The 1153433-nt window shown below is 39.9% G+C and overlaps 2 protein-coding genes, 2 long non-coding RNA genes, 2 other non-coding genes and 3 pseudogenes across 15 annotated transcripts; 3 read left to right on the top strand and 6 right to left on the bottom strand.

The window, feature by feature from the left end:
- Nucleotides 1–36902: 36902 nt before the first annotated feature.
- On the bottom strand, nucleotides 36903–38161 carry LOC123460921. The gene is made up of 3 exons (XR_006637286.1): nucleotides 38050–38161; nucleotides 37556–37693; nucleotides 36903–37043 (listed from the first exon to the last, which is right to left on the bottom strand). It is a non-coding gene; the product is annotated as an uncharacterized LOC123460921 (long non-coding RNA).
- A 28595-nt stretch (nucleotides 38162–66756) lies between these two features.
- On the top strand, nucleotides 66757–67611 carry LOC101616647 (annotated as a pseudogene).
- A 168634-nt stretch (nucleotides 67612–236245) lies between these two features.
- Nucleotides 236246–848555, bottom strand: Nfia (nuclear factor I A). 8 transcript variants are annotated; one of them, XM_045149015.1, is made up of 12 exons: nucleotides 848308–848555; nucleotides 625125–625656; nucleotides 424985–425050; nucleotides 374273–374347; nucleotides 357336–357453; nucleotides 351014–351141; nucleotides 322801–322929; nucleotides 299550–299713; nucleotides 296842–296980; nucleotides 289267–289293; nucleotides 270167–270258; nucleotides 236246–243489 (listed from the first exon to the last, which is right to left on the bottom strand). In XM_045149015.1, exons 1-12 carry the CDS (start codon nucleotides 848401–848403, stop codon nucleotides 243472–243474), a joined length of 1584 nt encoding a protein of 527 aa, XP_045004950.1. In that variant the 5' UTR covers nucleotides 848404–848555; the 3' UTR covers nucleotides 236246–243471. The 8 variants fall into 8 exon arrangements, with proteins under 8 accessions (XP_045004950.1, XP_045004949.1, XP_045004954.1 ...); XM_045149014.1 differs by having other exon boundaries at nucleotides 299535–299713; nucleotides 848308–848532; XM_045149019.1 differs by lacking the exon at nucleotides 848308–848555 and adding an exon at nucleotides 635778–636113 and having other exon boundaries at nucleotides 299535–299713.
- LOC101616950 lies at nucleotides 837380–837736 on the top strand (annotated as a pseudogene).
- Nucleotides 845838–1058965, top strand: LOC123460640. 3 transcript variants are annotated; one of them, XR_006637145.1, is made up of 4 exons: nucleotides 845838–845931; nucleotides 851207–851319; nucleotides 963445–963590; nucleotides 1058536–1058965. It is a non-coding gene; the product is annotated as an uncharacterized LOC123460640 (long non-coding RNA). The 3 variants fall into 3 exon arrangements; XR_006637147.1 differs by lacking the exons at nucleotides 963445–963590; nucleotides 1058536–1058965 and adding exons at nucleotides 852584–852723; nucleotides 861968–863216; XR_006637146.1 differs by lacking the exons at nucleotides 963445–963590; nucleotides 1058536–1058965 and adding exons at nucleotides 852584–852723; nucleotides 853944–858566.
- Nucleotides 902897–903003, bottom strand: LOC123461087. Its single transcript, XR_006637405.1, has one exon. It is a non-coding gene; the product is annotated as a U6 spliceosomal RNA (small nuclear RNA).
- On the bottom strand, nucleotides 965754–966152 carry LOC101617540 (annotated as a pseudogene).
- A 33270-nt stretch (nucleotides 1058966–1092235) lies between the features above and the next one.
- LOC101617828 (ubiquitin-40S ribosomal protein S27a-like) lies at nucleotides 1092236–1092792 on the bottom strand. Its single transcript, XM_045149728.1, has one exon. It carries the CDS (start codon nucleotides 1092750–1092752, stop codon nucleotides 1092282–1092284), a length of 471 nt encoding a protein of 156 aa, XP_045005663.1. The 5' UTR covers nucleotides 1092753–1092792; the 3' UTR covers nucleotides 1092236–1092281.
- Nucleotides 1092793–1129232: 36440 nt separating this feature from the next.
- On the bottom strand, nucleotides 1129233–1129339 carry LOC123461081. Its single transcript, XR_006637399.1, has one exon. It is a non-coding gene; the product is annotated as a U6 spliceosomal RNA (small nuclear RNA).
- Between the last annotated feature and the right edge of the window lie 24094 nt (nucleotides 1129340–1153433).

Raw genomic sequence — 1153433 nt, 5'->3', positions numbered from 1 at the left:
TCTGTGGACGTTCTCCCTGCTCTCTGTGGATTTCTCTGTGGACAGTCTCCCTGTTCTCTGGGATTCTGCTGGGAAATTCTCCCTGCACTCTGGGGATTCCTCTGTGGACGTTCTCCCTACTCTTTGGGGATTCCTCTGTGGTTGTTCTCCCTGCTCTCTGTGGATTCCTCTGTGTGCATTCTCCTTGCTCTCTGGGGAATGTGCTGTGGACGTTTTCCGTGTTCTATGTGGATTCTGTTGGGGATGTTCACCCTGCTCTCTGTGGATTGCTCTCTGGGGATTCTGCTGTTGACATTCTCTCTGCTGTCTGGGGATTCCTCTGTGGATGTTCTCCCTGCTCTCTGGTGATTCTGCTGGGGATGTCACCCTGCTCTCTGGGGACTCCTCTGGGGGCATTCTCCGTGTTCTCTGGGGATTTTGCTGGGGACGTTCTCCATGTTCTGTGTGGATTCCGATGGTACGTTCTCTGCATTCTCTGGGGATTCTGCTCGGGAGGTTGTCTTTGTTCTCTGGGGGTTCCTCTGTGGACGTTCTCCGTGCTCTCTGGTTATTCCGCTGGGGACGTTCTCCCTGCTCTCTAGGGATTCCTCTGTGGACGTTCCCTCTGCTCTCTGCATTTCCGCTTGGGGACATTCTCCCTGATCTCTGGGGATTCCTCTGTGGACGTCCTCCCTGCTCTCTGGGGATTCCTCTGTGGATGTTTTCTGTTCTTTCTGGGGATTCAGCTGGGCACATTTTCCGTGTTCTCTGGGGATTCTGCTCAGGACGTTCTCTGTGTTCTTGGGTCTTGCTCTGTGGATGTTTTACCTGGTCTCTGGGGAATCCACTGGGGACATTTTCCCTGCTCTCTAGGGATTCCTCTGTGGAAGTTTTCCCTGCTCTCTGGGGATTCCTCTGTGGATGTTCTCTGTTCTTTCTGGGGATTCCCTGGGGACATTTTCCGTGTTCTCTGGCGATTCTTCTGTGGACGTTCTCCCTGTTAGCTGGGGATTCCTCTGTGGACTTTCTCCCTGCTCACTGGGGATTCCTCTCTGGACTTTATTGCTGCTCTCTGGGGATTCCTCTGTGGACATTCTCCGTGTTCTCAGGGGATACCTCTGTGGACATTCTCCCTGCTCTCTGGCGATTCCTTTGTGGACGTTGTCTGTTCTTTCTGGGGATTCTGCTGGGGACGTTCTCCGTGTTCTCTGGGGATTCCTCTGTGGATGTTCAACTAGCTCTCTGGGGATTCCTCTGTGGACATTCTCCATGTTCTCTGGGGTTTCTTCTGTGAACGTTCTCCCTGCTCTCTGGAGATTCCTCTGTGGATGGTCTCCCTGCTCTCTGGGGATTCCTCTGTGGATGTTCTCTGTGCTCTCCAGGGGTTCTGCTGGTGATGTTCTCCCTCTTCTCTGGGGATTCTGCTGGTGACATTCTCCCTGCTCTCCGGGGATTCTGCTTTCCCTTGTTCTGTGCAGATTACAGTGTATATATTCTCCTTTTTCTCAGTAGTGGCACTGGGTTTACTTCCAGAATTGTAGTGACTCTAACTTAGCCTACTTACCTTCCTGATTTATTCTTTTTTTTGACTCTTTATTCACAACTTCTGTAACTATAGTCAACATATCATGATCATAATCTACTCTTCCCCTTTTCCTTTTCTTCTTTAGAGTTTTTCCCCTCCTGAATCCCATTTTATTTTTAAAAGTTAATTTATTATTATTATATTGTTATTTTGGTTTTTCAAGTTAGGGTTTCACTGTAGTCCATGCTGATCATGAATTCACCATGTAGTCTCAGGGCTACCTCAAGCTCACAGCAATCCTCCTACCTCTGCCTCCCAAGTGCTGGGATTAAAGGTATGTGCCACCACATCTGGCTAATTTATTTACTTTTATTGACAACTTCCATAATTGTAAACAATATTCCATGGTAATTCTCTCCCTCCCCCCACTTTTCCCATTGAAACTCCACTCTCCATCATATCCCCTCTCCCTGTGCTTCCATCTCTCTTTTATTTTGATGTCATCATCTTTTCCTCCTATTATGATGGTCTTGTGTAGGTAGTTTCAGGCACTGTGAGGTCATGGACATCCAGGCCATTTGGGTGTCTGGAGGAGCACATTGTAAGGAGTACTACCCTTCCTTTGGCTCTTAGATTCTTTTTGCCATCTCTTCCACAATGGACCCTGAGCCTTGGAAGGTGTGATAGAGATATTTTAGTGCTGAGCACGCCTCTGTCACTTTTTCTCAGAACCATGGTGCCTTCTGAGACATCCCAAGGTCACTGCCATCTGAAAAGAGAAACTTCTCTAACCAAAAGTGAGAGTAGCATTAATATATGGGCATGAACATTAAGAGAAGTGCTTACTGGACAGTTTGGTGAGCATAGTATATATATTTAGCCAGACAGCAGCAGACGTTACACCCCTAGGGCTCATGACTACCCCTGTTGTAGGTTTTCAGTATCAGCGATGTATTCCCTCCCATGGAATGGGCCTCCAGTCCAATTAGAGAACAGTTGGTTTGAATCCCATTTTCTTTTTCTAGTGTCTTTTTATTTCAATGTCATCATCCTATTTTGCAGGTTTTATACAAGTAGCATCAGCCATTATAAAGTCCTGGACATCATGAAAAACAAGGCCACCTTGGGTGTTGCTTTCTTCTAAAAAGTATGTTAGCATAGTCTGTAATTTTTAAGTAGGACTTTCAACAAGGACTTCTCCCTGTAAGCTATAACCTTCAAAAAATAGAATATAACTCTAGGCACCTTAGGCTAATTTTCCTTTTGTCAAATCTTTTTTTTTTTTTAATGAATCTTGTTTGAACAGTACCAGAACTACTGAAATAAATGCTATTATCTACATTCAGTAATTCAGGAAATGCTAACAGGGGCCAGACTTTGTTTGCCTGTAATAAAGTTAGGAGATAATTTATTTTAGGCATGTAAAGAAAAATCAAGGGGTTGGAGGGATTGCTCAGTGGCTTAGGTATTTGCCTACAAAGCCTAACAACCCAGGTTTGATTCCCCAGTACCCACACAATGAAAGATGCACAAAGTGGTACATGCATTGGGAGTTGGTTTGCAATGGTTAGAATCCCTGGCACAACCATTCTGGTTCTCTCTTTTGGCTTGCAAGTAAATAAATAAACATTTTTTTTCATTAAAAAAAGAAAACAAAAGAAAGTCTGTTACTAGAATGTAGGCACTCTGAATAGTAAAGAAGTAGGGTGATTCATTTTATAGATGTTAAATAACAATACTATAACAACTTTTCTTTCTTGGTTAATAAGAGCACTGTTTCAGGAAAAGTAACTTACTTTGTGTATTTAGGAAGAGTCAATCATTCTCTTATAAGCTTCAATTTATTATTATTTAAAATATGTTATTTATTTATTTGCAAGGAGAGAGAGAGAGAGAGAGAGAGAGAGAGAGAGAGAGAGAGAGAATGAACTGCAAATGAACTCCAGATATATATGCAACTTTGTGCATCTGCCTTCATGTGGGTATTAGTGAATTGAACCCAGGTCATTAGGTTTTACAGGCAAGTGCCTTAACTATTGAGCAATCTCTCCAGCCCCAATTTATTATTTTATTCATATTTTTGAAATGTTTCACTATGTAGTTCAGGCACTCCTTGAACCTGAGGCAGTCTTCTTGTTTTAGCCTCACTAGTGCTAGGATTATTGGTGTGTGTCATACCACCCAACTTCAATGTATTATTTTAAAATATTTTTATTATTTATTTATTTATTTTTTGGTTTTTTGAGGTAGGGTCTGACTCTAGACCAGGCTGATCTGGAATTCACTATGGAGTCTCAGGGTGGCCTCGAACTCATGGCAATCTTCCTACCTCCGCCTCCCCAGTGCTGGGATTAAAGGCGTGCACCACCACACCTGGCCTAAAATATTTTTATTTTTATTTATTTATTTATTTGGGGGCTTTGCAGTTAAGGCGAGTGTTTGATATGAGAACACTGTGTTTGATTCTCCAGGACCCACATAAGCACATGGTGGCACATGCATTTGGAGTTCATTTGCAGTGGCTGGAGGCCCTGACATGCCCATTCACTCTCTTGCTCAATGTATTATTTTAAAACTAGCTTCACTAAATGCAGGTCAAACCCTACTGTAGTAAATATCTTATAAATAGTCTTAATACATTTGTCTTAGTAATTATAATAAACCATTTACTGCAATAAAAATAGTACCATGCTTTGGGAAGCAGAGCTTTAGATTGGTACATTATATCATTCTGACTCCTTAATACATAATATGTTTTGGAAAGGGCCATATTACATAATTTTAATTTGATACTGACAGAAGGAAATTTTTCCTTATAGATTTCACATGCCAGAATGTGGTGTCTGGCCTTTTCTTCTGATGTTCCCTATCACTCTCTTTCTGACACTGTGCATTTCTATTGTATATATCATTTTGTCTCTGACATGGTAAAGGGAGACCTAACAGACAAATTTTGGAATAAACCATACCCTAAAGGAATGAGAAATACAGAAAATGTTTCTTTCATCTTTATAAGAAATTATTCTCTGTAAAGGAACACAGATTGTATTGACTATGTTCTTAAGCACTGTACTCTGTATATCAGAAGATCTGGTTCAGAGGGCAGCATAGTTTTTCTCTAAGGGACCAGATACTAAATCTTAGCATGCTGTGAAATCTCATTGATGACTCTTCTGTGATCTGCATTAGACAACATGCAATCTAATGAATGAGGTTGTTTCCAATATACTTTATTTATGGACCCTGAAATCTGAATTAGAAGCCATATCTGCATGAAGGAAACAAAAAGAACTTGAATATCATACCACTTGACCAGATGCTCCTCCTATGTCCATGATCCACTTGCTGTTGCAATGAACTGCATCCAAGAGTTGACCCATTACCAGTACTATGCACACAGCCACAGCCACAGCCACTACTGCTCAGACCAGCCCTAAAGGCTGCTTCAAGGGAATTTCCCACAAATCTGTCTTATTTGGAACCTTAAATTACACCTCTGAGGCCTTCCTAACTGTGAATTGGGGAGTCCACAAGCCCCTAATAGTGCTCTAGCCACAGTAAAGAAACAGTGCCTACCTAAATTACCACCACAACTGGCAGCTGGGTGGAGATTGTCTCAGCTAACCTCAGCTTCGAGAACAGAGTTAATTATCTTCATGAGTGACCATCGTTCAGATCAGATGTGGCTCTAGGGACCTTCAAGGGAAGAACCTGCCTAGTGAAAACACAGAGCATAGTCTGAAGCTGTACTTAGAGGGGAGAGGAATGAGAGAAAGAAACTCCCAGTGGGGAGTTGGGATCCAAACTGCTATGAAGCTGGAAATGAAAAGTTCAGCAAGTCAAATAAAACCTCAATGGAGTGCTGGGAAGATGGCTCAGCAGTTAAAGACATTTGTTTACAAAGCCTTCTAGCCTATGTTTAATTCCCCAGTGCCCACATAAAGCCAGATGCACAACATAGCACATGCATCTGGAATTCCTTCTCAGTGGCAATAGGCCCTCATGGGTTCATATTCCCTCTCTATCTCTTTCAAATAAATAAAGAAAAATATTTTGTTCAAAAGTTCAGTGGGAAATCTCACCAACAGAATGGATTGTGTGGAGGAAAGAATCTCAGGGTTTGACAACCTGTTAGAGGAACTGAATCATTTAGTCAAAGAAAATGAAAACATTTTTTTGTTGTTGTTGGTTGTTGTTCTTTCAAGGTAGGATTTCACTTTAGTGTGGAATTCACTCTGTATTCTCCAGGTGGCCTAAAGCTCATGGCGATCTTCCTACCTCTGCCTTCTGAGTGCTTGGATTAAAGGCGTGTGCCACCATGCCCTGCTGAAAATGACAACATTTTTAAAAGTGTGAATGACATATGAGAAGTCTTTGAGACAGCATGGAAAGAAAAAAGTCTTCAAATTATAGACAAAGGAAAAGAAGAACAATTTCATACCCAAAGCATATAAAATATTTTTAGTAAAATTATAGAAGAAAATTCCCCAAATCTAAGGAAAAACATGCCCTTCCAGGTAGAAGAGTCACGCAGAATACCAAATAGATAGGAATAGAAGATAATTTCCCCATGTTATATAAACACTAAATATACAGATCAAAGGATATGCGTTGAAAGTCTCAAAGAGAAGGAACAAGTCACACATAAGGGAAGACCCATTGAAATAACAGCTGATGTTCCAAGAAAATTTAAAAGCCATAAAGAGTGATTTGTTTCAAGTCATGAAAGACAGTAGCTGTCAACCTAGTTATTAATATCCAGTAAAACTATCTATCATGATTGAAGGAGAAAAAAAAAATCTTTCCAGGATAAAAGCAGGCTAAAGGAATTTTTGATCACCAAGTGATCTCTGTAGAGGATATTGGAATGATAGTTTGGATTGAAGGGAAGGATAATCCAAGAGGCTGTAGGGAAAAAATTAAATCATGTTAGGGTTAGGTGTCAAGTAAATGAAAACTAAGAAAACAACAAACACCATAAAACATTGAAATGACAGGAATTAATACACATCTTTCAATAATAACTGTGAATATCAATGGTCTGTCTTAATTCCTCAATCAAAAGACACAGACTAGCAGACTGGATTAAAAAAAATAGTATTTATTTGCTGTCTCCAAGACATACACCTTACCACCAAAGACAGACACTATTTTAGGTTGAAAGATGGAGGAAGACATTCCAAGCAAACTAGCAGGTTTTACTATGTTAATATCTGAAGAAAAAAGACTCTAGATCAAAACTAGTCAGAAGAGACAAAGAAGGTCACTTCATGCTGATTAAGGGAATAATCCCTCAAGAGGACATGACATCTAAACGTGTATGCACTGAATCCAGGAGCACTCAGTTTCATAAAACAGACACTATTAGCTATAAAGTCACAAAGCAATAGTGGGTAACTTTAATACCCCATTCTTACCATTAAACATCTAGAAAGAAATAACTAGAAAACATTGGATTTAAATGATGTCATTGGTTGAATGGAGCTAATAGTCATTTACAGAATATTCTACCTAAACACTACAGAACACAAATTCTTCTTAATAGCCCATGGAAGTTTCTCTAAAATAGATTACACATTATGACACAATGCAAATTTTAACAAAATAGGAAAACTGAAATATCTCCTTAAAGTCTACTCAGCCACAGTGGCATAAAGCTTAAAATCAATAGCAAGGGAAAGTACAGAATATACAAACTCACAGAGATTAAACAACACACTGCTGGGATGATGAAAGGGTTATTGAAAAAATCAAGAAGGAAATAAAAAATTCCTAGAATTGAATGAAAATCAAAATACAATCTACCAAAAGCTATGGGATACAATGAAAGCAATCCTTACAGGGATGTGTATAGCTCTATGCCTACATTAAAAATTCAGAACTTAAATAAATAACTAAATCATGTGCTTCAAGGTCTCAGAAAATCAAAACCAAACTAAACCTAAAAGCAGTAGGCAGGGTGAAATAATTAAGAATAGGGCAGAAATTAATGAACCAGAAATGGAAAAAATAAAGATTAAATATAATAAAACTGTACAGAAACCTACTACTTTGTGAGCTAATTAAAAATATAATTAAAAAAAAGGTACACACACATGAATGGATAAAACTGCTCCCAAGAAGCCACATGTTAATAATCAAAAATCCAAAAAGTACCAGTGCCATAAAAGTGCTATGTGAGCTGTGGGGATGATTACCACCAACAGTGTAAACAAGCAGGGATCCTGTAAGCTATGAAATCAACCAGCCAGACAAGATGTACACACTGTGCAATAGTGGCACACAGCCTATGTGAGTAATCAATGGCTGTTTGACTGGATAAGAGGCCTACTCAGTGAAAGAGAACACATGCCTAGTACTGAGAACTCCTCCTTAGGCAACCTGGTGGTCCCCACTCCTGGAAGGTCTCCATATTGATTCTGAATTTAGTGCAGACACTCAGTATGATGGGTATGATGGTTATAGTCTCCATAGAGAAGGTCCCAGTAGTCTTTGGCCAAGAGTGGCTACACCCATCAAAACGTCTTAATGGACTATGCGTATCCCCTTTCATCCATGCTGCTTTCACTCTTGATTGGAGAATTGTTTTTCTTTTCTTTCCTTTCCTTTTCTTTTCTTTTCTTTTCTTTTCTTTTCTTTTCTTTTCTTTTCTTTTCTTTTCTTTTCTTTTCTTTTTTTTTTAACAGATGACAGTGAAAACTGGGAAAATCAAGGTCCATAAATAGGACAAGAAAAGAGCCTAGTATGAAACGAACCACTTATCGCATATATGCCAGGGCCCAGGAGACATCACAGAGGAAACGGTGTTTAAACATGAAGGCAGCTCTCACTGCTGTCCGGAAAACCTGCTCTAGGGAGATGGCAACAGACACTGAAGACACTTAAAACTCAGAGGAGAAACCTGGAGGAGGCAGAGAGCTCAACACTAAAGTAGACTTGTAACACACCCACCAAGAACCAGAGAACATTGTGGAAGAGGGCTCAGAAAGATGATATGAGCCACAGGGTGGGAAAGAGTATCTTGAAGTATTGTTGCCATTCCTCCCCTGCCTCCACCAGAGACTGACTGATGCATTCATAGTCCCATGGTGAATACCAATAACCACTCTGAAGAGGGTCCTCAGTGGAATAGGGCTTGGGAAGAGGGAATACAAGGGGTATATAATAGGATAACATGAGGAGAATGGAACTGACATGTGATTTGTTTATACAGTAAACTAAATTAAAGAAATAAAAAGAATAAGACTTGAAGCTGGGTTTGGTAGTGCATACCTTTAATCCCAGTACTTGAGAGGCAGAGATAGGAAAGTTTGAGGCCACCCTGAGACTATGTAGTGAATTTTAGATCAGCCTGGGCTAGAGTGAGACTCTACCTTGACAATCCAAAAAAAATTAAATAAATAAATAAATAACAAAAAAAGGCTTGAATAATGGGAAAAAAAAATCCCAGTGCCAGATCATGGAGGCTACATAAACCCCTAAAAGAATATAGCCTAGTGGTTATATGTCTTAGTTACCCACCAAAATGAGGTAAGTTCCTATTGCTGAAGACACTATATACTTTGGTTGCAGACATATGGAAGCTTCCTTTCTGATGTTTAGCTTTTATAACACTGCTGGAAGGCTCTCGAAGAAAAAAGTCATCAATAGTCTTATCCAGATGTGAACCCTTTTGTATTTCACAACTAACCTGTCAAGTAACATGTGCCTACTGTTGCACTGGTGGTATGATTACTGATGTAACCAACCATTTTCTGATTGAATTTACAGCTCGCTCCACAAGAGGGAATTCATCCCTGGTACTATAAATCTGGTCAAAAGCCTGGCTAGGGTGATCATAGGCTGTAGAGGAGAATTTACTATTGTTGGGACAAGTTGCCAAGTTGCCTCCTAATATTTGTTTATAACAATACATAATGCTGCTCTCAGCCTCCCTGAGGGAAGCTTCTCTCTGTGTGTGTGTGTGTGTTGTGTGTGTGTTGGGGGCTGGTGGATAGCAATTAATGCAGAGATGCATATTTGGTCCAAGTGTTGAGAAGTGATTACTGTGTGCTCAACCCTAAATGATACAGCTGTATCACCCCCTTCAAGGGTCTGGGATCACCATGGAAGAGAGAACAGAATATAAGAGCCAGAAGATGATGAGGAATCCTGTGGAATGCTGTCTTCTGGCATAGCATAGCCATTATAGTCATGAACTTACAGTAGTTATGGATTTCTGCACAAGTTTGAGCTTGGCAACAATCTATCATGGACAGGGGAGGTGCCCAGGAAGCATCAGTCCTCCTAAAGGAGCGATTGGCAGTTAATGTCTGTTGGGGGAGGGGAGTCATGTTGTTCAATTCTTTAGCCAGAGGGAAGTTGCTAGGTTTCAGTGAGTAACCACCCCCCCCCCCACCACCTAGGCTCATGCAAACAACCCTAATTAAACTGAATGACTGTTGGGCTCTGAAAGGCCCAGGTGTGAGACCTACTGGAACTTCCTGAGCCTAGCTAAAGTTTGGCCACCTGTCTCTGGCCAGCTAGGACTCAGCAAGACGCCTAATGGCTTCTGGCCTGCCACCTCCGCGTGGCAATTGTAATTACCATTTCAATAGTTACAGTTTACTATTGGCCCTTACCTCTTCCCGCATCCTAAAATCTCTGCCTTCGTCCCCAACATGATATAGGCAACTGCTCAGAGTAATAAAGCGAGTTTTTTCTGCGAGTTCCTGCATCGAAGGCTCCCGACTCATTGTGGTTTTTCTCTGGTGGCCAGGAGAGGTTTCTGGGTCGTCTGATGCTAATCATACTTCTCAACCCCTAGGGAGGTACCAGCAGGCCTGGTCCTTCCCTCAGCACTACCTACCTGACCAAGAAGGAGCCCCGCAAATGACACACATACATGCACATGCACATATGAAAAATCCCAAACAAACAAAAAAAAAAACCAAAATCCATGAACCATGAAAAGTACATGGTGGACTAGTTGGGAAGAAGAGTGGCTTAGCAGGAGATAAGAAAGAGAAATGTGTGTGAGGGACAATTCAAAATACACTATATACATGTGTGAAATTGTAAAAATAAAATTAATAGGACTGGAGAGATGACTCAGCAGTTAAGGCACTCGCCTGCAATGCTTAACAACCTGAGTTTGGCTCCCCAGGGCCCACATAAAGCCAGATGCAAAGAGTAGTGCATGCATCTGGAGTTCCTTTGCAGTACTAGAGGCCCTGAAACACCCATATTCCCTCTCTCTCTCTCCTTGAAAAATAAATAAAATATTCTTTCTCTCTATCTACCTCTTTCTTGCTCTCACTCTCCAATAAGTAAAAAAACGAATCAAAAAGAAATCTATCTATATTAGTTTTTTCCCAACTCTCTAGAAAATGCGAAAAATACAAATCAGTGACAGGCTGTATTTGACCCACAGTCTATACCATTTGTTCATTCCTTACTTACATGATCATTCCTCTCCTTGTTTGCTCTCTTCCTGTCAGTGATCTTTCAATCTCTCTCTTCTTATCACTCCTGTGTCTTATTCTTTTTTTTTTTTTTAATTTGAAAACATTTATTTATTTATTTGAAAAGAGGGTGTAGGAGAGGAATGGGTGTGCCAGGGCCTCTAGCCACTGCAAACAAACTTACATGTGCCACTTTGTGCATCTGGCTCTACATGGGTACTGGGGAATTAAATCCAGGTCATTAGGCTTTGCAGGCAAATGCATTAACTGCTGAGCCATCTTTCCAGCCCTCTTATTTTTTTTAAAAAATATTTCATTTATTTATTTGCAAGGAGAGAGAGAGAGGAAATCATTCAGTAAGGATATTTCTCTAGGGACATATTCATGGTAAATGCAGGTGACTCCCTGTCTAGAACATATTTATATTACACTGAGGACAAATTGTTACCCCTTTTTACTATGGAAATGCTTCACTTAATATATCTTATTAGGGACTAAACTAGAGTCTGTGTTGTTGGAAGTGAGCTCTTAGCACTGGCAGCATCCAGATCCAATACAAATAGTGGGTAAATCTTTTGATGTTGTTGAATCCATGAATAACAACCACCCTTGCCACTATGGTTAACTTACTCCTGAACACAATGGATGAAGTTGGTATTTTTTCTTTTTCCTTTTTCCTTTTTTTTTTTTTGTTGTTTTTTCAAGGTAGGGTTTTCACTGTAGCTTAGGCTGATCTGGAATTCACTATGTATTCTCAGGGTGGCCTCAAACTCACAGCGATCCTCTTACTTCTGCTTCCCAAGTGCTGAGATTAAAGGCGTGTGCCACCATGTCCTGCTCTATTATTTTATTTTATTTTTTGTTAATTTGAAGCAGGGTCTGGTCTCACTGTATCCCAGGCTAACCTACAATTCACTCTGTAGCTCAGGCTGGCTTCAAACTCAAGGTGATCTTCTTACCTCAGCCTCCTAAGTGCCTCCACATGTGGCTCAAGATTGGTTCTTGGTAGGTAAGATATTGAATGACATCTCCTGTTAAGATTTTTCTGCAGTGGAAGATCTTTGTATCCATACAGGATACAAATATTCTCAAATTCTGGGCCATTATGGGAAATCTGTCCTTACCACATTCTCCCATTTACCCTTGCTACCAACCCTCCAAACTTGTTTCTTCCATGTTATTGACCACCTAGCTAAATTATTCAGTGCTACCCACAAATTGATGTAAATCTCTCTGCTGTTTACCTCCTGCATCAGGTTCTACCTATTGCAAAAATTACTATATCTTGTTCTTCAAGGCCACCTTTAGGGCATTGTACTGCTGTAGTTCTCTCTTTAGCTACAGGATATTCCTGCAGATTCATTTTGCTTCCTCAGGTCACTTTTTTGATCTGGGCCAGTTCACCCCTCCTAGGGCAACCTGATGGTCTCCTACTCCTGGGAAGTCACTATATTGATGCTGGACACTTGATTGGCATAATGCACTGCAGCCCAGAATTCCTGGAGTCCAGTGATCCTCCTGCCTCCGCCCCCAAAGCAGCTGAGACTACAGGCATGTTCTGGGCCTGACCTCAGGTGGCTTTTCATAAGTGATTCTCTACAATGCTATTAAAAGGAGTTGAAGAAGAAGTGGGGGCACTATCGTGAGACACCTGTCATTGACCTCACCATTGCCTTAGCACCTGCTCTGTGACTCAGCACTGTCTTGATTTTGAGAGGCTGCTGTGTATTCTTAGTTTTACAGATTATGCAGTGGACAGTAGTCATAGTGGGCAGCTCAGGTTACTTGTCCCTTGGTGTCCATGGCTAGGCTCTCAGCCTTCACCAGCCAGGACATGTTTCTCAGAAGAGAAACAGTATGTTTTTGTGGAAGGGTGGCTGATTTCTTACCCTGAATTAGCCAAAAGGCTGAGAAGTAACTGGCTGACTTCTTAATGTAATTGGTCATCCTTTTTTTTGAGAGGGAGGGAGAGAGAGAGAGAGAGAGAGAGAGAGAGAGAGAGAGAGAGAGAGAGAGAGAGAGAGGGAGAGACAAGTCCATTAGTTTAATTTCTGCTTTCTTTACCATCTCTAACATCTGCAGACAACATGTATATTTTGTTACTGTGGTATGTCTTCTCCACCCATTTGTCTCTATGGGTTTATGGGGATATATCACCACTTAGTCCTCTTATAAATAACGGTTGCATTTAATCTTATATCAATTTTGAGTCACAATTTATGGGAAGATTCTGCAAGATCCAGCCCATGCTCTTACTGTTATCACCATCTTCCCCTTCCAAGCCTTTGATTAAGGTTTTAGTGTGTATCCCTCAGGGATGTGAAACCACATTTTGTTCTTTTCCTCTATGATAAGGGAATCAAGGTGGAGATTTCACTATTAGCCACACTGCTATTCCAACTTTGTGTTCAGGAATGGGACAATAATCACAGATTGGGTTGGTGAACTTTCTTGGCCTATTGCAAGAAAGATAGATCTAGCCCAAACAGCATGTATTACTTGACCCTGCTAAGTCTTGCTCTTTCCAGCATATTGTGATTGAGTTGACTTCTGTGTCCTTAAAGGTGAATGCTAGCTGAAAACCACTGTCCAGTGATACCCACAAAGGCTGGATATTCCTCTTTTTTTTTTTTTTTTTTTTTTTTTGGCTTTTCAAGGTAGGGGTTCACTCTGATCTGGAATTCACTATGTAGTCTCAGGGTGGCCTCAAACTCATGGCGAGCTGATCCTCTTACCTCTGCCTCCCAAGTGCTGGGATTAAAGGCATGTGCCACAACACCTGGCTTAGGTATTCCTCTTATTCAATGCATTTTCACCCTGGCTGATGGCTTAGGTTTTTGTAAGACAAGGGAGTAGTTTATAACTCATCTTTGATGCATCATTATCCCTGAACTTAAAGGGTTTATTACAATAGAGTACCACCTACTTACGGTCATCATTTGAAGGGTACATGTGTTTGAAGCTCAGATGTTCTTCTCTATGTTATAATGAGGGAAGTATTCTTTGGATTCCTTTGGCAAGTATAGTTATAGACAGTTTAGAGGTAGAAGGGCCCCCAAAAGTAGAAGCAAGGAGTGCCCTTGAGCCTGGAAGGGGGAATCTGGTTCTTTTAACTATTTCTTCCCTAAAGGAGCCCGCACAGCCTCCGTCTTGCTCAAGGACAGGCACATAAAGGGGAGTCTGGTTTTTCCTGATCTCTTTTTTTTTTCTAGAAGAGAAAATTAAGGGATCAGATTAGTGGGCTGGGGAGATGGCTTAGAAGTTAAAGGAGCTTGCTTGCAAAGCCTGCCTTCCCTAGGTTTGATTTCCTAGTACACACATAAAGCCAGATCCACAAAGTGGCTCGTGTATCTGGAATTTGTCTGCAGTGGCAAGAGTCCCTGGCATGTCCATTCTCTTTCTTTCTCTCTTTTACAAAGAAAAATATATAAACAAATAGAAGAGGGCTGGGGAGACGGCTTTGTGGTTAACCTATGCTGATCTCATTCTCAGCTGGAGAATCTGTTTTTCTTTTTCAGAAGTCAGTAAGACCAAAGAGATAAACCACCCCTAGCACATCAGCTAGGGTCCAGGTGAAACCACAGAGGAATTAGTGAGATGAACAAGAGTGCTGCTTCCTTGGTGAGACTGGAAACCTGTGCCAGGGTGAAAGAGACACTGAGGATACTCAACACATACCAAAGCAGAAATCCAGAAACTGCTGAGAGCTTAACACTGAGGTAAACTTAAAACATAACCCACCTCAGCTCATGGAATTTTGCAGAAGAGGGGGCAGAAAGATTGTAAGAGCCACAGGGTGGGAGGGCATATCAGGAGGCATTGCTTCCACCACAATGACTGACTGATGTTCTCACATCTTATAACCACAGCCCCAGGGAGAATACCAGCAATCCCATTGGGGAGGGCCCTCAGCAGAATGAGGGCAGGGAGGAAAAATGATGGTATGTACCACATGATGTGTCCATATGAAATATATACTTAATAAAAATATAATAAAGGGTGGGTGGAACATGAGTTATGAGATAAGAACATTTGAGTAAATTCAGATGCTCATGAATCCTTAGAATCCACTGTGTCTCCAAGCCTCTCTCACCAATAAAAGGAATATTTCCTGTCCATCCAATAAAACTAGCTATAACTTGTGTGTGGACTCTGCCGTGACCAACCTTTCAGGAGACACCATGAAGGCTCACATTCTGTCTTAACAATTTTCATTATATCTTAACCCATGAATGAGTCATCCATCATGTCTGAAAGAGGGTGTGAGATGTTTCAGTGCTAGACACTCCTCCGTCCCTTCTTCTCAGCACTGTGTTGCCTTTTCGATCATCCCAGTGGTCACTGTCATCTGAAAAGAGAAGCTTCTCTAACCAGAAGTGAGAGTAGCATTGATATATGAGTGTGAACATTAAGTGTAGTGCTTTCAGGGAATTTGGTGAGAATAATATATGCAGTTATTCAGACAGGAGCAGGCTTTATACCCCCAAGGCTCATGATCTCCTGTGCCATAGGCTTTTGATTAGGTTTTCAGTATTCCCTCCCATAGCGTGGGCCTTCAGTCCAATGAGAGAGCAGTTGGTTTCCCCCAGAGCAGACATGCCACTACAGCACTGTTCAGTCACTTGGCCTATCTGGCCAAACTTGAGGCTGCCAGTGTCCACTGTTTTCATCGCTGATGACTGCTGTCGCCCATAAGGCTGCATACAGTGGACCTGTTCCCAGCTTTCAGTCAGCTGTGCTACGGGGAGAAGGTTTTCTGCTCAGCACCAGCTTGACTTCTCAGTGCCTCTGCTGCTCAGGCACTGAGGATAGCAAACCCTGCTTGTTTTCCAGGCCCATTTGCTTGAAAACCATTTTCCAACCTTTCACACTGAGATACTGTCCATTCTTTGTAGAAAGGTGGGTTTCTTGGAGGCAACAAATTGAAGGATCCTGCTATTTAACCCAGTCTGCAAACCTATGTCTTTTAGTTGGGGCATTGAGGCCATTGATATTAGAAGATATTATTGAGGGCTGGAGAGATGGCTTAGCGGTTAAGGCACTTGCCTGCAAAGCCTAAGGACCCAGGTTCAATCCTCTAGGTCTCACATTAGCCAGATACACAAGGTGACACATGCATCTGGAGTTTGTTTGCAGTGGCTGGAGGCCCCTGGCACACCTATTCTTACTCTCTCTATCTCTCTGTCTCAAATAAATTAAAAAAAAAAGAGATATTATTGAAAGGTGTGTATTTATTTTTGCCATTTTTTTGTAGTTCTTCCATTTTTACCTTTGCTCTCTTGTATTAAGTAGTATTTGAGTATGGTTTGTTTCTTCCAGGTTCCTTATAGGTATGTTTTTCTTTCTCTTCAGCATAGAGGATCCTTTCAAGTATTTTCTGTAGAGCTGCTTTTGTCTTCAAATATTCCTTTAGCCTGCTTTTGTTATGGAATGGCCTTATTTCTCCGTCTATTTGAATGGATACCTTTTCAGGATAAAGTAACGTTGGCTGACAGTTGTTATCTTTCAGAACTTGGAATACATCATTCCAGGCCCTTCTGGCTTTTAAAGATTGTGTTGAATAATCTGCTGTGATGCTGGTGGGCTTGCCTTTGTATGTAATTTGGTTTTTTTCTCTAATTGCTTTCAATATATTTTCTTTGGTTTGTATGTTTGGTAATTTAATTATAATATGGCAAGAAGAGTTTTTTTCCAGGTTTTGTCTGCTTGGTGTTCTAAAGGATGTCTGTGTCTGCATTGGTATCTCTTTCCTGATTTGGGGCAGTTTTCTATTATGATTTTGTTGAAAACACCTACTATGCCTTTGGAGTGAAATTCTTCTCCTTGTACAATCCCTGAATTCTTATGTTTGTTCTTTTCATAGTGTCCTGAATATCTTGAAATTACCATTCATACTTTCCTATTAGTTTGTCATTCTTTGTTGGACTGTATTAGATCTCTCATCTGGTCTTCTAGTTTAGATATTCTGTCCTCTCCTTCATCCATTATACTGGTGAGATTTTCTACAGTTTTTTATTTCTTTGACTGTGTTCTTCATTGCTAGTAATTCTGACTGTTTTTCTTTATTATTTCTATTTCCTTATTTATGTCTGTGTTGACCTCTTTATTTCATTAAATTAGTTTCCTGTGTCTTCTTTGATTCCTTTGATTTCCTCTTTCATACCTTTGATTTCCTCTTTGACTTCTTTGAGCATATTTTATAATCAGTCTTTTGAAATCTTTCTCTGGTGTTTCCTCTAACTCAGTATCACTGGAGGTCATTTCTGATGAATTAATACTTTTTGTTGGACTTATAGTGTCTTGATTTTTGGATTTTCTAGTTAGCTGCAGTATTATTAGATGTATCAATCAATCTGATGTTATGTATCTTCAGGTTAGGAGCTTAAGGTGCTAGGTATGGCTCTTAAGATTCTTAGAGTATCTACAAAAGTGACCCTTGATGTTGAGTTTACCTGCTATGAGAGTATTCAAGTAGGCTGAGTGGAACAAAATACAGGTAGATTCTAAAATTTAACTAAACAATGTACACATTCAATGAAAACCAGCACAGAGTATTTATGCAAGAGTAGGTATTATGACAGCCAGATCCTCTAACAATGTATCAATCCCTTAGGGTGTGTGCTGCCCCACACCCTTAGTCCTGTCAACTAGGAGGTTAAGATTTCTGGTCTGTTGAGGGTTCCATGTCAGCTTGTGACCAAGTGAGTCCTTTCCCTAATGAACAACAGAAGAGGAAACAATGCCACTATAAATCAGGAAGCAACAAATGAAAAGTGCAAAATATAGCGTATTTAAGAAAAGCAAATTTGGGCTGGAGAGATGGCTTAGAGGTTAAGTGCTTGCCTTTGAAGCCTAAGGACCCCGGTTCGAGGCTCAGTTCCCTAGGACCCACATTAGCCAGATGCACAGGGGGCACATGTGTCTGGAGTTCGTTTACAGAGGCTGGAAGCTCTGGCGTGCCCATTCTCTCTCTCTCTCTTTGCCTCCTTCCCTAATAATAAAATAAAAATAAATTAAAAAAAGAAAGTCAAATCTGACTACCAATCAGATTTAACATATAATTTATCCTGATATGGAAGGTGCAATTAGCACTTCTGACTCAAGCCTATAAACCATACTAATTTGGCCGGTACTGACTTGGTGTTAATCCCAGTTATCTTTGGGATGATTTTGGTCTCAGTTATGCTGCACTCCTGTTTGGGTTTCTCTTTGGTGCGTGTGGGTTCAAGTAGGCTGGCTGGGTTGCTGGATTGCTGCTCTGGTCACTGGTGCTGGGTGCTGTGAGCTCCCTTCCCTGGTCTCTGGTGCTTGCTGGTGCTTGCTTTGGTGGTGGGGGAGCGGAGGCTGTTGATGGTGCCTCTAGTTCTCCCACTGGTTCACATGGTCCTCTACGTCGTGATCTATTCCTCTGTTGGTTGCTATGGTCCTCCCTTTACATTTCTTGAGTTTGCAAGGAGCTCCAGTGTGAGTGGAAAATCCCCTCACCAGGCTTTTCCTGTGGCTCAAGCTGAGCCTTGCAGCCGTGGCCTCTGGACCTGTTGGAGCCACTTCTGCCTGCCTATATGGGTTCTAGAAGCTCTGAATCTCTCCTACTTCTCTGCTACAGTTGGTAATTTCTTATATATCTCACTTTTTAGTAAAAGAGTGTATTTTGGTGGTTTTTTTTTTTTTTTGGCCTTTTGTACCCTAGGCTGCTTTGGCGTGATTCCTATTCTGCCATCACTGGAAGTCCTCTGGTTCTGTTTTTATACCAGTACTTTGTTGTCTATGTTACTATGGTTTTGTGATATAACTTTAGATTGAATATGATGGTACTTCTAGAGATATTTCTTTTGATGAGGATATGTTCGGATATCTGAGGCCTGCTGCCATTTCAGATAAAATCTGAGATGTATTTTTTTCTATCTCTGTGAAGAATCATGCTGGAATTTTTATTGGTATTGCATTAAATCTGCATATTGCTTTTGGTAAATGTTTCAGTCAGGTTCACACTTCTGGTAGAAATCAGCCAAGAGCAGCTTGTGGGATATAAGAGGTTTATTTTGGCTTACAAGCTTGAGAGGGAAGCTCCATGATTTCAGGGAAAGTGATGGCATGAGCAGAGGGTGGACATCACCCTCTGGCCAACATAAGGTAGACAATAGCAACAGGAGAGTATGCCAAACCCTGGCATGGGGAAAGTGGCTATAATACCCATAAGCCTGCCCCCAACAATACACTGCCTCCAGGAGGCATTAATTCCCAAATCTCCATCAGATGGCATTCAGAACACCTAAGTTTATGGGGGACACCTGAATCAAACCACCACATTCTGCCCCTGGCCCCCATAAACTGATAACCATACATAATGCACAATGCAATGCATTCAGCCAACTTTAAAAGTCCCCAAAGGCTTTTTAAAAAAATCAATTCCAATGGTGTTCATACATCCCCATAGTCCAAGATCTTTTAACTAAGCCATAATACCAAATAATAACCTCAAAAAACCCATAATGAAGCTGGCTGTGGTGGCGCACACCTTTAATCCCAGCACTCGGGATGCAGAGGTAGGAGGATCACCATGACTTTGAAGTCACCGTGAGACCTCATAGTGAAATCCAGGTCAGCCTGGGCTAGAGTGAGAGCCTATTTCAAAAAACAAAAACAAAAACAAAAACAAAACAAAAAAAAAAGAACAACCATAATGGCACAGAATAAACCTTCACACTGCAAAAGATGGCATTGGGCATAGCAAAGAAATATTCAACCAATACAAGATTTAAAACAATCAGGGCAAACATCAAACTCTGTGGCTCTAAATCCAACAATTCTAGTCAGTGACAAATCTCCAAGTCTGATAATTCTAATCAGCAACAGGTCTCTGGAGTTCCAATTCTGCCCCTCCAGCTAGGCTACTCACACTCCTGGAAAACTTCATCTAGGCCTGGCAGCTCTCTTTGACAGCCATCTTATGGTCCCAACATCTTCATTGTGTCTCTACTGCAAACCATGGTTCATCCTCATGGCTCCGTGGGGTCTCCATGCAGACATCCAGCAAACCTGCTTCACACTGCCTATGGCCATTTCCAAAACACGAGACCATGTTGCATACTCAATGACCCTCTTTCCTGCATTTCTTATACTATATAATACCAGGTAAGGTGCCAATTTATTAATCCAGGGGGGAATAAAGCAGACTTTGAAGAATAGAACACTCCTTGAGCACTCAGGCCCCTTCCAAAGAGTCTACATTCTTTCTGTTGCCCAGTACAGGTCAGCTGGCCCAATCTCAATGGTTATAACCTCTCAAACAATTTGCAGGTGAACGGGCAGCAGTTTAGGCTCAAATATTTCATTTTTTTCTGTGCCATATCCCTCTGCTCACACCAATCCATTTCTATGCAGTGCAACCCTGCACAACTTCTTAGGACAGGGGCATAACAGCAAGCTTCACATACAAACTGCTATCCCAGTCCAAGGAAAGCTCTTTCTCACCCTCATAAGAAAACCCTGACAGTCCATAGTTCTTACTGCATTCAGATCTTTCAACTCTGACCAGAATAGTCCATCAAGCTGTAGTTACAGCACTGAAAGGCACCTCTTAGGCCAAGGTTTCAAATCCTTCCACATTCCTTTTGAAAATCAGCTCCAAAAGGCCAAAGCCACACAGTCAGGTGTCTAGCAGCAATCCTACTCCTCAGTACCACTTTACTGTTGCAGTCAGGTTTGCATTGCTGGTAGATATCACCCAACCAAGAGCAGCTTGTGGGGAAAAAGAGGTTTATTTTGGCTTACAGGCTGGAGGGGGAAGCTCCATGATGGCAGGGAAAACAAGGGCATGAGCAGAGGGTGGACATCAGCCCCTGGCCAATGTCAGATGGACAATAGCACAGTAGAATGTGCCAAAGGCTGGCATTAGGAAACAGGCTATAACACCCATAAGCCCACCCCCAACAATACACTGCCTCTGGAGGCGTTAATTCCCAAATTTTCACCAGCTGGGAACCTAGCATTCAGAACACCTAAGTTTATAGGGGACACCTGAATCAAACCGCCAGAGTAGAATTGCCATTTTTACAATATTAATTCTACCTATCCAGGAGCATGGGAGGTCTTTCCTTCTTCACAACTCTTCAATTTCTATATTGAGGGTTTTTTAAATGTTTTAATTACATAGGTCTTTTCCATCCTTGGTTATTATTATTCCAAGGTATTTAATTTTTTGTAGCTATTGAAAATGTGACAACCTCATTGATTTTTTTTTTCTGTATATATGTCCTTTGCATATAGAAAGGCTACTGCTTTTTGTGTGTTGATTTTGTATCCTGTCACTTTACTGAAGGAATTAATTACCTTTAGAAGTTTTGAGATTGGAGACTTTCAGGTTACTTATATATAGGATCATGACATCTGAAAATAGGGCTAACTTGACTTATTCCTTTATAATTTGTATCCCTTTTACTTTCTATTTTTTTGTCTTGTCTTATTGCTTGGGCTAACACTTCTCATACTATGTTGAAGAGCAGTGGTAGGAGTGAGCACCCCTGTCTTGTTCCCGATCTCAGTCTTTCCCCATTAAATACTATTTGGTGCCAGGGCCTCCAGCCACTGTAAATGAACTCCAGATGTGCCACCTTGTGCATCTGGCTTACATGTGTCCTGAGGAATCGCCCTTGGGTCCTTTGGCTTCATAGGCAAGTTCCTTAACTGCTAAGCCAGCTCTCCAGCCCCAATTTTTTACTTTTGTGTCTAGCTGCATACACTGATATTGCCTCTTTAGTTTCTTCTGCTGCATTATGTTTTTTTGGTTGTTGTTCATAAAATTACCCACTTCCTGTTTTTTCAAGATTGGGCAATGACATATATAAAGAATACCAGATTAATCTGTTCTGATTTTTTTCCTCAGCTGGGGATAAAAGAAAAGTCCTTTGAAGAGCCTTCAGATCAACAGTAATTTCAAAACATGAAGAGGCAGAGTGCAAAGTGAATTTGACACTTTGAAAAATGCTGTAAGCCTCCCAGTAGACAGATGAACATGCTTTTACTTCATGAAAGCTGGTTTCATAAGTATTCCATAAATATCGATGTCAGGGTTGTTAACTAATTAATATTAACCTATTGAGAAAGCATTTCTTTTCTAAGTGGTTGATTTTCAGTGGGGAGACTAGTTAAATATTAAAGACCATGTTAGATGTTTTCTATAATTACAGTTTTTAGCTGTATTTATAAATGATGTGCCTACATCCAGAGTGAAATAATAATAGGGTATCAATCCATTTTTATTACTAAACACAATGCACAGATTTTGTTTTTTTTCTATCTGGCTCTTTTCTTTCCAAGCTTGTCTGAAGTTACTTTATTACCCTTCACAATTACCCACTGCAAAAAGATACTTCTCTGACCAAAGTTGAGAGAAGCACTGATCTATGAGTATAAGTGTATTTAGAAGGCAGTTTGATGAGCATAACATATTTATTTAGTTAAATGGTAGCAATATCTTCCCTCTTAGGATCTATGATCCCCAAAGCTGTAGGCTTTTGACTAGGTATTCAGTACCAGGCATGAATTCTCTCCTTGGAACAGGCCCCAGGTCTAACCAGAGAGCAATTGGTTACCCTTCCCACCCCACCCCACAAGTAGTCATGCCTTTATTGTACCAGTGGGCACACTTGCCTAGCTGGTTGGTTGAATATCTTGCAGGATCCACTGCTGGGTAAGACTGTTGATGACATTTTCCATCCCCCAGTAGCCCGCATAGCACCTTCCAGCACTACTGCAGCTCCCCAGTGAGCTTCCAGCTCAATCCCAGCTTGATTTTTAGTGTCCTGAAACTGACACATATGGTATCTTCACACAGAAGCATGGTGTCCTCCACAATAGGGTCTTTTATCTAGTTCTAGTGGTACCAAGAGCAGTGCCAATAGCCTAGCAGGATTATTTTTAACTAAAAGAAACCTTTACTTGATTTAAAAATATTTATTTATTTGTGTGTGTGTGTGTGTGTGTGTGTGTGAGAGAGAGAGAGAGAGAGAGAGAGAGAGAGAGAGAGAGAGAGAGAGAGAGACACACACAGAGAGAGACAGAGAGCGAGAGAATAGACATGCCAGGGCCTCTTGCCACTGAAAATGGACTCCAAACACATGTACCACTTTAGGTGAGTACTAGAGGATTAAATCTGGGCCAGAATCTTTTGCAAGCAAGTGCCTTAACTGCTGAGCCATTTCCCCAGCCCCTAAATTATTTTAGAATATAAGATGCTATGGTTTTTCATGTGTATGTTGAAAGATGATTACATTTGTTTGATAAGGAAGAAACAAATTGTAATAGGACATTTGCCTCATATAAAGAAAAAATTGAAAGTCAAATGAAATTTGCTTGTTAAACATAACACAGCTTCCCCTCACCAAACGAATGAAGTAGATTAACCTATAATGGCTTAGAAGTTCTACCCTTTACATGTGAGACCGACTTCTTGGTATCTTGACATTTGAGGCCTTACACAACTGATCTCTGTAGGAAGGAAAATCACGTCTCATACTTTTGGCCCACCATCACGAGCTATAGCACATGTTAGTCAAAGTCCTTCTTCCACAGCCCCATATCAGATGAGCACTCTGGAGTATTTTCTTCACTGACTTTGAACAGACATGATGACTTTTCTGTTAAGGAATTTGCATGTTTTAAGTTCATTTATCACTGTATTTAATTTTTAAATGATTTTCTGAGGTTAGCATACAAAATAATGTGTTTAATTATGTTATTTTCATACATGTGTCATTATACTTTGTTCTCATTCATTCCCCTCCCCTATGACATTGCCCTTCTTATTTATCACTGTGCATAAAGAAAATAAGAATACAAAGTTAAGCCGGGCGTGGTGGCGCACGCCTTTAATCCCAGCACTTGGGAGGCAGAGGTAGGAGGATTGCCATGAGTTCAAGGCCACCCTGAGATGACAGAGTTAATTCCAGGTCAGCCTGGACCATAGTGAGACCCTACCTCAAAAAAAAAAAAAAAAAAAAAAAAAGAATACAAAGTTATATAGATATCAGAAATTTCAGGCTTTTCTAACTAGGCAAAGACTGTTTAATGAGAACCTATATGCAGAATCAAGTCATCTTTACATGATAATCCAAGGAGTAGGCACATTGTTGAAGAACACCTGAGACTGAGCAGTTTGGGTGAAAGAAATTCACATCACAAAGAGATAACTCCAAAAACCTTTTGTTATGTTATTCATTCATTCATTTAACATAGTTTTCCTTTTCTTAAAAAAAATTTCATCTATTTATTTGAGAGAGACAGACAGAGAGAGAAAGAGGGAGAGAGAGAGAGAGAGAGAGAGAGAGAGAGAGAGAGAGAGACACCTTAACCACTGAGCAATATCTCCAGCCCTGCAAATAGTTTTAAGTTCAGAAATTGGACAGGGAATTGAGTAGCAGTTACCTTGTCATTGCTGGGACAAAAGAGAGAGAGAGAGAGAGAGAGAGAATGGGCACACTAGGGCTTCCAGTCATTGCAAACGAACTCCAGAAGTGTGCGCCCCCTTGTGCATCTGGCTAATGTGTGTCCTGGGGAATCAAACCTTAAACCGGGGTCCTTAGGCTTCACAGGCAAGCACTTAACTGCTAAGCCATCTCTCCAGCCCATAGTTTTCCTTTTTAACATTTTATTCACTTATTTATTTGAGAAAGAGAGAGAGAACCATAGTTTTCCTTTTTAACATTTTATTCATTTATTTATGAGAGAGAGAGAGAGAGAGAGAGAAAGGATGGTAGTTGGAATAGATAGCCCCCAATATATTCAGTGTTTTATTAGTTTGTATGCAAAAGTGTAGTTTGAATATTTAAATATATACAAAGTGTGCCTACCTGGAGTTCCTGAAGTGTGCTGTGCTGTGTGGCTTTTGACCTTTGGCTTGTGCTTCTCTCTCTCTGCTTGGACCTGTGAAGGCAGGCCAGCTTCTTCTAACATTATGGAACTTCCCTGGATCTGTAAACTTCAATAAATCCCTTCCACCACAACTGTGCCTGGTCTGGAAGTTCATCTCAGCAAACCTGAATCTGTCTGCTACAGAGAAAGACAGAGAGAATGGGTGCACCAGGGCCTGTAGCCATGGCAAACAAATTCCAGACACATGCACCACCTTATGCATCTGGCTTACATGGGTACTGGGGAATCAAACCTGGGTACTTTGGCTTTGTATTGTAGTACCTTAACTGTTAAGCCATCTCTTCAGCCCTTGACATAATTTTCTAGAGATCTACTTCTACATGCTGGTCAGTGTGGTTCAGAAAGGATACAGATTTCTCAGGATTCTTGATTGCAAGATTGTAACTCAAATGTTTTAAGCACAGGAGAATTTCTTGGCTTAGATAACTTGGAAATGCAGACTGTTCTTGCCTGTTATGTATTAGATCCAGAGCTAAGTAATGTCATATAGGCTGGATTTTCATCTAACTATGCTTTATTTTCTGAGATTAGCTTAAATCCATGGACCTTTCCTTTCCACAACAGTAAATGTATCTGTGGGTGGCCCAAGCTTGTAGCATTATTAAGGTAGGTTCAAAAGAAAAGGGTAGTTCTTCCTTTTTTCCAAGAACCAAATCTTTTTTCTTTTATTAATTAGTTTTGTACTCAGTGAATACAGTCAAGTTGGCACCATTGTTATCCTCTTTCTTGTCCTCCCTCCTCCCCCCAGCCCTTCCTTGTTGAGGTATATGGGTGATGCATTGTAGAGTTAGCTCTCAGTTATGGGTAAGAGGAAATGTCTCTGTGTATCATGACCCAACGTGTGGCTCTGACATTCTTTCTGCCCCCTCTTCTGCAAATTTTCCTGAGCCATGTTGGGTTCATTATAAGTGATGAAGTCTTGGGAGCCTCTGTGTCTGTGGATATCTGATTTGGTAGGAGTTGATTGTTCTTTATGTCAATCTCCTTCATCCTTGTGCTGGTACCAGGTTCACCAAGAAAACAGCACCCTTGCTTGTTTTGCCAATTATTCTTAGTTTCAGCTGGGACCCTTTTGAGGTATGATGGGGTGGTTGTCTCCTTAGGATCTGCATGTACTGAAAAAGAGGAACAGATTCTCCAATGGAGAGTAAAGTTAGCACCAGATAAATGGGATAACCCTTACTTTTTAAAAAAATATTTTATTAGTTTGAGAGAGAGGAAGGAAGAGGCAGAGAGAAAGAGAGAATGGGTGTGCCAGGGCCTCCAGCCACTGCAAACAAACTCCAGGCACATGTGCTGTCTTGTACATCTGGCTTATGTGGGTCCTGGGGAATTGAACTGGGGTCCTTAGGCTTTGCAGGCAAATGCCTTAATCACTAAGCCATTTCCCCAGCCCCACCCTTATTTTAGAGAGATTTTTTTAAAATGAGATAATACGAGCCAAGGGTTTAATGACATGCCCAGTGGAAAACAGGTGCTCAGTCCACATGAGTTGACATCACTAGCTAGACATTCACGACAGTAAGCCTCAGATAGTCTGCACGCAGTCATGAGTCAATGTGGGAACTGCAGATATATGTACCCAGAATTGGTATGACTTATTTTCTTTCCTCCACCACAACCTAAGATGGATATCTGCTGGGCTCCGGCTGGCATCCCCAGCACTCCCACCATGGCCATGGTCCCAGCCCTCTGAATCCCTGGCTGATGTACTTATTCTTGCCTCAGATGAGCTGTGTATAGGAGGCCCAGAGCTTCCTCACCCAGGAGCAGAAGAAAGGTCAGGGCCTGGCTTCTGACTTGGACCCCTCCTGTCTTCTGTATCACCTCGAGCTGGAGCCTGAGCTGTGTGCTTGGGCTCAGGCATGGGCTGCTCCGGGGTGGCAGGCTCGCTGGCAGACTGCAGGGGCTTGGTCCTCTTTATAGGCAAGAGAGGGAATTTAATAGGTGTAGGCCCTTTTGTAGCCCACGACCGGTGAATAAGGACATTCAAATGACTGTGGTGGTTTGTTTCAGAAACTGGGGAAATCACCACTGGGTGGATTTATCTATTCAGTGAACATACTGTAAATTAGACTTAGGTTCAGGTTTTATGTAGTAGTAGCTCCTGCAGTCTTTCAAGGCTGAGATCTCTGAGTATTCATGTCCAGTGTTCTCTGAAGTCTGTGCCCTACTTGGGAATTTCCTTTTAGTCAGTGTGTAAGTGTCCAAGTGCATGACCACAAGTCCCTTTGAGGAAGGTTTGGGGAAAGGGTTACTCCTGGAGAACTGGCTTCGACTACATCATATGTCTGGAAATGTTTTTATTATCATTATTTATTTATGTGAGAGAGAAAGAGGAAGAGAGAGAGAGACACAAAATGGGCACAACATTGCAAATGAGCTCCAGAAACATATGCCACCTTGTGCATCTGGCTTTACTTGGGTACTGGGGAATTCAACCTGAGTCCTTTGCCTTTGTAGACAAGCACCTTAACCACTGAGCAATATCTCCAGCCCTGCAAATAGTTTTAAGTTCAGAAATTGGACAGGGAATTGAGTAGTAGTTACCTTGTCATTGCTGGGACAAAAGACCTGGCCAAGAGAAGCTTATGGGAGGAGAGCATTCATTTCAGGGTTCTGGTTTGGAAAGGAAGTTTCATCATGGCAGGGGAGGCAGGACAGTCCTGAGCAGGAAGCCTGGGTCATGTCTCCATGTTAACCAGAAGTAGTTTCAGTGAGCCAGCTCTGAACAAACAGTGATCTGGACTAATAAACCTCAAGGTGTACTCCCAGTGAAATGCCTCCTCCAGCAAGGTTCCACCTCCCAAAGGCTTCCCAACTCTACCAAATTGCCACCAGCTGGCACCACCAAGTATTTAAAACACATGGGCTCTGGGGACATTGCATTCAAACCACCACAGATTATGACATTAAAGGAAAAGCACATCTGCTCTAGTAAGCCTTCATTGATTTCTTTGGAGCAGAAGCTCATTCAGGTTCTTGTTGGTCTGATGGAGTGCTGGGCTCCAGTCGGTATCTCCTGAAATCTCCATTGGCCAGTCCTTCTTGGCAGCCAAGCATGCACGATTGTGGCAGTCATGTCTCCTTGCTTCTGGCAGTTAAATACAGCCACCTGACCTCTACTGTTTTGTTGGGAAGTGCTACCATACCCATTGCTTTGTCATATAACTGACATTATATCTTCTAAGATCCCTGCCTACTGAGCAGGGCTGTGGAATATTTTGTCAATGACATAGAAAGGGAGTCAGTAGTGGGTTTGTGAGTAGAGGGCTGTAATAAACTTGTGTTTCAGATAAGTCACTCTGGCAGCTTTCTGCTGCTCCTACCAGCACATTTCCTCTGGACCTGATGCTGTATCTTCCTCGCCTCCTCATGTAGCATATTCATCTGGTGAGTCTCTTGCTTTTACTTACCATGTCTGTCCACACCAGCAGGCTTTTCCCCCTTTTCCTTTCTTTTTTATTTTTCTTTCTTTCTTTTGTTCTTTCTTTCTTTCTTTTTTCTTTTCTTTTTTTTTTTTTTTTTGTCTTTTGAGGTAGGGTTTTGCTCTAGCCCAGGGTGACTGGGAATCCACTATGTAGTTTCAGGCTGGCCTCAAATTCACAGTGATCCTTCGACCTCAGCCTCCCAAGTGCTGGGATTAAAGGTGTGTGCCACCATGCTTTTTTGTCTGAACCTTTTAAGCACTTTCTTAGCCATCAGGTAAAGCAATAATGACTTTTTATTTCACTTAATGTGTTTTATCACTTTCTCCATGATTTTAGAATCTGTCCTAGAAGCAAATTTACATAACCTCATAGAGTTCTTGCCCAAGGTGACATTTTTTATCTTGTCAGAATGCACCCAGGTCAATAAACTCCCTCCACGCAGTCTTATATCCAGCCTCCTTGATCAAGGCCAGCAGGATCAAACCCTACACTGACTCCCCAGTCTCTGCCATGACATGTTGGTTATGTCTTGTGGCATCTTTGGGGAATATTCCCTTTCCTGTCTTACTTGCTGGATTGTGCCAGAGCCCAGTCTTAGTTATAGGCTTGCTGGTTAAGGAGAGTCAGTGGGCAAAGTACTGAGGGAGGTGTGTATTGTCTGGTGGGGTAGAATTCTGTTTTGTCTTCCAATAGGGAAGAATCTTCCCCTTCCTTCCTCCCTTCCTTCCTTCCCTTTCTCTTTTTGCATGTGTATATATGTGTGTGCATATCATATGTGTGGGTGCACCTGTGTTGTACAGGTTTGTATGCTGTTGTGAGCACATACAGGTGGAGGTCAGAGAACAGTCTTGGGTGTCATCCTCAGGAACATGTCTACCTCCTTTGAGACAGGACTTTCACTGGCCTGTAGCTCACCAATTAGGCTAAACTGACTGGCCAGTGAGTTCCAGTGATACTTCTGACTTTGTCTTCCCAACAGTGGGATTACAGATGCATGCCACAAGCTTGGCATTTACATGGATGCTGAGGATAAAACTCAGGTCCTCATGTTTTAAAGGTGTTGCAGTCAGGTTCACATTGCTGGCAGAGAACACTAGACCAAGAGCAGCTTGTGAGAAAAATGGTTTATTTTGGCTTACAGGCTTGAGGGAAAGCTCCATGATGGCAAGGGAAAATGATGGCATGAGCAGAGGGTGGACATCACCTCTTCACCAACATCAGGTAGACAATAGCAATGAGAGAGTGTGCCAAACCATGGCATGGGGCAGCTGGCTATAACATCCATGAGTCAGCCCTCAACAATACACTGCTTCCAGGAGTCTTTAATTCCCAAATTCCCATCAGCTGGGAACTTAGCATTCAGAATACCTAAGTTTATGGGGGACACTTGAATCAACCCACCACACAAGGCAAGCACTTTACTCACTTAGCTATCTCTTCAGGCTCTTCCAAGAGAGAAAAATGGCCATTCTGTAGGTTGAGTGAGCAGAGGCATCTAGAAGTTCAAAATTGGAAGGGCATCTGTCCACATAATCTCAATGGTCAGCTCCCCTTTTCCCAACTAGTCCCCAACTCTGCATAAGAGATTGACTTTTCCATTGTTTGGCTAGCTCTAATGAGCTCTTTTTATTATATTTTTCTAGGGTGTCAGTTACATGTGCCAATAGTGCCCAATTCCATTTCCATTTTAACTAACACTTTTCTTTTTTAAAGAACATATATTTAATTAATTAATTTATTTGACAGAGAGAGAGAGAGAGCGAGCAAGAGCACGAGAATGGGCACGCCAGGGCCTCCAGCCATTGCAAATGAACTCCAGATGCATGTGTCCTCTTGTGCATCTGGCTTACATGGGTCCTGGGGAATTGAACCAGGGTCCTTTGGCTTTGTAGGCAAATGCCTTAACCACTAAATCATCTCTCCATCCCCTAATTAACAATTTTCTATACTTCTGAAATGCCTGATACAATGAAAGTTGGGCATAGTGGTTTACTCCTATAATCCCATAATTTATAAGACTGAGGGAGCAGGTTTGCTAATAAGTTCAAGACCAGTCTGGACTAGAGAGTGAGTTCTAGATTAGCCTGGGTGAGAATGAGATGCTGCCTCAAAAACAAATTACACCAATGAGTAGAATCCATCCTCCAACACCCAAGAGAGTGGCCACAGTGGCCCACTACCAGGTCTATTACACATGCCCCCACCAGAGTTCTTTTAGCCAGACAGCTAATCACTGCAGCCTTCAAACCACAACCTAGAACTTGCTCTTTTGGGCCACTTCTGGTGGCAACTGTCACAGGGTGGATTCAGAATTAATATGTAGGATGATTATTAAGGAATACTCATGGAAGGCATGGGTCCAGTCAGGCTAGCCAAACTGAATGAGAGGCCTTGTCTCAAAATTATGGTTGGTGTTCCTAAGAAGGTTGTCTTCTGGCCTCCAAACATAGGCACACACATATCCATACATATGAACACTTACATGCAAAAATTTTCAAAACCTTTTAATCAAAAAAGACTCCTTTTGATGTACTCATTAAGTCCTGTGTATACTAGCTTTTTTAAAAAATATTTTAATTTATTTATTTGCAAGCAGAAAGAAAAAGAAGAGAGATAGACGAAAGTGTACCAGCTTTAAAATGTCTGCTTAATTCATTCACATCTTGACACTCAACTCTTTTTTTTTCCCCCCGACACTCCACTCTTTTTATACTGGTCCAAAGTATTATTGAACTTCATGGAGACCAGTTGTTTCTAACAGGTAGCCAGAGTAATAGAATGTAAGAACATGTTCCTGTAGAAAATTAAACACACCAACAACTGATGGTCTAGAGAAAGAATATTCTAGGACAGATGGAATGTCAAGCACGAAGGCTATAGGTTGGGAGCAAATCTGAAGCATCTGAATTTTATGGTGAACAAGGGGAATTGTGGTGGAATGGGTTCTGGGAGGAATTACACATCTCATTCTCTTGGCTTTCCCTGCCCATTCCACTCAGATTACTTTTCAGTTTATGACTTTCCATGTGGAGCAATGGAGGGGAGGAGAAATGAAGGGTAGAAAAATATTTATCTAAGGTATTTTTTATCACAGGCTAACTTTTTCTCTGGTGGACTGCATGCCAGGGCTTTTCTCGTAGTCTCCATTGGCAACTTCAGCACACTTTTTTCAGCTCTACTGTTCCCCATTCTGCAGGCCTTGCTTGTCTCAGTAGGAGCCACTCCCCATGGGCTCATACTGTTAAGGCCACTCAACTAGCAGGGTTAACTGAACAGAACTTGAGTTTGCAGCTCCACTGTCTCTTTAGCACTGTCCATGTCTGTTCATGGGAAACACCTATTTCTTTCTTTTTTTTTTTTCCCTAGGTAGGGTCTCATTCTAGCTCAGGCTAACCTGGGATTCACTATGTAGTCTCTGGTGGCCTTGAACTCATGGTGATCCTCCTACCTCTGCCTCCTGAGTGCTGGGATCAAAGGCATGCATGCACCACCACGTCCAGCTGGAAACACCTATTTCTTGTTGCCAAAGCCCATCTGGGCTGCTATAGCAAAATGTCATGGACTGAATAGCTTATAAAAAGTAGATTTATTTCTCACACTTCTGGTGGCTGGGATTGCAAGATTAGATTCATTGCTTGCTAAGGTCCCCTTTCTGGATCGCATATTCCCTACGTTTCATGACAGCCTCACATGGTTTAGAAAGCATAAGGGATATCTTTGGATCTCCATTTGAAGGACACTAATCTTATTCATGAGGGGGGGGGTCTACATTCCTGATTTAATCACCTAGATGCCCAAGCTCAATGTCATTATGTAAGAACTTAAGTTTTTCAACATATGAATTATAGGCTGGGGTCACAAACATCTAGTCTACTGCATTTGTGGTATCAAACTAAACCTGTATAGAGCATTCTTCATTCATAAGCCCCCTGTGACTCCACCATCCATCTGTCCCAGTATCCTACTGCTCAGCTTCCACATTTCCCAGGTTGGAGTTAGAATCTAGGTAACAGTGATCTTGGCCAACCTATTGATCTCTTCATGTAGTCCAATGGAAACTGCTTCACTTGGCTTGAATGGAGTTTTGTACATCCCTCCACCATCGACTGCCCATCTTTTGCTGACTCATAGGTACCTCTTTATAAGAAGATGTTGGAACTCAAAGCACCATTCAAATGAATTTCAGATCATAGATGACAGTTTGAAAAGCAGAAGGCTGTCAGTTTATAGTCGCTGGGTATCCTTTCTACTTAATTGTTTCAAGGGCAGCAAGAATCACTTATCCAATTAGTTGGGACATGCAACTGTGACAGCTCTTTCCTAAAATAGATGAAAAGAATGATGCTAGGGAAATAATTCTGACCCTAATTTAAGAGAGGTGCTATTAAAATAATGAGTCTGTATTTCAAAGGACACATCTGAGTTTGAAATGTTCTAGCCAGCCATGTAGCTTTTCTCCTGAATGAAATGTTTTTAACACAGACCACCAGGAAGAGCAAAATACAAGAATGAGAGGGATTTCTTTGTTGGAGAAGTACGAGGTAGAAAAATAATTGGAAGTGACTAGACAGTAATTTTGCCCTGTATTTAAACAGAACATTTATTTATACAACAAATATTTTTGAGCAGTTCCATGTGCTAGGAGGTAAGGGGAGAACAGAAAAAAAGATGCCAAACAGGAGTTTATACTCTAGAGAGAAGAGAATGTTGATTTTAATGTTATCTGCCTATTTGAATTATCCAGAGAAAATACTTAAAGAAGTCTTTAGCTTTGTGGTTTCCATTGGCAACTTGAGCACATATTTCTTTTTTTCAGCTCTACTGTTCTCCATCCTGTGAGCCTTGTCTAAGCAGCTCTTTCATCTCTAGCATATTTCAGAGAAATTGATCTTGAGTATGATTTTGTGTTTTATCTCTTTTTTTTTTCTATGAGTGTGGGTGCATGTGTGCCATACACACATGTGGAGGTCAGAGGAAACTTTCAGGTGTTGATTCATGCATTCTACTTTATCTGAGGCAGGGTCTTTCATTTTTCATCACTCCATTTACCAGGCTAGCCAGTTGGTGACCTTCCAGGAAATTCTGTCTCCACCTCCTGTTTTGCCCTCAGCATGGTGAATACAAAAGCACACCATAGATAGCTTCTGGCTTTATGTGGGGTCTGGGGATCCAAATTCATGTACTCATGCTTACACGGCAAGTGCTTCATCCACTGAACAATCTCCTCAGATGTGCTTTATCTCTTAGTATACAGGGCATCCGGCAGGAAAAAGGCAACAAAAATGAAAGAAGACATTGATAGGAATCATTTGCAAAATTATAGTTTATTAGTGTCTAATTATAATGGTTTTAATGATAATTTCTTCATCATAAGGGAAAAAGGATTTTGGCATACACTCAGTTTTGTGATTTGTCATGTGTATAAATGATAAGAACTGACTAGATTATTTTCTTCTAGAACATACTTATTCCCTTGATATTATCACCCTTGCCTGTTGTGTGTTGGAAAATCAGTGACATCCTGTTGTAAGCTTTCATCTACTTGCCATAAGTAAAACCATGTTGAAAGAAATAACACATTTGGAGCAGTGAGCTTCAGGGAAGTGTCTAGGCATCTGGGAACACCAAAGCCTTCAGGAAATATTCATAGTCTGGTGAAGATATCTGAGCCCAACATGCATTGCACCCTTGCCAAGGGAGTTTTCCTTTGCCTAGCAGAACCCTGGCCCTTGTCCAAGAACACTTCCTTGATTACAACTATCTTCCACTGAAACTTCCCCTTTCACAAGCAGAAAGAAGCCTGTGCTTCCAAGGTGGGGTGCCAGGTTCCCACTGTTCTTCTCTTACAGAGTTCCATTTCAGGGATATCTGCTAAGAAAGGGAGGACCATGTGCTGAGAGAAAAGGTCTCCCAAGTGGAGTTGACACCCCAGAAAGAACTGCATACAGCATTGGTCTTTTTTTTTTTTTTTTCAAGGTAGGGTCTCACTTTTAGCTCAGGCTAACCTGGGATTCACTATGTAGTCTCAGGGTGGCTTCGAACTCATGGCAATCCTCCTACCTCTGCCTCCCAAGTGCTGGGATTAAAGGCATGCACCACCATGACCAGCTATTAGCATTGGTCTTTATTACCATTTCCACGGGCTGAAGAACTTGTTTGTAAAACAAAAGCCATATACAATCTGGTATGGATATTTTTTGTATTTTGTTTTTACACAGTGGAAACTAGGGCTGATATGGTCATGGTAGAAACGGAGCCAATTCTGTTACTCTGAAGCACCTCTCCTAAGACACTGATATGAGTAAGCCATGTCTGGCCTTGCCAGGAACAACTGGCATCGTTTGCTGTTTGGAGAGACCAGAATACTCTGAACACCCACCGCAAGACTCCACGCCACATGATGACTTATGCATGGTGCACTGTGGCTCTGACTTCTTACAGGAGTGGAGGCAAACCTTCTAGTCCCTCCTCTCTTCTAACCCAGGGAGAGTTCGTTGTAGCCACTGCTTCCCAAACTATAACAGTGCACTCAGTTCTCACCTTTCTTCTCTACCACAAAGAACTCAGAAAAAATGGCAACATTTCTCTCTTACAGTTCTCTGGTTCTTTACCAGTGAAACATCCATATTTCCTTATCCGCATGCTTTTGGCCAGATCATGTGGAAGCTAAGGAAAAATCTGTGTTTGCTGGCTTGGAAAACACAATAGCCCCATGGGTACTTCTTCCTTTCTGGTGCTGGGGACTGAACCCAGGGCCTTGCATGTGCTAGGCAAGTGCTCTGCCACCTGGCTTCTACAACTGCCTTTTAATTAAGAATCACAGAAGGACCAGATCATCGTGAGAGAGCAAGCCATAGAGGAAAGTTATTCAGGTTTGGAGGCTGTATGAGACTCTATTGGCCATACTTTCATCTTTTATGTCCTAGAAAACTTAATTTTGCCTCTTCCTGTCATTCTGAAGTTAACCAGTAGTGCAATTAAGCAAAGGAGCATTCACTTATTTTGGAGGCTGCCATGCTTTGGAAACTAGTTGGATAGTTTTTGTATCTCTCTTTTCCCAGACAAATGAAAAGCAGATATCTATGCTGCTTGATTCATTCCATGACAGGGTGACTTGGGTCTGGTCAAGAATGGAAAAGTCTGCCACCTTCAGCAATTTGCATGCTATAAGTAGAGGGAGCTAGACAGTCAATTTGTAAACCTAAAAGTATATAATTTACTTTTCACTGATGATGATACCACTATGAGAAAACAGCATTACACTGAGATAGGAGATAGCGAATAAATAGGTAAGGTGGTTAGAAAAGGCCTCCGAAGAGAAGATGCTTGAGCAGAAAAACTGGGCATCAGTGAGCTGTGCATCATTTTGAAGAAAAGACCTCCCAAGGAAGGCTTGGTTAAGCTAGGTGTGGGAGAAGACTGCTGCTGGTTATGACTGGAATGGTGGGCAGAGCCTGAGGCATGTTGCCCATGAGAAGCTATTCAGGTCATATTCCAAGTGTCTTCATAAGTCTTGAGGGACTTGTTACTGTCACTATGTTCTCTGCCCACTTCCCAAACCAGGAAGAAAGAACTTCATTTATTCATTCGTTCAGCAGTTACTTACTCAGAGTTAACCATACATCAGCTGGTCCAATACCAAAAAATTGTGACCTCTGTTATCACATCATGGGATACGAAAGTAACATGAATAACCAGAATAAAGTCTAGAGAGGTGAGAGAGTGGAGATGCTACTAGTTCCAATCAGGTAGAGAGAATGTGAGCTGCAAACATGGGCAGAGCCTTGCGATGGCTGGAGCCATCCATGTGCAGGCTAACAATGACACTTGTTACTTTGTGAGACCAGCAAGTAGACTGCTGTTTGCAGAAAGTGAGCAAGGTGAGAAACTCCAGCATGCCATTATAAAGATAAACATGAAGTGCTTTATGAAATAATTTCAAAATACTGCAAGGAAACAGCCCAGTTTTTTTCCTTCCTAGAATAAGTGACAATCTGTAGTAATTATGTCTTACTTGCATGTCCTTCACTTTTTCTTATCTACCCTATTGCATTGTACTGGTCACACTTCCAAAAACCGGGTCTGACTTTTCATTGCATCCTCAGGGACCCACAGGGTGTTCAAAACACAGCAGTGGTCCAGTTAATATTTGTTGAATGAATGCATGAAACTTCATTTCATGTCTTTGCAGGGCCGGCCTTGATTGCCAAGTTCACTGCAGACGTGCAGCCTGCAGGGATGGTGGGGAGCATAATGAACATCCGAGATATTTTGCAATTCATGGCTGAACCATGCTGACCCTTTATTTAATTAAATCTTTCACTTGTGAATGAATCATTTCTTCCATTAATTAAGACAGGATACACATATGTCGCTGCAAAGTGTATGTCAAAAGAAAGCATTCCACCTAAAATATAGAGGAGGCACTGACCATGGCCACCAGCCATCCATCATAGTCAGTCTGTTGAAAAGATCAGCCCTGGAATTAGGACGTGCATAATCCTCTAATGCCTTCGAAAATATTCGTTGCACCTTCTCAACCTCTCTGTCAGCTCCTGTGTTAATCTAAGGATCAGAGCAGAGTGGGCAGCTGTGAGGGAACTGTTTATTTTCCAGGACAGAGTGTATGGCCCCAGTGATCTCTGGAGACTTGTGTCTGGAATTTTTGAGCTCGGAGGCAGGGGAATGGCCCGCTCTGCTCTGCCTCTAGAATCCATACCTGCTCCTTCAGTCCTGTGGAAGACAAAATGATAGCTGCAGACACCATGGTCTGCTGCCATGCACCCTACAGCGCCCCCTGGAGGAAGGGAAATGCACGATCTATTTGTAATGTTAAACTCCAGGAGACTGCATATCCAGTCACTGTTCCAAAGTTTAAAAAAATTTATATATATAGATCACAGATGAGCCTAAATAATGGTACCAAACTGCCTGTATTCACTGAAATGAAAATTAATAAATTAAATTTAAAAAAATTTATATATATATATATATATATATATATATATTTATTTAATGGAGAGAAAGAAAGAGAGAAAGAGAGAGAATGAGCGTGCTAGAGAGATGGCTTAGTGAGTAAAGGCACTTGCCCACAAGGCCTGGGTTTTATCCTCAGTACCTATGGTAAGCCAGATGCACAAAGTGGCATGTGTCTGGAGTTTCTTTGCAGTGGTAAGAGGCCCTGTATCTGTCTCTCTCTATCTCAAATAAATAAATAAAAACATTAAAAAAGAATTTTTTTTTACTTCAGTGTAAATTATGGATCATCCAAACTTCAAATTTCTTGGTCATTTGAAAATCTCCACTGGAGGTTCTGCAGGTGAGGTGAAGAAAGAGGAGAGTTGTGGCATTGTGCATCTCAGTGCCATAGGGCTGCAGGTCATCTGTAACATGTTTAAAACATATTGTAAGGTTTAAAATTCAACAACTTTTGGAAAATGAAAACATTATAAAGCAGGTTCTATATGGAGTGTCCAGCTCAGCAGGTTTGATAAATGTCCCCACCTCCTGAACATTCCAGGAGTTGTTTCGGGGGGCCAAGTCTCTGAACCATGTCAGCAAAGGTGTTTCATTACTCTACTTTTACGATGAGTACAGACTATTGTTTTATTTTTCCTTGGAAGGGATCCTGTGGGGCAGGCATCCGAATACTGATGGACTGATTAGAACCTTGAAGATAATCGGGGCTGTTTCTGCTGGTGGAACCCTTTCAGAGTCTTGAGAAGGGAAAGGAGCTTACCCCAGGCTCGATGGAAGTTCTCAGCATCGTCTTTGCCTCATGTTCCTGAGCTTTGCCCTTGGAAAGACAGGTGACATCTTTCTCCAGCACCAGGACTGATGAATGTGTTGATTTCAACTGAATAAGACATCAGAATTGATGAGTTGAGAAAATAGTCAACACCTTAATTTAGACTTCAAATCCAAGTCATTTGAATTATTTCAGAGAATTTGGGTTCATTCACTGTTATTTGAAAAATTCTTGGCCCTTCTCTTCTGATATTGTCAATTTTCTAATACCCATATCTATACTGGCTAATATCTATCTATGTGTCTATCCATACTGTGTCCTAAAGAATAACTAAGCTCATACACATAGACTCTTAGTTTTGTCTTGCTTTCTGACAGTCTTGTAACATATCCTAAGCTGGCCTCAAACTTATTATACTCCTGCCTCAGCTCTTGAGTGTGGAACTACAGCATATGTCACTGCCTGCCCGACCTTGGGTCAAGTTGTCAGGCATGATCATGTATGGTCTTTGACAGTTAGATGATACAGAGTCAATGATCTCTGGCTTTTACAGTCACGAGAACTCTATTTTCTCCTCTGTAAAATGGTAATAACAGCACTTACTATAGAGGACTGTCACAAAGATAAGCAAGAGCCTGAGGTTATTCTAGGAAGTTGCATTTCTCTGTGGAATTTAATCATCATATATATGTACACACACACACACACACACACACACACACACATACATATATGTATGTATATATATACACACACAGAGACACACACACACACAAGCCACAATATCAGCTCATGAACACTGAAAAATCAGAGTGAGGAGTCTGGTTTTAGCTGTTGAAATCCTAATTGGTCTTTTTGAAGGAAGATGCTTGTGCTCTGTGCTGTTGCTGGCTACTTCCCTTCGGCCTGCCCAGTGTGCCCAACTCAGCCCAAAGTCATTCCCTCCACTCTCCTTTCTCTTCCTCCCTCTCTCGCTCCCATCTAGTTCTGAGTAACATTTTCTTTTTTTGTTTTGGTTTTTTGAGGTAGGGTCTCACTTTATCTTAGGCTGACCTGGAATTCACTAGGTAGTCTCAGGGTGGCCTCGAACTCACTGCGATCCTCCTACCTCTACCTCCTGAGTGCTGGGATTAAAGGCGTGCACCACCACGCCCGTAAGTTCTGAGTAACATTGTAGAAGAACATGCTTGGGTATTTAGTCTCTTGCTAAAAAGACTTCCATGAGGCCTGTCTGTGGCTTTGTCAAGCAATATAACCGGGTCCTGACCCCAGTGGTAGACACCCTGTCCTTTACAAGCATCCCATGTTCTAACCAAACATGTGTGTCTTTGCCCCTAAATCTTCTTTTCCCACCTTACAACTTACTTGATTCAAGCTGCCCATCAAGGTCCAGCTATGGGCTCGTCTCTTCAGTTTCTGACAACAGAGCTCCTGGCACTGTGCTATGATGCTTTGTTTTCACAAAACGAGAACATGTCATCAGGAGTGTTTGCCACATTCTATCATTTCTTGTTGTACATGTGCCTGTCCCTAGCTAAACCTAGCTCAGCAAGCATTCAAAGCCATTTTTTCTTTCTATGCCTGTGACTCCTTGTAACTGTGGCTCAGGCAGCCCATCCAGGTGAGATGCAGAGTGTAGGTGTGCTGTGGGCATCAGAGTGCAGGAGTCATGTTGCACTTAGCTCTCCACCACAAGCACCCAATGCAAGACTTAGAATATTTAATAAGTATTTGCTAAGTACACAATGGCACTGTAAGGCACAAACCTTGGCTACTAGTATTTGGCTTGGTATTTGTATCCTATAGGGTCTTTGGGACAGAGAAAGATAAACATGGTGGTAAAGAAGCTCAGATTTTAGAAATTGTTGCAAAGTACTTGCTTCATCTGTCTGGGCTGCTAGAACAAAAATCCCACAAACTGGATTGCATTTACACTACAAACCTGGAGGCTGGGTGGTTCAAAGTCAAGGTTCCCGTAGATTTAGTGTCTGACCTAGCACTCTGTTTCCTGGTTCATGCTGTTGGCTGGTGGGAGGAATTACATCAGTCTCTTCTTATAAAGGCACCCATCTCACTCCTGAGTGTTCTACCTTCATGAGCTAACCATCTTGTAAAAACTTAGGCTGGAGAGATGGCTCAGAGGTTAAAGGCACTTCCTTAGAAAGCCTGACAGCCTGGGTTCAATTCCCCACTACCCATGTAAAGCCAGATGCACAAAGTGGCATGCATCTGGACTTTGTTTACAGGGGCAAGAGGCTCTGGGACATTCATACTCTCTCTCCAATAAATAAATAAATATATTGAAAACAAAACTTACCCTCCTCACATTATTACCTTGATTGTAATACTTTCAATGACTCTACTTCCTCACACTGTTACCTTGATGATGATATCTTCAAAGACTTTGTCTCCTCATAGAGACTATTATCTTGCTGGTAATACCTTCAGTGATTCCACCACCTCACACTACCACTTGCTGGTAATAGCTTCAATGATTGCCTCCTCACACTATTACCTTGGTGAAGAAGACATTGACATAGGAATTGGAAGGGATGAGCATTAAGACCATAGCAATGCTTAATGGTGTTTTACCCACACATTTATGTACATACACGTGCACACTCAGAGAATTGCTTGGTCGAAAACAAATCTCACATACACAAGAAAGTTGTTATATGGAATTGATGACATGTGGTAGGATATTTGCTTTCTTCACTGAACATTTCTAAGTAGAGCCTTTATATCCATGGACTCCTCCCTTTTATTTGAGATTCTGAGGAGATCAGCCCTCCTCTTCTATTTATTTATTTATTTATTTATTTGAGAGTGACAGAGAGAGAGAGAGAGAGAAAGAGGCAGATAGAGGGAGAGAGGGAGAATGGGTGTGCCAGGGCTTCCAGCCACTGCAACTGAACTCCAGAGGTGTGTGCCCCCTTGTGCATCTGGCTAACGTGTGTCCTGGGGAATAGAGCTTTGAACTGGGGTCCTTAGGCTTCACAGGCAAGTGCTTAACCACTAAGCTATCTCTCCATACCGCCTCTTCTATTTTTAGTTCTTACATATGCAAGGCAAGCACTCTAATGCTGAGCTACATCGCCAGCCCTTGGTATTTTGAGACAGGCTCTTCCTATGTAGCTCTGGCCAGCCTTGAACTCACTTTGCACTGTAGGTTGGCCTCGAACTTGTCACCCTCTTGCCTCCATTTCCAGATTACTGGTATTATAGGTATAAGTTACTACTTGGTGGCTCTCCACATTTTTTAAACATGATAAAATACAGTTAACATAGAATTTACTATCAAAACCAGTTTAAGGTGCATTCATGGCCAGTAGCATAAATACATTCAAAATGCTGTCCATCACCACCCTCCTTCCATATTTTTTTCATTTTCAAAACTGAAACTCTATATGTATTAAACAATAATTACCTACATCCCCCCTCAGCTCCTGGAAATCACTGTTCTACTTTTGTCTGTATTACTTCAAGTACCTGAGATATTTCATGTAACTAGAAGTATATAGTCTTTTCATGCCTGGTTTATTTCACTTTCATGAAGTCATAATATCTTACGTTGTGTTGCAGCATGTCAGAATTCCTTTTCTATTTAAGGCTGCATAATATTTAATTTCATGAGTAAATCACATCTGCTTAGTAGTCCATCATTGGACACTTAGATTGCTCCCAAAATCTTAGCTATTGTGACTAATGATAGTAAGAACATAGGTATCTCTTCCAAACTCTGCTTTGGGCTGGAGAGATTGCTCAGTGGTTAAGTCACTTGCCTGCAGAGCCTAATGACCTGAGTTCAGTTCCCTAGTACCCACATAAAACCAGAAGCACAAAGTGGTGCATATATGTAGAGTCCATTTGCAGTGACTAGAGGCCCTGGCACATCCATTCTTTCTGTCTGTCTCTCTTCTATCTCTCTCTGCTTTCAAATAAATAATATACTTTAAAAAAACTTCTGCTTTGACTTCCTTTGAGCATATGTTTAGAAGGAGAATTGTTGCATCATATGTTCGCTTAGTTTTTAACTTTTTATGGAACCTTACACTGTTTTCTATATGGTTGAACCACCTCACCCACTCATTCCTATCAACAGTGCCCAAGTGTTCTGATCATGTGCATCCTTGCCAATACTTATTACTTCCTAGTTTTTTTTTTTTTTTTTTTTTTTTTGAGATAGGGTCTTGCTGTGTAGTACAGGCAGGCCTAAACTCTCCAGCCTCTTGTCTTGATCTCCCAAGTGCTGGGACTATGTGCATGCACCACCATACCAGACTTCTTTCTTGATTTAAAACGAAGCAGTTGTTATAAGTTTCCCCTTAACTGTATTTTCACTGCATTCTACATGCTCTGACATGTTGTGTTTTCATTTGTTTAAAAATGCTTTCTCACTTCCATTATGGTTTCTTTTTCAGTTGTTTAAGAGTGTTGCTGTCAAGCTGGGTGTGGTGGTGCACACCTTTAACCCCAGCACTCGGGAGGCAGAGAGGTAGGAGGATCACTGTGAGTTCAAGGCCAGCCTGGGACTACAGAGTAAGTTCCAGGTTGGACTGGGCTAGAGTGAGATCTTATCTTGAAAAAAGAAAAAAAAAAAGAATAAAGAAAAGAAGAGAGAGAGAGAGAGAGAGAGAGAGAGAGAGAGAGAGAGAGAGAGAGAGAGTTGTGGAGTGTCCACACAGTTGTGAATTTCCCAGTTTGTTTTCTATTATTTGATTGAGAAGTAACTTTACCTTTTTGTAGCTGCAGAAGATACTTGTACAATACCTATCTTTTGGTTAAAGTACTGGGTATTAACCCTTTGCTTTGGACTTGATATTTGGCCTTTCAAACTTCTTCAGACTTTATCTGTGACTTAGCATGGGGTCTGTCTTGGAAGGCCTCCCATGTTCGTTTGAGGAGTTGTATGCTGCTGTGCTGCTTATGTTGTCTGTTCTTACTTCTCTTGGAAGGAGAGCTAGCCTCTCCATTAGTGAGAATTAATGCTGACATCTCCAGCTATCATTGTAGAAATTCTGTGGCTCCCCTCAATTCTGTCAAGTCTCTTCCATGTACTGTGATGGTGTGTTGTTAGGTCTGCCACACTTCATAATGGCCATGTCTTCTATGGTATTGGGCCTCATTAATAGACAATGCCCTTTGATTTTAAAATCTATTTTATCTGATATTACTACTGTTAAGCTTTTGACTAGGTTTTCATAGACTTTGACTAGGCCTCAGATTCAGTGAGAGACCAGTTGGGCACATCTTTCCTGACTGACCAGTTGTGTAGCTTTCAGCATCAACTACTGGTTAAGACTTTACAAATTTTCCCTCCTAGAAGGCTGCAAAGCACTTTCCAGCACTATGACAGCTAGTCAGCAGAGAGGAGGCTTCCAGTTCAGCTCCATCATAAAGTCTCAAAGTTCTGTAAGTGAAGCTTGTGTTGTCTTCAGCAATTGGGTCTACCATCTGGTTGGTAACCAGGAGTATTGTCTATAATGTTTTGGAGGAGTCTCCCTGACCAACAACTCACCCTTGGCACTAGAATTTTTTTTGTAATAACCTATGGCATTGGACTCAAATTCTCTTTTTAAAATTATGTATTTTGGGATTGAAGAGTCAGTTCAGCAGTTAAGGTACTTGCCTGCAAAGCCTAAGGGCCCAGGGTCAATTCCCCAGTACCCACATAAAGCCAGATGCACAAGGTGGCACATGCAGTTGGAGTTCGTTTGCAGTGGCTAAATGCTCTGGTGTGCCCATTCTATCTGCCTGTTTCTTTCCCTCTCTCAAATAAATAAATAAAATATTTAAATATTTTGTATTCATTTATTTATTTACAAGGGAGAGAGTGAGAGAGAGGGAGAGAGAGAGAGAGAGAGAGAGAGAGAGAGAGAGAGAGAGAGAGAGACAGGGAATGGGCACACATGCCAAGGCTTCTAGCTGCTGCAAATGAGCTTCAGATGCAGATGTATGCATCACTTTGTGCATCTGGCTTTACATGGGTACTGGGAAATCAAACCTGGATCACTAGGCTTTGCAGGCAGTGCCTTAACCCCTGACCCATCTCTCCAGCTCTGAGTTATTTATTTTTAATTAGCTAACAAAGAAGTAGGCTTCTATATTGCTTTTTTCTTTTTTTATAATGCCTTTAGTTTTGGTTAATCCTCCATCTACCCTTCCTTTCTTCCATCTTCTCCCCCTTTTTTGTGGTACTAAGGATTAAACCCAGGGCCTCACTGGGCAAGTGTTCTACCATTGAACATCATCCAAAATCCTTGCATGGATTTTTTTCCCCATCCTTATACATTCCATCTATTTATCTTTTGAATTTAATATGAAGCTCTAATGGACAAAATACAGATGGATCTCCATAGTGGCTATGCTAGCCCACATTCACACCAACAGTGTATGACGGTTACTCTTTCTTTACATCTTTGCCAACATTTGTTATTTGTTTTCTTGATGAAGTCATTCTGATTGGGCTGAGATGAAATTTCAATTTACTTTTAATTTGCGTTTCCTTATTGGATAAGGATGTTGAACATTTTTTCATATGTTTATTACCATTAGTAATTCTTATTTTGCAGAGAGAGAGAGAGAAAGAGAGAGAGAGAGAGAGAATTAACGAATGCCAGGGCTTCCAGCCACTGCAAACAAACTACAGATGTATGTACCACTTTGTGCATCTGTCCCAGGTCATTAGGGTTTGTAGGCAATTATCTTAACCACTGAGCAATCACTCCAGCTAGTATTTCTTCTTTTGAGAACTGTCTGATCAATTATTTTGCTTGCATAATTGTTTCTTTGTTTGGTGCTTAATTTTTTGGGTTTTATATAGATTCTATACAATAATTCATTGTCAGTTATATGATTACCAAAAATTTTCTCCCATTCTATAGGTTATCTTTTCCTGAATGTTTCTTTTGCTGTGCAGAAGCTTTCTAATTTTATGCAGTACCAATCGTCAATTCTTGCTATTATTTGAGCTACTGGAGTCCTTTGCCTATGACTGTATCTTGAAATGTTTTTCTCTAACAGCTTCAGCCTTTCATGTTTTACATTAGCATCTTTGATCCATTTTGAATTGATTTTTGGATAGGGTGAGAGATATGGCTCTAATTTTATTCTCTGCATGTAGATAATTGGCTTTCCCAGCACCATTTGTTGAAGAGGCTGTTTTATTTTTTCCTCCCCTAATATGTGTTTTCCAGACTTTTGTTGTAAACAGGATACCATAGCTGCAGTGGTTTATTTCTGAGTTCTGTTTTTTATTTCATTGGCCTTCATGTCTGTTTTTGTGTTAGTAATATGTTGTCTCCAGCATTGTTCTTTCTACTAAAGATTTCTTTGCTATTCAGGGTCTGTTATGCTTCCATATGATTTTTATCTATTAATGGCAAGAATGTCATCAGAATTTTGATAAGAGTTCCACTGAATCTATAGATTGCTTTTGATATATAACCATTTTCACAATATTAATTTTGCTAATCCATAATCATGAGAGGCCTATCTTTTCTCTAATGTCCTCCAATTTTTAGTCTTTCTTTTTGTAGTGTTTTTTGCCTTCAGTGTTTAAAGTTTTCATTGTAGAGGTCTTTCCTGTCCTCTGGTAGATTTATTTTTTTTAAAGCTTTATCAGTGGGATCTTGTGTGTGTATATGTGTGTGTGTGTGTGTGTGTGTGTGTGTGTGTGTGTGTGTGTGTGGTATATGCAGGGGTATTGCTGATATGCTCTCAGGCACACAAAGGCTAGAAGAGAATATTGTGTGTCCTTCCTTTATTGCTTATTTGAGTATTTCTTTGAGATGGAGTCTCTAAATGCAGAGCTGCAATTTTAGCAAGTCCTGCAATTTTCTGGTCTCTGCTCACCACAGGACTGAAGTTACAGATTTGTATGACTGTGCCTAGCTGTTTATATAGGTTCTAGGGAATTGATGTTAGGTGGTCTCAGGCCCTATCAGGACCCCATGCTTATGGCAAACACTTTTACCTGCTAAGACATTTCCTCAGGCCTATGTATGAGTGAAGTTTTTGATGACTTGTTTCTTGGCCAGTTTGTTATTGGCATATAGAAAGCTACTGACATTTAAAAATATTTTATTTTTCTTTATTAATTTGAGAGAGAGAGAGAAATAGGCAGGGAGAGAGAGAGAGAGAGAGAGAGAGAGAGAGAGAGAGAGAGAGAGAGAGAGAGAGAGAGGAGAGAGAGAGAGGAGAGAGAGAGAGGAGAGAGAGAGATTGGAGATAAAGAATGGGCACGCCAGGGCCTGAGCTACTGCAAATGAACTCGACATGCATGTGTCCCCTTGTGCATCTGGTTTACATGGGTCCTGGGGAATTGAACATGGGTCCTTTTGGCTTTGCAGGCAAGTGCCTTAACTGCTAAACTATCTCTCCAGCCCCTGGTGATTTTTAAAAAAATGTTTATTATTATTATTGTTGTTGTTGTTCTTCTTAACAAGATATTTTATATGGGTACATCATGTGCTGGTACCCTCTTTTCCCTCCTCCCTGTTTCCATTCTGTTGGGGATGCTCCTCAGTGGGGTTGCAGGTATTCCCCATGGAGTTGTGGTTTATGCATTGTGGGAGCAGTAGTCAGTTATTTTGGGGGGAAGAGAATGCCTTGGAGCATGATGTCTCAACCTGTGGCTTTTACAATCTTTCCACCTCCTTGCAAAATTCTCTTGACCATGGAGGTGCGTTTTAACTCTACTTCAGGGATAAGTTCTTAGGAGCCTCTGCTTTGGTTGGTGTTGAGTATCCTCAGGGTCTGTCTCCTACTCCTTGGCACCGATTATCAGCTTCAGCATGGAAATAGCACTCATTTTTGTCTCCTCGGTTCCCCTGTGGTTTCAAGTGTGGCTTGGCTGAAGCGCCAGGGGTAGTTTATCTTCTCTGGTCTCACTGCCTTCTGAAAAAAAAGGGAGATTCTCCAACAGAGAGTGAAGTCAGCAGAGTTTATCTGGGATAAGCATTATTTATTTAGGGAGAATTTGATGTATGTAACCCCTCTTTTAGCCAAAAACTAGTGAGAGCTTGACACTGGAGAACATAATCTTTGCCTCCATAGGATGCGGATCTGGTTCCCAATTCCAGATATGGGTTCCTTTAAACTGAGCAGATCTCTTAGCCAATGACAGGGCTATTGGTTACCCACCGAGGCTGTGTGTTACTATTGCACTGGTGTGTACATTATGTCAGTGTGTTTGCTTCTGAGTAGTTTAGACCTCTGGTTACTTGGGCTGTTGTTGGCCATTTTCCCCCCATAGCTCATGTAGCACTTTCCAGCAGTAGACAGGCTAACTGTCTGGGGACTGGATTTCTTCTGAATTCCAGTCAGGTCTCTCCATGCTCTGTGTCAGCAGCATATGGTGTCTTCAGCAATAGGGTCTTAACTTTTGCCTCAGGCAGGTAATCAAGTGATTGATGGAAAGCTATCTTGAGTTGGAGACCTTGTAGGTCTCTCTGATCAACAGCTCAATGTGGGTAGCAACCAATCTCTGGTACTGGGAATTACAGGTCAGAGACAGAACAAAAATTTTCTTTTTTGCTACACATAGTGACTCATGCCTTTAATCCCAGCACTCAGGAGGCAGAGGTAGGAGGATTGCTGTGAGTTCAAGGCTACCCTGAGACTAAATAGTGAATTCCAGGCCAGCCTGGGCTACAGTGAAACCCTACTTTGAAAAACAAACAAACAAAAAAAGCTTTTTCATTTTTTTTTCTCTCTCTTTTGTTTTTTGAGGTAGGGTCTCACTTTAGCCTAGGCTGACCTGGAATTCACTATGTAGTCTCAGGATGGCCTTGAACTCACATCGATCCTCCTACCTCTGCTTCCTGAGTGCTGGGATTAAAGGTGTGTGCCACCACGCCCGGCTTTTGGAGCATTTAGGATAGATGTCCAGTAAGAGAATGACTAGGTTTGTTGGTAGCTCTATGTTCATCCTTTTCAGGAATCTCTATATTTATTTGCATAGTGGTTGTACAAGTTTACACCCCCACCAACAGTGGACGAGAGTTCCTTTTACCCACATCCTTGCCAACATTTGTTGTCGTTAGATTTTTTAATGACTGCCACCCTTACTGGAGTAAGGTGGAATCTCATGTTTGTTTTAATTTGTACTACTGATTTTTGTATTTTGATTTTCATTGTGATATTTGATGAAAGTATTTATCAGATCTAAGAACCTTTTAGTGATGCCTTTAAGGTCTTTTAAGTATAGGAACATGTCACCTCCAAATAGGGCTAATTTGATTATTTTATTTCACAGTTTTGAATAAAGTGAAGAAAGTGAGCACCCTTGACTTATTTCTGATTTTACAGGCATACTTTCAGGTTTTCCTCTTTTGTGTAATGTTGGATATAGGTTTCTCACATGTAGCTTTTATTATGTTGAGGTATGTTTTTCCACTCCTCTGTTTCTCAGGGAATTGATAATGAAGGCATGTTGAACTTTGTTAAAGACATGTTAAGCATTTATTGAGATGATCATGTGATTTCTATCCCATTTATTTGATATATTACTTACATAGATATGCATATGTGGAACCATCCTTCTAACCCTGGCCACTAAATATGGTCTTAATGTGTACTTGAATTCACTTTGCAAGTGTTTTATTGAGAGTTTTTGTATTTATATTCATCAGGGAAATTAGTCCATAGTTTTCTTTTTTAAAAGATACTTTTAGTTTTGTATTTGAGAGAGAAAGAGAGAGAGAGAGAGAGAGAGAGAGAGCGAGCATATAGCTACATAGGGTCTATTGCTATTGCAGATGAACTCCAGATTGTGTTATACTTGGTGTAATGATTTTACATGGGTACAGGGGAATTGGGCAGGCTTTGAAAGCAAGCACCTTTAACTCCTGAGCCATCTTCCCATCGCTAGTTTTTTTTTTTTTTTAGTTCTGTCCTCATTTCATTTGTTATTGGGGTAAGAGTAGCTCTATAGAAAGAGTTTGGTATTGTTCCTTCCTGTTCTACTTTATGGCACAGTTTGGGGAACATTAATTCCAGCTCTTCTTTAAAGATCAGCAGGAAATGTGCTTGGTCCTGGGCCTTTTTGTTGATAGAATGTTTGTTACTGCTTTCATATTAGTATGTTTTTTAAAAATACTTTTTCTTAATATTTTATTTTTCTATTTATTTGAGAGGGGAGGGAGAGAATTGGTGCACCAGTGCCTCTAGCCACTGAAGCTGAACTCCAGATTTATGCACTACTTTGTACACTTGGCTTATGTGGGTCATGGGGAATCAAACCTGGGTCCTTTGGCTTTGCAGGCAAGCACCGTAATTGCTAAGTCATCTCTCCAATCCCAATATTATCACTTCTTATAAATATATTAAATTGTTTACATCTTCTTGATTTAATTTTGTTAGGTCATATGTGTCTAGCAATTTATTCATGTTTTATTCTTTATCTGGAATTTTATTAATTTGGGTTTTTACTCTCTTTTGGCTATTTTGTCTCAGGTTCCCCCCACCCGCCCCACAGTCTTGTTTATTTTTTCCAAAGAGTCAATTCTTTGTTTTGTTGATTCTATTTTTTTTTGTTGTTGTTGTTTTGCTTTTTTAGTCTCTGTTTCATTAATTTTTACTTTAATCTTGAATATTTCTTTCCATTTACTACTCTTGGGCTTGGCTTATTCTTCTGATCTTTTAAAGTAAGTAAGTTTGAACTTTTATCCTGGAACTGCCTTTCTTGTATCCCAAAGGTTCTGACAAGTTGTGTTTTCCTTTTCATTTGATGTTAGAAAGTTTAAACTTTTATCTATAATTTCTTCAATGATTCACACTGATCATTTAAGAGAACACTATTCAATATCAATGAGTGTGTATATTTTGTGGTTTCTTATGCTATTAGTTTTCTAATTTTATCCAGTTATGACCTGAAGAAATAAAACAACTTATTTTGTATTTGTTAAGACTATATTATCTTTTTGGAGAATATTTTATTGGCTGGTAAAATGTGTATTCCACAGTTACTTGATGGAATATTTAGAATATATCTATTAAATTCACTTATCTATGGTACAGTTTAATTATGAGATTTTTACTTTTAGTTTGGATGATCTATCAATTGATGAGAGTGGCATTTTGAAGTTACCCAGTATTATTGTATTATGATCTGTCTGTCATTTTACATTCATTTGCATTTCTTTTTTGAAATTTGTAGCCCCAATGTCCTGTGTATATATTTACAGCTCTTATATCTTCCTAATGAATTGTCCCCTTTATTAATATGTAGTAGTCCTCTTTATCACTTCTGACTAGTTTTGCTTTCAAACTTATTTTATCAGATGTTTGAATAGTTAAGCCAACTTATTTTTTGCTTCCATTTGCTTGGTAAGTTGGCTTGTATCTTTTCCAATGAGATGTGTTTTTTGGAGGCAACAGATGGTTGGATCTTGTTTGTTTATTTTTTAAACCAGTTAGTTATCTTTGTGTTTGAATTTGACAATTAAGACCATCCATGTTTGGAGTTATTACTAAGCGAGGTTTTCCTGGTTGGTTTTCTCACTGTTTCAATTTTTCATGATCTCTGTTGGGGTTTTCTGGTTACTCTGCTGGACATGATTGATCCATTCTTAGTTTTCACTTGTTCATCTAGTCCCCTCCAGAAATGTATTCTTTCTTGTGCTCTCTTAGTTAAAGCTGTCTTTTTTCCTCCACTGTTTTTAGGATTCCTTTAAGTATCTTCTACAGTACTGGTGTGGTGGCCATGAGTTATTCAGGTTTGTGCTTTTTTCCTGAACTGTCTCTGTATTTCCATCAGTGTTAAAATGGAACTGCTGGTACAACAGTTGTTTACTCTCAGGGCTTGAGGCGTTTTATTCCAAGCTTCCCTGGCTTTGAGGGATTCTGTGAAGAAACTTGATGTTATTCTCATTTGTTTGCCTTTGTAAGTGAATCAGTGTTTTTCTTGTAGCTTTCAATATTGTTTCTTTGTTTTATAATTTTGGTACCTTAACTATAATGTGTAATGGAGAGATTTTTCTCTGATGTCAGTTTTGGATTCTAAATGCCTTTTAAAAAAAGTTATTTATTTATTTGACAGAGAAAGAGGCGGGAGAGAGAGAGAAAGAAAGAGAGAGAGAGAGAAGGAGAGAGGGAGAGAATGGGCATGCCAGGGCCTCCAGCCACTGCAAACGAACTCCATATGCATGTGCCTGCTTGTGTATCTGGCTAATGTGGGTCCTGGGGGATAGAACCTGGGTCCTTTGGCCTTGCAGGCAAAGGACTTAACGGCTAAGCCATCCCTCCATCCTCTAAATGCCTTTTTTTTTGTGTGTGTGAAGGCCAGGGGAAGATACCAAGTATCCTCTTTTTTTTTTTTTTTTTTTTTTTTTTTTTTTTTTTTTTTTTTTTTTTTTTTGAGGAAGGGTCTCATTCTAGCCCAGGTTGACTTTTAATTCACTATGTAGTTTCAGGCTGGCTTTGAACTCATGGTGTTCCTCCTATCTCTGCCTCCATGGTGCTAGGATTGCAGGTGTGTACTACCACATGCTCACCTTATTTTTATTTTTATTTTTTTGAGGTAGGGTCTTATTCTAACCTAGGCTGATGTGGAATTTACTATGTAGTCTCAGGGTGGTCTCAAACTCATGGCAATCCTCCCACCTCTGCCTCCTGAGTGCTGAGATTATAGGTGTAACCACCACTCCTGGCAATGCAAAACTCAAGTATCCTCTTCTATTACTCTTCCACCTTATGTACCCGAGACAGTCTCTTACTGCACTTGGAGCTTGCCACTTTCCAGTTAGATTAGCTGACCAGCAAGCCCCAGCCACCCTTCTGTGGCCCCGTTGGTGCTGATGCTACAAGCTCACAAGTCATGCCCGGCTTTGTGTGCAGGTGCTGGCATCCAATTCAGGTCCTCATGTCTTGTGTAGCAAATACTCTTATCTGCTGAATCATCTCCCAGCCCCTGTGTTCCTGACTTTCTCGTGTTTGCTGTTAACTTTCCTGGATCATGGTTGATTTCTTGACGCTGTTCATCTGTTTGTTTGCATCCTGTTTGAAGTCACTGGCCATTGTTACAAGTAAGCTCTGTATTTCTTCATCTGGCATTTTATGTATTCATGTTGCCTTTTTTTCCATGTTCCTTGTGTTTCTGTGTGCATCTGTGCATCTGTTATTTTAAATCTCACTTCTAGTTTTATCTGGGGACCTTCTTAGTGGGCAGTCCATTCTTAAGGCCTGAATCTCTAGTATCACCCAGAAGGGAGAAAATAAACTTCCTTAATAGCAAAAATGCTAAACCAAACAAAATATACAAGTACACTTAAAAATCAATTAAATTCCACTAATATAAAAACCTGTTACCATAGAGTGAAAAAAGAATGTGTTTAGGTTATTTAGGATAAGTGTAAAAATAGTAAATGACTGAAATGAAGGAGGGAGCAGAGAAAAGGGATAAATAAAGGAGGAACAAGGTTCAATTCAAGAAAGGAGCTGGTTTACCTGGTGGTTCCATCAATGTATTTGGTAAGTACATTAATTTATGATGTTCTTTCATGCTCTGAGTGAAGTGCTGAGCTCATGCAACTGCTTCCATGCTGCAACCTATTGTTCAAGGCAATCTGAATCATTGTTCCTGGGCCATGCTAAATTATATTTGGCTCAGAATACACTATTTCTTATTTCCTTTCAAGTGAGGGCTATGTTTTCACCATCAGTTTATTGCCTCAATATGGGACCAGAGTGATGGTCCACTTGTACTGGATTAATCACCTGGATTGGACCCAGGTTCTAGCATAGGCTATTTTTATAAAAAAAATATTATTGAGAACTTTAATATATGAACATATTGAAAATTAGTCTCGTATGTCCCCACTCCCCCACCTACATTCCAGTGAAGGCCCTCCTCAGTGGGGTTATCAGTAATCACTGTGGGGTCATGAATGCAATAGTCAGTCTCTGGGGGGTAGTTAATGTCTCAGAGGATACTTCTGTATCCTGTGGCTCTTACATTCTTTGTTTTTTAAACTTTTTTTTTTTTTTTTTTTTATTTGAGAGAGAAAGAGGCAGAGAGAGAATGGGCACACCAGGGCATACAGCCACTGCAAACGAACTTCAGATGCATGCATCCCCTTGTGCATCTGTCTTACATGGGTCCCGGTGAGTTGAACCGGGATCCCTTGGCTTTGCAAATGCCTTCACCACTAAGCCAGCTCTCCAGCCTGGCTCTTCCATTCTTTCTGCTTCCTTTTCTGAGATCAGACGAGATTGGGTGCATTCACGGTGGTATGGCCATTCTGCTACCTTTCCTGCAATGTTCTTTGAGCCTTGGAGGGCATGTTATAATATTCCTTTAGTGCTGAGCTCTTGGCAACCTCTGATTTTCTTCTTTGATGAGTTTTGAGTCTCCTCAGTGTCTATCACCATCTCTTTAGGTTCTCAGGCTATCAACAAGAGCAGCACTCATATTCAATACACCACTTCTTCTGTGATGTTTCTTTAGCCCTAGCAGATGTGATAGAGATGACTTGTCTCATGCTAGACACTTGAGTTTCTTTTCTTTTCGTACTGATGGGTCATGTGTCTCCTGTATTCATTAGAATTTGTATAAAGCAGATTCCCTAACCAAGAGTGAAAGAACCATAGATCAAAGGGGATAAACATAGACATTTAAAAGACTTTTTGATGGGCATGACCTCTCCTTTTATCTAAAGAACAGTGGTAGGCTCCTCTAAGGTCTATGACCTTCTAAGCCATAGACTTCTGAATTGGTTTTCAGTGCCAAGTATGAACTCCCTCCCACTGAATAGCCTCTTGTCCAATTACAGAGCAGCTGATTACCCCATAGCTTGTATGCTACTTCTATTGCACTGGTATGTACATTTTTCCTGGCTGGTTGACTTGTAGCTTTCAGAATCCATTGCCTGTTCCCACTGTTGGTGACCTTTGTCTCCTAGCAGCTTGCTTAATGCTTTCTAGAACTATGACAGCTAGCCAGCAGGGAGTGGGCTTCCATCTCAGTTCCAGCATGATCTCTCAATGTCATCCAACCACAGCCTATGGCATCTTCAGCAATAGGGTCTTACTATTTAGTTCTGGTAGGTAACCAAGTGCTTTTGCAATGGCCTGCATTGTTTTGGGTGGCCTTATGGGTCTCCCTGACTAATAGCTTCATGTCGGAGTGTAGCAGGCAGCTTCAGGTTCACTGAGATGAGCTTCCAGACCAGGCACAGTTAGGGAAGGAGGGATATTTATTGAAGCTTACAGATCCAGAGGAAGTTCCATAACGGCAGAAGAAGCTGACCTGCTTTTACAGGACCAAACACAGAAAGAGAAGCACAAGCCTAAAAGCCAAAAGCCACAGAGCACAGCACACTTCAGGCACTCCAGCTAGGCACACTTTGCATATCTTTAGATTGAAATCTCAAACCCATCATCACACTTTAAGACTGCTTCCAGCCAGGTGGCTGCAGATCCAAACTACAAACTTATAAAAACACTGCACATATTGGGGGCCATCTATTTAAACTACCACAAGGAAGAGCTGGACGTGGTGGCATGCGTCTTTAATCCCAGCACTTGGGAGGCAGAGGAAGGAGGATCACAGTGAGTTCAAGGCCACCCTGAGACTACATAATGAATTCCAGGTCAGCCTGGGCTAGAGAGAGACCCTACCTCGAAAAACCAAATAACAAACAAACAAACAAACAAACAAACAAACAAACAAACTACCACAGGGAGGTAACCTAATTCTGACACTGGAATTTACCAGCAACAGTCTGTGCTTTTAGGGTAAAGCTTTCTCTATCCCTGCATGGTGCTTTTACTCAAGCTATGCTCTCTCTCTTTCTCATTGGAAGGTTTCTGTAGTACTGATTCATGTTATCGTTAACTTTGTGTATCTTCCCTCTCCCTTCACTTCCTCATCACTGTTCCCCCTCAGACCCTTCCACCTCTGATATTCTTCCCCTCCACTTGACTGTCTATTCTCACCTTCTCTGATTCCTTCTTGCTTCTCCTGTCCCCAAGCCACATTCTAGCTTCTTTACCAGTACTGTTGATAGCATAAGTGCATTATGTTTGACTGTCCATGTCTCTTCCTCAGGTAGATGTTTACTCTTTCTATAGTGAGCTCCTGAGAGATAAAGTAATAAGTAATGAAGCCGGGCGTGGTGGCGCACGCCTTTAATCACAGCACTCGGGAGGCAGAGGTAGGAGGATCGCCATGAGTTCGAGGCCACCCTGAGACTCCATAGTGAATTCCAGGTCAGCCTGGGCTAGAGTGAGACCCTACCTTGAAAAATCAAAAAAAAAAAAAAAAAGTAATAAGTAATGAGAAGTAAAAGCAGGTGATTTCATCAAATGTAAAGGATATTACATTAAACATTCCCTTCAGCCTGCGTAGAAAGTACCCTATCTTGAAACTCTATCTTTAACAACTCCTCATTATTCAGTGTAACGTGGATAAAAACAATTCTAATTTTTAGATTTATAGAGACTGATTTATTTATTTATCTAGAGTTTCTTTTTGTTTTTGGAGGCAAGGTCTCATTATAGCCCAGCCGAAACTCTCTCTACAGCCCTAGACTGGCCTTGAACTCTCAGAGATCCTCCTCCTACTTCAGCCTTCTGAGTGCTGGGGCTAAATGTGTATGCCACCATGCCCATCTGAGACCTATTTTAAATCTTCCAAAAGTAATTCCACTTTGGGAAACTCTGTTTTAGATAAAAACTCTTACAGTCATAAAAATAGAACTTCTTTTACTAAGAAAAAGGGAGGACAGTGAGCTTTTTGTCAGGGAGTCCTATGAGGGTCCCAAATAATAAAGGACATTGTCTTTGTTGTCTGCCAGAACTGTATGGTAAGATCCTATAGCTGAAGATACTTAAGCTTTGGTCACAAGACAATGAGAAATCATGCTGGAGCTAGAAATCTCCCTGTTGTCTGTCTGTCAAAATACTAAAAATATTATGAAGGCTGCTAGGGAAGAAAACTCTTCGATGATTTTAGCCAGCAAGTGGACTCTGTGAGCTGCACAACTGGCCAGCCAGGTAAGAGGCCTATTAAGAGGTAACTGATTGCAGATGAGGCCTGCTCTAGGAGATGGAATTCATGCCTGGTACTGAAACCTTGTCAGAAGCCAATGGCTTAGAAGGTGACAAGCCCTAGTAGGGAAGCTATAACTATTGTTTGGCTAATTGGATATATTGTATGCATCAAATTACCCTTTCAATTTTTTTGTTTATCCCATATTTTAGTGCTGCTTTTACTTTTGGTCAGAGAAACTTCTTTTTCAGATGACAGTGACTTCTGTGGAGACTCAAGTCAAGTCCTTAGGGTGCTGAGAAGGGACAGTGGAATGTTCTGTGCGGGATGAAGCATCTTCATCACACTCACCAGGGCTTAGGGAACATGGTAGAGGAGGCTGTGGGCAGAATATCAGGGTTGCCCTCCACATTTACCAGAAAAGCTGCTTTTTGGTGTTTTTTTTTTTTTTTTGAGGCAAGCCCAATGGACTTGCCTTTTTTTTTTTTAATGAGACAGAGAGTGTATGAGCAAGAGTCAGTGAGCGAGAGAGAAATGATGTGTTAGGGCCTCCAGCCACTGTAATGGAACTCCAGATGCACGTACCACCTTGTGTGCATGTTCAACCTTGCGTGCTTGAATCACTGTGTGTCTGGCCTATGTGGGATCTGGCTCGTCCCACATGGGTCCTTAGACTTCACAAGAAAGCACCTTAACCACTAAGCCATCTCTCCAGCCCCAAAGAAGCTTCTTTTTATTTATTTATTTATTTGACAGAGAAAGAGGAAGAGAGAAAGAGAGAGAGAGAGAGAGAGAGAGAGAGAGAGAGAGAGAGAGAGAGAGAGAGAAAGAGAGAGAGAATAGGTGTGCCAGGGCCTCCAACCACTGAAAACGAACTCCAGATGTGTGTGCCCCCTTGTATATCTGGCTAACGTGGGTCCTAGGGAATCAAACCTGGGTCCCTTGGCTTTGCAGGCAAATGCCTTAACCGATAAGCCAACCCTCCAGCCAGAGAAACTTCTTTTTGCTTTTGGCTAGGTAGACTCAAAATCCATTAGAATGCTGAGAGTACTCACTATTTAAAGTTCAGCACTAAATGAGATGTCTTTATGTTACCCTTCTAGTCTTAAGAAACATCATGGAAGAAGGGGCAGACAGAATGTAAGAGCCAGAGGGTGGTAAAGAAGACCTTGGAACACTATGCTTGGGACATGAAGTGAAAGGTATGTTCATGACATCATGGCAGTTGTCAGCTGTCATTACCTCCACAAGACTGAAAAATATTGACCCCAACATTTTTATATGGGTGATGGAGGAGGGAAAAAAAGAGTGTGACATCAAACAGAAGAAAGATTAGAAATAGAAGAGCAGGCAAGGGGGACAAAAGGAGATAATGAGATTATGACCAAATTATAGCAAGTTTAGAACAGGGGCTGGAGAGATGGCTCAGTGGTTAAAAGTACTTTTTTACAAAGCCTGATGGCTTGAGTTCTATTCCCCAATACCCACATAAAGCCAGATTTACAAACTGGTGCATGAATTTGAAGTTCATTTGCAGTGGCTGGAGGTCCATATGCCCATTCTCTCTTTTGCTTCCTTCTTCCTTCCTTCCCCCTCCTTACTTGCAAATAAATACATAATTTTTTTTAAAAGTTCAGAACAAAAAAAATAAAGATAAGGCAAAGCAAAAAACAAAATAAAACAAAAAACCCAGTGTGTGTTGTAAGGAGAATATTAAATGAGTCTAACGAATTGAATAACTATTGCTGCTGATATTGGAAGCGTTAAGATACAACAAATTTCTAGGTATAATGATCAATCTGATAGATCTCTACATTTCTGTCATAGCAGACATTATTCTGATGATCCTTTGGTTTGTAAATGTGGTTAGACACCCTTCAGTGTGGAACCTAACAATTTCTACCAGCTACACAAAGTCCAATGTATGAATGCGGTAGATTCACATTACAAGTGATGTACAGACAACTAGCGGGAGTGGAAGGTTATGTGAAGCCCTAGTGCATATTGCTACCTCTGTCTACTTCCCAGCAACCATGTGCATTGAGAACGGCTCTAAGCTCTTGGCCACGGAGGAAAGCGCTGGAGAACTCTACTGCCCAGGGCCTCTGGAAACACACATGTGAAGTTGAAAGGTCCCTAGGGCAGTGCAGGCAAGCACCAGAAGAGGGGCTTGGAAATGTGAAATTAATAATCGCTCATTGCCCACAACTCCCTCCCCCGAATCCTGCCACAATCCAGAGGAGAAAGGGACTGCTCCCAGACGCAGCAGGAAAGGCTCAAACGCACTCAAGCAAGGAATAACCAAGAAATTCCCCACACCAAGGGACTTGACTCCACAGAAAGGAAAGTCTGCACCTCTGTGTAGTGGCTTGACCTGAGGACTAAGACAATGAACGAACAGATATACCTGTAAGGAAGTCCAGACATCAGCCAAATATCAGGTCATTTTGTTTTCACATCCTGTATCTCCACACACCTCTCTCTTCCCAACCTATATTTACTGTTGTCTTTATCAGGCTTGTCCAGCTTGTCCTTCACACTACTCTTCCCTTAGGTAGGTAGGTAAGCATTAGGCTTGGAAGTCATTGAAGGGCAGATCCCTACCTCCTGTTTCTCTGGTAATGTTAGAAAGAGAACAGCCACTTGTCTTAGACTAGAGGAGCAAAGTGTTCTGGTCCTGGGAGGAACCTGAGAATCACTCATCTGGTCAAGAGTCTACCCCTCACCTATAGACATACTAGGAGATGGGAAGAATAGTTGTCACCAGAAAGGAATAATATATAAACCTCCAGGAAACCCCTCTGACTCTCACAGCAGAGCTTTTCTGAGGGCTAAGCAACAAAACAAAACAAACAAACAAAACAAACCCTGCAACTTACCTTTTCACTTTTTTATTTCTGGAAGCCAGCCAAAGAGAAAGGCTTGCCCTGGTACCTTGGGGCTTTTCTACCTTTATATTCCCAGCCTTTTTATATTCCCCTGTCCCACAACCCCTGTCTTTTTGTAGGGCGAGGACCCTCCCACATTTCTAGAGTCTTTTTCTATATTTTCTTTAATAAAATCTACATTTGCCCTCCTTATTTCCTTGTCTGCATTCCTTAATTCAGCTTTGCCCTATGCAACAGGAACTCAAGAGCCTTGGGCACTCCAGAGCATCAGGCTGAGAAAGGCCCATCACTCTTAAAAGTTGCAACATTATCACTCTGTTTGTGATTTCTGATGTTCTCGCATTCTTTCTCTTTTTATGTTATCTTTTTTAGCATATTGACTATATTGGCCTATAGCCTTCAGGCCTCCAAAGTTTCCAATTAAAAATATGCTAATAATCTCATTAAGGTCTCATGCTTATAAGCCACTTGTTTCTCACTGCTTTAAGGATTCTCTTTCTTTTTCATTTATTTTATCTATAATGTGTATCTGTGTAGACCTCTCTGAGGTCACTTCTTGGGTATTACTTTTTATGTCTTTAATCAAATTTGGTTTGTTTTCTACCATTATTTCTTCAATGTTCTGTTTGTCTCCCTCTTCTCTTCCTGGAACTCTCTCAATGCATATCTTCTCACTGTTCCCCAGGCTTCTTTTGTCCTGTAATAATGTCCATTTATTTATTTTTATTTATTTGTTTGACAGAGAAAGAGGGAGAGAGAAAGAGAATGGGCATGCCAGGGCTTCCAGCCACTGCAAATGAACTCCAGACTCATGCACCCCCTTGTGCATCTGGCTAACATGGGTCCTGGGGAATTGAACCTGGGTCCTTTGGCTTTGCAAGCAAATGCCTAACCGCTAAGCCATCCCTCCAGCCCATAATATCCAATTTTATATCATTGTGCTTGGCTATTCTTTTTTTCCTGCAATAATGTCCAATTATATCTTCAAGCTTCGTGATTCTTCTTCCTCCCCCGCAATAATGTCCAATTACATATTTTCATTGTTGGTGATTTTTTTCATTTGTTTGTTTCCTTCATGTCCAATTTCATACTTTCAAGTTTGGCAATTCTTCTGCTCAAATTTGCCTTTGATTCTGCTTAGTGATTTTTTTTTCATGCCAATTGTAGTTTTCAGCTCTAGAATTTTCTGTTGGTCACATTTTAAGTTTTCTACATCATCATTTACATTTCCACCTTGTTCACACCTTGCTTCTCTGACCTTCTTTACATCTTCCTTTATGTCTTTGAGTATTTCTAGAATGTTGCACTAAGGTTTCTACCTAGTAGATCTGCCAACAGATCATAGTTATCTTTTAGAAATAACTTCTATTCCATTCAATTCTATTCATTTACTTTCTTAGAATGGGCCACATTTTCTTGTTTCTTTGTATGCCTTGTAATTTTTTATTATTGCAATCTGGACATCTGAATCTAATAGAATAACTCAGACCATCATCCTTATTCGGCTTTTTTTTTTTTCTTCTTGTTTTAGGCTGTCTCTTTGCCAAGAGTACTCTGAGATATAAAGCAATCTGTTTTGGGCCTTCTCTAATCCAGTACCTTTCCTTGAGCAAGTGCAAACACATTCTCATTTTCCCCACATGTTCAGTCACTTTTGAATGTCTTAGTTTTTAGTGTTTGATTTTCAAAGGGGCAAAAGAAGAAAATGAAGTTGAGGGGGGACCTTTTACATGCCCTGGAAGTCACTTCAGTTGGAGGAAAAAGAGCTTTCAACAGAGATGCTTTTAGCCTCTTTGCAGTTCTGTGGTCAGTGATCAAAGCACAGGTCTTTGATACTGGGGGAGGATTATAAGCCACTGCACTGCATTCTGCGTTAGTCAGCTTTCCTCTACAGGATTACTGTGTGAACTACTTTAAGAATCAGTGGCTGCAAATAGCAGCATTAGCAGTATTTATTCTCATGGCCAAAGGCCTGCAGACCAACCATGATCTGGCTGAGTTTAGTTGAGCTCTGCTGTATTTATAACTATTTAAAAACAAACATGAGGGCCGGAGAGATGGTTTAGCAGTCAAGTGCTTGCCTGTGAAGCCCAAGGACCCTGGTTCGAGGCTCATTTCCCCAGGACCCATGTTAGCCAGATGCACAAGGGGGCGCATGTGTCTGGAGTTCGTTTGCAGTGGCTGGAGGCCCTGGCGCTTCCATTCTCTCTCTCTCTCTCTGCCTCTTTCTCTCTCTGTCTGTCACTTTCAAATAAAAAAAAATAAAATTAAAATTAAAAAAAAAACATGATATTCTATGTGTTCATTGTGGTTGTTGCTTTTTTGAGGCCAGGTTAAAGAGACAATAGCTACCCAGGTGATGTGGGCTTCAAGGTAGACCATTAGTGAGTAAGATTAAGGGTAAGCCAAATGAGCACATTTAGGAAAAATGTCATGTCCACAAACACTTTATTGATTAAAGCAAATTGTATGGCCAAACTCAACATAGAAAGGAGTCCAGAAGCCATGATGGGAGGAGGAGGCAGTAAAATTGACTGAGTCATAGTGCACAGTAGCATAGGGTTATTTATTTATCTTAAAGTGTAGTGATATTAATTATTTTTATCAGACAGGTATTATTTCATTTTTGCTTCTGGGCAAAACCCAAAATTTAATATCTGAGGGTTGGGGAGATAGCTCAGTGGTTGAAGGTGCTGGCTTGCAAAGCTTGCTAGCCTAGGTTCTATCCCCCAGTACCCACGTAAAGCAGAAATACAAGGTTGCATATGGAATTCATTTGCAGCAACAAGAGGCCCTGGCATGCACATAGTCTCTCTCTCTCAATTTATGCTTCTCTTTCTGTTCTTGCAAATAAAAATATTTAGAAATTCTGTATCTGCTACTGAAGATTTTAGTTCTTCTAGCCCTGATATAGTCCAGTGATAAGAGCTAAGATGCTGACTTCTGAACTCTAGAATTGTACCAATACTGGCAGATCTCAAATCCACAGTATTCCCTCACTTGCTTCCCTGCCAAATTCATAAAAGTACCTTTATATTTTTTTGAATGTCTGAATTAAACTTTGATTTCCTCAAGAGCAATATATTTTCAAAAAACCAGAAATTCTTGTGAACAACTCTTATATAGGTCATGGCATAAGATCAGAGTTTTAGAAGTGCCTTAAGAGGGAATTTAGTTTAACCTTCTCATTTTACAGACAAGAAAACAAATAGCTGGAGCTTGAGACTTTCAATTATATACAGTGGAACAAAGGATTCTTTTTATCTCATGTGTAAGAAATATTGAGAGAAAACCCAGGGGGTGTGATGTTTACGTTGTCTTCCTGAAGTCATAATTTGGTGACAGAGACCCCTGTTCAGTTTATTTTATGAAAATCCTCATGTGACTATAATAACTTTATTATTGCAACTTGTTTCTCTGATTGCTTGTGGGAAAGATTGTTTTCTTTCTCTTTATAAGCTTTAGGGATCTTCTGCTTTTAGAGTCACTCACATGAGCTGTCTGGTCATTGGCTTCAGTGTCCTGAGGACATCTAGGTTCATTTTCCCCAAGGGAGAAAGAGGCACCAAGCCCAGCTTTCTAGGAAGGGAATTTTGACCATCTTCTTAGGCCAAATATTCTCAATATTAGGCAAATGGTTTCTCTTATTAGGCCTGAGAAGAGCCAAGAGAAAGGGGGAAAAAACCCAACTAAGGCAAAAATAGAATTCCTTACACAATCATTTCGGGAGTCTGTGTGCCAGGTCTGGTACCAAGATGAGGGATGTGGATAATACAGAAAAAAGTTTCGGGCAGGGGAACTTGCTCAGTGGACACAGTGCTTTCTGTCTAAGTATAAGTACCTGAGTTTGGGTCCCCAGAACCCACGTAAAAAGACATATGCTGTACTGGCCATCTGTGCATACAATGAGATATGGGGTGAAGACAGGAGAATCTTCTAGAAGCTTATAGGTCAGCTAGCCTGGCAAGTATAGTGGTGAAAAATGAGAGACCCTGTTTTAACCAAGGTGGACGGCAAGGACTGACAACTGAGGTTATCCTCTGATCTCCACATTTATGCCATGGCACATGTGTGTGCTTTATGTTTATGAAAATTCAGGTCCAATAACTAAAATATAAAGGAAAAAGTACAAGTTATCAAGAGAATATGTAGTGCAGGACTTAACTTAGTATATATGGGAGGCTGAGGGCAGAGGACGTTCCAGACAGAACAGCACGCACAGAGGTTCAGTGAAAGTGACCAATGGCCAAGGATCCAAAGTTCAGCCAGGGAGGAGGAGGCTAATATGAAGCTGGACAGGCAGTGAGGACCCAGACTGTGAGGGACTTTATTTTAATATTGAAGGTTCTGAAGTAGGGGAAATAACTTATTATTATATTGGCTTTACATTCCATTTGTTTTTTGCATGTGTGTGGCATTCATGCTTGCATGCATGCTTACATGAGTGGATGCACATGTATGAGCAGGTGCATGGGCATGTGCCTGCATGTGTGTGAAAATGCTAGAGGTAGACACTGAGTTTCTTTCTTAGTTGCACTCCACTTTATTTATTGAGATGGAGTTTCTTGCTGAACCCAGAGCTCACGGATGTGGCTAGTGTAGCTACCCAGAAAGCCCCAGGGATTCATCTGTCTCCTGAACTGGGACTACAGATGTGTGTGGCCATGCCCAGCATTTATGTGGGTGCAGAGGATCCAAATTCAGGTGCTTAGGCTTATGTGGCAAGAGGACTATCAGCTGAGCCATCACTTTAGCCCTTGCCCTTATATATTTTTTAAATTTATTTATTTGAGATAGAGGAACAAAGAGAAAGAAAATGAGTACAGGCACACCAAGGCCTTCTGCCACTGTCAATGAATTCCAGATACCTGTGCTATCTTGTGTATCTGGCTTTACATGGAGAATAGAATCAGGCTCATCAGGCCTCAAAGCAAGTTTCTTTAACCTTTGAGCCATCTGTCCAGCCCTGGATTTGTATTTTAAAAGGAACACTTTGTCTCTGTTCTTACAAATAAATTGGGAAGACAAAAAAAAAAAAAAAAAAAGGCCAGGTGGGGAAGAAAACTGGAGAAATCCAAGAGAATTAGATGGAGAAAAATATAAGGTCCAGTGCCACAGCTGAAAAGCCTCCCAGTTGTTGGTCAGGGAGGCTACAGAGGCTCATAAAATATAGGTATTGCCATTGCTCTTGGTTGCCCACCAAAACTAGATGGAAACTTCCTGTTAATGAAGACACCATACATGTTGGTTGCAGAATCTCAAGACACTAAGCTGGTACTGAGCTGGAAGCTTCCTCCCAGCTGGCTAGCTTTCTTTCTTTTTTCTTTTTTGGTTTTTCGAGGTAGTGTCTCCTTCTGGTCCAGGCTGACCTGGAACTAACTGTAGTCTCAGGGTGGCCTCAAACTCACGGCAATACTCCTACCTCTGCCTCTTAGGGGGTGGGATTAAAGGCGTGTGCCACCATGCCTGGCTTGGCTAGCTTTCTTTACACCAAAAGGCACTGTGCAAGCTGACTGGGAAGAAAAGCCACCATGTATCCTGCCTGGTACTTTAATCCTGGCCAAAAGCCTATGACTAGGGAAATAGGACCCAGGTGGGAAAGTAGTACTGTGGTTTGCTAAACATACAGGTTATCAAATTGCCTTCTCAATATCTATATTTGTTCCCATAGATTCTTACTGCTTGAAGCCTCAATGACAGAAGTTTCTTACTACAATGGGCAGAGATGCATAGCTGGCAAAATTGCTGAGGATAAGTAACAACTTTCAACTTAGTCTCCAAAAACATCCAAGCCACCTTCTCCAAGGCTCAGGGAACCTGGCAGAAGAGGGAGTGGAAAGACTATAAGAGCAGAAGGATGGGAAAGAAGGTTGCAAAACACTGTCTTCTGGGTATAACATGGCCATTTCACTCATGAGTAAACAACATCTGTGGTTTCCTGCACAAGACTGAGCCTGTCACTACTTCATCATTGATTGGGGAAGAATATCTGGGACCTCAGACTTCCCAGTATACCTAATACCAGCTAATGGTTTCTGAGAGAGCGGGAGTCAGGTTCATCAGTGGTGTAGCCACTGATAAGTTGACTATTTCACAGTAAATAACCTTCCACCCATGATCATGCTAGCAACCCAATGAGTTTGAAAACGGCATGAAAATAATATGGGGATTAGTGGGGGAAAAGAGGGTTAGTGGGAAGGAAGAGTGATAAGAGAAAGTGATTGGGAAGAATAAGCTCAGAATGCATAATATCCATGTAGGGAAGCATCGAGAATGGAAAAACATTAAGAAATGTCAAGAATATGGCCGATGAATTCAGATACGCATGTCAGTGGATGGGAGATGGCTCAGCAGTTAAAGGCACTTGCTTGAAGATAAGCAGGTCAGGCTGTTCATAGATTATGCAGTGTGGACAGCTGGGGTGAGTGCACATTTATGTTTGAATGTGCATGTACAGATTATATTAATAGGCAATAAGGTGTATGGGCTGACTAAATGTGGGCAATCCAGTTTCATTCCCAGAGCACAGTAGCCAGGAATACAGGAGTCCCCCATTGTTCAGTGAGATATGTTCCAAGACACCTAGCACATGCTTGAAACCTTGGATAGTCCTACATTATTTTTCCATACCTATATAACTACAATAAATTTTAATTTATAATTAGGCATAATTCTAGATTAACCATAGTAGCTCATGATAAAATGGTTTCTAACACTGTATTGTCATACAGTTCACATGAATGTGCTCCTGTTGTCCATGAATCTATCTTGTACTTTCATGATCTCAGTAAAGGAACAGCTTCACTACTGGAGCACTTTGGGGCCACTGATAAATAAACAGAGGGTAACTTGGACACAAGCACTTTGATTCCATGACAGTTTGACAGCTGAGGCAGTTATCAAGTGGCCATAGGCTAGGCAAAGGCAGGATTCACACCCAGGGCAGGATGGAGAAGTGATGGCATGCTGTACAGGAGGAGAGCAGTCTAAAACAGGCATAGTTTATTTCTGGAATTTTTTATTCAATCTCTTCTGACTGCAATTGACTGTAGTTCACTGAAACTGGGGCAAATGAACCTGCCTGCAGGAAGGCCTGCTGTGTGCTCTTCATGTGTGGGGCTGAGTGGTCTCCTCTGGACACCTGACCCACCCAAAAGGAGCAGTCTGATATGAGGGTTCCCTAGGAGACAGGTGAGTCACATGCTCTCAGTGCCTAGTTGGAGCAGGTGTGTTTGGATGCATTGAGAGACCTACCCAATGGGGGAAGAATTTGAGCTTGATTACAAATAAGCACATTAAAAACCTAGCAAATAAAGATCAAGCCAATTATCGACTCCAAGTAGGAAAAAAAGTTATGCTGAATGTCTCAGTAGGATAGACACAGACCAAAGTGCTACAAGAGATGATGGGCAGGACTTCTAATGTCTTCTATGTTCTGGTAAGTCATGTGTCTTCTTGTTCAGGGAGGACATGGAGATCCAGAGTCTGAACTCAAGAATCAATGTACAATCTACAAGAGAAGCAAAACAGAAGAAATGGTTCTCCAGGCTTTCGAAACAAAGGCTGATTGGTCAGCATAGCCCTATGTGTCCTAACAGAGGACACCAATGCTGAGGGAGCCATAGTGCTCCTCCAAGGCCCATAGAGTCTCTTGGAGAGCCACTACTGACCTCCAAAAGTACATATTTAAGTAAACTTTGGCTACTTGCTTGGTCTTAAACACTCAGAGAGAAAAGTATAACAAAAACAAAGGGATGCCTCAAATGTTGTATGGATGGCCTATTGAGAATACCAGAAAGGGTTTTTCCATCTTACAAGATGGCGAGTGAAAAGGCGGAGAAAGCAGATGCCAAGAAGAAGAAACCTGCAGTCAAGAAGGCTGATGCTGCAGGCAAGGCTAAAAAGGTGACCCTAAGGTGACAGAGCCAAACAAGGGGAAGCCCCACTGCAGCCGACCCAGTCCTGGTGAGAGGAACTGGCAGGTACTCCAGATCAACAGTGTATTCCAGAAAGGCTCTGTAGAAGGAGGAAGTTCTCAACTGCCAAATCCAAGGTTGAAAGAGAAAAAGGAAAAGACTCTTGCTATGCTCACAAAACCAGTCAGTGGTGACAAGAATGGAGGTGCCCGGGTGGCTAAGCTTCACAAAATGCCTAGGTTTTATCCTACTGAAGATGTGCCATGGCAGCTGTTGAGCCGTGGCAAGAAGCCCTTCAGTCAGCACGTGAGAAAGCTGTGTGCCAGCCTCACTCTGGCGTAACTCTGGGAACCATCCTGATCATCCCCACAGGATGCCCCAGAGGCGAGAGAGTGGTTTTACTGAAGCAGCTGGAAAGTGGCTTACTACTTGTGATGGGACTTCTTCTCTCAATCTAGTTCTCTGCGTAGAGCACACCAAGTTTGTCATTGCCACCCCCACAAAAATGCTATCAGCAAAGTCAAAGTTCCTGAACACCTCACCGAAGAAGAAACTGCGGAAGCCCAGGCACCGGGAAGGCGAGGTCTTTGACACAGAGAAGGAGAAATAGGAGATCACAGAGCAGCACAAAGTGGGCCAGACAGCTGTGGACTCACAAATTTTGCCAATGATCAAAGCTGTTCCCCAGCTCCAGGGCTACCTGTGTTCAGTTTTTGCTCTAACAAATGGAATTTATCCTCACAAACTGGTGTTCTAAATTTCTTACTGAGAACCTAATTAAACAACTTGATACATTTGGAAAAAAATATACCAGAAATGAGCAGGAATACAAAAAGAGCTTTCCCAAAGGGGAAACTAACAAAATCCTAAGTTGTGTTGGCCCCATTTCTAGTAGTTCTTGCTCCAGGATAAGGGAGAACAATTTAGGATACATATATGTGGATGACAAACCAAAGGTCACTTAAAGCAAAAGGATCCCTTATGTTGGGAATAATGATGGATCCCTTGTAACTGATGCCAGAACCTCATTATCCTCCAGCCATCAGAATGGTTTGCTACTAAATGGGTCCTGAGGTCAAAAGTACATCAGGCAGCTCTAATGTCATCCAATGGTTTTATAGTACTAACTTTTGGCCCTGGCTGCCCGCACGATGGATTTAAAGTTTTAGTCTTAGATTCCCTTGGATACAGGGGTGACAAATAAAAAATGTAGCGCACCTAGCCAATTTGCCTGTATTAACACACGAATGGAATATTTTACACTGGTATGATCAGTTAATCTCTGTTTTTATTCCATCTATTGGCTTAGAAGAAGTCACCTGGCATGTAGAAACCCTCACTAAACATATCCAAAAGGCTTTAAGTGACATAGCTAAGGGAATCTCCCATCTTATTTCTGAGGCTCAAATGATGAGAAAGGCAATTATTCACATGACTTTGGACACCTCACAGGAGCCCAGAGCTGTGCATGTGCCATCATCAAGGTTGAATGTTGTGTATATATGCCTGATAACTCAGCTAATGTCTCATTTGCTTTACAAGATTAATAATAGATTCAGACCATGTCAGACACCACTGTGCCATTCAGTGAACAGTTCTGAGAGTGGATCTCAGATTTTTCATGGTGAAAAAAGATTATACCTATTATGATCTTCATAGTTATCCTGTTGATCTTCAGACCTTGTATACTCAACTGCTGTTTTAACTTTATCTCTGTTTGCTTACAGGTAGCTCATACTCAGATGATTATACAACAACCTAACTCCATCTACACAGGGGCTCCCCTTGACCACCCTCTGAGAGCTGTTCATTCACCACTTCTAACAAGGCTACCAACCATCCCTACCTGACCATGTTAAACTTCCTGGATCCCAAGATAGGCTCCAATCCTCTAATCCATGTTACTAATATCTGTAGTTCTATTTTATACTAGGTCCAGAAAACCCACATACAGGTTCCTCTCTTGCACTTTTAGATAGCCTTCCCCACTTCTGGGAGAGACTTTAACTGCTATACTCTAGGACTTCATTCAGCTGGAAGTATTAAAGACTGGTCATTGTTCCCTTTCCTCTAGCAGCATCTAGAGTTACTTTTCAAGAGGTGGGGATGAGAGGGAATTAGCCAGTTAGAAGAGAGGACCCAAAAAGGAGACACTGAGCTAGCCTGCTTCAGCAGGACCACAGTTCTTCATCTGATGCAGTCTATTCCATCAGCTTTCTTGCCCCCACTCCTGAGCCAGCCCCTGAGCCCAGACCAATCTGCTCTCTCTCAGGCTCACCAGAGTCTGAGGGTAAAGCCCACCACAATAAGTTGATAAATAGATACTTACCAGGAGGGCAAGTACTCTTGTTGGCTTTCACCTCTCCTGCTCTGCCCCTCTCATTTCAGTCCATCTGGGATGAGCTATGTGGGACCCCAATGCCATGTGGGCTCCCTACCCCTTCCTGACTTCCACATGGCAGGATCTTTCTGTATTTTCTTCTATTAATCTCATGAAGCCTCTCTAAGTCTTAAAAAAACAGCAGGAAATAAAATTTTTCTTGGTATCTCATATAATCTAGCCATCTACAGCTTTTTCCTAGTCATGGTAAGGAAATACTGGCTATTTCTCCCATTTTCAGGTTGGGAATTGTTATAGACAGCTTCATGCTACTGGGCTGAACATCCAAACCAGACAGTTTATAGGAAGAAGGGTTTATTTTATCTTATAGATCAAGGGGAAGCTCCATAATGATGGAAGAGGCTGGCCCCCTTTCACAGATCCAAACAGAGAGAACCACCACAGCCAGCACCACACACAAGCACAAAAGTGGCACTAAAAAGCAGCGGCTCAGGCAGAGCTCAGACTGTTCTGCATATCTTTAGGCTGGAAAGCAGATCCACCTCCAAATACAGCCTAGAGTTGGCCCCAGGATTCACCCACAGTGACACCTCTTCTAGTCAGGTTGCTGGAGACCCAAGTTACATACTTTAATGAAACACCTGAGTCTATTGGGGGACATACATTCAAACTACTGTTAGAAAGCTAACAGATTATGTGGCATGAAACTGATGTTTGGAACCTTAAGGTTAAATAGTCAGGATCAGAGGATTGGAAGATCCTGGCCTACAGGGTATACAGTAGGCCACTATTCAGCTGGTATTCATCTATTTTTCATAAGCCTTGTAAGATGACCTGACTGTCAAATACATGTGTAGGTAGAATGTTAATGAAACTAAACATTAAATTTTAAAAGAAAACCAGGTACTATCTTTTTTTTTTTTTTTTAAATAACATAAAACCAAAACCATTTGAGTACTACCATAGTATCAAGAAGATATAGCCATGGCTTTACCTGGTGTTAGGGGCCAAATTTTGTCTCTTCAAAAGAGATTTAAGCAACAATAGTACTTCAGAATGTGATGTGGTTCAGATATAAGGCCTTTACAGAGATAATTTAAAGTCAAGCCAATGAGGTATCAAATAAAAGTGATGTGCTTATAAGAAAGTAATATTTGGACCCAGTGAAAAGCACACAAGGTAAATGTCATATGAGCATGAAGGCAGAGGTTGGAGTTAGGCATGGACGTGTCAAGGAAAGCCAAAGAGTGCCAATGAACTATAGGCGGTAGGGAGAGGCATGAATCAGTTGTCCCTCTTAACTTCAGAAGGAATCAGTCCTGTTGGCGTCTTGATCTTGGATTCTAGTCTCTCGTTTCTATTGTCTAAGCCATCCAATCCGTGGCACTTTGCTCAGGTTGTCCAGGAACCTAGTGCCCATTGCATGAGGTGGCTGATTTTTGTGTACTCTGCAAAGGAGAGAAGACTGTTCCTTTGGAGGAAGGAGGACAGGAAAGTTAGGATAAGGAAGAAGAAACTCTAGCCCAATGTGTATAGTCCTACCTTGACCATAGCTGGAAAATCTGATTTTAAGCACAAGGGGTTATACTTCTGTATTTATAACTAAAAAGTTACTGAAAAATAAATACAAGCATATGTACATACCAGAGAAAATCCAAAAGAAAATTCTTCCTCCGTTTTCCTAAATCTCGACATTGGAAGGTAACTAGTCACACTGAGGTTTAATAAAAGAGACTAAAGTTGAGCCGTGCATGGTGGTGCATGCCTTTAATCCCAGGCAGAGGTAGGAGGACTGCCATGAGTTTAAGGACACTCTGAGATTTACATAGCAAATTCCAGGTCAGCCTAGACTAGAGTGAGACACTACCTCGAAAAACAAAACAACAACAACAACAAAAAGACTGAAGTCGACAAAGGACTTAAAAAGCTTACTTTTCCCTAACTGCGTAGATCACTGCTTAGCTTCTGCCGTACTCCGTCCTTGGAACTCACAGGACCTGCAAAACACAGTCCGGAGAAGTCGTTCCTGGATTTCCTTGGGACCAGAGTGGTCCTGGATGGAAGGAGGCAGTTGGTAATAGCTACTACTCCCACTGGGTTGTCCAGAGTCACATAGCCTGCAACCACACACGTTTTCACTGGGCTTCAGAGAGTTATGAGTTACTAAGTGAAATCGGTTGAAATAAAAGGAGTGACATGTGCCTCTGTACACAGCTCCAGATGCTCTGGCCCATACTGCATGAGTTCTCTGTCTGTCTCTCCTGGTTTCTCTCCGTGACCCTGGGGGAGAGCAAAGGCAGCTGCAGAAGCCAAAAACTTCCCCAGCCCTAATTAAACCCTCAAAGTTTCCAGGCAACACAGCCAAGGGCCGGGGAACACATTTCCAAGCTGACCCCCCCTCCCCCCAGGACCCGGTCCCAGCAAAGGAAACAGGTCGTTAGGTTTAATCAGCCCACGTGCACATTCTCTCTCCCCAGGTTGCTAAGACAGGCCTGTACCTAGCAGAGGCATTTGTGTAATCAAAGATTCGGGAACTTTCCCTGCCAAGGCTACCAATGTGAATAGGCTCCTGAGGTAAAAATGTTCCCCCGCTGGGGACGGCGCCCTTGAAGTCTACATCAAAATCAGGAGAGGGTCACAGCTGCTGTGGCACCCCACAGCGGAACACTTGCAAGAAATCCCAGCCTGGGTCGAGGCTTTGCCTCCGGTCTACAGGAAACAAGCTCCAGTTGCCTAAGGGAGGGAGGCGATGAAGGGAGGAGAGGGGGAGAGGGGATAGAGAGAGGGAGGGAAGAAGAGGGCGAGAAGTGGGAGAGGAGAAGAAAGAAGAAGAGAGGGAGAGGGAGAGAGACAGTCCGCGCAGGAAGGAGGGACAGAGACCGCACTTTACCTCCTCCAGACCCCTCCCCCATCACCCTAGCCTCGTGAGCTGGGAGTCCTGCAGATTGTCCGAAAGCCACTAGGTGGCAGCAGATTAACTCTTCAAATGCCAGAATGGGCTGAGTTGAATCTGAAAGTTTTGCATATGGTCACTTCACTCAAAGGAAAGGAAAAAGGATGACTATTTCTCTCCCTAAGATTCTTGTCTGATAGCGTAGACATCAGACCAAAACTTCTGAAAGAAAAGTTGTTTCCTGGTAACGCATTTACGTGGTGGCTCCAGTCAGGGGAGGTGCAGGTGTGTGTGCTCTAGCTCTCAGGACTTCAGACACACTTGGTTTATGGTTCCAGGTGATAAACGTTGCTTTAGGAAATTTATGCACGTATTTAAATTCACTTTAAAGAATACTAAGTACAAAAACACACGAATGCACTCCATTTCATAGGCCAAAGTGATGGCTATGGTCCTTGTCAGGTGGGACTTGGTGGTGATAGTGGGGAGCAGATTGCAAGCATTAAAAGTGAATTTCATTCTTGTAGCTGACAACCTTGGATCAGTACAGCTCCAGAGTTAAATTTGCTATGGATAGAATGGAGACAGAAAACAGGCTTGGGGAAGCTACTGTGCAGCTTTGGTGGTGTGGGTAGGGTTATGTTTAGGGTAAGCAGTGATCTAAATGACTGAGGCGCCAGAAAGAAACTTAGCCAGCAGGGGCTGAAGCTGTTTGCTGCTCACATGACAAAGAAAACAAATCTTTCTCCTGGGCATCCTAGCCTCCACAAAGCATGCCCCCTTCCCACCTATGAAACTTCTGCCACAAATATAAAAATACAGTAGTGGTGATTGGAATAAGGGGCCAGAAAGGTGAAACTGATTTACTTTTGGGCTACCAGCCACAGGAGGAATAAATCCAGGAAGAGGGGAAGGGCACTGGGGTGAAAGACAAGTGTTCCAGCAGTTATGCTTATGAAGGGTTTGGGGAGAAGACAGAACGAGGGAGGAAAGAAATCAGGAGGAAGGAGCCATAAATGTGTGATATATATGACTCGAGAGAGGTAGTGAAAGGCAATTTTAAGATGTTTTGCTGGGCATTTGGGATTCCCTTTGATATGTTTCAAGAGAGTTCAGCAAAGATTAAAATTGCCTTACAATGATTTTTATTTCTTGGCCTGGAAGTCTGCTTACAACACAAGCAAGTGTGGCTGGTGGAACCATTCCTCTTCCCATTCCTGTCTAGGTGGCAGGTAAACCCAGACCATAATTTCCTTTAGCATTAAAAAAAAAATCCTAGATCTCCAGTATGTTATATAAAACAGAATTATTTATTATACTAACCCTGACATGCAGTATCTCATTCTTGAATAGACAACTTCAAGGTTAATTGTTATCCCTCAAAAGGCAGAAAGACAACTCTCTGATGTCGTGTGATCTTTGAGGATGACATCAGATTGTTTTCTTGTGTCTTGCCCTCACTTAAGTAAGGTGTATTGGCAGGGCTAATAGGACAGGGATTCTGTCTTTGCAACCTAACATGAGTTAGTCCCTGAAGTCCTGACAAACCTGCTTGCCAGCTGGTTTATACTGTGTCATCCACTAGCTGCCTGAGGGGGGCTCTCACTCTGCTTTGATTGATATCAAGGGTAGACAAGGAGATGATCTTTAAGTGTGGGTCTTTAGCAGTTTTCCCTCTAGATTTGGCAGAAGTGGGCAGGTGAAAGCAGCTGCAAGTGGCTCCCTCTAGTCTGGTGCAGGTCTGGACTCTGAGGCCCTTGGCCCTGAAGACTGGATAGTCCTAGCACTCTGCAGTGACCATAGCCTGCATCAGTTCTCTGGCTCCTTTACACCTTTATCAACTCTGCTGTCTGGATGTTTCTCTGTGTTTTCCTTCTTCCTGTGCTGGCCACTCTGGAATTGTTTAGCTGCTTCTTGTGCTATCAGGAAGCTGGCTGTCTCACTTCTTTACAACTCAGGGGCTCTTGCTGGGAAATTTGGGATGCCTGTCTCTTCCAAGACTGTGTTCAGGAGCCAGGATGTTGCTCAGGAATAAGGATACTCATCAGGCTTCTTAAGAATTGAGTGCTGGGCATGGTTGTCCATGGCCCATGGAATCATTGGTGGGTGACAGGAACACCCAGCAGGTGAACAGTACATTGCCACATCTTCAGTGGTTACCAAAGGGCTGAGTTTAGAAACAGGGGCCAAGGGCTTAGGAATCAGCCTCTGGATGTGAGTTGGGCTGTTTGGGAGCCCAGTGCTTGCTATGAGAAGCTGGGCATGTATCTCTGGGACTGCCTCTAAGGTGCCACAGAGCCTTCAGGAGTCAAGCAGCCAAACTAAAGCTCCTGCTGTTGTTGACTTAGCCTTCATGCTACCAGCTCAGCCCTCACTACTGAAAGTAGGTAAGAAAAGACCTCTTTATTGGGACTTTGGCAACAATTGGGTGTGCATGTGGAGAGTACAGGAAAGTGTCTCGAGTGCAACAGTGGCACACAGCCATGGTGGGAAACCAACTGCTCATTGATCTGGCTAACTGATCCCCTCAGTGGAAAGGGATCCATAGCTGGAGCTGGGAAACAAGTCAGAACCATACCCAAACATGAGCCCACCCTCCATTATCAAGCTACCACCAATCATGGTCTACAAGAGGGCCTACACCTATTAAATTCTCTATAAAAAACAATAAGGATTATCCCATTTGTCTACTGCTAACTTTACTCTCTGTTGGAGATTCTGCTTCTCTTTTTCAGATAGATGCAGATCCTAAGGAGAGAACCATCCCATCATACCTCAAAAGGGCCCCAGCTGAAACTAAGAACAATGGGCAAAACAAGCAAGGGTGCTGTTCTCTTGGTGAAATGGGTACCAGCACAAGGGCGAAGGAGATCAACATAGAGAACAATCAACTCCTACCAAATCAGATATCCAGAGACACAGAGGCTCTCAACACCTCATCACTGAAGCAGACCAAAAATAAACCCAACATGTCTCAGGGAAATTTTGCATAAGAGGGGGTGGAAAGAATGTTAGAGCCACATGCTGGGTCATGATACGCAGAGACATTTATCCTACCCATAACTGTGGCCTAACTCCACAATGCATGACCCATATACCTCAACAAGGAGGGGCCATGGGGAGTGGGGAGTACATGGATGAGCCTAATAATGGTACCAACTTGACTGTATTCACTGAGTACAAAACTAATTAATAAAATAAATTAATTAATTAAAAAAATGAAAGTGTCTTCCAGTTCACTCATGGACTGAGCCTAAGCAGCCTTCCATAGCTGGAGAGAGAATGTTTGGACCAACTACAGCCATTTGTATGGATCAACCATAGCAACTTATTTGGGCTTTCACAGCCTGGCGGCTCAGCCCACACTGCTGTCATGTTTTGTCTCAGCACCAGGGATGGAAGTCTCTTACTGTGAAGTGCTCTTTCCACTTCTGGCCAAGGAGGAGATGGTTGTAGGGTCATAGAGCACTCCTGAGGGCTTGTGAGAACTACAAGCCTGGTGTGAACTGTTTTAAATGACCTTGGTTGTGCCTTCATGAGCTGGGACAATGGGCTCCACCTTGCATCCTTGCTTCAGGGCCTCTGGAGTATCTAGGACAGTTGATGTGGCCTAGGGAGGTCCTACTGCTTGTTAGAGGGACAGTCCCTTGTTTAGGGCAGCCAGAACAGCAAGGGAGAGCTCAGCAGCTGCCAATTAGGGAGTTTCATGGCCCCATCCCCAATATTGTTGTTTATTTACAGGAAAAATGAACATCAGGAGTGCTTACAATGTAAATTTAGAACTTAGCAGTCACACTAATAGCTATTTTAACAGATTCTGACAGTACTTGAACAATGCTCATTGACTGCCCATTGCCCAGGGAGAGGCGGTTTCCCATCATCTGTCTCACATTTATGCATATATTGCCCTCTTATTATACCAACCTCCTCACCACCAAAGAACTTTTTTTGCTTGTGTATATATGTGTATACTGTGGTGTGTTGTGTGTGTGTGTGTGTGTGCATGTGGTATAGTGGGCACGTAGTGTATACATGTGTATGTGCCCTTGGAGTGTCCCATGCATGTGCAAGGAGCACTCACCTGTGGTGGCTGGAGTGGTACGTGGTGTCCCATTACTCTTCCACTTACTTATGTGAGCAGGAGTCTCTTACTGATACCAGAGCTCACTGTTTTTTTTTTTTATCAAGCCCAAGTAATCACTGCTCCCCTTTTTGGGTCTGGGATTACAGATGTGTGTGGCCACACCCAGATATTTATGTGGGTTCTGGAGATTCAAATTTATGAGGTTTCAGGCCTCCTCAGGCCCTCATGCATGTGTAGGAAGTGCTGAGCCCTCTCTCCAGCCTCAAGACACTTCTTACGTGCTTAGCAAATGCCCACTCCGAAATTGAGACTGCTCATGTGTCCTTGCCTCTGTGGAAACTTCTCTGTACACAACTCACTTCCTGGTATGGCAATGTCATTCTGATATCTGCCTTCCTAACTACAGTGAAGACTAGAGGGATCTTTGAGTCTCCAGTGTCTAGCACAGTGCCTGGCACTTAGCTGATGCTCACTATGTTGACTGACAAAGAGCTGCCCCAGAGCTCATTATGCTGGGAACAAGGAGTAAGCCCCACTTTGGGAAGCTGTAATTTTCCAGCCACTTTCCCTAGGACTCAAATTGAAGGAGGACCCCAGAAGTTCAGCCAGTGATTCCTCTATTACAGGATGACTTTATCATTTCAGTTGGCCTCCTAAAAAAGAAAGCTCAATCCTTTCAGAGAATATAGGAACATCCCAGTGAGACTGATTTTCTGGTCATCAGGTCTCAAAAGTATGGTTCTCAAAGCCTTATAGTAGTAGAAGTTTCTCTGCCCATGCTTCTGTTTCTATCATGCATGAGTCTGGAGATTTTTAAAATATAAAAGTACTTCATGCTCATTAAGGGAAATTTGCAATGTAGAGAAAAGTGGAGGAGAATAAAGCAGTTTTCAATTAGTGTCTCACTGTGTGAATAGCAAGACTGTAACACTGTGGAATATGAGTTATTCTCTTCCTCATGGAATTTAATAAAAGCCAGATGACAGTATGTGATGTCTACTAAAATCAGAGCCAGATTTCATGGAAAACACATAGGTGGATGTCATAGTTTCTGCAAAACATATGCAGACAGCTCCTTTAGGCGCAGCCTGGGAAGCCACACTGGATCAGGGAGCTGAGTTTCTGGAATGGGGGAACTAGCACACTTGGGGCCTTTGTATGATACTTGGGGAGCTTTGAATGGTGCTAACCCTGACATTGGGACAAGCTTCAGGCCACGCTCCTTCGAGCTTCCATTCATGTAATTACTGGTCAGCTCTTCAGACTGTGTTGATGGACACACAGTCCTTCATAACACAATGAGGATCTCTAACGGTGGCATGAGCTTCAGAGCAGGCTTGAATTTACCTGGAGTTGCCTTAATGCTTAGACGCTGGTGCTGGTAAAGCACACCTCCCTGACCCCTTCATGGTAACCCTGAACTATCTTGTTAATGAATGGGTGCAAGGGAAACTTTGTTGAAGTAAGTGTAGTAAGTAGTCTGGCCTATCTACGGTTTCACTTTGGGCAGTTTTAACTTCCTGTGGTCAGCTGCATTGTCCTGTCTCTGATGTCCTGTCAGAAGGTCTGTGGTACCTAACACTGCATCACAATGTCTATGCCATTTACTTCACTTTCTTTTATCTTGTATGTATTGTGCTTGTATCATCATAGAACATGAAAGGGCTGGTGAGCACAATATAGTAGGAACAAGAGAATAAAAGGCCAACACCACATAACTTTGATTACAGTATATCTTTGTAATTATGTTCTTTTACTAGCAGCAATTATTGTCAGTTACTGTGTCTGATTTATAAAATTAAACTTTATCATAGGTTTGGATATACAAGGAGTAATACACACAGGGATGATTCATCTATGTATATATGGTTCAGTTACTATCTACAGTTTCAGTTATCCACTGGGAACTTGGAATTTTCCCCCTAAATAAAGGCGGCTTCTGTAAATGGACCATGGCAGGTTTTAAACTGAGGAGAGCAGAGCATTAGTATGCATTATCAGAGAGTTATACACCTCCATCACATGGATTGACCAGTCTTGAAAAAAGTATATCATGACTTTTTGACACTGTAATGGATTTACAGATGTGCATAGATATTTGTTTTTATTTATTATAAAAAGTGTATTTATGAACCCAGTGTAATAAATCAGTACTTGCAACTAAACTTGATTTATATCTGCTCTCTTTAGGGTACAGTGTTGGTTGCTGGGGACACAAAGATGAAGGAAAGCAGTCTAGTTAGGAGATATTGCTCCTATATGGAGGAAAGTAATATAGTGTCCACTGAATACTTACTCTGGGCCAGACATTGTGCTAGGGGTTATATAAAGCTGACATATTTAATCTTTTCAATAATATGAAATAGCCAGCATTTCTATTTTAAAAAAATAATACACACACACACACACACACACACACACACACAGCTTCCGTACTTACAGAAACAAACCATGGTATTTTCCTCCTCTCCCCCGCTTTCTGCTCTCCATCATATCCTCTTCCTCTCTCCATTAGTCTCTCTTTTAATTTGATGTCTTCATCTTTTTCTCCTATTGTGAGGGTCTTGTGTAGGTATTGCTAGGCACTGTGATGTCATGGATATCTAGGCCAATTTCTGTCTGGACAGTTGTACGTCAGAGTGGCACCCTTACTTTGGCGCTTTCTTTCTGCCACCTCTTCTGCAATGGACCCTCAGCCTTGGAGGGTATTACAGAAATGTTTCAGTGCTGGACACTCCTCCATCCTGTTTTCTCAGCACTGTTACCTTTTGGGTCATCCCAGTAGTCATTGCCATCTGAAAAGAGAGGCTTCTCTAACCAGAACTGAGATTAACATTAATATATGAATATGAACATTAAGTGTAGTGCTTTCAAGGGCAATTTGGTGAGAATAATATATGCATTTATCCAGACAAGAGCAGGCTTTCTATAGTATTTCCATATATCTTCCAAAAACAGGACACAAAGAAGCTGAGACTCTGACCTCTATGCCCATGTGAGGGCTTATATTGATTGTTAACTTGAATGTGTGGGGGTCCTAGCATCACCTTGAGGGATTATGTAGATTAGGTTAGCCCCTGTGCACATCTGTGAAGGATTATTGTAATGATCTTAATTAAGGTGGGGAGAGCCACCTTAACTGTGAGCAGCACCATTCTGTGGGCTGGGGTCCTCGGCTGTGTATAAGAAGCGAGGGCTGGCTGAGCCCCAGCATGCATCGCTCTACCTCCTCACCATGGACTGCATATGACCAACTGCCTCAAGCTCCTGCTACCATACTGGCCCTGTCACAGTTAACTGTAACCTGGAACTGTGAACTTAAACAAACCCTTCCTTCCTGACTCAAACTGGATTTTTGTAAGGTATTTTGTCTCAGCAATGAAAAGGCAACTGATTCAGCCTACGAGTTGTATAGCTGGGTCTTATTATAGCTCCATTCTTAGTTTTTGAGCATGCCCCATACTGATTAATGTAGTGGCTGCACAAGTTCACTCTCCCACCAACAGTGAATAAGTGTTCTTCTCTCCCTACAACCTCGCCAGCATTTGTTGTCCTTTGTTTTCTTGACAATAGCCATTCTAATGGGGTAAAAAATGTCATTTTAGTTTTCATTTTCCTGATGACTAAGGATGCTGAACACTTTAGAATAATTTAGTGGCCATTTGTGCTGCTCTATTCACAATAGTAGAGAATAGCACTCTATATGTCTATAAACTGATGAATGGATAATGAAAATGTGGCACATATACATAATGAAATTTTATTCAGCTATAAAGAAAATGTGAAATTATAAAATTTGAAGGAAAATGGGCGAATCTGGAAATTATTATAGCAAGTAAGCTAACCTAGACTCAGACAAATATGACATATTCTATCTCTTACAATGGATTTTATTTTTAATTTTTTTTCCAGGTAGGTCTTACTCTAGCCCAGGCTGACCTGGAATTCGCCATGTAATCTTAGGCTGGCCTCGAACTCACAATGATCCTCCTATCTCTGCCTCCTGAGTGCTGGGATTAAAGACATGTGCCACCATGTCTGGCTTTTAACTTTTTTTTTTTTTAATAGTTTCATTTGTGTAGCTAATGTATTTTGACCAAAATCTGCACTCATTATGTTCTTTGTCCCCCTGTCCCCATCTACCCCATTCTCCTTCCATTGAACCCTTTCTTTTTTCCAGTTAGTCTCTCTTCTACTTCGATGTCTTTGTTTTTTTTTTTCTTTTCTGTTTCTGCCCTTCGCCATCATCCATGATGATGTAATGATGAGTTCAAATATGCAGGTCTTGTGCAGGTGATGACAAGCGATGTGAAGTCATAAACATAACAGATACTTCTTGTCTAGAAAATAGCACTTCAAAATGTCTCTCAGGGGCTGGAGAGATGGCTTAATGGTTAAGGCATTTGCCTGTAAAGCCAAAGGATCCTGGTTCAGTTCTCCAGGACCCACGGAAGCCAGATACACAAGGGGGCGAATGCATCTGGAGTTCCCTGGCGTGCCCATCATTCTCTCTCTCTCTCCCTCCCCCTATTTCTATCTTTATCTCTATCAAATAAATAAATAAAATAAATTAAATCTGTAATTAAAAAAAAGATGTCTTTCTGCTGCCTCTTCTGTAATGTCCCTGACCCTTGAAGGGTATAATAGAGATGTTTCATTTAGTGCTGAGCACTTAACAGTTTATTTTCAACACTTTGATGAGTTTTGAGCCTCCGTAGTTGTCACCATCATCTGCAAAAAGATGAGAGCATCACTAATGTATGTGAATAAACATAAATGTTTAGAGGGCAACTTGATGGGCAGGCATAGTATGTAAGCCTTAGGCTTTTGACTAGGTTTTTAATATCAGACATAAATTCCCACTCATGGAATGGGCATCAGATCCAATGAAAGAGCAACTGGTTTTCCTCATATTAGTCATGACCCTATTGCACCAGTGGGCATATCTTTCCTGGCTGGCCAGTTGTGTAGCTCACTGGATCCACTGCTGGTAAGAGTGCTGACAGCTTTCCCTCATACCAGGACTTACATAGCACTTTCCAGGATGATGACAGCTAGTTGTAAGGAGGAGATTCAGTTCCGTTCCGGCTTGAATTCTCAAATGGAATTCTGCAATTGAAGCATGTAGTGTCTTCAGCAATAGAATCTCTCTATGTAGTTCTGGTGGGCATCCAAGAGTATTGGCAACAGCCTATATTGTTGTGGGGGCTCCAGAGGCCTCCCTGACCAACTCACTGCAAGGTTTCCCACCCCTGGCACTGGGATTTCCCTGTAATAATCTATGGCTTACTGAGGGCAATGTTACCCACCCCTGAAAGGTATTTCTGCTCAAATTGTTTTTTTTTTTTTAATTTTTTTTTGCCATTGACATAAGGGATAGAAATGCATTATCAAATTGTTTTTAAATTATGCTATATTATATTATTTATGTATGAGAGAAAGAGAGAGAGAGAGAGAGAGAGAGAGAGAATGGGCATGGCAGGGCCTCTAGCCACTGCAAACAAACTCCAAATGCATGCATATCTAGCTTTATGTGGGTACTGGGTATTCAAACCCAGGTCATCAGGCTTTGCAGGCAAGTGCCTTAACTGCTGAGCCATTTCTTCAGCTGTTAAGTTATATATATATGTATATATTATATATATTAAGTTATATATATATTGATTTTTCAAGGTAGGGTCTCACTCTAGCTCAGGCTGGCCTGGAAATCACTCTGTAGTCTAAGGGTGGCCTCAAACTTATGGTGATCCTCCTACCTCTGCCTCCCAAGTGCTGAGATTAAAGGCATGTGCCACCACACCCAGCTTAAGTTATGTTTTTAAATTAGCTAACAAGAATAATATTTCCATATGGCTTTTTCATAATGACTGGTTTTGGTTAACCTTTCCTCTATCCCCTTTTCTCCTCCACCCCTTGGAGGAGATTTAGAGAGTCTAAAGTTTAGAGAGGCTAAGTCTACCTCCAGTATTTAGCCCCTCTCTTTACATATCTACAACCCCTCCTCATGGCCTATTTCTAGTTTCTTGGTTACTACTGACTTTTACTTCAACTTGTACACATATCTAAAGTTTTTATCTAGGACCCACACATGAAAGAGAGCATGAGGTTTGTCTTTCTGCTCCTGGATTACCTCATTTAGATCTACCCATTTTCCTGCAATTGTATTGTTTTTTAAATAGCTGTATAAAACTCCATTGTGTATGTGTACCACATCTTCATTAACTATTCATCAGATAGGTGGGCAGTAGTCTGGTTCCATTTCCTAGCTCTTGTGAATAGAACAGCAATAAACTTGGACAGCAACTGAATAGTAAAGTGTAGAGTCCTTAAGGTATATACCTAGGAGTGGTATAGCTGGGTCATATGGTAAATCTGTTATTAGTTGTCTTGGGAACCTCCACACATTTCCATCATTGCTGTAGCAGTTTACTCTCCCACCAACAGTGGATAAAGTTCTTCTTTCCCTATGCCCTTGCCAGCATTGTTGTCATTTGATTTCTTCTTTTTTTTTAATGTTAGTAATATATTTTATTTAAGCCAATATAACCAAGATACTTCATTTGATATCCTGATGATAGCCTTTTGACTGAAATGAGATGGAATCTCAAAGTAGTTTTAATTTGTATCTTCCTGATGGTAAAAACATTGAGCACTTAAAAAAAATTGGCTATTTGAGTTTCTTCTTTTAAGAACTCTCTGTTCAGTTCAATAGCCAGTTTTATTTATTTATTTTGAGGTAGGGTCTTATTGTAGCCCGGGCTGATCTGGAATTTACTATGTAGTCTCAGGCTGGCCTTGAACTCACAGTGGTCCCAATATCTAGGCCTCCTGAGTACTGAGATTAAAAGTGTGCATCACCACACCCAGCCATAGGCCATTTTTTAACTAGGCTATTTGATTTCATATTTTTTTAAAGTCCTAAATATTAATCCTCTGTCTGATATATAGATATCAATGATTTTCTCACATTATATAGGCTGAATGTTCACTTGATGAATAGTTTCCATTACTGAAAAAAAAATTTTTTTCATTTCATGAGGTCCCATTTTATTTCCTGAGCAACTGGAATTCTATTGAAAAAGTTCTTACTAAAGCCTATGTCTTGACGTGTTTCCCCTACTTTTTCCTCTTGCAGTATCAGAGTTTCAGGTTGGACACTGGGAACTTTTATCCATTTGGAGTTGATCCTAGAGCATAATAAAATATAAGGATCTAGATTTGTTCTTCTACAAGTAGATATTATTTTCCCCAGAGCCATTTTTAAAGGGTTTGTCTTTATGAAAGTTGTAAATAAAAAGTTAAAAAAATTAAATTAAGTTAAATTTTAAAAAGAGGCTGTATTTTCTCCAGTTAGTACTTTTGGCATTTTTCTTAAAAATCACATGGCTATAGCTGAACAGGTTTACCTATGGGTCCTTTATTCTATTCCATTGGTGTTTGTTTTTGTGCCAGTAACATGTTTTTATTACAATGACTCTACTTTGAAATGGGATATGTCCAGCCATATTTTTGTTACTAAGTATTGCTTTGACTATCTGAGGGTTCTTGTGCTTCTAAATTAATTTTAGGATTTTTTTAATTGCAGTGATGAATGGTATTGGAATTTTGAGGGTATTACATTAAACTAATTGCCATTTTTGTAATACTAATTCTTCTAATCCATGAGCATGGGATGTCTTTATATTTCCTTGTGTCTTTTATTTCCCTTGTGTGTTTGAAAGTTTTGATTAAAGAGGGCTTTCAATTCTTTGGTTATTCCTAGATTTATTTCTAGGCATTTATTTTCTTTAAAAATTTTTTTTTTAAATTAGTGTTCTATTCAGCAAAGACAGGCAGTTTGGTACCATTATTAGGCTCATCCATGACCTACCCCCTCCCGAATAGCCCCTCCTTGTTGATGTATATGGGTTGTGCATTGTGGAGTTAGCCCACAGTTATTGGTACGATAAATGTCTCTGCATAACATGACCCAACATGTGGCTGGGTCCTTTGGCTTTGCAGACAAACACCTTGACTGCTAAGCCATCCCTCAGCCCAAGAGTAATATCTTTTAATTAGCTAAAAAGAGGAATGTTTCTATGGTTCTGATTCATGCTGTCATTAGTTAGGGCATTTCTTTCTTCCTTACCTCAGTTCCCCCTTCCCTGTCAAGGGACTCCTCTCACCTGTCCCTGCTTCCCCTCTCTCAAAACCTCATTCCAGCTTGATTGCCAATACTACTGATGCTTACTACAACTTATAAGCAAAGCAAAAATATTCCATGTTAGGAACCACACATGAGAAAGGCCATGTGGCACTTGTTTTTCTGAGCTAGTGTGACCTTGTTTAGTATGACTTTTTTTTAGCCCTAAAGAACAAAGTAATGTTTGGAATAAAATAAGTGCAACTGGAGATGATTATATTAAGCAAATTAGGTCACTCTCAGAAAGACAAATATTGCATGCTTACTCTCATTTATGAGTCCTGGATTTTATATAGGTACATAAAATCATATTTACATATGATTTCATATGAAATGAAAGTAGGCATGAAGTTATGTAGGGAAAAAAGAAGACTAGCAAGATGGAAGAATTTAAAAAGAGGAAAGTGGCAGGTTGCAAGGGGAATGCCCTCAAAGTCCATCATATATTTTTCTGAAAGTACTCTTCTATAACCCAGTACTGGAATGGAGAGAGGACTTAGCGGCTAAGGTGCTTACCTGAAAAGCCTAAGAACACATGTTCAAATCTCCAGGTACCACATAACCAGACACAGTGATGTAAACACATAGTGCCACGAGGGGCATACACATCTGGAGTTCGTTCAGTGGCTAAAAGGCCCAGCATGCCCATTCTCTCTCTACCTCTTTCTTTCTCTCTGTCTCTCACTCAAAAGTAAAATAAAATAAAATAGCCCAGAACCATATACAATGAATAGAAAATTAGAGCAGAAAAGTTGAAAAAAAATGGAAGTGGTGACTCACCTAGAACAGAAGCCATCTCATCCCACGCTTTATAAACATATCTTAACATATTTATTTATTTATTTGCAAGAAGAAAGAGAGGCAGAGAGAAACACACACACACACACACACACACAGAGAGAGAGAGAGAGAGAGAGAGAGATTGAGAGAGAGAGAGAGAGAGAGAGAGAGGAAGGATAGGCATGTCAGGGCTTCTAGCCACTGAAAGTGGACTCCAGATGCATGCATCACTTTGTGCATTGGGCTTTACATGGGTATTGGGAGACCAAGCCCAGGCAGATAGGCTTTGTAAGTAGATATCTTTAACCACTGAACTATCTCCCCAGGCCCCTGTCTTGTCTTTTCTTTTCTCTTCTCTTCTTCCTTTCTTTTGTTTGTTTTTTTGAGGTAGGATTTCACTCTAGCCCATGCTAACCTGGAATTTACTATCTAATCTCAGGGTGGCCTCCAACTCACATTGATCCTCCTACATCTGCTTCCTGAGTGCTGGAATTAAAGGCATGTAGCACCACATCTGGCTCCCTATCTTCTTTGCACTGCCTTATTTTTGCCATTCTGAGGATCCAGCCCAGTGCCTCTCACATGCACCAGTCCACCTACAACCCCTTTCACTGCTTCCTGAGCTCTGCTAGCACATACCTCCTCTACATAACTATATTCCACATCCCAAGATGCTCTGTTTTTCCTACATGTGCTCGTTCTTACACCCCTTCTACCCTACCATCACCTCTTGTTTCATTTCTTACCCTATTGGCCTTACATTTTTAAGGGAAAATACCATGTTACATATTAACACCTTTTAGAGTACGAGATTATTAGCAGAAGTACATTAACAAACAAAACATTTGAATGCTAGATTGATTTCATCTTACTGACACCATCTTCTGAGTGTTGAGTAGATATTAAGTGTGGTGTACTGGAGCTGGCTCAGACAAATGTGTGAGAGTTGTGTTTAATTCTCAAGAAGTTTGTTGGTTGGTTGTTAAACTGTGGTTAATTTAAGATTGGCCATTGTATGGCAGAAATGTACAAACACTACAGATCAGGAGTTTGCTTCCTCCTCTTCTCTCTTCCAAACACACTCAGAGCCAGTTGCAGGTGTCTTGATAGTCTAATTTCTGGTGCATCCTCATCCTCACCTTGATTAGCAAGCTCCCAGATGATAAGAACTTAATTCTATCAAAGTTGAAGTCTACAGGGTTTCTGTAGACTCCCAATGCTGATAGCTGGATTTCTAGCCTTGAAGTTGCAATTTAAAGATCGCAATTCAGTTATTCTCCTTTTCAAAGAAGTTTGTTCATTAATATCCTTAATGAACTCCCACTTGGCCTCTATGGGGCATGTTTAAGAATAGGAGGTACATTTGTTACCTTCCAAATCAGTCTTTCTTGTGGAGAGCCCATGATCATTCAATTTTTTTCCCCACATAATGTTCTGTTCTTATCTTTCTTGTAACTTTGCCACCTGTTTTTTTTTTTTTTTCCTGGCAAGGCAAGCATTTATATTCTATAGTATCCAAGCGAGAGAACTGAGAATAGATATTTTGTGCTCACAGAGCTCTTCTCTGTTAGGCTAGGTGGCCTTTGCCCTCCACTTGCAAGATCATCTTACTACTGAGGTTATCCAGGATTGGAACAGATTGTTCTAGATTTGGCTATTTCAGTCTGATGATAATAGATAAGAATACTATTTTCTTATGAACTAGCACACATTTAATTTGTATTATAGTTTAGAAAAAATTATTTTTTTGGACATTATTTCCACATTGAGACAACTTAGAGTTGAACCTGCACAGTTCCTTTTAGGAACTCAGCACTTTACATTTATGATGACTAAATGCATAGTATTGAGTTTGGTATCCATTACATTAATTGGATTAATTGCTCAGTTTTGTGACTTCTGTATGGGTCTTCCTAGAAACAGATCCTCAAGATTATGTATAATATTTTCAAGTGTTCAGTCACTTTCAGTTTTGCATACTTACTAACACAATATAAGTTTCTGACATTTGTGCATAAGGATGCCATTAGAAGATATGTTTGCTGAAATCAGACTTTTTTTGTGAAATTTCCTAGATTTGTTATTCTAGTCACTTAAAAATGGCAATGAATTTTGTGTGGTATGTTTGCTTTTATTTAACTGAGCTAATTCCTTGTAGTCTTCTGCTTGTTCCCTAGCTTGCTTTCCTTGTAGTATGTATTTGGCAATCAATTTAAAGATTTTTGTCTTGAAAGAAGCCTTATAAATCAATAATATCTGATAGCTGCCTGTTCCAGTTAGTTGAGATTCAGCTTCCTTCCTTCCTTCCTTCCTTCCTTCCTTCCTTCCTTCCTTCCTTCCTTCCTTCCTTCCTTCCTTCAGCTGACACCTTTCTTCCTTCCTCCCTCCATTTATTTTTGCAAATGTGTGTAGGGTGTGTGTGCTATGTGATGTGTGTGTGTGGTGTATGCATGTGTGTGCCCATGTGCATGCATTTGGGAGCCAGAGAAGAATGTGGAGAGGCCTTCACTATTACTTATGCACCAATGTTCTTGGAATGGAGTCTCCTTTAATACAGAGCCATTGTTTTTGGTTAGTGATTCTGGTCAGAACTTCTTCTATCTCTGGTCCTGCCAGCTTGAGGCTATAGGTGTGTATGGCTATGCCAAGCTTTTTACATGGGTGCTGGGGAATTAAACTCAGCCTGTCTCAAACCCTTTCAGGCCCTCATGCTAAAGTGGTAAGCATTCTTTACTGTTGAGTCATCTCATCAGCCCCATGACACTTTCTTTAATAACCTCATTGGATGTCTCTGCTGCCCAGTGAACAATGATACAAAAACCACCAGTGTGATTTGATGCTGGAACTTAAATGTCCCAATAGCCACATTAAGGAAGTAAAAGGAAATGAGTAAAGTTCACAGTATTTTTATTTAACCTAGTATCTCCAAATTATTATCATTTTACTATATAATCAATTCAAGTAATATTGAAATATTTAACATTTTTAATACTGTGTTCAAAATCTAGTGTATGCTTTAAAATTTAATCTTTCTGCTTGTTTTGAATTTGCTTGTTTTTGAGACGAGGTCCTCTTGCTACATAGCCCAGGCTGGCCTTGAGGCTGTAGCAATCTTCCTGTTTCTGTGTTGAGTGTTGGGATTACAGGTGTGAACCATCAAGCCTGCAGTGGTTTACACTTAGAAGCCACATTTTCAGAGCTTGAAGTCCATGGTTATAGCATGGCACAGCACAGGTATATACTTATGCTTATTTTACGTACCTGCTCTTACTGCTGGGTTGATGTCTTATTTTTTCTTGTACTTTCATCCCAATTTCATATGTGTTCTTTCCTTTTCAGCCCAAGAGTCTTGCTAATATTTAAGCCCTTGCAAAACAGAGGTGGGATGGCATTGCATTCCCTTTGTCTAGGAATATTAATGGGAGGACCTTTTACAGTTAAACACTATAAAGAAAGCTTGTTAAAGGCACCAACATCCCCTTGCACACAACTCTCCCTAGAACCACAAAATGGGTATGTTACAGAGCCCTGGAGCTAATTCTTTCCAGATGTTTGCAAAGCGAGCCATATTAAAAGGTGGAAACTGAAATTACTAAACACTTAATAAGGAGCTGATGGAACCAAGGCCCCAGGGTTGGCTCAGCAATGAGTGAAACACAGAGATCCCGTTTGTTCAGAGGAACTTCAAAGGCCCCTATAAACGCCCAGGAAAGGTGAGAGGTAAAAACACTGGAGATCCAACATTCCTGCAATGTCTGGCTGGGGACTGGCTGGAGATGCTTCCCTTGGTGCGGAGGAAGAAGACTTAGGGGCAGATCTGGTGAACAGATGTTTGAGTTTGTTTGGACCATCATTATGTACAGTGTATGCATGTCAGATAAAGGCATTTCTCAAGCTAGGCCAAAGGGGACAAACCAATTAAACACTCAATTCAGTTAAAAAAAAAAGCCCCTTTGGTACTAAATATCTCACTACCACCAAAACCATAAACCTGTTAATGAGACAGCAGAGCCAAATGAATAACATTGGCTATATTTGAATTTTCTTTCTTTATTCCCTTTAGTTTAGGGCAAACAAATAGAGTTTTGCCTAAGATTATCATTAAAGAGGAAGAAAGACCAACGAATTTATTAAAGAGGAGAAAAGTCCAATTAATCCTCTGTGGCATCAGTTGAAATTGTGATAGGTTATCTCTTCCATCACAGTTACCAGGAAAGAGTGTGGCTTCCAGGGTCTAAGCTTGTAGCTGTTTTGTCCTTTGCATTGGCAATCACTGTGACCTGCCAGACATATGTGGTTTGTCTTTTATATCTGTCTTTGTGGTGCAAAGAAACAGTAAAACACCAGCAGCCAAAAAAGAAGACAAGAAAGTAACCAAACGTGACTCATCATCTAAACAAATTAGCTGCTCTGGATGAGGGTCTTTAAATAATTACCAACTGAGAGAAAAACATGCACATGCACTGTATTTTAGAAACAGAGGCAAAAGCCTGTCTCTTTGGATCAGAGTTAGAGTGGATCTCCAGTTTAGTCATGACCAGATGTGTAACTTAGTAGATGGCTTAATGTAGTAGCTACTTTTCCCTTGCTGTGATAAAATCCTAGACAGAAGCAATTGGAGGGAGGAAAAGTTGATTTTGGCTCATATTTTCAGGTCCATCATGCATGAGGCATGGTGGGATTCATGAAGGCAGAAGTGTCTGGCAGAGCTCCTTATGTCTGGGTGGAGAGGACATGGAGACTCATGCCAAACTGGAAGTGGATATTACTTTCAAGGTCCACCCCAGTGCTCCATGTGTGTTACCTAGGCCATAGTCCCTAAGTCTTTGCAACCATTCAAAACACACTGGCTCTAGCTGGGCAGCCAAACATTCAAACACATGAGCCTGTGGAGGACTCTTCACATTCAAACCATAACAATTTCTCTTGGGTTTTAGTTTCCTTGTCTAAGGGGCATGAGAATTCACAGCCCCTTGTAAGACTATTGTGAGGATTAAATGACACAACATATGCAAAATGCAGACCTTGGTGCAAGGTAAGGGTAATTACACAAGCCCACTCCAAGAGCCTACTGCCTATGCACCACCCTAGGCTTGTTTATTCTCTTCCTGCAGAAAAATCCTCATTTGGTATGCTTAGCCTCCATCAGACTCCATGATTTGCAGACAGAACTGATCCCTTCTTAACCTCTCCAGGGTGTGCTCATTGGGGATGCTCCTTATGCTAATTCTTTATATGTAGGTATGGGACTGTCATAGTTAAGTTCTGTTGTCAATTTGATCAGGTTAGGAATCAAGCAAGTGATCTGCCTCTTGGGTTGGTTTGTGGGGAAGAACTAACTGAGGGAAAAAGACCTTTCCCCAGAGTGGGAGACCTTCCAAGAGAGTATAGGGCATTTTCCCTGACTACCCATGCTACTTACTGGTGAGTGTCACTAACCTGTGTTGCTGCAAACCTTGGGCATTGGAACCAGCTTCAGTGGCCTTCCAACATGGACTTAAGACCAATGGCTCTCCAGGAATCCTCCAGGCCTTCAGTGGCAGACTAGTACTGCTAAGGCATCCAGCCTCCCTGACTGACTAACTACCAGGTTCTTTGACTCTCCAGTCTGCAGCCAGCCGTTGTGTCCCAAAGCTAATCTAATAAATCCCATTTAGAATTAATATTTTTTCTATTGTTCCTGTCCCTCTAGAGAGCCCTGACTAATAAGCACTATAGTGCCAGGGATAGTTCTAGAGAAACAGAATTATAAGGATGAATTTCTCAGATGGGCTTGGTATTACCTGGAGATTGCTTTCCAACTCTAGCACTACTAAAGACTCCTGGTAGTAAAATTACTAATCATCTATGTATGAAGTAGTTGTTAATTTTTAAAGTTGAATTTTACTTTTGAATAACAAAGAACTAATTGAGGTAGATGTCGTTGACAATCCTGATTCACTTCTTGTGAGAAATGGGAAATTTAGTGACTCTGTACAAACAACTTATGAATATTTGTAGGAAAAGTAAAGAGATATAATGATGCTAGCTGGTTGTTTCTAGCACTTCTGGGCAAAGTAAAAAAAATGGAAAAGAATAAGTTCAGAGGTGAAAGTTCTCAGCTCAAAATGCACATAAATGATTTAAAGGCTCCTCAGAGTGTCCTGAAACAGGCTGTCTAGTAGCCATAGGATCAAGTTGCAGAAGACCAAATCCAAGTCTTTATTATATAATTGTCTGACTTAGAACATAAGTTCAAGTCCCAGCTTGAAGGGTGTTGGCAGTTAAAGTGAAGGCACTGATTGGAATTCTGTAGGTTTAAATGTAACATTAACCTGTAACTTTATATGGAGGTGTGTGTGGGAATTCTGATAATGTGGAGGATATTGAACACAAGATTAATGGGTTTATTTTGCTGAGGAAGCCTCCCTATCCCCACCTCTACCCTCTGCATTTTCTGTTCAATGCCATCCTGAAGGAGATGCCCAGCAATGAGTCTAATTTGATCCTGGAGTCACAAGGGCCAAGTGGCAGCACCGAGTCACCAAAAGCAAGGTGAGCGTGGTTACTGGAATGGACAGCAAAGACAGAGCTGTTCATAATCATCTGACCTGTGTAGAGCTCTGCTACTGGCTGATCAGTTATGCTGCTCTGAAGCCCACTTGCCCAATTGGGGCGCTACCCTGGAATCATAGAAACTGACTCATGGGTTTGTTTACCCAAGAGTGGGACAGCTGCTTTTTAGAGCAGAGCCTGAGAGAGGGAAAACTGGCCTCTGGAGTCATTTGTCCCAGAGTGGGCTTGCTGCTTCTCAGAGCCCACGCTAAACGGTGGGGTCGTGTAAACCCGGTGTTCCACTGCGCCTGTGTCCCTGCTGCTCTGGTGTTTCTGTGGCTTTGCCTTCTGCTGACAGGCACTCATTGGTGTTTTTATTGAGCAGCAAAAAAGCGAACAAGTTAAGCATTGCATGGGCAAAGGGCAAGGAAATTTTCACTGAATAATTCTTGTTAAAGGAAGGGATTTGGCCATATGACCTGTTGGACTGTGCTAATCCAGAACTCACACAGCCCATTCACAAATGCAGTCACACTAAGTCCTCCTATTGTCTTCAGCAGATCTATGGAAGGTTTGTGGGCAATCTGTTACTGTCCATGTTGCCTTCAACACTGTCCAGCACTTGTCACACATGCACACATTGTTCTGGGTTAGGAGTGCAGCCACATCACTGAGGAAGCAGGGCAAAGAGCACAGCTTAAGATCAGTCAACATGTCTAAACATTCCTTGTCAGTATTGGTCATCTGTGCTGTGCAGGCCAAAGGTCCACCGAGGCAGAGAAAACCTAGCCACATCGCTTTAAGTGGGATGACTACATGGTTGTAAGAGTAACATCAGTGAAAGTTACAAGGAAGGAACTTGGTTGAAAAAGCATCTCACACCAATATTCTCTGAAGAGTTATTTACAAGGTTTGTAAGAATGGTTCCCATGGTTCTTTGCCATAGTTTATTCTCATATTTCATTCTTATAGTTCATTCCCACACTGACTAGTTTGTAAAAGCAGAAAAGTTCCAAAGCAAATGAATGAAAGTCTACTTTGAATCATGGCAACAGAGAATCATGGCTCTTTAGCCAACTTCCAGACTTAAGTCAGTTTATAGACCCAGAACCCCTTAAAGGAAGGGGAGGTCAGGCTCCCTTGAAGAAAGACCCTGCTACAATTCCAAAAGGTTTTTAATATTAATCTATCTCCCATCATTCCCCAAGAGGACTTATGGCCTCTTTCTAGGGTAACTGTACATTGGAAAGAAGAAATAATCTAATCTTTTGGGGCCTAATAGACACAGGATTTGAACTGATTTTAAATCTTGGAGACTCCAAACAGATTTATGGCCCTCCAGTTAAAGTCAGGGATTGTGGGGAAGGTCAGGTGATCAATGGAATTTTAGTCAAATTCCAACTCACAGTGGGCCCAGTGGGTCCCTTAATTCATCTTGTGGTTATTCCCTACTCCCAAAATGCATAACTCAGATAGATATACTTGAAAGTTGGCAGAATCCCCACATCAGCTCCCTTACCTGTGGAATGAAGGCTATTGTGGTTGGAAGGGGAAAATGGATGCCATTAAAAGTGCCTTCACCAAGGAAAATATTGAACCAATACATATCCCAGGAAGGGATACAGAGATTAATGCCACCATAAAGGACTTGAAAGATGCAGGGTGGTAGTTCCTACCATGTCTCCCTTTAATTGTCCAATTTGGTCTGTTCAGAAGATAGATGGATCTTAGAGAAGGACAGTTCATTATTGAAAACTTAGCATGCAGTGGCTTCAATTGCAGCTGCTATACCAGATGTGGTTTCCTTTCTAGAGCAGATTAACACATCTCCTGGTACCTTGCATGCTGCTATTGACTTTGCAAATGCTTTTGTTCCACTAGAAGCAATTTTCTTTCAGATATCAAGCCAGCAGTTCATCTTTACTGTTTTATCTCAAGGTTATATCAATTATCCAGCCAGGTGTACACTTAGTTTATAAAAATCTTTATTACCTGTTTCTTCACAAAGTATCACACTGGCCCATTGTGCTGATGATATTGTGTATATTGGATCAAGTGAGCAGGAGGTAGGAACCACCCTGGACTTATTGATACAGCCTATGTTCATGAGGGGATGTGAGATAAATCCAACCAAAATTCAAGGACCTTCAATTTAGCCTCAGTAAAATTTCTGCTAGTTCAATGGTAGAGGCATGCAGAAATATTCCTCCTCAGGTGAAAGATAGATTGTTGCATATGGCACATGCTACCACTGAGAAAGAAGTACAATGCCTAGTGGGCCCATAAGGATTTAAGGCAGTACATTCCTCAGCTGGGTGTGTTATTATAGCCCATGTAGCAAGTGATGTGGAAAACTTCAGTTTTGAGGGGGGGCCAGAATAGGAGGAAGCCTTTCAACAAGGCCATACTGTGCAGGCCACACTGACACTTGGGCCATATGATTTGATAGACCCATGGTACTTGAGCTGTCAGTAGTTGATAAGGATTTTGTTTAGAGCCTTTGGCAGGCCCTCACATGTGACCACAGTGGAGGCCCTTGAATTTTGGAGCAAGGCCCTACTGTAATCTGCAGACAACTATTCTCACATTGAGAGACAGCTCTTGGCCTGCTATTGGACCTTAGTTGAAACCAAATACTTGATGATGAGCCACCAAGTTACCAAGTGACCTGAGCTGCCTCTCATGATTTGGGTGATATCTGACTCATCAAACCATAGCATTGCTCATGCAAAATCTATCAACAAATGGAGTGGTACATATGTGACCTGGATTGAGTAGGTCCTGAAGGCACACTACATGAAGAAGTTGCCCAGACGCTTATGATATCTACTCCTGTCACAGTGTCTTTTGTCCCCAAATATCCACCTATGGCATCATGGAGTGTGCCCTATGATTTAGTGGGAAGGAGAAGACTAGGACCTGGTGTACAGATGGTTCTGCATGTTGTACAGATGCCATCCAAAAGTTGACAGACATAGCATTGTAGTTCCTTATGAGACAACCATGAAGGACTGTGAAGGAAAATCTTCACAATGGGCAGAACTTTAGGCAGTGCACATGGCTAAGCATTTTGCTTGAAAAGATAAGAAAAGTGGCCAGATGTGTGGTTATAGACTGATTCATGGGCTGTAGTCAATGGTTTGAATGGGTGGTCTAGACTTGGAATGAGCATGATTGGAAAATTGATTAGCAAAGTCATTTTGGGAAAGAGTACATAGATCTAACTAAATGCACAAGAATGGAAAGATACTTCTGTTCCATTTAAATGCTCATTAAAAAGTGACCTCATCCGAGGATGACTTTATTTTATTTTATTTTAAATTATTTATTTATTTATTTGAGAGCGACAGACACAGAGAGAAAGATAGATAGAGGGAGAGAGAGAGAATGGGCGCACCAGGGCTTCTAGCCTCTGCAAACGAACTCCAGATGCGTGCGCCCCCTTGTGCATCTGGCTAACGTGGGACCTGGGGAACTGAGCCTCGAACCAGGGTCCTTAGGCTTCACAGGCAAGCACTTAGCCGCTAAGCCATCTCTCCAGCCCAGAGGATGACTTTAATAATCAAGTAGATAAGATAGTCCACAGGTCATCTACTTGATTATTATATCTTTTATGTCTACATTATTATATTATTATTCTCTGACCATTCCTGTCATCCCCAATGTGCTCATGAAGAAAGTGGCCATGGTAATAAGGGTGGAAGTTATTCATGGGCTCAACAATATGGGCATCCATTTACCAAAGATGACTTAGTTACAGCTACTGTTGAGTACCTAATTTGTCAGCAGTACAGAACACTGAGTTCCCAGTATGGTGCCCTTCTCCAGTGAATGGATGGCCACACTTCCACTGTAGAGAGGGCAGTATTTTGCCCTTACTTGAATACTTATTCTGGGTATGGATTTTCCCTTTGTCCATGTAGAGTTTCTGATAATCTATGGACTTACAAAATGGTTTATCCATCACCATGTTATTATTCACAGCATTTCTTATGAAAAAAAGAATACACTTCATGGCCAAAAACATGCAGAGTGGGCTCATATTCATGGAATTTACTGGTTTTACCACATTTCCCACCATCCTGAAGCAGATGATTAAGAAAACTTTAGAATGTCCTTTAAAAGAAACAGTTACAATACCAGTGAGGAGGCAATAGCCTGGAGGGCCAGGGCAGGGTTCTCCAGAAGCCTGCATATGCTTTCAGTCAGCATATAATATGGTATTCTCTCACCTATAGCTGGCACCCACACGTCCAGAAATGGGCATTGTACCACTTACCATAACCGGAAGTGACCTACTAGCCTAACTTTTGCTTCTCATAACCTTATACTATGCTGGCCTAGAGGTCTTGGTTCCAGAGCAGGAGGGCTTCTGCCAGGAGACACAGCACACACTCCATTGAATAGGCTTCCTGACTTTGGGCTCCTGAGGGCTAAGAAGTTACAGTGCAATCAGAGCTGATCAGTCCAGACTACCAAACTAGTCTGGACCAGTCCAGACTATCCTTGGACTGCTCCTCCACAATAGAGGTAAGGGATCGTATTTCTAAAGTTCAATATCTCTAGAATTCAGGAGATTCTTTAGGGTGCTTTTAATCTTACCATGTCCTGCGATTAAGGTCAATGGGAAACTACAATGACCTAGTAAAGACAATGTGATAAATGGCCCATCCCCTTCAGGAATGAAGGTGTGGGTCACCCCTTCAGGTAAAGAACCAAGACCTGCAGAGGCATTCCTGAGGGTGGAGGAAATACAGAATGGGTAGTAGAAGAAGGTAGTTACAAATACCAACTAAAGCCATGTGACCTGTTACAAAAACAAGGATTATCGTTGCCACAAGAATCTGTCCTATTTTGATGAGAGTGTTTGCGTTTATGTACATAATATGATACCTGTAGTAGTTACCTTTGCGTTGCATTGCTAGGACAAAACACCCAATCCAAAGCAGCTGATGGGAAGAAATGGTTAAGTTTGGCTAATATTCTTGAGAGAAAGCTTCATAAGGGCAGGGAAAATAATGGTAGAGCAGAGGCTGGACATTTGCCACAGCAGGTGGCAGGAAGCAGCAAGAGAGTGAACTGAGCTCTGTCATGGGAACTGTGATATAAGACTCCCAAAGCCTGCCCACAACAACGCATCTCCTCCAGCAGGGCTTTGCCTCCCAAACTGCCATCAGTTAGAGATCAAGTATTCAGCATATATGAGGCTACAGGAGGCTTTTCACACTCAAACCACCACAGTACCTGCGCTTTTGTTTCCTCTGTTTCTTTACGATGAAATTAATATGATTGAGATAAATACCAGTAGTTAGGTATTGTTAAGCCTATTATTAAATTATTAAATATTAGACACTAAACATTCCTCAATGGATTTTGCCATGCATTTTGTGGGAAAGAATAGTGGGTTTCCAGTTGTATACGGGATAGTTAGTTATATCATATTAGGTGGAATTATAGCCCTGTTAATGTCTTCATTTGGCAATTAGGCATGGCATAAGGAATTGTGGTTTGGTGTCAAACTGACCAGTAGTGGGCTTGTGATGGTTAAGTTCTGTTGTCAACTTGATCAGATTGAAAACAAAGTAAGAGATATGCCTCTTGGGTAGTTTCTTGGGTAAGTAAGTATATTTCCAAGAAGAATTAATTGAGAGGAATAGGTTTCCACAAGTGATAGTGGGTTGTATATGAAGAGGCTCTGGGGAAATGTAAGACAGTTTACCTGGTTACCTATGCTACACACTGGTTAGCATGTACCCTGTTGTGCTAACCTCAGATATTGAAACTCAGCTTCACTGGCTTTCCAGCATAGACTGAAGACCAGTGGCTTTCCAAGAATCCCCCAGGCCTTCAGTGCCAGCATGGGATTGCTGAGGAATCCGGCCTTGTGGGCTGAACAGCGACTGGGTTCTCTGGTGCTGCAGCCCACAGGCAGCTATTGTAGGATTGCCTAGCTCATATTGTGTAAGCTAATTTAATGAATCCCCTTTTTAATACATATTCATTCTATCTGTTTTGTTCCCCTACAGAACGCTGACCAATATAGGAACCATCCCATCAGAGAGATATACTTGATGAATTTCTTGTGTCTATCTGCTGGAAGTGTGGCTCTCAGCAGCATTTCTCTGAGATGGACTGTTTGCTAAGGAGCCAAGCATTACACATACCTCCCTCATTTCCCCTTTTAGCATTTTTGTGCAAATGATCAATGACCATAATGAAGGATTTTATAAAGTCACAATCTGACAAGAAAAAGATAAATGTAAACACTGCGCAGATAAACACTAGGAGGAGAAACATCTGGATGTCCAATGCTTACTTCCTGTCGAGACAGTTTGGGAACTTTAGGATTTTACCAGTTGGACAGGGCTATTTTTAGAAAGTATTTCACATTTGTACAAAAAAAGAAAAGTACACATTTACTACACTTCACTCATCATAAGAGAGAGGGATGGTAAGCCTCCCAGGCCTCTCTGAGAACAAAGAGAGACTGAATTAGCGGCAGGGCAGAAGGGACCTTCTATTCTCTCATGTTTAGGGGTCCCCTTGGTTTCCTTGATTTCTTCCTTTCCTTCTGATGTTCAGTATCTTTTATAATTCTAGAAATATAAACTTTAAATCTTGGCTTGGCCACTAAGAAAATTCCTTAAAATCTTAAAAAAAAAATATTTTCTTTATTTATTTGAGAGAGAGAAAGAGAGAGAGAGAGAGAGAGAGAGAGAGAGAGAGAGAGAGAATGGTCATGCCATGGCCTCTAGCTACTGTAAACAAACTCCACATGCATGGGCCCCCTTGTGTATCTGGTGTTAGGTGGGTACTGGGGAATCAAACATGGGTCCTTTGGCCTTTGGCTTTGCTGGCAAGCACCTTAACTGCTAAGCCATCTTTCCAACCCCTCCTTAAAATCCTTAAGCTTTGGGATAGAGAGATGGCTTAGCCATTAAGATGTTTGCTTGCAAAGCCAAAGGATCCTGCTTCGACTCTCCAGGACCCACGTAAGCCAGATGCACAAGGGGGCACATGCATCTGGAGCTTGTTTGCAGCGGCTGGAGGACCTGATTTGCCCACTCTCTCTCTCTCTCTGTCTCTCATGTGCTCTCTCAAAATGGATAAATAAAATAAAATAAAAACTTTAAGCCTCATTTTCTTTTTTGAAAACTAAATAATAATAATAATAATAAAAGTATGCATCCTCAGATTTCGTAGAAATTGTATAGACTTTGCCTCTGGTGCTGTACCCTTCTTTCCCTTGTTCCAAGAACATTTAATGTTCTTTCTTGCTTCTATTTCTTTTCTTGTTCTTACTGGAAAACTAGACTTACCTTGTTGACTTAGCTCCAGTATTACAGATGTGATTCTTTATTCCTCCGTTACTGCTATTAAAAGTAGCATTTCAAAGCTGGGCGTGGTGGCAAATGCCTTTAATTCCAGCACTCGGGAGGTAGGAGTATCTCTGTGAGTTCGAGGCCACCCTGAGACTACATAGTGATTTACAGGGCAAGAGTGAGACCCTACCTCAAAAAACCACACACACACAAAAAAAGTAGCATTTCAAAGTGCATTTAGTAGCGTGGGAATTTTACAACACATCTTGAACAATTTTTTTTTATTCACATGCGCACATGCGTGTGTGTGTGTGCGTGTGTGTGTGTGTGTGTGTGTGTGTGCTGGGATGAAAGGCATGTGCCACCACACCCAGCTCTGTTGGGCTTTTGCAAGCAAGTGTCTTAACTGCTGGGCAATCTCTCCATCCCTGAGATTAAAAAAACTATTTTTCTTCTTTTTTATGTTATTATTTTATTTTAGAGACAGTGAGAGAGGTGGGGTGGGGAGCAGAATTGGTACACCAGGGCCTAGCCACTGCAATATAACTCCAGACACTTGTGCCACCTAGTGGGCACGTGTGACCTTGCACTTACCTCACCTTTGTGCGTCTGGCTTACATGGGATCTGGAGAATTGAACATGGGTCTTTAGGTTTCACAGGCAAGTACCTTAACCACTAAGCCATCTCTCCAGACCTAAAAATATATATTTAAAATATTTAATTAATTAATTTGAAAGAGAGAGAGAGAGAGAGAGAGAGAGAGAGAGAGAGAGAGAGAGAGGCATGCTAGGACCTCCATCCACTGCAAACAAACTCCAGACGCATGTGCCACCTGTGCATCTGGCTTACATGGGTCTTGTGGGATCAAACATGGGTCCTTTGGCTTTGCAGTCAAGTGCTTTAAATGTCCAGACCCAGAAAAAATATTTTTATTTATGTGTGTGTGTCCACAGGTCCACCAAGTTCTCTTGCCACTCCATATGAACACCCAATGCTTGTGTTATTTTTTAAAATATTTTATTTATTTATTTATTTGAGAGAGACAGAGAATGAGGCAGAGGGAGAGAGAGAGGGGAGGAGAGAGAGGGGGAGAGAGAATGGGCAGACCAGGGCTCCAACCATTACAAACAAACTCCAGACACATGTGCCACCTTGTGCATCTGGCTTATGTGGGTACTAGGGAGTTGAACCTGAGTCCTTAAGCTTTGCAGGCAAGTGCTAAGTTATCTCTCCAGCCTTTTTTTCTTTTAATGCAAAGAAAGAGCTTATTTTGGCTTACACTTTCAAGGGGAAGCTTCATCATAGCAGGAAAAACATGGCAGAATGGGTCATCAGGTTATCACATCTTGTCACATCAGCAGTAAAGAAGCAGTCAGAGTGAGTAAGCTCTGAACACCCAATGAGCTGGACTAACAGATCTTGAGGTCTGCCCTCAGTGACACGCCTTCTCCAGGATGGCTCCACCTCTCAAAGGCACAATAACCTTCCAAAATTGCTATCAGCTGGGGACCAAGGAGTCAAGCACATAAGGCTATGAGAACATTCTACATCCAAGCCATGACAAGTGTGTGGTGTTGAGAGATGGTATAGAACCTTTAAGAGGTGGAATCTAAGGCAGGATGTGGTAGAACACACCTGGAATTCTAGCACTTAAGAGGTGCAGGCAGGAGGATCAAGAGTTCAGGGCCAATCTGGGCCACATGAGACCCTTTCCCAAGCACTTTCTCCACAAAGAGGGGAGACCTATTGGGAGGCACTTAGGTTACTTAGGATATTGTTGTTGGGGGCTATGAAGCACTTTTGTGAGATTAGTTAGTTCACTCAGTGTGGTTATAAGAGTGATTGGGGCTGGCAGGCTTTGCATGCAAGCACCTTTAACTACTAGTCCATCTCTCTAGCCTGAGTCCATCTGTCTAGGTCTGAGATTTGGGAGTCACCTCCTATTATAGTAATTGAAGATATCTTTGGGCTGAGAAGCAGTCAGGCCACTTGCTCCCCAGTCTCTATCTCAGCAAATCACCAAAGGTCCCTCCCTCATAGGGAAGTTTTCCTCCTTTATCCATAAAACCTTCTCTTTGGCCTTTTTTTCTCTCTTTGCATTTTCTCCTTCTTGATGCATGTACCCTCTCTCATTTTTTTCTTCTCATTCCCTCTCCTACCTTTTCTCTCACTCACCCTTTATAATAAAGTCTTAAACTCAGGAAACCATTTGTCTTGGTGCTTCTATCCCTACCCTAAAATCTAACAATAATCAGTCCATGTAAGAAAAAGACAAGAAATTTAAATTCAACCTGCTAAAGCAGAAACTTCATGCTGAGGAGCTATTGGCTAACTGGGGCTATCAGATTATTTCTCTTGCCTTCCCTGTTGGAGCCTCAGCTCTGAGGCCAAATGAGAGCAGCTCTTGAAAGAGCTATCTAAAGAATCTAGGGCTTTCAGCAAGACAGGGAGTTTGGCTCCTCACTCCTGGCTGAACCAACTGGCTGACATGGGTCATCGATACTTTTGGCTCTCTTCAGGTATTGGTTTTATAGCAGAGTAGAAGGAGAAAGTTCACAGAAGCTTGATATGTGCTTCCTTCCCTAAAAGTGGGGAGCCAGGTAAGGGCCTGAAACAGTGAGACCAAGGCAGGACTATAGCAAAGCACCTTGACTCTGCCATACAGCATGAAAGAGATACTGGGGCTTCCTATAGACCAAGGATGCAACGGGTGTAAACCTTCTGGTTTAAACGGGGCTATTGTATGTCTTGAATGTGAACTTGTCACAGGCTCATGTATTTAAATACTTGACCCCAGCTGGTGGGGTGGAGTGTTTTGGACATGGGGCCTTGATAGAAGATTTGGAGCTGTAGAAGAAGGACTAGAGGGTTGAGCTATCCTGGTTCTTGCCCCAGTACTCTGGATCCTGGTTCACAGAGATGTAAGCAAAGAGACTCATGTTCCTACTGCCACAGCTGCTGGGCCACCAGGAATTTTGCCAGGCCTTCCCCCACTACCAAACCATGAAATAAAACTTTCTACCACTTAAGATGCTTGTGTAGAGTATTCTGTTACAGTGATGAGAAAATGAATGGAGGTAGTTGTATTCCAGTGAAGCTATTTATCATCTCATAGGCTGTATGTGGTTGGCCAGTTCCTGGAATAAAATATAAGGATGCTTCAAGTTTACTGGCCAAGTGCAGAAGTGGCTGGTTTGTTAATAACACCCTAAACTTAAGTGGGGAATAATTTCTGTGGTTCCTGCATGGTCATGAGAGAAAACAAAACAAAGACACAAGAGTTTTCTTGTGGTTTTGTTTACAAAAAAAAAATACTGGATTTTTCCCCTGCTTATAGCAGCCAATTTATCTCTATTTGGATGGCTTGCTTTGTTTGGCTTCTGCTGATTTGCTATGTAAACTTCTGCTCAACATATATGCACATATATTTCTGTACATATACATATATGTAAGCTTATTAAATTACTTATCAAAGAAACACATCAATGAAAAAATCCTCTAAGAAGTCTCTTGAGGGGGAAAAGAGGGTTCTAAGTGTCTCATTTTTAGGCCACATTAACATTCATGACAGATCAGACTAAATCTATAAGCCCGGCAATGTGCATGAGTTACTTTCTTGTTGCTGGCACAAGATACCTGACCAGAAGCAGATCAAGGAAGGAAAGGGGTTTATTCCACCTTACAGTTCTGAGGGGAAGTTTCATCATGGCAGGAGCAAGAAACTCTTTGTATCATATGGTCTTATCAGCATGGAGGAAGAAGCAGGAGAACACCCAGAGGGACTGGACTATAAAACTTCAAGACCTGCTCCCATAATCCTTCAGCAAGGCTCCACTTCGTAAGCATCCATAACTTTCCCCAGTAGAACCTGAAACTGGTGATTAATTACCCAGACACTGAAACCATGGAGGACATTTTGCATTTAAACCACCAAACCATGGTTTGTTAAGTCTAGTCTCCTTGTCAGCTAAGGGTCTTCAGTTAAGTCCTGTAAGGATCTGTTTCATTAGGGTCCCTCACAGTTCAAGGTCCTTCATGAAATTCTGCTGCTCTGAACAGTTAAATGCAGCCCAACTGTTCTCTTCTGGGCAAGTTCTGATGCAAATGAAAATTCTACCTTTCATGGTTCCATAGTGATTTCTGGAACTCAATGCACTCCTTGCTCAGAGGAAGGGCGTCTAGTAAGAGAGACAGAGGCACTCTTCTGACAACACTCCTCATATGTGGGGGAATAGTCCTCAGAAGTCCCCTCTCTCAGCGGCAGTTTTATCTCAGTGTTTCACTGGTTCAAACAAAGCCACATGTTCACCTTTACACATATTACTAGCCACCCCCCAAAGTGCATTTACAGTTTTTCCCTGGACTGCCTGCTTAAACAAAACTGCAAGTCTATCGATGAGGAGGAAGACTGAGGTTCCTGGGAAGGCTGCCAATGGTGTCCTCCAACAGCCATTACCAGTTTACTCTTACTGTTTATAGAAAATGTAGAGACAAAGGGATGCAGGCTGTACTGAAAAAGTTGCTTTTAGCAATCTTGGCGAGAATGAGGTGGGTCTTTGGAGAGCAGTCACTGAAATCAGACTGGTGGACACAGTGTAGCTTCCACTGATGTTGGTGGGAGTAAACATATTCTACCTGTGTGGAGATTTGGACTTGGAGTTTGATTAGTCTACTGAAAGAAGAACGCTTTTCTGTGTTGCCTTTCTTTCCCAGAGCCACGTAGAGCCAATCTAACATAAAAGCTCAAGGACAGGAAGCTTTAGTTTATCTATAAGGCAAACATACTTATAGTTTAAATAATCAGCCATGGGTTATTGAATTTCTTCTATTTATACTCTACTTTTATGAGAAACTGCAAAGTGTATACAAATGTGCCAACATAAGAGATTTAGTAAGAAAAGCCATTTACAGGCGATGTTATAGTTAAAGTCACATTAGTTCACCCAGTGCTTCAGTACTTCCTCCTAAGTTTGCCTTGTGAGCTAATGATAATTATGACCCCAGGCATTGCAGGGCACAGAGAAAGAGGAAAGTCTTCTTTAAGTTGTTTTTTTGTTTTTGTTTTTTTTCCAAGGTAGGGACTCACTCTAGCTCAGGCTGACCTGGAATTCACTATGTAGTCTCAGTGTGGGCTTGAACTCATGGCAATCCTACCTCTGCCTCCTGAGTGCTGGGATTAAAGGTGTGTGCCACCATGCCCAGCTTCTTTAAGTTTTATGTGGATTGTATGTTACTGTTATTTAATTACTTGTCAGGGGTAGGAAATGAAGAATGTTGAGAAAAACATGGGTCTTTGCAGTTGGCAGACTTGGGATCAAATCTCAGATCTGCCTCTTCATAATTTACCTGATTCAATTTCTTCATAAGTGTAGGTGAGAGTTTTTATCCTCAATGACAATTTTAGTGCATAGAAGATTAACCAGAGACTTGGATTAAACATTAGTGTCCTTTAAGTGATAAGTTTAAAAGTTGAGTTCTTCTATAAGCTTTTTAGTTTAAAATGTTAATCCATTTATTTCTAGCAAAAGCAAATTATATAGGCCAGACTTCCCTTGAAGTCACTTGCATCTGAAGCTGGCCTTGAACTCTTGAACCTTCTGTCTCTACCTCCTGAGCACTGAAATTACAGTCCTGTTCCACCATAACCAGCTTATATCTAATAAATTTTGTCATTTTAAAGGGTTTTACTAGAGTTAGTCCCTGATAGCTCCTAACAAGTCAGGTTCAGCCTCCAATCCTCATAGGCCAAGCACGTGCAGAAACAAAGAAATAATGAGAGCAGAAAAAGGAGATTTATTCAATGCAGCCGCGTTGGGACAAACACAGAAGTCTCATGACACTGGTACACCAACAAGTCCATTTTTCCACTGGTGACATGAAGTTCTAGTTTAAATGCAGGACAAGAGGCATTCAAAACCAAGTAATCCTGGTCAAGGTTTGGTCAGTCCACCACTAACCATCTTTGTCTTGGTCCAGGATCTCCTGCAAGTCTAAGTTGTTTATATTCTCTTGATATAGCATTAATAATTCATATGTGTCCAGAAGTTTATCCATTTTTACATTTTCCAGCTTTTTGCAATATAGATTTTAATACACTCTCCAACTTCATATGATTTCATTAGTATCTGTTATAATTTTCTGAGTTCTTATCTTTACTTTTATTAATGTGGTTCTTCTCTCCTTTACCTTGGTAAGTTTGACTAAGGATGTATTGATCTTGCTTAATTTTTTAAAGAATCCACTATTTGTTTCATTGATTCATTGTATTATTATTATGGTCTCCATTTTATTAATTTTTTTGTGATATAAGGTCTCACTGTAAGCCAGGCTGACCTGGAACTCACTCTGTAGTCTCAGCTGGCCTTGAACTCATGGCAATGCTCCTATTTCTGCCTCCCAAGTGCTGGGATTAAAGGTGCACCCCCATGCTCAGCTTACTTTATTCATTTCTGCCCTTGACTGTATTACTCCCTACATTATATTTCTTTTGGGTATGACTTCTTGGTATTCAAAGACCTTTATGAACATCTGGCTATTTGCTTCCTGTCTGATTTTTTGTTTATTATTAATAAAGTGTTTTATATCATGTGTTGGTACCCTCTTTCCCCTTGTCCCTGTCCTCATTCCATTAGGGACGCTCCTCAGAGAGGTTGCAGGTATTCCCCATGGGGTTGTGGTTTATGCATTGTGGGAGTAACAGTCAGTTAGTTTTTGGGAGAGGGAGTGTCTTTGGGCATGATGTCTCAACCAATGGCTCTTACAATCTTTCCGCCCCATCTTCCACAAATTTTCCTGAGCCTTGGAGGGGTGGGAATGGGGTGAGTTTTAAGTCTGCTTCAGTGATGGGCTTTTAGGGGCTTCTGGATCTCTGCTTTGGAAGGTGTTGAATATCCTCAGGGTCTGTCTCCTTTATCCTGTCACTGATTATTAGGAACAGCATGGAAGCAGCACTTTTGCTCATCTTCCCATTCCTCTATGGATTCAGTTGTGGCTTGGCAGAAGTGTGAAGGGTAGTTTATCTCCTCCATTCTCATTTCTGAAAACAAACAAACAAACAAACAAACAAGCAAACAAACAAACAGATTATCCAGTGGAGAGTGAAGTCAGCATAGCTTAAATGGGATAAGCATTATTCATTTAGGGAGAATTTGATGAATGTAACCCTTCATTTAGCCCAAGACTAGTGAGAGCTTGACACTGGAGAACATAATCTTTGTCTCCATAGGATTCTGAATTGATTCCCAATTCCAGATATAGGTTCCTTTACATTGAGTGAATCTGTTGGCCAATCAGAAAGCTATTGGTTACCCACTGAGGCTGCGTGCTACTATTGCACTGGTGTTACATTGTGTACATTGCTTCTGAGTAGCTTAGACCTCTGGTTGCTCAGATCATTGTTGGCCATTTTCCCCCAATAGCTCATGTAACACTTTTCAGCACTAGACAGGGTAACTGTCTGCAGATTGCCTTTCTTCTGGATTCCAGCCAGGTCTCTCTGTGCTCTGTGTCAGCAGCATATGGGGTCTTCAGCAATAGGTTCTTAACTTTTGCCTCAGGCAGGTAATGAAGCATCATGGCTGGAATCTGGAAGAGAGTCAGTCCCCACACAGCGTGTCTAGTGCCAGAAGGTGCTACATGGGCAACTGGGGGAAAATGACCAATATCTGTCCAAGCAACTCATGGTCTAACCTACTTAGCAGCAAATAACCTGTTGTGATGCTCACACAGGTACAATAATGACGTACAGCCATGGTGGGAAAAGAACTGCTTTTGATTTGGCTAACTGATCCCCTCAGTGGTATGGGACCCATAACTAGAGCTGGGAATGTCATCTGCAAACAGGGATAATTTGACTTCTTCTTTTCCAATTTGTATCCCTTTTATTTCTTTCTCTTGTATTGTTGCTTGGGCTAGTACTTCTAGTACTATGTTGAAGAACAGTGGTGAGAGTGGGCACCCCTGTCTTGTTCTCTTTCTCAGTGGTAACTCCTTGAGTCTTTCCCCATTAAGTATTATTTTGGCTTTGGTTGTTTTTTTTTTTTTAATTTTATTTATTTATTTGAGAGCGACAGACACAGAGAGAAAGACAGATAGAGGGAGAGAGAATGGGCGCGCCAGGGCTTCCAGCCTCTGCAAACGAACTCCAGACGCGTGCGCCCCCTTGTGCATCTGGCTAACGTGGGACCTGGGGAACCGAGCCTTGAACCGGGGTCCTTAAGCTTCACAGGCAAGCACTTAACCGCTAAGCCATCTCTCCAGCCCGGCTTTGGTTGTTTTATATATAGCTTTTCTTGCATTGAGATATAAAACCTCCATGCCTATTCTTTCTGGTATTTTGGCAATGAAGTGGTGATATATTTTGTCAAAGCCCTTCTCTGCATCAGTTGAGATGATCATGTGGTTCTTATGGTTAAGTATATTTATTTATTATTATGTTGATTGATTTTCATATGTTGAACCAGCCCTACATCCCTGGGATGAAGCCTAGTGGATCTTTTGATGTGTTGTTGAATTCGGTTTGCAAAGATTTTGTTCAGGATCTTTGCATCTAAATTCATCATGGATCTAGGCCTGTAGTTTTCTTTTCTTGTTGCATATCTGTCTGGTTTTGTTATTAGGGTGATGCTAGCTGCATAAAAGGAGTTATGGAGGATTCCCTGGTCTCTTATTATGTGAAAAAGTTTGAGAAAAATAGGTTTCAGTTCTTCAATGAAGGTGTGATACAATTCAGCTGAGAAGCCATCCAGCCCTGGACTTTTCTTTTCTTTTTTTTTTAAGTTTTTATTAGCATTTTCCATGATTATTAAAAAAATCCCATGGTAATTCCCTCCCTCCCCACCCCCCACACTTTCCCCTTTGAAATTCCATTCTCCATCATATTACCTCCCCATCATAATCATTGTACTTACATATATATAATATCGACCTATTAAGTACCCTCCTCCTTTCCTTTCTCTTCCCTTTATGTCTCCTTTTTAACTTACTGGCCTCTGCTACTAAGTATTTTCATTCTCACGCAGAAGCCCTGGACTTTTCTTTTGGGTTAGGTTTTTGATTACCTTTTCAACCTCCATGGATGTGATAGGCTTGTTTAGGAGAATAATCTGCTCTGAGTTTAGTTTTGGTAGGTGGTATGTGTCTAGGAATTCATCCATTTCCTCAGGATTATCCAATTCTGTGGAGCAGAGGTTTTGGAAGTATGTCCTCATGATTCTTCCAATTTCATTGATTTCTGTTTTGACCTCTTATTTTGCATTTCTGATTTTGTTAATTTGAGACTTCTCTTTTTTTCCTTGATAAAATTGGCCAGGGGTTTATCAATCTTGTTTACTTTTTCAATGAACCAGCTCTTAGTTCCATCAATTAAAAAAAAAATTGTTTTCTTAGTTTCCAATTCATTAATTTCTGCTCTGATCTTGATCATTTCTTTCCATCTTGAGCTCTTAGGGTTGGATTTTTCTTGTTTTTTCAGTGCCTTTAGGTGGACAGTTAAGTTATTAATTTGGGATCTCTCTGTCTTTGTAATGAGGCATTTAATGCTATGTATTTTCCCCTTAGGCCTGCCTTCCTTGTGTTCCATAAGTTTTGTTAGGTTGTGTTTTCATTATAATTCAGTTCTAGGAATTTTACAATTTCTTCCACAACCCATTCATTGTTTTAAAGTATGTTGTTTAGTCCCCAGTAGCTGGTGGGGTTCTTAGATGTGTCTCTTGTTGCTAATTTCTAGCTTTAAAGCATTGTGATTTAATATGATGCAAGAAGTTACTTCAGTTTCTCTGAATTTATGGAGGCACACTTTATGGCCTAATATATGGTCTATTTTGGAGAAGGTTCCATGGGCTGCTGAGAAGAATGTGTATTGTGTGGAATTGGAGTGGAAAGTTTTATAGATGTCTGTTAGATCTAATTGATTATGGTGTTGTTGAGCTCTACTATTTCTCTGTTGATTTTATGCCTGGATGATCTATTGATGATAGTGGACTATTGAAGTCTCTGATTATGATGGTGTTGATGTTTATTTCTGTTATATTGTCAGTAGGTTTTGTCTTATAAACTGTGGTACATCTGTGTTTGGTGCATATAAATTTATAATGGTGATGTTCTCATGTTGGATCATTCTCTTGATGAATAAGATGTGGTATTCTTTGTCCTTTTGAAGTCTATTTTATCAGATATTAATATAGCAACACCTGCTTGTTTTTTATTTCCATTTACCTACAATATCATTTTCCATCCTTTCACCCTGAGGAGGTGTCCATCTTTAGTGGTCATGTGGATTTCTTGAAGACAGAAAATTGAAGGGTCCAGTTTTTTGATCCACCCTGATAACTTGTGTCTTTTGATGAGTGAATTAAGACTATTAATATTTAATGTGAGGTTTGAGTTAATCTCTAACCTGATGAGGTACTTTATGGGGGTGGGTGCTTACTTTTGTTATGTCCTGTTTTGAGCCTGGTCTATTTTGATTATTGTGATCTTCTTGTTGGTTCCTGAGATTGGTTGTTGGACTGGTATGTGTGGAGTATTCCCTCAAGTATTCTCTGTAGGTTTGGCTTTGTGTTCATATAATTATGGAGTTGAATTTTTTCATGGAAAGTTTTTCTTTCACCATCTATTATGAGGGATACTTTTTCTGTGTAGAGTAGCTTGTGTTGGAAGCCATAGTTTTTCAGACTTTGAAGTGTTCCATTCCAGGAACACTTCTGGCTTTCTTATGGCTTGCAGGGTTTCCATTGAGAAATCTGATGTAATTCTGATGGGATTGCCATTGCATATTGTGGATTGTTTCTCTCTTGTTGCTTTTAGCAATCTCTCTTTGTTTTCATTATTAGGAGTTTTAACTATGATGTGCCTTGGTGAGTTTCTTCTTTGGTCCTGCCCGTTTGGTGTCCTGTGGGTTTCTTGTATCTGGATAGGCCTCTCTTTTGAGAGATTGGGAATGTTTCTTCAATAATTTTGTTGAATATGTTCTCTATGCCTCTGGCCTGGATTTCTTTTCCTTCTGGCATGCCCATGATCTGGATGTTTTAGGGTATCCCATAGTCCTTTTATATTCTGTTTGCTTGATTTTTTGAACTTAGCAAAGTTTTTGGCCTTCTGATCAATTTCTTTTGATTTGTCTTCCAGGTCAGAGGTTCTGTCATGCACATGAGTAACCTGTTAATAAGGGGTTCTAGAGAGGTCTTTATAAGCTCTATTTGATTTTTGTTTTCTGTTGTTTTATTTTGCATTATGTCTGTCTCTTTTTTGAGGTATGATTTCAGTTTGAGTTATGATTTTCTTGATGCTTCCTGGAATTCATCCTTGCATTTGATCAAGTCTTCATTAAGCTTCATCAATTGGTTATTGCGATCTTCCATTTATTTATTTATTTATTTTTTATTTTAGTTTTTTTTTTTTTTTTTGGTTTTTCAAGGCAGGGTCTCACTCTGGCTCAGGCTGACCTGGAATTCACTATGTAGTCTCAGGGTGGCCTCGAACTCATGGCGATCCTCCTACCTCTGCCTCCCGAGTGCTGGGATTAAAGGCGTGCGCCACCACGCCTGGCTCAGCGATCTTCCATTTATTGACTCACCTTTAATTCATTCATATATCTTTTGAGGGTTCAAATGTTTTCTTCAATCAAGTTAACCCTACTGTCAAAAGCTGAATGCTCTAAGAGGCCATTCTGTTTTTGGTTTCATAATGGTTTGTTTCCAGTTCAGAAATTCTTTTGATCAGGGTCTTGTTGTTTATTGTGTTTTCTTTTTGGGATTTAATTTTTGTTGATACTGCTATGATTTCATTGGAGGCTTCCATTGTGGGACTAGACATCCTTTGTGGAGATCTCTCAGTTTTCTGACTTTTGTTGGCTTTTGTTGCATTGTGGTCTATGTCTACCCATCTTGGGGAGATGTTTTATTCTATTGAGGAGAAAGCAAGTTTTTGTCCTTGTAGGATCTTCAGAGGGTATTCTGTTTTAAATGTGAACCAGGTTGGTGTACAGGTGTCTGACGGGGTTATAACCACAGATGCGCAGATTGTGGAGATTGCAGACACATCAAAAGTACATAGGGAACTGTGAGCTCTGGCCTACCTACTCCCCTTGCACGTAATCTTCAGCACACTGGGATCATGGGCTCAGGAACCAGGAGCCAGGAGCTGGAGAGGCATGATGTCAGCTCCTACAGTGGCCCATGCACCTTCTGACTCAGGGGAATAGGGATGGATGTACCCAGGGGCCAGTCAGGATACCAGGACCAAAGGCCTGCTTCCACAGCCTCCACACAGGGACCAGCCCTCCCCAAACCAGGTACAAGGTGACCTACTTGGAGGGAACTGAGAGTAGCCAGGAAACAGGAACCTGGTGTACTTATTGTATGCCAGGGGCATTTCAATCAGGAAGGTAGAGCAAAGGGCCTGCTTCCACAGCAAGCTTGCAGGGTCCCCTGTTTGATTTATATTGCTTTTTTATTTTTAAGGTAGGGTATTAATGCAGCCCAGACTTACATGGAATTCACTTAGGCTGGCCTCAAATTCACAGCAATCCTCCTACCTCTGCCTCCCAAGTTCTGGGATTAAAGATGTGTGCCACCACTCCAGGCTCTATCTGATTTCTTAAAAATGTTTTTATTTATTTATTTGCAAGCACAGGGAGAGAGAGAAAGAGAGAGAGAGAGAGAGGGAAAGAGAGAGAGAGAGAAGAAGAAGAAGAAGAAGAAGGAGGAGGAGGAGGAAGAGGAGGAGGAGGAAGAAGAGGAGAAAAAGAGAAACAGAAAAAATTGGCATGCCAGGGTCTCCAGCCACTTCAAATGAACTCTAGACACAGACAACATTTTGTGCATCTGGCTTTAGGTAGGTACTGGGGAATTGAACCCAGGTGGTTAGGCTTTGCAGGTTAGTGCTTAAAGTGCTCAGCCATCTCTCTATCCCTCTGTATGATTTTTTTAAAAGGACTTTAGCTATAAACTTTCCTCTTAGAACTGCATCTGCCATATCCCAAACAATTGAATAAGTTGTGCTTTCATTTTCACTTGATTCTAGGAAATATTTAATTTCCTTTCTGATTTCTTCAATGGCTTAACTGTTTATTCAAAAGGATATTGTTCAATATTCACATTTTTGGAATAGTTTTTGGAGTCTATATTGCAATTTTTCCCCAGTTTTATCCCACTATGATGTGATAAAAATGCAGGAAGTTATTTTGATTTTTTTGTATTTATGAAGGACTTGCTTTATGGCCTGAAATGTTATTTGTTTTAGGAAAGTCCTATGAACTGTTAATTAGAATGTATATTCCACATATATTATGTGAAATGTCATGTGTGTGTGTGTGTGTGTGTGTGTGTGTGTGTGTGTGTGTGTTCATGCATCTATATATATGATCTTTGGTATAGTTTAATGTTCAACTTTTTAAAATTAATTTTTATTTTGGATAATCTCTCCAAACATGAGAATGGGGAACTGAAATCATCCATTATCATTGTGTAGCTGACATTTTATTTCCATTAGTTTCTGTTATAAAATTTGGAACCCCATCCTCTGATGCATATGCATTCATAGTTATTATATATTCTTTTTAAATATTTTATTTATTTATTAGAGAGAGAAAGAGAGAGCATGCATGGTAGGACATTCAGCCACTGCAAAGAAACTCCAGAAGCATGTTCTATCTTGTGCATATGGCTTGCATGGGTCCTGGGGAATCAAACCTGGGTCCTTTGGTTTTTCAGGCAAGCCTTAATCACTAAGCCATCTCTTCAGCCCTGTTATACATTCTTCATGCACTCTTTGATTTATCCCTCTGCTGAAGTTTTATCTCTTCTCACAAATTTTGGTTTATAATCTACTTTATCATATATATAGATAGATATGCCAATTTATTTTGCTTCCACTTGTTTGATAAATCACATCCATGCTTTGAATTTTAATCTGTGGATGTCTTTGCTACTGAGATATATATATATATTTTTTGATGATAACAGAAAGTTGGTGATTTTTAACTTTTCATTGACAACCTCCATAAATATAAACAATATTCCATGATCATCTCACCAACCTCCACTTCCCTCCTCTCCTATATCCCCTCAACTGAATACCTTCTTATTTCTAACTAGTCTTTTATTTTTATTTTTTTTCTTAAGAGATAGGGTCTTATTCTAACTCAGGCTGACCTGAAATTCACTATGAAGTCTCAGTCTGATTTTGAACTCACAACAATCCTCATACCTCTTCCTTCTAAGTGCTGGGATTAAAGGCATGTACCACCATGCCTGACTAATATCCCATTTTTATGTCACCATTTCCCCCTCCTATTATGCAGGTCTTGTGTAGGTGGTGTCACCCACTGTAGGGTCATGAGTACTGTGGCCACTTTGTGTCTGGAAGACAGTTGCAAAGCACTCCTCCCTTTCCTTTGGTTCTTACAATCTTTCTATCACTTCTTTGGCAATTGTTCCTGAGCCACGGTGGATGTGACAGAGATGTCTTACTTAGTGCTGAACACTCCACTGTTACTTCTCCTTAGCATTTTGATAAGTTTTGAGTCTCCCTAGTGATCACTGCCATCTGAAAACAGAAGCTTCTCTAACAAAAAGTGGGAGTAGCTTTAATGTATGGACATAAACATCAGTATTTATTTCGTTTTTTTCTTTACTTGTTTTTATTTTATTTTATTTTAAAGTTTTATTAACATTTTCCATGATTATAAAAAAAATCCCATGGTAATTCCCTCCCCCTCCCCACTTTCCCCTTTGAAATTCCATTCTCCATCATATTACCTCCCCAACTCAATCATTGTACTTACATATTTACAATATCAACCTATTCAGTCCCCTCCTCCCTTCCTTTCTCTTCCCTTTATGTCTCCTGTTTAACTTACTGGCCTCTGCTACTAAGTATTTTCATTCTCACGCAGAAGCCCAATCATCTGTAGCTAGGATCCACATATGAGAGAGAACATGTGGTGCGTGACTTTCTGGGCCTGGGTTACCTCACTTAGTATAATCCTTTCTTCAAGTATCTTTTAAGATTCCATAGCTTTTTGTATTTTATTTATTTATTTGCAAGAGAGAGAGATAGAGAGAAGTGAGACAGAAAGAGTAGTGTGCCAGAACTTCCAGCCACTGCAAACGAACTCCAGATACATCTCTGTGCATTTGACTTTATGTGGGCACTGGGGAACTCAACCCTGGTCTTTAGGCTTTGCAGGCAAGTACCTTAACTGCTGAGCAATCTCTCCAGCCCCCTAAAGCTTTTTTTTAAAATCATGAATCACTTTATCTTATTTATTTATTTTAATGAGAGAGAGAGAGAGAGAGAGAATTGGCATGCCAGGGTCTCCAGCCACTGAAATCGAACTCCAGACATGGGTACTACCTTGTGTGCATGTGCAATCTTGCATATTTGTGTCATCTTGTGTATCTGATTTATGTGTGACCTGGAAAGTTGAACACGGGTCCTTCGGCTTCACAGACAAGTACCTTAACTGCTAAGTAATTTTTCCAGTCCTAGTTTGTGTTTCTGTGGAATGTGTTTAAGTCTCTATCCATTTTAAAGAAACCGCTGAATACAGTACAATATAATAACATTGATATTTATTTTCAAGGCTTACAATATATCATCCCCTACGTTCTTGGCTTTTACACTGGTATTTACACTTGTAAACAAGCTGGTACTTTTCTCTTATAACTTTCATTGTTTCTTTGCTTGGCACTTGGGCATCTTGACTCTAATGTGTCATGGAGAGGCTCTTCTTTGGTGATGTCTATTTGGGGTTCTAAGTGCTTGTTATGTTTAGATTTCTCTGGATTTAGGTACATTTGCATATCTTTCAGGTGTTTCTCCAAATTTGTAAGTCATTCAGAGGCTAGCATTATATGATGAAACTTAAAAAGAAATTATATTTATATGATGGAGAAAGAAAGAGTGAGAGAAAGAGAGGGCGAAAGAAAGAAAGAGAGAGAATGGACATGCCAGGGCCTCTAGCCACTGCAAATGAACTCCAGATGCATATACCACCTTGTGCACCTGGCTTACGTGGGTACTTGGGAATTGAACCTGGGCCCTTAGGCTTCCCAGGCAAGTGCTTTAACTGCTAAACCATTTCCAGCTCCTCCTTTTTTTTTTTTTTTTTTTTTGAGGTTGGGTCTCACTCTAGCCCAGGCTGATCTGGAATTCACTATGTTTTCTCAGGCTGGCCTCAAACTCACAGTGATCCTCCTACCTCAGCATCACAAGTGCTGGGATTGAAGGTATGTACCAACATGGCTGGCTAATAAAACATTTCTACAAAAAAGGTAAACAGATTTTCTTAAGGTACACTGCTCAGCCATTCCAAGAAAATGCCATTTGATCTTGTGATTCAGCAGCTAATCAGGTACTAGAAAAAACAAATAAATAAACAAACACTTTAGTAGGACTCAACACAGCATGACAAGATCTTATCACTTGGTCAAAGAGCAATGTTGCAATAGCAGCATGCATAGAATATACTACCTTATTTAGCTCTCTGCATCCCACAATCATTCTCCATGACTTTCCCACTTCCTTATCCTGGAGTACTGATGTGGCCCTCCACATAGTTCCCCATTCCCAAGGAGCTCAATGGGCTGACCTGCAATGCTTTGTTTAGTCTTAGGCCAAAGGGGAGTGGTACCACAAACTCTCCTGCCATGCAGACTCTAGCTTTTGACAGGCTGTGGGTTAGCACCTCATTGCTGCCTTTCCATTAGTTATATCTGTCTTCTTAAAGGTCCCCTGGCTGGGTGAAAACTCTCTACCTCAGGGAGAAATGTGCACAGAGTATTTTCAAGGGATAATTGCCCACTCCTGGGCCAAGCATAATCTTTTTCACATTTATTGCTTTGTCTTTTACTCCTTATTTCACCCCTTAGATGAACTGTTGTTTGGGCTGTAAAGCCTACAGTCTCATAAGCACTTGATTTGGCTATCTGTTCATTTTTACCTTAGGGACTTTGGCTCCACACAAACATTGTTAAATTTGCTTTCAAGTGAGTGGACAGATTCCGTTGTCTGCATTTTCTTTTTTTCCATCACCTCTTGATGGCTTTAGCACTTTATAAACTCAATTACATGCTGGTCTAAATTATTCAGATCTGCTCAAGCCTCTCCCACCTCTTAAAGACCATAGGCCACTATGTGGCTCAATAAAGCCAGTAAGGCGCATAGCAGTCCTTCGTGCTGAATTACCAGTGCTGAATTAAGTTCTTTCTCAACTCTCCTGTGAACAAGTCCTATCAGCCTGCAGAGCTCGGTGTCTAATGCCACCTTTTGCAAGTCTAGTTTCCTCAACAGTTCCTGTCCTTCCCCTCTTGTCTTTCAAAGTCTGATATCCATGGGACCTCAGCCAGCAATAACCAAGTAAGTGTCCATAATAGCTCACATGAGCTAGTCATCCAGAATTGATTTTCCTCATATTGCCTGAGATTATGCAGTTTTTGTCTTAAGGAAGGATGGGTTGTTATATTACTTAGTCTCTCTGCTTCCATAGCACTCAGACTGATCCTACCCACACTCTGATTCCACAGCCTCACAAGCTATGTTATGGGCAGCTCTTTTGTTTTTTGTTTAAAAACCTTTGCTAGTTCAAGCTGTTCGGAGGCAAGTGTTCTCTGATTATCCATACGAGGCCTATAAGGAAGCCTCTGTTACATGCTGAGTCATGGGTTGGCTGTTCACTTGTATAAAAGCCAGACACGGGAGGTGTCTTCTGTCACTTCCACTGTGCTCTCTTCTGTCGGATTCTTCCCATGCATTCCAAGTGTTTGGATTCCAGGAGGGTTTTTTTTTTTTTTTTTTTCTCAGATCTACTTTGTATCTTTGCCCTTATACCTCCACAGCTATAAAAAAAACGGCAAACCAACACTCTATCTCATATTTTTTTCTTTCTACCTTTGCTTGCCAATTCAGAGGCTAGAGCAGAGGGCAGCATTGGCTTGTCATTTTCTCAGTGTGATTCCTTCCTTATGTAGGAGGTAAGTTCTTCCTGGAAGATATGTAAGCCTTAGTTTCTTGTATTATAACTCACATCATAAGCCACATGACTGTTGCCATAGCCTTTTTAAAGTCCATTCCATATCTCTACTTTCACGGACTGGGATATGTTGTCAGGTTTATCAGCCATTATGGGGGCATTCCTGTACTCATGTAGTAGAACATGCATCAAGGCACATGACATTGCATACCACATAGAGGAAGATAAACTAGAGGATTTCCTTCATAGACACTCCATCTCCAGAGCAGGCAACCATATCTAGATTGTGCCCCCACCTATGATGCTCTACTTTCAGATAGCTTAGTTTAGGATGCATGTCCTCATAGCAGGGATGATCCAACTGCCCCTCCCATATATAGATTTCATTCTGTTGTATCCCTGTTCAGACACCAAGTAAGTGTATGAATTTTCCTGAACAGGTGTGAACAAATGTCTATTCACCCCAGACAGGGCACCAATGAAAGACCAAAGGCATGATCCCATCACAGTCTAGCTTGGTGAATGACTTTAACTAGACCTATTTACAAGAGCATGGGTGAGGGGTTACCTATAGAAGCATGGACATTTTAGTGGGCAGCTATACCATTAAGGAAGTCTGTCCTCCAGCAACTGGTAACTATATCCTTGGGAGGGCCAGAACCTCTTGTTCCTCATGGTCCACTTCATGTGTGCCTCATACATGAGTAGTGAATTTCCCTGTGAGATGTCCCTTAGGCTGTTCCATGGAGGAATTGGGGAATAGTAAGGAAAGATTGAATGAAAGCAAGACCTAGATCCAATACCAGATCTTTCAGCCTTATTTCCAAGATCTGTGACTTCTGGTAAAATCCTCTGGCTCCAAAAGGCTTAGGTATTTCCACCCCTTCAGTGTTCGGCCCATCACCTCTTTCCTGGGCTGGATCCATCCTGAGCCCATAGCTTTCCTTGGTGGATGTCCCATGGCCCTGACATCTGTAACATGCTTGGGTTTCTCTTTTAACTTCGAGTTCATCTTCCCAGAGTCACAGACTAGCCTTATGAGTCCTCCTTGCATGATATCTAATCCTGCCTGATTACTCTCTGGAACTGTGGTAAAATATTCCATGAGCCTCTCCATTTTGTTTCTTTCATCTTTCCAAAACCAGTACTATGTGGGCAATGCTGCTAGGCTCTACTATCCTATTAGGATGAAGCCTAGTGTGGTGCCCATGGGCCATAGCTCCTACAGCCTCTGCATTCTGACCTTGGGGACTTTAGGCCTTTTCCTTTCAAAAGAATTTGAATTCCTACTAGCTGGAACCTTCAGTGGTTTGAATGTTGCCCTCAGGGCATCCTTCTTATTGTCGCAGTACAGAGAAGTTGGCTTATTTTTAATGTTGGAAATCTCCTTAACAATTATAGCCAAAGCAGTTATAGCTCTTTTATCTGGGATTTTCAATTTATTAACTTGTTTTCTGTGTCAAAATTTAAGTTAAATTTGTCAAATGTGAATGACAAATATCTTTAAGCTCTGTATTTATTTTGTTGTTTTCTTTTGCTATACATTTTTTTTTTTTTTTGAGGTACAGTCTCGCTCTAGCCCAGGCTGACCTGGAATTCACTATATAGTTTCAGGGTGGACTCAAACTCATGACATTCCTCCTACCTCTGTTGGGATTAAAGGTGTGCACCACCATGCCCAGCTCATTTTTTAAATATAATTCTGAATAAGAGCACCTAAGAGACTCAGCATCATAGACTCAATTTTTTTTTTTTGCCTTGAAATTTTCTTCTTAGAATTCAACTTCTTATATTTAAGTTCAGCTTTGTTCATGTTCTCAAGACCTAGGTAGAATGCTGCCAGTTTCTTTGCCAGACTATCACACAAATCGCCTTTCATTAAGTTCCTAGTAGACTTTTTTTTCCCCCTCTGAAAGTTCCATAGTCCACAGTTCTCTCAGTCTTCTAGTCTTCCAAACTTTCTCCAGAATCACTCACTAAACTTTGCTTATAGTCCAAAGTTCTTAGTCCTTCCATATTCCTCCCAGAAACCAGTTCTAAAAGACTAGGAATCATGGTCATGTTTATTACAGCAATAAGACCATTCCTGGCACTAGTTTTCTGTATTAGCTGCCTTCTCGTTGCTGGAACAAAATACTGCCCCCCACCCCCAACAAAAATCAGTTTAAGCCTGGTGTGGTGGTGCACACCTTTAATCCCAGCACTTGGGAGGAAGAGGAAGGAGGCTTGCTGTGAGTTTGAGGCTACCCTGAGACTACATAGTGAATTCCAGGTCAGTCTGGGTAAAAGTGAGACCCTCCCTCAAAAAAAAAAAAATTAGTTAAAGGGTGGAAGGACTTATTTCAGCTTACAGTTCTGAGTTACATGGCAGGAAGAGCATGGCAGCTGGAGCTTGAAGCAGAACTGATTATATTCAACCCACAGTGAGGCAGCACAGAGCCATGAGTGCTGTTGCTCAACCAACTCTCTCCTTTTTGTACTCTCTAGGACAGCAGCCCATGGGATGGTATTACCCACACTGAAGGTGGGTCTTCTCATCTGAATCAAGAGTCTACCCCACTGATGAGCACAGAGGCTGATGTCATGTATACAATCTCTCAGGTGATTCTAAGTCCTGTCAAGTTGACAGTCAGTATAAACCATCATAGGCTCTTGTGCAGAGAGTTACCACTGCTTTGCTTTCAAGGCAGCAATGGCTGTCTCATGCCTCAAGGACAGAGTTTCACAATATATGCCTTCAAGTTTGTATCTCACTCCTTTTTTAACCTCATGGAGTCCTAAGTTTGGTGTCTTGGTGATATCCCTGAGTTCTTAAAAGTTGTGGTCATACTTGTTTATTTAACATTTATTTATTTATATTGATATCTCTATGTAGTATTTCCTTATCTTTCATCTATGATATTATTTCTTCTTGATTTAATCTAATTTTGGTTGTGTTTTCCTCACTGTTTCTTATTTAAAAAATTGAGGGTTTTGTTTTTCATTTCCAATATTTCTAATTTTTCAAAATCTCTTTCTTTTTTGCTGACTTTCTCATCTATGCTGCCCACTCCCATCCATGTTGTTAACTTTCTCACCTCTGTTGCTGACTTTCTTCTCCAGGTACTTCACGGATTTCCTTATTCATTTGCTTACTTATATCATTTGAGGTCACTTATCTCTTTTACAGACAAACTTTCAAATTCTTCAACTGATATTTTACCAACTTTATTATATTTTGGTTCAGTAATTGAGGAGCTGTGATGTTTTTGAGGAGTCATGTTGCTTTGCCTTTCCTTGTTTCTGGGTTGTACACGGTAGAGAGTACACTGTTTGATTCACCAATGAGGGCTTTGCCACCAGCCCTTGAGCTCTTTACCAGTCACGTGAGTTTCTTAGTGTATCTATATCCAGAGTTCTCTGATCCATGACTACCTTGACTGCTTCATGCAGTCATCTTTGACCCAGCGGCTATGGTGAGCTGATTTGTGATTGATTATTCCTTGTTATCAGACCACTAGGGTATCTCATTCTTATGCAAGGAGGTATCCCAGCCTCATCCCTCCAGATATAGGGTGTGACAGATTTCCTCATCATGATTGACCCATCATTCTGAAAAAGTCACTGTGTCACCAAAAACCCCAACTGGAATTGAAGTTTACAAGAATTATGAATAGTACTTTTAATGTCTTTTCATCATGGCCTCCTGGCTTATGTTTTAGATGAAACTTCTGTTCCTTCCTCCACTAGGGAGACATGCATCTGCAAAGAAACTCTAGATACATATACCACATTGTATATCTGGCTTTATGTGTATAGCTGTGAAAGAAAACCTGGGCTTGCAGGCTTTGCAAGAAAGCCCCTATGCTCTTTATAAATTGCCTACTTTCAGAAATTTTGTTGTAGAGCAAAAATGGACTTAGATACAACCTTTATCCAGTATATCATCATATGCAGCTTTACATGAAAAATAGACGCAGAACTCCTTATAACCATGTCCTTGATCACCTAAACTGATCCACACAACTCTGCTCTCTCTCCCAGATTAATATCAAAGGCCTCTTCAATGTCTGTCTGCTCCTATCTCACTCCCCCACCCATTCCATATCTCAACTTTAGTGTTTTCAGGCATTGAGTCAAATGAAGGTACTCCTCCTTGAATGATTTCACATCCCACTTAAAAAAAAGTGAAAGTTCTTATAGCAGTACACAAAACTATACCTAATGTTCATATCCACCAGTTCTTGGCCTGTACCTTCCTTATATTATTTTCTTTATTCACTTGACTCTAAAGTAACATGCAGATACCAACTTTGAGACCTTTGAACTTATCATTACTTCACTGGGAATGCTTCACCTTTTGCCCATTTGCTTTTTAAAATACCTTTTATTTATCTAAGAGAGCTGATATAGAGAGAAAATGGAAGTTCCAGGGCCTCTAGCCACTGCAAATGATCTCCAGAGGCATGTTCCACCTTATATATCTGGCTTACATGGTGTTACAGTCAGGTTCACATTGCTGGCAGAAGTCACCTGACCAGTTTTTTGGGAATAAAGGGCTTATTTTGGCTTATAGATTCAAGGGGAAGCTCCACAATGATGGCATGAGTAGAGGGTGAACATCACCCCCTGGCCCACTTAAGGTGGACAGCAGGAGCAGTGCCAACCACTGGCAAGGGGACACTGGCTATAATACCCATAAGCCCACCTCCAATAATACACTGCCCCAGGAGGCTTTAATTCCCAAATCTCTATAAGCTGGGAACCTGGCATTCAGAACACCTAAGTTTATGTGGGACACCTGAATCAAACCACCACATTCCGCCCCTGGTCTCCATAAACTGATAACCATACATGTTGTAAAATGTAATGCATTCAGTACAACTTTAAGAATCCCCATAGTTTTTATCAATTCTAATGATGTTCATACATCCCCATAGTCCAAGATCTCTTAATTGAGCCATAATACCAAAAAATAACTTCAAAAACCCATAATGGCACAGAATAAACATTCACACTGCAAAAGATGGCACTGGGCATAGATAATACTCAGCCAATACAAGATTTAAAACAACCAGGGCAAACATCAAACTGTAACTCCAAGTCCAACAACTCTAGCTAGTGACAAATCTCCAAGTCCAATAATTTTAACCAGCAAAAATTCTCTGGAATTCCAATTCTGCCATTCCAGCTAAGCTACTTACAGTCCTAGAAAACTTCATTGGGGCTGGAAGCTTTTCTTAGCAGCCATCTTGTGGTCCCAGCATCTTCACTGGGTCTCCACTGCAATCCACAGCTCATCCTTATGGTCCCATGGGGTCTCCATGCAGCCAACCAGCAAACCTGCTTCACACTGCCCATGGTCATGTCCAAAACACAAGACTGCATTGCAAACTCAATGACCCTCTCTTTCCTGCATTTCTTATACTCCACAATACTAGGTCAGGTGCCAATTTGTTAATCTAGGGGGGAATAAAGCAGACTTTGAAGAATAGGACACCTCTTGAGCACTCAGGCCCCTTTAAAAGAGTCTACTTTCTAAGTGAGGCCTTTCTCAGTCATGCTGTCATAATTTCCCCAAGTTACTACTGTACTTATGTCTTTAGAATCTTTCACTAGTGGGCTGGAGAGATGCCTTCATGGTTAAGGCACTTGCCTGTGAAGCATAAGGACCCAGGTTCAATCCCCCAGCACCCACAAAAGCCAGATGCACAAGGATGGAGCATGCTTCTGGAGTTCATTTGCAGTGGCTGGAGGCCCTAATATGTCCATTCTCTCTCTCTCTCAAATAAATAAAATAAAATAAAAAATTTAAAAAGAATCTATTGCTATCTACATGTATTATATACATTACTTATTTATTTTATCAAATCCCATATTAGAACATAAAGCCACAGGAAACAAAATTTTGTAATTATTTGTTAGAATAGTGGTTGTTAAAGAGGAGCTCTTTATAAAAATTTGTTGCATCAAGAAATCAATGTCAAGAAAAATTCAATCGGTGATCCATGTACAATATCCAGTGGTTTTCAGTTTCTTGGGCTTAGGATTTTGCTGGGATCAGGGTTTGTATTATTCATTTGTGCAAACAAATTTGAGTGCATGTTTATCTTATATGAGGCTCTCTCTATACATCAAGGTGACATTCCTATCCTCGAACATGGGAACAGACACAGGGGGAAGTATTTACAGTACTTGTGGCTCCTTGACTGTCATGGAAACAAAATCACCATTTTATGTTTTGAGCAAAGATGTTATTGAAGTCAAGGTTTCTTGTTTAGAAAGAACATCTCGTATGTGACTAAATCATTTCCTAATTGCTCCTTTCTGATCCATTTACATTTCATCACATATGTCCTGTCCTCAGTGAACAAAATTTATATCAGTGATGAAGCTCTCAGTACCTTAATTTGAAAAGTTTTTATCAGATTGAGGTCACCCCCTTTGTGTCATGGGCTTCCTTAATGGATCAAATGATGCATTTCTCATTTGTAATTAAATAATATCTTAACTAGCTCTGTCTTTCTCAAAAGATTTATGTGGAGTTCACCTTCATACAGGAATGCTTATTCTCAGCACATTCTCAGACATTCTATGGTGAGGGCTATGGCTAGTCACCAGCTCTTTGAGGTGGATTATAAAGAAACTTAATCAGTAGAATGAAAATGAAATGTAAATATCTCATCCAAGGCTAGTTGGCTTTTCCACTTGAAGTTTTTACTGCTGAGTCAGTTATTTCTTTTGTATTTATTTATTTATTTTGGTTTTTCAAGGTAGGGTCTCACTCTAGCTCAGGCTGACCTGGAATTCACTATATACTTTCAGGGTGGCCTCAAACTCACGGTGATCCTTCTACCTCTGCCTGCTGAGTGCTGGGATTAAAGGCATGCACCACTATGACTGTCTAAGTCAATTTTTCTATCAAAACATTTTTTTTCTTTTTTTCAATGTAGGATCTCATTCTAGCCTAGTCTCACCTGGAACTCAATCTTTAGTCCCAGACTGGCCTCAAACTCATGGCAATCTTACCTCTGCCTCCCAAGTGCTGCTATTAAAGTCTGTGTCACCACGCCTGACTCTACCAAGACATTTGAAATCCCATATCACATATGGAAAATATTTAAGTGAGCAGTAAGTGCATTTGCATATTATGTGCACATAATTTGAGTATGATTATACCTCATTTTCAGGAAAATTCTAGGTCAAAATTAAGCTAGTGACATGTCTTATGTCTTAAATCTTTGTGATTTTTCTTCTTAGGTTTGCATCTCTGTTTTCTGCTGTCCACAGAAAAAACTGTGATTTATGCTCCCTGGTTCTTCACAGTCTGAGTCTCGTTCATATATCCTGCCATTCCACCTCTTCTCCTGTTTCCTACATCATCCTACACAGGACTACACTTACCCTACCAGTCATGTAAGATAATGAATATTGGTTCACTGCCCCACCTACCTTTTCGTTTTCCTCCTTGTTGAAAGAACAATGATTTTTCTTTTTATAGACACTTATGATGTTTCAGGGGTCTCTTTCAAACCCTGAATATAGGCTTTGATTAATCATGGTCAGCCTGGCAGATCCATCCCATTGCAAGTGAGTGGTTCCAGCATTGGCATGAGAAGAATTTATGAGAATTTTAAAAAGGGGGAGGGAGTCTCCTAAGGGATTTCTTGGAAAGTTTTCAGGGTTTTAAAAGGGGACATGCATAAAAGTAGAAAATTCATCTCTTTTTTAAAAAAATATTTTAAAATTTTATTTGAGAGAGACATAGAGGGAGAGAGAGAGGGGGGAGGAGAGAGAGAGAGAGGGAGAGAGATTGAGAATGGGTGTGCCAGGGCCATCAGCCAATGCAAACAGCCCACTTTGTTTTTTTCAAGGTAGGGTCTTGCTCTAGCCCAGCCTGACCTGGAATTCACCATGTGGCCTCAAACTCGGGTGATCCTCCTACCTCTGTCTCCCAAGTGCTGGGGTTAAAGGCGTGCACCACCACACCAATCTCTTCTGTTTTTGGAGAGAGCTGTAGAAGGAAAACGTACACAAAACAACTTTGGTAACTTGACATCCTGAGGAGGTCATCATAACCCTAGCTTAGGTAATCAGAATAATAATAAATCATGTGTAAACTTAAAAGTCAGACACTGTAAAAAAGCACTGTATTCATGTAAGCTCATTGAATCCATATAGCCATCTTCTGAGCTGGTTGTAATTCTCACTTTACAACTGTGAATACCTAATGACTGAGATCATTCTCCTTATCTACTTGTTTTCTCAGATTTTCTTATAGAAAATTTAAAGTATATGCTAAAGTAAAGAACAGTGTAATGAGTCCCCATGTACCCATCAATCACCCAGTTTAAACAATTAGCAATTCATGGCCAGTCTTGGTTCATTTACATCTCAGTCTACTTACTTTTACTCCACCTTATATTATTTTCGAGCAGATCCCAGACCTCATATCATTTCATTTTGGAAAACTTCATACATGACAGAAACTAAAAGCTACTTTTTGTTAAAACCAAAACTAGTCACTAAATATTAATAACCTTTTCCTCATAAAGTTTGAAAATGTAAAAGAGCTTGAGGCAAAATAGAAAAATCACCTATGATTTGATTTCCTAGAAATAACAAATTCCTAGATTTAATGTTTGTGTCCCCCTAAAATTACATGCAGAAACTTCATCTCTAGTGTGATGGGATTTGGAGGTGAAGCCATTAGAAAGTTTTTAGGTTATAGGTGCAAAGGCTTCATGAATTGGACCAGTGCCCTGATGAAAAGGGCCCTAGAGGACTTCCTTGGCACTTTTGCCATGTGAGGTCACAATGAGAAGACCGAGGCCTGTAAACCAGAAAGGGGTCCTTCACCAGATTCCAAGTCTGTTGGCACCTTGATCTTGGATTCCTCATTGCCAACTTCTTCATGAGGTTTCTTCTCATTCTTCCAGAAGAATAGTTTGCTTTCTATGCCTTCTTGATTCAGGGGTAGAAGAATTATGGCCAACTTTTCTTTCTGGATTTGTTTTAAAATGTCCAAAGCTGTTGAAGAGGTTGAAACAGAGAAATGGATAGCGAAAGGGGCTTCTGAGGCAAATATGGAAAGGAGAATTCTCCCAGATCCCCAAGAGACTCCCAGAATCTCTTTGGAGCTGTAGGTTTAAAGAACAAACAAGAAAGCAAAGTTCCAGCAAAGGGCAAGACTCAGATGAGAGGAGTGGCCAGCCCACGTGCTGGCTAAGGTCCTGAGCAAGCATGGCTTGTAAAGACAAGAGAGCCATGGAGATAGGAAGACTGGCTCTGAGGTGATGTCTTTGTTTCCAGGGCAGAATGAGCATTCTTGGGGCCCTCTGAGTGACCTGTGGGAGACCCTTGAGATTTTGTACTAATGTGAAGGTGGTAATGTCCAAAATGGCTAAGGCCAAAACTTCTAATAGGGGTAGGCTTTGATGAGAAATGATATCTGATTTATAGAAATACAGTATTTCTTACCTACTTAAATTTTCAGACTGGGGTTCGTATTCACTTCAGCACTTCTTGAATTGGTGAAAGTCACCTCAAATCCTTTTTGTAATAAAATGGTATTTAAGCAGAGGTAGAACTGTTATCAAGGAAAGAATGTGTGAGTCCTAAAGGCAAATATGCCATTATTTTACTTCAAACCCTAAATAATAATCTCTTAATGATATCTAATTGTTATTATTATTATCTTTCCTTGGATGTCTCCAGATGCTTCCCAACTGTTCTGGTAGCATCTGGTCTTGCCTATGTCAATGTTCTCTTCACCCAGGGGTCAGATCTTTATCATTTGTTTCTTGTCAATCTCCTAGCAAATCCCCCATTCCTACTAGAATATGATTCTTAAGAACTAGGAGGGATGGCTCAGTGGTTAAAGACACTTGCTTGCAAATCCTGCTGACCAGGGTTTGATTCCCTAGTACCCACATAAAGTGACACATGCGTCTGGAGTTTGTTTTAAAGAAATAACACTGTTACTCTTCTGTGAGTGTGAATATACCATTTTACTCTTTCTCTCTCGTTCATACTTGTGATGTTGCGATGCCACTTACAGGTCAGCTCCTCATCTTTTGGAACTCAGAGGTCACTGTCATAAGGGCAGTTCTTTCTGCCTGTGCCTCTCTAAGTGGCCTGTGTGTGATGTTGCTACTGTGCACCTGCCAGGCATTGTAGGGTTGCACATATGTCACATGTCACAGTAAACAAGAAGATGGAAACTTAAATACAATTTAATCTCCAATACCTACAGATATGTTTGACAGATGGCAGAATGGGAGCAAGAAATCATTTCAGAATGGATCACTGGGGGGTCTAGAGGAAAGGGAGAAATTCAGAAGGGCCTTAGGGCAAAGTTGTTTGGAATACAATGTAAGAATGCTCTCAGATATGCTTGACTGCCCCTTTACACAATCTTTTTGTTGCCCTTTTAGTAATGGAAAAATCTCTAGCATTTCAGCTAGTCACATGACCACCCTGGGAAACATATTTTGCTAGCTTTCTTTGTAGCTAGCTATGGTCACTTGTCTTTTTTCAGGCCAGTAAGCTGTGAGTGAAAGTAATGTATGCAGACTTTGAATCATCGTTTTAAATGTACAGCTGCTAACCTTGGCTTCGTCTTTCTACTTCCTATAGGCTCCAATGCAGACATAGCTGAGGCAACCTGGATTCTTGCATGATCCTATAGCAGAGCTGATCTACTATCCTAGCATTAGGTGAGAATGAAGTAAAGCACCTCTGTGTTTGGTTAAGGAGATTATTATTAAGGGTCAAATTATTTTACAGGTATTATACCCCAAAAGATGCTGTGGCATTTACCACTGGGAATCAGAAGTCAGTGTAGAGTGGGGAATTATGAGAAATCATGCCAGAGAACATCTCCCATAACAGGTACTATGCAAGGCAAGGTGTTTACAGAATCCCACAAACTTCAGTCCATGAGAAACTCAGTGTTCAGATGTCAGCATACAGGTCAATTGGCTGCAAAGGAAGGTAAGAAGGACCAAAAGATACTGCTTGAGTATAATTTTGCTTCGCCCTTCCTTACCTATCTTCAGCCCAGAAACAGAGAGGAAGAATGGGGGGAGGACCAGGAGAGAAGCAAGAAAAGGAAAGAGAAAAGCACACTCCCTTTCATAGTGGACAATATGTCTCCTGCTAGGAGTATAAGAATTAAATCAGATATAAATTTGAAGTTTTGTTCTAAGTAAATTGTAATATATAAGGTGTTTTATATTTGAAAACATCTACTAATTTTTACCTAAGATGTTATTTATGGAAAGAAAAGTAAAATTCACCAGAAGATTTTTAGAGGCAGTCACTCAATAGAAAATTTTAAATGTTTGAATTCATTAGCATTTATATCATTCAGTAAATTGGTTATAAGCCAAAAAACAAAAATGAACCTAAAATTTCACTACAAAAATGTACCTCCATTTCTCTCCTACCCTAATTTGAATGTCTGCCTTATGGAAATAGCAGTATATAAAACGGAGAGCAGCAGGGAATTTAACTGATCAGAAGGAGAGAGGGAGATGTCAGAGGTGTGACATGGAGACCCAGTGGAGCCAGAGGTGGACTCATATCACATCATCCCCACTAGGGCCCACTCAGCAAGATGCTACAGGGACTGGGAGGGAACACTTCTCTACCATGTTGGATGGACCCCATTCTGTGAGATGGGCTCAGCAAGGGTCACACACTTGACCTCTGCTTGCACTTCTACTCAGTTCTTCCCATGGCAGCTGGAAAAAGTTAACTGGTTGCTAAATCTGGACATGATAAATTGGACATTGCCAGTTCAATTCCTTGCCTATCCCTTTGGAGTGAGAGTAAGCTGTCCAGTGGCTGCACACTCTGTTCTAAGTCTCTATGCCACAAGTGGCAGAGGCCACTGACCCCACCTGGGGAACTTGCAGTGGTGGGTCAATGCTCCCTGGGACTAGGTGGCCAAGTCAGCCTGACTGGAACAGAAGGAGGTGTGCTAGCCTACAGATAAAGGCTACATCCTTCAACTTAGATATCTTCAGTAATAAAGATGATATTTTGGCTTTATTTCATCTTAGTCATTTTTACTCAATGGGAGCAGGTCTTGTGTAGTGGAAAGGATTAGCATTATTGAGCTCTCCTGATCCATATCACAATACATTGATATGCCTCTTCAGAACAAGAGCATTTCTATGTACCAGAAACAAGAGCCAGCAGATGAGAAAGGAGAGATGACTGGGAAATAGCTTAAATCATATTCCAATCCCACCTTGGAACTCCCAGAGAGGTGCAAAGAAGAAAGTCTGAACATTCCATATGGTAGGTAAAGAGTGGTAATAGAACAGATTGAAAGGATAAACTCTTAAAGTGACTTAGTTCCACTGCTCAGGAGAAATTCAGACTGCAATAAACAAAGGATACTTGAAGAGTTCTTGATAGGTAAATACCAGGAGTTTTATAGAACTTCTGGGAGTGGTAGTCTAACAGTCAATGCATTTATAATCTAATACAATTTAATGAAATGTCATCCTTTCTTCTTTTGTGGGAACCACATCTTCCTCAGAGGTTTCCACTGAGATTCTTTCAATTTTATGTTCCTTGCTTTATTGATTTTACAGCCTGGTGGAGAAGTTAAGAGACAGATTTGCTTAAAGGGACTAACCAATAAGCTCCACCTGACTCACTCAACCCTCACTGAAGGCTGACGTCTCTCAGGGGTGCCAGCCTTTAAAGATGCCCACCAACCAGCTTAAAAAGGTGAGGTGTGATGCCTCCTCAAGCCAAGTGGCTGTTGATCTAATTTGCAAGCTTTAATAAACTCCTGAATCTACTGGGAAACATCAACTCAAACTAATACACCCTCCAAGCTCTGGAATTAGTTAAAAAGGAGACTCAGACCCAAAAAATACAAGGCAGAAGAGTAATGGAATGATGGAACCTGCCTGTTCTACTGTAGCCACTGTAGGCTGGTGAGCTTATGGGTTGCTGCAAGAGTACATGGACGTGCATATGCCACACATACCATCTCTCTCTCTCTCTCTCTCATCATATTATAAGTAAATAAAGACCTAGTCTATGATATTCTGTTAGAGCAACATAAAATAGACCAAGACAGATCCTTAATTTTCTGATCTCATATCTCTCATTTGCAAAAGAAGAATACTTCAACCATGGGTTTATTGCTATCACATATGCAAAGACTACATGAGAGACCCTCCCTCCAAATGGCAGCAAGGTAGCTTTTATATCAGAGACAGTTGACAATCTGAGTGATTTTCTAAATGAAGGCAAGAGGAAACAACACATCAGAAAATGCAAGGTTAGTCAAGTAGGGAAATCAGGAAGGAATTAATGGAACAAAAACTTAAGCTATATACTCTACTTTGTGTTGAGTGCTGTGGGACGAAGCTCCATACTGATGGCTTCTTTAATGGAGCTACATCTGGTCCTGCTGGAGATACAAGTGCTATATGTACAAGATCCAGGAAGAATGTTAGCAATACAGATCAAAACAACAAAATCATTGCCTGTCATGAGTTGAAATTTCATAAATGTTTGACAAGTAAATGAATAAAGTCTAACTTAATCACATAATGCATTGTGTAGATTTGAGATTTTCCACTCAGTGAGTAGATGTGTATGAAATTAGGACTTTTTGCTAGAAAAACAATTTAGTTGGTGAATTTGAGCCTATCAGTATTCCATCATGGATGAGAGGAGCTCATGAAGCTTTACCTCTTCCTATAACTGGTGAGGGAAGGGGAGATAGTGGGATAAAGAAGGTATTTTCTTCAGTGATGTAGCCACTGGTAAGTTGGCCATGCTCTGGTAAGTGACCTTTTACTCATGCTTATTCAGGCAACTCTAATTCAACTTGGTTGATCACATGGACATCAAAAATGACATCAAGTAGAAATGAGATTAGTTGGGAAGAATTCAGCAAGGATTTAGCAAGATGGAGAAGGGGATAAGAGAAAGCAACAGAGGTGAACATGGTCAAAATATCTGTATATGTGCCTGAAAATTGTCAAAAAACAAAAATAAGACATAAAAAAGAAACTGGAAGTTTTTATACATTGCTGATGAGAATATAAAATGGTGCAACTACTTTGGAAAACATTTTTGTCAGTTCTTTGAATTGTTATCTGTAGAGTTACTATGTGGCCCAGCAATGCCACATGGGTATCCAAGATACATACCTCAAGGTGCATGAAAACACATGGTGTGGTAGTTTGAATAGATGGCCCCCAATATATTCAGTGTTTTATAAGTTTGTAGTTTGGATCTGCAGCCACCTGGCTGGAGGAGGTGTCACTGGGTGGATCTTCAGGTGTGGTGGTGGGTTTGAAATTCCAATCTAAAGATATGCAAAGTGCCTAGTTTCTGAAGTAATGCTGTGCTGCATGGCTTTTGGCTTGTGGCTTTTTCCTCTCTCTGCTTGGACCTGTGAAAGCAGGCCAGCTTCTTCTGCCATTATGGAACTTTCCCTGCATCTGTAGGCTTCAATAAATATCCCTTCCTCCATAACTGTGCCTGGTCTGGAAGTTCATCTCAGCGAACCTGAAGCTGTCCTAGTGGAATACGGTGCTAGTATAATTCAGTGACACACTGGTACATGCTACCAAGTGGCCTGAACACATCCAACTAAGTGAAGAAATTCAACCAGAAAAGGCCACATTTTTTATTATACATTTCTATGAAATGTCCCAAATAGGCAATCCATAAAGATAGAAGCTAGCCAATTATTCATTGCTTGGGGCTGAGGAATTGAAGGTAAATGAATAGAGAAGTTCTAACATGACGAAAAAATCTAAACTATTAAAACACTAATACTGTTTAAGATACTAAAGCCATGAAAACTTCTGAAGTTGATGGGGATAATGGTTACATAATCCTGTGAACACACTGAACAAGTTGTACATTTTATTATTTGTTTGTTGCCACATGGAGTGGAGATGATGATGTGTGCACACATACATGCCCTTGCAACATCCTGTGTGCTCACCTCTGCCAGCCAGAACACAACAGTGGGTGTCTTGCTCTACGGATCTTCTGACCATTCTTGCTTTAAGCCGGAGTCTCTTAATGATACTAGAATTTGTTACTTTTCACAAGCCTCAGTGATTCCCTCTCTGCTCATCTTTGAGGGGCTGGGGTTACAGGTGTGTGTGGCCACACCCAGCTATTTATGTGGGATCTTGAAATTTGAGCTCTTTCTTTGGGTTTCAGGCCTTTATGTTTGCACAGGAGGTGCACTGTAACCCCTGTGCTATCTCTCTAGCCTGCATTTTCCATCTTAAATGGGTGTGTTATATAATTTGTTAATTGTGTCCCATAAAGCTCTTGAGAGGAGGAATGGATTATGTGGTGTTCGTCCAAATTTCCTCATTGCTCAGGAAGGGAGAGAACAGAGGTCAAGCGTGGTGCAGAAAGTTGCAGGGAAGAAGTCAGATTGAATTAGGCCTTACAGAGATGTGTGTTTGTCTACATTGAGGACTGTGGCCAGATAAATGCGAACTGTCCTGTTGGGCACTGTTGCTTTCTAGAATAAAAAGGGATTTTTATCTGATAAACAATGGACAACTGTAGGCTATTTGTATAAAATTGTATAAAAGTGAGGACTAATAGTTAAGATGGTGGCATAGGAACCCACAACAAAGCAGCCTAGGGGAGAAAAAGGCAAAAAAAAACCAAAAAAACAAAAAAAAAAAAACCAGAAAAATACACTCTTTTAAAAAGGGAAGGTGTATAATAAATTATCAACCACAGCAGAGAAATAGGAGAGACCCAGAGCATCTAGAGACCACAGAAGCAGGCAAAAGTGGCTCCAGGGGCTGGAGAGATGGCTTAGCGGTTAAGCACTTGCCTGTGAAGCCTAAGGACACTGGTTCAAGGCTCGATTGCCCAGGTCCCACGTTAGCCAGATGCACAAGGGGGCGCACGCATCTGGAGTTCGTTTGCAGAGGCTGGAAGCCCTGGTGCACCCATTCTCTCTCTCTCCCTCTATCTGTGTTTCTCTCTGTGTCTGTCGCTCTCAAATAAATAAATAAATTTTTTTTTAAAAAGTGGCTTCAGCAGCGGCAGCAGCAGATCTGCATGGCCATAGCCACAAAGCTTGGCCTGACCCACAGGAAGATCCAGGTGAGGGTATTTTCCACTCACAATGGCCTCCTCACAAACTCAAGAAATGTGAAGAGAAGGTGGCAGGGAAGAAGAGAGGAACAGCTTGTGAGGAAGAGGACCAGCAGGAGAGTTTCAGTCACCATCTGCAGCCTCCCCTCCCCCACCAACATTGCAAACACCAGCAAGTACCAGAGACCTGGGGAAGGGAGCTCACCTACACAGCACCAGCATAGGTGATCAGAGCAGCCACCTAGTGACCCAGCCAGCCTACCAGAGTCCACAGCTCAGAAAGGGGGGACCAAGAGGGCATGCAGCATAGCTGACACTAAAGCCATCCCTAAAGGTAACTGAGATTATACCAGGTCAGTACCCACCAAATAAGCCTGGTACATAGGCTTGCTAATTGCACCTTCCTTGTCAGGATAAATTATATGTTAAATTGGATGATCAGATTTACAATTCTTAAATAAGCTATATTTAGGGCTTATCACTTTTTGCTTCCTGATTTATACTGCCTTTGTATCCTCTTCTGTCCTTCATTGGGGAAGGGTCTCACTCAGTCACAAGCTGACTTGGAACCATCTACAGACCAGAAATCTTAGCCTTCACATTGACAGCATTAAGGATGTGGGACAACACACATCCTTAGGGACTATGACTTTCTTAGGGGATCTGTTTGTCATAATACCTACTCTTGGCATAAATACTTTGTGCTGTTTTTCATTGAATGTGTACATTGCTTAGTTAAAATTTAGAATTTGCCTGTATTTTGTTCCACTCAGCCTTCTTGAATACTCTTGTAGCAGGCAAACCCAACACCTAGGGTCACTTTTATGGTTACTCTGAGAGTCTTAAAAGCCACATCTAGCACCTTAAGCTCTTACCCTGAAGATATATAACATCATATTGATTGATACATCTAATAATACTGCAGATAATTAGAAAAACCAAGCATTAAATTAATCCAAGATTTTAAAGTCTCTACATTATTATACAAGAAACACAAAAAATCAAGACAATATAAATCTATCACAAAGTATTAATGCACCTGAAATGACCTCCAATGAGATTGATTTAGAGGATATGGCTGAGAAAGATTTCAAAAAAATGATTATAAATATGCTCAAAGAAAACAAAGAAGAAATCAAAGGAATAAAAAAAGACACAGGAAACTAATTTAATGAAATAAGGAGGTCAATAAAAGATACAAATAAGGAAATAATAAAGAAAAAATAGAAATACTAGCAATAAAATACACAGTCAGTGAAATTAAAAAAAAAAAAAAAAAACTCTATAGAAAATCTCACCAGTAGAATGGATGAAGGAGAGAACAGAATATCTAAACTAGAAGACCAGCTGGCAGATCTAATATAGTCCAACAAAAAGAAAGAAACTAAATTAAAGTATGAATGGGAATTTCAAGATATTTGGGACACTATGAAAAGATTAACCTAAGTAGCAACAATTAACCGGATGTGATACCCATACAAGTGCAATAGTGGTACACAGCCATGGTGAGGAATCAATTGCTCTTGATTTGGCTAACTGATCCACTCAGTGGTACTAGACCCTTAGCTGGAGCTGGGAAACAAGTCAGAACCATACCCAAACACAAGCCCACTCTACAATATCAAGCTACCATCAATCACGGGGTATAAGAGGGCCTACACCTATCAAACTGTCTATCAAAAAAGTAAGTGTTATCTCAATTTTCTGGGTGCTAACTCACTCTCCGTTGGAGAATCTGCTTCTCTTTTCCAGATAGATGCAGATCCTAAGAAGAGAGCTGCCCCAACATACCTCAGAAGGGGCCCAACTGAAACTAAGGACAACTGGCGAAATAAGCAAGGGTGATGTTTTCCTGTGAACTGGATACCAGCACAAAGGGGAAGGAGATCAATGCAGAGAAAAATCAACTCCTACCAAATCAGAGAGCCAGAGCCTCAGAGGCCCCCAACACCTCAGCACTGAAGCAGACCAAAAATGAACCCAACATGGCTCAGGGAAATCTTGCGGAAGAGGGGGCGGAAAGAATGTCAGAGTTACATGTTGGGTCATGATTTTCAGAGACATTTATCATACTAATAACTGGGGGCTAACTCCACAATGCACGACCCATTTTCAATAATAAGGAGGGTCTAATGGGAGGGGGTAGATCACAGATGAGCCTAAACAATGGTACCAAACTGCCTGTATTTACTGAAAAGAAAACTAATAAATTAAATTAAAAAAAAAAAAAATAGAAAAAAAAAAAAAAAAAAGATCAAACAAGTATTTAGGGTATAGTAGAAGGAGAAGAATTTCATTCCAAAGGCATAGTAGGCGTCCTCAACAACATCATAGAAGAAAACTTCGCATAAATTGGGAAAGAGATACCAAGGCAGATACAGGAAGCCTTTAGAACACCAAAAAAACAAAACCTGGAAAGCACCTTTCCTTGCCATATTATAATTAAACAACTAAACATACAAATCAAAGAAAATAACTTGAAAGCAGAGAGAAAAATCAAGTTACATATAAAGGCAAGCCCACCAGGATCACAGCAGATTACTCAACACAAACTTTAAAAGCTAGAAGGGCTTGGAATGATGTATTCCAAGTTCTGAAAGATAACAACTGTCAACCAGGGTTACTTTATCCTGCAAAGCTATCCATTCAAATAGATGGATAAATAAGGACATTCCACAACAAAAGCAGGCTAAAGGAATATTTGAAGACAAAAACAGCTCTACAGAGCTGCTTGAAAGGAACCTCCATGCTGAAGAGAAAGAAAAGCACACATATAAGGAACATGGAAAAAAATATACTTAAATACTAGTTAATACAAGAGAGCAAAGCTAAAACTGAAAGAACTACAAAACAAGAAAAATGGCAAAAATAAACACACACCTTTCCATAATAACCCTTAATATCAATGCCCTCAATGCCCCAACAAAAAGACATAGGTTTACAGACTGGGTTAAAAGGCAGGATCCTTCAATTTGTTGCCTCTAAGAAACTCACCTTTCTACAAAGGATGGATACCATCTTAAGGTGAAAAGTTGGAAAACAGTGTTTCAAGCAAATGGGACTAGAAAACAAGCAGGGGTCACTATCCTAATACCTGACATGGTAGGCTTCAGACCATTATTAATTATGAAAGATAAGGAAGGTCACTTTATATTGATTAAAGGAACACTCCATCAGGAGGACATTGCAATCCTAAACATATATACACCTATTCCCAACTTCATCAAACAAACGCTATTAGAAGTGAGGTCACAGATAACACTAAACATAGTTGTAGTGGGTGACTTCAACACCTCACTCTCATCAATTGCCAGATTCTCCTGGGAAAAAATAAACTAAGATGCATCTAGATTAAATGAGATCATAGAACAAATTGACCTAACAAATATCTACAAGACATTTCATCCAAATGCTGCAGAATACACATTCTTTTCAGCAGCACATGGAACATTCTCTAAAATAGATCATATATTAGGACACAAAGCAAATCTTAACACATACAGGAAAATGGAAATAATTCCTTGCACTCCACCTGATCACAATGGGATCAAACTATAAATCAATAGCAAGAAAAGCTTGAGCATACACAGAATCACAGAAACTAAACAATACACTATGATGAATGATTCAATGAAGAAATCAAGAAATAAATTTTGAGTCAGGTTAGGTGGCACATGCCTTTAATCCCAGCACCTGGGAGGCAGAGGTAGGATTGCTGTGAGTTTGAGGCCACCCTGGGGTTCCATAGTGAATTGCAGGTCAGCCTGGGCTAGAGTGAGACCCTACCTCGAAAAACCAAAAAAAAAAAAAAAAAAAAAAAAAGAAATTTTGAAAATTAATTGAGTCAAATGATAATGAGAACACAACATACCACAACCTTTGGGACACAATGAAGGCAGTCCTAAAAGAGAAATTTATAGCTTTCAGTGCCTATATTAAAAAATTAGAAAGGTTGCTAACAAACAACAAGATTGATAAAAACCCTTAGCAAATCTGACCAAAAGAAAGAGAGAAGAGACATGATTAATAAAATTAGATATGAAAAAGACACCATCACAACAGACACCAGAAAAATTAAAAAAATCATATAGTATAAGAGCACCTACTCCACTAAGTTTGAAAATCTTAAAGAAATGGATGATTTCCTTGACTAATATGACCTACCTAAATTAAACCAAGATGAGATTAACCACTTAAATAGACCTATAACAGGTACAGAGATCCAAGCAGTTGTAAAAAATCTCCCAGCTAAAAAAAGTCCAGGCCCAGATGGAGTCATTGGTGAATTTTACCAGACCTTCATGGAAGAACTAACTCCAATGCTTCTTAAACTTTTCCATGAAATTGAAAAGGAAGGAATCCTACCAAACTCCTCCTACAAAGCCAACATAATCCTGGTACCAAAACCAGACAAAGGACAAAAAAAATAAAAAAAAAATAAATAAATTACAGACCAATCTCCCTCATGAACATAGATGCAAAAATTCTCAACAAAATATTGGCAACCAGAATACAAGAATATATCAGAAAAATCATTCACCCCAACCAAGTGGCTTTATCACAGAGATACAGGGATGGTTCAACATATGCTAATTAATAACTGTAATACATTATATAAATGGACTGAAAGGCAAAAATCACATGATTATCTCATTAGATGCAGAAAAAGCATTTTACAAAATCCAACATCCTTTCATGATAAAAGTCCTACAGAGACTGGGAATACAAGGAACATATGTCAACATAATATAGGCTATTTATGACAAACCTACACCCAACATAATACGAAAGGGAGAAAAATTTGAAGCTTTCTCAGTAAAATCAGGAACAAGACAAATGTGTACACTGTCCACACTTTTATTTAATATAGTATTGGAAGTATTAGCCATACAATAAGGTAAAAGACACATATAAAAGGGATACAAATTGGAAAGGAAGAGAACAAGCTGTCATTATTTGCAGATAACATTATTATATACATGAAGGAACCTAAAGACTCTGCCAGCAAACTGTTAGAGCTGATCAATACCTATAGCCATGGAGCAGGACACAAAATAAACACACAGAAATCAGTAGCCTTCCTATATGCTAACAACAAACACACAAGAGGATGAAATCAAAGAATCATACAATTGTGTAAACAAATTACCTTGAAATAAACCTAACCAAGGAAGTGAAGGATCTCTACAATGAAAACTTTCAATCACTCAAGTGAGAAATTGCAGAAGACAGTAGGAAATGGAAAGATATCCCTTGTTCTTTTATTGTAAGGATAAATATTGTGAAAATGCCAATCTTACCAAAAGCAATCTACACATTTAATTCAATCCCCCTTAAAATTACAATGGTATTCCTCCCAGAAATAGAAAAAACAATCTAGGAGGTTCCAGTTAAGATTGTGGCGTAGGTACCATGCCAAAGCAGCCTAGCAGGGGAAAAGCCAGAAAAAACCTCAGCAAAATACATACTTCTACTAAAAAGTGAGGTGTACAGGAAATTGAAATGGCAGCAGAGAAGTAGGAGAGATCCAGAGCATCCAGAGCCCGCACAGGCCGGCAGAAGCAGCTCTGGCATCTGTTGATCATGGCAGCGGTGGCAGCGCACCAGAAAGCTGCCAGGCTCAGCTTGAGCTGCAGGAAAAGCCAGGTGAGGGGAGCTTCCACTCACACTGGAGCTCTCCACACTCAAGAAACGTGAAGAGAGAATGGCAGTGAACAACGGAGGGGCAGATCACAAGGTAGAAGAACATGTGGAACAGCGAGAGAACTAGAGCAGCTGAAGCTCACTCCCCTCACCCACTGCCAATGCCCAGCTCCAGCAAACAGAGCAGCAGTCCAGGGACCTGGCCATGCCAACTTGAACCAACAATGGGACCCAAGCAGGAGCAGAGGTAACTAGGATTACACCAGGGAAGGGTCTCACCTGGTTACAAGCTGACTTGGAACCCTCAACAGATCAGAAATCTTAACCTCCTGGTTGTCAGGATTAAGGGTGTGGGTGGAGCACCACACACCCTAAGGGACATTTAGAGGATCTGGTTCTCATAATACCTACTTGTGGATAAATACTCTGAGAGTCTTGAGAGCCACACCTAATGCCTTAAGCTCCTACCCTGAAGTTATATAACATCAGATTGTCTGATACATCTAATAATACCCAGCTAACTAGAAAATCCAATCATTAAATAATCCAGGATGCAAAAATATATACATTATAACACAAGAAACACCCAAAATCAAGACAATATAAATCCGCCAAAAAGTAAGAATACATCAGAAATGACCTCCAGTGAGAATGAGTTAGAGGAAATGCCTGAGAAAGATTTCAAAAGAAAAAACAATCTACAGATTCATTTGGAATCCCTGAAATCGTCCAATATCTAAAACAATTTTCAGCAACAAAAATAAGTCTTGTAGTATCACCATACCTAATTTTAACCTATAATACAGAGCCATAATAACAAAATCAGCATGGTACTGACAGAAAACCAGACATGTAGATCAATGGAATAGAGGACCCAGATATAAGTCCAGGAAGCTATAGCCACATGATCATTGACAAAAGTGCCAAAAATACTCATTGGAGAAAAGACAGCCTCTTCAGCACATGGTGCTGGGAAACTTGGATATGTATCTGTAGAAGGATGAAAATAGATCATTATCTCTCACCATGCACAAGAATTAAGTCTAAATGGGTCAAAGGCCTTAATACCAGACCTGAAACTCTGAAACTGCTAGAGGAAAAAGTAGGGGAAAACCCTTCAACAAAGTGGTATTGGCAAAGACTTTCTGAATATAACCCCAATTGCTCAGAAAATAAAACTACAGATCAACCACAGGGACCCATGAAATTACAAAGTTTTTGTATGGCAAAGGACACTGTGACTAGAACAAAAAGCCAGTCTATAGAATGGGAGAAAATCGTTGCTAGCTATATCTCTGATAGAGGATTAACATCTAGGATATACAAAGAACTGAAAAATTAAATAATAAGAAATCAAACAACCCAATTAAAAAATGGGCTATGGAACTAAATAGAGAGTTCTCAAAGGAATAAATACAGATGGCCTCTAAAAAAAGTTCTACATCCCTAGTCATCAGGGAAATGCAGATTAAAACTACATTAGATTTCATCTCACTCCTGTCAGATTGGCTACCATCATGGAAACAAATGATCATAAATGCTGTTGGGGATGTGGAAAAAGAGGAACCCTTCTACACTGTTGGTTGGAATGCAATATGGTTCAGCCATTGTGGAAATCAGTGTGGAGGTTCCTGAGACAGCTAAAAATAGATCTACTATATGACCCAGCTATAGCACTCCTAGGCATATATCCTAAGGACTCATCTCATAGCCTTAAAGATACTTGCTCAACCATGTTTATTGGCACTCAATTCACAATAGCTGGGAAATGGAACCAGCCTAGTTGTCCCTCAACTGAGGAGTGGATAATGAAGATGTTGTACACTGACATACTGGAGTTTTACTCAGTGGTAAAGAAATATGAAATTTACAAGAAAATGGATGGATCTGGAATGTGTTAAGTAAGTTAATTATACTAAGGCCAGGCCCAGAAAGCCAAATGTCACATGTTTTTTCTCATATGTGGAGCCTAGCTACAAATGATTGGACTTCTATGTGAGTAGGAATAAAACTCAGTAGCAGAGGCCAGTAAGCTAGAAAGGAGATATCAAGGAAATAGAAAGGGCGGGAGGGAGGGACTTAGTAGGGTGGTATTTTATATATGTAAGTAGAAGAACAGATTAATGGGGGTGAAAAGGCCTAAGTGAGGTCAGGAGAAGGGATAAAGTAAAGGAAAGGTGGAAGGAGGGCTAATCAAAATCAAAGATGAAAGAAATGTCATATGGAAACCTACTTTTTTGGACAATGGAACACTCAGGAGCCATAGATTATTATTAGAAAATTTTCAGTGCCAGGGATGGGATACTTTCCAGTGGGTTGTTGGCCAAAGAGGTCCCTGATACCCCCAAAACATTACAGGCCATTACCGATGCCCTTGGTTTTCCACCAGGAATAGATGGTAAGACCCTATTGCTGAAGATTCCAGATACTAGGGCTGCAATGTCACTGAGAAATCCTGCTGGAGCTGAGCTGAAAACCTCCTCCATGTAGAGCAGTAGACAGAAAGATGGAAAAAGCTATACTTCATGTTGTTCAATGGGAGAGAGAGAAATCATCAGTGAAGATACCCAACAGTGGACACTGCAAGCCTTAAATTTGGCCAGTCAGGCCAAATGAGCCAACTGGTACAAAAGTGACATGTATGTTATGGGGGAAACCATCCACTTTCTAGTTGGATTGGAGGCCTGCTCCATGGGAGGGAAAACCCACAAAAGGGATAGTCATGAGCCCTATGTGTGTAATGTCTGCTGGTGTCTGGCTAAGTGTATATACTATGCTCACAAAACTGCCCTTAGTGTTCATACCCATATATTATTGATACTCTCACTTTTGGTTAGAGAATCTTCTCTTTTCAGATGGCAGTGACCTTGGGGTGACTCAGAAGGCACCATGGTGCTGAGAAGAAGTGACAGAGGATTGCTCAGCACTGAAATATCTCTATCACATCTTCCAAAGCTCAGGGTCCATTGCGGAAGAGATGGCAAAAGGAATCTAAGAGCCAAAGGAAGGGCAGGACTCCTACAATATGCTCCTCCAGACACCAAATGGCCTGGATATCCATGACCTCATAGTGCCTGACACTACGTTCATAAGACCATCATAATAGGAAGAAAAGCTCATGACATCAAAATAAAAGACAGACTGAGTGAGAGAGATAGGGGATATGATGGAGAGTGAAGTTTCAAAAGGGAAAGTGGGGGGAGGGAGGAAATTACCATGGGATATTGTTTACATTTATGGAAACTGTCAATAAAAAATAATGATAAAAATTATATCAAAGTGAGTTGGTTGGAACTGTTTTGAGGAATATATTCAAATAGGAAGAATTGGAGAGAGAAGATTGAAATCAGAGTTATAATTATAATGAAGATCTGGGCTAGTTGATGTTGGAATGGAGAGAAAAAAATGGGTAGGAAATAAGGTTCTGGGGCTTCATGTATTACAAAGTGACCATAGAAGGACATTTTGTTCATTAGTTTGGAAGTTTTTGGATGTAAAAATATGACCTTTGCCAGGCTATGTTTCTGGCCTTATGTCTTTTGGGAAAAAAATTGAAATAGGTCAGAGGAAGTGAGCTGCTATATGAAGCTCCAAGACACACAAGACACAGGGACAGGGATACTTTTTCCACCAGGATCCCAAGTGAGGCACATTGACCTGTCTGAATATCCTGGAGTGGCTAGTCAGCATCTTTGCAGAAAGCAGGGGGAGTTCTGGCCAGGCATAAATACCCCAGAACATGTTCACAGACCCACAGAGTACAAGGCAAAGGCTGACTTACTTCCAATATGAAAGGGATGAAAGCTGGAGTTGGATTTTCAAGAAAGAGAAGTGATGTGATAAGCTAGACCTTGATTCCTTAGTCTATATTTGAGGCAATGTAAAGAGTTTTCAAATCTGCTATTTAAACTTCAGAAAATTTCTTCTTTAGCACTTAGAATTTGAGCCAAATTTTATTTGACTCCAAAGCCTAAGGATATTTTGTAAAAATAGGACTAAAAGAAAGAAATGATTTAACAAGTTCTAGCTTATTTTATAGGTTTGACTTCATTGTATCCTCCCAATAGCCATAATAGTAGATAAGTGTTTCCCAGGGCATCTGTCTGGGCCACAGTCAAACCACCTGGGACTTGATGACCTTGTATGCCTTTTTCCATATCTGTAAATCTCTTTTCCCTTGCCTTTAAAGTCTCTTTCTTCCTCTTCAGGGATACTTGCTCTAACCTTGTCAGTAAGTTGATATCAAACAGCTCAGCCAGTGTAGTTCTCTGTTCTGAAAAATTATGGCATTGAATCTTGGTATTCTAATCAGTTTACACTACAAGAAATGCCTAATGTCAAAAAGAATAAATGCAATTTTGTTTTCTTCACTGCAGAACTTCAAATAGCCATAGAAACACAATCAGTACCTCAAGGAAGTATATTATCAGAAACACACTTCCTGCCTCTTAGTATAGGAAAATATAATTCTCATTAGAATTTTTCACTAACCAATATCCCATAATGGTATAAAGTGCTAAGATAGCACAATTTTATCATCCAGTGGCATTTACTACACGTAATAAAATATAGCCATACTAGCACAAAAACATAGCCCTCAGAAAGTAACAAACCTTCCCAGACCAGCTGCTAGGGTCATCACAGGGAGAGGTGCTGTTTGAGAGTGGAGGGATGCCTCTCTGTGTGTCTGAACAGGGTACTGGTTTGAAGGAACCTAAGGTCATATGTGGATCAAGTACATGTCAGGCCGAGAGATGAATCCAGTAAAGCTGAAAATAATTAAGGCAGATTCCCAGAGGACAATATGATACACTATTTGTGGAGAATGTTTAATGAAATGACTACATTCCTGTAGTGGTTTGATCCAGGTGTCCCCCATAAACTTAGGTGTTCTGAATGCTATGTCCCCAGCTGATGGAAGTTTGAGAATTAAAGCATCCTAGAGGCAGTGTATTGTTGAGGGTAGGCTTATGGGTATTATAGCCAACTTCCTCTTGCCAGTGTTTGACATACTCTCCTCTTGTTGTCCATTGGATAACAGGAGGTGTTGTCCACCCTCAGCTCGTGCCATCATTTCCCCTGCCATCATGGAGCTTCCCTCTGAGTCTATAATTCAAAATAAACCCTTTACTCCCACAAGCTGTTCTTGGTCAGGTGTTTTATGCCAGCAATGGAACCTGACTACAACAGGAAAGTTGGTACTGAGGAGTGGTGTCATTAATGCTTGAAACCTGTGGAAGAAGCTGCTGGCTCACTTTCATAGATCCAAGCAGAAAGACACCACTAAACAGCCAGAAAACACAAAACCAACAGATCTTCAAAGTGCTCACTATACACCTTAGAGCTGGGCTCCAAGATCTGCCCCAGTGACTTATCTTTTCCCTAGTAAGAGGTCCACTCATTGGAGACTCGGGATTAAGCTTGAATCTATGAGGCTTTACATTTAAATCACTACAAGTGAGTTCTGGGTTCAGTGAGAGACCTTGTCTTAAAATGAACAAACAAAAAAATCAGGTGGATCCAAGGCTCAGGACAGAAATGGGTCTTGATATCTATGACCTTCCAGTGCCTAGCAAATACCTTCATAAGACCCTCATAGTAGGAGAAGGAGATGATAACATCAAAAGAAAAGAGAGACTAATGGAAAGAGGGAGGTGATATGATGGAGAGTGGAGTTGTGAAGGGGAAATGGGGGAGGGGAAGGAAATATCATGGTTTATTGTCTATATAGAAGTTGTCAATAAAAAAGTTTAAAAAGACAAGTGGAAGAGACTAAAACAGAACAAAAAGAGAAAATTACAGACCAATCTTCCTCATGAACATAGATGCAAAAATCCTCAACAAAATATTGGCAAACAGAATAAAAGAATATATCAGGAAGATCATTCCCCTCAACCAAGTAGGCTTTAGCCCAGAGATGGAGGGATAGTTCAACATATACAAATCAATAAATGTAATACACCATATAAATTGAAGAACAAACATTACATGATAATTTCAATACATGCAGAAAAGGCATTTGACAAAATCCAATATCCTTTCATGATAAAAGTTCTAAAGAAATTGGGATGAGATGGAACATATCTCAATATAATAAAGGCTATTTATGACAAACCTACAGCCAACATAATACTAAATAGAGAAAATCTTGAAGCCTTTCCACTAAAATTAGGAACAAAATAATGGTGTCCACTGTCCCCAGTTTTATTTAATATAGTGCTAGCAGTCTTAGCTATAGTAATAAGGCAAGAGACAAACAGAAAAGGGGTACAAATTGGAAAGGAAGAGATCAAATTATCATCATTTGCAGATGATTATATACAAAAAGGACACTAAAGACTCTACCAGAAAATTGTTAGAGTAGTAAACTTTTAGCAACATAGCAGGATACAAAATAAACACAGAGAAATCTGTAGCCTTCCTATACACCAACAACAAACATGCTGAGAGTAAATCAGAGAATCACTCTCACTCACAATTGCCTCAAAATAAAGTACCTTGGAATAAACCTAACCAAGGAAGTGAAGGATCTCTACAATGAAAACTTTAAAATACTCAAGACAGAAATTATAGAATACACTAGGAAATGGAAAGACACCCCATGTTCTTGGATTAGAAGAACCAATACTATGAAAATGTCAATCTAACAAAAAGTAATCTACACATTTAATGCAATTCCTATCAAATTTCCAGTGTCATTATTCATGGAAATAGGAAAAACAATCCTAAAATTAGTTTGGAAGCACAAAAAACCTTGAATAGCCAAAACAATTTTGAGCAATAAAAACAAAGTGGTGGTGTCACCACACCTGATTTTAGTGTATATTATAGAGCCATAGTAACAAAAACAGCATGGTACTGGCACAAAGACAGACATGTAGATCGATGGAACAGAATAGAGGACCCAGATGTAAGTCAGGACAGCTACAGTCACCTGATCTTCGACAAAAATACTCATTGGAGAAAATACAGTTTCTTCAACAAATGGTGCTGGGAAAACACCTCCTCTTCCCTGTGCTTTTGTGGTGAGGCCATTTTCCATGTACAGGATTCCTTTAAGTATCTTTGGAAATGCTGGTGTGGTGGTCACAAATTGCTTTCATTTGTACTAGTTTTGAAATATCTTCATTTGCCATCAGCTTTAAAATATAATATTAATACATTATATATTAAATATATAAATTTATTATATAAATATGTAAACATACATATTAATATATAAAACATAATTTAGTCATTTTGGCTGCCCATTATTTATTTCCAGGGCTTGAAGTGTATTATTCAATGCTTTCTTGGCTTTTAGAGCTTCTGTTGAGAAGCCTCATGTCCTCCCCCATGTTTTCCTTTGAGAGTTAATGCTTCATACATAGATTTTCATGCTCTCTGTTTTGTACTTTTAGCATCTTGAATATAATATATCATGGAGATTTTCTTCTCTGGTCATATCTATTCAGGATTGCAAGTACCTTTTGAGCTTGGCTGCCCACTTCTTTCTTTGTATTTGGAAATTTTTCTGAGTCTTAGTGTTGATCTCAGCTCCTTTTTCTACCCCAGGGACTCATAGGGTTGGTCTCTTGATCAGGTCCCAGAATTGATGGTAAGACCCCATTGGTGAAGATTCCACATGCTTGGGCTGCAAGGAAACTGAGAAATCAAGCTATAGCTGAGTTAAAAACATCTTATAGACCAGTGCACAGAAAGCTAGAAAAAGCTATGCCACATTCAGCTCCATGGGAAAGAGAGAAGTCATCAGTGGAGATAAACAACAGTGGACACTACAACCCTTAAGTTCGGCCAGTCAGACCAAATGAGCCCATGAGTACAATAGTGGCTTGCCTGTTATGGGGGAAACCAGCTTCTCTCTAATTGTACTGGAGGCCCATTCCACAGGAGGGAATACATACCTGATACTGAAAACCTATGATGGAGGAAGTCATGAGCCCTAGGGATGTACTGGTCTGTGGCTAAATGCATATATTATGCTCACCAAACTGCCTGGTAAGCATTTTATTACCCATATATTCATGCTACTTTCACTTTTGGTTACGGAACCTTCTCTTTTCAGATGGCAGTGACCTCTGGGATGACTCAAAAGGCAGCATAGTGCTGAGAAGAAGTGACAGAGGAGTGTTCAGCACTGAAACATCTCTATTACATCTTCCAAGGCTAAGCGCCTATTGAAGAAGAGGTGGCAGAAAGAATGTAAGAGCCAAAGGAATGGTAGGACTCCTTACACTGTGATCCTCCAGACACAAAATGGCCTGGATATCCATGACCTCAGTGCCAGACACTACCTACACAAGACCATCATTATAGGAGGAAAAGATCATGGCATCAAAATAAAAGACTGATGAGAAAGGGAGGGGATATGATGGAGAGTGGAGTTGTGAAGGGGAAAGTAAGGGGGAGAGAATTATCATGGTTTATTGTCTATAATTATGAAAGTTGTCAATAATAAATTTTTTTTACAAATTACAGTATCTTTGGATTTGGTAATTAAGGAATTACAACCTCTTGGAATCATCATGTTGCTTTGTTCTTTGTGCTTCTGTGCTGAGTTGTGTACATCTGCTAGTTTGTATCTCTTGTGATTTTATTTGGGACTTTTGAGGGAGGAGACTCTTAATGAGGAGCCGCTTGAATGCTTAATTCCCATTACCATTCAAAGAGAAGAAAGCAAACTTCTAACAAAAATGACACCAAACCAAATGAAATACTAAAATATACTTAAATCCACTAAAGCTAATGAGTAAACTACCAACAATCATATAACTGAAAATACCAAAGACAATGGATAGTTTCTTATGATGTTAAAGTAAATAAAGAAAATGAATTAAATAAAGGATAGGAGCATGAAATTAAAAGAAGTAACAGCAAGTTTAAAATAAAAAAATACAAGAATGGAATATATTATAAAGTTGTAGCAGAAAGAGAAAGTAATTATAAAGACTGATTGCTCAATAGTGAAAAAATACATAATAATAGTAGATAAATGTAAGATGGATAAAAATAAAAACATAAACATAAGAGGTTTAAAAATTAAATTAAATCAAAGTCCTAATAAAAGTGTAGTTTAATTGCAGAAAAAAGGGCAGAAGGATTATAAGAGTCACAGAGTGGGTAAGAATACCATGAGGCATGGTCTCCCACTGCTACAACACAGGGACTGACTGAGGCCTTCATGACCCCACAGTGAATATCATAACCCTATTGAGGAGGACCCCCAGAATAATGGGAGCAGGAGTGAGGGGATGAAATAATGAACCTGTTACAACAGTCAGCGGGTCAAGTGCCAGAAGGTGCTACATGGGCGACTGGGGGAAATAACCAATATCTGTCCAAGCGACTCATGGTCTAACCTACTTAGCAGCAAATAACCTGCTGTGATGCCCACACAAGTGCAATAGTGGCACACAGCCATGGTGGGGAATCAACTGCTCTTGATTTGGCTAACTGATCCCCTTAGTGAGTGGTAGGAGTCCCATAGCTGGAGCTGGGAAACAAGTCAGAACCATATCCAAACATAAGCCCACTCTCCAATATCACGCTACCATCAATCATGGCCTACAAGAGGGCCTACACCTATTAAACTCTCTATAAAAAAAGTAAGGGTTATCTCATTTGTCCTGGTGCTAACTTACTCTCCGTTGAAGAATCTGCTTCTCTTTTTCAGATAGATGCAGATCCTAAGGAGAGAGCTAACCCATCATACCTCAAAAGGGCTGAAACTAAGGAAAAATGGCGAAACAAGCAAGGGTGCTGTTTTCCTGATGAACCGGATACCAGCACAAGGGGGAAGGAGTCCAACACAGAAAAAAATCAACTCCTACCAAATCAGAGAGCCAGAGCCTCAGAGGCCCCCAACACCTCATTACTTAAGTAGACCAAAAATGAAACCAACATGGCTCAAGGAAATTTTGCAGAAGAGGGGGCGGGAAGAATGTCAGAGCCACATGTTGGGTCATGATATGCAGAAACATTTATCTTACCAATAACTGTGGGCTAACTCCACAATGCATGACCCATATACCTCAACAAGGAGGGGCCAATGGGGAGGGGGTACGTCATGGATGAGCCTAATAATGGTACCAAACTGCCTGTATTTGCTGAATACAAAACTAATAAAAAAAAGAAAAAAAAAGAAATAATGAACCTGTTATAATATATAAAAAATAAATTAAAAAAATTTTTTTTGTTCATTTTTATTTTATTTATTTGAGAGTGACAGAGAGAGAGAGAGAGAGAGAGAGAGAGAGAGAGAGAGAGAGAGGAAGAGAATGGGTGCGCCAGGGCTTCCAGCCACTGCAAACGAACTCCAGATGCATGCACCCCCTTGTGCATCTTGCTAACGTGGGTCCTGGGGAATCAAGCATAGAACTGGGGTCCTTAGGCTTCACAGGCAAGCACTTAACCACTAAGCCATCTCTCTAGCCCGCATAATACCTTTTGATTATAATCCCTTCCCATTAATTTCTTTTGTCCCCTTTCCCCTTCCCCTGAACCCCTTCCTTTCAGCTACTCCCTCTTCTATTTTGATACCTTTTCCCCCTCCTCCATTATCCATAGTAAAATGTTGATGGGTCCAACAGTGTGTAGATCTCGTGAGAGTAATGACAGTCTGTGTGAGATCATAAACACAATGGCCACTTCTTATCCATGAAAACAGTCCATTCCTTCATCTGGCTTTTATGTTCTTTTCATCCTCTCCTCTGTTATGTTGTCTAAACATAGGAGGGCATGATAAAAGCGTCTTATTTAATACTGAGCACTCAATAGTCATTTATTTTTAGCACTTTGACAAGCTTTTCAAAGATTTTTTATTCTTATAGTAACTTTTTCTTCATAGTAAAATTTTATTGACAGTTTTTATAAATGCACATAGCGTATTTTAATTAATCCCATCCTACTATTGTCTTTCGTCTGCCCCCCATACCACTTCCACAAAACTTATTTTCCAACTAGTTTTTTCTTCTACTTTGATGACTTTTTTTGGAGGGGGTGTTCTCCATGCCACTATTGCATGGGTATGTACTATATTGAAAACAAAAAGAAAAAAAAAGTCTCATCCATGTAAATATGTGTAAGAATACCCCACCAAGAAAGGAACAGGGGATCAAAATAGACTTGGAAATGAATCAACCATGTTTAACATAGCTATCCAACCCATCTCTAAAACTAACCAGGGAAAAAGAAATAACAACAATTCAGCCAATCAGAATGTCATCCAACAAAATCAAAAGAAAAACTCCATAATATCATTAAATATAAATGTCCTCAACTCATCAATAAAAAGATGCAGACTAACTGACTGGATTAAAAACAGTTTTAATCTGTTGTTTTCAAGAACCACACATAGCTAGCAAAGTCATCCACAAACTGAGAGTCAAAAAATGAAAGCAACTTAGGAATCAAATAGAAACAGTAAACAAATCTGTGTGGCTATTCTTATATGTGATAAGGTAGCCTTCAAGCCAAAGCCCATCAAAACAGATAAAAAAGAGCTGGGCATGGTTGTGCACGACTTTACTCTCAGTACTTGAGAGGCTAAGGTAGGAGGATGGCCATGAGTTCAAGGCCACCCTGAGACTACCCAGTGAATTCTAGGTCAACCTATGCTAGAGTGAGACACTACCTTGAGAACCCAAAACCAAACCAAACAAAACAATACCACCAAAAAATAACCAGATAACAGGAACAATCTTCAAGAAGAAATAACAGTTGTAAACATTTATACACCAATTATTCAGGCTCTCAGTTTCATGAAACAAATGTTAACAGGCATAAAAGGTCACTTAGGTCCTGACACAATAAAAGTAGAAAACTACAATACTCCACTCACATCTCACATATTTAGACAGATTCTCAAAACTAAAAATCAAAGAAGCTACTTCAGAGCTAAAATATACCATAGGCCAACTGGGTTTAGCAAGTATCTACAGAACATTACACCAAAGAGGGAATATACTGGGTTTTTTTTGGCTATACCTGGAAGCTTCTCCAAAATTGACCACATTATAGGCCCCAAAATAAACCTTAAGAAATACAAATAAATTGAGATGATTCCTTATATTCTTTCAAACTACAGTGGAATGAAACTAGCACTCACTATCAAGAGTAGGTTCAGCAACTACACAAAAGCTTGGAGACTGAACAATACATGCTTGAATGAACAGTGGGTAACTGAAGAAATCTGGGAAGAAATTGAAAGTTTTTCAAAAAGTTAATGAAAATGATAATAAAACCAATCATATCCTCCAGGATGCAATCAAGGCAGTTCTTATAGGGATATTTATAGCCATAAGTGTGCATATTAAAATTTATGCAAAACAAGATGTCAATCCCCAAAACAGTAGCTAGTAAGACACAGTTTAGATTTTGGCAGAAATAAATGAAATAGAGACTAACAACAATAAACAAAATTAACCAATCAGAATTATTTCTTTGAATAAGTTAACATGCTGTATAAACCCTAAACACACTAACCAAAAGAGAGAAAATATCAAAATAAATCATGTATAAAAATAAAAAATTATTGAAAAAGGTCCTAATGAAATTCAGAAGGTCATTAGGGAATACTATGAAAATATTCCAAAAGGTTTGAAAACCTAGAGGAAATGAATAAATTTCTAAATGCAGAGGACCTACTGTAGCAGACAGCTTCAGGCCTCAGAGATGAACTTTCATACCAGGCACAGTTATGGAAGGAAGGGATTTATTGGAGCTTATAGATCTAGGTGAAATGCTATAATGGCAAAAGAAGCTGGCCCCACTTTTACAGGTCCAAGCAGAGAGAGAGAGGAGCTACAAGCCTAATTGCACAGCATACTTTAGGAACTCTAGGCACTTTGAATATCTTTAGATTGGAATTTCAAATCCACCACTGTGACTTAGGACTAGATTCTAAGATCCAGCCCAGTGACATCTCCTCCAGCCAGGTAGCTGTAGATCTAACTTGCAAACTGGAATAAAATACTGAGTATAATGGGGGCCTTCTATTAAAACTACCACACCTACCAAAATTAAAGCCAGAAGGTACAACTAACATAAACAGACCTGTGGTGAACAATGAAGTAGAAGCAGTAGTTAAGTCTCCCACAAAAAAAAATCCCAAGACCAGAGGGACACACTGCCAAATTGTATCAAACTTTCATGGAAGATCTAATACCAAATTTTCTCAAACATGTCCACAAAACAGAAAGGGAAGGAATAATACCAAACTCATTTATGAAGCCAGTGTTATCTTGATACCCAAACCAGATGAAGACACAACAAAGAAAGAAAGTTATAGACAAATTTCCCTGATGAACATAAATGCAAAAAATTCCTCACAAAATATTTGCAAACAGAATTCAAGAGCACAAAAGATTATACACCATAACTAAGTGGGCTTCATAACAGGGATTCAAGGTTGATTCAACATATACAAATCAATAAAAAATTCACCATATAAATAAAGTGAAGGCCAGAGATCATATGATCATTTCTATAGATGCAGAGAAGGCATTTGACAGAGTTCAGCATGTCTTCAAGATGACAGTTCTGGAAAAATTAGGAATAGACAGAACACATCTCAAAATAAACCTAAATATGACAAACCTATAGCCAACATAATTTTGAATTGGGAAAAACTGAAAACACTTTAATCTGGAACAAGGCAAGGGTAGCTACTGTCTCCACTCTGATTCAATATGGTTTTTGAAGTCTTAGCTAATGCAGTAAGACAGGAAAAGGATATAAAATGGATAAAAATAGGAAAGGAAGAAATTCAACTATCCATATTGTAGATGACATGATTATTTTTATAAAATATTATTTATTTATTTATTTGAGAGAGGGAGAAAGAATGAGGGAGAATGGGCGTGCCAGGGTTTCTAACCACTGCAAACAAATTCCAGATGCATGAACCACCTTGTGCATCTGGCTTATGTGGGTCCTGCAGAATCAAACCTGGATCCTTAGGCTTGTAGGCAAGCATCTTAATCACTATGCCATCTTTCCAGTCCTAGATGACATGATTCCATATTTAAAGTGACCCTACAGACTCCACCACAATAATCTTAAATATAATAAGCACTTTCAAAAATATTTTTGGTCTACAAAACCAGCACACAATAACCAATCATGTAATAAGTATGTTCTAACACTGGGCTTGCTGAGGGATAAATTAGCAAAAATATCCCATTCATAATAGCTTCCCCCAAATAAAGTACTTAGAAATAAGTCACATGAGGTATATGAAAGAACTCTACAAATAAAACTTCAAAGACACTGAGAAAAGGAAATAAAATAAGGTCCCAGTCAAGAGAGAGACCTTCCATACTCCTGAATTGTCAGAATGAATATTGTGAAAATTGCTATATTACCTAAAGGAATCTGCAGATTCAATCTATAGATTCAGTGCTATTTCTCTCAAAGTTCCAATGACATTCTTCTGAGACGATTTAAACAATTCATATGGAAACATAGAAGACCACATATACCAGAGTAAATAGGCAGAACACTGCTGGAAGTATCACAATTCCTGATCTAAAGTTAAACTCTATATGCCAGGGGTAGGATACCTTCCAGTGAGTTGTTGTCAAGCAGATCTCTGAGGCCCCCCAAACAATACAAGATATTGTCAATATTCTTGCTTGCCCAATAGAACGAGATGGTAAGACCCTATTGCAGAAGAAACCACATTCTTTGGTTGCAGGACAATGAGGAGTTAAGATGGAACCTTTCTCTTGCTACCTGTCATAGTGCTGGTAAGTGCTATGTAGGCTTCATGGGGAGAAGTCATCAGCAGTCTTAACCAGCAGTGGATCCTGCATGCTATACAACTGGCCAGTCCAGAAAGATGTGTCCCCTTTTGCAATAGTATCATTCTGTTACAGAGTAACCAACTACAGTCTGATTGGGTTTGACGAGGTCTGTGCCATGGGAAGGAATTTATGCTTGGTACTGAAAACTTAGTCAAAAGCTATCTCTGGCTAGTAATGGCTTCAAGAGGAAGATACCATTGTTATTTGGCTAAATGCATATGTTGTGTCCATCAAACTGCCCTCTAAATATTTATGTTTATGCCCACAGATAAGTATTGTTGTTGTCACTTTCAGTCAGAGAAGCTTCTTTTTGCAAATGGTGATGACTACTTTGGAGACTTAAAACTTGTCAAAGTGCTGAGAAGTGACAGTTGAATGCTTATCAGTCAGTAAGACATCTATGTCACACCCTCTAAAGGTGTGGGAACAATGTGGAAGAGATGGCAGAAAGAACATAACAGCCAAAGGAGAGTGAGAAGTGCTTTGGAATGCTGTCTTCTAGACACTATGTGGCCATTGCATTCATAGCCTCACAGTAGCTATCATTACCTGTATAAGATCTTCATAATACTGGGCCATCAACATTTTGTCATGGATGATGGAGGAGGGTAAAAAATTACATCAAAATGAAGAGGGACTAGTTAGAAAGAAGAGGTTCAAAGGAAAGTGTATATGAGTGTGGGGAGAGGGGTCACAAGAAGATCAAAATTATTTATGTGTATGAAAATTGTCAATAAAAAAGTTAAAAATAAAATTATAGGGCTGGAGAGATGGCTTGTCAGTTAAGGCATATGCCTGCAAAGCCAAAGGACCCAGGTTTGATTCCCCAGGACCCATGTTAGCCAGAAGCACAAGGTGGCACATGTGTCTGGAGCTTGTTTGAAGTGCCTGAAGGCCCTGGTGCATCCATTCTCTCTCTCTCTCTCTTCCTCTCCTTCTTTCTCTCTCTCCATCTTTCTCTCTGTCAAATAAATAAATAAAAATTAACTATAAAAAATGAAAATAAAATAAAATTATACTGTACAGCCACAGTGGCAAAAATAGCATAGTGTTGGCACAGGGAAGACATGGAGATAAATGGAATAGAGTAGAGGACGCAGAATTATGGACAACTAATTTTTGGCAAAGATATCAAAAATTTACATTGAATCAAAAACGCTCTAGAATATTCAACAAATGTCACTGACGAAACTGGATAACTACCTGCAGAAGAATGAAGTTATACTCACATCTCTCACCCTGCACAAAGAACAACTCAAAATGCATCAAAGACCTTTATGAAAAGTCAGAAATGCGAAAAGTACTGGAGAAAATCAGACGCAATACACTGGAAATTATAGGTATAGCTAAGAACTTTATGGATAGGACACTAGTAGCCCAGGAAATAGTTCCAACAATCAACAAGTAGAACTATATGAAATTAGAAAGTTTCTTCACAGTGAAGGAAACTACCAGGAGAGTTAACACAAACCCTGCAGAATGGGATATCTTTGCCAGCTATTTTTCTGCCATGGAGCTAAGATCTAGAATATACAAAACGCTATAGGAAAAAATTAAACACCAAAAAGCCTCAAACAAAACAAAATCACCAATCAATAAATGGGCTAATGAAATGAACAGTTAATTTTCAAAAGAGACACAAGTGGCCAACAGATATTTTTTTAAATGTTCAACATCCTTAGCCATCCAGGAAGTGCAAATCAAAACCACTTTGGGATTTCATGACACCTGAATCAGAATGACAATCATCAAGAAAAGTCATGACAGCAGGGCTGGAGAGATGGTTTAGTGGTTAAGCACTTGCCTGTGAAGCCTAAGGAACCTGGTTCGAGGTTCAATTACCCAGTACCCATGTAAGCCAGATGCACAAGGTGGTGCAATGCATCTGGAGTTCTTTTGCAGTGGCTGGAGGCCCTGGTGCACTCATTCTCTCTCTCTGTCTGTCGCTCTCAAATAAATAAATAAAAATAAACATATTTTTGAAAAGTAATAACAGAAAATGCTGGGGAGTATCTGGGAAAGTGAAACCCTTACTCACTATTGGTGGGAGTGTAAACTGGGCCAGCCACTATAAAAATGAGTGTAGGGCTAGAGAGATGGCTTAGCACTTAAGGAGCATACCTGTGAAGCCTAAGGACCCAGATTCGATTCTCCAGGTCCCATCTAAGGTGCAAATGGTGATACATGTGTCTGGAGTTTGTTTGTAGTAGGTAGAGGCCCTGGTGTGCCCATTGTCACTCTTTCTCTTCCTCACCCCTCTCTCTATATCTAATAAATAAAAATAAATGTTTAAAAAAATCAGTATAAAGCTGGGTGTGGTGGTGCATGCCTTTAATTCCAGCACTGGGAGGCAGAGGAAGGGGGATCACTGCAAATTTGAGGCCACCCTGAGACTCCATAGTGAATTCTAGGTCAGCCTGGGCTACAGTGAGACCCTACCTCAAAAAAACAAAAATAAATATGTGTGTAGAGGTTTCTCAAATCACTAAAAAATGAAGTACCATGTGACCCTACTATACTCCCAGGCATATCTCTAAAACCCTCTGGAGCAAAGATAGTCTCTTTAACAAATGGTGCTGAGAAACCTGGCTATCCACATGTAGAAGAATGACACTAGAGTCTTGTCTCTCTCCATGCACAAGAATAAACTCCTGGGCTGGAGAGATGGCTTAGCGGTTAAGCACTTGCCTGTGAAGCCTAAGGATCCCAGTTCAAGGCTCAACTCTCCAGGACCCATGTTAGCCAGATGCACAAAGGGGCGCATGCATCTGGAGTTCCCTTGCAGTGGCTGGAGGCCCTGGCGCGCCCATTCTCTCTCTCTCTGTCTGTCTGCCTCTTTCTCTCTGTCTGTTGCTCTCAAATAAATAAATAAACAACAACAAAAAAAAAATTAAAAAAAAAAAGAATCAACTCCAAATGGATCAGAGACCCAAACATCAGACTGAAATTCTGAATCTGCTAGAGCAAAAAATAACAGGAAACACTTCAAGTTACAGACTTAGGTAAGAATTTTCTGAAAAAGATTATAGTTGCTCAGGAAATAAAGTCAATAGTCAACAAATGGGTCCACGCACAAAATTGAAAAAAAAAATTGTACAGCCAAAGAAACTGTTAATTGAATAAAAAGGCAGTTTAAAAAAATGGGAGAAAAGTTTTGCCAGCTGTACATCTATATTAGATACCTTCTATTTTCTGGGAAAAACATCTGGACAGAAACAGCTTATGGGATAAAAGCTTACAAATTTGAGAGGAAGTTTAATTATGGTGGGGAAAAGCTGCAGGCTTGAGCAGGAAGTGGGGACTACACCTTCCTTTCAGCAGGGAGGAAGTGGTGTGAGTGAGCTAGTTAGCACTCATTACTTACCTCCCAGGGACACACCCTCTCTAGCAAGGCTCCACTCCTCAAAGGCCCCACAACTTTCCCATGTTGACACTGGCTGGGGACCAATTATTCAAAACAAATGAGGGTATGGAGGACATTTTGCATTCAAACCACCACAATTTCTAATAGAGGATTAATATATAAGACATACAAAGAACTTAAAAAAAAAAAAAGGAATCAAGCAGCCCCATTCAAAAAATGGGCTATGCAACTAAGTAGAGAGCTGTCAAAAGAAGAAATACAAATGGGCAATAGCAATAGACATTTAAAGGCATTCAAGCCAGTACAGAATTCAGACTGAAACTACTTTGAAAACTACTGCCTTTGACCACTGATCAATCCTCACAGTACACAAAACTACTTTGAGATTACATCTTATTCCAGTTATTAAGAAATCAAATGACAACTAATGTTGGCAAGGGTATTAGTAAAAGAGAAGCCTTATTCACCATTGGGAAGAGTATAAAATTGTTTAACTATGATGTAAATTTGTGTAAAAGTTTCTCCAAAACCTAAAAATAGAACTACTGTATGACCCAGAGGACTCAATATCTTACCACAGAGATACATTGCACATCCATGCTCATTGCTACTCTATTCACAATAGCTTGGAAATGGAATCAATCTACATGTCCATCAACTGATAAGTGGATAATGAAAATGTGATGTATAATAAATAAATATTATACAAATATAAAGAATTTTCTTCAGTTGTAAAGCAAAATAAAGTTATAAAATTTGTAGAAGGGGTGGAATTGGAAAAAAATATATACCAAGTGAGGTAACCCAAACCCAGAAAGACAAAAGTCTCATGGTCTCACTTATATATGGATTCCAGGTTTCATTGTTCCTGTGTATGAAAATACAGGGGTAGAAGACTGTGTTTGGGATGAGATTCGAGATAGCAGACCATGAGAGGGGAACAAGAGGTGTCTAGAAGGCAGGGAAGGACCAAAGATGTAGTATGAAAGCAGAAAGGAGACTATGTTGGGGAGGAAGGCTAAAGAAGGAGAGAAAGTGGGGGATAGAAAAGGGAAAGGAAACAAAAAAATTTGTTTGAGGGATAAGCAGATGGCTCAGAGGTTAAGGTGCTTATTGCAAAGCCTAAAGACCTGAGTTTGATTCCCCTGTACCCACATAACATAAAGCCAGATGCACAAAGCGGCGCATGCCTCTGGAGTCTGTTTGCAGCTGCTAGAGGCCCTGGAACACCCATTCTTTCTGTCCATCTCCCTTCTCTCTGCTTGCAAGTAAAAAAAAAAAAAATTATATATATACATACATATATATATATATATATCTAAGTTTCTTTAAAATATTGTTTGAAAACACCATACTGAGAGCTAATGCTTTGTACATAATAAGATAAAAAGAATGACAGGAGGCCGGTTGCACTGAGAGTTGTAGCGTGAGCACCATGAGAGTGAGCACTGCCACCTGCTCTCTGTGTGTAACACCATCGCTGACATCAGTGCTAGGGAACCATTTCCCAAGAGATGGATGATTGTAATCACCTATTACAATTGTGTGTGGAAACGCACGGATGCATGCTTGTACACTGGTGCATGTGTGCATGGGACAGTGCCTCTGATATGCTCGGCACTTAGCCCAGCTTACTCCAGGTACTGACTTTCACCTGCTTCTTACAATAGCATGTGAACCAACTCTACTCCAGCTTTACAGATTGGAGAGTTGAGGCAGGTAAATGGTAAATAACTTCATTGTGTTTCCAGAAACAGAAAGTGGCACAGATAGGATTTAAAACTAAGTACTCTGGCTTCGGGATTTGTTCTCTATATTTTTGCTATATTTTTTTAAAATATCTAAAATATTTATTTATTTGAGAAAGAGAGAGAACGAGAAAGAATATGTGCACCAAGTCCTGAAAACTATCTCCAGACACGTGTTCTATTTGTGCGTCTGGCTTTATGTGGGTACTAGGGAATTATCATGTCTATCTTCTCATTGTGGCTAGAACTTGGTTGTGAGATGTGTTAGCCACATATCATTCAGACAGTGCCCCACCCTGCAGCAATAGCAGAGGCTTGTGCCCCATCGCTTTTGTACTCCCTGGCTATCCAGTATTCTGTAGAGGGGATCTCCTTCACTGTGCTGTCAAAAGCACTCCATGTGTTTCTCTCCAGAGTTAGAGCACAGCATGAATGTGGGATCTGGTTTCCTCGATGGATGGCAAGACCAGAAATCCCCTGGGGATTCCTCTACTGTGCACTATTTCAGTTTTTGCTTTTTGATATAAAGGGATCTAGGCCTGCTCAGAACATCCCCTCAAGTCACTATTTTCTAAAGACCTATTTATACCAGCCCTTGCTATGTGTTTATTTAGGAACAGAATCAACATTTGGAATCATCATGCTCTATGGTTAGTGTTTGGTGGAAGGGGTGGGGCATCCGCCTCTCCATCATGTGGCAAAAGTACAGCAGCTGGAAGATCTCATTGCTGAGCTTCACTTTATTTAATAAAAATAGTATTAGTCTACTTAACTAAATTATCCTGTCCTCTCACCCTTTGAAAACAACGTGGTCTCTGTCTTTGGTGCCTTTTGCCTTAATAGCGTTAGATGGTTGGCCTGTGACATTAGTCAGCCACAGTCTGCTTTCAATTCAGTGGCTTTTCACTGTGAGCCATTAGTCACCCAATGTTGACAAGCATTTGTAAAGATGCCATCTCTCCCTTTGTTTATATGCAAGTGCAGCAACTAAAATGATTTATTTATGCTTTAATTAAAATTTGTGGATAGACTAGTGATTTTTAGCAATGACTTTTCTAATTTGTGGGCTCAAGAAAGAAAAAAAATCAATAACCTGATACCATTTATGTTTTTATAGTTAGCTGGGCATTTATAATGCAGACCTGCCACTCACCTGCAATCTCACTCTGTGGAGAATGATCCTCGCCACATCCATCTTCCCCAGAGGCCAGGAGGGTCCATATTTCAGAGTCACTTCCCCTCTGTGTCAGCTGTAAGTGAGATGTCACACGCCCTCCATTCTCATGCTTTTCACAAGGTAAAATTAATACTGAAAGTAAATTGATGAGCTGTAAGTTTTATCATACTTGACCCAATCTGTAGTGCCTGTTAAGAATTTTAATAACAAACACATTGATTTTAGTTCCTGCATATTGCACTCTCTACATTGAAAATGTACCCCACAGTGTTTTTGGAAAGAACATATCCAAAATGCCAGGCTTTTATGGGAACTTAATATATTCAACATTGCAGGTGCATAAATCTCCATGAAATTGCACTGAGTTAATGCATTTACTGGTGCACACAATTCAGTAACTACTTTGTAAAAGTCCAAATAAAGACAGATGAGACAGGTAGATCTGGAGAAATAATGAGTAAATGTCCCAATGTGTACTAACAAGATGAGGTTAGTGCCTTCATAAGGCTATCAGCCTAACTGGAGAAGAATTAATTAATTTCCCAGGCATTAGGGATGGTTTTAATTGCTGATTTTCAAAGTCTTGGGGAAAGGAACTATTTCTGCCCTGTCTACCAGACTCAAATTATCATCTTGGGTGTGTGTAGGTAGAGTGATGATATAGGGAATGGGAAGAGAAATGTTTTCATTTTGCTCACCATTTTGCTTCTGAGAGATAAAGGCACCAATGATAAGGAAGGTTTGTTTATTCTAGGTCCTCTTACAAAGGCTCTCATTCAAGTTCCAGCAGCATTCCTTCTCTTGGAAAGCACATTTAAGGTTCCCTGCAAATCCTCATGTTCTCTCTTGCTCTCTTCCCTCCTTCTTTCCCTTCAGCTTCTGAAGTTCAGCTCTGGGAATATTGTGGCAACCTTTTCAATGCAGTTTGTTGGAAATATCTGGCCACATTCTACCATGAGGACAGAGCTGTGTGCTCTCCTAGGAGCAGAGCCGAGTCTATGGTAATAGTGCATTTCTTAGGAACTATCTAACTATATAGATGTTAGCAGAGTGCTTTCTTCAGATGGTATCTTGTACAGCTGTCCATGTTACCAATCCAACAAATGCATAGGTGTTCTGTTTTAATAGACTATAAAGGAGAGGACCAGGTCCTGCCATAGTTCATGATACCTGTACAGAATTCCTGAGTTACTTGGAGCAGAGGTGGTAAAGTCACCAAACTAACAATGTTTTAGCATTGGTTACCATATCACTAATCAATATCTGCTAGTGTGAGGAAATGGGAAATGAAAATGAGCATCAAAGCCCATATGAATGTGGCCTCCTTTCCTCCATTGGCAAGGCTTAAGCCATTGGCTGTGTTCTTTGCTCAGCTTGAAATATGCGGTTTTATCTGCTTATGGATTGCCTTTGCTAACACTTTAGTGTAAAGTTTTCTATAAGAAGCCACCCCTGACTCTCAGATAGTTGGTTAAGTATCCCTAGAAAATGTTATTCTGTAATATCAAGACCTTCTACAAGCATTATCCCATGCAATTCTAAATTTTAAGCTATTTTTAAAAATATTATTTATTTATTTATTTGCAAGCACAGATAGAGAGGATAGAGGAGCGAGTGAGCGAGTGAGAGAGACAGAGAGAGAGTGAGTGTGTGTGAGAGAGAATGGGCACATCAGAGCCTCCAGCCACTAAAAACAAACTCCAGATGCATGTGCCACTGTGCATCTGGATTTACATGGGTACTGGGGAATCCAACCCAGATCATTGGGCTTTGCCTTAATAGTTGAGCCATCTCTCCAGCCCTAAATTTTAAGTCTTATCTAGCATCTCTTTCCTATAAATATAAATGTAAAATTCCCTTGTAAAATATAGCAATACCAAGTTGGGTTTATTTTAGTTAAAATATTGATATGCTCCTTTACAAACGTGTGATAGCAAACAAAAAAAGTAGCAAATTAGGAATAAGATCATGTCTAATGTCATGAAGGGCTTCTTAAAAATAAAACAAGACAAGTTAAAATATACATACTACTTACTAGTGAAATAGTAAAAGCTTCCTCTTGGGACTGAAGAGATGGGTTATCAGTTAAGGCATTTGCCTGAAATGCCCTAATTCTACTCTCCAGGACACACATAAGCCAGATGCACCAGGAGGAATATGCATCTGGAGTTTGTTTGCAGTGGCTGGAGGCCCTGGTGCAACTATTCCCTCTCTCTCTTTCTCTCTGATAAATAAATAAATAAACAAATAAAATATATTTAAAATTCAAAAAAGCTTCCTCCTGAAAATGGGAATAAATACTTGCTATAAAGAATTTTATCATTGTTAAGAAAAATAAAAGATGGTCTAAAGAAGTAGAAGGATATACCATGTTCCTGGGACAAAAGATTCAATACAATCTGTTGACATAAACAACAGTTAACAACATGATTCAAAGATTGGATATAAGCCCATTTAGAATCCCCATTAGTTTTATATTCTTTTAGAAATTGACAAAATAATTCTGATATTTACACAAAAATGTAAATAACCAAAATAAACTAAAACAATTTGTTTTTTTGAGATAAGGTCTCACTCTAGCTCAAGCTGACCTGAAATTCATTCTGTAGTCTCAGGTTGGCCTTGAAATCACAGTGATCCTCCTCCCTCAGCCTTTCAAGTGCTGGGATTAAACGCATGTGCCACCATGCCTGGCTTAGATAAATTTGAAGAACAAAGTTTGAGGACTTACACTATTGTATATCAACACAATATATATTCCAACTACATATGAGGGGACATATATATATATATATATATATATATATATATATATATATATATATATACACACATATCTTAACTGTTGATTGGAATGTTCCATTTATATTGTGGTGATTTGATCCAGATGTCCCCATAAACTTAGGTGTTCTGAATGCTAGGTTCTCAGCTGATGGAGATTTGGGAATTAATATCTCCTGGAGGAAGTGTATTGTTGGGGGTGGGCTTATGAGTTTTATAGCCAGCTTCCTTTTGCTAGTGTTTAGCTCATTCTCCTGTTCCTATTGTCCACCTTATGTGGGCCAAGGGGTGATGTCCACTCTCTGTTCATGCCATTGCTTTCCCTGCCATTGTGGAGCTTCCCCTTGAGGCTGTAAGCCAAAATAAACCTCTTTTTTTCCCATAGGCTTTTCTTGGTTGGGTGATTTCTACCAGCGATGCAAACCTGACTGCAACAGTAAAGTGGTGCCGAGGAGTAGGATTGCTGCTAGACAATTGACTGGGTGGCTTTGGCCTTTTAAAGCTGATTTTCAAGAGGAATGTGGGAGGATTTGAAACCTTGGCCTAAGAGACATCTTCCAGTAATATAAGTACAGCTTGATGGACTATTCTGGTCAGAGTTGAAAGATATGAATGTAGTAATAACTATGGACTGTGAGGTTTGGCTTATGAGGGTGAGAAAGAACATTGCTTGGACTGGGCTAGAGGCAGTTTGTGTGAGAAGCTTCCTATTATGCCTGTGTCCTGAGAAGTTGTACATTGTTGCTTTGTATAGAAATGAACTGGTGTGAGCAGAAGGATATGGCACAGGGAAAGAAAATCTTTGGGTGAATTGCTGCCCATTCAGCTGCAATTGAGAGATTACAACCTTTGAGATTGGGTTAGCTGACCTGCACTGGGGCAACAGGAAGAATATAGACTCTTTTGAGGGGACCTGAGTGCTCAAGGAGTGTCCCGTTCTTCAAAGTCTGCTTTATTCCCCCCTGGATTAACTAATTGGCACCCTACCTGGTATTGTGGAGAATTAGAAATGCAGGAAAGAAGGCCATTGAGTATGCAACACGGTCTTGTATTCTGGAAATGGTCATAGGCAGTGTGAAGCAGGTTTGCTGGATGTGTGCATGGAGACCCCATGGGGCCGTGAGCATGAACTGTGGATTGCAGTGGAGACCCAATAGAGATGCCAGGACCAAGAGATGGTTGCTAAAAAAAAACCCTGCCAGTCCCAGATGAAGTTTTCCAGGACTGTGAGTAGCCTAGCTAGAGGGGCAGAATTGGAATACCTGAGACTTGTTGCTGGTTAGAAGTATCAGACTTGGAGATTTGTCATTGACTATTGTTGTTGAGTTTGATGTTTGTTTAAATCTTGTATTGGTTGACTATTTCTCTGCTAGGCCCAGTGACATCTTTTGCAGTGTGAATGTTTTATTCTGTGCCATGGGTTTTTTTGAGGTTATTTTTGGTATTATGGCTCAGTTAAATGATCTTGGACTATGGGGATATTTGAACTTCATTGGGATTGATGAAAATTATGGGGACTTTTCAAGTTGGACTGAATGCATTGTACTTTACATCATGTATGGATATCAGTTTATGGGGGCCAGCGGTGGAATGTGGTGGTTTGATTTAGGTGTCCCCCATAAACTTAGGTGTCCTGAATGCTAGGTTCCCAGCTGATGGAGATTTGGGTATTAATGCCTCCTGGAGGTAGTGTATTATTTGGGGCAGGCTTGTGGGTGTTATAGCCAACTTCCCCTAGATAGTGTTTGGCACACTTTCCTGTTGCTATTGTCCTCCTTAGTGGGCCAGGGGGTGATGTCCACCCTCTGCTCATGCCATCATTTCCCCCTCTATTGTGGAGCTTCCTCTAGAGGCTATAAGCCAAAATAAACCTCTTTTTTTTTTCCCACAAGCTGCTCTTGGTTGGGTGATTTCTTTTTTTAATTTTTTAATTAATTAGTTTTATATTCAGCAAATATAGTCAGTTTGGTACCATTATTTGGCTCATCCATGACTTACCCCCTCCCCTTGGCCCCTCCTTGTGGAGGTATATGGGTCATGCATTGTGGAGTTGGCCCTTAGTTATGGGTAGGATAAATGTCTCTGCATATCATGACCCAACATGTGTCTCTGACATACTTTCCAACCCCTCTTCCACAAAATTTCCCTGAGCCATGTTGGGTTCCTTTTTGGTCTGCTTCACTGATGAGGTGTTGGGGGCCTCTGAGGCTCTGGCTCTCTGATTTGGTAGGAGTTGATTTTTTTTCTGTGTTGATCTCCTTCATCCTTGTGCTGGTATCTGGTTTACAAGGAAAACAGCACCCTTGCTTGTTTCGCCAATTTTTCTTAGTTTCAGCCAGGGCCCTTTTGAGGTATGATGGGGTGGCTCTCTCCTTAGGAATTACATCTATCTGAAAATAAGAAGCAGATTCTCCAACGGAGAGTAAGTTAGCACCAGGACAAATGAGATAACCCTTACTTTTTTTTATAGAGAATTTAATAGGTGTAGGGCCTCTTGTAGCCCACAATTGATGGTAGCTTGATAACGGAGAGTGAGCTTATGTTGGATATGGTTCTGACTTGTTTCCCAGCTCCAGCTATGGGTCTTGTACCACTGAGGGGATCAGTTAGCCGAATCAAGAGCAGTTGGTTCCCCACCATGGCTGTGTGCCACTATTGCACTTGTGTGGGCATCACAACAGGTTATTTGCTGCTAAGTAGGTTAGATGCCTGAACAGATATTGGTCATTTTCCCCCAGTTGCCCATGTAGCACCTTCTGGCACTAGACATGCTGACTGGGGACTGACTGTCTTCCAGCTTCCAGCCATTCCATTCCATTTTACATGTCGAACACATACAGTGTCTTCAGCAGTAGGGTCGTACCACTAATCTTTGGTGGGTCATCAAGTATTCAGACAGAAATATATCTTTCTTTTAGGAAACCTTATAGGTCTCTCTGATCAAAAGCTCATTGTGGATGATAGCCACATGCTGGTACCGGGAGTTACAGGTCAGTGCCCACTAAGAAAAGGAAGAAAAAGATAACTAATATACAAGAATAAGAGAGAAGAGAGAAAGAGAAAAAGAGGTGGGGGGAGGGAGAGAGGGAAACTGTAGAAGATTAAGGTTGGTCTTCATCATACCCTTTCCTGTCTCTTGTGGCTCAGGTGTTCCCTGTAAGGGCCTGGTGAAGGTTCAGCCATTTGGGCTGCCTTTTAGGGAGTAGAATTTTATTGTACCATTGTCATTTGGGTCTAGATTTGTGTTTCTCACCCCCTCCATTGCCCTCTCCTCCCTCCCCACCCATCTTATTGTCTGGTCCATGATATGCTTGCTGGGTATGTAAGGCATCTTGGGTAGATTCAGGTTAGGTGCTGTAGATGAGTGAGACTATGTGTTGATTTTTTTTTTTTTTTTCCTGTGATTGGGTAAGTTCACTGAGAATGATCTGTTCCAGGTTCAAACATTTTCCCTCAAATTTCATTGTGTCATTTTTTCTTACTGCTATATAGAATTCCATTGTGTAGATATACCACATCTTCGTTATCCATTCTTCTAATGATGGACATCTGGGTTGATTCCACCTCTTAGCTATTACGAATTGAGCCGCTACAAACATGGTTGAGCAAATCTCTTTGGCCTGTGGTTTGAAGGTTTTAGGGTAGATGCCCAGTAAGGGAATAACTGGGTCTGTTGGTATCTCTATAGTCAGCTTTTTCAGGAGTCTCCATATTGTTTTTCAAAATGGTTGTACCATCTTACATTCCCACCAACAGTGGATAAGTGTTCCTACTTCTTAACATTCTTGCTAGCATTTATTTTCATTTGATTTTTTGATGTTTGCTATTCTTATTGGGGTAAAGTGGAATCTCATAGTTGTTTTAATTTGCATTTCCCTGATGATTAGGGATGATGAACATTTTCTTAAGTGTGTGTTTGCCATTTGTATTTCTTCCTCTGTGAACTGCCTGTTCAGCTCTTTGCCCCATTTTGTGAGTGGGGTGTTTGACTTTTTATTGTTTAGGTTTTTGAGTTCTTTGTAGATTCTAGAGATTAGGCCTCTGTCAGTTGGATAACCCTCAAATATTTTCTCCCATTCTGTGGGTAATCTATTGGCTTTGCTTATTGTATGCTAGTCTGTAAAGAAACTCTTCAGCTTCAGGAGATCCCAGGTTGGGTGATTTCTATCATCAATGTGAACCTGACTGCAACATACATATTTATGGATTAAATTTTAAATGATTTAATTCATATCATTCATGTATTTTGTGATTTTATTTTTGTTCTGTCTATTCTATAAATTACTGAGAAGTGTGTTAAAATCTTCCACCATGGAATGAAGTTAACAAAAGAATTGCAAAACATGTATTTTGAAAATTATATAAAACAGGGCTGGAGAGATGGTTTGGTGGTTAAGGCCTTGCCTGCAAAGCCAAAAGACCCAGGTTTGATTCCTCAGGATCCACATAAAGCCAGATGCACAAGGTGGAGCATGTTTCTGAAGTTCATTTGCAGTGGCTAGAGGCCATGGTGTGCTTATTCTCTCTCTCTCTCTGTCTGCCTCTCTCTTTCTCAAATAAATAAATAATAATAATAAACTTAAAAAAGAAAATTATAAAACATAGAGAAAGAAATGAAACAAGACATAAATAAGCAGAAAGACATTCCATGTTGAGGAGTTAGAAAACTTGATGTTATTAAAAGAGCACTACTCTTCCACATATCTATACATCCAACACAATTCCTATCAAATATCAAGTGACACTTCTTCAGAAATTAGCACTTTGATAATAAAATTCACATGGAAATGCAAAGGCACCAACTAGACAAAATAATCTTGAGAAAGGAGTACACAGCTGGATATCTCACACTTCTTGACATGAAACCACTGTAATTAAGCCAGTATGGTATGAGCAAAAGGACAGGTATATATATCAGTTGGCCAGGATTAAAAGCCCAGAAATACTCCTCTACAATTATGGTCCATTGACTTTCATTAATTAGATCAAGACAATTCCATAGAGGAAAGATGATCTTTTTAGTATGTGGTACTTGGAGAACTAAAGAGCCACAGCAGCAGAAGAAGACTGGATGCCCCTGTCTCAAACTATACAAAAAATTTAACTCAAAATGGTTTATAGACCTAAGTGTAGGATTTGCCAAGGAAACACTGTTATAACCAAACAAAAATAATGTTTTATGACTTTAGGTAATACTTTCTTAGGTATATCAACAAAAATATAAGTGATAAGAGAAAAAAACCTAAACCAGAATTAAATAAAAATTTAAATTGATTAATAAAAATAACAAAATTTTCATGCTTCAAAGTATTTAACCACAAGAGTGAAATTGAAAATCATACATGTGATCAGGAATTTGTATCTAAGATATGTGAAAAACATACAAAGTTCAATAATAAAGGGGTAAATTCAACTTAAAAAAACAAGCCAAAAATTTTAATAACAAGTGATCCAAAGAAGATGTCGGAATGGCCAATGGCACATGAAAAGCTTCTTAACACCATGAATCCCTAGGGAAATATGTGCTAAAGTCCTAATAGGATACCATTCTGAATCTACTAGGGAAGACCAAATTTTGAAAAGTAAAAAAACAAACAAGTATTGTTAAGAATATGGAGAAAATGGGCTGGAGAGATGGCTTAGCGGTTAAGCGCTTGCCTGTGAAGCCTAAGGACCCCGATTCAAGGCTCGGTTCCCCAGGTCCCACGTTAGCCAGATGCACAAGGGGGCGCACGCATCTGGAGTTCGTTTGCAGAGGCTGGAAGCCCTGGCGTGCCCATTCTCTCTCTCTCCCTCTATCTGTCTTTCTCTCTGTGTCTGTCGCTCTCCAATAAATAAAATAAAAATTAAAAAAAAAAAGAATATGGAGAAAATTAAAATCTTCTTATTCATTGTTTGTGAGAAAGTAAAATAGTCTTGGTATAGAAAAGTCTAATGATTCCTCAGAAAGCTACATATAGAATTACCTAGCTGTGCCTGCTGGCACCGTGCTGAAATCCTAGCTATGTGAGAGGCTGAGGCAGAATATTGGCAAGTTGAAGGACTGCAGAACAAGTTCAAAGTCAGCCTAGGTAGCTTGGTGAGACCATGTCTCAAAATAAAGTAAAAGAGGGCTGGCAATATAACTCACTGGCACATTTATCTAGTATTCTGACACCCTAGGGTGAATCCTCAGGACCCCTGTTTGAATTCCACTTTTAGGGGTATAACCAAATGAATGAGGAGAAGGGCCTGAAGCAGATCCTTGCATGCCAATATTCATTGTAGCATTTTTTTCAAAATAGAGGTGGAAAGATTCCAAGTATCTATCAATAGAAGATTGAATAAACAAATATGGTATAGACATACAATAAAATATTCAGCCACTAAAGTAAATGCAATTCTAATTCATTCTACAACTTTGATAAAACTTATGGACAAGTGCTCATTGAAATATGCCAGACACAGAAGACCAAATATTCTATAATTCCACTTGTATGAAATTCATGGACACAGAAAATACACTAGAAATCACAGGGCCTGAGAGGAGTGGGGTAAGACTTATTACATAATGGATACAGAGCTTCTGTGTGGTTAATGAATGATATGGAAATAGTGGCAATGCTCACTATCACAATTAAAAAATAATCCAATACAGCAAACCCATAGAATTCTACACCTCATGAGTTAGTACATAAATTATACCTCAAATAACAAAAGATGTAAGCAGACATTTCTATAAAGAAGATATACAAATTGCCCAAAACACATGTAGATACTAAAAATTAGACATGAGGGAAATTCAAGTCAAAAGCCATAATAATATATCACTCTACATAGTCAGATAGCTATTATTACAAAACCCCAAGGGAAAAGCTAGACAAGGGGTAGAGAGTGGTTAAGGTATTTGTGTGAGAAGCCTAAGGGCTCAGGTTCAGTTCCCCAGGACCCACATAAGCCAAAAGCTCAAGTGGCACATGCTTCTGGAGTTCATTTGCAGTGGCTAGAGGCCCTCGTGCACCAATTCTCTTTATCTATCTGCTTCTTCCTCTCTCTCCCTCATTCCCTCTCTGTTTTTCCAATTGAGAGATCACAACCACTGAGATTGGGCCAGCTGACCTGCATTGGGGGAACAGGAAGAATGTAGACTCTTGAAGGGGTCTGAATGCTAAAGGAGTGGCCTGTTCTTCAAAGTCTGCTTTATTCCCCATTGGATTGATAAATTGGCACCCCACCTGGTATTATGGAGTATAGAAATGCAGGTAAGAGAGGGTCATTAAGTTTGCAACAGGGTCTTGTGTTTTGGAAATGGCCATGGGCAGTGTGAAGCAGGATTGTTGGATGCCTGCATGGAGACCCTATGGAGCTGTGAGGATGAACTGTGGGTTGCAGTGGAGAATCAATGGAGATGCCAGGACCATGAGATGGCTTCTAAGGAGAGCTGCCAGTCCTGGATGAAGTTTTCTAGGACTGTGAGTAGCCTAGCTGGAAGGGCAGAATTGAACTCCAGAGAACTGTTGCTGGTTAGAGTTATTGGTCTTGGAGATTTGTCACTGACTAGAGTTGTTGGACTTGGAACTGCAGAGTTTAATGTTTTCCCTGTTTAAATTTTATATTGGTTGAATATTTGTTATATCCAATGCCATTTTTTTGCAGTGTGAATGTATATTCTGTGCCATTATGGTTTTTTTGATTTATTTTTTGGTATTATGGCTCAGTTAAAAGACCTTGGATTATGGGGATGTTTGAACATTATTAGGATTGATAAAAACTATGGGGACTTTTAAAGATGGACTGAATGCATTACATTTTACATCATGGATGGATACCAGCTTATGGGGGTCAGGGCAGAATGTGGTGGTTGGATTCAGGTGTTCCCCCATAAGCTTAGGTGTCCTGAATGCTAGGTTCCCAGCTGATGGAGATTTGGGAATTAATGCCTCCTGGAGGCAGTGTGTTTTGGGGGGTGGGCCTATGGGTGTTATATTCAATTTGCCTTTGCCAGTGTTTGGCACAATCTACTGTCACTGTTGTCCACCTGATGTTGGCCAGAAGGTGATGTCCACCCTCTGCTCATGCCATCAGTTCCCCCTGCCACCATGGAGCTTCCCCTTGAGTCTTTAAGCCAAAATAAACCTTTGTTTTTTCCCCACAAGCTGCTCTTGGTCAGGTGGTTTCTGCCAGCACTGTGAACCTGACTGCAACAGACTCACAGGAGATTTTATAAGCCTGAGAAGACACTCTGCCCTTATACTTTCAATCAGTGTTGAGACTGTTAAGACTTCAGCATTTTATATTATGAGATGGCCACAAGTATGGGGACAAAGGATAGAAGGTTATGGTTATGGTTGACAAGGGATGGACTCTTGATAATTAATACTTATTGTTAACCTGATAGGATCTAGAATCACCTAGGAGACAAAACTCTGGGCATGTCTACTAGGAAGCTTCTAGAATGTGTTAATTGTCCTAATTGTGGACGCCATCGTTTCATGGGTTGAGTCAAATACAAAACAAATAAGAGAAATGTCCTGAACACCAGCATTCACCTCTCTCTGCTTTCTGGAGTTGGATGCAGTATGACCAGCCACATCCCACTCCTGTTGCCAAGCCCTCCCTGTCATGAACCCCTCAAACTGTGAGCCAAAACAAACCATTCTTTTCAAAAATATTTTATTTATGAGACAGAGAGAGAGAGAGAGAAGGAGAGAGGGGGAGAGAGAGAGAGAAAGAATGGGTATGCCAGGGCCTCCAGCCACTACGAATTCCAGACACATGCACCACTTTGTGCACCTGGCTTATGTGGGCACTGGAGAATTGAACCTGGGTCCTTAGGCTTCTCAGGCAAGCACCTTAACCACTAAGCAATCTCTCCAGCCCAGGCCCTTCATTTCTTTTTTTGTTTAAATTCTTTTTTGTTCATTTTTGTTTATTTATTTAAGAGTGACAGAGACAGAGAAAGAGGGAGAGAGAGAGAGAGAGAGAGAGAGAGAGAGAGAGAGAGAGAGAGAGAGGGAGGGAGGGAGAGAATGGGTGCGCAAGGGCCTACAACCACTGCAAATGAACTCCAGACACATGCACCCCCTTGTGCATCTGGCTAACATGGGTCCTGGGAGTCCAGCCTCGAACCAGGGTCCTTAGGCTTCACAGGCAAGCGCTTAACCACTAAGCCATCTCTCCAACCCCCCTTCATTTCTTAAGATGCTTTTGTCAGAGCATTTTATCACAGAAGTGAGAAAAGTAATTAACATCCTAGATCTGGAGGTGGTGGCTCTACAGCTGCAAACCACTATGGACTAAGAAAGTAAGTCAGGGGGAGATAAGCAGATAATATTAACTTAGGTGACTTTAAGACTATGAAAGAGCAAACATGATGTTTTCAGTTGAGGAAATTAAGAACAGAGTTCTTTATATTACCAATAGTTTCAGGAAGATAATATGATATCTTGGAATAAATCAAACCAAGGAAGTGAAACTTTATATAATAAAAAAATTTATGAACTGTAGAAAGAAATTGCTGAAGACACTAGAAGATGGGAAGACTCCCACACTCAGTGTTTTAGCAGAATCACTGTTGTGGAAGTGGCTACATCACCAACAGCAATCTGCAGATTTAGAGCAATCAAAATTATAATCACAGTTTTCACAGAATTATAAAAAAATGCCTATAGTGCATATGAAAGTAGAAATCCCTCCATTAGCCAAAGCAATCTTCAGCAAAAACAATAATGCCAGAAGTAGAACTTCAAGATATACTGCAGACCCATAGTAACAAGAACAGTATGGTAGTGGCTTAAAAACAGACATGGAGACCAATAGAATAGAAGTTCCAGAAATAAACCCACAGAGCTAGAACCACCTTATTTTTGACAAAGACCCCAAGACACATGTTGGGAAAAGAGACAACTTCTTAAAAAAATGTTTGGAAAATGGATAACCACATGTACAAAATGAAACAACCTGGACAAAAAATTCAGTGGATAATGGATGTTAATGTATAACATGAAGTTCTTAAAATGTTAAGGGGAAACACTTTAAGATATAGACATTGGCAAGGAAATTTTCCCTTACCATTTTTTTTTTACTTAGCATACAAAACAATAGGTTTCACAGTGTCATTTTTGTACACAATTTGATCTGTGTACTTTCCCATCTTCTCACCCCCTTATTCCCTTCTGCCAATCAGTCTTGCATTCTGCTTTCATGACACATGTGTTCTGTTGCCCTCCCTTCTTTCCTTGAAACCTCTTGTTCCCCTCTTGTGGTCCCTGTCCTAGCTACATGAGCTAGCACACAATCACACCCATGTATATGCACATACACAAAATTTAAAAACTAGTATCTGCATATGGGAGGAACATGTGGTGTTTTCTTTGTGAATCTGGGTTATCTCCCCTAATTTTTATGAATGTTTTATTATTTCATCTTTCTTTACTGCTTAATGAAATTACATTGGGTGTACGCACAACATTTTTGTTACCCACTCATCTGCTATTGTGAATAGAGCAACAATAAACATAGATGTGCAAGTATCACTTTAATATATTGACTTACAGTCATGTTCCAAGGGGTGGAATAACTAGGCCCTATTATTCCCCCGCTCCAAGTGTCAGAGTTGTTGCTGAAGTGGTGAGCATTGTATGTGTAGGACACCAAGCCGTAGTTGGCATTGATCATCTCTTAGGTGGTGCACGGCTCATACAGGTCGCTGTGGAATATACTCTCTCCCACCTTCCAGTGTGGAATGTCCTTCATAAAGAAGGCCTTCTCCTCCAGGCTTTCAGTATCTAAAGTCCTGAGTTCTTCTTGTCCAGGAACAGCAGCAAGCACATGATGGCAACCTCTATGTCTTTCTTCTGCACCCTCCTGTGCTCCCAATTTCACTTCATCATTTTCCAGTTTCCAAAGAGCAGGGCCTGATGCCTATGGAAAGCATCCTATAGCCTGACTGTCCCTGGTGCTTGTAGTCAGTAGGGCTGTAACTCTAATGGGGTCATGTCCTGGTTCCTCTCTTTTTATTTTCTTTTTTTTTTGAGAAACCTCCATACTGATATCTATAGTGAAGGTACCAGTATACATCCCCAGAAGCAGTGAGTACGGGTTCCCCTTTCTCCACATCCTCACCAGTACTTCTTGTCATTTGTTTTCTTGATGATAACAATTCTGACTGGGGTGAACTGAAATCTCAAAGTAGTCATAATTTTCACTCACTAGGTGGCTAAGGAAGTAGAGTAAAAATATTTATTGGCTGTTTTTTGTTTCTTTCTACTCTGGACCCAAACAGCAATGGTACCATAAAATTCTACTTCCTAAAAGGCAGACCAAATGGCTGAACCTTCACTAGACCCTTACAGGAAACACCTGAACCACAAGACACTGGAGAGGGTAGGATCAAGACTAACCTAAATCTTCTACATCTTCCCTCTCTCCCTCCCCCCTCCCCCCCTCTCTCCTCTCTAACTCTTGTATGTTATGTTTTTCCTCATTTTCTTAGTGGGCACTGACCTGTAAACCCCACTACCAGCATGGGGCTGTCATCCACAATGAGTTTTTTTATCAGAGAAACCTACAGGGTTTCCTAAAACAATGACAGACTTTTGTCAGAGTACTTGATGACCCACCAAAGGTCAGTGGTAAGACCCTATTGCTGAAGACTCCATAGCAGCTGTCATGTAAAATCGAACGGCATGGCTGGAAGCCAGGAGAGAGTCAATCCCCAGACAGTCAGCGTGTCTAGTGCCAGAAGGTGCTACATGGGCGACTGGGGGAAATGACCAATATCTGTCCAAGCAACTCATGGTCTAACCTAATTAGCAACAAATAACCTGGTGTAATGCCACACAAGTGCAATAGTGGCACACAGCCATGGTGGGGAAACAACTGCTCTTGATTTGGCTAACTGATTCCCTCAGTGGTACTAGACCCATAGCTGGAGCTGGGAAACAAGTCAGAGCCATATCCAAACATAAGCCCACTCTCCAATATCAAGCTACCATCAATCATGGGGTACAAGAGGGCCTACATCTATTAAAGTGTCTATCAAAAAAGTAAGTGTTATCTCAATTTTACGGGTGCTAACTTACTCTCCATTGGAGAATCTGCTTCTTTTTTAAAGATAGATGCAGATCCTTAAGGAGAGAGCTGCCCCAACATACCTCAAAAGGGGCCTGACTGAAACTAAAGAAAATTGGCAAAACAAGCAAGGGTGATGTTTTCCTGATGAGCCAGATAGCAGCACAAGGGGCAAGGAGACCAACACAGAGAAAAATCAACTCCTACCAAATCAGAGAGCCAGAGCCTCAGAGGCCCCCCACACCTCATCACTGAAGCAGACCAAAAATGAACCCAACATGGCTCAGGGAAATTTTGCGGAAGAGGGGGCGGAAAGAATGTCAGAGTCACATGTTGGGTCATGATATGCAGAGACATTTATCGTACCAATAACTATGGGCTAACTGCACAATGCACGACCCATTTACATCAACAAGGAGGATCCATTGGGAGGGGGTAGATCATGGATGAACCTAAACAATGGTACCAAACAGCCTGTATTTGCTGAAAAGAAAACTAATAAATTAAATTAAAATAAAATTAATTAATTAATTTAGTTTGAGAGAGAGAGTGAGGAAGAGACAGACAGAAAGAGAGAGAATGGGCATACCAGGGCCTTCAGCCACTGTGAACTCCAAATGTGTTGCACCCCCTTGGGCAGTTGTGTGACATTGTGTGCTTGTGTTACTGTGTGTCTGGCTTATGTGGGACCTGGAGATTCAAATGGTAGTTCTTAGGCTTTGCAGGCAAGCTCCTTAACTGCTAAGCCATCTCTCCAGCCCTTTTAAATTTTAATCTTATGTTTATTTTTATTTGAGAGAGACAGAAAGAGGCAGATAGAGAGAGAATAGGCATAAAGCCACTGCAAATAAACTCCAGATGCATGCACCACCTTGTGCATCTGGCTTATGTGGGTTCTGGGGAATCAAACCTGGGTCCTTTGGCTTTGCAGGTAAGTGCTTTAACCAGTAGGCAATCTCTCCAGCCTTGTTTCTTCTTTTGAGAACTATCTGTTCAGTTTATTAGCGATTGACTGGAGTTCAGTTTAATTTTGTGTGTGCATGTGTGTATGTTTATTTTTTTGCAGTTCTTTATATATTCTAGATATTGACATTTTTGGAGTATAGTGAGTAAACAGACTTTTCCCATTTGTAGGCTTTTTTGAGTAATCTTTTTGTATAAGTAGTTTCCTTTACTGTGCAGTAGCTTTTTAATGCCATGTAATCCCATTTTTCAATTCTTATGGCTATTTCTCATAGTACTGGAGTCCTATTCAGAAAGTTCTAGGATGTGCTTATATCTTGACATGTTTTCCTAGAGCAGTTTCTGCATTATAGGTTTTAAACTAAGGTCTTTGATACAGTTTAAATTGATTTTTTTTTTGTGCCAGGTGAGAGATATGGGTCTAATTTTATTCTTTTGTGGGTAGATATCCAGTTTTGTGGCATAGGCAAATACTTTTGAAAGGGACAGAAATAACTCAATAATGAAACCAAGGATTGACAAATGGTGTTGTGCTACATGAAATTAGAAAGCTTCTGTCCAGCAAAGGAAACAATAGCATGAAGAAAATGCCTCCAGAATGGAAGGGAAAAAATATAACTATACATCTGGCAGAGAATTAATGTCTAGAATATATAAAAACTCATCAGAGTGCAAAAATCCCAAATAGTCTTGTCAATAAGTTAATAAACTAGTTTTCAAAAGAAGAATTAAAAATGGCCAATAAGCAAATGAAAAAAAGGTTCAACTTCCTTAGCTATCAAGGACAAACAAATTAAAACATTAAGATTCCATTGCACCCCAGTCAAAATGGATCTCATTTAGAAAACAAATTATAATTGCTGAGGATGCAGGAAAAGTGACCCTTAAATGCTGCTGGTGGGATTATAAACTAGCCCAGCAACTATAAAAATCAGTAAAAAGGTTCTTTAAGAGAAATTAAAAAGAAATCAGTCAAGCTGAGCATGGTGGCACATGCCTTTAATCCCAGCACTTGAGAGGCAGAGGTAGGAGGATCATTGTGAGAATAGAGTGAATTCCAGGTCAGCCTGGGCTAGAGTGAGACCCTACCTCGAAAAACAACAACAACAAAAACCCAAACAAACAAACAAGGAAAGAAATCAACCATATCACCCAGCAATATCATTCTTAGGTATTTATACAAAGGACTGTAAGTCGACATACCACAGAGATACTTGCGCATTTATGTTTATTGCTGTCTTATTCACAATAGCCAAGTTATGGAATTGGCCTACATGCCAACAGATAAATGGGCAAAAAAAATGTGGTGTTAAACACAGGGAATTTTATTAAGACATATGGAGGAATGAAATTGTGTAATTTGTGAGAATGTGGATGCAACTGGAGATAATCATATTTAGGAAAATATGCATGAAAGAGAAATATTGCATGCATTCTGTCATTTGTGCATCCTAGGTTTTATATAGATCCATAAAATCATTTACATATGATCTGAAAGTGTAAATGAGATTGGGAGAAGGAAGGGGAATAGTGGAAATCGAGGGGAGAAACAAAAGAGGTGAATATGTCAATGTAATTGAAAATAACTAGGAAACCCATCACAATGAATGAAACCTGTGTACAATGAATAAACACCAATAAAATTATATTAAGATAAAACAAAATAAAAGCTATTTATTTATTTTTGTTTTTAATTATTTATTTATTTGGAAACAGGGAGAGAGACTGAGAGAACAAAGACAGAGAAAATGGGTGCATCATGGCCCCCAGTTGCTGCAAAGGAACTCCAGATGCATGTACCACTTTGTGCATCTGGCTTTATGTGGGTGCTGGGGAATCAGACCTTGGTCATTAGGCTTTGTAGGAAAATGTCTTAACCACTGAGCCATCTCTCCAGCCCCTATTTATTTATTCTAAAGGCAGAGTCTCACTCTAGCTCAAGCTGACCTGGAACTCACTCTGTAGCTCAGGCTGATCTTGACTTCATGGTGATCCTATTACTGCAGTCTTCTGAGTGCTGGGATTACAAGGTGTGAGTTACCACACCCAGACTGGCAGGGTTGTTTTTTTTTTTAAGTCTTTTTTTTAAAAATCACGGAAAGGGCTGGAGGGATGGCTTAATGGTTAAGGCACATGCCTGTGAAACCTAAGGAGTCAGGTTCGATTCTCCATGTCCCTCGTAAGCCAGATGCACAAGGTAGTGCATACGTCTGGAGTTCGTTTGCAATGGCTAGAGGCCCTGGCGTGCCCATTCTCACTCTCTCTCTCTGTGTGTCCTTCTCTCTGTCTCTAATAAATAAATAAAAAATAAATAAATAAAAATCAAGGAGAGCTGAGCACTGTGGCACACAACTGTATTCCTAGAACTTTGGTGACAGGCAGGGGGATCAGTTGAGTCCATTTGTTCATAAGTAGCCTGAGCCACATGGAGATACCTTATCTCAAAAATAAGTCAAGGAGGTTCTTTACATTGAGGTTCTGAAGAGCCACGAGAAGTTCCAAGGAGGAAGGCTGGAGCTGCACAAGACCTTATCTACCTCTTCTTCTATCAGAAACTAAAATACAGTTGCAACTGGCTTCAAAGTAAAAAGCAATTTTGAGTTGGGCGTGGTGGCCCATGCCTTTAATCTCAGTACTCAGGAGCCAGAGGCAGGAGGATCACCATGAGTGAGAGGCCACCATGAGACTAAATAGTGAGTTCCAGTTCAGCCTGGTCTAGAACGAGACCCTACCTTGAAAAACAAAAACAAACAGACAACAACAACAAAAAAAAAGCAAAAAAGCAATTTTGTTGGAAGGACTCATTGGCCTGTCACAGAATTCAAAGAAAAGTTGACAAGTAGGCGTCAGGCAGTGAAAGAACCATGGACTGCAGGAATGTGACAGCCATCTTGGAGGTCTTGTGGGCTGACACTATTCCAGTGACAGCTCTCAGCCCAATTTAGCTCTGACTTTTACGTAGGCTTTCTATGGATATGAACCTGCAGGCTTCACTTGGGTCAGTTATTGCTTCTGCCCTAATCAAAGATAGCGGTGGAGAGGCTATCACACAGAAATGTGCCCACATGCTTGTGATGGGAATAGAACAGATCCCAGAGAGAGGGTCCACTGCAACTCAGAAGTGCCTGGATCGAGCTCTCCCAGCTCTGTCTTGTATGCCAGTCTCATTCTTTTTTTTTTTTTTAAAAGTAAATATATAAGTAAATAAATAAATATACCATTGCACTTTTCTCATATTTACCTCTATTACCCTCCCTTTTCTCATTATATTGACCCCCTTCCTCTCTCTTAAATGGTTCTTCTGCTTATATGTCACATGTATTGCATATGAGATAAAACATACAATATTTATCTGCCTTCTCCCCATTATCCTTCACTGTTCTGTTTCCCCTCCTATTTACACCCTTACACCTCCCATATGTAACCCTTATACTTTCATGTCCTATTGTATATTTAATTAGATATTAATAATTACTTTAATAAACTATATATTTGTTTAAATTTAGATTTTGCATATTTGAGAATATGTAAAATTGACTTTATGAATTTGTTTGAACAGCCTCACTCCTTGGTAGGCACTGCTGCCAAGACAGGAAGATTCTCCTCCAGATTTACCATGGTCTTAGGCCTCATGGTCCAAAACCAGACTTTCAGTGCAGACAAAATACACTTTAGCACCTCAGGCAAGGCCACAGGGGTCAGGAAGAGCACAGCAAACCCGAGGAATAACAGCCTTGCTAACGTGCCTCTATTTAGAGGCCTTTAAGGAAAGCACACAGATCGTGTCATTGGAACCTTGCACTGCACCCAAAGGTAAGCAAGCTGTAGCTGTGCCTCCTGTCCAGCAGACGAAGAGCTGAGGCTCAGGAAGGCTTGCACTCATTGTACAGAACTCCTACTTTCTCCACTCTTACTCTCCTGGAACCTTTAAGGGATGCCTGCATTTGTTTGTTTTCATGAATGTCCCAAAAACCCTGTGAAGGAAGCACAATAGAGATTAATATCTCCCTTCTCATACTATGATGGCATTTTAGAGGAGAAAGAGACTAGGTGTTCCAACCCATTTATTTCACCAGTGAGAGAATCGGGGTTGTGAGAGGAAGGACTTCGCCAAAGTCACAGAGCTACACCTTCCCATTCTCCCATTCACTGAACACATGCTTTGCTTGCAGGTGATACCTGATACTGTGGTAAGTTGTAGTCAATTTACTTAGCAAACAGTTATTGACAGGCTAATAATATTCCAGGCTCTTTCTGTTGATCTTTGCTGCATCTCAAACTGCCCCAATCATGACACATTTGGGCCTTTGCTCAGGTTCTCTTTTCTGCTGTGAGGTTCTTCCCAGTGTGGTGGGCTCAGTCCCTCACCTCCTTGGACTGGTTTTCTTGATGAGACCCATCCTGACCACTATGTTTATCACTGCAACCTGGATCCCACCTTCCTAGTTCTCCAGAGCACCTCATGCTACACTGCCATCCAACGGGGTTCCTCTCAGCATATTTTCTGTGCTTTATTATACTCAAAGAGCCCTTTCTAAAATTTTTATTTGAATTACCAGTGAGTGTTCATCTTATATCCTAACTGAGATCTGAGCAGGAATAAAGAAAAAGTTGTTACTTAAAAGAAAAGCAGGGGACTTCCAGTTAAGATATCTGCGTAGGTACCATGCCAAAGCAGCGGGGGGAGTCCAAAAATCCCAGCAAAATACACACTTTTACAAAAAGTGAGGTGTATAGGAAATTGAAGCAGCAGCAGAGAAGTAGAACAGATCCAGAGAATCCAGAGCCCGCACAGGCTGGCAAGAGCTGCCCCGGCAGCTCCGCCAACCACAGCAGAGGGGGCACACCAGAAAGCCGCCAGCCTCGGCTCCAGCGGCAGGAAAAGCCAGGTGCAGGAGCTTCCACTCACACTGGTGCTCTGCGCAACTCAGGAAACATGAAGGGAGAGCAGCATTGAGCAATGGAGGAGCAGACCACGAGGTAGAAGAACATGTGGAGCAGTGAGAGAACCAGAGCAGCTGCGCTTCCTCCCCACCCCCACTGCCTGAGCTCAGCTCCAGTGAATAGAGCAGTGGTCTGGGACCGGCCACGCCAACTTGGACTGAGAGCGGAACCCAAGCAGGAGCAGAGTCCGGCAGCAACATCAGTGGCTCCGGCACTGGTAACAGAGGCCCCAACAGCAGCAGATCCAGTAGCGGCAGCAGTGGCAGACCCAGAAGCAGCAGCTTCAGAGGCAGCAGCAGTAGATCCAGCAGCAGCAGCTTAAGTGGCAGCAGCGGCAGTGAACCCAGCAGCAGCAGCTTCAGCAGCAGCAGTGGCTCCAGAAGTGGCAGCTACAGCAGCAGCAGCAGCAGAGGCAGCAGCAGCGGTGGGCCCAGCAGCAGCAGCTTCAGCTGAGGAGAGACCCAGCAGATGCAGCTTTAGTAGCAGCAGTTCCATCAGCAAGGGCACTGATCTGCAGGGCCACAGTTTCCAGGCTCGGTTTGCCCCACAGGAAAAGACAGTGCCCAGCTCCAGAAATCAGAACAGCAGCCCGATGACCAGGCAGCAACTTGACTGAGACCAAAATCATCCACAAAGGTAACTGAGATTGATTGCACCAGGGAAGGGTCTGACTTGGTCACAAGCTGACTTGGATCCCGAAACAGACCAGAAATCTTAACCTCTTTATTGCTAGAGGATCTGGTTGTTATGATAACTACTCTTGCATAAATATTCAGTGCTGTTTTTGATTGAATGTGGACAGTGTTTAGTTAAATTTCAGAATCGACCTGTATTTTATTCCACTCAGCCTACTTGAATATTCCCATAGCAGGGAAACTCAACCCCTAGGAACACCTTTGTAGATACTCTGAGAGTCTTAAGAGCCACACCTAACACCTTAAGCTCCTATCCTGAAAATATATAACATCAAATCAATTGATACAGCTAAGAATACCCAGCTAGCTAGAAAATCCAAGCATTAACTTAATCCAAGATGCAAAAATATATACATTATAACACAAGAAACACTAAAAAGCAAGATGATATAAATCCACCTAAAAGTATTAATGCATCAGAAATGACCTCCAGTGAGAACGAGTTAGAGGAAATCCCTGAGAAAGATTTCAAAAGAATGATTGTAAATATGTTCAAAGAAGTCAGAGAATGAATCAAAGGAGTCAAAGAGGAACTCAAAGAGGAAATCAAAGGAATCAAAGAAGATGCAAGACACCAATTTCATGAAATAAAGAAGGCAATACAAGACATAAATAAGGAAATAGAAATAATAAAGAAAAACCAGTCAGAATTACTAGCAATGAAGAACACAGTTAATGAAATAATAGAATGGATGAAGGAGAGGACAGAATATCTAATCTAGAAGACCAGGTGGCAGACCTAATACAGTCCAACAAAGAGAAAGACAAATTTATAGAAAAGAATGAGTGGGAATTTCAAGATATTCGGGACACTATGAAAAGATCAAATATAAGAATTCAGGGCGGGCTGGAGAGATGGCGTAGCGGTTAAGCGCTTGCCTGTGAAGCCTAAGGACCCCGGTTCGAGGCTCGGTTCCCCAGGTCCCACGTTAGCCAGATGCACAAGGGGGCGCACGCGTCTGGAGTTCGTTTGCAGAGGCTGGAAGCCCTGGCGCGCCCATTCTCTCTCTCCCTCTATCTGTCTTTCTCTCTGTGTGTGTCACTCTCAAATAAATAAATAAATAATTAAAAAAAAAAAAAAAAGAATTCAGGGCATAGTAGAAGGAGAAGAATTCCACTCCAAAGGCATAGTAGGCATGTTCAACAAACTCATAGAAGAAAATTTCCCCCAAATTGGGAGTGAGGTGCCAATGCAGTTACAGGAAGCCTTTAGAACCCCAGCCAGACAAAACCTGGAAAGAAACTCTCCTCGCCATATTACAATCAAACTTCCAGACACACACACCAAAGAAAAAATATTGAAAGCAGTTAGAGAGAAAAATCAAGTTACCTACAAAAGTAAGCCCATCAGGATTACAGCAGATGTTTCAACACAAACTTTTAAAGCCAGAAGGCCTTGAAGTGATATATTCCAAGCTCTGAAAGATAACAACTGTCAACCAAGGTTACTTTATCCTGCAAAGCTATCTATTCAAATAGATGGAGAAATAAGGACATTCCATGACAAAAGCAGGTTAAAGGAGTATTTGAAGACAAAACCAGCTCTACAGAAAATACTTGATAGGATCCTTCATGCTGAAGAAAAGAAAAAGCACACATATAAGGAACCTGGAAAAAACAAGCAATACTCAAATACTTGTTAACACAAGAGAGCGCAGGTAGAACCGGAACCACAAAAAAAAAAAAAAAAAAGGCAAACATAAATACACACCTTTCAATAATATCTCTTAATATCAACGGCCTTAATGCCCCAACGAAAAGACGTAGGTTTGCAGACTGGGTTAAAAAGCAGGATCCTACAGTTTGTTGTCTCCAAGAAACTCATCTTTGTACAAAGGATAGACATTATCTTAGGGTGAAAGGTTTGAAGATGGTGTTTCAAGCAAATGGGCCTAGAAAATAAGCAGGGGTTGCTATCCTCATATCTGACAAGGTAGACTTTAATCCAATGTTAGTCAAGATTGATTAAGGGCACACTCCAACAGGAGGACATTATAATCCTAAACATATATGCACCTAACATGGGGGCTCCCAAATTCATCAAACAAACACTATTAGAACTAAGGTCACAGATATCACCAAACACAGTGGTGGTAGGTGACTTTAACACCCCACTCTCATCAATTGACAGGCCATCCCGGGAAAAAATAAACAGAGAGGCATCTGGACTAAATGAGGTCATAGAAGGAATGGACCTAACAGATATATACAGGAAATTTCATCCAAAGGCTGCAGAATATACATTCTTTTCAGCAGCACCTGGAACATACTCTAAAATAGACCATATATTAGGACACAAAGCAAATCTTAACAAATTCAGGAAAATTGAAATAATTCTTTGCATTCTCTCTGACCACAATGGAATTAAACTACAAATCAATAGCAAGAAAGGCTATAGAGCATGCACAAAATCATGGAAACTAAGCAATACACTACTAAATGATGAATGGGTCAATGAAGAAATCAGGAAGGAAATCAAAAAATTTATAGAGTCAAACAATAATGAGAATGCAACATATAAAAATCTCTTGGACACAATGAAGGCAGTTCTAAGAGGTAAATTTATAGCCTTAAGTGCCTATATTAAGAAATTAGAAAGGTTGCAAGTAAACGACCTAATGCTTCACCCTAAAGCCTTAGAAAAGAAGAACAAGGCAAACCAAAAATCAGTAGGCGGGAAGAAATAATAAAGATTAGGGCAGAAATTAATGAAATAGAAACAAAAAAAAAAAAACAAACAAAAACAAAACAAACCAAAGAATTAATGAAACAAAGAGTTGGTTCTTTGAAAGGATAAACAAGATTGATAAACCCTTAGCAAATCTGACCAAAGGAAAGAGAGAAGAGGCACAAATTAATAAAATCAGAGATGAAAAAGGTAACATCACAACAGATCCCAGAGAAATTCAAAAAATCATAGGGACATACTATAAAAGCATATACTCCACAAAGTATGAAAATCTGAAAGAAATGGATGCTTTCCTTGATTTATATGACCTACCTAAATTAAATCAAAATGAGATTAATCACTTAAATAGACCTATAACAAACAAGGAGATCCAAACAGTTATCAATAATCTCCCAACTAAAAAAAGGCCAGGCCCAGATGGATTCACTGCTGAATTTTACCAGACCTTTAAGGAAGAGCTAACACCATTGCTTCTTAAGCTTTTCCAGGAAATAGAAAAAGAAGGAATTCTACCAAACTCCTTCTATGAGGCCAGCATCAATCTGATACTAAAACCAGGCAAAGATAGAACAAAAAAAAAGAAAATTACAGACCAATCTCCCTCATGAACATAGATGCAAAAATTCTCAACAAAATATTGGCAAACAGAATACAAGAGTATATTAAAAAGATCATTCACCCTGACCAAGTAGGCTTTATCCCAGAGATGCAGGGATGGTTCAATATATGCAAATATATAAATGTAATATATTATGTAAACGGGTTGAAGGACAAAAACCACATGATCATCTCATTGGACGCAGAGAAAGCATTTGACAAAATCCAACATCCCTTCATGATAAAAGTCCTACAGAGACTGGGAATAGAAGGAACATATCGCAATATAATAAAAGCTGTTTATGACAAGCCTACAGCCAACATATTACTAAATGGGGAAAAACTGGAAGCTTTTCCACTAAAATCAGGAACAAGACAAGGGTGTCCACTGTCCCCACTTTTATTTAATATAGTTTTGGAAGTCTTAGCCAAAACAATAAGGCAAGAGACACACATAAGAGGGATACAAATTGGAAAGGAAGAAATCAAGTTATCATTATTTGCAGATGACATGATTCTATACATAAAGGACCCTAAAAACTCTACTAGCAAACTGTTAGAGCTGACCAAAACCTACAGCCATGTAGCAGGATACAAAATAAATACACAGAAATCAGTAGCCTTCATATATACTAACAACAAACACACAGAAGATGAAATCAGAGAATCACTCCCATTTACAATTGCATCAAAAAAAAATAATAATAAAGTACCTTGGAATAAACCTAACCAAGGAAGTAAAGAATCTCTACAATGAGAACTTTAAAACACTCAAGCGAGAAATTGCAGAAGACACTAGAAAGTGGAGAAACGTCCCTGTTCCTGGATTGGAAGAGTCAATATTGTGAAAATGACAATCTTACCAAAAGCAATTTACACATTTAATGCAATCCCTATCAAAATTCCAAAAGCATTCTTCATGGAAATAGAAAAAACAATCCAAAAATTCATTTGGAATCACAAAAAACATCGAATATCTAAAATAATACTGAGCAACAAAGATGAGGCTGGTGGTATCACCATACCTGATTTTAACCTATACTACAGAGCCATAGTAACAAAAACAGCATGGTAGTGGCACAAAAACAGACATGTAGATCAGTGGAACAGAATAGAGGACCCAGATGTAAGCCCAAGTAGCTATAGCCACCTGATATTCAATAAAAATGCCAAAAATACTCATTGGAGAAAAGAAGGCCTCTTCAGCAAATGGTGTTTTGAAAACTGGATATATATCTGCAGAAGGATGAAAATAGATTCTTCTCTCTTGCCATGCACAACAATTAAGTCCAAATGGATTAAAGACCTTAACATCAGACCTGAAACTCTGAAACTGCTAGAGGAAAAAGTAGGGGAAACCCTCCAACATATTGGTCTTGGCAAAGACTTTCTGAATACAAGCCCAATTGCTCAGGCAATAAAACCACAGATTAATCACTGCGACCTCATGAAATTACAAAGATTTTGCACTGCAAAGGGCACAGTGAAAAAAGCAAAGAGGCAACCTACAGAATGGGCAAAAATCTTCGCCAGCTATATATCTGATAGAGGATTAATATCTAGGATATACAAAGAACTCAAAAAGTTAAATAATAAGGAATCAAACAAGCCAATCAAAAAATGGGCTATGGAGCTAAATAGAGCATTCTCAAAGGAAGAAATACGAATGGCATATAAGCATCTAAAAAAATGTTCTATGTCACTAGTCATCAATGCAGATTAAAACTACATTGAGGGGCTGGAGAGATGGCTTAGCAGTTAAGCGCTTGCCTGTGAAGCCTAAGGACCCCGGTTCGAGGCTCAGTTCCACAGGTCCCACGTTAGCCAGATGCACAAGGGGGCACACGCGTCTGGAGTTCGTTTACAGAGGCTGGAAGCCCTGGCACGCCCATTCTCTCTCTCTCCCTCTACCTGTCTTTCTCTCTGTGTCTGTCGCTCTCAAATAAATAAATAAATAAATAAAATTAAAAAAAAAAAACTACATTGAGATTCCATCTCACTCCTGTTGATTGGCCACCATCATGAAAACAAATGATCATAAATGTTGGTGGGATGTGGAAAAAGAGGAACCCTTCTACACTGCTGGTGGGAATGCAATCTGGTCCAGCCATTGTGGAAATCAGTGTGGAGGTCCTAAAACAGCTGAAGATTGATCAACCATATGACCCAGCTATAGGACTCCTAGGCATATATCCTAAGGACTCATCTCATTTCCTTAGAAGTACATACTCAACCATGTTTATTGCTGCTCAATTTATAATAGCTGGGAAATGGAACCAGCCTAGATGTCCCTCAACTGATGAGTGGATAATGAAGATGTGGCACATTTATACAATGGAGTTCTACTCAGCGGTAAAGAAAAATGAAGTTATGAAATTTGCAGAAAAATGGATGGATCTGGAAAGGATTATACTAAGTGTGGTAACCTAGGCCCAGAAAACCAAGCCCCACATGTTCTCTCTCATATGTGGATCCTAGCTACAGGTGATTGGGTTTCTGCGTGAGAAGGAAAATACTTAGTAGCAGAGGCCAGTAAGTTAAAAAGGAGACATAAAGGGAAGAGAAAGGAAGGGAGGAGGGTACTTAATAGGTTGATATTGTATATATGTAAGTACAATGATTGTGATGGGGAGGTAATGTGATGGAGAATGGAATTTCAAAGGAGAAAGTGGGGGGGGGGAGGGACGGAATTAACATGGGATTTTTTTTTTATAACCATGGAAAATGCTATTAAAAAAAAAAAGAAAATCAGGGATGGGAAAGAAAATTGCCCATGCTGGGGCTGGAGAGATGACTTGGCAGTTAAGGAGCTTGCCTGCAATGCCTAAGGACCCATGTTCCACTCTCCAGATCCTACGTAAACCAGACATCACAAGGTGATGCATGTGTAAGGTCACATGTGCAAAATGTGGCACATTCATGTGGAGTTTGATTACAGTAGCTCGAGGCCCTGGCATGTCCTTTATTTCTCTCTCTCTTACACACACACTTTCTTTCGCTCTCACTCTCTCTCTCTCTCATTTAAAAAAGTAAAAAAAAAAAATTGCCCATGCATTTTCTGCTACTTAAGGTGTAGGAAACTTGCCCCTTAGAAAATTTCCAGGTGGCAAGGCATACAAAAGGAAGGGATGAGCTTGGATAATGGAGATCGCCTTGGCCTTATGGTCACTAGAGAGAACTTGAACTCACTGTAAAACGGGTGTGTTACTGGAGGATGTTAGATGGAGTGGTGATTAGGTTTACTTTTTTTTTGTTTTGTTTTTTGAGGTAGGGTCTCACTCTGGCTCAGGCTGACCTGGAATTCATTAGTCTCAGTGTGGCCTTGAACTAATGGTGATCTGACTACCTCTGCCTCCGGAGTACTGGGATTAAAGGTGTACACCACCAAGCGCAGCACAGGTTTACATTTTATAAGCAAACACCTTTAACCACTGAGCCATCTCTTACATTCTAGGTTTACATTTTATTTATTAATAAGTAAAATAAATAGAAGAGAGAGAGAGAAAGTGGGAGAGGGAGAGAATGGGTATACCAGGGCCTGTAGCCACTAAAAATGAGTTTCAGACTCATGCGCCACATTGTGCATCTGGCTTTATGTGGGTATTGGGGAATTGAACGAGGGTTCTTTGGCTTTGCAGGCAAGTACCTTAACCACTAAGCTATCTCTCCAGCCCTATGTTTACAGTTTATAAAGATTTCATTTTAGCTGTGGCCTAGACAACGGGTAGTGGGAAATGTGGATTCAGGGAGGCCCATTAGGAAGCTGGGTACAATCAGAGAAATGAATAGATTAAAGAGCCACTGAAGGGGGAAATGGACAGGACGAGGAGCTGATTGGTGGTTGTGTACGAATGGAGGAGTATGCAGGACTCTCAAAGATCCATTTTAAGCAACTGGCAAATGGTGGTGACATTAACAGAGGCAGGTACCTTGTCACTTCTGGCTGATATCAAAAAAAATCAAGCTGGGCATAGTGGCACATGTCTTTAATCCCAGCATTCAGGAGGCAGAGGTAGGAGGATCACCATGGGTTTGAGGTCATGCTGAGATTACAGAGTGAATTCCAGGTCAGCTTGGGCTAGAATGACTCTCTACCTTGAAAAAACAAACAAACAAAAAATCAGAGGCTGGGTAGTTTAAGTTACAAACATTTATTTCTCAGTTCTGGAGGCTGGGAAGTTCAAGGTCAAGGTGCGTTCAGAGCTGGTCCTGTTGTGGGCCAGCTTCCTGACATAAGACTGCAGAGATCCAGAGCTACCGCTTGCCACATCACTTATTGCAGGTTCACCAGTCCTGCTCATGAAAACTTGACCCTCATGACCTAATAGTCTTCCAAATAGCCTCCCTTTCAGGTTTATATTTCACCATATTCTATTTCAGGGGAAACACGGAAGGATGAGCTGTGAGCCAGGAAAAGATCGTGAATTCAGTTTTTGGGTGCAGATGAGAAGGGCATTCATTTGGAAATGGCCAGGGGTAGCTGGATATCTGAGGTTTGATGTTCTAAGGGACTGGCTTCTCTCTATTTTGTCATGGGAAGGTGGGAGAGTCCAAGGAGTTATAGTGCATCTTGGCTGGGGAGATTTTGCTGTTCCTCACATCAGGGGATACTTGACAATATCTAGAATCATGTTAGTGTGTCATAGGGGGTAGAGGTGTTCTACTGGCTATAGCGAGGAGAGGCCAGGAATGCTGTCTAAATAATACCATGTTCAGGACAGTACCCTACGATAAAGTATTATCCAGTACAAAATGTCAGTTCTGAGGTTGGGAAACCTAGGGGCAGTTGTCACAGGAGCATGGAGAAGCAGCCTGGTTGGGTAATATGGTTTGTTGCAAAGAGTCAAGACTTGAATGCTTGTAGTGTTTCTTATGAGTCCCACAACCAGTAGAGTGCTGCTGAACTTCAGAAGCCCTAGCTTCTGCACTCAGGAAAAGGGTTTGGTGGTATGCTGTGTGAACAGTAAGATGCTCAGAACAATGTTTGCCTCTACCAGCCGTTTGGGCACAGGGCCAGAGTTCATGCATCCAGCAGAGAATTGTGGAGTGCTCACTGTGCACTCAACATTGTGCTGGAATCAGGGGACTCAATGGTGACTAAAATGTAGTCCTTGCCTTCGTGGCTTCCATGTCAAAAGCCTCCCTCCTTTGCCCCACGCTTTACATTCTAGCAATGGTTAGGAAAGACTATATACAGTCCCTCCTCAGAGCCTTCTCATGGATCCATTGGCAAACAGGGCTGTCCAAGCACAGCTCTCCATGCCTTCCTGGCAGCTGGGTGCTTCTTCAGAAAAGGAAGAGGTTGGCTCTGGAGGCTGAGGACCTTCCTTCCTGTGCATTTCAGTGTGCTGCCTCCTGGGCTCTATGTCTTTGTCCCATCTTCAGAGTGCCATGAGCTTATTAATTGGCATCTGTCTTCTCTCCTGCTGCCTCTACTGGTTTGGGAAAATGTGCTTCATTTTGAGTCCTAAAATAAAAGTCTTTTTCAGTGTTATGAATCAAACCCAGGACCTGATGATGCATTCTAAGCATGTGCTCTGCCACAGCAGTATATCACCAGCCCAGGTTTTAAGTCTTCAGGTGTGAAACTCAAAGAAGGAACATACCCCAGACTTCTTGTGGTGGGGATGGCCAGAGGCATTCTGGAGCCTAGCTTCCCTTTCTGCACTAGGCTGCATGCCATGAAACTCATAATGCTTAGAAGAGACAGTTTTTTACTGAGTTCTTCTGTGTGCCATGCACTAGTCTAAACAATAGGGTTAACAGTGAAGGAAGAGAGTGGCTAAGAGTGGTGGTACATGCCTGTAATCATTGTGCTTGGGAGAAAGAAGCAAGAGGAATTCAAGGTCATCCTTGGCTCCACAAGGAGATTGAGACCCAGTCTTAGACTAGAATCTCTTTCCTTGTGGAGTTAAACTTTTACTCTCTAAGCCAGTAGCTGTTCATTATTATTTGACAGGTATCCTAAACTTAATCTGTCTAGCTTTTCCCACATAAGTGCAGGTATGTGCATGTGTAGGTATATTCCTATTTATATCTTTAGTTACCACTACCCTTATCCCCCTTTTTTAGATAAAGAAGTTGATGTTCAAAGGGCAAAGGAACTAATTCCAGTTCATAGAATCAGAAATTAAGGAAGCTAGAATTAAAAGTCCAGATCAATCTGCTTCTGGATTTTACACTTTCAGTGGTGATCTGGTGAAACACAGTCAGATCCTCCCAGACTTCCAAAAGTGGCATCAATAATTTGTAAGTGGCATATCACTTTCCATTTTTATTTCAGGGATTCTTGCTGCTCAAACCCCCTTTCAAAGGAATAATAGATGCTGATTTTGAGTGCTTGCAACAGACACTATAGCACCTTCTGTGTGAGCTATAATTAATAGAGATGCCAATCGCCAACTAACCAGAAAACTCCAGCATCATAAATCTGTCCCAGAGCTTCTCACAAGAACTGATGGATGGGGAATTCAGCTTAAATATTTAACAATCTATAATTCAGATACCTATCCAACCATTTTCAGGCTGGTATGTTTATAAATATAAGGACTACACCTCTGTGTTTCACATGAAACTTACTTAGAGTAAAATGGCGGGGATGGCAATGCTGTGTCCATACAAGAAGCTGGGGGAGTAAATGGAAACACCTTTCCGGTGTTGGCTCGATGTGTGGCTACTAAGTCTCCAGCTAGCTTCCTTCCTGCGCCACTGCTTGTGGCCTCAAATTGCTGGTGAGCAAACCAATTAGAGATTAAGTGCTGGAAGGCTCAGTGGTTCAGCAAGCGTAAGATGCCAGAGCCAGGCCTCCTTCACACTGGCAGCTCTAGGGCTAGAACTGATGCACAGCCACAGGATGATGACTTACTCGTGCTGAGCTTCTCCATCTCCGTGTCACAGAGCAGATCCCCTACGCTGTCAGTCACCTGCTTTGCTTCCAAACAGGCAGGGAGGAGGTTCAGTTCTGAAGAGACATTCTGGTCTGGCAGTTTGGGGCCTGAGCTGTGTGTGTCCATGTTCAGGGTGGGAGGGTTGCTGTTTGATTTTGCCCATTTTGAATTAATCAGGTCTGCCGTAAACATTGACAGCAGTGATTAATCTGTATTTCACAATTATTGGATTTGGATGCTCTGTTCACTTGCTGATTTATTAAAGTGTTCTTTCTTCCAAGGGAGCATTAAAGCACCTCCTTTGGTCTAATGGATAGACACTTTGGAAGCATGTAGGAAAACCATTGTTGATAAGACTTACTACCTAAAAGAGAATGATGCCTTGTGGTGCCCTTGCACAGAAACACCTTCATTATTTATGTTTCCTTCACAGGCAATAGCTCACTCTTTCCAGAGAATGGAGTGGAGTGGGTATTGGCAAATGCTCGTAAGGATATAGGGCTTGATGTGTTGGGCCTGGGCAATGAGCTTCCTGCCACATCTGCCTCCCTCCACCCATATCTCCTGAGTGAGTTCATCCCAGCTGCATAGCCTGAGGGTCTCCAGGTTACAGGGAGAGCCACAGCTCTAGCCACTTGCTAGCTACACTCCCTGTTCAGTTTTACTTCCTCTTGGCTTCTCATTGAGACAAACTCACCCAGTACTTTGACCTTACCCTCTTTACAAAACTGTGATTCTGACATCCACCAGTGGGGATGGAGAAGAGGAAGGACCACACCAATGAAATGAATCCAGGCTCGATCCACCCCCATCACCCTCCAGCCTGCAGTGGAGCTGTGAGTTCTTTGTGCCAACTGTAATTGACAAATCCAAATGGTGCATGGTCTGTTAATGAAAAGAGTACCATGCAGCCTCAGATCTGGTATGCAATTGTGGATCCATTCTGGGAAAACAAAGGTGGCTGGTAGGAAAAGCAGGGCAGAGCTATCTATGAGAGCCAAGCCTTCTTTGCTTTCTCACCAGCTATCTCCTTCCTTGGTTTAGGCTGCAAGGGCTTCAGAGGAATGGATAAGTACAGGAGAGCTATATTTAAAAGAAGACAAAAGAAAAATAAAGGTGGTTTAGACTGATGAAAAAATGACTGTTATATGACATGCAGAATTTCTGGAAATTTGTAGGAAACGCATTAACAGTACCTGATGCACATAGTTAGTGATCATTTTAAAGCCCATCTATGATCATTTTTGTTGAGTGGGTGGCAGTGATAAGAAAGAGGGTATGGGGCGGGACTCTGTTACAGGAGGAGAGAAAACACAAATTCATTTATTTAAAAGAAACTGGACCCACTGGTAAGAGTGTGCCAAGAACATCTGAGTAGTGGGGACCAGTGAGTTCTCAGTGACAGGAAGAAGCAGTTAGAGATAGACATCTTCCAGCTGTGGGTACAAGTTGTCTGGAGTAAAGCAGTCTTGGGCAGAAACTCCCTATCACCAGGTACCTAAGCTTGGGTTGAACACAATGTTAATGGAAGCTTTATTCTTGCCTAGATACCTGATGTCTGTTAGAGCACAGTGATGGGGTGAAACAAGAGCTTAAAATTTCACTTCAAGCTCCTTATGACTCTAGGAAGTAGATGCCATCTTTAAAATTAGCCAGCAGAAGCACAGGGGCACAAAGTACCCTGTTTACACCCATATATGCCTGTGTGTCTTCTAGAGCTGAAGAGCAAGTCTGTTCATTTCAAGTCTTTCTTCCCAGAGCTTTTGTTTTGTTTTACAAAGCAGTGGATTGGAAACCCTGGGGAAGAGAAGGCCATGTAGCTGGAACCTGGGATTCTTGCTTTTAGTGACTAGAAAATTCTCATGTTTTTTATACATGATGGTTCCAAGTGCAATCTTAGAAAAAAGAGTTTCTGGTTCTGAAAGGACATGCAGAAATGACCACAGCAGACCAGGTAATTTTCCCTTCATAACAACTCATTTTGAAGATGAATGAAAATTATGAATGTAATTAAAAGACCTGGATTTTATATATCAAACTACTTTCCACTAACCAAATGCTAATAAAAGCTGAAAGTTAAGACTCAGAATTCTGACTTATGAAGATGGTAGGTCTACAGAAATATCACTTACATTACATAAGAAGTCTCAAATTCACTGGGAACTGAAATTCGGGGGTAAAGTCATACTAGCCCTCTTCAGTGTCTGGAAAGGCTAGACATACATTTGGAATTCAGTTTGAGGCCAGATCTAGATTATTCTGTCTTGAAGGACAAAAATCTTTCAAAGTCTTGGTAATTAGTATTGGAAAAAACACCTGGAGCGGAGGTAGTATTAAACATAATTGGGATTCTATTTTAAGGAGAAATCATAAACTGCCCATTTAATGCTAATGTTTGATCTACTGTGAAGCAGAGAAGTTATTACAAATTTGCTAATACCATCAAAACTTATAAGTGATAAAATGAGACCCCATGAAGAAAGGCATTCATCCTAAGCATTACCTATGGTAATAGCTGTGAATTTATACAAAGGAGGAGAATTATTCTGAGAATCAGTGAGATAGATCAGGCTGTTTTACCTGAACTCTGCACAATGACCCTTGGCTGATCCTCATTTTAAACTGGTCGGAATGAGCTCCAAAGCAGGGACACACATCCCACAGTTTCCCCTGCCCCACCCATTAAAGTGACTATCTTGTGTGATTTTTACAGCACCTATAATATTTCAGAAAAGTCAACAAATAGGATTTCACATATATAACAATCACTGGCAGCCAAACTCTCATAACTGAACTAAAAAATTTAAATCAGTTCAGTGAGCCTTAGGAGGAATTCTTTGCTACCCAAATTCTGACTACTTGCTGCAGAAAATTCAGGAACTTGATAGACTTGGCTAACCTGATTCTCCTTCCATGTGAACGTGCTATCCCAACTTAAGAGCTGGTGTGTGTAGGTAACCAAGGACAGGTTCAACTGTGGAAATGGTAGTTTCTTTTAAGAGATAAGAGGCATTGTTTTCAGAATTGAAAAGATCAGAGCTGACCATACAGATGGACCTGACTCTGAGTTGCAGGTAGAAGGGCCTACAAAGCCAATGGTCATATCTTACAACACGGCATGAAGTAATGATCTGTTGTGATCCTACAAAGAATGAAACTGTATCTTTCCAGGAGACCAGTCTGACCTTCATTTGTCAGAATGAAAATTCTTCAATCAAAATGTCCCTTGAAGGTCCCTTAGGAAAACAATAATTGGGAGGTTTTTTTTTTTTTTTCCATTCTGTTTGGGAAAACATCACTATTTCTCACACTCAATCTTACTTTACCAGTTTGTGTTTTTGAGACATGCTCTCACTGTGTTGTCCAGGCTGGCCTTAAACCCAAGATCCTTGTGCCTACGCCCACTGCGTAGCTGGAATTACAGGGGTGCCCAGCTAAATCACCATTTCTTAGCTGAACCTCAGTGAAGATACTTGGTTTCCCTTTACAGTCATATAGTACCAGAAATTTATGTTCTTAAAAATTGGAATAACTTAGTGTTACATGGGGGAAGAAGTATACATGCCATCTGAAGATAGAGATTGGGGGGGGGTCTAAGCATGTTCACAAGACCCCTAAGTGCAGGAATGAACTGGGGACAAGATGAGAAGAGGGGTGGTCATGAGCCAGGGGCTTCTACCTAATCTTATTCTTTTCTTTTTGTTCCAAGTCCTTCATACATTGGGGCATGCAAGCCATGATTGAACAAGAATCAGACCTAAAATCAGAACATGTGTCAGCATAGCTTGGCATTTTTCCAATATATAGTATATTGTGTCTCATGAATCCAAATATGGCAATGACTAATGTATTAAAATATATTAGGCTTTCTTTTATGTGTTGAACAAATGTTATGTAATTTATTTTTTTACAATAAGGTGATTACTGTTATCACCCCAACTTTCCTAATCAACACTGAAGTTTGGTAACATTAAGAAAATAGTTGTGTCAGGATTTGGTCACAAGACAATCTGACAAAATCCCACAGAGCTGTATTTATTACTCCCTTAGGAATGCCTGGCTCCTATAAGATTGTATTAGCAACCAGATTTTTAAAATATATTTTATTTATTTACTTGAGAGAGAGAAAGAGAGAGAGAGAGAGAGAGAGAGAGAGAGAGAGAGAGAGAGAGAATGGGCATGCCAGGGTATCCAGCCACTACAAACTCCGGACACATGCACCCCCTTGTCCATCTGGTTTATATGGGTCTGGAAGAATTGAACTGAGATCCTTAGGCTTTTTTGGGAAATGCCTTAACTGCTAAGCCATCTCTCCAGCCCAGCAATCAGATTTTTAAAAAAATCTTCTAACACTTCTAAGAGTGATAAATAATAAGAAAAAAGTATCCCTCCAACAGAAGAGTTGACTAAGTTCCTGTCATTTTAACAAGACCAGATAGCACAGAACATGCATAAGGACTATAATATGAATCACATTTGTAGAGGACATTTGTATTTTGTCTTCAGCCTGAGGCAGGAGCTTGCCAGTTATTCCTTCTAAGATTAATCTTTCTGCATCAGAGATATGGAGATTAAGAGCTCAGAGCATGATGACTTATGCACAGATGAATTTGATTTTCTCTATGTTATAAAAAAATCTGGTTAACAAAGCATTCTTCCCATTTGAAATCTCTGCACCATGGTTACTCAAAAGTTACTGGGGTGCCTAGTAATTGTTTTTCTTTTTTTGCCAGCTGAAACTAGCCTTACAGCACCTAACTCAATTCTAGCATGGATACAACAACAACAAAAATAATAAGTATATTAAACTTTTGGACAATTAATATGTTGCCACATTGTTATTATTTTGCTGTAACTCAATAATTAAATAATAATTTTAAGAGAAAATAAATAGACAATTGTGAGGATACCCCCTATTAGGTGACATCCTCAGTTTAGAGATATTCAGAGTTCTGTAAATTGTCCAAAGTGATATAGACAGAAATCAGACTGGTACCTAACACCATTTTACTCACCTGTGTCCTGCGATTTACAGGTACAGGTACTATCATGGGTATTATATTGGCCTAGAGAACTGTCTAGGAATAGAGGCTGTTTGGTACTTGCTTCCTCAGCTCCCAGGCTCCATCTCCTTCTCCCAGAAGTAGCCTCTGACCTTTGTGGAGGGGAGTTCCTCCTTAGGCTTAGTCTTCTCTCTAGAGGGGAGGTCCTTTCCCTTCTCTCCTTATGGACCCCAGTTGCTTTTCACTGATCAGCTTAACCATTCTGGGCCAAAATTATTTGTCTGGCTTGCCATGGGACCTAGTTTGGCTGGTGAGAAATGGAGAGAGCTGCTGATGCTTCGAGGAAAGGTGTTCCTCTTACGTCCATGGTAATCACTGAAAGAGATCAGTCTTTTTTTTTTTTTTGGTACACAGAGTGTAAGAGATGCTTGAAAATACTATAATGAATTTCCTGCCATGAGAGGAGGATCCCGGGAAGAAATGTGGGAGGATGGGAAGGATGGAATGAAGACAAGGGTGGAGAAATGGAGACAGAGCCTGGACACTGTGGCATCAGGAATAAATCACACCTGGACTTGTCCTTGTTGCTTTGTTGTGTTGATATGGTAGGGATCATTTATCTTTATTTTGTGGGTAAGAAACTAAAGCTCAGAGCTTGAGTAACTTCTCAAAGACACACATTAGAAAGAAGCACAGCTTTATTTCAAGTTCAGAGCTTCTTAGTGATTTAAAACAAACAAACAAACAAACAAACACAGATGCCCTTTTGCGTGGCTCTGCCGTTAGAGCCCAGGTCCTCACCCACGTTAGACAAGTGTTACTCCCTTGAGCTGTATACCCAGCCCCATTTCAGTGCTTTGATGCATTCTTCAAACATGAGTAAGTGCAATGATCTTCTTCTCTTCACTCAGGAAAAATAAACACCCACTTCATACAAGATATATGGGCAAAGGCCAGAAGAAATAGAAAAGAACAATAAAGCCATTCTAACAGAAAGAGTTGTACCAAAGCCAAGAAGAATCAGAATTGGAAGCAGCTACCTTGGACTCTCAGACCAAGTCCTATTAGAAATGCTGACTGACTTATTACAAACCAGGCAGGTCATTATAAAATTTTATAATTAGGGTGAACCTCAAAATATTGCTATTAAGATCTGTGGAACAAGTAAAAGTGTAAGAAACAATAAAGCATGAAATGTTAAGTTTAAACATTATTCCATTATACTTCTCAGCCATGGAGAAGTCTATTTTATTGTCCTTAGTAGATAGCTATATGTCTATGTTGGAACATCTTTGATGAAAATATCACTGCTTCATAAAGTGATGGTTGTTTTGTTTGCTTTATTGGGTGGTTTTGTTCTCTCAAGGCAAGATGTTACTATGTAGCCCCAGCTTTAGCTGATCTAAAACAAGCTGACCTTGAACCTGTTCTCCTCCTGCTTCAGCCTGCCATGTGTTGAGACTCCAGGTGTGCACCTCCATGTCTGTTGTAATTTTGTTTTTAAACTATAATGTAATCTGACGTAATCAACAAAAGGCCAAAATGCACAGAAGCGAAAAATAGCACAGTTGCTGCATAATGTTTTTACCTGAGCTGTTTTTCTGAGTATGCTATAATAAATCTTTAATTTGACAAATGGCTCATGTGTTCTACTTCCTGTCTGGCAAGAGGGATAGCCAAACAGAATGAAGAAAACAAAAGGCCATTCTTTTGGCTTCTGAGTTTCAAAAGCCTAATGTGAGGTATAAGCAGTAGATGTCGGGATACAGATGGAAAGCCAAGTATGCTGTGTTTAGAACAAAACGGAAAAACAAGGATTTCCTGGGCTCCTCAGGTACAAGTTAGTGGAAAAACAAGAGCTGAGACAGAGGTCTGCCTAAAATGTACTCTGAACTCACCACTTTAGGGATCTGGGTAAGAGAGATTAGAAATTCCAAGCTGGCCTGAGACCAGGGCCCTCTATCCTTACAGCAGTCACCTCCTGGTTGCTGGGATGACACCCAACCAGAAGCAGCTGCAGAAGAAAAGGGTTTATTGTGGCTTACAGTTTGGGGAGGAGGTGTCATCACAGGACAGGGTTAGGGGAAGCCAACAGCTAAGCAGGGATCACTTCTTTACAGCAACAGGAAGGAAGTAGTTTAAGTCCTGGGCTTGGAGCCCACCTCCAGAGACCACTTCCTCTAGCAAGGCTCCACCTCCCAAAGGCTCTGAAGTCTCTCAAACACCAGGCTTTTGGTGGTGTTTGCTACCACCTGCCATTTGCCATTGATGAGCTCTCTTTCTCTTCCTTGGGGGTGTTAGAGGGACAGAGCACAGTCTTTATGGCTTCCATTATGTAAGGTGTGTGTAGTAAAAGTTATGCATTTTATTTTAATTTTTATTTAAAGCATGTAAGCTCTGTTTGATAGTTTACTTTTAAATTTTAGTTAGAGAGTACTGGAAAGTCAATTTAAAAGTTTTTAGAATTTGTCATTTGATTAGAGATGGGGTCTATTGTGGTAGACATTTTTAAATCCTGTGTGTATCAAGTGACCTTTAGAGGTCCTTACAATGAGCTTGAATCAGGCTGTCATGAGATTCTGGCAGAAGTGTGATTACAGTGAGAATGCAGTTTGAGTGGGCTCCCTTTTTTGTATCTGTGTTTTGAAGCACACTTTCACTCTAGCTCAGGCTGACATGGAACTCACTGTTTAGCCAATTTGGCCATATTTTGTGATGCTTCTACTTCAGTCTCCCAAGTGCTGGGATTAAATGCATGTGCCACCATGCCTGGATGGTTTTCTGTTTTTAAGCTGTTTGGAAACAAGTGATTTAGGGTCTTTGAGAATTGATGTAGTTTAGGAGTGATGGATCTTAATCCTTTGGATTTACATTTTTCGTACTGGTGTTCATAGATGGTGAATCTTTAGGTTGGTGCTTAAGGAGGTACATGCATTTGAAGTCAGGTACTTAACCAAGTTAAAGTTTTGTCTATTAAGCTACAGTCCCAAAATTCAAATCATAATAAAATAAAACACAGGATATTTGTATTTCATTTTGGTGCAGCAGAGGGGATACTGAGACAGGAGGGGTGAGATTCTAGGTTAGTATGGGGCTAGGTTAAAAAAAAAAAAGCTGGAACATTTGATAGTCTGATAAAGGAGGAAAACGGCCAGAATAGAAATGGCCTAGAGTTTTACTCAGCAGTAAAGAAAAATGAAGTTATGAAATTTGCAGGAAAATGGATGGATCTGGAAAGGATTATACTAAGTGAGGTAACCCAGACCCAGAAAAGCAAATGTTGCATGTTCTCTCTCATACGTGGATCTTAGCTACAAAAGACTGGACTTCCGTGCGAGTAGGAAGAAATCTCGGTAGCATAGGCCAGTAAGCTAGAAAGGAGACATAAAGGGAATATAAAGGAAGGGAGGGGGACCTAATAGGATGGTATTGTATATATGTAAGTAGAAGAACAGATTAATGGGAAGAAAAGGCTTAAGTGAGGTCAGGGGAAGAGATTGAGTAAAGAAAGGTAGAGGGAGGGCTAATCAAAATCTAAGAGGATATAAATAAGTCATATGGAAACCTACCTTTTTGGACAATGGAACACACAGGAGCCATAGATTGTTACTAGAAAAGTTTCAGTGCCACGGATGGGATACCTTCCAGTGTGCTATTGGCCAGGGAGATCCCTGATGCCCCCAAAACATTACAAGCCATTACTGAGGTCCTTGGTTTCCCCCCAGGAATAGATGGTAAGACCATATTGCTGAAGACTCCACATACTTAGGCTGCAAGGCCACTGAGAAATCCTGCTGGAACTGAGCTGAAAACCTCCTCCAAGTAAACCAGCTGACAGAAAACTGGAAAAAGCTACACTGCATGAAGTTCAATGGGAGATAGAGAAACCACCAGTGAAGATATTCAACAAGCTTTATTTTTGGCCAGCCAGGCCAAATGAGCCAATGGGTGCAATGGTGACATGTCTGTTATAGGGGAAACCAACCACCCTCTAATTTGAATGGAGGCCTGCTCCATGGGAGGGACTGATATCGAAAACCTACAACAGGGGTAGTCATGAGCCTAGGAGTGTAACATCTGCTGCTGTCTGGCTAAAAGCGTTGGGAGCTGCAGCTACTCTTTGACCGTGGGAACTGCAGCTGGTCTTGGGTCTTCAGGCATAGAGGCCTTATCGTACAGCTTTGGTAAAGCAGACTTCAGACACAGAGGCATTAACGGCCTTGGTGAAGCAGACTTCAGACATGAAGGCATTGTTTGAGAAAGTTTTATTTTCTGTAATTTTCTTTTTTGTTCTATCTTTGCCTGGTTTTGGTATAACGGTGATGCTGGCCTCATAGAAGGAGTTTGGTAGAATTCCTTCTTTTTCTATTTCCTGGAAAAGCTTAAGAAGCAATGGTGTTAGCTCTTCCTTAAAGGTCTGGTAAAATTCAGCAGTGAATCCAACTGGGCCTGGCCTTTTTTTAGTTGGGAAATTATTGATAACTGTTCAGATCTCCATGTTTGCTATAGGTCTATTTAAGTGATTAATCTCATTTTGATTTAATTTAGGTAGGTCATATAAATCAAGGAAATCATTCATTTCATTCAGATTTTCATACTTTGTGGAGTATATGCTTTTATAGTATGTCTCTATGATTTTTCTGAATTTCTCTGGAATCTGTTGTGATGTTACCTTTTTCATCTCTGATTTTATTAATTTGTGTCTCTTCTCTCTTTCTTTTGGTCAGATTTGCTAAGGGTTTATCAATCTTGTTTATCCTTTCAAAGAACCAACTCTTTGTTTAATTAATTTTTTGGATTGTTTTTTTGTTTGTTTGTTTCTATTTCATTAATTTCTGCCCTAATCTTTGTTATTTCTTCCCGCCTACTGATTTTTGGTTTGCTTTGTTCTTTTTCCAAGGCTTTAGGGTGAAGCATTATGTCGTTTACTTGCGACCTTTCTAAGTTCTTAATATAGGCATTTAAGGCTATAAATTTACCTCTTAGAACTGCCTTCATTGTGTCCCAGAGATTTTGATATGTTGTGTTCTCATTATCGTTTGACTCTATAAATTTTTTGATTTCCTTCTTGATTTCTTCATTGACCCATTCATCATTTAGTAGTGTATTGTTTAGTTTCCATGATTTTGTGTATGCTCTTTAGCCTTTCTTGCTACTGATTTGTAGTTTAATTCCATTGTGGTCCGAGAGAATGCAAGGAATTATTTCAATTTTCCTGAATTTGTTAAGATTTGCTTTGTGTCCTAATATATGGTCTATTTTAGAGAATGTTCCAGGTGCTGCTGAAAAGAATGTATATTCTGCAGTATTTGGATGAAATGTCCTGTATATATCTGTTAGGTCCATTCCTTCTATGACCTCATTTAGTCCAGATGCCTCTCTGTTTAATTTTTTCCCAGGATGACCTGTCAATTGATGAGAGTGGGGTGTTAAAGTCACCTACCACCACTGTGTTTGGTGTTATCTGTTATCTTAGTTCTAATAGTGTTTGTTTGATGAATTTGGGAGCCCCCATGTTAGGTGCATATATGTTTAGGATTGTAATGTCCTCCTGTTGGACTGTGCCCTTAATCAATATAAAGTGACCTTCCTTATCTTTCTTGACCAATGTTTGACTGAAGTCTACCTTGTCAGATATTAGGATAGCAACCCCTGCTTGTTTTCTAGGCCCATTTGCTTGAAACACCGTCTTCCAACCTTTTACCCTAAGATAATGTCTATCCTTTGTAGAAAGGTGAGTTTCTTGGAGACAACAAATTGTACGATTCTGCTTTTTAACCCAGTCTGAAAACCTATGTCTTTTTGTTGGGGCATTGAGGCCGTTGATATTAAGAGATTTTATTGAAATATGTGTATTTATGTTTGCCTTTTTGTGTGTGTGTGTGTGTGTGTGTGTATGTGGTTCCAGTTCTGCCTTTGCTTTCTTGCGTTAACTAGTATTTGAGTATTGCTTGTATTTGCTAGGTTCCTTATATGTGTGCTTTTCCTTTTCTTCAGCATGGAGGATCCTATCAAGTATTTTCTGTAGAGCTGGTTTTGTCTTCAAATACTCCTTTAACTTGCTTTTGTCATGGAATGTCCTTATTCTCCATCTATTTGAATGGATAGCTTTGCAAGATAAAGTAACCTTGGTTGACAGTTATTATGTTTCAGAACTTGGAATACATCACTCCAAGCCCTTCTGGCTTTTAAAGTTTGTGTTGAATAATCTGCTGTAATCCTGATGGGCTTGCCTTTGTAGGTAACTTGATTTTTCTCTCTAACTGCTTTCAATATTTTTTCCTTGGTTTGTGTGTTTGGTAGTTTGACTATAATATGACGGGGAGAGTTTCTTTCCAGGTTTTGTCTGGCTGGGCTTCTAAAGGCTTCCTGAATCTGCATTGGCACCTCATTCCCAATTTGGGGGAAGTTTTCTTCTATGATTTTGTTGAAGGCTTCTACTATTCCTTTGGAGTGCAATTCTTCTCCTTCTACTATGCCCTGAATTCTTATATTTGTTCTTTTCATAGTGTCCCAAATATCTTGAAATTCCCACTCATACTTTTCTATAACTTTGTCTTTCTCTTTGTTGGACTGTATTAAATCTGCCACCTGGTCTTCTAGCTTAGATATTCTCTCCTCACCTTCGTTCATTCTACTGGTGAGATTTCTTACAGAGTTTTTTATTTCATTAACTGTGTTCTTCATTGCTAGTAATTCTGACTGTTTTTTTGTTAATTATTTCTATTTCCTTATTTATGTCTTGTATTGCCTTTTTTATTTCATGAAATTGGTGTCCTGCGTCTTCTTTGATTCCTTTGATTTCCTCTTTGAGTTCCTCTTTGACTCCTTTGATTTGTTCTCTGACTTCTTTGAACATATTTACAATCATTCTTTTGAAATCTTTCTTGGGCATTTCCTCTAACTTGTTCTCACTGGAGGTTGTTTCTGATGCATTAATACTGTTAGGCAGATTTATATTGTCTTGCTTTTTAGTGTTTCTTGTGTTATAATATATATATTTTTGCATCTTGGATTAAGTTAATGCTTGGATATTCTAGCTAGCTGGGTATTCTTAGCTGTATCAATTGATTTGATGTTATATATTTTCAGGATAGGAGCTTAAGGTGTTAGGTGTGGCTCTTACGACTCTCAGAGTATCTACAAATGTGTTCCTAGGGGTTGAGTTTCCCTGCTATGGGAGTATTCAAGTAGGCTGAGTGGAATAAAATACAGGTCGATTCTAAAATTTAACTAAACACTGTCCACATTTAATCAAAAACAGCACTGAATATTTATGCAAGAGTAGTTATTATAACAACCAGATCCTCTAGCAATAAAGAGGTTAAGATTTCTGGTCTGTTGAGGGATCCAAGTCAGCTTGTGACCAAGTGAGACCCTTCCCTGGTGCAATCAATCTCAGTTACCTTTTTGGATGGTTTTGGTATTAGTCAAGTTGCTGGCTGGGTAGTTGGGCTGCTGTTCTGATTTCTGGAGCTGGGCACTGGCTTTTCCTGCAGGGCAAACCGAGCCTGGCAACTGTGGCCCTGCAGATCGGCACCCCCGTTGCTGTAACTGCCACTGCTGCTAAAGCTGCTGCTGCTGGGTCTGTCACCTCAGCTGGGTCCACCCCTGCTGCCTCCACTGCTGCTGCTGCTTTAGCTGCCACTGCTGGATCCTCCGCTGCTGCTGGATCTGCAACTGCTGCCTCTGAAGCTGCTGCTGCTGGATCTGCTGCTGCTGCTGCTAGTGGATCTGCCACTGCATGGGCTGCTGCTGCTGGTGCCGGAGCCGCTGATGTTGCTGCGGGACTCTGCTCCTGCTTGGGTCCCACTGTTGGCTCAAGTTGGCATGGCCGGGTCCCAGGACCACTGCTCTGTTCGCTGGAGCTGGGCACAGGAGGTGGGGGAGGGGAGAGAGCCGCAGCTGCTCTGGTTCTTTCGCTGTTCCACGTGTTCTTCTACCTTGTGGTCTGCTCCTCCATTGTTCACTGCCACTCTCCCTTCATGTTTCCTGAGTTGCAGAGAGCGCTGGTGTGAGTGGAAGCTCCCGCACCTGGTTTTTCCTGTGACTGGAGGTGAGCCTGGTGGCTTTCTGGTGCGCTGCCACCACCACGGTCGGTGGACCTGCTGGGGCTGCTTTTGCCAACCTGTGTGGGCTCTGGATCTCTTCTACTTCTCCACTGCAGTTTTGGTTTCCTATACACCTCACTTTTTAGTAAAAGTGTGTATTTTGCTGAGTTTTTTCAGTCTTTTCCCTCCCTAGGCTGCTTTGGCATGGTACCTAAGCCGCCATCTTAATCGGAAGTTGACCATAGTTGTTTTCTTGAAGCCAGTTTTATTTTCTGTATATAAGCTTGTGTCTGCCTGAATAAACTTGAGCCTTGATCAGAACTTGTCTTGGCTCCATTCCTTGTGTTCTTGTCTCAGATTCATTGCCACTCCCTCCTTCGGGGTCTGTTTTGACTCTTGTGTAGCAGGCCAGCCCATAAAAGTATATACTATGCTCACCAAACTGCATAGTGAGCACTTGTCTTAATGTTCGTATCCATATATTAATGTTCCTCTCACGTTTGGTAGAGAACTTTCTCTTTTCAGATGACAATGACCTTGGGATGACTCAGGAAGCATCAGGTTACTGAGAAGAAGTGACAGAGGAGTGTTCAGCACTGAAATATCTCATTTACACCTTCCATGGCTCGGGGTACATTGCAGAAGAAGTGGAGGAAAGAATTTAAGAGCCAAAGGAAAGGTAAGACTCCTTACAACATGCTCCTCCAGACACAGAATGGCCTGGATATCCATGACCTCCCAGTGCCTGATACTACGTACACAAGACCATCATAATAAGAAGAAAAGATCATGACATCAAAATAAAAGAGAGACTGACTGAGAGGGGTAGGGGATATGATGGAGAATGGAGTTTCAAAGGGGAAAGTGGGGGAAGGGAGGGAATTATGATCGGACATTGTTTACAATTATGGAAGTTGTCAATAAAAAATGTATCAAAAATGTTTTGAACAATTTCCCACCAGAATGAATATTTTCCATCAGCACCACAAGAATGTTCTTGCCCATACCTTTGTATATTTTATTTCTTGAAGTTTAATAGGAGAAATAGGCAAACTTCATAAAATATAGGATGTCAGATTTAATTTGTATTTCAGAGATGTAACAACTTTTAGGATAAGTATGCTCCATGCAATATTTGAGATGTTTTTCTATGTAGGGTAAGTTCCATATGACATTTGTGACTTGTATTGAAAAATGTTCATGTTTATCTGTAATGACAATTTTACTTCAAATTCTGATGTAACTGAACATGCTGTGTTTATCTGGTAATGTTCAGAAGAAAAGAGTACTGCATTTAAATTTCAGCCCACCTTTTCATAATTAGTCATCGCAAAATAATTGATGAAGTAATAGCTAACTTCTGGACACTCTGACTGTTAAGAAAAACACAAAGCAAGGTGGCAAGAACAGGTCGAGACATGCATATGGTTTCAGTGGCAGGTATCTTGTGTCAGGCAAAGGAGGCAGAGAAGGATTCCTGAAAGACTCTTAAAGGGTGAATAGAATTTAGCTACATGAAGGGGTATCCAATTGTTTCTTGCCCATGAGAGTCCATGACCAAATAGTTACAGCCAGCATGGTAACATATGGGAGTTCATAGCCAAACACAGTGTAGTTACATAGGTGACCCATAAAGTTGCTGCTGCTGGAGCCCAGAGCATGGAGTAGAAGCTGGTCAGAAAGGAGGAGCTTGGTAGTCAAGGTAAGGGCTGGACCATGAGGATTTGTTTCATATTCAGAATTATTCAGCAAAACAAGATTTTAAGGGACACTGTGAAGATGTTTGCACTTTTGTCCTGATAAGCCACCTCCTGTCTTAGCTGTCTCAGTTGTGTTCACTGCTCCATACCCCTTTTCCATCTATCCTATTGATAGTGTAGATGCCTTTCATGAGATGAGCTCTGAGACCCTGAAGTTGCTTTGCCAAAACACTTATTGTATCTTTGTTTCAAAAAATGCCTGTTCACTGCCCTCCACACTAGCCTTCCTTCCATACTTCTGTGTCTCGTATTCCAATTCTATTTGCTTTCTGGGTGTTAGGTGGTTGCATCAATGGGTGATATGTCAGAGGTGCCCAAGCAGCTCATGTTATCTACTGCTAGGCCATGCTTTGTCCTCTCTGAGCCCTACATGGTCTCCAGGGGCCAGGCTCTGCTTTCAGTGGTTTCCCTGGTGCTCAGAACCCTCAGTAAACTCTGAGGCTGAGCAGTGAGCTTCCTCTCCTAGATACTTGCTGTTGTGTCCCACCAGTCTTCTGGCAGAAGCCGATTTCCTCTTTAGGTACTGTACAGTGAGAAAAACTGCTGGTGACTTCTCACAATAGAAACCCAGTGATAGACATGGTCCTCCTCACCCCAAGAAAACCCTATTTGGGATGTCCCGTGGCTACTGACTGTCACACTCAAGCTATGGAGTTTCTGTCATACATTAATTCATTAGACCTTTGGGCTTGCTTAAGGTTTAAGTTAGGAAAATCTTCCCTTATTCTCAATTTATTTTTAAAATTATTTATTTATTTATTATTTGAGAGAGACAGAAAATGAGGCAGATAGATAGAGACAAAGAATAAGTATACCAGGGTCTCTAGCCACTACACATGAAATCGAGACACATGTGCCATTTTGTGCATCTGGCTTACATGGGTACTAGGGAATTGAACCTGGGTCCCTAGGCTTTACATGCTAGCCCCTGAAACACTAAGCTATCACTCCAGCCCTCATTCTCAATTTCTCATTCTCACAGAACAGGTATATCATGGTCATATTCAGTTCGCTCTGGCTGCTAACCTTTCCTTACCATGGATAACTTGGCTTTCTTTGCTGTGTTATAAATCCATGACCTACACTGCACCCCAGGGGCTCTACTCTCAGCATTCTGCCAGAATATTCAGCTCTGGAATGGGCTTCCTGTCCTGGCCTATGTTTCTCCAGGGCTTTCTATGAATTAATTCTGAAAACTTTGAAGTTGAGTAAACCTGGTTTGGAATTGCAATTTAGTGGACTTTTATTTTGCTTTTAACCTATCCCACCCAGCTATCCTGTGACCACTGGATTAACACTGTCTATTGATGAATGAAAAATAAAGGTTAAATAATTACCTCAAAATTGCCCAGGTAATACGTGAGGGACCCCGGACTCACATTCTGGTTACTGTGCCCCTGGCTTCTTTGCAAGTACAGTCAGGACCAGGGCAAGTCACTTCAGGTTTATGAATTACCACATCCTCCTTCCTAAAATGGAGTTAACAATAGGTTAATAAGAGTGGCAATTAAACCCATTAGGCATTTAGTGCAGAACTTAACAGTAACTATATAAGAAATACTACTGCTCCTCCTGGAATTGCCCATTTGTTTAGTGAGTCCGTTCCTTTAGTCAGTAAGAGCTCCTCAGAAGACAGGTACAGTAGGGCTTTCTTCCACCCAGCCAAAATGGGCACCTTAGAAAGACCTTCCTCCAAGAATGACCTTAGCCAGCTTCTGGTGCTCAGGAGACCAGGTCTTCACCAGCCAGGGATCCTGGAAAGAGGTGACTTCTAATGAGTTTAGCAACATAACTATTTGTGAAAAAAGTTCTTTGAGGTAATGAATCTACTTTTTTGTATTCCTTATCTCTCACCCCATCTAGGTATGCTTACAGTCTGGCTCAGAATTATGAGGACATAAATCTCTAACAAATTTATTTCCATAGTTTATCAGCTCCTGTTGTTCAATAACCAAGTAGTTAATTTTAAAATGAAGTGGGGCTGTTTTCATTAATACCTTTGCATTAAGTACCTATCAAAACACCCAAAGACAATTAATACCATGTTGCCAAAGTACTGAACCAATAAATATCCCTAGTCTTGGCTTATCTCTGGCCAGTAAAAGATGCTAGACTCATCCCCTGCTTTAATAATATTTACCCATTTTCTACTTTGCCATGGCCTCTGGAAAACTAAGGACCAGATTAAATAGCTGGGCCAGCCTATCACATGAATTTGAAAGGCTGTTACATGGCATCTAAGCAATGCTTTTAGGATACTGTGGATTACTACATGCCTAAAATGTAGATGGGACATTTCTGGGATCATTGGTAACAAAAGCTTTTGGCTTTAAAGGTTTTGGGAAAAGCAAATTTTCTTCATCTGACAGTGTGACAGAGTCCAGAGTCCAGGTTGGTTGGTTGTCTGAACAATTGTAACATAGAGTCCACATTTCTAATGGGCTGTTTTGATAACTCTGGAGCCACAGTAGGGCTTCACATCATGTTCTATTGCTAGTCCCCTAAAGCATGACTGCACACTTCCTGCAGAACTGTTAGGAGAACCAGACTTCTCATTCTGCTCAGTAACCAACCCTGCCTGCCTACTTTATCTTATTCATTTCTTCCTCAGTCATTCATTGTGGGCCTACTAAGTGCTAAACACTGTTGTCCTATGCTGTGGGTATGGAACCTGCCTCCTCTGCTGCCTTCTCTCCATGTGCCAACATCGTTTATGCAAAAATCCTCAGGAGGTGATGAAAAATTGGCCTTTTAAAATAATTATTTTATTGATTTATTTGAAAGAGAGAGAGAGAGAGAGAGAGAGAGAGAGAGAATGGGTGCACCAGGGCCCTCAGCCACTGCCAACAAGCTCCAGACACATGCACCACCTTGTGCATCTGGTTTATGTGGGTCCTGGGAAATCGAACCTGGTCCTTTGGCTTTGCAGGCAAGTGCCTTAACCACTAAGCAATCTTTCCAGTCCTGACCTTTAAAAAAAAAAGAAAGGAAAATAGTACTGACAAGAAATTCAGATGGTGCATTAAAGTTTCTTTTTCATTACTTTCTTCCCTCTTCTTGCTTAAATAATATGTTCATTGTGGCAAAAATTAGAAACTGTAGGTAAGCAAAAAGAATAATTAGCTCCTTGACCTAACCACCCAGAGTCCACCCCATTAACCTTTGCCTCCCACACACGGGCTCACTTTTCTTTTTTACATCTGCTCACTGCCTTCTCTTAAAGCATAATTATCCTTTGTAAAATTGTTTGCCTTTCATTTACTCAGATTAAGCTCTACTGCCCCACAATTCAATCAATACACTTCCATAAATAATGGTTTCATACTGACTGTGCTCATAGCATTTTAAGGTCATACACCACTTGGGTAGATAAGGCCCCACATTTTTGAATATTGAGCTTATTATAAACAGCATAATATTTTTGTTTACCTATTGTCCTCATTACTATGTATACCCCTAATTATTTCCCAGGATAAATTCTGGTACACATCCTTACTTACTGATACACAGATTATAGTGCACACTCCAGGCTATTCTTTATCACTTGTCTTCTCTTTCTCTATGGGATTTTCCACATCAGCTATGGTTTGCCTATGGTTGTATCCCAAGAGTTTATATGTTGGGATCCTCAGTGTTGTGGACGTTTAAAAGGTGGAGACAGGGCTTAGCTGTAAAGGCACTTGCATGTGAAGCCTAAGGACCCATGTTCAACACTCCAGATCCCAAGTAAGTCAGATACACAAAGGTAGGCAAGCACAAGGTTGCACATACCCAGTAGGTGGCACACACATCTGAAGTTCCATTGCAGTAGCTGAGGCCCTGGCACGCCAGTTCTCTCTGTCTCTTTCTCTCACTCTCTCCAAAAAAAAAATGTTTACAAAAAGGTGGAGATGGCTGGAGGGATGGCTTGCCTGCAAAGCCTAAGGACCCAGGTTCGATGCCCCAGGACCCATGTAAGCAAGATGCACAAGGTGGCACATGTGTCTGAAGTTTGTTTGCAGCAGCTGGAGGCCCTGAAGGGCCCACTGTTCTCTCTCATTCTCCCTCTGTTTCCCAGATAAATAAATAATAATAATAAAATAAAATAAAATGAGAAACAAAATGTCATACTATATTTTTAAAACATGGGTTGAGAGATGTAGTGAATTCCAGGTCAGCCTGGACTACAGTGAGACCCTACCTTGAGGAAAAGAAAAAGGTAGAGAGGTAGCTCAGCAGTTAAAGGCATCGCTTGCAAACCCTGCTGGCTCAGGTCTGATTCTCCAGGCCAGTAGCTATATAAAGCCAGGTGCACAAAGTGATACATGTGTCCAGTGTTTGTTTGCAGTTGCAAGAGGCCCTGACCCACTCATACTTTCCTTTTCTCTACTCCTCTTCTCATAAACAAGCAAAATAATTTTTTAAAAATAAAAGGTGTTCTAGTAGGAAGTCCTTAAACTATTGGGGCACCTTAGAAAGTAGTAAGTTATGTTCTCATTAGAAAAGCCTGAACCTGGCTTTCTTCCTGGTAGTGTGTTCACTCCTGCTCTCCAGTCTCCAACCATGATGCACCATATGTTGTTAAGTCCTCACCGGATGCTAAACTGACAGGGCCACCTGATCTAGAACTTTCAGCTCCATCACTGTGAGCTCAACAACTCACCTTTTTGTAAATACTCAGCTTCTTACATTTTGATGCAATAACAAAAATTGGATCAATATAGCAACATTTAAGATGCATCTTTCTCTCTTTCTTTCTTTCTATCTTTTTTTTTTAGATGAAGTTTACTGTATAGCCCAGGATGGCCTCTAGCCTTCCATCCTTCTGCCTCTGCTTTCTAAGTCCTAGGGTTAGGTATGCCCCATGATGCTAGCTCTAAAAAGGATACTAATTTTTTCCTTGAGTTTTATTATGGACTGAATCCTGATCCCCTTTGTGTGTCTGGCTTACATGGGATCTGGAGAGTTGAATATTGGTCCTTAGGCTTCTCAAGCAAGCACCTTAACATCTAAGCCATCTCTCTAGCCCTGTTTTTCTTCTTTGAATGTAGCCCACGCTAGCCTTGAGTTTGAAATTCTCTTGTATCACACTCCCAAGTAGCTAAGATTATGACAGTAGTCTGTACTTTGCTTTTTTTTTTTTTCCTTGTGGTAGAACTGCAAACCCAGAAAATCAATACAACCTTTATTGTTCCTCCTATGGCAGTGTACAATATAACTCAATGAGCAAATTTGTTGTCACATAGTTCATTCTCTTGCCACATCTCACTGTATATCCCACCACAACCCAATGCTGTTATGGAAGACAGCTTCTATCAAGGTCACTAATAATCTCCATGACACCCACACATAGAGCACCATGTATAATGCATCAGACACATAAGTCAGCATTCCCTCTCTGTGACAAAATACCTGAGAAGGTCAACTTAACAGGAGATAACATATATCTTGATTCACAGTTTCTGGATCTGTGGTAGGGCAGAATATCATTGCACAGGGACATGTTGGATGAAGCCTATCACCTATCACAGCTATGGAGGGGAGCATGCACCAAGAATAAGATGTACCCTTGAAAGGTGTGTCCCAATGGCTCACCTCTTCCAATGAGGCCCTATCTCCTAAGGTTTCTACCACATCCCAGTAGTGACACTAGCTATGACCAAGCCTTCAAATTATGAGCTGAGAAACATTTCAGGTCTTAGTCACAACCTCATATAAAAGTAGGTGTTACTATTATAATTATTTGAGCAAGATTATTCTGTATATATCTTTCTTCCTTTTTAGGTAACCATTGCAACCATTCCTCCTTCAACTTTATGTTCAGGGTGTTTGAGACACCTGGGTAGTTCATTGGTCTTCCTGACCTTCCTTTCAGCTTCAAAAGACCTAGATGCAGAACCTGGTTTTGGATGGTGTGTTGATCTTATGTGTATCCCCTGGATGTGACCTTTGATTTTTGAATACTAAATTAACCTCATGTCACTGGAATTAAACCAACCTGCTTGTGCTGTGCATGCTTTTACTATAGAACTGGATTTGCTGATAATTCTTTGTTTAGGATTCTTGCATCTGTACTCAGGAATGAAATCAAACTGTGGTTTCTTCTTTTCTCCTATGTTCTTTGCAAATCCAGATAAACTGGCTAGAGAAGGATTTCTCTTTTCCTATCTTTAAAGGGTTATGAGCTGTTTGTACCATCTTTCTTTCTTAAGTGCCTGGTGGTGACAGAGACCACTGAAGCTAGTAAACCCTGAAGTTTACTTGGTAGAAAGGTTTTAAAATTTCTTTTGATGGGTGTAGTGGAACACACCTTTAATACCAGCACTCAGGAGGCAGAGGTAGGAGGTTATCATGAGTTCGAGGCTACCCTGAGACTACATAGTGAATTCCAGGTCAGTTTGGGCCAGAGTGAGATACTACCTTGAGAATCAACCAAAAACAAAATTTCTTTCATTGTGCTAGGACAGTTCAGATTTTCTATTTGGTCTGTCAAAGATTTCTTTCCCCATGTGCATGTGTTTGTGTGTGTAATGTGGTGTGTGTGGTGTATGCACACGTATGTGTTCTTGTAACACCCGTATGCTCATCTGTGGTGTGGTATGCTCACCTGCCATGGCCAGAGTGGGATATAAGGTGTCCCACTCCTTTACTTTTCTGCCTATTCTTATTTGAGCCAGAGACTATCTCACTGATTTTTAAGCTTGCTAGTTTCATCTTTATTTTAATTTTACTTTTTTTTTTCAGGAACTCTGATGGTTCCCAGGTGTCTGCCTCCTATGGGAAAAATGCATGTGGTCATGCCCAGTTGTTTATTTCATGTGGGTTCTGGGGATCAAACTCAAATAGTCTCTCAGGCCTCTTCAGGCCCCCATGCTTACATAGTAACCACTCTTAACTGCTGAGCCATCTCTCCAGCCCTCTGTCTGGATATTTAAGAAATTTGTCTATCTAACCAATATTTTCTAGCTTATTGGTATAGAGCTAGTTCATAAACTTCTAATTTTACTATCTTTAATGGGCATCACATCTGTAGTTATGTCTCCTTTTTCATTCCCGATGTTGCATTTGTGCATTTAATGATCATTTGCAGATCATTTTCCTTGGGGACTAGGAAACTGCAGTGTTTGTTTTAAGGCTCCAATTTGTAGCTTTGCTAACCCCTCTTGTGTGTGTGTTTTGTCTCTCATTATATTTTCTCTTTATCTTGTTTCTTTCTAACATTAGGTTTGTCAATCTAGCAGCATGGTGCATCTGTGCCTTTATCTAGGCTTTGTTTAATTTTTTTCATTAATGTTTTATAATTCCCATCACACATGTACTGAATATATCTTATTAGATTTTATATATTTGGGGTGCTAATGTAATTCATACTTTTTAATTTGGATTTCAGCTGTTCATTACTACTACATAGAAGTAGAATTGAGTTTTGTGTGCTGACAGTGTTTGCTATTGTGGAATGAGCATGTGTGGTCTCCCTTCCTCTGAGTTCATGTGGTGAAACTCTAATAGCCAGTGTGGTGATGTCTGGATACATGAACCTTGAGAAGTAGTTAGAATTAGACATGGAACCTCCATTATGGGATCAGTGCATCTATAAGAGGAGACAGCAGAGAGCTTTCTCACTCTTTCCATGGCACACACCAACTAAACATCATGGCAAGCACACAGTGAAGTGATGAAGCCTGTAAGTGGAGAGAACCCTCAATATGAAACCAACTTGCTGGTAAAGTGCCTAGATTTTGGGTGTCCAAACCTCCGTACCTGCGGGAAATAAATTTATACTGTTCAAGCCACCTGGCTACGGTATTTTGTCATGAAAATGGCAGGCTAATGAAACTTTATTCTTATTTATTACTTCTAGGATTCATCTCCCACCCTTTCCCCAGAACCTCTTCTTCTCAACTTGTCCCACTTCTACTTTGGTAATTTTTTTTTGGTGACCTACTGAGTCTAATTAGCGTTGAAAGCATGAACACAGGCTATTTACTGGAGCATGAGCTGCTTATCAGTAGCTACATCACTAACATTCAAGGGAATGTTTTCTGTGCGTCTTAGCAGAAGTTCTGTCTGTTCTGGAACAAAGATTTCTAAGCCAGCAGAGCACAATATTGCAGGGACAGGAAACAAAAATATGGCTTTTGGGTCACTTGGGTTGATGGTGAGTAGTTCTATTTCCATTTCTATCTCTTAATTCCTGGACTAGTGAATCCTGTATGTAGAGAAACAGTATCACATAGTGGATGCTGATTCAGAGAATATGTAGCCTTATGGAGAACCCTGCCCCAGCCCTTTGGGCTATTGTCACCTAGTTGGTGCTGTAACTGTGTCTTTACAAGGCCTTTCCACTATCTATGAAGCCAGCTGCTTCAGGTTAGTGGGAAACATGGTAAATCCAAAGAATTTCATGACCATGAGCCCATTGCCAACTTGTTTGGCTGTGAAGTGTGTTCCTTAGTCAGAAGCAATGCTGTGTGGAATACCATGATGGTGGATAAGGCATGACGGTGGTAAGTCCATGGATGGTAGTTTTGGCAGAAGCATTATGTACAGAAGAGGCAAATCTATACTCAGAATCAGTATCTATTCCAGGAAGAACAAAAATCTGCCCTTTCCATGATGGAAGTAGTCCAGTGTAATCACCCTGCCACCAAGTTGCAGTCTCTGCTGCTGACAGGGCTTTGGAACTTAGCAGTACCTGTAGCTAGGTCAGCCTTGCTGAGTGGAAACTCATACATAACCTCCATCTTTTCCACCATGGCCACTTTCTTCATGGAACTGCTGGTCAATGACAGGAGTGGCTGAGGAAAGAGGTTGACCATGACCCACAGAATAGGTCATCATATCTAACTTGGTTATTAAAGTTATTCTCTGCTGATGGTGTCACTTTTTGATGGGTATTTGCATGGGACACAAGTATCATCATATTCTTTGCCTATTTGGAAGGATCTGTCCATATACTTCTTCCATAAGTGCTTTTTCACAAAGTTTCCAAATGTGCTCCTTCTAAGTCTCTGATTATGCACTACACAAAGTTCTGCCCATTGTGAAGATTTCTCTTCACCACTGTCTTTCAGTGTTGTCCCAGAAAGTGGCAGTAATTCTTTATCTGCTCACTTCTGGCTGATGTCTGCATAGCATGCAGAATCATCTGAAACTATGTTCCAGTCTTCTTTCTCAGTCAATTGATTCCATGATGGCATAGATGCATGTTTGGTGACAGAAGGCTTTGTAATGGGGCCATAGGAATTTGGCCAACATAACAGTAACCTTCTATATGGCTGGGACAAAGCACCTGACCAAAAGCAGCTTATTGGAGGAAAGGATTTATGTCAGGCTTAGAGTTTTGAGAGGAAGTCTCATCATGGTGGAGAAAGCATGGCTGAACAGAAAGGTGGCTTATATCTTCTCATATATCTACATGGAAGTAGTCTAAGTGCTAGGTTTGGAGCTGTGCTATTAAACCTCAAGGCCTGTCCCATTGTCATATCTCCTCCAGCAAGTCTCCACATCCTCAATTGTCAGTAGCTGGGGATTGAGTATAAATCTTAATCTTAAACACATAATGCATTATTCATCCTAGAATCTCTGATGTATGAACACGATTCTATAAACTCAGCCTGATTTATGTTCCTTCCTTTATCATTCCACACACTTAAATTTCACTCCCACACATGTTCCCCAGACTTTTGCTTGAATGATTAGAAAGTGCATGAAGTTCCTTAGGGGTGTATCACATTTCCTTATACATCACACCTTCTATCCCACCTCTAAGGTCTGCTTAGCCTTGAGTCTGGTTATAGTTCTAGAGGATAAGATTGGGGGAGGGCACACTGAAGGACATCAACATTGTCTTGTACCATAGACAGCACAGGACTAATTCCATCAGATAAAAGTAGAAAGGGTAATACTGGGGGAGGGGCAGCATGAAAGTGGGGATACATCTGCTGCTAAGGGTGGAGAGGATATTTCTGAAGGCCAAATAAACCCATCAGAATCTAATAGTTCAGAGGTTGGAGAGATGGCTTAGAAGTTAAGTGCTTGCCTGTGAAGCCTAAGGACCCTGGTTCAAAGCTCGATTCCTCAGACCCATGTTAGCCAGATGCACAAGGGGGCACATGCATCTGGAATTTGTTTGCAGTGGCTGGAGTCCTTGGCATGCACATTCTCTCTCTCTCTTTCTCTGTCACTCTCAATTAAATTAAAGAAAAGCAAAAATAAAAATAATAAAGGAATCTGATGTTCAGTGACACAGCTTCATAGGGTCTTCCTACACATCTCTATTCCACTCTTTTCAGGGTCCTCTTTGCCAGTCATTTTCTGGGTCTCGCTCACTCTGCTCTCACTTTAATTGCTGATACCCTGGGCTTGGTCTTGATCTTGCACTGGAAATAAGTCCATCATATGATGAGGGCTTGGGTTTGGGTTATGCAACTTGAGCCCTATGGCTGCTGGACAGAAGGGTCTCTTCCAGGTCACACTTCAAAATCTTTAGACAGTTTATGAACTCTTGAACTGGAAAATTTCATCTCTGATCTTTTCTCTTGTTGCTTTATATAGAAAGGCTAGATATAACCAGCCAGCATCATTGCATTTCTTACTTTTCTACAAATATTCAAGTTTTACAAATAAGTCACTAAATTCCTTGTTCCTCAATAGGGGTGAATCAGGGCTTTAAATAGTTCATACCAGACATTATCAATGCTCTCCTTGTTACCAGGAAAGTTTTTAATAGAGCTAGAGTTGGAGAGCCAGCTTCAGATCACACCAAGTCCACTAGAGACATTCATCCTTTTAATTCTTTTTTTCTAGAGCTACTCCTGGCACTGCAATCTGTATTAGTTTAGGGTCCTGTAGAGAACCATAACCAATAGAATGGATATGTATTCTAGAGGGGATTTATTGGATTATCTTACAGGATAGCTAGGAAGTTCAACAGTAGCTGTCTTCAGGCTGGAGAGTTCGAGAACCCATTGGCGACTTAGTCTACAAGGCTGGATGCCTCAGCAGTACCAATCTGGCACTGAAGGCTAGAGAATTCCTGAAGAACTCCTGGAGTCCATGTTGGGAGGCTGATGAAGCTAAGTTTCAATATCCGCAAACGATAATAGTAACAAGGTAGATACAAACCAGCAAGTAACAGAGGCAGCCAGGCAAAAGGCGCTGTGCTCTTGGACCTTCTTTGTATGTTTCCCCACCAGAAAGGCTGTCCACTATGGGGGAATGTCCTCCTCCTTCTACTAATCTTTTGTGGAAATGTCCTCACAGACCCACCTAGTAGGTGTATCTCTTACTTGATTCTTTTTAAAACAAATATCTTTTATTTATTTACAAGGAGAGAGAGAGAGAAAGAATATGGGTGGGCTGGGGTCTCCTGCCGCTGCAACTCTGCATCTGGTTACACAGGTATTGAGGAAGTAAACCCAGGCCATCAGGCCTTATAAAGAAGTGCCCTTAACCACTGAGAAATCTCTCCAGCCCTCTTACTTGATTCCTAACTGATCAAGTTGACAATAGAATCTAACCATCACAGCGGCCTTTGCAAATCTTGTAACTTTCAGAAGCTTCCTGAGCCTTATATACTTCATTTACTTCCCGAGTCTTTTAGTCTTTGTGGTAGAGCACTGTCCTTTGAGTACAATGGTCATTGCCATCTCTATCAGAGGCAGCTGCAGTTACTCAAGCAGCTCAAAGACTGGGCCTGTTGATGTTCCCACAACAACAGGATATGAGCTAGGAAGTGGGGAGGGTTATCAGGCCTTCACCTGCAATTTCAGCCACTCCCTCCTGTGTCTCCCAGTCAGCTGAATGTAATTCTGTCTTTTTCATGTGATCTTATCATCTCTGAAATGCTAGAGTATTAGTGTGTGGAAGGCATGCTGAAGGGAAGCACTCCATGTATGCAGTTATGGGGAGGTCTTTTGCCAAGTTGAAATGAGTCTTTCCAGTGATGTGACTACTTTGGGGTCACTCTACTCCCACATAGAACCCCTTACCAATGCTCTGTGGATAAGGCTATTAGACTCTAGGTCCTTGGGCTGAACTTTGGCGGTGCTGTGTTTTGGTCTGTCACTGGTACCCTATTTGGAGGGAATGGATGCTTGCTTGTATCTCCCAAGGGGAAAGTTCACACCTCCCCCTCCCCCACCTCCCCTCTAAATGGGAGTGTTCCAATTCAAAGAAAGTGGCTATAAAACATGCCTTCCTTTCCTTTGGATTTTACATTCTTTCTGTCCCTTCCTCCACATTATTCCTTGAAGGGTGTGATTCCTTGAAAATGTGTAATTATTTTATACCATCTATGGCTGAATCTTGGGCCACTCTGTCACAGAGATTGTTATTTGTTCTCAGGGGCTTGACTGCTTATGGGTCTCTGCAGTATACCACCCACTACAAAAAGATGTTTCCCTCCATGACTAACCAAGGCTGAAAAGCAACCGTAATCTATGGGTGCACACACTAATGCTAAGTAGGCAACTTGACAGGCACAACACATCCATTCAACAAATGCAGTTATTTATCCATAGGAACAAATAGCTTTTGTCTCTCAGCATTAAATATGAGTTCTCTCCTGTGAAGCAGACCTTAAATCTAATTGGAAAGCAGTTGGTTGTACCTGTAACTCCCATACCACTATTGTATCAGTAGGCACATATTGCTTGGCTTATGAAAGATCCATAACCAAGTAGGACTGTTTGTGACAAGTCTCCTCCAGTGGTCTGCATAGTGCTTCTAGCACAATAAAAGCCAGTCATCATTCAAGAGTTTCTAGTTCAATTCCAGCCTGATTTCTTCATGTCCTGCACCCAAAACATGCATAGGGTCTTACCTTTGTATTGGTAGACAACCAATAGCAATGAAAATAGCCTGATTGAATGGATACCATCAAGAAAACAAATGACAATAAATGTTGGTGAGGATGCAGAAAAAGGGGAACCCTTCTACACTGTTGATGGGAATGTAATCTGGTACAGCCATTGTGGAATTCAGTGTGGAGGTTCTTAACAGCTAAAAGTAGATTTACCATATGATCCAGCTCTAGCACTCCTAAGCATATATCCTAATGGCTCTTCTCACTACTTTAAAGATACTTGCCCAACCATGTTTATTACTGCTATATTCACAATAGCTAGGAAATGGAACCAGCCTAGATGTCCCTCAACAGATGAATGGATAATAATTTACATGATGGAGTTCTATTCAGCAGTAAAGAAAAATGAAATCATGACATTTGCATAAAAATGGATGGGCCTGGAAAGGATTATACTAAGTGAGGTAATCCAGGCCCAGAAAGCCAAATGTTGCATGTTCTCTCTCATATGTGGATCCTAGCTACAAATGTATAGACTTGTGTATGAGCTGGAACCAAAAATCGGGAGGAGAGGCCAGTAAGCTAGAAAAAGGCTGTAAGGGAGGGAGGAGAGGGAAGGACTTAAGGGGATGGTATTGTATATGTGTAAGTAAAAGAACAGATTACAGGGAGGGGAAAGGCCTAAGTGAGGCCAGGGGAACAGATTGAATAAAAGAAGGGTGGGAGGTGGGTCAATCAAAATTCAAGGTATTCTGAATAAGACATATGAAAACCTACTTTTTTGAACAATGGCATGTCCAGAAGCCATAGATTGTTACTAGAAAGTTTTCAGTGCCAGGGATGGGATACCTTCTAGTGAGTTGTTGGCCAGGGAGGTCCTTGTTGCCTCCAGAACATTGCAGGCTGTTGCCAAGGCCCTTGGTTTCCTTTGAGAAACAGATGGGAAGACCTTATTGCTGAAGACTTCACATGCCTGAGCAGCAAAGTCACTGAGAAAACAAGCTGGTGCTGAGCAGAAAAACTTCTCCCTGTAGACCTGCCTACTGACAGCTGGAAAAAGCTGTATTACATGCAGCCCTATGGGAGACAGAAGTCATTAGTTGTGAAAACAGTGGACAGTGGAAGCCTCAGGTTTGGCCAGACAGGCCAAGTGACTGAACAAACACAGCAGTGGCATGTCTGCTCTGAGGGAAATCAAATGGACTGAAGGCCTGCTCTGTGAGGGCGGGGGGGGGGGGGAGGAGGGAGTGCAGGCCTGGTACTGAAAACCTAATCAAAAGCCTATGACAGGGGAGGTCATTAGCCTTAGAGGTATAAAGCCTGCACTTGTACACTTGTCTGCATAAATACATATATTATTCTCACCAAACTGCCATGAAAGCACTACACTTAATGCTCATATTCATATATTAATACTACTCTCACTTTTTGTTGGAGAAGCTTTTCTTTTCAGATGGCGATTACCACTGTGATGACCCAAAGGGCAATATAGTGCTGAGAAGAAGGGACAGAGGAGTGCCCAGCACTGAAACATCTCTGTCACACCCTCCAAGGCTCAGGGTCCATTGTGGAAGAGGTGGTAGAAAGAATGTAAGAGCCAAAGGAGAGGTCCAGACAGAAATTGGCCTCAATATCCATGACCTCACAAGACCCTCATAATAGGAGGAAAAGACAATGACATCAAAATAAAAGAGAGACTAATGGAGAGAGGGAGGGGATATGATGGAGAGCAGAATTGTGAAGGGGAAAGTGGAGTGGGGGAGGGAAATATCATGGTTTATTGTCTGTAAGTATTGAAGTTGTCAAAATATTTTAAAAAGAAAAGAAAAAGAAAATAGCCTGATAGGGTTTTATTTTGGGCTTCAGGAGCTTCCCTGATCAACAATTCACAGGAATGTAGCCCAATGTTGACACTAGTATATTATGGCTCCTAAAGTGTTTTGTCCCTCTTGTATAGGATACCTCTCTATAAACTCTTTAACTGCTATCTCGTTGTTCTTCAGATGCTTTTATCAATATATAAGACACCCAACATATAAAGAAACCCTTATACAGAGAGTGGACAGGATCTCTGAAGACCCACTACTATCTGTTCCAACCAACTGTCAATTGATCTGGGGTAGTTAAGGGGATAATTCAAAAGAAACATGAGCAAAGTCCAATACAGCATGAAAAAGATCTCATCACTTATATCAATTGTTTTAGAAAAACAGCAATGCCAGGTACAACTGCCTGGATAGGAGATGCTACTCCATTGAGCCTTTATAGGTCACAGTCATTTTCCAAGAACCATCTACCCCCTCATTCTGGGGTACCTCTGCTGCTTCAGGGATGCTAAACATCTATACATCCTGAGCATTTTTTCTGGATTGTGCTTGCATTGTGTTTGGCAGGGCTGAGACCCAAAGTAGAGCACAGCCACACCTGCTATTAAAAGCCAGCCCTCTGGTTCTGACAGGCTCTGAGCAAATGATATGGTTCTTCCTTGTCTATCACACATATGTGGCTGCTGCAAGGGCCCTATGCTGGGTAGACAATGTTCATTTCTGGCTTACTCTTTCTTCCAGAGTAGAAATGCATTAAATAATCTGGGGGCATAATTGTCCATACCTAGGTCAAGCTTAATGTTTTCCATGTGTACTGTTTTATCATTTATATCTCTGTGAACTGCTACTCAAGATTCAAAGCTGTTTAGGGCTGGAGAGATGGTGTAGTGGTTAAGGTGCTTGCCAGTGAAACCTAAGGACCTATGTTTTACTCTCCAGATTCCACGTAAGCCAGATGCACAAAGGTGAAGCAAGTGCAAGGCTACACATACCCACTAGGTGATGCAAGCATCTGGAGTTCTAGTTCAGTGGCTGAGGCCCTGGTGCACCAATTCTCTCCCCCCCCCCCCTAAAAATAAAAATAATTTTGAAAAAAGGATTTAAAGCCTTCTAGAAACTCAATAGCATAGCAGTTCACATTCAGCTTTTTTTTCCTCTAGGAACTCCATAATCCTATAGCCTATTTTGTCTTTCTGTCATTCCCTCTTGATGGTTTTAGCACTTTACAAAACCAATTTACATGCCACTCTAAATCATTCATGTCTCCCAGGAAGGAAATTCTTTTGAAAGAAATGGGCCTTAAAAAAGAAGGCTGAGTTTCCTGCTTTTCAAGGTTAGGCTTTATACCCCAGGGATTTACAAATTTGACAGCACTGCCCACCAATTACTGGTCTTGGAAATATGACAAACGCAGGAACTAGGGGTCACTGAGTGAAACCATGGTCCTGAGAGCTACTGAGGTGCTATAAAATCAGGGTTATAGTCCCTGCATGGAGACCCTATGAGATCATGCCATTGAGCTCTGGAAATGAACCATCTGTTACAGTGAAGACCCCAGGAATTTGGAGATGCCAGGACTATGGGATGGCCACCAAGGGAGCTGCTGGCTCTGGCTTGAGTAGATCTGCCCAGAAAGAAAGTAACACACTGGAGGGGCAGAGTTGCTAAAGCCTTTCAGAGCCCAGATGACTTCATCATGAGTCCTAGGCGCTGGGCACGGAGCTGCATGACTTGATGTCTTCCTGCTGACTGTCTTCCATTTCTTCCATTTTTCCTTTTTAGAATGGGAATTTTTACTCTGTGCCATTATTGTTAGGAAGTATATAACATGTGTTTTGATTTTTATAGGGCTCACAGTTAAGTGATTGTCTTAGGTCTCAGATGAAAGTTTAGAATTTTGAACAATGTTGCCACTGGTAAAGACTATGGAGACTTTTGAAGTTGAACTGATTGCATTTTGCATCATGAGTCTATGGGAACCAGGGGCAGAATGTAATGGTTTGGAAGTAACATATCCCCAATAGCCTCAAGTATTTGCAATTAAATGTCCTATTTAATTCACAGCTAGTGGAGTCTTTGGGAGGTAGAACCTTGCTGATGTGGTGTGTCAAAAAAAGCAGGCCTTGAGATTTTATAATTCAGCCCACTTGCCAGTACTGGCAAGATGTGATGCCTTGGCTGTCTGTTTTGCTAATGCTTTCCCTGCCATGATGAAACTCTCCCTTAAAAATGCAACCAAAACAAACAAATAAATATTGCATTCCATAAGCTGCTCTAGTTGGCACTTTTTGACCTAGCAATGAGAAAGTATGTGCTACACTCAGTAATGCAGACTTTGTGTAATGCCTTTCAGTCCCTGATGTCCATGAGGATTTCAGAAGTTGGAAAAACTAGTGTCCCTAAAGAGGCTTGTATGAGTCAATCTATCAGACACTGATATTCGTCATACTGCCTCAGGTCATGCAGCCTTTGCGTCAGGAGGTAAGAGAAGTGATATTATTCAGTTTCATCTCTACCATAGCAATCAGACTGACACTACCCTCATTTTGTACAGCCTCACATGTGAGGCAGTGGAAGGCTCTTTCATTGCTTCTTTAAAATCTTTTCCAATTAAAGCATTACAGAGGCATAGTATGTCCTGATTATTAGTGAAACCAGTTTCCATATTGGAAAGGGAAATAACCAGAACCAGAATATTTAGGTTTATCTCTAAATTGTAACATACAACACTAACTTCTTTCCTCTTAATGGTATCAGGAGCAGCCACCCCAACTTTCTTTCTTCTAATGGCACCAAGAGCAGCCACCTCCATTTCCTTGCTCCTAATGAGATCAGAAGCACACACCTCCACTTCCTTCCTCCTGATGGATCAGGAGCAGATACCTGCACTTCCTTCCTGTGATGAGCTCAGAAGCACACACCTGCACTTCCTTCCTCCTGATGGATCAGGAGCAGCCACCTCCACTTCCTTCCTCCTGATGGGATCAGGAGCAGACACCTGCACTTCCTTCCTGTGATGAGCTCAGAAGCACACACCTGCACTTTCTTCCTCCTGATGGGATCAGGAGCAGCCACCTCCACTTCCTTCCTCCGATGGGATCAGGAGCAGACATCTCCACTTCCTAACTCCTGATGGGATCAGGAACAGACACCTCCACTTCCTTCTTCCTGATGAGATCAGGAGCAGACACCTCCACTTCCTTCTTCCTGATGAGATCAGGAGCAGACACCTCTACTTCCTTCCTCCTGATGGGATCAGGAGCAGATACCTCCACTTCTTTCTGTGTGCTTCAGTTTCCCATAACGCTAGTGGCCTCATCTTTTGGTGTGGATTATGCTCCATGGTACCTTCAGCTCATGGGCAGTTGTGTCTGTGAGTGAGGAATAAGAGATAATACTTCCTGAATATATGGAGGAGACCAGGACTTCAGTTCAGCGGTGGCCCTTACCCAGCACTCAGTGCATGTGCAGATTAATTTGTTGATGTTTGTTCTTTTGTAGGGGAAGGGTAACAATCAGTAGAAGCTACAAGGGAACAGACTGGAGCATCTGTCAATGGCTCTGTACCATCTCTGGGGGAGGGGTGCACATATTATTACCTTGAATTCGAATGAGACAATAGTTACATGAGTAACCAGCATAGTGCCTGGTACTTGGCTTCATGAATGCATGCCAAGTTATAGTGGCAACAACTTAAAGTTGTTCTTACTATTATAATAAATCTGGAGGAAACACTTTTGGTTCTCTCATGCAAGGAGCTAGTAGAAGCTCCATGTCCAGAAATATCTTGCCTTGGGGAGTCATTAACATTTTTCTGTGTTTCAAGTCCAAGAAACAGTTTTTCTGATCCTAGGGAAAAAAAAACAAACAAAAAAAACCTTTCACCTAATTAACTTCTTATCACTCCAGCCACAGTAAGATGGATAAAGACAGAACTTTGAGGAGGTAGAAGACCTTTTGAGAGAACCAAGGAAGACAGAAGTCAAGGGTGTTGTGATTTATGTGGGCCTCTTGTAAAGAATATGAGCATGAGAAGATGCTGCCCACATTCAGAGACTCTGGCTTGGTGCATCCCAGCTGCTGAGCCTTGCTAGAAAGTTGGGGTCCAGTGTGGTCTTGGACTAGAGTTGCTTGCTCTCTAAAGGGACGAGTTGGGCCTGGCCAACTCCACAGTACCAAAGTCCATGGAATGTTCTTGTGTTTTCTGGGCTCAGCACACTGGTTTATTCTGCTGCAAGGATGCAAGGAGAAGGAGCTGGAATACTGATGTCTTTCCTCAGCTTAGATTCAAGTTCTCATTCATTCTCATTCTCCACCCCCGTCTCTCTGGTCACCTATAGTCTTGAGGCAGGCAAGTATAGGAAAGTAGCTTAGCAACTCAAAGCACTGCTTGTCTTGTATAGTAGGCACGCTCCTTCCTTTTCAATGCCTAGCCACCTGCTTGCACTCTGGGACCATCACTCACATTAAGTTGCAAATATACCTCTTTAAAACAATGGAAATAAATTACTCCCTTTGGAAACCCCTTCATATCAGGACATGGGTGTTGGGGAAAATTCAGTCTGTACTGGCTTGGGGTGCAGGCCCAGTAAGTCAGGCTGTCCTCTGAGTGAAGTTCTGGGGAGAATCCCCCTACTTACCATATTGTGCCCACACATAATTGAGCCTACAGACAATTGAAATTAGGTGCATATGGAAAAAGAACATGTTCAGTAGAAAAAAGGGTCAGTAGAAAAAAGCTTATAGAACTCAAGCCTGTCAATCAATGCTAGCTCAAGGTGTCCGCTGTTCTCAGTTTAGTGTATTTCTTCTACTGCTTTGTGCTTTTAATTTAGTCTAATCAAAATCCTTACTGATTTGTTATTTATGTGGACTTCCTCAATTCTTTGAACCTAGGAAACACCAAACAGAGACCAGTGGCCTTGAACTTTTGATTCTAGCTATGCAGCATTATATATATTACATGTAGTGCAGGATTATAGCTATACAGCACCATACCACAGAAACATGGCTTAAAACAATCAGCAATGCACACCTTACACACTGCTGGAGATCAAACTCAGGCCTTAATTCTACCATGTCACTAGCTTTTTCTCCATTTCTCCCACCTCTTGAATTCAATCATCAATATTTGCATAGCTTTCTTTGTTTACAGAGCATTTTTGTCACTGTGTGGCAAATGAAGAGTTCTGAGGTTCTGAGATTAAATAAAATCATTCTTGAAGAAGTCAAAGGAGAAACTGAACTTGGGCCTCAGAAGCCAGTCAGCATTGTAAGACTTTCATAGTAGCTCATTTTATTCATTTACTTGACTGGAGCACAAGATTCCCATACACCTGGCTGAACAGTATTTTGGAGTACATTTCCAGAAGAGATCAGCATTGAATTGCTAGTCTGAGTAAGACAGATGACCTCACCCAATGTAGGTGGACCTTCTCCCATCCATTAAAGGCCCAAACAGAACACAGAAATTCTCTATCTGCTTCATTGTTCAAGATGGAGCATGCATCTTTTTTTGGTCCATGGGACTTCTGATTTTCAGATCTGGAATCTACAACATTATCGGTCCAACTCACAGGCTCTAGATTATACTGCAGAGTGTCCTGAGTGCCCATTTATAGAGGAAAGACTGTGGAACTCCTCAGCTTCCCAGTGACATGTACCAGTATCTTATAATGACTATCCTTGGCTATAGATATATAGATAAAAACAGCTACGGGGTTGGATAGGTTGCTTAGTGGTTAAGGCACTTGCCTGTGAAGCCTAAGGACCTAGACCCACACAAGCCAGATGCACAAGGTGACCCATGCAAGGCCATGCATATATACACAGGGTTGCACACAGAGATGGTGTTTGATTACAGTGGCTGGAGGCCCTGGTGCTCCAATTCTATTTTTTTCTCTCTCTTAAAAAAATAAATAAATGTAAACAAAATTTAAAAATAACTATATGTACAGATATATAGGTATACGTAGCTATCTTACTGGTTCTGTTTCTTTCACTACTACAAACTCTCAGCTCCAGGATGGACTCTGATGATCCCATGCTAGTCCAAGAGCAACTGGCCCATGTTTCCTCTTGCTATGCAGTGTTCAAGTACTTAGTCCTCTGTGTGGTGACTATTTGTCCTGATTTAACAAGTGGGAAGTCCCTGGTCTGCTGTAGTGACCTTCACATTGCTGGAACAAAACACCTAATCAAAAGGAGCTAATGAGAAGAAAGAGTTTATTTTGGCTTATAATATTTTGACAGTAGGGGAAAGAAGAGAGGGCAGAGGCTGGACATCACTCTTCACCACAGTAGCTGGCAGAAAGCAGCAAGAGAGTGAGCTGAGCAAGGGGGAGCTGGGCCATAACACCCCTAAGCCTACCCTTCACAACACACCTCCTTCCAGCAAGGCACCGTGTTCTAAATTACCACCATATGGGGACCAAGCATTCAGAACACATGAGCTCATGAGAGACATCTCATTCAAACCGCCATGTGGAGAATGAGGTCTCTATACCTATTGTGTCATAGATACGGCTATGTGTCATAAGGAGTCCCACTCCCTTCCAAGCACACTCCATACCCCTCCCTATAATACTGCTACTATGTAGTTGGTGTCCCAGCTGATAACTCACGTGCTGGTTATTAACTCTCAAAAGGGCTTTCTTTAGCGTTTCCTTTTTAAAAAATTCTTTTGAGAGAGAGAGAGAAAGAAAGAGGCAGAGAGAGAGAAAGAGAGAGAGAATGGGCATGCCAGGGCTTTCGGCCACTATGAATGAACTCCAGATGTGTGCGCCCCCTTGTGTGCATGTGCAACATTGTGTGCTTGTGTCACTATGCATGGCTATGTAGGACCTGGAGATTCAAACATGAGCATTTGGGCTTCACAGGCAAGTGCCTTAATCGCTAAGCCATCTCTCCAGCCCCATAAAACAACTTTCTTGAACAGCTTGACACATGCAAGTGTGTTCAAAACTATTCAACACTTTTCTTGGTATTCTGAAAGCATTTTTGTGAGGTACCCTCATGTCCTGAGTTTTTTTTTAAAAGTTAAAACGTTTAATAGTGCTAGTAATATTTAGTATAAATACATTTCACTCAGCTTTTTGGGTTCAGAGGTGAGTCTTTGTGGCTTACACTGACAGGGTGGCTATAATCTCTGTGTTTTATAGTGTCTTCACTTATTGAATGGAATTAGTAGGATCTACCTTTTTGCATGACTGGGAGTATAAAAGAGTAAATGAGGAGACCAATGACATAATAAAAGCACTTATTGTACTAATGTTTGAATTTCAGCACTGATAATTTACAATAAGTGGGGCCCAATCTATTAGGCATTTGTACTTTTCTGAAAACCAGTAAAAATCTATGTGTGAGTGTGTTTACCAATCTAGGCATGAGAAAATCGTGTATGAAATTAGAAAATACTATTAAGACCTAGCTAAGTGGTTAAAAGATGTATAATTGGAATATTTGTATATTGATCAAGACTTAAGGGACAAAGTTTTGAATTACAGGACAATTAGTTAATTTATTTGACAGAGAAAGAGGGAGGGGGAGATAGAGAGAGAATGAGAGAATGGGCACACCATGGCCTCTGGCCACTGCAAACGAACTCCAGAGGCTTGCACCCCCTTGTGCATTTGGCTAACGTGGGTCCTGGGGGATCGAACCTGGGTCCTTTGGCTTTGCAGGCAAACACCTTAATCGCTAAGCCATTCCTCCAGCCCTACAATTTATTTTAAAGCAGTGGTCTGTGGTTCTGAGGTTTATTGGCTTCTAAGGATTACTGTTGTTCATGGTTCACAGCTCAAATCCATTGCAAGTCCAGTTGGGTGGAAGTCACTGGAAAAAAGAGGCAGAGTATAATGGACTGAATTCCCCTTTGTATGTTGAAACCCAAGTGCCCAGTATTGTGGAATGTATTTGGAGACAGGACCTTTAAAAAGGGATGATTAAAGTAAAAAAAGACTATAAGGGTGGGTTATTGTCCCATCTGCCTGGTGTCCATGAAGGAAGAGTACATCTGAACAAAGAAGACCAGGGACACAAGGACACATCAGGACAAGGCGAGAAGATGGCCATCTGTGAGCCACAGAGAGGGACCTCAGAAGATGCTAAACCTGTTGACCTGTCTTGAACTTTCAGATCCCTGAACTGTAATAAGATAAATAACTGTTGCAGTCACCAGCCCTTGGTACTCTGTCATGCCAGGCCTAGAAGCCTAATTCAGACAAGGCTGAGAGCAGAGCTGAGGTGAGCATGAAGCAGATTTCTGTTGGCAAAGCAGCAGCCTATTGACAGTAAACCAGCAGCAAACCAGGCTCTGGGTGGGTAACAGGCAGAGAATAAATGATCACAGTGAATTACAGAATTTCCCATCACTTCTCATGAGGACTCTGTACTCCATCTTCCCCACCCTGCTGTGACCAACTTTTCAGACTCATTCTTGTTTCAGTTACAGCACAGGATTGTCTTGGAGCGCCTGGGTTGATTACCTGTGACCAGCATGTACAGATTATCTGCTTTCATTGATCTGCGCTCAGAGCTGTAGAAAGGTAAGGATGATTTCATGCCTCTTTTCAAAGAAGGATCAGACAAAGGAATTGTGCCTCACCCAGAAGGGGTCTGTGTGGACAGCAGCCAGATTTATCAGGCAAGGATACTGACATCCTGGAGTTCTCCTTACCTGGAGACCTTCAAAGGAAGATATACTTCATGTGAATAAATCTGAGCCTCTGCTGGAATTTCAGGAGAAAGAAGATTCTAAAAGTCTGCTTTGGTCTGACCACTCTGTCAGGGTTTCAACAGGAAACAGATGGCACATGCAACTCAAAATGATTTGAGAAGGTTGTAATAAGTAGACTGTCTAGAAAGGTTTGGGCAAGATGATAAAAGATGGCACACCACTCTAAACTCTCAGCGCCCATGCTCAGAGGGAGAACACTTCTTCAGGTACAGAGAGCCATCTTGAGAGAACCTGGAACCTTCTGTTGAGGAATGCTGCCCCCCACAGAGGGCCCAGAGACCGAGTCTCGGAGTAAGTACCGGACATCCCTCTTCTCCTTCCACCAATGTACTTGAGGAAGACTTGTTGATCCCACCTGAAAGCCTGGTGTCAGGAAGCCAATTGATCTGGGCCAAATAGGCACAGGGCAGCTTAGGGAAGGTTGGAGAATAGATATGGAAAGGCAGATAGATTAAATCTCCCCTCCCAGCATAGGTTCTGTGTGCACTGGGAAGAGAGGCCAGTGAGCCAGTTTTCCATATATAATATAATTTACACATGTAGTCCATGTCTTGAGCCTCTGAGTATGTGCACTGAAGGGTCACACACATGCAAAGCATCCATGTAGGCACTAGGGGCTTTTCACTAGCAAGAGAGAGCCAAGCTAGCACTCTAGCTGTCTTTCTATATTATGCCCTCTGCCATATTATAATGGAGAAAGAAGTCCTTCCTCATATTCTCTTAGCGTTTCCAGTCTAAGAACCATGAAACAAAGACATTATTATCCTCTACTAGTTACCCTGTCTCAGGTGTTTGGGTGTAGCAACTGAAAGCAGAAGGCCACCACGTTGTGTTTCCCTCACCCTTGGGTACCAGTTGGTACCTGACACCTTCCTGGTTCTTATAAGGCCAAGGTGAAGTTCTGGTTTACATCCACCGATACTGTGCATACTAATGGGATGATCTTGGATTGATCTACCTTGTCAGCCCTAACTTTTGGCATGTAGGAGGTACTCAGTAAAGTTGGTTGACTTCATTTTGAGGGGACTTACATAAGTACCTGTTGTAGTGGTTCAGGCCGGAGTTCAGACCCCAAGACGGTAAAAGTTGATAGTATGTGAGCTAGATAATATGACGTTGGGATCCTCAAGAATCCAGTTGCAGTACTGACATTAGGGCTGACAAGAGAATTCCTTCCTTTCTGTCTAAGTGTTCAGCCAGAATTACTCATTTTGTTCTCCAAAAGAGTTTCTCTCTCTCTCTCTCTCTCTCTCTCTCTCTCTCTCTCTCTCTTATTTCTTTTTTTGTCAGCAGAGGAAAGTAAAGCAGGACAGGCTTATTGTCAATCATTTGGCTCTCTCTTAGCTTCTACTGTTTCAGAGAAACACTAGCTAGGAGTGTGGTTAGGGGAGAACAGTTCCTACAGCAACTGTTTTGGTGTGTGATTTTGCCCACGGTTTTGAGTCAGGGCACAAATGCAGGGAGAGTCTCTTTGTCTATACTATGAATAACTGAGAAAGTTGTGGGGTTATATACTATGGGCGGGGTCAACTTTCAAGATGAGGCATGTGTTTTTCTTTTGTTTTTATTTTCTGAGGTAGGGTCTCACTGTAGCCCAGACTGACCTGGAATTCACTATGTAGTCTCAGGCTGGCCTCGAACTCACAGCTATCATCCTACCTCTGCCTCCCAAGTGCTGGGATTAAAGGAGTGTGCCACCACGCCCAGTTGAGACATGTGTTCCTAATTGAATGATAGAACATACCAAACTGTGCCACCAGGATGAAATCCACAGAATTCTATGAAAGCCTCTTTGAAACAAGTGATCCATTTCTTTTGCCAATTACTGCCACAGAAATACAAGAGATATCTGGGGGTTGGATCCTATGGACTTAGGAAAGACTTAAAACACATTTAGCCACCTAGTTTATAGGTCTTACTTGGTTTCTTTTTTAGCCAAACCAATTAAATTCAAAGACAATAGGGAGTATTTGAACATACTTGTGTGTTGATGATATCAAAGAATTTTTACAAGCATTTTGAGGTACAAAAATGTCATTTTAAAAATGTTTCATAAAAGAACTCTTGTCTTTCAGAGATGTATTCACAAATATGAATGAAATTACATAATGGATGCCTGAGATTTGTTTCAAAATAATCTGAAAGTGGTCAAGAAGAAAATGGGACGTTGAGGGAGAAGAAGTTGATTGTAAGTGATGGATGGTAGGTAAATATGAGTCTATTTGTCAATTTTCTCTATTTTGTACATGTGGTATTTTTCCATCATTAAAATCTAATGTATGATTGCTACCATAGGCCTGTAACCCCAGCTACTTGGGAGGCTGATACAGGAGGATCACATGTTCAAGGTCTTTTTGGGTTACAGTGTTATTAGAGGGTGTTCAAGTCTAGCTTAGACAAACTAGTAGGACTCTCTCCAGTTGAAAAGTTAAAAAAACAAAACAAAACACAGTTGGGTAGATAGCTGAGAGGCCCTCCTTGTGTTCAATCTTAGGACAACCATCAAAACACAATTGAAATATCCCAATGTGGTAGTGGAAATGGATGTTTTCTTTTTCCCCTCAGCCCTCTGCCCAAACCCTGAACTTCACACCATCTGTCTTAGGTATGTCAATACAGTGGTGGTTTGAGTTGATCTTTATTCTAATTTCATACCCAAATAGTAATGACTGAAAGAAGGCAGGAACTGATTTGATCTAATTTACGCTTTCATGCATGTATGTGTAAAATTGCACTTGAGTCAGAAATATGTTCTGAGGACTAATGATACCTTTTTGAGAGCTTCAGTAATAAGAGAAGAATTATTAAATGTGAGGGGAGAAATCACCCATGGCACCTGGCATATGAGAGTTCAATGCATAGGAGCTATTAATATCCTTCTTAGCCTCTCTACTCTGTTTGTGTCTCTTCTATTCCACTCAGACCCTGCAGCCTGGCCTGTGTCGTATCTCCAATTACTCCAGCAGCTTCCTCAAGGCTCTGCTCCACTCAGCTCTCTCTCTACTATGCATACTTTCCTTCCTCACCTCAAACTAGTCTGTAATCATGTTCTCTAGCTGTCCCTGGAGGGCTGTTATCCTCCCCATCTTGGCATAGCCTTGTGACTTGCTGTGGCCAATGAAATGTAAGCAGAAGTGGTGGGGGTCAGTTCCCAAAGGGGTTGTTAAAAGCCATTATGTGCCTTGCCAACACATCCAGCAATGGTCCAAATGGTAGATGTTTTCTGCTCTGGGTCCTAGAATGAGAGGATCTTATCGAGAAGTCCCAGGCAGCCCACAACAGACATATGAAAAAGATTAAAATCTTCACTGTTGCAGCCACTGAGTTTGAAATTGTTTGTATGACAGTGCAGTCAAATCTGAGGAGTACCTATTTTATAAAACTCTCTGTAATGTTATAGGTATGATATACCCTTCCTGAACTTTTTTGAAGGCTTAGTCCCTAGCTGATGGTGCTATGGAGCCTTAAGGAGGAGGGGCTTGGCTGCGGAAGCAGATGTCTAGGCTGTTCTTGTGAAGGATATACTGCCCTGGTACTGGCCTGTGCTCCGTGTCTTGATCTGCTATGATATGCTGTCTCTGCCATGTGTTCCACCGCAGTGAGCTCCACTCTGCCCTTCTTGCCATGATGGATTGAAATCCCTCTGAAACTATGAGACAAAATAAATCTGTCCTCAAGTTTTTCTGTCAGGTATTTTTTTTTTTTCATGGTGACAAGAAAAGTACATAATACATACTGAGAGGAAGAAAAGACTATCACATCCTGCAAGGCTGTGCAATATCTTTATCTAAAGACAAGCTTCATCTTGTGTCATATTTCTCATTTCTCTTTTAATCCTTCATAAGTGCTGAACTCCCTCTGAGTACAGGCACATTTCATATGTTGTCTCCTCTTCCTGGAATGTTCTTACCTCCCATTTCTCCATGGTCATTTTCTTCCTGTACTGGCAACATAAGGCTTCTAAGGCAACATGTATCCTTCATGGGGAAGACTCCTCTTGACTTTGTGCTTCCCTCTGCTGCTGTGCTTGAGGGATGTTCATTTGTCTACTAGACCATCAACCTCACAAGAAGAGATCCCAAGCCTTTGCTTACTTATCACCCCTTGTTTTGCACAGTTTCTAGCATATAGTAGGCATCATTGCAATCAGTATTTGTTGAGTAAACAGTTCAGATTCCATATCTGGAAGTTGGAGGGAGCCAGACTTTTTGTATTTGAGTCCCATTCAGTGGATTATCCTTCATATGACCTTGTGTCATTCATCTCTCTGCCGTTTCCTACCTCAAGGGGTAGCCTTACAATTTAAATGGCCTAAGATTCATGTGCCCCTTACTTACTGTCTCAGTTAAGCTTACCCTTTGGTACTGTGCTTCCTGAGGCTAGGGCTAGGATTTTTTTTCAGGAATATTTCCATACTTCCTTGCTAGGTAGCTATCATTAACCATAGCCAACGAGAGGCAGGAGTTTAGGAGAAAGGAGAAGTCATGGCTGCTTTCCAGCTCTGAGTCCTGTCTCCAGTGTGGCAGCTTCTCCTCAGAAGCCTGGACTCCTTGTGTACTCTAGTACTGGCCACTCATGCTCTCTTAGAGGTCCAAGTACCAGCCATTGATACAGATTAGGAGCCAAACAGCCTTTTCTTCTTTTTCTTCTCTCTCTCTCTCTCTCTCTCTCTCTCTCTCAGAGAGACAGAGTTGGTGTGCCAGGGCCTCCAGCCTCTACAATTGAACTCCAGACATGTGTGCCACCTCGTGCACAAGTACAATCTTGCATATGTGTGACCTTGTGCATCTGTCTTACATGGAATCTGGGGAGTTGAACATGGGTCCTTATGCTTCACAGCCAAGCACCTTAACCACTAAGCCATCTCTCCAGCCCAGCTCTTTTTTTCTAGTGACTGACCCAGAGAAATATGGATGCCATTCTATCCTGATGGGACTTGAACCCCAGCCTGATTCAACCTTATCCAAGATGGTAGTTAGCAGCAATAGCAGCAGTAGCTTCCTGGTTCTTGACCTTTTCCCAAGATTAGCATCTGTGGCCTGGCCCTTCCCAAATCAGCATTCATCCTGGATTCAGTACCCAAACAAGGTCTTCATATAAATTTGAACTTGGCAATGAGGCTCATCCTAATTAGATGCCTAATCTATGAAAGAAGTTGATCCAACTCTGCATGGGAAGTTTTCCTGGGAAGGAGGAAATTCCTTTTGACTTGGAAGAGTTCATGCTTTTCCTTCTTTCCTGTTTTCACCCTACCCTTAATCAGTTATTCCATAACTTACTTTTCTCTAAGTCCAACACTTTCAATTCTTGGACAAGGACCCAATGTTTGGGATTTATAAGCTGGAGAATCTCCTGCATCATTACAGAGATCTAATCCCTCCCAGAGCTCCAATTACACAACACCATGTGATTTCCCCCTTCTTGATAGCATTTTTTCTCCCTGAAAAGACCCAACACCAGCTGTGTGTGACCCTCCTTAGCATCCAGGTTCTAGTAACCCAATATCTTCCTTCAGCTTCTCCAGACCCCAAGTTGGTGGCTGCACCCTACAGTTGCTAACATCCAGGCTGCTTTAGACAATCCCCTGTGGCAAGCCTATGAGATTCTAGTCCTGGGTCTGGATTAGGCCTCACTGATAGCAACAACAAAGCACTTAGAAGAAACACATGAGGCTCAGAGAACTCTAAGTGAGAGCTGTAGCAGCAGAGTAGGCCTGGAGAGAGGAGGGGTTGTATCAAGATTAACATACGGGTTGGAGAGATGGCTAAGCGCTGGCCTGTGAAGCCTAAGGACCCCAGTTCGAGGCTGGATTCCCTAGGACCCACGATAGCCAGATGCACAAGGGGCGCATGCGTCTGGAGTTTGTTTGCAGTGGCTGGAGGCCCTGGCATGCCCATCTCCTCTCTCTCTATCTGCCTCTTTCTCTCTCTCTCTCTGTCTGTCACTTTCAAAAAAATAAATAAAAAATAAAGAACAAAACAAAACAAAAAAGATTAACTTATGAGGGCTGGGGAGACTGCTCAGTGGCTTGCTGGCCCTGGGGCGCAATTTCCAGTACTCACAAAAAAGCCAGATGCATCATGTCTGGTGTTGGTTTGCAGCAGCAAGAGGTCCTGGTGCACCTGTCCTTTCTCTCTCTCCTCACAAATAAATAAATAAATTTTTTTTAAAGGTTAACATCTGAAAGGGGCCAATTGGAAGAGAAAGACTGGAAACCTTTCTTACCTGTGCTACTTGTAACAAACTGATGTATGTGAGAAAAGCCCATGATATACAAACACAGAAGGCAAGGTACTGTGTAAATGTCCTGTAAAGGGTCATGAGACTCGTGGCCCAATGGTTTTGAGTGTACACCTTTCTCCAATTTACAAGGCCATTTGTAGTCTCAGGAGTGTCTTCTCTTTGTTAATAAACAGTGTCTATTTATCTTACTTACCATGAGTCCCTGGTGAAAGTCTTTGTCCAGGGACACAAGAACCTGAAATCTCAGCAAGTGCCCCTCACTCAGATCCCTGCCTATATTTGCCCATGTAGGTGGACAACCCCACCTTATACCCTTTAAGGCTAACAAAAGCCTACAGTGCTAAAAGCCCATCTTTTGTGAGAATCAGCAGACCATACCATGACTCATCCCCCAGGCATTATGGACAGTGAAGGAGGACACAACTTCTATAGCATTAGCAATTTTTATTTTTCCTTTTTTTGTTGCATAGGAAATGCAGTACTTGCTTCCAGTAATTGTATTGTAATGTGAGAAGGTGGTAGCACTAACGGTTGAATACAAGAGTTAAACTAATCCACACCAGCTCAAAACCTGTGGAGATTTAGTTGTATAAGAATGGATGCCCACAGTGATTCTCAACCAATTACAAATCTTCACAGAACACAGTAACCTAAAGTAAACTATGAAAGTCAAAACAAGTATGCTAGAGGCACAGGGGGCCGGATCATCACACATATTTCAGACCATTATTAACACGGGTATTTAGTTTCACAATAGATATCTTTTGCCATCACTGGAGGCATTTGATCCCTTCCTCCACAATTTGAAATGAAAATCAGAGGTATTCTGGGAAATTTCCACGTGTAGTAGGAAAGGTCCCCACTGAACTCATTGGGAGATAGGACATGGTAATGGTGGAGAAGGGACCATGGACTTGGCTTGACAGTCTTTAAAAATCTTCCAGAACCTGATGGTGCTCCTAGTCTAGTCTAGTTGGCATCTCAGTGGTGAGGCTACCAAAAGCCTTCGCAGTGCAGAAACAATGGTCTGAGACTAATCAGTGAGAAAGAGTGGAGCTGGCAGCTCCCTCACACTTCCATCTAAAATCAGTCAGTGGCCTAAGACCTTTGGTTGAGATGTTAAAGGGAAAATAATAATAAAAGCAAATTTAAAGACCACTACTCCAAAAAGTAGTAAGAAATATGAGTGATACAAATAACAGTTGAATTTTAAAAAGCTAGGCATTTTGAGAAGTGAAGCATCAACAACAGGAGCAGCAGCCCGACCCTACTCATCACATACTCCTTGCCTTTTAAGCCACAGTAGAGACACGAGAATTCACATTTACAAATCTGGGCTGTTTTCTACCATGAATGTAGTCAGGTTAGATTAAAGGGAGCACTTCCACTGTACACTCTTAGGTTACAGGCACATTTTGGAAAGTTTGGCTTTTGAACCCAACAGCACAATGAGTCCATATGTGAAATTTGGGCTACCTGGAATGTAGGACACCCTGTGTGCTGTCTCCCTGTTCTGGGGGTTCTCTTTATCTTTTTGAGACCTGCTGGGATCTGCTCCCTGTATCCTATTCCTATAATCTGTTTAATGTAACCCTTTAGGGAATAAAAGGCAGAAGGGTTCTTGTTCAGGGAAAATCAGATGAAGTTTATTCAATTTGGGAAGTAATTTCAAATTTAGGTAAAAAGAAAGTACATTTTAAAATCCCGTGTTAATAGCAAACTTCTTTTTCTTATGAATCAGGCCCAAAGTTTGTACAGTTAGATTTTTGAAGAAAATATTGCATCTGTGCATGAAACTAAATAGCCATGTGATTTTGTAAAGTTTTTTTCTTTTTTCTTTTTAATCTCAAGAGGTCTGGTGTGAAGGCGGATGAAGTATGAGTACCTGGCGAACACTGTTAGGAAGGTGCTTCCATATCAGCCCAGCTTCCGCTGAGGCCAAGGAAATGTCTCTCACTTGGAAAAGCTCTCAAGGTTGGCTTTATGGCAGACTTCTTGAAGTTCAAATGATAGTTTTGAGACAACAATCTTGCCAGATACTGATTTTTGAAATCAAACACCCATGCTTGTCCCTTAGGAGAAAGAAAACAAAAACAAAAAACACAGTAATACTGAATTTAAGTAAATGTATACCTCCAAAATACTGAAAACAGCTGAAGTTAAGAAAAGACAGAATTTGCGTTCTCAGTGAAATACCTTTGAACCTAGCTGACAAGAACAGAGTCAGAAAGAAAGACTAACATAACGTTGAGTAATATTCATACAGTTCACTAAGCATTATGGAATAGCATGCATAATATTGTACGGTTATTTTACATCACCTATACCAGAGGTCCTGACTGACAGACAGCGAAGGCTACCGGTGTAGAAAATATCTTACTTTAGAAGAGCAATATAATACAGATTCACAGGCACTACATTTTAATATATCAGGTATTATGCTGGTTTTCTTATAATTCTTTCTGTCCTAAAGCTGGCATTATAACAATGACCAAAAAGGCAAGGATTGAAGTAAACGGAAAGTAGATACCAAAGTTGATATAGTTTTTTTCTTTTTCCTTCGGATAGATTAGTGCATAGTTCTCATGCAGATAAACACTGCTATGCGATTACACTGTTGGGAAGCAGAGTGAATCGAGCCCAAGTTGTCACATTTGTGTAAATCATTTTGTCAGCCTGTAATAGCACCATGTAATGGATTTGCATTAAACATTAAATTGATTTTAGAATTGGTGACACAGTATTCACTACAGTTAAGTGCTATGGAATAGCTTCAATATACCTGCTATATATCAAAGCAATTTTCATCCCACTGCTTCTTTATTGGAAAAAATAAAGGGGAAACATACATGAGACTAATTAGACAAATGCGCAGCCTTGGACGTGGAGAAGGCAGAGCAGGTTCACTGTCAGACAGTAGTAAGTACATGCATTGACTTCAAGACAAAAATGGCCTCGGAATAAAGCCATGCCCGAGGGGCAGAGCAGCTTCTGGGACTGTTTAGAATGGTCTGGCCGGTGGGCTGGGAAGAACTACCAAAGCTCTTCTTACATGACTATGTGTCTAGTGTTTCATACCTAGCCTATGGAGGCCTGCTATCAAAAACAAGAAAGAGAGGAAAAAGAAGTGAACAAAAGCCAGAGAGACAGAGACATCCAGAGATAGAAGGAGGGATGGAGGGAGAAAAAGAGATCTAGAAATGAGATGCAGAGTACTTTAAATGATATTTGCAGAAACTCCTCCCCCTAAAAATAAATCACAGGGGAAAAATGTTTTCCTTCATACAGGTTTTGTAAATACCTCGTAATATCATCACTACAGGGTTCCAAGCCTGTGAGGGCAAAGGTTTGAAAAAGTGAGACACTTTTAGAGATGGCTTTGCATATTTCTGAGGACTGAATGAATACTGCCACATGGTGACTGGAAAGTTTCTGCCCTTTACACTTGGCCTGACTGCAAAGGATGAGCACCGGCTTGGAGGAGTGCAGGCTGGTGGGCCTCCTGGGAGCCTGTCTGGATGGTGGCTCCAGGTGGGGAATGAGCAGATCAGAAATGTCATGCCAGGGGGTAGACATGAATGTTAGAGGGAGAGAAAGGCTGGAGGGTGGAGAGTGTCACAAGGGACTGGGCCTCTGCCCAGGAAGGATCAGAAAAGAAGCCTCATGGTTAAAGGAGATGGGCCTAGAAAAGAAATGTTTATTGGAAGATGCTAAGAATTAGTGTTTGTACCTCGAACTTCACTTCCCAAAGAAAAAACTCAGGGAGTCATTTGAGGAGCCACTTTTGCCAATTGTGTTAATGTCATTTGACAGGAGAGAACATGTCCAATCAATGTGTTTCAGAGTCAAGGCTGGGCCTTTAAGTACTGATAGCTCTTAGTCTGTCATACACGTCATAGCAAAATCTTTCTCAAACACCTTCGCTCAGCATTTAACCTAAATAGCAAAATACTCAGATGGGTGGTGTTTCTTTCTTCCTGCTTAAGACTGAACTACAGTTCCTGCTGCTTTTTGGATAATGAAACATGAATCAAACTTAGTGTATTTAATACTTAACTCCTGTGTGAGATCCCTAGACTGCTTCCTAATGTTTTAAAGCCTTTAAAACATTTTTTTCCTACAAATCTGTTCAGTTTCCTAATTTTAGCATCATCATACAATACAACAAAATACCCTCAAAAATGCAGCATACCTGGAACATCCATTTACAATGGTTTTTCAGTAGACCTATACTTCGGAAGCATAGGAATATGCTATACCATTGACAGAAAACAACAATTGTTTTTAAATACTTACAACATAAAAGGCAACAGGAGAGTTTTCAATTTAAATTCAGTTCCCAAAACAGGGTAGGAGGGGGTGTGTGTGGGAAGGGGGGAGCAATTCTATGAACTCTGCCTTTATATTGAACAATCAGAAATTTCACTAGGCTAATTTGACAGAAAATTTTCCTCATTTAAACAACATTACAAAAGTCCTGCATTATAAAATAGGGTAGAATAAATCAGTGTAATCAATAAAACTATACAACAATACAAATTACATGTCTTCTGAGTGGGCAGTTGATTCTCTCTCTTTGCAGTCATGACTACAACATGCTTACTAAAAACAACTAAAACTGCCCAAACTATTGCTTAGTTTGTTTTGTTTTTAAAAAAGGGTGCAATTTTATTGTATATACAACCAATTTACTGGTAATACCTTGGCTTATTGCAAGGTTCTGACAAAATGTTTGTCTAGGCTTTTTCCCTTCACTGTGAAGCACTGAATGCTGCGATTTTCTCTTTCTTTTTTTTTTTCCTTTTTTATTTTTATTTTAGTGCACATATGTCATAATAAAGTAATGCCCAGCTAAGTGCTATGGGGAAGGCAAAGTATGCTGGCTACAGGAAGTGACACCGCACACTGACCATCACACCGTACAACAGCGCCCACGACTACTCAACCACTTATCAGACACATATGAAAATCCAAAAGGTTTTATTTTATTTTTTTTCCTTAAATAGAGATAACCAGTAAACAATTTTCAGAACTTGGAAGTTTAAAAACGTGCATATAAAAATGGGCATTATATACTTTTTATTGAATGTGGATTGACTGCCGTCTGCTAAGAAAAATGGGGTGTGGGAGCTGAAGAAAAAGGAAGTTGTCTTTTTTTTAAGGCTTGCTTGTGAAAGGAACGGTTGTAAAAACAAAATTGCTTGAAGCAGGGTTAGCTTAGTGCTTCACAGTTTGACTGCTTCTCTATGAGGAGCCCTTCCTGCGTGCGCATCCAAACCACAGAAAGTACAAAGACAAACACCTCAAACACTGCGTCAAGTGCAGCACCGACTTTGGTCAAATAAAAAAAAAGTAAAGAAAAATTAATAATTGCTAAGCTTTTCTACATGATATAAGCAGGTATTGCATATTTTCATATATCTTGGGGAAAAAATAAAGGAAGACTCCAAATAAATTGTAAAATGCAGCAACATCCAAAATACTGATATTATAAGCATCTACAGATCTCAGAATAGCACTGCCCCTGACCACAGGACAATAGAGACTACTCCATCTGTGAACAACTATCTTTCTATTTAGTTCTAGATGTTGAAACTGACAAGGGCTGACGTAAAAGTCACATTTACAAAAAGTGTCTCCAAATGCTTGACTAGGGAAAACCCCTTCAACCGAGGAGCATGTGCAAGGAATCCACAAATAATCGCTATCCAGGGCAAGGCACATTGATATGCAATTTTTGTTTTCGTGCAAATTAAGGAAAAAAAACAAAAACAAAACATTGTTTTGGGGGGGAATGATGAGGAGCAAAGTGTCTTCCCTAGAATTTCAGTTACTTGATTGTAAAGGACAGTAGTAGAGCCCTTCTGAAGGGCTGAAAAACATAGTTTAAAGGCAAGTGCCTAGAAGGAGGGATTACAATATTGTGTCTTAATGCACTCTACTTTATCCTACATTAACTATATAAAAATTAGTTACTATCACTAGAACATGCAGAGACTTCTTCTGATCAGCAGGGCCTGCCAACCAGAATGTATATATATGTATAGTATAGGAAACCTTTTTGAACTTGCATGGGAAGCAAAGGGGTGCTTCGCTGTCTGGGAGAAAAAAAATCACTAGCATTTTTTTTTTGTTTTTGTTTCTGCTTTTTTTTTTTGTCTTTTTTTAAACATAAGATACAAGACATTTGGGGGTGCAAACTTTGTTTTTTTTGTTTGTTTGTTTTTCCTTAACGAGTACCCTTGATCTGAACGGGTGCTAGCATTTGTGTCAGTATTAGCTTTGTTATTATTTTCCCATAGCCCAGTTCAGGGTTGTAAAGGTCTTTAAAACTTCTGGACAATCTCTGGTACAATGAAGTGTCTGATAACTGATAAATCTGGTATTGTCAGATACACATAAAAAACTTTCAGAATTGGCATAGTTATCATAGTGACTTCTAGCTTATAAAATTAATAGATACCATGATTTCATTTTAGTTATGTGCTTTGATAACAGAAAATAATTAATTAGCATTTAATGTAGTTAACATATTATGGTAAAAGCACCATTAGATTTGGTTTTTTTGTTTTTTTTTTTTTGTTTTTTAAATTTCCTTCAGCTTAAAGGGATACAAGTTTAACAATAAAAAACATAAAAAGCAAAAATAGCTCCCCTTTTTCTTGCAAGGCTGTTTTTTTTACCCCAATAATTTAGAGTCCTGGGGTGTAAGGACTTGAAAAACAAAAATAGAATTTTCAACAATCTCTATCTTACAAAGATATTTAGCTATCCAATGAAATTGCACTTTACTCAATTCAAAATTCGATTGTTTTGATTGATTCCTGTCAGTTTCTGTCAAAACAGACCATCTTCCCCATTTCCACGTGAATTTTTGTGTCATTGTTGAAATTGTTGAACAAATGTTTTTTTTTTTTTAATGTAAGTGCAGCATTTCAAAACTTTTAAAAAACTGAATAGTAGTAGTCGTTTGCCATTTTCGGAATTGTTCTGCAACGTGAATGCACTCATTGTCCTTGCGGGCCATGTTACATACTTAATTGCTGACTGCTGAACCAAACCGAACCAAAATGTAAAAAAAAAAAAAAGAAAAAAGAAAAGAAAAGAAAGAAACCTAACTGCATTTTCTTTTTCCAATATGCTACAGAAAAAAACATTGCCCCTTGACTGTCCCGTAAGTTATAGATTGCAGATCTCAGCTACTACAAAAGATTTAGTCCTCTAAATGCCTCCCAAATGCTCAAGGAGGTGCACACCTGTGTGGGCAAATTCATGAAATACTGAGAAAAGGCCAGGCTCCGCAAGGGAAGTGTGTTGGAAGTCAGTGAGCAGGGGTAATCCTCTGCCAGCCAGCCACGTGACCTGGTGCTCACGCCACCGCGGGAACATTCCAACTGTTACACAGCCCAACCCTTTCCAGCACCATATGAGAAATTACAACAGTCCCTAAAATATATTTTTTTTTAAATCCCGAAAGGTTATGGCCTTTGCTGTTTGACCATAATGCTTGCTGTTTCCATGTCCAAGTTGATTTGCGTTGGTTTTTCTCCCCTTCCGCTGATAGTGAGGCTGTAACCACTCTGGGCTGAGGTTGCGTCCATGTTACAGAGTTGAGAAGGGGTCAGGTGGTCTGTCTGGTGGATGGTGGGTTGCTTTTATCCCAGGTACCAGGACTAGAAGACAAAATGAAAAGTGCAATTAGAATTGAAGCTTGTAGGGCTGGTGATGGAGCCTAGGGGTAGTGTGCATGCCTAGCTCAAGTAAGGCCTTGCATTCCATCCTCAGCACTGCAAACATAAGTAAGAAATTCCACTTGTAAAATCCAACCATGGAATCTGGGTTTGCTGTAGAGTCACAGGGAAAAAGGGATGGCAGGTGACAGACATTTTAGACACATGCTTACTTACTCCTCTGAAATTAAAATCCATTGTCTCTCTTGGGGTTTGACATGTTTTGAACAATGTTTTGAATGTATCCTACCAAATGAAGCATTTCTGGCCACCTAAAATTCAAAACCGGCTTCATAATCTGGTAGGGGTTATATAGGAAGACAAGGAACTCTGCTTTCTTTAAAATTTTTCTTTATCTATCTATCTATTTATTTAAGAGAGAGCAAGAATGGTTGTGCCCAAGGCCTCCAGACCCATGTGCCACCCTATGCATCTGGCTTAAATCTGTACTGGGAAATTGAACCTAGGCCCTTCGGCTTCACAGGCAAGTGCTTTTACCATTCAACCATCTCTCCATCCCAAACTTGGCCTTGTTATCATTCAGTTCTCAGTACCTTGTACAGGGCCCAAAATATAGGATGTTCTCAATACAGAAGTGTAGAATGAGTGAAGAGTAAGGTTTCCAACAGTAATGAATTGCTGACTTAATGATTTTCAGATTACCTACTTCTCAGCAAAGTGCAGGTACTGAAGATATGAGTGTGCCATTCTCAGTGGAAGTAAGATGGACACACACTGGACCCAGAGGCTTGGGTAGGTTGGAGAAGCCACATCTTATCTCTTATACATTTCTCCCTCATATGTGTGTGAGGTAGATCTCAGGGTGCACACTGATACTTGGCTCACTTTATGAAAACTATTATTTTATTTTTTAATTTATGAGACAGAGATACAGAAAGAGAGAGAGAAAGAATGGGCATGCCAGGGCCTGTAGCCACTGCAAATGAACTCCAGATGCATGTGCCACCTTGTGCATCTGGCTTATGTAGATTCTGGGGAATTGAACATGGGGTCCTTAGGCTTCACAGGCAAATACCTTAACCACTAAGCATCTCACAGTTTGAAAACTATTATTTTAAAATGATGCATCACAATCAAAAAGTACGGAGGCTGCATGAGGAGGTAAGCCCCATGAGGTTCACAAAGAAAGTGGTGCTCTTGCCAGGCCCTCATTTATGTTTGCTCATTCAGTGTGTATTTGGGGCTTTGAGCAAGCTTGGCGCTACATTTCCTTTTCCTTTCATAAATATGTAGGGGAGTCACGTGGAATAGCAGTAGGGTTGTATCATTTTATCTGCTGCATTCCTTTGTCACAAAGAAATTAACTAAGCAAAGTGACTATAAACCAATACCAAAGTCACTTTCTTCAATGATCAGTATGGCTTTTGCCTCCACTTTTCTCTATGGATACCTAGCAAATTCAATGTTTGTCATCAATCAGAGAAATCACCAACTTCTAGGCAAAACAAATGCCTGCAAGCTCTTCATTGGCAACACCAGGCAGGGTTGCTTCAGAGCTAAATCTGTCAGGTGAAGCCCTTCTCTTGTCCAAAAGATTCAATTAGGTAAAGTCAAGATTCATTGGGACTCAGGGGTAAATGGCTACATGATAGCTCCAGGGAGGTTGGTATAAGATTTCCTGGTCACACAAGCTACCTTTGATTTCCAGAAGAACTTAAAAAAAAAGGTAAGCTTAAACTGCAAAACTACTCATGCTGTATACTTTTAGATGTTTTTCGGTGACCACATGCTTTGGGGCACACAATAAAGTCTCTTATGTCTTGAAAGGAAATCATCCTGGCAGGGACTCACCTCTAAATTTAACTGGACAAAAGATGAAGGAAAAAAGCAGAAGCAGTCCCCAAAGTGTATTTGCATTCTTAGTGGGGCTTCTCCTAACAGCCAACACTAACTCATGGTGGAGAACGTTCTCTCTTTAACAGAACACTCTCCAACTCTGAACGCCATCAGTAATGCTCACGATTTTTGTTCGCACACTTTGTAAGGCAGTTGTGAAATTCCAGACTTCTTCAATGTGACAGTCAGTAGTTCTTGAAGAGGAGGCCTGAGACCTTGTGAGTCAGCAGGGGGAGCAGTTTTCCATCCCATTCTTTTTTCTGGATGAGACCTCAGGGCACTACAAAAATCTGCCTCTGCACTTCTCTTAAAAAGCAAAGCAAAAAAAAAAAAAAAAAAAAGTTTCTTCACACATCTTACTATTCAGTATGTGCCTTGCCGACAAGGTTACCCTGGAGCAGCTCTGTAATCCTTCACTGAAATAGGCTTTATTGATTGCTCTGGTCTATTGTTCTCTTTTCAAGTCCCCCAAGTTCAAGTTCATCCTGGTGTTACATCATGTCTGGTTGCTCTTAGCAACCAGACAGACCCAGACGTGACTATCATTAGCAAGAAACCCTCTGCTCTCCTCCCACCAACCTTCCAGTGGTTCTGACGTAGCAGGCCCACTGCAAACACACTGAAGTATTTATTCTGCCTAATTTATGGTCTATCCAGCAAGCAAGACCCCCACTCCAAAAACCAACACTGTTGTATATTTAATTAATCTGTCTTTCTTTGGCACTTGGGAAAGTTAGACAAAGGGCTAATTATTGTGTTTTCCTTTCCACACTTTTCCTTTAGGGGGTGGATATTTGCATGGGAAAGACAACTACAAGGCCCGCATCACCCCTCCCCTCTTTCTTCTTGCCCTATTGACATTTTGTGAAATACTTTAGCTGCTTAAGGGAGTTAGAAAAAAAAAGGCGATGTGAATGTTACTCCTTCTAAGTTGGTATTCAGTAACACAAATCAACTCATGACATGTTTAAATTTAAATGCTAACCACACACTCTCAGAGTTACTTTAAAGGTTAGTTTTTAATCAATAGAAGTTGCTGACTCTAAGTTTTTGAGCTGAGCACTGCACCTCTTGGGCTTTTGTCTAATGTTCAAGCTTGCGAACTTTCCTTTGAGATGATTTTTGCGATGGGTTGCAGACACAGAGGCCATTGTGCTCTGGCCAACGACATGTCAGGGGAGCCAAGCTGCCCTGTGGTGGGGTGTCAATGTGACTCCTAGGGCAGGGGTTGGGGGTCTTTAATAACCCATGAAAAAACCTTAATTAACCCTTTCAGGCCCAAACCAAAACCTATTCTTCCACCTTTTCACTCCTGTAATTTGACCATTAGTACTTATTTCAACATCACACTAATCTTCATGACAATGAACCCAGCTACTTGACCAAAGGTTTCCAGGATGGGAAGTCAGTTAGGGGAACCACACAGGGATTTTTTTTTTTTTTTTTGAATGAAGACTCTGAGTAAATCATTTGTAGAGATATAGAAGATAAACAGGGTTGCTGTAATAATAATAAATTCATTCATTTCACTAATTTTTTAACACCCAGTTTGTAGTTGAAGACCCTCTTTCTCTGTTGTGAGTTAACAGCCACATGTGCAAGTCCCTGCATTTCTATAAAATTTCAGGAAGTGCTAATCACATCAGATGGACAGGATAACATTTGGAAAAGTCCATTTTTTTCTCATGGGTTGTTTTCCGTTAATCTCTATACAAGCACAAGGTTCATTGATTACTGTCTTCCTTCTTGGGCCATATATACAAAAAAAAAAAAAAAATAGCAAAGAAATCTGAGAGTGTTAAATTCTCAGAGATGAATAGCAAATCAGTGGGAAAATGTGGGTACATTAAACAGAGCTCATTTGTGGAGAATCAAAAAATTGCCACCAGACCCTTACTGTCCTAAGCTTGGGTTTCTGCCTTCATACTTTATAGCCCCTTAATCTCCTCTACTGTATCCAGGCGACTACAAAGGAATCTCTGTCCCTTATCTGCCATGGTATTACAGTACAGTCCTGGAGGATGTTATCTTGATACATTTACATCGAGGACGTAAACACAGAGCTTTGATCTATTATTTCCTCAGGAACTTTCAGCGACAGTTGCTTTGGACACTCATAAATCCATACTTCCACAAAGACTCTGGTTGTGTACAGTTAGTCAGTACCTTCGCCATGTTCACAGTTTGGGATGTGTTAGGGGAGGGAGGGGGACCTGTCCTCCTTCAGTGTTCAAGGTGAAACATCAAAAGAAATCTGCAGTCCAAGACAAGAGCTCAGCTTTCCCCACAGCCAGTCAGATGAAGAAGTAATCGCATCAGGTTGGAAAGTGCTGACTAAGGATTGAATAAAGTGCCTGCAGATGTGGCGTCTCTAAGGTATTCAACTCATGTAATGCAAAACAGTGCCACGCTGAATGTGCTTATAAAATTTCATTTAACCGTTGCAGCATGACTTTTTTTTCCCTTCACAGTTTTGTGAGGAGTTTTATCACACTTCCCACCCCTTAATTTACAGCTCCATGAAAGTTCAAATCCCAGAATCCCATTCTACAGGATTCTGGACTACTCACCTTGGCAGTTTTTATGAACCATGAACATTCTGGATTTGACTGCATCGTCTGAGAGGGGAGCAGGTTCTCTGACAGTGTCAACCTGGTTCTTCCTTAGGGCATGTGGTGAGCAACTAGAAAACTGAGGCCATTTCCAAACTTTGGTGATGAGATCACTGAGGCTGAGGAAGCCTAGGGACTCAACTCCTAGGCTAACAACCAACATTCTAATGTGGACTTCTTAAATAGCCTTTTATAGTCTCTTTCCATCTAGAGGACAGAACATACATTTTAAAAACAAACAAAAATACCTCAGAAATAGTTTTATTTTACTTATGAGAAAAAAGGAGAGAGTGGATCAGATTGTGATAGGGCAGAATCTGTTTTTCAAATTAAAAAGTTAAACAAAAGACCTCAAGGGCAAAGTTTAATGCTGCACGGAAGGAGGTTGTTAATGTGGAATCCAGATCTGGGTGTGACACTTAGCTTTTCTGGCAAGGTGGGTTATTTAAGGACATTTACACACATAAAATGGAAAGACAAAAATATAAAGAGCCCCCTCCCCCCCCCCACACACACAGACTCTCACCAGGCTCAACTCACTACCTGACCCACAAGACGCTCATGAATGCAGCTACCATTTTGTCTCTCATGGACGGGTTCCCTCTTCCAGGCAGTCACTTTTGGCTTCCTGCTCTTGTTTGCATGAACTAAGCCCATTATTTTAGCACAGATGAGTTGACCTTGGGAAATCAGCCCAAAGCCCCTCCCGGCACCCCACTGCAATGGAAGTGGACAGGGCTCTGCAATGACTCCTGGCCTTTCCTGTTAGAATCACCTCTTTGGGAGTGGTTAGTCACTTGCTCAGCAAGTAGCGAGAGCCTGCTGTGTGTACGAGGCTCCGAAGATGTGATGACTAGCAGAAAGATGGGGCTAGGTTTCAGACTTCTGTGCCCTTCCTGGTTTCTAATAGGAGCTTTATAAATTTATGTCAACACATGAGGTTGTGTGTATGTGAAGTGTCTACAGGACCCACATTGAATGTCCTATGTGTCACTGATGAGCTGTGTGATTTCTAAAGACACCAGGTCCTTGCCTAGGGACCTCAGAGTACTGCAGTGAGAACCATTCTGCAACAGAAGGTAGTGAAAGGGAGGCAGTGATTTACCAGGTTTTCTTCTAAGCAGGGTGACATCCTGCTCACAGGTGTTAGTCACTGGCACTGCCAGCCTCAGGCTTTGATCTCCTCAGTCATTTTTTTCTTGTCTGATTTTATTTTGTTAATCAAAGAAAGTCTGTTTTCAATAACTCTAAACCAAGACTTGTTTATTGTACAGGAAACTATTAAAACATTAATGGGCCATGAGTGGCCCCGCTTACCTTAGTGGCCTTATCTTTTCACCACTTATACTCAACGCTTGTGCTGTGTTAAACTTCCAGAACCTCCAAAGCCAAATGCTTTCTCCTTGCTGGGCCCTGGCACAAGCTGCCTTTGCCTTGCTTTGCTAATACTTGTTTGTCTCTGGGGTCTACAGTTAGATGTCCCTTTTTTTTCTAAAAGCTCTTTCTCAGGGTCTTAACTCCCCAGCTCACTTGTCACACTGCTGGAGCTGTAATTTTTGTTCCCAAGAAAAATGATTATGTTCTCAGGTGTGGCATCCTGGTGTCTTGTCCAGTGCCTGGTGGAGGAGGCACTAAACAAATGCCATTGAGTGAGACAAGGAAGAGCAATGAGCATTTTAATTCCCAGAGCCTAATGTGAGTCACCCCTACCACAGAAGGCTCTAGATGGAGGTCTGTAGCACACTGGACCACATCTATGCGCATAGCACATGCTGAACCACCCAAATGACAGGCATTCTCCCTAGAGAGGTGAAAGTCTCCATGAGCCACCCCAGACAGTTCTGACAGCAGAGCTGCAGCCAGCTGTGGCCAACTGCGTCAGTAACATGTGCAATAGTTTTGTAACATGGCCTTCTGCCTGCTTGCTACACACAGAGCAGTTGTCCAAACCACTGCTCCCTGGAGAATGACTGTGCTGCTCCCAGCCAAGACCTCTGCTTTGGTTCAAACCTCAAGATAGGAAAACACTAATCTTTTTACCCAGTAAGTACCTACAAACCCTGAGCCTGCAAACGCCATCCAGTTCTACAGACTGCTCCAGAGTCGACATCTTTCCCTACACCCCAGCCCTGGAGTGTCTCTCTAACCACCAAATAAATTTTCCTTTGGTTTCCCTTTATATTTTCATCAATGACTCTTTTGGCTCAAAGACTTCTGGATTAAAAATTGCCCTCTGACACACAGGACTGGCTGGAGGGCTGTATTCAGGGCGCAAAGTTGGCCTCTGGTGTACAACTTCACAGGAACACGGGTCCCACCCCTCGTGTGAACTGGTCAGAGGGTCAATCAAGGTTTTTATCTTTGTACCTGAGTCTTGATCTTCAGCTTTATGAGATGGGAATAACAACTTTATTCATTGGGGGGGGGGGGATCAAATAAGTTCATACCTGGCTGGAGACAGATTCAGGAAACCAGAAAACTGGAGTGGATGGGTTTTCAAATTGTAACATGTGTCTGGAGTCTTAGGGTCAGTCCTAAAGACAGCCCATTTCCTATGAAAGTAATCATTCAACAAGGTACTTTCTCTTATTTAACAATACAATTTCTTAGTTAAAAGTAGCATGCTGTGCTAAGTCCCTCTCCCCAGTTGCAAGAAGTTGTTCTTGAAACAGCAAAAATCTATCTTTAATTGTGGTATTAAAATCAGAGCAGTGAGACCAACAGCACAAAAGAATTTGACTCACGTTTATGAAAGGCACTCATGCCCCTGCCTTGCAAGGCTAAACTGCACGCCTTGGAGTTTTGAGGTAAGAGGGTCAGGGAGGGAGGGACAGAGTAGTCAGGAAACCAAGAGGGACAGAAACAATCCTATTTTGGTTTTTGTTAGTCAATGGCATACTACATAGATCAGAGACTTCTTATAAAATACAAACCCCCAGTGTACACAAAGCACAGGAAAATGTGAGGAAAAAAGGGAAAAACTAAAAGCAGCTTAGGGTGTGTTAACGCTGCTATTCTGTCAGCTTAAAGAGTATTTTATGCTTGATCAACAGCTCTTTTTTTTTATTGTGCTTTTCTTTCATTCATTCAAGACATCAAAGCCGGCCCCACCAGCATACCTGCCCTTCTGGAGCCGCCTAGGAAGGGTTCTAATGAAGCTGGGCTCTGGGAGCCGGAGACCCCCGTGGACAAAGCAGTTCAAAGGGAATATTTCAACAATGATTACATTTTGTAAATCTTTTTATGAAAGAGACAGCTTATTTCCTGCTTTTTCCATGAAAAATAGATTCTGTCCATTAAAGTAAGCCCGCACCATGGAAGCTGCCAGAGATCTGAGGTGCAGCATGGAGTTTACTGCAAGGACCTGATGAAACTGTCCAGAGAGTCCAAGTCCTGGGCCTGGACAGCAGTGCCAGAGGTGTGGACATGCAAGGCTGGACTGCTCAGCCTTGAAAAGATGCAGTGTATAGGGTGGCAGTTATAATTTTAAAATGTGGACCTTATGTTTTAAGATTTGTTCGCTTTTAGTTTTTGATTCTACAAAGGTCAATAGATATCAGGAGCATCAAGGTCAATAGATATCAGGAGCATCAAGCAACTCCTATCACATAAGAGCAAGTTGAAAGATTTTAGTTACAGAATCATTAAATATTTTAATTCCTAGATACACCAGAAAAATTCTTTTCCTAGTGGGAAGTTAGCCATGAAAGCTGAGTCTGCTCTCAAGACACAATGCAGGCTTTATTAGTGGCTAATGTCTGGCCCAAAGGCAAGAATAAATAACTAAATAAAATAAAATAAAGGCAAGTCCTAGCCCTTTTTAAGTTTTGATTTTCACATTAAAATAATCTTTCCCCTAGCCTTTTCTTCTTTTTCTTGGCCAGGGAATTGTAGACAGCAGAGAAGGAATGGAATATGATTTCTTGGGGAATTATGAAATAAAAAGAAATCTATGCTTTCTACATATTGGACTCTGATTTTAATTAAATGTCTGTTGTTTCATAAGTACAGATAATCATATTTGTGGTGGACCCAATGGTGGCCCAGGGAAGTAAGCTTCTGTTTAAAGGGAGAGATGTGGAAGTGGAGGTTGGAGGTTCAGTAGAGTGAATCCCCATTCTAACCATTATAATAATCATTCTATTATGGCTTCCTTGATCTGTCCTTCCCAAACATGGCTTGGAGCAAACGCATCAGGGCATTGATTGATTTCAATGTGTAGGAGATAAAGTCTTGGAAGGAGAAAGTAATATCATTGTGAAAAGTCCAGCAATTTCAGAACTTTCCCAGAGACATTCTGCAGGAGAATGTCAAAAGATCTAGCCATTTTCAGGATTCCAATCCACTGCTTCCAGCTGAGGAGCCCTTCCATCTGTACCTGTAACCTTGGGACTTCTTGTTGCGGGGTTGTGTTTTTTCTTTTCTTTTCTTTTTCCTTCAGACAGTTCATGTAGCCCAGGCTTGAAGTCACTATGTAGCTTGGAATGACCCTGAACTTCTGGTTCTCCTGTGTCTATTTTCTAACTACTGAGGTCACAGGTGTCACATCATCACAGGTGTGCATCATCATGCTGGGACGCCTCAGGACTTTCTCACCCCAGTGAGCACCTCCCGCCTGGTCTGGGTACATATCTTTGCTTTTTAACCCTTTGCTCTGTTCCTCTTCCTTCCCTTCTACTCCATTTTCCTACTCCCTCTAACCTTAAGCTGGTTTCTCCCTCTCACCCTATCTGGGGTGAGCCCTTTACAGGAATTAGGGCAGACCCCATCTCTTAAGGCAGCTGGAACATAGGCTTCCAAAAGCCAAGTCAGTCTCCGACGCAGTGAGCACAGACAGGGGAGAAGCTGCAGTTCTGCAGTTTTGACAGCGGAGGCTGATGGTGGAGTGAGGGGCCGATATCGTGGACTGGGGCCCTGAATCAAGCTCCAGCCCACACTGACCGTGGGTTCTCTGCGACCACAATGCACACATTCCAGTCCTATACATTTCTTTTACCACAACACCCACTTTTAGATTCCACTAGTCCAAGGGTCTATGTCTAGTCTACAGTGTGGATTCAACTTTGGCATGGGCAAAAGTGTTTATGTGCTGCATTGAGGCTAGAGTAAGCTTGACCACAGACAGTGCGAGACCTAAACCTTGCTGTGCGGGCTGCCAGGAATCCAACTTAACTTTACTGCATACCACAGCATTTGAGCAGGGAAAAAAACCTGAAAACACAAAATGGCTTTGAAATATTTGCTGAAAGTGTTTGTAGCATCATTCAGGATGCCCTGAGACAGTCTGGATGGGACTGAAGAATCATAATTTCACCTAAGCCAACAACACTGGCTACAGGCAGAACAATTTCCCTCAGCACATACCCTAAATCCCAAACCAGGGGCCAGTGAACAATGAGAATGTGATAGGATTTGGGTTTTATGGCAACAAAACTTGCCTTCACTAAGACGTGATTTGAAAACAAACCCACACGGGGGAGTTTGCAGTTTCAAAGACAGTATTTTCTTTTCTTAATGCTGAAACAGCAAATGCTTTTTATGTTCAGATTTATATCCTTCTAAATGTGTAGATTAAATTTACCACTAAGCAGCATTCATTACTATGAACAACTAGATTTTTTTTTTTCTAAGTATGTCTAGGTAGGGGTGGGAAGGCTGCAACTGGTCTATAGTATTGGGGTACAAGGTAAAACCCTACAAGCGTGCCCTGAAAGTCCACCTTACCAGTGGTTTGGACATATACACAGCACATGAGATGGGCAGCATGATTTGGTTTGCTTCTTGGATAGACGCCCTATCATTTCAACCGAAATGTATTTTTAGCAATGACTTGGAAGATGGAGATCTCTCAAGCACAGATGTTAAAGCCAGATTAAAGAATGTACAGTATAGAATCAAGTACTCAATCTCTCACTCTTACTTTTTCTTTTATAAACTCTAGTTGGCAGTGCTATACCAGTAACCGAGATTTAGGAGCAATTCAGAAGTACATGTTTTGGAGTGCTGGTTTGGAATGATCACACACCTCTTTGATCACTTTGTTATTGTTACAGATTGTGTGACTATTGTTATGCTTAAAGATCCTTTCCCCTGCCAAGCTGCAGTATAGCTAAGAGATCTTCTTGTGTATTGTACAAGAATGGCAGCAGGTTCCAATCCTGTATTCATCCTTCCATTCTGATTTTGCAGTGACACACATCCTGCAGACATGACAACGAGGGCCAGTTTAGAAGATGGATCAATTAAAACACAATTAAAGATTTTTCTTTCTGTTAAAAGTGAACTGTCTGAGCAAAACTATGACTTCCTATTCTATCACATCAACCTTTCTGTATTGTTCTTCTGGAACACATTTACTCGTCCAAGTTCAGGTTGAAACTAAATAAAACACTCCTCCAGAGTTTATAATCCAGCCTCATTTACATGTGATCCTTCTGAACTCTGCTAGACAAGTATGCTGGTTTCTAAAGTTTGGTAAAGGAGTGTTTTACCATTGAAGTCTGGGCTGCTTTCTCAGGAGTGTAAGACCTAGTGGAGGCTAGTGGCAGCAGGGCACGTTCATGGGCATAAACTGTTCCTACAGACCTACTTCAGAAGCCAGAAGAGAGAAAGCGGGCAGCAAGGACCCACAGACTAAGTCTCCTTAATTTTCCCTATAAGGCATTGGAGTTGGTATCCCAACTAAAGGTGAATTATGGATCCTAGATATATATGCTAGAATTCTTTAGCCATGTCTTCAAGTTTCTCTGTGGTCATTTTCGGCCTTTCATGGGAATGACCAATACACATTTATTCTCTTCAAATATAAAAACATAGATATCATCACACCACTTTCTGCCTTGTATATGAAGCTGAAAAAGTGCTATGAAGAAAAGTGTTCCTAACCCAAATGGAATGTCATATTATGGTTACCAAAGTACATAAGAGGTTTTTGAGGTCAAAAAGATCTCAGGGATGGAACTGGGGTAGATAGTAAAGTACTTGCTTTATAAATACGAGAACCTGAGTTTGACCCCTAGAGCCCACGTAAAATGCTGGACATCATGGCACACATACCAGTAATCCCAGCACTGGGGAGCCAGAGATAGGTAGATCCCTGGAGCTTGTTGGCCAGCTAGCTTAGCTTAGTCAGTGAGCTCTAGGCCAGCGAGAGACCCTGTCTGAAAAGCAGATGAATGGTGTTCCTATGGGTGACACGTGAGGTTGTCCTCTGACCTCCACATAAACATATGTGCACATATGCATGCATGCACATGCTCATATACATGCACAGAAAAAGATCTCAAGGATTGCCAGCCAACCAACGTGTGTGGGAGAAAAGAAATGTCTGGTGTTATTTAGAACCAGGAAGAGCTGAAGTTGGGATTCTGAGGTGCTCCCAGGGAAGCAAGCAGACTGAGATTGACACTTGGCTTTGTGCTAAACAAGGGCTCATGAGCTCAGAGGATAGCTGTCATCTTCATGGATGGTAGTGGAAAGGCAGTGGGGAAATGAGGATGCAGCAGTCTGCTTGTCTTCTTTCTGAAGGGGAGTTTATCCAGAAAGATAGTGGCTCAGCAGTGACACCTAGCCAAACTGCAGGTTGCTGGTCCTTATGTTCAGCATCCATGTCTCCCCAGAAGTGATATGAGACACATTGGATGAATGGTTATGGAGTTCATGGGAGAGAGAGACTAAACAGCACATGTGGGTGGTGATGTGGTTATACCTCTGTTGAGGAGGGAGTGAGACCATTATCTATTGTGGTGGTTAAAGTGTCTCCTATCACTAGTCTAGGGGGCCATAGGAGAGGCTTCACTTTTAGAAGAAAAGGGGGAGGGTATTCCTTTCTGATTTGAGAAAAACAGAAACCCCACCTTCATATGTAAGCTCATGAACTTTTCCTGGATTAGAACAATAATAACAAAGTACCCTGGCTCTAGGCTGGATTAATCCCCCCACCCCCTGATTTAGCCTAATTCAATGCTAAAAAACAGCCAAGGTTTTTATAAAACCAAATTATATGCAGATATGTTTCTAATTTTAAACCTTTTTGCTATGAAATTTAGAAGTTTATTCTACATGATAAGGACACAAGTAAAGCGGAATCAACTTAGAAGATGTTTTGCAGAAATGCATGGTGAGGCTGTTTTCTTTGGGGCAGTAGTTTATCTATGGCTATTGGATAGCACCAGGGCACACAGCTCTGAATAGCTTCAGCCTCTAGCCAGAACCAGCAGACCAATCTATAAGATGATAATTTGCATATGAGATGTGTTCTCGCCTTTGTCTGTATTTCTCTTCTTTTTCATAACTATCAAAACAATTTTGGTACATTCTCCATTGCACTGTGGACCCCTGCCCCTGAGGGTTGCTATAGGAATCTTTCCTCTTTTTAAAAAGAACCCTTGCAATGGGTGGAGGGAATATGAAACTCAAGTGCTTTGCAGGTTTTCTTGAGGATTTAAGTCACTCATGAGGATCCTCATTATTTTGAAGATATAATATTTGGATAGTTGACAGTTCAAAATGTCATATACTTGCTAGTTAATATGTGTGTGGGTTAGACTCAGATCTAATATTACTTAGTTTATGTTGAGTCTTCTGGTAAAGAAATAGTCTTGTCCTTTTTCTTTAAGCAACACAGGGCACACATATGGAAATATGCTCTCTTGAAGATGCTGTATGGAAGGGAGGGGACGAAGTGAGCACGCTATTCCCTGGAGCAGGCAATTGGAGTAGAGTCCTTTTCTCTTACACACCCTTAAAGTTATTCATTCATAATTGCAATGTCTCATCTTACTAGTTCTGTGTCCATTCCTACCCCATGTAAGCAGCTGGAAAGGGGTGCAAGGGGACAGTATTGACCCCAGGGCCAAGAAGCAATAGTGAATTCCATCAGGACTTTCATCCACCAGCTCTTGGTTTGCAAAGGTCACTGTGATGCAAGGCCCAGGGGACAAGACAAGCAAAAGGCCTTCCTGGAAAATGCTGGCGGGGGGGGGGGGGGGGAGGGAGAAGGAAACCATGATATTATTAGAAGGGTGGTATAAAGCTGGGCGTGGTGGCACATGCCTTTAATACCAGCACTCAGGAGGCAGAGGTAGGAGGATTGTTGTGAGTTCTAGGCCACCCTGATACTCCATAGTGGATTCCAGGTCAGCCTGGGCAAGAGTGAGACCCTACCTTGAAAAAAAGAAAAAAAAAAATGAAGGGTGGTATAGATAGAACTTGGTCTATCTTTCCACTTTGACAGGAGAAAATATTTGGGAAGGAGCCATTGAGAGATATAGACTGGCCTTGACTGGATGATAATGAGGTAACAAACAGCAACACATTTAACACTATCCAGATATGGGTGAAAGCAACCGACAGATATCACAACCATTATACAATGTGAAATTGGACCTCTCACTGCTTCATTATCACTATATTTCATAATATTTGTCTAGAAAGATACACAAAGCCTATCAGGTTAAATTAATCCTAATGATCATTTTTCATTTTATTCTAATTAAACAATTTCAATTTAATTAATGCAAGCACAGAAATTAGTCACAATTCTAAATGTAAATGCTGAACTTTAAATCAAAGGTCCTTTCCACTTCGTGCTTCATGCGGAAGCACTTTCAAGTGCTTGCCTGTGAGGTGGATGGGAATGTTAACCTTTATCTTCACAGTGAAGGATGGAGGCTACAAAACTGCAACAAGAGCTAGCCAGGAGCATGGACAGAAGCACATGTTCTACACACGCACACGCACACACATGCACACACACACACACACATATATGTATGTGTGCATGTGTGGCAATCTATGAGAATATATTTGCAAGGTAAACATTAGACTTGGGTACATTTATTTGTCAGGATTTCAAAGTGCTTGGTCAATCTAATGACTCCTGGGCTTTTATGAAACACCTTTGTAAAATAGGAATCATGACTCAGCTCTTCAAGCCACATATGAAACCACCAATCTCTTCCTGCCCTGCCTCTCAGTTCCTTCCTGCCTCTGGTTAGGTAGATGACCTTGGGAGTTATTTCACCTCTAGGATTGTTGCCCCTTATTTGGAGGTGCTGTTTTATTCAAGTGATATGTACTTTATTTTGACATATACTTAAAGTATTATTGTAAAAATTAGTAAATGATTGTTTTAAGATTAACAACTTTGGTGTTATTTCTGTAACTTCAAAAATACTAGCATCTTAAAATGGATTTAAAAATTGTACAAGGTACACATGTCTGAGTCATTCTGTAAAGACATTTAAAAAGCTGTTCTCTCTCTTCATAAAAATCTGAAGTTGTTAGCATACAGAGTTCTGAAAATTTGAGGTCATAAAGATCCTGGCAAAATAAACTTTTTTTTTTTTTTTCCTAAAGAGAAATAAAGTAGGCCCAGGAGAAATACATACTTATCTTTTATTCACTAAAAACCTTGTGCTGGTGAACTATACTTCAAGACAGGTCTGTGGTATCCTAGGCCCTTGGTCTTAGAAGAGTGGCTCTGTGATCACTCTTATCCTTAAAATAGCCCATAGCCTCTTTCCCAAGAAAGCCTTCATCCACCACTACCACTCTCTACTTGCTCTTGGTTGCATATGAGAATTATTTGATACTAATCTACTCACTATTACTGTTTGGGGACATTATAGGAGAATAGCAGAGGAGTTTGATAATAGCTTATTAGTGAAGTAATTATCACTAGGTTTAGTAATGATGATGATGATCCCTACCCTGGTTAACAGTCATGGACAATTCATTCTTGACTGCCAGGGGTAGCACTGGGTTTTGAAATATGAACTTCTACCCCATGGGACTGACAATTAGCCCATCACGTTTAAGTTTTGACCTTCACTGGACAGCATGATCCTAATCCCTAGATTTCATAAGCTTAACTAGGAAACATTAAAATATGGATTGACTCCAGTTGGCAAGAATCTTTATGTTCTTTTCACTAAAAAAGCTATAAATTCAATGGTTGACCTTTTATTTCCAGGTCACAAGTGACACCAACTCAGCCTTGCCTATTCATATAGGATTTATGTTAGGGTCTGCAGGTAGAAGCCATGAAAGTTGAACTTTAATAAAATGTCTTTCAAAGATCTGCACTTAACCAAAAATTTCTCATAAGAAATTAGTGATGGCATTTTTCAGAGATTCTCTCCCTAGGCTCACTCCTGGATCTAACTACTCTATTGTTCACTTGTAGTAAATTTCTTCTAATATTATTTCTATGGAGGTACAAATTACGTTTTTTTGTTAGAGCTATACCTTAGCTCCAGATTTAGACTTCTAAGCTGAAAGGTCTTTGAAATGTTCTCTTTGCCATCACCTGTCTCTAGCTGAAAAACATTCCTTCTCCTTTGCTCCAATCGATTATATTGATGGGAGGCACTCTGTATTGTCAATCAGGGAAATGTGTTTTGATGGGACCCCCAAGGAGCTAGATAGGGAAAGGAGATCCAAACCTGCTCAGGTCCACACCATCTGAACGAGATCAGTGTTTCCCATGATCCTCCTGCTGGCGTGTGGCACCCTCCCTGTCACGATTAATAATGTAGAAGGAGCTGATTAGCTTAAGCAAGTGCTCTCTGCTGTGTAAACACATAAAGATCTATGGGGCAAAAGGGAGGATGCAGGAAAGAACAGAACATCATTTTTATTTTTCATGTGGACACGTTCTCACTTTCCATTCTTCTCTTGTAACAATTACTGTACCAGCCACTCTGACAGAGTCAATAAATTGATCTGGGTCTTGAAGAAGCAGCAAGGCGGACTTATCCAGGCCACCATTATCGGACATGGTGGGGGGAGGGAGCATGGTGGCAGAGGGCAAAGGGGAGGAAGTCAGGAAAGGTGAGCCAGCTTGCCTTAGGTAGGTAATTACTGCTCCACCTGGAGCTTTGGGGACAGCTGCATACATACATACATAGCAGGTGCGCTCTCTCTCTCTCTCTCTCTCTCTCTCTCTGTGTGTGTGTGTGTGTATGTGTGTGTGTGTGTGTGTGTGTGTGTAAAGGGCAGACAGAAAAGAAGCCTTCAGCTTGGCTCAAGGATGCAGCCTAAGTAATACCGTATGCACCACTTATCTGGGTCCCTGTGGAGTTTCCGTCACTCACAGGGATCTGCAATTCAATGAGGTTCACCACCCCATTAGGACTAATCATGTCAGCTGCACATCTGACAAAACAAACATCCACACACGTTCTCCCAGGTTCAGCCCTTGCTTTTAAGTAGGGAATTTTCTTCCTTCCTTCTTTCCTTACCTAGCATAAAGTTTAATTGTTTTTTAATGTGAAATTATGCATAGAGACTCCCCGTGTGTATGTCCCTTGGAGAAAATGCTACTGTTGGTTAAGACTGCACTTGCTCCTGGGGAGTATATTCAGTGTGTTCTTAATAAATAAGTATCATTCCACTGGATAATGACAGAATAATGGCACAGCTTATGGAAGATGGATGTGGGAGGTTGAAGCTAGAGGAGACTCACCTCAGTGGGGAAATGCTCAGGGTACCTCAAGAGTCCTCTCTATCCTAGCATTTTTCTATTTCTTATTCCCAATCTCAGGCAGGTGATTCCTGCCTGAGCCCAGTGTTGACAGAAGATAAACTTGTGCACAGACCATGCCATGCACCAGGACAGGTGCTGGGCCTTCACATTCTAACTACATTGAATCTTCATACAACTCCAATGGAGGCAGGATTTTATTTCTAACTATATAAGCATGACCTCTGGGGGTAAGAAAGCTAAAAGGTCACATACTGACATATATCAAATTCAGATCTGCCTGGCTCTAAAGCCTAATTTTCTCAATTGTATTCTCCTGCCCAGGGGGGAAGAGAGCACTCATGACCACATGTTCTTATGCTGCCACTGTCTGCAAACCCTGTACTTAATGAGTGTCAAACCCAGCCACAAGTTCTTCACAGAGATCTCACTGTGTCCTTCACCTGACCATATCTCCCACAGAGTCAAGTCCAAGTGCCCTTCCACTGGGTGAAGGTGCACACATCCATGAATATCCAGGTCTAATTCACCACTCTCACTCCTCAGCTTCCTCGCTGTTGACTATATATGACAGACATACCATAGGAGAAGTGTTTTCCAAATACACAGCACTGTTCCTTTACACACATTGTCCTCTGCCTTAAAAGGAATGTTTTCCCACCATGGATATCTCTCCATCAAAAGCAGTTCTGCACTTCACTGCTGACATATAGTCCACAAAGCCCAGGCTTTCCTCATCCTACAGATTACACATATCCTCCGATGTCACCTGTCACAACTTTTTACTGCAATTTTCTTACTTCCCCCTAGAAATCTGTGAGCTATATAAGGTGGGGATTAGAATATACATTTCTCTCTCTGTATATATATATATATATATAGTCTCCATATCCATATCTACCCTACTAGTTCAGCATGGTATAAAGGAATACCATGAACATCCCATAAACCCTCCCTTTTCTCCACTCCCTAAGAGCCATCACATAGCTGGCAGGTGGGAAAATGGGCAAAGATGCTGGACATTCTCATGCATCTTCATGAACAGATCCCACTGTGAGGTATCTCCACTGTAGAGAAACTAGTGATGACAATGTTATGTAAGGGCCCCAGAGGGTATGGGGAGGGTGAGAAGGTAGGAGGAGTTAGGAAATCAGCATCTCTTTGGTGAATTCCACTTCAGACCCATGGGCTCTGGCTTGGGACTGTGTATCCCTGGGACCTCCAGGGCCCTGAACTCATTAGGAGCCTGAGAAGGGCAGTGGCCAGCCAGCCAGAGATCTAGTGCTGAATCTGTCCTTCACCAGGACAGTCATCATGTAGAGCCCTGGGTGGAGCCAGCTTCTAACCCTGGGCTTTTCCTTACATTGACCGGTACCCTCCTGAGTCCATGTGGTGGTGGTAGTGGGGGGTGGGTGTGATTGACTCAGCTTCCTGTTCAAGTGCTGTTGGCTCAGCACAACAGCAACTTTTTTTTTCTAGAGAGGAAGTATCTGGCTTGGAGCCTGGAGAAGCCTGGGGTCTTGCTGGCAGCTGGGCAAGCGCCGGAATATGCCCAGGCATTGGGCACAGATGCCCTATGAGCACAGTTACATGCCCTCCATTACATTTTCCCAGATTTCACACTGACCAGTAAGAGGTAACTCCTCTGTGGGACTGACCTGACCACATGCTAGACCTCAAAGATCAAAAAAAGGCCAAAGACAGATGACATTGCACTCCACAGGTCCCCGAGGCATGGGGTCAGGTCGGCTGTACAGAACTGCAAGAAGTAGTAGGAAGTAAAAAGAGAGAAGTGCAATCAGGAAAGTTAAACCTGCACGATCCCTATCAGGGGATGTGAAACAGGAGCACGCAGACACTGGCAACAGCTGCCCATGATCTACCCTGCCTCTTCTTCAGTGGCATAATCTTGTTTAGAGAGGAAAGACATGGCCAGTATGAGGTAACAGGTCACGATTCAAGTCAAGAAAGTCAATCCTGTGATAGCTTTCCCAATACCTTTGCAGGCTTACATCCAACACTGGAGCTGAGACCTCAGAGAAATGTGTGTAAGCAGCACCCTCCAGGGAGGTACCTACTTTCTTCTAGACTCACTTCTGTCCAGACTCCACACTCTCAGTTGCCTCCTCTGGGAGTCCCTTCTTCCTTGGGGCCCATTTGGTAGAGGGGAGAAATGGTGCACTCAGGCTGCTGTCTTCACAGGGAAGATGGATGTGCCCAGCTCAACCATGTGTTTGGGGTACCATCACTGCATGTGGTCCTGGGCAAGCCTATCATGTTACATTCTTGGGGAGCTTTGTCCCACTTGCCACGGAGTTGAGCAATAGTTCTGTCTATGTGTGTACTAAAAGGCTCATGAGTTCTTTCCTGATAGTATACATGGGATTAGAAGTGAGTCTGTGTCATGGCTCTACTGACCTTGGCTATGTGGTTTGTGTAGGCCAGTTTTCTTTAACCTTTTTTTCTTTTGAAGTCTATAGAATAGGGATAATGATAACTCTTTTCAAGGGGCTACAATTAAGATCATACTAGCAAAGATGTAAACCCCAAAATAACTGTTCAACAGAAGAGATGAAATAATGGTACTATCATCTTCTGAGTATTTAGTGGCACTAGGCATTTACTTATTCCTATAATAAAAGAACTTAAGATTCACAACTGTGTGTGTATATAAACTTATTACTTCACAGTTAAAAAACCCAAGCTATAAAAAAATTTAACTTCTGAGGAAAGAAAGGAAGAAAGCAGCACCACCAACACCAAAATTATGCATCCTGTTTCCACCTGATCAAGCAAAACCCAAGCTCACGACTGCTCCGCGGGTTAGTCTCAGGGCAGAAACTGGCTGTTCACACAGATGCCAATGAGCTTCACAAGAGAAGATCGTTCTCCCAGGCAGGATGAGCAACGACTTCAGGCTTGAGTGTACAGACATATGGACTAAGGGGAGCCAGGGCTGGTCTTCAGAGAGACAATATTCAACATTATTCCACTGGACCAAGAAAGCAGTGACCTGATTTCTTGATGGAAGAGCACTAGTCACTCTCAGATCATCTTAAAAGAAAATGGTCAGTAAGCTCTCACTGTAAATCATTAGGCATGCAGCTGGTATGTGGGGAACAGAGACGTGAAGGGACTGGTTTAAGCCACGACTACCTCAGCTACCATGGGGCAAGCTCACTATTTTGAGGCTTCAGTTTCCTCATCTATCAAATGGTAACAGCACCAGCCTTAGTATTATAATGAACATAGGCATGACAAGAAGTAACTTCTCAAAGTCAGATACACATGAGATTTTATCTGACATTCCTGTCCAACTATGGGACTACAGTTGTCTCTATTCATGAATGAAGCATCCTGTGGTCTTTAAGACTCTCTGGCAGGCCATGGTACTGGTGTCTCATAGTGCATGTGGATTGTTTATTTGTGTATGTGTGTGGGGGCATGCTGCATGTGTGCACAGTGTGTGCATGAGTGCCTGTGGTATTCCTGAGACAAGGACCATGCATGTTCTCAGGCTGGTGAGGAACTCTCTGTAGACCAGGCTGGCTTGAAGCTTCCAAGCCTCCTGCCTCAGTCTCCTGAGTGTTGAGATTATAGGTGTCACCACACCGGGCCATACTGCCCCACTGATGTTGTCAGTACTATTATTTCTTTCTTTCTGTTTCCTCTACTAACCCTGCACCACTTGAGGAAACTGATATTCCTTGCATTTTGTAGGTGCCGAGATAGAGGAAACAATTAGAATAATGAGGTTTTCAGATTGGTTAAAATGTGATTTCTCAGGTAGGGCCTCAGGATGTGGTGCAAAGAATGCCAACAAACCTTCCCCATGTCTCTACTTCCCTACCCTCTTTATTCACCCCTCTGCATGCTGAGTAGGCGCCATGAGCAGTGGGGGAGGCAAAGTGGTGTCATGCCCATGATTTAGCTTAGGAGCCCTCCAAATGGGCTGGCTCCCAGCACAGCGAAGTATGCCGCTTCTGCACAGGCGTCACACTGCTAAACGAGTCAGGCAGCCACATGATTTATTAAGCCGAGGTCACAGCACCCGTGCCTCTTTGTCAACAAACCAGGCCCACACCATGCCCACTGGTTCTCCTCATAACTCAAATGGTAATTTGGTTTTAAAGAGCATTTCAAATACTACCATCCTGTTGATGCAGAACAGTGATAGGGCTGGGTAGTAGGGAGGAAACGGCTGTTTCTAATATTGTTTGCACTCATTTTTCATTTTAAAGAATTAGTACTCATCACAGTTCTGCAGCTTAAGCAGTTTTTTTTTACTTCAACATTCTGATTAAACTAGAACCCAAAGCAAAATGAGTTCTTTTCTCAGTTTTCCTGTGTGAGAACTGGTCTTTATTACCTGAGGATGAAATATGAACTTTTTTCTCTCTAATAAATGAAATAATAGCTGTTCATAAAATGGCTGTTTCAAGAGATCAGATAAAATCAGGGATACAACTCCATGACCAAAACTGTCTGCTATTTCTCTACTATGACACAGTGTCACTCAGCAGGTGGGCAGGGCACACCAATGTGCCTGAAGGGAAGTAGATACTCAGGGCCTCCCCACGTGTTGGTATCAATTTGTCATGGGAAGTCCTTGAAAAGGAAGAGCCTCAGGGTGGGGCAAGGGTTGGTTCCTTCATATAGGTGAGTGTCTCACAGGAGATAGGTAGGTGGCTACCTCTCCTGGTACTGAGGAGTTACAATGTGAAGATGGAGGAGAAAGATGAGAGGCAAGTGAGGGCAGCAGCCATGTCAGGAGGAAGAAGATAGATAGCTTGGCAGTTTGTGTTCAGCCACAGCCCGAAACAAGCTGGGACACACAAGGCACCTGGAAGGAGTGAGAAAGGGATGCAGACTCTGCAAAGCTGAGGAGGTGGTACTTCTCACCCTGCAAAGGGAGGAATCCTCTGCAGAAAAAAAAAAAAGTACTGCAAAGGACACAGGAGAAACAATGGCTGCCAACTCTCCACGTTGTCTTTCCTTACCAATCGTTATAAATGATGAATAGGTGTAATAAAAACCAATATTCAATTTTTTTCAAATTTACATGCTAAGGGGAAGAAACAGCAGGTTACCAAACAGTGTCTATAATATTATTTCATTTTTGCAATATATTTCTATGTGTAGAAATAGTCAAGATAGATTTATATAGGAAAGCTAATAGTAGGACTACAAGTGATTTTTATTTTTCTCATCTGTATTTTTCATAATCAACATGTCACATGACAGTAATAAAAAAACAGTCACTATTTTAAAGCCTTGTTGTGAATCACTTAGATTCAGTCATGTGTGTGGAGTTCCCATTGTGTGCCCAGCATAAGAACCAGTGCTTGTCTCAGTAGTTGGCACACAATCACTGTTCTTGGCTGTTTTCAGGAATTTTAGACTTAAGAGGTGAAAGAGACCTTGGAGTTTAATGATTACAGTTTTGAAATACTGGTGAAATACATTTAAGATTTACCATTGGAATCACTTAAATTTTTTTAAAAAATATTTTTTATCTATTTGAGAGAGGGAAAGAGGCAGAGAGGGAGGGAAAAAGAGAGAAAGAGAGAGAGAGAGAGAGGGACTTGGTGCCCCAGGGCCTCCTGCCACTGCAAACAAACTCCAGACACATATGTCACTCTGTGCACCTGGCTCTTTACATGGGTACTGGGGAATAGAACCCAGGCCATTAGGCTTTGCAAGCAAGCACCTTTAACAACCGAGCAATCTTTCTAGCCCCAAAGCCATTTTAAAGTATATAGTTCTTTAGATGGACCTCTGTTCTCATTACACACTCACTCCTACTGTCTCTCACCCTGAGCCTCTGGTACCATCTACTTCCTGTTTCTATCCATTTGCTATTTTAGGCCTCTCACAGAAATGTAGTCATTCAGTATTTAACTTTTGGTGACTTAATTTTTATCAAAATTCATCCATGTTGTGGCAAGCATCAGAATTTCCATCCTTTTTAAGAATAATATTCCATTATATGTCTAAACTACATTTTATCCATTCATGTGTCAGCGGCCACTTTTGGCTATTGTGATTGAAGCTGTTACAAACACAAGTGTGTAACTATACCTTCAAACCCTGCTTTCAATTCTATTGGGTATATGTACCAGTGAGATCTTATTGAAGTCTCCCAGGTGAATGCAGGCATGTGTCAGAGCTGCTTCTGAGAGTGAACTGTCAGTTTCTGCTTGAGCAAAGGGAAAGAGGTTTCCAGGCGTTCAGAGCAGTGTGCTGTAGCTAGAGTGTGTAGGCTTGGGATTCAGGAAGATCTAGGTGCAGGTTCATGCCCCACTTCTGACTGCTTTATGACCTTGGAAAAAATCCATAGGCTTTAGCTTCCAAATCTATAAAGTAAAGATAATTATATCTATCCTTTCTGGTAGTCTAAATATTTGTTGGATAATGTATCTATAATACTTAGCATAAAGAAAATGCTCAATAAATAGAGGTAACAATAATCAAATAGCTCTTTGTTTTCTTTTGCTAGTGTGTGTGCACGTGTGCTATATGCATGTGTGTGTGTGCCCATGTGGAACCTGCTCATCTGTGGCAGAGTGCACTTGCCCGTGGTGGAACATTGTGAGTGGAACACTGGCTTTCCTGCTCCATCATTCTTCCACAAGTTCCTTTTTGAGCTGGATTTTTTTTAACTGATCCTGGAGCTTGCCACTTTTTCTGTAAGCTGATTCTGATTCTCAGCTCTTTGTTCTCCATGGGACAGGAGTTACAGAAGGACATGGTCATGCCTAGCTATTATGTGGACCATGGGGATGAAACAATCTCAGGCCTCCCCAGGCCCTCTTGCTTGCACAGGAAGTGGTCTTAACCACTGAGCAATCTCTCCAGCCCAGCTCTTTATCTTAAGGAAGGTTTTTATACTATGGATTGACAGCCTACTTATAATGTCTAAGCATTAATTCAACTCCTACCCTGTAGGACAAACAGAGACCATCTCCAATCCATCTTCTACAGGATAGCTTTAGGAATGTCAGGATAGCTTTGGGAACTGGTCTTTGGGAGAAAGAACAGTTTCATCCCATACTTCTCATGGACTTAAGTGCAGGGTACCTCTTCTGTACTTAGGATATTTTGTTTTGTTGTTGTTTATTTTGAAATAGGCTGGCCTGGAACTTTCCATATTCCTGTGTCAGTTTCCCAATAACTGTCATGGGTTACTATGTCCAGCTCTCCAACTTTTACTTTTGTAGCATTAGGAAGCAAACTTTTGCTTTCCTTGAAAAGTTTTTCTAAATTTCAATTAAAGAAAATTTCACAAAACCTCGTTTTATCACAGAAAAAGATACAAGCTTACCTAGGAAATGATGAATCTGCAGAAATTCAAATTATATTTTTAAAAATTCCTATAAACTGGGCCTAGGAATGCAGCCCTATAAACTCAGTTAGCTGATTGGCTGAGGCAGAAGGATCATGAGTTCAGGTCTATTTGGACTAGAGTAAAGTAAAGGCAGGCAATGGAGCATAGTGAGACCTTAACTCAAAATTCAAAACAGTGAAAAGAGTGCTGTGTATACAGCTCAGTGATTGAGTGCTTGACTAGCGTGTGGGAGGTAATCCCCAGTACCATACACACAAAATTCCCGCAAAACCCTGCTCTGAACAAAGGTATTCTTAAAAGGGAGCTTGTATCTACATATATCTAAAATTTTAAACAGTTCTGGAAAGCAGTTTAATTTTAAAAAGTTAATATGCATACCAAAAAATTGAAATATTTAGAGCATATAACTTTTACCTCCAGACACACAGATAGTTCAAGAGAAAAACAAAACAACCAAAACCCCCCAAAATTGACAACTTCATTAGCTAAAACAATTGGGAATGGAGTTTTTCAAGCTAATTGTGACAGGTGTTGCTGTGGTGAGAAACATCTAAGCAGTTGTCCCTACAATGCCAAATATTTAATGGAAACCAAGAAAACTTAGTCCCAGATGCCAATAGTGGGTCTGTCTATATGACATCATCCATCCAGATGCGTGGAAAATCTGGATTTTTAAGAATTGAATTTTTGTGGTGAGCACTGCGAAGACTCAAAGTCTGGGTGAAATAAGCATTTATGAAACAGTGATGCTGGGAAATAACACATTTTGGTTATAGTGAAATAAGTTAATTGGAACATAGGGTGCAGTTTGAGTGTGGTGAATCACAACTTACATAAAAATACTATGTAAAATACAAACAGGACACGTCAAAGCTGTATTTTTAGGGTTCTAATAAAGTGACTTGAGCAGACAGTGCTGGGGGCAAGGAAACAATTGTCCAACATGGAGCTCCTGGTGGTGAGTCTCTTTCTCAGCCCTCTTATTGAGCCTGAACATGTGAGCCCAAAGCACACAATCAATTCTTTCTTCTACTTTAAGATAGATGTTTTCAAGGTAATCATGCAACTTCAAACTCCCCAGGAAAGTATTTGAATATTTTATGGTATGGGAAAATTAACAAATAATGATGAATTTTATGGGAAGTACTGACAAGGAGATTTTAATCCCAGACACCATGTACAAGCCAAGTAAGAAAAACAACATAAGTGGGAAAGTCAAGAATTAGCCTCTCCCCTCTAGCTCTCCTTCCCCATGGCTGCTGGACTTTCTGGGGTCCTATTTTGGGGTACAGAAGGTACCAGAATAGTACTATGGGGAGTCCAGCTTGGCCGATGCCTGTCAGGAGGGAGCACTCAGCCCTGGCAGGCAAACCCACTACATGTACAAGCACCTGGCCCCATTCACCCCCCCCATGAGCAGTTATAAACCAGGTGCCTGGTGTGACCCAGCTAAGCATATGCATAGAACCACCCAAGAGAAATGTTCAACCCATGCTAAGAGCCTCATGCAGAAAGTAACTTCCTTGTGACAATTATGAAAATATGTGGTCACATTCCAATTAGGAAATTGGAGAGTAGTTTCTCCTCCAACTTGAACTTGATTCTATTTTGTAAACTTGTAAACATATGCCTTGGAACCCAAAGGTTTGTTGCTTTCTAGCTTATAGCCATTTTCAACCCTTTTAAAAAATAACTCTTTTAGGCCTACATGCCCCCCAAACAATTGTCTATTGTGCTTAAAACCAGCTCAGGACATCCTGTACTCGTCTTTCAATCATCACTTCAAATATGATCATATATTCACAGCCCCTCCCACCACTGCACCTTGCTCCCTAGTGGCTAGCTGTCACCTCCTATTTCCGGATCAACACTAGCAACTTAATAGAGTTTAGAAAACCTTTGCTCCTCTTTCTTTTAGAAAGCCTGTTAGTTTCCTGAGAATCCTAAAATGAGAGGAATGGTCACTCCCCCCAAGTATGTGCTGGGAGGTCGAGGCAATCAGGGTCTGTGGGGCTCCTATCTGTCAGTTGTTAGACAGAAGACTGCCTCAAGGAGGCAGCTAACACCACCTAGTCTCAGAACCTGGTCCCCAAACTTTCCTCTTCTGCCCCAATACCACAAGTAAAAATTCCAGGTACACTGTCTATGTTCCCTGAACATAGGGAAACCATGGCTAAAGGGCGGGAAGGGGTGGGGTCAGGAGAAAGGTTCTGAAGAGGGCTGGGACATGTGGCCTGGCTGGCCCTAGACAAGTCAAAATGCACCTGATGAGCAATACAAGCTGCACCACATACAGAAAAGATGAGAGCGGCCCACCTGTGTCTGTTGAGGGATATTTACAAAGCTTGGATCCCGTGGTCCAACACTGACGAATCGGTTTGCGGGGGAGGTGCTGGGTGTCGAGTAGGCTGTGAAGGGAAGGGACACATGCGTTCAGGAAGCAGCACAAGATTGCACACACAGACACCAAAACACAGTCTCCGAGTCTATGCAGCCGATTAACGCAAACACTGTAGCTAGCAAAGGGAGCTGGCTAGCAGGGGGCAGGGCAGGGAGGGGCTCCCAGGGGCTTCTGGGATTAAACAACATCATATTGGTGCTCAGAGGAGCAGTTTTCTCCTATTATATGAATTAGAACATGCAGGACATTTGCAAAATGTAATTTCTATGTTAAACATGAGAGCTGGGGTCAGAAAGAGATATCTTGGTCTTATCTGACAGCAAGAAAGAAATTAGGTAGGAAGGGGAGGAACCTTGCTTTTCATGCTGTTACACTCCTCAAAGTCATGAAGCGGTTCTGGGCCTCCACAGCTAAAGATGGGAAGAGGAGTTTTTAAGGAAGGGATTAGTTAATGATCTTCAGGATGAATGCTGAAACCAGTTAGAGCAAGTGGCTTTAACAGGCCCAGCAAAGTGTCTAGAATCTTGTTGACACCCAGCATGCATGTAAGCCCTTCCTATCTATAGGTCCCTATGTCCCTTCTGCAGGACACAGACTGTAAACCAAGATGTCACATTGGGACCTGATACCACATTTGAGTTCACTATTCTTTCACAGTACATGGACATTCCTTGCTGGGTTTTATCTTTAAGAGCTTCATTTTGTTTAGAAAGAAAATCAGGGACATTTTGCTAGCAATATACACAAATGTACATTGTAATATACTGTAGTTCACTTCCGGATCACAAATTCCAAGGGTGTATTTCACATTTTTTCTTTGTTATAGAATTCTTAAGATATTACTTAATTATAAATTTCTTATTAACTATTAAAGGAATATCTTTTGAACAAAACTTAGAAAATGATATCATCTGATTCTCTATTTTTAAATTTATGTTTTATGGAAAACTGCTCAGACTTGTCTTGGTAAACAAATCTACACATAAAATTCCAGTCAATTGGCCCAAGTCCTTTTGTCATATTGACCAGAGATGAGCCCTTCAAATGGATCTACGATGGTCAGAAGATACGGCTGTGGCTATGTTAAGCCACTTTAAATAAGGGCCTCTGGGTCTGTTTGAGGAGGATTTGTCCATTAATGATTATAAAAATGATTTGATGCTTGATATATCACACTCTCTAGAATGATGAATCCACTGATTTCTTCCCTGCTTCCTTCAATGTCTGATAGGTTTGAACAGAGTTGAGAAGCAGCTCTGCATTAAGCCATTCTGTAGGTATCTCTCCCTCACGGTGGTGAGTTTAGTTTTAAAAACTAAACATACTCACATGCTTGTTTCTTTTAGCCCATGGCTTCACTTTGATATACTTTAAGAAGTTTCTGCAGAAAGTTATATATCGAAATGTTGATGGAGTTACCTGGCAGTGTCTTCACCTGCTGCTCAAACCCAAGAAGGAGCAAGGAAGACAAAGAGGAAGCTAGGAAGTAAAGTAACCTGCTAAACCTGTTAGGTCAGGGAACTTATTCCTTTCATCCATGAATAGGTATGCAGATGGAGCAGGTACAAAAATGCACCAAAGTGCCAAGGTTTAGTTGATGGTCCTGGTAGAGCAGTGTGTACTGGCCGACTGCTTACAAAAGACACAAAGCAGAATTTCCTGACATTTTTGCTAAACTGGTAACACCCTAAACAAATTCCTAATTAACCACAGCACACATGCCTGGGGTGCGGGGTGGATAGGTGTTTGGAGGATATTTATCCATTAATCATAGCAAGCTGACGCTACCTGGAAAGGCATTTGCATGATACCCCATTATCTTTTTATTTATTTATTAACTTATTTATTTATTTATTTTTGTTGTTTTGAGGTAGGGTCTTGCTCTAGCCCAGGCTGACCTGGAATTCACCATGTAGTCTCAGGGTGGTTTGAACTCACATTGTTCCGCCAACCTCTGTCTCCTGAGTGCTGCGATTAAAGGCATATGCCACTATTTTCGTTTGACTTAAATTTTGCCATTTAAGAGAAGGCTTAGTATAACAACCACTTTACTCAGAATTACTAGAAGATTATTAACTGAATATTTTCCTTTCTTTTTTTTTTTTTTGGTTTTTTGAGGTAGGGTCTCACTCTAGCCCAGGCTGACCTGGAATTCACTATGGAGTCTCTCAGGGTGGCCTCGAACTCACGGCAATCTTCCTACCTCTGCCTTCCGAATGCTGGGATTAAAGGCGTGCGCCACCACGCCCGGCTATTTTCCTTTCTTTAAAGGGACAAAACTTGCAGTCTTGTTTTCCTAACAAACCAGAGGACTTTGGTATGTTAAAGAGCTATCAAAACTCGTTTAAACCTTATTTTGTTTATTTTAAAAGGTAGTGGTGGCAAGAGAGATTGCAGTGGGTTTACATTTATTTTAAAGGAGATTATAACTGCAAAAATCTAGGAAGCTCTAGTATCTAAGCCACAGATTGGTACCCAGAGAAACTTATTTTAAGTAAGCCAGTTTCTGGAAGACACTGCAGACATAGGAAAAACTGGGGAAGGAAGAAAGCAATACTGACTCATCTTTCAGTTTTGTAGTTATACCAGACAGAGTGTTCATCTCTGATAGGACATAGTTCCAGAAAACATCTGACATAAGTTGAATCTGATTTTCCTCAACAGAACTATAAAATTAGGGAATTACACTATTGAACAAAACCTTAGCTGAAACATTTTTTTTTAATTAAAGTAATCACATGTGTCATAATAGAATCAATTATACATGCTCACCCTTAGGAGTTTTCAAAAATTAATACAAATTTAAAAGGGGTGATGAAGTAATTAATCATATATAACTGCACTTACTATGACATACATCACTTGCACATTTTTTTAAAAATTTTTTAAAATTTATTTATTTGAGAGCGACAGACACAGAGAGAAAGACAGATAGAGGGAGAGAGAGAGAGAATGGGCACGCCAGGGCTTCCAGCTTCTGCAAACGAACTCCAGACACGTGCACCCCCTTGTGCATCTGGCTAATGTGGGACCTGGGGAACCGAGCCTTGAACCGGGGTCCTTAGGCTTCACAGGCAAGTGCTTAACCTCTAAGTCATTTCTCTAGCCCACGTGCACATTTTTTAAATTACAATTTTGCCTTATTGTTAAGAGTAATAATCAGTGCTAATGGAGAACTTTAGGAAATCTGGAAATCCAGAAAATAATTTTACTGGATTACTGAAGACCTGTTGAGACTTTTGGAGAAGAGTTCCAGGGATAACTAATAAATTTAAAAAGTATTTATGTGTGTCTGTGTGTGTGTGTGTGTGTGTGAGAGAGAGGGGGGGGGGGAGAGAACAGGCACGCCAGGGCCGCTGCAAACAAGCTCCAGATGCATGTGCTCCACCTTGTGCATCTGGCTTATGTGGGTCCTGGGGAATTGGACCTGGGGCCTTTGGCTTTGCAAGACAAGTGCCTTAATTGCTAAGCCATCCCTTTAGGCGACTAATGACTTTTTGATAAAGTCAAAGAGAAATCAATTTAAGTGTATAATCTGATTCTAAAAGTCCTTGAGGTAAACACTATTATAAATCAAATTATCATTTATTTGGCTGTTTCTTAAATAAAAACTGTTTGGACTTTTTTTGCAGGCATTTTACCAACATTTGCAATATCATTATGGCCTATTTCCATTTTCCCAACACTGGAAGGACATTTCTATAAGAAGCTTCCACCAACTCTTCTTTGCATGATCTGATGACCTCCCCCTGCCCCCAGGGTCTATTTCTTCACATTACCCAAGGGTCTTAGCTTGGCCTTTACCACAGCATCAAGTACCAAAATTCCAAACCAGAATTCTATCTTATATCAAGACAGTGGCATTCTCTTGGGTTCCTCCTTTAATGTACATTGTAAATCCCATAATCCTTCACTTAGGCTATGCACTCGGATGCCTCATTAAGATAACTCAACAGATGGTGACTCATTCCAGAGATCACTTGCTCTTTTCCTATCTTTCACTCCCTCCCTCCTTCTTCCTTCCCTTCTTTTTCTTTCTTTTCTCTTTATTTCTTAATTTTGAACGTTTTATAATTTCATAATATATACAATGGTCATATTCACTCCCCCTATTATCACTTTATGTCCCTCTCACTCCTGCTGATTCCGTTTGTCTTCCTAATTGGTTCCTCTACTACTTTCATGTCTTTATTTTTTCCAGGTCTTGTGCATGCAGCCACAGCTGCTGTGTTTTCATGACTGGAATGGGTATGGCATGTCCAAAAGGTAGTGTTCCACAGCACTCCTCATCCTCTGGCTCTTAACAATCTTTCCATGCCTTCTTCTGCAGCATTTCCTGAGCCATGGGAAGACTGGTTATAGATGTCCCACTTAGCACCAAGCACTCAACAGTTACTTATCCTCAGCATTTTGACCAGCTAAGAGTCTCTGCATAAACTGCTATTCCCTGCAAAAAGAAATTTCTCTGACCAAAGTTGAGGGCAATACCATCTAGGGGCATAAACATAAGTGTTTAGAAGGCAGTCTGATTACATGTCCATTTTCCTCTGAGGATGCTGGAATATTTTGTAGGCATCTGTGGGGTGCAGAGGGAGAGTAGGGAGATCCCATGAACACTCTCCACAGGTCCCAGGCAGGACCTGGCTTCTTTGTCCTCAGCCATGGGAGCAGGGAAGAAAATTCCAGGTTTTCTTATTCTCAGTATTCTCTCCCTTTTTCTTATTAAGAAGTAATAAGGGATGTATCTTGATAAAGGAGCCACAATGTTTCCAGATGAGTTAGCTTTGACTCTGTATTAGACTCTCAGTCAACACTGGTACTTTCACATTAAAAACTAGGGATATGGGCTGGAGAGATGGCTTAGCGGTTAAGTGCTTGCCTGTGAAGCTAAGAACCCTGGTTTGAGGCTCGGTTCACCAGGTCCCATGTTAGCCAGATGCACAAGGGGGCGCATGCGTCTGGAGTTTGTTTGCAGAGGCTGGAAGCCTTGGCACGCCCATTCTCTCTGTCCCTCTATCTGTCTCTCTCTCTGTGTCTGTCGCTCTCAAATAAATAAATTTAAAAAAATAAAAATAAATAAAAAATAATAAAACTAGGGATATATTTTTGAATGGAATGCTTACCACTTTTCTGACTTTGGGAAAAATATGAAGATGTTGATTCTAAAATATTTATATCAATTACAACTTATGTTCCATATTCATAAAACCACCCAAATCTGATACACTAGAAAATATGACTCTTGTTCAGAAGTGAGATGGTTTAGAGGTGGCAATACCCTTGAAAGTAAAATCAAAAAATGTCCTTCAGCCTATAAGGAAGAATTTGTTTTTTTCCCCTTCCCTCTTTCTGCCTAAAGCAGTCCTTACAGCCTCCACTTTGCTAGAGGCCAGAAATGTCACAAGGGTCTCATCTTACCTCTTTCTTAGAAGAGATAATAACCCCCTTCTGAGAAGGATAATTCCTTTCCCTAGGAACATAAAAGGATTATTCCCTTTTCCTGAAAACCTGACAGTGTCTAGACACATAGCATTGGGGCAGAACTAAGCCCCCATCTGTAAACCCCCTTAAAGGGGGGGACCAGAGAGGGCTTCCCAATTACCACAAGCCCTGCTCTTACCTCTTCTTGGGAAGAAGCTCTGTCGTTTTCCCTTCTCTTAAGCTAACTCTAGCTCCGTAAGCTCTACAATAAAATCTATCTAAACTTTGCCCTCTGGTCTATAGGTTTTTATTCATCAAAATTCATAAGACAATAACCTGGAGGCCACTGACTCAGTGGAAGTTCTGTGTGACCATGACTGTTCAGCACCTTAGCCCTTGAGTTACTGCCTACCCAAGAGCTGAGAAAAGCTCCCTCACTTTCAAAGACATGCCACAATTCCTGAATCAGAAGTAAGCAGACAGTTTTATGGTCTGGTTTAGCAAATGAACTATGTGTGATCATGGGATATAGGAAAGGGAGAAAATCTGGATTTGTGGGCACAGACTGCCTGAAAATGGAGCTGCCTTTGAAACAAAAGACCTGTATCCATAGGCTGTTGGGGAGTTAAGTGGTAGGTTTTCCCTGGGCAGAACTGCTGGGGACAAATAAGCTCAGGGAAGCACTATGGCAGGAAAGACAATGCAAGAGACCAGGTGAGCTTCTGAGTTTATTCCTAGATTTAAGAAGTGAAAAGCAAGGAAGGCCCCAGGCAGGGAGGCAGATTGGCCTACTCACTGATAGAAAGTGAAGAGGATTTTTCATGTATTAAAGACATCAACTCTATGAAAATGGCAAACGTCCCTTTATTAGCTTTGACTCCACAGTCTAACCTCTGGAGTCCATAAGAGAATAAGAGTATTTTAATGCAGAACCATGTTCTCTCCCTAAAAGAAGCCTAGTTCAGCATTTGTTCTATGGCAGGCCCTGCTTCACACATTGTTGCCTGAGAAGGTGACCAAGGCACTTGTTATCCTCAGGTGTTGGAGCCAACCAAGGAGACATAAGTACAGAAAATGAGACATGAGTGTCTGTGGGGTGCTCAACAGTGGAAAGTGACACCCAGCAAGAGGAAAAGGAAGAGCTTCATAGATGAGCCGGGGGTGGCTTCTGCAATAGGTGTGGGGGAGCGTGGTTGACTTGCTTCCAGGGACTGGCTATCTCAGAGGACACCGCACAAGGCAGGAAGGGAGGAGAGATGGAACACACAAATTATGTTCTGCCATTTGGCAACAAAAAGCAAAATGTGAAGCATCAGAGAGACCTGAATGTAATTTGCAGGCCAGAGCCTCCAGTGACAGTAATCAAACTCTGTATGCATGTTGCCCCTTGTGCACATGTGCGACCTTGCACATTTCCATCACTTTGCGCGTCTGGCTTATGTGGGAGCTGCACAGTCGAATATGAGTCCTGAGTCCTTAGGCTTTGCAGGCAAGCATCTTAACCACTAAGCCATCTCTTCAGCCCTGAATACATTTCCTTTTAAGAGGATGAAGTAATTTATAAAATGAACAAAGCAAATTTTGATTCGGAATACTAGCAAGACAACTAAACACCTCCCCCCTTGAAAATGATTCCTTTCTTATAACATTCATCAGTGTGCACCTCTCATGTTCCTTCACTTTTAGAAAATCATGTTGGGCTTTTCCTTAAAACTTTAATTTCATTCAAAATAGACTTGTGATTTGATTCCCTCCAAGGGAATGTACAGTTATTGAAACAAGGATATTTCAAACAAGTTCAGGAATATAGACTTAAACAGAGTTCAGACAACTGCACACTAGCAAAAGTTCCCTAACACACTTGACAATGAAGGCACAGCCTGTTGCAAACTGTGAAGGATAGAGGTGCCTCATTGAAAGGGTGCCCCAATCTCTAATGTACTGTCACATTTCTTAGGAAATGTGTGAGAGAATTTTCATTACTAAGAAACACGCAGAAACTATTAGAAAAGAAATTGGCTAATTTCTAAAAGAAACCATTACTATTCAATTCATTTAGGGATTTGAACAGCATTATTTCCTACAGGTCACAAGAGAAATGTTGGAGAATAGTGCAGGCTTTCACCTTCAAAGAAATCTGTTGGTGCTGATGAGTGTTCAGGGCCTGGGTTCACATTCTTAATACCATCACATAGCTGGGGGTCACACACAGCCTCTGAAAACACACAGCCCTTGCTTACACAGGATCTGGTACTCAGGGATTTAGAAATCTCCCCATGGCTGTCAGAGTTCTCACCCAGGGTTTTGGAATGTAGAAGATAACACACCTAGTTTTTATTATTTTGATCACATTTGATTACCTCATTATCTCTACAAATCTTTTGTCTTTACAAACAAATTACAATAACAACAAAGAAACACAGCCCTCAAGGAATGAAATTAAAGTCTCCTTATCACAGTAAATTATTATGAAACAACATACTCAAAAGCTTCCTTCCTGAAAAGCTAATGAATTCTAACTTTAATATATTAGCATTACTTAACATGTACAGCAGCAATGTGCATGACATGTCCATGTGCTGATGTTTCACAAAATGCATGAAAGGAATAAACAGACAGATGGCTTTGCCTTGTTGGCATTTCTGCTTGTCTGGAGGTTCCACAGAGAGGTAGAGACTCAGGCTATATCAGGATTTGGGGCAAAATAGCAGGAAGGATCATCCAAGGCACAAGTTATGGTGTGCACACAGAGACAGGACTACAGGGACTTTTACACTGGAGATGTTTTGACCTTACATTACCAAAATCTATGCAAAAGATGACTATTCCCATTGTTTCCTGCACATTCAAACTGCCTATAACTTTCCTTTTTCATAATAATTTTAAAGAAGAAAGCTTTGCTATAGTTCAATTCTTTCCTCCCTCCCTCCCTCCCTCCCTCCCTCCCTCCCTCCCTCCCTCCCTCCCTCCCTCCCTCCCTTCCTCCCTTCCTTTCTCTCTCCCTCCCTTCCCTCCCTCCCTCCCTCCCTCCCTCCCTCCTTCCCTCCCCTTCTTCTTCTCTCCCTTCCCTTGCATGTACATACTAAGTATGATATGGTATGTTTGTTGTATGCATGTGTATGCAGATGTGCTGCCCCATTCATATGCAGAGATCAAAGGAGAATGTTAGGTGTACCCTCCATCCATTTGCTCCCTTGAGATAGAGTCTCTTCACTGATTCCAGAGCTTTTGGCATTTTAGTGAGACCCAATCATTCTCTGATTCTCTGGTCTCTGCTCCCCACAAGACTGAGATGATAGACCTGCATGGCCATGTCTGGCTATTTACATGGATGGCAGGGGAATCAAACCCAGCAGTTTTGAACTCCCTCAGGAAGCATGCTTAACCACTGAGCTCTCTCTCCCTATTTCCTTTTATTTCTGATGGCTAAACCAAATTCTGTAACTGTTGTTTCTTTTTATATCTAAGCTCTTTGTTGTTCAGATTAACCGGACATATTTATTGAACTGAGGCAAGTAGACATATAAGTAGGCACAGGTGAAAGTTGTATCAATTAGCCACATGGAACAAACTCTGGATTCAGCTAAAAACAAAACAAGATCAATATGTTGGAACAGTCTCTTTTGAAAGACTTCTATAGCCTCTCAAAGGCTATGCAATTCTGGAAACCTATGCCTGGGAATTTATCCTTAGCCAACAATAAACATAAATGCAAAACTTTATGCTCCAAGATGTTCATCATAGCATTACTTATAAGAGTAACACATGGAGACAACTTCTATTAGGAGGCAGTGTTTCATGCTGACACTGGACTATTTTGCAAACATTACTGTTTTAAAATCATAGCTACTGACATCACAACATGCTTATGATAGGAAATAAAAAGATTGTTTATAAAACAGTACATGTACATACATTTACACATATGCTTAATTATGATTAAATAGGAACAGAAATGACTAGAAAATAATCTTAGAAAGTGATTATCACTGAAGAGTGGGATGATGGATGATTTTTACATACTTTCTAGGCGTATGTTTTACAGGCCATAGTGGCATCTACTTGTGATTCTCAGACTCCTAGATGCTGGGATTATAGGTATGTACCGCCATGCCTGGTTCCTCCCAGTGATTCTTAATCTTAACTAGAGTAGGCACAAATGAAATTAAACACCAAAAATAATTCTATTTGTAGAGACAATGAGATGTAGTCAACAGAAAATAAATCTCAGAATCTATTTGATTATTTTGGTTTTTAGACAGGTCTTGATATGCAGCACAGACAGGTTTCAAACTCACAATCCTTCTATCTCAACCCACTGAGTGCTGGGATTACAGGCATGTGCCACCATGTACAGTTTGAATGCATTTAATTTCTTACTATCACTATGAGCCTTGCATGCCAGTGAGCCTCTGAATCTATGTGAAGAGGTTAGGGTAGTAAAGATTATTTACTCCAATTCTCCAGGCCCTTTAACTGTGCCTGTCTAATGGGCTACCCTCAGCACAGACTGGTCCAAAGTGTGATGCACTGTCAGCAACATGGGAAATCTGCAAGAAAAATATTTGAAGAAAAATGCTAAAATCATTTACCTGCAGCCTATTGATTCTATAACTTGATTAAGAGTATTTATTTGCCTTCTATCAATTAAAGGTGCAGGCAAATCTCTCAAGAGTTAGTGTTAAAATGAGACTTAAAAGAAATTTGTAAACCACACAACTTTTTTGCAAGGCAATTTGGTAATGTATTTCAAGAATGTTCATATCATTTGTATTAGGAATACCAATTCTAGAAATTTTTCCTATGAAAATTATAAGGAATGAGGACAAAGGTATGTATCTAAGGATCAAGTGGAACTTTTTATAGGTCAGACTAAGTAAATATACCATAGCAGGAATGGGGTACAAACTGCTTAAAATTGTATTTCCTAACTTTCTTATGAATAAGATGTAAATTGCAAATTAAGAAAATAACACATGAAAATTGTATTTGATATGACTAAAATATTTTACATATACCTACACACAAAACATACTCGAGCTGGGCGTGATGGCACACACCTTTAATCCTAGTACTTGAGAGGCAAAGGTAGGAGGATTGCCATGAGTTCAAGGCTACCCTGAGACTACATAGTGAATTCCAGGTCAGCCTGGGCTACAGTGAGACCCTACCTCAAAAAAAATATTCTAAAAAGAACAGAAAAAAATTACAATGTTAACAGTAGCTGATGTGAAAGACAATAGCTTTCTTCTTGTATTTTTATCTATTTTCCAAGTTTCCTACAATGTCATTACTTTTACAAAGGAAGACTTCAAAGTCATGTATTATCTGAAAAAGTAAGAAACTAAAGGCTAATGTAAAACACTTGGTTATGATCATCCAAATGGAAGCAACTTCCACTGTTCTATTCACTTTCGTCACTCCTTTCAAAACCTCTCTCTGTCTTTCTCTGACTCTGTCCCGCTCTTCTCCTCCTTCTCTCTCCCTCCTCTACCCCTCTCTCTGCTGGGTACTGAACCCAGGTCTTTCCACATTGTAGGCAAGTACTTTTATAAACCCTGCATTTCTCCTCTTTTAATCTCTTTTTATTTCTTTTGGTTCCTGTGTTTTTCATCTAATTCTATGTACCCAGGATGGTGCTATTCTTGAAATAATTCTTTTTTTTTTTTTGGTTTTTTGAGGTGGGGTCTCACTCTATCTCAGGCTGACCTGGAATTCACTACGGAGTCTCAGGGTGGCCTTGAACTCAGGGCAATCCTCCTACCTCTACCTCTGCCTCCCGAGTGCTGAGATTAAAGGCGTGTGCCACAACAACCAGCTTGAAATAATTCTTTAAAAAAGTTTTTATGGCTTACAGCTTTCAAAAGAAAGCTCTGTCAATACAGAGTGACTATCCTGGCAGAGTACAGAAAGCACTGTGCTTTGGAGGCCGACAGACTGGAATTTTAACTGTTGCTCCACTTCCTTTTCTTTAGGCTAGGACCCACAATTCCAGTTTGACAATACTGAACCTAAGATAATGCATATAAAAATAACCTATCAATACATCTGACTTTTAATAATTTTTCCTTTTGTAAATGTAAATATTAAAAAATAGACTACACATAAAACGAAAAGTGCCCTAAAAATGTTAACAAATTACTATTTAAGAGCATGTGTATAAATCTGTATTCAGTGGGCTCCTAAATAATGGCTACTGTACATGAGAACAATAACATGTTTTTGCTATTATGTCCAGAGTCTGAGGCAGTGTGGCTTAAATGCTAGATGGATAAAAAGAGCCAAGGATTTTATATAGCCACTGGGTGAGTATGTGGCTTTGGTTGCTCATGGTTGAAGTATAAAGTAGGACTATTAAATCATTACACAAGTACTTTAAAAACATAAATAAAATGTATTTGATATAATGGAGCAAATCACAACTTAATATTTTATTGTTTCCATTCGATGAGACCCTAAGGGCTCCCCTCAACAACTGTGTGTTCTTTCTGGAGTCAATTCTATTACTAGGTTCATTTCCCCCCACATGGTCATGTGTGTACACATTCCTCTCTCCATGGTAATATTTTATACAGGACCTGCCTCTCAACACCCTCCTTCACCAATGAATAGAGGTCAAGATTATTCTCCTCATCTAAATGTATGTGTCTCTAAAGAGTTCCTTTGTATAACCCACATTGCTGGATATTTAGGTTACCATGTTTCAGTATAATTTATGCTGCAAAGAATGCTATATGTAGAGCTTTGCTCATATGTCCAACTCTATGCATGACTTAAATGCTTAACACACATACATAGTTTATAATTTTATATGAGACTGTTGAGTATTTATGCCATAAAATTCATATATAGCTTAAATTACATATACAAATGCGAAATTGTCCTTTGCAGAGGCTGAACCATCTGATAGTCTTCCAAGAGTGTAGGAGGGGCCTGGTTTTCCATATGCTCACCAATATTATGTTAAGATACTTTTTGATCTTTGCTAACCTGATGGGTAAAAAAATCTTATATTAATTTATATTACTCTATATTACATGAATTATAAATCTTTAAATGTCTTCCTGTTCTCTGTTTATATCACCTTCTTGCCTTCCTATTTGATTATCTTGTTTTCTTTCTGACTTTTGAAAAATGCATGTTAAATATTTTGGCCTTTTATCACAAGTGTTGAAAATATTTTTTCCATATTATCTTCTGTTTTTAAACTTGGCTTATAGTGTTTTTTTTTTTCTGTATAAAAACTTTTGATGTTTACTGGATCATTGTTTCCTTTCATGGATGCTGGCATTTTCTTTTTTCTTTTTTAGAGAGGGCTTCTCCTCTCTGATGTTATAAATAAAATTGTTATGCATTTTCTTTTGGTATTTTGTTGTTCAACATTTCTGTTTTGTGTTTTTTTTTTGTTACACATGAAATTTATTTTTGTGGAAGAAGTATTTTTCCAGATTGCTACTCAGTTGTCCAAATACACTTTACTAAATATTATCTTTCTGTCTGCTGAGATGCCACTCTCACTGACTAGAACACTGTATGTACTTGGGTTACATTCATTAATACCTAGTTCAGAAGGACATGAAAACTGTTATGTACTGGGAAAGCTGGGCATGGTGGTGCATGCCTGTAATCTTAGCACTCAGAAGGCACAGGCAGGAGAATAGCTACAAGTTTGGAGCCACTTTAGGCTACATAGTGAGTTCCAGGCCAGCTATGGCTACAAAGCAAAATTCTATCATTCATATATATATATATACATATATATATATATATACACATATATATACATGTACACACACACATATATATACACATATATATGTACATATATATGAGATGGAATTTACATATGTATTTTGAGAGAGAGGGAGAGGGAGAGAGATTACATAAAAAGAATATATAGAGATAGACAGATAAACGGTGATACAAGCAACATTGATAACAGGATTAAAATCAGTTTGAAATGGGCACATTAACTTTTGTACTACATCTGATGTTGACCACAGGAGTTAAGGATGATGACAGAGTTCTTTGGAATTGTTCTGTCTTGTACCTGTGAAATTGTTCTGTCCCTTGTCCCTAGAATCTGTAGTATTATAAAAATTCACACAATAGTACATGAAAGGGAATTTGATTAAGCATAAATTTTAAAAATTAAAATGAATAATATCATAGTTTAGACATAAAGTATGGAAAAATGTTTTGTGAAAAAAGCCACTAATGCATTTAAAAAATTCTTTCTTCTATTCCACTGCTTCTTCTTTGAAAGAAAAACATAATCTTTATAGATTCCTCCAAATCTTTTGCTTCTTTTGCTAATAAGACCTACTCCTGGTAAAGTATAAATGACTACTAATATCTTCCTCTATGTTTTTTTCACATTGGATTTTTACTACCAGAAAAAGGAAGCAATGAGCCACAGCATAGATCTTTATGCCACAGCAAACATAGAAACTCCAGGCTCAGTGTGGCTGGGTGTGAATCATATTTCTAACACTTGGCTGAATGGCCTTCAGAAAGTTCTTTCCATATCTTGTCTTTCTCAATTAGTGTAACAATAGGATTTCCTGTATATGATTGATGTGAGGATGAAATGATGTAATACATATAAAAATACTCTGAAGAGCTTGGCATAGTGGCACATGCCTTTAATCCCAGAATTTGGGAGGCAAAGGTAGGAGGATCACGGTGAGTTCAAGGCCACCCTGGACCACATAGTAAATTCCAGGTTAGTCTGGGATAGAGGGAGACCCTACCTTGAAAAAAAACAAGATAAATAAATTCTTAAAAATTATTCTTACATGCATTGGTATGGTGGTTTGATTCAGGTGTCCCCCATAAACTTAGGTATTGTGGATGCTAGGTCCCCAGCTGATGGCAATTTGGGAATTAACACCTCCTGAAGGCAGTGTATTCTTAGGGGTGGGCTAATAGGTTTTATAACCAGCTTCCTCTTGCCAGTATTGAGCATACTCTCCTGTTGCTGTTGTTCATCTGATGTTTCCTAGGAGGTGATGTCCACCCTCTGGTCATGTTATCATTTTCTGCTGCCATCATGGAGCTTCCCCTCGTGTCTGTAAGCCAAAATAAACCCTTTTTCCCACAAGCTGCTCTTGGTCAGGTGTTTTATTCCAGCAATGTGAACCTGACTGTAACAGTTGGTAAAGTTAAGTACTTCAGGATTGTTAAGCCCAAGCAAGCTGCTTCATAATTTGTCCAGTTATGGTCTGAGGTAGTAGGAAGAGTGGAGGTAGCCTATGTGGGAGGCCCAGCACACCACCATGGGAAAATCTTACTGGATGAGGTTATCTTTATCACCTTAGTTTTCTTGTCCATAAAATCCTGACCTTGTAGTGGTCATAGGAAGAAGGAACAAGGCAATGTATATGGGTGAAGAGCTTTGCTCACCAAAAGACACTCAAAGATGTTAATGTTGTGCTTGCAAAATTTAAATCCAGTGCCCAGTTACTGTTTGTCCTTGGTTAATGGGTTTATGTTCATTCAGAGAATGCATACCCACAAGATTCATCTGAGACATAAAAATAAATAATAAAGGTAACTTATTATCACATGCTTATATTTTAGTAGAATTCTAGATATCAAAAATTCATGGCTGAGACAGAATGGAGAAAATATTTGAATATTTTATATATTTTATGTTCTTAATTAAATAGGAAAATATGCATATTTTATCCATCATAATTCAAAAGTGTTGTATTCTTTGCATTATAATTCCATGATATGATGCTAACCTTCACTTCACTATAAATCAATATTTATAGTATGATCTGATCCCAACCTACTCTGTGAAAATTGAATCTTATGGTACAGTTAATACAAAGACTAAGATGATTTGAATTATCATAGCACCAACAGAATTAAGCAGAATGAAAGATTTCTCTGCTCTTGAACTATTTTCTACAGGACTCTAGGGAGAGCACTTTTTGTTGTACTACATGTTTGAATACTAGCCCCTCCCAGCCAGCAAGATGGTATACCCAGAACTACACAGCAATTTGCACAGAGCTGCTGCTGGCAGCTGCCAGTCTTCTCGTCAGTCTGCTTAGTCTGAGTGACAAGATGTCTATGAGCATTTCCAAAGAACCTGGTCAACCCAGCCTTCTAGTTCCCAAGCTCACTCAGAATGCTCTTCCTATAGTCCTACCTCAGTTGCTGGGAATGCCATCCTTTCCGGCACTCAGCTTCAAAAACCAAACCTAGAGGGCATCTATGATTTCTGTCCTTTGCCTCAGCTCACACCAGATCTTGTTAGCTCTACCTTTCAGATACATCTTGAATCCTACTGATTATGATCATCCCTATTCTACCCCAAGCCCCTGCCACCCACCCAGGTTCAGGCATCAGTAACTTTTTTCTGGGTGAATTCCAGAGTACCCTTTTGTCTTGCCTCTTTCTGCTTCCTTGGTTTTATCTACTGGTCTCTAGCTTCGTAATTCACTTACATTTTGATTGTTGCCTGTCCTCTCCCACTAGAGTGCAAGCCCCTGCTCTGTTGTGTTCACTTTGGTCCCATGAGCCCAGAAGAGTGGCTTGTACAAAATACCCAGTATATTTACTGAAAAGAAACCACTTCTTAACTGGTGTCCCTGCTTTCATTCTTGCCCCCTGGCAACCTGTTTTCAACAAAGCCTTCCAGGCGTGTCTGCTAAAGTGCAGCAGGCATGAAAGTTTCCTCTGTTCCCAGTCCACTGGAAGAAATGTTCAAGTCCTGACAATGGCCTAGAAGCTTTTATGCTCCCAGGGCCCCAATCCATTCAAATCCATCTTGCCTCTCTGACCTGGCCTCCTCCCTTTCCTCTCTCATTGTCCTCACCTTTTCAAACACACCATGCTGCCTTTGAACAACTGATCCTTCTGCTTAGAAACTTCTGCCTACCAGTCATCTAGTCCCTACCCTCATATCAGGGCCTTATTCTCATTTCCCCTTACAGGGCCAGCCTCTCCTCTCTGCTCAGAGCCCCACCACCACTGCTCCCTACCCCCTAGTACTGTGTGCTCTACATACTTAGGTGCCCTGTCTCATATTCAGCTCCCTTTTGCACCTCTGGTTTTATTTAATCTATGCTCTCTCTGGGATAAAGTCTTCATCAGTTCAGGACTTTTATCCCTTTTATTGACCCTGCTGAATCTGAGTTCTACGTGAGGTTTTGGTTCACAGCTGATGTAAGTATGAATGGGCACAGAACTTTGCCCTCACAGGGACGAAATCCACACCAGGAGTGAGTCAGTGAGGATAGAACACACCCTGTGAGTCACTCTCCCAGGCTGAACCTCTGATTTGTTACCATATGTTGAAGATTCCTGGGTATAGTATATCCATTTTTCTCCAAACACATCCAAATATAAAGGTTTTCTTTCGGAGAGAGCAGAATTCTCTCCCCACTTCCACTTCCCTAACTTTTAAGGCATAGGTAAGGATTCTTCCCATTAAAATGTATTTATTTCATAGCCAATCCCCTGCCCCCCAAGATCTGCTTTCCTGAGTATTCTGGTCATAGCTGCAAAGTTTAGTATTAGTGCCAGAGGCAACTGATTAGTTAAGAATACATACTCTGCTCTAGGCTGGCATCCATCTGTATTTCATTATCTGAAGATATTAAAAATGATGCCTGTACTTTTGTCTGTAACACAGTGCAGTGTCTGTTACCCACCTTCCTCTTGATAACCTTGCTTTGCGAGTGAACAGAGTGTGTTACTCCCATTAGTACACTGGGAATTTGATCCCCCAAATCTTAGTAATAGAGAAGGAATCCCTTGGAATGATTTGCCATTTTTTGTTTTAAATCTTGTTTCATTGCAGGTAACCCCAAACCTCTAAATAGAAAAGTTATTTTTAAGTGTTATCAATGTTTTAAAAACAGCTCTCAGTTTTGGACATTGTTGGGATGTTGAACATCTGAATGTAATACCTTGCCGGACACTTCTTACTGAAGTTGAACAGCTCTAATAAACTGATGAAGATATATAGGTTACAATCATCCTCTGATTTTAATGTCTAAGAAAGCATGTGATTTAAGAAACTGAATTCCTGCCTTAAATTTTTATTCATTAGCAATCCAGTTTTAGAGCCCTCCCATAGCTGGTTTCTCAAGAAAAGTTCTCTCTTCTTTCAAAACTCCAGCATATGATCCCTACTCAACAGCTTCTTTCCTGTGTCAGGCACTGAGGGGGAAGGGCTCTTTGCTTTTTTGACTACTATTGAACTTATCAAGAGAAAAGGTCTCACCCAAATTATCCTTGAACCCCTAATACTTTTGCTATAGATGTAGAACTTATGCATAGTGTCCTTCAATCACCCAAATACATAAATATTAGATAATGCTTGACCTCTGACATGTCCCAAGAGACTCAAACCATGTTGGATTCAGTTTCTTCAAAACCAGTGCCAGTGAACATGATCTGAACAGAGGCTTGTCATTCCTCTTTCATTCTTTCTCTCCTGTATCCAATGTTGTTAAGCACAACATGGAATGAAAGAGAGCCAAGAGGCCCAGGCTCTTCATTCAGTGGTCTTATGTGAGTGGTTACTTATGTTTATAAAACATCCACTTGTTTTCTTCCATTTAGTTCCTGTTATTGTTGTTCAAGTTCTCAACTTTAACACTCCTTTCTTAATCTTCTCTTATATCTTTTCCTCAATCACACTTCCTTTGGAGACCCTCATGACGGCTCTTCCTAGGGTTGCTGCCATAGTTTCCATTGGTTATTACATCTTAATCCTTCTCTAAAGCATTAGGGAAGGGGGTAGTCACACCATGAATCAAGTCCAGGCCATGTATCACCTGGTAACTCCAGCCATAACTGTCATTGAACACACTAATAAAAGCCACATTTGGTATTTCTAGGCCTGTAATCTCTAAAATATTAGGACATATCTGGAGAATTGTTCACTCTTGCTCATCAAGTCACCAGGTAAAAAGGTTTTGAAATTCTGTATTTCCTGGTCAGATGGCCCCAAATTGCTCAGAGGAGGACCGACCAAGAGGCCCTTTCTCATCTATCCAATTCTGCCCTGTTTCTTGCCCATGTGAAGCCCTGTTGTACAATTGCTATGGCTACCAGATCTGATCTTTTCCCAGGTCCTTCTAATCTTGATATTTTTCAATGTATACATCTTTGAGTGGATACTATGATGGAAACATCTTTCCCATTTATTGTATAAGGTGTCTCTCTTGTATCTTGTTGGGTTCCTGGAGGGCAGGGCTGTACAGAAGAATCAGGAACAGTTTGCTAATAAGAATTCATGCAAGCAGATGACTGTGGATCACCATGAATATAGCATTCAAAGCCACTCAATACATAAAATTAAATTGATTTTAATGTTGATCTCAGTTCTATACTTACAGTTACACTGTCTTATTCACTCCAACACTTAGTCATTTCCCTACTTGTAGTTTGACTTTACCAGGGAGGAGTCATTTTGACTTGGGCCTGGGCCCTGCAAACTCTTGCTCCAAATATTACTGGGGATCTGTACCTATTTCTAGAGCTTACACAGTGAGGGACAGAATTTAAGTGTGAATTCAGGTGCACAGAGCTTGATAAGTGGCCGGTGCCTGGTCTCAGTCATACTTACTTGGTGAGGTGGGGGAGGCAGCACCTCCTTCTGTTGACGTGGTTGGAGGCTTTGTGTCTGGCACAGGGAGAGGCACAGGCCTGGCCATCGGTGGTGGCGGTGGTGGTGGCAACATAAATCTGTATTCAGTGGGCTCCTAAATAATGGCTACTGTACATGAGAACAATAACATGTTTTTGCTATTATGTCCAGAGTCTGAGGCAGTGTGGCTTAAATGCTAGATGGATAAAAAGAGCCAAGGATTTTATATAGCCACTGGGTGAGTATGTGGCTTTGGTTGCTCATGGTTGAAGTATAAAGTAGGACTATTAAATCATTACACAAGTACTTTAAAAACATAAATAAAATGTATTTGATATAATGGAGCAAATCACAACTTAATATTTTATTGTTTCCATTCGATGAGACCCTAAGGGCTCCCCTCAACAACTGTGTGTTCTTTCTGGAGTCAATTCTATTACTAGGTTCATTTCCCCCCACATGGTCATGTGTGTACACATTCCTCTCTCCATGGTAATATTTTATACAGGACCTGCCTCTCAACACCCTCCTTCACCAATGAATAGAGGTCAAGATTATTCTCCTCATCTAAATGTATGTGTCTCTAAAGAGTTCCTTTGTATAACCCACATTGCTGGATATTTAGGTTACCATGTTTCAGTATAATTTATGCTGCAAAGAATGCTATATGTAGAGCTTTGCTCATATGTCCAACTCTATGCATGACTTAAATGCTTAACACACATACATAGTTTATAATTTTATATGAGACTGTTGAGTATTTATGCCATAAAATTCATATATAGCTTAAATTACATATACAAATGCGAAATTGTCCTTTGCAGAGGCTGAACCATCTGATAGTCTTCCAAGAGTGTAGGAGGGGCCTGGTTTTCCATATGCTCACCAATATTATGTTAAGATACTTTTTGATCTTTGCTAACCTGATGGGTAAAAAAATCTTATATTAATTTATATTACTCTATATTACATGAATTATAAATCTTTAAATGTCTTCCTGTTCTCTGTTTATATCACCTTCTTGCCTTCCTATTTGATTATCTTGTTTTCTTTCTGACTTTTGAAAAATGCATGTTAAATATTTTGGCCTTTTATCACAAGTGTTGAAAATATTTTTTCCATATTATCTTCTGTTTTTAAACTTGGCTTATAGTGTTTTTTTTTTTCTGTATAAAAACTTTTGATGTTTACTGGATCATTGTTTCCTTTCATGGATGCTGGCATTTTCTTTTTTCTTTTTTAGAGAGGGCTTCTCCTCTCTGATGTTATAAATAAAATTGTTATGCATTTTCTTTTGGTATTTTGTTGTTCAACATTTCTGTTTTGTGTTTTTTTTTTGTTACACATGAAATTTATTTTTGTGGAAGAAGTATTTTTCCAGATTGCTACTCAGTTGTCCAAATACACTTTACTAAATATTATCTTTCTGTCTGCTGAGATGCCACTCTCACTGACTAGAACACTGTATGTACTTGGGTTACATTCATTAATACCTAGTTCAGAAGGACATGAAAACTGTTATGTACTGGGAAAGCTGGGCATGGTGGTGCATGCCTGTAATCTTAGCACTCAGAAGGCACAGGCAGGAGAATAGCTACAAGTTTGGAGCCACTTTAGGCTACATAGTGAGTTCCAGGCCAGCTATGGCTACAAAGCAAAATTCTATCATTCATATATATATATATATATACATATATATATATACACATATATATACATGTACACACACACATATATATACACATATATATGTACATATATATGAGATGGAATTTACATATGTATTTTGAGAGAGAGGGAGAGGGAGAGAGATTACATAAAAAGAATATATAGAGATAGACAGATAAACGGTGATACAAGCAACATTGATAACAGGATTAAAATCAGTTTGAAATGGGCACATTAACTTTTGTACTACATCTGATGTTGACCACAGGAGTTAAGGATGATGACAGAGTTCTTTGGAATTGTTCTGTCTTGTACCTGTGAAATTGTTCTGTCCCTTGTCCCTAGAATCTGTAGTATTATAAAAATTCACACAATAGTACATGAAAGGGAATTTGATTAAGCATAAATTTTAAAAATTAAAATGAATAATATCATAGTTTAGACATAAAGTATGGAAAAATGTTTTGTGAAAAAAGCCACTAATGCATTTAAAAAATTCTTTCTTCTATTCCACTGCTTCTTCTTTGAAAGAAAAACATAATCTTTATAGATTCCTCCAAATCTTTTGCTTCTTTTGCTAATAAGACCTACTCCTGGTAAAGTATAAATGACTACTAATATCTTCCTCTATGTTTTTTTCACATTGGATTTTTACTACCAGAAAAAGGAAGCAATGAGCCACAGCATAGATCTTTATGCCACAGCAAACATAGAAACTCCAGGCTCAGTGTGGCTGGGTGTGAATCATATTTCTAACACTTGGCTGAATGGCCTTCAGAAAGTTCTTTCCATATCTTGTCTTTCTCAATTAGTGTAACAATAGGATTTCCTGTATATGATTGATGTGAGGATGAAATGATGTAATACATATAAAAATACTCTGAAGAGCTTGGCATAGTGGCACATGCCTTTAATCCCAGAATTTGGGAGGCAAAGGTAGGAGGATCACGGTGAGTTCAAGGCCACCCTGGACCACATAGTAAATTCCAGGTTAGTCTGGGATAGAGGGAGACCCTACCTTGAAAAAAAACAAGATAAATAAATTCTTAAAAATTATTCTTACATGCATTGGTATGGTGGTTTGATTCAGGTGTCCCCCATAAACTTAGGTATTGTGGATGCTAGGTCCCCAGCTGATGGCAATTTGGGAATTAACACCTCCTGAAGGCAGTGTATTCTTAGGGGTGGGCTAATAGGTTTTATAACCAGCTTCCTCTTGCCAGTATTGAGCATACTCTCCTGTTGCTGTTGTTCATCTGATGTTTCCTAGGAGGTGATGTCCACCCTCTGGTCATGTTATCATTTTCTGCTGCCATCATGGAGCTTCCCCTCGTGTCTGTAAGCCAAAATAAACCCTTTTTCCCACAAGCTGCTCTTGGTCAGGTGTTTTATTCCAGCAATGTGAACCTGACTGTAACAGTTGGTAAAGTTAAGTACTTCAGGATTGTTAAGCCCAAGCAAGCTGCTTCATAATTTGTCCAGTTATGGTCTGAGGTAGTAGGAAGAGTGGAGGTAGCCTATGTGGGAGGCCCAGCACACCACCATGGGAAAATCTTACTGGATGAGGTTATCTTTATCACCTTAGTTTTCTTGTCCATAAAATCCTGACCTTGTAGTGGTCATAGGAAGAAGGAACAAGGCAATGTATATGGGTGAAGAGCTTTGCTCACCAAAAGACACTCAAAGATGTTAATGTTGTGCTTGCAAAATTTAAATCCAGTGCCCAGTTACTGTTTGTCCTTGGTTAATGGGTTTATGTTCATTCAGAGAATGCATACCCACAAGATTCATCTGAGACATAAAAATAAATAATAAAGGTAACTTATTATCACATGCTTATATTTTAGTAGAATTCTAGATATCAAAAATTCATGGCTGAGACAGAATGGAGAAAATATTTGAATATTTTATATATTTTATGTTCTTAATTAAATAGGAAAATATGCATATTTTATCCATCATAATTCAAAAGTGTTGTATTCTTTGCATTATAATTCCATGATATGATGCTAACCTTCACTTCACTATAAATCAATATTTATAGTATGATCTGATCCCAACCTACTCTGTGAAAATTGAATCTTATGGTACAGTTAATACAAAGACTAAGATGATTTGAATTATCATAGCACCAACAGAATTAAGCAGAATGAAAGATTTCTCTGCTCTTGAACTATTTTCTACAGGACTCTAGGGAGAGCACTTTTTGTTGTACTACATGTTTGAATACTAGCCCCTCCCAGCCAGCAAGATGGTATACCCAGAACTACACAGCAATTTGCACAGAGCTGCTGCTGGCAGCTGCCAGTCTTCTCGTCAGTCTGCTTAGTCTGAGTGACAAGATGTCTATGAGCATTTCCAAAGAACCTGGTCAACCCAGCCTTCTAGTTCCCAAGCTCACTCAGAATGCTCTTCCTATAGTCCTACCTCAGTTGCTGGGAATGCCATCCTTTCCGGCACTCAGCTTCAAAAACCAAACCTAGAGGGCATCTATGATTTCTGTCCTTTGCCTCAGCTCACACCAGATCTTGTTAGCTCTACCTTTCAGATACATCTTGAATCCTACTGATTATGATCATCCCTATTCTACCCCAAGCCCCTGCCACCCACCCAGGTTCAGGCATCAGTAACTTTTTTCTGGGTGAATTCCAGAGTACCCTTTTGTCTTGCCTCTTTCTGCTTCCTTGGTTTTATCTACTGGTCTCTAGCTTCGTAATTCACTTACATTTTGATTGTTGCCTGTCCTCTCCCACTAGAGTGCAAGCCCCTGCTCTGTTGTGTTCACTTTGGTCCCATGAGCCCAGAAGAGTGGCTTGTACAAAATACCCAGTATATTTACTGAAAAGAAACCACTTCTTAACTGGTGTCCCTGCTTTCATTCTTGCCCCCTGGCAACCTGTTTTCAACAAAGCCTTCCAGGCGTGTCTGCTAAAGTGCAGCAGGCATGAAAGTTTCCTCTGTTCCCAGTCCACTGGAAGAAATGTTCAAGTCCTGACAATGGCCTAGAAGCTTTTATGCTCCCAGGGCCCCAATCCATTCAAATCCATCTTGCCTCTCTGACCTGGCCTCCTCCCTTTCCTCTCTCATTGTCCTCACCTTTTCAAACACACCATGCTGCCTTTGAACAACTGATCCTTCTGCTTAGAAACTTCTGCCTACCAGTCATCTAGTCCCTACCCTCATATCAGGGCCTTATTCTCATTTCCCCTTACAGGGCCAGCCTCTCCTCTCTGCTCAGAGCCCCACCACCACTGCTCCCTACCCCCTAGTACTGTGTGCTCTACATACTTAGGTGCCCTGTCTCATATTCAGCTCCCTTTTGCACCTCTGGTTTTATTTAATCTATGCTCTCTCTGGGATAAAGTCTTCATCAGTTCAGGACTTTTATCCCTTTTATTGACCCTGCTGAATCTGAGTTCTACGTGAGGTTTTGGTTCACAGCTGATGTAAGTATGAATGGGCACAGAACTTTGCCCTCACAGGGACGAAATCCACACCAGGAGTGAGTCAGTGAGGATAGAACACACCCTGTGAGTCACTCTCCCAGGCTGAACCTCTGATTTGTTACCATATGTTGAAGATTCCTGGGTATAGTATATCCATTTTTCTCCAAACACATCCAAATATAAAGGTTTTCTTTCGGAGAGAGCAGAATTCTCTCCCCACTTCCACTTCCCTAACTTTTAAGGCATAGGTAAGGATTCTTCCCATTAAAATGTATTTATTTCATAGCCAATCCCCTGCCCCCCAAGATCTGCTTTCCTGAGTATTCTGGTCATAGCTGCAAAGTTTAGTATTAGTGCCAGAGGCAACTGATTAGTTAAGAATACATACTCTGCTCTAGGCTGGCATCCATCTGTATTTCATTATCTGAAGATATTAAAAATGATGCCTGTACTTTTGTCTGTAACACAGTGCAGTGTCTGTTACCCACCTTCCTCTTGATAACCTTGCTTTGCGAGTGAACAGAGTGTGTTACTCCCATTAGTACACTGGGAATTTGATCCCCCAAATCTTAGTAATAGAGAAGGAATCCCTTGGAATGATTTGCCATTTTTTGTTTTAAATCTTGTTTCATTGCAGGTAACCCCAAACCTCTAAATAGAAAAGTTATTTTTAAGTGTTATCAATGTTTTAAAAACAGCTCTCAGTTTTGGACATTGTTGGGATGTTGAACATCTGAATGTAATACCTTGCCGGACACTTCTTACTGAAGTTGAACAGCTCTAATAAACTGATGAAGATATATAGGTTACAATCATCCTCTGATTTTAATGTCTAAGAAAGCATGTGATTTAAGAAACTGAATTCCTGCCTTAAATTTTTATTCATTAGCAATCCAGTTTTAGAGCCCTCCCATAGCTGGTTTCTCAAGAAAAGTTCTCTCTTCTTTCAAAACTCCAGCATATGATCCCTACTCAACAGCTTCTTTCCTGTGTCAGGCACTGAGGGGGAAGGGCTCTTTGCTTTTTTGACTACTATTGAACTTATCAAGAGAAAAGGTCTCACCCAAATTATCCTTGAACCCCTAATACTTTTGCTATAGATGTAGAACTTATGCATAGTGTCCTTCAATCACCCAAATACATAAATATTAGATAATGCTTGACCTCTGACATGTCCCAAGAGACTCAAACCATGTTGGATTCAGTTTCTTCAAAACCAGTGCCAGTGAACATGATCTGAACAGAGGCTTGTCATTCCTCTTTCATTCTTTCTCTCCTGTATCCAATGTTGTTAAGCACAACATGGAATGAAAGAGAGCCAAGAGGCCCAGGCTCTTCATTCAGTGGTCTTATGTGAGTGGTTACTTATGTTTATAAAACATCCACTTGTTTTCTTCCATTTAGTTCCTGTTATTGTTGTTCAAGTTCTCAACTTTAACACTCCTTTCTTAATCTTCTCTTATATCTTTTCCTCAATCACACTTCCTTTGGAGACCCTCATGACGGCTCTTCCTAGGGTTGCTGCCATAGTTTCCATTGGTTATTACATCTTAATCCTTCTCTAAAGCATTAGGGAAGGGGGTAGTCACACCATGAATCAAGTCCAGGCCATGTATCACCTGGTAACTCCAGCCATAACTGTCATTGAACACACTAATAAAAGCCACATTTGGTATTTCTAGGCCTGTAATCTCTAAAATATTAGGACATATCTGGAGAATTGTTCACTCTTGCTCATCAAGTCACCAGGTAAAAAGGTTTTGAAATTCTGTATTTCCTGGTCAGATGGCCCCAAATTGCTCAGAGGAGGACCGACCAAGAGGCCCTTTCTCATCTATCCAATTCTGCCCTGTTTCTTGCCCATGTGAAGCCCTGTTGTACAATTGCTATGGCTACCAGATCTGATCTTTTCCCAGGTCCTTCTAATCTTGATATTTTTCAATGTATACATCTTTGAGTGGATACTATGATGGAAACATCTTTCCCATTTATTGTATAAGGTGTCTCTCTTGTATCTTGTTGGGTTCCTGGAGGGCAGGGCTGTACAGAAGAATCAGGAACAGTTTGCTAATAAGAATTCATGCAAGCAGATGACTGTGGATCACCATGAATATAGCATTCAAAGCCACTCAATACATAAAATTAAATTGATTTTAATGTTGATCTCAGTTCTATACTTACAGTTACACTGTCTTATTCACTCCAACACTTAGTCATTTCCCTACTTGTAGTTTGACTTTACCAGGGAGGAGTCATTTTGACTTGGGCCTGGGCCCTGCAAACTCTTGCTCCAAATATTACTGGGGATCTGTACCTATTTCTAGAGCTTACACAGTGAGGGACAGAATTTAAGTGTGAATTCAGGTGCACAGAGCTTGATAAGTGGCCGGTGCCTGGTCTCAGTCATACTTACTTGGTGAGGTGGGGGAGGCAGCACCTCCTTCTGTTGACGTGGTTGGAGGCTTTGTGTCTGGCACAGGGAGAGGCACAGGCCTGGCCATCGGTGGTGGCGGTGGTGGTGGCAACATTGGGGTGGGTAGGAATGGGTTGTGCACCTTGCCTTGACTGCTCCCATTGGGCTACAAGGGCACAGAAGAAACAAATACACACAAGAAAAGGTAGAAATAAGTATCAGCCATTAGCTGCTTCTGGGAAGGACAGCTTTACTAATCATATATCATGCAAATTACTAAGTATTGAAGTGTTTGGACTAGATTGTCTTTCTGTTGCATTGGAGTCCCTAAAATGATATGCCATCAGCACTCTGAAACAGTTACCTTAGTAACCAACCTGTTTTTGCTGGGGATGTCTTGGTTCTAGATTAATTGCTATTTTCACCATCATTCATTTCTTTCATTATCTCTTCTTTCTTTACTTCTTTCTTTTCTTTCCATGTGGTGTGTGTGTATGTGTGCATGTGTGTGTGTGTGTGTGTGTGTGTGTGATATTCATGTGTGGGTGCAGATGTCCATGCCCTGTTCACATGTATAAAAAACGTGGTCTGAGGAGAATGTTGGTAACCTCTCTCACTCTACCTCATACTTCCATGAGACAGAGTTTCACATTGAACCAAGAGCTGCCATGTTTTGCTAGCCACAGTGATTCTCTGGTCTTTGATCCTCATTATACTATGATTACAGATGTGTGTGGCCATGCCCAGCTGTTTACGTGGGTGCTGGGGAATTGAACTCAGGCCCTCTTAGGCCCTCATGCTTATATGACAAGGCTTCTTATTCACCTAGCCATCTCCCCAACCCCCACCACTATCATGCTTATGATTATTTAATATTATCTGTATGCTTATTAGTATAGGTATTATCCTGCTATGTGTATTTACATAGTTAAAATGAAGTTTCCTAAATATGCCCTTGAAATGAAAATTATTGTATTTTCCCTTGTCAAGGTTGATCTGGTATTACACTTAATAAGTGTATTCAGTGAATGTAAACATTTTCTAACATCAGGCATGGAAACTTTAGAATTTAGCTGCCAGAATTCTAGTAGGCAAAAATATCATTACTAATTTTTACTTATGCTATATAAGCATATGCTGTAAGAGCTGTACTTGTTTGGCTGATAGGTATTAAAACCACCAATAATAGCTTTCTAATGAAAGAAAGTTTTCCCCTGAAGAAAATAGTACAATAGATCTTATTTTCAAGTTTTTCAAAATAAGAGACCTTCCTCAAACCCTATCAAATTTTGATCAAAATGCAAAACTGGGCAATTGGCAGTTATATAGGATGATGTTGGGACTATTAATAAATAAAGTTAGAAACTCAGAAGTCAAGTACTTGGTGCTAATGACCAACTCAGAATTTCATTGTTTTTCAAGTGGCTTTTCACACTGAATTGAGCAATGGCTTGTACTTAGACTGTGATACTAAGTCAAAATTCTGCAGAGGGAGATCCTGTTATCTCAAGCTTTTAAGAATAAACTTAACCCTGTAGGGGCAGTGCACACTTTCATTAGCCCTCGCTGATGTATTTAGCATTGTTCCTCAGACACTATCTATCTGATGATCAGAATGCTGTGTGCTCTTGCCGCTGCCCTCACCTTGTGCTATTTCGTAGTGGGCTGATAGTCCACACTGAACGCTTTAGAATAAGTCAAGCAAATGAACACACAAGCAAAAAGAAAAAAGACAGTATATTGATTTGTTGTCTAGACAGAAATGCATCAAAACATATCAACAGACATTAGTCAAAGCCTCCTGTTCTGGTCCAGATATGCAGAATCATACATTTGTGCAAGAGAGGGAAGCCAGTGACAGTAGAGCATGACACACTATCTTAAACATGGCAGTGTAATTATAGCTAACCTATGGGTTCATGAACAGTTATCATAAGAAAGGAAAACCAAAGTTGTTTTTTTGCTGCTCTTGTTATTATTATTATCATATCATTATTATTATTGGCCTTTAGATGTAGCTACCCATTATAAATATCCAGTTCTAACATTTGTAGTAAAATTTGTGATTAAAAAAGATCACTTTTACATTGGGAATATTGTTTCAAAATGTGATTTGGGCTTATCTGGGAAAAATGAAAACAAACAGTTGTAGTTAGAGAACACTGCTTGCTTTACACACATAAATGAAGAAGGCAACTGCTTGTAGAAATAACAACCCCTAATAAACTGCTCTGGCATCCTGAGTTCAAGTACTGGTCAACTTAATCTAAAGTGTTAGAAAACTGTATTTAAAAAAAATATCAACTTGGTTGATCTAAAACATCTGTTCCCCTCTGCCTACTACCTCTTTCTACCATCCCAAATCATTATTTAAAATTATTCAGCCTTTCTATTTTGTTAACTATATGAGTCCTGGGGTTAGAATGCAAGAGGTGGGACTATCAGTCTACAGAACTCGGAAGGTTACACAGTTCACCCTCTAGACGATTTATATCCATAAACTTGACAGTTGCCAACTTAACACAAACAGTGTTTTTAAACTCCAGCCAATCACTCTTAGAGCAAGTTAACTTTCCCACAATCTAGAATAAATATGGCATTTGCCTGCAGAGAGTCAGCACAACATTAGAGCACAAAGTCACATGGTCATAAGGTCTCCTCTTGTTATTTTTACATTTGGTTAGCATTTCTAAAGAAATTTTAAAAAAAGGCTTCCTTACATTGAGGAACCCCACCTGTCCAGCCTGCTGACCAGCATCAGGGCAGACAAGTTGGACAAACTCTTTCAGCGTCTCCTGAGGGTGGTAACGGATGGCTGGGTGTGAGAAGTAAGGCCCAGGCTGCTGAATGATGGGTGATGTCGGAAAGTGGAGAGTCGATGGTGTCGCGTGTGGACTTGCTGTGGGGACAGAAAATGCCAGGGTTAGAGAAGACCTGTGTGGCCACAGATAAACTGAACTCAACATCCTGTTTTCATTTCTCCTCTTGGCTCAGTTCACCACATTGTTCATGTGACTACAACGCTGGTTGTCTGATGGATTTTCTTCCTTAAGGCTCTAACACAAACATGGAGGTTAGATTAGGGTAGAGTTTCAAGCTGCCTTTCTATGTTCAGTGGACATGAGTTATAAAGGCATTAATAATCCTTGTTGAAGATGAAGATTATTCATTATCTTAAGAGCCTTTTTAATGAAGCAAGCAATAAAAAATGTATTTGGTAGATTAGACCTGATTTAACTGACATTACATTTGACAAATTCTAGTTTGCACATATGGATCTGAGCTATTCACAGACAATAATTCATGGTTAAAGCTCTTAGTCCTCTTTCAAGAAAATTTCTAGGGACTAATTCAGGATGAGAGTTTTTGAAGTCTGTAGTAAATGATCACTTAATGAACCTATGCAATTTGGGTACTTCCCTTTACGGGGAGGGTTTATGTTGTATTTTTTCCCGTTGCTGTTTCAAAGCTCAAATAGCCACAGGCTGAATAGGCAGCAGCCCCTGTGGAAAAGGGTTTCTCAGAGAGACCATGTTGGTCTTCTGCCCATGAAAACTGATACAAACCTCAGACAATGACCCCTTATATTTGAATTTTGATAAATATCATTTGTACAAGAAAATTAAATTAGATTTCAAACAGACTTATGCAAGGTGCTAAGAGGATATAGCTCAAAGTGACATGGGCAGTATTTAGAGTGGAAATGCAGGTTGGAGTAAAAGCCATTGTCTTGTACATGATATGGCATACTTACTTGCATGCAACTTTTAACCTATCTAGTATAGTCATAGACACCCTCACCATTGGTTGCAAAGACAGAGTTGAGCCAAAATAGGTGGTTTTATCCTTACATACAATGGAGGATGTCACAAACAACCCATTGAAGACAGTATTCCCATTTACTACCTATTTCATCACTCATTGTCACATACCTAGAACTGAGTGTGGCACTCTGTGCATATATTTTTGGTTATACATTAAATAATGAATGAGTGACACAAAAATTAAGAAAACAACAATAGGGCTGGAGAGATGGCTTAGCGGTTAAGCGCTTGCCTGTGAAGCCTAAGGACCCTGGTTCGAGGCTCGATTCCCCAGGACCCACGTTAGCCAGATGCACAAGGGGGCGCACGCATCTGGAGTTCGTTTGCAGTGGCTAGAAGCCCTGGTGTGCCCGTTCTCTCTCTCTCTCTTTCTGCCTCTTTCTCTCTCTTTCACTCTCAGATAAATAAATAAAAATGAACAAAGAAAAATTTAAAAAAGAAAATAACAATAAAAACTGCTAATGACACAAACTGGTTTTGCTATCATAGACCTCGGGACCCACTGTTGTCCATACATTAAAGTCATAAAAAGACTACTCTTGTTCTGGGAATTGTGCTACTGGCTTTAAAGAACCAAAGTTATTTTTTCTTCCAACATGATGTGGTTGTCCTTGCTGACAGCAAGGAACTTTGGTACAGAACCCTGAATTTTACAGAGTCATTTCTAGTTAGTATTGTAGGTAGAATTTCTCAAACTGGGCTGGGATGTAGACAGCTAAGCAAAATGACATACTCAACTTTTGTAGCATGTCAGACACAAAGATGGCAACTCTATTGTCAAATGTTCATTACCTTGAAGATACAAGGACATTGCCCCTGGTGTTTTTTGACAGTGCTTTTAGTTAAGGAATGGTAGGTACAGAACATGCTGCCCAAGGGAAAAACTCAGTAGAACAAAGATCCAGCAGATAAGAGTTAAAGAAATGTGAGAAACAATTCAATAATACCATGCAATCTCTCATTAACTGTTGATAAACATCATTGAACTTATTTTATTAGATATGTAAAAGAAATCATTAATAACTTAAATTTAGACTTTAATTTCTTTATCATATTTCACTAATAGTGACTTATTCACCTTTTCCGTATGGGGTCGAGTTTGACACAAACCCCAGAATATATGGTACTGTATAGAATTAATTCTACAATGACTGATTTATTAGGACCAATTAATTTTTAATTAACCAGGAAGTCATCTCGCCTGAAGGCTCAAATTATACAACTGCTGAGTCTGCTCTTCAAGGGTGCCCTGTTCATGCCCCCTTCCTATATGGGCAATGCTCTGGGCCAGCCATCAGCTTACTGGAGAGCTGGGTACAAATTATTTTAGATACCGAGCTTTCATTTCTTCAAGGAGGAAATAATTGCTACAGTCATCATAAACATCTGTTATTTGTTATTACCTATATGCTATTTCTTTGGATAACCTATTACATTTTGGTTGGACAAGGAAACTTATAGAAGTTCAATTATGATATCATCAATGTTTTTGTCTTCTATTTATTTCTTCTCTTTGTCTTGGGTTTGATGTTCATAGTGAACATAAGTTTCTATCTAAGTTGTCTCAGATCATTTTAGAGTCACTGGGGCTAAATCAATCAAATAGTAAATTTACTAAAGGTTCTTTGAGATGGTCAGAGCAAGCTAGAAAGAAGAGAAACTACCATCAAGGAATCTGGCATGTTGCTAATGGAACACACAGAGAATGGTATGAGTACAAATTCTTGATGAAGAGACACATCTCTTTGGTTGCTGGGTAGTTGAGAGAATACCATGTGAGGTAAAAGCATATTTAGAATCTTTAAAATACACATCATTCATGTGAAAGCCAACCAAACATTTCTCATGGTTACAGTTTATTACAATGCATCCATCTAAATCTCTGTTGATGCTAATACAATTCCATACATTAAAAGATGCCACCACATTGGCTGTTTCTGGGCTCCAGTGCTTTCAGTACCCCAGGCCAGGTGCAACAAGGTATCAGGAACACTTTGCTCTAGATGGCTCTCACTATTAGTTTAACTTTTAATTAGCAGACAAACCAATTTAAAACAAAGACTTGAACTTTTCACAGGAATACAGATAAAGTGGGAGAAGGAAATGTGACAGGTCTGTCTTGGCTAGAATGGCCTAAACAAAGTCATTACCATTAAAGACACACAAAGCTAGGACTCCCAATAGGATACAGAGATCAGCCATAGTTAGGCAAGCAGCTTACTTCTCTCTCTTGTGCTGACTTCCGCTCATTTCAATCATTCAAAGTTCTTAGTATTAGTTGTAGGATAAAAAGCTAAAAGTTCAACACAATTTAATGTGATATTTACTTTAAACATACTTTTTTCTTTTAAATCAGAAGTACTTAAGACTTCAGAGGAGAAGACCTACCCAGGTTATTATTGTATGTATGACTGTGTGTTGGTCTGAGAGCCCATTGTAAGAAGGAGGCCTAAACAGAACACATCCTTCTGGTGAGTGTTCACAGGAGAGGGAGCAGAGCCTATGGAGGTAAACCACAGAAGTGGCAATGAGGGATGTTTGTATTAGTATTTTTTTTTAATTTTTATTTATTTATTTCAGAGCAACAGACACAGAGAGAAAGGCAGATAGAGGGAGAAAGAGAGAGAATGGGAGCGCCAGGGCTTCCAGCCTCTGCAAACGAACTCCAGACACGTGTGCTCCCTTGTGCATCTGGCTAACGTGGGACCTGGGGAACCGAGCCTCGAACCGGGGTCCTTAGGCTTCACAGGCAAGCGCTTAACCGCTAAGCCATCTCTCCAGCCCTGTATTAGTATTTTTACTTAAATCTAAGGACTTACAAACAAAAACAAACAAACAAACAAAAACAACCCAGCCACCTCTTAACCATTTCAGAGGTTTTCTCAAGATCAACCTCTAAGAATTCTAGGAACCCTTCCATGCATCTTCTTAAACCAAAGTCTCATGGTTGAACTATGTACTACATAATCCTGTCATTGTTATATTGTCTGCAAAGGGTCACAGGTTTTCACAGATTGGAGGGACATTGCCATTTGCCTCCTGGCATCTGACTTCAAATCAAATCCCAGCTTGTGCTATGGGAGGTTCCAGAGCAAAGCTGGCCAGAGGCCTCACAAACAGAAGCATGCAATCCTCTTTAGGGTGCAGCAGTCTCTGAAGACCCAGTCCTCACAGGCTTCTTCCCTCACAGGATGATATGCACTCCCACTTCTGGCCTCCCCAAAGCCTCAGGGTCTTTCTATTCATCAACAGCAAGTCGGGGCAGTGGGTGAGGTAGCGAGTTGCTTCTGGTGCTAGTGTTAGCACTGTCCCAAGAAAGGGCTGCCTGTTTGTCTGCAGCAGCAAAACATCTTGTACACCACAACAGACCTCCACAGAGAACGAAGTCCTGGTGTATCCCACTCAGAAACAGACATTTTTAACTCAAAGCTACAAAGGGGAAGAAAAATCCCACTTGAAAACAAAACGCCTTCCATATGGCAAATGGAAGTTGAATTGTGTTGCAGTTTGCTTGTTCAGAAGTTCAAAACCAATAAGACAATGCCACCACAGCCTACCTGCAGCTGGAAATCTACCTTAAGGGCCATAGCTATAATGGATAAATTATTCATGAATCTATCCTGCTGTCTGAAGCTCTGTGATTCCTGTTAACAAGCATAAGGAAAGAATTGGCAATGGTTTCCAGCATTTAGATGAGTGAACTTTTCTAAGAAGCCAAGCATGTGATTTGAAGCAAGCTAACATTTAGCCCATATCTTGAATGTTACTGTGATGAATATGAGAGGACCTGAACATGTCAACTGAGGAATATATGACCTTGCATGATACTTTAAGAGGACCAGTATTGTTATATTACTATTGCTAGGGGAGCCAACAGTAACATTCCGGCAGACTTCCTAGAAGGCCAATATAATTGACTCCATTTGAATTAAGGCAATTTTATGACTGGAGATCAAATCCCTATGTCCTTTGGAGAAAAAGACATCCTCTCCTTTAATAAAGACAGGTTGAGGGATTTAAAATTTTTATCTAGATTAATTTTAACTACTTAAGAGTCAGTATTGCACAAAGGTCCTGGCTTCTGGTCTTGACCAGAGACGGGCAGTCATTGTGTGGAGAGGCTAGATAGTAAACCTGTCAGATATTACAGACACTGTATATCTCTGTGCCATTGACTCCTCTTTGTGGCTATGGTGTGGAAGCAGCCACAGACATATTATGAATGTGGTTATGTTCAATAGAACTTTATTTTCAAAAGCAGATTCCACCCAGCTTTGACCTGCTATACACTCACACAATTCTATTCACTCTTAGTACTTTTCCACTTCACAGTGGCACCTGTCAATTGCTGTTCCCTCTGTCTCTATACAAGTCCTTCTGCTGAAGCCTCAGCCTTCCGATGCTTCCAAGGCAGTCACAATGTCTGTGTTACCTCCAACAATTATCCATAGTGACTCTCGGGTTACATCTCAGTAGCAGTTACCTTCATATTGCTGGGACAAAAACACCTGATGAAAACCAGCTGACACAAGGAAAGGGTTTACTTTTCCTTATAGTCTTGAGGGGAAGTTTTGTGATGGCAAAGACAGGATGGTGAAGCAGAGGCTGGGCATGACTTCTTGTCACAGCAGCCGGCAGAAAGCAGCAAGAGAGTGAGCTGAGGTAGCACTGGAAAGCTAGAGTTAATGTAACTCAAGGTCCATTCTCAGTGACACATTTCCTCCAACACCCCACTTCCCAAATTGCTACCAGTTGGGGACCAAGCATTCAAAACACATGAGTCTTTGGGGAACACCTGATTCAAACCACTGGAACTTCCTTGCCATTATTTAACATGGCTTGTCTGTGCTACTTGACCACATCTATATGCGATTTTCAGCTTCACATATGTGTCAGAAAGCAATGTGGCACAATATACAGCTTTGGAATCATAGACATGGGTTTAGCTCTACCACTTATCAGCTATGCATCTAGTTTTGTTTTTTGTTTTGTTTTTCCTTCCAAGGTAGAGTCTCACTCTAGCCCAGGCTGACCTGGAATTCACTATGTAGTCTCAGGGTAGCCTCACAGTGATCCTTCTACCTCTGCTCCCAAGTATTGGGATTAAAGGTGTGTGCCATCACACCCAGCTCTAGTATTTTAAATACATTCTTCCTTGTAAGCAGAGAGAGACAGACAGAAAGACACACACACACACAGAAAGAAAGATACACACACACACACACACACACACACACACACACAGAGAGAGAGAGAGAGAGAGAGAGAGAGAGAATGGGCACACGAGGGCCTGTACCCATTGCAACATAATTCCAGATACATGCACTACTTTGTGCATTTGGCTTTATGTGGGTACTGGGGAATTGTAAACTGGGTTGTTAGGCTTTGCAGGCAAGCACCTTAACTGCTGAGCCATCTCTCAGCCCCAAGTTTAGTTTTACAGCTTCTGTGACTCACTTTACCATCTGGATCATGTGGTTACTTACCTCATAGATTTGTTATGAAGATTAAGTAAGTACGTGTAGCATATATGCATACATTTGTGCATATGGCACATGATGCAGTTTCTGGTATTACAGTTATAGGTAGGAAACCTCTTTTAATAAGTTGGTATTTGTTTTCATAGTTCCGGTCAGTTTTCATTATATACAGATTGTAGAGTAAACAGGAAGAAAGAGGTACCTGTTGCCTGCCTATTTTCTGTGCAAAAAAATACATGAATATTGCTTAAATGGTATCAGTATTGGTATAACATGAAGGTTTTAAAATAATTTTGCAAACAATAAAATTTAAAACCCTTGTTGAAGGGATGGCTTTAGTGGTTAAGATGTTTGCCAAGGACCCAGGCTCGACTCCCCAGGACCCATGTTAGCCAGATGCACAAGGGTGCACAGGCATCTGGAGTTCGTTTGCAGTGGCTGGAGGCCCTGGCGCACCCATTCTCTCTCTCTCTCTCTTTCTCTGCCAAATAAATAAAGAAGTAAAAATAAAATAAAATAAAACCAAAATCAACAATAGTAGTAGCAATTAACTTGATCTCATAGTCAAAGAGCTAGGTATCATGCATGACCTGAAAACTTTTTTTTTTTTCTGACTGAAGATAATTTAAATCCCTACTTTTGCTTAAAGCTCAGGGTGTGAGACACCCTTGAAATTTAGAACTCTTAGGCTATTCCTTGTAAACCCTTTTCTACTTTGACCTCAGGTCTGGGCATTCACTCTTACAGCCCATACTGAGCTCCTCCTCCTCCGTGTGGACACACAGGCACACTTCTGACCTAAACAGAGGCTGAGAGAAAGTGGGGGTGAGGGAGGGAGAGAGAGAAAATGGGCATGCTAGGGCCTCCAGCCACTGCAAATGAACTCCAGATGTGTGCCCCCCCTTGTGCATCTGGCTAAATGTGGGTCCTGGGGAATCGAGCCTTGAACTGGGGTCCTTAGGCTTCGTAGGCAAGTGCTTAACCACTTAGCCATCTCTCCAGCCCTCTCTGGGCATTTTTAGGGAAAGTTTTCTGATTAAAGAAATCACATTTTAGTTTAGTTTCTGATGTGACATGACTTATAACTAAGAACAAAGTCTTCTCTTTTGGTCTCTAATCTCAAAATTTAGAGTTTAAAAATATTTATTTATGAGAGACAGACAGAGAGAAAGAGTGAGAGAGAATATGAGTATATGAGGGCCTTTTCTCCTGCAAATGAACTCTAAATGTGTGAGCCACCTTGTACATTCAGGTTTACATGGGTACTAAGGAACTGAACTTGTGCCACTAGGCTTTGTAAGCAGGTACCTTTAGCCATTGAGCCATCTCCTCATTTCCAAATAGTTTGAATTAAATAATTGCTGAGTCTCATCTATTTTAAATTCTAGGATTATATTTACAAATAGTTCAGCACAATTGATTCATATTTTAATGAAATTAAAATATAGAAGATTGGAAAAGAAACATGAACTATTTAAAAGAACTTATTTTCAAAAGAAGCTGCAAATCTGAACTGTTGGCTGTGATAGAGTTTTAAAGACAGGGAAAGTATTAGTTCAAGGATTGAGACAGAGCCCCAGCCTTTATCCTGACAGGACCTCTGGACTGACCATAAGCTAATTGTGTAAGCTACCATGATGGCTAATGTGAAATGCATTCAAACACCACCCAACAGCTGTGATTATTGCAAATACGAAGGGTGATAATTTAATAGGCAAACAAGTTGACCAGAATCCAGTTTTGCCAAGGGAACTTAGACTTCTACGTAATATGTCAGTGATGCTAGGAGATGCGAGACGAAGAATGCAAACAAATCAAAACAGTATTTGAGAAAAAGCTAACAACTGAGATAGGATGATGACAAAGGTTAACAGAAACAGGCAGGGAATCTCCTAAGTTCCTGCTGGAAGAGCCCTAGAGCGTCACACACCTCAGTCCTGCAAGAGAGCTTCAGAAATAAGACCTGTGCAGCTGCAGCCATGGGGACAATGGCCAAGTGATAGAATGCTGGCTGTCTGCAAGTCTTTCTCTATGCTCAATACAAAGGCAGGCAAGCAAGCAAGACCCACACAAGGATAAAAGCCAAAGGGTGATTGTAGCACTCCTCTCCACCAAGCTGTCAGGCAGATGTACAAGTTCAAGGTCTGTGTCCTTGAACAAGATTCCTTTTGCACTGAATCCTCTGCATTCATCCCATAGGATTTTCAGATGTCTTCCTAATGCTGGTAGATTTTACATGAGGGGAGGAAGCATGAGGAGAGTTGTGTTTTTTTTTTTTATCTGAGCATCCAATGCTGTGCTGGCCTCCTCTGCTCTTTCCCCCAGTGCAAAATGGATATGGTATGCTTTGCATGGACTCTGGAGTAAAATTCTTCTGGATTCAAGTCATTTTCTTCCTGTGTTAATCTAGACAAATTTTTAGCCTTTCTGATCCTGTTCTTGCATATCCAAGTGTCTAACAGCACCTAAAGAAGACCCTTCTGAGGGTTAGAATGGATGTATAGAGGTACCTAGTACATCATAGGCCCATTCATTCAACAAATGTGTTGAGAGTATACTGCATGTCATATAGTATGTTAGCTCAACTCAAGGGTAGTTGACATTCTTTAGAATGTTATGAGAAATAAGTGCAGGTGTATGAAAAATTATCAGTCATACAGTGCAGTGAGGTTACTCAGGCAGTTGGGACCAAAGAGTTGAAACATTTCCAAGTCACCTCAGGTCCATAGCATGAACTAATGGTCTCATTCTAAACCTGGGCTTTCCTGGTGCTCTGTAAATCCTAACTGCAGGAACAAGTTGTGGAGCATGAAGAAGTACAGCCCACTAGCCAGCATTCAGAGTGGCTTGGCTCTTCACTCTTGCAGTTGGCAGATGTAATTTCTGTCTGTCTTATAGTCCTGCATCTACTAGAAATATAGTTCTAATGTTTCTTTGGGGAACAGTCCCACTCAGCCTCAGATTATGCAGCTACGGTAGATTTAACCTTTGTTCCCTGTTCTGTGGGTGGGTATGAAACTCTTGCTATACCAAAAAGATACCTCATTATATTTTAGATACAATGACTGTTTAAAAAGTGAGCAATATGAGCTATAAGCATCCAGGGTAGACCCTTTTCTAGATCCACTGTAAAAAAGTTATTCTTTCCCCCCTTGGATTGCAAAACTGGTAGCAATTTAATCTGTAGGGAGGCTCAGAGTTAAAGACACTTGCTTGCAAAGCCTGTAGCCTGAATTTGATTCACTAATACCCATGTAAAGCCAGATGCACAAAGTGGCACATGTATCTGAAGTTTGCTTGCAGTGGCAAAAGGTCTGGCATACCCATTCTCTTTCTGTCTCCCCTCACAAATAAAAAGTAATTTAAAAATATTTAGTCTGAATTATTTTAGACTGCATGTTCTAAGCTGAGGCAATTTAGCCTGTGAATGGGGCTCACAGTGAGAAAAGCATGGTGGAGAGGCATCATCTAAGTACCTGGATCCACCACCAGAAGTCCTAGACCTTTTTCCTTTACATAAATGACCCATTATCATCCTTGGGGCAGCGAAGGAGAGGCTAAGCAAATTAGTTGGATTTATTAGTAGTCTTTTTAAATGAAACATATCTCTGGTTTACTGCCTAGTATTTAACTGTTCCAAAGCTTTTATCATGATACTCAGAAATCTGAGTATTCTGTAAGATCTACCATTATCCCTTGGGGATGACAAGATTCTTTCAAGTCACATTGTATGTCAACAGAAGGTGGCCACACAACCTGCTCTCCACAAACAACTCATGCTGCATTATCTCCAGGGTCTGCTCTTCTCACTACTGTCTTTCCAGGAGCAATGACATGCCTGTACCTGTCCAGCTTGTTCACTTGAGCCTCACACAGTGTGTGGCATGTGGCAGGCAAATGCTCAATGATTAGCTATTAAATTGACTCAGAAGCAATAGACTGATGAAACACAAAGATACTTTTTCCTCTGGCAGAAGCCATGACTGAGGAAAAGCTTATTTAAGTGATGTTTTCACCGTAGCTAAAGCATAGCCCATCCTTGGGTGGAGCCTCTTGCTCCCAGGGAGACAGTTCTATTCCTCCAACCATACAAGAGTAGGGGATGGAAGCTTGGGCTTGTTCCCTTCCTTAACACCATGTTTCAGACATGTGTGGCTCCTTCTCTGGAGACTATTTTTAGACAACAATAGTAGGTAGAAAGAGAGAACTGGTGGTGGTAAGTGAGGATTAAAGGATGGAGATTATTTCAAGAGAACCACACACAAAGCAAATGATAGGGGGACCAAGGGGAGTCTGAGAGAAAACACGTCTTGGACACTTACTACATAGCCAGCCTCTTATTAATAGGTCATTCCCTTTTCCCTCTCACTGATATGCTCCAATACCATGAAAGTGGAAAAGCAAAGGCTAACTGAAGATAAATGACTTGCCCTAGCTTAAACGGAACACACATTATCTGGGCAGAACTTGAATTCTATTCTGGCTTACTCTACTGCCAGACAGATTTCTCTTCCATACACTCTTCTGTTCTCATTTAAATTAGTGCTCAGAGGTCAAATTCCTTTTAGAATTATAGGAGAACCTAGAAACTCTGATGTTTCTCACATGTGTTTGCACATAAGAAAAAAGAATTGTTTGAAGGGTAGAAAGCAAGTGACATTTAATATAAAGAAATGGCAAATGACAAATGTAAATTTCCTGTGGAAATCTAACAACAGAAATCATGTGGTGATTAAATATACTAGTTTCCCTACACAGGATGCAGGATGGAGGGCTGACTTGTTGATCTTGCAACCATGTGGATATGTCAGAACAGACCCTCTACCCCTGCTCTGTGTGGGTGAGAAGCTAGGACTACATACGCACTGCCTGAGCTAAGCTCTGGTGAAATAAGTTACTTAACTTTAATATGATTTATGATTCTGTCAATAGGGGAGGTTCAAAATGCTGCACTGATACCTAAATGTGAACTTTATATTTAAGATAGATTGAGTGAATGTGTGTGTGGGAGAGAGAGAGAGAGAGAGAGAGAGAGAGAGAGGGAGAGAGAGAGAGAGGGAGGGAGGGAGGCTGACTTCACAAATTTTCCTTTTGTGACAAAATAAAGGAAAACACATACTGAGCAAAAATATGGAATCAACATTATATTAAGCTAAATGATCAAGAAAGTAACTGTCAGGGGCTTATCTGATTATACTAGTTACAGAGTGTCTGATAGTCTGATACCTGGAAGTGCCCCCCCCCCCGAGAATTTTAGGAGGCTTTGTTCAGAACCAGCGCCTTTCCTGTGTAAATGCATGCGTGTGGCAGATGTGTGGGGGAGGGGAAAGGGATTCCAAGGGAAGTCAGTTTCTTTTGTCAGGATGAGTATGAATGTAGGTCTACTTGGCTAATCATCCCATTTTCTGTCGCATTCCCTCCAGGGGACTTGGGCCTCTTGAAGAGATTAAAGAACCAAGTGGTCTCACTGATCTAACCTGTCCTCACTGGAACAGCACATTAACATGATTCCACTACAGAGGAGCTCTCTTTAGAAGTTTGCTGTGGGGATGACAAATTAACCCAGCAGGGTATCTCACACATCTATCTTTGCACAAATTATTAGTGTAATAGAGCTTTTAGTTATGCATTTATCTGGTAATTATTGAACAGTTACACAAAACCAAGCTGAGCAGCCTGGCCTTTATGAGGCTCACTTGGTGGGTGGCCTTACAGTTAATTTCAGATAGTTCTCTACTCTGGCAGTTCACTTGCAGACAAATTAGCTAAACAGCCTTCTCCTTTAAATATTTCCATGTCACAGTGAAACTCTTTACAATACAATAAAGGTACAGTTTTAATTACACGCTTCCTGACTTTTGTTTAGTTGTAGTTTTAAAACATTTGCTGGCACTGGTTTTTCCTTTGGCTGGGCAGTAATAGCTGGTTGTAAGTATCTGGCTAATGAATTTAATAATTTCCTGAGCCGAGACTTAGAGAGCCTTTGCTAAAATGCTGCATTTCCTCTTCACCATCCAGTTACTTCCAAGCCCAGAGACAATGCTTCCTTCCCATTAAGCTGGACACTGCACTTGCGCTAACTCAGACTGTTTCCTAGGTCCTTTTGCTTCTCTTTCTCATCATCTCAAAGGTCTGTAAGGCCTGTATTCAAAAAGCAACTCTGGCAATTTCTATTGGAGAATGACGATGTGATGTGATGTTTTCCAGGACACACTCTAGTCATAACTAAGCACCTTGCATTTATCTGTCAGTGATTTCAGCACCTTGTTTACAATAGGTACTTAATTGATTCTCATTTTCTTGAGAAGATTCAATTGTACCTAACCAGGAGAAACAAATTAGATTCAGTTGATCACCAGCATATTCTACAACTCAGTTAAAAAAGCTTTCCACAGAGCAAAGTTTGCAGCTAAGATGGGAGAAAGCTGAACAAACCTAGCCCTTGGGGTCTATTCCTAGGATGGGCACTATGGTGATGATGGGGAGGCACCAAGGCATGGTCCTTCTTCAGGACTTAACATTTGGACAATACCCCAGGCAAATACCAAATCTTCAAAAAGATAGCAAAGCGTTTTAAGCTACTCTCTCCTAATACATATCAAGGCAACAGTTCTTAATTAAAAAGACACAAATAGGTGAATGAGCCCTGCTTAAACACATTAGACCCTCCCACACGCTGCAAAGTACAAATACTTGAACACTATCATCGCCATCATTATTATAGAAGGGGGGTAGAAAGAAGTCCCTATTATTCCCAAATTTTGTTTCCATCACATCCATGTATTCATTCAATTATTTGACAGAAGGAATGAGGCTGGGGCATTCAGAGATGAACAACAGTGTCTGCCATGTAACAAGTGTGGGCATCATGTCTCATCTCTCCTTTCCTGTGCCTCTCCAATCATCTATGCGTATCATGAGTCTTCACCTCAACTGTTCCTGGTGACCTCAGCTTCCTGGAAGGTGAGTGTAATGCTCATAATTCTCTGCAGTATATTTTTCTTGGCCAAACTGAGATATTGTTAACTTTAGCCCTACAGATATTTCATCATTAAGAGCAGGATCCCTGTTTGGGCCAGGAGGATCATGGACTTAGAAAGGTTTATAGAGCATATAAACTTTTGACTACCTCTCCAAACAGAAACTAGAACAGCTCTTTGAAAGCTGCATGATAAATCATCGGTTTCTATGACTATTGTTTTAATATCCCTTATGCACCTTTTCAGAATCTGGACAATTTTGCTTCTCAACTCCATCTATATGTAATTGACACACAAAGATGAAGTAATTTAATCATATTTGTATTTTTATGCTAGTTTCTCAAGTCTTAGTTGTCTAATAGTATTACTTGTTCTGTTTGCAGACTGACTGATAGGAGGTAAAAGAATCAAGATACAGCATAGGTGTTAGGTTTATTTGGACTCTCATAATGACAAATTACATGTGTTTCTTCATGAAGATGTCCTTCCCCTTGTTTTGTATGGAATTTTGTGCTTCCCTGAGTCAGTAACGGCTGAACATGCATTTTCTGAAATACTTAGCACTCTATGTATTTCTAAATTTGGATTTTGGAAGATTTGCATATATGTTACAAGTTGAACATACTTAATCTAAAAATCTGAAATCCAAAATGCTCCAAGACTTGAGAATCAACATGATACTCAAAAGACCATTCTGGTACTCATGCTAACAGTGAGGCATTTCAACTTTTGGACTTTTGGATTAGGGTTGATTAACCTGTACCACAGCTGCTGGTTTTCCCTGTCTCTCAACCACCAGGAGGTAAGGACTCTGTGCGAGGACAGAATGCAGGCCTCTCTGGCTTACTCTATTCAATAACTTTAAGAATACCTTGTGTAAGTGCTTGGTAAATATTTGCAGAAAAATTAATGGGTCCCCAGATGTTACTATGAGTCTTCAAGTTAATTTTAGCACTGAAACAAGCCAAAATAACTTCAAAAATATTTGAAATGACTTGTACCTCACAGAAACCCTGCATGTGCCAAAAAAAGGCTAATAAAAATATGTGATTTTTTTATGTTGCTATATAAAAACTTGGCAAGATAAGACAGGTTATGTCATGATTATCAAAACATCTAAATGGCCATGTTATGTTGTAGATCACAGAAAGTGTGAAAACAAACTACATGTTCAAATAAATATAGCTTATTTTTTTAAGTGGAGAAGAAAAGGCCTTATTAAGTTGGTTGAAAAACCAGTAGACCAGTGATGAGTTCAGGTTTTGGCTCTGACCAACTCAGATTTCTCGTCTATAAGTCATGTGGAATATGTACAACTGCTAACTAATACCCTCTTCCATCATCTACTGGTCATTTTCTAACAATGCTCTCTTGGGAAGTAATGCATTCCTTCTAGACCTCGATCCTTTCCTAGAAGATAGCATTAGCCCATTCTTGAAGGGGCTTCTAGGATCTAGTTGCCTTGTACCAGGCATTACCTGTTAAAGGCCCACCTCAACAGTGCAGCCCTGGTGACTGAGTGTGCAGCATATGAACCTTTGGGGAACCCACCACAGGCAATGTAGCAATGACTAATAGAAGACACTACAGTTCTCGACAGCATTTTGATGCTACCATAACAGCATCAAATTACATACTTATTTTTAAATGAGATAAATACAATTTCTAAGGGCATGTGTGTGTGTGTATGTGTACTAGTGTTGACTCTAGGGCCTTGGTCATGCTAGGCAAACAGCCTACTACTGAGCTCTATCTCTAGGCTTTTATATATTTTTTATTTTGAGACAAGGTCTTACTAAGTTGCCCAGGCTGAACTTAAACTCATCAAGTAGTCCAGGCTGGCCTTGACCTTGACATCCACTATCTCAGCTGTTGAGTAGCTGGGGTTACAGGTCTATGCTACCAGGGTTGGCTTCAAAGTCCCCGAAGTTACAGTTTAACCATATTCTGTTCTTCACAGACAAACACATTGTTAGTGACATGGGGACACACTAGACCACAAATTCCCATAGCACAGTTTCTTTAGTGCAGCCTCTCAGTGAGGCTCCTCTCCTCATTTTGAAACTCTAAGCACAGTCACTTTACTCAGTGCAGAGCCTTAAATGAAGTGGCCATCTCCTAGTCTGCTGCTTTTGAAACTACAAAAGACTTTAAGCAGAGAGATAAATTTTAAGAACTTGTAGTTTAAAACAAAAACTTTTAAATATCATTGATTAATGCTCTCAATGATTCTTAAAAAGAGTTAGACCCCAGGTTTATATACATGTTTTTATTGACAATTTCTATATTTACAGACAACAAACCATGGTATTTCCCTCCTCTCCCCTCCCCTGCTTTCCCTTTCATAACTCTGCTCTCCACCATATCCCCTCCCTCTTTCCATTAGTCTCTCTTTTAATTTGATGTCATAATCTTTTTCTCTTATTATGAGGGTCTTGTGTAGGTATTACTAGGCACTGTGAGGTCTCAGATATCGAGGCCAAGTTCTGTCTCGACAGTTATATGTAAGGAGTGGTACCCTTCCTTTGGCTCTTATATTCTTTCTGCCACCTCTTCAATGGACCTTGAGCCTTGGAGGGTGTGAGATGTTTCAGTGCTGGACACTCCTCCATTCCTTCTTCTTTTTTTTTTTTTTCAGTTCATATAATTTATTGCAGTTAGCACACAGTTTAAAAATTCACCAACACACCAATAGTACAAAACTAAACAGCATTATAGGTTATTCCCCCCTCAGGAAAATAAAACATACTATACTCAAACAAAACAAAACAAAAGGCTTTTTAATGTGCAACAAAAAAATTAATTCAACATCAAATGTGTAACTCTCAGGTGCTTTCATCACTGCTCCTCTGTGCTACATTGTGAGACTACACCACAGCCCTGGTCTGCATATACTGCACACACTTTACACATGCCACACACTGTACATATACTGTACACACATACCACACACACTACATATACTGTGAACTGTATATATACACCACACACTGTCAACACACCACACACACTATCCACACATACATACACTGCACATACCACACACACTGTACACATGCTGTACACATACCACACACACCATACCCACTGTACACACACCATATATACTTTTTACTAAGCATGCTTTCATACCATGCATTGCCAACAAACACTGCTTGAAATACTCTGGTTCAGATGGGGGACCACTGCATGTGAGGAACTGCAGGGTATTTATTGTGCACACAAAGCTGACTGCTCTTACACAGAATGGTTTCATTACAGAAAACAAAAGCTTTTATTATTTTGTTTTACTGTCATTCCACAGCATGTATCAAATTACTAGATCTTTGCTTTGCATTCTGTTAGAATATTTGAGTTATAAAATTGTTATTTAAGTTGATGACTTGAGTTTTATTTAAAAATCTTTCAGCTAGGCATGGTGGTGCATACCTGTAATCCCAGCACTCAGGAGGCACAGGTAAGAGGATTGCTGTGGGTTCAAGGCCACCCTGAGACTATATGGTGAATTCCAGGTCAGCTTGGGTGACAGTGAGACCCTACCTCGATAAACCAAAAAGAAAAAAAATTCTTTCAACAAGTTTTGGCTTGGCTTGAGATTAGGATGGAATTACTATTTCTGAAACTGCTTCAGAAGATAGGTACTATGCACTTATGTGAAGCAGAATCCTCAACACTTTTGATTATGGTCACAATAATGATTAAGTCTGAAAAGCAGTAAAAGATGCTTTATGTCCCACATCAAATACTCAGTCAAAAGTTAACTCATGCTGGGCCTGGTGGTGCACACCTTTAATCCCAGCACTTGGGAGGCAGGGATAGAAGGATCACTGTGAGTGTGAGGCCACCCTGAGACTACATAGTGAATTCCAGGTCAGCCTGAGCTGGTGAGAATCTACCTCAAAAAACAAAAAACAACAACAAAAAAGAAAAACAAAACAAAAAAAAAAGAGAGTTAACTCATTATGTTATAAGAATAAATGAGTACCCATCTCATTCATTGCAAGTAAGTCTTTTTAAAACTAAATGATAAAATTATATAAATACCAGAGGACTGTTTTAAGATAAATTTCTTTATGATTTATTACCAGCAAATGTCTGATTTGCATATCTGTAACATATACATATATATTTGGGGTCATGTAACAAATTCTTGAGAGTCAGGAGAGATGTCTCAGTGGGCAAAGTCATGCTACATAAGCATGAGGAGCTGAGCTTGGATTCCCAGCAGCTATGGTGAAGCTGTACTCTGGCATGTGCCTATAATCCTAGCTCTGTGGAGGCAGAGATGGAAAGATTGCTGGGGCTTTCTGGCTAGCTCGTCTAGTTAGCTCCAGGTTTGATGAGAGACCCTGTCTCAAAAACTAGGTGGAAAATGATTGCGGAAGACATCTGATGTTGACCTCTAGCCTGCACACAACCATACACACACGTGGACTCCCCACACTCATGCCCAGCACACAAACACATGTGCTTACATGCATGTATATGCATTACACACACACATACAAAAAATAAAACACACATGCACATGCCAAAAAATGCCTTAGGTGAAAAAGGATATGAATAAAGTTTCAGAAGCTCTGATCCAAGTCACAGGCAAACTGGCAGCTCTTGAAAGAGCAGTGATAAGCACAAAGACTTGTTATCAGTAGTAGTGAATAAGATAAATTGTCACAATTAAATACTTTATGATGGTTACAACTTTAGGTAATGGTAAATGGAAATCTTTGAAAGCCCAATCTTTTAGCTTAAAGTGCCCAATAAATGTAATAATGTATAATGACATAAAAATGCCTTTGCTGAAATTTAAAAACGTCTGCTACCCTGGGATATTCCAACATAGTTTAATCAGTTTACCCAAGTCTAACCACATAGAGACATGGGTGGTAAAGTGTTGTTCTCATGACACAGGTGACCCAACTGAGACCACAAGGTTAAGTGATTTATCAGAGCCACAAAGAAAGCCATGGTCAGGGAGGGGCTGAGGTTTAAGAAACCACATGCCTTTACCTACACAATGTAAACAGGGAAGTGGCCAGAAGAGCATGTTCATCAAAGCTTTATAGTGACTGTCTCACTGTAGAGGGAAGGCTTTGGCTCTTTCCATCTCAGACATCCGCATCAAGAAATAGTGCATGCAAGACCATACCTCTGTCCTTGCTGGGCCTTCCAAAGAAATGAGAACCTATCAGTGTGTTTGAGTGTGGCAAATGTCTTTTATGTATGCATTTCCATGAACTCTGGCTACTTTTTATTCATCTAATACACAAAATACTGGATGAGGCACCAAGATACAAAATGTGTGAGAGATCCTTGTCCCCTGACATTTCATTCCAGAAGGGGGTCAAACATGGACACTAAGAGAGCAAGTCAAGTATAGAGGAAGTGCAGAATGAGAGCTTCCAGGAGACTAATGTCCATGAGGGGTAGAGGCAAGGTACAGCTGAGGGGCTCCATGCTCACAGTAGCATAGACTAAGTATCCCTATTCTGAAAATCCAAGACTGAAATGCTCCAGAATCTTAGATCTGAGTACTGACATGATGCCAAAGGAAACTCCTACCCTGACCTCAGGAATGAAGTGTCTGTCGCATGCAGGCATGTTAAAAACACTGTATAGAATCCAAACAATGTATGAGGCATAGATGAGTGAATTCCATGTTGACACTTGGGTCCCCTCCCAAATGATATCTCATTATACATGTGAAAATCTTCCCAATCCTGAAATTGCACCTGGAAGCACATGTAGTCTCAAGCATTCAGACAAGCAATGCTCAGATTGGACTTGAACTGGGCTTGAGGATGGGTAAAAATGTCCACAGGTGAAGGCAGTAGGGACAGCGTGAGACTTTCCAAATCTGGATGAAAGAGGATGGTTTGCTTCTACAGCATGGTGTGCTGCTTCCTGATATTGTGTGCTGACCACAAACATATGACTTCACTGACCTTGGCCACCATGATTCTCTGTAGAACCTCTGTCTCAGAGAAGTCACAAGAGCACCAGGGCACAAAGTTGGCATGAGGATGGTACAAGTTCAAATACTCATACATCTGACCCTCTAAGCTTTTGTGCTTCACTACTCTACAGTCAGGAGGCTTAGGACCCTCAAAGTTCATGTGTTGAAATTATAAATCCCAGTGACCTGCAGGTGGGGCTTTGAGGAGATGATCAGGTTTGGATGGCAAAGGCCTCATGGGTGGGATTGTTCACTTATGAAAGAGGCCACAGAGACCAAGTGAAGACACCACACAAAGACAGCATCTCTAAACCTTTGTCAAACACTGAATCTGCCAGCACTGTGAGCATGGACTTCCCAGCCTCTAGCACTATGAAACATAACTTCCTGTTGTTTATAATCCACTCACTCTGTGGTGTTATGTTGTAGCTGCCCACATAACTTAAGACAACCATTCTAATGGCCTTCCTCCTTTCAAGGTCCACTTGTTCAGCCTCTACACTTTGTCACCTTTACATAGAAAGGTTTCTTTCATCATGATAGCCACCAAAATTCCAAACACAACTTCTGGGCTTGCAGTCAAAAGTAGGGTCATCTTTTTTTAGGGGGGAGGAAGGTGACTGTTTTGCTGTAATACTATTGAAATAACACCTCTGGCCTGAGCACTGAGTTGTCACTTAGTTACTGCTACTGATAGATGCTTGTCTGGTTGAGGCAAGCTTCCTAGAAAGTTCTGGTAAGGGAAAAGAGGTCTTGCAACCTGATATATATCAGAGGCGCATATATATTATTAGGCCTTGGGTTAGAGGACATTAAACACCCTGGGAGCCCCATCCTTGTGCCCTTTAAAAGTCTGGATTTATGTATTTTCTGGTTTTCCCTTTGTGACCTGGTAACTGGAAAAGAAATGGTGGGAGAGAAAAAGGTCGCACTTAATGTACACATACCACTGTTATGCCACTGACCATCTCAGGTGGTTTCTTCTCCTTAAATTTGGCCTTATCTTAAAATAACAGGTTTTAGCTCCAGGTGGGTAGTATTGCAAACATGAGCTTCCCAACTGGTTCATAGGAGAATGGAAAGGAATACAGAACTTACACAAGTGTTCTTCTACTTGAGAGGTAGAATCCCGACTGCTTAATAATTCCTTAGCCAAAACATGTCCTACATTTGCCTATCCCTAGAACCCTTTGTGCAGCCAGAGATGATCTTCAGCTTCTGATTCTCTTGCCATTACCTCCAGAGTTCTAGGTGTGCTCCATCATATGCAATCTTATGCAGTGCTGGGGACTGAAGCAGGGCTTTTGTATGTGTTAGGCAGGAATTCTTCTCAACTGAGCCAACATTCCTAGCCATGCTTTCCCTATCTTAAGTCTGTGTTTCTTACTGCAAAGATTCAACTGAAGAGTGTCACCACCCCACTCCAAGTCCTTTGCCAGACCATTAAGGGTGGGGGGCAGTGAGGATGGGTGCCTGAGTGGCCTTTCCCAAAAGGAGAATCAAGTATGCTGGGAACTGTCTTGAATTCTGGTGAAAACAGAGAATCTCAGTACCCCATTACTCTTAAACTAGAAAACTTTCCCTCTCATCTATAATTTTATGAGTATGAATGGGAAGAGGAAGGCAGAGGACAGTGTCTTGTGGGTAAGGAAGTGCAGTCTGGCCCAACCCAGTGTGGGCCAGTTTACCAAATGTGCTTAGTCATCTAGCATAAAGAAGATCCGGGTCATGGACTTGCAGGTGAGGCACTGCTTGATGTATAGGAGTCCCCCTTTGGTATTCACTGGATAAGCAATGATATAAGCACATTGTTTTATACTCTTCATGTTCCAAAATCACAGTTATATTGTAACATTTATATAAGAATGTAAGCCTTGGAAGAAACACTTATTGCCTAGTGATATCGTCTACATTTCACTGGAGAGGCTACTCCAAAGCCAGAAAGAAAGTGGGAAGGAAGAGGAAGATTACCCGGCTCTTGATGGCACATCACACTCTTGCCTTTATTACCTTGTTCTATAAATCTTTTCTTTGCTTGAAATATCATCCATATATAAGCACCTTTTTAGATCTGGCTTCAATGTGCTCTATACTTTTAAGCCCCTTTATTTCATACAAAGTGGTAAGTAGTAGCTGATTACTTTATCTACACATTATCTTCTCTAAATGCCTGTTTTCTTATGACTCAATCCTGTTTTAAGCTGCATGTTCTATCAGGACAAGAAACAATAACCGCTGTGTGTGCACAGTGACAGGCACCCAGTATATCTTCATTCAATGAACAAATGAATGAACCTCCATAGTTCTTTCCTCTGAGTTCTATAAAAATTTTTGCTCTTAACATTTATTTAGCACTTGAATATGTTAACCTGACCATAAAAAATGAGTAAAAACACATACCTAGATAATAAATACTCTGACTTAAAGTGACTTCATAGCTTGCATTCTCCACTATGGTTTAGATGCTCAACACATGCTAATGATGAGGGAATATTATAATAATAATAATAATACCATTTTAAAAGAGGTTTATTCAGATGTGAATTTTCAAGTTTTTATATAATATGTAATATTGTATACATATATGTGGATATATACATATATATGTATCAGGGTAAGCATCTGTGCTTGTAACTACACATAAGTGAAATTACTTACTGTGGGCTCTTGAGAAATCTCTATCAATGATTACAAAGTCTTTAAGAATGAAGCAAACAAGTTTCTGTAACGGTCAATACAGAAACTGGCTCACATGGCAAAGTTCTTATTTCCCTCAGTGGGATTTCTTCATGTGTGCATAGACAGACCTCTCTACTGCCATATTTCCCTGAGATGCACACACCATATTCATAAAACAACTCAGATTTGTAGACTAACATTGAGATTACTGCAAGAAATATCAGTTTCCCCAGGCATGTATCAAAGTAGACAAGAGACCATAACTTTCTCAGATGCTTTATGGTACCAGCTGGTAGATCACAGACCTACCTAAACAAAAATCTGATGGGAGAATGTGAGCGTGGTTACAATTACTCACACTCCTACTGTGGGAGTTTCATAAACAAACTAATAAATATTTTCATCTTGCAATAAGATTGAGTTAAGTGATTTGCTGACATTCTCTTGAGGTTTAAGGCTTGTCTTTAATGTGAAATACACATCGTATTTCTTGTGGACACATTTTAATAATAAACTTAAAAGCACACGAGACTGAAATAATGAAAACATTGCAATGAAAACCAGAAAACTATCTACCACTTCAAAAGGAGTGAATGAGAATAGCTCGTCAACACCCTGATGCAAACAACCTCAACACAAGATGCCACATATGGAAATCAGGTTTCATGTAAAGAGAATTGGCAGGGATGAGAGAGTGAAAAAAAAAAATCTATTACTTGAAAACAGGTAACTGGCCATATGGAAAGATACATACCAATACACAAGTATGGATACACATACACATACATTTTTGGGAATGTTTGGTTTTGGTTCAAGTGAATTCCTACCTCTTTGCCAAATCTCACTGAGCAAACAAATAGGTTTGGTGCCTTTTAACCTTAAGAAAGGGACAGATTTGATACCATATTCTCTTTGGTCTGTAAAAGTCTAAGACTTCCCTCCAAGATAAGAAACTGGACTGTTCATGGTCCCAGATGCATTACAGGGTAGCCCTCATCTCCCATTTGCTACTCTGGCCTGCAGGTCACGATGCCAACACACCCAAGCGTCCCTGTGGAGCAGCTCACCTCTGGGTCCTGTAATGACAGGTCGGTGATGCTGGGTGAAGGCCGTTCCCAGGGAAGAGGTCTGCGAAGGGGAGGGGCTGCTGAAACCAGACTTCTCCGACTTCTTCAGGGTGGTTGGAGATGGCATGCCTGGCAAGAAGGGTTGATTGACAAGTACACTTTAGTTCACAAAACAACAGCTTGTGTGGCTGAAGAGACAGTACTTACAGAACTGAAAAAATGAACCCTCATAAAGCAGCCTACCTCCCACTTGGTATATAAAATTCATTTTGAATTGCTTTGAAATGCTCATAGGAACAGATGTACCCCTGATAGGTGGTTCTATAATTGATTTTGGTTTATCCTACTCAATCTCTGTTTGGGGGTTACTGATCTTATTGACATAACATTGGTTATATCTTGGCTCTTGTGTCTCCCTATGGCCCATATTATACAGGCTTGATCCTGAGTGGTGCTGAGGTTTAGTGGGAGGTTTTGAGGTCATTGGAGGCATACTCTTGGAAAGAACTGTGGGATCTGGTCCTTTCCTCAGACTCTTATTTTCTGGCCATGAGGTAAGTAGCTTTTCTCTGCTCTATAGCTCCTGCCTTTGCTACCCAGCATTCCTACCTGACACCTAAAAGCAATTAGTCTACTTCATGAACCATAAATAAAACTCCTTTTCTCTTTATAAGTTGATTACTTTGTTACATGACAGAAAGCTGACTTACATAGGCTTCAACTCTCAATGTTCCTAACATTTGCTGCAAGTCTGTGTGACCTCTGGGACCCTCAGAAAAAAGGCTGCCTAAGCTCATGCTGACTTCACAGGCAGTCATTTTGTCTTGTCAGAATTAAGACACTTTAACATATTTTAAATAACTTAGGGCTTCTAAAAATATTTTATTTATTTGCAAGGAGAGAGAGAAAAGAGAGCGAGCGAGAGAGGAGCAGAAAATGGGGGCACCAGGGCTTTTAGCCACTGGAAACAAACTCTAGATGCATGCTCCATATTTGGGCATCTGGCTTTATATAGGCACATAGGTACATAGGAACCCAGGTCCTTAGGCTTTGTAGGTTAGTGCTTAACCACTGAGCAATCTATCCAGCCTTACTTCAATTTTTTTAAACATAAAAATACTCTTGTCAAAAAAAAATGCTCTTGACAATGGCAGCTCAGTTGTAAACAGAATTTTTTTAAGCCATAAAAAATAAGCAATTGGGAATGGTTAAGTAAATATGGCAGAACCATTGCAAAGAATACTGCAAAAGAGTGATGGCATGGGGAGATATTTATAATATGATGTTGATTGACACAAGCAATTATGATTGAAGTACATCAACCATTGGGTGAATGATATAATGTAAAAGGTATTTCTATGTACAGAGAAAGAACTGCAAGGAAATGGACACAAACTTTACAGCAGCCCTTCCGCAGATTTGGATGACTGTCCCTTCTGTTTGCTTACTTGTCTTTTCTATGATGAACATATATTACGCTTATATTAAGAAAATATAATAAAAGCTTGTTTTCAAAAATAGCATTTTTACTATAGTGTCTAAGGTTTTCACAACACTTCAGGCTTAGGAAATGCTTTGGAAGGAAAAATAATGGGAAAACAGAGCCTTGTCATAACTGAATTTGTAATGTTCTCAGCAACCATGTTGACACAGACCACTGGAAGCATCTCTCACTTTGGTGCCAATTAAAACAATGTAAAATTGGATGTAAAATAAAGGCAATGACTCCTAGTCTCTACATCATTGGACAAATTTAGGCTGTCTCAACATTCTAGCACAAAATTGTCAGCACAGATGTCAAAAGAACCAAGTTTATTTATGCATGGCTACCTATGATGTTTTGTCTATGATCTCAGAATTATTTGGGTAAACTGAAAAAAAAATAATCAAAATATTGATATTAGTATGTAACTTTTACTGAATAATGCCAAGATTGTATTGCTATAGACATGTATAAAAATTTAGATTGTTTAGACATACCTAAATATATCTTTATTGTTTTTTTTAACTTTTTTATGTTAGGGAGAGAGAGAATTGGCAAGCCAGGGCCTCAGCCACGGAAATCAAACTCCACACACTTGCACCACCTAGTGGACATACGTGACCTTGTGCTTGCCTCACCTTTGTGTATCTGGCTTAAGTGGGATCTGGAGAGTCAAATCTGGGTCTTTAGGCTTTACAGGCAGCTGCCTTAACTGCTAATCCATCTCTCCAGCCTGTCTTTATTATTTTTGATCAGAGTTTACTTAATGTGACTTTACAACGTGACATTCAAATGTGTCTACACTCAAAGATTTGGTAAGGATATATATGATGTCTGTTTTGGTCCTTTCTATGTTCAAAATATTGATTAAAGGTCTCAAACACACCAAAGTATCCTCATGAGTTTTAAATTCTCAGTACAGATCTTGCCTTTATCAATGGATTTACCAACAGATGTGTGGACATAGCAAAACCTTAGGTTTTGATCCCAAGAAAGAAACATACTGAAAACTAGTAACCACATTTCCATGGTCAGATGAAAGCATACTACAGAATAGTGCATGTGCTCATACATGTGGATCAAACTTTAAGACCAGTATCTATGTGATCGGAATTAAACACAGTAACTAGGCCAACAGTCATGTTTGTTTGTTCGTTGAAGAGGCAACCAGACATAGCACTGCAGGGTATGAACAGGGCTGTGCACTGAGGTTGGGGCTGAGTACTCAGCTCAGTCACCTCATGGCATGATACCTGGGTAGCTCTTTGAAACAAGACACTAAGGGAATAAAAAGCTATCTGAAAAGTGACAAATCTCCCAAGTCATCTTCATCTCTTTTGCACAAACCAATTTCAGCTGCCAACTAGTCCACTAATTTAAATTCAGTCAAATGCCTGAATTGTGTTATGAAAGACATGGAAACGAAAATGGTCAAAACTTTGAACTCACAATTTTTTTCAAACAATGGAATCACTTATGAGATGCTTTCTGAATGAACCTTCTTGACTGGAGAAAGTTGTGATTCTTTGAAATGTTTGTGTTCTCCCCTCCATGCCATTATAAATAGTGCTTTATGGCTTTATGACTTTAATCAGTGTCATGTTTACCCTTCTAAAAGAGGAAGTCTAAGTAAAATGTAGGCAATGTAACAAGCACCAAGAATTATCAAACTTGTAAATGAGTTCAAAAATAGCAAAACTTAAACTTCCCTTGTAAGAGTTACAGAAGGCAGACACAGAGTTGGTGTGTCAGAACAAGCCAAACACTGCCCAGGCCTCAAAGCTTATCAGTCAAGTAATATGAACCCTAGGGCTATCATGAATAGCAAAATACTTTATGTTTTCAATTTTTTTGTTTATTTTTATTTAGTTATTTGACAGTGTCAGAGAGAGAGAAAGAGGCAGATAGAGAAAGAGGGAGAGAATGGGCGCGCCAGGACCTCCAGCCCCTGCGAACGAACTCCAGACGTGTGCGTCCCCTTGTGCATCTGGCTAACGTGGGTCCTGGGGAATGGAGCCTTGAACCAGTGTCCTTAGGATTCACAGGCAAGCGCTTAACTCCTAAGCCATCTCTCCAGCCCAATGTTTTCAATTTTTAAAGACTCATATTGAACACATTTCCTTATTATATACTTTAATATTGTTCTCTACATGCATAATGCATATTTTGGTTAATTTGTTTTGTATATTTAATTGACCAAATGAAAATTCAAAATGTTTGTAAATTGCTCTGTGCTAAAAGCTAGAGAACATTAATCTTGGCTTTTATTTTTGAAATTAAATTTTGTTTCTGTACGTTGCTTTAAAAATAAGTTTCCTGTTAAAACTTCTAGCAATTATCTATGTATAACCATCATGCAACTACTGTATAAATTAATAGCTGATTGGAATTTCTGAATCAAAACATTAAATTCAATATTTTTTAGAATAATACAACTTTAAGAAAGCTGAGGTCTGGGCTGGAGGGAGTGCTTAGTTGTTAAGGTGCTTGCTTGAAAAGCCAAAGAACCCAGGTTCAATTTCCTAGGACCCACATAAGCCAGATACACAAGGTGGTTCATGTTTCTGGAGTTCACTTGCAATAGCTTAAGGACCTGGCATGCTCATTCTCTCTTTCTATGTGCCTATCTCTCTGTGAAATAAATAAAATAAATAAAGCAGTTTTTCTTTAAGTAAGCTGGGTTCTTAGTCTAAAGCCACAAAAAGTTAAATGTTGTCAATAATTATGGGAGCTTGAAAGTGGACCCTCTACTCTAGAAAGGAATGCAGGCTGGACAAAACTGTGATTGTAGCCTTGTAAAACCCTGAGCACAGGCCCTGGTTAATCTCTCTGCACTCAGACTTCTGACCTATGGAGATGGGAGGTAAGAAATGTGTTTTGTTTTAAGTTGCAAAGTTTGTGATAACATGGGACAGCAGTGGGAATCAACATGAAATGTAAATAGGAGACTGTAGTTAATGCCAGCAGCACCTGCTATGCAGCACTGTGTAGAATTCAAGATGTTCCCATATTTTATACCTAATTTGACCTAGGTTATAAGGTTTCAACTAGTCTATGCTTACTCAGAGGAACTGGCAAGACCTCAGAACAGAGGCAGGCTAGAAAATGGGTGTCAGATAAAGTAGTAGCTACTTTCAAGAGGACAACCCTTTCTGAAAACTGCTAACTTCCCTGTGATTCTTCTAAAATATAACATTCGCAAAATTAGATAAAAAGTATTTAAAAACTCAAAGTAAACTCATAGAGTCGCTTATAAAAAATCAGGGTTGAGCCGGGCATGGTGGCACATGCCTTCAATCCCAGCACGCGGGAGGCAGAGGTAGGAGGATCGCTGTGAGTTCGAGGCCACCCTGAGACTACATAGTACGTTTCAGGTCAGTCTGGGCTAGAGTGAGACTCTACCTCGAAAAACAACAACAACAGAAAAACAAAAGCAAAAAAGTCAGGGTTGGTTTTATAGGCAACTTTCTTATTGAAATAAAAAGAAGAAATAGGAAAATCATAATTCTTTTTTTCTTTCAAATTAGCGCCTCAGTGTAGTCCAGGCTGAACTGAAACCCACTGGAGCCCCAAGCTAGTTTCAAATTCACAGTGACACTTTTACCTCCCAAGTGCTAGGATTAAAGGCATGGACCACCATGCCTGGCTGGAAAAATCACAATTCTAAGACTGAAATCCACCAAGGATGCTGATCCAAAGCCCTGTATCCACAGCCATGAAGAAAATGGTACAGGAATGAGAAGGCTCCATGAAGGTCGTGGCTGGAGAAAACCCTCCCAAGGTCCTATTTCAATAGTTCTAGGACATACAGTACAAGTGAGAGAGAGCGGAGGGAAGGATTGCCATAAAGCTGAATTATTCCAATGACAATTAAGCAAAGTGGCAGGGATTTAAAGAGAACACTGTGCCAAGTCAGTGTTAGTGCTTACTCTGTTAAAGGAGATATTCAAACAGTCATCCTTCTGTGAAAGGTGTTCCTGTAAATGCTACTTGGGGCAACTGTCCCTTGTTTCACATGCCTCTTGTGGGAGTTTGGAATATGTAATTCAAAGTGCCAGAGAAGATTTATCTTGCATATGGCCCTTTCTTCAAAGGGTTAAAGACTACATGGTTCAGTAAGAGGGGGATGAGAGATGAGGGAAAAAGAAGGCCATAAGAGGGAATTATAATCAAAATATATTGTGTGCATGTATGAAAATTGTCCATAAAAAAGTTAAAGTAAAAAGTGTCACGGTCTAGAACAGAAAGTTTAGTTACAGAAATTTTAATTTATAGCTACAGTGCTTGAGAGCAAGTCAAAACAAGCAACTTCTGCACATTCATCTTAAATCCAATATGTGAATAGACAAAGATAAGACCCCCCAATGTTGCCAATTTGTATTTTTTGTTTTCTTTTGTGTGTTTGGTATTTCGCGGTAGGGTCTCACTCTAGCTCAGCTGACCTGGAATTCACTATGTAGTCTCAGGGTGGCCTTGAACTCACAGCGATCCTCCTACCTCTGCCTCCCGAGTGCTGGGATTAAAGGTGTGCGCCATCATGCCCGGCTTGCCAGTTTGTATTTTTAAGATATGTGAAATATCTTTGGATATTCTGTTGTTCATTGCCAACTTTCAACCCCTGTCAGGTTTTGCAAGCAAGTGCCTTTAACCACTGTACCATCTTGCCAGCCCCTCAAATCAAGCTCCTAATGAAGTTGCAACTTTTATTTTGCCCTAAATATTGCAAGCCTGTATGACACTAACTCCTGTTGTGAGTGTCCCTTTAACACACAGGTATTCTGAGCCACCTCCCTGCCAAATCTAATGTGGGGAACAGAAAGCCAGTTATGTTTATCAGACCAAGGGTGTCAGCATAAGTTTTGGTGATATTCCTCAAGCCTAGGAGGAAAATCAACACACATATTTTTCAGCTGCCATATTCTAGCAATATCCCCACAAGTGAGAACAGGACCTTTCCAGAACTGTTTCAGCTATACCTTAGATTAGATCACCCGTAACCAGGATGGTAAATACAGGCAGAGACTGGGTAAATTACTCACACCATTAATGCCATCTGGTCCTGTAGGTATAAACATTTGCTATGTGGTACAAGGACATAGTGAACACACTGTAGTTCCCTTAGGTCTGTTTCCAAATGATTAAAATCCATTAGGTTCACTATAATGTAACTTACTATAATTAACACACTCAACAATAAGGAGATAAAACTTTCAGACTATCTTGGCTTTTATACCTTTTTAGTGAATAAAAAGGTTTTAAAGTCATTTTTATAATGGAGAGAATAAAATGCAAGTTAATGAAGCTCTTGCATTTATCCTTTGTAATTTACGCACATCCATGTAACATAAGCCACAAGGACCCTCAAACTATCACAGCATAAAGAAGTTCAGGTAATTTGAAAGGCTTGGTAACATAAGTGATTTCTTCAATCTTATAAGAAAAACAGGAGTATGGAGTAAAAAATTATATGGATTATTCAGGAGGAAAGAAATGATTAATTCTTTAATATATTCCAACTGTACACTTGTGAATGGAAAATTTACAATCATAGAGCAAGGCATGAGGAAAATGTCAAATGAAAATCTGGTTTCTGAGCAACAATGAAGTCTCTTGACACTTTAGAAAATTTCTTCTCTCTCAAAACTGAACACATATACCCCAGTGATAGGCCTGAAATAAGGAAACTGTTTCATGTCCCATATATGTACAAGGAGGTGGCAAATTCTCCAGTCAGTCTCTCTGTCTTCCAATATCCCATCCCCCACGGGTAAGGATTGTGGCTCTGAAAAAATTTCAGAAAAAGACTATGGATAGAACATGCAAGGTAAACAAATTATTTCCCTTTCCCTTTCCTTTTTTTTTGCCTTCCTTTCTTCCTTCCTCCTCTTTCTTTCTCTCTCTCTCTTCTTCCTTCCTTCCTTCCTTCCTTCCTTCCTTCCTTCCTTCCTTCCTTCCTTCCTTCCTTATTTCTCTCTCTCTCTCTCTCTTTCTTTCTTTCCTTCCTTCCTTCTGAGAGATGGAGATAGAATATATGAGCATCTGTGTTAGGTTTCTATGTGCCCTGTCCAATATGGCAGCTATAGCTACACATAGCTACTTAAATTTAAATAAATTAAAATTCCTGTTGCATGACATCATTATAACTCAATGCTCTGCAGCTCTATGTGTTGTGGCTATGGTACCTCATTGTACAGAGAGTTCTACTGGCCAGCACTGGTGTGAACATCACCAAGTAACTTTCTACCTTTCAGTCCTGCTACACAACTCTTCCTTCCTTCTGTCCTTTCTTCCTTTCTTTTTTTTTTTTTTTTTGATATAGGGTCTAATTCTAGCTCAGGCTGATCTTGAACTCACTATGTAGCTCCAAGCTGGCTTTGAACTCATAGTGATCCTCCTAGTTCAGACTCTTCCCTAGCAGTGGGATTAACGGCATATGCTACCATGCTTGGCTTGTATGCCTTTTCTCATAGATCCTGAAAGCAAAGTTTATGCACAATACAAACACAGAACTGTATAAAAAAGGGAGAACCTCAAAGGTTTTCCTTTTTTCTCTCAGAAGCTGCAGGTAATCCAGTACTCAAGGTATACGACCATCTTTATGGGTGCTTTTCTCCACAGCTAACATTAGCCTCAATGATGTAAACTTAAGTATTTATTAAAATATGTTCCTTCCTGTCACCTAAAACTTAATGAAATGCTTTGAGTCAGAAGTTCCCAATGGTCATATTTAATCTGAAAGATGTGTACTCTGATGCTCCCTGTGTGGGGTACAGTGGCATCAGGACTCTGTTTGCCTTAATATTTGTTGGATACATGAGAAACACCCATCACTTTATTTAGAGTAAAACTTTTGAAGCTGATTGAAACATTTCATAGGGGAAAAAGAATATAATTTTAGGCCTCTTCAAATTGCTTGAACTGTGAAATCAAGTAATAAACACAAGAAAAGGTCTGTCAGCGAGAATCCAGGCTTGGTGTAGTCAGCACTTTCTTGCTCAACCTTATTATGGCAAAGCATTTGATTTTTCATCTCTGTGCTCTGTTCTTACCCACAAATAAACTACTTTGACCTCCACCTGTTACTCAGTGAAGTCTGCCTGCCATCCTTCAATAGCCCCATTCTTTGTCTTCAAAAGCCTTTGAGTCACAGAAAGTGGGAAGATAGAGTTGTGCAATGAATCAAGCTGATATCCCTTTATAACTATTCAGTACTTCACAGTTCAAGCTGGAAGCCACAGACTAAAGGAAAATGGACTTTATAGAAAGTCAGAGCTTATGGATGCTGGAAAAGTCAATGCATTTCATCATGTGAACATGAAATTTCTCACAGAAAGAGGTTCTCTCTTGAGCTCTTATTTAAAGCACACAACTTGGAGCTCATTCCTTATAGGAAAACCTCTCTCTATGGTTAGTGTCTTCATTTCAGATACATAATCCCTAGGGCCATTTCAAGGCATAATAATATTTTGAGTTATAATATGTTCATTATACTGATATTTTACCAAACAAAACAAACCACCAACCTCAAACATAGTTTTATACATGCAAATGACCACAGTACCTTAAATCACTATCATGACAAAGACAAAAGAAATGTGTGTGGGGCTGGAGAGATGGCTTAGCGGTTAAGCGCTTGCCTGTGAAGCCTAAGGACCCTGGTTCGAGGCTCGGTTCCCCAGGTCCCACGTTAGCCAGATGCACAAGGGGGCGCACGTGTCTGGAATTCGTTTGCAGAGGCTGGAAGCCCTGGCGCGCCCATTCTCTCTCTCTCTCCCTCTGTCTTTCTCTCTGTGTCTGTCGCTCTCAAATAAATAAATAAAATTAAAAAAAAAAAAAACTTAAAAAAAAAAAAAGAAAAAGAAATGTGTGTGAATGAAGACCATACAGGTACACATGTGGGTGAAGTGCAGTATCTGACATAATGATTTGCTTTCTCTGTGAACAATGACATTTCAGAAAAGAATATTGTGTGTAAAGTTGTGTCTATTGTGATTAATGCTACTTTCAAGAGGAGAGAGTGTCTGCCTAATTGTATTAAATGCTTATCTGAGTGGGATTAGCAGGATGTTTCTGCTCTGTCATTCTTTGTGACAATATAATGATGGATCCGTTTACTTATGAGTACAGTTATTAAAAACCATGCTGTTTTCTTAACTGTCTTCTAGCTTGGAAATATTTTATTAAAAATTACTTATCTGACACTAAGGGTGAATGCTTGGCAGGGCTTTGCATATCAATTAAGTAAATAAGTTAGTTCCTTCCATTCCATCAACGTCTCTGTGAGGGTTGTATGCAAGTTGGGTGAATCTTGCTTGCCATAATGTGTTTATATTGGAGTTAATGATTCATCCTTTCCCCCCGGTCTTATTTGTTCAAATTTTAAAGCTTGGTTTTTACTTAAACTAAAAACTGCTCATGGCCGACATTTTCTCTGAAGTCATGATTTAACACTTCTTTTTCACATTCACACCTTTTTTATTTTTTGGAGCCCAACTCAAGGATCCAATTTTAAACAGATAACTCCCCACAGACCAATCGGAATGGCTTGTTAGCTGAGTACCATCTTTCATGGCTTTTCTACTCACGCAGTGAACTTTACCCAGCACTTGTGAGGAAAAATTCTTTACATAAGATAAAACAAGAAAGCAGACCATGCTGGGCACTACAACTGGCTGTCCCCCAACACAATAACTATTTCCTTATGCGTCAAAAGGCAAAACTAGCTTCCTTTTCCACTCCACTTATGAACTCTCAGATTACAATTACCACCAACCCTGCTGTGAATGTGATAGACAGCCAACTATGGAACAACAGGAAGTTGATCTACATCTCTGGTTTTGGTCAACTTAATGCAGCTACCAAGTAGTCCAAGTAGCAGATAAAGACACTTGTGATATACATTATGTCTGCAAAACCTCCAAATGTATAGCTAGGACAATAATTTGTGATAGAATATAATGTCTTTGTATTATAAAGTTTCTTTTCCTTTTAAACTAAAGGCATGTTAAGACCTCAGTGTTGATGGACAAACTCATAAACTCAAGCACATCAAAGGAGGAAATTACTAGTTAAGTCTTTTGAGGATAAAATTTCTGAAGAAAAAAGGCACCCACTGGAAGAAAGAACTTTTAAAATTAGAAGCAGGTGTCACCACCATGCAGTGATAAATATCAAAGAATAGCCTCTCTGAAAAGTATTCTTGCTACTTCTAATCCCCACATACGTATTTGACATTAGAACACAGTGCGCCTCGTGTCCTTAACAGTGCTAGGATCTAAGAGATGCCCTGAAGTCACTCTGATAAACTCTCCTCACTTGGTTCATGATGTGGCTGAAAGGCAGGTGATGAATTCTGACTGAATTAAGTCATAAGTAATCCTAGTGTTCTGAAATCCAGTGAATCCTACAAATTGATCATAGTTAGGTGGTTTTCCTACTAAGCTCATGATCAGGGTAGTGTCTGCTGTACAGAGGACACTGTAGACTAGAAATGGAACTAGCTTCTAAAGACTTCAATGCCTTTCCAGCTATGCAAATAAAAACTTTAATCTATTGCTTGTTATGTACAAAGTGGGTAGTCTTTAGGGATTGGGGGGTTGGTTCAAGATGAAGAATGACAGATGCCTGGCCCACATGAAAACATGGGTGCTCGGGACCATGGTCTGAACAAGCACACCCGTGCCACAAGCTTTCAGGTTCCAGACCACAAGCTGAATGCGAAGTGCCTCCCTTCAAACAGACTGGACAGCCAAGAACTATACTAACTCTGTATTTAAAGAAGAGAGCATTTTTTTTTGGGGGGGATTGCTAATTTAGAAGAAGCAGGGAGAAGAGTCAGCTGCCATTGATTCTGAGAAGCCATAGCTGTTGATAGTTGTTAATGAGCTCAGTCATTCTCTCTTGGTTTAATTTTTTTTTTATCAACTCTAAGGGATGCTTTGAAGTAAAGTGACTTTTCTATGCCTGACTTTTCTCTCATATAAGAGATGTCCTCTGTGATGAGGCCTGGAAGGAACCCTCTTCAGGGTAACACTCTGTGTACTGCTCATGATCCATCAGGAAACGGGTCCTGATTTACTGTGTCTGTGTGAGCACTTCTCGGAATCTCCTAGAATGGAATTCACCCATCATCTCCAAATGGGTGCCATGTCTTTGATTAATTGATGAATTTCTGATGTATCTGAAACCCATAGACAGAGTGAGTTGTAGAAATAGTTGTAGGAATTTGCCTGCAGGAAAGCAAGCAGTAGCACACAGCCCCACCGGTGGCTGCCACAGAGCCCAGGCAGAAAGGTTAGGACTGCTGTAGATGCCTTCTTCTTTTGCCCCCAGTCTGCATACAAGAGTCTCATTCCAGAATATTAAGGAACTCCTTAATTTAAAAAAAGTCAATAAATAATTAAACAAGCAAAAACAATGGTGTGGCTGAGGAGATAGCTCAGTAGTTAAGATGCTTGCCTGCAAAGCCTAAACACCTAAGGTTGATTCCCTAGTACCCACATAAAGCTGAATGCACAAAGTAGCACACATAAATGGAATTTGTTTCCTAATGTGCCTATTGTCTGCCTCTCTTTCTCTGCTTACAAATAAGTAAGGTAAATAGATGTAGTTTACAAAAAAACATTGGGGCTGGAAAGATGGCTCAGCAGTTAAGGCACATGTCTGCAAAGCCTAAGGAGCTGGGATTGATTCTCCAGTACCCACGTAAAGCCAGATACACAAAGTGTCACATGTGTCTGGAGTTCATTTGCAATGGCTAGAAGCCCTGGCATGCCCATTCTCTCTATCTTCCTCTTTATCTCTTTCATTCTCTCTCAAATAAGTAAATAGTAAAATAATACATAAAAAACAAAGCTTTATAGCAATTAGGCCTGAACTTTATTTCTACATGAATGGATAGTGTTCTACTTGATTATTTAACATTTAGATAGAATCATAACTATGTCAATAAATATAAAAACAAATGGGAGAGAAGTAAACCTCAAAATAGTAAAGTAGCAATTTTATATGAATATATATTCATACACACAAACACACACACACAGTTTGGAACAATATGTGGCCCATAATACACGTTCAAATAACACTATGACTATCACTTACAAAACGAATATTTAAAATTCTAGAAGTGGAGCTGGAGAAATGGCTTAGAAGTTAAGGTGCTTGCCTGTGAAGCCTAAGGACCCAGATTCAATTCCACAGTACCCATGTAAGCCAGATACACATGGTGGCACATGAATCTGGAGCCCCCTTGCAGTGGCTAGAGGGTCTGGTGTTCCCATTCTTTCTTTCTCTCTCTCTCTTTCTCTTTCATTTTTTTGCCTCTCTGTCTCTCTCAAATAAAAAATAAAATCCTAGCAGTATTCTAGTGACAGAATATAAGAAAATAATGTATTTTACTGTTAATCAAATAAAATACTGGAGGGCTGGAGAGATGCCTCAGTGGTTAAGTGCTTGCCTATGAAGCCTTAGGACCCTGGTTCAAGGCTCAATTCCCCAGGACCCACGTTAGCCAGATGCACAAGGAGATGCACGCGTCTGGAGTTCGTTTACAGTGGCTGGAAGCCCTGGCGCACCCATTCTCCCTCTATATATATCTGCCTTTCCTTTCTGTGTCTGTCACTCTCAAATAAATAAATAAAAAACAAATAAAATTATAAATAAAATAAAATACTGGACATAATCTACATAACTGCTAAGTGAAGATCACTATTTACAGGGATATTTTTCTTTTTTTATATCAGAGGTTAAAACTACCTTGTTTTGAAGTTTGGCAAATATTTAATGATATCTAGTAGATACAGTAAAACATTACATCAAACTTTTAGGGAATTTCATCTATCTTTAATTTATCTATTTTTGTCTTTTGTTTCTCTTCTTCCAACTATAGTTTTTAATTATTTTATCCATTAGCAAGTTAAATCTCTAGAATAAATTCATTTCCTGTCTGTAAAGACGTGCTTTAGTTCTTCCCAATTAATTACACACAAGTTAGAAAACTGTTTTAGACAGAAAGACTTAGGCCTATGTGTATAGTATGATCTCTAGCAAAGACAGTTGAGGATGGTCCTGGCTCATGAACTTCCTGTGGAGTACTAAGCACGCCCACCTTCTGCATGCTTCTTAGGGATGGGGACAGGCAAGACTCTGCACTCAGGGAGGGAAGGACATAAGCACCAGCCTTCACTGATGCTCCTTTAGTCATGGGATGTCTTCTCAACAGGGCAGTGGCAGATTGTGGTCCACACCAGTAAGTAAGCTCTCAAATTGTATGGTGGTTAAACTTATATCAAAGCCACTGGCACTTGTTTAATGTGTCATCTTTCCTGCCTTCAGTGGGTTATAAGCTATTAGAGAGCAACTAATATCTTGCTTATTATTTTTACCTATCACCTTGTACAGAGATTTATATATAATAGTTATAGACATATATGATGTGATTTTAGTTAGACTTCATAGCATCCTTCCTCATATAGCACTTTAGAATTTTCTAAGTAGTCACCAGAAAAGACATGCCATATTTCTTTCAAGGTTCATGGTTTACATATATTAAAGATATTTCATGGGTAACATGCCCAGCACATTGCACATAGCTGGTACTCAATAAATGGTAACCCTTGTTTTCATCATACCATTTGATCTTTCCGAAGCCAGGAGTTAGGAGGCAGTGCTATTTTATTGTCCTTAATGCTTCCATATGAGGAAATGAAAATTCATAATAGTTTAAGAAAATCCCAGGCTTGCTCATGGCAGAATATACAAATTATAATTTTTATTCATTCTTTCTCTCTCCAACAAGCCTTCAAGGACTGTTGTGGTGGGAATAAAATTAGCTTCAGAGCTCCTCCTTACATTATGCTAAGTCTGAGCCACACAGTGAGCTGGAAGTTTGCTTCCTAAGCCAGGGCCTATGCTGAGGAATGAGACAGAGCAGAGCAGAGCACAGCAGGAAGGAAGAGTGTGCACAAGCCTAGCGACCAGGATCAGCATTTGTTTTTCTGGGAGCTTCTATCTTTACAGATTCCTGCATCTGGGTTCTCCCCCACGAGCAGAGCTGTACTTGCTCTCTCATCCACTTTCCAAGTGCTTCCTCTGATCCAGAACAAGAGAAGGACAGCATGAATGGTTTCCACCTTATCATTTACTTACTCAACAAAGATTGGCTGGATGGATGCCATGCTACTCGGCACTTTATAGGCTTTGGGAATAGGAACCATAATTTTTGACCACTATTTGTCATAGCTGTGTATGTGACACATGCATATGAGGAGATGATTTAGTTCCTCTAGTACACAGTTTCATAGAGTTTAATTATAAAGAGTTGGTTTTGGCCCTTTTCTGGCATTAAAATAAGCCTAGTAAGAAGGCAGGGATGGGACTTCCGGTTAAGATGGCGGCGTAGGTACCATGCCAAAGCAGCCTATTGGGGAAAAAGACCAAAAAAACCTCAGCAAAATACACACTTTTACTAAAAAGTACAGGAAATTGAAGCGGCAGCGGAGAAGTAGAAGAGTTCCAGAGCATCCAGAGCCTGCACAGGCGGGAAAAGCGGCTCCGGCAGCTCGGCCAACCACTGCGGCCGCGGCACACCAGAAAGCCGCCAGACTCGGCTCGAGCCGCAGGAAAAGCCAGGTACAGGAGCTTCCCCTCACACCGCGCTCTCCGCAACTCAGGAAATGTGAAGGGAGAGCGGCAGTGAGCAGTGGAGGAGCAGACTGCGAGGTAGAAGAACGCTTGGAGCAGCGAGAGAACCAGAGCAGCTGTGGCTCCCTCCCTTCCCCCACCGCCTGAGGCCAACGCCGGCGAGCAGAGCAGCGGCCCGGGACCCGGCCACGCCAACTTGGGCTGACAGCGGGACCCAAGCAGGAGCAGAGTTCAGCAGCAACATCAGCAGCTCCAGCACCGGTAACAGCGGCCCCAGCAGCAGCAGACCCAGGAGTGGCAGCAGCGGCAGACTCGGCAACAGCAGCTTCAGGGGGAGCAGCGGCAGTGGACACAGCAGCAGCAGCTTCAGCAGCAGTGGTGGCTCCAGCAGTGGCAGCTACAGCAGCAGCAGAGGCAGCAGCAGCGGTGGGTCCAGCAGCAACACCTTCAGCAGCAGTGGCTACAGACCCAGCAGGGGCAGCTTGAGCAGCAGCAGTTCCATCAGTAGGGGTGCTGATCTGCAGGGCCACACTTGCCAGGCTCGGTTTGCCCCGCAGGAAAAGCAAGTGCCCAGCTCCAGAAATTAGAACAGCAGCCCGACGACCCAGGCAGCAACTTGACTGAGACCAAAATCATCCAAAGTAACTGGGATTGCACCAGGTAAGGGTCTCACTTGGTCGCAAGCTGACTTGGATCCCTCAACAAACCAGAAATCTTAACCTCTTTGTTGATAGAGGATCTGGTCGTTATAATAACTACTCTTGCATACATATTCGGGGCTGTTTTTGATTGAATGTGTACAGTGTTTAGTTAAATTTTAGAATCTACCTGTATTTTATTCCACTCAGCCTGCTTGAATACTCCTATAGCAGGAAACTCAACCCCTAAGAACATCTTTGTAGATACTCTGAGAGTCTTAAGAGCCACACCTAACACCTTAAGGTCCCACCCTGAAAATATATTAAATCAAATCAATTGATACAGCTAAGAATACACAGCTAGCTAGAAAATCCAAGCATTAACTTAATCCAAGATGCAAAAATATACACATTATAACACAAGAAACACTAAAAAGCAAGACGATATAAATTCACCTAAAAGTATTAATGCATCAGAAATGTCCTCCAGTGAGAAAGAATTAGAGGAAATGCCTGAGAAAGAGTTCAAAAGAATGATTATAAATATGTTCAAACAGGTCAAAGAACACATCAAAACAATCAAAGAAGAAATCAAAGAGGAAATCAAAGGAATCAAAGAAGATGCAGGACACCAATTTAATGAAATAAAGAAGGCAATACAAGACATAAATAAGGAAATATAAATAATAAAGAAAAACCAGTCAGAATTACTAGCAATGAAGAACACAGTTAACGAAATAAAAAACTCTGTAGAAAATCTCACCAGTAGGATGGATGAGGGAGAGGACAGAATATCTAAGCTAGAAGACCAGGTGGCAGACTTAATGCAGTCCAACAAAGAGAAAGACAAACTTATAGAAAAGTATGAGTGGGAATTTCAAGATATTCGGGACACTATGAAAAGATCCAATATAAGAATATATAAGAATTCAGGGCATAGTAGAAGGAGAAGAACTCCACTCCAGAGGCATAGTAGGCATCTTCAACAAAATCATAGAAGAAAAATTTCCCCAAATTGGGAAAGAGGTGCCAATACAGATACAGGAAGCCTTTAGAACCCCAGCCAGACAAAACCCAGAAAGAACCTCTCCTCGCCATATTATAATCAAACTTCCAAACACACACACCAAAGAAAAAATATTGAAAGCAGTTAGAGAGAAAAATCAAGTTACCTACAAAAGCATGCCCATCAGGATTAGAGCAGATTATTCAACACAAACTTTTAAAGCCAGAAGGGCTTGGAGTGATATATTCCAAGTTCTGAAAGATAACAACTGTCAACCAAGGTTACTTTATCCTGCAAAGTTATCCATTCAAATAGATGGAGAAATAAAGACATTACATGACAAAAGCAGGTTAAAGGAGTATTTGAAGACAAAACCAGCTCTACAGAAAATACTTGATAGAATCCTCCATGCTGAAGAAAAGGAAAAGCACACATATAAGGAACATAGAAAAAACAAGCAATACTCAAATACTAGTTAACAGAAGAGAGCGCAGGTAGAACCAGAAACACACACACACACACAAAAAAAATGGCAAACATAAATACACACCTTTCAATAATATCTCTTAATATCAACGGCCTCAATGCCCCAACGAAAAGACATAGATTTGCAGACTGGGTTAAAAAGCAGGATCCTATAATTTGTTGTCTCCAAGAAACTCACCTTTCTACAAAGGATAGACATTATCTTAGGATAAAAGGTTGGAAGACGGTGTTTCAAGCAAATGGGCCTAGAAAACAAGCAGGGGTTGCTATCCTAATATCAGACAGGGTAGACTTTAGTCCGACGTTAGTCAAAAAAGATAAGGAAGGTCACTTTATATTGATTAAGGGCACACTCCAACAGGAGGACATTACAATCCTAAACATATATGCACCTAACATGGGGGCTCCCAAATTCATCAAACAAACACTATTAGAACTAAGGTCACAGATAACACCAAACACAGTGGTGGTGGGTGACTTTAACACCCCACTCTCATCAATTGACAGGTCATCCTGGGAAAGAATAAACAGAGAGGCATCTGGACTAAATGAGGTCATAGAAGGAATGGACTTAACAGATATATACAGGACATTTCATCCAAAGGCTGCAGAATATACATTCTTTTCAGCAGCACCTGGAACATTCTCTAAAATAGACCATATATTAGGACACAAAGCAAATCTTAACAAATTCAGGAAAATTGAAATAATTCCTTGCATTCTCTCTGACCACAGTGGAATTAAACTACAAATCAGTAGCAAGAAAGGCTACAGAGCATACACAAAATCATGGAAACTAAACAATACACTACTAAATGATGAATGGGTCAATGAAGAAATCAAAAAGGAAATAAAAAAATTTTTAGAGTCAAATGATAATGAGAACACAACATACCAAAATCTCTGGGACACAATGAAGGCAGTTCTAAGAGGTAAATTTATAGCCTTGAGTGACTATATTAAGAAATTAGAAAGGTCGCAAGTAAACGACCTAATGCTTCACCTTACAGCCTTGGAAAAAGAAGAACAAGGCAAACCAAAAATCAGTAGACAGGAAGAAATAATAAAGATTAGGGCAGAAATTAATGAAATAGAAACAAAAAGAACAATCCAAAGAATTAATGAATCAAAGAGTTGGTTCTTTGAAAGGATAAACAAGATTGATAAACCCTTAGCAAATCTGACCACAAGAAAGAGAGAAGAGACACAAATTAATAAAATCAGAGATGAACAAGGTGACATCACAACAGATTCCAGAGAAATTCAAAAAATCATAGGGACATACTATAAAAGCATATGCTCCACAAAGTATGAAAATCTGAAAGAAATGGATGATTTCCTTGAACTATATGACCTACCTAAGTTAAATGAAAATGAGATTAATCACTTAAATAGACCTATAACAAACATGGAGATCTGAACAGTTATCAATAATCTCCCAACTAAATAAAGCCCAGGCCCGGACGGATTCACTGCTGAATTTTACCAGACTTTTAAGGAAGAGCTAACACCATTGCTTCTTAAGCTTTTCCAGGAAATAGAAAAAGAAGGAATTCTACCAAACTCCTTCTATGAGGCCAGCATCACCGTTATACCAAAACAAGGCAAAGATAGAACAAAAAAAGAAAATTACAGACCAATCTCCCTCATGAACACAGATGCAAAAATTCTCAAGAAAATATTGGCAAACAGAATACAAGAGTATATCAAAAAGATCATTCACCCTGACCAAGTAGGCTTTATCCCAGAGATGCAGGGATGGTTCTGATGGTTCAACATATGCAAATCTATAAATGTAATACATTACATAAACGGGTTGAAGGACAAAAATCACATGATCATCTCATTAGACGCAGAGAAAGCATTTGACAAAATCCAACATCCCTTCATGATAAAAGTCCTACAGAGACTGGGAATAGAAGGAACACATCTCAATATAATAAAGGCTATTTATGACCAGCCTACAGCCAACATATTACTAAATGGGGAGAAAATTGGAAGCTTTTCCAGTAAAATCAGGAACAAGACAAGGGTGTCCACTGTCCCCACTTTTATTTAATATAGTTTTGGAAGTCTTAGCCATAGCAATAAGGCAAGAGACACACATAAAAGGGATACAAATTGGAAAGGAAGAAATCAAGTTATCATTATTTGCAGATGACATGATTCTATACATAAAGGACCCTAAAGACTCTACTAGCAAGCTGTTAGAGCTGATCAATACCTACAGCAATGTAGCAGGATACAAAATAAATACACAGAAATCAGTAGCCTTAATATATGCTAACAACAAACACACAGAGGATGAAATCAGAGAATCACTCCCATTCACAAGTGCATCAAAAAAAATAAAGTACCTTGGAATAAACCTAACCAAGGAAGTAAAGAATCTATACAATGAGAACTTTAAAACACTCAAGCGAGAAATTGCAGAAGACACTAGAAAGTGGAGATACATCCCTTGTTCCTGGATTGGAAGAATCAATATTGTGAAAATGGCAATCTTACCTAAAGCAATCTACACATTTAATGCAATCCCTATCAAAATTCCAAAGGCTTTCTTCATGGAAATAGAAAAAACAATCCAAAAATTCATTTGGAATCACAAAAAAATCTCGAATATCTAAAATAATACTGAACAACAAAAAAGAGGCTGGTGGTATCACCATACCTGATTTTAACCTATACTACAGAGCCATAGTAACAAAAACAGCACGGTACTGGCACAAAAACAGACATGTAGATCAGTGGAACAGAATGGAGGACCCAGATGTAAGCCCAAGTAGCTATAGCCACCTGATATTCGATAAAAATGCCAAAAATACTCATTGGAGAAGAGACAGCCTCTTCAGCAAATGTGTTTGAAAACTGGATATATATCTGCAGAAGGATGAAAATAGATTCTTCTCTCTCGCCATGCACAAGAATTAAGTCCAAATGGATTAAAGACCTTAACATCAGACCGGAAACTCTGAAACTGCTAGAGGAAAAATTAGGGGAAACCCTTCAACATATTGGTCTTGGCAAAGACTTTCTGAATACAACCCCAATTGCTCAGGCAATAAAACCACAGATTAGCCACTGGGACCTAATGAAATTACAAAGATTTTGCACCGTAAAGGACACAGTCAAAAAAGCAAAGAGGCAACCTACAGAATGGGAAAAAATCTTCGCCAGCTATATATCTGATAAAGGATTAATATCTAGGATATACAAAGAACTCAAAAAGTTAAATAATAAGGAATCAAACAAGCCAATCAATAAATGGGCTATGGAGCTAAATAGAGATTTCTCAAAGGAAGAAATACGAATGGCATATAAGCATCTAAAAAATGTTCTACGTCATTAGTCATCAGTGAAATGCAGATTAAAACTACATTGAGATTCCATCTCACTCACTCCTGTCAGACTGGCCACCATCATGAAAACAAATGATCATAAATGTTGGCGGGGATGTGGAAAAAAAGGAACCCTTCTGCACTGCTGGTGGGAATGCAATCTGGTCCAGCCATTGTGGAAAACAGTGTGGAGGTTCCTAAAACAGCTAGAGATTGATCTACCATATGACCCAGCTATAGCACTTCTAGGCATATATCCAAAGGACTCATCTCATTTCCTTAGAAGTACATGCTCAACCATGTTTATTGCTGCTCAATTTATAATAGCTGGGAAATGGAACCAGCCTAGATGTCCCTCAACAGATGAGTGGATAATGAAGATGTGGCATATTTATACAATGGAGTTCTACTCAGCGGTAAAGAAAAATGAAGTTATGAAATTTGCAGAAAAATGGATGGACCTGGAAAGTATTATACTAAGTGAGGTAACCCAGACCCAGAAAGCCAAGCGCCACATGTTCTCTCTCATATGTGGATCCTAGCTACAGATGACTGGGCTTCTGTGTGAGAATGAAAATACTTAGTAGCAGAGACCAGTAAGTTAAAAAGGAGACATAAAGGGTAGAGAAAGGAAGGGAGGAGGATACTTAATAGGTTGGTATTGTATATATGTAATTACAATGATTGTAATGGGGAGGTAATATGATGGAGAATGGAATTTCAAATGGGAAAGTGTGGGGGTGGGGAGGGAGGGAATTACCATGGGCTATATTTTATAATCATGGAAAATGTTAATAAAAATTAAAAAAAAAAGAAGGCATTAAAAAAAAAAGAAGGCAGGGATATTTTGAAGCATAGTTAAAGTAATCATCTTGCAGTATAACTTTTCTGTTGTAACCCCTATTTCAGTGAACTTTCTCTGATAAAGAAGATCATTGAAGAATGGCCTCTCATTACCAAACTGATGCTCCCTGGCAAGTCTCTAATGAGCAGGTGCCAATACTGAAGAGATAATGGGGGAGGGTGCTATCACAGAGCAATGCTTTCCCACTGCTCCACAGAGGCAAAAGAAAAGCTAGCACATTGATCCCATGGCCATGTTTTGTAAGAGTGACAATTCCCATTACAGCAGGAGAGTGTGGGAGATTTAATCATTTTCCCTAACATATGCTAGGGCAGCAGTGTTTGTGATCAATGTACTATTGTTACCAGTCTGCTGCTTTTTTTATTGGTATTGATAATAGGCTTCCTATGTGTCTCTGCTAGGAGTATAAGTTGGTAAACTTCCTCCACTCTCACAACTGATGACTGGATATTGGCAGTCAAATCAGAACTGGCAGATGTGGGAACCAAAGTGAACCTAATAGGTGTCTTTTTTTTTTTTTTAAAGTCTTATAGCACCTGGCTTTAGGAGATTCTGAGGATCTGAACTCATGTGCTCAGGCTTGTGTGGCAAGTGATTTACCTACCAAGCATCTCCCTAGCCCCAAAATGAATATTGTTATTTAATTTTGATAGAAACAGAGAGCATGTTATTACAACACATAATTTTGAGCTGGGTGTGGTGGTGCACACCTTTAATCCCAGCACTTGGGAGGTGGACGTAGGAGGATTGCCATTAGTTCAAGGCCAGCTGGAGACTACATAGTGAATTCCAGGTCAACCTGAGCTAGCATGAGACCCTGCCTTGACAACACAAAAACAAACAAACAAACCAAAAATAAAACCATAATTTTGACCTTTAAAAATAAAATCAACTTAGCACTTTAGGAATAAGTTTATCTCTGACAGAAATTTATCCCTGACATTTTGAAAAAATAAGTACAAATATATTTTTATCATTTTTTGCACATGTATGCATAGTATGTGTGTTGTGTGTCTGCTGTAAGCATTTATATGTATAGGAATGCTCATGTAGAGACCAGAGAAAAATGTTGGGTATCCTCTTCTTGTTTTAGAAAACATCATATATTAAAAATTTTTTTTAAATTTTATTTTCAGTGCTTTTCATGCCTGTGTGCAAGCAGCTGCGGGAGACCTCATTAGTGTGTGAGATCTGGGTGGGGTCCTGATGCTGCATTGGGTGCTGAGGTCTGGATGGGTCTTCATAAAGCATTTCTAAGACACGTCTATGGTGCCATGTTGTAAGTCCTCAGAAGACATGGACTCAGACGACCACATCGACGGTCCACATGCTTGTGTAAGTAACTGGAAGTGTGACAATTTTCCAACACTGGTGAATCAGGAAGGTTATCAAAACTACCTAAAATATTATTTTAAAAGAAACCTCACAATTGAGATTCTTCTTTATTTTTATTTATTTACTTGTGTGTGTGTGTGTGCGAGGGGGGGGGCACAGATAGAGAAAATGAGGATGCCAAGGCCTCTAGCCACGGCAAATGAACTCCAAATGCATGTGCCACCTTGTGCAGCTGGCTTATGTGGAGAATGAAGAATCGAACAAAGGTCCTTTGGCTTTGCAGGCAAGTGTCTTATCCGATAAGCCATCTTTCTGCTCCACACATGAGATTCTTAATACAGAGCCCACCATCATAAAATACATTTCAAAAATGATGTTTAAGATAATATAAAATCATGTTTTATTGACAAATCATTGTGCACATTCATGGGCTACAAAGTGCTGTTTTGATACATGGACACATTCTACAATGGACCAAGTCAGGGAACTGAGCATATCTAGCACCTCAAGTAATCATAATTTTTTTGTAGTGGGAACATTCATTGTCCTAATAGCTGGTTATTTAGTTATCACAGACAAAATATATTGTTAACTGTAGCTACCTTACTATGCAAGAGAATATAGTCTTCCTATCTAACTGGGTGCACTGACTAACCTCTCCTCCATCCTGTCCTCTTCTTTTCCTCCCCAGCTGCTGATAACCGCTGTTCTCCTCAATGAAGTGACATTTAAAACAATTTTGTTCATTTAGAGGAACAACCTTGAAGACAAAGGATGGGTACAACAGTGTGGTATGCTATGGCTGACCAGTGAGATGCCTGGTCAAGCCTTAGCAATCATTTTCCAACTACTTGCTAATAAATGAATTGGACTGGAAGCCTGTAGCTTAAAAACATAAAAAAATGCTGGGGGCTAGGAAGATAGCTCATTTGAAAGATGTGAGTTTGATCTCTAGTACCTACTTCAATGACAGATATGTGTGGTGGCATGCTTATAACCCCAGTGCTAGGGAGACAGGGACAAGCAGATTCCTGGTGCTCATTGGTTGGCTAGCTAGCTGAGCCTATTTAGTGAACTCCATGCCAATAAGACATGCCCTTACATCAAAGGGTGTGGAGGGTACACCTGAGCATAACACCCAAGGTGGTCCTCTGGCCTCTACACATACATGCACACATGTGCATGCACACCTGTCCATATATGTGTGTCACACACATGTGAGCATGCATACAAGCACACATATACATCACTCACATACATACAAAAATATACAGGAAATATCATTTTTGAGAATACTACTGGAAGCAAATTCTGCCTTCAAATTGATTGAGAGCACCCAACACTGCTTCATTTACTCATTCTATTAGTATTTCTGAACATCTATTATGTTTTACACACTATTGGGGATGTTAGGAGTACAGAGTGGGAAAGACAGACTGTGCCCCATCTTGTGGAGTGTACACTCTTGAAAGACAAAATTGTACCAGTAGATGGAGTATGGAGGAAGCAAGGCTATGGGTTACAAGATGATGGAGGAGGTGTCAGGAGATATCTTAGATCACTAAGGGTGGCTCTGATATGGTATTACAGACATGAATGCTGAGAATGACCTCATTTTATGGATGAAAATGATACTTTATTGTACAAACAGTTAATACTGTGCTTATATTCTACACATATTGAGTAGTCCATATATATATGCTTTGCCTAACTGAGGTTATATGATATAAGCTTGGGATGCAGAAAATGGGGGATTTTCAGGCCTTTCTGCTGAGTTGTTTACTATTTTTCATTCTGATATTTTTAACTTGAGTACAAATCCAGGGCACAAGACTTTGAAACACAAGCATAAATGGTTATGCTAAAAGAGGCTGCCAAATATAGAAGACAAACTTATATTCTGAGGTCAGATTTGGCTTGAAATACAGCTCTGAGATCCACAGATTTACTATCGGTGTGGGCTTGGGCAAGCCACTTAACCTTTCATGATTCTCAGTTTTCATCTCCAGAGAGGAAAAATCATTACATTTTGCATATTTTAGAGGAGGTTAATTAGAAAAAAAGAAACCCTGATGCAAAGTAGGCACTCAATTGTGAATAGAACTTTTACCATATTTATTAAGGCATCATACACAGCCCCAGAAAATGTAGGCAGTTGCCTGTTAATTTCCTTCATGAGTATTTACATTATCAGTTTCCCAGAAATTTTTCATTTGTGCAGATAAATATGACTTGATGGTATGTGCATTTCTGCTGGATAGGGTTTCATAGGATTCACTTCATCAGTGCATGACTAGCCTTAAAGCTTCAAATCTAACCCAGCTTTGAGATAACTGGGAAATGAAACTAAGTGGAAGGAACAAATGCAGCATTGTAAGAGAAGTAAAAGTCAGCCCGAGGTTGCCTGATGCTTTTAAATGAACATCATCTTTAATCTCCTGTGCCCTCCTTCCCAGATATTAAGAGCTGTGCACCAAAAGTGCTGAGATAAACTAATGGGGAACAGGATACTATAGGAGACACTTGAAAAAAATCCATGTAATTTACTGCATGTCTGGTTTGTTTTATTATTCCAAAGCCTCCCTGTTGCTCAAGGAAGTCTTTTTTGGCCACCTTTGGCCCTCCATAGCTAGGGATTCCTGGTAACACAGTGAGGGCAGACACCCAGATGCTAGATGCTGAGGGGAAAGAGCACAGCTGCTCCATGTCACAGCGGAGGCACAACCCCAGTATTCTTAGTACTTGTTTGAGAAAATTATCCCAAGCGTAGGCAACCAAGAGGCTACTGGTGCATTAGGATATACATAATTCCCAACATATTTCTGAAGGCAATTTACATGAGTGAGCCACTAAAAGCCTCCTACTTAATTAACTGTACCCCTGGGGAAAAGCTATGCAGACCCAGATAAGTGTGGGAACAACATAAAGGTGTTCTCTGTGCCAAAAAGAGGATTGGGCTAGATGGAAAATCCCCAAAAAGGACCATCTGGCAGCATAAATTATCCATTTAAAGTGGCTGGTGTGAGCTAATGGCACCAAAGTCACCATGAACATGTGCAGCATCCTTCAGTGGTGTTTGACTGTCCCCTCAGGCCCTGTTTCAACTATGACTTTCTATGCAGAATATGGCCAAATGTAAATTTATCCACTGCCCTCCATGGCTCCCACACATATATACCATGAAACTGCATTTGACTTTAACAAAATCAGGCCATGCAATGGATGATCCACTCAGGAACATAACTGTGGGGGATTTAAGAAAAAAGAATCTCCATTTAAAGAGGATTCAGCAATTAGAATTTAGTTATCTAATGATTACCAAGGGTATAGATCCTCAGATGTTAAAAATTATTGTTATTTTAATCATAATATACAGGTGTACACAGAAGTCACTGAGAATGAAAGCCAAAGTATTCTATTTAACCAGCCCTCACTGCCCCCAAATACACCAGAAAGGAAGAGGTGGATGTAAGGGCCCAGCCTCAGTGTGGATGGGTTCCATGTACACCAACATAACCAAGCAGCTTGAATCCACATTCAATATGTGGGTATAACACCCTAGCACACAGGTACCAAAATATATTTGATTCTAATTTTCATAGAACCAGGTCATTAGCTAGAACTAATTAGTCTTTTAAAAAGGGTTCAAGGAAGTTTTAGATCTTTTAATGTTTTAATAGTACAACTTTTCATGGGCACCCCACAGAAGCTATGCTGAGGTCATGGTTTGTTGGCAGTGAAGAGTCAGTGAGCCTAGCTTTATTTTTGAGTCACTCTAGGCAAGCTGATATGAATATAAGCATAGTGGAAGGCTGAGTCTCACCTGCACAGAAGAACCACCATTGTGAGCACACACAGGCTCATCTTACCCCTGCACTTCCCATATCTCCATGCGATGATCTGTTCCTCAGTGTGTTCCCACTATTGTCTTGAGTTCCCAGAACCCACAGCCACCCGCAGAGTTCCCATTGAAGGTGGCAGAACCAGTGAATGAATGCCTAAGATGAGTGAGGGGCTGGGTTGAAGGAAAGCACAAGAAATTCTGCATTTTCATAAAGGGAGTAATAAAAGTCCCAGCCAGTAGGACCTGAGGGCATTCATTATTATTAGTTTGTATTTATGACAGAGTGTAACTAATGTGGGAGGAAGCATGCTTCTCTGAATGTTAGAAACTGTCTAGATTACTGTAACTACCGAAACCAGGATAAAGAACACTTCCATCACTCCTGAAATCTCCTGCTATTCCTAAATTCCAAAATTTGGGTTTTTTTTCTGTTAGGGAAGAGAGAAGGGTGAAGATATAGAGATAAAGGAGTGAGTCTGAAGACATTCTTAGTGTCTGTCTGCTTGTATAGGCAATTACTCTGAGACAGGAATGGAGAGAGATGTCCAGAAAACTTGTCCAGTTTTTCCTCCAGTTACTTACTCTGTGCTAGGGATAATTCTTAAATGGGCTTTATACATATACATACAGAACCCATTTGCATATTAAATATATACTATCACTTTTTTTAATCCCCAGAAGCAGCATTAAAATACTGGTCAATACTGTCAGACTGTAAAATGGGAACACAGGACAAGAAAAGTTAGGTTAATTTGCTCACATGCACACAGTCACATGGCTGAAGCCAAATTATACTCTGGCTGATTCCCAAACCCACATGTTATCATCTGTACCCATGAGGCTTGTCATATTGAGAAAGGCATTGAAGACTATTCCTTCTAAGCCACAGGGAGGTCAGACATTAGGATTTCCACAAACTGCTGCTATCAGTATCACTTGTGTTACACTGTAGACGTCAGGTATCAATCCCAGGATGTCAGACCAACAGTCACTTGCTCAGGTCAGTACGGATGGGCATAAGGCAGGGGTTTGGTATAAATAATAAAACAATCATGATGATGGCCAGCAACAAGAAAATTGTGAAGTGTTTCTCACTTTATAAAAATACCACTGTAAGTTGTAGCACAAGTAACTTGTTCTTCTTTCTGGTGTTATTAATTCATTTGAAAAAGTTGATTAGTTTGTATTATGGATACTAAAATATAATTTTAAAAACAAAACCAACAAGTATGAAAGCAAAAGCCACTAAAGTCCCAACTCCTCAGCAAACTGAGGCAAGAGAATAAATTCAGCCCCAAATGTTGAGGCCAGTCTGGGCAACATAGTGAGAGCCCAGCTCAGGAAATAAGTCAGCAAGCAACAAAATTAAAAACAAATGAATGGAGGATCATAGTGTTGGTGACAATATGTACACAGAAATCATGAGCCACTCTAACTAGCTTCTTCCTTTAGTTGATGATGGGGTTCTGCCACTTCTGTGAATGTGAAGGTCAGAGCATAATATAAACACATTTGCACATTGCTATTCAGGTTTTGATGTGCAGCATGGGCCCCAGTGCATCTCCCTTCCTTACCTGGCTCCACTTCATGCCATCCACTGGACTGACTGCCACTCCCTGGAGAGCGCCCCTGGCCTGTGTAAAATGGTTCCTCACCGGGACTGTCCATTTCATCCTCCACAGACTTGAGGCGCTTTGTGGAGCTGAAAGAACAAAGAAGTGCATGTTGAAAAGTAATCCAGACCACCTTTCTGCCAGACACTGTATTCCTGGCACAAAGAAGGTCCAGAGAGAAAACTACTGTTCCAGGACTGAAGATCTTAAGACAGCTGGGTGAGTCACTGGAGGTGGGATGTGGTCTCGGGCCTACGTTGAACCAAATATCTGGGTTTGATTTGTAGTGTCCCTTCAGCTGCTATTACCACCATGCCCACTGCTGTTTCCTTCCAGGAGCTGGTAGCTGGCTCCTGCTCTGACCTCCATTTGGAAGCATTGATAGGGAGCCCAGCTTTCCTATCTCCATGGGTGGTGGCTTGGGGCTGATGATTAACACTGAACTTAGACATCTAAGTTCAAACCTCTGCTAAAGCCCCAGAAAATATATAATAAATACATTTTTTTTAAAAGCAGGACTCCTGATTCTTTCAGAAAAGCTTAGATTGCTTTTTAAAAATATTTTTGTATACTTTCTATCTTCTGCTTGGTTTGTTTATGCAAGAAATATTTGCTACACAGCTAAGTAATCAAGGTATTCCTCTAGACACTAGAGATACCATACTGAACAAAATGGACAAAAAGTGGGAGGAATGAATGAGGGACAGTCCAAAGAGAATGAGAGACATGGACACTGAGTACCCTGGACCTTGATGCCCTTCTTCTGTACAGGGATGACCTTAGTCAAGTTTCATTCCATCAAGCTGAAGACATCTGTTTTCTGGAGAGGTATGACTGATGACACTATAGGATGTATGTCATTTCCTTCAGCCATGTAACTGAATTTTCCTCCCACTGAGGAACCTGAGAGTACAGAAGCATCAGAGCACAACATGCCACTCTTCTTGTTCAGATGACTGAGTGGAGAATGTCACCAACACACCACAGAGCTGACCCATAGGGGAATGACTGCTGGGAAATCTCCTGCTGTGTCAGGGTGCAGAATTTTCCATGGGTCTCATTCCTCAAACACTTACTATGTAGGCCCTCTGTGCTGGGGCTGGGTGCTGCATTAAGTGTGGAAGACTGTGATGAGTCCATATGGCTCCGGCCACATGGGAGAAGAGGGGTTATGAAAGAACTGCGCACGGCTATGGTGGATCACATGATGGAGGAAGAAAACAATGAAACATACCTGTAGAGGTTGAGAAGGACTTCTTGGAGCAGAGAGCTCCTGAGCTTTCTTTACATATTAAAGAGATGAGAACAGGAAAGGAAATGGCAGGGGTAGGCTGCTATTCCGCTAATGTACCACTCAGATATTTTGGTTTTAAAAACATTAAAATCCTTCGGTATTATTTGGCAAACTGCCATTGTCTCAAGCTCCATTAGTTTCTTCCAAACTTGGCATGCCTCTCTTGCTGTGGGACACTGTCACAGTCCAAACCTACAGCGTCCTAGAGGTCAATGCAGAACCACATGGCAATTCCCACGTTCACTCTTACTCTTGAGCTCATGGCACATAGGTTACCAGACACTGAACAGCACTCCTACAACCAGGTGCCTCAGGCAGAAATAGCAACATGAATCAAGGTGATGCATGTAGAAAACTGTATCTTTCGAGATGCTGAAGTTGAAAGAGGTGCCCAGGGGAAGAGCATGGTGCAAGTTAGAGAAGATATTGTGGCTTTGAGCTTGATAACCACAAGCAATGGAGACTCCCTGAAGCCCTCTAAGTAGGAGTGACATGGGAGTCATTTTGAAGTAAAGTGTCTTGGAAGTAGACAATGGATTAAGGAAGGCAAAGGGAAAAGAAGGTGCAGCATAGATGGGGGACTTTTAGGAGGCTACTTCAACAATCTGAACTTTAATACATGCAGGGCCCATTTGAAATAAGAAACCTTAGTTGTTGATGTGAGTGTACCATTGATCTTGGTTACTAGGTTTTGGTCTCACTGAAACCAGACTGCAGGAAAGCTAACTTCAGAACTAAGGAAAGATCTTTAACAACCTAATTAATGTTCTCTTTTTACATTTCTTTGAAATTCAATAAAAAATGACCACTTGAAGAATTTTTCTATATTTTGTGTATAAAATATATCTAATGATGGTAGGCAGAGGTAGAAGGATTGCTGAGTTTGAGGCCAGCCTGGGACTCATATATATATATATGGAGAGAGAGAGAGAGAGAGAGAGAGAGAGAGAGAGAGAGAGAGAGACCATTATAAGAGCTTTCTCTCTCTTACACGCACGTGCACACACACACACTATATATATATATAAAATCAGAAAAACCTGGTCTCTCTGAGTAAATGTCTTCTGCTTCCTTTTATTCAGAATATGCAAATTATATAAGTCATTGGTTTCCCATCTTGCCTTGAAATCAGGTAGCTCAAGGTCAAATTTAAGGCATCATTCTAGTTAAGGTTCCTTCTGTATCTCTCTTATCTTTCCATGTTTTTGACTTTCTAAATATATTTAATAAAATCCATTGTGTTTTAAAAGTGACAGCCACTTGAAATCACTTGTAAGTCAGAGGACTACAAATCAGGGGAAACTCCCTGATGTCCTCTAGCAAATCAAAAGCCAGACCAGCATGTTTGGGTGGGATGGTAAGAGCTTCAGTGAAGTGACTATCTTTTTATTACTATCATTTTAAAATCTCCTGTGAGTACTGCAGTGTCAGACAAATACAGATGCTCAGAAGCTGCTGTGTGAGTATATGTGACAAGAACTCATCTGGGCATCTTGATTCAGGGAGGCCCAACCTGAAAGGCCAGCTCTGCTATCTATCATTCCCTCTTTCTCCTGTTGTTATTTTTCTGAGCTATAAGTTTCTGGCTTCCTTAAAATGCTCTAGTAAGATTCGGCTATGAAATTCTATAGGCAAGAAACCCTGTGGTTACCAGCTGACACCCGATCTTGAAAGTGAGGACACTGAGTATCGACACAGGACAGGCATGGGGAGGATGGGGAAGACCAGGACTCAGCAGTGCAGAAAGTCTACAGTGCTGGGCAGTGGGTGATGAGCTTTCAAGACAATTTAATGACTCTACAAACTTGACAGTGGGATTATCTTGATGAAGTTCTTTGGAATAAAGCATTTATTTTGTCAGGTATGGTGGCACACACCTTTAATCCCAGCACTTGGGAGGTTGAGGTGAGGAATATTGCTGTGAGTTGAAGTCTAGCCTGAGACTACATAGTGAATCCCAGGTCAGCCTGGGCTAGTGTGAGACCCCACCTTGGAAAACCAAAACAAACAAACAAAAATTATTTTATCTATATTATTATGCTTTCTATGACTTAGGAGATGCTTACCCTGGAGCATTGTAGAACCTATGGGAAATAACTGTTATTCTCCTTTTTATTTACTGATTTCTTTTTTAAAAATATATTTTATTTACTTATTTATGAGAGAGAGAGGGAATGGGTACACCAGGGCCTCTAGCCACTGCAAATGAACTCCAGATGGATGAGCCCCCTTGTGTATCTGGCTTAGATGGATCCTGGAGAGTTGAACTGGGATCCTTTGGCTTTGCAGGCAAAGGCCTTAACTGCTAAGCCATCTCTCCAGCCCTATTCACTTATTTCTTAACTGTGAGGAGATGAATTGGTCCATCATTCTGTTTCTGGTTCTTGGTTGTCTAACACAGGGATTCTATTATTTTAGAAACATTCGAGGAAAACAGGAAAGCACTGCTAAAATCTATCCATAAAGGGAAGGATAACTTCTTCAAAGAGTGGCTCAGCAGCTCTTCTTCTGTGTAAAGTTTGTCTATATGTTGCTAGAAAATCTACCTGAAAGCTAAAAGCTTTAATTCCTCACATTTACTGGCTTGGTTCTTACTATGTGTGGGACTTACAGGCCAGGCCAAAAAATGGTACATTTCTGCATGTTTGCATACACTAAACTGAACATTTCCATTGATTTGCCAATTTGTAATGATCCTCTGATTTGCCTTTAGGGACACAGTATTGAGGACAATACCTTGGTGCTTGTTTCTTGCTGAATCAGGGAAGTTAGCTATTCTCCTTCAAGAGACTTGAGTCGGATAGGGAAGCAGGACAGGTTCACACCTCCAGTACAGTAACAATGTTACAAAGAATGGTACTGCATGTCTGGGAAGGGTGGAGATATCAAATACTTCCTTGTTAGGATCCCACATTCTGCTACAGTTAGGCTTATAAGTGTCAGCCTCACTCATAAAGACCATGGCTTATCAATTCCAGCAGACCTGAGTTTGAATGGAGACTGTGCCTAGGGCTGTGATCTTCGGCAAGTGCCTTAACTTCTCTGAGCTCTGGGTGGCTTTACTGTTGCAACAGAAAACTTGCCTATGTTATTAAGTGATAGTGAAGATTAAACAAGATGAGATACATAAAACCACAGACCAATTAATACCAGCAGCATGAACAAATAGCTAACAATAGAAAACAGCATCCTAGGAAAACCCTACTGAGAGTAAGGAAAACACTACTGAGATATTAACTACTCACAATCTTTTTAATTAGTTCCTTATCAGGGCTAGTTATTTGACACTAGCCTGTGGATGACATTAATAAACAGGTCTCCAAAGCTGCAGAGGTTCACAGAAGAAGGCAAGGAATGCTGTTTGGGAGGTACATGAGACATGTGTAGCACACATATAAAAAAAAAAACAACAAACAAGCAGCCCACAAACTTTTAAATTAATCATTGAACACAAGTATTTGCAAAGCTTTTTCTTGTTGACTGAGTACAGTTACACAGTGTCTCTTCCATCAGCAAACATCCAAAATCCTCCAAGTGTAATAGCACTCAAATGCATTCACAAATCTCTTTTTCCTATTACAAATGCACTTTGGATTTTAGGCCTTCCCCCACAACCCAGGAGCTGATACTATAGTGACCTAAGGAAAGCATTTAAACAGCCACAAAGTTCTGTTTGATGAATAACTGTTTTTTTTTTAACTTCATAGTATTAGAAATGACCGAGTTGATTCTTTTAAAAATTAATGATGTTTAAAACATTGTACATAAAAGTAAGGTAAGACTCCCTACCAAGGAAAACATTTACATTCTCAGCATTATTTTAAATCATAGAAGTTTGTACTTGCTTTAGGAGAAATATACCTTTGATAGATATTTTTTATGCAGGGTACACAAACAAGAAAGATTGTTCTGCCCTATTCTTTTCTTTATTGTCACAGTCCAGTGCTAAAGCCAATTTGTAAAATAATACTGTGGGTTTAATGCCTAATCTCTTCTCCAGTACAGGCTATCTGGAGACAACAGGATGTTGGCTTTGTGACCTAACTTAAGGGGATCAAGAAAGCTGGAGCTCACAGTAGGCTGTGGGTTTTAGAGTACGCAGAGAGTGTGTGTGTTGAGTCTGGCCCCATCAACCATCACAGCAGTTTCTCTTTGAGGGCAACCCCAACAGCTTGGATTTGGGGATCTCTGATGGGAAAGGACTGAGAAGGTTGAGGTAGGGGGAAGGGGGAGGATGGGGGCCGGCAAAGGAAGGAGCCTGTACTGGTATCACATTTTTGTCTGTATTTGTCTGGGAGGCTTATCCAAAATAGTGTCTGCTTCCTATCTTTTCCCCAGTCTTTGTCCTTCCTTTTGAGGAAACATGCTACATTCACACCTATTGTCACATTTCCTCATGCCTTTGCTCATGGTCTCTCCTACTCAGAATGTTAAGTTTTTTCTGCCTCACCTTACCAAACCCGACCAGCATCCAGAGCTGAGTACAAGTCACTCTTTTTGGACAAAGCTTCTGAAAACCATTTTTAAGGCTAGAGAGTTTGCTCAGTGGTTAAGGCACTTGCCTTCAATGTCTAGTGACCCAGGTTAGACTCCCAGTACCCACATAAAGCCAGATATACAAAATGATGCATGTATCTGGTGTTCGTTTGCAGTGGCTAGGAGCCCTGTTGTACCCATGCTCTCTCCCTCTCCCTCTCTCATTCATTCACTCCCTGCAAGTGAAAAAAAATTTTAGTCCACAACACAATTTAAGTTACTGCATTTTACTTACTAGTTAGTGTGTGTGTGTGTGTGTGTGCACGTGTGCATGTATATTTTTCTGTTTAATGTATATTTGTTTTGCTTCCATAATGGGACAGCTTGTTAAAGTTTAAACTACTACCTTTCTTCCTTCTATTATTATAGGCCAGTTGTTAAAAGCCTAGCAGGCCCAGAGTTAAGGCATGCCTTTGAGTGGCCCAATCTTCTTAGGGGCTGCCAATAAATTACCTGGTAGAGGATGTACTGGGTAAAGACCTCCTCATTGCTCCTGGACTCATGCTGTAATATGAAGAACTTTCCAAATCTGAGAGAGAAAAGTTGGGGCCGGTTCCTGCAGCTATTGGTGCTAGAATGAAAGAAATACAAACAAAAATGCATCAGTTAAGTCTTGTGAATAAAAGATTAATGAGAGCCTATTCAGTGTTTTATTTAGCACATTTTTTTCCCTGTATTTGTCTGGGAGGCTAATCCAAAATACTCAGTAATAAACTGTGACTTCAAAGGAAAATTGACAATAAAAGTAGCCTATACCAGAAAGGCTTTTTTTTTTTTTTAATGTACCTTTCATCTTTTTGCAATAGCAAACTGTCACCAAGGTTACAACATTCTTGGATTTTTTTTTAAACAAAAATGTCTCATGTGTCAGTTTTAAACTTTTCTGAATGACTGACCCAAACTTTCTCTTGGCTTCTCTGACTTTGATCCCAATGGATTCTCCTCATCTGTAGTTTGGAATTCTGCTCAGAATTTCAGTGAGAGTAAATCCATTCTTCTAGGCCACCCATTCTGAATTTCCTGCAATGTGAGATGTGTGCTTTTTCTTTACACAAGAGCACCCTGCACACAGCTTTACCTCTGGATCTGTCCCAACCTGTATGCTATGGCTCCAACCACAGTTTCTATAAATAGCTTCACTGATTGCCGGCATGCACCTTCAGGACATACTGTCTGTGAGAGCTGGGCCACTACATCAGAGAGTAGCAGCTGCAACAAAGACCACGTGGCTCACAGAATGAAAACATTTATTATCAGGCCCTTTATAGAAGAATCTATCAACCTCTGATTCAATTTTGATAATATGTTATTTTCAGAGCTGATCCTCTTTTGAAATGTGATTCCTTGTATTTTTTATACCATCAAGCATCAAGATGCCTTGGCTACAGTAGCTTAATAAATAACATACTTTTGACATATTCACCTGCCAATCTTATTTTAAAACTGTAAAACTGTGGTGAGGCTCTACTAATTTAAGTACTCTCCTTTTCAAAATATTATACAAAAGCAGGACAACAGATCATGTATTAATGCATACTGGGTCGAGTTAAGGCCATACAAGTAGATACATAAATAAAGTAAAAGGTAGCATTTATTAGAAGAAAAGGTCATTAGTAACATGATGAACCAGGAACTGCACTCAAGAAATGATCAGTGAAAGTCACTGTTACCAAAACCTTGCTGTTATGTAGATTAACATAAAGACAAGTAAGAAGCCCTATTCGGCGATTCTTGGACTGATCTGGCTGCACAGGAGTGGGGAGCGGGTGTGAAAATAAGATGCTCAAGGGAGTACCTTTACTGGAGAAACTGAGATGCCTGCAAAGGATGCTGGAAGGACAGGACCATGCAGGCAACCAAGAGGAAAGGAGCATTTCAAGACACAGGAACAGCTGAAGGGAAGAGAACAGGACATTTTCACTTGGCTTTTGACAGCCGGTGTAGGGTATAGAATGGAGGTGAGGTCTCAGCTGGGTGGAGAATCCTCATTCCGGAACATGGAACGAAGGGCAAGATCCTCTGCTGACTATTGAGAGGAGAGGAGAGGAGAGGAGAGGAGAGGAGAGGAGAGGAGAGGAGAGGAGAGGAGAGGAGAGGAGAGGAGAGGAGAGGAGAGGAGAGGGAAGAAGCAGAGGAGGGGTAGAAAAGAAGACAAGAAGGAGAAGAGCAGAGAGGAGACACATGGGAAGAGCCTGGCCTCAAAGGAGAGCTGAGGCTTTCTACAGCTTGGTAGCTATCAGTCCTTCCACCACACACTTTATCTATTGGACAATCGATCCTAGAAAGATGCCTTTACCTCTGTTATTTTTTTAAATGTCAAGGGAGCCAGAATAGGTGAAGAATGCAACATGTATATTCATAAACATGGTATAACTTCCTCTACACAGATTCAAAACTAAGCCCACAGTCAATATAATGTTCCTTATCCTGCCCCAGAACTGACCTCTGTGAACATATGTGCATGGTAATGGCACCAGGAGCCCAGGCCAAAGTGTTCACTGAACTTCTGGTGAATGACTTCATAGCTTAGTGTGTGCATTTAAACCATCACTAAAGCTAAAATGAAAGTGAGCTCTGTAACCTGGTTAAACAATCCCAGAAGTACTCAGACCTGAGCTACACCTTTTACCAGAGGCCTTTATGAGCCTGCACTCCTGCCACTGTGCGTATAGGTATTCTGCATCTCATGCAGGTTACCCAGTTGTGACAGATTCTGATTCAGTGGTATGGCATCACAGAGACAGGGCCTCACACCTGAGATGAGGATCACTGTCAGAGCACCTCTGCAAGGGGGTGACGCATTTCAGGACCTCCTGTCTACAGAGCAGGTAGCAGATAATAAAGCTAGAATGGGGCAGGTTTTGGAGACCCTGGAAAGCCACGTATCTGTGGAAGCACATTATTTATATACCTAGTTGAATTCTTAAACTAACCTTTTAAGGATAGTACATCTTTTAGATGAGGAGAACCAGGCTTTGGATTAAGAGGCAGTAACTTGCCATCACTTACAGAAAGTCAAGAGAGGAAGAGTCATGCTAAGCAGGGCTTTCCACAGGTATACCCTCCCTGGAAGATGCACAGGTTTAAAGAGACAGAAGAGGAGACAGGAAGGCCTTCTGGCACCTAAGTTTGGCGGGAGAAAGTAGAGTGACTGAAACGGGAGTCCAGAACAATTTCTGAGCAAGGAGGTGAAAATATAGTGGGGACTATTCATGAGGCAACAGTTTACACAAAGGACAAAAGGGGACTAATGCTCTGTAGGCTGGGAAGGTTAGCACAGTAGTCCCAGGAACAAGGAAGCCTAGACTATCCTGTCAAGGAAGAAAACAGAATCTGTACAACATATAACCTGCATGTCTTCCAGGACAGCAATAGGTCAATAAGACTTGTTCTTGATTATAAACTAAGAAAAAGTGGAAGTAAGCAAATGATCACATTCTTTTAACAAATACAGACTAGCAACAACATGTATTAACACAATGCACATTTACCTAATAATGTTTTTTTTTTTTTTCTCAATGTCACTTAACTTCTGCCCTGTGCAGGATCTCACAACAGGCTTTGAAGGCCAATCTTCACTGGCTTAGGTGTTACAGAGACTACAAAGCCATTGTCAATCAAACATGAGTATGGGAAGGAAGGATTGGAGAGCCACAGCACTTCCTGTTACATTGACTGTCAGAGCTGACTTTGCCCCATCTGTACTTAACTGTAGGCTTTATCAGTGTTTGACTCACATGTAACATTTTGTCCCCAATTAGAGTGAGCTGCATTATGAAGGCCATAAGTATAGACTTTGTGGGAGGTTAAAGAGAGTGCTGGCCAAGGGTGGGATTTAGTAACTAGGTGTGTAAAGTACTTAAGATGCTGAAACTCTCTGGGCCTCGTAGTTCCAATGCAAGTATTACAGACATGCAAAACTGTGGCCACCCCCTCTCCATGACCTCCATCGCCTTCCTCACAAGTTTAGCAGGCATCTTTTACAGGCTGGAGCTGAGATCTTTAAACCCATCATCCCATTTAAACCTCACAATGCTAACTAGGAAGGAACTGAGGCACAGCGAGGCTAAGAGATTTCCTCAGGTCATGAAGACAGAGGTCAGACTGCATGACCTTTAATTCCACAAACCCCAGAGTTGCTTTTGTGATCCTAAACAGTGCACTACAGCTTGTGTGCACAGTTGATGGTGAATAAATACACTCTGAATTAAGGAGAGTAAACAGTTATTTTCCCTATTGGCCTCCCTTAACTTGATGCCATGCAAAATGAAACTTAGTTTCTCTTAGTATGTACAAGCAGTTAGGAAGAGCCCCTTATTTTCTAAGCATCACTGAAATTTCTTTAGCCTAATTTGTGTGCCATGAAGTTTTTCCTCAAAAGGTTAACTTCGGAAATTTTGCCTTCAGATGTTATTTCTAAGTCATGCACCTCCCCTTTCTCTCTTTCCTCTCATGAAGAGAGCGTACACTTTGTGTCATTTCTTAATAAATGGTTTGCTATTAAGGCATCATTATAGTAATGTGGGCTATTGGAAGAAGGGGTTACTTTAGTAGCCAACCCTCTTAATGACCTGCTCTTTGGTACACATTAGTAGCTGGATGGGGGTTGTGGTTATTGAACTTCTGCCATCCACTAGAGACAATCTGCTCAAGCCTGCATTGTAAGAAAGAGAGGACTATGGGAAAATAATTCTATTCAAATTTTCAAGCTATTCTGTCTGGTACAGTGCAGTTCTTTGGGTTTAGCATTTGTTTGACAGGAATCATCACAGTATTGTTGAAATGTCTATGAGTGTGTCCAGCCCACTGCTGAGTGCACATGTCCTCACAGAGGCTGAACTCCATGAGCTTCACCACATATTTGTGGAGTGCCTTCTACATGCCAGTCATTGTCCCAGATGCTAAAAATCAGTGGATAGGAGATTTAAAAAAATCCCTACCTCATGGGCCTTATATACTAGGGTGTGCATGTCCATGAAGAAGTATGGAATAAAGACCATTAGGACCTAGCACTCAATTTCCAATTTATAAAATAACTACAAAAACTAGGACATGTTCCTCTTCTGATTATATGATCAAAAATACCCCCAGAGGGCTAAAGAAATGGCTTAGCAGTTAAGCGCTTGCCTGTGAAGCCTAAGGACCCTGGTTTGAGGCTCGATTCCCCAGGACCCACGTTAGCCAGATGCACAAGGGGGTGCATGCATCTGGGGTTCATTTGCTGGAGGCCCTGGCACGCCCATTCTCTCTCTCTCTCTGCCTCTTTCTCTGTCTGTCCCTCTCAAATAAATAAATAAACAAAAACTTAAAAAAAAATACTCCCAGAGAGTTTGAGAGCTTGTATATTCATACTGGGGGCTGGAGATTCCCAACAGCTGCACAGAGTTCTATGGCCTGGGACTAGTTCATGTTGTTTTGCATTCCCATGGCACAGGTCTTGTAAGAAAGTCCATATCACTGGCACAAAAAGAGTGAACATGGGAAAATAGTTGCTGTTCTTTCTATTAAAGGCACAGTTGTAAAATAATGCTATGAAAACTCAAGCAAATCTGGAATCATCATTAGAGGGAATTAAGCTGGAAAGTAATTTATAACAAGAAAATCCAGCCCCTTTGTTATTTTCCTTTTACTGTAATATTATGCTTCCTGAACACTGCCTAAAAGAGAAGGCTTTTAGAAAAAAAAAATAAGTATAGTAAAATTAACTCATTTTATCAATTTGTGCTCTGCCAGAGTTTCCTGACTGTGGCTATGAGGAGCTGTAAAGCTGATGAATTTGCATGGAGAAGAAACCAGTGTAAGTACTTTATGTAAGAGGTAACTGGGACACGCACTGCTATAACGCAGACACCCTGCAGAGAGCAGCCTGCTGCAGTACGAACAGTTATGAGCTAGAAAAATGACCACACTGCAGTCTGTCTGACTTGAATGGAAATCAATCATGAAGGTACTTTCTGTGCAACTCCTATGCCACAGTTCTCCGTGGCCAAGCAGATTTCTGCTCTGTAAACCCTGTGCTGATCTCCATTTTCTAGCTGCTCTTAAAGGATGTGGCCAAATGCAGGCCAATCATAGGGTTTTCCAACCAGGAACATAAAAGAAAAGCACTGAACTAAAATGTGGATTTCCCTCTATGTGAAAATGAGCTTGTCTGCTATTAAAAGATTTAAGCAGTGGTTTCTAAGAAAGGCAATGTTAGGTGCCAAAAGCTAACAGAATGCTTTAAACCCCATGAAAGGTATTTGTTAGCACAGGCACACCACTTTGTTCACACATTCAGGACTTGTGGACACAAGTTAAGGCACATGTGTATGGGGGAGTAGTAGGAGGGTACAGAGACAGGTCAGTAGAGTTTCTTCTTTCTCTGTGGTGTATGTGTGTGCTATGGTGTGGTGTGGCACCCTGTATGTCTGCCTGTGATTGGGGGAGCTGGTTACAGTGAGTGGCTGGAGTGGAACCTTGGGTGTCCCTCTCCATCACTCTTCTGACCAGTCTTGTTTTGAAGCAGAATGCTTTTATTTACTCTGGAGTTTGCAGGGCTCCAATTCTTGGGTTGCCTGCTCCCATGCAGGGCTAAGTTCATAGGTGTGTACGGCCATGCCCAGCTGTTTTATATAGGATCAGGAGATTTGAACTCAGGCAGTTTCAGCCCCCTCAGAAATTCATGTTTGTGCAGGAAGTGTAGCTAACCACTGAACAATCTATCTTGAGCACTTTTTATTTATAAAAATGTTTCTATTTTATTAAAATAGAAACCATTCACTGACACCTTGTTCTACTCTTTCCTGAAGCATGAAAATGTGACAGGTAACTGCTATAAATTTGATTCATAAAGAAAGCTTAGTCTTGAAGCTCCAGAAAGTCCCATATATGCCCTAAAGTGGAAGGAACCATCTCCTGCTTATTTATCTAGTCCTCAGCACACAGCATAGGTTATATGTAAAATAAATGTTTCTTGAATTGAATTAACTTATATGAGCATGTTAATGAAAGAATAACAAAGAACTTATTACTATTTTCAGGATGGGACAGATGATACATATGGTATTTTACCTAAAAGATCTTATTTTGTCTTTATATTATCCCCATGGAATATTCATTAAAATTATTCTTATTTAAAAGTGAGAAAAGCCAGGCATGGTGGCGCACGCCTTTAATCCCAGCACTCGGGAGGCAGAGGTTGGAGGATCGCCTGGAGTTTGAGGCCACCCTGAGACTACATAGTGAATTCCAGGTCAGCCTGGGATACAGCGAGACCCTACCTCAAAAAACAAAACAAAACAAAAGAGAGAGAGAGAGAGAGAGAGAGGGAGATAAAAGTGAGAAAATCAGCTGTGATTTTCAGTAGTGTCATAGGGACTTGATTTTAGGTATTTTCTAGATATTCTCCCAAAGAAATGGGGTAGAAGCTACATTTTGATCTCCCCTTTCCCTTTGTCATTAATTACTTGGGAGAAGATGCCAATGAGATTCAAACTGCAAAGAATTATCATCCACTATTAAAGTGGCAAGACTGCTACCTGAACCCCAGTTACCCTTCTCCCTTCCTTTTTCCAGGTCTTCAGCACAGGTGCTTTATGGGACATGGGGCCCTCCTGACACATGGCCTAGCAGAGTGGTCATGGAGAGTGAGTAATACTGGCCAAGTATCTGCATTAGTGGTTCTGCCTTCAGGACTGGAATTGATTTTCTACATTTGAGAGTATTGTCTAGTCTTGGTTTTTGGTTGAGTCAGAGGTGGTCCTTATTTAATGTACGATACAGCCTCAGCTGTGGGATTCAGTCTTCCCTGACAGAGGATGGATTTGATGGCCTAGGAGATGCAACCCCTTTGCCAAGATGGCCTAGGGCCATCTGATTGCTGCTACATCAAATGGGAGTCCCTTCCCAACAGCATACTAATCCACATGTCTACATACAATCTTTTTCAGTATTTCCACTAAGCACTACTTCACTGTTTCCTATTCCACCTACTGAGCAATACTAGGCGTTGCCAGGTATTATGCCTCATGTACTGCGTTAGTTCAGGTCAGCATGTGCCTTGCTATGTGGCTTCTCTGAGTGTGCCAGTATTGTCTAGGATCACATATTCCAAACCAAATCTTGATATTATTTGTGGTCTTATTATAGGGTAATGAAGGACTTCTGTCAGGCTTTTGGAAATCACAGAAGGTCTTTTATTTCCCAAATATTACTTAGTAGATATGAATATCTGTTCTTAAGTGAGGCTTATAAGCACATAGATTTACTAAAAAGCACATTATCAGTAATGACCTTCAGAGTTTTTGTTCATATGTAAAAACAAGAGGTAAAAATACTATGAAATTAATTCTCCAGAGAGATGGCTGAGCGGTTAAGCGCTTGCCTGTGAAGCCTAAGGACCCCAGTTCGAGGCTCGATTCCCCAGGACCCACGTTAGCCAGATGCACAAGGGGGCATACACATCTGGAGTTCGTTTGCAGTGGCTGGAAGCCCTGGCATACCCATTCTCTCTCTGTCTCTCTATCTGCTTCTCTCTCTCTCAAATAAATAAATAAAAATGAACCAAAAAATAAAGTTATAAAAAAAACTTTGATATAAATAATCTAGGTGAGGTTAGCCACTTAAAAACTTGTATTAGTATTAGGTTGAGAATTTAAAAATACCCTGTTACCTATAGGAAGTATCCAGAATATTGCAGAAATATGGACTTTGGCTAAAATTATCAGGAATAAGAATTGTTAAGCTTTCTAAATAGAAGAATAAAGGCTGTTGGTTTGTACCTATTCTATCAGAATTGTTCATTAAAGGCTACTCTAATGATTTTTCTAATAAACCAATTATTAGAGCACAATTCTAAAGTTAGTAATTCTTAATTATACATAAATACATATTTAAAATAAATGGAGCACACAGTGGGTAATTAGGGCAAAGCCTTTTCTTAGCAATAATTGTAGTAGTTATTATTACTGAGCCCTACTCTATATAACACTTATGGTTCTTTTATTTAATCTTCACAACATTCCTGAGAGGTCTCACCATGTCAACACTTCAGACATGCTCAGCACACAGTTGGGACTTTAAATCTTTATTAAAGAAATGATTAAAATTTGTTAGGAAAACACCATTGAGGGATGTTAAATATGTCCAAAATCCCACAGCTGTTGAGTGACACTGCTTCACCTCTAATTTCAAATCTATGATGCTGTGCTACTCTCAGGAACATGGATGCACATGTCATGCACAGGAAATAGAAATAGTTACCTGCACAAGATTAGAAGCATATAGACATTCAAATAGATCCAAAACCACAAATTGGATATACATCAAGGTATTATGTACTTTTCTTCTCCCAGGTTCATGCTTTATCATGAGTGTTCTGAGTCTGGTAAAATTGGCAAGAGCTTCCATTGAGGCCAGAGAGCAAAGGTTCTCACATCTTCCCATGCGCACACTTACTGCCCCCTCTAACCAAAGAGGACAGGGCCTTCATGCACAGCCTGAAGCATCTACTGCTGTGGTAAGCATTTTCCTGCCCTTGTGCTAATTCCAGCCAGCACAGTGGTCCACACAGCACAGGGTATATACCTACTTCATGAGGTAAACCTGAACCAGCTAAAGACAGTCAGCCCTTGAGTGAGGCCACCTCACTCAATGAGGAGGGTGGGAGAGGAAAAAATCGTGCTTAACCCCACAAACTGTGAGCTAGAATTAGGAGGAAACAATGTCATGAAGAAAATTTCTCTTGCTACCATTCCTTCCCATTGGCCACCAGCTTCACTGTCCAAATGTTTGCACTGGATATGCCAGGGAGGAATTATACAGCAAGACATTCTTCTCAAATAATTCAATTTCAATATTTATCTTAAAAATTCACTGAATTATACTGCAGGAAATCTGTTAAATTAAGCCATCCAGAATGCTATTTTTTCTTCCTCAGAGTGTGGCAATATTTATTATTTGCTCTCTTTAGGAAGGGCTGATTAAAACTAGAGAATGGAACATTGGGAGGGCCATATTATAGTCAGTCTAAGGTGGCACAGACTGGAAAAATAAAAACATGGAGGCAATCAGCATTTTCTATTATGTAATTTGTGCAACAGATTATTCTTTAAAAGCTGTGTTTTAGAGATAGACGTCATACTTTTTCTAAAGGACCCCCCGCCTATTGTCTGAGACACAACACACCTTCCTTCTGGAGGAGGTAGCACTGACTTCTACCCTAGAAAATGTGTGATGCTCATTTCAAAATTACTAGTAGAGCCTGCTATTGACCATCTAATTATGTCGAGTTCCATTTATAAACATAGCTAACCACTAAGTTTATGGAGACTTTTTTGTGCTGCTTTAATAGGATATTGATCGCGAGCATAGTTGGAGTGGACTGCCATTGAATTGTGTAATGGCAGACAAAGGCAAGGTCACAGGAGCTGCTCAAGCAAAGGCTGCAGTCTATTTTTTATTATCACCCATGTTTCTTCCTTTAATACTCAGGTCCAAGTGGTTTATTTCAAAAGAAGATCTTGCTTAAGAATATACATCATTTAAAAAATTTAAATCGCTGATATCACATTCCTTAGCAGAAAAGAGCCAATAAGACAACAAAGTTCCAAATCTGTCCTGCTTTAATAAGGATCAAAAGGACTGCAAATATTTAAAAGGCAGCCCCAAAGGACTGGATACTTGGAATTTCTGGTCCTGGATCCATTTCTTCATTTGTCCTTCTGCATACAAACACTGTGTATTTTCAAGTTTGAGCTTGTCCTGCTGAAGAGTTTCATTTTCTTATTGTGTGTTGTGTCTGAGTTGATTCTGTTTTAGCTCTACCACATGACGTGGCCAACGGTTGTTAGGGGAAATCTATATGCACTGACACAGCCCTCTAAGCTGCAGCTAGAAACCTAGAGACTTGAAAAAAGTTTACAAATGAACCACATTTGGACCTTTGTGAGGATTTCTGTGTAAGGATCTCAACAATGAGCATTCCCAAGGCAGAAAACAGCCACTAGGGTGCCACCTCATGCCAGGCTGCAGCATAGGCCTGATTCCATGCCCTGCCATTCTTCATTGACAACTTGGGAACTTTGAAGTCCACCCAGCAGCCAGGTCTTGTGGCAGAGTGAGAACAATTGTGCTGCTGGGTTCTATCTACATAGAGGAACCAGAGCCAGTACAGGCTGAGAGAGTGAAAGTGGTTTTCACACCCAAAGATGCTAAGGCTGCCCACACTGTACTGAGAAGCCTGGCTTTGCAAAATTCCAGGGCCATGAAGTCACCCTTAGCCACGAAGTTTACTTAACCCTTGCAGCCAGCTTGGGTATGTGAACCACTGCTGGCAAATCAGATTCCACCAGACCAGAGTCACAATGGCTTGTGTGTTTTTGTGGTTTTACTCTTTCCCAGTAAAGTCTTTGAGGTTTTAGAGTTACTCTACGAACTTCAGGTAAAAATGACCTAGCACTTTAGAAGGAAATGGGCAGTTGTGGAGTTTGGGTTGGGGGCACCTTTCTGGTTTCACATCTGAGGAACATTTGGCAGCCTCAGAGCACACATCTTGAGGAAACACTGGTACAAAATAAACAAGAGTGGGTCTGCCAGACTGCCCTCAAAGCAGCACCACTGCTCAGCCTGGGCTCTCAGGGGGCAACTTTCAGGAAGAGACCAGCTTGAAAATGCTTGTAGAAGGGTTTGTGCAAGCAGCAGCATGGAAGAGACAGCTCACCAGATGGCTCCTGCCTCCCTCTTCCCAGTACTACAGTGAAACAGCATGCACGTGGAAACCCTCCTCCAGAGCTTGGAATACCTCTGTCTTTTCCACTGGCCCCACATGCAGTGGTCTGTACTTTCTCCTTCCACGCAACATCATTATAAATAATTAGAACTACTTTCAGATGGTCCTGCCACATGGGGTGGGGAGGGGGAGTTAAAGAATACAGACCTATTTTTATGCCAAGATATGTTCTTTGCTGCAAAAACTGAACTCTCTCACCTTTCACAAATGTTAGATAATAGAGTGAAAAATTAAAGGGTGGTGTGCAAGAGACAAGGGTAAGGGTTGGGGTTCATGGGGGCATGTAGTCTGCACTGGCTGGCAGGTGTTGTGAGTCCAGAGCTCTCTGTGTTACATACAGGACACGAATGTCCAGCAGCCTGGCTGCCTGGTCCTCTTCTCGGAATTTGTGAGCTGAGCCAGCAGCACTTGCTGCTCTTTCCCTGTCCTTGCTACCTTGGTAGTGACACTTTTATAAATAGCAAAATTAGCACATTGTTGTTTTAGTGAATCCTCATGAGGAAATACTGAAATGAAATATCTCCTTCTTGTACTACAGGTACAAGGAGGAAAGCCACCCTGAATCTGATGAAAATAAATATTTTTACTATAAAATTTAAAAATTTGCTGGGCATGATGGTGCATGCCTTTAATCCCAGCACTTGGGAGGCAGAGATAGGAGGATTGCCGTGAGTTCAAGGACACACCCTGAGACTACATACTAAGTTCCAGGTCAGCTTGGGCTAGAATGAAATCCTATCTTGAAAAAACAAAACAAATTTAAAAAATTAATACTAAATATCTGGAAATGAGCAGAATTTTTTTCAAGGCAAATCATCTGTTCCTGATTACTTTGGACTGTCCATGCTGTACCACTGGTCATAATCACCCCTGATAGTGGTGAGATTAGAAAAGAGATGCAACTGGGACACTGAGGCAGGAGTTTGGGAGAAATATGAGACTAAGATAGGCCAGTGAAACATCCAAGGAAGAAACATAGCAATAGAGATGTAGGGTGAGGTAAGATGTGCCACAGGGTATTTTCAGGGCAATGAAACTATTCCTCACAATACATACTATTGGGTACATGCCATTACACACCTGTCAGGATCCTTACAATGTATGACAGGCACAAAGTATAAGCCTTCATTAATAACTATGTGTCAATATTACAATTGATAAAAATTAATTGTCAAAACCATAGTGTAATACAGAGGTCTCTGGTTTGGTCTCAACTTTCAGCACCATTTATTTTAGTTTTAGCACAGTGAAACTGAGACTCGGCCTTTCTTGGAATAGCAGGATTTACTTTGTACTGGCAGGAAAGGGGAGAGACCTGAGAAGATGGAGAGAAGGGGAACACTGAAAGGATTCGGGCTGAAAGCAAAGGGGATGATCAGGAGAGCAGCTTTGGTTTGGAAGGGAGAGGGACAGAAACCAGGATCCCTGGTGGCCAAGGAATGGAGAACAGAGCTTGGAAAAAATAGTGCCTGCCCATCACTGGGACAGCATAGGCAGATGTAAGGAAACTTCAGAAGGTCTGGGGAAGGATACAAAAGGGGCAAAAGAGACACTGGAAGAAGCTGAACCAAACTCTGAGTCAAAAAGAGAGAGTTGGTATATATGTGTGTGGTTAGGGGTTGGAGAAATGGCTTAGTGGTTAAGGCGCTTGTCTGTAAAGCCAAAGGATGCAGGTTTAATTCCCTATGACTCAGGCAAAGCAGATGTATAAGGTGGCATATGCATCTGGAGTTTGTATGCAGTGGCTGGAACCCCTGGCACATACATTCTCTCTCTCTTTCTCTCTATCTGCCTCATTCTCAAATAAATAAATAAAAATAAAAATATATATTTTAAAAAAGAGGGAAAGAAGTAAAAGAATAGGAGGCAGAAAGAATACAGAGGGAAGATACAGAGGAAGGAAGGTGTGCACAGAGAGAAGAGGAGACAGAGATGGAGAGAGACAAAGAAAATAGGCAGAGAGACAGGTAGAGAGGGCAGGGAGAGACAGGGACACGCACTTTACATCAAGTAGGAGCAGAGGAAAAGAGAGGGAGGAATGTCAGAGGAAGTGTTATATATGTCCTCTTTGGGGGAGGGGACACTACCCTGCCAGAGAAGGGCCTTGAGTGGGATGCAGAGGTATAGGCTGATGGTCAGGAAAAAAGCCAGGCTTGTTAGAACTCTTGCTGAGATCTTTTGGGGAAGTCTCAACTATGGCCAATTGGGAGTTGGGGGGTGGGGGAGAGGGGAATGAATATAGGTCTGTTAACAGTAGGGAAATTGTTAGAGAGGGGTATCAAGGACTTCTGTACTTTGTTAACTGAAAATAATATTCAGAAACTGCTATACTATATAACATAACACATATATGATATATATTTATTATATAATATATCAGATACTTATTATACATACATATTATATATGTATATAACGTTCAGCACTTGGAATATAACTTTGTGGTATGTCACTTGTCCATCAGGTGTGAGGCCCTTGGTTCAATTCCCAGTTCAGTAAAAAATATAAAGGCTAGCCGGGTGTGGTGGCACATGCCTTTAATCCCAGCACTTGGGAAGCAGAGGTAGGAGGATTGCTGAGTTCGAGGCCACCCTGAGACTATAGTGAATTCCAGGTCAGTCTGAGCTGGAGTGAGACCTTACCTCGAAAAATAAAAAAATAATAATAATAAAGGCTATTAATTTAAAATAAAACTATACCTGAAAATAAATCTAGGGAAATTTTTGAAGTATTTTACTTACTCTGGTTTACATAAAAATGATAAAAATAGTTTCTATCTTTTTTGAAGCAGAGATTTGATCTAGACAAGCTGGTCTGGAATTCACTATGTATTCTTAGGTTGGCCTCGAACTCACAGCAATAGTCCTACTTTTACCTCCTGAGTGCTGGGATTAAAGGCATGTGCCACCATGTGTGGCCAATCTTTTTTTTTTTAAGTACCAGTTAAAAGTTTATGGCCTCCCCTATCATCCCACCTCAGCCTCCTGAGGGTTAGGCTTACAGGCATGAGCCACCACACTTTACTCTAGGACTTTTGAAGTAACAGCAATCTTGTGCTATCTCTAAAGTTAGCCCTTTGATTCAGATTTGTCATTTAACTAAGTCAAATGAGGTTAGATTAGGTATTAAGAGAAAGCTAGGGCTAGAGAGATGGCTTAACAGTTAAGGTGCTTTCCTGTAAAACCTAAGGACCCAGCTTTGACTCCCCAGAACCCATGTAAGCCAGAAGCACATGGTGGCTCATTTATCTGGAGTTTGTAGTGGCTAGAGGGCCTGGCACACCCATTTTCTCCCTCTGTCTTTCTCTCTCTTAAATAAATAAATAAATATAATTTTTTAAGAGTTCATGGGCTCAAGAAATGATCACTCAAGAAAAACCCAGAATCCTTGGTTCTGCTTCATTCTATAATGCAGTTATAGGAGCTATCATGTCTGCAAGGAGCTAGGAGAGTAGGAAGGATAATGCTAGTGTATCTGGGCACAGCAATATCTTCCATCTGTGGAAAGTTGGTATCAGAAACCAACTTAGGAAAACCAAGGGAAACAGGTCTACTAAGAGACTAAATAACACCTGGCACAGGGTGTGTGCCTGATAAATTCTCACTAGTATAATTTTTCACACTAACATTCCACATGTTCCTAATGGGGCTAACAACTTGTGTTTGATCAACTTATGTGATGGCCTAATTTGATTTGAAGGGTACCGAGTGCACCCCAGCCCCACTCATCTGCAAAAAGTTCCCACACTCCCAGTCCTCAAATAGAGACTCAGCTCTTCCCACATGGGCACAAGAAGAGGGCAGGGCAGCACTGGGAGAAATGTGTAAAGACTCCAGCTCTATCACATCTGTTGAGTCAGAAGCTTTACAGAATACTGTGTAGGCAAAGAACTGAGCTTGTGGGTCCCTATCATAGCAGCCAAGATGATCTATCAAATATGCTCTGGAAAACCTAAAGATATACAAGTCCTTGCCACACAGCTTTAGTCAGCCAAGGCATGTGTGAGTCCTGGAGTGATGACACAGCAGTGTACAGAATCCAAATGCAACGGTGATGCCAGACATCAGCCACACTGCCCCTACATGGGGATAGGAAGTAATCCAGGACCTTCTGCAAACTTAGTGTTTAGGGTGGGCATTCTTTCTGGCAGGTTTAGAATTCATTTGGCATTCATGCTGCCATGGTGGAGAGCTAATCAAGTTTGGATATAAGAACTAGAAGGGAAGTATGAGATGTGGAGAAAGCAGGAGATGCTGTCTGGCCTTCTCTTATAGCCCCCAGGCCTTGAAACACCAGTAGCAATGAAGCCTAAACGCAAACAGGACAGTGGCCAGTATAGAATAATTAGGTCTAGGGCTCTAATCTTAGACTTAAAGGGTATTTATAAAAAAATCTTTAAGGCTATGTTTGGATCTTAGTAAGGGCTCCATAAGGACATGTTCCTGTAATGCTACTATGACAGATATGCTTGGATACATACTCTGGATATTATAAGATCATAAGAAAAATGTGGAACATTTTCACTTATAAAAGTCTTAAAAAATAAAGAAAATATATACACATGATTGTTATCTGTCCAGAGAAAATAACTGGCGTATAAGCTAGTGCTGACCCGGGTATGCATCTTCCAGGTCAGAGTGCTATGCAGTTTCTTCTCAGCTGGCCAGGCCTTTGGGCACACGTCAGCAGGACAGCAGCAGCTTCTCCATTCTAGGCCACATCTGATGCTCCTAACGTCTCTCCCTTAGGTTGCCAACTCTGCTACACAAGAAGCTAGCCAGGAACACTTCAGCATCCATGGCAGTGATACCTGATCACTATTTTTGCATTATTTTCTTTTTCAACCTCCTTCGAGCTAGCTAGTCTAAGAGTAGCAGTTCTAGCATTCCCAGACATAGGTGAGCCATTTATTCACTGTTTGACTTTGGGTAAACGACTTCAATAGGTCTTTAGCTTAACTCATGTATCTGATGAGCTTCTTGCAAGGAATGATGTGACATCCTTTGAGGCCTAGCACAGTGCTTGGCTCACAAGTTCTATTTTTCTTCCAACCTTACATTGTACCTCACTTTTTGAACCCTTGAGATTCTTCCGGTCTGTGATGACTGAAACAAGAGCAGACTCTCACCCTTCTTGAAGAATGTCTGTGTATGTGTGTGAACATATTTACATTTGTGGCTTGTGTGTGCATGAGGGAAAGAGACATGCAGAGACAGAGACAGAGAAAGACATAGAGGACAGACTCCCCCTTCTTGAATTATCACAGCAAGAACTTAGTCACTGGGTCTCTGATCAGCAGACCTGGGTGGTAGCAGGTCCTCTTGGCTCACTGTCATAGTCGATATTGACAAGCTAGTAATGACCATGCTGTACCGTGTCACTCATACTGACAGCATTAGCATTGTTGAAAGGTTAGAAACCAATTCTTTTAAAATGAAAGATGGCTTAGAAATCAGGGAAGACTGAGCATCTTTTAAACTAAGTTCACACTGCAAACTCAAGAACATGTGAGGCACTCAGTTTGTCAGTCCTTCCCCACTACCTTACACCATTTAAACTTTCTTGACTTAAAAACCTTGGCTTTTAAACAAACTAGGCAGTATCAAAGAATTGTACTTACTTTGTGACACTCTTACTAGCTCAGTCACGCTGAAAACACCCGATGTGACAAAACTGTCCTGGAAGCCCAAATGTCCTGTGGAAACACAAACAAAAGAAAACTAAGTGTCATAAACAGAACATGTGTGACAACAGAACTGTAAATATTCATTTCAGTATGATTAAAACGTATGGTGTCTAACTGCCCACTCATGTGGATGGTGAGTTTGACTCAGGAGGTTATAGAAAGCCATGACACACAGCTGGGTGAATTTTGAGATGACTCAAAGAACTCAACAGGAAATCTTTAACAAAAGAGAATTTAAAAGAAATGGTTTCCCTGGGTGACCTATGAGATCTCTGTAAGCATCAGCCATGGTGGCCACATTTGATGAGGGTTTTGAAACATTCTTCTCTTAAAACACATGACATCACAATCAGTTATCAATTCATTAAATCAAATGAGCTTTTAAGATATTCCCTTCTTTTTACAGGAACTTTTTTTTGAAAAAACCAAAACAATCCCTTTATGTATTTGAAAGGACAGAGAAGAGAGAAGATACAGAAAAAGAATATATATATATATATACACATATATATATATTCATTAATATATATATTATATAATGAATAAGAATGGGCACATCAGGGCTTCTGGTTGCTGCAAACAAACACAAGATTCCATGTATCACTTTTGTATCTGGCTTCACCCAGGCTGACAGGCTTTACAAACAAGAGCCTTTAACCACTAGGCAGTCTCCCCACCCTCCCAGGTCCCAAGGGGAAGTTTTAAAAATCCAAATAAGAAAAACAACTTCAATTCTTGAAACATGAAACAAATTATTTTGTTAAAATAAAAATTTAGAAGCCAGGTATGGTGGTGTCCACCTTTAATCCCATCCATTCATTTTTTGTGAATACAATTGATTTTCTTCAAGGTATCTAAGTATTATATAGATCCCTAATAACTGGTAAAACTATATGGTATATCCAGAAATATAAATCTTAAAACCAGCAAGAAATCGATACTTTATAGCAGATAGCTTTCATTCCTGCCATATGGTTTTCTGACCCAGTCTCACATAGGCCTATTCTGCTTGAGAGACTTGTCTGTACAGTCAGTGTAATCTCTACCTGCCTGAAAAACTGACTCAAATAAGCACTTCCTAGCTGAACAGATTTTTAAAGAGCCATTCTTTGGAATAAGAAACATCTCTTTGAGACATACAGGATAAGAAGACAGATCAGTGTGAATATGTAACAATTCATAAATACAATGTATATGTTGATAAAAGCTAAAATTTACATACTACAAAAGGGAAAGTAACTTTACCCAAAGCAGAGTCCATGTACCAAGAAAATTATTAAATTTTATGCATATAAACATTGCCAAATTACATGTTTTAGAGGATTATAAATGGACCTATGAATTCTTCTTTCTTTCCTAGTTATAATAGATTTTTGGGTAATGAAACTTTTTACTGAAAATTAAAGAAATTTTTTCAGTTTTATATAATGCACAGAACTTATGACACTCAAATACATTATGCACATATGTGGAAAATGTCATAATCAAATCCATTATTATATTATATATATTACATATATGAATATACACAAATAAAATATTTTAAGAGGTTTAAAAGTTCTAATTTTAGGATATGCTGTAATAATCTGCATTTTAAAATAAAATGACTGTTTCACCTCATAGACTCTAAAGGGCCTTTCCTTGTCAAAGTAACCCATAGTCAGTATGTTTGGGAGGCTCTTACTGGGTGCTTTTTATTTATGTATCTTGGATTAAGAGAACAGAGAAGTAAAAAAAAGAAAGAAACAATAAATAGAAATTCTTTTAAAGAGGTCTTTGTAAAACAGATCATAATCTGTCTTTTATTGATCTGAATGAGACACTATTCAGATCACACTGATGCCACAAATCACAGCAAAGAAAACCCAGCCACTGAGATGTACACTGATATTGACTCAGCCGACATAGAATGCATAGGCAACTCACAGCTGAGGAGGAAAACCCACACTGGCCTACTGCTCTTGTTTCTCTGTCTCTTTGTCCTCTCGTTTCCATGCTATTTATTTCAGTACCAAGGTCAGAAAACCTTTCTTTTAAAGAAAAACTAAAGAATTTCTGAAAATACAGACCCTGAATGCTCATACTCAAAAGCATGAAATGTATTTAATGAGTAAGTGGGGTTTGGGAGAGGATACTCTTGACTTCATCCATTGAACAGATTGTCACCCTCTTCTGGTTGCCCCTTTTCTTTTGGTCATCTCTTAAATGTTTGTATTCTCCATGGTCTCTCCCTCCCCCACCACGTGTGTATGTGTCTGTGTATAATTCCTAAATTATTTTATCTGCTTCTGTGACATCAGCTACCAGTCTAGACTGTAATATTTGTGAAAACCAGATTAATTTGATTTTCTCCTTACTGGATCCTTAATTCCTAAGACAAAGTAGCTAGTGAGAATTTGTTGAATGAGAAGATGAGTGAGTCTATCGGCAATAGTGTTTATATCATATATCTTTCTTTTGCTCAGATCTCTCTCCTGGGTTCCAAGCATATAAATATAAATATCTGTTGGACATTCTATTCAGAATGCTTACAGGTAGCTTCAGACCCAACATGTCCAAAGCTGAACTCATTTTCTTCTTCCCTAAAATCCTGCTCTCACACTTTTGAATCCTACTTAAATGAATCACTCTTTACCTAGTTTTCTGTGTGTTGGTGTCACTCTTGAATCTTGGCCAATGTAATGAATTCACTCTAATTCTGTTTCCTCTTTACACTGTCACTCTATTTATGTCTCCATCTCCCTGTTCCCAAGACTCAGCTTCTTCTCACCAGCAAGTTGGGGAGCCTCTAGGCTATTTGTTGTCTCCCATCAGTCTTTCTCACCCATCCATTCTCCAGTGAACCAGAGCTGTGCATCAGGCTGATTTGAACACTCATTCAGTGAGCAATTATTTACTGAGTACCTCCTGTGAGTCATACCCTGTATGTGATATATAGTCCCTATTTTAAGAAAGTTTGAAGTGTACAATTAGAAATAGCAAAAAGTTTTAAGACAAATGATTGGGATCAAGTATGAATGGGATAATGGACTTGAAGAAAGCAAGCAGGAAAACCACTACAAAGCAGGACCAGGAAGATCTTTCTTACGAGCTGGTATCTCAAAGACATTGAGGAGACAGCTAAGGACGGAAGGAAGAAAGATTCTTCAGGTAGAGGGATGTGCCAAGGCCCTGAGGTAGGAAAGAGGCAGGTCTAGAGAAGGCTGAGATAAATCCAATGTGTTCAGTGCACACTGACCTATGAGAACTCTTACAAGAGCCCCACAGGGTAGAACACAAACACCTCCACAGTGTGTGTGGCCTCATGGCTACCTCTGCTCCACTCTTCAAGCTCATGCAGTATCCCACCCCTCACTCTTGTCATCCCTCTTGGTCTAAAGAGATGCCATGCTCCTCCCTGGACCTGTGTTACTCCTGCCTCTACTGCTCTCTCTTACCCTTTGCCTTGTCATCTCCCTACTCTTATCTCTCAGGACAGCTTTGTTGTAACCTCCCTCAGCCTCTCCTGCCTGACCTCACCACTAGGAGGACTTCTCTTTCTTTTTTCTTAACACTGACCAATTATGCCATGAGCCACTTGGACAAAGGTCCTGTACATGCAGTGGTCGGTTTCTGTGTGAGCCCTTGGAACTAGCAGATTCTCAGGTTTTATTGTCATTCTAGCTTCTAAGATGGTACCTGGGCAAGCAGAAAGTACTACAGAGATGACTCTGAGTGAACAAAACCCAAACTTTCTTCATTTAAAAGAAAATAAAGAAGTCATACAATTTCTTATTTCTGTATCTTACTCTCCCTTCCAGTAATAGGGTTTGAATGAAAACTGAGCTAATTTGCTTAGAAAACCATTCACATAAAAATGAGCCAACTGGGCTGGAGAGATAGCTTAGCAGTTAAGGCACTTGCCTGCAAAGCCAAAGGACCTAGGTTCAATTCCCCAGAACCCATGTAAGTCAGATGCACACAGTGGCACATACATCTGGAGTTCATTTGCAGTGGCTGGAGGCTCTGGTATGCCCATTCTTTCTATGCACATCTCTCTGTCTCTCTAGGTATCTATCTATCTACCTCTCAAATAAGTTATATATATAAAGGTATATATATATATATATATACACACACACACATACATATATATATATACATATATATGTATATATACATACATACATATATATACAAAAAATGAGCCAGCCCAACATTCCCTGCAAACTAAACAGCACCAAGACAAGATATAAAATCCACTGATCTGTTGAAGGGCACATAAGAAATGCCTGGCATGCCCTATGGTTGCCATGATGTCTACATCTTGGGAGAGCAAAGGAAAATGAAGTTAAAAAACAGTGCTATTTAATGTACATTAGGGGCCTAGTCCTACTTTAAACTATGATCATGTATGATATTAAGAAAGTCATTGTAAAAATAATTCCTCTTTTTTTCCCTACAGGCCACTTGGCCCTAGGTTTATAGATAAAGTAAGGTATATATGAATACATTCTAGCCAGAAAAATGAAAATGAAAAATGTACTTATTTCCTAAAGCCTGATGGCTACATTTCTTCAAATTTAATGAAGTTATCAGAGAGTCCCAACAGGTTGACATCTCCAACAGGAAAAGGACTGTGTAAACAATCCATTTCATTTGAATAGGCTACCAAATTGGTTTTGCTTACTCACCAATTTTTTTGAAACCTACTGATGAACTCTATCAGAAGACAGCAGGAAGACATAGACCTAAGGAATGATGGAAAAGCAATGTGGCTAAAGTAATTACTAAGCAAATGGAGCAGATTCATGACTCCTTCTTGCTCACACATACCAAATTATAAAAATGACGTGTAGGGAAACTACACTGAAATGGTTATTCTACTCTATTACAAATAAGGAAAAAGTATAAAAAGGTAGAACATTGAGGAAGGGGGAGGTGGAAAGAATATAAGAACTACAGGGTGGGAAGACATACTGTATGGCATTGTCCTCCCTGTAGTAACTGACTGGTATAACCATGACCCAACAGGGATTGCCAATGCCCCATTAAAGAGGGTCTGCAGGGCAATGAGCAATGGGAGGGGGCATAAGAGGATAACCAGGTGGGAAAATGGCCAACTTGCAATATATTTCTATATTAAAGTTTTCAATAAAATGTAAATTAAGGGTTGGAGAGATGGCTTAATGGTTAAGGCACTTGCCTGCAAAGCCAAAGGACCTAGGTTTGATTCCCCAGTAACCACATAAAGACAGATGCACAAGGTGCAACATGAGTCTGGAGTTCATTTGCAGTGGCTAGAGGTCTTGATGCATCCATTCATTCTCTATCTTCCTCTTTCTCTCATATATATATACACATATACATATATAGACATACATACATATATATACACATATATATATACATATATATATGTATGTATGTATATATATATGTATGTATGTCTATATATGTCTATATATATATATGTCTCTATATATATGTATATATATGTATGTATATATATATATGTATGTATGTCTATATATGTATATATAAATTAAAGAAGAAATAAAAAAGCGAATTTAAGCTGTTTGTTATTGATCTTAAAGGATCTGTCAAAAGCCCAAGACATCTCAAGATCTGAACTTTTGGGCAGAAATAAGTGTACAGAGAATTCTGCTGAAGCATACCTTAGATGAGATGATGTTGTTCAGTGATCTGTCTCTGAATTCTGAACTATTACTCAGGAGCAATTGTATAGGAGATTGAAATCAAGTGGATCTTTTTCCACTTCACATTAAAATGGCTAAACAGTTCATTCACTGAAGTTTGTTCAACCAATTCTCAATTAGAGTACAGGTTTCAATTTCCAGGAGTCAGTCATACACAGTGGGTAGAGATGAGACATTCTGGGAGAAGGAGTGTGAAAAGCCAAGTTCTTTGATGAGTTCTTTGGAAGAGCAGACCTCTCTACTTTGATGACATCAGTCGTTATTATGGGAAAGGCCATTCTATAGGAACCAAGTTTTAAAGGGAAGACTGAACAGCTTTTAGCCTTTTAACATTAAAGCAGGAAAGAGAAGGGTTAGATTTTCAGAAATAGAGGGGGCCTCATGGAGCTACTCAGAAGTCACAGAAGAGATAGCTGGGACCAAAACCATTAAGGAAATTTCAGAAAGGTGGAGAGTCCCTGACACAGTGGTGTTTGTATATGAAGAAGACTGTTTACGCACAAGATGATGTGTTGGTTTTCCCTATTCGGATATTCAGGGTCTCTCGGCCCTGAGTGTTCAAATCGCATTTGGTTATGATGCTGGTAGAACGTAGTGCACAGGCCATTCCACTGAATGATGCACTTCCATTTTCTTCTCCCCTGGGTAACTGAGTCTCCATCACTGGGAAACCATGACAGGCCAAGGACAGGGCCTTTTTGCTATGTGTCCCTGGACCACTGGGAGGAAAGGAGGTCCCTTATTCTCACACCATCTCTCTTCCAGCAGCGGTGTGGGTGGCCTGGGGTGTGTAGGTCCTGTACTGATCCCTGAGGTCACTACCTCTCTGAAGAACATTCTACCTCCCAAGGCAAGCTTCTCCCTGGGCTGTTGCTTCCTAAGGGATGGGGCTTGGGAACTGTCCCTTTTTCCTTTAGCTCAGTGTATCTTAAGTGTGCTCAATAAATAAGGTAGAGTACAAAGAAATTCTGTTCTGCTTGTCTTATGTCCCGAGTCTGTTTCCACCATATTTGACAGTATCTCTGTTCTCTGACCAAAACCAGAAAGGTGTGCCTGCTGCTCACGATGTTAGGTTGTCACAGGGCCCAGGAAAATCCCTTATCCTAGCTGTATAACAAACACTTGTTTTGTGATTTCCAAGGAACAATTTAGATAACCTAATCTGGTGATCCACTATAACACCACATAAATTACTGTTAGTTTACTTATGTAGTGATTGTTCCTTCTGTACTCAACTTGGAATATCTAGGAAATAGGTCTTTTGGGAAGCAAACAGATGTATGTTTCTGTTGATTCATAAGAAACTTTCAGCTTGATTTGTGATTATATAGTGACCAAATTATTTTGCCATTCACTGATGTCATTTAAGATAATTCTTATTTTTGGAATAAATCCCTATATTTTAAAATTATTTCATTAATTTGAGAGAGAGAGAATATGGATATGCCAGGGTCTCCAGCTACTACAAATGAACTCCCAACACATGTGCCACCTTGAACATCTGTCTTACATGGGTCCTTGGAATTCAAACTTGTGTCCTTTGGCTTTGCAGGAAAGTACCTTAACTGCTAAGCCATATTGCCAACCCACAAATCCTTATATTAAAAATGTGAATTCAGACATCTACTAAAAGAATTTGGAATAATACAATATATATACATTTTGTTTGTGTGAGTAGCCTCTGTGATGATGGAGAAACAATCATTTTTTACTCTGCTTACTGTCTAAGCAAAGACTGGCACATGGTATTAGACTCATATTGAGTTAAAATAACCTCTGTATCTAGAAAATTTGCTTGAGAATTGATAAAACAAAAATGATTTTTTTTCTAATATATGAAATGCTTTCATTTCATCAGGTAAATGGGATGCTGTAAATACATCTAAGAGATAGTTATAACTTACTCTGTTATAATACATTAAGGAATTGTCAGCATGATGGCAATAATGTAATTTCAGCTAAAAAGAACAATGAGGCAAATGAGGTTTGAGGAGAAGTCATGGAGGCCACACAGCATTGGCTCGGATTATAAACTGGTGACACTCCTAACCAACATTTGCATTTATGTGGGTGATGGGGGTCTGAACTGAGGTCCTCACACTTGCAGAGCAAGTGCCTGTCCACTCAACCATGTCCACAGACCCTGCAAAATTTTTTTTTAAATTAATTAAGTATGTGTTCTTCTCTGCAACTTCTTATCCATCTTTATTTTGCTATTGGTACAGGAAGAACAAACCTTATCTCTTTTCCATCCTGATACCTCTCAAATATTTGAAGAGAAATTCTCAAGTCAATTTTCCTCCCTCTGGGCTAAAGATCCTTTCATTCATTTTTATATCAGTAAATTAATTTCCCCTAAACATCTATAACCATTGGCTATACTAGACCTATAAGCAGAAATGGATGCATTATAAGTAGACCTTACTACAAATTAGTCATGTGCAAGAACAGGGAAACATTAACTTTGGAGAATTTTTTCAAATGCACCATTGACAAAATAAGACAGAGGATATTTTTAACATATTAAAACAGCTAATGACTGGAAAGATGACTTAGAGTTTAAGGCTCTTGCCTACAAAGCAAAAAGACCCAGGTTCAATTCCTAGGATCCACATAAGCCAGATGCACAAGGTGGCACATGCATCTGGAGTTTGTTTGCAGTGGCTGGAGAACCTGGTGCACTCATTCTCTCCTCCCCCTTCCTCTGTCTCTTTCTCTCTCAGATAAATAAATAAAAATAAAATATTTGAAAAGAGCTAAATTAGTTTACTCTAATTAGCATAGTGGGATCAGTATTTTATATAATCTTTTAATATAATTTTGATGGTTTTCAAGGCATTATAAACTTAAAATTATTTTTAATTTGCATGGTTTTGAACTAAAAGCAGGATTTGGAGAGCAACCTTGTTATTTTTATGATCCAAATCAAAAGCTTTTTTAAAAAAAACAAACATAGGTGGTATCAACTGGCTATTTGCAAATGGATCAAACTATTTTTATTACCTTTAATTTAATTTTGGCTATAAACTTACATGTGTTGGGAAAAACAATAAAATTTATTTCCTGAATACATCAGAAATTGATTACCTTAAATGAAATGGACATTAAACTGAACCACCCAAGGGCTACCCTGGTTCATGGATATAAAAGAGAAAAAATCTTAATGACCCATCACTCTGGCCCTCCCTTTTAGGTTTCATTCACATCATTGTAAAGCCACTAACAGAGAACCCTGCTTGTTAGAATACTTGAGGGTACATGCAATGCCAACAAAGAGAATGGCCAGGAGCCACTTGCTAATTTTAAGACACTCTGAAAAGATTCTGGCTCAACAAGTTTGGGAAGAAAGTCATTGATGAACTGAAGCTAGACATTGTTAAAATCGTGTTTTCCATAACTTTTTCAAGGCAATAGAAAGGAACAAATATAATTCTATACACAAACATACACAGTTTTCCAAAGACACAATAATACCAGGTAATATTTAAAGCCACAAAGCTTAAAGAACTTTCATCTTTTTAGGTGCAGCTTTGTGCAACCTTTGCTTGTTTATGTACCAATTACTTGGTTCTTAATGCCATATTTCACAATGTTTACCAAATTATAGATTCTATAGCAGATATTTCTGCAGAACCTATGGCATGATATAAATCATGTGGGCCACAGTACTTTGAAGCTTGCTCGCAGTGCACAACCCAGACATTTTAGAGGTACCATAAAGTTCTCTGTGAAATTATAGAACAAATTAGACTGTTCAGGAGATGTCGCATTAGACAATGGTGGAACACTTTTTAAGACTTTAAAGTCATGTAATACAATTCTAGTCTGGATTTTTCTTGTTTAAAAAGAAGTTAAATGGGAGTGATTGGGAGAGAAAAGGGCCAATATTTGACAACAGAAATCAGCATAACCTTTTAACTGCTGCAGCCATGGGTGACTGCCCTTCGACCTTGAAGATTATGTGGGATTTCAATGACAACAGCTGGAAGTGAGCATGTGTGAATAGAGTACAGATCTAAGGCCTGGTACAAAAGACTGCACAATCTCTGCCCAGATCAGAGAACTGATTAGAAATTGTTTCCTGGTCCTGGCTTAATAGAGTGTAAGCATGAAAGGTGGTGGGTTTTTATTATTTATTTTTCTTTTAAAAAATTGTTCCAGCAAAGAAACCACTGGAGAATTTATCCATCCCTTTTCTTTTAGCGGCTCCAGTCTCCACTCTCCTGTGAGTCAGGCCTACGGTTCTCAAAGAGATGGGTATAGACATAACTGTTTTACATGCTACTTTTCACAGACAAAGTTTCTTTAAGTTTTACAAGTCTTTCACTGAGTTTTAAAATAATCTCTACTGTGGATTTGTCATGGAGACTCACTTTTTGCTTAAGAACTGGTCCTAAGACAAGACAGATACAGAGAGATAGAAACTGACACATAGACATACACAGTTTGAAAACCTATAGCAAGTGGGACCTACATACATCCCTTTTGTCTTTCTCACTCTACTATTTCTACAGTGTAAACCATATGGTGTGTCCTTAGTACACATCTAAGTGACCGCCATGTCTTCTTACCATTCTTTTATTCTTGAGATGCAGATTCCTGCTGCTGTATATGCACTTAATGAGTTTTCATTTTTCTTCACCCCACTGCATATTTAAATTAGCAATGCCTAGCTAAATCTGTAGGTGTGCTCATCCAAGAAGGGCATATGAGAAGGATGAGTATTTCCCTTCAAAAAAGGTAACAGCTGGATAGATACAGAGACAAGGCTGCCTGGTCGGTGTGGTCACTTCCATCCAGGAATCTTCAATGAACTACGCTGAGCATGCTGAACTACATAGGTTGATGCACAGACACTGCCACTTCTCACAGGATCCCCAGTTACTGGCTGTAACCACCAGAATGATGTTGCATGATTTCTGAAAGAACACAGAGCTATGACTAGTTTACATTGTTTTGGCTTTACCATACATTCTATCTTATCTTCCACTACTCTAGATTTTGCTAACTATTGGAGTGCTGTATTTTGTTAATGACTCTAGTTTCAATATCAAATTAGCAATTACTTAGCTTTGGTAGAAGGTGGCCTTTTATCTTTGCAGATAATAATCCGAGTCAGGCAAAAAGCCAACCATGCTGAGTGGTATGGGACAAAACAGAAGCTGGTGAAATTGTCTTCCAGATTGACATGGGGCATCTGCCTACCTGTCCCTTCTATAGCAACTACGGATGTTATTCCAAAGAAGTCATGGGACAGATTGTTTTTTCAGGACAGACCAAATCCATTTGTGTTTCAAAATTCTACAAAGTCTCAAGGAATTCAATTCCCAGAGCAACTATACGGGTGTTGGCCTCAGTTTTATAGGAGCATCTGCCAGACTCACATACTTGTAGAAGTATTGGTTTAGAGTATTCTTTCATAGTTCAGAGCAGGAGGGACCACTGCATGTGATCTCAGTTCATTTTAGGACCAGTTGTCTTGCCAGTGACAGGTATACATGGTAAATGTTCCAGAAGGCTGACCTGATTTCCCCTGAAATGAGTGTTTGCTAAGAGCATTCTCTCCGAGTGTCAGCCTGCTACAGATCCAAACCCGCTGGTATCTGTTACCTCTGCTTCTAAAGCCACTTAAAATGAAGTGAATTTTGCCTTATCTATCAAACTTCTTCAGAATTAGTTTTGAATTTATGTAATTTGTACATCTAATTTCAAGTATCTATTATCAAATATGCTACAAGTATGATAGTTTTTAGTAATTTGTGATCAAAAAAACCCAACCCTCTGAACTAAATGTAAATTGGGGTAAGCCTGAAATATTTGTCTTTTTTTATGAAGAGGGATCAATATGACAAATGTTCTTTATCCTACCACCTAAAAAATGTTTTTAAGGTATCATTTACACATATTAAAATAAGAGAAGTGTTATGGTCATCAGGATTGTAAATACTATATGTTCTAGTTTCTCTATGTGATGACACTAAGGATTGCATCTAACCTGTAAGTGCATCATTGGGAATAATGAGTTAGTAAATTTAAAATGTTTACCAAAAAACCATGAGCAAAGAGCATGTTAATCAGAACTGTTACTATTATAAATCTATTCTCTTCCAGATAAGATCTTGAATCATGTAAGAATTCCTAGTAAGAAAAACCTAGTTACTTCTGTTTTCTTTTGACAATGCAGAGGTTCATATAAATACAAATGTTGATAACATAATTTCATTTGAATAAACTTTCAGAGCAAAAACAAAATGATGTCCAAAGTGAGTAATCCAAAACAATAGAAAATAAATCTCCTGGCATATTTTAAGCTTTCTAAAATAAATTTTGTTTTGTTTTGTCATACTCTAGCTCAGGCTGAGCTGGAATTCACCATGTAATCTCAGGGTGGCCTCGGAACTCACAGTGATCCTCTTACCTCTGCCTCCCGAGTGCTGGGATTAAAGGCATGCGCCACCATGCCTGGCTTAAAATAAATTTTTAAATGAAATGCACAAATTTCAGGAATTGAATACCTACATATAATCTTATTTATGGGTGAATATGCCTATTTATATTTATAAAAATAATTATGTATAATTTCAAAATAATTTTAATTGTAAATTTCATCTATTCTTTAAGTGGACATAAAGATCATTTGAGCTATAGCAGATCACCTTTTACAGAGGAAATGAAAAATAGCTTAGGTTTTTCTTTGCTGTTTGCTGAAAATTCCTGTTGGTATGTCACTGTGTTGATGTTCCTAAGTAGACACTCAGAAACCTAATTTTTAAAAAATTTCCAACTAAAACGTGTTTGCATCTTAGATGGGAAATGCTCCTGCTGACTTACCTGGAAAAGGAAATAAGGAATTACTATTCACATTAAACCAAGAAAATACAATTATTGAAATGAACTACCCCCTCAACTAAGGTCTCCACACCTCAACATCAAGGGAGTTGGAGAGCTCTGCATCCTGCTGGCTACAAATCAATGCTAAGAGAATTTGATCGACATACTTCACTTTATGACTTTGATCACTGAGCACTTTGTGATGCAGCCTGTGTCTTTGATTTTAGGGAACAGAACCTTTGTCCACTTGCAAAATGGTTCGGGTATATCTCAGACTCAGCTGAGTGGCAGCACACTTCTATTCTTCTCGGAATTACTACACTGCTTCTTATCAGGGTTATCAGCATTTTGAGGGCAACAATTTCCAATGTTCAGAATGTCCCTGCTCACGGAAGGGCACTTAGCTTCACGAGTCTCCACTCCACTGAATGTCAGTAATATCTTCCTGTGCAAACCAAACAGGTCCCCACACAGTTTTAACAAGGCCCCCGCCCCACCATAGAAAAGAGAGATGGTATGTCACTGCATAAAAACATTCTCTTGAATAGAAACACTGCCTTATAGCTCTTATTACATATTCAATACTGAATAATCTTGCCCAACATTGAACTGTCTGACATACCATCTCTAGAATTACAAGGTCAACTCCCAGAAGCCTGATACTGATGGTGACCATCCTTTTGAAAAATTGCTTCCTCAGCTGTGCTCCCTATCCTGCTCCCTTACCATCTCACTCAGATTTTATAATGAAAACATGGTTAAAACAAGCACAAGAAAACAAGAAAAATGCACAATGTGGGCTGGAAAGGTAGCTCAGTACTTAGAGGTGCTTATAAAACTTAATGGCCTGGGTTCAATTTCCAAGTGCCTATATAAAGGCGGATACACAAAGTGGCACATGTGTCTGGGGTCTGTTTGCAGAGGCAATAGGGCCTGGAGTGTCCATACTCACTCTCTCTTATAAATAAATAGATTAATTAATTAATTAGGGCTGGAGAGATTAGTAGTTAAGACATTTGCTTGCAAGCCTAAGGATCTAGGTTCAATTCCCCAGTACCCATGTAAGCTAGATGCCCAAGGTAGTACATGTGTCAGGAATTTGTTTGCAGTACTTACAGGCTCTGGCATGCCCATTTTCTCTCTATGTTCTTCTTCCTCTCTCTCTCAAATAAATAAAGAAAAAAATATTTTAAATAACACAATGTATTTGAACTACTATCTTCTGAGAGGCAAGCTCTCATACAAATGGCCTATAGATATAAACTGCCCATTTTAAACTTTCTGGGAGAATGTTAATTTCAAATATTGATCAGTTGGTGTACACCTATACATGAGTGTGTTGCCAAACACACCATGATGGCCTTTGTGGTTGCTGAGAAGTTATGTTACTGTAATGATAAACTCCTAGGAAATCACTCAGACAGCATCTCCTTGGTCCATGACAACATCATGGGACTTAAAAGTCCACAGACCACAGACATCTAAAGAACATGTACACTGTACTCTGCCATCAATGCAAAGATGTAGGTGAAATAAGGTAAGACATAGGACTCCAATGACCCTAATCCCTACTGCAAAAATCAAGAGGATATTACACTGGTAACAGACAGGTCATCCAGGTACCAGCAGGTTGCATGTCAAACAACTAGCAAATCCAATGAGGGTTTTTGTCTCAACTGCTTGTTTAGAACTAGGATTATGGCAGTTCCTCCAGTTCTATTTTTTTTCTCCAACTATTCTGATATTTTATTAAACACCTATCATTTCCCCAAAAGAACCAAGGGTAGCTAACCAGTGCCAGGTTGTATAGAAGTCCTTCTGTCTTGTATTTACCAAGAGGTGTTTTCTAAGTTCAATACTTGTCCAGGACACCAGCAAGTCCATAAAACCTCCCACAGTTGCAGGGTGCTTACAAACCAGGTGGGAATCCTTGTATGTGGACACACATACATGCATACAGGTGTCTATTTAACTTCACTTGCTTCCTCAAAGACATACATAGAGAAAAGGATTTTCTTGTCCAATATAACTGGTTAAGGACACTTGAAATATTTTTCACTATCATGAATAGGCATTTCTAACTCCTAGTGTCACCATTAGCAACAATGCTGTGAGGGACATGAATTGTGCTTAATTTGAGCTCTTTTGGCCACAGCTAGTGAAGTCAACAGCATTCTATTCGATGACAAATTATGTAAAAACAAGTCACGAGGCTCAAGAGGTAATTTCTGAGGTTCCAACTATTACCAAAAGTCTTAAAAACCTAATGTTTTTTTTTTTTTTAATTTATTTGAGAGAGAAAGCAAGAAAGGAAAGAACAGATATCTTTCCTGACTATATGTCAGGGCAGTTGCCTTCTGCTTAAGCAGGAACCTGAAATTTAGGCCTAGCCAGGGCAGCACCCTACTGAATCCCTTCATGGCATCAGTTTAGTTTCTGGGTCTTTCATTATCTACAATGGTGGGAGAGAAAAGAGACTAGGTAATGACAGGGCTAAGTTGTCATCAAGAGAAAAAGCCAGGAATAGTGGAGGCCAAGGGAGGAGGATCACCATAAGTTCTAGGCCAGCCCGGGGCTACAGAGTTAGTTCTACATCAGCCTGGGTTAGAGAGAGACCCTGCTTCAGAAAACAAAAAACACTTGGGAGGTAGTAGTAGGTACGAAGATGGCCATGAGGCCATCATGAGACTACATAGTGAATTCCAGGTCAACCTGGGCTAGAGTGAGGCCCTACCTCAAAAAAAACTGAAGATGGCTTCTGGAGTGGTAAGCCAAGATTTATGGACTATTCTGATGAGAGTTTGAGAATCCTCAGTGCAGATGGTATTGAACTTCAAGGCTTGGCTTATGAATTTTCTAAGGGGAAGGAAAGACTACAGAGGACTTTGTTGGAACTGGGATACTGGCATAAGGGCTGGCTGCATCCTGCCGCCCAGGCCCAGAGAGTTTGATGAAGGATAAATTTGTAATGGACTGATGTGCTTGACTGAAGATAATTGGACTGAGAGACTTAAGAATTTTAAGCTGGAAAACATCAAGCAAGTTAAAATTACAGGCATGAGACTGGTCTTAGGTTACTGAACCTGCTATTGTCAAATACATTAGTAATCTATGGAAGATACCCCAACTACTTTACATTAAAACAACGTAAAGGATGCCCGAGGAAAGACTATCATAGAAATGCAAACTCTTTTGGAAAGAGTTGACTGGAGAAGGAACCTGCTTTTCAAGGTATGATTTATTTTGTCCCTGAATCAAGAATAAGGCTGTGTCCTGCATACCTGATATTGGTTTCAGAAGCATGAAAAATGTGAGGAGTGGTCATGAATTGCACATGGTTCCAGGAGCCACTACTGAGATGTAGCATGAGGCAGCCTGATGCCCTGGTAGGCTGAAAGAGCCTTTGGAAGATGGACTGTGGTTTGCATGAAGACTTGATATATCAAGACTGGATATATCAGGACTATGCAAGGGCTACAATAGAGCACACTGTGGCCTAGGATTCAAGTGTTCCCTGGCCACTCTGCCCAGATAGAGGGGCGGAATTGGAAAATCTGGAACTGCAGAAATTTGATGTTTGTTTGATGGTGGTTGAGTTTGCTTATTTTAGTCTCTCCTTGCTATGCATTATACCAGTTGAAAATGTTTACTCTGTGTCTTTATATGTTGAAAGTATTTAACTCGTTTGATTTTACAAGACTTACTATCTTAAATTGGTCAAGACTGTGGGGACCTTTGAAATTGAGCTGAGTACAATTTATAACATGTGATGGTTATGAATCTATTGGGGACCAGGGGCAGAATATGTAGTTTGAATAGATGACCCCCAATATATTCAGTGTTTTATTAGTTTTTAGTTTGCATCTGTAGCCACCTGGCTGGGGGCAGTTTGACTGGGTGGATCTTAAGGTGTAGTGGTGGGTTTGAGATTTCAATCTAAAAATATGCAAAGTGTGCCTATCTGGAGTTCCTGAAGTTTGATGTGCTGTGTGGCTTTTGGCTTTTTGACTTGTGCTTCTCTCTTTCTCTGCTTGGACCTGTGAGGGCAGGCCAGCTTCTTTTGCCATTATGGAACTTTCTCTGGATCTGTAAGCTTCAGTAAATATCCATTCCTCCATTAAAAAAAAAAAAAAAGAAAGGAAAGAGGCAGGTAGAGAGAGAGAATGGGTGTGCCAGATGCACGTGCCACTTTGTATATCTGGCTTACATGGGTCCTGGGGAATCTAACCCTAGCCTTTTGGCTTTGCAGGCAAGTACCTTAGCTACTAAGCCATCTCTCCAGCTCAATTTAAAAGGTCCTTTAATTAGATTCCTAAACTTTCTCTTTCTATAGCCTGGTTTACTACTCCTTCAACAAACATCTGTTGATACTAATTTATGAGCCAATCACGGGGGCAAACTCAGAACAACTGCCAACATGCTCTGTGTCTTCCATCCATCGAAACTCCTTTTAAGACAGATGTAGTGCAGAAAAGTTGATTTAATCATGCAAGACTCAGCTGAGACCTTTTGATATCATTTTTATATCAGAGTATCACAAATATGTCCAATGTCAGCCCTAATAGCTATTGATGACTGCTTGAGAGAAGATGAAAGTGCAAGTTATATTTACAGGCCCAGAAAAGATAGGTGGGCCCTTGATAGACAGTCTACCAAGCATGCCAGGGAGACCACTGCTATGTACAGGTTTGAAGAGATCAGACAGCCACTATTAGCAGGGTTTCAAGTTGTTTAGACATATCCAGGGTTTTTCTTTTGTATGTGTATAACATGTGAGGTTTGGTGCAGTTTGTATGGTGTATGCACATGTATGTGCTGATGTGGCCAGAGCAGAATATCCAATGTTCCTCTGCATCACTATCTTACCTGCCTGATTTTTTTTTCCTTGAGACGGAGTTTCTTACTGATGCTGGAGCTTGTCATGCATGAGCCCCAGCAATTCTCTGGTCTCTGCTTTCCACAGTACTGGGGTTACAAATATACATGGTCACACCGAGCTAAGTACATGGGTTCCTGAGATTTGAACTTTTCAAATCTAGATGGTCTCAGATCCCCTCCGTTCATCAAGTTCATGCAGGAAGCGCACTTAATCACTGAGCCATCTCTCCAGCTCCAGATTTACTCTTCAAGTGTAAGTAGCCTTGAATCATAATTTTGTTTATAATTACTAGGGGATATTTTTATTATTTAGCTCAGTTCTTTTTATGCCAGACATGAGTTTTACTCAGTTAGTAGCTTGTCAACTAAAGTAAGTTAATTACATTTCCATTAATTTGCCTAAGAAACATTTGTTGAACCCTTTTTCTGCCCTGGGCATTATGGCAGGCATGAGTCTGCACCTCTCTGATCTTCAGGTACTTGTAATTCAGAGGGAAGCAGTAGTTATGCATAAGGGAACAGGACTCTGAGTATGGAAGCAGGTCCTGAGTGCACTAGTTGGCAAGTCAGGGAAGGCTTTTTGGAAGACCAATTCTGGCCTATATAAGTTGGAAAAAACCTGCAGGATTAGGTATATAAGCAGAGAAAAAGTGATACAACTTCTTTGTGCATTTATAACTAAAAATCAGCAGAAAGAGAACTAATATTTGCTGAAAGTTCACTTTGAGCCTGATACTCACCTCAGCTTGGTCATGCTTCTCCCTGTGACCTTCCAAGTGCTCATGAGGACTTACTATTATAACCCTGTTTTACAGCTAAAGCAATGGAAGCACAGTATTCAAACAAGTAACTCAATGGTAGCTCCAAGGGGCTCTCATCATGATAGGAGGTGCTTTATTTTATAATACTGAACTCTTGTTAAATGGAGGAGCTCGCAGCAACTTAAGCACCCCACAGTGCCGCGCACACAGTTTGATCACTTTAAAGGAATTCTCTGTGTATACATGAAGATTGTGACTGAACCACTGATGCCTCAAAATTGACACACAATGTTATTAAGTGGAAATCAACATATCATTCTTCCTTTTTCTTAGCTCATTGCTTCTCTGGCTGGCAATGATTTTGTCTAAGGTGACCTCTGTCAATATCTGGATATATTTTTTGACTGTCAAAACAGGGTGGATGGAAAGAGAGACTGAGGAATGAGGTAGGAAGGAGAGCAGGAAAAAGGGAAAAGATGAAAGCATAAGAAAGACAGGTAGTAGTTGCCTAGTGATGGCAGAAGCTGGGACTTTTGGGAATACTGAGGAGCCTGGAAGGTCTGACAGCCCCTTCTGAACAGGGACACTATTGGAATTTGGGGAATTAATAATCATGCAGGACTGTGCAGAGCATTACAAGATAGTCAACATCCCTCTCTCCTCTCTTTTATCTACTAGATAGTGGGAGGATGCTTCTTCCCCAGGCATTTTGGCCACAGGAAAAGCCTATCTCATATTACTTCTTGGTTTGAGTTTAGTTAAAGTATTAATGAGATTCTGACAAACACTAGGCTTACAGTAATGTGTTCAGGCTCAGCTCATTTCTGTCAAGTGATCATTTCCTACTGTAGCATCCCATCCTTGCAGTGATAGATTTGTTAGTCTGATACCACATCTATGCACCAGAAAATCTGCTCACTAGCCCAATACACTAAAGAGACATCCCAACACAGAAAAGCCTCAAGTTAACATTTCACTAGGATGTATCTTGACTGATCCAGTCCCTTTGTCATAGTAAAGCTTTCTAGGTATTCTTACATGTACAAAGCCAGCTATTTTAAAAATAGACCTCAACTTTATTAAGAAGTAAAAACAGGGCTGGAGAGATGGCTTAGTGGTTAAGCGCTTGCCTGTGAAGCCTAAGGACCCCGGTTCGAGGCTCGGTTCCCCAGGTCCCACGTTAGCCAGATGCACAAGGGGGCGCACACATCTGGAGTTCATTTGCAGAGGCTGGAAGCCCTGGCGTGCCCATTCTCTCTCTCTCTCCCTCTATCTGTCTTTCTCTCTGTGTCTGTCACTCTCAAATAAATAAATAAATAAATAATTTTAAAAAAAAATTAAAAAAAGAAGTAAAAACAAAGCCATTGCTTCTACTTCATGCAACTGTTTCTACTTCATTTTCTTCAAATTTATTTTATTTATTTATTTGAGACAGAGAAAGAGGTAGAGAGAGAGAAAGAGAGAGGGGAGAATGGGCATGCCAGGGCCTCCAGCCACTGCAAATGAATTCCAGATGCATGCACCCCCTCGTGCATCTGGCTTATGTGGGTCCTGGAGAATCGAACCTGGGTCCTTTGGCTTTGTAGGCAAGCACCTTAATGGCTAAGCCATCTCTCCATCCCCTTTACTTCTTCTTCTTCTTCTTTTTTTTTTTTTGATAAAATAGGAAAATAAGTGGAAAAGGGAGCATGTATCTACATATGCATTCTTCCGAGGTTTGCTTTACACTTTGGAAGAAAACCTATAGCTCAACCCTCACCTACAGAAACTTCTGTGGGAATTTCTCTCTTACTGTTCAAAGGGGAAGAAAGAAACAGAGGAAGGGAGAGGGAGCTTAACAGGATCATGAGTAGATTTAAAGAAGGAAAAGTCTGGGTTGGGCTCTTTGGTGAACCAACATTGAAAATGAGGTCAAGCCTGCAAACTGCAAGATTGACCAGTGGGGCGTGACTCAGCCCCTTTTATAGCTGGTGATGGGCTCCACATTGCTTATATGATGCATAATCTTAGAATACAGATAAAAGTCACAAAGGTGAATAAGCCATATGGAAACCCACTTCTTTTCTAGCTAGTAATATATATATTTAAAAAGAGAGTGTTTGGGAAGAAGTATCCTGTGAAGGTGGATAATATTTTACCCAGAGGCTATAGATTGTTATCAGAAAAATTTCAGTGCCAGTAGTGGGATACCTTACAGAGACTGGTTGGCAAGGGAAGTCCCTAGTACTCCTAAGATATTACAGGCTATTGTCAAGGCTCTTGGTTTCCCACAGAAACTAGATGATAAGACCCTATTGCTAAAGTTATCCCATGCTTAGGCTGCAGGTAGGTGAGAAGTCAAGGTAGAGCCGAGCTTGAATCCTTTTCCCTAATGACTATTGTCGGGAAGCTAGAAAGAGCTGTGTAGCCTGTTGGGGGAGAAAAGTCATCTAAGATCTTAACCAGCAGTGGGCCTTGCAAGCTTTATGGCTGTAGAGCCAAGTGAAATGTATCAACTGGTGCAATGGTGGCATGTCTGTTATAAGGGAAACTAACTGCTGTCTGATTTGACTTGTGGCTCACTCCACAGAATTCATACCTGATAGCCAAAAGCCTATGGCTTGGGAAATCATAAACCTTATTGGGGGAAACTAATACTGTAGTCTGGCTAAATGGATATATCATGGGCGCGCCAGGGCTTCCAGCCTCTGCAAACGAACTCCAGACGCGTGCGCCCCCTTGTGCATCTGGCTAACGTGGGACCTGGGGAACCGAGCCTCGAACCGGGGTCCTTAGGCTTCACAGGCAAGCGCTTAACCGCTAAGCCATCTCTCCAGCCCGGGACTCTCACTTTTGTTAGAGAAGCTTCTTTTCAGGTGGTTGTGGCCACTGGGGTGATTCAAAACTCACCTGAGTGCTGAAAAAAAGTAACAGTAGAGTGTTCAGCACTGAGACATCTCTAAGATAACCTCCAAGGCTCAAAGACTATCACAGAAGAAGTGATAGAAAGAATATAAGAGCCAAAGGAAGGGTATAACTGCTTACAGTGTCATCTTCCAGACACAAAATGGGCTTGATATTCATTACCTCACACTACGTGACACTACGTATGCAAATCTGAACCTAGAAGGGAAAAAATGACATCAAAATAGAAGACAGATTGGAAAGAAGGGATTCAGTGGAGGGGGATTTGGGAGGGAAAAGGGGATGTGGTGTGAGAGGATTATGATATAGTGTCTATATTTATGTAAATTGTCAATAAAAAGGTTTTAAAAAGTAGCAAAGACTTTGTTCGTAAAGTTCTAGGAAAGAAGAAGGTGAAATCACAAAAAAGCAAGATGAAGAAGACAACATTCACAGAGATGACAAACAATTTGTCTCTGTCTCTAATGACCATGCAAATGGAAAATAGTCTTTTAGGGCAAATTATTGAACCACGGGGTGGATTCCTTCTGTCTTGTGTAGAAAGGGACCAAGAAGCTTTACATCAGCATCAGTTCTCAACCACTCCATGTAATTGGGCATGGGTCTTACTTGGAATCTAGCATAGAGCAACAGTCAGGGTTCCTGAATTACAATAGCAAAAACAAAAGCAGGACCACCAGCAGCAATGGCTGACTGATTGAAGACTTTTCATATACTTAAAACAAAAACAAACAAACAAATAAATAAACTTCTTGAGAAAACTGAGACAGAAAGATTAACTGATCTGCTTGAGTGCTACCCCTGATACACAAAAGAGTTCAAAGACAGGCTGGGCTACATGAGACCCTGTTTCAATGACAAACAAATATACAAACAAAAATTAATGAGATCTCAGTGATTTTTTTTTAGTATCAATGATGATCATGATGATATCCTAGGGATTTTCCCTACTCATTTCATATATGACTCAAACATTAAAATGGAAAAGCATGTAAGGTCCTAGATTCATTATTTGGTAAGAGATTATCATTACCAGAAGAAAACTGACTTCCTTCATCTCTGACCACTCTCTGAAACATTAAAAAACAGAGATAATCTGGCTGCTATGGCATTTTTCTCAGCTTAAAAATACTAGGTGCAGCCAAGCTGCTTTGCTAGACTTGTCCTCACCAGGTTCAGCTACAATTGGGGTAAAAAGAAAACTTGGTCATGTCTCTGCTGCCCACTTCCACAGCAGGGCCTGCTCGCTGTATTGCTGCATCCCCATTCTCCAGTGAACACTTTACTGCTCACATAATAATAATAACATAATAATAAAATAACATAATAATAACATAACATAATAATAACAACAACTTGCATTATACCACAGACAACACAGCCTATTATTTCCTAACTCTTGCAAAGAATATCTCCCAACTGTACTTCAGATGCAACAAGTCCCATTACAAAAGGCACAAGAAAATCTGGAGTCTTAGAGATGCCTGTGAAGGAACTGGCTAAAGGTTCATAAAAATTTAGCTCTATCACAAATATGACTTAACTGTCAGCCTTATTGTGCAGGGAAAATACTCTCTGGCATAGTACTCTGGGGCAGCTTTGTAAAATAAGAGAGGAAATGCAGTCATATTTGTACTGGAAATGACTGGCGGGTTGCTGGCTGAATCACTTCACTGGGCACACTGCTACAGGTGACTGACACTCATTACAGTTTTTAAACATTTCATTTTCTTGAGTTTCAGTGTTGTCCTACTCCACACAGACTGTCTCATCCTCATCAGAGGACGAACTTAATAATCAAGTAGATTGTGTGGACAGCAGTCAACCTGTTTCCTGGCTGTCACTGTCACTGCCAGTGGGCCCATGACAAAATGTGGTCATGGTGGCAGGGATGCAGGTTATGCATGGGCCCAACACGGACTTCCATTCACCAAGGCTGACCTGGCTACAGCTGCTGCTGAGTTCTAAATTTGCCAGCAGCAGAGACCAACTCTGAGCCCCTGATATGTCATCATATCCCAGGGTGACCAGCCAGCTACCTGGTGACTGACAGGTTGACTATATAGGACTTTATACATTGTGAAAAGAGCAGTATTTTCTCCTTATTGGAATAGTTACTTATTCTGGGTATGGATTTACATTTCATGCATGACATGCTTTTGTCAAAACTAATACCTGTGGACTTACAGAATGTCTTATCCACAATCATGGTATTTTATACAGCATTACTTCTGACTGAAGAACTCCCTTCAAGCCAAGGAAATTTGGTTCATGGACTTTACTGTCCTTACCAGGTGTCCCACCATCCTGAAGCAGCTGGCTTGACAGAAAAATGGGATGGCCTTTTAAAGACACAGCACTAATCAGGTGCCAATGGACTGGAGAGCTGGACAGAGTTCACCAGAAGGTTGTACATGCTCTGAATCAGCATCCAATATAAGTTATTATTCCTTCCAAAGCCAGGATTCACAGGTCTAGGAATCAATGGGTAGAAATGGTAATGATACCACTTATCATAAACTCAAGTGACCCATTAGCCATTTTTTGCTTTCTGTTCCCACAACCTTATTCTCTGCTGGCCTAGAGGCCTCAGTTCCAGAGGGGGGTGGTGGTTTAGTGTTTGTGCCAAGGTGCACTGAAAACATTCCATCGAACTTGACTTCTTCCTGGCCACTTTGGGTTTCTGGTACTCTTGAATCACCAGATAAAGAAAGGAGTTACAGTGTTACCAGGGGTGATTGATTCAGCTTATCAGGGGGAAATTGGATTGCTACTCCACAGCGGAGGAAAAAAGTTTGTTGAGAGTTCAGGAGATCTTTTAGGGCACCTCTAAGCATTACCATGTCTGGTGATCAAGGTCAATAGGAAGCTGCAACAACCCAATCAAGGCAGTGCAATAAGTGGCCCAGACCATTCAGGAATGGAGGTTTGGGTTACCTCTCCAGGGAAAGAACCAAGACCTGCTAAGATGCTTGCTGAGGTGGAGAAAATAAAGAATGGCAGCACAGGAAGGTCCTCACAGACACGGTCAAAGTCACGTGATGAGTTATGGGAATAAGGATTACAAGGGCCATGAATGCTTCTGTCATCTTTGGTGCATATGTCCCTCCTCTCTTCTTATTCTTTTGTTCACTTTATGCTTTATACAGTAGTCTCCCCAGACAACTCCCGACTCACTCCTTCAGGACGGTGTTCAAATACCAATGTCTTAGCAGTGCACTGGTGCCTGACTTTAAAACCCAAATGACTGACTCTCTATTGCTGATCCCTTCTTATTTTTTTTCTACAGTATTACCACCATCTCTCCAGCACTCAGCACCATCACTACAGCACTCAGCACCGTCTGTACACTACACAGCGCCGTCTCTACAGCACTCACTCTGTACTGTCTCTCCAGCACACAGCACTCAGCACCATCTCTACTATATTCAGCACCATCTCTGTAGCACTCAGTACTATCTCTCCAGCACTCAGTACCATCTCTACTACACTCAGCACCATCTCTTCAGCACTCAGCACCACCTCTACAGTACTTAGCACCATCTCTACAGTACTCAGCACCATCTCTACTGCACTCAGCACCATCTCTACTGTACTTAGTACCATCTCTACAGCACTCATACCATCTCTACAGAACGGAGCACCATCTGTTAGCACTCAGGAACATCTCTTCAGCACTCACCATCATCACTATACCACTCAGCACCATTTCCCACAGTGTTTTTCTGATATGTGTTAGAATCCCCTGTTTCTAGCAATTAGAATGTGAATTCCTTGAATGCAAGGATTTTCAGATTATACTATAAAACTGAAAGCTATGTGGCACAAAGTGGATGCTCAAGAAATATTTAATTCAAAGATTAATGAAGAAATCATTGTGCTCTGCCAGTAAGATGCCATCTGGCCCATGCAATATATTTTAATCTCTTTGACTCAGTTTCCTCATCAATAAAAAAGGACTAAGAAAAATAAAAAGCAGATACAGCACAGCTCATTTACCTATCCATGAAATAGTAGAAAATGTAATTATCAGAATAGAAAAAAATCATTTAAATATCATTAAAACCAAATGAAGAGTAGTGGTTTGAGCTTTTAAAGGCATTTTATCATTTGAAGAGACTGGAAAGGGATATGAAAGACATATTTCCCTCCTTTAGAGCAGGTTTTTGGAAAAGGAAATAATCTTCCTACAGTGAAATCATTTGCCTCAAAGGCAGAATTTTGGTAAATTAAGGACAAGGGTATTACAAAAATACTATTTATTTATTCTTCAAAAATAAAATACATATTGAATAGGAAACATTGAAAACTTAGGTTTGTTAGTTGATGTTATTTTCCAAAATATTACAACAAAATGGGAACATCTAATAAAACTAATACACAGCTGGATTTTCCTGGTCTAAATTAATTTGTCCTGATTACAAGATAGGTCACAAGGTTTCATGCCTTTTGTTTGATGCATTCATTATAATTGTTACTAATGGCCAAGACTAAATACAAAAAGTCAAACATCCTGTTGAGGAATGATTTACCCCACATACACCACATGTTTTCTTTTCTATCCTTGGTCTAAGGGGGATTTCCATAAAACAAGATTCTTAGAAACTGTGCTTTCACTCATCATTGCTGCAAATCCCCACTTGGTCACTGTCCTGGGACCTCCCAGTTGCTTTCTGATGAAACAATAATAGCTGTAGCTATGGATTAAGCATTTGGAAAACAAAACTCTCTTCATACTATTGTGCTCAGGAGCATAATACCATCACAAGCAGTTTAACAATGTGTTGACATTATTACATTCTACATGGCCTCTATTATGGACAACCGTTTTTCTAGAGCACCTATCTGGAGCACATGGGACTAGGTGATAATTTAGCTACCATCCCACACCTCTCTGATTTATCAAATGAGGGCAAAGGAAACTCCACACATTGTACTGGAGATAGCAGTTATCAAAACATACCTATCAGATGGGAGATATGGTTTAGAAGTTAAGGTGCTTGCCTGCAAAGTCAAAGAACCCAGGTTCTATTCCCCAGGACCCATGAAAGCCAGATGCATAAGGTAGTGCATGTGTCTGGAGTTCAGTTGCAGTTGCCGAAGGCCCTGGCATGCCCATTCTCTCCCCCCCTCCCTCCCTCTCTCTCTCTCTCTCTCTCTCTTTTTCTCTCTCTCTGCCTCTTTCTCTCCCTCATTCTCTGTCTCTGGAATAAATAAAATATAATACAATAAAATAAGGTTTTAGGGCTGGAGAGATGGCTTAGCCGTTAAGCGCTTGCCTGTGAAGCCTAAGGACCCCGGTTCGAGGCTCGGTTCCCCAGGTCCCACATTAGCCAGATGCACAAGGGGGCGCACGCGTCTGGAGTTCGTTTGCAGAGGCTGGAAGCCCTGGCGCGCCCATTCTCTCTCTTCCTCTATCTGTCTTTCTCTCTGTGTCTGTCGCTCTCAAATAAATAAATAAAAAAAAAATTAAAAAAAAATAAGGTTTTAAAAAATATCTGTTCACCAAACACTTTATCCCAAATATCAATGACAATTTTGGTCCTAAGCAACTGTAATGTGTCCAAATAATATTGTTAAGTGGGAAGGTCCTTTCTCAGAGGAGTGCTAAGAATCAGACTCCAAGAAAAAGTCCACAGATCAGCAGGGCCACACCAAGCATCTTTGGAAACAGCATTTTACTTGACTTTGTAGGTGACCTGGCTGGGATAATGCCTAGTCTTTCTCACTTTCCTTCAAGAACCCCAAGCACTTTCAGTAGGAGAAACTGCTTTCAGATAAGACTTGATATCAGCCACTTGTATTGGGAAGTGAAATACATCAGCATGTTCTCTCTTAAAAGGCTCTTCATTACAAACCTCATTTACCTTTAAACAATAGGCACCGTGCTCTGTTCAAGTAGTCTGTGAACAATTGTGAAGATACTCAAGAGTACCTCTAAAAGTAGACGCAAGGGCCAATCCCTGCTCTCCTATTTCTAGGCAAGACCCATCTTCAAGAGCTAAATCTGCTTACTCATTCTTTGAGGTAAATGGATCTAGTCCCTCAGCAAATATCATTTGTGTATGTGTGTGTGGTGTGTGCATGGATGTGTGTAGGTATGTTCACATGTATGTGTGTGGATGAGTTTGCACATGTGGAGGCCTTGGGTGTTGATCCTCAGGTACAGCATCTCTCATTGGTTTGGAGCTGAGCAATTAGGCTAGCCTGGCTGTTCAGAAAGCCCCAGGGATCTTTTTGTCTTTTCCTTCTCAGTGCTGGGATTATAGGTCTGTGCTGTCTCACTAAGCCTGACATAGGTGCTGGGGATCAAACTAAGGTCCTAATGCTTATGAGCCAAGCACTTTACTTACTAAGCCACCTCCCCAGCAAGCATCACTTTTTATTCATTATTTATTTATTTATTTGAGAGAGGGAGAGAGAAATGGGAGACACAGAAAGAGAGAATGGGTGCACCAGAGCCTCTAGCCACTGCAAATGACCTCCAGATGTACATGCCACCTTGAGCATTTGGCCTATGTGGGTACTGGGGATTCAAACCTAGGCGCTTAGGCTTCTTAGGCAAGTGCCTTAACTACTAAGCCATATCTCCAGCCCAGCATAAATTTTAAATGATTGTCTCTGTATAGGCTTTTGTCAAAGGTCTGGATTAAAATCATGTCAAGATTATGATGAGACTTCCTTCTCTAGATTTCATATGTTTCATGACATGTATTTCTCTAGCTTTGACAAATTTCCTGATAGATCATAATCAAGATACTTTCATAGGTAATACAGAACTCTAGTCATGGAGTTACTGGTTTCTTCAGCTTCCATTAGTGGGCCCTGAGAGAAGCTCTTGCACCAGATCTTCCATTGCCTACCCCTCCATCCTTCAAGACCCTCATGTTGGACTCAATGTGAGAAATTTGTATAAGAACTAAGTGCCAGTAAAAGGTTCTTTCCTTGAGATACTAGCATTTATTTATTTTATTTTAATACTTTTGAGAGAGAAAGAAAAGAGGCAGAGAGAATGGTCATGCCAGGGCCTCCAGCAGCTATAAACAAACTCCAGATTCATATGCCACTTTGTGCATCTGGATTTTCATAGGTACTGAGGAATCAAACACAGGTCATTAGGTTCTGCAGGCAAGTGCCTTAACCACTAAGCCATCTCTTGAGTCCATAGCATTTATTTTTAATAGGCAACAAGAAACACATAATTATGCTTCTGTCTTTCTTTTGGTTTCTAGGAAATTCAGAAAGAAACATATATCTCACTGTTATTAATCATGTAGAACCACATGGTAGCATCTTTGCTCAATTTTTTTTCTCTGATTTTACCTATATTCCCTAACTTATATGTGTCCCAACACTCATTTTTATTTATTTTTCTAGTATATGATACATATTTTTGTAAGACAATAATCTTTATAAAAGGAAACTTAGAATATGCATATTTATTTATTAAGTTTATTGTATATACACATATGTATATCTCTATCCTTTATATGTGTATAAAGTTATTAACTAGAGAAAATTATAATTTTAATAGCATATGTTCATGATAAAATACTGTTACATGCAACAGAAATAAAACTGTTTTGGATTATACTTTGTAGAGAATTATTTCTGTGAGAACAAATCTCTGGGAGTGTTTGGAAATATTGAAAGAAATAGCTAAATTTAATGACACTTTCAATTATTTATTTTAACTAATCAATGAGTATTAAGAGTTCTTGGAATCTAACTTGCAGATGGTCATGTTCTTAAAGTTTTCAGACAGATGCCAATTTAAAAAATTAAATAGGATTAATACACTTAAGTAAGTACAGATCTCTTTAAATATCAAGCAATCATACTTGGAAGAAAACCTGTAAGTTCTTCTGCGGGAAACTCAAGAGTACAGTATAGATGTTAGCTAATACATACATATATATGTATATATATACATATATTTAGATATATAATCATATATACGTGATTATAAAGATAAACTGCATTTTACCAATACAAATGATAACTACTGTAGAAATACAGAAAATACTGTGGAAGTAAAGGTACATGTGTGTTACTGGGATTTGAGCCCAAGTCTGAGTAAGAGCTCTGCCACTGAGCCTTCCCTCAAACTTTTCGAAGGTTGTTTGCTTCTTGGGAGGATGAAGTCTCCTTATGGAGAGTCTCTGTCATTCCAGATTCCTTTCATGGGGCTCCACAAGGTGAGGAGAGAGTTGGGAATCTTTAGATATTTGAAAATTTTTTGGTCTCATGAGTACAGAACTCCACATTGCACTTAAAAGTGTTCTTGTGATGTGGAAGTTAAAGGCTAAGGGGTAAGCCATGATGAATGCAGTGAATGCACTATGTCATTTGCACTGCTCCTTCTGGCTATTAAATGCAACTAAAATTCTTACTACTAATCCAGGAAGCACACATGAAGACATTAACCAGCTTGTGCTCCAAGCTAGAGGAAGAACACAGAACACAGCTTACAAGTACAGTGTGTGCATCTTCTGTTATGCCATCTCAACTTTGAGTTGCTGTACAAACAAGTCTATCTGGAGGAAACAGACTGAGTAATTTTCCATTTAGGCAGTTTGGGATTTCACCAAGTGCTTCAAACTTGCAGAAGTCTGTGTTAGACATTTTCTTCCAATTCATTATTCGCAGTTCTCTCCATTAACCTGTTCATTGAACAAAAATGCTTTACGTAAAGGTTCGGCTTTTAAGTGAAAGTTCTTCTTCTACAGAGTCTGAGATTAAATAAAAAAGCAAAATTCAAGAGGTACTGGCCTCATTGGGGAGCACTGGTTAGTACTCTCTTCTCCATACCTGGAGACAGCACAAAATCAAGTTTTCAAAAAGACTTGAGTCTTCTCAAAGGTTAAGGGAACATTCAAAAGGTGAGAAAGAAAGGTAAAATGATAATCAGTAAAATAATCAAAATGTAAACTTGCTAGTGGGACATGACTTGAGGAATCTTTATGGGCCTTTAGCCTCTTGAGACAAGCGTGGGAGTCTGCCAGAGCAGGGAAACCTCAGCCTTCTCCGTGAGGCCGAAGAGGACCACCTCTCTTCAGCGTCTACAAAGCGACCGGCCTCATGAGCTGTGCCAGGAGCGCTGCTGTCCTCCGGTTACTTCAGAGATGTATGGAAGTCAGTCCACTAGCTTCCGGGCTCCAGAATTTCAAAATCCCTGTTCTATTTAGGGTGATTTTATCAGAAAGGAAATAAACAGCATCTTATTTTCAAATTAATGCAAACACTTTGAACAGAGAGATCACCCAGTATGTAAAAAGTTACTATTAACTCATATAAAATAGAATTTACTTCAGATGGTGATGAGGCAGCAATGTTCCCATGGCTGTTTCCATTTCTCTGAGAACTAGCTATATGCTGGAAATTTGCTAATACCTCTCCCTAATTATCTCATCCAAAGTTCGTGACAGTCATGACACTGTTTTTGCTACAATTCACAGAAGAGAAAGAAAGCAGCAGTTGCAGACCCCGTGTCACAGTTGGCTCACGGTAGAGCTTGCCTGCAAGCCACTTTTACAGTTCCTGATTTAATGTCTTTGCTGCAGACCCAACTGGCTGCATGATAGCAAGGGACTAGGACTGAGCAGAAGACAGCCAGTCCATGGATATGTGTGAACTGGCAGTCTGGGGGTGCTGCAGGTAAAATCTAAGACAAAAGACTAAAGCATGAATGCCACAACTGTAGATGCTCTATTTACCCAGCGTTGGTCAGACCATACTACCTGACAATTTTCTTTCTTTCTTTTTTGTTTATTTTTATTTATTTATTTGACAGCAACAGACAGAGAAAGAGGCAGATAGAAAGAGAGAGAGAGAGAAGGGCTGGAGAGATGGCTTAGTGGTTAAGCGCTTGCCTGTGAAGCCTAAGGACCCCGGTTCAAGGCTCGGTTCCCCAGGTCCCACGTTAGCCAGATGCACAAGGGGGCGCACGCATCTGGAATTCGTTTGCAGAGGCTGGAAGCCCTGGCGCGCCCATTCTCTCTCTCTCTCCCTCTATCTGTCTTTTTCTCTGTGTCTGTCTTTCTCAAACCAATAAATAAAAAAAAAAAAAAAGAAAGAAAGAGAGAGAGAATGGGCATGTCAGGGCCTCTAGCCACTGCAAATGAACTCCAGGTGCATGCACCCTTTGTGCATCTGGCTTACATGGGTCCTGGGGAATCAAGCCTTGAACCAGGGTCCTTAGGCTTCACAGGCAAGCTCTTAACTGCTAAGCCATCTCTCTAGCCTCTACCTGGCTATTTTCAAAGATTACTATATACTTTCAGACCACACGTCCTCTGGTAGTACTTGCTTTTATTGGTTGAAGACATGCTACTCTTTCACTACTCCACCATCTCCTCTTTGCTAGTTGAAATCTCTGTTCCAGAAGTCTATATGAAACAATCTCCTCCTCTCCATTGTCAGTGTACCTGTCTGTCTCACTGTTGGAAGATTTAGCATATTTACCCTGAATAATTCATTAGGCACAACACTGTCTGTTGCCTGCAAAAAATAAGTATGGCTCATAAAGACTATCCAAAATATCTTTGTAACATCCATGCTTGTGTCTTTAATAAATGTTTGCTGCAGACTTAAAAGAGGAAACTCAGGTAGTATGACTGCAATATTTATATAAAAGAAAGGGTCATTCCCAAAGGAACTAGTCAGTATTTTTGCTCACTCATCTTCTTGAAAGGGTTTTGAGATGGCATATCATTGTTCCCAGGAAGGTAATGGGGCTATTTTTCTGCTTGGGAACCAGTGGTTTAAGTAATGTAAGCTATGGACCAGTGGTTTGCAACAGTGGAGCTGATCGAAAGACAATCACACTCAGCACTTCTAAGGTTAATGGCATTGCCTCTTATACAGGAAATATAAAAGTGGAAGACAGGGAAGAAACCAATAAAAACATTTACACACACCTTTAATGGTATGCAGAATAGAACCCACTTAAATGAATACCAACTAATGAAAACATCTTGAAAAGAGGGCATTTTGAGAGAAACCTTTTATCTACAGGCTCTATATTTATAGGGCAAACCTTTCTAATGAATATGGGATAAAAAGTATTAAACATAATTGTTGTGGTTCATAAAGCTTTGGTCAGGCCAGTGAAATAAATGACCCATTTAACCAATGTCGGGGGAGTGGCTCTTCCACCAATGCATGTGATACATGTAAGATAATCAGTGAGTGTCTTCAGAAAATACCACAAAGCAGGAACACTGCCTTAAGAATTGCTGGGTGTACCAACCTGATATGCCTCTATGTGGGCCACATCTGAAGCCTTTTTGTTTGTTTGGTTGGTTGGTTTTAGGTGGGTTTTTTTTTTTTTTTTTTTTTTTTTGAGACAGGGTCTTGTTCTTGCTCAGGCTGACCTGGAATTCACTATGTAGTCTCAGGCTGGCCTTGAACTCATGGAAATCCTCCTCCCTCTGCCTCCTAAGTGTTAGGATTAGAGATGTGTGCTGCCATGCCTGGCCACACCTGAAGACTTCTGAGAAAGGGAGGTAAAAGAATGCATTCAGGTGGAAACTGCAGGCAGAGGAAAACATGTCATAGTTCTCCCAAGACACTTTTGATATTTTCTTCCTATGACATTTATTACTAATGATTATTAGCATTTTTTAAACAGGGTCTCGTATAGTCCAGGCCTGTCTGGAACTCACCAGGTAGCGTAGGCTGCACTCATACTTGCAAGAATCCTCCTGCTTCAGCCTCCAGGTGCTATGCTGGGATTACAGCTTTGCTTACCACAAATAAGCGCTGATGTCTTGAAAGCACAGGTATTTGGTGACTGGGCATGGAGATGAGTAGAAATGGAGATTCAAAAGCAGAGATAAGAGCTGGTACTAAAACATACTTTATAAAATCTTAGAAGTCAGGTATTTCAATTCTGTACTTGGTAGACCTTTCATACCAGGTTGTCAAGAAAGTAGACACTGACATGTTCATTTAAAGTCAGTCACCAAGTGTACACCAGAGTTGCCGGAGACAACTGTAGCCTAGGACCCTCAGCATCTAATGAAATGTGTCTCATTTTCAAAGTAAAAGTAGTAAGTGATTCAAGATTATTTTCTCTCTGAGCTGATTATCTCCCTTCCTCCTCAAAAGAAAATCCAAGTAAACTCCAATTAAAATTGGATCAAATGCCTACGTGGTGAATATATTCACTCATATAAGAAAAAACATCTGAGACTTCTAGGGAGTTTGAGAAGAAATAAAGTTGAGTCAATTAAAGTTAAATATTGATATACTAATATGATCTGTGTATCAACTAGAATATCACTGTTACAAGTTACAGGTTTTATATATGCATTTGTTTTGGTTATTTCAGATAATTTTGGATGCTTGAGTTTACAAAAATTAACTTTGAAAAATTTAGGATATCAGATTAATTCAGAGTAGAGGGTGAGAGGGGTTCTAGATATAGACACAGAAGGCACAGGGCTCTGTAAGAATGGAGGTGAAGTTGTATGCCACATGCTAAGATATACTTTCCATGAGTGAGGGACATTTCTTTGTATCTGCATTTAAACTAAAAATCAGAATTTCTGGGTTGAAAAATGTGGAATATATTCTAGTATTTTTTTGGATATGGACAGGAAAGGAAGAATTCCTGATGATTAGGAATTGTTTCAGTAGCTCATTGTGTATGTGGCTTGATTATGTATAAAGAACTATCCAATACTTATGTAACCTATCCTTACTAAGTACTGAAGAACAAAGCAGATAAAAAACTGTTAGTAAATATTTTTTAGCTGGCAAAGCTGATGCCTCAAGGTCCAGTACCTTTTATCCAAGGTCAGGTACACTGACTAAGGACAAAGTCAGGTTGTGAACATGTGAAAGGCATTTCGTAATCATTTTGTTTCCTTTCCTTTTCCTTCCCCCTTTTTTAAATTCCTGTTCATTTTTATTTCTTTCCTTCTTAAGGCAGGTTCTTAGTATCTACTCCAGGATGGCCATAGACTTGTGTATTCTCCTACTCTGCCTTAAGGACCTAGGATCACAGGTAGACACCACCTTGTCTGACCATCCTCTACGATCTTCCCACTAGGAGGCTTTTATGAACTCCTACTGTATAAACCCTGTTCCAGGCAACATGAGCATAATAGATTTGTTTAGTTCTGTTTATAGCAGACAGTTATTGAACCTGCTTACTGCAGTAGATAGGCATAGTGCTAAAGAGAAAATGCAAAGTAGAAAAGAAGTCTTGGGGCTGGAGAGATGGCTTAGCGGTTAAGCGCTTGCCTGTGAAGCCTAAGGACCCCGGTTCAAGGCTTGATTCCTCAGGACCCACGTTAGCCAGATGCACAAGGGGGCACACGCATCTGGAGTTTGTTTGCAGTGGCTGGAAGCCCTGGTGTGCCCACTCTCCTCTCTTTCTCTGCCTCTTTCTCTCTGTGTCTGTCACTCTCAAATAAATAAATAAAAATAAACAAAAATAAATTTAAAAAAAGACCTCTGTGGAGTTCATAAATTAACATCTGCCTCTGTAGGGTAGTCTAAGAATCATAGAACAAATGCAGTGATACTACTACAAATTCTAAACAAATGATTTTTAAGAAAACTTTACAATGTGTTGGCCAATGAAAAGAATTTCAATAATTTTTAACAACTTCTTTTTGGAGAAGCAGTAAGTCTAAGAAAAGCAGAGAAATCATGCAGCAGGAAGAATGCTGGTGGCAGGGTTGAACTGGAAGGCTTTCAGTTCAACTATTCTGTGTCCTTTGAGGCACCACACGTCTCCTCAGAACCTCCTCTGACCTGTGGCTGACCAAGGCCTGAAACAATATCTGTCTCACAGTAGATGTTTAATAAATAAATATGGGCTATATGAATGAATGTGATGTATGAAGATTTTTATAGTTCCCTGTAAACAGCTAGCAACTAGAGTCCAAGAGGAAAGCTCACTAGGAAGTGACGTCAATGTGGCCAAATGACCGGCTGGAAACTGTGGGCCTTGACCACTTCTAACACCTTGCCATTACATTTCCCAAGCTTCAATTTCATGACAACTTAAACTTAACAAACGGCCCTTTTCAGAGTTCAATTTAGTAGGCTAGTTCACTGGTTCCATTCAAAGCTTTCTCTTCAATATTCACAGAAAAAAAAAAATGGTTGCTTTGGTTTGAATTGTAAGTGCATTTGGTTTTGTCAGCTTGGAAATGTTATTCTCACAGCAAGGACTTTTCACACACTTAGTGTCACTGTGGTTCTAAATGTTCCATAAATGTAAATATCCTTGACCAGAAACCCTTGAACATCATGTTCTAAGAATGTTAGTGAGATCACATGAAGTTCTTTTTAACTGTATTAGTTTCCGTCCAACACCCACTAAATTGAATTGAGTAAAGTGGGGAAGGTCTAGGTTCGAAAGGTGGATGCCAAAGAAGTCACATTTTAATTTCATCTCTGTCTGTCATCTGTGGATGCTTTCCAGCTGTCAGCCAGGCAGTCAGCACGCCTCATTCCAGGGAAACATGCTGGGTGACTGGCCATCCAGGAATTAAACATGATATGACTGGTGTATTCAGAACTTCCGAAGCTAAACACACCCATGTGTGTTAGGTCCTTTCTACCCTGGGCCTTTCCTCTGTTTTTTTTTTTTTTTCTTTCTTTCTGCTTAACAAGGACCTTGAATCTTTTCTCTCACACATACAGAAGATACTAATCTTGCTTATTATTTTATGAAGTGTGCCAGAATCCATGAATTGGGAAAAAATAGCTTGATGGTGCATCTTATTAAACAGGGAAATGGCCAATATTAACTTGCAAAATTCAAGAAAACATGGAGAGTGACTCTTAAATTTGGAGCTGAACAGGAATCAAGAGAGGATTAGAGAAGATAATGGCAACACATGCACGGTGGCCTAAGTGCTTCTATGAACCAGGCTGCCTGAAATCAATATAAAGTTGCTCATGTGTTCTGAAGTATTACCTAAGTGTCCCCTCACAATCTTGTTCTCTCCACTTTCACTAACATGGGCTGCACACATAGCTTCAATATATATATAGTACAGAAACACAGAGAAAGGGCTCAGCCCAACCTCTGGGCAAAGGACATTGAGGAGAGTATTGCATGGTATGGGAGAAGATGCTTAAAGAGAACTTTAGCCAAAATGACTCCCAGCAAGATGCAGAAGTCTAGGGTAGATGTTAGATTTCCTTGGGGACAAGATTCCTTTCCTTCACTCATATACTTATCTATTCACTGCAACAATATTTATTGAGTTCCAGATACTTTCTGGGGTACAACAAAAGCACTAGTTTCTGTCCTCCAGGTGCATATTATCTAGAACAGCCACTGACTTAAAATCTTCATTAGGGGCAGCCAAAGAAAACACCAGAACTTCATTTCATAATCATTTACACCTTCAAATATAATTCTGGACTAGAGTTGTGCTCAATAGTAGAGGACTCTCCTAGTTTGCACAAATGGGTAGATTCCCAGCACTAGAAATAAATTAAATTCTTCATATTGGCATCTTTTTTGTTAGATACCTATGTAAAGATCACATGTCACCCACAGCACAAGGTATCCCAGGAGAATGTGAATTCTGTAGACTGTCTTTTACTGATTCCACTTTTAGCATACTGTTCCCATTTGCTGGTGTTCAGTTAGAAGGGCTGGCAGGTTACTACCACTACCACGTGTATAATTAAATGCAATGATTCTATATTATTATGCATTTTAATATGATACATACATCACACATGATATAGTTACATGATCATGATTATATGTCATCATATGCCATTGTTGGTATCTGACTAAGCTGTCAACTTCCCCTGGTTGAAGGGAAAGGGCATACAAAAAATAAACTTAAAATCTAACAATACAAATTAATTGAGACATGATTTTTGCTAGGCATGAACCTTTCAAAGCTTCCAAAGTACTTCACTTTCCATTAACTGTGAATCTCAGTGCTTTCCCAAGGAAGATGGAGCAACTGTACCTGGTCACTCACTAGCTGATGGCCATGGGCGTGTTCCTCAGACCCCAAGCTTGACTTTCTCACTGTCTGTCTCTTAGAATTAGAATGGCAAAGTAAGATAATAGACTCAAAACAATTCAAATGTGTTTACTGTATAGCTTTATTTGAACTGGTCCATTTTCTTGCCTGTTCTGGTGATGCACAGGTAGAGTCTACACAGAAGGAGGGCTGAGCCCCTCAAAGACCGTGTACAGTTTTATGTGTTTCAGCTACCAAACTTGGTTAGTTATCTAAATTCATGTTTTTTTTTGTTAATAATTGGGGAAGTGTTTACTGTCTTTCACATTGGCCTCACTATCTGCATTGGCTGCACTACCAAGCCTTCTCAGATAGAACTGAATCTAACCTTATGTGTGGAGAATAAAGGGGACACAGCAGAGGATGGATGGGCAGCCTCTGCACCCCATCTTCCCTGGCTCTTCCTGACACCTTGCTTTTCCTCTTCTCTAAGGCTAATGGTTAAATCTATTAATCATCACCAGTCTATAGCAAAGGTTTCTCTAAATCTTACCACTGAGGACATCTTGTAATAACTTCCTCTCATGGTCTTTCTTTCTGAAAGCATCTCATTTACCACCTTTATTCAATAAATGATAAGCTATCTCTCCTCTAACTTTTACTGGATGAACCAAACAACACCTCTAAATAGAGAGCCAGTGAATTCACATACACAGAATCACAAACAAAAAGCTATAGCCTTTGTAGCTCTAGCTGGTATAGGGTTACATCATTTCTCTTAATATTGGCCTATTTCAAGGATCACTAGTTGATAACTATTGGTTGACCCTCATCTAAGGTTCACTTAATGATCTAATTATAACATCTTTATGTCTACTACAATTGAAAGGACACCTATGTCAACTGATATTGTTAATTTTAGAAATAGCAATGCTGGGCCAACAAGGTGCCTCATTTCCCACTTTCTTTTTTTAAAAATATTTTTATTTTATTTTATTTATTTGAGAGATAAAGAGGCAGAGAGAGAGAGAGAGACAGAAAGAGAGAAGGAGAGAGAGAGAGTATGTGTGAACAGGTGAGCCAAGGCCTTCAGCCACTGCAAACAAACTTCAGATGCATGTACCACCTTGCACATTTGTCTTATGTGGGTCCTGGGGAATCAAACCTGGGTCCTTTTGTTTTATAGGCAAACACCTTGACTGCTAAGCCATCTCTCCAGTTCTCATTTTTCCTTTTCTATCATTAAGGATCTTACTTACAATTTAAAGCTGCAAAGAGGTATTCAATTGAAAAGCTTTCAGTTTCAATTGCATTTGCAATTTTAAAAGAAGATAAACCTCTCTATGGAATTAACATGATCTGTGACTGTGGGGTATGCAGGAATCAGATATCCTAACCAACTATGTCTCGCCCGCTTGAAATGGAGATTTAACCAATTCTTTTAAATAATTCAGAAATCTGAAATGAAAGGAATGATGTGAAAATTTCTATTGTACTGCTAAAAATGGGGAATGGAAATAAACATTTTATGTTTTCAATTAATTTACCACATTCTTACTTCTTTTGCAATTGAAACACTTTCAAATTTATTGGCAACTATAATTGTTTTATGCCATTCAACAAACATTATAGCATTTGTTATGGATACATCACAAGTAATCTCTACCTCTAGCACTGCTTAAAAATATACACTAATGGACCATTTGACTGTCCAAAACAGAGTATAAAATGTTTATAGAAGTGAGAATATGATTTCTCTATAGAGATTTTTAATTAAAAAATTGAAGCAAAAAAAGTCCTCTAAGAGATGGTTCATATCCTTGTGGCAACGAGGTGACCACAGAGAAGTTAGGCTCCACTCCATTGAGTACCTATGATAGCTGCAAGTGCTGGCAATTTATATATATATATATTCACATACATCTTCACAGAAACTGACCTGTTAGTTAAAAAATATATTGAAGTTTTTAGGTGCCTGAATAAAACTGAGACAGATCTGGGAAGATGAAAGTAGGTGAGATATGATTGACCAGCTTATATTAGAAACAAATAAAACAAAACTAGAACTGTTAGAAAAACAGCAACAAGATACATATCATATAGAGAACAAAGGCCCAACAGTTTAAACTACTTATCCCAAATTATAATATTGATAGATTATACAATTGGAATGTGAAATTCTTTCTTTCTATAACAGCAAAAGGTAATGCCAATGGAATCTGCTTGCAGTGGGATTAAGTTGAATACTCTTTCTGCCTTCTTGAATGTGGACAAACAATTTATATTCTTTGTGCCTCACTGTATTTATCTATAAAGTGGGTACACTAGCAACACTTATCTTTAGAAGACTATTTTGAGCCATGAATATAGAACTTTCTCTAAAAGGAGCCATCACTGCCTACAGCCCCATCTGTCACCTGTCTGGATGTCTCCTACATTTGAAAGCCAGCTTCCTCCAGTCTGTTCCTAGCCAGTGACTGAGGGAGGAAGACACTGATGTGGGGCCATTCCTATAGAACACAGACACATCCAACAGGCAACTCTGGCTTGGACAAAACTTTCTCAGAAGGTTCCTCCTTAATGAGATTCTTCCTATGCAAATTCCTACCCTTCACCTCCTCCATTCCTCAGTGTCAGGACTGTCCTCCAGTCTGAAGAGTTCAGGTCTATTCATGTTCCTTCCCCTTACATTTCATAGGTGTTGCCCCAATAGATGTTTTGCACATCTATCTCATCAGGACCCATTATTCTCAAAACCTGGTACATGGGGAAATCTATACCAAATGTGAGCTATGATCATGAAAATCATAAAAATTATTATTTCTGCTTTATCTGTCTCTAAATCTCAATAGAGCTTAGCACCATTTTCCAGCAATGCATTATTTAAACCTGTGAACATTATTCTGTCTTAATAGTAAAGAGTTATACAATGACACTATGGGTATCTATTGTCTTTAGAAAAGCTTTCTCTTCAAGCAAAGTAGCCCCAACTATAAAAAAACAAACAAACAAAAAAACCTAGTTGAGCTTTCCCTATACCACATGGCAAAGATGATATCTTTTATTTTCAAATTCATTTGAAATGCCTTTCGCAACTTCACTTTGAAAGGGAAAATGTCCAGCACTTTATTATTTGACTGTTTTTCTATATTTACCAGCTTTCATGAGGTAAATAGTCTAGCAATAATACAATGTTATGACAAAGCACCATTTCCTTGCCGTTGTTTTTAAAAAGTGACTCATATACTGTTCCATGGATTACACATCTTTACTTGCTTGCATAGGCTGGGAATTCTTGGCTATTGGTTCTGTACCTGTTGCTAGTGCCTGACATGGGCTTATTCCAGAACAACCACTGGGTGGGGGACCTAAATGTGCATGGGGGTGGGGGTAGCATTTAAGCAGTCAAGCCATGAGAACATTCATTGCAGTACTGTCATCATGTTTCATTTTGAATGGGTTAAATTTCAGCGGTTTGACCCTTGTTGCTTGATCGTAAAATCATCACAGACTGATCAAAACTTTCCACATACCACTGTAACAGCCTATGTAGCCTGTGTGTGGAGAATGAGTACTGGCTCCCAAAGAAAACAAGACTCCGCTAAAAGGATGAATGCTTTTTACATAGCTCTATCCCATTGTTCGTTTAAAAATTATTCATTGTTTTTTTTACCTGAAATCTGATTTAACATGGTGTCTCATACTTTTATTTGCTAAATCTAACAACTATTATGAAGTAAAATCAACCTTCCTTGGTAAATGTGCCAAAGGCCCAGGTGTTGTCTATCTAATGGTGTTGTGAGATAACAATGGAGTTGAAACCCCACTGACTTCCATCTTCACTATGAAAAAGGGATTATTTTAAAGGGTAGGTTGTGAAGTCAACTACTTCATGCAAAGAATTCAACTTTTAGTAATACATTGGGAGGAACTTTGGCAGAGACCAAAAGGTTTTGCCATGGCAGCTGAAAGACTATTATTCCTGAATGACGTGTGTGTGTGTGTGTGTGTGTGTGTGTGTGTGGTGTGTGTGTGTGTGTGTGTGTGTGTAAGATAGTATAGTTGTGTTGGGGTCTCTTTCCACTGCAAATAAACTTCAGATGCATGTGCCATTTTGTGCATCTGGCTTTATGTGGGTACTGGGAAATTGAGCCCAGGCCATCAGGTTTTGCAAGCAAGTGCCTTTACCTACTGAGCCATCTCTCTAGTCTTTAGTCATGTCTTTTCTATAATGCTACACTAACTTCGAGGCTTCTGTTGCTTACCACTGTGACGCTCATGTCATACGGGCTCAGGACATATTAGCCGTATCAAGGAATAAAGGGATTTGCTGTGAGCATTCTTCTGCAAAGAAAAATCATGGCTTATCAAGGATAAGACCTTTCCTTGGTCTTCAATGTGCAGCATGATAGGGCTTCATGCTTCCCTCACCTCCAACTTCTCTCTTCTTTGTTTGCTGGGTCATACTAATCTTAACCATTCTTCCAACATGCCTTAGGGTCTTCATCTTAACTGCTCCCTTCTGCTTAAACATAAGTCTCCATTGGCTGATTTTACTGTTTAATCTTTGGGTCATAGCTCAAATGTCTACTGATGAAAAATGCCTTCCCCTTGTACCTAAGTAAATAGCAATATATCTTCCACCTTTTATCCCATTTTGTTTTATAATATTTAATGTTGTCATAGTACACACGCACACACACACACACACACACACACACACATTAGTTTACAGTCTTATTCACTGAAGAGATAGTTTTGAAAAGAGCAGGATTTTGTCAGTTTTGCTTTATTCAGTCCCTAAAAACAAAGCCAGGTTTCTTAAGAGTGCACACTATAATTATCTGTTGCAGGAATGAAAGAATTTTCTCCTCTCATTCCTTGATAGTCAAATCCTCAGAAGCAGGCATCTTGTCCTTCCTAGATGGTCAGCTCCTTAGAAGCAGAATGTATCCTCCTCCCTAAGTGGTCAGATCCTTAGAAGCAGGTTGTATCTTCCTTCCTAAGTGGTCAGGTCCTCAGAACCAGGATGCATCCTCCTTCCTAGGTGGTCTTGTCCTCAGAATGAGGATATGTCCTTCCTAAGTTGTCAGGTCCTCAGAACCAGAATGTGTCTTCCTTTGTAAGTGGTCAGGTCCTCAGATCCAGGATGCACCCTCCTTCCTAAATGGTCAGGTCCTCAGAACCAGGATATGTCCTCCTTCCTAAGTGGTCAGGTCCTCAGAACCAGGATGCATACTCCTTCCTAGGTGGTCAGGTCCTCAGAATGAGGATATATTCTTCCTAAGTGATCAGGTCCTCAGAACAAGGATGTGCCCTCCTTCCTAAGCGGTCAGGTCCTCCGAACCAGGATGCACCCTCCTTCCTAGGTGGTCAGTCCTCAGAATGAGGATGTGTCCTTCCTAAGTGGTCAGGTCCTCAGAACCAGGATGTCTCATCCATCTCTGTAGCCTTCAACACTTAAAATAATATTATGAATGCACCCACAGCGTCCTTTTCTTCTCTTCCTTTGTAGCACATACATGTGAAATAGTGCTTCTGGGGGAGAGATTGCTCAGTGGTTAAGATACTTGCCTGCAAAGCTAACAACCCTGGCTCCATTCCCTACTATCCATGTAAAGCCAGATGTACAAAGTGGCATATGCATCTGGAGGTTGTTTGCTGGAGGACCTGGCTCACCCTTTCACTCTGTCTCTCTTCTCTTCATCTCCCTCTCTGATTGCAAATAAATTAAAAATATTTTTAAAATGAAAGTATGGAATTCACAGAAAAGTAGATGGTGCTGGAAAAGAAAAATATGATACAAAGTGAGGTGCCCCAGGTCCAGAAAGAGTCTTAGTAACTGATTATGAGAAAACTGAGGTACTAGTCTGTACCTGGACACCTGACCTTTCCTTCCCAGATGCTCAACATCAGATTTCTTTCAGTTGGTAGTCTCTGAGCCATCACTCAGAAGCCATGATGTGGTCTCCCTGCTCATCCTGAATTTACCAGTAATGCTGACCAAGAATCCCTTGCTGTAAAATACCACAGAGATATGAGAAAACACTGTCTCCCCTTCATGGTAGTTGTTGCAGGGCTGCTACGTGCTTGGCCTGACCACTGCGCCCTTTACTCCTTTACTTTGGATATGTGCCTAATGATGCCTATGGATAAGGATATGAGTATCCTTGTATCCCTCTGTGTTAAGGTCAACCAAGGATAGAAATTAACAACAGAGACAGAGCAACCTGCAGTAAATCCTGCTCTTCCCCCACCTGGTTGAACCATTCCAGTGGATTTCCTTAATGACAAGCTCCTGCTAGGGGATCAGAGCTGCCAGGAGCTGAGTAAAACCCAAAGAAGAAAAAGTGAATGAGGAAGCTGGAGTGAGAGAAAATGCCAAAAATCCTTGTGGCCACATGAAGTTTTCTAGCAGACAACCAATCTGGATCAGTAACTCCAAATCCCTGTTTGCTAATATTATCTACACATGGACAGTTTCTTCCAAAAAATAATATTCATGTCTAAAAACAAGTTCCCTTTTAAATGACAAATCAGAAGTGATCTGTTTGTGGGAAGAAAGGTTTATATACTATTCTCCACTCCAACTAGGTCCTGTAGTAGTTCATCATACTAATACATGATTGGTGGGGAAGAATGGGAGAGTGGCCATGAGAAGTGTTTCTTCTAAGGTATCTCCATCAAAGGGTCCCATAGAGCAGCTCCAGGCTCAGAGCACAGGGAAAGCAGAATAGCAGCAGGTGGAGCTATGGCTAGGCAGCAGGAGCAACTTCTGCCCTGTGGATTTGGTGATGACTTTTCATTTGGCTCTGTCAAGAGCCCAATTCAAATACTGCTTCGTAGTTTCATAGTTTTAGCATCCAGATCTGTGAGTAAATTTGCACAATCACATCAAAACTGTTGCATTTTTCTTTCTTTAATGTTACAGTCCAAGGTCAGTCCTGGGTCTCTCCTGAAATTGGAGCACCAGAAAGAAATCCCCCTTTCTTTTCTTCCCTCTGTAATTACATGTATGTAAGGGGATGGAGGTTGGGGAAGGAAAGATATCAAAAACACGTCACCAGCCAGTCCATTCCAGAATTTGAAAATCAGGGAATGCAGTCTAAAATGCTCCTTAATTTGACTACTGGCCAACTGAATTGAAACCTGAGCAGCCAGTTATCCTGTATGTGCTCAATGAGCTACTGATAATGTGTGAGGACATCATGATATCTGTAGCATTACATAGACTCTCCTCTTTCCACATCCTACACTGGATCCTGTGTGAGGCAGCATATCCTACTGTACGACGCATAGGGGCAAGGGTGTCTCACCTACTCATCTTTCACAAGGCCAGACCAAGAAGATGATGGGTCATGCCTACCAACAGTACATGAGAACACAGAATTCATCTAATAGTAAACTGAAATTGCAGACCTAGCCACATTCTAGCTCCCTAATCTTCTAAAGAAGGAGACTGGCTCCCTCACATTGATGAAAACTCATCAGTCAGGATTTAATTATATAAAGCTGGAGACCAGAAGGCATTTAGGTTTTCATGTCTCCCTGAGTTGGGACCTTTACATATTTTAGAATATTGATCATTACTGTTATTGCTACTATTTTGGTGGTCATGCTACTGTGTCTGTCCCTGCAGGGTTTTCTCAAAGAATGCTGCAGAGAATGACTGTTGCTAGGTAATTCTAAAAGAAAGTCATGTTAATTATGAATATTTCATAATTATATTTACAAGTCAATGGGGCTAACAATACTCCTGCCTTCCCAGTAAAATGAAAGCTGTAAGGCTGCACTGTCTTCAAAATTCTTGAAATGACCCAACAAAACCACACATTCATCCAAAAAGCCCCTAAAATAAGAAGTCAGTCCAGCAATGACAACTCAGTTGATTGGAAACTCACAATCATTTGCCTTCCTATTATTGGTAACATTGCAATTTAAATATTTTATTTATTTGGGGAGTCAGTGAAAAAAATAAAACATTTAGCAGAGGACTTATGATGTTTTTAAAGAACAGATTATCAGATAAAAGGATATTCATGCAAAAGAGAAAGAAGAATTTTTCATTTTCTTATCTCCAAATTACAAAGTCCTACATTCAAATCTTTAAAAATTATTTATTTATTTAAATTAGCATTCAAAATATGTGGTTTCATCATGACACTTCAAGCAAAGCTTGTCTTCTGTGATTCTCCTTCTCCCCCATCCTCCTGCCCTCCATGTACCTTCCCACCTCCAATAACACCCTGCTGCTTTCACTGAGTTAAACTATTACGTTGTCCCAAATTGTTTGGTAAACACTAAAATATTCAAAATATGTAAAGCTTACATGATAACTAATGAACTACAAGAAATATGATGAAAAGCAGCTCTCATCTAGCAACATTTAATAATGATGCCTCATTGAGCAAACTGAGATGAGAATGGAATAAAGATAAACAGTGAACATAGAAGCTGGAGTCAACCAATACTCCAGGGTGATTTTCAGATTGGCAGAAGTGCATATCTTCAAAATCTGGAGCAAGCTCCATGATTAATGGCTATTCTCTGACTGCACAGCCCCACCTGAGGCCTGATGCCACCAAAAGATGTGCAACTACCAAACAAATGAGAAGGAATAAACACAATCACTCCTTAAAGACAGTGATCTCAATATCAACTTTGATTTCTTGCTACTGAATATCAAAATTTAAATATCACCAAGATGAGATTATTACTGGTTGGCTATGCAGGTATGAGAAATAACAGATTTTTAAAAATCCATACAAATACAAGCTTTCCTTTATTTTTTGGCAAGGGGATTTTGGTTTCCCCTTTGAGTAGTGTGCTCTCTGATGCCTTTGAGACTCACTGGGGAGTGTGCTTTAAGAGTGGCAGTGTTGGCCAGTGACTCTGCTCAGACACTGACTCACTGTGGCCCTCCTGATGTGTGCTGAGCATTACGCAGAGATGCTTTCCCTCCGCAGTGACTAACTGTAGAACACAAACTTTGAAGAGCTGTTCACAGGCTCTGCAAACCTGAAGCTGTAAATGTTCATCCCACAAATGCTTTTAACTGCCGCCAAAGAATTGAGTGGGAATTCTTACAGGTGCAATGATAGATGTTCTATGCTGAAGTCCAATAAGCAAGGCTCTTGGCAAGCTAACTAAGGTGTTTCGGCAACAGGTATAAGGATTAACTAAACGATTCCATCACAGCTAGCAACTTTATCTCAACTGCATCCCTAGAACAATCAGATCTAACTGAGCTGATGTGGCTGTCCTCATACACGGACCACACTTGCCATGGGGAAATCTAACTAAGCTAATGTGGCTGTCCTCATACACTGACCCCACCTGCCATGGGGAAAACACTGATGGGTTTCACTCAGCTTTGGTTTCCAGTCACCTCTAGTCACATGTGTGTACTTTTTTCACACTTGGCTGTTCAATTTAACTGAAGGATTTCTTTCTCTTCCTTTTAAAACCTTTTTGATATCTCAATAGTGAAGAGGCACTCAAAACATGTTAATGCCAACGCATTTATCACCTTACTAATTTCACTCATTAAGCAAGTAAGTGCTAGGTATCCTGTGTGCTCAAGGCAAAACATGAGATGCTGTACAAAATGTTAAGGAAATTTTCATGAATCCTACCCTTAATTAGTTTACAGGTTTGGATTCTTTTGTTGTTGGTGGTTGGTATTTTTCTTTTCCTTCTCTTCCTCTTTATTTGGAATTGAGATAGAACCTTTATTTCACCCTCTCAATGTTTCCCTTCTTCCCAGCAAGTTCCCCTTCTACATTCGTGTGTGTGCTCGTGCATGCGCTCATGTGTTTGAGAGAGAGACTGAATAAGTTTGATTAGGGTTGCAAGCCTGCATGCTTGCCTGGACGTGGGTGAAGAGTTATTTATTGGACTATGGGCAACTTACCAGTGGCTACTCCACTGAAGAACATTACTTCCCCTCCCCTGGTAGCCATTCACAGCCAATGGCTCCTCTGGGAGAGGTGGAGTCTCCCAAGCCTCTCCATTTCCTTGCCTTTCCTTCCCTTCCTGTCTCTTCCTTCAGTCCCCTCCCCTCCCCTCCCCTGCTCTGCCCTGCCCTGCCCTGCCCTCCCCTTCCCTTCCCTGTTCATTTGTTTCTTGCATTATTGATAATCAAACACAGGGCCCACACATGCTTAGCAAGTAGTCTACACTAAGATATATCCCCAGTCCACTTTAGTTTTATTAATTTGGATTCTACTTGATTTATGCACTTAGGTGATATAGAAACTAGTCAGAGCCCCTCATCTCTAAGACCCTTTTTTCTCTGCACATATCAGAATGTTCCTATGACTCCAAATCACTTCTGTGGTTCCCTGATTTTTAAACTCATGGATGATGAACAGAATGTGAGGACAGAATTAAACAGTGAAGTAAATGTCCTCTGTGGGAATTGTGGGGGTCCAACATGGAACTTTGCCAGACTTCTCAGAGCAGAGAAGGTGTCTGTAGATGTTCCTAGAAGTCTTGGCTTACTTGTGACACCAACCCTTCTCTTCCAAGGCTCCAATTTTGGACATCTTGACTGTGTATGTCACCATGTTCACTACAAGCTTTACTGAAGAGCGAAGGAATACCTTTGGGATTTTACTACAAGCCAGGCATTATGCCATTCTTATAGATATTATTTCAATATTCACAAGGTAGGTTCTGTTAGTATTTCTATTTTACTTATGCAAAAATAAAGGTTAGGCTAAAAACTTAATTACTCACACAGGTACTATTTTACTTGAACACAGGTTTATCTAACTCTAGAGGAAATTTTTAACCAATGTATTATACCAACTTTGAAACTTAGAAATTTTGGTATTTTATCTCTGGGCTTCAGATAATTCCTTCAAATTCCCATCTAATACTGTAATTGGACAAAGATTTGTATTGTTTTACAGTTGACACTTAAAGAAGTACAAGCAGAAAAAGCAAAAATTCTACAGAACAGACAAGTTGGATGGGGAAGGAACAGCTGTTTTGACTTTATTAAAGTCAAAAGTTACATGGCCTAGTTTATGTTTTGGATGAAACAGTATGTTACCATTTGTCTATCCATTCTGCATGGTTTGCTAGGGAAATACCATTCATTTCCCATTACCTTGTGTATACATGCTTATATGGAAGGAGCAAGCATTACTGTTTCATTTAAAGAACAGATTTTGTTATACCTTTACATAGCCAGATTCCAAACATCACAGAGCTCTGTTGATATACCAATGAGCAGTCCCTCATTCCAAACAACACCAGAAACATACCTTTTAGAGACTTGTGCTCATAACTACAGGCGATGAAGAAGCAACATGTGCTTGATCAAAACAACACCAGAAAGCAGGAAGTAACCTAGCCCATGTAAATGCCTCATCCTGAAATCTTCGTCTATCCAGAGAGCAGAGAGTTACCTAGCACATGCAAACACTTTGTTCTAAAGTCTTCATTTATCCAGACAGCAGAGAGTTACCTAGCCTACCTAGTCCTAAAACGTTCATTTATTCTCTTTAGGGATTCTGTGTCTTTAAGAAAAAGCAAAGAAACAAAATTTTTCCTCCTATAACTTTATCTAATGGTGACAAAGGGCAGAGGGGGGAAACAGAATACACTGACATTGCTTCATGATGAGAGGGAGTTAGTAAAATAGCTTATACTTTTTATTTTGAAATAAATAGACACTTGCAAGATTGGCATTTGTTATGTTATGTCATGGTCATCAACATTTCTTCTTTGAACTGATACCATCTCCCCGAAGCAGTAAGATGAATCCCTGAGGAAGCACTTAATAATTGGGGATTAAAAGTGAACTTGGCTAATATCACCATGCCTTTGGCCAAAAAATTCAGGCTCAACCCTGGATGTTTTTTTTGGAATGGAAATGCACAATACCGGTGTTGAGGCAGCTTGAGAAAGGCACGACAGGCCTCTCGTGCTCTCAGTTTATATTTGCATGTGAACAGCTTGCCGGCCATTTTATGAAGACAGATGAATCTCAGGCCTGCTGGAGGGGCAGCCAGACCTAAATATGTGAATTACACACCCCTATAGTCTACACATTTTTTAGATGAAAAAGTGAGATGTCTGAATAGATCTTCAGGGAGATTATGGACTAATATAGTATATGGAAAAAAGGGGACATTTAAGGAGTTACCCAGAAGTCAAGAGGAAAAATAAAGAAACTAGTCAATAAATTTTGTTCTTTAAATGCTAAATAAATTGTACCTGTTTACAACACTACATATAAATTTTGAAGGGTCTTTCTCCTTTTTCTTAACTGCATTTATAAAGAAAATTTCACCAAAATACCAAGAAGAGGAGAAAAATCATCAGTTCATATTTAATGACACAGTTGAATAATGTAAAAAGTAAATTCGCAGGTTGAAGAAATAAAAACAAATTCTGAAAAAATGAGTGACAAGATACCTAATGGGATGAATCTTCTATCCTACATCACCAAAATAATTCAGCTTACTGATCTTTTCCAAAGGATAAGATGAATATTAACATGGAGAAATGAAGAATAACAACAAAAACACAGACCTAAGGGATTCTCATTCATATACCACAGATGGAAACAAAGTATTATAGGGTTATATGGACAAAAAAAATTATTAAAAAATCATTTGCTACCAGTGTTATTATATAGTGAAACATCTATAAAAGATATAGGTATGTGAGGCTTATCACATTTACTTTTTTCACAGGGGAATACTACCCTCTTTGATAAACAAAGACTCTGAGATGTTAAATAACCTAGTCAGTATTACAGAGGTTAGACACAGACTGGGGATTTTAAGAGTTATCTGTACAGTGTTAAACACGTGGTAGGAACTGCCAGTTCATGTTTCTATTTTTATTAAACCTAATGGTTTGGGGCTTCTTCATACTTAGTGTGCATAGCACAAATTTAATATTTCATAAGATATTAATGTATACTTTCCAGCATAGAAAAGTTCCTATAACATGTTTATACAGCAGTTGGTGATATAGCTAAGTAACAGAGCATCAGCCTGGCATCCAGAAGATCCTGGGATCAATCCTTAGTACTAGATAGATGCTGGATAGAGAGGGAGAGGGAGGAAAAGAGGGAAGGGGGGAGGAATCTATTTATAAAACTAAAGGATTTAATAATGTTCTTTTATACCCACACTCATTTTAGATAAGGTTAAAAGACAAATAATCCTACAAAAGTACCAATGTTTCCTTAAGGCAATTTGCAAAGGGTTATGCTCCTAAAAGTCCTCAAAAATACTTGTCCAAGAATGATCTAAGTCATTAGTGAATATATTGGGGCATTAGCTACTTTAGAGAAGACTGGGGGTGACATGGGAAGCACTTATATGGTTCAAAAATGTGACTTGCTAAAGCCTCACATCTCTTATTTTCCAGGGAATTAATAACGTCCTCAGGAGGACTGGTGGAATGGGTTTGGGGTGGGTTTCAAGGGTGAATGAGAGAACAAAGAGTTGCCAGTGTCCCCATGCATGGAATCTCCCTGAGCTTTCTTTTTGGAGTTTCAATTTCCCCTACTGTGGGTGTGCAGGGCACAGGCCTCTGGAGTTCTTCCACAGCTGTGGCTGGAAGAAGAGCTTGGTCCCACATTGAACTTACCATTTTCTGGCTGGTCCTTAATGTCAGTATCACTTGGCTGGCTGGGACTTTCAGACTGACTGGAATCTGAAAAACATAAAAAATACAGCCAAAATTACAGGGTCTGTGGTGGGCAAGTGGGTTAAAGGAGCCAGACATTCTCAACAGGTTCAACACATCAACTAAGAATGAAAGAGCATCAGGGAGATGACACAATGAAAGAAAAAAAACAAAAGACAGAGAAAGAAGAAAGAGGTAGATGTATGAGCATTCGGCACAAATGCTCAGAAGTATTCACACCTCTAGTAGTGTGTTCTGAGCCAAGTGGAAGTGGTATTTCAGGCCATCCTCCTGCAGAAAGGCCGTTCTTAAATGCTGTCCTCCATTCCTCATACACTGGAGTCTGATACAGACTATATCCTCCATTATACACATCTGAAGCTTGATTCTGAACATATAAAGTGTCAAAACATATTTTGAAGCTTGTATAGAAAAGCAGTCCAAACAACAGCACCACGGTCTGTTGGTATTCAGCTGTGTACAGGCAGCAACAGACCGCATGTGGACAACCCACTCGGTACCCAAGTTCTAATATGCTGGCATGTTTGGGGAAGTAAGCCCGTAGCTCTATGAAAGGATAAGTTCACTCTACCAGAAAAGTATTGCTTTCCTGTCTCACTGAGGCATTTTGGAGATTCTAGAAGGGTTTGCTAGACAAAAACAGATTCTTGTAAACCTTTACAAAATTCAATTGATTTCTTCTTTTAAAACAATTACCAGATTTTTTAAACTAAAGAGATGTTGTCATAATCCTAATTTCTAAGTAGGATAATTTAAAAATAATGTTTATTTTAAAAATTAAATAAAATTACTTTGATCAAAAGAATTTTACAGAATCAGAGGGAGGCATGTTTATCATGTATTTTGGGGAAATGACAGGAAAATCAGGCAAGATATCTCAAAGGGAATAAAGCATTTTCTGAGATTTACACCAACACATGCAAATTATTTAAAAATTTTATAAAAGCCCTCTGTTTGCAGAAAGGGTAGAACCCAACTTTATATTGACTTCACAAGCTATCTCAAATGTGACTACATTTCTGCAGGAATTTTAGTACATGCTCAAAAGCTCATGCCACAACTATGAGGAAACTGAAAGTGCGACTTGCATCCTGATGGAGCTGCAGATCACCTTGTTCCTGGAGACACTGAACAGAGAAGTGCACTATAGTGACTTTATGTCCAGAGATGCTCATGCATTGCTTTATGGGACTAAATTTCTGCCAGGCAAATGAATACTTCCTTCACCAAAGGAAGTACTGGAAGGAATATGGCTATTCTGCTATTCTGAAATTTTTAGGTCATAGTCATCTGGTGACTCCAGCTAACAATTCTGTTAGCTCAAAAATTCAAACAATAAAAAGTATGAAATAAAACAATTGTCTTATGACAATTGTAGTGAAGATGAAAATTATGATCTATCAAATCCTTTAGAAAAAAACCTACAAAATTAAACACAAAACCTGCACTGCATATTGGAAATGCAAATAAATTTATATTGGGATCATACTTAAAATTTTAATTACATAGATTAATATTATATTTAAATCAGCCAACTTACATTACAGCCTACTTACTTTTTTCTAATGAAAGATCATATATTTTTATTACTAAATATTTTCAGAAATATTTAGATATGTTTTAGGAGAGATATACCCTCATAATTTTTGTTCCAGAAAATAATAAACCATTTATAAGTTTTACATATGAATGAAATGAAAGCAAAAGAGCTAATTTTGTATTAGGAAAAGTAAAAATTCTTTTACATCAACCCCAAACACATAAAATTATGCTAAATACAACCTTTTCTTTGAAGCAAAACTAACAAATATAATTCACTTAATAGTTTAGTTGAATTCTACTTGTAGGTGTCATGTCTTTGTGATTTTTTTTTTCTCCAAGGACAAATGTAAAATATTTTGGTTAATTAATTTAGATTTACAATAGCCAATGACTTTTTTGATACTATCTATTAATTTTAAAGCAAAGGAACAAAGAGATATACCAAAACATTATTTTAATTTAAAAGTAAGTATCTTTATTTTCTTTACTTTTTGCTTAAAATATTTGGTTTGCTACCTACCTATAGAGAATAAAAACAAAACAAAACAAAACAAAAATCCTGGTTAGCAATGAAAGTTGAAAATCAGGTAGGTTCAAAGCAAGTTTAAATTCAAAACAACAGGAAAACAAGAAAACCAACAGAAAGAAACAGAGAGGCAAAAATCCACCCAGCATTGGTCTGCAAGGGACCAAAATGCCTTGGTGAAAGCTCGGATACAAATGCTGGGGGGCATCCAGCCAAACTGAAAACAGAGTGTGAATTCTCAGTTTTATTCAAAACCTGGAGAACTGCTACTACTCCAGGCTTGCATACTAAAATATCTCCTATCTACATGAAAATGTGAGTGATCTAAAAATTTCAATAAGTATTTTCTACCCTGGGCTATTTAATATGGCTGCTTCTCAGAATCAGGAAGGAACAAAATGATCCATCCTGCTGCTTTTTCATGATAAGAATGCATAGACACCTTTTCTAATACTGCAAAAGGTCACAAATGTTAAATATGGAGCCAACTAGATTACCAGAATTACAAATTAATTCTACCCATACATAATTAATACAAATGAAAAATATCTTTCTGAAGCATTTGCATTAAAACACTATTAGAAAGGTTAACAATTAATTTACTTTTCTCTTTATTTTGTAGAGATACAGGAGAAGCCAAGGTAACTTTATGTCTAATGCATAGAGTGATTATCATGTGGCCAGTTGACTGCTGAACACTTGATACAATTAGAAGTCCCAGAAAACAAACCCGATTGCATATAAACTGGATCTGAGCCCCTCTTAGAAATGGATTTCTCTGGCTCCTCAGTTGAAAGGAATACTAGTTACAGTGCTTTAAAATGTGGACTTGGAAATGCTGTTGTAAGGAAGTATAATAGGATAATCTATTTTTTGCCAAGCTAGGGATTTGCTTTTTGTTTCAGGTACCTGACACTTCAATCTAACCTTGAAAAGCAATGTTTCTTCAGGTTTTAAAATTTTTTATGAACACAGATTTAAAACGAAAATAGACACGGTTTACATACTGGAGGCTGGGTTAAGACTTCTTAATTGAACTGATAGCCATCCATCTATTCCTTTTGATAGTGCCTACAGCTATATTGCTGGACTAGTCAGACGAAGATTGTCCACTATCAATAAAACCACTAGGGAAAGGAATGAAGTAAATCCTAATGTCAACATATTGGTCTCTATTCCCATAACCTGTGCCACACAAGAGCAGAGTCTTTTACTGAGTTTGATATTTAATCTGTATTCAGTAACCCTCAGTAATTCAGTAATTCTGTTCTCCTTCAGAAGTGAGCCCCATAAAGTACTTCTTTGGGGAAGGCAAGGCATGATGAAAGCATGTTGATATAGTAAGTAATAAGAAAAAAAGTATAAAAAATTTGTATTTTATATCCATGACCCATCCTGTATTTTATATTCATAAACCATCCTGCACAGGTAGCATATGCTAACCTTCCCTGTCCTTCCCCGTGGTCCATCTGTGTTGTGTACAAACTCTCATGGTGCAACTGGTTAAAGCTGTTTGATGGTGATTTTAATAAGTACTTTCCAATGAGAACTTGAGCTTTTAAAAACAAAACAAAACCAAAAAAGAGGTCCTTCCTCCTCTTCTCTTGTCCTCACTCTTATCCTTAGTTCCTTCAGCAGGCTGCCTGTCCCCAGCCACAGAGCTGAACAACTGCTGAAGGCATGAATTCTCAGGTGTTTTTTTGCAACCTAACACTGACCAAACTGCCTGGGATACTGAATTTATTTTGTAGAGACCGAATCACTGAAAACTGTATGAGGGTCACAAGGAGAGGAGGGTGAAAAGTGTTTTATCTCTGCTATATATCCCCATCTTTGGGGGCTGGCAAGGGAAGGGAAACCCTGCACAATGTTGAGAAGCTGTACACAATCACTCAGTCACTCTTTGTCCAGACCACAGAGGTTGAGCTGAGGACAGTGTCTGACTCAGAGACCCTCTGGAGACATGGACATACAGGCTAGAATGACTTGTGGCAGGAACATTCCATATACTAAAAAAAAAAAAAAAAAAAAAAAAAAAAAAGTGAGAAAACTTCTATCCTCCAGCACCTGCAGTGTGTCTGAGTCCTGATAAACACTGTGGTGAAGAGCTTTGTAAGGAGCAGTCACACTGTGATGAGAAAATCATTCTCTTCCTAAACATGACAGCACAATTCCTGTCCAGCAATCTGCCATCAATGCTTCTATAGCTTATATGTCTATAGATCATAAAAGTAACCTTTGGCTCCATTAGGAAAAACACTTTAGCCTAAGTTTCAGCCTCCCTACATGCATAACGACTTGGCTGAAGATGCCTTTGTTAGAATTTCATGTCCAGTTTTCTATCTGCCAAATTAAAAGATGATATGAAGATAGAAAGAAAGTGAAAATTATGTCTGGAAGAGCTGAAATTTTTTATAGTGTGAAAGAACGCAGATAGGAAGGGACTTTCCTATGACTCAATGAAGGAAGGTTCCTGAAGTAAAAGAAAATAAGGAGTTGGTGGTAACATGGACGTTCTGAGCAGTGACTATAATTCTAGTCAGCAATGGTATCCAGGTGTTAGGCAAACTTTTTTTTTTTTTTTATCATGGCTGGGAGATGTAGAGTTAGGCCAAATGATTCACTGTGTCTATGCCCATCTAAGTGGCAGTATTAGATTACAAATTACTGCATTTGATCTGGTACCATAGCATGTTTATGACAGCAAGGGAATCTAGAAAACTGAATGACTGCAATCATCACAGTTTGATTGTTATCAGTCTCGTACTTGCTGTTATTAAAGAAATTATTACAATATAACATTTAGAAACATGGTTTTCTTCATGACCTTAAGACAAAAGTGAGAAATGTTTGTAAAACTTTTTTTTTGAGGATGGACAATTCAGTGTACTGGTGTACATACAGATAAATAATTTGTAGTCTAAGTGTAAACACTAGTAGATGCAGCACCATCAGTGAGTTATAGTGTTATTCATTAAGGTCTAGTGAAAGATAGAGTTCAGTAATACCATCACTAAGTCTGGGTTACAGAAAATATGCAATTTTTATTAGAACTTCCAGAGAATAGAAAAGCTCCTTTATGCACAGCAAATAACCAAACAAATATTTTAGGTCAATTAATGTATATAACTGTGTCTTACCTAAGGAAAAATTAATAATGACCTAGTTTTTAAAATAGATAAATCATGAGGTGAGTCATGCCATATAAGTTTTCTTAAATATTAGAAATGGAGACATGCCATGGTTCTCTAAATAGGAAGTATTATCTTTATATAAAAATTCAAAATGTGATCTTTACCACTTTCCCTGCCAAGTTAGAACTATGTTTGTGTGGTAGCTGTGGAAATTACATAAGGCAAGACAAGCCTTTCCTTAGCCAAGGAAAGCGAGGTAAAGGGGAGAACTAGCTCCAAGGGGACACAGCTAGTCTGCACATGTTGGAGTTGATGGAGAGGGAGGGCTGTGTTCATGCAGCAACCATTTGGAAGTGGTCCACCAGACCACCCTGAGGCTGCCAGCTGCTCTAGAGAGCCACCCCTTAGCCACACCTGTGTATGACATTTTCAAGGACTATTTAAGAATGTTGTATAACCTGAGTCACTATCATTTTTCTTTCTCAAAAAAGTTCTGGTTTTATCCCTTTCTGAACAAGAAATTTTTGAAATAGGAACTTTGTAGGAATTAGACTTTTGGATACTCATATCAAAGGTCCATCTGTTTAACAAGGCCTCTGTGTGGTGATGAGACTGTTTTAGTTGAATTCATTCCATTCTTATCACTAACTTGTAAGGATGTTATTGTGTATGTACACACAAGCAGGTTGTGGAATGACACACACTTTTAACATACTGAGAAAAACAATTCAATAAAGCACTATTGTGAGTTGACTGTGAACATGAATCATTTCTTAGCTTTAAAAATTATTAATTCATTCACTCTGATAGTAATGATAAAATGGCTCAGTCATTAGAACTTCAATTTTCCCACTGAAGTGATTTTAGGAAATGTCATCTTTTTTCAACAAGTGGACTCTGTGATAAAGAGTTGGTGACCAGACAATATATGCAACATGACATCTGACTGCACTTATAATTCATCACATTTTCTTTGGCAAGGTCTATTACTAAATGAAAACTAAAATGTGTAGAAAATAATTTTGAATTTTTATTTTTCCATAAAAAAAGCTATACTGACATGTGATGGTGATCAGCTGATAAATTTAGAACCCAAGGCACCAAGTCAACTGACCCCCATTTAAACAAAGACCTATGTGAAAGCTTTTACTATAAAATATCATATAGCAGAATTATTGTCAAATTCCCCCTCAGCCTTTTGTTTACAATAGAAATAAATTATATTAGCAGGTTCTTAGAGTTCTTCTGTAGGTCTGGAGATTAATCAATCAATATATAGCTTAAAGTAGTATGCAGATAATGTTCCTATATGCTTCTATGTTATAGAAATAAAGTCATCTAGTGAAAGTGCTACATAATTGAGTTACAATCTATATAAATGATAATCATGTATGTGGATACCTATAATTCACTTAAAAATTAAAATACATTCCATTGAGGGTAATCATGCCATTAAGTTCATGTAGTATAGTAAGTATTAACTTTCTTGCATTTTTTATTGTTACTGAGGAGAGAATGAAATAGTTTTTAAAAAGGCAGTTCTAAAAAATCTCAGCCATATAATTTAACTGTTCTATACCCCAATTTCTTCAGCTGTAAAATGGAAACACAAATGATCATTTGCATAACAGTTTTATTGCCTGGTTATGATATGATGATCCAAAAAAGAACCTAGTTTTGAAATTTATAAGCTACAAAAATATATACCTATGTTTGCCCTACAAGTCTTACCCAAACAAGTTTTTCACTTTTGAAAATCACAATCCTAACCCACACCTGGTGTGATTCTGATATAAAACATCAGCATCACAGATCAAGTTTTAAAGAAAATGTTCTTGTTTTCCATATACTGGGGAAGAGATTATCTCCAACAATGGAAATGTAAATCTCAGCTTGCTGGTGTTTATTCCAAGACAGACATTTCTGTGTTCAGTCTGTTTATCAGGCAACACTTTGTCTAAGCCAGGAAGTAGTCAGTATTTGTAACAAGACATATGCAAATCATTTCCCATGAGCAAATCTGTACCAGGAAAAAAAATCATTGTCACTTCACCAGCAAGAAGCTATCTCAAAGTGGACAGCTCAGAGCTAGACCATGCTGATGAGCTCAATGAGCCCCAAACATGTGCTCACAGTCTGAGACCCCTTCTGAGCAGACTTAGTGTACTACATCTGTTTGTCAGACAACACAGTCTGGGTATGCAGGCTTTGGAACCTATGTGAAAATGAATGGTGGCCATGATCCCATGAAATAACCCATCCGTGGCAACTCCAAGCCTCCTGGCACTTTAAGAGTTCCCACCAACACAAGGTAACACAAAACCTTGGAAGCGTTACAAAATTAAATCCAGCTACAAGTATTCATTTACCGTCTGTCTTAAAACATCACACAAACACACACACACACACACGTATGTATGTATGCATGTGTATGTATTTTTACCACTGGGTTCCCTGATGGCCTAACAGATTACTGACATGATGGTAAACTTGAGCAGACAATGGAACTGATAAAATATTTGGTCCAACACCATGTCAAAAATCATCAAAAAAAAAAACCCACAAAAAATCCAAAAAACGGGGAGCTTTTAAAATAATTTTAAAGCATACTCATTCCTTACTTCTGTTAGAAAAGAATTGACCTTAGAATGTCTTTGTCTTTTTCAATCCTAGTGCAACCAACTCTTAATAAAAACCTATATAAGGAGTTGAACACTCATTTCTTTCTCTCTCTCTCTCTCTCTTTTTTTTTTTTAATTGTTTTTAGGGTTTGCAAATCTTACTGAAGGAACTGAATTGGTGGAGCTTGTCTTCCTAGACAAAATAAACACTTTAGGACCCGACTTGTTTGTATTCTCCTCAGTGGCTCTGTATGCATCAGCAGCTAAAAACAAAGAAACTTTTTAGCTGCTCAGACAAAATGCAGCAGCTTTCCAAACAAGGGAGGGGAGGGCGTGGGCTGAGGGGAGGGGGGGCAGTACGGAGAGTCTGACAGTCATTCAATATAGGGATGATGGCTATAATGCACCAGGGTCCCCTTGCTGATTAAATATGCATCGGTACAGTTTTGATCGATACCAGCCATGGATCAAATGACACACCTGCAAAATCTTGAGCACAGGGCTCCCAGGAAGAGGGAATACAGTCTTGTCTCCTTATCTTTGTTTTCAAAGGCTCTCAATTTCTGTGCTTAGATACCTAATTTAATTCTCTCACCCCTCAGCAAACTGGATTAGGGAAGTCAATACTGCCTTTGTGCATCCACAGGAAAACACAGCTTTCCTTTTATTCAATTTAGCTATGACCTTTAGACAAAGATAATGACTATTGTCTAAAAGTAAGGTTAAGGCCTTCAGAAGAGGCCCCCCTGAGCTAAAGCTCCCTAGGAATTTGGGGTGACAAGGTAGTGGGGGAGTTATTGTGACCACTTCCTTCCTGGAGAGGAAGAAAGGAGGAAGGAAGGGCTGGAGAAATGGCTTAGCAGTGAAGTGCTTGCCTGTGAAGCCTAAGGATCCAGGTTCGAGGCTTGATTCCCCAGGACCCACGTTAGCCAGATGCACAAGGGGCGCACATGTCTGGAGTTTGTTTGCAGTGGGTGGAGGCCCTGGTGTGCCCATTCTCTATCTATCTGCCTCTTTCTCTCTCTGTCTGTCACTCTCAAATAAATACAATAAACAAAAAAGATTAAAAAATTATTTTAAAAAATTTTTAAAAAGAAAGAAGGAAGGAAAATTAGGAAGTGGAGAAATGGAACATGGAGAAACATGGTGGAAGAGATTTAAAATCATGATGACATGACTAAACTCACTTTGGCCCCGTCCTATCCACATTCAGAAAATCATTCTGTGAGAAGATATGAATGAGAATGTCATAGCAGCATTTTGTCTAAAAAGAGGAGGCAATGAATTGAGAAGGTTGGTGATTCTGTGATTGGGGAAGTCAGGAGAGTTCTATCATTCTGCTGCTGCGGAAGTCCTTCCAGTGCTGAAACACCTAAAGCCACTGGGCCACAGGGGCAGTATTCATGCTCACACCACTATAAGCAACCAAAAAGAAATGAGCTAGGACCATTTTCCTGAAACAGCACTATCAACTTTTTCTGTCTTTGGGTCTATAACCCAGCCATCTATCCATCCATCCATTCATCCATCCATCCGTCCATTATTTCACTCAAGTACACTCTGTACTCTGTGATACAAAATAAGAAAGGCCAAGACTCTCATGCTCAAAGGCTTCTCAGTCAGACTAGAGAAGGATGGCAAGACCAAGATTCTGTATCATTTCCTTTCATGAAAGCTTGGTTTCTGGTGCCTGAAGGGAGAGAAGTTACTATGTACCTTTGTGGGTGTGTTTAGTCTGTTACTGCCAGTAGCCCACTGTATCAGTAAATTCACCCTTGTCACAAATCAGTAGCCTGAATCCTGACCATCAGTGATAATAGTTCAGCCTAGCTTCTCTAGTGAAACAGAAAACAGGTTAACTAGCCAATTACTGCAGAGTCAGCATTGTTGCAAAGGATGTAAAATATCAAAGTAATTTTAAAATTTCTTCATTTATTCATCTGGGAGAGAGACAGAAAGGCAGACACACGTACAGAGACTATGAGTACGTCAGGGTCTCCTGCCACTGGAAACAAACTCCAGATGCATGCAACACTTTCTACATTTGCCTTTATGTGGGTACTAGAGAATCAAACTTGGGCATCAGGCTTTGCATGCAAGCACCTTTAACCACTGAGACATCTCTCCAGTCCCAAATTTTTAAAACTAAGATTTTCCCTACCCCATGGATAGAAAAATGCTACTTTTAATCAGGCCTGATGTTCTCCCATTCACAGAAATGATAGACGAAACTGTGGCACAATGATGAAGTTAGAGGTCTTGGTATAAGAAAACTTGGGTTCCAAACCCTTCTTAGGATTTCTTCTAGCTTTGGCCTCTAATGACCCATCCTTTTAACACCTGACTCCTAAGACCATGATTCAATGTGACATGTTAGCTATAAGGAACTGTCATTCTCTATACATTGTATGGAGGCTGGTCTTCAAAGAATATAAACTTATTAAAGCATCATTTTGACTTTTGATTTCCTGCCTCATTTTCACTGTAAGATAGCACAGTGACTAGAACATGTAGATACTAACACATGTTTGTTGACATTAGAAAGTGAAGAAAATACTTCTTTCAGAGGACATGAAATACAACTGATCTATCTGTGGAGCTGTTGACAAATATTTGTAGAATAGATATTCTGGCTTTGAGGACTGTATAACTGGAAGGCAGTGTGTTTCATTTGGTGAGGACAGACCCAGTGAGAGTCAGAGGCATGCTTTCTGGTCCTGAATCAACCACATTTTTCCTTACACATGTGAATTCTCAACTCTCCAGGCTAGAAGGGCTATATAAACCAAAGAGGTCACATGTTCTATGAAAGTTCTTTCCAGTCCTAAAGTTATATATTTGAAGCATGCCATTAGCAACTGAACTGCTGGTCTTTGGGACATTCAACATGAGTTCCCCATTTCACCAACAGGGACTTGGTGGTATTAGCTCCCTCTTGCTCATCGTAAGTGCAATAGAGACATTATGAGTTCAATACTCATTACATGCCAAAGATTGTCTCTACTTTACTTTATAAATGACCACAAACAGCCCACTAAGAGTTGAAATGTTTATGTTCAGTAACTTGGTTAACTTCTGACCACAGAAGTCCATAAATAGTGCTTTTTCATTATATCTTGATCCATCATGTCATCCAGAACATCTAAAACACTTTGTTTTAAAAGCTACTGAATAAAAAACTTAAGTCTAGTGATTGGCCCTAGAACTTAGGGCAAGACTTTTTCTTCAGTGGTGTTGGGGATCAAACTCTGGGCCTTGTACATACCAGCCAAGCACTATACCACTGAGTCTTACTCTTACCCTAGAATAATAATTTAAGAAAATACTCAGGCAAACTTTCTCTAACATTTATCTTTTAAAACAACATGCTTTCAATTTCCACATTAACAATCACTTTCCCCTTAAGACCCTGATTTTGGAACCTTTGGTAATTATGCTCATATAGAGAAAGCTATTCATTTGGAAAACCCCCAAAATATATAACAACTTCCTCACTTCCTATATCACCACCATAAAGCTCAGATAAAATCTAAATCTTTCAAAATTCACTCATCTTTTCCTAGTAGAAATAGCCACACACACACACACATATGCAAGTCATAAGTCATATATGTATATATGACTTCTATGTCACACACACATATATATGTATGTATGTATACATGGCATCTATGCTGTTATGATAAATCATTCTACTTTTTTGAATTTCTACTTAGAGTCTACTATGGTTTTCTTGCTGACATATGCAGTGCTAAGTTATTTAAAATTAATTGAAGCACAATATTTTAAAATCTCTTCATATGGTGCTAATCTTAAGTGCTTTAGAAGTTTGAGCCACACTTGGAAATCATGGAGCTCTGTGCATCCTTCTATCACAGAACAGTTGAATATGCTGGAAAGATTAGCCAGTGATTCTCCAGTGAACTTTCATTTCCCTCCAAAGCTGCACTGGATTATAACATTTCAAAAACGTGTGCACTGATACAAATGAGAAAGCTACAAACATCCCTATAACAAGAAAAAAACACAGCTAGATAATGAAAACACATGCATTTAGTGATTTGCATTTAAATCCTGAAAAGCTTTCAGAAATCCACTACTAATCACACTTCCGGGATCACCTGAGCTTATGCACCCTTACCACTACCTAGAGTTCATTTACATGCCATCTTGGTTTGCACTTTCATAAACAATCTCCTTTTTTTACTTGTGACTATGTTGGGTGGGAGATAAAAGTATTTTCCATCCCAGTAACTCAGTATGGGTGAGTAACTTGCTTAGTAGAAAATGCTGAAATTACATTGTCTTCCAAATAATTAGGATTAGCCAAATAAACTGTCTTCAAGACATGTTTTAAACCTTCTTTTTCATCACCTAGATTTATTTTAATGAAAAATGTATATAGGAAGTCTCTTCATCATATAAATGCTATTCTGAAATCTCTCCTCATCAAATACTTGTACACGGTTATTTGAAACTTTAGTGTTAATCACTTTTCCAAAATCAGGACAAATCCCTTACTCTAAAATATGACTAATAATTAACCTTTTTTGGAAGGAGGAGCTTGCTTATGATCAGTCCATCAAATATGTATTCCCACTGCTGTGCATAAAGCTTTGTGATATGTCACTGAGCACGGAAGCAGATCACCATGTTCATTCCTTCCTAAAAGTGCACATTGCTAGCTTTGCTCATCACTTTCCTCCTTGAGTTTCTGGAAGTAAGTAAATCCTTTTACACATCTGCAACAGTAAAAGGACAGGTAGAGATTTCCATAGCTAGTACTGGCTTACCTGTTTGTTTTATATTCAACAGAAATCATGAATTTCTTGATTCCATGGTTTTTGCTCGTGGTAGAAATGAACGTACAAGGAAAAACTTAAGTAGAAGCAGAGGGACTAAGTGTGTAAAATAAAAGTAAGAAGTCTACCTGTCAACCACACTCATTTTCATGCCTCCTCCTTCCACCCCAGCTGTTATCCATGAGCATCCATACCAGCAGGCTCTGACCTATGGTTTACAGTGGCTCCAGCATCACTGCTGTTTTTTTCAGATTTGAACCTACAGGTAAGCCTAGAATAAGTAGTGATTTGATTAGCTTTGGATGAAATCAACGAATATCCTCTTTCTCAACTGTGTTGTTTTGTTGGGGAGTTAGTAGGAACGAGGATAAAAATATCATATAGTGGAAAAACCAAAGCCAAAGGAAAAAACAGGGAGAAAATGCAGAAACAAAAGAGGTAGCATCTTGTGAACAGGCAACTGAAATGAGACACATTTGGAAGAGACCTGGGGAAAGTTACATTTTTAAATCTGTTCATTCAGTAGCTAGAGGTGAGTAACTCCCTGTATGGCATCTCTGAGTTACCAGGTTAGTGTTGGGGAATAGAGAGAACGAAAGAGACTAAGGCTAACATGGGGATGGCAGGAAAGAAGGCTGAAAGCCCTGTGATTGGCATTTGCTTTATCCTCCCAAAGTTTCCTGTGTCAGAAGTTTGATCCCCAGTGTGGCAATAGTTCTGGGAGGTAGTGGAACCTGCAGAGTGAGGGCCTCCTGGGAAGTAGTTAGGTAACCAAAGGAGAAACAATGCTATGAGGTCCTTTTTAGCCCTCCTAAGAGGTTTAGGCAGAAGGAAGTCTGGCCCAACCCAAGCTTCCTCTGGTTTTGTTTTACTATGTTGTGTTGGTTTGATTGAAAATGTCCCCCATAGCCTCTGGCACGTTTGATTAAGCTTCCCATTTAGTCTGCAGCTGGTGAAATCTTTAGGAGGCAGAGCTTTACTGTAGGAGGCATATTGCTAGGGACTGACATATTGCTTGGGATTGACTAGTCTAACCTACTGTGTGGTGAGAGGCAGCTCAGGCTCACTGTCCTCTCTACTAGGGATGTATGATGAAATAAGCCTGCTTCCTCCACCATGAAGCTTACTCTTGAAACTCTAGGCCTGATAAACTTTCTCCTCCTATAAGCTGCTCCTAGTCAAGTGTCATGTGTTATCTCCCTCTCACACACACACCATGTACAATGCCAAGATGTAATGAAGCCACTGGGACAGAAGCAACATGGCTGGAGCTACAGCCATGCTGTTTGGATTTCCAGCCTCCAAAACCAAAATGGAACTTCTGTTATTTATGAGTTATCCAGCCTCAGGTATTTTGTTTTAATAGCAGACAATGGGTCAATATATTATTTTGGGACGATATTTTCTTTTTACATTTATATCATGATTTCCAGGGGGAAAAAATCTGTTAGATTGGTTTTCATTTTCCAGCTAGACTGTATACTGTAGGATCTCATACAATGGTTTAATGATTCCTTTTTTTTTTTTTTTTTCCAAGTTGAGGTCCTATAAGAAGGGAAACTTTTCTAAGAAAAACAAACAAACAAAAAAATGTACTAAGTCCTTATACAAAACAGATTCATGTCTACAGTATGATACTTATTTATTGTCTCAATTGTCCTTAAAATTGGCACACATTTTGTGATTTTTACAACCACATTGATATTGTAGGGACATGCTTAAGACTTCCCAGGACACTTTTTTTGTTTGTTTGTTTTTTTGTTTTTCAAGGTAGGGTCTCACTCTGGTTCAGGTTGTCCTGGAATTAACTATGTAGTCTCAGGGTGGCCTCAAACTCATGGTGATCCTCCTACCTCTGCCTCCTGAGTGCTGGAATTAAAGGTGTGCATCACCACGCCCGGCTTCCCAGGACACTTTTCACAAACATATTAGTAAACCAAAGATGTGTCAAAATTTTCCTAATGAATAGAGAATAAGTAATATATGTAGTAGATGAAGAGAGAAATTATTCATTTTGCAAACACTGATGCCTTAACAAACAAAGGTGTGTTCTAAGAAACTACTTAAAAAGTTGATATTTATATAGAAGCCGTAAACAAAACCAACAAGCAAGAAGAGGATCTTATCATTTGCTCTTTTAAACCAGTCAGAACTGTTTACTGTGGCATTCTCCAGGCAAAAGTCTTGATTTTCATGAGGAGGGACACAAGAGAGTAACATTAAAGAGTCCTGGAGGCCCTTGGAGGAGAAATTCACACAGAACATCAAATGTTGCTCAGCATTTTCAAGTAACCATGATAAGTCAAACAGATCACATGATGCAAGTACATTTAAATATAAGTTTCTATTTCTGCTATAAAGTAAAAGAGATCCGAAATCTGAATGTGGAATAGCAAAATCTCTTGCAGGTTTTGAAAGCATATACAAAACCTGGCAAATGAGACCACCATTCACTGCTGCCATCTGCTTTCTGGCACAGTGAGGAAACTTTTACTAACAGCAACATTTTCTTACATTATAAAATTCACTAATTAGTTTTGTTGTAATAAGAAAAATAACCTTTGCATGGAAGGCAGAGTGCCAGCTTGCTTTTTTTTTTTTTTTTTTTTCCTTGTTGGCTGCACCTGACAGTAACATTCCCATGTAAATTTAACCTCTTGGTTTGCCCCAGTGAGAATACTTTATTATTCCTTGTTTAAAGTATCCACAACCATGGGAGTAACAGAGAGGAAACCTTGGAGGCATCTGGCTTACTAGCTCCCTCAACGAAACTGGGTTCTAAATCAGGAAACCTAGAGTCCAGAATCAATGGCTGGACACTGGGGTCTTGTTAACCTCACTATAAGGCAGCTCAACAAAATTAGCTTGAGACTTCCTCTAAAATTCCTAAATTCTTTGCAACTAAACCATGACTTTCCTAAAAATTGTATGCTCCAAAAAACCAATGATTGAAAAAGAATACATGAAACATGAGATGCTTCTGATAAGCTGAAGTAACTTTGAAAAGGTCATAGTTACACTGATTCAAATATCATAAATTGGGCAGGGGAAATGGTTTAGTGGTTAAGGTGCTTATCTATGAAGCCTAAGGACCCCAGTTTGATTCCCCAGGGCTTACGTAAGCCAGATGCACAAGGAGGAACATACGTCTGGAGTTTGTTTGCAGTGGTTGGAGGACCTGGCATGACCATTCTCTCTCTCTCTTTATCTGCCTTTCCCTCTTTTCTCCTAAATAAATAAATAAATAGAATTTTAAAAAAATATAAATCATTTGGCAACAAAAGGTATAGAAACCACTAAAATTCCTTGATGATCTATCCAACATATCAGTTAGCATATTACTGCACAATTAAAACAGTGATAGTTTCAGGCTGGAGAGATTGCTTAGTGGTTAAAGTGCTTGCAAAGCCTAAGGACCTATATTCAACTCTGTAGATCCCATGTAAGCCAGATGCACAAGGTGACTCAAGTGTGCAAGGCTGCATATGCATACAAGGGGGCACACACATCTGGAGTTCGGTTGCAGTGGCTGGAGGCCCTGGCACACCAATTCTCTCCACCTCCTTCAAAAAAAAATTTTTTTAAAGTGACAGTTTAATGAGCACCTACTGATTTCCAGCCTACTGTGACCACTGAAGAAGGTGTAGCAAACAGAAGCCTCCTGAGCCCTGCCACACTGAGTCTATCACAGGAAGCTCTCTGAGGGGCCAGACCACTGCCAAAACAGATGCTGAACAGAGCAGGACCTGTGGAAGGGCCCAGCCCTGGTGCTCACCACCCTTAAGCATTTGCTTAGAATGTCACGGGAAAGTAAAATGAGTGAAAATATCTTCAGAAAACTGAATTGGAAAATAGACATTCTTTCTTCAATTAAAAAATAAGTGAGGGGCTGGAGAGATGGCTCAGGGGTTAAGATAATTGCCTGCAAAGCCTAACAACTTTGGTCTGATTGCCCAGTGCCCATGTAAAGCCAGATGCAGAAAGTGGCATATGCATCTGGAGTTTGTAGTGGATGGAGGCCCTGTCATGGCCATTCCCCCCCCCTCTCATGTGCATGAGCATTCTCTTTAGAAATAAATTTTGAAAAAGTATTTTCAAAAAGAAAAAGAAACATGTGAGACCTAATTGGCTCAAAGTGACTATTTTGTGCCCAGCACCTCACAATCCCATTCTATTGATTTGGTTTTCTACAGGCTCCAATTTAGCTAAAGTGAAAATGCCCAGCTGTGTTACAAGATAATTTATCACAAACTCTGATTAAAGAACGAGAGGTGGATGGCAGAGAAGTTTAGTGAACCCACTGGTATTGCATCAAAAAGTCCATGTGATTAACCCCAACTGTATGGCAACAGTGTGGAATATGTTCCCAAGGACACATACCCACTGGGTTTATTAACTCTCCATTGTCATTAAAATACATTTATTAAAACTGTGAGATTTTGACCAATTTGTATAGTTTTGGCTTTGCTCTCACCTTCTTTACTTATTGCCTTTGTTAGGCACAGAAAGATGTTCCGTTCTTCACAATACTCGACAGTCAAAGTCGTGCTACACAGATCTCTGGTCTGAACTCAGAAAATGATCGAGTGCAGAAGAGGAGAGGGTTCAGAATCTTTCCCTTCATCTTGGCAGAATTATCCTTTCTCTGGCCCCTTCACCCTAGGGACTGAATGAGAATTCTGCTTCTATATCATTTCTCATTGTGTGCCATTCCTGTCTGTCTTCACAGCAAGGTGTGAGCCCTTGAGGGCACCACACTCAGCCCACCTACACAGATGCTGGTACAAAGTAAATGTTACCTAAGCCAGTGCTGAATGGAGAAATGGGGAAAGGCCAGTCTGAAATGCTCAAGCCAGGGATGGCTGGGGGATGGCTTACAGGCCTTTAGGCTCCTAGTGGAAATAAAGTCCATCTAGTACATTTTTTCAAGTAGGACTAAAATTCCTGAAATGTCGACCTACAATGGAGCAATTTCCTTCTCTCTACCAGACATAGGCAATGTCTTATTTAACATTCACAATAATTCTATTCGCTATTATAACATGTCAGACATAAACCAACAAAAATGACAATCTAAAATGGAGGTGGACTCATTAAAACAAGTCTAACAATTCTTTGCAATTTTTTTTTCATGATATGCTTCTTTAAAAACATTTTCTGTTTTTCAGGTAGAGGAAGAAGGCAACTGTGTTGAGTGTGAATCCTTAGGTCTTATTTAGAAAATTCCTATAGTATGTGAGACTGGTTTATGGTTTCACAGTAAGCAACAAGCCCTTATACATACATACATATGGCAGAGAGGGAGAGGAGGATAAGTAGCCATGCAGGGGCTCTCACCACTAGTCATCAAGAAGGCTGCTATCACTGAGAAGAGGGCAGAGGCAAGTGTAGGTGCACAAAAAGTTCCAATCAGGTAAACACTCCAGTTACGTAGTTTCTTTTGTTCTTTTCATTCTCCCATGAACTGAAGGTATGGCTCCTGAAACTGCTGACTGTGCTGTCAGGCTGGTGACCAGTAGGCATGTGGTCCATCTGCCACATACCATTTACTCAGCCGAATTGCTTTCATCTTTGGTTTTTGGCAGGCAAAATGTCAAATACTTTTATGTTCTTTATTGAAAACCTGATGTGAACTTAAGAATATTATTTCTAAAATTAGCCAAAAATTTTGAGAATGGCTATTTTTTGATATATCTGCATTTTATTAGATGCTTTATTTATTTATTTATTTATTTATTTATTCATTCATTCATTCATTCATTTGAGAGAGAGAGAGAGAGGCAGATGTAGAGAGAGAATAAGTATGGGCATGTCAGGGTCTCCTGACACTACAAACGAACTCCAGACAAATGCACTACTTTGTGCATCTGGCTGTACATGGGTACTGGGAAATTGAATCTGGGCCATCAAGTTTTGGAAGCAAGTGCCTTTAACCACTAAGCCACATCTCCATCCCCATAGGTGCTGCTATTTATTAGCAGAATATATTTAGATTTTGCAATGAAGTAATGTAACTTTCTATATAATCTGATTACATACAAAATACGTTGGTGATAATAAGAAAATTGCCAAAAATAATACATACTTTGAAGCATCTAAATAACTTGGAATTATCTGAAAATTTGCTTAGACGGGTGAACTACAATTTAAAAACCTGGTTAACTTTTATTATAATAATTGAATGCAGAGCTAAGGTTTGGAAGCTTCAATTTATTCACCAAGTACACAGAGTAGCACCTCTTTTTTCACAGCCTTGAAGTTCTCTACAGGCCTATATCAATATACAAGCAAGTATGCATGCATGTGTGTGCATGCACATATACACATAAAATTACAACTGCTAATCCTCCTTTCAGTATTTCCCTCCCTTTGGTTACATAGGAAAAAAAGTTGAATAAGAGTCCAGAGAATTCTTACTTTCTGATTTAAATATAACTGTACTTTAAATCTAAGTGTTATGGTAGGTATGTTTGGGGTTTGAAATACTTCCTACGCTTCCCCATCCTGAGGGCAAAGTGGCAACAGTAGCTATGAGTTCGCAGTTGATGGGAGAACTTGAACCTCAGTTCAAAATAAACCATTGGCATAAAGGATGAGGAAAGGGAAATCAATAGGTGCAAACTAGTTAGACAGGAGTAAGATGTTCTGGGGTGTTGCTCTTGATGCTATCTACTGATGATAGCCAACAACTATGTAATACACACTTCAAAAATCTAGCAGATAATTTTTGAAAACTTTTGCCATAAGAGAAATAATAGTTGTTTCAGAAGATAGATATGTTTTATGTGATTAGAATAATACTATATATATACATTGAAATACATGGTATCCCATTAATATGCATAATTTTATGGTTTTATCAATATCTAGTTGTAAATCCTAAGATATTTATTTTTGCATGTGTATGTGGTATCAGGGCATGTGTGTATACATGTTTGTAGATGTGTGGATGTACAAGTTTGTGTGGGTATGTGGAGGCAAGAGGTCAATGTTAGATTTCTTCCTAAATCTCTCTCCACTTTTTTTTTTTTTTTTTTTTTTTTTTTTGAGACAGGGACTCTCGCTGAACTCAAAGCTCATCCATTCATCTCATCTGGCTAGAGGAGCACTCCACAGATGGATTCTTCCATCTCCACCTCCAGAGTGCTGGGATGACAGGAGTGCACTACAATACCTCATTTTTTAAAAAAAATATATCTTATTTATTTATTTATTTATGAGAGAAAGAGATAGAGATAGAGAGAGAGAGAGAGAGAGAGAGAGAGAGAGAGCGTGTGTGTATTTGTGTGTCTGTGTGTGTGAGAGAGAGACAGAGAGAGAAAGAGAGAGAGAGTGTGTGTTTGTGTGTGTGTGTGTGCATGTGTGTGTGTGTGAGAGAGAGAATCAACACATTAGGGTCTCTAGCCACTGCAAACAAACTCTAGATGCATGTGCCCCCTTGTGCATTTGACTTACGTGGGTCCTGGAAAATTGACTGGGGTCCTTAGGCTTCACAGGCAAATGCCTTGACCACTAAGCCATCCCTCCAGCCCATATCTATTTTTTTATGTCAGTGCTGGGGATTTGAACTCAAGTCTTCATGCTGTGTACTGAGTATTTTGTCTACTCAGTCATCTGCCCAGCCTCTTAAAAATAGTTTTCAAAACAGACTAGCAAAAGATATGTATTACCAAAGGTGTGGATTAGCCAAGAGAGTCAAGCTTCTATGTGGAATACTCCATGACAGCAGGATGCCTAGGAGCCTAAATGAGGTACTGAGAAAAAGAAGTCGCCTTTGGCTGGAGAGATGGGTTAGTGGTTAGGCACTTGCCTGTGAAGCCCAAGGACCCCATTTTGAGGCTCAATTTCCCAGGACCCATGTAAGCCAGATGCATGGGGTGGCACATGCATCTGGAATTTGTTTGCAGTGGCTGGAGGCCCTGATGTGCCCATTCTCTCTCTGCCTATCTGCCTCTTTCTCTGTCTATCACTCTCAAATAAATAAACAAAAAATATTTTAAAAAAGAAGAAGCCACCTTTTCTTACCCCAGTGACTTTCAGTCCACCTCCCATCTAAACCCACCCCTGAGAGGTGGTCTAATTATGTGATGGAGCACAATCAAACTCTCCTCTCCAACACTTTGAGACTCCTAACATAGCTTACTGTTAACATGGCCACCTTACAAATGCTTTACTCATCACAATGAGATTGGAAATGCAAGTGAAATGTCCCTTTGCCAGTCTCCTTTATTATACATGTGGTTTCATCTTTCTAAATTTGGATATCTATTCCATTTTAGAAGGTAAGGAGAATGTAATACATAATGCAGATATAGTTCAAGCAAATCTGGTATCTTTGTTACATAATTTCTCATGATTTTAAACCAAAAGATAGCCATATATTGAAGGTGAATATTTTTGTTGTTGAATTCTAAAAATTCTAGAACACTGAGGCTTCCTTTCAAAGAATTCTGAGCGAGGAGCATGTTGCTGACACAGCAACACTGTGGACTCAGAACCACTGTGGGAAATGTCAAATTTATGGTCCTTGGGGTGACTGGAGGATGGTTTTGTGGTGTGTGTAGTGTTTTGTTTTGTTTTGTATGTGCTTTTTTCTTTCTCCTTTGAGCCTCTGACAGAAACAGAGCTCTACAAACTTTTTGGCGACCTCCCAGGAAAGCAGAAGGAAGCTGTGTTCTGCACTTCCCCTGAGACCTAATGAAATATACAGCCTCTGGGCTTCTTTCAATTTGGACTTTCAGATCACTAAGCCAGTGAAAAGGGGATCCTAGCTGTCACAAACGTCACATGGTCAGGGTCACCTGCTGCTAGGGGGTTCTCATGCCAGTTGTTGACATAATAAGCACCCCCTTACACTTTAATTACAATTCACAGTGTGCAAACTCTGCAATCTGCTTTAAGGCAGATTGTCTTTCAAATCAACACTAAGATTCTATTGCTAAAATGGCCATGAAATGTAGCAGAGCAAGGGTGTGTCCAGATGATGAGCTCTCGGCTGACATCATCAGCCTTGTGGGGAAAAGATAGGCAGGGGTTCATAGAATATAAAAATGGAATTACTGCCCCTCATTCTGGAAGATGGCATCTCCACTCTGAAATCTGTACTTAAGACTTGGGGTGACCAGACTAGAAAAATTTAGTACAATGTTCTTGTTCTGCTTTGTACTTTTCTGGTAGTCTAATTATTTTTTCTACATGGGGTAGGAGTAGCTACTCTTTAATATCTTGCCCATTCAACACAACTACTAAATTGCTGAAGGATCAAAGAGTTTTTATTTCTCCAACATCTTTCCCTTTAAATCCAGGACAATGCTAGCAATCAATGTTTGACATAAGTTTAAGTAGAACCATGTTGATGCTCTATACTTCACTAGATCTATTCATTTTTCTAACTATAGACTAGTGAAAACTATATTCTTGCAATCAAAACATGAAAGGTCATGTGAAACAGAGCCCAAGTAAAATAAGATGACAATACAGGGAGCAGCTTGGAAAGTGCTAGCACATAATTGCACTTTATAATTTTCTCTAAAAACAAAAGTAGAAATTAGTTATAATTCTAAAACAGAGAAAAGCACTATAAACTTAGGTGTGCTATCCCTTGAATGAACTGTCCTAGCACTCCAGGTTTTGTCATTCTGTTTTCAGTACCATGAAGGGCATAAGATGTAACATGTGAAATAAAACAGGTAAAGTACTTTTTGATGTTTATAAAGTTTACTCAAAACACTTCAGGTGGGTTGGAGAGATGGCTTAATCTGCTAAGCCTAAAGGCCCAGGTTTGATTCCCCAGAACCCACAGAAGCCAGACGCACATGTTAGCTCCTGTATCTAGAGTTCATTTGCAGTGGTAAAAGGCCCTGGCATACCCATTCTCTCCCTCACTGTCTCTCTCAAATAAACATAAACAAACATAAATAAATAAATAAATAAACCTTACTTATTAAAAAAAAAAAAATCTCAGTTGCACCTGAGGAATGCCTCACTATAAGGTTACCAACAGTGACAAAAATAAACAGTCCAGGGGCTGGAGAGATAACTTAGTAGTTATATGCTTGCTTGCAAAGCCTGATGGCTGGGGTTTGATTCCCCAGTACCCATGGAAAGCCAGATACACAAAGTGGCACATACATCTGGAATTCATTTGTAACAGCAGGAGACCCTGGCATGCCCAAACACTCACTGTGTTTGCTTCTTCCTATCTCTCTTAATTAACTAAATAAATAGGTAAAAATTAACTTTTTAAAAAATAAACAGTGAAACATAACAGAAAACTCCAAGCTTACAAAAATAGTTAAATTTTTCATAATAATAATAATAATACATCTATCCTTGCTTTAATGAAGGATTGCCTGAATAATGAATGCCATTCAATAAGATAAAACCAGCCAATGGCTATTCATTGCTAGTCAATGGTCCATATCAAGACAAATAGCATCAATGACCAAAGATACATGTTTTCTTTTATTTAAGTACATTATCCTAACACAAGCAGCAGATAAATCCTCATTTTCTTTTTTTTTTTTTTTAAAGCAGTTTCTTAGATAAACATTTACATCTTGCTATTTGGTTTGGTCTTTTTCGTTTCTTACTTTAACCATTCCAGTTCTCACTCTCTGCTATCTCCACAATGCTGCTTGACCTCAAATTGTGAATCAGTCCCCATCTGTGATCTAAGCCATCCTCAGAAGCAAGGCTGGGTAAGCTATGAAAAGCTCAAGTTCACCAGGATATCATCAGTAAGCCACCCCTTGCCTCTGACATCTGCTTCAATTTTTGTACAATAATTTGTGCTTTTTCTCTCACAGATAATGTCCACCCTAACTGTCAGCTCCTGGACTTGTGTTTGGGCTTGGACCCTGGTCATGAGAACCAGACACTGACTGTGTCTGCTCCAACTACTTCACTGAGTCCAAGCAGTCATCTGGGGTCCTAGGACTTGTTGACAGATGTCTCCAATGCTAACTCCTTACCTGGCTTAGTGTCACCTGCCTATGCCATCTATTTTTTGGTTCTTCCAAAGTTTTCAGACATTCACCTCCTCCCAGTAACATCTTCCATTGTATATAGCCCACAAAGTGTCTCATGAGCATCTTCAATCACACTATGTGGAACCTTCTCTCCTTGGGCTGTGCTTTATGGAATCATCAGGGTCATTCTAGAATTATCAACCCCACTTAAGAAATACAGGTACGGGGGCTGGAGAGATGACTTAGCAGTTAAGGTACTTGCCTGTGAAGCCTAAGAACTCATGTTCAAATCTCCAGGTCCCATGTAAGTCAGATGCACAGTGACACAAGCACACAAGGTCACACATGTGCACAGGGACATAGGTATCTGGAGTTCATTCACAGAGGTTGAAGGCTCTAGTGTGCTCATTCTCTTTCTCTCTCTTTCCCTCTCTCTCTCAAATCAAACAAATAAACACTCTCTTACATGCCTTATGTCTGTGGATGTGAACCTTTTCTCTCTCCTCCTTTCCCTTTACAGGAAGGGAACAGAACATCTCTCTTACCATTTGAAAATTAATTTGACTATTTCATACATGCATTTAAAGTATTTGATCATATTTACCCTCCATCACCTTGTTATTCTCCTCTCACTAACTCTTGAAGAACCCAATTCTTCCCAACTAGTCCCACTTCTACTTTGATGTCTTAAAAAAATCTATTTATTCATTTATTTTGTGTGTATGTGACAAACTGATGTAAATTAGGACTGCTTGCATGAGCTGGGTGGAGGTTATTATTAACAGGAGCATGGATAACTTACTAGTGGCTCCACCATTAAAGAGAATGTCTCCCTTGAGCCGGGCATGGTGGCACACGCCTTTAATCCCAGAGCTTGGGAGGCAGAGGTAGGAGGATCGCCGTGAGTTCAAGGACACCCTGAGACTACATAGTGAATTCCAGGTCAGCCTGGGCTAGAGTGAGACCCTACCTCAAAAAAAAAAAAAACAAAAAACAAACAAACAAACAAACAAAAGTCTTCCTCTACTCTACCATAACTAACATTAGGACAGGTAAGGGCCTCATGAGCCTCTTCACCATCCACAACAGAAATGGACAGGCCCAATTTTGGGCAGATCTTGTTCAGATAACCACAGCAGCTTTGAGTTTATAAGGATAATGGCCATGTCATGCCCATAAAACAGTGTTCCACAGCACTCCTCCCCATCTTCTGGCTCTGATATTCTTTCTGTCCCTTCTTCTGCAATGTTCCTGGTATTCAAAGGGTGTAATTATAGATATCCCATTTTGGGCTGAGTACTCAATAGTCACTTGTTCTCAGCACTTTTTAAAAATGTATTCATTATTTGATAGTGACAGACAGAGAGAGAGAGAGAGAGGGAGGGAGGGAGGGAGAGAATGGGTGCGCCAGGGCTTCCAGCCACTGCAAAGGAACTCCAGACACATGCGCCCCCTTATGCATCTGGCTAACGTGGGTCCTGGGGAATCAAGCCTTGAACCAGGGTCCTTAGGCTTCACAGGCAAGCACTTAACCGCTAAGCCATCTCTCCAGCCCTATTCTCAGCACTTTGATCAGCTTTGAGTAACTGCTACCCACTGTAAAAAAAAAAATCTCTGACCAAAATTAAGAGTAGCACTATTTATGGGCATAAATATAAATAATTAGAAGGCAGTTCGAAGGGCATGGCATATCCTTCTAGCAAAACAGTGGTAAGTGGCCTATCACCTCCCCAGACACATAAGTTTTTGAGTAGGGTTTTAGAAACAGGCAAGAATTCACTCCTGTGAAGTAGGCCTCAAATACAATCAGAAAGCACTTGTTACTCCCATAACAGTCCTGCCAATATAGCATCAATTGGCACACCGTGCTTGGCTGGCCAGTGTGTAGCATGCATGGTCCACCACTGGGTAAGACTGGTGATGATTTTTCATTTCCATCATGCTGCATAGGAACTTCTGATCTTTGTAGCTAGTGAGCAGGATAGAAACTTCCAGTTCCCTTCTAGCTTGATTTCTCTATATCCTGCAACCAAGGCATATGGTATCTTCAGCAACAGATTCTTATTATCTACTTCTGATGGGCAACCTACAGTAGTATCATCACTCTGTATTGTTTTGAGGGCCTTAAGAGCCTCCTTGGCCAACAAATTATAGGGATGCATCCCACTGTTGGCATTTTTGGATTTTCATTTACTAACCTATAGCTTCTGGAAGTAGTAGTATCCACCCACACAGGGTACTTCCCTTCAAACTCTTTTTGAAAATTATTTTTATTTAGTTAATAAAGAAGTAATTTTCCATACGTATTTTTCACATATCCTTAATTTTGATTAACTCTTTCTTCTCTGATTTCTTTCTGTCCTCTATCCTGGCTTAAAAACATCCTCTCCTAGTATTGTGGCCATGGCTTTCATATCTCATGAGTTCTACTGCTGGCCATGGCTCTTCCCTCCCCGTTTCCTTCTAGCTTCTCAACCTCTACTGACACTCCAGCTTAACCATGCAAATGGAAAATTTGAAGGTAGGATCTGCATATGACAGAGTACATGTGGCATTTGTCTTTCTGAACCTGGGATACATTATTTAGTATAATACTCCACAAAGAATATGAGTAATAAATGGAGTAGAAAGGGATGGTGAGATGGCTTAGCAGTTAAGGTGTGCTTCCCTGTGAAGCCTAAGGACCCAGGTTTGATTCCCCAGAGCCACATAAGCCAGATGCACATGGCAGCACATACATATGGAATTCATTAGCAGTAGCTAGAGACCCTGGAGTGGCCATTCTCTCTCTCTCTCTCTCTCTCTCTCTCTCTCTCTCTCTCTCTCTAGTGAACAAATAAATGAAATTAAAAAATAAAGAAATGGAGTACCCTTTCTATCCAGTATTGCTACAGCTAGAAGATGACTGGCTATTAAAACAGCGAGTAAAGAAGAATCTTTGTTTTTTCAAGGTAAGGTCTCACTCTACCTCAGGCTGTTCTGGGATCACTTTGTGCTGCAGGCTGGCTTTCAACTCACAGTGATTCTCCTACCTCAGCCTCCCAAGGATTAAAGGTATGTACCACCATGCCCAGCTCAAGAAGAGTTCTTTTAAAATGAGACATACATATCTTAAATACTTTTAGCTTTGGATACATATGTATATTCCTTGACCAAATTATTGATGCATAGATAAGACCATCTTTAAGAAGAGTCCATCAGTGAGAGTTCTATAGCATCTTTCTTACATAAACCACATCCATAAAGCATCATACTTCCAGTTTCATTTGTTTAAAAATAGAGATCAGTGCTGGGAAGATATCTCAGTTGGTGAAATGCTTATCTTGCAAACATGACTTGGACTGAGTTCTATCCCCAGAACCCATATTTAAAAAGCCAAATGTGATGGTATTCACTTGTAATCTCAGTACTGCAGAGGCAGAAAGAGGTGGATCCCTAAGGTTCACTGGTCAACAAGTCTAGTCTACTTGGTGAGATCCAGGCCAGTGAGAGAGCCTATCTCAAAAGGAGATGGTCAATGCCTGAGAATGACATCTGCAGCTGTGCTCTAGCTTCTGCATGTATATGCATACATGAATACTTGCACACAACTAAATGTGCACAAACACACACACCCATGCACACAAAAACAAAATAAAATAGAAGTCAAATTTACAAGTTCTATTATAAAAAGCTAGGTACAAAAATTCTTTGCAGTTTGATAAATTTCTCTAATCTTCTCTAGCTATGTGACATTTACTCTAAAACATGCACACACACACACACACACACATACACACACACACACCTTCATGTGGGTAGAGAGAGAAAGATGCAGACAGAGAGAGAGAAAATAAGAGCATTGCCACCACAAATGAACTCCGGATCCATGTGCCATTTTTTGTATCTGACCTTATGTGGGAACTGGGGAATTGAACCTAGGCTGGCAGGCTTTGAAAACAAGCACCTTTAATCACTGAGCCATCTCTCCAGCCCTAACACATGCTATAACTTATCCTCACTGTCTTTCCTAAAGCATGGGCTTAGTTTCATAGAAATTAAAAATTTTGCCCTTTCCTTTTGAACTTGAACATCATTAGTTCATACAACATATACTAAGCTCCCACTATTAGGGCTTATCCAAAGGGAATAGCATTCTAGCATTCACTGATTGGATATTATAAAAATAAACTGATTATGAACCCATGGCCCTTGAAGATAGAATTCAAAGTTGCAGCATTCTGCTTAGCTGTAATGTCTAGTAATATTAAGAAATAATTAAACAGGATGAAAACTTCTCATTTGAGTTATATTTAAGATGCCGAGTTGATACTTCTATCCACCTGCTATGGAAAAGTTAATATTTAATTTTACCTAAATGTATTTTTTAAATCAAAAAAATAATTTGGCAGATTAGCTATTACCACGGTGTTTTCTAAATCTATGTATGTATGTATGTGTGTGTGTGTGTATGTATGTGTATATATATATATATACATATATATATATGTATGTATGTATGTATGTATGTATGTATGTATGTATGTATAGACAGACAGACAGACAGATAGATAGATCTTTTTGTTTGTTTGTTTCTCAAGGTAGGGTCTCACTCTAGTATAGGCTGACCTGGAATTCACTCTGTAGTCTTAGGGTGGTCTTGAACTCACTATGATCCTCCTACCTCTGCCTTACAAGTGCTGGGATTAAAAGCATGCACCAGTACACCCGACTCTATATTTTGTTGACATTATATTAATATCATTACTTCTGGTTTCACTTAGGTTTATGACTAGTGAATTTTTTAGGGACACTGTGTTATTTGAAAGATTAATTCCATGCTAACATTATTTAGTTTGACAATTAACAATCATATAAAAAATACTTTTATGATATCTTTTAGTCTTGAGATTTTTCAGATTAACATAACTAGCACTTTAATGTCACTATACTTACAATTAACCTTGGAGCAGCAAATAGCCTTACTCTTAGCCTTCTGCTTATCAGCTTACTTATCATCAGAAAAAAATCAATGTATTGTGTTCATACATGATGATGTCTATGATGGGAACACTAGAAGTTGCTGAGCAACTAAAAGTAACTACAATGGCCAACATTATGGGCTAAATAATTGATAATATAACTTTCCCAGTGAGTTTTGTAAAGTAAGGATTATGTTCCTCATTTCAGGTTGAGGAATTTGAGATAAGGCTAAGAAAAGAAATCTAGAAAATAACAACTGTCTCCAAACCCTTAGGTTTTCCCACTTCAACAATCTCTTTGTTTCTCAAATACACATTTACATACACACCCACATACACACATTAATTCATGCATGTATACATACATATATTCATTCATATCAACATATACTTAAAATAAACCAAAGATCATAGACTTCTTTCTAATAACATTTTTATTTGTACCGATTTATATCCATGTAGGCTAACACAAACACAAACCAAAACCCACACACATGCACTTTAGTTCAATCAATTACATATGCAAAAGAACAGTGAGTCAGGACTATGTTATTAAAAGAGGCTTTTGAAGCAAGGAGTATTGATGTGTAAAAGACCTACCACAAAAGTGTATTTCAACAAAGAACTAGCACAGAAGGACTGAACAAAAGTGAAAATAAGGGAAACACAAGCTCTTCATCTTTTCTATGTGGGTATGGGTGTCTTATACATAGCACTAACAAAAACAAAGAATTCTGGAATATTTGAATATCCAAAAAGTAAGATACATCTAAGCAAGTTATAGTTGGAATAAACCAAACCCACACTGATTATCACTGGATTTTTTTTATCATATAATATGATATTATTCTATACTAAAGACTTTAATAGTAAGCCCATTCTTTATAAGAAAAAAAATTGAAGCTAAGACTTTAAAAATGCAGAGTACTTTTTTCAGTGGCACGTTTTAAAACCAAAACATATGACCTGGCATCAGAAGAGATAAAGAAATTTTTACTTTGCTCTCAGAATCCCTGGGGAGTGTTTCATAATCCCAAAGTATATTTCAATAGTCATGAACCCAGCTCCTGCTTTCCTTAAATTTGGGTCTACTCATCTGAATTGAAAATGAATATTTCAACCAATCATACGAAACTTATCTTCATGACAGCAGTCACTCAAGTCACATGGAACAAGGAACTTGTACAAATAGTCCTTTTGTAGAAAAATAAATAGCAGCATTTAAATTCACTTGGAGAGCAGAAGTAGGGTGGCCAAAAAGTTGTAAAAGACATAGTTGGTCCTCTACTCTGAAGTAAAAAATAATTTTGTCTGTTTGCATTGAAATAGACATTATACTCTCACAGAGACTATGCTTACTGAAGGCATTATTGCTTTTGCATATAAATAGAAGCACATTTCTAGCACTTAAATTATTACAAATATTGAAAACAGTCTTCAGAAGCTTTTAGCAATGTATTCTCTGTCTTGTTTCCAAAGAAACAATCCAATTAAAATGATGATTTTCAGCAAAGAGGCCTAGGGATAGGGACTGTGCCGTGCACTCAGCACATCTTAGAAGCACTGTAGAAATGTTTGAAAACTTCCATATGCTTTCTGTGTACTTGTACTAACTAAGCATAATTTACAAATACTTTCCTAGCAAAGAACTTGTATATTTTTTTCTGATTCTTCCAGTAAGACTCTTTCCATGACAACTCCAGCTGGTACCAGGTTTTTGTCCTTGAACTCACTGTTTCACTAGTGTAACTTGCGCACTCAAAGTTGTCAACAAGAACTGGTAATGAGTGTTAGGTATTTTTAACACATTCCTCCACCTTCTAGTCACAACACCCCTATTCGATAGCAAGCATGTATGTGAGTCACACAAGACAACTAAATAATATCAGCTGGATTAATTTTCTTATATTAAGATTATTCTACTGATTGTCCTATTATATCTGGTTCATAAACATTTTAGTTTATATAACTGTTTTTTTTTTCTGAAAAGAATGTAGTACCTTATCATGTTCTCATGCTTTAAATTTTTCTTCTTTTACTTTCTTTAAGTTTTTTGGCCATTTTTCCCTATCTACAAATATTCATTAAGCATCATTTATAAATTGTGTATGGGCTTAAATTATAATGATATTTATGAAATTATAAAGTAATATGTTTTGTTTTATATCTTTTAGGATGTATATCATATGAAAGAAAAACTGATGCCTTTCTTTTAAGATTTGAATAGCTCACAGGTGATTGACTGCCCACTCTTCATATTACTGAAATAAATAATAAGAGGAGATACACTCATATTGGTTGCATACTTCAGAGTAAAAATCAATTAAAGCAGCATTGTATGACTGGTAGTCAAATGATATGCAGCTCAGGGATCATGAGGTACCACCTTCTGTTTGTAAAATCACTAAGGCCCGCTTAGAGCCTTAATATGATTTCTCCATGAGAACTCAAGGTGGTATACATAGACATCTAAAGTGGGGAGGTGTTAGCTGGTAATTCTTCCATTAATAATATCTTAAAATTTAAGCGTTTTAAAGGTTCTTTATAATAATAGAAATGACTGTTCAATATTTATTGAGAACATCTGAAGTGCATGGCTCTTGTTGAAGTTTAATATTTAAGTGAGAACTGCAGTGTGCCATCTTGCACACTGGATAACCTTGTTACTGTTTTGAAATGAACACTTAAGTCCCCTTTATTTGTGATCTTGGAGCTTTCCTGTGCAACTTGACCAGACAGAAGCCTTGTCCAACAAAGGACACAGAACAAGAAGAGACACAGGATCATGAGGGCAAGTCATGATATCTAAGGTATGTGAGCCAAGGCAAGTTTGAGGATGTCATCAAGAAGTTTGGGCCTGAAGTTTTCCTAACTATCTCACCCAAACCTTCTAGTTCAAAGCAGTATCTATCTATCTATCTATCTATCTATCTATCTATCTATCTATCTATCTATCTATCTATCTATCTATCTATCCATCCATCCACCCATCTACCTACTTACCTACCTACCTACCTACCTATCTACCTATCTGATTTATATGTATATTATAGGTATACTATCATCGGTGCACATTTGACTTTATTTGCAATTGAATCTACTGCCCCATGTGCTATAAGTAACAGCATACATGGTTCTTTGCCAGACAGAAGGAAAGCTAGGTAAGGCTGTGTGCATATTCCAGAGGCTGGATAATTTTTTTTTAGAACTCCCTCTGGCTAATGTTTACTTATCATCATATATGCATCCAAGAAAATTTTGAAATACCTGAATAGAAAAGATAGTTCATTAAGGGTTCAGAAATAATGATGAAATAAAACATTTTCTCACAAAACAGAAAGTTCAAAACCATGAACTAGTAAAAGAAGTCATTGGATACTTATTCATTCTTTCACTTAGTGCACATAAAGGTCTCAGGATCACGTAGGTGGTCAACCATTTCCTTTCCTGAAATGAAAGTTCTGTTTCAAGCTAACTGCACTGTCCATCTGTGGTATAATGAGGGCTACAAGGAATCCAAAAGAAGTGGTAACTTCAACTCCAGAGCAGCTGTAGTCACTGGTGCAGTGCTAGCTCTGAGCATTTCCTCACTGCCCTTCACTCATGATGCTACTTTCATTCACTATACATAAAGGGTGGCACCAAAAGCAATTACAGTACGTTCCCTGTGGGCTGTGTTAAGCATGCAGCTATAACACCAGTTGAAGTCTATATGATGTTAACAAGAACTCAGCGCAAAGCTGTGGTGAGCTATATCTGCAAACCACAGATCCATCTGTACTGTTGGATAGGGTGTCAATGTTCCAAAGATGTTGCTCCCTGTATTCATAGGGGCCAATTCACGAATCAATCCATCCTAAGAGGCTATTTTTTTCTGAGTACAACCTGCTATCTTGGAATGGGACATTCAAGTGGGTGAAGTGAACACTTCATCAGTGTCAGCTCAACAATTTCCACCCAGAGACTTAGCAGTGTCTGTAGACTCTTTTCACTGAGGACCTCAAACTCTGGTCAGCTCCTTGAGGATAGGGTCTCCCAGTGCTCATGGATGGATGAGTAAATAATGTATGAAAACTGGTCAATCCCTATGAACTTTAGTACTAGGACACAAAAAGTCAAAAATGTAAAATAGGTATGGTTTTGATTAACAGTCACTATGTGCCACCAGAAGGAATGGCTTAAGGTTCCTCAACATTGATGAAACCAGTCTACAAAAACAATTATGCAAGGGTCATGAAGATAAGTCAGTCAGTAAACTGCTTGCTTCACAAGCCTGAAGACCTGAGTTCTGATTTCCAGCACCCATGTAAAATCCAGACATGGTGGTCTGTGCCTATAATCCCAGTACTGGGGAGGCAGACACAGGAGGATGCCTGGGACTTAGTGGCAAGTTAGTCTATCTGAGTTGCTGAGCTCTGGGTGCAGCAAGAAATGCTCTCTTGAAGAGAGGGAGAGCACTTAAGGAAGACACATGGTATCAATCTCCAGTCTCTAGACACACACATATACACAAATACACACACACATTTTGGGCATTTATATATGGATTGCACCACATGCAAAAGTACATAAAAATAGCCATGCAAAATGCTTAATCTTAAAATACAATTATTGACATCAAAGCCTACTAATGAGGAACTGCAGGTGGATTGGTGAATTTAAATTTCATAAAGAGCCAGCACACAATATCTCAGGATAGATTACACTAATTAATATGAGAGGTTAGGCTAGTCCTCCATGGGTCAGTCATTCCATTTTCCAAGGGGACACCATGGACAATGACTTAAAGACTGCTGCTTCCAGGCCTTTTTAGTTGAGAGGAATAAAAAAAATCACCATAGTCCTAGCCCTTCAATAGTTACATGAGGAAAATGATAACCACAAAGGTTAATATACCTGATGCCATTGGACATACCTGATGAGTGATTATTTTCCTGTTTGCCCAAGCAGACCAGAAATAACTAACTGCTATCAACTTGCATGGTCAAAATAATGATGTAGTATAGCCAGCATCTGATTTTCAGTTGTTGACATGAAAGTTCAGTATAAATTAAAATAACATTACTATTTCCAAATAATGTTGGCAAAGACATCTGTCACAACTAAAACAACAACTTTCCTACTATATCTTACTGACTTTCTGAGAGATGCTGGGAATACTAGTTCTATAAGCCACTAAATTAGTACCAGAGAGGTTCCAGTTCCTCTTTCTAAACAGCATTATTATTGGATCTTTACAACAGGGTAACTATAATTAAATACTAAGTTGCTTATGATTCATACCTTCCAGAATAAAACTGTTCACTTCCAAATGCAAGATGTGACTTCAATGGTGGACATGTATAGCAGTTGCTAGGAAACACTGACTTAATTAGCTGGGCCAGGTTTAGTTATTTTGACTCTTTAGGGTGCATAAAGGGTTTACAGGACTTCACTCTCCTTATGGGGTTCAAACAAGACTCAAGTGAACTTCACCAGGAGGAGACTTTTCAGATGGCTTGAGCATTAACCAGAGACTGAGTGGTTTACAAATCACCCAAAAGAATTTTTGTTTTAGAATCTTCCCATGAACTCCAAGAATTCAAATTCCAAATTAATTTATGTCACAAAATGACTACAAGATTTTAGTATCTCTTGCTATTTTCTTGCTATTGTATGTGAAAACCATGAAGTGGGTGTGTGGATGGAGAATCTGAAAATCTGAAGTTAGAGAAAACAAAAAAGAAATAAAAATTTAAGTATCTTGATATTTGCAGTTTAAAAAATGTTTTCACATATAATCTAATATGCAAATATTAGTGACTAGCAATAGGATATGCTCACATCAGCATTTACCTCAACATTATCTCACACTCTCCATCTTTAATTTATGAGAAATAAAAGTACATTATTTAAGGATTTATTTTGTGAACAAAATGTTAAATAAAGCTATATTACTGCATTTCTTTGGGGAACAAAAACTTGGATATAATAAATGGAAAATATTTTGGTGCCTACAATTTAGACTTTGAACTTTGAAAATTTTATGTTTATGGAAATATTTTCAGGGGACATTATGATGAAGTTGTTTAAAGATTTAACAGAAGGAATGGACACTTACAAAACAAAAATCAAATTCTGAATTTGATTCTACATATATGACCTACAGGATTTTAGGATGGTTAAAAAAACAGCAAAATATTTGGGTTCACAATCATCAAAGGAGCTATGTGCCTCCCTCACATTAGTGTGTGAAATGCCATTTTTGTCCTCCGGCTATACAAAATGTGCACTTGAGCTGCAGAAACCTAATAAGAAGATATTTAGTTCAATGTATCTTAATCTATTGATATATTGAATGAGGAAAAAAGTGTTAGAATCTCAAATACCTCAGTTGACTAGCAATTTGCCCTCCCAGTCTACTGACGAATGACAGTCTCTATCTAGACAGGTAGAAGTTAATGTTGGGCTTAATCTTTGTAGTCTATTCAACATGTACTTCTGTGAGACAAAATATTATGTCACTTGTAGAGAAGTGGGTGGGACTCCTTTGTCTGAGGAAGACTCAAAGATTTGGGTCTATGCACCAAACTCATGAATAATCTAGAGGATTTAACATGAATACTTCTAAACACTATCATGTTATTTGAACACCACTTAAAAGAAAACAATATCTACTCATCTGAGAATTTCAGACCTAAGACCAGGTGACTATAGAATACTTGATTAACTAAAGGCCATCATTTTATCTACAATTAGAGCTGCATAATTAAACCCACATATCCATTCAAGTTACATACAGGAGAGCCCAGCCCTTCTGTTTCAGTACATATTGGCGTTTGGTGAAGAGTAGCCAGCCTTTCTCACCTACCCTGGCAGACCCAGACCTCTGGCTGTGAAGAAAACCACAATGTGGGGAGGAAAGCCTACAAAGAATGAAAACAGAAAGTGTCTAAGGCCTTGGCAGAAGGACACTAAATAAAATAGAGAGTGGTGACTCATTTTGGCAATGAATCCATCTCAACCCCTTCAAAGCCTTTGGCAAGAGTCTGCAGAGGAGACCCCAGCCTTCTGCCAAGCCACAGAACACCACAATTATTATCGCCGCAGTCATCAACAACACAGATTTTGTAAACTGACTTGTTGGCACATAGATTAAAGAAGCTATAAAAAGGAATAACAGCTGTTTGGGTTGCCCTATGCAGAAAGCTACTACATAAAAAGGAGATTTTATATTTATATACATACTTGGGTAGACACAAGAGTATACACACCCCATGTACTAATTATACATGTGTGCTGTATAGAAGGGAAAATGCTGAACACACTATGATATCAACTTCAAGTACAAACAATTCTTTCAAATAAAAAATGCTTAGTTCAGGAAGATTAATAGAATCCTGAAGATTCTATAATTGGCTTATCTGAAATATAGACTATGGAAAAATATGTAGGAAACATAGTACTTTTCAAAGATTCTTTACTCATGTATAAGAACTAGTGAATTATTTGGGAAATTATGAAAATATGCCTTATTCTTTCTCTGCAAACATGAACCTTCTGGCATTTCAAACCCCAAAATTTAGAACTATCTCATGCTCCAGGCAATTTGAAAAAAAAATGCTACTTGCTTACATATTCATGGCTGTATGAGATGTAAAAGTTGCATATTTTAAATCGTTTAATCTTTGCCATACAATATTATTCACCTGAATAAGAAATAAAATACCCATTAATATGTAATAAAAACAAAATAGAAAAAGTGATATTTTAATCAGTACTATAAAATTTTCCTAATTTGAAATGTATGATTGCCTATGAAGGGGTTTAAACTCTTGAATTTTTATTTGAAAATAAAGGTTTATTTGTTGCCTTATCATTAATTTACAGTAAGCTATGTAAGAATTATTTAAAAAGACTTTTAACAATTAAACAATTTAACTGTGTAACAGCATATAATATCAGAAATAAATTACTTAAACCTAAGGACTCTGTTCTGCAATTGTACATTTGCCCAGACAACCTCCAAATGCCTCAACAGTTCCTCACTGAAATGTCTAGAACTGAAGCATCTTAACAGACAGTGACCTTTTACAGTGAGGGATACAGAGTTCAAGTTTCAGCACTGTCGATAACATCTGGTCTCACTTATTGAATGAGTGTGTCTTGGTTGGCAATTGCTTACTATGAGAGAAAAGACTGGAAAGGAACATATAAGAAGCTTAAATAGTATGAATGTCTTTCACTAAATAACAAGAGAACATCAGCTTTAAAAGTACTGAAAAGTCACATTTCTTGGATATATCTTGTGTTATAGCATTCACTGAAGGAATAAACCAGCTAAGGGCTCCATGCCCAATCTTACATCAGTGAATTTCCGAAAGCTCAGACAGTATGAGTAAAAGTACTACAATGTTATCACTAGCCAGTTCCACTTTCTGCTGACAAGAAGACAAAACAAATCACTACCACCTTCAGGACAAGCACCATTTTAGAATAGCTGCTTGAGTAATAAATAAACTGCTGTATCAATTAAAAATTATCTTTAAGAATTCATGTTTCAATCAGAGTAAAAGCTGACCCACTGTGATAGTAAACAGAAACTCCATTTAAGGAATTCACTGACTATTCTAACTGTCAAGGAAAGTTACACAGTCTGTGGTATAATTTTTAAATATCATAGAAAAAAGTTGTAGAACTATATTTGCTACTAGGCCATTCTTGAGACTATCACACACCTTATAGCTTTTCACCTAGTTCAGTATTAGCTCTTCAAGGTTGGCCAAATCACACAGTAAGAGTGGCAAAGAAATTAAATAAAATTCTTTTCTTCTGTGCTTGTGTTTTAAGTTCAAACTACTTCCCCTTTTGTTTTCCCGGCTTTTTCCATCTACCTTGGAACCCCAAGCACATTATGCACTCAGCACAATGAAGCCTGTGCCAGCAGGAGAGCTGTGCTATACCTATCCAAAAATTTTAATAGCGTCCAGGCACATGGACGCATGTGTGCACACACAGAGAGACACACACAGTCACACACACACACACACACACACACACACACACACACACACACACACACACTCTATCTCTGTCTCCTGCGTAGCCTGGAGATCCCTATTGAGCTTATGCCAAGTGTCTGCAAAGTTGGACCCTGCATCCGGTATTTACACTAAGCTAAAATTCTAATCAGTGCTAGCAGCAGTATGTTTTAATTCACCCTCATGATTTTATTTCAATCTGCTTCAGAGCACAACTGCCAGAATGCAACTGCTACAAACTCAAGTAAACAAATGCAAAACTAAAATAAATCTTAAACCTGTTGTGTATAAAGTTTGTGCCACTTCCCATCAGCAGTACAAAGTCTTCGTTAACGCTTTTCATCTCACTTAGACAGCTTTTTCAAAGTATTGCCTTGGCTAGTCCTCCCCCACTTCTAGAGAATACTTGGTGCCTAGCAGATAAGGGAGAGGAAACAGTCCTGTTACTTGACAATGGTTTTTCACCTCAAAATTCCCCTGAACGTCTTCTGCCAAGCCTGAGACACCAGTAGAGAGCAGTGACTACAGGAATCTCTGGATGACACTGTCACCACTCGTGCCAAGGACTTGGTGCCAAGCTTTGCATCTTCAGGATTTTTTTCCCTTTCTTTTTGGGTGGCACTTGCGTGGGGGAGGGGATTGGCAGCAGGGGAATCTGACCAACACATTCTGAGAACTTGGTCACCATTTTGAACCTGCTCAGTGTGCTCAGATCTTGGCAGCCATCTTACAGCTTGGCAACCATTTTGAGAATTTGTTTGGCAAGCTCTCAGAATCCGCTGACACTGTTTAAATAGAATGCTAGTTAAAAATAGTCCGTATTAAACAATGGAGTGTGATAGCAGGTAAAGTAACCCCTAATAAGTCTTGCCAACAAAACAATTTACATCTTCATTGAGATAATGACATCCTAATTTCCTTAACCTAAATACATTGTGAAAAAGCAGCTTAAAATCTGATTCCTTAACCCTTTAGCAGACAAGCTCTTAAACAATATAGGAGGGGCACCAAAGCCAAAGGACACAGGTTTGATTCCCCAAGACCCACGTAAGCCAGATGAACAAGATGTACATATATCTGGAGTTCATTTGCAGTGGCTGGATACCCTGGCATGCCCATTCTCTCTCTTTCTCTCTCCTTCTCCCTCTCTTTGCTTCTTTTTCTCTCTCTCAAATAAATAAGTAAAAATAAAAATATTTTTAAAAGATAACTTTCATATATTTTTATAAAAGATAAATGATTAACTTTCTATTCTAACTGAATCATAACTATGATAATAAATCCTAAACAATTTTGAAACTTGACATGTTCAAAGACATAAAAAAGGAGGGGCTGAGGAGATGGCTCAGTCACCAAAACTCTTGCTGTGCAAGCATGAGCACCTCTATTCATACCCACAGCACCCACATAAATAAAAAGTGTGGTGGCATATGCCTGTAACCCAAACTCTTGGAGATGGACACAGGTGGATCCTCAGGGCTTGCTGCTTAGCTCATTTAGATTTATTGGTGCGCTCCCATCAGTGAGAGACCCTGTCTCAATGAATAAGGTAGAGAGGAACTGAGAAAGCTGCTCCATGTCAACTTCTAGCTTCCACATGCACGTGCATCTTGGCTTACACAGGTGTCCACATGCATGTAAACACATGTATATACAAGCATGTCACAAACACATACACACAGGAAAAAAATAATCTTTTACCTAAATATTTGTTATTTACAATTTTAGTGACTCTGGGAATATGATAGATACCTGGCTATATGTATATAACTATATATCTCCACACAGATATCTATGCATACATTGGATATTCTAGTTCTAAGTGAGGAGTAATATACCATGGCACTGAAAAGGCCAGAAGAAATGTACTAAATAACAATGTTTACCCTATTACTATGCTCTTAAACTTGAAGTCTGAATTTATTTCAATTCATGAAATATTTTTATTTCACATCACACCATACAAAATAAAAGGATTCATTAAATCAGGATATAAACTAGAACATTTCCAAGGAGGACATTATGCTGAAGAGAATTGGTATAAGATCTTTATAGTATTAGATGGCTCTTGACTGATTGACAGGATCTGCAGTGGTATGACGTAAACCATGCTAGGACACTTTGGAATGCATTGATAAATTGCCCCATCGATCCCGTTCTGCTTCACTTACCATAATTATAGCACAGTAATGGAAGACATGAATGATATATTTTCACTACAGAGGAATGGCCAGAGTTTGTTTCTTTATGAGATTATATCAAATCCTTTCAATTAATACAGCATGATTGATATGTAACACTATCTGAAGATGGAACCTGATTCTAATGTTCTTTCTAAGGTATTATTATTCAAACATTTTAGATTTATTTAAAACAAATATATTTGATGTTTTAAAGACACAAAATTTGCTCCTCTGTAGTACACTGTCACCTAATACTTTTAGAGAATATTTTTATTCCATTCAGAAATCTATCTATTGATACTTATAAACACAATTTATCAGTATATACTCATAGAACATGCTAGAAGATACTTCAATTCATTTCAAGGAAAATTCGGGTTTTTTAAAAAAGGAAAACTACATTGAAGAAGAATAAATAGAAAAGAGAAGAAAAACAGGCAATACAAATACAGGCAACTAAAGTAACTTTTAGAAGAGAAAATTAGTGATTCCTAATCCAGATAGTAAGAGATTTCATAGGTAGAACCCAAGGGAAAGAGAAACTTTTAACAACTGCATTCAATGATTAGTCATCATCCCTGTTTATTCACAACATAGAAAAGCCACATCCACAGTTTCAAAGGAACCAAACTCTACATTAAAACTATGGAAGCATTATAGTCTTTGTGTTTCCAGATATTGCCACTGTTCTACTGTAGAAAGACACAGGGTCCGTCCAAATGGATGGGTTTAAATTACAGTGTCATTCTATGTCATGCAAAAGGAATGTGAGAAATTCCGAACAGGATGTAACAGCAGCTTAACAACTCAGGGCCTGACTTGACTTGCTTTTCATTTCAAAGTATTCCTTAATGAAAAGATCTCATTTTATCTGCTTTTGCTCTTTAGAATGTATATGTGTGTGTGTATAATACATTTTTATAAGAACCAGTTGGCAGAAAAAAAAATTACCCCCAACAACTAAATGGTGTAACAATTGATCTTTACTTCCCTCCTTGGATTACGAAGGCTCTCATGGGAACAAAATGTAACCCAGGAGGGCTGTGAGAGCATCAAACCTCCCTGACACATTATAACTTCTGAAGTCCAGACAGCGAAGGTTACAGCAGAAAAACTCAGTAAGCGGCGAATAACTCAATGCCAACTATCGACCGCACCATTGATTTCAAGTTGGGAAACCAAGAGGGTAAAGCACCAGAAAAGATAGAATTTCCCTTTTCTTTTCACACCTCCAACTTAGTGCTCTGCCAAACTTAGGTCTTCCTGGGCCTATGGCCTGAGCTTTGCTTTGCAACTAGCCAGGATGTCTGCCTGAGATAATTCAAACTGAAAGCAGCCAGTATGCAGTAGGAGCCAGGTCTCTAGTGACCTGCCATCTAACCTGGAGCACACAGAATGAATGTAGCTTCTGGATAGAGGGGACAAGAAGGGACAAGGGAACTGGAAAAATAATACATGTGACTGTCTACCACATGATGTCTGACTAAAGTCTACTTGGAAATTCACAAACAATGCTTGATCAACAACTTCTAGAAAGTTAAGCTAATCCACCCTGAGCTCTTTCATGAGTAAGGTTATAGATAGATTTATTTGGGAATCATGGAATTTTACTCCATAGCTTTACTTATACATTCTAATCCAATTAGAGTCCAGGCTAATATGTTTATAATTCACTTTTTTCCTTTCACATAAATTAACACTGAGTAGGTTATAAACAAGCAGAAAGGTAACAAAGTGACAGGCTTGCTTTAGCCCACTGGGCTCTTAATCACATAATTTTGGATCGGTAAAGGATCATTTATTTGGATCATTATAATCATATCCTACAAGTATTCTGCCATTTAATTTGTGGAAGGCATGACCACAGAGCATGTACATAAAATTATTTGATGCATTCATTTTATTACTAAATTTAGAGATGGCTCTGAACCATTTAAAAAAATAGCAATAATGATTAATAACAACACACTTTCATTCTGACTCACAGAAAGATCTCAAGAGGCTCCCAGCTGCTCACTAATGAAGTCTCATACTCCTTGCTAGGTAGAGGAGTATTGTTATGCTAATTTTACACCTGGGAAAGCCCAGCAAAGCAGAGCGGTTAAGGGTAAACCAGGATCCTGGAACAGACACAGGAGGAAAATGAGAATGTGGAATCTCGCAGAATACCCCATACCTTTTAAAGATCATATTTGAAATCAGTGATAGGAAAAAAAGCCACGTAACTAATGAAAACATATGATAAATTATCTTCTATTAAGCTTTTTCGGCTCAAAATACACCATAGGTCCTGTTCATTTGCTTGCTCATGCTTACCTATTCTGCCCAGGAGAGTTTATTAATTTTCTGATTTTCAGTTTTAGTATAGTTAAGCATGATATTTTAACCACCACAGAGACTTAAGCAGTTACCAGCCAATTATCCAACTAATTCTACTACTGGTGTGGTCCAATAAAACTTAGTTTCTTATATTATCTTTGGTTTAATAAAACTACCTAAAAATTGTAATAAGTACATATTCTGCAGAATTGTTAAAAGGCTTTTACTTGAAACATAGCATGTAAGTCTGAGGTTTTCAATAACACAAATTAGAAATTCTCACATAACCCACTACTTAAGGACTGCTTTGACTTCATCCCTTCAGTGTGGGGAAAAAAAGAGGACACCTGCTATATGCCATGCAATTGTCCATGTGCTGGCCACACAGCAGTGACCATAGGAGGAGAGCCCCACCCTCCAGAAGCACATTAGACTGGAGTTGAGAAGAAAACTTCTTGGTAAATATTCAGTGATATCTTCAACATTTATGAAGTATGTTATGCACCTATATAACAACATTAAAAGTGGCCAGGTGAGGTAGTCAGACTGTTATCCTAGCTTTCAGGAAGCTGAAGCAGGAGGATTACAAGTCTGAGGCCAGTATGGGTTAAATATTAGCAAGGTCCTGCTTCAAAAACATAAAAATAAATGAATATTAAAAGAAAACAAAAAAGTTATTGGGGTTGGCTGCAAAGAGGGTATTAATTTTGTTTCCTCTTTCCAGAGTTAATTGTCTTCATATCTTGCTGTTAGTGACTAGCAAAAATATGGTGGCTTCAGCTGCTCAGAATGGACATAGCTGGAGAAATAGAACTTATTCTAGGATGTAAGATGTACACTGTCCTTCATTTTAATCTTAACTCCTGACCACAAGGGATGAGTACACTGAGCGATTTGAAACTAATGCACAACCAGGGAAAGTAGAAATGGAAAAATTTAAAAAGAACAGATTATGAGTCAAAATCCTCCCAAGTAACCATATAAAGTATGTACAGGTGAAACTGTTATGCCAATGTATGTCATGGAAGGTGCTCTGTAAGGTTGGCTTTTTCCATTATTTTGTAATGTGAGTGTATGTAGCACTTTTGTTGGTGATGGTTAAGATTTGGAGTTTGGGTGTGATGTCAAACACTGAGAATCACATCCAGGAGATAATGTAAACAACTGACTTAATACAGAGCACACGTTGCTGTTCACTGTTTTGTTCAAAGATATCTAATGCCACATGTGGTGATGCCTTGAGGTTGGGCCTCTGCTCTATGCATCTCCAGTTAAAGGACCCCCTCGATGACTACTGTGTCTGGCAGTTCTGAACAGAAGGGCTTCTCCCATGTCAACTCACCTGGAGAAGCTGATCTCGCCCTATCCTCTCTTTCCACTATTTCTTAAGATAGAGTTTATTTTTCTGGCTGCTGAATATCAGGACAGCCCCAACATTCCATCATGAGGTAGAGCCATGGAATAAAGGAAGGCTCATAAACCGTAGTAAGATAACATCACTCCCCACTGCTTTGTGATCTGCATGGGCATGACTGTGCTGTGGATGGACTGGGCATGGAGGAGGCCTGGGTTCTAACCCCAGCCCTGCAAAACAACAAACTACACTGCACGACACTTACCTACAAGACAGCAAGCAATTTGCATCTGAGAGGGGAGACTTAGTCTTTTTCCTGAAAACTCAAATAATGAGCTCATAAACAATGAAAAAAGTAAAAAAATCAAAGCTATCCTCAACAAACAGAGGTTCTCCTATTCACTGGCTTCTTATCTCCAGCAGCTGCCTTTTATGAGGATGGTTCCTCAGGAATGTAAACTTTTAAGGGGCACAATGACATGATTGGAATCAAAGCAGGACCTGCCCAGGGTACTGAAAGGACAGAAGCATGAAGCCAGTGGTCCAAAAGCCAAAGTCTACTGGTATGGCCATAATGAGGAGTATGGTATTTTATGAAAATCACATAGTTGTAACTACTTTTACAAACAAACAATAACAAAATAGATACCATATAATACAAAATGTGTTTTGCCCTGGAATAAATTTCATCCTTAAGTGTGTCAAAGACTTGATTTTGAGGCACTTGTAAGTCATCCACTCTCAGAGGACTGAAACCTGGCTAGATGGATGGGAATCATGGCAGTCTTACCAACTGAGGGAGTCATTTCTTATGCCTGGAAGTAGCTAGGAGGGGCCACTAAGGGTAAAGTGGCATGAGAAGGTAGAGTCCAAGAAGAGGAAAGACACATAGCTCACAAATGAGTTGCCAGTGGAGGGATGGAGTACCACTCACATACCCACTTAATTTAGAAAGGGGGCAGCACCAAGAGTGCAAATCTGCAAAATGGGGCTTTTACCTCAGGGCCTTGTGAAACAGGTACTTAGCAGTACAGGAAAGGAAGGCCATTGCCTCCCTTCCTCTTGTTTACATTGTTTGAGATCAGCAATAATCATCCAGCCAAGGCAAGGTGTGCCCACTGGTGCAATAGTGGTATGACTATCATAAGGGTACCCAACCACTTTCTGATTAGATTTGACGACCCCTCCAGAATTCATGCTTACTATTGAACACCTAGTCATATATCTGGAGAGGTCATAGGCCCTAAGAAGGAAGCTATTCCTGTTGTTTGGCTAAATGAATATGTTGTGCCCATTAAATTGCCTTCTAGATATTTATGTTTACGCTCATAGATTAGCTGCTATTACTTTTGGTCAGAAAAGCTTGTTTTGGGAGTTGAGAGTGACTATAGGGGAGACTAAAGTCATCAAAGTGCTGAGAATAAGTGACTGCTGATTCTCAGAGTTAAATGAGTCATCAATATCACCTACTCCAAAGCTCAAGGAAGATGACAGAAGGGGGATGGCAAAAAGAATGTAAAAGCCAGGGCTGGAGGGATGGTTTAGCAGTTAAGGTGCTTGCTTGTGTAGCCTAAGGACCCATGTTCCACTCTCCAGATCCCACATTAGTCAAATGCACAAAGGTGAGGCAAGCACAAGGTCACACATGCCCACTAGGTGGAACAGGTATCGGGAGTTTGATCACAATGGTTGAGGCCCTGGCATGCCAATTCTCTCCCTCTCTGTCTCTTGCGCTCTCTAAAATAAAATAAAAGAATAAATCATTTTTAAAAAGCATGCAAGAACCAGGGGATAGTGAGGGGTGCTATGAAATGCTTTCCTCCAGTCATGACATGGCCATTACACTTATGATTTCACAGCAACCATCATTACCTTCATAAGACCTGTTCCATCCTGGGTCCATTAATATTCCATCATGGATAACAGAGGAAGGCAGGGGCCCCCCTTCTTTTCCTGAATAGTCTCTGGCAGTTAAACACCTCCAGTTGCAGGGGAGTGAGAGATGTTTTTTACAGTGGTGTAACCAATGATACATTGCACTTGCTCTGGTAACTATCCGCTATTTGTGCTCATACAAACAATCCCAATTAAACTCTGGGTCACTTCCTCCTTCTCCTCCTCTCCAGCCACTCCCCTCACACATGCATATACACAAGAAAAAAAGACATCAAAGTAGAAGAGTGACTAGGTTGAAAGAAGGGGTTCATCAGAAGAAAGGGGGAATGCAGAGGGGGTTCAACAGAGTGCAATGGGAGAATCTGTGTGTGTATAAAAATTGTTGGTAAAAACTGAAAAACAAAGAGTTCAGAAAAGATCAAATCTGAGCTGCCTTACACACTCCCACAAACAGCCGCCTGGACATGTGGTATGACACAGGTTTGGGAAAAGAAAAAGATTTACATAAAAGCAAAATAGAAAAGAAAGAAAATGTTCATACTTTGAGCATGAAAAGTGAAGAATTTCAAACAAAGATATTTTAAGAAAAGATCTGTGGTAGTTTGAATGCAAATGTCTCCCATAGCCTCAGGTATTTTTGATTAAGCTCCTGCTTAGACCCCAGCTGGAGGAGGTATGCCACTCCTTGGTCTAGCTTACTGTGTGTTCAGAGTCAGCTCACACTTTTTGTTCTCTGCTGCCACCATCTTTCTCTGCCACCATGAAGCGTCCTCTTAAAACTGGAAGCCTGAAATCCTCTCTTCCAATAAAATACTTGCTTCTGGTCAGGTGTATTAGTCCAGCAAGAAGAAACTAACTGCAACAGACAACTATTGCAAGTGTAATTTTTGAAATTCTGGGCTTTATTTTTTTGCCATAATTAACAGAACAAATATTTAAAAGTCAACAGGTTTGAAAGAAAGTTTCAATAACAATTTACAACTCTGGAAATTTTTGAAGTAGGTAACTATTTGAATTTGTTGCATAGGCAGCATATTGGATGATGTGGTACAGTAAAAACGCTTTATTGGCATTCAGTTGAGATGACCTGAATAATTCACGTGTGGTTTTGCCACTTATAACATGTCATCCAAAACTCATAGCAATAAAACTTTTATGCAATATTACTCTGCTCTGCTTTATATAAACATGTACATATATAATATATACAGCTCAATTTCCCCTTTTAGTTTAAATGGGTCTAGACCACTCGCTCAGGAATATTTATGAACTTGGAGTAATTAGTGGTTATGGAAAACCTATGAAATAAATATAAGAGTCACCCAAAACCAAACTTTATCATTTAGATGTGACCTGCTGAACACATACTTCTATGAGTTTACTAAGAAGACAAGGGAACAATTTTAAGAATCATCCCCATAGATGTACTTTACAGTTCCCAATTCGCTACATTCCTTTCAGCACTTGGAGCTTGGCTTGGAGGCTAGGCAAATAGACAGAAACCTGAGGCTCCTGCCCCAAACTCAGCATCCTAGCTAAGCAGTGCTAGTGAAGCCACTGCATGCTTAAGCTTGTTCTCTTTATCTACAACCTGGGGACGCTATTCTAAGCTCCTTAGAAGATACACACTATTATTCATATCTTAATCAGCTGGTCAAGGAAGCAGGTCTTATACTAAATACAATCTTTTTAAAGACTGTGGCATTTTGTACATGTCTGAAATACAAGTGCAACAAGTTCAGTCCTAAGTATACAAAAGCACCTAGCGAGTTATTTTAATGGATCTAAGTTTATATAATTATGATTTGTGCTATTTACGAGCTTGACTATGTTTACAGATGTCAGAAAATAATTCAATAACCTTAACCTAGGCATAACATCTAATAAAGAAATGACAAGGAGACTGCCTGGTAAGATGGTGGCATAGGAGCCACACCAAACCAGCCCTGCAGCAGTAGCAGCAGAGAACAAAAAACAGATTTTTCTGGGAACACTGCAAATAAGTAGAAAATGCAAGCATCAAGTCAATTCAGGATGTAAAAGTTACTATAATATAGTACAAGAAACTCAAAGAATCAAGACAATACAGTCTCACCAAAAACTATAAATCCATCAGAAATGATCATCAATGAGACTGTTTTAGATGAAATGCCTGACAAAGATTTCAAGAAAATGATGGTATGTATGCTCTGAGAAATCAGAGAAGAAATAAAGGGAATCAAAGAAGAAAACAAGAGAATTCAAGAAGAAAGCAAAGTTCTGAAAGAGAACACAGGAAACCAGCTTAATGAAATAAAGAGGTCATTACAAGACGTGAGGAAGGAAATAGAAATACTGAAGAAAAACTAGGCTGAAATCCTATCTCTGAAGAACACGGTAGGTGAAATAAAAACTCTGTGGAAAGTCTCACCAGTAGAATGGATGAAGGAGAGGACAGAATATCTAAACTAGAAGACCAGGTAGCATACTAATACAGTCCAACAAAGAGAAAGAGAAGCTAAGAGCAAGGTATAAATGGGAATTTCAAGATATCCAGGACACTATAAAAAGATCAAATGTAACAATTCAAGGTATAGTAGAAGAAGAATTTCAATCCAGATGCTTAGTAGGTGTTTTCAACAAGATCATAGAAGAAAATATTCCCCAAATTGAAATGCCAATGCAGATACAAGCTTTTAGAACACCAAACAGACAAAACCTGGAAAGAATCTCTCCTCACTATGTTATAATTAAACTACAAAACACACAAACCAAAGAAAATATAATGAAAGCAGTTGGAGAGAAAAAGCAAATCACCTACAAAGACATATATTAACATAATAAAAGCTATTTACAACAGACCTACAGCCAACATAATATTAAATGGAGAAAACCTTGAAGCCACTAAATTCAGGAAAAAAAACAAAGGTTTTCACTGTCCCCACTTTTATTTAATAAAAGTCTTTAGCTATAGCAATAAAATAAAGAGACACTCATAAAAGGGATACAAATTGGAAAGGAAGAGATCAAATTATCACTATTCACAGATGATGTAATTCTATACATAAAAGACCCTAACTCTACCAGCAAACTGTTAGAGATGATAAACACATTTAGCAATGTAGCATGATACAAAATAAATACACAGAAATCAGTAGCTTTCCTATATACTAACAACAAACATGCAGAGGATGAAATCAGGGAATATCTCCCATTCACAATTGCCTCAAAAAAAAAATAAATAAAGTACCTTGGAATAAACTTAACCAAGGAAGTGAAGGATCTCTACAATGAGAACTTTAAAACACTCAAGTGAGAAATTGCAGAAGACACAAGGAAATGGAAAGACATCCCATGTTCTTAGATTGGAAGAAAACAATATTGTGAAACTGGCAATCTTACCAGAAGCAATCTACACATTTAATGCAATCCCCATTAAAATGCCAATGGCATTCTCTACAGAAATAGAAAAAAAAATCCTAAAATTCATTTGGAAGCACAAAAAACCTCAAATAGCCAAAACAATTTTGAGCAACAAAAATAAGGCTGGTGGTGTGACCCATACCTGATTTTAGCTATATTACAAAGCCATAGTAACGAAAACAGCATGGCATTGGCACAACGACAGACATGTAGATCAATGGAACAGAATAGAGGACCCAAATGTTAATCCAGGCAGCTACAGCCATCTGATTTTTGACAAAAATGCCAAAAATATTCATCAGAGAAAAGACAGCCTCTTCAACACGTGGTGCTGGGAAAACTGGATATCTATATGTAGACAGATAAAAATAGATCCTTGTCTTTTTCCATGCACAATAATCAAATCCCAGTGGATCAGGGAACTTAATATCAGACCTGAAACTCTGAAATTGCTAGAGGAAAAGGTAGGGGAAACCCTTCAACATATTGGCATAGGTAATGACTTTCTAAATATAACCCCAATTGCTCAGAAAATAAAACCACTAATCAACTACTGGGATCTCATAAAATAACAAAGCTTTGTACAGCAAATGACACTGTGAATAGAGCAAAGAGACAACCTACAGAATGGGAGAAAATATTTGCCAGCTACTCATCTGACAAAGGATTAATATCCAGAATATACAAAGAACTCAAAAAAAAAAAAAAAAAAAACAGTACAATAAGAAATCAAACAACCCAATCAAAAAATGGGCTATGGAACTAAATAGAGAGCTCTCATCAGAAGAAATACAGATTACATATAAACATCTAAGAAAGTGTTCTACATCCTCAGCCATCAGGGAAATGCAAATTAAAACTATCTTGAGATTCCATCTCTCTCCCATCAGAACAGCTACCATCAAGAAAACAAATGACAATACATGTTGGTGAGGATGTGGAAAAAGGGGAACCCTTCTGCACTATTGGTGGAAAGTAATCTGGTACAGCCATGTGGAAATCAGTGCGGAGGTTCTTGAGACAGCTAAAAATAGATTTGCCATGTGATCCAGCTATAGCACTCCTACGCATATATCCTAATCACTCTTCTTGCTACCTAAGAGATATTTTCACAACCATGTTTATTGCTGCTCTATTTCACAATAGCTAGGAAATGAAACCAGCCTAGATGTCCATCCACAGATGAGTCAATAATAAATATGTGGTACATCTACACAAGGGAGTTCAATTCAGCAGTAAAGAAAAATGAAGTTATGGAATTTGCAGGGAAATGGATGGGTCTGGAAAGGATTATTCTAAGTAAGCTAACCCAGGCCCAGAAAGACAAATGTCACATGTTCTCTTTCATATGTGGATAATAGCTACAAATATGTAGACTTGTGTGTGATCTGGAACCAAAAATCAGTAGCAGAGGCCCATAAGCTAGAAAAAGGCTATAAGGGAGGGAGGAAAGGGAAGGTTTTAAGGGGATGGTATTATATATATGTAAGTAGAAGAACAGATTACAGGGAAGGAAAAAGCCTAAGTGAGGTCAGGGGAAGAGACTGCATAAAAGAAGGGTTGGGTGGGAGGGTCAATCAAAATTTAAGATATTTTGAATAAGACATGAAAATCTATTTTCTTGAATAATGGCACATCCAGAAGCCACAGATAATTAGTAGAAAATTTTCAATGCCAGGGATGGGATACCTTCCAGTGAGTTGTTGGCCAGGGAGGTTCCTGTTGCCTCCAAAACATTATAGGCTATTGCCAAGGCCCTTGGCTTTCTATGAGAAAGATGGTAAGACCCTATTGCTGAAGACTTCACATGCCTGAGTGGCAGAGTCAGTGAGCAATCAAGCTGGTGCTGAGCAGAAAACCTTCTCCCTGTAGCCTAGCCAACTGAAAGCTGAAGAAACTGCACTGTATACAGCCTTATGGGAGACTGAAGGCATCAGTGGTGAAAACAATGGACATTGGAAGCCTCAAGTTTGGCCAGACAGACCAAATGACTGAACAAGTGCAACAGTGGCAGTCTGCTCTGGGGGAAACCCACTGCTCTCTAATTGGACTGAAGGCCCACTCTACGGGAAGGAATACATGCCAGGTACTAAAAACCCAATAAAAAGCCTATAGCAGGGGAGGTCATGAGCCATAGGGGTATAAAACCTGCTCTTGTCTGGATAAATGCATATGTTATTCTCACCAAATTGACCTGAAAGCACTACAGTTAATGTTCATACTCATATATTAATACTACTCTCACTTCTGGTTAGAGAAGCTTCTCTTTTCAGATGGTGATGACCACTAGGATGACCCAAAAGGCAACATATTTCTAAGAAGAAAGGACAGAGGAGTGCTCAGCACTGAAACATCTCACACCCTCCAAGGCTCAGGGTTGATTGTGGAAGAGGTAGGGGAAAGAATGTAAGAGCCAAAGGAAGGGTACCACTCCTTACATACAACTGTCTGGACAGAGTTTGGCCTTGATATCCAAGACCTCACAGTGCCTAGCAATACCTACTCAAGACCCTCATAATAAGAGAAAAAGATGATGGCATCAAATTAAAAGAGAGGCTAACGGAGAAAGGGAGGGGATAAGACGGAGAGTTATGAATGGGAAAGTGGGGGAGGGAAGGGAAATACCATGGTTTGTTGTCTGTAGGTATAGAAATTGTATATATATATATATGTAAAGAAATGACTAGAGGAGACAACAGAAACCCCAATTATATCCTTGTTCATAAAAGTTTAGTTTACAAATGGTGGCATGAGGGGATTAAGATCAGTATGCATTTAGTATATGTATGGAGGTTATCAATAAAATGTTTCAAATAAAAAAAGAAAAAAAAAACTTTAGTTTTATTCCTGAACAAGATTTGCAGATGTAACCTGTGATTACCAATATGTGGTTATAGTTCATATCTAATTACTGTTTAGTTCCAATATGCCAAAAAATAAGAAAATTTAAAGCAATTGTTCATGAAAGTGATTAACTATACAGTTTTTTTCAGAAAAGCAAATTCATTTAGAAAAAAGTTATTTTGGGAAGAATGCATTTTAACAAATAATCATGAAGACCAACAGTGTTCTAGCCTCTGAGCTGTTTACCAAAGAAATAGCACCTTTCATGTTCCAGTGGAGAATAACAATACCTAAAAAACTGTGAGAAACACCATGGTACAAGTATAGAAATGATCTAAGGAAACAGATGCTTCAACTGAGACCTGCAAGAGGAACCGGAGTTTCTAGATCACAAAGCCATTTTCAGGATAGTGTGAAAGTCAAAGAGCTAGAATCTAGTGACATCACATGGGACCAGCAGTGCCAAGACATGTCATGAAAACAAGCATTTCAACACAGCTGGATTCGGTATATGGACCATGGGGTGCTACGCGAATGGTGGGTTGGGGCACCAGGGTGAAGGGAAACCAATGGAGGGATGTCAGCAAGGAAGTGGTGTTTCCTTTTTGGAAAAACCACTGGAAGTAGTATAATGAAAGGACAGATGACAGGGGAAGACACGAGCAAAGAAAGTGGTTACAAAAATAATATGTTATAGAAATAATCACAGTTTAAGCAAAGAAAGCATGGACTAAAGTGGATTTAGTTTCCATGTTAATGGCAAGGCAATTTGACAGAACTTAGGGTTGTTTAGATGTGAAACTTCAAAAAGAGTCAGAGATATTTTCTAGGTGGTGACCTGAAAGAAGTCTACTAGAGATGCCATTTATTTCACCCATAGAACCCTCATAACTCACAATACCAACTTCATAAAGGAGATTTCCAGCAAATCACTGCCTAATTATTTTAAGGTTGTTCCTAAATATTTTGGTTTTTTTTTAATCGCTTTCATGAATGAGATTTTTTTGCTATCACAGCTTCTTACTGGAGATGGTTGTATGATTAAAATTTATGTCTCTTGGGTATTTTACCTTTTAATTACATATTCTGCTAAATTTTCTAATTACCCCTAGATAGTCTTGGTGGAATCCTCTGTCTATCTAATTTTGTTATTATAAGTACTGACATCTCTTTTCTAATAGTTATAACTATTGCTTTGACCCAAACATTATTATCTCCCTACAAAATATTTGCAAAAGCCATGAATCATAATGGTAACAATAATTTCTGTCTTTTTCTTTGTCTTATTGGGATTGATTCAATGATTGTATAATTCAGTTTGATCCTTCTGTTGCTATGACATAGATAATTTCACCTTGTCATGGGCCTTTCTCTCTTTCAAAAGTTTAGATTCTGTGTCAAGTTTTATCAATTGCTTTTGGCTCCACATGATATAATAATGCTGAGAAGAGGGAAACACAAAGGACTCTTGATCAATCACACAGTGTCTTCCACTAGGCATGGATGGGGTGTTAGCACCTACTGGGTTAGGTGCCCCATAAAAGACTGAATAATGGTTTCTTGTTAATATGATGTTAATATGATTTTTGCTTGATAAGCTTGATAAGCTTGTGTCAGTCAGTGAAGCCAAATATCACTTTTTTTTGGGGGGGGGGGGTTGTTCTGAGGTAGGATCTCACGCTAGGTCAGGCTGACCACTATGTAGTCACTATGTAGTCTCAGGGTGACCTTGACCTCATGGCAATCCTCTTGCCTCTGCCTTCCGAGTGCTGGGATTCAAAGTGTGTGACACCACGCCTGGCCAAATATCACTTTTAATAGAAAGAACATTATCTAAGGATCTTCCTAGAGCACCAATACCATGTGGATGAACAACAATTTTTTAAAAGGCTAAAAATTTCCTTGTACTATAAATACATCACAAAACTTCCAGTATAAATTCAAAAGGTATTTCTTGTAACATGGTTAAATAACTGGTTGGGGGAGACTATATAATTTTCCAATAATAATCCTTTTCCAATAATATCTTTTCAGTTATATATGCTTTAGTTTGGTAAAATGATCAATTTGATTTCTACAGAGGAATCATGAAATTTGGATCCAATAAAGGAAAGTCACATAGCATTTTATAGCAGTTGTTACTCTGTTACTGATCTATTTCAGACAATTCTGATGAAATATATTCATTTCTGCCCTATATTTAAAAGAGAAAATTTTTTATATTGGAAGAATATTTGTACTCTTGGTTATTAGTGATTAGGTTCTTGTAGTATTCAAATAATCCTTAAGGTAGTAATAATTAACAGCTGTTTCTTGTCCAGAGTCATTCTTGCACACAAATATTTTCAAAGAAAAATTACATCTCAAAGTAATTGTCAAGATAATAAACACTCAAGAGCAGGGATGAGTACAATAAGCTCAATGTGAAAAGCATACATCACAGGCCAAAAACAACCCAGGGAAACCACTGTGAGTACAGCCTTCAGGGTGCTTCTGGGTTTAACATTATGCTGCAAATCTTCAGACACACTTGAAAAACAAAACAAAACAAAACAAAACAAAACAAAACAAAACAAAAAACCAGAAAGCCCTCTATTCCTTTCTTGTAAAATCCAGAAACACAAGCACTTAAATTAATATTGCAGATTTTAGAATTGTATAGTCATCAAAAGGGCAAATCTTACAATTTGTGGAACATAGGAGTTTTCTTCTTCAAATATCAGCCCTGTGAACTTGGTCATCATTATGTGAACCACACCATCCACTTCTTTGAAACATCTTTCTTTAGGATAAATGCTCACTATTGAAGGCTGGTCCCAGCCAAGCAAGCACAGATGGGTGGGTACAGCTGCAGCTCCTCGACAGACTGTGAGACCCGCAGGGACACTTCCCCCAGAAGTAGCTATCCATCTTGTGAGCTGGGGCACCTTCACCTTGCTCCTGCCTTCGTTGAGTGTGTCACAGGATTTTCGCCAAAATGCTACAATCCAAATGGGCCTTATTAATGGAATGAAAATGGGCTCCCAAAATGCACATCACTACAGGTCACATGGTTTTTCTGAAATGACTGACAATTCTAATCAAAAAGATCATTATAATCAGCTTTATAACCCCTCAGAAATAAGAAATAGTGAGGGTTGTTCAAACTCTCTCAGGAGGGTGAATGAGTCAAGTTACTCAATAGGATCCATTCAAACTGATTAAATTGGAATCAAGCCAAGAGAGACCTTCAAGATGGGAGAGATAGTGGTCACTAAGCTGGACAGTGAGAGAATGCCCAGACTACAATATAGATGGGAAGTAATAGACTGGCCATTCCGTGGGATTGCACATAGATTTCTAATGGCATTGGAGACCTATATCACCATAGTTCTCCTCTTTTAAAACAACACAATTAATCCAAGACACCTGCTTATTATCCCAGAAAAGTCCCTTAAGGTATGTTAATTAAGGTAGATCAAAACTCACTGGGTGTGGTGGTACATGAGAGTTTGAGGCCACCCTAAGACTACATAGTGAATTCCAGATCAGCCTGGGCCAGAGTGAGATCCTACCTCAAAAAACAATATATACACACACACACACACACACACACACACACACACACACACACAGAGAGAGAGAGAGAGAGAGAGAGAGAGAGAGAGAGAGAGAGAGACCTCTCTCTCATGCCAGACCTCTAACTATTGCAAATGAACTCCAGATGCATGCACCACCTTGTGCATCCAGCTTACATAGGAACTGTGGAATTAACCTAGGTCCTTAAGCCTCACAGGCAAGTGCCTTAACCACTAAGCCATCACTCCAGACCTATTAACAAGTTTTATTTACTTACCAGCTACTTTATCTGCCTTCCAAGAATGATTAATGATGGCTCACAACTATATAGTATACATACATAATGTAGATGTACAGGTAATGTGAGAATAAAAACTACAGATGCTGAAGAAGAGAAGGAGTGGGGCAAAAAGAGGCTGGAGTATTTGCTGAGGTTCAGAACTAAATTTACCTCTGAGATTCTTGGGAGCCAAGGCAAAAAGGGAAACAAGATGTTATGCAATTTTTATTTTCTGATCACATGAGCAGACCACTTTCAACTTTATTGTGGCTTTTAAGAACAAACCAATCTTTAAGATTCATCAACAGATCCTGCCAGTTCCCCATGATTTCAGAGTGCCCCCTGACATAGATTGCCAAAGATTATGAAATCAAGCTTGATAAATAAATTATGTAACAGAAAAAGGAAAATCAAATGAACAAACGTTTCCAAACATTTAAAAGTCAGAACCACTCCAAATAAAAACTGGGACCAGTAACAAAAAATAATCAACCCAAACTAGTGAAACAGAGGCTTGGGGATCATATGCTGCCATCAGTCAGGGACTCTGTGCAACATATGGGTGAAGGTTCCAAACTCATATGATGGCCAAGCTTCAACACTAGTGAGTGGGGCTTTAAACAAAAAGGAGAGCTTTATTCAGAATGGGTGTTGTGAGTCACTGGCCAGTGTGGCTGCGCAGTGTGTCGGAGTGAAAACTATTGGCAAGGGAGAGATGAAGAGCAGTTCCCGACCCTCTGGAGTTTCCCAGTGGGCAGAGCAGCTGGGCTCTGGCTGGCTGGTCGGGATGGCATACTTGGCTGCAAGCTCGGCCAGGTGGCCTGGGCATATTGGCAAACAGCTGGCAACTTGCCCAATACATATGGTTAGATTGCCTTGCTCTTCCCATGAAGCCATCCTAGACTCAAGCAAGCATTCGTTTTAGAATCAAATATATCTGAATGTTAAATAAATCTTTTAATAATATCTGTCTGATATAAAACTCCTTTTACCCCAAAACAAAAATAAAAAAGAAGAAAGGCAAGTAGTTTCCAAATGCCTAAATTAATTTTTTTTTCTTTTTTTTTTGTGAGGAGCTTTGCAAATTCCTATCCAACTGACTTTGGACTTGGTTATTTGGACTTCTCTCCTTTACATGGTTAAATGACCCTGTGATGCCTGGGAAACAGAGTTGATGGATAGAACCTTTATAAGAGGCTGTCACAAGATCAGGTGACCATAAATTCTCAATGAATACATAAAAGTACAAAGTAAAATGAACATTAACACCAGATACATCTTATCAAGGAACAGTATTAAATCTTGATTGACAGATAACACTGAAAGGTGTTAGTATGGTCTATCATATACATACATATCTGAAGACTTGTTAAAATTCCATCTTTAAGTGCTAACTCTTGAGGCACGTTACGTCCTGGGCTTTTCAAGTAGTGGCTTAATGTACATGACACAAAGTAAAGTTTAGGCTCACTAATCCCAGTTGGTCACTGATTCCCTAAGGTTACTACAGCCTCACACTAAAATATTCAACACAGTGCTTGTTTCTGATAAAGCTGGATTTTCTGGAACTACTATGTTCTATTTGGCAATAATACAGTTGCTATTGCATTGCATTATAATATATATATAATTATATATACATATATATATACATATACATATATATATATATGTATATAATTAGTTCAGGACAGCTTAAACTCTGAAATTCAGTTCTTATACTAATGACTTCATACACCCACAAATCCAAAATCTCTCACATAGATGCATGCACACATTTGGTAGAAACAAAATCATTTGTTCAATAAATGTGATGTCAGTCTTAGATGAAAACAAGAAAACTTCCTTTTGATGGTTAAAACAATTCCTACTGTAGTTGCTCCCCCTCATTCCCAATCCAAAAGAAAAAAAAATACAGAAAAACTTATGCGATGTCTTCACATTGAATACTTGTATGTAGGTTAAAATATTCCAATCAATTCCTTCTCACAGACATTTGTTTTTTGAGACAGTGTCACTCTATGTAGCCCAGGATGGCCTATAGCTCACTATACCTGAGGCTGGCTGGTATTAGCTTCCCAAATGCTCGAACTATAAATACACTACCATATAAAGCTTGTGAATTTTATCTTTTAAATAACATTTTGTGGAATAGAGTAAAAAAATCAGACCTGTTCAGTGAATTCCTATGCCATTGATCCATAAAAATAACATAGTTTTTACATCTATTTTTTAATAAGGACAATGGAATAAAAGAGAGGATCACTAATAAACTTTTCCAATGCTTAAAATTATTGGGTAAAAAGAATGAAGGCCTTTTTAAGAATGGGCTTTGGAACCACCTGAAATAACCTTTGAAGGGTCACATTTTTAAGCCACTCCTCCTCTTCCCTTGGTCAGCAGAGCATGGCTTAGAGATTTATTAGACTACCTGAGAGTCCTCGGCAGTTGGCTGTACAGACAGAAGCGAGGACCCCTGCTCCAGGACACATTCCCCATCAGTGTACATTTGGACCCATGTGGAGCATGGGGTAGGAGAATTGTTATGGGTCCAGATGAGCAAGAATTTTTATATCATTGAAACACAATAAATTTCTTCACCCAAATGTGGTTAAGAAACAAAAAGAGGCAAGCTTTTAATCCTAGCACTAGGGAGGCAGAAGTAGGAGGATCACCATGAGTTCAAGGCCACCCTGATATATATATATACATATACATATACATACATACATATATGTATGTATATATATATATATATATATATATGACACATAGTGAATTCCAGGTCAGCCTGAGCCAGAGTGAGACCCTACCTTGAATTAAAAAAAAAGAGGCATAATTTCTCAAAGTATAGTTTGGGAAATTAATAGGGACTGTACAAATCAAAAAGGATTCCAACAACAAATAAACTGAGCTTCTACTGGGTTAAACAAAACTCTGATCCTTTAATATATCAATGTGCACCATGACTCGCCAAGATGGACAACAGTATGCATGCATTTTAAATTTATTTCACAAGAATAAAAACAGAAAAGTATTGCCCATTAAGCATATTCTACAAAAAGGAATATATCTTGTTAAAATTAATCTGTAGTTTTGAATAGTTAAATTTAAGTAAAAATATATAAAATTAAAATGAAAAGGAAAGTTCAAGAAAATAAAGTTATTTGGTGTTTTTTAAAAAAAATTAAATGAAACTGATTATTTCTCTATTTTAGATACAATGTCTAGCTGTCTTCACTGTTTATCTCACAGCAGGGAAATACTATTAGGTTGCAGTTGTTTCTTCCCCACTCCCTAGTTCTACTTCTAGCTTTTCTCTTCAAGTCAGGCAAACACCAGGACAGGCAACGATTTTCAAATAGGAGGGTTTTCTGCCATGAACTTTAAATTGCTCAAGAAGAAATTTAAGGTTAACTTTTCTTTGGCGTTTTCTACAATGCTGTTTTAGTGATATCTTCAGAAAGCGTGAGGGGATCTTGATTTTGGTCTTAAAGTTGTCTGAAAAATATGTGAATTTGAATGGATAGAAATAACAGAGGTGTGTGTGGAATGCCACTATTCTCAATAAAATTACTATTTAATATCAAGTGAGAATTATAATCTCAGGCAAAAAAATAGAGCAAATAATACCCATTATTATGTGGAATCTCCAAAAAAGACAAAAGGTGATCATGGAAAAGTTTTCCTATATAACTTGAAATATTTTATGTTCTAAAAACAAGAGTTCAGGCTCATATAATCTCATTTTGCACTACAAGTTGCTTTTCTTAAACTTGAACAACTTTAAGTTGATAAAGATAGGGTATCCAAACCCACTTTTGTCTCTTTCCAGGACTGGGAAGGGCTTAGTGCTCGGAACTGCAGATGACACCTTTCACAAATGTGCCTTTAAGAAAATAACACAAAACTATGCTTAGGTCTTAGCATACTTTTTTTTTTAGTAAATACTCATTTTGTTTTATTTTTGCCTATTTCCTGCACAGACTAGCTTCACCTAATAGTAATAAAGGATTTTGTTCTTGGTTCAAACTGCTGAAGAAAATGACCTTTAAATAGGGACATTTTATTTAACTTAATTTCAGAAAAGCTGGTGCCAAAAAAAAAAAAAAAGCCAGTTAAAGAGAAAAATTAAATAGTTCTAAAACAATATTTGCTTAAACAAATATACAGATTCAAAGCATATGGGTAAAAGTGAATGTTGATGTAAACACACAGCAACTTTTTTTTCCATCAGAAAAAAAAAAATCTCAGAGCAGAAACAAACAAAAAAGTTATTTTAGTTTAAATTGTGAGCCCAGTTTTTTAAGAAAAAAACATTTGTGTAGCCTCAGAAATCTGTTTCATTTCAATCTTTGTGTAAATCTACACATGAAAAGTATATTTATAAAAGAAATACCAGACTTGGAATTATTTATGTCATTGCAGCATATATATAATAAATGGGGATTCACTGGACATATATAAAAAGGTGGAATTTCTGATTTAAAACATTCTAAAAAGTTTTCTTTTCAAGTTGAATCACATTTAAAAAAACAAACAAACATCATTTCAACATAGCAATGTTTTACCTATCCTTGGGCAGAACAGGACATGGGTTTTTTACCAGCTGCACTACCAACTCCAAACAAATGTTTCCCAAAGCACTGCCCTGGCTTGGGCCAGCTCAAAGTTCTTCTAAGTTAAAGCCAGATGACAAGGACACAGACCTTCGCTCTGGATAACATTCGCCCTAAGTGGGAAACTACAACTGTATTAATCTGCATTTCACAGATGTTGTAAGAACTAAAACAAACAAGTTGAAAATCCACTAGTGAGGAGGAAAGAGGAAGAAGCCAGGCTGCAGGACCAAAGCGCTGGGCAGGAGCAGCCCTGGATCACTTCACAGCCTCCCAGCTTTGTGCTCTATCATACATCATTGAGATGAGGATGTTCGCCAAAGAACTGCTTCATTCAACTCAGTTTTTAAAGACATATGAGAAGAAACGTGTGAGCCTTTCTAGCTATCACTTTCTACAGCAAAAATGAAAACAAATAATCATTTTAAAAGTTCTTACAGTGATGGTGTTTGATAGAACTTTCCAAAATGTATCCTGTTTTAGGGAACAATTTGAATAAAAATGTTATACTGAGTTCAGAGTGCTTTTGAAGCCTAAAGACCAAATGTTCAGTTTGAACAACCCAACAATGTCTGTTCATTTTGACCAAATCTTTTCAGCTTAAATATTCACAATGTGCCATTATTACCGGATCATTATCTGCCTTTAGCTCTGACAACGGCATCGCAGGGCTATGAAAGGCTCCTTTCTTCTCATGATTAGTCCCTAAAACATTTCCTCATCTTACAGAGCTTTTCAACTTCCCAGAATGCATTGCTCAATTACAGTGTTGAAATTAACTGTATGCCACTCTTATTTATTGAGAAAGGAATAATCAAGTACTCCAAACCATGCCATAGGCTGCCCACAATTTTATATCACATTTCAAGTAATAAAAATATTAACCCTTTTACAGGGCTAATTTTTTTAACATATCATTTGTTTCTTAATTTTGAAGTACTGTCTTACAAAAGAAACCAAAAGTTGGGGGATTTATAACACAGTAAATTCTAAGTGTCTATAGGAAGTTGTGCTTGAAATAAAAGCCTGTAAGAACTTTTGGTAAAGTAACTTTATACTCAAAGTTCCTTTTAAACTTAACTTCTTTCCTTTTTCAGTTAGCAAAGTCAAAGTTGGTTCTACTAGGCTTGAACAGTGCAGAATTGCTTTCTGAGAGCAGGAGATGGACACAAATGGAAGGCTGAAATTAAAGTGCAGAAATGTTCAACTGCAGAATAATTGTGTTTATACCACTAGATAGCACTTTTTCCTCAATAATCTCTATTAAGTAGAGAATGTAAGTAATTTTTTTTACACATGCTTTTCTGAGTGTTATTGTAGCAGGTATTATTTGAACTCAACATTATATAAATTTGCCAACCCTAAAGTATTGTTAAAATTATTATCATGTCTTGCAAAATCTATATTTAAAGTACTTAGTACATTTTAAAATAGATCATATGTCAAATACTACAGTTGAAATAGACTTAAAGGGTGTTTGTTGAATAAACAAAGACAAAAAAGCACTGAAAACAATAAATTAAACACTTGTAGGAACACTTGTATGAAAAGGGTTAGATTATTTAATGTGTGGATTTTTATTTATTTGTTTTATATCTTCCATCAACAGAAGAATGTAAATAAAAACACTTTTTTAAACCTCAGAGGTACTTATAAACCCATGCATACATTAATCATTCATACCTCATGATTATTATTCAGTATTTTCTGCAATAACAAATTGGAGGGTGTGGGGGTTATTGTGGGTTTCAGCAAACCACATTCTATTTAGGCAAAGCCAAGTATTAAAGAAAGGCCTAACTTGCCAAACCAAGATAAATACATGCCATCATTATGATTACATAAAAGCTGCTGTTCTCGGCATTGCGATTTCTCTTATAATTGGCACTATTATAATTAAATGAATTCATATGTTTACAACTGTTCTTTGAATTGTAAAGTGATTTAGCAATGACAGTGTCTCTAATTTTCTTTAAATATACTGACAAACTTCACTTAATCAGTGGTCTAAATACCACATTTCCACAATAAATTAGGTAAATGCCCAGTAGGCCTGAATTGCTATTGAGTTTAAGCATGTTATAATATGGTAGCAAGTAGCTTCTCCAAAGCTTATTGCTGGACGAGCCCACAAACCCACAAATTGGAGGGGATGGTGCACAGTATGCCAATGACATTTAAGATATTCCATGATGCGCAGGGAGGTAATACAGACAGGGAAAAAGCACACATACATACATGTGCACAAATATGTGCCATGCATACACACACACATAAACTTCAAATCCAATAGGTTTTGTAAACAAAGAAGTAGAAGATTTTTACAAAAACTGTAATTGTGGCATTAGGAGCTTCTTATTTTTATTTTTAGTTGTACGTGTGTATATGTATTTGTACACATATATGAACACACATATGTTCAGGTGCGTGTGCATTTGTGTATGCGTGGGTGTGGAAACCAGAGGTTGATATACCATTATCTTCCTCTCTTGTTTCTCTATCTTATTTTATGAGAACCAGAGTTCTCTGATTTGGCTAGAGAAGCTAGCCAGTAAGCCCTGAGTATTCTCCTGCCTCTGATTCCCCAGCTCTAGGATTATACATGTGTGCCACCACATTCAGCCTTTTATTAATGGGTTCTGGAGATCGGAACTCAGGCCCTCATGCTTGTATGGCAAGCACTTTACCCACTAAGACATCTCCCAAGCCCAAGAGTATTATAGTCTTTCTTTCTCCTTAAGACTTAAAGAATTTCTCACTAACTTCTCTACAATAGGGAGACAGTGGCATAAATATCATCACTGTATCATCAAAATATCAATGGGACATCCTATAGTTTGTTTTACATCTCATAGTTTTATCGGTCACCCCCAGATGGAACCTAATGTATTTTGTCCTATTATTTAACACAATGTGAAATAGTTCATATTTTCTTAATATGAGATAGCTATATGCTAAATAATTAATTACTAATATATTTCAAATCCATATAACTAATAAATGTTTCAAAACAGTGTTTGTATAGAGATGAGTAAACATCAATTCTTTTACAAAGTGACCTGCTGATCAATTTTGTATAAGTCTCATTTAACATCTAAAAGCACAATTAATATTGTTTCTTCATAGAAATTCCTTATAAATACAGTCATGATATGGCTACATAAGTATTTATGTTCATATTAATTATAATAACAAAAACTTGCAAACACACTTAACATCCATCACAGAGTGGATTTGCCAAATAATGATGCATCTATGCTGTCATGTCTATTGGCCACTTTGAAAGCACTAGAGATCGTTATCTAATAATATAAAGAAGGTGTGTGTGATATAGCATTGACTTTTTTAAAGGATTTAGAAAACATTTGTATGTGAAATACTAAACCAATAAGTGGTGATTTTTTTTTTTTCATGCGCATGGGGTTGGGGAGGTTGACATCAGGTATTTTCCTCATTCCCCACCTTATCTATTAAGACAGGGTCTATCACTAAGCCCAGAGCTCACCAATTCAGCTATTCTAGCTAATCAGTTTGCCCTGGGGATCTCCCTGTCTCGGCCTCCCTAGTGCTGGGATTATAGATGCACCACCCCAGCATTTATGTGGGTGCCTGGGATCAGAACTTAGGTCCTTATACTTGTGAGATAAAAACAATGCTGACTGAGCAATTTCCCCAGCCCAGAAATAGAAAAACTTGAATAACTTTTTTCCAAAGTGATTGAACTGTCTTCCTTTATGCAATTTAATTTTCTTCTTTTAGTTGAATGTATGTCACAAATTTTATATACTGAAGGCAGATACATTTGTTAATAATAAACATGTTTTATAGTTTTAAAAATAGAGTATGACACAAACTTGTCCTAGGCATTTAAAACACATCTATGAAACTCAATAGCAACAATAAATGTATTTTAGAAAAGTTAACATTTTTGCATGCATTGATAGTATTAATTAGTACTTACAAAATTTTGTTATATTCCTAAATTGGCACAACAGATATATGCTGTTAATCATACTGTAAAATTATTTTTAAAGTTACTTCTTTACCATGATATTCTTATAGAAAAATAAAGTACAAGAAGATTTAAATATGTAGAGAATTACAAAGAATAATGACAGGGAAAGAGATTATGTGACTTGGACCAGTAGATGAATAATTCAATTCACACTGCTAGATGAAAGAGTTAAGATTATGGGGCTTGGGTAAATTCTTTCCTGTACCAGAATTCATAACAAGTAAGTAAAGTCAGTCTTGTTCAGTAGAAATGAAAGATACATAGAGTATAATGAGTATGTAGGATTAGGGCAAATTGACTTTTTCATGTTTTGTTTCTTGATGTTGTAAATGACGAATGAGAGCTCAGAGTGGTTGGTGTCCAAGTTGCACTGGAGACACCAATTTTCTAGCCACAATGAAGCAAAATCCATTTAAATCCTCTAAAAATTTAAAATCCATCTTAAAAACCCTAAAGACAGGGCTGGAGGGATGGCTTAGTGGTTAAAGTGTTTGCCTGCAAAGCCAAAGGACCCACACTCAATTCCCCAGGACCCACATTAGCCAGATGCACAAAGGGGTGCATGCATAGAGTTCATTTTCAGTGGCTAGAGGCCCTGGCACTTCCATTTTCTCTTTCTCTCCCCCTCTTTTTCTACCAAATAAAGAAATAAAAATCCTAAAGATGGCTTTAGAATAGCAATTCATAAATAAAAAAGAAAAACAGCAATTCTATTGCAAACACAATGTAGAACATTATACATGTAAAACAATGGGAGGTCATATGGTATGGAAAATAAAACCAAGATTAGCATTTATAGTCACAATTTTTTGATACTCAAACATCTACAAGACCCACTGATTTCTTCTTTCTCACCAATTCCTCTGGATAAAACAAAGAAAAAAACTTGTCAAAATAAAATCTAGATATTTGCCCTTCAAAGCTATGTAACAATATTTGGAACAAAGGCTTGTGTCTTGAAGATAACACTTTAATCTCACACTGGGTGACAGCAGTACATGGGTGAAGTGTGACAGCAAGTTTGCAGAAGTGTATATAAGACACCAGAATTATATTGGGTACCTGCTTTTCATTAAAAATGCAAGTAAGCACCTTCCTCAGTTGGAAGCCACATCAGCACTGTTCTAAACACAACAGACAGCATTCACACCAGGTGCAAACAAGCTCTTTCACTCCAGGAAGACACCTGTGCCATGAGGCTGGGAATGCTAGGTAAAAACACCCTCCAACTCATGCGGTTTGAACACCTACACCATGTCTAAGTCATCATGGGTCAATTCAACAACAAAGCAAGAATTTGCTAAGATCCTACATTAAATATTTCTTCAAGCTCCACAATAACCTCCTTTTCTGCACCATGTATCATTCCTAATTTTCCCAGCTGTTCTGGGGACACTTCAACATAAAAGGCTGTCTGCCATGGGTTTTATGACCAACTAGATTCTTCCATGGATACCTGCAACACATACATACACAAACACACACACACACACCACCACCACCCCACCACACTCCCACAGAAGGGATGAAAAACAAATGGTAATGTAGTCTTCATAGCTGTCTTGAAAATCAATTAAACACCAGTTGTCCTTAGTTTCACAATGCACGACCCATTTTCATTAACAAGGAGGGTCTAATGGGAGGGGGTAGATCACAGATGAGCCTAAATAATGGTACCAAACTGCCTGTATTCACTGAAATGAAAACTAATAAATTAAATAAAAAAAAAAGAGTTCATTATGAGCAATGAACTTGAGACATCAGAAAGGAGATAGTTATTTAATTAGTCTATGATACATAAAAGAGCAGAATTTGGTCATTGTTGAACTAAAACAGATGAGCTCTAATACAACCTTTTATAAAACTGTTTTTAAAGAGGAAACACTGTTGAATAGCCAACAGTTTTAGTTTAAATAAAATAGAAGTTATTTAAAAAAAAAATCAATTAAACAATCCCCCAACACACACACACAAAGTAGCCATTGAGATTAATGGTCCAAAATATATTCCACAAGTGTGATTAATGAAATAATTTCAATAACATACCTACTTAATAACACATCCTATAATCCCACTCATTGCTGACTGGTATAAAAATTATTATTTTTTACTATTAAGTCCCAATATTCACTACTTTAGAAATTATGTCCAAAGTGAAAGAAAATTTCTGACTGTGGAATGGGAATGGGTCTTTTGCAGTGTTAAGGGAGGCTGTGACCTACCCTTCTCCAGGCCTCTTGGGTATCTCCAAAGAGTGGAATGCTTGTCTAGTCTTAGTTTCCATTGAGATCAAATATATAATGAGCTCCACCCACCACAGAATAAGTCTTTAATTAATATCAAAGCCATGTTTATATCTTTGGATGAATAAAGGAGCAAGTGGAAGGTCTTCATTAGAACTAATATTGAACTTCAGGGCCTCCTGACTCTTGGAAATGATGAATGCTGTGGCCTAATTTCCCAGGAAAGCCAAGATGCTCAAAGCAGACACCACCACTGTGTCTCAATTCATAGAAATGTCAGATCTTTTGATGTTAGGACATGAACATTAAGCAAAGAACTCGAATGTTCCTGAGTGTCACATACATCTCAAAATTGTAAAACACTTTGAGACGTGGTAATAAGGAAGAACTTTTTAATGGGTCATGAGAAAGGAGTGGAACTTCAGGTATAGAATATATCTCTGCACACTTGGATCTATGTGGGGTAAATATCCTTGGCAAGGTTGGTACAACCATGAAATACACAAACATTCTCCATGAGATTTCTGCTGTAAGGTTTTGCTGAACATGAAGGACACCAACCTTTACTAAGTGCTTCCTATGTGCTACCAACTGTAGAAAGCACTGCCAGGCAATACCTCCTTTCTTCTCCATAACAGTGCCACAATGTAGGTGTTAGCAGTACCCTGTCCAGGGTTAAAGGAACTGAGGTCCGCGACTTGCCTCAGGTCCCAAATTCTCTCATGAACTCAGAGCTCAAGCTGAACACGTCCAATCTTAGGCAATTATTCTGTTAGGTTTCCTGAATCAATGAGACAAAGTGTATTCTCATTCCGCAGTCTGACTGTGTGGAGCCTTTCCTCTGCAAAATGAAGGTTAATCACATATGGGGTTGTGAGGCAAACAGATCATGTCTGCCTGTGACTTGTGCCTGCCAAAGTCCCGTTTCCCAATCTTGAGCTTTACCCAACAAATTCCAGTGGGACTTTCCCTTCTGACATCTGCTCTGTCATGGATAATTAACCAAAACTTGCACTTTTGAACAGTTCTTGAAACACAGCAAGAAGAATGCTAAACAGAAAAAAAAAAACTCCACTAACCATAAATTTTATAATTACTCAAAGTTGTCTGTTGGTATAATTATGCACTTTAGTAGAGTCATGAAGTAGATATAACTACCTAAAATTATAATCACACTCCTTTCTAGAGAATTTGTACACAGCTAAGCAAAACAGGACAGCAAAGGCAACTATTCCACACAGAAGCCAGAGACAGGGCATGGGTAATGACTCCAAATATTTGTCTCAGAGGTAGTTCACCTACCCTAGAAATCATTTGTTACGTTTAGCTGATTGGTTTTTCAAAACTGACTATGCAATTTATCAGAACCAGTGAAACTTTCTCATGATACTCCACCTAACTGTTCCAAGAACAAGAATTAGATGCCAGTCTTGGAAATTATGACAGTCATTAAATATACCTCACACATATTTTTCTATTCAGGGTCTTGGAGACTCACAATGCTGAGTAGGGTTTCCCAAGAAGTTGAAAACCATTGAAGCTATATCAGTGCATTTTTCAGGAAAAGATGATGTGGAGTTCTGCATAAGATAGGAGATGAGAAGCCCCACCAGTGAAACCCGGGGAAAATAGAGAGAAGGTCATACACAACATGTTCTTTTTTCTGTAAGAGACAAGATCTACAAATGAACCTTTAAGGCCAGTGAGGTTTCTTCAAAGTAGGAGGGAGCTACTCTAATCAGTGTGGATCTTCATGCCTCGCTGAACCAAGTGGCCTCTCCTTGTCCCCTTATATACAACCTGCCCAGCGGGTTAAGAACAGTGGAAACCATAGGAAGTACTTCTCACACACATCAGCCTTGTAATATCAGAAGACCCAGATGCAGAGAACAGGGAACAGCTGAGTGCCATGGAAACCATGAGTCAACATATCATAGTCTCCTCTCCACTGTTCACCAGCATCTGGAACACTAGACATTACAGCTGAAGCCAAGTGTGTGTGTGCATGTGCGTGTATGGGGGAGATCCTACCCATTCCACCCTTACACAGTACCCAGCAGATCCTGCCCAGCAGAGAGGGTGCCAAGAAGGGAACTGACTTCACAACCCAGCACAAGCAGGCTAGAAACTCACTCCAAAAGGTGATGGGTCTGAATACACTGAGCCAACACATACCTGAAGTCTGGTTCTACAGGTTTAAGCTGAAAGTGTAAATTGTACCTCCTCAATGAATCAGTGCAAGTTGCTAAATGAAACATCACAAGGAGGAAAGAATCCAAAACATGTCATCAAGGAAGAAGTACTGACAGAGGAAATATCTTTCTTTTTCCTTTCTTTCTTTAATACTTTCTTTAAAATTTGACTTGTTCTGATTATATGTTATGGTTAACTTTTGTTTGCCTTTTGTGTTTTTTATTTTATTGCCTATTTTTAAACTTTATTCTTTACATATATACTTTACATGTATATATCATGATGGTTTTGCTTTTGTTTGTATATTACTCAGGTTTTAAGATTTCTTTGCATGTTTCTCCCCCAGTGCACTATTGGGCACTGTCTATTACTCTTCCCATATACACTTCATATATTTTCTCTCCCACTTCAACCTTTTTCTCACTTTCTCTATTCTTCATGTCATCTTCATTATACCTCATAATTACAATCTTCAATAGCTTTAACTACCTCTAAATTCTCTAACAGTAACAATATTCCATCTTCCCTCTCCCAGATATTTTTCCCACCTTATCTTTTTCAAAGTTGATCTAGTGCTTATCCTAATACGTCCTACTTCCTTCCCACTTCTAATCTTAGTAACTTAAATCCTGGTACCACACCACCATTATGTGTCATCCTCTAACAGTTACTAAAGTCAAAGGGACACTTTTGTTAATTGACCAGTATGACATGTGCTTGGCAGGTATATTCAATAGCAGGGACAGATACCGTAGTTAATATTCTACTCTGGGAGTAATATAGAGCCCACACTAGACACCATGAACGGGACTGAGGATATAACTTCTGAACTACACACCCAAGAATCTAGCCAATTAAAAAATCTAATTACCAAGATAACTCCAGATATGTAAACCCCAATGCAGTAATATAATACAAACACACACACTCAAGGCAAAATAACCCTTTCAAAAATTACTAATCCCAAAGTAATAGCCTCTGGTGAGTCATTTAGATGGAATCTGAGACAAAGAACTCAAAAAAGATTATAAGTAGGTTCAAAGACATCAGAGAAAATAATTCTTGAAATAATCTTAACCAAAAAAAAAAAAAAAACGTTTTGAATGAAAAAGTTGAATAAAAGGAGGTTGAAACAAGATATGAAAGAAAAAGTCAGCAAAGAGATAGAAATAATGAAGCAAAGCCAAACTGAAATATTGGGATCAACACAATAAGTTAAATTAAAAGTTCTATGGAAAGCTTCACCAATAGAAGGGATCAAAGAGAGAACAGACTATCTTAGCTTGAAGAAAAATTAGACCATTCCAATGAATACAAAGATAAGTTAATTAGAAGATATGAGTAGGAATTTTAAGACATTTGAGACATGATGAAAAGGTCAAATCTAAGGATAATGGGCATGAAAGAAACAGAACAAATTTAGTTTTAAGGCACAATAAACATTTTCAAAGAAATCACATAAAAAGTACCCAAATTTAGAGAAAGATGCAAATACAGATGCAGGAGGCACATCAAGCAGATTAGACTAGGAATTAATTTTCCTTCATCATATTATAATTACACTTGTGAATATATGAAACACAAAGTGTACACTAAAAGTAACAAGAGGGAAGAACAAGTCACTTATAAAGGCAGGCCCATCAAAATAAAAACAGATTACTCGATAGAAACTTTAAAAGTAAGGACAGATTAAAATTATGTTTTGTAAGTTCTGAAAGACAACTGCAAACCCAAACTACCAGCAAAGGTATCTGTGTCATGATTGATGATGAAAGAACTCTCCAAGAGAGGGAATAAATCAGGGTAAATGAATCCATGGCCACACCAGCTCTAGGAATTACTTGGATTGAAGAAGGGATAAAAATACAACAACAATAATAAAATAACAATAACAATATCAAAGAAAATTATAAATAAAACTCTCTGATGAAAAAAGAGGCAAAAATTCTTAAAAGTACTTGCAAAGAGAACACAGAAACACATCAAAAGACCATTCCCATAATCAAGCTGACTTCACTCTAGAGATGCAGGGAAGGTTCATCATATGAACACTAATAAATGTAATATCTGACATAAGTGGATTCAAGGACAAAATCACATGATAGAGAAAAGAGATTTTAAATTGATAATTATATTTTTAAATTGAGAAATTTATAAGGAAAACCTTTTTGACTACGTATAACATACCTTTATAAGCAAAGTCCTGAAGAAACTAGGAATAGGAGGAATGAAACACTGTAAAGGATATTTATGACAATAGGAGGAATGAAACACTGTAAAGGATATTTATGACAAGCCTAAAACAAAATTATACTACATTACAACAAATATAGAAAAACTCAAAACATTTCAGCTTAAATTAGGAATAAGTCAAGGGTGTCCACTCTTTCCACTGATTCAATATAGCAGAAGTCTTCACCAGAGCAATGAGACAAGAGGCACAAATAAAAGGGGTACAAAGAAGAAAGGAAGGAGTTAATCAGTCTTTGTTTTCTGGGTGAAGTTGTGCATGCCTTTAGCAGAGTCTGTGGTAGGAGGATCACTGTGAGTTTGTGGACAGTGTGGAGCTACAGAATTTCAAATCAGCCTGTGCTAGTGTGAGGCCCTACCTCATAAAACTACCTTTATTTGTAGATGATATAATTTTATTCATAAGAGACCCTAAAGAATTTACCAGAAAAATTTTAGAGCTGATGTTTTCAGCAAAGTGGCAGAATATGTAATTAACACATATAAATCAGTGCCTTTCCTACATAACAATAATAAACATGTAAAAACTACCTTAGAATAAATCTAACTTAGGCAATGAAAAAGCCCTTTAATGAAAACTTTGTAACACTCAAGAGAGAAATTGAAGGAGACAGTAGGAAATGGAAAGATTCTACATGTTCATGTATTGGAAGAGTCAATATTATGAAAATAGCTATTATACCAAAAGCAATCTATAGATTTAATGTAATCCTCATCAAAATTCTAATGTCATTCTTCTCAGATACAGAAAAACATCTTAAAATTAATTAAGAAGGAAAAAAAGATCTTAGCAAATCCTGAGCAAAATAAATAATCCTAAAAGCATCATCAGACTTGATTAAAAAGTATATTACAGGGCCATAATTACAAAGACAGATTGATACTGGCACAAAAATAGACACATACATCAATGGAACAAACTAGAAGATCCAGATTTAAACCCCACAGCTATAGTCATCTGAATTTTGAAAAAAAAAAGAGTTAAAAATACTCACTGAGAAAATAGCCTTTTTAAAGGAATGGTGCTTGGAAAACTGAATACCTTTATATAGAAGAATGACACTAGATCCTTATCTCACACCATGCCTAAGAATTGACTTCAAATGAATTAAAGGCCTTGATATAAGATCTGAAACTCAGAAACTTCTAGAGGAAAATTTCTGCAAACTCTAGCTATAGGTAAGGACTTTTTGAAGAGGAGTCTGGTCATAAAAATAAAAAAATGGGACTTCGTGAAATTAAAAGACTTATGTATAGCAAAGGGCACTGTTAACTGAATTATGAGGCAGTCTACAGAATGGGAGAAAATCTTTGCAAACTATATTTCTGATAGAGGATATATAAAACTAAATAAAAAAAAAAAAAAAAACAAGGACTATGGACCTGAACACAAAATTCACAGAGAAGAAATAAAAGTGGTTGATAAATGTTTTCAAAAGTGTTCAATATCTCTAGCTATCAGAGAAATGCAAATTACAACTACTGTGAGATTACATCTTACTTTCGTCAGAATGCTATCATCAATAAAACAAATGACAACAAACTTGAATTCACTTGTAGGTGGGAGTATCAACTGGTTGCAACCATTATAGAAATTACTGTAGATATTTCTACAAAACCTAAAAATAGAAGTACCATATAACCTCCAAATATGCCACTCCTTGGTATAAATACCCAAATGATTTTATACCCTACTACAGAGATACTTGCTCATCTATGTTTATTGCTGTTCTAGTCACAATAACTAGGAAACAGAATGAGCTTAGATATATAGCAACTGGTGAACAGATAATGAAGATGTATGTATAAAAAATGGAATTATGAAATTTGGAAGAAAATGAAAAGAACTAGAAATATTTTGCTATCAGAAAGACAAATGTAGCATGATCTCTCTCATATCCTAGCATCAGATTTTTAGATTTGTATATTTAAGTTGGAGCATTAGTTGAGGCCAGGAAGCTTAAAAGGGGTCATGGGGACATACATTAAGAAGAGAAAAAGCTAGTAGAACACATGGTATACAAAGTAGAGGGGCATAATAATGGGAGCAGAAAGTTTTAAGTGGGGATGGAAGGGAAGAAGAAGGGAAGAATGGAATACTTCCCAGTCAGTTGTTGGCCAAGGAGGCCCTGAACAACCCCCCCCCCCACATACATACAAAATAAAAGCTATTGCCAGTATCTTACAGAACTATGTGGTATGACCTTACTAATGAAGACAATACTTGTTTCAGTTGCAGGATACTGAGACATCAAGCTGAAACTGAGCTGGAAGCTTCCTTCCTGCTGGGGAGCTGTCATAGTGCAAGAAAGTATTATGCAGGTTGCTGGGAAGAAAAGTCATCAGCAGTCTTAAATAGCAAAGGACCTTGTGTGCTACAGAACCAGCCAGCCAGGTACGATATGTCAGCTTGTAAAATAATGGCATGACCATTATAAGGGTAACCAACTGTTCTCTGACTGGATTTGAGACCCACTTCATGGGAGGGAATTCATGCCTGGCACTGAAAAATCTATACAGAAGCCTACTTCCAGGGAGATTATAGGCCCTAGAGGAGAAACTACCACTTCAGTTTTGTCAAATGAGCAAGCAGTGCCTGTCAAACAATATTCTTTTTTAAAGTTTTTTAAAAAGTAGTTTTATTTATTTACGAGAGAAAGAGGAAGGGCAGGGGAAGCTCCAGGGCCTCTTACCACTGGAAACAAACTCCAGATACATGCACTACTTTGCGCATCTCGCTTACATGGATACTACGGAATCAAACCTGGGCCATCAGATTTTGTTTTGCAAATGTCTTTAACCACTGAGCAATTTCTCCAGCCCTAAACTATAGCCTTAACATGTATATATGCCCACACATTAGTAGTGCTCTCAGTTTTGGTCAGAGAAGCTTCTTTTTGCAGTGGGTAGCAGATACTAGGATGACTCAAAGTATGTCACAATGCTGGAAATAAGTGACTGTTAAGTGATCAATGGGGCATATATACCAACTACTTCAAGGCTCATAGAACCCTTGTAAAGAGGTAGTAAAAGATTATAAAGGTCAGGCCATGGGAAGGAGTGTTGCAGAACACTTTGTTTTGGACAGGACATGGCCATTATAGTCATGAACTCACAATAGCTGCGGTTACCTGCACATGACTGGGTCTGTCAACATTTCATCATGGATGTGGAAGGGCTTATGAGACCTTTCCCTGAGTAGCTACTGGCAGTTAAAGATTGATGGGGAAGGGGGAGACATTTTCTTCAGTGGTGTAGCCATGGATAAGGTACCCGTGCTCCAGTAAATAACTCTATTCAATTTACTGAGTGGGTCAGAACATAAAAGACATTAAAACAAAAGTGGGAGCTAGAGAGATTGTTTTAGAGAGGTGCTTGCCTACAAAACCTAACGACCTGAGTTCAATTCCCCAGTACTCATGTCAAGCCAGATGCACAAAGTGGTGTGTGTGATCTGGAATTCATTTGCAATGGCTTGACACCCTGATGTGCCCAATCTGTGTGTGTGTGGGTGTTTGTCTCTCTCCTCTCTCTTTATGTTTACAAATACATACATACATAAATAAATAAATAAAATATTTTAAAAAACAGAACTAAGGAAAACTATTTAAAATAATAGTGGACTAGTTAAAAAGGAGTTCAGTGGGAAGGGGACAAAAGAAGGCAATTCTGAATGAATATGATCAAAATGTATTGAATATATGCATCAAATTATCAAAAATAAAACAACTTAAAAATAGAAAAAGTGAGAGTGTCAAAAGATGATGTGATGATCACAGTGGGTGATGAAATAACTCAGAGCCCACCGAGACCTGTAGACTCCCTATTGCTACAGCTGCATATGGTGATGTTCAGTAGAGGCACACATTGTCTGATGGAGGGGACAGACTTGGATAAAGTCTCTACAGTGACTTGTTTCACCTGCCAGGCTATCACTATCAGCACCATGCACAATTCCATACCATCAGTATTCTTCCTCACATTTCTGATCCTTAGTAGTTAGAGGGGTTGTCCCTTTCTTAGGAGATAAGTCACCAAGTAAATTACGGAGATATTTATTCAAATCAAGGTTTATGAGTGATGACCATATAATTCATCATTTTTCTGTGTTTGGTTTATGTATTGTGTCAGAAGGACCTATGTAGAAGAGGGCCAAATCTGATGCCAGATTACAGGACAGTGGGGAGAACAAATCTCAAATATTTCTGTCTGTCACATTACTGAAGTACATTAACATAGAGCTCTTTGGAATCTACTGGTTTCTACAGGCAGTGCAAAACATAATTTATTTTAAGGCAAATCATAGAGCCCTCATATCAGTTCCCATCCACAGATATGAAATTGGCTTCTTTCATGTAGATAAATAAGTTACTGTTCCATAGTAATGATGAGGCTTACTTTAAAAGTCTTTCATATTTCATAATTATTGGAAAATACCATATATTAATCATTTAGAGATGAATCCTCATTGTTATCAATGGGTTAGTCTCCTACATCTTGACCTTGTCTTTTTATTTTTAGCTAGTTCTAAACATTACTAATGTTGCCTTCTAATAAAGTTTAGTTAATTGACTTCAATAGTGGATGAGTTTAATGCTTTTCTTTTCAGAACAAGAAAACTTGGAACCTTCTTTTCAAAGTTATGGTATCATACAACAACATGCAACCACAAACGGCACCAGCATGGTCTCATTAGAATTAATTTTTCAGCTTCATTACACTTAAATACACTGAAATATTTCAGTAACCAGTATAAAAGGTTTTATACCTCAAATAACAGTGCCATCATTTTGGATAGTTTGACACTGTTGATGAATTGATCAATTGTATTTTTAATCTCTTCATTAAAAATACATTTTAGAGCAATGCTAAGAACTGTATACTGTTTTCTTCAATTTTAAAAGAAATTTAAGCACTTAAATGCACCTGAGAAGTACTGACTACTTTGTGGAAGAATTTGGACATATCATGGTATTATCTGGTGTTAGGAGAGTAGAGAAAATATTACTTAATATTTGGTATGCTTTGCAAACGTGATTGTATTATCATCGATTATCAATATAGGAATTAACTTCTAGAGTAACTCAAAACTAGGGTTTATTTCACAAATGGTGGCAACTTTAGCAAGTAAAGTATCTAATTTCAATGCTATTTCTATACAAGCTACTGAGGTGTTAAGCAAAATATACACTTAGAAAACATCTTCACTTCTGCTATATGGTCAATTATGACTCACAGCAAATGAAGATGTCCTCAAGAAGCAAGACCTGTGATGAAAGTGTTGTCCTATAGCCAGATGAAGATGGGAGAAATCTTTTTTTATTTTTGAGGTAGATACATAAGTAGAGCGAGTGAGCGAGCAAGAGAAAAAGAGAGAGAGAACTGGAATACCAGAGCCTCAGCCACTGCAATTGAACTCCAGATGTTTGTGCCACCTAGTGGGCATGCACCACCTTGTGCTTGCCTCACCTTTGTGTGTCTGGCTAACATGGGATCTGAAGAGTAGAACATGGGTACTTAGGCTTCACAGGCAAGTGCCTTAACTACTAAGCCATCTCTCCAGTCCTGGGAGAAATCTCCTAAATTCTTGGAACCTCAATCTTCTCATCTCTCAAAACTAGTATGCTGATGATGGCAACAATAATAGTGGAAGCTTTTCCTCCTCCATGAGAAACTATAAGCTCAAGCACTATGTGTTTTTCAAAATGAGACAAGGATATTATCTGTCAGCCTAGCTCTGAACTTCTTGTCAGCCAGCCCAACACTACTCTGGCTTCTCTCTCTATCACTTCACCAAGATCTTATATAAAATGTCAGCAAAATCCTTGCTTTTCAGGATAGACTTTTCTTTTTACTTTCAGGAGCTGAGAGTGGTGCTCCACTTAACCTATATAGTCGACCCAAATTGGAGAAGCAACTACTCGTGGGCATAGACTGATAAACCCTTAGCAGAACTGAATCGAGCTTCATTCATCCTCCCCTCTGACATGAGCCACGGACCTTTCTAATCATCTACCAGTCTCCTGTCCATTCAAGGCCAGATATGGTCATGAAATGGCATGCTACACAAATAGGAAGAGAAGATATCCCAGGTATATATGATACCTGTTCTAGGTATGGGCTTGACTAAGGAATGCTTCCAAATCCCAGTACTTCTGAGAAAACTCTGGTGCTTTTTTTTTTTTTTTTTTTTTTTTTTTTGAGGCAAGCCTAACAGAATGGACTTCTTTTTAAGAGAGAGACTGACAGTGGGGGTGGGGGTGGGGAGAATCTGTGCACCAGGGCATCCAGCCACTATAATTGAACTCTAGAAGCATGTGCCACCTTGTGCACATGTGTAACCTCACATGTGTGACTTCACACATGAATCACCTTGTGTGTCTGGCTTATGTGGGATCTGGGGAGTAGAACATGGGTCCTTCGGCTTCACAGCGTGCACCTTAACTGCAAAGCCATCTCACCAGCCCTCTGGTGCTTTTTTGTTGTTGTTGTTGTTTGTTTATTTATTTATTTGAGAGCAACAGACAGAGATAGAAAGAGGCAGATAGATAGAGAGAATGGGCACGCCAGGGCCTTCAGCCACTGTAAACGAACTCCAGATGCTTGCGCCCCCTTGTGCATCTGGCTAACGTGGGTCCTGGGGAATAGAGCCTCGAACCAGAGTCCTTAGGCTTCACAGGCAAGCGCTTAACCACTAAGCCATCTTCCCAGCCCCCTCTGGTGCTTTTTAAGTCATATAAGTCACTAGTTTTGTTTCTACTTTCTAGGTGTACATCTTCTCCTGCTACAGCCATGAAAGACTCAACCAAGTCCCCATACACACATAATACAGCAGCAAGACTTACATTGTTAGGCCAGAGACAGTAACCACACACACTTGCACACCCTCATCATCATCTGGGTACAAGACCAAAAGGCAGGAATGGCTAAGAGAAGTTGAGTCATATATACTCTAACAATTATTTCAACCCATTGGATTACAAGGCTATAAACTAGAAGGAAAAGTAGGCTTTACTTCATTAAACTTTTGCTATCCTTTCCATCGAACTATACTCAGGCAATAATCAATATTCTGCATACAGTATGAAGTGCATTTAAAAATTTCTTTGTTTATTTTTTATTTATTTATTTGAGAGCAACAGGCAGAGAGAGAAAGAGGGAGAGAGAGATAGAGAGAACGGGCATGCCAGGGCCTCCAGCTACTGCAAATGAACTCCAGATGCGTGTGTCCCCTTGTGCATCTGGCTAACGTGGGTCCTGGGGAATCGAGCCTCGAACCAGGGTCCTTAGGCTTCACAGGCAAGCGCTTAACCAAGCGCTAAGCCATCTCTCCAGCCCTGAAGTGCATTTTAAATGAAGAAAACAGTAAAATGAGATCACCATAGAGCTGAAATTTTTCTAACTTAAGCTCAGTTTGGATAGAGAATCATGCCCATGTGCCAGTGCAGATTTAAATGACATATCACCAACTAGAGATGAAAACATAAAGTGAAGCACACATACACACACACGTGCACACACGGCCCCTCCCATGAACAGGGTGAACATACTTGTGTGTCCTTGAAGCTGTGGACTTACAGTCTGTCCCACATAGACACGTATCTTCACAACCCTTCTTGCCTACTGACACTGGAATGTTCACACATCATCTATATTAGGCAGACAGTTCCTCTAACTCAAATGGTATCCAAGTCTGGAGCAGCAAGACAGATATACTATTGGACTCCAATATCAATTGCCCACCAGAAAATTCCAAGATTGTGAATCAAAGGATACGAGGCCGTTGGAGAGGAGCCATCGCATTCCCATATGCTACACATCAAACCTGGGCTGTTTTAAATTGAAAAATTCATCAGTGTTATCCTCTGAGTTGTACGTGGTTTTTCATTTGCCTATTTTGTTTATTTATTATTTATTTTTGTCTTCCTTGTGATGCAGCTACTGCAGTTGATCAAACTTCCCAATACTAACAAGCATGGCCAGGTTAGGGAAAGCAATGGAGTGGCAGAGGAAAATGGTGGGAAGCCATGATGAACCTCCTCAGATATTTGCCAGACCACTAATGGTGAGCAGGGCAGTGTGAAGAACCAGAGGAAATGGTGCACTTGAGTAAAAAGTGAATGCAGCTGCAAGCTTGAACATGAGTATGTTCTTTTGATTATCCACAAGTGTCTTAACCACAGGGCCTCCATCCTTTTACACTCAACCTCGATTAATCTGGGCTGCAATCCAGACACCAGTGGTCCCCAAGTGTGGATGCTGTGTCTTGTCTTATGGTATGTTGTCAGCAATACTGAACTATAGATGTCCTGTTATGAAGCCAAGTACAAAGTTCTCTTTTACCAATACCTGCAGCTGTAATCTATATGAATTATTATTGATAACAAAAAAATATATTTATACCCTTTTTCTGGTATAATGTAAAGTACAGTTAAAATTCATAAGCAGATGATAAGTGTAATTCATTTATTCAAAATCACCTTGCTGTGTCAATGACCTTACTGTGTGCTGTTCTGGACACTGTAGCTACTCAGAAGGTTCACTGTCCGTGGATAATAAACACTTAGAATTCAAAAGTCATGTTTTCTGAAACAGAAAATATCCTTGAGGGTAAATATGGCATTGCCTTTGAAGTAAATATAATTTACTCGGCAGCTCTAAGGAACAATATACCTTAAGTGTGTATCTCCAAGGTGACATATAAGAAAATTTTCAATGGGGTAAAAGGTAAAATTTTAGCAGTTAGTAGAATCCAACTTAGATGTTCTATGCCTTTGTATGCCCTTCAGCAGCAAGAGCCAGTGTGCTTGCTTGTTCCCTTTTAATAGCAGTCTTCTGTGTATGTCATCACTCCACTTTTCAAATTTTCTTCAGACTTTCTTTTGCCACAACTCAAAGTTGAATCACCCAATGTGCTCATGCATCCTAAGCGCGCAAGACTGACACAATAAAGGCAAAAGCCTCTATGGTGTGCTGTAGTTTTTAGATCCTTCTCTAAAATCATCTAGTGAATGGACTATGAAGGAGAAAATGTACTTAACAGAAAGGACAGTCTCCTGGTGATCCTTTTATTGACTCTAAAATTCTATGTAATACCTTTCAAAAATGGTGATCTGAAAGTAATGAGTTTCTTCATTTATAAAATATGATTCATAATGACAAGATTGTAAAAATGAAGGGAATTAATTTGTGAATATACTTTTCTTGTTATCTTTTAAAAATATAGTTTTGCTCTTTATCATTGTTACTATTTAAATATCACTATTAAATAGCAGTTTGGCAACTGATTTTCTAGCAGGACTACCTACCTCTTCATAAACCACAGAACCAAAATTTCTCCAATATTATTAGAACTTCACCAGATCTCAACGATTGGGTAACACAATGTCTATATCTTTCTTATCCTGCCATTAATATTGGGAACTGAGGTGTGGAGGCGGCTTAGTTGTAGAACACTTGTCTAGCATGTACCAAAGCCTTGGGTGTGGTTCTTAGCACTACAGCAAAACCAGGAGGTTAGATTAACATGTAATTCACTACAAAGCCCTTAGAATGCTATACCTCTGGAGACTGCAGTCATGCAAGGAGCTCTGCAGCCTCAACCAAGGATGATGGTTAAACTAAGATACAAGTCATAACAATATACAAATGTCCTTCATAATACAACATGGTCCCTGCATTCTGCTTCCTTACTTGTAATTTATTGCTATAAATACAGAGAATGAAAAATGTGAAATAATGCCAATTCAGCCATCACATTGGACCTGGTCCTTGGGTAAATTTATGCATTTCTCTGGTTTGTTTAAATGCCAAAGACTTGGGCAAACTGAAGAATATTAAGAATATTATGCTTTTTTCTTGGTAAAGTCGCATATGGGCACTGCATGCATGTGGGAACAAGAGAGCTGGGTGAAAGGATAAGTGCGTGCTTGGCCAGTGAGATTGCAGGCTTGAGAAGTTCAATCAGAAGGGGTCTCAACACAAGTGATCTTTGCAAATCTTGTACACGGTTGTTTTCCAATGCTATGGATTCAACTCTGGGCCATAAACATGATAGAGAAATGTTGTATATTGCCAATAAGCCTCAGGCACATTTAACAAGAGCTAGGGATGTAGGTTAGTGCCAAAGTGCTCCCCAACATATACACGGACCTGAGTATCAGCCCCAGCATTACAGAAAGGTGTTTTTTTAAAAAAAAATAATAAAATAAAGTATAGCAGTATAAGGAATGTCAGGGGTGAGTGGGTCATACTAGAAAGCATCTATACATAAAGATATAACTGAAAAAATCATCTTTCAGGATGCTAGTCCATAACAAATACAACAAAAACTTGCCTATGCTTTAGCAATCTTACATCTTCTCATATTTAAAGTTAGTCCCCATAATTTAAACCCTAAGAATAAATGTTCTGAAAAAGGAGCTATATTCAAAATTAGACTCATTATAACCAGTGTTTTTTTTTTCTGAATAAAAGAATAACATAACCCAACAAAATTGGGTTGTTTTATTGCTCTTGTTACCTATGATGGGGGCAATCTGATTTCTTTTGCTCTCATCCACCTTCCTTCACAAACTTATCTTACCTGAGGGAAACCACATAATATAGCCAAGAAAGCCCTGGGCTAAAGAACTCAAGGCTATCCCACTTTTCATTGGAACTCTGATATCTTTATTTTCAAGTCCACTCACATTGCAGGGCTATCATCCATTTCTGTCCAACAACATCTGAGTTTATCTTGAGAAGATTTTTATGTTTTTTATGCCCTTAAACATCTAGCTTATTGACAGAAGAAAGCCTGGAAGGAAGTATCCCATGAGGTTAATATTAATTATTTTTGTGTGGCAGGATATATGACTTCAGCTACTTATATTTTACAAGTCCATAATGGCCTTAGGTTATCTTTATGATAAAAATGTATTTATTTAGAGCCTATCTACATATTGTGTTAAGTACCTTGAAGACAATGTAATTCTCATCTTCACAAAGATGAAATGAAGAATGAAGAATGAATTTAAAGTCATAGAAAATCAAATCCAATAAATAAATAAATACTGCACAAAAGCATTTGGGAGGAAAGAGATGTGTTTATCTGTAGCTGGTTCTAGGTAGCTCCCAGGACAGTAACTGTATACAAACAGCTGCTGTTACTGAGTGAACAGGCTTTGTTTTTCTAAAGTGAAACATGAAATCCAAAAGAACATGGCAATCTTCTAAGCATGCTTTCTCTAAAAATATCATCCTCACTAAATAGCATAGAAAGAAATAACCAATTTCTGACACTAAAAAATATCTGCATGTTTTGGTTTGTACGTTTCTTTAACTTGGTAGCTCTTGGAGTTCTTTGCCCAGGTTCCTGCAGTGCAGTAGGAAATTCACCTTTTTAAGGGAGACTGAGAATGACTCTCCTAATCTAACTGATGTGGCTGTTACTCTGATGAGTCTCAATCAAGTACATTCTTCTAAATGTATCATAAAACAGGGATCTTCCACTGACTTGACTTAATCTGATCCCCTTTTAAAGTCTTAAATCTTAAATTCAGGACATGTTTATTAAATTTTCTAAATCATATCTGATAATAAAGCTTAATATGCACTTGATGAAAAGGAACAATGGGAAAAAATGCCAAGCCATCCTTGTTAATAAAGAAAGCTAGTTACTTGTTGTACAGAAGGCCTTGTGCTATGTACCTTACATGAAATATCTCCCTGATGCTTTTAATATAACACCCTAAGATATACTTGCAGCTCCCTTCCTACTATTAGCACATCTAAGATCACCTCTCAAAGTTCAAACTCATATCTTCTGACCCTAAATACCAGCCTTCTCATATATCAAACTGCTTCCCTTTAAGATTTTCTTAAATGAGAGTATTTTTTCAAAACTGAAAACACAAAACAGACATCAAGACAAAAGAAAACAAAAAATGGCACAAGAAAAATCTTTCCCCCTTCATCCTCTTCAATACCTATGTCTTCCTTTTCTGTGGTGCTCCCTTGAGGCCTGGCATGGGGAAGCCTTTTCAAAGCTAGCTGTTCTTCAAACACTATGGCTGACCCAGGCAGATTTGCTACACATGCAAAATCTTACTGATGGACAAAGACCAAAGTGTGACCATGACACTGTGAACAGACAGAAAGCAAAGCATGGTCAGTTACCATGCAGAGTGAGGAGTTGTGGTCTCCCTTAGCTGCCTATGGAAGAGCGGAAGCCACTACTGCAAAGCTGTATTGCTCACTCTTTGAAATGGTTGTGCAAAGCTGAGTCCAAAAGTGGAAAAAAGAGAAAGAGCAGGAGAGAGAAAAAGAGGAAAGAATGGCAGAGGAGAGATGAGGAGGGAGGGAAGGAGAAAGGAGAGAGAGGGAGAGATAGAGGGGGAAGAATGAAAGGAGGAGCGATAGATGAGAGAGAATCACTTAGGGCATTTATAAGATACACTATCTACTGGCAGACACGACATTCCTTTTCCCCAGCAAAATCCTGCCCACAAACACTAAAGTTATAAGTACACTTTTTGTCCAAAATGATAATCCACAGGAAATTGTTGTCATGAAAGTATGCACTAATCTTTTCCAAAATATATGAATCAGAAGGAGCCTGAGCTTAAGCAAAGCAAAAGGAGGCCGAGAAGTAGAACAATGACAACAGCAGAGAAGGCTTTTTGTTTGTGAATGGCTTTGCTGTGGGTGCCGAAGACCCACTTCAGAAAAGAAAGAGCTCTAGAAATCCCATTTGGACACATCTGAACAGTACTTCTGTGGTTGGGATGAGTGCTCCAAACTATGTATTTCATGCCTCTTCTCCTACTCCCTGGATTTTCAACTGAATATTGGATGCCCTAAAAGAACCCATGTTTGTTTACCAGGATAGCCACCCATCTAAAGTGTCAGGAAATGTCAATGAAGTAAGAATATTTCCTTGGATAAAATCATGAAGTTAAAAAGAAACGAAGGGCTGGGAGGATTGCTCAGTGGTTAAAGTGTTTGCCTGCAAAGCCAAAGGACCCAGGTTTGATTCCCCAGGACACACATTAGCCAGATGCACAAGGGGGTACACACGTCTAGAGTTTGTTTGCAGTGGCTGGAGGCCTTGGTGCACCCATTTTCTCTCTCTCTCTCTGTCAAATAAATAAAATATTTTTTAAAAAAGAAATGAAGATAATGATATACATAATAGTTTCTCATGAAACTTTAGATTGCTTTGTGTTTTTTTTTAAATCTCTAAAATCATGAGATAAAATATTGGTATGTAGAAAATGAGTCCATTGTTTATTAATCAGAAATACCTTCCCAATATCTATGTAGATTTGAGAAAAATAAGTTAAAATGTCATTTCCCCCAAACTAATAATTCACTAGTTTTTAAAAAGTTTTAATTACATCATATTTTGAAAGTCTATCATCCAATTTTCCAGCCCATCCCAACTATACAACTCAGAACTACCTCAACAGATCCATTAACTTCCAGAGGTAGGAACTCCCATCCCTAGCCTTAACACAATCCAGGCCACTGCTAGCCTCCTGTGATTGCTACAGTGACCTGCACACTCTGATGGCGTTGTCTTCTAACTCCCATTAGTCAATTTTAAATAAACACCTAAGTTCGTAAAGCTCCTTTACTTATCCACACCAGACACATAGGGACGTTAATCCCAGTGCAAAGTTATACAAATCAAAGTACTACATACCTGCATGTGTGTATGCATGTGCATATGCAAGTGTATGTTGCCATGGAGTGGCTTTGAAAGGGAAAGAATGAGCAGAAAAATATAGTCCCAAAAAACTGACAAGAAAAGGACAATTCTCAGGCTCCTATTTTTCCCCATTATAAATAATCAATGAATCTATTCTCTGGGATACACTTGTGGTCTTTGTTTTGTTGGGATAGAGTCTAGCTATGTTAAGCATGTTGGTCTTGAATTCCTGGGTCCACAGGATCTTCCTATCTCAGCTTACAAAGTTGATAGCAACAGAGGTATATATCACCATGTTCAGCTTATACCTTATTATCTCTAAAATGCTTTATGTGGAATTTCCATATGACCAGAAAAAATGACGATGTGTGTCTTGGAGTTCACTCTGAGAAGAATAATCATAACTGTAAAGAACTGGAAAAGAATTAGAGAGGAAAAACCAGGTGTTATCTTCACCTTAAGTTCAATCAGTGTGTTTGGCTGAGAGACGCGTCAGCAGCCAAGGTGGGCTCTGGAGTTCCTTCCCAGCCAAGGGATGCTACCAAACCATGGAAACTTCTCAGAAGGTAACTGCATCCAATCTGATAGCATTCAAAGGGCTGCCAAAAGACTGGTTCCATGTAAACAAAAAATATTGAAAAACATTTGCACTCATTTAAAAAAGTCTTTTATATTATGCACAGAGACATTGCCTCTCCCCTATAACTGATTGCTGTCCCCACAATGCACAACCCACAAACCCATGGGGATGACTTGCATCTCCAACAAAGACGGTCCCTTTGGAAAAGGGGCAGGAATGAAGGGAAGGATGGTACCAGCATGGGTTGTTTACATAATAATATATCCATAACTAATAAAAATAAGCTTAAACATAAAAGACTTTTATAAATGAGTGGTGGCACTTTGCAGGCAGAGGTGAGAGGATAACTGTGAGTTCGAGGCCACCCTGAGACTTACTAGTGAATTTCCAGTGAGCCTGGACTAGAGTGAAATCCTACCTCGGAAAAATAAACAAATACAAAAAATAAATGAGTTGTGTCTTTAAAAATGCTACAAAACGTGAACAAATAAAACATCACTGTGACAAACTTGCTGAATATCTTAAGCCTGTGAATCTCTGTAAAGTACCATGACCTATGTCACAAAAAACTGGAAGAGGCATCAGCCCACCCACATTCTCACCTGCACAGCAAGCCTCTCATTCCTGCTTCTTTCCTGAACCACAAAAGTGAACTCTGCCCAGGCTCATGATCTTATAAGTTCCTGCTTTTACTTTTTAAAATTGAAGTCACTGGGGCCACAAAGATGATTCGGTGCTTTAGGAACTTTCCTACAAAGTCTAAAGGCCCAGGTTTGATTACCCAGTACCCATATAAAGCCAGATGCACAGAGTGGCACATGCATCTGGTGTTCTTTGTAGTAACAGGAGACCCTGGCATGCCCTTTCTTTATTTTTCTCTCTTTCTCTCCTGGCAACTAAATAAATTATTTTTTTTAATTAAGACATTGACTCCAGGGACTAGTTCAGGACCAGGAGGTCCAAATTTGTCTGATTCCAAAATTTCCTATTTCAATAGCATCACTAGTATATTTATGAGAGTCTCCCCTCTAAGCTAACTTTTTAAATAAATGTTAAGACCTTAGGAGGTTTATTTTTCTGACCTAAGGAAAATCTGTTGTATAGACCTTCATAGAAATAGATACATGCTACATTCCAGCTTCTTAAAATATGGATATCATAATGAATGTGAGGGTCATGAAAAAGCTGGAAATAAATAAAGGAAAGGTTACTAAAATACACATGGACCAGAAATTAACTCAAAATTAAACATATAATGAATCTGAGGTGTTTGGGGCAGTGCTCACCTGTTGCAGCCTTGGTTCTGAACATACAACATGTGCATTTTACACTGTACATGCCATCATGCCACATAGTGCCAGCAAAGGCTCCTGAAATTCCTTGGCTCAAAATGAAGATGCCTGTAGAGGCCAGGGAGGTGTCTCACTGTATAAAGCACTTGCTGTACAAGCATGAGTACCTGAGTTTGGATGCTCACACTCTACATAAGAAGCCGCAGGCCATGGTAGCTTCCCATCTTGTAAGGTTCCAGAATGCCAGTAGTCAAAGATGAAAGACCCTGCCTCAACTGTTGCTGAGCTAAGTTTCATTTTCACAAAAGCATTATATGAATTTTGGCTTGGGATTAAGACATAATTTACAACAATTTCTAAAATGACCCTGAACATACTTCTGCAATTCTGTACTATGTACTTATTCGGAGCAGTGTTGAGGATATAAAATTAAAATAACAACCAACTTTGAAAATCACTAGAGATGATCTACACCCTGTAGTTTCAAATATTCAGGCAAGACTTAATTCTTTATGTAAAAAATATACAAACACATCCATATCATTCGTATGCAAATCTGCTCTCATATGTTACAAATATAAAATTATATTTACCAAATATTATTTTTAAGTGTTCATTAGGAATTATTATCAAGAAGGGTTTGATTTATATGCCTATTTGATTTGATTTGTACACATATATAGCTAGGGTTGTGTAAAGATTTCTTGCACAAAAAGGGGTCACGAGAGCACAAAAGTTTAAGAAGCCCTATTTTACTTCATTTGGCCAAGACCTTGCTAGCATCTTAGACAACTTAGGGAACTAGTACAAGAACAGGCTCAGGGTTGACAACACCTTGGCTCAAGTACATTTCTAGAATTTACATAGTAGCAGCATGGGTAAACCAATCTACACATTTGTGCTTCAGCTTCTTCATCTTCAACATGAGGAGTAAATGACTATTATTTCATAGGGTAACCATGAAGGATATAACTGGATTGACAGTAATATAAATTTATATTTGTCAGGGAGCTTTAAGGAAACTGGAATATTCTATGATTTTTGCAGCACTGTACTAAGCCTTTTCAACAAACAAGATGATACTTTAGCGATTAGAATGCAATCCCACTGCCCTGAATAGTAAATGCCGAGGAAACAGTCACCAAGTTCTTGAAATTGTTCAAGAATGAACAATTTCTTAAAGAAAAAAAAATCTTGACCTAAATGTTTTCAATATTACTGAGTGTAACATCAAAGGAATGTTCACAGAAGAACATGATCAAGGCTATGCCTGTCCTCAACCCACTACTCCTGGTAAGCAAGGACAGCAGCTGAATTCGTTCTACTGAGGTGAAGGTCAATGTTCACTCTCCAAATAGCTTCATTATCTGCAGTCACAATATCCACTCAAGAGGGCCACACTGTGAACCAAGGCTAACAGAGTACCAACCAACATGACTAGAAATTAAATCAGATTGTAATGCATATTGTTGCACCTAAAATAAGACTCACTTAACCATCCAGGATTGCAGGGGAGGCCTTTTATTATTTTCCTAACAGTAGGTCCTCCTGCTAAGTCAAGTCATATGTCAGGTAGTACTTTGACATGCATGCTATAAATCCATACAGATGGATGGATAAGACGGTGTGTAGAACGTTCTGTGGTCTGGAATAGCCTTGTAGAAACTAGATATGAATCAAATTGTTGAGTAGCTTCTAGTCTCTAACTGGTTCCAGTTCATTTTTCACATCTTGTTTAATCCTGATCCCTTGAGCCTACATCTAAGTAAATAAAACCTATGACAGCTGGCTAATCAGAGCCTCTTCTCCATGAGGCAACAGGGAAAGTGTAGGGATATGGATAAGGGCCATCCAGATGAGGAAAGACTATTCTACTTCATCACTATTTTAGGGACTGCAACGGTTGGTGGCAGCAAGCCCCTCTGAACATTTATAGAAAAGGGAGGCACATAGATGTCTGGTCAAAGTGGGTATTCCCATAGCAACTGCATGCACTTAAAAGGCTACCCCAAAACATGGTGCTTCACTGCCAATGGGAGCCAAGAATGGGCATGATATCAGAAAGGACTGTTTTTCCACATGTGTCATTTACCATTAAAAGGCCCAGGTCCCATGAAAAAGCACATGGTTTTCCTTCCTTCCTTCCTTCCTTCCTTCCTTCCTTCCTTCCTTCCTTCCTTCCTTTCTTTTTCTTTTCATTCAGTCTGAACAACAATTATTAAGCATTCACTGTTATCCAAAGAATTGTCACAAGCACTAAAAAATCATGGTCCCAGTGTTCAAGAAAACACAGCTTGGTGTGGAAGATGAATCTACACACAACTGATCACAATGTCAGCTGCACTTAACTAGTATAAAGTAATGGAAACCATGTGTTCTGGTATGGAGAATAGGCTGACATGGAAAGGTATCAGAAGAAGCAGCAGCAGGCATTGTCTGCTTAGTTCCAACAAAACTCTGAGACATCATGAAGGATGCCCAGGAGTTCTGCAGCAGAGGAAGCACTGGGCAATCTAGTAGGACAGCTGAGGTAAAAGGAGGTAGGCACAGTGGGCACACAGGTCCCTTAGAAGGGGTGAACAATGAGCTCCGATGCTGACTGGATGCCAGTGTGCCATGAGTGTCAGCTGACCTCGTGCTTTCCCTTCAGGAACACCACTGATCAGCTCACAGGGTTCTTGGGCTGGTTCCAGTAAAACACTGACTGGCCCATCTACAATGTCTCCTTCATGGCTTGACTCCTGCATTTCAACAGGGCAGGCTTAAACTTGTGGCTCATGGAAAAAAGTGAAACCACAGACACCAGAATAAAAAACACATTTTGAAATAATATAAAGGTTAAGCTCTCATACCGAACAGACCTTGCTTGATCAGCAAAAATGTAGGTATTAACAGGAAATCGCTATTATTGTGTAATCCCCATTTCACCCTCCACAAAATTGCACTATAATTCAAAATAAGTGAAGCAACAATTGGATGGATGGCCAGCTCTCATTGTTTATGTAGCTCAGTGCACACATGTGCAGTGTCCATGGCTTTCAGAATGACGTGATTTACATGAAACTTGAACAATAAATAAAGTTGAAGTGCTGTATATAGTTAGCATATGGTGAAATTTTTAAGCAAATCTTTTCCTCCATTCCCTGAAAACATTTAAATATTCTCCCCACTGGGGTCTTTTGTTTTTATTTTATACCCTGATAATTCTTCTCTTGTGCAAACATAAAATTTTTGTTTTATAAATAAAATGCAAGGGTGGAAAATAAAACAAAACTAAAAAAATGTTCTTTACATATTACTGCCTCGATAAACACTAACAATTGCATAAACTCTATAGTTTTTTATAACTTTGTCCTTTTAAAACTGAATCATGGATAGCAAAAATGTCTACATTTCTGAAACCTGAGATATACCATTCTTTTTTAACCACCTGGCATGTAAGAATATCTATGATAATATATCTTAAAAACATACCTCCTGAGGGACAAACACAAGTAAATCCTCAAACAATGAACTATTCTTTTGTCAGCCTTCTAAAATCTACTCCATATGAATCTTATATGCACAATAGTTCACAGAGTCTCAAGAAACATATTTTGCCCAAGGTTAAGGTCATGTCCTTTTTTGTATCATACTTCCCCAAATTTCACCCCAGTGTTTCTTTCTCTGTCACCTACTTGGATTTCATTTTGAAGGCTCTGGTAAAGTTTATAGCCACAATTATACTATATAGAGAGATAATACTTTTTTTTTTCTTTTCAGAGCTAGGAAACAGCATAAACTTGCCATCTATGCACATGGGACAACACAGCATTTACAGTGCTGTGTAAATCCTGAACTAACGTCTGCCTGACAGTCAGGGGAGGGTGGGGCTGCAGCTCAGTTTTCCATAACAATATAAGAATCTGATCTTTTAAAAGATTAATACTCTTAGTCTAGAACTTGCTCATGGAGATATGTGACTAGTTTTGTTTTAAGCTACATTTCCACTCATGCATGCTACAATAGAAATCTTTTACCTAAAATACTCAGTGTTGGAACTCATTAAAATGATGTTATGAAAGGAGTTACACCACTGCCTTCCCTTTGACTGATGGTTCAGAACCTCTCTTTCATAAATTAATTGCAATTAAATAACTCTCCCTCCCTTCCTTCCTCTCTCTTGTAGTCCCCATGTAATGGTACCAAATATTTTCTCAACAATGGATCATATTTTAAACAGGCCTTTACTATCAGCTATCCTAAAGACCTACCTTTTATTCTTTTTCTCTCTCCCTCCCTTACTGTCCCTTCTTTTCCTCTTCCTCCCATATCTTAAGTGGAGACCAGAATCTAACCTGATAAATACAATTGTAAGAGTTTGCTTGAAGCTTCTATCAAGTTCTTTATAATTTTCTAAATGTGATACATAAAATGTACAAAGACACAAACATCTATATCTCTTTGGACACCAGAAACAGCATTACTTCTTAAAGATCCCCAAAAGAAAGGAAACAGAGCAATTAATACATTATTGGTTTTATTGCAATCAGTGGTACTGTAAGGTGATGATACATCAATGAGAATTATCACAGTGAATCTTATAAAAATCATTAGCAAGTATTTTCCATAGATGTAATAAAAGATATTATTCTTTAATTTACCAGGATGTATAATACTCAGGGCAATGATAAATAAAACACAAATCTTGACAAGTATGTGAAATCTTTATATATCATTATTTGTGTTGCAGATTGTATCAGAATTTCCTATTTTAAAAGAAAATGTAAAGGAAATAGTTGTTTTCTCTTTCACTGTTTCTATTTTTCAGCAGCTGCACAGAATAAGTGGGAGTTTTATAAGAATTTAACAATTTGTAGTTAAAAAATGACAGAGCGCTGGAAAGATGGCTCACTGGTAAGTTCTTGCTTGCAAATCCTGATGGCTCAGGTTTGATTCCCCAGTGCCTATGTAAAGCCAGATGCATAAAGTAGTACAGACATCTGGAGTTCATTTGCACTGACAGGAGGCCCTGGCACAATCAGACTCACTACCTCTCTGTCTCTCTCACTCTCTCAAGTAAAAATTATTCTTTTAAAAAATTATAGATGATGGGATTTCTTAAATGCTAAATATATAAGTAACTACCATGTCAAGCACTGTGAAATGACATGAATGCTACCTGCATTCCCGTTGTTCAGAATATTGTTGTTCGCATTATAGATGTGATTAAGAGGCTTTTTTGTTTGTTTGTTTGTTTGGTTGGTTGGTTGGTTGGTTGGTTGGTTGGTTGGTTAGCTCTTCATGCTTCCTGCTATTACTTCAGGATGAGGGTACAGTGCACTATGTGGCTGTAATTATTTACTGGACTAAATGTACACTTCTTGAAAAATAATTTAGTAAGTGTCTTGTCTACCCAATACAACTGATATCATACATTTTAGGATACTATTTTGTTTTTCTTTATTTTATTTTATTTTGGTAATTACATTTACCATTTCACAGCAAAAGCTTAGTCAGTGACTGCTGACTAGAAGATTAGATCAGAGTGAGGATCATTTTAGCTAAGCTGAATGCTATAGATAAAGTTAATGAGGACTTGGGGAGATAGTTCACTCAGTAAAATGTTTGCCTCAAAAGCACATGGATCTGAGTTCAATTCCCAGTATCTATGTTGAGAAAGTGGTACCATCCTGTAATCCCTACACTGGGGAGTTGGAAATAGGAAGATCCCTAGGGCTTGCTGGTCAGCCAGTCTAAGCCTAATTGGTGACTCCTAGGTCAATAAAAGGTCCTGTCTCACAAACAGTTCTCAATATTCTTGGGGATCACATCTAACCTTCACATGCATGTGCAAAAACTTATACCCACTCAACTACAGAAACATACTGGCATACAAAGAGTCAATATTTTAATATCTATTGTTGGTAGAATGTATCAATGATTATTGACAATAACTTCTTTTCGGGGGGGGAGATAATCATTTATATAATTAATTATTTTTATGGTGTTGGTTTGGTGCATGCCAGGCAAGCAATCTACCACTAAGCTACATCCCCAACTCTTTTTGGTTAATTGTAGCTCACATCTTCTGGGTACTTCCAATATTTGCAGAAGGAACATTCTAAATATTTCACACAAATTTACTCATAATATGATCTGTCTCATCCAGATAAAGACACTTAGGTACAGAAGGGACAATGAACTCACACAAGATTACAAATGTTAATAAAAAGGCAGCTGAATTCTGATGCACCAGTTGGACTCCAGTGTCCAAATACTCATGATCATGCTGCTTCACATAGGTTACCACTCATCTCTGAAACTAGATACAAACCATAGGTACTCCAGATTCTGCAGATAAAGGGCCTTAATATGACCACAAATTTCTAAGTAAATGAGTAAGTTCTATAGCATATATTTGACCAGCCATATAAGCTATGAAGGTAACATCTCAAAGCGATCAATGTTAACATCATCTGAGACTTTAAAGAAACCACACACAGGTCAAGCCAGGCATAGTGTCAATATGTTGGCAGTCCTACCTACTCATGAGGCTAAAGCAGGAAGCTGGCTAGAGCATAGGAATTCAAGGCCAGCCTTGGCAACACAGTGGGACTTCATCTTAAAAAAATATTAATAAATTAAATTAAATAAGCTGAAAGTAAACTTGTCCATGAGATAGTATGTTTTCATCCTGGATGAAGCTAAAAACTCCCCTCGGGAGGGGTGGGTGGAGAGATGGCTTAGTGGTTAAGCACTTGCCTGTGAAGCCTAAGGACCCCAGTTCGAGGCTCAATTCCTCAGGACCCATGTAAGCCAGATGTATGAGGTGGCACATACATCTGGAGTTCGTTTGCAGTAGCCGGAGGTACTGGCACACCCATTCTCTCTCTCTCAAATAAATAAATAAACAACAACAAAAAATTTGTTGTTGTTGTTTTGTTTTTCAAGGTAGAGTCTCACTCTAGCCCAGGCTGATCTAGAATCACTATGGAGTCTCAGGGTGGCCTTGAACAAAAAAAAAAAAAAAATTAAGAGTGGGTTTCTGAAAGCAAAACCCACTAATATGTTAAAAGAAAAAGCTCCCTTCAGTTCACCATTGCAAAGGGCTCCTAGATCCACTTTGTAAGTCATGACCAAAGCTTACTAAGTCTAGGTTGAACATCCCTAGTCCCACACTTCAAACTACAAAACATTCTGAGCACACCTGACCTTGTATGACTGGCTGCAGTCAAAATGAAGAACCATTAAAAATATACAAAATTACCTTCAGTTTTTGTCTATTAAGTGTTTAGTGTTTGTTCCTATCCCTAAGATATTTCATTATGTGCAAATATTCTAAAGTTAAAAAAATTCTGAATCATTTTGGTACCAAACATTTTAGAAAAGGACCACTAAGTCTGTATGTAAAGAAAAAAAAAAGTATATTTGGAAGTATATTGTGTATTTAAATAGCTATGATGAAATAGGCAAAAAATAGAATAGAGAGAAATACCACAAAATTGTATTTTCTGTGAAGAAAGCTATTTAACATGCATGGTTTTGAGCCAAATGGATGTAAGTTCAAATCTCCATTGCATTGTATACTAAAGGCATTACTTTGAAATTGCATAAGTGAGCCACATAATTCTCACTTTTCAAATGAGGACACTTGCTTTTTAACAGTGATGAAAACTGATTTGCGTTTTCCTTAGCATTTGTAAGCACTCATTAAGAGACAATTAATAGAGGATATCTTCAACTAATAGCATGTCCTTCTGGCTTTGAACAGAGAGACCTACTTCTACAGGGTTCTGTTGCTATTATTTTCTAGGACTTAAAGCTAATCATTGAACAAAGTTTCAAATTTCAGCATGCACAAAAGCTGTATTTACCAATAGAGAAGCGACAATGAAGACATATACAGACTCACAGACACCACTTTACCTGACTCTTCTAAAGTATAACTATGGCTCATATTAAACCTTCCTTTTACAGACATTTATACTGTGCTTAAGGGATAGTAATAGTCACTTTACAGTTGAGAAGACACAGCGCTCAGACTGGAGTAATCTGCCTGAGCCAGGGGTGAAGCAGGAACCAGGAACCAGTGACAGGATTCTAGACTAGAGCACCAGCCATGTTTCCTCATGCCCTTCCATCACCTTAAGATAGAAGGTAATTTTCAGTGGTGAGAGAATTTGAGAATGATTTTTTTTAAATGGGGAAAGGTAGTTTTTCAACCTTTTCCCATAATGCTTCAGAGAGACGCAGGAGGATGCGGGGGTGGCTAGGTTCCTGCCTTTGAAGCAAGCAAGCCAGCAAACACAAATGCATGCCATTTGAAATTTTAATTAGGGTGCCATGTGCTGGTGACATATGGCGACATGCTGACAGCTGGGCGTCCAGGTTCGGGAACAGACCTGGGTTCTGAAGTCACAGTTGGCAGGGGCAAAGCTCTCCACTTGTGCGGTAGGTGATAGCATGCCTGGAAAGGGTGCTGCCAACCTCATCCACCATCCAGCACTGCTGTCCTGCCACTTACAGATACCACCTGCAGAGGACCGCTACTGCAATTCAGACACATAGCAAAGCAAAGATGAGAAGAAATGAAAAACATTAACCCCACCCATCCCAGGCTCAAGTCCAGCCTGGACCTTCAAAAAAACACAGGCATTGATTTTTGGTGACCCTGGAACTCTCATATTAAACAGTCCTTGCAAGGGGCACTTTCTCTGTGGCATGAAGAACTCTGTGACAGCTCCAAAGTCCAGGGGAATGAAGCTCCTCCATATGGTCAAATACAATTTGAAGTAGGATTTACACAGATCAGATGATTAATCATTTTAGTAAGATCTCAAGTTTGAATCAAAACATATTAAGACAACTTACTAAGCATTAAAGGTCAAGTTTCCTAACTTTTTGCTTCTCCCAGAATTTTTTTTTTCTGTGATGAAATAAACAGTGGCCAGTATGACCTATGAAGCATACCAAGTTGCCTGAAAGTGTCTCTAAATGGGTTAATGAATTGTTCTGTGGATTTTTCATCCTCTTATCGTTCTCCCTTTGACTATTGACTGTGTGAAGTGAGAATGGTCTAAGACTGCTATTTTCAGGCAAGCCCAAGGCACACAGCAAGCAGAACAATGAGGTATCTCAGCTTCACCAGGCAACAAGATATTCTACGGACCCTTTCTATTCAAGACTCCTCATGAGTATAAACCATTGACTGCACTGGAAAGAATTGCAGTACTCAAAGGCCGTATGCCCCCTCCCTCCATGTCTCTGTAGGAAGTCTATATTTCTAATCATCAAGCAATGAAATTATTATGACATATTATGAATATGAGGTCCAAACATTGATCTCACTTTTGCATCCTAAATACTGATATCCAATCTAAGTGAACTTCAAGAAGAATCATCACTGAGGTAGAAATTAAAAATTCATCGAGGGAATGATGGTATCAACACTTCATGTATCTATACAAAGTTTCAACCTAAAAAAGTAAATTTAATTTTAAAAATTCATCAATGAGATTAAAAGTCAGCATTTGACTGCTTGCCCCTGTTCAATTAAACACAACATTATGCATGCATGCCTGCAGAGACACACTCCTTTCAAGTGGTCAACAGTGTGATGGAATTTCCTTTGCTTTTTACTGTCAATATTGTTATGAGGGTTCACAGAAATAAGCTAAAGATTAATACCAGCCATCTCAGGCTTCAGATAACATCACAAAATGCTGAATAACACAGATCTTAGAGTGTATGGTCTTTAACTGTAAACCCAGTAGCTAATTTGTACAGCCAATATGCATCTACACACAACTACACTTAAACAATAAAGCATGCTAATAAAATATTGAAGTCTCCATATATGAGCATCAACTTTGGAAAGAAAGCACCACTGGCCAGTCAATCTGCTCTCCACTGAGAAATGTGCCCATATGTAACTATAAGAGCAACAGAAAGAAAAAAAAAAAAAAAAGGAAAAGGTGTTCTTAATTCTAGCTATATTTCAAACTTATCTGAAGCTTGTTTTTTAATTGTTTGAAGTGAATATTCCTTTACCTCACATAAGGGCTCCACAGCTATGACATCAGACTTCACAGATAGCACAAAATATGGTGTCAAGAGACTCATGCCTTTTGTCATGCTAACATGCTTCAAAGATATCTTATTTAAAACAAGTGTGGGATACTGATTCCCAACACTGGGATTTCAAAAGCAGACTACAGTTATCAATTACTCAGAAGATACCTGTACAACAAATGTGTCTGTGTGTTTACCCTTTGCTCTTTAAACACACCTCAGCACCTGGTGTGATAACTAGGTTAATAAAAACTAAAATTTCATTTCTGGAAACAGGAATTAGAAGTGTAAAGAAGCAGCATTTAGAGAAGATATTCAGGGATTCCTTGCTTGGGACCTCTCCTGTTTCACAGGACCTCTTCCTTCTCTCCCTCTCTTAAGCTATATAATACTCTATACTAAAATCTTTCTTAAAAAAATAAGGAGGGCTACCGACATGGCTTAGCAGTTAAGGTGCATGCCTGCAAATCTTAAGGACCCTGGTTCAATGTTCCAGGTCCCATGTAAGCCAGATGCACATGGTGGTCCATGCGTCTGGAGTTCATTTGCAGTGGCTAGAGGGCCTGTCATGCCCATTCTCTTTCTCTCTCTCTTGCCTCTCTGTCTCTAATAAATAAATAAAAAACAAAATCTTTTTTAAAAATTAAGATGTTTCTTGTGGTTCTAAAAAATCCATTGTTAATTAAGTATAAATTTTCATTATGTAATTCAAAGAATGAAAAAAATATTTTAAAACTTTTCTGGAAAATGGGCAACATCTTTGAATAGATTAAAACTTGAATAAGATAAAATAACATATACCTAATGCAAAAAAAAAGTTTTCAAATACACTTTAGATACCGATAAAATGAATACGGTATTAAGTTACATTTAAAACATCATAACTTTTCATATACATAAGAACAGAAGATAGGACAATGTATAGAGACTACTTGACTAAGCAGGTCATGAGAATTATACTGTTCTTGAGAACTAATTATTTCCTGACCCTTGAAATGCAAGGATTTAGGAATAGTATAAGGTTTAGGTAAAAGATTCACAGTCTTTGAGTTACATTCTTCATATTTAAGTTACATCTGCTGGTCATTTACAGGGTTTATGAGAATTTAAGATAAATATGTGACATCATTGTAGCAAAAAATAATGAATGAGTTAATCAATTAAGGAAACTATTATTAAAGTTAAAGTTGATGTAAAGGTAACAGGAAAGTCTCAAAATTGCAAAAATGTGGGCAAATGAAGAAGCCATGATGGTTGTACCACTAATGTTTCAGAAGAGAACTGACTTCACTGACAGAGAAGTCTACAGCCATGTGAGACAACGTATCTTTCAAAGTACACACTAAGAATTCCAGTGCACCACCATAAAGTCTACTGTCTGCCACTGACTGTGGGCCAAGTGGTGTACCTGTATTTATGCAACTTATTCACAATCTCCACAGCCACTTTGTGAGGCAGGTACTCTTCTAATGTTTCATGAAGTGAGTGGGGAAATCAGAACTGAAGTTTAAGACCAAGGTCATCAAGCTGGTAAGGATTTGAACCTAGATCTTTGCCCAGTACAAAATTACCTTATTAATCAAATCAACTCAATGTTGTTAATCTTCAGCAGCACATTATTCTAATGCTGCTCCTCTCTGCAAACGTCTCCTATTTTAATTAAATCCATAAGGCTAATCATTTAATTGGGTCAAAAAGTTAAGATGACTGTGGATGTACATGGACAAAGCCCTGAGTAAAAATCTTAGCATAGGAAGAGAAGACCTCAAGTATTTGCATCAGGACTGTAAATTCCATTGCAGTACGATGTCTGCCTTCTGCTAGTGTCACTAAAGGTAATAAAACATAATGTAGAGGTATTCATATTATAAAATAAATGAGTGAGCCATCTGAACTTATTTCTGGAATCTGGTGGGCTTGTAGCATATTCAGAACACACGTCATCTCTGATAAAAACAAAATACAAATGAATATAAATGATGACCCTTCATTTTTTTCTATATCAATTAACAGACAAAATATTTGCAAAAAACGAATCAAAAGATACTTACTGTGTATTTTTCCACTACAGAAAATGTTATAGGAAGCACATAATAGAAATCCATTATGGTGAATTGAGGAGCTAGTCTTTTTCTGTGGATGAGAAAATAAAACCTCCTGGCAGAGTATGTTCAAGTGACTACAGCCATAAGAAAATAAAACCTCCTGGCAGAGTATGTTCAAGTGACTACAGCTATAAGCTCACATGATACTTAAAAAAAAAAAATCACCGTCTTCATGTACTATTCAGTGGTCAAAAGAGAAATATTGGAAGTAACACAGAAAAGTTTCCTTTCATATTATACTCTTCTGATCAATCTTAGGCTCAACTATTCTGAACAGCAAAGATAAAGATTTTCATAAATACATGAACACTCCATAAACTGGTCCAAACCAAACACATGGCCACCTGCCAAAGTTGGGTGGTACAGAGAATGATAATGGCATGCCTTCACCTCATGAGGGGATTCTAAGAGTTTCTGCCAGTTTGGAATTGTACATCAGGCTAAGCTAAAAACTACTGAACAGAAGATTTTAAGTATCTTAGTAAAAGTTTAAAGTGAGAAATAGAAGTATTGTCCAAATTCTGAAATTCAGACTAGAGACAGGAAGTATTACAAAGGCCAGGTGCCTGATTTATGACCAGTACCACCTAGAAATACCAAACATGAAATAAGCATCCCCATGGTGACAGCCTCCCTAACTACCTCAGTAGTTCCAACAACTATAGTCATAAATGAAAAGAGAAGTGCTGTGGCAATGGCTTAATGGGTAGAATGCTTGCTGCACAAGCATAAAGACCTGAGTTTGGATCCCCAGTACCCATATAAAATGACAGGCCTGCTGGTGCATACCCGTTGTCCCAACCACTAGGGAGAAGGGGGTAGAGACAAGAGGAAACCTGAGGTTTGCTAATAGGCTAGTCCAACCAAATCTGTGATCTCTAGGATTAGCAAAGGATTCTGTCTCAAAAATTAAGGTAGAGGGCTAGAGAGAAGGCTCAGCAGTTAAGGCACTTGCCTGCAAAGCTTAAGGACTTGGGTTGGACTCCCCAGTACCCACATAAAGCCAGGTGCACAAAGTGGCACAGGCATCTGGAGTCCATTTTCAGTGGCTAGAGGCCCTGGAGTGCCCATTCTCTCTCTCTCTGCAAATAAATAAATATTTATTTACAAAATAAGGTAGAAGCCAGGCGTGGTGGGACATGCCTCTAATCCCAACACTTGGGTGGCAGAGGTAGGAGGATTCCTGTGAGTTCAAGGCCAACCTGAGACTCCATAGTGAATTTCAGGTCAGTCAGCCTGAGCTAGAGTGAGACCCTACCTCGAAAAACAAACAAACAAAAAAAAGGGAGAGAGTAACCAAACAGTAACCTCATATTGACCTCTGGCCTCCACTGTGAACCCACACAAATATACATATGCATATACAAACACATATACACCACACATGCACGCATGCACACACACAAACAAACAAAAGAAAGCATGCATAAATCCTTCTTTATTCTGAGTTCCACATACTGGTCTAAAATTGGGCAGCTGAATAGAAAAGAAAGGTTTTTGTTGGGTTGTTTTTAATATGTTTCAAAGCTTTGGTAGTCGTTTTTCTTAAGTTTTAAGTCACAGTTTAGAAAAATGAAAGAGTTCTCGGCAGGGTAAACTGAGCTCCAAGTACACATCCTTGGAGAGTATTAGGATTCCCTTATGTCCAGAGAGAATGTGTGGCTTCTTAATCACTTACCAACATTGCGAGCCAAGGCATGGTGCAAACAATGCTTATTTTGTGTGATAGATGAGGCTGGGGTGGAGAATGGAAAGGAGAGAGGAGGATAGATGTAAGTACAACTGGGTCGCTGGGTTGCAAATGGATCAGAACCTAGAAGATGTACATCTCAACACCCTCAGCAAGATTTTCAAGCACAGCTACTATCTACACACTAGAAGTGATGGACACCAAAGCCTTCAGCACAGTCTCTTGCCTAATTGAATTGGGGCCTGTAATGGGAGGAAGCTGTTTCTCAGAAGTGAAATAAGTGGTGCTGGGAAAAGGAGGAGGCCAGCAAACCATGCCAGAGACAAACAGAACTGGTGCAACAGGCACTCTGATCCTCTAGAAAGCAAATCCCATTTAGCAGATTCTGACCCAGGTGACAGTGATGCCTGTATCACAGCAACGTGTGAGTTGAAGTACTATTATTCATTTGGTCCTTGGTTTTTCTTGGTTCCTTTCACATACCCACATTTTTGATAGCCAGATGCTTAAAAGAAAGCAGAGACTATGAGAATATAGTCAAATTTCAATAATGCTCAATAAGGTGGGGATGGGGGAGAAATCGCCAATCTTAGTGGTCAGGTCCAACATTCTTTCTGGAGTTACCCAGTAACAGATTAATGTAGCTAAGCATTGTAACATTGAGCTGAAGTACTAAGGAAACATGCCTGAAATTTGCAAGTAGGCCTCTATTTCTTACTTAAAAAAAAAAAAGCTTCATTTTCACGGCCAGTTTTTCTTTGTTTTTAATTTATTATACTGTTAAAACCCATGTCTGGTCTTGAAAATATTTTGGCACAAAATTTGCTTTTTATACCAGCAGACCCTTAAGACTACAAAATCATATCACAAAACTGCCAGAAGAGTTTGTTGTTCACAGGGGGAGAAAAAAAGTGACACAACGAGAACAATATGAAAGAGAAGAAAAAGGTTGGCATGCAAGAAATCCAAATCGAAGTCACGTAAATAAAGCCATCGGTGTCAGTTTAACCAAGCAGTGTCTACACTGTAAGTATACCTTTTAATTCATAAATCTGAGTGCTGGGTGCCTACACAGTCCAAACAGTGCCTTCTCTGAACATTAGAAGGTACTTTTTGTTGTCATTGTGTCCATGGATGGCCCAAGTTTCAGACATTAGAAGATATGTTAATGCTACAATCTGCAACATACCCTGAAACTTCTCTGCTGTCCTCCTATCTGGTTTCGGTGTGAATCATCCTTATGGTGTATCTGTAAAAATGGGATAAGATATGTGTACAGTCTGTTTTATAAGCAAAAGACGGGGAAGCCAAGGACACTGAACTTCAATTCTAATCCTAACAGTAGCCTGGCTTAGGAAAATGACCAGCTTCTGGAAGTGGGCCCATGTCCCAGCACACACCTAGCACAGACAGTAGACAAGTGGCAAATAAAGGAACTCACCAACCTTATGGTGCTGAGGTGAGAATTAATTAGCTCAAAATGCCACAGATCTGGAACCTCTGGAACCTAGTCTGACAAGACAGTATCATGTTGGTGACTGACACTTATGGCCTCTGGAATCATCTGCCTGGTCAGTAAAATGGGGAGGAATTGTACTGTATTCAAGGAGCAGCATGAAGAATGAGATAAATGAAAGAAAACTGATGAGTCTTAGAACCCTGTCTGTCAGCCCTACAGCAATATTCAGTGATGCTCAGCACTACTAAAATTAAAGAGTACTGTAATCAGAAATGGGGTATATGGCATTGTCTTTTTCCCTAACTCATAAATATGAGCTACAGTATCCAACATATGATCCAAATCAACTCCATCTACCAGCCAGTACATACTCAGTGTTCAGTTCTCTGTATCTTAGCACTAGTCTCAGCCAACCTCTGTGTAGCTGTGAGAAGACAGGAAGGCAAGTCGAGTCTATGGAACAAAACACCAGAGTGAGTGCATTAGCTTAGGGATCTTTTTACACGAAAGCCAGAGAAGCCACTCTTTGGAGCTCTACTTCCATACCTGCAGCCCGGGTCCTTGTACTACCCAAGCAGAGAGGAAGGACAAGAGCCATGATATGCCCTAACCTTAAGGGCCTGGTCATAGCCTTCCTAGTCAGTTTCTTCTGTCAGGCCCTCAGTAGCCAACACAACTGCCCTAGAAGGCTACTTTCTCCTTGACCCTCACCCTGCTATTCCTCCTGACCACTCTCTCCTTGACCCTCACTTGGATATTCCTCCTATTTGGTCTTTTACTAGATTAACTGACCAGCCATGATGCTATAAAATTTTACTATGCTCTAATTTTACCTTTTGGGTTTTTTAAAAAAATATTTTTATATACACTATGTGTCATCACAATGCACCTATGAAGTAGGTTAATTACTATTTGCATTTTAGGTGATGAAGTACTTACTAATACCTAAACAACTTACTTCTGGTTGGAATCAGACACACAGGATGCTGAATAACTCATAAACATTTAAAAATTGGGTATTATAGCAAGAGTTAATCAGAAAATCATGGCTATACCTGTTGTTAAAAAAAATGTTCAGATTCAAAATTGGGCATGGTGGCAAATACCTTTAATCCCAGCATTGTGAAGGGAGAGGAGGGAGGAATGGTGTGAGTTCAAGCCCAGCCTGGAACTACAGAGTGAATGCCAGGTCAGCCTGTACTAGAGTGAGACCCTACCTTGAAAAAACAAAAAAAGAAAAAAGAAACATTCAGATTTATGGAGTACTCAATCACTACATGGGAAGAATGTGTTTTTATCTATCTTGATTTATAGAATTCGCCTAAAGATGATGATAGCACCAATGCCCCAGCACAGAGTTTAATAATTTCCCACAGCAGCCCTGTGGCAAGGCCAGGGCACATATCTGATGATTAGGTTGCTCTGTTTAACAGCCAGAAGCAAACTCCTACAAGGAGATTTTTTTTTTTTCAAGCTAAAATAAAAAGAAAGAAGAAAATAAGTCCCTCCTGTCTTGGTTTCAGTTCCAATATATGTCTTGCTCTGTGGCACACCACACAATGGACCCTTTGTCAACTCCACAGGGCTGTTCATCTGTTGTAACTCTCAGTGCTCTGGGAGACTCTGCTCTTCCTTTCTGAAATCCAAAGACTGTCATGTAAGAAAACATCAAAATAAACTGCTTTAACCTCCAACTGGCCAAACCAGACCACCCCCCACCTTTGGCCACTGACAGTTTTCCACCAAGAAGCCATGCAGAGGAGGGTAGTCCTCCCTACCACACAGAAAAGGCGAGAGACAGTCCACTCATACTCAGATCTTCCTCAACCTAGGTCATGGACATTGAGCTATGGAGACAGCTTTGTGTTGATACCACACTCAGGGCTGTCCTGAAACGGGGGTATTCTATGGTATGGGTTCCTACATGTGGGGGCACCACTAAATATTCCTGAAATCTTGTACCCCAGGAAGAGTCAGAAGCAAGGTGAGGCCAAAGTGGGCTTCCTCTTGTGGGTAAGCAGTCATAGGAGACAGACTAGAAGGAACACCTCTTTCTGAGACACTTCCCTGAAAGTACTGAGCAAGAGAGTGGCAATGCTGTGCTTATATAGAGATCCTCTGGCCACCATCACAGCTCCTGACACATGATCAGGAAAGTAAACTGCCACAGAGAAGTATCATTTCTGAGTTGAAAAGTAAATCAGGAAGAGAAATGTATGCATTACTAAGGCAGCTATGGCAGGTGGAGAAGCAGAAGCTGAGGGGTGCTAGGAACTAGGTAGCATGTTATCCCCACGGTTAGGAACTTATACTCTTGGAGGTGACAGCCTAGAGCAAAGGCTGACAGCAGAAGAGGGGTTCTGGCTGGTCACCCACATTGCAGATCTCATTTCATTATGACACAATAATAGTAGAAGCTATTGCAAACTTTCATTAAATAGTTGCTATATGCCAAAGCAATAAATTAAGCTCTTTACCTGAATTACCTCATTCAACTTTCTGATTCTTCCTTTAAAGTAGGTGGATACTATCTCAGAAGAGTTTTTACCAGTAAGGCAACATTGACGTAATTCTAAGGCCTCTCTGTGTGCATTGTGAAAGCCAGCATTGGGCTCCAGAGCGATAGACAGGGAGAGTATGAGCATGTATGTTCTTTAGTAAAATAATAATAATAATAATAATAATAATAATAATATTCATAAAAAACAACTTAGCATACAAACATAGTAATTGGATTTCATTACGGCATTTTAATACAATTTCTTTGTTTCTTTCCCTCTCTTTTCTCCCCTCTCCCTTTTTGTCTCTCTTCCACTTTTACATCACGTTTGACCTTGTCTTTCCCTCTTTCTCCACACCTCTTCCCTCTCATGGTCTCCTATCTTCATAGTCTATACCCACCTTCATCTTCTCATGTTGACAAACACACAAATATTCAAAGTTAGGATCTGCATATGAGAGACACAGCACATATACTTTTTGGGTTTTTAAATATTTTATTTTTTATTTGCAAGCAGAGAGGTACAGACAGTGTGTGTGAGTGACAGTGAGTGAGTATAGGCTCGCCAGGTTCTCTAGCCACTGCAAATGAACTCCAGATGCATGCGCCACTTTATGCATCTGGCTTACCTGGGTACTGGGGAATCGAACCAGGTCCTTAGGGTTTTCAGGCAAGCGCCTTGACCACTGAGCCATCTCTCCAACCCAGAACATATCATTTTTGTCTTTCTGAGCCCAAGCCCAGAAAGAGTATATATGTTCTTACAGAAAAATGCGAGTGATCTAGTCAGTGCTGATAATTAAGAGCCCTGCAACTATGGGCATGTCACTTCCCCTTACAGTGTTATGCAAGAACTAAATGAGACAGTGTATGCAAAACATTTGTGGTCTGGTAGCAGGAGGATTACATAAGCATTAGCTGATATCATTTTGTTTCTATCTCTAAAGAACATATTTTGCCTAAAAGAACCTAATCTGACTCAAATACTGCTTCCCCAAAGTGCCAAGATAGGCACTCCTTCCTTGTATTATGGTTCTGTTCACACATTATTGAGCATTTGACAAAATGTACAGCAGGTAATTCATCTGGTCCCCTCCCCAATCAAACAAGTTAGAATTAATGAAAAGGCTGTTTCTCCCCATAAATGTTTGCCCACTTTGAAGTACTGGGCCCTTATCATTCAGGAGAAACAGGTAGAAGGATTGCTGTGAGTTTGAGGGCAGCCTGAGACTACATGGTAAATTCCAGGTTAGCCTGGGCTACAGTGAGACCCTACCTCAAAAAAAAAAAAAAAAAAAAAAAGCAATGGATACAGTGGTGCTGGTAATAATTATATTTGTGTGGTAAGAATTTTGCAACATAAAATCACATATAGTTTACAGTAATTCTATGATATAGAAACTATTTTTAAATCCTCCTTTAATACTGAGAAAAATGAGGCTTAGAGTAGCTGCCACAGTACAGCTGGCTAGTTAATACACACTTTAGTATTTGGAGAATGAGGTCTACCATGTCCTGCTCTCTGAAACAAGGTGCTCCCTTGAAAAAGAACTGAATGCAATATCCTAACAAGTCATAATACTGTATCAAGAACCTTCTGATAAGCTACAGGATTATTTGGTAAAATCAATATACTTTGAGTCCAAAACTACTGTAACTTATCCAATATTTCATTCCCAGTGTAGATACAGTACAAAAGAGTAGAAAAGAGAGTAGTTAAAATTTCCTATCCTTGTAGGGCTAACACTGGAGAGGAAAAGAGTGATTAATAAATATATGGTCATTAAATAAATTAACATTTCTGATTCTCAGTACTATTAAAAATAAAAATTCCAGCTGGGTGTGGAAGCACACACCTTTAATTCCAGCACTCAAGAGGCCGAGGTAGGAAGATCACCATGAGTTCAAGGGAATTCCAGATCAGCCTGGGCTAGAGTGAGACCCTACTTCAACCCCCCCACACCCCCCCCAAAAAATAAAAATTCAAATCTTAAATAGATTACTGATTTCCAGAGACATATTTTTTTTAACAGAGCTGAAAGGCAAAAGTTAATCATAGGAAGAATTGATAAAATGCATCCTAAACTGACAGCAAATAGAGCAGGGACTGGCAAGTTCCAGAAATCAGAATGACATGAGTAAGACTGGAATGTGGAAGTGGGATATGTGAGGCTAGAGAGGTAGACAGAGAAGCCAGATCAGAAAGCTCTGCAGACCATGGCCACAGCTTGAGTTTTATTCTCACACATTGGAAATCCTTGAAGTTTTTAATCTGAGGGGATGATGTGAACTAATTTACTGCTTTGAAATGCCAGTCTGGGTGCTTTGTGAAGGAGCAAAAATGAGAGAAGAGGTATAGTCAGGATTACTGAAGTAGTTTTAGTAAGGATAATGGTGACCAGAACTAGAGATTTCCCCCCTTTTCCTTTGCTTTTAATATTTATTTGCAAGCAGAGAGACAGAGAGAATGGGTGCTCCAGGGCCTCCAGCCACTGCAAACAGACTCCAGCTGCATGCCCCACTTTGTACATCTGGTTTTACTGGGTACTGGGCACTCAAACTTGGGTCCTTAAGCTCTGTAGGCAAGTACTTAAATAGCTGAGCCATCTCTCCAGCACCCCTTTTCCTCTTAATTGACAAATTTCCACACAAAAGTTAGATATGTTTTAAGCTTATTCCAGTCATTTACTCAAATTAAGCTTTTAATGTTTTAGAGCCCAGAAGACTCTTAATTCTCTAATGTCCTCAAGGTACATATGTGGACCCTGAAGTAAAAAGACTTTCATGACTTAAGAATGTCACACCAATGAATTAATAGCAGAATTCACTCATGTAAAAACTTGGATGATGTGGGCATTGCCAAGGCATAGTAAGACATGTAAGTTGACAACATTTTCTGTTACTCCTAAAAGTCCACTAAAATTCCACATCTGGAGTTCGCAGCTCTTCCGAGACTTAAAAATCGTTAGCAAGTAGCTACATCTCACAAGACTTCGTGTACAGTCATCCAGCATCAGCTCAGACACACAGCTGGCGCCTGTGGGGTTAAAAGTGTCCACGTGAAGTAAGAGAAGTATGTGTTAAGTCTGGGGAGACGTCATAAAAGTAATTTTAAGTTCCTCATTTTCTTTCCATTCCTTCCTTTGGTTATATGTACTAAGTATTGCTCCTCACTCACTAGATTGTATTTTGCCATCTTCCTGGTTCCCCTAGGAAAGCTCCTCAAACTGACAATGCCTTTTGTTTTTAAAGGGCCAGAACGACGTTCCTCTAAGTTTCTGCTCTCTTGGAACATGGCTCCTATCACACAATAATGTGTTATTTTGTTGGATTTTGGCATTCATCTAGCTTGTTTGGTCAGAAGCCAAAAAATTAAGAGTGTGTCGGTCCACCAGTTTCTCAGCAGAGACTCTCTTCTCACCCAGCGAGTGTGCTGTCCCCTTGGCCTGTGGCCAGGAAGGGAAATCCATTTTACATAAAGAATGCAGCAGGCTCAGGCTCGGGGCTCCTTACCTACGAAAATAACCGCGTGGACCAGCGCCAGTGCGCCAGACCCAGGCAGGAGCACTTGGCATGCTCGGCAAGGTAACGCTCCGAGGTAGCAAGGCTCCTGCAGACAAGGAAACGGCCGCGCGGCCCTCGTGGCACGTCACGTCACGTGGCCGGGCAGCCTCTGATTGGCTGCGGCTAGGGAGCGGCCGCCATGTAAGGAGCCCGTCGCCCTCCACCGGCTCCTTAAAATGGCGGCCCAGGGCCTCCGGATCCCCCAAGGTGCTTGTTTGTGTTTGTGTTTTGTTTCTTTTTTAACTTTCCTTTTGCTTTTGTTTGAATAAACCTTACGGACTTGAGTAGAAACAGATTTCTTATAACTTGCTTCTCCGGCTCAATTTCACAGTTCGGCATACACTCAGGCTCTGTCGAAAGTTTGACAGAGTTCCAGGGAAAAAACTGACTGTAAACTTTCCAAGAGGAATTAAAGGAGCAGGCAGAAATGTCAGAAAGGGATGTCCTCCCTTTGGAAAAGCACACCCCAGGGTTGCAGGGCACGTTTGGAAAAGAACCGCGAGCCTGCGCTGAGATGACGTCCATCATTGTCCCACTTCAGGAGCCAAGGAGGGAAGGAAAGGGGGGAAGACCCATCCTCCTACATCCTCTCTGGCTGAAGGAACACCAAGGTCTCCCTCTCCCTCCCAGGCCTGACCGGCTGAACACTACACACTCTGATGTATAAATATTTGCCTCTGGCTAAAGTTCAAGCAGCTCTGTGTAGCTGCCAGACACAACAGCAAACCAGCATCCCAGTAAAAGTTTGCAGCAGTGGCCAAAGGGGCCACTGCCAGCAAAAGATCACCTCGGACTGGCCACGCTGTGTGTGGTAGTATCATATAGCACCTGGCCCCAGGGGTGTCCCACCCTTTCAGTAATGGTTATGTTCTGTAACACACAGCCTTGCCACTGTTAATACAAGACCAAAAGGCATACTGATGGTTTCACACATGTTCCTCCACAGCAAGTGGCCCAAATGAGCTCAAACCACACCGCCTACCTGTACCACTGCTGCAAAGCAAGTTCCTGCTCCATGAAACTACCTAAGCAGAGCCTGTAACCTTTCAGTATGTGACATAGGTACTGGGGAATGGAAACCTGCTCCGGCTTTGCAGCCTGCCCTAACTGCTGAGCCATTCCCTAGCCCCTTGAATAACTTTCTTCCTTTTTTTTTTTTTAACTTGAGAGAGAGAGAGAAAAGGAAAGAGTAATAGGCAGATAAAGAATGGGCACAGTAGGGCCTCTAGCCACTGCAAATGAACTCCAGACACATGTACCCCCTTGTGCATGTGACTTATGTGGGTCCTGGGAAGTTGAACCTGTGTCCTTTGGCTTTGTAGGCTAATGGCTAAGCCATCTCTGCAGCCCATTAAATATCTTCTTAATAGTGTAAATGAAATATATTTGCTTGAACTATAAAGTTATGGAGAAAAAAGAAGACAGAAAAAAATCAAGAAATATGAAAATTGAAAACTGCTTTTAAGTAATTTTATATTATGAAATAATAGTCCAGGCAAGGCAAATCAAACTGTTATGGTTTCTTGTTTCAAATATAATTCACATTTAATGTTTGTTGAAAATAAAGATTTTACATCTCATACAATTTAGAGTTTTAAGTTTGAAAAATCCTCAAGATTCCAAATCTTCAGGAAATTTTTAAATTTGAAGGTGTTGTAATTAACTAATTCCATTCTCAACTAAGAAACTTTAAAGAACTACATTGTTCTTATCTAGTTCTCAATCAAATGCTCTCACTTAAGCTTGATCTGTGCTGGGCCTCAGAAACCAGGACTTACAGTATCAAGTCAGTTTCCAAGAGATCCCTGTAGATCACGTGCAGCGAGATCACAGAGGAATGTTCTGTTCCCAGCTGTGAACGAGACAGAATTAACTCCAAGATGCTTCCTCCCTCTGCCCTCATGGACAGAAAGGTCAAGATGGTTAGCTCTTATATCCTCTGTGTGGACAGTCAAAACAACATGCCTGTTAAAAATAGATTGCCTGTAGGCAACCAAAATACAAATGCAGAAAGAATTTAAAACAAAAATAGCTTCAATATATTTAAATTTCAGTCTCAAGTACTTTCAAAGACTGTAACCTGAAACCAAGGAGAAAAAAAAGCAAAGCATTAATTTTCTCATTTTACAAAAGCCTGAGTTTTAAATTTGAAAAACAAGCTAGCTGGTTAGCTCAGTTGGTTAGAGCTTGGTGCTGATAAAATGTGAAAAACAATCATTTTGACCCATAGCTGACACTTTTCTAAGGAAATGCCTTAGATTCACAATTCATTGGGAATTAAAACTCAAGAGGCAAAGTTACCACTTTTAATTGTTTATATTTTGATAACTGCATTTTTCTCAGCCCTATTTCTTTCTTTCTTTCTTTCTTTCTTTCTTTTTTTTTTTTTTTTGATTGTTTGTTTTGTTTTTTGAGGTAAGGTTTCACTGTAGCTCAAGCAGACCTGTAATTTACTACTGCATAATCTCAGGGTGGCCTCAAACTCACAGCGATCCTCCTACCTCTGCCTCCCAAGTGCTGGGATTAAAGGCATGCACCACCACGCCTGTCTCAGCCCAATTTCTATGGAAATAAAAATATAGTTTACTACCAGAAGAATTCATTTATTTATCAATGGGGAATACAGTTGAAACATTATGAGGATTTTTAAAATATATTTCATTTATTTATTTGAGAGAGAGAGGCAGATGTGTGTGTGTGTGTGCACACGAGAGAGAAAGAGAGAGTGAGACAGAGAGAGAGCAAGAAAATGAGAGAATGGGCACACCAGAGCCTCCAGCCACTGCAAACAAACTCCAGATGTATGTGTCACCTTGTCTATCTGGCTTCACATGGGTACTAGGGAATTGAACCTGGGTCCTTAAGATTCACAGTCAAGCACCTTAACTGCTAAGCCATCTCTCCAGCCCCAAAGGATTTTTTTTTTAATGCAATGAAACAATCAAGACATTCTAAAGTGTTATGATACATCATTTCCATCACAACCATGTAGGAAATGTGGATAACACTTTTATTTGTAAGTAGATACTTGAGACTTAGCACCAGCAGCCTATCTCATGAAATTCATATTTTTTGATGAAATGTTAAAACACAAAATTAAACCATTGATGAAAATTCCACCTTACAGACTTTTACATTAAACTAAAATGCACCTTCTAAATACAAATCATGTTGTGAATGTGAATATTTCTTTGAAAGCTGCTGAGTTTACTAGTGAAGGCTATGTTATTTGCCATTTGCTCATTGCACCACAATATACATGACTGTCTGTGAGCTCTAATTTGGCATGGCGCATCATTAATGACCTGAATGGTGGCTGTTTCACACATACATATTTAATTACAACAGCTGAACAAATTACATATTTATGCTTTATAAAGGGGATTGCCAGTCTAATTCATTTGCTATGCATGCAGGTACAGGACTCCATCTGCAACCGCATCTGCACAACAAGGCTGACAATTATCCATTGTACAGCAAGTAAGCATATCTGGGGAAACCTGTAAGGGAGGCAGGCACATTAACTGTTTCACTGCCTCTGCCTACAGCCCTGTTTTTTATCCAGAGGTCACATTTTTTTGTTTGTTGGTTGGTTGGTGATAGCTATCAAACCCAGTGCTAGGCAAATACTTTACCATGAAGTAAATACCACCTTTGGCATTTTGAGACAGGGTTTTGCTACATAGTTCATACTGGCCTTGAACTTGCTATGTAGTCCAAGATGGGTTTGAACAGGAAGCCCTTTTGCCTCCACCTCTGTGTTACCACATTCAACTTCAAACTCTTTCAAAATCTTGAGCAGTGACTCAATAACACTTTCAGCCCTTTGTGCCCACCCAGTTATAGAAAGAATCAGCCGACCCTCTCATCCAGGCTAATGTCTGGTGTGTTTAAGCTGAGCAAAGTTCTGTACTGCAGTGAAGTATCACCTCTTACATGATCATACATCCTATTACAGTGAATGAAGTTTGCAGCCCCGGAAATCAAGCACAAGTCCCAGCCACCTGACATCAGATACTGGGAAAGACCAGTGGGGTTTAGAGTCAGCCTAGACTATGGACATTCATGCTGCTTCAGCTCCACCATTATGCCTGGGTGCTTATCAAGGAGGGGCCTAATGAGGTTTTGAAAAGAAAGCATACTCTGAACCCCTTCTGAGGATCCCCAGATCTCTGCTGAGCCATTCTCATCATCAATGTGTTTTCTAGCTAAGCCACAACTAAAAGCTACTGCTCTCTTTAGGCTTTTGGAATAATAAAGTCCTGTTAGCCAGTGAGGCAACCTCATCTTAAGTAGACTGAGTACTTGGTATGTTTAATTTAATATAGCCAATGAATAACATAAATATTCTGGACCATTCTTTCTACTTCGAAACCAAAAGAGGAAGAATTAAGAATCAGCCAATCAATAGTGAGGTTTCCCAGTATCATTTAAGGCTTTTCTAGACGATAAACAGGCTCCACTGTGATGGCCTCTAAAAGCTCTTGTCTTTGCCTCCTTAGGCCACAAAATCAGAGCATGAGTCAGAAATGTGGGTTTTTTAATGTTCCCTCCTGAGTGACAGACTTAAGCCAGAGGCTAACTGGGGTGGGAGGACTGAAGGGACAACAGCCCTGGCCACAGTGCTAGAGGAGGTTGGGAGGTGAAGTCAGCTCTTTCTTTCACTGAGTGACTCCTGCAGGATAAGCAGGCAGTGAAGACAGGGCAACACCAGGTAGTCCTAGTTAGTTCTGCATTTCCTATGTGAGGGACAAGTTCATGTCATCATGTAGAGTCAAGATTCACTTGTTTTCAGTGACCACTGGCAGAACTGGCCTTTGCTTAGAAAAATAACTCAGAGTGACAAGAGGTGAAGAGCCAAAGCTTGCCCTGAGGGGTTGTAAAGCCACACCAACAGTCACCAGAAAGAAATGTCTGCACTTTTTGGGAACTACTGGAGATAGACTCCCACACTGGTATGAAATGGAAGGCCAATTCGCTGTGGGCCACAGACCAAGTAAGAAGAAGGGGTGTGACCTTTGACTCACAGCATGTCAGGATTCTTGAGGACAAGCATACTGAAATATCAAGACAATAGTCTCCAGTAGCATTGTGCAGTGAAGAGTTGCCCCTCAGCACTTCCTCAGCCAGGAGAGCAAGCGGAGCAGCACAGGACTGTGTGGTGTCACCTGTGGTTTCCTGAAACTTTTCTAAGGACACCACCACATCTGAACCTTGCGAGGTAGCCATATCTGCTTAATAGGTGAGAACTGAGATTCAAAGACTGAAGAGACTTAACCAACATACAGCTAACTTGCAGCATATCTCAGACAAAGCCCCAAACTGTCCTAGTCTAAATCCTGGCTTTCTCACCCCTACGGCTAATCCCAGCTTCCTTGTCTGTCTTCAGTCTTGTTGACTCAGTGCTGTTAGTCCCCAAGACTGGATCCCAGCCTAAACAAGCCTTTATTTATTAGAACAAGGACTGGCTTCCAAAGCACTGTGGCAGAAAGTACTGGTGCTCCCCCCCCCCCCACTCGTGCTTTCCCATCTCAAGCACAAACACACAAACATCTCCGCCTCTTTTGGGGGGTCTTTTTTTGTCTGGGGGAAGAAAGTATAGGAGCCATGACACACTGAAGAGCAAAGCTCAATAAGAAGGGACAAGTGTTTCTCGAAAGCCAATCACAGATGTGTTCTTCCAGCTCTTTGGCATTGCAAAGCATTGAGTCCAGTTGATCCCTGCAATCATGTGCTTATTTGGGTAGCCTTTCTCCTGCACTGCACCTCCTGGACTCACCTCCTAAATAATCTCTTTGTAGCTAAACCTTTGTCTTGGAGTCTACTGGGGAAGAAATCCAAACTGTAAACATAAGGACAAGCTCCATGATCCATGGCTTGAGCTCCACTGCTGACACTAACCACATACCATTTTTGCATGTACATGGTTCACACCATCCCCTGAACACACAGATGATTACAAATACCCTGCAGTCTCCCCATGTTCCCAGGTGGAGAACCCTGGCTTTGAACCTTCATTCTGCCTCTGGCTGCAGGTTGTTTAGCAGATTATTTAACCTCAGTGATAATCAGCTCCTCTGGTGTGGGGTAGAAAAGAACAGCTCCTACAACACTGTAGGATTTGTTGAGGTGTGTAGAGCATTTGTAGATGCACCCAGCACATAGCTGGATACTTTATGAAAGGTATCCCTCATTATAATATAGAATATAGAATTAAGTATCAAGTTCAAAGGATGCCAGTATCATTTACACAAATGTTGAGAAAAATATTTCTTAGCTCTCAAATTTCTCAGAATTTTAATTTTGTTTTGTTTTCCCAGTAGTCACTTTTAGCTGACCAAGTGTGATCCAAACACACGAGCACATTCACCCCTTCACTGGCATGGATAGATAGCACCACCTCAGAAGTCATGGGAGATCCTCAATACCTCCTCCCTGGTAAGTCAAGGCCACTGGCACTCAGCCAACCTTGGCAGCTTTCAAAGCACAAAGCCAGCCCCCACTGCATTCCTACCTGACTTGTTGTGAGCTGGGAGAAGTGGGCAGAGGGAATAGCCATGGATCCACGTAAGATAAATGAGCTCTTGCGAGGTGCCACATACCAATTCAAGTGCTGGAAGGAAGAGATGAATGGTGCCTGGGAAGACCTGATTTACTGCCTGATGATAAAGCCTCCTATAGATCTTCATTAAGAATGCTAACTTCCCAAGGTTGATTTGCAAGAGTGGCTATGGCACAGGACAAAAGACAAAATAAATAAATAAATAAATAAATAAATAAATAAATAAATAAATAAATAAATAAAGTTTGCAAATGTCAAGGCCTTACAAAACTAATGGGAGAGATGGTTTAACAAAGCCCTCCTTTATTCACAATAGTTTAGGATTGAGGACTGGGGACTGTGAAAAGGGAACAAGTTTGAGTAGCTGCAGATTAGGAGGTTTGCATGATGCATGGCATTCCAAAACACACACACACAAAAACAGACGTGTGTGCACAGCAGAAAACATTCTTGCTATAAGCTCTATACAAAATATTATATGACCTTTTATGATTAAGAACACAGAGGCTCTGAGCTGCACTTAATTTCCTCATACTCAACGGACTCTTTACAGCAGTGATAACAGTTGTAAGAATTGATGAGATAATGCATACAACACCCACAGGTAAATGGTAGTGTTACACAACTGTTACTTTTTGGAGTTGGCATTATTTTTATGATGTCATCAGGAATTCACTTAACTACACTCCATCTAGGGTACCTATAGAACGTATACTATAACTTGACCCTATAACTTACACTTAAAGCTATTTTTAAGATAACTTCTACAAAGCTTCTTTTGTGTCTTTTTATAAATATGGAGAGCTAAATGTCAGACATGGAGAAATAATTACTTCTACTTCAGTATTTTTGATATTCCCAAGAATTGCCAGAATTCTTTACAAAGATGTAAAAGATCTTTTTTTTTTTCTTTTTCTCTTTTTGTTTTTCGAGGTAGGGTCTCACTCTGGCCCAGGCTGACCTGGAATTAACTGTAGTCTCAGGGTGGCCTCAAATTCATGGCAATCCTCCTACCTCTGCCTCCCGAGTGCTGGGATTAAAAGTGTGCACCACCATGCCCAGCTAAAGATTTATTTTTGGCAAGCAAAAAATGAATATAAATCCCAGAAGCATGAATCACTCAGTATCTCTTAGATAGGTTGGCCTTTCAAAACATCAATTTGTAGGGCTGAGGCTTTAGCTCAGTCATCAAGAGCTACCCTAGCACGGGCAAGGCCCTAGGTATAATCCCAGCACCATAAAAACGTCAGCTTGTTACACTAGTACTAAGTAGTGTATATATGCACAGGACAAAAAGAATGGGAAAAAAAAAACTTGTAAACAGGAAGAATACACACCTACAGTATATAATAGCTTGCTGACTCTCAGAATTAGGGTTATTTTTAATATTTCTCTCTATTTTTTCTTTCTGCAAATTTTCTCCACTTGAGAAATATTTGTAATATCATTTATAATATCAAAGAAATTATGCTTGGAACTTTTATAAAACTAAAACTGTAAATAGAAGCAACTGGAAGGGGAAAAGCAATTAAATCAAATGTTTTATCTTCTGGTATTCTAAAAAGCAAACACATATTTTTTTCTATCCTATCAGGATCTACTGAGATGAAAGGAGGACCTGCTAGGGCTTGGGTTTTTAAGGTGATTTAAAAGGTTTAACCACACACCCATTCAGACTTGCCTCTCTGAATCCTACAAAGTTTATGACCAAATTTAAAATAATACGTACAAAAACAAAAAATGGCAAAACTTAACAAGAGAAAAGAATGCGCAGCTGGGAAAATGTACATGTGGCCCCTCTGGTTTCCCTCTACCAGCCCACAGTGCTTCCCACCACAAGCCCAGCACTGCCTGCGCTTTCCTCGCTGGGCGCTGGCCCTGCTATTTAGCCCACACTGCCCTGGACTCAGCAGCTGGCACTATCTTTTTCTCCCAGCTGCTCTGCTCTGCATTACACACACCCCTTTCCACACCTTCCTAGGCCAACCCTCTGCTACTGAATTCTTCATCCTCTGACATTCACCTTCAAGCTTCAGAAAGTTAGCTCTAAACACCTTGCATTTAATTCTGTCAGAAATGAAGTCCATGATTGTCATTTTTCTGTCATTTCACTGGGCTCTTTGATGACAAGAACATGACCAACTGCAGTGTGACACACCGGTGTGAAAAAAATTGCTGAAGCTGGGTGTGATGGTGCATGCCTTTAATCCTAGCACTTGAAAGGCTAAGTTAGGAGGACTACACAGTGAATTCCATGTCAGCCTGAGCTAGAGTGAGACCCTACCTCGAAAAACTAAAATAAATAAATAAATAATTGCTGAGTCACAAGTCAATAAATGACTGAAGATATAATTGTAACCCAGGAGAGAGAAGCACCTGAGGAAGTTAGCTGAATGTAGATGCAATTCCCTTTGAAATAACTAATGCACACAGACTAGAGCCTGAGATAATAAACAAATACATAACACTGGTAGGTCAGAGCAAGACTTCCTGCACTGCAGACACGGTTTTAATACTGACTTTTTTCAGGAGGAGATAAGGTTTTATACAGATTTAGAAAAACCAGGCCTAAATACCATGTGGTACTCTCCCCTAACAACTAGTTATACTGGTAGAAAACATCTGATTACAGTTTTTCTACTGACATACATATCCCAAAAGCATAATACACACTGATACAGAACAGCTAGATTAAAGTAAGCTATGAACAATGTCACTAGTTTTTTTTTTGTTTGTTTGCTTGTTTTTAATTTGCCAGTATTTTTTCTTTTGAAAGCACTTATATGGTGTTAGAGAGGAGGCCCCACCACCAAGAACACCTCTCTTTAAATATGTGTCAGTTACAGATGATATTCCTCACTGTACACTAGGATGCTCTCAAAAGAACATACTATGTATTCTTGACCCAACAAATGTTCATCAACAATCCTAGCCATCACAATTCAAAACATGGCTGCAGTGTCATGGCATATGGTCCAGGCTAGGACCTATCTTTTCTGTCCAACCTTCTACCTCAACAACCATACTCTCCATTCTTCCAGTTCACTTGTTTGTTTGGTCTATTTGAACTTGTTTAGTTCTGTTGTTTTTCTGGTGTTGAGGATTGAACCCAGGACCTTGTACTTGCTAGTTAAGTGCTCTACCACTGAGCTAAATCCCCAACTATCCCTCTGTATTCCTTCCAAATCACTGTGTGGACTCATAGGCAAAGGCTCCTTTTCTTCTCCATTTCCGAAGCAAATAGCTACTCACTAATTTTGTACCACTGGGAAGCACATTCATTTATTCACTTCCTCTTTTACCTCCTCGCCCCAATGCCAAATAAAACCAGGAGTATCAAATTCTTCTAAAAGCTGCAGTATGTTGTATCTCTGCTCCTTGTACCATAATCATAATTGAGTGTGGAATTCCCCAACCTATTCCATTAAAAGTCCATTTCATTTTTAGACCACATGGAGACCAAAAGAAACAATCATCCTTGTGAAGTATGTGTAGTGTGCATGCTGCTATGGGACAGGTACAGTGTGCGGACCCTGCCAAAACAGCTTTGCCAACTACCCCAGCTTGCTGAGAGTGCATGGGTTTCCAACTGAAGAAGGCTGGAAATAGACCCAAGACCTTTTGGAACTGCGTTTAGGATGAACCTCCCCATCTACAAAATACTCTTACCTCCTAAGTCAGCTCTTCCTTTAAGCCACTTCACATGGGGGTGGGGGAGACAAGCACTGACAAAATGAAAGCATAAATGATAGCTTTAATAAATTGCTTCAAAGTGAAACCAAATCCAACAGTAATCCACTCCTCTCATAAACTCTGTCCTGATTATTTACCTCTAGTCACTTAAAAAAATGGAGTTGGTGAGATGGCTTAGTAGTTAAGGTGCTTCCTGCAAAACCAAAGGACCCAGGTTCAAATCCTCAGGACCCACGTAAGCCAGATGCACAAGGGTACACACACGTCTGAAGTTTGCAGTGACTGGAGGCCCTGGTGTGCCCATTCTCTCTCTCTCTCTCTCTCTACCTGTCTATTTCTCTCCTTCTCTCTCTCAAATAAATTAAATTAAATTAAAAAATATTGATTTATGAGAAACAGAGGCAAAGAGAAAGAAGAGAGCGGCCTGTAGCCACTGCAAAGAACTCCAGATATATGTGCTATCATGTGTGTCTGGTTTTATGTGGGTATTAGGGAATCAAACTTTGGTTCTTAGGCTTTATAGGCCAGGGCCCTAACCTCTGAGCCATCTCTCCAGCCCTCTAGTCTCTTTTCCCTAACATAAAATTATATTTATTGAGAGTTAGTTATTGCTCTACCTTGCTCTGCATCAACAACTCTCTGAGGTATCACCTTTACCTCAGCTATACCAGAATACAAACTGAGACTGAAAACTAATGTCACTTATCCAAAGTTACCCAGCTGAAAAGTGGCAAGGCTGGTTTCTATTGCTCCAACTGGCATCCCTCTCAGTAACATCCTCACCAGGGAAGTGAGAGAAAGAAAATAAGGGAAATTGGGGAGAATAAGAGATTGGCTGGGAACAAACAAAATTACTCTTCACTCTTCAAATCCCTGTAAAGGGAGGACTGCCTTTCACTAGAAAAGCAAACACCAAAAATATGCAGAGTGAGATCTCCATTCATTTGGAAATGTATATCTTCCAAAAAAACTTTCATGTAAATTCTACCTCTTTTGTCTTCACCACAGACCTGGAGACCTGAGAGACTGTCACCACTGGAGAAATAGAAGAGAAATCTAAGGCATGGTGAAAGTCAGAGTCAGAGAGGCAGTCAAGGCATCTTTTTCATGCTCCTCACCAAGAGCCAGAAATTGCTTCCCTAGAAGAATGCTCCAAAGATATCAAAATGGAACTGTGAAAGAGCACTGGCTTCTAGGCCAGTGTAAAACCTAGGAGGCTTGAGTCCCAGACATTTCATGGTTGCAAAGCCTTAGACAGGATTTATTCACACTTGGGCTTCAGGTCTCTCATCTGTCATTTCGAGGTAACAATGCCTGCTCCCTCCACCTCATGGAGTTGTCAGAGAAATCAAATGAGAAAACGGATGTGGAGAGTCCCTTATAAAACAGCAAAAACTGTACTGTATTAGAAAAGACTATTATTTTTGGATTCAATAGACTTTCTCAATTGAACGATGCCCTGTGTAGCTGAATGGTCAAGATATGTCATAAATAACCAAGAAAATGTTCTGATTCTTGAAAAAATTTTACCAAACTGCTCTCTCTAAGGAGAGGACACTGGTTGTAAAATGAATTAAATCAGCACACTCTGCTAGCTTCAGGATATAAATTGTTACTAGCTGAGATGGGTAAAGCAAGGGCTATTTTCAAAAGCATATAACCTATGACTATAAAGACATGGTCTCCCCTAATCTAGAATATGGGGCATGGGAAAAAGTAGGAAAACAAAGGGGCTGCCAGTGTTACAAGCACAGCCTATTGTGGATGCTCATATCCTCAGTAGTGGTCACAGGGGTGCATATGCTCCTCAGCTTCTTGTTAAATATTTCAAGGATGCTAATGGAATCAGTTCAACTCAGTTATGCACTAGCAGGCTGGCTTCATCCTAAAGTCAATCATAAATAAGCCTCTAAATATAGCCAGTTTAAAATATGTATTTCAAAAACTATGACCCACCTTCTTCACACCATCCCTCACCAACACGAACCTGATTCATCTAAAGCTACCTCCCTTAGAGAGGTGCCATGTGCTCTCACAACCGTTTACCTTTGGAGTCAAGGCCAGGATGGATAGCATTATTTCTAATAACTACTAAAAGTTCCTTTCTCTTTAGGAAGCAGAAATTCACTGCCAAACACACTGCTTCCATTCATAAGATTATTTATGGCACTGATAATTGAATTCTGGTCACATGACTAAGGAAGACTGGGTTGCGAGGGGAAAGAACCCAACTGTAATTTGTAGAGAGCTCTATAAATCACTGTGCTTCTCTCCTGAAGGTTGAAGTCCTTGGAGCTCCATGGATTCTTCCCTGGCATTTATTCTAAGTTTGAAATCAGCACAGAAATTCCTATTTGTGCCTTGAGGCAAAGCCCCCCAGGTCAATCACTTCAAACTGCTATCTGCCTTGGCCGTTGAGAACTCTTTAGGAGATCATTGAAATCTGCCTTCTTTTCATGGGCCAAATGTCTTTATGTCTCCTATTGCCCACCATTCCTAAGGGGAGAAGAGATCAGAATTAGGTCATAAACCTATGCTGGTAATCTCTCTCTCAACAAGAGCAGAGAGCCAAATACATGCCATGCAGGCAGGGTGCCACAGGCACAGTAGGCAGAAGGAGGCAGATTCTCTTGTTCCTTCTCAAATTGGTAGCAGCATTTCATTCTTTCTTAATTTCTTTTTATTTATTTGAGCTATACAGAGAGAGGCAGATAGATAGAAAGAGAGAGAGAATGGGCATGCCAGGACTTCTATCCATTGCAAACAAACTCCAGACACATGCACCACCTTGGATATCTGGCTTACATGGGGAACTGAACCTGGGTATTTTGGTTTTGCAGGTAACTGTCTTAACCATTAAGCCAAACTCCAGAAGGTGTGCCCCCCTTGTGCACATATGCAAACTTGTACATGTGTCACCTTGTGTGTCTGGCTTACATGGGTCTGGGGAGTTGAACATGGGTCCTTAGGCTTTGTAGTCAAGCACCTTAACTGCTAAGCCATCTCTCTAGTCTGCACCCTTCTTAAAAAATTTCTTTTTTAAAAAAATTTATTTCTTGAGATAGAGTAGCAGATAGATGGAGAGAAAGACAGAGAAGTATTTTTGTTCTTTCTTAAGGAAGGCCTACCAAAAGCCTCTCCTATGTAAGGAACTTTCCCCCAATACTACATGCCATGTTCTGACAAAGATGGGGCTCTAATAATTCAATGCAGCCTGCATTTCAGATAACATTTACCCTCTTAGTGTTTCCTGGCTAAGCCCAAGAACTACAGTTACTTGGTTACTTTAAAAATCTTTCCTGTATGCATAACATACGAAGGCAAGTAATAAAGTCAGTTTAGAAGGTACAGCAAATGTGATTTTTTTTTTCCTTCTAAGAAATGCTTTCTTAAATAGATCACATTTCCATTTGCTTGGCTTCTTATTTTAAGTCAATGGGATAAACAATATCATCATATTAGAATACTTTTTAGCCTGGAATAATTTTAGCATTTAAACTTCTCCTCTGTCCCTTTTATTTAACAATTTAAGAGAATATAATATAGGAGTGAGAGAAAGAGAGTGCAAATCTTCCAGTGGTATACAGCCAGTTGGGTGTGTATGTCCAGGCCAGGCCTCATGCTGAATATGAGCACAAGCAGGCATGTATTCATAGTGTGCATGCCTGTGTACACACATATACACTCAATGCACACATATGCACACACACTCTATAGACCAAAGTTAAACTGCATTCACAACGGCAGCATTATTTTCTAGAAGCTCCCTATCTTTTTCTATGCAGGAAACAACGCCCCTCTCTTTTTTTCAATGAAACTAAGCACACTGGCCAGTGACTTTTTTTTTTAACACAATGTTTGCTTCTTTAAAAGTTTATCAAGACCAAGCACCTTGGTTGGTACCCTGTTGATGATGCTGGCATGGTTTGTGATAAGTGTCCACCCGTTATGAAGGCAGTGACACCAGGTTTCCTTCAGCTCAGGCCATCTTCTCATATTCCAAAGTAAAGAAACGCTTCCTACTGCTCCTCCTGAGGACCAGTTTTTCAGGAAAGATGACTGTTGCTGATCAGTATACCTGACATGCAGTTGGGAAAAGGACTGGTAGGGAAAGAACATGGCAAGGGCACAACAGTCCTAAATAGTGAGAAGCTCCACTTTGGTCAGAGTCCCAGAAACTGGAAAATACTAAAGCCGTTGGCCACTTGTCAAGGACTTTATTATCAAGGTGGGCTCTGGGTTGATTGAACTATGTAAGCCTCAGATATAACTTTTCCAAGAACCCTAAGGTTGGACTAGGTTTCACTACCTGTATTCGCATGTATTTAGGTAGAAGAAAGTTCTGGATTAACTCCTACTGATCAGAGCTGCTATAACCTGTCCAAATGCAGAATATCTACATGAGAGCAATCTTTCCGAGTCAAATATGAGACTCATTCACTCAACCTCTTTGGGGTCATGGACGCCTTTGGAAACCACAGGTAATGGTGTCTGAGGCCAAAGTCACATGAGGCAGAACCTCCTGAGTGACTTATGGTGATGAATGAGGAGGCCAGCTGAGTTCATAGTGGTTCTCCATATGATTCGGATTGCCTATCTATGCTAATGTTTCCCATGCTTCCCAACAGCTGGAACACCCTAAGACTGGTGGGGAAACCTTCCTTTACCTACAACAAAAACCCAATGTCCTTGAAAATGGAATGTAGAACATGAATTTAAACTATGAAGCCAATATTTGCTATCAAATACAATCTGAAGAAAATTTTTTTAGTCAACTAATTTGACTCAATGAGCATCAACTTCATGCAAGGCAACGATATATCCAGTGGACACCATTGGAAACTACAAGCCAAGCTAGGAAGAAAAAAAAGAGAAGTTATTGTTGGTGTCTATCACAGGGCATGTTTTAAACCTGAGGTTTCTTTGATACATAGGGAAGTAATAACACATTCGACTAGTAAGTGACCACTACACATTACTTTGTACACAAAGAAACTAAAACACAGGCAGAAGACTGAGCCCAGACACAAAGCAGGTGAGGTGAGACTGAACTACGGAGCACCCTTTCCACATTCCACAGTCCATGGGGGAGTCCACAAACATATCAGAAGAGCTGGCCTTTGGAATGCAGACTGAAGCAGAGATGGGATCCCTTAGAGTTGAGGGAGGTAGGAAGGGAAAAGAGAATGCAGTGCAAAAAGTGTCCTGGGAATAAACAGAAAATCATTGGGTTTGACTGGAACTCAGAGCAGTGAGGAGTAGAGCAAGAATAAATATTTAGAACTACTACTCAGTGCTTGCTATACAACTACAAAAACCAGGCTTCAGATTTTCAGCAAGGAAAAAGTTGGAGTGTTTTCTAAAAGCTTTGAAGAGCCAGCAAAATTTCTTTTCTTTTGTGGAGGAAGGAAGCCAACAAAATTTGACAAATAAAGATTCCCTTAACCAGAGTCATGGCTGCACTTAGCAGGTTGTTATTTGCACATTTTGACTCCCCACAAACAGAGTCGTGATGGAAGGAGCCCAGACTTCTCTAGGTTGATTCTGTTTTATATAGTTGCCTCTAGCAAAATGATGAGAAGACAGGCTCTGTTTGCTAAACAAATGGGGATCTCAATAAGCAAAAGAAGCAAGTTGCATTGCAACAAAAATAAAGAAAGAAAAGAAAATCCTGATAAGTCAGTGAGAGAAAAAATATCTGATATTTATTCATAGTTAAGCTGCAAAAAATGTCATGAACAGAACAGTGAACTCACAAGATCGCTATAGTCAGGGTTATTTTCTTCAGCCCAGAAGCATGAAATAGTCATGAGTTAAACCAAACAGTGTCATTTGTAAGAAATATAACAGAATATTTTCTGTTGTGTGGTGTGCATATGTGTCTGCATGCATGTATGAGTGTGGATGCACATGAGTGTGTGAGTAAGCATATACATCTGCACATGACTATGTGGAGGCCAGAGGTCAAAGTTTCTACTTTATTTTTTGACAATGAAGTTCACCAGTTCATCCAGACTAGCTAGCCAGCAAGTTCTAGGAATCCTCTTGTCTTTGTCTTGTCTGTTGGGATTATAGGCACTCACCACCACACCCATCTTATACACAGGTGCTGGGGCAATAAACTCACATCTTCATGCTTGTGTGGCAAGCGCTTTGTTTAAGGAGCCATCTCCCAACTCTTGAGAGTTTTTGTTGAACGTCGATGAGAATCAAGTTGAGAAGAATGTGTTACACTTTCTAATCTCTGTAAATCCCCTGTTTGAAAAAATAAAGCTATTTTCTATAGAGACTCATTCAGCTGTATATTTAATATAAGTTAATGTTTAAATAACACTCGTTGGCTTTATTTAATCATTCTCAATCACAGAAACAAATGGTCAACTTCCTGTAGTATTTTCCATGCCATTACCTTTTCGGAGCTTGAGAGATAGCTTAGCTACTAAGGCATTTGCACACACAGCCTAAGGGCCTAGGTTTAATTCCCCACTAACCATGTAAGCTAGATATAAAAGGTGGCACAAGTGTCTAGTTTGTTTGCAGTGGCTACAGGGCCTGGCACACCCATTCTCTCTATATATCTGCCTCTCTCTCTCTTTTTCTCTCAAAATAAATAAACAAATAAAATATTTTTAAAAAATATTACCTTTCCAACTACATCTCAGTGATGGAACACTTGAACCTAAGTAGATGTGCCTCAAATAGTTTCATTAGAAAAATAATGTTAAAATATAAATTATTGTCCTCAACCATACACAAACTGTTACAGATCTTATAATCGGTATTCACATTATCTATTAAAAGCTTTCTTTTCCTATATTTGCATGGGTAAATTTCATAAGCTGTTAAAACTGTCAGTGCCCCAATACTTAATATAAAATATTTGCCAAATTTCCTTCAAAACAGATATATAAAGTAATCGTAATCTTTTCTTAAACAGCTCTGACAACAGTCCTTAGCACTGCACTCAAAGGTCAGACCTGTCAGCTTTCACTGGTCCTTTACCCAACCCATCAAGTACATACAAGGTATCAGCTAGCACAGAATCTTTACTATCTTATTAAGTGTTCAGCAAAATCTATATATGTGGGAACTTAAATAACCTTCAGGATTTGATGTGAGCATACTTGGCAATCTACTGGCAATAAGGATAAGCTGCCAAAAGCTTGGTGTTAGAGAAAATGAAATTAAAAGAATACTAACACTTAAAACCTACATATTTTAATGGTAAATCATATTGTTCCATTTGGGACTCAAAGAACAATGGAATTAATAGGTGTGGATTTGTTCCTTCTATTATGATCACTTTCCAAACTATCTGAATGAATATGAGAGAGATTGATTTTTAAACCCATGTAAATTCTTAAAGACAAAGCAGACTGACTTAATTATAATCAATAAACTCTACAGACATTGAAGCAACCCTGCAGAAACACTGTTACCAAGAAGCATAGCATTAAAAAATCACTCCATGCTCCCTGTATACACAACAGCAAGATGACCTTAATAAATATTTCATTCCTATTAATGTATAGCCAAGCATAAAGATAGCAAATTTAATGGCTACAAACAATAATAATAATAATAATGACTGTACAAAGAAAATGGCTCCTTTGGAGAAAAATAAGCTTTTACTAAAGTCTGACTTCTAATCATCATTGCCAAAATACACTCCAGATAGATGAGTGAGTACACTCATCTATCCTTCTACATACAGTTTGATGTGTTGCCCAAAAAGTTTTGTAGAACACTTTTCTCACCAAGACATTAGAAAAGTCATTTGGGAAAAGATGTAAGTTCTCTAAGTACTAGAGCATCATTTTCCCACCCCCACAAAGTAGGAGCCCAATAGATACTCTTGGGCTCAGCATCTTCAGATACCAGCCTGTGGAGGGCCAGACTATTTAAAGATTCCAGAGCTTTTACAACTTTTACAACATACACACTTTCATACCCTATATGTAATTGCATTGTTTCTTTGGTAAGTACATTATCAAACATTTACTCACATTAAAGTCCATCAGCTATTTTTCTTCTCACTTGTTTAGTGGGGGTGCATCTTCTGACAGACAGAAGCGCAACTTAAAAATGTTCTGATTAGAGCCGGGTATGGTGGTGCATGCCTTTAATCCTAGCACTTGAGAGAGGCAGAGGTAGGAGGACTTCTGTGCATTTGAGGCCACCCTAAGACTACATAGTGAATTCCAGGTCAGCCTGGACCAGAGTAAGAGTAAGACCCTACCTTGTAAAACAAAAACAAACAAACAAAAATGTTCTGATTATTAGTCTAGAGAGATGGCTTAGCAGTTACAGGGCTTGCCTGCAAAGCCTAAGGACCTAGGTTTGATTCCCCAGTACTCATGTAAGCCAAATGGACATGGTGGTACATGCGTCTCAAGTTTGTTTGCAGTGGCTAGAGGTCCTGGTGTGACCATCCCCCCTCTCTTTCTCTCAAATATAAATAAATAAATAAATAAATAAATAAATAATGTAAACTACAAAGGGAGGGCGGGAATGGGGTTATATGATCATTGTCTAGATTGCCTTTATAAATAAATAATTTTTTCAAGAAAGCTCTGATTGCATACCTTAGGCAAGGCACTTGGGGCAGAAACCTGATGTCATCACCTATGAATAAGGTGTAACAAGACCTACCTTAAGATCACTATGAAGCCTAAAGACAGTTTGAATGTGCATGTGGCACAATATTCTATATTACAGATACTAGATGCACATATACTGTACTTTGCTCTGCAAATACATTTCCCTATTTTTCTCCTTCTCTCTAAAGTAACCCCCTAGAAAAACAAAACCATAATTACAATTTTACTATAAAGTTGATTTTAATATAGCATTTGTGTACTATACTTTTATCCTAAGTACATTATTTGGGATTGTCAACTAGTTCACATATCTATTTATCCCATTAAATAATTCTAAAAGATTGTCTAAGTTTAGATTCCCCTAATCAGCATGATTTTGTCATTTATTCTGTACTTTGATTAGTTAATTATCCTAGTATTACTAGAGAGTTCTGTCACTTAGTGAGCCTGACACAGTGGTTTATGGTTATATGTAGGTTCTGTCCACCGTAAATGTTTCTACACTCTGGCACTCACCAGATAGCCAACTCACAGATCCTATACTCAACAACCTACTCTGTGAAGGGCTGACCCTTCAAATGACTTGGGGTTGCCTTTTTATTAACATCTAGGTCATGTTAACTCAAGTTTATAACTCTAGGAAGAAATGTCCAAGATCAAACTGACAGAAATATATTCCCTCAATTGCTCCCTACACTTCTTGAGTTTGTCAAGGACACTGAATAATGGCTAACTCCAGCAATCAGCTACAAAAAGTTATAAGCAAAAATATTACACATGAGTCAATGTACTAGAGTCAACCCAATGTACTTTCCTGTTAGTGCATTTCTAGCTGTGATGAAGAATTATTCAAAATACATAATTCTTGTGTTTAATTAAGTACACACTTTGTTAGCGAGCACCTTAGCTACATACATGCACATAAACACACTTCTAATCACCTTCAAATGACTATGTGTGATTGTCAAGCATTTTGGAAGACATTCCTAATATTTGAGATAAATACACAAATAAATACAGAAAATTTTTCCTTCCAACAGAGGTTATAAAAATCAGATGCCAATTATTTATAAAACATACATTTATTTTAGGATGAAAATGATCAAAGGAAAGTGTAACATATTCAAATATTTACTTATTTATTATGTTCAATATTTAAATATATGTGTATGGAAAAATTCAGATATAGCAACAAGATAGAAAAAAATTTAAATGACTATTTTTCTTTTATAACTTTCCTATTAAAGTACTGAATAAAGTTTTCCTATAATTAAATTTACATGATGTTCCCTCAATATTTTGTCACTTGGCAATAACTATGTGATGGAGATTCATTTAATTAAACAGTAATACTGGCTTCTTCTTCTCATTTCCTGTCCTAATAATATTTTACTTTGTAGTGTTTAAATTTGGAGGTTTTAGATACATCCTGGAGGTGAATAGATCTCCAGACCCTGATCTGGCTTTCATGTTATAGTAGCTGCAGTGGGAAATGGGTACTGTTCACAAGTAATGCAACAGCTATGTCCAGCATCCTCATTGCCTCTCATCTAACATAGTGGAAGGGGGCTGAAGAAATGGCTCAGTGGTTAAGGCATTTGCCTAAGAGACTGAAAGGCTGAACATTCACATCTCAATTTTACTTGCAGAAACTATAAGTAAATTACAGCCAGATGTCCCAGTATAATATACAGAGAGATCTTCTATGTAGTTTCTGGAAGATTTTAGTTTCCTGTTAAGTGGAGCAAATAAGGTAAGTCCAACCCATCTCTTTTGTAATCCTGTCTTGAATTTATACATGGCAACCATAAAATAACATGTATAAGAAAACAAAACAAAGGTGAAGAAAGTGAACATTAGAACAGAAAAGCTAAAAGGTACTTAAATTCTTGTTATCAGTAATCAAATAAATCCATACTAACTAACTAGCACCTTCAGACTCACTGTTGGGTAAGAAAACATAAACTGCTGGTAAAATGTGGATAGACTAAGAGTTTTTTTGTAGCCAGAAATATTCTCAAGATACAGCTGCAAGTATTTAAAACACTGTATGATTCTCATAAAATGTGGACTTCTAGATACTTGGGGGGAAGAAAAACTGCAAATTCTGGCTATAGATTTGCACACAGCACCAATGGCTAGAGCCTAGGGACTGCAGAGAATCATGATGCCTCGGGTTGCTTTGATCATTAAATGTGAAAACACAACTGCTAGGCTCCTCAGCAGCAAAGTACTATTGGACCTAATGAAATATTTTAATATTTGCTCATCAGAACCAAATATCCATCACAAATAGCCACAGTTGAACTTATAAAAGTGTATTTTCTGCTGCACTCAAATGTCATAGGTTGTTAACAGGAAAATCCCAATGCCATGAGTGGGATATACCTCCCAGTGAATTGTTGGTCAGAGAGATTTTTGAGGACCAATCAATATAGGCTATTGCCAATGCTCTTGGTTGCCCACCAGAGCAGGATGGTAAGAAACTATTCCTTAAGATAACCCTTGCTCCAGTTGCAGGACACAGAGAAATCAAGCTAGGACAGAGCTAGAAGCTTCCTCCCTGCTGGATGGATGGCTGTTATAGATTTAGAAAATACCATGCAGCCTGCAGGGGGAGAAAAGTAATCAACAGTTTTAACCTGCAGTGGATACTGTGAGCTATACAATCAACCACACAGGCAAGATGTGTCCATAAGTACAACAGCAGCATGACTGCTAAGGAGTAGCCAACTGCTCTCTGATTAGATCTGAGGCCTATTCTATGGGAGGAAATTTATGTCTGAAAACCCATACAAAAGCCTATGGCTTGGAAGGTCATAGGACTTAGGGAGAAGCTATTGTTTGGTTATTGACATAGTGTATATTTCTCTCTTAATATTTATGTTTATGCTCATAGATTAATGTTGTTATCACCTCTGATGAGTAAAGCTTCTTCTTATAGTTGGCAGTGACACTGGGGAGACTCAAAACTCAACAAAGTGCTGAGAATAACTGACTATTGAGTGCTCAGCATTAAGTTAGCCATTTCTATTATGTTCTTTATGGCTCATGGAACATTATAAAAGAGAGGACCAAAAGAATGTAACGAGAGAGGGGATTGGGAGGAGTCCTATGAAATGCTGTCTTCTGAACATGATCTCACAGTGACTCCCGTTACCTGCCAAGACCTGAATGATATTATGTCCATCAACATTTCATCATGAATGATGGAGGAGTGCAAAAAGAGTCACTAAAATAGAAGAGAGACTAACTGGGGATAGAAGAGCTTCAATGAAAGGGAAAGGGAGGACAAAGAGAGTATTGGGAGGAGTTTATGACCAAAGTACCTTATGTACATGTACAAAAATTGCTAAAAGTAATTTTCAGATCTAGTTTCCTTCTCTGAGTAATGACTTTTCAACCAGCAACCCCATTTGATTTTGTTTCCACTCCCTCTCTATATACCAAGAAGAAAGATACCACATCATTAAAGAAATCATGGTATAGATGAGAACCACTACTTTCTGTGACAATGAAATTCCAGGCAATATGATAAATGCTTTACAAATACTGTGACACCAAATCATTTTTATTTATTTATTTATTTATTTGAGAGCGACAGACACAGAGAGAAAGACAGGTAGAGGGAGAGAGAGAGAATGGGCGCGCCAGGGCTTCCAGCCTCTGCAAACGAATTCCAGACGCGTGCGCCCCCTTGTGCATCTGGCTAACGTGGGACCTGGGGAACCGAGCCTCGAACCAGGGTCCTTAGGCTTCACAGGCAAGCGCTTAACCGCTAAGCCATCTCTCCAGCCCAGACACCAAATCATTTTTAAAAGCCAGTTGAGTATGTCTTTGTTTTACAAATAATATAACTTTCAGCTAGGGTGGAGTGCTGTGCCAATGTGTTTGCCTAGCATGAGAAAGACCCTGAGTCCTATTTCCTACCATAAGTAAATTTAAATCTCAGGAAAAGGAACTGGTACAAAATTGCATAACTAACAAGAATGAGAGAATTTGAATGTATGCCTGACTGTAAGATATACTGCATTATATGACCAAAACCATCTGATACTTTTAGAGAAACTTTTCATAAAATGTCTCAGACCATACATCTTATTTCTATGTAGCTACCTTCTAACATAAATGTCATTTCAAATATTCGATTTTTAATGCCCATTAACATAAGTCTAGATTCCAATACCACTTTTTTCTCAAGACACTTCCTTAAGTGTAACTGACCTGATACAGTAAATTCTTGAGATTTGAAAGTGACTCATTTCCAAAGCTGCACACATTAGCAGCTGAAATGCAATCCAAGATTTAAGTTTATAATGCACTCTTGATAATGTACTCTCAATACATTTTTCACTTCTCTATCTCTTGAATGACACAAGATAAAAGATCTTTAGGGTATAAATATTTTATATAAACTTTCACTCTGTTTTTCCTCAGCCATTTTCCATTTGCAAACACTAGACATCATGCAAAAAAGAAGTTGAAAGAGTTTTATAGATTATGGGGAGGGGGGCAAGAACTATTTCTCTGTTCTGCTGTGGCAGCCATCCCACACAGCCCTGTTGGCTCATCAGATTTCCATCCTAAATGGGGTCTGACTCAAAGTGAGATAGAGAGTAGACAGGAAGGAAGCAAGTTGCAGTCATCATCCTATGCTAACCTATGTTTGGCAGAACACTGGCAGTGCCATTGGGACCTAGTGCTGGGATCCCTCCTAGAAAAGCACAGCCAACAAACCCAGGTGGCCTTAGAAGAATGAAGCTGGCCAGGGCTCAGAAGATCATGACTGACTCTTCACTCTGGAATAAGAAGAGATTAACTGACCAAAGGTTTCCAATCTGCCTACAAAGATTCCCCTGGGCCTTGTTATGCAAAGCACGATCACAGCGTGAATAACTCCTCAGGAGTTTACTCCAAATTCAGAGTGTCAGGCCCCAGACACAGTATCAGTCTGCATGCAAGTGTCTCTAGGAATTCTTGTTCCATTATCCATTCCCACTGGGATTTATTTCTCTGGGAGAAAGAACAGGAGGCCCAAAAATTTCCACCCTTTTCAATTCAAAATAAAAAATGGTTTCTGAAGAAGATATTCTTGTGTGAAGATTCTTTGAAACCACTAGATAAAATGATTTGCAAAGTCCTTCATAGCTACAGATGTATATGACCACAAACCTGCAACTCTGCTTACAGTTGCTACGTTGATAACTACTTGTTTTCTACACGAATTCATTTTGGGCGAAATATACTATAATTTGTTACTAATGTTTTTACATGCAGAAGCATAATTTAATCTTTTCCTGAAGGTTAAGAATACAAAATACTATGTAGTGTTTAAATGTAATGGACACTCAAGCTCTTTAGAAATACAAGTATATGTGTACCTATGTGTTCAGAAACACACACAAATATACATGCAAACACACGATGCATATGTATGTAACATTTAGCGAGAGGGGAGGGGTCTCAAGCCACTATTCAACCTCAGCTTCCTTAGATAGCATCTGCATGTCCTCCCACAATTCAGCTGCCAACTCAAACTTTTGTTTTGTTTTTTTCAAGGTAGGGTCTCACTTTAGCCCAGGCTGACCCTGGAATTTACTATAGAGTCTCAGGATGGCCTCGAACTTCTGGTGATCCTCAAACCTCTGCCTCCCAAGTGCTGGGATTAAAGGTGTGCGCCACACACGCAGCCCAACTCAAAGTTTTTATTTTTGTTTCCACTTTGTTAATTCAAGCAGCTATCCACTATGACTATTATTTGCTGCTCTGGAATGAAAATTTGACTTGCATCTAAAATAGAAGTCATTCTGAATGAAGATGCTAAGGTAGACTCTGTGCACAAAGACCAAACACATTAGTGTTTCCACTTTATTAAGCCTAACCAGACAAGTGGAGGTTGACTGTGTTTCCTTTTTTCTAGTGGTAAGATGTATTTTCAAATGTAAGAACTGCAAAGGGCCCTAAGGAAAACATGTGTTTCACTCTGTTGCTTCTCCCTGTGCTAATCTTTATGAAAGCACCTGGAAACACCAAGGAGCATGAGTTGGTAGTTCCGCACAATGAGATCCACTAGAGAACAGGAGGTTACAAAGGACAATGGCTGAAAACCTCAACAGTGTAGGCAGTCATAGGTGTTGGCCACGAAGGCAGCCCAAAGCTGGGATAAGCCAGAAAGGTGTAAGTCAAGGTACACTCCAATTTTCAGAGGAAAGGTTTAACTCCTAACTCCATGTTCAGTCCTCCATAGCAAATTCAATTCAGAAGATGCCTAGCTCCAAATCTGTGTCTACTTGTGAGGCGGGAGAGTCTACAGATCACACAAATGGGCATTCCCTTCATGAAACCCATGCTTAAATGTCCCATTTCAAAGTTCAGTATGGTTCTCAAAATGTAGCCACTATCAGAATCTCCAAAAAGGCTTTTAAAAAGCAGACTGCTAGGTCCTACCTTCAGAGTTTCTGGTTTACCACCCTCAGGAAGAGGCTGAGAACCTGCATTTCTAGAAAGTTTCTAAATGACACTGAGGCTGCTAATCTTGCCTAACACCATGAGAACCACTACCGATGTCACAGATGAGACAAGACTGATTTAGCCAAAAGTGCACATTAGGAGCAGTAAGTAAGGCTTCTAGGCCCTTCTTTCTGCTTCCATCACGAAGCAGCTCAGGCTGATCTGAAGAAAGGTATCCAAGGAATGTCACTGTCTACAAACCAAGATTTTTGCCACCTTACAATTCCATAGCATTTTTATAATTTCATCTACATTTACCTAACTCTATTCTTCTAACAGCCTGATAAGGTCTACAGAGTAAAGAGTAAAGATCAACATTTCTATGAATTCTTCTACAATATATCCAAAGCTAGAGTTAGTTAAGTGGGATAGGAGACACTTGCCCTACAGTGTGGGCTGAGACCCAGCAGCAAAGACATTCAAATCCTAACAAGTTTCCCCGGTCCCACTGCAGCCAAACTGAACCCAGGCCTCAGCTGATAGGCCCCGTGGATTCAAAGACACAATTAGTTTTGAAAAGCACTAATACAGATAGGTTTTAAAACCAGCTAATTAAACCCAACATCAATGCTTTCACTTTCCTTCATACCTTCTGAAACTACTGGTCGGTGTCATATTTTGACTTATCTTCCAGAATGAACTAATTAAGAAGCTAATTCTTTTTTCTTAATATTTTATTTTTATTTATTTATTTGACAGAGAGAATGAGGGAGAGAGAGAAAAAAAATGGGTGCACCAGGGCCTCCAGCTACTGCAAATGAATTCATGCATCCACCACCTGGCAAATCTGGCTCATGTAGGTCCCGGGGAATTGAACCTGGGTCCTTTGGCTTTGCAGACAGGTACCTTAATTACTAAGCCATCCTTCCAGCCCAAGAAGCTAACTCTTAGTAGTAGATAAGAATGCTTAAAAAGTAGTATTCTAAGTTAACTTACTTACATACCAAATTAGGTGATTCTATAGCCATTTTCATGACTGATATATAGACCCCTATGAAATCAGTGATAAATGGATTCAATTAGCCACAGTATAATTCCACCAAGATGAAAAAGATCAAGATGTCATGCAACTACCTCCAGGGCTATGCACTTCACCCAGAAAGCACCCTGTTTCTTTCCCACATTCTTCAGCCAGTAAATTCAGAGAAGTGCAAACCAGATGCTCCAGCGACACCTGGGGAAACAACCACTACAAATGCAAGGCTCCTCATTTAAACACTGTTCAGTGGTATAGTCAAGATGACAACTGCACTTCTTCACATATGGGCAATATTTCTAAAGATGACAAAAAACTCACCCCACGACTTATAGTCAACTAAGAATTACCTCTGTGGTTACTGTAAGACCACAGTTTTGAAACATGCATACAAGATTTTTTTCTACAACTTTTCAAATCAACTCTTCATTGAGATTCTTTGTTAAACAGAAACCACACTGCTGATACAGAGCCCTTATGAAAAGCTGATTAAGGGCTGGAGAGATGGCTTAGCAGTTAAGTGCTTGCCTGTGAAGCCTAAGGACCCTGGTTTGAGGCTCGATTCCCCAGGACCCACGTTAGACAGATGCACAAGGGAGTGCACACATCTGGAGTTCGTTTGCAGTGGCTGAAGGCTCTGGCTTGCCTGTTCTCTCTCTCTCTCTCTGCCTCTTTATCTCTCTGTCTGTCGTTCTCAAATAAATAAATAAAAATAAACTAAAAAAATTAATAAAAATAAAAACTGGTTAATTCAGCTAGAAAAAAAAGCAAATTAAAATTGTTTCTGCTAAAACAATCCTAGGCAGCTAAATGAGTAAATATAGAAATAAACATAAAAGGGTTTTGGTAATTTGCTGCTTTAGGCCTCTCATAACTGGTCTGGTAAACACGTGATTAATCAAGGGAATAGGATTCCAAGAATTAAAATTAATGCTCAGGACACAGAAGTAACCATTTCTTACATCAAAGTAGACCATTGTATTCAGCAGAACCCTCTCCATTGCAAAGGCTATTCTTTAAGAAGTATGAATATCTATTAAAAGGAAAGAGTTTCCCTACTTTAAAAATGTGTTGGAAGTGCAGTATGCTCAGGGGTAGTGTGCTTATCTAGAAAGTGCAAGGCCCAAGGCCTGTCAGCCAGCACAACAAAAACAATCATAATGTGGTTACTTAATAAAGATGATCAAGTGACCAACAGAATCCACAGTCTTTTTTCCTGTGTGTGTGTGAGTGCACATGTGTATGGGTACACATACATGTGAAGGCCAGAGGTCCACATGAGGTGTCTTCCTCAATCATTCTCCACCTTATTTTTTAAAGCAGAGGCTCTTAACTAAATCCAAAGCTTACTGATTCGGCCATAAAAGTCAACCAGCAAGTCCTGGGGATTCTCTATGTTCACCACCCCAGAGCTGGCACAGCCATGCCTAGCTTTATCCACTGAGCCATCTTCTCTAGCCCCAGAACCTATAATCTTATTATTTTCAAAGATGAAAAAGCTTTTCTACCAAGAGCCAGTTGTCTCTACTTGCTTAAAAATGATTAAATCTCAGCTGGGGAGAAGGCTCAAGGGTTAAAAGCACTTGCTTACAAAGCATGTCACCTGGGTTTGATTCCCTAGTACTCACACATGCTCATAAGTGAGTACTCACAAAGTGGCAAATGCATCTGGAGCTCATTTGCACCAGCCAGAGGCTCTGGTGCACCCATATTTCACTCTTTCTCTCTCTCTTTCTAAATAAATAAAATACAAGTCTTTTTTTTAAAAAAATGATGAAATCTGATGGGCTACAATCTCTATGCTAGCTGGTATAATTTGGCACAGGCATACCTCTTGTTTTCCTTATATTTATTGTAATATTCACAAGGCTGTTAGTGGTTTATTCCTCTGAAACCTAGGGGTTCCTGTAAATAACTTTTAACCATAGGATTGCACATAACAATTCACAGAGCACCGTGGCATAATGCAATTCAAAGTTGTGCTTGATTTAAAATGTTAAAAGTCCAACCACAGTGTCAGCCTGCCCAGAGAAATCTCTTACGAAGTTTCACACACTGCTGGGTTAAGAGACAGTGGGTATTAATCCTATGGCTTCTACACCAAGCTTCCTTTTTGTGGTCAGCAGAGAGGCTATGTGGTTGGTCTGAAGGAGTCCAAAGTCTTTTCTCTGTGTTAAAACAAGGGAAAGTGGGCCGGTGACACAGTAAAAGAAAAACCACAGCCAGCTCACTCTGCTGCAGCTTTTCCCTTAAATGTGGCCTAGAGCTATTCTGCTTTCCAAAAAAAGGTTTAATTTAAACCATACCCAGTGCTGCAGGCTGCCACGTTTCCAAGTTCAACATTCCTCTCTAATCTGTGCTCTTCAGAAACAGTGTGCTGTTTCCAGTGGTACTCAGACATGCTTTAATAAATAAAATATCATTGCCCATCCATTACTTAATTTGATAATAATAATACGCCTTTCCCCCCTTCTTCTATTGACATTATTTTAAGTGCTTATTCGAGTGTGTTGAACTGTTGTAAGCATCACCTCTAAAAAACCAGTTCTGTTCTTGCTAGGAAATGGAAGGAAAGAAAGACGAAACAAAGTGAAGAACTTAGAAACCTTAGCAAGTGATACAGGAATCATGAAACCACCATGGTGTGAGGCACCACAGACAGCTTATGGTATTCATGTTTTAAAAAAGTCCATCCCCCCACCCAAATTTTGCTTATTATTCTGTTATGACACCAGAATCCATACTGTCATTCCAAATATCAGCAGGAAAGACACCAGTCACCATTGCTCACTGCTGCACAACAGCCACATGACCAACACAAGTAGCCTGGGCCATCAGCGGGGCTGATCCCCATGCTGGCCAGGGTGAACAGCATGAATACTCCACAGCTGGGAGCCTTAGTGTCTCTGCCTCTGTGTGTTCACTTGTACGTTCATTAAGAAGTGCAGTCCCAGCAGGCAGCCATGCACAGGGTTTTCTATGGGAGCTGCCATGCTCCATTATACATGACACTTGTCAATTAAAGAGGAAACTCTTTTAAAGCAAACTGAAGTTAAGCTGGTACTTTCTTCAACATCTGATTTACCGCTGCTGTTATCGTGCAAGGGAAGTTTGTTTTAGAACAATGATAGCAGTAGTAATCCTCCTATTTTAGTACTGAGGGATTTAGACACATTCAGGGCACTGGGGACCAGTCAAAAGGTTTCTTTCAACAGAACTATGTATTTTCAGTAATAAAAGGAAAGTCTTACTGATGGGATAACTGCCAAGATTGGATATTTTTTTTTTTTAGCCTAAACAGTTAAGGGAATATCATTTTAAACTACCAGGTATTATACAAATGTGGTACAATAGGTCAAGGCAATGAATTCTCTATAGTCTGTAAAATGCTCTCCCAAATAATGGAATCCATTAATAATAATTATGGCCCCAGTGCTTTTGCCACAAAAGTAATGCCCAATGCTACATCTCAATGGTTTCTAGTAAATACATACAAGTTTCACAAAAAGAGCATAGTCATAACAGGGCAATTGAGTGCAGACTCTAGTGAGAACAATAGTTTAAAAACCACTATGTGTGCTAGCCTCAGCTCAAGCCTTGTTTTTCCTAGTTAAATATACTTTTCTCATCTATAAAAAGAAACTTATAGGAGGTAAACTCTTAGGATCATTCCAGCTCTATGATTCTGCCAGCGATTTGAGTTTTCTCAAATGTTAGGACTCTTTATAAAGTCAATACGGACTTTCAATGAAAACTTTAATTTAGATTGCCCTAAAGGGAAAAGAAAATTTAAGCAAGTGATTTTTAAACCTTAGAATTAGATTTAGATTTTAGACACCAGTTGTTTCAAAAAAAAAAAGCAATATATCTGGAACATAAGCCAGCAAACACACACAAGTAGTGGAATGTACAGTCTTTTGGAGATGCAGGTGAGCACAGAATATAGAAGTCGTTTCAAAGAAAAGCCTCAAAACTCACTCAGGAAGGCACTGTCATGGAATTCTGGCTGGTAGTGATGAGTATGCATTCTTTACTCTGAGCCCAGCAAGATGATGGATCCTCTGTGTAAATTAACTGTTTTCATTCCTCATGGCAAGTGATTATTCTTCCTGTTTTATAAATGAAGAAATCAAGCCTTTTGGAGATTTAAGCACCCTCTCTGCACTGTCAGGATTGGCAAGTGTGGAAGGCATAAAAGAAGACTCAACAAGGCCAACCTCTGAACCTTAGCTTTAGCAAAAACATAGGTAATATGTCTCCTCACTAGATTCTATGCATGTAATCATCTAGATAAACTGGGCTGCCATCTGCAAGGACCCTTTATGTTTGTGTGATTTGACATGATAACCATGACAGGTCAAGTCTCAAGATGAAGTCAGTTTGTAGGCAGTTTACTTTTATAATTGCAGTTCTTTAGCCCACTTTGCTTAAATGTATGTGTTTAAATTCTCAAGTAAAGACAGTCACAAATAGCTAAGTTCAATAAATTGAGTTGAGCTGAAAGAAAAGATCAAGTATCAAACTGGACGCCAATCTTTTTCTTTTTCTTTTCTTTTCTTCTCTTTTCTTTCTTTTTTTTAACCAAATATTCCAAAATGCTCTTGACTACAGGCAGAAAAAATAGCAGAACTTATGGACACACACACATCGAGGAGCCCCATGCATCTTATTGCATGTAGGAACCAGACTATGTAGAGACTTCATGAGCTCATCTGCAAGAGAATAATTACAAAACTATAATGGTATATGCAGATAGACAGGTTACATGAAGACAGGCAATCTAACAGCTCCTACAAGAATAAACTAAGCACTCACCTAGAAACCTTGTTTAAAAGACCAGAAAGATCTAGGAGCTATTGTTGGTATCTTAAAGCCTCAAACTAAACTTACATACTGACCCATGAAACAACTGCCTGAGCTAAACCACCAAGCAACTCATCATAGAAAAGGACTGCACACTCTTTCTATGAGGGTTTAGTGCAAATGTTAGGTTGTATGGATCTGCTTGCTTCAAAGCATGACAAAGAAAACTAATCACTATCAGATGTGATTTGTCTAGAGCACCAAAGTTTACGAAACATAGAACAAAAAAATAATACTTAAGGTTCTTGATGATAAAAGAATTGGAACTTTTGAGAATTACAGTCAAAGGTATTACCAACTAGCCTGACTTAACACAGAATTAGAGCTTTACTACAGCAACAGACACAAAATGGCCATGTTATAAGAAATAACTACAAAAATCATAAATGCTTGCAGACCCTGTAGGCAAATGGCAGAGCAAGCTGCTCATGAACATGCTTCACAGAAAACAGTGGGACTATGGCACAAATCCCATCTAAAGGCATTCAAATTCAAATGTTTGAAAACACTGTGCTGGCAGCATTCAACCCACAGAACATGGACTTACCACTCTGAACTCAACATACTCCATTCATTGATTAGGGAGCTTGCTTTCAAGACTAAAGTGATGCCTAAATATACTGCCTGCAGTCACTCCCCACCCTCAAGGACAGGGGCAAGACAAGGAATCACATCTCCCAACTCCTAACCCTGGGGCACATTCACTGAATAAACCCCGTGTTCATATTGAGCTAGGCTGGGATAAAGCAAGACTGGAAAAAACTAATGATGTAGAATCCTAGCTCCCTTGCTCTCAGATCTAGAGCTGTAGACCAGGAAACAAACATCACAGTACCCCAGGACGTTGTGGTCATTTTGCCTTCTCATGAACTGTAGTGAGGACACACTAAGCAAGCATAATCCACTAAGGTTCACATTTTAAGATCCCAACTTTTGTGTGCATATACTACAATGATGAGATTTCTGGATTTATTTTTTTATATCTTCAAAGAAACCCATTCTGTCAAAAGAAAAAAAAAGGTTTCAGATTATGACACTCTTAGAAAGTCTTAGCTTGAGAAAACTTTAATAGTCCAGTTATAAATCTTCTAAAATGAGAATTTATAATAGAAAATACTGACAAACCTTTAATTATGGCTACACTCTGGGGCTTTGTATAATAAAGCCCACATATTTTCAGCTTATACTTACAGGATGCCTTGTAAAGGATTTTATTTACAAGTTTTTGCAGGAAGCAATGAGGGGAAGTTTTACACAGGAGAGGAAGTGCAGAAAGCACTGTTTAAAACAGCAAGGCTTTACCTCCTAGGGCTCAGGAGGCCCAGAGACTGAGGTCTTGAGGCAGTGAATGATGATTTTGACTCTTCTGGTTTGTATAAAAGGTTGAAGTTCAGGCTGGCACAGCATAGCATTCCACAAGACCTGCTGCCTCCTTGGGCAGGCGATTAATCTCATGATCGATAGACCATATGATTAGGCACTAATAGCTGATAGGAGGAGAGAATAAACAACCATAAATTTGCTTTGTACCCAGTAACCCAAGTGTAAGCAGGGTCATTTAATGGCCACACTGGGTCATGCTACCTAAGGGCCCATATGGAATAAAAATGGAAGACATATACAGTTTTGGAAGATCTTCAATGGTCACAGCTGTAGTGGGGGGAGGGGGATGGGCAGTTTCTATTAGTTAAGTGTTCTTTGGTGTGAGATGCCAAAGGGTCTCCCATCCTGAGCAAGGAGGACAGCTACAACAAAATTCAGAAAAGTCCCAATGCTAACACAGCTCCACAAGTATGCTCAGGCACCCTTAGGACAGCATTTGTGCCACTAGGTGGTCCGGCCCATCACTGGTCACTGGCAGCCACTGGAAACTGGGTGCAGAGGAGATGGAGGGTTCAGAACAGCCCTGGATGTTGCTTCTGCAGGGAGAGGCAAGACCATGGATGCAGTCCTTCTTTCACATGCAAATCACTGCTCTGCAGTCTAGGGCTCGCTCTTAGAGAGACCTGAGCTTCCAGTATTGGGAATAGTTATACGACATAAAAGCAATGATCCAGCAGGTCATAAATCTTGCTCTTTCTTTTTCCCTGGCTCCTTCCCTAAGACTCTGACATCAGTCACTTGGAAGAAAGAAATCAGTTGCCCGCTAGACTAAAATGAAAACCTGTGCCCTCTCCTTGCCCTGGATGTTCTTCCCTGTGTATGACAAAATTCAAAAAAATCCACACAGTGTCAAATCCCTCTTGCCACCGCACTCTGAGCCTGGAAGCACAAAGTCCTCAAGCACTTGTTATCAATGACCATGAAAAAGGAAAAGGAGATACTTTGTTGGACTAAAAGAAACATGCTAAGAAATTAAGTTAGATTAAAAGGGAACTTCAACTGGTCTTACACTGAATTCTCAGCCTCACCACAAGCTACACAAACCTCTTTTCTTTGAAAACTATCTGGGAAACAAACCCACCCCACTCTCCATGCTCCTTTCACCACTCTCTCTGCATCCCTCCTTCTTCAGGCTTGCCAATATGGCCTTTGTGACTTCCCAAGTTTTGAGGGAGCAACTGTTCACTGCCCTTCCTTCTGGGCTAATTGTTCAATGGTGCTGGTGGCTCTTGAGCCCAAGAAGAACATTTCTCAGGCTCTTTCAGAAGAAAGCAGGTGCCCCAGACACCCTGGGGTTTGTTGGGAGAACTTCTCTGTTGGTGTTCCCAGAAGCTAGAAATTTACTCCTCCATTTGAAGAGCAACATTCCCAACAGCTGCCCCCATGAGCAGCCTAGAGTACTAGGCATTATCAGTACCTCCACACAAAAAAAGCCTAGTGCAATAAGAAGTTGCCAAGACCAAGTCAAATGAGAATTTTAAGATTTGCAGAGAAAATTATTCTCCTCTATTTATATTTATTCAAAAAACTTCCACTCAACAGAACTTCTGAGCTGGAAGCTTTTAGGCCAGGTATTCTGGACCACAAAAGGACATCTCCAGGGGCTGGAGAGATGGCTTAGCAGTTAAGCACTTGCCTGTGAAGTCTAAGGACCCCGGTTCGAGGCTCCATTCCCCAGGATCCACATTAGCCAGATGCACAAGGGGGCGCACGCATCTGGAGTTCGTTTGCAGTGGCTGGAGGCCCTGGCGTGCCCATTCTGTCTCTCTCTCTCTCTCTCTCTCTCTCTCTCTGTGCCTTTCTCTCTCCGTCTGTTGCTCTCAAATAAAAATAAACAAAATTAAAAAAAAAAAAGGACATCTCCAAATGTCTAAACACAGGTGGTCCTGCAAGGTCCAGGTACTTCTCTGCTGACACTTCCTGGAATAACAGGACTGCTGGAGCTACTCTATGAACTTCCATTCAGAAGGAAGTGCTCTCCTGGAAGAAAAGTAGTGCAAGGCCAGGAGAGTCTGCTCTGTGGGGCTTATAGCAGATGGGTGCAGAACACAGAAAAGAAAGGGGCTTGGCAGGGAATACAAAGCCCAATGAACTGATGAGACCTGACAGCTAAATGTGGTCCTTCCTGCACCCTAACCTGCCCTATCACTTACATGGCTCAAGGGCTTGTCCATAACTACTCTCAATTTCTGGCCATCACTGAATCAAGCAGAACAAAAGACCTTCAATTTCCTCTGTACACCTGCTAACTTCTCCACAGAGGAAAAAAGAAACTTTCCTTTAAAGATGTAGAGAAGTCATTCTACTCTAAAGCAGATGTCCTGCCTAATCGGTGGTTATCTATCTCCTACAGGTCACTGCAATAACAATATGCACTGTTTACCTAGCATCTAATGAAGATCTAGACACATCCAAAATTACTTCTGACTATCAAACCAACCTACAAGTTAATATTGTATTTCTTCCCATATTTTGCAAATGAGAAAAATGAATCAAGAAACTCAAGGGAAATAAGCAACTTACCCAAAACCACATAGCCATCAACAGTAGAGAAAAGACTTGAACTCCATCTGTCTGACACAAAGGCCGAGGAATTTTTAGTTAGTTCAGACTAACATCTACACTGGCTTGGTAACTACAGGGTAAACTGCTCTAAGAAGGCCTTTGGGGATTAGCTGGCCCCACTACCCATGGCTGGCCCTCTGGATTACATTTTTCTAAGCTTAAACGAAGTACATTTTTACACTATTCCCATGGAAACCAGAACTTGTTTCACTAAAGCAATCAGAAACAAGATGAGTCAGTTTTAGCAGAAGTACCAAGTGTATATTGAAGTGTGGAAAATAAGGACAGAAAACAGTAGAGTGAAGGAGAATTGGGATTGTTTTATTGTTATTATAAGACAAAGAAAAGGAAAAAGAAAATGTGATTGATTTCTGCTTTTTTTATCCATAGCAAATATGAGCTGGAACCTCCTGTGTACTACACCTTCCTAAGGTGAATTAGAAAGGGAAGGTTGGGCTCCCCCTTTGCTTCTTCCCATATGGAATACACAGTACCAGCCACAAGGAAAGCAGAACATATAGAGCTGCTTCTCTTGCCCACCTGGCTTGATGCTAATACTCTGTGCAAGTCATCAGAATGTATAGGTGACTTTCTTCTCCAAGGTGCTGTGGAGCCCTCCTTTTCCTATTCCCAAATGAAAAGTTTAATAGAACCCCCACTATGATACCTGCCAAAAATTCCCCTCACGGATGTTAATAAGGAACCAGAAGGAATTAATTAGGCTAAAGGGACAGGGAGTATGTCATGAGGAGCAGAGATAATGAACCAATACAGATCTGATAGGGGATAAAGAGATCAAATATCATATATTATGGGTAGAAGGTTGAGGGGGTAAGAAGGCTCCTGGAGAAATTGGGGCCAGAACTTTACAGGGTCTTACAATTGTGAGCATATGTTCATTTCAAAAATGCTGAGCACTTATTTACTACATATAAAGCATGAGGCTAGTCCCTCAAATCACTAAAATACATGATGTCCCAGGATAACTGTTTCTACAATGATTCAACCCTGAGCTACAGCTGGCCAACTTTCAGTGTGTAATGCTTGGTATGTGCGGTGGTTTGACTCAGGTGTCCCCCATAAACTTAGGTGTTCTGGCTGCCAGATTCCCAGCTGATGGAGATTTGGGAATTAATGCCATCTGGGGGGATTATATTGTTGGGGACAAACTTATGGGTGTTATAGACAGTGTACTCTTGTCAGTGTTTGGCACACCCTCCTGTTGCTGTGGTCCACCTTATGTTGCCCAGGGGGTGATGTCCACCCTGTGCTCATGCCATCGTTTTCCCCTGCCACCATAGAGCTTCCCCTCGAGCCTGTAAGCCAAAATAAACCTCTTTTTCCCACAAGCTGCTCTTAGTTGGGTGATTTTTACCAGCAATGAGAACCTGACTGCAACAATATGTAATATAAACTGACATGCAAAAAAATGACCCTTGCTTTTGTTAACCAACTAAAACTATTCACATGTCAAAAGGAAGGACTCACTTGTGCTGGTGTACAGTGAATTTCATGAGATAATATTGGACTTCTGCAGCTCCTCAATCTTAATCATATTAATTGCAATATATATATATATATATATGGAGAGAGAGAGAGATATAATCCTGTGCTCTCCAATTTCACCACGTTCAGCCCTCACACCAGGTTACTTTCTAAATTCAAATGAAGTTTAAGGACACATACTTCAGTGCAGCTAGGACTATAAAAAATTAAATAACATTATTAAGCACCACTAGTATAAAAAAAATGGAAATTACATGCTTTCCAGTAGCACTGAAAAGCCAAGATCCATTTACAAGCGAACACAAGAAATCAGCCTGAATGCTATAAAAGAAAACAAAATAATTTTCCAATAACAACTATCAGATAGGACACAGTTTTTCACAAAGTAGGATTGCATTTTGAAAAAAGAAAATCTCAACTTCAGATACTTCACTCTATCACAACAACCTTAAATGTTCTTGGACTACAGAATATCTTCTTTGGTGACTGAAATGAATGCTGAAGTTTTACAGATTTACTTAAGTATTTGCTTTAATTTTTATCAGTTCCAAATGTTCAGAATCTACCTGGTTAGAGTCGATCTGTGGTGACCTTCAGGTAAGACTGGTAGTAGCTTCAGGATGATACTGACATGAACAGATCTCCTGTGAGGTATGCTGACTCACACTGGTATCCTGACAATGTGACATACATCATGTGTAAGCTACAGGACCCAGGCCATCCTAAACCAGCCTCACCACAATCATTTCAGGTCCCAGTAATACAATGTTGGGGAAGTTAAGTAGAATGGAAAAAAAAAAAACAAAAAACTTCTATTAAAAACATTAGAGGGCTGGAGAGATGGCTTAGTGGTTAAGCGCTTGTCTGTGAAGCCTAAGGACCCCGGTTCAAGGCTCGGTTCCCCAGGTCCCACGTTAGCCAGATGCACAAGGGGGCGCATGCATCTGGAGTTCGTTTGCAGAGGCTGGAAGCCCTGGCGCGCCCATTCTCTCTCTCTCCCTCTATCTGTTTTTCTCTCTGTGTCTGTCGCTCTCAAATAAATAAATAAATAATTTAAAAAAAAAAACATTAGAGAGCAAAGAATCCACTCATTGATACAGAAACCTTCCTCAGGTGTCTCCCTCATCCCCGCAGAAACAGTCTGTCTGGTAAAGAAGAGCGCTGGGGCTACACCTACACAAATAAATCAGTACAATTACAAGGGGAACCATGAAATGATTCCAGAGGAGCATGGGAAGAATTCTTGGGGATGTGGAACGAACTCAAAATTATTAAAGCCTTCACATTTTCTGGTAGTTATGCATATATGATTAGGTCCTACCAAGTTAGCAATATATGCATTCTAAATATGTCTGCTGGGGTAGGTTTCATGGAAGGGAAGAAATTACTACACAGAACTGCTCCTTGGGGGTGGAGCCAAGAACACTGGAACCTCTGATAAAATGTGGATGGCTAAGACATCCACATACCAATACTCTGAACCTGTCAATATGACAGAAAGGACTTACAGATATGAAGGGAGGACCTTGAAGTTGAAAGAACAAGTTGAACCCAGGTGAGCCAGAGGATGAGCTTGTAAGGAGTCAGGAAGATCAAAACTGTGAGAGAAGGGGCTGGAGAGAAGGTTGAGTGGTAAAGGCACCTGCCTGCAAAGCTAAAGGACCCAGGTTTGATTCCCCAGTACCCACATGGTAGTGCACAAGGTAGTGCATGCATCTGGAGTTTGTTTTCAGTGGCTGGAGGCCCTGGTGTGCAAATTCTTTCCCTCTGTCTACCTGCCTCTCTCTCTTTCTCCTTCTCTCTCTGTCTCAAATAAATAAATAAATAAATAAATAAATAAATTTAAATAAAAAGTAAACAAAACCACAAGAGAAGGAAGCAGATACCCAAGCAGGCAAGGAGTATCAAACCAGCCTCCAGAAGCCCAAGGAGCCTGCAGAGTGAACCAGCCTGCACGTCCTTGTCTCTACCCAGAATGATGGTGTTGAGGAGGCTTCCCTCCCTCAGAACCTAAGAATACACTTCTGATTTTTTAATCCCTAAGTTTGTGTTCATTTCTTACAGCAGCAATAGGAATCCAAATACAGATCTTTCAGTGATATAAAGAAAAGCTGAATTCAATTAGCAGTGAGCTGACCCCACCAGATCCCAAAGTGGTTCAACTTGATGACATAACCACTAAGAGTGTACAAAGTTCTGTCATTCTGGAAACGGATACTATGATCAGAACTACCTCAGACCGGCTTGTATGTATAACTCACTGCTCCAGAAACACCTCAGCACACATCCACATGTGCAAAGACGGTGGCCAGGTGCTGGGAAGGTATGAGGTTGTGTCATAGTTCCTCCCATTTATATCTTCAATACAGAGAATAGTGTTTAGCACACAAATGGTGCTTCACATTCTCTCCGTGGTGAGTCAATGAATGTCTGAAGATAAAGCTGACACAATCTATCTGCAAAGATCCATCCAGTGATTCAGTGAATATGGTCACCTTCCAAGTCTATGTGACTGGCCAGACCCTGCTGACTATGGGAACACATCCCTCTTATACTTGCATTGCTGGAGTTACACATGCAGGGAAACATGTAATTAAATATGGCAGAACAACAATTCAGAGAGGAAATTCAGTGAGATCACATTATATGGCACAATGTTAGCTCTGTGTTTCTCCCGTGCTTGAGAGAAGCATTCATTTCCTCAAGAATGCTCCTTGACTTAGTGCTGAAATGGAACAAAGCAGGCAGAGGTCTGGTTCTCTCAAATTTACTATTAATTCCACAAGCAGTTCAAGAATAAAATATCTATAAGGCAGATCTGGAAGTCCTTTGGTTAAATGAAATTTTATAGGCATTTGGAAAATTCTAAAGTTAAAGGCTAAAGAGGAGAGCAAAACCCTGCCCAAGTGAGATGAAGCAACAGCAGAGAGGAATATGATCAAATTTTTGAAGTTTGCAATAAAATAAATAAATAGGGCCAAGGAGATGGCTCAGCAGTTAAATGTACTTGCTTGCAAAGTCTGCCAGCCCTGATTTGATTCCCTGGTATCCACATAAAGCAAGAGGAGTTTGAAGTTTATTTGCAGTGGCAAAAGGCCTTGGTATCTCTCTGTCTCTCAAAATAAATAAGTAAATGAACAAAACAAAGAAAAAAGTAGTGGTTACACAGAGATACATCAATCTATTCCCAAGAGGAAGGTGAAACTAATTCCCCCCTTTTTTCCCCTGGATTCTTCTACAAAAAAAAAAAAAAAAAAAAAGACTCAGATTATGAAGAAAGTATCTTTAGGTACTGGGCTAATTACTAACATACACAAAAGAAAACAAACTAAAACAGAACACCACACATCCATTCTCTTAAAAAACATTTTTAGGGCTAGGGAGATGGATTAGCAGTTAAAGCACTTGCCTGTGAAGCCTAAGGACCCAGGTTCTATTCCCTAGGACTCATGTAAGCCAAATGCACAAGGTTGCACATTTGTCTGGAGTTCATTTGCAGTGGCTGAAGGCCTTGGTGTGCCTATTCCCTCTCTCTCTATCTGTGTCTTTCTCAAATAAACATATGTACATATTATTCTCACCAAACTGCTCTAAAAGCAATACATTTACTGTTTATATTCATATATTAATGCTACTCTCACTTCTGATTAGAGAAGCTTCTCTTTTAAGATGGTGGTGACCACTGGGATGACCCAAAAGGCAACAGAGTGCTGAGAAGAAGGGATGGAGGAGTGCTCAGCACTGAAACATCTCTATCACACCCTCCAAGGCTCAGGGTCCATTGCAGAAGAGGTGCTAGGAAGAATGTAAGAGCCAAAAGAAGGGTACCACTCCTTACAATGCAACTGTCCAGACAGAAATTGACCTCAATAACCATGACCTCACAGTATGTAGCAATACCTTCACAAGACCCTCATCATAGGAGAAAAGGATGATGACATCAAAATTAAAGAGAGACTAACAGGGAGAGGGAGGGGATATGATGGAGAGTGGAGTTGTGAAGGGAAAAATGGGGGAGGGGAGGGAAATATGGTTTATTGCCTGTAAGTATAGAAGTTGTCAATAAAAAAATTAAAATGAAAAAATATATATATCTATATTTTTTTAAAAGATACTCTTTAAAAAAACATACTCCCAGAGAATTCTTCCATCACTGGGCCATATCCCAGGCTAGGTAGATCCTACAAAGAGAAACACACTATGTGTCAGGATAACTACTACTACCATCTTAGTCTTCACATTGTGGAAGCTACCGCTTAGAAGTCAGATAACTTTCCTAAGCCCTTGTGAGCATGGCTTGGCAAAGTAAGAAATCTGAGTCTAGGAACCTGGGGTTACAGGGCCACTGTCCTTATGTACAAACATACAAGTGTCTCTGCCCCACCATAACCACATTTGAGCTTTGCCCATCACTAGATACCTTATGAGGTCAAACCTCAACACAGGCATGCTGACATGCAAGCAAGTATGCACATACACACATACACAAAATGATCTAGGAATAAATCTGAGACACAAGTTTTGCAGAGTTACCTGCTACAGGATCACAAAACAAAACACTCTCTTTCTCTCTATCTAAAACCTCCTGGGATAGGGGTTCTTACACATTAGCACATAGCCGAAAGCAGAACCATCTAGCCTAGAGCATTTGTTTAAAACTGGGTCCCTTCATTCCCTCCTTCCCCAGCTTCTTATTAGCAAATCTGGAAGGAGGACCAAGGACTTACACTTCTAAGAAGCACCATGCATGGATGCTAAAGATGACAACAGTGCCACATGCTGGGAATCATGACCCCACAAGCTCACAGCAAAGATTCTTTTTGCTGTGTTGAGAAGGATCTATATGACAACAAGTATTCAGAAAATATTTACTAAATGAATTAGTGTGCTTTATATTTGAAAAGTTAACCACATGTACTAGAATTGTATGTAAACTAAGTATAAACGGCTGTCTGTGACTTGGAAAAATATCCCATGACTAAGGGGGTCAAGCAAATGAATGAGAAAGCTGACATAGCCTTTGACAACCCAGATGCCTTTCAGTATGGATATTGCTATCACCACCTTTCTCATCTAGGACATAGAAACCACATTAGGCCAGTGCTATGTGCCTACTCAGTATGGATTTTGTATCTGTTCTACACAGAGGGGTGTCTTTGTCTAAGTCCTGTACCAAATGAGGCTTAGTTTTCTTACCTACACAATGGGTTCTTTTTTTTTTAATTTTTTTAAAATTTATTTATTTGAGAGCGACAGACACAGAGAGAAAGACAGATAGAGGGAGAGAGAGAGAAAGGGCGCGCCAGGGCTTCCAGCCTCTGCAAACAAACTCCAGACGTGTGCACCCCCTTGTGCATCTGGCTAACGTGGGACCTGGGGAACCAAGCCTCGAACCGGGGTCCTTAGGCTTCACAGGCAAGCGCTTAACCGCTAAGCCATCTCTCCAGCCCCACAATGGGTTCTTGGAACATCAGCAATAATTCATATGGAGAGTTCAGGTACCTGTCAAGCACCAATAAACATTCCTGACTGGTTCTGCGATAAACTTAATCACAATGCACTGATCAAAGTCATCACAAAACCTTGGTTTTCAGTAGTCATTTACTCAAGAATATTTAGCAAATATTTACTGAGAACACATTTACTCTGTGGGGGCTTATCTAGTTCTGAGATAAAACCTCCTAGATCGACTTCTTGCCACCCCAAAGGGCTTGTTCTTCTGAACTGCTGATAAACTGCCCAGCAAGACATTCTAGAAGAGCTCAGGGTAAGGAGCAGCAAAAGCTGTTTAGCAAAGTGAAGCCAGGTATTCTCCAGTGAGGAGCCATGAAGGGGGTTGAGTGAGCCATCCTGCTTATTCTTGGACCAAATAGTTACCCATGAGCAGATGTGTGGGCCCAAGTATAACACTGAGTGCTGGCAAGCAACTGCATGGAGCTCCAGCCTGGTAGCACTGTCATTGGCAGAGGTCCAAAAGTGTTCTGTGGGCCAGAAGCCTACCTGTGTCTTCCTGTCTCTGTACCTGAAAACTAAGGGCACATATCTTGCAAAATGCCATTCTTCTCCTAAAAGCAGTTTAGGAAAAATTAGTGTTTACTGTGAAAATGCATATCATTATACTGGTAAGAAAAAAATGGAAGGAGAGGAACTAGATAGCAGAAAATAATCTTTACAATTAATTCTATTTCAGGGCTAGAGAGATGGCTTAGTGGTTAAGCGATAGCCTGTGAAGCCTAAGGGCCCCAGTTCAAGGCTTGATTCCCAGGACCCATGTTAGCCAGATGCACAAGGGGCGCATGCATTGGGAGTTTGTTTGCAGTGGCGGGAGGTCCTGGCGCGCACGTGTGCGCACATGCATGTGCGCTCCCCCCCCCCTGCCTCTTTCTCTCTGTCTGTCACTCTCAAATAAATAAATAACAGTAATAATTTTTTTCAAAAAAGATTTCTGTTTCATTCATAACATAAAGATTTAGAAAGGTATCAATTTGGACTTTAGGGACTAGAAAAATCCCCAAACCATAGTTTACTCTTTTCAAAGGAGTTTCAATATGGGCAGAAATCAATAACATTGCTCTTCAATCTAAGTTTATATCCTGAAATATGCTTCTTGTAAGAAATAATTTTAAAATGTGAAATCTAAAATTAAGCAAAAATAACATACAGTATGTTCAGCTTTGAAATTTGCCGGGACTCAGCCAAGTTTACCATAAACAGAAGGCAGAATTGTCTATTTTTAACTTTACAGCCCTTGGGTGATTAAAATGTTGAGCCATAATAAACAAGTTTTTTCTTTGCAACATAATTTCTTGTTTGAAATTACAATCTTGTTAGTTGTTCAGAAGATACAGACTGAGCACTTTATGTTTTAAAATTTCTTTTTCAAAAGGAAAGTTTCTTGCAGAGACTAACTATATGTGTTATCATGCCAAAAGCACAAACAAAAAGAAAAAAAGAAAGAAAAGAGAAAGGATCTCAACAGGTTCTCAAAACTGAACTGCCTTCCTTCTTTCTGTCTTAATTAACAGTTAGCACCTTTGGCCAGTTGCCTTTTAGAAGCAGAACTCACTAACAGATCCCACCATTTTGCCTATATAAGTGGATTTGTCTCAAAGACCATCACCCAGCAGACTATTTGGCAATTTGGTGTGTATGAATCCAACTATTATGTTAGAAGGAAATGTGTCTTCCCATCAGAAAATACAGTTGCATATGCAATAAGCCAATAGCCTTTGACAGCTCAGATAATTACATCAGTTAGCTATTCTCTCCCATGCATGAGCTCTGTGCTAATGAAACTATTTTGGTGTAGAAACAAAACAGGTCAAAACAAGTAGAGCAGGAAATAGAAGGGATTTAGGGTCATATAGAATGTCAGTGTGCTGCATCACATAGAACTTAACCTTGGCCTGCGAAGTATGTAAAATTTTTCCTTCTGCTGCAAGGTTAGTATTCTTTTCCTTTGGCATTTTTTTAATGCTAAATATCAAAACTCTCCAGAACTATCACGTTCAGCAGTATTGTTGTCCCATGATGGGTTATTAGGCTTTAAATAAGATTATTCTTTTGTAAGGGAAAAGGACCAAAGATATGTTCAATTCTAATTCAGAGGGCAGGATGAAATATGGTGACAGCCACTCAGTTTTTAAAAATGAGGATAAGTAGATGTTGTAGGGAAATAAGTGAGAAAATGTATACCAGAAAATATTAACCCAAGTTTTTTGTTTTGTTTTGTTTATATTTTTGTGTTTGTTTTCTGTGTGTGTGTGTGTTTTCAAGTTAAGTGAAGGTTTAAGGCTCTAGGAGATAAGAACTCCTCTGAGCATCAGAGAACATGTACCCAAGATCACCTGACACTTAACTGTTTAGCTGTTATGGAACTCAGGAGGTCATCCTTAGGAATTTGTCTCCAATTTTACAACTATGGTTTCTTTCTTTTCTTTTTTTGAGGCAGGGTCTCACTCTAGCCCAGACTGACATGGACCTTACTCCATAGCCAGCCTGGCCTACCTCAGCTTTTCCAGTGATATGAGTACATATGTGAGCCACCATGCCTGGTTCCAACCATGTATTCTTCAAGTGTCCTTAACATATGATTTCTTGACTTATAAGCATATGAGTCTCTGTTTCACTAGCATTCCTCTTTGCATTCTGTACCCAAAACTGGTCAAAAAAATTCCAGTTGTGGTCAGACCACAGCCCAACACAGCATTAGCTTTTTAAATGGCAATGCCACACCATTGGCCCCTACTAATCTTGTGGTTAATGTATACTCAAGTTATTTTCATGTGAACTGCTGTCAAATTGGATTTCCTCCATTCCACTTTTGTATAATGAAGCTTCCAACACAGTATACTCCACACCTTTGCCTGACTATGTTTAACAGATAATGGGAGCTTTCATCCCATTTCCATCTTACTAATTCTGTTCACAACTGTGTCAGCATGCTCACAGGTAGTAAGTAGCCTTGGAAGCATCTTTCCTAGGCTATATTCCCAAAGAATAAAACAGTCTGAATGTGCACACTCCTATCACTGAGCTCTCCATATCCTATGACTTATAAAAATAGCAGCTTTCTTACCAAAAATATGTAACGCCACTAGGGGCAAATTTCTACTCATAGAAACAATGAAGTTTCTGTTTATAGTCTTAGAACAATACAGGTCTATGACAAATTGTTTGCCTCCTTATTCTAGAATATCAAATTGGCATTTTAGGGCTGAGGATATGGCTCAGCAGTTAAAAGTGTTTGCTTGCCAAGTGTGAATGACCCTGGTTTCAAGTACCCACATAAACCCAGATGCACAAAGTGGTACATGCATCTGGAGTTCATCTTCAGTGGCAGGAAGCCCTGGTATGCCCATACTTCCTCTCTCTCTCTCTCAAATAAATAAAAATATTTTTAAATTTATATTTTATAATGCAAATTCAAATACTGGGCATTGGCCTTCTCCCAATCCCCACCCCAAATAAAACACAGAAAATATTTTCCCATATCCTGGAGGCCAGTAAGCAATCTAGTAGTAAGGAATGTTGATTGTACTTTCTTAGTTATCAGTATGTAACAAGCCATGTACCCTTCAGGGCAGGGCTACAGAAAGTGTAAAGGAGGTAGTTGGGTGTTTAAAAATGTGCACTGGCCAATATTCAGTACTCTCAGCTTCGCAGCCCTGCTACCTGGCTATGGTAGGTCATATAAAGTTTTGGGGTTTAGGGAGTGAGTGGTCTCAATGTATTTTGCCTCCTTGGATAGACCTGTCAAAGCAAGTATAACTGAGGTCCTTGGACGTGCCCCACAACCCTTCTTTGGATTTCTTTCAGGTCAAAACCTACAGGGATTGTAATTCTCCTATTGATTTTTCAAAACACCCTATTAACACAATCAACTAACAGATGACAATTTGTGTTCTGTAAAAATCTTCAACTATATTGGGCTTAGTGGCTAGGGTGCTTGCCTGCAAAGCCAAAGAACCTCAATTCAATTTTCCAGGACCCACATAAGCCAGATGCACAAGGTGGCTGGCGTACACATCTAGAGTTCATCTGCAGTGGCTAGAGGCCCTGGGGTGCCAAATCTCTCCCCCCACCTCCTCTCCCTTTCTTTCTCTCTCTCTTAAATAAGTAATATTTTTTAAAAAATTCCTTAACTCTAGAGTAATTTTGTTCCTCCACAGGAGATGGCAGGGGTTAGAAATATGCTAAACTTGATGCTTATCAACAATGGAAATAAGAATGACTGTAACAGGCCCACAACATAGCCATTTAGGGAAGAGTGTGAAAGTACTTGTGGGGGTAGTAATCTAGATATAGCTGTGCATGAAGGCAGAAGAAAGCCAAGATCACTTCCAATGACTACACCTTCATTAACAGGCATCTCCAACTCACACAGACAAGAATATTGTGAAATCTCACAGGAAGTGAAGGCTAATATCACTATTCACCAACTAGCTTTTCATGCAATTACCCTAACCTCTTTCCTTACTTTCTTATTTGTGAATGAATACATGCACAAAAACCTCTTTTAAAATTTTTTTAATGATTTTACTTTTATTTATTCATTACAGTCAGAGAGAGACAGAGAAAGAAAGACAGGGTGAGAATGGGTGTGCCAGGGCTTCTAGCCACTGCAAACTCCAGATGCATGTGACACCATGTGCATCTGGCTTACATGAGACCTGGAAAATCGAACTTGGGTCCTTAGGCTTTGCAGGCATGCGTCTTAACTGCTAAGCCATCTCTCTAGGCCACAAAACTGAACTTAACTGAAGGAAGGTCTTTCTCAACAATACCATTCTGGAATGGTACAAACTGAAGGTCCACCTGCTGAGCAGAGCCCTCACTACCCATGCCCACCCTGAACAGGAGCCAGAGTGAATTCTTGGCTACCCTGTGCATACCTTTCCCATCATTGTATCCCTCCAATGACTAAATAAGTTAAGAATTGATTCTGTTTTGCAGATTAGGAAACTGAGGTTCAGAGAATTTAAAATGACTTATTATGAGTGAAGCAAGATGGTCAGAATTTGCCCTGAACAATCACCACTACTGTCAGGCTCACTAATATGGGCAACCACAGCACTCATGCCTGGAGGTGGGCGAACTCTTAAAGCACATTTTAGTACTTTTGCAAAACTGCAATTACGGGAGCAGCTTTAACAATACAAATGTCCACATGCACTATGAGGCAACTAGTCTAAAGACCATGGTCTTCAGACAGTGCAACAAGGGCTGAAAGTGAAGCAACAAATGCTTATTTACAAATCATCCAAGGATGAAAGACCCTGGAGGTAAAGAAATAAGGCATCTCAGTTATTTTTATGGCACATGTATTTTCAAATGTTATAAACATACCTGCACTAGTTTTCTATCTGCTCCCCAAAGCCAGGCAGACCTGAGTTCTGATTCTGACTTCTTAATGTTAACATACAGCTCACTTTAACTTTTCTTTTAAAGTTAAGTTTTCATCATGAGGTATGTGTGTATCCTCTCTGTATCTCATGTGCTCTTCTGCCTGTTTTCATTTTAACCCAGAGTTTCTTAGTGATACTAGAGCTTGTTTTTCTCCAGTCATGTGGTGGGGGGGATTCTGGTCTCTGTTCCTCTTTGTTGGGATTACAAACACACAAACCTGTTTACATGGGTCTGAAGTTTTGGAGTGGTTTCAGGCACTTAACCCCTGAGCCATCCATGCAGCCCTCACTTAGTCTTCCTTACCCTGTTTTGTCCTTGCCTGTAAATCAAGTCCTTGTAGAGTGGTTATCAATGAGTACCAAGGTATACACTATGCTTAGTGCACAGTGCAGTAAATGCTGCCACCAGTGAAACCTCACTCTTTCTGGCTGCTGGATGCTCCCAACACCTTATTGACTAAAGCTATCATTTTTTCTAAAAGCTACAGCATTTACTTAAAATAATCTTGTTCCACAAGCTATATTTTTAATACTTCATATCATCCATCACTCACACAGCTACAACTACAACAGTTTTCTTAAAATGATTTTGGGGCTGGAGGCATAGTGCAGGAGCAGAGCACTTGCCTAGTATATGCTAGTCCTGAGCCCAATTCCACACCATAAAATACACATATCAATGCAACCCCTGCAAAAACAAACCACCCTTAACTAAACAAAAAGTTTCTTTGAATATGCAGAACCTATTTTTTTTTTTTTTTGGTTTTGTTTTTGAGTGTGTATGTCTGTGTGGTATGATTCAGCTAGACAAGCCAGCCAGCAAGCCCAGGCTCCTCAGCACTTGGAATAATATATGGCACCACATGTAGCATTTTATGTGGGCTCTGGATACTCAAACTCAGGTCCTCATGCTTTCAAGTCCAATTTACACTCCTACCAATAGTGAATCGGGATTTCCCCTTTCTTACATCTTCACCAGCATTTGTTGTCATCAGTTTCTTGATGATCACCATTCTGACAGGGTTGAGATAGAATCTTAAAGTGGTTTTGAATTGTATTTCCCTGCTGGCTGAGGATGTTGAACATTTTCTTAGATATCTGTTGGCCATTTGTATGAAATTAATAAGTTTCTTCATAGCAAAGAAAACCATTAGTAGTGCAAACAGAAAACCTACAGAATGGAAAAAAAATCTTTGCCAGCTATACTCAGACAGGGGTTGATATCTACAGCTGCAAAAACTAATCACCAAAAAAAAAAGCTGCTAACCAACATTCTTAAAAACAGAACTTAATTTTGATGGCATAGGCACACTTATGTTATATACTATGCAATGTGTCAAAAATGCTCCTTTTATAATTTCTACTTAAGTCTTATAAAGTCTTAAGAAAGGAATTATTTCTCTTTTTATTGATAGTGAAGTTGGAATTCAAAGAGGTAAAATAAATGCACTAAAAACACCTACTAGGAGCACTTGTTAGAATTTGAACCCAAGCTTTCTGAAACTTCAAAAAGGAACTATAGTTGTCTCTAAACATATAAAGACATATGAACTCCTTTGTGTATTTGTGTCAATATGCCAAACTTTAAAGAGTTAAGTATAATCTGTATTTATGTATTTAGAAGAGCATCATACCATTAAATTCTAACTCAAAATCAACACTAATTCAGTCTTCAGGTTTAGTGATTAGCGTTGTCACATGTCAGATCAGCACCTCCGCCCAGCCCTTGTAGACTAGTCAAGCTTTTTATTAGCCCTACTGTTGATTGCCTTCCCAGGGTATTGACTAGTTTGTGTATAATTTGTCTAATTAAATTTAAAGAAGAGACGTTTCAGAAAGCATCATTTCATCATTTCCTCTTATACTCCATGCTGTGGACTTTAATGAGGACTTAAACCCCATCTTAGCTCAGCCTTAGTTTCAGCACCGATGAGCTGTGCTTGTTAAGACAGTCTTCATTGTTAGGAAAAAATAGCTTTATTAAGGTTATGCAATGTGGACAGTTTGATTAAAGCTAATCAAGAAAGCAAACCAGGCTACAGCATAGTAAGTCAAGATGCAGTGCAACATGTTTAACATAATATAACCTAGCCTATGTGATGAAAGCAGACATAAGTAAGATCAGGTTTTCAGAAAGAATGCATAGACAGAAGCAGGCATATTATTCCCTGTATTATATCTCCTGAGTTTAAGTTGAACAACTCTTTCAATAAGCAGCATGCATTTTAAGCCACCTGGGTAAATGTGACAGTAGAAGGCTCTTGCATTAAAAAAAAAAAAAAAAGGATACTACATTTATATTTTTACAAACAGTTTTGAAATATAAGATTGGGAGATATTTCCCACCAAGAATGGTATATAGATAATATTCCTGTCTTCCTGACCTGGAACCTAAGGGTCTAGTTCAATAAACTCCCATTACTAATGTAGCAAATGTAAGGCTAGGTCAGTCAACAGGAGTAATATACTGGAAGGTGCTCCCAAGTATGATTTATGATACTGAGGCCTTGGCCTGGGCTACCTGGACCTCATTTCTCCCAAGAATCAAATGATAACAGCTGGACTAACAAATCTCTTCAACACTGAAAATCGTACGGTGCTACTGAGGTCTCCTTCAGTCCTCACCACTATCCTGCTCATAGAGGCAGTATGCTACTTTGAAAGACCAGCACATTTTTCTACTTAATACCTAGTTATATGAACCCCAATTCAATGCATTCACCATGGATAATTAATAGGTATAAGCTCTGAGGAGTTTTAAAAATGAAACACAGTTGTCATGATGGTGTGCTTCCTTCACTCTGTCACCACTACACTATTTTTTACTTTGTTGTTCCTTTCCAGATGTGCTGCTTAGGGATATACTATTACAAGCATGCACCTTAAATAAATAAATAAATATATATATATATATATATATATATATATATATATATATATATATATATACACACAAACACACACACATCTCCTTAGGCTGGCTGGGTTCAATACCCTAGTATCCATGTATAGCCAGAATCATAAAGTGGCAATGAGTCTGGAGTTTGTTTACAGTGACAAGAGGCCATGACATACCCATTCTCATTCTTCTCTCATAAGGAAATCAATAAAATATTCAAAAAACTTTTTTAAATCCTTGTATTCTCTGACACCACTTTTAGCTAGTCTTTATATTAAGTATATGGGTATCAACCTTTTATGATACTAACAATTAATGAGTACTTAAATCAGTTATGAATTTTGACACGGTCATAATTAAGAGCTATTGAGTCTTACTTTTTAAGTTGTTCAATCCAGTAAGCAACTTCACAGGCCATGCACTCACATTTCCAAGTCCCACGAAGTAAAAGGGACATGAGAAAACAGCAGGCCCAGCCTTTCTCACCAGCCTGACTCACCTTTCTCTCATTTACTGAGGTAATGGAATACAGAGGCTTAGTAGGAACAGAGGAGAGCTGTGCATAATGGGATTTAAATAATCTGATTTTCCTAAGAAAAGAAACTGAGAAGCAAAGAGATAAAGGATTTCTACACACACATACACACACACTCACACATCCTTACAAGCACCCTATAGTTTCCAAAGCACTTTTGTATTGCTAAGACATCATGTAATCATTGTAAAAACCCACAAAAGGCAAGATCAGGTACTATTTTTCCCCAATGTTTTTAAAAATAGAGGAGTAACTTGGAATGGTTACTAACAGCAGTGCCACAAGTAGACCTCAGGTCTTCTCAGCAACAGCTTGAAGCTCTTGTTATTATATGATGCCGCCTGTTTACAGTGAGTTTCTACTTAGCAAACATTTATTGAGTGTCAGTGATGTCAGGCAATGTTCTCTACACAAGGATAAACAACAGTGAACAAGACCAGTAAGTTCCCTTTCTCATAAAGCATTCTAGTCTACACATGTGTGTATTTATAATAAGTATACCTAACATATATGACTTTCCATATACTTTCCTATACCAACCAGTTTATGAGTCTCATTAAAAATTAATGTCACATATAAAGATTTATTATATTCTCCCATATGCACTCATTAGGTCAACACACAACAAATATATCCCAGCTACTCCCACCTGCCTTCCTTCCTCATTCCTCCACACAGCTAGCCTTTTAAAACAATCTAATCAAGTCGCCATAAAGCTGCTTATTCAAGTAACACATTGCTTGTAAAGTTGAGAAGAAGAAAAACCTGGCCACAAACATCTCTAGAAAAACGGAGAGGTTCAAACATAGGAAGAGGGCTGACATTAAGGGTCCTTTTAGAACCATGATGAATATTAACAAAGCACTTGGACATCTTGTTGGGACAGTATCTATTTTATTTTCTTTTTAATCTACAAAAAGCAGTCTTAAAACTCTGGAGGTATGGAAGGGGATGTCAGCTCCACATCTCTGGTTCTACTACTGAATGAAAGATACAAAGGAAATTAACACAATGGTAGGGATTTGCATGCCAAGAGTGAATTTGGAAACAAAAGACCCACTTTTGTATAAGGAAATCTGACATCTAGACCTTTAGCTTGGTGGTCTAGCGATTAAAATTCAGTAGTTAGAACTCTAGGCCATTACTGGGGCCCAAGTTTGATTCCTGGTTAGGGATCTATCAGTTAGATTTGGGGGATCAGGACAGAGGTACAAAGATAAACACAGGGTGTTACTTAAGACTGATTGCAATGGGAGAGACAGAATACGGGAGGGAAAAATAGAAGAGAAAGAGGGAAACATAGAGGTAAAGAAGGGAGAAAGGGAAGGGAATGCACCTGGAGTAGGAAAGCCAAAAGAGAAACCAGAGAGTGGGTTTATGAGAAGAGAAACTGTTCCATGAGGGAAAAAGGCCTTGTGTGATGTGCTGATGTAAGGGCTGGGGAGGAGGCAGCTATCCACTCTTCTCAGTCCAGAGATAGCCTCCAATACCATAACAGAAGGTTCCAGAATCCCAGACCCAGTTAAAGCATGGCTAGGTGGGAGGGGAGAGAAAGGGATATGAGCAGAGAGCTGTGGGACTCTTACAGCCATGTTCTAAGAGTAACCCTTTAGTGTGATCATGATTTGTTGCAAATTTTTAACATATTATAAGCCTTACATTTACTTTTCATCTTTCAACTGCTCCTAAAAATGAAACACTTAGTTTTCTTGTTCCTCCTTCCCTTTCTGCTTTCTCTCTCCTGTCAAGCATCTTTTAGGCAGCTGCAGGATTAGTCAATGAATTTACTAGATGCCTTTTTTTACTGGCTATACCCAAAGCACCTGACCTTTAGAGGTGGAAAATTTCCATTACCACCCAGTTACCTGAGGTTATGGTGCAAGCCTTGGTTGTTTGGAGCCTGCTTCAGAAAATGTTCATTTCTTGATGAATTGGTGAACTTGATGTGTATGATATTTCCTCACATCTAACAGCCTTTATAACATGAATATCACAGGATACTAAAACATGATGCTGGAAGTCAGTAATTTAAGAATTTAAACTTACCCCAAATTCTGATCAAGTGGATTCATGAAGCATGATATATTTCTGGGATAAAGTTAAAAAGTGAGATTTCTTTAGCAATGATAATGGATTGCTTTGTGAGACATTCAGTGCTGAGATTTTTAAAAAACTATTTTTACCAGGCTGGAGGGATGGCTTAGAAGCATTTGCCTCCAAAGCCAAAGGACCTCGGTTCAAATCCCCAGAACCCACATAAGCCAGATGTGTAAGATAGCACATGCATATGGAGTTTGTTTTCAGTGTCTGAAGGTCCATTCTCTCTCTCTATCTGCTTCTTTCCCTCTTGCTCTCTCAAATAAATAAATAATATTTTAAACAATTGTATTGCCAGGCAGTGGTGGCACATGCCTTTAATCCCAGTACTTGGGAGGCACAGGTAAGAGGATCACTGTGAGTCCGATGCCACCCTGAGACTCTATAGTGAATTCTAGGTCAGGTTGGGCTATAGTGAGGCCTTACCTTGAAAAACAAAACAAAACAAAACATACATGCATGCATACACACACACACACACACACACACACACACAATTTGCAAGTAGCAAGAAAGTAAGCAAAAGAGAAAATGAGAGTACCAGAGCCTCTTACCACTGCAAACAAATTCCAGATACGTGCATCACTTTGTTCATCTTGTTTTATGTGGTTTCTGAGGAATGAAACTCCAGCTGGTGGACTTCACAAATGTCTTTAACCACTGAACAATCTACCCAGTCACATCAAAGAACTTTTATTTTTAAGGTAGGATCTCGCTCTAGCCCAGGCTGACCTAGAATTCACTATGTAGTCTTAGGGTGGCCTCAAATTCATATCGATCTTCCTATCTCTGCTTCCAAGTGCTAGAATTAAAAGTGTGTGCCACCACACCTGGCCCATCTTTTTAAAGAAGTTTTCCTGATATTGTTTTTATCTAAAGTCATATAACCAAAGTCTGGCATGTCTTCACTGATGGTCTGGAAGGGCAAATTGGGTTTACTCCACTTCTACCTATCAGCTTACCCAAATTTAATTGCTTTCAAGGAAGTGTATAAAATCATGATCTACCAACACAAATTATATTCATCTGCTATTTAAATAGGTACCAGTGAAGCCAGGAGTAGGAGCACACCACCACAGGATCAGCTGCAGAAGTCAGCTTTCTGGGCATACTCCAAGAAGCTACATCTGCTTGGCCACAACTCAGAAAAGAGATACAGTTACTCTTTTAACCAAAACAGAGCTTTCCCAGGGTACCATATAGGAAAAACAGCTTGCTTTGTATCTGAGGAAAATGCAACTAGATCTGCAAAAATCATATACCCTATCGATGTGAAAATTATTATCATAAATGGAATCAAACCATCAATGACTGTTATCTCAGTGCCCTGGTCATGTGATCTTAGTCCAAGTAGGAATCTTTTTTTTTTCTTTTCTTTTTGCAACATAAACACTTAAGCATTTAGTGATAAAATATTAAAAGCTTGAGGCTCCAGACTCAGTGAGTACAAGTTGCTGATATAGCATCGAATACCAAGGAAAGGTGTCAAGTATGTTAAAATATGGCTCTAGCTCAGACATTAGGGGCTCTATTCCTTCTCTAATATGCTTGCGTTGCTCCTACTGTCCAGTGTTAATGTGCACTACATGAAAATGCATCTGCTTAAAATCTACAGAGGAAATTCAACACATCCATGTTGATGAGCAAAGTAATTGCCACATTCATTCATCACAAACAACAGATCTAGACACTGTTTTTAATTACAACATTAATTGATCTTTTGTCACTAATTAGAGCAATGGCATCACACTTAGTTACTTTGCTAGCAAGAGTCAACTTTTAGTTGCTAGAAATGCATGTGTAGAAGAGGTTGAAGTGGGTGGAAAAGGGGGGAAAACAACACATTATTTTTGTCAAAAAGTTTCACCAGCAGTCCAAACTTCAGGCAGTCTCTTTGTAATTAGAATCATACTGGTCTTCTGTAAAATGCTCCCCTACTGTGGGGAAATAATGGACAAGGAAGGCTGATGGCTAGTAAAGCTACCTTTCCTGCCTTGAGATTAAAAAAAAAAAGTTACATGAACCTGTCATAGTCCTGGTCTATGAGAAATGTAAGAGACTTTAATGAGTATTTCAGTAGACCCACTTAAAATTCAGTGATCAATTAGAATGGGAAAAGTTATCCCAATAAAAGCAAACAAATAAACTAACATGACCTTGGTCTACATAAAAGATTCATTTTCTTAATGGAAACAAACTCTTTGAGTATAGCTCAGGTTTAACCACTGAAGTGTATGTGGGACCTAAATTAAGCTATGGCAGTGTACACCTCTAGAAATGCAGGTGTACGTGCATAAAAAGGTAAGAAGAGTTCTCACCATCACAGATAGGCCACTAGCAGGTCTAGTGTGACCCACTTCTACAATGATTACCACATGAGTCAGGAACCTGTTAAGACCCAATTAACAAAAATGTTATGCATCACTGATGCATGCTTGGTCCGGAGCTTAATTCCACTGTTTTCGTAAGTAAATTCTGTCTTTTCTATTCATTAACTTGCTCTTCCCTTGGGTGTAAGTAGCAACTTGTGCTGTTTTGTTTTAAAAGGTTACAGGAGACCTGAAAGTTGCAGGACAATGGGCATATCATTTTGTCCACTGCTCCATACAGATAGCATTTGTCATCATCATACATTAGGTACTTGTGATTCTATGAAAACATGAGTCTTTCCGATTCACCAACAGTCTGAAATGGAACATCAGTGACAAGGCTAATCAAACTGAAAAGGAGGTTGTCTTTTCTCATAGTCCTGCCTCTACAACTGGAATTGTTTTAGGGTACAGAAGCAGTAGTTTCTAAACCTATCACTCCTGAGGTCTAGAAAAGCTTGCACTCCAGGCCAGTGAGGCAGAACTATTATGTTGGGAGCAGAGACATTGACTTGGACTATATAGAGATGAGAAGAAAAACCCTATGTAACCAAGTTGTGTGATTTAGGCTCAGAAAAAACAAGAGTTCCTACACATATAACAAAATAATCCTGGGATAACTGAGTTACTTTATGTGATTTAGCAGATTAATTTTTCTTTCTTTCTTTATTCTTCAAATTTTTATTAACATCTTCCATGATTATAAAATATATCCCATGGTAATATCCTCCCTCCCCCCACTTTATCTTTGAAATTCTTCTCCATCACATCCTCTCCCCATCTCAATCAGTTTCGTTTTTATTTTGATGTCATGATCTTTTCTGCCTCTTATGATGGTCTTATGTAGGTAGTGTCAGGCACTGTGAGGTCATGGAAAACCAGGCCATTTTATGTCTGGAGGGAGCACATTTAAGGAGTCCTACCCTTCCTTTGGCTCTTACATTCTTTCTGCCACCTCTTCCACATTAGACCCTGAGACTTGGAAGATGTGATAGAGATATTAAAGTACTGAGTACTCTGGTCACTTCTTTCCAGCACCATGATACAGATTAATTTTTTAAAATAAGTACAAGGTAAGCGCCATCATTTGCTAAACAGTGCACCACTGTTCTCAGGGTATGACAGTAAGAAAGACATTTCTCTGCCAACACCTGAGTATCTTGGTCCCGAGAGAACATGGAATTGCATTAACTGACCTCTCTACAGTGTCAAATTCAAAAACCTTCATCATGTGCATATAACACCATTAATTACCATTTCATGAAGGCCAGTGCCCACTGTCAACATGTGAGGGCAGTATATTGACTTCACTTTCCTGTAGGCATCATGGTTGGGTGGTTTGTTTTCAGGCGACTAAGCTTTTTACTCAGCCTGTGGCACACATCTCAAAGGTCACATTATTACCCTTCACCAGCACCTGATCAACTTATTAGGGGTTCCATGCAATTGTATTTTAGACCATTCAGCCCAAGTGAAGGCAAAATAAAGGTTGAAAGACTGCAATTTCCTACAAATCATCAGACCCAACGTAAGTCAACAGGCCTTAAGGATCTAGCATTTGCCAGAAACTAGGCTCAATGTGAAGGAGGTGAAGACATGCAGAAGGTCCTGCCCCTGAAGAAAACCAGGTACCTGAGGAAGCTGAGACCCAGGCTGAGCATGCAGAGGCCAACCATCCCAGGGCCCCATTTTCTTCAAAGTTCCCACAGACTACATGGTAAGATTTGACTGAACAAAATTTGGGCTTATCATTTAAAAGAAAAAGAAAAAGAAAAAGAAAAAAACAAACCTCAGACTCGGGGCTGGAGAGATGGCTTAGCAGTTAAGGCACTTGCCTGCGAAGCCTAAGGACCAAGGTTTGATTCCCCAGAACCCACATAAGCCAGATGCACATAGTGACACATGTGTCTGGAGTTTGTTTGCAGTGGCTGAAGGCTCTGGTACACTCATTCTATTTCTCTACCTCTCTCTAATAAATGAATAAATAAATTTAAAAATTAATAAAAACCCTCAAACTCCTTAACATATATTTTTAGCTTTAAAGTTTTTAAATACACTATTTAAAAAGGCCTGTCTAAGAATATTACAGTCTCTTTTACATTTTTAATGTGATAATTATTCTTTTTCAAGGATACTAAGAGAATGTGGAAGAAATTACAAAATTTAATTTTAGTCAGGCATCTTTCAAGGCCACTTACCATGCATGTGCTATATACAAAACAACAGGGCCTAGAGGTGGCCAAGTCCTTCAATTAATGACTAGGATGCCTTCCCTACAGAGATTAATTTAATCTGGAAGAAGTTTCCTACTTTGAGTTCTTCTTAAATGTTTAAGGTAGAACTTGACAATAGTCACTAAGCCCCTTAATACTAAAGTGCACACATAGGCTAAAGCCTGTGTGTAAACTCTGAAACTAGTATATGGACAGAAGCTAAAATATCCAGTTTGCCCTACTCCTAGTTTTATTAATGGCTTGAATGACAACTGGCTGATGAATCATGTAGGGAGGGATAAAAATAAGTTGTTTTCTATCCTTAGTGTTTTTTGAGTACAGACCCCTGAAAATTGAACCACAATCAAGAGGACAACTGAGAGTGGGTGAGTGGGTGAGTGTGTTCATCTGAAGAAAAATCAACTCAATACAAGGTTATATCACACCTGTACAGGAAAAAAGAAGTCCATTCACTCTGTGATCCTCCTGAAATCAAACTGTGACCAATGAGAGATGCAAACAGGAGAAAAAAATTCAGATAAATTTTAAAAATAGTGTTTCCAAACAGTTATTTAAACAGAAGAATCGGCTTTATTGGGAAGATAAAGGTCTTTCATTCAACATGGGAGGCAGGCTAGGTAGCAAGAAGCTGGACCTAAGTTTCAATTCCAGTTTTGCCTAAAGCTGGATTTGTGAGCCCAGGTGTATAGTTATACTCCTATAACTTGTTTTACTCATCTGTAAATTGGAGATTCTAAAACACACATCTAAGTCAAATGATATGGTGATACAGTGTCAACTCTAGTACCTTGCAGACATTAGGTATTCAATATAGGTCCTCCCAACCTTCATCCCTATACCCTACCTTCCTCATGTTCCTCTGGAAGTATTAAAAAAAAGCTGTGGGGGTATCACACAAAAGGAAGGCAATAAGACACAATGACCTTGCATTTTAAGTTGGAGGATTTGGTAAACTTGTTGGGGCTAAAGATCTAAGTGGTATGTGTGTGGGTGTGTCAGAGAGAGAGAGAGAGAGAAAGAGAGAGAGAGAAAGGGGGAGGGGAGGGGGAGGGAGAGAGGGAGAGGAATCCACATTACCCCATCTTCCTTCCTGGGGTACCAAACCTAGAAAGCAGAATTAATGGTCAGATTTTCTCTTTGGGTATAATATGCTTACTAGCTCATTCCATTCTGTTTCAAAGAATTTTCCATAAGCTCTTAAATGTTTCCATATGATAACATTTTCTGCAGGTAACATGAGTTCATACCATTCCCCAAACAAGTCCCTATAAAAGGTCTTAGAATCTCTTTGTGTGCTCTAAATAGGATTTTTTTTTTTTTAGGCTGCCAAACCATTCCAGTTTCTGGAGATAGCTTTGCTGCTCCTAACCTGGTTATCAAATTCTTTTATCAGCATATTTTAATCAAGGCCTTTCAAAACAGTCTGAGGGTTGGGAAATACCATGAGGTCTGAATGCAAAAGGCAAGAGGGCAAAATTTAACTACCAACTAGGACAAAAGCAAAGGGTTGTTCAGACTTTTCTTCAGAATATAATACAGCAGGAGCTACTTCATCTTGGGAAGAAAAAAATGCTCAAATGTCACATGTGAATAAATTATTGTCCTTTCATAAACAACAACAAAAAAAGAGATTCAAGATTTATTCCTAACTCATAGATTTACACAAAATCATTAGTTGACAATGTTTCAAAGAGAGAATCTCTCTTTTAGTCAAGTGATAACCACCCTCTCTTACAAACTTTTAAAAATTAAATGAACAATGTAAAAAGAACAGGCAAGGCACAGGCTTCATGCTCCTCAGCTGCAGACTCAATCCTCCAGTGGTGACGTGCAGGCAGAAGAGCATACAACTGTGCCAGCTGCTTTGCAAGCTGCTAGTTGGCCCTTCTATCAGTTCAGAATCTTGCTACCTCATCTACTTACTTGGACTCACTCCTCTAGAAGAGGGGGGTCCTGTGAGAATGGCTCTATCCATTGGCATCCATTGCAGCTAACAGGGAAAACTCCCTGCAAAGCATTTTGCCACCTTAGATACCAGCTGATTTTCAATAAGGGCAGCAATGAAAAAGAAGAAAACTCAGCTGCTTTCTCCCACTCAGCCGCAAGTTCATCACCCAAGGTAATCATTGTTCCTTTCATTATTATTTTCTTTCAACCATGACAATAAACATGTTTCAGAAAATAAGTCATTGGTGGAAAGCTATGCCAAGAATTTTACATTGATAGCCATTACAAATGTGGGACTAGAAAGACCTTTGTTGATAAATTTGTGCAGAACCTCTCACCATACAAATACTTGGGATGCCTGTTTGTCTGTCAAAAGAGAAAATTCTTAGGAAGGATTCATACCACAACTATCTACTGCAAACATGGTCAGTATACCCTTCCCTTGTCAGCAAGACACACTGCACCTACAATGCTCACAACCAGGTTTATTAATCATGTTTTTCCACAGTAGGACCTTCAGACATCTTGAACACAAGACCCAGGCTTAGTCATCAAAGGATCTATAATGTCTGGTTAAATAGTTGGCCCCAATAAATGCTCACATTTACCTCCATAAATGGTTGCTGCATTGACTTAGACCAAAAGATAATGAAGACCAAGGATCATCCAGCTAGAGCATAACCTCAGTTCTCCACAGTACTCCCTGCCACACTGACCTGAAGGGTATTATTACTTAACTGTCCTTCAAATCTCAAGTGTTCTTCTTACTATACTGAAATTCTTCCTGAAGTAGGGCACTCATATTCAAGAAAAAGAAGCTGTTTTGCCTAATAGTCAATAATTTGATCAAAAGCTGGTAAAACAGAAAGGCCTTATACATGTAAATCTACCCTTATACCCTACTTCACTTCTATGATTGGAACCCCTAGTTTCCAGATGAACCACGACAACACCAGCAACAGCTTACATATTATCTGTCTAAAGCAGAGAGTAAATGTCAAGTGTAATTGGAGGAAGGAAGTTAAGGTTATTATTACCTAAAATGATCTAAAATATATCATGAACCAAGCCCATAGCACTTTGGCCCTGTTCACTGGATTCATATGAAGAAAAAAATTGATACTGTTTTCAGCTTGTGATAGGAAATGTGATAGGAAGCATATGTTTATCTAGAACATGTAGGCTGTCCATAGTTGCAGATTTATTCTTGTTTGAAGGCGTCACTACCTCCAAATTAGACATAATTCTATCATTTCACTAAAACACTCATTCACCCATCACATTCCCACATCCAAAAGTAACATTTGTTTAAAAATTATGCCAAAATGAGCATAGCTGAGATTCTTTCACCTATATTTGAGTACTCTGGAAAACATCTTTAAACATTTAAAATAAATTCCAACAAAAAAATCTATAATTTCAATGCAAACTATATAACCCATATTGAGTTGAGGTCTTGCCCTACCCTCTGCATTACCATGTTAATCTGGCTAGGAAGCACTGGCCAGTAGGGTCTACTGTGAGAATCAGCCCCACAGTTAGGTTTCCTGCCATAGTTATGGGTTCTGACCTGCATACCTGTATCTTTTCTCCACTAGAAAAATAATGTAAGGAATAAACAACAGTTTAGAAGCCAGAATGAATGGGCAGAACAAAGGTAATTCCATAAGTGGACGTGGTGACAAGCTAAGTAAGCTGATCGTCAGCAACACAAGCATACTGGTTAGGTCTCACAGAGAACAGCTATGGACACAGAAGACAAAGTTAGAATTCTTCATTTCTCTTACACATATTGATGACTGATGAACTCATCGGGAACAGTCAAAAAAATTCAGTCTAATTATAGTCAGCCTAAAACATAGATTTATTGACCTAAAATTCTATTTTATTGCCATTTCTAATAACTTTTTGTGTTGAAGCTTCATTTTTGGCTGGAATTTGGCCCTCACTAGTTGCAACATAAAAAGAAAATATTTAAAGAAAAGTATTTTGCAATTCCTTTGTTTGGGATGAGTGATAAAAATCCATCATGCTATCAAATGCTTTCTTGATGTCAACTCAATGACACCCATGTTATATCAGGACTAAATAGCATGTGGCTTGTTCTACCTAATGGGATGCATGTAAGTCAGATAAAATTTTATGAAATTGTCAGCCAAAAGCACAATTAAGCCAGTCTTATTGCAGATAACTTTTTTTTTTCAGTTTATAGTACTAGATTAGGAATTTTCTCTTGTATGTTTTTGTTTAAGAGTATATTACATTAACAAGCATTCTACCAACATTCAGGAAAAGAGTACTATAATACAGACTGTTCCACTGGCAATATAAAACAATAGCCACATAAACATCATGGGTAAAGGAAAGGGCACAGTAATAAAATTAGCTTTTAAATATGGAAAAGTCCACTCACAATCACAATACACATTTTATCTAGGACTTGGAAGCTAAAGTTTGAACTACATTAAACCTAAAGCTCCTTATAATTATAACATTCTATGACTTTTTGAGTCTATCTTATTTGCTTATTCCTTTTAAATTTTTCTGGCCATGAAACTTCCTATTTCCTTTTGGACTATCTTTCTACCTATATGCCATTCTACTACAATAAAACAAATTGAAGAGAATACACCATTTATATAACTTTGAGATCAGAAGGAAATGGAAAAGAAAGTTCTACCCTAGTCCCAATTGCTTGTTAATACCACGAAGGTTCAGCTGGTACACATTACATGCTACCAAAGTATAACATGCTAAATCAAAATGTTTACTAACAGGTTGTACTAAAAAATCTTCTTACTTTAGATTTACTAAGGGGATAGAATTGTAACTTGAAATTTTTATCAACTGTTTTTTAAAATTTTGTTGTTGTTCATTTTTATTTATTTGAGTGTGACAGAGAGAGAGAGAGAGAGAGAACGGGTGTGCCAGGGCTTCCAGCCACTGCAAATGAACTCCAGATGCGAGCACCCCCTTGTGCATCTGGCTAATGTGGGTCCTGAGGAATCGAGCCTTGAACCGGGGTCCTTAGGCTTCACAGGCAAGCATTTAACTGCTAAACCATCTCTCCAGCCCTTATCAATTCTTTTCACAATGCTACTTTTTTAAAAGTAGAAAGATTTTTGACATTTATTTACAGGATGTAAACTATTTGTCTCATAAAGTAAACTCTACTTTGTTGAATGTATAGTCACCATTTCCTGCTAATGAGGTAAAAAATGATTCCAGATGAGAAGAAAACTATCTTAAATTTTGCTGAAAATTCCAGGGGAATATGTATAGATTTTTTCTGTGTGTGTGTGTGTGTGTGTGTGTGTGTGTGTGTGTTTCTGTTTTCTTCTTATATATTTTACTTCCTAGACTTAGAGTTTTTAGAAGAAGGACAGTTTTTGGCAATGCCAAACACCTTTGTTTTCTGAGCATATAACTATTAATTTCTAATCCAGAATCCAAAAGACAGTTTACATGTTTTCTTAGTCAACAGGGAACATTTTAAAAAATAACAAAATAATAACATAGGCAAGTACTTGAAAACAACAGTTCAAAAAGCCCTGGGAAGAGAGAGTTAAAGCTGATCAGTGAATTGACTTTAAATCGCACTCGGATATTTAGCTATTGCATCATTTGGGGAGCACAGTCACACGCTGTCCCCAGTCCACTCCATTGAGTAACAGACAATGCAATGCTTTCAACTTGATTTCCCAATGTCCTGGAGGTCAGCTTCAGACCTTACAATTTGCTAACAGAGTTATCATAAATTTATTCAAGAATTTTAAACTGTCCCTGGTATTATGTCTAGTAGATTTTATTAACAAAATATAACACAAGGAACTAATTAGACATCATACAATGGAAAATATGACTATTTATTTTTAATCTGATATGGGGAGCTGCAAATTTAAAAACATCATATGCCCTAGAACTTTCTTGAACTCTTACATTCCAGTGTTTTCAACTTCCTTTAATTTAAAATCAGCTTGAAATGGGCTGAACTGCAAGCTATTAATAACTTCAAAGACCCAAACTGTACAGGACCTAGTCAGTTACCTTGATCATTCTGAGGGCATTTTCAAGAATATATTTTGAGATGGCACCAAAAATGGCCACCCTGCCTTCCTAGAGGCTTCCCTTGCTGGAATGTCACTCTCCTGACAGTAGTTCTGTTACTAAAACCTGTCATTGTGGTAGCAGACATAGAATAAGAATAATCAAAAAATGGCCAGAGTTTGCCTGAAATGCTCAACCCTGTGTAGCAACAGACATTGGTTTTGATTCTTAACAATATTTCCAAACAGCCCTTAAATCTGGCAGACAGAGAGAATGCTAATCACCTAGATAAATATGTTTCTTCTACATTCTGGAGAAGAGCCACAGTAGGAAGTTGATGTGAGTGGAGCCCTGTCCTACTTGGCATTACTTACTGAATTTCATATTATTTTATTAGGATGATGGTACAGACACTATGAAAAGCTCTACAATTAAGTTAAATTCTATCTTGTCATCTCATATAATTATATTACTGAACCCAAATGAAACCACCAAATATATACCATAATACTTAAGTTAAAAATGCTATTTAATCTATAGAAATTACAAAATAGCTACATAGATTAGGTGACCTTTCAGATGTGAATATACAGGGAATTAACTATAAGCACTCTGTGTATATCTATTTCTTCTGCAAATGTTTATTTCCAAAATAATATCCAAGTGGACAGGACACAGGTCAGACAGGCAGCAGTATGACTGTCCCAATCAACAATTCAAGAATATTGCTCACCAGATGTGATCCTCATATACAATTACTCAGCTTTCACTGAAAATTTATATTCATTCAATTTATATATACACACACACACACGCACACCAGTAAGGCAAACAAACATTGTCATCAGTCAAAAGTTTGAAAATAACTGCAAAAACTATCCTTCAAATACAAGCTTTATCATTTCAAGAACTACTACAAATTATCTCAGCAGTATAAATTATCTGATGAGTACCAAAATGAAAATGAGAACCACAACATCATGTCAGCTTCTCAAATTAATGTGTCCTTAGCTTACACCTCCATGCAGTTCCTCCTAGCTAAAGATAAAACAGTAATTTTCTCTCACTAAACACTTCCTGTCTAGAAGGGTACATCATCTGTTTTATTGAGAAACTGAGTCACTTCACATGGACCTGGGCATCAAGGAAGAACGGGAGCCACAGGAACAGACACCAGAGTTTGTAGCAGGGTCAACTGTAGGAACTGTACTGACCAGAACTGTGTGTGTCATTAGTGGTACAAATACATACACAAAGACAAAAATCACCAGTTACATACACCAATATTAAAGATTAAAAGCTTAACATTTATTCTTTCTTTCACTGGGGGGAGAAGATCAGATGACTTCTCTGAAAATAATCCTGAATAATTTCCTGATTGTATTGTAAAGAGTCATGATCCATGATATCTTTAATGTTCTGTACATTTTATCAAACAATTTTGACATTTTTTTCTCCAGATGCTCCCTCTGGTACTAACACACACCATGTCACAATAGCAAAGTGTTGAGTCAGGTGGACTTAGATTCAAATGTTCCATTCACCTTACTGACAATTGGTGTGACCCTGTGGCAGGCTGTTCTTTGGTCTGAAAAGTCACTGTCCCCTTAGCACCCTGACATGATGGCTTTCCCTGGAAGGCACACATGCATGAATTCAGATTTGTCTTCCTAGCTTTTGGTACTTGGTCTTTTCTCTATTTTGAAGCTTAGACTGAGTGTGGCCTAATCTTTACCCTGTAAAGCAGGTCCATGTAGTAAGTATCACCATACTTGTTTCCTTTAAAGATTTATTATATAGAGGTAATGTATATAGATTTCATATATAAATATTATTATCTACCCTCAAACTTTCTTTTCTTCAAACTATGAAAACAATCAGAGCAGTGCTTTATGTGCATACCACAATGCCTGGTACTACTACAGCCCAGAGTTGTACTAGATGACCCAGAGTCGTAGTTGGATAACTACTTAGAGAAAAATCAAACTGAAATTGTCACTAGATGGGGAATTATTTTCTCCAATCAGATTCCTAGATGTGATAACATTAATTCTGAATTTCTTTGTCACAGTTTGTGACCTGACACTGCTATCTATTTTATCACAGGGTAATAAGAATTTAGGGCTGGAGAAGTAGCTTAGTGGTAGAGTATGTGCCTAGCATGCAAAAAGTCCTGAGTTCAATCCCTAGCACTGTGAGAAATATAAACACACAAAAATAAATTTTTTAAAGCAAAAAAGGATCTTTGAGGATAAGGGCTGCCATAAGTCTTCTTCACTAAGCTCAGAGCTTTATATCTAGTCAGTACTCAATAAATACACTTGAAAGCTTTAATATCTAAATAATACACTGCAGTCTGTGAGGACAATAAATTATTAAGTAACCATTATTAATGAAGTATATGATAACCTCTTAAAATAGTCAAGTTATGCCTACCAAAAACTTACCAGAAAAGGTAACAAAAAATTACATGTGTGCTATATTGTAAAAATATGAATCCACATTTTTTTCTATTTTTAACATTTTAACATATTTAATAAGGATCAAGGGAGAGAGAAATTAGTTCCTAGACCTAAGATTCTAAACTTTGAGGAGGTGAACAAACAATAGCACTAGAGAGATCAAGTGATTCCTGTACCACAACCCCGTGATTCGTTACACTCTGGTTGCTCTTCCCTCGCTGTGGAGGTTGAGATCCACATCTCCATCAACATTAATGGAAAGGAGCCACAGAGTTTCACCAGAAGTCCACTAGAGAATCAGGCCTGTAAGAAAAGGAGTGCTCATTTATTAAGCTTATACACAATTCCTAGTCCCATACAAAGAGCGGTGCCTCCGTTAAGTGCTATGATGGGTAAAATAGTGCTGCAGAGGGTGAAGGGGAACAATTAAGCTAACTGTGACATTCACAGAGAATATTCACTGCAAAGCAGCATGCCTCTAAGATTGCCCACTCTCAACTTTGATGCGCTACTATGATCTCAAAAGCAAACAGTATTTTAAAATAGTTCTTATCATTAGACAAAGCATGCTTTGGCAATGGAACGTTCTAACAAAATATACTCACACATGCAGGAAGCAAGGAATTTACAAACCAATACAAGGTTGTTATTTAATTTTTAATTAGGTTTCACCTACCAATGGAAAACTAAGTCTTCCTTCAAGCATTTAACAAAATGCTCATTTAGAATACTCTATGGCTTAGAAAGCTTCCCAAAAGATGTCTAAAATGAGAATTCAAGATTCAGAACAACATAAAACTCACTTGACTCTGTTCTCAAGCGATCTGATAAGCAAACAGCCTCACTGCTGCAGTCATTGTTGATAATTTATTTCTGGAGTCAGATGACTATATAGGAACCCACTTTTCTGATGGAAAGTTCTTTATTTGGGTGGGATGTATGCAGATACCAACTACATGACATTCCCACAAGATCACAGATCATAGAGAAGAGGCATGCTACACATTATGTAGGGGAAAAAAAAACCACATTTCACCAGTCCAAAGATGCCTTAACTGAATGTGTTACCAAATTCACCAGGCCTCTTCCCATGAGGTAAAGCTCTCCATTAACTCTCTTCACTGAAGCCATGCCCATGTTTTCTGATGCACATGTTGTCTGCTGTTGGCAGTTACTAAAGCCCTCACCTTGGCAATTATATGGCAGACACATATTAGAAAAGTCATTTTTATTTATTAACTAACAAAAGTAAATTTCACTTTCACTGTCTCCAAAGACTTCCCCAAATCTGTAAGATAAGGATTTTGGGAACTCTAGTTTGGGTTATGTTTTCATTACACTAAAGAGCACTAGGGTAAGAAGAAATTAACAACTGATGAGCTCTCATCTAGGAGAATAAAGGAGAAGTCTGCGAACACAGATAAGAAAGAGTCAGGGCAGGTACTCCACAGGTCACTTTGGAAAGAAGGCAGAATTGGGTTTAAAGTGAAGGAAGGGAAGAGCAGTGAGAAAGAACCAGAGTCTTCACCATCTGCATATAGGTTCAAAAGCTTCATACTTCAAACTGTTCAAGAGAAAATGACATTGTAGCTTTATACATGAGTCCTATTCCAGCTCTGCTAATGGTTAATATGTCAATAGCACTGTGTGTGTGTGTGTGTGTGTGTGTGTGTGTGTGTGTGTGTGTGTGTGTACCCTCTTCTCCCTCTTGGGGAAGGACAAACCCTTTCAACTTTGCTTTAAAGTTGGTGAGCTATTCACAGGTAACTTTGCTTAGCAGTTAGCACTGCACAAAATGATGGGTGCTGCTGCATAGGGACAGAAGTGAAGACATTACGTATACCTCATACTATGCACTCCAGTCTAAACACATGTCTCTACCATAGGCTATATATACCTTCCCAGCTCATCACTCATTCTGTCCCTGCATGTTTCTGGCCAACCCTCAACATACATAATGCTTTAATCTCATCCTCTTCATAGAGTCAAACTCAAAATCAGTACTATTCACTTCTGGGTTACAAGGACGTGTATGGTCCAAGAGATCAGAGCACATAGCATGTTTCTGCCTCTTTCCCAAATCTATGAGCATCAACCAGGAAAGAACAACTTCTTGTCTTTCTCTGCTATACAGTTGCTAATGTTTGAAATGAGTAGTCCCAAAAAATGCCTTGCAGCTTTCTATCTGAATATAATATGCAATTTTAACCTGATTGTATTAAAATGTACAAAATGTGGTAACTGAAATTACCTTTTCTAGTCCATGAAAGGCACTCTTAGATGACATACAAGGTAAATACAGAAAAGTGTCAAGTAGAATGATAAAAGTCACCATGCATACCATGTCCAGCCTTATCAAAGATAACTCATTAAAAGATAAGAAAAGTCCAGGACTTTCTCCTGACTAAACCTAATATGACCTCAGCTTCCAATGAAGATCAAATATTGACAATGTAATAGCTCAACCACACTCCAGAGACAAAACTCTGCCTTGTCTTTTTTTTTTTTTTTTCTTTTTAGGAAGAGGAGGTTTGGGATAGCGTTCCACAATCCCTAACTTCATTTGGCTCTCTTTCCAGAAGCCCTGGGCCTTTGAGCCTCATGAGTCAGGCAGTCACAACACTTCCTGAACATGCCATATGTTTTGCCAAAAGCCCTCCATGATTTCTTATTGCCTGAATCTTTTTATTTCATTTCATTTATTTGAGAGAGAAAGAAGCAAACAGAGAGAGAGAAAGAGAGAATGGGCATGCTAGGGCCTCTAGCCCTGCAAACGAACTCCAGATGCATACACCACCTTGTACATCTGGCTTATGTGGGTCCTGGGGAATGGAACCTGGGTCCATAGACATCGCAGGCAAGCACCTTAACTGCTAAGTCATCTCTCCAGCCCACCTGAATCTTTAAGCCACCATTCCACACTTCTTTTGGGCGGGCCTCCATCTGAACGAATCTCAGCTTATTTGGTGTGTAGAAACCTTGCAGACATCTACCTCTGCACGTCACTGGGGGCCCCTGATCCCATACTTTGTTTCTGCTGTTCCCCCATGATCCCAACTGGCCATCCATGCTCCAAAACATCTTTCATTGCACAACTCAAGATCAGCTTTATCCAAGAAGTCTTCTGGACCATCCCAATTCATCACAAGCTCTCCTAAAGTTCTCATGGGGTACTTACAGCTCCCCAAGAATCACGTATATGCCATAAAGCAAGGACTAACAAACCTAGGACAGTGGTGTACATGTAGTTAGGAATCAGTATGAGCTTATAAATTAACTCAATCCTTTCCAAGACATTAGTTTATAAATCTCATAACAAATTATGAGTTAAACAATAAATCAAACCTATATACTCTGAATCCTATGAATATACTCAAATAAATGCCCTCAAAGGAAACATAATTTTAAAGAAAAAATTTCATTACAGTCTTATCTTGTCAAATTTTACAACCAATGAAAAGGTGCGAATGCCATTATTTCAATGCTAATGCACCATAGCTTCCATTGAGTACTACATCCTAATTACACTAAAATACCAAAATGTGGCATCTAAATCCAATCCTTTTGTAGTCTCTTATAAGCACTATCAGGATCCAAAATTAGTATAAAAGTCAACAAAATATCATAAAGTCCACAGTTAACTGTTATTTTCACACATACATCCTAAGTAATGAAACCCCAATAGATGTTGCACATGAAATACATGGATATTAAACCTACAGAAATGAGAACACAGTTTTTTGGGTTAGCATGAAAACTTCACTAACCTTTTGTTTGTTTACACACATGTGTCTAATTTTGGGGGGAAGGGACAGGTCCTCATGTACCTCAGCTAGCCTCAAGCTTGCTATGTAAAAGATGATACTGAGCTTCCAATCCTCCTGCCATTTCCTCTTAAGTGTTGAGATTACAGGTGTACACCACTATGCCTAGTATTCAATGAGTCTTAAGGAAAGTGGTGTACTTTATTATGTTACCACTTAAGAAGTGTTCTGCAATTGGGCAGAATATTTTCTGGTCTGGGGATATATAACTCAATAGTAGCACCCATTCTTAGCATGGGTGAAGCCCTAGATTCAAATTCCAATATTCTCCACCCTCCCCCAAAATGAAATTCTCTGCCTTTATCCTCTGGTAAAGGTGTGAGCTATCTAACACACATGGGACCTTTGTAAAAACTATCCTCAACATACCTTTATATCTTCAATATATCTTCTTTTAAGAAGAAAAAAAGACAATTATAAGACACTGACTACACCTAGAACCCAAAAGAGATCAACAAACACACATCAACTGACTATTACCAAACACAGGTAGATGTTAGAATTAAACATATCTGAACATGTAGCTGTCACACCTCTATGTACACAGAGCTCTCCTCAGTCCCTCTCCACCATTGCAGCTGTATGACACCAAACCTTCTCTCCTGTTGGTATGGATTGAGGATCCAAACATGTTTGTTTTATATTTCAAAAAGAATGGAAGAACCTAAAAAATTAGAAAATATATACTCAAATGAACAGGGAGCATTTCTTTTTAATATGGCAGTGATCAAGGCCCTGAAGAGATCACTAGGCTGCCAATTTTTAGAGCATGGTTTTAAAAAATAAATCTTTCTATTTTGGACAAATAGGATTAAGCTTCTTAGACAATTTCTTGTTGTTTTGACTTCAACAATTTATGCAAATGAGATGTTAATTAGTGTAATTGTAACTTAAATTATGCTTGTATAAACCTCTCTATTGGTAGGAAAGTGTGGGAATCTGCACCACTGGTATTTAAAGGAGCTGAACTAACTCACTTCTGAAAGCTCAGCATAGCAAGATCACTTTCATGTCTTTACAATTTGTTTTTATGAGGTGATAACATTTTTACAAATACCATCATTTTTGGTTTTTTATATTGTAAGTGACAGTCTGACATTTTACAACTGGCTTATTGAAAACAAGAATTGAGCACTCCAGCAGTAACGGACATTAACTGCTGAATAGAGATTCAGATGCTAATGAGGGGAAGGGGCTCCAGAAAGTTTTGATAAATGCTACACACACTCTAACTAGCTGTGAATGTGGGTGACAAAGAACATCTACACCAGGGTTCAATAAAATGTAACCCTTTAAATTAATCATACTGGCAGTATTTAATAGAATGCACAACAATCTCCTTTTCTGTTGGCTATAAAGCTGGAGAATGCAAAGTCTTCACAAATGAACGTTCCCACATTCCTGCTCCTCATTGCTACTTTCATTTGAACATCTACAGCTGTTTCAAAAGTACTTGCTGTAAATAGTCAAGACTCAGCAGATTTCAGGGTCTGATTCTTTCACAACACAGAATGTAATCTTTCCTTCTTTTTATGCCTAAACTTAAATAAAAACTCTCCAGTCAAGAGAAACCTCAACATCTGAACACTGGGTACATATCCAGTACACAGTAGGTTTCTCCATGACAGTTATTGTCAAAGGAAAGCTCTGGCAACATGTGAACAGAAAAACCATCTGCTTATACAGGAAAAAAAAAAAAAGAAAAAGTAATAAAATTCTGGAAGTAAAGCAAGTGTTCACTCTTCAAATATGCAAACTTAAGGAAGATCTTTGTTCTTCAGGGACTGGGAGAAAATTACCTTAGTGTATGCAAGAATTCTTATATCAAAGGAACATAATTGTGTCCTATGAAGTGAAAATAAGGTCTTCTCTTCACAGATGTTCCAAAACCTCTATTTGTGTAATGTTTGAGGTTCACACTAATCAAACTTTTCTACTGATAGAAAACTTGTAGATTTGAACAGACTACAATTTCAACGACCACCCTCTATTTCTTCTCAAAGGCAGAACATAAACCTTTTTCTTACAGTGACAATCCCTAATATCCTCTTTGATTTTTGCCAATTTTAAGTCTTGGCAGGAAGTAGAAAGCTGTACACTCAGCAACACTGTGAACTTGCTGCTGTCGTAGCCCTGCCAGCCAGGGCCTGAGAGGCATTCTTGTCATTTCACGGCAGTGAGAAACTTATGCTGACATGTAACATCTCTAAAAGCAATGACGTATGCCAGTATGTAGACACACTTACCCACCACCTATTTAATCTTCATAATTCCATAATTACTATAAATTCTCCTGATTACATATAGATTGTAGCTATAGCTTCTAGTATGCCTTGAAAAATCAAAGAATATCTGACTTACATAGTTTTAGATAAAAGACCATGGAATTTTAAAAAGCGTACTTTTGTATACTGATTGATGTAATATATATACATACATATATATACTGCTTTATATTTTATATATATACTGATTGATATATGTACTGATTTACGTTATACATGTTATATATATGTGTATATATACTGATTAATGTGAGAGATATATATATATCCTGATTTTTGTTATACATATACTGAATCATGACGTATATATATAATTTATTTATATGTTTGCCTACAGATACTGCATATTTTAAAGAGTAATTTAACTTAGAAAACTGCCTTGTAAACTGTTCTCAATAGACTGCATAAAAAAGACATCTTTACCCTTTAGCAAGTACTGGTTATTCTTGACTTTTTAAGATTAAAGGCTCTCACTTTTTTTAAGTGAGCCAGTAGAAAATGTGTGCTCTGGTTTAGAAATGGCCATTTAGCCAAATTGCATACCTGTGCTGCGTCAGCGTCAGGCAAAGTCATCTCATTCTGCTGGCCTAATGGATGGCAATTGAATTTAATTAACAAAACTCCTTTGACTTAGTTTCATACTGTGCTGAATGTAATGGAATCCTCTCCACTGGTTGATTTCTCTTTCTCTCAACTAACGAAATAACCTTAACTAACATCCACTTTAACAATATTAAAGACTATTATTATATCCAAAAGATAAAATACAGCTATCCCCTTTACCATGACTTAAATTTAGTTGCTGAATTATATAACATAAAATAATTAAAAAGATACTTTGATAGTGATACACAGTATAGATTCAATTACCACGATGTTTCCATTAAAGGTACTTTTATAGCATGAATAAAATGTAGATCCTCTTTGTGGATCAATACCAGAACATAATTCTATTCTGCCTCCTAAAAAAGGAAGTTAGCCATTATAAATCATCTTCAGATGAAAATGGTAAAAGATACTCCTTTAAAAGTATTCTGTTAATCCCAATATATTAAGAAAAGTACTTTATATAACACCCCCATTTAAAATAAAAGACTATATCCCAGCAAGTTTTGATATAATCCTAAATAGAAACCTCATTTGCTCTTATTTTTCATATTGATTTAAATATTTGACACTAAATTCAGAGAGATATTTCAATTAGTTAAATAATCTCTTCTAAATAAAATCAAGAACAAATAAAACATATTCCTGTGTGACTCTAAGTAAATCGTACTACTCAGCCTAACATTAGCTTTTGCTTGGCTGAGCCCTCTGACACCAATCCTTATGACTGATCACTGTGGTATCTGTGAATCTCAGACTTTGAACCATAACCTTTCTGTGAACAATGACAGTTGGGACCTACCATTTGCCATCTGTAGAGATGGAGGGGGAAAAGGATTTTGTGTACATTAATCAACCAATTAAGAACAGACTTAAAACAAAACACTAAAGCATAATAAACCCCTGACTGCTTAATAGCTTTCTACTTTTAATAGCTGTCTTCCTGCAGTCTGCTCTCAAGATTAGGAGTAATCTATTCAAGTCTTAACAAAAATTGCATGAGAAGAAGGGAGAAAGTAAACCTGTTGAAATCAGACATTTGAAATTGTGAAAAATGATACTTAAGGGTTCTATAGTTCAAATCAGAATTTAAGAGTCTAATGCATATGAATAAAATGTCCAAGACCCTCACATCCATATAAAATATGGCCCCATTCTTCACAGAGTATCTAAAATGGTTACTCTGTACAAAAGAAACTCTTGAAACTTTAGATCGCTATAGTCTTAAAAACATGATTTACCCATTAGTAATGTAGCCTAGTTCCTGTCAGCATGAAGTAATGTAATGGAGGAATATGAGGCTTCACTACTGGGGTGCAGACCAGTAACCCAGCTAGAAAAGTGGGGGTGGGCAACAAAAGTATAGGAGGACTTCTTTGACACAAAGTGGCACAAACATCAGGTGTTCATTTGCAGTGGCAAAAGGATTGGGAAAGATGTGCCCATACATACATCCACATACATATATATACAGGCACACACACAAATAAATAAATTTTAAAAATAAAAGCATAAAAATTCCAATAGTAGAAATTAAAATGTCACTAGATTAGAAGTAATCTATTCAAGTCACAAGTCTATATGTGATATGATTATCTACACAAGAACATACAAGAGAATTTACAGGCAAAATAACAACCCAAATATATTGTAATATATGATCAATATATTGTAATATAGGATAATATATTGTAATATAGTGATTACAGTGTAATATATATAGAATATAAAAATTAGCTATATTTTATGCCAGATATAATAGTTAAAATAAATTTAAAATGGAATAATAAATTTTATTAATATAAAAAGACTTTTTATTATATTTTAGATTTTAGAACCTTTCAGAAGCAGACTTTAAGTGGTTTGAAAGAAATATCTTGAGATTGGGATTTCTATTATTTTAATTTTTCAAATAATTCTGTCCAGTTTTCTCAAAAGAATAAAATAATAGTCACATTATAAAAAAAACTATCCTTTTATACTTGGCACATATCAATGATTTACATTTTGAATCCAATTGCAGCTCTCTGCACACACAAGTTTGTGAGGATCCTTGAGGGAGCTCCCAAAGACAGACAAACAGAAGAGGACCCAAAGTTCTGCTTGATGTCAAATATCCTAGTTAGTCTTTAAACATTCCACTTCAAGTCATGATTATGTTTACTTTAAAATAAACATTGATTCTTGGGAAGAAGCTACACAAAGATGAGCAAGCCTTGCTATAAAACTTTGAGCAGAATGTATATGTTTATTAAAATGTATACATGACTTGTATATACACACATATGAAATGTTTTATATCTTCTTATGTGCTGTATATGAATATATAGAAATCAACAATATAAGACTCTGCAGTCTTGCAGAAAAGGGATGACAAGTGGGCTCAGGGTGCCCTTCCTGAGCAATATTCAATGCCTGGTTCTAAACTGGTACAAGTAGCCCATACCTGTATTTCCAGCTACTCTACAGAATGAGATAGCAGGATCCTGAGCCCAAGAGTTTGAGGCCAGCATGGGCAACATAGGGAGCTCTCATCTCAAAGAAAAATCTGTTTCTATAAGTAATCTCTAACATTTTTAACCAAATGAGCAAGGATGGCAAGTAGCAGTGAACAAGACTGAACCTGGGTGTTCCCTCCATCATCACAAGCCCACTAGGCACACCAGGCTTAGTACAGGCATGGGTACCAATTGCCATTAAAGGGGACTTCTACTTTTTACCAACAGTCTTCTAGTAAAGAGTAGACACAGCGCTACCTGTCCATCCATACTTTGCCAGAATGGAGGGGAGCATACTCTCTCAGATACAAAAATATAGTCAGAGAATTAAGGAATAATTACATGGGTTAGAATTTCCTTTATAAGCATTACTGTGGCTGATATGAAATTACTCTACCAGTCAAGATCTTTAAGTGCCCATTTGAACACACCCCTCTCCACCTGAAACATGTCCCACCAGCAACTGCAAACCTAGGCAAGCACAGGAAAGGCCATGAGTTCACCGCTGAAGACTAAGCTTATTCACATTAAGTAGTCAATATTCTCTAAGATGCTATATTTACACTAAAAGATTCAGAATACTTCCTAACTCAAATTCTAAATATTAAAAGTTTTCATACAAATTTAACAAATAAAATATGCCATCTTTAATACCTAATCCATTTTTTCACTTAAATTATTATATGAAAATCCATATCTAAACAGATATTTCTCCTTCTTATAAACAATTAGCTATACTTTGACCTTGACCTAAATTTTACACTGCAGATAACATGGAATTGAAAGATATATAAAAATATATTTAAAAATTAAAAATTAAAAATAGTTCCAGGTTTTGTGACTTTAAGCAGTTATACTAAGACAGACTCACCAACACAGCATGAGAATCCTACACCTTATACCACTAGGTAAAGTATAGGCTGGCACACTGCCTTCTCTACAGCTTTGAGGACTAATTAGAACACAAGTGAAAAGAATGTCATTCTAGGGCTGGAGAGATGGCGTAGCGGTTAAGCGCTTGCCTGTGATGCCTAAGGACCCCGGTTCGAGGCTCGGTTCCCCAGGTCCCACGTTAGCCAGATGCACAAGGGGGCGCACGCGTCTGGAGTTCGTTTGCAGAGGCTGGAAGCCCTGGCGCGCCCATTCTCTCTCTCTTCCCTCTATCTGTCTTTCTCTCTGTGTCTGTCGCTCTCAAATAAATAAATAAATAAATTTAAAAAAAAAATGTCATTCTATGGTTCTTACCTCACTGTCATGTTCTTGGTGACTAATCACCAAAAATGGACAGAAGCTTATCTCTTCTAGCATCCACGAAAGCAAAGACTGATTTTCAATCTTTTTAAAGAACATTAATTTTCATAAGATAAGCTTTTGTTTCTCATTATTTTAATATGCTAGCTTAAAAAATAAATATTTGGTCAAAATTTTTCCATTAGGAGCTTTTAGATATGAAAGCAGATCCAGACAGAAACACTTTATGGGGAAGCTTTCAGAAGAATTTTCTTGATAATGAGCATGGATATAGAGAAGAAAAATAATGAATTCTGTATGTGTTTGGGAGAAGAAATTCTTATCTTAGGTTGGCTTATGTTACCTATGATCCATGGGTGTCCAGTAAAATAAAGATATTACATATTCTTTTGCATGTTAGAACTAATGAAGGTGTTTCAATAGTTTTAAATTTTTTTTTCATTTATTTATCACAGAGACAGAAAGACAGAAAGAAACAGTATGGGTGTTCCAGGACCTCTTGAGGCTGCAAAGGAACTTCAGGCACATGTGACACTTTGCACATCTGGCTTTATGTGCTGGGGAACCAAACCTGGCCCAGCAGCCTTTGCAAGCAAGTGCCTTTAACTGCTCAGCTATCTCCCTGGTCCTGTTCCAGCAATTTTAATGGGAGTAAGACACTGTATTTCAGAAAGACAAACTTAAGAGTTCAACCATCCTAAGGGCCCAACACACTTTGGTCTTTAATATTTGTGCTACTACTATCTATGGTCTCTCTCAATTTAGGAAAAGTAACCATACCATCCCAAACACGTTCCTCTAAGTAATGCAACACTCAAACCTACATGTGCTCACTAGAGATGAGGACAGAACAGCTACACTGCTCCTTGCAGACCAGAATAGTGTGTGATCCAAAACTAAGAAAAAATGGTGAGTGTGCACCCTGAGGGAAAGTACTCCATTGCTAATAAATTTACACTCTGAAAATTCAATTGTTGGAATCTTCATCCTACCTAGCAAGTGCATGGAGTACAAAGTAGGCATTGGATTAAGTGGCTATGGCAGAGAGCTGAGTTCTCTGTGCACTGCAGTACTCCATCGCCCACAGGCAGCTTTCTCAGGTAAAAAGTCAGGCCCAGGATTTAGAAGAAAAGGCAAAGAGACTGAATAGTTTGCTATAGACCTATGTAACCTTTAAGATCAGAATTGTAAGTCTCATCATCAGTGACTTGTTTGGGTTAAAATTAAACTAGAGTTGGGTGGAAAAATGGAAATAGGATCTCATGAAAAGGGAGGGGAAATTATCCTTATCTTACAAAATAAAAAAGACAATGTCAGTGCTGAGCTGAACACAAAAATCTTCATAAATTACCTACTTTTATTTTTATTTTGGAAATGATTGGAATCAAACCCAGGACCCTACATGTGCTAGGCAAGCACTCTACCACTGAGGTACACCCAATACCTTTTTTATAACATATTTTAAATATTTTTATTTATTTATTTGAAAGAGAAATGGGCATTCCAGGTCCTCCAGCCACTGCAAAAGAATTCCAGACACATGTGACACCATGTGCATCTGGTTTACATGGGTTCTGTGGAATCAAACTTGGATTCTGAGGCTTCACAGGCAAGCACCTGAACTGCTAATCCATTTCTCCAGCCCTTTACCTACTTTTAAAATCCATATTATAAGCTGCTCAAGGTCTTGTTTTGTTCAGCCCAGGTGCTCCCTGTAGTCACCAGCTGAATGAAGCTTCCAGGGAGTACATAATAAATCCAGGCCCTATGCAGGGTACTCAAAACAATACATTCCTGACACTGCCCAGAAAGAAAGCACAGGCCAATTTGGAAGAAAACTGAGGACAGTTTATTGTAACATAGGAAGTCAGAGTGGGGTACCAATATCATGCCAGTGGCTATACACAGAAGCAGCCTTAGCTCAAATGGGATGAAAAGAAAGCTTCCTTAAGGACATGATGTGATAGCTGAGTTTTAAAATGTAACTAACATTAGTCAAGTAATGATGGGTTAGGAAATTCCAAGCACAAGAAATAATACAGGGTAAGAAACAAAAATATGCATATGTGCAATAGACTAGAAAGTACATAAGTAGAAGCTTATAGGCTGGCAGAAATGCAGAGTGCCCAGTATGCTATATTAGAATGTTTTTTTGCTTGTTTGTTTTGTTTGTATCTTCATAGATGCTCTCTTCAATTTTAATAATATTTGTGTTCAAGTGGGCATTCATTTATCAGCCTTACTCAGTCTAAATTTGTCTAAATCTAGTTACAAGTATTTTGACATTGCATCTTTAGTACCCTGGTTACAAATAAGAACACATAGTAACACCAGCATTGTTAAAGGGGTCATGTCATATGTCCAAGTCATCCTACAACACTAAGTTGCGTCAGCCCAGAAACTCTTGCCAACCCCAACTGCTATCTAAAAGTTAGAGTCAAGTATCTGTTGGTTATTGAAATATCATCCTGGTGGGAATATGCAGGTGGGATACATTCCAGTTTAAAAAACAGGCAATCTTTGTTCCAGATGCTGGGCAGAGTTAGAGAGAGAGGTACTACTCTGAAACAATTTCCTGCTACAGAATCTAAAAACAGAAGATGTTAATGGCATTATAGTAGACTTAAGTCTAGCCTGAATATACATATTTAGAAACATACAATATTAGTGAAAGCTGTTTATCTTAAATGCATCCAGGTTTTTAAAAAAGTAATTATATTTATTTGAGAGAGAATAGGCACATCAGGGCCTGCTGTCATTCAAACATGCGCCAGACACATGTGCCACTTCATCCATCTGGCTTTACACAGGTACTGGGGGAATCAAACCCAGGTGGACAGGTTGTGTAAGCAATCACTTTTAACCACAAAGCCATCTTCCCAGCCCATATTTAGTTTTATCTGTATTATATGAAGATGTGGGAGACAGAACAAGGAAAAAAAACTGTAAAAAATAAGAATTACAGGAAACAAGAGGTGAAGGAAATTGAGACTTTGAAGAATAGTAGTAAAACCAGAGATTTCTCAATTTTTAAATTTTTCTTTGGAAACAAGACACTACTAAATAAAAGAAATGTCAAGCATTGCTAAAAGTCATCAGGTACCTTCTGCTATGTGTAGATGGATGGTTATTCAAGCTGAAAGTTGAGGTGGGTTTCTTTTTCCCGGGAGGAACTGAGCTGCTAACCTCCCATGGACTATATCAAGTTTGCTGCCCTTCTCTTCCTGACTGTTAAACAAAGAAATGTGTCTTGAGTTTCATGCTGCTCCGCATGTTGCTGTGACTAATCCCCAGCCATTTTTATTTACCGTGCTCAGGATGAGTTTCTATGACAATCATATGCCAGTTTTTAAATGTTGTACATTTTCTGTTGTTTGAAACTAATTATAGAATAAATCATTTGTTCTATTCCTTATGCAAAGAAAAGTACACACATTAATGGTGGTAGAAACAGATTTCACTTTCTAGTCAAATAACAAGCAAATACAACACAATAAGAATACCAAAATCCAAATATATGACATTTTGATGGCAAGATATATATATTTTTTTTATTTCACTGGTCACATCTTCAGTCCTATCACCATCTGCACACACTTTCCCAGGACACTTCCCAGGCATCCCTCTGACACACTCACAGTCACAGGGTCCTGTGCATGCTGCCTGGCTGAATGTAGCATATATCTATCTGTCTTCTTTTAACAAGAGGGAGAAAAAAAATAAATAAATGCAGTTCCAGAATTCGGGTGAGTTAAAAGCCACTCAGAGTAGAAGTCTCAACATGGCTAACTGCTCAGAGAGGGAACAAAGTCAGGACTGTCCATGGCTACATTGCTGGAACTTGGCTGTGTTTTAAGAACTGCTACTAAATGCCAAATGAATTCCCTCCAGTCTGCTCTCCAAGGCACCCCCTTCCCTTTGGTTTTCCACTCCCATATTCTCTCCTGCTGTTGAGTTTCCCTGTGACTCCGTTTCTTTCAGAATTCAGCATTACTAGAAGGATGTCTTTAAAACTGAACTGGAACATCCTATGCCTCACCAGAATTTTCTGGAAAAAAAAAAAAGTACCACAGAGGTACCTGCACCCTCTTCTGTGTCTGGACTTCCTGAGCACTTGCATGGATTTTTAAAATTTACTTATTTAGAAGAAAGAGAGAGAAAAAGACAGAGAGAAAGAGAGAGAGAGGATTGACTTATCAGAGCCTGCTGTAACCACTGCAAATAAACTGCAGATACATGTGCCACCTTGTGCATCTGGCTTTACACAAGTACTGGGGAATTGAACCTGGGTCCTTAGGCTTAACAGGCAAGTGCCTTAACCACTAAGCCATCTCTTCAGCCCTGCATAGATATCTTCTTTTTTTTTAATATTTTGGGTGTTTTTAATTTACTGAGAGAGGGGGAGGGAGGGAGAGAATGGGTATGCCAGGTCCTCTAGCCACTGCAAACAAACTCCAGATGTGTGTGCCCCTCTTGTGCATCTGGCTTAAATGGGTCCTAGGGAATTGAACCTGGGCCCTTTGGCTTTGCAGGCAAGTACCTTTACCACTTAGCCATCTCTCCAGCCCTCTGCATGGATATTTTTTTTTTAATTTTTTTGTCCATTTTTTATTTATTTATTTGAGAGTGGCAGACACAGAGTGAAAGACAGATAGAGGGAGAGAGAGAGAATGGGCGCGCCAGGGCTTCCAGCCTCTGCAAACGAACTCCAGACGCGTGCGCCCCCTTGTGCATCTGGCTAACGTGGGACCCGGGGAACCGAGCCTCGAACCTGGGTCCTTAGGCTTCATAGGCAAGCGCTTAACCACTAAGCCATCTTCTCCAGCCCTGCATGGATATTTTTGATTAAAAAAAAAAACAAAAACTTAAGGGCTGGAGAGATGGCTCAGCAGTTAAGGCACTTACTTGCAAAACATAACAACTTAGGTTTCATTTACCCGTAACCAAAGAATGTCAGATGCCCAAAGTGGCACATGTTTCTGGAGTTTGTTTGCAGCAGCTGGAGGCCCTGGCATACCTATTTTCTCTGTCTATCTCTCTTCTAGCTCTCTCTGCTCACAAATAAGTAAAAATTTAAAAAAAATCTTAAACAAGTAATAAGAAAATATAGTCAAATTATAAAATTCCTCACTACGTACCAACTTTCCTAACAAGAGCAACATGAGCAACTGGTTCTACACATGTTTAAAACTCTATAGAAATATAAATTAGAAGGGCTCTAGTTCAAAAATAGCACATGCTGTCCTATTGTACATACTTAGAAAATTACACCTAGATACCATTACTCATTCCATCATGTTTTCTTAGACAAAGCCTCTTGGTGTGTAAGCAGTGTCTAGAGGCAGTAAGAGCTAAGGACATGTCTGATGAACTGAACTTCCAGGGACATGGAGAACTTGTCAAGAGAGGCTGCCAAATAGCACCCTCCCAGCACCAACCCAAAAGCCTTCATGCAGATTCACACAGCTCTTTCTACCTGGAGAGCTCAACACATGAACTCAGCTTCCTCATCTGGAAAATGAAGCTCTGGGCCTGGGAGTTACTAATGCTCTGTCCTGTTTCCTGACCAAGGACAATAACCCAGAACAAAAGTCTCCTCATCATTGCTACTCTCCCCCACCATGCAACATGAACAATTTCCCCAACCTTGAAGAAGTCAAAAAGGAAAACAGAATAAAGATAAGCCCACTTATAATTAAAGAAACCCATGTTGACAATTTCCAAAACTCAACAATGTCAGTTCTAACACACACAAACTCCTCAAGTTGCCCACTGCTCAAGTCTGTCATGGAATGCTTTATTATACTGCTATCCTCACTTTGAAAGTTAGTGACTTCACAGTGAAGTGCCAAAAATATGACTGTGTGTCCCTCTCTAACCTACCTCTATCTCCCTTCCTGCCAGCCTTCCAGTTCTGCTTTCTCAAGGCCTGGCATCTCCAATGCCCCACCCAAGCCCTCCCAGGCTCAACCACAAATAAAGTGAAAAGCCCTGCATAATCAGACTCCACAGAGCAAAACTGAAAATGTCTCTCTTTGAAGAATTACAAAGCTTTTTGTCTGAAACCTCTGACCTTTCTAGGGAAATCAGAGTCACTGTAGATTAAAAATGTAGGTGGCAAAAGTACAAAGAATTACATTTATCCATTTTGCATGTTCATCGTCTGTTCTGAGTTGAGGAACAAATATCTTTGGAACAATTACTTCTTTAACTGGAACATTTCAGACTGCAATACTCTCCTTCTAACAAAGAAAAAGATAGACACACCAAACACACACACACAATATATGATACATGTTTAGATATGTACCTAATAAAATAAAGAATCCATAGCAACAATTTCTAAATGCAAAGACAGTTTACATATAGGGTGTGTGTGTGTGTGTGTGTATGTACATATACATATGTCTTTTGGGCTCAGATAAGATGGTAATGCCTATCCTCACTATATTTTACTAAAACTATACTACATTTTTAAAGAAGTTTGTCTATAGAGTGAGTAAGCTAAAAAATAATAAAGACTTTCTTAAATGTATTTTAAGCACTGTATTTCTTGACTGAGTATAGGAAAAGGAGAAATTTCCAAAAATACTTTGAAAACAATAACTTTAAATGAGGCTATATGATAGAAGTATTACAATGACTGCTGTTCCCTGGCATGAATGCACAATTGTTACATACCGAACAGTTTCATTTCAAAGATCCCTTTCTCAGAAGTTACCTGACCCCACACTCTAAAAGAAGGCTCTCCACCATTTACTTTGTTAAATTTATTTATTTATTTACTTATTTATTTGAGACAAAGAGAGAGTATGTGAGAATGGGCATGACAGGACCTCTAGCTACTGCAAACAAACTCCAGATGCACGTGCCACCATATGTATCTGGTTTACTTGAGACCTGGAGAATCAAACCTGGGTTCTTAGGCTTGGCAGGCATGCGCCTTAACCGCTAAGCCATCTCTCCAACCCCTCTCCACCACTTACCAGAACTAAGTGAATGCATCAGAAACTTCAGAAACTTCCTGGTTTTACATAATATGAATTCATACAAGAGTCAGTTTCCTACAAATACAAGAACATTTCACATGCAAATTAACTCTGGCCAAATACTGATCTAGCCTCCTGGCTTCATCCTGAACATTTGTAAACCACTTATCTTTAACTTCCAATTACTTAGTGTTGAAAACACATTCTCAGGTACATAATTTTCCATGAACAACATTTTAAATACATACTATCATTCACAAAGAGCATCCAGCATAGAAGATCTCTACAGTATTCACTATTAATGTGCTATCATAACTGAGCCCACACTCCTGTTTAATAGTATGCTTCACAGGTTCCCATGCACAGGCACAGTATCTCCATTCCCCATTCCTTTAGAATGTAAAAAGAAAAATGCCATGAGGGGCTGGATGTCATCTCAACACTGAGATCCATCTGTCTATGGTGTTCCTTTGACTTAACTCCTGCAGCCAACATTTTCATATATGTTAACTGGAATTTATCAGACTTGTGATGTGGGCTCCTTTGAAAGGCAATGGAATATTTGAATATGGCAACAAAGGGATCCTGTACATGTAATCATCATTTCATGCAAACACTTAAAGTCAAATCATTCGTCTATTTAAAATTGAAATCTGCAGAACTGTAACTGCTCCCAACTGTGGAAAGGAAAAGGCAGAGATGCACCAACACAGAAGAGATGGCATCAGGTTTCAAACACTAAAATAACTTTTCTGATGCTGAAAAGGAAAAGATGATGAATATTATAACATCACAGTTCCTATGAACATCCACTAACCAATACCTTTCCCTACCTAAACTTTCCACCCAGATGAAGTTATGTGACTCACTACAGCCATCTTCTTGGATTGCATGAATGCATTATACTACCCAACACAGGCTGAAAAAAATTATACAGTGAAAAAAAAAAAAAAAAACCTCCCAAACCACAGCAATAAGAAGGCAGCACTCTACAATGGCAAATGCTCCACAGTCAAAACTTTTTAAATATTATTTTTGTTTGTGTGACAGAGTTCATGCTGTAGTCTAAGCTACCTTTGAACTCATGGTACTCCCCCTGCCTCAGCCTCCTAACTGCTGAGGTAATAGGCAGGAGCCACCATACCCAATTGAGTACACATTTTTAAAATCTGTTTTAATTTCACTTCACTTTTAACAGAATCTCAAAAGTTGCTGTGAAGAAGAAATACAAGCTCAACTCAGCAGCTGGTTTATAAACATGCTTCAGAAGAATGCACATGTACAATGATTAATGTTGTATAAACTGAATTTGTTGGTCCACTATTTATAATTTGAAGTCATTATGAACTAACTTCATCTAAGTTTAAAAATGAAAATAAGTTTTAGTTATTTAAGATCACTAGATGAAACATCTCCATTGTCCTTCTTTATTTAAATTTTTAAAATTCAAAGTAATAAATTAGTTTCTCAAGCATGACTTTTGCTTTCTTTTACACAATTATAATTAAGGGAATAGTCAAAGAGTCTTTGGAAAGAAAGTTAATTTTCAAGCCTAATCACTAAAAGCTAAAACATATTATTTATTTTGCACATATATATGTAAAATCTCTGCACAGCGAAACAGCACAAACAACTCGGCTCTACATTAATGCTTGCTTTAATACTCAAATGACTCCCCAAAGTATTTAGAACACACTAACCTAACTTTATCTTGAAAAATAAAAACCTAAACATGTGTCAGAATGCATCTGTTCACATCAACATTCTGAAAACAAGAAAGCACAAGTCATTCCAGATGTCTGACCCAACACAGACAAGCATCAGATCATTTCTCTCTCCTAACCAAGTACAGTTTCGCTGTATCGTTAAAATCTGAACTCAACAGGAAAATTTCTCCATGAGAAGGGTTTAGATTCTGATTTTTAGTTCCCTTCTACTTCAAGGTAGGTGTGCAATGCCATCTAAATGGTGTTCAAGTCTATGATAACAAGATGTACAGACAGATCTAAAATGGGTTTGAATGTTTCTGAAAGCGCAGGACTCACAATCAAAAGACCTGAGATGAATCTTGCTCTGTGCAAGCAATGTTCCTGGGAGATTCTTCTCACATGTTTAAATGTAGAGTTCATTACTAATTCAAAATACTGATATGAAGAAAGAGCTAAAGAGGGAAAGGAAGGAGGAAAGAAAGGAGAGGGGAAGAGGAGTGGCTCAGAAGTAGAATGCTTGCTTAGCAGTCCTGGGGCTTGATCCCCAGCAAAGAAAAATTAAAAAATAAAGTAGTGTGAGTCCCATAGAGTGCAAAATCCATTGCAGGGTCAGTGGCAAGACAGACAAGAGTGACTTCTTTCTAGTCTTTTCCTCTGTTCTCCTTACTTTACTTACACAGGTAGGAAATATCTGACATCAGATTAAGTGTTTGAAAGATATAAAGAAAAAAGTAATTAATTAAAAATTAATTTTAAAAATTAATTAATTTAAAAGTTTTCAAAGAACACTGAAATGATTCCACTTTAGTCTCTTGTAATTATGACCACCCCAGCATTTCTAAGTCAGCAACCTACTGCATCTTAAAGAGGGTCCAGGTTTGCCAAGGTACATAACACAAACTTCTTTCAGTTTTTATCTTTTTAGCTTGTTTTGCAAACAGAACAGCAAGTGTTCTCTCTACACAATTGCCTCAATGTGTCATGCATTGGACTTATCATTTCTTTGCCCCATAGCCATGTTTATTTAACTGGAACATTAATGGGAGGACTAATTCCTTTAGATAAAATGTGCTTTTACACTGTGGAGTTTCCATAACAAAAATGAATAATTGTTTTCTAATATTTTGGAGAAACCTAAGGGAAAAAGTCAGCTACCTCTCTTTAAGCAACAGCTAGAAAATTCTGTTAAGTCCAGGAATACTGAAGTTTAGATTGATAACGTGAGTTTCATGGTTACGTCAGTGGGAGAAGCCGAAAGGCTGACTGAGCTGCCCGCTTAAAAAGCAAACCAGCAAAACTAATCAACATCTCTAATAGCCCCTTTGCCAAACTACGTGTACTCCAAAAGTCATTACCTGCACACCTAAACTCTGGAAAAAAATGTTTGCAAAACTTTTCTTTCTACAAATTTAAATAGACACCCCTAAAACCCCAAGTTGCATCTTTGTGTCAAAGGGTCCACAAAACACAGTGTTAATGGGTGTCACACTGTTCTACACTCATACCAGTGGCCCATGATTCCCTCTGCAGCCATTACAGATGCCTAGACACTCTCAGAGAATCTCCATTTGAAATTAGCTTTATGGTTTTGAATTTCTCTTAACAAACCATGCCAGCCCATTTATTCTTTTCCTCCACCTCACTTCTTCCTCCTCTCTGGTCCATCCCCCAAGGATTTACAATTTATAATAACTTTAAAAGCAAGCTATAACCTCTAAACAGGGAGAAATTACTGCTGGAAGGATCTGTATTCAATCTGTACTTTATATGTATTTTTTCCTGCTATTCTAATCCTCAGAATTGTTTCAATACTCTATATTGACATTTGCACACAATTAGAATTGTCACTTCTTGGATGTGATTTTTTCAGAGGTGACGGGCTGTTGTGTGTCGCCTGGCAGCAGCTCGAGGCCCTTCCCAAGCGAAAGACTCAGTCCTACTGTGTACAGCACTGACCACAACAAAAGCTGTGGTTTTTCCCACAACAGCCTTAAATAGGTTTAAATTAATGCTATTCATCATGGGGTGGAAAGGAAGACCAGGCAAATCCAAGCCAACAACATTGGGAAATTTTCTAACCAACAACACACTCAGGCTGCTTAGCCATAAGTGAACTGATCTCCATTGAAAGGTTTAGTCCAGAACAACTTCTGCTCTCCATTCCTATACACTGTGCCTTTGAACTTCCATCGTCTTCACCACATGCTATTCAAAGACTATTGTTACTATCCTCAAGGCTATAAAACATATTTATCTCATTTGTTGATTGCTAATGCTATCTTTAAGGCATTAAAAGATATTTAAAAATTTATTAGACTGTATATGTACAAATAATTTACAGTAGATCAATCTGCCACAAAATCCATCTTTGAATTTAGCTTAAGGTTAGAGTCAGAATTTCAGATGGATAGGAACACATCTCTCTTCAATTTAAAAATCACCATATAGTTAAGTGTCATTTTCCTTCTTTTTTCCCCCAAACACAGGTTATCACCAGAAATTTCTGAAACTCTCTCTACTACTTTATGCTAGGGAGTTTGCTAGTCTCTGAAATAAGTTTAATTATATAATGTATGGTGCTCCACTTGAGTGAAACATATATAAACTTACACCTGCTAACAAAACATGCTGGATGGGGTTTAGAAATGCAACCCCCTCAAACTAATGTGCCAAGTTACCTAAAAATTGTCAGAATTAACTTGACATAAAATAATAAACATAACTCATTTAAAATTTTAAATTATTGTATATGCACTGGTCACCTCACATATAAGTACTTTTTATTTAAAATTGTAGCTTTAGAAAAGGGAAACTGTTACTGCTGAGCAGCACTCTCGGTGCACCCTCACAGACACTCCCCCTCTTATACCTGTGCTGAAGCAGTAGGAAGTGAACACTCATTCTGTCACCATGGCCATCTGGTTCATCTGCATAGCACAGCTTTCTCCAGTGCTACAGAAAGGAATGGCAACAAGACCAAAATAAAACTGAAATGCAACTGAAGGGGAGTGGCTCCTGCTTTGGCTTAAATGGAATAATATGTCATGGCAATACTGGCAGTGATCTCACTGAAAGGGAACATTCCTGAGAGCATCACTAGTCAACAATATGGCCCAGGTGACTTGGTGAGCAGTTATGCTGTTGGGCAGGTTTGCAGAATCGGCACCAAGCTTCTGAATGACTTAAACAGCTCTTCCCCTGAGAGCCACTGGAATATCAAAATAGAAATGGAAATAGAGAAATCAGTAGGCATTGTACTAAAGGTTACTGTGCAAAAATGTTCACTTTCTGTCTTAAAACTAGCAAGTGTTTATTCTGCCTTAAGGACACCATAGGGTCTCTTTGTCAATAGCTAATTAACAGTAATGGCAATTTCCTGGTGATGTTTGTCACTGATTCATCTTTCAAAGTGGATTTTAAGACAGCTAAAATAACTTCCACTCTTAGGAACCTCTTCACCTCCTCCAAGTTATATGACTTGGTGTGATTCAGCTTTGGGCCAAGGGCCACCTACAAATTAGCAAAGGCCTCAGTTGAATTCAACATAATTCCATTTGTTTAATTTTTGTTTTTAAACATCATTACACTTAAAGACTACCTAACTGGTCTTTACACCACACTGGGTAATAGCTACCAAATATAAACACTGAGTATCATTCTATGTCATAAATAGACAATCCACTTCTGCCCAAGACAGGAGCCCTTCAAAAATTTAACATCTTACAAAATTTAACTTACTGGACTAAGAATCTTTCTTGAATATGATTACCAGAAGTTACACAGCACTTGAAAGACAGAAAGAAAAAGAGAGAAAAAAGGAAAGAAGAGAAGAGAAAAGAAAAGAAACGAACTCTCCAGAAAGTTCTCGGTTGAGTGCCTACTAATGAGCAAAGGTTAACTTTATCTAAAAGGTCAAATGCCTGGTGGCTAAGGTTATGACCTTAACAACTTAAATTGTGACCTTGCCACGTGCCGGGTATATAGATTCTGATACCGATCATCTGGTAAAGGCTGGTCATAAATTAGCTTTACTGTTATCCGCCCACAAAGAAAGCCATTTGCCACAACATCATAATGCCACCAAGTTGTCATATGATACATGGAAGGACGACGCAACAGAAGCCAAATTAAAAGCATAAAATGATTTTTACTTTATAGTTTTAACGAGATGAAATTCTCAGGATTTCAGAGTCACTTTAATTTCAGTGTACATGTTATAGTTGATTAACCATAAAATTCACAGTTCTAATACCACTAGATTTAGGAAAGACACTTAGAATATAGATAGTGTACTGAACTTTAGAATCTCAATAAAAGAAGAAATGACCTTTGCTTTTAAAAAAATAATTGTGCATTTGCTTCCAGTATTTTCTAAGATTTTAATTTTTCACTTAAAGAAGCCAATGTATGAAGCAGTAATTATTGTCCATATATTGGAAGAAAAAAGATCTCATTTTTGTAGCTAGGGAGTGAGGGCAGAAAGCATTCTAGAAGGAAAAAGTTCAACATTTTCAAAGAAACAAAGGAAGAAATGCACTTCAGGTAAAAAAGGCCACATTATTTTGGCACATACTGTGAATCACGTTTCAGAGTCTGCCTCTTGCCAATACTGGCAAGTTCTCAAAACTTTTAAGGAGGTAAAAACATTGTTTAGTGTTTACAAATCTTCAGCGTCGTAACAGATGCTTGTCAGATCAGCGGTGAGGGGCTGACTTCTACCTTGTACTTGTTGGTGGCTTCTCTATCACACATAACAGGTCTCACAATCTCTTTGCTCCAATTTGAAACAGTTTCAGTCAGAAGAACCTTACTATTTTCTTTCTTCAACCTCCTTTTTGCATGCACTGAGAAGCAGCCATTACTGAGGACCTCCAAAAAACGGCCAGACACTTGGCTGGTATTCAGGCCTAACAGGGGATTCTGGGATATGTCAGCAATACCAGACCGAAAGACAGTCAGATCTACACTGCTGTCAATAAATCTTTTATAAGCTATAAGGATACTAACTCTCCTAAGCACCCTTCCAAATGTGCATCCCACCACCACCATCACCCCTTCAGGTATCAGACCAACTGGAAACTCTGAGCACAAAGATCTAAAGCCACCACACGATAAGTAACCATCAACAGTGAAAGGTAACACAGGGCATGGGAAGAGCCAGAACAGCTGTATTTCTTTAACTCCCAGGAAATGCTTAAGTCAGAAAAAGAATGGGTCCTGCTCACCCCGACAGAAGCTGCCCAGACATCTTTCTGTGCTATTATCTGCTAAAGAATCATATGCACAACCTGCACCCACCTTTGGCACCTTAGGTCTCACGTTGCCCAATTAGATCAGTCAGTCTCTTTTATAAATTACTTTCCTAAAAATTTAAAAGATAAACCTGGGATGTTAAAGAGTACTCTAAGAAAGTACTTCAAATATACATACATACGTATGTATGCATGTATGTATGTATGTATGTATGTATATGCTCTAGTGCTCTTACACATACAAATACATGACAGGACTTTAACAATGTTGTCATCATAGACAGATTAAATAAACAGTAAGGTTGAAGAGGACAAAGGAACCAATGGGCAATATGTCAAATTTCCCAGTTAAAAATTATTTTAAAAATAAAAATTCATTCATTCATTTAAAAAGGGTGAAAGAAAGGTCACTTGTTCCTGCTTAGAAGTCAGCTGGGAGGTGTTGTTTTTCTAATTTGCTACTCAGAACTGGCTAAAGTAACAGACACTTCTTATAATTCACTATACATTCTCAAAAACCCAAATATTTGAAACATTTACAGGGCACATATTCTGAAATACTCATCGATAACCTGCCAACAGAATGCAAATGATGTCACATGCTTGCAAAGTCAATTTCTCCACTGTCTTGAGTACGGACAGATGAATACAAAAGTTCTCTTTGTAAATCATATGTTAAAGAAAACTTATAGGGGACAGAATGTTAGCTGACTCTTTGAACATTCAACTTTTTAGTATTTAAAAATCCTATGTGTAACAAATAGTACAAGCTAACTTTGAAGGCACCTGTTTTCTCTCTCCTTTATGAAAGCAACAACACATGAATATATGAACTCCAAAACAACTTGCTGGTAGGATTCCACAATTTTCTTTCTTCCATCTGGCTCAAGTAACCATGAAGGCAATCTAGCCGGACTGATATGTACATATAAAAAGTCAACAAGTTACACAAGACCTTTCACATGACACAATGAGCCTTTTGTCTAAAACAAGACCATAGGAAGAAAGTAAAAGTGCATTATTTGACTCAGTCGGCACTGGCTGTGTCCAGAATGCTCTTCTAAATAGTGAGACACGCACTGGCAGGATACATCTTTAAAACTCATAAAGAGTCTTACCAAAAATCAAAATAACTTGCTGTATCATGATAATTATAAACTGTAATAGCGATTTCTCAATGTGTTCACATGGTGTGCAGTCTGGTTATTTTCCATACTAGCCCCTTTGTTGATTAGTTAAGAGTTTGGTTGATGGGTTTCCCTTGGCTATTTGAAATGACGCTAAGAATTCCTGAATACAAACCAACCTTGTGCATGGATGTGATTATCTTTCCTTCATAAATGATCAGCAATTTGATAGTTAAGTTCACTTCCAACTTCTTAATTGGCAAGGGGTTCAAGACGCCCCAGTAGGTCAAAAACACTCTCCACAGAAAAACAACTAACAAGATTGCCTCGCCACCAAACTAAACTTTTTTAACTCCATCACTAGCCAGTTTACAATCTATTCTTTGTGACAAGGGTTTTTACATGTGGCTTCTCTCAGCACTTGTCAACAATATGTTCAACTTATTACCCATCCAATTACCAACACCTCTCACAGCACTACTTACCAGGTCTGCCCTGAGTAAGAACTACTCATGGCTTTGTTTTGCACCTGAGTAAGGGTGGCACCTCAGACAGGAGGGCTTCCGACTGTGTGATTCTGGTCTACCCTCTGAAATCTGACTGGCTTCGTGTCCTTGATCTGCACTGTGGGGAAGTCGGGAATGGCTCCACATCCAGGGAGGCCATCAAGAAAGAAACACACGAGAAGGCAGAAGGAATTCTCCCGTCACACTTACCTGCTGCATGTACAAAGTACGCCAAGTATAAATCAAGTTCCTTAACAGAAACCCCTATGTGATGGGGCTGGACACAGAGCCCTGGATTAGAGCACTGTGGAGACTTTACAAGGCGCTCACCATCAGTACTTTCCAGCGGAATACCCTTAAACAAGATCACCATTACAAGGTCCAACCTCCACACTTTGTCTGCCTGGCGGAGGCAGTCAATTCTTCGCATTTTGCCTTTCTGGTCTGGGTTGGAAAGAACACAGCATGGAGGTTTTTTCCCTGTAACTGTAAGAACAAAATCCTCGCGGTACTCAGGTCGGATATCTTTCCGTAACTTGGCCAGAAGTCGAGAAGCCCACTTCTGCTTGACCTCAGGTTTCTCACTCAGCAATTCATCCTTCACGGCTCTCTCCTCCTCTTTTGACATACGCTTTTCATGCTTCTTGAAGTATTTTCTTTTTCGAGCCTGCAGGTTGAACCATGTGTAGGCGAAGGCTCGGACGTGGGGCAGAAGTGCTTCAATGAAAGGATGAAATTCATCCTGGAGGGTGGAATAAACACACATGAGCATAATGGAAGCAAAGGCAACACAAAGCAAAACTTGTTTTAGAAGGTCACCTTAAAAAGCATCCCTCTTTTCACTTGAAAAGTGGTTCAACCAAAATCACATAGAAAATTCCTAAGGTAGACAATGAAAAGGGGGGCACACTTTCAGTATCTTTTCTTATGATCTGGAAGGAGAAAGTTGCTGAAACTTAAAAATATTTGATATGCTACACTGTGTGGCCTAGTCCCCCCACACACACACCTCCATCCTTTAGATAGTAAGTGACATTTATCTAAATTCTTAGAACAATATATAATCTTAACCCTATTTCATGGAGGCTGTATCTAATTTTGTCCCAGCCTTGACCTCACTACTTGTAGTGAAGCCAGAGCCTAGCCGCCAGATTGGCAAACCCAAAACACTTAGATGCCAGTCAACGTTTATAAAGTCTAGGAGCAAAGCTCATCTCCACCATCAGTGAAAACAAAGGCTTTCCCTCTACAAACAGCCCATGTAAATTCTGATCTGTTTTTGATGTATTTTGATAATATCTTAAGTATTCCTTTTTAAAAATATTACCATTGTATATCATTATCACTACTAAAAAAAAAAGTTAAAAAATATATAGCAGGTCCTAACACTAAAGAAGAGAAGAACATGATATTCATTAAGCTAAAAGAAACGATTTACACCCACAATATCATTGCTGATACTGTGAGAATGAAACAAAAAGTGGGGGGGGCACAAAGCAAAGTGTGCATGCTAGATAGTGAATAGAACACATTACTGCGACTGTTGCCAGCAAATACATTTAATGTGCTTTAAGAAATCATCAGCTCTATAAAATAGACCATCAAACTTTTGAAAATATTTCAGCTTTTTCCCACAGGCAAATAGAAAACCTAGGATAAAGAATGTTTATGAGACTCGAGAAAAAAATCCTAAGTGATGCCTATTAAAATCCAGATCATTTGAAAATAAAATTGAATTTAATGCATTTAGAATTTTGTTGCCTGTTTTACTCAAAATGTTATTCTTATGCTTCCATTTGGTAAAGAGATATAAATATAAAAATTTAAAAAAAAGTAATCTCCACAACCACATTTGGAATACATCTGACTTTCGATTAACTAAACCACCACACTAATCTTATATAACATCTTTGTGTCACATAACCTCCGCCAATGACAAACTTTCAAGTAAATGAGGATAAGAAACTGAAGAGTGTGGAGGACAAGCAGAAGACGCACTCTCTTTCGGTTTGCTACAGCCAACTAGGTGAGTGTGTCTGAGGCATGAGGAACCATCACATCAAAAATAATATTACTACTAAGGAAAGTGTTACTTTTTTAACTTAAAATGTAAACAGGGCATAACTGGTAAAATGTTTCAATAGAAAAATCCGTTGAAATTTTATATATTGTAACCAATCATATAAATACTACATATGGCAGTGTTTAGGTGTACATCAATACATAATTAATCACTGAAATAATTGGCATTTTTTTTCTTCTCTGCACAAATTTAAGGCTCTAAGTACCAAGTTTAGCTTTGAAAACTACTCTTTTTGATAAAAAAAAAAAATACAAATGAGAAATAATGCACTTCCATAATGTGCATTCTTCAAGTGAGGTGAGAAGAGGAAAATATACAAGAATTAGATTATTCCTTGCCATAAGTCATTGGCACTTAAAATTTTCATGCTTTTCAGAATTTTTCTTATTCCCAGCATTTAGAAGAAAAATACAAGGGTCCAAGTTAACCTTTATCTGCTAAAGTGGAGATGAAACCCAATACATTCATTTAAACATTACTAAATTCTGAACTCATGCTGCAAATGTCCTGAAATACATAAATGTTAAGTTTGAAGCAGTCCTCCACATTGACTGCTGTCCTTATAATATACAGGACATGCTGGAGATCAAGGCTCTGTGTCATAATGCAAAGAATTCTTAAGTCTACCTGAAACCACACAGTGAGCTTTCCCCAAAAGGAGGAATTCTTTGCAAGTCTCAGCCCTATTTTGTCATACGAAGAACAGCTCCAAACAGTTTACATCTGTGTTAAGATATTCTCTGACTAAATAGTATCATTCATGATAATTAATATTTCAAATAAATATTCTAATATGATATTTTATGTAACCAAAGATATTTTAAAAACTGGGAATGATGTTCATTTATGTGCAGAAGCTTTTTGTTTACCTGCCAACCAAATGCCCAGATATCAATCACATCATAAAAAATCTCCAATGGAGACCAACTATGTCAACTAGTCATTAAGAATAATCTTAAGTCCCCAATTTTGCATCAAAACTGTTCACAATGTATTACTCTCCACAGGTTTCTAGAATGTGCCAATGAAAGTGCACAATATTTTCTATAACTATACTCACATCCACAATTATACTGTTATTTTATAAACTGTATTTTCAACTTATTGCTAGAAATACGCCAAAAACATGAAAACTAAAAAAAAATTAAATTGCAGGAAATATCCAGGGATAGCATAAATGTTTATTCAAAAAAAGCCTATAAAGATGTTGGTGAACAAAACAGCATAAGCTATATAATATTTCAAAATATTTAAGAGAAAGTAAATAATATTTTACATACATCATTGAGGAGAATGTTAAAACCCACCAATAAAAATAAACTGGAGAGCCTATTTCAAAACGGTATTACTTTGAATCGGCATCTTAAATATTGGTCTGTTTGAAAGTAAGCCAAGTTTAAGAACCACAGAACAGTGAGATTTCTGGAAACCTTAAAAAAAAAGGTTCACCCACAAAGTTCTGCTGTGCTATTATGTTTTAGCCAGGTACATGACTTGATTGGGATATGTCCATCCTTGATTAAAATAAGAAGCCTGACATTGTCCTGGGAAAGTTCTTTCCAAGTGCATGCTAGTAGATGAAGTTTACTGTTTCATTGAGAGTCCTTCATCACTGTGCTGGTTGGATCGTTTTATTTTTTTTTTTTAAACAGGCACTAACCTATCTAAGTTTATATTTCTTAAACTGGATCTAACGTGTTATAAATATTCCAGAAAGTTAAATAAATGATAAATCATCCTTTAAAGAACCACCCCCATAAAAATAAATGAGCCTTTATTCCCTATTTATTGTACATTTTTTTCACCAAATGTTACACCAAATAAGCATTTCTCTTAGTGGTGTTTCAGAAGCAGGCCTAGTAAATGCATCAATCAATGCTGCCAATTATGCAGGAGTGGGGGGAGAAGGAGAGAGAGAGAGAAAAAAAAAACATTCTTAATGTGATAATAGCTCACAAATCAAGAGAAGTCAACTTTGTTAAAGACTTGACTATGCCCAGGGCCTGCATGGATACACAGCTGTGCAAAACCCTGGAACATAAGTTTATCTTTTCAACCCTCACTTGAGAAGACAGTAATGATCTGTAAGGGTCCTTTCTCTCTATCAGAGCACATTGGTACTGGTTACAAGTTCTATGCACTGCAAACTTTTACCAGCTAGAATTGCAGCCTTCAAATCTCAGCATATTCACTGTGGTCTATAATTCATTCAAATCATCTTACACTTTGCATCTGATCCATATGCAATTGTGAATCTTGCCAGAAGTGGTTGGAAAAGTTTCATTCCATACTTGCACAAGTTACTAAAATAGGAACTTTGTAAGTTTGATGGGGGCGGGGGACTTTTACAATAACTAAAGCAACTACTATCCATTATTAATGCTAGGCCTTAATCCCAAATAGACCATCTCAACATGAAAGATGCATTTAAGAGATCAAAGAGCTGGTGGTACTGCAGTTAGGTACTGCAGTGGCAGGGACGTCATGTGGGAAATAAATCCGGAATCTTGGGAAAAGAAGGGAAGCTACTAGTACTTTCCAGCCTCCCAAAGTACTCCGGGTAAACCGTTATCTACGTCTAAGTGAGGACAAGAGTGTTACAGGGTTTTCTAAGGGAGTAAATAGGCCTTTTATTCAAGTGCGTAACTCCATGTAGGTGATTGATGGTCAATGTATCAAAGCAGTATGCAGACTCCCACTTTTTTTTCTTTCAAAAAGAAATAGCGCAAAAAATCAGTTGACTTCGTGTCTTTTAGTCAAAGAAAATAGTAATATATTCAAAAGGGACCTGATTTGGAGCCGAGAAGCTGTTTAGCCTGAGGGTGGTGCAGACTGGGAGAGATAGGAGTGGTCAGAGGGGCGGAGGGCGCGAGAACCCCACGCTGCGAGTGGGGTCGCGGAGGAAAAGTTGGCAGGTCACGCCGCTGCGCGCCGAGCGGGAGGCCCGAGTCTCCCGGAGCGGCGGCGGCTACGGCGGCGGGGGGCACCGCGTCCGGCCCGGGCCGCCACTCGGACTCGCGGCCGGTCGGAGCCCAACTCCGCCCGAAGCTCCCGGCCTGAGGCCTGGGCCTCTGCGTGGTGTGGGCGCGCCGGCTCCCCGAAACTTTCCCCGGGAGAGGCTCTCGGGTGGGCGGCGAGGACGCAGGCTCGCGGGGCGCGAGTCCACGCAGCCCGGGGCCGGGGCTCGCCGCCGCCCGCCGCGTCTGAGGGGCGCTGCCTGCCCGGACCCCGCGCTGGCAGCGAACAAAAGTGCGGCAGGGGCGCGCAAGGGGGCGCGGCGGGGTGGCCGGGCGGCCGGGCGGCTCGCGCGCCCTGCGGCGGCCCCGGGCGTGCGGGCGGGCGCGGCGGGCCCGGGGATGGATCCGGACCCCTCCCCTGGCGCGGCGGAACTCCGGCTCGGCGCTCGGGGCGGCAGAAACGCTGAGTCCAGATTTCGGCGTGTCATGGGCTTGCCACCCACTGGAACACGTGCGGGGCGCCCGAAGAGAGCCCCGGCGTTCCGCAGACCGGCGCCCCAATATTAATTAACGCATTAATAAGAGGGCGCCATTAGCCATGTGCCCACACAAATGGCCGAGCAGGCAGAATGCACCCGCATGGAAACAAAGTTACTTTCTTCAAGCTGCACGTCTCCCGCCCCCCGCACACGCGCGCGCACACTGAACCACGCGCGGCCGCGGGCTCCCCCGCCACGCGCGCCAGCCCGGCGCCCCTGCCCGCGCCCCGCGCCCGGGCCCCCGCAGCCACTTACCTGGGTGAGACAGAGCGGAGAATACATCCCTGCCGGGCGCGGGGTGCGTGTGCGTGTATGCGGGCCGGAGGTGTGCGTGAGTGTGGGTGAGCCGGCAGCGAGGACGAGAGCCAGGAGGAGAGGGGGGAGCGCGGATCCAGCCTCCTTCTTGCGTTCACATTTCCAACTCGCCTCAACTGCGGCAGCCGCGCGATTGCCGCTCCACGGGCTGAACTTTAACCCCGCCTAGAGTTTCCCTACACTCCACCATCCATGTCTACTGTACGCGGGCGTTAAAGGCGTACGCACCCTTTCCCGCGCCCATGCCGCCGGCCCGGTGCCCGCCCGCGCCGCCTCTGCACCGCACCGCACAGCCGCCGCCCGCGCGCCGCGGGGGGGACAGGGGGAGGGGCGGCTGCGGCGCGGACACCGGTCCCCAGGCTCCGGCCCGCCCGCTCGCTGTGCGCCGGCTCCGCGCAACCCTGGGGAGCGCGGGCAGCAGCGGTCACAGTCTGTGCCGGGCCGGCTCGAGGCTGCCACAGGATGTGCTTAAGCAAACAAAACTACTTTTCCTCGTCCCCATCCCCCCACCCCGCCGCAGACTTGCGCGGACCTCGGCTGAGGATTTGGGCAACTTTGCCAGGTCGCCCCGCACCCCTTGGGCCACTGGGTGGGCTCCTGGAGCGCCCGAGAGAAGACTGGGCGGCATATTTGCATGTATGCAAATTTCTTTGCAAAAATCAGACCGCCGAGGTTAACTTTTTTTCCCTCTCCTCTGAAATGCGGTACGGCTCAAAGCTTTGCAGTCTCTCCAGCGAAGCTTTCTGTGGGAATGGACTCGTCGGCAGAGGTAATTATGCACAAAATCCTGCGAACTTTGTGCAGTTCAGTCCTGTGACATTCAAAAGCAGGGGGTGGTGGGGGGACAATCTCACACCGGAGAGTCACCAGGTTGGGGGAGGGGGTCTGCAGAAAGGAAGGCGCGGAGCCACGAGTAACGTTCTCCCTCGCAGAAGTCGGGAACTAGTGGGTTTGAGCACAGACGCCATGCAGAAGTTCAGTCACTTTCAGAAACAACAGTGGTCTAGCTGAGACTTTTCTTTTTGGTCTGTTGAGGAGTTTTAAAAAAAAAAAAAATGGAAAGGGATGTCCCCTTAGGGAAAAGGATATATGTTGATCCACAAACGCATGCCCAGAAGTGGCATGGGTTCTTTCCCTTTCCTGTACTCCGGACACCTCTGAAAGGGTGCCTTCGTGGATCTCCTCTTTTTCCCTCCCCCAGGTAATAGTTCTTAAAATGGAAAAGAGCTTCCTGCAATTATTTTAGGTTTGCTAAAGTATTGTTTTGGCAGAAAGGGGGGGTGGTTTTTAGGGTTTGGCAAGTTGCCAATAAGCCTGCTTTTCCAGTTTTTTTTTTTTTTTTTGTTTTTTTTTTTAGCTTCATATTTTCTCTCTAGGCTCTTTTCTCCTGGAGGAGGGAAAAGTATACCTGCATTGGCTAAACCTTTATCTCATCTCCCCCTCTCCCTCCTGGAAGTGTTCAGTCTCCTGTATTTGCCAGCCCTTCTCAAAAATCCCCAAATTCCGACACTGACCGAGACAGAACAGAAATGACTAGAGTTTGTGGAAGAAATCCCTGTAGACATGCCCCCTAGGTAAATGAGGGCGCCTGGTGGAATAAAGCCATTTTCATTCAAACCTTTTTCTTTTTCTTGATTTTTCTTTTAAGAGGCAAGAATGCTCCTTGGCCAAGCACAAAATAAAATCCTCTGAAATGGTCCTGCATCTCTCAACTCATTTCATGTCTGTCCTCACATCCATTTCCCCATACGCAAGAAATCATTCTCTCACACCCTTCCCTTCAGAACATCCTTGGAAATCTCTCAAATTACTTATTAAGGGTTAAGGGAAATAATAATTTTTTCTTTTAATTAGGGGCGTCCATTTTCACCAACTAAGCAAGTACTTTCCCTTGGTTCCTTGTGGATTTCAGTAGGGAAGAATGTTCGCCAAGCTAAGGCGAGTTACAAAGACAACATTCCTGGCCACGAAAACCTTTGTAGGAATCTATAACTCCAATGCGCTCCAAGTTTCCTCGATAGAAGTTTCTGGCTGTGGGACCCAACATGTAACTGAGGCACAGTGCGAAGTGAGTGTCCCGCGTGTGCTGGGAAAGTCCTTCCAGGGCAGATTAAAATCTTCCTTTTGGTGCATCACATCTGTCTTTTTTTCAAAACAGCAAAGATTCTTACTTTTGATTCTCAAGGGGACCAAGAAAGAGAGAGAGAGAGAGAGAGAGAGAGAGAGAGAGAGAGAGAGAGAGAGAGAGAGAGAACTGGCACGTCGCCCTGGTTTTTTAATGGGGGACAGTAATTGGATGCCAGCATTTCCACTCCAGAAACTTCTATTGTTGCAGCGGTGGATGTGTCCGCGATTTCCAGCTTTCTGCGGTTAGCAATATTATCTTAAGTAACTTTTGGCGCCCTTCGTAAGACTTTTGGATATGGGGCGATTGTTTGCGCCCTCTAGGCAAGGGCTGGATCCAAGTTCAGCACCAAAGCCCTCCACATCCGCTCCTGCTTTCTCTCCTATCTGCGCCAGCTCCCGCTCCCTCCCCCGCGCGGGAGGAGGGTGGAAGGCGGGGAACTCTACAAAGCCCAGTCCCAACCCTAGCCTGTGCAAACGAGACTGAGAAAAATACAGTAGAAGAATTACAGTTACAGAATGGCTTCTGGTAACTTTCTCTCCAACAGGCATAAATTTAAACACATACAAAGAAACAGATGTTCCTCCAAGGACAGGCTGGGGGCGAAAAGCATCGCTAACTTTCTCCCCTCTTCCCAAGTTGCAAAAGTAAATCTTTGTGTAGAGTTCACAAAGACACTGAGGGAGGGGGAGAGCGAGAAGGAGGGCGAGGGGAGGGAGAGAGGAGAAAGAGGAGAGAAGAAGAGAGGAGTGGAGTGGAGAGAGAGGAGAGAACAGAAGACAGGAGAGGTGGGGAGGGGACACGAACACAGCATGGGTGGAGGAATAGAGCAGTGTAGCAAACAGGTGAAGTATGAAAACTAGTTGACTGCAATCATATAAATGACCCATTGTTCGGAAGAACAAACTCCTTATTGGAAATAACTCCTCTAATCATTTATTTTGCAAGTGGTAGGAGGCTGCCTTGAAATGCGATTGTCTCTGTGAAAAGGAGGCTCCTGCTATGCTTTCTGCTATCCATATTCTTCCTGGCATGGAGCCCAGCCTTGCATTTACTGTGTTTTATTTGCAGAAACATTACCTTGCCAGCTTTAGTGAAATCCTCTTAGATATATAAATTACGTCAATAAAGTTTCTCTTATATGTACATCTAAAATACCTCTCATTTCAGAGGTTACTTAACTGGGAAATCCTATTAATATGATTTAGATTTTAATGCCCAAAGCAGTGAAGTCTGACTGAGATTCCTAAGTGACAACACCATCTATTATAGTTATTTCTAAGATTGACTTTATTAACTAGCATTTTCCAGCACTTTTCTTGTCTAGTTTTTTGACCTCCTGGCCACTTCTCATATGCATATAATTCCAAACTGGATCATTTGATGAAATGAGCACACAAGTGAATTGTGACATCAAATTTCCAAACCAGATGTTTGATCACTAGGTCTAAAGCCCCAAGAAACAGTTGGATGAAAATTAAGTCCACAAAAAGAGAAAGGCCCATACTGTTTTCCATTCATCTCCCAACAGAATTAGGTGTGTACACTGCCCAGACAGAAGGAGGTGGTAGATATATTTTAGCCAGAGGATGCCACTTACATCTCCAAGACAAGCTACACAGGTGAATTCTACTGCACTGGTGTCAAGAACTTGAACTATAGTCCAGACTCCAATTCAAAGAGAGCCAGTTATGTCCCACACATACACCCTCCTCCAGGGCTGTTGTGGTGAGAAGAAACATGAAATTGTCCAGGCTTCAGATACTATTGCAACTGACCATATACTGAAGCAGAATTCAATAAAAGACAACACAGTACACTCCCACCCTGTCTTTTGAGTCTATACAACAGCTGTCAGTACATCTATGAAGCATTTTCTTTTTTAAAAAAAACTGTTGTTTAACATGCATGCTTATCTTCAAAGTACTTGGAACCAAAGCTGAAAAACCAGTGAGTTCTGAAAGTCTGGATACTCAAACTGTACTTCTAAAGCTCACTACAGTCTCAAAATTCAGGCAATGCTTAAGCCACACATTTGTAAAAATAAGACCTTCCACCAATCACCAAATTCCCTGAGTATAAAAACAACTACTAATGCAAAGTTAAATATTTCTCTAGCAGGATATTTTTAGACTTTCTCAACAGCCAAAGAAAAAGAAATACACGATCCATGCAAAAATCCCCCCATCGGACCTTAAAAAAAAAAAAAAAAAACTCTCAAACTCCTATTGTGCTGGCTAAATCCGGAAGAGCTTGTAGCTTTGACAGCTGGAACCAAACCATCCTCTTCAGAACTGCCAAGAACTTCAGATCTCCTCTGCCCCGCCCCCTCTGGCTATTACAAACCATTGTACACTCAAGCTTCCTCCTGATTGGATGAAGCTTTTGTCAATCTCCCATGTTGTCCCATTGATTAGAGGACCGAATCGTCAGTTATTCTCCCCGTCCAGACATTTCTTTTCGGGTTAGGTTGACTGCAGAGGCCAGACGTCTTTAACAGGGCAGAGCACGTACAGGATTCCCCCCACCCCTTTCTGGAACCAAGCAAACGCTAGGAGGAAAAAAAATCTGTTAAGCTCAGCAATTTTTTCGAATATCTGGGATAAAAAAAAAAAAAAGGAAACCAGTCTCTGGTGCAAATAACAAAAACGCCATCCACAAAGCTGCCTCTGCCTCTTTAAAAGAAAACCATCACAATAGACATTTACCCAGCAATCACTCAAGTGCATATGCGAGCTGCAGAAATTTTAAAGTCTTAGTCATCAAGCATAATCATTCTACCCGTTGCTTATAAAATGCATATCGTATAAATGTAAAATAGAAAGTTTAAGATGTACCACGTACCATTGCAATGTAAAAAGAGTACGTGAGAAACTTTAAAATGTTCAGACGAATTGCTTCATTTGCTGTCCCCCTTTTTTTGCATCAAGAAAAAAAAATATAATAAACTTGGAACCGTTGAAAACCCGGAAGAGGTTTTTTTTTTTAAAGCTGTTGACCAATTGCAGGCTTCTTGAATGATTTTTTTTTTTTTTAACTCCAAATCAAAAGGTTTTTGCACAGGCAACGCGCTCTCTCCCTCTCACAGTCAGTCTCCCTCTCTCGAAGACTCTTTCCTCTTTGAAAGCGATCCGCTCTAGCCCGGCCTGGCTAGTCCTCACATTCTCTCGTGTTTTGCCTGGTGTGTTTGAAAAGAGACTTTGCAGAACTTGCAACCTTTTCGGCTGTCCCTCTCGGCTCTCCCTACCCCCTTGTTTATTTCCGCAATCGCTGCAATTTGCATAGTAACCCCGCTCGGGACGGGAGGGGGGGGTGGCGAGGGGGCAGGGCAGGCCCGGCCGCCCCTCCTCCGCGGCCCAGTCTCCTCCCCCACGGCGCGTGGCCAATGGGAGCCCCAGCGTTCAGCCCAAGCTTGGGTCGGGACACTGCAGGAGTGCCTTGCGTGGCTAGGCCCTGCTCGCGGGAGCACGGTTTTGGCGCAGTGGAAGTTTCCCGATTGGCGGAGGGCTGTGGTTTTGCATGTTTTAATTAATTCGGCACACCTGCTTTCTTGTGTGTGCGTGTGTCCCCTCCTCCCCTTTTCCAGAGCTTCTCTTGAGTTATTAGGCTAGATCGTGATGGTTGGCGAGAGATTTAACCTTTATTTGCACTGGTGTAGACCCAGAGTTAAAGATCCTCTTTGGTGCATTAAATCAAAAGAGAGCAAAATGTCACAGAGAACTTGCAAGGAGATAAAGCTTTCATCCTGGGTTCAGAAAGGAAAAGACAGAGGTTCCTTTCTCTGCCGATGGCTGAATTGTTAAGTGGAATCCCTCAAGATAGAGCTGTTCCTTTAACGCAGTGGATACTGAAAGGCTCTAATTTCATTGCCAAACATCAATTTATCATATCCTTAGTTGCACCCAGTCTAAAGCAAGCCCTCCCCTTCCTATCCTGCCCCCACCCCCAACAGGACAGCTGAAAGAGGAATGACTTTGGGGATGGGTGTTAAGGTCAGTAACTGGAACATGAAGTCCTTTATCTCACTGACTCACCTCATTTCACTAACCCAGACTCTTTTAAGGTAATGTAGTCTGGTGTTTTAATGTCAATGTTTTGTGTGTTTGTTACAACCATTAGAATAACCTTTGGTGCAGACCGTAGACCAATCGTGTTAAAGGGAGTATCTCTTTAAGTGGGAAGCATCACTACCAGGCTGTTGCAGTTTGTTGCTGTGGGGTGGTGTGGGAGGGATCTAGAACATTTTGCTAAATAACTGAATTATAGGAAAATGAATGCTAAGCTCATTGTATCAAAAATTATCCAATAAGTCAAGAGGGCTCAGAAGCAACCTGGAAGTTGTCTGCTTTTGTTAACCATCCTTGGTGAAAAGATCAAATTAGTAAATAAGTCTTAGCACAGTTAAAGCAGAAGCTAGAGAAATCGCACATTTTATTTTGAATCATATTTTTGGCTTTGGTGGTGTATTTAGCAAGTTGCCAGCCAATGCAGCATTCCTGGGAGGTGTCTTACAGTGTCTGTCCTTGGTATGAGACAAACTCTGCTGTGCCCATCAGCCTTTGATAGACTGGGGTATGTTCCTAGTCTATAAAACTTTTGGCATTTAGTCCAGTTCTCCTCTATTGAACTCCATTTCTACCTGGCATACAACTTCTTTCACCAGAAATACACTTAATGGGAGAAAGTGGGTTAGGTAGAATAAATGATAATAAAAGTTTTTTTAAGAAAAAAAAAAAAGTTCTAGGCCTAGTTCAGCTGGTATCAGATATGTGACCTTGAGATGGTAATAATACCTGTAAAACAACATTTATCTGTTGTGAGGATGGAGGGCTGTTTTGTGTAGAGAGAAAAGCCTTTGAAATGCCCAAGATGGAGGTACCTGTGTTATATTAATCTGTATACTACACCATCTTGGTCCAAATTATCCCTAGTGCTAAAGCAGGACAGACTTCATCAGTAGATGATAACAGTGAGTTTTCTCTGCATTGTCTGTAGTTCCTTATCTTGATTTGATGTGGTTAGATTAGCACCATTCCAAAGTGATGTTTTTTACATGTCCATTTAGTTATCAACAATGTACCATGGACTTCAGAGTCCAATTTAGGCTTTAATATTGGTCATTCCATGAGATGTTAAATTATTTAGCCTCTGCAAGCAGTAGTTTCATCCGTTAGAAGATGGGAACTATTCAAATAATGTAAATTACCTGGGAGAGTATATACTTAATACACGTAGTGATAATGCTACCATGTTCTGGGTACATTGAAGTGCTAAGAGCTGGGATAGAAAAAATAAGACTATCTCTGCTTTTAAGAAGCCTTAGACCAGGGCAAAGGCAAGATACAAAGCTAAACAGAATGCAATGTGGTAAGTGCCATGTCCAACTTAAATATAGATGTATATATATGACAGACAATATGATAGAATGGCCAAGTTTGCATGGCTGTAGCAATAGTATCATGGAGGCTGGAAGGAATGAAATTATTTTTTATGTTGGAAGAACATATGCATTTGTCCAATTGACAAGCAAAGATCAAGTCATCCTTCTCCAGGAAAATATTGTGGTGTCCATGTACATAACTGACCAAGAATAGGAATGTGTCTGATAGAGACTATCTGCCTGGCACAGATTGGCTTGCTTCATAGTTAGCCAGAGGTAATGTCAGAAAGGCAGGCTCAGGCAAGTTTGTTGCTTATCCTATGAGCCATTTGAACCTTCATTTAAGGGACTGGGAAGACATCAATGATATATAGCCAAAAAGAGAAATATCTTTTTTTACCCAATATCAAAACTCTTACTCAGATTTGCAAACTAGAAAGATCATTCCAGTAATAAAGGCCAAGAGAGCAGTTAGAAAGGGCTGAGAGAAAATGAAGTCTTGGAATGAAAGAAAAAGAGGAGAGAAAAGAGGGCATGGTAGTTTGTATATGAGATGATCCACAAAAAGGTTCATATGTTGAAAGGTTGGTGTCCCACTGGCAGGGCCATTTTGAAAGATTCTGAAAATTTTAGGAGATGAAGTTAAACTGAAAGAAGGACATAACTTGGGTCATGTTCTTGGAGCTTACATGCTGCCCTAGGTTCCTCTCTGTCTCTGTCTCCTGCTATGTGAGGTGATCTGCCTTTACCACATGACTATGAACAAGATGTTCTGCCCTACCACACAGGCACAGAATCAGTGGAGCCAAGGGCCATGGGATGAACCTCTGAAATTATGGCCCAAAATAAATCTTTCTTTTAAGTTGTTCTTTTGAATATTTTGGTCACAAGCAAGGAAAGCTACCTAACACAGTGGGAGTAAGGGGAGAAATCAAGGGACACATATCACAGGTATTGGTTTTCAAGGACTTTAATCAACAGGGACAATTTAGGAGTAAAATTTTTGCAGATTTTCCTCCAGTGTTCAAGTACCCATATGCAAAATATGTTCTGTTACTAAAAGAGTCTCTCTCTGCTTCACAAACTGCCACTACTATGTTTTAAACCTACTATTAAATAGTATTAGATAATATGAATAGTATTATATAGTATGAAAACCATACCAGTAACAGTAGCACTCACACATTGAGTTTACTATGTTGACTTCAGTAACCTCTACTCTGTTGTATCATTGAAAATAAGGTATGCATTGATATTATTTGCCTCATTAGAGCTTCATATCTTCAAGTATTTTGGCTTTATCCCTTCAAAATAGTTGGCACTTCCAGGAGTTCAGTTTTGTTGCCCCAAATAAAAACATAATGGTTTTGCAAGGAATATGGGAATTGAACACTAAAGTCTTACAGAATTAGAGACATAATTCAACAATACAATAGTTTTAATAATTTAATCTGTGAAGTTAATTGAAAGTTGATACAAAGGTATATATATTTGATTTCCATATTTGAATCCTAGATGAGCCAAGATACCTTTCAGACAAATATTAAACATAGGCATCCAAAAGACTATGATGGTAATATACATGGTTACTATCATAAGAGAAATTAGTCTAGGAATTAATGAGGCCCCCAAGTAGGCAAGTTTTGGTAAATGTTTCCCCCCCACACCCCACCACTACAATCTCTGTTCTGTCTAGTCTGGCAGATATAGATGAACAGTTTGGAGTCTATATCTCCCAGTCTTCCTTGTTGGGAGACACAGGGCATGGCTAAGCATTTTTCTGTTTCATATGAACAGCCACGTTAAACCCATATAACTTTCTTAAAAAAAAAAAAAAAAAGTTGTCCTGAGTTGTAGCCCTTTCCAAAGGCTGAAAAGTGGCTCTGTTAGAGCCCTACCTTAAGAACAAAGATCAGGACAATGCCCTGGGAGACAAGAAAGTAACAAGATGGAAAGAACTCGGGTCTCTAAATGACCTTACTAAACAGAGTGGCTTCTTGCACCCACATCATCCTAAAGCCACTGCATGTTAAATTTCTTATATGATAGTCTTGAGTATAGTTAATAAAATAATCAAGATTATCAAATAATTGAAGAGAGGGCTGGAGAGATGGCTTAGCAGTTAAGCACTTGCCTGTGAAGCCTAAGGACCCTGGTTCGAGGTTCGGTTCCCCAGGTCCCATGTTAGCCAGATGCACAAGGGGGCGCACGCGTCTGGAGTTCGTTTGCAGAGGCTGGAGGCCCTGGCGTGCCCATTCTCTCTCTCTCTCCCTCTATCTGTCTTTCTCTCTGTGTCTGTTGCTCTCAAATAAATAAATTTAAAAAATAATAATAATTGAAGAGACTTTCAGACTATGTTCCCTCTGAAGTTCTACAGCCTTTCTTCAAATGGGTACATAATATATTGAATTTTATTCTCTGTTTTCTTTTTAAGACTCCCTCCCCCCATTCTTCCTCTGCTATCTCTCATCCCAACCACAGCAAATAACCCACCCTTTGTTTTTCATCATTTCTTTTGTAAAAAAATATTTTATTTATTTATTTATTTGAGAAAGAGAGGCAGAGACAGAGAGAGAGAGACAGAGAGAGGGAGAATGGGCATGCCAGAGCCTACAGCCACTGCAAATGAACTCTGGATGCATGTGCCCCCTTGTGCATGTGGCTTATGTGGGAATTGAACCAAGGTCTGTTGGCTTTGCAAGCAAGTGCCTTAACCATTAGCCATCTGTCCAGCCCTTCATCGTTTCTTTTTTTTTTTCTTTTGTTTTAGAAAAACATAGTTTATTTATTCATTTGATAGAGAAAGAGGTGGTAGAGACAGCGATAGAGAATGGGCACGCCAGGGCCTCCAGCCACTGCAAACAAAGTCCAGACACATGCACCCCTTGTGCATCTGGCTAACATGGGTCCTGGGGAGTCAAACCTGGGTCCTTTGGCTTTGCAGGCAAATGCCTTAATGGCTAAGCCATCCCTCCAACCCCCACTTCATCATTTCTTAACACACAATTTGAACTCATTCTTCTTTTCCTTATTTGTGTGATTCCTACTGCCTAGTAATTCCTGAAATTTTCTTCTATTCCTCTCATATTTTAAGAGCTGGCTTAGCAATTACTTCTAGACTCTTAATAACAACTATTATTTTTATTATATTGTTCTTTATCTATTTGCAAGGAGAGAGATAGAAGAGAGACAGTCAGAAAATGGGCATGTCAGAGCCTCCAGCCACTGCAAACAGACTTCAGATACATGCACCACCCTGTACATCTGGCTCCATGTGGACACTGTAAAATTGAACTCAGGTCTGTAAGCTGTGGAGGTAAGTGACTTAACCACTGAGCAATCTCTCAAGCCCACTAGCAGCTGTTCTCTTCGTTCTTATATACCTCCAAGCAAAGTGCCCACTAGAGCTTCAGTGGTTGATGAAAATGTGTGCATGAACAGATGAGCAAATGGCTATCTTTGCCCACCCTTAAACCATGGTAGAAAACAGCAATATGACTGATGTAAGAGAAAGCATTATTAAAATGGGAGAATTATGACCGTAAGTAGAAGGACACAGAATGTTCCTCCCATATTCCTAACCTTTAACCTTCTTGCTGGGTAGTTGGTGGCATTGTCATTACCATCACAGAATTAGGAAATAAAGGAGAGTTACTCAAGTTCATTGACACTGAATCATCCAATAGAACATTTCTTTAGTATTACTCTAAAAAATTCTATTATTATACCTCCTGTAGGAAAAAGTTTGGACCTCAGTGTTTTAAAAAGTGTAATTTTGGTGGTTAGCTGGTAATAATCATAATCAAAAGTAAACATACAGACCCATCCTTCTTATCTTGGGCACACCACAATAAACTGCAGAAGACTGAAATGATGTCATCTAATTGAGCTGCTCTGGCAACCAGAGAGGAAGTCTTGTCTAGTTTACAGAAGAAGTAAGTTGGAAAGGAACTCACAAGTATCCAGCCACTACATTTTACAGATGATAAAACTGCAACTCACAGTTCTAAGGAGCTGGTCACAATACTGGTGAAGAATTAATTCCTAGTCCAATGCCAGTTTCATGACCTCATGCAAAGGCTATTCTGTAGGAGTGGGAAAAGAGCAAGTGGCAATCTCTCCTATTACAGCCAGAAAGAGGCCTGGGAAAGTAAGAAATACAGTTAATGATCCCAGTAGAGGAAAGAAAACAGTTAATTGTCTAAACAAAATCCACGCTAATACTTAAAGATTTACCCAAGTGTGTTTAGACAGTAAAGGATACTTTTAAGGAAAAATAAAGGAGTGTGAGGGCAGCAACACGGGGCCAGAACTTTGGGAGTTGTGTTGTATTCAGATCTGTGAGCTGCTCTCCTGTCTTAGTTTCTACCTTTAGTGACTTTGGGCAGTTCAGTTTCTCTGGAAAGCCGCTTTGACTTCCTCCCGAGCAAAACATAAATATCATCAGCCCTGCTTACTTCATGAGGTTTGGGGAGGACTGAATGAAATCATGAATGTGAAACTGTTCAAAAAATTGAGGATTCTCTCTGTGAAGGCCTGGCCTACTAATAGCTATTAGTAGAGGGCTGTGCCAAGCAAATGATGTGGTTATTTGGTTATGCTTATCTCTCCTTATATTTCATAGATTTTGAATAGAGGTAGACACACAAACACACACACACCCCAATTAAAATTTTTAAAAATGCAGTGAAAATGAGGCTAACATTCAAAGTACATGGTTCTGTATGCTTTATTTGGATTTATTTAAATTTTTGACCTTGAGTTTCTTAACAGTTAAAGAGAAAATGGTGAAAATATGTAATACACATCTATATCATTATAAAAGCCTACAAGGCTTATCTAAAATAGAATCATAAAATATACAATATCCATATGATCATAAAAGTCTAGAAGGGTTATCCCAAAATACTACAGATGTTTTGTGGTTTGAAAAATTTGACACATAACTTCCACCTTCATCTTTGTTCCCTCCCCTCTCTCTCTCTCTCTCACACACACACACACACATGCACCACTTGTCACAAATAATTCAGGCTTCACTGTGATATTCAGTCTGGATAAAGGACTGAGCAAGTGGGAAGGCTGGACACCATCTCCAGGGATTGTTTTAAACTCCTCAACCATAGCTCAAGTGCACCCAGCTAACTGTATTAGTGCTTGCTGTGTAGTAAACCATAATTCACGTAGTTTCACATCAGTATCTCTAAGCCCAGAAAATCAGCAACAAATACAAAGAACTAACTACCTGAGGTTGGTGCCCCTGACCCTGTAGTTTTTCATACTCACATTAATACCCCAACAATCCTATTACATTCCACTGAAAAATTGAGAGAAAGGAAATAGGAACCATGAACCTAGGTGGCCTGAGCACTGGTTTCAGAGTCTCTTTTCCAACCTTGGTCCAGAAGCTCTTCAATCTCTCTTAACTTTTCTTTTTTATAACATTTCCAGAATGCAGGAAACAGGGAAATCTAATAAAGTCAAGCTCATTCTTATTTGATACAACAAGCAAAATAAATGAATAGCATGTCTCCAAACCTCAGTGAATAAGACAAGCATCAGAATTACAAGTCAGGTCAACTAAAAGCATTATAAGAGAAAGGCAGACAACGCGGTCTAACAATGCTTTGGTCAAACTTCTTAGGGACATTGTGGTGAAATATACATTGCATAATATTACTGTCTTAACAGTCCTATCACATTAGGTAGATTCATACTGTTTGCTGACATCCATGTACACAACTCATTTAGCTTTCCAAATTGAGACCCTCTCCACTAAGCAACTCCCCATTCCTCTCAGTGCCTGGTGGCACCATCTTATTTTATTTCTACAAGCCCCATCCCTTACAAGTGAAATCACACTGTCTTTGTCTTTTCATGACTGATCCATTTCACTTAGCACAGTGTCTTCAAGGTTCATTCATGTTGTAGCATGTGTTAAAATTGTCTTCCTTCTTAAGGATGAATAATGTGTGTGTGTGTGTGTGTGTGTGTGTGTGTGTGTGTGTGTGTGATTTCATTTATCCATTAATTTGTCCAGAGACACTTGGATTGCTTCCAGACTTTGGGCTATTGTGAATAACTGCTGTGGACATTGGGACATGTGATGTTCATCTGAGTCCCTGTTTTTAATGCTTTCAGACATAGACCTGAAAGTGGAATTGTTTGATTACATGGTAATTTTATTTTATTTGTTGAGAAGGAAATAGTGACCTTTAGCTTTCTTTGGAGAAAAATATTGAATGAATAAATTCTCTGGTGACTTGTTTCATTTATGGGGTTGATTTCATGAGCACTAGGACTTTTGGATTCCAAGCCCAGAATTCTGACTATACCATCTTTGAAAATTACTTGAATTATTGGCCACCCTCAACTTCTTCATCTGAATAGTATCTTTTCTTTTTCAGAGCTGAAGATTGAGCCTAAGGTCTTATGCATGCTAGACAAGCCATCTGCTACTGAGTTATAGTCCTGGCTATATAAAAAAAAAAATCTCTGACCTATTTCATATCCAAAATCTTTTGCAATTCTAAAGTTTTGTGTTTTGCATAAAACTATGTGCATTAATTCTTCATTAATTTCAGAAATACTTTTTTTAAATGATGAAGCAAATGTTTTCTCTGTATGAAAGTTACTCAGAGGCCTGAAGAAATGGCTTAGCAGTTAAGACACTTGCCTATGAAGCCTAGGGACACATGGTCAATTCCCTAGAACCCACATAAGCCAGATGCACATGGTGACACATGTATCTGGAGTTCATTTGCAGTGGCATGCCCATATTCATATTCTCTCCCCCATGGCTTAGTGGTTAAGGTGCTTGCCTGTGAAGCCAAAGGACCTATGGTCAACTCTCCAGATCCCACATAATCAGACACACAAAGGTGAAGCAAGCACAAGGTTACATGTGACCACTAGGTGGTGGAAGCATATGGAGTTCAATTGCAGTGGCTGGGGCCCTGGCACTCCAGTTCTCTCTCTCTCTCTCTCTAAAATAAAAATAAATACATAAAATATATTTTTTAAAACAGTTGCTCAGGGACTATGGAAACCAAGAGAGGAAGGCTGAGGTGATAGTTAAGAAAACAAAACTGACTGCCTGCAAGTGGGAGAGCAGGTGAGAGATGAGGCTGGGAGTGTCAACACACATCAACATACTGGCCCTTGTGATAAACTTTAAAATACATTTTAGTTTTATTTATTTATTTGAGAGAATGAGAGAGACAGAGAGCACACCAGGGCCTCTAGCTATTGCAAACAAACTCCGGATGTATGTGCCACCATGTGCATCTGGCTTACATGGGTACTGGGTAATCAAACTTGGGTCCTTAGGCTTTGCAGGCAAGTGCCTTAACTGCTAAACCATCTCTCCAGCCCCAGTGCTGACCTTTTAAGACAAATGACTTTAGTGCAAAAGCAGTGGAGAGTCACTGAGAGATTTGATGAAGATGATAATAAGACAAGTTTTTGTCTAGAAAAGTCATTATAATCACTGCATGGAAATGGGTTGCAGAGATCTAAAAACCAACTTCCTTTATTTCCTTCTCATTATCTCTCTCTCTCTCTTTCTTTATCTTATTTCTCCATTTGTTTTGGAAGTTAGTCAAATTGTCCCACAGACTAACCTGGAACAGAAGATACTTGGATCAGAGTTAAAAATACTATACTATAGTCTCTTTACAATAATAATAAAAAAAATTGGTCACCATTTCTCATCAATTGTGCAAAGCCCTCATCTTGATGGTCACTGTGGTTGGTAACCCAGTGGCACCATTAGGTCATTCATTAGTTTGGCAAGTAATATTTTAGTATCACAATACAGTGTAGCTTAGAGAAATAGCTCTGATGAGAGATTTTTCTTTTGTAACAGTAAACATTAAATGTTGGTCTAGGGGGCTTGGAAGATGGCTCAATAGATAAAGGTGCTTGCTTGCAGTGCCTGCCTTCCCAAGTTAAATTCCCCAGCCACCCATGGAAAGCCTGACACAAAAAGTGGCATAAGTATCTGGCTTTTGTTTGCAGGGGCAAAAAACCCTAGCACATGTGTGCACACACACATACACTTACATGTACATGTCTATAAATAAATAAGGCATTGATCTAGAGGTAGAGCTCAATGGTAGAGAGCATGCATGAAACTCTGGGTTCCACCCCTAGCACTGCACACACACACACATACACACACGCAACCACATAGTAATATAATACTTTATATTTCATGAAAGGCTATATATTTGATTAAGTGAAATTTTTCCTTATAGGTGAAGTTCAGTTCTGACTTTATGTGTTATTTTTAAAATAATTTAGTATTAAAGCCAAGTGTGAGCCAGGCTCAGACCTTTAATCTCAGCACTTGGAAGGAAGAGGTAGGGGGATCACTGTGAGTTAAAGGCCACCCTGAGACTAAATAGTGAATTTCAGGTCAGTCTGGGCTAGAGTAAGACCCTACGTCAGAACAACAACAACAAAAAAAAAGCCAAGTGTGGTGTGGTGTATGCTTATAATTCCAGCTCTTAAAAAAAAGTGAAGGCAGGAAGACCACAAGTTTCAGGCCAGCTTAGCCTTATAAAGAATTCCAGGCCAATCAAGACTATGTACTGAGACCTTGTCTCAAAACTAAGCAGTTAAATGCACAAACAGCAACTTATTATAAAATCACAGATCTATGGGATGAGGCTGTTTTTCATATGACTTTTATTCTCTTCACAATGAAAGTTATGAATTGTGTTGGTATCTGCAGTATTTTGAAACAATGAGCACAATTAGTGATCTTTATAGGCCATGATTATTAACGGACCAAGAAAGCTAGTTGATTTCTCTCTCAGATCATATGATTTGGAACAACACTCTTGGTTCTCGTATGCAGGAATAGTACGTTGGCATGTGGGGGCATAAAGATTCATTCATGGCTGGAGAAATTGCTTAGTGGTTAAAACATTTGCCTTTTTTTTTTTTCTTTTCTTGAGGTAGGGTCTCACTCTAGCCCAAAATTACCTATAATCCACTGTGTGGTCTCAGGCTGATTTTGAACTCACAGTGATCCTCCTACCTCTCCCTCCCTAATGCTTGGATTAAAAGAGTGTTACCAACCACAGTGACCATCAACATGAGGTCTTTAAAGGTTTCCGTATATAGTCTTGATCATAGATGCCTAAGGACCCAGGTTTGATTCCTAGAATCCATAGAAAGCCAGATGCACAAGGTGGTACATGCATCTGAAGTTCATTTGCAGTGGCTAGAGGCCCTGGCATGCCCATTTTTCCTCTCTCTCTCTCTCTCTCTCTCTCTGTAAAAATAAAAAATAATATTTTTAAAAGATTCTTTCAGTCTCACTCGTTCACTAGCATGTTTGGGGAAATGAGGCTGGAAAGGATGTTATTTACCTTCAGAACTTTTTGTCACTTTGGCTTTTTTTTTTTTTTTTAAACCAAGGAAAGAAGCCCAACATGAGAGCAAAGAGAACCAGTTATAAAGAATGCCTTCATTTGGCAAGGATCCTTGTAATGGCCAGTTTGGTACAAGCAGGGCAGGACTGAGACCTGGAAAATTAAAGTTCTTAAGGTACTTGCTATACTGTACATTGAAAAAAGAAGCAGTCTTTCAAAAAAGAGGCCAAAGATTCATACTTGTTTTTTCTATTTCCATTAGTCCACTAGCCTCCCCAAGGGCTATAATGTTGACCATAAATCAAACATTTTAATTTGTCATTAAATAGGAGGTAAAAACAAAATTTTCTCAACTGGCTCTCTGCCAAAGCATTTCTACCAGCCCTAGCTACTACCAAAATGTACACTCACTATCATTTTTTTTTCAAAAAGTGAACTATCAAAAAAAGTAAAGTATCAAACAAACTCCAGTTTAGAAATATTTACTGAAGGCCATGGGAGTGCCAGGTACTACATTAAGTTCTGGGAATGCAGATAGGATAAATCAGGCATGATCTGGTCTTATGAAAAGTAAATGTTTAGGGCTGGGCCTGGTGGCACACTCCTTTAATCCCAGCATTAGGGAGGCAGAGGTAGGAGGATCACTGTGAGTTCAAGATCAGCCTGAGACCACACAGTGGATTTTAGGTAAGCTTGGGCTAGAGTGAGACCCTACCTCAAGAAAAAAAAAAAAATTATGTATAAGAAGGCTGGGGATTATTGGGCAGAGACTATTTAGATCACTAACAGCATGTGACTTGTAGCGTTGCTCCAAACACTGGGTTGCGTCCTCCCTCACTCTCTTGTCTTCAACTCCAGTTTCTTACATTAGCAGCAGCATCTTTGCAAACTCTTACTTGGACTCCAGTTTGAAGTAAACACTATATCTTGTTGTGACAGCATTATTGGGCTAAATTCTGGCAATGTAATCTGTATGCTACTTGTGGCAAAGTTTGTGATACTTACTAGTGTTCAATTAGTTTCTCAAGGAAAGAATTTGACAAGATAATTGAGTTTTATTTTGCAGATAATCAAAACATCCATTGCAATCTCATGTGTTATTTGAATGTGGTTTGAATCATTTTAATTTTTTGTAGCATGTCCAGAAGCAAGTTACTTTTTAGTCTATAAAAGCATTTACAGAGGCACCTGTTGCTTCCTGCATTAAGTGTTTGTAACTGAAAAGGGACTGAATGGCTTCTGAAATTCATCCTTCCTTTTCCTCTTCAAAATCAAATAAAACCCTTGGTTATACACATGTCTAAATAGTTTTGATATTGTTGCTAGATCATTTCAGTTGTTTTGATTTGCTCAAAAATTTATGCTTTAAAATATCTTATCAATAACCACACTACTGGAAATCTTAAAGTTTTGTTAAGTACATTACTAGCAGATGCTCCATTCATTTTTTACAATTGGTAATATAAATTTAAAACATTAGCCAGGGAATGGAGAGATGGCTTAGTGGTTAAGGCACTTGCCTGTGAAGCCTAAAGACCCATGTTCAACTCTCCAGGTCCCACGTAAGCCAGAGGCAAAAGTGACGCAAGTGCTCAAGGTCACACATGTGCACAAAGGGGTGCACGCATCTGGAGTTCCATTGCAGTGGCTGGAGGCCCTGACAAACCAAGTCTCTCTCTCTTTCTCATGTGCATGCTCTTATTCTCTCACATTAAAAAAGAAAAAAAAAAAGGGCCAGTCTGTTGGGCTTGCCTACAAAAAAGAAAGAAAGAAAGAAAGAGAAAAGAAACATTAAACTGATTAGCCAGGCATGGTGGGTGGTGCACACTTTCATCCCAGCACTCAGGACATAGAACTAAGAGTATTGCTGACAGTTCATGGCCATTCTAGAATGCATAGTGAATTCCTATGAGCTTGTGCTAGAGTGAGACCCTACCTTGAAAAACCAAAAACCAAAATCCCAACAAGACAAAAAAAAAAAAAAAAAAGAATCTGAAGTTGAAAATTTTAAAGCACTTCACTGATTAAAAGAACAATGAAACTAAGGGAATCCTGAAGATTTTTTTTCCATAGTATTTTATATTATATTAAAAATAAGACCAGCTGGGTGTGGTTGCATGCGCTTTTAATCCCAGCGCTTGGAAGCTGAACTAGGAGGATGGCCATGAGTTACAGGCCACCTTGAGACTACATAGTTAATTCCAGGTCATCCTAAACCAGAGTGAGACCCTACCTGGAAAAAAAAAAAAAAAAAAAAAAAAGCAAAACAAAACAAACAAACAACAAAAAACACCAGTGAACTAAGAAATCTCAAGATTAATAGTCACAGTATTAAAATCTTGTTAGATGCTCATTTATTTTAACCAAATGTCCTGAAGTAGCAACACATAATAAATCTTACTAAGGTTTGGTTTGTGATTTTTTTCAACCTAAAAAAATCCAAGAAAGTTGTGTGTGTGTGTGTGTGTGTGTGTGTGTGTGTGTATACACGTGAGTGTGCATGCCACAGCACGCATGTTGAGGTTGGAGGACAACTTTGAAGTGTCTGTACTCTATGTTCTTTCAGACAGGTACTCTTGCCACAGTAAACAAACTGCCAGACTTCAAACTAAGGTCAGACTAGCTGCTCTGTGAGCGTCAGTGTTTTGTGGCTCCACCTCCCATTATCATGGGCAATTTGGGATCACAGATGCCTGTGTCACTTTGCATCTGGTTTTATATGAGTGATAGGGAATTGAACCTGGGCCTGTAGGCTTTGCAGCCACTTTGCAGCCACACATCTCCTCTACCCACCAAGATCTTTTTTTTAAGTTAGTTTTGCAGGGTGTAGTAGTGCACACCTTTAATCCCAGCAGAGGTAGGAGGATCACCATGAGTTCAAGGCTACCCTGTGACTACATAGTGAATTCCAGGTCATCCTGGAAAAGAGTGAGATCCTACCTCATAAAAACAAAACAAAACAGGGCTGGAGAGATGGCTTAGCGGTTAAGTGCTTGCCTGTGAAGCCTAAGGACCCCGGTTTGAGGCTCGGTTCCCCAGGTCCCACGTTAGCCAGATGCACAAGGGGGCGCACGCATCTGGAGTTCGTTTGCAGAGGCTGGAAGCCCTGGCGCGCCCATTCTCTCTCTCTCCCTCTATCTGTCTTTCTCTCTATGTCTGTCGCTCTCAAATAAATAAATAAAAAAAAGAACAAAAAAAAAAGTTACTTTTGCTGCCTACTAGGGTCTTCATAATGGCAAATCATAATGATATAAATGGTATCACAAAAACATTAACTATATAAGCTTTTAGAGGAACACTTCACAAGTGTAGAATCATTTTATTGCCTAACCTCTTTGGTAGTTTTAACATGTTCTTATTTGAATTTATGTGTTTTGATATCAAAGTTATAGATATAATTTTGAATTCTCTCTAGTTCTGAGGCCTTGGAACCTGTGGCTTTAGAAGGGACAGTGCAGTGTAGCTGCCTAGGAGCAGGGATTTCCTGAGTATGCCCAGATGTTAACCTCCTTTCATGTGACTCTCCTTTAATGGTGGAATTAAAATGCCTATCTTCTGACTACAGTAACATGGAAATTGTGTCTATAAATCATGGGTTGTGAAATTGTGGCCCAAACCCACATGCTGGCAGTATGTTTTAAATGTTAGGGCAAATGAAATTATTATTGAATTCATTTTTACTGTTTCAGAAGCACTAATCAGCAGGCTAGATTTCAGTTTTGCAATGAGCTTGCCCTGAACCTCTACATTCTTAAGCAGGAGTACTTGTTCATGTCCAGGACAATCTAGGCCCACTTTCTGAAGGAAAGGAAAGTCATCAGCTTGGACTTTTCCTTCCCAGTCTCAGGATCTTCTCGGCCCTGTTCTCTACAGGTTGGGGTTGCATGTAAAGATGGAGAAGCAGCTGTGAGGGCTGGATCAGCCTGGCTTCCTTTACAGAAGCCACTCATTTGCAACCCACTAGGCACTTAAATCCTTTAAAACTACAAACAAACTTTGGGAAAGCTATATCAGTGTAAACAAAGACCGATTGCTTAAGTTATTATTATACAACATTGTGACATTACTTACACTTCAACACTGCAATTATCTTCCCAATCTGACAAGTAGCACTGTGGTTGTGAGGCAACTTCAGAAGTAAAAGCACAGGGTAAAGACATTAAGGCCAACTCTTATAAATGAAAAAGTTTTCCAGAACTTAAAAAAACCTGCTGAAAAATAAAATGGAGTGCTAACGCTGTCCCCTAAATTTTTGGAATCCCACTTTTTGAATGTCTGGAACGAGCCACATTCGTGGCTGTGAGAGCAGGCACATGCCAGCAAGTGAAGGTAAAATTCTAATGTGCTGCTTAAACACCCACAGGCATCAGTACACAGCCAGCAACTAATAGATTAGCCATCTAGCTCTTACACTTGTGTCTGTAACCCTGGATTGTCTGTAGCAGGGATCTCCACCAGATCTGGTTTCGAAAACGCCTCCGTGGTGGCATCATTTATGTTTAAGTAGAAAACAAATGAAACGTATTCTGGACACTTTTATTAAAAAATTGATAACTAGACAAAAGGGCCAGTTTTAGAAAAACTGATAACTATTTGTCAGAATAAAAGTGAGTGAGGACAAATGACCCACACAAGTGCTTATGACCATTTCCCTAGGTGGTAGACATAGAGCTGCCCAGGAAGGAGAGAAGACAGGAGGGCGGGGTGGGGGTTGGGAGAGTGGGAGAAACAGAAACATCTTCCCATCTGCAAAGTCATGGTCTCCCCAAGGCTCAGAAAGCACTAGTGGCCATTTATTCTCTTTCTCTGTCTCTCTCCCTTTCTTTCGCCATTCCCCTCCTCCTTCCTTTCTCCTTTCCCCTTTCTTTCTCTTTCTGTAAAGAGGAAATAAAACAGAAAATCTAGATCTCTCTTAATGCACTAACAGCTCGGCTCCTCCATAAAAAGAAAAAAAAATTGAACCGCAGGTACTAAACCCAATCCGCAAGCATTCCGTGAGAGTTCTGCAGTCAACTGGATTCCACTAGGCGAGTTACCCGGGAGGAGACGCGATCTTGAAAAATCGATGGATGCCAGCGCCCCGCCGCAGCGGCCGCACGGTCCGCAGCTGCAGGACTGTCCTGCCGCAGTGCACGTCCACCGCAGCCGCGGGGCGCTCGGCTGCATAATGGAAGTACAGTGTGGAGACAATCAAGTTGATTTATTGTGAAAAATAATTCACTGCTTCGGTTCGGCTCATGGCTCTGTCACTTTAAATCACAAATGTGAGCAGACACAGATCCACAAGCTCATACCGGCAGGACACACGTGTGGGCGCGCGCTCGAGTACGCGCGTGCCAAAGCCAAGTGGAAGGATTCCAGGTCGCTTTCCCGTGTGTGGAGAAGAGTACAAAGAGCCTCTTAGCCCAGCCCGCTGTCCCCACCCCTTGCAGCTTGGTCAAGTGGCTTGCAATGTGGTTTGACACAAAATAAAGTCTAAACAAAACTAGACTAGGAGACTTGCATGTCCCAGAGAGAAACTGGATCCAAAACCAAAAAAATCAACCCCCCCAAAAAACCCCTGCAAAGCTAAAATTCCTCCTCCTCTTCCTTCTTCTTCTTCTCTCCCTCCCCCACTTTCTCTTTCTCTATCTCTCAACAAAAAAAAAAGCTATTCATTAATTGGGGTTAGATTTTAAATGCTGCTTTTCACAATGCAGGCACATGTTGCAGTCTGCCATACCAAGTTCCTGGGTGAACATCTGGGCAAGACATTCTAGGTAAAAGGAAGAAGGGTGTAAGAGAGCTCTCCATTACATATCATCTGGCCAAAAAGCCTTGTTCAAACTTTTTATTATTTTAAAGTGTGCTTCTACCCTCTAAGTATCAGTGCTCAAGAGCAGTCTGGTTTAAGGGAAGAGGACTGAACTGCATGTCAAGTAAAGAAGACATGTTAGTGATATAAAGAAATCTAGGTGCCTCCTAAGCCCGTGTGGTCTCTCCTTTACTATGGCTCCCTTTTGTCATCTGTGAAATTGCAGAATGTAAATGGTTCTTTTTTATTTTTATTTTTGGACAGAGACACCATGACCAGAATGAAGGATGAAGGGATGCTAAGGGGAGAAAAGCTTGCTTCTGGTGATATCTGTGTAGACAGACTGATGATAGTTAAAGTTGTGAGTCTAATATACCTCCACTCTTCAAAATACAGACTGTCTATATAGAGAACTCTTACTGTTCTAGCTCTTAGGTATAGACTGCAGATAATGAATCCTCTTTGAGAGTGATAATGTAAGTTTACAGCTATATTTGTGAGGGAAGGAAAGACTATTTCCAAGGATCAACCAAAAGCATTTGTACACTGGAAGAATTTTTAATGTTTTGTTTATTAATACTCTGTATACAAAAAGCAATGAATCACTTGGATAATTCAGAGAAAATAACTTTTTAGTGGGTAGGAGCTCTGTGCCAGGTTGGCTCTCTATATCGACCAAATTAATGGGATTAATTACTCCCTGTCTACTGTTTCAGAAAACAACTCCAGGCAGAGCAGGGTACAAACAGACACTATTGGATATTTCACATCTATGTGGTGAGTTGCTATGGCCAAGTCATTAGCTAGTCTTGACATGCACTATCAGAACAGTTATAGACAAATCACTTTAGTCTAGTTGTGCCTCAGTTTCCTGCTTTTACCTGGTAGTGCTATAAAGCAATGGCTTTATAGTCATCAGAATTAATGGAATCATCACATTTAAGGGCTGAGCTCAGAGCATGGCCAGGTTGTTAGGACACCGTAGCAAACAGAGAAAGCAAAGTCAGATCATTGGGGCAGGCATGGACTTCATATAAGGTCTCTAAGCGCTTTATTGTTTCTGGCTTTTATAATGTCAGCAGGAAACAAGGAGTTCAGCAGTCTTTCTTAAGAAAAGGCCAGAACATTTCCTAGCAAAACTCCAACCCCTTACATGCAGTAGTGAAAGCATCCAGAGAGCTTTCTTCTGCACCAGATCAATGCACACATACAATATCTGCTGTGCATGTCTGGTGCAAACTTAGTAATTCATGGCTTGATTATCCAGATGGCAAGAAGTGACAGATTGCTTTGGAGAGAGGTTTCCAAGGGATACCTTCCTACCTCTTCCTGTTGTGATATTTTCTTTACCATACAACTTGTTACCCAGGCCTAGTCTCTGTCACTGAATTATGAAGTAAAAACAACTCCAAATCTCTGGCATGCTCCTTTGTGTCATTGTTAGTTTAAAGAAAAGAACACCTGACTTTCTCCTCTTAAGAGTCCCCAGAGAGCAGCCTTGAACCAAGCTTTAGGAAGGGTCACCGGAATGGAATGCTTAAGGGAGTCATTTTATTCGTGTTTGCAATTTGGGTTTGGAGGCAGGCTGCTTTTAAGCTTTACAGAGGAAATAGAGATTAGGTGTTTCCAGAACAAGGTATGTGCTGGCAGGCTTAGGTCACACTTGGAAAGTTATGTTCCACTTCTTTCTCCTGTGCATTTCTCAGCCCCAGGTACATTGACTGTTTTGCCAGGAGCAGTGGCAAAACGGCCCCACGGAGGGTTGGCAGGCCTAAAGGGCTCGAATTTGGCGTGGGACGCCGATGTCGGGTTTGCAGGCTGAAAGGTTAAGTTCAGCATTAGCTAGAAAGCTCCCGGATCACGGCGGGCCGAGAAAAGTTCTCTCCTTCAAAGCCTTAGCGTGAGCGCACGAATCCACGCCGTCGGATGTATTAACAGAATTTCCAAAACTTAATGAATAAACATACAGACCAGGACTCAACCTGCTCGCCTTCTTCCTCCCTTGTGGGGCTGGGACGTGCCCTGGGGACGGCGACCCTACTCACACCGCCACTGCCACGAGTGCATAACTTTTCTGCTAAAGTAGCGCTGAAAGTATTAGAAAGGAAATCCAACTACTTAAAAAAAGTTTTTTTGGAAGTTCAATATAGGAAATCCATTCCTCCCTTTCCTCTGTAGCGGACTGGGCGGGCCCCAGGGCGCTCGAGACCTCGGGCGTCCGGGTGGGGACTGTGTGCTCGCCGTCTCGGAGGCCCGCGGACCTTCTCGGTTTCCAGTTTCTAGGGGAACTTGAACATGAATTCAATTATGCCTCGCACCCCCATCACCACCCACCTGGACCCTCGAGATCGTCCACCCTAGGCCGGGGGAGGCGCTGGAGGGAGGGCGGGGGAAGTTGGGAGCCGGAGGCGCAGAAGCTGCCGGGCAAGGTCACGACCGCGAGGGTGTCGGCGGAGGAGGCCGAGCCCTGCGGCTGGGCGCCGCCCTCCGGCCCTGGAGTTGACCTCACGCCGCGCCCCCTCTCGGCCCGCCTGGCGCATCCCTAAGGGAAGGAGGGAGAGAAGCTGCAGAACGGACCCTGGCTTTCTTGGTGGAGGCTGAAGCCCACCCGTTACCGGTGTGAGTGGTCCTGGAAGAAAGATCAGTTACCCAAAACAACTGAAAAATGATGTCTGAATCGCCCCTCTCTGTAATAGAGGTCATTAAGCCCTCTCATCCGTGGGCCCACCAACTCAGCACCTTGTCCCCACCCCACTTGAAGGAACAAATTTAACGTGTTTTTTTTTGTTGTTGTTGTTGTTGAGGGAGTACCGTAGAAATTTGAAATCGTCCAGCAGTTAAAAATCAGAACAAAAACCAAATGAAAACAAAACCTCCAAACTCTTGTCTTTACGTGAATGTATAGTGGAATCAATCCAAACAAACCTTCCTTGGGCCACTCTTGCCCAAACACCCGAAAACAGCCCATCCCAACCACTTCTGGAAGAGGACTTAATAAGGCTGCCACGTATCATCATGTTTAAGATGTTCTGCAAAGGTGACTTCCTAAAAGCATCTTTCTGGTGGTGCATGGAACAGTGACTCTGCTTACAGAAAGGACCTGTTATAGAGGACAGGCAGGGCCCAGCTTCATCCAATTAAAAACCATAGTTTACAGCTTGGAACCATGGCCCTGGATACTGTGGGCCCTAATGACTGCCGGAATAGCTGACAGGTTGCAGAACTTCTGGGCTGTTTCCCATTGACTGCTGAAACTCCCCTGACTTTTTTTTCCCTTTAAACGTTTTTCTCTTGGAAATAATCCTTCTGCTATCCAGAATGCAGACATGTATGGCATGTATTGTGGGTGTTTGGACACTGGATCAGGTTTGCTCCTCACACATTTGAGGTCGATGAGCTCTTGGTCTTTCCCTGGCACAATGTAGTCCTGCTTGGAGATGTTGTGCCAGTGCAGAGGACGGTGTTTGAGTCTGGTACATTGTCTGGGAGAATCCACAACCTTCACTCATTTACACTCACAGCCTTTTTTTTTTTTTGGTAATTAACTCAAAGGGGAAAAAAACCCAGAATTTGCAAGTTTTGTGATTTCTCAGAAAGGGAGTTTATGAAGGTCTTAGACTCCATAACTCCGGGGGAAAGTTTTGAGTACTTTGTTGAGAAAGCATAGCTTTCTTATTTCATGGGGATAAGGCTGCCTTCCATATCTCTTAACATATTAAAGCCACACTACACAGTCTCCGTCCCCACCCTTTCAGCAAACTCAAATGTTTTCTGGTTCTCTGTGGTTTCCACACTATGGTGTAACACCTTCTTAAACTATCTCTTTAAAAGATTCCAGCTTTCACAGTTTCATGCTTTTTTGTACCCTGATAAGTTGTACTTTCCCTCTGTACAATCCAAACTTGCCTTTGAACCGTTGCAAAGCCTTTAAACCTTGGACTAGGGAATAAAGGTTCCATTTTAGGAGCCTTACTTTGTTCAGGGATAAAACTTGCTTCCTTCCTGTATACTGGGTTAGGGTGCAAAGTGGGCAGGTTTGTAGGAGATCCAATCTCTTGGCTTTGTTAAAGTCAGGACAGTTTTAACATGTTAGTCCTTATCTGCATGCAGTTAGGTCTTCTGTTTCTCTCACATACCAGATCATAGCTAAGTGCTGGGAACACCCAAACACACTTGCAGGTTTGAAACTGGCCAATTCAGCTCCTGCAGATCTGTTCATGTTTAAAAATTAAAATTGGCACCAAATTAAAGAGATTATGAGAGTGTGTGTATGTATGTATGTGTATGTGTGTGTGTGTGTGTGTGTATATATATATATATATATATATATATATATATATATACACACACATATATAAAATTTGTCACCATGGCTTCAAGTTTCTACTTCTTCAAGGTCTTGACAAAGCGTAATAAACATTAATTGAAAAAAAAACTCATGTATTTTACTTTTTCGGATCAAGGAAAAGGGTTCAGAGCAAATATAAACTCTAGGCAGCTTAGGTTCAAATTCTCTATTTTCTGTATTTGTAACTTCTTCACTACATTCCTGAGCGTCAATTCCACTTTTATTTCGCCTCGCTCTGCACGCCCTCGCTAATACGCTCAGCAATTCCCCGGCAGCAAGGCCACAGGTGGCCAAGGGGAGGCCCCACATTTCTTATCTGGCTCTAGCGCTCCGTTTCTGAAGATCTGCGAAAACGTCTTCACGAACTGCCAACGTAACAAATCTTTCACTTAATTGACATAAGAGCTTCGGTAGGAAAGACTCTGGAGGAGGGGGCCCTCTGCGCCCCTCGGCGATTCGGTTTCCCCGCACGCGCGCGCGCGAGGGCGCGCGCACGTGCCCTGCTTGCCTGCGGAGCGCGGGGCTGGCGGCTGCTAGCATCAGACCCCAACCGTCCCGACCCCTCCACCCCACCGCACCGCATCCCACCCATCTCCCCGCCGTGCGCCTGAAACGGGGCCGGTGCGAAATGAGAGCACTTCCTTCATCTCGATGCCGGTTTCCTCTGCTGACGCCCTCCCGCGTGGGTTGGGTTTCAAACCCGGGAATTCAACTTGACGGACTTGGCGCATTACCGGGGAGCGGCCGTGGGACGCGCAGGCGGCGGGACCGCAGGTGGGATGAAGCCACGTCCCAGCCTCTCAGGCTCGCAGGTGCACTCCGCCCCCCTTCGGGCCTTTGGGAGATGGCCTTCCGGTCTTCGTCTGTCGTTTACGCTCGGCGCGAGGCCTTCTTGGAAGTTCTTCAAGCTTCCCTGGCCCGCTAGCACTCGTGGGTTCTTCCACGCGTGCTGCGCCTGCTGGTCACGGGGTGCTGGGTGGGGCGGCCGTGCGCTTGGAGATCGTCCCCGGCCGGCTTCGCGGGAGGCGGGGGGCGGGGGCCGGGGGCCGGGGGCCGCAGGCTAACCTCTCCGCCGGCTCCCGGGGAGGGAGAGGAAGAGCGCGCCGGCAGGGAGGCGTGCCACATCCTCAGGTTCCAGTGCTGAGCTCCAGCCTGGGGACGATTTCTATTGGCCTTTAGGAGAGGCAGCTAGTGACCCGTATCCTCGCCCTCCAAGTTTCCCTGAGCGAATTAGGGCGCCACCTACAGTCAAGTTTCAAATAGGAAGGTGGTGAAAACTTGCAAATTGACCTGGTCCTGTTCAAGAAAGGCCTAGTTTTGTCCAAAGCCACCTCAGCTTCTAACTCTGCTCAGAGTTACAGGCCTGTTGGCAGCAGCTGCAAAAGCTCTGAAGACACGGAGGACGTGCGTTGGAAGTGGGGCTGTTTGGGAAATGCGCTCTGATTGGTTGGGTTTGCACCCTGACAATTTTGGCTGAACGTGAATTCTAGTATTTCCTCCAGACTTTGGTGAAGGGGTGTGATGGGATCTTGGAAATGTCAATCAATCTTTATTTTATTTTATTTTGTTGTTAAATTTTTATTGGGCGGGAACTTTTATATGTAATCATATTGCAAATTGGTGGTATTCCCATCCAGTTATCCTCTTATGTCTCCTCCCTCCCACTAGTTAGTTCCTATGGGGAGGACAGTGCCTCCCACCAAACCTTCCCACGCTGAAGTCGCCCAATGTTTCTGAATCTCCTTTTTCTCCTCTTCTATAAAGGGTAGTTGTCTGACAGGCCACTGTGAGAATTAAATGAAACAATAGGATGCAAGTCCTCTGGGAAGTTCTCTCCTATTTTTATCTTAAAAAACCACTGGGGAAATATAACTTTTAAGATGTTGTCAAAAGCCGGGCGTGGTGGCGCACGCCTTTAATCCCAGCACACGGGAGGCAGAGGTAGGACGGTTGCCATGAGTCCGAGGTCACCTTGAGACTCCATAGTGAATTCCAGGTCAGCCTGGGCTAGAGTGAGACCCTACCTCAAAAAAAAAAAAAAAAAAAAAAAAAAGATGTTGTCAAAGTGCTCCCTGAAGTAAGCTTTTATAAGATAACAGCAAAAGCCAAGGAGCCCCAGCTTCTGGTTGGAACACAGGGTGGGTTACTAGAGATTTTGTTGCTTTGTTTTAATTTCTTTTGTTTTTTTGAGGTAGGGTCTCACTCTAGCCCAGGCTGACCTGGAATTCACTACGGAGTCTCAGAGTGGCCTCGAACTCATGGCAGTCCTCCTACCTCTGCCTCCCAAGTGAGTGCTGGGATTAAAGGATTGCACCACTATGTCCGGCTGCTTTGTTTTTATTTTTTATTTTTATTTATTTGAGAGAGAGCCTGAGACAGAGGCAGAGAAAGAGAGAGGAAAGGGGGGATAGGGAGAATGGGCACGCCAGGGCCTCCAGCTGCTGCAGACGAACTCCAGACACATGTGCCTCTTGTGCATCTTGCTTACATGGGTCCTGTAGAATCGAACCTAAGTTCTTTGGCTTTGCAGGCAAGCACCTTAACCACTAAGCCATTTCTCCAGTCTTTGCTTTGTTTTTTTGAGGTAGGGTCTCGCTGTAGCCCAGGCTGTCCGGGAATTCACTATGTATTCTCAGGCTGACCTGGAACTCACAGCGATCCTCCTACCTTTGCCTCCTCAGTGTTGTGATTACCAACTACTGGAGATTTGATAACCATTGCCTCTAACTAATCTCCTTACAGCCAGGTGGAACTTTTATTTATGGATGACGATTATAATGTGGTTTTTATCAATGGTTTGGTAAATGCCATTTGATTTTATAACCTTATATGATATGCAATATCCCATTTTAAAGACGACAAAATACAGACATTGGGATGAAAGCCATGTGTGCTATATAAAGACTTCTAGTAGTCCAAGGTCTATGTTCAAATTTGGCTTTGATGTGGCTTTAATAAGTATTTGCATTCAGCAGGGCTTGGTGGCACACAGCTTTAATCCCAGTACTTGGGAGGCTGAGGTAGGAGAATCACTGTGAGTCTGAGGCAAGCCTGAGGCTACATAGTGAATTCCAGGTCAGCCTTGATTAGAGCCACACCTTATCTCAAAAAAAAAAAAAAAAAAAAGTCTGCATTGCATTGGGAGACTATGTTAAGAATTTTATATAGGAGGTCTCATGCTTTTCTCACAACAGCTGTTAAATGGAACTTAGAGAAAGAGGTTCAGGGAGGTCAAGGGAGTGGCTTAAGAAGAGGCAGAACCATTGATGGATTGCCTTGCTCTCTGATAATGCATCCAGTGCTCTTTACTGGCACCAACAGACTTTGGAACACTTGGGAAAGTTTCAAGGAAGGCCGGCAGGAGAGGTGGCAAGGTGCTGGCTTTGCCAGGCCTGACAGGTGTGATTACTGCAGTGTTTCCAAAAGAAGTGCTAATGGTGAAAGAAGAGAGCATGGTGCAATCTAGGAAGCCAGAGACTGAGTTTACTTACACCTCTACCAGTATGATTATTCTACATTTAACTAATGGCCCAAAGAATAAACTCATTAAACAAATATTTCAGTGAAAAGTTTGTTGTAACATAGCTATTAAAATTCTGCTGTCTGACTATTGTCATAGGCTTGTACATTTGGTTGTAAAAATTATATATACTGAGAGATTTTTTTCGGCTTTAGGGACCCATCCACTCTAGGCAACTGCTGTACATTGAGCTATACACCTGGCTATGTGTTTTTGTACATCAGTACTACATGGACACAAAGCAGTGTCATGTAATAGTGACATTTCACAGTGAAAGGCTTGCATGGGTCAGAGAAGGAGATCATACTCATTTCCTTTCTTTCGTGATGGCATTGTGCAATAATTACTCATGAGTTCTCCTTTTGATTATTTTTAAGTACATAAAACCATTCTTCCTATGCAGAACACGTTTTCATACCAGAGAGCAACTAAACTCATCAAAAGATCTGACAGTTGAGCAACAGAAGGGTTTGAATGGGGGCACTGGCCATAAAGGTAAGTATCTCACCTGCTTCTCCTGCTGAGTCCAGCCGTATTCTTTTTGTTTCCTATTGCATTACCTAAATCAAGTAGTCTCTAAGTTCTATGCACTAACGGTTTTTAAAATAACATAATAGATTTTCATTTTGAAGCATGTGCCACAAGAACTTTACTAGCAAGAGAACCCTGATGTGTACTGCATGCTTTAAAGTTGTTGAATTTAGGTTGGGTGACTAGGTTATCAGCTTTCAGGGACCTGCTGGTGATTAGAGAGAGCTCCGTGAGGAAACAACAGTAGGCATATTTGTAAATTTTTAATGTGTTCCATACTGCTCTAGGAATTAGCAGAACTATGGAGAAATACAAGAGTATTTTCCTCTGGAGTTTACATTCTATATTTTAGAAACTTATTCTTGCCTCCCACTCCACAGCCCATGTCTTAGTTTTGTTATAATAAAATGCTGGATTATTGCTCCAAGAATATGTGTCCTAATGCAAATAAAAATCTGACATATTTCTTCACTGAAAATACTATATTCACCCTAGAATTATTTTAATGAGAAAGAGTAAGAGAGAGAGAGAAAGAGAAAATTGATGTGTCAGGGTCTCTAGCCATTGAAATTGAACTCCAGACATATGTGCCACCTTGTGTGCATGCATGACTTTGTGTGTATGTGTCACCTTGTGCATCTGGCTTATGTGGGTTCTGGGGAGTTGAACCTAGGTCCTTAGGCATTGCAGGCAAGTTCCTTAACCAGTTAGCAATCTCTCCAGACCCTCATCCTAGAACTTTAGTGTTAGTCATTTCATCTTCATTAGGTGAAGCTATTTAAATCACCTGAGAAAGTACTTTAGGAAAGTTGGGAGCTATAGGTATGGCCCTCTTTGACACAGTCACATACATACAGATAGCATTACACTGTGGGGATGCTTGTTTTGTTCTCTATCTTGTTATTGTGCTTCTGTGTTATGGAAATACATATATATTGATGTGAATGTGTTGTAGGCATGTGCCTTAACTGCTTATTTTGTGCCCTTGCTCCAAGAGTGAGTGATCTAGGGCTCTTTTAGTAAAGAAAAGGCAGCAGGGTAGTGGCATGATCTCTCTGCCATTTTGAGGCTCAGTATTTTTACATCACCCACGCTGAGGCCTTAGCTTTCCCAAGTCCAGTCACAGAGCTGATATGAGCATCTCCCTGAACCAGTGGCCAGCAAACTTTGGGGAGGTGGCAGCTTATCAAAATGAAATGTCATTTTTACAGTAGACAGGTCAGTATAGGGGTTTCTTTGAGAAGCTGACCTGCTGTTGCTGATCACATCACAAGGAAGGAGATTTCAACCAATCATTGGTGAGAGCCTAATAGACTATTTCATGAGACAGTTGCTCAAAGGGTCTAGAAGTTTGGAGTAAGACTCTAGACGCTTGAGTTAAAAACTCAGCATTTTCGCATAATTTAGATGTTCCAGTATAGTAGGGATTACTGAGTGCCTGAGACAACAGAGCTCCTGCATGTTAGCAAAATGGGTTATAGACTCATGTTTGAAAACCTATAATGATGCTCCGAAGAAGTCTAGAGACCATGGGAACAATTTTGTAATAGTTGAAAGCAATTGTGTTAACACTAAATGGACATCAAAGCATGTTATCTGCATCACAAAGCAGGAAGCAGAGGCTCAGATGTGTAAAAGGCCTAGACAGTTATTAGTACCACCAGTCTAGCTGCAAATCACTTATTTCCCCTGTTTTAGCCACTGGAATACTTTTTTTTTTTTTTTTCCATTCTGAGTTTGGGCTTATTTTTCTCTGGGCTCTATCTTCCAATAGATGATTGGCTGTCTTAAATGGCACCTTGATTTGCACAGAACAATTTTGAACTGCAGTTTTCTTGCCTACAGAGCCCTTCTGAGGTAACTGTCTTAGACACATTCTTTTGTGCTCCCAACCTGGCACATTCAATAGGAGACTTAATTCATTTTGTCCCCCCACCCCTTCCTCATCTTTGTCTCTTTACACAGCTTGCAACTCCTCATCTTGATTCTTAGGGACAGGACACAGCCTGGCTCCCTTCTTCACACAGCTGGCCTCACTAGAAACACCTGCTGCTTGCCTATAAGCCTCCCCGATTTCTCCCCTTCCCTAGCCAAGGCAGTGCAGAGGAGGAGGAAGGAATCCAGGTTCAGTGTATAAAGTCCTCTTCCTGAATTCCTTCTTCAGATATTAAAAGTTAGATACTCCAATTACAGCCCCCAACCAAAAGCTTCTGGGGCGTTTGTAATGACCCCAACAAGCTCAAACTTCTCCATGTCAAACGTTCCTGCTAGCCAGGATCCCACTGACCCTTTTGGAACTGAACGTGCTTTTTTGACCAGCACCCAGACCCGGAAAGAGGGACACTGGGTGTGCTGTGGTATGTATGTGTGGCTGAAGAGAATCACAATGGTGACAAAGGTGGGGGCAGGTTGGGGAGGAGGAAGGACTTTTCCCAGGGAACCCACAACTCCCAAGCATGGCGACTCCCCACTCTACTAGGAAAAGCTGCGGGCCTAGCTCGTCTGTCAGTGTCACTTTTCAATGGCAGCCGGGGCCACCCTGGCTAGATGCCCGCTCCGATTGTGCGCGCCTTTCCCTTGGCCGGAAGTGCGATTCAGAGAACCTACCCACAGGGCCGGGGTGCGGGGCAGGGAGTGGGGGATGCGGCCCCGGGCTCCGCGCGCGCTTCCTTCCTGGCGCACTGCGGGCGCCTGCGGAGGCCCCGGGACCCAGCTCTGCGTGCGGCCGGCCGGGAGGCGCGGGCTGGCCTCGCGGGGCAGCGTTCGCGGACCCGCGAGGTTCTGGGGTTGCCGGGCGCCGGGCCGGACCCCGCTCCGCGAGCCGGCAGACAGCAGAGGGCGCCTCTCCAATGCGCATGGGCCGCGCGCCGGGGCGCAGAGCTAGAGCCCCGGGTGGGTGTCGCCGAGGCCACATCCCCTTCCCTGCGCCTCGCCAGGGTGCAGTTCCCCGGAGGAGCTCTCCTCTCTCAGGGTTCCTGTTGGGGCGGTCAGGAAGAAGCAGAGGACCCCCAAAGCCGCGCCCCTCGAACTGCGAAGGAACATGCCTGCAGGCCTTGTTCAATTGCGAACGACTAATTAATTTTGCAGCGCTTGTGCGGAGCACTTTAAAATGGAAAAATGAAAGTCTTCGATGAAAATGAAGCTTGATGGTGTGCACCTGCCACTAATGCACCGCGCTCTGCAACTTCCCCTCATTAGAGAGATGGCTTGGGTTGAGAACAAGTCATATAGTGAAAATCACTTCAACACGTGCCTGTTCATATGCATAGACTCCTGTGTACCAGATGGCAAAATATAATGACATCTTAAACAGCTAATTGCATAAACCTTGTAATACAGATAATTGCTGTACCAAACTAGGAGTTAATAATTTCCCACTGTACTGCCTGGCTTCAGAGTAATCCTTAAGGAAAGTTGTGACAATTCTAACACATTAAAGTTCACCAAGCGGTAATTAAAACTAGCACTTAAGTCATTTGACTTTCAAACCCTTAATTATGATTCGGCAGAACTACCTTATGGAAGCTCAGAATTTATAGATGGTTATATGATAACATTTAATACCTGTGTTTCATCAAGTTTTCTTTCATAGGTCTCATGTGGCATGACATTATAGGGATGCAATGAGGTCCTGTTATTTTCTCTGAAATTAGTCCAATCGCAGGGGACTTGCATGTTGGAGCATGAGTGATTAATTCCCCTCCCCAGATGAATCTGTTTATGATTGTCGATTTACATTTATTTACAGAACCCCTGCTATGATAACTAATGATAAACATCACCATGTGGCTGGTATTGTTCTAAGCACTTTACAGGTATTATCTCATTTAATCCTTAGTACAGCTATAGGACACAAGTCCTGTGACCACTATTTTACAGACTGGGAGCCTTGGTATGAGGTCTAAGTATTTGCTCAAAGTTAGCAAGAAGTCAAGAAAGTCAGGATGATGCTGAACTCATGTCATTTACCACTGTATCATGTACTTTAATATTTCTGTGTTATTTCCCAATAATATTTAGACATAAAATTCAAATAAAATAACTGAATTATAAAAACCAGTTGGCAGGGCTGGAGAGATGGCTTAGTGGTTAAGCACTTGCCTAAGGACCCCAGTTCAAGGCTCAATTCCCCAGGACCCACATTAGCCAGATGCACAAGGGGGTGCACACGTCTGGAGTTCATTTGCAATGGCTGGAGGCCCTGGCGTGTCCATTCTCTCTCTCTATCTGCCTCTTTCTCCCTCCCTCCCCCTCCCTCCCTCTCTCTCCCTCTCTCTCTCTCTCTCTCTCTCTCTCTCTCTCTTCCTCTCTCTGTCGCTCTCAAATAAATAAATAAAATTAAACAAAAATAAATTAAAAAAAAAACCCAGTTGGCAGGTAAATACCCTTTTGGAATTTGATTTCTCAGCTATTTCATGGTACCTTCCAGAAGCCAATACCTGCTGTTCACACAGGGTAGTTGTTAATAAGCTAGTAGGCTATATCTTTGCAACTAGGTTTTGATTTCCTAGCTTAAAAAAAATAGGCATGACTTAGTGCTTCTATTTCCATCTTGAAAAAGACTAAAATTTCCCTCAATAGTTGAAAGTACATACACAATAACAAGCTAGACCCAAATGTGCTTTATAACACACACAGAGAATCAGTCTTTTTCCTCATGTTGAGTTGTGGAATTTCTTTCCCTTTCTTTTCTTTTTTATAGTTTGGGGAGGTAAGCAGAGTGACATCCGCTGTCTCCTCTGCATAGGCCCACCATGAGACACTCCCTCCCAGGAGTTAGGTGTCCATTTCTTCTGGCTGTTATTCCTGTAGTTATCTGTCCTTACTATAGAGGGAGGCATTTTGGCTTAGAAGTCAGAAGCCCTACACTCCCATTCTTCCACATGGGTTGAAGAATGGCCCTGGATAAGACAATCATGTCCCTGAGATGCAGTCTCTGTATTATAAATACAGGGGCCTGTCTTCAGGCCACCCAGTGTAATCATTCTGGAACATTATGGAACTGCATTGCTGAGCAGGAATAAGATTGATAGGCTGCATTTTCCTTAATAAAAGCAAAGTTCTAGATTTTTCAGGGACCACTGAGTGAAAGTGTTCAAGGAGAAAGTAAAGGCTTGATTTAACAAGCTTTTCATTGATGCCTGGCATTATTTTGGGCAGTGCTCAGGCTAATGACAGCAATGTGACATTGTTCTGGGAAGCACCAGTTCTTCATATAGCTAATGGCATGAGAGGGGATGGCATGCTAAGTGCTGCACTGGAGACTAATGTAGTGAATTATGAAATGGGAGTTAGTCTGAAGGTGGGGTTGTGGGATACATGAAAGTTTCTGAGCTGAATTTCTAAGGGTAAGTCAGAGTTGGTATCCTGAGTGTCCCTGGGATGGAGGTGAGTGAAAAAAAAAAAAAAAAAAAGACTGCCTGGGAGTTAAGAGGAGGTCAGGGGGAAGGTTGAAGAGGAGTGAAAGTAGGAGAGGTAGGCACAGGACAGAGCTCACAAAGTGTTGTTAAGGAGTTTGGATTTTACTCTGAAAATAATAGGGGAGTCAAACCAAAGATGGTCTACATTAGACTGTTCATTAATGTAGTAATTGCTGGGTCACCTGGATTGCAAAGAGCTTTCCATTTTTTGCTGGTTGCTCTTTAACTAGAGGAAATATGGCTACCCTACTTAAAGAGGAGCCTTATGTGGGCCACTGGAGGGTTGAAGTCAGGGCTCAGTTCTGCAGATATCCATGAACCAGGTTTTGTGCAGACTCAGTGAAGAAAATGATGATTCTCTCATTGCTCAATTCCAGATCCCTTAGTTTCCAAACTAACAGGTGACCCCATATCAAAGGAGGAAGCAAAATCACATCACTTCAGAAAGCAGGGCGGAAAACTTTAAGTATGATTTTAATTTGTTTGAAAGTGATAAATCTCATTTATGTCATTTTAAGAGGTCAACAATATCGCTGGAATTTGGTAAAAGGATTCCTGAGGAATGCTTTTCTTGAGGGCAATATGACAACATAAATAATGTCTTACTAATATCTCTTGACCAGTATTTCCTCTCCTGAGGGTCTTTATATGTTTGGTGCTTGGGATTCAATTCTGAGCTCCATACACATCCTAACATCTACTCTCCCATAATATCTAAATTCAGGAATTTATCCTGAAGAAATTATTATAAACTGTTCAAGTGCATTCAGTCCTCCATATCTTTAGGGTTTCCATCTTCATATGCAACTAACAGAGAGTCAAAAACTTGAAACTATGTAGGCTCTCCCACTTGTCATGACCCACCAACAAAACAATGGATCAACTACCTTCATACCATTCATTTTATATCAGGTGTCAAATGTAATAGCAAGGTTTTAAAATTTGGAAAGTATATGCATAGATTATATGTAAATACTATTCAGATTTTCTGAGGACTTGAGCTTACACAGATTTTGTTGTTTACAAGAGTTCTGGGGAAAAAACAAAACAAACAAACAACAACAACAACAAAACCCCCAACCCTGGCAGGTTACTGAGGAATGACTGCATTTTGGTGAAACACTGTTTGTGACAATGGTTTTATCATGCTGTATAGTACTAAAAATTTAATGGAAAAGCCCACCCACCATTGTTTTGTTTGTTTTTTTTATTTGAGGTATGGTCTCACAATATAGCCCTTGACTGTCCTGGACCTCAGTATGTAAACCAGGCTGGCCTTAAACTTATTCCATTTTCTGACTTCTGAGTGCTGGGATTATAGAAAAAAAAATATATATATATATAAAATCTTGGCCTAAATATTTTGAAATTGATTACTATAGTTCTATAATTCAAAGAAGAATTAATAATAGGAATTAGAAAACAATTTAATCTGAAAAATTGAAAAGATGTAGTATAGCTAAAGATGTAGTATTACTAAAGGCATGCCTTAGGCTAAATCTGCAGCTTCTTACATATGCACACTAGAAGTACATATCTATATACAAATTATGTATCAAAACTAATAAAGGCTATAAACAAATGAATTAATCACTCATTGCAGGATTTATAGAAAAAGCTATACATTAAAATCCAATAAATTAGGAGGTAGGTAATGGCAAAATAATGGTTAAACAAATGAAAAGAAACCAGAGAAGGTGGGATAAAAATTACAAAAGCTTGGGCTGGAGAAATGGCTTAGTGGTTAAGTGATTGCCTGTGAAGCCTAAGGACTTCGGTTCGAGGCTTCATTCCCCAGGACCCACATAAGCCAGATGCACAAGGGGGCACATGCGTCTGGAGTTCCTTTGCAGTGGCTGGAGGCCCTGGTGCACTCATTTTCTCTGTCTCTATCTTCCTCTTTCTCTGTCTGTCACTCTCAAATAAATAAAAATAAAACAAAAAAATTTTTAAAAAATTACAAAAGCTTATTTGGAAAAGATAATAAAATGAATAATTCCCCAGTGGAAAAAAGGAAGACAGAAGCAAAGAGAAAAAAATAGAAACGACAAATAACCAATAATGCAAATGGGAGAAGGTCATGATTATAAATACTAAACATATTTAAAGATGTAATGATAGTATAAATAACTATGCAAAAATACTTGAAAATTTAGGTGAAAGAGGTAAATCCCTTGAGGAACACAGTTTATCTAATGAATGGTAGCAGAAAGAGGAAAACACAAGTACCTTGTTAATTATTAAATAAGAATCTATAATAAAAACTAACAAAGAGGGCTGGAGAGATGGCTTAGCGGTTAAGCGCTTGCCTGTGAAGCCTAAGGACCCCGGTTCGAGGCTCGGTTCCCCAGGTCCCACGTTAGCCAGATGCACAAGGGGGTGCACGCGTCTGGAGTTCGTTTGCAGAGGCTGGAAGCCCTGGCGCGCCCATTCTCTCTCTCTCCCTCTACCTGTCTTTCTCTCTGTGTCTGTCTCTCTCAAATAAATAAATAAATAAATAAATAAATTAAAAAAAAAAAACTAACAAAGAAAATGTACACTTCCATGGATTTTCCAACTGTTTCTACCTATCATTTAATGAATGATTAATGCTGGGCTGGAAAGATTGCTCAGTGGTTAAGAGCACTTCCTACTTAAGCATGAGGACCTGAGAAGGCCTGAGAAATCTCTTGAGTTTAATTCCTAGGACTCACATGAACAGCTGGACGTGACCACATTTGTCTGTAACCCAAGTCACATAGTGGAGCAGAGAACCAAGAGTCACCAGAACTGGTGGAAAAAAACAAAAAGAAAAAGGAAAAAAAAAAACAACACAAGGATCAGTGAGCAACTCTGGTTCAAATAAGAACAGGTGGAAAAGTGATGGAACAGGACACTGAACATTTCCTTTAAGGCCACTACAGGTGAATGCACTCTACCATAGGTAAAAGCACATGGGGTGCCACATGGGCATGTACGAATGCATGTAACACACTCACACACAATACACCATACATACACATGCAGACACATAAAAGAATAAGTAATGCTCACCTGAAAGTTCTTCTAGAGAACATAACAGAGAGGTGCATTATCCTATTTGAGCTATGAGGCAAAGTTACACTATCTTATGGTATATCCAATGTATAATTTTAATACAAAAATTAATGAAGTAAATTTTAAAAAATTAGACAAATCTCTCTTGTGAACATAATGTGAAGATTCATAATAAAACAATAATAAAGAAACTTTAGCAATGATATAAAAGAGTAACCACTCACTACCATTTTGGCTTTGCTACAAGAATTCAAGGTAGGTTTGACATTCCAAACCTCACTTAATTTAGTAAAGTAGACAAATATAACCACTTAAATATATTCATGATACAACCGATATAATATCAACTTATGATTTAAAAATCCTAACAAACTAACCATACAAAGGAATTTTCTTTTCTTTTCTTTTTTGTTTATTTTTTATTTTTTAAAATTTTTATTAACATTTTCCATGATTATAAAATATATCCCATGGTAATTCCCTCCCTCCCCACCCCCACACTTTCCCATTTGAAATTCCATTCTCCATCATATTACCTCCCCATTACAATCATTGTAATTACATATATACAATATCAACCTATTAAGTATCCTTCTCCCTTCCTTTCTCTTTCCTTTATGTCTCCTTTTTAACTTACTGGCCTCTGCTACTAAGTATTTTCATTCTCTCGCAGAAGCCCAATCATCTGTAGCTAGGATCCAAACATGAGAGAGAACATGTGGCGCTTGGCTTTCTGGACAAAGGAACTTTCTTAATCAGAAAAATAGTAGCTACAGACAAAAAAATCTTACAGTAAGTATAATTTATTTAATTAACATAATATGGAAAAATGTTAAAAGCTTTCAGTTGGAGACAGCACATGGATATGACTATCACTACTTTGATTTTATTTGATGGATTCTAGCCAGCATGCTGATCCTAGCTAGTGATACAAAACAATGACAGACATAAAATACATGAGTATTAGAAAGGAAGAAATAAACTCTCATTATTTGTAGACAATATGATCAAATATATATAAAATTCAGAATACACATGAATTATTTGAGTTAATAAGTGAGTTTAGCAGATCCCTGGATACATGATCAATATACAAAAACATTGCATTTATATATTGCAGCTTCAACCAAAAATAAAGTGTAAAATTTAAATGTCTTTTACAAAGTAGAAACTAGCAAATCAACCAAGAATAAACCCCCAAAATGTGCATGAATACAGTGCCTAAATAATACATATATTGTGCCTATAGTCAGATAATGCAATGCTACAAGTGTTTTTTCTCCTGAATAATTATAATATTAATGTGTTACTTCATAAAACTGCAAGGTTATTGTTAAAATGGAACTTGGGAAGACTATTATAAGTGCATATGTTCACACACAAAAAAATATAGATCACTACCATGACAAACAGCAGGATTTAGACTGTAGAAATCAGTATGGCATTGCCACCTGAATTTAAAAAAAAAATACAGCAGGCATCCCAGGAACACTCACATGTATGTGGATAACTGATTCAAAACAGTTCTTTTCAAAACTGGGCCAGCTGGCTATCAGTAAGAAAAAAATGAAATAACTTATTATCTGAGATGCCAAATTAAAAGTTTCTTTGCTTGTTATTTCATTCATCACAAACCCTGTAGATTGAAAAGTGAAAGGAGAAACAATGATGTTTCTAGAAGGAACCAGAACAATGTCTTTAAAACCTACAGGGTAGGAAAAATTTCTGTAAGGAAAGCAAAATAAAACACAAACTTAAAAGAAAAGTATTGATGCAATGAGTTATATAAAAATAAGAACTTATTTGTCTGAATACACCATTTGGAGAGTGAGACAGGCATAAATGTCTATGGAACTAACTGATCAAGGCTTGTTATCAGAATGACAAAAACAATTCCTTGTAGTTTTGGGGAAAAAAAAGATGGCAAACTGCTTGGTGAGCAAGTAACTTGGACAGGTACTTCATGAAAGAAAATATTCAAATGGTTAATAATATATATCAAAGATACCCACTGGACATTAGAAAACAAAACTTTATGCCACAACAAAGTGAAAGACATGGGCAGGATGGTTAAAATGAAGACTGAAAAAGCCAGCTGTGAAAATGTGCAGCATTTGACAGTCACATATTGGGAGTGGATGTGAAATTGATGCAACTACTATGGAAAAGGATTTGACATTTTTCACTGATGTTGAAAACAAGAACATCTTGTAACCAAGTAACCACTCTTAGGGAAATTCCAACAGGAAGTGTGCTTTAAGAAATATGTATACTTAAGCTCAGCATGGTGGTGTATGTTTGTAATCCCAGCATGTGGGGGCTGAGGCATGAGAGTAATACATTCACGGCCAGGCTGAAATACAGAGTGAGATCCTGTCTCAAGCAAACATACACACACACAAGAAAACAAAACAAAACAAAACAAAAAATCAAGAAAAGAAAGTTCATAGCAACAATATTCAAAGTAGTTAGAAAAATTGATAGCAAATCTAATAACTATCACTAGGTGAACTGTCTAAATAAAATGGTTATAAGATATTCACACTTTATAATACTATATAATAGTAAAAAAATAGAATGAACTACACTGTTTGCAGTATGATGAGTCAATTTTTTGTTCATTTTTATTTATTTATTTATTTGAGAGTGACAGACAGAGAGAAAGAGGTAGATAGAGAGAGTAGGGGGAAATGGGTGCACCAGGGTCTCCAGCCATTGCAAACGAGCTCTAGATGTGTGCACCCCCTTTTGCACCTAGCTAACGTAGGTACTGGGGAATCAAGCTGGGGTCTTTAGGCTTCACAGGCAAGCACTTAACCATTAAACCATCTCTCCAGCCTATGATGAGTCAATTTTACACATATAATATTGGTCAAAAAAAAGCCAAACACAAAAGAATGCACATGTTACAATTTATATAATGTACCCGAGAGCAGAAAAGAAAGGTAAACACAAACTAATACTTAGTTATACATACACAAATTGGTCTAGTTATTTTTCTTTATCTAACCAGTCAGGTATACAGAAGAGGAATGAAAAATTGATTGAGGTATAGAGAAAAAGGATAGAAAATTTGTTGGAAGTTCCATGACCAGTCAGCCAGGTTAAGAATGGTTGGCTTGGGCTGGAGAGATGGCTTAGTGGTTAAGCGCTGGCCTGTTAAGCCTAAGGACCCCGGTTCGAGGCTCGGTTCCCCAGGTCCCACGTTAGCCAGATGCACAAGAGGGCGCATGCGTCTGGAGTTCGTTTGCAGTGGCTGGAAGCCCTGGCGCACCCATTCTCTCTCTCCCTCTATCTGTCTTTCTCTCTGAGTCTGTCGCTCTCAAATAAATAAATAAATAAAAATTAAAAAAAAAAACAAAAAGAATGGTTGGCTAGACTCTTTGAATAAGTGGGCTCTACTCTGTGGTGATGTCTGGCCACAGGTGGTGGCTGTGATGCTTGAAAAGCATGAGGACCACACATATGCCGTCCCTGGTGTTCATTATCCTTTATCATATAAACTGTGTACATAAAACATTTAACTAAAAGCTATTTATGAGAACTGGGGACATGGCTTAGAGGTTAGAGACACTTGCTTGCAAAGCCTGCTGACAAAGGCAAATGCCCAGTACCCACGTAAAGCCAGATACAAAACTTGGTGCATATGCCTGGCATTTGTTTGAAATAGTAAGAGGCTCTGACACAACCATATGCATACATATATGTAGAAAGATTCAAATGAACAAAAGTAAATAAAGGCTATAAGTAAACAAAAATACATAAGTATGTGAAATAAAACATAGACCTCAACATTTTATCCAAGTGAGCATTATGTTATCATTGCCCAGGTCAAAGAACAAAGATAATCAGCATCTTAGAAACTCCTTGACTTGACTTTTTGTGTCTTTTCAAAGGGCACATCAAAATTGGTGTTTGCCTGCATGCAGCATCAGAAAATATTGAGAACAGGTAGGCCATCCTCTTTTAGTAGTACATCTGGGGTCAATTCTAGTGGCTGAATTCTCAGTTTTCATGCTTGGTCCATGTGGTGGTTTGAGTCAGGTGTCCCCCATAAACTTAGGTGTTCTGAATGCTAGGTTCCCAGCTGATGGACATTTGGGAATTAATGCCTCCTGGAGAGAGTGTATTGTTGGGGGCGGGCTTATGGGCTTTATAGCCAGTTTCCCTATGCCATTGTTTGGCACACCCTCCTGTTGCTGTGGTCCACCTTATGTTGGCCAGGGGGTGATGTCCACCCTCTGCTCATGCCATCGTTTTCCCCTGCCATCGTGGAGCTTCCCCTCGAGACTGTAAGCCAAAATAAATCTCTTTTTCCCAGAAGCTGCTCTTGGTTGGGTGATTTCTACCAGCAATGCGAACTGGACTGCAACAGTAAAGTGGTACCGAGGAGTGGGATTGCTGCTAGACACCTGACTGTGTGGCTTTGGCCTTTTGGAGCTGATTTTCAAGAGGAATGTGGAAGGAGTTGAAACCTTGGCCTAAGAGATGCCTTGCAGTGCTGTAAGTACAGCTTGATGGACTATTCTGGTCAGAGCTGAAAGACCTGAAGGCAGTAAGAACTATTGACTGTGAGGTTTGGCTTATGAGGGTGAGAAAGAGCTTTGCTTGGACTGGGCTAGCAGTTTGTGTGAGAAGCTGGCTCTTATGCCCATGTCCTGAGAAGTTGTGCAGGGTTGCTTTGCATAGAAATGAATTGGTGTGAGCAGAGGGATATGGCACAGAAAGAAAAATCTTTGGGTGAACTGTTGCCCATTCAGCTGCAACTGAGAGATTCCAACCTTTGAGACTGGGCTAGCTGACCTGCACTGGTGCAACAGGAAGAATGTAGACTCTTTTGAAGGGGCCTGAGTGCTCAAGTAGTGTCCTGTTCTTCAAAGTCTGCTTTATTCCCCCCTGGATTAACAAATTGGCACCCTACCTGGTATCGTGGAGTATAAGAAATGCTGGAAAGAGGGTCATTGAGTTTGCAACACGGTCTTGTGATTTGGAAATGGCCATGGGCAGTGTGAAGCGGGTTTGCTCTTTGCCTGCATGGAGACCCCATGGGGCCATGAGGATGAACCATGGCTTGCAGTGGAGACCCAGTGGAGATGCTGGGACCATGAGATGGCTGCTGAGGAGCTGCCGGCCCTGATGGAGTTTCCCAGGACTGTGAATAGCCTAGCTGGAGGGGCGGAATTGGAATGTCAGAGACTTGATGCTGGTTAGAATTATTGGACTTGAAGATTTGTCACTGGCTAGAGTTCCTGGACTTGAAGCTACAGAGTTTGATATTTGCCCTGGTTGTTTTAAATCTTGTATTGGTTGAATGTTTCTTTGTTATGCCCAATGTCATCTTTTGCAGTGTGAATATTTATTCTGTGCCATTATGGGTTTTTTGAGGTTATATTTTGGTATTATGGCTCAGTTAAAAGATCTTGGACTATGGGAATGTATGAACATCATTGTGATTGATAAAAACAATGGGGACTTTTAAAATGAGATGAATGCATTGCATTTTACATAATGTATGGATATCAGTTTATGGGGGCCAGGGGCGGAATGTGGTGGTTTGAGTCAGGTGTCCCCCATAAACTTAGGTGTTCTGAATGCTAGGTTCCCAGCTGATGGATATTTGGGAATTAATGCCTCCTGGAGGGAGTGTATTGTTGGGGGCGGGCTTATGGGCTTTATAGCCAGTTTCCCCATGCCAGTGTTTGGCACACCCTCCTGTTGCTGTGGTCCACCTTATGTTGGCCAGGGGGTGATGTCCACCCTCTGCTCATGCCATCATTTTTCCCTGCCATCGTGGAGCTTCCCCTCGAGACTGTAAGCCAAAATAAATCTTTTTCCCAGAAGCTGCTCTTGGTTGGGTGATTTCTACCAGCAATGCGAACCGGACTGCAACAGTCCAGTAACAAATTAAGAAAAAAAGAAATCCCTACTGCTATTCTATTTACACTTTGTTCATTTTAACATTTCTATCACTTATTTGCATAAGGAATTGATGCTTTATTTAATAAAATTTGTAGATAACAAAGAGGTGGATAGAACAACTAATGTTTCAGATACTAGAATTAAGATTTAAAATCTTGGAAAGATAATAACATTGGTGTAAAATCACAAGATGATATTCCTTGGGGTTATACGCAAAGTTCTGTGTTTAGATAAAAAGCTGGCATAAATTTACATTATGTTAGCAGACTGGGAAAATATTTCAATGTGTTAGTCCATCATTAAAGGAAACTATAAGCACTAGCAAGAAATCTTTCCCAAACCCAAAGGTTTAAATTACAAATTAACACAAAGAAGAGATATGTCTAGATATAGGCAAAAGTATCTTCAAGCAGTGAAACTTGAAAATGTAATAGGAATATGTGGCATAACCAGTGGTGTTGCACCCCAAAAGATAAGGTGTTACTCTAAAGGATAAGGAATTTATTCATGTCAAACATTTAAAAAAGGGCTGGTGAGATGACTCGGCAGTTAAAAGGTTCTTGCTTGCAAAGGCTTCTGGTCCAGGTACAATTCACCAGTACTCATGTAAAGCCAGATCCAAAAGGGGATTATGCACCTTGGATTCCTTTCCAGTGGCAAGAGGTCCTGGCATGCTCATACTCTCTCTCTCTCTCTCTCTCTCAAAGGTAAATAAATAAAATATTTTTTAAAAAATGAAAGAAGAGCCAGTGAGTAGCAATTGCAATGGGGTTTGCACATAAGAGCTTAGGCGTAGTGTAGCTGATGGGTAAATTGATGGATGGTTTTGGGGTTAGCCAAAGCCCAATTTTAAAATCAAGTTTGCAAAGCACTATTTACAAAATATTTGGACAAATTATTAATGATTTGACATTTTTGTTTTTGTTGTATTGAGGACCGTACCTAATATCTCAGGAATGAAAGGTAAACACAACTATACCATCAATCCTGGAAAATTTTACCCATAACAGGAGAATCTTGAGTCCTCCTTGTGGAGCAGTGCGTATGAAATAAGACATGTGATGGTGCTTGGCCTCTGCCAGAGCTCACTAGACATTAGTTGTTCTGGTGATTCTCTTCCTTATAGATTGGTATATCAATCAGTGTTTTGCGAGATTCTACAATTGATACTTTCTACAAGTATACTTCATGCTTTAATAAGTTGAGAAAAAAAATGTTTGACCCTGGAACTATAGTCATAGTTATTTTTAAGATAATGCTCATTATACATAGTTACAGTGTGGTGATACCATGGAAACTATGTGGTATACAAACTGAAATAGATCCAGGCTCCAAGGACTCAAGAATGGCTAAGGAGTTAGAATGTATGATAACAAGCTAGCATCCTTAATCTGACTGGCTCTCATCCCTGGAAGGAGGGCTCCATATGGCTGTCTCGGGGCATAGGGACTTTTGCCTTCCTGAATGCACACATTGCAGGCCCTTGCCAGAAAGACCATGGAAGTTACTGTGTTTGAGGTCTGTATTTATGTAGGTTTAGAAATAGGCTAAGAATATTGCTAGCCAGAGTGATCTTGCATCCCCTTGAAAACCTTAAAAAATTAAATGGATCTAGAACTCAGTTTTAAAATTCATTTTAAGGGCTGTAGAGATAGCTCAGTTGGTAAAGTGCTTGGCTTTTAAGCATGTGGATCTGAGTTTGATCTAAAGAACCTATGTCAAAAAAGTGGGACATGATAGTATACATTTGTAATCTCAGTGCTGGGGAGGTGGAGACAGGAGGATCCCTGAGGATCCTGGCCAGACAGACAAACCTAACTGTTGAGTTCCAGACCAGTGAGAGACATTGCCTCAAAAAAATGATTGACCCTGTCTGAGACATGTCACCCAAGGTCATCCTTCCCCCACCCCCACAGTGTATTTTGAGGTCACCTGAATCAGAATATTTATTTACCTAAATGTTTATCAAAAACCTACAAAAATTTTTTAAGGAATTTAACTGTTTGGAATGGTGCCCAAGCCATTCATCCTATTTCAATACTTTCCCCACTGCTCCATTAAAATATCTACTATAATACCAACTTTACTATTCTTGTAAAGAACTTTATTATCATTATTTGACACTATTTGGGAAGCTGGTGGATACAATAAAGAATGTGACTATAAAGTCTCTTCTTATTGGGCCTAATATCCAGGGATGGAGCAGGCTTGTGAAATAAGCCAATCAATAAAAAAGTCTAGGATCACATCAGAGAGTGAAAGAGGCTATGTCCATCATTAGACATGGTACTGATGCTGAGAAAGGATCAACATGGCACCAGGGACTGGGGCAATCCAATGTGAAACTGAGTGTTGAGTGGTAAGAATGAATATACTGTGCAGAGGGTCAGTGCACCAACCTGGACATTATTTGTACCAAGGCCAAAGAACAGACACTGTGGCTGGGACATTGTGAGGGAGACAAGGGAATCAGGTTGACTGTACCCAGATCATGCACAACTTTCAAAACCAGAGCAATATTTGATTTTTCTGAGATGGGAAGGAATTAGTAGGTTTTCAGGCAGGGAGGAAATCATTTTATTTACATTTTTTAGAGAGAGAGAGAGAGAGAGAGAGATACAGAGGAGAGAGAGAATTGGTGTGCCTGGGCCTTAGCCACTGCAATATCATGCCAGACTCTTGTTCTACCTAGTGCAATTGTGCGACCTTGTGCTTGCCTCACCTCTGTGCATCTGGCTTACATGAGATCTGGAAGGAGATTGAGCATGGGTCCTTAGGCTTCACAGGCAAGCCCCTTAACTGGTAAGCCATTTCTCCAGCCTTAATTTACATTTTGAAAAGGTCTCTTGCTGTCCTTTATATTCTAATGCTGTGTGATATGTACTTCCTAATTCTGTCATCTCTATCACTGGAGAGCACTTGCTTTGGAATTTCCTTAACATTAGATGACACTTTATAGTTTAAAGGGACTGTTTTATTTGTGTTTGTTGTGGTGCTTAGGAATGAATACATTCTAGGTGAGCATTTCTGTATACCACATCATTGCATCTTCTAAATAACCCTGTGGGGCTCTCATTACTATAATCCACACTTTGCTGAAAGGCCTATACAGGACATCAATCTTCTCAGATTGCATGTTTTCCAAAGGAAGACATTCAAAAACTGGACTTTACCTATAATTGTAAATTTTTTCTTAGAGAACTAAGATCTGTTGCATGGTTTCCTCACAGAGATGGTGGGGTGATAACTGCTGGGATCCCACTCCAGTCTTACCATGCCAAATCTGTGCTAACTTTCTTGCTGTCTGCCTGGCCCCCAGAACTCATATGAGGCCCAGATGTCATTTGTCACAAGCCATTTTTCTTTTTCATTATCAAACTTATTCTCAGAAAGTCAGACCTGGAGTCTGATGTAGACACATGCCCTAAGACCCCTAATCAGGGAGCTTGTTCCCCTGGGTTGCAGTACAACTTGTGTACCATAAATATTTGTTTAAACTTGACCAATGATGATTGTGACTTTGTGGTTTTACCACACAATGTTTCATGGTGTGTATGCTTGGTTGACTGGCTAATTCAAGCTACATGGACATGGCCTCGCCAATCCTTGTTTTTTTTTTTTTTTTTTTTTTGTGTGGCAAGAACACTACTACCAATTTTCAAGGAGGCAATTGACTGTACTTAACTGTAGTCCATTTGATGTACAATAGATCTTTTGAATTTATTCCTTCTATCTAACTGAAATTTTGTATCCTTTAATCAACATTTCCCCAAAATCCTATACCAAGGCCCCGGCAACTGCCCTTCTACTCTTTGTTTCTATGGGTTTTACTTTGAAAAATTTCCACCTATGAGAAAGCTTATCCAGTGTTTGCTGCCCTGGGTCTGCCAGAGCTGTCAGCATGATGTTCTCCTGGTTCATGTATGTTGTTGCAAATGATAGAGCTTAGTGTTTTGAATGGCTAAATAGCATCCTAATGTGCACATACAACCATCTTATTTATTTATTCATGAGTTGATGGACACAGGTAGATTCTGTATCTTGGATATTGTGAGTAGTGCTGCAATTAACATGAGGTTGTAGATATCTCTTTGATATACTAATACCTTTTCTTGTGGCTACAAACAGACATATATTGTCTTCATTCTACTTGACTACATGCATACATAAATACATGCATACATATATAGTGGGATTTCTGGACTATGTAGTAGCTTTACTTTTAGTTTTCTGAGGAAAATCCACACTAATTTTCATAAAGGCTGCTTTTGTCCCAACATTTGTTCTCCCTCAACAGTTTTATTTGTAGTTTGTGCTGTAGCTTACAATTCATGCAGAAACTCCCTTTGTGCTATAATGCTGTAAATACTGATTCTTCAGAAAATATTTTCATTTGTCCTATGATTCCCTATTACTTTATTCTTTAGAAGCTAGCAAATTCTTTAAAAGCCTATGGAAAATTTCTTTCTAAATGATAATAAAGGGGGTATTTTGTCACCATTTCTGTCTATAAAGGCTCATCTCTTAGGAAGGTTCATGGATCATTCTTGTTTGCAGGGTCATAGGGCAAAGAATTCAGTAGTCCAGACACAGTGGTTAAGGATAAAAATCACTGGAGGCACTTGGTGTCTTTTGGCCTTTGCAGTGTCAGATTCCAGAATGAGTATTGTGGATTAGAAGATGTAAATACATAACTTAGAGCAAGATTCTGTTTTATCAGATTTCCGAAGTCAGTTCTTACCTGATAAACCCACAATCTGTCATGTTGATTTCAGAGTCTGTCTAGATGTAAATCTAAATGGGGAGCTATGTAGCTCTAGCTTATAGCAATCAGCAAATTAGCAGTCAGTAAATAGAGTCACAGAGGAGGTTATCATAGTTCAATTTGTGAACGTTCTGAAAAGTATTTGTGGAATGTGTTCTCATTTCATTTACTATAAATTACTTATGAACAAAAAAAGATAACTGGGCACCTAGAGCAATGTTTGTTTGCAAAAATGAACCCTCTGTGAGAGTAAAGATCTTTCATGCACTGATTAGAAGTTTATAATAGCTGGGACAAGAAGCATTCTTGAGAGGGGGAACCTAAATCTTGGAAATGACCATTGAGAATATAAAGTGCTTTCTTCACATAATTCTGCTAAAGTAGCTCAGAATTTGTGAGGAAGCTGGTCAGTGTCAGGAAGGGCACTGACACTGCTCAAAAAAAAAAAAAATGCACCTCTCTTTGACAAGTGTTTAATTTGGCCTTGTATAGTGTGCAAAGTGAAGGGATTTAATTTGTTTCACGGAAGCAAGCCCAAAGCACCTTGTGTAATATGCTGTCACTCTGTTTCATGAATTTTACCACACGGTAGGCATATCTGAGTGTCTGTATTAAATAAGCATCAGGTTGAAACATGAGTTAACAAAGATCTGCCCTAATTAAAAGACACAAACTTCTCTCCTCTGAGCCTAGTTAGAGGGACATGAAGGAAAGCACCACTCACTCCTTCCCCCTCACTTCAGAAGTACTGTGCTTTTTCTTGTACGAAGAAAGGATGCTCTAGGCAGTGTCATTCAATGGGTCCCAGCCTTTCTGGCGTTGGTAGCTTCCCATAACATTCTGTTTCTGCCATCATATTGGCCATCTGCCCCAATATCAATAATCTCATTGAGCAGTAATGATCTGGGATTCCACCTTTCACTACAATGTTTTAACGAAGCAGAATTAAGAAGCTATTCATGCACTTGAACATCTGCATTAATATTCAGTCACTCATAAACCAATCATAGCCATCAAACCTGTCTGCCTCCAGCATGTTAAGTGACCATCTTTAAATAATAAAGCAAATATTTCTCCAGTCCGAGAATTCTACCACTCCCTGTTATCTGCTTAAGCTGCATCATTTCTCCCATGAGGAGAAAACTACTGTCTACTCTTGGAAGGTACGAAGGATGATGTGGTGGGCTGTGTCATCCTGAATTTGTTGCTCCCTGTTTTGGACTGTATGTGATAAATTTCCATTTTCTTGTAACAGACCACTCTTTTCTTCTCTCTGTTCTATTGTCTATACTCTGGATACTGTGGCCTTCCTGGACTCCTATAATGCTCAGGCTGCTTCTTTGCCACAGGATCTTTGAAAGAGATATCTCTGTACTGAGAAGTTCAATTTTCTGCTGGTCTCTGCCTTTCAAGTCTTTTGCTCTGGTTCTTTTGTTCCTTCCTTCATTCCATAACTGTTTGTTGAGATTATATGTGTAGAACATGTGAATGAGTACAACCAATTAAAAAGCCTCATAGCATATGTATTCTAATGGAAGAGGGGCTCAGATTACAAAACAATAAGTATTTTACATACAGTAACAGAAGGTAATCAATATGAAAAAGTAGGAATGATAAAGAATAAAAAAGTACTTGCAATTTTACTTATTTCAGAGGCAAGGGCTCTGCAATATATATAGAACCTCCCTCTGTTGCCAAAGCTGGTTCTGAACTGAGCTCAGATGATTCTCCTGCCCCAGCCTCATAATTGGCTGGGACTCCAGATGTACTGTGGTTTGAATGTGACTTCAGATGTGTTATGTTTTAATGTATAATGTCTACCATAGGCCCATGTGTTTGAATACCTGGTCACCAGCTGATGGTGCTGTTTTAGGAAGTTGTGGAATCTTTGGGATATACTGCCTACCTAGTAGAAGTGAGTTGTTGGAGATGGGTCTTGAAGGTGTCAGTGTGTCCCTGGTTGTGGTATAGCTGTCTTTGCTTCCTGATCCTCTGATATTTGAGAAGCTGCTGCCTCATGCTCTTGCCTATACAGATTCACTTTCTTGGAGATATCTTCCAGATTGGGTCCCTCTGGAGGTCTTAGGATGTCTGACTAGGGCATTTCATGATCTCACACTTGTATTCCATTTATGAACCCTCTTCCCTTCAACACATGGGCACAAATGGACACCCACTGGGGCTGGGGCTCATACTGAGTTCCAACAATCAGAGTTCCTTTAAGAGTCCTCTGCATGGGCACAAATGATTCACTGTTGTAGCTTGGATTCACACTGAGTTTCAGAACTTGGATTACCTTGAGCAGTCCTCCTCCCTTCACTATGGCACACCAGTGATTTTCCAGTTGAGCATGGACCCACATGTAAGATTGAGCACAGCTTACTGCATCTGAATTGAGACCACTTGACCAACCTCAGTAACAAAGCAGTAACTACTACCTCCAAGACAGAAGTTCAAACACCAAAAGGTGGAGCAAAGACCAATGAACACAAAGAAACTTCAACTACCATTCCAAGTACTAACTAAATACAGATGTGCCAGAGAGATTTGACCAGTGTGCTGTCACCAGATAGTAAGATTCAATGGAAGATGTGTAACAAAAGCCAATATATCTTTCCAAGAAATAACAATCTTGTTGCTGAAAGTTTCATGCTGCTGGGATGAACATCCAAACCAGACACAGTTTATGAGAGTAAGGGGTTTCTTTTATTTTACAGATCCACGGGGAAGTTCCATCACTGGCAGAAGAAGTTGCTTCCAAGCAGAGAGAAACATCCAAACAGCCAGCAAAAACCAGAAACTGCAGCAGGGAACAGCAGCAAGCAGAACCATTGCAGAGGTCACACCTGTGCATATCTTTGGGCTAGAATTCAGTTCCACCCCCAGTGAGACCTCCTCCAGTCAGGCAACTGGAGACCCAACTTATAAGCTTTAATAAAACATGCAAATCTATGGGGAACATAAATTCAAGTGACCACATTCTGCCCCTAACCCCCAACAGACTCATGACCACCTCACACTGTAAATTGTACTCACTACAACTTCAAAGGACCATATAGTCTTTATCAACTTTAAGATTGTTCCAAAGCCCTAAGTCTCATCTGCAATTCAAGACATGTCTCTTAACTATGAGTCCTGTAAAATCAAAACAAGTTACATACTTCCAATATATAATGGCACAGAGTAAACACTTCCATTGCTTTAAGGCATAAAAGGAGAGACTGCACCAATGAAAAATCAATTATCATCAGGTAAACATCAAACATCTGTAGTTCAGGCCTGACATCCATGCCCAGTGATGATAGTCTCTCAATTTCTAATTTTGATCCATCCAACTGGGCTGAGTAGCCAGGGGAATCTTCCATCCCTAACCTTTGCACAGTCCTGGTACATCCAAAACATCTTCACAATCCATCTTAATACTGGTCTCTACCAGGAACACCACCCTGCTCCACTTGCCATGTATCAGCAGTGGCTCTTAGAACTATGTGTGCTTCATGATCTGCTTCCATGCACTTTTCATGCTTCCAACATCAGTGCCAGGTATGTAAAGACATAGTGATATTGGTTATTACAGGGAGGAAATAAATGGTGACCTTGAAGAGCAGGATTTTCAAAAGAGTTTGCTTTTCTATCATTCAGTCTTTCCTGGGTAGAAGGACCTCAGGCATCTTTTTATTGTTTTAATGTAAGGTAGTGGGCCACCATTAGTCATAATATTCTGTTTGACAATAGCAGCTCCAATAACCTAAAACCTTCAATAAACTTAAAACCTAACTTTTTGCCTATAGCTTTAAACTTTCTTGACTTTTTTCATCTTTAAGTCTGATATCTTTCAATTCTGAATCTTCCACCAAGCACATTAATCCATTACTTTCAAATCTAATCTTGATCAAACTCTCTGGGCATGGGCAGCAAAATATAGCAAGCCTTTATACCAGTATCCCAGTTACAACCATGTTCTCTGCTATTTTTCTTTTTTTTTTTTGATGATAAGAAATCATTTTATATTTTATAATTTCAAAAATCAAGTGAAAAGATAGGCACATTTACTTCATATGAATCATACTCTGAACCCAAAGTATAAAAGAAAAAGGATTGATGTGCGCTTAATATGTATTTCATGTCTTTGTAACAGAGAAGAAATCATTACAAAATTTAAAAATGAGACAAAAAACCAAAACAAAACACTGAAGAGAGTTGATTAGGCAGTGGTCTCCATGTTCCATCCAATAAGATGGAACCATGGATCTGAAGGAAGAACTAAGTGCAGACAGACACCTGCTCCTGATGCATAGACTTTGGTAGAGACCCAGTGACAGCATTTCATTAACACTTACAGTTTAATATGGGTATAAGTTTAGGGATAGTTTATTCTGAGAGTTGTAAAATATAAAACTCACTACCTTCAAAACATTTCAGTATAGAGAGAATTATTCAGGTGGGAAATGGACTTCAAATTTGAATTTCTGGCTCCAATTTGCAATGTATTCAACCTACCTTTATTTAATTAAGTCATTATAAAATAATTATGGCTTTACAGAAAAAAAATTCTATCATCTATTTCCCAAGCATGACCAATAAAAAATATTAAGATCAAATGGTCAAAAGGACAGACCCAGGATAGTATTCCAATCTGGGCCAAAGAGTTGCCTTGAGGATTCACACAGAGCAAGGCAGCCCAAGATCTTCCAACTACATCCTGGCTCATGAGCCCTTTATTTGAGTTTGGGGACATCTACACTTCTTAAGAAATATGTTTAAAATATACATAGGAAAACAGTTAACAAATTCAGTTATTTAGCTTAAGTACTTGGATTTATAATCAAGGGATGACAAGATGATAACAAGCATGCATTTGAATATAACTAAGGTATTACATGTCAACACAATTTACTATAAATTTCATCCAAGTTCTAGATGTTTTTGACTCTATGACTAAGTACTAATTACAGTTATCATAACTAGAATGCCAATCATAGCCCTGCATTAATTCTTTTTTTATCCTTGAAAGTTCATAAGCAAAGCCTCTGTTACAGTCAGGTTAACATTGCTGGCAGAAATCACCTGAACAAGAGAAGCTTGTGGTAAAAAAGGTTTATTTTTGCCTTAAAGGCTCTAGGGGAATCTCCATGATGACAGGGGAAAATGATGGCATGAGCAGAGGGTGGACATCACCCCCGGGCCAACTTAAAGTTGACAATAGCAACAGGAACGTGTGGCAACCACTGACAAGGGGAAACTGGTTATAATACCCATAAGCCCACCCTCAACAATACATTGCCTCCAAGAGGCATTAATTCCCAAATCTCCATCAGCTGGGAACATAGCATTCAGAACACTTAAGTTTATGGGGAACACCAGAATCAAACCATCACAGCCTCCAAATACAATTTTCTCTTCATTTATCATTTTCAAATTTTCACCAAAATAGGCCAGAAAATTTGGCTTGCTACTCTCTATGGCTCCTGCAGTCCAAAGTTCCAAAGTGTCAAGTCCATACATCCTCTTCCTCCAGCACACACATTCCAAAAGACCAAAGTCCACACGGTCAGATTCATTTAAGAAACACCCACTCTTTTGGTACCAAATTTCTGTTATAGACAGTTGTACATTACTGGAATGAACATTCAAACCAGATATAGTTTATGGGAGAAAGGGGTTTATTTTAGGCTTACAGATCCATAAGGACATTCTATCAGTGGAGGAGTAATCTACTTCCATACATCCAAGCAGAAAGAAACAACCAAACAGCCAGAAAAACCCCAAAGCAATAGCAGGGAACTGCAGCAAGCAGGACCTCTGCAGAGGTCAAATCTTTTTGTGTATCTTTGGGCTGGAACTCAGGTTTGACCTCAGTGACACTTCCTACAACCAGGTGGTTGGAGACCCAAGTTACAAGCTTAAATAAAACACCTGAGTCTATGGGGTAAATACATTCATTCTACCACAAATGCCAAAGCATATTGTCCCCGTGAAAGCTATTTAAAGGAAACTCTAGACAAAACAACAAAAGATGTTTATAAATATGTGCATATCGTTCAAAGATGACAAAGATAAATGCATGAGTGAAATATAGAAAAAGCTCAAAGATGACATAAACACCTAAATGAATTATACGAGGAAGCAAACAGCTAGATGAAGTGAAGTCAAATAAGAACATAAGGTGTATCAGACTTCCAGGTAAGATGGTGGAATAAGAGTCATGCCAAACCAGCCTAGGGAGGGATTTAAGCAAAACCACAGACAAATACACATTTCTTCTGAAAAGTTAAGGTATATATGTTATTATTGTCCATGGCTGAGAAGTGGGAGAGACCAAGATTTACCAGAAAGGAGGAAACCTGCCAGAATCCCGACGATGCACCTGTGCCCAGATCCACGTGCCTTCCTGACCCAGTGCAAGGCTGCAGGAGCAAAGACCAAACAAGGGTATTTTTCCAACTTCATAAGCCTCCTAGCAAAGTTAAGAAACCTGAAGACAAGAGAGTGAGAAGCTGCTGAAGAGGACACAGGTGAGACCAGCTGAGCAGTTACAGTACAACTCCAGACTTCCTGTACTTCCCATCCCCAAACTATCAGAACCATGAACCTCTGGAGAACTCATTCAATCCCTGGTGCCAGGGCATCTAGCACAGCTGATCAGAACACCCAGATACACAGCACAACAGAGAGGGTTCGAGGTGGACACTCAGCAATTAGGAGATTAGAAGCCACCTCAAAATGTAACGAGGCTGACTGACAAAAAAGCAGGTATATAGGCCTGCTCTGGAAGGGCTAATCTCACTTTTCATGTCAGGAGAGGCTGTGGGTTACATATTCTTTGGCTTCACCATTCTTAATTAAGCTATATTTGGGGTTTGACTATTGTTGCCTTTAATGCTTTCAGATTCATAGGGCCTTTGTCTTTTTCTTCTGTCATTATTGGGGACAGGGTCTGATATAGACCCAGGCTGACCTGGAACCCGTTTCAGAACAGAAATCTTAACCTTCCAGCTGACAGGATTAATGGTGTAGAGAAACACACACCCTTAGGGATTTTGGTTTTATAAGGTTGTATGTTTGTTTTAATCCCCACACTTGCATACTCTGTGCTGTTTTTTTTAAATTAAATGTGTATATTGGTCAGTTGGATTTTAGAATTTGCCAGTAAATTGTTCCACCAAACCCACTAGAATACTTGGATATCAGGCAAACTCAACACCTAGGATTTCTTCAGCTGTTGAATTGGAATAAAAGAATTATACCTGGCACCTTAAAACCCTACCCTGAAGGTATATATTTGGATTTCCACATCTAACAGCACTGCAGAAAATGAGAAAACCCAAACGTCAATTTAACTCAGGTTGCAAAAATCACTACATTATAATACAATAAAATTGAGAATCAAGACAATACAATTCCACCATAAATTATAAATCCATATGAAATGACCAATAATGAGACTGTTTTGGATGAAACTCCTGAAAAAGATTTAAAAAATGACTTTATCTATATTCAAAGAAATCAAAGTAGAAAGCAAAGGAATTAAAGAAGAAAATAAACTCCTGACAAGAATGCAGGAAACCAATTTAATGAAACAAGAAGATCACTACAAGACATGAGTAAGGAAATAGAATACTGAAGAAAAAACAGGCAGAAATACTAGCACTGAAAAAAAGTAAGTCAAATAAAAAAAAAATCTGTGGAACGTCTTACTAGTAGAATGGATGAAGGACACAACAGAATATCCAAACTAGATGGCCAAGTGGCATAATACAATCCAACAAAAGGAAAGATAAGCTAATAGGAAGGTATGAATGGAAATTTCAAGATATTTGACACAGTTTGAAAAGATCAAACATTCAAGGTATAGTAGAATTCAAGGAAGTAGAAAGAGAAGAATTTCACTACAAAGGCATAGTAGGCATTTTCAACAAAATCACAGAAGAAAAATTTCCACAAATTGGGAAAGAAATGCCAATGCAATTACAGGAAGCTTTTAGAACACCAAACACACAAAACCTGGAAAGAACCTCACCTTCCCATGTTATAATTAAACTACTAAACATGCATACCAAAGAAAATATATTGAAAGCAGTTAGAGAGAAACAGCAACTCACCTATAAAGGCATGCTCATCAAGATAATAGCAGATTACTCAACATAAACTTTAAAAGCCAGGATGGGGGGCTGGAGAGATAGCTTAGCAGTTAAAGTATTTGCCTGCAAAGCCAAAGGACCCAGGTTCAACTCCCCAGGACCCACATAAGCCAGATGCACAAGGGGGTGCACACATCTGGAGTTCCGTTGCAGTGGCTCTAAGCCCTGGCACACCCACTCTCCCCACCCTCTCTCTCTGCCTATTTCTGTCTTTCAAATAAATAAATAAAAATAAAATATTAAAAAAAAAAAAAAGCCAGGATGGCTTGTAATGATGTATTCCAGGTCCTGAAAGATAACAACTATTGACCAAGATTACTTTATCCTGCAAATCTTTCTATCCAAAATGATGGAGAATTAAAATGTTCCATAACAAAAACAGGCTAGAGGAATTTATGACAACTAATCCAGCTCTACAGAAAATACTTGAAAGAATCCTTCATGCTGAAGAAAAAGCAAAACACACACATGAGGAGACAGGAAACAATAAACCATACTCAAATAACAGTTAATACAAGACAGTAAAGCAAAAACAGGAAGCACCACAAAACAAGAAGGATGAGAATAAATACATACCTTTCAATAATAACTCTTAAGATCAATGGCCTTAATGCCCCAAACAAAAGAAACAGGCTTGCAGACCAGGAAACTCATCTCTCAATAAAAGATAGACACTCTCTTAGGGTGAAAGGATGGAAAATGGTATTTCAAGCAAATCTGCCTAGGAAACAAGCAGGGGTTGCTGTGCTAATATCTGACAACATAGACTTTAAACTAACACTAGTGTGGAAAGGTAAAGAAGGTCACTTTATACTGATTAAGGGAACACTCCAACAGGAGGGCATTACAATCCTAAACATATATGCCCTAAACATGGGGCTCCCAATTTCATCAAAGAACAGTGTTAGACTTAAAGTCACAGATAACACCAAACATAATTGTAGTGCATGACTTCAATACATTACTCATCAATTGAAAAGTCATCCTGGCAAAAAAACAAACAAACAAACAACAACAACAACAAAAAACCAGACAGACATCTGGATTAAATGATGTCATAGGACAAATGGACCTAACAGATATCTACAGAACAGCCCATCCAAATGCTGCTGAATATTCATTTTTTTCTCTGCAGCACATAGAATATTCTCTAACATAGACCATATATTAGGATACAAATATTAATATATATAGGAAAATTGAAATAATACCTTGTGGTCTACCTGCTACAATAGGATTAAATTACAAATCAGCAGCAAGAAAAACTACAGAGCTTACACAAATTCATGGAAATTAAACATTACACTATTGAATGGATCCTTGAAGAAATCACAAAGGAAATCAATAAATTCATAGAATCAAATGATGAGAATACAACATACCAAAACCTTTGGGAATAATGAATGCAGTCCTAAGAGGGAAATTTATAGTTCTAAGTGCCATATTAAGAAATTAAAGAGTTCACAAGCAAACCATTTAATGATTCACCTTAAGACCTTTGCAAAAGAACAAGATATGGCTTAGTTAAGGTGCTTGCCTGCAAAGCCTAAGGACCCAGGTTTGATTCCCCAGTATCCATGTAAGCCAGATGCACAAGATGGTGCATGCTTCTGGAATTCGTTTGCAGTGCCCTGGTGTGCCCATTCTCTCTCTCTCTCTCAAATAAATAAAATATTAAAAACAAACAAACAAAAAAAGAACAAGGCAACCAAAATCATTAGATGGAAAGAAATAATAAAGATTAGGTCAGACATTAATGAATTAGAATCCCCACCAAAAAAAAATTCCAAAGAATCAGTGAAGCAAAGTATTGGTTCTTCAAAAGGATAAACAAAATTGATAAACCCTTAGTAAATCTGACCAGCAGAAAGAGAGAAGAGACAAAAATTAATAAAATCGTAGTTGAAAAAAGCACCATTACAACAGATACCAAAGAAATTCAGAAAACCATAAGGACACACTTTAGGAATATATATGCCTCTAAGTTTGATAATCTGAAAGAAATGGATAATTTCCTTGATTTATATGACCTACCAACATTAAATCAAGATGAGATAAACAATTTAAATAGACTTATAACCAGTACAGAGATCCAAGCAGTTATAAAGTCTCCTAACTATAAAAAGTACAGGCCCAGATGGATTCACTGGTAAATTTTACCAGACTTTCGTGGAAGAACTAACATTACAGCTTCTCAAACTTTTCCTTAAAATAGAAAATGAAGGAATTCTACCAAACTCCTTCTATGAAGTCAGCATCACCCTGATACCTAAAGCAAACATAGAACAACAACAAAAAAATTACAGACCAACCTCCCCCATGAACATAATAACAAAATATAGGCAAACAGAATACAAGAATATGTCAAAAAGATCATTCACCCTGATACTCCCTAAATATCACAGGCTATTTCCAAGGCTCTTGGTTTCCCACCAAGAATATATGAAAATAGCCTATGACTCCACATGCCTGGGCTGCAATGTCACTGAGAAATCAAACTAGGGCTGAGCTGAAAACCTTGTAGACCAACTGACAGAAAGCTGGAAAAAGCTGTACTTCTTGCATCCCATGGGAGACAGAAGCCATCCATGGTGAAAACAGTGGACACTGAAAGCTTCAAGTTTGGCCAGCCAGACCAAAATGAGCACTTATAAAGTGTAATAGTGGCATGTATGTTGTGAGGGTCATGGTTTATTGTCTGTAAGTATGGAAGCTGTCAATAAAAAAAGGAAAATAATAAAAAAATCAGTATATAAAGATGAAATACACAAAGAGATAGAAATCCTTTAAAAACAAAAAAGCAAACTGAAATTGGTGTAATAGTGGCATGTATGTTGGGGGGAAGCCAACTGTTCTCTAATTGGACTGGAGACCTGCTCTATGGGAGGGAATACATGCCTGGTATTGAACACCTAATCAAAAGCCTATGGTGAGTGATGTCATGAGCATTAACAGTGTAATGCCTGCTGTTATCTGGGGAAATGCATATATTATGCTCACCAAACTACCATATAAGCACTTCTCTTAATGTTCATACCCATATACTAATGCTGCTCTCACTTTCGGTTAGAGAAGCTTCTCTTTTCAGATGGTGGTGACCACTGGGATGACCCAAAAGGCACAACAGCTGAGAAGATGTGATGGAGATATGTTCATCATTGAAACAAACATCTCTATCACACCTCCTAAGTCTCAGGATCCATTGCAGAAAAGGTGGCAGAAAGAATGCAATAGCCAAAGGAAGGGTAGAACTGCTTATAATGCAATTAACCAGACAGAAATTGGCCTTGATGTCCATGACCTCACAGTGCCTAGCAATATCTTGACAAGACCTTCATAATAGGAAAAAAAGATGATGACATCAAAATAAAAGAGAGACTAGACCAAAAATGAACCCATCATAGCTCAGGGAAATTTTGCGGAAGAGGGTGGAGAGTATGTCAGAGCCACATGTTGGGTCATGATATGCAGAGACATTTATCTTACCAATAACTGTGGGCTAGCTCCACAATGCACGACCCATATACATCAACAAAGAGGGGCCTGGGGAGGGGGTAGGTCACGGATGAGCCTAATAATTGGTACCAAACTGCCTGTATTTGCTGAATAGAAAACTAATAAAAAAAAAAAGGAGAGAGAGACTAATGGAGAGATGGAGGGGATATGTTGGAGTGTTGATTTGTGAAGGGGAAAATGGCGGAGGGGAGGGAATTATCATGGTTTATTGTCTGTAAGTATGGAAGCTGTCAATAAAAAAGGAAAATAATAAAAAATCAGTATATAAAAATGAAATACACAAAAAGATAGGAATCCTTTAAAAACAAAAAGGCAAACTGAAATTGGGCTACAAATGAAAACTACAACACACCAATCAAAAAGCCCCAATGGAAAGGTTCACCAAAAGAATGGATCAAGCAGAAGACAGAATATCAGGCCTTACAGACAAGGTACAGGAATTGGATCAGTTAGTCAAATCCAATGAGAAATTCAAAAGAATAACATATAACTAGAACAGGAGAGAAATGTGAGTTATCTTGAAAAACAAACAAACAAACAAATGTTCCAAAAGTGGGCATAAAAGAAATTCAGGTCAATGGCATAGAAATATTTTCCAATAACATTATAGAATAAAATTTCCAAATTTTAGGGAGATACCTATCTAGATACAAGAAATATACAACATACCAAATATACAGAACCAGAAGAGAAATTACCCCATTACATTAGAGTCAACCCATTAAATGCACAGAACCAAAAATAGCACTGACAGTTACAAGAGAGAAACATCCAGTCACATATAAGAGAATGGATAAAATAAAGAGTTGGTTCTTTGAAGTGATAAAGGAGATTGGCAAACCCTTAGCCAGATTAACCTAAAGAAATAGAAAATGAATCTAATTAATAAGATTAAAGATGAAAAATGAGACATTTACAACAGATACAATGAAACTGACAGAATCATAAGGACATACTTTAAAAACATATTCCACCAAATTTGAAAATCTAAAAGAAATGGATGAGTTTCTTGATGTATACAACCTACCAAATTTAAAGTGAGAGAAACATATTTTAAATAGTTCTATAAAAAGCAGTGAGATTGAAGTGGTTATTTAAAATATCCCAGTCAAAGAAATTCCAGTCAAAGAAGTCCCTGACCATGGCTGGAGAGATGGCTTAGTGATCCAGAACACTTCCTATGCAAGAATGGGGCCTGAAGAAACCTGAGAGATCTCTAAGACCCACATTAACATCTGAGTGTGCCCACACATGTTTGTAACTCCAGTTCTGTTAGGGGATCAGAGACTTGAGAGTCACCAGAACTCAGTAGAGACTAAACTAAACAACTAAACTAAGATAAAATAAAACAACAAACCTGTGTCCTTCCTGTGCCACACCCCCTACCACAAACTTGGGATTATTAAGAGACTTCAGCTCAAATAAGAATGGGAAGAAAAGCAATGGAGTGGGACACCTAACATTCAATTCTAGCCACTGTAGGCCAAAGCTTTGGATGTCACAAATACCCCACATGCCATATAACACACACACTAAAAGAAAAGTCCAGGTCCAGTTGGGTTTATTGCAGAATTCTATCAGTTAATGAATTTAAGTCACTACTTCTCAAATCATTCCATGAAACAGAAAAGGGGGAATGGTTCTTAAGTTCTCCTATAAGACCAGCATTACACTGATAACAAAACCAGAAAGAGATGCAACAAAAAATGGAAAACAATAGACCAGCATCCCTGATGAATATACATACAAAAATTCTCAATGAAACACTTGCAAACCAGAGGAAGTGGTAACACTAAATACTGCTCTTCTAGTCTGACAATCAGCTCCAGGGCAATAGTGACAGACATCGCGATCAATCAAAACCCATCAAGGCAAAAATTCAGAAGCTACAGGCCTGCCATGGGTCAAGGTACACTGCAGAAGAGGGGGAGGAAAAATTGTAAGAGTCACAGAGCAGGTAGGAATACCCTGAGGCACAGTTCCCTGTTACCCCACAGGGACTGGCTGAGGCCTTCATGACCCATCAATAAATACCATAACTCCACTGAGGAGGGCAGCAGGGAAAAGGGAGCAGAGATAAGTGGACACGTGTGTACAACCTATTATGATATATAACACACATAAAATAAATTTAAAAAATAGAAGAGAAAGTACTTAGAAAGAAGAAGGAATTCGATGGGTGAGGGATGTGGCAAGATGAAAAGAGAGCCTAGTGGGAGAGGGTTATGATTGTGGTATATTGTCTATATGTGTGGAGGTTGTTAATAAAAAGCTATTTTTAAAAAGAAAAAAATGCTCGCAAACCAAACCCTAGAACATATGAAAACAGATCATCTACTTAGAACAAATAAGATGTATTCTGGAGATGCAGGGATGATTCAACATAATCACATGTAGAGTGCCACAAACAGAAATCACTTGGTCATCTTAATGCATTCAGAAAAGACCTTTGACAAAATACCCCTTTATGATAAGGCAGTAGAGAACATAGGGATTGGGGGATCATATCTCAATATAATAAAGTCTGTAGATAACAAATCTATAGCCAACATCATTCTAATTGGAGAAAATGTCCATGCATTCCCACTAAGATCTGGAAGAAAACAAAGGTATCCTCTGTCACCACAACTATTTAATTAGTGACTGAAGTCTTATCTAGAGTGATAAGGCAAGAGAAAGAAATAAAAGGTCTACAAATTGGAAAGCAATAAGTCAAACTAAACTTATGTGCAGATTTTATGATTCATGTATAAAATACCCTACCAGACAACTCTTAGAATTAATAAACACTTTCATCAAAGTAGCAGTATATAAAATTAATACACAAAATCAGCAGCATTCTTTTTTTAAAATTTTTTTTGTTCATTATTTATTTATTTATTTGAGAGTGACAGACACAGGGAGAAAGGCAGATAGAGGGAGAGAGAGAGAGGATGGGCACGCCAGGGCTTCCAGCCACTGCAAACGAACTCCAGATGTGTGCGCCCCCTTGTGCATCTGGCTAACGTGGGACCTGGGGAACCGAGCCTTGAACCGGGGTCCTTAGGCTTCACAGGCAAGTGCTTAACCACTAAGCCATCTCTCCAGCCCAGCAGCATTCTTATATAGTAATGCAAACATACTGAGAAAGAAATCAGGCAAATAGTCCCACTCATAATAGCCAGGAAAGAATTTAAATGTCTTGTATTATCCTTAAGCAATGAAGTGAAAGACTTCTACACAGAAAGAAAGAAAGAAAGAAAGAAAGAAAGAAAGAAAGAAAGAAAGAAAGAAAGAAAGAAAGAGAGAAAGAAATTGAAGAAGATAACAGAAAATGGAAACATCTCCCATGTTTGTGGACTGGAAGAATTCATATGGTGAAACTGGCCATCCTTCTGATCACAATATACAGAATCAATGCAATCCCAGTCAAAGTTCCAGCATCGTTCTTCACAGAAACAGAAATAGTAATGTCATGTAATACTTCTTCCCTGGGGAGACATAAACACAAGTGTATTTACCATAGAGAGGTCACATGTGACAGAATAAAGCATGATTGCACTCAAATCCAGTTTTGGTGAACTAATGAGTTTGTTGGGGTTACTGACAGAGCAGGGTGAGGGCTTGCTTACGAGAGCATGGGGGACTCAAAGGCAGCTGCATCACTGTAAAGCCCACCCCAGTGTAATTGATGATTGTGTTTCTAGAGCTTACTCTCTTGGCTGGTCAGGGAGTCTGTACTCCAGAAGTTGTTTACTGCTTTGATAACCCTGGCAAGGGTCTTGTGACCTTTAAATTTTAGTTTTCCATACTGGTTTAAATTCCAAACCTCCTTCTCCTCCAGGAGTGAATGTTTCAATTTGGAGCAAATTTCTGCATAGTAAATAATGTTCATATAGAAGCACAAATGACCCCAGATCGCCAACACTATCCTCAGAAAAAAAGAATACTGCTAGAGACATCACCATACTCAATTTGAAGTTTACTACAAGGCCATAATAAAAGCAGCATAGTATTGGCACAAAACCAATATGTAGATCGATACAATAAAATAGAAGGTCCAGGTACAAGTCCATTTAATACAACCACCCAAGTTTTGACCAAAAAGCCTAAAACACCCTTTGGAGAAACAACACTTTCAACAAATTGTTCTGGGGAAACTGGATATCTATTTATAGATGATGGAATTCAGACCTTATCTCTTATGATGCAAACTAATAAACTAAATGGATCTAGAATATCAACATAAGACCTGAAACCTTGAACTGACTGGAAAAAAAGGTAGAGGAAAATAGTATCGTCAATTGGGGAATGAATATTTAAACACACAAGTCTATAGGGGACATTTACACAGCTTGTTCATGGTTGGTGGTAGTATGAACTGATATAGCCACTATGGAAGTCAGTGTAGAGGGTTCTCAAGTAGCTAAATGCCAATCTATCATATGACTCCTGGACTAAGGACTATACATTTTACCACAGACATACTTCCTTATCCATGTTTATTGCTGCTGTATTAACAATAGGTAGGAAATGGAACCAGCCTAGGTGACCATCAACTGACAAATGGATAATGAAGTTATGGTGCATATACACAATAGAGTTTTATTCAGCTATAAAGAAAAATGAAATTGATAGGAAAAATAAATGAATCTGGAAAATGTACTAAATGAGAAAAGCCAGAAGGCTCAGAAAGATAAATGTCATATGTTCTCTCTCATATGCAAGTACTAACTTTGAATTAAAAAAATATTTTTACTTTCTAAAGCCTGGTGTGGTGGTGCCCACCTTTAATGCCAGCACTTGGGAGGCAGAGGTAAGAGGATTACCGTGAGTCCAAGGCCACCCTGAGACTACATAGTGAGTTCCAGGTCAGCCTGGTCTAGAGTGAGACCCTACCTCGAAAAACCAAATGTGTGTGTGTGTGTGTGTGTGTGTGTGTGTGTGTGTGTGTATGTATATATTTACATTTTTTTTTTCTTAGAGAGAGAGAGAGCAAGCGAGCAAGTGAGAGTGAGCACATGGGCATGTCAGGGTCTCCTGCCACTGCAAATTCCAGATGCATACTCCACTCTGGGTGCCTGGCTTTATATGGATAATGGGGAATCAAATTGGGGTCATCAGGCTTTGAAAATAAGCCCCTTTGAACATGTAGCTCCTTAACTTGGAACTTTAAAATGCATATTTAAGTTAAAGTAAGAAACAGTAGAGCAAGTAAACTAGAGAGTTAAGGGGGAGGGCTTATGGAAAGGGACTAGTACATATCCAAGTAGAGGGATGGAATACTGGTGGTAGAGAGGCTAAAATGGGTCAGGGTAATGGAGTGGATGGGAGGAGAGGGAGTGGGGAAGGTCTACCAAAACTAAAGATGCTATGAAAAAACCATAGGGTAACCCACTTTTTGTTATGTAATTAAAACAATATAAATAATATTTAAAAAGATAGAGAGTTTGGGCAAAATTTCCCTGTGGAAGTGGATAATGCTATAAATTCTTGTGGGAAAATTCCAATATCAAGGGTGGGATACCTTTCAATGAGTTGCTGATCAGGGATGTCCCTAGGGTTCCCAAAATAATTCAGCTATTTCTGAGGCCCTTGGATGCACACCGGAACTAGATGGTAGGCTGGCACCGCTGAAGACACCACACACAATGGTCGCAGCACTCTGAATAATCTAATTGGGACTGAGCTGGAAGCCTCCTCTCTGCTGGTTAGCTGTCATAGAGAGGGAAAGTGCTATGCATACTCCTGGGGAAAATAGTAATCCATCTTATTGTTTAATATATTTAGTAAAAAGTAATCCGTCTATCCAAAGGTAGATCCTCCCTTCTTGCTACACAGCACACAGCTAGGTAAGATGAAACTTACTGGTACAGTTGTGGTGCGACTGTTAATATGGTAACTAACTCCTCTTTTGATTGGATCTGACACCTGCTCCATGGAAAGGAACTCATATCTGGTACTGAAACCTAGTCAAAAGCTTATAGCTAGGGCTGGAGAGATGGCTTAATGGTTAAGGCACTTGCCTGCAAAGCGTAACAATCCTGTTTCAGTTACCCAGTTCCCAAGTAAAGCCAGATGCACAAAGTGGCACATGCATCTGGAGTTCATTTGCAGTGACTAGAGGCTCTGGCATGCCCATTTTTTCTCTTTCTCTCTCCCTCTCTGTTTCTCTCTGCTTGCAAATAAATAAAAAAAATTAAAAATCCTGTGACTGTTAACATCATAGACCCTAAGGGGAAGCTAGCTATTACTGTTGTTTAGCTGAATGGATGATTTGCCTCTCTCACCCTTTGCTCAGGACCAAGTCTACACTTAAATGGAAACTTCTGGAGAAACAATAACATTATGGAATGTGATTCTCTGGTAAGCATTCTAAATGAGGCACTCACCGCATGTGACCTGAAATGACTCCTGTTGTGGGCAGAGATGGGTGTGAGAAGAGCAGTTTTTATTTGATATCCTATAATCTGAAGAAGCATTTATTTTAAAAATATCCTTTATTTTTGTTATCAAAAATATATCAATTTACATAGAATCAACTAAAAAATAGAAGAAACCAACTAAATATATTTTTGTGGATGGCAGGGAAATTTTTATGAAAAAATTCCCTGTTGGCCAACATAAATTAGGACTGTTTGGTGGTGTAAACACCACAAAGGAAAGAAAATCTTGGATGTTCAATGCTATTCCTTGATGATTACATCTAGAAGTGTGTGTGTGTGTGTGTGTGTGGGGGGTGTTGTGGTGTTGTGGTGTGTTCCCTGGAAAACATAAAAAGTGTTCCTTCTGCATGCACAAACAATCTAGATTTCCTTTTCTTCTCTTCAGGATGTTTTGCTAACATAGCTGTTGATTTCCATCAACTGTTCACTTGGAAATTTTGCTTTTCATTGTGCTACATTTAATCCCTTCAAATTATAGTGCACTCCAAGAGACCTGGTTTCACTTCCCAAATACCCCTCTTCTGTATGGGATTTTATCAATATATGTATATTGAGGCCTCACTGTGTAAGTGGCATGCTCCAAGGATGGCTTTCCCTATGCCCTTGATGTTTCAGATGTGGGTAAGTTGGAAATCCATGAATCTGAAGTTAGAGGAGAATTACAATGATGTGAACATGACCCAGCATCACAAAGGCTACATGCTGTTCACCACCAGCAGCAGTAGAGTGGAGGGATTCATTTGCAACTTACTGATGTAAAATGTGAAATTGAAATGTGAGGGACCTAGCCCACATGTTCCTAAGGAATCATTGGGATAAAGCCATTTGTTTCAAGTTCTCTGACATTCTTTTTTGCTTGGGAAAGGCTCAAGTTATTTAATATAGTCAGTGCATTTTATATTTATATTTATTATATTTATATTTCCTGGTCTAGAAGATCAAATTTGGCATTCAGGGTTATACACAATGTAGATTCCATTTACCTTTCCATCCCTGTTTCCTTTTGCTTCTCTGCTGGCCCCCAGTGGTCCAGCCAAGATCAACGTGTTGCTATTCATGTTCATGAAGCACCTGTTTTTGGCCAGTCACTGCTTCATTAGCTAAAAAAATTTCATATTTCATCCCCTTAATTTTTCTGGGAAGTATAGGAAGATATTTATTCTCACAGATGTCAAGTGGCTTGTTCAATTTCATAGGCTAGTTCATGAATGAGTGTTACCTGAGGCAGGTCTACAACTCCAGAGCACTGTGAGAAGTGTCCTATCATTCCGTGATGCTTCCCTCCTCCCTCCACACCTTTCTTCCTATGATGATGGCACTATGCTGTTCTCCATCAAAGTGTCCATGCCATCCTTCTTGGGATCTGTGGTATGCTACCTCACATGGCAAAGGAGAAAAATAAAGACGATGATTCTTCATTACCCAGCTGGATCCAATAAAATCACAAGAATCTTTGGAAAGAAAAAGGGTGTGGAAGAAAAAAGGAGAGCATGTGAGTGGAAGAGGAGAAGCAGGATTGCTGCTCTTAAAGGTACAAAAGGCAGTGAAAGGCAAGGGTCATCCTCGGTGACTCCTGGACATATGAATGCAAGAAATCAGGTTCTGTCCCAAAAACCTTGAAAAGAATGCAGTCCTAATGGCACCTTGATAGCTATCCCATGTCACCCATGCTAGACTCCTAACCTATAGAACTGCAAGATAAATTTGTGTTATTGGTAATCCACTGCAGTTTTAGTAATTTATTTGAGCAACCATAAACAACTAGTAGGTCTGGGGATGTTTCTCAGTGGTAGAACCCTTGCCTGGTATATATGAGTTTGATACCGAACACCACAAACAAACAAACTTAATATACTCCTCAAGGAGTACACCTTCTTTGCACACATCAGTTGCCTTGTGCTAAGCCCCGTGCTACAAACCCAATTCCCTTGAAGTATACCCTTGATAGAATCTGGTCAGTTGTACCATCTTGGCTGGAGCTGACATAAACAGTCTGAGCCAACCTCCTCACCTCAGAGAGGTTAGAATGGCTATCCAAAGGCATACAAGTGGGAGGTGAAAACCCAAGCCTGGTCTTCCTAATTAACTCTTCTGATGTCATGCAAGAAAGATCTCTGCAATAACACCAGCAGCGTTTAGGGCTACATGCCTTAAAATTTAATTGTTAGTTGTCCTTGTCAGAATTTTTAGAACCACCTAACATTTTGGGAGGCGTTTTGTGATTGGTTGGTTGGAATTCTAACTAGATAATTCCATGGAAAGGCCATGGCTGATTGGATTTAACCCACCTACCACCATTTTCATTCATCTAATCAGGATGATTGGATATATGCCAGGTAATATGCCAAATCCTGGGGATTAAAAATGAATGAAATGCCCATACCCAATAGAAATCATGATTTAGTGGTTATGGGTAGGAAGAAGCAGATAAATAAACAGAAATGGCAGTGTGACAAATGATATAATAATGTGAAGGGATTCATCCAGGTCCATAGCTCTAAAGGATGCTGGGTTTTGATGCAGGGGTAGGAGCTGGCTAAAAGCAGAGGCATTGAAGCTTAGAGAAGAAGAGCAGAATTAGACTGGTCAAATCAGTTAAATATATCATGGGAGTTTGCTCTCTGGTCTCTGTATCAAAGACCTAAAGTCACCTCTGAGAGTTGTCTGGTAATTTGTTAAATTCAAGAATAGCCTGGCACCCTTTGTGGATGGGGGCTCAGGCTGAGATGGCAGATGGTTGTGTGGGGATGCAGAAGGGACCACTAGACACAGGTATGGCTCTTGGCTCTGCTTCCTCCCACCTGAGCTGTGTAGTGTATGTACATCCATTTGCAACTTTGCTTCCAGTCTTTGAAGCAGACTAGTGAATGCTCCCTCTGCAAACCTGCTTGAGCTGATGCACATTAGAGTGGTTGACACACAGGCAATCACACCAGATGACAGCTCTAATGATTGCGGTGAGGGAGAGGGATCACCTATGATCTTCCTGGCAGTGCCCTGCCTTGTAAGCATTGTGTGGTTGAGTCTCTGCAGTCTGCAAATAGGTATAACCTAGTCTCAGGAGTTATCACTGGTCCATAGCACGTTGGGAAGGAGGTGAGGTCTGGCTTCAGCTAGAAGCATGGAACCAGTCATCCTGAATTGCTTTGCCTTCAGCAGCTAGAGTTGTCTTTCTGAACTGTACAGCTGACCATGCTGAAAACCCTAGGAAGGCATTTCCCTGGTGGCATGCCTCATATGACCCACCCCTCACTCCTCTTTCCCAGTTGTTCAGTGCTTTCTTTTTGAGCACATATCTGTTCTCACAGTTATATTACCCAGGATGCCCTCATCCCATGATACCTGGCTGGAGAACTCCTAGTCCTATTAGAACCTGACTCTGTGATGCCTTCTCTGATTTTTTCCCTGATGAGGCAGCCACATCTTTTCTGGACTTCTGTGATACCTAGCAGATGACACTAAACCTTCATTTACTGCTGCATCTACCTTGCCACCTCTGGATAGGAGCTTGGTGCGTCATTCTTTTTTGTGCGTCCGGCACATCATAGAGACTTGTTATAAACTTGTAGGGTGATTGGCTACCTAAATGCACAAATAATAGTGCTCACAGTTTTCTAGGAGCTAATTTCTGGACACAGAAAGGTCATTTGGGAGTTTTATAAGTAATTGCATAGTCATATTTGGTAACGGATTGGTACTAGCCAAGGAATAGCAGTATGTCCAAAAGGTAATGAATTAAAACTTGGCTGTGGCATATCCCCCTTCAGAAATAGGAAAATATTTCAACAGATTTGAAAAATAGGCCTTAGTAAAAGTGTAAGAAAATATCTGCAAGAAGCAATCAATAAGGTTGTCATTGACTAATGTCTACGTTTAAGGGAGTTTAACTAAATTATGAAAATGGTCTTTCTTATTTAACTGTCAGTCTGGTTTATCATCTGCATTCTAGGTAGAACTTTCTGCCAAGATTTCCAGACCCTCAATAGATGAAATAATCCAGAGAAGTGTCACCCAACTGGTTAGGGGCAGGGCTGAGAAGTCTGCTAGGATTGTTTGGGAAAGCAGTCTGGCCAGAGTGAATTGTTGGGACTGCTGATAGCAATAGAAATCATACAAAATTCTATTACGCCCCTCATTCATTCCAAAAATATTTATTTAGCATATGTGACATGTTAGGGTAAAATGCTTGGTCTTGCAGCCCGAGATAATTTTCTCTGGATGGAATGGGCACAAACCTTGGCTCCTGCCTTTGATTTATTTAGGTGAGCAACAGCTGGAGTTCCATGGAATGGAGCTTGGGCAGCATTTGGCTAGGGAGAACATACCACTTTAACTTTGGAATGCCGTTTTGAGAACTCAGGGTGGCCTGGAAGATTATGTATTCATGTTTACCACCCTCAAGGAGGGAGGGATCAAGGAGGGTTGGGGTGACAGTAGGAGAAATATGATAGGAATCCAGGTAGGGAACTCAAATCCCAAACTCATACTCAAGTTTACAAATAAAGCTTACATAAGGAATGACTGGCCCTAAGTGTCTCAGGAAACTAGGCCAAATGTTTAGGGACAAAAATGCTTCTGGGGAAGAAAGTGAGCCAATAAGTAAGTGGTTTTTCCTCTAACTCAAGCATACCTTACCCTGGGACTTACCCAAACCAGTTTATTGGGAGGGGTCCTCAGTAAGGAGATCACTATGAGAGTGCTCATAGGTCATCGTAAGCTCGCTCCCTTAGCCCTTCTAGGGCACTGAATGCAACAACTCTGGGGGTTTGCATTTAACTCCATCACCCTGTTCTTATAATGGGTGCCCAGCAACCTTAACCTTTGTTCCCAGGTCCTGGAGGCAGGAGAGTTGGATTCTGTCCTAGTGACCTGCTGCATTTTCTGGAGAAACAGAACCAAACATTTGCCTTGGATTAGTAAAGGATCTTGCAACTCTGAAGAAGGGTAATGCCTTCTTGTTTCCTACTGATGTTCTTAAAAGAAGACGTAGTAGTTTAGGCTGTGTGCTGTGCCTAGTACATGATTGGTGCTTCAAAGAATTATTAAATGTACACAGTGCTTGCTGATCATGTGCCCAGCACTGAGCTAATGGAAAAAGAAAGCAGATAAAATGTTCTCTTTACCTACAGAAAGGTCATAAATTTAGTGCCAAAAATATGCAAACAAGGGCTAAGACCTTTCAAGAGAGAAAACCACAGTGAATGAAATAGCATGGACCATGGTTGGGAAGCACTCTTGCTGACCTCACTCTTCCAGCTGAGCCATGCCATGCCCCTTGACAGTCCATCCTACAGCAGGGTCAGAGTCTAGTGCTTGGGTTCAGGGTGGGTTGTTCTGTCGTACAGGTAGCATCTGATCTCATTGAAGAGATCAGATTTACTTTGAGAAAAAGTTTCTTGGTTGTATTTTGGAGCTTATTTTAAAAAGGTGGTCCACCTGGTGTCTGCTCCCAGGTTCTGGATAAAGGCCTCATGAGCTTGCTGGAGATGATAAGTCCTCTGTTATGACTGGGAGCATTTGCAGTGCCATAAATAACTCTATCAATATTGTGATAATGGCACTTTAAAGAGGTTATTTTACAAGTGCTGCATGTAAGAGAGACTGCAGCTGCACTCATTAATTCTGAAGCATGCCTCCCTCTATGTACGGCTCGCAGGTGTAACAATGGGAGTGTTGACTCTGTGTAAGTCTAGATAATGCTTAGATTAAGGAAGAGGTTAGAGTAACATTGTTAACTTCCCCATTGTGTTTGGCATAATGAAAACAAATTATAATCACTTAATTGGAAATGGAAAAAAAGAGCAAAACATAACTTTGTTAGAGGCTTCACATGCTTACAACTAGCTCCTCCCCCCTCAAGAGCGTGCATCATAATCGACAGCAGTAGATCTTTGGATAATTAATTGCAGTAAATTATCACTTGGCACAAAGAAGGCATAATTGCAATTAATTTGCAACCTTCCTAGCATAACACTGAATTAGAAATAGCACTGCTGTAGTTTTTCTAAGAGAAAATGGAGGGTAAAAACAGTGTACCCTTTTCCTTTGACACACAGAATTGGGGACAAGCTTTACTTGCAATTTTTCTGGTATTATTTCAGCATCTCTGTGACTCTCTTGGGTCAGGGGTGTTTAATTTAGATTGTGACTGTTGGCTCTCAGTATGATAGTTACTAAGAGGGTTCCCTGCTGAGCTTGGCCATGACTTCCTACCACTCTTGCCTTCAGTGAGTCACTTAACTTCTGTCTTTCTGTGCCTGTCTGTTCACTGGGTTGCTGGGAGACTGAATTAACTCAGATAGTAGGAATTTTTTCAGGAAAGAATGTCATTTTAATTTTTTTGAATTTTAAGGATATTTTATTTATTTATTTATTTTTAGGCATTGTCTCACTCAAGCCCAGGCTGTTCTGTAACTCACTATGTAGCTACGCTGGCCTTGAGTTCATAGTGATTCTCCTACCTCTGCCATCAGAGTGCAGGTATTAAAGGCATTTGCTACCATGCCTAGCTTAATATAATTTTATTTTTATTTTATTAACAATTTATTGTTTATAGGAAAGGCTGCGTAATGGTAGTTTTCAGCAAAACTCTTTGCCAGATCATTGCATCAAAAATGCACAGATACTATAAAACCTGTGTTGTAGTGACTTTGGTTCTAAACAGGCAAGCAGAAGGTTTCCATAATTTTTTTATTTTTAACAGCTTTTCTGCATGTGTGCATATGCATGGTCATATGTGAGTCAGGTTCACATGTGTGGAGGATAGAGGTTAATGTCAGGTGTCTCTATTGTGGCAGCTTGCCCGGGGATCCACCTGTTTCTGCTTCTGGATCGTAGGTGCCCACTTTCAATTTTGGCATTTTATGTGGGTCCTGGAGTCTGAACTCAGGTCTTCATGCATATGTGGCAAGTGCTTTTGCCCATTGAGCCATCTCTCCAGCTCCTTAGCAGCTTTATTGAGATGTCATAGACATATTCAAATTATATGTGTTTAAGGTGTGTAACCTAATGTTTTCTTGTACATATACATTACAAAGTGATAATCATAATCAAATAATTAACATATCCTTTACCTCTATATAGTAACCATTTGAATGAACTGAGGTTGACTTTAGATCTGTCCTCTTAGCAAATTATAAGACATTGTTAAGTATTGTCACTGCGCTGCACATTATATCTCCAGAAATTATGTGCCTTGTAGAGCTGACCATTTGAATCTTTTGGTTAATATTCCCCCTATTTCCTCTACAATATTTTTAATTATTTTTACAATATTTAATTTAATAAACTAAGCAAGAGTTTTCCTAAACATGCTTCATTTTTCTTCTGTTTCTGTAGGGAAGCAGCTTGTTACTGAAATCTTAGCATGGCACAGTTTCGTAGTGATTGTAATGGATCAAGGTTTAATATAATTGTTCAACAGTTAATTAGAAATAGAAAACAGGAATAAAACCCATTTTTAATGGATTCTAGGGAACTCTGTATTCCATTAGAGAGCCTAGGAGAACAAATCAGTAAGCTATAAAGGATTATATGTGGGCTAGAATTAAAGTCAAGCAGATTCATTAATCTAAATGATGGCCCAGAGATTGCAGCCTTGGCATTGCTACACCTAGAGGCTCACAGCCTTTGGTACCTTCCCTTCTCCAGCCATGCATGTCAGCATGAAAGAGTAAGGAGAATGATGCTTTGGGCAGTGGTAGTAAGAAAATGAATCTCAAAGTTCTGCATAGTGTTTTGTCATAAGAAAAGACAAAGATCATAGCCCTATGTCAGGCAGAACCATATAACAAGAAATCAACGTTATTAAATCTTGTGAACACTCTGACATTATTCCTAGCCCTTTTGTAACAAACACTAAAATAAGATGATTTGATAGCCAGAGCCCTTCACCAGTGCTGCCCTGCCAATGAACTCTGACTTGCTGTATACACAACACCTTCTCCTGGGGCTAACAAATCACTTAGCCATCATGCAAGGCTCCTCTCTCACAAACCCGTGTTCTAGGTAACCCCTGCCACCCAGCATCCCCCAAATAACTTCTTTGATTTGGGTTGAATTAGTCATGATAGTTTTACTGTGCAAGGTAATATTCACAAGTGACAGAGTTCAAACTACCTTACATATTTTAGGAGACTTCAAATTGAACTAAAACCTTAACCCTCATTGCCAAAAGTCTGATCTTTTTTTTTGTTGTTGTTGAACTCCCTAAAGACATACATCACAGGACAAGGAAATAGAGATTCTACCTATAAGTGCTGCTCCCAGTGCCCATGAGCTTGAGAATACAGGCTCTTCACTGGAGACACAGATCCAATTTTAAATCAAAACATGATTGTCATGGAAAAGCTAGAGGTAGGACAGTTCTAAAAGACTCTCTGAAAGAATTAGTAGGCTTATTCCGAGTATTCTCAAAGTATTAGATCAAGGATTCCTGAATAGCCACTAGGGAGAGTTATTTTGACATTTACAGTTGTCTGAGAGGCAAAACAATGTTCATAAATGGGCTGGAAGAGTAAAGATGACTTGGGTATGGGGTATGGGATGAGAGGGAACCTTATGCCAAGAGCCCTGTAATTAGTTTGCAGTTGTTTTGGTGGAATCATTGATGTACTGATGATCAGACTAAAGACCATTCAGTTATTCTTCCAGTCATTCATTCATGTGATTCCTCAGGAGCATCTTAGCATACCAGACCTTGGTTGTTTCCAGCTACACTGAAATGATTCAGATACTCCCTTGCCTTGGGCTGTACTTAGGCTGGCCACTGTGCCTCAATATTTTAGCATTTTTTTCATTTTCACTGGTACCCCATAAAAGAAAATATATTTACAATAAGAAGAAAGGAAGAAGACAACCTTCCTGAATGTTATAAAGGTTTATTTTTCATACACAAGCATGGTCTGGCTCTGGCCAGCCACTCATGACTCACCCTGCAATTCTTTCCCTCCAGTCACCTTGGCACACCCTCTTGCTTCTCCTCTGTCGATGCTGTCACTCTCTCCTCCTGCTACTCACATGGCTTGCCTAGCCCTTAACTCTAAAACACAACTTCCCCAAGCAAGTCTTCCTCATCCCATAGTCCAGCCTCTTCTACCATCAAATATACTTTAAGCATCTTGTAGCTTTCTTTATAGCATAAGATAAGAATTGAAATAGCATCCTAAAATATTTGAATCAATTAAATAATTGAAACTTAGTGCCATCATTTGTAGAATTCCTAAAACTTCCACAGAATCATAGTCTGAGCATCAGTGGAATACAGATTGGGCTAGGGGATGAGATGTGGCTCAGTGGTAGGACGCTTACTTGCATGAAACACACTAAGCCTTAGGATTGAGCCTCTACACTGAAAACAAAAGCTTAGGCCAAATCATAGTACTTCTGGAAAGGTAGCAAATTGAAAAAAAAATATAGCATTGTGTTTTTAATATGACCTTATGGTTTACATATCTTTTGCACATACATTTCTCTTTTGTCCCTCAAAACAGACTTGTGTAGCTGGGAATTTTTTCCCCTCCAAATGCCTGACTCAAGTTCAATACTCACTCTGCATGAGGATGATCTCCTGTGTCCATGTTTTATACTGAGGTCAAGGTGCACACCAGCCAAGTGTGTACAGGGCACCTCATGCTCTCCTTTATGCTCTGTTTCTTCTTTCATACTAAGCATCTCACATTCTTATCTCCTAGGAGTCAAGCAGGCTAAACTGTAGCTGGAGAATGGGGGTAGCCCTTTGTCTTTGGGAGTGGTAGGAGAGAGTCTTTTCCTCTGTGGGTGTTATTTTTTTTTAACTCATGCTAGAAGCTGAGTGGATTCTGCTGCATTGGAAAGTCCTGGGTGTATGTGTGTGTGGGGTTTCCACACCTGTGACCCTGTATGTGAATGAAGGTTGCCTTTGTGGCTTTCTGTCTGCAGGTGATTTAGAACCGCTTGACCAACTTCACTTCGCTCCACCTAATTATGCTTTGACTTTTTTGTTGTTGTTAGTTTTGTGTGCTGGAGATCCAGCCCAGGGTCTTACACATGCCAGGCAGTTCTCTGCCATTGAATTACACCCAGACCCCAATCCCATTTGCTTATCATATAAGATTTGACTTGGAGAAAGTGTTCTGCTACTAAAGAAACTAAAGCAGATCCTTCTGAAACATCATGGCTTATGAATATAGTAGTTGAGTCTTAGATAGCCAAGTTATTGAAATGAACAGAAGCAGAGAAGACTAGAGTAGTGGTATGCAGCTGTAGCTCTGCCATCAAGGCAACAGTCTAGCTGCCTGTTTTGGACAGACATGGCAAATTATGGAGGTGATGTGTCTGGAAGCAAAGCTGGGATAGATATGGGAAGAAACCTAGTGAAATAAAGTATTGTGTGTTCCAAACTGCCAAACTCCTCTGGGCCCTTGATTCTCCACGATTCTCCATAAATATGTGCTTCTGTTTTCTGTATCTTAGATCCCTATTGCCTTTCCACACCTCTGTCAGGCTATCTTCTCCCCAGGGAATTCCTTCTCTCTTTGTTTTGAAGATACTAGGTATGAACACTAGAGTCCTTTTACTGCTTCCTCAAATGGCTAGGTGTGTAACTTTCTCAAATTCTGTCATATTCTCTAGTTTGAAACCAATTTAGACCTCTAAGTAATGTGGACCGAGTCTGTCTCTAGGACTTCAACACTCTGCTTTCTAAGTGGGGATGCTGGCTAGTGCTGCTGTGCTTTATGGTAGTCATGGCTAGAAGGCTAAGCATTTTGAGAACCATTGTGGTGGTTTTGCTTCAGGGTAACACAATCATTTTGCCTTGATCTAGTGACTTGTCTCAGCACATTTGGCCATGTGGGAATCTGAAGCATTGAGATTTAAGAATTTCTGGTAATGGTTAAACTTACAGAGGCATACATGCACCACAGACAAGGAAGGTAAGTTCCTGCCTGTGGGTCTGGTTGATGGGCAGAGTCAGAACCATGACTAGTTTTAGGCAATGACTGCTACCATGTGTGGCCCACAGATCCTTCCAACAGCGCTGGTCAAACCTGTGATCTCACAGTGCTGAATGCTCTGGTGAAGGGACACATAAGGTGGATGGCAGATGATGGCTCTCCACTCATTAAAATGGAGTCAAAGTACACATGGCCCCCATGTTAAAGAGGGTTAAAAGCACTAAACCTCCTCAAGATGAAGGACCCTCACTCCAAGTCTTCTGGTCTCAGGCCAGCCTTGTGCTACCTCCAGTTTAACCATCTCCTTATGAATGTCTCTGCCCTATCATCCATCTGGTTCCCTGGTGTCCCACCTAGATGACAGCATGCCCTTTTTCCTAATTCCCAGCATGAAACCACTCCTATCAAGGCATTTGGGGATGACAAAGGCTCCCTGGATGTGGCAGAATAGGCAAGAGCCCGAGTATAGCAACAGAGACAACTTGAATATTTCATGTGAGGTTTTTCTCTGTTTTTTTTTTTTTTCCCCTAAAATTTCTTTAGCCACTTTGACAAGATGGACTGTCATCTCCTGTTCTGTCCCTTCTGTCATCTCTAGTAAACAAACCAACCAAAAAGATCAAGTACTACCCTTTTCCTCGCATGGTGGAACTGAGCATCTTAAGCCCCTATTGTCTAACTCCTCAAGGTGTTTAGCAGGAAAAGCTCCCTCTTTTGTAACAAGATGTCCCCTCTTGGAGCTGGGGAGATGACCCAGAAGTTAAAGGCATTTGCTTGCAAAACTTGCATGCTTTGATACAATTTGTTTTCAGCTTCAGGAAACCCTGCCCCCCACATACAAATAAGCAAATGAAAATAAATATAAAAAGATGATCCCTCTTTACAATTACAGAACCAAAATAAAACAAGTGCTCTTGGTTCCATTTGTAATGTGTGTGGGTTGTGGGGCATGAGGAAAGCCCTGTGGTAGTATTAGCTTCCAGTTCCCAGGAAAAAGACCATAAGTTCACTCAGGGTGAAAGGGACAAGGAGGTGGGGTGCATTTCTGCAGGGTCTCTTTTGCTGACTCTGCATTTCAGGCAGCCCTTCACTACTTGCTCTTTGGAAAAGGGACTGCAGGAAAACGTGCCCTGGATAGAAATGACAAGCTCACCCAGCCTGGCTCAGGCGGGGCTAGCTGCTAAGAGACAGGCACGCCAGTGGCCACTACAAATGAGTGCTGTTCTGTGCAGTGCTGGGACTGCACTGTGTGCAATCACCGTTTCTGAGAGAAGGGTGTCTTAATGATAGCTGAGAGATGGATGTTCCAAGTACAGTGTCAAGGTCAGGGGACACTGCTCTAGACCTGGCTCTGCCTTGCACTTGTTGAGTGACCTTGAACACATCAACTCTTGCCCTTAGGCTTCAGTTCTCCCATGGGAAGATGAGAGGTCTTTGGCCACTCGTGTGCATTTTTCAGGGGTTCTGTAAAGCTCTCATAAGCAAAGAGGTGAGAAGATTAAAAGGTCCCAATCAGTGCCACACTGCCTTTCCATTTCATTGTTAAAGCACAAAGCTTTGTTTTTCTTTGCATAAAGGTTTCAGCCATAAAAGCAGTGGGAGAGCTGCTTCTCAATGGATGGCTGGGTATAGTGGGCATCTTCCTGTGCTGACATTACATGATTCTAGTTTGAGACATGAAAAAAGAGTGGATGCTGGGAAAGAAGCAAGCGCATGAAAAAGAAATTCCTGCAACAAATAAATCCCCAGTCAATCTATCTTCATCTCTGAAACTTCAAAGATTTAAAATCTGCTCTTAAAAAATTGCAGTTCTCAGCAAATAAAGACTCCTTTAAATTATTCAGGTTGGTTACACCCACAAATCACACATATAGTACATTCTAAATAAAAAGCTAATGACTCTCTCTTTGCAAGAAGTGCCCCTTCTAGGGACCATGTATAAGACATAAACCTGTACTGTGAGAAAGTAATACTAATGATTTCCAAATTGCACCCATTTTAGGAAAGAGATTAAGTGAATTTGGCTAAATGTAGACTGCTTATTTTCTCTGTGTTGAAATGCACAGGTATTTTTTTATTTGCCTGCAACTATTGGAAATAAAATCATTTAGGGCCATAAATACTTTAAAAATAATATTTTAGGATCCTTCATATAATTAATACCTTCTCAAAGCCATTCCCACCCAAACAGTCCTGGAATATACTTTTCAGCCTAGGCTGGCCTTGAACACATGGTTACCCTCCTACCTCTGCCTCCCCAATCTCAACCAGATTGTAAGGTATGAACCACCATGCCTGGCTAGACTTTCACATTTTATAGTGTTTAGAAGGGTGGGGAAGGGCTTGCTGAGGTAGGTAGAATGAGAGGGACACCAGAACTACGGCCTCAGGACTCCAAATTCAGACAGTTTAGCAGTCAATCCAGAGCAGTCCCCACTGTTGTCTTGCTTGCGATGCTCCAGCCAGGCCTGCTCCTGCCTCTGACGGCTCCCCACCGCCCCCGTCCCAGGCTGTGCTAAGCATGTTCTCTTTGCAGATAGATGCAGCTATGGGGAAATGGTTGGCCCAGAGTAAACTCTGAGTGGCTGTGGGGGTTTTCAGACACTGGTCACAGTTCACTCTTAAGAGAGTGCACAGGATGACCCTTTAAGGGTGACCATAAAATTCTTTCTTGAAGATGATGTAAACATGCTGATTGGGTGGGTGAGATGCTGAGAACACAACCCTTCTTATGCCGTGGATGACGCTTAAATTTAGTGTATTAACTCAGGTTGGAGAAGCCAGTCAAATGAAGCACCCAAGACAGAATCATAACCAGAGAGGGGAGAGGGCTGTGTGTAGCACAGAGATGCAAGTCCCAGTTCCAGTCCTAGCTGGGGACAATCCCAAAGGACCTATGGCAGACACTCTATTCAGTGTGTCTGAGATTTCATCTCCTCATCCATAAAGGAGGAGAGCACCATGTACTGTGCTGGGGTGTGTAGAGAGTTCAGTTTAGGTGCATTTGTTGAAACATACCATTTTATTCAGTGCCATGGTAGTCTTTCTGCATTTAAGGAGTACTAGTCTGAAGGAGACACAAGGTCACAGACCAAGGAATTTAGTAGGAAAGTGGTGTAGACAGGCTATGTACAAGGTGCTAGAGGCAAAAGGCAGAGCGCTGACCAAGCCTGAGGGTAAGGGGTGGATTCCAGAAGATTTCTCAGAGGACAAACAGATGAGGTGAGGGCTCAGATCTGGTTTTGGAGAACATAGAACCAAAGTCAAAGACAAGACCAAGATCCTGGGAGAAGCCTTGCCTATAAAGATATACAAGAACATGGCTTTCATTTCCATGGACAGGAAGCCATGGGAGAGTTGGGTACAGTGATAGATTTTCTTGTGTACTGGGATGCCCCAACCACAGAACACAGTCTAGGAAGCTGAACGCTCATAGAATGTAAAGTTTATTTTATTTTTATATTTTTAAACTGTTTTATGAGAGAGAGAGAAAATTGGTACGCTAGGGTCTCTAGCCACTTAAGTCAAACTACAGATGCTTGCACCATCTTGTGCACATGCATTGTTTGTGCAAATGTGTCACCTTGTGCATCTGGCTTCCGTGGGTTCTGTGGAGTTGAACCTGGGTTCTTAGGCCTCACAGGCAAGCTCCTTAACCACTAAGCCATCTCTCCAGCCCAAATGGAAACATTTTGAAGTGAAATGGATTTTTCAGGAGCTTTCCTGCCTTCTTCAGAAAATGAAGAAATTATTTTTTCTAAAAAACACTTTTACTTATGAAAGAGAAAGAGAGAGAAAAGGAGGGGTGGGGTAGGAAAGATAAAGAGAATGTGCACTCCAGGACCTCTTTGCCACTTCGGATGCATGTACCTTGCTGTACATCTGGCTTTATGTGGGTAGTAGGAACTCGAATCCTGAATTCAGGCTTTGCAAGCAAGTGTCTCTAACCTTTGAGACATCTCTCCAAGCTCCTGAAGAATTTTTTTTTTTGTCATGATAGACTTAGTGTCATAAACAGAACACTGGGCCAGGAGCTAGAAGACATGGGCTAATCCACACTTCCCTATGGACTGTGTGGTCCCAGGAAATTCACTCAATACATTTGATAATTCCATGAACTCTGAATGGATTAATAGTTATCTGCTCCATCTACTCAGAGACCAGTAAAGGATAGCTCACTCTATCAGCATCAGGTATTCAGGTGCTATTGCTTTGGAGCACCACAAATGAGGCTGGGATCCTAAGGTCATGGGACAGGGAAGGAGCCACCAAAGGCAGGGTTCAGAGAATAGTTTGGCAGGGAGGTGAATGCATCTCTTCCTGTACTTTCTCATCCCACACCTCCCAAGTGCGCCTTTCCAGCCAGCCCAGCAGTGTGGCTGAGGGTATAAACTGCTGATTTATGAGCAGGAGGCAGGTTTGCTTTAATATCGCAGCACAAGAAAAGTCAGCTTTCTTAGAGAATGCGACTTGCAGATTTACGGCTGTGTTGCGAGCTCGCCTCCGTGCTGTCTCTGGCGAGGGGCGGTGCTTCACTCTGGAAGGGCTGAAGTCAGCAACTTTGCAGACACTGGAAATAGATTCTGGGGCAGCCGCCAGCCCACTAGGTCAGCCCTTTTCTACTGGCTGTCTTCTCTCTCATCCCATTTGTTGCATTTTGGCAGGACCCTGGGGACCTTCTTAGCAGTCTAGGGGGCTGCTTGGGTACCATGAAGCCAGAAAAGGCTAGCAGAGAGAAAATGCAGGGGTCTGTAGGTTACTAATTGGAAGACATCAGGGAGTTCAGTGTTCCCCTTGCCATGTCTGTTACTGTTATGACACTATGGTTGCAAATCAGGAAGGGGGACACATCAAGTCCCTGGTTCCTAATAAAAGCAATAATGTGGGGACTGGAGAGACTGCTCAGTGGTTAAGGCACTTGCCCTCAAAGTCTAAGGACCAGGTTCAATTCCCCAGTACCCATGTAAAGCTAGATGAGCAAAGTGGTACATGCGTGTGGAGTTCGTTTGCAGTGGCTGGAGGCTCTGGTATGCCCATTCTCTCTCCCACCCCCTTTCTCTCTCTCTCTCAAATAAATAAATAAAAATATTTTTTTAAAAAACAATAATGCGCTTATTCACATATACTTAGATAACAAATTTTACAATCATTTACCTGAGTGATTTATAGTTGTTTACCATCTAATCCACAGAGGTAGGGCCATTTCTATTTCCATCTTATGGAGGTGAAGCTGAAGTACAAGCAACTCTTCCAAGGTGATAGGGTTGTTGAGCAATAGAGACAGAATTCAAACCTGACTGTGTGGCTTCATTGTCTGGGCTGATGGACACACTGCCATAAATAACATATAACCCCAATGATGGTGGCAGTGGATAGTTAGAGTTCTGAACACCAGGAAGTGCAAGTGCTTTTTATATTTCTCAAGCTTTCCTCACTACATTCCTGTGAGACAGATGTGGTTATGATCATCCCCATTTCATACAGGAGAAAGCTAAGGCTTGCCAGAATACACTTGCTAAGGAACAAGTAGGTGACAAGTGGCAGAGCTGGAATTTAAACTCAATCTGACATCAGCTTGCTTTGTCAAACAGTCCAGGTGGTGATTAGATTTTTGAGTATCTTTTGGAATGGCAGAGGCGTAAAAAGGGAGAGCTCTTTACAGGTAAAGTTGGGAATCATGCCTTACCTAGTCAGTCATTGCCAAGGGTCAGTGATGTCCCTAGGGGCTTTATTTAGGTTTGGTGGCAAAAAGACTGACCAAGATGTAATGTGTGGCTTGAACCCTTGAAACTCTTGGTCTTTTGAGTTGGGACACTTCGGCCTCCCTGTCTGCCCCTGTGTCTTCTCCTAGCTCATCCCTACCTAAGAGTCTTCTGTCCTGCTCCTCTCTTCTCTGTTCTTGCCTTCTGTTTGTGTCCTATCACGCATCTAGGTGACCTGTCCTGTCTCGTTTCCTGTCAAGTTGGTCCCTGCTTTGATTTCTTCATCTTTCAGAGTACTGGAAATTTGCATTAGACCTCCAGGTTGTGGATGTGGTCTGCTCTCAGCCTGCTGACAAACCTACCTGAGGAATTCCTGCTTTTATTCCTTCATCCATTTGGCATTTGCTTATGGAGTTCAACTTGCACCTTCCACAGGGTGGGGGTGACAGAGATGCATAAGAGCCAAGTTGTGCTAACAAAGATGTCACAGCCGGGTATAACACTCACCAGCAGCGGCAGTGGTGTGAGAGTTGGAAGTATAGACCATACAGGAGCAGAGAGGAGAAATACTTTTGGTCAGATGGGTTGTGTATACATGTGTGTGCCTATGGGTATACTGGGGATAAGGGAAGTATGGCGAGATACAGAAGGCTCAGCTTTGATGCAAAACCAGTATTTGAATGATGAGGAAGTAGGAGAAGGAGGATGGATGTATAGAGGGAACAGCAACTTGAAGATTCTCAAGTCCAGGATGGCATGGCACTTTGGGGACCTCTTGGCAACCCTATATGGCTAGAGGAAGGGGACTTAGGTGGGGAAATAGGAGGGTGTGGTGGTCAAGATTTGAGGGCTGGTGAGAGAAGAATGCCTTGTGCATACAGCTAAGGAATTAGTTTAGTTTGTAGGTGATGGAAAGCCAGTGGAAGGCTTTTAAGTATAGAACCTTTGGATATTGTCTGTTCAGATTCCCCATGGCTTTCTGATACATGCAGCTTGTGCTCAATCTTCCTTTAAATGTCACAAATATTATTCCCCATCTCCTTCAATGAACTGTGTCCCACCTATTAAACTAAACATCCTGGAGATGGGTGAGAATGCCTGCTTTGTCACAGTCCTTCCCTCAGTCTGGCAGCTCTGGGGCTCTAATTCTGTGTCCCAAGCCACTTCTAGGCAACTAGAGAGATGGCAAGGAACACAGCGACACCAGTAGAGAGATAATAGAAGAAGGAAGAAAACTAATGACATGCCATAATGATATTGTTGGTTAGGGTTAGTGTAAGGACTTGATCTTGTCCTTTTTTTTTTTGAAGGGAAAAACCACTGGATGGTTAAAATAGACATGGCATGATTGGATTGACATTTTAATATGATCATGTCAACAGTAGTCATGAGAAGAAATGTAGACTGGTGTCTTATTTTGTTTTCTGTTACTGTGATAGAATACTTGCCAGTAATTTATAATGAAGGAACATTTATTTGCCTCTCAGGTTTGGAAGCTGTCAAGTCCAGCAGCATGGTATTGGCATCTGCCAGCATGTGAGCCCATGTGGAAGGAGAAAAGGAGGCCAAGAGCAAGCCAGCAAGAAGGGATAATCGCAGGATTTTGATATCACTCGTTTTCAAGATAAGGAACACACTCTCTTGCTAACTATATCAACCTAGTCATAAATGTGGAGCCTCTATAATCTCATCACCCTTTATGAAGCCCCACCTCTCAGCATTGTTGAATTGGAATAAAGTTTGCAGCATAAGAACATTGAGAGATACTGGGAAGATGCTCTGTGGTTAAATGTGCTTATTTGCAAAGCCTACTGGTCCAGGTTCAGTTTCTCAGTATCCACTTAAAGTCAGATGCCCAAAGTGGCACATGCATCTGAAGTTCATTTACAGTGGCAAGAGGTCCTCCCATGACCATTCTTTCCCTCTCCCTTATCTTCCTCCCCTCTTTCTCTTTTTCTGTCTCTGTCTCAAATAAATAATGATATTTTAAAAATAACATTGAAGGATACATTTAAACCACACAAGTGTAAAAAACAAAGGCAGAGATAACTAGATTCTGGACATGTTCAGGAGGGAAGGACCACAGCATTTTGTAATAGTTGTAGATTCTGCACAAGAGAAGGCTCAAGATGACTCCCAAGTTCATGGCCCATGTACACAGAGAAATCAGGCTGTCAGTTTAGTAGCCTTAAGTTTAAACTTTTCTTCCCATGTCTTCAAAGACTTCTGTCTGAGGGTGATATAGCCAGAGGCTGAGAAACCTAGGAGAGTGCAGGACTCTCATGGAGGCACATCAGTGGCCTTAGAGAGCCCACTGCAGAGTCTTAAGACTTGGAATTTCATCAAAGAAACATGCATTCCAGGAATATCTCAGAAACTAAGTCACTCCAGTCTATTTTCCATATCTAGACATCTTAGGCACCTGTAGCCCCATCCAGAAAGTGCAGTCTTCTTTTGCGTATTGGTAAATGACAGGATTTACTGTGGTCTCTTGTGTTAGACCTAAATCAGACTCTGTAAAGCTGACATTTTGCTAAACAGAAACTCTGGCACAGGGACTTGGTAATGAATGGGTCTATCCACATTTAATAACTGCTAGGTTATCCCCAAGTGATTTCCAGGGGAGTGGACCAAAAATTGCCTATCAGTCCAAATGAAGTATACCACAATTTCCCCTATTTTCCAGTGGCTTTTTAATTTCTACACCACCTGCTCCAGCTCCACCAGGGAAGACTCTGCCAGCAGTATCATTCAGGATTTTGTCTTCCTGAGATGTGTAACTCATTATGTCATTGGACTGTCTCCGCTCAGTGGCTAAAAGAAGTGTTTGCCAGCACAGCAAACTCTCTGTCCCAAGAAATATAACATGTGCCACCTCCTCATCTATCTAGATGAGACTTTGGGCCTTTTGGCAAAATGTAGCACACCTTTCCTGTGTGTGTGTGTGTGTGTGTGTGTGTGTGTGTGTGTGTGTGTGTTCTACTCAAATACAGGATATAGAAAGAATAGCACTTTTGACATTAAAAGGAACTGGGAACATACTGTATTCTTATTACTAAGCTGGAGATGCTAAGTAATTTAGCTAGTTATGTGCCTTTAAGTTTTCTAGTAGTAGAATTGGTGGCTTCCTGTAGAGGACATAGGGAGCATGAGCAATGGCTTGACCTGTGAGAATGTATAGTGCATGTTAATTCCTCCCTGTGCCTCAGGCATGCTACCTCATGAGTCTCACTGTCTGTAAAGTGGGGGCAGGCTGAACACCACTAGATATCAATTTCTCTGATGTTGGGTAACTTAGGGCCAAGTTCTAGGTCTGTCTCTCACTGGTTGTATGATCTTGGGAAAGTATTTCCTGTCTTTCTACTTGGTCCTTCATCTGAAAAACTTATGAAGGTAACACCGGCTTCTAAAGACTTTTGAGTGGGTTCGGTGAATGAATTCATTCACAGGACACACTTAGCATCATGCTGTGATTGGTGGCCCCTGTCATCACCATCCTCTATTTTCCAACAAGGTGCGAATTAGTTTTTAGTTAGTAACCTCTCTATCAGCTTGGCAAAGTCTACTCAATTAATTTCATGTGAGTTCCATATACTTGACACCATATACTATTTTGCACATGAGAAACTGAGATACAGAGCAAGGAGGTAAATGCTGGAAGTAATAGACTAAGTGGCAAAGCTCAAGTTACCTGTCTCCTCAGGCCCTGTTTCCTCATCTTCCCCTGGATGATGCTGACTCCCATCACTAGCTGGGGGGGGGGGTGATGATGGCTAAGTCCTTGCAGTGGTGTGGAGCCTGAGGGTTGATATAATTCTGGAGTCTCTGACATTACCCTCACAGGAATAACAGCAAAACTATGCGCCTATTGAATCTCTTCCCTGCATCTTGTTAGGTAACCCCCATTATTCTAACTAATTAGGTGATTCACCTTTATTTTACAGGCAGGGAAGATGGGGTCCAGGGGAAGTTAGCAACAAGTCCAAGATCAGGCAGATGATGAGTGGTGGCTCTCCCAGTGCAGTCTCCTGTGCTCCAGCCTGGTGTTTTTAGGGCACACAGGGCTCTTCCTCTGCATGCTTGTTTTAGGAGGACACTGGGTGGAGAGTTAGAATATGCTGGCTGTGTACATAGAAGCAGATATTCTGGGCAGATGGCAATTTTATGTTAGCTTGTGAGGGGCTACCAAGCTGTTTCTCAAAGAGGCTGAGCCACTTTACACTCCCACTAGCAGTACATAGGGCTACCAAGTTCTCTACGTCCTAGCCAACACATGCCATTGACTGTAAGGTATTAGTTTCATGAGACCATATACCATTAAAATCCCACACTGCTCAGTAAGATGGATAAGACAATTTTTATAGTCCATAAGTTTACTATTTTGGATTTCTAAAATAGTTTTAATGAGAAAGAATACACAATTATTGCTTACACATTCCTATTAATAATTATTCTTCATACTTAAAGCCATTTTCTTTCTGTTTATTCTTAATGTTTCTTGTTTGTATCTGCAGTGTGAGAAATACTTTCCAGAGAGTCATCCTGGCCTGGGTGAAGTGATAGGCTCTGCAAGCACCACACCTATGGTGACTGCATGGCAAGAACCTTGACAGCTTCAGGCCCTGGTGACTGTGTGGGTGACAGTGGCCTCAAAAGAGTCTAGGAAGTGAACATTTCCATTGCTTCATGATGCAGCTGTCATCCTGAGATCCTGCATGTTGCTCACCTGTTTGTGTCAAATGAATACACCTGCTCTTCTGCCTGTGGACTAGAAGAAGAGCACATCCCACTGTGGGGCCCAGCATGCAACACTGGGGGTGACCTATGTGAGGGCCACTGGTTGAAGTGTGTACTAAGTGATGAGCTTATGGTCATGTTAGAGAGTTCTCTTGCTACTTACAAAAGAAGGTGAGCACCCATGTCGTGCTGACAGCAGATTCCACAGACCATGCTCTGGATGACTAAGGGACTGTGCCAGGTGGTTGTCCTAGAACTTCTACACTTGTGTAAGAATATGCTGGTGTGTTTTCACAACAGAGTTGCTTATCAATGCAGTTCTCAGAATATATTTCTGCTACTAAGCAACATGGCTGTGCATCTCTCCTATGTACTCCACCATGTTCTGAGGGCTTTATATAAGTGAACACACTTCATAAAGATGTATGTGGAAGGTGTTATGAAAATATCCAGTGTGCAATTGGAGAAGGTGATATTCAGAAGGTCAAGAGTGCACAGCAAGTATATAGAGGATGATCCAGATCTATATCTCATGTACTTAATCACGTTCTAATTGTGATAATGATTTTTAAAATGTCTGAGGTCTCAACTAATTTTGAATTGAGATACTGTGAAAAGACAGGATCTCTGGGCACAGCCTGTGCTCACAGAAGTAGGTTTTCCAGAGCACAAAGGCTACCATATCCATGTGTATTTGAGAAATACTATGAATGAGAACAATTATCAGAAAACTACAAGACTCTAAATTCTCATTTTCCAAGAATTCCCTAATTCCATTGTCCAGAATTATCACTTATTCATCAGTTTTGCTTTGTATGATAACATAATTCAACACACTTTTGTGTTAAGACATTGTAATACATGTTGGGATGAGGAGATAATTAAGATAGTTTCTTGTATCATTGTTCACTCTCCTTAGGCTTCTCTTTACTCTCTTAGGTGAATGAAGTTGAAAATACAATCTAAATTGTAGGATGAGCACTTTATTATTTTACATTGATATGAAGACACTTCCTTTCCTTGTCTAGAAGTGGAAAGAGCATGCTCTGACCTGAATGCCCCTCCTCTTCAGTACATGGGGGTGGAATTGGGAGGTGGGCTTTTGGGAGGTGATCAGGTCATGGGCCAGAGTCCTCATGAATAGGATTAGTGCTGGAATAAAAGAGGAAGCTTCAAGTAGCTCTCATCCTTCCATCATGTGAGAACGGAGGGAGAAGATGCTGTAAGTGGTTCTAATCAGGTACCAGATCATGTACTCACCTTGATCTTGAACTTCCTAGACTCCATAATTGTGAAAAATAGATTTCTGTTGCATATACGATATCCAATTTATGGGGTTGTTATAAACCTCCTCAATGGCCTAAAATATTATCAAGTCCCCATTTCTTGCTCTTTTCCCAAGAGAGCATCTAACCCAGAAAAGGAAGGGATACTATGAGTCTGTGCCTCTTTCAACTTCCTGCCAAGGATAAGTCTCCACCATCCTTCTACCCTTTGGGGCTCAGACCTTCCTGCAACCTGAATCCTGGTCTTTCTTTATCCTCCATGCTTCAAAGCACACACAAGCTTGTGTGTCTTCTTTCTTATAGACATTTCACATTTGTCTGTTTCCCTCTTTCTCTTGTCCTAATCTTTCATGCTTCATTTCTCACCTATACCTTGACATTTCCTGCTCTCTCCACCCTGGCCTTCTGCAATGAGCTTGCTACACAGCAACCAAAGGATATATTAAACACGGATCAGGATCAGGTCACCATGCTTCCTTGCCCAAATTCAATCTCCAGCTTCTTTTTGACCAGGGGCTAGGTTCCTTATGATCTTGCTCCTGGCTGTCCCTCTACCTCTACCCCTCTGTTCTTCCCCTGCTTGCTGCACGAGCCTTAGGGCCTCCTTGTATCTTGACCATGGCAAGGTTGGTTGGCCTGCACAGTTACCATCTACTCTTTAATGTCTGGCACGACTTACTCCTTTTTTACATTTGAACCTGTATCTGAACAACATTTGTACAGCTACATCCTGAAGCAGAGAGCATCACGGGGGCCATTCGTTATCATGGTTCATTCATACCCACTGAGATAAATTCATAGCTGGGAGAATGTGTAAGGCAAGAACTCACTATACTCTGTCTTCTTGTTTGTAGTTTAAAGACAACATCACTTTTTTCTATTGAAACAGGGGTGAAATGAACCTGTATCTGAACTTTACCATGAAGTTCTATGACTATGTAAGATTTGTGTTAACTTACAATACTTGGTGTTGATTACAAAATGCTTGCTGTTTCCCACCAGAGATCATTTGATCCTTTCCTTTATCAGTGCTGCTCACAGCTTAGTACAGATTTGCAGTAGTCTGTATGTGCAAACCAGGGCAGCTCTACTGGCACGGTAGTGTAAAGGATCCTTTTCTTTTTCCTTCTCCCCAGCACATCTTTTCCCTGTAGCTTGCTCTGATGCTTGGGAAGCTGGGCCAGATATGTCCCTTGGCACAGCCACATATTCATTTCCTGCTGTCAGTATCTACCAAAGTGGGCAGAGACAATAGAACAACAAAACTTAGTACATATATGGTTCCCTGCAGAGCACATACCCAGGCACACAGATCTAGAGCTTCACTTAAACTTGATGCAAGATTTTCCCAAGGTATTGTTATAGAAACCAGGCCACATTGTTAGGCGAATGAACATGGAAACACTCTAGCATTTACTCTCTCCAGCTATTTCTATTTGGAAAATATTGATTTCCTAGACCCTGCCAGGCCCTCTCATAGGAACTAGTACACATCCCAGAAAGCAGATGGGAACCTGTGTCCTCATAGGGCTTGTATTCCCCGTGGTGGTGGGGACACTGGGAAACGAGTGGATCTGGGCAGTAAGGAAAGGGGCCATGGTGCACTTTCAATGGAGCCTACCTAGAGTGAGAGGTGAGGCTTGGGTGAAGAGCAGAAGAGAGAAGCAGCCTGGCTGTTTGTATCTGAGTAAAGGGAATTCCAGGTCAGGGGGATAAGTGTGCCCTGGGTGGTTGAGGGTCAGTGAGGGGATGGAAGGCTTGAGTAACCTTGGCAAGGAAGGTTGGAGAGAACAAAAATAGGCACCAGAATTTGCAGAGTCTTGTAGGCAATACTGAGGCTTTTGAAGTGAGGAACCACTGGGGATAATCAAAAAGAATAGAAACATTGTGTGAAATATTTGAAAGGATGATGATTAGCTGCTGAATCAAAGTGGCTGGTTCATGGAGGAGGAGTGACATGAAAAGAAAGTCATTCTGATGGCACATGCTGCTGGGTTGGCACCAGTTGGGATAGTAGTGCTGATGAGAGGTACCCAACAGAATGTGTCTGTGCTTATTGTTTAATGAAACGGAGTTATCATGCTCAATCAGACTGTCTCTTCTTGTGACTTTTAAAATGTTTCACCATGTTATTACATGGGACTCTTACACAGATCTTGGACTGTAGGAGAGACTGGCACCCTGAGTCTCTAGGGCCTCACAGTGTGGTGACTGGTCAGGCTGGGTTGTTCTATTCCCTAGCCACTCCTGTTCATTTTTCAGCCTTCTATCATTTCTACAAGCTATCCTGGGATTGAACCTCTTGTTAGATCTCACTCACTATTTTCTGAGCTACTATAGGACTCTCACCATCTTTAATGGCTCATCCAAAGCCATCTATGGTGGTTTGATTCAGATGTTCCCCATAAACTTTGGTGTTTTGAATGCTAGGTTCCCAGCTGATGGCGATTTGGGAACTAATGCCTCCTGGAGGCAGTGTATTGTTGGGGGCAGTCTTATGGGTGTTATAGCCAGCTCCCTCTTGCCAGTGTTTGGCATGCTCTCCTGCTGCTGTTGTCCATCTGATGTTGGCCAGGAGGTGATGTCCACCCTCTGCTCATGCCATTTTTTGCCCTTGCCATCATGGAGCTTCCCCTTAAGTCCATAAGCCAAAATAACCCCTTTTATCCCACAAGCTGTTCTTGGTCTGGTGTGTCTGCCAGCAATACGAACCTGACTGCAGCACCATCCAATGCTCCAAATGCAGCCTTTCAACAACCACCAGCAGGAGAGTCAGCTGGGTTGGAGAAAAGACTTCCAGGCTCCAGCCTCTGTCCCCTCCCCCTCCCATTCTCCCTCCCTCTCACACCAAGATCTGGACTGCATTTAATTATTTCTCCTCCTCTCATTACTGTCTGACCAAGATTTATGAGTTGATAATTGTCTGAAAGTAAGGCCACAAAGTATCATTTGTGTTTGGGGCTCACCTTTCTGGTGACCTTTTGGATTAAAGGAAAAATGGAAAGTGTGATTTTTGCAGGGCCAAACACGGTAATATGATCCAACCTGGGTAATAATCCATGGCCTCCAACTTCCCTGGCTGAGGACATGTTGATGCTAGGAACAAAGGAGACAGCTAATCTCCCAGGTTCATACCACAAATCATTTTATTTAAGAGCTCCCCTCCCCTTTGTCCCCTGCGGGTGAATTCCGAGTGACTTTTCCAAACAGGAGGATGACAACTGCTCACACCTCTGAGGCCTTTATTGGATTATTTTTACACACCATTGAAAAATACTTTTTGGAGACATCTAATTAGAAACAGACTTTCCTCATCTGAGCTGGCCAGCAGAGCATCACTTGGCAGGGGGTAGGGGTGTGAAAGGAGAATGAAATCATGGAAACTTTCCTAAATCAGTGGTGAGGCTTGGTCACTTATGTCCCTGAAATCTTATTCACATATAATGGTTCTTACTGATGGCTCTTCTTACAGGTACCAGACATACAGAATCAAAATTGCAAAGAAAATACTATCCGAAATTGTGTAAAGCCTCCAGTCAGCCTGAGAGCTTTGTGAGGCATTTGTAGTCCCCTATTGGGAATACATAATATTATGCCACTCTGAGTCAGAGGGCCATTTCCTGGAACCAAATGTGCTAGCTACCATTGCACCACAAGTTCACTAGACGGCCACTTCCTAAAGGAAGAGGGCGGCAAGCTTGTGTCCTATGCAGAGAATCATAAAATAAGGAAGGTCTAGTATCTATGAAATGTTGGGCAATGCCTTCCTTCTCAGCAGGCAACCTTAGCTTTCAGTTCAACACAGATGTGTTGTACCATTCATTGGACTAGGTCCTCTATAAAACTTTAAAGAATGCATAGGCTAGAGTCTCTTCTCACAGGTAGGGCTCTGCTGAGTTGGGCTCTAGGGGGCAACCTCTATTTGGAGTTTTATATGGGTAGATCTGACTTGCAATCACTGGCTTTGGAGGGGGGAGGGGAGCATAGCCACTGTGTTTGGAGGCAGGAGATTCAGGAAGCAAGGATAGCACTTATAAACCTGAGCGTTTAGGTATAGAAATGACAGTGTATAGGGGCTGGAGTGATGGCTTAGTGGTTAAGCACTTGCCTGTGAAGCCTAGGGCCCCCGGTTCAAGGCTCAGTTCCCTAGGACCCATGTTAGCCAGATGCACAAGGGGGAGCACGCGTCTGGAGTTCGTTTGCAGTGGCTGGAGGCCCTGGCATGCCCATTCTCTCTCTTCTCTCCCTATCTGCCTCTTTCTCTCTCTGTCACTATCAAATAAATAAATTAATTAATTAAACAAAAAATTTTTTAAAAAGACAGTGTATAAACTGAAGCTCTGTGATAACAGAGACTGTATTTCTATTTTCTACCAGTGTGGAATATCTGGTCTATGGGAGGTAAGGTCACCCATGCTTAACAATCTCCTCTCCCTGTATAGGAATGTGTGAAAACATTTCTGTTTGTATATATTTTCTTCTACCAACAACTTGAACACTATGTTGGAAACAGGTACTAATTCTACTTTGAAGTGTTTCTTCAGGCATTATTTACCTTTTGTATAGTTTAAAGCTAGCTCAACACACACATGCCCCTGCACCACTTAGAAAGTGAACCCATAAGTTTCTCTGGACTTAGGCTCTTGGTTAAGCTGTAGATAAAGCTAGCAGTAGTGAGAGAGCATGTGCTGCAGTGTGGGTCTTAGATGCTCTCTAGTGCTCTATGGCTTGGGCTCCAGAGTGACACCAATAGGTGGTGGAATCTTTAAGAGGTGGGACCTAGGAGCAGGTTCCTAGGGCACTGAAGATGTACTCCTGAAGGACTCTGCCTCCCTCCTATCTCTTTTGTTTCTTGGTCATGAGGTGAGCATTTTTTTTTGTCACATGTTTCCATTGTGCCATGGTACCTTGCCCAAACTCCAGACAATGAGGTGCACTAATTGTGCAATGAAACTTCCAAAACTGTGAGTTAAAGCAAACTTTTTTTTTTTACAAGTCAATTATCTCAGGCATTTTGTCATAGTGGTGGATTGCTGACTTATACACTCGAGACAGTGCACAATCGCTATATAACTCAAGCGATCATTACAATTAGTCACTACTCAATGTGAGCAGTGTTGTCATAGTCCATTCCACAATGCTGGGATGAACATTCAGACAGACACAGCTTATGGGAGGAAGGGATTTACTTCAAGCTTGCAGATCCAGGTGAATTCCATCAGTGGTGGAAGGAGCTGCTTCCTTCTACACACGCAAGCAGAGAGAAACACTGCCACAAGCAAACACCAGCACCAGCACACACAAACCCGCCAGAGCAGACTGCTCCCTTACACCTCTGGGCTGGAATTCAGATCCACTCAGTGACACCGTAGGGCTGGACTCCAGGATTGGCCCCCAGTGACACCTCCTCTGGCCAGGTGAGTGGAGATTTAGGTTACAAGAATGAAACATCCGAGTCTCTGGGGCTATACATCCAAATTACCACAAATTTGATTCTCACAGATATGTACTATACATTCCAAACCCTCCTCACTTGTTCCTAACCTCTTCTCTTTTTGACTAAGACTTGACTCTAGCTCAGTTCTACTGTGCTTCATCTTGGCTCAGTCTGCCTCTGGCCCTTTCGGCTTTGTGTCCTGACTTTATTTACTAAGCATTTGGCTTTCAGCTAACTAAATATGTTGGCTTGGCCAGCTCCTCTTTCTCTTACCACTCCAGATGGTTTCAAACAAGCTTTTAGCTTACATCTGGCCTCTTTAATTGCCACCTGGAGTCCCCACTCTGGCCTTGGTGCACTGGTCTCCCTGGGTACCAGAGTCTCAGCCAGCAGTGCTCTGCAGTGGACAGGGCCTGCCATGAGAGCAGCCAAGTGCTCTGGGAATGTTGTGAAGAGCTGATTAAAGATTCAGTTATATTACTACAACTAAAACAGGTATTCTGAAAAAAAGGCAATATATGCTCAAAAGATGTTGCTTCTTGGGCTGGAGAGATAGCTTAGATGTTATAGTGCTTTCCTGACAAGCCTAAGGATCCAGGTTTGATTCCACAGTACCCATGTAAGCCAGATGCACAAGGTGGCACATGTGTCTGGAGTTCATTTGCAGTAGCTGGAGGCCCTGGAGTGCTTGTTCTCTATCTATCTGCCTCTCTCCCTCTCTTAAATAAATAAATAAATAAAATATTTTAAAAAAGATGTTGCTTCCAAATTAGTCTATCACATTGGATTATGATTTATATATTATCTCTCCTGTGCTTATGGTTAGAAGTAGTCTATAATTATATTACCTTCCAACTCTCTTCTGTGACATGTTGCTACTTGCAGTTGACCAAATAGGGAACACTTATAGCACAGAACATGTTAAGAGCTCCAAATTCAGGTTCCTTTCCTGTTCAAAGCTGACCAGCACACCCCAGGGGCAGCTCACCCATAGTGGCATGGTGAAGCTACTCAGACTTCTGACAAGCATGCCACTCATCAGTTTCTGTCTCTTAATGGGCAGGTGGGGTTCAGTATCATTTCTGTTAAATTCTCCCTTTCTCTATGTTGCCCCAACCTGACTGCATTTGTAGAATGAAGATTGAAATGTAGGCTCAGAAAAAGTTGCCTTCTGATAATAACTGCCAATTTTCCTTGTCATTCTCTGTGATCTTACAGTACATCTTATGGAGAAAGGGTGAGTGACACCTGGGGCTGTGACCCCCAAACTCAGAACTTCAGCTACACGGAACTGGTTTTGGGTAGAGGTAATTCATCAGTACAATGAGTGACTCATCTTCTATAGTGTAGCTTATGCTAGGCAATTTCTATCAACAGTAAGTATCTTTCATAATGAAGGGGTGTGTGTGTGTGTGTGTGTGTGTGTGTGTAGTTTTATAGATAGAAAGAAAGCTCATATCTTGGGAAGGAGGGAGAAGATATGTGGGAATAGAGTGGCTGTTTAAATAAGTGTAAGATGTTAAACAAGCCTCAAGGTTAGAGGTTTGGTGGTCAGATTAATGCTGTAAGTGCCTGTATCTAAGTTTTTTGTTTTTTTTTTTTTTTCCTCTATGCAAGAACTGGTTGTCTAAGTGGTGACCATCAACTGGTGTGACTAGGAATTGTCAAGGAGCCTAAGAAATAATAAATAGCCCTGGGCTTGGTACACTCATAAATTTCATGTAATGATAACTAGTTTAACACTTTCCAAAGGGTTAGAAGAAATAGCCAGTGTGACCTTTAACAATTAAAGCTCACCTTCACACATTTAATAATTAAACTGCCTTCCAAGTGACTCATAATCTGGGATTTTTCTTTGTCCTAATAGACTGCCTTGGCATCATTTAAGATTTGGCTGTTAACCTGGCTGACTGTCTTTTGGGAATAATCTTGAGTTCTGGAGAATGAAAAGTACAGTTTCAAACAGGATATCTGGGCTGCCACAATCCTTGGCAACTGAGCCACATTGCCCAGCACATGTTTATCAGAGTGTCACAGGTTAACTTTTGTGACTCTTGGGCACATCAACACAGGTATTGCCCAGCACATGTTTATCAGAGTGTCACAGGTTACCTTTTGTGACTCTTGGGCACATCAACACAGGTATATAGATAAAATTTCTCTTTGGTGAAAAGGTTGTCTTCTGACATGAAGTGTGGGAAAACTGGGATCTGTAAGGCCATCAATTTGAATTTATTTTAAAATTGCCTCGAGCATGCTGGTGGCTTTTTTTTTTTTCTAAAATAGTCATTTTAATCATGTAGCTACAGATTGTGGACACATGTCTCATGTCTGTAGACTTCCTCATTAAGTCAGAGCCAGCACTAAAGGGCCTTCATGAAAATTGAAACATGCTTTTATTTCTATTCAACATAATGCTAACACTGGCAAACATGTCTTAGAATGATGTAAGCAAGAAGCTCAAGAAGTCTCTCTCTCTCTCTCTCTCTCTCTCTCTCTCTGTGTGTGTGTGTGTGTGTGTGTGAGAGAGAGAGAGAGAGAGAGAGAGAGAGAGAGAGAGAGAGAGAGATCATTTAGTCCTGGATGAGCTAGCAAATGCTATTATAACTTCAATTTTTAACAGGATAAGAGGGGAGTTTAAGGCTAAAAGATGTTAAGTAACTTGCCAAAGTTCATATACCTCCTAAGTGGCCATATAAGAGAGACTTTTAACACAAAATGGTAAGGGGTTCAATGGGAAGAGACTGGATCTGGAGGGGCAAAAAGGAAATCCAGCCCAAGAAGAGATTCTGTTTGTGAAAATATTTGCTTAGGTCCTATGGATATACATTGAAAATTCTCCCATTCAAGGACTAATCAGAACTGTTCCTGCTTATCTTCTGAGAGTAGATGAGATCAGTTACATTTAGGGTCGTATGGTCATAGGCAACATTGGTAAGTTCTGAATTACCAATGAAACACACTTGTTACTGTGGGTAAAAGTAAAATAAAAAGTTTGAAGAACATGTAAAGCTTCCAAAGTCTTCACAGGAGGGGAGTGGGAGGATATTAAGCACAAACATGACCAGGCTGCCAGATCAGACCTTCTACATAGGGTGGACTATGGACCTCTGTGTATAAGTGGGTTAGGGAGGGTATTCAGTGGAACCATCTGCTTTCCTCACTTTCCTCATCTGTGTATTGGGAACTTGTTGTGGTTTGAATATAAAATGTCCCCCATAGACTCATTTGTTTGACTACATAATCCCCAGTTGCTGGTGCTGTTTGGGAAGACGGTTGAACCTTTAAGAGGTAGAGGTGGATCACAGGGTCAGGCCTTGAGATGTTATAGCCTAGCTCCTTGTAGCCCTTCCTCTCTCTGCTGATACAAAGATGTGACACAGGCTTCCTGCTCCTGGGTGCTTTTCCTGCCATGATAGACTTCTCCTTGAAACTGTAAGCCAAATATAAGCTCTTTCCTCTTCAAGCACATCTGGCAGGATGTTTTGTCAGAGAAATGAGAATGTAACTGATATAGAGATGATATTAGCACCTGCCTGTGGATTTGCTCTGAGCACTAAGTCCAAACATGTTGACCCTTAGTCCAGAGCTTAGCACATGGTCATGCTGCTTGCTATAACCTGACCATTGACAGGAATATGACCATTTTCAATTATAGATTCATCTAAGGTTCAATACATCTGATCTTAGTCAAGAAGCTATGTGATAGAAATGCTAAAAATGAAATAATTACGATGCCTGATGGTTGTTTCAGATGCTTTCCCCACTAGACTGTGAGTGCCATGAGGACGTGAAGTTTTCATTGTTGCTTTTGTTCTCTGATGTACTGCTATCAGTTAGAACTTTGCTTGGTACATGACACTCACTTATTGTTAGAACAATATAGCAGTCAGCATTCCAAACAGATTTCATGCAATAAGTTACCTAATTTTACAACCATCCTATGAAGTACTCAAACTGTTCATATCCCTGTATTAGAAATGGATGACTCCCTGAGTAAAGGTGAACTCCAACAGCTGCTACACACTGGCCCTGCTCATGAGCACATTGCTATGCAAAAGAGACTGCATTAAAGGCATGAAGACATGCCAGTGTCATGTTGTTTAGGGTACTCCTGACACACAGAGAAAGTGTTACTATGCCTGGTGAAGGACCTCTGTGTTGCTACGTTTGGGTTTGAGCTGTGGGTTGAGGCTGGCCCCACTCTCAAAGGTTTATTTACCTTTGAGACAGAACAGACATCTTTGGGCCATGCTTTTGCACATACCTTTTCTAAAGCATTTCTGTCACTCATTTGGTATTGACTTTCATGTCAAAGTCTGTACTTGGAACTGTGGGGCAAGTGGAAATGTGAGACTGTCTCCCAGGGGCAACTTCAAAAGAGGTAGGGACTTGTAATGGTCTGTGTGGGATTTGGGGCCAATACCAATGCTCTACAGGTGGGAGACTAAGGCTTGGCTCAAAACTGTGGATCACAAATCTCCTAGAGGGCCATATGATGCCCAAGTTCCCCTGCACATGACAAGTGAGCTGGCGCCCACTACTCAAAGATCTCCTTGCCTTAACCAGACAGCTTTGCCTTCTTAGAAAGTTCTTTTGTGCTAGCTGAAATCTGCCTTTGTTTGGTAGGTTTTGGCTATCAGGAAGACACATACTTGAAGAAGTGGCTGGAGAGCTTCTGCCTGAGGGGTGACAGTGTGGGGGTAGATGGCAGCCTAGGCTGGGTGGCTGAGGAGTGCATTACCTGGGTGGTCAAAAGTGAGAGCTGCCATCTGTGCTAAGCCATGTGCCTTTGGAAGGAACAGTGGGGTTGTTTTCTTTTTTTATTCACACACTAGTTTTCCCGGAAATACAACCAGTGCTGATGGTTGGCATGGGTGGAGAGACTTCCCCGTGGGGCTGCTCCTTTGTGCAAGTTCATTTGGAGTCTTCCCTGTACAGAGAAGGCTGCCTCTTGTGCCTTCTGTTCCTGGAACAAAGAGAAAGTTGTGCATGCTCCTTCCTAAGTGTCAGAAGCCCCCATGTGGCTTGGAGCCCAGCTAGCGCCACACTACTACCTCCTGTGGGGGACTTGCTCAAGGTGTTTTCTTGCTCATGAACCCTGGGAAAGCCTTGCTGGGCTGAGAACAAGCTGCAGAGTGGTTTGTTTAGGTTCCCGAAGCCTACCCACCAGTCAGCAGGCCTATGATTAATGGAGTTCTGTGCTCTGGGTTATGTGAACTCAGGGTGTTTTAAGGGAAAATTTTGGTCATGAAGCAAAGGCTGGCCAGGTTTGAGATAAGTGTGAAAAATGCATTACAAAAGGAAACAGACCCAAAGTTTCCTGACAAAGGAAACAGTTAACCTTGTGTTAAAACAGTGTGAGAAGCTGGGTCTGTGTGTGTATATCCCTGCCGGAGAGGAAGCTGAGTGTGTGACAGTGTGTGAGTGTGTGCATGTTAGAGCCCAGAGGAGGAGGAGAGAGGGAGAGAGAGCGCGAGAATGGCTCGGGAAGGCAGGGATATTAATCATGCTAAAAGCAATCTAGCCCCATGGGAATTTACAAGGATCCAACTAAAATCAATGGGAAGTTTTATGAGACAATTTTCTTCTAGCTAGCTCTGGGGATTGTTTGGACTCTGATGGAGCTTAGGGCCAGGCTGGCTCCAGTTCTCACACCTGTGCACAAGATCATGTGCATTTTCCACGTTAGCAGCTTGGAGCTGACTCATCTCAAGCTTGCCGTGGAGAGCAGCCATGACTGCCTGCCTGCCAGACACTCCCGCTCAGATCCACAGCTTCTTGCCATAGGTCAGGAGGTAGGTGGTCAGTGTGCTTTGTGTGTGGTGTCCAGGTAGATGGAAGAGGTCAGCTGAGGCACACAAGTCTGCAGGCCTCCCTGTTAACTTCAGAATCTGGTCTGGATCCTCAATGTGGAGACACCAACCTACCTCTCACATTCTCTCTCCACCCAGAGATCCTTCACTTCAGACCAAGCACCACTGCATGGAAAAAGCTGTCCATTACAACCACTTCTTCTGGTATCCCCAGCCTTCAGGGTCTAATTTGGGCTATTACCAGCCTGTAATCTGTCTTATCACTTAGACAGAACTGATTATGAACCAATACAGAGTTCCACATAAAGAAGTACAGAAAATGTTGACCAGAACTCCAACAGTCACCACTGGCCATTGTGGAGTATTGATAGCTGCTAAGGCCCTCACCAGAGGTAAATACCAGGTGAAGTCAGCATATAACCACCCCCAAGGAGCCTTTTCTATGCTAAATAACCCTCAAATAATTCAAAACATTATGAGCTTTTGTAGTCTGTGCAGTGGTGTTAATATGTGCATGGTCTTTGGGGAGCTATTTGGCAAGGGGCATGTGCCAGTACTTCCAGTTGTGATTGTCATTGCCAGAGAGAGATCTCACTCATGCCTGAAGCATGTAGAAGGATAGGAGACTAATGGTGCAAAAGTGATGACAAAGCAATCGTCCCTTAGAAGCCAAATAAAAATAAGCTGTGGTTTAATAAAGTCAAATATTATATAGTAGTCAAAGTCTATGTGCACTATACACATAATGTTATGTAAGGAGAAGCAAGCTGAAAAACTGTCTGCTTATGTTTCATAGCCAAGTTTATACTGTAATCCTTCTCTTTAATGAAGTGTTATGTGAAAAATCCCATCCAAATGAAATTAATTGCATTTTCTCTCCCTTATCATTTTATAGTGTTAGACTGGGAATGTATCTTAGCAGTATAACACTTGCCTAGCATATGTGAGGCCTTAAATTCAATCCCAAGTACCACAAAAATAAGTTAATAGATAAAAATTTAGTGTCTTAGCTGGGTATGGTGGTATATGCCTCTCATTCCTGCAGTAGGAAGGCAGAGACAAGAGGATGGCTGTGAGTTCAAGAGCAACCTGAAAAATATCTCCATCACAAACACATTATCAGTGGCTTGAATACAATAATGATGCCTTCAACATTTCAGTATTTTTGAGCTTGGTTATACTGAGATGAATAAGAAATAGTTGTTCTGGGGAAACACACACACACACACACACACACACACACACACACACACACACACACGGATGTGTTTCTAAACATCCTGAGAGTTTTAGTATTTCCATGTTTCCATGAGGAAATGAACTTCAGTGCATGCCACAGGTGATTTGACTTCCATTACCAAGCGTCCCAAGGGATGAGAATCCAGGCTCCTGCATCTTGATTGCCAAAGGAAGCTAAGAATCTGGGTCACTTGCTTTCTGCATCATCTCTGTTGCTCTAAGCTCCCTTGCACTGAACTTCCAGATGTGGTGTTAATTTGAACATTGTTACCCACAGGAGCTTTTTAGAAGAGAAGGTGGAGGGCTGGGCTGGAGAGATGTCTTAGTGGTTAAGTCACTTGCCTATGAAACCTAAGGACCCAAGTTCAATTCCCCAGTACCCACATAAAGCCAGACGCATAAGGTATCCCATGTGTCTGGAGTTTGTTTGCAATGGCTAGAGGCCCTGGTGTGCTGATTCTCTCTTTCTATATCTACCTCTTTCTCTCTCTCTTAAATAAATGAATAAATAAACATATTTTTTAAAGGAAAAGAAGGTGGAGAGCTTTCTTCAAGTGAGGGGAGTGGTAGATGAAGAATCTCAGAGATCCAGAGAGAAAATGGAAACCTAGAGACAGGGTGGGATTTCATTTCCACTCTGCATACTTGCATAAATGTATCTGAATATGTGTTAGATGCCAGGTGATTGCTGAAGCTCACACAAGTATAACAAAATTATTTTCCTTGTGTAAGAGTAGAGCCAGGACCTTCAAGTGCCAAGTCCAGCCTCCTCTCAGCCTTGTCATGGTCAGCCCAAGACGCTAAAAGCCAGGATAACTAGTCTATCAAGGTCATGACCCTAATACTCTTAGCAGATAAAAAGAATGCCATGGATTTTCTGTCAGTCTTTTGTTGTGCCACAATGGCCCCCATCTGATTTTATGCTCACATGGCCATTACTTTCTATTAGCATACTAATAAATGTTTATGAGATTATGCTGTATAAACTGTAATGTTTACATGTTATTAATTACCTCACACATTGAGTCGGGAGCTCCTGAACATTTACTGACTTGTAAAACAGGATGGTGGTGTACAGGGAGCTAGGTCTGCAAAGCGGCTCCATGCTCTATTTGGAGGAAGGGATGCATTGTCATGTGTGTGACTTTTAATGTGAGGTGCAGACTACACTGAATTTGAAGATGGCAGATCTGGTCCTGGGTCTTGTGACTGTGGGGAGATGCTGCATTCTCTCAAAGGCCTTTCGCTTGTGTGAAAATTGGGAAACATGATGGCAAGTATCCATGGGGATTTTGGACCATGATATCTACTTGATATACACTGAATAAAGCTGCACTGACTTGATGAGTGGAGATGACAAGGAGTAAGAGATCTGTTTATTGTGAAAGGACCACTGTGATAGGGTTCTGAGAGTGGGTGGCACATATATATTCCATGTGACATGCAGTATTCTCACAAGAGGCGTGTGAAGAGGAGCTGGACAGAGAGACATTTGATAGAATGGGAAGACTTCAATTTTTGTCTTATGAGGATTCTATTTGGGACAGAGAGAAAGCAAAAGGAAGTGTGGCCCCTCAGAGCTGGAGGCTCTAGTGTTAACTTACTTGCTCACTATATTTGCAACTTAGTCTAGGGTTCTTATAAAGAAATGTTCTTTCAGCTGGACATGGTGGCACACGCCTTTAATCCTAGTACTCTGGAGGCAGAGGTAGGAGATCATTGTGAGTTCAAGGCCTCCCTGAGACTACATAGTGAATTCCAGGTCAGCCTGAGCTAGAGTGAGGAGTGAGACTCTACCTCAAAAAAAAAAAAAAATGTTCTTTCTATTTTCTTTTTCATCTATCAATAGCTACACAAATTTTGGGCTAGTGATTAGAAAGCAGGTTGAATGTTAGAAAAGTATTAAGTGTGGCAGCTCAGTCCTTTCACTGTTATTAGTGTCTGTAGTTATACATCCTTAAACTATAGGTTATGCAAAAATGCATAGGTGCCTTGGGAAGAACCCACATGAAGAGAGGGGATAGAGTCCAGTTTCTGTCACTATTCCATTATGTGACTTTGGTTGACTGTTTCTGTCCTTTGTATACCAACTAGCTAATCTAAAGTCTGTAAATAAAGCTACCATATATATGCTAGGCCAGCATGGCAGGGCTGTCCCCAGAGTCAAAGAACATAGTAGGTATGATTTAGTGCTTTGTAAACAGAAAGGAGCAATCTGTCTCCAAGGCGCATATATATACATATACATATACATATACATATACATATACATATACATATACATATACATATACATATACATACACACACACACACACACACACACACACACACACACACACACACACATATATATATATATATATATATATATATATATATATTTGGTTTTTCAAGGTAGGGTTTCACTCTAGTCTAGGCTGGCCTGGAATTCACTCTGAATTCTCAGGTTGGCCTCGAACTCACAGCGATCTTCCTATATCTGCCTCCTGAGTGCTGGGCTTAAAGGTGTGAGCCACCATGCCCAGTTCCTCAGCTGTGTTTGTATCTTCTTCCCCAATTTATACTTAAAGATCTTGAAGTAAAAATCAGCCTTTTTTTTTTTGCCAGGGTGTAGTATAGCAAAGTGTATTCATTGACTTGGCATGCATTTATGAAAGACCTTCTGTGGGACAGGCATAGTGGTGAATGTGGGCTGAGGGACAAAAAAGATATGAACTCTCTTTACATGAAATATGGTCTAATAGAGGAGAGAATTCCACATGTACCCAGAACAAAATGAAGTATAAGGGAGGCTGGGATTTAGTCTTCAGCAGGGCATACTGTATATCATGGTGGCTGCAGTAGAGTACACTTCATCCACACTTTACTCTCCCCTATCAAAGGAGTGAGAGGAACCAGATCCTAGGTTGCTGATTGTCACTTTTCTTGACGGTTTTGCATGTGTCCTTGTCCCTGGATGCATTTTGATACAGTATATATTGGTGTCTGAGTCCTGATATTTACTCATAGTGTGGCTGCATAGAAAAGATGGGCAAGGAGTCCAGAGAGATGTCCAAACAGTTAAGTGTGCTTTCTGTGCAAGGATGAGGGCCAAAGGGGGCCCTGAGATTGCCTGAGTTTAGATCACCAGAACCTATGTTAATAGCTAGGCATGGCCACACTTGTCTCTAACCCTAGTCCTGTCTGGGAACAGTGACTGAAGAATCACTGGGGTTTGTAAATAACAACCTCTGGAATCGGTAAGAGGACTCCATCTCAATGAAAAGGTGAGTTTCTCCTCTGGCTGCTGGAGGCAAGTTCATGTGATACCACAGGTAACACATCAGCACATACACATGCATACAACACACCCCACCACCACACCACATCACATAATCCACATACAAAAAGGGAGGGAGGGAGGGAGAGAGAGAGAGAGAGAGAGAGAGAAGAAAATAAGGGGGAAATTATTTGAATCTATCAAAGATGGGGACATCTCTGGCAATAAGAAGGCACTTCCCAAAGAGGGAACACAGTGATATTGAGTATTCAAAGATTATTTTATCAGGCACCTACACACTGGGCCCTCATCATTGTCAGAGGCCCTCTATGCCCTTTGTCTCCTGTTAGTCTAGAAGTGCATCTGAGGTGGGTCCTGTGGCTTCCTGGTGATCTCTGAACAGCTCATAGGTGTTGAGAGAATAGTTGGAGGGATCTTTCAAAGTTTGACAAGACATAACCTCTTTCTGATTATGACCTGAGTGGGAAGCTGGAGCATCATTATCCCATGCTAATCTCAAATTAGTGGCCTGGCAGCAAGAAAAGCAGACATCTGTGGAGCAGGTTAGCAACAAGGGCTTTGAGTGACATACTTCTCACAATTGTGCAAGTGTGCTTGTAGCTTGTGCATTCAGCATATCTTCCCTTTGTTTTTTAATGTCAGAATGTTACCTCCATTGTTCTCAGTTCTGTTCTTTTGTCTTTTTAAATTTTTAAAACAATATCTATTTATTTGTGAGGAGAGAGAGAGCAAGAGACAGAATGAGAGAAGGAGAGAGAGAGAGAGAGAGAGAGAGAGAGAGAGGGTGAATGAATGGGCACACTAGGGTCTCAAGTTCTACAAACAAACTCCAGATGCATATGCCACTTTGTGCACCTGACTTTGTGGGTACTGGAGAATCAAACCCAGGTTGTTGGGCTCTGCAGGCAAGCACCTTAACTGCTGAGCCATCTTTCCAGCCCAGTTCTGTTCTTTTGGGTTTCATAGGTCTGAAGGACTTGAACTAGGCTTAAATAAAGATGTTAATGCATTTTTATGGTTACATAAATGGCCATGTATTCTGGTTCTGTCAGTGAGAAGGAGTTGGTCCCAGGCTTATGGAAAACCTACTGGAAGAGACAGTGTTGTCTGATGTGATGGGTACCTGACACTTCCAGGGAAGAGAGGGGGACTATAATGAGTCTGAGAATGTAGCCTTCATGGGAGGAGTGGAGGTAAGATGTAGATCTTGGGAACATCATTTGAACCTGAGCTAAATTGGATCTGAAGCTAGGTCTGAGAACAGATTTTCCAAGTTTAGACTGGTTTTCTGTCATTTGCATCCAAGATATTTCTTTTCATCGTCATCATCATTATTAGTTATAGACATAGTATGTGAACAGTCAAGTTGATACCATCCTTTCCCTCATCCTTGTCCCCCATAAGGGACCCTCCTCACTGGGGATGCAGGTCATCCCTGTGCAGATTGTGTATTGTGCCAAGATATTTCTTATAGGACACAATGGCTGATGGTTTACTTAACTTTTAGAACACATTTGACTAAAAGATGATATATCATTATCATGTTACTTTGTCAATATGCACAATTAGGAGGTAAGGTTTATGATTTACCTTAACTATTTATTTATTTATCTGAGAGTGAGAGAGAGAGAAAGAGGGAGGGAGGGAGGGAGAGAGAGAGAGAGAGAGAGGGACTTTGCTATAACCTAAGTTAGATTATGAACCTAAAACTGGTGATTACCATAAATCACAAAATTTTGGATGATTTATTAGGCTGCAAAAGTTAATTGATATATAGTCTCCTTTAGTTATCATGAGAAGCCCATGAGGTATAGCTCTTCATCCAACTTTAGGGAACAGGAAGCAAGGGGTCAGAGGCAATGTGATACAGGATTGGACACTGAGTTCTTCAAGAGCTTCCATCATTAGCAACTTTTTGCAGATCTTACTTGGGTAGGGAAATATGTTAGGAGACATGTCCCAGCAGGCAGTAGTAACTGATGGAGAAGGGCCCAACAAGGCTTTGTTGAAAGCAGTCAGAAGCTTAGACCATGAGTTCCCTATAGTAGGCTGAAGAAATAGGCAAGAACAAGCTTCAGGGCTCTGTGTTCAGGCTGAAATGAGGGAGCATGGAAGTCAGCAAAGAGGAATGACAACCATGACTCCTCAATTCACTGGACACTTCTGCTATGCCAGATGTTGTCTCAGGCTGGTCTCTGGTCATTACAAAGGTCCTGGATGGATCTGAGAGACATCCAATAGGTCATGTAGCTACTAAATGATGTGACCAACTCCAAGGAAAAATGACTAACTAGATAAATAGTTCTTTCATAATGTCTGAATGTCACATTGTTTTCTACCTATCTTTCAACAAACCAACAGGAATCTATGGTCACTGTAGGCTAAATTCTTTGAAAATCTTGGAGTGTAGCAATATGCAAACCCATGACTTGTTCCCTAGGAGCTCAAGGCGCTGCTTTCCTTAGCTTACTAAGATCAGGAGATCCCTCTACAACCTGCTTTATGGGAACAATATTTGGCTTAGCAAGTTTTCAACAAATAAGGTTTCTTCAAAGTTTTTGCAGAAGATGAATAAAAATCATTGAGCTTTCAGAGATCCCCATGAGGTTTTGTCATGTAGATAAGGCTCACGATGAGCCCTTTCATCTTCCCCCTGATATCTGCACTGTCCACACGTCTTGCTAAATTGGGTGGGATTCCTTTGTGGGATTCACAGGGTACCATGTGGGACTCCCAATTATAGATTGAGAAAACTGGCATTAGGAAGTTAATAGTCATGCTTCATGCTACTCAATTAGTTTGTGTTTGAGATGGGACTAGACTTTGTGGCACCTTGTTCCACATTCTTGACATAGTCAATGACACCAACTACACTGACACAAAAGCACTTTCTCTGGGCAAGGTGTATAGTGAAGAGAGGAGTTCGGAGGGACTTCTATTCTCACTAGCAAGACATGCCTGCCTAGTGCTTGCTGAATGCCAGCTCCTGCTCCAAATGCTTTAATCAGAGTAATTCATTCAATAACCCACAGAAGGAGCACACTTAGTATTCTTCTGTTATGCATGGAGAAGTGGAAGAAGAAAACAGTTTCAGGCACATTCTGGGCCAGAGCCTTTTGTTCAGCACCATACTGTGCTTCCTATGCACTCTGAGCAGGAGTTCTCTGTGCTTCTGTGATGGAAAGAATGAGATCTTAAACAATGAGGAAAGACCTTATTGCCTCATGTGCTTAAGGTATTTGACCTTTGGTATGTTAATTTTTTGTGCATCAATTTTTCATCTGTAAAATGGGGTATGGATGTCACAGAGGTGCTTTAAGAGTTATGTGTCTGTGTGTCTGTGTGTACATGTGCATGCATGTGTATAGTATAGAACAATCTCTGGTCCTACAGTCAGTATGGTTTGTATATTTGTTATTATCATATTACAATGGACCATGGCATGGGCTGATTTTTTGTTATACAACTCAGCAAAGGTCTTCAGAAGAAGGCAAATTGATTTTTGGTGAGGTTGGTTAAGGCAGGCTTCAAATAAGGAGATGGGAAGGTGTAAGCTGGTTCTCACAGGACCGCATCAGAGAATGAGGGTGAAGGGACACTATGCAATCCTATGCCTTTATTTCCCAGAGGAGATCTCAGCCCACAAGAGAGGTGACCTCTCCATCTTCATATAACTACTTGGAGTAGGGTTTTGACTAGAACCCAGGCCCTACTTCTCTGCCTGTTCTTTTAATGCTCTGCTTCCCAGCAACACCTTCTGGCATCATTGTAGGCTAGGTCCACCAAAGACCACCATTCTTAACCTCTGCAATATACCCTCTAGCCCAAGCTCCAGATATCACCTTTTCATTGCCATTTCTTGGGGATCCATGCAAACAAATAATGTGTTTCTCAGTGACATCAAAGCTTCTCAGAAACAAGGGACCTGCTAGCCTCTGAACAATCTCTCGGTACAAACCACTGATGTGAACCATGTCAGTGGTTCACTAACCTTCTGCATTAATGTGCACATTAGCTTGTCAAGTCACTTCTGCATCATGCTTTACATGGATAGAAAAGACTAATGCTTGCTATAGTGGTTTTTTTAGCTTTCCAAAGTCTATGGTTTTAAAAAAAGGTAGACACAGGATCCCAATAATGGTCTATGGAATCCCAAAGCACATCTTCCAACCCTGGGACAGAACGTGGGTTACATCTTATTTGGTGACTGGTAGTACTGGTCTGGTGCACTACTGAGGGAAAATGAGAGAAGCGCTCTTGGGTGTGCAAGTGCAAGTGCTGCGACCAGATGGAAACGCCTATTTTGGAGAGCCTGGGGCATTGCTGGGCCTGCTGCTGCTCGCTGGAAAGCTTGAGGCTGTCAGGAGACCTCAATTCTTATGAAGAGCAGCAATGGCATCTTGTCTTGCTATATTCGTTCCTTCACCCATCCACCCATTCATCCAGTACCCTTCAACTTTGTGTCCATGTATCACTGAGCCATTAAGCCCTGATTGAGATGTGTTCTGTGTAAAGACACATTCTAAAGAGATTCAAACATTATTTGACTCCATAGAATTGAACTCCTCTACCCCTGGCATAGGGCCAGAGTGGATAGGAATGAGAAAATGGTTTCTACAGAGACTGGGCACTTGGGAGACAATGCGAAGAGAATCAGGCAGGCTGCTGTCTCCCTTCAGCTCCTGTGACTGCAGATGAGTGCCCAGCTGGCCAGAGAGCCACTGGCACATTTTGCCTCTTTGTGTAAAAACCAGTGGAATCACATATGTGCTGCTCCCAGATGCAGTTTAGGCACTGGTGCCTTCCTAGCAGGAGGTTCTGGCCACTTGGCTGGCTAAACTGTGCCCTGAGCCTACGTTGAGGACTGCTCCTCTACCAGAAGGGTCAGGTTGGGGCAGTGGCAGAGGGCAGAGTGCTCCTCTGTGTACCACAGCTGACGGAAGCCCTTCTTGGCTGCTCTGAATTTGAGCTGTTTCCCTGGGTGGGAGACAATGCAGCTTTGTGCCTTCCTCAGAGTGCTTGTTGCAGGAAAAATCCAGCCCAAGCCACAGAGTTGGCCAAATTCAAACCCTGAATGCAGTAGAGTGGTCAGAAATGACAGTGAGGCAAGAGGCCCTGGAGGAAAGCAGAGGAAGCCAGTGGGCCTTAAATAGGTTGGAGGGCAGTGAGATGACTTTTTGTGTGAGGTTTTTAAGATCCTGTCTTATGCTTCATAGCCTCACATGCAGAAGAACTGGTAGTGTCTCATTGCCTGCCTGGGAAAGTAGGGGCCATGTTACATTTTCTTTCAAGATTTTTATAGCTTTTCATTTATGGTATATGCTAGGAGAGGAACAGGGAGGAATTGGTCAGGCATTGTTCTCTCTCTCTCTTTCTGTTTGTGGGTGGGTACACATTTGTGCACATGTATATACGTATGTGTGCATGTGGAGATCAGAGGTTAACTCTGAGGTGTCTTCCTCAATCACTTGCCACCTGATTTTTTGAGGGTGAGTCTATCATGAAACCTAGAGATTGCTGATTTGGCTAGACTAGCTGGCCAGAAAGCCCCAGGGATCCCCTGCCTCCTCCTCCCCAGCATGGTATTACAGACACACACCACTGCTCATGGCTGTTAAGTGGGTGCTGGGGCTCTGAACTCAGGTCCCTGTGCTTGTGTGGCAAGCACTTTACTGGCTGAGCCATTCCTCCAGTCCTGTTCTTTCTGTGTTTTAAAGGTTACCTGATTTTAAGAGAAGCTTGAACTTTGTGGGCCAAAGAATAGTGCCTGGTGTTCTGGCTAGTGCCTTAGATATAATTAAATTGCTGGGATGTGTTATACATCACAGGGCTTTAAGCGAGAAATAATTTAATAGTGTGGCCTTTAGGATTGTTAATTAGCTCTGTCTGTATGAACATGTAACAATAACACCACCTACTGTAAAAGCGGATGTTCTACACTTCAGAAGACTCATTTCTTTAGGGCTTCCCACAGAGATGCAGTCATTAACTCTTTTTTGACAAAGGTTTTTCATTTCCGAGGTGTTTTGCAGGGCCATGAATTCACACTTTCCGCCAGTCCTGAATCCTTTTAAGCATTCAGCCATGAGGCAAGCTGGCAAACAGGGACACATGGAAAGCTAGATGCACAGGCCTCCTGGGGCCCATTCTGGAGGAGGTGATAGTTCTTCCTGCCAAGCGACTAGACACAGTTGCCTCAGAGAGCAGGAGGCTACTCAGGAGAGGATGTGAAGAAAGTGAAGCCTGTCCACGCTTGGTAGGAATGACCAATGGTGGAGGCACCATGGCAGGCAGTGTGGATGGCTGTCAGAAAACCAAAACTTGAACCCTCATATAATCTGACAATCCCATTTGTGGGTACTTGTCCAATAGATTTGGAGCCAGGTTCTCAGAAATGCAGTCACTCCTTGCTTATTACCCACATGGCAAAAATGTGCAAGCATCTCCAGTGTCCCCTGATAAATGAGTGGATTAGGAAAGCTGGCATATTTATTGGATACATCCAATAGAATAGTATTTAGTTTTTAAAATGAAGGCAGTTGTGAAATATACAACAACATGGGCAAATCCTGTAAACATTATGCTAAGTGAAATAAACCAGTCACAGAATGACAAATGTTATACAATTTCACTTACATTAGGTATCTAAAATAGCCAAATTCTTAGAACCAAACAGTGGAATGATGATTTCCAGCAGCATCTGAGGGGAGGGGGAAATGGCAAGTTATTAATTCAAGGGCTTAAGTATTCAGCTGAGGACAATGGATGGGTTTTAGAGGGCCACTACACAATACTGCACTAGTAGCCAATGATACTATATTGAACATAAGAAAATATTAAAATTTGGTCCAGAGGGTAGATCTCAAGTAAAGTGTTCTTACTGCAATAATAAAGAACATGGAGGGTATGGGGAGATGGCTCAGTGGTTAAAGGTGGTTCCTTATAAAGCCTGCTGACCCTGGTTCCATTCCCCAAGACCCATGTGAAGTCAGATACACAAAGTAGCATATGCACCTGGAGGTCATTTGCAGCAACAAGCAGCCCCAGCATGCCCATACTGTCTTTCTCTCGAATAAAAAAAAAAAGAATTTATTAACAAAACATGGAAGGCAAATGCAACTCAATGCAGAGCACTTGCCTAGTATGTAGGAGGCCTTGGGTTATACACACACATACACAGATATGTACATAGAACAAGAGTGCACACATGTGTATACAGGTTCATACACGTGTATACACACATACACATATGCTTGCATGCACATACACACATGTGTGCACAACTCCAACACATGAACACACCATATACACATGCAAACATGCTCACAAGTGCATTAGAACATGCATATTCAGACATATGTACATTTACATGCATGCACACATGGTCATGTGGCTTAGTCATGGGAAGTGGAGTTGTGCTTCCTATACTGCCTGCCTTGCTAGAGAAGATGGTCAGTGACTGGCTGCTGACTGAGTCCAGCCATGGGTTTAAGGAAGCCCACATGTGTAGCATGGTACTAGGCTTGTGGAGGTTATAGCTGATGGAGGACTGGGGTTCTCACTGTTGCCCACATTCATTATGACAGACAATGACTTTTCCAGTCAACTGCCCTTCTCTTCAGTAGCAAGTGTCCTTTTGTTTTGAGGAGAGTTTCTTCAGTGAAATAGCAGCAGCAGCTTTCAAGGTCTTGGGTGACTTTGGCTTGCTCTTTATGAAGCCAAACTTCGCCATGGTCATGCTTAAGCCTTGACCTATCACTGCTCATTGTGGAATCCACAGCATCCTCATCTTGCTCTCTAGGCTCCCTTTTGCTCTTCTCTCTTCCTCCTTTTCATCTGATTTATATCCCAGAGACAGCAAACACCTGCCTAAAGCCTCTCTTTCTAAGCTGTTGGAGATGCAACTGGCTGACCATGATACTCCTTCTCTGTCCAACTCAGAGTAGCTTTGAAGTACTTCTCTGTGTGCAGCCTATCAGCTGGAATTGAAACAGAGCCAAGGATGACTCACATTACCATACTAGCTCCTTGGCCCATTTTCTTCCAGTTTGTCAGGCCAGAGACCTTTGTTGTTCACCTGTACCCTCCATGACACCTCCTGTCCATCTTCTCCAGCTATACATTCTGTGTCTGTCCAATGCTACCTGCTCTCTATTCAGGCCCAGACAACATGGCACTGTCTGTTTTGTAGGTGTAGTGAGTTATACCATGACACACTTGTGAGTTTTGTTTCTGCTTGCCTCTTACTTGCTCTTAACTAGTTCTTGCATTGCCTAGAGAAATCTTGTAGCTTCAGTGCCTTCATAGTACCCTGAACCACCCTGATACCTCTCTAGGGTGTAACCCTCACCTTCTGCTTCCCTGGGGAAATGGCAATGGCTCCATTAGCCTTCTTTCCTGTTTTGCCCCTGTTAGAAATCACCCAACAAAGAGCACCTTCTGGGAAAAAGAGATTTATTTTGGCTTACAGGCTTGAGGGGAAGCTCCATGATGGCAGGGGAAAATGACGGCATGAGCAGAAGGTGGACATCACCCCCTGGCCAACATAAGGTGGACCACAGCAACAGAAGGGTGTGCCCAACACTGGCATGGGGAAACTGGCTATAAAGCCCATAAGCCCACCCCCAACAATACACTCCCTCCAGGAGGCATTAATTCTCAAATATCCATCAGCTGGAGAGCTAGCATTCACAACACCTAAGTTTATGGGGGACACCTGTATCAAACCATCACATATCCTGAGCTGTCTTTGTCATTCTCCTGCCTGTAGTATTGAGCCCCTTCTTTTTTTGTCTCCTGTGATGGCCACTTTTTCTTCACAGTAGCAAAGAATAATTTCCTTGACCAAGCTTTCTATGGAAATGTGGTCCTCTCTACAAGCCGACTTGAAAACTTCTTCTGATTTCCCACTGCATCTTCTGTGAACTATTACTCCAGCATTTATCCTGTTAATTGTCATCCCTGTAGCCTTTCATCCCACACCCAACAATATCTGAATGGCAGCTAAGAATTCAAGTTGATTTGCTGAGTAAATGAACAGGCAGATTGAGAAGTTGAGGCAGGAACTAGATTTTGCCAGTCATCCACTTGTCCTTTCTCTTAAAGATGCTATGTACATTTCTCTCACTTTATAATCAATATTTATCATTTCTATCATTGGTTTGATCATATGACTTTTACCATTCCTATCACACTGTGGCCCTCTCAAGTAGTGTCTACATCCATATTGACTGTCTCTCCACACACGTGGTATGGCAGCTCATATGTGTGGGCTTAAGAATATTTGTTACTATGAAAATTTCTTATGTTGTCTTTATATTGCTTGGGTCAAAATAACATCTACATATTGTTAAATTAATATGCACATGCTTAAATATCTATACTATGCATTATAATTGTCTGGATTATAAATTTCATGTGTGCCAGTCTTACTCAATATTTTTACTAGCAGGATGGTGGACAGATGACGATTGCTAAATAAATGCTTGTTGATGAAATAAAGACATCCTGTATCCTACCCTTAGGAAATAGGCAAACTCAAGTAGCTCAGCTTGATTCTCCTATCACCTTATATTGTTTCCCAAAATGGAAAATATTTTTCTCTGAACACAACTAGCCAACCATAAGTTGTATATTGTCACAAGACACTTAGTCCCTTCCCTCAATCTTGTTTTTTGAATTAAAATTCTATTAGGTTTAGTGTATAATTAGGCTTGTCTTAGCCCTGGGACTCTGACATGGTATTTGGCTTTTCCCAGATCCCTAGCTCAAGTTGACAGATTGTCACCTTTCCTGCACCTTTTACTAATAGTTAGCATCTTGGGCCTTTTAATACAAGCCTAAAGACAACTTCATGCCAATGACTGTCTTCCTTTATGACAGCATGATACAAGAAATCCTTCCCTGCCCAACTAACTATTCACTATCTGTTTGATAAATCTCTGGCAAAGACAGTTAAACATGGTGGTTAGTAGATAGACCTTCCTCACTTCCCCACTGACTTGCCATAGGAAAATCAGAGTTCTTCAGTGGCTTGGAAATATGAGGTAGGACCCCATCATTACTGATTATTTCAAGTCTTCTTCATTTATCTGACTCTACCCCACTAAGGTCACTGTTTGTCTGACCATGGGAAGAAGAGTCATGTTCATGAGGCATGAAAGACAAGGGTGTTCTCTGCAGGTGGCTTTCTCCTTTGGGCTTGCAGTGCTCAGAGGAGCTCATGGCTTCCTAGCAGGTATGTTGAAGATGAGACATCATAAAACCCTCTCCTTGGTGCATGAAGATCAGCCTTGCTTCTGTTACCATAGTTAAGTTCTCACATGCCAACTGGAAGAGCCAGAGCACAATAAAAGCAATGTGAAGGGGTGTCATCTGGGGACCCAGGAAACATAATTCATATGTCAATCTGTCCTCAAAATACATTCAGAATGTGGCCTCTCCTCTCATCTCCCACATAGACGTCTGTGGAGCCACCTGTGATCCTCCAGCAGGACTTCTTCCCTGGCCTCACCCTGTCATCCTGCGCCTGTACTTGTCCCACTGAGCAGCACCCATGATCATATATTTAAAGCATAATTTACTTTCAGTGCGTAAAGCCCTTCTATGGCTTCCACCATCGAAAACAAACCCAATTTCTTCTGATGGACTGCCAGGCCTGGGACCTTGCTATACTTCCTTTGAGACCTGTTGCTTCTTCTCCAGGACTTTCTCACTATAATAGCCTTGTCCTTGCCTATGCAGACAGTGCACTCATACCTTATAGTTGTTGCTTGATTTATTTATTTTTGTGTTTTGTGCATGGGCTCATCTGTCATGGTGTATATGTGGAGGTCAGAGGACAATTTTGAGGTACTATGCTCCTCCTTCTTTGAGTCAGGGTCTTTTGCCAGATTTTAGATGAACTTCAATCTAACTGGTCTGTGAGCTTCAGATTATCCTAATTCTATACCCCATTGTTGTACGTGTGTTGGGATCACAGATGCATCCAGCTTTAGTGAGTACTTGGGAGTTGAATCCAGGCTGTCAAGCTTCTCAAGCAAGAACTTTTAACTGCTGAGCTATCTCCTCAGCCCCAATAGTTATTGCTTTTGCAGTCTTTCCTGTCTAGAATTCACTCAACCAAACCTTTGCATAATTAGACTTTGTTCTATGATTGAATCCTCAGCTTGTAGAAACTTACCTATGTGAAGCCTCTTGCTTGCTGCTTTCCTTCACTGTCATTATCACCATCAGGACCCTTTCATTTATGTTTTTAAAAATATTTTATTTAGTTATGAGAGAGAGAGAGAGATAGAGAGAGAATGGACATGACAGAGCCTCTAGCCACTGCCAACAAACTCCAGATGCATGTGCCACCTTGTGAATCTGGCTTATGTGGGTACTGGGGAATAGAACTTAGATTCTTAGGCTTTGCAGGCAAGTGTCTTAATTGCTAAGCTATCTCTCCAGTCCTTTTCTTTTATGTGTTGGTTCTTCATTTATTTTCTGCTGCCCTAACAGCATATTATTCCTACAATAGCCCTTTTGGGCCATCATTGTATCTCTCCAGCTTAGAAAAAATACTGGAGTTAAAGCAAGAGCTTTATAGCTTTTTGCTGAATATTGGGATGAATAGGTACAGTTCTGGTATTTTTTTTAATATGTCTCTTTTAAATGCCCTGCTATCTTTCATTTATTCTGTCTTTGCAAGGCAGCGAAGATGTAACTGATTAGAGCTTAGCATCTGGAATCTAATAATAATAATATGTTTGGGGTTCTAATCTACCTGCTGCAAGTTCAGTAAGCCTTGGGCAAGTTAATTTTCTGAGCCTCCACTGATTCATCTCTACAACAGAAATAATAGAATACCAAACTCTTAAGCTGGATAAAAAAAAAAAAAAAAACAGATGGCATAATATTTGCTTGCCACTGACCTCCTATAGGGGTGAGTTCTATGAGCGGTAGTCCACAAAGAGAAGCTGGGCTGGTGCTGAGTTCAATATGCAGCTGCCATGTGGCGGGACCCTTCTTTCCTGGGTGGGTGGTGGGTTTGCAGCATGTGGAAGAAAAGGCCAGGGAAGCAATTGATCTGGTAATTGGTGTAAATTCTTTTTTAAGGTTTTGATAAACATGGAGCCCAGGGCTGTCTCACTTAACTTCCTCTTCCTCACTTTCGTGTCTGGTTGGCAGACTTGGGCTGAGGCCATGCTGTGGCCCCTCGCTGGTGGGTCAGCATGCTTTATTTCCCCTTGGTCCTCTCTAATGAAAAGCACTTGTGTCCAGTAAAGCTTTTCTTTGCTCTTATGAAAGCTCTTGATGCTTGTTATTGAAGGCTGTTTCAGGCTAGGTGAGAATCAATAAGGGGAGTCACTTAATCACTTCAGCAATCAACAAGTTATTTTCTTAGTTCACACACTGGCCAAAGACCACAGAAATCCAAAGGCTTATCAGGCCCTGGTCACCTACAGAGACCTGTAGAGACCTCTCCCTTCATTTTTTCTCCCTGTGCCCCTCAGGGAGTCCCAAGTCCTCTGCAAAACCCTGCTGTTTGCTTGGCCTTAGGGCAGTGCTTGGCAAGGTGGTGACCAACCTTGTGCTTCTGAAAAGTTCTGTTTCAAAGGAAAAGGCTTTGGCTCCTTCAGGCCTGTAGGCAGTCAATACTAGAATATAATCCATTTTGTTTCAGCCATTGTGGTTTTTACTTTCTATACGACTACTTGGAATGGTTACCCTAACCCTATAGATCCACGTCTTTCTGCCACCTCAAGATTGAAATTCCAAGTAGGATAGTTTAGTTCATAGAAATTTGTAAAAAGTTTATAAAGAATCAGAAGAGAGGAGTTCAAAGCTCCTTTAGCAACAACAACAACAACAACAACAGCAACAGCAACAGCAACAGCAAAACATGTTTGAGATGGAAATGCTAAATATCTCGATCTGCCCATTACTTATACTTTATATTCATATTGAAGGATTTCATTGTGCCCTATAAATAGGACAATTATTATATCTCAATAAATACATTTCATTACTAAGAGTCAAGAATGAAAGAGAGATTCAAAGTCTACCTTTGCCAGGAAGCATTCTGCAGCACCCAGAGGGTCTGTCACTGGGTCCTTGTGGTGTTTTGAATGTATTTTACTTGAAGGCATTAAAAAAATTTTTTTTTGTTGTTATTTTTATTTATTTATTTGAGAGCGACAGATAAGAGAGAGAAAGAGGGAGGGAGGGAGAGAGAGAGAGAGAGACAGAGAGAGAGGGACAGAGAGAGAATGGGCGCACTAGGGCCTCCAGCCACTGCATATGAACTCCAAACGCGTGCATCCCCTTGTGCATCTGGCTAACGTGGGTCCTGGGGAATCGAGCCTCAAACCAGGGTCCTTAGGCTTCACAGGCAAGTGCTTAACCACTAAGCCATCTCTCCAGCCCTCGAAGGCATTTTGTACCATGTTTGGGTTCTGTTTTGTAGCCAGTTCACAATCCCCTCAAGGCCTGAGGCTGGGTTTTAATCATTTCTGCATTATCACACTGAAGGCTAGCACAGCCAGGGCTCTACTGTGCTTACTAAAAGGAAGGGAATGAAGGAAGGATGGATATTTTTTATGTAAAAGTGTGGCAAGTTCCAAACAAGAAGCATAATAATGAGGGAGTCAGATATTTGTGACCTCACTGAATCACTGTGAATGATATGACAGGTATGAGTGTGGACAGATGCTGGTGGGTTATATAGGTACATCAGTGCCTCACATACTGTGTGCTGGTGGGTTACACTGATGTCTGTGTACTGTGAAATCTATTTACTTCATTGATGTAGCTGTTTTTCATGTTAACACATTGAACAAACAACATTTCATCTTTCTAGAATTGATACATTAGTCACATTGCTGGAAACTCAGGATTTGTAAAGCAAAGATAGATTTTAAGTTCAGATATTAACAAAGAGGTAGGTGAATATCTGAAGGATATTCAAAAGCTCTCTGAAAAGCAGGAAGAAAAATTCTCCATGGTTTAGCACTATCCCTGACATCAAAGACCCATGAAATCATTGATTTTGGCCCTTCCCACCACAAATCAGCAGGGTCTGCAACTATTGTACCAACCAACAGCTGTCCCATCTGGCACTTGTACTAGCACTATATCTGTCAAAAACTAGTTCTCTGAGGGCTAAAGAGAAGGCCTAGCTGTTAAGACACTTGCCTGTGAAGCCTAAGGACTTAGGTTTGGTTCCCAAGGGCCCACATAAGCCAGATGCACCGGGTGGCGTATGCATCTGGAGTTCGTTTGCAGTGGCTGGAGAAACTAGCATGACCATTATCTCTCTATCTGCCCCTTCCTCTCTGTGTCTGCCTCTTTCACAGATAAGTAAATAAAACAATGCTCTGAACTTTAAAATGTTATGCGCAGGCCTGACCAGAGGAATGTCCAATATGTGTAGAAGATCAAGGGCCCTCTCCTCTTGGAAAGACTCCATGCTTGTAAACTCCACTGCCACTGCCTTGACGTTTTCTTTTAAAATATTTATTTATTTACTATTTATTTAAGAAAGAGAGTATGAGTACACCAGCACCTCTGGCAATTGCAAACGAGCTCCAGTTGCATGCATCACATTAGGCATCTGGCTTTACATGGGTACAGGGGAGACAAAGCTAGGCTTCAGGCTTTGCAATCAAGCACCTTTAACTCCTGAGCTACTTCCTCAGACTGTTTATTTACTTAGTTAAGAGAGAGAGAGAATGGTCACACCCAAGCATCTTGCCACTGCAAAGGAATTCTAGACATATGTGCTACTTTGTGCATCTGGCTTTATGTGGGTACTGGGGAATCAAACCTCAGCTCTGAGGCTTTGCAAGCAAGTACCTTTAATCACTGAGCCATGTCCCCAGCCCTGCCTTGAAGTTCCTAATCACCTCTGAACAAGGGGCTTTGCATTTTCATTTTGCACCAGGCCACACAAACTCTGTTTTCAGTCCTGGCTATATTTGTTGATAAGGAGCTCTTACTTTTAAGCATCTAAGAGATGTTTTGTGACCAAATGTTTACATTGAATTGCCTACGAATGCTTTCTCTTTTGTATGGCTTTATTTATTTTTTAACAGATTCTATCCTTTTATTCCCTTTTCCCTGTTCCCACTTCCCTGGGGTCCTCCTCTGTGGGGCCATGAAGGCCCCACTCAGTCCCAGTGGGATAGTGGGGAGGGGACAGAGCATTCCACTGGGTATTCCCACCCACTCTGTCACTCTGTGGCTCTTACAGTCTTTCTTCTCCCATTTCTGCAATGTTCCCTGAGCCATGGCAGACCTATTGGTAGTCTGATTTAGTGCTGAGTTCTTTAACCTTCTGGATTTCTGCTTTGATAGGTTGTGCTTGATCACCGTGTGTGCCACCATTACCATGTAGCTGGTAATCAGGTTAACAGTAAGAGCAGTGTTCATGTCATTGCTTCCACTGCAAGTTCTCCTAGACCCTGGCAGATGTGGAAGAGGTAACAAGTCTCGTGGTGGGCAGTCAGTTATCTCCTTGTCTTATTGATGGATCTGAACTCCTCCATTTTCTCTGCCATAGTGGCCTGCAGTGCAGCCCTGATCCCAGCATCTCTGGTGCTGGTCTTGCCCTCCCAGACAACTTCCTTTGGGGTGTGGCTTGCTTGCTCAGCCCCGACTCATAATCTAGTGCTTTCTTTTATTAGCTAAGTTATTATCAACTATTTTATTTTATTGATAGATTGGTCAACTTGGTTATTTATTAAATATACAACACACATACACACATGGTTTTTCTTATATAGCAGGTAGACTCTAGACTGAGAAGATCTGGATTTCAGTCCTGAAAGAGCTCACCAACTTTTGGATCACTAGTAATAATTTTTGCTTTTGCTTTTTGTACAGACTCACTGTAATCTCAAATAGATACACGGCACTAAGAAATAAACAGTATGCTATGATATAGCCCATTAGCAAATTGGTGATTCTGTTACTGTGTTGCTCAACTCTTCTGGAATGCAGTTTTCTCTTTTCTCAGCTAGACTTTAAGAAACATGAAGCTTTTGACAAGATGGTCCTTCCAACCCATGAGCTCATTCAATCAACTGTGGATAAAAAGTTGTGACTACATTAAGTATGAGAGGACCTCTTTATTGTTAGTATTCCAAACCCAGTACATGCTAACAGTGGTTTATGGAGTAGATATTGTGTTAGGTGCTATAAATGAGCCAATGGATGCAATAGTGTCATGTCTATTATGGGAGAAACCAACTGCTATCTAATAGCACTGGAGGCCTGCTCCATGGAAGGGAATATATCCCTGATACTGAAAACCTACAATAGGGGTAGTCATGAGCCCTAGGGGTGTAATATCTGCTGGTGTCTGGCTAAATGTATATGCTATGCTAATCAAACTGCCCAGTAAGCACTTCTCTTAATGTTCATACAGATATATTAATGCTACTCTCACTTTTGGTTAGAGAAGCTTCTCTTTTCAGATGGCAGTGATCTTGGGATGACTCAGAAGGCAACATGGTGCTGGGAAGAAGTAACAGAGGAGTGCTCATCACTGAAACATCTCTATCACACCTTCCAAGGCTCAGGGCCCATTGTGGAAGAGGTGGGAGAAAGAATGTAAGAGCCAAAGGAAGGGTAGGACTCCTTACAATGTATTCCTCCAGACACAAAATGGCCTAGATATATATCCATGACCTCACAGTGCCTGACACTACCTGCATAAGACCATCATAATAGGAGGAAAAGATGATGATATCAAAATGAAAGAAAGACTGATTGAGAGGGTTGGAGGGGCATGATGGAGAGTGCAGTTGCAAAAGGGAAGTGGGAGGAGGGAAGGAATTAACATGGAAGTTAATTATGGAAGTTGTCAATAAAAAATAAATTCAATAAAAGAATGGTAAAAACATGTAGGAGGATGAATGTAGGTTAGATCCAAGCACTATACCATTTTATTTTTTAAAAAATTACTTATTTACAAGGACAGTGTGGGGGAATGGACATGACAGGGCCTCTTGCCACTGCAAATAAACTCCAGATATATGTACCACATAGTGCATCTGGTTTACGTGGGTACTGGGGAATTGAACTCAGACCATCAGGCTTTGCAAGTAGAGCCTTTAACCACTGCGTCATCTATTTAGAATTGCACTATATCATCTTAAGGAAAGACTTGAAGCTGTGAGAATTTTGGTCCTGAGACTGGACCCATCACCCTCACAATGCTGTAGGACAAATTAGCTTTCCTGTGAAAATCAGGCTCATTGAATCATCAAAATCTATCAATTATTTAGCATAACTCATAAAAGGCTTTTACCAATTAAAAGAAAGATATTAAATTGACTTATTCACAGAATCATGGAAGTTTTAGGACAAGGATTGGTTTAAAAATTTACCCAGATAGACACAATGAAGGCAGTTCTAAGAGGTAAATTTATAGCCTTAAGTGCTTATATTAAGAAATTAGAAAGGTCGCAAGTAAATGACCTAATGCTTCACCTTAAAGCCTTGGAAAAAGTAGAACAAGGTAAATCAAAAATCAATAGACAGGAAAAAAATAATAAAGATTAGGGCAGAAATTAATGAAATAGAAACAAACAAACAAAAAAAATCCAAAGAATTAATGAAACAAAGAGTTCGTTCTTTGAAAGGATAAACAAGATTGATAAACCCTTAGCAAAACTGACCAAAAGAAAGAGAGAAGAGACACAAATTAATAAAATCAGAGATGAAAAAGGTAACATCACAACAGATGCCAGAGAAATTCAAAAAATCATAGGGACATACTATAAAAGCATATACTCGACAAAGTATGAAAATCTGAAAGAAATGGATGTGTTCCTTGATTTATATGACCTACCTAAATTAAATCAAGATGAGATTAATCACACAAATAGACCTATAACAAGCATGGAGACATGAACAGTTATCAATAATCTCCCAACTAAAAAAATCCCAGGCCCAGTTGGATTCACTGCTGAATTTTACCAGACCTTCAAGGAAGAGCTAACACCATTGCTTCTTTAGCTTTTCCAGGATATAGAAAAAGAAGGAATTCTACCAAACTTCTTCTATGAAGCCAGCATCACCCTGATATCAAAACCAGGCAAAGATAGAACAAAAAAAGAAAATTACAGACCAATCTCCCTCATGAACATAGATGCAAAAATTCTCAACAAAATATTGGCAAACAGAATACAAGAATCATCATTCACCCTGACCAAGTAGGTTTTATCCCAGAGATGCAGGGATGGTTCAACATATGCAAATCTATAAATGTAATACAGTATATAAATGGGTTGAAGGACAAAAACCACATGATCATCTCATTAGATGCAGAGAAAGCATTCGACAAAATCCAACATCCCTTCATGATAAAAGTCCTACAGAGACTGGGAATAGAAGGAACATATCTCAATATAATCAAGGCTATTCATGACAAGCCTACAGCCAACATATTACTAAATGGGGAAAAACTGGATGCTTTTCCACTAAAATCAGGAACAAGACAAGGGTGTCCACTGTCCCCACTTTTATTTAATATAGTTTTGAAAGTCTTAGCCATAGCAATAAGGCAAGAGAGACACATAAAAGGGATACAAATTGGAAAGGAAGAGAACAAGTTATCATTATTTGCAGATGACATGATTCTATACATAAAGGACCCTAACGACTCTACTAGCAAACTGTTAGAGCTGATCAAAACCTACAGCCGTGTAGCAGGATACAAAATAAATGCACAGAAGTCAGTAGCCTTCATATATGCTAACAACAAACACACAGAGGATGAAATCAGAGAATCACTCCCATTCACAATTGCATAAAAAAAATAAAGTACCTTGGAATAAACCTAATGAAGGAAGTAGAAAATCTCTACAATGAGAAGTCTAAAACACTTAAGTGAGAAATTGCAGAAAACACTAGAAAGTGGAGAAACATCCCTTGTTCCTGGATTGGAAGAATCAATATTGTGAAAATGGCAATCTTACCTAAAGCAATCTACACATTTAATGCAATCCCTACCAAATTACAAAGGCATTCTTCATGGAAATAGAAAAACAATCCAAAAATTGATTTGGAATCACAAAAAACCTCGAATATCTAAAATAATACTGAGCAACAAAAAAGAGGCTGGTGGTATCACCATACCTGATTTTAACCTATACTACGGAGCCATAGTAACAAAAACAGCATGGTACTGGCACAAAAACAGACATGTAGATCAGTGGAACAGAATTGAGGACCCAGATGTAAGTCCAGGTAGCTATAGCCACCTGATATTTGATAAAAATGCCAAAGATACTCATTGGAGAAAAGAAAGCCTCTTCAGCAAATGGTGTTGGGAAAACTGGATATATATCTGTAGAAGGATGAAAATAGATTCTTCTCTCTCACCATGCACAAGAATTAAGTCCAAATGGATTAAAGACCTTAACATTAGACCTGAGACTCTGAAACTGCTAGAGGAAAAAGTAGGGGAAACCCTTCAACATATTGGTCTTGGCAAAGACTTTCTCAATACAACCCCAATTGCTCAGGTAATAAAACCACAGATTAATTACTGGGACCTCATGAAATTACAAAGATTTTGCACTGCAAATGACACAGTGAAAAAAGCAAAGAGGCATCCTACAGAATGGGAAAAAATCTTCACCAGCTATATATCTGATAGAGGATTAATATCTAGGATATACAAAGAACTCAAAAAGTTAAATAATAAGGAATCAGTCAAGCCAATCAAAAAAAATGGGCTATGGAGCTAAATAGAGCATTCTCAAAGGAAGAAATACGAATGGCATATAAACATCTAAAAAATGTTCTACGTCACTAGTTATCAGGGAAATGCAGATTAAAAGTACATTGAGATTCCATCTCACTCCTGTCAAATTGGCTACCATCATGAAAACATATGATCATAAATGTTGGTGGGGATGTGGAAAAAGAGAAACCCTCCTACACTGCTGGTGGGAATGCAATCTGGTCTAGCCATTATGGAAATCAGTGTGGACGTTCCTAAAACAGCTAAAGATTGATGTACCATATGACCCAGCTATAGCACTCCTAGGCATATATCCTAAGGACTCATCTCATTTCCTTAGAAATACATGCTCAACCATGTTTATTATTGCTTCTCAATTTATAATAGCTGGGAAATGGAACCAGCCTAGATGTCCCTCAGCTGATGAGTGGATAATGAAGATGTGGGACATTTATACAATGGAGTTCTACTCAGCAGTAAAGAAAAATGAAGTTATGAAATTTGCAGGGAAATGGATGGATCTGGAAAGGATTATACTAAGTAAGGTAACCCAGGCCCAGAAAGCCAAGCGACACATATTCTCTCTCATATGTGGATGCTAGCTACAGAAGATTGGGCTTCTGTGTGAGACAGAAAATACTTAGCAGAGGCCAGTAAGTTAAAAAGGAGATATAAAGGGAAAAGAAAGGAAGGGAGGGGGGTACTTAATAGGTTGGTATTGTATATATGTAAGTAGAATGATTAAGATGGGGAGGTAATATGATGGAGAATGGTATTCCAAAGGGGAAAGTTTGGTGGGGGGAGGGATTTTTTTTATAATCATGGAAAATGTTAATAAAAAATTTTGAAAAGAAAAAAATTACATATTTTAAATATGATTCAAAACTACTACTGAATGTTCGTGGGGGGTTAATTTTGGATAATTCTTATGATGCATGCTTCAGAAATACAGACATTCTGAGATAAGATAATTTAAAATTATTTTAGCAATCTACATATGCTAATTACAAATAATTTTCAACTCTCATTAATGTGGAACAGAGCAGGCATCATGCCTTTTATTTGGCAATCTTATTTAACTTAGCTCTATTTTATAGTAAAATTATTATTCTGAAAAGATGTCACATGTTATTCACAGTTTTCACTAATTCAAATAAGTACTAAAACAACTAATTTTTTAGTAGTATGTTATCACCATACCAAAGAGAACTAAAAACTATGGGGACTAACTTTTAAAAGTACCATACTTGGAACCCACTGGGAGAAAGTTAATTGCTTCAGAGACTGGCTTGTGCTCAGAAGGGAGACAAAAGCAGGTCGTGCCTTAATTAACTGAAGTCATAGGCTGAGTCATAGTAAAATCCAGGCATGCGGCCATACTCTGTTCTCTATGGAAAGGCGAATGGGTCCTTCTATTTGTAGCAGCTCTACAGAATGGAATTGTGAAGAGTCAAATTCTTGTATGGGCTACTAGCATATATGGCTTATATCTGAGAATATGAAAATTAATATTGTGAGTTAATGATACATAGAGTTGAAGCAGTATGCAGTATGTGAACACTTGTCCACTGGTCTCCTCATGGTGTCCTCAGGTCCAGGAACATCTATTTCTATGCACATAGACCTGCATGTTTATATGTTTCTGTGTGCATTTGTGCTAGGAGCATGGGGAATCATGTCCATTGATAATGTTGCATGGGATGGAATACTGACTGATTGTTTTTATGTTAGAAGGAGTCAAACAGTTTACAAGCAGAATGCACTTCCTGTCCAAACAGGTGGAAAACTCAAAGAGAGCTAAACTCAGACTGTGAACGCACAGGAAGTCAGATGGTACAGGTCAGCAAATGGGAAGCTGTAGCAACATCTCAAAGACAATTTCAGAGTATATTGGTGAGAATAGATTTTCTCCCAGAAACAAATTGTACCTAATACTTAGGTCCAAGCATTTAAAGACGGAATTCTAGTAAAACATGGGAAAAGTTTAAAACTAGGAGCCAGGGCTCTGAAGAAAGAAAGGGGCATTCCTTTGTAGAGAGCTTTGGACAAGAACAGTGGGAAGAGACATGAAAAACAGAGAAATTGTTTCATGGCTTCAGTTGCCAGTTGCAGATGTTTTCAAAGTATATGCTGTGAACTACCTATAGTAAACTCACTGTCGTGCTCTCATTAAAAATGCCAAGTTTTGGGCTGGGTGTGGTGGCACATGCCTTTAATCCTAGTACTTGGGAGGCAGAGGTAGGAGGATCGCCATGGGTTTGAGGCCACCCTGAGACTACATAGTGAATTCCAGGTCAGCCTGGGCCAGAGTGAGACCTTACCTCAAAAAAAAAAAAAAAAAAAAGCCACGTTTTGGGCTGGAGAGATGGCTTAGTGGTTAAGGCACTTATTTGCAAAGCCAAAGGACTCAGGTTTGGTTCTCCAGGTACCATGTAAGCCAGATGTACAAGGTGGCACATGTGTCTGGAGTTCATTTGCAGTGACTAAAGGCCCTGATGCACCCAGTCTCTCTCTCTTTCTCTCAAAATAAATAAATAATAAATAAAAGTTCAAAACAAAAAGCCAAGTTTTTAGCACCACTTCCTGCTGTGTGAGGGATATGTAGTCTTTAACCAGTTTCCTATAGAATTTCTGGAGGAAGTGAGCCTGTTTCCCCATGAGGGCAAGGATGATGTCTTGTTCTACAATGTATCTATGGCATCTAATTTAGCCCATTGACTGCAGAAGCCACCCGATAAACAGTGTTTAAATAACTGAATGAGTGATCATGATGACTACATAACATGGCTTATTGTACATCTATTTTCAATCTTTGTATTTTGGTAGCAGTGACCTTGATTTCTGGTTCTTATTTCAGAATGTGGTGATTCATTATCCATTAAACCCATTCAGTGTTCAGAAAGACCCCTGCTTTAAGAGCTATGAAGTGTGGAATATAGGCGTTTCTAGCAGGTGCATTCTTTCTGACTATTATAGTAAAGCTCTGGCACTCAGATGGGAGTGGGGATTACTGTGTGTAGCAGCTTTTATAGAGTTCTTCATTACTCATGTTTCTGTTTCTGCAATGAGGTAGTTGTTTCAGGGAAACATGCATGAACTTGCAGTTAAAAGCTAGGGGAAAGAGTTCAGAGACAGAGCACATCCTATGTGTTGAACATCTTTCAGCTCCATTCCCACCCCTGCTAGGGAACTGAAGGACTCAGTGAAGCTGCAACCTAACCCCAAGCTGTCTTCCACAGACAGAGGCTTTCTTCATAAAGTCCACTTAGGCCCTTCTCAAATTCTTCATACACTTTTCACTACAAAAAGAAATCATTCATATATAACAAAGGGTTGTGGATGCCTTAGATAGTTTCCATTCTAAGTTTTTGGCACTGTTATTACCCTCAGCTCAAGTTACCTTCTGATCCCTCTTCTTTCATCTGCTGAAAATGTGCTGTTCCTTTATTAGCCTGAAACGGTTACTGCTCACTGGGAACAGGCCTGTGTATGAACCATTCTAGTGCTGGAAAACTCCAGGTGCTCTGGAGATCCCTTGTTGCTCAGAAAGTAAACCTTTAAAGCATGCTTTTCTGCAAGGGAATGGTAGTATGGTTTGGGGAAAGAATTGTTATCATTGGAAAACATTCCAGCAGTCAGTCTCAAGAAAGTTTAGCACTGCCAGCACATGTTGGGAAGCCACAGCCATGTATTTTCTGGTGAGGGGAGATTTCACAGACAGCACCACTGGATGCTCCCTGGGCCCAAGGACACCACGAGAAGATGCAGTGGACAAGTTTCTGAGCCCACACTCTGCTTCTGTTAGCATCCTTCTGCCTCAAACTATGTCATTATTGAAATTCTGCTACTTCATTAGAAAAACACAGCTTTATTTCTATTGCTGAACTAAAAATATTGTGTAGATGATCTCCGATTTAAAGAACTTCCTCTGACTTTAACTGGGGTGTATGAAGTTTAGGTGAGAAAAGTGGACACATATATGTTCACCAATCTACACTTGAAAATGTCTCATTTGAATGAACTGTGATTAGAGGTAAGTCACAGAAAGATCATAAAACCAATGACTTTGTCACAATAGAAATCAATTGTTTACATATCACATTGTGGTTGCTGGAAATACCATGTGACATTACTGACACTGTTTTGAAATTTAGGTCATCTTTAGTCCTCATGGAGTTCACTCCTCAAACATGTATGTTTACCTAACACATTATTTTTTGACAACAATATAGCTGTAATTATATATTCTTGAAACACAATAAATACTTCAATAGTAGTAGTTCAATGTATTTTAAATAAACTTTTCTTCCTTTGAATTTTTAAATATTTTGTATGTATATATATATGTATATGTATATATATATGGAGAGAGAGAGAGAGAGAGAGAGAGAGAGAGAGGGAGGGAGAGAATGTGTGCACCAGGGCCTCTAGTCACTGCAAATGAACTCCAGATGCATGCACCACCATATGCATTTGGATTACGTGGGTTCTGGGGGAATTGAACCTAGGTCCTTAGGCTTTGCAGGCAAGTGTCTTAACCACTAAGCCATCTCTCCAGCCCTCAATGCATTTTTTATGAATTAAAAATTGATTCTTTGCTGGGGAGAAGGGTTTCTGGTAAAAGGTACTTGCTTATAAAGCATTCCAGCCTGGGTTTGATTTACTAGCACCCATGTAATATCAGATGCATAAAGTAGTGTATGCATCTGGAGTTTGTTTGTCATGGCAAGAAGCCCTGGTGTGGCTATACTTTCTCTCTTACAAATAAATAAATAAAATATTTAAAAATATTTATTTATTTGAATGAATGAGAGAGATAAAGAGGCAGATAAAGAGAAAATAGATGTGCTACCCATTACAAATGACCTCCAGACACTTGTGCCATCTTGTGCCTGTGACTTTATGTGGGTACTGGAGAATCAAATTCAGTTCCTTAGGCTCTGCAAGCAAGTGCATTAACTGCTGATCCATCTCTCCAACCCCAAATGATATACTTTAAAAAATGATTCTGAGGAGAGGTCCATGATTTATTAGAGTGGTAATTGGTCCTAGCACACAGAAATCTTAGAGCCCCAGAAAGCAGGTCTCTATTGTTGCACTATGTGATCATAATTGATTATGAGAGTAATTGGAAATAAAAAGAACCCCACACATGAATCAGTGTGTGTTTGAGTCTCAGTCTGGACACTTGGCAACTGAACAGGAAGTCATGAATCTGCCTAAGCTTCAGTTTCTTCACTAGTCTAGGAAAGCAATGGTGACCTCATTGAGTCATTAGTAGGTCTCTAGTCTCCTAAGCTTGCTTCTCTTTTCATTCATACCTTGTCTTTTTCTCTTAAATGAAATTCTGATGGTGTCCCTGGACCCTACCCAGTTCCTTGGCATGGGACAAGAAGACTGAGCGCTCTTAATCATGATTCCTGCATAAACCACAAGGAATATTTTCATGTCCAGCATCCTTTGCCTTCCCTTAAGTTCTCTGTTCATGCAATGGCTTGTGCTTGGAATTCCAGGTCCATCCTTGCATCCAGAAAATGCCCACTCCAACCTGAGACCTTCTTAACTTGCTCCTGGTTCAGCAGAGCCCCATCTCATTAATCCTCTCAGGAGGTGCTGTGTTCCTCCACTGTAACATCCAGTGTGTGTTGCATCCTCCACCTTTTCTTTCTTTTTCCTTCCTTGGTACTATAACCATACTCAAGCATGCAACAGGAACAAACATTGGGAACAAAGATCTATGGTTTTGAAAAACATGTTGCTGTTATTATCACTGCATTGATTTGCTATTAATAAAGATATATTGTGTTTTGAAATTACAGATAACATGGAAAAACTTGTGATTTTTATGAGAATCCAAGAACAGCATTTGCAAAAGTTTAGGAAGTTTTTGTCTACTGATTTGGCCATGCATATGGACCACTCTGGGGAGGCACAGAGATGGGAACCTACCTGGAGTGGGCATATTCCTTCAGAACTTTCAGCTCATTTTCTCCTCCTGAATAAGCTTACAATAAACCCTTCATTTCTCTGCTTCTCTTTCAAGTCTACTATGTTCCCCAGGAAAGAGTAATCTTGCCAGGCTAGTAAAAAACAAACAAACATGAAGTTGGGAAATTCTTCTCTACACTTGCTCTTGCTTTCAGATTCTTGACTTGTAGAGGAGGTGCCCTGGCTAAAGAAATCACTATCAGGTGGCAGTGCTATGGGCAGAGAGCTAGGGGTTAGACCTACTTGGGGGTGACAAACAAGCTATGCTCTTGTGACAGGAGACAGAAGAAGGGAAACAGCTATGTCATTTAAGGCATGGTCCTGTATATTCCACAACATCTGAAACCTGACGACAAAAGTGAAAGGTAGAGATTCCTTATATTTTTCTGACAAAGAAATTGAAGCTTGGAAAAGCTACATTATCTGTTCAAATTTCATCTGTAGCACTGGGGTTTAAGCCTTGGACAATATGACTCCATCACCCATGTTCTTTTTACTACACCAAATTTTATTACACCACATATAATTTCTTAGAGTTTTGTTTACCTTGCTTGTTGAAACAAACTTAGTTTCCCACAAGAAAGCTAGGAAAAATGTTAATTAATTCATCATTGGTTTTATGCTTTTAAAACAATTCTTCAGGGGCTGGGGGAATGGCTCAGTGGATAAGGTACTTGCCATACAAGTTTCAGTGCCTTAATTTGCATCCCCCAACCCTTGTAAAAGCTGGAAGCCATGGTGGGCTTCTGTAATTCTAGTACTCCAACGTGGAAATGGGAGGGATAACCAGGAAAATTTCTTGGACGTTGGAGAACCAATGCAAAGGTGAGTACTAGGGACCCTGCTTCAAATGAGATGGGAGGCAAAGACTGACAAAACGTTGTCCTCTGAACTCCAGACATGAACAGTGGTACATGTTTGTCCATACTTACATTCATGAATATGCACACATGTATGTCACACAAAAATCAGTCAATCAATAATTCTTCAAATCTGTTTATTTAAATAAGGACAGTAGTAGTGTGTCCATAATGCACTACTGTCTTTTTGGTTGATAGAATGGTGTCACACCACCAACTTCTTTGATACAGTCCTTCCCTTCTAATTTATAAATAAGGACATTGGGGCACAAAATGATTAAGTGATTTGCCCAAGGGGGTGATTTGTTCAATCAGAAAGATGGGCCTGAAAATTTTCTACTTTGCATTCTGACTTGAAAGGCAGGAAACAAATGCTCAAGGGGGAAATCTCACTAAATTTCATGTCAAATCCTCTTCTTGCTAATTTAATACTGTCATTCCTAGTTATATCCCTTTGGAAAAGCCACCACCAAGCCTTTCTCATATTTATAGCAAAAATATTCCATGTACAAAGCACTCCATTCTTCACAGGTGCCAATCCCCTGGGGTGTATGCTCCACCATACCCCCCATGTCCCATCTCCCAGTGGTTCCATAAATTCATGCTGGAATTTGTTCAGAAGCTTCAATTTCAGGAGGGAGCAAGGAAGGGGACAGTTGCCTTTGTGGGACCCGAGTTTTCCTGGACCCTTTGTCCTCGTGGTCCCGTCCCAATCAGAGCAAAGGGCTCCCTAAAGGGGAGGATTATTTTAGTCTTGTAAATGCTGCCCTCCAGAAGCCACTTGGTATAAATGTTTCATGCCTTAGCCTCTGTGAGGCCGGAGCTGGAGCATTCAGCTGCGAGGGTGTTTATATTTGTGGAACTCTCTTGAACATTTGCTGCGGGTTTGCAACAGCTGCTACACTGAAGCTCTGGGGACAGGAAGATCATGAATATTCAGGTGAAGCCACCAGAATGAACAGCCGTTAATAGAATAAATGCCTAAACAGTTGTGTAAGGCTTATTAAGACCTATTGGGGCTGAGATAATAAATTCCCACTCTGACATGTTGGAACTACTGTCGCTTAAACACTTTGGGCCACCTCTTCCAAACTGAAGGAAAAAAAAAAAAAGATGTGAGTTCTCTGTGCGAACACAAAGAAACACCTGGAAGCCTTGGCAAGGGGATGAGATTTGGCAGAGATCTTCCCATGTATCCGCATCTCCACATCCTCAGGAAAATGATGTGCTTTCATTGTGCCTGTTTTCAAGGTTATCTCAATTGACTCGAAGCTGGAGTGGGCATTGTTCTTGAACTGGAGTCAGAATGGTTTCTGACTGTTCCAGAGTGCAACATCAGCTCACAGCCAATAATCCTCTGGAGGTGGGCCTTGTCAATCAGTCCCCTTACCCTTGAGCCCTGTTTCCTGGGTGTCTCTCTCCATTTGATACTTCACTGGGGGTATCCTATTGTAGGAAGCAAATGCTCATTTTGCACTCTTTTCCCTCTGTTCCAAAAATCCATAGCAAGGGGACACAATGAACTGACTGTAAATGTGACCTTTCTAAATGGGTGCACCTGGTATGTTAAAAAGTCCATGAATATTGGGCTGGAAATGTGCATGCTGTATATATGGAGCATGTGGGAGATGGTAGAGAGGAGCTGTTTTCCCCTTTTGATGGGAGCTGTCATCTTGTGTTTGGCTTAGCTAAACCTCTCAGCTCTGGAACTTCCAGTCATGAGACATTAACCAAGGGTATACAGAGGAATCCACCCACGTTCACACTTGGAGGCAGACTCAGTAATATTTGATCAGAAACCTGCTGTCAATTCAGATAAAGAGCATTTGACTTGAAATAAATGTGACTAACTTAATGAAGGAAGCTTATACACGTGCAGAGTATCTTTGCTATGCTTACTTCTTTCCTGTCTCTGAAGACTAAGTGAGATCTTGCTAAAGACCACAAGTCAGGACATTGTACATGCACAGCAAAATCATGCACTAATCTGCAGTTTGAGGGAGTAGCATATTTTAGAGTGATGCAGACCTGAGTGAATTGTCTCTTTGCGACTCACTCAAGGTCTGAGTAACTGGAGGTAGGCTATTTCACTTCTCTGAAGGATACTTGTTAAACTTGTGACTCAGCAGTATTGCACCTACTCACTAGTGTGCTCAAAGGGTTAAAACCATGTACGTCAAGGAACTGGCTCACGTCCTGTGCTCAATTAGTTCATTCACCTATTAAAGAGGCATTTGGGCTGGAGAGATGGCTCAGCGGTTAAAGAGCTTGCTTGTGAAACCTAAGGACCAGGTTCCACTCCCCAGTATACATGTAAGCCAGGTGCACAAGGTGGCATGTGTGTGCAGTTCATTTGCAGTGGCTAGAGGCCCTGGTGTGCCCATTCTCTATTTCTCTCTCTTGCTCTCTCTCTCTCTCTCTCCCTCTCCATCTTTCTCTTTTTCAAATAAATAAATAAAAGAAAATTCATTCATTTGTTTCCTTCTCTTCCTCCCCATTCTTCTATCAATGACTCAAAAGGATCAAGGTATTTTTTTTTTATTTTTTTTATTTTTTTATTTATTTATCTGAGAGTGACAGACACAGAGAGAAAGACAGGTAGAGGGAGAGAGAGAGAATGGGTGCGCCAGGGCTTCCAGCCTCTGCAAACAAACTCCAGACGCGTGCGCCCCCTTGTGCATCTGGCTAACGTGGGACCTGGGGAACCGAGCCTCTAACCGGGGTCCTTAGGCTTCACAGGCAAGCGCTTAACCGCTAAGCCATCTCTACAGCCCAGGATCAAGGTATTTTTTACAGCACTAAAATTGAGCCTAGGGCACCACGCATGCTAAATAAATGTTCTACCACTAAGCTACACATTTAGTCTTGTTTTTACTTTTTATCTTGAGACACAGTCTGCCTAAGTTGCACAAGCAGGATTGGTTGGCTCATCTGCCAGCTTTTAGGAAGCTGCAGGCAATGCTTGCTTGGCTAATAGTAAGGACCTGGCTGATTTTAGTCAAGGTCATATGATCACTCCTCTTGCAGGAGGTAATTGTTACTGCATCACCTCCGTGTTTTCCTTCTGGGTACCCCTAAAACTGACAAGTATTGGAAGAGTTCTGTTCCAGAATGTAAGACTGTCATGTTTGTTATTTTCATCGCACACAAGTGTATTCTCTGGGAAACATGCACATAGTAGAAAAACTGCCAAGCTCCACAGTTATATTTAATAGGTTAAGTTACCTACCCACCCTATCCCAGATTATCACTGTTGCATAAAGTTACCCTACCATTACTTCTCTCTTTCTCTCTCTCTCTGAATTTGAACAAACAGCAAGCAACACATGTTTTCATTCTTGTTCTAGGAAAGAAAAAAAAAAGAGAGTTGTTTTCAGTGGAAGCCCGGGTCATGTAGAGTCCCTTTTCTAAGGGATTTTGAGTATGAGCAATTCCAATTTTATCCAACAAGTGGGAAAATAGATGTTAAGTGGAGATTGTTTCATAGATAATCAATGCAGGAAGTAATTGTCAGAGAGGGTTAGACTAAGTTGTCACTGCAGTGGAGAACCTCATGTTTGGAGGGCAGGAGAAAGTTGAGGGGCCGTTGGGAATACTTGGAGGGATCAGTTACACTAGTTCATTATTCTCTAACAACCCTCTTGTTAGGTGGGAAAACAAGTGTTGGGAGGTAAGCAACTCACCAGGGCCAGGCAGAAGGTATCCAGTGGAGCTAAAACTAATTGTTTTTATCACTGTTCATGCTGCGCTGTTACCCACTCCCATCCCCATCACCAGTAAGTCACGTCTGAGAGTCTGGAGACCTGGAGAAGGGTTGGTGCCCGCCCTCAAGCACAACCATCAGATCCAACTTCCCATGTTAAGCTGCTTAGATTTCTTGAGTAGAGCCAGAGAGAGGAAAGGAAGTGGGGCACATGTCCCTTTTGTGGAATTTTAGCAAGCTGTCTCAAGCCACATGCTTAATCTTTGGTCATCTTTGACTAGAAGAAGTATTTTGCAGTTGTGGTTAGAGGTAATTTTAAATATGTTCCAGATGTGGACAGAGGGTGGCTAAGTAGGTCTCTGGGCCTGGGGGAGCCTGGTGGTGTACATGTTTAGCACCCTGGACTGGCTCAGGAAGTGGGTCTATCAGCTCAGAGGTAACAAGCTTCCTTTCCCCTCTGGCCAAGGAAATGGGGTGATGCAAGGGAGCTAGCTGCAGCTGGCTTGCTCAGAGGGTACTGGAAGGAGAGACAGCTCACTCTGTTTTCTTCTATACAGTGTGTCAGAGTATACCTTTCTTTTGGAACCAGATACACTTGAGTCTTGCCAAGCAGTAAACTTGAATCTTCTAAGTAGCTTATTTCTCTAACCTCGGTATACTCATCGATAAAATAGGGATCATTATTTGCCTTGTAGTGCTCTTCTGAGATTAGAGAGAAACTCTGCAAAGAAGGTATCACTGTAAATACTGGTTATAGTATTATTATTTCAGTCCAGGAATCGTAAAATTAGCTTAAATTAATTTTAAGAATTCTCCCTCTAGTAGTTCCCAAATCTTAAAAGAAAGTGGATCCCAAAGAATATTCTTTGTTTTTCCGAGGGGACTTTAGTGAGGCTTCAGTTACATGAAGCAGAGGTACTGAGATGTGGGGAAGAGGAGCGTGGGATTTGCAGGGAGAGAAGAGGGACAGTTACAGCTATAGAGAAAGAAACCAGAGAAATTTCCAAGGATGACTTAGAGGAGGTTTTGCTCTGTTGTGCAGAATGTAAGCCTTCTCTTCTAGCATCATTGAGACACCTTTGGTAAAATCCACGTCAAAGCTTTTCAAGTAGTCCCTTTGTGATGCTCATTAATGACAGGCTCCAGGTGGCTCCAGGTGATTCAGTTCTCTTCCAGTCACTTTCAAGAGTCTGTGTGTCAGGCAGGACTCTTCTATATTCTCTAGCTATTGTCTAGTGGATGTACAGATGTTGCTAATTGATGCTGCCCATGAGCCTACTGTGGAGTAAAGAGAACATTTGGCCACCAGGGTCCTCTGCACATGAGATAACATCCATGGTATGCACAGGCAAAGATGGAGTTCAATTTGGCAAACCACCACCACCACCACCACCACCATCATCATTTGTTTTTTTTTTTTTTTGAGGTAGGGTTTCACTCTCGCCTATGCTGATCTGAAACTCACTCTGTAACCCAGGCTGGTCTCAAATTCACAGCAATCCTCCTACTTATGCTTCACTCCAGAGTGATGGGATTAAAGGCACATGCTACCACACCCACCCTAATCTGGGACATTTTCAACAGGAATCTTTGGAACTTTTTAAGAGAAGGACAGTGTGGATTAGGCAACTTCCTTGGTAGCACACATAAGAGTTGTTTGTGTAAACCAGGAACTCACAGCAGCTATGTTCGTTGTATAGCATGAGGCAGATGAGAATCCACCACCTTGAATTCATATAATGAGTGGCTGCTCTCCTGTGTGTCATGCAAGGAGGCCTGCACAGGGTGGAGAGAGAGAGGCCAGACTTGGAGGCTCAGCACTGCCACACTCCTTGTTATTATTGCCAAGTCATTTCGCCTCTCAGGAGCCCCTAATTGGAGAGGGAGCAACATTGACCACCAAACTCAGCTCTTGGAGAGACTGAATAAGTTATTTTGAAAGTGTGCAATTAACTATTAAGTATTACACAAATATACACTTGGTGAGGGTGAGTCTCTGGACTCAACCTTGGTGACCTCTTGTGACCTCTCTGAGGTACCATTTGTCTAAATGAAAAGAGGGTCAGTGGCATGGGCTCTGATGAGCTGTTTTGAAGATCAGAAGAGTAGTCATGGCTAAAGTGTTTCATAAATGATAGTGTACTGTCACCACTTTTTACTGCTTACAAATCTTAGTATTGATCTTGTGTAGATTAAAGAAACAAATGGAGTCTTTATATTAAACACTATATAGGACACAGAGCCTTTTAATGTCCTGTTACACTCATTTCCAGTAAAGGGGGAAATGTAACCCTCTCTGAAATGAAACACCGTTCCGAAGCATTTTCTTTGAACTTAATTATACTTCATGCCTTGTGTAGACAGAATTCTTCCATAGGTAATACATGACTCACCCCTCAAGCTTTTCTAACAACAGTCAAAAGTTATAGCTATTTGATTTCCTCAATAAAGAGTTATTAGCAGTAATAATTGCAGTGAATATTAGGTTAGGCACTTGTGATCCCCATTCTCAGGGGAGGCTCAGGCTTGACTGCACTGAATAACTTCCTAATACTCCCTGACTAAACAGAAGCAGAACCTGGAGCTTAGGGATATAGTTGTAGCTACCTCATAGAATTACTTCACTTGCCTGTGGTTTGGTCATCCTAGCATGGACACTACAAACTTGAATTTCAAGTGGCTGTTGAACAAAAAGCCTTGAAAGTCTCCAAGCTCAACATGTCCCAACCCAAAATATTTCCTTTTCAGACATTCCCTTCCCCAGTTACTCATTATTTAGTGGCACCACCATCCACTTAATCACTTAGACTTAAGTTTCAGCATTAGAACTGATTGGCACCCTGTCCTTCCCAAGGCTATCAGGACACAGGTATGTTCACCCAGGCAAGGCATTGTGTCATTATGTATCACACCGTTTCCATTATTGCTAACTTTGTCTGATTTCAAGTTCTTCTCATCTTACATGGACCCTGGAAGTTCTCCTCATTCCACATGGACCTAGGAAGTTCTCTTTATCTTACATGGACCCTGGAAGTTTTCCTCATTTCACATGGACCTAGGAAGTTCTCTTTATCTTACATGGACCCTGAGGGTTCTCCTCATTCCACATGGACTCTGGAAGTTCTCTTCATCTTACATAGATTCTGGAAGTTCTCTTTATCTTACATGGACCCCGGAAGTTCTTCTCATCTTATATGGACTCTGGAAGTTCTCTTTATCTTACATGGATCCTGGAAGTTCTCTTTATCTTACATGGATCCTGGAAGTTCTCTTTATCTTACATGGATCCTGGAAGCACTTCTCATCTTACATGGACTTTGGAAGTTCTTCTCACGTGAACCCTGGAAGTTCTCCTTATCTCACAAGGACCCTGTAAGTTCTACTCATCTCACATGGACCCTGGAAATTGTGCTTCTTTCTGTTGCTCTCATCGGGATGTAGGGGCTCTGCCCATTCATAGAGTCCTTTGTATGACCATACCCACTCATTTACCATGAAAAAAATTTTAAAGAACATGTATAAGCATGCCATGACCATGATCAGAAGCTTTTCATATCCTTACCACCTGCAACATAATGCCAATCCTCCCTGGCCTGCATCTCTCATGCAGCCATGGCTCTCCATACCTGCTCTCTAGCACACAGCTCCCTACTCACATAGTATTGAGCCTCCCTGGCCCCCATCCATCCTACTGCTATGGTTCCCCACACATGCTTTGTAGCATGTGGCTCCTTCCTATTTCCTAGACACATTCTTGTTTCCTTCTGACCCTCTTTTGCCATATAGTTTTTTCCACACATCAATCCCCATTTATTGTCTCTCTATTCAAGAATCCCATGACTAGAGGTCTTTTTAACCTATGTAACCACAGAACTCTCTGTATCTTAGGCTACACTGTATTACATTCAGTATAATATAAAATATTTGAGTCACAGGAGGCAGCACAGTTGATACTTTTTCATAAAGCTCATCATTCAGCCTGCCCTTTAGAGACTAAGTATTATCTTCTATTTCATTTCATTTCTACTCTGGTATTCCCTTTCATATATCCTTATACTTTTCCTATAAATGTAATTTATAACATATATTTGTTGGTACATTTGCTAGCTAATATTTATCTCACTGTACTGTAAGTTCTCTTTGAGCATTGACCATGTCTGTTTGTTTATCTCCAGGACTTGCTCTAATAAGCAATTACTCTACATGGTTTTTTACTTTCTTTGATGTCTTTGCACTTTATACCACCCCATCTCTTGGATCTGCTCTTGGTTGTCCAACTCACAATTACTGACTTAGATTTTAATATTGTATTTTCATTTCTTCTACTGAGAGAGGAAACTATTGTGGTCAACTTGTTGGCCTTAGTGCTTGTCATGAAAGAAAAATCATGGAAAAGTTATGTCACTAGATAATAATTGCTTACATTCTGACAGGTTTCATATGCAAGGCTCCCAACATACTTTCCAATAAAAAAAGAAAATTATTTTTGTGATAAAGCAGAGCAACAAACTGTATGTTAACAGCAAAACAATGATTAAATTTTTGATATGAATATGTTTATGCTACTGTCAAGGACCACCATGTTACTTGAATATAAAGTTTTTTTTTCTTGAAATCTAAGTAGTCAAACCTGAAAATGTTGTCAGATATGGATTCTGGCTATGAAATTTGCACAAGTATAAATTTACATATGTGTTCATATCTTGGGTGAGTCATAGCTTCATTGGAGAAGAATATATTTTATGTGCATATTAATTCATAAATTGTAGTATTCAACCATTCATCTATGTGTTACTACTTTTATTTATTTATTTATAGAAAGAGGAAAATACGAAGAGAGAGAGAAAAAGAGAGAGAATGGGCACACTAGGGCCTCCAGTTGCTGCAAACAAACTCCAGATACATGTGCCATCTTGTATATCTGGCTTATGTGGGTCCTGGGCAATCAAACCTGGGTTCTTTGGCTTTTCAGGCAAGCACCTTAACTGCTAAGCCATCTTTCCAACCCCAACTTTGTATTTTTTAAAATTCATTCATTTATTTCGCTCACTTGACACTACTAGAATGGTAATTGTATGCTCAGTAGAGTGCATGATATAAGCACAATCACAAGAGGTGCTGACCTAACCTTCTATGGGAGTGTAGTCTGCTGTGTTGATCACAAAGAAGATATTATGGGTAGAAAGGATCTTGCCTCTGGAGAGTAAAGGGAAAGTGGGTTCTTCCTTCAGTCCTTTTACACTGTTCTTCATTTGTGTTCATCTGGTCATTAGATATATTCTGTGTGTATGCATATACACCATACATGTCTGCTTTCATGCATTCAGTGCACAAGTGCATGTCTGCAGGAGCTAACAATGGAAAAATTATGGTTATAAAAGAGAAATAAAAGAAATTAAAATTTCTAGTTTTCAAAAGTGATTATTTACAAAATTTAATTTAGAAGAAGTTAAGCAACCTAGGCTTGGTAATACTCTGCATGTGTTTCCTGTACCAAACAGTAAATGAGTAATTTAGTCCCTGGTACAATAAGCACTCAAGCAATTTTGCTGAAGAAAAAGCAAATCAAGTTCAGGGACTGTAGAGGTGACTTAGCAATTAAGACACTTGCTAGCAAAGCCAAAGAACCCAGGTTTGATACTCCAGTACTTACGTAAAGCCAGATGCGCATTGTCACACATGTGTCTAGGGGTTGTTTGCAGTGGCAAGAGGCCTTGGCATGCCCCATTGTCTCTTTCTCTCTTGAAGAAATGAAGAAAATATTAAAAAAATAACTTGAGTTCAAAGATTTGTTCCTATAGAAGTAGGAACACACATGTGAGTAATGTTGATAAAAGCTTGTTCACTAGTTCTATACTTAGAAAGACTGAATGATTAGAGGAACCAACAATCAGATGCGGTTATTTTTCTTTGTGGGAGATACTTGAAATTCCATTTATATTTTCACATCACACTACTGTTAATAATGGTGGTGTTTTCCTCCAAAATTTTCATAAAAGTCACATTACAAAAATCCTAATAAAAGGAACTCTATAGGGCTGGAGAGATGGCTTAGCGGTTAAGCGCTTGCCTGTGAAGCCTAAGGACCCCGGTTCGAGGCTCAGTTCCCCAGGTCCCACGTTAGCCAGATGCACAAGGGGGCGCACACATCTGGAGTTCGTTTGCAGAGGCTGGAAGCCCTGGCGCGCCCATTCTCTCTCTCTCCCTCTATCTGTCTTTCTCTCTATGTCTGTTGCTCTCAAATAAATAAATAAATAATTAAATAATTAAAAAAAAAGGAACTCTATAGAGTTCTCTTGAACTTGCTATGTCAAAGAGACTTGAAAAAAATCAAGGAAACACTGCTACCATTGCCTTAATTTTCCAAACACTCTTTGGGAAGGAGGATCTAGATTTGTGTAAACATGGTTCACATAACATAAATGATCTGTTTCATCTACTGAAGCTGTCACTAAGGAGGGCAATGGAGGGGCTTACTTCTCTCCATTTCTGCCATGGCTTATGTGCAGCATTTACAGAGCCCTGACATTCTCAAAAGCATTGTTCAGAAGCCCTCAATATTTTCTTTCTGCTTTTCTTTTTCTGTCCCTAAAAATACTGTGGTGGTTTGGATCAGATGTCCCCCATAAAGTCATGGATTTGAATGCTTGCTCCCCATTTGATGTCAACTTGGGAAGCAGAACCTGGCTGGAGGTGGACCTTGAAGTTTATTAGCCCTAGTTTGCCACTGTCAGTTCAGCCACTCTTTTGCTGCCCCTTTTCACCAGGGTGGCAGAGATGATGACCAGCCTCTGCTCTACTGTCTTTCCTCTGACATAAGTGTCCCCTCTAGACTGTAAGCCAAAATAAACTCTTTCCATCCATTCGATGCTTTTGGTTGGGTGTTTTGTTCCAGCAATGTGAAGATAACTACAACAAATAGCATCAGCAGAAGAATCAAGAAATCCTTGATGAGCTGGGGGGATGAGTTTTCAAGACAAATGGGAAAATTTTCAGACTCTTTTGTCTTTGGAATTGTTGGTGGGTGATGAATATTTTTTCTGTCTAACATGCAAGCAATCCTTTGTACTCATTTTCATGCATTATTATGTCTGCCTTTTTTATGGATTTCAATATCTGAAGTAGATGATTAAAATTCCACAACTCAAATAGTGATCATTTAAACTTTAAGGATAGAGACAAAGGTATTTCTGACATTACCACTTCATTTATTTCATTTAGGAGGACTATATATAGTATAATGAATAGTAGCAACCTGAAATGCATGGGCGCCTAGCATCTGTGAATAGGACAGTGTTTGGGAAGTGATGATGGAATATAATCAAGGTAAGAACAACAAAATAAAAGTACTTTAGAATAGAAACCACCAATATAACCTTTCTGAATTACTTGATGAACAATTTTATACTTCAAAATGTATTTTTATACTAGAAAAATGTTGGTAAATCCCCTCAAATTTCCATTTAGAAAGGATTTTATTAAATCATTATATTTATTGATGGAAGAGCCAAGGGAAGGCACCCACATGGCTAAAATTAATTGGGGGGGGGAATCACAAAGAAAAAAATTAGATAGATTTTACTATGTATAAATGAAACTACTGCATGCCAAAAACATTGACATAAAATGAAACAAGCATCTGGGGAAAGATCTACAAACATAAAGACTTGCTAGTTTTTATATATAAAGATCTTGACAGGAAAAACTATGCTATTCTCTGATAGATAAATGTAGCAAGGGAATAATGAGGTCCAGTTTATTTCTCTATAGAAAGGCATTAACTCATCATCTAAGGAATTTTTCAGAAAGGGGATTGAGCAGCAAGAAGAATCTCAACGTAAAAGGGCTAAATCTGCAAGCAAGTTATAAAACCACATCCATCACCATTAATGAAAGGTAGCGTCCCTTTGGAGGTCCTCATGCATCAAACATCACACTGAATGCTTTTTTTATGCCTTATCTCTTTGAACCCCCAAAACAATGCTTTTGAGGTACAAATTACTATTTTTGTTTCATGTTTGAGGAACTGAAGCTCAGAGAAGTGGAGGAACTTGCTAAGTTTTATCCAACAAATTCACAACAGACAGGATTCAGACCACGTCTATTAGCCAAGTTGTAATTCTTGCTTTTAGTGCCTACTGTGTAAAGCCCTTAGTGCTGGCTGAGACCCTTCCTTCTGATCTCTGTACCTCTCAGCATACCCGGCAAGAAGTTAATGCTTGCTGAATTGCTGTGGGTGTAGTAACTGATTGATCAGGAGATTAGCTTTAAATCAGTCGGATGCGCTGCCCTGAGCAGTGCAGCTCTGCCCATCTTCAGTCTCCCCTCAGGGACAGTGTGGTAAGAAGCCCGTGACTGTAAGCCGGGAGGGCGTAGCTTGTGGAAGGGGTACAAGAAATGGCAAGGGACACTGAACTGAATGGCATCAGACATCTGCATCATACGGAAAATTATTACTTTAACATTTCAACATTGTAATTGGCGGGGGGGGGGGTGGTGGTGGTGCTTTCACACTGTGTTAAGGGTATCGAAATCCAAGGGATGAGAGCTATACACTTTCGCAAATGCTCTCCTGCCCCCACCCCCGAGAAAATTAGATATTTTCCTCCCAAGAGGGGAAGAAAGGAGTATGAGGGGACAGAAAAGTGGGAGCGGTGAAGCCGAGTATGTGAAGAACCTTGGAAACTTCTTCACACAAGTGCCGGCCTTCTACATTAAAGCTGAATGCAGCACTATGTCACTGCCACATGCCTTATTTCACTTCCTTCTGCAGCCCAGCGAGATCTTTTAGAAGTCTCCTGGACCCACTGACGAACTTTGATAAAAATGGAAATGGGTCTCTTTCCTGACCAGGTGAACATAGGCCTGGTCAGAGATGGTGCTGACAAAAGGAGTCTAAAGACCTAACTGTGAGAACACAGCCCCTCCCAGAAACCTAAGGTATCTTTAGACATTAACAGAGAAACAAATGGGATCCTACTGAGTAGAAAGAACCAGGGTCCCCTATCCATAATCGGTTCACATTCACCCCTCTCCTTCAGTGGGAACTGGCTGAGTGTCCCATGAGAGTATCAAAGCATATTTGAGTGCATGGAAGTCCTCTGCTGCTCAGACTACAAGGAAAAGACACCTGTGCTCAGGGAAGCAGGGAGGCTGTGTTCAGACAGCACTGCCACTGTGGCTGAGTGGACAGGCGCAGATGGGTGGATTGTGTCAAGGGAGCCAGCCAGCTATGGCGTCAGTTTGAATCTAGAGCTCTATCTGCCAGTTTGAGCGCCTCTGGGGAAAGCATGGGCATAACAAGACTGTTTTAGGGAAAGGGTGGTGCTGTCAATATCACAGCAGGAAAGGTCATTGGCTTCAGGATCTGGGTGCAGGTGGCCTGGGCATAACGGAAGCAGAGAGTTGCTCCTGTGTGCATGCAGGATGGGATTCAGTCCCATGTTGGTCAGCTTGCCTGTTGCCTAGGAAAGGGCACCTTGAATGCCTCTCAGTTGGAAGATATTATCTCCAGATGGGGTCCTCTGCCTGTTGGCAAAGTCACCAGCATTATTTGGTAATATTTTGATGTGCTATTTATGTGGAAAGGGGCTTTATTGACATATCTTTCACATCATGTACAAACAGCTCTAACTTTTCCTTCTGAAAGGGACTGCAGACGCGAAGATGGCAAATCTTGGAAAGGCATTAAGGGATATAGAATGGGCTGGGCATGAGCTCAGCCCCAACACCATGTGTCCTGGCCAGAGAGTCCAGGCCTAGCCATGATTTGCATTCAGGCGGCATCCCTGGCTGCTGAAGCTGGACTCACTTGTCATTCTGACGACTCTGGTGAAAGCTTGAGGCTCAGGGTTGCAATGAATGGGAAACACTTAGCAGGGCTGGGGTGGCTGTGGGACAGGGAGGCCTTGGGAACATTTCATGTCATCCACTTGCTTGTTCTTTGTCTCCATTTAGGAAACAACTTAAGAAAAGCAAGTAAAGAGGTTCACACTATTGTAGGGACCCCTGGAAACGTAAACATCTCTGCTTGGAAATGTGTACTTCATACAGCTTCCACACAGTTGTAAGTTCACATACCCATCCTCTCTCTTTCCTTTAGTCAGCACAAATTTGAAGGCAGAACCAAACCTGGTGACAGCATATCTCATGCTGCTATCAATTTTCCTCCAGAAAAATTTCAGGACACAAAGTCCTTTGTCTATTTCCAGAAGCCCAATTCAATGACATTGCATGAATGACTACAACACCACAGTATGTTCTGTACCATTTCAAATCATAACCTAAAAAAAGGGAGGAACTTGGAGCTCAGCCAGAGCGTAATGATTTCAGTTCTTAAGAAAATCCAGCAACCATTATGCTACATTCAATATTTTCTTGCTATGGAAATTTAAGAATCAACTCTAATCAAATAGCACCCCCCTCCTCCATTTGGCTATGGTTCCTGTTACTAACTGGCCTCCCATGTCTGTTTTGGCTTTAAAAAAATAAATAAGTTTACAATATGTTTTTAAAAGTTGGACTGAATCAGACAATTGTATATTTTAGAAAATGAAGGCAAAACGTAAAGCAGGCTAATCATGATTCCAAATTCAATCTTCAGGTCTAATTGGTCCCATCCCAAAGGTAACATTCTCTGTTAATTGACATGCTGAGATGGTTACAATTATGTAAAATAAAACTAGGCCTGTTGGAAACTGCATGTCTTCTCAAGTACAGGAGATGGCCAGCTTTTATAATAGTTGATTGCAAAAGGATGCAACCACTTTGCTCATATTTCCTCTTTTGGTTTGGCCCTTGTACTTGTGCAATGAGCCCCCCAAGCCCCCATCCACTTAAATAAAGTATGTATCTTAAGGAGAATTTGATATCATTATATGTTCCTTGAGCAAAATGGGGGAGGAACGGTAGAAGAGGTCAAAATGTTCAATGCTCATTTTTATAAGTCAGTTAAAAAGAAAAGGAGAGGAGATCAAACTTAACATTCTATATTTGTTGGCAGAATGTTTTTTCTTTGCGATTGTGACCACACGCATGAGCGTGCTCAACCTCAATAGGAAACAGATGGCAGTGAGCTGATGCTGGGCCCTGAGGATGAATCCTCAATCCTTGCAGATTATGCAGGGTCTGAACAACTCTTCAGTACCAGCTCTTCAGGTCAGAAGGAGCCCTCACTCTTTCTCAGATCCCTCCAGTCCCTGTTCCTCTTTGTGGAGAGTGCCCTGGATAGCAGGCCAGGGTGCCCTGGGTGCAGGCTGCATGTTGAGGAGGCAGGGAAGCAAGAAGCCTGTTTATGCAATCAAGACAGGCAGAGACCTCCTTCGATGGGAGGGAACACCTGTGCCTGTTGGCATCTTGCCACCCTGAATGGCATACAGAGCCACATGCATGGTGATTAGCATTATTCTCCCCTCCTGCTCAGCAATGCTGGATGGGATATCATTAATCCTGCCCCTCTACCTTGCCCACTCTTCTACCTCCCAACAATGTTAGCCCTTCCATGTCCCCAGCGGCCCTGAGTTAATACAAAGCCTCAACAGTTCTCTCTTGGATGGTTGCTATGGATTCTCCAAGTGCCTCCACTCTTGCTATCTTTAATTCACCAAGTTGCAGGAGCCATTTAGAATCAACAATTGACTTTTCTGCTTAACGCTGGCCTGCTCCGCCACAGCTCAGAACATAGCAAACTACTCTTCCTTGTTTTGTTAAGTGCCTGCTTTGACTGCCAGTTATCTCCTGTATCCACAGCAGGGCCCATACCACAGGGAGTATTCTGCAGGGTGCACCCTGCCAGGCACTGACTGAATGTGCATCTCCTAGGAAAAGATTTTACTTAATGAAAAGTGTTCCTGTACACAGGAACAAGGCAGGCTGCCACCTACAGGGCATGAGACAAGACCGTTAACAAAATATTAATGACCAGCCCACACTAATCATTGCCCTGGGCCCCGACAACATCCCAGTGTCAGAGCACTCTTTATCAGTCAGTGTGGACATGCTTAGGTCCTCAGGAAGGACATGACATGGTCATTTTCTGAGATTGCTCTAGCTTTTTGCACACCATTTGGACCTCAGGACTATGCAAGTTTTATACCACTTTGTTCAATAAACTAATCAATCTTAAGGAGAAACCAAACCCTGGAGAGGTTACTACTTCAAAATGACTGACACTCAGCTCCAGGCAGGACTACAGAGAGAACTAGGAAGAACCCAGGAGAAACAAGTCCAATCACACTCCCCAGTATGTTGTTTAGAAGAAGGTGAGCGTAGAGAAAATCACAAAAGAATTGGGCCAAAGGTGTGACAGACCTAACAATGACAGGTGCCAGGGCCTATGGCTGGGGGGCTCTTGTATCAGAATGGTAGGGGACCCTTGGGTTAGTTAGGAAAATAAGGAAAATGGTCTACATGGAATCATTGTAATCACATTTCACTTTTACACTGCCCCCACTCAGTTCCTATTTTTTTTTTAAATTTATTTATTTGAGAGCGACAGACACAGAGAGAAAGACAGATAGAGGGAGAGAGAGAGAATGGGTGCGCCAGGGCTTCCAGCCTCTGCAAACGAACTCCAGACGCATGCACCCCCTTGTGCATCTGGCTACGTGGGACCTGGGGAACCGAGTCTCGAACCGGGGTCCTTAGGCTTCACAGGCAAGCGCTTAACCGCTAAGCCATATCTCCAGCCCTCAGTTCCTATTTTTGATGCTACTTATGTTCAGGGCTCCCTCCCATAGAAAGGCCTGGTCTGGAAACACAGCCTAGGACAAAGGAAGGACAAGAGATCCTTTGGTCAGAAAGACCTGGACTCATTTCAAGCTTTCCTGCTTGCTTTATGAACTTGAGCAATTTATTTATTTTTATTTTTGGTGTGTGCACATATAGTATGTGTGGCATGCTGTGTACGTATAGTGTACACATGTAGGTGTAGATGCATGGGCCACAAGTGGAGGCCAAAGGAGAAGATTGGGCCTCTTCTTGCCTCACTATCCTGCTTGTTACATGAAATGGGGTCTCTCCTTGACTCTAAAGCTTCTGTTTTCAGACTGGCTGACCAGCATGATGTGCCATGTTTCTGTCTCCATCCTCAGGACTGTGGTTAAGACATGCATGGTCATGCTTGGCTCCTCATGCAGCTGCTGGGGAATTAAGCTCAAGCTCTCCCAGGCCCTCATGCTTGCGTGACAAGTGTTCTTACCCACTAAGCCATCTCTCCAGCTCAAACTTGAGCAATTTATTGTTTACTGAGTTCTCTGTGTCTCAGTTTCCTCATAATGATGGCCTACCGGAACAATTATAAGAAACGGGTGAGGAAACATACAAAAAGCCCTCGCTTGCTTACTGACTATTCAATCCCCTTTCCTTCCCACATTCCCTCTCTTTTCATAACTCCTCCATCCCAACTTTCTCCGCTATAGTCTCTGCTCCACAGGTTGCACTATTGCATTGCTCATCTTCCATCCTACCTTTTGGCATATCTCCCAAGATGATGTGCATTTAATTAGGGCCTTCCCTAGACAATTAATAGATTTTATGCTATGTATAATTACATAATGTAAATGTGTTCATAACTTTATACATTTCATTATACAAAATAATTTCTTGTCAAAAATGTGAACAAAATCTTGTGAGAAAAGTATTATGTTGAAATTACATGACTTTCAGAATCAGATTGGCTCGAATCTCATGTCCTAAATAATCAATGTCTTTGGGAAAACTGCTGTAACTTTGGAAGTCTTATTTTTCTTTCCTATAAAATGGAATCAAGAGTTTATATGACTGTGGTGAGGATTATATGGAATTGTAATCAAGTGCCTTGGGTAGGAGAGGCTTTCAGAAAATCTAAGGTCCTTCTGCATTCTGAGGCCCCATGGACATAGTCCTGACAACTGCTCATTGACTCACATGATTTTTTAAACACCAGAATATTGATTTTAATATGGGAAATGGTAGAAAAAAAGGGGAGTCCTGCTAAGTATGCCCTGAAATATATTATATGCCAAAAAGTACAGATATTGGATATACCCAGTGACTCATTGTGATTGTATAGGGGATTCACAGTCACCCACAGATGTACCCAGACTCATCTGGGGTATTTATAGTCCATAGGAAAGGAGACAAGGTGGCCTAGGTGAAAAGCCACAAAGGTGCACGTAACAGAAAGGTGTAGAAAAGTGTTTTATGTGCAGAACGTGGGATGCTTTTTCCAGGAGGCCCTTGTTTGTGAGGGAGCTTTGGAGGGAGGACAAGTGGCCACATTTGAGAGGAGTTTATTGGTGGGAAGGCAGAAAGGATGGGCCTGTTGGGTGTGGTGGTGCATGCCTGCAATTCCAGGAAACTGAGTCATGAGGCTCCCAAGTTTGCTAATCTACATAGTGAGACCTTGTCTCACAGGTGAATCAATGAAAACAAACCCTCCAAAAATACAACTAAACTAAAAAAAAAAAAAAATGTAAAAGAAAGGAAAGAGAAAGAATGGGCCTCCAGTACCAAATCTAAGTTTCTGTGATAGTAGACTAGTTAGCCCTACCAGAAACTGTAGAGTAAGTTTCCTGGAGACTATCCACATTGGAAATTTACTGACCTAGCTATTTCTGCTCCCAAATGTCTTAAAGATCACCTTTCTAATTCCATGTTGATCACAGCATTATAGGAAGAGGGAGTTTTTGAATATCACCAAAACATACCAGCTTCAATTTTTAGTTTGTTCACTCAATTGTTATTTCAGTCTTACTTACTTTAATTTTATTACATGTCTGTTACTGTCCTTGTCCAATGGCCTAGAAAGGAAAAATGGGACCTGTTGCTAAGGTAATATATCTGTGTCTCTTTTCCCCCACCTCTGCAGCCCTTGTTGCTCTGGAATTTTGAAAAGCAGCATCCTTGTGGTGGCTCCACAATGGGTTCTAGAGACTTTGCTTCCTATGATTCCTACTGCATATGACTGCATTTGACAATGAGAAGATCATGGTGAAATATAGGACATAATGTTCAGTGCATAAGTCAGATGAGTATAGAGAAAATTATAATGCAGACAGATCATTCTATGATAGACACAGCAAGCTATGATCTGAGGACAAAGAAAAAGGAAATTGAAACCTGAATGTGGTACTGAGAATGCTTCTTGGAGGAAGTGCCATTTGAGAAGGCCCTGGAGTATGAACCTGAGAAAGGTGAACTGAGGAACGCTGTTCCATACACTAAACTAAGGATTAAGATTACGGTGCTGATCTAGGTATTCAGCTTATAGCAGGGATGAATAAAACAGAATTTTTTCTTTCATTTCTCTCTAGTATGGAGATAATAACAGGTTGAAGGAACTGGAGGTGTGTTTAGGGAATGTTTTGGCTTGAATCTGAAATTTCCATCATGAGCTTGTGTGTTTGAACAGCTGGTCCCCAGTTGCTGACACTGTTTTGGGAGGTTAGTATATAGGATCTAACTGGTAGATGTCGGAGTAGAACTTAAGAGATACAGTGTGGCCCTGATTCCCTCAGGCTCTGTTTTCTGGTCTGCAAAGATATAAAGCCCTGCCCAAAGCTTCAGCTGCCTAGAGGGTAGGAACTGCCCTGAGCAAACTAGGGGGCCATGTTGGGTTGTTGGGAAGGAAGCAATAGGTCTCTGTCAACCAGTGTGTGGATAGGTGGTCCTGTTTCAGCTTGCATGTGGGCCAGAAGATTCGCTGACCTAGATGAGAATGAGAGATGCATCTAGTATGATCAGCAGAGCATAGCTCTGGGATGCTCATCCTAAAGCAAGTAGTCAAAGAGCCTGGAGCAAAGAAGCTATTATATTATTGTTATCGTCATCTTTGGTCTTTTTTTAAAAGTATTTTTATTCTTCACCTAGTACACAGAGACTCAGATATCATTCATTCTGGCATTTTCAAAAACAATATTCTCCTCTCTCCCACTTTTCCCAATCCCCTCACTCTCAGTATCCCCCTCCCCTGCTTAATGTATACTTTTACCTTTGTGCCACCCTTCTTCCTTCTTCCTACACATATCTTTATACTCGCTCTTTAAATAAAGGACACCGTTCTACCGTTATGGGTTTTACCCACATTTTCTTGTCTTTATGTGCATATGAATAGATGTTACAAGCTGGGATCCACATATCAGAAAGGACGTGCAGTTTTGGTGTTTCTGAGTTTGAGTTACTCACTTAACATAATTCTCTCCAGGCCTATCCATTTTTTTTTTCAAATTATATACTTTTGTTTTTCTATACTGCTGAATAAAATTCCATTGTGTATATATACCACATTTTCATTTTCCATTCATCTCCTCATGGACATCTAAGCTGGTTTCAATTCTTTGCTATTGTGAATAAAGAAACCATAAACATGGATGTGCAGGTATCTCTGTAGTAGAGTGTGAAGTCCTTAGGGTACATGCCCAGGAATGGTAGACCTGGGTCATAAGGCAGTTCTGTTTCTTCACTGATTTCCAAAATATTTGTACTGGTTTGCATTCCCATGAATAATGAATAAGAGTTTCTCTTTCCCCACACTCTCACTAGCATTTGATGTCAGTTTTCTTGATGATAGAATCAAGAAGTTTATAAAGGCAAAAGGAAGAAATTTAGATGAGCTTCTTGGATTAAAAAAAAAGTCACTGATTTCTGAAACCCAGTGCAAAAGATAACATTAGCTTGCTGGGGAAGTGCCAATGCTAGGCAGTGTTCTCTTCAGAGTCATGATCTGAATCATTTGCAGAAAAACAACCTATGTTACAGAAGTCTGTGCATACAAGCAAGGTGGGCAGAGGTGGGATCATGTTGAACTGAAAGGACACATGTGTGAGGCTTTTAGAATGTTCTTGAAGCAGTATTTATGTCAGATAGGCAGGCATAAGCCCCTTCGCTTCTGGCTCTAATTTTGTCTGAGTCAGATAGAATTTTTATCTCATATTACCTTTTCCATCACATTTCCATCTGAGAAGAATCTCTGGCCTCAGAAATGAAAATAATTGTAGTGACAGGAATGAAAAGGAATTAAAAGAAGAAAAGCTTTGTGGCCTGATAATTATTTAGCCCTCTGAATGTCAGTTTATTCAACTGTAAAATGGGTTATTTCCCATCTTGGACTGTTGCTGTGACATTAAATAAGGTGAAATAATTCACACAATCCTGTCATAACCTGGTCCACTTTACTGTTCATGTTTTAAGATGTTTCTGTTTTTAAGGAGCCACATGTGCAAAATATTTCAGAGGACAACTCTGGGAGAGGATAAGATGTGTATTGATGAGACTCAGGTTATAGGGTATGGTCAAAAACACAGGCATTCGGCCCTTACTTCAGTAGAGACTTAACTATGGTTTGGGGCTGCTCAGGATTATTCCTGAGAGAAAAGTGTGGTAGTGTGGGAGAGGGAGATAACCATTGCTAGCTTGAGACAAATGGCACAATCTCTGGAAAAGCCTTCTTTGCAGACTGTATCTTCATGGAGTGTTTGTCTTGCAGGGTGTCTGTAACATGGGAGAGGAGTTTAGAGAAGAGGGAGATTCAAATTGATACTCCAGAAGGGACTTGGAAGCTTGGGAGAATACAGAAAACAATCTGAAGGTAGGGAGGTAGAGAGAACAATGGTAGAAGGTTAGGGATTAGGAGGGAAAGGTAATTAGTGAGACCTCCCCAATTATAGGTTGATAGACTTTAGAAACAGAATGTCTTATTGCTGAATAGCCACTCAGGTTATCTGCTTTTTTTGTTCTGTTTTCATACCACCCCTCACTGTTTTCTGTCATTGTTTTCAAATATTTTCACAAAAGTTTTCATGATTGATGTTTGGGATAAATCAAGGAAAAATGTAGAATTTTGTATTGGAATCAGCAACAGAGCAGAAAGCTACCTGACACAGGAAGTGGAGGCAAGAGTGCTGTCTAGATTTAGCAGAACAGACAATCTAAGCAAGAAGAGATGAAGATGAGAGAAACCTTAGTATTCAGACTCAGAAATGTGGGGGATACATGAGCTTTGATGTGGCATGTGGGTAGGAGCAACATCACAAAAACTTTACTAGAATCTCAGAGGCAGAAGTAATCCCAGCTGACCAGAAGTTGCTTAAGAAATTTATCTCAACTATTCCAAGAAGCACAAGGGTTTTGGAACAGCATGTCTGGCCTTTGGGGAAAACTCTACAAAAGTGTCTAGGAACATTAACCACTTTCTCTACATCTCAAAAATGCTGTCCAGGGCTGGGAAGATTGCTCAGTGGTTAAGTGGTTAACTTGCTTGCAAACCCTTCTGAGCCAGGTACAACTCCCAGCGCCCACATAAAGCTAGATACAAAGAGTGGTGCCAGTGTCAGGTGTTCATTTATAGTTAGACCCTGGTGCATCCATGTGGATGCGTGCGTGCGTGCGTGCACACACACACACACACACTCAAATAAATGAATACAAATATTTAAAAAAATGATGTCCATCCAACCATCCATACATCTATCTACCCATTCAATCCACCATTCGTCTACCCACCCATCATCTATGCCCATATCCATTTATCCATCCATCCATCCATCCATCCACCCCATCAAACCACCTATATATCCATCTAATCATCTACTCACCTACTCATCCATCCACCCATCTACCCACCATCCATCCATCCATCCACTCACCACCTGACCATCCCTCCATCCATTCACCCATCCACCTACCCACTCATCCATCCCTCCATCCATTCACCCATCCACCTACCCACTCATCCATCTATCCATCCATTCACCCATCCACCTACCCACTCATCCATCCCTCCATCCATTCACCCATCCACCTACCCACTCATCCATCTATCCATCCATTCATCCATCCACCTACCCACTCATCCATCTATCCATCCATTCAGCCATCCACCTACCCACTCATCCATCTATCCATCCATTCACCCATCCACCTACCCACTCATCCATCCCTCCATCCATTCACCCATCCACCTACCCACTCATCCATCTATCCATCCATTCACCCATCCACCTACCCACTCATCCATCTATCCATCCATTCACCCATCCACCTATCCACTCATCCATCTATCCATCCATTCACCCATCCACCTACCCACTCATCCATCCCTCCATCCATTCACCCATCCACCTACCCACTCATCCATCTATCCATCCATTCAGCCATCCACCTACCCACTCATCCATCTATCCATCCATTCACCCATCCACCTACCCACTCATCCATCTATCCATCCATTCACCCATCCACCTACCCACTCATCCATCTATCCATCCATTCACCCATCCACCTACCCACTCATCCATCTATCCATCCATTCACCCATCCACCTACCCACTCATCCATCCCTCCATCCATTCACCCATCCACCTACCCACTCATCCATCTATCCATCCATTCACCCATCCACCTACCCACTCATCCATCTATCCATCCATTCACCCATCCACCTACCCACTCATCCATCTATCCATCCATTCACCCATCCACCTACCCACTCATCCATCCCTCCATCCATTCACCCATCCACCTACCCACTCATCCATCTATCCATCCATTCACCCATCCACCTACCCACTCATCCATCTATCCATCCATTCACCCATCCACCTACCCACTCATCCATCTATCCATCCATTCACCCATCCACCTACCCACTCATCCATCCCTCCATCCATTCACCCATCCACCTACCCACTCATCCATCTATCCATCCATTCATCCATCCACCTACCCACTCATCCATCTATCCATCCATTCACCCATCCACCTACCCACTCATCCATCTATCCATCCATTCAGCCATCCACCTACCCACTCATCCATCTATCCATCCATTCACCCATCCACCTACCCATTCATCCATCTATCCATCCATTCACCCATCCACCTACCCACTCATCCATCTATCCATCCATTCACCCATCCACCTATCCACTCATCCATCTATCCATCCATTCACCCATCCACCTACCCACTCATCCATCCCTCCATCCATTCACCCATCCACCTACCCACTCATCCATCTATCCATCCATTCACCCATCCACCTACCCACTCATCCATCTATCCATCCATTCATCCATCCACCTACCCACTCATCCATCTATCCATCCATTCACCCATCCACCTACCCACTCATCCATCTATCCATCCATTCACCCATCCACCTACCCACTCATCCATCTATCCATCCATTCACCCATCCACCTACCCACTCATCCATCCCTCCATCCATTCACCCATCCACCTTCCCACTCATCCATCCCTCCATCCATTCACCCATCCACCTACCCACTCATCCATCTATCCATCCATTCACCCATCCACCTACCCACTCATCCATCCCTCCATCCATTCATCCATCCATTCTTTAATCTATCCATTCATCCATCCACTGACCCATCCACTAATCCATCTACTCATCCTTCCCTCCCTTCTATTTTACCTCTGTCTCCCCACCCATTTATCCATCCACCATTAACCATTCATCAACCCATCCATCCACTCATCCATTTCTATAATTTTCCCTCTTCTGTTTGGATCCCAGGCTGATAAGACAAATGTCCCATTCCTTAAAATTATTGAAAATTGTGGAATTCTTGCAGGTTTTAACTTACTTATTTTGTTAAAGTTTCCTGACAGCAGGGCCCTGCCAATAGCACCAGCCTTAACTGGTGTGGTTGGCTCCGTCCATCACAGATGTCAGTGTCGACAAGGACTCAGGGCTTTAGAATCCCAAGAAGCTATGAAATAACATAAGCTGTATTTCAATTTTGCTTAGCTTGGCATGAATCTCTAGTGTTTTTCACCTGTGATTACGCATTAAAACAAAATGGACATAATTTTCTTTTTCTAAAAATGAGAGTCACTCATTTACCACCCATCTTAATTTTATTCATGAATGGACTTTATTTCATTAGCATGTAAGTGAAGTGCCTATTATAGGATTGAATAGTTGTGATGGACAAGTGCATGTCTGATATTGGAAGTTCACACGAAGGCACAAGTGACTCTGAAAACAAATAGAAGCCAATTTTCTAGACTGTTGTCCATGGTGGGACAGAAGCAGAATGAAGCAGAGAGACGAACCTTGGCAAGGCCTCATGAGAGAAGCATCTGGAAGCTGTAATGATTACCTTGCTTTCCCTGAGATTTTTCTAATTCTTCCAGCTATGGTCACTTGGTCTGCACCTGTGGCTTCAACCTCACCCCAGAGTCTGGATTCAGTCCTCTCCCCATTCAATATGATTTTGAAGAACTCTAGACCATTGTTCCATCAACCAATGACTGTTACTCAATGAGTCAGATATGTATCTAGATTCCCCTTGATACGTTACTTGCTCCAAATTGGTGTGGTGTTGCGTCTGAAGTCTGATTGATTTCCTTGGAGCTTGTTCTCCATTCCCCCACCCAGATCATCTGCATGTCTGGATATTGGCAGCAGTGTTAAGAGAAACTACCAAAACATGGATATCACTTAGAACTGAAGCCTCCAATTGTTGCTGCCTCTCTGCTTATTTCTTTCCTTTCTAAGTATCTCTTAAATTTGTGCCTGTCATCCAGGGTTCTCTGCTCTCTGGATACTAATCCATTTTCTTCTCTCTTTTGGAGCTTTCCGTGAATGAGTACCTTGCTAAGTCTAGGGATACAGAGACAACTCAGATTTGTCCTCTTGGAGGTTCTAGCCTTGCAGAAAAGACAAGCATAGGAGCAAATAATACCACACAGTGGGGGACGTGTATATGGAAATGTTAGGGAAAAAAAAGAAGGGCAGCCCTCTCCTAGGGGTATAAGAATGCCTCCACAGTGCAGGAAACTTGAGCCTCGAAGGATGGGTAGGAATTGTTTGCATAGATACATTAAATGAGTTTTACAGCAGGTAAGCAGTAGAAAGTACACGTATTTGGAGACATTTCAAGCAATACAGGAAGGCTGAAGTGTGGGACTGGTGGGAGGTAAGACTGAAGAAATTGGGCAGGGGCCAGACCAGTAATGACCTTGAATACAATAATAATTACCTTAGCAGTGACAAGAGTAGAGAAGGTTGTTAATAACTGCAAGCCCAATGATTTTATATTACAAATACAAAAGTGCATACTAAAAGTAATATTTATTTCCCAAAGTGTTCTTGAGTGTTTCTAACCTGCAGGGCCAGGTGTTAGAACATTGCTGGGTTAAGCTGAGTTAACCAGGTCCTTGGAAGTGTTGATGCCCTTTGTGACTGGGACTCTTTCAAATTTATTGGACAACTACTTCCTGCTCTTGTAGCATTGAAAAGGACACCAGCCTTGAGCAGTGGACCTGAACTAAGATGCTCTCCACGGTCCTGCCCAAGTCAGAACACTTACACAAAGCCAATACCAGGATAAAAAAAAAAAGGCCAGCTGCAGAGGCCTTATCCCCACGGCAGTGCTTGCTGGTGTTCACAGTTCCCACCCAGGGAGCACTGGGGTGGAGTCAAAGAGAAGCTGTACTTCCGAGGTACAAACAGTGTGAAGAGCAGAGTGGGGAAAGCACTTTCCCAGTGGAAGGGTAAGACCAGACCTTACTATGTTTTGCAAGTCCACAGTGATCTCAAATATAAGGGAAACAGTCAATATATGTGTCCAAGTTTCCTCTCTGAGGGCCAGTTTTCTTCTGTTACTAGGTGTGATTGTTTCTGTATATCTTAAAAATATACTGTTTTCTTTGAAAATAGTGGTTTTCTTTGGAAGTTTGACTGATTTACATTTTGTTTTCTTATTTGATCTGCACTGAATATTTTGTGATAACAAATTAATTACTTTCATAATCAGAAACCAACAGGTATATTACTAATTCTCCCTTTGAGTATTTTACAGTAAAGCTACTAATAGCCTATAAATCCTATTATAGTAAAAGAGAATTATAGATTGGAATAAAGGATATGAATCCTTTCCATTTATCTGGAGGGAAAAGCTGAGGTCTTCAGACCTAATATTTCCAAGCATGGAGGCCAGCCCAACTCCCAGCAGCCAGAGAAAGTATTGAAATCCATGTTGAATGAATGGGTAGCACATGGTTGGTGAAACTCATTCCACCATCCATCATTGCCTCTCTTAAAGGCCTTTGCTCTTACTACTCTTTCTATGGCCTATAGGTGGGAATGCATGAGGGAGACACAGCTAAGCACCTTGCCTTATTTAGTTTGCTGCATAGGAAGGAAGGCCAGTATAGCCTTGGCTAAACCCAGAGAACTAGGCTCAACCATGGTTAGACCTACCAGGTCATGGAGAGCAGTCTGAGCCCTGTACTGCTATGGTCTACATATGTGCTGCTTTCCAGGAATGGCTAAACCCAGAGACATAGGCTCAACAATGGGTAGACCTACCAGGTCCTGAAGGGCAGTCCAAGCCCTGCACTGTCACGGACTACATATGTGCTGCTTTCCAGGAATGGCATTGAGGTTCAGAGCATAAAGCTGCTTGTAGTAGGTGTCAACTACACAAAACACAGAACAAAAGTAACTTGAAAAAGATAAATTCTCACACACTGGCTCCCTTCTTGCCTGCCTTGGTGTGATTTTGCACCCAGGGTGCATTTTAATTGCAGGAATGCACTAAGCAGCCCAGCCAAATTGTAAAGAAGTAACCTTCTCTTACTATTTGGAGATGTGATGGAAATGCCAGAAGTTAGACTCCCAGGACTAGCTACAGAAACAGAAGTTCCCTATTCTCTCTTGAAGACGCTCATTAGTTGTTGCTTTCTCACATTCTGTTTACTGTGGCCTGCTGCCAAAAACAAAACAAAACAACAACAAAAAAAACAATGGTGACAGCAAAGATAATAATTGAGAGTTAAAAATATATGAGGAGTGGTTGGACTTTGGGGGACCTCAGACAGCTGAGGGAGGGGTGCAGGTAGGGAGGACTTGGGAGAGGGTAAGCAGACTAAGAGACTGACAGGGACTGGGTGAGCTAAAGAAGCTCACATTGACACACTGGGAGACAGAGAGATGGAGAGAAGGAAGCAGAGAGGAACAGAGGGACAGAGACCCAGAATCTACAAGAGCCAGTGGTGCCCATGCTCTGTGGTGGTTAGAGGGAGAGAAAGACAGCAATCAGAGCAGGTTCAAAGCTTAAGGATGTCCTGAGGGCAGGGCCATGGTCAGGCTACATTCCACCTACTCACAGCAGTGATCAGAGCAGGAAAGTGGATTTCAAAGTCCCCCAAGAATGACAAGTAGTAAGGAAGATGGTCCAAATGTGGCCAGCAGTCAGCCAGGCTTCCTTCAATTGCCTCCTAGTGAATGTTTAGTTTCACAGTGTGCTCCTTCCTGTCACCACCTATTCACAGGTAAGCTTTGTAGTCACCTCATCTTGTCACTTACTCTTTATATTCATCTTCTTGGACAGAGCAGGAGTTACTAAGAGAGTGTGTGTGGATGGACTTTTGACACCATTTCCTTCCTTCCTGCTGCTTCTGTGCCCCGAGTGCCTGCTCTGTGCCTGGCCATATACAGGCACTTCCTTAGGATCTTTCATTTTCCTGGGAGTGACAGATTAGAACACTCATAGCTTCCTTTAAGTTCAGCACTAGGAACCTACCTCGCTATGACTTGGGCCAAGCTTTGAAGGGACATTTGTATGCACAAGGCTTTGACAAATGCCACTGTGTTGAGGCACAGACTTGGGTCTGAAAGGAAATGTCAGTGAACAAAATAAGAGAAGGAAAAGAAAGGAAGAAAAAACTAGCATTTACTCTGGTGCCAAGCACTGTTACATATGTTATTTCAACAAGTCCACACAGTATCCCTAGCAGCTGGCTATTTTTATTTTCACAGTCATATATATATATATATATACATATATATATATATATATATATACACACACACATATATATATATATATATACACACACACACATATACATACATACATACATACATACATACATACATACATACATACACACACACACACACACACACACACACACACACACACACATATATATATATATAGATAGATAGATAGATAGATAGATAGATAGATAGATAAATAGATGAGATAATGAAAGTTCTGGGAGGTTAAGGAGCTGATCTAAGGTCTCTGAGCTAGTCATTTACAGAAATGGCTAGCCTGAGACTGTTTTCCCCAAACTCCAAATTTCTCCCAAGGCCATATAAAATTTGTCATCTACCCATGAGACAAAGGGTGGCCAGTAACACAGAGGTAGACTCAGAGCACAGTGGGCTCTGGATGCCCCTCTCCCATAAATGTATGTTCCAACAATGCAAGTTAGTGATTTTATGGCTCTCAGCAAAAATCTGTGACACCAGATGTTAAATGTGGCAGGAGGAAGTTATTTTCATCATTGGTGAAATCTTGCGCAGTGCACCGAGTCTGGTCACATATCTGACTTCAGGCAACATGTGATCTGATTTCTGTTCACAGAAAGAGGCAGGCCAGAGCTGTCAGACGTGTATGGCTGCTGGGCATCTGGGTGCCAGAACGGGGCAGCACAGCCTGAGATTTCTGGGACTTGCTGGTAAACAACACCTGGCTTTGTCTGGAGCCTAGGCCCCGGGCCAGACATCCCAGTTATATGCAGGTGGCTTAACAATAGTGGTGTCCACCTGTGACCAGCACTCTCTTAAGCCCTCTGACTTCTGTTTTCTCTTTTCTCTCCTAGTATCACATTAGTCATACCTGGATTTGAGAACAACCATAGCAGGAACCATGGGGAACACATGGAATTTCCTTTTTCCTTTCTTATTTTTCCTGTGTGAATAACAGCCAGGTACTGACAGTCACCTATCATCTGTGCTAATATACTGGCAGTGGCTAGTTTTCTATTACTAACAAAATATCCGAGACAATCAGCTTAAAGGGAAGAAAGGTTTATTTTGGGCTCACAATTGTAGAGATTCCTGTCCATGTGGTCAGATGGCCCTGCTGCTTTAGAGCATCCTGTGGGGAGAAAGTGGTGGGGCAAGTAGTTCACCTCATGGCAGCTGAGAATGGAAAAATAGAGGGAGAAGAGTGGCCAGGATTCCAATATCTTCTTCAAAGCCATACCCCCATGATAAAACTCTCCCTCTAATTCCCACTTTTGAAAGTTTCTACCAGCTCCTCATAGTGTCAAGCTAAGGGCTAAGACTTTTTAACATAGTGGTTTTATTATGTCCAGGAGTTTTCTTACTATAAATGTAGGTGCTGTTGATGGTAATATTTACAACTATGTTGGGACACTGATTGGAAATAGTGCTAAAAGCCAGGATTAGAATATGATTACTACTGCCCTAGATGTAGAATCCTACTTACAGCTTTCTTGTCTCATTCTCCATGAATTAAGCCTGTCTGTTAATGCAGCTCAGGTGCCAGGTTCCTACCACAAAAGATTCTATGGGTCTGATGCCCTTCATTTCCTGCCTTCCCAACTTGCCAGATCAAGACAATGCCTTCTTGGTTTGAGCCCCTCAGCCCAGCCAGCTTCTGGGACCTACTCAGTTTCCTCACTAAGTTACCTACAAGGGGCAGAGCAGTGTTTTCTGGGAAGGCAATAATCACTCGAGCTGATCCTTACAAGGCAGTGAACTTTGCTGAGTCCAAAGGCTGGCTTCAGTTATTTTAATTTAGAGACACAGTATTTGATTGTGAAGTTGGAAAAGAGAAGGTTTCAAGACAAATGTCTACTTTCCTCACATGTAAGATGGGTTAATTTCTTCATTTTTAATGAGGGGAAGAACTGCTTGGGCCATGCATGGTGTGCCTCTAAGAAAATAATCAGGGGAAGTGTATGGGATACTTAGAGAAGAATGGACCAAAGAAAGTGTCATGAAGGGTGATGAGAATTGGGTAATATCCTCTGGCATCTCTCTATAATAGCCAGCTTGAGTTATAGACTAATCCATGAACTTTCCTTACAGGAGGGCTAGGCAAAGCAGCCAGAATTCCCTCTTAGGTACTCCTCCCCCTGCACTGCCAAGTCAACATGACCTCTCCTATCTGCGGAACACTGTCTTTCATCACACATGGCAATTCTATTTAATACTATTAACCAGTTATTTACTTCTTGAAATAAAATTTCCCTTTAGTTTTGCCTTCCTGTGAATAATAATTTAATTCAATTTGACAAACATTTAATGATCACCTACTATATGTTAGGCTTACCCAAGGTTTTCCAGGTCATACTTAAGTGAGTCTTTTTTTATTTTATTTAAGCTACAAATAAATATTGAGCTCGGCTCTGTTCTAGACCTTTGAGATGCAGTGGTGGTCTATATATATTCAATCCTTACCTACTATTCCTACAGAGAGATCAAATAGCCAAGTAAGCAGTCAGAAAATTCATCAGAAGGGTTAAAAAAAAAAGCCAAGTACCGAATGCATAAGCAAGGCATTAACCCTACAGTAACTCTTCAGGCTACCTGAAAAAACAATGTCTGGTCTTGGGCTTGAATAGTCAATAGGAACAGAAGGGTGAATGTAAAGGGTCTGTGTATGCATGCTTGTGAATTTGTATATTTATGTAGGCTCATATGCATGTTTCTGTATACACATATGTCTCTGTGTGTGGGTGTATGTGTGTGACATATTCATGCCACAGTGCAGAATGTAACAGGAAAATTAGTTGTGATAAAGTTGGTGAAGTGAGTTGAGACCCAAGACTTCAAGGTTTGGTCCCTGATCTGAAGGCCTTATGACTTGGTCCTGACAGCAATGTGAGGGTATGGGGAAGCTTTAAGCACTATTTAATCTTATTTGTGATTTAGGAATATCATTCTGTCTATAGTGTATTTTGGGGGACTTACATGATTATTACTAATACATTTACAGACATGTATAAATTTCTGCCACATGTGATTAACTCTTCCCCATGGCTTAAGGATTTTCTATTTTTCTTTCAGCATTAAGGATTGAACTATAGTCCTTGTGCTTGCTATAGGCAAGTATTCCATCACCGAGCTATATCCTTAATCCTTTTATTTTATTTTGAGACATATTCTCACTAAGTTTCCAAGACTAGCCTCAAACTGGCAATGCAATTGAGGCTGTCTTCTAACTTGCAACCCACCTGCCACAGCCTCCTAAGTAGCTGGGATTACAGATGTATGACACCATGTCAGGCCTAGATTTTTATGTTTTATGTCATCCATCGTTTCCAGTTTTGTGTTGTAGTAGGGACTGGGGAGTCCTTTGTTCACCCACTGCCCCTTTTCTTCTTGCCTGTTGTTGGAAATGGTCCAAAATGCTCACACTTGAAACTGGTAATAATATGTTGAAATAATGTGTGCGCATGTGCACTCGTACGTACAAACACACACACACACACACACACACACACACACACACACACACACACACACTTTTATTAATATTACTGTTTAGGGGTGAGTAAAGTAGCCTACAAATGACTTTAAAATTAAGGGTTATTATTCTGTATTTGGTTGTTCCACAGATCTGTTGGACTCCAAAACTCATGTTTAATGAGAGAGAGAGAGAGAGAGAGAGAGAGAGAGAGAGAGAGAGAGAGAGAGAGAGAGAAAGAGAAAGAGAAAGAGAAAGAGAAAGAGAAAGAGAGAGAATGGGGCTGCCAGGGTTTCCAACTACTGCAAATGAACTCCAGATGCATGTGCCACCATGTACCTTTGACTTATGTGGGTACTGGGCAATCAAATCTAGGTCCCTAGGCTTCACAGGCAAGCTCCTTAACTGCTAAGCCATCTCTGTAGCCCCATTTAATGAAGTTTAGGAGTTCAGAGACAATACAACCATCTTTTGTTGGGGATGATGGGCTGTCAGTAAAACTTCATAGAGTAGTACAGAGATGGACACTGAGGAATAAATATTTTAGTATTTAAAGCTGGGACAAGATTTTGCATCAGGGAGAGAACAAAGAAGCATAAAATAAAAATTTAACATAAATATTAAGTGAGAGAATTATTGAATATCAATATGCTGTGCAAATTGAGTAACTAAGCTGCAGAAAAATAAATCAAGGAGAAAACATCTGAACCTTGGCTCCAGCCCTGGTCCCATTACTCATTATCTTTGTTGTGTGATCTTTGACAAAATCTTTCTCTTGGGCCTAATTTCTATATTTTAAAGGTGGGCATATTGATATCTACTGAAGATTAAATGTACAGTATGAATAACATGCCTGGAATTGGTCACCCTTGGTGGATATTAGCGACTCATAAGATAAACAAGTGCATGTTGGGGTGTGAGCCCCTGTGAAGTAGAGAAGGAAGGGAGAGAATACTCAGATTACTCCGTGTGTGTGTGTGTGTGTGTGTGTGCTTGTGCATGCATGTGTGTGTAGGGAGGTGATGGCTCTGAGAGCTAGATAACAAGTTCAATGCCAGCAAGGATTACATAAGATTTTATTCAAATAAAAAACAACAACAAATAGAAAAGCTAAAATGAGTCTAGGATGGATCTCAATTCAATATGCCTTATATCTTTGTTAAAAAGGGGAAATGTGGATACAGAGATTTCTACAGAAGGAAGTTACTGAGAAGAGACAAATAAGGAAACTATTTTCTACAATCCAAGGAGAGGGCCTGGCAAGTAGGTCTGGCCCCCAGAGTCTTAGACAGAACCACTTCTGCTCTTCCAATCTCCAGGTAAGACAATTCTTCCTTCCCTCCCTCTCTCCCTTTCTTTCTCTACCCTTCTCTGAATCAGGGTTTCCTTCATAGCCCAGGTTGGTCTGGGACTTTTGATGGCCCTGCCTCAGCCTCTCAGGTTCTGGGATTCCTGGTATGTACTACCAAGCCTGGCTGAGACAATTAGTTCTATTGACTAAGTCACTCAATTCATGGTGCTTTTTTTGGGCAGCCCTTCCCTAGTAAATGAATATACATACTGTAATTTATTTCCCAAATGTTCTGACTAGAACTCAGACTCTACTAGGCACTCTACTTTCACACTGCCCAGTGTTGTGATCCCAGACCAGAGCAATGACTGGCATATATTTGGGATTTGATAAAAATGCATTAAGCAAATTTATCAGAAGACAGAGTTAGTAAGCATACTCCCAGGAGGCCATCATCAGAGTGGGACCAGGATAGTAGGTCCCTTTCATTATTTGCTTAGTCATGACTGTAAGAGTGGAAGCCCTCTGGTGGAGCTGTTCTCTTCCCCCTGAGAAAGCTTGGTAAACCTGAGTCTTCTTTGGAAGACCTTTGCAGAAAGGAGGGCACAGCCTCTCAGTAGCAGAGCTCAGCTCCAGATGGAGTGTTTAGCACAGGGCTCTGGATCCAGTTACACTCGACCTGCTGTATCAAGCACTAAGAAGACCCAGTGGCCTAATGGGCTGTCCTGTGGTGAAGCAGCCCATAATAAGATTATTCTCTTGGTGGCAAGCTCAGCAGCATGTTGAGATGGAAGTGGAGATGACTTGAGGTGGACCTGGCAGTGGTTCTCAAGAGGAAATTCTGGGCTCTGCAGTCCATTTCCATAGGAGAGACATATTCTTTGCTAACTGAAACATGAAATAGGTTTTCAGAGATACAAGGGGCCTTTTGTTTCCTCAGCTCTTCTCTCATATTGGCCCAGGCAAGCACTGAAGGCATTATTGTGATAGAACACCTACTATGTGCCAGGTGCTATAGAACCCACTAGGATGGATGAAGTCATGGTCAGGAAGGTAAAATGCCTGTTGCAGGATCTGTCTTGGAATGAACTATGAAAAAAGAAAAAAAAAAAAGAAACATTCTTTTTCTTTTTGCTCTTTCTTGGGCTGTCATAAGAATAAGAGCTGGCACAGATATTAATAGAAAGTTGTTTACTGATGTCTAAAAATGGCAATTCTGAGTGGTAAAGCACCAGAGAGGGAAATACCATGAGGGCTAGGTTGCCAAAGGGTTAGCTTAGGTCGTAAAGAATGATCAGGGCTCTGGTAAGGAAGGGATGCAAGCGTAGTATGGTTGAGATTGAAGCCTGTGATTGTAGGGGCAGAGATAAGCTATATGGTAAGAAAGGTCTGAATATTGGAGATCTCCCAAGTTAAAGCATGGGTTCAGGGACATGGGTGGCTAGATTTGGTATCAAGGGTTATTCTCTTTTAGTTAGCAAACATGAAAAATAACTGTTCTTTTTTTTGTTTTATTTATTTATTTATTTTTTATTTGAGAGTGACAGAGAGAGAGAGAGAGAGAAAGAGGGAGAGAGAGGGAGGGAGGGAGGGAGGCAGGCAGAGAGCGAGAGAGAGAATGGGTGTGCCAGGGCCTCCAGCCACTGCAAATGAACTCCAGACGCATGCCCCCTTGTGCATCTGGCTAACGTGGGTCCTGCCTGGGGAATCGAGCCTCGAACCGGGGTCCTTAGGCTTCATAGGAAAGCGCTTAACCGCTAAGCCATCTCTCCAGCCCGAAAAATAACTGTTCTTTTAAGGCAGGCTGAGGGCTCCAGAATTTACTTTGCCTCTATGAGGAAAGTCAAATTATTATGTGTGCTTTATAGGTGGAGGCCTATACCAGGAAGAAACTCTCCCAAGTTTGTAAGGCAATGGAGTCAGAGTGGTACTCAATGAATCTTGGCCTGTATGGTTATAGAGTTAATATTTTCCACAGGAACCATACTTTCTTCGTCATTCTTTCTGTTAGCCACTGCCTTCCTTCTCCCTAGTGTGTGGATTCCAGTTCCTACATCCTCTCTTCCCTGTTGTTTCATGTCCTTACCGGGTCTCTGAGAACAATGGCAATGGCATCATCACTGAGATGAAGGGAACACTTGTTTATGTGAACTGGTTGTCTAGGCTGCTGTAAGTGCCACACACTTAGAGGCCTAAAACAACAGAGAGGCTAGAGGCTCATAGTCAAAGTTGGGGCAGAGGCATAAACTCTAAATCCTGCAGGGGAGACTCCTTCCTTTGCATGCTCCTATGACAGCCCTTGGAAATCCTGTGAGCTCTTAATCTGAAGTCTCATCACTTTAATGCCTGTTTCCTGCATCTTTACAAGGGGCACTTCTGGTAAGTCTCCATTCCTGGCATCTTCTCTTAGAAGCACCAATTCTATTGGATTGAGACATCTACAAAGATTTCATTTCTAAGAGAAGCCACCCTTGCATGGTTGAACATCAATACCTGCTCCTGAGAGACACAATTGACCCAGAGCACCTTATCCAAAGTCTCATAGTTAGCTGGGACCCCAATTGGACTTGATTTTGAGTTTTTAAGTTTCTAGCACTTAGTAGCAATTCTCTCTAATGTCCTCCTGTTCTTTCTCACATCCATGCTTTTGTCTTTCTTGACTCACAGTTGGGGTGATTCTTCTTTTGTGCCAAAGGCTTTCCTGGAAGCCCCCAGATCTGCAAGTCCTTGTCACATCCACACTGTCCTTCCTGCAGTCAGGCTGCAGGTGACTTTCATAGTGCAGTGGTTCCTGGTTACCTTGGTCTTCTCTGCCTAAGCAGGTTGCCAGCTCTGGAGCCTTAAAAACGGAAACTGCTACTTAGAACATAGTGACTCAACCAATTTGGGCTGCTTGGATGATCTACATCTCTTTCAGATGCTACTTGTAGCTTAAGGTATCCATGGAATTATGGAACCACCCAAGCCTGGAGACATGGAATGCTGAGGGCTGATCTAGTCAGGGTGATGCCATGCCATGCCATGCAGTGAGGTCCCCTCCTTTAGTAGTTTTTCTGCTATTGTAAACCTTGACTCATCTGGGTCATTACTTTAACTTTCTACCTTGCTTACTTTAACTTTTCTATCTTATCCTGGGCTGACCCAGCCCAAATCGCTAGAGATCTGGATAATGGGACAACTGGTTGACTAAGAGCTTGACTGAGTACAGAACAGAGCCCCTTTGTTCCAGGTGTTCTGGGAGAGGCTCCGCCCCTTGGAGATCACATTGCTGTCTCCACTTCTGAGGAGCAGAAAGCTCCTTTCTCCTCCCTCGAGGCTGACAGGACCCAGGAATACTGTCTGTCCTCCTTGCCAGATGTTTCCCTTGCTGACAGCAATCCTTTGTGAGGCTTTAGCGGTTCTTTCTCCCTAGGCTCTTCCCCTGAGAATTTGCAGGGACAGCAGAGGAGCAGGAATGAGCAGAACAGATGCTCCCCTGTTCTCTTTATTAGTGATGGTCCCTCCCAATGTTCATGTCACCCAAGGAAGGTAGCGAGAAATTGAAATTTAGAATTGGATAATTTTATGATGGATGATGTCTTTGTGGTGATTTTATTTATTCACTGATTTACTTATTTATTTGTTGGTTTGTTTGTTTGTTTGGTTTTTTGAGGTAGGGTTTTTTCTAGTCCAGGTTGACCTGGAGTTCACTATGTAGTCTCAGGGTGGCCTTGAACTCAAGGCAATCCTACCTGTGCCTCCCAAGAGCTGAGATTAAAGGCGTGTCCACCACACCTGGCTCAACGATAATTTAATTTTTTCACCCAAGTGAATCTTGTTTTGGTGAAGGGCCACTGAGATGTCAAATAATGAAACCACGTCTTATAAAGACAAGGTGGCACAGCCAAGGTTCGGGTAGAGGCTGGGACCAGCACCACTGCTCTCCCACATGCTGCGAAAATCATCAACACAGGGTCACAGGTGATTGAGACCTATTAAAGGAGTGAGGATAAAGATAGTCCTCCATGTGTAAGTCAGTCTGCATGAGCTGGCTCTGCCCTTTCTCCTCCAACAACCAAACCTCATCTAGTAGCTTTCCTTTTTTAACAAAACTAAAGCCATTTTGGTTTTCTTTCTTTACAAATCCCTTCTCACTTGTATGCATTCAGGCATGTGGTTTCCATAATTCACATACTTTTTGCCACATGGTACACTCGGATAATGACAAACCACCTTTTAGGTGTTGCTTTATATGTCACCTCCATAAGGTAGCTTTTCTTGGCCCCTGCCATCTACATAATAACACACCTATAGCTATCTTCACAGACTATGACTATATTTTTTTTTCATGGAATATGGATTTATTTGAAGTCTGCTGCTCTCATGCTTTGGCTAGACTACAAAGCTCTGAGAGCAGGGCCATTGGTGCCAGGCTGACTGCTGTGTGCCAGGGCCAGGCGCATAGTCGGCACACAATCTGTAGTTATTTAATAAATGAGTAAAGGAATAAAGACTGTATTTTTGGATATGGTAAGGTCAACCTGTCCATCTGTCATTGTCAACCTTATTACTTGTAGAGAAACTGTCGATTCACTGCTATGGCATTGTTATAGTGAAGTGTTTGTATGAGAAACAAAGGCTCAGTGGGGAAAAAATACTTGCCTAAGGCCATTCACACTATAATTGGCTAAGCCTAAAATGGAATGTACATTTGCTCAGTCCAAAGCTGAATTATTTTTCTTGTTGTTGTTCTTAGGCCTCTGTTGACATTGCACACTTTCTGTGTATATGAGTTATGTCATGATGTGCTCTTTGCATGTTAGATATTTCAGGTTTTTCCTTTCCCAGAACAGTATACCTAACTAGTGGGAGGCGGGAGGCTTTTTTTTTTTTACTTCTCAAAGCAGTTCTTCCATTCGGTCTTCACTCTTGCGGCACACCCCAGGCATGCATTCTTCCAGGCGACAACATAGGGGCATGTATGGCAAGTAAGAAGTGATTACAATCTTCACTTGCCATGGGTTCTGCTTTCTTATTTTACCCATGGAACAGAGAACAAAGCTCATTTCACCAAAATCTTCCCAATGAAATTCCCGTTTTTAATCACTGGTACAGAATGGAGTCAGTTAACACACCCTAATTACTGAGATGGCAGATGCCCCTGACACCTGTAAGACATTTGGTGCAGTTTAGGAAGTAATACTTCTTTTCCTGTTTACATCACCATTTAATCTCATTATTCATTCCAGTTAGCTTTCACGTATCCATCAAAGAAGAGGTTGCTCATTTTCTTGTGAAACTGTATATGTCCCCCTGTAATGCTTTTTTTTTAATTTAAGTTTTTTTTTTCTGCTTGTCAGTAACCTGAGATTTCCTAACTGTCTCTACTGTATTTTCTGGTTAATGTCTAAACTTGGGAGAAGTTTCTTGACAGGAAGTCAAGAGAATATCACCTGTGGGACTAGCATTTACATTTTAGGAATATGAGAGCTCAAAGGGGCCTTTCATGTCACTGGCATTACTTCCTTCATTTTCTAGCTGAGGAAACTGAGGCTCAGATAGCTGCAGTTGATCACTCAGCAAGTTCCTCCTGGGCTCCTGCTATGTGTGGGGCCTGGAAAAAAGGAGTGGATAAGGTAGGCAACTCCCTGCACTCAAGTAGCTCATGTTCACAGAAGAGGACACTGGAGATGTGCAAAAGAAGCATGGCTTCTTGTTTTAAATAGAAGATTCCTTGAGTCAGGGAGGCTAATACTGAGGCATAAAGTATGATAGATATTATCTAGGTGAAAAGTAGAGAAAGAACATTCTAGGAAGGAATGGGCATATGGTTAGGGAAAAGAGGGATGTCTAGAGCAGTTGGATTGAGCAGAGAACGCAAATAAAAAAACTGAAGAGGCCTGCACAGACTGCTCCATGGAATACTTCTTAAGAATAGCAGGGGCTGGGGAAATGGCTCAGTGAATAACGTGCTGGCCATGCAAGCATGAGGACCTGAATTTGGGTCCTCAACACCCCAGCACCCATGTGGAATGCCAAGCATGGTTATGTGAACTGGTAATTCTAGTGCTGGAGTACAGAGACAGGAGAATCCCCAAGGCTCACTGGCTAGCTTGTATAACTGAATGGGTGAGTTCCAAATTCAGTTTAATTTAATTTAATTCAAATTAAATAAGATGGAGAGTGATAGAAGATGCCTTATACTGATCTATGGCCTCCACATGCATGTGCACATACATGCACGTATACCTGTACGCACATGTGGACCACTCATATAAACATACCATTTGCCCATGCATACAAACAACATACCCATGTATATGTATATATATATGTACAAATATATATGTGTGTGTGTGTATGTATGTATGTATGTGTATGTGTGTATATATATATAAAGAATATCTCCCTGGGGTCATGCAGTTTCTGCTAGTCTCTCTTCACCTACTTGCTACCATTTTGTACTCATCTTTGTATCCTATTAGGCTGATTTCTACATGCCTCTGGGATAGTGCTTGCTTCGCCCTGTGGCTTCCTCTTGGGTTTGGTCAGTAAGAGACCTCAAGTGAGACTGGTCGAGATGAAGAGAAAAGCTAGGCTGGCTGCCTCTCTGCTGGCATGTGGCTTGGCAGAAAGAAGTATGTGGGAAGCTTCTAATCTTGTTAGGCTTATCTCCTCTGGGCTTTGCTGTGCTTGTCCCTTCAGGCTCAGAGGTCAAGACAACTCTGTTCTGGCCAGTTGAAAGTCACCTCACTTCTCTGTCTCACCATATACTGCCCAATTTTTGTAGACAGACAGCCCTCCATTAAACTCTCTGGGATCTTCTATTAGAGGTTCTCATGTCTCATTTATTGCAAAGGGCCTGCCTCATGAAGAAGGACAGCAGAAGTGGCCATCAGTGAGTTCAGCTTAAAGGGCCCAGAAGCAATCAGGTGATGGTGGGGCCTGGTGTCAAGGAACAGGCAGCTAGAGGGTCTCCATATCAGGAAAACTCCAAAAGCCCCAGGAAGTACATGTGACCAAAAAAGCAACCCATATCACAAGACAAAGTAAGGCAATAATAGTAGTGACAACAGCTCTAAATGCCCACCAGACCACCCAATCTGGAGACCTTACAGCCATATAATGGAAGCACCTATCAAATAAGACAACCCTTATACCTCTCTCTAGCTCTTTACCCTCTGTCTCAAGTCCCAACCATGAAGGGGCCACAAACTGGGATAAGCAAGCACATAGGAGTGGACAGACACACACACACAAAGCCAGGTGACCCCAATGGATGAAGGCAGGCCACTTACCTGTAGTAGCCAACCCAGAAACCTAAAGTGTTGACTGGTGTACTACTGTCTAAATTTAGCCATTGCTTAAGATATATCAGAAAACTCATAGGACTGTGTGGATTTTCATCCAGATGCAAGGGAATGGTGCTAACAACTCCTCCACCCCCAGTAAGCAGATTTATAGCAGTTTTGGAAGCTCCCATAATTGCTTATTGGATTAGCCTGCATGAAGTTTTTCACTTGTTAATTCACCAAATTTATGCTTTTGGGAAATGCTGTACACTGAAACTCTGGTGTCTTCACTGTATCTCTTTCAGTGCTGATTTTATTTGGCCATGAGATACTTCTTTGAGAACTAACTGTAGTGCAATTCAGAAAATGTAGTCCTGGAGACCAAGTGCACAAATAAAGAAATATTCATTTTCCTTGAGGAGAACAAAAGTATGATTGGTTAAAGATGACATGATGCATTTTAGTGGAGTTATAAATAAATGTCGGTGCTCAAAACCAGGTAGTTATAAAAAAGCATCTGGGAGCACTTTGCATACCTGTCGTGTTATATAAGTGATAATTCACACCAATAATGTGGACACTTTGCATTCCCTTCATGAGCTCTGAGACTCTGTAAGCCCATGCAGTTTGAAGAGGGGTGGTGTAGTTTTGAGGCATTAAATAGGCCGATAGAACAATGAATATTTGTCTATTATCCAATGACCATCACAATTCGAAAGGATAAATTTTCATTTAAAATGATGCCACAATTTTATAATGGTTTGAAACCATTGCCAGGGTCTTCAGAATAAAACAATACATGAAAGCTTGGTGGGAAAAAAGGCCCATTAGGTTAAAACTGGTCCTAGAAAGCTTAGAACTCTCCATATTCCCAGAAATGGTAAGAGATGAAGCTGGTTCTCTTACACCTTTCATGGAGTCCCTCCAACATCTGTCTTCTTCAGTCTTCTCATCAATGGGCTGTGGTTGTCACTGTAGCACTTCTCATTCAGAGGGTGCTCACAAACTGAGGAATGACTGACATTCTCATTTCCTAGAAGAGAAGGACACGCCTAGATGGGTCAGCGTCTTCCCCTTTGCTTGTCCTGTGCCAGAAACCTTACAGATTTTAAGGTTGCCTATCACCAAATCTATAGGCAGGGCTATAACTCTAATCAGTAAGAAAGCTGAAACTGGGACAGGTCGATTGGCTGGTGAGTGACAGATTAGAATTTATAATTCTAATATGAAAGCCAAGCTTAGTATAATGTGCACATTCTTGCCATGGTTGAGCAGTAGCACACACAGCTTGGGATAATAACCATAAAGTCTTCAGGAACTCTGGTAACTTCCTAAAGATCATGGAATGTGAGAGACCCTGATGCTTTCCTAGAGAGCACAAAATATGAAAGTTTGTATCCCAGGCACTCCAATCACTGTATAAAACCAAGTATGGTAATACATAGTGGGCATTTCCAAGGATATAAGGGTTAAGACACCAGAAAGGAAGCTTTGGAATTGGAAGTGACTTAACTGAGGTTGATTCATGTCTGACATTATTCTGAAGTAGGTGCCAGTTGCCTTTGGTGCCAGCTCATGTCCATTTATTGCTGTCAGAATGCAAGGGCTTCTAGGTGTTTATTGGATGAATTCTAAGCTCCTCACAATGGGCAATTGAGTCATGGTTTGGGCTCTTATATTACAAAGGACCATCTTGCCCTCTTCTCAGGATCATAGCCTTTGTGATGTCACTTCATTTGTCTTCCCACTCACAAAAGCATCAAGTCCTAAGTTTTTGTTTAATTTTGCAAAGACAAATCCTGAGGTTTAGAAATGAATGAAATCAAGATTTATCAGGACCACCCGAGGCCCCATGAACAGGCCATTTTTAATACTTTTTTCCATTTTTAAAGAATTTTATTTGATGGAGAAAGAGAGAGAGAGAAAGAGAGAATGTATGCACCATTGTCTTCAGCCACTGCAAATGAAATCCAGACACATGTGCCACCTTGTGCTTATGTGGGTCTTGGGGAATCTAACCTCGGTCTTTTTGCTTTGTAGGCAAGTGCCTTAACTGCCAATCCATCTCTCCATCCCCATTCTCAACTGTTGATAGGTTCAGAGAACTCTCTCATCTCTTACTACCTTCCTCCTGCTCCCTCTTTTATTTATTTATTTACTGGTTTTTTTCGAGGTACAGTCTTGCTCTAGTCCAGGCTGGCCTGGATTTCACTATGTGGTCTCAGGGTGGCCTCGAACTCACAGTGGTCCTCCTACCTCTACTTTCCAAAGTGCTGGGATTAAAGGTGTGTGCCACCACATCCTGCTCTCCCTCTGTTTTAAGTACACTTCATTAAAACTTCTTGAGTAACCAGGGATGCTCTTGTACAGGTTTTGGCACTTGCTGGCTTCTCTCTTCCCCAGCAACTCACATGGCAACTTCCTTCTCAGCATATCACACAAATGCCTACTGTGTAGAGTCAACCCAGCTGACTATCACATTTCAGACTTCCCTTCCCTGGAGCTGACATGTCTTGTGCTCTATACTTAACACTCAGGAAAACTTGACAAATACAGGGAGGGATATATGCTGGTAGCCTTTGCTGTAACAGGATTTACTGCAGTCAATCAAAATCCCCCAAACTTGGGCTTAGGTGGGGATTTCTGATCAAATACTTTCCGTGTAAAAGCCCCATCATGCTAGCCAGGTAAAGCTTAGAAAGAAGACTGAGTTAGTCCAGCCTTGTAAAAATGCTATAAAGGGTTATATATTTTGAATCCATCTCGCTTCCTTCTGTAACACCCTCATAAATCACTTTCTGTTTTAGATGCAGATAACCCAAACAAACAAGTAAAAAAAAGAAAACACACACAAAAGTTGTGTATGGTCTTTAATATTGAGTTAAATCAACATTTTAATCTATTTGATGGCTAAGAATGTGGCTTCTATGGTGAAAACATTTGGGGGAAATTCTTATTCCATCACTTTAGGTGGATGTCTGGTAAGTTTTGTACCTTGCAGCATCCTCAGTTGTCAAGAGAAGGTGGTAATCTTTATTTGCTAGGGTCCAGGGGAGAACTAACTCTGCTAAGATGTCTACCATGGAGCAGCACACTGCTAGCCAGCTTCCTTTCACTTTCTCATCTGAGGAGATAAGTGCTCCCTCTCTCAGACTGTAGTGGAAGTTATGTTCTGCCCCACCATTCACAGTAGCTCCAGACCAAGGTCTAGACAGGGTTAACAGCAGCTGGGTTTGTATCTGTGCAGCTCAGTAAGGCGGGGACATAACAATGCTCAGAGTGATGCCAGTCACTCAAAAACAAAACAAAACAAAACAAAACAAAACAAAACAAAACAAAACAAAACAAAACAAAACAAAACAAAACAAAACAGTATTCTGTCCATACCTGATTGTGTCCCTGGGATCACCCTGCCCACTGGCTTCCTTTTGTAGCTACTGCTTTGCCTGTTAGCTGGAGAAAAACCACACATGGTGCTTTTGCCAGGCCATGGTTGAGAGGCAGGTGCTCTCTTGCTTAGCCCTGTGACTCAGGAGTCTCTTGGAGATAATTTTCTTGTCACCAGGTCTGAAATCCTCACTGGAAATCATCTTCAAGCTGTGGCCTGAAACAAGGCCAAATCCTCAAGCCTGAGTGTTTAGCGAGTTCCTCAAAGCACACCTTTCTAAGAAAAAGTAGTCATCATATAGCTTGACAAGGGGAATTAAAATATCATTGTCTTTTTTACATGGCTATTTAGAAATATATAGGAACTTTCAGAGTCTTTTGAAAAAAAAAACAGATAAAAGAAAGGAAGAATGAAAGAGAGAGAGAGAAAAAATAAGAAAGAAGGAAAGAAAAAAGAGAAAGAAGAAAAATCCCCACCCCCTCTATGGGCAGACATCTGAAGTATAGTCAAGTCTGAGATTAGTTTGGATGCCAAGAAAGTAGTGTTCTGAGCAAGGAAGAATGTGGCTATGGTGGTCAGGAGGTGGACAGCTGTCCACACCTAACAGCTTTTTAGTGCCCCCCACTCTTGCAGGGGACTGCTTTCATCAGTTAAAAAAAAAAACTTTAAAGGTATTAAAAAAGAAAAAGCAAAAGATTTAGGACATACTGATGTCACTAAGAGGGGAATCTTGGGTTCTACTCACGAGGTGGCAAGGATTCCCTCCCCCCAACACAGATGTGCAACTTTGCTGTGAAAGGTGGTCCAGATAATGGGTCACATGCCAAACCACGTGGAATGCCCAGAGGCAACTCCAAAGGGCCCAGCCCACTGGTGGGTTGGGGAGGGGGGAAAGGGGTGGGCAGCTGCCAAGGAAGCCAGATGCTGTCACTTTAAAAATATCTTCTGCTGCCTGACATCTGCAAGTGCAGGCTGCTTTTCCTCTCCAGGAAGGGTGGGCAGGGCTGGATGGCCAGCCAGGCAGCCAGGCAGACAGCAGCAGCAGTGCTCTTTGCTCAGAGGGACCAAGAGCCATTCTGACCGCAAGTATGCCCATTTGGTCTTGTTAAATCACCGCCAGCATATGGTGAGAGACATCTGCCCAGGATTTGGATCTCATAGACGGCAAGTGGAGCGCTCAGCACAGCTTTCTGAGGCCTACTATCCACACACAGAGAGAGGCATCTACATGATCTGGGCCTCTTTTGACAGGGGCACTGAACCCCAAGAGTCACTCCAGGGTCACGCCCTACATATCATCACAATAGGGAATGATGACATAGTTTCCTGTAGCCTCTGCATGCTTCCTTGTGCTAGGGAAGAATCTACCCTTGTGGCTTGGCTTGATGTGGGGTCTGATGTGGACCTGGTTCTACAGTGCCAGTGGCTGTCTCTACTCAGGTGTTCACTAAATGTGATCTTTACCTTCCATTTGTAAAAGTTGGATGTGGCCTCAGACAAGTTGCATTTTCAGGAGACTAGAGAATGTCTAGTACTTTTCTTAATCACTGCTCCATGTCTAGGGCTGAGTGAAATTCATCTCCATAGGAATTGCACCTGTCCTGAGCTACCAAGTCATGGCCTCACTTCCAGAACTGGCCATGATGTTTGCATCAGATTTCTTTTCCAGGGATAGTAGGGAGTTAGTGGGGTCTAAAAAAAGACTGGGCCTGGGCTGGAGAGATGGCTTAGCGGTTAAGCGCTTGCCTGTGAAGCCTAAGGACCCTGGTTCGAGGCTCGGTTCCCCAGGTCCCACGTTAGACAGATGCACAAGGGGGCGCACGCGTCTGGAATTCGTTTGCAGAGGCTGGAAGCCCTGGCGCGCCCATTCTCTCTCCCTCCCTCTATCTGTCTTTCTCTCTGTGTCTGTCGCTCTCAAATAAATAAATAAAAAAAAAAATTAAAAAAAAAAAAGACTGGGCCTTTTCCCTGGGGGCCATTGAGTCTCCCTTTGCCTTGAACCTCAATTCCAAATAGCAAAAGTATCTTTTACTTTTCTTTCCTTCCCTCCCTCATTGTTCCCCTCTTTCCATTTCTCCCTTTCCCCTTCTCCCCCTTCTCTCTCCTCTTCCTCCCTCCCTTGCTCTCTCCCCTTTCCCCTCCCTCCCTCCTTCCCTCCCTCCTTTCTTCATTCCCTTCCTTCCTTCCTTCCTTCCTTCCTTCTTTCCTTCCTTCCTCTCTCTTAAAAACAGCATTCTATTGATTTATATTGTACTTCTACCTTACTGTTAAAATGACTACCATTTTCAAAAACATGGAGTCAATAAATTCTTCATTAGGGCAATGGCCCAGCCTGAAAGGAAATAAGGCAATACACCCCCACAATACTTCAAACAAGGAGAAATTCATGCAGATATCCTTGTGTAAGTGGCCTGGTACACTCAACAAGCCAGAAGCATACTGCTGTTCTTCCTTGCATGTGCCTCTTTCACGAACATCTCTAAAGACTGTGATATATCCTTGAAGTAGACATTATCTTTTCTAAATTGCTCTGGAGATTTCCCTGTACATTGACATTGCTGGTTGGTCTCCCCTCCACTGGGTGTTTGTGATTGCATTTCCACCCGTCATCTTCACCTGACACCAATCCCAATGGCCTATAACTGCCTTTCGGAGCCTCTATGCATCCAGGTTGCACTCTAGGGATGGGGCATATGGCTCGGTTAAGTCTTGCAGTGTCTTCCATCCTCTGGCCACGGTTTGAAGAATAGGCTCTAGGATTTACATAAATCCAAATGGAATGATGCAAAGTTTTTATTTTTTATTTTTTTCCAGTGGGGGAGAAACACTGAGACTTTCTTATTAAAATAACGAGTGTGAAGAGTGAAGTAATGACTAAAGTATCCTAGGAAAGCGAAATGGAAGAGAAGGGTCACTCTGAGGTGCGGGGCCAAGCCATTACAGGGATCAGTTCTGTAGTTGACCTTTTCAATGACAAGAGACAATGGGTATATAGGTGTGGAGCAGGGCAGTTTTCATGGTAAAAAATGAAATGTACATACAAATCCTGCATTTCATTTCTTTGCTGTGCATCCTGAAACTGAGATGGGCTACTCTGATGGCCATCTACATTGTTCTCTACATGCTGGCTTTGAGGTTCTTAAGAGGAGCCATTGTGAGCAATTTCGGTATAGTAAAATTCATTGCATCCCAGCACTAGTTCCTGTTCCATGATATGGTAGACTACAAACATCTGGAAGTCACTGGGAAAGACAGACATCCTTTTCTTGTTACTCTCAAAACCAATGTTGGCCATTGGTATCTGGTCCTTGAACCTGCCCACGCCATGTTGTCAATACCTGTAAGTTTCTGACAGTTCACTTAATTTTGCATTTTTTCTGAATGGTGTTAGATGAACTTCTCTGTCCTTCATAAGGGGTGGAATGTAATCTTGATGCCAAGTTAAGATAGCTGCCCCTTCATAGGCAATGCTGTGAAGACATCCAGTATAGTCATCTATAGTATATGTGAAGGCTGTTTGAATCATATCTATATTTAGCGGCGTAAGATGTCCAAATACCCTCAAAGAAGTCCAAAGAAGTTGTACTTACAGACATTTGGCCCAAGTTTATCTTTAGACTGTTAATTAAAACTTCACGCCAGGTGGGGTGGTGTATACCTTTAATCCAAGCACTTGGGAGGCAGAGGTAGGAGGTTCGAGGCCACCCTGAGACTCCATAGTGAATTCCAGGTCAGCTTGAGCTAGAGTGAGACCCTACCTCGAAAAACCCAAAACAAAACAAAACCAACCAAACAAACAAAAAAACCCCAACTTCAATTATTTATTTATTTATTTTGGTTAGCCAACTAAGGTGCATGCAAGGCTAGCAAGGCTTGGGCTGGGCAGGTTGGCTGTGCTTACACAGTGGGAATGATGGTGCCTCTGGTTGGGATTGTGGTAGAAGCAAGCAAGACCACAAGTATACCACAGAACACTTCTTGTGCCTCTAGCTCCCCACTTGGACTGACAATGGTTTGTATGAAATTGGCATCTGCTGAACTTCCATTATTAATGTATATCCTCACATGTTGTCTATATTAACCTGTGCTATTAGTTATCAGATTTTTAGGTTGCTAAGTTTTGGATGAAATAAAAAAGACTTTAACAATTTCTATGGACATATTTTATTTTAAAAATAATTGTCATCAGGGCTGGAGAGATGGCTTAGCAGTTAAGCGCTTGCCTGTGAAGCTTAAGAATCTCAGTTCGAAGCTCATATCCCCAGGACCCATGTAAGCCAGATGCACAAGGGGCGCATGTGTCTGGAGTTTGTTACAGTGGCTGGAAGCCTTGGAGTGCCCATTCTCTATCTATCTGCCTCTTTCTCTGTTGCTCTCAAATAAAAAAAAAAAAAAAACTAAAATAAAACAATAATTGTCATCATATATAAATTAATTTCTTTTGTTTTTATTTTTATTTATTTGAGAGAAACAGACAGAAAGAGAGAAAGAGGCAGATAGACAGAGAGAATGGGCATGCCAGGGCCTCCAGCCACTGCAAACAAACTCCAGATGCATGCACCACCTTGTGCATCTATCTTATGTGGGTCCTAAGGAATTGAGCCTCAAACCTGGGTCCTCAGGCTTCATAGGCTTCATAGGCAAGCACTTAATGGCTAACCCATCTCTCCAGCCCCATATATTTTTAAATGATTTATTTATTTATTTATTTATTTATTTATTTAATTTACCAAGTTCTTTTGCCACTGCAAATGGAACTCTAGAGCTTATGCTTTATGTGGGTAGCTGGGGAATTGAACACAGGTTGCTAGACTTTCAAAGCAAGCACATTTAACCACTGAGCTATCTTTCTCAGCACCCATTGTATTTTTAATATGGAACAAACAAATAAATCAATCACAAAGGGCTGATAATCCCACAGTCCTCACATACTAACCTTTTGATGTTAAAAAGTAGTAGCATATATCCACATGTAAATTCTACTTTTCTGTAAATTAGTCATTGGCATGAAAGATTTTAGCACTGAAGTGTGATCTTTCTAAATTCAGACTTTTAAATATTTTATTTTTATTTACTTATTCGAGAGAGGGGGAAAGGGAGGGAGGGAGAGAGAGAAAGAGAGAGAGAATATGGGCAAGCTAGGACATCCAACCACTGCAAATGAACATGAGACACATGTGCCATCTTGTGCATCTGGTTTACATGGGTCCTGGGGAGTTGAACCTGGGTCCTTTGGCTTTGCAGGCAAGTGCCTTAACCACTAAGCCATTTCTCCAGTCCTAGAATTCAGCTTTTTAACCTAAAATTGTATAAATGAGTCCCAGGTTCTCTGAGTAAATACCAGAGAAATGTCCTGTTGATTGGCCTTTTGTACACTATAACAATGTGACCTCAAAACATGCTGATAATCACACATCATTATTACAGTCATTTTAGTGTATGTTGACAGATCTATGGTCAGACTATGATATATAACACTGAACAATATAGAGGGCCAACATAAGAATGGTCATGGATTTGGCTTTGGAATAGAAATGTCTCTTTCCTGCTTTCATACTTCTGGCCTCAATTAAATGAAAAATATCTTGCAATTGTGAGTCAAGCTCTTAACAGAAATCCCAGATGTTACCACCTTCACTCATCAATACAATCAATACAATACATTAATACAATCAGAGTTGTATGAAGCTAGGCATTAAAATATATGGAAAAGGGCTGGAGGGATAGCTTAGCGGTTAAGGCATTTGTCTGCAAAGCCAAAGGACACAGATTCCATTCCCCAGGACCCACATTAGCCAGATGCACAAGGGGGCACACATGTCCGGAGTTCGTCTGCAGTGGCTGGAGGCCCTGGCACGCCCATTCTCTCTCTCTCTCTGTCAAATAAATAAAAATGAAATATTTAAAAATGGAAAAAAACCTAAAATATATGGAAAAGAAGACAATACAGGGACTCATCTCTTTGCAAATATCATCCATAATTGCAGTATTCAGTGTTGTAGTTAATCATAATAAGCCCATTTGTCTTTATCGTTGAGGATGAAGAAGTAAATATCATCAGGTTGAAACTACAAAATAATATTTTATCCAGAAAATACCAACACTCATATTTCATGCTATCTGAAAGCAAGTGGACCATATGATATTTATTTTGTATATATATATATATTTTTTTTTAAATTTTTTTATTCATTATTTATTTATTTATTTGAGAGTGACAGACACAGAGAGAAAGACAGATAGAGGGAGAGAGAGGGAGAATGGGCACGCCAGGGCTTCCAGCCTCTGCAAACGAACTCCAGACGCGTGCGCCCCCTTGTGCATCTGGCTAACGTGGGACCTGGGGAACCGAGCCTCGAACCAGGGTCCTTAGGCTTCACAGGCAAGCGCTTAACCGCTAAGCCATCTCTCCAGCCCGATTTTATATATATTTTTTGAAGTAGGGTCTTTCTCTAGCACAGGCTGACCTGGAACTCTCTTTGGAGTCCCAGGCTGGACTCAAACTCATAGCAATTCTCCAACCTTGGCCACGAGAGTGCTGGGATTAAGGGTGTGCCAACATGCCTGGTACCATATGATATTAAAATATTCTTCCATCTTTAAAAAATCAAGTCCATGTTTACCATGGGGCTTTAACCTCAAAGTTGTGACTGTGAAAAATAACAGGAAAGCCGGGCGTGGTGGCGCATGCCTTTAATCCCAGCACTTGGGAAGCAGAGGTAGGAGGATCGCCATGAGTTTGAGTCTACCCTGAGACTACATAGTTAATTCCAGGTCAGTTTGGACCAGAGTGAGACCCTACCTTGAAAAACCAAACCAAACAAACAAACCCCCTCCCAAACAAACAAACAAACAAACAAGAACAGGAAAATGTCAAGTAACATTTGTTCAAAGCTTTGCAGATACACAGTGTGCTTTTACTTAGAAATATGATTTCAGTTGTGATCTCCAACCTTATATTTTCTATACTGTGTTCTCTCAGTGACCGAGGCCATGCTCTGCATAGCCACAGAAACTTTTTCTGTACTCCAGGAACTGGTAGACCTGCCGTACTATGCTGTTTTGAGTTATTACTTCATATGCCTCTGTTCTGGACTGTGGACTTCTCGAAGGAATCGTGAAAGAATATGAAAGTTGTCACTAAAAATGGAGTCACTTGTGTCAACTCTGAAAACTGGGAGGTTTTCAAGGATGGGTGCTCTAGGTGAGCCTTGCATAGTCTCCACCAATACCATTCTGATGAACCTATTTTATTTTAAAAAATAATTTTCATCATCTATTTTTTAATGCTTATTTATTTATTTATACTTATGCACTGCAAATGGAGCACCAGAAACACTGTTCAGCAGGTGTATCTTCAACATGGATGGAAACCACTCCAGTTATCATGGAGACCAAGGAATGCTTCTTCAAAATGCCTGATACAGTATTTTTCATTTTTGCCTTGCGAACTTCCCCATGCCTTTGATCCCTCCTGCTTTGATACTGCTCTGATACATCTATAGCCTATGTGTGTGTGTGTGTGTGTGTGTGTGTGTCCTCCCAGCACGACTGATGCCATTCTCATAAAAATGTCTCCCAAATAAATGCCATGATTCTTTGGAGGTCTCTTCTTTCTTTCTTTTTAGATTGACAGAACAGACTATGTCTTTCTCAATTTTGTATTTTCAGTGCCAACTAATAGAATATCTGAGCACTGGGTGACTTTTTTTTTTATCAGCTCAGCATGTCCTCCTCATCAGTCATATTTATTAGGTAAAATCATATGGTATCCTTATTGAAGAATAGTTATTAAGCAACAAATTTGTTCATAAAATTTGGCAAGACACCACTGTCTCTGACATTTATCCTCTTAGTCATACCACTATTCAAGTTCATTAACATTTTGTGAGTCTGTTTTAAAAGCTTTCAATTTTTAACAACACGCACCTGCCCACCCCTGTACTCCATGTCACCTGTACAGCAGTTTCCTGAGGTTCTGTCTAGACTGTCCTTGCTGGAGAGGTTGGAGTTCAGAGATTCCAGATCTTTAAGGTATTTTATTACTACTTTGCATATCATGGTTAGTTATAATATGCTTTATTTCATCTGTTTTTCCCTCTTAGTACTGAGGATTGAACCTAGGGCTTCACATGTGGTAGACAAATGTTCTACCACTGAGCTATATCCCCAGCTTGATTTCATTTTCCTTGAAAAAAGAATTTGTGTTGAATTATTTTTGTCTATCAGAGTTCCAAAGCATACAGTAAGTGCTGGAAAAAATATTGGGCTAAAGAATAATTTTTCTGTCCACATTGGATCATTTGGCCTCTTATAATCTAGTTGCTGTCAGGACTTAAATGAACTCTTAGAGCCTCCAATCAAACTTTCTGGTCTAACCAAGAAAACAAAAACCTAACAACCTATGTTTCATTCCCCAGTACCCACGTGAAGCCAGATACACAAAGTGGTACACTCACATGAAGTTCATTTGTAGTGGCTGGAGACCCTGGCATGCCCATTCTCTATGCCCATCTCTCTTCTTTCTATATCTCACTGCTTTCAACTAAATAAAAATAAGAATATTAAAAAAAACAAATTAAAAGAAATTTGAGTTAAGCAAGAAAGTTATCATATCTTGTGGCTGAAATAATTCTATCCTAATAGAGAATTCCCTGAAGGCAAGTTCTGTGTCTTATCGATACCTTCTAATAGAATACTTGTTACAGAAAAAGATATATCATAAGACTTTCAGATGTAACTATATACGTTAATTGATCAGGGTAACATTAACCTTAGCACAGTGTGGTGGTTTGAAGAGGATGTGTTGAAGGCTTATGTTGCCAGCTGGTGGTGCTATTGAGAGGTGATTGGACCATAAAAGTGCTATGGATTGATCAATGGACCAATTCATAGCTGAACAGGCTACCAGGGGATGAGATCTATTTGGAAGAAGTAGATCACTAGGGGCATGCCTTTGAAGAGTACCTTGTATCTGACCTGCCCCCCCAACGTTCTGTTTCCAGGCAATTGTGAAGTGAGCTGCTTTCTTCCTCCACACCCTTTGCCTTGATGTTCTTGTCTTGCCATAGGCGTAAAAGCAATAGAGCAAAAATAAATATTTCTTCCATTGTCTTTTCAGATCCTCTGTTCTAAAGGCAAAGGCTAACTCACTCACTGAGTGACTGTGACCGCCAGGTGATGCAGTGTCTTAGATCCTCTACAAGTTACCACACAAAGGCAATCAAACATTCTTCTTCAAAAATAAGTTACTCCTCATTTTGTGATAGAGGGCCACATATCAGTGGTCCCACAATTAGTAGACATCAAAGCCATGATTAAGAAGCAGGTTCATGTGATTCCAAAGCCCATGCATTGAACCACTATACATTCTTTGATGTGACTTTACAGTGGTAGAATCCCTGGACTAGGGAGGAACAAGGAGGAGGGTGAAAAGGGCAAGGAAGGGAGGGAAGTTAGACTTGAAAGTAGGAGGAGAGAACTGATGACTACAAGGGCAATATGTACTGGGGGCCAGGGGTTGAGCCCAGTGCCCAGTTCCTAATATATATTTTCCAAAACCTATGGCCCATGGCAACTTCCCTGGTAGGCTTCCTAACAGGCCATGACTGAAGCCAGTATCACTGACTGCAAGGCAGGCCTGAGCTGTAATAGCAGCACTAATGGGAACTTGGCACTGCCCCAAGCCAGCATGGAAAGCGGCTGTTGGCTCCTGTAAAAATCCTTGGTCCAGGCCATTTTTTCCACAAAGAGAAATTCACCACCCCAAAGAAATGCCATCGCCTGTTTGCTGTGCCAAGCTCAAGAAAAATCAAGTCGTGAGACTCTCTCCCCTGCCTGGGTGAAATGACAGATAGCAAAAGAGCTTTCAGTTTCCTCTACCCCAAAAAAGTCTGCCAGAGATATAAATATTTAAAAACAGGAGCTAGACTGAGAGGGTTAGTTTTCACCGTGTCTTCTTTGGCAAGCGTTCGATCCACCCACCAGATATCATTTTATTCCATGTAATGGAATGGCAGTTCTGGGTCGCACATCCTAACTTCTGACACATTGAGTGGAAAAAAGAAATGACTGTGACCCTCACAACTATTTTTGTAGAGGAAGTACTCACAGACCCTGCTTGTGAATGCCAGGCTGAATAGAGCATGAGAGTACTTGCAGGTTTTTTTCCCCCCCGCTGCTGTTTCTTTATTTTTATCTCCTGCTAAGAAGTTCCCTCTCAGATTTCTGTCCAGTAGGTTAGCATACCTTTTCCTTGTTAAATGGGGTTTGCCATTTATTTTTATTTCTTATTTTATTTTTGACTGTTCTCATTTCAAATTGATGGAGCTGGGAACAGGTCTCTGAGTGTCTTCATTTTGTTTCTTTCATGGAGCAGTTTCCAAAACTGTAGTTCTTGGAAAGAATTGGAAATTATTAATTTCCTTTTCCCCACAAAGTAGTAGCTGCAAACCTCCATGAAATTAACCAGGCTTGAACACCACAGATGACCTTCACCATCTAGGCCTTCATAGTTTTAGGTGGATTAGAGGAAACTAAGGAGGATTTTGAAACAGGCTTTGGACTAAACCCCTCACCATGAAAATCCACTGAAAACCTGATAACTTGAATATATTGTGAACCCAGTCCTCAATGCTGCCTTTTCTATAGTACACTCACTTTATTTCTACATGTTTTATTTTCTTCAAGAAAGAGCAACAATGATGTGGATATTTTTCTTTATTTTTTATTAATTCTGGTCTGTTTTTCTTTCATTAACTTTCTTGTTCTAAAGCTGCTTGATTTTCAGAGCCCCTTTTATTGTGGTATAGGACTCACAAGAGTTAATAGGCAAAGGGGGAGGAACCCACTTGTTTTAAGCCTGGAGCCTATCACCTCTTCTTGGCAATTATACCACTAATGGCTGGGTCCCAAGCAAAGTGGCAAAGAATATCTCTTCTCACGTTCCCAACTCACAGTGCATTCCCAAATACCAGATGGTGTTTTTGGACTCCATCTCACTGTGTTTGATATGACAATACTTTTGTATAATGTTAAATTATATATAACTATTGCAAATAGCTGAGATCAGAACAAGGAGCAGAAAATTAGCCACGAGAAGGAAAGGTGGAAACTGAAGCCTGTGGACTTTCATCTGCCCCTGTTGTGCCCTGGTCCCCTTAGGTTTTCTTTTAATCTGCAGGGGATTGGCAGGAGGGATTGGGGTGTGTGGCAGAGGGGTTTGCAGCGTGGAGGCAGAGGAGGGGGAGGAGTGAAAAGTACCATGGCTGTTATTACAGGGTAGTCACATAGATTGGGATTTACTCTGTGCTGAAGTTTGGTACCATCTCATGCAAAACTTGTCAGATGTTTTGAGAGCAGTGTCACCATCTTTCAATAGCCCAACCCTCAGAATAAGCCAGAGAGATTGATAGAATCCATGAACACCCCATATAGAAATAGTGTGTTTTCATTTGCTGTTGAGGGGCAAGCAAATGAATGATTAACTCTGGGAACTTCAGTCACTGCCCTCAAAGCCATTAGCGGGAAGAGAGAGAGAGAGAGAGAGAGAGGGAGAGGGAGGAGAGGGGGAAAGAGGGAGCCACTTTAAAGAGCACAAAGGAATCCTACAGAAAAGTAGGGAGCACAGGAACATAACAATTTGATTTTAACCAGTGGATGAAACTGGACCTTTGTAATAAAACCATCTCAAAGAATCCATTCTTGAAACACATAACACCTACAGGACTATATTTCTACCCCAGCTGGCCAAATGAGGTAAACACATCTCCTTAATTTTAATTTTCTGGCTATTTGACAATAGACAACCTCTGGTTTTCTCTCCTCAACCTTCCAAAAGGCCTTATCTCCATCCTGCAGGACATACTGAGCAATTGCATTACAGTCAAGTGATAAATTGCTTAAAATTATTCTTAAAAAAATGAAAGTGCTGGAAACCTCTGAAGCTGCATTTTGAATGGAGGGTGGGCAGGACAATTTCCATGCTGCATATATCAGAGATTCTTTCAGCACCTCAATCCCTTCTTCATCAGCCATGTTACTTTCAGAGCAGAGCCTCAGAACCAAGGGCTTACCCTATTCATGCCACCTGGCTTTACGTGGCAGATGAGGTGCTCCCCCTCCCTGTCAGGAGTCCTTGTTCCATGCAACCCTTTCCCCCAGCCTCCCCCTCCCAGCTTATAGTATAGTGGCACTGTCCTCCCAGAGAGCTCTGCAGCTCCAGTGACTACTACATAATTAACAATAACTTGTAGTAATGCAATTTAAGAGTCCTTTTTAATGGGCAGGAATGGTAGAATGTACAGTCCATCTTTCTTTGTCATCTGAGAAAAGCGGCCCCATGCAGAGCTGCTGGTTGCTGAGTGACGCTTTGTTGTCGGCACCAGACACAGTACCAGCTGCACTGGCAGGTAGCCGAAGCGCAAGGAGATAGCTGCCAAACCGTGCTATACAAAGGGAGCCCTGCCAGAGAGAAAGGGACCTTTGCATGCTCTGACCTTTGACCAGCAAGCCAGCATGGATCCCATATTCATCCTTTCCAGACAATTGCATCTTTCATTCCACCACAAACTATGATTAGAAAGGGACAATTTGTGGCTAGAATTGGTAAGCTGTAAGTTCTCGGCAATGGAGTTCATGTATTTTTTTTTTTCCCTCTAGTTGTAGCAGTGACAATATTTTTCTTATTCTGGGGTTAGAAAGAGATAAGAAATGAAACAAGGGAAAATTAGCAAAGCAAAGCAGTTCCCAGCAGCCAACTTGTATGGGGTAGGGATTCAGGGTAAGTGAAGAGGGCTTAGCTAATGACCATATGGCATTTAGAAAGTCAAACGGAAATTGAACTCTCACCTGATAGGGGACAGCTTATCATAAGGAGACACACAGAGCTATGCATTTTGAAGGAAATTGTTATCACATTCAACACTTCTATTTAAGACTTCTTTCATCCCATCAGCAAGCTTTTGTTTGGTCAACTTAGATTAATGAGAAAATAACAGCTTGTATTTGCATATATTCTAACACATTCACTTTTGTTCTTTGAAAAACATCAGCGATCCTTGGAAGTTGGCTTTTATTCTGTGTTTTAAAGCCATTCTACATCAGGACCTGAGAAAAGAACCCCTAAGGCTCAAGTGAGGACCACCTCAAAGCCATAGCCTTTTAGAGCTTGTCTGCCCCGTGTCGTCTAGTGGACGGAACAACCATTCGTCAGCTCTGCCTACCTAACAACAGCATGCCACAGTGCACCTAGGAAACATACTGACAGCAACACAAAGAACCCAATTTTCCAACTCTACATCTTTACATCTTTTCAGGAAAAAAAAGTCTGTTGTGTATGAAGTAGCTTATCTAGGAGAAACAGCTTTTCTGGAATAGTCCTTATTTATTTGCTTCCCCATCAAAGGCATGGCTCCTTGGCAGCAGGAAAAAAGCAAGGTCAGCCTGGAGGACCACACCTGACTTCAGGCACCCAAGTGGGCTGTCTGGTCTTTATTTTCACTCTGTATGAAGCTAATGGAATTTGCAATTGATTAACCTCAAATCTGGAGAAGTGATCCAGTCTGGAGCTCCAGCTGGTGGAGCTGGGACTTCTTGTCTTTGGGAACTGAGTCAGACAGCAACAAGTGTGTCTTTTTAGGGGCAGCATCTCTGGGATGCTTTGAGAGGGAGTGGCCATGGGTTCAACAGTAGCCAGCAGGAGAGAAGGCAAGTTATGTCTAGCATCTGAGTTCTAAAAATAAAATGCTGATGTTTAGAAGGCAGATTAATCCAGAAACATGAGAGCTTCTAACTTAAACAGAAGTCCTTTTTACACGGACTCTCTGCTGTGGGGAAAAACAGCAGTGTGATGGGTAAAGAACAGTGTTAGAACTAGGCTGCCTGCCTTTGAACGCTGCTGTCTTGCTGGGACTCTGGAGGTTAGTAAACTTGGTGCCTCATCTTCCTCATCTGCCAACTGGGACCAATCATAGTAGTGAAGGAACAGTAATGAAGGATAAGTGGATTTGTATTTTCAGATCTTCAGAGTAGTGCTTGGCCCACTGTAAACTTATATTCTCTTCCTCAAAGCTAGTTCTTTAAAAGAACACGGATATATTTTCAGGAAGATGTGAAAATGTATATTACTTTTACTCGGCTTGCAATAGGAGAAATTATACATCTGTTCATTAGTTTATAAACACAAAGATAGTAGAACAGATAGCTTGGTCTCCTGTTAAATGCATAGCATAAACAAGGAAAAGGTTTGCTTTGACTGAGGCAGTAAAGGTTGCTGTTTGATTTTCTGAGGGGAAGCTTCCACATATGGTATATTTAGTGCATGAAATGTGGCAGTTGGATTCTTGCTTTTTTTTAATTGTCATATAAACAAATAATTCCAAACATATTTCTTCTTTGTGGATTTGTTTCTATTTTGCAAATTGTTTCAGGCATCAATAAACAGGATTATACAAATGTGCATACAACTGCAAAACTCATTTAGTTCAGCAAGTGCTTCTCACATATTCATTTACTCAACAATGCTACTTTCAAGTCATGTCAACCTCACTCCATTTCTGTCTCATGACTAATACAGTGTTACTCAAACCCACTTCACATCATACACCCAAGACACACCACAAACCTTTGGGATGTGTACCACCTGGTGTCTACCTCAAGTCAAATAAAGAAAGAGGCCGTTCTTAATGAAACTTCTTCCCTGGCATATGTATGATGTATGGGACTGGTGTCCTTGGCCAGAGGTTACAGTGTAAGATCAGTAAGGTGGAAGCTTATGGGGGGGAGGAAACAAAGAGCGAAAAGCACAGTAGACCAATTAAGAGACTGTGAGTGAGAGGCATATGGATATCTGAGAGGGCAACGCTTTCATTGTCTCTTCTTTTATATTCATGAGAGTCAAAAGAAATTTTCACTTGCAAAATTATACTCTGCCAATTTCAAAATATCCCAAATGGGATCACTAACATCCCTGGATGATAGAACGAGACACATGCTGGAGCCTCTCAGAGGATCTACTACGTGGTGTGTCAAGTAAGAGCTTTCTAAACATACAACCACTCTAACTACGGCAGACAGGAAAACAATACCCATTATTCACTCAAGTTTCTTGAACTACAAAAGGCGAGTGATAACAACATATGCTCTAAATGTGACCCGTGCAGTTTAGCTTAAAGGCAAAATAAGATAAAAGTCAGCACTGTATACAGAGCTTAAACAGAAACATACGTATCTATATACTTTCTTTCCCTTTCCATATGTTGCCTTGTGGTAGAAATGCTATTCCTGCATCTCACACCTTTTGCTTCAAGACTCCGAGCCCTGTCAGGAACACTAGCTCAGGGGAGCTGGTGTTAAGGAGGGACTTCTATACTCAGGTGCTGGGGAGGTGGGGGAGTGCGTGCTCTCTCTTTAAAATTTTAGTGACAATACAAATAAAGCTACCCCTGCTAGTGCGTTTATTCAGAGACAATCTTGTGAAACTATCACTTATTTTTTATTTAACTTCACTTTCACCCCTGAACCTACCACAAAGCATGTCTATTGACAGTAAGGGTAATGATAGAAAACTGTCTTCCTCAGGCATCTCTTTTGGATAGAGGTTGGCAAACCAGCAAAGGGAAAGTTACAGCTCAAGGAGGTGAGTTCCTAACATAAATCACATATTTTTTCTTCCCAGTAGTTGAGCTTTGGCAGCTTAGCATTGAAACTGGTGACTATCTTCCTCTGGGATGCAAACCCTTGGGCTCTGGTGGCAAGGCAACTCACAACACACAGGGCTGTGTGTTGCTGCAGTGCTGCCCAGGACAGAGGTGCCATGATGTGAAGCTCGAGTCCAAGCACAATGGCCTCAGGACTTGTCCTCCAGCAGGCTTCTTAGGGGTAGCAGGCCTCTAACCTGAGGGGGTGCCTCTAGCATCATTAAGTTCTCAAGGACTTCCTGTCCTCTCAAGGTGGGCTTTCAGTTTGCTACAGTGGTCCTATGTTACACCTTTTTGAATTTTGAAGAAATTATAAAAAAGTCATATTGCTTTTCAGAGACATGTACATGATAGAAGTTCTCATTTTGATGAACTCACATTTGTAAAAAGTTCATGGGTTAGATGGCTATGATTTCCCTGGTGAGACCCAATAAGATAAAAGACACAGAAACACTATGGGGACCAGGAAGCCCTTGGAATTTTATTTTCAGGAATACCTCATAGAGCTGTAGCAAGAAAAAAAAAAAAAAAAAAAGAATCACTCTTTCCTTTCTGTGCCCTAAACACCAAACCCAAACTCCAAACTAACAAAGACACAATGGAGAAATAGATGTATTTATGTAATAGTAATGATCACGGCATATGGCGCTTCTGAGAATTTATTGTGTCTGGTACCATGCTAACTATGTTAAACCTTCACACCCTTTAAAAGTATAAGAAAATAGGCTGTTTGTCTGCAGGCTTCCAGCACTTTGTTTAAATTTATTTATTTTTAACTTTTGAGACTAAATCTTCTCATATAACCCTAGCTGGACTCAAACTGTGTATTCTCCCAAGTGCTGGGATCATAGGCCTATGCCACCATGCCCAAAGAGTTTATGCTCTTAATAACTGCTTTAATTGTCCAGACATAATACACTTTCAGTAGGTTCCTATGGCCTGTGTAAAGTACAGAGGGAATGAAGCAATTCAAAAGCTAAATGAAGGTCATGCCTTTTCTCTTCTTGTCTGATCACATGGCCTATATCATTCTTGCCTTCCTCTCTTCAGTGGCTGGACAACTGCTTGTCACAAGTACACATGCAATGAAAATCCACCTAATTCATTAGTAAATGAGTTGAACTTTGATTTTCTGAAGACATATTTACCTGCCAGTTGATTCCGGTGGCACATTTTCAAACTGGTCTGTTTTGCCAGGTCGTCTCTGCTGCCCTATGTGTGCTCATGGCGTTCAAACTTATTGGTAGAACAGACTATGAAAAGCATGACTAGGTCCATAAATCTAGGGCTTGTTATAGGGCACAAAGGAAAAGTGTGCCATTGGCAGCTAGAGGAAGGATTCAAGAGAGGCTACCCATTCATTTAGAAAAGGTGGCAGCAAGTGATAGAAATTCAGGAGAAGCAACAACGTTCCAATTAATGACAAATCTGCCCTTAGCACCTGGAAGGATGTTTAACATCACCAATAATTGGAAAAGTACAAACCAAACCACAGTGAGACACCTCTTGATCTGCATGAGGTCACCTATAAACAGACAAATGTGCACAAGTGGTAGGGAATGATACATTGGGACACTTGTGGAGAAAATAGGATCTTTGTACATCACCAGTGGCAGTGTGAAATGGTGTAGGTGCTATGAAAGAAAGTGTTGAATTTCTTCAATAAACTAAGCACAGAATTGCCATAAATTGAGCAAATCTAGTTATACAGCCAAAAGAATTAAAGGAAGAACAAGAACAGAACTTATATACTTATTTACAATAGTTAAAAAGTGCAAAATCTGCACATGTTTACCAACGGATGAATATACTAATGACATGGTGCCTATGTCATTGATCTTCAATAAGAGTGGAAATTTTTACTGAATGAAATGGGCCACAGAAAAGATAAACCTTAATGACATGGTGCTAAGTGAACCAGACCAGAGACAATGGGGCAAATATTTGTGATTCTATTTTATAACATACTGAGAACAGTAGTTAACTTCATGCTGATAGAAAGTAGAGGGAGGGCTTCTAGGTGCTAAGGGCAGGGAAATGTTTTTAATGGACATAGAGGTTTAAATGCAAAATTTTTAGTGGTGGATAGAAGTGAAGGTTGTACAATAATGTGAATAACTTAATACCATACATTGAAGGTTAAAATGTTAATTTTTATTATACAGATATATTCATACCCTGAAAACCCTCTACCCTCACAAGCTAGAAGTGTGAAAGTGATTGTGAGTTTAGGATAGGTTTAATCTCTTGTGACAATAACAGATTCTCAGTGCTTACCTTCAAAGTAGAAGTGTGTTGGGCGAGAGTGCTGACGGCCCCTTGGCATGCTCCCAGGGCCAGGGATGTGCGTAACAGCTGCACAGCCCCAAGCGCGTGGTGTTCCCGAGCCTTTTGGTGAGGCTACCATCTGGCACCCAGGGATCAGAGCACCCAATCTCTACACTGAACACTTTATGAATTTGAGTGAATCTAAGGGTGTTGAGCACAAAATCCATGGCTTGCAAAGCTGATTCTTCATCTTTGCTTTCAGGTTTTACATGAATTTTATGTGAGACAGATATCATTTACCACAGGTTGGTTTAAAGGACATCTCTTTTAGGCACACTCTCCTAATAAAGGCCATTTAAGTCAGGAACTGGTGATGCTTCTGAAGATGTGCAGTTTCTATCATGATAGGCGATACCGGGTGAGATGGCCTCAGAACCAAGAAAGCTTTGTAAAGATGACAGTCTAATAGCAAATTACTTCAAGCCTAAAGTGGTATTATACTCACAATGATATTAATATTTTACAGTTTGTATTATTTTCAAAATTTCTATAGTTATTTAAACATCTATGATTGTGCTAAAACCTTTAATGCATACTTGTGAAGAAGTCAGAGCAGAAGTTTTGTCCAATCTATACGTGAGAAAATTGCCCAACATTCCTTGAGCCCATGCCTGTGCCTTGATTGCCCTCCTACCCTCAGGACTTGGCTTTTCACTCCAGTTCAGAACATAGTAAGTCCCCATGAGTTCTTGTTGAATGACTACAAATGCACCTACAAGTTTTAATTAATTATTTGCTTAAGGTTATGTAGGAATGAGAATGGGGGCTATTCCTCCTGATTTCCATGACAGAACCTTGTATGAAAATAATTTTCCCTGCTAAATTCCATTTGCAGAATCTGTCGACCTGTGACATTAACTACACCAGAGCCATTCAGCCACTGACTTGGTGGGCTAAATGCCTGGAGGATTTTGTGAGTGAAAGGTACCCATCTCTACCAGAAGCTGCCAGGGAAAGTATGCTCTAACACACCCTCCCTATCAGGAGGCATCTTTCAACCCCTCCTCCTGTACTGAGCTCTCTGATACTCCAGCTTTTGTAGCCCTACGTCATTCTTGTCTGGTGGTTCCTTACGGACCTTCTAGACTCAGTTCGGGCCAGACTTCTTGTATCACATGACTTTCTATTGCTATCTTATCAGGCAACCCCTCTCCTGTTTCACTGTTCCAGGACTCCCTGCCTGGTCCTGAGCCTTTGGTAGTTGCCGGGTGACTCTCCTCCCTTGTCACCCCCATTCACACAGCTCTTCTCATTCCCTGCTCTCTGTCTCAGTCTGCTATGTTTCCTATTAGGGCAGCATGCATTTTAGATGTCACTTCAGCATCTGTCTTCATGGCCGTGGTGCCTCTGCTCCCACCATCCCCCAGCCCTGTTCCCAGAGAGGCAGACACCAGAGCAGGGAGCATCAATTTACAGTTTCTGGCCAGATACCAGATGTTCTGGGTGGAAGCAAATTGTCATAGAAAATGTTAGTCATTTTAGATAAAGATCAATGCTAAAAGTGGTAAGGACAAAAACGCACACAAAAGAGCCACAGTTTTTATTGTTGTCATCATAATTAATAGCAGTCTGAGACAGTCAACTCCTTCTCTTTTCCTCCTCTATTTAGAAATGATTATAAATCCCCCCCTTCCGAAGCTTTCCATCTACAGTCTTTATCATGCTTGGAAGGGACAGGTGGCAGATTCCTTATCTGGATGCTTTGCTTGTAATATTTGCACATAACATGAAAAGTTATCTTGGGAATGATTTCCAAGTCTAAACATAAAATTCACTTATGTTTTTTATACACATAGTCCAAACTTAATTTAATACAATAGTTTCAACTAGTTTTAGGTATGGAGCAAATTTTATGGAATAGAATTATATTGGTCCTCAAAAGTTTAGGATTTTAGGACACTTGGTGTTTGAATATTATGATCGTATATTCTCACCCTGCATCTATAGGAAAAAAAAAAAAAACCCAAACCTTCATTTCAATAAAAAGGTGCCCAAACTCTAAGGAGTGCATTTTCAGGGGCAATGCCAACACAATCCAGTCTCATCTCTCAATTTTGGAGATGATGAGATAGAGACTGAAGTTCTTCAAAGATCAATACCTGGCTCATAGTTCTGCAACATGATTGCAAAAGGATTGGGAAGGGCCACTTTCCATAAAACTAGTCTTGGACAATGACAACATGCAATAGCATGAGAAAGACACAGAAATGCAACAACTGATGCTTAGTTTACACCTAGCTTGTCTAGCATCTTTCCAGCTACTTACCACAGAAACGTCCATGTTTTTTTCCAGGCAGTTAGAAATCAGTAATTTAATTTTTTATTTGCATAATATACTTTTGAGGCATTTTGCTTAATGTGACAAAGGTCAAAGGCCTATAAAGATGTATTTATGCCAAAGATGATACTTCCACAGGAACTGAAATACTTCGTTTTGGAGACAGATTGTGCTATGAAGCTTAGGCTGGCCTCACACTCATGATCATCCTCCTCGACCTCTCAAGTGTGGAATCGCAGGCGTTTACCATGTCACTCAGCTGGAATTAGGTAGAGACTGTTTATGCCATCTCTGCACAGGCTATGGAGATGGGTGCTGGAGACGGAGAACACTCACACTGGGCTGGGGATTCATGGGACCCCTGGTTGTATCTCCAAAATGAGAGGACAGAGCTCACTGTTATCCATACAGTAAGGGCTTTCTCCTAATGTGTGCAGCATGGAAGCTCAGGAAGAAAAGCCAAAGTGAAGATTAGGATAAATAAGGGTCACCAGGTTTGAGAAATGTTGGTAGGTACCTGTGCACATTTACCAGGGGATGGGGATGAGAACAAATGTCCTGCGATCAGCTACGTAATTTGGAACTAAGAAAACTGTAAATGACTTGTATACATTTGAAAAGAGAAGTGGATGCTGTTTGTCTTTGATGCCTCATGGCTACTTCCTGATTGCTTCTCTTTTCCCTTGGCCTTGTCTGTCCTTCCTGGTAGGTGTGGTGACAGTGACCTGACTTAAACACTCATATTTACTCAGTCTATGCTGGCTTTAACTCTGCTGAGACCCAGTAATCAATTCGTTGATGCAGTAAATTAATTTATTCCTACAGTAAGGGGCATGTTATGCCCACAGGTGGCACCTCATCCATATAACATGTAAGCTTTTTACAGGAAGAATCTAGAATCTGCACTTCCATTTATAGCATGTGGGTAACTGCTTACCCCATCTATGTATAATGATGAAGGAAATAATGTGAAGAAAGTAAAATGGTGGAGTATTTAATGTTTGCTACTATGGGATCAAGGTAACACAAAGGTCAAATAGCCAAATTGCTCCCACTTCCATGAGGACAATTTGGGGTGACTTCAACTTGTATGAACCTTGATTGATGTATGGGGGGTGACCCCCTTGGGTCCCTTAAATGATATCAATGGGAATGGAAAGAATGTGATGGTAATCAGACACATAGCTCTCAGTCGAACCCAAGCCCATCTCAGGCACTTAATTTATGAGATCAAGAAGAGGAGAGCCTCAGTTGTCACACTCCCTTATTGTACAGCAGCACAGAAAGTCTTTCACAGGATGGGCAGAGAGCTGTGGAAACACCAACATGAGTATATGGCATCATACAAGCATCATGTCATGTCTGTATAGATATTGTTGTCAGCTTAATTTCATACTTGTGGATTTTATTTCATTTATGCTTATTGCAGATTTTATTGAATCCAAGAAAGCTTATTCACTTAAAATATTTTCATTAGGGCTGAGATTGCTTAGTGGTTAAGATGCTTGCCTACAAAGCCTAAGGATCAGGTTCGATTCCCCAGTACTCATGTAAGCCAGATACACATGGTGGTGCATGCTTCTGTAGTTCATTTGCAGAGGCTAGAGGCCCATCTGCCCATTTCTCTCTCTCATAAATAAATAAATAAATAAATTTGCAATGAGGGAGCGAAGGAGGGAGGGGAAGAGAAAGAGAGAGAGAGAGAGAGGGAACACAAGCAAGTGCTAGGGTCTCCTGTCATTTCAAACACATTCCAAGTGCATGTACTACTTTCTGCAACTGGTTTTCTGTGGGTACTGGGGAATTGGACTAGATATCAGGTATTGAAAGCAAGTATTTTTAACCACTGAGAGATCTCTCTAGCTGGCCTCCTATGAGAACTTATCAAAAGCAAAATAAACAAAACACCTTGATTATTCTAAGCTACACAAAAGGAAATGTGAACTTTTCTTGCTTTCTATTTATTTTTCTAATGTAGTAGGTTAACCATGTGAAGAATAATTGAGATTAGTGTTTCTCTACACATTACATGGCACATCTATATCAGCAGAGAGGACATCTCAAATCATCCTTTCTTTATTTTAAATTAATTTACTTATTTATTTGCAAGAGAGAGAGAGAGAGAGAGAGAGAGAGAGAGAAAGAGAGTGAGATAGCACATGGCAGGAACTGTAGCCACTGCAAACAAACTCCGGATACATGTGCCACTTTGTGAATCTGACTTTCCATGGGTACTATGGAATCAAACTTGGCATGTTAGGTTTTTCAGGCAAGCATTTAAACCACTGAGCAATCTCTATAGACCTCAAAGAATCCTCTCTCCTGTTCTTGCCTGGTCTTGGTAGCATGTCACATTGTGGGGTATAGCCATGGCTGTAGGAAGTCCCAGTCCTCAGGTATGCTGATAATTCCCTATTTTAGAGTCACTTTAGAGTATTTGTCTCCAATGCAGGTTCAAAAGAAAGGCCATGGGATTTGGGGCCACCTTAAAATAATATTATGTCACAGAGAAATGTGTTAACTCTTTGAGTCTCAAGGTTTTGGTGGGAGTGTCTGGAACATAGTGGTAACGGTGCTTACACTTGGAAGGATATAGATTGATGTATTTGAGGATATCAGAAGATCATGGAACACAGAATGGTGCTCTTTAGACTTTGATTTACTCTGGTTTATAACTGTAAAGTGGTATGTAGTCATTAACCAGTGCTCAGAGCAATGATTCTGCTCTTGAGCAATAAGGAAAGATAGTGAGGTTGGGGAGACGGCTCAGTGGTTAAACACATTTGCTTTCACGGCCGCCTGGTCTGGGCTCAATTCTTCAGCTACCCACCTGAAAGAGGGCAGGCATTCGTGTGTAGTAGCTTCAAGAGATCACAGCCTGTGTGCAAGTGCGCGCGCGCGCACACACACACACACACACACACACACACACACACACACACAAAAAAGCTTTCAAAAAATATCAAATAATGATAGCACAATTTCTCATTGAGGCAGAACAATATCCTGTTACATTTTTACAAGGGCCTACCCTCCAGAATAGACCCCCAAATACCTTTGGATTAACTCTCAGCTAACAAGAGTATAAAAACAACTAGACTGGCTCTTCAGCCCAGATACTGATAGCATTGTATGCTTTTATAGATACTAATAAGTGGCCAGAGGCTCAATCTGAAATGTGTACCCTCTACAAGTAATGTTACAGCTTTGCAGAATTAACCTCTTCCAATTGCAGAGAATGTGCATCTTTCTATTTAGTCAGCATTTTGAGAGCTGAACTTTCAAGCCAATGCATCTTAGGAAAGGAGGGATAGCAGGAAAGGTGCTCACTGAAAAATAAAAAAAAGTCAACCTTTCATTTTTTTTTTTTCACAACAACCTCCCCAGAGACCTAATATTGACTGCTTGACTTAAAGAATGAGTTGTACAAGCTCATGGAATACAGAAATTTCAACTGTCACTATTAGAAATTAAATGTCAGTTGAGAAGAAAGAGTATTCCCTTACTATGGCCTTTCCCCAGCCTACTCAATTGGCTTACGTCTTGCCAAGTTGTTGAATGCATTGGGTGAGACACTTCAGATGCTCTTCTCATATGAAGGCTTCTACAGGCTCTGCTGCTTCTCTGAGATGCTCCTCCTTCTTCCTGTCAGATTTATACCTCATTCTTCAACATCTAGCCTTGAGCGTCCTTCTCAGTGTTCTCTGACATTGAGATCCGTGCTTTGATTTCTTTTAAGGTGTCCTGCCCAAAGTTCTCTCACACCAGTTGAAACATTGTATTATAATTATCTGTGCCTCCTACTAGCAGGTATTTATTCCATGGATGTTTATAAAGTTCAACTACAAGTCTTACAAATACTTATATACCTACTGTGTGCTTGGAACTTTTCTAGGTACAGGAGATACAGTAGGGCAGAAGCGTATATCCCTGCTTTCCTAAAACTTCTATTTTAGCATAGATATATTGTAAGCATTTGTTGAAAAATAGGCAAAAAGTAAAACTGGTGTGAAGGAAATGGAGGGTGAATATGTGTGGTAGCTCATTAAAGGAGGATAGTCAGCCAGTAGGAGAACCTTCCAGGTGACATTTGCACAGAGACTTCAAGGAAGTAAAGAAGCAAACTTGTGTGAAGGAGACATTCCAGTTGAAGAAACAGCCATTGTAAGGGTGCCAGGTATGAATATTCCCATTCTGCTGGCAAGATGAGGAAACTGTCTGCTTGCTAATCTAACATAAGGGCAGAGAGCGGAGGTCACCTGCCCATCTAGCCTCTGTGCCCCAGTCCCAGCCCATGCTCAGTCATCTTCCACAGGGTTGTTTAAATGGAAATCTTAAGCATTACTTTCATGTTTATAATTAAAAATATTTTGCAGTTATAGTGTTTTCATGTTCTAGCATATGGCTATCTCTCAACCTTGTACTCCCTGTGGAGCCATGCCTAAGATCTCTTCTAAGACTTAGACTTGATTGCTTCTTCTAGGATTTTCTGTTATGTTTACTTCAAGGTGGCTTCAATCCCCAATGGGAGTGTTCCTGCCACTGCAGTAAGATTCAAACCTGGGTAGAAAATGTCATCAACTCTACTTCCCAACAATGCTATTTTAACTCTGTCCCCATTCTTATTCTTCCCTTTACACCTAAGCTGAAATTACATTGAACCCCAATACTAGTCCTATCCAAATCCTAACCTAGTCCTCTATGACCATGATGCTAAGACACTAATCCTATCTTTAACTTAATCCTAACCTTCACTGTGACCCCAGCTTTTCTCTATAGCAACCAACCAAGGACACCGGCATGCATCACTCACTGAGGTGCATCTCCCAGGGAGGCAGGCTTCTGTCCTGCTGTTCATGGTCCTTAGCTCAGCCAGGGTATCTGTGGACAACTTGTCCAGCTTCCTTAGTTTGAGAAATCCATCACAGACTTTGTCTTTGTAGCCCGAGTACATTGGGCAAATTGCTAAGTCTCATTGTGTTTTAGGAAGTTCAGGTATGTAATGAAGAAAATTGAATTTTAGTCATAGGTTTTCAATGAATATCCCATGGAGACAACAACAAAGCAAGAGATGGACCCACGTAGCTATCTGCCACTGTGTAAGTGTGAGTTCTAGGAGGCCTTGTGTATGTTCGTGGCCTTCTTAGGGGTCTTCTGATCTATGCACAAAGAAACTCCTATATTACAAACATAGTACATTTCATTTGGTGATAGTGTTTCTTGAACACTTGGTAAACATGATATTTCATTGTAATGAAGAGGCTAATATTTTTATCCCTTACATTTATATAGAAATTTGAAATAAAAATGTTTATTCTTTGCCATGTAAATTTAAAAGCTCAATGAAACAACACATAACACAATGTTTTATCATTGAACATGCATGTTAATTTGGAAACTATCATTTTACAATGTGTCTCAGTGCACAGTCACAACACTCAGAATATATCTAGTAAAATCTCATGGTTCGTCATTCTTTTAGATACACGTTCTTGTTGTGGGCCTGACTTTTGGGTATTTGTGATATTGTTTTGGCTAGTATTGGGAAGAGAATTGATTTTCCATGTGCCTTTTAACTTCCATTGTTTTATATTACTAGTTCTGGCTATCCCTTTAGCAATCTTTTTCATTTCAACATTTTCCCCCCACTTGGTTCTTTTGGGTTTTCTAAGAACTTAATGTGGTCACCTCAAGATAACAACACTTTAGTCTTTCTTCAAAAGTTATCTAATTTTGGGGCTGGAGAGATGGCTTAGTGGTTGAGGCCCTAGCCAAAGGACCCAGGTTTGATTCCCGAAGACCCACGTAAGTCAGATGCACAAGGTGCATTCATCTGGAGTTCATTTGCAGTGGATTGGAGACCCTGGTGCACCCATTCTCTCTCTCAACTTCTCTCTCTCTCTCTAGCCATCTCTTTCTCTCTTTCTCTCAAATAAATAAACAAAAATAAAAAATAACATTAAAAAATTATCTGTTTCACATCTAGGACACTAAATGATAATGGCAGTTGTGGGCATCTTCCCATTGTTACTGATTTTAATGGAATTATTCTTGTTTTGCCATTAAGTTTGATGTTGATTATTCTCTTTTATTATTTATCAGTTTTATTACATGTGCAAATTTTATTTTATTATAATTTTATTGCATGTGGCCAAACAAGAAAGCCTGTGAAATCTTTTACTTTTGGAATTTATAATGTGTGCATATATGTCCACATACCTGCACAACTTAGTGCATTTGGGGGTAAATATTTGATGCAGTTCTGTGAAACTGATGCCTGACTACCTAGGATTCAAAGCACATGGAACATATAAAACTGTAGTTCTCAGCTTGTAAGGACACTCTGACTTTTTCTCTTCTGCTCTTGTCTTTGGGCCTCCCTAGACTTTCATAGGACTAGTTTTATTACACAATGTGACATGTCAGCTCTAAAGTCCCTGTTATCCCTAAACAGTTGTTTTGGGGTCATTACCTTATCTGAATGAGTGTAGAGGTGTTATAGGCAGAAGAGGAATGAGCATGTCTGTGTCTCCTAGTAAGGCAGTGTGGCAATGACTCACAATCTCCACAAACATGTCCTTTATTTTATATGTGGGGCACAGCAGCTATGGGCCACTCATCTTATATTTCCAGTTAATATTATTGACAAGGAGCTGGTAGAATTTCCTAGAATTTTCAGTGAGCCAATTATTAGTATAATTCCTTAAGATCTTTAAGAAATCTTGTCTTCCTTGATGTCTTAAGTATAGGAAGGTTGGAAAGTGTTTCATTAGGGGTCTTGAAACCAGAGGTCTATAGTTCTCTTAGTGGATGCAGGCCCTGGTGTAGCTGTTACCCTTTGTAGAATGTCTACAGGACTGTAGATTTAAATACTGAATCACACTGAGCTGTGTGGGTGTTATTCTCCACATGGAAACATATTAATAGAATGATTAATAATGAATTCAAAGCTGAAGTTAAAAACAGTGTAACTGAACATTTCATTGGGTAGTAGATTCAGTTTGTTTACACTGTGAGTTCAGGGTTCAAATCACAGGTTAGTCACTTGCTAGCTTTTTGAGCCAAATTTAAATAACTACCTCAATTTCTAACCTGTAAAATGGGACTCTATCACAGGAGCAAAATGTAGAAGTGGAATGAGTGAAGTGATCTGTAGATGCTGACCCAGGGCTGGGTTTGATGATATGTTATCTATTATTATTATTAAAAATACTAGCATAGTTTCCTAATATAATTTTTTTAACAGAGAAGATATTATTATCGTTTATTTAACTGGACAATAGTAAATAAAACTGGAGAGTTAGTTGTACACAGCCATGATTCAGTCATTCTAGGGCACCAGTGGTTCCTGATGTTCCAAGAAAACTGCTGAGTAAAGGTTGTTGAGCGGAATTGGACATGTGACAATTTCAAGTATTGAAAGCATTCTTCTAAGTCAGCATGCATTTATGCTATACAGGAGTTCTTCCAAGTCTTTCTTATGAGCAGTTGTCTAGGGAAATGAGTTTGTTATCTAGAGAAGAATGTGTAGTTGCTTGGAAGAAGATTTATCACAAAGAGAATACTTTCCACACTATGGAATAAGGCTCTTGTTAACTCTCTGTTCTTTTATAAGCTCTAGGTTCTAAGAAGGTGAGTTAGCCCCATGGCACTTGCATTGTCTAACTTGAGTTGACAGCTTAGTTTAATCAACACATCAGAAAGCAATATCTTTTCTTTCAAATAGAAACACATTATCTTAAAGGGATAAGTTTGTTTTATATGCATTAAACATTTTATTATTTTGCAAGACTCTTTAACTGTTGAAATACTATAATGTAGCAGATAAGATAAAATGATGCTGATACCACCAGTGAAAATAATTACAAACTTAAAGATTGTTGACCCTTACCAAGTGTATAACATACTTAGGCATGCCATCAATGATTTTCACGCATGACCTATTCCTTACAACAATTCATGAGGCATGTCCTACAAGTGGTCTAGCTTTGTATGTGAACAGATTGAGAAATATGCCTGAGATTCTACTGCTATCATGATAGGGATTCAGTAGAGGCATATTCATTCAGGAACATGTGTTCTTAAACTATCTTCTCCATTAATTTCTCCCTTTTTTCCCCAGTGCTCATTCTCTCAGCTTTCAATTTCTTGAAATCAGCAGTAACTAGAAGAATCAGATGGATTCTCACCTCCCACCCCTATAGCACCATTAGCAATATGAGGCAAAGGAAATGGTGTAAAGATTTTGATTGAATGTGCCTATTTAGAACCTGTGCTTTTAGGATTGACAATAATCTCCTTTTAAAAATTTATTCTTATTTACTTGTTTGAGAGAGAGAGAGAGAGAGAGAGAGAGAGAGAGAGGGAGAGGGAGAGGGAGAGGGAGAGGGAGAGGGAGAGAGAGAGAGAGAGAGAGAGAGAGAGAGAGAGAGAGAGAGAGAGAGAGAGAATCAGAGAGAGGAGAAGAGAGAGAGAGAGAGAGAGAGAGAGAGAGAGAGAGAGAGAGAGAGAGAGAATGGCCATGCCAGGGCATCCAGCCACTGCAAATGAACTCCAGATGCATGCACAACCTTGTGCATCTGGCTTACATAGATCCTGGGGAATCAAACCTGGATCTTTTGCCTCTGCAGGCAAGCATCTTAACCACTAAGCTATCATTCCAGCCCTCTTTCTAATTTTCAAAGAAGCTTTTATCCCTGAAAATTAATCTGATATTCGGCTGGGAAGACAGTTCAGCAGTTAAAAGCACTTGCTTTCAAAGCTTTATGGCCTGGGTTTGATTCCCCAGAACACATGTAAAGCCAGATATACAATGTGGAATGGCCCATGTGTCTAGAGTTTCTTTGTGATGGCAAAAGGCCTTTGCATGCCCATTCTCTGTTTGTCTGTCTCTCTCCCTCAAATAAATAAAAAATATTTTAGAAAAAATTAATCTTCCATTTCTGGGATGAGGCTGTGAGTGCAGCAGAGCTTCTGTCTGGTCTTTCTCCTGGCTAACCTCTGTTCGCTCTTGCCAAGGAACAAGTTGGTCAGGAAGCCGCACAGCCATGGCCTTTAAGGATACCAGAGAGATACCTGTGGAACCAGGGTGGTCATCCACAGAATTCTGATCACCCTCAACAGCCACAGCAAGGTGAGGTCCCTGGAGAAGGTGTGTGCTGACTTGATCAGAGGAGCCAAGGACAAGAGCCTCAAAGGGAAAGGACAGCTAGCATGCCCGCCAAGACACTGAAAATGACTCCAAGGAAAACATCTTGTGGTGAAGGTTCCAAGACATGCGATCACTTCTCAATGAGTATCCACAAGATCCTCATTGATTTATGCAGTCCTGAAATTGTTAAGCAGATTATTCCATCAGCATTGAGCCAGGAATGGAGGTTAAAGTTACTATTGCAGATGCGTAAGTCAATTATTATAATAAACTGACGTATTCAGTTAAAACAAATTAATCTGGTCTTTAAGATAGTCCTTGAATCCTGTGTTGAGACTGACACCATTATCTTAAAGATGATGCAACTGGCAACCAGGGAGGTCAAGGGGTATTTTGAAGGCCATGCGGATTATTAGATGAAGAACCTGGACTATTTTAATATTTGTAGTAAAGAAAACCACAGTTACTAAAAGTGTATCATGTGCCATGCATCTCAGTAATGATTTCGACTTCTGAAGTCATTAAACCCTGGACAGTCATGGATAGGCCATCACTTGACAGATTCCTAGCATAGGACAGAACTAGGTCTCAAACCTTGATTTGTAACTTAAGTCTTTAATTTCTATTTTATTGGAGATAAATGAATTTTCTTTCAATACATACAAGGGAGACTTTACTTCCTTTAAAGTACTTTTCTGTGTGTGGGTAATATGAATCATGACAACAGTGATTAATAAAATGTTGGAGTATTTAATGACTCTACCATGTTCAGCGGATCAATAAACATTTGCTTATCACTTCCTACCATGCCAGGTACTATCCTGGGGCATATGAAAGCACATATGAGCAAAATCTTGTCTCTCCTGCAGCTTATGAAGAAAGTTAGGAATGTCTCATACATTTATGAACCTAAACAGTGCTTTGTTTATTGATGCATTAAGGGAATGTTGGGAGTGCTCCGAGAGTGCCTAGGACAGACACAGGGTTCTCTGGCATGGTCAGGAGCATGGAGAAGACTTTGTGAGAAAGCATGTTTGTTTCAAGAATAATAATTGAAACATCAACTACAAAGAAAATAGTGTTTTAGGGAAAGGGAGAAGAATGTGTGTACCACCTGAGACTTTGAGAAAGTCTCGAGGAACTGGCAATTCTGTGGTTGGAATATACTCAGAGGAAAGAACAATGGCTCCAACAGGCTTACAGTGGTGGACACATGCAGGCCTGGTTAAGGATTTCACCACTTATCTAATAGCAAGGAACAATCCATTGAAATGAAAGGTGACTCATGTCTAAAAAGAAACTTTAGCATTTAGTGTGAAGAACCAATTTTAAAAGTTCAACCGGGAAGCTATTGCAATTCAGCCTAGACTAGTCAGGAAGCCATTGCAGTGACTTGAGCTAGACAAGATGCAACCTATACTTGGGAGAGAATGGTGGAGGTGGAGAAAGTCCACAATATAGGAGGTAAATTTAACTCCCCAAATTTAGGATTTACTTTAAATTAGACACATGAGTAAGCAAGAAGAAAGGCTCAGAATAACTCCTGGATTTCTTGCTTGTGTAGTATGCTCTGTGCCCTTTAGCCATTCTGGATCTGCAGAAGTATCCAGAATGCTTGTAGTCAGTACCCATTCTATGGTCATGCAGCTTATCCAGGAGAGGGCAAGGATTCACCCAGGTCTGCTTGAATCTGCTTCTGAATGCTGTTCACTGAGGAGTGGAAGAAGCTCCATGGCCCGTCCTGGAAAGGGGCACCTGACACTCAGCAGGCAAGTGCAGAACAGAGTGAAGCAGATGGACGCACTCAGCTTTGAAAATACATGCTCTTCCTCCAAGCCATGCTCTCAGACGTCCACATGAGCTGGCAGCTGGTACTACTGCCGTGCTCAGGAGATCCTTAAGAAGAGAACTCATATCTTAATTGATTCTGTTAAATAGTATTTTATGAGAGACACACACACAGAGAGGGAATTGTCTTTCCAGAGCCTCTAGTCACTGTAATTGAACTCCAGATGCATGCGACACCTTGTGCACATGAATGACCTATGTGCACGTGTGACCTTGGGCTTGTGCGTCACCTTGTGCATCTGGCTTATATGGGTTATGGGGAGTTGAACCTGGTCCTTAGGCTTAGCGGGCAAGCACCTTAACTACTAAGTCATCTTTCCAGCCCCCAATTTTGTTAAATAATTTTATAAGTAAACAATGCATGATCATTTCAGCCAAGCAAAACAAAACCATATACACAGAAAGAAAGAAAAATGAAAGTCTCCCATTAAAGAATTCTTCAGGGGAGAGAGAATGCTTGCTTGGTTTTACTGATACTGCCCTGCATTATGACTAACCTAGCAGCTGTCACCTAAAAGGGTCACTGAGACCTGATCCTACAGAATGTTGGCCTTTATGACCCTAGTCTCCTCTTTGCGTGTCCACACTTGACTATCACAGTCTCTGAGCCTGAGTCAGTGTGGCAGGGTCAGCATAGCAACACCATTACAGAGCCAGAGTGACAAGCACTGCTTTGGACGTTTTTGGTCTCAAACTTCTTGCTAGCCTTTTTGTCTTCACTGGACTCGCTTTTTCCAGAGGCAGTGGCAGTGACTTGACAGTCTTCCCAGAATGATTTTCCTTTACAGTTTTTGCATTTGTATTCAATGAAACTTTCTGATGCTAGACTCATTCTATCTTATAATCCATGATGCATGATCAGTAGCTTTAAACTTGAGGTAGCAAACACATTCTGTGTGGTTAATACAGGACTGTACTCTCTGTTGAGTTGAGGTTGCGTGAAAAATAAGTATGCTTTGCAGATGGCCTCAGAACCACAGTTCCCCATTATATTTGATAAAGTTTTGGTGTCTCTTATGATCTGCCTGATGTGAAGACATTTGTATTTGTGACTCTCTGAGTTAAGCTTTTTTAGTTTTTTAAAATTTTTTTTGTTATTTTTATTTATTTATTTGAGAGCGACAGACAAAGGGGCAGAGAGAGAGAGAGAGAGAAAGAGAGGGAGAGAGAGATAATGGGTGCGCCAGGGTTTCCAGCCACTGTAAACGAACTCCAGATGCGTGAGCCCCCTTGTGCATCTGGCTAATGTGGGTCCTGGGGAGTCGAGCCTTGAACCGGGGTCCTTAGGCTTCACAGGCAAGCACTTAACCGCTAAGCCATCTCTCCAGCCCTTTTTTATTTTATTTTTTAAAGTTCTATCAATTATGTACTTTTAAAAGAGTTTATTGTTATTTTGGTATTCACATGTGTGAGTATGGGGTGCACATGCCACAGGCGGCTAGTGGAAGTTGGACAACTTTTGATATTGTTTCTCACCTTCAATGTTGTTTAAGGCAGTGTCTCCTAGTTTCATTGTTCATCACTGCATTTTCCAGGCTAGTTGTCCCATGAGCTTCTGCGAACTCTTCTGGTCTCTGCCTCCCATCTAGCTCTTGGTGTGCTAGGGTTACAGAAGTCTTCCATGGCTTTTACATGGGGTCTGTCTGTGGATCCAAACCAATCTACTCAGGCTTGCTAGAAAGCACTTTATCCCCTGTGCTATCTCCTTAGCCCAAGCATTATTTCTCAACTTTTTAATTGAGAAATTACAGGACCTCCTTCTTATTTATTTCCCCCTTCATTTCTTTGCATATCTTCTTTCTTAGGCAGTGCTACCAACACTACTGAGTAGACTTGGACATGATCGTTGGATAATGTCTTCTTAATGTTCAAGAATTCCCTATTATTAGCTAGGAGAAGCCAGTCCATAACACCTGTTAGCAGGTTGTTTCTCACATGCTTACAAAAATGAGACTCTAGTTACTACTTTCTTAAAATAAGAGAACAATGTCTAAGGATTATAATTGGTTCCTTTTTAATTTTAACTGGTTCTTAAATGAATGGATGAAATCAATTATTTAGCCAACAATGTTTATCTTTTCAACATTTGAAAGAGTTTATTAAACCCAGCTGCTGAGGCATTTCATTTGCATGAGTAAAAGGCATACATCTGTGGAGAAGAGTATGGTGGAGGGGCATTTGGGGGTGAAGAGAGATAGAGGAAAGATCCTGGGAACTTAGTGATCCTATCCCCTAAGTGGGTGTATATTTGTCTATACCTCAGTCTCATAGGGCCTATCACATGTATCAAGTGCCAATTAAGCTTAAAGTCTCTTGTTGTCTCCATACATAGTATCTCTGAATGTCTGCTCTAAGATTATTCACCCCATTTTTGACCTGGTTCTTATTCTCTGTTTTCATGCATTTTGTAGTCAGCAGGGTGATAACATGTGCACATCAAGGATCATAAATAGATCTTGGATTATGGGCATAAAAATATCTGTCCAACATGTGGCACCATTAAAGAGCTCTTGAACAGACATATTGTTTATAGTTAGCAGTTGTGTGGAAAATAGATGTTTACTTGTACTAAGTCTATTAAGATCATTGCCATTAGACAATATGAATGCTGCACTGTGTCTTCTACTTACATGAAACTTTGCATTGGAGCAAGCCCTTAATTAGCAACTTCTGTGGCAATGGAGAATATTAAGCACCATTACTGTTCTATGCTGTCATTGTGCTTATGAGAGATAAGGAAAAGGGTCGGGGACAGACATAATTTTTTTTTTTTTGTGGAGAGATGACTTTTTAAAAATTTTATATTCTACTTAAAATGTGGTATACTGGCTAAATATGGATTAAATAACAAAAATGTCTCTCATATTCATCAATAATTTAATTATTTTGAAACATTATAAACCTTATGCTTCTGTAATCCTAACAAACACACTTGTGGTCCCAGTCCTCTAAAGTCCTGAATAGCATTATGTTCTGATTATAAATTCATTGAACACAAATAGGTCTATAGTAAGCAAATGGACACTGCAGTCCAAGCAGCTATTCTCAGCAGATATGTATTATTGGGTCATGGGTAACTTTTCAAAAACTTGTTTTGTGATATGATTCCATGAATAAACTATATATATATATATATATATATATATATATATATATATATATATATATATATATTCCTAAACTATAAAGTATCTAAGCCCAGTCAGTTATTCCAGATATTCATCAATGAGTTTTATCTGTTAGTACTGAAGGACTCCCTTCATGACTGTACAGTGTTTCTGACTGCTGCTGGCCCTTTGTAGGGCCTCAGTGAATGTCTAGTGAACAAGTAAAGGCATGTGGGGCTATCAAAATGAACTCTTAACTGTTAACCTCCAGCCTTACCAGCTGATCAACCAACTCATTTTGCCAGGTCATACCTTCCTTTGCATCTTTAATTTTTCTAAGTAAAACCATCCAGGAGTTCTCTCTTTAGTCAAACCAACAAATGTTTATTGAGAGAAAGACAGTACGCGTAATAATGATGTCAAGAAAGAGACTTTAACCTGGCTTTTAGAATGCAGCTTTGTAAATACATGTGACATGCTTACACTCATGTCCACTATTTCATTTCTTCTCAGGCATCTATTTCCTGTGCCAACCTGCTGTCTGTGAGGGAGCCCTGTCTCACTGGGTGCCAAGGATATTCCACAACCTGTTAGATTAACTCACTGACTTGAGGTTACCTCTCTACTTGATAACATGAGTGTTTGCACTTTCAAGTAGAACTGAGGAGAGATGGACTGTGTGGAATTGAGGGCTCATTCCACAATAACAGGTCTTGCTTCTTCTCTTATTTGCTTGGTTTCACAGAACTATTCTAATAAGAAAGTTGTGAGAATATCCTGGGATAATAGTCATCAAATGAACTTTCATGTCACCAATGTAAGCCCTCCTTGGTTCAGAACTATCCCACTTAAAAGTACTCACTTATAACTACCAGCTGCTGATTCTTTCTTCATCACACTCATGACTGCACACACAGACACTCATGGATACATGTGCTACTTGCATGTGTGCATGCACACCCATACATATGCTCCCAGGCACTGTATATATGTGCAAACATCCAGGAAGAACAATGTGTTATAAAAATTGTCCCATTGAGTTTGTCATCTAGAGTGAGTTACCGAGTGCTGATAAGTAAAGGAAGTGCAACCAGACAGTTTAATCCCCCAATTTCCTGTCTTCTAATCAGCCCCTGATCCTTTTGGTTTTAAATTAGAAACACTCCTGACAATATTCAGGACAGGTGAAGGAAAATCAACTAGAAAATAAGGAAGGACAAAGCTTTTATTTCACTGTCTAAAGTTCACAGGAGAAATATGAGCGTAACAACAGGAAATCAAGATTTTTAGAAAGATAGAAGTACGAAGGCTAGCTTAAGTAACCAATCATATTTCCGAATCATAATTAGATTTAAAAAAGCAAAAAAGGAAACTAGTCTAATGTATTTGCTTCTCTCTAAGAAAGTGTATTGTATTTAAAAGAAATTGTACTGTACAGGTCTAAGCTCAAAAGAAAATGGTAAATTTTTAATGTATGTATGTATGTAGAATAAAAACAGTGGATTCTATCTCATTCAGATTTCACTTAGAATCAATTACTGTTAGTAGAGTGAAAAAGTAATGTTTGGAATGTGACCTTTGAAGTTACTAGATACTCTTAAAAACTAATACAGTTATACATATTTACAATGGTAGATAATATTCAAAATTCAGTCCCTGCACTGCACACAAAAATAGAGCATGTAAACATATGAAATGTAAGGTATATAAATATATTTACCATGGACTTTTCTAAAAATATGCCAGGTGTTAAGAATATGATATGATTTATTATTTCTTGATCTTTCTTTATTTGAGTATTTTCATTTAAAAACATTATAGCAACTTCACAGTTGTGTGAGTCATTATCTTAAAAGAGCTGGTCTTCATTAAGCAATGTCTTCAAAGACATGTAGAAAATGGTCACTAATAAAAGTCGTTCAGTTAGAATTAATATTCAAAAAGTGAACTGGGAAATATAAGCTAAGGTGCACCCAATCAAAGAACATTAAAGGGTTTCTATGAAATACAATATGAAGGCTACTGGTCATTTTGGAATTAGTGGGAATTATTTTTGTTCTTGTTTGGTCTGTTTGTTCATTAAACAGAATAAAACAATATTTCTCTGAAAAACCTTCTTGATTTTTTGCATATATACTTAAAAAAAAAACATGTATTTGTACCACATGCCATATCCTTACTGCCTAAGTATTTCCTGGTGCACATAGTCTTTTTTGAGAATTTGTATTAGATCACAGATAATTAATTACTGATGGAAAATTTACATGTAAATTTCTAAAGAGAAGTTGCCAAATATAAGTGTTTGGGAGCTTGGATTGGATAAGGCCAGCTACAGCCAGTCCAGTGGCCTTTACTTCATAGTCATAGTGAAGTTTAAAACCAAATGGCAGAAGAAAGATGCATGTATTTTGGAATTCCCATACAGACTGTCCCATAACACTGTTATCACTAAATGATTGCAAGGAGGAACTAGCTTGTTCTGCCTTCACTTTAATGCCATATGGGTAGAATGAAGGTGATTCCATAGGACAAAATTATATCTGGCAGTATACATGGGCATTCAGGATGGGTTTATTTGACTTGGAGAAGAGAGAAATTTCATGAGGGTTTCCCTTGGTTTTCTATCATAAAATTTCAACTAGAGATGTCACGACACAATGAGATGAGGCTGATATACAATAGCTACTTCTTGATGTGCATGATCAAAGCATTAAAGAATGACTTAGAAATCAAAAGATTTCTTATAAGTGAAGAGCCAAAGGTAATCACTGTTGAAATGTGCCTGCTTGAGTCCTGGTTGCCTGTAACTCCCAAGCTGTTTACAACTCCGTGACGTAAAAATGAAAAGTTTTTTTTTTTTTTTTAACTTTGAGATATCAAGAGCCCCTGTTTTTATTTCAATATAAAAACACATCCATTTTTCTTAATCCCACGTCCCCGAGGACAATATGAACTTCAACCAAAAGTAAATGCTTCTTAAATAAAAGCAATCTTTCAAAGACAAACCTAAAATTTATACTTAAAAAAATAAAGATTAATTTAGTCAACTGATTTCCAGTTATCAGAAAGGGCAGTAAACATCACTGTAAGCCACAGTTATGGGGGGAAGGGAGGGAAGGAAAGAGGAGTGAGATCGTTATACTCAGTCTTTTATTAACCAGTTTCTTTCATCCTAGTGTGCCTTTATTATTTTGAAAAAATTTAAAAAAATAATCCAGGACTCCATCCATTTGCACTGAAAATTCTGGAATAGGTAATGACCTTCTACAACCTGGCTCAACATATGCCCCCAAACTAAAACAAACAAACTCATTTGCCATACAAATTGTTTACGATTCATTAAAAAGCAAAATTGCATATCCCGGTGCTGGCAGCTGAGGCCGGGTCTCCGCGGGCGGAGGGGGCATTCACTGAGTTGCCTTTGTACGCAGGGAAGACCAAGCCGGAGGCTCCCACTATGAGCTGGGATCTGTGCAGCCGGATCACACATGAGGTAATTTTAAAGCTTTATTTGCCTTTAATGCGAAACTCAGGTTTTATACTGTCCTATGCTTAAAGAACTTTACAGCCAGGGGAAGTTTATTTATTTATGTTTTTAGTTGGAAAGAATTGTTTGGGGTAGTTAGATGAGGGTATGGAGGGAGAAACAAGTGAAGAGATCTAAGTGAAAATGTGAGATGTGTATTATTTTAATTAGTCAACTCCCCCTCATCAAAGCCTTTCCTCCATTTGCCATTAGGAGTTGGAAAATCATATTGAAATTTTTTATAACTGGTAGATTTAAAATGCTATGGTGTGTGATAATCTTTAAGGGAAACAAAAATTGTTTAATTCTCTGTGATAACTTGTACAACTTCTTTAAAGATCCATCTCATTTCTCACCCATTATTTAGAGAAAAACTCTGCAAACATTCAAGTTGAGAGAAACTTCCTTGTAGCATGCAGCCTAAACAGCAGCGTGTGAGCTTTCTGCATTGTTTATTTTTAGTCCAATGTATTGCTAAATATTTCCACCACTTTTATATGTTATGCTCCCTGAGGTAAAACATCTGTAAGATAATTTTAAATGTAAAGCAACTTCCAAGTCAACTTCGCAGAAAAGAAATTATACTTTTTCCAAGTTTAGAAAGAAGCATTTGGTGATCCTTGCAAGAAATAAAAAAGATTACACAATTTGCTGTAAAAAGTGACAGCCTATAAAACCTAAGACATCTTGAAATACAGTAAGGAAACTGAGAGTTTCAGAATATGACATCAATGCAATTTGTTAAAGCTTACAACTTAGCCTAGAAAATAATAGTCAAATTAATCAGTGTATTCATTCTAGTGCTTAACAAGATGAGTAAGTCCAAGCGATAGTCAATACCCTCACATACAAGAAGACCTTGTTCTTATTGGCAGAAACTCCAATGGGAAAATACATGCCCTGAATAAAAGTTTAGGGTGGAAATGAATAGGCTGTTACTAGTCTCACTAGTCCAAAGCTGCCTAAAACATTGTCCCGAGACCACTAGCAAAGTTCCTCATGTCTATCTAAGCAATTGCAAGTTAAGACATACTTGTATGCACATACCCACAACCACTTTTACTCAAGTCCTTGGGATGGACATAGTGAATACCAAGCAGATGCTAAAAAGAGTCCTGTGATAGTTCACTTTAAATAGTTTCTCAGTCCTCCGAAGTCTTACAACTTGCCAAAAGGATACCAGTATTGATCTAGAAGGAGAAAGTCGTCTTTCTATAGGTCATACAGTGAAATCGACCATGCCTTGTTTTGTAATTCCATTCAGCAGTTTCCCCCTTCAACATCACACACACTCTCTCTTTTTCTTAAACTGATATCTATGTGAAATGAGCTGAAGTTCACGGTCCAGTTAGAAACAGATAATACATTCATTGTCCTGGCAGCAAACTTTTTTTCACTCCCTGGAAGAATTCTTGCTTGCTGCAGGAATAATAATTACGGAAAACGAGAAATGCACTGCTGACAAATTAATCCTTAACGGACACCACCTTAACGAGGACAGTAATGATTTGAGGACTCTCTTCCTCACAAGACTCGTGTCTCCTATGACAATGAGCTATTGTACATCCTCCCAGCTCATTCCACCTCATATAGATCCCAGAAGTCAAAGGTTGTCTGGCCTGGTTGACCATGACATACAAGTTAACTCATTCTGTGGCCGCAAGTTAGAAGTTTATTAAAACTTCACTTGTATTCAGAAGAACTGAGAGCATGAGTGTGGGGGTCTTTTCTACTCAGAGCTAGAGTTTTGAAGATAGACCTGTTCTGACTTAAACAGGGAAAAGTCAGATTTTAGTTGTGGGTCCCCTGATGAAAGACAGGGTGTCCTTACAGGTGACTTCAGGCAATCCAATTATTGGGGCAGGACCTGAAGTTACTCAGGGATTGCTTTTCCCCAGTGCTCAGCCTGAGTCTTCAGAAAATATCTCAGCTCAGGAAAACTATGCCTCACAGTTCCTGTAAGCAAAAGTAAGGGGGACATGAAACTTGAGAGAGACACAGGACAGATGACTCCATTCCTACCTCCAGACCAGCCTGACACACACACTTCGACCTTAAAACTTCTGATACTCTTTAAAAGTCTTTTTGTTAAAAAAAATACAAAATTCTAAACACTGTCCCATGGTACCCAAGGGCAAGCATTGCTGGAAACTCAAGTTGCAGAGTGGCAGAGAGGGAGGGAGGCAGCAGGAAGCAGTGTGAGACTGCCTCACTGAAGAGTGTGAAAAAAATCAAATGTGAGTTTGATGAATGTGAGGTCTGGGACATTTTGTCAAAGAGGGAGGGAAAGTAGAAAAGGGGGGAGGGAAATAAAAAAAAAGGCAGTCCCGGCTGCCAACTCACCATCCACCAAGTTCTGGCCGAGATGTCGTAGCAGAGCTGCCATTTGATGGAGCCGTCGGAAGCTTTCCCTGCCATTACGCTGTCAGCAAGCTTCATCTGATGCTAACTCACGGGAGATAAGACACCTAATTGAGAAAACATTTGCAGTGGCATGTGGGGCAACATGTAGTCCGGTCCATACCATATGGAATCATGGGTAAAAAAAAAATCTCCTTGACAATGAACCAATCTCTCCCAGACCCGGTGGCAAGGTGAAGTGGGGAGGAAGGCTTGTGCTGCCAGCCCTGTCTTCCTTCTCCTTCCACAAGCCAGAGCCCACTGCTGCACATCAAAGGGAGGTGGTTAAAATTAGGGCTTCATCACTCAGATGATTTTGGTCTGCAAGGTTTTTCCTTTCCTTCCAACAACCAATCCCCCCCTCTTTTTTTTTTTTTTTTTTAAGGAGAATAAAGAGATTTAATAGGACAAAGGCAGGTAGTGGACTGCGGAAGGAGATCGCCACAGGCTATTAGCCTAAAATTTCTGCCTGACAGATGGAACTGCTTAAAGACTATCATGCAATGTTTGGGGCTTTTTTCCCTACCCCCCTGACTTTAAGTCTGATTCAGTATCTGTTTTTCACAGCCACTTTTCTCAAGAAAATGAACTGTGCATTTGAAAAAGTGTTTGGTCTAGTTTTTCTATGATACACATCTCCGTTGGAAGCAAAGTAAAATGTCGAAAACCAAAGCTGGAAATAGCTGAACAGGTTTTCCAAGGATTAAAAAAAAGTCAGAGGAGGAAATATTTCTCCTACTATACTTTTTTAAAAGAATAATTAATTTGTATCTTATTGGATTTGGTTGTGAAGGAACTGAAGGTGAGATGACAGCATTGAAGTCCCTTGATTTTTGGTTCAGTTGACATTGTGTTTTGATGTGTGTTTTCATGTGAGTTAAATAAATACATTGTTGATGTCTTGCATATTCTAGCCAAGGCTAGGCTACATAACCTCTATTTTCTATGGCATTAAAAACTAGTTCTGGACATCTTCATTCTTTGTATATAAAGCAAGAAGTCATTATCATTTCATTTAAACACAAGTTAGGCTAGTCTTTACATGAATATCTCCTTAGACTAGGGAAAAGCATGTCTGGTTTCCTTAATATAACCTAGCTATTTTCTTCATAGAGATTTTAAGCCACATTGTTTTGCATGGAGGGGAAAAAAAGCAAAATAAACAAAACACAATATGGGTCTACCAATGGGATGGGCTACAAAATGAGTTTTTCTTTAAGTGAGAAAAACTGATTATCAAGCCATTTTAATCAGGGCTAATGGGATAAGGAAGTGGACAACATCATCTACATGTGATATTTTATTCCCTCAAATAGAATGGTATTAGGAGCTGCAGATATGTCTTTATAAGACCTGTGTTCTAAATACAGCCTGACTTTCTGAATATAAATAATCATTTGATCCCCAAGTTTCTACGGTAAAATTCCACAGTTCTGTACCCCAGGGTCCTTCCATAGAGGTGGAGGAGGATAGTTGACTATTTCTCAGAGTGATAGGACTGTGATTATTTTAGGAAGGGTTCACTTATAGCCCAAATATCCAATGGATTTTTTTCTAGGCATATTTGCAACTGAATAATACTTTTCAGGTCATATTCCTAGTTCCATAGAGGTTAAATTTGGAGGCTTTTCTATCTTTTTTTTTTCTTACTTCAGATCAATTTCTTAGTGGCAGTGGTTATTTTAACCACTAGTGATAAAATAGCAGATAGCTGTTTTGGCAAAAACAATTTAAGTAAAGCAAAATTTATCAAGTTGTACCAGTAATATTTTCTGATTTTACTTTCGGATTTTCTGAGTTTAATCATGATGTACAGACTATATTTAGGAGTGCACTGGAAAGATATTAAATCAGACTTTTTCTCCCTTATACCTTGTAATGAGATTTTTCTTTCTGAATTACTTCAGAATTACTGCTAACTATAGGTCTTACTGTCACTCTAGGAAGCCTCTTCAAGTCTGTGGCCCCAGTTTTAGCTGTCTTTGGAAAGTTTGTGGTAGCACAGGGAACATTAAGTTGGCCTCAGAACATGTGTTCCTTTTCTCAGAACCCTGCCCCGAGCTTCCCAGCTAGAATATGAAAGCACTGTGCAAGGTCAGGGTCATGAAAGTGCTCATCTGCAGAAAGACCACGCAAAGGTCTGTAAGTTCTGTATAAAATGTAAAATTGTACACCTCCAAAAAAGCAATAGAAAAGGCAGTGGCATCTGGTCTTTCATCTCATTCACTCTCATTTGTCTAACACAAACAGACAAACCCAAGTTGCCGTGCTGTGGGGTCTCCAGTTTTCTCCTAGAATAAAGGCACCTTGGACTTAAGAACCCACAGAGTTCAATTTCAGCAGCCTCTGAGATGGGAGGTGTCTCTTGTTTGAGCTGCTGCATTTCTGAGACCACGAACATCCTAAGCATTGGCCATTAGAGTCCAGCACAAAGAGAATTGCTCTCTAGATTTTTCTCTGTGAATGAGGAAGATTTGGGGACTATAGATTTGACTATATAGAATATAGTCAGTTCTTTGAATATAGAAATGTTGGATTTTGGGGGGATAATAGTGTTTTAATCCAGAGCAATTAGGTGTGTTTAACTTTATCATTGTTCACTATAAGCCTCGTGGATGCTGTCCTCTCCCATACAGCAATCAGTCTTTCACAGTGTGGCCCATCGTTAATAGCCTTAAAACAAGATGAAATAAAACACGTTAAATATTGCAATTATTGTGGGAAATAAAATTATTTGGTGAGGATAATGGGGAGTAATTCAAGCATTTAACATGATCCAGGAAATGCTACTCCAAACAATTGCATTTGCTTTATGCATTTTTCCCCCTTTGATTGCTGACAGATGCCTTTTTGGAAACAAACATCTAAATGATTTGCCTTCAGTCAGAAGATATAACAGAAAGCGGCTACATGTTTTGAATTTAACTCTTGCCATCTGAATACTTCCTGGAGCATGTGAGTGGATCTGAGGCAAAAGCACGTTCTCATCAGAATCTGGCCTTTCTTATTTCCTCAGAGTATGGAGTATACATCGTGAGAAATGGGAACATCCTCTCTGTGGGGTCAAGTGCCATGGAAAAAAGGTTCACAAAATGTTGGGAAGCATTAGGAGGGGAAATTGACTTAGTGCAAGAAGCCTCAGGCAAAGTGTAAGGCACTTTTTAGCTTCAGTGTGGTCATCTTGGCCAATGGTCCCCAAAGAAACCATCCTGTTGTGCTACTTGGACAAGCCAGTCCAGGAGGTAGAGTACTCACATCTGGGTCTTTTTCAGAGTACTGCCAACAGGTGCACAGTGCCGGCGTGAGGGTTTGGTTCTTGCTGCGCTGCTAACAGGCAATGTTTGATGGAATATTAATGACTTCAGAGGCTTGGCTAGTAGAGTGGTTGACAGCATTCTTTTCTGAAGTTTTATATATGGGGTGGTGGTTAGTAACTGTGTAATCTCTCTCAGGTTACTTGCTCTGTATTATTCTCTGTGATCTAATCAGGAAAATAAAGGTGGTAACATTTATTTTATAGATGTGTGTACATAGGTATATACAAAGTTATAAGAAAAATATGCATAAAGCATATTCAATGATAGGCAATGAGTTCTCAACCAAAGTTACTGTGGTGCTCCCAATGTTGTAGTTTTATTTTTTCCTCTGTTGCGAGTCTCCCTCTTTCTCCCTTCTCTGGTTCTGTGCCTCGAGGTGGGGGAGAGACTGTCCCCCTGGGTTCTCCTACAGAATGGTTCTTCATTGTGTAGCAGCATTCAGCATCCATTTCTGAAGCCAATTGTCTTTCCATCTACCACTTGAGATTCCCTTAGAGTGGAACCTTGTCCTACACATTCGAGGTACAAGTGCTAGGCAAAGAGTAGGGGCTCCCAATGTGGTTAAATGAAGAAGGCAAGAACTCTAGTGAGACAGAGATATGATTGCCATCCTTGCATACTTACATAGGTGTTTATTTGACATTTTCTCAAGTTTTTGCCACTTCTAGTGCACTATCTACTTCCCTGGCTGAGCACCCTTGCCCAGGCTCTCCAGGACAGTGACTGCCAGTGTCTTTCACTTCTGGGTGCCTTTCTTATCTGCATCACCCAGCAGTTCTTTAGTAGACTGTCTGTGTTACTATCTGTCTTTGACAAACATACATCTTTTTATTCATTCATTTACCATTAAATAGCATGCTATTATGCAGGCAATTAAATTTCTTTTTTCCTCTTCTTTTAAGTTTTGTTTCCAGGACCCTTGGGAATCTGAGAATTCAGAAGAGCAGCATGGCTTTGAATGCAGCCTGTAGCACAGCTGACACTTGTCCAGTGCTTCTTCTTGGTCAGGCCATGCTCCGAAATCTTTAAGTATTTCTTCCAGGTAGGTTCCTATGAGGAAAAACCTGCTATGAATGCTATCTTGCAGACAAAAATACAAAGGACAGGAAGTGAAGTGACTTAGGTTTCCTAACAAGAGAGAGAAGGTTCCATGCTTTGGAACTGAGTTCAGACCTTCACCTCTGGAATGGCATCCTAAGCCATGAAAGCAAGGAAATGTCAGCATTTGGTACCTGCTAGGTGCCAGGTACTTCCTAGAGTGTTCCGAGGCAGGGTGTGTAGTGATACCTTCACAACAATCCTAAAAGGCTGACATTATTGGTTTCAATTTGCAAGTCAGATAAAAAGATAAGAATCTTTACAAAAGGCACAAATTAACCAAGAAGGGCAAAGATTGTCCTTGCATAATCCCAGGCAGCAGAGGTAGAACTACAAATTGAAGACAACCTGAACTACAAGAAGGACCCCACTTTTCCTTTAAAGCAAAGATTTACTGAGGTCTGTTGATAATGTCCCACCCCATTCTTTTCTTCTTCCAACATGCTGTCTCTCAGGAGATATTTTGTATTTCTTCAGTGGAGTTAAATGTTGGGCTTAGCAAATATATATGACCTTAAACAAGATTTTGCCAATGCTGAGCTACAAAGGTACCTTGTTGCTGCTGCTGGATATAATTTCACTTTAGGGTAAATAGTTATCTAAGTTTAAAAAAAAACTAAAGCCTGTATTTGAAAGAGGCCTACTACTAACACCACGGCTTTCCATCTAATTGCAATAAGATGGAAAAAATCCTAAAATGTGTTCAGGATATCACTGTCTAACCCTTGAAATGAGTGCACACTTACTCAAAAGCCCTGGCATAAGCAGAAAAACCAACATAAAAACACAGGAAATCTAGTTCTTCCAAAGCTTAGAAATATGTCCAACCTTTGCAGAAATGTTTCTTCTTCTTCTTTTTATTGGAAATCGTGAAGTTCTCTGTACAGGTACCTGTCATTCCTGGGTATGAATCTGGTGACTAAAATAAACTGGTGTTCCCAAGTCACCTGGCATGGTTTTCTCACCGTATGGCATAAGCAAATGCCACAAGCTGAAAAGAACAGAACTGAGGCAAATGCAGGGGGTCCAGACAGCCTCATTGTTCTAATGCTGTGCTCAGAGACTGATCTGGTTTGAACCATTTCTGTGTGTGTGTGTGTGTGTGTGTGTGTGTGCAAGCATGGTTTTTTTTCTTAAGAAAAATACTGATCATTATTTTCACAGAACTTGCTTACATCCAGATGAGATTGAACTTCTGTGTGGCAGCGCTAGCACCATATCTCTACTTAGCAATTCCTTGACTTTGAATCTATCTGCCATTTGCCTTAGCCAGCTGCCACCCAAGATTGGACTAAGCCCTCTGGCCCTCGTTAAAAGGAAAAAGAAGAAGAAGAAAAAAAAGAAAATACACACAACATAATTCTCTAATACGCATACTCCCAACTTCTATGCAAGGCGCTTAAGCAAATGAAAAGGTTAATATATGCTAGCTAGATGTTAGGTATAGAATGTCAGCTCTGTCAGGTTTCATTATAACTTGCTGCTCATTGGAAAAGATTTGATTTCTTTTGCCACTGTCCTACTATGTTCAAGTCACTGACTGCCAGCAGCCCACTGAAGACCACAGGCTGGCAGCGAGCGGCTCAAGTGGGAAACCAGCCGCAAGGACCATCTGCTTCCGATTTCTAGCTGAGCCAAGAAGCGCAGTGAAGTGCATTCCGTTCACCAGGCCAGCTTCTCCCCTGCTCAAGTTATTAGTGTTACAAGTGACATGATCTTTTCCAAACAGCAGGGGAGCCATAATCCTTACAGAACAGGACTCTAAACACACATATGTACTTACAAAACATACACACACCACTACCACCAGTCAGACATCTTTTGTTAAAGTTGTGAGGAAGACTGCTTATAAATTTAATCACAGCCTCATGGAGATTTATAAAGTATGTTTTATTAAGCATGATAACCTAAGCAGCAATAACATATATACCAGCTTCACTGACTCTTATTGAATGATCAAATATCTGTAGGATTTTTTTTTGGTGGGCATGGCTGGAAATGCTAAGAAGCAGTCATTTAAGTTGCCCCCAACAAAGCATACTGTGTTTATAGTGATGATCTGTCAGACCCTAGCTCGGCCAACCCAGGTGCATCAATCTTTTGCCAAGTGACCCATATTGAAGCTTACTGGCAAGCTATTAAGTCTCAAAGGGGTCATATGATTGGGGCTCACTTTATAGTTTGGGAGAGATAAAGATATGTCTTTGCTATTGGGTGCTATCTCAAGACTGAGCATCTTAAGGAAAGTTTGGAGGTGAAATTGGAAGGCTGATGGTAGAAATGCCATGACAAGTGGTGACTTTAGGTAATTAGTGTTTCTAAATGTGTAGTTAGTAACAGGTGATTGATAACATGTCAGATGCTCAGAATTCCAAGAAACCAGACAAGTTGCCTACCCTCCATGAGCTCCCCAACAATCACTGAGTAAAGAGATGCCTTAGCAGGCATGTGCCTGACAATGCAGTAGAACCCTGGGGACACAGCCTTGGTTTAACACATATGTAGTATGTGAATCTGGGTTGTTTTGTGTCTTCTATTATAGGCATAATCTGTAAAATATATACTTGACTGATTGACAGGGGCTGTGATGAAAATTAAATGAGTCATCACCTATATAAAAGGACAAAGGTCCTAGAACAGGTTCAGTCTGGTTGGTTTCTGATCCCTTCTAGTTATTCTATAGATCCCTGAGCACCTTGAACATCATAGCAAGTTCTCTTTTGTGGATGAGAGGCAGAGTAAATCTAGAAAGGCTGCTTGTGACATCTTAGGATATCAGCTGTCCTGTGGTACATCATCCAAATGCTTTCCCAGATACTAGCGTGTGGTGGTGAACATCTGTCCACCAAACCCTCCTCTTCCCCCCACACCAGGGTATTCACACATATCTGCCTAACCTAAAGGTTCTTGCCTGCAGTGGCCTCCCCTGGTTATACTCTAGGATTTCCAAGAGCTAGAATTGCAGTAGTCACTATATACAGTTATGAAATAATTAGGCTCCTATTGGATGCTTTTGGTTCATGGCGAATAAGAGAATGACTTTTTCAAAAGTGAAAATTGTTTACAAAACAGAGATTATATACATCCATTAAAGTGAGGAGATGGGATTAAGACAATTTGGCCAGCAAGGAAGAATATTTGAAGTCATAGTTAATGGCATGCTCAGGGTTCCAATCCAGGACTATAATTATCAGTGACTTCCTCTACCTTGATAGTGTTTCAAGCACAGTGTGTGTCCTGAATTTTGTAACTGAACTGCATTCATCTGCATGTATACTCATGTCCATACTACTTCTGCTACTCACCCAAAAACATATCTGCCAGTAGAGTCTTTGTACTTGACTCATATTTACAATTAACAATTGAAGTCACCAGAAATTCTGCAAAGCTCCCTTATTGATGGAAAAGCTGTGACCAGTGACCCTGGAAGGATCCCTGAAAACAAAGTGGCATGTGGGTGAGGCTTTTGGAGACACCTGTACAAGAAGTTTACTGGGGTAGCTGCCAGAATCAACACCTGCAGGTTGGTGAAGGAAGAAGTACTAGATAGGGGGCAGAGTTTTCTAACTTTTAGCAGCTTACATCCAACAAAGACCCAGTGCATCCTACAGGGAGCTGGAAGCTGGGTGCCCTTGCAGAATTAACCCAAACTAGGACAACAGGATAAGGACGTTGTACTCCTACAATTATCTATTGGCCATTGACTAAGAGATATTTCATGGAGAGGGGAGAGCCTTTAGGCTAGACAAGAGGCAACGAACAAACCTGGGTTGGGGTGGAAGTCTCTGGGGAGCTGTGGGCTGGGAAAGCATGGTGTGCTACAGGACCTGATCATATCCAAGGGAGTCTCATGAGTTACTGGAGTCTGGAGACTATGGTCCACACTTTACTTATTTCTCAAATGGCAGTGAAAGGCTCCATGCCCATTTAGCAGAATCTACCATATACATGGAGAAGAATCCCTCTGCTTCACAAACCCCAGGGGATGGGCAAAAGGAAGTATTGAGCATGCGTTGGCTCTCCAGTTGCCCACTGGCAGTCAGCTTTCACTGCCAATGCAAAGACTTAGGGAGTGAATAGGAGGGGGCAGGGTCTGTTGGAGTGTGTCTCCAAGACCCTGTATATAGTCTTGTTTCTTTTTGACCCTCCAAAGAATCTTCAGAAAGTTTGTGCTGACACATTCTGGGGCACCTGCAGAAAGGAGGTAGATTTGGGTGAAAGGCCAATAAGAGGGAGGAAAGGGAAGCAGTGAACGAAAAATTGGTGTTTCATGTATTATTTCAGATTTATTTTGTTTCCAAATAGCTTTCCCATAGAACACCTGACCAAGGAAAAGAAAAGACCACATATAACAAAATCAAATCTGAAGCATAAAGCAAACTTTGGAAAATAAATATAAGTTCCCTTAGCTTCATGAAAGGGAAAATCTGACATGGAGCTGCAAGGCTATCAGAATATCTTCCTCTCCAACCTCTTCACCCAACTCTTTTAATTTTTTTTTTTTAAATTTTGGACTCCTTCTTGATTGAATTTTAAAAATAAATTACCCCTTAATATTTGAGCAGTTGTTCTCTCTGAATGACTTGGGGTTCTTGGGACATTCAGAACTTCTTGTTTCCTTTCCTGAGCTTTGATAAGGCAAATTAAACATACTTGCTTCTGCTTCAGTCTTTGCTGTCCCAGTACAAGGCATCATGCCCTGCCCTTAAGAGGAGGAGCAGGTTTTCCATACCCTCTGGGATAATTTCTTTCTAATTCAAGATGAAGTCTTTCCTCATTCTCTCTTTGCTACTCCATATCTCGTTCTGAGCTTCTATTTACAGTTGAGCTTCCTGGTATACTTTTGTCCTTCCTCCCCACGTTTACTGAACTCCCCTTATATCTGGCACTTTGGGGCTCATTGCTGACCAGTGCAATTATCATCAAGTGTCCTGGGAGTAGGTAACCAGGGCATTCTCATTTAGCCTGATATACCTCTGCCCCATGTTGGGAAAATACAGTTTACTAAGGGATGACAGAAAGGGGTTCTTAAGTTGGTGTGGGGTAGTGGTAAGTGTTGCTGGGTTCTATTTATGGCAGGAAACAACCATGAGGCTTTTGAGAGTTTTAGGGTTGATGGGGAACAAAGACACTTTCTGGGAGTGGGCATAATAGCAGGAGAGTTGGAGGCAAAAAGAATGAGATAAAGCTGAATGTGGTGGCCCATACCTGTAATCCCAGCTCTCAATAAGCTAATGTAAGAGGATCCTTGTGAACTTGAGGCCCATTGAAATTACAAAGTGAGTTCCAGGTCAACTTAGGGTAGAGTGAGAACCTACCTAAACAAACAAACAAAAAAAGCCAAACACACACACACACACACACACACACACACACACACACACACACAAATAACAATCAGGTAAGTCATAAAAGCCTCAGGACAAGTCCAAGTTTCACAGGTCTGGACACTGTCTATGGAGCCCAGAGTTATACTTCCTTATAGTTGTAGTCCCTTCATACATGGAGGCATATGCCACCAGCTCTTCTTTACATGGCTCAGGGACTAGGAATGGTTTTGCTTTTCTCAGTGGTTGAAAAACAACAAAAGAAGATGAATACATTGTGATGTATCCAATTGCATGTAATACATGTTTCATGTGTACACTAAAGCTCTCTGAACAGTCATGTTCTAACTGGCCCTTTACAGAAACAGGCATATTGAACCCTGGCCCAGCTAATGGGGCTTAAGGCTTAAAGGCCAAGTAATTTGCATTCAAGTTCTGGCTTTTCATCTTCCATGTTACCTTTGGCAAGTTATTTTACACTATGCAGTTTGATCACTTGTAGAATGATAATGATATACTTTGCAAGCTTGTGGAGCTAGAAGAAGATACAAACCCTTTGGGAACAGTAAGTACTGAAACAGATTTACTTATTAACAGTTAACAAATGGACTATTTGACTTAACTGCCTTTGGGATAAGATAAATATAACATTGTGAGTTATTGTATTCATTGCAATAATGACTATTATGGTTTGGATTTGAATTACCCCTAAAGGTTCATGTGCTGAAAGTTGATCCCTTGTACAGACAAGTTAAGAAACAGCACTTTGGGAAAATTTGTATCATGAGGTGCCATTCTCTTCAGTGGTTTAATACATTAGTGTTGAAGGTGTAGATCAGCAGATAGAGTATTTCCCTAACATATGTGAAACCTTAGCTTTCATCCCCAACATCCCCAGAAGGATTAATTCATTGATGAGTGACTGTGAGTGAACTTAGGAGGTGGGTCCTAGTTGAAAAGACTGGGTTCATGGAGGAATGTCCAAGGAGGTGTTTTGATGTCCTGATTTTTTGATGAGGTGTCTTTGCTCCACCTGCTCCCTGCTGTGCTATCTTGTCTTTTCATGGTTCAGAAACAACAGAATCAAGCAATCCTAGACTGGAATCTGACCCATAAGCCAAATACGTATTTTTTTCATCTCAGCTATAGCCTCAGTGATAGCAAGTGATGAAAACAATGACTGCATTGTGAATGACAGTCAAAAAGGTATTCTCTGTAAATAGAGAAATAGGGAGAGATAGATAGATAGATAGATAGATAGAGAGAATAAGAATGAGCACAAAAGACTGTTACCACATACCTCAAAATAATCATGATAGCTCAAGTTGTCTGAGTCCCTGCTATGACATGAAGCTAAGATCTTCTCATACAACATCACTAATGATCATAACTGTGGCCTATATGCCAGCTGCTCTTGTCACTCCATTGAATAGAAACTGATGGTCTGAGAAGTTAAGTGAGTCAGTCCATGTTATAGGCAGTAGGAGACAGAGTCATGACTCCAACATGGGAGAGTCAGACACCAAAGTTTCTATTTTAACTACTCTCCTTTTGTAAATATGTCACAAGAAGCAGAAATCCAAGTTTGTGGGCTGATAGTAGTTCCTGAAGGCAAGCACACTGGTGTCACAGTCTGAGTCAAAATTGGCAATAGTGTCAAATTAGAAAAAAGCTCTTGTAACTGAGTCCATTTCGCAGAGGAGCCCCATGAAACCTACAACAGCTTGGGCATTGTGCAGTTGGAGTGATCTCACATGCAACCTCTCTCACTAATTTGGGTGGGGGATATGAGTAAGGCTGCATGGAATCATGGCAAAACAGGAGTGAGATAAATTATGGGGTTGACATGTTGTAACTAATAAATAGAATCTGTTTGGCTTACAAGTATTATTAATTCACTCAAGAACCAAACTAGGGGGTGGGGAGATGGCTAAGTGGTTAAAGGTTATTGCTTGAAAAGACTGCTAGCCCAGATTCAATCCCCAGCCACCCATGTAAAGCTGGATGGGCATTCACTTGCAATGACAAGAGACCCTAGCACATGTGTGTGCATGCACACACACATGCACACACAAGTAAATACATGAGTAATTTTTCAAAATTATGGTGAAAAAACAGAATATTCAGCAGTGTTTTGCTTTAGGAGTAAAGGAATAATGGCAAATACTATTACTTTCTATTTTATGCTATCTCTGGAATTTTAAAATCAATTATACAATTAAACATAAATAAAATATCTATGCAACTTGATAGTATGTATGAAAACACTTAAAATTCTCAAATTCATTGACTCCACACTTCCACTCTTGCTACATTATTATAATTGTGGTTCAACTACTGTATACAGATGTTTCTGTTCATTTTAACATTATTTGAAGTGAGAGAAAATGTTCCATGCAGTATAATCACATCAAAGCATATTGTGTAGCCATGAAAAAACTGTTATTCACAAATAGAAAATGCTTATGCTGTAATAGTATGAGAAAGGCAGGAATCAAAATTCAGCATGCAGAGTGAACATAGTTCAGTGAAAACCCAACAATCTATTCATTAAAGACAGAAAACACATTCAAGTGTTAATGGCTGTGTATATAATTTATGGGATTATAAACATTTTTTTTCACTCAATTTCAAAAGTTCCTTTAACGAATGGTTTTTTTTTTCTATATGGGAAACAAATACACATTAAAAAATGATTGAAGTTAAAAATCTGTGTTAACTGGAGATTAGTTTAAAATTTTCCCCCTTACTTCATAGCCCATTGCCTTCATCTCCATTGCCTTTTCAGTTAGCTGGGTGTTTCCCAAGTTGGCTGCAAGAAGCTGAATGAGAATATAAGACCCAGGAGATGTGGGTTCTAGCCAGGCCAGTGCTGAAGCAGTATATTCTGCTTCTGGGTCATTTTCTCTTTGCCTGCAGATAAAAGGCAAAGAGTTAATAAACGAGGATTTTATGTATATGGGAATACAACTTGAATGAAAACTGGACTCATGGTGGCAAGCATGTGTAATGGTATTGGTGACTGTACCAAGGTTTTGCTGTCAAGTGTTACAGCTCTAAACCCTTGGCAGGCCTGAGGTTACCAACCCAGAGAGGTTGGCACAGGGAGCTAGGATGGCCAGGGCATCAGCAGATCCTTGGAGCAGGAGGTAGGGGCTTTCTGTCTCTCTGAGGTGGGAGCTAACACAAGTCTGGGTGCAGGTGCAGATACATATACCAAGCACAGGAGGCTCAAGGGGGTCTCTGGAGGCAAGACATTCCAAGCAATAGCAGTGATTGGTGGCTCTTGGGTCTGATCCCTCAAGTTCAAGGGCCTCTTGGAGGCAGAGATAGTCATAAGCCCCAGTATGAGTAGCCCCTGACAAGACCTCAGGTCCAGTAGCAGCAACACAAGTGGGGAAAGTGGCTCTGGGGATAAGTCATCCTTCTTTGAGAGTCTTTTCTTCCACATGCAGAGAGTATGTCCCTGTTGAGAAGCCTAGTGAAGGGCATATATATGGCAGACCCTGATTGGGCATGCTAATAATATGAAAATCATGGAGACCAATCAGGAAGACCTGTCAGCCTGCTAATGTTCAAAAGTTCTGTTGAACCTGCCTCTTCTCTTGTCATCATAGCAATTACCACCAAGCAGAGCTCTTTTTTTTTTCAGAAAAAATGGCCAAGCATGGTGTGGTAGTTTGAATAGATGGCCCCTAATATATGCAGTGTTTTGTTAGCTTATACTTTGGATCTGCAGCCACCTGACTAGGTGGATCTTAAGGAGTGGTGATGGGTTTGAGATTTCAATCTAAAGATATGCAAAGTGTGCCTAACTGGAGTCCCTGAAGTGTGCTGTGCTGTGTGGCTTTTGGCTTTTAGGCTTGTGCTTCTCTCCCTCTGCTTGGACATGTGGCCAGCTTCTTTTGTCATTATGGAACGTCCCATGGATCTGTAAGCTTCAATAAATCCCTTCCTCCATAACTGGGCCTAGTCTGGAAGTTCATCTCAGTGAACCTGAAGCTGTCTGCTACACATGGAGCAGCAGGGAGGTCTCTATCACTGCTGGACCACCACCAGAGGGTGAGGCCTTCTCAACTGGAAAAAACACTCAAATGTCAACAGGGTGGGGTGGAAATAGCCTGTGCTTGGCCACTTCTCAGTGTGTGTGGGGAAGGGGTGTGTGTCAGGGGGTCCCATCCCTTTTCAATATTACAACTCACTCTGGTTTCTCCATCATGAGGCCACATTACTTCCAAGCCCCAAGTTTTTTATTTTTAAAATCATCTTGGATTTCACAAGTTCCTGGGGATCCAGTGTGTAGCAGTTACTTTATCATTGTTGGGACAAAACACCCAAGCAGAAGCAGGTTATGAAAGGAAAGGTTTGTTTCCTCTGGCAGTTTCAGGGAGCAGCTTCATCATGGATACATGGAAAGCCTGATATGAGCAGACAGCAGGGAAGAAGCAGGAGTAGTGAGCCAGCTAGCACTAGCAAGTGGAGTTGGTTTTTCAAATCCCAGGGCCCATCCTCAGTGACACACCTCTTGCCAGGCTCCACCTGCCAAAGCCACCATCACTAGCAGGAGCTTACGTATGAGGGTGAATCACAAACATCACCTGCAAACCACCACAAACCACTGAGCATGTGCCATCTAATTTCTGAATGCTCCAGAACAAGCCCGTGTAACTCGAACAGTTCCACCTCTATGGTTCCATTACTGGTTTTACAGGAAACTTATAAACGCATGATGACTTTGTTGTTACGTTTTAGCACTACTGGACTACATAAACATAGACCCTGCTTTTTAAAACTGGGCTTGTGACTCCGTATGGGATCACATAAGTGAATGAGGGGTGTCACAGAAAATTTGACAATAGTAAAAGGTTTCTGAATGTGCAAAAGTCCCAAATTAATTCAAAATCAAATCTACACTGCAATGTATTTGCAGTACATTTAGCAACACTACCTGTGGCACATGGTGCGAATTACTGCAGCTTTGGTTCTGGACACACAACAAGCCTGCTCTGCAACTGTGCAGGGTTTTACGCCACAAGGCACCCAGAAAAGCCACCTGAAATACCTTTGATCAGTACAAGACTATTGCATGTCATGAATTACGGTGATTTTGTTGTACATACCAAGGTTTGTTCTTTTACAAGAATATAATGTTTTAATTATTAAAATGAAGACTTTTTAACATTTTCATACCATGTTCCTGAACATGTAAGATCAGATTAATATATCTTTGGCTTGCATTGTGTTAAGATGTTTGAAAATTTGTTTAAGTTGCAGACTTGAGTTTTTAAAAATATCATTTTAATAAATTTTGGCATAGGATTGGGATAGAATTTCCAACAATTTCTAAAATGGTCAAACATATGTCTGTCATTTTATACTATGCATTTATGGGAAGTGATGCTCTCAGCCTTGACAATTACAAAATCAAAATATTAATCAAGTCCTAAAAACATTAAAGATGCTATATGTTATACAGTATTTATTATTCAGCCAAAATTTTATTTGTCAAGAAAAATAGGCATATCCATCTCATTAGCATGCAATCTTTTTTAGCCTTTAATAAATGTTAACATTTTACATATAGTTATACTCCAAAATTATTATAAAATAATTTTTGTAATTACTTGTCAATAAATATTTGATTTATAATCCTACTTTATGTACCTGTGTATCTGTGTGTGAGGATAATATTTCTTGCCAACTTGACAAGATGTAGAATCACCTAGGAGACAAACTGCTGGTTATGTCTGTGAGATCATTTTTAAACTAGGTTAATTGAAGCAGAAAGACCCACTCCTAAATAGGGATGGGCTGGGGCTCTGGACGGAATGCAAAGGAGAAATGGAGTTGAGTACTACCATTCATCTGTTTCCTGACTATGGATGAAGTGAGATCAGCTGTTTTGTACTCCTAACACACTGTCTTCTCTACCATGAGGGACTGAAAACTCAAGCTGTGAGCCAAAATAAACCTGTCCTTCATTTCAAAAGTTGTTTTTGTCAGATATTTTGTCATAACAAGGAGACAAATAATACGAGTCATGTGAAAATTTCTTGTATAAAGTGGTTTTAAAAGAAAAACCCAGAACTAGTTTGTCTATGTTTAGATCATTCCTTTTTCTAAAATTTATCGATATATGGCTTTTATCCCCTCATCCCTGCTCTGGAGGCCCTACACAGTGGGGTTACAGAATTCACTGTGCAGTCATGAAGACCTAAGTCAGTACTTGTAGGGTAGTGGGTGGTGAGGTGGAACTGTGCCTCAGGGTAGAACCCACTCTATGGCTCTTATAATCTTTCTGTCCCCTAAATCATAGTAGACCTGTTGGCAGTCTGATTTAGTGTTGAGTTCTCTGTAGCCTCAAGATTTTTGCTTTGATGAGTTTTGATTTATCATGTGTCTATAACCATTACCCTGGAGCTGGTTGTCAGGCTAGCAGTAAGAGCAGTATTCATGTCACCACTTCCTCTACAATTTCTCCTGGGCCCCAGTAGACGTCATGGAGGTGGCATGTCTCATAGTAGACAGTCAGCTATCTTCTTGTTTTATTGATTAATCTTGGTTCTCTTCTGTTTTCTCTGCCATTATGAGCATACTAGCTTTGTACACTTCCAGGCAGGTGCCTTAGAAAGGGCTCATTCACTATTTTTTATAGTGTAATTGCTATTCCTATCTCTCTTTTATGTATTTATTTTAAAAATTTTGTTGATAACAAGATAAAGAGGCAGAGAGAATGGGCACACCAGGGCCTCCAGCCACTGCAAACAAATTCCAAATGCATGTGCCACCTTGTGCATCTGGCTTACATGGATACTGGGGAATTGAACCTCAAACCGGGGTCCTTAGGCTTCACAGGGAAGCACTTAACTGCTAAGCCATCTGTCCAACCCTCTTTTCAAACATTTTATAGAGACAGGGAAAGAGAGAGAGAGAGAGAGAGAGAGAGAGAGAGAGAGAGAGAGAGAGAGAGAGAGAGAGAGAAAGCGAGCGCATTGGTGTGCCAGGGTCTTACCCATTGCAATCACATTCCAGAGGCTTGAGCCACCTAGTGGGCATGTGTGACTTTATTCTAGCCTCATATTTGTTCATCTGTCTTGTGTGGGATCTGGAGAGTCAAACATGGGTCCTCAGGCTTCACAGGCAAGCACTGTAACTGCTAAGCCATTTCTCCAGCCCCTCCTACCTCTCTTAACAAATTTTTTTTTCTTAACAAATTTTAATTGTATTTTTGATTTTGATAAAGAATATATGACATGAAAGTTGTCTTCTTGAGTGCATGGTGCAGCATTGGTATGCATATGCATAGCATTGAATGAAAAAGGTCTCGAATTTTTCTTATTGCATGACTGAAAGTCTATATTTACTGATCAGAAATTCCTCATTCTATCCTGTCATCTCTATCACTATACTTCCTGCTTCTAATAATTAGACAGCTTTAGATATGTCATACCAGTGAAACCATAGAAATGAAACCATGCAGTATTTGTGTGACTGGCTTATTTCATGTACCATGTCTTCAAGTCTCATCTTTTCTGTAAGGTTGAGTAATATTCAATGGTATATCTCCATATTTTCTTTTTTGCTTTTGTTTATTCATTTTTTTTTTTTTTGAGATAAGGTCTCATATTGTGTAGTCCAGGCTAGTTTGTAAGTCTTCAGGTTTGAAACTCAAGGAACCTGGTAGATACTCAGTCCACATGACTGAATGTCTCAGTAGTGCCAATCCTGCACATACATGTTACTAAATTTTGGAATTTGATACTGTGATGGTTAAGTTCTGTTGTCAATTTGATCATATTAGGAATCCACAGACATTTCTCTTGGTTGGATCTCTGAAGTTGCTGCTAGGAATGATTGGTTGAAGGAGGAAGTCCTTTCTCCAGAGAAAGTCTTTCCCTCAGAGTAAGTCCTTTTCCCTGAGTGGGCAGCTTCCCAGAGAGGAGCTTTATGTAAGGAATCTCTAGGAAAAATAGAGCCCCCTTCCTCCCATCTGGCTGCTGGTGCTATTTGCTGGTGAGTGCCTTCACTTGTCTGAGCAAATAGCACATCTATCCTGTTCACACATCTATCCTTAGCCTTCTAGCATGACTGAAGACCAGCAGTTCTTTATGAAACCTTCAGGCCTTCAGTGCAGGATTGGCACTACTGAGAGATTCAGTCATGTGGACAGAGTATCTACCAGGTTCCTTGAGTTTCAAACCTGAAGACTGATACTGTTGGACTGCTGTAAGCTAATTTAATAAATTCACTTTTCAATGCAAATCATTCTATCAGTACAGATGCTATTTCTTCTAAATTTTCTGAATCTACTAATTGTAGCAACTTTTTGAGAGGGTGAAATTTATGGTTTTCATATATACCAGTATATCAGTTGTTATTCTAAATAATTTTATTTTGTTTTTAATTTGGATGCCTCATTTCCTTTTCTTGTATAATTGCTCTGGGTAGGACTTCCAGCACTATGTTTAATAGAAGTTATAAGTGTGGGCATCTTTGTCTTGTTCCTGATTTAAAAAAAAAACAAAGCTTTCAATTTTTCACCATTGTGTATGGTATTAGCAGTGGTATTGCCATATCTGGCCTTTATTATGTTGAGGTAAATTCCTTCAATTTCTGATTTGTTGAGTTGGTGCTGAATTTTGTCAAATGATATTCTAAGTAGTCACAGGGTGGCCTTGAATGCATGGTGATCCTCCTACTTCTGCCTCCCACGTGCAGGGATTAAAGGCATGCAGCACCATGCCAGGCTGTTCTTTTTGTTTGTTTGTTTGTTTTGTTTTGTTTTGTTTTTCAAGGCAAGGTCTCACTCTAGTCCAGGCTGACCAGGAATTAACTATGTAGTCTCAGGGTGGCCTCGAACGCATGGTGATACTCCTACCTCTGCCTCCCGAGTGCTGGGATTAAAGGCGTGCGCTATCATGCCCAGCTTGTTTTTTTTTTTTTTTTTAATGAGAGAAATTGAGAGTGAGAGAGCAAGAGAGAGAGAGAGATTGAGAGAGAGAGAGAAGAGAGAGAGAGAAAAAAATTGGCATGCCAGGGCCTCCAGCCACTACAATTGATCTCCAGACATGTACGCCACCTTGTGTCCATGTGTGACCCTGTGTGATTGTGTCACTTTGTGCATCTGGCTAAGGTGGGACCTGGAGAGTAGAACATGGGCCCTTAGGCTTCACAGGCAAGTGCCTTAATTGGTAAGCCATCCCTCCAGCCTCCTATAGTCATTTTTTTGCAGTATCTGTATCTTTAGTATCAGTGTAACAGTGGCCTCATAAAATGGGTTGGGAAATGTTACTTCTTCAACTTATTGGATGAATTTGAGGAAAATTGGTGTTATGTTTCCTTTGTTTGAATTCTACAGTGAAGTCTCAGTGAATGATTATTTTCTTGAGTTTTTACTGCTTTTCAGACTGATTCTCAGGGAGTCCAAGCTCCTATCAAACACACTATGTAAGAGAAGATTATCTTGAACTCTTCATCATTCTGCCTTCACCTTTCAAGTGCAGAAACTACAGAGGTGTTACATGATGTTCAACATCACAACCACTGTTTACATTTGTTTACTGTTTTATGGTTTAGGTATGTGTAGGGGTTAGAGCCCAGGGATTTTCACATGCTAGGCAAGCACTCTACTACTGAGTCCAGCCCCAGTGTTTCTTTATTTATTGAATTTTAGAAATACTTTTATTTATTTGTGAGAAGAGGGGGCGGGGAGTATGGGCATGCCAAAGCCTCTCACTGCTTACTGTAAATGAGCTCTAGAAACATGTATCGCTTTGTGAATCTGGCTTTACATGGGGAATTGAACCCAGGCCAGAAGGATTTGCAAGCAAGTACCATCTCCCCAGGATGAAGTTCTAGTTTAAAAAAATATTTAATATTTCTTGTTGGGAGGTTGAATGTTTGCAGAGGTATCCATATCTTCTAGGTTATTCAAGTTAATGGTATGTAATTGCTCATAGTAGTTTCATAGCTGTTTTCATTTTATAACATTGGTCATAATGTTCCTTCTTTCATTTCTAATTTTACTTCTGAGTCTCTCTCTCTCTCTCTCTGTCAGTTTCTCTCTTAGACTAAAAATTTGCAGTTTTTGTTGATGTTTTCAAAAATCAATTCTCCGTTTCATTCCTCCTTCATTTTTACTGTTCTCTACTTCAGTAAATTCTTCTTGCCTTTATTATTACTCCTGCTAATTTTGGTCATATTTTACTTTAATTGTTTAGTTTTTCAAGGTGTAAACATCTTTGAGAGTTGCTTTGTTTCATAAAATAGGCATTTGTTGTAATAGATTTCCTTCTTAGAATAATTTGCTGAATAATTAATGTTTTTGCATTGTGTTTTGTTTCCACTTGTCTCAAAATATTTTCAAATTTGCATTTTGATTTCTTCTTTAGTCCTTTAGCTATATAAGGGTATACTATTTAATTTCTATGTATTAGTGAATTTCTTGACTTTCGTTTCATTTTTTAAAATTAATTCATTTTTTATTAATTAGTTTTGTACTCAGTGAATAGTCAAGTTGGTACCATTGTTAGGCTCATCCATGTCCTACCCCCTTCCCCTGGGCCCTCCTTGTTGAGGTATATGGGTCATGCATTGTGGAGTTAGCCCACAGTTATGGGTAGGAGAAATGTCTCTGCGTATCATGACTCAACATGACATGTGGCTCTGACATTCTTTCTGCCCCCTCTTCCACAAAAATGAGCCATGTTGGGTTCATTTTTGGTCTGCTTCAGTGATGATGTGTTGGGGGCCTCTGGGTCTCTGGATGTCTGATTTGGTAGGAGTTGATCATTCTCTGTGTTGATCTCCTTCATCCTTGTGCTGGTTCCCAGTTCACCAAGAAAACAGCACCTTTGCTTGTTTTGCCAATTGTTCTTAGTTTCAGCTGGGGCCCTTTTGAGGTATGATGGGGTGGTTCTCTCCTTAGGATCTACGTCTATCTGAAAAAGAGAAGCAGATTCTCCAATGGAGAGTAAAGGTAGCACATTTATTGACACATTTTACAGCTATAATTACTTTTTACATTTGCCTTTCATATATAACATCACAGTTCAATGTAACTTATATACTATCATGACAGTATTCTATATTTCATTACATATTTAACATCAAATATTTTATTTTTATATGCTTTTATGTTAGTTTCTACCATCATTCAATTGAACTTGAAGGACTCTTTCCATTGCATTTGTATGAGGAAGTCTAGAGGTGATGAACTCCCAGTGTCTATCTGGAAACATGTTTCTCTTTCATTTTTGAGAGAGAGTTTTACCAGGCATAGTATTCTTGTGGGCATACATTTTTTCTTTCAGTATTTCATATCATCCCACATCCTTCTGCCAGCAAGCTTTGCACTGAGAAATCTGTGCATATCCTTTCTGATTCTCCTTTGTATGTGATATGTCACTGTTCTTGTGATGCTTTTTAAACCCTGTCTTTGAATTTTGACAACTTGTTGTAATTTTTTGTATTTACTTCTGGAATTAATCTTAGCTAAAGTCCTTTGACTTCATGAGCCTGGATGTCCATTTGCTTCCAGAAGTTTGGCCTATTATTTCTTTAGATAATCTTTTATTATCTTCTTTCCTTTCTCTCTTATGCTGGCAATTGAACCAGACCAAGTTTGTGTAATTTACTATTAAACTATAGTCCTAGCCCTCTCTTTTCTTTCTTGAACTCTCTTCTTGACTTGATGATGTCCTCTAATTTCCTTAGGCTTCCTTACTTTTATTGTTACTTTTTGACTTGGCAAAAATCAGTTTCATGTCTTTGAATTTATTGGTCCAATCGGGTTGATGAAGTTGCTATTGAAGCCCTCTTGTGAATTCTTCAATCTAGATATCATCAGGTTTAAAGTTTCTGTTTAGTTGTTTAAATCTTCTCCAACAAGAGGCGATACTCCCATTCTGTTTTCTTCCTTGAGTGGATAGGATAGCTTTGTTATGGTTGTTTTGAATTGTTTGCTAGGTAATTCATAAACTCCATTAACTTTCAGTTAGTATTTGGAGATTTATTTTGTTCCTATGATTGGGCCATGTCTTCCCATTCCTTTATATGCCTTATACCTTTGTACTTGGAGTTGTAGATTTGAAAAATGCTAATTTTTCTGACTCTATACAATGACTTTATACATGAAAAGGTCTTTGCCAGTCTTCCCAGTTAAAAATTCTGAAGACCTCTAAAACTTTTTCTGTACTTATGTATATAATCTCCAATCATAGAGGATTTTCCCTTTGTTTGTTTTTTGAGAGTTTGTAGTCTCTTGCTCCCTCTGGTGTCTTTCTTCAGTATTACAAGTTCTATAGGACTATTACAGGTCCCAGGCCAACAAGATATACTGGTTTCCCATGGGGAATCTGAGGTAGATAAACTAGAAACTAGTCTCTCACCAAACTCCACTCATCTCTTTTCCTCTCCAATGACACAGGCTGGGTGCTTACTCTTGATGATAGCAAACTATGCTGATTTCTGTCTTGGTGTGCCAATTTCTCTGGTACAACTACAGCTGCTGAGCTCACCTTTGTTCTTCTCAGCATGCTCACTGTGAATTAAGTGAAATAGAAATTACTCCATCAGGCAGCCCTCAGAAGACAGCACCTTGGACATACATGATCCTCCTTTATTAAGTCCCAAAGAAGCATAAATTGGGGATTTGTCCTCAGAATTTTGCTCATCTGGGGGAAGAGATAACATATTTGAAATGAAATGGCTTCTGTTATTCATATCTCCTCCTTTATCCCTTCCTCACACAGCTTTTTCTTAGATTGATATATGTTGCATAGGCTAATCTTGAACTTATGATCCAACCAGCCCAGTCCCCTGAGTGTCTGAGATACTTGTACCACTGTGCATGGCATACCAATTCAATATAACTATTCTTGGCTTTGAGTATTGAATTTCTGGGGTTCTCCTAAAATGCCCCCAACACATATTTTGACTTTTAGTCAGTTTCTCTGTCTGTGGGGTTAATGAGGTCTGAGGCTTCTTCTCGTGTCAGCTTGCCAATGTCACTTTCTCCTATCTCTTAAATACTGAGAAATGGAAACTCATGTACATGACACCATCCTTGCCTTCTTCACATTTTTTACTGTGATCTGTGTACAGTCCTCCCAACTCCTTCCACAACATTTCCCAGTAGGCCCTAAGTTTCTGTGAATAAACGTGGGTGGTAGCAATTTTTAATTGTAGGGACTGTTGCTCTGGGTCTTCATTGGAGAACCATGTAGATCATAAATAGAAGAAAGACCTGTTCAAAAATATATGGGCACGTCTGTCACGCAGAATCTAGTATTGAGATGGGCATTTTCAACTGAGCATCTCTTCTCATGCCAAAGTCTCTGCAGACCTTAACTAAAAAATTTATCCCTCTCTTACTTTTGGTTCTTATACTTGCCAATGTCAAAAATAGTCTCTATTTTGGAATGAGAGAAATATTGAGACAGTAATAACACTTCAGTAAAAGAAAAGGCAGATAAATTAACTTAAAAAATCTTTCTTCACGAGCCGGGTGTGGTGGTGCACGCCTTTAATCCCAGCACTCGGGAGGCAGAGGTAGGAGGATTGCCATGAGTTCAAGGTCACCCTGAGATGACAGAGTTAATTCCAGGTCAGCCTGGACCAGAGTGAGACCCTACCTCGAAAAACAAAAACAAAAACAACAAAAAAAAAATCTTTCTTATTCAAAGGCTTAGATATGGTAGAATGGAGAATCACTTTCCAGTGTCTGTAGAATTTTTCTTCTTGCTACTGTCTCCTAATGGGGTTTCAAGAATCCATCCATTTACAAGGATCTGACTGGTCCTTATAGCCATTGCACATGGAAGGTAAAGAAAATTTTGCAACAGTCAAATTTAAAGTTAATCTTGAACTTGGGTATAGTGCACAGGAATATTTGTGAAAGGTGATACGATTACTTTTAACTTAGTATATGGACCAAGAAGTTTTTCAAATGGTGAAAAGTAGAGAAGTAGTAATTTATGCAAAATAGTTTGTAAATATTTGTATATTGTATTATATCATAATTCTTTTACAATATTTGAATATTATGCATAACATTCACAGATATTTATAAATCAAGTTAATTGTAATAATTTTTATTGATTATTCAATGTGGTTCTGCCTCTGAAGAATGAGATTTATTAAATTAAAATTAATACAAACTTAGTTTGGAGAGGTTGCTTAGTGGTTAAGGCACTTGTCTGGGAAGCCTTAGTACCCAGGTTCAATTCCCCAGTACCGAATAAGCCAGATGCACAAGGTGACTCATGCATCTAGAGGTCATTTGCAGAGGCTAGAGACCCTGGTATGCCCGTTCTCTCTCTCTCCCTTTCTCTCTCTCTCAAATATATAAGATAAAATAAAGTATAATTAAAAAATTTAATATAAAATTAAGAGTTTCAATGCATTATGAATGATTGTGTAATTCTGCATTATTCTTAAAGAAATAAAAGTAATGGGCAATCTTGACTATAGAAACATGAGACTGCTTAAATGAGGTAAAGAATAGTAAACTTTTTAGAATTTGATTATAGTGTTTCATAAATGATATATGTCTTTATTTTCTATTCATCAAGACAAAATCAGGAAATGCACAATTGTGCCAAAGTCTTACTTTTGATGTCATGTTTATTTAATCCAGTCTCTCTCCTGCATCATCATGAAGATACAATCCTTCCCAGAGCTCCAATCTGGTGAGGATATCTACATATATTCAAAATATCAAAACAAATTTCAATATTATCATTGTTGAAGAAAGAGTACTTTCAAAATGCCTCCCACTTTAAAAATATTATTTATTTGTAAGCAGAAAGAGACAGAGATAAGAGAGACAGACAGAATAGGTGTACTGGGGCCTTTAGATACTACAAATGAACTCCAGACACATTGGCACTTTGTGCATCTGGCTTTACATGGGTACTGGGGAATTCCAGGTAGTTAGGCTTTTCAGGCAAGTGTCTTAGCCACTGAACAATCTCTCCAGTCCTTTCTTTACAAACTTCTCACTTTTTTTAAAAAAAGAAAGAAAATCAACTGCAATTTGACAAAAAACTAAAGTGTAAGACCTGAAATTATGACACAGTAGAAGAAAACATAAGGAACTGCTTCAGGTCATTGTCACAGACAAGAATCCTTTGGAAAAGATCCTATACATACAGGAACAAAACAAAGGGATTAGAATGCACTAAGAAATGCCAGCATAGCAAGCAAAAAATAGAGAAGCTGAGTGAATGAAAGGACATCTTTACACACCATGAATCTGACAAGTGATTGATACTCAGAATTTATAAAGAATTCCAAAAATTCAAATGAAAAACAAAAAGAAGTAAAAATATTTAAAAAAATGGACAAAGAGGACTTTTGGGTAGAGATGGCTACATAGGAGTCACACCAATCCAGCCTAGGAAGGGATTTGAGAAAAACTACACCAAAACGTACTCTTTGTCTGAAAAGTGAAGAGGTACAGGTTTTTATTGGCCAGCAGAGTAGCAGGAGAGACTAAGATCTATCAGAAAGGAGGAAATTGGCCAGAATCCCACTAAGGAGCTTTCAGACTGGGAAACCACCTGCCCTGACACATGGATCTGCACACCTGCCTCATGCCCAGCTACAGGAACAGAGAACAAAGGGGAGTTTCAAACTTCATCAGCCTCCTGGCAAAGTTAAGAAACCTGAAAAGGAGAAGCAGAGGAGCTGCTTAAGGGGACACAACCACAACAAGCTGAGTACAGCCAGTAAAATTGCAGGCTTCCTGCACTCTTCCATCCCCCAACTCACAGCACTATGACCCTCGGAGAACACATTCGGCTCCCGCGGCAGGGCACCCACACAGGCAATCAGAACACTAGATTCATAGCACGACAAGGAAAGATGAGGTGGGCATACTGGTGACATTGGTAGCCACCCCAAAAGATAATGAGGCTGACTGACAAAAATGCAGATAGAAAGTCCTGCACTGGAAGTGCTAATCCCTTTCATGTCAGGACAGGTTATGGAGTATATATATTTGGTTGGCTTTACTGTAGTCAATCAAGATGTATTTGGGGATTGACTATTGTTTCCTTTAATGCTTTCAGATTCTTAAGACTTTTGTCTTTTGCTTCTGTCATTTTTGGAGGCAGGGTCTGATTCAGACCCAGGCTGACCTGGGACCCATTTCAGAAGAGAAATCTCAACCTCCCAGCTGATAGGATTAAGGGTGTAGAGCAACCCACACCCTTAGGGATTTTGGTTTATAAGGTTATCTGTTTGTTTTAATACCCACATTTGCATACTCTGTGCTGTTTTTTAAAAAATACACTGTTTATTTATTTTGGTTTTTATTGAATGTGTATAATGCTCAGTAGAATTTTAGAATTTGCCAGTAAATTGCTCCACCCTGCCCTCTAGAATACTTGAAAAGCAGACAAATTCAGCACCTAGGATTACTTTTGAAGTTAGATTGGAGTACATGAGCTATGCTTGGCACCATAAGCTCCTACTCTGAAAGTACATGAAGGTGGATTTTCAAAACTAAAAGCATCACAGATTATTAGGACCCCTAGCATCAAATCAACTCAGGATTCAAAAGTCTCAACATTATAAAACAAGAAACACAAAGAATCAAGACAATACAATCCAAGCAAAAATAATAAATCCATTAGAAGTGGCCTCCAATGAGACTGTTTTAGGTGAAAAGCCTGACAAAGATTTCAAGAACATGATTTTATCTATACTCAAAGATATCAAAGGAATCAAAGAAGAAAACAAATGATTAAAAAAGAAAGCAAACTCCTGGAGGAATTCCAAGAGAATTCAGGAAATATGCTTAATGAAATAAGGAAGTCATTACAAGACATGAGTAAGGAAATAAAAATACTGAAGAAAAACCAGGCAGAAATACTAGCACTGAAAAACACAGTCAGTCAAATAAAAACCTCTGTGGAAAGTCTCACTAGTAGAATGGATGAAGGTGAGAAGAGAATATCTAAACTAGAGGACCAGGTGGCAGATATAACACAGTCCAACAAAGAGAAAGAGGATAATAGGAAAGTATGAATAGGAATTTCAAGATATCTGGGACACAATGAAAAGATCAAATATATGAATTCAGGATACAGTATAAGAAGAAGAATTTCAATCCAGAGGCTCAGTAGGAATATTCAACAAAATCATAGAAGAAAAAATTTTCTCAAATTGGAATGAAGCCAGCATCAGCCTGATACCAAAACCAAAGACAAAACAAAATAAGAAAATTACAGACAATCTCTCTCATGAACATAGATGCAAAAATTCTGAACAAAATATTGGCAAATAGAATACAAGAATATATCAGAAAGATTCACCCCAACCAAATAAGCTTTATCCCAGAGATGCAAGGATGGTTCAACATATGCAAATCAATACGTGCAATACACTATATAAATGGAATGAAGGGCAAAAATAACATGATCATCTAAACAGTTGCAGAAAATTCATTTAACAAAATCCAACATGTCTTCATGATAAATGTCCTAGAGAATCTGGGAGTAGAAGGAACATATCTCAACATAATAAAAGCTGTTTTTTATGTCAAACCTATAGGCAAAATAATACTAAGTGGGGAAAAACTTGAAGCTTTTCCATTAAATTCTGGGACAAGGCAAGGATGTCAACTTTCTCCACTTTTATTTAATATAGTCCTGGAAGTCCTAGATATAGCAATAAGGCAAGAGACACTCATAAAAGGGATACAAATTGGGAAAGAATAGATCAAATTATCATTATTTGCAGATGATATGGTTCTATACATAAAGGACCCTAAATACTCTACCATCAAACTGTTAGAGCTGATAAACACTTTTAGCGATGTATCAGGATACAAAATAAACACATATTGGGAACATACATGTGGAGGATGAAATCAGGGAATCTCCCATTCACAATTGTCTGAAAAAAAAAAAAAATAAAGTACCTTGGAATAAACCTAACCAAGGAAGTGAAGGATTTCTACAATGGGAGCTTTAAAACATTGAAGGGAGAAATTTTGGAAGATACTAGTAAATGGAAAGACATTCCATGTTCTTCGATTTAAAGAATCAATATTGTGAAAATGTCAATCTTAGCAAAAACAATCTACACATTTAATGTAATCCCCATTAAAATTCCAATGACATTCTTCAGGTAAATATAAAAAAATTACAAAGCTTTGAATAGCCAAAACAATTTTAAGCAACAAAAATAAGGTTAGTGGTATCACCATACTCAATTTTTAAGCTACGTTACAAAGCCATACTAACAAAAACAGCATGACACTTGCATAGATCAATGGAACAGAATAGAGGACCCAGATGTTAATCCAGGCAGCTACAGCCATCTAATTTTTGACAAAAATGCCAAAAATATTCACTGTAGGAAAGACAGCCTCTTCAACAAGTGGTGCTGGGAAAATTGGATATCTATATGTAGAAGGATGAAAATAGATCATGTCTTTCTCCGTGCACGAGAATCAAGTCCAAATAAATCAGGGAATTTAATATCAGACCCAAAGCTCTGAAACTGCTAGGGGAAAAGGTAAGAGAAACCCTTCAACATATTGGCATAGGCAATGACTTTCTGAACATGACCCCAATTTCTCAGGAAATAAAACCACTAATCAACTAATGAGATCTCATGAAATTACAAAGCTTTTATACAGCAAAGTACACTGTGCATAGAGCAAAGAGACAACCTATAGAATGGGAGAAAGTCTTTGCCAGCCACACATCTGACAAAGGATTAATATCCAGTATATACAAAGAACTCAAAAAACAAAACAATAAGAAATCAAACCATCCAATTAAAAAATGGGCTATGGAACTAAATAGAGATTACTCAAAATAAATACAGATAGCATATAAACATATAAAAATTTGTTCTGCATCCTTAGCCATCAGAGAAATGCAAATTAAAAATACTTTGAGATTCCATATCACTCCTGTCAGAATGGCTATCATCAAGTAAACAAGAGACAATAAATGTTGGCAAGGATGTGGACAAAGGGGAACCCTTCCACACTGTTGGTGGGAATGTTGTCTGGTACAGCCATTATGGATATCAGAGTGGAGGTTCTTGAGACAGCTAAAAGTAGATTTATCATATATCCCAGCTATAGCATTCCTAGGTATATATCCTAATGACTTGTCTCATATCTCAGATACTTGCACAACCATGCTTATTGCTGCTCTATTCACAATAGCTTGGAAATGGAACCTGACTAGATATCTTTCAACAGCTGAATGGATAATAAAGCAGTGGTAGATTTAAACAATGGGGTTTTATTCAACAGTAAAGAAAATTGAAATTATGAAATTTTCAGGGAATCAGATGGATCTGAAAAGGATTATGCTAAGTGAGGTAACCCAGGTACAGAAAGCCAAATGTCACATATTCTCTCTCATTATCTCTCATTATGTTGATCCTAGCTACAAATATTTAGACTTATGTGTGAGCTGGAACCAAAAATCAGTAGCAGAGGCCAGTAAGCTAGACAAAGGTTATAAGGGAGGGAGGAGAGGGAAGGACTTTGGGGGCTGATATTGTATATATGTAAATAGAAGAACAGATCTCAGTTAGTGGAATGACCCAAAAGAAGCCAGGGGAAGAGATTGAGTAAGAGAAGTGTGGAGGGAGGGTCAATCAATATTCAAGATATTCTGAATAAGCATGTGAAGGCCTACTTTTTTTGGATAATGACAGATCCAGAAGCCATTGATGACTACTAGAACATTTTCAGCACCAGGAATGGGATACCTTCCAGTGAGTTTTTGGCCAGGGACATTCCTGTTGCCTCTGAAACATTATAGACTATTGCCAAGGACCTGGGTTTCCCATGAGTGACAGATGGTAAGACCTCATTTCTGAAAGCTTCACATGCCTGTGCAGCAAGGTCACTGAGAAATCAAGCTGGGGCTGAACAGAAAACCTTCTCCCTGTAGATCAGCCAACTTAAAGCTAGAAAAAGCTACACTGCATGCAACCTGATGGGGACAGAAGTCATCAGTGGTGAAAACAGTGGACACTGGAAGCTTCAAGTTTGGCCAGACTGGCCAAATTACCCAATGGGTGCAATAGTGGCATGTCTGATCTGGGGAAACCAACTGCTCCCTAATTGACTGGAGGCCTGTTCCAGGGGACGGAGTACATTCCTAGTACTGGGAACCTAATAAAAAGGCTATGGCAGGGGAGGTCCTGAGCCTTAAGGGCATAGCAGCCCCACCACTACTACACTTAATGTTCATATTCATATATTAATGCTACTCTCACTTTTGGTTGGAGAAGCTTCTCTTTTCAGATGGTGGTGACCACTGGGTTGACACAAAAGGCACCACGGTGCTGAGAAGACGTGACAGAAAAGTTCCCAGCACTGAAACATCTCTAGCAATCTCCAAGGCTCAGGGTCCATTGCAAAAGAAGTATCAGAAAGAATGTAAGAGCCAAAGGAAGGGTACTACTCCTTACAATGCAACTCTCCAGAAAGAAATTGGCCTTGATATCCATGACCTTGCAGTGCCTAGCAATACCTTCACAAGATTATAATAGGAGAAAAAGATGATGACATCAAAATAAAAGAGTGACTAATGGAGAGAGGGAGAGGGAGGGGATATAATGGAGAATGAAGTTGTAAAGGGGAGAGTGGGGGAGGAGGAAGGGGAAGGAGTTATCTTGGTTTACTTTCTGTAAGTATAGAAGTTGTCAATAAGAAAAAAAAAAGACATTTGAAAGGACAAAAAAAAAAAAAAGAAGAAAAATAAAAAGAAAAGAAAAAATGGACAAAGACCCAAATAGACATTTCTTGAAAGAAAACACACAAAACGTGAATGGATACCTAAAAATGTGCTCATTATCACTAACCATCAGAGAAGGGCAAAGCACAACCACTGGGAGGGGTCATTTCTATCCACTAGGAATAGCTACTATCAACACCACTAAAGATAACAAGTGCTGGCAAGAATGTGGATAAAAGTGAATACTTGCCTACTGTTGGTAGGAATGCAATTCAGTGTAGTCATTGAACTTTACTTTTGTGTTTTTAAAAACATTTTCATTGGGCTGGAGAGGTGGCTTAACAGTTAAGGTACATGCCCTCGAAGCCTAAGAACCCAGGTTCTATTCTCCAGTTCTCATGTAAGCCAGATGCACATGGTGGCACATGCATCTGGAGTTCATTTGCAGGCCCTGGTGTGTCCATTCTATCTTTTTGTCTCTAATAAATAAATAACATTAAATCTTAAAAAAACAAAACAAAACAGTTTTAATTGATTTATTTGCAAGCAGAGAGAAAGGAAAGAGAAGAGAAAAGAAGAGAAAAGAAGGGATAGAATGGGCATGCCAGGACCTCCAGCCACTTCAAATTAACTCCAAAAGCATTTGGTACTTTGTGCATTTGGCTTTACATAGGTACTGGGGAACTGAACCTGGTTTATTAGGATTTGTAAGCAAGCACCATAACTGCTGAGCCAGGCCAAACTTTACTTTTAACTGGCAAATAATAATTATAATCATTGTTGTTTAAACTGTTTTACATTTGTAATTAAAAATGTTTGATCAGCATGCATTATGTTTGTGTATAGATGTGTATTTTCTTTCTTTGTTTTTGAGGTAGGGTCTCCCTCTAGCCCTGGCTGACCTGAAATTAACTAGGTAGTCTCAGGGTGGCCTCGAACGCATGGCTATCCTCCTACCTCTGCCTCCTGAGTGCCTTGGATTAAAGGTGTGCACCACCATGTCCGGCAAGATGTGTATTTTGCATATATATGTGTACATGTCCAGGTGTGTGTCATGCATGTGTGTGCAGGCACATGTATGAAAGTGCTGAGGTTGTGTACACATATGTATGCACATGGAGGTAGAGGTTGCTACTGGGAGTCTTTCTCAGTCACTCTCCATCTTATTTTTTTTGAGACTGGGTCTCTTGCTGATTTGGAAACTCACTGATTTGGCTAGTCAGGCTGGCTAGCCTAGCCTTTGGCTAGGGTTTGTTATGCCTCTGCCTCCTAAAACTGGGATTACAGGTGTGCACTGCTGTGCCTAGTTTTCACATGGGTGTTGGGGATCCAAACTCAGGTCTTCAGGCTTCTGCAACCAGAAGTTTACGCACTGAGCCATATTTTCAGCCCTACATTTTTAATAGTTCTAAAAGTCATTTGGATTTGCTTATATCACCTTCTTGTAAAAGATACACTTTTTATTGTGGTTGTTAAAATGTTAGGAGATTATTAAAAATTCTTGCTAAAAAATTGCACATAGTTATTTCAGACATAAAATGTCTGATAATGATGCTGTAGTTACAGATGCCAGATCCATTCCTTCATTATGATTTGTGAAAGAAATTTTAATGTTTGCTATTAAATATATATAACATTTTTAAAATCATGTATTTTGTAAAACCAAATGTGTATTTTCATAAATCAAATTTCATAAATCAAATTCAAAACTAAATTTCCTTTTATGCTTCATGAGGTCATTATATATGAGCACCATGACATTAAAAAAGAAGGTTTTGGGCTGGAGAGATTGCTCAGTGGTTAAAAACCATTGGCTGCAAAGCCTGATGGACCAAGTTCAATTCCCCAGTATCTAGGTAAATCCAAATGCACAAAGTGGTACATGTGTCTGGAATTCACTTGTAGTGGCATGAGGCACTGGTGCATCATTGTCTCTCTCACTCTAGCTCCCCTGCCTCTCTCTCTCTGCTTGAAAGTAAATAAATAAAAATATTTAAAAAAATTAAATGGTGTTTTTTAAGTGGGGGGAGTAGAACATATTTGATGTGAAAGTAAAAGGAGGGGAATAGTGGGGAGAGGCTTATGAAATGATGAAGATAGTGGAACAAGACAGAAGAGAGGTGGGGGAAAGTTTAACCAAAACTAAGAACATATAAAAATGCCATATGGACAATAGTACTTTTTTTGTTTTTTGAGGTAGTATCTTACTCTATCCCAGGCTGACCTGGAATTCAGTATGTATGCTCAGGGTGGTCTTGTACTCACTGAGATCCTCCTACCTCTGCCTCCCAAGTGCTGGGATTAAAGGTGTACACCACCACACCCTGCTGGGAAATACTACTTTTTAAGCCAATTAAAAATATAATTTAAAAAGTAGCTTGACCAAAGATTCTCTACCTGTGGAAGAATGCTCCTTCCCAAAGCCAAAGGTTATTAAATTAAAATCCAAGTTGTTGATCAGAGACCACAGAAGTCCTTAAAATAATACAGGTTACTGTCAGTGCTCTTGATTGCTTACCCAAACTAGATATCCCTATTGCTGAAGACTTCATGTGCTTTAGTTATAGGACATTGAGAAATTAAGCTGGAAGATTCCTCTATGTTGGTAAACTATCATAGTATAGGCTGCTGAGAGAGAAAAGCCATCAATGTGTTTTACTCAGTGGTGGGCCCTGCATGCTGTACAATTGTCCTGCCATGTAAGATGTGCCCACAGCTGCAATAGTGGTGTGACTAATATGGGGAAAACCAGTTGCTTTCTGATTAGATGAAATTTCATGCCTTGCTCTGTAAACCTGGTCAAAAGCCAGTGATTGGCGAGGTCATAGACCCTAGGGGTAAACCTACTACTATTGTTTGGCTAAACAGACATATTGTTAATCTGCCTTCAAAATATTTATGCTTATACCCAAAGTTTAATGGTGCTCTCAGGCTTATCAGAGAAACTTCTTTATGCAGAGGTAGAGGCTAATGCATATATTTTAAAAGTGCTGAGAATAAATGACTATGTGTGCTTAGCCCTCAACAGACATACATATCACCCTCTCCTAGTCTTGGAAAAACATCACAGAAGAGAGGATGGAGAGAATATGAGTCACAGGAGTGCAGAAGTGCTGGGGAATGCTGTACTCTGGATAATACATGGCTGTAATACTAATGACCTCACAACAGCTACTGTTTCATGCACAGGATTTTCCCCAACATCGCAGTATGGGAGGGGGGTGGGAGCTTGTGAGAGCAAACCTGCTTTGAGGAGTTGGTGGCATTTAATGGTTTCTGGAGTAGAGGAATTCATGTTTTTATGTGTTCAGCAACTGGTAAGTGGCTCATTCTCCTGTAAATAACCCCTCACCCGTGCTCATGTAAGCAACTGTCATTAAACTCAGAGGATCATACATATGCAAAAATACATGAAAGTAGGAAGAGGACTAATTGGGAAGAAGAGGGGCTTGGCAGGAGTGAAATGGGAGATGAGCATGATGAAAATACATTGATGTGTATAAACTTGTAAAAAAAATAAAGTATCCCAATGCAAAGGAATTCTAATCATTTAAAGTAGTTATCCATAAGGAAAAAAATAATTCTTGCAACGTTATAATCATATTCTAGACTAGAATTCATAGCTACTAGGCGAACTGTCCATAGTATGTGTGCAGGCCTGATCCACACTACGAGTTCTGATGACTTCACTGATTGGACTTGGAAATGCGATACCCTCTTCATCCTGGACATGGGTATGAATGTTAAAGTGGGCAAAAGAGCTTGGACAACACAGATATCTTCACTTCACTGAATCTCTTAACCAAGTGTTGTCCTGACCTCTCTTGCCATACTGCAATATGTCTCATTTCTTACTCCTCTATGTAGACTATTATAATGTGAAATTGGGTGACATAGGCTTTAAGGTTTATAAACCATTGTTTCTCAAGTCTAGTGATTTGGGACTTAGGTTGAAAAATTCACAAGTATTGAAGCTGTCTTAATGTGATATTGCTTTGTACTGGTCAGTTCTGATAACACGAGCAATAGGATTTCAACGCTAGCTGTATTCTACAACTAACTCTCAAAGAAATCCTTTCAGTAAGGCTTGAAATTACTCCCAGCTTCTTTGGAGATGGAAAACATGTATAGTTTTAAAAACAAGACAAATCAACTGCTTTCTTTTAAATACTAGTCAAAATTGTAGGTTAGTGGATGAAAAGGAAGGGCAGGACTTGATTTCCTATTATTTCTCTTTGTTAATCACACTAGCTTACTAGTGCCCAGTGTCTTCACACTGCGCCACTTGCTGTGTGTACATGGCCTTGCCACTCTGCCCTTTTTCTATGAGCCATCACAAACTTTATCATCCAGAAAATGATTTTTTTTTTTACTGAAAAATCTCCCTTTATTGCCCAGATTACTATGGTTGCTTCTGGTATATCTTCCTACATCTTAATACATATCCCCTCCAGTGAGAGCAACCTTTACCCATAGCAGGGCTTTAAGAAATGCATGTGAAGTGCTGCTAATAATTCTACTTTTGTCAGGAAAGTTAAAAGGCTCAGTCTGTGGAGGTGATGCAGACTTGGAGGAAATAAAGTTCTCATTCCTCTTTATTTTATGCTTTCTTCTACAGACATCTTTAGAGTGAAGGGGCCAGGAGTGTTTTCCATTTTTCTTTCACTTCAATACCACATGTGAATAGATAATAGAGGAGGCCTAAAATTCTTATGCTGATAATTTTCCTCTGGTACTGGGAACAGGGGTGCCTTTAACAGTCTGTAGCTTGGAGACATAACTCTTTTTTTCCCCCAAGATTTTTGATATCTTCTACGTATCTCTTGATGTTATCTTACTTGGAAAAGGAATCTTGGGTGTGGGAGAGATGGCTTAGTGGGTAACACACTTGACCTTGAAGCCTAAGGGCTCATGTTCAACTCTCGAAATCCCATATAAGCCAGACATACGAGGTAAGGCAAGCACACAAGGTCACACATGTGTACAAGATGGTGTGCACATCTGGATTTCGACTGGGGGCTCTGGTGTACCAGTTCTCTCTCTCTCTCTCTCTCTCTCTCTCTCTCTCTCTCTCTCTCTCTCTCTCTCTCTCTCTCACACACACACACACACACACACACTCTCTCTCTCTCTCTCTCTCTCTCTCTCTCTCTCTCTTTCTTTCTCTCTCATAAAAAGTAAAAAAAAAAAAAAAAAGGAATCTTAAGTCTGTCCCAAGGCTCATCTGAACTACTCTAAAATTATCCATCCATTTATGATTCACATGTATGCTTTGTGTATCAAGCCCCAAGTTAGGTCCTATTCAAACTCTGAAGATTCTGGGTGCCAGCTAAGAGCCTACAGGTGATAGAGCTGAGATTTACACATTGGCAGAATGGCAGTTCCTTACAAGAAGTTATTGTTCTCATTTTTAGACTTATTTTAATTCAGCAGGAGCCAAAGTTAGTTAAAGCTAAGAGTATTTTGAAAAAAAGTCAACATTTTGCCTGAAAGAAATGAAATCTTTGTGAATGATATGACTGCAAGGTAAATAGATCTGTGTTCATGCAAGCACAGACTTATAAATAGAACGCAAATATATAGATGATGTATGTATGTATGTATGTATGGTGCTAATGCATATGTAGAGCCAGAAACATGTCCACTTCAACACTGAATATTTAAACTCTCTTTGAAGATGACACCCATTTGCTAACTCATGTATAATGGTGATCTAATTCATCTCTGAAAGCAAGTGTGACTGGTACATGATTTTCAGTGCTGATACTGAAGCCTCAAGTTAGGAACTGGATAAGCATTGTGTAATTTAGGTGGGTTTTGGTAGCTATACACACTGATAGTGGTTGGAGGAACACTTGGTTAATTTGGAATTCTTATAAATTATTCAAGAGTTCTGCTGAAGTTCTTGAATTTGCACTCACATATTTTAATACTATCTCATTTTCTGAGCATTTGCCTGTGGCTGGAAAATAACAGTCTAATTAAAACCAAACTAAGTCATTGGTCTTTGCTTTACAATGTTCCTGAGAAGTAAATTTCATTTTGAAATGATCACTTCTAATATCCAGAGCTCTTGGTGACATAATCAATTCATTTGGATTTTGGAGGTTGATTATTTTGTTGTTATTCTGAGACCATGAGCCAGGTACATAAGCAGAGTTCCATGAAAACTAAAAGAATCCACAGAGGACACAGCAAAGTACTATATAGCTTTCAATGCCACCAGTCCTGTGCATAGACGGCATAGGTGATTTTGCGTGCTCATTACCCTCTCTACCTTTATCCATAGGCTGTTGCCCCAGTGGGACTAGCAACTGGGTACTGTGCCAGCCACAGCCACAACCACATAAACACAACCTCGGTGTCATTTTTGAGTTTCAGTTGTTAGTGGAATGACAGAAAGGTGAGAAATTAGCCCATTCCAATGAGCCTTATGACAGAGCCTTAGTGGACACCTGATGGACGTACCCAATAGGTCACGGTTTCCGTTATTCCCATAGTTTTGTTCTCAGTTTCTGTCTTTGATTCTAACTCTTTTATAACTTTTCGGTCACATTTACTGCTTGAGGGGTCATATGGTAGAGTTGAATCTGATTGTGATGAACAGATCTAAGAACTCTCCAGAGATTTGAATTTTTGAAATGACCATGGGTCCATAGAGTTTTTTTTTTTTTTTTTTTTTTTTTTTAAATCTCAAACACACCCAGGGAATACATTTGTCTCAAACTTCTTATTGGGAAGATAAAGAAATCAAGGCCCAGAAAGGGTAATGACTTATCTAAGGCAAAACCAGATTTGTCAAATTAGATCCATGGAGTGTAAAGATCTAAGAAGGCCATGAGAGAACTGGGTCCATGTTGCAGTCAGATTCGCATTACTGGCAGAAAACACCCAGCGTGAGCAACTTGTGGGGAAAAGGGTTTATTTTGGCTTAGAAACTCAAGGGGTAAGCTCCATAATGGCAGGGAAAATGATGACATGAGCAGAGGGTGGATATCACCTCCTCGCCAACATAAGGTGGAAAATAGCTACAGGAGAGTGTGCAAACAGTGGCATGGGGCAGCTGGATATAACACCCATGAGTCTGACCTCAACAATACACTGCCTCCAGGAGGATTTAATTCCCAAATTGCCATCAGATGGGGACCTAGCATTCAGAACACGTGAGTTTATGGGGGACACCTGACTCAAACCACCAAACTTCACTTACCCAATTTAGATAATCTTGGAGGTGAGTTGAGACTCTGCATTGGTGACTTGCATTGGACTATGAATACAAAGTGGTTTTGACTTCTGGGTCATGCTATTCAGATTTTCTTTGGGGATAAACTCTCGTAAACTCTTACGCCACGTAATTCTAATGAGGTTCACACACTCTCCAGTGATAGATACTTGAATTAGAAACAGAAAGATCCAGACATTGCATTTCTCTGGTGATGGTGGTTCTTAGGGATCTGATGGCCTAAGCCATAGCATGAGGGTCAAAGTGTATCAGCCCTGTGGTTTAACCAGAAACCTGGGGAGAATAAGGTCTCCTTTCAGCACTTTACAAAACAGTGCCTCAATAGAAGAAATGACATATTCAAATTAGATAATTCAAGGAAGCTTTGCTGAGGAGTCCTAATAATGAACTAATATAGAATAAGTGCTAACAATTTTATTTGCATGGTATATAAGCTTTATGCAAATTCTATGGTTGATATACCAAAAGAATAACAGTTTTGGAAGCAAAATAATTTTCTAAATCGGGAAATTTGACATATAATTTTTGTGGGGCTATCAACCTCATAGATCTGAACTGTTATTTCAATTATCTGTCAATCTTTTTTTGTATGAACATAGTATGTGTTAATGTAGCACCCTATAGGTTCATCTGTGACCAGAGGAGAACAACAAATGACCCCTCCATCACTTACCCACCTGAGTCTCTTATTGATTTTCTAGCTTGCCATTGTGAGCACCAGAGATTTTCCTCCATTCTCTGCTTCCCATAGGACTGGAGTTACAGGCATGTGTTGCCACATTCAGTTGTCTACATGGGTTCTGGAAATTCAAACTTTGGTGATCTCAGACATCCCCCACCCCATCCTTCGTTTTTGTGCAGGAAGTACACATATCTGCTGAGCCATCTCTCCAGCCCTCTGAATGTCTGACCACGTTTCTGAGTGCTTGAATGTTGAGTGCAGACTTGGTACTTTGTATATACTACTAAATTTAATGTCTCTATTTCAAGTCTACCTTTTTAAAATAGCCATAGTAATGTTAAGAATATTAGGAGAGAGAGAGAGAGAGAGAGAGATACAGAAAATGGGTGTGCTTGGACCTCTACCCATAGCAAACAAACCCTAGACATATGTGCCATTTTGTGTATCTGGCTTTACGTGGGCACTGGAGAAACAAACCCAGAGCATTAGACTTTGCAAGCAAGTGTCTTTAACTGCTAAGCCATTTCTCCAGCCTGACCATTAATTATTGTTTAAAAAGATATTTATTTATTTACTTAAGAGATAGAAAGATGCATAGAAAGAGAGAGTGAGAGAGGGAGAAAGAAAAGAGAGAGAGAGAGAGTGGGCACACCAGGGCCTCCAGTCACTGCAAACGAACTCCAGATGCTTGCCACCACCTTGTGCATCTGGCTTTACGTGAGTACTTGCAAGTCAACTCTGGGTTCTTTAGCTTTGATGGTAAGCTCCTTAAATACTAAACAACCTCTCCAGCCCTGAACTTTAATTCTTAAGGAAGAATTATAATGGGTCTTTTCTCCTTGCCATCTGCCCTGGGCTGGCATTACTGTCTAACTTGACAGTCTCCTGCCTGAGAGGCCCTCAGCTTAAGCAGCAAGCACTCTTAACCACTGAATTATCTCTGCAGTCTCACAATTTTTTTTTCAAAGAAATGCCAATAAGAATTTTTTTTTTTTTTTTACTCCTATTATGCAGAGCTTGTGTGGGCAGCATCAGCCTTCTCCATGAGGTCGTGTATGTCATGAGTGCTATAGTCACTTTGTGTCTGGAAGCACTCTTCACCTTCCTTTGGCTCTTACATTATTTCTACAACCTCTTTTACAATGGCTCTGAGTTTTGGAGCATGTGATAGAGATGTCTCAATTACTGATGAACACTCCACTGTCATTTCTTATCACTTCGGTGAGTTTTGAGTCACTCCAGTGGTCACTGACATCTGAAACGAGAAGTTTCCCTAACCAAAAGTGAAAGTAACAATATGTGAACAAAAGCATAGTCTTTAAAGGGCAGTTTGGTAGGCACAATATATCCATTCAGCTAGACAACAGTAGTAGTTTACCCTCCAAGGCTTATGATAGGCTTATGACATCCACAGGCATAGGCTTTTGATTTGGTTTTTAGAACTGGGCTGGAATTACCCCCACATTGTTTCACTAGTACATGGTGTTTCTTTCTCAATGAGCTTTGGTTGTATTTATTCATAAAGTGGTAAAGTTCTACAAGGGAAACAATGGGAGAATAAAAGTCTATATTTCATAGTGGTGAAAGTAAAAGAAAAAAAAAAACCAACAAAGAGGCCTCCTGCTTTTTACTGTCAAAGTAAGTCACAAGGCCATTATGCATGAGAAAGAGTGAAAAGTCAGAGGGGTGGGTATTCTTTGTCCTGATAGTAGGAACTTTAAAGAATGAGTAGCCATTCTTACCTTTCCATCTCCTGAGTGTATCCTCTGGTCCTGCTTATTTACATTCTCTCACATAAAAACCCTTCATCAGCCCCAAGACCCTGTAAGTCTCATTTCTCTGTCATTATCTTGAAGTCCATTATGTCACCTTTTGCCTCAGCTCTACATGGGTATGAGGGTTCCAACTGTAGCTCCTGATGGTAGGGGGCAGGGTGTGTGTGGGCAGTGATTGTTTGTAACACAGATCTAGGAAGGATACTTGTAATGTCTCTTTTCCTGAGCCACACAACATACAATAGTGATATTAGCAAAATAAACCTGCATAAGAAATTCACATAAAAGAAGAATGAAGGCTAAATAGAGGTAGCAGATGCACTTGAACTCTTTGGTTCTGTGAAGCACATCCTGTTAGAACACCTTAATCTAATGGCATGAATATTCCTTGACTTGGGATCACTTTTATTTACCTTAGGGTTTTCTCATTCACTGTCCTCTTTTGCTCTCTATTGTGTTTTGATAGAATCCACTGAGATCTTTACTTTTTGATGAGATGGTGTAGTAGACAGCTGTAATGAACATCCAATCCAGGCACAATTTATGGGAGGAACAGAATTTATTTCAGGCTTACAAACACAAGGGGAAACGCTATCAGTGGCAGAAAAAGCTGGCTCCCATTCATAAATCCAAGCAGAGAGACATCACCAAGTAGCAAGCACCACCAGCAAACACCAACACCAACACCAACACACACAAACTTGCCCATGCTCAAACCGGTCTGCACACCTTGGGGTTGGAATTCAGATCCACCCCCAAACACACCTCTGGGCTGGATCCCAGGGTCCACCTCCAGGGAAACCTCCTCCAGCCAGGTGGCCAGAGAATAAAGTTATAAGCTTTAATAAAATACATGAGTCTATGGGAGATCTACATTCAAACTACCACAGACGGGTCTCTGTATGTTGCTGACTAGATTGTCAGCTTATTTCATAACCTCAGAAAGTATGGGGCCATGAAAGCTCATATTAAATAGTATTACTTCCTTTCAGTTCATTTTAGCAATGTTCTTTTTTGTAAGATTTTTTTTAAGGTTCTGTGGGCTTCCTTTGTATTTTTTTGGGTTCAGTCTATAACCCAAAGCACTGTTATTGAGTGTTTTGAGGTATTCTTATCTCTGCCTTATACAATAACTCAGGGTCCTATTGGTCAATACTTGAGATTTTAAACCCTTCTTTGCTAATTCAGAAAATATTTTAGTCATTGACTCAAACTTTCCAGAGATCTTGCTAAATAATTTTAAAGCCACATGCATAATTTGATATTTTCCCAGAGGCCTATTCTTATTTCAGAAGTATTTGCTGACTGAAGAAACTGGAGTTTTCCTATTCTAATTTCATGTTTTAATCCAGAAACACCAAAGATGTATAGGTATCTATATGTGTGTATATGTGTATTACAATCTCTTCTAAGTATTTACTCATAGTAGCTTGATTTGTATATCTATTTTAAAGCACATTTTGCTTGAAAATTGGTCAGTTATCATATTAGTTCATACGTCTCTTCATGCACATTATTATATATAAGAGGAAACATGCTTCTCAGCACTTTCAATATTCAGCTTGGACATTTTAGAGGTAGATCTGCAAACTTAAGAGGTGTGTACTTTTCTTCCAAATTACCATGAAGGTCATTTTCTCAATGATTTCACCATCACATACTGGATTTTGCTCCTTAACTGGCTCAAAAAGAATGTTCTCCTTGCTATCATAACTTCTATCAGTAATATCTCAATTGCCCATCTGGCCTAGCCTGTTGCCCAGTCTTAAAAGCAAGGACAAGTATTTTGGGTTTTATACTATGGAAGCTTTTGTGTTTTATGCCAAATTTGCTATATAAGCCAAAGATAAGGTTTCTAGGGCAGCAATCCTTATGACATTCCCTGGTAGGTCACAGGAATTAAGCCTCCCATAATTGTGGAAGTTATTGGTCATGTGAAGGCCAGAAGGAAGACTGGAATATCAGAGAAGTATACCACTAGCTCATGTTTTTTAAAGAGTAGGTACAGAGGGGAATGTTGGATCCCTGAGGCAGCAAAGGAGCCAAATGACTGGCTCCTGAAGTGGGACTAAAGGAAGAAGTGGTGGTAAGGTCAGTGGGAAGCGCTAGTCTCTCAGTGATGGCCTGTGTGCTCTGCCATCAAGGGTCTGGCAGTGAGCTTAGGGCAGCTGCCACTGTTCAGTAGAGCTGGTACTGTGGAAGAAAAGCTGGGTAAGGAGCTGAAGTGAGTGAGGAGTGGCTGGAAACAGTGGGACCTACGTCTGCCTGTCATTGACCACAATAAGACCTCCAGAGAGTGATGGTCTCTGCTCTCCAGCTGCTGCTCCTGTGTTGCTCGAGTTCCTTTCTTAGCTGACTCAGAATCATGTACAAAAAGCAATTGTGGGAAACAAAGTTCCCAGTTTAATGAGCTGATAAAAAAATATAGCATAAATTCATTTATAACCATTACAGATATATCCAATTGGAAAAATCTGATATTCTTTCTGGTATTAATTTTCTCCCAATTGCAAGTCTTTCTCCTCTTCTGATTATCTAGACATAAACTAAATATGGCTTACCCTTCTCGCTGGAGAAAAAATTAATATCTCTTATAAGAGTGCTGCTTAAACAGCTCATCAATTTTAATAGCCTAGCAGTGTGGATTTGTGTGTGTTATGTACTCATTGCTGGTAACCATTTAATTCTGGTCCACAAACAGGAACATCAAAAAGAGTATCTTATAGTATCTTAATTAAAAATTAAACCATTTTACAGTGGTGTTCTTTCTTGAGTTCAGCTGGGAGAAACCTGTATGTACATGTTGTCACCAAGTCCTCAGTCTAAAGGATAACTAGAACAGATACATTTCCCATTATATTTCATGTGGCACAAGTTCATCCTGCACAGTGGAACTTCTTCCCACTTCTGAGGCAATTTCAGAGCAACACTGGGTTTAAAAGGACCTCAGAGAGCATCTAGAGCAATCCTTTGATCTTATACCTGAAGTGCAGACCAAGGTGACTTGCCAACCCCATCCCTTGCGGTTAGCAGCAAAGAAAGTCAAGATATTAAAACTTAAAAAAAATCAAACAGAAAAAACAAACTATGACCAGCTTGTAGCAAGCCTGGGTGGGGCCACAATGTGTTTGCTTCAAGTTATCTTTTTTTGAAAAAAAAATTTTTGTTTTAAGTTTTTATTTACTCATTTGTTAGGGGAGAGAGAACAGATACATCAGGGCTTTTAGTCACTCCAGAATGCATTGGCCACTTTGTGTATCTAGCTTTTCATGGTTACTGGGGAATTGAACCCTGGTCATGAAGGTTAGCAGGAAAGAATCTTAACTCCTGAACCTCTCTCCAGAGCTCAAGTCTTCTTTTAACAAACTTGAACCATTGGATCTGTAATTTCCACTCCCCACATGCCTGAGTTGTGTATTGTGAAGAAGCAGGATCTGGTCATGAACTTAGAATTCAGGGCTTAGGGATAAAGGAAGACTTGTATAAATGTTCACTCTTCTCCTTGCCAGACTTCTTAGTCACTCTGAGCAGGGAACCACATAGAGGCTGCTTTGACACTGTTGTTCACTGGCTTTTGGTCCCTTGGGTCTCTCTTGTTCTAGCTTTCCTTTGGTTGTGTTGTGTCATCTTTGTGTCTATATTACAGTGAATTGTTTACTAAGGTCTCAGGAGACCTTGATGCTACAATCAGCTCTACAATTCCCAGAGAGAACTGTTATTGAAAATAGCCCTTTGGCTCATTGTTATGATTCAATTAATTTTCTTCTTATAGCTTAGATTATAAAACACCTTTTAGAAGATATTCTATTTTCTATTTTTGACTCTCTAGGATTAAGAAAATGGGGCTGAAGAGATGGTTCAATGGTTAAGGTGATTGCCTGCAAAGCCAGATGCACAGTGGTGCATGCATCTGGAGTTCATTTGCTGTGGCTGGAGGCCCTGGTATATTCAGTCTCTCTCTCCTTGCAAATAAGTCAACAAGGATTACAAGAGAAAAATGTCTGTGCCCAAATGTGTGCTCACCAACACGTCACTGTGAAAGGGCACAAAAGACCACACTTGACTGAGTCACTACAGGAGGCTCAGGAGCTGTACAATGTCAGAATGATTCATAAACGAGAAGTCAGCAGGGCTGCAGTGAATGACTCATAATCACACAGCAATGTATTAGTAGTGAAGGATAGATTTCCATAAGGATCTTTTCTCATAGAATATTTTGACAGCAGCTGCTTTTCAATGCTTTTCAAAGCTAAGTAAGTCTTTGAATGAAACAGTATCAAGCTTATCATATCACATTGTTAGACCTTCTCTGATAAAGACACATACAGAAGGGCCTGAGGGCTTGCCCACTGCTCTCATCCAACTCATACTCTGTCTCTGGCCTCAGAAGCTTCCAGATTTTTGAAAGTTTCCATGGAAACACTGTGGAAAGCACTGGGCTACATAGGCTCTCCTTGCTGCCTTTTCAGTTCTGTAAATTGCTAAAAAAATTTACAAAAGAACAAAAGACCGTCCCCACAAACACATACACACACATGCATGCATGTACACACACCTGTGCTGCCTACATCCCTCCTCTGAGCAGGAAGTTTTGCCCAGTTGGTAACTCCAGCAGTTACAAGAGCAGTGAGTGTCATTTTCAGGCAGCAATACAAAGTGCCCATTCTTGCACTTTACTGAAGGCAGAGCAGTGGGACCGGTCTTCAGCACACATTTGAAGGACTGTATCTCACAGGAAGTGGTGCAGCTCTTCAGAGATAAGTTTCACTGAGGAACAAAGAAGGATTTTGTACTGCTTTAAGAATGGTGCATTGAACCTGCCCTGGGCTTTTCACTTCCTGCAGCTGGAAACAGGGCAAGAACGACCAACTTACTCCTTCTCAACACAGGCAGAGTAGTTTCTGAATTCTCCTTCTTTTCCCTTCCAAAGAGGCCCAGAAAGCATCTTCTCCTTTTTGTTACACTGATCATTTCGGCTACCCTGCTATCTTCCTGAAAATCAAACATGAACATTTATGCTTGTATTTATTTCACATATTTTCACCTTTTAGGAATCTGGGCATTTCAGCCTGTGGAAAATAAGATGTCCCCAGTTATACAAGCCATGGTTTAAGGAATTCTGAGCCTCATAAACAAAGTACCAGAGTCCCCCTGACAGAGAGTTATTTTGTTTTGTGGAAAATAAACTTATGAGGTGAGACAGTCTTACTTGATGCTCAGATTCCCTTTGGCTATAGATTTTATTTTGACCTTGCATAATTTGCTAGGCTCTCTGTATCTGACTTTCTTAATTGGCAAAAATTTCAAAAATTGGCAAAACATTTCCTATTCCCATTATGTATCTCAGACTATACCAGAATCTCAGGACAGTGGCATTCGCCTGATGTGGCCTATAGCAAGCTTGTGCTGAGGTCTCCCGGGCGGTCTTCTTTCGTGTGTTATGAAGCTGGACTCAGCCCCACGTCTCTATCCCAGCTTCAGAGGCACAGGTCTGACCACATTTGACTTTCTAGAAGCTCACATTCCCTGTGAGATAATGAGGTGTGGTATGGAGGCAGGCAGGATTTATATAGCTGTTAAATGTAGTTTGGTAACAAATGTATGATTGCATTATTCACAGTGGCATAGCAAAGATCACCTCTGCCCCCTCGCTTTTGGCTGCATCAGCAGATGTAGACTGTGATTAAGGAAACACTGTCAAATATTTCTTTACATCTAATTTTCCTCTTATACTCTATTGCCCACAATGCCCTTGCCTCCCTTTGAAGAGTGGCAAAATAAACATGACTATCTTACTGGCTTTATCCTTCTTGCTTTTAGGGAGTGATTTAGGGGTTTCGATTTTTCCTGATGGTGTTTAATCATCCTTGGCACATTCCATGGGGAATGGCCTTGCTAAACCGGGACTGAGATTCTCCACTAAAAATCAATGGGAGACAAGTAAGCCCAGGGCATAGTTTAACAACCTGGGTCACTGCTTGGCTTGGGCCATAAAGACATGCTATTCCTGATGATATACCCAGAAACCTGTTGGAAACCTGAGACCCACTTCTTGCCTTGAGTTGCCTGTGCACCTGCTCCAAACAATGGAATATGTTTCTCCTTTTCTAGTTAGCTAAAATTGGGTATTCCTCTTTTGGGGTCTGTTTTTATTCAAATATATTATTAGACATTGTAGGATTGAGTAACGGGAAGAATCCATCTTGGACTGGTTTTGGGTCCATGTGTAGTAAAACAAACTATGTGTAATAACTGATTTTTTAGAGAAAGTTCTCCATCTACCAATTTATGCAGTGAATAACTGGGTGTTCATAGGATTAAAATCGGGTTTATGATGGGAAGGGACATGGTAATAGAAATGGTAATATAATTCATATCTGTCAATCAAAGCAGAGAATCATCTTCACTGTGCTATTGGCAACCAACCCCTCCTTTTTGTGGACTTCTTAAAAAGAAGCCCTGAGCAATAACCTGGGGCCCTCGTATACTTCCCACTCAGGTGGCCAACTGACCTTCCTGCAGTGTGCTGTAGCTTTGCTTAATAATGTTTCTTGCTGTTTTACATGGTGTGTGTGTGTGTGTGTGTGTGTGTGTGTGTGTGTGTCTTTTCAAATTCTTTAGTTAAACACCACAAAACTGGAAACATCCAGAAAAAGACTACCAGTAACAAAACTCAAAGCTTTTTGACTTCTTCGTCCAATATTTTGGGTAAGGAATATCATTAGTCCCTCCATAGAATTCCATACATCCCATCACCTTTCTAGAATGCATTCATGGATAGAAGTCATTTTCTAATAATTAGAGAGAACCCATGATGGGTTGGGTGAAATGTGGAGATCATGAGCTCTTAGTTTTGGGAAGTGACAAGGCATGATTTTTAGGGGACTCCTGCATAGAGATTCAGTAGATCTGGGATTAAATGTTAATTCTGATGCTCCTAATTCTTATAAATCCATATGTAAAATTAGGTTAATGATGCTTACTCCATTGTATTGTGCTAGGGTTAAGTGAGGCCATTTATCACATAGGGCATGATATCCCCTAAAACATGTACTTCTCTGCTTCCTTTCAGGAATAGATACTGGATCTATGAGTAAGTGTCTTTATCAATGAAAATCATTTATAGTGGAAGATGGGTTAAAAACAGTAAGAAGTGGGCTGGAGAGATGGCTTAGTGGTTAAGTGCTTGCCTGTGAAGCCTAAGGACCCTGGTTTGAGGCTCTATTCCCCAGGACCCACTTTATCCAGATGCACAAGGGGGCACACTCGTCTGGAGTTCGTTTGCAGTGGCTGGAAGCCCTGATGCACCCATTCTCTCTCGCTCTCTGCCTCTCTCTCTCTCTCTCTCTCTGTCGTTTGCGAATAAAAAAAAAATGCTTAAAAAAAACCAGTAAGAAGTGGTTGGGGAAATCATTTGTCAAATGGTAGTATGGGCACATGTAGATGAGATCATGTGTGGACAATGACCAATGAATGATACACCTCACAGTCAGCCCATATGGGAACCTGAGATACTTAGGAAAGCAGTGTGGTTCAGAGAGTCTGGGGCTTAGTGGATGGGTGTTGGCTTGAGGTAGATTGGTTGGAGTTTGAAGGTGGAGAGAGGGGCAGGTGTAGTGGTGAGGGGAAAGGTCTAGGTTGTTGTGAACTTTAAGTAGTTTCAGTTCTATAGATTTTACAATTTCTATTCTTAGAACAATTAGTGTGAAAAGGTAATTGTTTTGGAAAATAAAAAGGAGACAAAATTATGAAAAATGATCATTGTAGCCAGGACTTTCTGAGCGAGAAAACGGAATGAGAAATAAACTATACCTAAGGCTCAAAACCAAACTATTTGAGAGACTGCACCTAGATGGCAGGGAAGGATTGATATACTATGACATAATCCATGTAACAAATCCTAAACACAGAAGAGAGAAGCTGTGCTGACATTCTGGTATAAAGTATTTATGAGCTTCAAAAGGGAAGAAAAGAAAGAATAAAGAGAAGGAAAAGTAGGAAATATTTTCATTTTGTATCCTACATATAAAATTACACAAAAATTAATACACAATTATAAATTTAATTAAAAATATTGCTAGGTAGGTATTCCTATCCCATTTGCAAATGAAATATTGATGTTTATGAGTGGGGCATTGCTTATGTCACAAAGCTTGTGGAACAAGAAACTGGCCTCAAGATGTAGTATATCAGAACCTGTGCTCCATTCATGTGTTGGGCTACTTTTGAGTGATAGCAAGCCTTGGACTCATGTAGGAGTTGGGACAGATAACAGTCTGTGGACATATTTGAGGGAGAATTCCTAAATGAAGGAAGAAGAAGCTTTGTCTCCACCTTGCATGATTAAGTTGCAGATGGACTAGGGAGTAGGAAGTCTCCCCTCTTGTTTGGAAGAATTTTCTCCTGTTCCCCAGGACCTGTGCTCCTCTAGGGGTAGGCTGTGGGTCACCATGCATCCACCTACTAGCAGGTGATGAGAAAAAGCCCTTCTAAAATTCACTTTTGTAAACAAGCATTTCTGCTAATAGATGGTTATTAGTTTTAAGTTCAAAATGATTTTGTACACAGGAGTAAGAAACAGACTTAGGTAAAAAGACATTACAGAAGGAAACACACAAGACTTGAACAGAGATTATCCAAATGCGTTTAAATCTCACAGCATTGGTGTAGAATTCAAACCTGCACAACTCTTACCATTCTCACATTCTAGTAACTCCATCTCTTGCTTCAAGTTCCCCTTGAGGTTTGTTTATATTCTGCCTGAAGCCTTTTACTTCCTCAGGGGTACTTCTGTCTTTGGTGTCCTGTTGCTCCTGAATTACAGTTCCATCATCAGACACATTTTATATTAACTCATATTTTTCCTACCAATCTATGAACTCCATGAATCAGGGATGGTGGCCTGTTCTTCTAGCCCTCAGCACAAGGCATAATCCAGATGTTCTGTGGGTTCTAGGGATGTTGAACTGTACGGTTTTTATGCTTGTTTTATACTATATGAGTAGCATGGTTGCCTTTTATGGTTCAGCTTTCTTGTTGGTAACTAGAGATAATAATGGCGTGAATACAGCCTGAGAACATAATATGACAAATAATATATGTAAAAGACATGTCTGGAAAATGGTAAATGTTAATTGTTTATTTTTAATTTCTTTGAGGGAGAAAGAGATAATGGGCACATCAGGGCCTTTCAGCCTCTGTGAACAAACTCCAGACTTGTATGCCCCTTTGTGTGCATGTGCAACATTGCGTGTTTGTGTCACTTTCGCGTTTGGCTATGTGGGACCTGGAGATCTGAACATGAGTTGTTTCACAGGCAAGCACCTTAACTGCTGAACCATCTTGCCAGCCTAGTAAAATTTTTTTTTAAAGTGTGTGTATGTGTGTGTGTGTGTGTGTGTGTGTGTGTGTGTGTGTATACACAAGCTTGCATGTATGAAGGCCGGGGACAATTTTAGGTGTTGTCTTCAGGAAAGTCTTTTTCAAAAATCTAGGGTCTTTCATTGGCTTAAATTCACCAGTTAGGCTAGGTTGGCTGATTAATAAGTCCAGAAATCCTCCTATCTCTGCCTCCCAGCTGTAGAATTATAGGTGCACTTCACCATGCCTAGCATTTTTATGTGAGTGTCAAGGACTTGACTCATGCTTCTAAGACACACACTAACCAAAGGAGCCATCTCTCCTTTCCAGTGATAACAGCTGAATAAAGGACAGCTGTCATACTGTCATTGATAATTCTGAATCTTCAGAGCAAAATAAGGAATAGGAGTGATCAGAACGTGCTATTTATTTCAACAACAAACAGGAAAGAAGGGTTTTCTGATAAAGTGGGGGTACCTAAGTTCTGTTCTGAGGAGGATTCCTCAAAAACACTGCTATAAAAATTAAGAGCATGGCCATTGTGCAAAGATAGATAGATCAACTGAACAGAATAAAGAGTCCTGAATCAAGCCTATGCACATAAAGCCAAAGTGCCATGGCCATTTACTGGAGGAGAGAAAATATAGTCTCTTCCACACTATGCATCTATAAGGATATAGCTCAAACTATATGTAAAAATTAATCAAAGATAAAACAAAGCCTTAAAATATAATGAAAATATTTAAATCTCAGAAGAAAACAGAAACAACATCGTGATCTTGGTTTTTGCGATGATACATGCCACAAAAAAAATGTAAATTTAGACATTTCTAAAATGAACACTGAGCTGGAAAGATGGATTAGTGGTTAAAGCACTTACCTGCAAAAGCAAAGGACCTAGGTTCAATTCCCCAGGACCCATGTAAGCAGGTGCACAAAGGATCGCACACATCTGGAATTTGTCTGCAGTGGTTGGAGGCCCTGATGTACTTACTGTGTGTCTCTCTCTCTCTCTGCCTATTTTTCTCTCTCAAATAAATATATAAAATAAAATATTAAGAAATAAAATTAAAACTATTTCACCAAGGGACATTATCAAGAGCATTAGACCATAAAGTAGGAGAAATATTCACAAATCATATTCTTGTAAAGGCCTTCTGTTACTAATACATAAAGATTTCTCACAAATCAAAAACAAAATGACAGGAGTGAGATGGAATATCAATGTAGTTTTAATCTGCATTTCTCTGATGACTAGGGATGTAGAACACTTTTTTACTTGCTTATACGCCATCTGCATTTCTTCTTTTGAGAACTCTATTTAGTTCTATAGCCCATTTTTAATTGGCTTGTTTGATTTCTTATTATTTAATTTTTTGAATTCTTTGTATATCCTAGATATTAATCTTCTGTCAGATGTATAGCTGGCAAAGATTTTATTGCCATTATGTAGGTTACCTCTTTGCTTAATACACAGTGTCCTTTGCCATACAAAATCTTTATAATTTCATGAGGTCCCAGCGGTTAATCTGTGGTTTTATTGCCTGAGCAATTGGGATTATATTCAGAAATTCTTTGCCAAGACCAATATGTTGAAGGGTTTCCCCTACTTTTTCCTCTAGCACTTTCAGAGTTTCAGGTCTGATGTTAAGATCTTTAACCCATTTGGACTTAATTCTTGTGCATGGAAAGAAAGAAGAATCTATTTTCATCTTTCTTCAGATAAATATCCAGTTTTCCCAGCACCATTTGCTGAAGAGCTTGTCTTTTCTCCAATGATTCCATCTCACTCCTATCAGATTGGCTACCATCATGAAAACAAATGACCATAAATGCTGGTGAGGATGTGGAAAAAGAGGAACCCTTCTACACTGTTGGTGGGAGTACAATCTGGTCCAGCCATTGTGGAAATCACTGTGGAGGTTCCTAAGACAGCTAAAAATTGATCTACCATATGACCCAGCTATAGCACTCCTAGGCATATATCCTAAGGACTCATCTCATTTCCTTAGAAGTACATGCTCAACCATGTTTATTGCCACTCAATTCACAATAGCTGGGAAATGGAACCAGCCTAGATGACCCTCAACTGATGCGTGGATAATGAAGATGTGGCACATTTATACAATGGAGTTCTACTCAGCGGTAAAGAAAAATTAAGTTATGAAATTTCCTGGAAAATGGATGGATCTGGAAAGGATTGTACTAAGTGAGGTAACCCAGGCCCAGAAAGCCAAGCATCGCATGTTCTCTCTCCTATGTGGATCCTAGCTACAGATGACTGGGCTTCTGTGTGAGAAGCAAAAAACTCAGTAGCAGAGGCCAGTAAGCTAGAAAAAAGATATAAAGGGAAGAGAAAGGAAGGCAGAGGGGTACTTAATAGGATGGTATTATATATATGGAAGTAGAAGAATAGATTAATGGGGGTGAAAAGGCCCAAAATGAGGTCAGGGGAAGAGATTGAGTAAAGGAAAAGTGGAGGGAGGGCTAATCAAACTCTAAGAGGATATAAATAAATCACATGGAACCCTACTTTTTTGGACAATAAAGCACTCAGGAGCTGTAGATTGTTGTTAGAAAATTTTCAGTGCCAGGGATGGGATACCTTCCAGTGAGTTGTTGGCCAGGGAGGTCCCTGATGCCCCCAAAACATTATAGGCCATTGCCAAGTCCCTTGGTTTCCCACCAGGAATCGATGGTAAGACCCTATTGCTGAAGACTCCACATACTTAGAATGTGAGGCCACTGAGAAATCTTGCTGATAACCTCCTCCATGTAGACCAGCTGACAGAAAGCTGGAAGAAGCCTGCATGCAGTTCAATGGGAGAAAGAGAAATCACCAGTGAAGATACTCAACAGTGGACACTGTAAGCCTTATATTTGGCCAGCCAGGCCAAAAGAGCCAATGGGTATAATAGTGGCATGTCTGTTATGGGGTAAACCAACTGCCCTCTAATTGGACTGGAGGCCAGCTCCATGGAGGGAATATATTCCTGATACTGAAAACTTATAACAGGTGTAGTCATGAGCCCTAGGGGTGTAATGACTGCTGTTTTCTGGCTAAATGTGTATAGTATCCTTATCAAACTGCCCAGTAAGCATTGATGTTAATGTTCATACCCTTATATTAATGCTACTCTCACTTTTGGTAGAGAATCTTCTCTTTTCAGATGGCAGTGATCTTGGGACGACTCAGAAGGTATCATGGTAATGGAAAGAAATGACTGAAGTGCTCAGTATTGCAATATTTCTATCACACCAAGGCTCAGTGTATAATGCAGAAGAGGTGGTGGAAAGAATGTAAGAGCCAAAGGAAGGGTAGGACTCCATACAACATGCTCCCTCCAGACACAAAATGACCAGGATATCCATGGTCACACAGTGCCTGACACTACTTGCAGAAGAGCATCATAAGAGGAGGAAAAGATCATGACATCAAAATTAAAAGAGAGACTGACATATATTCTAGTTAAATTGTGGAAAAATGAGCAGGAATTTCTTTAAAGAAGATATTATAAATAAATAACTAACCACACATGAAAAGTTTTAGGATATAATTAGTCATTAGGGAAATTCAAATCAAAACACAATGAGATAATATTTCATGCCCCATAAATGGGCCATAATTGAAAAATAAAACACAACACAGTAAAGCAAAAAATAACAAGTCCTGAAGAAGCTGTGGGGAAATATCTGGAAACTTGCCATATTAATATCAGAATTTGGAGTATTTCTTAGAGCAATAAAGCTTTTCTCAGCTCTTGGTTGGGTGTTAGCCCTGGGGTTAGAGTGCCACACAACTTCCACTGCTCTTATCTTGTTAATTCAAAGAATTGAAAGCTGTAGACGAGGGGTAAAGTGCATAGAGACTTTATCAGATTATGGATAGAACTTAAGAGAAGAAGGGAAGGTAAAAATTCCTGTACAACAGGAAGGGGGTTCCAGAAATGGAAAATCTCACCTAGAGACCCAGATTGGGGTCTTTTCTAGGTTCTGGATGGGGTAACCCCTGACCCTAGGTTTCTACTAGGAGATCAGGCTTAATTTTTCAAGCAATTCAAACTCTTATGGTAGGAAAGGGGAACTCCTTTCTGGGGTGGGGGACTCAAGCTGAGTTTAAGGAAAACCTGATCTAGGGAGGAAACTCCTTTAGGCAGAAAGAGAGAAAGGGAAGCCAAATTCTTCTGATATTTCTGATGTCCAGCAAAGTGGAGACCACAGGAGAGGCTCAAGGACATTCCTGCTTTACTCTTGGGGTCCTGTCATCCTCTAAACTGCCTCAGTATTTTTGTGAATGTAAAAGGGTGCAGCCATGTTAGAAAACAACTTGGTGCTACTTCAAATAATTAAGCATTGACTTACTAGCAATTACATTCCTACATATATCGGCCAAGAAAGTGAAAACTGGTGGTCAAAATGTGTTCATAAGACAGCTGTCAGCACTATTCAGAATAGTCAAAAAATGGAAATAAAATGACTGGTCATATCTGACAAGTGGACAAGCGAAATATGGTCTGTCTTTCAGCTACACTGAAGGGATGGAGTACTAATAGATGCTACCCAAGGGTCATTTCAAAGTTTCATCTGAGTGAAACGTGTGATACAATATTCATATATTACATGATTGAACAGAGATATGAAAACCTTGAATAGGTAGAAAATAAGACAAACAGCCAAGGGGTGCCTCCTGAATAGGGACTGGGGAGTGGAAACTGCCATTTTTGTTGTTGATTTGCATTTTGAGGTGATGAAGTGTCTTTGTAATGGGTCAGTGGTAATGGTTGTGCCCACTTGTAGGTATATTTATTGCCACAGTGTTTGGTTTGCCATGGTTCAATGTCATGTGTATTCTCCACAATAAAATATCAGTCAGCTTTTTAAACCAGGACTGAAAAGTTGTCCATTGGGCTATACTGTACAGAGAACTAGCACTCTGTACCAAGGCCTGAGCAAGACCCTGCCAGAAAGCCAGGGAAGTTTTTTTTTTTGTTTGTTTGTTTGTTTTTTTTTTTTAATATGGAACACTTCACGAATTTGCGTGTCATCCTTGTGCAGGGGCCATGCTAATCTTCTCTGTATCGTTCCAATTTTAGTATATGTGCTGCCGAAGCGAGCATAAGGGAAGTGTTTTTTAATCCCCACTGTATAGACATTGAAGCTGGACACAGAATGATAGATAATCTGGTCCAATGTTGGGAGCTGGAAAGTGGAGTCAGAAGTCACACATTTTGGTAATTATTCTTACAACCAATGCTATCAATATGAACTTGGACTGAATTGCTAGTCTCTTTTTCTCCATGTACAGGATGATTTCCCACTGCTTCAAGGCTTTCAAAACAGCTATCTGGAGAGTGGAAGATGTGAGGTGCTTCATATGTTTCTGAGATTCCTAGTATCTTGTCTTAGTGAAGTGTCATGACCTTAACAATACCATGGCTTCTTTTGACTATCATGGGTCCTTCCAGGAATGTAGTTTGTTTTGCTATATTGTTATGGGAAAGTTATTGGTTATGTCCAAGAATAGATTCAGATATGGTATTCTTTAGTAGTACTTACAATATTAGGAGTGACGGTATAGCAGCAATTTTCCTCAATCTGACTGAAATGCAATGTGTTAACATCTCTTTTACTTTTTTAAAATGTTTAACATTAGATGTGGAGGGTAAGTATAAAACTTGCTTTTTTTTTTCCTGAAAGCAGAAAACAATATAACTAATGGGAAATTTACTTATAAGCTTGATCTTCAAAATCTTCTCTGTCCTTTCATTCCATTAAGAGTGCCCTATTTTAAAGGAAGGGGTGGGGGTAAAAGCTCAACTTAAAATGGTCAAGCTACTAAGTTCTCTTTAATGACTCAAGCTTAATAAGAAATGGCTCTGGCATTTCATCTCAAATAATGGCTCTGTTGTTTTGATCTCAGAAATGTAAAGGAAGCTTTATATTCAGGGATGGGCACCCCCTGTCTTGAGCACCTGAGAGACTGCACTATATATTTGAAAGCATTTTATAATGTTCCTTGCCAGAGTGTGAGGCCATTGAAGCTTTGATGTGGTTAGGCAATTTAGTACAATCATATAATAGATTAAATTAGATTTCAGCCTCCATGAGTCTTGAAGTGAACTTGAAATGACTGCATCCATGGTCCTGCAGCATAGAGAGTGTTTTCCAGTTTTGCTCTTCCACAGCAAAGCTAGTAGAGGAGGCAGAAGATTCACTTCCCTTAATCTGTAATCGAAGTGCAGAAAAAGCTGCTGGGTTTGCTTTGGAAGTATGCATACTTAAGTGGGAGAAAGGGAATGAGTTTGAGAAATAAAAGAGGGAGAATTTTTTTTTCCAAGAGAGAATGAAGCTGTTTCATTTTTCATAACATAAATAAGTGATCTATGGTGGAACTATTTGTGGAAGTATTGGTGGTGGTGCTATGTGAGGAAGACTTTGTAGAGGACTTAAAAGTAGATCTGCACTTTAACCTTGATTCAAAGTTTCTTTGTTGTGTTATTTAATCTCCTTGACTCTTTCCTTCTTTAGATAAAACCAAAACCAGAGGAGTAAAGTGAAACCTTTACTGTTTGAGTAAATTAGTTGATGTAGATATAATGACTTCCAGAGCTACTACTTCATAAATGATTGCCTTTTTCCTTGTATTTAGGAATTGACAGTTAAAATATGTAATAAATATTTACTTTTAGATTTAGAATTGTATTGGATGCTGGATACTGCATTAAGTATGACATAACAAACTACCTACCGGTATCTCCAATAGTTCCAAATGAACTCATGATACTTCTACCAGTAGCCCTAGTTCAACAAATCATCCTCTGCTCACCTAGTTATCCACCGTAGAAAGGTGGGAATTATCCATAAGAATTCTTTCTCACCCCTCAGAATCCATTCATCACAAGTTCTGCCAGTGTTCATCAAAATGTTCTCAAATGCATTAATTTCAGAGAAGCTTTGTCAAGTTGGTGCTTAGCACATAGAGCAAAAGCAATGTTTGTCCCTCTCCTGAATTATAGCTAGAGTCCTGTCTTTTTTTCTACATGTGTTATCATTGTTCTCCAACCTAGTTTTTAAAGAATTTTCTTGTAAATATAACCCTTTCCACCATATTACTCATACTCATACTTAACAGTTTCTTATTGCTTTTATGGAAAAGACAGTCTATTTTGCTTAGCACTCTGTACCAGGTACCTAGCTTTGGCACATTTCACATACCAGTAAGCCAGGATTTGTTGAATGGCTGTTCCTTTTTTTTTTTTTTTTTTTTTTTTGCCTGTTGTGAACAGAATAAAATGCAGACAGAAGAAAGAGGCCAATAGCTAGGTAATAAAGTAATAAAGGCCATCAGAGGTGAAGAACTTTGGGCATTAAGGAAGGGAGGACATCAAGGACTAAGGTACAGAGTAAGTTGTCCAGGGACATATTAGTGGGGTTATAAAAACTTTCATCAAGAACTATAAAAATGATATTAGCAGCTTATATAGAAAGACCTTTTTCAGAATATTTAGGGCATTGACTTTCAATGCTTAACTGAATATAAACCAACTAACCTTACATGTTCCCATTCGTCCAATTCTCCCCAAATTTCAATGTTAATAAATAACCCAGGAAGAAAGTAAGTTATAAAAAGTAAGTTATTGGGCTGGAGAGGTGGCTCAGAGGTTAAGGTGCTGCTGGTCAAACCTAATGACCTGTGTTCTATTCCTTAGTACCCACATAAAGCCAGATGCACAAAGTGGCACATGAACCTGGTGTGAATTTTTAGCAGCTAGAGGTCCTGGAGTGCCTATTCTTTCTCTGTCTTTCTCTGTGTGTTTGAAAATAAGTGAATAAAAATGTTAAAAGAGTAAGTAATTCAATTTTTAGTGAAAAATATGTGCTTGCATTCATGCTTTGATATTACCGTATAATGCTTAATTACTTCAAAGAATTATATGGATATACTTTATACTTTTTCTCCTGACAATTTATTGTTATGCTCCTTTTTTTATTTTTTAGACTAGTTTTTCATTTGAAATTCAATTTAAATTTACCCCTTGGCTTTTAAGCTATACTTTTAAGAAATCTTAGTTGGTTCTATGGAGATCATAACATTTTGCAATTAAAAAATTATTTTATTTACTTGAAGAAAGAGGTAGAGAGGGAGAGATGGGCACACCAGGGTTTTCAGCTACTGCAAATGAATGAATTTCAGATGCGTGCACCACCTTGTGCATCTGTCCTCTGTATGTCCTGGGGAATCAAATTTGGGTCATTTGGCTTTGTAGACAAGTGGCTTAACCACTTAGCCATCCCTCCAGCCCAAGACAGAGATATATTTTTTTCCTTTGGTTTATTCATGATTAATTTTATTTATATTAGCAAATTTCATGAAGGATATTTGAAGTATGGTCTTCTTTTTCTTCTTTTTTTATTAGATATGGACATATTTAGTATGTAAACAACATATGTTGATACCATCCTTTTTCTCCTCCCTGCCCTTTTTCTGAAGAGGCCTTCCTCATTGGAATGAAGTTCAACCCCATGGGGATTGTGGGTCATGCATTATTGGTAAGGGGAAGATGCAAAGTCTTTGTGCAAAATGTCCCAACTGTGGCTCTAACAATCTTTTAGCCCCCTCCTTCATGAAATTCCCTGAGCCATGGTGGGGGCATTTTAAGTATACTTCAGTAATGGGCGCTTAGAAGCCTCTGTATCTCTGGTTTGGTAGATGTTGAGTGTCCTCATTATCTATCTCCATCACCCTTGTGCTGATATCAGGTTCACTAAGAAAGCAGCACTCTTCCTCATTTCCCCAATTCCTTTGTGGTTTCAGCTGGGGCTGGGTGGAGGGCACTGGGTCATTTACCTCCCATCTGAAAAAGAGAAGTAGATTGTCCAACAGAGAACATAGTCATATCAGTTAAATGGGATAGCCATTATTAATTTAGAGAGAAATAAAAGGGTGTAGACCCACTTATAGTCTAAGGTTAATGGGAGCTTGACAATGAAAAACAGAATCATTGTCTGGATATGATTCTGACTTGTTTCCCAGTTCCAGATATGGTTTCCTTACCACTGAATGGATCTGTAACCAAATCTAAGAGCAGTTGGCTACCCACCATATCTTTGTGCAACTATTGCACTGGTGTGAGAGTCACATCAGTTTGTTTGCTTCTGAGTCACTTAGACTTTGAGTTGCTTGGACAGATGTTGGTCACTTTCCCCCAGTAGCTCATGAAGTGACTTCCAGCACTAGATGGACTAATTGTCTGGGGACTGCCTCTCCTCCAGATTCCAACCAGGTCTGTCTATGGTCTGTACCAACAGCATAAGGTGTCTTCAGCAGTAGGGTCTTACCATTAACCTCTAATGGGTAATCAAGTGCTCTGATAGAAATTTTTCATGTTTGTTTTTGGAGATATACAAGGTGTCTCTGATCAACAGCTCATTGTAGATGTAGGCAACAACCTGGTACAGGGAATTACAGGCTAGTACTAAGGGAAAAGAAAAAAAAAAAAAAAAGAAACAGGAGGAATTTAAGGTTAGGATTCATTTCACCTTCTCCAGGGCCCTTTGCTTTAGGTGCTTCCCCTACGGTCCTTTTGAGGGTTCCACCTTTTAGTCTGACTTGTAGATCTTCCTACCTCTGCCTCCTGAGTGCTGAGATTAAAGGTGTGCACCACCATGCCTGGATTCATTTTATTTTTTTAATGTTTTCTATCATTACTGGGTAAGGTGAAATCCCCTATTTGTATTAATTTGCATTTCCCTAATGGTTAGGGATGTTGAACATTTTCTTAAGTGTGTGGTAGCCATTTGTAATTCTTCCTCTGAGAATTCCCTATTTAGTTATCTGCTCCACTATTGGAGTGGGGTGTCTGATTTTTTATTGTTTAGGTTTTTGAGTTCTTTGCAGATTCTAGATATTAGACTTCTGTCAGTGGTATAGCTGGCAAAGATTTTCTCCCATTCAGTGGGTAGTCTACTGGCTCTGCATATGGTATGTTTGTCTGTGCAAAAGCTTTTTAATTTCATGAGATCTTCTTGGTTGAGTGCTTGTTTAATTTCCTGGGCTACAGGGGTTTTGTTCAGGAAGTGTTTTCCCAGTCTTATATCATGGAGAGTGCCTCCTATTTTTTCTTCCAGTAGGAGAAGAGTTTCAGGTGTCCTACTGAGGTCTTTAATCCATCTGGACTTTATTTTTGTGTATAGGAAAATAAGTGTCTAATTTCATTTTTTTACATATGGTCATACAATTTGTCCAACAACATTTGTTGAAAATGCTGTCTTTTCTCCAGTCTACATTATTGTCAAGATCAAGAAGCTGTATTTATTTGACATAAGGTCTGGGTCTTTAATTCTGTTCCATTGGTCTATGTTTCTGTATTTATTCCAGTACTGTGCTGCTTTTGTCACTATGGCTTTGTAATATAGGTTTAGTTTGGGTATTATGATACTACCAGAGGTGTTTATTTTGATGAGGATATTTTTGGATATTTGAGGCCTACCATTCCATATGAATTTTGAGACCACTTTTTCGATCTCTGTGAAATATGATGCTGATATTTTTATTGGTATTGCATTAAATCTGTATATTGCTTTGCACAAAATTGCCATTTTCACCATTTTAATTCTACCTATGCAGGAGCATGGAGCATGGGAGGTCTATTTATCTTCTCAAGTCCTCTCTACTACTTTCTTATTTGTTTTAAAGTTTTCATTATGTAGGTCTTTCACATCCTTGGCTAGTGTTATTCCAAAGCATTTAATTTTTTGTTGCTACTGAAAATGGGACAGCCACTGATTTCTATCTCTGTATATTTGTCCTTTGCATATGGAAAAGCTACTTATTTTTGTGCATTGATTTTTTATCCTTCCACTTTGCTGAAGGAATTTATCACCTTTAAAAGTTTTGAGATGGAGACTTTCGGGTCACTTACATATAAGATCACGTCATGTGCAAATAGGGCTAATTTGATTTCTTCCTTTCCAATTTGAATCCCTTTTATTTCTTTGTCCTCTATTATTGCTTTGGCTAGTACTTCTAGTACTATGGTGAAGAGTAGTGGTGAGAGTTGGCACCCCTGACTTGTTCCTGATCTCAGTGGGAACTCCTTGAGTCTTTCCCCATTATTTGGGCTTTAGGAGCTTTATATATAGCCTTTATTGTGTTGGGGTATAAACTCTACATGCCCATTATTTCTACTGTTTTGATCATGAAGTGGTGTTGTATTTGGTCAAAGGCCTTCTCTGCAACAACTGAGACAATCATGTGGTTCTTTTGGTTCAGTTTATTAATGTGGTGTATTAGGTTGACTGATTTCCATATGGTAAACCATCCTTGCATCCCTCATATTAAGCCCACTTGATCAAGGTGGCTAATGATTTTGAGGTGTTGTTGAATTTAGTTTGCATGGATTTTGTTCAGGATCTTTGTGTCTAAGTTCATTAGGGATATCAGCCTATAGTTTTCTTTCCTTGTTGCATCTCTCTCTGGTTTAGGTATTAGGGTGATGGTAGCCTCACAAAAGGAGTCAGGGCAGATTCTCTGGTCACAAATCATGAGAAACAGTTTGAGAAAAATTGGTTTCATTTCTTTAGGAAAGGTTTGATAGAATTCAGCTGAGAAGCCATCTGGTCCTGGACTTTTCTTTTTGGAGAAGTTGTTGATTACCTTTTCAACCTCCATGGATATGACAGGTTTGTTTAGGAGATTAATATGCTCTGAGTTTAGTTTTGGTAGGTGGTATGTATCTAGGAATCCATCCATTTCTTCCAGATTATTCAATTTTGTGGAGTAGAGGTTTTGGAAGTATGCCCTGATGCTTTTTCCAATTTCATTGATGTCTGTTGTGATTTCTCCTTTTTCATTTCTGATTTTGTTAATTTGAGGCTTTTTTTTTTCCTTTTTGCTTGATCAGTTTGGTCAGGGGTTTTTTCTTTTGATTTTTGTATTGATTAGTTTTTTTTTTTAATTTTTATTAACATTTTCAATGATTATAAAATATATCCCATGGTAATTCCCTCCCTCCCCACCCCCACACTTTCCCATTTGAAATTCCATTCTCCATCATATTACCTCCCCGTTACAATCATTGTAATTACATATATACAATATCAACCTATTAAGTATCCTCCTCCCTTCCTTTCTCCACCCTTTATGTCTCCTTTTCAACTTACTGGCCTCTGCTACTAAGTATTTTCATTCTCACCCAGAAGCCCAGTCATCTGTAGCTAGGATCCACATATGAGAGAGAACATGTGGCGCTTGGCTTTCTGGGCCTGGGTTACCTGACTTAGTATAATACTTTCCAGGTCCATCCATTTTTCTGCAAATTTCATAACTTCATTTTTCTTTACCGCTGAGTAGAACTCCATTGTATAAATGTACCACATCTTCATTATCCACTCATCTGTTGAGGGACATCTAGGCTGGTTCCATTTCCCAGCTATTATAAATTGAGCAGCAATAAACATGGTTGAGCATGTACTGCTAAGGAAATGAGATGAGTCCCTTGGATATATGTCTAGGAGTGCTATAGCTGGGTCATATGGTAGATCAATCTCTAGCTGTTTTAGGAACCTCCACACTGTTTTCCACAATGGCTGCACCAGATTACATTCCCACCAGCAGTGCAGAAGGGTTCCATTTTTTCCACATCCCCGCCAACATTTATGATCATTTGTTTTCATGATGGTGGCCAATCTGACATGAGTGAGATGGAATCTCAATGTAGTTTTAATCTGCATTTCCCTGATGACTAGTGACGTAGAACATTTTTTTAGATGCTTATATGCCATTCGTATTCTTCCTTTGAGAACTCTCTATTTAGCTCCATAGCCCATTTTTTGATTGGCTTGTTTGATTCCTTATTATTTAACTTTTTGAGTTCTTTGTATATCCTAGATATTAATCCTCTATCAGATATATAGCTGGCGAAGATATTTTCCCATTCTGTAGGTTGCCTCTTTGCTTTTTTCAGTGTAATTTGTAATTTCATTAGGTCCCGGTGGTTAATCTGTGGTTTTATTGCCTGAGCAATTGGGGTTGTATTCAGAAAGTCTTTGCCAAGACCAATATGTTGAAGGGTTTCCCCTACTTTTTCCTCTAGCAGTTTCAAAGTTTCCGGTCTGATGTTAAGGTCTTTAATCCATTTGGACTTAATTCGTGTGCATGGCGAGAGAGAAGAATCTATTTTCATCCTTCTGCAGATATTTATCCAGTTTTCAAAACACCATTTGCTGAAGAGGCTGTCTCTTCTCCAATGAGTATTTTTGGCATTTTTATTGAATATCAGGTGGCTATAGCTACTTGGGCTTACACCTGGGTCCTCTATTCTGTTCCACTGATCTACATGTCTGTTTTTGTGCCAGTACCATGCTGTTTTTGTTACTATGGCTCTGTAGTATAGGTTAAAATCAGGTATGGTGATACCACCAGCCTCTTTTTTGTTGCTCAGTATTATTTTAGATATTCGAGGTTTCTTGTGATTCCAAATGAATTTTTGGATTGTTTTTTCTATTTCCATGAAGAAAGCCTTTGGAATTTTGATAGGGACTGCATTAAATGTGTAGATTGCTTTAGGTAAGATTGCCATTTTCACGATATTGATTCTTCCAATCCAGGAACAAGGGATGTTTCTCCACTTTCTAGTGTCTTCTGCAATTTCTCGCTTGAGTGTTTTAAAGTTCTCATTGTATAGATTCTTTACTTCCTTGGTTAGGTTTATTCCAAGGTATTTTATATTTTTTGATGCAATTGTGAATGGGAGTGATTCTCTGATTTCATCCTCTGTGTGTTTGTTGTTAGCATATATGAAGGCTACTGATTTCTGTGTATTTATTTTGTATCCTGCTACATTGCTGTAGGTTTTGATCAGCTCTAACAGCTTGCTAGTAGACTCTTTAGGGTCCTTTATGTATAGAATTATGTCATCTGCAAATAATGATAACTTGATTTCTTCCTTTCCAATTTGTATCCCTTTTATGTGTGTCTCTTGCCTTATTGCTATGGCTAAGACTTCCAAAACTATATTAAATAGAAGTGGGGACAGTGGACACCCTTGTCTTGTTCCTGATTTTAGTGGAAAAGCTTCCAGTTTTTCCCCATTTAGTAATATGTTGGCTGTAGGCTTGTCATAAATAGCCTTTTTTATATTGAGATATGTTCCTTCTATTCCCAGTCTGTGTAGGACTTTTATCATGAAGGGATGTTGGATTTTGTCAAATGCTTTCTCTGCATCTAATGAGATGATCATGTGATTTTTGTCCTTCAACCCCTTTATGTAATGTATTACATTTATAGATTTGCGTATGTTGAACCATCCCTGCATCTCTGGGATAAAGCCTACTTGGTCAGGGTGAATGATCTTTTTGATATACTCTTGTATTCTGTTTGCCAATATTTTCTTGAGAATTTTTGCATCTATGTTCATGAGGGAGATTGGTCTGTAATTTTCTTTTTTTGTTCTATCTTTGCCTGGTTTTGGTATCAGGGTGATGCTGGCCTCATAGAAGGAGTTTGGTAGAATTCCTTCTTTTTCTATTTCCTGGAAAAGCTTAAGAAGCAATGGTGTTAGCTCTTCCTTAAAAGTCTGGTAAAATTCAGCAGTGAATCCATCTGGGCCTGACTTTTTTTAGTTGGGAGATTATTGATAACTGTTCGGATCTCCATGTTTGTTATAGGTCTATTTAAGTGATTAATCTCATTTTGATTTAATTTAGGTAGGTCATATAGATCAAGGAACACATCCATTTCTTTCAGATTTTCATACTTTGTGGATTATATGCTTTTATAATATGTCCCTATGATTTTTTGAATTTCTCTGGAATCTGTTGTGATGTTACCTTGTTCATCTCTGATTTTATTAATTTGTGTCTCTTCTCTCTTTCTTTTGGTCAGATTTGCTAAGGGTTTATCAATCTTGTTTATCCTTTCAAAGAACCAACTCTTTGTTTCATTAATTCTTTGGATTGTTCTTTTTGTTTCTATTTCATTAATTTCTGCCCTAATCTTTATTATTTCTTCCCGTTTACTGATTTTTGGTTTGCCTTGTTCTTCTTTTTCCAAGGCTTTAAGGCGAAGCATTAGGTCGTTTACTTGTGACCTTTCTAATTTCTTAATATAGGCACTTAAGGCTGTAAATTTACCTCTTAGAACTGCCTTCATTGTGTCCCAGAGATTTTGGTATGTTGTGTTCTCATTATCATTTGACTATATATTTTTTTGATTTCCTTTTTGATTTCTTCATTGACCCACTCATCATTTAGTAGTGTATTGTTTAGTTTCCATGATTTTGTGTATACTCTATAGCCTTTCTTGCTACTGATTTATAGTTTAATTCCATAGTGGTCAGATAGAATGCAAGGAATTATTTCAATTTTCCTGAATTTGTTAAGATTTGCTTTGTGTTCTAATATATGGTCTATTTTAGAGAATGTTCCATGTGCTGCTGACAAGAATGTATATTCTGCAGCCTTTGGATGAAATGTCCTATATATATCTGTTAGGTCCATTCCTTCTATGACCTCATTTAGTCCAGATGCCTCTCTGTTTATTCTTTCCCTGGATGACCTGTCAATTGATGAGAGTGGGGTGTTAAAGTCACCCACCACCACTGTGTTTGGTGTTATCTGTGACCTCAGTTCTAATAGTGTTTGTTTGACGAATTTGGGAGCCCCCATGTTAGGTGCCTATATGTTTAGGATTGTAATGTCCTCCTGTTGGAGTGTGCCCTTAATCAATATAAAGTGACCTTCCTTATCTTTCTTGACTAACGTCGGACTAAAGTCTACCCTGTCTGATATTAGGATAGCAACCCCTGCTTGTTTTCTAGGCCCATTTGCTTGAAACACCGTCTTCCAACCTTTGACCCTAAGATAATGTCTAACCTTTGTAGAAAGATGAGTTTCTTGGAGACAACAAATTGTAGGATCCTGCCTTTTAACCCAGTCTGCAAATCTATGTCTTTTCGTTGGGGCATTGAGACCGTTGATATTAAGAGATATTATTGAAAGGTGTGTATTTATGTTTGCCATTTTTGTGTGTGTGTGTGTTTCTGGTTCTACCTGTGCTCTCTTCTGTTAACTGGTATTTGAGTATAGCTTGTTTTTTCTAGGTTCCTTATATGTGTGCTTTTCCTTTTTTTCAGCATGGAGGATTCTATCAAGTATTTTCTGTAGAGCTGGTTTTGTCTTCAAATACTCCTTTAACCTGCTTTTGTCATGGAATGTCTTTATTTCTCCATCTATTTGAATGGATAACTTTGCAGGATAAAGTAACCTTGGTTGACAGTTGTTATCTTTCAGAACTTGGAATATATCACTCCAAGCCCTTCTGGCTTTAAAAGTTTGTGTTGAATAGTCTGCTGTAATCCTGATGGGCTTGCTTTTGTAGGTAACTTGATTTTTCTCTCTAACTGCTTTCAATATTTTTTCTTTGGTGTGTGTGTTTGGAAGTTTGATTATAATATGGCGAGGAGAGGTTCTTTCTGGGTCTTGTCTGGCTGGAGTTCTAAAGGCTTCCTGTATCTGTATTGGCACCTCTTTCCCAATTTGGGGGAAATTTTCCTCTATGATTTTGTTGAAGATGCCTACTATGCCTCTGGAGTGGAGATCTTTTCCTTCTACTATGCCCTGAATTCTTATATTGGATCTTTTCATAGTGTCCTGAATATCTTGAAATTCCCACTCATATTTTTCTATAAGTTTGTCTTTCTCTTTGTTGGACTGCATTAGGTCTGCCACCTGGTCTTCTAGCTTAGATATTCTGTCCTCTCCCTCATCCATCCTACTGGTGAGATTTTCTACAGAGTTTTTTATTTCTTTAACTGTGTTCTTCATTGCTAGTAATTCTGACTGGTTTTTCTTTATTATTCCTCTTTCCCTATTTATGTCTTGTATTGCCTTCTTTATTTCATTAAATTGGTGTCCTGTGTCTTCTTTGATTCCTTGGATTTCCTCTTTGATTTCTTCTTTGATTGTTTACATGTGTTCTTTGACCTCTTTGAACATATTTATAATTATTCTTTTGAACTCTTTCTCAGGCATTTCCTCTAACTCTTTCTCACTGGAGGACATTTCTGATGCATTAATACTTTTAGGTGGAGTTATATCGTCTTGCTTTTTAGTGTTTCTGGTGTTATAATGTATATATTTTTCATCTTGGATTAAGTTAATGCTTGGATTTTCTAGCTAGCTGTGTATTCTTAGCTGTATCAATTGATTTGATGTAATATATTTTCAGGGTAGGACCTTAAGGTATTAGGTGTGGCTCTTAAGACTCTCAGAGTATCTACGAAGATGTTCTTAGGGGTTGAGTTTCCCTGCTATAGGAGTATTCAAGCAGGCTGACTGGAATAAAATACAGGTAGATTCTAAAATTTAACTAAACACTATACACAGTCAATCAAAAACAGCCCCGAGTATGTATGCAAGAGTAGTTATTATAATGACCAGATCCTCTATCAACAAAGAGGTTTAGATTTCTGGTCTGTTGAGGGATCCAAGTCAGCTTGTGACCAAGTGGGACCCTTCCCTTGTGCAATCCCAGTTACCTTGGGTGATTTTGGTCTCAGTCAAGTTGCTGCCTGGGTCGTCGGGCTGCTGTTCTGATTTCTGGAGCTGGGCACTTGCTTTTCCTACGGGGCAAACCGAGCCGCCGCTGCTGCCTCTGCTGCTGCCGTAGCTGCCACCACCGGAGCCACCAGTGCTGCTGAAGCTGCCGCTGCCATGTCCACCGCCGCTGCTCCCCCCGAAGCCGCTGCTGTGGGATCTGCCGCCGCTGCCACTCCTGGGTGCTGCTGCTGGGGCCGCTGGTACCGGTGCTGGAGCTGCTGAAGTTGCTGCCAAACTCTGTTCCTGCTTGGCTCCCGCTGTCAGCCCAAGTTGGCGTGGCCGGGTCTGGGCCGCTGCTGTGTTCGCTGGAGCTGGGTTCAGGCGGTGGGGGAGGGGAGGGAGCCGCGGCTGCTCTGGTTTTCTCACTGCTCCACGTGTTCTTCTACCTCGCGGTCTGCTCCTCCGCTGCTCGCTGCCGCTCTCCCCTCATGTGTCCCGAGTTGCGGAGAGCGCAGTGTGAGGGGAAGTGCCCGCACCTGGCTTTTCCTGCGGCTCGAGCAGAGAGTCTCTCGGCTTTCTGCTGCACCGCGGCCCGCCTGTGCAGGCTCTGGATGCTCTATAACTCTTCTACTTCTCCGCTGCCGCCTCAATTTCCTATACACCTCAGTTTTTAGTAAAAGTGTGTATTTTGCTGAGTTTTTTTGTTCTGATTTTTTGATGCTTCCTGAAGTTGATACTTGCATTTGATCAAGACTTTATTAAGCTTAATCAACCAGTTATTGAGATCTTCCATTTCTTGACTTACATCAATTTATTCATATCTCTTTGGAGGGTTCTAACATTTTTTTTTTTAATGAAGTTAAGCCTACTGTCAAAAATTGAACACTGTAGAAGATGATTCTGTTAAGTTTCATTGATACTATTGTTGGTTCTTTTATAGTTTGCTTCTAGTTCAGCAATTTTTTTTCTGATCAGGGTCTCATTGGTTGTTATGTTTTCATTTTGGGAATGAATTTCCTATGATTTCAATGGAGGCTTCCATTGTAGGACTAGGCATCCTTGATGGGGATCTCCCAGTTTTTTGACTTTCATTGGCTTCTTTGCATTGTCGTCTACCCATTTTAGGAAGGCCTTTATTTTATTGAGAAGGAAGCAAGTTTTGTCCTTTGGCTCAAGCAAACGCTGACTCAGGTGAACAGCGATGTTGGTACTCAGTGGTCAGTCAGGATACCAGAGCAAAATGCTTGATTCCACAGTTTAGATAGGGACCAGGCCTCCCCAATCAAGGTACAATGTGACCTACCTGGACCGGGGGACTTGGAGAAGCAAAGGAACAGGGATCTGGCATACTTTGTGCTGTCCCCTCCAGCACACAGACCATTGCAGGCAACCCAGACCAGAGAGGTAGGAGGAGCAAGGAAACAGGCATCTAGCCTACTCACTCCAGAACCCTGTGTCCACCCACAAACTGTCTGTGCAAGGAACTCAGATTGGGAGGTGGGGACATTTTGAGATTTGATATTTAAAATATTTTATCACTTTATGCCAAGTGTAAAAAACTACAAGTATACAATATCCCACCTATACTGATACTCTATTGTTATAGTTTTCAACTATATATTTTATAAATTCCATAAAATATTATTATAAGTTTTGCTTTAAGTAGTCACTTATGAAGAAACTAACAGTAAAATCTAATTTTATATTTGGCAGGAATTTGACACTTCAGTGATCTTTATTTCTTCCTGAAGATATGCCCTTTTATGTTTTCTATGCCTTCAGTACAAAGATAAGTCATGAATTTTTATATTTCGTTGTATAGATCTTTTACTTCCTTGGTTAACGTTATTCCAAGGTATTTGATTTTTTTTTGTTGCTATTGAAAATGGGACTATGTCCTTTATTTCTTTTTCTGTGTCTTTGTCATTTGCATACAGAAATGCTATGGATTTTTGTGCATTGATTTTGTATCCTGCTACTTTGCTATAGGAGTTAATCACCTTCAGGAGTTTTGGTATGGAGTTTCTTGGGTCTCTTACATATATAATCATGTCATCAGCGAATAGAGCTAACTTAACTTCTTCCTTTCCAAATTGTATCCCTTTTATTTCCTTCTCCTGTCTTATTACTTGGGCTAGGACTTCCAGAACTATATTGAAAAGCAGAGGTGAGAGAGGACATCCCTGTCTTGTTCCTGATCTCAATGGGAATTCCTCCAGTCTCTCTCCATTAAGTATTATTTGGGCCTTTGGAGCTTTGTATATTGCCCTTATTATGTTAAGATGTGAATTGGCCATGCCAATTCTCTCCAATGTTTTGATCATGAAGTGATGTTGTATCTTTTCAAAGGCCTTTTCTGCATCTATCGAAATGATCATGTGGTTTTTATGTTTAAGCTTGTTTGTGTGGTGTATTACGTTGACAGATTTTCGTATGTTGAACCACCCTTGTGTTCCTGGGATAAATCCCACTTGGTCAAGGTGGATAATGCTTTTGATGTGTTGTTGGATTCGGTTTGTGAGTATTTTGTCAGGATCTTTGCATCTAAGTTCATCAGGGAATTAGGATGGTAGTTTTCTTTTCTTGTGGTATCGTTGCCTGGTTTTGGAATTAGGATAATTCCAGCTTCATAGAAGGAGTTGGGTAGCTTTTCCTGTTCTCCAATTGTGTGGCACAGTTTGAGGAAGATTAGTTTGACTTCTTCCATGAAGGTTTGATAGAATTCAGCTGAGAAGCCATCTGGTCCTGGACTCTTCTATCCAAATATTATAAAATAGACATTAAACTTAGGAACCCATTGAACTTTCTGTAAAATATATCACAAAATAAGACATAAAGCAAGTCTCAACAAATTTAGTAAAGTTGAAATAGCTGCATATTAACTTAAATAGCTGCATATTAAACTAAATATATTTCATTTGTTTATTTGCAAGGACAGACAGAGAGAAAGAGAGAGAGAACGAGTACCATGGCTTCTAGCCACAGTAAGCAAACTCTAGATGGCTTTACATGGGTACTGGGGAATTGAGCTGGAGTTGTTAGGCATTGCAGGCAAGCTCCTTAACCACTGAACAATCATATTTTTCTGAACACAATACAATAAAGCTAGAAATTAATAACAAGAAAAAATGTAGAAAATACGTACTCTTTGGCAGATTAAACAGGACAATATTAAACAATGAATTGCTCATTTAAGGAATCAAGAAGAAAGTCAAAGTGGGGTGTAGTGGTGCATGCCTAGTACTCAGGAGGCAGAGGTAGGAGGATCACTGTGAGTTAAAGCTAGCTGAGACTACATAGTGAATTACAGGTCAGCTTAGGCTGTAGTGAGACAGTAACTCAAACAAACAAACAAGAAAAACAAACAAAAAAAAGAAGGAAGTCAAAAAGTCTCTGGAGCTAACTGGAGATGAATGCACATCATATCAAATCTAATATTGATTAGTGTCATTTCTCTCTTTCTTTGGGTTAATTTTTCTAAGGGCTTGTAACTTGTGTTTATTTTTTAAAAGAACTAACTATTCCATCAACTCTTTAATTTGTATTTTTTTCATTCCCATTTCATTGATTTCTGCTCTGATGTTGATTATTTCCTTATTCCTGATACTTGGTTTAGAGGAAATGTGATTTATTCTTATTGATCCAAGGCTTTCATGTACACCATTAAGTTATTTAGTTGATATCGTTCTACTTTTGTCATTTAGGCAAATGGGGCTCTTTGTTCTGCCTTCATTATGGTTTCTGAAATTTTCTATATTTTTTCATGCATTATGGACATGATTTCCTCTATACTGATGAATATATTATTTCAAATATTTTTCAGCTAATTCAAATTTATGTTATCATGAGATTGTTCTTTATTGATTATCATATCTCTTGAGGACGGCTCATCATCCTTGTTTCTTTACATATCAAATGATTGTGTATTGTATCTTGGACATTGACATTGTTATATTGTGTATACCTGTATTCAATATATTCTCCCAAGTCATATAATTTTTTAACTGAAAGAATTTTCACTTAACTTGTCTCTTAGTGGCTAAGAGCACACATGAATGCCTGAGGAGCTTGAGAGATCAATAGAGTTCAATCCCTAAGACCTACATAAACAGCTGGGGCTAGCTACACCCAGCTGTAACCTTAGTCCTGTGGGGAGCAGAGACTGGAGAACTGCTGGAGCTAGTGAAGAAAACAGCAAGCTCTATGAAACATGGTGGTTCATATATAAACTGTAACATACACATGTCATATTTGATGTAAGAACTCAAGATAATGCATATGTACCTACACATTAAATACTTCATGGTCAATGAAACAACCAACAGTAAAATTATATGAGTAATGCTTTTCCAGTAAATAATAACTACAAATCAAGAAGGGTAGAAATAAAACTACAATCAACTCAAAGCAGTGAGAGTAATGAAATACCACAAAACTCCTTTGTACACTTGTAAGTTGCATATGTTCTGATTATCTTTTAGAACTTTAGAAAGAACTGTGCAACATAAGGAAACATTTTAAGGAAGTCCACCCTCAGTAGAAAATAAGATTCATATCCTTGGAAGACTCTATAAATATATTAATTTTGGTTTATGAACATTAAATTAAAAATTTTAGTATCTTAGTGTATTACTAACTTGGATGTATATAAAATGTTCTCCATTAAATACTATGGAGAAGCCTGAGGAATTCATGCAAGGTTAAGGCCAGCTTTGGTTACATAGTGAAACCTTGCCTCCCCAAAAAATAAAACAAACAAACAAACAAAACCACAAATAAAATAAAAACACAAAAATCCTACAACAAAAGTAAGTATTCTGAGGATGCTTAGGGGAGTCATTTAACACCAGCTATCTCTACTGTGGGTGACTCTCAGCACTGGGGATCTTTCTCAGAGTTGATCATCTTTCTTGCTCTTGGCTGAGGTGATCTGACTGTCAGTGGGCTGATTCTATGGCACAGACCAGAGAAATGCTGAGTGAAGCCTGGCGAATTGTATTCTATCCCAACCCATCCCTTGCTTCTTGCTGCATGCTCTCAGAAAGTCTTTCTTTGAGAGTGGAAAGGACTTGTTATTAGTTCATAGTAAGAGAAGGGAAATAAAAACAAACATTCACAAAGAGGAGAAAGAAATCTCATAAGGGATCTGAAATCAACTGCATATTTAAGTTCAGTTTCACCAGGAAGCTGTGAGAAATCAACTTACTCCATTTTATTTAGTTTCAGTATTTCATCTGAAACAAAGGGCTGACACTTGAGTGAACCCCTTTTGGTCATTCTTTGTAATAATGAATGAGATCATGTATGTAGAGCACAGGTCCATTGAATCAGGTGAAGAGAGAAGCCATGTTAGTCTCACTCACTTGTAGCGATCTTGCAGGTGTTTGACACAGTGTATGGTACAAGGCAGGTGATTTGTTACTTAAGTCAATGAATAGAGTGTCAGGCCCAAGACAAAATCCACAGTACATGGAAGTTCAACCCTTTCCAATCAGCAGGTTCCATAGGAAGAAAGGTACTTGGACAGACACTGATAGGACTCATTTACAGACATAAGGAGGGACTGGTTGTCATTCAAATGCAGCACAAAAAGCAGCTGGCACTTGGTATGAGGAGGAAGATAGCTGCAGACTGGCTTCAGGCAAAATTGTAATGAATGTTAATCTTCATTGTGTGTATAGCACCTTGAATGGGTATATTTTACATCTTTCAAAGCACATTTTTACAGCTATGATTTTGTGTGTATTTTTAGGATGGATCTGAAAGAAAAGTTACTGACAGTTCATGGACACTAATAGTGTATTAGGCATTGTGTGCATGTCTATATGTGTAATGTTTATTTTTATCTACCTAACATGTAGATCTATGAAATATGCATAGGACTGATGTCAGAGAACTTGGAGTTGTTTTGGCTTTAATATCTTTGAGTAACTTAGTTGCTGTCTTTGAGAATTAGTTACCTTGACATGAATCTTGATTCTCACCACTGCCTGTACAACACTGGCAAAGATACTATATACTCTGTGGCTTTGCTGCCTTATAGGCCACCTGTAGGCAGCACTGTTTATCTCATGTAGCTGTTTAGTTACTTAAAATGTATTTGTTAACTGTTTATCTATACAAGTTTTTTTTTTTCTAGAAACTTGGTGTGTGACATGGAGACTTTTGTAGGGTAGAAAGAAATCAGTATATGTCTGATGGTTTTTATTTAATGTCAACTTTACATGACCTATAATCACCTAGGGAATGAGGCTCTGGACATGACTGTGATGGACTATCTTGCTTTGTTAATTGAGGTGGGAAGACATATCTTAACCATCAAGAGCACCATTATATAGGCTGTGATCATGGAGTGAATTAAAAGGAAAAAGCTGGATGAGCACCAGGACTTAACATTTTCTGTTTCTTCATTGTGGACTGAGTGTAACCACCTGTCTTAAGCTTCCACTGCCATGCCTTTCCTGCCATGATGGGCTGTAACCTGAAATATAAGCCAAATAAGCCCTTCTTTCCTTAAGTTGCTTCTTATTAAATATGTAGTCACAGTAATGAGAAAGAACTAATAAGGAAAATTAGAATTGAGAAATGGAGTCTTTTCTGTGATAAACATTACCATGGATTTCATAGTCATTTGGAACTGATTTGCAGTAGAAATGTGGAAGAATTTGGAAATTTGGGCTAGGAAAGTCTTTAAATATTGTAAGTAGAGCTTAATTGGCCATTCTTTTGGCAGCTTGGAAAATAAGGATGCTGATAAAAATGAGGACAATGGAGGACTGGCTCCTAAGGCTTAAGAGGGGAACAAAGACTATTAGGAACTGGACCAGAGGCAGTTCATGCATGGTACGTGTTATCACAGAAAATAGCTGCATTCCTTCTTTGGCCTGAGAATTTGTATAAAGGAGAATTGAAAAGTAATGTGCTAATTCAGGGCTGGAGAGATGGCTTAGTGGTTAAAACACTTGCGTGTGAAGCCCAAGGACCAGGGTTCAGTTCTCTAAGCCTAAGCCAGATGCACAAAATTGCACTTGTGTCTGGAATTTATTTGCAGTGGCTAGAGGCCCTGGTGTAACATAATTCCTCTCTCTCTATCTGCCTCTCTATCTCTCTTTAATAAATAAGTAAAACATATTTGGTGTAGAAAAATCTCACGACAGAAGAGCATACAGACTAGTGTTGAGGAAGCAGTTTTAATTGTTAGAGATCACCACTATTGAAGAGAAAAAAAAAAAAAAAAACCAAACTCCTCTGTTGCATTGGTACAAAAGAAAAAGGTAGGAGGATCACTGTGAGTTCAAGACCACCCTGAGACTACATAGTGAATTCTAGGTCAACCTGAGCTAGAGTGAATGAGACCCTATCTGTAAAAACTGGAAAAACAAAAAAGAAAAGATAACTAGGGTAAGTAAGATCCAACCCATTGAAACATCTAATGTGCGAGAGTGCAATCTATTTGAAAGGAGAGAACCTGAACTGAGAATGCTGCTGCAGGGATCCCCTGCTGAGAAACAACTTCCTAAGAAGACATAGGAAAACCTATGTTTAACTGTTGATGAAGGGAGCCAGGCTTAATCTTGACTTGACAACAGAACTTGGCAGCTTCATTCACTTGGCACTGGTTTTGAAAGAGATAAAAGATACCAGGTTATGTAGTTTTGTGCCATTGTTGTACCCATTAAGGTCAAGCAATGTGTGGCATGGTTGGAGAACTGCAAGGATGTCCTGAGAGATCACTGCATGAGTTATGACGGTAGACCATGAATTACAATGGCAACCTCAGGAAACTGGAGGTGTCAAACCATAAGATGCTTATTGAAGGAAGCTGAAGAATATGAGTGGAAGATTGAGAGGGAGAGAGAAAGAGAGAGACTATGAATGATTTGAGGATTAGAGATGAAATGGGGTGCTACCTAAGTTCTTTGGAGCCTGTGTGATTCCATCACAAGTCCCAGATGCCAGACAGAACTGCAGGAATCAGAGTTTGTCTTGCTGGGTTTCAGTCTTGCTTTTATATGATCATTCTTTGATATGTTCCCATTCTTCCCTTTTAGGTGGAAGTGTGCATTCTGTGCTAATGCATGTTCAAAATATGCAATTTGGGCTGGAGAGATGGCTTAGCAGTTAAGCGCTTGCCTGTGAAGCCTAAGGACCCCGGTTCGAGGCTCGGTTCCCCAGGTCCCACGTTAGCCAGATGCACAAGGGGGCGCACGCGTCTGGAGTTTGTTTGCAGTGGCTGGAAGCCCTGGTGTGCCCATTCTCTCTCTCTCCCTCCATCTGTCTTTCTCTCTATGTCTGTCGCTCTCAAATAAATAAATAAATAAATAAAATAAAAAAATATGCAATTTATTTTTGATGTAATTTATATTGTGATGAGTTCACAGTTAACAGTTTTCTCTAGTCTTGAAGAGACTTTGCACTGTTTTAATTTTTCAACAGAATTGTAATTTTTAAAGAATATGGTGAAATTTTAAGTTGGACAGAATGCATTTTGATGGCTATGAGCTCATGTGAACAAGGGGTGAAAGATTATAATTAAAAAGTGTTATGCTTGGGTGTCAAGTTGACAAGAGGTGGTATATACTGAGTATAATCTTGAAAGGACTTTGTATCACCTAGGAAATGAGCCTCTGGTCATGCCTGTAAGAGATTATCTTGATGAGGTTGAGGTGGGATGACCTACCTTAACGTTGGGTGGCACCATTCCATAGACTCATAGCCTGTGTACTGGACAAAAAGGAGAGAGCTAGGTAAGTCTTGGTATTTATTGCTGTCTGCTTCGTTACTGAGGACTGAATGTGACCAGCTATTTCAAACTCTTGCCTCCAAACCATCCCCACCATGATGAACTGTAATCTTGAATTACAAGTCAAAATTTAAACCCTCCTTTCCTTATTTAAAATTGCTTCTTATTAGGTGTCTGATCACAGGAGTAAGGAGGAACTAGTATGATATGTGAGATGCTTATATTAGTACCTGCCACAAAAGACAATCAATAAGGGATGAACAATGGTATTTTCTTTGGTTCAACTCAACCCGCACTCTAATATGCACAATTAGAAGTATTATAGTTCAGAAAAAAATCTATTGCATTGTGTCCTGCTAATTCTGGTTTTTGAGCCTACAAATTTGTTAAAGACTCAGGTGAACAAATTTTAAGTTCATAAAAATTATTGATGTAGTTTATTCCAAATTTTCTAGGTCCACCTTTCTTATTTAATGGTGGTAGGTATTCAGAAAATGTTAGGGCAGAGAGATTTGCAGGGAAGTGGGAAGAATACTGATTGAATATCATATTATATCACACATAGCAAATGTTTAATAACATATTACTTGTAATCAATCTTAGAAATTCCTAAAACTGACATAATATGAAAGTCTCCAGACTTGCCAGTGATGGTACCATATGGAAAGAAACCTTCTTGTATATGGAGATCACTGAAGGTGGTAAATAGTCATGGAGGACATACACTAGGTAACAGAAGCCAGTGTCTACACTAAACAGATCTGTTCTGAGGAATACTCGTTGTTCCTCAATGTAGAATCCAATGATCTGAGGAAGAATGTGTTGGAAAGGCAGAGATTTCACAAATTTGCTGAGATCCTTCAGCAATTTGATTTACCTCTGTTTTTTCTTCCTCATTCCTACAAAGCAGAAAGGAGTCAATATTTTGGACTTCCAGGTTTGTTATAAACACAAAGGATTCTGGATAGTTCTGTATCTAAATGCAGAAGGAAACATTTGATTATTTACTGCTACATGTGAAAGTTTATTCTACAAGGCAGTAGTGTTCTCCAGTATGTTTATGGAACCCTCTGCTCGGTATTTGCACAGGGCAAGTCTTTGTGAGAGGGGTTATTTTGCTGAAGTGTAATGGATTGCACCTGCATGCCTCTCCTATAGCTCAGCTAGAACTGGAACTAAAGTCAGTGCTATTCTGGTTGGTCTTGGCTGACATGTTTCTCACTCCTGGAAGGAAATCTGAGCAGTTATGCTAATTCTGAGCAGGCAGTTGGATGTGGTAAGTAAAAGAATCCTCAGTATATTTGAAAACTGGAAAATGGCTACAAGTTTGGGGAAATTGTGGAAGGCAGTGAACACCAGCAGGTTGAAAATATGAGAGGAATAGTAATTTTGGTACAAAAGACATGCTAGCCATCTTGGTTTCTGGGAAGGTGGGCTACTAATAGCATGGGCAGAACTCTTTGTTTCAAACTAAGCACTAAGCTTCTCTGATAACTCAATACACTTTATTTTCTGTTACCTTAGTGCTTTAACAATTCTGTAGTTCATCTTTTTAGATAAGGAGAAATGTTAACGTGACAGAAGACACTGCTGTGGAAGAGAAAGGACTGAGAGGTGTGGATCTTAAGTGCTTTGGATCGGGAGCAAGCCAACGTGAAGGAAGACAGAACACAAGAAGACTGACTACAGAAGCTTTTGAAATGAGGATCAGTTTATTAAAAAAAAAAAAATCAGGAGCTCCAACCTGAAGGGACCAGAAAGATTAGGGAAAAGCCCTGTCAGTCCATGTATGTTATCATTTGAGATGGTTTTAGGCCTATCCAAGGCCTTTGTCTTAGCAGCTACAAGAAAAGGCAGGAGGATTGCAGTGATTTTGAGACCACCCTGAGACTACATAGTGTATTCCAGGTCAGTCTGGGCTAAAGTGAGACCCTACCTTGAAAAATTAAAAAGAAAAAAAAAAATATATGGAAGAGAGAGAGAACGTGCACATATTGGTACACCAGGGCCTCCTGTTGCTGCAAACAAACTTCAGACACATGCTCCATTTTTGCATCTGCCTTTACTTGAGTACTGGGGAATTGAACCCAGGCTGTCAGGCCTTTCAAGCAAGTGCCTGTAACCCTGAGCCATATTTCCAGCTCAGGCAGAGGATTTTTAACTTCTAATTTAAGCAAGTTCAGGTCAATTGCTGGGAGAAGGTGGTGACAATTTGAGGGATAATGGAACACCTGTGCTTTCCAAGGAGAACATTGAGGGAAGTTTCAAAGTGGTGAAGTCTACTTACTGTGTATTAGTGACTAAGCAAGATGTCATTTCTGAGTATCTTAGGATCCCTCTATGGAATATTTATAAAGAGGCTTTTGCTTGGGCTGGTGAAGACTTACTTGAGTTAAACCACGGTGTAAGGATCTTTTACCCAATCCTTCTGTATGCCTCTGTCATATCAGTATCTTGCTGTTAATGCTGACTGCTTTATGAACTTGTAAAGGAAGGATCAAGTTCTCTCTTGTTGCTTTGTCAGTTTTAGGTGTTTCTCTTAAGTGCATGGTCTGTGTCTGCTCACTGCCAAGCCTGGCTCCAGTGTAGAAGGAAATGGGTAAGGGAAGTGCCTTTCCCATTTAAAGTGAAGTTTAGTTGTTAAATTTGTCACCTATTCTCAGTTCCTTAAGGCTATGAACTACAGTCAGGGTATCAGAAGAGGCAAAGGCCTGGTCATCCTGGTGGAGCATATTCTTCCAGTCATGTGCATGTCTGCTCTCTTAGTTGCTAGAGTGTTGCTGGCCCACTTCTAGGACTGCCCAACATGGATTCCAAGCTTTCTTTCTGCTGCCACCACCCTTCAGACTTACCTCTGCCAATACACTTTTCAGTTGGATTGTGACTCTGTGGATATTTTTAGTAAACCCTTTGCCAAGTAGAAATAGTACATATCTATCATGTTTCAAGTCTGGCACAAAGTAGATTTTCAAAACATAGGAAACCTGGCTCTATAAGAGGTTGTTGTTCAATGAAATCTTATAGAAACAATACATGACAAAAATTCCTGCATACAAACATTTAACTACATCCTTCTCTCTGCCCCCTTTCTTACTAGGGTAGGCTGGGTTCGTTGTTTGTTTAGTTTTATTTTTGAAAATTTTATGGAGTATTTTAACATCTGTTCTCTTTACTGAAGGAGTAACTGAACTGTGGAGGTCAGGAAGTGGAAATCCCTACTTGTGAAGGGCACTGTGAAATTCGTCTTCAGTGTTTCTAAACCTTTGCCACAATCCTCCATGGGTAGGAGCCAGGAAGCTTTTTCTGACTTGCTCTTACCAAGTGGAAATAACACCCCTTCCCACCCCCTGCCACATCAAAGGAGCCCTGGGAGAAGGGAGGAGTGTTATTGTGGCTTCTCACTTCAGGAAGCAAGTATAATGATGCTATTCATGGCATTAACTACAAAAAAACTATCATTAAGTCTTTGAATGTCTTATAATCGTGGGGAAGAGAACTAATACTTTGGAGCTCCAGCTATGCCAGGCACTTTGTAACCACTGTCTCTTTTAATCTTTTTAGTATGCTATGAGAAAGGTAACTTGAACCCCTATATTGTAGGTTAGAATCATCTCAAAGAGAGAAAATAGTGTGACCAGAGAGGTGCTGGTACTGGACTTGAAGCTAGGATCAGCTTGTCCCAAAGACCGTGTTCTTTGGATGATGTCATAGACTGTTCTTTGTATTCCAGAGAACTTCGTAGCACACAAAGTGCCTGAGTAAAAATAACTTTTGTCCTTGACACTGACACTGTGAGTATGGGGACAGATATTTTGGTCTTGATTTTGTAGCTGATGACCAGACCTTTGCTGCCAATAACTAGCTAAGCTCTGCATAGCACAGAGCTACCAAGTGACAGCAGAACCACCTGTGCATAGCATGCAGCTAGTAAGCAACAGCAGAAAGACCAGTGCATAGCACAATGCTACTACATGACATCAAGTGTTTAAGTTGGGCTCTTTTGCTCTATTTACACTCATCATATAGAAAGTTTCAGTAGTTGGAAAGAGTAAAGGTGTTTCGTGTTTCCATAGAGACATCAATTGTTGTCATAATTAAGCTGAAGTAAGATGAGAAGCTAACTCTAACTTCCCTAGACTTCCTTGGGATGGTACTGAAGGTCCTATGCCTGTGATTACCCTTGAACTTGAGAAAATTGTACTCTTGTTTCCTCTGATGAAATTTATTTGATGTTCTTTTGCCCTCTCTCTCTCAATCTGTGTGTGTATGTGTGGGGGGTGGCATCCCATGAGCTCACCTGTGGTGGGGAGCACTTATCTATGGTGGCCAGAGAAGAGCATCTGCTGTTCTCCTCCATTACTCTTTGCCCTGCCTTTGTTTTTTGAACGAAAGTCTCTTTATTGACTCTGTAGCTTTCAGGGCTCTGACAATTGTGTGATCTCTCTTGGAGGGCTCACAGAGTTACAGGTACCCAGCTGACTATATGGAATTGGAAAACTCTGGCAAACTCTGGCAGTGTTGGGCCCGCTTGTTTCCTCATGCTTGCACCGAAGTGCCTTTGACCACTATCACAACTCTTCAGCCCCTGATAAACATTCTTGAATCTCATAGAAATAACTGGAATGGCATCATTATAGCACTAGATTCTTGAAGAATTGTGCAATCATCATTGGCCTTTAATTTTCACTGAAAGTATTAATTCTAGTGAGTAACTCCCATCTCTCAGAGTTGAAGATCTTGCCCACAGCTCAGCTTTGTCTTGTGGTTTTGCTTCTGTCCCCTTCATTCTTATCTTAGAGCCCAAAATGCTTTGTTGCTCCTGCGGCTCTAGCTGTGAGTGCTCCTCAAACTTTATTGCTTATGGAGTCAGGTGGATAACTTGGCAAAAGGCTAGTTTTCTCTTCCATAGACCTTTTGCTTTGGTAGGTCTAGGGTGGGGCCATGACATTGTACACTGGCTGGTGGTGGACCATACTTTTGTCAGTCCTTGTCCAATCCACTGTTCCTTAAACTGGGAATGCAAGCCAATTGATGGGAGGAAGTGGGGGAATAAAATGCATGTTTATAAAGTTAAATTTTGTGATTTAAATTTTATACATACATATATATCATATATACATACATACATACAAATGTATGTTAGGTTAAGAATGTAGCTCAGTGGTAGAGAATTTGCCTAGCATGTACAAGGCGCTGAGTTTGATTCTAAACTCTGTAGAAAAATTAATATCTTTATCTATCAAGTGCAGAAGAATAGGTATATGATTTGTTAATTAATTTACCTAATTTGTCAAAAAGAACGTGATGGAATTAAGCAGACATTTTTTCCAACAAAGCAGGGAGCACACCAGAGTCATCTGTGTACCTGAACTTGCATTACGAAGGAGTGCTCTTTTCTGTGGACCAATGGTTTTCAGTGTGGTTCTGAAGCATCAGCAATAGCAGCATCTAGAAACTTACTAGAAAGAAAATTATCAAGCCCCAGCCCTGGCATGTTGAAACAAAGGCATGGGCTGGGTCAGGTAACCTATGGCTTCACAGTCTATCTTGGTGATCTGATGCATAGAGGTTGAGAAACAGTGTCTGTACAGGAGACATTTAGGGAGACATACAGCTCAAGAGTCAGTAATGGACTGGTCTTATAGCACCAGTGGTTCTGACATTTCAATCTGTGGGACATTGCCCTTGAAACTTAAATTTCCTGAGAAATGAGCTCCTGCGTCTTCTGTCACAGTTTATATCTACTTTCAGTCTGTGGCACATGCTGCATTCTCCATCCTTTGTTTAAGAGTGCCCAGTTCAGTTTGAAGTTTAGATAAGCAGCAAATAACTTTTTAAATTTAATCATATGCTACAACATACATGACATGATGCAGTATGTTGTCTTGTTTATGCTCAAAAACACTTATTATTTATCTGAAATTCAAATTTATACCCTTCTTTCTCTTGACTACATAATCCCAAACTTCAAGAGCATCATCTCCTCTTGGAGGCCTCCAGAGGCCCTAGGGCTAAGACTAGCCACCTATGCTGTATTCTTAAGGTTCAAACTTTACAAAAATTATTTAATAACTTGCAGTATTTGTATTCTTGCTGAACTGAAGCTTTCAAAGGCCTGGAGCTAGGTCTGTCTTATTGGTTTTGGGATCCCAGTGCCTAGAAAAACATTGTAAGTATTTTAGGTTTTTCTAACGATTGAACAGACAGTCCTTTGTCAACCATGGGATCTCCAGATGCAGATCCAGGTAATGATGGATCCCTAAACCCTCCAGCCTGCTCCTGCCATGCTGCCCTGTGGCCACTGTCCTGCCTGATATTGTCAGCATTGCCACTGGGGCAGAGGTGTACTGTGGGAGAGAGCTGACAATGGAGACAGGAGTGGGACAGAGGCCCTGCTAAGTGACCTGGTCCAAATCTCAGCTGAATCTGTCTTTGATCTGTACAATGGTGGAGTACAAATATGTTGATTAGGAAGATCTCATGAGACAGTGGATGAGAACAGGGTTTGGCATATCATAGAGAACTACAAAATATTAAAAATTTTATTCTGAACTCTGAGTTTCTGGCTCACAGTTTGATCTTTTCAACCTGTTCTGATTCATTTCTACTTCCATTTTCTTAATTTCCTTATTCTAGCCAATAACAGACTCAATTTGCTAGTTGGTGCCAGGCATACTATTACAGCTTTGAATGTACTATTTTTAATTTATTAAAATAAAGAGACATATCCACTATATAAACAGAGAGATTGAGATAAAAATGTTTCATGGGGCTGAAAAAATGGCTTAGCAGCTAAGTCACTTACCCACAAAGCCAAAGGACCCAGCTTCAATTCCCCAGTACCCACATTAATCCAGATGCATAAAGTGGTGCATGCATCTGGAGTTCATTTACAGCGGCTAGAGGCCCTGTCACACCCATTATGTGTGCCTCTCTCACTTTCTTTCTCTCTGCTTCCAAATAAATAAAAAATATTTTAAAAAATGTTTCATTATATTCCTAAGGGCAGAACTAGAGCTTAGAGTTGTTGAACTACAGAAATCCTTGGAGTCACAGCACATTAAATCTGGAATCTGGTCTTACCATGAAAGAGATGACTTTTCTTCATCTCTTCAGAACTTTCTTGATTCTCTTGGCCTTGACCCTCAACCCTGGTTTAAACACTGCTGCAAAGACTGGCACAATCCTGCTTGGTCAGCTGATTTCATAGGTACATGAAAGAGGTTCTAAGTATCACTGCTGTACCCTAAAGCAGGCACATTTCTAGTTATGCCTCAGACCTCATTTGAAAGTGTTATAAGCTAGACTTCCATCCTAGTCCTTAACGTGGATGACTGTGTTGCTCAATAAACAGAAATTTCTCTTCTTTTTGTTGCAAGAACTCGATTTTGCCTACCTTTTACCCAAGCAACTCAGGAGAAGTAAATGTACATCAGCCTTAGGAATAAATCATGGCTCTCTCTTTAGAGCTGCTTCACTTTTCTTTGTCAGCATTGGTCTGGAGATGGATGTGTAATAGTCATGGCCATCTGACTAAGAAGTGTTGGGGGCTTTTAGGGAAAAGGTTCTTTGCAATAAAGACCTATGAGAAATGATGTGGCATTACTTTCTCTGCTGAGCTTATTAGCACAGCCATGATGTCTTTATGAAAAGTGCTAGCATATTGGAATGTCAATATACTGGGGCTGGAAAGAAGCTCAGTTTTGATAATATCAAGGGTATACTGCATAAGCTACTCTCCAGCGATCCCTACCTGGAGGTTACATAACATAATATAAGCTAATTCTATAGACAAGCTTTGTTTTTAATCATTGGAGTTTGGATTTCTATGATTTGCAACCGACAAGCATTTTAACTATATTTTCATTTCCACATTAGACTATGATCTTCTTGAAAGCAGGCTTTTTTCCTCCTTGCTTAAAGTTTATGTGCTAAGTATCTAACTGACATCTTGTAATGGGTCCATGGTTAAAATGCATTGGTTGTTTATTGATTGAAAAAAGAGCACTGTTCTAGAAACCCACTGAATGTGGAAATGCAGCAAATGCAGCATTATCTCCTTTGAGAAAGATGTGTTTAAAACCTGAGGAGGTATTCTGTGTACAGTAGTATCTTAGTCAACTTTTCATAGCTAGAACAAGATACTTGAGATCATTAACTTATGAAAAGGTTTATTTTAGTTCACTGTTTTCAAGTTTCTAGCTTGTGATCAACTTATTGCCTTTCAGCCTCTGTATAGGTGTTAGAGGGCACATATGGCAGAACAAGCCGACTAGTTTACAGACCCAGCTGGAAACTCAGAAACATACACACTACAAACCACCACCACAAGGAAACAATTGCCCAGCTGACCTAGTCTCAACCATGGCAGCTAAGCAGGGAGCATCTCTGCCATCCCCAGTTCCCAGAACAGAGTCAAACACCTGTAAGAGCAGCCATCACAAAGGCATGGCATTGGGAACCTTCAAAGGAAGGGCCTGGCTGAGGAGTCCAGAGCAGGAGTTTGAGATGAACTCAGGAGAGGAGATGAACACAGGAGCTCCCAGTGGTGAGCCGAAACCCAATATATCCTATATCTCTACTGAACTCTCATTCCCTTTATAGGTACCTTCCTTATATAATGCCCAAGGTCAACTTAGAAAGTCATCCTTGTCCCCTGCTACCCTCACTTTAAATCATTTTCCTTCCTCCTTTCCTGCCTTCATCCCTCCCTCCTTCATTATTTCCTTCCTTCCTCCCTCTCTCCCTCCTTCCCTTTCTTCCTTCCTTCTTTCTTCTTCCCTCCTCTCTCTCTTCCTTCCTTCCTCCCTCCCTTTCTTCCTTCCATCTGTCCTTCCTTCCTCCCTCCCTTCTTTCTTTCCTTCCTTCCTCCCTCCTGTCCTTCCTTCCTCCCTCACACCCTTCCTCCCTCACACCCTTCCTCCCTTCCTTCCTTCCTTCTTCCCTCCCTCCCTTCTTTCCTCCCTCTCTCCCTCCCTCCCTTCCTTCCTCCTTTCCTTTCTCTCTCTCCTTCCCTTCCTTCCTCCTTTCCTCTCTCTCCCTCCCTTCCTTTCTCCCTGCTCCCTCCCTTCCTTCCTTCTTCCTTTCCTCCCTCCCTCCCTCTCTTCCTCCTTTCCTTCTTCTCTCCCTCCCTCCCTTCCTTCCTTCTTTCCTTCCCACTTCTCTTTCTCTCCATCTTTCTTTCTTTCTTTCTTTCTTTCTTTCTTTCTTTCTTTCTTTCTTTCTTTCTTTCTTTCTTTCTTTCTCTCTCTCTCTTTCTCTTTCTTTCTTCCCTCTCTTGTTCCAGCTTACCTTCTTTCCTTTTCCTTGTATTCATTCTTCTTGCATTTAATTTTACCAAAATCATAGGCTGGCCTAGAATATAGGGTCTCTGTAGCTCAACCTCCTGAGAGATGAGATTGTTCCACCTTGCATGATTGTACATGTGTAACCCTGTCTTCTCAGTCTGCCTACCTTTAACCAAATCCCCTATTTTTCTCATATTTTATTTTTTTGCTCCTACAGTTTCCCCTTCTATTTATTTTCTCTTCCTCTGCTTCCTATCTATTATCCTAATTCAACCACTAGTCACACTGTGTCTTTTTTTTTCTTTTTCTTTCCACCCATGCTCATAATAACTAAAATTTTATGCACAGTACTACTCATATTTTTTACTCCCTAAAACAATTATACTTATAGAGTCATTTATTTGTAATAAAATGTTACCCCATTTTCATAGTGGGTTTACACCCTAGACAGTGACTGTTGTAGATATTATTCAACTCTAAGAGGAGATCTGAGGATGGTTCATACTGACATGCATATTTTGTTAGAGTGCTGAGAACAAGTGACTCTTGAGGGTTCAGTCCTAAATAGGACATCTGTACCATCCCATCCAAGTCTCAGAGGATGCCATGGAAAAAGCAGTGGAAGGAATGTTTGAGCTGGAGGTTGGAGAGGAGTGCTGTGGAACTCTGTCATCTGGCCATGACATGGTGTTTCACTCATGAACTCCTAACAGCTGTGGTTTCCTGCACAAGACTGATCACTGCTAACAGGGGTGGTTCGTCATCATTAATCATTGTTCTTGGTAGGAGAAGAGCACTTTGTCTGCCAAGTATTCAGACAAATGGTTCTGATAGTCAGGAAATGCCTCAGGCAGAGAGTCTAGGTGATAGGGGTTGGAGGCTGGCCATAGTTTATGCCAAAAGACACATGATGGAGGGTAACAATGTCTGCTAGATGACCTCAACTTTTGTTGATTTAGCTGTTTCTTCTGGTGGTATAAACTTTTTATAGCTCTAAATAAGCTTCCTCTTGTTTCAGAACAGCCCCTGGCTTCCCACTCTTCATAAATGCACTAAGAATCAACCTCTTGCAGGTTCCCTGATGTGGACAGTGTTTCTCTCCTTGACTTCTCATTTTGTTCAATTGGCCTAGATATATTCATCTCCTTGCTCCTGCTGAAGACTGAGCCATAATGCAAGGGTAGGCTCACATAATCTATTTCTGTAAACCCTTCACACACACATACCTAAGTTAACTTAAACCTGCCCTACTTTTTTGGTTCTGTAACATTTCATATTGGCTTCATGAAGTCAGCTATAGATTAGGAGTAGATGTACTATCCTCTAGAAAGTGGAGTCTTGAAATTCGGAATTTTCAAAACCTATCTCTGCGTTCTAGCATACAGTAGGTACTTGAAAAAGATTTCCTGAAATGAAGTCCACAGTGCCCAAGAATACAGTTCTTGATTAAACTAGCATTCTACTTGAAATAGACTTTCATTTGGGCTCTGGGATGACTCTAAGTTGGACATTTGAAGGACAGACTTCCCTACATTGGTCTGCTACAATTATTTCTATCTTTAGTTGCTTTTGTGGAATGACTGTTTAGAATTACCCTAAATCTGTTTGGCAGAGCAGAACAAGTTCTTGCTGAGCAGTAACTGAAAATGCCCATTGGGTGGCACTCTGGAGGAGCTCTCTCTTTCTTTACTACTCTTTGGTTACCTGAACTTGGATTAAAAAAAAAAAAAATTAGGGCTGGAGAGATGGCTTAGCGGTTAAGTGCTTGCCTGTGTAGCCTAAGGACCCCGGTTCGAGGCTCGGTTCCCCAGGTCCCACGTTAGCCAGATGCACAAGGGGGCGCACGCGTCTGGAGTTCGTTTGCAGTGGCTGGAAGCCCTGGCGTGCCCGTTCTCTCTCTCTCCCTCTACCTGTCTTTCTCTCTGTGTCTGTCACTCTCAAATAAATTAAAAAAAAAATTACCTCTGCAGTCACTTTTATCTAAGAGCTGTAAGTTTGATTTGGTCTCTAAGATCAAACTCATGGCTTTGCACATGCTAGGCAAGTGATCTGACATTAAGCCATGCTCCAGTCTGATTCAGTAGTTTTATAGGGCTCTTGTTTTAACTTGGCATTCTTGATAATGCTTATAAAGGTATTTTTGCCTCTCTCAGCTACTTCTTTCTTCTCATTAAAAAACCATAACTTGTATAGTTAGAACCACAATGTCAGGCCTGCACTTGGATCCTGTGGTGCTCCCTATAATTGTTGTGTATGTATATAGAAGTCTGTCTATGACAGGTTGTGAACTCATTTCAAGAGCTACATGCCTTAAGAATGAATTACCTATAATGCAAGTACAGACCAGATTATTGTCAAATAATGAAAACCCCTTCAGTAGACTTAGACCTATCCCAAAATACATATAATTGGGAATGAAACCCATGACGTTATGAATGTTAGGGTAGCACTCTACTTCTGGGCTAGAGCCCAATCCTAATAATTCTTTTAAAAACTTTTCCTTAGTTTTAAAGTACTTTTATTTATTGATATACTTCTTTGAGAGAGAGAGAGAGAGAATTGGGCATACCAGGGCCTTCAGCCATTGCAAGCAAACTCCAGATGCATGTACCACCTTGTGCATCTGGCTTATATAGATACTGGAGTATCAAACCTGGGTCCTTAGGCTTTGCAGACAAGTGCCTTAAGCTCTCACCAATTTCTCCAGCCCCTTTAAAGCATTTTATTGATAATTTTCATAATGGTACATAATACGTTTTATCATAATCCATCCCATTACTTTCCTTCATCCCATTTCCATATATCTTTTATGAATCACCTTCTTCTTGCCAACTAGTCCCTCTTCTATTTTGATGCCTTTTTTTACCCTCTTCAACCATCCATGATGGAAATTTTATGGGCCCAATATTGTACAGGTCTTGTGACAGCCACTGTGAGGTCATGAATGCATTAGTCACTCCATGTCTGGAAGAAAGCATTCCTATTGCTCTTACATTCTTTCTACCCCTTCTTCCACAATGTTTCCTGAGCCTTAGAAGGCATGATGTAAATGTCTCATTTAGTGTTGATCATTTAACAGTCACTTATTCTTAGCACTTTAGTGAATTTTGAGTCTCCCAGTAGTCACTATCAACTTCAAAACGAAGCTTCTCTGAACAAACATGAGAGCAGCACTTGTCTATGGACAAAAGCATATGTGGAGGTCAATTTGATGGAAATGCATACTTTATTTAGTCAAATAGCAGTAGTAGATTCCTTCTTAGGACTTATGGCCTTCCCAGTCTAGCTTTTGACTAGGTTTTTAGTACTAGGTATGAATTACATCCTATGGAATTGGCCTCAAATCCAGTCAGAAAGCAGTTAGTTACCCCCCGTAATGGTCATATCATTATTGCAGCAGTGAGCACATCTTGCCTGGCTAGTTAGTTTTGTAGCTTACAAGGTCTTACAAGTTTTGTAGCTTACAAGGTTGAATCAGACTGTTTATGACTTTTTTTCTTCCAGAATCTTGCATAGTACTTCCCAGCAACATGATAGCTAGTCTGCAACTTCAGTTTATTTCCAGCTTAATTTCTCAGTCCTTGCAATCAAAGCATGTGGCATCTTCTGCAACAGGGTCTTACCATCTAGTTCTGGTGGGATACCAAGAGGATTGACAATAGCTTGCATTATTTTGAGAGTTTCAAGGAACTCCCTGACCAACACTCCTCCATCTCAATAATTTTTAGGTAGTCTAAGTTTGGATAAGTTTAGAAAGATTAGGGTTCAATGTGTCTATCTGGAACTTTTGAGCATTCATGTTAGGTTGGTTATGAATATAGTGGTATTTTGATATGTGGTGCTTCAGACTTTGTATTAAAATTATGGGTTACATTTCTGTCTGCTCACTTTCAGCTCCCTGAGGTTTGAGTATATTTTATTTGACATGTTTTCAAGTATATATATAAACTACTGTACAAACCAACCAAGTAGGTGTTACATATAGGCCTTCTATAATATCTCCTAGGTTGGTCTTCTATAATATCTCCTAGGTTGGTTTGTACAGTAGTTTATATATAGGTCTAGAGATTCCTTCCCATCAAAAGTCATAGTACTTCTGGAGATTACTGTACATTTTTTGTTATTCCAAGAAGGAAATTCTTTAGTTAATCTAGAGGCTGGGAGAAGCTCCATATTATTTAATTGATAGTAAGTCGCTGTTCACCATTTGGTGCAAATGGTGGGCATAGAGATACCTGTTTTCTGAGCATTGGTGACTTTAGAGAAACATTGGTTGGATTTTTAACTATTGATTCATCTTTATTATTTCATGGTCCCTTTCAGCTGTTGCCTTGGATATTAGTTTATTCTCCATTCATCTTAAAAGAAAACATTTTTCATGCACCACAAATTTTGGTGTTGTATTATCCATGATTCAAAGTGTGTATAGGCCTTGCCTGTACAAAACAAGAGTTAGAAAGGGCAATTCTTGCAGGGGTGGCAGAAAGGGGAAGGATAATTTCTCAGGAATTTCAGAAACAGAATGTACAGTGGGGAGAAACAGAGCAAACCCTAGGGCCAGTGAAGCCAAGATTATTACAAAATGGCAGTGTAAATGGAATTTGGAAGCAAATCAAAGCTGCTAACATGAAATTTCAGGCACTAAGTAACATGATTAGGTTATAACAATGGTATACGTGAGCTATGGTAAACAATTAAGGAGTACAGTCACCAGTGGAGGAAGCTGATGCCTTGTGTATGATGTAGAAACAGATGCAGAACCTTCAAGAGATCTAGTAGTTTAAAGTGGAGAGTCAGACTTCCAGCCAAGATGGCGACCACCTAACTGTGTTGCACATCACCAGGAAAGAAAGGAAAGACATTAAGCCTTCACTGGGTCTTTTAGGGGACAGCAATCTCTAATAGATTTCCAGTGGAAGGGCACAGAGGGGATAAAACAGGGAATTGATGATTCCCTCACCTTTGGGTAGCCCACCCCACCCCCAAGCAGGCACTGTACCCACAGTCCAAGCTTCAGGAACTTCCTGCACTTACTGTAGGAAAAGGGTCCCAGGCCAACAGAGTTCCACTTGCCTCACTGCACATGGGCGATTGCCCTGCTATCCTGCCCATGAGTGATCTCAGCCAGGCCATGCCTACTGGCCCATTGGAGCTCAGGCTCCTTTGATCAATTTGCCTGCCAAATGGGTACTGTCACGTTGATCCCTGCTTGTGCAAGCTTAGCTTGCTCAGCCCTTTTGCTCACTTACTGCTCCAGCCACTGCACATTCACGCAAGCCCAGGCCCATCACAACTGCCCACGTGAGCTCAGGCTGTCTCTGTCTGTTGCTTGCACAAGCTCAGGTGCCAGCCCCTCCCTGGCTGCCATGCCAGCCAACCACCATTGTCCTGTTGCAGGTGAGCTCAGACTGCTTCTGGGTCCTAGTGTTCTGCCACACCAGAGTTTGGGCTGCTTCAGTGCTTGCTGCTTCAGTGTCCCTCCTACCATGAGTGCAGGCAGCTTAGGCACATTACTGCATGAGAGCTGAGGCAACTTTGGCACCCCTGCCAGGCAGGAGCTCAGGCAGCTTTAGCAAGTGAGAGCCAAAGCTCAGACTGCTTGGCACCTGCCTCAGGTTGCTTCAGCTTCCCACTGTGCTTGAGCCCACCTATGTGCCCATACACTGTGATGGGCAGACCACAGCGCAAAAGAAATAACATGAAAAATCAAATGCAAGAAAATTCAGTTAGATCACCTAGTCCTACAAGGAACATCTCTAATCAAAACATAGAAGAGCCATTAGGATCAGAATACCAAAATGAAGCTATGACCAAGCTACTGGTAGAACTTGCAGAAAAGCAGCAAAGGTCCGATAATCATGTGGATGCGGCCATCACTAGACTAGACCTAATAGATAAGAAAATGGAAGGAATTCAAAGACAGTTAAGAGATATGAAGGAGAATGAAAAAGGAGGACCTCAAAAATCAGCTGGTGATGCTAAATGAAGACATAAAGAAATGCAAGGATGAATTCCAAGAAGCATTAAGAAAATCAGAAAATGATGTGAAAAGGGAGCTTGACAGAGGGATTAAAACTATACATAGAAAAGTAGTAGAAAATGTAAACCTAATTGAACAAGTCCAAAACTCTCTAAAAGTTCTCAAGAATAGAATCAGCCATGCGGAAGATAGAAACTCTGTTCTGGAAGACAAGATGTAAGAAACAGTTTGAGAGTTCAAAAGTTTCAGTAAGTTAAAAGTTTCTGTGAACAGACCATGAAGGAATTTTGGGATACCCTTAAACGCCCTAATATTAGGATCATTGGAATACCAGAAGGAGAAGAAATTCAGACCAAAGGCATGGAGAACTTATTTAACAAAATAATTGAAGAAAACTTCCCCAGTCTCTTAAAAGAAAGGCCCATCAAGTTACAAGAAGCTAACAGAACTCCAAACAGAGTGGACCATAGGAGAAATTATTCAAGACATATTGTCATTAAGACTCTAAACATTGACACCAAAGAGAAAATCCTAAAAGCAGCTAGGGAAAACAGCACACCACTTTTAAAGGTAACCCCACCAGAATTACTCCAGACTTTTCAATGGAAACTCTGAAAGCTAGAAGGGCCTGGACTGAAACACTACAAAGTCTAAGAACCCATGGCTTCCAATCCAAACTACTCTACCCAGCAAACATATATATATATATCATAATAGATGGTGAAAGAAAAATTTTCCATGACAAAAGTCAGCTTTACAATTATATGAACACAAAACCAGACCTACAGAGAGTATTTCAGGAAATCCTCCACTGAGAAGAATCAAATAATCCACTTCAGAGGCCGATAAGAAGCAGATCACAATAACCAAACTCGGAGAAGGCACAACAATCTTCAATGGCCATGAAAACACCAAACCACATATACCATCACAATATGGCAGGAATCAAATAAAATCTCACCATCATACCCTAAATACTAATGGCCTGAATTCACCCATCAAAAGATACAAGCTAATAAGATGTATCAAAAACTTAGACCCCTCAATCTGTTGTCTTAAAGAAACCCAACTTACCACTAAAGACAGATACCTCCTCAGGGTGAAAGGGTGGAAAACAATATTCCAAGCAAATGGGAATGAGAAACAAGCAGGTGTAGCAATATTAATGTAGGATAAAATAGACTTCAAACCAAAAATAATCAAAAAAGACAAAGAAGGCCACTTCCTACTTATCAAGGAAATGATCCATTAAGAGGATATTACAAATATAAGTCTAAATTATAAATTATAAATTCACCAAACACAGGAGCACCACAGTTCATAAACCAAAACCTATTTGACAGTAAAACAGAAATAAGCACCAACACCATCATTGGGGACTTCAAAACACCATTATCAGTAATAGACAGATCATCCAAAAGGAAACTCAACAGGGAAGTAAGAGAGCTCAACAAAACCATAGATCACTTAGACCTAACCAACATCTACAGAACTTTCCATCCCAAATCCACAGACTACACATTCTTCTCAGCAACCCATGGAATATTCTCTAAAGTAGACCACATACTGGGGCACAAAGCCTGCCTCCACATATTTAGGAAGATTCACATCATTCCCTGCATAATATCAGATCACAATGCTATATCGCTAGAAATTAACAACAAAAGACCCATGTAGAATCCCAACGGTACCTGGAAACTGAACAGCAAACTTTAAAACAATAAATGGATAGTGGGTGAAATAAAAAATAAAATTGCAAGTCGGGCATGGTGGCGCACGCCTTTAATCCCAGCACTCTGGAAGCAGAGGTAGGAGGATCACCGTGAGTTCAAGGCCACCGTGAGACTCCATAGTGAATTCCAGGCCAGCCGAGGCTCAGAGCGAGACCCTATGTCAAACAAACAAACAAACAAAAAGATAAAAAATAAAATTGCAAAATTTCTTGAATTGAATGACAATGAGAACACATTGTACCAAAAATTATGGGACACAATGAAGGTGGTCCTCAGAGGAAAATTCATAGCACTCAATGCCTTCATAAAAAAGACAGAAAAATCCCAAATCAATAAACTGACCATCCACCTAAAGGCACTGGAAAAGCAAGAAAACCCAACCCAAAGAGCTCCAAAAGGAAAGAAATAATTAAAATCAGAGCAGAAATTAATGAATTGGAAACTAAGAAAACAATTAAGACAATTGACAAAGCAAAGAGCTGGTTCTTTGATAAAATAAACAAGATTGACAAACCGCTAGCCTACTTGATCAAGCAAAAAAGAGAGATGCTTCAAATTAACAAAATTCCAAATGAAAAAGGAGAGATCACCACAGACATAAATGAAATTGGAAGAATCATCAGTACTTATTTCAAAAACCTCTCCTCCACAAAACTGGATAATGTGGAGGAGATGGATAAATTCCTGGATGCATACCAACTATCAAAGCTAAACACAGAGCAGATTAATCTCCTAAACAAACCTATCATCACACTAATTGAGATTGAAAAAGTAATAAAAACTCCCCAAAAAGAAGAGTCCAGGACCAGATGGCTTCTCAGCTGAATTCTATCAAACCTTCATGGAAGAAGTCAAACTAATCTTCCTCAAACTGTGCCACACAATTGGAGAACAGGGAAAGCTACCCAACTCCTTCTATGAAGCTGGAATCATCCTAATTCCAAAGCCCTGCAACGATACCACAAGAAAAGAAAACTACCAGCCTATTTCCCTCATGAATTTAGATGCAAGTATCCTTAACAAAATCCTCACAAACCAAATCCAACAACACATCAAAAGTATTATCCACCTTGACCAAGTGGGATTCATCCCAGGAACACAGGGGTAGTTCAACACACAGAAATCTGTCAATGTAATACACCACATAAACAAGGTTAAACACAAAAACCACATGATCATTTTGATAGATACAGAAAAGGCCTTTGACAAGATACAACATCACTTTATGATCAGAACATTAGAGAGAATTGGCATGGTTGGTTCATATCTTAACATAATAAAGGCAATATACAAAGCTCCTAAGGCCCAAATGATACTTAATGGAGAGAAACTGGGGGAATTCCCATCAAGATCAGGAACAAAACAGGGTTGTCCTCTCTCACCTCTGCTTGTCAATATAGTGCTGGAAGTCCTAGCTCAAGCAATAAGATAGGAAAAGGAAATAAAAGGGATACAATTTGGATAGGAAGAAGTTAAGTTAGTTCTATTTGCTGATGACATGATTGTATACGTAAGAGACCCGAGAGACTCCATCCCAAAACTCCTGAAGATGATTAACTCTTATAGCAAGGTAGCAGGATACAAAATCAATGCACAAAGATCAGTAGCCTTGCTATATGCAAATGACAAAGATACAGAAAAAGAAATAAGGGACATGGTCCCATTTTCAATAGCAACAAAATAATAAAATACCCTGGAATAACATTAACCAAGGAAGTAAAAGATGTATACAATGAAAACAAAGAAACACTCAAAAAAGAAATTGAGGAGATCTTGAGAAAATGGAAAGACCTCCCATGCTCCTGGATAGGCAGAATTAATATCCTGAAGAAGACAATCCTACCAAAGGCAATATACAGATTTAATGCAATTCCAATTAAAATCCTAATAGTGTTCTTCACAGAGATAGAAAAAAATGATCTAAAATTTCATATGGAAATGTAGAAGGCCAAGCATATCCAAACATATCCTCAGCAAAACAAATACCTCTGGAGGCATCACCATACTTGATCTAAAGCTATATTAAAAAGCCATAGTAATAAAAACAGCAGGGTACTGGCATAAAAACAGGAGTATAGAACAACGGAATAGACTTGAGGACCCAGACTTTGGGTCAACAACTATAGCTACTTGATATTTGACAAAGGCAATAATAATAAAGGCTGGAAAAAAGAGAGCATCTTCAACAAATGGTGCTGGATAACTGGATAACCATATGCAGGAAATTGAAACTTGATCCATACATTTCACCATGCACTACACTCAAGTCTGAATGGATCAAAGACCTCAATATAAGATGAGAAATTGACTACTACTTGAAGAAAATATAGGAAGTACTTTCCATAATATAGGAATGGAAAACTACTTCCTGAACAAAGGCCCAGTAGCTCACAATCTTAACCAGTCACTCAACCAATGGGATCACATGAAGCTGAAGAGTTTCTTTATAGACAAGCATACAGTAAGCAAAGCCAATAGATTACCCACAGAATGTGAGAAAAGATTTGCTGTTTATCCAACGGACAGAGGTCTAATTTCTAGAATCTACAAAGAACTCAACATCCTAAACAGTAAAAAGTCAAACACCCCACTCACAAAATGGGGCAAAGAACTGAATAGGTAGTTCACAAAGAAAGAAATACAACTGGCAAAGACACACTTAAGAAAATGTTCATTATCCCTAATCATCAGGGAAATGCAAATTAAAACAACTATGAGATTCCACCTTAACCCAGTAAGGATAGAAAACATCAAAAATCAAATGAAAACAAATGCTGGTGAGGATGTGGAGAATTAGGAACACTCATATACTGTTGGTGGGAATGTAAGATGGTACAACCACTTTGGTAAACATTATGGATACTCATGAAAAAGCTGACTATAGAGATACCAACAGATCCAATTATTCCCTTACTGGGCATCTGCCCTAAAACTTTTAAACCACAGGCCAGAGAGATTTGCTCAACCATGTTTGTAGCGGTTCAGTTTATAATAGCTAAGAGCTAGAATCAACCCAGATGTCCATCACTAGAAGAATGGATATCTAAGATGTGATATATCTACACAATGGAATTCTATACAGCAGCAAGAAAAAAATGACACAATGAAATTTGAGGAAAAATGGTTGAACCTGGAACAGATCATTCTCAGTGAACTTACCCAATCACAGAAAGAAAATCACCATATAGTCTCACTCATCTACAGCACCTATCCTGAATCTACCCAACATGCCTTACATACCCAGCAAGCATCTCTTGGACTAGACTATAGGATGGGTGGGGAGGGAGAGGAGGACAAGAAAGGGGTTGGGAAACACAAACCTAAAGCCAAATGGAAATGGTACCACAAAATTCTACATCCTAAAAGGCAGACCAAATGGCTGAACCTTCACCAGACCCTTAGAGGAAACACCTGAGCTACAAGACACTGGAGAGGGTGTGAAGAAGTGGTACCTTAATCTTCTACAGCTTCTCTCTCTCTCCCCCCACCTCTTTGACTCTTTTATATTAGTTATCTTTTTCTTCCTTTTCTTAGTGGGCACTGACCTGTAACTCCCAGTACCAGCATGTGGCTATCATCCACAATGAGCTTTTGATTAGAGAGACCTACAAGGTTTCCCAAAAGACAGATTTCTGTCAGAGTACTTAATGACCCACCAAAGGGTAGTGGTAAGACCCTACTGCTGAAGACACCTTATGTGGTTGACACCTAAAATGGAATGGCATGGCTGGAAACTGGAAGAGAGTCAGTCCCCACACAGTCAGTGCATTTAGTGCCAGAATGTGCTACAGGGGTGATTGGGGGAAAATGACCAATATCTGTCCAAGAATCTCATGGTCTAACCTACTTAGCAGCAAATAACCTGTTGTGATTCCCACACAAGTGCAATAGTGGCACACAGCCATGTTGTGAAACCAACTAGTCTTGATTTGGCTAACTGATCCCTTTAGTGGTATGGGACCTGTAGCTGGATCTGGGAAATATGTCAGAACCATATCCAAATATAAGCCTGCTCTTCATTATCAAGCTACCACCAATCATGGGCTACACAAGGGCCTGCACCTATTAAATTCTCTATTAAAAAAAAGTAAGGTGGGCTGGAGAGATGGCTTAGAGGTTAAGCGCTTGCCTGTGAAGCCTAAGGACCCTGGTTTGAGGCTCGGTTCCCCAGGTCCCACGTTAGCCAGATGCACAAGGGGGCGCATGCATCTGGAGTTCGTTTGCAGAGGCTGGAAGCCCTGGCACGCCCATTCTCTCTCTCCCTCTATCTGTCTTTCTCTCTGTGTCTGTCGCTCTCAAATAAATAAATTAAAAAAAAATTAAAAAAAAAGTAAGGCTTATCACATTTGTCTGGTGCTAACTTACTTTCCATTGGAGAATCTGCTTCTCTTTTTCAGATAGATGTAGATCCTAAGGAGAGAGTCATCCCATTATACCTCAAAAGGGCCCCAGCTGAAACTAAGAACAATTGGCGAAACATGCAAGGGTGCTGCTTTCTTCGTGAACCGGGTACCAGCATGAGGGTGAAGATTAATACAGAGAATAATCAACTCCTACCAAATGAGATATCCAGAGACCCAGAGGCCCCAACACCTCATCACTGAAGCACACCAAGAATGAGCCCAACATGGCTCAGGGAAATTTTGTGGAAGAGGGAGCAGAAAGAATGTCAGAGCCACATGTTGGGTCATGATATGCAGAGACATTTATCCTACCCATAACTGTGGGCTAACTCCAGGATTCATGACACATATATCTCAACAAGCAGGGACCAGGGGGAGAGAGTAGGACATGGATGAGCTTAACAATGGTACCAAATTGACTGTATTTGCTGAGTACAAAACTAATTAATAAAAAACATAAAAAAAGAAATAAACTTCAACAAAGCATAAGCATTTACATTAAAAAAGATGCCAATTGAATAATGGCCAACGATAATTAGGAAACAAACAACTAGAAAAGTCCAAGTCTGAGAAAATAACTATACAATTCGACAAGGGGCAGATCAGAGATGACAGTCATACTTCCATCTGCATTATGAGAAGAAAACTGCTCTGCAGCAATGAGTTCAGGGCTTGGTTAATGATGGCCAACTCAGGACTTCTAAGAAAATAACATGCTTTTTAAACCTGTGACATAGATGCCCTCATTCAGTATAGTTCATGATGTTTTATCTAGAGCATTAAGACAAAAGAAGGGTACAAAATGATAAAATTCGGAAAGAAATAAAACTATTTTTACTTGCAAATGATACAATTATACATTTATGTGACCCTACAGACTATATCAGAAAACTCTTAGGTTAAAAAAAAAAAAACACTTTCAGAAAAGACAGAGATAAAAAATCATCACACACACACACACACACACACACACACACACACACACACACACACAGTAGTATTCCATATTTCAACAATGAATTTCCTAGGCAGGAAATTAGGGAAAATATCACATTCAACATAACTCCCTTCAAAATAAAGTTCCTAGAAACAAGTCTCCCCAAAGTTTTAAAAGACTTCTAAAAGGAAAATTTCAAGATTCTAAAGAAATAGAAGATACCAGACACTATGGAAGATCTTCCATGCTCCTGGAATGGAAGATCAATATTGTGAAAATGGCTATAGATTCAATACAGTTCTCATCAAAATTCCACTGGCATTCTTCCCTGAACTGGAAAAGGCAATCCGATAATTCATATGAAGACACGGCTAGAGGCATCACAATTCCTGATCTAAAATTGTACCACATTATATGGTATACTGATACAGCATGATACCACCACAAAATAGACACAATGGACAATGGAATAGATTAAAGGATTCAGACATAAACCCACATAGACATAATGACCTAATTTTTGACAAAGGCATCACAAACATACACTAGGAAAAAAAAGATAATCTAATTAATTTATGGTACTGGCAAAGCTGGATAACCACCTGAAGGAAGAATGAAATTGGATCCTCAGCTCCCATCCTGCACAAAGACCAACTCAAAATGGATCAAAGACTATTATGCAAAGCTCAGACTCTCTGAGAATAATGAATAAAATTGGCAATGCACTGGATTATAAGCCCAAGAAAGCACTTTCTGAACAGGACTCCAATAGCACAGGCAATAGTTGCAAGAATCATCAAATGGGAATACATGCAATTATAAAAGTTTCTGCACAGCATAGGGAACTGTTAGCAAAGCAAAGATAGCCTACAAAAGTGGGAGAAAATCTTTTCCAGGCATTTTCTGCCACAGCATAATAACTAGAATATACAAAGAGATGCAAACTAAACACAAAACCACAAAGTTGACAATCAGATTGACTAATGAAATGGACAATTCTCAAAAGTAGAAACACAAATGGCTAGCAGATATTTTTCAAAAGTGTTCAATGTCCTTAGCCATCAGAGAATGACATACTAAAGCCATTTTGAGGGCTGCAGAGATGGCTCACCAGTTAAAGCACTTGCCTGCATGCCTGACAGCCTGGGTTTCATTCCCCAGCACACGTGTTAAGCAAGATGCACAAAGAGGTGCATGCAGCTGTAGTTTTGTTTACAGTGGCTGGAAGCCCTGGCATGGCCATTCTCTCTGTCTGTCTTCTCTCTATCTCTCTCTGTTTGCAACTAAATAAGTAAAATAAAACCACTTTCAGAGTTCACTTCACCCTGGGCAGAATGGCTATTATCAATAAAATTAATGATAAAACATGCTGGCAAGGTTTGTGGAAAGGAGAATTCTTATTCACTATTGGTGGAAGTATAAACTAGTGCAACCACTATGACAATCAATATGGAGGTATCTTAAAAAACTAAAAATTGAACTAACATATGACCCAGGTATACCATTCCTGGAAACATATCCTAATAAATCCTACCTCAGAGATACTTGCATATCCACGTTCATGGAACCAGCTTAGATATCCCACAAACTGATTACTGCATAATGAAAATGTGTTACATATACGCAGTGGAGTTTTACTTAGCAGTATAGAAAAATAAAATCATGAAATTTGAAGGAAAATCAATGTAATTGCAAACAATTTTAAAATGTAAGGTAATATAGACTGCATATTTCCTTATAACTTGTGAATAAAGCAGGCTGTGTGGGGATATTCCACAGGTGGTATCCAGTTCAGGTTTGTTCCTTCTGGTATGTTCTCAGATAATCTCTTGTGTCAAGTAAACAGGTGGTTATTTATATTTTTGCCTGTTAAACTGTGTCAAAAATTTCTTCTCATGTAATTTATTTATTTATGTGTTTTGTGGTTAGCCATGCTATTAGACTGAACAATGGAGACATTATATAATACAGAGAAAATCATTTCTCCAGGATTGCTTTGGGGAAATGTGAACACTGCTGTCATTTTGAGGTAAGTTTGTGACACAAGCTGGTATTGTATGTGGTAACTGGCAGAACTATGATTTGAATCAAATACTTGCTCGTCTGATGACCATATTGCATGGCTGCACTACTGCCCTGTGCAGGACATTCAGTATTTTGTCTTTTGCTCACAAAGTACTTCTGACATTATAGACAAATTATTTGGTTATTAAAACTTTTATATGTTGAGAGCTGTGAATATAAAGTTTGGACTGATTTCAGTTTAGAACAAAGAGTAACTATTTTTTCTATAAAATACCAAATAATAAATATTTGAGGCTTGGGGGGCTGCATAATGACAATGACAGACAAAACAGTCATAAACAATTAACAAGCAAATGGTTATGGCTAGATACCAGAAAAAACTTCACTTATAAAAAGAGGTGTTGGCTCACTTGCTCTGCTGGCTCTCTTTGCTGAGCCTGGCTCTCCTTGTCTTTAAGCAAGAAAACTTCCTTCTTTAACATGCAGAAAAATTGTTCAGGAGCTTTCTCTGGCTGAGAGTGTACCCAGGGCTTTTATGGTGGTATATATATATATATATATATATATATATATATATATATATATATATGTGTGTGTGTGTGTGTGTGTGTGTGTGTGTGTGTGTGTGTGTGTATTTTTAGTCTGCACACACACATACCCTTCCATAAAAATCTCATGAATAAATTGTACATTTCACAGCTATGGCATAGTAAAGTTAAAAACTGGAAGTTGTCAGGTCCAGTACATGAATCTCTATTTTTTTATTATCTGATTTTTTTTTTTAATCCAGGACTTTAATTTTCTTTTCAATGTTTCTTTAGTTAACATATAAGAACTTCCCCCCCTCCCTGGATCTTTCTAGACAGCTTCCAGGTAAATTCTGCCTAGTGTGGATTAATGGTTTTGGAGGGACCATTAAGTTTAATGCAACTGAATCCTTTTAAAGCAATATGGTGTATTTCTTATGCTTTGTCAACATGTTGGCAGTCAGGCTGAAGCCACCTGGATTCCCCTCTAAAGAGTCCTCCATTTAAAAATGGCTTATGTGAACATTTGACTTAGATGTCCTAAATTTCTGGCTAGAAGAAACTACTGTGTTTGGCTAAAAAATCCTAAAATATGAATTCAAAGGTTCATGGTAGGGCAAGTTTTCACTTTTTAAGATGTGGACAGAGAATTCAGGGCTGTTTCCAAGTGAAATAAATTCTTTAGCTTCTTTTTGCTTCTGTAACCCCATGTGAGGGTGTTTTCTGCTCTGACTTAAGAGGAGCACCTGCAAGCAAAGATGTTCACTCACCTTCTTATCTTCCCATGGGACCTCTTAGGGCTTGGGTCTGTGAGGTGCAGAAATGGTCTCATCTGATTCAGTAAGGAAGAAGTTCACTAGAAGATACCAGACAGAGGTGTGGCTCTGTTGTAAAGCAGGCAGGAGGAGAAGATCTCAGTAGATTTGGTCTGATGAGAGAGGAAAGAGCTTAGAGTTTCTAGCATGACCCAACCAGCAATACTAACTGCTCTGACCTTGAAAACTCATACACAGAGAGGAGAGAAGAGAAAAGGGAAGGAAAGAAGGAAGGAAGGAAGAAAGCAAGGAAGGAACAGAGGGAAGGTGGAGAAGGCAGGGACTGAGAGGTAAGGGAAGGAGAGCAGAAGCTTATCTACTTATGATACTAAGATCCTGGTCCAGTTCTGTGTCTTAGATGCAAAAGAGCCATGTAACCTCAGCTAAGGCAAATAAGCTCACACTTCTACCTCTTGAAGCAGGAGCAGTTTTATCCTCCAGCAATATCCACCTGAGCAGCCAATGAAAATAACTGTTGTTCATAGCTGTTTCCAGGCCCAAACTTTGGCCTTCATGAACTATCAGTTCCAAAGAAGACTCTAGTGGTATACCTCTGAAGGACATGTTGAGCTCTGAACTTATCCCTCTCCATCTTATAACCCTTACAGCCTTCCTGTCTTACAATGGGACTAATGGGTTTCCCTAGACCGCCAGAAGGTCTGTTGCATCAGCACAAGACTGGCCATTTAGGTCAACATCTCCACTGATGCTCCAGGGTGTCACTGGCACTTCCTGAGGCATCCCATGGGAACAAAGCCTCTGTCCCTGATACATCCCATGGGAGTGAAGGCCACTTGTTCCCTTATATCTCCCTTCTCCACATAAGCCTCTTTCAGTGTGGAGCAAGTTGATTTCAACCATTTTTGCACGTTGGGCTTTTGTTTTTCATAGGGAGAATCTACAGCTAAAACATCCTTGGTAGTCACTGCTGAAGCTGCACCTCCTCAATGTTAATCATTGTAACACTGGCACCTACCACAAGGGTTAATACATATCAGTATTATAAATAAATATTCCATTTACTTGTTTCTTCACCCAGTCCTTGGAGAAACATTTGTTTAACTTCTATTGGGTTGTGAACACCGTTTACCCATGACATCCATTCACTGCCAAATATTCTTGAGACTGGAAAGTGTCTTTTTCTCTGCTTACTACCCATCTGTGGGTAGTGAGAACTGTGTCATAACCCAGAACGTATCAGCCTGAGAGTTAAAAGGAGGTCATGTTAACAATGGCAGGAATTGTTGTTATTAAGTTTCACAGTAGTCCACCTACCATTGCTCATTCTATCTAGTTTGCTGATCCTTTCCTCTGTGACACCCAGCTATGTGACTTGTCTCCTCACTAGCACACAGAATCAAAGTGGTGGGAAGAACTTTTGTTCCAAAAACAATGGACCTTTAACAATAGGGTGTATTTGGGTGAATGAAATTGCACTTTGAGGGCCAGAAGGTGTTAAATAGTAACTTGCTAACCAAGTGCTGTGAGAAACTTAGTATGCTTGGAGAGGTTCATGCACACAACTCATGTTGTTGCTGAAAGAGTACTTTGTGGTCAAATCTCAGTCTTTCCTGTGGAGAAAAGCCACAGCTCTGGGATGCTGTCCTTATTTTGTCCTAGTAGTTGAGCTATAGTGTGATCCTTTACTTCATAGCTAACACTGAATATTTTATTCACTAACTCATTAATCCATTCATTCATCCTTTTTGAGTTGCCATTGTGTGATTAGAAATAAATGAACAGGTAGGAACCCTTACCCTTTTGCAATTTATGTTCTAGTGCTGGTAACATACAAATCCAGAGATAAGGCTATAGGAATGCATGGAATGCCACACAGTGATCAATGTTAGGGGAGAAAATAACAGGGAGGATACATAGATTTATTGTGTGTGAGGTTTAATTTTAGTTAACTTAAATATGAAAACATAGCCTAAAAAATAAGAGCTAAGTATTAGCTCTATCTTAAGAGGAGGCACATGGATGCAGACAGATAAAGTGCCTTGGTCAAGGTTGCCATGAACATAGAGGTTGAGTCATTGTTTAGTTACAGTTTTATGTAGCCTCAAAGCCAGGCTCATTTTCTTTTTTTAATATACTTTTTTGTTCATTTTTTATTTATTTATTTGAGAGCGACAGACATAGAGAGAAAGACAGATAGAGAGAGAGAATGGGCGCGCCAGGGCTTCCAGCCACTGCAAACGAACTCCAGATGCGTGCGCCCCCTTGTGCATCTGGCTAACGTGGGACCTGGGGAACCGAGCCTTGAACCGGGGTCCTTAGGCTTCACAGGCAAGCGCTTAACCGCTAAGCCATCTCTCCAGCCCCAGGCTCATTTTCTAGCAATGGCCTTCTCATGCTTTTTCATCTGAAATGTTGGATATGGGGTAGGGGAGGGCATAGAGATGCCCTTCTGAGCTTGAGCACAGTTGTACCAGTGGCTTCTCCTGAGGGCTACAGAGCATCCCCAGTTGGTATCTGCAGCATGAGAGCTGACTGACACTATGATGTGTTTCGCCTTTTCTCACTTTGAGTAGTTATTGCTGGCTAGAGAGAGCCTGACTACAGTACTGACAGGTGTGGGAAGGAGACTCCCCACCACTGCCTGGTGCTATTAAGCTTTGCCTGTGTGGGAAATATCTCCTTTACTTATGGCAAAAATTATAATTTTCATGAAGATAATAGAAAAAAATGCTGAAAATTCCACATAAACAAGTTGCTAGGGAATTCTGGAAGAGTTACGGGTGGGCATGAGAGCTGCAGATTCATGAATCCTGGGAACCTGATGCAGAAAAGGTGATTCGGTGCAGTTCCTTGAAAAAAGAATGCTCAGAATCACAAGCTGGTCCCTGGTGGTGAGTACCAGCTTTGAGAGCAGAGACCTCATAGATGAGTGCCTGCTTTGGGTTGAGATTTTATAGGTGAATGCAAGCCTTATGGGCAGACATCTCATAGGTAAGTATGAGCCTCAGGCAGGAATATTGTAGGTGAGCACTAGCCTTGGGCAGGAGTATTGTAGGTGAGTACTGGCCTTACACAGGGACCTTGTAGTTTACTGGCTTCAAGAGTAGGGACCTTGTGGGTAAGTACCAGCCTTGAGGGCATGGAGCCTCTTCAACACTCTTTATGTGTAAGGGCAGGTTTTGGTTCTCAAGCAATATTTTAAAGTTTTTGATGAGTCCATGAATATACAAGATATCAAGGGCTGGAAGAGGGTATTGAGAATATATTTTCCTCTTTACTTAATGACTTGTAGTTCCAAATGTCACTCTTGCATGCTAGGATTAATTTCCAAGCAAGTTATTGGCACATGAGCCATTCTTGAAGATTTGTTTTGCAAGATGACACAAATGAAAACACTGTTCAATCTCTATCACATCTGTCTCTCAGTCACCCATATATCTATTTCTCTATTATCTATCTATCTATCTATCTATCTATCTATCTATCTATCTATCTACCCATTAATCTATCATATCTAGCTGGAATGAAATAGACAGAAAAAATTGCATCTGATAGAGTTTGCCAGAAATTTGTAGTTTGTAAAATAAGGCATAGACTTTCCTGATATTTAAACATCTGTAAGTGTTTAGTGCTTTCACAATGCTCTGCTGATTCCTGAGCTTTCAAACCCCATTGACAGCTACAAACACCCCTTTTGTACTTTTTCACAACTAAGTACTTATGACTTAATTGATGGAAAGGTAAGCACACTTTCATTGCTTCTGTAATTTCAAGTTAGTTAGATTACTTCCAGATTTATATGTTGTTCGTATCATTCTAATTGATGGAAAAATATTTTATTATATACATACATACTTAATACACTATAATAATGTTGTTCTCAGGGCTCAGTTGATTGATTCATTTGTGCACCTATATATTCATTCATTTAGCAAATATTCATGGCAGTGTTACCATGCAGATGAAGGTGTATAGGGAATTTGTGTGGCAATATAGAGAATGCATAGTACTTGGTGCCACATACCAAGATGGGCTCAAAGGCATGCAGATAGCTGCAAGGACAGTGGCAGCTTAACTGCTCTTCTTCTCTAGTGCCGTCTTTATGTGAATCACTGCTACTAAGATGAAAACAACAACAACAACAAAACACTTGGAGGGAATATAAAGAACCCAGAGCATGAAGACTCTATCTTCTGTAGTCTAGTGGAAGCAAAGGCCCAACATATATCTGGAGCCCAAGGGCCTAGGTCATTGAGAAAAGTGGGCCGTTCAGGCTAATCAGACAGGCGCTGGGCTCCCCAAAGAGATGCAGCTCTTGAGCAGATAGAAGACATGAAGAGTTGTGACTTCGGCTTGACTCTTCTTCTGTGTTCTTGTCTCCATAGTACGTCTCCTAGGGTCTGCGAAAACCAAAGCAAGGGAGAAAAAGGAATGGGCTTGAAAGAAAATTGGCCCATAAAATGCACAGAACTCTAGGACTGATCAGCGCATGCTGCACTTCATGATAGAATGTCACATAAAGCCACACTGGGCAGAAACTGTCCATATGTGCTGTGTGTATGTCCAGTGTGCACACCTAGGCAGGCTCAGATGGGAAGGGACAGACAGCTTGCCCATAGAAAAAAAGAAAGATTTCTTTCAGATGGTGGATCACATATGGATACTTAGTGGTAAGCTGGCTGCTGTTAAGGAAAGAAAATTGTTAAGTGAGCAAAAAGACAGAAACTCACATTGTGATTAAGCTTAGGTGAAACTTCTATTCAAAAATACTCTGAAGTCTGGACTGAGTGGAGCATCAAATGATAATTGTACCCTAGTGGACAAGAAAAATATTTTTCTTCTTATTTTTATATTTTATATTATTATTATTTTATGAGAGAGAGAGAGAGAGAGAGAGAGAGAGAGAGAGAGGGAGAGAATGGGCACTCCAGGGCCTCTAGCCACTGCAAACAAACACCAGATGCAAGCACCACCATGTGCATCTGGCTCACACAGTTTCTAAGGAATCGAATCTGGGTACTCGGGCTTTGCAGGCAAACACCTTAACTACTAAGCTATCCCTCCAGCCAGAGAAAGATACTTTTCAAACACTCATAAATGTGGGTAAGGAGTACATGTGATGAATACAGTGAAGGAGGAGTGTAGGAGGTATTACATTCATTGCAGAGGGGCACTGACCACCCTAAGCCAAGGCTTCCTAGAGGAAGGAGCCAGTTGTCTGCCAATGACCATAAGTACAGTACTCATAAGTGGGAACAAGATAAAGAACAGTGTTTCAGGGACAAAAATAAGTAAATATAGATATGCATAGGCTCTGGGATAGGAGGGGATTTTTGAGTGGGACAGGATGTGGTGAAAAAGAAATTTTTCAGTGTAATTTTTCAAACAGTTTAATGAACTGTAGTTGAGGAGACTCATATGTCATACTTCTCAGTGACCTTCCTTCCAACCCTAAAATTATATGATTTACAGCATTTAGTTGCTTGCTGACATTGGGTTCAACCCAACAAGAGGTGCTTTGCAAGATAAAAGAACAGCATGAGACAGGTGCTTTGGTAGGCCTACCACAGCAAGTTGAGTAACCATATCTGACAGCCTATGATTAAGTGCTACAAGGAGGGGTTCCCACGGCCTGGGAATTGGAGGCCAGGGATGAAAGAGAGGAGGATAGGGCTTCCTGTTGTCACATTTCCTTATCAGACTGTTGGAATTCTCCCCTCTATGAGAGGGTGTGTGACTGAAAAGGAACATTCTTGGAAACCAGTGTGTAATCCATACATCAGCTGTCAGCTGTGCAACTGTCATGAAGGAGCAAGGACACAGGTGTTGTCCCCACTTTGTATCAGGGGCTTCCTCTGTGTTGTTTCATCTGCCAATGAGCCCATGAAATAGTAGTATTGGTCCCCTTGTATACACAAAGAAGCTAAGATTGATCTAATAACACTCCAACAGCCACAGAATTAAGCAGGGGCTGAACTGGGGTTAGAACTTGGTTTTATATCACTCTAAGCTCAATGTCTAATCCAACCATAGTCTCTTTTAAAAGTATTTTTATTTATTTATTTATTTATTTATTTATTTATTTATTTATTTATTTATTTATGTGTGTGTGAGAGAGAGAGAGAATGGACATTCCAGGGCCTCCAGCCACTACAAACCCCAGGCACATATGCAACCTTGTGCACCTGGCTTAGGTGGGTACTTGGGATTCAAACCTGGGTCCTTAGGCTTAGGAGGCAAGTGCCTTAATGGCTAAGCTATCTTTTTAGCCCCAGTCTATTTTTTCAATTGTGTATGTGTGAGTGTGTGTGTGTGTGTCTGTGTGTATGTGTGTGTGTATTTTCTTGTTTTTCTCCTATACTAGGATAGTTGGTCCTAATTGAAGGAGGAAGATGAAATTGTGGAAGTGGGAAGTAACTTTGAAGGCAATCTGTTATACATCAAGCAATATAATTTAAAGTATTTTCCATGTAATGCTCAGCACAAACTATAAGCTATAATGATTCTGTCCATTTTATATATGAGAAAGCTACGTTAACTATTGAGTATAAAATTCATCTATCTGCCAGGAGAATAGAGCTTGGATTAGATCCTAGGATAAAATTAAAATACAGACTCCATGTTTCTTCTGGCCTCTCACAATCTATGGAGCCCGTTAAGTCAGTCTTTACTGTGTTCTGTATTGTGGCACCTGCTTCTTTCTGCCCAGGAAATATTTGTTTATTTGTTTCCTAATTTAGCAAACATTGTATACCTTTTTGGGCTAAATGCTACAGTAATAATAGAAAAAGGAAAATATTTTTAAAATATTTTTTATTTTTATTATTCTTATATTTACACACACACACACACACACACACACACACACACACACACACATTATGAGGTAAAGTGAAAGAGAAAGAGAGAAATTAAGAATTGGCATGCCAGAGCCTCCATCTAGTGCAATTTAACTCCAGATGTGTGAACCTCCTACTGCACTTGTGAATCTTGTACTTGCTTCACCTGTGCATCTGGCTTATGTGGAAGGGGAAGAGTTGAACACGAGTTCTTAGGCTTCACAGGCAAGTGTCTTAATTGCTAAGCCATCTCTCCAGCCTAAAATTTTTTTTATTTCCCTTTTTCTCTTATGGTCAGCATCAAATTGTATGAATTTAATTTTCTGTAGTGGATATTAGAATTTAGATAACATTTAAACATTAAATTTTGTGTACTAGATATTAGAAATTAAAGCCATCTTCAAGATCCATATAGTCAATACTTCCATACTTTAAAATTCCTATAATCAAGATATCAAACTCAAATAAGATATTAGCTAGAAAAAAGAGCTACATATTAAAGAATTCTCTGTCATGGGGAATAGGAGTTATTTTCAGGAATACAAATGCATATATACCTACAATTCTTCATATAAATAAAGTACCCTCAACAGTTGTTCTCCAGAGTAAATGGAAGGCAACTAATCATGTAACATATCGTTACATACAAATTGTATCAATTAAACATTACATTTATGTGCAAGTACAGTTATACACACATTTGCATCTGTATATAGACATGACTTACATGTGCATGCACATTCCTGAAATTACAGAAAAAAATAGGTGAACAAACAGGCACTTGCCAAGTTCAAGGATAGGAAGACTCAACATAAAAAAAATGCATGTTTTCTTCTTTATTAATTTTAAATCAAATACAACCCTAATAAAAATGCCAAGTGGCAGTTTCAAGATTCTTTAGGAAGCAATAAGGATAACCAGAAGAGAAGAGCAATGACAGAGCACTTTCTTTAAGGAAATATTAAAATATGTTCTACAGATTTGGGTAAACAGTGAGATTTTAAAAATTATTTATTTATTTATTTATATGAGAAAGAGAGAGGGAGAGAGAGCAGGAATGGTTTCAGAGGTGTCTCCTTCTTGGCAATCTTTAGAACCAGAGTGTGGAATTCTGCTGCCACAGTGACATAAAACAAACTTTTACAATCAAAGAGTTCATGCATGCATGTCATCTCTAAAAGATCCAACACATAATAGTAATGGTTTTGGCAAATATTAGCTATTATTTTTATACTTTTTAAGTGAGCAAATTGAGTTGACAGGTAGAAATAGTCATAGACCTAAGGTCCAGTTTCACCTGCTGCTTTTCAATATCTGGATAAGCAGGGCAGAACTCTACAAGCTCATGGTGATATAGTCCCACCCTCTGTAGCATTTATTAATGAAGGTACAATAGTTGGTATAGAACTGTGGGAATGAGGTTCATGGGTAGCCAAATGCGGTAGCTTGTCCTTTGGGGCCTGCGGATCTTCACCTTCTGGGAAGGTTATTCCATGGGTCATAGCCTCAGGAGGCAGCATGACATGCTGGGAAGCACAGGGAAGCTGGTCTGATGTCCTGTGATAGGTTCAGGGTATATCCAAAGAGCATGTAAGAGGTGCTGGGCAGGCTTTCTCACCTGTGAGAATCATCTGCGGCAGCCCTGCCATGCCCGCCCTCCTCTCTTCAGAGCCTGCATGAAGCTCCAAGGACCTCAGTTCACTTTTGAAACCATGAAGTACGGGGCCTGTGTTGTAGAAGACATCACAACTTCCTTATCACCTCAAGCCTGCTCTCGGCATCTACTGGAGAGTTAGAGGATATGTGGCTGGAGAGGACAGTGTTAAATTTACAGAGCAACCCAAGGAGAGACGCGTTTGCCATGAGGGGGAGACCCTAGAGTGATGGGAGGCACTTAACAGCATGTTCCGATTACAGCCTTTAACTCTAATTGCGTAGTCTGTTCATCTCTGCCAGCACGGCTTCATTTAATATCATGAAGGCGGCCTCTAATATCAGGAGCAATGTGAGCTGAGCTGACTGTTGAAAAAGTTCAGGTCCAGGTCTTCATATCCCCTTTAATTCTCTCTGTCAATTATGCCACATTGGAGAGTTCAAATAAAGGTCTTGAGAACCAGGGCTGCAGCTACCTTTTTGAAGTTAAGGCTCCTATCAAGACACACATTACAGGAGAAGCTTCCATCTCCTTCCTCAGAGGTTTGTGACAAGTTAGTTTGACTCGTCCCTGGGGTCTAATGCACTATAAGCTTATTTCAAGCAAATATTGCAAATGCAATCGGTTCCAGAGAGTTCTGGAAATCATGCTTTCTCTTGTACATGTGCTTTTCCCACTCTGTAATCGCTCTGGCTCAGTAAGACTCATCCAGGAAAAAGATTAGGTTCTACTTAGCCCATTTTTTTTTTGAACATAAAAAATAATTTTGTTTTGATGTTTTCTTTTTCTGCTATGTTGGGGATCAAACTCAGGGTTTGAGAATATTAGGAGAGTGCTTTGCCTCCACTAAAAATGATAGTGGATTTAGCATGGAAGACCTAGGAATAGCCTTGGACTTAAAGCATAATTTTTAAAGTAGAAGCATGATTATTTGGGGAAAGGGAGGATAGGGATAAGAGAACATGAAAGTAGTGATGATTGAAGTACACAGTACACATGTGTGAAAGGTCATGGCAATACCCATTATTATTTTACAAACAATATTTGCTATAAAGGTAACTCAAATGATAAAAAATGAAATTTTGGATTACCAAAATCTTAATTAAAATCCTATGTAAGATTGGTTTATTTAAAGTTTGTTGCAATTCTATAGATGGAGACCACTATTACCCCTGTTTTATAGGACTTAAGCACAATAAAGTCAAATATATTGTTCATGGTCCTATATTGGGAAAGTGAAGAGCAGGAATTTAAGTGCAGGCAATAGGAATCCACAGGTGTGTTCCCTAAAACTCACTCTGTGCTCTCAAGGAATATTGTTCAAATCTTGCTGAGGAGATGATATTGAAAAGGATAATTGATTAGCCAAGCACAGCCACGGAAAATTAAATGTTCAGGAGATTGGTATCAGCGCACAGTGTTAGAGAAGGCTATGTTTTCCCTGAGGGCTGGAATTGGAGAAAAGAATTAAGCTATAAACCAAATTGTAGCAGGAGGGAGAAGGGACAGAATAAGAGGGAAAGAGGGGGGGAATATTTTGCAGGGACCAGAGAGCCTAAACCATAATGTAAACAAGGTGGAAATGTGTTTCTGTCTTAAACAGTTATGCAGAGGTACATGGACCTAAACTTCCCAGTCTTGTCTGCTGAGCTCACATGAGGACTGAATTTTGAGGCTTGGATTCCTTTTACTCGGTCGCACAAAGACACCATACAGTGGTTGTCTCTTAACCACATTATACCTGTAAGATCTTGACAGGACATTGACTCTGTTGAAGCTTTCACATCTGAAAAACAAAGCAGATGTAATAAAGTTAATGGCATAGTAAAAAAAAAAATTCTGACCATGTTTATTCCTCTTCTTGTCACACTCTTTTCATAAAGTGCTGACTCTCCTTAGGCACACTGACATGGACCAAGAACCTCCAAACCTGTAAGCCAAAATGGCTCTTTTCTTTTTTTTAAGTCCACTACCTCAGGCATTTTGTTATGTGATGGAAAAAAAAAAAAAAACAGGTTACTTAAAATAAATGAGGCTTCTAATTCCCCCAGGCTATAATTATTATAGTTGATGAAGTTACCAAGATTACCCAGAGGGACCATATAAGGTAAGTGATGCCAAACAGTCTGCAACACAGGTAAAGATTACTTTACTCTCCTCTCTTTTCATCCCGAGGAGAAGTTGCTGGAAGGTTTTTGACCAAGAATACATCCATGGGTCAGGGAGCTAGGCAGGATTGCTTTAGAATGGTAGGTAGCCTCCCAACATCTCCTATTTCATGTCACTGTGAATAGCTCTATGAGTTATCATCTACTAGTTGATAAAACGTTACATTTGTGTAGTTATTTAATGTAACATTTATTCCTTCGTTTTGATTTACAGCCAGCTACTTATTTTAAAGCCATTATCTACATTTTTATGCATGTTGGCCTTGGGACCTGAGCTTATGGCACTAAATGAATTAAATGACCTTGGCTGTGTTGGTTGGTAGCCTGATGATTTAGTCAAAAGAAAACAAGAAAGTGGTTAAAGAGATGACATGATGGCTTTGCTTTTCACTGGTTTCTTCTCTAAAAGTTTGCCCAGAGACTTCATGGTTGAAATTTCTTATGGCTGGAAAGAAAAGAGGTATAAACTCATATACTCCTTCTGTAGGGATTGCTATTAAAAAAGATGAAGTAAGTCTGTTTCTGGGTTCCTCTTACTGTAGAGGTGGCCTTTGACCTGTGAAGTCATTGCATTGTTGGGATAGGATTAAGATACTTGGTGGTGTGTGGTGAGGTCTGTTACTTGAGGGGCTTGCAAAAAGAGCCCATGTTGTCTTAGTTTAGCTGGTGGGAGGAACTTACTGTAATAAAAGAGTGGCCTTCAGTGAGTGTTAGTTATTGTCAGGGGATGGGGCTTGGGACCAAGTTACATACCTAGCAAACTTCAGTGCTCCTCATTGGTGTGACCAGCAGAAGGGTGGCAATCGCTGTGGTTTCTTCATTGGATGAAGGTTTTAGAAGCTTTTTGGAAAGTAGGGTGAACAACTTAGTGCACGTTGGAAGTTAAGATTGATGCTGAGGGCATGGAGGGACACCATGAGCTGGAAGTGTCTCTTGCCTTCACTTCATGAGGAAGTACTGCACTTAGAATGCCTGATTGCATTTTGATGAAATCTCCATGTCTATTTCCTGGCAGTGAACACCCTTATAATAAAAAGAAGTAACACATTTTCCTTCTAGGTGGGGGTGTATATTTAAAATGATACTAATTATAGAACCCAAGTGAAAGGTAATTATACAAAGGTGGAGTCACTCCACAGGTAAAGACAAATTTGGGGTAGCAGGTTTGAGATGGCAAAATATAGTAATGACAAAATGTATCTTTAGTTAAGTGAACTTGTATTTGAATTTTACTTAGACAATAATTTACTTCTTGACTGCAATGCTGAGAAAACAAATTAACCTTTGGTAAACTCAGTGACCTCATTTGATTGGACTTAGTAATTGTAAAATAATCCAGTAAAATGATTGTCCTAATGCTTACTGCACACAGAAATATATTGTGGGGAAGTAAAAAACACTGTGGGGGCAACTCAAAGCTAGGTGAGTTGCTTCATCTTCTAAAGCCAAGCAGGTATTATATGACAACCACTCTCCATTGTGTGGTGTGGAAGGACATGCGTTTCACAGGACCATTGGCTTCCTTCTTTTCCCTCTTCTGAGGACTCTTCAGGAAAGGAAATTTGTTTGGTCATTCTCCAAATGGATGTTTATTAGGTTTAAGACATTCCCTTCAAAGTCTGGAGTTTGAGGGCAGAATGTGTAGAACTATGGAAAGGGACAAAGACCTTCCTATTATCTCAAGTTCTCAAGAAACAATGAAAATTTCCACCTTGGGCTGGAGAGATGGCTCAGCAGGTAAAGTACGTGCCTGCAAATCCTGATGACCCTAATGATAGGTTCAATTCCCCAGTATCCACATAAAGCCAGATGCACAAAGTAGCACATGCATTGGGAATGTTTTGCAGTGGCTGGAAGCCCTACTGCACACATTCTCTCTGTATCTCTTCTCTGTCTCTCTCTCTCTCTGTCTCTACTTCAAAATAAATAACTAAAAATATTTTTAAAAAGAAAAAAACAATCCATCACCTAGGAGGTTAGGTAAGAATTGGATGTCTAAGAGTTTATTAGGGTGTAATGTTAGTAGCTAAATAATATGGAAGGAGTCAACCAGATGCTGTTCCTAAGTGTTGCCTGCATGGGACTAAAGCAACTCATGCTTACCATACCAATGAGTACATAGACCATGGATGGAATGGTAGTGAGAGAGAGTCAAGGTCACTGGAACACCTAAGTGTGCCCATCTCATCCTTCTGGGAAACATATTACCACTTTCTCACTGCACCCCATGTCAACCTAAACATGGAGGGGAAAATGTAGCCCATGAGCATGGGAATGAATGGTCCAGGATGAGCATACCTCTTTTCTTCCTGTCTCAGTGGTCCTCGGAGCTACCAAGTTGAGGATGCAGGGATGGGAGAGCATAATCCCTGAAGGGGATTGAATATTTATCTGAGTTAGTTTGAGGAGAGAATAATTGAATTCATCCCAAAATTTCCAGGTTGCATTATTAAAAGGACTACTATACTGCTGAATAGTTGGTTACTTGGCAATTTTTAGACCTTACAATCCCTGAAACCCCAGCCCTCCATCAGGATATAATTTTGGTGATGATCCTTGAAAAGCTGTTGTTGTTATTATAATAAATAAGACTGTCTCTGCCCAGGGGTGTAGCTTGGTGGTGCAGAGCTTGCTCCCCAGCACCAGAGAACAAGAACAGCCTCACTTTGAGTTTCCTTGAGCAGATACTTCCCAGCTACAGGTATTTAGTTACGTACCTTAAGTTACATTCATTTTAGGATATTGTGCTGTGGGGTGGGGAATGGGGGTAGATCATTAACAGATACACATACCTCAGCATGGTGAATACCTGATTGGATGTTATGACAGGATGCATAAAGAACCCCCAAAACATGAGGGTTATAATTGTTACCTTACATGGCAAAATGGAGTTTTCAGATATGATGAAGTGAAAGCCCTAAAATGCTGACTTATCCATGTTTGTTCAGGTGGAATTTGAATGCAATCCAAGAAACCCTTGAGGAGAGAATGAAGACATCAGGACAAAGGGAAAGAAGAAGCTACATTTCTGGCTTTGATGATGGAGGAAGGGGACAATGAGCCAAGAAATGTCAGAATCAGCAATACAGAAAAGGTAAGAGCAAGGATGCTGCCATAGAGCATCCACAGGGAACCCCTTCATTTTGTCTCAGTGAAGCTAACTTCTGTTTTAAGCCACCAAATTTGTAATAGCTTGTTATAGTTCCATTCAGGGCCATATCTGTGCACATCTTCATAATTTTGGGTAAGTTACCATTTCAGCTTCTTATCTATAAAAGCAGTGTTTACTACTGACAAATATGCAGAACATGAATGGAGAAGCAATGAGAGAGACACAGTGAAGGTCACCAGAACATCAAAGTGTTCCTACTTCATGGACAGAGTATGGCCCTGTGCACTCATTGTTCTGAGAATATAGTTAACAATCTGTAAATTTTGGTTACAGTTTCCCTATAGACTATTTTTAGACTATTTTTCTTGTCTTTCTCTGTTTTAATTCAGGTACCCATCTCTCAGAGTGATAAGTGCAACTGAATGCGTTCAGCCTTAAATTGGCTTCAGTGGGAAATTGACTATCATGCAGGGCATTGTTATTTTTATGGGCAAAATGTGATCTTGGTTGGAAAAGCCCAACTCTCAACAATTTTGTATTTGTAGAGGAGCTTTTGTTTCCAAGTTATGTCTCATCTTTTGAAAATAACTTATCACATTAAATCAAGTCAATGAAAGGGTTAAGAGTTTTGTATCTGTCCCACCTCCCATCCACCCCACCCCATAAGATCCTTTCCTTACTCTGTGGCTGAGGGTTATTCTCCATGATCTGGAGTCAGCCTGTCTGTCTTCTTCCTGAGAAGAAGCAGCTGAACAGCTGTGAAAACAATGGAGCAGCCTAGGAGAGCTGTGATTAGGGGGGCACTCCATTAGCCTGGGAGCCACCAGGCCTGTTTCCCATGTCAGATTCCAGCCTGTGGAATCTGGGTATCACATGACTGACTAGACCTTGGTGGGTTTGCCTCAGGCTTGGACCCCCACCACTTATCCTGCTCTCACGAAGCTTCTTTCTAGAAACAGGTTTTTGTTTTTTCTCTCTCCTTACCTCCAAGTCCTGAGGACCACTGCATAAATATAGTGTGGCTGGGGAGTCTTAAAGCTTCCTTTCATCCTGGATCCGAAGCAAATTCAGTCCAAGCAAATCACTGGAGTTTGCATACAACTGGTAATGTCAACAGAGCTCCTTCTCCTCTCTGGCCCAAGATTTCTGAGCCAGAAATTCTGAGGATCTGTCATATATATAATTATTTGGCTTTTCAAAGCAGTGTCTTTCTGTAGCCCAGGCTGAACTGGAATTCACTATGTAATCTCAGGATGGGCTCAAATGCATGCCATTCCTCCTATCTCTGTCTCTGAAGTGCTGGGATTAAAGATGTGGGCCACCATGCCTGACTGCTGTCTTGTGTATTTGATTTGCTAAATGAGGATAATATTTAGGCATCCCCTCTCCCACTACAGGATTCTAATTCTGGCCACTGTGAACACAAAATACCTAACTTGATTAGAGCTTTGAAAAATGATTCATTTTTTTTCTCTTTCTCTCCCTGCCCTTTTAAAGAGAGAGGGGGGGGGGGAGAGAGGGATAGAGAGAGGGAGAGAGGGAGAGAGAGACAGAGAGAAAGAGAGAGACAGAGAAACTAGAGTCTCTTGCCACTGTACACTAACATCAGATGCATTACCACTTTGTGTCCCCCTTTACTTGGGTGCTGGGGAATCAACCCAAACAAGCAAGCCCCTTTAACTGCTGAACCATGTACCCAGTCCTGAATATAACTTTATGTAAATCACCTCTTGGGACAGAAAAACATTGTGATTAGGGCTCCTCTGCAGCAGGCAGTGACCTCCAAAGTGTGCCCTCAATCTCACCCTATATTTTCCTTTTGGCTACAGAACTCACCTGTGCAATGTATTTAAAATTAGTTTTAAAAAGTATTATGTTAGCCGGGCGTGGTGGCGCACACCTTTAATCCCAGCACTCGGGAGGCAGAGGTAGGAGGATCGCCATGAGTTCAAGGCCACCCTGAGACTACAGAGTTAATTCCAGGTCAGCCTGGACCAGAGTGAGACCCTACCTCGAAAAACCAAAAAAAAAAAAAGTATTATGTGTGTTAATAACAAGCATTGTAGCATACTTGCAGAATTGCACAACCATAATTAGAAACTTGACTTTACTTATTTATTTGAAGAAAATGAGTCATATTTTTATTCATTTCTTTCATTTGAAGTACTCTTCAATGACATGCTTGCCCTGAGATTCCTTGCAATAGTCCTTAACAACTACACAGCTGCAGCCAACCACCTTGTGGTGTTTTCCTCTGAAGACTCATTTTGCAGAGGCCTACCCATTCTCCTAGTTTCTTGTCGTTGTGAACCTTAATTCAGTTGATTTGGTGCTCAATACAAAGGTTCTCTGCCAACTTGACATACATAGGCTCAAGACAATTGGATGCAAACGCACAGAGATGGGCCTGGCACCTGTCTAAGGCCTTGACGGCTTCTGGATTCCACATGCTAGGACATTGTGGATGAGGGCACTCTTCAGCACCTCTTGCAGAGCAGTGTTCACATCCATTACACCTCCAGCAGCAATGCCTTCTTCAGCCATGGCGGCGGATTATGGATGAAGCCAAATCTTGAATGCACCCGAGCCTCTGGCTCTGCGCAACCTGGCAGCAGCAGGGAAAGAGCTTATTTATTTTTCATAAAATATTTCACTCCTTTTTAATTGTCAAATACTATCTGTCTATATTTACAAGATACAATGTGATATTTGGTTGGTATACAATTTGGTGGGTGAAAGACAGTCAAGATGGTGAATCACCTCACTCAATTACCTTTTTCTGTGTTCATCTGAGAAACTACTCTTCAACATAGTACTAGAAGTACTAGCCCAAGCAATAAGACAGTAGGAAGAAATAAAAGGGATTCAAATTGGAAAGGAAGAAGTCAAGTTAGCCCTATTTGCAGATGACATGACCCTATATATAAATGATCCAAAAGTCTCCATCCCAAAACTTCCAAAAGTGGTAAATTCCTTCAGAAAAGTGGCAGGATACAAAAATCAATGCACAAAAATCAGTAGCTTTTCAATATGCAAAGGACAAATATACAGGGAAAGAAAAAAGTGAGTCTGTTCCATTTTCAATAGCAACAAATAATTTAAGTACCTTGAAATAACACTAACAAAGGATGTGAAGGAACTACATAATGAAAATATAAAACACTCCAGAAATAAATAGAGAAGGACTTAAGAAGATGGAAGAACCTCCCATGTTCGTGAATAGGTAGAATTAATATTGTGAAAATGGCAATTCTACCAACAGCAATATGCAGATTTAATGTGCTACCAATAAAAATACCAGCATCATTCTTCACTGAGACTGAAAAAATGATCTCAAAATTCATATGGAATGGTATAAGGTCCCAGATATCCAAACATAACCTCAGCAAAAGAAACACCTCTGGTGGTATCACCATACCTGATCTGAAGCTGTATTACAAAGCCATAGTGACAGAAACAGCATTGTACTAGAATAAAAACAGAAACATAGACAAATGGAACAGAACTAAAGACCCAGACTTTAGGACAAGCAACTACAGCTGCTTGATCTTTCACAAAGGTGCCAATAATGTAGACTGGAACAAAGACTGTATCTTCAACAAATAGTGTTGGACAAATTGAATAACAATATGTAGAAAATTAATATTAGATCCACTTATTTTTCCATACACAAAAATCAAGTCCAAATGGATTAAAGACCTTGATATAAGACCTAAAACTCTTACACTACTGGAACCAAAAATAGGAAGCAGCGTCCATGAAAAAGGACAGGACCTCTCTCTCTACTCCTGTAGATGAGGCTGCTTCAGCACTTGTAATCTTTCTTCCTTAGTCTTCCAAGTGCTAGGGCTATCGGTATGCACTACCAAGCCTGGCAAACTTTCTCCTGCCACAGCTTCCAAGTGTCCATGTATTTCTGGTTTTCTTTTTAGCTATAGAACAGGGACAGTCTTCTGGACAGTGTTTCCCTTGCGCAAGGACAGCCAGGCTGTGTTCATCCCTATGTCCCTCTCTTGGGCTTCATTTGCTATTTTAAAAATTTTTGACACTTTCATACATGTATATAATGCATTTTAATCTTACTCTTCCCACTCATTCTCTTTCTTACTTTCCCCCCTTGCAATAAAACTGTTCTTCCCATTACAACCTCATCTTAGTCTCATGCCCACTGATTTAAATTAGGGTCACCTGTTTTATCATGGGAGGGAGGTTACTTACTTGGGAGTGGGGAATCAGCCAGTGGCTTTGCTATGACTCCCCCTCTCCCAGTAATCATCAGCTTCCACTTTTCACTCTGTGAGATGTGGGGGGTCTCATAGACTCTTTCCTCATCAATGGTGAACTGTTGACAGTGTTGATCATATCTAGATCATGTCCATGTGCTGTGAGTTCATGAGTGTAGTAGAATTGTAATTTCCAGACGAGGTCATTTTGCAGCCCCAATTCTCTTCCTCTGCTTTAAAATACATTCTTCCCAGCCTTTCTTCTGCAGGGTTCCTTGAGGCTCTAGGAGGTTTTGTTTAGATGTCATATTTAGGGCTGAACACAAACTAGTTGCTTACTCTTGGCACCTTTGACATCTATGTATCTCTGCAATCACTTTAACGCTTTGCACAAAGAAATTTCTGTGTGCACTATTAATCTCTGAGAACAAACAGATATTTAGAAAGTAGCTTCATATGATGTCCAATTAGCATATCTACAGTAGTAAGCTCCCCCCGCCCATGGATCTATGTCCCTAGCTATAGACTTGTGGCCAGATTTACAGTTATAGGTATAATTTCCCTCCTGTAAAGTGGGCCACAAATCCAACCAGGAACGGGTTGGTTACTCCTGTAACATTCATGACTCTGTTGCACTAGCTGTGTTAGTCAACAGCTGGGTAGGATTGCTGATGACTTTTCTCCCCCAGCAGCTTGCATAGCAACTTTTGTCAGGAAGAAAGAAAACTGGCAAGTAAGAAGCTTCCAGCTCAGTTCTAGCTTGGTTTCTCTTCATTTTGCAACCAAAATATGTGGTGTTTCTGCAATAAGAATTTACCATCATGTTTTAGTGGGTAACAAAGAGCAATGGTAACAGCTAATATTGTTAGTGGGGCCTCTGTGGCCTCTCTGAACAAGAACTCATTAAGTGGTATCTAGTCGCTGGCTTTGGGCTTTTTTACTTAATAGCATGGCTTCTAGAAGTAGCTGTAGTCACACATGCACAGGACTATAATTTAATCAAATTTTAAAGATATACTTTAAATTGGCTTATCAAGTAGTAGGTATCCATATATCTTTTGTTTGGTTCATCTTATCATCATCTCTATCCTTACCTCATGCCCCTATCCCTAGTCCTGCTTAAATCTTTCTCTCCAACTATCATCCTTCTACTGATATAACCCATGTTTTCTACCACTCCCTTGCACAACCTTTCTTCTTCCCATAGCCCTTTCATTAGCTCCATGGCCTCTCCAGACATTCCCTCTGATGTGTTATTACACTCATCTTTTCTAGCTCCATCCATTTGCCTGAAATTTTCATAATTTCATTTTCCTTTACAGCTTAAAAATCTCTTCCATGATATACATACACACACACACACACACACACACACACATATATATATATGTATGTATGTATATGTATGTGTGTGTGTGTGTGTGTGTATATATATATATATATATATATATATATATATATATCTCACATCTTCATTATACATTCATCATTGGATAGGTATGTTTTATTTCCTAGCTATTATGAATAGCAGCAACAAACATGATTTAGCAAGTATCTCTAAGGTAGAATGTAGAGTATTTAGGACATGTGCCCCAGAGTTCAATAACTGAGTCATATAGATATATTTTTAGATTTTTGAGAAACTTAAACACAGATTTCCATAATGACAGGATCAGCTTACATTTACACCAACAGTGAATAAAGGTCCCTCTTTGCCCACATCCTCACCAGCATTTGTTGTCACTTTTATTTTTTGCTGGCCATTCTGACCAGAATGAGATGGAATCTCAGGGTGTTTTTAATATGCACTTTCCTCATGGCTAAGCATGGTGAACACTGTAGATATTTATCAGCCATTTGTATTTCTTCTTTTGAGAACTCTTTTCAGTTCTATAGCCTATTTCTTATAAATTTGGTTGTTCATTTTCTAGGTGTTTAGTTTTGTGTGTTTGGTATGTTCTTGATTATATCCTCTGCCAGGTATGTTGCTAGCAAGGGTTTTCTCTGATTATGTAGGCTGCCTCTTCACCCAGCTGGCCACTTCTTGTGCTGTACAAAAGCCTTTTATGTTCATGTGGTCGTTATTTGTCAATTGTTGACCTTATTTATTGAATGACTGGAGTCCAAGCCATAAAATCCTTACTTACATCTTCTAACATGCTCCTTAAATTTTCTCTTAGCAGTTTCCTGCTCTTATACTCAAGTCTTGATCTATTTGGAGTTGCATCATGAGAGATCTAGCATAATTTTTTTACATGTGAATATTCAACACCATTTATTGAATGCTGTATCTATTCCAATATGTACTTTTGTATCTGTTCAAAACTTAGTTATTTGTAGTGGTGTACATTGGTATCTGAGTATTCTATTCTATTCCATTTATCTGGTTTCTTTTTGAGTCAGTACCAAGCTGTTCTTATTACTGTGGCTCTGTAGTATAACTTGTAATTAAGTGTGGTGATACCTCTAGTAGTATTCTTTTTACTCATGATTACTTTGGCTTTCCAGGTCATTTGTGCTTCCATAAGAATTTTTTTTCTATTTTTGTGAGGAATAGCACTAGAATTATGTTTGGTATTGCATTGAATTTGTAAATTGTTTTCAGTATGATGCCCATTTTCAAATTGTTAATTTTTCCCATGCATGAGCCTGGGAGGAGGGTTTTTTTTTTTTTTTAAGGGCAACATAGAGAAAGAGAGAGAGAGAGAGAGAGAGAGAGAGAGAGAGAGAGAGAGAGAGAGAGAGGGAGAATGAGTATGCCAGGGTTTCCAGCCACTGTAACAAAGAAACTCCAGATACATGGCAGCACCTTGTGCATCTGGCTTTATGTGGGTTCTGGGGAATTGAACCAATGTCCTTAGGTTCTGCAGGCAAATGCCTTAACTGCTGAGCCATCTCTTCAGCCCAGTCTTTTCATTTTCTATTGTCTTCTTCAATTTCTTTTTCAGTGTTTTAAAGTTTTCATAATAGAGGTCTTTCACTTCTTTGTTTAGGCTTATTGTATGTTGTTTTATTATTATTGATGCTATTGTGAATATGATTATTTACTGATTTAGTTCTCAATATATTTGTTATTGGTATTTAAGAAGGCTACTATTTTTGTATGCTGATTTGTATCCTTCCACTTTCTAAAAGCAGTTACCAGCTTTACAAGTTTTGATGGTATGTTTAGGGCCCTGTAGCAGACAGATTCAGGTTCAATAAGATGAACTTCCAGACCAGGAACAGTTATGGAGGAAGGGATACTTATTGAAGCTTACAGATCCAGGGGAAGTTCCACAAATGGCAGAAGAAGCTGGCCCACCTTCACAGCTCCAAGCAGAAAGAGAGAGAGAAAGAAGGAGAGAGAGAAAGAGAGAGAGAGAGAGAGAGAGAGAGAGAGAGAGAGAGAGAGAGAGAGAGAGACAAGAGCCAAAAGCCACACAGCACAGCACAGCACAGCACACTTCAGGAACTCCAGCTAGGCACACTTGGCATATCTTTAGATTGAAATCTGAAACCCACCACCACACCTTAAGATCCACCCAATGACACTGCCTCCAGCCAGGTGGCTAAACATGCAAACTACAAACAAATAAACAACTGAATATATTGGGGGCCATCAATAGATTCAAACCACCACAGGTCCTTTTAATGTGGAATTAAATCATCTGTAAATAAGACTACTTTAACTTCATTCTTCTTGTTTGTATCCCTTAATTTCCTTCTCTTCTGTTATTGGCTTAGCTAAAACTTCATGAACAATGTTGACAGGGCTAGAGAGAAAGTCTTATTCCTGATCTTAGTGGGAATGCTTCACATATTTCTATATTTAGTGTGATATTGGTTATATATTTGTCTCCTATAGCCTTTATTAAGCCAAGATATTTTCATCCCTCTCTTCTCCAGGGCCTTTATCATGAAGGGATATGTTTTTCTCAAAGACTTTTTCTGCATCAATTGAAATTATCCCAGATGATTTCTCTCAAGTCTATTTATGTGATGTATTACATTTTTTGATCTAAGTATCCTGAACTATGTCTGTAACTGTGAATGATCTTCTTTAAGTGTTCTTGGATTTGTTTCCAAGTATTTTATTAAGAACTTTTGCATCTGTGTTCATCAGGGATTTTGTTGTAAAATTATTTTTTTTTGGTTGTACTTTTATCTGGGTTTTGCATCCTAATAATATTGGATTCATAGAAAGAAGTATTCTTTTCCTTCCTATCTTATGGAATATTTGGAGAAAGATTAGTTTATTCTTCTTCAAAGGTCAGTAGAATTCTTCATTGAATCTATTTGGACCTGGTTTTTTTTTTTAGTTGGAAGAGATTTTTCTTTTATTACTGCTTCAATCTTGCTTTAAATCTATTTAACTTATTGATCTCATACTGGTTTTAATTTCATAAATCTTGTCCAGCTAGAAGTTTGTGTATTCTTTTAGATTTCCAGTTTGGTAGATTTGATTCAGGTGTCCCCCATAAACTTAGGTGTTCTGAATGCTAGCTCCCCAGCTGATGGATATTTGGGAATTAATGCCTCCTGGAGGGAGTGTATTGTTGGGGGCGGGCTTATGGGCTTTATAGCCAGTTTCCCCATGCCAGTGTTTGGCACACCCTCCTGTTGCTGTGGTCCATCTTATGTTGGCCAGGGGGTGATGTCCACCTTCTGCTCATGCCATCGTTTTCCCCTGCCATCGTGGAGCTTCCCCCTTGAGCCTGTAAGCCAAAATAAATCTCTTTTTCCCAGAAGCTGCTCTTGGTTGGGTGATTTCTAACAGCAATGCTGTAGTCCACCTTATGTTGGCCAGGTGGTGATGTCCACCCTCTGCTCATGCCATTGTTTTTCCCTGCCATCGTGGAGCATCCCCTCGAGCCGATAAGCCAAAATAAATGTTTTTCCCAGAAGCTGCTCTTGGTTGGGTGATTTCTACCAGCAATGTGAACTGGACTGCAACAAATGTGAATTTTCCAACTATATCCTCAATTTTTTTAAATGTTACTGTTATTATGTCTTCTTTTCATTACTACATTTATTAAGGTAAAACAGAAAATGCAACTCCTGGAAATTCACAATACAGTATTAAATAATGAATGTATCACTAAAGAAATCAAGAAGGATATAAAAAAATTCAAGATTCAATGAAAAAGAGAACACAGCACACCAAAAATCTATGGGATACAATGAAGGTAGTTCTAAGAAGAAAGTTTAGAGCAGCAAGTACTTACATTAAAAAAAATAGAGGGGCTGGAGAGATGGCTTAGTGGTTAAGCACTTGCCTGTGAAGCCTAAGGACCCTGGTTTGAGGCTTGGTTCCCCAGGTCCCACGTTAGCCAGATGCACAAGGGGGCGCACACGTCTGGAGTTCGTTTGCAGAGGCTGGAAGCCCTGGTGCGCCCATTTTCTCTCTCTCCCTCTATCTGTCTTTCTCTTTGTGTCTGTTGCTCTCAAATAAATAAATAAATAAAAATTTTAAAAAATAAATAGAGGACTTCTGGTTAAGATGGCAGTGTAGGTACCACGCCAAAGCAGCCTAGGGGGGAAAAAGACCAAAAAAACTCAGCAAAATACACACTTTTACTATAGGAAATTGAAGCAGCAGCGGAGAACTAGAAGAGATCCAGAGCATCCAGAGCCCTCACAGGCCAGCAAAAGTGGCTCCAGCAGCGCTGCCAACCACGGCGGCAGCAGTGCAACAGAAAGCCTCCAGGCTCTGCTTGAGCCACAGGAAAAGCCAGGTGCAGGGAGCTTCCCCTCACACTGGCGCTGTCCGCAACTCAGGAAATGTGAAAGGAGAGTGGCCGTGAGCAATGGAGAAGCAGACCACAAGGTAGAAGAACAGTGGAACAGCCAGAGAGCCAGAGCAGCTGTGGCTCCCTCCCCTCCCCCACCTCCTGAGCCTAGCTACAGCAAAGAGAGCAGCGTCCTGGGACCTGGCCACGCCAACTTGAGCTGACAGCGGGACCCAAGCAGGAGGAGAGTTCGGCAGCAACATCAGTGGCTCCGGCACTGGTAATAGCGGCCCCAGCAGCAGGAGACCCAGGAGTGGTAGCAGCGGCAGATCCCACAGCAGCAGCTTCAGTGGCAGCAGCGGTAGTGGAACCAGCAGCAGCAGCTTCAGCAGCAACAGTGGCTCCAGCAGTGGCAGCTACAGCAGCAGCAGCAGAGGCAGCAGCAGCGGTGAGCCCAGCAGCAGCTTCAGCAGCAGCAATTCCAGAGCAGGGGTGCTGATCTTCAGGGCCACAGTTCCCAGGCCCAGTTTGCCCACAAGAAAAGCCAGCGACCAGCTCCAGAAATCAGAACAGCAGCCCGATGACCCAGGCAGCAACTTGACTGAGACCAAAACCATCAAAGGTAACTGGGATTGCACCAGGGAAGGGTCTCACTTGGTCACAAGCTGACATGGATCCCTCAACAGACCAGAAATCTTAACTTCTTTGTGGATAGAGGATCTGGTCATAATAATAACTACTCTTGCATACATACTTCGGGCTGTTTTTTGATTGAATGGGTACAGTGTTTAGTTAAATTTTAGAATCTATGTGTATTTTATTCCACTCAGCCTGCTTGAATACTCCCATAGCAGGGAAACTCAATCCCTAGGAACACCTTTGAGATACTCTGAGAGTCTTAAGAGCCATACCTAACACCTTAAGATCCTACCCTGAAAATTTATAACATCAAATCAATTAATACAGCTAACAATACCTAGCTAGCTAGAAAATACAAGCTTTAACTTAATTCAAGATGCAAAAATATATACATTATAACACAAGAAACACTAAAAAGCAAGATGATATAAATCCACTTAAAAGTATTAATGCATCAGAGATGTCCTCCAGTGAGAACAAGTTAGAGGAAATGCCTGACAATCAAAGAAGAAATCAAAGAGAAAATCAAAGAGGAAATCAAAGAGGAAATCAAAGGAATAAAAGAAGACACAGGACACCAATTTAATGAAATAAAGAAGGCAATACAAAACATAAATAAGGAAATAGAAATAATAAAGAAAAACCAGTCAGAATTACTAGCAATGAAGAACACAGTTAATGAAATAAAAAACTCTGTAGAAAATATCACTAGGAGGATGGATGAGGGAGAGGACAGAATATCTAAGCTAGAAGACCAGGTGGCAGATCTAATACAGTCCAACAAAGAGAAAGACAAACTTATAGAAAAGTATGAGTGGGAATTTCAAGATATTCGGGACACTATGAAAAGATCCAATATAAGAATCCAGGGCATAGTAGAAGGAGAAGAATTCCACTTCAAAGGCATAGTAGGCATCTTCAACAAAATCATAGAAGAAAATTTTCCCCAAATTGGGAAAGAGGTGCCAATGCAGATACAGGAAGCATTTAGAACCGCAGCCAGACAAAACCTGGAAAGAACTTCTCCTCACCATATTATAATCAAACTTCCAAACACACACACCAAAGAAAAAATATTGAAAGCAATTAGAGAGAAAAATCAAGTTACCTACAAAGGCAAGCCCATCAGGATTACAGTAGATTATTCAACACAAACGTTAAAAGCCAGAAGGGCTTGGAGTGATATATTCCAAGTTCTGAACGATAACAAATGTCAACCAAGGTTGCTTTATCCTGCAAAGCTATCCATTCAAATAGATGAAGAAATAAAGATATTCCATGACAAAAGCAGATTAAAGGAGTATTTGAAGGCAAAACCAGCTGTACAGAAAATATTTGATAGAATCCTCCAAGCTGAAGAAAAGGAAAAGAACACATATAAGGAACCTAGAAAAAACAAGCAATACTCAAATACTAGTTAACACAAGAGAGATCCGGAACCACACACACACACACACACAAAAGGCAAACATAAATACACACCTTTTAATAATATCTCTTAATATCAACGGCCTCAATGCCCCAATGAAGACATAGGTTTGCAGACTGGGTTAAAAAGCAGGATCCTACAATTTTTTTCTCCAGGAAACTCACCATTCTACAAAAGATAGACATTATCTTAGGTGAAAGATTGGAAAACGGTGTTTCAAGCAAATGGGCCTAGAAAACAAGCAGGGATTGCTATCCTAATATCTGACAAGGTAGACTTCAGTCCAACATTAGTCAAGAAAGATAAGGAAGGTCACTTTATATTGATTAAGGGCACACTCCAACAGGAGGACATTACAATCCTAAACATATATGCACCTAACATGGGGGCTCCCAAAGTCATCAAACAAACACTATTAGAACCAAGGTCTCAGATAACACCAAACACAGTGGTGGTGGGTGACTTTAACACCCCACTCTCATCAATTGACAGGTCATCCAGGGAAAGAATAAACAGAGAGGCATCTGGACTAAATGAGGTCATAGAAGGAATGGACCTAACAGATATATACAGGACATTTCATCCAAAGGCTGCAGAATATACATTCTTTTCAGCAGCACATGGAACATTCTCTAAAATAGACCATATATTAGGACACAAAGCAAATCTTAACAAATTCAGGAAAATTGAAATAATTCCTTGCATTCCATCTGACCACAATGGAATTAAACTATAAATCAGTAGCAAGAAAGGCTATAGAGCATAATGATGAATGGGTCAATGGAGAAATGAAGAAGGAAATCAAAAAATTTATATAGTCAAATGATAATGAGAACACAAAATATCAAAATCTCTGGGACACAATGCAGGCAGTTCTAAGAGGTAAATTTATAGCCTTAAGTGCCTGTATTAAGAAATTAGAAAGGTCGCAGGTAAATGACCTAATGCTTCACATTAAAGCCTTAGAAAAAGAAGAATAAGGCAAACCAAAAATCAGTAGATGGGAAGAAATAATAAAGATTGGAGCAGAAATTAATGAAATAGAAACAAAAGGAACTATCCAAAGAATTAATGAAACAAAGAGTTGGTTCTTTGAAAGGATAAACAAGATTGATAAACCCTTAGCAAATCTGACCTAAAGAACGAGAGCAGAGACACAAATTAATAAAATCAGAGATGAAAAAGGTAACATCACAACAGATGCCAGAGAAATTCAAAAAATCATAGGGATATACTATAAAAGCATATACTCCACAAAGTATGAAAATCTGAAAGAAATGGATGATTTCCTTGATTTATGACCTACCTAAATTAAATCAAAATGAGATTAATCACTTAAATAGACCTATAACAAGTATGGAGATCTGAACAGTTATCAATAATCTCCCAACTAAAAAAAGCCCAGGACCAGATGGATTCACTGCTGAATTTTTCCAGACCTTTAAGGAAGAGCTAACACCATTGCTTCTTAAGCTTTTCCAGGAAATAGAAAAAGAAGGAATGCTACCAAACTCCTTCTATGAGGACAGCATCACCCTGATACCAAAACCAGGTAAAGATAGAACAAAAAAAGAAAATTATAGACCAATCTCCCTGATGAACTTAGATACAAAAATTCTCAACAAAATATTGGCAAAAAGAATACAAGAGTATATCAAAAAGATCATTCACCCTGACAAAGTAGGCTTTATCCCAGAGATGCAGGGATGGTTCAACATGTACAAATGTATAAATGTAATACATTATATCAATGGGTTGAAGGACAAAAATCACATGATTATCTCATTAGATGCAGAGAAATCATTTGACAGAAATCCAACAACCCTTCATGATAAAAGTCCTACAGAGACTGGGAATAGAAGGAACATATCTCAATATAATAAAAGCTATTTATGACAACCCTACAGCCAACATATTACTAAATGGGGAAAAACTGGAAGCTTTTCCACTAAAATCAGGAACAAGACAAGGGTGTGAACTGTTCGCACTTTTATTTAATATAGTTTTGGAAGTCTTAGCCATAGCAGTAAGGCAAGAGACACACATAAAAGGCATACAAATTGGAAAGGAAGAGATCAAGTTATAATTATTTGCAGATGACATGATTCTATACATAAAGGACCCTAAAGACTCTCCTAGCAAACTCTTAGAGCTGATCAAAATCTACAGGCATATAGCAGGATACAAAATAAATACACAGAAGTCAGTAGCCTTCATATGCTAACAAAAAACACACCAAGGATGAAATCAGAGAATCACTCTCATTCACAGTTGCATCAAAAAAAAATAAAGTACCTTGGAATAAACCTAACGAAGGATGTAAAGAATCTCTACAATGAGAACTTTAAAACACTCAAGCGAGAAATTACAGAAGACACTAGAAAGTGGAGAAACATCCCTTGTTCCCGGATCGGAAGAAACAATATTGTGAAAATGGCAATCTTACCTAAAGCAATCTACACATTTAATGCAATCCCTATCAAAATTCCAAAGGCATTCTTCATGGAAATAGAAAAAACCATCCAAAAATTCATTTAGAATAACAAAAAACCTCGAATATCTAAAATAATACTGAGCAACAAAAATGAGGCTGGTGGTATCACCATTCCTGATTTTAACCTATACTACAGAGCCATAGTAACAAAAACAGTGTGGTACAGGCACAAAAACAGACATGCAGATCAGTGGAACAGAATAGCGGACCCAGATGTATGCCCAGGTAGCTATAGCCACCTGATATTTGATAAAAATGCCAAAAATACTCATTGGAGAAGAGACAGCCTCTTCAGCAAATGGTGTTGGGAAAACTGGATATACATCTGCAGAAGGATGAAAATAGATTCTTCTCTCTCCCCATGCACAAGGCTGGAGAGATGGCTTAGTGGTTAAGCGATTGCCTGTGAAGCCTAAGGACTCTAGTTCGAGGCTCGGTTCCCCAGGTCCCACATTAGCCAGATGCACAAGGGAGCGCACGTGTCTGGAGTTCGTTTGCAGAGGCTGGAAGCCCTGGCGCGCCCATTCTCTCTCTCTCCCTCTATTTGTCTTTCTCTCTGTGTCTGCTGCTCTCAAATAAATAAATAAATTTAAAAAAAATTAAGTCCAAATGGATTAAAGACCTTAACATCAGACCTGAAATTCTGAATCTGCTAGAGGAGAAAGTAGGGGAAACCCTTCAACATATTGGTCTTGGAAAATGCTTTCTAAATACAACCCCAATTGCTCAGGCAATAAAACCACAGATTAATCACCTGGACCTCATGAAATTACAAAGATTTTGCACTGCAGCGGACACAGTGAAAAAAGCAAAGATGGGGCTGGAGAGATGGCCTAGCGGTTTAAACGCTTGCCTGTGAAGCCTAAGGACCCCGGTTCGAGGCTCAGTTCCCCAGGTCCCACGTTAGCCAGATGCACAAGGGGGCGCACGTGTCTGGAGTTCGTTTGCAGAGGCTGGAAGCCCTGGTGTGCCCATTCTCTCTCTCTCCCTCTATCTGTCACTCTCAAATAAATAAATAAATAAATAATTTTTTTTAAAAAAAAGAGCAAAGAGGCAACCTACAGAATGGGAAAACATCTTTGCCAGCTATATATCTGATAGAGGATTAATATCTAGGATAGAACTTCCGGTTAAGATGGCGGCGTAGGTACCACGCCAAAGCAGCCTAGGGGGAAAAAGAACAAAAAAACTCAGCAAAATACACACTTTTACTAAAAAGTGAGGTGTATAGGAAATTGATGCGGCAGCGGAGAAGTAGAAGAGTTATAGAGCATCCAGAGCCTGCACAGGCAGGAAATCAGCTCCGGCAGCTCGGCCGCGGCACAGCAGAAAGCCGCCAGACTCTCGGCTGGAGCCGCAGGAAAAGCCAGGTGCGGGCGCTTCCCCTCACACCGCGCTCTCCGCAACTCGGGAAACGTGAGGGGAGAGCGGCAGCGAGCAGCGGAGGAGAAGACCGCCAGGTAGAAGAACACGTGGAGCAGCGAGACAACCAGAGCAGCCGCGGCTCCCTCCCCTCCCCCACCGCCTGAACCCAGCTCCAGCAAACACAGTAGCGGCCCGGGACCGGGCCGCGCCAACTTGGGCTGACAGCGGGAGCCAAGCAGGAGCAGAGTTCGGCAGCAACTTCAGCGGCTCCAGCACCGGTACCAGCGGCCCCAGCCGCAGCGGACCCAGGAGCGGCAGCAGCGACAGATCCCGCAGCAGCGGCTTCAGGGGGAGCAGCGGCGGTGGACATGGCAGCGGCAGCTTCAGCAGCACTGGTGGCTCCGGTGGTGGCAGCTACGGCAGCAGCAGAGGCAGCAGCGGCGGCTCGGTTTGCCCCGTAGGAAAAGCAAGTGCCCAGTTCCAGAAATCAGAACAGCTCCCGACGACCCAGGCAGCAACTTGACTGAGACCAAAATCACCCAAGGTAACTGGGATTGCACCAGGGAAGGGTCCCACTTGGTCACAAGCTGACTTGGATCCCTCAACAGACCAGAAATCTAAACCTCTTTGTTGATAGAGGACCTGGTCATTATAATAACTACTCTTGCATACATACTCGGGGCTGTTTTTGATTGAATGTGTACAGTGTTTAGTTAAATTTTAGAATCTACCTGTATTTTATTCCACTCAGCCTGCTTGAATAATCCTATAGCAGGGAAACTCAACCCCTAAGAACATCTTTGTAGATACTCTGAGAGTCTTAAGAGCCACACCTAATACCTTAAGGTCCTACCCTGAAAATATATTACATCAAATCAATTGATACAGCTAAGAATACCCAGCTAGCTAGAAAATCCAAGCATTAACTTAATCCAAGATGCAAAAATATATACATTATAACACAAGAAACACTAAAAAGCAAGACGATATAAATCCACCTAAAAGTATTAATGCATCAGAAATGTCCTCCAGTGAGAAAGAGTTAGAGGAAACGCCTGAGAAAGAGTTCAAAAGAATAATTATAAATATGTTCAAAGAGGTCAAAGAACACATGAAAACAATCAAAGAAGAAATCAAAGAGGAAATCAAAGAGGAAATCAAAGGAATCAAAGAAGAGGCAGGACACCAATTTAATGAAATAAAGAAGGCAATACAAGACATAAATAGGGAAATAGAAATAATAAAGAAAAACCAGTCAGAATTACTAGCAATGAAGAACACAGTTAATGAAATAAAAAACTCTGTAGAAAATCTCACCAGTAGGATGGATGAGGGAGAGGACAGAATATCTAAGCTAGAAGACCAGGTGGCAGACCTAATGCAGTCCAACAAAGAGAAAGACAAACTTATAGAAAAGTATGAGTGGGAATTTCAAGATATTCGGGACACTATGAAAAGATCCAATATAAGAATTCAGGGCATAGTAGAAGGAGAAGAACTCCACTCCAGAGGCATAGTAGGCATCTTCAACAAAATCATAGAGGAAAATTTTCCCCAAATTGGGAAAGAGGTGCCAACAGATACAGGAAGCCTTTAGAACCCCAGCCAGACAAAACCCAGAAAGAACCTCTCCTCACCATATTATAATCAAACTTCCAAACACACAAACCAAAGAAAAAATATTGAAAGCAGTTAGAGAGAAAAATCAAGTTACCTACAAAAGCAAGCCCATCAGGATTACAGCAGATTATTCAACACAAACTTTTAAAGCCAGAAGGGCTTGGAGTGATATATTCCAAGTTCTGAAAGATAACAACTGTCAACCAAGGTTACTTTATCCTGCAAAGTTATCCATTCAAATAGATGGAGAAATAAAGACATTCCATGACAAAAGCAGATTAAAGGAGTATTTGAAGACAAAACCAGCTCTACAGAAAATACTTGATAGAATCCTCCATGCTGAACAAAAGGAAAAGCACACATATAAGGAACCTAGAAAAAACAAGCTATACTCAAATACCAGTTAACAGAAGAGAGCACAGGTAGAACCAGTAACACACACAAGCACACAAAAATGGCAAACATAAATACACACCTTTCAATAATATCTCTTAATATCAACGGTCTCAATGCCCCAACGAAAAGACATAGATTTGCAGCCTGGGTTAAAAATCAGGATCCTACAATTTGTTGTCTCCAAGAAACTCACCTTTCTACAAAAGATAGACATTATCTTAGGTGAAAGATTGGAAAACGATGTTTCAAGCAAATGGGCCTAGAAAACAAGCAGGGGTTGCTATCCTAATATCAGACAGGTTAGACTTTAGTCCGACGTTAGTCAAGAAAGATAAGGAAGGTCACTTTATATTGATTAAGGGCACACTCCAACAGGAGGACATTACAATCCTAAACATATATGCACCTAACATGGGGGCTCCCAAATTCATCAAACAAACACTACTAGAACTAAGGTCACAGATAACACCAAACACAGTGGTGGTGGGTGACTTTAACACCCCACTCTCATCAATTGACAGGTCATCCAAGGAAAGAATAAACAGAGAGGCATCTGGACTAAATGAGGTCATAGAAGGAATGGACCTAACAGATATATCCAGGACATTTCATCCAAAGGCTGCAAAATATACATTCTTTTCAGCAGCACATGGAACATTCTCTAAAATAGACCATATATTAGGACACAAAGCAAATCTTAACAAATTCAGGAAAATTGAAATAATTCCTTGCATTCTATCTGACCACAATGGAATTAAACTGCAAATCAGTAGCAAGAAAGGCTATAGAGCATACACAAAATCATGGAAACTAAACAATACACTACTAAATGATGAGTGGGTCAATGAAGAAATCAAAAAGGAAATCAAAAAATTTATAGAGTCAAATGATAATGAGAACACAACATACCAAAATCTCTGGGACACAATGAAGGCAGTTCTAAGAGGTAAATTTATAGCCTTAAGTGCCTATATTAAGAAATTAGAAAGGTTGCAAGTAAACGACCTAATGCTTCACCTTAAAGCCTTGGAAAAAGAAAAAAAGGCAAACCAAAAATTAGTAGACGGGAAGAAATAATAAAGATTAGGGCAGAAATTAATGAAATAGAAACAAAAAGAACAATCCAAAGAATTAATGAAACAAAGAGTTGGTACTTTGAAAGGATAAACAAGATTGATAAACCCTTAGCAATTATGACCAAAAGAAAGAGAGAAGAGACACAAATTAATAAAATCAGAGATGAACAAGGTAACATCACAACAAATTCCAGAGAAATTCAAAAAATCATAGGGATATACTATAAAAGCATATACTCCACAAAGTATGAAAATCTGAAAGAAATGGATGATTTCCTTGATCTATATGACCTACCTAAATTAAATCAAAATGAGATTAATCACTTAAATAGACCTATAACAAACATGGAGATCCGAACAGTTATCAATAATCTCCCAACTAAAAAAAGCCCAGGCCCGGATGGATTCACTGCTGAATTTTACCAGACCTTTAAGGAAGAGCTAACACCATTGCTTCTTAAGCTTTTCCAGGAAATAGAAAAGGAAGGAATTCTACCAAACTCCTTCTATGAGGCCAGCATCACCCTGATACCAAAACCAGGCAAAGATAGAACAAAAAAAGAAAATTACAGACCAATCTCCCTCATGAAAATAGATGCAAAAATTCTCAACAAAATATTGGCAAACAGAATACAAGAGTATATCAAAAAGATCATTCACCCTGACCAAGTAGGCTTTATCCCAGAGATGCAGGGATGGTTCAACATACGCAAATCTATAAATGTAATACATTACATAAACGGGTTGAAGGACAAAAATCACATGATCATCTCATTAGATGCAGAGAAAGCATTTGACAAAATCCAACAACCCTTCATGATAAAAGTCCTACAGAGGCTGGGAATAGAAGGAACATATCTCAATATAATAAAGGCTATTTATGATAAGCCTACAGCCAACATATTACTAAATGGGGAAAAACTGGAAGCTTTTCCACTAAAATCAGGAACAAGACAAGGGTGTCCACTGTCCCCACTTCTATTTAATATAGTTTTGGAAGTCTTAGCCATAGCAATAAGGCAAGAGACACACATAAAAGGGATTCAAATTGGAAAGGAAGAAGTCAAGTTATCATTATTTGCAGATGACATGATTCTATACATAAAGCACCCTAAAGACTCTACTAGCAAGCTGTTAGAGCTGATCAAAACCTACAGCAATGTAGCAGGATACAAAATAAATACACAGAAATCAGTAGCCTTCATATATGCTAACAACAAACACACAGAGGATGAAATCAGAGAATCTCTCCCATTCACAATTACATCAAAAAAAAAAAAAAAAAACCTCGGAATAAACCTAACCAAGGAAGTAAAGAATCTATACAATGAGAACTTTAAAACACTCAAGCGAGAAATTGCAGAAGACACTAGAAAGTGGAGAAACATCCCTTGTTCCTGGATTGGAAGAATCAATATCGTGAAAATGGCAATCTTACCTAAAGCAATCTACACATTTAATGCAATCCCTATCAAAATTCCAAAGGCTTTCTTCATGGAAATAGAAAAAACAATCCAAAAATTCATTTGGAATCACAAAAAACCTCGAATATCTAAAATAATACTGAGCAACAAAAAAGAGGCTGGTGGTATCACCATACCTGATTTTAACCTATACTACAGAGCCATAGTAACAAAAACAGCATGGTACTGGCACAAAAACAGACATGTAGATCAGTGGAACAGAATAGAGGACCCAGATGTAAGCCCAAGTAGCTATAGCCACCTGATATTCGATAAAAATGCCAAAAATACTCATTGGAGAAGAGACAGCCTCTTCAGCAAATGGTGTTTTGAAAACTGGATAAATATCTGCAGAAGGATGAAAATAGATTCTTCTCTCTCGCCATGCACACGAATTAAGTCCAAATGGATTAAAGACCTTAACATTAGACCGGAAACTTTGAAACTGCTAGAGGAAAAAGTAGGGGAAAGCCTTCAACATATTGGTCTTGGCAAAGACTTTCTGAATACAATCCCAATTGCTCAGGCAATAAAACCACAGATTAACCACTGGGACCTAATGAAATTACAAAGATTCTGCACCACAAAGGACACAGTGAAAAAAACAAAGACGCAACCTACAGAATGGGAAAAAATCTTCGCCAGCTATATATCTGATAGAGGATTAATATCTAGGATATACAAAGAACTCAAAAAGTTAAATAATAAGGAATCAAACAAGCCAATCAAAAAATGGGCTATGGAGCTAAATAGAGAGTTCTCAAAGGAAGAAATACGAATGGCATATAAGCATCTAAAAAAAGTGTTCTACATCACTAGTCATCAGGGAAATGCAGATTAAAACTACATTGAGATTCCATCTCACTCCTGTCAGATTGGCCACCATCATGAAAACAAATGATAATAAATGTTGGCGGGGATGTGGAAAAAAAGGAACCCTTCTGCACTGCTGGTGGGAATGCAATCTGGTCCAGCCATTGTGGCAAACAGTGTGGAGGTTCCTAAAGCAGCTAGAGATTGATCTACCATATGACCCAGCTATAGCGCTCCTAGGCATATATCCAATGGACTCATCTCATTTCCTTAGAAGTACATGCTCAACCATGTTTATTGCTGCTCAATTTATAATAGCTGGGAAATGGAACCAGCCTAGATGTCCCTCAACAGATGAGTGGATAATGAAGATGTGGTACATTTATACAATGGAGTTCTACTCAGCGGTAAAGAAAAATGAAGTTATGAAATTTGCAGAAAAATGGATGGACCTGGAAAGTATTATACTAAGTCAGGTAACCCAGGCCCAGAAAGCCAAGTGCCACATGTTCTCTCTCATATGTGGATCCTAGCTACAGATGACTGGGCTTCTGCGTGAGAATGAAAAATCTTCGCCAGCTATATATCTGATAGAGGATTAATATCTAGTATATACAAAGAACTCAAAAAGTTAAATAATAAGGAATCAAACAAGCCAATCAAAAAATGGGCTATGGAGCTAAATAGAGAGTTCTCAAAGGAAGAATACGAATGGCATATAAGCATCTAAAAAAATGTTCTACGTCACTAGTCATCAGGGAAATGCAGATTAAAGCTACATTGAGATTCCATCTCACTCCTGTCAGATTGGCCACCATCATGAAAACATATGATTATAAATGTTGGCAGGGATATTTAAAAAACAGGAACCCTTCTACACTGCTGGTGGGAATGCAATCTGGTCCAGCCATTGTGGAAAACAGTGTTATAGCACTCCTAGGCATATATCCAAAGGACTCATCTCATTTCCTTAGAAGTAAGTGCTCAAGCATGTTTAATGCTGCTCAATATATAATAGCTGGGAAATGGAACCAGCCTAGATGTCCCTCAACTGATGAGTGGATAATGAAGGTGTGGCACTTTTATACAATGGAGTTCTACTCAGCAGTAAAGAAAAATGAAGTTATGAAATTTGCAGAAAAATGGATGGACCTGGAAAGGATTATCCTCAGTGAGGTAACCTAGGCCCAGAAAGCCAAGTGCCACATGTTCTCTCTCATATGTGGATCCTAGCTACAGATGATTGGGGTTCTGCATGAGAAGGAAAATACTTAGTAGCAGAGGCCAGTAAGTTAAAAAGGAGACATAAAGGGAAGAGAAAGGAAGGGTAGAATTTACTTAATAGGTTGATATTATATATATGTAAGTACAATGATTGACATGGGGAGGTAATATGATGGAGAATGGAATTTCAAAGGGGAAAGTGTCATGGGGGATGGAGGGAATTACCATGGGATACTTTTTTATAATCATGGAAAATATTAATAAAAATTTAAAAATTAAAACAAAATAATAATCAGAGATATCTTAAATAAATAGCTTAGTGATATACCTGACTATCTGGGGAGAGCAAGAACAGACTAATTTTAAAAAGATGGGAAGACATAATTAAGATCAAGGCAGAAATTAATGAACTAGAAATGACAAAAATACAAAGAATCAGCAAATGAGAAGTTGGCTCATTGAAAAGGTAAGAATGGGGGCTGGAGAGATGGCTTAGCGGCTAAGCGCTTGCCTGTGAAGCCTAAGGACCCCGGTTCGAGGCTCGGTTCCCCAGGTCCCACGTTAGCCAGATGCACAAGGGGGCGCACACATCTGGAGTTCGTTTGCAGAGGCTGGAAGCCCTGGCAGGCCCATTCTCTCTTTCTCCCTCTATCTGTCTTTCTCTCTGTGTCTGTCGATCTCAAATAAATGAATTAATTAATTAAAAAAAAAAAGGTAAGAATGGGAAACCCTTAGCCATACTAATCAAAATAAAGGCAGAAGACACCCAAATGAACAAAAGTAATGGTGAAAAGGAAGACATTATAACAGATATCAACAAAAACAGAAAACCAGGGAGACATGCACTTGCTGGCAGTTGTCTAGGAGCGTGGATGGAATTTGTAGGTACAGGTTTGAATGGCACTTAGAAGGGAAGAGGGCCTCTCCACGGTGGTGGACGGTGCACATAGGGGCAATGGAATTTTAGGGCAGTTTTTATTTTCATTTCTGGAAAAGCTAGCGAAGTTGAACATTTTTTTCATAAGTTTATTGTTTACTTGTATTTCTTCTTTTCTGAAATGTCCATGGATTGGGAGGTTTATTTTGTTATTGCTCAGTTTGTGAGTTCTTTGAAAACATTTTCTCCCATTCTTGAGGCTAGTTTTCCACTCAATTACTTGCCTCCTATTTTGTACAGAAGCTTTTTAATTTCATTAGGCCCTATTGTGGATTGTTGGCCTTATTTTGTGGAGGATTGGGTCCTATTCAGAAATTCTATTCCTATGTCCATGTCTTTAAAGGTTTTCTGTATCATTTATTCTAAGTTTCAGTTTCAGGTCTGAGGTTAAGGGCTTTGATCCATTTAGAATTGACTTGTAGGCTGAGGAAGGCACAAGAATCTGGTGCCATTCTCCTATATAAGGATATTCAATTTCCCAGCATTTGTTACATGAGTGATCTTTTCTTCAATGTGTATTTCTGCATCTTTGCAACAAAAATCAAGTGACTGTAGCTATGTGTGTTTGTACCTGAATATTCTATTGTTCCATGAAGCACATGTCTAGTTTTATGTCACTACCATGATGTTTGTTACTGTGACTCTGTAATATTACTTGAAATTATGTATAATGATACATCTGGCATTATGTTTTATTGCTTAGTGTTAGTTTGACAACCCAATGTTTTATGCTGTCAAAAGAATTTTAAGATATTTTTCAATTTCTATGAATATGGGAATTGGAATTTTGATGAAAATTGCATTGGATCTGTAGCATGCTTTTGGAAAGATAGCCATTTTCACAAGATTAATTCTTCAAATCCATGGAAGACTGTTTCATCCTTGAGTGTCTTCTTCAATTTAGTTCTTGAGTGTTTGAAAGTTTTCATTGTAGAGAACTTTCATTTCCTTGGCTAGACTTATTCCAAGGTATTTTTTTTGAAGCAATTATAAGTGGAACTCTTTTCTAATCCCATTCTCAATATCTTGTTATTGGTATATAAGAAAGCTACTGAGTTTTGTATTTTGATTTTTTAATCTTGCCACTTTGTTAAAAAGTTTACCAGATCTCCAAGTTTTCTGGTGGAGTCTTTAGGTTTTCATAGCTATAGAACCTTATCATCTGCAAATAAAGATACTTTGCCTCCTGTTTATTTTTTCTGTTTGTATCTCCTTTATTTGTTTCTATTCTCTTATTGATCTAATCAGACTTTCAGTGCTATATTTGATAAGACTAGCAAAAATGCACACTCTTGTTCCTGATCTTAATGGAAATGGTTTCTGGGGTTCATATTTGTAAATATTTGTTATAGGTTTCTTACATAGAATTGTTTTTGAGGCAAGCCCAACAGACTTATGAGAGACAGTGAAAGAAAGAGAGGGGTGGGGGAAGAAAGAGAATTAGCATGCCAGGGTCTCTAGCCACAGAAATAGAACTCCAGAAGTGTGCACCATGTTTTGTGCATGTGTGAGCCTTTGCATTACATTGTGCATTTGGCTTATGTGGGACTGGAGGGTCAAACATGGGTCTTTAGGCTTCACAGGCAAGCTCCTTAACTGCTAAGTCATTTCTCCAGAACATAATACATAAATTTTTTTATGATGAGATATGTCCCTTCTAATTCCAGTTTATTCAGAACTTTGCAAAACAAAATTATTTATTTTCAAACAGAGATATAGAAGACAGACAGAGAGATAGAGAGAAAGGGAATGCCAGGGCCTCCAACAGCTGCAAATGAACTCGAGATGTATGCACCACTGTATTTCTGGCTTTTCATGGGTACTGTGGAATAGAATGTGGGTTATTAGACTTTGCAGGCAAATGACCTAGCTGTTCAGCCATTTCTCCAGGACTTCAGAACTTTTATCATGGAGGGATATTGGATTTTGGTCAAATGCCTTTTTTCTTTGCATTTATTTAAGTAATCATGTGATCTCTGTCTTTGAGCCCATTTCAGTGATGTATTAAAATTATTGATTTGCATAGGTCAAATAGTGCCTGCACCTGTGAAATGAAGCCAACTTTATAGTGGTAAATTATCTTTTTGTTGTGTTCTTACATTTGGTTTGCAAGTATTTTATTGAGAACTTTTGCATGTGTTCATCAGGGAGGTTGGCCTATTGTTTTCTGGGACTGGTGAAACTATCTTCTTCAAAAGAGGTTAGCAGCAGTATTCCTTCCTTTCCTATTTTTTTTTGAATATTTGGAGAAGCATTAATGTAATTCTCCTTTAAAGTTCTGGTAGAATTCAAAATGAATTCATTGTGGGCTTGAACATATTTTATTCAGGAGATTTTCTAAAATCACTGCCTCAATTTTGTTGCTTATTTAAATTACTTATGTTTACTTTACATAGGGCATAAACATCTAGAACTTCATGTATTTCTTTTAGGTTTTCCAATTAAGCAGAATGTAAGTTTTTAAGGAATATTCTTGTGACACTTTCTATTGATTATCAACTAGATAGAACCTAGAAGCAACTAGGAAACTAGTCTCTTGGAATATCTATGAATTATTTTTTTGATTAGATTAAGCGAGGTAGGAAGACCAACTTTACCTGTGGGCACCATTCCATGGATTGGGTTCTAGACTGAATAAAAAGGAAGGAGCTGGCTGAGCTTCAGCCTCCACTGTTTTCTACTTCCTTTCTGTTGACTGAATGTGCCAACTCTGCCATGGTGGACGCTAACATGACATAAACCCTTCATTCCTTAAGTTGTTTCTGGTGAGGATTCTATCTCAGTAACCTAAAACCAACCAAGACAATCTAATAATTTTCTGAACTTTTCTGGTATTTGTCATAATAGATTCTTTTTGAACCCTTATTTTCTTAATTTAGTTTTGCTTGATTACGGGTCTGTTAAACTTTTCTTTTCAAAAACATTTCATTTGGTTATTTATTCATTTATTTGAAAGAGAGAGAGAAGAGAGAGAGAAGAGAGAGAGAGAGAGGAGAGAGAGAGGGGGCAGAGAGGAGAAAGAGAGAGAGAGGGAGAGAATGGGCACACCAGGACACTAGCCACTGTAAACAAACTCCAGATGCATGCACCACCTTGTCCATCTGCCTTATGTGGTTCCTGGGAAATTGAACCTGGGACCTTAGGCTACTCAGGCAAGTGCCTTAACTGCTAAGCCATCACTTCAGTCCCAAAACATATTTTTATTTCATTGCATATTTTGATTGCATTTAACTTATTTCTCTCCTGAACTTAATTGTTTCTTTCCATCTATTCTGAGTTTAGCTTGTTTTTGTTGCCTCAGAATATAAGGAAAATCACTAAGTTATTTGTTTGTAACCCCTGAAATATCTCTAATTTCTAAATGTAGGCACTAGTAGCTATAAACATACTGCAGTACTATTCTAATCTATGTGATATAACATAGATTTTGATACTTTTGAATTTTAATTCATTACTAGGAAATGTTTGAATTATATCTTAATTTATTCAATAACAAATTAATCGTTCAAAAGTTTATTGGTCAATAATCATAAGTGTATATTCTATATTTTCCTTTTCTTTTTTTTTTTTACTTTTATTCCACTGTGATAAGATGGAATCAAGGAATTACTTCAGCTTTTCTATATTCATTTAGACTTTCTGGTGTCCTTATATGCCAGTGTTCCATTGACTGTGAGAGAAAAATGCACTTGGAGATTTTGGGTGGGATCTCTAGTGTCATTTAAATGGATGCTTCTCTGTTTATGTTTCCAGCTACGATGCTCTGTCAGTTGGCAAGAGTGGAATATTGAATAATCTGGTATAATTGTACTGGGATTAATCTGTAACTTTACATCTACAAGAGTTTATTTTATGAAACTGGGTGGACACATTATTGGTGTGTATATGTTCAGAATCAATACTTCTTTCTTTCTTTTTGTTTTTTTTTCTCAATTTTTTAAAAAATTTAATTTATTAGTTTTCTTTTCAGCAAATACAGGCAGTTTGGTACCATTGTTTAGGTTCATCCATGATCTACCCTCTCCCATTGGACCCTCCTTGTTGATGTAAATGGGTCGTGCATTGTAGGGTTAGCCCCCAGTTATTGGTATGATAAATGTCTCTGCAAATCATGACCCAACATGTGACTCTGACATTCTTTCCACCCCCTCTTCTGCAAAATTTCCCTAAGCCATGTTGGGTTCATTTTTGGTCTGCTTCAGTGATGAGGTGTTGGGGGCCTCTGAGGCTCTGGCTCTGTGATTTGGGAGGAGTTGATTTTTCTCTGCATTGGTCTCCTTCCCCTTTGTGCTGGTATCCAGTTCACAGGAAAACATCACCCTTGCTTGTTTCGCCAATTGTCCTTAGTTTCATTTGGGCCCCTTTTGAGGTATGTTGGGGCAGCTCTCTTCTTAGGAACTGCATCTATCTGAAAAAGAGAATCAGATTCTCCAACGGAGAGTAAGTTAGCACCCAGAAAATTGAGATAACACTTACTTTTTTGATAGACAGTTTGATAGGTGTAGGCCCTCTTGTACCCTATGATTGATGGTAGCTTAATATTGTAGAGTGGGCTTGTGTTTGGGTATGGTTCTGACTTGTTTCACAGCTCCAGCTATGGGTCTAGTACCACTGAGTGGATCAGTTAGCCAAATTAAGAGCAGTTGGTTCCTCACCATGGCTGTGTGCCACTATTGCACTTGTGTGGGCATCACATCAGGTTATCTGTTGCTAATTAGGTTAGACAATGAGTTGCTTGGACAGATATTGGTCATTTCCCTCAGTTGCCCATGTAGCACCTTCTGGCACTAGACATGCTGACTGTCTGGGGACTGACTCTCCTGGCTTACAGCCATGTCATTCCATTTTATGTGTCAGCTGCATATGGAGTCTTCAGCAATAGGGTCTTACCACTGGCCTTTGGTGGGTCATCGAGTACTCTGACAGAAGTCTGTCATTGTTTTGGGAAACCTTGTAGGTTTCTCTGATCAAAAGCTCATTGTGGATGGTAGGCCAAAGCTGGAAGTGGGGGTTACAGGTCAGTGTCCACTAAGAAATTGAGGAAAAACATAACTAATATATAAGAGTTAGAGAGGAGAGAGATAGAGGGGAGAGGGAGAGAGGGAGGGAGGGAAGATGTAGAAGATTTAGGTTAGTCTTGATCCTACCCTCTCCAGTGTCTTGTGGTTCAGGTGTTTCCTGTAAGGGTCTAATGAAGGTTCAGCCATTTGGTCTGTCTTTTAGAAAGTAGAATTTTACGGTACCATTGCTGTTTAGGTCCAGATTACTGTTTTCCACCCTTCGATGGAGCTCTTACTGGATTTATAATGATGAAATCAGAATATTCTAGCCTAGTGAAGAAACTTCTGTTAATTCTCGAAGACTTCACAATCTTCCACATAAATCAGAGTAATATGGTAAATTGTGATAAACACAGCCACACACACAGAGTTACATTAAGTCCTTTGTCTTCCCTGGGGAAAGGGAGGAAAGGCAGCTTTATGTGATCTAGAAATATCAAATTATCTGCTATATTTTAATATTGCACATCTTAAAGTCATATCTTGGGTTGTTTTGTGAATTATGAGCTGATGAATAATTTAGAATGATATCTTAGCACCTTTCCCTACATAGAAAAAATGTAATTCGACTTAATTGTATGTTGCCATGATAACATTAAGAGATAACATTAAAGAGCTTCGATGCCCTCCCATCCATCCTATTGTCTAGTCCATGAGGTGCTTGCTGTGTATGTAAGGCATTTTGGGTAGATTCAGGTTAGGTGTTGAAGATGAGTGAAACTATGTGTCGATTTTTTTTTTTTCTGTGATTGGGTAAGTTCTCTGAGAATGATCTGTTCCAGGTTCAACCATTTTTCCTCAAATTTCTTTGTGTCGTTTTTTCTTACTGCTGTATAGAATTCCATTGTGTAGATATACCACATCTTTGTTATCCATTCTTCTAATGATGGACATCTGGGTTGATTCCAGCTTTTAGCTATTAAGAATTGAGCCGCTACAAACATGGTTGAGCAAATCTCTCTGGCCTTTGGTTTGAAGGTTTTAGGGTAGATGCCCGGTAAGGGAATAACTAGGTCTGTTGGTATTTCTATAGTCTGCTTTTTCAGGAGTCTCCATATTGCTTCCCAAAGTGGTTGTACCATCCTGCATTCCCACCAACAGTGAATGAGTGTCCCTGCTTCTCCACATCCTCACCAGCATTTATTTTCATTTGACTTTTTGATGTTGGCTATCCTTATTGGGGTAAGGTGGAATCTCATAGTTGTTTTAATTTGCATTTCGCTGATGATTAGGGATGATGAACATTTTCTTAAGTGTGTGTTTGCCATTTGTATATCTCCCTCTGTGAATTGCCTGTTCAACTCTGTGCCCCATTTTGTGAATGGGGTATTTGTCTTATTGTTTAGACTTTTGAGTTCTTTGTAAATTCTAGAGATAAGGCCTCTATCAGTTGGATAACCTGCAAATATTTTCTCCCATTCTGTGGGTATTCTATTGGCTTTGCTTATTATATGATTGTCTGTAAAGAAACTCTTCAGCTTCATATGATCCCATTGGTTGAGTGACTGTTTAAGAACTTGAGCCACTGGGGTTTTGTTCAGATAGTCTTTTTCCATTCCTATATCATGGAAAGTACTTCCTAAATTTTCTTCCAGTAGTATTCGAGTTTCTGGTCTTATGTTGAGGTCTTTGATCCATTTGGATTTGAGTGTAGTGCATGGTGAAATGTGTGGATCAAGTTTTAGTTTCCTGCATGTGGTTATCCAGTTTGTCCAGCACCATTTGTTGAAGATGCTATCTTTTTTCCAGCCTATATTGTTTGGGCCTTTGTCGAATATCAAGTAGCTATAGTTGCTTGACCCAAAGTACAGGTCCTCAAGTCTATTCCATTGGTCTATACTCCTGTTTTTATGCCAGTAACATGCTGTTTTTATTACTACGGCTTTGTAGTATAGCTTTAGATAAGGTATGGTGATGCCACCAGATGTTTTCCTTTTGGTGAGGATATGTTTGGATATGTGAGGCCTTCTGCCTTTCCATATGAAATTTGAGATCATTTTTTCTATCTCTGTGAAGAACACTGTAAGGATTTTAATTGGAATTGCATTAAATCTATATAGTGCCTTTGGTAGGATTGTCATCTTCACAATGTTAATTCTGCCTGTCCAGGAGCATGGGAGGTCTTTCCATCTTCTCAAGTCCTCCTCAATTTCTTTTTTGAGAGTTTTTATATTTTCGTTGTATAAATCTTTTACTTCATTTGTTATTGTTATTCCAAGGTATTTTATTTTATTTTTTTTTTGTTGCTATTGAAAATGGGACTATGTCCTTTATTTCTTTTTCTGTGTCTTTGTTGTTTGCATACAGAAATGCTACCAATTTTTGTGCATTGATTTTGTATCCTGCTACTTTGCTATAGGAGTTAATCACCTTCAGGAGTTTTGGTATGGAGTCTCTCGGGTCTCTTACATATACAATCATGTCATCAGTGAATAGAGCTAACTTAACTTCTTCCTTTCCAAATTGTATCCCTTTTATTTCCTTCTCCTGTCTTGTTACTTGGGCTAGGACTTCCAGAACTATATTGAAAAGCAGAGGTGAGAGAGGACATCCCTGTCTTGTTCCTGATCTCAATGGGAATTCCTCCAGTCTCTCTCCATTAAGTATTATTTGGGCCTTTGGAGCTTTGTATATTGGCTTTATTATGTTAAGATGTGAACCAGCCATGCTGATTCTCTCCAATGTTTTGATCATGAAGTGATGTTGTATCTTTTCAAAGGCCTTTTCTGCATCTATCGAAATGATCATGTGGTTTTTATGTTTAAGCTTGTTTATGTGGTGTATTACATTGACAGATATTCGTATGTTGAACCACCCTTGTGTTCCTGGGATAAATCCCACTTGGTCAAGGTGGATAATGCTTTTGATGTGTTGTTGGATTCAGTTTGCGAGTATTTTGTTGAGGATCTTTGCATCTATGTTCATTAGGGAAATAGGCTGGTAGTTTTCTTTTCTTGTGGCATCTCTGCCTGGTTTTGGTATTAGAGTGATACTAGCTTCATAGAAGGAGTTGGGTAGCTTTCCCTGTTCTTCAATTGTGTGGCACAGTTTTAGAAAGATTGGTTTGAGTTCTTCCATGAAGGTTTGATAAAATTTGGCTGGGAATCCATCTGGTCCTGGACTCTTCTTTTTCGGGAGGTTTTTTTTTTTTTATTACTTTTTCAATCTCCATGTGTATGATGGGTTCATTGAGGTGATTAATCTGCTCTGAGTTTAGCTTTGGTAGATGATATGCATCCAGGAGTTTATCCATCTCCTCCACATTTTCCAGTTTTGTGGAGTAGAGGTTTTTGAAATAAGTCCTGATTTTTCTGCTGATTTCACTTATGTCTGTGGTGATCTCTCCTTTTTCATTTTGAATTTTGTTAATTTGTAGTCTCTCCTTTTTTTGCTTGATCAAATTGGCCAGAGGTTTGTCAATCTTGTTTATTTTTTCAAAGAACCAGCTCTTTGTTTTGTCAATTGCCTTAATTGTTTCCTTGGTTTCCAATTCATTAATTTCTGCTCTGATTTTAATTATTTCTTTCCTTCTGGAACTCTTTGGGTTGGATTTTTCTTGTTTGTCCAATGCTTTAGGTGGATGGTTAGGCTATTGATTTGGGATCTTTCTGTCTTTTCTATGAAGGCATTGAGCGCTATGAATTTTCCCCTGAGGACTGCCTTCATTGTGTTCCATCAGTTTTGGTATGATGTGTTCTCATTGTCATTCAATTCCAGGAATTTTGCAATTTCATTTTTTATTTCCATCCACTATCCATTTATTGTTTAAGAGTGTGCTATTCAGTTTCCAGTTGCCATTGGGGTTGTTGTTGGCTTTTTTGTTGTTGATTTCTAGGAATATAGCATTATGATCTGATATCATGCAGGGAATTATGTCAATTTTCCTAAATATGTGGAGGCAGACTTTGTGACCCAGTATATGGTCTATTTTAGAGAATGTTCCATGGGCTGCTGAGAAGAATGTGTAGTCTGAGGATTTGGGATGGAAAGTTCTGTAGATGTCTGTTAGGTCTAAGTGATTTATGGTTTTGTTGAGCTCTCTTACTTCCCTGTTGAGCTTCTGTTTGGATGATCTGTCTATTACTGATAATGGTGTGTTAAAGTCCCCAGCTATGATGGTGTTGGTGGTTATTTCTGTTTTATTGTCAAGTAGGTTTTGTTTTCTGAACTGTGGTGCCCCTGTGTTTGGTGCATACAGATTTATGATTGTAATATCCTCTTGATGGATTGTTCCCTTTATCAGTAGGAAGTAGCCTTCTTTGTCTTTTTTTGGTTTGAAGTCAATTTTATCTGATATTAATATAGCTACCCCTGCTTGTTTCTTATTCCCATTTGCTTGGAATATTGTTTTCCACCATTTCACCCTGAGGAGGTTTCTGTCTTTAGTGGTAAGGTGGGTTTCTTGAAGGCAGAAGATTGAGGGGTCTAATTTTTTGATCCACCCTGTTAGCTTGTGTCTCTTGATGGGTGAATTAAGGCCATTAATATTTAGGGTGATGACTGTGAGATTTGATTTGATCCCTGCCATGTTGTGGTGGTAGAGGTGTGTTGGCATTTCCATGGAATTTAAAATTTTTTCTGTCTACTCTGGGTTTGGTTGCTGTGATCTGCTTCTTGTAGGCATTTGTGTTTGGTTATTTGTTTCTTCTCTGTGGAGAATTTCCTGAAATACTCTCTGTAGGTTTGGTTTTGTGTTCATATAATTGTAAAGCTGAGTTTTGTCATGGAAAGTTTTCCTTTCACCATCTATATAAGGGAGACTTTTGCCGGGTAGAGTAGTTTGGTTTGGAAGCCATAGTTTCTTAGAGTTTGGAGAGTTTCATTCCAGGCCCTTCTAGCTTTCAGGGTTTCCATTGAGAAGTCTGAAGTAATTCTGATGGGGTTTCCTTTGAAAGTGGTATGGTGTTTTTCCCTAGCTGCTTTTAGGATTTTCTCTTTGGTGTCAATGTTTAGAGTCTTAATGATAATATGTTTTGGGGAATTTCTCCTTTGGTCTAGTCACTTAGCAGTTCTGTTTGCTTCTTGTATCTTGATGGGCCTTTCTTTTAAGAGATGGGGGAAGTTTTCTTCAATTATTGTGTTAAATAAGTTCTCCCTGTCTTTGGTCTGAAATTCTTCTCCTTCTGGTATTCCAATGATTCTGATATTAGGATGTTTAAGTGTATCCCACAATTCCCTCATGTTCTGTTCACAGGAACTTTTGAACTTACTGAAATTTTTGGACTCTCGAACTGTTTCTTCTATCCTGTCTTCCAGATCAGAGTTTCTATCTTCCACTTCACTGACTATTCTTGAGAGGCTCTAGCGAGTTTTGGACTTCAATTAAGTTTGCCTTTTCTACTAGTTTCCTATGTATCACCTCCATCTCTCTGTCCAGCTCCCTTTTCACCTCATTTTCTGATTTTCTTGATGATTCTTGGAAATCATCCTTGCATTTCTTTATGTTTTCATTTAGTGTGGCCAGCTGATTTTTAAGGTCCTGTTTTTTTTCACTCTCCCTCAACTCTCTTAGCTCTCTTTGAATTCCTTCCAGTGTCTTATCATATATCTCTAGCTTAGTGATGGTAGCATCCACACGATTATCTGTCCTTTGTAGCTTTCCTGCCAGTTCTAGCAGTAGGCTGGTCAGAGTTGCATTGTTCATAGCTTCCACTTGATGTTCTGATCCTAAACACTCTTCTATGTTTTGGTTAGATGTAATCCTTGTTGGACTGGGTGATCTGTCTGGATTTTCTTGCATTTTATTTTCCATGTTATTTCTTTTGCACTGTGGTCTACCCATGTCAGTGTATGGGCAGGTAGGTGGGTGGAGCAGCCTGGGATCTAGCTTAATGAGAATCCAAGGCAGCCTGGGGCAGTTGCAAGCAGCCTGGGTTTTTGCTCTCTCTTGCCAAAGCTGCCTATCTATAGTCTGACAGGGGTGCCAAAGTTGCCTGAATTCTCACCCAGTAATGCACCAAAGCTGCCTCCCTTCAAGCTTGAAAGTGGTCTGAGGTAGCAAGCCCTGAAGCTGCCCAAACTCTGGCTGGGAACACTGGGACCTGCATATAGTTTGTGCTCTCCTGCCTCAGGGGAGTGGGGGATGGGTGGAGATGGACAGGTAGGGGATGGCACCTGAGCTGGTGCTAGTGACTCAGTCTGGACTTGTGTGGCCCTTGCTGTGAGACTGGGCCTGCTGCACATGCAATTGTAGTGCAGAGGCAGCTGATGTGGGCATGGGATCAGGACACAGCAGAGGCTGGCCGGCGGGCAAGTGATGGGAGCACAGCAGCAGGGAATATGGCAACCACCTTAATCATGGCAGAGGTGGCCCCCATGGGCATGCGAACCGAGCAAAGCGTGGCTGGCCAACTCGCAGGATCAGAGAACAAAGGCGGAGGTCGCAGCATCAGTGCAGCAGGGTGGTGGGCGTGGCTGGTGGGCGTGCAATCAGAGCACAGCTGCGCGCGGGTTGTGGGTTGCACGGTGCGGGGTGCGGGTCACGGGTTGCGGGTCGCAGGTTGCTCGGGGGGCGCGGGTCATGAGGGGGGTGTGGGGCACGTGGGGCGCAACGGGGCGCAAGAGGCGCGAGGGATGTGTGCTTCCTGTTTTTCCCCACTCTGTGCCTTCCCACTGGCAAAAAGACCCTGATAGCCCTTAATTTCTTGCGTTTCTTTCCCTGGTATCTGGAGTGCAGCTAGGCGGTCGCCATCTTGGCCGGAAGTCCCTTTTTTCTCAATTTTTATTAACATTTTCCATGATTGTAAAAGATATCCCATGTTATTACCTCCCTCCCCCCACTTTCTCCTTTGAAACACCATTCTCCATCATATCCAATCCCCTTCTCAATCAGTCTCTCTTTTATTTTGGTGTCAAGATCTTTTCCTCCTCTTATGATGGTCTTGTGTAGGTAGTGTCAGGCACTATGAGGTCATAGATATCCAGGCCATTTTATGTCTGGAGGGAACACATTGTAAGGAGTCCTACCCTTCCTTTGGCTCTTACATTCATTCTACAACCTCTTCTGCATTAGACCCTGAGCCTTGGAAGGTGTGATTGAGATGTTACTCAGTACTCCAGTCACTTCTTTCCAGCACTATGATACCTTTGGAGTCATCCCAAGGTCACTTTCATCTGAAAAGAGAAGATCCTCTACCCAAAGTGAGAGTAGCATTAATATAAGGGTATGACTATTAAGAGAAGTGCTTACTGGACAGTTTGGTAAGCATAGTATATACATTTATTAAGAAATCAGCAGATGCTACAACCCTAGGGCTCATGACTACCCCTGTTTTAAGTTTTCTGTATCAGGGATGTATTCCCTCCCATGGAGCAGGCCTCCAGTCCAATTGGAGGGCAGTTGGTTTCCACCATGATAGATGTGCCACTATTGCACCTGTTGGTTCATTTGGCCTGGCTGGCCAATTATAAGGCTTGCAGAGTCCACTGTTGAGTATCTACACTGGTGGTATCTCTTTCTCCCATTGAACTGCAAGTAGAATGACTTCTTCCAGCTTTCTGTCATCTGGTCTACATGGAGGAGGTTATCAGCTCAGTTCCAGCAGGATTTCTCAGTGGCCTTGCAGCCAAGTATGTAGAGTCTTCAGAAATAGGGTCTTACCATCTATTTCTGGTGGTAAACCAAGGGCCTAATGTTTTGGGGCCATTAGGGACCTCCCTGGCCAGCAACTCACTGGAAGGTATCCCATCCTGGCACTGAAAATTTTCTAGCAACGATATACTTCTCCTGAGTGTTCCATTGTCCAAAAGTGGAGGATTCCATATGATTTGTTTATATCCTCTTAGATTTTGATTAGCCCTCCCTACAACTTTCCTATACTCAATCACTTCCCCTGACCTCACTTTGGGCCTTTTCACCCCTGTTAATCTATTCTTCTATTTACATATATACAATACCAACCTATTAAGTACCCTCCTCTCTTCCTTTCTCTTCCCTTTATATCTCTTTTTTAGCTTACTGGCTTCTGCTACTGAGTTTTTTCCTTCTCACACAGAAGCCCAATCATCTGTAGCTAGGATCCACATATGAGGGAGAACATTCAGTGCTTGGCTTTCTGGGCCTGGTTACCTTGCTCAGTATAATCCTTTCCAGGTCCATCCATTTTCCTGAAAATTCCATGACTTCATTTTTCTTTACCACTGAGTAGAACTCCATTGTATAAATGTGCCATATCTTCATTGAAACTCATCAGTTGAGGTGCATCTAGGCTGGTTCTATTTCCCAACTATTATGAATTGAGGGGCACTAAACATTGAGCATGTACTTCTAAGGAAATGAGATGAGTCCTTAGGATACCTGCCTAGGAGTGCTATAGCTGGGTCATATGGTAGATCAATCTTTAGCTATTTTCGGAACCTCCACACTAATTTCCACAATGGCTGGACCAGATTGCATTCCCACCAGCAGTGTAGAAAGGTTCCTCTTTTTCCACATCTTCACCAGCATTTATAATCATCTCTTTTCATGATGGTAGCCAATCTGACAGGATTGAGATGGAATCTCAATGTATTTTTAATCTACATTTCCCTGATGACTAGGGATGTAGAACATTATTTTAGATGCTTATACTCCATCCATATTTCTTCTTTGGAGAACTCTCTATTTAACTCCATAGCCCATTTTTAATTGTTTTTTTTTATTTCATGTTATTTAACTTTTTGAGTTCTTTGTATATCCTAGATATTAATCCTCTATCATATATATAGCTGGCAAAGATTTTTTTCCCATTATGTAGGTTGCCTCTTTGCTTTATTCACAGTGTCCTTTGCAATACAAAATCTTTGTAATTTCATGAGGTCCCAGTGGTTAATCTGTGGTTTTATTGCCTGAGCAATTGGGGTTATGTTTAGAAAGTCCCTGCCAAGGCAAATATGTGTAAGGGTTTCCCTGACTTTTTCCTCTAGCAATTTGAGTTTCCAGTCTGATGTTGAGGTCTTTAATCCATTTGGACTTAATTTTTGTGCATGGAGAGATAAAACAATCTATTTTCATCCTTTTCAGATCCATATCCAGTTTTCCCAACACCATTTGCTGAAGAGGCTGTCTTTTCTCCAGTGAACATTTTTGGCATTTTAATCAAATATCAGGTGGCTATAGATACCTGGATTTACATTTGCGTCCTCTATTCTGTTCCATTGATCTACATGTCTGCTTTTGTGCCAGTACCATGCTGTTTTTGTTACTATGGCTCTGTAGTATAGGTTAAAATCATGTATGGTGATACCACCAGCCTAATTTTGTTGCTCAGTATTATTTTAGATATTTGAAGTGTTTTGTGCTTCCAAATGAATTTTTGGATTTTTTCTATTTCTGTGAAGAATACCTGTGGATTTTTTAAAAAATTTATTTGAGAGTGACAGACAGAGAGAGAAATATGGAAAGTGAGAGGGAATGAGTGTGCCAGGGCTTCCAGCCACTGCAAGTGAACTCCAGACACGTGCACCCCCTTGTGCATCTGGCTAACATGGGTTCTGGGGAATCAAGCCTCGAACCGGTGTCCTTAGGCTTTACAGGCAGGTGCTTAACCACTAAGCAATCTCTCCAGCCCACCTTTGGAATTTTGATGGGGATTGCATTAAATTTATACATTGCTTTTGGTAAGATTGCCATTTTCACAATATTGATTCTTCCAATCCAGGAACAAGGGATGTTTTTCCATTTCCTAGCTTCTTCTGCAGTTTCTCACTTGAGTGGTTTATAGTTTTCATTGTAGAGATCCTTTACTTCTTGGGTTTGGTTTATTCCTAGGTACTTTATTGTCTTTGATACAATTGTGAATGGGAGTGATTCTCTGATTTTATCCTCTGTGTTTTTGTTGTTAGAATATATGAAGGCTACTGATTTCTGTGTATTTATTTTGTATCCTGCTACATAGCTGTAGGTGTTTATTGGCTCTAACAGTTTGCTGGTGCAGTCTTTGGGTCCTTCATACATAGAATCATGTCATCTGCAAATAATAACTTGATCTCTTCCTTTCAAATTTGCATCCCTTCTTTGTGTGCCTCTTGCCTTATCACTATGACTAAGATTTCCAGTACTATATTAAAGTAGAGACAGTGGACATACTTATCTTATTCCTGATTTTAGTGGAAGAGCTTCCAGTTTTTCTCCATTTAGTAATATGTTGGCTGTAGGCTTGTCATAAATAGCCTTCATTATATTGAGACATGTTCCTTCTATTCCCAGTCTCTGCAGGACTTTTATCATGAAGGGATGTTGGATTTTGGCAAACACTTTCTCTGTGTCTAATGAGATGATCATGTGATTTTTGTCCTTCAGTCAATTTATATAATGTATTACATTTATTGATTTGCATATGTTGAACCATCCCTGAATTTCTGGGATAAAGTCTATTTGGTCAGGGTGAATGATCTTTCTGATATAATCTTGTATTTTGTTTTCCAATATTTTGTTGAGAATTTTTGCATCTATGCATTCATGAAGGAGAATTTTCTGTAATTTTTTTTTGTTTGCTCTATCTTGGCCTGGTTTTGGTATCAGGATGATGCTGGATTCATAGAAGGAGTTTGATAGGATTACTTCTTTTTTCTATTTTAATGGAAAAGCTTAAGAAATGGTATTAGTTCTTCCCTGAAGGCCTGGTAAAATTTAGCAGTGAATCCATCTGGGCCCGGGCTTCTTTTAGTTGGGAGATTTTTGATAACTGCTTGGATCTCCTTGCTTGTTATAGGTCTATTAAAGTCACTGATATCATCTTGACTTAATTTATGTAGGTCATATGAATCAAGGACCTCCTCAATTTCTTTCAGATTTTCATACTTTATGGAATATAGTATGTCCCTATGATATTTTTAATTTCTCTGGTATCTGTTGTGATGTTACCTTTTTCATCTCTAATTTTATTAATTTGTATCTCTTCTCTCTTTTGGTCAGATTTGCTAAGGGTTTATCAATCTTGTTTATCCTTTCAAAGAACCAACTCCTTGTTTTATTGATACTTTGGATTTTTTTGGTTTTGTTTCTATTTCATTAATTTCTGCCCTAATCTTTATTATTTCTTCCCATGTATTGATTTTTGGTTTGCCTTGTTCTTGTTCTTCCAAGGTTTTAAGGTGAAGCATTAGGTCCTTTATTTGCGACCTTTTTAATTTCTTAATATAGGCACTTAAAGCTATAAATTTACCTCTTAGGACTGCCTTCATTGTGTCCCAGAGATGTTGGTATGTTGTGTTCTCATTATCACTTGACTCTATAAATTTTTTGATTTCTTTCTTGATTTCTTCATTGACCCATTCATCAATTAGTTGCTTAATTTCCATGATTTTGTGTATGATCTATAGCCTTTCTTTGCATTGATTTGTAGTTTGATTCATTGTGGTCAGGTAGAAAGCAAGGAATTATTTCAATTTGCCTGAATTTGTTAAGATTTGCTTAGGGTCCTAATAAATGGTCTATTTTAGAGAATGTTCCATGTGCTGCTGAAAAGAATGTATATTCTGCAGCATTTGGATGAAATGTCCTATCTATATCTGTTAGGTCCATTCCTTCTATGACCTTATTTAGTCCAGATGCCTCTCTGTTTACTTTTTCCCGGGATGACCTGTCAATTGATGAGAGTGGGGTGTTGAAGTCCCCCACTACCACTGCGTTTGGTGTTATCTGTGACCTTATTTCTAATAGTGTTTGTTTGATGTATTTGGGGGCCCCCATGTTAGGTGCATATATGTTTAGGATTGTTATGTCTTTCCATTGTAGTGTGCCTTTAATCAATATAAAGTGGCCTTCCTTGTCTTTCTTAACTAATGTTGGACTGAAGTCTACCTTGTCAGATATTAGGAAAGCAACGCCTGCTTGTTTTCTAGGTCCATTTTTTTGATACACCATTTTCCAACCTTTCACCCTGAAATAGTTTCCATCCCTTGTAGAAAGGTGGGTTTCTTGGAGGCAGTGAATTGAAGGGTCCTGCTTTTTAACCCAGTCTGCAAACCTAAGTCTTTTGGTTGGGGCATTGAGACCATTGATATTGAGTGATGTTATTGAAAGTTGTGTATTCATTTTTGCCATTTTTTGTAGTTCTTCCAGTTTTACCCTTGCTCTCTTGTGTTAAGTAGTATTTGAGTATTGTTTGTTTTTTTCCTGGTTCCTTATATGTGTGCTTTTCTTTTTCTTCAGCATGGAGGATTCTTTCAAGTAATTTTTGAAATCCCCACTCATACTTTTCTATTAGTTTGTCTTTCTCTTTTTTGGACTGTATTAGATCTGCCACCTGGTCTTCTAGTTTGGATATTCTGTCCTCTCCTTCATGCATTCTACTGTTGAGATATTCTACAGAGTTTTATTTTTATTTCATTAAATGTGTTCTTTATTGCTAGTAATTCTAACTGGTTTTTCTTTATTATTTCTATTTCCTTATTTATGTCTAGTATTGACCTCTTTATTTCATTAAATTATTTCATTGGTGTCCTGTGTCTTCTTTGCTTCCTTTAATTTCTTCTTTGAGTTCTTTGAACATTTTTATAATCATTCTTTTGAAATCTTTCTCAGGCATTTCCTCTAACTCGTTCTCATTGGAGGTCATTTCTGATGTATTAATACTTTTGGTGAACTTGTATTGTCTTGATTTTTGGTGTTTCTTATGTTATAATGTATATATTTTTGCATCCTGGATTATTTAATGATTGGATTTTCTAGTTAGCTGGGTATTATTAAATGTTTAAATAATTCTGATGTTATATATCTTCAGGGTAGAAGCTTAAGGAGCTAGGTGTGGCTCTCAAGACTCTCAGAATCTCTACAAAAGTGACTCTAGTTATTGGATTTCCCTGCTGTGACAGTCAGTATTCATGTACACTGAGTGGAACCAAATACAGACAGTTTCTAAAAATTAACTAAACAATGTACACTTTCAATGAAAAACAGCACAGAGTATTTATCCAGGAGTAGGTATTATGACAACCAGATCCTCTCTATCTCTCTTAGGCTGTGTGGTGCCTTATCCACTCCCCTAATCCTGAGAATAAGGAGGTTAAGTTTTCTGGTTTGGAGAGAGTTCCAAGTCTGTGACCAGGTGAGACCCTTCCCTAATGTATAACAGAAGAGGATACAAAGTCACTATAAATCAAGAAGCAACAAATAATAAGTCCAAAATACAGCTTATTTAAGAATGTCAAATCTGACCATTCATCTGATTTAATATACAATTTATCCTGATATGGAAGGTACAATTAGCACTTCTAGTTCAGGCCTATATATGAGGTTTATTAGGCAGGTACCTGGTGTAATCCCAGTTACCTTTTGGGATGATTTTGGTCTCAGTTATGCTGCTCCTGCTTGAGTACTGCTGTTGGTTCAAGTAGATGTGGCTGGTGGCTGGATCCCTGGACCGCTGCTCTGTTTGCTGGAGCTGGGCACTGGCAATGGGGGAGGGGAGGCTGACGATTCTTCTCTAGTTCTCTCATTGTTCCATGTGTTCTTCTACCTTGTGATCTGCTCCTCTGTTGTTCACTGCTGTTCTCCCTTCACGTTTCTTGAGTTTACTGAGAACTCCGATGTGAGTGGAAAATCCCCTCACCTGGCTTTACCTCGCGGCTGGCTGGTGCACCACCACTGTGGTCCTGTGGACCTGCTGGAGCCGCTTCTGCCAGCCCATGTGGGCTCTGGATGCTCTGAGTCTCTCCTACTTCTCCACTGCAATTTAAATTTCCTATATACTTCACTTTTTAGTAAAAGTATGTATTTTGCTGTTTTTTTTTTTTTTTGACTTTTTCCACCCTAGGCTGCTTTGGTGTGGTACCTACACCACCATCTTAACTGGAAGTCCCCTAATTTCTTCTTTATGTCCATATAATTAGTATAAAGTAAACTTTTTATAATTTCTGACAAGTTTTGCTTTCAAGTCTATTCTGTCAGATATTGAAGCAGTGATATTTACTTGTTTTCTATTTACATTTACTAGGAGTACCCTTTCCCATCTTTTATCCTAAGGTAGCATCTGCCTTTTATGGTGAAATACATTTCTTGGAGACAACAAATAGATGAATCCCATTTTTATCTAATCTGCTAATACTTTTGATTTTGAAATCATTAACATTCAGAGTCATTGTTGAAAAGTATATATTAGTTCCTGTAATTTTGTTCATTTTGTACTATTTAAGTAGTTTCCTATGCTGTTGTAGTTTTTCTTTTCCAAAGACCTAATGGAAGTGATTAGCTTTCTCTTTTACCCAGTCCAAAGGAATCCTTCAAATATCTTCTATAGAACTGGATTAGGGGTTATGAATTCCTTTTGCCTGTTTTAATCATAATTTTTTTCTTTTCTCCTTCAAATATAATAGGTACTTATATCAGTCCAAGACTTCTTGGAATTTCAAGTTTTTATTGAGTAATATGATTCCATTGTCATGGGTCGGCCTTTATCCAGGACTCAGTAATACTTTTTCTGGTTTCAACATACTTTTTTGTTCTGTATATTTAGTTGTTTAATTATAATATAAAAAGTGGTTCTTTTCTGGTCACATTAGTTTGGTATTATAATTTTATTTATTCAAGAGAGAGAGAGAGAGAGAGAGAGAAGCAGATAGAGAGAGAGGGGGAGGAATGGGCTCACCAGGGCCCTCAGCCAGTGCATGTGAACTCAGATGCATGTGCTACCTTGTGCATCTTGCTTATGTGGGTCCTAGGGGATCTACTCTGGGTCCTTTGGCTTTGCATGCAAGTGCCTTAACCAATAAGCCACCTCTATAGCATTGTTTTGTCTTTTAAATGCTGTCTGTACCTTTTAATTTTTTGTGTGTATGTGTGATGTATGAATGTGTATGTGCAGCAGCCAGTATACTGACCTGTGATGAGATGTGTTTGCCTGTGGAGGCTGGAGTGGAACATCGGCTGTTCTTGATTTTCTGTTCTCCTGAGTCTGATGTTAAAGATATGTGTGGACATACCCAGCTGTTTATGTGGGTCCTGGTGATCAAACTTAAGTGCTCTCTCCGACCTCCTTAGGCTTCCCTCGTGCTTGCACAGTAATTACTCTTAGCAGCTGAGCCATCTCTCCAACCTAACTCCTGCATCGAAATTGGCATGCCTTTCCCTAACTTGGGAGATTTTCTGATTTTGTTGAAAATGTTTTCTGTGCCTTTAGAATGAAATTCTTCTATGTCCTTGATTCTTAGATTTAGTGTATTCATAGTATACCATATATATTGAAAGTACCTTTCATATACTTTCTTATTAATTTATCTTTGTCCTTGCTGAAATGTTCCAATGCCTCCATCTTTTCTTCATAAACAGATATTCTGTCTTCACTTTTATCAATTCTATCCATGTAGCTCTTTATTTGACTTATTGGGTTCTTAACTTTCAATATTTCAGGGTAAGTTTTCTTCATATTTCTCCTTATTGAATTCCTTTGATATCTTGTATTGACTTTTATGTTTTCATTTGGTGATAGTATTCTAGAATTTTTTCCAAGAGTTTATTCATATTTTCTTTGATTACTTTGAACAAAATTATGATCATTCTTTGGAATCCTTTGAGATTTCAATTAATTCACTATTGATAGAGGCCATAATTGTGAAATAATTAGGTTTCTGGTTTTCAAGGTAGGTTCTCACTCTGGCTCATGCTGACCTGGAATTGACTATGTAGTCTCAGGGTGGCCTGAAGCTCACAGTGATCCTTCTACCTTTGCCTCCCAAGTGCTGGGATTAAAGGCATGAGCCACCATACCCATCTATGATAATTAGTTTTGGAGTAGTTCTGTTTGTCACTTGTGTTTTTATCTACATTGATTTGTACATTGAGAGTTAGGTTGAGGGTTGAGTTTGTTTCCTTGTTTTGTAAGTCACTCTTTCAGAGAGAATATTTGTTCAAGAGGGACAAGATTCTTGTAAGGTTTGATATTTTCTTCTTCTATACTGGTGGTAGGGGCTATTAGATATCTCCCCCTTTCTCCTGGAATGAGAATATTGTCTGAAAATATACTTTTTCTAATGATAGACAGTCATTGAAAGTATAGTAATATTCAAATATAAAACTTAATTGCCCCCTTAGTGCCATTTATTTTATGGAATAAAGAGGTACTGATAGTAATGTGTGCACAAATATATTAGTTGCTTCAAGTATGAGAGAAATGGAAAATAACCACCACCAGTGCAACAAAAGCCAATGATTGGTATTGGGTTACAAAAGAGGGAAAGTTGGGGACAAAACAGAGGAAATATTGCCTGAAAGTTGACTTAAAAGGGAGAGGTAATATTACATAACCAGATGCTGGGAGATGGCTAAGGGGTAAAGTCCTTTTAATGCAAGCATGGAGACTGAGCTCAGATCTCAAGTACCTGTGTAAATGCTGGGCTTGGGGCACGTGCCATAATCCCAGCACTGGAGCAGCAGAGACCTGAACATAGATAGAGACACCAAACAGATCTCTGGAGCTTACTGAATACATAGTCTAGCCAAATCAGTGAACTCTGGGTTCAGTGAGAGAGATACCATCTCAAAATAAGGAAAAGAATGAGTAAGAAGACACCCAGTGTTTACATTTCACTTCCACAAACATATGTACACATACCTGCATATGCATGTGTGCTCATAGACATGCATAAGATCACACAGCAAAATGCAAATTGAAGACAGAAAAGATATACAATTAAATGATGGGTGCTATTCCTGGCTCTCTAGCAGTCTGAGATACTGAGATTATACATCCTTGGCCAGCCTTTATTCTTTGAGAGAGGAAAATGGAAAAAGAAATAATGGGGAAAGTATGGTGAGAGGATGGAGATATAGGGTATGAAAATATCTTGTCTGTGCCTGCTAGATTCTGTCTTATAACAATTATTTTGAGGTAGTGTCTCATTCTAGCCCAGGCTGACTTGGAACTCACTCTAGTCCCAGCCTAGCCTTGAACTCACAGTGATCCTCCTCTGCCTCCTGAATGCTGGGATTAAAGGCATGTGCCATCACGCCTAGCTCTTAAAAGACCTTTATTGACAACTTTCATACATGTACTCAATGTACCCTGATCATAATTGTCCTCCACAGTTTCCTTTGTCTTCCCTCCCTAGTTCCTTCTCTACTGAACACCTTATTCTTTCCAGCCAGTTCCTCTCCAATGGTGATATCCTCATTTTATTTTTCTTTCATATTATGTAGGTCTTGTGTAGATAGTGATAGCCACTGTGAGCTCATGAGTGCACTGGCTGGAAGACAGCATTCAAAAGCACTCCTCCATATCCTTTGTCACTTAAATTCTTTCTCCTACCTCATCCACAACAATCCCTGAGCCTTGGGGGGTGTGATAGATGTCTTAGTACTGAACACTCCACTGTCAATTTGTTTTAGCACTTTGATGAGTTTTGAATCTCCCTAGTAGTTGCCACCATCTGAAAGCAGAAATATGTCTATCCAAAAGTGGAAGCAACATTAATATATGAGGTACATATAAATATTTAGAGGGAAATTTGATGGGCACAATATTTAGCCAAACCACAGAGGCATCTTTCCCCATAGGTTTTATGACTTCTCTGACCTTAGGCTTTGACTAGGTTTACAGTACCAGGCATGAATTCCCTCCTGTGAAGTGAGTCCTAAAGCCTCCCTAACAGATATGCCACCATTACAGCAGTTAGGCCATTTTGCCTGGCTGGCCAGCCATGTATCTTGCATAGTTCACTGCTGGTAAAGCTTATGCCTTTTGTCCTATGACAGGCTCCATAATACTTTCCAACTTTATGATATCTAATCAACGGAGAGGAGGCTTCTGGCTTAGTTCCAGCTTGATTTCTCAGTGTCCTTCAGTTAAAACATTTGGTGCCTTCAGTATAAGAACCTTACCATCCAGTCTGGTTGGCAACCTTGTCAAAAGTCTGCATTTTGAGGGGCATCAGGGGCCTCTCTGACCAGTCACTGGAGGATATCCTATCTCTTGCATTATAAATTTTATTGTAATAATCTATGGCTTCTAAGACAGCATTATCCTCCCCCATAGGATTCTACTCAAACTCATTACTTTTTTCTTACACACACAAAATATATGCTAGCCAAAAAGTAGGTTTCAAATGCCTTATTCATAACATCTTTTTAAAAAATATTTTTTGGTTCATTTTTATTTATTTATTTGAGAGTGACAGAGATAAAGAGGCAGATAGGGAATGGGTGATCCAGGGCTTCCAGCCACTGCAAACGACCTCCAGATGCGTGCACTCCCTTGTGCATCTGGCTAACGTGGGTCCTGGGGAATTGAGCCTCTAACCGGAGTCCTTATCCTTAATAGGCAAGTGCTTAAGTACTAAGCCATCTCTCCAGCCCTCATAATATCTTTAATTGTGATGAATCCTTCTCCTACCTCCAGTTTGCCTCCATCACCCTCCACTGACCCCACTGGGGCCATTCTACCCCTAGTATACTGCCACTCTACTTACATATTTATAGTATCCTTCCTTTAAGTCCTCCCCTCTCCTCTCTTCCTCATGGCCCCTTTCTAGCTTCCTGACCTCTACTACTGGCTTACTTTTACTCCAGTTCACATACAAATGTAAAACTTTAGAGCTGGTAACTACAATATGAGAGAGGACAGGCAGGATCTGATTTTCTGTCTCCAGTGTGCATCTTTTGGCAATGCTTTACTCTTGGCTTCTCAGAGGCATGTATTGTCTGTGGCCAGTGCTGCTGTTCTCACTCCCAAGCCTTTCTTAAGGAGACTGAGTGACAGACATGGAACTTTTGGTGCTGGGCACACGTCTGGGTTGTCCTTTGATGTCTGGTTGCATGAGGGCCCTGATCCCATGAGGTCCTTCTGTTGGCCAGTGAGCTGTTTGGAGCCTCTGTTTAAATTCTTCAGCATCTGCTACTTCCTTGACTGCTAACTCCAAGACTTTTCTGCAGTCTGGTGGAATTCTGCTAGTCCATATTTAGCCTGTGACCCTTCCTCCAAGTTTCCCAAGAGAGCAACTCACAAAGAATCATGGCTGCTACACTATCAGGGGGCTTTTGGAAATGGCTTTCTGGGTCCCTTCCTAGCTGAATATGATCAGTGATGGCTTTGCTGTGCTCAGCCCTGCTTCAAGCTGTGTGGTCTCCCACAGCACTGCTGCCTGACTGTGGGATGCTCTTTCTGCTGTTTTCTCCATGCAGCAGAACTCCTTCCCTAGGTTGCATGCTGCAAAGTCTTATGCCACAGTGTCCCCATGCTGCCACACCCAACTCAGAGTGTTTGGCTTTCTATTCTCCAAATGCCACTTGGTGCTGAGAGGTCCTGCTTCAGAATACTGTTGGGGTAGTTAGCTGGAGCTCACATGGATGGAGGAGGGTAGGTTGTTTAGAAACTACTGGGTAGGATCACTGACCACTGTGTGCATGTGGCTTGAATTTAAAATGTCACCCATAAACTCATCTGTTTGAATACTTAACCCCCCCCGTTGGTGGTTATGAAATCTTTAGGAGATAAAGTCTTGTTGAAGGACATATGTCCCTGGGGGCGGGCCTTGAGGTTTTATAGTTCAGCCCTCCTTGCTTGTCTCTTCTCTCTGCCTCTCTACTTCCTCTTTCCCACCATAATAAAGTTACCCTTCCCATTGTAGGTCAAATTAAATCGTTTCACTTACCTAAGCTGCTTCTGGTCAGGTATTTAGTCCCAGCAATTAGAAAGGAACTAAAGCAGTATGTATGTATATATATATATATCTGAGGTTTATTTCTTGATCCTATTTGCATATTTATTCATGTATTTTATTTTAATTTATTTATTAGAGAGAGAGAGAGAGAGAGAGCGAGGAAGGGAGTGGGAGAGAGAGAGAGAAAGAAAGAGAGAGAATGGGCACACCAGGGCCTCTAGCCACTGCAAACGAGCTCCAGATACATGGGACCTGGAGAATCAAACTTGGGTCCTTAGGTTTCACAGTCATGTGATTTAATCACTAATCCATCTCTCCAGCCCAATTTATTAATTTATTGAGACAAGGTCTTAATCTTTAATCCAACTGGCCTGTAATTGACTATATAGCCCAAGTTGGACTTGAGCTCACAGGGCTCTCCTTGCCCTAGCCCCATATGTGAGAAAATAGGGTCAGAGAATATGTGTATATTGGGGCAGCATATAACAGTCAAAACATTAACTTGGGAAATGGGAGATTGGAGAGAATCTCCTCTTTTAACCTTTCATCGAGAAAGACCCTAGATTAACAAGTTAACACCACAGAGAAGGCAAAGCCGGAACAAACAGAGTGTCAAATGGAAGAGATCACGAGAATGCATTAAGGAACAGGAATGACTAGCTCCTCCTTTCCTCTACTTGACTCTAGGAAACCACCAAACCTTCACATGAGGCTATAGGAACTGAGGTGCTGAACAACATGCCCAGGCTTTGGTCATGGATAAGCCCTGACTCCAGACAGTCAGGGACACTGTCTTCAGTAAATCTTGTTATATTCATTATTAAGCCAAAGATGGTGATGAGGTTCCTACTAGGCTGAGGAGTTAGGAGACATAGTGGCAGGATGCTAGCTGAGCACCAGAATTCACCTATTGCTACCTCCTGATGGTGGACACCATGGGACCAGCTACCTTACACTTTTGCTGCCATGCCTTCTCTGCTGTGATGGACACTACCTAAAACTGGGTCAAGGTCTAGAGAGATGGCTCAGAGGGTAAGATACTTGCCTTAAAAGTCTGATGACCTGGGTTCAAATCCCCAATATCCACATAAACCCAGATGCACAAAGTGGCATGTGCATCTGGAGTTTGTTTACAATGGCTAGATGCCCTGTCATGCCCATTCTCTCTCCTATGTTTCTCTTCTCTCTGTCACTCATTACTTGCAAATAAATAAATAAATAAAATATTAAAAGACCCCAGTCAAATTAAACCCATTATTCCTTAGGTTGCTTTGGATAGGTATTTTGTCACAGCAAGAAAAAAACGTAACTAACACAATTTTTCATACACTCCTTCCTTTGCATTTTCAGTTTTAACCAACCATAGCTTGAAGATATTGAAAAAGAGCATACTGGTTTTGTCCTTGTCATGATTACCTAAACAAATATAGCATAACAACTATTTATGTAGCATTTATTCTTTATTGTAGGTAATCTAGAGATAACTTAAAGTACACAGGAGGAAGGGTGTAGGTTACATGTAAACACTGCCATTTTCCATAAGTGACTTATGTTTTTATGAGTTTTATATATGAGGGTCAGGGAATTTTCATTTGGATACCAAGTAATGAAATTAAAACTACAAAGGCAGTATCTGTGATAAAACTGTGATAATTTTAGGTATTTTAAAGTAAAAATGTATGGTGTACTTTTTTTCTTAAATCTAATGGAAGAAAATCACAGAAGGAATTGCTAATCCTCTGGTTGTTTCCTCTTGAAATGTACCTTACAAGCTAAGTGAACCTTATGAAATAAATGAAGGGAATGAGGGAAAAAAATTGAGACAAAGTCTCATGTAGTTCAGGCTGCCTTTGAACTCACTGTAGTTGATGATGGCTTTGAACTGTTGATTCTCCTGGCTCTACCTCCTGAGTGCTGGAGATTTCATGTGTGAGACACTATGCCTGGTTTTAGGCAGACCTGGGGAGTGAACCCAGGGCTCCATGAATTCTTGGAGTGAACTACATTGAACTACATCCTCAGCCCCCAAAATGGTTTTGAAATCACATGTTTTAATTGGGCAATAGCTATAAATATGTTTTTCTACAAACTAGCAATATTATGCCATCTATATCTGCACACCTCACATTTTTTTGCTTAATAAAATTTATTTTACATAGTTGGAATGGATAATGTTTAAATTTCTTTTCATTACCACAGCTATCATTCCTGCAGCTATTTGATTTTTCTTTCAAGGCCACTTAATGCTTGCTACCAACTTTTGGACTATGGCATCTCCATTGAAGAGCCTTTGCCAAGAAAGGCTCATAGATGTTGTATGTTTTGAATGTACTTGAGATTTGTGTCATCTTTGTACTTGAAATAAATGTAATTAACTTGTTTTTAGGATTCTATATATACATAGCAAAGTAAGGGCATTGTTTCTTTGAAGTGACTCAAGAGCACACCTAAACCCCTAGGGTCCAGTTTTCCTTGGACTTCTGCCTAAAGTTTGGAGGAGATGAACTTCTTGCTCACAGCAAGCATAGCTCTGTAAGGTGGTCCCCTGGGTCGCTTTCTCTTATCCCTTTCTCCTCTTGGCCCTTCCAATTTTTCTTAACCATTTGAATCATAATTCTGGCACTGTTTAACCCTCTGTAAGATTTAATTTCTTTATCACCTGCTCTAGAAAGATCTTCTTCAAACAATTTCCTCTTTCCTACTCACAAGGAAAATACATTCTATCTTTGGCACCCACTTCTGAAAATTAAAACAAATCATTTCTGCAAGCCTTTGGCTGCTTATTCCCTTGAGATTTTCTTCCACTCAGCCCCAGGGTTCCTCAATTCAGCATACAGTTTCTGGCTCTGAGGAGATCTTCGTTGTATCTAAGAATTAGATGTTCCCTGTCGATCTGCTCTGCAGGAGATTCAGAGTCTCATGACTGATTAGTGACTTTAACTTGCTTTATACCTTGGTTTCTTGCTCACAGAACAAGTATTCATTCCAATGGCTTTTTCTTTAGCAATGTATGAAGGCAATATTTTCACCACAATCTGATTTGAGGTAATGCCTACTTTGTGATTCTAATGGGGGAAGATTGGATGAATTAGACTGTATTGCTTTCATGGATGACAGGAGGGGAGCTGGAAAGAGATGATCTAAATCTATTTAAATAGAGTCTTGTATGTCAGGTTGAGTTTGTCAGAAAGTCAGACCCATAGGAAGAGTGCATTGAGGAACAGAGGGTGAACAAAGTGGCACAAAGAAAGAGGGTAGTCTGCACTTATGTGCTGCAGAAGCTGATATAGGTAGGAGAAACACTGGAATCTGGCTGGTGAGGGAGATACAGTTGCCTGCTCCATCTGAAAGAGCTTTGATCCTATGTAGCATGAAGGAAGATGGGGTAAGTTTGAAAACTGAATATGATACAGTCATATTTGTATTCTATGGAAGTCACTCAGTAGTAGCAGGTCATTATCAGAGGGTGAGTCTAAGGCAATGGAACAAAAGGCTTCTGTTAGTGTTCAAGTGAGAGATGACAGGTGTGCAGGTGAGATGTGACAGGAATTACATGGGTCTGGCTGATGGAAAAGCCAGTGGATATGAGAGGAGGCCACTGTGAGAAAGATTTCTTAGGTGATCTTGAAGGTAGAAAATGAGTCATCAGAAGAAAGACTAACAGTTCTGGACAATTTGACCTGTATGTAATATTAGTTCTATCCCTTATTGGCCAGGGAATCACTGGAGAGTCCCTAAGAAACCTCTTTCTCAATGTCTTCATAATTCATAGAGTCAATGCAAAATAAGTAATTTATGAAAGTCCCAGGGAGAATGCCTGTCCAATGAGCTTAAAATGAGGCAGTTCTACCCATTCCTCATGAGCTTATAAAGTAGGAATAGTAATGTACTTTATAAACTATAACCCCATAGGGAATACCTGAAACCCCACAGAGAAGCATCCCCAACAGAATGGGGGTAGGGACAAGGGAAAAGAGAGTACCAACACATGATATATCCATATGAAATATGTTAATAATAATGATAATAAACATATAAAAGAAGTGAAGAAAAGGAAGAGGTGGTTTCAATCCAATTTTCCAGAGATGGTGAATATCAGATTGGAACCAAGCAAGAAGACAGTTTGAGGGACTATCAAAAGTACTGGTTGTTTTGGGATAGAGATTGCTTAGTGGATAAGGCACTTGCCTGCAAAGTATAAGGATCCAGGTTTGATTCTCCAGGTCTCGCATAGGCTAGATACACAAGGTGGTGCATGCATCTGGAGTTTGTTTGCAGTGGCTACAGGCCCTGGTGTGCTCATTCTCTCTCTCTAATAAATGAAAAAAAAAGAAGAAGAAAAGAAAAAAGAAAAGAGCTATAGCACCTGAAATAACTTGCTCATGATCACTGTAAAGAGAATTATGTTAATTAGATTTTGGGGAATAATGAACCATACTGGAATGCAGTTACTTCAAATAACCACCATTTATTATTATGCCTAGTCCAAGTGCCAGTTGGATGTGTCTGATGGCTTAGGTCAGGCTTGTACAATGTCAGCTGGCTACTCAGGTAGAGAAGACTGCCTGAATCTGGCTGGTCATGAGTGGCCTCTGTCTCTTTTATTCACTAGAGCAGTGGACCTTTATAGCGGGCAGCAAGCCAGGAATCATTCCCATGTTGCACAGGAAGCATTCCAAGACCAAGAACAGATGTAAGAAGGTTCTTGGGGTCCAGGGTCTAAATATTACTTCTGTCACATTCTTTAGCTGAAGCAACATGAGTCCAGTAAAGATATAAATGGTGGTATAACAGTTAAATATCACTGCTTGGACAAAAATACATGACCAAAATCAGGTTAAGAGAAGAAGGGCTTATTTGAGTGTGCAGTTCCAGGTTAGTCTATCATGGCAGGGAAGGCATGGCAGCAGGAGCTTTTGGTCGTTGGTCTTGTAAGCACCATGATGAAACAGAACAATGTATGCTGCTGCTCAGCCAGCTATCTTCTGCTAATCCAGTCCAGGATCCCAGCCCAAGGAGTGGTGCCGCCCACAGGTAATTACAGGTTCTACCAAGCTGACCATCAATATAAACTGTCATAGATGGAGAAGTAGACCCTACCTCTTGTTGGAAGAATCAGAGACAATTGTATCCATTTCTTATGTGTCCCCCAAGCCTATGTATATGGGGCTCCAAAATGAACCTACAGTGCACTGCTTCTTTGCAGTGACTTAAGAGCTGCCCACCTAAACTCCTAGGGTCCCATGTTTCTTAGACTCCTGCCTAAAGTTTTTCTTCTTATTTTAAGGACAAAAAGGTGAAGTTCAAAGATAATGTGATATAATGTCTCATGGTTGTCATTCAGCTGAACTGTGATAGGAGTCCAGGCCTCATGACACCAAAGCCAGTAACTTTTTGTATGGCCTGGTTGGTGAAGCTTGGAGTTCAAAGTGGTGAGGTGTAGAGCCATTTGATTCTGGAGTATTAAAAAGAAGGGACTTAAGGGAGTAAGGAATTATTTATTTTGGTTTTACTTCCATATGATACAGTCCATTGTGGTGGGGAAGGCAGAATGGAAAGAGCTGGAGACACTTGGTCAGTTTACATCTTCATGCAGGAAACAGCATGAAAAGAAAGTACAACTGGACAATGAAACCTCAGTGCCCACATCCAATGACCGTTATCCAGTTAGGCTCTGCTTCTAAATGTACCACGACCTTCCCAAACAGCCACCAGCTAGGGACCAAGTTAAACATGTGAGCCTATGGGGCACATTTCACATTCAAACCACACCATTGTGCCCCTGGCCCTAATAGACTCATAGCTATATTGGTGATCCAAAATGCATTTGTTATGACTTCAAAAGTCTCCATAGTCTTTCCCAGCCCCATCATTATTCAAAACTTGAAAATCCAAAGCCTCTTCTGAGACTCAAACCATTCTATACTGTGTGCCCCTGTAACACCAAAAATCACAATTATGTAGAGCCAATATACAATTCCACAGAATAAACTTTCTCATTTCAAAGAGATGGAATGGAGATGTAGCAAAGAAAGATTGGGCCAAAGCAAGACCCAAACCCATCAGAGTAAACAACAAAGCTTCTAGTCCCATGTCTGTGATCTGGGGCTCCTGATGGAGTCATTCCTGCGCCTCCAGCTCTGCCACCTGCAACACACATGTCCTCTCTACTGGGATGGCATCCCTGAACTTTCCTTGGCAGATGCCCTAGGGTTCTTGGATAACCAAGCATGCTGAGGTCTCCACTATGTCATAGGTTTCATCTTCATAGCTTCATAAAGTGGCCTTTCAGGGCCTCCTTGCAGCAAATCCATCTTGCCTAGCCTCAGCAGCTCTCTGGAATTGTGGTACAAGACTCCAAGACCCTTTCCATTTTGCTTTTTCTTTGCCTTCTAAGCTAGCTCTAGGTGGAATATGCTGTCAAATTTCACTGCCAGCTTGAGATAGGGCCTAGTTCCTTTGTACCACAAATTGCCCTGGCCTTCCAGAATTAACCTGGGATAAAGACTTCCCTAAACAGTTGTGTTTGAACAAGGAATCCTTTTAGCAATGTTCTCAGTTAGACTCTCTCCTTTCAAATGAATTTGCATTTCACAAGATGGAGTCTGGGATGATAAAGGTTTGCCCCCTGTCTACCTTTCCTATTGTCCTAGTGTCCTGCAGGAGCTTTCTCTTTAATTGTGCTGATCCTTTTAATAGCTACTGTCTCAGAACCTCCTTTGTTTTCAGCTTTAAACTCCTTTTCCCACTATTCCTTTGCTTTTCTCTCTCTCTCCTGCAAACCTGGATTACAAGAGTGAGCACGTGAGTAACCATGACACAGCCTGAAATCCTGTCTTGAGATTTCCTGCAAAAAATTTAGTCCATTATTTTTTAATTCAGCCTCATTCAGATACTCAGGACACAAACAGAATACAGCTGGATTCTTTGCTAGCATATAACACAAACCACCCTTAACTCAGGTTTTGAGAGAGACTTTGTTCCCTCTGAAACCTTATGAGCTGGGCCTCTGTTCTCTGCCTTTTTTTCAGCATTCTCCTCTTCCAAACTTCTAGCTTAACAGCCCCATTAACCTCTGCTTATACCATTCTAGGGCTTTTCTAGCCTAAAGTTACAAACCCTTCCACATTCTCCCCCCAAAACTAGTTCCAAAGGCTTGTGAACCAGATTGTCAGATTTTATTACAGCAATGGGTCAATTTCTCAGTACCAATCCTCTGTATTACTACTATTGTTATTGTTATTATCAAATACCTGATAAAAAGTAGTTTAAGGAAGGAAGTGTTTATTTTTGGCTCAAAGTTTTAGGGTCTACAGTCCATCTTGGTGGGATAGGCATACCAGCAGGTGCAGGATGTGACTGGTCACATTTTATTCATAGTCAGGAAGCAGAGAGGATGAATAACAAGTAGGGGCATAAAATATAAGGGAACATGTGAAATTTTTTTGTTGAGGGCTCAATCTTACAGTTTGTTTCTCTTTGGCTCATTCTAGTGATAATTAACCAAATTACAAGAACCTAACATGAAATGAAATTTGATTTTCTGTTTAGTTAACTGGGGCTTTATTATCATGAGAAATAGAAATGGTCTACTTGCTAGATTAGTGAATTAGTTCATTTACTCATTGCTGTGACCAAATACTGAATTAGAAGCAGCTTAAGGAATAGAAGGCTATATTTTGGATAACAGCTTTGATGGGTGGGGGGGCTGGGGGGATACATTCCCTCATGATGGGAAGACATGGCAGAAGAAGCAGGAGGCTGGCTGGTCACACATCAGCCACAGTCAAGAAAAGACAAGACAGGAAATGGGGCCATGGTATAAAGCTTGTGACCAGTTTCATTGACCTACTTACTCTGCTTCCTAAAGGTTCCCCAACCCTCCCATGCAGTGCCAGAAACTGGGGACTAGTGCTCAAACACACATGAGCCTATGGGGGTTATTTTATATTTAAACTACAATAGCCTTTACCCTAAATACTAACATGTCTCTGTGGCAGAAATGACTCTCTCATCTTCCACAGCCATGTGATGGGTAGCAGCATTGGCAAATACTGATGTCACACTCCCATAGGCTCTACTATTCAAATTTTTGTCAATTGGCTCAATGATACCATTTATAGCACTTTTAATCTTCATTAGAGGACCTAATCTAAGGTCACATACTTCTTTTAGTTACCATGTGTTTTTAATTTCTTTAAACTTGAAACCTTTCCATAGCCATCCTTGTCTTTTATGATAACTGACATGAAAAATAACTCAACCCTTTATCCACAAAATATACTATACCTATCTGGGAGATGGCTGATCTTATATTCTTCATAATTAGTTTTGACTTCTGCATCCCTGGCCAGATTCTTACCTAAGTGATATAGTATCCTTCCCAGGTGTGGTGGATTGATTCAGGTGTTCCCCATAAACTTCGTGTTCTAAATGCTAGGTTCCCAGCTGATGGAGATTTGGGAATATACACCTCCTGGATGCAGTGTATTGTTGGGGGTGGGCTTATGAGTGTTATATGGATGTCCTGAGAACTTGTGCAGGGTTGCATTGTGTAGAAATGGACTGGTGTGAGTAGAGGGATATGACATAGAAAAAAATAAAATTAAATATTTGGTCTGAAACTGATGCCCATTGAGCTACAGTTATATGAGAGATTATAACCTTTGAGGCTTGGGCAACAGGAAGAATGTAGACTTTTTTGAAGGGGCTTGAATGCTCAAAGAGTTCTTCAAAGTCTGTGTTATTCCCACTTGGATTAACAAATTGGCACACTATCTGGTATTATGGAGCATAAGAAATTCAGGAAAGAGGAGTCATTGGATTTACAACACAGTCTTAGGTTTTGGCAATGGCCATGGGCAATGTGAAGCAGGTTTGCTGGATGCCTGCATGGAGATCCAATGGAGCCATGAGGATGGATGGTGGGTTACAGTGGAGACCCAGTGTAGATAGTGGGACCATGAGATGACTGCTAAGGAGAGCCGCTGGCCCAGATGAAGTTTTCTAGGACTGTGAGTAGCCTAGCTGGAGGGGCAGAATTGAAACTCCAGAGACTTGTTGCTGGTTAGAATTATTGGACTTGGAGATTTGTTACTGGCTAGAGTTGTTGAACTTGCAGCTACAGTTTGATGTTTTTCCTGGTTGTTTTAAATCTTGTACTGGTCGAATATTTCTTTGCTATGCTCAGTGTCATCTTTTGTAGTGTGACTGTGTACTCGGTGCCGTTATGTTTTTTTTGGGGGGGGATTTTTTGGTATTATGACTCAGTTAAAAGACCTTGTACTATGGGGATGTTCAAACATCACTGGTATTATAAAAACTATGGGGACTTTTAAAGTTGGACTGAATATGTTGCATTTTATAACATGGATGATTATCAGTTTATGGTGTTTTGATTCAGGTGTCCCCCATAAACTTAGGTGTTTTGAATGCTAGGTTCCCAGCTGATGGAGATTTGGGAATCAATGCTTCTTGGAGGAAGTGTATTGTTGGGGGCGGGGTTATGGGTATTATAGCCAGTGTTTGGCACACTCCTTTGTTGCTATTGTCCACCTTACATTGGCCAGGGGGTGATGTCCACCCTCTGCTCATGCCATCATTTCCCCCTGCATTCAAGGACCTTCCCCTCAAGTCTGTAAGCTAAAATAAATCCTCCCCCCTCCCACCCAAAAGCTGCTCTTGGTTGGGTGATTTCTGCCAGCAATGCGAACCTGACTGCTACACCAGGGTATTGCATTTGGGAGTAAATGGTATTCATCTGCTTGTCAGCATTATCACTCAATCGTGGTAATGTCTCTACTCTGGAGTCACTGTTTTCCACTGACTAATTAGTAAAACGTAGGGAGATATTTTTAAGGCCATTGAAATATTATACATACTGAAACTTCCCCATTGCTCTAGCATGCTGTTGTGATTCTGTGCCAGGACTTATATAAGAACAATGGCAAAAAATGATGGCTTTTCCTCTAATTTAGAATTCCTTCCATAGTTACCACTTAACATCCAGAAAGCTAGCTTAGCTATCATCTATCTGTAATGCAGTGTTAATTTTACTTGAATAATTATTTCTATTTTTCTCCCTTCATTGAGATCATATAAGACATTTGAAGCATATTAGGTTCACTATTATAGTTTGCCTTCACATTTTTTCTTCCAATTTTCATTGGTTGTTTTTTATTTTGCAAAGAAGCATAGCATCACTGTGTACCCAAAAGTTAAAAGTCTACATTTAATATCCCTTTCTTCCTGTTTTTTTCCTGCTTGATCACAAACTTCATTGCTTTCTGCCTTGTCCTTTTCTTTTCTCTCCTTTTCAGGAGAAAATAAAGGTAAGTATGGATTTGCATGTTATTCTATGTCCTTCTATTTACACACAGAATGCTAACCTGTTACTTGGCATGTTTTCCTGGCCACATAGCACTGTTGCCTGCAAAACATTCTGTATGAGTGTATAGAGATGACATTCCTTTTCATATATTTGCATATATACTATAACTTCAACTTCTTGTTCTTGGGCATGTAAGTAGTTTCCGATGTTTTGCAAGTAAAATTGATGGCTGCTCTTATTAACCTTAGCACATATAGTTTTGTTTTATTATAGGCATATATTCGGAGTAAAGTTCTTGAAAATGCTAGTGCTACATTGAAGGATGAATTCATGCAAGATTTTCAGTTTTAGATTTTAAATTGCCACAGTGTCCTTCACAGGGGTTGTGTCACTTTGCTTTCCACCAATAAGTGATTGTCTTGGAATTCTAACATTTTGTCTTTCTTCTCATATGGTGATAAATGAGAAAGTATTCAAGAGCCGTGACAGAATGTTTTGTATAGAAGTTGAGTTGGAGAAAGGTTTCCCAGCAGAACATCAATTCATGAAATGCTTTTGAAGTGCTTGGATGCCATCCATATAAAAGCAGGCAGTCTTATTAGTTTTCTACATCAGACCAGGTATTCCTCAGTAGCCTACTTAGTTAGATGCTGAGAAAATATAGATATTGATTATTTAACTGAATGAAAATGAATAAATTGAGAAAACTTGGTACTGCCCATGGGATAAACAAGTTTACTGGCAAGTTGTTTTGAGGGGATAAATCTCACCTTCTCTCTTCCCTCGCCTTCTAGACTGATATTTCTCATGCAGCTGCTCCTGTGTACGGAACAATTTGAAGTTTCTGAGATGACACCATGTGACTAGCCTTGTCTTGGGAGATGGCTGCACAGAGCACCATTGTCTTCAGGACACTGGGAGCTCTGTAGCAGGCCAGGGTGTCCATAAGTCTCTAGACTGAGCCTAGCCTTTCCTGTGTGGAATGTAATCTTCTACCGTGCCCCTAGAGTGGCATTGTGCAGTGACAGGGTCAGGGATGCTGAGTGCATAGGGGAAATGATCTTGGTGCAGGCAATCCAATCAGTCTGGGGCAGAGGCAAGAACACACTGAGCCCACAGGTGCTGAACGAATGCTTTGTGTGCTCTGGGGTGATGACCTGGGAAGTACCTCCTCTCACAGCTCACCTGGTCCGAGAACAAAGCAGCCTTTTAGGCCTCAGGCATGGCAAGCATGGAGCAGGTGTCAGCCTGCTCTCCCACAGTCAATCGGTGGCCCAAGGATTGCATTACTGCCTGGAATTTCTTACTGGTTGCCACTAGTGCTTGTTCTTCTCACAAGGATTGTGGGGTGAAGGTGACATAGCACACCTAGCTGATAAAGAGATGGGTACCATTTGAGGCCACATATGCTACTAGAACCCCAAGGACCTTCTTCTGAATGTCCAGGGAACAGGAACAGCAAATCTAAATTTCTGCTCACTTGACATGATTGGCACTGACAAAGGTTCTGTGTTCATAAAACTTCTCACCTTATCTTTGCTATGGCACTGGACATAGAACAGCATTTACATCTAAGAAATGAACTCATGCTGAGTCAGGCTTGGGATGGTATAGCTTCTGATTCTCAACTTGGATTATCACCTTAGATAATTCTCCTCAGCATCATGGGTGTTAGTGTGATGATGGGGCCAAAATGACACACTGCCACATTATTTGGAGACTTGTGCTGGCTGCTCATAAAAGTTGAAAGGGAAAAAGTATATTCTTCTTCTTCAACACAATAAAAGAACTGAATTTCCTGTTCTGAGTTTAAGTTGCTTCTCTATGGACTTGATAATAATTTTCTATGTGTAGATTGTGGCTCACCTGGAGAAAACACAGGATTCTACCAAGCCATAGAAACTTAGGGAAAGGTGATACTCTGGTTCAAGGAATAGAATGGGTCCTGAGTAAGGCAGGACTAGTATGTTTCCTTAATGTTTCCATGAGTGGCAAAGATCCACATGTGTATGAGGCATCAACTATCAAAGAGTGTGCAAGAGAACTGTAGACTCCTTGTGCTTACCTGAGATGTCCCAGGCAGGCCAGCTCTGTGCTGTGGTATGTTGAATAGATGCTGCCACAGGTGTCCCTCTGGGCCCCTAGAACCTTCTCATGGGCTTATGCCACAGGAGTGCCTCTGAAACCCTACAGTATCCTTACATGCTCATGTCTCAGGAGTGCCTCCTCTCAACTTCTAGAGCAGCCTCACCTCCTCACTGTTCGGGAGCCATTTTGTCTGCTGGCATTGATCATGGGGCAGACAAGTCTTAAGGTTGTTGACACAATTAAGTAAACTCTTAAGGTTTTGTTAACACATGAATCTCCAAAATTGTCTTTAAAGTCCAATGAAAAAATGAACTCCCCTTTTAAAGTGAGTGAAATAGAACCTTCCTGTCCTTAGCATGAAGGCTAGAGCCAAATTTAATGTGCTTAAAGGAAATGAAATGATTCACCCATTCAGCAATATTATTGAGTTGTTAGCATGAGTCAGTTTGGTCTCAAAGTGTGTGATTGAATTCTTTTCTGGACATCTTAAGATTTTATTAAAATAGGTTCATTTGCCATGTGACCTTGGCAATGATTGTCTTTTCTGCCATACTTCCTCCTCATGAATCATCACAGGAGTATTTGTGTGCATCCCACTCTTTTTTTGAAATGCTGCTTGAGCACTTTCTACTTGGCTGATACTGCATTCTTCCATCCGATCCACAGAACAAGGCACAGACTATGTTTGGTGAAGGTGCAAAAGTGGATGATGCGATGGAGAGAAAGCATCCGGTTCAGGCAGGACTGATGGAACTCAGTTGTGGGAAATATTGAGAATTCCTCTATGCATGAAATCATGATGTTTCCACAGACTGCTGAGAGAAAAACCATGTTCTCTGGCTGCCATTATGTTTGCCTTCTAACCAGTCTTAAGTATTTTTGAGTAGATTTTAGGGAGAAGTGTCTCCATGGCATGATAGACATGCATTTTGTACCCCTAAAGTTCTTTGAGGATTCCATTAAAAGCATAGAGATATTCTTTTCCATCTGTTATATTATTACCATCCATTACATCTTTGGCACAGTGAGGGCTCTGCAGCATTGGAGGTGAGGACTAGCAGAACAGCTGTCAAACAACATGCACTTAGGGAAACAAAAACTAAGATAACTTCAGTTTGGTCAGAAAAGAGAGCATAGTTTCACTGTGAGATTCAAAAATCACAGGGTAGGCTACTGTTCAATGCATAAACACAAGTTCTTTCATGTTTAACTTTCTTTTAAATTTTTTTTTTATTTATTTTCAAGGGGAGAGAGAGAGAGAGTGGGCAAACCAGGGCCTCCAGCCCCTGCAAATTAACTCCAGATGCATGCACTACTCTGTGCATCTGGCTTTATATGGGTACTGGATAATTGATCCAGGATTGTTAGGCTTTGCAGTCAAGTACCTTAACTGGTGAGCCATTTATCCAGTTCTAAAGTTTAACTTCCAGTAAACTGTTTCAAAGAATGTTCTTACAAGACCTGAGATCATGATCATTTCCAGTCCCAAAACTTCTGCTGCCCAGCTGACTTTCTCAAAGAGGTATTACTTACTCATAGCCCCCTGTCACAGGCCTAGAAACCCGTCCTGTATAAGCTAATATGTAAACAGACCCCAGCACCAATCTAAATCCATGCAAAACAACTTATGTAGTTAACAGAAGCAAGGAAGTTGTTCAAAATAAGGAAACCTACTTTAAACCCATTATTCTTTCTTTTTACTCTTTTAAAAAAATCAAGCCCAGCCCACTTAACTTTCAATGGGACAGATATTTAGTTTATAGCAGAGCATGGATACCTCAAAGTGTATTCTGTACCCAAATTAAAGTCTTTGGACGGTGGACCTGGTCTCTGGATTAGGGTATCACAGAGGCACAGAGAGCACCAGGGATGGCATGACCAGGATTATAGCCCTGCAGGCAAGTACTTGTTTAGGAATGGGATTATGCCTAGGGAAGTCTAAAAATTCCATGGAGGAGAAGTTTTACAGACAGCTGAAGTGTTATAGCATTTTTGGTTAATGGATTAATGTGATCTAGAAGGAGAAAGCATGGGTGAGGGAGTGACACTATCAGGCTGAGGAGAGCAGGAGTGAGGGAGTATAGACATCCTGAACACAGGTCCAAAACTGCTTGATCATGAAGGCAACATTGGAATGTGTTCTTAAAAGATGATTCTAGACTGGTACAGACTGTACAGAGGTAAACTTGACATGGGGGACCTTGAAAATTGACTTTTATGTATCCCTTAATATTTTTTAGGTCTGCTTCTGACCATGAAATATGCTCAGCCTATAACTAGAAGCCTTTTGTTTTTCCTTCCTCAAGACTTCCATTGATGGGCTTACAGGAGAGTGAAGTGACCCTTCGTCTTATCCTTATCCTTACTGAGATTCTGGTTCACTGTTGTCAGGGTAGTCTGTTGATGGAGCTTTCAAATCGCAAACTTTCCTCATAACCAAAGATTTTATCTCAAGGACAAGTTTCTGACTGTATCAAGTTTACAAAGGTGTGAACATTCTAGGGCAGTACTTAAGAAGGAAACAATGACTGTAATGAAATCTCCTCACTTGGATTCTCAACTCCTATACTTCTCCAGTTTTGACTTGAAGTTATAATGATACTTGCTTCCTTTAAACTTCTGTTTGCTTTTAAATGTTCTGTTTGCTTTTAAATGTACCTAGTAACATTTGCCCCTTGATAGAAACACACACACACATACTTCACATCACTCTACTATCTCTCATTATGGGAAAAGTTGAAGATTTTAAAAAGGCAAGTCATATAGCTAGAAACTTCCAACTAGGAATGCTACTTTTTCTAGGAGGGACAAGAGTCACCAGTTGTTTTTTGGCTGTTTTCATTTGCTTTTTTAAAATTAATTACTTTTTATTAATTAATTTTTTAAAATTTAATTTATTAGTTTTCTTTTCAGCAAATACAGGCAGTTTGGTACCTTTGTTTAGGATCATCCATGATCTACCCCCTCCCAATGGACCCTCCTTGTTGATGTAAATGGGTCGTGCATTGTGGAGTTAGTCCACAGTTATTGGTACGATAAGTGTCTCTGCATATCATGACCCAACATGTGACTCTGACATTCTTTCTGGCCCCTCTTCTGCAAAATTTCCCTGAGTGATGTTGGGTTCATTTTTGGTCTGCTTCAGTGCTGAGGTGTTGGGGGCCTCTGAGGCTCTGGCTCTCTGATTTGGGAGGAGTTGATTTTTCTCCATGTTGGTCTCCTTCCCCTTTGTGCTGGTATCCAGTTCATATGGAAAGCAGCACCCTTGCTTATTTTGCCAATTTTCTTTAGTTTCAGTTGGGCCCCTTTTGAGGTATGTTGGGGCAGCTCTCTCCTTAGTATCTGCATCTATCTGAAAAAGAGAAGCAGATTCTCCAACAGAGAGTAAGTTAGCACCCGGAAAATTGAGATAACACTTACTTTTTTGATAGAGAGTTTAATAAGTGTAGGCCCTCTTGTACCCCATGATTAATGGTAGCTTGATACTGGAGACACCTAAACCACAAGACACTGGAGAGGGTAGGATCAAGACTAACCTAAATCTTCTACATCTTATCTCCCTCCCTTTCCCCCTCCCCTTCTCTGTCTCCTCTCTAACTCTTGTATATTAGTTATGTTTTTCCTCATTTTCTTAGTGGGCACTGACTTGTAACCCCCCCACTACCAGCATGGGGCTATCATCCACAATGAGCTTTTGATCAGAGAAACCTACAAGGTTTCCTAAAACAATGACAAACTTCTGTCAGAGTACTTGATGACCCACCAAAGGTCAGTGGTAAAACCCTATTGCTGAAGACTTCATTCGCAGATGACACGTAGAATGGGACGGCATGGCTGGAAGCCAGGAGAGAGTCAATCCCCAGACAGTTAGTGTGTCTAGTGCCAGAAGGTGCTACATGGGTGATTGGGGGAAATGACCAATATCTGTCCAAGCAACTTATTAATTAATTTTGTACTCAGTGAATACAGTCAACTTGGTACCACTGTTCATGTCCTACCCACTCTCCTTGGCCCCTCCTTGTTGAGGTATATGGGTCATACATTGTGGAGTTAGCCCACAGTTATGGGTAGGAGAAATGTCTCTGTATATCATGACCCAACATATGGCTCTGACATTCTTTCCACCTCCTCTTCCACAAAATTTCCCTGAGCCATGGTGGGTTCACTTTTGGTCTGCTTCAGTGATAAGGTGTTGGGAGCCTCTGGGTCTCTGGATCTCTGATTTGGTAGGAGTTGATTTTTCTCTGTGTTGATCTCCTTCACTCTTGTGCTGGTACCTGGTTCACCAAGAAAACAGCACCCTTGCATGTTTCGCCAATTGTCCTTAGTTTCAGCCGGGGAACTTTTGAGGTATGATGGGGTGGTTCTTTCTTAGGATCTGTGTCTATCTGAAAAAGAGATGGAGATTCTCCAACATAGAGTAAAGTTAGCACCAGACAAATGGAATAACCCTAAATTTTTATAGAGAATTTAATAGGTGTAGGCCCTCTTGTAGCCCATGATTGGTGGTACCTTGATAATGGAGAGCAGGCTCATGTTTGGATGTGGTTCTGACTTGTTTCCCAACTCCAGCTATGGGTCCCATTCCACTGAGGGGATCAGTTAGCCAAATCAAGAGCAGTGGTTTCCCACCATGGCTGTGCACCACTATTGCACTTGTGTGAGCATCACAACAGGTTATTTGCTGCTAAGTAGGTTAGACCATGAGTTGCTTGGACAGATATTGGTCATTTTCCCCCAGTAGCCCATGTAGTACCTTCTGGCACTAGATGCGCTGACTGTCTGGGGACTGACTCTCTTCCAGCTTCCAGCCATGCCATTCCATTTTATGTATCAACCACATATAGTTTCTTCATCAGTAGGATCTTACCACTAACCTTTGGTTGGTCATCAAGTACTCTGACAGAAATCCTGTCATTCTTTTAGGAAACTTTGTAGGTCTCTCTGATCAAAAGCTCATTGTGGATAATAGCCACCTGGAGTTACAGGTCAGTGCACACTATGAAAAAGAAGAAAAAGATAACTAATATAAAAGAGTCAGAGAGGAGAGAGAGAGAGAGAGAGAGAGAGAGAGAGAGAGAGAGAGAGAGAGAGGGGGAGAGATATGCTGTAGAAGGTTAAGGTCAGTCTTCATCATACACTCTCCAGTGTCTTGTGGCTCAGGTGTTCCCTCTAAGGGCCTAGTGAAGGTTCAACAATTTGGTCTGCCTTTTAGGTCGTAGAATTTTATGGTACCATTGCCATTTGGGTATAAATTTCTGTCTCCCACCCCCTCCCTTCCCCTCCCCTCCCTCCCAACCCTCCCTATTGTCTAGTCCTCAAGATGCTTGCTGGGTATGTCAGCATCTTGGGTAGATTCAGGTTAGGTGCTATAGATGGGTGAGACTATGTGGCGATTATCTTTCTGTAATTGGGTAAGTTCACTTAGAATGATATGTTCCAGGTTCAACCTTTTCTCTTCAAAATTCATTGTGTCATTTTTTCTTACTGCTGTGTAGAATTCCATTGTGTAGATATTCCACATCTTAGTTATCCACTTTTCTAGTGATGGACATTTGGGTTGATTCCAACTCTTAGCTATTACAAATTGAGCTGCTATAAACATGGTTTAGCAAATCTCTCTGGACTGAGTTTGAAAGGTTTTAGGGTAGATGCCCAGTAAGGGAATAAATGGGTCTGTTGGTAACTCTATAGTAAGGGTTTTTTTTTTTTTTTTTTTTTTTATGAGTCTCCATATTGCTTTCCAAAGTGGTTGTACCATCTTACATACCAGCAGTGGATGAGGTTTCCTATTTCTCCACATCCTTGCCAGCATTTATTTTCATTTGATTTTTTGATGTTTGCTATCATTACTGGGATAAGGTGGAATCTCATAGTTGTTTTAATTTGCATTTCCCTGATGATTAGGGATGATGAACATTTTCTTAAGTGTGTGTTTACCAGTTGTATTTCTCCCTCTGAGAACTGCCTGTTCAGCTCTTTTCTCCATTTTGTGAGTGGGTTGTTTGACTTTTTATTGTTTAGTTTTTTGAGTTCTTTGTAGATTCTAGAGGTTAGGCTTCTGTCAGTTGGACCATTAGCAAATACTTTCTCCCATTCTTTGGGTAATCTATTGGCTTTGCTTATTGTATGCTTGTCTGCAAAGAAACTCTTAAGCTTCATACGATCCCATTTGTTGAGTGACTGTTTAAGATCATGTGCTACTGGACTTTTGTTCAGGAAGTCTTTTTCCATTCCTATATCATGGAAAGTTCCTTGTATATTTTCTTACAGTAGGAGCTGAGTTTCTGGTCTTGTATTGAGGTCTTTGATCCATCTGGACTTAAGTATTGTGGTTGGAGAGATATGTGGATCAAGTTTCAATTTCATGCATATGGTTATCCAGTTTGTCCAGCACCATTTATTGAAGATGCTATCTTTTTTTCAGCCCATATTGTTAGGGCCTTTGTCAAATATCAAGTTGCTGTAGTTGCTTGACCCAATGTCTGGGTCCTCAATTCTGTTACACTGGTCTATACTCCTGATTTTATGCCAGTAACATGCTGTTTTTATTACTATGACTTTGTAATATAGCTTTAGATCAGGTATGGTGTTGCTTGCAGAGGTATTTCTTTTGCTGAGGATATGCTTGGATATCTGAGGCCTTCTGTCTTTCCATATGAACTTTGAGATTACTTTTTATATCTCTGTGAAGAACACTGTTGGTATTTTAATTGGAATTCCATTAAATCTGTATATTGCCTTTGGTATGATTGCCATCTTCACAATGTTAATTCTGCCTATTCAGGAGCATGGGAGGTCTTTCCATTTTCTCAAGTCCTCCTCATATTCTTTTGTTATTTGAGTGTTTTTATGTTTTCATTGTGTGGTAGTTTGAATAGATGGCCCCCAATATATTCAGTTCTTTATGGTTTGTGCTTAGCATCTGCAACCACCTGGCTGGAGGCAGTATCAGTGGGTGGATCTTAAGGTGGTGGGTTTCATATATCAGTCTAAAGATATGCAAAGTGTGCCTAGCAGGAGTTCCTGAAGTGTGCTGTGCTGTGTGGCTTTTTGGCTTTTGGCTTGTACTTCTCTCTCTCTGCTTGGTCCTGTGAAGACAGGTCAGCTTCTTCAGCCATTTATGGATCTTCCCCTGGATTTGTAGGCTTCAATAAATATCCCTTCCTCCATAACTGTGCCTGGTCTGGAAGTTCATCTCAGCGAACCTGAATCTGTCTGCTACACATTGTATAAATCTTTCACTTCCTTGGTTAATGTTATTCCAAGGTATTTTATTTCATTTTTGTTGCTATTGAAAATGGGACCGTGTCCCTTATTTTTTTCTCTGGATCTTTGTCATTTGTATATAGAAAGGCTACTGATTTTTGTGCATTGATTTTGTATACTGCTACTTTGCTATAGGAGTTTTGGGATGGAATCTCTCAGGTGTCTTACGTATACAATCATGTTATCAGCGAATAGTTAACTTCTTCCTTTCTAAATTGTATCCCTTTTATTTCTTTCTCCTCTCTTATTGCTTGAGCTAGGACTTCCAGTACTGTATTGAGGAGCAGAGGTGAGAGTGGGAAACCCAGTCTTGTTTTTGATCTCAATGGGAATTCCTCCAGTCTCTCTCCATTAACAATTATTTGGGCCTTAAGAGCTTTGTATATTGCTTCTTTTCCTTCTGGTATTCCAATGATCCATATATTAGAATGTTTAAGGGTATCCCACAATTTACTCATGTTCTGTTCACAGAAATTTTTGAACTTATTGAAACTTTTGAACTCTCGAACCGTTTCTTTCATCTTGTCTTCTACATCAGAGTTTCTATCCTCCACATGGCTGATTCTATTCTTGAGATCTTCTAGAGTGTTTTGGACTTGTTCAGTTAGGTTTGCATTTTCTACTACTTTTGTTTGTATAGTTTCCATTTCTCTGTAAAGAGCCCTTTTCACATCATTTTATGATTTTCTTGATACTTTTTGGAATTCATCCTTGCATTTCTTTATGTCTTCATTTAGCATCGCCAGCTGATTTTTGAGGTCTTCTTTTTTTTTTTTTTCACTCTCCTTCATATCTCTTAGCTGTCTTTGAACTCCTTCTATTTTCTTATCTATTAGGTCTAGTCTAGTGATGGCGGCATCCACATGTTTATCGATCCTTTGTTGCTTTTCTGCAAGTTCTACCAGTAGCTTGGTCAGGGTTGCATTGTTCATAGCTTCATTTTGGTGTTCTGATCCTAATGTCTCTTCTATGTTTTGATTAGAGATGTTCATTGTAGGACTGGGTGATCTTACTGGATTTATTTGAATTTGATTTTTCATGTTATTTCTTTTGTGCTGTGGTCTGCCCATCACAGTGTATGGGCAGGGAGAGTAGGACTATGGTCTCAATGGGTGGGGGAAGTGGTTCCTCTGGGGGAGCTGTCCTGAGCTAGCTGGCAGGCAAGCAGATGGGCAGAGTGGTCCTGAGCTAACACTTGGGTGGGTAGATTATTCTGAGCTCAAGCACAGTGGGAACCTGAAGCAGCCTGAGGCTCGGTTTGGAAGCAGTCTTAACTCTCACTTGGCCGAATGCCAAAGCAGCCTGACCTGTGTGGCAGGGGCACCAAAGGTGCCCGAGCTCTCATGCAGTGATGTGCCAAAGCTGCTTGAGCTCTCTCTTGGGGAGATGCTGTAGTACTAAGCACTGAAGCCACCTAAACTCACATGGAGGGACACTGGAACACAGAAGCAGTCTGAGTTCATGCACCAGGATACTGGCTGGCTGCTGGCACAGCAGTCAGACAGGGGATTTCACCTGAGTTGATGCAGGCAGACAGGCAGAGTGAGCCTGAGCTCCTGTGGGCAGGTGGAATGGGCCTGAGCTCCCGCATGGATGGGTGGCTACCAGAGCAGTCCGTGGGCAAATAGGCAGAATAGACTAAGCATGCACAAGTGGGGATTGGCGGTGCACAAGTGTGGGCAAATGGACTGATGGAGCCTGAGCTCCAGCGGGTGGAGCCTGCCCAAGGTTACACATGGGCTGGGGTAGCAGGACAATTGCCTCTGTGCAGTGAGGCAAGTGGAACTATGCTGGTCCGGGTCTCCTGTACTAACAGTAAGTGCAGGAATATCCTGAAGCTGGGACTGTGGGTATGACAGCTGCTTGGGGAGATTTGGAGACTGGTGGGGCTACCCCCAAGTGAGGGAATCAGCAATTCCCTTTTTCCCCCCATCTGTGCCCTCCCACTGGTGATCTATTAGAGATTGCTTTCCCCTAAAAGACCCAGTGAACTCTTGATTCCTTGCCTTTCTTTCCAGGGGTTGTGCAGGGCAGTTAGCAGTTAGGTGGTCACCATTTTGCCCAGAAGTCCTGAAGAATCACGAGTTTTAGTTGATGGAATCCTGTTTGTCATTGTACAATTGTGCTATCAGGATCTAACTATACCAGCCTTCAGAGAAACAATGTATCTATTTCCTTTCTATTGACTACTTAGTTTCTATTACTATTTGTAAACATTTAAAAATATTTTGTTTATTTATTTGCAAGGAGAGAGAGAGAGAAATAGAGAGAGAGAGCATGGCAGGACCTCTAGCCACTGCAAACGACTCCAGATGCATGCGTCACTTTGTGCATCTGGCTTTACATGGGTACTGGGGAATCAAACCTGGGTCTTTAGGTTTTTCTGGCAAGTGCCTTAACCACTGAGACAGCACTCCAGCCCACTATGCATAAACATTTTACATCCATAGTGACAGAAGATAATTTAATTGGAAGCATACACAAGAAGCAACTGTAGAATGGATTTGTAGTAGGCAATTTTATACTGGTAGTTATATTGTCATGAATTTAAAATGTTATCAGGATCATCAGAAGATGTTTGTTCATTATGCATTGTGAAGAAACTTAGGGCTGTGAAGGATGGGATGATGACCCATGTAGATCAGGTAAGAGCTCAAACTGTTTTGGTTTATACAGATAGAGGAAGGAACTTTCTGGTAACTGATAATTATGTTACAGTTCTTAGGTCTTAGCATGCTCTGATATGTGATAGCTACTATAAGCCATTAAATTAGTATGGGGTCATCATATAATATGCTTTTGAAAAATTTAAGATCTTAGCTGGGCATTAGCACATGTCTTTAATCCCAACACTGGGGAAGCAGACATAGTCACTGTGAGTTCAAGGCCAGCCTGAGACTACATAGTGAATTCCTGGTCGACATGACCCACAGTGAGACCCTACCTCAAAACCAAAAATTTAAGATCTTTAACATTTAGACACTTAAACCTTAGGAGTATCATTAATCTGGACATGATTGGTGCTGGAATATTTCAGTCAAATAAATATTTTTTTTTAATATATGCATTGCACTAGAAAACATTTAAGACTGACTTAAAGTTAATTTTAAAATTTGTTCAACAAATCTGTTTTTATTCTTCATATTAGAGTTTATCAAATGGAAAATTAAATGGCAAACATAAACATTTAAATAAATGAAACAAATATCAGCTGATCTGTAGTCATGTGAGTTTTCAGTAATCCTTTCTTCAGCTAGGGGTGTATAATGTAACAAACCTTCCTCAGAGCTTTGAATCCTCTTTTGCCCAAATCTCTTACTTCCTTAGAATGTGTTAAAATTTTTTGATCAAGCCACAGTTAATTTTGGAAAAACCATTACTGTCTCACTTTTATTCACACAAAGAAATAGTTCAAATGGGATGATGCCATTCTTTTTTTACTCTAAATGGTGACTGCCACCTATTAAAATGCTAATTTCAAAAAAAAGCACACACATACAAAAAAAAAAAAAATAGAGCAGCCAAAGACAGCCAAGAAACAAGAAGAATGCAGTCTATGGAGTGATTAATCATGTGATTAACCAGGTAAGTCTTGGCACATTACTAATTAGCTCACTTACAAAGCCCCAGACCGAGCAGTCCTGTGTTGATTAAAGAGGTGTCTAGTCATTCAAGCCCTGATGCCTGCGTTTCTTTTATGAAACAAAATGTGACTTCAATGCTCAGCTCAGCTCTTGAATCCAGTGGTGATTTCTCAGGCCTCTGACACTCAGACATAGGCACATAAATCAAAGAACAGGAAGCTGTCTTTAAGAATGACCAGAGCATACCATCTGCATGGATTTTAATTGACAGAGGACTTTTTGTCTCTTTTCTGAGGTTGCTTAAACTCCCTGTCAATTGTCTTAAAGCTGCCAGTTGTGATGACATGATAGGCTGTTTGAAGGTATCAGAAGAGGACTCTGCCATATAGTAAGAAAGTGGTGCTTTAATCCATTCTTCCATTCTGGTTGGATTTAGGAGCTTTACAGATGGATTCTTGATATGTCATAAAGATATCAACTTTACTCTGGAGCCTGACTTTAAGCACACTGCAGGTTTATATCTTCTTAGTTACGTTTTCTATCCTTAGTCATTTAATGTCCCTCTCCCGTAAATGGAAATGTCTCTCTTTTCAATGGTGGGAATTGAGAGTATCCAAACTACCTACAAAATTAAGGGGTTATACTAAGTATTTCACCTTTAGGGTGATTCTTTGACCCCCAAACTTCAAGCTTTTAGCCAAAAAAGGAATGGAGAAAGGTAATTTGCCACCAAAGCTCCACCAAGAATCCCCTAACCCCCATGGATGTCACCTTCACTGTGACAGCAAGAGAGGTGGCACGAGAGTTCTGATTGTTCTTTGGATCTTTATTTCCAAGCTTGCTTAAAATAACTCAGTTTGGTCTGGAGAGATGGCTTAGTGGTTAAGCACTTGCTTGTGAAGCCTAAGGACCCCGGTGTGAGGCTTATTTCCCCAAGACCCACTTAAGCCAGATGCACAAACATCTGGAATTTGTTTTCAGTGGCTAGATGCCCTGGTGCACCCATTCTCTCCATTTCTCTCTATTGGCCTCTTTCTCTTGTCTGTTGCTGTCAAATAAATAAATAAAAATAAAATTATTAAAATAACTCAATGCTGTCTCCAGCTATGCACTGTACCTGGGAATTGGTGGCTCCAGTGTACTTTTCTCCTCTGTGTCTGCTGTGGGCAGAAGAAAGCTCACAGCAATCTTGGTTGACTTAGTTCAAGTACAGTTAAGGCCCAAATCAAAATTTTAACCTACGGTACTCCATCAAGGCTGGTTATTTCATGACTAGATATCACCTCTATTTTGTCTGACATATGCCAAAGGGGTATAAATAATAAATAAATAAAATGAAATATTTAAGAAAGAAGACCAAAGAGCCCCAAGGAGTAATGATTGTCTTGGAGAAGTGGCTTGTGAACTTAATTTCCAGCTTATGCCTCCTAAACCTTGACTTGTATATCTAACCTGATATTGCTATTAAACAGACCCCTAAATAATCTCCTAATCCTGTCTGATGAAACATGTTACTGATTTCTCATGTTGCTCAAAGGAAAAGACTTTGCATGAACTTCAAGCCTGTGGAGGTCCTTGATTACAGCTCTTCCCTTGTTTCTACGTAGTTATTCCTTCTTTGGCCATAGTGGCCTCTTTGTTCTTCAGCTATAGAGGATCCATTATGCTCTGATGGCATGGACAACTGATGTATTGCCCTCTTCAAGCTTTCATATTCACAGTGCTTGCCTCTGCTTCCCTCATGTCCCAGATAGTACTTCACAGCACACAGCCCCAGCCTAGAACAGGGATATATTCCTAATTGCATCCTGCTTCTGCTGGATACTTTATCATTGTTCCTCCTTTTTGACCTTTCTGATACTCACCATCACATGACATATTACACGCACAGCACATGCACACACATTCCACCCACACACACAATCATTCAAGTATTGTCTGGCTTCCTCAATTAAGAATCTAAGCCATTATTCTCCCCTGTCCACATAGGGGATAGCTAAAGGGCACTTAGAAATAAATAAGATGGATTCATAAAACAGGGCATCACCTTTGTCAACTGAGCAGATGTCTTTAAAAAATTTTATTTTCTAAGAACAAGTTTTTCTATGTAGCCCATCCTGAAGAGTAGCCCAGGCTAGACTCAAACTCACAATCCACCTACCATAGACACTCAAGTGCCTAGATTATAGATGTGTGCTACAACATCCAGCTAGGATCAAGCCATTTCCATGACTGATCTCAGGTGGATGACCATGGCTTGGTGGGGCAGATTGTCACATATTCTAGGCCCAGCCTTCCACAGTGGCCACAAGTAGCTTGAAAGAAATTGTTGGCAGAGGGCTGGATTTTGCTCTCATCAGAATATGTATGCTTGGGAAAGCTGCAAGAAGTTTTGGACAATTTTGTATGATGTGTTTGTAATTCAGTGTATGTTTACATGAGGCAAGATATTCATCTTGCTTAAAATGCAGATGTATCACTTCTCGGCCTTTTGGCTAAGATCAAGTGTTAAAATGCAGATGTGGCAAATGGCATGGGATGATTCTCCTTCTCATCCCTGTCTCTAGACATTACAAATTCCAGTCAGAGGCAGCTGGTGTGACCAGTTACTTGAGCATCCTTCTGGAGTTATTATATGATTTCACACAGAGATATGTAAGTTTCTCTTTTTTCAAGAAGCATAGACTATTATACATACTGTTTAGCATGATGCTCATATGTGTGCTTTTAATATAAGATATGGATTTTGGGATATGGTTCAGCAGAAAAAGGTACTTGCTTGCAAAGCCTACTGGACTGGAATTGATTCCACAGTACCCATCTAAAACCAGGCACACAAAGTGGTACATACTTCTGGAGATTGCTTTCAAAGGGAAAGCCCTGGCACACCTCTCTCTCTGAATCACACATTTCTCAAATAAATCTATTTTCGAAACAAAATAATGGCTGGACAGATTGCTTAGTGGTTAAGGCACTTGCCTCAAAGCCTAAGGACCTAGGTTCAGTTCTGCAGGACCATGTAAGCCAGATGCACATGAGGGCACATGCATCTGTAATTTGTTTGCAGTGGCTGGAGGCCCATTTTATCCCTTTCTCTCCCTCTCTTTCTCTCCCTACCTATTTCTGTATCCCTCTCTCTCTTTCAAATAAATAAAAATAAAATACTAACAAAAAAAAAAAAACAAAATAAAAGATAACACATACTGGAAAGTTCAATAATTTTGTATAGTGTGTGATGCATTTTTATTTACGTACATACTCATAATATACTCATGTAATCACTGCATAGTTCAAGATATAAGTATTTCCTACTCCCTGACCTGCTTGACTGCACAGCATGCCCAAAGTATGGACTCCCAAGCTGAATGCACATCCCAACCCCAGCCTTTCCACTCTGCAACACTCAACCGCCATGTATGCAACCCTGATCTTCACTTACTAGGATTGGGGATCAACCCAATTTGGGCTGATCTTACTCCTTAGCCTGCCTGCCTATGTCACACTGAGTAGCAACTCCTGAGATGATTGCACTCCATAGCCCAAGGCTCTGAGTAGGTTAATTTGCCCAGAGATAAACTAAGACCCTCAGGGAGACTAAAGATTTAAGGAGGAGCTTAATTAACTTCCAGTGTTCCTAGCCAAAGGCTGTAGATAGATGGTTATCCCATGCCTACCTGGATCAAGGCTGACCAGGGCACTCAATATTGGTTCCACAGACCTGCTGTTACTGCATTTTTAGCAATAAAAAAGTTACTACTTCAAATTGGGCAAACCACAAGCCTCAGCATGAAACCAGTAACAAAAAAAAAAAAAAAAAAAAAAAAAAAAAAAAAACAAAGCAAAATTTGCCCATTAAGAATACCTAGTCCCATAGTGGAAGTATCCTATGAAAACTACATAGACATAGAATTCCAAAATGCAATCACCTTAGGCATAGTCAAAAAAACTTAATGAGGCCATGACCAAACAGTGGAATGAAATGGAAGATAACAAGAAAAAGTAACAAAAAGAACTCAAAAACTGATGGATCAAAAGAACTAACTAGATGATTGAATGAAATGAATAAGAATAAACAACAGCAAAATATGCATATAATGGTAATTGGAATGAACTCACAGAGGACATGATCAAGTGCAGGAGTGAATTCCAAGAGACAATAATCAAGTCAAACCAAGAAAGTAAAATGGAAATCAATAAAGAGACAGAAATGTGGAAGAAAAGCCTGATGGAAAACAGAAAATGAAATAATACATTTAAGAGACATCCAAGAAAGCCTCACCAACAGAATAGATCACATGGAGGACAGACTCTCAGGGCTTGAGAACAAGACAGAGGAGATATATTGGGAGGCCAAAATGCATGACAATTTCAAGAAAATGTACAAACAGAATATGGAGGAAACATTGGATAGTTTAAAAAGACCAAGTATTCAAATCATGGGCATTCAAGAAGGGGAAGAGAATATTTTTAATAAAATTATGGTAGAAAAATTTTAAATCTTAAAAAAGAGAGGTCCATCCATGTACAGGAAGCACATAGGATACCAAATAGGACTAGAGAAGAATTTTCATATGTCACATTATAGATGTCACACTAAACACAAAAAAATTAAGAGAGAGTAGTAAAAGTAGCAAGACAAGACAACTCATCACTTACAAAGGTAATCCTACAATATCTTATTTTTCAGTGGAAACTCTAAAAGCCATAAGAACCTGGAATAGAAAACTTTCCATGATAAAAGCTAGATATATGAACATATGAGAACTAAGCAAGCTTTACAGAAAATACTGGATGAAATACTTTATAATGAAGAGAAGAACAAACATACTCATGAGTCTACAGGAGTGAAAAACAATAATCAAAACTAGAACAGACCTGAAAGCAAGTGAAGATCAAGAAAACACAAAACTCGCTGGGCATGGTGGCACATGCCTTTAGTCCCAGCATTCAGGAGTCAGAGGTAAGAGGATCACAGTGAGTTCGAGGCCACCCTAAGACTATATAGTGAATTCCAGGTCTACCTGTACTAAAATGAAACCCTACTTTGAATAACTAAACAACAAAAAAATGACACCAAACTCCACAAATTCCTCAACTTGACAGGGATGAACTCACAACTCTTAGTTACATCCCTGAATATCCATAGACTCAATTCTTCAATCAAAAGACAGATTAAAAGGCTGCATCAGAAAATTGGATCCATCCATCTGCCATCTTCAAGAAACACACCTTACCACTAAAGATAGACACTTCCTTAGTGTGAAAGGATAGAAAGAAATATTCCAAGCAAATGGAAACAACTAAGAAGCAGGTATATCTATACGAATATATGACAACATGGACTTTACACCAAAAGTAATCAAAAGAGATTAAGGAGGCTACTTTCTAAAAGGAGCAATTCAACAAAAGGATATTATAATCATATGTGCGCCAAATATAGATACACTGAATTTTATAAAGTAAAATCTAGTAGACATTAAATCAGAAATAAATACCAACATAATAATAGTGACAGACTTTAATACTACACTGTACTCAATAGACAGATCATTTAAATAGAAAATGAATTGAGAAAAAATGGAGCTACAAAACACCATAGTTCGCACTTGGGAAGCAGAGGTAGGAGGATCGCTGAGAGTTCGAGGCCACCCTGAGACTACATAGTGAATTCCAGGTCAGCCTGAGCCAGAGTGAGACCCTACCTCGAAAAACCAAAAAAAAAAAAAAAAAAAAAAAAAAAAAAACCAAAACCAAAACAAAACAAAACAAAAAACCAAAAAAAAAAACCCCACCATAGTTCAAATGGACTTAATCAGACATCTACAGAACCCTGCCAAATACACATTTTTGCAGGGAATCATATCTTATTACATAAAGCAAATCTCTACAAATTCTGAAAAACTGACATATTTCCTAATATTATACCTGACCACAATACAACAAAACTAGAAATCAAAAAGAGAAACAACAGAAAATATGCCATCTTCTGGAGATTGAACAATGAAATCAAGCAGGAAATAAAAAAACATTTTTCAGAATTTAATGACAATAAAAACGGAACATAGCAAAACTTATGGGGCACCATGAAGGCAGAAGTAAGAGGGAAGTTTCTAGTTCTAAATGCCTACATCACAAAAATAGAAAGAGAGATCTTAATAGCATCCAACCTGAAGGCTTTGGAAAAACAAGAACTATCCAAGCCCAAAATACCAAATAGAAATAAATAATAAAGATCAATATTGTAATCAATGAATTAGAAATGAAGAGATGAGTACTTGACTGCTATAGAAAGATAAATATCAAGAGAGGCATTGTTGCTACCATAAATCTAACAATGATTTTTTTTAAATTTTTTCTCTTTTGGATTAACAAGGCCTTGAGAGTTTGAGGGGCCATTCTGAAGGAAGACCCAAATGGAGAGGAAAATATAGACTGTGAGGACTTGGCCAATGAGGAGTTTTCAGGGACAGAAAGGAGGATTTTGTTGGAACTGGGATCTGGTGGAAGGGCTGCCTCGAATGTGAGAATACTGGGAGAATGGCTTCCTTGAGTGGTGGACACGACACTGCAGTGTGAAAGTGCTTCACTGCAGTCCTTTTCACTTATTGTCAGTCACTTTGGAAGACACTGATGCAGTTTCCTGCAAAATGAAACATATTTCACACGATCCAGCCATTGTACTTATTTGTACTCAAATGAGTTGGGGAAAAAAGAATTACCTTAAACTCACACAAATATCTTATAAATGTTTATAGCAGATTTATTCCCAATTGCCAGCACTTAGAGACAACTAAGATGTCACTGATAAGGTGAATGGATAAATAAATGATGATGTCTCCTGACAATGAGATATTATTTGGCACTAAGAGAAATTCAATTATCAATGCAAGAAACCACATGGTAAAGCCTTCATTGTATATTATCATACAGTATATAAAGCTATTTGCTGTGTGATTTCCACTATGTATGTATATTAGTTACTTTACCAGTACTGTGAAGAAATACCTCACAAGAAGCAGCTTAAGGAAGGAAGGGTTTATTCTGGTATATAGGTCCAGGGGTTACATCTCATTATGGTAAGGAAGGCATGGCTGCAGCAGTTAGAGGCAGGCTGCTCACACTGCATCTACACGCAGAAAACAGGATGAAAAGGAAGTACCCCTGGGTTATGAAACCCTTAACGTTCATCCCCAGTGACTTACTTCTCCTGTGGGGTTCTACCACCTAAAGGTTCCATAATCTTCCCAAACAGGGCTACCAGCTGGAAGCCAAGTACCCAAACACATGCTTATGGGGGACAATACACATTCAAACTACAACCACATGACATTGCAGAAAAGATAAAACCATGAAGATAGGAAAAGGATCAGCATTTTCCATAGAGAATGATAAATGATAGGTAGAACCTGGAAGGTTTTATGATTATGAAAATACCCTGTATGTTATTATAATTGGGGGACATATGTCATGAATTTGCTTGAACCTATGAAAAGTGTAGCATCAACAGTGAACCATTGTGTAAAGTATGATTGCTAAGTGACAGTCAAGTATTGGTGGAGGTCATTGACAGGAATACCTGCAACTCTATGACCTTGGACATGGGAGTAAGGGGGTGGCATGTAGAAAATAATATATATTTTAAACAGTAAAAATATTTATTGAGCTGCCACTATGCTTTTAAGTACTGGCAAAGATAGTGGAGGATATTTCAGTCTTCTCTCTTTTTTCTTAGTCTAGCTAAAAGTTTGTAGGTTTGGTTTATTTTTCCCAAAGCTAAATTTATCTCATCTGTCTGCACTGTTCTGTGTGATGTCTGTATATTCTGGTCTATATCACTTCATTTCATCTACTAATTTTGGGTTTGAGGTTGTTTTGCTTTTTTGAAGTCCAACATTTGGACATTTGGTTGTTTATTTGAGATCCTTTTTTTTTTTTTTATTTTTTTTTTTTTTTAAAATGTTGGCATTTATTGCTCTTGCTGTTTCACATTGGTTTTGGAATATTGTGTTTTGTTTTCTTTTGTCTCAGTTGAGTTACTTCTGATCATTTTGCTTTACATTTATATGAAATATCATTCTCATTGCTTCACTATGTAGTCTTGACAGGTGACATGAGTCTTTTAAAAGGCTGTAGTCACTTGGTTCTTTTCTTTTAAAATCAAATCATTCCATGTCGTTCATTTTATTTTATTTTTTTATGAGAGAGAGAGAGAATTGGCATGCCAGGGCTTCCAGAAACTACAATCAAACTCCAGATGCATGTGCCATCTTGTGTACACGTATGACCTTGAGCTTACATCACCTTGTGTGTCTGGCTTATGTGGAATCTGGGAGTCAAACATGAGTCCATACGCTTCACAGGCAAGTGCCTTGACTGCTAAGCCATCTCTCCAGCCCCTATGTCATATTTCTAAATTTCCATTCTATTCTCCCCTCCCTTTTTCTGCCCTTTCCCCATTGTGAGCACCTTCATCACCCTAGATAGTTTTGCATGTATTTTCATGGCATGAAGACATATAGCTGTATAAAATCTAGGTACCACAAATGAGTTTAAACATGTGATATTTGTCTTTCAGAAACTGATTATGTCTTTTAATTAGAGATTTTAAATTCAAGGTAGTTATTGATAGGTAAGGATTTACTGCTGCCATTTTTTTTCTAGTTATCCTAACCACTTCTCTTAACTGTATTTTGTTGTGGTTGAATGATTTCTCTAGTAGCATATTTTGATTTATTGCTTTTTACTTTTAGTGTATTAAAGGGTTATGCTTTGTCATTACCATGACATTTACAAATCATCTTATAAAGCCTGGCATGGTGGGGCATGCCTTTAATCCTAGCACTTGGGAGGCAGAGGTAGTAGGATTGCTGTGAACTCAAGGCCAGCTTACCTAGAAAACAAAACCCATCATATAACAAATGAATTTAAACTAATAAAATTTTAATTTTGATTGCAAAAATGGCAAAATAAAACCCCTTATCTTTTAACTCCTCTCTCCAATTTGAACCTTTGAATTTTACAATTCTTTTGTTCCCTCTGTTCCTTTTTTTCCTCTTGTTACTCTGTCCTTCCCCTTCCATATTCCGTTTCTGTCTCTCTCTCTCTGTTCCTCATTGGACAGGGTCAGTTGTTATTGGACAGATGCAGGCTGGTTTTAATCTTATGAATCTTCTGCCACAGCCTTCTGCATGCTGTGATTACAGGCATGAGTCACCAAGACCAGGTGCTTTGAAGATTTACATCTTTTTATATTGCTTCTATCTACACAAATTATTGCCATTATTAATTTTCCTGATTTCTTTTCTTTTTGAGGTAAGGACTCGCTCAAGCCCAAGCTGACCTGGAATTCTCTATGTAGTCTTAGGGTGGCCACAAACTCACAGTGATCCTCTTACCTCTGCCTCCCAAGTGCTGGGATTAAAGATATGTGCCACCATTCTCAGTTCCAGTTTTGTCTTTTAATCTCCATATTAAAGGAATAAATGATTTACACACAATCATCACAGCATTTGAACATTCTACCTTTGATGGGCTTACTTTTATCAGTTACTTTTATACTTTAAATTTTTTTTAGATAAAACCCAGCATCCTTCTCTTTCTGTTTAAATCAGGCGCCATTAACATTTCTTGCAGGGCAAAGTTTATTGTGATGTATGATTTTTGTTCATCTGGGAAAGTTTTTTTTTCTTCTTCTCTTCTGAAAGGCAGCTTTGCTGGAGACAACCATTTGGTTGGCTGTTTACTCGTCAGTACTTTCTTGTCTTATAAGGTGTTTGTTGTTAGGCATATTGGAATCCCTTATGCACAATTTGCTCCTTTTCTCCCATTGTTTCTCTTTGCATTTGATGCATGACAGTTTGATTATAATATTTTATGGGGTAATATTATTTGGGTCTTACAGAAAACATTTGGTCTTTCAGAATCTTGATGTTTCTCTTTCTTTAGGTTTGAGATATTTTCTGTCATTAGCTTTTAATAAAATCTATACCTCTTTCTCTTCAAGTGCCAATGACTTGTACACTTTCTTTTTAAAATTGTTTTGTGCCATAAATCTTGTAAACTTCTCTTATTACTTGCTATTTTGTTCTTCTAACTTCATACTTTGAAGCAACTTGTTTCTATAATTCATATACTTTATTAATTCTGCTCTTAATGCTTTTTTTTTTTTTTTTTTTTTTGGTTTTTGAGGTAGAGGCTCACTGTAACCCAGGTGTTACAATTCACTATGTAGACTCAGGATAACCTCAAACTCATAACAATCCTCTTACCTCTTTCTCCCAATGCTGGGATTAAAGCCATGCTCCACCACACTGGCTGATGCTGCTGTATTTTTATCTCAATGATTTCTATACAATTTAAAATTTATTCAATTATTTCAATATGTATTGAATTTGCTGCTAGATATTATAATTGCTTCTCTGTATTTTCTTAAACTTTTGTTGGCTATGCTAGAATAGTTCTTTTAAATTTCTTATCAAATGTATGCATCTCTATTTCTTTTTTGTTTGTTTGTTAATTTTTATTTTTATTTATTTATTTGAGAGTGCCAGACAGAGAAAGAGGCAGTGAGAGAGAGAGAATGGTGCACCAGAGCCTCCAGCCACTGCAAATGAACTCCAGAAGCGTGCGCCCCCTTGTACATCTGGCTAATGTGGGTCCTGGGGAATGGAGCCTCGAACCTAGGTCCTTAGGCTTCACAGGCAAGTGCTTAACCTCTAAGCCATCTCTCCAGCCCGCATTTCTATTTCTTTAAGAGCACTCATTGTAGCATGCTTTTTCTATTTAGCATCATCTTTTCTTGATATTTTATGGCCCTTTTGTCAATGTCTGACCAAGAAGCATTTGCCTTGGTCTTTGCTATCTGTTTTTATGGTGAGTAGACCTACAATAGTATGCCCATGCAAAAATTCTAAAATTCCAGCAAAAGTGTTTGGCTGTTGTGCAGCTGTTAAAATGATAGCATGCTCCGCCAGCCCAGAACAACCACAGTAGAAAACACTCTATGCCAGAGTCACCTAGCTAATAAGGCTGCTACCTTGTTGGGCTGGAATCAAAGGTGGTAGTTGCTGAACTCTATCACTGTAAGCTATTCTTATTCCGTCTTGCCCAATGTATTCATCTAGGGGGGATATGGATCAGAACCTGAGTCCCCCTTGTGGCTTTAGGCTCCTATATATACTGGGTAGGTTTAGAGACTCAGTTTGTGAGCCAGTCTCTCCTGCAGTTGGAAGATCTGTCCAGTGTTGGGTTTTTCTTGTTACACGTGACATGAGGTCCAAGGCAAAGATTTTGTCTGAGAGCAGCTGCACAGTGTTTTTCCCATGCTTGGCTGTCCAGTGGCGGGCAAATGGTAGTGTCAGAAGGTAACATTGGTCTTTCTTATTTTCAGTGCAGCTTTTATTACAATATTTCGAGAATCTGTGATGTGGGATCCTTCTCTGAAGGTATTTTCATGTTGATGTTTCTGATGACAGACTATTACTGGAGAGTCACATCTTGTTGCAGGCCTTTTCCAGTGATCAAGATTAAATGGCCATAGTACTTGGATACTTCCTTTCCTCTTGGAGCTTGGGTCCACCAATGCAAGGCTTAAATGACATCCAATTACAGAGTCCAAAATGTTTTAGGTAGAAATGAGAGAGTGGTTTTCTGGCAGCCAGATGTGGATTCAAAGTCTAGCTATACTCTGCAGAGCATAACTTTGGGTATATTTATGAGTCATGTTTGCTTAATCATAAGAAGAAATAAACATATTTCCCTGACAGTATGGTTGTAAAGATGAAATCATAAGTGTAAAGGATTTGGAGTATCCTCTGATACATAACACATAGATGGTGCTTACAGGAAGTGAGTGTTTTTTCCTCCTGTTGTGGTACCACTTCAATGGTAAACCAAGTGGGGAACGTAGCTCAGGATAGGGCTGGCTGATGCCTTCTCAACCTACAGTGTACACAATGTTAGCAGTTTTCCCACACTCTTCCCAGATGGCATAATTTCTTTGCAAAATTTTAATACAGACTTAAGCCATCAACTTCCATGATCTTTACCTTCTCTTCTTCTTGGCTGAAACCTTGGCTTTACAAAATGTTTCCTACATGAACTGTTCTTTTTAATCAGGAAAGTTGAATCTTTCCACACTTGCACATCATTATATCTATATCACATATAATAACCAGAACATCCACTTGGTAATGAGTTTTCTGAGTCCCAGCTTACTAATAACATGACAGGCTGCTATGAAACTATTGCTGTAATGTTCAGCAGTGCGTCAGAAACAAGCACCAGTGACCAGACCATTAGTAGTAATAGGAACATTAGAGACACTTGGTATTGGCAGGAACAGAGATAAAATTTTGTCACCTGAATAAAAGTTGTGTCATTTTTGACACTTAGATTGAATTCAATGTTCTCCATTTTTCTGTCCCAGCATGTCTTACATTTGTGGTAGTATTGAGTAGTGGTTAGAGTCACTGGGATCTGGACTCAGACTGTTTGGCTCAAAGCCCGAGTATCACTGTGAAAGTATTCAGGAGAATTAAGCTGATTATCTGTTCTATACCCTTGTTTTCCTGTCTATAAAGCAGATTTAATAAGAGCACTTTTATTATATGATTGAAGTGAGAATTGAATTAGTACATTTGTCCCCTGCACTCATGTTGTTAGGGAACTTGCCTATGAGGCCTAAAACTCATGTTTGAATCTCCAGGTCCCATGTAAGACAGACGCGTAGTGATGCAAGTGTGTAATGTTGCACACATGCACAAGGCAACATATGTGTTTGGAGTTCATTTGCAGTGGCTGAAAGCCCCGGCACACCCATTCTCTCATTCTTTTGGTGCCTCTTTTTCTCTCCCTTCAATTAAAAAATGAAAAAGGATACTGGTTATATTTCTTTTGGATATAAATGCAGAAGAGAAATTTTTGATTTGTATGCTAGCTTTCATTAATTTTTGTAGGAGTGTTTATATTGTTTTCCATAATGACTATGTCATTTTACATCCCCAATAAGTGTACGAGAGTACCCTTTTCTTCATTTCCTTACCAACACATATCCACAATAGCTACCCTACCAGGCATAAGGTGAGATTTCACATGGTCTTGATTTCCACTTCCTTTGTTAATTAGTAAGGTTGAACATTTTTTGATTGTTAAATTTATGTCTTGTTTAGAACAATTTCTGTTATAGGCTTTTGTCCACTTTAAAATTTGGTTATTTGTGGTTGAGTTCTATCTTTATAGATATATAGTTGCAGATATTCTATAGGTTACCTATAGGTGAATTTTTCCTTTATAATTTTCTTGGTTGTGCAAAAATCTTTTTAGTTTTACATAGCCTCACTTGTTTAGTATAGAAGTAATAAGATTTTGAAATTTATAGGGAGACCCAAAAGAACCCCAAAGAACCAATGATACCTTTAAAGTACACAGCTAGAAGTATCACATTTCCTGACTTCCAATGACATTGCCAATCTGTAGCAATCAGAATTGAGTAATACTGGCTAAAAACAGACACATAAAACAATGGATCAGAAGGGAGCCTGCACATACACAACCACCAGAGAAACAGGAGCTCACAATGAGAAACTGATGGCTGCTTGAATGGGAAAACTTTATAGTCAAATACTAAAACATGAAATCAAACCTTTATCTTGCATCATTCTCCTAATTAGCTAAAAATTCAGGAAATACTTCAATGGAATTTTAAAATCCAATTAAAATATATAGAGAACAAACTTTGACATTGTTTTTAGTGATGATTTTAAAAAAATTATATTTGAGACAAAAGCACAAGCAAACTGACAATTGTTTAATGTTTTAAAATGTATATATATCTCACCTCCTATTACCTTCTTTTAAACCCCCCAGTCTCATTATTCTCCCCAACTAGTTCTTCTACTTCTGTGTCCCTTTTTTTTCTTGTGTGTGGCTGTGACCCACTGAGTTTAGTTAGGGTTGTCTATATGGGCACAGGTGGGGGTTATTTAACAGAATACATAGATCCTGGCCTAAGGAAATGGCTCAGTGGTTAAAGGTGCCTTCTTGCAAAGCCTGAAGGTCCAGGTTCAATTACCTACTACACTCACATAAAGCCAGATGCAGCAAAGCAGCACATGTATTTGTTTGCAGTGGTAAAAGACCCTGGTGTGTGTGTGTGTTGTCCTGGTGTGTGTGTCTGTGTGTGTATTTACTTGCAAATAAATAAATTTAAAATAACATATAGGTTCTACTAGTGGCTATATCACTGGAGATTATATCTTCTCCTATGCTACCCTCCATTAATTACCAATAACTCCTCAGGGATGGATGGGAGCCTCATACCCTTCTGTGGGTTCCTGGGTCCTCTCTCCAGGGCTGGCTGCAGTTCCCCCAAAGGCTCCCAGGCAACTGGGGTGGTGGTAAGGACTTTTGAGAGATAGTTTGGGTGAATGTCTCTCTTGGTTTATTGTTATGGAAATGGGTTTATAAGCATCTGAGGGCAGAGGAGGGAAGGTCCTAAGGGGATTGGATGTACAAGGTTCATTGCTGATGCCTAATTAGCATATGGGGACATTCATTCCAGCACATAGACAATGGTGGGGGTGGGAGTGGGGTGGGTTGGGGCTTGGGGGTGGACGCCAGGTGATCTAGGGTCTCAGGGCAATGGGCTGTGAAGGTGCTGGCTGATAAGGAGTTTCCTAGGCAACTAGCCAAAGGTGGCCTCTTGTAGCCTGGGGGTCCTTAGTAGTGCCTGGAAGCTCAGGCTCCTCTCCTGAAGTCTCCAGTCTGTGCCTGGCAGTGTCTGACACCCTTCCTCCATTATCTGTGAAAAATTATTGCTGTGTAGCATTTGTGAATGTTATAAAAGTCAGTGAGGTCATGCCTCAATAAAAACATTCCAAAATTTTCGTCACTGTCCTGTGGCTCTTACATTCTTTCCATTCTCCCTTATGTATTGTTACCTGAGCCTTGGAAGGGATAATATAAATGTCTAGTTTAGCAATGAATATGACCTCAGAGGAACTTATTCATTATTCTCAGCACTATGATGAGTTCTGAGTCATCTCAGTAGTTATAATCTGTGAAAAGAAGTGTCTAAACAAAGGTGTGAATGTCACTATGTGTATATATATGGAGAGAGAGAGTGAGAGAGAGAGCAATTTGACATACAAGATATTCATTTAGCCAAAGAACAGTAGTAGCTTTCCTCTTAAGGACTATAGTTTTCCTGGCTATAGGCTTTTGACTAGGTTTTTAGTACCAGGCATGAATATCCTCCCATGGAGCAGGCCTCATATACAATCAGAAATTAGTTGGTTATCCCCATAATAGTCACCAGAAAGCACATCTTTCCAGCTGGTCAGTTTTGTAGCTCACTGGGTGCATTACTGGTTAAGACTATTGACTTTTCTCCGCTTGCAGCCTTCATAGCACCTTCCAGCACTATAACAGCCAGAAGAAGGGGCTTAATTTCTCAGTGCCCTGCAAGTGAAGCATGAGGTGTCTTCAGTGATAAATTCTCACCATCTAGTTCTGGTGGGCAATAAGGATCATTGCTAAGAGCTTATAGTTTTTCAGGCTGCAGAGGCCTCCAAGACCAACAACTCCCTAGGTTGTCTTCCATCTTGTATCAACCTATGGCATTTGAATGTAGCATTTACCAACCCTGAAATGTACTTCTGCTTAATCTTTTTATAAAAATTATATTTGTAATTAGTTAACAAAGAGGTAAGATTCCTCATGGCTTTTTCAAAACATTCTTGCTTTTGTTTAACACTTCCCCCATGCCCTCCTCTCCTCCATCTACCCAGCCATACCACCTTTTAAACACTTTTTTTTTTCTTTTTCATTTTCAATTTTAGAGACAGAGTGTATGTGAGAGAGAATTAGTGTGCCAGGGATTCAGACTCTGCAATCAAACTCTAGATGCTTCTACCGCTAGTGGACATGTGTAATCTTGCACTTGCCTCGCCTTTGTGCATCTGCCTTATATGGGATCTGGAGAGTCAAACATGGGTCCTTGAGCCTCACAGGCAAGTGTCTTAACTACAGCAGTCTCTCCAGCCCCAATTACACCTTTTTTTTTTTTTTTTTTTGGTTTTTCGAGGTAGGGTCTCACTCTGGTCCAGGCTGACCTGGAATTAACTCTGTAGTTTCAGGGTGGCCTTGAACTCATGGTGATCCTCCTACCTCTGCCTCCCCCATTTAAACTTTTTAATCCCTAGTAATCTGTCCCTCTGCTTTCATATCACATGTGTTCTTCTGTCCTTTCCCATTAACCATCCCTCCTTTTCCCTCTCTCATGGCCTATTTTTAGCTTCCTTGCCTTTCCTCAGTATAACTTCTACTTATATACATATCCAACAATTTGAAGCTAGAATCTTCATATGAGAGAGAACATTGCAGAGCTTGTCTTTATGGGTTACCTCACTTAATATTAGCCTATCCAGATCCATGAATCTTACTGAAAAATTTGTGAAGTTCTTTTTCTTTATAGCTGAATGTATGCCATTGTGTGTATGTACCACACCTTTTCTATCCATTCATCAGTTGATTGACTTCTATTTCTGTGAAGAATTATGCTAAAGCTATTTTGGGATTGAACTAGATCTGTATATTGCTTTTGGTAGAATGCTTATTTTAATGATATTAATTGTTTCAATCCAAAGGCATGGACAATCTTTCCATCTTATGGTATAGTCCTCACTTTCTTCCTTCAGTGTTTTAAAGGTTTAGTTATAGGGGTCTTGAACGTCCTTGGTTAAGGATATTCCAAGTTATTTAATTTAATTTTTGTAGCTGTTGTGAAAGGAACTGTCTCTATGATTTCTTTCTCAGTATGTTTGTTATCAGTATGTAAGAAGACTACTAATTTTGGTATGTTAATTTTGTATCTTGCCAGTTTGCTGAAAATGGTCATCAGCTCTAGAAATGTTTTGGTAGAGTCTTCAGGGTCTCATATATAGAACACATCTTTTAAAAATAAGTATTTTTTTGGCTTCTTCCTTTCTCATTCATATCCCTATTGTCTTATTGCTCTAAGACTTTGAACACTATATTAAATAGAAGTGGATAGACTAAACATCCTTGTCTTGTTCCAGATATTAGTTAAAATGCTTTAAATTTTTCTTCATTTAGTATGATTAAAAAGTTTGTAATATAAAGCTTTTTTTCCTGAAAATGACAGACAGAGAGAGAAAGAGGCAGATATATATATATAGAGGGAGAATGGGCATGCCAGGGCCTCCAGCAAACAAACTCCAGATGCGTGTGCCTCCTTGTGCATCTGGCTAACGTGGGTCCTGGGGAATTGAGCCTTGAACCGGCATCCTTAGGCTTTACAGGTGAGTGCTTAACCGCTAGGCAATCTCTCCAGCTCTGTAATATAAAGCTTTTAAGCTGAGATAGATTCCCTCTATCCCTAGGCTAAGGTGCTTTTTTGTTTTTTTCTATCTGGTTTTACTATTAGTGTAATGTTGGATTAATAAGAGGAATTAGCAATATGTTATAAAATCATTGGGCAAGCTTTGATTTCAGTTCTTTAAAGGTCTGGTAGATTTCTGCAGTTAATCTGTTAGGTAGGTCATATACATCTAACAATTCCTCTATATCTTTTGGATTTCCTCCAGTCGGATGAAACATGTTTTCTTAAGTGTATCCTTATGAAATGATTTTCTTCATTTCACTGATACTTCCTATAATGTCTTCTCTGAAGCCTTTTGAATGAATTTATCTTTCTTTTAAATATAAAGAGTTCTGTCCAATGTCCTCTGTGGAGCTGTTATAGTGGTCATGAATTCCTTTAACCTGCTTTTATCATGAAAGTTTTTCTTCTTCTATTGTATTGCTAGAGATAATATTTCTGGGTATAGTAGTTTGGGTTGGCAGCTGTGGTCTTTCAATTCTTGAAATAGATTATTTCAAGCCCCTCTTGCTTTTAGTTTCCACTGGGGGAAAAATGCTGTTATTATGTTGAGCCTACTCTTATGTATAGCTTGATGTTTCTTTCTTGTGGCTTTTAGTAATCTTTCATAGTTGTATGTAATTAATGTTTTGAGTGTAATGCAACATGAAAAGATTCTTTTTGGTTCCATCTATTTGGTGTTATACCTGAATAGACATGATTTTTCCATATATTTGTAAAATTTTCTTCTCTAATTTTATTGAAAATATTTTCTGCACCATTGGCCTGAAGTTTGGTCTTTTCATGGTGTCCCAAGTAAGTCTCATGTTCCACTCTTACTGTTTTGAAATTTCTCATAGGTTTTGACTTAATGATTTAAGTCCTTTTACTTGTCTTCAAGGCCCAATATTCTGTCTTCCACTTTATCCTTCCTATTGGTGAAACTTTTCATGGAGCTTATATTTGACTCCCCACCCCCTTCATTTCCAGCTTCATATCAGTTTAGTTTCTTTTCGGGAGTTTTATCCTTTATTGAGTTCCACTTTTAAGATCCTGTTTTGACTTGTACATTTTAGTTAGTGCTTTATGTTCTCTTAGACTTCATTTAAGCATGTGTGTCCTCTTTGAGATTATCTAGTGTTTCAATCAGGTATTCAGGCATGTTCTTGTAAATTCTCTTTGTGTATATATAAAACCATGCTTTTGAGTTATTTTTCTGGAGTTTCTTTAAGTCATTCTCCTGGGGGTGCTCTATGATGGTAAGATTGGTATCTCTTGGGGGAGACATAATGCTTTGATTTTGTGTTACCCATTTTGTCTTGAGACTTAATCATCTGGAGATAGTATGATGTCAAGTATCTTGGCACACCTGTGTTAAATGATTATTTGGAATGGTGCTTGGAGTTTCTTTTTCTTCCTTCCATGTTATGTGCTTTGTCAGAGGTATTTGGTACTACTTTGTGGTTGGGTGTGTGAAATAATCTTAGTTTAGCTGAAGCTTTGCCCAAACTCATACATAGAACCCTAGCTCTAATCACAGAAACATCAGCCACCCAGGTACAGGAAGGAAGGGGGCACTATGGTCAAGCTGTGCCAAAACTCGAGTGTAGAATGCTGGCATCAGTTATGGAGGTGCCAGTGGCCTATAAGAAGCTGTGAGATGCTGATGGGAGAAAAGGCATCTTAGTAATACATTGTTCAATGCTTAGAACTGAGAAGCAAGCTTGTAACATAGCATGGTCTCAATATTTATCTTAAAATAGATTAATGTAGGACATATTTCTGTGTGTATTACTGATTATGTAGAGATTGAGGTAGGATCGTGTGCATAGACAGAAAAAGGTGACCATGAGTACATTTAAAGTACTATGAGTGCATAAAGTACTATGAGTACATACTATAGTTCACATAGATTACTAAATAGTGACTTTTAAAAAGACATTCAGTGCTGGAGGGATAGCTTAGCAGTTATGGTGCTCACCTGCAAAGACAAAGGACCTAGGTTTGATTCCCCAGGACCCACATAAGCCAGATCCACAAGGTGGTGCATGTTTCTGGAGTTTGTTTGCAGCAGCTGAAGGCCTTGGCATGCCTATTCTCTCTCTTTCTCTCTCTTAAATAAATAAATAAATAAATAAATAAATGACATTCAAAAAATTATGAAAACAATCTGGACTTGAGTAGTTGTTCATAATCAGTGTATTTCTTTTTATTTTATTTTATTTTTTAAAATTTATTTATTTGAGAGCGACAGACACAGAGAGAAAGACAGATAAAGGGAGAGAGAGAGAGAGAATGGGCACGTCAGGGCTTCCAGCCTCTGCAAACGAACTCCAGACACGTGCACCCCCTTGTGCATCTGGCTAACGTGGGACCTGGGGAACTGAGCCTTGAACCGGAGTCCTTAGGCTTCACAGGCAAGTGCTTAACCACCAAGCCATCTCTCCAGCCCATAATCAGTGTATTTCAATGTCAGAATTATTGGGATGCTTCAAAATTAGGGCTTTTTCTTTTCTTTTTTATATAAAGCAAGTTGTAGTTAGGGAAGATCTCAGAGTTGTGAAGTGTGCAATGTTTCTTTTCTTTTTTGATCATCTGAAGTTTCAAATTGGACTTAGGGGAAGAGTGGTGTGATGCCTTGTCTCAGATTTCTAACCAGTCTTTCCACATGGCTCTTCTAATGGTCTCCTTCCAATGGTGAGATAAGAATTGTCCTTATGACTTCAGAGGGATGAGGTCAGATGGCAATTTACTAACTTTGATTTTGGAAAGCCACTTAACCTTTTTTGCCTTTGTTTTTGTCTTCAAGGACTTTTGTGAAGTTCAAATGAAAAGGGTAAATTTGTTAAAGGAGGTATTTGAATATGCAGCTTTATACTTTCTGTACATTTATGTTGGGCAAACAGGGAGTTACATTTCCTCCCATGTTTCTTCTCATGTCTGCCAGGGCAATAATATCTTATAATGCTAGAGTATAGCCATGATTTCTTTAATCTCTCTGCATGTTGGTATGTTTTGCTTTAGTGATATGTGGTACTATTGCTCTGAATAGAAATCTGTAACTCAGCATGTATTTATTTTATAGGGAGTAGTTCTGGAAATACTTTTTAAACCTTACCTCTCTAATTTAAGATGTTTTTGTTGTTAATCCTGGGTTACAAAGCTTCATTCAGTAGAATAAATTCTTATGGGAAAATAAACTTAGTCATGAGTAAAATGTAAACAACAACAACAACAACAAAACCTAAGTTTCCTGTAAGAGAGGGAATGTCAATGAAAGATTTGCGTGCCACTTGTTAAACTGGGACTGAGAGAGAGAAAGTACCTTCTCTAGATGAACATCTAATTAGTGGCATGGGTTATGTTGCAGAGCAATTTGACAGCAGTTATGAGTGAGCTTTTCTGGCAAGGGCAATGAAAGTGTCACTGCAGAGCGTATATATATATTAGAGAGACAGAGAGAGAGGAGAGAAGATAGAGAATTGGTACCAGGGCCTCAGCCATTGCAATCAAACTCCAGAGGCTTGTGTTACCTAATGGGCATGTGCTACCTTGAGCTTGTCTCACATTTGTGCATCTGGCCAACATGGCTTCTGGAGAGTAGAGCATGGGTCCTTAGGATTTTTAGGCAAGTGCCTCAGCCTCTAAGCCATCTCTTCAGCCCTGAAGAGCTTTTAATAAGGGTGGACACATGGGCAAAGGTTTTCTTTAGAACAACCTTTCTGATTATACTGTGAATAATGGGTAGGAAAAGAAAGGCAAGAGGCAGTGAGACTATTTGGGAAATTGTTGTAATAAAGCTTAGAGAGAGGTTGATGACTCAGACCTGGTCCTGTCATCAGGGATTGGGAAAAGCAGATGGATTTCAGACATATTTTAGAGATTTATTGCCCCCCCCCTACACGATCTTAAGCAACAGATAAGACATTTAGATTTGAGCAATAGAATGACATGGATATTTTTAAGGTAAAAGAGAAGGAGTATATTTTGGAGGAAATATGACAAATAGTGTATGACATCTATCTCAATAAGACAACAAGAGACCAAAAGTCAAAGGAAGAAGACTTCTGTTTGTCTTTGTTTGAAGGCAGCAATAACTAACACTTTACATGCCAAGAAGGAGTAAAATGTAAAAGACATAGACTGGAAAAGTCTTCCAGGATGATCCAGGAAAGAGGAAGAATTATCAAATAGGTTAATGATAGAAGAGGATGAGGCTTAACTTTTCCAGGAATTTCCAGTGTGAGGCTGGAAAAATGGATAAAGACCTAATTTCAGATCAACATAGCCCATGTAAAGCTGCATTCAGTAGCATGTACAACACAATCTCAGTACTCCTATGACAAGATGGAAGGCAGAGACAGGAGAATTTCCAGATGCTCCTGAGCCTATTAGCCTGATGAACACATAAATGAACATCAAAAGACCTTGCTTCCAACAAGGTGGAATGTGAGAATCTCCATACATGTGCCATGATATGAGCATGCCTATTTACACACAGACACACACAGACACACACAGACACACACACACACACACACACACACACACACACACACACACACAAGATCAGAAGATAAAGAAAAGCTCCAATATGTAGTTTCAGGGAGAGGGAGCAATACCAAATGTGGCTGTGAAGAGGAAAACAGCAATATTATTCCTAGTACAGAGTGTTTACTTAGCACTTTGGAAAGTACTGTACTCACAATGCTGACTTTGACACTCAGATTCTTTTATGGAACTTGCCTCTTCTAGTCCCCTTTTCCAGATGAAATGCTCATTTAATTCCCAAGGTCACACAACTAAAAATATCACATTTGAAGATTGGACTGTGTGACTCAGAATGCTGCCCAATGAATATCAGGTACAAGATACTACAATGAGCAAAATTTAAGAAATAGGGAACAAAGATGACCATTTGCATCTTTGAGGACTTATCCTGTAAACTGCAACATTTGGGATCCAAGCTGGCTGCTTTATGAGGGGGTTCTGCCAGTAATAAATTGGTGGGCAGGAGTTGGGAATCTGCTTGTGTGTCCTACATCTGGTAACAACTGTATCCTTCTTGTTGACCTTTCCTCCATCAAGTTTCCAGTGTTCACTGCTCTAGCAGAAGCAGTAACTGCTTCCAGCTGTTTTTGGTCTCTTGGAAATTTACTTCCCACTGTTAATTTCCTTAGCAGAACCAAAACCTCTCAAAACAAGAGTCCTATAAAATCTCCTTATTTGAATAGTCTGAGAATGGGTTATATCTATTGCCATTGCCCTTTAGGATGCAATCAGCACCTCAGGAGTGAGGGGGAGACTAGGTCTAGAGGACTTAACTGGTAGCAAGATCCACACACTCCATTGCCACAGCTAATTATGAAAGCTGTAACCCTCACATTGTTGGCACTTCTGATTTATGAAGTCCATTCACTTGTATAAGTTTATTTGAGTGAAAAACATTAACAAATAAAATAATATGCTCCATTATTTACATTTTACACAAACTGATTCAAGCTTAGAAAAGTTGATGTGCTAAGGTCTCTTAGGTGATGAGGCTGAGCTCCAAACTGAGGCCTCTTGAGAGCAACATCAGTATTCTTTGGACTCACCTGCTTCCCATTAGTTAGTGAGATGACAGAGTGGCTTTCTGCAAGGCCTTCTGCAGTGGGCAAGCAAAGGACATCTCAATCTTGTCAGAAATCCCAAAGGAGTTAGTGCATTATTCACACAGCTAGATTCACGTGCAACAAAACCTCCCTCTGTCTCTCCTGGGACTTGTCTCACTGTACATATGTGGGTTGAAGGACATTAAGAAAGCATGTAAACTTCACAAGTAGTATTGGTATAGAATATTGATATAGATCCTGATATAAGGTCCCCAAGGGCTGAAAATAACTGCACCAAATATATATATCAAAACAAACCCAAAAATAATCTCACATCATTAAGAGATCATGATGATTGAACTTATTCCTTAGGTCTAAAGCTTTTTCAACATAGTTATTTCCTATGGAAACTTGGCTTGTTTCTCAAGATTAATAGTATATTTGGCTTCCATTGGAATCTTTTGAAGGCCCACCCTGTACCAGATGTCTCACGTGCATCATTGTACCTTCATTTCTGTGCAGCTCAGACAAAACAAGTGAGATGTCCTTATTCATTGCCCTGGGCTGGTGAGTGGGAGGGTAGAAGTCAAATACTGATTCTGCTATTCTGGGTTAGGGCTTATTTTCTACGATTCACCTTGTTTCTTCCCTTTTCCTTAGCTATGCCTTTTGGAAGCTGAAAGGGGAATCAAGTCCCTGAAGTGAGCCTGCTGCTGTATCTCAGAACATGTGGAAGGGGTTTTACCTGATGGGCGTCTATGGAAAGCCAAAGCATGGAGATTTTTCTTGTCAAAACCAAACCTTCCTCTCATCTCTCCCTATATAGATGATCAACAAGAAAAGATGAGGCCTGCGTTTGTTTTTTTTTTTATTATGAAGCAACAGGCCTATGAAATGTTCCTGAGAGAAGCTGTGCTCTGGGCCGGGGATGTGGCCCAAGCAGACACATTTCCAAGCATAGTTCTGACTGTGAGGAGATTACAGATTGGTCATTTAAAAATTTATTGTGGGGCTGGAGAGATTGTTTAGTGGTTAAGGAGCTTGCCTATAAAGCCTAACAACCCAAGTTCAATTCCCCAGTATCCATGTAAAGCCAGATGCACAAAGTAGCACATGCATCTAGAGACTGTTTCCAGTGGCTGGAGCCCCGGGCATGCCCATCCTCTGTTTTCCTTCTATCACTCTCTACTTGCAAATACTTAAATAAAAATTAAAAATAAAAAGCTTATTGTGGGCTGGAGGTATTGTTTCGTGGTTAAGGTGCTTGCCTGAGAAGTTTAAGGACTCATGTTTGACTCTCCAGGTCCCACATAATCCAGATGCACAAAGTGATACAAATGCACCATGTCACACATGCACACAAGGGGTGTATGTCTCTGGAGTTTGTTTGCAGTGGCTAGAGGTCCTGGTGTGCCAATTTTCTCTCTCTCTCTCTCTCTCTCTCTCTCTCTCTCTCTCTCTCTCTCTTTCTCTCTTTCTCTCTCTCTCTTTCTCTTTCTGTTAGTCTCTCACTCTAACATAAAAAGGCAATCTGTTGGGCTTGGGCTTTCCTGAAAAAAAAAAATTGTTGAGGCTGAGAGATGTCTTAGCAGTTAAGGTGCTTGCCTGCAAACCCTAACCACCTGGGTGACCTAGGTTTGATTCCCCAGTGCCCACATAAAACCAGATGCACCAAGTGACTCATGTCTCTGGAGCTCATTGCAGTAGCTGGAGGACCTAATGTGCCTATTGTCTCTGCATGTCTCTCTTCTCTCTATTTGCAAATAAATAAATAAAGTTTTGAAAAGCAACTTATTGTTTCCCAAATGACAAGAATAGCATGCCAGCCTCAGGCTGAGTGTCCTGTATAACTAATAGTTTTTCCATATTTTTCTTCTTGACAAGAGGCTCCAGTATTACTGTGTGAAAATGAGTCCTGAACCAGGTGCGGCAATGAGTATAGTTGTGGAAAAAGGACCCGCAGGTCAGCTGTATTTCAAGTTTTCCATTTTGACCCAGACTTACTCTCTTGTTCTGTAATCTGCTTCAGATTTTCTGCCTTATGCCCTGAACTACAGATGCTCCAAATTTCTCAAATTATTTGAATATACCATACTTTTTATACATCTGTGGGTATTCCTGCAGTGAACTTCCAAAATTATTCATTTGAAGAATGTTTACCTTTTTGTCAGTGCCTAATTCAAAGATCTTTTTTGCCTTTGGAGGCTTTAGTTCAAATCTATTTCAAATTGACTGCTGTGGAAGTGATCATCTTGAATAGATGGTTTATCATAGCATGTATGGCAGGTACATTCCTAAAACCCTGACATCTCCTCCTATTCCAAAGCAAACACTCAGTGAAATTCATTCCTAGAAAGATTCCATGGTTTAATGGTTACAACTCAGGAATCTGAAATTCATTCCTGAATTTTTGTTCTCCAAATGGGTCAATTCTAGATTTTGATCATTCTCTGATCTTCACAAAGTATTACAGGCCATGGTTACTCAATGATAATTTATATCTTTGCTCTCAGATCGAACCAAGGTTTGGCTGGATGCCCAACACTGTAGTGGACATAAATTAACATTAGAGCAATTCACAGTCTGTCGGGTCTTATTGCTTAATGAATTTGTCAAAAATCATATTACTCTGAAAATTATGGCAAGTGGAGTTCATGGGGCTTATGTCTTTAAGAGAGAGATTGTTTTACTTTACCCAAGCAAAACTGCCCAACCACTTTCCTCTTTTTAATGCACACACCAGAATCTCTGGGCACTTTTGTTTATTTATCAAATCTCTGTTGACCTTCACTTTGCATTAAAGCTACTAGGGATGACCTTAGCCAGTTTGCAAATCCCCAACCCCAATCCACCTGCTGTCAGAGCCAAATAGGATTTAGGAGTCTATCTCATACTACTGATTTTATGCTAATTTGATGTCATTTGTTTATAGCTTATGCTTACTCAAGACTTCACTACTCAGTTTTCATTAGAGGAAAAGCCTTGTCCTTTATAATGAGGGTGCCACAGTGAACCCCCTTATTTCTATCTCACTTTCTGCCTAAACTTACTTTCTTCTCTTTTCTTCTTTCTTCATCTGTTCGAGGCTTGAATATCTCCCAGTCTTTTGTTTCCCTCTGTTTATTAAGGTGCACATTTTCTTTAAGGGATTCTACTTCGTGATGTGAAATGATTTGTTTCTTTCTTCTGACCATTATGTCCCTCATTTGTAAAACAGAATTAATAAGATCTAGCTAACAGAACATGTATGAGGATTCCTCATACCTATTTTCCATCTACTTATCACTCCACTTATCCATCCATTCATCCCAATACCCATTCAATCACTTTGTAAGTATTGTTGAAATACTTAAAAAGTATCATGTCCCAATACTTGGCATTTAGGATAGATAGTAAAACTGTAGATCCAGCTATAAAAGACCTTGGGTGTCTGTTAGAATGGAAAAATTAAAATAAAACTGAAAATTAATATAGAGTTGTAGTTATTGAGAAAAACATGATCTGACCATAAGACAGTCTTTTCAATAATTTTCATGGCTTCTAGCAGTGCCTGGATGGCTACTGCATTTCTGCTGTTGGAGGATTAATTGCCTTTGGGTTTGAGGTACAATGATGATAGAGCTGCTGGTGGGAGTGGCAGCATGGACAGATGCATTTCTGGTTAGTCTTGCCTCTGTCAGTTTGTCTTCTCTTTCCTTTCAGAGTCTTCTATGTCTTTCTCTGTGTTGGTAATGCAGAGGCTTGAACCCACAGCCTTGCATACACTGGGAAAGCACACTACTAACTTATGCTATGAGCTCTAACCTCAGTCTCAGCTAGATCGTTTCATCACATGTTTAACTGTGAAAAATTACTCAGTAACACCTGAACATATGGAAGAGCTGTGGCTGGGTTGCAAACTGGTAGGTAGCTACCCTGAGGAGGGGCAGATGCCCTAGGGCAGCTCCCTGGCTCATCCTATGATCGGTGGCGTGGTGGCCAAATGGAAGCAGGCCAGACACCTAACAGTTAACTGTGATTTTTTTCCCCTCCATTTCATTTCAATCTCTTTGTTCAATGCAACTGAAGAGCTAATGGCTGGCGAATTTATGATGACCCATTGTCTGGCTTGTGGAACAAACTGATTCTTTCCCTTTCTATGTTCTGACTCCCCTCTTTGTCTGCAATTTTATTTTACAATTCTTTTTGTACACATCCAACACATGCTGAGGTTATTGAAAAGCACAAATTACACAGAATTCAATTTGCATATCTATGGAGGGTCCATTCCCAGAGTCCTCAGTAGGCAAAGTGCCCATTGACTCTTACCTCCTTTCCTTTGCTCCTCCTTGGCATGGAAACTGGCAGGCTGCCCCTTGCTGCTCCTGGCAGACCTAGCAAATGGCTCTCAGGAGTGGGTTCAGCAATCCTGCAGCAGAGGACAGTGGGATGGACTTTTGCAAGGTTCCAGCAAAGTCACTTACTGTGTCTGAGTGGGCAGGGTTAGAAAAGAAAGGCCAAATAGCAGCTGCATGGGGCCAATTTAGAGAAGTACAAAAAGCAGAACTGACAGCCTTCAGTGCGAATCCTCATTGCCAGCTTCTTGATTTTTCTCTTTTTGATTAAATTTCTTATTTTGAGATATTCACATGCAGTTATAAGTAGCCAAATAGAGATCCAGGTATGTAGTGCATGCCTGAAAACTAGTACTTGGGAGGATGAAGTGGGGGAGAAAGATCATGAGTTCAAAACCAGCCTGGACTATACAGTGATTTCAAGGCCAACCTAAACTACATAGTGACATTATGAGAGAGACACAGAGAGAGAGAAAGAAAGAGAGGGATGGTGAGAGAGAAAGACCTTGTGGACCATCCATCCATTAATCCATTCTGTCATTCATTCTTGTTTTCTCTCATACTTATTTAATAATCTAGCTAAGTCCCACTTTCTCATCGTAAAATGAGAGAAATAATAGTACATACTATCTATGACTGCATAAAAAGCATATAAAATAATATCTGAAAGACAACCTAGCATAGTACTTTACCCAGCCTGCCTTCCATGGACAAACATTTCCATTAGAAATAGTTATATGGTCATGGCAAAGTCATGCTAATGAATTAAGGAAGATATTACTGAAGAGTTTAGTACTATGATCATAGTCTTATCATGAAAACTAGAATATTTCAAAGTTTAGAATATAATAGATTAAATTTTACTAGATTAAAAATAAGATAAACATAAAATAAATTAAAACAATCTCTGACATTAACACCCAGCTAAACATATTGCTATGTTTTATATAACATATAACACACACACACACACACACACACACAGAGAGAGAGAGAGAGAGAGAGAGAGAGAGAGAGAGAGAGAGAGAGAGAGAGAAAGCAAAGAAAATAGGATCATACTTCTTGTGGTTGTTAATCTTTTCAACTTGACAGAAATATCACCATTTATGCTAGTCAACTTCTCATTGCTGGGATAAAATACCTGAACAACTTGAAGAAACAAAGAGTCAATTTCTGCTTATAGTTCCAGAGGGTTCCATTAAGGCAGGGAAAGTATGGTGGGTACAGGAACCTGGATCCCATCATCACATCAGCAGGGAAGACATAGAGAGAGTGATGAATGTTTCTGCTCAGCCAGATCTCACCTTTTGCTACAATAAAGGGCCCCATCCCATTAATCTATGCTCACAGTTCATATGGGTCTTCCAACTTTAACTAACCTAATGAAGATCGTCTCTCATAACAATGCACAGAAGCTAACCTAATCTACAACCCCCCTCACAGGTGATTCTTTAGCTTGCCAAATTGACAATCAATATCAACCATCATACCATGGAAATAAATCTATAGGCACATCTATGAGGAATTTTCTAGATTAGTTTATTTGACATGGGAAAAGCCACCCTAAATATGCTGGTGTCATTCCATGGGCTGAGTGTCCCTGACTCTGTAAGAACGGAAGCCAAGCATGAATGTTTATGCCTGCCTGCTGCCTCACAGTGCACTAAATGTGACCAGCTGCCTCAAGCCCCTGCTCCGTGTTTTCTCTGCCATGATAGACTGTGACATCAAGCTGTAAACTAAACTAAACCCTTTCTCCTTTAAATTATTTCTTGTCAGGTATTTGGTCACATCAATATAAATGTACTAATAAACTCCTTAGTCTCTTTTGTAGCAATTATAAAAATATAGAAGCACCTTATTTTAGAACTTTATCTTGTGGTACTATGAGTACCACATTTTCATTAATTTTTATGATGCTCAACATTTGCTGTTGCAAAACCTTTCCTTTCTGTTTGGTATCATGGCTCAGGCCTTTAATCCCAGCACTTGGGAGGCAAAGGTAGTAGGAGTGCTGTGAGCTTGAGGCCACCTGAGACTACATAGTGAATTCTAGGTCAGTCTAGGCTAGAGTGAGACCCTACCTTAAAAAAAAAAAAAAAAGATTTTTCTCTGCATTGGTCTCCTTCCCCTTTGTGCTGGTATCCGGTTCACAGGAAAACATCACCCTTGCTTGTTTCGCCAATTGTCCTTAGTTTCAGTTGGGCCCCTTTTGAGGTATGTTGGGGTAGCTCTCTTCTTAGGATCTGCATCTATCTGGAAAAGAGAAGCAGATTCTCGAACGGAGAGTAAGTTAGCACCCATTTTCATCAACAAGGAGGGTCCAATTGGAGGGGGTAGATCACAGATGAGCCTAAACAATGGTACCAAACTGCCTGTATTTACTGAAAAGAAAACTAATAAATTAAGAAAAATAAAGAAATGACAAATACAAAAAAAAAAGAAAAAAAATCTTTGCTCTCTGTTTCTATCTTCTACCAAACCAGATATCTAGAGACATAGAAGCTCCCAAGACCTCTTCACTAAAGCAGATCTAAAATGAACCCAACATGGCTCAGGGAAATTTTGCAGAAGAGAGTGTGGAAAGAATGTCAGAGTCACACATTGGTTCATGATACACAGAGACATTGCCTCCTACTCATAACTGATGGCTGACCCCACAATGCATAACTCATATTCCATAACAAGGAAGGTACCTGTGGAGGGGGGTGGTCAGGGAGGAGGCTAACAATGGTACCAACCTGACTGAGTACAAAACTAATAAAAAAAGAATTACTAAAAAATTAAAAACATTTGCTTTTTGTTCTCATTTTCTCTCATCTCTTTCTCTTGCATGTACCTCTACTCTTCTTCCTTTTTTTCTAATTATACAAATATATGTATTAAACAATATCATAAACATATATTTGCCCTTGTCTGTTATCATTATCTCAGGGGTCATTTCTAAATTGGATGTTTATGATGTAAAGGCTCTGTACATTGTACAGTTTTTAGTACATCATGAGCAATATTATTACCACATACTATAGATCAATGATTCCTACATCAGTATAACCAATTTTGTGTAGTGGGGTAGTTATTAATATTATATGTAGCTTTTATCTATGGATATTTTTATTAAAAGGGGTGGCAATTTGAACATAAAATGTCCTTCATAGGTGTTTTAATACTTAATTCACACCTGTTGGTGCTGTTCAGGAAGGTTGAGAAACTTCTAGGAAGTGAAGCCTTGCTTAGGAAAGTGGGTAACTGGGGGTGGACCTTGAGACTTAGTGTAGCCCTACCTTATGGCAGTTAAAGGGTTTAAATCAGGTTAGATTTTGAACACAAGTCTTCTATCCCCAGGACCACATATTTGTTGTTTTCATCATATGCTTTCTTTGGTGAGTTTAAGATGACTCAAAATAATTTATGAATTTGGATCTTCAAAGCTAAAGACAGGAAATAGCAGTAGATGAATAATATGTCCTATTCCTCTGTTTCCTATCTGATGGTATGATGACGAGACACTGGCTTCCTCTTTCTATGCTTTTCTCAGCATGATGGACTCTACCCTCTGCAACTGTAACATGAATTAACACTTTAATTTCCCTAAGGTGCTTTGGGTCAGGTATTTTGTCCCAGTAGCAAAACATTAATTGCTACACAAAGACCTAGAACATACCCTTAGTACCTTAATGCTAAATATGCTAATGTAAGGTGCTTCCTGGGGAATTTTGGATGCACAATGTGTTGAACCACTTGTTGAAAGAAAGACAAAGTAATATTCCAACAGTATTTTCAAGAGTAATGAGGACTGAAAGAATTAGTTGTGAGACATTGTACTTCCCCACATGCTCATATTTTAGGATCATGGAGGTCTGAAAGATCTTCATCTACACTGAGCAAGTTCTGAATGCCATCATCTTGGTAGTCACCACATACCAGGCAGGAATGTGCTCCCTGTTACAGGTGAGACCACTGGGACTCATGGAGTTCACTCTTTTTCCAAGGCCAGCACAGCCTGGTTTTGAACAAAAGTCTTCAATCTCCAGGACCACATATGTGTCGTTTTAACCATAGACTTTCTTTGGTGATGGTGCAACATAATGTTATGAATATGGATCCTCAAATCCAAATGCAGGAAATCACAGTAGATAAACTTCAAAGCACCAATAAGTAATATTTAAAACAATGTTCACATGGTATACTAGGATTAGTGGAGAGAGGGAAGAATGTTAAAATACATATTATTCATGTAAAATTATTTTTTTGAAACAAGATCCCAATATATAGCTCAGGTTAACTTTGAACTTCATCCTCCTGTTTCTGTATCCCACATGCTAGGATTCAAGGCCTATTCCATTATACCTGGCCTTTGTAAAAATGCCTATTTCTTTAACCTACACTAGGTCAATTGAAATACTTAAACACCCTAGTGTTTCTAATGCACAGCAAGGTTTGAGAATGAGTGTTAAAGTTTTCATTAAATGTAGATTTAATAAATATTGGTAGGGTAATACGTCTGAAAAGACAGAGAAATCTTAATGTGAAACTATTTTACATTGACCAAGGGCAAACACTCCCACTGTTGAAGTTTATCTTAAGCAGCTCAGCTTAAAGTTATTTAAGACTTGCAGAGCCACAGAAAAGACTAACCATCTTCGCAGGGATACCAGATGAAGCTGAAATACTATTTACTTGGCCTGGAATAGAGAAGGCTTAGAGAGATGGAAGAGTTGCTGAGGTTTGGTTCTTCCCTTGTAGGCTCTGACAGCACAGTTGGACATCCCAGGGCTGGAAATCTCATGGTCTGTTTAGTTGAGTAGCAGAAGATCACCTGAGAGAGCCCTGTGGAGGGATCTCTTCTCACGGGAAGAAGTTGGTTTCACTGCTGCAGGAAGCTATAGACACCAACTGTCAGGCTGTATGCCTTTCTCAGGTAACTTGATAATGCAAGCAAAGGGTCCTTAATAAGGACACCTCCTGGATAGTGTACCACTTTGTTCACCACGTTCTTCCTTATTAGTGATAATATGAGACAATAGAAAGACCTGGAATTTGGTGTTATAGAAACTAAGTTTAGTCCTATGTTTGCAATAATGATGTGGATAATGTCTCTAATGGGAGTCTTTGGGGATGCTTTTTATCCTAAGATTGCTCAGAGGTCCCCAATAAAAATGATATAAAGAACTGTACAATGATAGCACTTAATACAGTTCATATATCAGATTTAAATCTGTATTTCAATACCTACGTTAAGAAGTAAGAAAAATATTGTTTATCAACCTAAATTCAACCTAATATATTCATTTGAGGTGACTAGAGGCCCTAGTGCATCCATTCTCTATCAAATAAATAAATAAAATATATAAAAAGAAAATACATATCATGACTTATGGGAGACGGAGAATGAAGAAGGATGGCAGATGCATATAAGCTGTTTGATGTGCATCTGAGGTTGAACTTATGATGTATCATCTTAAATGTATTTATGGAGTTCATACTCCACTAGTTCCTGGTGATATAGCCTAGAAAACATAATTATTGCCACTGCCATGACTACCATGTCTTGCCTACAGACTTTGACGTTCCCTCTTATGGCTGAGGCTTTGGTACCCTTTTTTTTACCCTCACTTTTTCTCCTAAATTCTGGGCCAATAAAAGTAGTGCCAGTGTGTAGTTCAGACAACCTACCTTTGCTCCCTTGTCCCTTATCTGCTTCTTCGTGACAATTTCCTATATATTCACAATGTACCAGAGTGTGTGCTATGTGCTTTGAATGGACCACGTAAAGTAATCTTAGTGACAATGTCTTGATAATTATTGTCTTCAAGGCAGCCTGTTATGGTCAATAAATATCTGAGGGCATTTTCAAACCTGTGTCTCTGGATACCAAATCCCAGATCACTCTCACCATGACATAATAACTGCCTCCAGTCAGTGTGCATATATGGGTACTGTTGACAAGATCAATAGAAGTTGGAACAGAGTTTGGCAACTCTAATTTTTTTTGGCAACTCTATTTTAAGAAAGTCAATACCTTCTGCAATAAGCATTACACATACAGCTTATGTGACATGAAATTATTTGCTTTGCAGGCAAAATATAAAATGGCTATGGCATTAGTTACTTCCAGAAACTGCTTATGAAAGAAAGGCTAATTTTTATTTTCAGATTACAGTTTCAAGGGGAAGTCTATCATGGCAGGGGAAACCGAGCAGACTTGGTGGACTCACATCATCAAATCTACAGGGAGGAAGTAGAGAGGGTGAGCACACAGCAGTGTTGGACTGTAACACCTCAAGGCCACCCCCCCAGTAACATACATTCCCCAGATAGGCTCAACCTTTCCAAGGATCCACAACCTTAAACAGCAGTGCCACTACCTGGGAACTAAGTATGCACACACATGAATCTAAGGGCGACATTCTATATTCAAACAACCAGTTATTTCTGTGCTGTCAGCTCTAATAGCCTCTAGTTAGAAATATTAAATGTAAGTCTTTACTGTTTGACTTATTTCATGTCTGATGTTAGATATTTTACTTATTTTTGTCTGGGTAATATAAGGACTTGGAACATAGCATCATTCTGAGTATATGTGTTCCATGTGTTTTTTTTAAGTTTTTATTTATTTATTTATTTATTTATTTATTTATTTATTTATTTATTTATTTGAGAGCGACAGACACGGAGAGAAAGACAGATAGAGGGAGAGAGAGAGAATGGGCGCGCCAGGGCTTACAGCCTCTGCAAACGAACTCCAGACACGTGCGCCCCCTTGTGCATCTGGCTAACATGGAACCTGGGGAACTGAGCCTCAAACCGGAGTCCTTAGGCTTCACAGGCAAGCAGTTAACCGCTAAGCCATCTCTCCAGCCCCCATGTGTTTTTATTTTATAATTTTTATTAGTCTGAAAAGAATTAGGTTTAATTATGACAATTTTCAAATAATTTATTTGTATTTATCTTCTCCCTCTTCACCCTTCCTCCCCCTGTGTCCTAGCCCCATCATAGTCTTCTCTCTGCTCTTATGCCCCATGCTTACTTTTGTCCACCCTCTTCTTTGTCATCACCTCCTTTCCCTATAGAAATCTCCTGACTAGTTTCATACCCTGCACCACTCTCTTTATTTATATACATACACTAAATCTTAGAGTCCAGTTAGAGAGAAAAGGTGAATTTTTGACTTTCTAGGCCTGGGTTACCTCACTTAGTATAATATTTGCCAGTTTCACCTGTTTTCTTGTGTTTCATAATTTAAGTGTTTTATAGCTGAATATGGCTGAAGAGATTGCTTAGTGGTTAAGGTACTTGCCTGCAAAGAAGCCAAAGGACCTGATTTTATTCTCCAGTACCCACATAAGTCAGATATACAAGGTGGTATATGCATCTGGAGTACATTTGCAGTAGCTGGAGAGAGGCTCTGGCATGCTCAATCTCTCTCTCCCTCTCTCTGCCTCTTCTTCTCTCCCTCTAGCTCTCTCCCTGTCTCTCTCAAATATATAAATAAAATATTTTATAACTGAATAAAATTTCATCATGTGCATGAACCACATTTTACCTATCCAGTCATGAGTTGATGGACTTCTCAGCTGATTTCCTAGCTATCATTATTATAACAGCAACAGACATGGATGTGAAACCTCTGTTGTAGGAGAGTGTTTTGCATATATATCCATTGATGGTATAGCTGGGTCATATTGTACTTTGATTTTTAGGATACACAGGATAAAACTCACTTAGTCATGATCAGTGGTCTTGTTAATGTGTTCTTCAATTTTATTTGTAAATATTTTCTCAAAAAATTTTACATCTATATTGTGTCTTTTTCTGCTTTTGGTATCAGAACTATACTGGCTTTGTAGCATATATTTGGAAGTGTTTCTTTTCTATTTTGTGGCACAGTTTGAAAAACCTTGGTAGTAGATCCTCATTAAAAGTTTGATAAAATTCAGCAGTAAATCTTTCTGGTGCTGGGCTTTTCCTTGTGGGGAGAGTTTTGGTTTCTGCTTCAATCTCAGTGTTTGTTTTGGGTCTGTTTAAATTATGTGATCTACTGGCTTTAATGTAGGTCACTCACATATGCATTTATATTTATCTGCTTCATGTATGTTTTCCAGGTCTTTAGATTATAAATTTTCATAGCATTCCCTAATGATCTTCTGAATTTCTATTGTAACAAATTCTTTTCTTCTCTATTATGGTTTATTTTTAATTTTGATTAGTTTGGGTAAGGGCTTATCAATCTTGATAACTGTTTTAAAGAACCAGCTCTTTGCTTGAATTTTATATAATGTTCTTTTAGTATCTATTATATTAATTTTTTGTCCTAATCCTTTTTATTATTTCTGTCTAGTATACTTGGGATTGTTTTCTTGTTTCTCTGGGACCTTTAGCATTTTTAGGTTTTTGAGATATCACTGAATTTGTAATGTGAGCTCTTACAGCTGTACGGACTGCCTTGCGTATATTCTGAAGGATCCCTTAGTTTGTATTATGGAAGCATGGGTTTCATTTTTCCAGCTCCACACAGTTGCCTTTCAGAAATATCTTATAGGAGTTTTAAACCTGCCACACATTGCCTGTCTTTAGCAGCCCTGTGAAACCATAGTGCAAGACTTCATGACCTGCTCAATCCTGTGTCTTTCATGCCTGTAAAAGAAGTGCCACATGAATACTTTTATCAAGTTCTCCTGCCATTTTTCCTGGCCCATTTGACCATTGTTTTGTTGCCTTCCTGAGAAAACACTTTTTTGATGGGTAATCTTGGTTGTCAACAAGAATTATAATTTCCATGGAAATAAATCTCTGGGCATGTTTTGCTCAGGATTTTCTAGATTAGGTTAGCTGAAGAGGGAGGACATTAGAGGTGGTACCATTCCATGGAAAAGAGCTGAACCTTGACATTCACTTGCCTCTGCTTTCTGAATGCAGACGCTATGTGATGAGTTGCCCAAGTTGCTTTAGACAACTTGGTGCCATACCTTCCCCACCAAATGGATTGCACCCTCAATCATTAAGCAAAGATAAACCCTTCCAACCTTCTAGAAGTTGTTTCTGTTTGATAGTTTGTCCATGAATGAGGAGAGTAACTAATACAACTTTTCTAGATGGTTGCTTTATCAGGGAACCCCATTCAGCAAAATTCTCAGTTTAGGTTCTCTCTTTTTAAATGAATTTGGATTTTTATAAGATGGAATTTCTGATGGATGGGGTATTGCCTTCACTAGCCTTTCCTATTTTCTTAGGGCAATACATAAGGATTCCCTTTAATGATGATGATCTCTTTAACAATTATAGCTGCTTTCTCAGCATCAAACTTATTTTCAACTTCAAGTTCTCTCTTTTCTCCACAAAGGGATACATTTTCATCTTTTTGTCTCATTTCTTTTTTTAAAAATTATTTATTTATTTATTTGAGAGCGACAGACACAGAGAGAAAGACAGATAGAGGGAGAGAGAGAGAGAATGGGTGCGCCAGGGCTTCCAGCCTCTGCAAACAAACTCCAGACGTGTGCGCCCCCTTGTGCATCTGGCTAACGTGGGACCTGGGGAACCGAGCCTTGAACCGGGGTCCTTAGGCTTCACAGGCAAGAGCTTAACTGCTAAGCTATCTCTCCAGCCCTTGTCTCATTTCTTATGTTCTCTCCCTCTCTCTCTGTCACTTCAGACCTGGAGAATAGCAGTGAGCAGTAACTGCTCTAAAGCCTGAATGCTATCCTGACTTAATTTATTCCCTTGATCAAAATATCCCATAACTTTTGAATCAATGCTCATTTATGTTCTCTTTATGTCACAGTAAAGTCATATTATTTTCACGAATACAGCATAAACATCCTTTTGCTCAGATCTTATGGAGTCCTTATTTCCCCAGGAAACCAATGAGACAGGTCCCCACTGTCCACCTTTCTCTCAGTATTCTGACCTTCCAAAGGCTCACCAGAATGTCCCTTAAGGTCTGGTTGCAGCCTTCTAGGGATTCTCTGGCCCATAGTTCCAATCTCTTTCACATACCTCCTACAAACCAGTTCCAAAGGCCCATGAAGTACATGAGTAGGTTTATCACAGTACAAATTACCTCCATTATTACTTTTCTTTTCACTGTGACAAAATATCTGACAAGAAGAAACATGAGGGTGGGAGAAAGGATGTATTTTGCCTTACAGTTCTATGGTACAATCTGTCATGGTAGGGAAGGAATGGAGTAATGGTACATGGAACAGCTGGAGACATTAAAACAATAATCAAGACTCAGAGAGTGATGTATGATGGCATCCAGCTAGGCCTTTTCTTCTTTATACAGTCCAGAATCCGGAGTCAATGGATTGGTTTTGTACACATTTACAGGGTGTCATCCCACCTCCATTAACCTATTCTAGAAACACTCCCACACATACCCAGACATTTCTGTCTTAGGTGACTCTTGTTTTCTTCAAACTGATAATGTTAACCATCTTAGTATGTGTATTATCATTGAAGTTTTTATAGTGGTTTTTTTTTTTCAGATTCATTCAGGACTCATAAAAGATAATATTATTATATATCTTATAAAAGAGAATATCATTCTCCATTGAGTATACCTTGAAATAAAAATAGGACTGGTTTGGCTATGTGGTAAGATATTTAAGCTTTAGAAAGGAATGCCTTGTCCTTATACTTTGTCCTATACATCTGAGTTTCTTTTTTATATGAAATTACTCTGCCCCAGAGAGGTGGAATGATTCTATGAAAGAATTAAGAAAGATTAGCTGGAGTACTATACTCTCTTTTATCTTAGGGAGAACCAGGGCCTATCTCCTGTGGCTCGTTTTTTTTTTTACATGGCCACACTAAGTAAGCACATCTTCCCTGCCTGGTCTCCCTGTAACTGAGCCCCATTTGCTGGATTTTAGATTTTGGCACTTTGAAAGAAATTTGGATCTTATGTTAGTGTTTGTCTTATAACCTATTAACACAGGTACTAAAATTGACCCTTTCTCCTCCTTAGGATTTTTATAGACTTTTTAGTGTTCCTAGGAAAGTAAGGTCATTTTAATTTATAACTTGTAATATGCATTCATTTTGAAACAAGCCCAACAGACTGCCCCCCCTTTTTTGAGGTAGGGTCTTGCTATAGCTCAGGATGACCTGGAATTCACTATGTAGTCTCAGGGTGGCCTTGAACTCATAGCGATCCTCCTACCTCTGCCTCCCAAGTGCTGAGATTAAAGGTGTGTGCCACCACACCCAGCCCAGACTGGCCTTTTTATGTGAAAGAGAAAGAAAGAGGAAGATAACAGGCATGCCAGGGCCTCTAGCCATTGTAATCTAACTCCAGATGTGTGTACCATCTTGTGCACATGTGTGACCTTGTGCACTTGCATCATCTCATTTGTTTGGCTTACATGAAACTTGACGAGTCTAACATGGGTCCTTAGGCTTTGTAGGCAAGTGCCTTAACTGCTAAGCCAACTCTCTATCCCTATACCTTGTAATATATTTTATAATGAACCAGAAGAGAGCAATCTATAGGCTCCAAACACAGTGAAATGCTAAATATTTAAAGAGATAAAAGTAATCTGATTTGATTACCATACTTTGGGCCCATGCTTCAGACCATCACACTCTGCACCATTAATATCGTTATTTTGTGTTAATTAAGCTTAAATAAAGAAGTCATTGCCTTTTTATAGGCTATAACTTTGCAGGGAAGATAAAGCAATAAGCAAACAATTATAAGAACATATGCAAAGTGACATATCAGGATGGTGAAAAGGAAGCAAGGAGTAAAAGTAGATCTGATAAGAGATGAAGTCAGGATTCAGGAACTTGAGGTAAGTAGGGAAAGGGTTAAAGATAGAACCTGCTGATTGTTAAGTAGAGATCTATTATCTGAAGGAAGCTTTGAATGAGATAAATGAAAAAATTGATATTGTCATCATGTGTTCTAAATTTTGGCTTTCTATTTAAAAGCAACAGAAGTTCCAGGTAAAGTATGAACTCAATGAAAAGTGAGATAGCATGATGATTTATCTCTTTTTGTCAGCTTGACGGAATTTGGAATGATGGAACCAAATATCTTTTAAAATATTTTATTTATGAGACAGAGAAAGAGGCAGATAGATAGAGAAAGAGAGAGGGAGGGAGAGAACAGGCCAGAGCCTATAGCCACTGAAAATGAATTCCAGATGCATGTCCCACTTTGTGCATCTGGCTTTATGTGGGTACTACAGAATCAAACCCAGGTCCTTAGGCTTTGCAGGCAATAGCCTTAACCAGTGAACCATCTCTCCAGCCCAGAAACAAATATCTTGGTATGCCTGTTCGGGATTTTGATGGTTAGATTAATTTTGAAATGGGAAAATCTACCATAAGTGTAGGTGGCACCATGCCATGGGTTATAGCCTAGACTATATAGGAAGGAGAGAGCTGGCTGAGCACCAGCACTCATCACTTTTTGCTTCCTCACCATGTACTGAATATGAGCAGCTGCCTCCTGCTCCTACTACCTTCCCTACCCATGATAGAGTGTAACATGAAGCTTTAAGACCAACTGAACCCTTCCCTTCCAAAATTTGTACTGAGCAGGTATTTTGTCCCAGAAACAAGAAAGTAACTGATATAGATAGCATGGATAGGAACATCACTCTTCATGAATGGTTGGAGGATCTGAAATGTCAGATGGTTAGATGTCTCATGCATATAGTACTACTACTTAGAACAACAGAGGATATGTAGAACACTTCAACTAAATACATCAAGAGGTCAATTTTTGACTTTTAGCTGTCAGACTGCTCTATGTCTAATTGTTCTGAACTTAACAGGGAAAGAAGAAAGTTATGTATCCTGGACTCCATCATCTTTCCCAAAGCACTTCCGAGTAATTGAGCAATATTTATTAATCAATTGGAGGGTGGCTCATTTTGCAGAAAATTAGTAACTCTGGGGCTGAAAGGAGCTTAAAGCATTGTGAGAAAGATGACTCACCCAGGGAAGTCCATAACTCCAGAAAAAAAAAAAAAAAACAAACAGGAACATTATAAGTTGTGTGATGAAACCAGGAAAGGGTACAAAGTAGTTGGTGGATGTAAGCTGGAGCTGGTTGTTGTTGGTGGAGGTGGGAGGACTTGAAGTGTCTTGGAGGATGGATCAGATTGGGATTTTTGAAGTCATGGCAGGTCTGCTCAGGAGTATAAGGGCCAATGCTGACCTTGGCAATGCTGGGCCCTACAGTGTGAGACTGAGGATGGACTGTATGGCAAACTTCTCAGATTGCCATTTCTTCATTGAATAAACTTGGGCAAGGGAATCTTATATCCTCTAAGATATAGTTTTATCATCTTTAAAATGAAGGCAGAAAGTTCTCCTTGCCTGTCAGTGGTGAGGCCTTAATGAGACAATAGGTGGAAGGCACACTGTCCAGTGCCTGGCACGGAATAATGACAATGTATTTGTTTGTTATGATCACAGATAAGTGGGAGGCTTGTCAATGAGGTGGCTTGCCCACAGCCAGTGGAGCTTATTTATTTTAAAGTTTGTCACTACTCTTTGAGCTCTAAAAATGAAACAAAACATCCTTAACTTTAAATGCATAGAATCATTATTTGTAGATAAGTTTTCAACCTTTAACTTGTTGCAAAAAAATTTAAGCTCCCTTTTTTCTTCAATTATTCATTTACACTATAAGTTTAATAAAAGAAATTTAAATACATAACCAGCATGACCAAATTAAAGGTCCCATGCCTTGTACCAATTATTACATTTAGGTTTTAAAATATTAAAGAGCAGGATTACTAAGTAGGCTTTTATGAAATCAAAGGTTACAAGAGGTCTCATTTGCTTCAATTTCTTATTATAAGTTCTCCATCAAAGACTTGTTTCCCATCAGTAACTCAATTACTTACTAGTTTTGGGCATTTTAGAATACTTCAGATATAGTATTTGAATGGAAATAGCCATTTTCTTTGACAAGAGATAGTTCACAGCTGTAGAATAATAAGCATTCCATAGGAAACAAGGAACAGTTCTGAATCTGTAATGGAAATAATTTGTGAAAGATGAATCTGATCTTACCATTTCACATGAGCCATAGCAGTTGGCAACAGGGATGAGCTATCTTGCCTACCCCTGTGTTATTGATTGTCATCTATGCAGATGGTCTCTGAACTATATCTCCAGCCTAGAACTCTGCCCTCTGCTGCTCACCTACCTATCCAATTCCTGACTTTATCCTGGTATCACAGGGATCTTAGTTAGCATGCTCCCAATCAGGCTTCATTCTTTTCCAATGTCTGTCCTATGTATGACCAGGAAGCAAATGACATAACCATCTATCTAGTAGTCAATTAAGCCAGAATACTTTGAGTCATGCTTGTTAACCCAATGTTAGTGGTTAAGGATATGGACTTGAATGGAAGATAACCTGTTTACTAGCTATGGCTCATAGTAAAATGGCTTATGTCATGTATAATATGGGCTTATAGTATCCCTGCTTTATAAAAATGGTATGATGATTGAGTGAGTTAATATTTACAAGTGCTTCAAACAGTGCCTGGACCATAGTAAATGCCACATAAATGTTAGATAAACAAATATATCACATATAACATACCCTGAGACCTATCACATTCATACACTTCTCTTCATCTCCATGGATATTGCTTTAGTTCTGATTTACCTCTGAAATAATTTAGTGATTTTCAGTTTTTCAGTGATGCTCTCTAGTCTTGTCCCCCTCCAGTCAAGCTTTCCTATGGCAATCAACGTGACATTGACTAAATTCAGAGCTGATCATATTAATCCCTAATAAGAACTCTTTATTTTGTTGGCAAAGTTAATGTGGCTCAATGTGATTTGGCTCCTGACTACATCTCTAGCCACTATTGTCCCTTCCCATTAGCCCATGATCTAAGCATTGCAGACTAATTCTGCTCCCATAAACCTGTTTTTATTTGCTATTTCCCTGGTGATAGATTATCACCCAGTGCCTAATTTACATTCAGATTGGGTGTATGCACAATTCTTCCTCTGTAAATTCTTTGACTCTTCTATGAGGATGAATCCTTTCCCTTGTACCCTTGCTACAGAGGTCATTAATAAACATTATTCCTATGGCATTGTTGTTTATATTTATGTCTCCTTACCAATGACTTCAGAGTACATGTATGTGCACATGTGTAAGACATATATTTAATTTTTTTCATTTGCTTGAGAGGTGGTTTTACTATGTACCAAACTGGCCTGGAATTTAACATCCTCCTGACTTAGCCTCTGAGTGCTAAGATTTCAAGCATATGTATAAATTTAATTTTAATTTACATTTTTTGTTCATCTTCATTGCTTTCTAAATGAACAGATACAGGATAAATGCTGAACTAGTGAACACTGAGTGAATGAAAAGATAATAAAATAAAAGGTCTTTTACTATCCATTTAATCCAACTCTTTAATGTTATAGATGAGAAAACAGAGGTTCAGAAATGTTATTTGTTCTAGTTCACACAGTCAGACAGCACTGGAATCTAGAAAAACAGTCATTTCTACCATTTCCCATAATCAAATACTATGGCTCCTTGAGTCACCAAAGGTAAAAGAAAAAGAAAAGAAGAAAATGGGAAAAAATACATACAAGTAGAAGAGGGACAAATTGGGAAGAGGAGGATATGGGAGAAGGAGGGAGATAAAAGAGAAAATTAGAGGGTTAATGTGAACAAAATACATTATAAATACACATGAAATTGTCCAAAATGATTTCAATAAAATTCTTAATATATGATTAAACAAACAAAATGAATTATTTTATTCTTAGGAAATATGCATGTGTGTGTGTGTGTGTGTGTGTGTGTGTGTGTGTGTGTGTGTGTACCTGTTGAACGAGCTGGTGCTGTGCTGCTAGAGAGAGTGGATCAAAATCCAAACCATGGAGCCGGGCGTGGTGGCGCACGCCTTTAATCCCAGCACTTGGGAGGCAGAGGTAGGAGGATTGCCAAGAGTCCGAGGCCACCCTGAGATTACATAGTAAATTCCAGGTCAGCCTGAGCCAGAGTGAGACCCTACCTCGAAAAAACCAAAAAAAAAAAAAAAAAAAAAAAAATCCAAACCATGGGAATGCCCTGAGCTTTGCATATTGTTGAGGAGTCATAAGGAAAAGCACAATTAGCTCTGAAATCTTCCAAGTTCTATCCTCTGTTCTGTGGCATGAAATGAGGTAATGTACTTTATGAACTGTGAAGAACTGCAGAAATGTGAGGTGTTTTTAAATTTGGTGATTTATGGAACAAGAAGACCTTTAGAAATGAGGGTGCCTCCCACTTCTTTATTTCAAGGAGGATGACAGTGACTCGTCCAAGGTCATGGTTGGAAAGGGGTGGCGTTGAGCCCTGCTTCCCCTCTGGCTCATGACCTAGTTGTCCCCACAGGACCTCCATCATTTATTCAACCCCTGAAGCACCTGGCAGGCTCGAATCTTTTCTCTGCTCTGAGATTTCACATAAGCGGATCTTTGTGTGGGACACTCACTTTCCTGTCTGCAGGGAGTGCCCTCAGCTGGCAGGACTCTGCCTCTCCGGACACTTCTCAGTGTCTCAGTTCTTCACTTAGGGGTACCTGGTCATAGCATGCCACAGGTAGTAGACACAGCTCCTCCCTTAAAGAAAGTTACAATGGCCCGCTTTAGTTTCAAAGGAGTTGCCTTGAGTATAGTCACCCCCATATCTGTGACTTATCTGGGTAGCAGGAGGTAGGAGTGAAGCCCGGAGAAGGTTTTCTTGATCATCCTAGTCTTATCCAGATTTCACTTCTCAGCCATGTCCTTCTTCCAGTTCTTTAAAGTCAGGGCATTTGTGGGAAGCAGTGGCCTTTGGGTTCTGTGAGATTAAGATACAGGAAGGCAGAGTTTGAGTTAGGTCCAGAAAGGCTACCTATCAGTAAGAGCTAAGAAATGACTGAAGGGACTACTGGAAGGAAATGGGGACCTCCCTATCTCTGGTGGTATTCCAGTAAGACAGCCAGCAGCAGCCTGGGCTCGGCCGCCAGGTCTTCAAGCTTCCACCTGGTGCTGTGATTTAAACCAGTGACAGAGTTTCTGTCCTATGTCCAAGAGTGCCATGGTGGGTCCTGACATCATAAAGCAAAGAGAAGCTCGACCTGTGGCCCTGTTTTAATTGAGAACAGAAGGAACATATGAAGATTTCTTGGAATATTAGAAGTAGAGTACAAATTATGGTGTATGTATGCACATATATGTGTTTGGACTGATCATATTATGTCTTGCCTTCCTCCTCTTTTCCATTGTGTCCATATAATTCATTTGATAGTATCCTTGCTCTGTCCACTCTTCCTAGCACACATATTTCACATATACTGTATGCTCCAGTTCTAAGTACTGAGGTGACACATTAAAAGTCCTCAGATAGCTTATCCTCTCATTGGGCTCCTAATGGTGCAAATGTTTGTTTAAAGAAATGATGTTCATTAATCCCCCTTTACTTATTTCCATACTTACACAGATGGAAATAGTCATGTACATGTCCAGTTGAATCTTTAAAGCACTTTGTAGTGTCTGCAGAATGTGTATCTGCCAGGAAGTAGACGGCAAATGCAAACTTGGGGACTAGAAAAGAACTGAATAAAGGTTCATTTATAAAGGTATGGGAACCACAAAAGTGAGACTCTGTCCTGGGCTGGAAACAGGTGGCTGTGTTTACCCCTGTAAGAGTGAGAAAGAAAAGGGGAAAGTTTCAGATCCTGGGGAATGTAACATGGGATAAAGTAAGACCTTATGTCAAGCATGCAGCAGTTCAACCTGATGGCAAAGGAGGAAGGCCAAGCTTAGCTTTCTTTCTCACTGACCCCTGATGTGGGACCTCCATTGTTTGACGTAACTAAAGTCAAGAAGGCCTCTACTGGAGTCCAGATGGGGTGTACTCCAAGGTGGTGGTGAGGGGCTGTGTATGGATTTTGGAGAAATAAAAGAGAGCTAGACATTCTTTCCTATTAGATGAAGTAAACAGTGAATCCTGTTGAACACATCTAAGATCCTCCTCTCTTATCTCCATATCCACTGAGCCATATATCCCATGTGAGTCCTTAGTATGACAACACCTCTGATGAAAGCACTGTGGTGACAGAGATAGTATAAAATGTCATCTTCACCTCAGCCTCATTGTCATGCTTCATATTCAGGAAGGAATAGACCAAAATGGGAATGAAATCTCTGACTCCAAAGAACACAGGCCATGCTTAGGTCCTGGTCATCATTAGTGCATTCAAGTTGGACATCTTATCAGGGGAGTATATGCAGAAGTATAACTCCCCTCTGCAGGGACATCCATCCAAGGCCTTCCAATCTGACTGGCCATAATTACTCACTCCTGACTCATATTGGACTTCTCTTCTTTGAACCTTTTAATCAGACCCTATCTGATGGCTTTCCTTCTCTGATATGTCTCATTCACACTGACTTTGCTTCTAACACTGTACTGATCTCAATGAATTTAACCATCATGGCTGCTTTCCCCATGAGGATGTTAGAACTTTGATATCAAGAAACATTTCTTTATCCTTTATATGTCAGTGAAAGGTACGAGGCTCACATGCACAGAGACTCAGCAAGCATTTTTTTTTAACCAAAAGATTGGAAAGTGATGACTTAATTTATAACTAAACAAGATCAGGTGAAGGGAATAAAGAGATAAAGCATGAAATAGCCTTTATGCCTTGATGTTTCAAGAACATTCAATACTCAAGAAATCTAGTCAGTTCTATAGCCAGTCAGGCTAACGTGATGTCATGAAAATTTCATTGTTCACTCACGTGAACCATCTCATCACAGTTAATGGAAATAAATGTACCATTTAGTACTTTAAATCATGAAGCAACATAACTGCCTTCTATTTGCAGTGACCTTCCATTGCCCTCATTATTTTCTCACTGTGGAAGTCTGTGCCTGATGGTGTTGATTCAGCACAAGAGGTGCATCCAAATGGCATAGGTAAGAGTCATGGAGAAAGGAATCTGGAGTCTTCTGGGGAGTAGGAAAGTACCATGGTTTCATGGCATTTACTCCCGTGTCTACGACATCCTGTTAGTACACATTGCACAGCAAGTGGTTTAAACCTGAGGCCATGAGAATCCTGAGGGCTGTTATCAAATTCAGCTCACTCTGGTCTTTAGTGCCTGGCATGGTGTGGTGGATAAAGCAAGCTTTAAGTAAGTTCAGGATGTCCAATGACAAATGAATGACTAAATGCATGAGTGAAGGAAGGGTTTTATTCCTTCTCGTCCCTCACACTGATTGAAAGGGTATAGTGTAAGCTAGGATTCTGTGAAGAGGACTATGGTTTTATTTTATTGGGGAAGAAAAGCCTGCAGAGAAATCAGAACCTTTGTTTTTCAACTGTTCTCCCTCTCTCCTTGACAATCCCTGTTCGATTTGTGGCTGATATCCCTCAGTCATACCTGGCATTAAATGCCCTATGTCTGTTTGGCTCCATGTTACATATTCAATGCTTTCCAAAATTGTTGACCCATAGTTGTAGCTTAATATGTATTTTACAATAAGTTAAAAGAATCTCTTCTTTGGGCTTTTACTCCTCTCACAATTAACCCCCCTCTGCCTCCCAATACTGAGTTGTCTCATGGACTGGGCTAAGCTCTCCATGTATTTCCATTTTCCATTTTATAGGCTAGAAAGTTGAGGACTTGAAAAGAATCACATCACTGTAGAAAATGATTCTGTTGTCTCATTTTAGCTAGGTTGCAGCACACTACACCTGTAATCCTAGAAGTGTAGAGGCTGAGGTAGGAAAATCTTGAAAATTTGAGCAGAGACTGAGCTATATATTAAGACCCTGTCTCAACAAAGCAAAGGAAGCAAAAGAAAATAAAACTTAGCACACTCTGTTCAATGGAAATTGCATCCACAAACTCAGGGTAAAACAGTCATGCTGCTCCCTTAAAACCATAGTGGGGTATTCCCCGAAAAGCTCAAACACAAATGGCTCCTGTGGATTGGATGTTATGGATGTCACAGGTGCACAAACCTACTGTGAATGCTTTGGTGAGGTGAGATGGAGCTGGTGCTCCTAGTTCCTATGAGTCCCACGGAGGCCATGACAGTGTGAGCAGTCTGGCACAGAGGCATTCCATGGAGATGTGGAATCATGATAGCTTGGGGTCAGAGGTTAGGCCACAGGTTCAAGGGAGGCTGAGATCTTTCTGCAACAAAGGAGAAAGTTGCAAAATTCCCCATGATTCAGCCTTGAGTTATTACAGGTATAAAAGAAGCAAGCTTGCTTCTTTTATATCTGGAATTTGGTGAGCAAATTATTTTCTTCAAATGCTAATGTAGGGAAATACAAAATGTTTAAGTGCCACTTCAAAATTCAAAGTGAAAATAACTTTACTGTGTCCAAGGGAAAAATTATAGTCTAATAACATCTATTGCCTCCTTTATTAAATAGGAGACTTTCAATGATAAACCTGAAAGCTTTGTGAGCCACTAAAATTATATCTTGGCATATTTGAGAAATGGCAAGCCAGAGACATGATTCTAATATTCTATCCTGAAGCTGTGAAGCCACTCAGCAGTCACATTTGTTAGTGTGCATTATCTTTATTCATTAGTAAAACATCCTTCAATATAGATGTAATTGATGGTAAGCCTCAGAGAAGGAAAGTCACTTACTCAAGGTCATCTAGCAAGTTTGCTACAGAATTAGAACTCAAAGAAGTTAATTCACATTAATGCAGTGCTTATAAACTATATTAACCAAGGCAGACATAGCAAATGTAATAAAATGACTCTCTAAATCTTCATGTTACCACTACAGAATTCTTTTTGTTTGCTAATCTGGGAGGCTAGCTTATGGTTACTGGGCCTCTTCCATGCAGAGGCTTGGGGATCCAGGCTTCTTCCATCTGCAGCTCTGTAATGTAAACATAGAGCTTTCCCAGTTTTCATGGGGATCATTCCCATCCCTTTCAGCTGCACAGAGAAAAGTTCACAAGGATTGCATGGAACATATCTGAAAATGACCTTGGCCATAAGTCATATGAGAATCTCTAACCACAAGTAGGCTAGGAGTTATTCTCCATGTCTCTTGTAAGGAAAGGGGCATGTCAACATGCCACATTGCTATGTAGCCACTCTGAAAACTAGTGTCAGGGCCTATTAATCTCCCTGTATTGTTCATTGGTTTTGTACACAGACATTTTGTTTTGAGTATCCTTACCACCAAGATCTTGCTCTGTGCCACTGGTGAAAGGTCTGCTCCCTGCTCCTTAAGTGGAGTATAAAATCATTTCCCTCCCCCCTTCTGGTAGAATTTCACCTGTCTTTTCCTATAGACACAGTTGGAGGCACCATCATGTTGAACATAACCTAGCTTCTCTGGACACAGCTGACTGGTGCAAAGAGAGTCACATATCCCCAGAGGAGAGTCTTTCTTATACACTTTCTCTGGGATTTTTCAAGTTGTAATGGAGGAAAATGGCTTAGTTCTCAGGAGGTAGAATCTGTGTAATTTGAGGATCAGGCACTATTGATGGCCATGTTTTCTATCCTGTAGCAGAACGGACTGCTCTGAGAGTCAAGGAATTATGCAGTACAAAATAAATGATGTACATGGCTGGAGAGATGGCTTAGAGGTTAAGAAACTTTCCTTAAAGCCAAAGGATCCTAGTTCAATTCCCCAGGACCCATGTAGGCCAGATCTTCTGGAGTTCATTTGCAGTGGCTGGAGGGCCTGGTATACCCATTCTCTCCTTCCTTCTCTCTCTCTCTCTCTCTCTCTCTCTGCCTCATTCTCTCTCAAATAAATGAATAAAATGTATTTTTTTAAAATGATGTACAAAGAAGAGATGGGCTAATTCAAAGACTTCAGTTATTCCAAGGCCAAACATAACCACGCCTTTCCAGAATATATTGGTTCAGTACTATATTAATCTTTTTAGTGGTTATGGTAAAATATCTTAGAAATTTATTTCTCATTGTTCTGAATGTTCTCAAGTCCAAGATCAAATTCAGTGCCTGGTGAGACACTCTCCCTATTCCATGGACTCACTACGCCATCACAAGGTGGAGGTAGCAAGATAGTTCTTTGCAGCATCAAGAGGGCTCTGCTCTCATTATAAAATCAACTCAGCTGGGCGTGGTGGTGCACGCCTTTAATCCTAGCACTTGGGAGGAGAGGTAGGAGGATTGCGGTGAGTTCGAGGCCTGAGTCTCCATAGTGAATTCCAGGTCAGCCTGGGCTAGAGAGAGACCCTACCTCGAAAAACCAAGAAAAAAAAATCAACTCCTTGAGAGCCAACAATCTAATACTGTCACCTTAGTGGTGACTACAAAATAAGAATTAGGGACAGGGGTAAACATTCAGACCATAACAGATTTTCTCCCCTCTCTAAGTGAAACCTGCATGGTGGTATCTGACCTGAGATAGGCGGAGTCTGAGGGGAGCATCCCCAGGCTTCCCAGCCCTGTAGTCACACAGCACAGATAGGCCTGAGCTGGACTTGGCTATTCTTCAGAAGCACTTTCCCTCATGCTGATGGGTTTCTATGAGCCACTTCCCAGTATATCAGTGGAATGATCCATGATGTCCTGTCCAACTTGGTGGTACTTTTTTGCTGAAGCACTTCTTCATTTTCAATGGGACTGCCTGCCTGATGAATGTCTAGGAAGAAATCATTGACTCTATTACACATCAGTTTTCAAGCTTGGATCTTTAAGATTCTGTCTTCTCAACAGTTTGTGAGACGCAAACTCCTAATAGCATAATAGGAATTTGCTAAATGTTAGTGCCTCCCATTTACCTTCCTGCTTTACCTTATATTTAGGGCACTGAGAAGGCAGAAGGGACTTAAGAGAAGAGATAAAAGCCATCGATCCATCCCTACCCTCTGCTTATTCCCCACTCCCTTCTTCCCTTCACAGCACCTCTATTTCTTATCTATGTTGCTGTGTCCTTAGTTTATCCAGCAGCTTTCTTTCCCTCCCCTCTCCTCTTCCTTGTGCCTTCTAGCCCCAGCTGCTTGTGTCTGTTCTGCTGCTATTGATTTTTCTCTATAAAAGATTGTTCAATTCATTTTCTCCACTGTAGCCCAGCGCCAGACCTCAGGGTAGGCCTCACAATGACTGAAGTGATTGTGTAGGCCGTCTCCCTGGAAGGACAGCAACCACAGTCCCTTTGGGCTCCAGGCAGAGTAAGACAAGGAAGGTGAGTGTGATTCATTACTGTGCACGAGGTGAACTGAAACAGGAAGCATTGAACCCTATCTTACTCATCTTGGTGGCCCCAGCCCAGAGCCTGGCACCAAGTTGGTGCTGATAATTTTCACTGAAATCAAACAACCTCCTGGGCAGGAGAATTGTCACTGACCTCTTGTTACCTACAGCAAGCTACAATTCTGACTGCATAAAGAATCACTTGAGAAGACTGAAAATACACCCATGGCCAGACCTTCTTCCAGATCAGTTAAACTCAGAACCTCTGGGGGTGTCTGAGCTTTTCTTTGACTTAACAAGTGACTCTGTCTAAACTGTTCTAGAGAATAAGACTTGGTTCCTGAGCTGACATATACACCCATCTGTGAGTCTGCTCCGACTCTGTTCCAGGCTTAGTCCCTCCCACTGTATCCCATAATTCCTGCTCTTACAGGTGTTTCTGGGTTTCACTCATGCTGTCTTCTCTTCAAGGAGAACCTTTTCCTAACTCTGGCTCCCCTGGAGTTCTAGTCACTTTGCAAAACCCAGACCACATGCCACTGCTATGAGATTTATTTCTGCCCAGATTTTTATCCCTGCACTGTGTGTTCTTTTATGTATGAATGGGTTTTGCCTCCTGTCTCCAATTTCTGGAATATTTTCCTGCATTTTGTACCTTCATTCTCCTTGGCCTATCTTATATCATGGTTTATTAAAAAAATTCCACTAGGTCCTATAGTTCAGCATTGTCCTTAGACATGGATGTTTGGGTCTTTTTGGTTCTAAACCATGATGACCATGAACTGACCCCATCCTTCCTTCTTCTCTAGCTTCTACTGGGGCAGAAGTTGGGGCTTCTGGGAGAGGCATAAATACAAGTTTCACTTGGTAATAACTTCCTGTATTTATTGAGTATTTACCATGCATTGTATGCTTCATGCTCAGGTTATACTTCAGTGTTCCTTCTATTCACATTTACTTTTCAAGTCTGCTATTAAATTCATGATGCTATATCATAATTTATCAGTAGGTGTCTCTTGTCTTACCCCCACTAAGCTACGACCTTCTCAAGGGCAAGGGAGGAAATATTTAAGTCTATTTTCTTAGCACTTAGTAAATTGCTTGGCACATAACAGAGGTTCAATAAATGCCTGTGGGCCGAATAAATAAATGGTAACAATAGCATTGAAAAGATTGGTAGAGAAAAGGACACAGACAAATCTAGATCACAGTTTGACCCAAATGTCCACTCTCCTATGGCCCCCATGACAACAATCTCTGCTAGGCATGGAGGCAGATGGGTGGAGGAGTTCTGGCAGTCTGCTGGAGGGGGTCTTTCCCGTGTTCTCTTGAAATCCAGTGTCTGTCCTGTCCTTTTGCTGCCAGCAAGAGAACATTTGTTCCCTGAAGGGCCGGCACTGTGCCAACAGCAGGTGGTGGCCTGTCCACTGGGAGGAAGGGCAGCAGCAGGCGGGAGCACTGATGTGTGCCTCGGACAAGATGCTGCAAGTCTGCTTGAGGCACAGTGGGGACAGCAGCTGGGCCAGGTTCGCAAGTCACCATTCTGTAACCATTAGAAAGCCAGTTGCTATCTCTTTCATACTAAAAGATGAAAATATCAGTCAAAATCATGCTGGCTTCAGAGAAGAAAAAAGAAGAGAACAAAATACAAAAATTCCAAACCCACAAACAGCACTGAATAATGAACTGTAAGCTAGCTTGTCTATAAAATTGGTAGATTTCTGAGTCATTGTTGGAAAGCTTAAAGGCTGTTTTTCAAGACATACTTGTTCACTTCTTGGTTTTGTTTTGTTTTTTTTTTTTCCAAAAAGAAAATAAAGCAACAGTCTACAACTAACCAGCACCATGCACACTTGGAAGCAAATGAGTAGACAGCTTGCATAAGTGGTCACTGGAAGAACCTGTTTTATGGCCAAGCCAAGTCATTGATGTTTCCTACTCATGACTGTCAGGATATACAGCATTGATTAATGAGAGTGGGATCTCACTGGGTGCCTGTGGCAGTGACCTTAATGTCCACATGATTTGGCCTTCTATTGGTCTCTTGTTATTTCCATGACCAAATCCAGTACTTTGGAACCCTTTTCCTGTCTGCAGTGTGCAGCCACTGCCCTCCTGAGGACTGAAGGGGTTTTGTGGCACAGTTGCTCACACTGTCCTGCATCCTTTCTGATGGTCACTCACACTTTTGTCTTTCCTTGCTGCTGATCTGCATCTTGCCATTGTCCTACTTGTTAACAGCACTCATCCCCACTCTCGCAAGTATCGCTGGCAGAAGGCAGCTGTATGATAGGCATTTACTCAGAATGTAGAGATGACTACAGGGCTTAGAGAACAGAATAAGAACTGACCTCAAATGAAAATCACACTACTAGAGCTCCAAGAATTGCCAGCCTCCTTTCCCACAGGGAAATTTCTACTTGCTGTGGTTACATTCAGACCCTGATCTCAGATATGTTTCATTAGACCATAACCCCAACATTCCCATGATTTATATGCAGAGCTCTTACTTCTTTTTGTAAATCTTACCCACTGAGAGCCTGTTATATATAAACTTCTTGTATTTGCAAAAAGTGAAATGCCTCTGAACTTTATTCTAAAGGTAAAAAGAATCTATTTTTTTTATTTAACTGTCTAAGTGATGGAATCTCTAATTCCTACTTATTCTTATTCATCATAGCTCCTTGAAATCTGTATTATAATACTCATTATCCTTTGGCTACTATATTTGCATAACATTTGCAATCACATTGCTCAGACTGCCTTGTATAATAACTAATGTTATGATCACAAGTATGATTATTTGTTGACCTTTTTTATCTTGCTTTACACTTCGAGCTTCCAAGGGGAGGCCAGTGTCAGTTTTTATAGTTATTATATTTGAGTCTTTAGATACTTTTGAATCCGTTATAAGAACTAGAATCATCTCAATTCATGAAATGCTTATTGTTTTGGTGGATAGAATTAAAAGATGCCTACAGAAAAGCAAACATTAAGGATGTAAATTGTATAAGTGGAAATGTGTAGGTCTTGCATATTATGGTAATTTTCAAGGTACAAAGAAACAATTGACTCCATGAGTAAGAATAAAAGGGCATGTCAGCTACGTAACATTCTATCACATCCTTTCAAGAAATGTACCATACTGAAGTCAAAAGGAGTTTGCCTCCCTCTTTGTACCCATAACCACCTTTCCCCTACTATGATACCTAGCTTTCACAGCATTCTCTGTTCTCAAATTGTCCTTTCTTCTGTCATTGAAAAGTCAACATTTATCAGGTTATGAGGATTTTTCAAAATTATCTTGTGTTAAGGAACAACCCATTAATTTCTGTATTACTCTCACATCTATCATATATATATACATATAGATAGAGAGATAGATCATTAAATTTTAAAAGAGAAAGGCAAAAACAAAAACACTGCTCTTTAATTGTTAAGAATCTAGAAATAGACATGAAATAAAGATTATGAAGTTATTCCATCCTAATTCTCCTTAAGGGTTTGCATTCTTTATTCAGAATTGCAGACCCTAACATAGTGAATTCCTTGCTAGCACTCTCCATCAACCTCGGAACTTCCTTGAATGAAAGAAACAAGTTCCTCACTGAAATAGATGCCAGTGTTTACCAGTGACAACATAGTGCCTCCAAAATATTGGATGTCAGAGGCCTCTTTAGGAAATTTCCATGTTATCTTTTTCAGAGAAAAGCATAGGTTGTTTTATGACCATTCCTCATCCCACACCCAATTCAGAGCTGGAACTAGACCCATTTAGGTGAAGGCCTCCAGGATTCCCCAAAGCCTTTCATGCATTTAACATCTTGCTTTAGCTTTGGATGTGTTCTAGATATAAAAGCATGGAGACACATCTTCACTGGAGAAAGCAGGGCAACAGTAAGATAAGATAAAGCAACTTTGCATTTTGAAATTACCTTAGTCATTAGTTCTCAGAAAGCTCCCACTGAAGCAGGAGAGTGGTACATTACTAGCATTGGCATTTTAGCCCTGGTTGGCCACAGTCACACTAAATATCTTCTTTCAAGGTAGGCATGGGAGCCCTTTGTCAGGGAAGTTCAAAGTTGAGCAATCCTTTTCTTTGTCAAGAGGTGCCTCCCAAGACTGCAGGATTCTTTAAGGCACACAGTTCAAAATTAAATGTTGATAGCTGTTTAGGGAAGCTGTTAGTGTCCAAATCATCACGTTAATCTTAATCTTGGATTAAGTTAATGCTTGGATTTTCTAGCTAGCTGGGTATTCTTAGCTGTATCAATTGACTTGATGTTATATGTCTTCAGGGTAGGAGCTTAAGTTGTTAGATGTGGCTCTTAAGACTCTCAGAGTATCTACAAAGGTGTTCTTAGGGGTTGAGTTTCCCTGCTATGGGAGTATTCAAGTAGGCTGAGTGGAATAAAATACAGGTAGATTCTAAAATTTAACTAAACACTGTACAGATTCAATCAAAAATAGCACTGAGTATTTTTGCAAGAGTAGTTATTATAACAACCAGATCCTCTATCAACAAAGAGGTTAAGATTTCTGGTCTTTGGAGGGATCCAAGTCAGCTTGTGACCAAGTGAGACCCTTCCCTGGTACAATCCCAGTTACATTTTTGGATGGTTTTGGTATTAGTCAAGTTGCTGGATGGGTAGTTGGGCTACTGTTCTGATTTCTGGAGCTGAGCACTGGCTTTTCCTGTAGGGCAAACCAAGCCTGGCAACTGTGGCCCTGCAGAAGGGCACCCCCGCTGCTGGAACCTCTACTGCTGCTGCTAAAGCTGCTGCCGCTGGGTCTGTCGCTGCTGCTGCTGCTGTAGCTGCCACTTGCTGGAGCCACCACTGCTGCCTCTGAAGCTGCTTCTGCTGGATCTGCTGCTGCTGCCTCTGAAGCTGCCACTACTGGATCCACCGCCGCTGGGACCACTGTTGCCAGTGCCGGAGCTGCTGATGTTGCTGCCAGACTCTGCTCCTGCTTGGGTCCCACCGTCGGCTCAAGTTGGCATGGCCTGGTTCCTGGACCACTGCTCTGTTCGCTGGAGCTGGGCACAGGTGGTGGGGGAGGTGAGAGAGCCGATGCTGCTCTAGTTCTCTCGCTGTTCCACATGTTCTTCTACCTTGTGATCTGTTCCTCTGTTGTTCACTGCTGCTCTCCCTTCACATTTCTTGAGTTGCAGAGAGCTCTGGTGTGAGTGGAAGCTCCCCTCACCTGGCTTTTCCTGCAGCTTGAGCCGAGCCTGGCGGCTTTCTTGTATCCTGCTGCTGCTGCAGTCAGTGGACCTGCTGGGGCTGCTTTTGCCGGCCTGTGCAGGCTCTGGATGCTATGGATCTCTTCTACTTCTCCACTGCCTTTTCAATTTCCTATACAGCTCACTTTTTAGTAAAAGTGTGTATTTTGCTGAGTTGTTTTGGTCTTTTTCCCTCCTAGGCTGCTTTGGCATGGTACCTATGCTGCCATATTAACTGGAAGTCCTCTCAAATCATCACCTTTTAAATGGCCTTTGTAGAGCTTACATGTTGGGGCAGTTGCACAAAATGAGCTTGAAATTTCATTGAGAAAGAAAAGTAAATCAAGTTCTTGTTTCCATCTGATAGATCCCTCTGAAAACAAAGATAAGAGGCTTTATGTTAATAAGAGGATCAAGTTTTGGTTGTGTTTATAATAGCAATAAACAGCAATAAAATTCCACTCCTAATCCACAGAATCTAATGCCTGCAGAGGTTGGACCACATAAATAACAGGAGTTCTAGGCAGAGGGAAGAACTCTCACAGTCTGGCCATCATAGACTCTAGTGAGGTGGATGGAAATGGATTTGCATAACATGAATGACAAGGACAGGTAAGAGGAAAGGAGCCAATAAGTTCAGTAGCCACTGATGGCCAGGCACTTACAGGGAAAAATACTGACTTTGTTTGGAGCTGGCACACAAACCAGTTCTCTTTTCTCTGCATGCAAACCCTAGTGTCTGTTCAATATGTGGCCAAATGCTTCCTGCTGGAGAGCACCAGATAGGCTAGTAACATACATGGTCCTGTGGTTTCCATCCAGCTTTTCTACTCTGAAGTTCATGTGGAAGTTCCATTGCCATTTTCAGGTGTTGAGATGAGATGAGCTTAGTCATAGAAGTAAGACTCTCAACAGCTGGCTGTTATAAAGGAAACTAACTTTTCTGTCTGCCACCATGTGCTTGCTTTTTTCTCCCTCTTTCTGACCTGAGTTGAAAGAACATGAGTCCCTGACCAGAAGCCAAGCAAATGCCTGTATCATGTTCCTGGGCCTCCCAGGTTCTAGAACTGTGAACCCAGACAAAACCCTTTTTGATTATCTATATATCATCTGTGTATGTGTGTATGTATATATGTATGTATGTATGTATGTATGTATGTATGTATGTATGTATCTATCTATCTATCTATCTATCTATCTATCTATCTATTTATCTATCATCTATCTATCTATCTATCTATCTATCTATCTATCATCTATCTATCTTTGTATCTATCTATCTATCTATCCATGTATCTATCATCCATCTACAAATAATTGAATTCCCAGTATTCTATAATAATGGCAAATCAGGGAATTCAAGCTGACTTTATTTTTTTTTTGTTTACTTTTATTTATTTATTTGAGAGCGAGAGACAGAGAGAGCGAGAGGCAGAGAGAGAGGATGGGCGTGCCAGGGCCTCCAGCCACTGCAAACGAACTCCAGATGTATGTGCCCCCCTTGTAGGTCCTGGGGAATCTAGCTTAGAACTGGGGTGGGGGAGGTCCTTATGCTTCACAGGCAAGCGCTTAACCAGCTTGTCTCTCCAGCCCCAAGCTGACTTTATTTTTTATTTTTATTTTTTTTAAGTCTGAGACTTTTATTAACTCATACACAATTATTTGTCTTCTGGTTTGTTGAAGCAGTAAGTCAGACAACACTTGCCACAGTAATGCCTGTCAAAATGGCTGGCCATAAAAACCCCAGCCCCACACTCATCAGAAGGACACTCTCGATGAAGGTGACTAATTTTACCATTTTTGTCCACCTTATAATATTTCAGGACAGCCAACTTAACCTTCTTTCTCTTGTGCTTATTTTTCTTGGGAGTGGTGTAAGACTTCTTCTTCCTTTTTTTAGCACCACCACGAAGTCTCAGTACAAGATGAAGGGTGGACTTCTTTTGAATATTGTAGTCAGACAAAGTACGCCCATCTTCCAGTTGCTTTCCAGCAAAGATCAATCTCTGCTGATCAGGAGGAATTCCTTCCTTATCCTGGATCTTGGCCTTTACATTTTCTATAGTGTCCGAGGGTTCAACCTCGAGCGTGATGGTCTTCCCCGTAAGGGTTTTCACGAAAATCTGCATCTCGGCGGCGGCCACCGCAGATGGCAGATCTGAAAGCCCAAGCTGACTTTAAATACAAGAACCACTACTGGACAAAAATACTAGCTGGGCAAAATTGAGCAAGTAAGAACATTAGATTTTTCTGGACCTCACCTTTTATTTTCTGCCAAGATTAAAGGAATTTATCTAAAATACATATTCCTAGTAAGTCAATGTTCATTGTAATTAGTTATTTCTGCTTCTTTATATAGACACCATTATGTATTACAGCCTGTTAAGTATAAAATGGTCAAATAATTTAAAAAAACTAATTATACTAGAGACAAATTTTTTTTTCCTCAGGGGAAAGTTACCAGTGTTGGTATAATTCTAAACAATCATGATATTTATGAACATTGATTTACAACAATTTTGAGGTCAAGATGCTTTGAATGAAATTAGCAATTGTTCAGCTGGAAATTGTTCTGCTCATGTATTGGCGATATCATATTAAACTATTTGTTAGAAAAAAATAAGCTTTGGCTAAATTCTTTTTAGTATCCCCAAAATAACTGCAAAGATTCTTTTCATGCTGCAATGCAATGGACTATCAACATGATTTGTTGCTCAGTGGAGAGAATAAATGACTCTTCCCTACCGCAAAGCATCAGAAATCTCACCCTTTTCAGCACTAGATGATTACTCAAATGTTGTTCAGACTGAGCATGCTGGACTGTCCTAAGAAGCTCAAACTCTTTCTGTCTTTTATCCTCCATCACATAATGTCTCCTGTGGGAGAAGCACATTTGTATTCCTGTGGGAACACATATAAACCAAAAGATCCTGGGCCCTGCTTCCTGCAGCTGGCCATGCAGTGCCGCACTTGTGACATGGAACCTGGTTGACCAGAGAAGGTGGATACATAGGGCATGTCCTCCACAGTCCCACAGATGCTGCCTCTGAGTTCCTTTTCTTTATCATTGTCAGATTCTAAAAGTGTCTTTGTGAATGCTGCATTCTGACATTGGTCACAATGAAGCGAACAGATGTGGTGCACCAACCTCCAGGGGTTTGCCGTCCCAGGCAGAAGGACAGACAGTGTGAGTGCAGATGAGCACTCAGGCATAACTTGTAAGCCAGGACACAGGTACAGCACCATAGCAAAGGCAGCGTCCTTTTCTTTACATGCAGATGCTTCCTTTTTACACAGGCTTCCCTCAGGGCTCCGTAACACCAGCCCCTGTTTGTGCATTCCTAATAGGAACTGATGTACAAAAAGGTTTTGAAAATAGATTATGTTGGGATATTTACTAAGTGAAACTTGTGAAGTTAGTGCATGGAGATGGGGATGATATGATAAAGAAATGTGAACTTGTGTTAATATTATAACAATCTGAGGGACTCCTATGGTGTTCACATACCCAAAACTTGGCCCATGCTGTGAGTTTAACCAACCACTTAGCATGTGGTAGCTGGCCAATAAATTCTTATTAAAAGAATGAGAAAATTAAAGACAAAATACCTACCCCATTTCTAGGTAGGACAGAGAGAACTAATTTCCATTTTCTACTATTTTTTCTCTCTAACGTCCTCATCTTATTCCTCATATTTCTTTCCCTTCCTTCCATTTACTATTTGTTAGTATGAACTTATTCTGGTTTGTGGAATAAAGCAAGCTTTAACATATTTCTCCAAAGTAATAATAAGTTTAATTATATTTACTAAATGTAAAAGTTCTTCCTTTGTACACTCAGTTAAGATTAGCAAATTAGAAACCCTATCCTTGTGAAGTTTAAAAAGTAAGTACCTGCTGAAAGGTCTATACAAATTCTGTGTCCTAAGAAGGGAGAGGGGACACTTTGCATGTAGCTGAGGATGCAACTTCTGTTCTCCTTACATAGTGTTACATAGTGTTGCATTAATGCAATCTTAGTTTGTCCCATAAAAGTACTGAGAAAGATTGTGTGTTTGGCTAAGCCCCCAACCCATTTTTGGCTTTCTATTGCACAGTCACAATCGGAGACATTCTTCACAGAGAAAGGCAGGGTTAGACTTCTACTCCTGTCACTAACAGTACTGTTTGAAAGTGCTAGTTGCTAGCTTCTTCTAATTTCCACACTGCCACTTATTGTATTTCAATAAAACTGATTTAGAAATGTAAGACATATAATTAGATTGAGAAATATACTATTGATTTAGTTTTCCATTATGATGTTATCACATGCAAAAAAGAAGCCATTTGGTAGTTGTTATGATTAAAAGCACAAAGGAGATGTATTGCATCAGACTTGGTTTTCAGTGCCTGTGCCATGTAAAATATGAGAGAGGTTAATCTGTTTTGTATGTCATGCATCCATAAATGTCTATAGACTAATCATTTCAATTGAATCTTTAATAGATGACAGTCTTTATAAAGTTATTTAAAATAAAAGCCAATCAATAAATAAATACTCTATTTCTAGCTCTCCACTGCATACAAATGCCTAAACTCACACAAGGCAGCTTTCAACTGCAAGGAGCCTGTGAAGGTAAAGAGCACAAGTTTCTGAGTGAGGCAGAAAGAGTTCAGGCACTGTGACCTCACTGTCTCAGGAAAGGTGGTTCACTATTTAATAGGTATCTACCATAACTAAGTTTCAACAGGCATTATTTTCATCAATTTCAGCAAAGCTGTAAAATTACTGGCCCAAATTCATATAACTACTGATTGAAAGTGTTTAGCAGCATTCTGTATCAGTTATTTGTTCATTGCTGGAAAAAAAAATATACAGCCAGAAACAAGTTATGGAAGGAAAGGGTTTATTTTTGCTTATAGTTTGAAGGGTGAAGTGTCCATTCTGGTAGAAAAAAACATGGCATGAGCAGACAGCTGGTATCACATCTTCACATCAGCAGGGAGAAACGAGTTCAAACATACCAGGTGGGACAAGATTATAACATTCCATGGTCTGCTACCAGTGACACCTCCTCCAGCAAGGCTCAACCTCCTAAAGGCTCTCCCAAATAGTAGTACCCAAAGGGGATCAGATCATCTATTCAAATGTATGAGTCAGTGGAGGCATTTTATATTCAAACTACCAAAGCTTGACACCAAAGTCCATAAGTCTTAATTTTTCATCTGAAAAGAAAGGATAGTAATATTCCCTCATAAAATGGTTTTGATGGTTAAATAAATTAAGATCTACATACAACTGAGTTTTAGAGTAGGTACCTAGCCAATGCACCTATCCTGTCCCCACCTCTCAGAAAATGTCTCATCGTCTCTGAAGTAGCTTGAGGGCTATACTGGGTTGTAGGAATGTTACTGATTTTCTTTACCCTGCCCTCATGTAAAGGAATGAAAGGAAAAGAAGTCAAGATTAATCATATTGTCAGAAACAGTGTATTGGAATAAGCTGGGAACTAGTTTATAGAGATTACTTAATAGCTATGTTACTCAATTAGTTTTAATGATCTACAAATAACTTTTTAAACATTTTAAGTACTTAGTACATTGCAGATAGTACAATGGAAATATTTCATATACAATGTTTGTATTTTTGATGCTTCATATGTATAGTCAATGCATTTTGATTTAACTCTTCTTTAATTATGCTGTCATCCCATCTACTCAAACTAAACCTTTCTTCTTCTCATTTAATTGCCATTCTACTTTCATGCTTTATCTTTGACCCACTGAGTTAAATTAAGGCCATTTAATGACCATAGATGAGAGGTTATTTATGAATAGGCAAGACTCAAGTGGCTACATTGCTGAAGGACATGCCTCTTCCTCCCCCAGAAATCATCAGTTGCCACTAGCTATTCTGGAGGTATGGGATCTCATGATACCCTCCTCCATAAATGATGAAATATTGACAGACTCAATCTTCTCCAGGAAACCACTGAGTAGGAACTCATGAGTGTAATAGTCATGTCTTATCCAGAAGACAACCTACTTCAGCCACACTTTCTATCCTTCTGCTCTTATATTTTTCCTGACCCCTATTCTGGGAAGTTCATGAGTCTTAGAGGGTGTGGTTTGGATGTTTTGTTTATGTTTGAGCACACACCAGTAATTTATTCTTGATAACTTTGTCAGCTATGCATCTCTTCCTTTTGCATAAAGAAACTTCTGTGATTGAAGCTGCAAGCAGGACCAGTCTGTGGCAACATACATTGATACTTAGCTGCTCTATCCCCAAGGACTAGGAAAGGGAATTGACTCAGATCTCCATCAAATGATGACTGAATTATGAAGATGTGTTTATATAGACATAATGGAGTTTCATTCAGATATAAAGAAAAATGAAATTATGAAATTTGTAGGAAATGGATGTAATTGGAAAAGATCATAGTGAGTGTGGTAACAAATGCTACATATTCTCTCATACAAGGATCCCAGCTTTGAATTTCTGGATTAGTGGGTATAAATCAAAATGAGTGTCTATAGAGGCCAGGAATCTAGAAAAAGGCCATGAGGGGCTTTATGGGGATAAAAGAAAACATGGTACATGAAATTAGGAAAGGAAGATAATGTGAGGGAAAGGTTTAGCAAGGATAGGAGCAGGGTGATGAGAGAAAGGGATGGTGGGAAGATGAACCAAAACTAAGGATATGTCAATAAGCATGTGGAAACTTACAACTTGGTAAACCAACTAAAAAATACACACTTTAAAAAGCTGTGTAAACAGAGATCCCCTACATGTGTGTATAAAGCTGCTCCCGGAAGCCATAGGCCAGGCTGGAGAGATGGCTTAGCAGGACCCATGTAAACCAGATGCACAAGGGGGGTGCATGCATCTGGAATTTGTTTGCAATGACTGGATGCTCTGGCATGCCCATTCTTCCCTCTCACCTTATCTGTGCCTCTTTCTCTCTCTCAAATAAATAAATAAAATAAAGTATTAAAAAATAAAACAAAATACCAGTGCCAGGGCTGAGATACCTCCAGCTAGGTTGTTGATGAGGTAGCTGTCAGAGGCTCTGAAAGCAACATCAATTATTGTCATTGCTCTTGTTTGCTCATAACTAGATGTTAAGTCCCTATTGATAAAATCCCACATACATTAGGTGTAGGACATGCAGAAACCTGGCTCCAATGATCTGGAAGTTTCCTCCCTGCTGTCTAGCTTTCTGGTTTCTAGAATATCAATGAAAGGTTTTTTGGATTTTATTTTTGGAGGGGGAAAGTCATCAACAATCCTACAAGCTATGGACTCTGTGTTCTTCTGACTAGTTAGGCAGGATGTGCCTGCAGATGTTATGGGGGTATCCAACTGCTCTATCTTTTCTATTGTTTAATGAACCTCATTCTACTCCCTTCTTCTACGAGATCAACTTTTTAAGCCTATTTATAAAGTTACATCTGATGCCTAAATATATGGATATATTGTATAATTTTAAAACCAGATTATTTGTCTCCTAAAATATATATCATCTGTGAATATATCCAAACTCTTTTCTCTAGCTGTTTGAAACACATAGTATAATATTGTTGATTATATCCACTCTACTGTGCAATAACACACTGTGTCCTCTTATTTGCAACTATCCACAATTTAGTAACCATTGCTCAACCTAGGTCCATCTCTTGCTCCTTATTCTCCATAGATTTTGGCAACAGCCATACCATTATACCCTCAAATTTTATGAACTCAGCATCTTTACATTCATTGTGCACATGAGTGAGATTATGTGGCAGTTGTCTTTCTTTTTATAAAAAAAATTAATTTATTATTTATTTATTTATTTGAAAGTGACGGGGGGTGGAGAGAGAGAGAGAGAGAGGGAGAGAGAGAGAGAGAGGGAGGGAGAATGGGCATGCCAGGGTCTCCAGCCACTGCAAACAAACTCCAGATGTGTGCCCCCTTGTACATCTGGCTAACGTGGGTCCTGGGGAATCGAGCTTCAAACCAGGGTCCTTAGGCTTCACAGGCAAGCGCTTAACTGCTAAGCCATCTCTCCAGCCCAGTTGTCTTTCTTTTCCAGTATTATTTCAATTAGCATGATGATAACCAGTTATACCCATGTCTTAAATAAATAAAAAGTAAATAGTAGGACTTCATTCTCCTTTAAAGGAGAGTGAGCAGTGTTTCATTGTGTATCTATGAATTAATGGTATACAAGTAAACCATCAGGAAATGTGACAATAATAATAACTGGGGATATTAAACATCCTGTTCCCCTGGGATGGAGAGATGGCTTAGCACTTAACGAGCTTGCTGTGAAGCCTAAGGACCCAGGTTCAATTCCCTAGTACCCAGGTAAGCCAGAAGTACAAGGTGGCACATGTATCTGGAGTTCATTTGCAGTGGCTGGAGGCCCTGCTGTGCCCATCCTCTTCTATCTGCCTCTCTCTTGCTTTGTCTCTCTCTCTCTCTCAAATAAGTTAATAAATTTTTAAAAATCCTACTCCCATTAGTGTACAAATTACTCACCAGGAAATAAGGCCAAAATCTCACAAAGCTCATCCTGGTCCACATGGACCCAACAGAAACAAACTGGGCAACTCATCCAGTAGGGGGTAGATATACATTGTTCTCTTTAGCACATCACATATCCTCCCAGTTAGACCACATTATGGCCTACAAAACAAGTCTCAACAAATAGAAAACATAAATTTCATTTGGTATCTATCTTTTCTAATGATAATGGGTTGCTTTCTTAATTTGTATCTCAGATAATTGGCTATTGACATCTGGCAACACTCTGAATTTTTGCATATTGGTTACATAACCTGCAAATATGCTGAATTTATTTTTTCTAATAGTGTTTGGTGGGACCTTTGTGTTTTTAAATACCATGGGCACTTTGGATGGCTTTTTTTTTTTTTTTTACTTTGGATGGCATTTGATTGCTGTGACTGGGATTTACATAAGAAAACTTTCAGTTTTTGTCCGTTCTGTACAAGCCTGAAACTGGCCTATTCCATAATGATCAGCACTTGCAGAATTGAAAACTTTTGTGTATGTAGGAAATAACCTGACCAACTATTGCACAATGCTCATGTCATTATTTTTCAACTGATAAGTCATTTCCAGAGCTACTTAGTTAACATCCTTATCCTTTCAGGAAGTGTCATATGTTTTCAATATGGAGCAACACTTTCAACTCAGTCTGCATTCTGTCCTACAATCAATCCTTGAATTGTTTTAGGGTATGCACTTTGGGCTGTTAAAGCACATCTGTTGGTTTTGAGCAATACACAGTGACACAAAATCACTCCTGTGGTGAAGTACACAAAGATCTCTATGTTTTTCACCTACTTAGCTCTACCCAGCATAGACGTTGGCATCCACTGATCTGTTTCTTTATATTTTTCCTTTCTGAAATGTGATATAAGTGAAATAATTCAGTATAAACTCTAATAGTCTGGCTTCTTTCACTTGCTGACATACATGCAAGAATCACAGATGGTCGGGCTGGAGAGATGGCTTAGCGGTTAAGTGCTTGCCTGTGAAGCCTAGGGACCCCGGTTCAAGGCTTCGTTCCCCAGGTCCCACGTTAGCCAGATGCACAAGGGGGCGCACTCGTCTGGAGTTCGTTTGCAGTGGCTGGAAGCCCTGGCGTGCCCATTCTATCTCTCTCCCTCTATCTGTCTTTCTCCCTGTGTCTGTCGCTCTCAAATAAATACATAAATAATGAACAAAAAAATATTTTAAAAAAAAAGAATCACAGATGGTGTGCAAATTAATAATTTATACCTTTCTGTTACATTGTAAAATATATCAACATTTTTTCTTATCCAGTTAAATGTCGAAGGATACCTTGGGTGCTTCCAGTTTGGGTATTTATGCATAAAATGGGAATAAACATTCCTGTGCAAAGCTTTGTGTGGATATTATTTCTCCCTTTAAAGTTAGAATTGGCTTACCCTTTATTCCCTCATATTCTCATCCATTTTTAATATCAAATATACATGAATTTCATAAAATGATAAGGGCAGCACTAGTCACTTTGTAATATTTTGTTTTATATTTATTTATTTATTTGACAGAGAAAGAGGGAAAGAGAGAAAGAGGGAAAGAGAGAGAGAGAGAAAGAGAGAGAGTGGGCGTGCCAGGGTCTCTGGCCACTGAAAATGAACTCCAAATATGTGCATTCCCTTGTGCATCTAGCTAACATGGGTACTGGGGAATTGAACCTTTATCCTTTGGCTTTGCAGACAAATGCCTTGACCACTAAGTCATCCCTCCAGCTTGAATCATTCTATTCTTTTTTTTTTTTTTAAATTTAATTTATTAGTTTTCTTTTCAGCAAATACAGGCAGTTTGGTACCATTGTTTAGGCTCATCCATGATCTACCCCTCCCATTGGACCCTCCTTGTTGATGCATTCTATTCTTAAAAACAAAAACAAACAAAAAAAAACTTAAGACTGGGCTTTTGTTTCTTATAAACTGATTATAATTCATCTGAAAAGTTACCTATGATTGTAAATTTTGGAGAAAAGGGAAAAGGTTTGGTAGTCATTTCATTTTTTCAAAGTTGCTGATATATTCAAACTTTCTAAGATTTTATGTTGCAATTTTATCATTTTATATTTTTCAAGTAATATGAATTTTGCATTATTTCATAAGTATAGTTGTTTTATACAAAATATCTGTTATATCTGTAGTTTTTGGTGTGTGTATATTTGTTTCTAAGTAGCTGTTTTCCCCTATACCAGCTCACATTGTCATTGTATGTTTCTTTGTGTTTATTCTGATATTCTGTTTATGTTTTATTATGTATAATTTTTATTGACAACTTCTATACTTACATACAATAAGCCATGATGATTCTCCCCCCCACTTTCTCCTTCTCAACTCCTCTCTCCATCGTATCCCCTTCCTTACCCCATTAGTTTCTCTTTCATTTTGATGTCATATTTTCCTCCTATTATGACAGTTTTGTGAAGGTATTGCTAGGCACTGTGAGGTCATGGAAAATGAGACCAATTTCTGTCTGGACAATGGCGTTGTAAAGAGTCATATCTGTCCTTTGGCTTTTACATTCTTTCCACCACCTCTTCTGCAACGGACACTGAGCCTTGAATGGTGTGATACAGGTATTTCTGTGCTGGACACTCCTCCATTACTTCTTCTCAGCACTGTGTTGGCCTTTGGGTCATCTCAGTAGTCACCACCATCTGAAAAGAAAACCTTCTCTAACAAAAAGTGAGAGTAGCATTAATATGAATATAAGCATTAAGCGTAGTGCTTACTGAGCAGTTTGGTGAGCATGGTCTATGTATTTAGCAAGACAAGAGCAGGGTTTATACTCCTAAGTCTCATAACCTCCCTTGCCATAGGCTTTTGATTAGGTTTTCAGTACTTGGCAGGTATTCCCTCCCTTTGTGGGCCTCCATTCCAATTCGAGAGCAGTTGGTTCCCCCTAGAGCAGACATGCCCCTATTACACCTGTTCAGTCATTTGGCCTGGCTGGCCAAACTTGATGCTTCCAGGGTCCATTGTTTACACTGCTGATGACTTCTGTGTCCAATAGGACTGCATGCAGTACAGCTTTTTCCAGCTTTCAGTTGGCTGGTCTATAGGGAGGAGGTTTTCAGCTGAGCCCCAGTTTGATTACTCAGTAAGCTTGCTGCACAAGCATGTGAAGTCTTCAGATAAAGGGTCTTACCATCTGCTTCTTATGGGAAACCAAAGGCCTTGGCAATAGCCTGTAATGTTTTGAGGCAACAAGGAACTCCCTGGCCAACAACTCACTGAAAGGTATTTCATCCCTGGCACTGAAAATTTTCTAGTAGCAATCTATTTGAATATGCCATTATCCAAAAAAAGTAGGATTTTACATGTCTTATTCAGAATATCTTGAATTTTGATTGGCCCTCCCACCCCCCTTCTCTTAATCTCTTCCCCTGACCTCAAACAGGTCATTCTACTCACTCTAATCTATTCTTCTAGTTGAATATAAACAATACCATACCCTTAAGTCTTTTCCTCTCCTCCCTCCATTATAGCCTTTTTCTAGTTTACTGGCCTCTGCTATTGATTTTTGGTTCCAGCTCACACACAAGTCTACACATTTATATCTAGGATCCACATATGAGACAGAACATACAACATTTGGCTTTCTGGGCCTGGGTTAGCTTAGTATAATCCTTTTCATATCCATCCTTTTCCCTGCAAATTTCATAACTTCATTTTTCTATGCCACTGAATAGAACTCAATTATGTAAATGTACCACATCTTTATTATCCACTCACCTGTTAAGGAGCATCAGGTCTGGTTCCATTTCCCAGTTATTGTGAATACAGCAACAATAAACATGGTTGTGCAAGTATCTCTAAGGAAGTGAGAAGAGTCATTAGGATATATGCCTAGGAGTGGTATGGCTGGATCATATGGTAAATCTATTTTTAGATCTCTCAAAAACCTCTACACTGATTTCCACAATGGCTGTACCATATTGAATTCCCATCAACAGTGCAGAAGGGTTCCCCTTTTTCTGCATCCTTGCCAACATTTATTGTCATTTGCTTTCTTGATGGCAACCATTCTGACAGGAATGAGATGGAATCTCAAAGTAGTTTTAATTTGCATTTCCCTGATAGCTAAGGATGTAGATCACTTTTTTAGATATTTACATGCCATCTGTATTTCTTCTTTTGAGAATATTTATTTAGTTCCAAAGCCCATTTTTTTAATTGCATTTTGATTTCTTATTGTTTTGTTTCTTGAGTTCTTTGTATATTCTGGATAATCCAGGTGTCTGTCTGTTTAACTATTATTATTATTATTATTATTATTATTATTATTATTATTATTTTTGCTGGGATGACTGGTCAGTTGATGAGAGTGGGATATTGAAGTCACCTACTACAATTACGTTTATTATTTAACTGTGACCTTAAGTCTAGTAGTGTTTGCTTGATAAAATTGAAAGCCAGCATGTTAGCTGCATATATGTTTAAGATTATAATGTCCTTCTGTTGGATTGTTCCTTTAATCAGTATAAAGTGACCTTCTTTATCTTTCCTCACTAATGTTGGTGTGAAGTCTATCCTATCAGATATTAGGAGAAATCCTTGCTTGTTTCCCAGGCCCATTTGCTTAAAATAGTGTTTCCCATCCTTTCATCGTAAGACAGTGTCTATTTTTTATTGAAAGATGAGGTTCCTAGAGGCAACAAATCAGGATTCTTTCTTTTAATCCAGTCTGCAAGCCTGTATCATTTGGTTGGAGCATTGAGGCCATTGACACTAAGAGTTATATTTGAAAGGTATGTGTTTATTTTTGCTATTCTTCTTGTTTTGTTGTGCCTCCTGATTTCCCTTTACTCTCTTGTTTTAACTATTATTTGAGGATGGTTTATTTTTTTCTGTTTCCTCATGTGAGTGCTTTGCTTTCTCTTCACTGTGAAGGATTCCTTCATGTATTTTCTGTAGAGCTGTCTCAGTTGTCATAAGTTCCTTTATCCTGTTTTTGTTGTGGAATGTCCTTATTTCTCCTTCTATTTGGATAGATAGCTTTGCAGGATCAAGTAAACTTAGTTGACAGTTGTTATCTTTAAAAACTTGGAATACATCATTCTAAACCCTTCTGGCTTTTAAAGTTTTTGTTGAGTAATCTGCTGTTATCCTGAAGGTCTTGCTTTTATAGTTGACTTGCTTTTTCTTTCTAACTGCTTTCAACATATATATATTTGGTTTGAGTGTTTAGTAGTTTAATTATAACATGGCAAGGAGAGGTTCTTTCCAGGTTTTGTCGGTTTGGTGTTCTAAAAGCTTCCTGTATCAGGATTGGCATTTCTTTCCAATTTAGGGAAATTTTTCTTCCATGATTTTGTTGAAAATCTCAACTACGCCTTTGGATTGAAATTCTTCTCCTCTACTATACTCTGAATTCTTATGTTTGATCATTTCATAGTGTCTCAGATATCTTGAAATTCCCATTCATTAGGTTATCTTTCTCTTTCTTGGACTGTATTAGATCTGCCACCTGGTCTTCCAGTTTAGATATTCTGTTCTCTCCATTCATTCTACTGGTGAGATTTCCCAGAAAGTTCTTTATTTGACTAACTGTGTTTTTTAGTGTTATTTTATGATGAGTAAATTCATAGGTAAATTTCCTTGCAAGCACTGTGATTGCCATTTCTCATAAAGTTTGTCATGTATTTCTTTCTCTGTAAATCATATGTTAATTTTAATAGTTTCATTTCTGTTTAACTTTAACCCATGTATTATTTAGTAGTACAATTTTAATTATTAAATATATTGAATGGAAAAAGTATTTTGTGACTTCTTTATGATATTATAGGTTTCCAACTAAAGAGCATCGTTTGTACAACCTTGAGCCTCAGTTTTTGTTGAAAGCTCATTATCTGGCTGAATTTTATGCTTGCAAAGTAAAGCATGTCTCTTTAATAGGTTAAAATGTTTTGTTTTATCAGTCAATCATATGGTTTAAATTATTATTTTTTTTATTAGTTGATTCCTCAGTTTCTGTTATAAAATCATGAATATGTATGTTTAAAAATTAATTATCTCTGCTTCTGTCATGAAAATTGCTACTTTTGATAGTCTAAAGTCTTATTGTTAGGTACATGTCTATTTTTGCTTGATTACATATTAATAACCCTGTAAATTACTTTTGTATCTTATTTCTTGTTTTTAAATTCTGTTTTGTCTTATGAAATTTGAGATACCAACACTCAATATTTGCTTGGCATGTACTTTCTGTCAGTTTATTTTTAACCATTTTATTTCTTTTTACTTTAATATTATCTCTTTTTTATTATTAGTTAAGTACACAGTGGATATAGTCAGGTTGATACCATAGTTAGCTTCCTCCCTATCTTCCCCCATTCTGCAGGGACCTTCCTTGTTGGGGAATATGGGTCATGCAATATGGGATTAGCCATCAGCTATGGGTCTCTTAATTCATCATGTTTAGTTACAAACTATTCATGCATATTTATATGTTAGATGTGTAAGCATGCAGAGACCAAAGGCCTATGTTGTGTGTCATCCTCAGTTACTCTCCTTATGCTGGATAAGCTATCCAGCAGCCTTAGGGATCTGACTGTGCCAACCTCCCACAGTTCCATGTTTGGCATGTTATGTGACTACTGGGGTCAGAATTCAGGTCCTCTGGTCCTTGTGTGCCAAATGTAATACCTACTGAGTCATATTTACTGCTCTTTAAAACTATTGTGAGAATGTCTGTCTTTACAGTACTGAAACTTCTCAACTATAAATAATGACAGTTCTACATTGTGATTTATATTTCTTAACTGGCAAAATGTCTTATAAAAGATATTCCTCCTCATGTTCTTCCTTATACTTATTTACCATGCATTTCTATTCCAAGATCACATTTACTCTTATTGTCTTTAATTTTAGTAATGTTCACCTTCATATATATATATGATAATCAAACTGTACACACAATTTGTTTCAAGGTTTTTCCTTAAACACAAAAATGGCAGTAGCCACCAAGGAGACTCAAAACTTATCCAAACAGAAAATAAGAAGCTGCTAATAGAAAGAGCTCAACATTGAAGGAGATTTCTACCACACCATCTAAAGATCAGAGAACACTGAAGATGAGGAAGAGGAAAGAATGTAACAGCCACTAGGTTGGAAGGCATACTTTGTACACTGGCCTCCCAACATGAGCCAACTGATGCATTAATGACCCTACAATGATTACCAATACCCCCACAAGACCTGCACTGTTCTGAACTCATCAACATTTTGACATATAGAGTAGAGGATAACAAAAGGAATTAGTCAACAAAACAAAGGTAGGACTAACTACCTTGCAAGAGGAGGGTCCTCAGGGCATGAAAGCTGGGGAGAGGGTACAAAAGAGGATAATGGGATGGGGACATGATCCAATTACAGTCTGTTCATATGTTAAAGTTCTCAATAAAATTCAAATGCTAAAAATCTATATCATTTTCTTTTACTCAGTATAGCTATGGAAAAATGATACTAGTTTGATTATTTTATATTATGTAAATTACTTAACATTCTTGATTTATTATTTAATTTTTGGAGAACTGAAAGTTTTGCAAATTCTTTTTTTATGCAAACAACCTATTTTGCACTGAATTCTATATCTTTTCGTCTGAAGTGCTACATACTTTTTAATTATGGAAAAAAGTTATTCATTGTTCTTGAGATATATTTTCTGTGAGTTTTTTCATCTCCTTCTGTAAGTAATAATAAATATGGGGTTTTCTCCATTTCTCTATCACTATTTTTTGTTTTTATATGAACTTTTAAAATATTTCCTGTAATTATTTTTTCAATTTAATTGTTTATTTAATAGAGGGAGAGAGAAGACAATGGGTGTGCCAAGGCCTCCAGCCACTATAAATGAACCCCAGATGCATATGTAACCTTGTGTATCTGGCTTACATGGGCACTGGGGAATTGAACCTGGGTCATTATTCTTTATAGGCAAATGTGTTAAATTCTAAGCCATTTCTCCAGCCCACCCTATAGTTATTGTTTTTTTAACTTCATTTATTTGCAGGGAGAGAGAGAGAAGAGAAACGGACTGAGAATGGGCACTCCAGGGCCTCTAGCTACTGCAAACAAACTCCAGATGCATTTCCCCCTTGTGCATCTGGCTTGCATGGGTCCTGAGGAATTGAACATAGGTCCTTTGCCTTCACAGGCAAATGCCTTAACACTTATGCCATCTCTCCAGCCCTATAATTAATTTTTGACTTTAGCTTTGTCTCCCTACATTACTTTGAGTCTTCATTCTGTTATTCAGGCTATCCATTATGTTTCTTTTTATAAAAAATATTTTTATTTAGACTTCTGGTTAAGATGGTGGCATAGGCACCACACGAAAGCAGCCTAAAAAGACCAAAAAAACTCAGCAAAATAAACACTTTTACTAAAATGTGAGGTGTATAGGAAATTGAAACTGGAGTGGAGAAGAAGAAGAGATTCAGAGCATCCAGAGCCTGCACAGGCCGGCAAAAGTGGCCTGGCAGGTCTGCCGACCGCAACAGTGGGACTGCACCAGAAGCCACCAGGCTCAACTTGAGCCGCAGGAAAAGCCAAGTGAGGGGACCTTCCACACACACTGGAGCTCTCTGAAAACTCTAGAAATGTGAAGAGAAAGCAGCAGTGAACATGGAGGAGCAGGTCACAAGGTAGAAGAACACATGGAACAGTGAGCCAACCAGAGCAGCATTGGCTCCCTCCCCTCCCCCACTGCCTGTGCCCAGCTCCAGCGAACAGAGCAGTGGTCCCAGGACTGGGCATGCCAACTTGAGCCAACAGTGGGACCCAAGCAGGAGCAGAGTCTGGCAGCAACATCAGCGGTTCCAGCACTGGCAAAAGCGGCCCCAAAGTGGGATATCCATTAGCGGCAGCTTCAGAGGCAGCAGCGGTGGTTCCAGAAGTGGCAGCTTCACCAGCAACAGTAGCAGTTCTAGCAGTGGTGGTGCCAATCTGCAAGGCCACAGTTTCCAGGCTCAGTTTTCCCCACAGGAAAAGCCAGTGCCCAGCTCCAGAAATCAGAACAGCAGCCCAATGACCCAGCCAGCAACTTGACTGAGACCAAAACCATCCAAGGTAAATGGGATTGCACCAGGGAAGGGTCTAACTTGGTAACAAGCTGACTTGGATCCATCAACAGACCAGAAATCATAACCTCTTTGTTGATAGAGGATCTGGTGGTTATAATAACTACTCTTGCATAAATACTCGGTGCTATTTTTGAATGTGTACAGTGTTTAGTTAAGAATTTTAGAATCTACCTGAATTTTATTCCACTCAGCCTACATGAATACTCCCATAGCAGGGAAACTCAACCCCTAGGAACACCTTTGTAGATATTCTGAGAGTCTTAAGAGCCACACCTAACAACTTAAGCTCTTACCCTGAAGATATACAACATCAAATCAATTGACAGAGCTAAGAATACCCAGCTAGCTAGAAAATCCAAGCATTAACTTAATCCAAGATGCAAAAATATATACATTATAACACAAGAAACACTGAAAAGCAAGACAATATAAATCCACCTACAGGTATTAATGCATCAGAAATGACTTTCATTGGAATGAGTTAGAGGAAATGCCTGAGAAATATTTCAAAAGAATGATTGTAAATATGTTCAAAGAAGTCAAAGAACAAATCAAAGAAATCAAAGAGGAAATAGAAGAGGAAATCAAAGGAATCAAAGAAGACGCAGGACAATAATTAAATGAAATAAAGAAGGCAATAAAAGACATAAACAATGAAATAGAAATAATAAAGAAAAACCAGTCAGAATTACTAGCAATGACGAATACAGTTAAGGAAATTAAAAACTCTGTAGAAATCTCACAAATAGAATGGATGAAGGAGAGGACAGAATATGTAAGCTAGAAGACCAGGTGGCAGATCTAATACAGGCCAACAAAGAGAAAGACAAACTTATAGAAAAGTATGAGTGGGAATTTCAAGGTATTCAGGACACTATAAAAAGATCAAATATAAGAATTCAGGGCATAGTATAAGGAGAAATATTCCACTCCAAAGGCATCTTAAACAAAATCATAGAAGAAAACTTTCCCCAAATTGGGAAAGAGGTGCCAATGCAGATACAGGAAGCCTTTAGAACCCCAGCCAGACAAAACCTGGAAAGACCCTCTCCTCGCAGTATTGTAATCAAACTACCAAACACACAAACCAAAGAAAAAATATTGAAAGCAGTTAGAGAGAAAAATCAAGTTACTTACAAAGGCAAGCCCATCAGGATTACAGCAGATTATTCAACACAAACTTTACAAGGCAAAAGGGCTTGGAGTGATGTATTCCAAGTTCTGAAAGATAACAACTGTCAACCAAGGTTACTTTACCTGCAAAGCTATCCATTCAAATAGATGGAGAAATAAAAACATTCCATGAAAAAAGCAGGTTAAAGGAATATTTGAAGAAAATCCAGCTCTACAGAAAATACTTGATAGAATCCTCCGTGCTAAAGAAAAGCAAAAGCACACATATAAGGAACCTGGAAAAAACAAGCAATACTCAAGTTCTAGTTAACACAAGAGAGCAAAGGTAGAACCAGAACCACACACACACACAAAATGCAAACATAAATATACACCTTTCAATAAATTCTCTTAATATCAATGGCCTCAATGCCCCAATGAAAAGACATAGGTTTGCAGACTGGGTTAAAAAGCAGGATCCTACAATTTGTTGTCTCCAAGAAACTCACCTTTCTACAAAGGATATACATTATCTTAGGGTGAAAGGTTGGAAAATGGTGTTTAAAGCAAATGGGCCTAGAAAACAAGCATGGGTTGCTATCCTAATATCTGACAAGGTAGAATTCAACCCAATGTTGGTCAAGAAAGATAATGAATGTCATTTTATATTGATTAAGGGCACACTCCAACAGGAGGACATTACAACCCTAAACATATATACACCTAACATGGGGCCTCCCAAATTCATCAATAAAACACTATGAGAACTAAGGTCACAGATAACTCCAAACACAGTGGTGGAGGGTGACTTTAACACCTCACTCTCATCACAGGTCATCCATGGAAAAAATAAACAGTGAAGCATCTGGACTAAATGAGGTCCTAGAAGGAATGGACCTAACAGATATATACAGGACATTTCATCCAAAGGCTGCAGAATATACATTCTTTTCAGCAGCACATGGAACATTCTCTAAAATAGACCATATATTAGGACACAAAGCAAATCTTAAAAAGTCCAGGAAAATTGAAATAATTCCTTGCATTCTATCTGACCACAATGGAACTAAATTACAAATCTGTAGCAAGAAAGGCTATAGAGCATACACAAAATCATGGAAACTAAACAATACACTACTAAATGATGAATGGGTCAATGAAGAAATCAGGAAGGAAATCAAAAAATTTATAGAGTCAAATGATTATGAGAACACAACATACCAAAATCTCTGGGACACAATGAAGGCAGTTCTAAGAGGTAAATTTATAGCCTTAAGTGCCTATATTAAGAAATTAGAAAGGTTGCAAGTAAACGACCTAATGCTTCATCTTAAAATCTTGGAAAAAGAAGAACAAGGTAAACCAAAAATCAGTAGACGGGAAGAAATAATAAAGATTAGGGCAAAAATTAATGAAATAGAAACTAAAAAGAAATCCAAAGAATTAATGAAACAAAGAGTTGGTTCTTTGAAAGGATAAACAAGATTGATAAACCATTAGCAAATCTGACCAAAAGAAAGAGAGAAGAGACACCAATTAATAAAATCAGAGATGAAAATTGTAACATCACAACAGATTCCAGAGAAATTCAAAAAATCATAGGGACATACTATAAAAATATATACTCTACTAAGTATGAAAATCTGAAAGAAATGGATGAGTTCCTTGATTTATATGACCTACCTAAATTAAATCAAGATGAGGTTAATCACTTAAATACACCTATAACAAGCATGGAGATCTGAGCAATTATCAATAATCTCCCAACTAGAAAAGCCCAGGCCCAGATGGATTCACTACTGTATTTTACAAAACCTTCCAGGAAGAACTAACACCATTGCTTCTTAAGCTTTTCCATAAAATAGAAAAAGAAGGAATTCTACCAAACTCCTTCTATGAAGCCAGCATCACCCTGATACCAAAACCAGGCAAAGTGTTTGACAAAATCCAACATCCCTTCATGAAAAAAGTACTACAGAGACTGGGAATAGAAGGAATATATCTGAATATAATAAAAGCTATTTATGACAAGTCTACAGCCAACATATTACTAAGTGTGGAAAAGCAGGAACAAGACAAGGGTGTCCACTGTCCCCACTTTTATTTAATATAGTTTTGGAAGTCTTAGCCATAGCAATAAGGCAAGAGACACACATAAAAGGGATACAAATTGGAAAGGAAGAAATCAAGTTATCATTATTTGCAGATGACATGATTCTATACATAAAGGACCCTAAAGACTCTACTAGCAAACTGTTAGAGCTGATAAAAACCTACAGCCATGTAACAGGATAGAAAAGAAATACACAGAAATCAGTAGCCTTCATATATGCTAACAACAAACACACAGAGGATGAAATCAGAGAATCACTCCCATTCACAATTGCATCAAAAAAAAAAATAAAGTACCTTGGAATGAACCTAACCAAGGAAGTAAAGAGTCTATACAATGAGAACTTTAAAACACATAAGCAAGAAATTGCAGAAGACACTAGAAAGTGGAGAAATATCGCTCGTTCCTGGATTGGAGGAATCAATATTGTGAAAATGGCAATCTTACCAAAAGCAATCTACACTTTTAATGCAATCCCTATCATATTTCCAAAAGTATTTTTCATGGAAATAGAAAAAAATAATCCAGACTTCTGGTTAAGATGGCAGCGTAGGTACCATGCCAAAGCAGCCTAGGGGGGAAACAGATGAAAAAAACTCAGGAAAATATACACTTTTGCTAAAAAGTGAAGTGTATAGGAAATTGAAGTGGCAGCGGAGAAATAGAAGAGATCCAGAGCATCCAGAGCCCGCACAGGCTGGCAAAAGTGGCTCCATCAGCCCGGCCAAACGCTGCGGTGGGGGTGCACTAGAAAGCCACCAGGATCGGCTTCAGCCACAGAAAAAGCCAGGTGTGGGAGCTACCCCACAGACCGGTGCTCTCTGCAACTCAGGGAACGGGAAGGGAGAGCGGCAGTGAGCAACGGAGGAGCAGACCGCAAGGTAGAAGCACATGTGGAGCAGCGAGAGAACCAGAGCAGCTGCGGTTCCCTCCCCTCCCCCACTGTCTGACCCCAGCTCCAGCGAACAGAGCAGAAGCTGTGGGACCCGGCCATGCCAACTTGAGCCAAGAGCGGGACCCAAGAAGGAGCAGAGTTTGGCAGCAACATCAGTGGCTCCGGCACCAGTAACATCGGCCCCAGCAGTAGCAGCTCCAGTCGCAGCAGCAGCGGCAGACCCAGCAGAGGCAGACCAAGCAGCCTCAGCTTCTGTGGGAGCAGCGGCAGTGGACACAGCAGCAGCTACTTCAGCAGCAGTGGTGACTCCAGCAGTGGCAGCTAGAGCAGCAGCAGAGGCAGCAGCAGTGGTGGGTACAGCAGCAGCAGCTTCAGCAGTAGCGGCTACAGACCCAGCAGCGGTAGCTTGAGCAGCAGTTCCAGCAGCAGGGGTGCTAATCTGCAGGGCCACACTTGCCAGGCTCTGTTTGCCCTGCAGGAAAAGCCAGTGTCCAGCTCCAGAAATCAGAACAGCAGCCTGACAACTCAGGCAGCAACTTGACTGAGACCAAAATCATCCAAGGTAACTGTGATTGCACCACGGAAGGGTCTCACTTGGTCTCAAGCTGACTTGGATCCCTCAAAAGACCAGAAATCTTAACCTCTTTGTTGATAGAGGATCTGGTTGTTATAATAACTACTCTTGTGGGCTGGAGAGATGGCTTAGAGGTTAAGCACTTGCCTGTGAAGCCTAAGGACCCCGGTTCAAGGCTCAATTCCCCAGGACCCACATTAGCCAGATGCACAAGGGGGCGCATGTGTCTGGAGTTCGTTTGCAGTGGCTGGAGGCCCTGGCGAGGCCATTCTGTCTATCAGCCTCATTCTCTCTGTGTCTATCCTTCTCAAATAAAACAGAAAAAAAATTAAAAAAAAAAGCTATTCTTGCATACATTCTCGGGGCTGTTTTTGATTGAATGTGTACAGTGTTTAGTTAAACTTTAGAATCTACCTGTATTTTATTCCACTCAGCCTGCTTGAATATTCCTATAGCAGGGAAACTCAACCACTAAGAACATATTTGTAGATACTCTGAGAGTCTTAAGAGCCACACCTAACACCTTAAGCTCCTACCCTGAAAATATGTTACATCAAATCAATTGATACAGCTAAGAATACCCAGCTACCTAGGAAATCCAAGCATTAACTTAATCCTAGATGCAAAAATATATACATTATAACACAAGAAACACTAAAAAGCAAAACGATATAAATCCACCTAAAAGCATTAACGCAACAGAAATATCCTCCAGCGAGAACGAGTTAGAGGAAATGCCTGAGAAAGAGTTCAAAAGAATGATTAAAAATATGTTCAAAGAGGTCAAAGAACAAATCAAAAGAAACAAACAAGAAATCAAAGAGGATATCAAAGGAATCAAAGAAGATTCAGGACACCAATTTAATGAAATAAAGAAGGCAATACAAGACATAAATAAGGAAATAGAAATAATAAAGAAAAACCAGTCAGAATTACTAGCATGAGGAACACAGTTAACAAAATAAAAAACTCTGTAGAAAATCTCACCAGTAGGATGGATAAGGGAGAGGACAGAATAAGGTAGAAGACCAGGTGGCAGACCTAATGCAGTCCAACAAAGAGAAAGACAAACTTATAGAAAAGTATGAGTGGGAATTTCAAGATATTCGGGACACTATGAAAAGATCCAACATAAGAATTCAGGGCATAGTAGAAGGAGAAGAACTCCACTCCAGAGGCATAGTAGGCATCTTCAACAAAATCATAGAGGAAAATTTCCCCCAAATTGGGAAAGAGGTGCCAATACAGATGCAGGAAGCCTTTAGAACCCCAGCCAGACAAAACCCAGAAAGAACCTCTTCTCGCCATATTATAATCAAACTTCCAAACACACACACCAAAGAAAAAATATTGAAAGCAGTTAGAGAGAAAAATCAAGTTACCTACAAAAGCAAGCCCATCAGGATTACTGCAGATTATTCAACACAAACTTTTAAAGCCAGAAGGGCTTGGAGTGATATATTCCAAGTTCTGAAAGATAACAACTGTCAACCAAGGTTACTTTATCCTGCAAAGTTATCCATTCAAATAGACAGAGAAATAAGGACATTCCAGTACAAAAGCAGATTAAAGGAGTATTTGAAGACAAAACCAGCTCTACAGAAAATACTTGATAGAATCCTCCATGCTGAACAAAAGGTAAAGCACACATATAAGGAACCTAGAAAAAACAAGCAATACTCAAATACTAGTTAACTGAAGAGAACACAGGTAGAACCGGAACCACAAAAAAAAAAAAAAAAAGGCAAACATAAATACACACCTTTCAATAATATCTCTTAATATCAACGGCCTCAATGGCCCAACAAAAGACATAAGTTTGCAGACTGGCTTAAAAAGCAGGATCCTACAATTTGTTGTCTCCAAGAAACTCACCTTTCTACCAAGGGTAGACATTATCTTAGAGTGAAAGGTTGGAAGGCAGTATTTCAAGCAAATGGGCCTAGAAAACAAGCAGGGTTTGCTATCCTAATACCAGACAAGGTAGACTTTAGTCCAACATTAGTCAAGAAAGATAAGGAAGGTCACTTTATATTGATTAAGGGCATACTCCAACAGGAGGCCATTACAATCCTAAACATATATGCAGGTAACATGGGGGCTCCCAAATTCATCAAACAAACACTATTAGAACTAAGGTCACAGATATCACCAAACACAGTGGTGGTGGGTGACTTTAATACCGCACTCTCTTCAATTGACAGGTCATCCCAGGGAAAAAATAAACAGAGAAGCAACTGGCCTAATTAGGTCATATAAGGAATGGACTTAACATATATATACAGGAAATTTCATCCAAAGGATGCAGAATATACATTCTTTTCAGCAGCACATGGAACATTCTCTAAAATAGACCATATATTAGGACACAAAGCAAATCTTAAAAAGTCCAAGAAAATTGAAATAATTCCTTGCATTCTATCTGACCACAATGGAATTAAACTACAAATCAGTAGCAAGAAAGGCTATAGAGCATACACAAAATCATGGAAACTAAACAATACACTACTAAATGATGAATGGGTCAATGAAGAAATCAGGAAGGAAATCAAAAAATTTATAGAGTCAAATGATAATGAGAATACAACATACCAAAATCTCTGGGACACAATGAAGGCAGTTCTAAGAGGTAAATTTATAGCCTTAAGTGCCTATATTAAGAAATTAGAAAGGTCGCAAGTAAATGACCTAATGCTTCACCTTAAAGCCTTGGAAAAAGAAGAACAAGGCAAACCAAAAATCAGTAGATGGGAAGAAATAATAAAAATTAGGGCAGAAATTAAAGAAATAGAAACAAAAAGAACAATCAAAAGAATTAATGAAACAAAGAGTTGGTTCTTTAAAGGATAAACAAGATTGATAAACCATTAGCACATCTGACCAAAAGAAAGAGAGAACAAACACAAATTAATAAAATCAGAGATGAACAAGGTAACATAACAACAGATTCCAGAGAAATTCAAAAAATCATAGGGACATACTATAAAAGCATATACTCCACAAAGTATGAAAATCTGAAAGAAATGGATGATTTCCTTGACATATATGACTTACCTAAATTAAATCAAAATGAGATTAATCACTTAAATAGACCTATAACAAACATGGAGATATGAACAGTTATCAATAATCTCACAACTAAGAAAATCCCAGGCCCGGATGGATTCACTGCTGAATTTTAGCAGACTTTTAAGGAAGAGCTAACACCATTGCTTCTTAAGCTTTTCCAGGAAATAGAAAAAGAAGGAATTCTAACAAACTCCTTCTATGAGGCCAGCATCACCCTGATACCAAAACCAGGTAAAGATAGAACAAAAAAAGAAAATTACAGACCAATCTCCCTCATGAACATAGATGCAAAAATTCTCAACAAAATATTGGCAAACAGAATACAAGAGTATATCAAAAAGATCATTCACCCTGACCAAGTAGGCTTTATCGCAGAGATGCAGGGATGGTTCAACATATGCAAATCTATAAATGTAATACATTATATAAATGGGTTGAAGGACAAAAATCACATGATCATCTCATTAGACCCAGAGAGAGCATTTGAAAAAATCCAACATCCCTTCATGATAAAAGTCCTACAGAGACTGGGAATAGAAGGAACATGTCTCAATATAATGAAGACTATTTATGACAAGCCTACAGCCAACATATTACTAAATGGGGAAAAACTGGATGCTTTCCCACAAAAATCAGGAACAAGACAAGGGTGTCCACTGTCCCCACTTTTATTTAATATAGTTTTGGATGTCTTAGCCATAGCAATAAGGCAAGAGACACACATAAAAGGGATACATATTGGAAAGGAAGAAATCAAGTTATCATTATTTGCAGATGACATGATTCTATACATAAAGGACCCTAAAGACTCTACTAGCAAACTGTTAGAGCTGATCAAAACCTACAGCAATGTAGCAGGATACAAAATAAATACACAGAAATCAGTAGCCTTCATATATGCTAACAACAAACACACAGAGGATGAAATCAGAGAATTACTCCCATTCACAGTTGCATCAAAAAAAATAAAGTACCTTGGAATAAACCTAACCAAGGAAGTAAAGAATCTCTACAATGAGAACTTTAAAACACTTATGTGAGAAATTGCAGAAGACACTAGAAAGTGGAGAAACATCCCTTGTTCCTGGATTGGAAGAATCAATATTGTGAAAATGTCAATCTTACCTAAAGCAATCTACACATTTAATGCAATCCCTATCAAAATTCCAAAGGCTTTCTTCATGGAAATAGAAAAAACAATCCAAAAATTCATTTGGAATCACAAAAAACCTCGAATATCTAAAATAACACTGAGCAACAAAAAAGAGGCTGGTGGTATCACCATACCTGATTTTAACCTATACTACAGAGCCATAGTAACAAAAACAGCATGGTACTGGCACAAAAACAGACATGTAGATCAGTGGAACAGAATAGAGGACCCAGATGTAAGCCCAAGTAGCTATAGCCACCTGATATTTGATAAAAATGCCAAAAATACTCATTGGAGAAGAGACAGCCTCTTCAGCAAATGGTGTTTTGAAAACTGGATAAATATCTGCAGAAGGATGAAAATAGATTCTTCTCTCTCGCCATGCACAAGAATTAAATCCAAATGGATTAAAGACCTTAACATCAGACCTGAAACTTTGAAACTGCTAGAGGAAAAAGTAGGGGAAACTCTTCAACATATTGGTCTTGGCAGAGACTTTCTGAATACAACCCCAATTGCTCAGGCAATAAAACCACAGATTAACCACTGGGACCTAATGAAATTACAAAGATTTTGCACTGCAAAGGACACTGTGAAAAAAGCAAAGAGGCAACCTACAAAATGGGAAAAAATCTTCGCCAGTTATATATCTGATAGAGGATTAATATCTAGGATATACAAGGAACTCAAAAAGTTAAATAATAAGGAATCAAACAAGCCAATCAAAAAATGGGCTATGGAGCTAAATAGAGAGTTCTCAAAGGAAGAAATACGAATGGCATATAAGCATCTAAAAAAATGTTCTAAGTCACTAGTCATCAGGGAAATGCAGATTAAAACTACATTGAGATTCCATCTCACTCCTGTCAGATTGGCCACCATCATGAAAACAAATGATCATAAATGTTGGCGGGGATGTAGAAAAAAAGGAACCTTCTGCACTGCTGGTGGGAATGCAATCTGGTCCAGCCATTGTGGAAAACAGTGTGGAGGTTCCTAAAACAGCTAGAGATTGATCTACCATATGACCCAGCTATAGCACTCCTAGGCATATATCCAAAGGACTCATCTCATTTCCTTAGAAGTACATGCTCAACCATGTTTATTGCTGCTCAATTTATAATATCTGGGAAATGGAACCAGCCTAGATGTCCCTCAACAGATGAGTGGATAATGAAGATGTGGTACATTTATACAATGGAGTTCTACTCAGCTGTAAAGAAAAATGAAGTTATGAAATTTGCAGAAAAATGGATGGACCTGGAAAGTATTATACTAAGTCAGGTAACCCAGGCACAGAAAGCCAAGTGCCACATGTTCTCTCTCATATGTGGCTCCTAGCTACAGATGACTGGGCTTCTGTGTGAGAATGAACATACTTAGTAGCAGAGGCCAGTAAGTTGAAAAGGAGACATAAAGAGTGGAGAAAGGAAGGGAGGGGGATACTTAATAGGTTGATATTGTATATATGTAATTACAATGATTGTAATGGGGAGGTAATATGATGGAGAATGGAATTTCAAATGGGAAAGTGTGGGGGTGGGGAGGGAGGGAATTACCATGGGATATATTTTATAATCATGGAAAATGTTAATAAAAATTTAAAAAACAAACAAACAAAAAAAAAACATTATTGGGATTGGAGAGATGACTCAGCAGTTAAAGGTGCTTGTTTGCAAAGCCTGGGTTCGATTTTCCATTACCATGTAGAGGCAGGTTGCACAAAGTGGTAAATGCATTGGGAGTATGTTTACAGTATCGCGAGGCCCTGGTGTACCCACAATCTCTGCCTCTCTCTTTCTCCCTCCCTCTCTCTGTCTCTCTCTCTTGTAAATAAAATTTTAAAAATTGTTATAGTGTGGGGTGATAGCACAACTGGTAAAACACTCTCCATGAGGACCTGATATCACATATTCAGCATTCACATTAATGGCTGGTGAGTGTAGCACCTCGAGTGCAGTACTAGGTGGATGCAGGAGACCTTCAAGGCAATTTGGTTGGCTAAACTAGCCAAGTAGGCAAGCTATGGGCTCAAGTGATATTCCTGTCTCTATAAATAAGGTGGAGAACAATAGAGGAAGCATCTGGTAGCAACCTCTAACCTACACATGCACATCTATGCACAGCTACACACATATATATATGTCCATATACAGTGTAACATGCATAGCACACAAACACATGCATGCTAAAAGGAACATTATTGTTATAGTATATATAATTGATGGCACTGGGAAGATGGGTCAATGGTTAAGGCACTTGTCTGCAAAGCCTAATGACTGGGGTTCAATTCCCCAATATCCATATAAAGCCAGATATAGCACATGCATCTGGAGTTCATTCATAGTAGTTGAAGGCCCTAGAACACCCATTTGCACTCGCTCATGCTCCCTCCCTCTCTCTGCCTTCTATGTCTTTATTCTTGTAAATAAATAAAAATATTCTTTTTTCAATTTCAATTTTATTTTTATTTTTTCTTTTCACAATTCTTTTTAACATTTTCCATGATTATAAAAAAATATCCCATGGTAATAACCTCCCTCAGCCCCACGGCACTTTCCCCTTTGAAATTCCATTCTCCATCATATTACCTCCCCATCTCAATAATTGTACTTACATATATACAATACCAACCTATTAAGTACCCTCCTCCATTCCTTTCTCTTCCCTTTATATCTCCTTTTCAACTTACTGGCCTCTGCTACTAAGTATTTTCATTCTCACGCAGAAGCCCAATCATCTGTAGCTAGGATCCACATATGAGAGAGAACATGTGGAGCTTGGCTTTCTGGGCCTGGGTTACCTGACTTAGTATAATCCTTTCCAGGTCCATCCATTTTTCTGCCAATTTCATAACTTCATTTTTCTTTACCGCTGAGTAGAACTTCATTGTATAAATGTGCCACATCTTAATTATCCACTCATCAGTTGAGGGAAATCAAGGCTGGTTCCATTTCCTGGCTATGATAAATTGAGCAGCAATAAACATGGTTGAGCAATTACTTTTAAGGAAATGGGATGAGTCCTTAGGATATATGCCTAGGAATGCTATAGCTGGGTCATATGGCACATCAATCTTTAGCTGTTTTAGGAACCTCCATACTGTTTTCCACAATGGCTGGACCAGATTGCATTCCCACCAGCAGTCTCGTAGGGTTCCTCTTTTTTCACATCCCTGCCAACATTTATGATCATGTTTTCATGATGGTGGCCAATCTGACAGGAGTGAGATGGAATCTCAATGTAGTTTTAATCTGCATTTCCCTGATGACTAGTGGTGTAGAACATTTTCTTAGATGCTTATATGCCATTCGTATTTCTTCCTTTCAGAATGCTCTATTTAGTTCCATAGCCCAATTTTTGTTTGGCTTGTTTGATTCCTTATTATTTAACTCTTTGAGTTCTTTGTATATCCTAGATATTAATCCTCTATCAGATAGATAGCTGGCGAAGATTTTTTCCCATTCTGTAGGTTACCTCTGTACTTTTTTCACAGTGTCCTTTGCGGTGCAAAATCTTTGAAATTTCATGAGGTCCCAGTGATTAATCTCTGGTTTTATTGCCTGAGCAATTGGGGTTGTATTCAAAAAGTCTTTGCCAAGACCAATATGTTGAAGGGTTTCCCCTACTTTTTCCTCCAGCAGTTTGAGAGTTTCAGGTCTGATGTTAAGGTCTTTAATCCATTTGGACTTAATTCTTGTGCATGGTGAGAGAGAAGAATCTATTTTCATCCTTCTGCAGATATATATCCAGTTTTCCCAACACCATTTGCTGAAGAAGCTGACTTTTCTCCAATGAGTATGTTGGGCATTTTTTTCGAATATCAGGTGGCTATAGCTACCTGGGCTTAAATCTGGGTCGTATATTCTGTTCCACTGATCTACATGTCTGTTTTTGTGCCAGCACCACACTATTTTTGTTACTATGGCTCTGTAGTATAGGTTAAAATCAGGTATGGTGATACCACCAGCCTTATTTTTCTTGCTCAGTAATATTTTAGATATTTGAGGAGTTTTGTGATTCCAAATGAATTTTTGGATTCTTTTTTTTTTAATTTTTATTAACATTTTCCAAGATTACAAAATATATCCCACTGTAATTCCCTCTCTCCCCACCCCCACACTTTCCCATTTGAAATTCCATTCTCCCTTATATTACCTCCCCATTACAATCATTGTTATTACATATATACAATATCAACCTATTAAGTATCCTTCTCCCTTCCTTTATGTCTTTATGTCTCCTTTTCAACTTACTGGCCTCTGCTACTAAGTATTTTCATTCTCACGCAGAAGCACAATCATCTGTAGCTAGGATCCACATATGAGGGAGAACATGTGGCGCTTGGCTTTCTGGGCCTGGGTTACCTCAGTTAGTATAATCCATTCAAGGTCCATCCATTTTTCTACAAATTTCATAACTTCATTTTTCTTTAATGCTGAGTAGAACTCCATTGTAGAAATGTGCCACATCTTCATTATCCACTAATCAGTTGAGGAACATCTAGGCTGGTTCCATTTCCTGGCTATTATAAATTGAGCAGCAATAAACATGGTTAGGCATGTACTTCTAAGGAAATGAGATGAGTCCTTTGGATATATGCCTAGGAGTGCTATAGCTGGGTCATATGGTAGATCAATCTTTAGCTGTTTTAGGAGCCTCCACACTGTTTTCCACAATGGCTGGACCAGATTGCATTCCCACCAGCAGTGTAGAAGGGTCCCTCTTTTTCCACACCCCCGCCAACATTTATGGTATTTTGTTTTCATGATGGTGGCCAATCTGACAGGAGTGAGATGGAATCTCAATGTAGTTTTAATAAGCATTTCCATGATGACTAGTGACATAGAACATTTTTTTAGATGCTTATATGCCATTCGTATTTCTTTCTTTGAGAATGCTCTATTTAGCTCCATAGACCTTTTTGGTTGGCTTGTTTGATTCCTTATCATTTAACTTTTTGAGTCCCTTGTATATCCTAGATATTAATCCTCTATCAGATATATAGCTGGCGATGATTTTTCCCCATTCTGTTGGTTGCCTCTTTGCTTTTTTCACTGTGTTCATGAGGGAGATTGGTCTGTAATTTTCTTTTTTTGTTCTATCTTTGCCTGGTTTTGGTATCAGGGTGATGCTGGCCTCATAGAAGGAGTTTGGTAGAATTCCTTCTTTTTCTATTTCCTGGAAAAGCTTAAGAAGCAATGGTGTTAGCTCTTCCTTAAAAGTCTGCTAAAATTCAGCAGTGAATCCATCCGGGCCTGGGATTTTCTTAGTTGTGAGATTATTGATAACTGTTCATATCTCCATGTTTGTTATAGGTCTATTTAAGTGATTAATCTCATTTTGACTTAATTTAGGTAAGTCATATAGATCAAGGAAATCATCCATTTCTTTCAGATTTTCATACTTTGTGGAGTATATGCTTTTATAGTATGTCTCTATGATTTTTTGAATTTCTCTGGAATCTGTTGTGATGTTACCTTGTTCATCTCTGATTTTATTAATTTGTCTCTTCTCTGTTTCTTTTGGTCAGATTTCCTAAGGGTTTATCAATCTTGTTTATCCTTTCAAAGAACCAACTCTTTGTTTCATTAATTCTTTGGATTGTTCTTTTTGTTTCTATTTCATTAATTTCTGCCCTAATCTTTATTATATCTTCCCGTCTACTGATTTTTGGTTTGCCTTGTTCTTCTTTTTCCAAGGCTTTAAGGTGAAGCATTAGGTCGTTTACTTGCGACCTTTCTAATTTCTTAATATAGGCACTTAAGGCTATAAATTTACCTCTTAGGACTGCCTTCATTGTGTCCCAAAGATTTTAGTATGTTGTGTTCTCATTATCATTTGACTCTATAAATTTTTTGATTTCCTTTTTGATTTCTTCATTGACCCACTCATCATTCAGTATTGTATTGTTTAGTTTCCATGATTTTGTGTATGCTCTATAGCCTTTCTTGCTACTGATTTGTAGTTTAATTCCATTGTGGTCAGATAGAATGCAAGGAATTATTTCAATTTTCCTGAATTTGTTAAGATTTGCTTTGTGTCCTAATATATGGTCTATTTTAGAGAATGTTCCATGTGCTGCTGAAAAGAATGTATATTTTGCAGCCTTTGGATGAAATGTCCTGTATATATCTGTTAGGTCCATTCCTTCTATGACCTCATTTAGTCCAGATGCCCCTCTGTTTATTCTTTCCCTGGATGACCTGTCAATTGATGAGAGTGGGATGTTAAAGTCACCCACCACCACTGTGTTTGGTGTTATCTGTGACCTTAGTTCTAATAGTGTTTGTTTGATGAATTTGGGAGCCCCCATGTTAGGTGCATATATGTTTAGGATTGTAATGTCCTCCTGTTGGAGTATGCCCTTAATCAATATAAAGTGACCTTCCTTATCTTTCTTGACTAACGTCGGACTAAAGTCTACCCTGTCTGATATTAGGATAGCAACCCCTGCTTGTTTTCTAGGCCCATTTGCTTGAAACACCGTCTTCCAACCTTTCACCCTAAAATAATATCTATCCTTTGTAGAAAGGTGAGTTACTTGGAGACAACAAATTGTAGGATCCTGCTTTTTAACCCAGTCTTCAAATCTATGTCTTTTCATTGGGGCATTGAGACCGTTGATATTAAGAGATATTATTGAAAGGTGTGTATTTATGTTTGCCATTTTTTTGTGTGTGTGTGTTTCTGGTTCTACCTGTGCTCTCTTCTGTTAACTGGTATTTGAGTATAGCTTGTTTTTTCTAGGTTCCTTATGTGTGTGCTTTACCTTTTGTTCAGCATGGAGGATTCTATCAAGTATTTTCTGTAGAGCTGGTTTTGTCTTCAAATACTCCTTTTACCTGTTTTTGTCATGGAATGTCTTTATTTCTCCATCTATTTGAATGGATAACTTTGCAGGATAAAGTAACCTTGGTTGACAATTGTTATCTTCCAGAACTTGGAATATATCATTCCAAGCCCTTCTGGCTTTAAAAGTTTGTGTTGAATAATCTGCTGTAATCCTGATGGGTTTGCTTTTGTAGGTAACTTGATTTTTCTCTCTAACTGCTTTCAATGTTTTTTCTTTGGTGTGTGTGTTTGGAAGTTTGATTATAATATGGCGAGGAGAGGTTCTTTCTGGGTTTTGTCTGGCTGGGGTTCTAAAGGCTTCCTGTATCTGTATTGGCACCTCTTTCCCATTTTGGGGGAAATTTTCCTCTATGATTTTGTTGAAGATGCCTACTATGCCTCTGGAGTGGAGTTCTTCTCCTTCTACTATGCCCTGAATTCTTATATTGGATCTTTTCATAGTGTCCCGAATATCTTGAAATTCCCACTCATACTTTTCTATAAGTTTGTCTTTCTCTTTGTTGGACTGCATTAGGTCTGCCACCTGGTCTTCTAGCTTAGATATTCTGTCCTCTCCCTCATCCATCCTACTGGTGAGATTTTCTACAGAGTTTTTATTTCATTAACTGTGTTCTTCATTGCTGGTAATTCTGACTGGTTTTTCTTTATTATTTCTATTTCCATATTTATGTCTTGTATTGCCTTCTTTATTTCATTAAATTGGTGTCCTGCCTCTTCTTTGATTCCTTTGATTTCCTCTTTGATTTCTTCTTTGATTATTTTCATGTGTTCTTTGACCTCTTTGAACATATTTATAATTATTCTTTTGAACTCTTTCTCAGGCATTTCCTCTAACTCTTTCTCACTGGAGGACATTTCTGATGCATTAATACTTTTAGGTGGATTTATATCGTCTTGCTTTTTCGTGTTTCTTGTGTTATAATGTATATATTTTTGCATCTTGGATTAAGTTAATGCTTGTATTTTCTAGCTAGCTGTGTATTCTTAGCTGTATCAATTGATTTGATGTAATATATTTTCAGGGTAGGACCTTAAGGTATTAGGTGTGGCTCTTAAGACTCTCAGAGTATCTACAAAGATGTTCTTAGGGGTTGAGTTTCCCTGCTTTAGGAGTATTCAAGCAGGCTGAGTGGAATAAAATACAGGTAGATTCTAAAATTAACTAATCACTGTACACATTCAATCAAAAACAGCCCCGAGTATGTATGCAAGAGTAGTTATTATAATGACCAGATCCTCTATCAACAAAGAGGTTTAGATTTCTGGTCTTTTGAGGGATCCAAGTCAGCTTGTGACCAAGTGAGACCCTTCCCTGGTGCAATCCCAGTTACCTTGGGTGATTTTGGTCTCAGTCAAGTTGCTGCCTGGGTCGTCGGGCTGCTGTTCTGATTTCTGGAGCTGGGCACTTGATTTTCCTACGGGACAACTGATCTGCTGCTGCTGCCTCTGCTGCTGCTGTAGTTGCCACTGCTGGAGCCACCAGTGCTGCTGAAGCTGCTGCTGCTGTGTCCACTGCCGCTGCTCCCCCTGAAGCTGCTGCTGCGGGATCTGCCGCTGCTCCCGCCTGTGGGTCTGCTGCTGTTGGGGCCACTGTTACCGGTGCTGGAGCCGCTGATGTTGCTGCCGAACTCTGCTCCTGCTTGGGTCCCATTGTCAGCCCAAGTTGGCGTGGCCGGGTCCTGGGCCGCTGCTCTGTTCGCTGGAGTTGGGTTCAGGCGGTGGGGGAAGGGAGGGAGCCGCGGCTGCTCTGGTTCTCTCACTGCTCCACGTGTTCTTCTACCTCGCGGTCTGCTCCTCTGCTGCTCGCTGCCGCTCTCCCCTCACGTTTCCCGAGTTGCGGAGAGCGTGGTGTGAGGGGAAAATCCCGCACCTGGCTTTTCCTGCGGCTCGAGCCGAGTCTGGCGGTTTTCTGCTGCACCGCAGCCGCGGTGGTTGGCCGAGCTGCCGGAGCCGCTTTTCCCGCCTGTGCAGGCTCTGGATGCTCTATAACTCTTCTACTTCTCTGCTGCTGCTTCAATATCCTATACACCTCACTTTTTAGTAAAAGTGTGTATTTTGCTGAGTTTTTTTGGTCTTTTCCCCCCCTAGGCCGCTTTGGCGTGGTACCTATGCCTCCATCTTAACCGGAAGTGCCAATAATGTTTTTATACTGATAAATCAAACTAATTATTTTTAATACTTGATTATTCCTGACTTGTGTTCTAGGATGTTCTGTTTTATCTTTTCCTTTCTCTCTATAAATATGTGACTATATTTAAAACTAACATTTTATATCCTCAATTTATTCTGCTGCTATACATTGTTTAATTTTCAGTATTTCTTTCTTCTATTTATCATTTTCAGCCATCCCATCTCCCTCCACCATTTGAATTATTTTTTTCTTGCGTTGATTTGTTACCCTGGTTACACAAGTGTATGTACATAATTTTTGATGTATGGACATTTGTCTGTGATTCTCAAATAACTTACTTTGGAGATAATAGTGGAGACAACCTCATGGATTGCAAACCAGGCTTCTGATAGAAGCTCTATCCTTTCTTGCCTGAACTCTTCCCTTTAAGAATCCCCTAAGCTCTGCTCTTTTCTCTACTGTTTTGTCTAGCCCAAGGGTAAGTTATGGAAAGGAGGTGTAGAAACAAGGAGAGGATGTTGGATGGAGAAGTACAACATTGAAAGACCATAAATAGGGCACACTAGTCTCAGCTATATTGTCAATGACAGGTGGACAGGATCAGGCTTATGGTTTGCCTTTGGTGGTTGCTTCTGCCCAAAGTTTCTCATGGGAGTCTGTAAAGTCTGTGTTATCTATCCATCTATCTATTATCTATCAATCATCTGTATATCTATCTATTATCTATATGTCTATCATCTGTCTACCCATCTATCTACTATCATCTCTCTATGTGTGCATATCTATCTACATCTATCCAATTGCATTAGTTACTTTATCTTGCTGTGAAAAAAAAAATACCTGAAAGGAAGCAGCTTTGAGATGGAAAGAGTTTATTAGAACTTACAGTTTTGAGGGGCTACATTTCACCATGGTGGGGAACCCATGGTGACAGGAGCTTGAAGCAGTTGGTCACATTCAATCCAAAGAGAGGAAGCACAGAACAATGGCTACTGCTGCTCAGCTCACCTTCTCCTTTTTTATTAAGTCAGATACCCTGGTCTATGGAATGATGCTGTCCACAGTCAGGGAAGATCTTCCCACCTCTATTAACCTAAGTAGAAAATCTCTCACAGACATTCCAAGAGGATTGTTTCCATGCTGATTCTAAATCTTATCAAATTAACAAGCAGAGATTAACTATCAAGGATATCTATCTATTCATTTATGTGTGCATGCCTTTCTTTTCTTTATTTCTCTTTCTATTACCTATCATCCATTTACATGTGCATAAATGCATCTATCTTTGTTCTTGCAATCGTCTATTTAAGATACACACACACACACACACACACACACACATATATCCATCCATCCAATTTGTTGAGAAGACCCAGAATATTTATCTTCTCAAGCTCCCACAAATCTTGGCTAGAACTTTAGGTATTTAAAGATTTCACCATGCATTCATTTTAGAAATTAATCAGAATATTAACTTTATAGGTTTGTCAGCTCAAAGGAAAATTTTATGTACAATATTAAAATACATATTTTCTAAAAGAAGAAAGAAAAATAGTTTTGTGAAGCTACTGCTTCCAAATGACTACTTTTGAGTAAAATATAAAAACCGTAGTGAAAATGAGGTTCTCAGGACAAATGTTACTTTGAAGGCTCCCCTCACCCTCAGGGTACAATTACTTGGTGTCCAGTAGAGCCCCTGCTTCCAAAGCAACAGGAGAAATGTGGAAAGCATTTCAAAGCATGTAGTTGTTGATTGTCTTTCTTTATCTCTTACTTGTCTTTACTAATCACAGAGAGACCCCTGTTTGATTAATGAACAATATCTGGCTCTGTTTCAGAATCTGGCTGCAGTACATTTGCTGTTTGATATCTGAGATATGTACAACATGTTCACAGTGAATTCTCCAACTGAAAACAGTAGAGTTCAAGTAAAGTCAATTAATTCACATTGTGAATGGATTGAAGCCCAGAATTCCATGTCTTGTGGAGGCCTTTTTGGTTTACAGGCCAGAAGATGTCTGTTTATAAATGCAGCAAGCAGAACACAATGATAGTGTGGCAGTGACACCCAGTATGACCCCTGTGCTGTGAGGATCTGCAGGCACTGGATTATGTTTTACATGCATTCACATCTTCTATACCCCACAGCTCCATTATGATCACCTTCCCTTCTTTATTTTTTCCCTCATTCTTTCTCTTATCTCAAACTCCCTCATTTTACCTTTAAATGTTTCCTTCATGTTTTCCTTCTCATAATTTCTATGCTTTTCTTTGTTTTAGCTATTTCTTCTTTCTTGCTCTATTTCTCTTTCCCTCTTTTCCTCATGTCAGCTGGTGTCTGTGAAATTGCTCCTTGAATGTGAATTACCCACTCCCTGGGTGCCAAGGTGCTTTCATGTGCATGGAGTGGCTATGACTGTGGCTAAGGTAGCTCTCAGCAGTGAGGACTTACTGAGTATGGGCTTTCACCAAACTTCTCCATACACCTGGGTCCTATACTTATAGCTGTTTTATTCATTTCCATTTTATGCTGATTTCCTTTGTTCTTTTTCTCCCCTCCAGTCCCTTATTACTTGTGTGCATGTTTTGATTCACACTATTTGGCTAGTGATTGGACATCTTTGTTTAGGCTAAATTTTTATGAGGATATTGTCCTGATGCAAATATATTAATAAGCTAAGATTGTATAAAAGCCCTGGAACTAGGACATTAAATAAGCCTTTGCTTAGGTTTCATTTATAAAAATCTCTCTGGAGCTTCCTGGGCATGATCTACTAATATCACATGATTTTTCTCATGCTCTGCAGCCAGGCCACCTGTGGTTTTGGTTATCCTAGTGGGCACTGGAGTGCTCTAAAAACCGCTAAACACATATCAGTTGCCCTAAATTAGCATACCAAGTTTCCCTCCTGTTTCCAGTCATCTCTCTCCCCTACACCTTGCCTAAGTCTTATTCCTTAAGGGGGAAAAAGGAACAAAAATATTGAAGCAAGAAAATAAATGTCCAGTCCTTTCTGATAATAGTATTTTTGGGCTATGGTCCAGTCACTATTATTTTTTTCTAATTCATTCTTTTTAAAAAAATATGGAATGCTTCACGAATTTGCATGTCATCCTTGCATAGGGGCCATGCTAATCTTCTCTGTATCTTTCCAATTTTAGTATATGTGCTGCCGAATCGAGCACTAATTCATTTTTTAATTTATTAAAACAAGTTTTTATTAATTAGTTTTGTATTCAGCAAATACAGACAGTTTGGTACCATTATTACAGTCATCCATGACCTACCCCTCCACATTGGCCCGTCCTTCTTGAGGTATATGGGTCCTGCATTGTGGAGTTAGCCCACAGTTATGGGTAAGATAAATGTCTCTTTCTGCATTTCATGACCCAACATGTGGCTCTGACATTCTTTCTGCCCCCTCTTACGCAAAATTTCCCTGAGCCATGTTGGGTTCATTTTTGGTCTGCTTCAGTGATGAGGTGTTGGGGGCCTCTGAAGCTCTGGCTCTCTGATTCGGTAGGAGTTGATTTGTCTCTGTGTTTGTCTCCTTCCCCCTTGTGCTGGTATCCGTTCATCAGGAAAACAGCACCCTTGCTTATTTCACCAATTTTTCTTAGTTTCAGCCGGGGCCCTTTTGAGGTTTGATGGGGTGGCTCTTTCCTTAGGATCTACATCTATCTGAAAAAGAGAAGCAGATTCTCCAACAAAGGCCCTTACAGGGAGCACCTGAGCCACAAGACACTGGAGAGGGTAGGATCAAGGCTAACCTTAATCTTGTACATCTTCTCTCCCTCCCTCTCCCTCTCCCTCTCCCTCTCCCTCTCCCTCTCCCTCTCCCTCTCCCTCTCCCTCTTCCTCTCCCTCCCCCTCCCCTCCCCCTGCCCTCCCCTCCCCCTCCCCCTCCTCCTCCCCCAAACATTAGCCCACTCTTAAATATCAAGCTACCACCAATCATGGGCTACAAGAAGGCCTACACCTATTAAATTCTCTATTAAAAAAGTAAGGGTTATCGCATTCTTTTGCTTTTAACATTTCTTGCTAATGTCTCATTTTTCTGCACCTTTATTTTAGTTATATTTTTTGATGTTTTGAGACAAATATTTGCTAAATAGCCCAGGCTGCTGTCTAATTTGTGATTTTCATGCATCTCACCAACTGAATGCTGGGACAATATCAACTCACTTTCAACATCAGTTAATTCTCATCCTGGTTCATGTGCTCACATTCTTTTTGCAGGGGTCTCATCCATCACCACTGCTTCCTAAGCATCCCAGCTGTCACTCGGTGTGTTTAATCTTTCCTCAGTGTTTGCAGTTACATTCATTCTAGGTCCTTAACCATTAATGGACATAAATTCCCAGAATATAAATTTAATATCTTCTTCATGGTTCTCACTCTCTCGAAGGCATACATAGCATTTGTAAAATTTCCCTGTAAAACATAAAACACTCAATAATAATGCCTACACAAAACACTCAATGAAACTGCTTACATTTGCTAAGGAAAGCTTTATTAAGCATGGTGTATTCCTCTGCCAGGAAATCATCACAGTTTCCTTCTGACAGAAACTTCTAATTGTTTCATTTTGTGGATGAAGTGATGTACGCTGAGGAGTTATGTGCTAATCTCAGTACTAACTGGTTGGATAAAGATCTTGACTTTGATGTAGAAAAAAAAAGGGAACTTCTCAAGACAATTGTCAGGTTGATTAGAGAATCATGTTCAGAGTTACTCAACAAGAGCTTTACCTAAAATAAACCCCCAGGGCTGCCATCACTTGAGATAGTGATTATAATGATTACTGGAGGCCAACATTAGAATGAAAGTGCTCTCTCCTCCCAGGGAGTCTTAAAACTCATCAAAGCCGAAAATGAGAGACTATAGAGTGCTCAAATCTAAAAAAGAAAAAGAAAAAGAGTCATTTCTATCACACCTTCCAAGGCTGAGGGAACATTGTGAAAAATGGGGGTGCAAAGAATGTAGAAGCCACAAGGTGTTGAAGGAGTACTTTGGCGCATTATCCTCCAGATAATAACATGACCTCACAGTGGTTGTCATTACCCCTGTCCCCTGTGAGACTTGCACGATGCTGAGAACATAAACATTTTGACATAGAAGATTGAAAGCATGGGATGTCAAAACAAAAACAGACTGCATGGAAAGGGGAGTATGATCAGCAGACTTGGGATGGAGTGGGGAGAAAAAAGGGCCATAGGAAGGGAATATGATCAAATTATAGTACATTTATGTATTAAAGTTCTCAAGAAAAATGTTAATAATTTTCTGTGCAATATAAACACCTTGAAAGAAATTCATTGTCTTGTTTTGATTATAGAGCTGCTGATTTGCATATCCAAATGACCAAACTTTGTCTTCTGTGGAGGCTGTGAAAGCCACACCTGTCTCTTTCCATTATGAGAATTAGAGGCTGTAATTCCTATTTATAAGATGGGAAATACTCCAAACCCAGGTAAACGTTTAGATAATATGTAATTCAAGAATATGAAATGACCAAGAAATTTGGTCAAAGTAACAACACTGAGAGCTGGCCAGGGAGGGTGTGAAAAGACCCATGAATTAACTACAGTATCATGCTGCCTCCCAGGCTAAAAGTGGGAGCTAGAAGAGAAAAATATTTAAGCAACACTTATGGAATCTTAAATATCAAAATGTTGGTAAGCTTCTTAGAGGTGACTTTGACTGGAATTCCTTGTGGAGCTCCCTGCTCATCAGCTTCAGATAAACTGTTCTCATTAATGCCAAACTGGACTAATTTTGTTTCTGCTCACTGGTATGGTGCTACCTGACTTTTACCCCTGTTTCCTGATCTTGGCATTGGGGTTTCTGGTTTGGCATCTCTTTTAGATTTCTGAGTTTTGGCTCCATGTTGCTTTTGGCTCTTGTTATAGTTTTCTTGTAGAGAATGTTCTTCTGTCAGTATTTGTATACAGACACACAATCTCCTATTATCTCTGCTCATGTCAGTGTCTTTCATGTATATTACCTCATGTAATCCTCCCATCATATCTCTATAAGAGGCTGGATTACTGTTATGTTTCATATAGTGACACAAAGGTTTGGGGAGATTAAATAAGTTCCCCAAATTAGGAAAGCTTAAAAAGTAGAAGATTTGGATTTAACCCATTGTGCCTGATTTCTGAATATGATCTCAGTCCAGCATGGCAATCTCACAATATCTTCTAGTTACTCTACTTCACTGGGCACTGTCTGCAGCTAAGGGTGCTTCTTCATGCTCAGAGAACTCTCCTTGACCCCACTGCCTTCACCCATAACCCTGTGTCTTGGTGTCTTGAGCCCATTGAATTCTAACACACTCTGACATCTGAACAATGGAAATTCATTTTGCTCCTTCAGTCCAGATGGTCATGGACTGAATTTCAAGTATGTTGATAAAAGCTTCATTCATTGCATTGATGCATACTTACTATTATTAATTAATAGGTAAGTAGAAAAATAGTACAACAAATATTATATCATAGATACATGCGATTTTTAAACAGTATTTAAAATATTTAGTTAAAAAATCTCTATTCTGCATTAGAAACATTGAAATTCAGAGAAAGGATTTCTGTGCCTAAGGTCACACAGGTGAAAATGAAACTGATGGTTCTCACTCAGAACGATTTCCTAGAGTACATGGAGTACAACACAAACTATAGAAATCAAAAGTGTGTGTTAGGCACAAAATGACAGAGAAAGTCACCTCAGGAATGCAATACTTGCCCAAGTATGTGGTTTACAATAGAAAAGAATGACTGCCTCCTTGTACTGACCAGTGTTTATAGAAAATTGACCTGAGGATGTACATATAAATAAACTCAGAATAGTTCATAGACTAAAATTTTAAGAGTTGAAAATTTTAATTCCAAACTTTAAAACTTGGGCTAAGAAGGCAGCTCAAAGGGTAATGTGCTTGTGTTACTTTTTTAAGGCAAACATCGGATCTCAATTCCATACCAAGAGCTCACATATATGCTAGAGATGGTGTGTGCACCACCTGTAATCTTGTCACTGAGGAAGCAGAGCCAGGAGGATCCCTATAACTCACTAGGGATCCAGTCTTGCTTAACTGTTGAGTTCTAGGACAATGAAAAACCTTGTCGATGTTATTCCTGGTGATAAATCCTGAGCTTGTCCTCTGTTCTCCACATGCTAGAGCACAAATATGTAATCTCACCTGCATGTATATGTATAGCCACATACATATGAAGACACAAAATTAAGAACTCTAGGAGAAAAACCTTTGCAAATTTGAGGAAGGAATCACAGAGTTTAAAAGCATCAACCAATGAAAAAATAAATTAGAGATTAATCAAAGGTAAAAACTGGGCTAAAGAGATAGCTTAGAGTTATGATACTTGCCTGCAAAGCCGAATGAGTCAGATTCAATACTCCAGCACCCATGTAAAGACAGGTTCACAGTGGCACATGCATTTGGAGCTCATTTATACTGGCTGGAGTTTCTGGCCTATTCTCTCCCTCTCTCTCATCTCTCTTCTGTCTCTCTCTGCTTGAAAATAAATAAAATATTTAAAAAATAAAAAATAAAAGCCATTGCAGTAAAAATACTGTTAATAATGTAAGAATGGTAGCCAAAAATTGGGATGTATAGTAATACTACTGTATTCGTTTGGCACAGCATTATCTATGCAGAAACATGTACTTCAATTCTACAACTCACTAATATGAAAGAAGAATGCAAAACAAGTGTTGATGAGGATTTAGTCTGAGTATAAAATGCATGCAGGTGGGAATGTATTATACTACAACCAGGAAGTGGTACTAGGATGGCAATGGATTGGACACATTGTGAACCTATGACAGAGATGAAATCCCACAGATTAAAACTTCATTTTGGCTGCTGCAGACCATAGGCAGTAGACCCTACTTGGATCAAGAAACTGTTTCCAGCTTCCTTCCTTGCAAGATCCTATAGTTGTATGTAGACAGAGTAGGGATAAGAAATGACATTTGGTTACCTTTGGAGAGTGTATTTCAAGATCACTTTGACTTTCAGACCAAATAGAAAGCTTAACACCCTAGTGATTTGGGTGGTTTGTAATAAATGACCAGTCTTGGTTGCAAGTCTGACTTTAATTCCCATCTTAGTAGGCCTGGCAGAAGTGAAAGAGATTGTCAATACTAAGTCTTATGTTCTATACCCAAGGGCTGCAGATTCCAGGTGCAGTCTCTTCACCTGCACAGGTGAGGATGATAAAAATGAATGACAGCTTTCAAGAGGTTTCGCCAAATATATATAAAAGAAACAAAATATCTATCTATCTATCATCTATCTATCTATCTATCTATCTATCTATCTATCTATCTATCTATCTACATATATAATTTTCTTATAATGGAAAGCCTGCAAATATCTCAACTCTGCTTCCTGGGAACTGCATAGAAAACTCTAGATCCTGTTCATTTATTATTTCTGTCAAGGATATTGTAAAGATGTTTTCACTTTCAAATCTGTTCCTTGTTCACTCTATCATACAAATGGCTAAACTCTCACACTGAATTACTTTCAGTCTTCTGACAGGAGAAAACCCATGATTTCCCTGAAAATTAGTAGCATTCATTCCCAACCAGGATCTGGGCTGTGGCCAACCCAGGGCCAGGGCAGGGCCTCTGGGCATTCTAAGTAGATCACCACAGGCAGATGAGTTCTTTCTCCTTCAAGATCAGCCTGCTTCAGCACTCCTGAGCTCAGAGTCTGGGCATGGAGTGCTTGTTCTTTGCTGTACCTTAGGCTTTCACTAGAAAGGAATCTGGGACCCAACACCTCACAAAGGGATTTACATTTATCCTCCTCCAGCTCAAAATCTTCTTTGAGGAACTGGGGAAATAAGAACCTGCCTTGGCCTCCATGAATTGTCTAAGAACTATCTGTAGGGTGCTAACTTCTTACCTGGCAGAGAGAAGCAGCACCTCAGCAGAGGAAGGACAGGTAAGAAAAGTTAATGGTTTGCTTGAGTCTCAGACTCAGGTAAAGATGACCCCAAAGCCTGTGCTATTAATCACCATCCTCTTTTGTTTCATGGCTGCAGCCATATGTGACTAGATGACATCTCAGGGCTGGTTTTGAGAGAAAAAGAGAAAGACAGAGAGCACAAGAGAGAGATAGAGAGAGATTAACTCTGGGTTTCCTGTGTGAATACCTCAGTTGAGTTCATGCTCATTCTTTTACTCTCACTTTTACCCTTTCTAAAAAGGACATATCTCAGAAAGGCCCTTGAGGATACTTACCCGCATCCTCCATCCTTCCAAGGAAGAAACCCTTTTAGAATGGGTGACTGACTTCAGCACCACATTAAAATGAGCCTTCCAAATCTTGTGTGTAAGACTGAGGTACCTGAGTTTACATTCCAAGTATTATTGTGCTGCTTCTCTGCTAATATTTCTTTACAGGATCCACTTATGATCCCTACACAATGCCTCTCAGATATTCTAATATATAATCAAAATTATTTCATTGGATGGATATTAGTATTATCCATTTGATAACAAATAATAAATAAGTTGGCTGTGTGCCACTTTAGCAGTTGTCATAACTAAGTGTGCTATTGTTGGTGAGAATAACAAAAGTCATTTCTGATGGCCTGAATGAACATATTATGTCTTCTTCTGTCATGGATTTCTGGTATTAATCAAATCTCTCTGTATTTTGCATATACTTTTGATTCCTTACTGTATCTTTAGGGGAAAATGTACTTCTAATTTAATCATAAAGGTTATGGTTTGAATATATATTTTTGGACTCCAGGCATTTTGGTTATTTAAATTGACTCCGACAGTGTAAATTGGGCTCTGTGACATTCCTGAGCCTTTAAGAGTCAACGGCTTCTGGCAGTCAGCCACATAGGCCTCCACTTGGCCTTAATTAAGTCAGCTTTTACACACCAGTTCTTTAGAATTGCATGCATGCCACATAATTTCAGTGTAAGATATTTTAGCACAAGTGGTCAGGATACCCATGGTTGCAACTTGTTTTTGAATAAAGTGGCTCAAAATCATTCTTGTCTGATATATACTCTGGCCCTTTGTAGATCTTTTGAAGCCATTATAGACTTTTTCAATATCTTCTTTTGTGTCCAATAGTTCAGATTTTTTCCCATTCTCATAGCTTAGCCACCAGGCAAGCATTTATATAGTCCATTTACAGATGAAGAAATTGCTATTGAATGATATCATGAGACTTATGCAGATATTCATAAAGCTATGCAATATATTTTGTCATTTCTATTGACAATTTTCATACATGAGAATCCTGCAATTTGATCATAATTCCTTCCTATTATATTCTTTTGTTCCGCACCCCTACCTCCATTCCATTGAAACCCTTCTTCTTTCCAGATATTCCTTCTTCCACCTTGATTTTCATTTTAATTTTAGCTCCTCCATCATCCATGTTGATTGTGCAGGTATGTACAGGTAATGACAGCTGACAGCTGTAATGAAGTCATGAATGTGACAGTCACTTCATATCCAGGGAATAGTGTTCCAAAGCACTCCTCCCCACCCTCTGGCTCGTACAGTCTTCCTGTACCCTCTTTAACAATGTCCCTGGAGTCCTGGATGAAGTGATGAAAATGTCTCATTTAGTATTGAGCACTCACTAGTCACTTTTTCTTAGCCCTTTGGTGAATTTTGAGTCTCCCCAGTATCTCCTGACTTTACAAAAGAAGTTTTGCTGACCAGTAGCAAAAATAGAAATAATCTCCAGGCATAAACACAAAGAAAATTTTAGGGGGAAATTTGATGATCATATCATATCCATTTTGTCAAACAACAGTAGTAGCTTTCTTCTCCCACAGGGTCTATGACCTTCTCATCAATAGGCCATTGACTAGAGTTCAGTACCAGAATGAATTCTCTTCCATGGAGCAGGTCTCAGATTCAATGAAGATAGCAATTGGTTATTCCCATTATAGTCTTGCTACTAATGCACCTGCAGGCAGATTTTGTAAAGCAAGCTTCAAGGATCAAGTTCTGGGTAAGAATGTTGATGACTTTTCTCCATCAGCAGCCTACATAGTGCTTTCCTACAACATGACAGCTAGAAAGCAGGGAGAAGGCTTCTAGCTAAGTTCCAATTTGATTACTGTCATGCGTTTGATACACATGGTGTCTTCAGCAACAGGATCTTATTATCTGGATCTGGTGGGCAACCAAGAGCTTGACAATAACCTGTATTATTTTGAAGACCTCAGAGACCTCCATGACCAATTACACATTGAGAGGTAGCTCACCTCTGGTATTTGAGTTTTCCTGCAACAACCTATGGCATCAAAGATCAGTACTATCCACGTCCAGCTGGAGTTTTTTTTTTTTTTTCCCCAGACTCTCCCCTTTCTGACTCTTTCTCTGTCCCTTATATCATTCTATTAAATATATTTTTTAAATAGCTTAAAAAAGAAGTCAGTCACCCTATAGCATTTTTATAACATCTTTAGCTGTGGTTAAACCTTCCCATAATCTTCTCTCCTTCATTCTCTTCCCCTGATCTCACTATAGCTGTTCTATTCCCAGTATCCCACCCCCTGCTTGTGTGTCTACTACCCTCTCCCCTTAACCCTTCCCCTCACACTCACATGGCTCCTTTCTAACTATCAGGCATCTGCTGACACTTAATTCAGCCTGCATAATCTAAAACTTCAAAGGTAAGATCCGCACATGAGAAAAAAAATGCAAGTCTTTCTCAGTCTAGGTTACCTCACTTAGTATAATATTTTTGAGACCAATCAATTTTTCTATGTATTTAATAATTTCATTTTCCTTACAAATGAATAACACCCTCAGATTATATATATATATATATATATATATATATATATACATACATATATATATATATATATATATATATATATACACACATACATACATACATATATATATATATGCATACACACACACACACATATGCCACATCTTTGTTATCTAGGCTGATTCCATTCCCAAGCTATTGTGATAGAGCAGTGATAAACATGTATAAGTAAGTGGCTTCATAATAAAGTGCAGAGTCCTTACTTAGGGTATATGCCCAGGAGAGGTACAGCAGAGTCATATAATAGTTCTGTTTAGAATAATTTTTATTGGAAACTTTAAAATGTGAACGTATTGCAAACTGGCCCTTTCCCTTTGGGTTATCTTCTTATTTCTCCTCTCCCCCATACCCAAAAGCTCTCCTCAGTGGGATTGTTAATATTCACTGTAGGATCATGAATGCATGACTACATGCTTGCAGGAGGGACAATTACTCAGAGTGTACTTTCATACCTGGTGACTCTTAGATTTTTCTACTGCCTCTTTCACATTGTTCCCTGAGCCTTGGAGGGTGTATTAGAAACCTCACCTCCTTTAGTGTTGAGTTCTAAGCAGCCTCTGATTTTCTGCCTTGATGAGTTTTGAGTCTATTCATTTTCTATGTTCATCTCCCTGGAGGAAGTCTTCAGGCTTAACCATTAGAGCAGCACACATATTTATTCCACCATATCCACTGTGATTTTTTCTTGCCCTGGAAGACATAATATATATGACTCATCTCATGCTAAACACTGAGCTTTCTCTTCCATTAATTCTGATTGGTCTTGGTTCTACCACCATCTATAGAAAAGTAGGTTCTCTAACCAAAAGTGAGAGCAGTGTTGATCAAAGGGGTTAAACAGACATTTAGCACACTTCTCAAGGGCATAACCTCTCCATTTAGCAAGAACAGTGGAAGCTTTGCTCTAGAGTTTAAAACATTCCAAGCCATATACTTCTGACTTGGTTCTCAGGACCAGACAATAATTCCCTTCCACAGAGCAGGCTTCATAATCAGAGAGCAGTTGGTCACCCCATAGTCTCTGTGCTACTGTTGCACTGGTGTGTACATCTTGCTTAACTGGTGGATTTTGTAGGTTGCAGTATCCATTGCTTGTTCACACTGTTGGTGACTTTTATCCCCTAGTAACTTATATAATGCTTTCCAGCACTATGAGGGCTTGCCAGAAGGAACCTGGCTTCCATCTCATTTCTCACTTGATTTCTCAATGCCCTGCGATTACAGCTTGTGATCTCTACAGTAATGAGGTCTTACTGTCTAGTTCTGGTGGGTAAAAAAGTGCTTTGGCAATGGTCTGAATTATTTTGGGGACCTCCTGGACCAAAAGCTCACTGGGTGAGCGTGATCCATTTCTGCCACTGGGATTAACCAACAATAGCCTATAGTTTAAGGTACTACTTTCTCTACCACAGCAGGGTAATTCTGTCTCATCTCTCTCTCTCTTTCTTTCTCTCTCTTTTTCTTTCTTTCTCTCCCTCTTTCTTTCTTTCTTTCTTTCTTTCTTTCTTTCTTTCTTTCTTTCTTTCTTTCTTTCTTTCTTTCTTTCCCTCTTTCTTTCCTTCCTGTTCTTCCTTTCTCTCTTCCTTTAAGAGAGTTATGTTTTCTCTTTAATTAGCTAACAAACAATACTGTTTCTGTAGTACTGATTCATGCCATCTTTCTTTTTGTATATCCTCCACCCCTTCCTCCACAATCCCTATTTCTTCTCCCATCTCATCCCTTCTCATCCCATACTCTAATCCCTCCTTGCTTCTCCTTTCTCCAAGCCTCATTGTATCTACCTAACCAGTAGTATTGATGCTTGCTACCACTTATAAACAAATCAAACTATTCCATGTTAGGATTTGCATATGGGAAAGAACAGGGGCCATTTGACTTTCTAAGCCTGGGTAACCTCAATTAGAATAACTTTTCCATTTCATATTTTCAATTTTCTTTACTGATGAATATAATTCCATTGTATATGTACCACATCTTCATTACCTGTTCATCAGTTGGCAGGCATCAGGGCTAATACCACTTTCTAGATACTGTAAACAGAACAGCAACAAATATGATGAGCAAGTATCTCTGTAGTAAAGAGTAAAAACTTTAGGGTACATGCCCAGGAGTGGGGTATCTGGATCAAATGGTATATGTATTTTAGGTTTTTAAGAAACTTCAATAGTTATTACCATAGTGGCTGTACAAGCTTACACTCCCAACAGCAGAGGATGAGGGTTCCTCTTTCCCCACATCCTCACCAGCATTTGTTTTTATTTGATTTTTTTGATGATAACCATTCTGACTGAAGTTAGCTGGAGATGTTGAATATTTTTAGATGTTTATTGGTAGTCGTATTTCTTCCTTTGAGAACATTCTCTTTAGTTCCTTCCGCATGTTTTTAGTATTTGCTTAATTTTGAGTTCTTTATATATTCTAGATATTAAACCTCTGTCAGATGTGTATCTTGCAAAGATTTTCTCCTATTCTGTATGCTGTCCATCAACTCTGTTGATGGTTTGTTTAGCTGAACCACATCTTTTTATGCTCATAAGATCTCAAAACCTTTGTTTCTCTTATTCCTTGGGTCATTAGTATCCTATTCAGAAAGTCTTTCCCTATGTCTATGTATTGGAGTGTTTTCCCCACTACTTCTTCTTCTAGTTATTTCAGTTTCAGGCCTTAAATCGAGGTCATTGATGCATTTGGACTTGAGTTTTGTTTATGGTGAGAGAAGAGGGTCAAGATTCATCTTTCACACATGCCTATCTAGCATCATTTGTTGAAAATGTTATCTTTTCTCCAGAGTATGGTTTTGTCCTCTTTGTCAAAGATCAGGTGGCTGTGGTGATTAAAACTAATATGTGGATCTTCTGGTCTTTTTCCATTGATTTATGTGTTTGTTTTTGCTAGTATCATGCTGTTTTTATTATCGTGGCTTTACAGTATACCTTGAAATCAGGTATCATGATACCAACAGCGGTATTCTTCATGCTTAGGACACTTTTGGATAACTATGTCCTTTTGTACTTACATATGAATATTGAGACTATTTTTATCCATGAAAAACAGTGCTAAACTTTTTAATTGAAATTTTATTGAATCGGTGTATTGCTTTTGGTAGGATGACCATTTTTAAGATATTAATTGTTCCAATCCATGAGCATGGGTGATCTTTTCATCCTCTCAGGTATTCTTCAACTTCTTTCTACAGTCATTATTTCAATGTTTTCATTGTAGAGGTCTTTCACTTCTTTGGTTAGCAATATACCTTAATATTTAATTTTTGTGGCTGTTGTAAGTGGGACTTTTTCCCTGATTTCTTTCTCCGGTATTATTTGTAGAGATGGGTTAGTGCTTATGTATCCATATAGCCAGATTTTATTGTGGAAAGTTATTCCTCTTTCCATTGTGAAGGATAATTTTACTAGGTATAGTGGTTTGGGCTAGCATATGTAATCATTTAATATTTGAAATACTCCATTCCAAGTCCATCTGTGATAGAGTTTCCACTGAAAAATCAACCAAATTCTGATGGGTTTACAGTTTTTAAATGGAAAGTTGTTTTTATTTGCATCTTTAGATAAGCTTACTTTGTTTTCTGTCTTTTGTATTTTAACTATCATGTGATATGAGGAATACTTTCTAATTTTTTATTAATTAGTTTCGTATTCAGCAAATACAGTCAATTTGGTACCATTATTAGGCTCATCTGTGACCTAAACCCTCCCTTTGGCCGCTCCTTGTTGAGGCATATGGGTCATGCATTTTGGAGTTAGCCCACAGTTATAGGAAGGATAAATATCTCTGCATATCATGACCAAACATGTGACTCTGACATTCTTTCTACCCCTTCTTCCACAAAATTTCTCTGAGCCATGTTGGATTCATTTTTGGTTTGCTTCAGTGATGAGGTGTTGGGGGCCTCTGGGTCTCTGGATCTCTGATTTGGTAGGAGTTGATTTTTCTCTGTGATGATCTCCTTTCCCCTTGTGCTCTTTCCCGGTTCACTAGGAAAACAGCACCCTTGCTTGTTTCAGCAATTTTTCTTAGTTTCAGCTGGGGCCCTTTTGAGGTATGATGGGGTGGCTCTCTCCTTAGGATCTACATCTATCTGAAAAAGAGAAGCAGATTCTCCAATGGAGAGTAAGTTATCACCGGGACAAATGAGAAAACCCTTACTCCTTTTATACAGAATTTAATAGATGTAGGCCTTCTTGTAGCACACAATTGATGGTGGCTTGATAATGGAGAGTGAGCTTATGTTTGGATATGGTTCTGACTTGTTTCCCAGCTCCAGGTATGAGCCCCGTACCACTGAGGGGATCAGTAAGCTGAATCAAGAGCACTTGGTTCCCCACCATGGCTGTGTGCCACTATTGCACTTGTGTGGGCATCACAAAAGGTTATTTTCTGATAAGTAGGTTAGACCATGAGATACTTGGACAGATATTGGTTATTTTCCCCCAGTCGCCCATGTAGCACCTTCTGGCACTAGACATGCTGATTTTCTGGGGACTGACTCTCTTTCAGCTTCCAGCCACCCATTCCATTTTATGTGTCAACCACATAAGGTGTCTTCAGCAGTAGGGTCTTACCACTAACCTTTGGTGAGTCATCAAGTACTCTGACAGAAATCTGTCTTTCTTTTAGGAAACCTTGTAGGTCTCTCTGATCAAAAGCTCATTGTGGATGATAGCCACATGCTGGTACTGGGAGTTACAGGTCAGTGCCCACTAAGAAAAGGAAGAAAAAGATAACTAATATACAAGAGTTAGAGAGGAGACAGAGATAGAGAAAGAGAGAGAGAGAGAGAGAGAGAGAGAGAGAGAGAGAGAGAGAGAGAGAGAGAGAGGGAGGGAGAGGGAGGGAGGGTAGCTGTAGAAGATTAAGTTTAGTCTTCATTATATATTCTCCAGTTCCTTGTGGTTCAGGTGTTCCCTCTAAGGGTCTTGTGCAGTTCAGCCATTTGGTCTGCATTTTAGGAAGTATAATTTTATGGTACCATTGTCGTTTAGGTTGAGATTTGTGTTTTCCACCCCTCCATTGCCCTACCCTCCCTCCCCACCCGTCCTATTGTCTAGTCCACGAGATGCTTCCTGGGTATTTAAGACATCTTGGGTAGATTCAGGTTAGGTGCTGTAGATGAATGAGACTATGTGGTAATTTTTTTGCTGTGATTGGGTACATTGAATGAGAATGATTTGTTCCAGGTTCAACAATTTTACCTCAAATTTCCTTGTGTCATTTTTTTATTACTGCTGTATAGAATTCCATTGTGTAGATATACCACAGCTTAGTTATCCATTTTGCAAGTGATGGACATCTAGGTTGATTCTAGCTCTTAGCAATTCCAAATTGAGCCGCTACAAACATGTTTGAGCAAATCTTTCTGGCCAGTGGTTAGGAGGTTTTATGGTAGATGCCCAGTAAGGGAATAACTGGGTCTGTTGGTGTCTCTATAGTCAGCTTTTCCAGGAGTCTCCATATTGCTTTCCAAACTGGTTGTACCATGGTACATTCCAACCAAGAGTGGATGAGAGTTTCTACTTCTCTACATCCTCGCCAAACATTTATTTTCACTTGATTATTTGATGTTTGCTATCCTTATTGGGGTAAGGTGGAATCTCATAGTTGTTTTAATTTGCATTTCCCTGATATTTAGGGATGATGAACATTTTATCAAGTGTTTGTTTGCCATTTGTATTTCTTCCTCTGTGAACTGCCTGTTCAGCTGTTTTCTCCAGTTTGTGAGTGGGGTGCTTGGCTTGTTACTATTTAGATTTTTGAGTTATTTGTAGATTCTAGAGATTAGGCTTCTTTCAGTTGGATAACCTACAAATATTTTTTCCCATTCTTTGTAATCTATAGGCTTTACCTATTGTATGCTTGTCTGTAAAGAAACCCTCCAGCTTCATGTGGTCCCATTGGTTGAGTGACTGTTTAAGATTGTGAGCTACTGGGATTTTGTTCAAGAAGTCTTTTTCCATTCCTATATCATGGAAAGTACTTCCTAAATTTTCTTCCAGTAGTATTCGAGTTTCTGCTCTTATATTGTGGTCTTTGATCCATTTGTATTTGAGTGTAGTTTATGGTGAAATTTGTGGATCAAGTTTCAGTTTCTTGCATGTGGTTATGCAGTTTGTCTAGCACCATTTGTGGAAGATGCTGTCTTTTTTCCAGCCTTTATTGTCAGGGCCTATGTCGAGTATCAAGTAGCTATAGATGCTTGACCCAAAGTCCGGGTCCTCAAGTCTATTCCATTGGTCTATACTTCTATTTTTATGCCAGTACCATGTTGTTTTTTATTACTTTGGCTTTGTAATATAGCTTTAGATCAGGTATGGCGATGCCTCCAGAAGTATTTCTTTTGCTGAGGATATGTATGGATATGTGAGGCCTTCTGCCTTTCCATATGAAATTTGAGATCATTTTTTCTATCTCTGTGAAGAACACTGTTGGGATTTTAACTGGAATTGCATTAAATATGTATATTGCCTTTGGTAGGATTGTCATCTTCACAATGTTAATTCTGCCTATCCAGGAGCACAGATCTTTCCATTTTCTCAAGTCCTCATCAATTTCTTTTTTGAGTTTTTTATGTTTTCCTTGTATAGATCTTTTACTTCCTTGGTTAATGTTATTCCAAGGTATTTTATTTTATTTGTTGCTATTGAAAATGGGACTATGTCCCTTATTTCTTTCTCTGTACCTTTGTCCTTTGCATATAGAAAGGCTACTGATTTTTGTGCATTGATTTGGTATCCTGCTACTTTGCTATAAGAGTTAATCACCTTCAGGACTTTTGGGATAGAGTCTCTCAGGTGTCTTACATATACAATCATGTCATCAGTGAATACAGCTAACTTAACTTCTTCCTTTTCAAACTGTATCCCTTTTATTTCCTTCTCCTGTCTTATTGCTTGAGCTAGGACTTCCAGTACTATATTGAAAAGCAGATGTGAGAGAAGACAGCACTGTCTTGTTCCTGATCTTAATGGGAATTCCTCCAGTCTCTCTCCATTAAGCATTATTTAGGCTTTAGGAGCTTTTCATAGTGCCTTTATTATGTTCAGATATGAACCAACCATGCAAATTCTCTCCAATGCTTTGATCATGAAGTGATGTTGTGTCTTTTCAAAGGCCTTTTCTGCATCTATCAAAATGTTCATGTGGTGTATTACATTGACAGATTTCCGTATGTTGAACCACTCCTGTGTTCCTGGTATGAATCCCACTTGGTCAAGTTGGATAATGGTTTCAATGTGTTGTTAGATTCGGTTTTTGAGGATTTAGTTCAGGATATTTGCATCTAAGTTCATCAGGGAAATAGGCTGGTAGTTTTCTTTTCTTGTGGCATCTCTGCCTGGTTTGGAATTAGGGTAATACTAGCTTCATAAAAGGAGTTGGGTAGCTTTCTCTGTTCTTCAATTGTGTGGCACAGTTTTAGGAAGATTGGTTTGAATTACTCCATGAAGGTTTGATAGAATTCAGCTGAGAAGCCATCTGGTACTAGACTCTTTGGGGGATTTTTTTTTTTATTACTTTTTCAATCTCCATGAGTGTTTTGGGTTCATTGAGGTTTTTAATCTACTCTGAGTTTAGCATTGATAGATGGTATGCGTCCAGGAATTTATCCATCTCCTCCACATTATCCAGTTTTGTGTAGTAGAGGTTTTTGAAATAAGTCCTGATGATCCTCCCAATTTCACTTATGTCTGTTGTGACCTCTCCTTTTTCATTTTGAATTTTGTTAATTTGAAGCTTCTCCTTTTTTGCTTGATCAAATTGTCCACTGGTTTGTCAATCTTGTTTATTTTTGCAAATAACCAGCTCTTTGTTTAGTCAATTGTCTTAATTGTTTCCTTGGTTTCCAATTTATTAATTTCTGCTCTAATTTTAATTAGTTCTTTCCTTCTGGAGCTCTTTGGGTTGGATTTTTCTTGTTTTTTCCAGTGCCTGAGGAGGGGTTTGTCTTTAGTGGTGAGGTGGATTTCTTGAAGGCAACAGATTGAGGGGTCTGATTTTTTGATCAATCCTACTAGCTTGTGTCACTTGATGGGTGAATTAAGGCCATTAATATTTAGTGTAATTACTGTGAGATTTGATTTGCTCCCTGCCATATTTTGATGGTAGATGTGGGTTGGTGTTTTCATGGGATTTGAAATTTTTTGTGCCTACTCTGAGTTTGGTTATTGTGATCTGCTTCTTGTAGGCATTTTAGTTTGATTATTTGTTTCTTCTCTGTGGAGAATTTCCTGAAACACTCTCTATAGGTTTGGTTTTGTGTTCATATATTTGTCAAGTTGAGTTTTGTAATGGAAAGTTTTTCTTTCACCATCTGTTATGAGGGATAATTTTGCCAGGTAGAGTACATTGTGTTGGAAACTATATGTTCTTAGACTTTGCAGTGTTTCTTTCCAGGCCCTTCTAGCTTTCAATGTTTCCTTTGAGAAGTTTGGAGTAATTCTGATGGGGTTACCATTGAAAGGGGTGTGCTGTTTTTCCCAGTTTCTTTTAAGATTTTCTCTTTGGTGTCAATGTTTAGAGTCTTAATGACAATATGTCTTGGAGAGTTTCTCCTTTGGTACAGTCTGTTTGGGTTTCTGTTGGCTTCTTGTATCTTGATGGGCCTTTCTTTTAAAAGACTGGGGAAGTTTTCTTCAATTATTTTGTTAAATCAGTTCTCCATGCCATTGGTCTGAATTTCTTCTCCTTCTGGTATTCCAATGATTCCAATATTAGGATGTTTAAGTATATCTCACAATTCCCTCATGTTCTGTTCACAGCAACTTTTGAACTTGCTGAAACTTTTGAACTCTCAAACTGTTTCTTCCATCTTGTCTTCCAGATCAGTGTTTCTATCCTCCGCTTCGCTGATTCTATTTTTGAGGGCCTATAGAGAGTTTTGGAGTTGTTCAATTATGTTTTATATTTTCTACTACTTTTCTATGTATAATTTCCATCCCTCTGTCAAGCTTTCTTTTCACATCATTTTCTGATTTTCTTGATGATTCTTGGAATTCATCCTTGCATTTCTTTATTTCTTCATTTAGTGTGGCCAGCTGATTTTTAAGGTCTTCTTTTTTTTTTCACTCTCCCTCAAAACTCTTAACTCTCTTTGAACTCCTTCCAGTTTCTTATCTATTAATTGTAGTTCAATGATTGCAGCATCCAAACGATTATTGGTCCTTTGTTGCTTTCCTGCAAGTTCTACCAGTAGGTTGGTCACGGTTGAATTTCTCATAGCTTCAATTTGATATTGTGACCCTATTGACTCTTCTATGTTTTGATTAGAGATGTTCATTATAGGACTGGATGATCTAACTGGGTTTTCTTGCATTTGATTTTTCATGTCATTTCTTTTGCACTGTGGTCTGCCCATGACAGTGTATGGGCATGTAGGTGGGTGGACCAGTCTGGGCTCTAGCACAGTGGGAATCTGAGGCAGCCTGGGGCAGTTGCCAAGCAGCCTGGGCTTTGGCTCTTACTTGCCAAAGCCGCCTATCTACTGCCTGGCAGCTGTGCCCAAGTTGCCTGTATTCTCAAGCGGTAATGCGCCATAGCTGCCTGTGTTCAAGCTTGGAGGGGGACTGAGGTACCAAGCACTGAGGCAGCCCAAACTCTGACTGGGAACACTGGGACCCGGAAATAGTCTGTGCTCCCCCGCCACAGGATAATGGCAGATGGCCGGTGCAGCAGACAGGTAGGGGATGGCACCTGAGCTGGGCTTGTGTGGAAGTTGCTGTGGGACTGGGCTCACTGAGCATGCAGTGTCAGGAGTGGTAATTGTGCCAGTGGGCCGAGCAATGTAAACTTCCACAGGCAGAGGTGTGGTGGGCTGCCCACTCCTGAGGGACTCGGGGATTCCCTATTATTAGAAGTCACTGATTGCAAGGTGGCCACAGCAGGAATGTGGGTGTGTGTGCAGAGCATTCTAAGCTTCCACACGCAGGGATTGATATACGCAGGATCTGTGCACAATTGGCATGCAAACGGGGACAGACACGGTGGCTATTTTGTGGGAGAGGTGAGCTACCTGCCCACTAGGGGATCCACGATTCCATGTCCCCCCCCCATGCCCTCCCACTGACAAAAAGACCCAGTAAACCTTTAATGTCCTGCTTTTCTTTCCCTGGGATTTGCAGCACAGCTAAGTGGTCACCATCTTGGCTAGAAGTCCACTCCATATCTTCTTTATGATTGTTGTACAGCTTATAATAATTGCATTTTGAAATTATTCAGTTTCCTCTAAGTAGTTTTCACTGGAGGCTTTAACTGGGGGAGTAGGCATTATTGGTGAGACTATCTTACCTTGGATTCATGAATTATTAGCTTTTCAGTAGGATTTGCCCATCTGGAGACAGTTAATTTGTCTTGAGAAGAATGCAGTGACAGCAGCTCCAGCAGGACCTATGTTGAGCAACCTTTTTTCCTTGCTTTGGGTGGGGCTGGGCTCGGGGGGTCTATGCACATGCCTGGTATGTATACACTATGTAGTGCAATCAGTGCTGAGCAGGCCTAATTTTTTTTTATTCTATTCTAGTCAGGCATAAAAAAGCAGGGCAGTGTGACTAGTGCCATGTGGGCTTAGTTCCTATTCCTGGCAGGTACAGACTAGTGCTTTACCTACTGGACTGATTGCTGCCCAAGGAGTGTCCTCAACTTAAACCTGAAAGGCCTATGCCACCTTTCTCAGGACTGTGAGCATGGGTTTTCTCCCTATGAGTCCAAGCTTGATAGACTAGGTTATATGACCAGTAATAACAAGAGGACTAGTCACCACTCCAGAAGGGCCCTGACCAGTGGTGATAGTTCTATTTTTCACTTTTTGAGAAACCTCCACACTGATCTCCTTAGCGACTTTATTGGCTAGAATTCCCTCCAACAGTGAGATAGGGTTCTGTTTTCTCCACAGTAACCAGCACTTGTTGTCATTTAATTTAAAAAATTATACTTATTTATTTTGAAAGAGAGGAAGAGGCAAATACAGAATGAGAATGTGCATACCAGTGCCTCTAGCCACTGCAAACAAACTCCAGACACATGTGCCACCTTGTGCTTCTGGCATTATGTGGGTATTGTGGAATCAAACGTGGGTCCTTAGGCTTCACAGGCAAACATTATAACCACCAAGTCATCTCTCCAACCTGTCATTTAATTTTTTGATGATAGGCATCCTAACTTGGGTGAGATGGAATCTCATAATAGTTTCCATTTCCATTCCCCTCATGGCTAAAGACAGTGAACATTTTGAAAAACCTTATTGGCCATTTACATTTCTACTTTTAGAAACTCTCTTCAGTTTCATGACCCATTTTTAAAAATTAATTAATTAACAAATTTCTTTTTTTTTAAATTAGTTTTCTACTCAGTGAATACAGTCAAGTTGGTACCATTGTTAGGCTTGTCCATTTCCTGACCCCTCCTTGTTGAGGTATATGGGTCATGGATTGTGGAGTTAGCCCACAGTTATGGGTAGGAGAAATGTCTCTGCATATCATGACCCAACGTGTGGCTCTGATATTCTTTCCACGCCCTCTTCAGCAAAATTTCCTTGAGCTGTTTTTTGATTGGATTTTTTAAAGTTTTCATTGTTAAGTTTTTATGAGCTCTTCATATATTCTAGATATTAATCTACTCTCACACATATGTTTAAGGAGATTTTCTTCCATTTTACTTTGTGTCTTACATGTGATTTTTTTTTTTCAGAAAGTTTCATGGACTCCTGAGATGAATGTATATTCTGTAGTGTTTTGATGGGATTTTCTATAAATGTCTTGGGTCCATTTGATCTATGGCTGTGGGAATAAACTATAAGGAACATACTTTGGAGATGAACTATAAGAATGAAATATGGGAATTAATTGGGAAAGAGCTTTGGGGATATTTCTTTTTTTAATATTTTTTTTAATATTTTATTTATTTATTTGAGAGCGACAGAGACAGAGAGAAAGCTAGATAGAGGGAGAGAGAGAGAGAATGGGCGCGCCAGGGCTTCCAGCCTCTGCAAACGAACTCCAGACACGTGCGCCCCCTTGTGCATCTGGCTAACGTGGGACCTGGGGAACCGAGCCTCGAACCGGGGTCCTTAGGCTTCATAGGCGAGCGCTTAACCGCTAAGCCATCTCTCCAGCCCGGGGATATTTCTTGTAGACCTTACTAGTAACTTTTCTGAGAACATTAAAATGAGATGCTTTTCTGCTAAATTCCTGACTTGTCACTTGTCATGAAATTAATCTTACAAACATGTAATATGCCTGCTTAAAGTAATGTGACTAGATTTTCTTTTCTTTGGTGTACCTTTTGCTTGAATAGGATAAATGACTAATAATGACAAGGAATGTTTGCAGATGCTGTGGGAACTTAAGCTATATTTTTTTCCCAATTTCCTTGGTGGCCTGGTTAGACTCTTGACCTGGAACAAGAGCACATGCTTGAGAAATGAAGACAGCACAAACACTGTCAATACTGAACTTATCACAGAACTGCCACATATATTTTGAGGACAACAGATGGGCTCACTGTGATTTCATTTGTGAATGGAGTGTGTGTGTGTGTTCTGGATCAGTAAATTCCAATGGGTTATACCCCTAAATACCTTCCTTTAATAAATGTTTAAGGAGTATCCAAAGTCAAAAATGCCTTACCCTTTTTCTAGGTGATGTTCGACTTGTTCATGTATTACTGATTTTTGGATGTTCAGCGAAAATACCAGTGAGTGCCTGTGAGCAAAAGCTACAGCCACAGAGCATCAGGGCAGCAGTTACTACAGATACAGCTAGCCCACCTTTGGCTTAAGTGACTCTAAGTTTCAGTTTTTTCATCTCTCTTTCTCTGCTATAATAAACAGATAAGCCCATACTTGGTCAACAACCCCAAGGATTAGATCTCCTTTTCCTCAGGATCTACTTTAAAAGCAGTTATTCTACCCATGGATAAATGACTCCTTCAGGCTCTGTTCTTAGAAACAACTAGCTAGCCCACTCTTGGATAAATTACTCCAAGGGTTAATTTGTACAATTCCAGGGCTGTATCCCACTCCCCACCAATTGCCCCAAATGGCCCATTTTTCTTAGGTTCTATGTGGGTGACATATCTATTGGTGATAGTATGGTATAGGAGTTGCTTTAATTGTGTTGAGAATTATCTCTGACTTTATATCAAGTCAAATTAGTTTTATGAAATTAGGTGCACCTGTGTTCAGTGCATATATGTTTTGAAGTGTAATGTTCTCTTGGTGGATTATTCCCTTGTTCAGTATGCAGTGATCTTTATCTCTGGTTAATTTTGGTTTGAAGTCTATTTTTGTTAAGTATTAAAATAGCAACACCTGTTTGTTTCCTGGTTCCATTTTCTTGCAATATCTTTTTCTCTAAAGTAGTGATGGTGTTTGATGTTAAGTTTTTTTCTTAAAGACATCCAAAGAACCTGTTAGTCTTTGTCATTTTTATTGTTGATTTAGAACCAATAACATTAATATTCAAAGTTGTTATTGAAATGCATGAGTCAATCCCTCTTATTCTGATGATTTTGTGGAGTTTGCTATCTCTTGATCTTCATTTGCTTAACAACTTTTCTAGCACAGTTATTTTTTTTTTTTTCTCTTCTGTAGCCTCTTGAATGTTTATTCTTTGCTTTGATATAAAAGATTCTGTTCAATATCTTCCGTAGGGGTGGTTTATTGCTAATACATTTCCTTAGCCTGCTTTTATCATAGAACACTTGATTTTCTACTTCTATTATTAGACACAGGTTTCTGGGTATAGTACTTTGGGTTAGCAGCTGCTGCCTTTCAATACATTATGCCATCCTAAGCTCTTCTTGCTTTTAAAGTCACCATTGAAACATTGGATATTATTCTGATGGGCCTAGCTTTACATGTGGCTAGATGTTGCTTGTCGAGTTCGGTTCCCTTTCTGTTTTCTCAGTATTTAGTGCTTTGACTATTATATGACATGAGATTTTTGTTTTGGTTCTATTTAATGTACTGTATGCCTTTTGTTCTTGGATAAACATCTCTTTCCCTAGATTTTGGAAATTTCTATAATTTTATTAAAAACATTTTCAGTGCCATTTAACTAAAGATCTCCTACTTCTATGCCACTTATATGAACATTTGGTCTTTTCAAGATGTCCCTCATTTCTCCCATTTTCCATTCATTTGATTTTTTTTTTTTTTTTTTGAGGTAGGGTTTCACTGCAGCTCAGGCTGATCCCTAGAATTCACTATGCAGTCTCAGAGTGGCCTCAAACTTATGATGATCCTCCTACCTCTGCCTCCCAAGTGCTGGGATTAAAGGCGGGTGCCACCACACAGCTCATTTGCTCTTTTTAATGAGCTTCTCATTGAATTTTATTAACTCATCCAATTCTTCCTTGTCTTCAAGGCCTTATCTCTGTCTTTCACTTGATCCATACTATTGATGTCATTTTCCATGGGGCTTTTTGTTTGGTTTTCTCTCTCTCTCTCTCTCTCTCTCTCTCTCTCTCTCTCTCTCTCTCTCTCTATATATATATATATATATATATATATATATATATATATATACATATATATATATATATATAATATAATGTTATATATATAATTTCCAGTTTATTTCAGTTTGTTTTTCTCCAATATTTGTATCTGTTTATTGAATTCCATTTTCATATCCTGGTTAGACTTTCTCATTTCATCTAGCTGTGTTTTTTTTAGTTATGTTATAATTTATTTAGGTGTTTATTTGTGTCATGTTTGAATTCTTCATGAATTCATTCAATCTTTTACCTGTGTCTTCTCTTAGTTATTTGCACATATTTATAACCATTCTTTTGAGTTCCTTGTCTCAAATTTTCTTTAAGTAGTTACCATGGCATCCTCTACATACAATGAATACTTTCTGGCTGAGACATATCAACTTTGTTTTTCATGTTACCCATTTTGCCTTAAGATTTATCCACCTGGAAGCAAGTTTTTGGCCAGGTTTTTCTCACACATTTGTATTAAGTGAGTACTTAGAGTGATGTTTGGTATTTCTTTGTGTCTGTCTTTGCTCTGCTTTGTGTTTCTGGGAGTTCTGTCTTGGAAATGCTTGGTACAGCTTTTGCATAGGTGTGAGTGAGGTGATCTCAAGTTGTTTGCAGCTATGTTTGAACTCACACTTCAGTTACAGCCCAAATGACAGATTGTCAGTGATCCTGCGTGAGAGGGAGGAATATTCCTGAAGGGAGTTTGAGTACTGGAACTTATGGACCCATTCCAGCCCTATTGGTGGGTTATCTGTGCCCATAGGATGGGGGAGAGAGGTGTGTTGAAGCCAGTCTAAACTCCAATGTCTACAAATACTTCTGTCTTTTACATTTTTCTCTTTTTTGTTGCCTTAGTTGGCATACAAAGATTTAGGTATTACTCATTGTAGCATTTAAACATGAAATCTGTTTTGTGATTCCTGCCCCCT

The sequence above is a fragment of the Jaculus jaculus genome, chromosome 5, assembly GCF_020740685.1.
Source record: "Jaculus jaculus isolate mJacJac1 chromosome 5, mJacJac1.mat.Y.cur, whole genome shotgun sequence".
Classification (NCBI taxonomy): Eukaryota; Metazoa; Chordata; class Mammalia; order Rodentia; family Dipodidae; genus Jaculus; species Jaculus jaculus.
Note: the sequence above shows the minus strand (reverse complement) of the source record. Positions and strands in the feature narration are given on the sequence as shown.

Excerpts from the sequence above, each read along its gene's own strand:
- Nfia (XM_045149014.1), bottom strand. The coding sequence starts at position 848,403 with ATGAAGCTTGCTGACAGCGTAATGGCAGGGAAAGCTTCCGACGGCTCC. Across the intron at positions 299,714-322,800 it reads TGTCATTACAGGACCCAGAG|CAAGTCCACACGCGACACCA; the intron begins GTGAGCTGCTCC and ends CTGTCCCCACAG. Across the intron at positions 289,294-296,841 it reads TCCAACCACGTCAACAGAAG|GAGGTGCTGCCTCCCCCACC; the intron begins GAGGTGCTGCCT and ends CGTCAACAGAAG.
- LOC101617828 (XM_045149728.1), bottom strand. The coding sequence starts at position 1,092,752 with ATGCAGATTTTCGTGAAAACCCTTACGGGGAAGACCATCACGCTCGAG.